The sequence below is a fragment of the Temnothorax nylanderi genome, unplaced genomic scaffold, assembly GCF_030848795.1.
Source record: "Temnothorax nylanderi isolate EJ_2023f unplaced genomic scaffold, tnyl_v1.0 TNYL_tig0041_pilon, whole genome shotgun sequence".
Taxonomy (NCBI): domain Eukaryota; kingdom Metazoa; phylum Arthropoda; class Insecta; order Hymenoptera; family Formicidae; genus Temnothorax; species Temnothorax nylanderi.
This window is the reverse complement of record NW_027249103.1, coordinates 109896-1151490: the sequence shown is the minus strand read 5'-3', so window position 1 is coordinate 1151490 and position 1041595 is coordinate 109896. Positions and strand designations below refer to the sequence as shown.

At 35.7% G+C, this 1041595-nt stretch overlaps 70 protein-coding genes, 7 long non-coding RNA genes and 2 other non-coding genes across 145 annotated transcripts; 44 read left to right on the top strand and 35 right to left on the bottom strand.

The window, feature by feature from the left end:
* Positions 1 to 8046: 8046 nt before the first annotated feature.
* Positions 8047 to 12446, top strand: LOC139771602 (uncharacterized). Its single transcript, XM_071704495.1, has 12 exons — positions 8047 to 8343; positions 8761 to 8881; positions 8994 to 9158; positions 9278 to 9552; positions 9661 to 9780; positions 9933 to 10076; positions 10283 to 10680; positions 10819 to 10999; positions 11097 to 11241; positions 11379 to 11694; positions 11812 to 11950; positions 12121 to 12446. The coding sequence occupies exons 1-12, from the start codon at positions 8206 to 8208 to the stop codon at positions 12220 to 12222; spliced, it is 2244 nt and encodes a 747-aa protein (XP_071560596.1). The 5' UTR covers positions 8047 to 8205; the 3' UTR covers positions 12223 to 12446.
* A 930-nt stretch (positions 12447 to 13376) lies between these two features.
* On the top strand, positions 13377 to 16225 carry Rpl5 (ribosomal protein L5). Its single transcript, XM_071704486.1, has 6 exons — positions 13377 to 13476; positions 14098 to 14283; positions 14452 to 14586; positions 14800 to 15002; positions 15526 to 15703; positions 15956 to 16225. Exons 1-6 carry the CDS (start codon positions 13474 to 13476, stop codon positions 16142 to 16144), a joined length of 894 nt encoding a protein of 297 aa, XP_071560587.1. The 5' UTR covers positions 13377 to 13473; the 3' UTR covers positions 16145 to 16225.
* A 36-nt stretch (positions 16226 to 16261) lies between these two features.
* LOC139771592 (mitochondrial-processing peptidase subunit alpha) lies at positions 16262 to 20410 on the bottom strand. The gene is made up of 11 exons (XM_071704472.1): positions 20090 to 20410; positions 19668 to 19921; positions 19370 to 19449; positions 18945 to 19130; positions 18774 to 18866; positions 18497 to 18669; positions 18180 to 18291; positions 17891 to 18099; positions 17513 to 17678; positions 17148 to 17280; positions 16262 to 17066 (listed from the first exon to the last, which is right to left on the bottom strand). Exons 1-11 carry the CDS (start codon positions 20137 to 20139, stop codon positions 16888 to 16890), a joined length of 1635 nt encoding a protein of 544 aa, XP_071560573.1. The 5' UTR covers positions 20140 to 20410; the 3' UTR covers positions 16262 to 16887.
* Positions 20411 to 20977: 567 nt separating this feature from the next.
* Positions 20978 to 25539, top strand: P115 (general vesicular transport factor p115). The gene is made up of 12 exons (XM_071704467.1): positions 20978 to 21204; positions 21405 to 21633; positions 21699 to 21955; positions 22042 to 22243; positions 22326 to 22477; positions 22565 to 22755; positions 22855 to 23027; positions 23142 to 23569; positions 23875 to 24055; positions 24152 to 24339; positions 24416 to 24796; positions 24860 to 25539. Exons 1-12 carry the CDS (start codon positions 21127 to 21129, stop codon positions 24920 to 24922), a joined length of 2523 nt encoding a protein of 840 aa, XP_071560568.1. The 5' UTR covers positions 20978 to 21126; the 3' UTR covers positions 24923 to 25539.
* Positions 25411 to 31129, bottom strand: Nd-75 (NADH dehydrogenase (ubiquinone) 75 kDa subunit). 2 transcript variants are annotated; one of them, XM_071704470.1, is made up of 12 exons: positions 30989 to 31129; positions 29994 to 30170; positions 28818 to 28925; positions 28373 to 28738; positions 27642 to 27863; positions 27412 to 27547; positions 26960 to 27312; positions 26705 to 26890; positions 26445 to 26634; positions 26131 to 26306; positions 25898 to 26032; positions 25411 to 25824 (listed from the first exon to the last, which is right to left on the bottom strand). In XM_071704470.1, exons 2-12 carry the CDS (start codon positions 30150 to 30152, stop codon positions 25672 to 25674), a joined length of 2184 nt encoding a protein of 727 aa, XP_071560571.1. In that variant the 5' UTR covers positions 30153 to 30170; positions 30989 to 31129; the 3' UTR covers positions 25411 to 25671. The 2 variants fall into 2 exon arrangements, with proteins under 2 accessions (XP_071560571.1, XP_071560570.1); XM_071704469.1 differs by lacking the exon at positions 30989 to 31129 and adding an exon at positions 30452 to 30957.
* On the top strand, positions 31001 to 35055 carry Ampkalpha (AMP-activated protein kinase alpha subunit). 9 transcript variants are annotated; one of them, XM_071704481.1, is made up of 10 exons: positions 31001 to 31124; positions 32479 to 32591; positions 32679 to 32820; positions 33069 to 33307; positions 33382 to 33588; positions 33691 to 33796; positions 33881 to 34215; positions 34377 to 34540; positions 34617 to 34776; positions 34858 to 35055. In XM_071704481.1, the coding sequence occupies exons 2-10, from the start codon at positions 32489 to 32491 to the stop codon at positions 34947 to 34949; spliced, it is 1548 nt and encodes a 515-aa protein (XP_071560582.1). In that variant the 5' UTR covers positions 31001 to 31124; positions 32479 to 32488; the 3' UTR covers positions 34950 to 35055. The 9 variants fall into 9 exon arrangements, with proteins under 9 accessions (XP_071560582.1, XP_071560577.1, XP_071560581.1 ...); XM_071704476.1 differs by lacking the exon at positions 31001 to 31124 and adding an exon at positions 31226 to 31367 and having other exon boundaries at positions 31487 to 32591; XM_071704480.1 differs by lacking the exon at positions 31001 to 31124 and adding an exon at positions 31228 to 31367.
* Positions 35056 to 35162: 107 nt separating this feature from the next.
* Crk (Crk proto-oncogene, adaptor protein) lies at positions 35163 to 39386 on the bottom strand. 3 transcript variants are annotated; one of them, XM_071704487.1, is made up of 3 exons: positions 38979 to 39386; positions 38063 to 38418; positions 35163 to 37988 (listed from the first exon to the last, which is right to left on the bottom strand). In XM_071704487.1, exons 1-3 carry the CDS (start codon positions 39011 to 39013, stop codon positions 37516 to 37518), a joined length of 864 nt encoding a protein of 287 aa, XP_071560588.1. In that variant the 5' UTR covers positions 39014 to 39386; the 3' UTR covers positions 35163 to 37515. The 3 variants fall into 3 exon arrangements, with proteins under 3 accessions (XP_071560588.1, XP_071560589.1, XP_071560590.1); XM_071704488.1 differs by lacking the exon at positions 38979 to 39386 and adding an exon at positions 38484 to 38972; XM_071704489.1 differs by lacking the exon at positions 38979 to 39386 and adding an exon at positions 38714 to 38972.
* A 357-nt stretch (positions 39387 to 39743) lies between these two features.
* Positions 39744 to 45766, top strand: LOC139771591 (uncharacterized). Its single transcript, XM_071704471.1, has 8 exons — positions 39744 to 40257; positions 40412 to 40709; positions 41516 to 41669; positions 41761 to 41903; positions 42049 to 42248; positions 42982 to 43369; positions 43457 to 43687; positions 44120 to 45766. Exons 1-8 carry the CDS (start codon positions 40168 to 40170, stop codon positions 44563 to 44565), a joined length of 1950 nt encoding a protein of 649 aa, XP_071560572.1. The 5' UTR covers positions 39744 to 40167; the 3' UTR covers positions 44566 to 45766.
* Positions 45523 to 49213, bottom strand: Rush (rush hour). 3 transcript variants are annotated; one of them, XM_071704490.1, is made up of 8 exons: positions 48885 to 49213; positions 48258 to 48322; positions 47749 to 47886; positions 47550 to 47613; positions 47015 to 47140; positions 46794 to 46900; positions 46450 to 46710; positions 45523 to 46169 (listed from the first exon to the last, which is right to left on the bottom strand). In XM_071704490.1, exons 1-8 carry the CDS (start codon positions 48898 to 48900, stop codon positions 46140 to 46142), a joined length of 807 nt encoding a protein of 268 aa, XP_071560591.1. In that variant the 5' UTR covers positions 48901 to 49213; the 3' UTR covers positions 45523 to 46139. The 3 variants fall into 3 exon arrangements, with proteins under 3 accessions (XP_071560591.1, XP_071560594.1, XP_071560593.1); XM_071704493.1 differs by having other exon boundaries at positions 47015 to 47071; XM_071704492.1 differs by lacking the exon at positions 48885 to 49213 and adding an exon at positions 48567 to 48859.
* Positions 49214 to 49410: 197 nt separating this feature from the next.
* Positions 49411 to 50897, top strand: Rnasek (Ribonuclease kappa). The gene is made up of 2 exons (XM_071704494.1): positions 49411 to 49794; positions 50220 to 50897. The coding sequence occupies exons 1-2, from the start codon at positions 49726 to 49728 to the stop codon at positions 50442 to 50444; spliced, it is 294 nt and encodes a 97-aa protein (XP_071560595.1). The 5' UTR covers positions 49411 to 49725; the 3' UTR covers positions 50445 to 50897.
* Positions 50898 to 51027: 130 nt separating this feature from the next.
* Positions 51028 to 54898, top strand: LOC139771595 (major facilitator superfamily domain-containing protein 12). The gene is made up of 8 exons (XM_071704483.1): positions 51028 to 51555; positions 51637 to 52064; positions 52642 to 52849; positions 52953 to 53161; positions 53252 to 53614; positions 53715 to 53871; positions 53974 to 54095; positions 54184 to 54898. Exons 2-8 carry the CDS (start codon positions 51758 to 51760, stop codon positions 54288 to 54290), a joined length of 1473 nt encoding a protein of 490 aa, XP_071560584.1. The 5' UTR covers positions 51028 to 51555; positions 51637 to 51757; the 3' UTR covers positions 54291 to 54898.
* LOC139771601 (uncharacterized) lies at positions 54097 to 58820 on the bottom strand. Its single transcript, XR_011717929.1, has 2 exons — positions 58681 to 58820; positions 54097 to 57291 (listed from the first exon to the last, which is right to left on the bottom strand). It is a non-coding gene; the product is annotated as an uncharacterized lncRNA (long non-coding RNA).
* Positions 57095 to 63436, top strand: LOC139771588 (serologically defined colon cancer antigen 8 homolog). The gene is made up of 9 exons (XM_071704466.1): positions 57095 to 57303; positions 57796 to 57933; positions 58539 to 58872; positions 58965 to 59742; positions 59864 to 60102; positions 60698 to 60809; positions 61020 to 61137; positions 62451 to 62527; positions 62611 to 63436. The coding sequence occupies exons 1-9, from the start codon at positions 57095 to 57097 to the stop codon at positions 63129 to 63131; spliced, it is 2526 nt and encodes an 841-aa protein (XP_071560567.1). The 3' UTR covers positions 63132 to 63436.
* A 2562-nt stretch (positions 63437 to 65998) lies between these two features.
* On the top strand, positions 65999 to 74633 carry LOC139771596 (uncharacterized). 2 transcript variants are annotated; one of them, XM_071704484.1, is made up of 7 exons: positions 65999 to 66105; positions 67991 to 68115; positions 71799 to 71877; positions 72364 to 72827; positions 72921 to 73367; positions 73536 to 73802; positions 73951 to 74633. In XM_071704484.1, exons 4-7 carry the CDS (start codon positions 72382 to 72384, stop codon positions 74105 to 74107), a joined length of 1317 nt encoding a protein of 438 aa, XP_071560585.1. In that variant the 5' UTR covers positions 65999 to 66105; positions 67991 to 68115; positions 71799 to 71877; positions 72364 to 72381; the 3' UTR covers positions 74108 to 74633. The 2 variants fall into 2 exon arrangements, with proteins under 2 accessions (XP_071560585.1, XP_071560586.1); XM_071704485.1 differs by having other exon boundaries at positions 67979 to 68115.
* Positions 74634 to 77862: 3229 nt separating this feature from the next.
* LOC139771587 (uncharacterized) lies at positions 77863 to 89361 on the top strand. Of its 2 annotated transcripts, none has more exons than XM_071704464.1 (8): positions 77863 to 78825; positions 80085 to 80577; positions 81040 to 81133; positions 81762 to 82483; positions 82610 to 82783; positions 83238 to 83503; positions 83785 to 84575; positions 85025 to 89361. In XM_071704464.1, the coding sequence occupies exons 1-8, from the start codon at positions 78779 to 78781 to the stop codon at positions 85087 to 85089; spliced, it is 2652 nt and encodes an 883-aa protein (XP_071560565.1). In that variant the 5' UTR covers positions 77863 to 78778; the 3' UTR covers positions 85090 to 89361. The 2 variants fall into 2 exon arrangements, with proteins under 2 accessions (XP_071560565.1, XP_071560566.1); XM_071704465.1 differs by lacking the exon at positions 77863 to 78825 and adding an exon at positions 78964 to 79490.
* A 2887-nt stretch (positions 89362 to 92248) lies between these two features.
* Positions 92249 to 105897, top strand: LOC139771586 (sodium/potassium-transporting ATPase subunit beta-2-like). Its single transcript, XM_071704463.1, has 5 exons — positions 92249 to 93126; positions 99794 to 100054; positions 100223 to 100401; positions 100808 to 101081; positions 101350 to 105897. The coding sequence occupies exons 1-5, from the start codon at positions 92997 to 92999 to the stop codon at positions 101451 to 101453; spliced, it is 948 nt and encodes a 315-aa protein (XP_071560564.1). The 5' UTR covers positions 92249 to 92996; the 3' UTR covers positions 101454 to 105897.
* A 7500-nt stretch (positions 105898 to 113397) lies between these two features.
* On the top strand, positions 113398 to 126543 carry LOC139771585 (sodium/potassium-transporting ATPase subunit beta-2). Its single transcript, XM_071704462.1, has 6 exons — positions 113398 to 113860; positions 121732 to 121872; positions 122082 to 122201; positions 122409 to 122590; positions 122765 to 123044; positions 123487 to 126543. The coding sequence occupies exons 1-6, from the start codon at positions 113707 to 113709 to the stop codon at positions 123588 to 123590; spliced, it is 981 nt and encodes a 326-aa protein (XP_071560563.1). The 5' UTR covers positions 113398 to 113706; the 3' UTR covers positions 123591 to 126543.
* LOC139771584 (sodium/potassium-transporting ATPase subunit beta-2) lies at positions 126209 to 143175 on the bottom strand. Of its 2 annotated transcripts, none has more exons than XM_071704459.1 (7): positions 142829 to 143168; positions 133965 to 134105; positions 132902 to 133018; positions 132294 to 132475; positions 130461 to 130580; positions 129328 to 129499; positions 126209 to 128197 (listed from the first exon to the last, which is right to left on the bottom strand). In XM_071704459.1, exons 1-7 carry the CDS (start codon positions 142977 to 142979, stop codon positions 128085 to 128087), a joined length of 996 nt encoding a protein of 331 aa, XP_071560560.1. In that variant the 5' UTR covers positions 142980 to 143168; the 3' UTR covers positions 126209 to 128084. The 2 variants fall into 2 exon arrangements, with proteins under 2 accessions (XP_071560560.1, XP_071560562.1); XM_071704461.1 differs by lacking the exon at positions 126209 to 128197 and adding an exon at positions 128788 to 129049 and having other exon boundaries at positions 142829 to 143175.
* An 8223-nt stretch (positions 143176 to 151398) lies between these two features.
* Positions 151399 to 154056, top strand: Xrcc2 (X-ray repair cross complementing 2). Its single transcript, XM_071704453.1, has 2 exons — positions 151399 to 151651; positions 152933 to 154056. The coding sequence occupies exon 2, from the start codon at positions 153110 to 153112 to the stop codon at positions 153917 to 153919; it is 810 nt and encodes a 269-aa protein (XP_071560554.1). The 5' UTR covers positions 151399 to 151651; positions 152933 to 153109; the 3' UTR covers positions 153920 to 154056.
* On the bottom strand, positions 153811 to 157687 carry LOC139771573 (sec1 family domain-containing protein 2). 3 transcript variants are annotated; one of them, XM_071704448.1, is made up of 11 exons: positions 157589 to 157687; positions 157039 to 157255; positions 156700 to 156942; positions 156326 to 156595; positions 156033 to 156218; positions 155658 to 155924; positions 155387 to 155515; positions 155077 to 155302; positions 154625 to 154733; positions 154283 to 154429; positions 153811 to 154159 (listed from the first exon to the last, which is right to left on the bottom strand). In XM_071704448.1, exons 2-11 carry the CDS (start codon positions 157228 to 157230, stop codon positions 153946 to 153948), a joined length of 1983 nt encoding a protein of 660 aa, XP_071560549.1. In that variant the 5' UTR covers positions 157231 to 157255; positions 157589 to 157687; the 3' UTR covers positions 153811 to 153945. The 3 variants fall into 3 exon arrangements, with proteins under 3 accessions (XP_071560549.1, XP_071560548.1, XP_071560550.1); XM_071704447.1 differs by lacking the exon at positions 157589 to 157687 and adding an exon at positions 157328 to 157582 and having other exon boundaries at positions 157039 to 157256; XM_071704449.1 differs by lacking the exon at positions 157589 to 157687 and adding an exon at positions 157557 to 157576.
* A 917-nt stretch (positions 157688 to 158604) lies between these two features.
* Positions 158605 to 180273, top strand: Actn (alpha actinin). 6 transcript variants are annotated; one of them, XM_071704443.1, is made up of 15 exons: positions 158605 to 158831; positions 160003 to 160137; positions 171877 to 172111; positions 172349 to 172684; positions 172940 to 173029; positions 173439 to 173524; positions 173782 to 174127; positions 174214 to 174490; positions 174564 to 174735; positions 174818 to 175054; positions 175132 to 175216; positions 175380 to 175483; positions 175561 to 175800; positions 176946 to 177242; positions 177330 to 180273. In XM_071704443.1, exons 2-15 carry the CDS (start codon positions 160036 to 160038, stop codon positions 177486 to 177488), a joined length of 2766 nt encoding a protein of 921 aa, XP_071560544.1. In that variant the 5' UTR covers positions 158605 to 158831; positions 160003 to 160035; the 3' UTR covers positions 177489 to 180273. The 6 variants fall into 6 exon arrangements, with proteins under 6 accessions (XP_071560544.1, XP_071560542.1, XP_071560539.1 ...); XM_071704441.1 differs by lacking the exon at positions 172940 to 173029 and having other exon boundaries at positions 158606 to 158831; XM_071704438.1 differs by lacking the exon at positions 173439 to 173524 and having other exon boundaries at positions 158606 to 158831; positions 172940 to 173025.
* Positions 180274 to 182120: 1847 nt separating this feature from the next.
* On the bottom strand, positions 182121 to 219295 carry LOC139771580 (uncharacterized). Its single transcript, XM_071704457.1, has 20 exons — positions 217514 to 219295; positions 205136 to 205196; positions 200469 to 200651; positions 199669 to 199928; positions 199196 to 199450; positions 198923 to 199108; positions 198476 to 198741; positions 197708 to 198156; positions 197409 to 197531; positions 196691 to 197143; positions 196168 to 196456; positions 195734 to 195922; positions 195588 to 195671; positions 195436 to 195501; positions 195202 to 195282; positions 194616 to 195126; positions 186180 to 190922; positions 184605 to 184782; positions 184364 to 184504; positions 182121 to 183350 (listed from the first exon to the last, which is right to left on the bottom strand). Exons 1-20 carry the CDS (start codon positions 217520 to 217522, stop codon positions 182899 to 182901), a joined length of 8979 nt encoding a protein of 2992 aa, XP_071560558.1. The 5' UTR covers positions 217523 to 219295; the 3' UTR covers positions 182121 to 182898.
* Positions 219296 to 219395: 100 nt separating this feature from the next.
* LOC139771572 (probable RNA-binding protein 19) lies at positions 219396 to 223465 on the bottom strand. The gene is made up of 11 exons (XM_071704446.1): positions 223266 to 223465; positions 222976 to 223177; positions 222672 to 222886; positions 222395 to 222560; positions 221809 to 222090; positions 220582 to 221723; positions 220301 to 220503; positions 220116 to 220232; positions 219927 to 220032; positions 219657 to 219780; positions 219396 to 219547 (listed from the first exon to the last, which is right to left on the bottom strand). The coding sequence occupies exons 1-11, from the start codon at positions 223299 to 223301 to the stop codon at positions 219465 to 219467; spliced, it is 2676 nt and encodes an 891-aa protein (XP_071560547.1). The 5' UTR covers positions 223302 to 223465; the 3' UTR covers positions 219396 to 219464.
* A 256-nt stretch (positions 223466 to 223721) lies between these two features.
* LOC139771577 (proteasome subunit alpha type-6) lies at positions 223722 to 225121 on the top strand. The gene is made up of 5 exons (XM_071704454.1): positions 223722 to 223882; positions 224055 to 224149; positions 224340 to 224421; positions 224488 to 224917; positions 225019 to 225121. The coding sequence occupies exons 1-5, from the start codon at positions 223807 to 223809 to the stop codon at positions 225074 to 225076; spliced, it is 741 nt and encodes a 246-aa protein (XP_071560555.1). The 5' UTR covers positions 223722 to 223806; the 3' UTR covers positions 225077 to 225121.
* A 117-nt stretch (positions 225122 to 225238) lies between these two features.
* Positions 225239 to 226507, bottom strand: Smd2 (small ribonucleoprotein particle protein SmD2). Its single transcript, XM_071704456.1, has 3 exons — positions 226356 to 226507; positions 225810 to 226065; positions 225239 to 225426 (listed from the first exon to the last, which is right to left on the bottom strand). Coding segments are annotated over exons 1-3 (363 nt in total). The 5' UTR covers positions 226358 to 226507; the 3' UTR covers positions 225239 to 225321.
* Positions 226508 to 227256: 749 nt separating this feature from the next.
* Positions 227257 to 240380, bottom strand: LOC139771568 (uncharacterized). The gene has a single exon (XM_071704436.1). It carries the CDS (start codon positions 238844 to 238846, stop codon positions 231674 to 231676), a length of 7173 nt encoding a protein of 2390 aa, XP_071560537.1. The 5' UTR covers positions 238847 to 240380; the 3' UTR covers positions 227257 to 231673.
* Positions 240381 to 242065: 1685 nt separating this feature from the next.
* Positions 242066 to 256791, bottom strand: LOC139771566 (uncharacterized). The gene is given in 5 exon segments (XM_071704433.1): positions 242066 to 244854; positions 245471 to 248406; positions 248409 to 248879; positions 248882 to 256063; positions 256334 to 256791. Coding segments are annotated over 3 exon segments (7356 nt in total). The 5' UTR covers positions 255450 to 256063; positions 256334 to 256791; the 3' UTR covers positions 242066 to 244854; positions 245471 to 248089.
* A 1283-nt stretch (positions 256792 to 258074) lies between these two features.
* LOC139771583 (uncharacterized) lies at positions 258075 to 265026 on the bottom strand. The gene is made up of 2 exons (XR_011717928.1): positions 262308 to 265026; positions 258075 to 261825 (listed from the first exon to the last, which is right to left on the bottom strand). It is a non-coding gene; the product is annotated as an uncharacterized lncRNA (long non-coding RNA).
* A 517-nt stretch (positions 265027 to 265543) lies between these two features.
* LOC139771578 (uncharacterized) lies at positions 265544 to 267994 on the top strand. The gene is made up of 3 exons (XM_071704455.1): positions 265544 to 266084; positions 267323 to 267637; positions 267741 to 267994. The coding sequence occupies exons 1-3, from the start codon at positions 265910 to 265912 to the stop codon at positions 267848 to 267850; spliced, it is 600 nt and encodes a 199-aa protein (XP_071560556.1). The 5' UTR covers positions 265544 to 265909; the 3' UTR covers positions 267851 to 267994.
* A 1084-nt stretch (positions 267995 to 269078) lies between these two features.
* LOC139771569 (uncharacterized) lies at positions 269079 to 274522 on the bottom strand. Its single transcript, XM_071704437.1, has one exon. The coding sequence runs from the start codon at positions 274418 to 274420 to the stop codon at positions 269312 to 269314; it is 5109 nt and encodes a 1702-aa protein (XP_071560538.1). The 5' UTR covers positions 274421 to 274522; the 3' UTR covers positions 269079 to 269311.
* Positions 274523 to 277041: 2519 nt separating this feature from the next.
* Positions 277042 to 289810, bottom strand: LOC139771567 (uncharacterized). The gene is made up of 4 exons (XM_071704435.1): positions 289430 to 289810; positions 279923 to 289367; positions 279118 to 279321; positions 277042 to 277663 (listed from the first exon to the last, which is right to left on the bottom strand). Exon 2 carries the CDS (start codon positions 288424 to 288426, stop codon positions 281122 to 281124), a length of 7305 nt encoding a protein of 2434 aa, XP_071560536.1. The 5' UTR covers positions 288427 to 289367; positions 289430 to 289810; the 3' UTR covers positions 277042 to 277663; positions 279118 to 279321; positions 279923 to 281121.
* Galt (Galactose-1-phosphate uridylyltransferase) lies at positions 289809 to 293337 on the top strand. Its single transcript, XM_071704452.1, has 7 exons — positions 289809 to 290857; positions 291289 to 291369; positions 291443 to 291612; positions 291981 to 292186; positions 292259 to 292487; positions 292625 to 292841; positions 292935 to 293337. Exons 1-7 carry the CDS (start codon positions 290845 to 290847, stop codon positions 293180 to 293182), a joined length of 1164 nt encoding a protein of 387 aa, XP_071560553.1. The 5' UTR covers positions 289809 to 290844; the 3' UTR covers positions 293183 to 293337.
* Positions 293198 to 295683, bottom strand: Uba4 (Ubiquitin-like activating enzyme 4). Its single transcript, XM_071704451.1, has 6 exons — positions 295519 to 295683; positions 295025 to 295286; positions 294593 to 294806; positions 294164 to 294465; positions 293598 to 294065; positions 293198 to 293509 (listed from the first exon to the last, which is right to left on the bottom strand). Exons 2-6 carry the CDS (start codon positions 295221 to 295223, stop codon positions 293358 to 293360), a joined length of 1335 nt encoding a protein of 444 aa, XP_071560552.1. The 5' UTR covers positions 295224 to 295286; positions 295519 to 295683; the 3' UTR covers positions 293198 to 293357.
* A 1591-nt stretch (positions 295684 to 297274) lies between these two features.
* LOC139771582 (cholesterol transporter ABCA5) lies at positions 297275 to 336220 on the bottom strand. Its single transcript, XM_071704458.1, has 26 exons — positions 335608 to 336220; positions 326008 to 326183; positions 324867 to 325119; positions 322311 to 322429; positions 315963 to 316136; positions 315147 to 315328; positions 314859 to 315066; positions 314644 to 314719; positions 314401 to 314554; positions 314065 to 314251; positions 313677 to 313820; positions 313199 to 313349; positions 312959 to 313032; positions 309718 to 310170; positions 309205 to 309554; positions 308218 to 308624; positions 307762 to 308019; positions 307028 to 307292; positions 306545 to 306719; positions 305840 to 306176; positions 304822 to 305096; positions 304144 to 304293; positions 303423 to 303784; positions 302910 to 303117; positions 302254 to 302593; positions 297275 to 301759 (listed from the first exon to the last, which is right to left on the bottom strand). Exons 3-26 carry the CDS (start codon positions 325099 to 325101, stop codon positions 301680 to 301682), a joined length of 5364 nt encoding a protein of 1787 aa, XP_071560559.1. The 5' UTR covers positions 325102 to 325119; positions 326008 to 326183; positions 335608 to 336220; the 3' UTR covers positions 297275 to 301679.
* LOC139771632 (tubulin polyglutamylase complex subunit 2) lies at positions 318219 to 320886 on the top strand. The gene is made up of 2 exons (XM_071704560.1): positions 318219 to 318495; positions 319362 to 320886. Exons 1-2 carry the CDS (start codon positions 318252 to 318254, stop codon positions 319919 to 319921), a joined length of 804 nt encoding a protein of 267 aa, XP_071560661.1. The 5' UTR covers positions 318219 to 318251; the 3' UTR covers positions 319922 to 320886.
* Positions 336221 to 339267: 3047 nt separating the features above from the next.
* On the bottom strand, positions 339268 to 339361 carry Trnay-gua (transfer RNA tyrosine (anticodon GUA)). The gene is made up of 2 exons: positions 339325 to 339361; positions 339268 to 339303 (listed from the first exon to the last, which is right to left on the bottom strand). It is a non-coding gene; the product is annotated as a tRNA-Tyr (tRNA).
* Positions 339362 to 340440: 1079 nt separating this feature from the next.
* Trnar-ucg (transfer RNA arginine (anticodon UCG)) lies at positions 340441 to 340513 on the bottom strand. The gene has a single exon. It is a non-coding gene; the product is annotated as a tRNA-Arg (tRNA).
* Positions 340514 to 341223: 710 nt separating this feature from the next.
* On the top strand, positions 341224 to 342664 carry LOC139771631 (COMM domain-containing protein 5). The gene is made up of 4 exons (XM_071704559.1): positions 341224 to 341390; positions 341560 to 341752; positions 341970 to 342116; positions 342201 to 342664. The coding sequence occupies exons 1-4, from the start codon at positions 341291 to 341293 to the stop codon at positions 342382 to 342384; spliced, it is 624 nt and encodes a 207-aa protein (XP_071560660.1). The 5' UTR covers positions 341224 to 341290; the 3' UTR covers positions 342385 to 342664.
* A 1069-nt stretch (positions 342665 to 343733) lies between these two features.
* On the top strand, positions 343734 to 352817 carry Cap-d2 (CAP-D2 condensin subunit). 2 transcript variants are annotated; one of them, XM_071704428.1, is made up of 21 exons: positions 343734 to 344103; positions 344353 to 344487; positions 344618 to 344796; positions 344867 to 345006; positions 345081 to 345162; positions 345246 to 345308; positions 345381 to 345614; positions 345757 to 346089; positions 346164 to 346353; positions 346474 to 346793; positions 346869 to 347261; positions 347778 to 348022; positions 348099 to 348219; positions 348291 to 348754; positions 348826 to 349080; positions 349301 to 349573; positions 349652 to 349794; positions 349865 to 350197; positions 350465 to 350494; positions 351635 to 351754; positions 352422 to 352817. In XM_071704428.1, exons 1-21 carry the CDS (start codon positions 343980 to 343982, stop codon positions 352541 to 352543), a joined length of 4299 nt encoding a protein of 1432 aa, XP_071560529.1. In that variant the 5' UTR covers positions 343734 to 343979; the 3' UTR covers positions 352544 to 352817. The 2 variants fall into 2 exon arrangements, with proteins under 2 accessions (XP_071560529.1, XP_071560530.1); XM_071704429.1 differs by lacking the exon at positions 350465 to 350494.
* Positions 352818 to 353409: 592 nt separating this feature from the next.
* Positions 353410 to 355049, top strand: Nd-30 (NADH:ubiquinone oxidoreductase core subunit S3). The gene is made up of 5 exons (XM_071704431.1): positions 353410 to 353588; positions 353660 to 353740; positions 353837 to 354084; positions 354199 to 354444; positions 354688 to 355049. Exons 1-5 carry the CDS (start codon positions 353525 to 353527, stop codon positions 354841 to 354843), a joined length of 795 nt encoding a protein of 264 aa, XP_071560532.1. The 5' UTR covers positions 353410 to 353524; the 3' UTR covers positions 354844 to 355049.
* On the bottom strand, positions 354988 to 364461 carry Hrm (solute carrier family 16 member hermes). The gene is made up of 5 exons (XM_071704430.1): positions 364320 to 364461; positions 360884 to 361096; positions 360009 to 360135; positions 359324 to 359503; positions 354988 to 358797 (listed from the first exon to the last, which is right to left on the bottom strand). The coding sequence occupies exons 1-5, from the start codon at positions 364459 to 364461 to the stop codon at positions 357555 to 357557; spliced, it is 1905 nt and encodes a 634-aa protein (XP_071560531.1). The 3' UTR covers positions 354988 to 357554.
* Positions 360039 to 360458, top strand: LOC139771565 (uncharacterized). Its single transcript, XR_011717927.1, has 2 exons — positions 360039 to 360170; positions 360231 to 360458. It is a non-coding gene; the product is annotated as an uncharacterized lncRNA (long non-coding RNA).
* Positions 361412 to 370192, top strand: LOC139771564 (uncharacterized). 3 transcript variants are annotated; one of them, XR_011717926.1, is made up of 6 exons: positions 361412 to 362796; positions 362914 to 363153; positions 365793 to 365957; positions 366033 to 366324; positions 366687 to 366822; positions 367175 to 370192. It is a non-coding gene; the product is annotated as an uncharacterized lncRNA (long non-coding RNA). The 3 variants fall into 3 exon arrangements; XR_011717925.1 differs by having other exon boundaries at positions 361412 to 363153; XR_011717924.1 differs by lacking the exons at positions 361412 to 362796; positions 362914 to 363153 and having other exon boundaries at positions 365718 to 365957.
* Positions 370193 to 372462: 2270 nt separating this feature from the next.
* Positions 372463 to 374555, bottom strand: Iscu (Iron-sulfur cluster assembly enzyme). The gene is made up of 4 exons (XM_071704432.1): positions 374380 to 374555; positions 373282 to 373506; positions 372975 to 373053; positions 372463 to 372792 (listed from the first exon to the last, which is right to left on the bottom strand). Exons 1-4 carry the CDS (start codon positions 374467 to 374469, stop codon positions 372701 to 372703), a joined length of 486 nt encoding a protein of 161 aa, XP_071560533.1. The 5' UTR covers positions 374470 to 374555; the 3' UTR covers positions 372463 to 372700.
* Positions 374556 to 375808: 1253 nt separating this feature from the next.
* On the bottom strand, positions 375809 to 380178 carry LOC139771508 (uncharacterized). Its single transcript, XM_071704317.1, has 13 exons — positions 379989 to 380178; positions 379629 to 379771; positions 379430 to 379565; positions 379167 to 379252; positions 378901 to 378977; positions 378521 to 378753; positions 378258 to 378343; positions 377994 to 378070; positions 377733 to 377884; positions 377097 to 377251; positions 376807 to 376938; positions 376367 to 376527; positions 375809 to 375930 (listed from the first exon to the last, which is right to left on the bottom strand). The coding sequence occupies exons 2-13, from the start codon at positions 379769 to 379771 to the stop codon at positions 375851 to 375853; spliced, it is 1518 nt and encodes a 505-aa protein (XP_071560418.1). The 5' UTR covers positions 379989 to 380178; the 3' UTR covers positions 375809 to 375850.
* A 650-nt stretch (positions 380179 to 380828) lies between these two features.
* On the top strand, positions 380829 to 388802 carry LOC139771545 (uncharacterized). 2 transcript variants are annotated; one of them, XM_071704408.1, is made up of 16 exons: positions 380829 to 381344; positions 381931 to 382196; positions 382378 to 382588; positions 382705 to 383021; positions 383141 to 383350; positions 383470 to 383649; positions 383892 to 384006; positions 384217 to 384422; positions 384530 to 385100; positions 385179 to 385290; positions 386184 to 386286; positions 386684 to 387165; positions 387451 to 387640; positions 387777 to 387952; positions 388153 to 388240; positions 388353 to 388802. In XM_071704408.1, the coding sequence occupies exons 1-16, from the start codon at positions 381288 to 381290 to the stop codon at positions 388381 to 388383; spliced, it is 3315 nt and encodes a 1104-aa protein (XP_071560509.1). In that variant the 5' UTR covers positions 380829 to 381287; the 3' UTR covers positions 388384 to 388802. The 2 variants fall into 2 exon arrangements, with proteins under 2 accessions (XP_071560509.1, XP_071560510.1); XM_071704409.1 differs by having other exon boundaries at positions 380831 to 381344; positions 388174 to 388240.
* Positions 388803 to 389055: 253 nt separating this feature from the next.
* On the top strand, positions 389056 to 392697 carry LOC139771549 (uncharacterized). The gene is made up of 4 exons (XM_071704415.1): positions 389056 to 389238; positions 389946 to 391216; positions 391388 to 391447; positions 391558 to 392697. Exons 2-4 carry the CDS (start codon positions 390029 to 390031, stop codon positions 391870 to 391872), a joined length of 1563 nt encoding a protein of 520 aa, XP_071560516.1. The 5' UTR covers positions 389056 to 389238; positions 389946 to 390028; the 3' UTR covers positions 391873 to 392697.
* An 841-nt stretch (positions 392698 to 393538) lies between these two features.
* LOC139771550 (E3 ubiquitin-protein ligase RNF25) lies at positions 393539 to 402476 on the bottom strand. The gene is made up of 6 exons (XM_071704416.1): positions 402344 to 402476; positions 401673 to 401744; positions 400283 to 400523; positions 399250 to 399468; positions 398811 to 399122; positions 393539 to 398595 (listed from the first exon to the last, which is right to left on the bottom strand). Exons 1-6 carry the CDS (start codon positions 402367 to 402369, stop codon positions 398410 to 398412), a joined length of 1056 nt encoding a protein of 351 aa, XP_071560517.1. The 5' UTR covers positions 402370 to 402476; the 3' UTR covers positions 393539 to 398409.
* A 220-nt stretch (positions 402477 to 402696) lies between these two features.
* On the top strand, positions 402697 to 408057 carry LOC139771552 (uncharacterized). Of its 3 annotated transcripts, XM_071704418.1 has the most exons (7): positions 402697 to 402958; positions 403023 to 403193; positions 403289 to 403365; positions 405182 to 405258; positions 405577 to 405671; positions 406597 to 406818; positions 407415 to 408057. In XM_071704418.1, exons 2-7 carry the CDS (start codon positions 403150 to 403152, stop codon positions 407755 to 407757), a joined length of 858 nt encoding a protein of 285 aa, XP_071560519.1. In that variant the 5' UTR covers positions 402697 to 402958; positions 403023 to 403149; the 3' UTR covers positions 407758 to 408057. The 3 variants fall into 3 exon arrangements, with proteins under 3 accessions (XP_071560519.1, XP_071560521.1, XP_071560520.1); XM_071704420.1 differs by lacking the exon at positions 405182 to 405258 and having other exon boundaries at positions 402804 to 402958; XM_071704419.1 differs by lacking the exon at positions 402697 to 402958 and having other exon boundaries at positions 403142 to 403193; positions 403811 to 405258.
* Positions 407917 to 410421, bottom strand: Dsk (Drosulfakinin). Of its 2 annotated transcripts, XM_071704427.1 has the most exons (3): positions 409849 to 410421; positions 408765 to 408888; positions 407917 to 408617 (listed from the first exon to the last, which is right to left on the bottom strand). In XM_071704427.1, the coding sequence occupies exons 2-3, from the start codon at positions 408884 to 408886 to the stop codon at positions 408404 to 408406; spliced, it is 336 nt and encodes a 111-aa protein (XP_071560528.1). In that variant the 5' UTR covers positions 408887 to 408888; positions 409849 to 410421; the 3' UTR covers positions 407917 to 408403. The 2 variants fall into 2 exon arrangements, with proteins under 2 accessions (XP_071560528.1, XP_071560527.1); XM_071704426.1 differs by lacking the exon at positions 409849 to 410421 and having other exon boundaries at positions 408765 to 408898.
* Positions 410422 to 410984: 563 nt separating this feature from the next.
* Positions 410985 to 414003, top strand: LOC139771551 (uncharacterized). Its single transcript, XM_071704417.1, has 2 exons — positions 410985 to 411395; positions 412001 to 414003. The coding sequence occupies exons 1-2, from the start codon at positions 411253 to 411255 to the stop codon at positions 412770 to 412772; spliced, it is 915 nt and encodes a 304-aa protein (XP_071560518.1). The 5' UTR covers positions 410985 to 411252; the 3' UTR covers positions 412773 to 414003.
* A 701-nt stretch (positions 414004 to 414704) lies between these two features.
* LOC139771555 (tetraspanin-7) lies at positions 414705 to 421504 on the top strand. The gene is made up of 5 exons (XM_071704422.1): positions 414705 to 414839; positions 416245 to 416433; positions 417268 to 417438; positions 417662 to 417793; positions 418447 to 421504. The coding sequence occupies exons 1-5, from the start codon at positions 414762 to 414764 to the stop codon at positions 418600 to 418602; spliced, it is 726 nt and encodes a 241-aa protein (XP_071560523.1). The 5' UTR covers positions 414705 to 414761; the 3' UTR covers positions 418603 to 421504.
* On the bottom strand, positions 421216 to 428162 carry LOC139771548 (uncharacterized). Of its 2 annotated transcripts, none has more exons than XM_071704412.1 (7): positions 428021 to 428162; positions 427637 to 427945; positions 426903 to 427560; positions 424364 to 425345; positions 423803 to 423999; positions 423207 to 423387; positions 421216 to 422501 (listed from the first exon to the last, which is right to left on the bottom strand). In XM_071704412.1, the coding sequence occupies exons 3-7, from the start codon at positions 427302 to 427304 to the stop codon at positions 421948 to 421950; spliced, it is 2316 nt and encodes a 771-aa protein (XP_071560513.1). In that variant the 5' UTR covers positions 427305 to 427560; positions 427637 to 427945; positions 428021 to 428162; the 3' UTR covers positions 421216 to 421947. The 2 variants fall into 2 exon arrangements, with proteins under 2 accessions (XP_071560513.1, XP_071560515.1); XM_071704414.1 differs by having other exon boundaries at positions 428017 to 428157.
* A 184-nt stretch (positions 428163 to 428346) lies between these two features.
* Positions 428347 to 432551, top strand: Flash (FLICE-associated huge protein). 2 transcript variants are annotated; one of them, XM_071704410.1, is made up of 4 exons: positions 428347 to 428487; positions 429266 to 429438; positions 429506 to 429915; positions 430188 to 432551. In XM_071704410.1, the coding sequence occupies exons 1-4, from the start codon at positions 428425 to 428427 to the stop codon at positions 432491 to 432493; spliced, it is 2952 nt and encodes a 983-aa protein (XP_071560511.1). In that variant the 5' UTR covers positions 428347 to 428424; the 3' UTR covers positions 432494 to 432551. The 2 variants fall into 2 exon arrangements, with proteins under 2 accessions (XP_071560511.1, XP_071560512.1); XM_071704411.1 differs by having other exon boundaries at positions 428378 to 428518.
* Positions 432552 to 434103: 1552 nt separating this feature from the next.
* Positions 434104 to 439904, top strand: LOC139771556 (novel acetylcholine receptor chaperone). 2 transcript variants are annotated; one of them, XM_071704423.1, is made up of 4 exons: positions 434104 to 434533; positions 437887 to 438058; positions 438444 to 438550; positions 438623 to 439904. In XM_071704423.1, exons 1-4 carry the CDS (start codon positions 434423 to 434425, stop codon positions 438734 to 438736), a joined length of 504 nt encoding a protein of 167 aa, XP_071560524.1. In that variant the 5' UTR covers positions 434104 to 434422; the 3' UTR covers positions 438737 to 439904. The 2 variants fall into 2 exon arrangements, with proteins under 2 accessions (XP_071560524.1, XP_071560525.1); XM_071704424.1 differs by having other exon boundaries at positions 434105 to 434533; positions 437887 to 438025.
* LOC139771558 (uncharacterized) lies at positions 435671 to 436828 on the top strand. The gene is made up of 2 exons (XR_011717923.1): positions 435671 to 436173; positions 436381 to 436828. It is a non-coding gene; the product is annotated as an uncharacterized lncRNA (long non-coding RNA).
* A 677-nt stretch (positions 439905 to 440581) lies between the features above and the next one.
* On the bottom strand, positions 440582 to 442494 carry Vta1 (vesicle trafficking 1). Its single transcript, XM_071704421.1, has 4 exons — positions 442094 to 442494; positions 441482 to 441922; positions 441280 to 441417; positions 440582 to 441172 (listed from the first exon to the last, which is right to left on the bottom strand). Exons 1-4 carry the CDS (start codon positions 442206 to 442208, stop codon positions 441021 to 441023), a joined length of 846 nt encoding a protein of 281 aa, XP_071560522.1. The 5' UTR covers positions 442209 to 442494; the 3' UTR covers positions 440582 to 441020.
* A 948-nt stretch (positions 442495 to 443442) lies between these two features.
* On the top strand, positions 443443 to 462328 carry Lerp (lysosomal enzyme receptor protein). Its single transcript, XM_071704407.1, has 16 exons — positions 443443 to 443737; positions 443990 to 444209; positions 444299 to 444453; positions 444525 to 444793; positions 444961 to 445111; positions 445197 to 445345; positions 445435 to 445550; positions 445642 to 445883; positions 445960 to 446166; positions 446263 to 446406; positions 446643 to 446816; positions 446960 to 447137; positions 447221 to 447291; positions 461377 to 461509; positions 461836 to 461984; positions 462094 to 462328. The coding sequence occupies exons 1-16, from the start codon at positions 443678 to 443680 to the stop codon at positions 462184 to 462186; spliced, it is 2511 nt and encodes an 836-aa protein (XP_071560508.1). The 5' UTR covers positions 443443 to 443677; the 3' UTR covers positions 462187 to 462328.
* Tl (toll like receptor) lies at positions 447143 to 460072 on the bottom strand. Its single transcript, XM_071704406.1, has 6 exons — positions 459665 to 460072; positions 453220 to 453433; positions 451519 to 452522; positions 451117 to 451435; positions 450399 to 450998; positions 447143 to 450165 (listed from the first exon to the last, which is right to left on the bottom strand). The coding sequence occupies exons 2-6, from the start codon at positions 453400 to 453402 to the stop codon at positions 449041 to 449043; spliced, it is 3231 nt and encodes a 1076-aa protein (XP_071560507.1). The 5' UTR covers positions 453403 to 453433; positions 459665 to 460072; the 3' UTR covers positions 447143 to 449040.
* Positions 462329 to 462484: 156 nt separating the features above from the next.
* Positions 462485 to 476598, bottom strand: LOC139771541 (thioester-containing protein 1 allele S3). 2 transcript variants are annotated; one of them, XM_071704405.1, is made up of 28 exons: positions 476321 to 476598; positions 473371 to 473446; positions 472918 to 473110; positions 472559 to 472783; positions 472107 to 472357; positions 471717 to 471875; positions 471314 to 471485; positions 471034 to 471225; positions 470851 to 470952; positions 470646 to 470779; positions 470157 to 470277; positions 469881 to 470024; positions 469674 to 469793; positions 469533 to 469587; positions 469096 to 469246; positions 466948 to 467065; positions 466325 to 466511; positions 466022 to 466182; positions 465810 to 465948; positions 465464 to 465582; positions 465253 to 465392; positions 464937 to 465156; positions 464406 to 464783; positions 464159 to 464311; positions 463907 to 464082; positions 463283 to 463454; positions 463057 to 463159; positions 462485 to 462920 (listed from the first exon to the last, which is right to left on the bottom strand). In XM_071704405.1, the coding sequence occupies exons 2-28, from the start codon at positions 473427 to 473429 to the stop codon at positions 462715 to 462717; spliced, it is 4350 nt and encodes a 1449-aa protein (XP_071560506.1). In that variant the 5' UTR covers positions 473430 to 473446; positions 476321 to 476598; the 3' UTR covers positions 462485 to 462714. The 2 variants fall into 2 exon arrangements, with proteins under 2 accessions (XP_071560506.1, XP_071560505.1); XM_071704404.1 differs by lacking the exon at positions 469096 to 469246 and adding an exon at positions 467805 to 468024.
* LOC139771544 (uncharacterized) lies at positions 467990 to 468970 on the top strand. The gene is made up of 2 exons (XR_011717922.1): positions 467990 to 468081; positions 468645 to 468970. It is a non-coding gene; the product is annotated as an uncharacterized lncRNA (long non-coding RNA).
* A 7480-nt stretch (positions 476599 to 484078) lies between the features above and the next one.
* Trf2 (TATA box binding protein-related factor 2) lies at positions 484079 to 491289 on the top strand. Of its 2 annotated transcripts, none has more exons than XM_071704402.1 (5): positions 484079 to 484252; positions 485658 to 486002; positions 487239 to 487489; positions 487713 to 487807; positions 488197 to 491289. In XM_071704402.1, exons 2-5 carry the CDS (start codon positions 485670 to 485672, stop codon positions 488436 to 488438), a joined length of 921 nt encoding a protein of 306 aa, XP_071560503.1. In that variant the 5' UTR covers positions 484079 to 484252; positions 485658 to 485669; the 3' UTR covers positions 488439 to 491289. The 2 variants fall into 2 exon arrangements, with proteins under 2 accessions (XP_071560503.1, XP_071560504.1); XM_071704403.1 differs by lacking the exon at positions 484079 to 484252 and adding an exon at positions 484305 to 485147.
* Positions 491290 to 491571: 282 nt separating this feature from the next.
* Positions 491572 to 496618, bottom strand: LOC139771539 (centromere protein I). Its single transcript, XM_071704400.1, has 15 exons — positions 496323 to 496618; positions 495731 to 495862; positions 495466 to 495615; positions 495249 to 495337; positions 494875 to 495005; positions 494616 to 494793; positions 494421 to 494533; positions 494172 to 494326; positions 493879 to 494079; positions 493691 to 493797; positions 493377 to 493565; positions 493167 to 493291; positions 492976 to 493093; positions 492723 to 492893; positions 491572 to 492463 (listed from the first exon to the last, which is right to left on the bottom strand). The coding sequence occupies exons 1-15, from the start codon at positions 496516 to 496518 to the stop codon at positions 492395 to 492397; spliced, it is 2124 nt and encodes a 707-aa protein (XP_071560501.1). The 5' UTR covers positions 496519 to 496618; the 3' UTR covers positions 491572 to 492394.
* Positions 496619 to 497191: 573 nt separating this feature from the next.
* Ap-1sigma (AP-1 complex subunit sigma-2) lies at positions 497192 to 507958 on the top strand. 2 transcript variants are annotated; one of them, XM_071704399.1, is made up of 5 exons: positions 497192 to 497387; positions 497477 to 497655; positions 498324 to 498432; positions 498543 to 498680; positions 504169 to 507958. In XM_071704399.1, the coding sequence occupies exons 1-5, from the start codon at positions 497385 to 497387 to the stop codon at positions 504211 to 504213; spliced, it is 474 nt and encodes a 157-aa protein (XP_071560500.1). In that variant the 5' UTR covers positions 497192 to 497384; the 3' UTR covers positions 504214 to 507958. The 2 variants fall into 2 exon arrangements, with proteins under 2 accessions (XP_071560500.1, XP_071560499.1); XM_071704398.1 differs by lacking the exon at positions 504169 to 507958 and adding an exon at positions 502586 to 503587.
* A 1631-nt stretch (positions 507959 to 509589) lies between these two features.
* Positions 509590 to 533630, top strand: LOC139771533 (diacylglycerol kinase theta). Of its 8 annotated transcripts, none has more exons than XM_071704385.1 (18): positions 509590 to 511419; positions 520729 to 520808; positions 521347 to 521449; positions 521562 to 521782; positions 522063 to 522234; positions 524297 to 524440; positions 525898 to 526029; positions 526110 to 526244; positions 526344 to 526461; positions 526646 to 526833; positions 526945 to 527157; positions 527243 to 527377; positions 527575 to 527749; positions 527863 to 528197; positions 528270 to 528597; positions 528690 to 528849; positions 528949 to 529056; positions 529695 to 533630. In XM_071704385.1, the coding sequence occupies exons 1-18, from the start codon at positions 511284 to 511286 to the stop codon at positions 529788 to 529790; spliced, it is 2979 nt and encodes a 992-aa protein (XP_071560486.1). In that variant the 5' UTR covers positions 509590 to 511283; the 3' UTR covers positions 529791 to 533630. The 8 variants fall into 8 exon arrangements, with proteins under 8 accessions (XP_071560486.1, XP_071560485.1, XP_071560483.1 ...); XM_071704384.1 differs by having other exon boundaries at positions 509591 to 511419; positions 522063 to 522219; positions 530304 to 533630; XM_071704382.1 differs by having other exon boundaries at positions 509591 to 511419; positions 525898 to 526020; positions 530304 to 533630.
* A 653-nt stretch (positions 533631 to 534283) lies between these two features.
* Non3 (Ribosome production factor 2-like protein Non3) lies at positions 534284 to 536709 on the top strand. Its single transcript, XM_071704391.1, has 5 exons — positions 534284 to 534441; positions 534712 to 534844; positions 534956 to 535395; positions 535579 to 535723; positions 535813 to 536709. Exons 1-5 carry the CDS (start codon positions 534419 to 534421, stop codon positions 536014 to 536016), a joined length of 945 nt encoding a protein of 314 aa, XP_071560492.1. The 5' UTR covers positions 534284 to 534418; the 3' UTR covers positions 536017 to 536709.
* Cysrs-m (cysteine--tRNA ligase-like protein, mitochondrial) lies at positions 536060 to 540856 on the bottom strand. 2 transcript variants are annotated; one of them, XM_071704390.1, is made up of 9 exons: positions 540738 to 540856; positions 538732 to 539032; positions 538128 to 538423; positions 537838 to 538045; positions 537372 to 537637; positions 537161 to 537297; positions 536865 to 536987; positions 536211 to 536471; positions 536060 to 536128 (listed from the first exon to the last, which is right to left on the bottom strand). In XM_071704390.1, exons 2-9 carry the CDS (start codon positions 538968 to 538970, stop codon positions 536093 to 536095), a joined length of 1566 nt encoding a protein of 521 aa, XP_071560491.1. In that variant the 5' UTR covers positions 538971 to 539032; positions 540738 to 540856; the 3' UTR covers positions 536060 to 536092. The 2 variants fall into 2 exon arrangements, with proteins under 2 accessions (XP_071560491.1, XP_071560490.1); XM_071704389.1 differs by lacking the exon at positions 540738 to 540856 and having other exon boundaries at positions 538732 to 539304.
* On the top strand, positions 540426 to 545723 carry LOC139771537 (uncharacterized). 5 transcript variants are annotated; one of them, XM_071704393.1, is made up of 9 exons: positions 540426 to 540722; positions 540824 to 540882; positions 541019 to 541132; positions 541797 to 541915; positions 542538 to 542601; positions 543357 to 543448; positions 544732 to 544797; positions 545118 to 545447; positions 545551 to 545723. In XM_071704393.1, the coding sequence occupies exons 6-9, from the start codon at positions 543391 to 543393 to the stop codon at positions 545631 to 545633; spliced, it is 537 nt and encodes a 178-aa protein (XP_071560494.1). In that variant the 5' UTR covers positions 540426 to 540722; positions 540824 to 540882; positions 541019 to 541132; positions 541797 to 541915; positions 542538 to 542601; positions 543357 to 543390; the 3' UTR covers positions 545634 to 545723. The 5 variants fall into 5 exon arrangements, with proteins under 5 accessions (XP_071560494.1, XP_071560495.1, XP_071560496.1 ...); XM_071704394.1 differs by having other exon boundaries at positions 541019 to 541184; XM_071704395.1 differs by lacking the exon at positions 540824 to 540882.
* A 568-nt stretch (positions 545724 to 546291) lies between these two features.
* LOC139771532 (protein turtle homolog B) lies at positions 546292 to 781490 on the bottom strand. 3 transcript variants are annotated; one of them, XM_071704377.1, is made up of 17 exons: positions 780827 to 781490; positions 772997 to 773362; positions 595450 to 595582; positions 588086 to 588294; positions 585940 to 586056; positions 584952 to 585155; positions 584293 to 584444; positions 583353 to 583497; positions 580985 to 581115; positions 578554 to 578713; positions 567847 to 568140; positions 565188 to 565502; positions 560334 to 560681; positions 553479 to 553760; positions 552687 to 552775; positions 551882 to 552154; positions 546292 to 551353 (listed from the first exon to the last, which is right to left on the bottom strand). In XM_071704377.1, exons 2-17 carry the CDS (start codon positions 773103 to 773105, stop codon positions 551276 to 551278), a joined length of 3039 nt encoding a protein of 1012 aa, XP_071560478.1. In that variant the 5' UTR covers positions 773106 to 773362; positions 780827 to 781490; the 3' UTR covers positions 546292 to 551275. The 3 variants fall into 3 exon arrangements, with proteins under 3 accessions (XP_071560478.1, XP_071560480.1, XP_071560481.1); XM_071704379.1 differs by having other exon boundaries at positions 553479 to 553748; XM_071704380.1 differs by lacking the exon at positions 560334 to 560681.
* Positions 781491 to 782904: 1414 nt separating this feature from the next.
* Positions 782905 to 870141, top strand: Nachrbeta2 (nicotinic acetylcholine receptor beta2). 2 transcript variants are annotated; one of them, XM_071704376.1, is made up of 12 exons: positions 782905 to 782923; positions 864978 to 865129; positions 865419 to 865463; positions 865556 to 865665; positions 865890 to 866070; positions 866698 to 866854; positions 866994 to 867121; positions 867379 to 867554; positions 868007 to 868159; positions 868227 to 868339; positions 868683 to 868795; positions 868931 to 870141. In XM_071704376.1, exons 2-12 carry the CDS (start codon positions 865127 to 865129, stop codon positions 869147 to 869149), a joined length of 1398 nt encoding a protein of 465 aa, XP_071560477.1. In that variant the 5' UTR covers positions 782905 to 782923; positions 864978 to 865126; the 3' UTR covers positions 869150 to 870141. The 2 variants fall into 2 exon arrangements, with proteins under 2 accessions (XP_071560477.1, XP_071560476.1); XM_071704375.1 differs by lacking the exon at positions 782905 to 782923 and adding an exon at positions 863756 to 864032.
* A 47-nt stretch (positions 870142 to 870188) lies between these two features.
* Positions 870189 to 876604, bottom strand: Su(var)2-10 (E3 SUMO-protein ligase Su(var)2-10). 5 transcript variants are annotated; one of them, XM_071704374.1, is made up of 9 exons: positions 876449 to 876604; positions 874928 to 875097; positions 874227 to 874328; positions 873986 to 874130; positions 873524 to 873820; positions 873273 to 873374; positions 871684 to 871924; positions 871179 to 871604; positions 870189 to 870778 (listed from the first exon to the last, which is right to left on the bottom strand). In XM_071704374.1, the coding sequence occupies exons 2-9, from the start codon at positions 875092 to 875094 to the stop codon at positions 870570 to 870572; spliced, it is 1689 nt and encodes a 562-aa protein (XP_071560475.1). In that variant the 5' UTR covers positions 875095 to 875097; positions 876449 to 876604; the 3' UTR covers positions 870189 to 870569. The 5 variants fall into 5 exon arrangements, with proteins under 5 accessions (XP_071560475.1, XP_071560471.1, XP_071560473.1 ...); XM_071704370.1 differs by lacking the exon at positions 876449 to 876604 and adding an exon at positions 876148 to 876413; XM_071704372.1 differs by lacking the exon at positions 876449 to 876604 and adding an exon at positions 875620 to 875760.
* Positions 875619 to 894987, top strand: Poli (DNA polymerase iota). Of its 4 annotated transcripts, none has more exons than XM_071704368.1 (3): positions 875645 to 875754; positions 889933 to 890154; positions 890259 to 894987. In XM_071704368.1, the coding sequence occupies exon 3, from the start codon at positions 890355 to 890357 to the stop codon at positions 892089 to 892091; it is 1737 nt and encodes a 578-aa protein (XP_071560469.1). In that variant the 5' UTR covers positions 875645 to 875754; positions 889933 to 890154; positions 890259 to 890354; the 3' UTR covers positions 892092 to 894987. The 4 variants fall into 4 exon arrangements, with proteins under 4 accessions (XP_071560470.1, XP_071560469.1, XP_071560468.1 ...); XM_071704367.1 differs by lacking the exon at positions 875645 to 875754 and adding an exon at positions 889736 to 889840; XM_071704366.1 differs by lacking the exon at positions 875645 to 875754 and adding an exon at positions 889740 to 889855.
* On the bottom strand, positions 881095 to 883488 carry LOC139771527 (uncharacterized). 2 transcript variants are annotated; one of them, XM_071704365.1, is made up of 3 exons: positions 883386 to 883488; positions 881637 to 882744; positions 881340 to 881496 (listed from the first exon to the last, which is right to left on the bottom strand). In XM_071704365.1, the coding sequence occupies exons 1-3, from the start codon at positions 883390 to 883392 to the stop codon at positions 881466 to 881468; spliced, it is 1146 nt and encodes a 381-aa protein (XP_071560466.1). In that variant the 5' UTR covers positions 883393 to 883488; the 3' UTR covers positions 881340 to 881465. The 2 variants fall into 2 exon arrangements, with proteins under 2 accessions (XP_071560464.1, XP_071560466.1); XM_071704363.1 differs by having other exon boundaries at positions 881095 to 882744.
* Positions 894988 to 896823: 1836 nt separating the features above from the next.
* On the top strand, positions 896824 to 899822 carry LOC139771526 (chymotrypsin-2-like). Its single transcript, XM_071704362.1, has 5 exons — positions 896824 to 897484; positions 897809 to 897968; positions 898278 to 898527; positions 898791 to 898928; positions 899406 to 899822. Exons 1-5 carry the CDS (start codon positions 897433 to 897435, stop codon positions 899559 to 899561), a joined length of 756 nt encoding a protein of 251 aa, XP_071560463.1. The 5' UTR covers positions 896824 to 897432; the 3' UTR covers positions 899562 to 899822.
* A 3261-nt stretch (positions 899823 to 903083) lies between these two features.
* LOC139771523 (tripartite motif-containing protein 2) lies at positions 903084 to 915022 on the top strand. Of its 3 annotated transcripts, XM_071704355.1 has the most exons (12): positions 903084 to 903216; positions 904236 to 904437; positions 907864 to 908026; positions 908122 to 908295; positions 908382 to 908585; positions 908971 to 909219; positions 909300 to 909486; positions 909687 to 910123; positions 910200 to 910382; positions 910461 to 910568; positions 910655 to 910793; positions 910949 to 915022. In XM_071704355.1, exons 2-12 carry the CDS (start codon positions 904418 to 904420, stop codon positions 911185 to 911187), a joined length of 2103 nt encoding a protein of 700 aa, XP_071560456.1. In that variant the 5' UTR covers positions 903084 to 903216; positions 904236 to 904417; the 3' UTR covers positions 911188 to 915022. The 3 variants fall into 3 exon arrangements, with proteins under 3 accessions (XP_071560456.1, XP_071560457.1, XP_071560454.1); XM_071704356.1 differs by lacking the exons at positions 903084 to 903216; positions 904236 to 904437 and adding an exon at positions 906027 to 907029 and having other exon boundaries at positions 908980 to 909219; XM_071704353.1 differs by lacking the exons at positions 903084 to 903216; positions 904236 to 904437 and adding an exon at positions 906029 to 907029.
* Positions 915023 to 915858: 836 nt separating this feature from the next.
* On the top strand, positions 915859 to 926287 carry LOC139771525 (glucocorticoid-induced transcript 1 protein). 2 transcript variants are annotated; one of them, XM_071704360.1, is made up of 9 exons: positions 915860 to 916685; positions 917883 to 918040; positions 918168 to 918268; positions 918362 to 918504; positions 918583 to 918749; positions 919155 to 919284; positions 919795 to 919875; positions 921006 to 921141; positions 921223 to 926287. In XM_071704360.1, the coding sequence occupies exons 1-9, from the start codon at positions 916451 to 916453 to the stop codon at positions 921404 to 921406; spliced, it is 1335 nt and encodes a 444-aa protein (XP_071560461.1). In that variant the 5' UTR covers positions 915860 to 916450; the 3' UTR covers positions 921407 to 926287. The 2 variants fall into 2 exon arrangements, with proteins under 2 accessions (XP_071560462.1, XP_071560461.1); XM_071704361.1 differs by lacking the exon at positions 919795 to 919875 and having other exon boundaries at positions 915859 to 916685.
* Positions 926288 to 926756: 469 nt separating this feature from the next.
* On the bottom strand, positions 926757 to 932989 carry LOC139771524 (sorting nexin-29). Of its 2 annotated transcripts, none has more exons than XM_071704358.1 (12): positions 932595 to 932989; positions 930728 to 930972; positions 930173 to 930474; positions 929966 to 930088; positions 929323 to 929572; positions 929117 to 929246; positions 928671 to 928912; positions 928141 to 928356; positions 927915 to 928071; positions 927689 to 927829; positions 927463 to 927602; positions 926757 to 927087 (listed from the first exon to the last, which is right to left on the bottom strand). In XM_071704358.1, exons 1-12 carry the CDS (start codon positions 932595 to 932597, stop codon positions 927003 to 927005), a joined length of 2034 nt encoding a protein of 677 aa, XP_071560459.1. In that variant the 5' UTR covers positions 932598 to 932989; the 3' UTR covers positions 926757 to 927002. The 2 variants fall into 2 exon arrangements, with proteins under 2 accessions (XP_071560459.1, XP_071560458.1); XM_071704357.1 differs by lacking the exon at positions 932595 to 932989 and adding an exon at positions 932275 to 932491.
* Positions 932990 to 934072: 1083 nt separating this feature from the next.
* Positions 934073 to 935739, top strand: LOC139771522 (uncharacterized). Its single transcript, XR_011717921.1, has 3 exons — positions 934073 to 934791; positions 935327 to 935376; positions 935695 to 935739. It is a non-coding gene; the product is annotated as an uncharacterized lncRNA (long non-coding RNA).
* A 143-nt stretch (positions 935740 to 935882) lies between these two features.
* On the bottom strand, positions 935883 to 1039267 carry LOC139771521 (pikachurin). Of its 4 annotated transcripts, none has more exons than XM_071704349.1 (15): positions 1039072 to 1039267; positions 1034357 to 1034693; positions 1023037 to 1023153; positions 1005130 to 1005368; positions 1002569 to 1002830; positions 974925 to 975126; positions 970164 to 970308; positions 965711 to 965897; positions 961493 to 961632; positions 953541 to 953764; positions 948079 to 948328; positions 947217 to 947512; positions 946118 to 946363; positions 945320 to 945423; positions 935883 to 944961 (listed from the first exon to the last, which is right to left on the bottom strand). In XM_071704349.1, the coding sequence occupies exons 2-15, from the start codon at positions 1034472 to 1034474 to the stop codon at positions 944813 to 944815; spliced, it is 2679 nt and encodes an 892-aa protein (XP_071560450.1). In that variant the 5' UTR covers positions 1034475 to 1034693; positions 1039072 to 1039267; the 3' UTR covers positions 935883 to 944812. The 4 variants fall into 4 exon arrangements, with proteins under 4 accessions (XP_071560450.1, XP_071560452.1, XP_071560453.1 ...); XM_071704351.1 differs by having other exon boundaries at positions 1039161 to 1039232; XM_071704352.1 differs by lacking the exon at positions 1039072 to 1039267 and adding an exon at positions 1038432 to 1038981.
* Between the last annotated feature and the right edge of the window lie 2328 nt (positions 1039268 to 1041595).

Sequence of the window (1041595 nt, the reverse complement as noted above, 5' to 3'; positions counted from 1 at the left end):
ATGACCATTACATGATTATAGGGAAGATAAGTATAGGAAGATTTTTCAATTTTAAAATATTTATTGTTATTTTATAATAAAACATTACATTTACATTCTCTCACTTTATGAGATTTTACATTATTTTATATCACGTTTCACTTTATTAATAATTGGATTTGCCACAAAAAACCCTGTCTATTTTAGAACTATTTTAGGTTAATAAGCATATTAACAATAGATTGCGACAATTAGAAAATAGAAGGGACTTGAGTACTAATTCCGAACGCGACAGCACGTTTGATGTACGCAGATGTGTGGTGATCCCTTATGTGAAGGGCTTAAGCGCGGGCATACGGGGTACTCTTGAGAGAGTCCGCTGTGACGTGGTATATAAGATACCGAAAAAACTCAGTGCTGTCATCAGGAGGGGCAAGGACAGATTAGCGACTAACAAGGAAACTAATGTGGTTTACAAAATTGATTGTGAGAATTGCGACGCGTCTTACATTGGGCAGACGAAGAGACATCTCGAGACAAGAGTGAAAGAACATTTCAGCGATATTAAAAAACATGACAGCAATTTCTCTGTCGTAAGCAAGCACCGGATACAGAATGACCACAATTTTAAGTGGTCAGATCCGAAAATATTACACAAAGAACCTCACTTGAAAATGAGAGAGATCGCTGAAATGTTCTTTATAAAGAAAAATAAGAACACGATCAATTTAAAAAAAGATACGGAGAATTTAAATACGATATACGACAGTGTCATCATGTCAGTTTGATTGTTTATATTTCTACCTCGGGACACCTTGTTTCTTTCTTTGTCCGCTCAGTCTCCCAAGTACTCGCATACATGTAACATGTCGCAACGAAGAACTAGTCATACGCGAAATTCTATTATGAGATTCGTAAGTTTTTCTTGATCGTCGCTTTCTCTCCTCATATATCATTGTTGCTACAAATTAAGATTGGTCCACAGCTGACCTTTAGGGCCATGCGGGAACATGCTCGTGAACTCAGGAATCTGTACTAATTATGTGACGAGTCAATAGATGATAGGTATTGCTCAATATTTAATAACGTCGTTAACTTAATATTGTCTCGATTTATTTATATTGTTTTTCTTTTTCGCTGTTCCTGTTTCAGTTCGCACTTGAAAAGGGCTCGAATATAGAGCCGAAACGTTGTGCATTTTTGTATATATTGCGCCAGTTAATCGAGTAATAAATTGAATTGCTATTTTAGAACCCTCGCGTCTAACAACGAGACTTTGCTAAAATAAAAAATTATTGTTAGAGGATCAGAATATTCTACAGACATAATCCTCTAAGTCGACATTGTTTAGAGATACACTTTCTGAAACATTAGAAAAATATACTATATAGCATTCTTTCATTTGATTTCTCGGCATCCAGGACTTTTCTCCGTGGTGATAGTGGTAATGGTTACAATCAATTATTTTGAATATCCCTGACTCACATCCAGAAACTTGCAATTAGCTGGATCAGTAGTAACAAATTTATTTGTATAAAGTACTTCAATTGATATATTAAAATAGTTTATTATCCGTCATCACAGGGAGGTGCCTAGGATGTCGAAAAATCGAATGAAACAAAGCCATTTCGTACATTTTTCTAATTTTTCAAAGAGTGTATCTCTGAACGGTATTAACTTACAATAAAGGATTATGTTTATATAGAAATATTTCGATTCTCCAACAATAATCTTTCATTTTAAATCTTGTTACTAAACGCGAGGGGCCTAAAACCTTTATAAAAATGGGCAAAGTTCTTTGTAAGTGAGTTTAATGCCAAATTGGCAACAATTTGCTATTAATTTACTTACTGGATTATAAACACGCTGCTGTGTATTACAGACGGGTTGCAATCATATCTACCCATTAGAGAATAGATATTTTGTACTCTAAACGGTAAGATATAAATGCACCCATGTGCACATATGGGTAGCAATTTACTCCATTTGCACGAATTCTTGTATGAACACAGTGCACAAGATGACACTAATGCAGATAGATGAGCGAGCGTATATTTTATTTGCACATTATAAACAGCGCTAAGCGCAGAATGCATTTTGACAGTAGTCACTGCGGCGAGCGCAGAATGCATTGCATTTTAACAATAGTCACTGCGGCGAGCGCACAAAGTTTGAAAACAAATGGAATATTCAAATTTTATATCACGTACAATCATCGATAATTTCGAGAATTTTCTTTCTCTAAAAACTATAAATTTCCTTCAAAAATTAGTTATTAAGACTGTATATTTGACATTAAATTAATATAATATAAGAACGCCATCAAGTCCGAGCTAGGATCTAAGTAGCAAATAATTTCCGTGTGAATTTCTAATACTATTTCCAACTAAACTGCGCGCCAACGAATTGTCGGTCTTGAAACACAGTTTTTTCGTTAGAACAGTAAATTTACTTAAATAAATCGCAAATTGATTTAATTTTTGATGCTGATACAAATCGTATCTAACATCCCCCCTTTCCCCGAATATTACTGTAAAGAATTTATTGCGAAAAAATATTATCTCAGTCAGGGTTTTTTCGCAATGAGTTGTTATGTAATACATATAAACTAGGAAAATTATTTGACAATCATTAAAATTATTCGCATATTTTCTAACAACTTTAGAAAAGTTAACGATTTGCTAATAAAAAAATAAGAAATTATTTTCAAATTACAAAATAAGTTTTCTTTATTATTATATAATAACAATAGTATTGTTCATTAATCTTCGGTCTCGGCTTCATATATATATATATATATATATATATATATTTTTTTTTTTTAATATTATATATTATATATATTTATATTTATTTATTTATTTATTTATTTATTTTATATATATATATAAAATCAATAAATATCATAAGTAATTAATAAGTACGACAAGACCTAGGTGCGCGCGCGCGAGCGTGAGCGTCGAGAAGCCTAGCACGATTCTCACCGGCTCGCGGCTGACCGAGCGTCGAGCATCTGACATCACTGCTGAAATCACCGGAAATAAGTTGGCGCTGGAAGTTCATATTTTTTAATAAACTATAGCTCATACGATTGCTCCCTAATTGCTCCCTCAGAATCAACAATTGCTCCCCTTTTAAAATTATTATTTTTTAAGATATTTAAAAAAAACGTAAAATTTATAACTTTCACTCAAAAACATATTTCTAATAACTCTATGCAATTAAATCCGGCATAGAACGATTGCTCCTTATTGCTCCATCATTATTTTAATGATTTATTGCATTTTTATTGAAAAATTAACAAATTAATCATTTCACAAGTGACGCCGCCGCCACTTATCGGCCGCCTATTGTAACTATGGCTCGGCAGCCATTGGTGGAAATATTTAACTAATTTTAATCAGTTATCTAATAATAAACTAAATTTTATTCATACCTAATTTACAAAGCATTCTTAAAGATACTGCTACAAAAGTGGTTCTTTCAATGCAACAAATTGTCAATCCACAACATCTTCAACACCTTCCATATCTTCATTATCTAACGATACAACTTCTAATTTCATTGACGCTGCATGTTATACTGGTCCCATAAAGTTATCCAAACACCGAGCCATGGCTACACATAATGTCTACACTATAGTGCAGACATTAAAACAAAACCCTGGCGTCCCTCGAATCGGATCACGCGGGAGTATTAACGGCGATCGGCCGCGAGGCCTCACGCCACTCTGACACGCTTGGCTGTAGAACAACGTGACCGCCGGGGCACGACCTCGGGGCACGCGCTCCTCCTAACCGAGTAAGTAAGGAGGAGGACTGATGGATGGCCGATGGATTAAACGCACCCCGGAGGATGGCTGGTGGATGACCGATGGATTAAACGAAAGCCGGAGTATGGCTGGTGGATGGCCGATGGATTAAACGCACGCCGGAGGATGGCCGGTGGATGGCCGATGGATTAAACGAAAGACGGAGGATGGCTGATGGACGGCCGATGGATTAAGGTGGTTCATGCATTTAAGTCATATGTACTTAGCCCGGAAAATGTGATATGAAATGAAAGGTTAACGTTCCTCGAGTGTGTCTGTAAAATTTCAGATTTTTTAACCGATTGGTTCCGGAGATATATGTCCGTAAACTTTGCCAATTTAACGCGGTGGGGGGACCCCTTATCCGAAAAACGAGACTAAAGCGCTTATGCTGCAAAAATTGCAATACTTCAAAAATAGATGAACGAACCAAAAACTGACGAAACGATGCAATAAACATTTTGCAAGATACTGACGAAAGCCCGAGTTCATTGACCGAACCATATAATAATAAAACGTAATTTTCGATTGACTAAATCGACAACACGGAACTGATGGCTGGGCTCGAGCGGCACTAGCGGCAGCTTGGCAACGTCGCACGTGTCAGCTGATGAGTATAGCGCACGGAGAAATAGATTCTATCAATTTTTCGTTTCGTCTCGAAACGTCCCTTACGTCGAGGCTGCTCGCTCCAGCTCATATTTCACACTTGTATCGCTTGTACGTACAGGTTATGTAGATCGCGACGACGAAGACTGCTGACTCAGCTGACCGCAACGTTGCCGCGCTGCTGTTGTACATATATTCACAGGGCTCACAACTCTAGTAAAAGATGTGACTTTCGTCTCAATATTTTATTACGTAGAGGTCGTATAGCATTAAAGATGTCATAAATAATAAATCTAATTATATGCTAATTTTTACGGACAAAAATCACACTTATTTATCACTAATAAGAATAGTTGCCTATTTGACTTGCAAGTACTGCATGAACCACCTTAAACGCACGCTGGAGGATGGCCGATGGATTAAACGCACGCCGGAGGATGGCCGGTGGATTGAACGCACGCCGGAGGATGGCTGGTGGATGGCCGATGGATTAAACGCTCGCCGGAGGATGGCCGGTGGATTAAACGCATGCCGGAGAATGGCTGGTGGATGGCCGATGGATTCAACGCACGCCGGAGGATGGCCGATGGATTAAACGCACGCCGGAGGATGGCCGGTGGATTGAACGCACGCCGGAGGATGGCTGGTGGATGGCCGATGGATTAAACGCTCGCCGGAGGATGGCCGGTGGATTAAACGCACGCCGGAGGATGGCCGGTGGATTAAACGCACGCCGGAGGATGGCTGGTGGATGGCCGATGGATTCAACGCACGCCGGAGGATGGCCTATGGATTAAACGCACGCCGGAGGATGGCTGGTGGATGGCCGATGGATTAAACGCACGCCGGAGAATGGCTGGTGGATGGCCGATGGATTAAACGCACCCCGGAGGATGGCCGGTGGATTAAACGCACGCCGGAGGATGGCTGGTGGATTAAACGCACGCCGGAGAATGGCTGGTGGATGGCCGATGGATTCAACGCACGCCGGAGGATGGCCGGTGGATTAAACGCACGCCGGAGGATGGCTGGTGGATGGCCGATGAATTCAACGCACGCCGGAGGATGGCCGGTGGATTAAACGCACGCCGGAGGATGGCTGGTGGATGGCCGATGGATTCAACGCACGCCGGAGAATGGCTGGTGGATGGCCGATGGATTCAACGCACGCCGGAGGATGGCCGGTGGATTAAACGCACGCCGGAGGATGGCTGGTGGATGGCCGATGGATTCAACGCACGCCGGAGGATGGCCGGCGAAGGAGCGGCCACGAATAAACCGCCCGAGGAGCAGAGCGAGAAAGAGCGAGAGAGAGAGAGAGAGAGAGAGAGAGAGAGATTGATTGATTGATTGATTGATTAAGCGTTATTTATTATACGCTCTGGGACACGTCCCCTGAAGCGTAAAGACATTAAACCAAAAATTTTTACACAAGTTTCAAATCAGCATAGGTACAATAAATGAAACACAATAAACAATGAGAAAGAATAAAATAGGATAGATAAGAAAATAGAAGTGATAGGTTACATAGCTTAAGAATACATGATAAAGATACATAAGATATCGCAGGTATGCCCGAAAATAGAAGTAATAGATTACATAGCTTAAGAATACATGACCAAGATACATAAGATATCGCAGGTATGCAGAATTACGATTTAGACTGCAGGAGTAAGTGCTTATGAAATTTACTCTTAAAATCGCTAATAGATGAGGCATTGCGGATGTCAGAGGGAATGTCATTCCACAGCTCGGCGGCTGTGGAGCAGAAGGAACGCTTAAAGAATTCCGTGCGACACAGAGGAAGACTAAGAGAGAGAGAGAGAGAGAGAGAGAGAGAGAGAGAGAGAGTGAGCGAGGTTCGATGGTTCGAGGGAGCGCGGGAGGGGCATGGCACGGCAAGGGGGCATGGCAAGGCTCGGCAAGGCAAGGCAAGAAAGTCTTATCAAGATTATATACTATCAAAAATTATTAGATAATAACAAACAATTTGAATAAATAATTCGTATAAACTGTTTACTAAAATGTTTTTGCTTCAATAAATTTTTAAAATAAAATAAATATGTGCGTTCCGTATTTACTTTTGTACATTTTAATATTTTTTAAATATTCTGTATATATAATAAATAATATATAACAGCGTAAAACATATTCCTTTTATGTATATGTATATATACAAAATAAATTAGTATAGATAACAATCTAAGATCTAAGACATATGTTACGCTGTAACGCTGCACACACATACACACACACACACACACACACACACACACACACACACACACACACACACACATATTTCCTTTTCTTTTTCTTTTTGTCTTGTTTTATCGCGATGCGAGGGAGAGGTAGAGGCCGAGAAAGAGGCAGAGGCAGAAGAATAGGAAGAGGCGGAGCTGGTGAAGAAAAAAATATATCGGGCATCAACATATTATTACCAAAAATAATCTTCAATAAATAATAAAGTAACAATTAATATATATTTTATTTATACATAGCTCTCTCTACTCCTAAATCTAACTCCTAAATCCTTGCCTTCCTGAATTAGTGTTTATAAATATTTATTTCATTTTATTTATAATTTTTACATTTATAAATAAATATATATATATATATTTTTTTAATATGCATATATATATATGGAGGGGTTAAAGCCATAGTGGTGTAAGTCAATTTTTTTGACCACTTTTTTTTTCTTCTTTTTTCAACATATCTGCATGTGTAGACTGCATCTATGAACTTAAGGGTCGGCAGGAGACACGGTGGAGACCTCTGTCGGGTTGGCTTAGCTGCGACTCGCTGCGAGTCCGTATTTTATTTATTATAAATTTTTAAGAGCAAAAATGCAAAATCTGGCTCTTTACCTCCCTGCATTATTATATAAAGAGTATATAAAAAAAAATTCACGAATCTATGTAACTTATTTTATGAGAAATCTGGATATTACGAATCCGTAATTCGTAATATCCATATTTCTCATAAAATAAGTTACATAGATTCGTGAATTTTTTTTTATATACTCTTTATATAATAATGCAGGGAGGTAAAAAGCCCGATTTTGCATTTTTGCTCTTAAAAATTTATAATAAATAAAATAGGAGTTAAAGTGCAGTTTAACGTGCACTTAGTGCATAAAGTGCACCTGAGTGTACCTGAGTTTGCCTGGGTCTCCTGCCGACCCTTAACTCGATAGGTTAAAAAAAGTGACTTACACCACTATGGCTTTAACCCCTCCATATATATATGCATATTTAAAAGTTATAAATATAAAAATTGTAAATATGATTAAATAAATATTTATAAATATGACGTAGCGCATCGTCGACTTGACAGTCGGCGAGGCACGAGACACGATACCCGAAATGCGTGGCATCGTGGCAACGTCGCATAGCCGGCGCGTGCCGCCGCGGCGGCAGCATATCCCCTCCAGCTGGGTAGTTCGTACACGAACCACCAAAGACCGACAATATCGAAAAGTGGATGTATATGTACACTCGTGGACAGAAAGGTTGTCCGACTTATACACCCGTATTCATACTATGAATACGGCTCAAAGTCGGACAACCTTTCGGACAACCTTTCTGTCCGCGACTATACATAGCACGGACTTGAACCAAATTCATCGACACTATCGAAAAGTGGATGTGACTCGTAGTTCCAATTCCTGAAAGTGGATGTGTGGCGCTACTGTACGGCCTAGCAAAAGCGTCCCAAGAAAATCGCCGTCATTGCGCCTCTCATCCTTCTCTCTGCTATCGTAGATTGTCAAAGCAAACATTTTTCGAATTGATGACATTTAAAAGATGCCGATTTCGGCACTGGACGTAAGAACGGTAAAACTAATTACCACCACGCAAATAATAACGTCCGTGTATGCCGTGGTGAAGGAATTGATAGAAAATGCCATCGATGCCAATGCGGACAGCATCGAAATTAACCTTGTATGTAACAATCAATATAATATATTTCCAATAAGCAAACAGTATGTCGAATGACAATAGATTGGCAACAGATTTTGCAACAGATATCATCTTCGCGTTAAACTCGTATTTTGCCGGTAGAGCTTGCCGATATGATCTGATAACGGTGATAACAAATTGGCAGAAACGGAGTAAAATCTTTCATTAAACATTTGGAACGTATCATTGAATTGATTATGAAACGGCAGATTCTGTTCAGTTTCTGCAGTCAATCTGCCGTTATATTTTATTAACAGATTCTGTTACATTTTGCTGGCATTCTGTAGATAAAATTTATAGCAGACACTTTCAAAGTATGTTCTCGATGGGTTTACATATCTGCATGATATCTTTTTCAAGAAAGATTGTCATATCCATGCGTTTTTTCATTCCTCTCAGGTAGATAACGGCACATCCTTAATAGAAGTAAAGGACAATGGTTGTGGCATATCTAAGGAGGACGCGCCGTATATGGGATTACCTTCCCACACGTCTAAAATATCAAATTTTGAAGATCTAGGTAGTACTTGCATATTCAATCTATAATGTTTCAGTCAGCTGAAATATTTTTAAACCACAGCGTAATCGTAGCAATTTTTATAAGCAAATTCTTATGTCTATTCTTATCGCAGATACATTGCAAACGTTTGGATTCAGAGGGGAAGCACTTAGCGCAGTGTGCGCGGTAGCAGAAGTTGTCATTATAACAAAAACGAAAGAGGATAATGTTGGGACCTCGTACGCAATGAATCACGATGGACAAGTTGTGAACTGTGAACCTTGCCATAGAAGCACCGGTAAAAATGTCTTATTAATTCTTAAAATTCTTCAAAATGTAGGATAATATATATGTGATTGTTACTATATTTTGTGTGGCGTATGTATTCTTAAAAAGATATACTACAATTTATTATAGGAACTACGGTACAAGTGAGAAATTTATTTAAGCAAGTGCCTGTAAGGAGACAAATAATTACCAATACGAGAAAAGCTAATCAGACTATCAAATTATTGGAGACACTGATGCAATGCTTTGGGATATGTAAACCAAACATACGAATTCAATTCAGAACGAACAATAATGTTACGTTTACAAAGCCAAGTCTAAATAATATCAAAGAAGCTGTGAATCATATACTTGGCAGAAAAATTATGTCTAACATGGAATGGATTGAGTTTAAGGATGCAGAGGTAGGTATATTCTTGAAATTGTTTGAAAAATTATCGTTATGCTACTAAGAGAAATATGTTTAGTTTATAATTTGCAACTCTTCTGAGAATGTCTCGATAATTTTTCAGCTTACTTTGCAATTAATGTTGCCTTCAAAGAAGGTACAGGATCTATCAGAAATTTCTCATTCCGATTTACACTATATTTTTGTAAATAATAGGCCTATTAAGCACAAGGATCTTGAAAAGGTATCTTCTGTGTATACGAATATTATTATATTTTAACTCAGAAGTAAAAACTAAAATTTTTTTTTTACAAATGTTATTACATATAAATATAAGTAATATAATTTTTATATCTATAATAAGATAGTAAAAGTATCTTTTTTTTATATACGTAGCTAGTAAATGGTTTGATATTAGAACATTTTGAACAAGAATCATGTAGAAAGAAAGTGGTATTTCTTGTGTACATTACTTTGAGGCCAATGGACATTGATGTCAATCTAGAACCAAATAAAGATGCAATTTTTTTCAAAGATCAGGTAAAATTAGAAATTAAATTTAAATTAGAATTTAAATAATACTACATTTAATGTTAAAGACGTATTTTTTTTATAAAACAATTGTAATAATTATGTAAATGTATGAAGCAAGTGAAATGATTATTCTCTATTTTAAAGCTTTTAAAAAATGTAAAATGCGAAATACACGTATATAAATGTTACAAAGTGTGTAATTAACATTGTAGAATAAAGTCCTTAATGCTGTAGATAAATATATAAGGAAATTTTATGGACTTAAATCTGCGGAAGTTACTGAACAAAACGTGTCGTTAGACACGTCTGCCTGTTATGAAGATTACACACCTAGTGCGAATGAAAATGTGGCCGACACCGAATGGCCTGCGTGCAAAAGACGAAAAATACATTCTCAAGAGAGAGTTATTCGAGAAGATATTGTTAAAAGAAAACCGATACTAAATAATGATAATGTATATGAGAAACCTCAAGATGAGCAACAGAATGATAATCAGATTTGTGATCAGAAGCATTACGGAGATACATTGGCTGTGACATCCCATATACAACCACCAAATTTGAGCGATTCTGATTCAAACGATACCGTCCCTACCACTAATGATGAGACGTTAGTATATAGAATGTGATTATTGATTAATATATAAATTTTGAAGTGTTTTTGATTTTTCATCTAAGTATATCAATATTTCAAATGCAATTCAAGAACTACAGACAACTACATAAATATTAGTAATGTAAATTGCAGGGCGGAAGATGGTTTAACTTTAAGTCAACTACCTGTAGTAGACCTTGGTGAGGATTTTGACTTTATAGAAGAAATTGGAAATTGTAATATTTCCGTGAATAAAAACGAGGATAAAGTAGACATTCAAGAGAAGCAAATTACATTGGAAGCATGGAGTAAGGGTCATGTCACTGGACTTAAGGTGAAATTCTAATGATTTTAGAACACGTACTAATTTTCCTTAATTCAATTTTATCGTAGAATTATGATACAACTAACACTATTGTCAAACACGACAGGGTGGTACAGATATAAAATCGGATATTGCCATTGAGAGACAATCGGATGATAATTTAAATGATAAGATTGATGAAATACTAGAGCCAGATAGAACGCACGTTGATCACAAAAATCTTAAATTTCTAAAACATGTTAGATCACAAGGTATAATTGTGCTATTATCCAAATTCTTTATACATTGCTCATACACCTACAATAGTTATTGTGTACAAAGACGCATAGTAAATAAAATCTATAGATAAAACGATTAAAGTTAATATTAATAACTATCCTGCGTTTAGTTACAAAGGAAAATCCTACGTTAACAGCAGCCCAAACTGCAAGAAAGATTACCGACTTCTGGAAGGAACTGTCATCCGAAGAGCGCGGTTATTATCGCGATATCGCGCGAGAAGAAGAAAAGGAACATCAGAGCCAGGAAAAAGCCGAGAAAAGAGCATCTATTCGAGTAGATGCGAATAAAGACTCGGAGAAAAATAAAAGCAGACTCTTACAGCTATTTGAAAAGATGAAAAATACGAGAAATGAGAGGAAAGAAAAATTAAATACGAGGACGATAGTACCTTGGATCATCGACAGAACTAAGATAATCACAAGGTTGAACCTTAAACATGTTTAATCATCGTTTTTTTTAAACATCATTTTTATTGCAATAATATAAGATTATTTACCATATATTTTGTATACTGACGCACTTTATTAATTAATTTGCAGGTCAGGTTTTGATAGTGATCACGTAATAGGTCGATTGACACCCAACTTATGGGTTGCTACAATTTGCGAACAAATATGGATTGTAGATATTACTGGTCTGATGAAAGGTTTGAAAGTTACCGATATCGATACAGATAAGGTATCTATTATTAAATATTTTCTATCAGAATTATATAGGTATATATATATATATATATATATATATATATATATATATATATACAGAATACTGTACAAATATATGATAAAATGTTTCCTTCATTGCTTGTTGTTGTTGCTATTGTTGTTATTATTATTAAATTATTACAGATTGATGCCAAGAGGATTGAACGTCTTCTCAAGCAATGGTTAGTAGAACGAGATGATATGTCAGTGATGCATTCTATACACGAATTCGCGAAAAAAGTGTAGATACTTGTATTAGCACTACGATTCGTGTAAGATATTTTTTAAAATTATTTTACAAATAATTTTATAACATCGCATTTTATGTACAATATGTTTTAATATGTAACATCTGGAATTATAGTTCAGGCTAATTGTAAGATACAATCTGTATAATCCTACACAACTGTATCCACTACAGATAATAAAATATGTATAAATAATGAATAAACTAAAAATCACAAAAGTAAGCTGCAACAAACGCATATTTTTTAGAGATTAATTTTTATTACAGTGGGAAAAGAAAGTTGCTCTTTAAATTGTAAGAAGCAACTTTTTTTAAATTTTATGTTATTAAGCGATTTATATATATGATTATATAATCTCATGGAAATTTATTAAATTTGAAACAGGCCTCTGGCACTCGCCTATGCCTCAACAACACTTTTCGAAACACAACTGTGTGCTAAAATATACATTCTGCGTGATTCTGCAATTTGGAATTTATTATGAATAATGAGTGTGTCAAGTAGGCAGAACGAAATAATGTTTTTGTTGTTTTTTATGCTTATAATTGACGGAGATGTGAAAAATACAACATATTTCTTAATTTATAATGGACAGGATTTAGATGAATAAATAAAAATGGCACAGTGATGTACGCAAATATAAATATATATATTTTGTATATTTTATGGAAAAAGATAATCCAAATTCTATTCTGTACATACATAACTTATAAAATAAAAAAATATATATTTATATCTTATATCTCTTTTTCTCTGCACGCGTTTGCTACATCGCCAATTGGCTAATTCAATATAACTATTGATTGGTTGCTCCAGTAGAGAAATTCTATTTCTTGTGAAATTCTATTCTAGCTAATCAACGTGCCACTTTTCTGTAAGAACCAGAAGTTTATTGGCTACCGCATCGGTTCTTACCGTGCGGCAAGCGCAATTTGCGCCAATTCGACCAATCGCTCTATCATCATTGGGCGCGTTCAGCAGACACAACTGTTGAGTTCGTCTTATCAACACTCTGCGTTGATTGGTTGGTTCTAAAAGTAAGAGCCAATCATGTTCGACTGCTAAACGCGACCATTGGTGTTTGTCAGCTCCGATTGTCGCTAGTATCGCCATAGTTGCCGAGTTGCCCTTCTATTACCATTCCATCTTACATCGATTCTATCGTCCGCCATCTTCCTTAATCTTTCCGCAGCGTTCTTTTCCGTACGGTCCGTCGTGGCGATTACGTTTTTCGCGTAATTCTAACATAATGGTGAGTCAATTCTTTCCAATATGATGTTTATTTGATAAAATAAACTATAATACGCAATAATGATTTATTGAAAACCAACGAAAAAGCGAGATGCTTATTTTCTAGGAGGATTTAATTGGCGCGTGGCTAGGACATATTTCTGTAGAGAAACCGGCACGTTTCGCCCGTATAGTTTTAACACTATTTGCCTCTTTTGAAAGCACGGATTCTGTTTTAAAAAGATATCTGACGTTTTCCGTTATGCGAAAGAAATAAGCAAATATTTATACGTAACAAGTTAGGTTATGAATATTCCTGATATATACTTACTTGGCTGCGCTCCAAAATTCTCTCGTTAACTAAAATGCTATAGTGTACATAACGTAAACTATAGATTTTAGTTATCCAGGGTGAATTTTGGAGCGCAGCCCTTCATTTTAATTTAATTATACCGCAAATTATATGCTTGTTAGAAAGAGATAAATGGAGAATAAATTTTCCATGATGAAAGCTTCAGCTCACTTTGATACAGAAATGAAATGAAATTTTTAACCCTGTTGACCCTATCTGAATATGGTAGAGAAGTAACTCAAAACTCGCAACTCTACGCTCTTGTTCTAATCCCTGCATGCTCCCTCGTAGGGTTTCGTCAAAGTAGTCAAGAATAAGCAGTACTTCAAGCGGTACCAAGTTAAGTTCAAGAGGCGCCGCGAAGGAAAGACTGATTACTATGCTCGTAAGCGATTGACCATTCAGGACAAGAACAAGTACAATACACCTAAGTACAGGTTGATCGTACGTTTGTCCAACAAGGATATTACGTGCCAGGTAATTTGATTGATACACTTAAATTCTGTCACAGTTCAACAAAGACTCGACTGGTTAGGAATATTGCCATTTTAACTAAAATTTTTATACAATATATAGTAAATTTATGTTAAGGATAATAATTATGGTACTTGATAACGCATATATATCGCGTATATATTTCTCAAGGTTGCCTATTCGAGAATTGAAGGAGACAGGATCGTATGTGCCGCTTACAGCCATGAACTTCCCAAATATGGAATTAAAGTTGGTCTTACCAATTATGCGTCTGCTTACTGCACCGGCTTGCTCTTGGCTAGAAGGGTAAGTCGTCTTCTACTTTTTTTTTTTAAATATATGTCTAATGTGATACATTGCTACATGATGACACACTCAGCTCGCTTTGATTTCTATGAAGAAAACACGATTGTTCCCTGTTATGCAAAACCTGATTAGCAAAAATTATCAAATATTTGTACCAAATGATGTTCAGAGATCAACCATTATAATCAAACGTATGAAATTTGTTTTTGATAGCTTCTTAAGAAGCTGGGATTGGATACCTTGTACGTGGGTACTACAGATGTGACTGGTGACGAGTACAATGTCGAGGAATTGGATGATGGCCCAGGTGCCTTCAGATGTTACCTGGACACGGGATTAATGCGTACCACAACAGGCGCCCGAGTTTTTGGCGCCATGAAAGGCGCGGTTGACGGTGGTCTCAATATCCCACATAGGTAATAAAAAGATACAATTGTATCTTAATATAATTTAATTGTATCAATTTAATAATTTAAGCTTTTAATTTTTGTTATCATAAATGTCATCTTTTCTCTCTGCTTTTGTTTTAAATATATGTCTAATATGTGATACATCGCTAACATGATGACACACTCAGCTCGCTTTGATGTTTCTATGAAGAAAACACGATTGTTCCCTGTTATGTATCCTGATTAGCATGTATCATAAATGAAATGAAATGAAATGAAATAAATATAAGTTAATCTCAATCAGATCAATTCTGTACAATTGCTTGATAAAACAAATACACGTAGTTTATGATTTCATGATATATGTGCATTGTTTAAAAATATGTGCAAGTTTTAAAACTTGCTTTTGTCTTTATGTTTGGTAATTTTTTGTTGTAAATTTTATATAAAACAAAATAGGATTAGTATCTCAATATTGATTCTAAAAATTTGTAATTTATCATGTGTAATTTTAGCTGCGTTTCAGTTATTGAGTTGTTTTGTTTTACAGTACCAAGAGATTCCCTGGTTATGATGGCGAATCGAAGACGTTCAACGCAGATGTGCACCGACAGCACATATTTGGCCAACATGTCGCGAACTACATGAGACTGCTGGAAGAGGAGGATGATGAAGCTTTCAAGAGGCAATTCTCCCAATATATCAAGCTTGGCATCTCTGCGAACGATGTAAGCGACTACAATGCAATTCTGAATGTATATCTATATGATTTCAATATACATACGTCCAATTTAAAATTGCTACTTAGATTTATTCAAGTCTATGTAGCGTCGCGATTGGACAATAGCAATCTTCATTGGTTGTTAATTGTAAATGCATACATTTAATGCATTTATTAAAATAAACCTGTGTTACATACATACGCTATTATGTAGACAAACATTGAGATAACATACAAAAAAAAATGTTACTTTTAACAGATCGAGAACATATACAAGAAGGCCCATGAAGCCATCCGGGCCGATCCGGAGCATACGAAGGTCACGAGAGAGAAGCCACCAATCAAAAAGAGATGGAACCGTGCGAAATTGTCATTGTCCGAGAGGAAGAATCGTGTGGCCCAGAAGAAGGCCTCCTTCCTCAAGACCTTGGAGGAAGCGGAGGTGTAACCGTTCTTCATTCTGGATTATTACGATGTGTACACATATTCATGTGTATAAATCAACCAACAATAAAGAAAATTCGATATATATGTATAGTGAATCTATTAATCATATTGGCGTATATAATTTATACAAATAAAATTTATTTTTTATAAGTTATCACCAAGATACAAGTTAACCTAATCAGAAATTTGATTAATCTAGACTCTAATTTTGTTGTTTATCAAAATTCAAGTCGTTTTTACATGCATCTGATTTTGCTGTAGAAACCCAATATCGAACGCCATAGTTTGTGCGTGGTTAATCTAAGATCAATCTTGTGTATCTTGCATTACGCTTCTGATTAATGGCACAGCTTTTACTTTCTCTCGTGCTGTTGAACGACGAACGAATTATTTCTCTCTAATTTATTAACTTTACCCTCTTGAATCGTATATACAAAATCTAGATAATATATACATAAGGAGCGTTTTGCATATTGTATATTATATATTAAAATCTTCAACATTAATACTATTTCTTCTAATATTACAATTTTTAATAGCCCCGTTATAATGTTAGAAAATTCAGTTATTTTAGTGATCAGAATTTTTGTTCGACAGCGGAAACACGATGCATCTCGTATCATGTTTTCGGGGTTCAACTCAATTTAAGATCGAACGTTCGGTGTTCCATTAATGTATAACTGGATGTGGATAACTGACATTTATTTAGGATGAGAAGATTGTTCGAATATCTTATATAAGTTTTTAACGAAAAAGTGACAGTCTGCTGCGAGAACCGGGTAACCGACCTTGTGCATCAAGCAAGCCGTTTTGAATGTCCGCCATGGAAGGTACAGCCTTTACTTCGCCACGTGCTGCCAAGCAAGGTGGTGATTTTAATAAACGTTGCGCTACTCGGTTGATGTCATCCTTAGATATTCCATCTGCAAGCATCGTGTTTTTTTATGAATGTTGTGGAAGAACCGGATTTTTGTTATTAAATTGCAAAGAGCTTTGCAGCTTACTAATAGCTTGCATGAAGTATTCAGGCCGTTTTCTGGTGCCAGTCGCTAGGACCTGTCTACCAATGTCTTCGAATACAACGGGCCGTTGTTCCAAATTCATAAGCAGCATCGACTGCAATTGCTTCTTTGCTCTCTATACAAAGAATAAGATTTTCCAAGATGTAATCATCGATTAAGACAATGATTTAGTAAAAATCAGATTTTAATTTGTACAATTCTTAATATTTTTTAATTTTCTAACTTGATTCTGGCTATGATAACACACACACACATATATATATATATATATATATATATATATATATATATATATATATAAACACGATGTAATATTAATAACTGGTTCAGAAATGTAAAAATCATACCGCTAATTCGTTATCCGAAATTCCGCTCGTCATGGCGACCATCTCGCGCACAATTACTTCTACCATATCCTTCACATGGGACGGTGTGCATGAGGCGTGAATACAAAATAAACCAGTGTCTGCATAAGCATGGTTGTATGCGGTTGCACTGTATAACCAATGATACCTACAACATACAACTTTCTCGATTAAAACCCTCAATGCAAGTATGACATATAAATCTATTATAAATATGAACTACAAATTTATTCATTTTTTCTGAACATTAATTATTACAAAGTTGATAATAGGAAAAGGTACAAAAAGATATATAGAATAATTATTTTATATTATAAATCTTTTTCTTTTTAGACCTGAATAAAGCATAAAATATATTACCTATTCAACACATTGGTGTACAAACGCGTGTACATGCCTTTTCCAGGACCGCCCGCGCTAAAACTGCCACCGCCTCCCATCATCATATTTAATACACACATAGCAACAAAATCTGGATCTTGATGAGAGCAGCCTTCTAAACCTATAACAACGTGTGATAATTCGGGTAAGCCACTGGGTCCCGCATAAATCGGCACATTGCATTCCTCCTGTTAAAGATGTAAGCAGGTCTTTTATCTTTTAATTCCGCAATAAAAGCAAATGTACTTTATCGTGTAGATGACCATACCAAAACATATCCTCCAGTATATTGTGCGACCGACATATCGACAGTATTTGCGTTATTTGGCAGAATAAGATCAGGTTGTTCCTCCCAGATAGGTCTTTGATCTACAAAATACCTACAGAACATCAAAGATAATATTTTATTATTACATGAACAGAAAGATTTTTGTAACGTTACATTAATATCGTAAAACTAATGCTAGAATATGCTTAACTTATATTAGAAAGTTATCTACAAAATTATTTATAAATTACTTAAATACTTGTGAATTTATTTATAAAATTATTTGTCACCATCTATGAAAAATTTATGGCTATTACTTAGTAACGGCGTGGACCAGGTCGTTATGTTCAACACCAACTCCAGCAACTACCATTCTATTCGGCACGTAATGATGCTTGAGATATGTGTGTAAAATTTTCCTATCAATCCTTTCGATATTCTTTTCTGGACAGATCTTGGGCAAACCTAATGTATTTTGCCTATACGCAGCCTACCAATATAATATCCATATGTAATTATGTCTTTTTTCCTTCACAATAAGAATACACTCGTAACTCTGCTAGGATATATCCATAACTATTAATTTCAACTCACAGCATGAATCATGTCCATCAATATAGGCTCTTGTTCTGGCCTAGTATGTAAAGATTCCAGTTCAAAGTGCACCGTTTGTCTGGAAATTTGTACCTAGAAACGATTTATAATTTAATTAAATGACAAGATATGACAATGATTTCTTGTAGAACCATTACACATCATACATACCTCCTCTTCTGTAATTTGAGGCCTTAAGACAATATCACCTAGAACTTGAGTAACTATATCTAACCCGCGACGTTCAGCCGATGCTGCGTAGACAAATGTGTCGCGAGACGCTTGACAATCACATATACCGCCATGCTTTTCTAGCGCTAGCATTATCTTATCCTTGCTGTCGAATGTGTTTGTAGACTGTAACGAGTAATATAACATAGTTTTGCACACATTTATGAGAGAGATATATATATATATACATATTATAGAAATTAAAATTAAGAAAGATTATTAATCACAAGACATGAAGTATCTATTAATAAATTCAAAATTATTGAATGGACCATGTCAGCTACAAGTATAGGTCAACAATCTTTGATATTTGATACTTGCTTATATGAAGATATTAACAGTAATACTTAATAAAGGAATCTTACACTAAATGCTAACTTTTCAAGAAAGTGCGAGATGCCGCTGGGATATGCCACTTCATATCGCGGACCCGAGTCAATGAGGACTGAAAATCAAAATGATAATATAACAATCTGCATACAAATCCATCAGTGTGGCCTAGTTTACACCGATCTCTTGATACGCGTATCAAATAGTATATTTGAACTGATCAGCCAATAATCAAACTAATTTACTAGTTATTTACTATTTAATATGCGTATCAAGTGATCGATGTAAACTAGGCCAACAGTTGATACAATAACGAAATTATGCTCGACTCACCACCTATAGTGCAAAATTGTCCAAATCTATTTTCAGACGCAACTTTCAAGCCATTTGGTAAGACTGTGATCTGCGTCGTTTGATGCTCCTCTTTCGCGGTCGAGTAAACAGCTTTCGACAAATTCGGAATGGGTTCTGACAACGGTGGAAATGATGTAACGGTCTTTCTCTGATTCTCCTTCAAATCAGGGGGTATTCTCTGGGAGGAGAAGTTACACCTTTGCCAGGTATTGAAGTATCGCGAGCGGGTAGAACTGAAAGATAAAAAAAAAACAAATATGATAACGAACTTTCCATCGAATCGACGTGTATTGAATTCCTTTCTTTTCTCCTCCTTTAGAAGAAATAAGATGAAGGTTATACAAGTCTACGACTTATCGTTAGTTTCGCGAAACGATTTGACGTCACATTGTCGCAGTCACCTTTTTTTAATCGTAACGATTAACGGCTTTCGTAACATCCTCGAAAACATTTTGTCAACTCGGGAAGATTTGTAGCATACAGATGTAATTCCAGGCGAACCGCCGCCGCCGGAGGCTGTAGAGATGCACTCGAGATGTACTATGCACTCTACAATCTACAACGCAGAACTGTCAAGGAAAAAATGACAGCGAATCTCAATCGAGTCTGCGTTTCTCATACAACGGATTCGCGAGTGAGAATACTTGAGCACGTTCGGTAACGATACATATCATAATGTATACATATATATCTAAAATTTCAGCTTTGCGAAATATTAGGTTAGATTACGCATGCAGTTTATAGATACGCCCCGACTTGTTCCTTTCAGCTGTTGGTGCATGAAAACAATTGAACCGCCTTCATTTGTATAAATTAGGAACGTAAAAAAAATTACAAATATATAAATAATAATAAAATAATAATTTATTACTGTAAATGCGCTATATTAGTTACAATATAAATTATTACATTATAACATTAAATTAAAACATAAATAATAATAATTATTTATTACACTATAAACGTACAATATGCTGTATTAATTGCGATGTAAATTATCTGATATTAGATCAGCTTCGCGTTGTATTTTCTGCATCTAAAACGAGCCAAGTAAACAATTAGATAATTGGAGATTAAAATATAGATATATATTATAATTGGAGGGAAAAAGAATAATAAGCGAGATCCGAAATGCAAAAGATTTCGACTGTGAGGAACAAACTTATCGACAACCAATCACACTTCGTCCGAGACGTCGAGTCAACATGGCGAAGCCAATCCAGGTTCGTCGTTTCGTTCCTTCAGCTTCAGCTACACCGTGCCTTTTTCCTCGTCTCCCCCCCCCCCCCCGCAACCGGGTCCAACGTGTCCGTGGTGTTTGGGAGGAGGTGCGGAAGCGGCATCGAGACTCGAGACACCTCTTGGATTTAAAATGTCGACGTGTGACGTGTAGTTTACACCGACAGGCGGTGGAAAGAAATCTCGCCGAGAGAGAGAAATGGAGTATTTCAAAAGCAGCCTGAAATCCGTCTTGGGAACCGCTCCCGCCGGTACGCAGCCGACGGGTGCCGACACGGTGAGTGGGAACCGATGAATATTTCATGTTTTCACGCGCGCCGACGAAAGGTTACTTCCCTATGTTTTGGACGAACGTCGTAAGCGCCTTCGCTGTTGGGTTTACGTCGCCGCTAATTATCCGATAAAGCTCTGTGGCCGACGGACTTAATTACAGGTAGCTCACGTTGCCGTTTCCCTTGCAATATTTTTGTGACACAGGTGGAGAGACTGGTGGACAGACTGCAGTCTTCTACTCTGCTCGACGACAGAAGAGATGCCTGCCGTGCGCTCAAGGCGTTGTCGCGCACGTATCGCGTGGAGGTGGGTGCTCAGGGAATGGACGCGCTCAGGCAGGTGCTGGAGATGGACAGGACAGATTGCGAGATAATCGGCTTGGCCTTGGATACTCTGTGCAATATAACGAATCCTGAAACGTTCGACGAAGAAGGTATAAGACTGCGTTATTTCTTTGGCACGATCAATTTTACGTCTGATTGCCTCGCGTTATTTCAGTCGACGAACACGGCTCCAAGAACCAAATAGGGGAACAGTTTACAGAAATATTCATTAAGCACTCGGACAGTGTTGGTTTGGTGCTGGCATTTCTCGAGGAGTTTGACTTTCGTGTCAGGTGGCCAGCGCTAAAACTACTGACGCATTTGCTGGGGAATAGATCTAAAGATATTCAGGAAATAATTCTGATCAGCCCTATGGGTGTCTCTAAACTGATGGACTTGCTGAGTGACAGCAGAGAAGTTATACGCAATGATGTATGCTAAATTTATTATTTTTAAACAAACGCTTTTGGAATAATAAGAGCTTTGCTTGTAATATGTTATTTATATTTGCTATGTAGGTCTTGTTGCTGCTCATTCAATTAACAAAAGGCAATGCTAACATACAAAAGATAGTGGCGTTTGAAAGTGCGTTTGATCGGATATTTGATGTTATTGAGCAAGAGGGCAACGCGGATGGTGGTATTGTTGTGGAAGATTGCCTCCTGCTGATGTTAAATCTTCTCAGGGGGAACGTCAGTAATCAAAACTTCTTTAAGGAAGGTAATATACTTGTCATTGGATTTCTCTAACAACTTGTATAATTTTTACCGTTCTGTAATAATTTTCATATTGCAACGTACAGGTAGCTATATTCAGAAATTGACGCCAATGTTCCAAATTCCCAATGAAACGGAGGATAACAATCTTGGTGGATGGAGTCCACAGAAGGTGTCCAATGTTCACTGCATGGTGCGAGTTGTACGAGCGCTAGTAGCACCGAGTGCTCCTGCTCAGGTAGCTCGAAAATATTAGCCGCTGTGTGGAATTTACAATATTTGTCTGGTTGTTACCTTTAATTAATAACGATTGTTTCGTGTGAAGGTAGTCGCAGCTTGTCAACGAACTATGAGAGCGTGCGGATTATTGCAAGCACTGTGCGATATATTGATGGCTTGCGGAGTGCCAGCAGATGTATTAACGGAGACCATTAATACTGTAGCGGAGGTAATAAGAGGGAATGCTAGTAATCAAGAATTTTTGGCGGGTGTCATGGCACCGAGCACTCCTCCAAGGTATACCGACGTATGCCGAGTACGCTTATTTTGTATCATACATGTGCCATATTATTCGGAAGATAAATGACTTAAAAATTACATACAAGTATATTATAGGCCGGCGATTGTCGTTCTATTAATGTCCATGGTGAACGAAAAACAACCGTTTGTTCTACGATGTTCAGTATTATATTGCTTCCAATGCTTCCTGTATAAGAATGAAGTTGGGCAGACGCAGTTAATCCAGACTTTGTTGCCGCAAGGCAACGAGGCACCGTCGTTAACTACAGGTTTGTAAAGCTTTTTCTTTTTTAATAAAATACAAAGGAACTCTAATTCTAGACAAACGTTCCTGATTGAACTATGAAATAACGCAAGACTATTTCGCGTATATCTGTTGTTAGGACAGTTGTTGTGTGGCGGACTATTCTCTATAGATTCTCTGTCAAATTGGTTCTCCGCCGTGGCATTGTCGCATGCCTTGATCGAGAACACAAGTCAGAAGGAACAGCTTTTAAGAGTACTTCTCGCAACCAATATCGGGAAACCGCCAGTGACGCTTATGCAACAATGCGTTATGTTGTTGCAGCAGGGTAACAAAACGCAGTGTAAATTGGGCCTGCTGATTCTGCTTTGTCGATGGACCTCGTACTGTCCGCTAGCGGTAAAATCGTTCCTGGCTATCGACTCTTCGGTAGCGTATCTAACAGCCCTCTTGTCGTCGCAAGAAAATAACGACGATTTACAAGAGACCTTGCTGCAGAGTATGTGCGCCTTACTTATCGGTATTTGTGTACACTTTAACGACGATAGCGTACCTACTTATACTAAGGTAAATACCGACTAATATTCGTGCCAATCTGGTATATAAAGTAACTAATGTGTGATTAATAACAATCAATCGATCAATACCGGCTCATGGATTTTGACTTGTTCTAAAGATTCGGTCTTTCTCTTTTATCTATTTTACGTGATGTAATTGTCAGCTACATACAAAAACCTTAACTAGAATGGCTAGATTTCTGTCAGGGTCGTCTACTCTTAACTTACGAATTTAAAAATTCGTACATGGAATGAAGAATCGAATCCGTCGTTATCATGTATCTCAGCAAATAAATTCTCTGTATTGTTTTACAGGAAAAAGTGTGCAATTTAATAGAGAATAGAATAGGTTTGGAAAAGTTTCAAGATGCGATCGGTGGTATTGTCAGGCACGAGATATATTCTCGAACGTTAAAACATCCACAGCCGTCAGCTAAAAATCCGTCGGAACTTTTACTCGATCACGAGTTTTGCAGGTTGCTAAAAAGTTTGGAAGGTAATTTAGATACATTAGAACAATTTACATTAATAAGGAAAATTAATACCGTCAGTTATTTTAAAAATGCAAATGAGATTTTTTTCTTCTTTCTAGGTGTTATAATAAAATCGGTGATAGATGCTAATAATGAACATCAGAACAAGAATCAATTATCTGTGATGAACTTACCTGATAACACATTGGTTTCACAATACAAAGACCTTATTAGAGAGCAGGATACACAAATTCAAAGGTTAAATCAAGCTAATGATTTTCTTACAAAAGAAAAACAAGAACTTGAGGTAGTGAGCGATTTTCGTTTTAGAGAAAAACAAATTTATAGAATATATTTTTCAACAATTTTTAACGTTGTCGCAGGCACAAGTACAGGAACTTCGATCGACTGTTAGTCATCTACGAGATCAAAATTTAGTCCTTCGAGCTGCACAAGCTAACATAGGGGATGGAAAGCAGACAATTGCTTCTAGTAATAATCTAGATTTGGAAAAGGAATTGCAGACGTATAAAACGATGGTTGCAGATTTAGAAAATCGTTTAGCGGAATATACGCACATAATGCAACAGCACGATGAGAAGAACAAAGAAAACAAGGAATCAGAATTGAAGTATCAATTGAAATTGAAGACAGATGAACTTGAGAAATTGAAGAAGGATCAAGAAGATCTTTTAGAACTCTTGACAGATCAAGATAGTAAAATTACACTGTATAAAGAAAGATTAATTGAATTAGGAGATAAGGTATGTTTTATAAAGCTTTTTTGTATACTATATGATAAGTAAAATGTCTTCCTTTTTTTTTAGGTTGAATCTGATGAAAGTTCAGGCGAACTTGACACAGATGATCAACCAGAATCGAGCAACTAAGATGCTCTTTAATTGGCGTTCTTCTGTCATCTAATTTAATGATAAATTAATAAGAGAATTCTTATGTTAACAAGCAAGTTTTCTTTTCTAGATTTTCTAAGATTTCATTTCATGTGTCATATAAATGATGTAAACATATATAAAATAGACTTGCAAATGTATATTTGCACATTTGCAAACGTGTACACAAATACATGCACACAGTTGTATAAACGGACATTTAGCCGTATTTTCAGAAATTAAAATGTATAAATTTGATATTTAACAGAGATATTTTAAGTAAACTGAATTATATCATTCTAATTCTGTCTAATTATGTTCTAACTATATTTAGGTGTTTAGTAAGTTTGTAAAAAAACGATGTAATTAATTGAAAAGCAGATTGCATGTGAACTGAAGAAATCATCGCCAGACATTCCTATATATGTTCAACATAATTTGATGTCCAGTCTTTAACAAACGATATTTATAGAGTTATCCAACAAAAATGTATTTATTATATTTATTTTAAATAACTTAAACTAATCTACTAACGAATGTACAATTAATGGGACTGACAGGGACAACATTTGTAAATTCCCATTTTCAGCAGTTTAATATACAGAGCTCTATAAATACATGCTTCTTGATGCTTCTCTTTAACGTTCCTGTAAATTTTTTTGTCACTGGCTGTGGGATGTCATAATATCTAGCCAGTAATATCAAGTAACTAGCAGGTGAGAATTTTATCCAGTGGAACATTAGATGGCTTATACTGCACTTTGCCGTTGTTTCATGACCGCTTGAACACACTTCGCCATAGTTAAAGACGCTCGCGATACTACGTCAGTCATGAAGAACTGATCTAACGTCTTATGTTTGATGTCCACAGGGTCTGATAAGAATGATCCTCCGGACTGTTGCTGTATATAACAAAATATATATTTGATATTGTTATCCTCATATTTAAGAAGTTTGTCTAATCAAGATACAAACCTTGGCTATCTCCAAAGCTTGCGTAAAGAAATTAGCTGCTTCGACATCGCCATATCTGACCAGATGAGGCGCAACCTCTTCGAGCCTGGATCTTACGTCGTTTAGATTGTCATAGAGCAAAGTAATTCCAGCCATCTATAACAATTTAACAAAAATATACAATTTTATGTCTTGATTAATTACTTAAACGATCGGAATGTTTACACAAGATTTTGCTATGCGAATTTATTTACCTCGGAAAGAGCGCGAATGATTTTCCAATCTGGACGCGCTAAGCCAGGTGGTGTAAGTGCCGCGCACGTTTCTTGGGAGCGACCTTCAGTGTTAACGTAACTTGCGACTTTTTCGGTGTACGCTGCTCCAGCCAATACAACATCCGCAATGGCTGCTCCAGCATCACCGTGACTTCCTAGAATCACAAATGATGTTCGATGACATTAATTGACGATTTCATTAAAAATTATGGGTGTAACTTGATATTTAAAGATAAATACGAGTACTATTAATTTGTTACATATAAATGTCCTTAGCATCGTTATATACATACCTATATAAATGATAAATGTGTTTGGGAAATCTTCCTTCGTAATATTTGCATCGTCAGCACCCAAAAGGAACAGAACTTTCGGTTGTTGCGCCTTGATCTCTTCTACGGTTGAGCCGTAGCCAATATCTAAGGCGGCGACTTGAGATGCATTTGTATGCAATATGTTCAAGATCTTCCAATCCTGGGGAGCCTAAAGCAAAGTATATAATTAATAAAATTTCCATAAGATTATTATACAACAGTCGTTAGAAGTAGCTCACTTTTGAGTTATCTCCTAAAGCCTTAGTTAATTCTTGCGTTTCGTAGAGAATCTTAGCTCCGTCCTTTCGAGTTAGCTGATCAGCGCCCAAGATAACAAGTGGCTTCTTAGCCTCTTTCAAAGTCGCACAGAACGGATGCGAGCCGTTTCGCAATTTCGTTATTATATCGAAAGACTCTCCCAAGTGCTAAAAAAGCTACATTTTGTAAAATACTCTATATATCGTTATCACAAAATAGATGAAAGTCGACGGTACCTCGTGTTCATATGTTAAGTCTACGTCCGGGCCAATAAGAGCAACTGTTTGTTCACCGTGTAGATAGCCCTTCCTGAGACGAGTGTTTATTAGTGGTGCTTCATATCTTGGATTTGTACCGATTAATACTACAACGTCCGCGTCTTCAACCGCGGCGATAGTGTTATTCAGAAGGTAGCTACTCCTGAGATCGATGCCCGAGCCGTCTTTCGGGAAGCATTGTTCCGTGGCTAGTCCCTCGCTGCCCAGTTTGTTCACTAAATCTTTCATAGCGATCAGGGCTTCCGCGTCCGTCAATTTTCCAGCAATTGCAGCGCACTTGTCCGCTGGCACATTCGCTAGAGATCTAGCAGCTAATCAGTATAAAAGACGTTACTGAACGATCTGATTACTAATGAGATATGATGGATCTATTAGATGCACACGCATGATAAATACTAATCAATTCTAACCAGCGATAAGTGCGTCCTCCCAATCCACAGCTTGCAATTTTCCATTGATCTTCATCATTGGCGTAATGAGTCTTTGCCTCTTGAGTCCATCGTACGAGAAACGGGCTTTGTCCGAAAGCCATTCCTCGTTCACCGCCTAGAAAAATTATATCGTTAAATATTATAGTAATGTATAATAAAATCATGCTTTTTTTCGTATTATTCGCTGCAAGTATATTAAAAGTATTTACCTCATTCACTCTTGGTAGTATTCTCAGGACCTCTCCAGTTCTGTGAGAGATAACTATATTGCTACCAACGGCATCGTGAACGTCAATACTGTCAGTACGACGTGTCTCCCATGGACGAGCAACAAACGCATACGGCTTGCTAGTTAGCGCACCCACTGGACAGAGGTCGATAATATTGCCAGACAATTCTGACAAGAACATTTTCTCGACATATGTCCCCACCTTTAAAATCGTTATATAGCTATACAAATTTTTAAGAGAATAACGTCATTTAATAGAATATAAAGTATGTGATACAGGATATTTAAATCTTTCCAGAAACTAGAATTCTCGTTACAGTCTCTTATATGACAAGAAATTAAAAGGAAATAATTAATGAGAAAGACTCTATTTTTAATCGACAACGTTTGGCTATCAGTATCGGGACAATTCGACCACTGGTTTTGGTCGGATTAATCGTCAAGACCATGGGTTTTGGTCTTTTCTCAATTGACGAAACCCATGGTCGAAACGTCTTGACGATTAATCCGATCAAAACCAATGGTCGAATTGTCACGACACTGATAGCCAAACATTGTCGATTAAAAATAGAGTCTTTCTCGTTAATCACTTATTGGCGGAACAAACATATACTTTTCAAACATATACGAAATAATTAATCTTTTTTTTCCTAACTGAAATATGCAATAAGAATGATTATATTTCAAATACATGTGAAATATTAAATTTACCAGCATATCATTGCCACGACCTGTGGTTCCCAAGTCGTCAATACCAGCTACTTCCGAAGCGAATCGAATGCACCTTGTGCAATGTATGCAGCGTGTCATAACTGTCTTAATTAACGGCCCCATGTCCTTGTCCTCCACTGCTCTTTTTCCGGAGAAGTTAATGTCGACGAACCTACTCCTGTCGGTTCCGAAAGCCATACTTTGATCCTGCAAGTCGCACTCGCCGCCCTGATCGCAGATTGGGCAGTCCAGCGGATGGTTAACCAACAGAAATTCCATAACACCCTCGCGGGCTTTCCGTGTCAGGTCGGAGTTGGTTTTCACTCTCCAACCTTTCATCACTGGCATAGCGCACGCAGCAACCGGCTATAAGATGGATTTAAAAGTACAGTCAATTAATTGTTGAGGCGCCTTATCCTTTTGGCCGTCCCATTGTGTCGCGTACCTTGACTTGCTTCTCTATTTCAACAAGACACATCCTGCAATTTCCAGCTACGGCAAGACGTTCATGATAACAGAATCTTGGTATTTCAACTCCCACCTTGGCGGCGGCCTGAAAGAAAAATTTTCTCGCATAAATGTTATTGTCCACTTTTAGCATAGAGTGCTTAAAAAAAAATGTTAACACTTATATGGGAGTAACTTTTTTAAAGAAACAGAACTGATAACTTGAAATATCATAGTAACAAATATATTTTGTCCTCAAAGAGTCTCCACTTGTTTGCAATCATTTTGTCTTCATAATGAAGCTTACTTGCTTAGCCGTTTTGATTTTATTATTATATTTTTACAAAAAGCATATCTTAGCAGCTATAAAGAATAAAATACATCAAACAGTATGCAGAAAAAACTCATCGTTTTTATTAGTGTGTAATGCAAAAGGAGTATGCATTAACGTGGAAAAATGTAAAAAATTATGAACAATTCGACTAGTTGTACATCTCAGTGACATGTTTTCGAAATAATGATCTTCCATAAATTTGACAACCGAGATACTTTCAAAAACTATTAAATACACTTTCTAACGTTAATAACTATAACTATCTTTTCAATGAATTCTAGGTAAATTTCTATCATAGAAATAACCGTCTATGCCGAGATCTTTCAATACTACTGAACCATGCCAAGCTTTCGACTTCTCTACATTTATTCTTGCAAGTCCACGAATATATATTCATTTTGAGCTATGCGCTAATAAAAATGACAGGTGTCTTCTACAGTACAGTGTTTAAGTCTCTTAGTTCTGTCTACTCGTTACAATATAACAGCTGTTCAATTTCCCTGTCAGCTTATATGTATTTACATGACGGCCATGCCTATCTTTCCATTTCTTTACGTTTATTTTTACAAGTCCACCAATACGTACTTATTGATTTTAAGCTATGTGCTGATAAAAATAATAGGTCTCTTTTACAAGTACAGTGTTTAACTTGCTCATCCTGTCCACTCATCACAATATAACAGCTGTCTAATTTAAGTGACTTCCCAATCGTTAGCCTATACATATATCTATATATGAGCTATAAAGAGATTCAGAAGTTCCATCGTGTTCCTCGCGAGAGGAGACGAGCGAGGAAAACCGAAGGCAAGAACGACGTTGGAAAATAACATTGACGCGAACCTGCAGGACCGTCGTTCCCGGTGGCACTTGCACAGGCTTGTCGTCGATGAAGACCTCGACCAGCTCCTGCTGCGACTTGCTGGACGTCGTGTGGAAACCGACGGCGCAGTGCCTTCCACCCGCCAGGCCGGTGGCCCGCGCGATCGGTAGTCTCAACATCTCCGCCACGGGCTGAGCCTAGTCGAACACCAGTTTATTATTATGTAATAAACAAACTTTGCCGCACGGTCAAATGGCGAGTTAACCTAACTTGGACGACAGCTAGGTAGAGAGCGAGACGTGTGTCTCCGTAAAAAAAAGCGTTATCGCGCCACGACGGTATCGCGACGACACCCTAGCGAGACATTTTCGACGCGATCGTCGATTCGCCGAGCGTTTCACATGCAAAATTACGCAGCGTAAATCGCGGTTAAATCAAGTTAGCCACAGCTGTCCGCGAGATATGTTACTGATATTACCTTCTCTGGACGTCAGAAACACCCGACAACCCGCACTGAGCTCATCGTGAGCAATGGCGAGTTCGATTTGTGGCGGAACGCAGTTGCGTTGGTTACTTTCGCGTCACCGTGTATAGCCCACGGTCTCTTGATCAATGATTTTGCGCACCGTAGGCAGAGAATATATACAATATACGTTCCGATACCGATGAGTTAGCTTAAATTTCTTCTTCTTTTACATTTTTCAAACTTCGCGTTTTACGCTCCGGTCTTTAATTGAATTTAAATTATCCACTTCTACTGATGTAGGTTAACTTTAATCTCGGTTTAACTTAGGTACTTTTCATCTTCTTCTAGTTCTAAGAATTAGAACCGAGATTAACATTGATAAAAATTGGATATTATAATGGTATTCACTCCGATTAAAAAAAAAAAAAAAAATTGAAAAAAATATCGACCATTATTTAATCATAAATCCACAAAGGAGACAATAAAAATTAAGATGCAACGTTGTACAAGACACCCCACACGGATACACTTGATAATTAAGTTAATTACCAGTTAATTATAAATCGGAGTAATCGAAATCATATGTCCAACGGTAATCACGTGGTCGCGAATGCGTGATATCGAGGAGAGGAGCGGCGGAGGAAAAATATGGAGGTTCAGCGCAGTTCAGCGCGTAGTAGAAGAGGTACGGAGAGGTTAGGGATCGTCAAGTCAAGAGTGCGGAGAGTTCGGTGGGGATTCGCGCAGCCTACGCGTCAAAGACGAGAGTTAATTTTCCGACATTGGGAGTCCCGGAGGATCGCGGAACTTCGCGCTTCTCGCATCGAGTGTCCTCGAGATCAATTCCCGAGCGGGTCCCGTCACTCCCGTCTGGGCCCGTTGACCCTGGTTGACCCGCCCGTTGACCTACCCTCAACGACCCTCGGCTGTGAGTGACTGCGAGACAAATAAGTATCTATTGAATTTTATGGCCGGACGCGTCTGCGATTAATTCGTCGACGAATATTCTTGTATTAGCTTTTCACATTGTATTCACTCGAGTTGCAGGACATGAGGTTGATTCGATCAAATTGACACACTGCGTGATAACAAGTCCATCTAGAGGCATGTAAATAAGCGTCAGGTGATTGGAAGTATTGGAATCGTTCCGTGCCATCTTGGCTGCGTGGTTCCGCGAGACATCCACGATTCGTTATTATTTCGTTGCAGCGTCGCGCGTAAGAAAGTTACTTTTGTTATGTAAACTCTGGGTGAATGAGGTGTACATTGTCACATGTGACGAGCAATTTTCTTGGCTGGCATACTCCACTCCTTCAAAAGCGTTGCACATAACTGGCTACAATAAAGAGCATGACAATTGACAGTTTTTGATCTACCTCTTTAGTCCTTCTATTAACAGATTCGAGTGGTGTATCTTGGCAGATTGGCATCAACCGTGTACTTGTATTAAGCTTCTGTTTCGTCGGTAAAACTTGCAGACATAATCTGACAGCAGTTTGCCAGCTGGAATCAAATAGAATTGGTCATTTTAATCATTTAAATGGAATATATCACTTAAATGGCTACATGAAATGGCAGATTCTCCTCACTTTCCGCAGTCAACCTGCCATCATATTCTGTCAATAGATTCTACTGGCATTTTGCCAGTAAAATTTATAGCAGACATTCTGCAAGATCTGTTTTCGACAGATTTGCCCATCTGAGGTTTTATCCCTATTTGAGAAACAGAATTCTCTAGCTCAGAATAATAAAATCGTAACTGTCTAAAATTCATTATGTTTGTGTTTGATATTCTCATCAGTTGTGCTACAATAACATTGCCGCAATCGTGGGACGTACGAAGCGAAGAACGTAGGGTGGTTTTTCCAAAATCCTGAATTTTCAAGTGTCTTTGGAATGTTCAATGAATTGCTCAATGCACAACGGATTGATCGTGGTTTCCCTTTAACTTATATGAGTCAGCAATTGTTACAAAGTTACTTTAAGAATATAACATAACGTTGAGACCAATCAATTTTACTTGGTGAATTATATTGCAGCCGACTCAAGATGTCTGAAAAACTGCCGAGTAATCAACAGCAGCCCATTGTCAAGATAGGTCACTATACGTTGGGCCAGACTTTGGGCGTGGGTACATTTGGTAAAGTAAAAAGTACGTATATAACGCAAAGTCTTTCTTTATACAGTTTATATTATTACTCTACTCAAAACTATATGCTTTCTGTGATACTGTTCATAGTTGGGGAACATGTTTTAACGCAACACAAAGTCGCCGTGAAGATTCTGAATCGTCAAAAAATCAAGAGTTTAGATGTCGTAGGTAAAATTCGCAGAGAGATACAAAATCTCAAGCTCTTCAGACATCCTCATATCATTAAGCTGTAAGTATTGATTAATCGTAGAATTTTAGTTCTGTTCATATACAATAATTCGTATTTATGAGCTGTCTATATTTTAGAAATAATAAAATAAATTTTGGAGAATTTAATTTTGGGAAGGGAGGGAGAAGCTTATGGTTCAAACAAGACATTGATATACATACATGTTTATTTTCCATATTTGGCGTGTGTCTCCTTTTAAATAAATAGCTCGTATAATCCATTTCTTAATGTATGTTTCACGTAAACAGATATCAGGTCATAAGTACGCCTACAGATATATTCATGATAATGGAATACGTCTCGGGAGGAGAGCTGTTCGATTATATCGTTAAGCACGGCAAGCTTAAGGAATACGAAGCGCGACGATTTTTCCAACAGATCATATCGGGCGTCGATTATTGTCACCGGCATATGATAGTACATCGTGATTTAAAGCCAGAAAATCTTCTGTTAGATCACAATCTTCATGTGAAAATTGCGGACTTCGGTACTTTGGATATAATTGGCATAATCGACACGCCCGTTACATGTAGATGATAAAAATGTTCTACGAAAATGTAGGTCTGTCGAACATGATGATGGACGGCGAGTTCTTGCGTACCTCGTGCGGCTCACCGAATTACGCTGCGCCAGAAGTGATATCCGGTAAATTGTACGCCGGTCCCGAAGTCGATATTTGGTCATGCGGCGTTATATTGTACGCGCTGCTCTGTGGTACCTTGCCATTCGACGACGAGCACGTTCCTACTCTATTCCGCAAAATTAAATGTATGTTGTCCTCCTCAAGAAGAAACGCCAGCTGACGCGCTGGATTATTTCTCAAAGGCATCTTAAGCGGCAGCAACTAATTAGAATTATCTTTAATTTTAGCCGGTGTCTTTCCTATCCCAGAATACTTGAACAAGAGTGTTGTTAGTCTCTTATGCCACATGTTACAAGTGGATCCAATGAAGAGAGCGACCATTGAGGATATTAAGTATATTGAATGATACATTTTTTCAGAATATATTCAATTAACACTACTATCGTTATGCTTAACGCATATATTTTTCAATTTCAGAAAACACGAGTGGTTCCAGAAGGATTTACCGTCGTACTTGTTTCCCTCACCTGTCGAGCAAGATTCATCTGTTATCGATATAGATGCCGTGAACGAAGTATGCGAGAAGTTTAATGTGAAAGAGCCGGAAGTGCATTCCGCGCTGTTGGGCGGCGATCCGCACGATCAACTGGCGATCGCCTATCACTTGATCATAGACAATAAGAGAATCGCGGATGAAGCCGCCAAGGCAGAATTAAAAGACTTTTATGTGGCGTCTAGCCCTCCACCCGTAGCGTTCAGCCCAAACGAGACAAATAGCAGTCCACTGAGGCCTCATCCAGAAAGAATTGCACGTATGTAAAAAATATGAATGAAACAAATACGACCTATATTGATTCTTAACAGGCCCCTCTCTTCCCCTATGCTCTACCTAGGAATTAATCTGTAGAGATTATTAGAAAAATATCTTAGCTGTCCTCTGTACATGACTATATGTGTAATGATAATGTTACAGCATACCGCGAACGTCAAGGTTCGCAAGGTAGCGCACCTGCGCAGATGCAAGGCAATCGCGGTACGCCTGTAAAGAGAGCGAAATGGCACTTGGGAATTAGATCGCAATCCAAACCCAACGACATTATGAATGAAGTTTATCGTGCTATGAAGGCGCTTAATTTTGTAAGATTATTGAATTGCTAAAATCCTATACCGTTTGGTTGTTTAAACGTGACATCACGCGAATTGTCTTTTTCAGGAATGGAAGATCGTAAACACATACAGCGTTAGAGTAAGAGATAAAAACAACTTGACCGACAGATATAGCAAGATGTCATTACAATTATATCAAGTCGACCATAAGAGTTATTTATTAGACTTCAAATCTTTGTCCAGCGAAGAAGAGGACATTGGACGAGGTAAATTAAGTCTTTTAATATATATCTAACTTACTGATTAAATACATAATTTACGTATAAAAAAATATATATATTGTTTAGATCCGACATTGCCGCCTCCGCAAGCAACGGGTCATCACACAATGGAATTTTTCGAAATGTGTGCAGCATTAATTACGCAATTAGCACGATAGCGTGCCTGCTTCTTTTTTAAAAGTTGCATTAAATCCTGTTATATATTGTGCTTTTAACATTGTATAGTTTGAAATAAATGCAGGTGTTGTAAAACACATTATATAAGTCTTGCCTCTTACAAATTTATTTTTAATAAAGGCTATATTTTTCGATCGTGTGAAAGCATGCATTTCTAACAACAATGTAGTTGTAGAAATTAATGAACAGCGATATCTACATACGTAATCATTTATTATAGAGTGCTATAATTGAACGTTACATTATTACAATCTATTATAAATTACAACACAAATATATATTTGTCTAAATGATTATTAATCTTATCATTTATTATCGTATTTTATTTATGAAATCGGTTCACTATTATAAAAACCAAAAAATATGTGCATAAGCTTATAGAAAAATATACATTACTATATCCATATATTTAAATTTGTCTCATGTATATGTCATACATACAAATGAATTAGCTTTGATGAGTCATGCATGTGAAAATGTGAATCCAAATAGTTTATATTATAAACGTGATTTTGCTTTCTTATTGATGAAATAATAGAAGTTCCTCAAATTAATATACATAACAATCAAGTAACTATCGTGTGAAAATATACGATGTAAATTACTTAAACATTTAAACATTTGTATGTTGATATCACTATATGCTGAAATTCATTTAAGCACCATCTGTCATTGGAATATTGGTAATTAAAGATAAAATATACATAATGGCACATTCCAAACTTTGTCTCATCTTATACAAATACACGGTCGATTCTCGTAATGCTGCCAAAGAAACTGCCTATTATCTGTTGTTCAGCTTGCCTTATTTCACATATCAAAAAATTGACAAAAAATATATGTATAAATTGGACCATTATTTTATTTTATCGTATTTTAAACATTAAACGGAAGAGAATCTTGCCTAAACGCATTTATTGATATGGAATACTACCAGTTTTATTTATCTTAATACTGCGCACAATTTTAGGAAGATTACGGAGAACTTATGCAACTTGTGACTACAATGATGACGATGATGATAATGACGATGATGGAAATGTCAAATGCACGTAGTAAATTAAAAAAATCCGAGTGATGGAATAGGTATATTACGCATCATTATCTAAAATTATATTGCGAAAATATAATAAAACGATGAATATAATCAATAGTACAAGTTCGCTTTTTTTTTAAATAGCACGTATTACACAATGTATGAGAATTTATTGTATAATCCCGATATAAGATGTTTCACCATATTATTTCAATAGCAGCACAATAGTCGATAATTTTAGAATTTGTTCCCAATGAAAATTTCATTGAAAACGCAATATTCATCTAAGAATCTGCTATTAAAATAATTCCCAATAATCAAAGTATCCTGCATAAACTATGAACAACTTTTTGATACAATTAACCTTTCCATCATTATATATAAATACAACTTTCTAGCACAATGTGTTGCTCCAATTGGTGGCACAACCTATGGCTAACAGGTATTTTATGTACCATGACATCGAGGTTTTATAGCCTGTAGAACAACTGTACTTCATTCGAAATATTTCAAAATGCCTCGGATATTTCTTTTAAAAGTGTTAATAATAATAAAATGAAGTAATGTCAAGCAAGTATATATACAGTATGCTTTTATCATAGTCACTTATGACTAGAAGACATTATGGTGTATATTCAGTGCAGAATATACTATTCCACAACTTTAGGAATATAACTGTAGCATTTGCTAATAAAACATTTTAATGAGCACACACATACTTTTTTCCCATTGTAATATTTATAAATAAAAGTGATAAATTACATTTATCAATAATCTTCTATAAAATCAACAAATCCATGATGAGAGGTCGTTGAGTGTAGATGAAGAACTGTGCGTGTACCGAACCATTCATCTCGAGCACTAATAAATTTCTAAATAAACAATAAAAACTTATACATACGTGAATGTTAAACTAGTGCGCTATATTAATATCTATATAAGAAAAATGTAGAGTATCATATATGTAACATGGTAGCTACATATATAAATATAACTGTAAATTAAAACCATTTAGTATATATCAGAGTATATATATATCTTATAAATACTGTGCTTTTTATACAAAAATCATTTTGTTCACTTATTTCTGAAACATGGTTTTAATTTTTCATAAAATAAAATTGTATTAATATATACCTACGATTAATACGTATTACATCTAAGAATAACTTTATAAAATTATGCTTGTGCTTTGGGCAATTAGCAACATATAATATAAAATGATGAATTGACGCGTGACTAAATTAACATACTGCAGAGATACTAACGCAAATCTCTAAACGTTCCTTACGTTTCAACATATTGCACAAAAAATCTAGGATTCGTTCTCGTAGTATATTACATGCAGCAATGTAGAATGTACAGTTGTTCAGACTTAGGCGTAAACACATCTTCGAAATGGCACATATAATAGATGTTATTAGTAATCCTAAATTTTGATAATATAGGAGGTGTCTTTCTTCCCTTTGTGTCGCACACGCGGCGCGCGCATCACACTCGGAGAATTTCTGTTAAATCTCCTGATTGTCTTCACCAGTCTCATTATCTACAAACTCCACGTGCGTAAATGGGAAGTGCCCGACCTTGCCGTGCAATTCACCTTCCCACTGGCCATTGATATTAGTCTTTGTCACTTTTATCATATCACCTACTTCTAATTTTAGCGCGGTTTTATCGTACGCGTTCGGCACCCTCGCCTGTTTCACTTTGGCAAAGGCCGGCAGTGTTCTCTGAATGTTCGATCTTCGCGTTACGGTCGCCTGTCCCGTCGTTTCCGCATGAGACACCTGCGACGTAGGCCCTGAATTCGAGTTGGAGCCGGAGCTGCCGCCGCTCTCAGGCCGCGAGTTATTCTCTATTATCATATGACTATCATCGTCGTACTTCTGAACGTACGGCACCGGTATCGAGCCAGTTTGGCCGACACTGTTTCTAGCTGTCCACCACTGTTCCTCATCTTTCGATATTACAGTGAGTATATCACCTGCGTAACAAGCGCTTCATTAATATGACTATATAAAAAAAGAGGAACTGGAATCGAGGAAAATGATTACGTACCTTTCCTAAAGGGTAAGTCCTCGGAATCGTTGCCTTCGAAATCATACTTTGCAATTACCCTCTGCGTTTTCTTTGGCGCTGGCCTGATTAGGGGCGTAGTGTCTAAGTAGTGAAGCTTATAAAAGGCGAGAAGACTTGGAATATCTGGAAACATCTGATCCCCAATCCGATAACGAATCTGATCTCCTTGCTGGATCTTATTGATGATGTAGTGGCTAACTTTACTGTCCTCCCTCACGCACAGCACAAAGTCGCCGTGTATGGAGGTGCTGTCTCGTACTAAAAATACACCACCTTCCTTCTCGCCCATCAATAAGTCAGACGCATCCTGTCGTGACATAGCACCAAAGTACCAGCTAAAAAAAAAAAAGAATCAAACAGTTAATACGATACAGATAATTCTTCATAGAAAATTACATACGTTTCGCTCAAGAGAGTGCCAAGGGAAAATAGTAAATTTCTCTCACAAACGGGAAAACGTAGAACAAAAACTCAACACTGTCTCTAAGTATTAAAATTTTAAGCAACCAAAAACACTTTCTTTATTTCTTTCTAGAATAAAAATAAAAAAGGAAGAGAGGAGGCATTAAGATCTTAATTAATTTGAATTAGTGTTTAATGTAAGAGTGTCTAATGTTAAAAGTTGAATGCCTGCAAAATCAATCTGATCAAAACACCCGAGGAACACCCGAGAAACTTTCGTATCGCACTGGACCAAAAGACGGATCTATCCAGTGCTCCGAGATCTGAGCACTAATCGCGAGAACAATCGCACGGTTTTTGCGCGACAGCCGGTTACGTGACGCGGCGGCGATCGCACGCAATTTCAAACGCCATTACGCCAATATAACACTTAATGCGGGCACGGACACTCGGCTCCCGATGAATCAAAACATGGGAATTCTCCCGCACGCACCTCGACTTGTCATACTGATCGAAGGTCGCAGCCATTGTCGCGCCGATCGGGGGTTGGCGGGGGGGCGGCGGCGGCGGCGGCGGCGGCGGCGGGGAGGTCCAGGAGCGAGAGACGGCAGCCTCTTCCTTCGTCAATTGTCAATTAATGTATCACGGGGCACGTCCGACCGGGTGCCGGGTGGAGGGATAGAGAGAGAGGGACTCGGCCGAGCTCCCGCATAGTAAAGGGGGGCCACGGCGAAACGCTCGCGCGAGCCACCGCCGCGGGCCGGATCCGCGGGGATCTGTGAATCCACGGGGGGAACACTCTCCGTCGGAACACGCCGAGAAACGCGACGCGCCCGTATTTCCTCCGGCGGGACGGGGCGGGGCGGGGCGGGGAGGGGGGAACCCCCTCGGGAACGCGGAATCACACTTTTCACCGCCGACACCCGTGAGGAAACTATCACTCCGCCGTCGGACGTTCCCTGAGCGGCGCGGTCTCGCGGGAGCAGCGGGCCGTCGGCGACATGTCGGCGAAGATCCGCGCGTAGTACGTCCGCGGGCGTTTCGATCGACGAACGAATCGAACTTCCACTTCTCTGTCCGTCTCTCCCGTTTAGGAGCCCGTCGCGAAACCGCCACGTGGTGCTTGCACGTCGGCACGACGTTCACTCGCCGCGCGAAGGACCCGTGAAGCGAACGGCGAACTCACAAAAATGGTCGCCGAGCGTAATATACGACATTCGTCCTCTTAGGGGCGATTCGCAATGCGCCGCCCGCGCGCGTTTTCCTCAGTGACGATCCGCATCGCGCGCGAGATGCGGCGAAAGAGTCGACGAAAGTGGGCCGAAAGGGGGTGCGAAGCCACGGCGCCGCTGATTGGTCAAATTTCAATCCAATCCCTGGTTTGCCCTGGTTTGATAAAGTTCTGTAATTCACGATCGCTCCGAGAGAGGTCTTCGCCGTCTTCCCTGCGCTGCCGTTAAATGTTTGGAATAGTTCGAATGTGTTGTTGTTCGAATTACAATCGGGCTTGAATGTTTTTTGAAAGCTTTTATTTCGCGTCGTTCCTAAAGTTTCCGCGCCGATCGAGAGAACGTGTCGCGAATGAGCGACTGGCGCGTCGCGTACCGCATGATTAATATTAATTGACGCTGGGTTTTTCGTCGCTCGCGGTGCGGGAAGCGGGAAGTCTCTGCGTGCAAAGAATGGCTGTCAGCGCGTCCTTCCATCGAAACGTTTTTTTATTGAATCAGTTGGTCCCGCCAGATCATGACTTCCAAAAAGTCTTTCGCGAGGTAAACACCTTTACTTCTCTCTGTTGATTTATCTTCTCTGTTGTTATCTCTCTCTTTTGCCTTTATTTACTTTCGGAACTTATTTTCCGTACACGTCACTTTCCTCGGCTTTTACCGGTAACGATGTGACACAGCAAAGATTTGTGTGTTGCAGGGAATGTTCGACAAGCCAAATACTGCGGGATTTATATATGTCTCGCATTATCTGCTGACGATATACGACTCGGAACGTTTTAAAAAGTTAGTCGAATGGCCAGTAATTTGCAAGAAGACTGAGACCCAGTATCGCAATAATGTCAAAGACTATTTGAACGTCATTGCGTTGGAGAATCCCGACATAGGATTCCCACGCGTGGTCACTACGCACTTGCATCACGCAAGTGGTACTAAGTTTATGTCTATAATGTGGAAACTGTCGCAGCTTGCGCTGAGGACGTATATTACGCGAGACGGTAGGTATCTAAGAAACGAAATGTTAATAGCTCATAATAGTGGAATCTGTCGAGAACAAATCTTCAAAGTGGCTGCTGCCAATTTTGTTGATAGAATGCTAGCAGAAATGTAACAATCTGCTAACAAAATACAATAGATTGACTGCAGAAATGGAGCGAAATCTGTTTCACTTAAATGATTTATTTAAATATGTATTTAAATAATGTATTCCACTTAAATGTATATGAAATAACAGATTCTGTTCGGTTTCTGTCAACAATCTACTGTCAGATTATTGATAAGCTCTACCAGCAAAGCATGAATTTTATGTGAACACATGATGCCAGACCTGTTGCAGTATTTAAGCGAATTTGCTGCCAATCCATTGTCATACTGCGGACAGTTTGCTTACTGGGAGTTTATACTAAATATTAGTGGTTTGTCAACAGATACAAGCAGAACATCATGGCAGATTGACATTAACATAAAACTTACGTTCCACCAGAGTTTGTTGACATAGTCTGATAATAGATTGTCAGCAGAAACCAAGTAGAATTTATTTTGCAATGATATATTCCAATTTTTTTACTCCAAATTCTGCTTGGTTTTTATAATTGATCTGCCATCCTATCCTGTTAACAAATTCTTTTATATTTCTGCTGATGATATTTGTAACAAACACTTTGCAAAATCTACTTTTGACAGATTTCGCTATCTGAATAGTTTTTTATTAGAGACAATTGATATTGCTTGTATAATTGTTTATATTTTTATAAGCAAATAAAATTCTGGTCATAATGTATCCAGTTATTACCTATTGTTTCAGGTGAATACGAAGTTGTATTTACACCAAAGCCAGGTCTTGCAAGTGACTTAGTTAAAACGTACCTACAGCGGTCCAAGGCAAATGTCACTTGCGACACATTGAGTCGTCATCGAAATTTCGTACAAATTGAAAAAGCTGCAAATTTCACATTGGCGTAATACTTTTAAACTCCTCTTGATGTAGTAAGATACAACTAAGATTAAGATCTACTACAAATTCTCTAAATTCTTTTATTCTTCCTTTAGAGAGGAGAGAGAACATCTGGCTAAAGTTAAAGCAGAATTGTTCAACAAAAAACAATCTGTGGCAAAACATGTGTCTGCAGCTCCTGTTGGCGAATCTGTAAAGCAATATTTGACGAATGTCGAAACTACAGAGATCCTATCAAGTTAGAATCATTTTTTAAATATTTATTTTTATGTTATATTTTATATTATATTATATTATTTGTTATATTTATTTCTAATATATAACTCTTGTCGAGAATCTTTCACGTTGTACGCATGAAACTAATGAACGCACATGGGTTTTAGTGTGGAAAAATAGTTTAGACGAAAATATACAATACATACGAAAGCGGAACGTGTTATTGAAGGATCTAGAAAGAGTGTGCGAGAACATAAGTGGCATAATATCGAACCTATCGAACGATGCGAAAGCACTGGATAGCATGCAGCTGGAAAAAGTCGATTATTCTCTGATATCGGAATTACCGTTTCCACCTGAAGTACAGGTAAAGTTGAATATTAAATGAGTAATTGTATATCACACAACTTTTCTCATATTAATCAACTTTCTTATATTAATCGACTCTTATATCGATCAACATTCTTATATTATGTTGTTGGAAGTTTTAATCGGTCCCCTTGGGGTTACAATTTTCATCCACCACTACTCTTCTCCTCTCACTTAACACCCTCTTTGGACAAATGGCTTAACGTCTCTTTCCGAAAGACAGAGCCCAGAGAGTTTTCTCCGCGCGAGAGTCCATTTCTCGCGCGGAGGGCGCAACTTTCGGAAATAAATGTTTACGTGCTCAAGTGGACTCGAACCTGGTTTCTCATAGCGAATTCGGGCGCTTGCACTAGTGCACACTGAGTGCGCACTAAGGCTTGTTCTTAATCAATTGTTATATTTACAGATCATCTCAAATACTTCTTAGTCTGTAAAATGATTTGTACAGCATCCATATAGATATTACAGATTGTTTTATTGGCTAAAAAGTTTTTAAATGTGTATTTAAATGACTTTAAATATAAGAATAGATTATAAACAAGCCTTAGTGTGCACTAGTGCAAGCGCCCGAATTCGCTATCAGATTACGAGTCTGGCGTTCTACCACTAGACCACACTGCCGCCCCAGACATTCTTATATTAATCAAATCACGATTTATTTGAAAAATAATAAGTATCACAAATGTATATCCGACATTTGATATTCTATCAATTTTATGTTTTTTTTTTAGCATTATCTTTATCACTTGTATAATGATAACAAATTGGTATATCACAATTTCATTCTTCTGCTCACTTTGGTACTAAATCAAATATATCAATGGCTAAGGAGAGGAGCCTTAGTAGACCTATCGCAGTGTCTCTTGCAAGTGAAGGCGAGTTCAGAAGACATGAAATCCATGTGCAATGTATTCAAAATTTTCTTGGCAAGCATGATAGATTCCACGGAGGAGACGCAAAGTGTTTTATGCGCGAAAAGTATAGAGCGCATACCCGAAGAAAATGTGTTGCCCTTCGTAAAAAGCGTACTCCTTATGCCCTCGCCTATTATAAAAATTAATACTAATTGCGCGAACGAAAGAAATGATACACAATTATTGCAATTTACTCCGGGTGAAAGTAAGTTCGAGATCTAAGAAACAACTGTAGATAATAATGTTTTAAATGATCGTTATCGTAATTAATATATTATTCGTTCTTTTACAGTTACACATAAATCATTATTTTCGAGATACATGCGGCACAATCAGAATTACACGCCAGATTTAAAAACGAAATTCGTATCGCGCATCAACATCGACACTATATCATCGGCCAGTAATGAAAAACAAGGATTGAATACGCGTTTTATGACACCTAAAGTGAAACAGTTCTGTAAGAGAACAACAGGAAAATACTCCCGATTATTTTCTACATGCATGAATAAAAATATAAAAGGTATGTAGAAATCCTGTTTGTGATAATACTGTTATTGGATTTTTTAATAATTACATCAAGAAAAACAATATGAAAGGATAATAACTAAAAAGTTACTAAAACTAGACAATGATTATTTTATAACGAAGGAAATGAAATGAATTAAACAACATACTGTTGAAGAAATCTCATTATTGATCCTCTTTTATATTTATACTTCTTTAAATTCGTAAACACATTCTTTTTGCGTTGTGTGCTAATAATGATTAGGTTCTGGGTGCAGGTCTCTGCAGAGTAGTGCAGAGTAGAATTACATTGATTTATTTAATTTTGACATTTATATATAAAATATCTATTTCAAGAAAGTTCAACAACTTTTTGATTGTCACCCTGGTATATATCAATAAAATTCAAGTTATATTCATATACTTATAGTAATATTTATTTATGTAGCCAATTCTAGCATGATGTCTCTGCCATCTACCGCGCTAGCCAATTCTACCATTGCAAATACAATAGAAGAAGCGTCCAGTTCATCGGATCTTAATTTAGACACCATAGCAAAGGGTTTTTTCAATTGGAGCGGAGAGTCTCTCAAAGCTTCTTCCTCATCTGTACAATTTACTCCGATAAAACGAAACGTCTCACAAGTTATGCCTCGACGACAAGTGAAAGATAAACTCGATCGCGAAATTAAAGTAAACAAACCAGAGTTTGACGAATTTACAGAGATACAGTTTATAAATGATGAGAGCAAGGGCATAGTTGTAAAACATGAAAACGGTTCGAGAAGGCGGTCCATTAGTGACTTGGTGGAACGTTACAAAGACTTAGTGGTAGCTAGCAATTCTGTTTCAGTAAAGTTAGAAAATAAATGCACAGAACATGAAGTTAAATAACGAAAAAGAAAAGGAAACGAAAATCTTTTTCATCTGTAAATTTTTCGAAGCGCAAGATTTATCAATAATTTCCATCATTAAGAAATAATGGAAAATACTAGTTGAGAGTTCACTTAGTTTATTAGTTATTCATTAAAATCTATGAATAACAAATGTAAAATTTGACATCTAACGTACAATATTTCATACGAATAATTCAGTATATTTATGTGAAAATGCGTGATATGTTTTGTTTCTTTAAAAAATAGCTTGTTCTAGAATAAGATGTCAATAAGAGACAATACAAAAGTAATAACAAGTTCGTTTTCTTAAAGATCTGTAACAGACCCTGAAAACTTGCATAACGAAAGATTAAAGATTTCGATATACTTAGGCGCTATAATAGTATATTCTTCTCAAGAAGAAAGAAAAAAAAAAAGACACGAGTTGGTACTAACATTTTCTATTTCGTGTAGTGGAACTTACTGTATAGTTTTTATAACATATTTATATGTATTTATATATTATATAGTTGTAGTCATGAAACATTATATTATCATGGTACAGACTAACATATATTGTTACAAAGTAATTTTATATAAAACTTTAAAAATGGTCTTCTGTACAAATGATATATTTTCGCCTTCTTTATCTGATTTCTCGTATCAGTGCGGTTTAGATAATGGCATATTTTATCTTATATATAAATTTAAAAACACTTTTTGCCTATCGTTTATACATTAATTGAATATTTTTTCCTCGAGATTCTCGGTATATCAATTCTAATAAACTAGTTAAATCTTTTGGTTACTATTGCCGTCCAAAAGATAATGTGTTGTTTACTATTTCATCAAATAACACTCTTAAATTTATAATGATACAACAAGTTTATTCACAGATATCATGTTTGTGGAGTGCTACGTATTTACTTGTAACGTAGTTGCAATAATAGGTAGAAAGAAATGTATACATTAAAAATGAGTTTTTACATTCCGAATTCTATGTTGCATTAAATGTTACATCGTTTATTTATATATGATATTGATCAATAATGTAAAAAGGCACAATGGTGGCATATATTCTTAATATACGTACATTGATGAATAATGATGAAAAAGGTTTCAGAAAAAGAATCTAATTATAATTAGTCGTTATATGTAATAACTTGTATCGATCGTTATTTAATTGTATTAACCAATTACAAAGCTTTGTTAATTTCTAACTGTGCATTTCTGATTCTTTAGAAAAAATATTGGTACTTCCTTTTGTTTTTTTCAGTCATCTATACATTTTTACTATTTCTTATTTTGTGTTAATAAAATGCAAGATTTTTATTACTAAAAATTGCAGATGTGTAAATTAGATATATGTATAATGATAGTGTTTGTGAATTTTGGCGGAATTTCACGTCATACGTAATCATCTTTCTTTTCAATCTTCCTTCTAATGTATTGTTTAGAAATATTTCTCGAATGATATTTCTATAAACTTTTCCTATTACTGATAATATAGTTCAATATTGATTTTTAAAAATAATTTTCTGTAGAATTTTCGTATCTCTTTTGTATCTCGTTCGGTATGATATACAGTCATTTTCATCGGCCGAGCGTGGAATAGAATTTAGGCTGCAAGAAAAAAGGAACATTCTCATTACATATAATACATTATTAGTTTTACAGTATATATGTATAAATATACTACATAACATATTAAAAATGTAAGATCTCATGATACTAACATTTCTATAATAGCGAACGAGCAATACATATATAAGAATAACAATAATTAGTAATAGCAAAAAAATAAACATATTTTGTTATAAACTCGGACAAATGACATACATATATGGATAAATTACATGAACATTAGTTTATATCCAAAATAAGAAAAAAAATTCTTAATTACCTCATCGTGATTCTCCTCCTTATTTCCGTCATCGTCGTCTCCAGAGCTGTCCCCTCCTGAACTATCAGCGGAATTATTACGTTGCGGGTCTTTGTTATTTAAGCCATCCCCGGCAGTCGTGGGTATAGCTTTGATTTTACTAGCAGCATCGTAACATTGTAAACAGACCCTGACAGCTTTACCATTTCCTTGCCCAGGCAATAATAGTTTTTTATTACTGCATGGACCACAAACTACCGCTCCGCATTGCCTACAGTGGTGCTGAAATGAAAAGTTGTTGGTTCAGTCTTTCAACAATTATCCGAATTAATTAAATTAATAAAAATGTTTGGTTCTGTCATTACCCGTCTGTTTAATACTGTGAACTGTGTTTTATTGCAGTGCATGCAAATTGTGGCTTCATTATCTGGCACCCAAACTGCTGCGTGGACTTCGACAGGCTTTTTGCCACCTAAAAAATACAGAAAAATAAAAAAGATAAAATTGAAGTCGTATATTCGCAGGATTTGGAGACTCTGTTGTCTTGGAAAATATGCATATTTATAACAAGTGAATCCTTACTTACTTTTTCTTAACAAATCTTCGATACATTTTGTGATATGTGCCATCCATTCTTGCTTTTCTGTTGGAGTAGCAGCATAAACAGCAAACGACTTTGTTACTGTCTTAATGAGCCATCCATTACGATATTCTATAAATAATGATCCAATACTATACTAACATTTTCTAGATATAAATACGTATGATCTCATTCGATTATTGATCCATATATTAACTTGATTGAAAAAAAAAAAAAAAAAACTATAGTAAGTGCATCATTATTTCTCTCAAAAACAAAACTGAAAATATGCATCTCTAAAGTCTCATTTATTTTTTGGAAAGAAATCATCTCGTGGGCAAGTTTCCTCCGATTTCTAGCAAAACATGTTAACATCGACGTTTATGGATTTCTTTGCACGTACTTTTGAAATCTTCCTTCTAAAGGTTTTTCAAAGTATTCCAATTTCTTCTAAAGTATTTTCAGAGTATACGTAATATGGGTGGAATAAACAGAGGTTGCAGTGCGCATATAAGTGTATTAAACAATATAATGTACTTACGACCCTCGTCCGCTAAAGACTCTAACTTTACCTCCTCCAATGGTATTATATGTTGCTTGTTGTACTATAAACAAATCATTTTCGTTATTATCAACATTGCTATTGTCCCTATTATCATTTTGTGTTGCTTGTTACATACAGAATTCACTCTGTACGTCATAAGCTTTATCTGTGAAAGATAAATACTTCTTCAACGTACCTTTTTCTTATTAATCACGATATTGCCATAGACCAATATGTCGTTGAAGAGGAAGAACTGTCTAGGCTTGGGCTTCTTCCTGCACATTTTCGTCAAGACCCCTTCACCCACCAGGACTCGGCCGGGTACTGCGAGCGGCTGTGAAAAGAATATCCATCAGTGAGTCGTCACTACAATTAGCTACAAGCTTCTTCTTCCGAGCACAAGATCTGGCGCTTGATTCCCCAAATCGGGTTTGATACAGCCATTGATAACCAATGTCAAAGTCATTAGGAAAGTACAAATAAAGGATGATGCAACACTAATCAGACACAAATTATGAGGTACAAAGTTAGAAACGTTTCTGAGTGTGTGTAATATTTCACTGTGTCCACAGTGTTGAATTTGAGTCTGTAAATTTACTAAGCTCGAATGACTGTGCACGGATCAATCTTTTCTGCAGGTGTCAGATCTATAAACATTTGAGAAACTTGTGCGGAGTAAACTACACTGGCATGGATCTCTCTTACCTGACCCGACCCGCCGAAGCAGTTTTCGACCATCGCGATACGCCTGGCATTGGCCTCGCTGTTTACTGAAACAGAAACCTCCCCGGGGACGGGGAGGGGAAAAGATTAACGCGAGAGCACATACCGAGTGTCACGCTCGTAACACACCCACGTCCTCGAGCGAAAACGTCCGAGGCTCGTCCTTTCTGGCTGCACCTCTCACACCCCCGTCGAAATTCCACCTCTCTCTCTCTCTCTCTCTCTCTCTCTCTCTCTCTCTCGCGCGTCGACGTCGACGTCGTCACGGTTTCACGCGTGGAAAGAACGTACCCGAGAGAAACAGGGGGTGGAGGGAGCGTGCGACCAAACAGAACGGGATTACTGTCCCAGAACTGTCGGGAGCTGTCAAAAGCACACGGCCCACCAAACACGGGGGGGAGGGGAGCGCCCGACAGCCTCCGTGGACCGTTATCCCCGCGCGCGTAATCGCGCGAGAACGAGGGGGCCGCGCGCCACGGGGTCCGCCCGTTCGCGACCGCGGGACGCGCGTGGCCCTCCCCGAGTCACCCGGACCACCCGGGCGGCCTCGCCTTTTCGCGGGCCGCCGCGATATTAATTAAATGCCAGTAAAACGAAGCACGAACTAACCCAATCGGTCGACCATGATCCCATGAATCAGGGTTGACAACAGCAGGAAGCGTGAATCACGTCCAATACGTAAGCCCCGCTCTGAGCCGCTGAGCCCCGCCGTGTGCGTTGCGTGTCGGTGTTCGGTGGTGTTCGGTGCCGTCGGTGGTCCGGACTCCGGCGAGCCCGCTGATTTCACTATTTATCCCACTCTTTCCGATCGGAGGAATTCGGCTCGGTTCGTCGACGTCCAGCTGTTTACGACGTGCGTACGATCGAGACTATCGAGAGAGACGAGAGTATAAATGCCGATAAATATATACCGTTCTATCGTACATAGCGTAATGAAGTTAGGCCTGTTCGTTTTTTAACTGAACTTGTTGGCAAAGTTCATCTTTTCTCTTCATCTCTCCAAAGTGAAAAGAAAAAGAGGAAAGACGAACTGCGCAAGAAGTTCAGTTAAAAAACGAACAGGCCTTTTGGCTGTACTCTCGCGCCGAGTTTCCCCCTCTTCTCTTTGCGGACGAGCGATCGCGGCCAATCCAGGCCAATCGCCGGAGGAGAAGGCCCGCGACTGCCCGCGAGTGCCCGCGACGTGACCCGAAGGCCCTATCGATAAATATCGATATCGCTGGCGCTCGAGGCGAACTATCGAGATCGCTGAACGTCACATGATTACAAAAACCCTCATCGCGGTGAATGATCACGACGGGCGATCGGCCGAGGGTGTTAGGCAGCACCTGGGACACCTCCGTTCACGTTCACGGCTAATTACTGCTGATCGCCGAGCGTCCGCGCGAAACAACGGACGGGCCGCAGTTTGGTTAGATTCGGCCACCCAGTGCGGACAATTTCGGTCAGGATGAAGGTCTGCGGGCCCAAGTACGCCCTGTGCGGCTTAGTGCTGTCCGTTTGGGGCATATTCCAACTGGTGAGAGATAAATCGCGCTTCTGTAGGTGTATTTGTGTATCCAGGGATGAAAATTTCTGGAGTACGCTCCCCAGTCAAGCTTGTCGAAAACAGGTTTCGCTGAACCTTCGCCAGAAATTTTGTCGTTGGAACGCCAGTAGAATTATAACGGAATATGACAATAGCTGATTGCCAACAGAAATCGAACAGAAAATGTCTTTTTATCAACATTTAAATGATGTGTTCCATTTGAACGGTTATAAAATGACATTCTGCTCGGTTTCTGTTGGCAATCAGCTGTTGGATTATGTCGGCAGGCTCTATTGGCAGAACACGAGCTTAACGCTGACGCAGTTAATGTCAATCTACTACAATATAATCAGATCTATTGGTAACCCGCTAGTGTAGAGCTAACATTTTGTTTACCGGATCTTTCTCATCCTCAGCTTTTCATGGGAGTATTTTTCTACGTCCGGAGCGTAGCGCTGGTGGAGGATCTCCCGTTGGGAGAGAAGAACTTCACCTCGATTGATGAGTTCTACAAAGTGGTGGACCGAGGATACACGCAGAACGCGTACAACTGCTGGATCGCCGCGTGCATCTACGTCCTCACCTTCCTCTTCTCTGGCCATCAGTTCTATCTCAATTCCAGATCGTCTCTTAGTGTATAAGTAAAATAATGAAGATGTTACACAATAATGACGCGCTACCGCGGGTCCGATTTGTAATAATGTACATCTAGAAAAATGCAGCTTTCAAGTTAATTTCAAAGCTGAATTATACAGTTATCCTATAATCGAGTTGTTATCCAAGCACAATGTAACCCAGATGGAATGTCTGTGTTCCAAGTGTTCATACGCAAGTGCAGAAGAAGTATTTTTTGCCACCTATGTGTATATTATTCCATATTTCCATGTATCAGTACATTATATATATATCAATATAGCTGAAGAAGCAGCATAGAGATACAAAAAAGGGAGATTATGTAATTCGCAGTGGTCTTGCTATGTCAGAATTTATTTTATTCATTGGTAGTGATATATATTTTAGTCATCGGGTTTAAATCCCGCCTATACTGTTACATATATTGTTAATATGATTTAATAAACTAATCGTAGACTACAGTAGCGTTTAATTCTTTCGACTAGATAAGTTGGATTACGTTGCAACATGTTAATTTAAAGTTCCGTTTTTTTACACTAGAGAAAAAAGAGAATGCAATACTGGAAAACATTCGTTGATATTCGTAAACAAATTTGTAATTCGTTTAAGCTTCGTCTGCGCTGCTTATTTCTTGCAATCTGTTTCATCCGGTCTTTCTTGCTTTGAAGTTTCAGGCGAGATATTTTAGTTTTATCCTATCCTTGGGGCAAATCCGAAAACGCTGTGTCTTAAAACGGAATAAAGATTTATAAATCAGAAGAGGGACGCAGGTGAAACGCGATCCTTTGATTATGTTATCGTCCGTCCGCGAGGCGTGTGAGAATGAGTCACATCGTCACATGGCTGCTCAGGCTGCTCACCGCTCCTCACTCCTCACGTCGAACTGTCGAAGTAAATGAGGTCACAGACAGGTACACAGCGGAACAACATGACGCTCGGGAGAGAGATTTGACAGGTTAGGACCGATGTCTCTATCTCGAACACCTTTGACTTTGATAAACGGGCTGATTTGGGCTGATTTTCGTTCGCGTGACGTCGGAAAGGGAAGCGACGACGTGACACGACGACGACTGTCCGCCGTGTTGCGGCTTTCTTCATCCTGTCGTCGGATTACGCACGGTATGTATATGTCTGACTCATCGATGACGCCGCAACGATATATCTGGATATATCCTTTATTAGTAATTTAACGGTCATTAGGAGTCCGGTGCCAGACCTTTCCCTTCCGTCAGCGAGGACACCCCGAGAGGGAAGAGGAACGTGAGGTCGCGCTTCGCGAGAGAAGCCAGCTGTTTATGCTCAGGAACGATCATCCGTCACGATGGAGCCCGGCACGAGCAGCTCGATCGACGATTATACGGAGATAATACGGAAATTGCCTCTTTACTTGAGATTAGGCTACGGCACGGGTCATGTGCTGAATGACATCTGCGCTTCCATGTGGTTCACGTATCTGCTGGTCTTCTTTCACCTGGTGCTAGGATTCGACCCGACTCTGGCCGGCGTTGTGCTACTCATCGGTCAAATAGCGGATGCCCTGGTCACCCCGTTCGTCGGTTTTCAGTCCGACAGAAATGACAATTTTTGGTTGTGCCGATACGGCAGAAGAAAGACCTGGCACTTATTAGGTACCTATTACTTTTAATCGTGTTATTATCTATCTGCTTATCTTGTCTATTCTTGTTACTAACATATCTAGTCAGGAAGTAAAATATTGGCGGTACGCTGGCAGTTTGCCAGAAAGTACGAGCAGAATGTTGCCCCCAGGTTGGCATTGAGTGTGTCCGCATTAAGCTTATGTTTTGCTAGAAGAGCCTGTCGACATAATCTGACGGTAGGTTGCCAGTAAAAGAAACCAGTAGAATCTGTCATTACTTAACTACTTAAATAATATGTCCATTTAAATGGTTAAGAAGTGGCACATTCTGCTTGGTTTTTATTGGCAATTTGTTGTTAGATTGTGTGTCAACGGAACGCGAGTTTAATGCACATGTAGTCGATGCCAATCTGTCGCAATATTCCACAGTGAATCTGCTGTTGTGTTTTGTTAGCAGATTCTGTCATAGTTCTGCTGGTATTTTGTGAAGATTTGTAGCACACTTTACAAAATCTGGTTTCAACAGATTTAGCTATCTAGATTATCTAGAATTAGCTCTAGATCTATGCTTTTGTTTCGCAACACTGCAATAATTATTTACTTTGCAGGCACTATTTGCGTACTATTGGGATTCCCATTTATATTCTCGCAATGTATAGGCTGTGAAAGTTCGCATCAATACGCACAGCTAGTTTATTATGCTGCTTTCGTAGTGATTTTCCAATTTGGTTGGGCAGCGGTACAAATATCGCATTTGGCCTTAGTCCCAGAGCTTACGCCTGCTGAGCACGAAAGGACTGAACTTATAGCTATAAGGTAACTGTAGAAAAGTCATTGAAGAAAGCATGTGTGCAACATTTATTCAATGAAGATAATAGCGTGTATAAAACAATCTCTAATTCTGTATCATATTAAACAGGTTCACATTTACTGTCTTCTCCAATGTTCTTGTTTACTGTATTATGTGGGGTGTACTACATGTAACAAGCGATCCATATGACGTTCAGATTGGACCTAATGACATTCACAAATTTCAAAAAGTTGTTCTAATTGGAATAACAATTGGATTAGTAGCATCCGTTATCTTTCATGTAGTTGTTAAGGAAAGCGCTAATGGCAATGCTAATGGTAAAGAAACATAGTTATTTCAGGGTTATATATTCATATGTATATATGTATACATGTAGAACAAATAACAAATTGATGATATCTTTTTAGGTAGCCTTTTGCATAGAAATAACAGGACAGCATCAGTATTATTGAAAGATATTAGATTATATCAAGTAGCGTTCGTCTATATGCTTACGCGGCTATTCATTAATTTGTGCCAAATTTATATACCTCTATATTTACACGAGTCGTTGAATATGCCTGCGACGTCTCTGGCTTACATACCATTGACAATGTATTTAAGTAGTTTTTTAATGTCTTTAATCATAGAGAGACTCAATACAAAATGGGGTCGAAAAGTCGCGTATTCTATCGGTGCTCTGTTTGCGATATGCGCCTGTATATGGATACAGTTTGGCAAGGGTGACATGTATATTAAATATCAGATCTATGCTGTAGCTACGTTATTAGGTAATTCGTGTACATAATTTTTAACAAGATATAACACAAATGTAGGATCTTATAAATTTAGGAAACCTAAAAAATGCTAACTAAATTCGCAATGTTTCAGGTTCTGCTGGTGCAATAATGTTAGTGACTAGCCTTGGCGTTACCGCCGATCTAATAGGAAAAAATACTGATAGCGGTGCCTTTGCCTACGGAATTATGAGCTTCGCAGATAAGCTTAGTAACGGTCTGGTGGTTATGCTGATTCAATACTCAGTAAAGTTAGTAAGAATATCTAACATATATAAAACTTAGTTGAATTTTTATTACTTGAAAAACCACAAATTGAAAGAACCGCCGCTTTAACCGTGCTTGCCTTTCAGGCACTTTTCGGCTGGTTACGCTAACTATTACTACAGAGACATTCTTACATATGTCTGCGGCGTGTCTGCGGCATTTGCTTTACTGATGATTTTATACATCAAGCCATTCTCCCGTACCATGGGTATGTTTAAAATGCATTTATTTAGTAACATATATGACAATGATTATAAATCAATGTTCAACCATGTAAATGCGAAAAATTATTTTAGTCTTTGATACGTTACGCAACGACGAGGATGAAGGTTTCATAGAAACTCCAAATGCGATTGACGGAAACTCAATCTCTTCAAACCAATCACAAGCCAATGTACATTGATGATGTAATTGATCTATAGTTTGTAAATATCATAAAATATGGAATTTAGAGATATTGATATTTATTAAGAGAAAATAAGCGGTGCTTGCTGTATAGGCTATGATGTATGATATAGTAACCAAACTACTATCTTTTTTACTTGAAATCGTTGATCTTATCGTTGATATTATTACAATTTAATATATTTTAACGATATACATATATATATGTATATTATTGGGATTTATTTCATGTTTTATTAATAGATTTATTAGTTGCTTTTCCATTTACATCAAAACTCAAATAATTCTCACTTGTGACGTCAGTTGAATGCACGTTCTTTTTGCATGCTGGCAAGTGAGATTCAACTGAGTTTTTATCCACAATCGTGTGCTTTAATGAATCTAATAGACTTACATTTAAAGTGAGGCTATGAATCTGTATTGTTATGCGATAGCTTTGTCACCAAAATAAGCAGGTACAAAATGATATGTCTTACCTGAGTATAAAATACTCACATAACTGAGTAACTCAGATAATTTGAGTGTAAATGGAAAACAACTATTATAACGTAAGAGATTATATATATATTGTAAACAATTTTTGAATTAAATATTTTAAATTTTTAATACTGTTATTATTTCGAAATTAGGTATACCTCGAGATCACATCTCAAAATCATATGGAATATATAAACATATTTGTTATACTCTTCTAACTTTAATGCGATTGAATTTATGTGCGTATATTGTACTTTAAAGGTAAGTGCACTCATTTACTTGAGACTATATATTGCACCTCGTCACGCAAAGCAATAGAAGCTTGAAAAGTAATCTAAACTTAATATTGAAGTAATTATTTTACTCTAGAATTATTTTCATTATATTTTCTTTTCTCTCGTTTGATTTATTTCTGAGTATTTTATTTTTTTATCATCCTTTTTTTATTTCTTCGTTTCTATTATATGAAAAAGACTGTCATAATATTATAAAGTTAAAAAATGATGAAGTAACTGAATTAATATAAGACGTAGTGATATAAGAAAACTTTTCTTATTGTAATATATTTAAAAGTTTATTAGTCTTCTCAAGAAACAAAATTGATTGTCTGTATACTATCCTTAATCTCTGATTAAGAATAACCAGATGTTTTTATACCGTACTTAAAATATTTCTCAAGAAACAAAATTGATTGTTCGTATGCCATATGCTTTGGTTATGCAATTAATATTTCATTTCATTATTCTAAGATGTTTAAAAGTAAAAAGTTAACTTTTTCGACATTCCAAGTTATTTGAATGTTGGAAGGAAAAAAAATCTTGGAAATATCAGAAAGTAATAATTAACAGAGGCAAGTTTCTTTAAACCTTTTCGATACGATAGGTGCGTTCGTGGAGCGCGCTATTAACGCTATTGCATTATTCTATCTTTATCGCTCATTAGATGTAAAACAAGAATACAATTATGCAATAGCGTTAAAATAACGCGCTCCGCGAATGCACTCGATAGCAGTCGACTAGTCGAGCTAGTATCAACAGTATGTCGACTGTTGAATTTGAAACAAAATACGCATGAATAAAATATCACATTTCGGAACGATTTACTACATGGTGCTAACATATTATACTGTGAACAGAATGATAAGTCTGATGTTTCGAAATTACCTCAATAAACTTTTAAATATCTTACAACGACAAAAAAGGCGACATTCTCTTATATGATTCTACGTCTTATATTAATTCAGTTGTTTCACTATTTTTTAACTTTATAATAATATGACACGAAAAAACAGGCTCTCACACACACATTTACCTGAGCCTTTCATTCATATTCGTTCCCAAAATGCATCTTATTTCTTTTTACTGTTTTTTTTACCTGTATATTTTTTTACCTATATACTTAAAAAAATAGACTTATTGATTTTCTAGAATCTAGTAGGTCTGTCTTAGGATTGCCTGAACAGTTACCTATCTTCTTAAATAAATCATATTTTTCATTGTCAGTTGTTGTTTTACATATAGCATTGTGTGACGATAAACATTTATGATTCATAACATTACATGACACATAATTTTCTACATAATTTCCCTTAATCCTTAATGAAACATATTTAAAACAAACAAAAATAACAAATTGTAAGTTAAAAACGAACAAAGAGAAAGCTGCAAATCAACAGTACCTAATTTAATCTATCCAATTACGGTTTTAATATCATAAACTTTTAAATTTTAATGTGGTCTCACGGTTTCGCTTTGACTAAAGAAAGGGTTACGAAACAATTATCGGTTTTCCGGTAATTTAATACAAGTCTCCTGTGTCCCTGATAATTATCTTCTTCAACGCAAACTGTTCTCATCTAAATGGTTTCTTAACGAAAACTTTATTCCCGTGAACGTCGTCGTCGTTGCGCATTGTTGATCATTCTGTTTCCATAGGAATTCGCACCAACGGGACATGATGTCAGGGAGCGATAGCACCAGCATTCGCCCACCCTCGTACCTCGTCTCGTCTCGCCGTTACCGAAGGTATGCCCCAGGTTAATAAAAGTCACGGAACGCCGTACGTGTCGGCGGTGGTACGACCGCGGTACGGTGCCGCTTGTCCCCGCCGAGGGGCCTATATACAAGGGTCGGATGGTACCATCGCACGCGATCCACCACCAGGCTCCTCCAGTTACAAATGTTGATGCGCCGTTCGATTTTCTTCCTCGTCGACTTCTCCCTGGCTGGGAGAGGCGTATCATCGATTGGCCGGTCGGCCGACCGGCGTGCGTTCTTAGAGGGTTGAAGCGACGAGCTGCTTGATAAAGGGTAGAAAGCACTTAGAATGCTGGCGGCGAACAGCGCCTACGGTTGCCGCGACTGTCGTCAATTTGTACTTGGTAGCGCGACGAGTATCGCGACCCTCGGCAACCCGGGTACGGCACGTCCGAAGTTCTCCCCGAGGATCACCACCAGATTGAAAACGTCACCCGGCTGCATAGGTAGTTACACGGATCCGGCGTGCGTCGCACGTATGAAGCGCTTGAAGAACAGGTGAAGTTGGAATTTATTTAATAATTTGATTAGTCGACTAATGCAAGAGGAAAACCATTTTATGTACATACGGTGTCTGTGTAATATAGTAGCGTGATGAACATTATTATGTGATACTAAATATTATTAGTACGGTATTGTATAGTTAGTAAAAATATCTAAAAAGATACTTCTCAATTTCTTGGAATGTTTAATTTACAACGTTGATTATTTTTGTTTGAAATTTATTTTATTCGACGAATTATACATTATATTATTATTCCGTTATCCAGATAGTCAAATCTGCCGAAGACAGATTTTGCAAAATTCTGAGAATTTTATTTTCTAAAAATGTCAGAAATATAAATATGTTGATAGATTCACCGTAAAATATGCCATTTTATAACTATTTAAATGGCATAGTCCATTTAAATAGACGTTTAGTTCACTGGGTGTGTGCATATATGTGTAATACATTTGTCTAACTGTGCGAGAGAAACGATTATTTTGTAGAAAAACAAATGGGACTTCAAAGTTGGATTTAAGCAAGAGGAAACCGGCGGATTATATGGAGCTGGCATATAGGGAAGCTATCTCGAAACTGAAGTATTTGTTAGCTGAATCGTACGCTCCAACGGGAATGTCTGGAATGTAAGTTGACGAAAAAAATGTATAAATAGTTAAATGATCAAATGATCGATGCCGCAAATAAAATTAAAAAGAATAATAAAACTTGTATATATAAACTTATAAATTTTCACGGGATAAAAATCGGAACAGATTGCTGGAGAGAATTGTGATTAATATAATTTATAATTATATATATATATATATATATATATATATATATATATATATATTTATGTGAATATTTAAATACACTTTTAGTTTATAGGAGGCCTGTTAAAATTTAATTTTGTATTGACTGCACAGTCTACAATTAAAATACTCTCTCTTGCACTGTATTATTATTTAATAGACTTTTAACTCTCTCTCTCTCTCTCTCTTTCTTTTCCTTCTTTATTTCCTCTTTCCCCCTTTCTCTATCTCTCTTCCGAATTATTTCATAAGTACAATTGATTAAAGAAGATGCCATTTTTGATCGGGTTGAATCTTCTCTAATTAATTGTAAGATTCATATCGGTCCTGTTTCACTTATTATTCTTTATTCCGTAAGTCTTTTACTTTTAATTATTTTTTGTGCATATTCTCTCTTACGGATAATAAAGTAAGATAAAAACAATTTCTATATGCAGAAAGCAGCGAAGTGCTCGCAGCATATACAAAAGCAGTAATCCGCGAATTAGTGAATCTGGAGAGGATACCGACGATCAAAGTATGATCAGTGATAGTTTCCGAAGAAAGGATCTCTCCAGAAACGCAGCTTTGAACACTTACCCGCCTCTCTCGAAAACTATTCAGTCGTCAAAAGCGTACAGTAATATAGCGTTGTCAAGAGCCGATCTTCAATCCATTCCTCCGGAGTTAACGTCCTTTATCGAACGGCAGGAGGATTATATCGAGCAATTGGAACGAGAGTCTCAATACTGTAGAGATGAGCTGATGAATCTGTTGAGCAAAGTTCGCGAGGTATAACTTTCTTCCAAATTGAGTAATGCTGAGCTGCAGCTGAGCAGAAATGGGCGCGATAACATTTTTCAATTACCATGGGCTTTTCATAGGTCGTAGCCGAAAACGAGGCGTTGCATAGCAGGAATCAAGTTGCATTGTCCAAGTGCGTTTTGCAAGATCATAAAGATCGCTGTGGGGTGAATCACGAGTGTCACAAGCAAGATGAGAGTGGTCACGTTGATAATACTTTAGAATGCAAACGGGAGAAATTCTTGGAGGGACCCAGTATAATGTTCGAGTCGAGAATCAGCGAGCTGGAGGCGCAATTGACCCAGGCCAAACTGGAGTTACGAAAGGCGCAAGAGGAGAATCAGGCGAACTTGAAACGTTTGTCCGAGGGCGGTTCGAGCGAGAGCAACGCCGAATTGAGGGCCGAATTGGATAAGGCTCTGCGCGCCAAGTACGAGGCTGAGATGAAGCTGGAAGAATCGCAGAAGCTGCTGTCGGTCGCGCGGGGTAAGGAAACCGAGGCGACGCAGAGAGCGAGACGGTCTATGGGCGACAGGCAGGAGATCGAGTTTGAGAGGAATCAGAGCGAGATGGAGATTCGGCGATTGAAGGACGAGTTGGAGAGGCAACATGAGAAGCTACGGGAGGCGGCCCAGGATGCGAACAGACGTATAACCGAGGAGAGGCAGCAAGTGGAGCGCCGATACAATCAGCAAATCGAGCAATTCACCGCCGATATCGCGACCCATTGGGAGACCACCAACAAGTCGCAGCTGGAGTCTGAGAAACAGCGGCGAGAGATAAACGAATTGAGACGAGAATTGTCACAGAAACAAACCGCCATGGACAATCTGAAAAAAGAGCTGCAAAATAAGATATGTAAGTTTATGTTGCCCGAACGACAGTGTAGGGTTTATGAATAAATTTTAAAAACCGTAGGAGATCTATTTATTTTATGTAAAATTACAAACTAAGAAATATTCTCAATCGGTTTGTTTAGCCACCTTACAGAGCGATCTTAACCAAGCGTTAAGCGAGAAAGACACGGCGGAACAAGAGGTCTTAACTGGTAAACTGGCGGCCGAACGAAGCGACCGGCAGGCTCGTCAGGAGCAGAGTAGATTGCAGGCAGAGATAAATTCGTACAAGCAGCGTCTGGAAAGAGCGGACGCCGATCTGGTACATTGCAGACGAGAAAACCTACGACTGTCGGAGCAAATAGCATCTTTGGAGAAAGAGGTGACTATCTTAAATGTCACTTTAGTCAGTCAATACGTATATTATGTGTAATATAAAATAAATCATAGAGTATCCAAAAGTTTCCCGAATTGTTTAAAAAAATAGCATTTTTGTATTTATTTTTGTATTTTATACTTTTAATTTCGTATGAATTTTTTCGTTCTTTTCCGTAATTTTCTTTTCATGGAATTATCTTTAAAGTCATTTCTTGAGGATTGCGACAGTCTCAGCTGAACAGTTTTAAGCAAGTTTATTTAAAAAGAAACGAAATTTTACACACTCGCTGTTTTTTTCCAAATATCAGTTAATTATTTCCATTTCACAAAAAGATCACCAAATACAAATTGCATAGTGCAGAAAAACTTCTGAATACGACACGATGTTCTCAGTATAATGCCACATATAGCAGATACTGAAGTCTCGTGATATTTAACTGCACAACATTAAACTGGCTCCAGTTCGCACGAGAGATTTGAATTCCGGAAACTTTTGAGTACCCCTGGTAATTAAAAGAGATATAAGAAACACTGATATAAGAAATTTCAGCGAAATATGTAATAAGATATTATAAAATAAAGTCCTCGTATGTTTTCAGATCAGTATGAGTAAGATTGTACGATCCGAAGAGAATCGTAGCGAAATTACGCCTAGATTGGAAAAGGAGAAGGAATTAACGTCCATGGTAATGAATATGGAGACTAAGCATGGTAAGATATCGCCCTAGGTATATGCCTATGTTAGGTATATTGTCCGTGTAAAAGTGTTATTGTTGACAATTGACTATATGGACTTAAGAGTACTATCTTTATGTGTGAGAAATCGGCATGCTGACAGTATATATGCCTAGCATAGGCGGAGATTGAGATTTAGTCAATTAACAATCGCAACAGGCTGACCAAGGCAACCAAATTTCGCAGCTGCCACGGTGGCGGGCCTAGAAGACGCCCTGAGTAATCAGGCCACGCTCGTCTCGAGATTGACCGCCGAATGCCAATCTCTCACACAGCGTTTGGAAGCTAACAATCTTAAACACAAGTATATTCTTAGTCCGACTCGCAGAAACCGAATGAGAAATATATAAAGCACGTAGCTTCAGGGGGAAAACCACTGCAGCGATCGGAAAAATAAGGGTCCCTTGTGAATTTTATAAAAGAAAATTATAGTTCTTAATAAAAATCGGTTTTGACTTGAAAGTACATATTTTCATGCACGTACAAAAAAATCAACACGATAAGTTAATTTGACTGGTTGGTAATTTTTCGGCCAAACGGTTGATCTGAAATCAAAAAACGAAAAGGATTCTTAAAATATAGGTCCCTAGCTATGTTTGTACTTAGGAGATTTTTAAATTTCAAAAAATTATACAAAAGTTATACAAGTTTTTAAAAAAGTCTATTTTTCATCTTATTTTTAGCCTCTTTTTTGCACTTTAAAAATTCAATTTTCAATTTTATTTGACAAATATTTCACAATTTTTCTGGTCTCGATCGGATCAATATTTTTCGAGATAATTTGCCAACCAGTTTGAAAAATATTGTTTCGAGATAAACGCGATCATAGTTTCAGATTCTCTGTCTAACAGAGCTCTTATAGAATACTGGCAAAATAAATATACAAAATCGAGATCCCCGAAGGCTCTGAAATAAAGAGGACGAGTATAAACAATAAGTTCGGAAGATCCCGAAATAGGAGGAATTCGTAAACTTGTTCCGTGCCTACCGGCTGCTTGACCGCTCGGGCGCTCGGAGTTGCTTCACGGAAAAATCTACATTGTCAATTCTTCAAATTTTGACACCAAACTTTCAGAGGATATTAAAATAAAATCGTTTTTTTTAAATTTCAAAGTGGTTTTTCCCCTTCAGGCTGAGCAGACGTTTTACTTAGCTTAGTTTTCATTCTCTCGATTAGTCAGACCCAAACACGGATAGCTTGATTTATAGCCCGTATCAACACCCGTTGTTACGCGCGCGTTTATTACGATGCCAATTAGTAGATAAGAACGCACCACTTCTCACTATATATATATATATATATCTGGGGCTATTCTGTGTTGACAGAGGGGGTCGTTGAGAGAGATGCGACAACGGTTGGGCAAACCGCTTCCCCTTCGAGCAAGAAACGTACCGTTAAGGTTGATCTAAAAGTAAAAGTAATTCCGAAAAAGAAGTCCGACACCTCCAAAACGTCTCTATCAGCACAGTAATAGCGAGAGTGTGTCCTAACGCAAATGCGATAATTACATTATTACGCTCGATGTGACATTGATTTTCCGCTAATATAGTTGAAACTTAACTTTTGAGTATCTGTTAAACCCGTATCTGTTAAATCCGTTTACACGTTTATCACAGGGAAGAAATGGCCGGCTTACAAAGCAACATAGAACACTTGTCAAGTAAAATACAAGGCAGCCTTGTAAGTCACGCAGGTATTAATTTTTTCAATTAATTCGCACGTGAATCTATAATTCAAATTCGTCGCGTACGTCGAGTAACAAGGATTACCTTCCAGGAGGAATTGTTGTGGAAGCTAACGATGATACTGGAGCTTTTCATTATAACGCTACGATGGATTCAGTAGTCTCGCCGCATACGAACGGGTTGCCGACTGGTGCTTCAGCGTCACGAATGACCCATCAGGAATACGATACAGCGAACGGTCAACAAGTGGCGGGTCAGGGCCGGCCGGAAATTCAGTATTCGAACGCGCCGAAGAAAAACGACCAAATGCAGGGCGACTTGTATGACTTATCGAGCGATCAGAATAACTTTGCACCGAGTACGGCGGAAACTGCGGAGGTGTATCAGCAGCAAGGAGACGTTCGAAATAATGAACAGTACATGGCAAATGATCCAAACATGGAAGCTTACATGATGGAGCATGACCATAATCAGTACGATGAATACGATCCTTCGCAGTACCCAGAAGAACAGTATGTTAATGGCAACCAGTACAACGTGATGACGGATCAGACGGAAAATAATCAGACTGTCTCTGACGTAGCCAGAACCAGTACTGAAACTCTGCACTAAAACATAATCTGTATCAATGACATACGCACGCATATAAATATAACGCTAATGGGCGAAATACATAAAGTATCTCTATTATATAACAAATGTCCTGACTGACTGACTGACTCATCAACACCCAAACCCCTAAATCTAGAAACTTAGAAACATGAAATTCGGGGAGTATATTCCTTCTATGACGTAAGCACTCACTAAGAAGGGATTTTTAGAAATTCGACCCCTAAGAGGATGAAAAGGGGTAAAATATGTGTTACTGTAGTGAAGCACGGGTATCAAGCTAGTATAGAATAAATGTGTAAATCGAATCTGTTAAATTTCTTCAGTTATTTCCAAACTTCCTCTTATTCAAGAGTTTACATTCGTAAACTCTCATCTCTCCCTCTTCTTCTCTCTCTCTCTCTCTCTTTCTTACAAGGCAAATTTTTTTCTCTCTAACATCGTAACTTTATATTTAACTTCATAATATATAACTTCGTATTTAAGATTATAATAATTTACGATAGTCTGTACTTCTATAATGATAAATTATCACTATGCATTTTTAGTAAATATATGTATTGCTAAAAATGCGTAGTGTCTAAAAGTTATAAATGCACAAAAATTGAAACCTTAAAAATGAAGCACGTAAACCCGCCTGTGGAGGAAATTAATTAAACTTCATAAATTTTATGTAGATTTTTAAATTAAATATTCCACGTGCTGTTTTTAAGAATGTAACGATTATTTAATTTTTATTTTAATTAAGAAAAATTGTGAATTAATCAAGGAAAATATGCCTTTTTCGAGGAAATTTGCTTTCTTCTTGACGAAATAAAATTACATAAATTTTAATTTTTTTTATTAATTCTTAATTGTCTAATGCACCCGCGACCGCGACCCGGTTACACGGTCGGTAGGGGAAGTTGTCCCAGTACCGGACAATGGCTACATTTACACCCAGCAACCTGATCGTGGCCTGACCTATATAATAGTCACTTTTAGGAATACATGCTGCACTTGTTTTTTATATTTATTGTTTTATGTAAAAATGGAATTAATACTTTATATCACAAATTGTGGTCATTTTTTATTTTTGTCTTTTTGCTTTAATTTTAAAGGTGTAGAAAAGGTTAAATAGCCAAAATTGAAGATTATAATGACTATATATGATTGTTCGATGTAAAGTTACACATAGGTATGTTTCTTGCTTACTGGGATATATTGCAGGAACAATAGTATAAAATGCTATCGTTTTGAAAGCGTTAGTTCCATACGTGACGCATCGATCGTTTTATCGTGCACTATTAACGAAATTACGTAGATGCACTGTCACGTGTAAGATAAGACAAATAGCAAATGCAACAATGTTTAATGTAATGTGTTATGTAACACGACAAATAACACGGAACAATCAAATACAAATTAGAATAAATGCCATTTTCGGTCCGAGCTTAGAGAGATCTTTGGTAGCTTAATATAAATTTCCGTGCATATATATATATATATATATATATATATATATATGTGTGTATATTCCAACTTATTAAACTGCGCGCTGATCACTTTCGGACTTGAAACACAGTTTATTGTTGAAACAATGGCCCCTTCCTCCCCGTAATTAAAACGATACGATTTAACTATCTAAATAACTGTAAAGAATTTTAATTTCTAAATCTATTGCGCAATGTAACACGCATTAGATCTTTTAAAAAATATGAATAGACGAATATAGAAAACGGGCTGACTAAGAACCAAGCGCGGTAAATGATGCACGAAAGTTTTATATTTTTATCTCTATTTTACATATCTTCCAACCTTTACCCGCCGACAAATTTATTCGGCGCACAGTCAAGGTTGGAAGATATGTAAAATAGAAATAAAAATAAAACTTTTTTGCGCATCATTTACCACGCTTGGTTCTTAATTAGCCCGTTTTCTACATTCGTGGATTTCCATTGGAGCTTATACTTCGAATTTTAAATATGAATAGAATTCATGTAAGATAAACTTATATTAAAAAATTATAATTATATTGTTATACTTATAAATTAAGCATATAAGATTAATAAGTTAAAATGTATGTCTAATTTCTAATTAAAGAGTTAAAATGACATAAACAAAAATGAGTTCTAATTGCAAAACGAGTAATACAAATTTCTTTTCTTATTTTTCTAATTTCGGAATGCAACGAATTTTAATTAGAAGTTTAATTTCATACATCCGCTCTCGTGGATTATGCTCTCAAGTGTCTCTCTGTGCAATGAAAGAAAGAGAGAAATAATTTATTTTCCTCGAAACATAAAACTGAATCTAATTATATTTTGCTTGCGTACCAAAATACATATTATATACATAATGCACATTTCTGTGTTCTAAATGTAGATATTCTTTCTTGCTCCTTTGACTAATTGAAGATATAAACGATCGCTATATAAGTGAAAAACATCTTGATTAAAAAATAACAAAATACAATAATTGCGAGAACAAACTTTATTATAAAAAATTTCTATTCAGTAACTATTTACTATTATTTATTGACACGTTTACTCTCACTTAATTCTCTTTTCGCTAACAAAAACGCCACATGTTACATTATTATTATTATTATTATTTTTTAAGTAAATATATATCAGATGTCACGTAACATTTCCGCGGATTGAAGGTGACTTCTTTTTATCTTCGGAATTAATGAAATATAATTGAATTTCAATGAAATATTTCACGTGAGATCGTTGTCCGTTTTACCGTTACGTGCATGTAAGTCGTCCTTCTCCTTGATCCAGCGTTTAATTTCCGCGAGGGCGTTCGCTCTAGTCTCATCAGTCTCGTTCAAATATGTCGCTGCATATAACTTATCGGCGCTGGTCAGCTTTTCACGCGAAGTGTAACACTCTACACTGTCGTTGTGGTCACTTGTATTTGCCATCGTAATACCACGAGATGCTTCGTTCGCTCTGGAGGATAATTTACGTCTAAGAGCCGCAGAGAATCCAAGGTAAACTATAACTTTATTATTCGGTTAAAGTAAAAACTAAACGATTTATTTTATACAAAATTAAATACTTCCTGGCATTATTGAGCTTTTGGCAAAATCACTGATAGATCTTTCATGATAAAAAAGTCGTACGCGCCATACTTTAATGCGTGTTGCATAAAGAGATAAACCTGTTTTTGCAACGAGTAGTGTCTTATCTTAATTAGTATGCAGGTGCCGTCATTCAGTGACTTTGCTATCGTGACGAGGTCCCTCCGGTCTCCAGGGAAGGACCAGGAGGTATGTCGGATTCTTACCGACTAAAACCTTCTATAGAATAACCTTACTCGGCGCATACTGAGAATCTGGCATCTTTACTTTCAGGGAGAGACTCGTGTCTGCAAATCGCGTAGATACACTGTCACGCGTGAGATAAGATAATACAATGCTCTCTGGCAGAGAAAAACACCGCGACGATAAACATAGCAGACAGCTAATTAGCATAGCATTTGCACACTTTTTTAAATTTCAAATTTAACCTGTTTATGAATTCATAGAGAGTCTTAGTAGCACAAGTGGCCGGGGTTTCACAATCGACGTAATGTCAAATCGATGTTGACTTTAGGAGTTCAGGCTACATGGTCCATATATGGACTTCGCATATGAATCTTTGATCGCGTATATAAAGCTTGGTTTAATCAACCAAATCTTAAAGTATTATATATGAAATAGGGGTAGAAAAGACTGAAGAATATAATAGAATTAGAAATAGCTCGATATCTCAAACACACACACACGGACATTTTGTAAAAATGTAATTTTAGTTCTAGTTTTTTTTAGAACATTCTGAATACGTTGGCATAGAAAACTAAAAAAAAATTTTTTTCACGAAAACAGCTTCCTGTATAAGGAAGCAACAATGAGTGATTAATTAATATATAATAATAAGTAAAAATTAGTTATTTATTGTTTTTGCATAAGTAGTAACATTGTCATTTTTATTTTTAGTATTAAATTCCAGTGGTGGCTTTAATTCAGGTTTCCTTTATGGAAATAATTATTGGCTGGGCAGTCGTAGCCAGCGTCTCGATACGATGGATACGGCTTCTCTACAGATCTCATAGCGAAAAATACTAAATAACACGCTATATTGCGAGTCGCGAAAAGAATTTCCGTCTTTTCAAATAAACTATTTTGTAGCTCATTTGAGACACAACAGTACTACTCAATATCACATAAATATGTTTGACGAGATAAGTTTATAAAATATAGTTTTTCGCATCTAAATTGCTTAGGCGCACATTTGCGCAGAAAGTTCAAATTGTCTCATGTTAGTAACGCTTCAAATTTTCGGTAGACCAAAATTAACACAGTGTAACACAATGTACGTAACATAATTCAATATTTCTGTTCCTTATTATAAGATTTGTAAATAATTTGGATTATGGTATGTATATGAAAATTATTAAGACATATGAGAACCAATATGTTAGCTTATTAAAAGATTAATGCATAGATTATTTTTAAATTATGAATACAATTCTCCAGTACTAATTTACCGTGAAGAACATGACCTTTTAATATAGGTATGATTGTACTCATATAACAGTTTTTTTCATTCGCTCACATATTTCTGTAAGATATTATCTGAGCAGAAATTCTTGTTATTTATGCGTTTTCCTATACTTTAAACATTACGCTTTTGATTTACAAAAAGAAAAACTTTCTATTTTACGTTTTATAAAACGGCTTTTGTCCATTGCGGGCGCTGCGCAACACTGTAGCGTCGTCTATAATCGAAATTAAGAGATTAATGTATGGAAATTAATGTGACTACTTTCTATTGAATGGCCTTCGCCAGAGTTCGTAAACGCCAAATTCATGATGCAATCAGGCCTGTTTACAGAATTCGCGATCTTATAAAAAGCCATGGAACTGTAGCTGTTTATTACTCGTCATCAAGTCTTCAAGAGTGAAACTGCCAGCAATCAGTTCGGGCGCGGGTACGGGAGACCGGAAGAAGTCACACGGGTAAGTTGTGTGTGTGATTTAAATTTATAATTATAACTTTATCAAGCAATGCAGTAACAATGATTTAATTTTTTTTAACATTATTTTTAGTAAAAGATAGCGTTTTAGAAAGCACACTGTACATTTAGTAGCTTGATGCATATTCTTTTTTAAATAGTAAAATATTGGTAGATGTTCTTTATTATGAATAAATAATTCATTATGTGCTAAATATATTTTCTCTCTCGCACGCTCATTCGGCGCGCCGAACTTGACCGCGGCCGCAGCTAGTGTTGTCGCGTGGACTCGGTGGTATGCGGTAGCGAGTAGAACTACTGCATGCCAGCGATCCTGTTTTTACAAACACTGCGGCCGCGGCCAAGGCCAAGTTTTTTTACAAGAAAAATTTATTTATTTTATTTTAATTAAATATTTTTATTTTATACTGTTATCTCTTTAATTCTTTGTGATTAAAATGATTCTTTTTAATATTATAAAAAAAATTAAAGCTTGGATTGGAATGGGAAGACACTTGAATGGGAATACAAAGATACGTACCACTTGAGTTTTATTTTTTTTTAAGTAGCACAACAATTATTTTTCAAAGCAATATATATATTCTCTTTGTAGTTGGCGCAATTTAAAGATTTGATATATTTTTTTGAAATAACATATCACTTAGGTTGAATTAGGTAACGCAATTTTGTGATATAATTTTGTTAATTGGAGAAATAAGGCTGTTACCACTTAGGTTGGTATACGTATCACTTGGATTGAGTTTGGTAACGCAATTTTGTGATATAATAATAATTTTGTTAAGGTATATATGTATATATATATTCTCTCTTTGTAATTGGCGCAGTATTAAAAGATTTCACATATTTGTTTTTAAATAGATACCACTTGTTACACTGAGAAAAAAAATATTTTATTCCAAGTAAATATGTCATTGGTACCCACCAAATAAATAATTTTCTTGAATAAAGTAATATTTTGATCTAAAAAAATATTACTTTATTCAAGAAAATTATTTATTTGGTGGGTACTAATGACATATTTACTTGGATTAAAATATTTTTTTTCTCAGTGTACTTAGGTTTTTTCGAGGTAGATATCACTTGGATTGAATGAAGTAACAATTTTGTAATATAATAATTTTGTTAAGAAAAATTAAAGTTACTACCACACTGAGACAAAAAAATCGTTGATTCAAAGAAATATTATTTGATTCAACTAAATGCAGCGGTCACGGGCTGTCAAGCTAACATTTGTTAATTCAAAAAATATTATATAAAATAAAATAAAATATTTCTTGATATTACTCACGTATATTTGATTTAAATATATTAATATTTACATTAAACAAATCACTACAACTAAACGAGTTTAGTCAAATTAACAACATTTTTTTCTCAGTGCACCTAGGTTAGAATAGATTTAATTTATTTTTGAATTTAAAATTAATGATACTACCACTTGGTTTTTTTCGAGGTAAAGATCTACGCGTGTGTAAATACGTATGATTTCCTAATTAGGAACTGATCAGAAATACTTACATTTTTCTAATAACTAATCAAAGATAGGTTCTATGCTAGAAAAACAGGTCGGAGTCCTTTAAGTTTTCCTTTCTTAGGGAAATCTCGTCAGAATCTAACAATAAGTGGGAAAAAGATGGGGATGAAATTTCCACACGGGTTATTGTCCATTTATCGCAACTGATAAAAAACGAGAGAACGCATCAATCTGCGGCGTAACAGGTCTGTAGAATATAATTGCTGTTATGGACGTTTTAATTGATAAAAGACGGCCACTTACACGCCCCATGTGAAGAGCGGTCCGTTATGATTGATAATGTTCTCGGCCGTTGTCAAGTTAGCAGCGCCGTCAGTAAATATGTTATGCTACGCAATATTGATGCCAAAGATTATTTAAAGAAAATTATGATTTTGATTTATATTTTAATAAGAAAAACGTATACCGTAATAAGAAAAGTGTTATTAATAACCAATTATTATTAAAGGAGGATTATTGTTTCGAGGGCTAAAAACGAGACTATTTTTCTCAATTTTTTTTCTCGAAAACTATACGGCCGATTTATTCTAGGTTTTATGTATATGTATATTAATGTATATTTTATGTATAATTCAGAATTTTTTCAAGCAGAAATAATAAAAGTTACGCAAGTTAAAGAAATATTTGAGCGACCAAGCGCGCAAGGTCTCATGGTTCCTACAAAATCTGAATACTTAGTAATCTGACAGAAAAATGAAACAGATTCTTAATCTACACATTCGGTTATCGTTGAAACTAGAATTATTAAGGTGGTTCAAGCATTTAGGTCAAATGTAGATAGCCCGGAAAATATGATATTAAATGAAAGGTTAACGTTCCTAGAGTGTGTCTGAAAAATTTCAAATTTTTTTACCGTTTGGTTCCGGAGATATATGTCCGTAAACTTTGCCAATTTTACATGGTGATAATAGGGAAAGGAGGGTCAGATCGCACATTTATGGAATACGTTCATACTTCTCAAGTAGATGAACGAATAAAAAACTGTTTAATCGATGCAATAAACATTTCTAAAGATACTGACGCGACACCAAATTGATTGACCGTACCGTATATAAATAAAGCGGAACTTTCGACAAACTTTCGGCAACTTTCGACGTTTCGACACGACACGAGAGTCATGGCAGCCGTCTTGAGTGGCTGCTTGGCAACGTCGCACGCGTCAGCTGACGCACAAGACGCGTGTCCTACCATTCTCCTACCGTTGAATGGAGGTTATAAGGATAACATATCTTTTTCGGCAGTTGTATGAATATATTCACTATCGCGGAATTGTAGAAATTGTGACGTATATTTTTTCTATTTTAGTATATTTTATTCTTTACCGGCGTGATCATATGTATTTATGGTTATATCACCAACTCTAGTCAAATTTGTGACTTTGCTCTAATATTTTCAGTTTATAGCAACGATTAAATGAGAAAAAACCTTAAGGAATAATTAATTTTAATGTATGCTGATTTTTACATACTAAATCATTCATATTTGTCACTAATAACAATAGTTGTTTTTGTGACTTCAAATTACTGCATGAACCACCTTAAAAACAAACTATTTCTTCAATTTTTTTTTTGAAAAATTGTCAAAAAAATGGACAGTTTTACATTAAAAATAAAAGAAAACAGTTAATGTATTTGAATTTTGCTAGTTCCAACGATAGAGAGACATCTTACGAATATATAGCCACAGAGCAAAGCCGATCGACTCATTAGTTTGTCTGAATTCGTGGGAACCAGTTTGAAAAATGTCGTTTCGAGAAAAACGCGTTTAAAGTTTCGAGTACATACCTACAATTTGGTTATATTTTTCTGGTACTCATGTAAATTTCCGCCTTATCGACGATTCCAGGTCCATATAGAAAGCTTTCATTACGCAGTCATAAACAAATTTATCTAATAATTTTTCTTTATCTCGTTGTTTTGCCGTACGAGTACACGCGGTGCCACCAATATCGCAGTCTCTTTCTCTCTTCAAGCATCGCCAATAATATTTAAGTATCACGCATGTAGGGTCGATATTTCAGTTCTTTTCCAACAACGCCAATCGTTACCCAACTGCTGACAGTAAAGCCTACCAACTTTCTGAGAAGGCAAAATAGTCGCACGAGAGACTCATTACATCCTTTTGTCTTTCAGATTTGTCATCCCGACGAGAGAAATAATCCACCGCTGCGCCGTCTCCAGGACGAAATCAGTTGCAAAAGCTTACAAGGAGGTAGATCGATGTGATTCTTCATTTACGATTAACACTTCAACTACCTTAGGGACAATTGTTTCGGGTTTCGCCTTTCTTGCCAATGTGACAGCAATCGCGCCTGATATTGAAGAATATCCACAAAATTAACGCTATTCATTGAAATCGAAACAAATTCATCTTTCAGTATAATATTTGCCCTCCAATAGGCTAAGTATACAAATAAAGAACATTCATGCTCCATGTTTGTTCCGTATTTACATTTTCATGAATTTTGTTTTTATGTCGCCTACAAATATTTATTATACATTTTGATCTGAATGAGTCACATTATTTTTTATGTACTTTGCGTCGCGATGCTATACCGTACCGCTTGATCCAACAACTCTATTCGATTTTAGAGTTTACATTAGAGATACATATGGTCCAATAACATAGAACTTTAAAAAACAATGTAATCAAACTTACAAGTTTACAATAAATTTGTGTTTTGTACTTGTGTTACAGTTGCGTTATCCATAAAATATGATGAATACCAATAATATTCAGCACGATATAAAATCTAGCTCGAAAAACTTGGACGAAGATGGACTTGTAATGATATTTAAAGACATATTTGGAATAAATTTTCAAAATAAAATTCCAAATAATTTCGATGCCTGGACCGTAAAAAAGCAATGCGACTGGATAAAAAGGAACATAACAGAATTCTTTCCAAACATGCCACAGTCTTTACAGAGCATTATTCCAGCTGCCTTTTGTCAATTAAATAATGACCGAACCTTGGAAAAATTACCTGAATGGATGGATATGGATAAATATCGCAGGGGACAAAAATTTGTCCAGGAAAATTATACCGCGATCACCATATCCAAAGTAATGGGACTGATGTATATTTATACATTTCAGGAACAACTGAGCCCAAATATTTTGGGAGAACATACCCATACGCCGTATTTAGGATTCCAAAAGTAAATATTTTTTTAAAATATTGTATTTATGTAAACATATAAGTAATAAGTAACTATATACATTCTGATAAATATATTTTATACATTTCAAAGGTACGTATCGTCTGTAAAACGAATATTCAACTGGTATGGTGGAGAGCCTTGGATTAAGGGAACTAAAGCTTACATGGATATGCAAGTAGCACGTGGTAAGCATATGGCGATAAGGAAGAAGGTGTGTCAAATGGATCATGAGCAAATTGCCGCTGCGTGCACATTCGCAAATCCATGGTGTCTAGATCGTGAATTGCTTCTGAAGGATTTCGCTGCGATTTCTTCACCTGAGAAATTTGGACAGCGTCCTTATATGATCGGCAACAAATCACCATACAAACCAAAAGGTATAAATAACGCGGATTTTTCAATTGCTCAGAGCTGTTTTGTTGTTGTACCTTTGCTCTATCCACAAAGCATTGGAATACACGACGCGACCGATAAAGATTTGGAGGCCTTCTGCCATATGTGGAAATGTTATGGATATTTTCTTGGAATGGAAGATGAGTATGTAGTGCAATTATAATATATACTCTGTGTTATAACTATATATTAGGTTGGGGAGAAAGTAATCCGGATTTTTTCGTAAAAAATATCTATTAAGAGAAAATAGTTACAACGCTTTTTTTAAATCGAAACTTTGAAGATATTATAAATTGTATTATATATATTCAGGTACAACTTTTGCCGTGGCAGCCTCGAGGAAATAAAACAACGCGTGAATGACCTTTATCAATATTGGGTAATGCCAAATTTTAAGGAGTTGGCACCAGAATGGGAGCATACAACGAGGTGTCTTGTTGAGCAACTAAACTATTGGCCTGTAATATATATGCCTTATAGAGCGATGACATTAATCGGCACAGACGCATTAAATCTGAATATGCCTAATTTATACGCGTCACTTAATTACACAGAGTGGATCGTCTATAAGATGTACAAGTAAGTAATACAATACTTATAAAATTAGTTAACGAAAAGATACAAAAAAATTCATGAACATACAAAATATTAGTTTTTATTCTATGTACGTATTATAAAATTCGAATAATTTATATATTCTACATTTCTGTAATCTTGATAATTTCAGATTTATGTTCTACGCATTCAAATTTTCAACTATAAGAAACATTATTAATAATATAATACGCAAGGCCATGGATAAAGCAGCGAACTACAGTGCCGAGAAACTAGAAGAAATTCACGAAAAATCGAAGAAAATTTTACCCGATTTTTCTATTACGTAAAACAAAATGTTGCCTGGGGTAATTAGATATATATTATTAATTACCATAAAAAGTCCGCTATTTTACCAGACAACTAAATTATCATTCCGTGCTCATTCACGTTTGCCAAAGAGATTAGTTGCGATATTCGCTTTTAATCTCATTGCCATACGTGAGAGAGCACGGAATGGTAATTTTATAATTTGTAAAATTTGTTTTTCACGGAAAGCTATTATGACCTTATAGACATTTTCGTATTGTAAAGTATTCATAATGTGTTAATATTATAATTACAAATACATTTGGAGAACATTCTAACATTCTAACAGTTGTGTATATGTACAGTAAAGTCATAGTGTCATGATATGAAAGTCAAGTAAGAATGATCCAAAGTGCACGCGCAAAATGAGCACGAGTATGCGTGAATTAATTACAAATATTTATAATTTAAGATACCAGATGAATTATAGATATATAAAACTCATAATAAAACCTATATATGTATATATATATTTTTTATATAAATAAAACTACTTTTTTATGATAATTAGTGTAATGCATATTTATTGAAAATAAATACATATTGCCTGAAATAAAAATAAAATATCAATAACAACTTTAAATAAATGTTAGAATTAATATTACGATAATCTTGATATAATATTGTAATAAAGTTGATAGTTCGTTTAAATTTTTATCCCAAAAACATTACAGGAATGATAGAAAAACCTTAGCGCAATGTCATTTGCAACGTTATGGCACTCCCATTTCAACATTACTGAAATTTCGGAATCGTGGTCAAAGTATGTTCATAATATTACGGCATGCATTGAAATTCTCAAGTGTAAGAGCTGTTGTTAATAAGGTAGTACACATAATATTTAATAAAGTAATGAACTTTGATTCGGAAAAGTTAGCGAAACTCCACGAGAAATCAAAGGAGAAAACACCGGATTTTTCTGTTACTTATTAATAATTAATAAACAATGCTGAGTCATTTTTTACCATTCCTATAAGCTCCTACTCAAAATATGTATATTAATTTAAGTAAAACAATGTTAATTTAACTAAATCAATGGAATTAAAATGATACTGTTTTGTGTTAAAATAATAAATTTGACACATTGGTGGTTAAAAATAAAATGCTATTTAACTCAATTAACACACTATTAATTTAAATTTCATCCTTTAATATTTAACAGCTTTTTATAAAAACCTAAACGTGAAACTTTACTTGCGCACCACACGTACCGCGCCTGACTCGTATAGCTGTTTATTAATTTGTTGACATTTTCACGAGTCTAATGATATATCTAAACGTGAAACTTAAATCTCTGAAAGTTATATACCTATGTATTTCTATCGACTTGTGCAAACTTGGCAATTTACGTGTCGTAAACAAAAAATTATTTATTTTTTAATAACATATCCGCAGAGAATTTTAAATTAAGTAATTTTAATAAAATTGACTAAAATACTGGTGAAAAAATTATCACATAAGAACATATATGTATAAATTAATATACATAATTATATATAAAATATGTTCACATGTGTTTTCTTTTTCTTGTACAATCTCTATTTGTATATATACAGGAAAAATAATAAGAAAAAGGATTAAGAAATAATTAAAAGGTTAACTTTCGCATTATTTTTTAAATAAAAAGTAAAGTTTGAGGAAATAAAAAAAATTGCATGCCCAAATGTAATCATATAGGGGAGACTGGGGCTGGTTGTTACAGGGGTAGGTTGTTACTTTACTGTTTTTAATTTATATAATTTCTAATGAGCGGTTAGATAAAATTATTATTAAATTTAAATCCCGATTAGTTACTGAATCTAGCAAGCCTAGATTCATTTATAAGAACAACTTAATCAAAGAGTTGAGACACTTTATAGAAAAAATGTCACAACCAGCCCCAGTCTCCCCTAAATGTAATAATAAATCGTATTTAAAATATGATTATATATAATTATTATATATAAAATATTGTATAATCTAATCGCAATTTTACATTTTGTAAAAAGACAATGCAAATTAAAGTTATTTTTGTAATTATTTTTCCTATACATATATTATAATATGGACAGAGATTATATATAAAAGAAAGAAAATACAGACATATTTTATATAACAATTATATATTATTATATTATTATTATATTTTTATATTTATGTATATTTTTATAAAAGATTTTTTCGGAGTAGCTATATAATATGTATACAATATGCTACACTGCTACAGTATATTAATTATTGTCTCCCCTTATCAAACACTAATTGTAGTGCCCTCTATCGCAATATTTGTTAACTCTATCGTGGTAATGTTCTGTTTTACTCTTCTACTTTAGCATGTAAATAATAATACAGCTAGTATATGTACACGTATATGAAATTTTCATACAGCATTCTCTCTTACAAGGTTTCTAAGCTCACTTCTAAGAATTCAACATTTCTTTCATATAATCCTAAGCTGCGATCGCGGTGTTGTTTTATACAAATTAATCTAACTTTTATACCGAGCAAACGTTTTCTTTTACAATTAGTAAACAAAAACTGTCCGCAGTATGATAATATACTATAAGACATTTGCAACGGATCCGATATTCCGGCAAAATCTATCGATATAAAATCTGACAGCAGATTATCGGCAGAGCAAAATCTGTCATTTCGTCAACATTAAAATGGAAATATGTCATTTAAATAGTTACAAAACGGTCTGTTCAATTTATGCCGTCAATTTGCCATTACATTCTGCTATAGCAGATTCTGTTAAATTTCTACTGGCATTCTCTCGACAAAATTGTAGCAGACACTTTCAAAATCTGCTGTTCTCGACAGATTTGACTATCCGAATTATCACGAATTAACGTAAAATTGTAACTTAAAAAAAAATTATTTATAGCATGAGGTCATTCATAAATGCTCCACTATGATTCGAGATCTCTATATCCGCGTGAATAATTGGACAAGAGCGATAACTATGGAAAAACAGTTTTAAATAAATATATGCAGTTTTATTGCTTTATTTGCATTTTATTTTAAAGATTAAAGATTAAATCAGTGTATATGCACATCGGCTTGAATATGCATTGAGTGTGCACCTAGTGCGTCCAACCGAATTCGCTAAAAGACGAATGTAAATTGAAAAACTGCTGCTCAAATTAAATTCGAAAACTGCCGTGCTACATTAAAATCCACGGTCGCGGTGCGTTTTTATTAGAAAGCGAGAGACATTGCATTGAGAAATTACTAGAAACGTCGCGTGCTGGTGTGGGTATGTACGCTTCTAGTAATTTACTAACCGCGCCCCATCGCGTTCGCGGCATGAAAACGTCGCCTTGTTGCACGTCGATCCAACATGCTACTCGATACCTCTCTCTCAGTTGTAAGTCGTGAGTCGTAAGAATTGACCAATCACAGTCCATTATTCTCCTTGCGGTCGAAGAATAATGAACTGTGATTGGCCAATTCTTACGACTTACGACTTACAACACCCATTGTAGACCGGCCCTATGAAGCTAGCCGACAGAAATGACTAAATTTGATAATTTTTAATTTTTCCAAGTGTATTTCGTTTGTAAATTGTTTGTGATTGATTGTAAGTCAGTTTTTAACGTTTGTGACCAATTAGTTTGTTCGTAATCGCGCGTTTGTAATCTCGCGTGCGCGCGCGAGAAAGAGAGACGGAGCGACGGAGAGCGACAGAGAGAGGAGAGCGGCGGGTTGGAGCAGGGAGGGGCGGAGGGTGCAGCGTAGAAGCGAGAGAGGGGGTGAAAGGGAGAAAGAGAGCGAAATCGCGAGTTATCGCGACGCGAGAGAGAATACGGGTGAATACGGGCGAATCGGCGGTGAACATATATTCCATATCGTACGTGTTGTCGGTGTTGTTCGTCTCGCGGAAATACCCGGAGAAGTTAGGGGGACACCCGGAGCGCGCGCCGTTCACGCGCGCGTCTGCTCGCTCGCTTACTCGCGAGTCGCGAGAGAGAGAGAGAGAGAGAGAGAGAGAGAGTGTCTTTTCGCCGTACCCGCGCCACGCACGGCGCACGGCACGCACGGATAAGCGCGCGCGACCCCGCGGATCCGCGGATCGCTCCGATCGCTCTCGCTCGGTCTCACGTCTCACGTCGTCGGCCCCTGGTCGCCCGCTCCGATTGGAGCATTGTCCGGATCGTCTCGTCGTTGTCCCACCTGGTGGTATCGCGTATCGTCGACATTCGACATCCCCAATATCTCCGCCTGCCGCACTCGGCGAATGTGGAAGCCTGACCGCTGACGGCGTGTGCTACGGCTGTCGTGCCACCCTGCCACCGCTGCCGTCGCTGCCGCCACTGTGCATCCCGAACATCCCGTTGTGCCGTCGTTTTACCGTCGGACTCCGACGGGTACCAGCGCGGCTGTGAAACGGTTCCCCACGTACGCGAGGAACCCGATTGTGCGGTGCTCTCGAGAGGCAGGGACGAGAGCGTGAGAGAGAAGGAGAGCGCCAGCCGCCAGCCGGAGAAGGAAAAGGAGAAAGAGAGAGACAGACGGACACTAGAGGGAGAGAAAGCGAGAGGAGGAGAGAGAGAGAGGGAGGGAGAAAGAGAGAAAGAGAGAGAGAGAGAGAGAGAGAGGCCGCCCGCTGGTTGTCCGCTCCGTTGCTCCGCACTTTCCTCCCACCCAAGTGGTATCAATGTTGTCTGGCAATGGTGTGTAAGGAGAACGTGGTATCATGGTTTGGGAATCTGTCCAGGTAATGTGGAAGCGTCGCCGCGCTATGACGACACTAAAACGCGCGCATCTTCCCGAGATATTTCAGGAGTAATTTTGCGTAACCGTCGGCGCGTCGTCGCTCGATGCGGGGGGGATAGGGGGGGAGGGAGGGAGCGTGCACGGTACCCTCCCGAGGTTCCGTGTATCTCGTCAACCAACCCCCTCGCCCTTAAGACGATCGTCGTCGTCTCGGCTTGCCGTCTCTCGCGAGGGATATCGCACGATTGTTCGTCTCTCGCGCATTCCGCGAAACGCGCTCCTCGCGCGTCGCGAATGGATCCTCTCGAGCCAACGATGTCATTGGGAATTTAAATACGTTTTTATTGTATACGTTACGTTAACTTCCTGCCGTTGGCAGGCCCCTGCCTGGGTCACTGGGGCTCCTCGAGTCCGACGTCGTATCGGAGGACACGCTTGTGTCCTTGTCGTCTCGTAGTTCTGTGCTCCTTGTACGAAGCGACTCCCTCGGTTATGAAAAGTTACTTCTTGTTATATTTTCTTTTTTTCCGAAAATTTAATGCCCTTTTGCGCATTAATCTTCTTCAAAAATGTTTTGTCGGTATAATTTCTGATATAAAATACTGGCATTAGTATGTCGATAAGAAGAGAAATAATTATGTACGATGAGCTACGCAGTCTCTAATGGTATTCGTCACAAATTGATACTTATATATACATATACAAATTATAAAATGGCAAAAGAGAAAGTAAAGACAGACCTAAAGACGTAGAAGTATATTTCTATTAGACTATTGTCGCGTTTATTTGCTAAATTTATTACGTACTGTAAGTAATTTTTGATAAGATTGCTAAAGAGAGTTTTCACATGAATCTTTCGACTTGAACGTCTTCTTGCTGAAAATATAATTAAATTGTATTTTATTGCTCATTTCTATCAAAATTACCATTGCACATATCGTTGAAAATTAAAAAATTACATATTACTCTAACATTTCTATCAGAATAATTAATCTGCGTTCAATCTTGAACGCATAAGTACAAAGTATTGGCGAGAATAAATAAAGACAGTCGTATCGCAACAACAATGTGTAACGTGTAATTGTATTCTTCGAAATTTACAATGGCAACGAGTTTATTCGAAAGAAAGACCGTAGAAGCGAAACAAAAAGCCCATACAAATAATTAGAACTTTAAAACTATGTTTTTTAAGTTAGCGTTAAAATTGTGATGTTGACACAACACGCCGCTTGACATTAATCTACTTTTTTGTCTGTTCAGTTATAAACGTATCGATGTAATGTGCACATTGCTGAATATGTGCTTGCCGTTTGAAGTACGATTCCTCGGCACGTGCGTCGAGGACATCGGCAAGCGGGACTACAATGACCTACGTGACACAGAACACCATGCGAATAGCCCCTCGGAGCTGGCCGAGTTGACGACTTCCAACGTGACGGATAAACGCACGCGAAGAAAACTGGCTCTCTACATGGCACTGTTGCATTCGTGCAATTACGCCTGTGCCGTAATCCTGTACAAGAATCTATCGAACCTCGACCATCAGGAGATCATCAACCTGTTAAACGGGACCATCTTCAAACCCGACAACCAACCCTTGGAAGAGTTGCTACTGCTGTATACGATGGCACTGAATCATCCGGCCTTCACGTACGAACAGAAGAGCGTGTTCGGCAACATATTCATCAAGCTCCAGGAAGAAGAAGCTCGTCTGAATCTTTCAAAGATAAACTCTTCTTTCAAACCGACACAAGTAATGCATGATATTCCATTTTTTTTTTTAATTAAAAGAGAAAGTAAAGAGCCAATATTCTTATGAAAGTTAACATTTATTTTCTTGTTCACTGAATTATATTATTTCTATTAAATTATTATTTTTTGTTCTCAAAGTTCTTAGAAAGTAATTATTGAAATTATAATTATATTTTCTAAGAACTCTTTGAAAATAATAAATAATTTAATAGGAATACCATAATTTAGTGAAAAGCTTTTTTTCTGTTACACTCGATCTCAAAGTCAGGTACAAAAGTCTCAGTATGCAATATGTTACTTAAGATTAATTTATTAATTTTTAATAAATTCAATAATTTTAGTAACACGCTTCTGTAATATTGCAACTGTAATCTATATATTAATTTGTATAGTAATATGGTGATTCGATATTAGTTGTTTTAATAGTTCGATTGTAATTTACATATAGTTTAAATTTATGCAGGGCTGTACACCGTGCATGAATACAAATGAAAGATTAATGGAGCCTGAGATCCCGAGTAGCTGCTTAATGCCGCCACCGCCAATGCAATCTTATGGTACGCTGCGTTGCATATTTTTTAAAATATTTATTGACACGGAAAGGAAACGTTTAGATAAATTACATTTATGACATAACGTGGTAAAGCTACTTTAACGATATCAACATTCCGCTTTTCGGAGAAAAAAAAACTAAAGTATAATTGTTTACCACGTTTATCTTTGCGTCTCTTGTTTAACTTACTTAAATCAGCTCATTCGAGTACAGTGCGCTTAATGCGACTAAAGAATTACAACTATGCCAACAATAACATGATAGTTTATTTATATTTTACAAATACTGCAAAACTATTCATATTCTATCTAAAAACTTTTCTATTTTGTCTATTTTATCTTGCTTATTTTGAATAAATCATGTAGAATGTTTTTTATTGGAAAATCTATTTGTAGACATTTACTACAATGATTAAATAGTTTGACTCTTTCATAACTAAAAATCATTTCAGTGTTTTTTATATTTACTATGAAATATTTCTATATATGATTTCTTGTATTAAAATTTTTATATATTATTTGTTAAACAAAATTATTTTAAATATGATGTTGATCGTGTTCGACTGATTTATATATTTATGTGCATTTCCTGAATTTAAAATTGTTTCAATATATTGATGTGTTATGTTTTAGGAGAAATAGCGATGAGGAATAATGCTATGGTCACCGGAGTACCACCTGGTCTCACGATACCTCCACCAGGACTATGTTTGCCTGGCCCAGAGCAAATGCCTATGGGATCTGGCGGTACTACGCAATACGTTCATCTCGGTTTCCCATCCATGAACCACATGCCCCCTTGGACAAGCCAGGTTATGATGGGAAACCAGCTGATGTATACCAGCGACGTGTTGGCTTATCCCCCTTCCCCCTTAGTCAGCCGCCAATCCTCGCCATCCCAGTCACGATCTCCTAGTCGCAGTAACTCGCCGATGGGCCGCGGCAGGACTAATGTTAACTCGCGCGCCTCGTCCTCGCAGTCTACTCAATCCACTTCGACCAGTCTCGCATCGTCGAGCTCAAACAGCCAGACGAGCAGCTCCGTTTCGAACATTACTAGTAACAGCAACAACAACTCCCTACCGCCTCTACCAACGCCCGGCGCAAGCAGAAGTCTTCCTAGTCAATCACCGTTACTCCCATCATCGCGGTCCGTTCCTCTGTCTAACATGAGCTCATCGGGCTTCTCCCGACATAACATCGACAACACTCCGTCGTCTACTCTGATCTCGGCAACCCAATCGAAACAACCGCCACGACTTAGGTCGTCCAACTCTGGCGATTCCCTTCGAGAGACGCTGGGTAAGGAGATGCCGAACTTTAAGAGCAACCTGCAGAACTTTTCTCGCGACGAGGTAAGTAAAATCATGTTTTCATACAGCTGTCATCAGACAAACAGCTGACATCAGACTATACAATTTGCGTATATGCATACAATTTGAAACTGAATTATTTATGTTACGTATTTATGCGGATTATAGATCAGAAGAATGAGTGATGAAGACTTAAGGGATATCGGCTTGACACCGAATGCGGTAGGACAGTTGAGGAGTATAGTCAAAAGTCAAACTAGCAATGGCTTAAATCAGATTTCAACGGATAAAAAGCTGGACAGTGGTACTTCACATTCATTCGCCGAATCGATCGAAAACGAGGTAAGATTTATGGAATGTCGCGCATAATACATACAACCTTCAAGAACTCTTTGTCTAATCCGAATCAATTTTTTCTTGGCAAAAAACGAGACAGTGCTATCTCGCGATAGCTTTTAAATTATAAGTGATTGAAAATAGTGTATGTATCTGCACGTTTTCTCTTTTACTTTAAATGCTAGCTTAATAAATAACGTATTGACGATATATATATTAATAAAATGAATATTAGCTTTATAAACACAATACGAATAAGAAAATGTTATCATGTTTCGGTTCGTATTCTATCATGTAAGAGCATAATGCATAAGATATTGTAAGAAAAACCCCATATTTCTTAATTAAAAAAATTATTAGAATACAGTTATAAATAGATCTCCATAAAATTTAAATTAATGTTGTTTTTGACATTCAAAGTTTTTTTTTACAAGTTTGTATCGTTTGTTTTGTCCTATAGGCATCAGGTATGGAGGTTTTGGGTGATTCAAGCAGTAGTACAAGCGGGAAATCGATGCCATTACAGGAACAGCATCCGGCGATGCATCATTATCACAATCACATGACTACTCCCAATTTTCGGCGTTATCCTGGCATGCCATCGATAGATCCCGCGCAAATACAAATGTATCCTGCACCACCACAAATGTATACAGCTCAGAACTCACCATGTTATGCTTGTCTCACTACTGTACCAGTAACTGGAATGCAAAATCGATATCCAAGGTACATATAAATGAGTTCTCTCAGTGTTTAAACAATAAATTAACAATATTAAAAATATTAAAAATAAAAAAGCTAAGAAAAGTTATCCTAAAATAAAAGAATTACTAGGTAACATTTTTTGTGATATAAGCGATTGAAAGCTAATAAAAAAATGATTTCTGGCTATTGAATTTTAATAGAAATTTAATATGGGCTTGATTGGAATATAATAAGTACTTGATGTTTAACACTTAATTAAAGAATTACATGACTAGTTATCATGAGGTGTATTGTATTTTCAGATGTAACGCTCAGCACGTGTTTTGCCTTGGACAACTGCAAGCGCTGCGACTCGACTCTGAGAGCAGCCGGCACTGCTCCCAAAGCAGTAGTTCAGATAGCACCGGTAGTAGATCACCTCCCGAAACGCCACCGGCTGCACCATGGGTCAGTAGCAGCGGCGGTGGTGACAGCAACGTTACTGACCACATGAGTTCCGCGCCGGTGTATTCCACTGCGACGGCACCGCCGCACGTTGTGTCAGCACCTCAGCAGTCGTCAATGCAATCGTCAGTGCCACCGGAGAGCAGGCAACTTACCAGGAAGAATTCGCAGACGCGCACGATGCGACAGAAGAGCCAGGGAATATTGAACGGGGCCGGCAACGGGAACGGCGGACCGCCGAGTCTATCGCACTGCGTCTCCTTCCCGGCGCCGCCGACACACTCGCAGCTCACGTATCTGCCGCACGGCCACTTCCCAGCTGCACTACGGCCCAGCAGCGGTATCTACTCCAACTTCTTGCACGGGCCGTCCGCACGACCAGCCTACCAACCAGCGTACCAACCGAACGGCGAGATTATATATCCATACACGGGTCATCCCGCGTCCGGTGGCACACCGCCGCCGCCACCGCCACCGAACGCGGCTGCCGCGGCGCCAGTACAGGCGTCCTACATGCCACCTACGCCAGTGGTAACGTACGCGGCAGCGGTGATACCACAGACAAAGATCTCCTGTTATAACTGCGGCAGTAATAGTCACCTCGCGGTAGACTGTAAGGATCAGACGATGGAGGACATTACGAAGAAAGGTACGTCCTCTTAATACAATCGACCGTTGCGTTACATGAAGAACGGACGCTTCTGATTTTACTTAATGCGCAAATAAAACAAAGCTATAGTTTTTAAACGAATTTAATCTAATCTTGATGAAATCTTCATTTAAGTGGAGATATTTAACATCGGAAAATAAAAAAATTGAAATTAAAAAGGAGATGACATTACGTATTACACAAATCCGCATTTTAAAGAAAAAAAAAAGATCAATTTAGAATTTTATAAATTAGGATAAATTTAATAGGTTCATGCAGCTTGGTTGTTACACGATTTTTAGTATGTTCATATTTTTTTAATTTTTCTTCTATAGAATATTGTTTCATTGTGATCAGCACTATTGAATATTGAGTGGTTTCACCTGTGATTACACACAATCTACTCACTTATTGTCGTCACAAAGAACACGAAATCCTTTTAATTTCAGCCCAATACCGACTGGATTACACGATAATGAAGCAGCCTGGGGAGTGCCCGAGTTCCGACAAGTGATCCCCTGCCATGGACCACTCTGCTACCACTCGTCACAATTCTCACCGCCACTATAACCGCAACTATTGCCATCATCGTCATCACCAATATCACCATCGCTATCATCTTCATCATCACCATTACCATTACAATCACCATCACCAGCACATCTGTCATTGTAATCACCAATACGCCAATGCGAACCGTTCTAAGGACAGCAAGGACAAGACGTTGCCAGATGACAACCGCCACCGTTCCTCCTTTCACTTTTCGGTAATTTTTCTAAATGCCCTATTCCTCAATCAGGACGATGATGATGACGATGCTAATGCGAATACTGATGCTGACAATGACGATGACGATGACGATGACGATAACGATAACACCGACGCCAAGTACGACAAGCATGACAGCGACGAAACTTTTCTAACTGAGGGCACTTCGCGGTTTATGGTACGAGGTACACCTTTTGCAAGTTCTTATGTATGATAGTGATTGAAAAGTGATCTAACTAAATGTAAAAATATAATGTAGTAGTATTGTACAAAGAAAGAGTAAAAGCGAGGCAAGAAATAATTGAAAGACCGCGTTATACGGAACACAACGTCTTGTCTGTGTTTCTTTTACTGTAGGACACGTTTCAAGGAATTTTTGGGTTTAAATAGTGACTCATGTCCTTCTAACGACACTTATTGGCTACTTATCGCTGTGACTCCCACCTCGGCAATGCTCCTATTTTCCCTTCTGTACTCTAAATTCTCTTAACGAATAGCTATAAGAGAAACGCAAAAAAAAAAAAGGATAAAGAATTGTATTGTGCCCCAAACAGGAAAGCGAAAATTATACGAGATTCGACTATATTTAGCAATCGATACTTTAACTTCTAATCTACCATGTCTACAACGCTATTACTATTACTATTAAACTATAATTATTACTTCTACTATCGCCGTTGCGCCACGACGTTTTTATGTACATATATTTTTCTCGATCTTACGTGCGCGATGAACCGATAATGACATGTGAAAAAGAAAAAAAAGCGTGTAATATATATGAAATAGTATACAGTACGTGTGTTGTGCGATGTGCGCGCGTGCATGTGTTCATGTGTGTATGTACGCGCAAAGAAGATTGAATGCAAGAGGCAGAAAGAGAGAGAAAAATAAGAAAACGATAAGGGAAGGAAAAAAATAGGGAAAAAAGAAACAGGGAAAGGGAGGAAAATAGAGAAGATAGTGAAGGAACAACATACCAAAAGTGTTCGATCATCTAGCTGCCGTTGCGCTCCTATGTGTGTTTGTTCGCTTACGTGTGCTTGCGTGTATATGTATGCGAGTGTGCGTGTGCGCGCGCGCGCGCGCGTGTAGACGTGTGTATGTATGTGTGCGTGCGTGTGTGCATTTGTGTGTGTCTGTGTGTGTTTGTGGTAAAATCATGAAATATATGTTATATGTATCCTATATATAATATATATTTCGTAATTATACATATGTATTTGCTGCTCACACCTTGTTTCTTATCTTATACTTGTAGTTAGACGGCGATTCTCATATTATTTATACACGAGTAGTCATGCGATTGCACGTGCATTTGAAACGATTTTGTACGACTTTTATCGATTGCCCATGTATTTGAGCGTAATCAACGTTAAGGTTTTTTACGTGTTTGGTTGCAGCAATTAATGTGTTAAGCGTGGTTAACTAAATCTTCTGTACATCTTCTGTACACTTGTCTACATTATGGAATTATTATTAAAAATAGAAGGATCGCGTTGTCAAAGCTGTCTTAAAAACTGCAAATTTTTAAGAGGCGTACTTTTATTGACGCAGATTTCAGGATACTTTCGAATTGACCCAGCAAAATATATAAGTATAATGTATTTTACACCCTATAAAGTTTTGTCAATTTTTCCACCCTTTTTTTAGAACATCGTCTATAACATCATTTGTTTAGTTATAAGCTATGCAAGCGTGACATACGTCTACATATTTTGCGACACAAGCTTTGTAAACACATTTATATCGTTACATCTGTTATGCAAATCTATTGTGCATCTTGTTTAGTATGTCGATAAACGAAATGGATTAGTTAACCAAAGCTGCAACACTGTTGATGCAATGGACTCTTAGGGAGCAACAACGTAGGGTAAAGCTGAATGTGAGTGGAGTGGCAGCCCGCTAGCAAAATTGCTAGTGCATTTAAAACGATCATTCGGATTGTCATCGGCGAATGCGAAAACAGCTCGAAACCCTTTGTACATGGACGAACTTTTACGGTTGAATATCTTAAAGACGAAAACTCTCCCCCTCACAGAATCATATATTTTCTTGTACGAACGGTCGTAATACGCAAAAGTGATTTTTTGAATAAAAAAGAGAAACGTAAAAATGAAAGACGATAGATAGCAATGAACAAGATAGTTGGGAAATATATTAACTAGATAAAGAGAAACCGATAAAAATGGAGGAAATTGTGCTATTTGTAAGGAAGTTACGGAAACGACTAAAATGCTATTATATAGCGTTGACAAGCCAAATCGGACATTCTCTGAGAAATATGTAAAATTTCCTCAGACTTTATTCAATCTTCTTGAAACAATTGTTATTATGGCAAGGTGTTGTTCAATGAAATCAAATTATACCAGTTATCACGAACATGGAAGGTAAACCAAGTCAAATAAATTTCGTGTAATAAAATAACATATTGGTTCAATTATTAGAAGTTGCCAACAAAAATCGCCTCTCCTAGTCGTGCAAACAATGTAGTAGAAATAATATTGCTGTCGTTCCGCACTTGCATCACTGCGATTTCCATATAACAGGCAAACCGAGAAACAGAATTAAAGAAATAAATTTAGAATTAAATGTCCGGTGAGGCTTTATGACCTGAAAATAAGCTGCAAATTTGTTTCGATTGATTGATTTGTGACATATTAGCCTTCTCATTATGTAATTGAGTTCTATTAAATATATATTAGGAATATAATTAAGAAAAATGGAAATTGCTTAAGAATATAGGCATTGTATAGAAATTATTTAACATTAAATATTAAAAGTTTTTGACAAATTCGGCCTGTGAAGGATGCAAAAAGATAACAGAATTTTGACATATAATTTTTTTAAACAAAGCTTACTGTCGCCAAGAATACCTGATATCAAACGACAAAAAGATGAATAATATAATAGTTTCATATGAAACGTTTGCTGAAGAGAAATCGACTCTTTATTTACATTATTCTGCATTCATTATAAATCTAGATGATATTATAGATTCTCAGACATCCGTTATACATTAAATAACTAATCGTTTCCCACAGTTCTTGTATGCAGCATATTTTCGTACTGGGATAAATTTCTATGAAAAACGATCAATGGCCGAAATATTGTTCCTGGAAAAATGTTGGCCCGAGCTTGTTTGTTACTAAAACCAGCCCCGAGTATTAAAAGGGTTGACGATTGGGCATTAGATGTTGCACAGTTCCTGTTACTGTTAAAAATTACAAGAATGTTAGAAGGCTGTCGTGTATGTACAATTGCTAGAAAGGTTGATAGAAAGGGCCTGATCTTCGCGGTTCCATACTTTTTTTTCAGATAATTACAAATCCGAAACAAAGCTGATAACATGTCTCGACATTGGTTTAGATAATTTGTGCTGTTGCGATTGCATTTTTGATATCATTTTAAGGTCGTATTTTTAATTAATTTGAGTCGTTTCGGCATTGAAATTTTTCTAGAACTACGAAATCTAAGAGCACAATGGCTGGAAAAATGAAGGAAAAGAGTACAAGACTCTATCAAATAATATCAAGGTTACTAGTTAAAAATTTGATAGGGGTCAAAATAATCGCTTTGACTTCTCGAGTGTTAAGACAAGTTGATTACGTCCGTTGTTAAATATATATATTAACAAAATGTGTCGAACGAAATTTGTATAGCGACTGTGAATAATACATATTACTGTTCATAAGTTGTGAATATGGATGAATTAAAAAAAAAAATTATAGAAAGGATCAATCAAAAAGGAAACTCACGAGATACTCTAGATTAGATTACGCATTTGTCACAAAAATGTAAAGGGAGTACAAGATGTATAGTAAAAATAATAAAATTACAAATAAAAGGAAAGGATCTAGAACTTTAAGAGCGTACTCTTCTAAAGGAATAAGAAAGCCTTACTTTTAAGTGCGTACAGCTTATTGTTAGCATGTATTTAATCTTTCGTGAAAATACTTAAATGTAATTATATTCCTGTAAACGTAATTATATTATTGGAAATACTTAAATGTACTTTATATATTGACTAATAATTTTTTCTTAGTAAAATCCTTTTTTTTTATCATTTCTCTTACGCTGTAAAACTGACTTTAATGACTTTAAGAAGATTTGGATTACGCAAAAAGCGAAACTTCATATACAAGTATTTGGTCAATCTCGAAGAAGTTGAAAAACAAAATCAGAAGTTTTCATCCAAAAGCAGTTAATCACATTTAGTGATAATAAGTAAGTAATGATGTATGTGTGCAACACAAAATAAATAAATATAACAATTTCGATCATCTGGCAGATGGTAGGCTTGATTTATAAATTAGAAATATTAAAATTCGATTACTAATCACGTGCCAGTTAGTACTTACGGTTATTAATTGATTATTAATATAATTTCAATGTATAAATTCGCATTTTTGTTTTGACGAGCACATTGTAAAACTGACAATGAGTAACCAGTGGATAGCTCATACTACAGCGATGATATATTCAAAAATTAATGTCAATTCGAAAATCTGCCCGATGAAATTGTTATCTTTATTTATTCTATGTTGTGCTTACGTTATTTGCTTTCTCAAATTGTTTCATTGAAAACGATGTGATTTTTCGTATCATGTTTATCGTGAGACATATCATTAGACCTTCGGTGGCCGGGTGATAAGATTTCTACTCAGAAAATAGAGAGGTTCAGATTCGAGCTCTTAATATTTTTTGTAATAAATTTCTTGACAATAGTGCGAAGTTTGTCAGATGCTTTATCGGCATAGTAATATTAATTTGATTATTAATATCAATTTAATTATGTTTGTTGGTGGTTTAAATTTAAAAGATCACTGTTGTAAAAACAGCGGTAATCAGCATGTAATTTGAGAAGTGGGGTTTGCAATAATTCACAAATTAATATTAGGCCCATGATCGAAATTGTCGTATTTATTTATTTTCTGTGTTCGACAAACTTGATAATTAATATCTCTCTGCTTTATATAACAACGGATATACAGATACAGTTTTATTAAATTTCAGGACACGGTTGCAGTATCAAGCGTGACTTCCCATGCAACACGTATGTCCCAAATTGGGACATGTGACGTCTTAAAGATGTCCCGATTTGGGACATTATATTCACTGGGAAGCAATTAAACGTCTTTAAAATTGTGATACCATATAAATACTGTGAATAAACTTTTGAAAGAAGTTTTGATATTTAGTTTCCCTATAAAAAGGCAAATTATCCAACAATTTTTATAATCTTATTAAACTGCTTATTATATTGCAGATATAAAGACAGATAATAAGGATTAATTCTATAAAAGTAGGTTGTTTCCTAAAAAAAATTTTTTTTAATTAAAAAAATGTCCTATCTCTGCAACGTCGATTTTCTTTCACAAAACGGAAAGAAATGAGTATAAGGGAGATATTAATTTTGATTGTACCAAAAATCATGATTTTGTGATGACGTTATGTTATAAACAGAAATATTTTAAAAGTCTTAAAAAGCTTTCGGAGAATACCTATGTCCTTTTAGACAATCATATTACAAATTAAAGATATTATAGATTACTTCAATGTAATTAACTTATTTTCAACTGATTGTCAAGATTGCCGGTTTTTCTATTAGACGGATATGAATCAAACTTTTCAGTAGAAGGCGCATTGAGAAAATTTCAATGACACAGTGTTTTTAATTCAAAGAGCATAACAACTTTTACATGTGGGAGTGTTGCGCGTGACTGCGTGAGCTTATTCAATCACGAAACTTATAAGTAAGAGTAGCTTGCAAAATCTGCTCTTGATAAACCTGACTGAATCTGGATTATGTTGTTGCCAAATTATAATCTCAACGATCACGCCACACGTTCAAGCACTTCAGTAAAATGCGAGCTTTTTACTAATTGAAGCTTTTTAATCTTTTCTTCGGATTTAAAAAGTTTATTTTGCATTGCAATATCTTTGAAGAAATATAAACACTATTATTTGGAAATTTATTAGATTTAACAATTAGATTATAGAATATCCATAGAAAATCTATGGAAAATAGTAAATTATTGACCTCTTTTTTAATCGATCGCAGTACATTAATTAATAATTACTCGATTATTATTAGTTGATAGCTTTAAATTTGAAACGGAAAGATAAATATTAGAAGATCTGAACAATTACATAAATAAAGGATTAATATCAATAAAATTGATAGGTGGATAATTGCATTGCTAATTAAATTTGCGATTAATTATATTTATTATACATTATATATATATTTATATATTATATTATATTATATCTATTATTTATTATATCCTCTTCATATACTTACATTATATTTATTACATTATGCGTTAAAATATACGAAAAAATATGAAGGCACTGATCAAAGTTAATTAGTAATTAATGATGATTTAAATGGAAATACTTATTGTCAGTTGGAAAAATAATACCGCGAGACTTATCGCGATGGGCGTGCAAAAAATTGCTTATTAAGTACCGCGTCATCGTATATGCTGTCAGAGGATATATCGTTACGTGTACGGGGGGGGGATTAATCGCAACGGCGTTTTCGGTGCTCGCTGCAATTTGAGGCCCGCGGAAAAGACCGTGCCGCTAGCCGTTATTCCCTCTCGGGCTATCGCGGCAGTCTCGGACACTCCACACTCGACACGTGACCCACTATCTGCTTTCCTCCCCTCCAACCCCTCTCGCCTCTCGCTCTCACACGGTCTCGATATCATCCCCTCCTCTCTTTCCTTAATGTACATCACCCTCCCTTCCCTATCCGTCTCCTCGCGAGAGAGAGAGACTTAATACGCATACGCGAGTCGGCTCGGCTGCGCATCGCGTCGCATAAGCTCCGTTCCCGAGCGGTCGGCGTTCTCGCGGGACGGGGGACGGGGGTCGATCGAAAGCACCTAAAACGAGACGGCGGACGGTGGTGGCGGGGAGGAGAGGGGGGAGGCCCGAAATCCGCGGAGGGTTGAGGGTTGCGAGATCGCCGTTGAGTCGGTACATCGCCCGCCGTTGCCGGTGGAGCCACCTAGGTCTCGCGAATCGGTCCCGCGAACTCGCGAAGGGGTGAGAAAGAAAGGGAGGGTGGAAGGAGGATGGGTATCGAGGGTGTTCGCGTGGCGCGGGAGCGGGAGCGGGAGGGGTGGTAAGGAAATCACGTATTGACGCGTCTGCGTGGTCACGCCGGCGCGTTGCCCGCCGCGGAGGGTGCGCCGTGGGGGGCGAGGGGGGGTGAGAAAGGCGACGGGGAGGTGGAAGGATAGAGGTACCGAAGACCTCTCTCGCGGGGGTCGGGCCAGCCTCGATCGCTCAATATTCAACCCTTCGCCGGACGAGAGCGCCCGACAGCAGCGGCTCCTCCAGACGGGGGCACGAATCGACCGTTCCTTCCTTTGCGCCCTCGCCCGCGGAGCTGTTCGATCGCGGCCGACGTTCCGCCGGAGGAAGGAAGCTCCTCAGCCCTCGGGGAAGGATCAGCACGCGCGGCACGGTGGCACAGCGCCTTTTCTTCACTCACTTCGCGCCTTCTTCCGTTCTTCTGTCGTCGCCCCCGGAGTTCCACCCTTTTTCTTCTTCGCGCGCACGGTCCCCGTCGTCGTCGTCGAGAGTCATCGTCGAGAGTCATCGTCGAGAGTCGTCGTCGAGAGTCGTCGTTAGAACGGGATGGAGGGCAAGAATAAAGTCGAGCAGTATTACACCCCGCCGCCGAAGCTCGGGAAATGGGAGGGCTTCCGTGTCTTCGTCTGGAACTCCGAGACGGGACAGTTCCTGGGGCGCACCGGCGCCAGTTGGGGTGAGTTCCTTTTTCAGCGACAGAATATATATTTTAGTAGCGACACTCGAACATCAGCTTCTCCCGTTGAGTCCTTGCGTCTCTCGACCCGCCCCTCTGTGCGCAAGATTATTTTCCGGGAGATAAACCGCTGACTCCTCCGATTATCCAAGTTTGATTAATTAGAAGAATTAAGATGTCCTGGTGTTGCCTTGGTTCAAGTCACGTAGTGTGTAATTTTTGTATAGTTTGACGCAAGTGTAGATATATAGATGTAGTAGTACTTTATTTGACAATCGTGTTAGGCGTTAATCCTTTCCAGAGTTAATCCTTTGCATTTGGTTACGTCGTTGTAGCGTCTCTAACGGCTCGATCGTAGAGGAATACCTTTAGATATTAAAAGTAGCCTAACTGGTGGTTCGACCAATCCGAGTGTGAACGTAGGTTGGATAGTACATCGTCTATATATAAAAAAAACCGTTACTCTATTCAACTTCATATTTCCATACCTACATCGTATTTATATTTATATCATATCATTTCGTTTACTTTGCTCGTCAAGTTAAGCGAGAAAGTCATAGGCATCCTGGTAGTTAGTACTGACCCAATTATGTAGAATATATGTACAAGCGAAATTACTAAAATTACTTCAACACGCTTTATGAGCCTAGCACTACATTTTTGGACTCTTCTAGAGATATATTGGATATGTTTTACAAGACATAATTTTCGAAATAATTTATTTGCAGTGTTAAAACCAGACATTTGTGGGGAATTGTTAAATAAATTACATCATTAATATTCGTTAATACTGTTACGTAATTTTCCGTTTTTTTTTGTCCGATCCGGATTACTTTAATCACAATTCGTTTGACCTATGTCAAGATTAACGACCAAGCGTGCAAAATTGGAGGGAGATTAACATGTGTATCTAAGAAAAAAAACGTCATGAAGACTCTTCGAGACTTTCTGCAGAGATGGCTTGAAGTTGTCTTTTATAGGATATTTTTTTTTGGAGCATGTACAGCTACTTACATTATCCACTGTAACATTTATCGATTAAAATATACGACACGGCCAATCTGAATATAACGGTCTATAAAAATATTTACTGTCAGTTAAATCTGTCACTCCGATATTTATTCAACGCTACAACGACACAATGAAGGCGAAGCTGTTCGGAGATGTGCGTTAACAAGAAGAAGAATATGAGGAGCTGGAGTTACTTGAATAAATTGGTATATCAATGATTTAATACTTACATAACTTTGCCGACGAAACTGATCTCCATTGCAATAGTTAGATTGTTATTGAAGTTATGTAAAATAAGAAGTAAGTAAGTTGTGTCGCTTGTATAATTTTGTAAAAATTCAGGAGTTAAACAAATTATCCGTGATATATTAGAGATTGGAGAAACGTGTATTTACTGGAGTAGCACTTTTGTTAAATCAATAATCATTAAATATATCTCCAGTGTATCTTTTTACCGTTTTATATTTCATTTTTATTTGAAAAATTAGTGGAATGGTATTTTTAACTAATATTCCCTTCGAAAGATAAGATAAAGGTTTCAAAAGATACGGGTGGTCGAAGGTTATATATGACTAAGGTTCATTACGTAATAATACATAAAAGATAGTATAGTTATACCATTGTGACATTTCCTAGATCGGAAAATTTTGTCGTGACATTCTCAACGTTTATTGTAATAGTTTATTTTTATAGGCATAAACAATAATATACAAAACAATTAAAAATTTTGAATTTGTGATTATCAAGCACATTTAGTTATTATAATTTAAATTGAAATTTTTGCTCGGCCTAAATTGGCACTCAAATTGGCCGATAAATTTAATTTTAAATATTAAATCTATCTTGTAATAATGTTAAAAAATTTATCAAATTTACTAAAAGTTTAGAATAAATGGTTTAGTAAGTTTAGAAAATATTTTATAAGTAGCAATTTTCAACCAACGAGGTTTACCATAATCAGTGTTATTTTTATTCACGATCGGTGAAAATTGACATGAGATTTTTATTCTTCGTGAGTTGTTTGAAAACTTTGCTCTTTCTGAGAACGATTGTCAGTGATTTATCTTTTAAGAATCAGTAATTCAGTTTACGTATACAAATTTACATATTTGGAATTATGCTGTTACATAATTTAATCTCCGTGCTCGTGAGTTTGTAAAAAAACACGCTAGTTAATTTACAACTTTAAATGGTATTAGTCATAACATCATGCTAGTGCACAAAATAACTATTTATAGAGGCAAAATTTATCCAACCCAACGGTCAGCTACAAGTTACGTAAGACATAGTTTCCTCCATCGGAAGTGTTATACGCGGCGTAAGGTTTCGGATGCATGTGCACTTCACTACTTACCGATCGTGAAGTATATATTGAATCAGAAAAAGTGCAAAAATAAAGAATACAGGGTAATAAGAGAAGAAATTGATATCTAATATTTTAATCACATGTTAATGATGATTACGCATTTATGCAAATTAAATTGTGATCTACTAGAAACTATGTAGCACTTGATATTGAAAATTAAAGGATTTCGGAGGAATTAAGTTTGAGGGAACTATAGAGAGGACACAGATTATATTTTTTAAATTAATCACAATTAATTGCATCAAATTGGATTTGTATTGGCAATTTTCTAAGTGTTAGATGTATTACAAGTGTTAGATGCTTACGTAACTAAACTAAAGCTATCTAAAGACCCCAACGCGAGACGAAGACAGAATAGTGATCGAGCACATGGATCTCTTGATATCTTGGTTTTTTTTGCTTTTGAATAACTTATGTAGGCAAGTACATTTTAGCTTATATTGAAATTATCTTTAGGCTGGCCATTGTGCCAATATATCAATCGGTCTGACGATGGTCCCAATACCGTCTGAGATGTTTTCATTCGTTTATGTAGGCAGTTAAAACTGAAAATATCTTGTGATAAACGTAAGGTGGCGATTTCCATGTGCGTTAACAAAGTGCGTTAAACGTAAGCCGAGTGCTGGTTTAGTATGGATATTTCTTGGTCTATACTTATACTGTTGCGCATATCCTGTTTTGATAAAATGGCATTTAGCGTTGGTTTTTACATCTTTTCATTAACGAGAAATTTATACACAATAATAGTTTAACTTTTAGTTGACTCCTTATATAACCATCTTTTAAAAAATTGTTTTTAATATCGCTAACAAAATATCTTGTTTCTCTCGATTTTCTAAAATAATTTGTCTTTTTAACTGAAACAAAAAGCTGAATTTTAACTGTAAAAAATTATTATAAACTCTATAAACGCGCGTATAAATAATGTAAAATAATTTATTATTTGAGTGCGCGCACATATGTACGTTAGGATCGATAGAACTTTCTCTATATATTATTTCAATTGCAATTTTCATTTTGTTTTTAATTATTGAGAGAGATAATTGTAATATATTTACTTACATATTACAACATAAAAGTCTGTATGTAAAATCTCTTTTTTCCACGATTTATCACTGCCATTATTTGCTACTTTAGTTCCAACAGAATCAAAGTTTGCGGTTACCTACATCCGTATGTCGGAGGGGTGCGACCTCGCTGCAGACTTCCGTCGTTCTATTTTTACATTCTACCGCTTGAGATAGCAGCAGGAGGAAATGCACGAGTGAGAGATGTCATAAGTTTTCAATAGGGTAGCTTTTTAAATAACTCTACTGCGGTATTTTACTGTACGGTTAAAAACGTACATCGCGATTGTGGATTTGCTCTTTTAAATTCTTCGATTCCTTTCATTTATTACGATATTTCATTTATATTTTATGTATAATAAAATATAAATTCTTTTCATAATTTTTTTTTCCACATAACTCTAGCCCGTACGTTTATCATATCGTCTTCTCCTCTTCTCTCCACTTTTATCTTTATCTTTCTCTCTCTTTTCCGCGCCTGTTTTATCACTTTTTATCTATGCCCCTTCGCTCTTCCGTTGAGGTCGATCGACTTCCGCCAAAATCAATACGAGCCGTCTCCGTTACCATCTCACAGAAATGGTATGGTCTGATTTCTATACTGGATAGTGTTAGCGTCTGCGCGCTACTAACGCAGCCGATTTTTCCAGCTGAATGTCCTACATTTCAAGTTCGATCCTGCAGATCTTTCGGCAAATGAACAAAGCTGAATAAAGCTTTTACAAAGTAATGAGGTTTGCGGTATATTAAAAATTAGCTAAGAGATAATTAGCAGTTATGCCCATTATATTATCGCGTCAGAATACTTCATGGCCTATTTGACGAAAGAAATAGTCGGCATTCAGTGTCGTTGCATTCTGCACCGTGTCGATCGATATCTCGAGAAAAGTCATAGAAATGTTACGTTACCGTAGCGACTTCGTGCAGCCATTTTGACATTAAGAGCGAGCCATTGATATAGAGTTAATTACTATATTATCTTTAGAGTCTTGATGTTAAAATTAGACAATAAAAAAAATTAGACAAATTGCTTTCTTGCCTTCTGGGAGACTCGACAGCAATATCCAATTTATCTTAAAATACTAAGTTTTTTCTATTTATGTAACAAAATCTGCTATAATTAGTTACTAAAAATTAAATATTATTTATTATACGTATCTATATAGTATTATATTTCTTACATAATATTAGATTATTACTAAATATGTATCTTTCTAAAGGAGTAATTACATTACAAAGAATAACTCACAAAATTTTTTACGAGAAATAAAAGTAACTGTAAGTACTTCTGGAATCGTCTCTCAGTTATTATATTTTTTATCTCAAAATATTTATTTATCAGTATAATTATTTTTAGTTGATATAATTAAACGAGAGAAGTGGAACGTCACAAACGTCTGCGAACATACGTTTGTGATTATTTTGATTTGTAATTATCCGTGACATTTAATTACGGTATGAACACATTAGCGTTTAACGATTATGCGATTATGATGCGATTATGATCGAACGCAGGCTTTATACGATTAAGCGCGAATGCATCATGTTATCGTTCACAAAGAGATAACTAGTGACAGAATCAAACGGAAAATTTTTATCTATAACGAAGATCTGTTTTTCTCTAATAATGTCTCTATAATTTGTACTTAATTCTTTTATGAACAAACAGTATCGTCGCGTTTTATAAAGTTTTATTTATAGAAAATAGACGACCTGGCTATGTCAATTAAATTAAAAACCACGTCCATTCTTTTTAAAGTCTTAAAGATTTATAAATCATATAAATAAATATATTAAAACATTAATTAAAAGAAAAAGTAAATTTATAATAATTGTAAAGATGGAATTGATATCTGTTTGGAGAACGCATTCTCTTGGAAGTAATGTCGCTTTGCGTGCGTAAGAATATGTTCGTCAATGATTTGTATAACAAACACATGGCATCGCTTACCCAATACCAATTCAGGCCAATTAGACGCCGGATCATAATTGTCACGATGCTCCAGCCTTCGACCAGCAAACGATAGCAACAATAGAGATTACGCTCGTAAAATAATATATTTTATATTAGTTTCGATATTTTAATCCTAAATCAGACAATGTGTCTATTTTGATTTTTCATTGATCGTATTGATGAAATACTAGCTATGTAAATTAAAAATTCGTTAAGCAGTAATATTACAATCGCATTTTCAACAAATATTTTAAGATTTAAAATGAAAAAGATGTTCTGGAACTTTTTGCTCGCGTTATTTGAAGAAGTACGGAAAATTTTTTTGACACAAAGAGAGTCAAAATAATTTTTTGACACAAGAGAGTTAAAATAATTGATACGATAGCGAGAAAGAACTTGGTCGATAAAATAACTTATAATAGATCGCGTGTTTCAAAAGAGCTAGTGGTAAGTTTGACTTGCGATTATGTAATAAAGCAGCTTTCGTGTTTCGAGCAATTTCGATCGATTTTATAGAATTAGCCTTGAAATACTTTTTTCATATGATGCACAAGAAATAATCGGTAATACGAGCGTCTATTTGCTTGATGCAACATATTGCAACGTTTAATTGAATTTAAAGCGCAATTGTTACTTACACAAGTATTTATAATGTATAAACAGAAATAGAAATATTCTTAAACGGAAAGTGTGTGTAAAATTGTTGTTCTAGCTTCCAATAGAAGTTACATTACTCTTCAATTATAGGAGTTGTACTACTCTTAGAAAAATAGCACTTTGTACCATAGATAAATAATACGTACCATTTAACGTATTGTGATATATTTGTGATATACTTGTCGTGTTTAGAATAAATTATATATCGTTAAAGTTACGTATCGTTAATTTTCTAATGAATAATTTATTGTGGAATAAATTAATAAATAATCCTTGTATATTATTTTGATCATAAAAATTAAATTGTATGTAGGTACTTATATAATTCTACAAATAAGTAGCTTTTATTCAGTAGAAATATAATATCACAAAATGTGAATGTGTTTTCGTTTTTTATTTTTGAATACATTTTATTTGTTAATGAAATAAATAAATAATTAGTAAATAAGTAAATAGATTGATATAAAGTAGCATTGATAAGCAATCATTAAAATTATATTTTAAACTAAAAGAATATATTCGTTCTTTCCATATCGAAGTTTAAGAAATAATTTCTTTTCTCGCATTAAAATTCAGTGATATTTTGTCTTATATACGCAAATATATTTTCAGCTAAAATTTTGCTGTTCTACGTAATTTTTTATGCCGTCCTGTCCGGCTTCTTCGGTGCGATGCTCGCTGTGTTCTATCAGACGTTGGATCCGAACGCGCCGAAGTGGCAGCTGGATAATTCGCTGATCGGCAGCAATCCGGGTCTCGGTTTTAGGCCTATGCCTCCCGAACGCAACGTCGAAAGTACTTTGATTTGGTACAAGGCTAGCGACGAGGGTAATTATCTACACTGGACCAGGGAGTTGGACAGATTCTTGGCAGGTAAGACACTTGAATGAAGCACACTTTTTAATGTGAAAGCAAATAATGAAACCAAATTAATTACTCTATTTATTTTGAAGAAACATTGTTCATGTTGAATTAAATTTGTTAACTAATCGGCACGGAATTAATATGCAGTTTTCAAGATGTAATTTCTATGCAATGCAGAATATCAAAGACCGCCGAGTGGTACGAACAGCTACGAGAGAGTGATATGTGATTACGGTAAGCCAGCACCACCAGGCAAAGTCTGCGATGTAAACATGGCCACTTGGGGACAATGCACGAAAGATAACAAATACGGCTTCAGCAGATCCGCGCCTTGTATCTTCTTAAAACTGAATAAGGTTTGTATATAATTTTTATGTGATCTACTAAACTTTCATGAACATTTTATGCACCCCTTTAAATCGAAACTGCGTTTATACAAGATGAAAAAGAAAATCGAATAATAAATCGCTAGTTTTTAATTTTTTTTCCAAGCATTTTCACTTTTATGATCCAGTAAGCAAAATAACTGATTAAGAAAGTATTTAAATTATTGAATTTGCAAATTTTTTTGTTCTTGGATTTTTCTAGACATCCAGACTAAAAAAGAACAACAAATTTTTAAGAATTTCAAAGATTATCTTTTACTGTTTCTTAAAGACAGATTTAGTATTTCTCGAATTTAAAAAGCGACCAAAACGACTGGACACATTATCCCTTGTAAAGATGTCGATTAAATAAAATTATACCTTAAACTTGTTTCAGATTTTTGGATGGGAACCGCAATTTTATAATGATACCAAAAATTTGCCGGCTATGATGCCAGCGGATCTCAAGGAGCATATCATGCAAGAAGAAAAACACAACAGACTGGACACTGTCTGGGTGTCTTGCGCTGGTGAAAACCCTGCCGATGTGGAGAACATGGGTGCGATTCAGTACATACCACGTCGTGGTTTTCCTGGCTTCTATTTCCCATTCAAGAACACTCAAGGATATTTGAGCCCTCTTGTAGCTGTGTTCTTCGAAAAGCCCAAGTGTATGTATACATTTAATTTTGTTTTCAATGTTAACAATTACATGTTCGAAATGGAAGACAACTTCTCACTAGACAGCTATTTTTATTTTTAGACATCTAAAGATCTAGGAATTAATCTAAATGTCTAAAAGTTAGATAAATTTTTAAGTTTAACGATTTCAAAGAGTTATCGATCCAAAGTCAATCCAATCAAGTCTGCGGATCCGACAGATCGTTAAGATCAACATATACCAACGAAGTAATTAACATTTATCGGTGTTTGTTACAGACGGCGTGCTCATCAATATCGAGTGCAAGGCATGGGCGCACAACATCCATCATGATAGATTTGAAAGACGTGGCTCGGTGCACTTCGAACTAATGGTAGACTAAGCCCGGCCATTTCGATCATTCGCCAGATCATAACCGCTACTAACCGCGTCCAAGTAGGAAGCCGCAAGAGAATAGAACAGAAAGAAGACATTTTTTTTTTAACCTGCCTCGTTGGCCGACCGCGATCACACCCTGTACCATCCGGTTTTCTCTCTGCCCGACGATACCGCTCCGGATTAGCCTTACTTCTTCTCACTGTCATCATTTCATCAGCTCATCGTCTTCGTCGTACTTACAACGATTGTAACAGCGTTATCCATCGATCATGTCAATCGCCAAGAGAAGGAAACAGAAAGAAGGAAGACGGGGAAAGGAGAGAGAAAGAGAAATGGAGAGAAAGGGAGATAGAGAGAAAGAGAAGAGAGAAAATGAACAAAAGGGCAAAGCAAACGAGAAAATGAGCTCAACGGAGCAATCAACTACAATCGAGATGCACAAAACTAAATGGGAAGGAAGAAAGGTGAAATGAACAATCCCGCACAAAAGCCGGGCGGTATCTTCTCTTATTTCTGCCAGGGTTGTGTCACGGGGAGTGATCTCGACCATCGACGGCTAGTCGATCGTTCGCAAAACTTAATTCGCGCGCGCGCGCGCGAGAGAGAGAGAGAGAGAGAGAGAGAGAGAGAGAGAGAGAGAGAGAAAGAGAGAAAGAGAGAGAGAAAGAGAGAGAAAGAGAGAGAGAGAGATTCTCCTTTAGTTAAGAGCCCACCGACCGTTTTCAGTTAGATTCTCTTGAGCTTTTCGTCACACGCGTTTCTTTTCACAGAGACGAGCTCTGGCCGATAAGTTGTCATGGTATCGCGGATGATCGATAATCTTAGTTCAGCCATGTAGTTGTATATTACATTAGTGTATTTTTGCCCATCGCGCGTTACATCTTGGCATGTCGGTACGTTGAAATTTTTGGGCATTGGTAAGAGAAGTGGTACTCGGTGAATTTTAATAAAAGACAGCAGGCATAAAGGGATACAAGTACGCGTTAAGCTCAGTTGGACTAATCGCTATCAAGTAACAATGGTAAACGTTGCTTGTAACGTTATTTTAAACTTTGAGTGATGTTAATAGTGTTAAAAAAAAAAAAAATTAACCGCAAGCAACGCAAAAACTGTCATCTATCGAAATGTTGAATAAAGTTAAACGTCATGTACGAGATTGCTAAGTCCAAAATTTTTCCAAAAATCTTGGTATTGATGAGATATAGTAAAAATCTTTATAAAAATGGAACAAAAATTTGTTAAAGATTTTTGTTTTTGAAATATCTCATCGAGCTTCACGTATTAACATTTAAATCGTCAGGTTTTCGATTTTGGTAAACAACGCGTTACTAAAATCGTCTCGATGTGTTACGTTTGCAATGTGACGCATGTCACATAACAACGCAGATCGCAATTCTATTTATATGGCTACAAAAACTATCGAATGCTATTCATATTGATATTGTTATTCGTATAGTTATGTTTGTCTTGTATATTGACAATTGTTACTTGTATTCCTTTGTTCTGGATATTTTCAATTGAGAGTTAAAATTAAGTGTTATTATATTGAAATCTGCTATGGAGCATGGCGAAAGAATATAAGCAAAGATACGGATATTAAAGAGGCAATCGATAGTTATTGCCACCCAATAATATGTTGAATGTGTATGATGATCTATGATTCTATATAATGCATTTTTCATGCGGTAAAAATACTAGAATCTATGGATTCTTGCATGCAGAGACACTCGGATTCGCAGATTGTTGAATCTACTGATTTTTGAGCTCATAAATGCTCGGATTTACGGATTTGGATTCCCAAGTTTTTTTGAAGTCTTGGATCATCAAAGGAACGTATTTTAATTTGCGAGTGATATGTGGTAAAAACAAAGAGAATTAGATGTGACAGTGAGTTTAATTAATAAACTCTGCACTTAAGAATTTACTTACATGTTTGACATGCCGATGTTAAACGTTGCAGTTGTTAATTGTGTGTTATTAATTTATTGAGCCTACGAGTCGAACGATCTCGAAAGAGATTTTGATAGAAAAAAATTGCAAACAAAGATCTACAGGATATGAAATTTTGAATTAGAAAAAATTGTCAACCTTTAGAAAACATTTTAATTCTATATTGACTGTAAATTTGTAAATCTATTGAATTCAATTACAAATTATAAAATTTAGATGCGATTATGAATATGTGCGTTTAAAACGGATATTGCGGCGTGAAAGTTCCAAGACTTTGTAGATCCGAGTTTGTGTGCGTGCGTGATATAAAGATATATGAAAATAAAAATAAAACGGTAAGATGCATGAAATATAGAAATGCAGATCATGATATATAAACTTAAAGAATTTATGAATTCAAAGATTTATGTGATATCAACGATCTGTACATCTAAGACTCTATGGGCCCAAGAATCTTCTTATCTGAGGATATATGAGGGCAAAAATCTATATACTCAGGAATCTATAAATCAACAGCAAGAATCAACAAAAATCTACAGATTTAAAGATCTGTGCGTGGACCTAAGAATTCAAATTAAAAAAAAAATTTACGAATATGAAAATTTGCAAATACAATAATCTGTAAGTCCAAGGATCTATTGATTTTGCGAATTAATATTTAATTTGCGATTTGAGAAATAATTTAGTTGTTAAGCATGTAGAAGAGGCATTGCAACACTATCAGGTCGGCACTGACAAGATACATTGTAATAATACAAAAGGAACTCTCATGCGCGTTTAGTACTTACTGAATAAGATTCCGCGAAAACTGCTAATAAAATTACTGGAAGGGAATTTAAAAGTCTATACTTAAAGAACAATTTTCAAAGAGCACTCGCGATCAGTAATTACTACATTTTTAATAGTGATAGTACGAAAAATGTACATTGATCGTATACTAATAATATAAATATGTTATATTAATAATATATAATATATCGATAGCTAAAGCATTAAAATTGTTGATGCATTAATAGTAATACTGATCGTGGTAGCCCTCCATAAGTACTTAATTCCAATAATGATTGATTTCTGGATGTACTTAAGTCAAAGGCATCATTGATCTTAAACCGAACTGTCGATATATCACAAATAGGCGTTTAGTCGCGATCAACGTAAAGCGTTATATTGCACGCGAAGATTTATATTGATTTTGTCAAAACTATGCGGCGCGACATTGCGACAGTGGAATGCGTATTATTTATATGTATACTGTATCATATAATATTTAATATTAGTTCACGTAAACCAGTATCCTACACAAGTTGTTAAGTTCTGTGGTTGAAGAGAGAAGAAATTGGCCGAACTGTTCTTTTTTCTGCATTGATGCAAACATTACGTTTGGACAAAAGAAAATACATTCCGAAGGAAAATACATTCTAAATGATCGTAATGTATTGAGAAACGAACGTCGGATCATCGATACGAGTATCTCCTATAATGGAACTTCAACCTGAGGAAAATGATGTATCAAATTTTATGTACAAGTATTTTATGTAGTTTTCATTAGGTTAATTATACTGTGCGAATAATATGTATTACAGTAGATAAGTATCGGTTATACAAAAAAAAATATATATATAGATCTTAAAATCCGTAAATCTGTTAATCCATAGATTCACCGATCACATTTAGCATCATAGACCCTCGCTTTTACGAAATGTGTATAGCATCGTAGATTGAAAGATAAATAGATCCATGGATCTACAGATTCACAGATCCATCGATCCACACACGTGCACAGTTCATCTACATATATTTTAGAGATTCACAATCATTTCTTCATAATTCCTTGAACCTATTGTTATTCATAAGTTCTTGATTAATATCTTATTCACGATAGTCGTTAAGCGCCTGTTTGTTAAATCAGGATTAAATCAACCATATATCTTGAGATATAAATTTCCTAACATTATTCAAATAATGCAAGCATCTAAAAAGGTGTCTGTAAGACGTCCTTTTGTAGACATCTTTAAGATTTTTTTCCCCAAAAAGGCGTTTAAAATATGTCGATAAAATATCCTGCGACTTTCTGAAAAATACGTCTCGTTTATAACGTCTTAAAGTTGTCTATTACACGACATTTTTCGAACTACGCAAGAAGAATGTTACTACAGTGATTATATAGTAATTATTGTAACACAATCTATTAATTCCTATGCGTATCGCGTGCCTAAAGTTTGGTGAAACTAAAGCTTTAGAGGAAATTGTAATTAGATCGCGGGTCAACTCGATCGCAGCAAGCCGAGAGCTTTCGACAAGAGCCGCTGTGCCAGATGACACTTTTTTTTCTCCCCTGCGCGCTATCAATATTTTCCTTTTACGAGCATATACTTATGCCTGCGTGAGCGCCGGGCGGCTATCCATCGACATCTGAACAAACACATCCGTGGTCTAATTATAATCTATAATCGGTTGGCAGTAATATAGGGAAATAATAAATAAAATGGAGACGCCTATTTTTCTTAATATTATATTTCGTTCCCTTTTCTCTCCTATTTTCAAACGACGCGCCCACCAGCAGCACGAATCTTTAACCCGAAGTTATACTCTCGCGCATGCGCACCAGACATCCGGAATTCATGTCCGACCATGCGCAGAAATGTTTCGAGGTAGTCTCAAATCAATAAATAATAGTTTGTAAAAGACTACTGCAATTTACAAGGCCCTAACATTACGGATTTTTGGATTTACGTATCTTAAATCTTTGAACTCTCTGAACATAAAATTGATAAGTTAGTAAATCCTGGAATAGACTATTGAAAGACGGATCCTTGCATTCAAAGATTCGTAGATGCACGGATTTTTGAATATCTTGCATGAGCATTCTAAAATTTGAAAAACATATTACGCGGTAAAAGACATAAAGGGAAAGAGGAAAAAAACGAAAGAGAAAGAAGAAAGGACAACATAAAATGTCAAATTTTATATATATATAATCGAAAAATATGCTAATAAATGCTACACGAGGATGGCTATATATTATTATTCATTATTGCGGTTTTTAATTGTTGAAATATAAAAATCACACTAATCGTGTGCGTAAGAGAAAGGAGAAGATGAAAAGAGGAAAAAGAGAAAAAGAGAGTAAGAAAAATTTGATATATAAATTAAAAAAAAAAAGAAGAAAACATAAATAAGAAAAACAGCCTTTAATGATACGTGTACGCATCGAGTTCAAGCTGATTGTGTTTAAACTTAGTCAACTACTCGGATCGATGTCTGATTTTTCAAGATGACCGAAACCGAGACTGAAAGACTTCTTTGCGATTTAATTAATTGTAAGACATCGTCTATGCGTGCGTGCGTGCGTGCGTGTGTATGTTCTGCATACCATTTCGCTTTCCAAGTCGTATGGAACGCGATTTACAAATTAACGTTTATCATTCGAGCGCACATGTAGAGAAAATGTTTTGAAAAAATTGTAAAAACGAGATAAAATTACAAAAATCAAGAAGGAACTTGTAATGCAATCCATTACGTATACCCAATACGCCAATACGATATCCGTATTTACATATATCGTACTCTCTAAATCTGAATCAATGAATAGTACTGCGAATCAGTGACTATATTCACTGATTCAGATTTAGAGAGTATATACATTATAGGTACATATGTGTATGTACATCCATGTTGTGATTGAAGCTAACAATTTTAATATTCGAGCACTAGCGCTTTATACGCAGCAGAGGAATGCATTACTTATTAACAGGATATTTAATTAGAAACCATTAACATTCTTGTTAGATACCGCGTTTGTTGTTGAATTATTGATAAGCCGTGTGTAGTATAAACAGTGTTTAAGCAGCGTCTTATGTTATATACGTACATATTGAGTAACGCTTGTTTATGTGATTACGTGATAAACATTGCATACAAAGATGTATAACGTTATTCACATTACATGATTCTTACAATTAGTGAAGATGAGGTATTTACAGCAAAAATGTAAAGTTTATTTTATTAAAATACGTAGAATTCGTATTTTATAAGTTATGCCGCTATGGATTTGGTCCATTCTCGTTCTGAATACATACCTATATATACAGTATGGTGCACTAAAATTATTATCTTCATTTACGTTAATATTATAATCTTCAGAGAAAAATCAAACAAAAGATACACAGTCTCAAGAGATATAAATTTAGTTAAAAGAGTTCTTTCTAGATAAGGACCATTAGGAGATTTAAAAATATCGTTTTTTAAAATGAGAATTCATGTTCTCCTTGAAATAATGCAATTTTGTTTGATCGATTTTTTTCTAGAAATAATAATATTGAGGTGTAAATTAAGAATGTAATTGCACTATCTGTTATATATCGTATGTAATGAGTAAAAAAATATTTGTACAACCCATTTCTTTTGGGATAATTTTGCGGAAAAAAGAAACACATATTGCTACAATGTGCTTTGTTCAATGTATTAGTACAAATAAAAACAATGTATTCTAATAGACATTGCAATGATATTTTTCTGCTTTGTATAAAATTATTCCAAATAATATGGAGTAAATATTATTTTTACTCACTGCATGATACAGAATATATCGATATTATATATCAATACAATAAATAATCAATACAAAAAAAATTTCACACGATCATAAATTAAGAACCAACAATTTTATGTATTATAAATGTCAATTGACATATATACATACATACATACAATTAAACGTTCATTGAATTAGATATTGCTGACATGATATAAGGTAATAATTTATCAATATTTATCAGTAATTTAATTATTAAACGTTGAATAAATAATTTATAATAATCTTTGTGATCATATTATCAATAAAGCAAAAGGTTTAATTTTGTTCAAGAAATAATTGCACATAAACGTCATAAATATAAAATATATAATTTAGTTAAAGATAATTTTGTCGAGGGTAATTTTATAGATTGCTAAGGGATTATTTTAATCACCTGTGTTTAATTACTCTACTTTCTAACATATTCTATTTGCTTTTTGCAACTATTCATATACGAGGAAAACATTCATTGAAATATTATACACGCTAAAATTTTAAAAAAGAAATCTTAAAAAACAAACATCTATGAGATACTAAAGTAGGTCATATGCTTAGATGAGGATAATTCCTCTGCTAATTTGTTGAGGATATAGCAAATCCATGGGATTCCATACGCAGCTGTACTAAATATTAGAAGATTATTTTTTCGTTATATAGCTAAAGTGATCCACGTACACTTTAAAGCAGATGATTGTAGCGTTATTAAGGCATTCTACGACATAAACTTGTTGTTGTTGATTAAAATAATTGTATAATCTAGATATATCTAGATTTACTATAATTACTATCATCATCGATGGTTGATAAATCTTTAACAAGTTGTTATTGGGCGTTATTGTGATTATAATGCTACCTGTGTCATTATTAGTCTTTTTATCAGTTTGGTTAAATGTATCCTGTCACAAATTAACCTTATAATAATAAGCATAAGCGATAATTTAAGGGGTAGAGTGCAGTTGCAAAATTATAGAGCAAAACTGTTTATCTTTATATTCCTTGGTGTTCTCATCATTTTTATGTTTGCATCGAATTATCTGCTTTTATTCTTCTTCTCATACCTATAATTGGCTACGTTTTGATGGATGCTAAATAAGCTGTCTATGAATTTGAATTACGGTTTGAAAAGTTTACGTTTGCAGTTTTGATCGCTTGTAACTTTCGATAAAATTACAATTTTTTAAAACTGGATGATCAAATTATAATCCATTTATTTTCTGAAGAAGTAAAAAAACATAATTATAAAAATTAGTTCGGTATTTCCCAAGACAAAGATACATAAAAGCCAAAAATACATGATTTTACAGGAGAGCTTCTCAAAAGTTTGATTCTATTTGACGTTACAGCTTCATATTCCCTGTAATCATTTATCTGCTTTTTCTTTGTCGTATAATTCAAAATGTGCAGAAAACAATCTTTCTTTTTAAAAAATAACAGAATTTGATATGTATTTTCGTTATTTTCAAGTGCACGCTCCCCTTTAAGAAAGCAGCCGCAAGGTGATTATATTTGCAAATTCGGAGAGAAGTAGTGAATATAATGCATAAGATCACAATAAGAACAACAATTTATATTACTACTTCTTAAATCAAACGAATGCGATAAGCATTCGATGGATTCGAGTGTGTATAACTATGACCTGCGAAAGATGAAAAGAAAGATAAATAAGATACGTAGATATACTTTCCTCGAGTCAGTAAATTGTAAAAAAAGCAAACGTTTTATTTTGATATAATTTAAGCGCAGATTTATTTTGAATATTTAAAGACATTCCACAAATGTTTACAGAAAATTACAAATTTACAATGCCTAAAGTTCCATCTATTTCACTTTACACCTCAAGTTATCAGGATAACAATCGCATTTTGACTCCTGTTCTGCGTAAACATTTTTTTCAAAATGCAGACGTTATTGTAGACGGCGGAAGATTTAAACACAATTGGCTAATAAGGCATACGATAGGCATAATTGTTAGTAGTATCATTATACTTGAAATATGTTGTGGAAAATAAATCAGATCTACAGAATTGTTTGAATCTATTTCATTACGTAACAGCAGAAAAGAAAGATCATATCTCATTTCCAAAGGCAAGATTTTAATTTAATTTAATTTAATATATATTGCAATAAATAAGTAAAAACATATTAATATATATTGCTTTACAAGCATTAATATTTAATATTACACTTAAATTAATTTAATATATTATTTTAATTTAATATTAAATTACGAGATCTTCTACAATTGTAATGGAAATTTTGCCATCTAAGAAAATCGCACTTTACTGCTCGTGAGATATAATAAATTACCTTAGCGCACTTATAGTACTATAAAATTAACAAATATGCATGAGCTCAGATTTCGCGGAAGCAAGTCGCTTTCATGCGAGGTCGGGATACTTAAGAGCGCGACGCTGATTCTTCTATTTCGCTCGAAATTCTCCGTCAGGACGGCAATGACATTAATGTCACATGACGAAATGGGCAGGATGTGGTCAATTCAGATCGGTCTCCGTGTGTGACTCACATTACACGCGCCTAGCTCGTCCCGGTGTGATAAAGGGAGTGGAGTGGACCACACTAATCGAACAGTCGCTGCGAGCCGCGCACACGCGTGCCATCGCGACTACTAAGGTCACATACACGTGAGCTGACCTTAGCCCCCAATTTGCCCGACGATTCAGTTGAGGAAATCGTATTCGTAGCTTTTTTAATCGCGACGGATAGGTGAACTGCCGCGAGAAATTAAATTGGGGCAGATATCATTAACGAGATGCACGGAGATGCTAAATCGTTCCAATACTGATCCTATATTTTATTTTACTACAGAAAATAGAATTAAGATAGATAAGAAAGCAAAAAGCATTAAATATCAATGATATTATCTAAATAAATTATTACAATTTTAATTAAAAAAAGAAATTGACATAATATTAATAAGAATAATGAAAATACTTATGATGCTAAAGAAAAGTAAAGAATGTAGAATGTTTTACTGTTCAGAGAGAGACATATAATTAATTAGGCAGCCCTAATATAACGAATAACAATAGTCACCATTCCCAAATAAATGGTTATTTCAACAAATTACTAGCTACAACTATATTTCACGATTAGCAAAACTTTAAACTACTTGTAGTAATAAACCTAATAATCTCAATGCGAATGTTTCCATGCATTTCTACCGATTTAATACGCTCTTTTTTCATGTGCGCTATAACGCGTTGCAATGCGTTAAAATTAAAAATTTTGTTATTTGACGCGTGCGTTGAGATAATGAACCGGGTTCAGCAAAATTCGATTGGCTTTAGTCAAATTTTGTTACATATACTATATATGTTGTTTTTTTTACAAATTGTGTCATTCATGCATATCCAAATTTCATAAAAATGTGTCATATTTCGAGACAGGAATGTTAGGGAAAATATAAAGTTGGTGAAAGATTAATAATATCATCTATTATATATGAAAATTAATTATATATATATTAAAGTCAAACACATATATATAATCAAGAAACGATGACAAGAAGGTTTGTCACATACCTCTGTTTGTAGCTCACTTTAGATTTATTTTAGTTATGTTTTACTAAAATATAACATACAGAGTGACAATCGGGAAGGTAATGAGACTAAATAGCTGTTATTTTGTACAATGTGTAAATAATTTGTTCTTTATTTAGTATTTATTTTACAAGTTTATATTAAGTGTGTATATTTTTTCACCACGCTCTAATAAAAATGATGGATTTTTTTCTACAGTATAATATTTAATTTATTTCATTCCGTCCACTTATTACGAAATAACAGATATTTAATTATTTTAGCAACTTCCTGATTGTTATCCTTTATTATAAGTTTATTTTATAATGTAAGTAAAAAGTACTTTGCTGTAGCAGTAATTTATTTCAGTAATATATATATGTGTACATATAATAGAAATAAATTACTATGCATTTAATAAATATTATAATATTCAATAGATAAATAATTATTAAATCAAATATTACAATATTCAATGACAAGTGTTTCTCAATGTTAAAATAAATTATATATATAATGTTTGTTTATTAAACTGTCGAATCTGCAATAAACACTTTCCATGCAATGCGTGCATGGAAATACCGTTGAATGTGCAATTTTAATCGCGCGCGTGGAAACCAAGGGTCCTGCGAAATGGAAATACATCACTGATTATAATACGTGTGTATTACCGTACACAATGTCAACGTACCATCATTGACAAAACATGTACGCACCTGCAGCTGCGACCTGCCACGTCATAAAAGGAACAGCACATTACGTTATGGTGTATCCGCACAGGGTGTGCTTAGGATTTGTGGGAAACGGACAATTTTGTCGCTTTGAAACGTGATTGGGACATCGATTGCTCATGTGTCGATTAACGCAAGGTGTTGAATAATCGAAAAGATCATTGTTCGAAAGCTCATTGACAGTTTTAAAAAGAGAATATGCGTCGTTCGCGCAGCATTATTGCCTTTACAAATTTAATGCAATACAAATTTAAAATAAATTATATATAAATTAATTAATATTGAGTTATATATAAATTATATATAAATTAATTAATATATTGAGTTTTGTCTATAATTGCATATATACATTTAGCAAAACACATTTATACATCTTCGTTACCCCTTTGAAAATAGAAAAATATTATTCGAGATACTGTATTAGGCTTGAAGGAGAATAACTATAGTATAGATATACCTACTATAAAAAAATTTGTTCAAGCTTATTATTTTCGAAATTTCGAGATAAAGAAATTATTTAAAATCGAACGACGATATTATGAATTTAATAATAGGATATAATTCGAAATTTGTTCAAAGAATCTTTCTTAGTTTTAAAAACGCGATAATTCAAATAATATCCATTGTTCAACTACGAGAACTATAACCGGTATTCATAGTCGGATCTTATTTCAAGACCGTCTTTAAGTAATGTTTTAAGATGCTAATACGGCTCTGTGATTGGTTCATAACATCTTAAGATTGTACTTAAGACGGTCTTAAATATATAAGATCCGACTATGAATACCGACCTATAATTTTAATCATTTTGAAAAAACTGTATAACTTCAATATTGTTCTTATAATGCTTGTTTTAGACGTATAAACCGCAATGCATTATAATCCTTAGATGTATTTCCTGCCCAGTCGCCACTTGACGTTCCTCAAGCCATTGTATCTTTAAAAAATAGATACAATTTCAAGCAACGCGAGTGTTTGCTCAAAAGTTCCGCTATGATTTCCACGCAAAACGGCTCGCGTGCGTATCTTCAGCAGCACCTAGGCCCGACAGAGAGCTGGGTCCGAACCTGCGGTCAAGGAGGGGCAGCTTGAAGAGAAACAGGAGGGGAAGAGGAAACGAAAGAGAAGGAGGAAGGTCGCGGCGCGCTTGGTTGGGCGCGTTTAGTCAACCTGGTGGCGCCGAAGAAACAACTGTTGGCGACGCCTGGCGAGTTGGAGTAACCTGCGGAGTTGGAATTGCGGAGAAATTCGTACGAATCGGCGTTGGGAAGGGAAAGAAAAGAACGAATCGCGCGCGTACGGCCGATCGAAGAGTTCGGCGTGGCCGAGAGTTCCAGAGGAGTGCGGAGTGTTTCGAATTTTCTCGGGGGAACTCGCGGTGTGGTGTTCGCGGGAATTGGCGGGCGGGTGCGCGCGTTTTGTGAAATCAAGCGGAATCCTCGTTAACAGGTGGGACGCACGATGGTAGTGACCAAAGACCCGAAGACGATGGTCACGATGGAGCTGATGAATCCGTACGAAAAGCCGCCGAGCATGTCGGTCAGCCAGACCATGAGGACCTTTCTGTACAATCGCGAGACCGGCGCGTTTATGGGCAGGACCGCCAGTAGCTGGGGTAAGCGCGGTGTTGCCAGCTTTAGAATTTCTTCCGCGCGATGTCGAAGAAATTGTGTGGTAGCTGTCCGAGGGAGTTCACGGTGCGGTCTCGTGTGAGAGTATATCGATGGTATATCGTTAAACGCGGGATCGGACACCGCGACTGTCGATACCTAGATACCTTGCCCGATTCTTTCCGCAGGTGTGGAGACACACCTAGGATCGCGTTTTCCGCAGCGTGGCTCGATTCCAAAGCGCCTCGATATATGCTTTTACTCTCGCCGAAGAAGGTTCGCCTATCGGCCGACGCGTTTGGAAAACTCGAAAGTTTATACTCTTCTTTTTCTTTTTCTTTTTTCTAAACAAAAATTGGTTTGGTTCGCCAATTCGTTACCGATCGCGCGTCGATTATTTGATCGACTCCATTACTCTATTGTCTGGGAAATATTAATCGCCAATATTAATCGCTCCAGTACTTTCTATCGGCTATTACTTTGGGGACACTCGTATTGATGTACGCAAATCGAAAACAGAGTTTTGGAATTTTAATACTATCGGAGTATCCGCGCGGAGTATCGTAAATATTTTTTCTAGATAAAATGTCAAAGGAGATACCACGTGCAGGGCGTGTCAGAAGTCGCACACTTTCTGCATAGTCTTCTTATTGTTAGCAAACTCGAAATAATTGAGTAGAGTTGACTTTCTTTAACGAAAACTCGATTACGCCCTATCTATATATTTTTTCTCTCTCCCCACGTGACAAAAAAAATAAAAAAATAAACTAAAAATATAATTTTATTAATATTTGACATGGAATTTAACACGGAAACTGATAGACAGAAATGTAGGTAAAGAAAATTTTGAAAATGGATTATAAAGAATATACGTGTAAAATATGCTTTAATATAATAATGAAGCAAATTGTAGATTTTAATTAGGCAAATTCTGGTCTATGATCGTAATGGTGAAAATTTAACGTTTAAAGCGTAACTGTAACGTTTAAAGTATTTGTATTTAAATAAAGTATAACTTAAAGTATATTTAATAGATTTTTTCTAGTCAGCTGATTTCATTTTTTTCACTCAATCCACTGATATGTTTGTATTTTCATTTTTTTTCTATTTAGAGTAAAATGTAATATTCTCAATGACTTTTTTAAGTTTTAATATATTTATTTAAATTATCATTTTATTTGCATTATACAAATTTTGCTCAATTCATCACGATCTACAAATAAATTATCGATTCTCTACTATACTTTCTAAAGAAATGCAACGTAATGTTCTTCGATGACTCTTTCCTTAAAGTATGCAGAACATTTCAACTTACTCTGTTGAGTCACACACGCAGCCTATGATAATTGAATAAATGAGGATATGTATATATATATACATGGAGCATAAGTGGAAATACCATGCATTAGCGCCGCGCGTTAACGTTAAGTGTTACATTAGACAAAACCGCTTTTATTTGAAAAAATCAAAATGTAATATTCATATATTTTTAGGTACTTATCATGACTGAGAGAATTAAACATAAAATTACGAATTTTTAGACATTTATAATAGAGCTTCTACAGTAGACAGAAGTTTTTAATTCTAGCAAAAATTGATTCCAGATTATATAGGGCAGAAACGTCATTACGCTCGTAATTTGATGACGTATTTAAAAAATAATTAGAAACATAATTAGAAAATCTAATAGAAAAATATATATTGAACTAAGGATTAGTGCCAGTAACCTGGTACGAAAGACATTTTAGAATAATTTTTTGAACAAACCCTAAAGTATTTTATATATAAATCGTATAAGAATTTTTAAATTATTCTGAAAAAAAGAACAAGATATCTATGCAATCTTCTTTCATACATATAAGAAACTACTACCCGGAAGGTTACCCAAGAAGAAGTATTCTAAAAATACCATATAATGACTTGATAATGTAGAATTAATTACACACACACACACACACACACACACACACACACAACACATATATATATAATTATTAATAGAATTAGTTATATAAGATAACTTATAGCGAATTAAAGTGTAATTTAAAAAATTAAAAAAAAAAAATATATATATATACAATTTCAGTAATAAAATATAAATAATAATATTGTATATTTTGTTATTGTATAACAGACATTTTAGAATTTTTTATGTTAATGAATTTAAGAATTATCCTCGATAGATACGATAATATAATTTATTGTATCTAAAAGTATAGATTATTATTGTATAAGTTTTCCGTATGAGTTTGTTATATTCTACACATAACAATCTTTCAATTATTCAAACGATGCTTAAGCCGGCAATATTACTTATCTCAGACCCGTTTACTTATGACGTCAAAGGTAAACCAGAAGGAAGCGCACGGAGACAATTTTTCCAACATATTTGTATCTATATAAACGATCTTCTTGATAAAATTACTTTGTTGAAGTGTATGAAATGCGATACAACTCTGCTATCAAACCAACAAATGACGTAGAAGTTCAGAATAAATAAATATTACAATATAGCTACGTAGTAGTACCATTTACGTATATTTTTTTTATTGCTGTGCTACTCGTAAAACATAGAAAGAATGAAAGAATTGAAAAGCATGCCTACCGATCGTGCACCGTTTATTAACTATTAATGTGCACCGTCGTTGTTGCATGTGTTACCACGGCATGTTAACGATTAATGCCAGTATTTTATTAACCTAGTATTTTACTGCATGTTTGTTCTTAGCACGTGATAGTGTCAATGACCAAAGATATATATGATGGTGTCTGCACTATCGCGTAATCATTAATATCTAGTTATAGTCGCACAAGAGTGTACTTTTAGATCCATGGATTTGTAACAAATTAGACTTCTGGTTGCTTAAATACTGATATAAAAGAATTAATATATGAATTTATAAGAAATTAATGCGTGTTTTTAAAAGTGGATTATGATGAAAAAGCGAGTAAAATTACAATTGTAATTAATGTACATGTTATATATACACATATTTATACTGAATATACAATTTATACTGATAAATTTATCAACACACGGCAGACATAAACAGCGAACTGGTCGTCATAGTAATAGATACTATCATAAGACAACATTGCTTATCTCGCGAATGGTCACAGTTTAAATATTTGGACATGACGTGTTTTTTCCAATACGAGACGTCTAGGGAAGATAAAGGCATTCATGACGATCGCGTATGTGAAGGAGAGTGTTTGCGAGCTTCAATTAATTAGTCTTACCGGCGCCGCCGTCGATCACAGCCGAACGTGGTCAGCCCCGTCTTCATATATCTCGGGGTGTGTTTTACGGCTGTCGCTATGGCGACCTAATGGTTATTACACACCCGCGCCGTATAAAAGTGCACTTTACGCGAGCCATTCTTGCAATTTAACGTGATATCCTCAAATAAGGATATCATAGTGAACTCTTAAAGGTATTCAAACACAAAGAAATTAAATTACTAGATAAATCTATCTTCTCAAGTAAATTTATCTTGATAAAATGAGTATTTAGGGGCGAAATATTCAAAACATGAATGTATGAATGAAACGTGCAAAAACGAAGAATGCTTTAATACGTTAAGTTCAAAATATCGCTGAAACTGCTATCTAATCAAATACTCTGTACTTGCGACTAGTCAAAAATCGGTATCATAATTATAATTATAACGCGATAATTATGTTACATCTATTCTCTTCTATGATCGGCAATCGTCTATCATTTTCCACGTTTCCACAACAAAGAGAAGACTTGCAGTGCACACACCACTGCGTGAGAATTGTTTTAATTTAATTGGCTCAGAAGCCTGTATACGTTAAAGTCACCAGTAATACTAAGCTTCGAAAAATATATCAAGATACACCCTTGAAGTACAATTAGTAACCTTGAGACCTTGACATACAGTGAAAAAGAATCTTTTTTTTATACTTCATTCTCACCCTCGAATCTTCTATTCAGTGTTTCTTATCTTAAAGTAAGACATTGGAAAAAAAAACGTTGTAATACTTCTTTCATTTTAAAACAAAAATAAAGGAAGCGCTTTTCGGTTTCGCTAGATTAGTCACAACATTTTACACTTGAGATAGAATTCTGTACAATATTATTTTCCAATCAAATCTTTCACGCGGCTCCATATTAATGTCCGGAGCATTGCGAAGCGGGATAAGCGAGGAAGGTGAGTGGAAGCGAAGCTAGAAAAAGACGGAAGCATGGAGCGTGTTTGATTCGCGGTGCATACAACGGTTTGCTCGGTTGAATGGCAATTGTTAAACTTCCTTTAGCGCAAACGTGTATAACGAGGTCAATTGGCGTTAAACGGCGGCATTACAGCATTACGTAACTTAGGGCCATTCCGAAGGGTACACCCACGCGGCTGTGCCGCTGTCTTTCGTCCAGTTACAATCACCTGAAGACCATCCGAATCGTGGAAGTTGCAGCTGCAGTTAACCAAAAAACCAGGAAACGAACCGAGCCGAAGTTGACTCAGATCTTGCCATTTTTCTTTAAAAATCAGCTCAAATACATTTCTTTTGTATCATGTAATTGCACAATTAGTGACTTTAGCGGCCGTTACTCCTGCCTTGAGAAACTGGAAACTTCTTGCCTCCTGCAACTCGTTTTTTTATTCATACAAATGCAAAAAAGCTTCACATAATTGCTTCTTATTCTTCTTTATATGAAAGAAGCAAATTCTTTTAGTAATTCGAAAAAATAATCTATGACGAAGCTAATATTGTAATTTTTTTACTCACTGATCGCGATTTAAGGAACGTGTGATCTGATCCAATGCCGTCATTGTGAGGCTCGTATTGCATTGTGGTAATGTAAGCTGAATTATTGAATAAGATTTCGCTTATCGCGTTTCTGTAAACTCTGCGAATCAGCCGTAACGAGACAAAACAGAATCATAGTTACACGACTGTGCTGTCGTAACATGATGATCAGAATGTCAATGTATAATCTCTATAACCAATTCTTCGTAAAGGAATAAATCAAAAAGTTATGTTAATTTCCGAAATAATTTCGGTTTTATTTCGCTGAACATGACTGAACCGTAAGAGGTTCTACTGTTTAATATATCAAAAATATTAAATGAGAAAAACTACAATCAATAGTCACTTAAATAAAAGAATATTTAGTATCTGCAAGTAAAAATCAAATAAAAATAAAACACACTACTTCGTAATATTTTATTTATTCTATTTTTTATAGGGAAAATGAAAATTTAAGCGGAGATCCTCTGAATCTTACAATTAGTATTGAGTTTTTTTTTAAGAATGGACGAAAATAGATAATTATGATTTGTTTGCCTTTTAAAGATCCAAGACGTTACTGCCATTCGTTTTACCTAACAATAAGTCAAGATGTGTTAAATGGACCACTACATTTCCTACTTTCCATTATTATCGTCTTATTAAAAGAAAGCTCGAAGACGCGCCTTTTCAGTAGTCGAGTAACGAGGAACGAGAGATACCGATATTCTTTGCAGCTTAATTATTTCCCGGGGACGACACCATTTAATATAAACAAAAGGATGCACTTGAAAATAATCAAAATATCAATTCCTTATTTTAAAAAAAGATTATTTCTTGCTATATTTTACATAGAAAGCTTTCTGGATGACTAAATGTCTAAAAAAGAAAGATTAAAGTTATGAACTCCTCACATTTTAAATGATTAGAAGTGAACGATCGAGAAGTAATTTTTAAAAAACTTGTTTCAAAATTTTTAAATTTTTTGATTTGTGAGATTTTATTTGTAACTTTGATTTGAAATAAACAAAGAAAATGAGGATAAAGTTGAGAACGAAGGAGTGAATTGTATAAGAGATATAAAGTTAAACATCAAAGCTTGTGAAGCGCTCTCCTGTAAAATTATGTTTCTTTAAACTTATGTATCTTGTTCTTGAAAAGTACATCTCTTTAGAAATAGATATGATTTCATTGATCGGTTTTTTAAGAATTATAATTTTATCAAAAATTACAAGCGATTAAAGTTACATAAAAACTTACTTTGTCCAAATCATTAATTAAAATTCAGAAAGAGCTTATTTAGAAAAAAAAGCGTTGATCAAAATGTACCCAATTGTTAGAAAAAGTAGCCAAATATGAGAAAAAGAATAGAAAAGATTCAAATATTCAAATATAAAAAGATTCATATTTTGATACAGTGATAAAAAAAGGAGCAAAATGGTACTTAATTTTGTCCTATAATTTCGTCCTATAACTGCATCCTATGCCTTATGCAGTCGTGACTATAGTTTATTGATAAAATTCCATGACAATGTCAAAGACAATTAACTTCTCGATAGTATCGTCTAACGACTTTATGACGCGCCTAACGGGACTGAATAAGAGATACTTCAAGACTCTCCTTTGACACCCGACTGTAGTGAGCGTTCCGTATCCCCTCCTACGATTTCTATGAAATTAACATCCTAATTGTAAAATTTTAATGTAATTATAATAGATTTCTAGTATTTTTTTCTCAAAAATTCAAGAACTCTTTGTGGAAAGGACTTTATCTCAATTATATTGAAAATCTAAAAAATGAGGTACACTAATTTCACAAACATTCTCGTATAAAAATCATTGTATAATTCATATCCAATTTAAGGATAGAATTATATTTACAATTTTATTTAATACATACATATATAAAAAAAATATATATAGATAAAATATAAGTAAAATATAAGCATATAGAATTATCACCAAATTCTGTTTTACATATTATACATATGTAATGTATATTTATTTATTTACGCTTATATACATATGTATATAAACTTAATTTAAATTATTTTAATTAAAAGTTCATAAATATAAAATATAAAAATCTAGTTATTAGGTACTAGTTATAATTAATAATTTTGTGCGTATAATTTTTATTTATGTATACATATGTGTCAAGATATTCTGCAAAAATGTATATTTAAATTTTTAAGAAAATATAGTGTACTAAATTTAATATCGATAATTTTTCTTCATGTGTGTGTACCGCTTTGTTCCCGGTAGCGTTATTTGATGAACGATGTCCACAAAACAACGTCGCGAGACGCGTTAAGGCATAATTGAATTGCACCATTTGACCAGGCGCTTTGATCTTCCTCTATGAATTGAATCCGCGGTTAATGTAATTAACCTACATTATAGGAAGTACAACGTACGAGAATCAGCTTTCTCTACATGCGACTAATTCTTCGCGAAGCACGTTATGGCTAAAGTTATTGTATGATGATTTATGTGATGATCAATAATCTGGATCACGGATGGTCCTATGAAAGCAATATATTTAGCACTTGTATTTAGAAAAAGTATATGTATACTTCAGAGTACTTACTAGAATATAACCGTGATACAACAATATTTAATTCATATTAGAGTATTCGTAAAATAACTCGACCAAACTTCGATTAACTTAATCAGCGATTGACTTATTAAGTAATACCAGTAATATTTTGTTATTATAGATAGAATTATTAATTTTTTGTTGTTTAACATACGGAAAAAAATTAGATTAGGAATGACAAATTATACAATCAGAAATTTTGCTTTATGCAATTATACGGTTGAATTAATCACCGAATTAATCGGAGTTTGATCGAAGTCGTCCTTAACACTGTTTCGATTAAAAATTGATAACAGAAATATGCGGCAAGTGCAAAAGAATATGAATCAGAAAGTAGATTTCTGAAATACTTAATATAGGAAATGATTAAAAAAAAGATTTTGTGTCAATTGTCTTGAATTATAAATATTCGGATAGCATTCAGAATGGTCGGAAAATTTTCGACAACTCTTGCGAACAAATAGAGAGTTCTTTCGAAATGTGATTTCGGATATCCTTCTTTAATTATTTTATTCTATTTTTAAGGTAAAATCGGACTTTTTTATCTGATATTCTACGGCGTTCTGGCGGCGCTTGTTGCCATTTGTTTCTGGGGATTCTTTCAAACGCTCGATCCAAGGATACCGAGATGGCAACTCGAGAGATCCATCATTGGAACAAATCCAGGTAAATTATTTTTTGTTAATAGTAAATACGATATATAAATGGCAGTGACATATTTTAATTTTTTTAAATATTTAATAGCCGTCATGACTATTTTAAGTTATTTGTAGAGCATTAATTATTTATTAGTTTGTAGTTTTTGATACATAAAAAATTAAGATACGGAAAGATGTTGCAAATTTTAAAATAAACGTCGATGTTACGCTTCGCAGGCTTGGGATTCAGACCGATGCCGCCGACGGAAAATGTGGAGAGCACTTTGATTTGGTACAGAGGCACCGACAGTGAAAACTTCAAACACTGGGTTGATTCACTACAAAATTTCTTAAAAGGTAACCGTCCGTAATAAAAGAAAAATTCATATCGCTCAGGATAGGACATTGAATTCTAAATAAATTCTAAATAAATTCTAATTCATCTTACATCTGCATATTCCATTTACCTTATTCCTAATTAATTTTTATAATTAATTTTCAAGTTGCCAAATACATTTTAATCGTCGTTAATATTTTCAATATTTCGTGTAACATTAATTTCAGATTATATAACACCCGGGTCTGTTCTTGGTCTTGGCGCAAACATTAACAAATGCGATTATAATCAGCCGCCGCCACCCGGAAAAGTTTGTGATGTTGATGTGAAAAATTGGCATCCTTGTACCAAGGAGAACAGATATAACTATCACAAATCCGCTCCTTGCATTTTCCTTAAGCTGAACAAAGTACGTACATCATAATGTAGAATTAATTCGATTATCTATAATAACAAGATATTTATTAAAAATATTATTTTTTTAAATACTATCAACAACTAAATATCAACTAAAATCATTACATACATATTTAATACAAATCAATATACATATAACATTCTTTATAATATTTTCGTCCATTAGATTTATGGCTGGAGACCAGACTTTTACAACGATACTCAACATTTACCGGAAAAGATGCCACTCGAGCTCAAGGAACACATCGCTAGTCTGAAAGGAAACAACTCCTTGCAGCTGAACACAATCTGGGTATCCTGCGAAGGTGAAAATCCTGCTGATCAGGAGAACATTGGCCCAATTAGTTATTTACCACGACGCGGTTTTCCTGGTTACTTTTATCCTTATGAAAATTCCGAAGGATATTTGAGCCCGCTAGTTGCAGTGCACTTTGTCAGACCACGAAGTAAGTATAATATATATATGCCCACAATATATAGGATGACAATTGGGAAATGTCGAAGCTAAATAGTTATCATTTTGTAATGAGTGAACAGAATAAAATCAATTAAACACTATACTAGAAGAAAGCTGTCATATTTACTAGCACATTGTGCAAAGAGAATTGCATTCCTGTTATTCACGTTATGTAATCCGTTTTTTAATCTTCTCGCTTTGTTGACCCTGAAATGACCATCATGAGCTTTTGCAGAATGTATTAATAAAAATGACGAGTTTCTTTCGCAGAATAGTGTTTAATTCAGTTTATTCTGTTCATTTATTATAAGATAACAACTACTTAGATTCAGCAGTTTCTCAATTATCACGATATTGATGTCAAAAATGTCATATAATAACGAAAAAAACAGAAACATATGAGCTACATTATATTTATCTTTTATTTTCAGCCGGAATTCTGATAAATGTCGAATGCAAAGCATGGGCAAAAAATATCAAGCATAGTCGTAACGACAAAATCGGCGCGGTCCATTTCGAGCTGATGATAGATTAACGAAATCTAAAAACAGCCTTCGGCTCCTTATGCAAGTCTCTTAAAGTAAAACGAGTGTCTTGGGGACATTTGAGGTAGCCATTAGGCAAATCTTCATCTTCCAAATAATAAAAATGTGAACAAATATAATCTCTCCGAAGTCGACAACATGCCGCCGACTCTCTGGATGACATATTAATCGAGTACAAAACGAAAAGAGTTCTTACAATAGACGTTCCTGACGTTTTAAATGGATTATACATGGAAATCATGAATTTTGAGAGATTGCATATGTATGTGCTGAATGAAGACATATCGGCGAGGATAACGACTGAAAAAAGAGGCGCTGATATTAATAATTAGAACGTTCATTGAGAGAGAAAGGTCTTCATTAATCAACATCACTTCGTAGAATATCTTTCACAAATCTGCTGTTTTAGATTTTTCGTTTCAATAATCTATTCGTACCAAATTTATTTAAGAAGTCTGTAGAAAATATTTTTAGCATGCGTAAAAGACATTTTTTATTCTTATAACTATAAACGGAATATTTTTAGCATGCATAAAAGACATTTTTTATATATAAACTAAACGGTCGTGTTACATCTGCCATTTGGAGTTTGTCAATTAAATTAGTGATTAATTATTCCAAGAATTCTAAGAATGTAGTAGTTTTGTCATTTACAACATTCATACAAGATAAAATTACAATATCCTCTTCGAGAAAGCTAATATAAAGAAGCTTGAATGTTAATGTTCCAATCTTATATTGCTAATTTTGACTTTAATTTGTCGGCAATATATTATTTTGCATATATATTTTGTACAATGTTATTCTCGTTGATATCTACTGCGTACTTGCAGGTTAAAGAAGTTTTTATAACGAATTTAACACATTTTCGTGCAATTAAAAATTAGGAACGAATGAAAGAATGGTTTAATGAAATCTCAAAGAATTATAATCACTTATGCGTGCCTTCCTTTGCTCATAAGCGCGAATTTAACTCGCCTTTGTGCAATTGAAAATTAGAAACGAATGAAAGAATGGAATAATGGAATCTCAAAGAATTATAATTGTTTACACGTGCCTTTTTTGCTCATAAGCGCAATTTATATATAAAGACCGACCGACACAATAGCATATATAAAAGAATCTCATTTGGAATTATTTAATATACTCAATATATACATATATATGTATAATGATAGCTGGGTAGATTTTTTTATAATCAGGCGTGCAATTTTGAAGACTTTTGTAATATTCAAATGACACTCTACTAGAAATTAATACGTCCTCAGGTAATATCATATTTTTTACCTTATTGGAACGCGTTAGTAATTTTGTCAAGTAGAAATTAAGAATCGCGAAATAGATAGTAAGCGTATAATTTCTTACAAATAAAAAAAAAACAAATTTGAAGCAGAAATGGCAAATATTGTCAACATGATAATATTTAAGATATTTAATACCTGGTCCGTATCTGTAAATATTGAGAAATCTGACAAAATGCTATGCAGATTAAAAAAAATTTTAATGTAAATTTATAAATTGACGTTATATATACGCCAATATTGCATATAATAAAGAATAGATTTTTCAATAATAGAATATAACAAAAAGTATGAAACAAAACAAAGAAAAATATTGATATACCCTACTTTTTTATTTTTATCTCTTTAAACGATGTTTCAACTTTGAAATATCGATTACATATATGTTGTAAAAATTATTCTAGAAATAAGATAATTTTCTTTCCTTTTTTTTAAGGAAAAGAAGAGAGAAATAGTGTTCATAGGTTTGAGATATATAGAAATGAATGATAATGTAATGGATTCACAGAAAGTATGTCAAGCTATAGCTTAATGACTCATGATTAATGGCAGGATTAAATACAAAAGGTATATGTCGTTTTCTCGATATAAAGATATCGATATCTGTTTGTTTTTTTAATCATGTAATTGCGATTTATTTGATATTAAATGTATACACGTGAAAATATTTTTACGACATGGCAGCTAATAAGTTTGAGCTCTCAGAAATTATATAGCAGACACTATCTGCGAGCACAATTTTTAGTTAATAACAAAGGAAAACTTTTTAATTCATTTCTTTGCTAAATACGTTCAGCAGTTCAATTATAGTTGCATTATGCATAAATGAAAATAATATATATGACGTTAAAAATTAATCGGAAAGTAATGTTCTCCAAATTGTAAAAATCATGTTTATTACATAGCAAAAAATAACAGCAAACAATTAGATTCAGATTTTTTATCCTATGCTAACATAAATACATTTACTTTTGTGATAAAATGCGGGATATTGATATATAACTCATTCTCATCGTTTTCATTTTCTTATTACTCAACCGTTTGACTGCGGTACATAAAAATACCTTTTTTAAAATTCCTGACGAATGAAATAGAAATGCACTACATTTCTACTATGTAATACATATGAGAATGTAATATCGATGCTAAAGAACTTGGCAACAAAACATAAGAAAAAAATGATGTCGAAGACAACGATTTCCCATATTATCAAACAGGTATCGCATTGATGTGTGTGTAACCCCAGAATCTTATTTACGTGAAAAGGGTGCCTATAATTAGAAAAGTTCAAGTACCACTGGACAATATACGTGTACCTAATTCTTAATAGATCATTGCATTTAGAACTTAGGTAAATTTATTTAATATTGCAAATGTTCGACAAATATATATCTGATAAGAACACTACATGCTCTTGTACAATTTACTTATATGTATAATTTAACATACAGAATAGACTAGGAGCCAAGGAGTGGGATAATAAATTAACACCATCATATAATCGCAATGAAATAAATTAAGGATTACACAATGCTCGCCCTTATTTAAAAAGACGTTTGTACTTGTACGTCGAATTATTTTTCCACTATTGTCATTTATTTAAAAAAATATTATTATTATTATAGAACGCGATATTATTTCATTCTGTACAATTTATTTTTACACCTATACCTCAATAAGTACTAAAACGCTGTGCAAGCAAATTACTCACATCGATGATTCGAGCATACCTATATGTTGTTCAATTCTAAAGACTGATACGTACAAGTAATTCAAGATACTAGAACAATAAGAGGTATATAGGATACTTCAAAAATAATATAATTTGCATTTTTAAAACTTGCAGAACAATATTTTAATATAAAAATTAGTTACTTATATTTTTGGATAATCAATTTTAATTTAAAAAAAATAATGTCCAAATTATTAGATATTTAAACTTTTATATTTCTTCTTTCTTGTTTTTCTTTTTGGTTCCTGAGTCCTTCAAGCTCTATATAGGTTGATAAGTTCTTTGATATGCTTGTATATGTTTCTTGACATTATTAAAATTTATATTTTATATGTGTACTAAGAATTAAGACCAAATAAGGTCTTTTTTTTAAGTAAAAATAAAAAAGCAGGTAAAAGAAAAATTTGTATATATGTCTAACTCTTTGTAATCGTAACATACTTAAACATGAATATTATGTTTTAGCTTGTGATATTTAAATTCTAATATTCATTTTTATATTCTTAATATTTTTAGACACTGTATGTAGATTTTCAAATACTAAAGAAAATGATTAAAGCTATGAAAACTTTTATCTATGGTATGCAAAAGAAAGAAGGAAAAGATAACTTTTAAATCGCTGTAACTCTTGAAATTATCGTATTGAGATCAGCTAGTAATAAAGCAGTATAAGAGAAGAAAATCTGGTTTGAGTAAGAATTTATTACTAATCTCAATTTGATTATCTTCGGCAAAGTTGCAGCGTTTTAAAAAATTATCTTTTTTTGTAGAAGAAAAACTGATTCCTTAATTTATTGCATAGTATAGTGTGTTCATAGAATATTTCTTTACATTCATAAATCTCCTTATTCCTAAAATCATTAAATTTTAATTTAGCTTTATTCTAGTTTTAATTCTTTAAATTTTTTAATTAATTTGAAATTGATTTTGAGAGCCAAAATATAAAAGTAATGAATGCTTTAATTACCTAACTTCTTCAATTGTTTAGTTAGTAAGTTTTTACTATTGAAAATTATATGCAAAACTATGAGTTTAAGACATTTTCGTCGAACGAAATCAGTCATATTCTATATATCTCCCTTATTATTAGTATTTTTTTTATGTACGTACCTGTAAATCAACAAGAGACAATCTTTTTGTCACAAAACAGAAACTCTGACATAAAACTCTCTATTAAGATTATGAGTTCGAACTAGTGGCTTGATATAAGCAAGAATACCGATTGGTTAATTATGTAAACAATATCTCTAAAAAATAACAAATTCATTAACCTACTAATTTTTTCTAGGCACGAGCGATCGTCCGTCATCGTGATCGAATATCCAGACACGTGGTGTTCTCCAACGTGTTCGGATCTTTCGTTTCGTGCATGGTTTCTTATTCGAACAATAAAACTATGAAATCGGGGACGAGACGAGGGCAATGACGATCTCAACGATTATGACGTACGATCATTCGTCGACCATCAGTTCAAAGTGTACTGCACCCTTCTTTTCGGATCTATACGAACTGTACTTGATATTTTTTGCCCATGCTCGGCACTCTACGTTGATGATCTGGTTTCCTGCAAGAAAAAGTTCAATTCAGAATAAAACTTCTTGGTGTGCTCATGAGATGTATTTTAAATTTTTACATAAAGAAATTTGGATTTTTTCACGGGGGTTTAGGTTTTTGTTGATATAAAAACGTTTTAATAAATATGTAAACCCTTTTAGTACGGAATAGCGCGACATTAAGAGTTTTGTTCTTGTCTCGTTGAATTTTTTCGGATATATAATAAAGTCTTGTAATTTAATGTTATGTTTCACATTTTATTGCATTTTCAAGTTATTTATATCTACTAAATACGAAATAAATATTTATTATTGTAAATTTATTTCCAAAAAGCGCATAAAATGGTCTATTTTAACATCCTTTAAATAATCCTCTAAATAAATATAAATTTAATAATTTATTAAGTCACAGCAATATATAATATTTTTACTTAATAATAAAGATAATTAATGAGTTAATAGACTTAATTATATTTATAGAAATATAATTAAGTTAATTTAGATATAAACGCACTACGTAATCTGCATGTAAAGCAACATGTAAAATCTTTAATATTATCTATTAATTATATTATTTTAGATATATAAAAAAAGATATAAGATTTACGAAAGATTATTAAAATAGGATGAGATTAAATGGCGAGTAGGTATACAGCTTTGAGTGAAGCAAGCAGGCCGATGGCACCTTTCGACGACCGATACCGTGCTGCAACACACCGGCTTTTACCGGTTTCATCTGGAGTGCGTCATTTGCTTACGAGTCACATGAACCAGTCAATGGTGGCAGTTTCAATTTAAAAAAATTGTGTATCCACACAACGATACGTGTGTTAATTGTATATCACGTTGGATACCGGAAAAGTCTATAATATGAAAGTTTCCGACAGTTTTAACGTGGTTTAAGGCTTTTGGAAAAATGTTTTAAAGCCACAGAAAGCGATATAATAAAAAAAGTTGTAGTCCTTTGAAATTATTGACAAACTTATTTTATAGTATAGATAATATTGTTTATCCAACAATTAAAAATTACCGTAATTTAAGATTTTTTGCATACTTGCATTCTTTTTTTAAGGTAAGCATTTCCATTTTTTTTTCATTCCTGTCATATCATATCATATATTTGATATTAGTATCAACTTACTTGTTGGTCGACGAAAATGGACGGCGACGACGGGACTTAAGTATCCAGGAATATTTTCATATGGATAATAGAATCCTGGAAAGCCGTGTCCCTCAGGATAAAAGTCCAATTCACCGATACTTTCTCGATCATGAGGATCCTCTCCTTTGCAAGATACCCATACGGTATTTAGCTGCAATGTAAGAAAGATATGAACTGTATATTACGTGAAGTATTGATATTATAATTCTATTTAAAACTACATAACAGTAAGAAATCCTCAAAATTATAATTATAAATAAAAGTTAATATAAATTTTTGTTCAAACTTCTAGGTTTTTTGAAGATCCTTTAAACTTCAAACAGCATATTTAAAAAGTATAATATTTTTTTGCGACACTTCTTTAAAGAATTATTACTGAACACACGGATGCTCAAACTTCTTTGGTAAAATAAAATTTTATTTTATTTTAAGTTAGTATTCGATTATACTTTGCATACTAGGAGAAGAAACTATTATTTTTATATCAATTTACATTTGCATAAGCATCTGCTGCTATGCAATGTAAATGTGTGTAAAATATTTGGTACACGTATTATACCAATAAAATTTCCGTAATAACATTTATATCGCGTAACAAGAGTTGTTATCGCAACGTCAGTAAAGAACGAAGAGATTGAGTGAAATATAATACTGATCTTGATAATCTACAGTTATGTTCGTAGAGATCGAACGTATCTCACATATATGCATATACAGACACAATGTACACAAACGTATACAATCATCGATATTGGTTTACAATCCTTATCCTTGGTTGTTTAATAAATAGATAATACTACTAAAAAGACTAATCAATTACAAAGATAAAAATGAGTTGATATCACTTTATTGAACTCTTCTGTCATATTCTTTCGTTCTATTGCCAAGTTTAAAAAACAATTTCAAATAAAATCCTCCTTTCTTAATTTTAATGTTTGTTTCTTAATTTGTAAGTATATATCTCTCAAAGGTATAGAGTTATGAGAATTCATACGTAGACTGATGCACAAATACTACGCGTTGCGAATCTAAACGCTGAATTTTCTTTCCGATCTTCGTTCAATCCAGATTTAGTTTATCGACTGATATAATTGACTGACCGACTAACTAACCCATGAAGCGTCTTTCTTTGTATTGTCTTCGACTGTCTTTATGTATTTGACTAGGTCCTCTGGCATTTCACTCGGCAAATTTTGAGTGTTGTTATAGTACTCGGGAATCCATCCGTATATCTGAAAAGCAACGTATTAAAAAATTTTAAAAGGGACCTCACATAATCATATCGTGAAAACAATAAAAAAAAATAGATACTGTCTCTATTAAATAAATTTGTACATGCAATGCTGCAGCAATCAAAGTTTAAATGTAAGGCAATAGTTGTGTATGTATACGTGCACGATGAAATTTTTACAATTTTGAAAAACACATTATTTATTTTTTTAGATGTATGCGCTCTTGCTAAGCTCCCATGTAGCACATGTTGCTTTCATATACGTTATTTAACGTACGTAACGTTTCATAAGCGTTTGTAAGACACATTTCTCGGAAACGTTTCTGAATATAATACCATGCTCTACCTGGGTTTCTTTATCTTAATATTTAAATCCTTATAGAGAAGATGAAAAAGAATGTATGATAACACTAGCTAGAGATTAAGAAAAAAAAGGACAAAATAAAGATAATGGCAGAAAAGGAGCTGAAAAGATGTGTGTACATAGAGGATGACTTAACCAGGAAGAAGAGAGAAGCATTAAAGAAACTAAGAGATCTAACGGGAGAATACCAGAAAAACGGAAAACTAGTAAAAGTCGGTTATCACAAGTTATGTGTAGATGCAAAGTGACGATGGAATGAGAGAAGGGGAATATTATGTAGTAGACTAGTAGAGAAAGAAGACTCTAAGAGAGGAGCGACCAGAAAGAGATAAAGTTAGAAATTCTGGGAGACCAAGAGCAGGAACTAGAAAACAAGGAGAAAAGAGGAAGAACAGAAGAGAAAAAGGACAAAGGAAGACAATGAAAGGGCAAACAACGGGAAGAGAAAGAGAGAGGAGACAGAGGAGAAGACACCGGAGAGATATAGGACAACGTGGAAGTCTAGGAAATCATAAAATATAAAGAGAGAGTTGGATAAAAATTTTGGAGCACATGAGTTTTTAAGTTAAAAGTTTTGATTTTGGAGTTTTTTGAAGAATTTTGAGTCTAAATGTAGCTTCTTAAGTTGTATGTTTTGAATAATGAATTTTGGATTTAATATTAAAATTTTTAATTTAGCTCTTAGGTTTGGATTTTGAATTAAATTTTGTTCTGTTGTTGAGTTTGGAGTATGGAGAGTTATGTTTTGTGATGTAAAAATATTATGAAAGAGTGGAAAAAATTTGAGGCATGAGTTAAAAGCTTTGACGTGTTAATCCATGAGTTTGAATCTCGCATGTTGATCATAAGTTTAGTGGCGGAGTCAAAAAGTTTGAGTTTAGAAGTTTTGCTATGAGTAAGATGCAAATACCTAAATAGGTAGAATTGTAAAGTAAAAGCTATCCATTCGAATGCTAAATTGTAAATTTTGTTTTTGCGTGAAAATTCTGATTTTTGAGTTTTGAAACCTTGAATCTCGATGTAAGTTTTAAGTTATTAAATATTATTAAAAATAAGTTAATTTGTATAATAATAATAATAACAAGTATGGACAGGGAAAGTCAGGAAGACTTAGGCTACGGTCAACGTGACGCTACAAATGCTTCGAAGCATTCCTCTTCTCTTTTCTTTCAATGAAGAAAGAAGGAGAAGAAGAATGCTCCAAAGCATTTGTAGCGTCACGTTGACCGTAGCCTTAGATAACTATAACCACGCAAATGATCGAATATAAGATAACGTAAGGCGATTATGTAATAAAAATAAGTGATATAAGAAATAGTATTGAATTGTATGGTATTGTCGCTGCCTTACCCTATTAAGTTTAATGAAAACGCAAGGTGCCGAGTTGTTGAAACCGTATTGTTGATTTGGAGAACATGGTCCCCAATTGTTTACGTCAACCGCACATACGTTACCAGGCTTCGCTGGCATGTTGTAACTGCAGATCTGCTGGTTTCTTCCGCCATTTGGCAAAAGCGATGAATTGATGTATTCTATCCAAGCAATAGAGACACGATTGGATTATACTTAATATATAATACGAAAGAATGGAAAAATTGTTTAAATGATAAGAAACTCATAATGTGAAAAAAATATTTTTAAATGTATCCGTTCCGCAATGACACCATTTATATATTCAAAATTAATAATATAATAGTATTTTACAAAAATAAAAGAGAAATTCGGGATATTCATCCATAATTTTAAATTTAACAACGTCGGTAAATATTAATAATATTTCTACTCCATATTTCTATAGAAATTAGTACTTTTAAAAATACGTACGTATATAAATATCTACGATAACCTTCAGTTTAAAAAATGTGTACGGTATTACTGACGATAATTGTTTCACGCATATGTGCATTAATGACACTCAAGTTGCCATTATCATAACAATAAGTCGCCTTGTTACTCACGTTCCAAAAACATGTCCAAGCGTTCCGTCCATTTCCGTATTTCGGATGCATTTGATGCGTTGTACCAAATAAGTGATCTCTCATCGGGGTTCTCCGGAATCGGTCGGAACCCCAAGCCTGGTAATTGTATTGACAAACAATCGAAAGATTTAAGCAAGTTAAATAAACGAAGTTGTCATTACTTATGCGCATTGCAAATGGTTATTTCTGTTTCTTATGTTCAACATCGAAAATTCAATAAATTTATGTTCATAATAATATTTGCCTAAAAAATTTTCAATTTAATTACAAAATCGATTACTACTGATAGTCTATTAATATTTTTTTAATTAACTTACGTAATTTTATTATATAAAATTTATAGTTTATTTTATCTCATATTTCAAATTCGTAATGTAACGTGTCAATTTGATCATTATACGATTATTATGTTATCTATAAAAAGACTTTTCATAGGGTGATTATATATATGTATGTTGTATCGCTTCTTATTTTAAAATAATATAGGGTATAAAAAATGTATATTATATATGTGTATATATATATACACAATAAATATATAATAAGTATCTGATGTCTGTCTGTCTGTCTGACCGCGAACTACTCATTCATTAATGAACCGATTTTCTTGAAACCGGTGCCAACATTTTTCTAATTTTTCGGAGATGGCGACGATAGGTTTAATTTTTCATTAATGGATTGATTTTTTTAAAACCAGTGCCAAAATTTTTCTAATTTTTCAGAGATGGCGAAAAAGATTAGATTAAGATGCGGAAGTGTTGTTATTATCATATCATTTTCCTAATATGTAACAATACACAATGTCCGATGAAATTAATCGTAGCAGCAATCTATATAATATTATGTATCCATGCACATATTTTGTTACTGTTAAAATCTCAAAAAGCAATATTATGTTCAGTATAGTGAAAAAAAGTCATTCGAGATATTTTTTGAGAATATATTTTTACAAAAAAAGTGATATTAACAATAGAAAATATGACCAGATCGTTTCATAACTTTTTAGACATGGAGCGAGTAATTTCTGTAGTCAAAGTCTTACCTGGATTAGTACCTATCAGGCTGCTGCTTAAGGTCCACTTGGGTTTCTCGTAGCTCAATGTGGCGAGCATGCCTTTCATGCAAATGCTGAAAAGTATCGCCAGTCCGGCGTAGAAGCAAGCATAGAAGATAACAGTCATGCCTGAAGGAAAAAAAACCGTGAGAGAAAATTATTAATCTATCGTCTTCTATAAGTTTCCTTATATTCTGCGTGTTGTAAGAATACTTCATAGTTATATGCTATATTCTATCATGTAAAAATACATAATAAATTAAACAAGCAAAACGGACTAACAAATTGATAAACATAAAAATATTCTTCAGAATGATAGATTCTTAGAAAGTTTAGCAAATTTAATAATCTCTTGACAAGTCTTAAAAAAGCACGATATACAGAGAACATGAAATTCTTTCGTTCACCAATTCAACTCTTAACTTTGATGTGTCTTCGCAATTTTATGAAGAAGGAGAGAGAAAATAGAACGGAGTTTTATCACGCTATTTATATTTCCGTCATTGACGCATTTGAGCGCCGCGGCCGTTGCACGATCCAAATATTCATCGCGAGAACAAGCGTGTCGAAAATCCATGCACGAATAGCTAGCGCATGAGTCCATTCTTTCTTACACATTTTTCTTTTTTCCTCTGGACGGACCTAAACTTCGCAGTTTGGCGTCACGACCTGTCGGTCTACTTCGGCCACTTACGCAACCGTGTAGATGCGAAACTTTTCATCATTTCGTTGATCGAACAGAAAATATTTAAAGCATAGGGCACGGTGCCAGCGCAGGCTCTAAATATAGATCCTTTTTCAGAAGCAACGCGAGTCGCAATGAGCGGCCACAACTGCCGCGCCATACTGTTATTTACTTCAGAAAAAGTTCAAATATTTCTTGAAAATTAAATCCGCGAACACTTGGACATTCCAGCTTGAATATCTTATATTTATTGTATTATATCTCAATGATGTGCGCACAAAAATTTATTCATCTTCGGTAGATAGTTTGATTTCTAAAAAGATACATCTTGAAGAAAAAGATTCATTTAAATCTGCACGTAATGTCAAATTGCTGAATATATTGCTTCATCGACCCCTTAATATGAACACAAAAATAATCTTATCGTATTTATGAAATTCCCAGTTGTCTAGCATAAAGACAGCTGAATGAAGATTTAATTATTCTCGATCAGACATTAAAAAGAGATCCGATAAGCATTTAAAGTAGTAGCGCGTAATAAACCCGATTGTAAGTTTTAATTTAATCGTAATGCAGCCAAAACACACGTATAAAAATGCTAGATTTGCTGTTATTAATAGTTTGCAAAATTTTGTAGTAGAGATATAAATGTGTAAAGATATATAAATATCTCAATACAATATCTCGAGAGCAATATTTAGGAAGAATAAGAAACTTAATAACTATTTTAATGTTTAATGATTATTATTGTTCTAGTTTAATAATTATAAATAATTATTACTAAGATCATAAGAATCATTACTGTTATAGGTATAAAAATTATTTTGACACATCGTAGTAAGAAAAGAATGCCCTTAATCGGCGTTTAATCATGATATACATGTCTGTTATTATGTCTCTGAAATTGAGGCGACTTCCAAGCAAGCGCTTATCGAGCTACTCTCTTATCATATCTCCCGTGAAGTGTCGACGTTAAGCGCTTTAGCTTAGATTTCTCGAATCATTTCTGATAACTTTTTCAGCGCGTCATTATTTTCATCTGTATTACGAACAATCGCGCAGCGCGAGACATTTGATTAGAGTGATACAAAATGCACTACGTACGGTACAAGTACCTACTCGAACGACAGTTTTTTGTTATAATGTAACGCATATTCCGTTTCAATTTATGGCTGCGTTTAGCAATTCAGTAGAGAAAACTGCTTTTCAACTGTTGTAAAATTTGTGAATCTGATTGGTGTATGCTTTTAATTTTAGCCGAAGCTAAGAGTACACACCAATCAAACTTACAAATTTTACAACAATTGCAAAGTAGCTTTTTCTCCTGAACGCAGCTAATATATTGATTGTTTTTTTTTTTTTTTAAGAAAAAAATTATTGAACATGCCTTGCACATCGTGCGGCACAATGGAAGTAATATACTTTAAAACTAATATACTTGTTAATTCTTTAACCCGAGAACGGTCACCTCATTTTCTTTTGTATAAACGATCACCTGGGGTGATTGTTACAAATTTACACCCCAGTGTCGAAAAAAATGAAGCTCACGTCACAGTAATTTTAATGTGTTTCTTTCGTTTTTTAAACAGTTTTCGGGTTAATAAGCGTGTCAAACTATATGTGTAATGAAATATTTTGTAACACACTAAGATATCTACGGAGCGTGCAAATTAAAATCATAATATGACAAACTTCGATAAAATGTGTATCAGATTAACTTCGAAACTAGTTTTATTTTCGAAAAAATAAAATAAAATTTTATAGACATACTTATAAGATTTTTTTCAGTATACATGTATGTGTAGCTTTTCTCTTTTTCTCTCTGATTTTGCTTCAAAGATATTTTACATTAAATGCTTATTTTTAAATAAAACTATAAATTGTAAAAAAACTTAAAAGTAAAAAGTTAAATTATAATAAAAATAAATACTGGCTTTTGAACAACGATGGAGAGAGGATTGTAAAGGACTTTAAGTGGTTTTAAACGACAGAACATTTAGATATGCTGAAAGCTAAGTATGCTTTGTCTCTGTTAATTCTTGTCCTTCGGTTTTTTCCACGGAATCTTGATTCTAAAACGACGGACCGGTTTTAGGCGCACGAAGAAAATGTGAGCCTTCTATTCATCACCATGCTGACACACTAGAACCACAGTGGTGGAATCACAGCGTCAGACGTATCTACTGTCTAGCTTCGGAGTTCCCGTTTGGCAGACCGATAGTGAGGATCGTCGGTAAGAGATCGTGAACGCGGGATCGCCCAAAACATATTTCAGAACAGTACATTTCGAGGCTGCGAGAGATAAGGCCGGAAAGCTATACAGATGGGATTTACATAGTGCGGCACGATAATGCGCGCGGCTCGCAGCCGCACGTGATCGCTGGCGTTATCATATCACCCGGTTGTTGATCTACCGTCTGACGTAGTGCCTTCGGTTACGATGATTCGCGAAAACCAGGAAATCGTATGGCAGACATCGGTACGCCTTGAGAAGTCGCCTGATATCGGGATTTCAACCGAGCCGAACAAATAACACTAATTCTTATTATAGCAATTTTTTAAAAATACAAAAATACAAAAAAGAGAAGAATAAATCAAGTTCAAGACGCTTCTACCCGTCATGGAGGCAGATGTTTCGTGGAGCTTCAGAACTTCCACGGAACTTCATACGGCATGAACTTTATTGCGTCTGGATAAAAGACTTAAGTCGGACCGTAAAAAGATTTAAATAGGATTGCCAGCGAGGCAATAGGAAAGTTTGTAGTTGAAAATCGACGGTTTACATCATTCTGCTTGTTATTCCACACTCGCTGGCGAAGTATAAATATACTGGCCTTTTGTAGAAATATTTGCACGCGCAGATTCTTTCGACTCGGAAATATATTCTTTTTAAATTGTTCCACGTGGGACTCTTGGGTGATTTAAATGTCGCACTATGATTTTCAGGGCGTCGAAATTCTACAGAGTAAAGCTCTTTCAGCGAAACACCATTTTCTTTTTTTTTTCTTGTTAAAAACTCTACTCGATCCTTGGTCACACGAGAATTTAGCGACACCGAAGCCGCGTGAGAATTGGTTTGATTGGCGTAAAAATTTACAAGCAGAATTATGTATAATATACATCCGCGTGACTGTAAACCGCGGAAACCTGTATAGACATAGCAACACGCTTGTTAATTTATGACTCGTCGCAGAAGTGCGGTATGCAAATTTTTTAAGATCCTTATAAAAATTAAATATTCTATATCGTATTTGTAAAAAAAAAAAGAAGAAGAAATTTCCATTTCATATTCAATAATTCCCATTTTTGCAATTTAAGATGTTATAGTCAATAGTTTTGTTACTTTATACGCAATGTATTAGGATATTACGAATGTTAGACATAAGCGTATCCTTGAGAAAAGATTCATTTGTCGTGAAACACCTGTTGGACATCGCGCTGTCGACCTCGTGCTGATCTACATTGCGTATATATCAGTAAGGCAAGAGAATCGATGGTCAGAAAGCTGGAAAACGATTTTTCTGCGTGCCTGACATATGTGTATACACTCGTATTGAGACTCGGTCAATACGCAAACTGTTTAAGATGATAAAAAGTGTTTCGTGTGTAAAGAAGCACATTTCAATCATGTAAATAGAGCGAACACGCAGGATGCCATAGTTGCTGATAATACGGCCGCGGTTACGTATTCGGTCAAATGTAAGAAAACACGTGTATTTCTCAAGAACACGCCGACCGCGACTGGTTCCTGTGCAGGAGGAAAAAGATCGACGCGATGACGTCAAGTTAGCGAAAAAAGAAACGATATTCGTGACAACGCGTTTGAATTATCTTGTCACGGGAATCTTATCGTCGGAAAACGACATTTTCCTGGCGGTTGACATTGACGACGTATGCCGTCATGTAACTTGTGAATTATATAGATGTTATTATATCATGAAGCTATCCTTTCATTGAATAAAATGTTTTCTGCTTTTATTGGAAATATTTATGTATTTGGACGTAAAAAATCTTCTTTGGGAAAAATGGTACTCTTAAATGGTAATCTTAAAATATTTTTAAATAGAATTTTATTAGATATTTATCTTACAGTTTTTAAATAATTTAATTAATAATTACATTTTTCAATAATTTTTTAAATAACAGCTATTTTAACTAACTAATCATCAAGTTTTTATTTTAATCCGTTTAAAAGTTTAGCGTTCTAGACGCATATGTGTAATGTAAAAATTCTTAAAACTCGCACAACTCGTTTCGAAGAATATTATAGTTGCGTCATCGAAACTTTACGGTAATTAATGTCAATAGTATGTGCAAACACAAAAAGTAAGATCGATAAGGATAAGAAATATTGACTACTTTGAAATTACTTGTAAGAAGGTTGATGTTTCGTTAAAAATGTAATTTTAAACGTAAAAATTAATTAGGCACGCACACGTGCCGCATTAATGAACTTCTTCGAATATTGATGCAACTAAATGCAAATAAAATAAACGATCGAACGATCAGAACGTGCGTATAAAAAAACGAATTGTAAATACCTTTCGGCGATCGCTTTACATACAAAACACGTTTTGTGATCAACGTTTCTCTGACCTAAAGCGCATCGCGTTTCACCGACCTCTACTGTATTCTATTGCGCAACATTGCCAAAGAAGACATGTTTGGAATCGATGTTACTATTCGAGAGCCAAAGGTCTCCGCGGCTATTTACTCGAAATCAGCGCCGCATTGATTATCCTTTTTCGGACGAAATAATCGAAAGGTCATTGTGAAAATCAGAGGAGGAATATTTAGAACGCTTGTGGAGATTCATATCTTTATAATATGACGTAACCGATTACTATTTGCAAGTAATATTCATTTGATTAAAATAAAGATTTTTAGTTACCAAATAAGCGAGATGTCTCAAGAATGATATTTTTTTCCGGAACTTATTGTTGAAGATAATGTCGAATCTTTTCGTATATTTACGAACGTTTTGTACGTTTTTTGGAGGAATGATCTAACTCATTAGTGTATCTTCGACAGCAATTTACTCAGAAGCACCTGGACACCTTTGGATACATTATTTTTAGCAGTTGGCATGCTCGCAATAACATTTTCGCATTTGAAACGTCGCCCTAACGAGGACACATTGATATAAGCTTTACATCATTTCCATGTTTTTCAACGTTGTTCATTTCACAACTATTTATTATCTATATCAATATAAAAAAAATTATATGTAACTAATTAATTTTTTCAATTTGTGCTTAATAGTCGTAATCTTGTTTATTACAAATTTTATAATCGTCTTGATAAGTCTTTCTTTCGGGAGTCTAAATTTCAATTTAGAGAACGGAATTTCTTGCAATTGCCAGGCAAAAAAAATAGATAAGCCAGCTCGCTTATTTTCGAATCAATTCAAATTCAAATTGTCACTGGAAAGAAGACTTCTAAAAGACATTATAAAGATACAAAAGACCGTGACGACTTTGCGAGTCAAACAGGACTTTCACAAATCGTTCTACGTCGTAAGTTATACCTCTAACAAGAGCAACTGTCTTGCGAAATGCAATGAAGGATCGCGAGAGGCATAATGCATTTCGTGACATTCTGCGGAATCCAGCGTGAGATATCATTAAAAAATAGATAAGGGAAAAATCTATAACATCCGTTGACAAGAAAAATATTGTCTCGGCAAAATAAAATTAATAGACATGTGTTCTTAGGTACATTCACTAAATAAAATCTTGAAAATCGTGCTTGGCAGAGTCAGGACAAAATTTTGCATCGTGTAAGAAGAGAAGAGAAACGTTTCCTCGACGTTGGTGAACGTCAATTTGTCAAGTACCAATACGCATTCTACTCAGAGCGCGATTGACACGATTCAGGTCTTAAGATTTGGATGAAAGACGGCACGCCGAGATGGCCAAATGCCCCCTTCGCTGTTCGCTATGTGTTACCATCACCGATACTTATTTCCGGTGCTCTCTCGCGTCAGCCGTTGCCAAAACGCGAGGCTCAGGGTCGGCTGCTTCTAAACAGCCGCCAAGAGGTCTACGTAAGAGTCATCTTATCAACATGTATTATACATACGCATACACGCGCGTAAACGTTGGGCACATTTCATTTTTAATAATTCTTTAATTCGTTATGTAAATCGAATAACAATCGATTATATGCAAGATTAAGTCGGTCAATTGATGAAATTGATTACGAAGTTTATTGAATGACTAATGATTAATCATCAAAGAGTTATTTTTTAATCAAAATGTTATAAGGATATAAGATTTTTCCATGCATCTAGATTCTAGATATTACATACTTTTCCTTTGAAAAGGAATCGCGATTAGAATAATATCTCTTGATAACGACAACGCTACGATACGTTAATCCGTTACCACTCATGATGGTTTAATCTTTTCGTTCTTAAATTGCTCTCAGAGTATCAAGAAGAATATCAGACTTATCAGAAAACGTGGAAAAAATGATATTCGTAATATTATTAATTAAAAAATTTAATGAAAAATTTTTATAACCATGAAAAATTTAATATTTAAATAATCTATAGAAAATATTCATATTTTTCATAGATTATTTAAATATTAAATTTATCATATACATAAAAGCATGCATTCATATTTCTTGATGTTACAAATATTGAACTACTTTTCCAAATTTTCACCATATTTTTAGTAGATTATATTATTTAAATGTTATAAATAACTTAAATATTAAGAATAAAAAATATATATAGTTCAATATTCTTAACATTAAGAAATATGAATGCATGCATTTATGTATATGATAAGATTAAGAATTGTATGTGCAGTATATAGTATATAAAACAATACGAGAAACATCGTTTTTTTTTCGTTGAAAAGGTTATATTTAAGACTCTGCATCGTACGCACAATTTCATCATACGTACATTTAATGCTAACTACGGAAATATGATTTCTATCTCACATTCTCTTCACTCTTTGTTTTGATGTAATTAGGAAATAAAATTCAATAGCAGCAGTGGAACATAGTCTATAATTCATTTATGTATGTAAACTTAGATATATGTATGTATACTTTTAATTATACGCATTGTAAACACAAATATTGTAAATGTTTCGCAAACAATTTAAGAAACAAAAAATTACTAATATACATATATGTATAATATAAAATAGAATGTGAAAAAAAGCAAAGATTTCTGTATAATGATAACCCATATTAGAAGACAATTAAAAATATTGATTTCATTTGAACTGAACATAATCACACAAACTTGTGTTGGCATTATGCTACAGAAAGTACCGTTACAGTCTTGATTGACTTGCCGCAGCTCTTAAGAAATATTGATCGTAAAATTTGACGAGGTTTAAAAGATTTCCTGATGCGTAATGGAAAAATGGCAACTCTTCTAATATAAAGTCGGTAATAACACAAATACAATTACTGTCTAGCTTGTGATTAAAAATTTTGTTGTCTACAAGAAATATTTTATACTCCTAGAAACGAAACTTATGTTCTTACTTAATGTCTATTCAATTTCTGATAACAAATGCGTCTATTAAAAATAATGCATTAGCATCCCATTTTTAAATTTAAATCGATATTAGTCATTGGAACTTTTTTTTACCAGTATTAAAATGTTCTCTTGAATTCGTCGAAAAAAAACTTAGAAATTTTCTAATCTTGATATTAGAATGCAAAGTAATAAATGTCAACCCAAAATAGTTACATTAGAAGAAATATCAACGAGAATTATTTTTAATTTTACTTTAAATATTTATTCCTCACTATTCTCAATATGCCTATTTTAATACGTTTTAAACCTAGTTTTTAATTTTTAAACAGCTTGTAAAAATAGTATGTATGTGATTTAAATTTTCTGTTTTTCATTACGCTGATCTCTTTCGACCGCAAGTACTGATCAATGTGTGATTTTAAAGAAACTACAGTGCACGGGAAGTCTTTTAGAAATATCTCACTTTTTTTTTCACGAAATTCTAATATTATACCAGTATAATACAATACCGGAACATATCATTTTTCAAGGTAACAACGCAAAACTTTCAAGTTCCTTCTTTATATACCTAATCGCGACTGGTACCGATTCGTTCTTCAACTGTTTAAATGTCCAAGTGTTCGAGGTGTTCGAATATATGAAATATCCGAAATAACATACCCCATTTTTTCGGTGGATGACCGCAGTACGTTCCCTCCGTCGGATTGTAGATGCCATCGCGAAATATCTGCCAGCGCGTTCTGGTATCAGGTACTCGCATGTAATCGAACTCGTAGGTACCATTTTGCACTTGCTTGCCGCGCACACTCATCACGACCGAATGCTGTCGACTGCTCTTTGATCGGTCGTTCGGCAGGTAGGCTGAGGTGTAGGCAGGTCGGTCTTGTCAACCTTCACGCGCCGAGCGGCTCACGCGGACTGATACGCGAAGATAGCGGGAAACGCGGCGCGACCGTACCGGTCTTCGCACTTTGCCTGAACTGGGAGAGCTCGCGCTTGTGGTTACTGTGGTTAGCGATATACGTAGGTAGCGAGCGAGCATGCGGCGAACGAGCGAGCGAACGGATGAAAAACGAGCGGACGCCTCGTGGAGGGGCAAGACGATAGCGCGCGGGCATGATCTGTTAGATCGGCTGCGTGCCGATCTGGCCTGTGTCGAGTTTGGCGCGGCTTGAATTTTGCGAATTTCAGGGAGGAGGTATACAAAGCGGTTCGAAAAGGTCTACGTTATCGCATTGCGAATATCATTATTTGTTTTTATTTTACAACTGTTATAGAAAGTTATTGACGATAAAGGTGTTTATACTGCCTTCTGACTCTGGTTACCCACGTTTTTCTGACCATTCTGATTTTACATTAAACATTACATCTTTTAAAAAAGTCCTTTAGTTCAATAATTTGAACGGCACTCCCGAAGCAAACGCGACGTACAGACTGCGGTTCGTTTATTGTTTATTCAATTAATTAAATCGGCGACGAGGGTACGTTAGCTTCCCCGTCTTTGGATTTTTACCCAAGCAGAACAAGAGTTTTGTTTGGGTAACATCCTCGGGGTACTGGGCCCTTCCACCTCGCCAAGGGCGTACTCATGGAAAAAAAGTACTTTACTTTTTTATATTAGGTAATATAAAATCAAGTTATCGATATATGTATATAAATATATGGATAGATTAGGCTACGAAGAATTAGAATAAAGAAAAAGAATAAAATTGAAACATAATTGTCTTCTTTTTCATTAAATAAGTTAATTTTGATGGGTAGTGATGTGTGTGAGTGAATAATATTCACAGATACGTTATCACTAATTAAAATATAAAATCATTTGATAACTTACAGGTACGATGCGCAGCAGCTAAATGTTATTCCTCAAGCTTCTTCCTTTTCTCGAATTCGTTTTTTGCACTCACAGTTGCACTTCAGTTAATTGTAATTAATTACAATTGCGCGTATATTGATCATTCGAATGCGACGATCGTGCGAAGCTTTTTATCGACATCAAATACGATGCGTATTTCAACATACGCGAAATATTATTAATATGTGGTATGAGAAAAAAATAACGCAAGTTGTTAAAGAAACAATTTCTATCTATAATTAAACATTCCAATGAAACAGTAACTTATAATTCTCCTTCCTAGTCGCGCGTCAATTTCGATGATAAATATTATTCAGTGCGGAATACCCGCCTCAATGAATACTTATTGCCTACAGATCGTTGATCGGAAGAGTTAATTATTCGCACCAGCTTCTAATCGTTCGTAAACTATGATCGCGTTTCGGTATGCGAAGCTCCGCTACCTGCATGTTCGACTGTTGGTGAACGAATGATAGCGCGCGGTGATCTTAAACGGCGCGCCGTACAGTAGAGCAAATTCATCAAAAATCGAGTATTGGACAAAAAAATTCCAGATGCACAATTTGAATTTTGAGGAGTATTTCCTCTAATATATATTGTAAACTACAAATATATATGTTTATAATTGATTTACTCTTCCTTCCTTCCTCAAAATAATCCGATAAAGTGTGACATTTTTTCGCAAATGTTGGAATTCCAGTAATTTGATACATTAAATGCTTATTAAAATTTGTTTATTAAGCTTAAAAAATAATGTTGTATTAATAGCATTAGATCTGATTGGAAATAATCTTGTTAATTCAATAATGAATATTACTCCAATATTAATAAAACAAATGCTTGTTTTAACACAAGACCATAACATATTGAATTAACAAGATTATTTCGAATTAGACTAATGCTGTTGATACATAATTTTTTTCGTACAAGATATATTCTTATTATCAATAAATTATTTATATATATTTAATTCAATATATTTAACTTCTAGATTTTGTCTTCTAATTTAATAATTTGTAAACACATATATTATACATATGTTATACATGTGTGTAGAATGTCCTACAATCCATGCTTGCGCATTCTGAAAATTAATTATATTAATCGAAAATCCTAATACAAAAATGTCAGTTTTCAAGTTATATAAGTTGTGTGTTTTACACAATCATTATTGTTACCAACTTTTCATATCAAACTTTAATAATAAATTATAGATAGTAGGGATAAGTAAAATACTGTTCATATCTGATAATTTTTTTAAATCTTTACTCTGAAATGTATTAAGACAATTCAATAATAAACAAATAATAAAGTATCGATCATCAATTATTATTAACCTTGGAAATTAGTTAATTAATTAATCATTAATATGAATTGTCACTTATCATTAATTGAATTGCTCTTCCACATTGGATTTTTACATCCTTTAAATATTGGGCCACCATATTGAACTCATTTTGTAGAATAAATATTGGCTTTTCCAGCCATTAAATTAAAAAATCCTCAGGATATTGACCACTATCACCTCGTATCGTTGGCAGTAAACCGTATGATAACTTTTTTTCCAAAAAAATAAGCCTCGAATTCCGTATATCAATATAGTAATCGCCGAATGAAATATTTACGTTATATACAACAGATATCAAATATTTTTTCGATATATAAATAATTAAAATTAAATAACAATAACAATATATCGAATAAGTATTAAATTAGTTATTAATTAGGCTGTTTGGTCCGATAATACACAATTTAATTTTATTTAACGATAATCTGATACTATAGAATCGAGGAAAAGCAATATTTTTAAAAACCGTCCTGCTTGTACTAAATGTCATTACGATTAAATGGATTTTGGACGTCACATTTTCCTAGTTATGAATTAAATATTAACTTTCTTATCTTAAGTTTTAACTAAAACTTCATCCAAGAGGGCGGCAGTGTGGTCTAGTGGTAGAGCGCCAGACTCGTAATCTGAGGAACCAGGTTCGAGTCCACTAGAGCCATGGAATGTTTTTCCGAAAGCTGCGCCCCTCCGTGCAAGATTGAGGTCCTTGTGCGGAGCAAACTGGGCTCCGTCTTTCGGAAAGAAACGTTAAGCCGTTGGTCCAAAGGGTTAAAGTGAGAGAAGAAGTATTGGAAGGCTTTGAGGGTTAATTTTTAGAGTCATATTCTCTAATGTTTGATTAGCAAAGAATTTCATCCCTCTAATAAAGTTGTGGTCGATCTTAAATGTGTCACTCATGATAATTAAGCCCTGCAATGATGCAAATTCTTTAATATAATCTGCAGTTCTGATATTTTCTGATTGAGTTTCCGCACAATTAATCATGTTATTAATTTTACTAAACATCTCAAGAGAACAGAAATTGAGGAAAATACAGATGTTAGTTTCTTTATTGGTGTTCAAAATGATACTAAAAGTAATTACATTGTCGATTCTTTTAGTATCATTTCGAACACCAATAAAGAAACTAACATCTGTATTTTCCTCAATTTCTGTTCTCTTGAGATGTTTAGTAAAATTAATAACATGATCAATTGTGCGGAAACTCAATCAGAAAATATCAGAACTGCAGATTATATTAAAGGATTTGCATCATTGCAGGGCTTAATTATCATGAGTGACACATTTAAGATCGACCACAACTTTATTAGAGGGATGAAATTCTTTGCTAATCAAACATTAGAAAATATGACTCTAAAAATTAACCCTCAAAGCCTTCCAATGATTTCCGTCTTATTATACGCATCCGATCACATAATTAATATCACTTTCATATTTTTAATTATCGATATTGTATATTGATTTGATACATACAATATATAAAATTTAATTATATAATATTTACAATAAAATATAATACGATACAATCATCTGTAAAAATTGATATTATTTAATATAAAATACTAATTTTTAATATATTGATATAATACTAATTTTTATATTAAATAATTTTTAATGTAAAAATTAATATTATTTAATATAAAATACTAATTTTTAATATATTGATATAATACTAATTTTTATATTAAATAATTTTTAATGTAAAAATTAATATTATTTAATATATACTAGTTCGAGTTATTGTTAAAAATATAATAATAATAAATATAATTACATTTATTATTATTATATTAAAGTTATTACTTTTATTTTGTCTATAATATTTTCTATCGAATTATATCCCCTTGTCCCTGCCTACCCGAATTCTTACCTACCTACCCGTTTTCCGACCTATATAGTACTACCTGGTTACTACGTAGCCATTTTCCTACCTACCCGTGTTACAATTTAAGATAAAAAATTTTAATTAAGACCGCGACACGATTTATAAAAGATCTTATTTGCTGGTTAATCCAGCGGGATATCTAAACGGGATACCCGAAAGCCACGATCATTTAAGACTTCAAGATATGAGAAATGTGGATTTGAGGATTTTAACATGCGCGCGATTTAACATGCGCGCGATTAGGATTTAAATAAGGTTTTATCAATCTCGCACAAATGCGAGAAAATATAGAGAAATTAGCCCTGCATTGGGTAAATAAACAGATATGATATATCAAGTCATTTTGTATGTTGCATTTGTGGTCAATGTTGACCACTTACCTTATCGTATCCATTCTTCTTTCTTCGAGCCAGATCGGACTACTTTATTCCTGGCCATATACAATCTGATCGTATTTCGATCAGAGATCAATAAAAAAGAGAAAAACTCCTTTCATTGTCGGATCATTATCATCGCCGACAAATAATATTACGTTCGATTCGAATTACACGCGAGAATCGATCGTATCAAAAAATGCACAACGAGAAGTTAATTAAAAAAATTTATATTAAATCATAAAAGCTGACTGCACAACTTGATCAAAAATATTTTTATCAATAATTCCATTACTTACTTGAAAATATTGATTGACCGTTTCTTTGTGACCTCTTCGTCTAATTTGAAATCAAGTATAGAAAAAATTTTACTTTGCGTTATATAAATATTAATCTTAATTATATTCCGCGAAAAATTGAAATTTATAATGCAAACGAAATTAAAAAAATTAATAACGAAAAATATCTCGATGTAAAAACCGACCGCGAAAATACGAAGATGCGTGATTGCGCATGTTGTTCATGCGGTACGCATCTTGAAAATATATCAAGTAAGATATACAGAATAAATAACGTGAGATCCGAAAAAAAGGAACTTCCCGCACAATTGATATTATAATTGGATATTATTAATCATTAATCAATAATTGAGTTTTATAATTGAATAATATACAAATCTTTATAAACTTACATATCGATATAAATATATCTCTTTATATTTTACATTTTCCACTAAAATTATTTTTTATATAACATATTCATATATTTTACTGTAAAATTGAATACATAATTGTACTATATCAATTCTAAAATAATTTAAAAAATTTCAGCGTTTCTCGGCAGAATATTAAAGATCTCACGTCATTTGACTGGCATATAGTCAATTTTTCAATCAAAAATAGATGGATAGGCTACAAAAAATTAAGGTAAAATCGATGCTTTGTTAAAATAAATTTGAATAATTAATCACGTTTTCTATAAAATAAATTGCATAATAAGACCAAAATATATGTCTTACCCTTTTTATTCATGCTTATATTTATATGCATAAAATATTAAAATTATAAGTATATCTACATATGATATTGTTTCCTTGCATCGATTTATGTAATATTTAATCTTGGATAAATATATAATATGAGAAGGAAAAAAGGGATATAAATAACATACATCCTAACTAATTCATAATTTTTCCCTATCTACAGATATATATATTTTTTTATAACATCTAACAAAATAACTTACTTATTCTTATCTCTTTTATCCAAAAAAATATCATAAAAATATTTCTCTAATAAAATTTAATAAAAATTTTATATTTCAAAAATCATTACTTTCTCATACTTTTTGTTTCTCTTGTTTTTCTAATATATTTATTACGCTGATTATAAGTATAAGAATTGATCTACGTAACAAAATTTCGAAAATTTAATCTATTATGTATCTTATATTAATTCAAATTCGCGAAATAAAATTCTAATATATTTCGATAAAATATTTTGTCATATATTTATTTGAGATTTAAAATTTTAATCAAAAATTACTTATATAAAACGCGGCAATTCGTCAACATAATTCAACAAAGGATGAAGAGCTCTTTGCGAGCTCCGTGCGTACGAAGTGTGCAAGTATTTCCTCAAGCACAATCGTACGTAATATCAATAAACCAGACATCAAGATTAAATATTTTCCGTAATTTTAGCCCATCCATTTTAAGGCAACAAATCTACGAGATGTAATATTTTATACTATAATTTTTATACTATAATTGTCATACATAATTCGATATGTACCGAAATACATTTACTTTAATATTTGATTCATCGTAGATTTGTTACCCCAATAAAAAAAATTCTGACTCACCGACTCGATGCGCAACGGGCGGAGTTATTCAGCAACGTAGCTACGGTAATGCTGTAACATACGAACATAATTGAAATTAAAGAAACATTCAAAATGATCAATATTTCAAAAGATAATTCTTATTTGCCTCTAATTCGTCTTTCAATGTAAAATTGATATTTAATAATTTAGTAATATAATTATCTATTTTCCGAAAATGATCTTTACAAAAGTAAAATTTTATATAATTTTTCTGTCTCTAATTATTTCTAAATAATCGAGATAAGACAATTCGATAAATGGAAAAGAATGATTAATTTATTATGAATTATGAATTATGAATTATAAAAATAAGAGATGATACTCACCCCAAGGTTGCTCCGTCGGTGCCCGATGTCTCTCTCGGACCTCCTCCTCCTCTCAGGACGTCAGGCCTCCTCCTCTCACCGCACAGGACACTCGCGAGAAACACTCGCGGATAATAAACTACAATCGCGCGCGGACTAATTTCAATATAAAAGTCTTTCTCGCGCGATACTGTACGGCACTCCCGTTTAAAAAAGTCCTTTAGTCCGATTACTTGAACGGCACTCCCGAAGCAAACGCGACGAACCGGCTGCGGTTCGTTTATTCAATTAATTCGGCGGACGAGGGTACGTTAGCTTCCCCGTCTTTGGATTTTTACCCAAGCAGAAGAGTTTTGCTTGGGTAATATCCTCGGGGTACTGGGCCTTCCCACCTCACCAAGGTCGTACCCATGGGAAGGAAGTACTATGTAATATATAGTACCGATTCATTCCGCGTTCATCACCGCGTTACGTTATAGTGGCGACGAAATGAATTCGAAGATATATGTCGGCAACTTGGCGCGATACGTATCGAATTCGTAAATCCCGCGAAAGTAAAACTGCATTATTAATTTGCACAACGAAGAATCGTGACTGCCGGCCGCTAACTTTTACGCAACGCGAAATATACGAAATTATGAAACATATTCACGAACGTGCAATGTATCACGACGTTCCGAATAACACACTCGATACGACAATATCACTCACTATCAGCAATATATCCCTCTTTCTCCCTACGGAGAGAATCGGAGATAAATCACACGATGATTCCGGCACAGCGTTCAAAGCACGACACGAGATAAATGAATTACGTTCGAGTCCGGACATATGACGGGACGAGCGATTATCGCCCGCGAGCTCGCGAATATCACACAACGAAACTGCAATTAAGTCACTCACACAATTGTCTATACTCACAATTACTTTCGCCTCGACGACGACGTCTCCGCCTCGAGCAAGCGCGACACATTCATTCCGACAAACACTTGATACTTGACACACTTGCACATTATTCAGCACGTACGGCGCGTACTCGCGTAGTCGATTATTTCCGCGGCCCGCGAAACGAGAAGCAGGTGTGCCAATCGTAGAAATGAATAACACACAGCACGGAGCACGGCGACGCGACGGGCGCGCGCGGGAGCACAAACACTTCTCACATGTGCAAAATCCATCGGGAGAACGATAGTCGAGTGACTTCCGCAGGTAACGGTCCTCCGAGCGCTGACGGAAACAAGTGGCAAGGCCGCTCACCGGCTTCTCGTGGCAAGCCGCAAAAACAATCGATCGCGCAGCGACTTTGAACGTACAATACGCCGTATTCAAGTTCAACGGTCGCGCCTAGTATGGCGTGAATGGCGTCTGGTTCTGGTAGTTCTGGTATGCCACGGCGTCGCGGCCGCCGCGCCGGCAGCGGCGGCGGCGGCGGCGGCGGCGGCGGCGTCTCGGAGCGGCCGAACGTGATTGGCCGGATCCGGGGGCTCGACTCGCGAGCCCGACCAAGCCCGACTGTGCGGCGGCAGCGGCCGAGCGGGCCGAGCGGCGCGCGCGAGTGCCGCGAATGCCGCGATACGTGACGCGTTCAATGGTCGGTGCGAGAACGGAGACGTTGTCGCTCGTGTAATTTCTTCCTCGTGAACGAAAAGAAATCCGCGTGTGAAGTGTTGCAAAGTGAACGTACGCCGAATATTCCGTTCCTTCTTGTGTCGACTGAAACGAGTGGGATGCCGTCGCTGGGCGAAATGAACGTCGACTGCCGTGCTGAACGCCGTACGTGTCATCCTCTCGGCTGTGATTTGCCGGGTCTCAGCTGCAGTGCTCCGTGATCGGTGAGTAAATTTTACACGAGAAATAAATGTTTCGAAGCGCGGTGTACATACGAATCTTAATAGAACCGTTGTCCCGCGTGTCACAGTGAAACGATAACCTCGGAATTCGCGTCTCTTTGCCTCCGTTTCGATTACTACTTCGAATGAGTGAATCGCGCGGGAAGATGCTTCAATGAATAGCTTGAACCTCTGGTTAAGTGCGGTAATTAATAATCATTTGAGTGATTGAAGAGAACGATCGCGCGAACGAGGGAGCGAGCTTGCTTCGAAACGCGTGGTGAACGTCGAGAGTGCGAACAAGCTCAAATATGCGTCCACGATTACAATTCAGTTTTTCGTTAAAAAGAGCAGGCACGTAATTCGCTCGTTCACGTAGTTCGTCACGTAAATGTTTCAAATTTATTTGTACGTGCGCTTCTTTATTCCTTTACCTACTTTACCGAAAATTTACGTTAAATTGTATCGTTATTATAGTAATAATTTATTCGCGATCGTTCTCGCAGCGCGGTGATCGCGCATATCATAAAATACGATGAACCGTCGCCGCCGAGATAAGTAGGTACTTATAAAAATTATAAAAACATTCTCTCTTGTTTATTCTCCAAATATTTATTCGTTCTGTTTACAAAATTTTCCATAAACAAGCCTATTGCCTCGCAGCACTTCGCGCTCTTGTCTTGCAGATTTATTTAGCAAGAAATAGAAAGAACGTTGCCAAATCGATCGCGGCGCTTTAAAATGGAATTGCTGATGCTATGAAATTTTTTTTTCTGATAGCTAATACACTCGACAGTACGTTATAAACTCATAGCTGATACAATTCGACATTAACTAGACACTACAAAGCGTATGCCATTTATTCTCGCCCTCGCGGCTTATTTATATTTTTAATAACATGTATCAAATTTAATCTTTACATTTATCTGACATCACATCTTCTTTAAGAGTGGAAAAAATTAAAAAATGGTAAATTAATTGTTAATTTTATCCGAAGGTTAATGTTATTCGTTGAAACCGCGATTCGTTGAAAACCAATTTGTTTGGAAAGGTCGATTTTAAATATCAATAATTTTACTTTCATCGATTCTGTAACATTATAATTAATATTGAAAACCTTTTGGAATCAATTCTACGAAATATATTGAAAGGAGATCGATTGTAATTTTCGAAATATCGATATGATCGAAGCAGTAAGCCAGTTACAATAACTTTTTAATATACTTAATTTAAAATATTTCACTAATTATTAGAAATATCCAGAAAATAATATATTAATTATAGTTCCGTGACGTCGCTGAAACAACATGGCTGCCATGGAAGATCCTGGCGGGCTCCGATCGAATTCTGCGAATAATCAACAGTGTTCAACAATGGAGTAACGCTCGTTAATTAATCATATTTGAAACGTTGTAGTGATATAGGAAGGTGACGGACGTACGTTTATAAGTCATTAATAGTATGGAGTTCCATTCCGAAGACGGGCTAGAGCTGTTATCGAGATTCAGCGTGAAACCGCGCCCGATTAACCTCGACAACGTTCTGTTCTCGAGCGACATCGACAACAGGAGCGTCATAGAGATCGTCGGGGCTTCGTCCACCGGGAAGACTCTGTTACTATGCCAATTCGTAGCGAAATGTATATTGCCCGCGCATTACAAGGGGATCAGGATCGACGGATGCGATGCCTGCGCGATACTGATCGACACGCTCGGTCACATACGGATGAGCAAGATAGCCGAATTGATGACTTCCACGATACGCAGCGCGTATCAGGTAGCCGATATGCAACCGCCAGCCGAAACGGTAGACCGCATCGTAAACAAGTCCCTAGAAAACTTAACAGTGATCAGCTGTTGCAACAACGATCAGCTCCAGCTGACTCTGCACACGCTCGAAGACGAGTTTCTCAGCAATGAAAGAATCGCTCTGTTAGCTATGGACAATATATTGGCGTACTATTGGCAAGCGAGGAAAGAGAGGAGTATACTCAGTATGGATAACTACGCTAGAGATCTGCTCAGAATCGTTCAGGCTCAAACGTCTCAATTTCACACTGTGACAGTTTACACGAGATGGGACGGACCAGTGCCCAAACACGAATCGCACGCCAATCTGTTGAAAGGGTCAGGTATAAATTATAGGCTGCAGCTTAACAAAAGTACCATAGATTGTGAGTTTATGTGTCATTTACAATCCATTGACAATGTAAAACAGATTCGTTATACGATCTCTGATTCTGGTATAAAATGGATTCTTAATAATGCGTAATAGAAAGCAAAAATTCAATAATTGTTTCAATAATCAATCGATGAGAGAAGAACCTTGTCCACTATGTCTATCGGATTTAACAGTCTCGACCCTGCTACTGTTATTTGACAATTTGAATTAAATAACGATATAATTTCTTTAGTCTCTCTTATTTCTTCTGGTGTTACACCTCCAATGACGTAAATGATAATCCAATTGTTATCGCATGGATGGTGTTTTATTCTTCCTTTAGAGAATAAGCTGTCAAAGGTATATAAATAACAAACAAGTTAGATTTCCTTCAGAATTTCTTTAGAAAAATTGAAAAAAGTGTCTTAAAGCATAGTATCATGGTAAAATAATGTAATATATATTTAAACTTACTTCAGTCCAGCAGAAATAAACGAGGGTGATCTCTGATGTAAATCGGGAAGTTCAAATCTATCTGGATGGAGCATATCTGTTAATAATTGTTGTAAAATGCCAACACGTCGAACGATCTCTTGAGAACTCGATTTGGACATCAAGGAACTATAAGAAATATAAAAAAGACAGTATATATTCTACTCATATTTGAGCAAATATGAATACTTAAAAACGTGAAACATGAAATATTAGAAGCATAGTAAATCGATTTCAAAGTGAGATAATGAGTGTCTCTGAATGTAAATACTAAAAATATTTTGTAATAATTATGTATACATGTGAATAATAATAGTTTCATACGTATAATTATGTAGAGACGCGCGTTGCTGTGCTATTTCATGTAAGATGTTCATAATATGTTTTGCTATTTTTGCAGACGTTTCCTTTATAGTCTCAGCATCTGTAACACCTAATTTAGATATACATTAGTATTAGAATGTTGTAGACATTATACATTCATTATTTATCTCATTTAATTATTTAGTAAGATCAAATACTATGAATCTTGATAAATTACATTTTTTATGATTTTGTATAAAAAGTTTAATTATAAATAGGACAAAACGGTGTAACATAACTTATATTTTTGATAAAATCATTCATCAAATCAGCGTAACAATATTTTTTGAGTATATTTATATAATTAAATAAAAGATTGATGTATTAAAAAATAAACTTTCAGATTTTCATAGATAATCAATAATCTTAATCGATTTGTTATTTCTGCATTTTGTAACATATTTTTTACTAACCGAGAAGCGACAAAGATTGTTCGTACATTGACGTCTTCATTGTATTTCCCTTTAATTTTATAATATCCTCAAATACAGCATCAGCAATGGCTTCTTCCAGCTGCTGCTCTTGTTGAAGGGAGAACTGTATTTCAGTTCCAGCTAGTGCATAAATATGCACCAAAAATGCCAATATACTATCTGTATGTAGCTTATGTTTTTCGCGTGTTTTTATTATACTACTTAACTGAAAGTATTCGAAAGAGAAAGTGTGATCTTACAAGAAATAGTGATATTGAGAGTACACAAGAAACTAAATAATGACAATTACTTGTCCAAGCACGCTCGTAGAGTCACGACTCACAGCTATGTTTTGTAAAACTAGTTTCTCGAAACTAATTAATAGTTCTAATCGGGAAGTTTCTTCTGACGTTAGGGCTTGTATAATTCCCAGTACTACCTGCAGTAAAACAAATAACATTCAAATACAAGGTTTTTTTTTAAGTTGCATATATGCTATGAGAAAATCATACAATGTCTAGAATTATCTTGGCCAAAAAAGCACATATTAAATTTTAATGTTTTATTATCGGTATACATACTTGAAGTTTTTTGCTCGATTCTGATATAGTATGAAGATCATCTATGTCTTTGAATTTATTTACAAGTTTCTTTAAACTATGCGCGGAAATCCTTGTTGCTGGTTTTGGTTTCAGTTTTTCGCTTAATTTTAAATTTTCTTTTGTTGGAAGTATATCGATGAGCATTTTATTCGTAGTAGCCAATACTTCTTTTTGTGTTTTCGTGATTAATATATTCATTAGAGTTTTGTCGCTGCTTGCCAAGCATCCTGGTACATCGACAAATTTCTTAAAACAAAAAAACAATTTTTATGCAATTTTCACGTAATAATGACAATTCCATAATATTGCTTATAATATGAAATGTATATCATATTACAATATGAGCTACTATACCTGTGGTCCGCAAAACAAAGGATACATATTTATTGCAACGTCGTTGCAGTGATGAGGTAAATGAGGCAAAGTGCACAATATCTTGGCCAGCAACGATTCAGTATTATTACTGGTAGAAGTGCAAAGATCTAACGTTCTGTCGACAAAGATTACGGATACTCCCTTTCCCTTTGCACCAACTAAACTCTAACATATAAGATAAAACATTAAAGTAAAACTTTTAAAAATTTTTTAGTACTTTTACTTCCTTTTAATTAATCATTAGAGTTATTTCTTATAAACAAAATACTTACGTTTCTACGTTCGATAGCCATCGGTAATGTTTCTAATTTTTCAGCGACATATTCGCTAAATTTTCCCATTGAGTAAATGTCTTCTCTCAAATTCAAGTATGTCAATAAACTGTTAAACAAACTTACGAAATGTTCAACTGCATACTTGGAATTCTTTATCGACCCACTATTTAAGGGTGACAATAGATCGCTGAAAGGTGGTGTTACAAACAGACCATTGTCAATTAGACTAATGAAAACTGGCCGAAATAGTATTGTCACCGAGCAGTCCTATAAATCAATATATAATGACAAAATTTTAATGACATATAATGAACTCAATTTAAAGTCCGGGATTTGTATATTAAACGAATAAAAAAAGAGACGAACATTACCTGTAACTGCTGATTAGACTGCATCCAGCTTTTTACGTCTCTCTTTAATTTGGCATAATCCACTCGATCCTCCAGTGACACTGTGTCTTCATAATTCAACACGCTCGAGTGCGCAGCAGTAATAATCGTACAGTGCTCGAATTCATTTTTCTCTAATATCATCTTAACTGTACGTTGATAAAAAGTTAGATTGGTAGAAGTAGAAATGATAACAACCTTTTTGCAGTTCTGCACTTTAATATACTGCAACAAATTGTACATATAGTAAATTAATAATTTTACAATTATAAGATTTGAGTAGCAAAAATCATGCGTTTTATGCGTTTATGAATTACATACACGAAAATTGTACATGGCCTGTTCATGAACTGACACTGCACCGGCAGCCTTAAAGAAGGAATATACCTTGCCGCCGGTATACCAATGAAGACATTCCGTTGCCGCATGATCTATATAGACCGCAGATTCACTAACAAAACCAGCAATATCGTGCCAAGTATCGGCAAGAAATTGTTCTAGATCGCCTTCCATTATTAATTAAAAGGACAGCATAAACCTGTGGAAATAATTCTTTTTTCACTTTTATTTTGAAAATGAGTAACGAATTGCAAATTATTGTGTACTTAACATTTAAGTAAAATATAGGTAACAATGTAACAACGTTTAATGAGCCAATATAAACAGTTTCATTGTTTAATGAGACAATGTAAATTCTAGTATAACAATCATTATTTATAAGTAATCCACGTTGAATGTCATAAAGTAGGGTTAAACTTTTTTATATTACAGAGAACATATTAAATTCATGACACTACGTTGATATTTTAATTGTGTCATTATAATAAGCTCCAACTTGCCACATGGCTTACAGCATCTTTAGTATACATACACTAGACTGCTAACTTGACATCAAATACCAAATACATTGCTCCGAAAGGTATGACAGAACTCACACGCATGCGTGGTGCAAAGGAGACGCGAGTCCACGCATGAACTCTAATAATGCTAGAACGTGTATGTACTGGCTACTTCCACCCGATTAGAAAGAGTCAGCATATTGAGCCGTCTCTGTCGCACAGTCAGAAAGTTTTAGAGCGTTGATAAGTAATTTGAATGGTGACATATAAACAAGTAGATTAAACAGCACGTAATAAACAAAATTGATGTGTGAGACGCGAAATATAACACACAAAATAAAATACATTAAGTAAAAACAGAAATTATAGTATAATCTTTCAATAATATTTATTTGTCAATAATGCAAGGAAATAAAGTCAAAAACGTCTGTTGTGCAATTTTTTGATTGCAATTAGCCAGAGATTGACCAGCCAATCAGATATTTTTATTTTAAATCAGCCAATTTACGTGGTCAATTGAATCCCACTTGTCAAGGGGTCAGCTGTTTTCTATTGCTGAACTGGCTGTACTAGTTCAGAGTTTATCCTTTTTACTCCACATTGGAAGGAAGAAGATAAACTCTGAATTGGAAATCGGCGCGGTGGCCAATCACCTTTCGCTTTTCTGGAACTAGATTATTGGCCTCGCATCCTACGAGAAGTTCTCAGTAGTTTTCGAATAGCTGTGTCATATCATGTTTTTTTCATAACTTTTTAATGTAATTAATATTAGATAATTGGTTAAAAAGGATATTTATACTGTAATTTGTTCGCGATTGTGAGTGTATTTGTTTGCGACTGTAGGTAAATTAATTTGTAATTATAGTATTTTCAATTTTGTCATCGTGACGCCAGCCGACGATCTAATTAACAAACCGTCTGTTCTTCGAAAAAGAACAATTAAGTCGTAAGAGAAACTTAGGTTTGTTTCACACTTAATTATTGTAGTTATTGTAATTCGTATGCGCGCACGTCTCCCTTCTACATCACGCGATGCTCCGTGCCGTTGGCGGCGATTCCGCGGATCTCGCACGGGAATGGCGTCGCTCCGGTCTACTCGGTAATTACGCGCGGGTTTGCGCGTTGGTCCTATTTTAGTCGTGCGTGTGGGTGAATGAGGTGCCTCGACGTCCGTCTCCGACGCTATTTTCGTCGCCCCTGCGTCCTCGCGAGCGAGAGCTGCGGATCGGCGTGCGTGCGTGTGTACGCGCGCGCGCGTGAGGGAGAAGGACGGAGGTTAGTTTTCGGGTCGGGCCAGCGAGACCCGGAGACCCGGTCTGTGTCGCCCCGGCCCCGGCGAGATCCGCGATGAGATTCGCGTTGTTTCGCGTCACTCGCGTGCGCCAGCTGCCACCCCTACTCTCTCGGGGTGGCGCACGCGTTACGCGAGCGACGTAACGACGCGGGGTACGTCAAATACGAGGCGAAACCCCCTCACGTTTGACGGGACGCGATCGCGAACTGTCACAAACTGTCTCGTTAATGACACTTATGACAGTGCCCGCCACGGCGCACGTTTCTCCGCTAGACCAAAACAAATGCTATCGTAAAACGGAGCTATTTTTGCATTGTCGAGCATTCACTTGACACAAAGATCGCGCGGTGGGAAGGGAGGAATGAGAAGAGAATTTAGAAGGGTGTCGGAATGGGAGGGGTCTTGCCTCCCCTCCCCCGGCGAGAAGCCGCGAGGAGAGCGAATGAGACCCTCTCGCTCTCGTCCCCCTACGGCGGAGGGCGCTGCGGGGAAGGGTGGGCGAAGGGCTGGGGGAGGGGGAATCGTGCGCCGGCGAGGCAAATCGTATATGTCAGACTCGTGGCAGAGGGGTCAGCGCGAGGGAAAGAACGACACGAAACCGAACGTTTTCTGGGCTTAGCGGGTACGTTTTTCACGTCGGGGTCTCGCTGCACTTTTCTTTCTCTTTCTCTCTTTCTCTTTCTCTCTCTCTCTCCCTCTCCCTCTACTGGTCTACCCTCGTCTAATCTTCCGCTCGTAATTCCCCCCCTCATATTCACCTCCGTCCCTTAGCCACCGCTCTCGTTCCCCCCTTGCTTTCGCCGTTTTTCCCTTCTCTCTCCCCCCCCTTGTTTTTTTAAATCTCGAACCCCTTTCCCCTCCTCGGTACACGCGACGCTGTCACCGCGACGAACGAGACGTACGTACGCCGAGGAGGTACACGCATATCGATCTTCGATCGAGCGTTTCTCTCGGCCGCTTCGAGGAGAGAAGCGTTTGCGGCTCTCTCTCGCCGGGGTTCTCTCCCATTTTTTTTCCCTTCTCTTTCTCTCTGTCACCCTCTCTCTCTCTCTCTCTCGCTTTGTCTCCGTCCTGCCGCTGAATCTTTCTCCCGTTGTAACGGGCCGAGCGTTGTAACAAAGTCGTGTGACATCAAGCTTTTGGCGTTTGAAGGAACGTGAGACACGCACACACGGAGCGGGCAGGATGAACGACATGGAGGCCTACGGGGACGGATACATGGCACCGGAGGAGGAATGGGAGAGGGAGGGTCTCTTGGACCCCGCCTGGGAGAAGCAGCAGAAAAAGGTGAGCGGGTGTTATCATAGTTGAGATTTTTTCCCTTTTTTTCCTCCCTTTTTTCTCTCTCTCTTTCCCCTCCTTCCTTCGCTTTGAGACTTGAGACAGACAGTTCTTTCGAGTCTAGCCGGACGGGCTCGTCTTGTTTTCCACAAATCAGACCGGCCACCGATCGTGCACAGCCGTCAGTAAATCCTTCCGTCTCGCGCCTTTCCGCGTTTCACGTTATATTTCTTTCCGCGTTTCACATATTTTTATCGTACGAGTAACTCGTCGGTTTGCGCGAAGAATAATCCTCGCGATCCCGCCTTCGAGTTTACACGAACGAATTTCGTCGAACGTAACGTCCTTCGTTTTTTCACACTTTAACTCGTAGGAGGAGACCGAGATGATTGATCCTCGCAAAAATCGAGACCTATTAAGCTCCCCAATTAAGAAAAGTAACAGTTAAAGTGGCCTCGAAGAAAGTATCTTTGATTTGTTTTCCTCAGCTGTACCTCATCGCATTTAAAGCGAGCCCATGCTGGCCGTAGATACGCAGAGACCCGGTATATGCGTGTGTATACACCTGTTCCAGGGAGAAAGAGGGAGAGAGGGTGAGAGAGAAAACATTAAATCGTTTTCTTTTTTTATCTGACGCGGGTCGCAGCTGCCTATTGTAAAGAACAGAAAAGGACCAAGTATCTCTCTCGGAGTCCAACATGCATGCACCAAGAGTATACACAGCATATGCCGGGTCTTTCTCTTTGCGTTTACGACACGCCCTGGAGAGTGAAAAAGAAAAAAAGAGTTCGGGCGTAGAAAATGTAGCTAAAGAATTGAACGATAGGAACAAGAGTCAGTAGGTAATATCGTGTTCATTTGCCAAAAGTCACTTGCGCAGAGAATCGAGCTCGATCTCGATTATCAATTCCTTTAGATTATCATAATCTTATCAAAGATGGGAAGGGAGGGAACACTGAATGAATCGAAAAGTAATTCGAGTATCGGTAATGTGATAACAGTTCGTTTTTATAAATCCATTTTATAAGATTACATTTCTCTTGCATTTGACGCTTCTTGCGTTTAAGAAATTATTTTCAAAAAGGTAATAGAATTAAAAATCTGTTCAAGTGATACCTACACGCTTTGTTGTTAACATTATCCTAATAGGAAGTGTTCGGAAGGAATTATCTTTGTCAGATAATAGGAAAATAGCGGAAATACGATTCATCTAATCGAACTTCGAGCAAAGTTATTCGCGTAAACGTCTCTTTTTTTTAATCTCTTTTTTCTCGCTTACAAAATTTCATTTCATACATTCGACGTAGCTATTAGATACTGATAAATTGGAGCATCCTCGAGTATGCGTTTGCAAGTGTTTTCTTCATTTTTGGCAGGAGCTCAAGGCTTTCCCGGAGCCCCCGCCTCTTCGCGCATATATCGGCCGCAGCCCTTCGGATTGTATTTTCAGACTTTATGACAAAAATAATCAAGAGCGCAATGAGTCACGCCCGTGATTTTCACGATGACTCGTAGCCGTTCCCCTTCGCATTGACGAAGCCTTTCCTCCTCCCCCCCCCCCTCCTCCTCGTTATCTCTTTTTTTCCTTCCAGTCCGACGCGCCGGGTCGCGTTGAGCGACGACGCGACGTCAAGTCAGGTATTAGATAAGCCGTTACTGATAATGGTTACACATACCCCCAATAAAGCGTAACGCGTCCAGGAAAGATCGAGCCGCGCAGCGCCGCGCCGACCAGCGAACATTTTTCGTAACGCCTCTAATTTTAGAGATCCGCGTGCTCCGTTCCGGAAACGCGCGCGGCCCGAAAACCCGCATTTACCGAGGCTCACCGTCGCCGCGAAAATTCATTCCGTTCGTCGAACCGCGCGGAACGTATCGAACGTTTATTATTCACGCTTCGCGGGAAAGCTCGCGCGAAGTTGCTCCGTTTCGAATAACGTTTATGACAGCAATGCGATTCCGCGAACTCGGAGCGGAAGGAAGTACGAGAGGCACAAAAGCAACAGTCATATTCTTCAATTTTTTATTTTGTTCTCTCATTTCTTTCAGAGTTTTTTTTTACAAGAAGCTGTCTATGATCAATAAATTGTAAAAAAACTTAAACTCACTTACACGAATTTGATTTTCTAGGCTTTCTCCCTCGTTTGTGAGAAACATGAAATATCATTCATACGGGTGCGCAAATAAATCAAATACAAGTAATTGGTCTTTTTATCTACACGTAAGCGATAACACTTCCAGATAACTCTTGACATGACAAGTTTATTGATTATGCATTCATTATTATTAATTAAAACTGATCGGAGAGCATGTCGTTAGAAATAAATACTAGAATAGTACATTCTACATATTTAACATATTTTATTTATTTTATTCTATTCCTTATTTACATCGAAAAACGTGTTACTCCTTGTTACGGTTTTATTGCAATTTTTAATTGCGGTGCTATTTAATATATTTAAAATGAAATCACACATTACGGACGATAGTTTGCTACGAGAGTTTCGTAAGATCCAAAGAACGTAGGTACTACAAGAATTTAAGGGGGGGGGGGAGCGCGTTCCCACCTTATCACGAACATCTGTACGTTTACTTAGGTATATATATGTATATATTTCTACGCGACGTGAGAAAATCGAGAAACTCGCTACCGTGGTATTCGAGTTACACTCGTCTAGGTCTGGCTGGTACTCGTCTGGAATTGATAGAGTACGACAGGGCGTGCCAATTAACAGTACCGGTTAAATGCGCTAACACGTAGGAGGAAGCGGACGTTGTACGACTGTACGACACGCGCCGGCCGATTAACTGTACAGGGGAATTTCTCGTAAAATCATCGGTCGTCACGTCGTCGCATCGCCGCGCCGGCCGGAGCTCCGAGCGCGCCGGCCGCGCACGAAACATTCCTGCGATAGGAATTTTTTTCTTCCACGGACGACGTTTAAATGGGTCGCGGAAACAGCTGCTCGCCGAGCTTTCAGGCAGCGCGATCTTGAAGATCTATTCGGAGTATTCGAATGTTAGTACTCGTTGCGTGCCCTGCTCTGGGGTCCCTTCGTGCCCTTGATTCTGAAAATCGTCCTACATCTGAAATGGACAAAATTGTCCAGACTCTTCGCGCTCTTTTTCTAATTAAATAATTAGCTGTCATTCTAAAATAAAGACGAATAAAATGTCATTTATCTGTAGAGAACTTTGGATATATTAATAATATTGTTAATAATAATAAGGTTCTACAGACAAATGACATTTTTATTAATAATATTATTACAATAATGATATTTATTTATTAATAATAATAATAATAATATGTAATAATTTTCTTTCTATAAGTGTCTTTTAACATTAAATTCAATAAAATATTTTAAATTAAATTATATTTAATTTAAAATTACATTATTATATTTTATTCGAAACATTCGATTGCTGAATGATATTTAATATTTGATATGAAATATTAAACTGTTTTCAACTTTTTGTTTAATGATTGTGGATAAAAGAGCGTCTGGTGGTTCTGGATCATCCACTTATATTGGCAACAGGTGTTTATTACCCTCATGATTACTTTATAGCGTAAATATTTCTTGTTATTGCTCGTCGAATCAGCTCGTAGATAAAACATGTCAACCATCTGTCGTCATGATTTCGTTTGTTATTAATATGTGGTTCGCTTGATCGATCAAGCATGCTGCTATTTCTTACATATACCCCGGTCGTTAGTATTCTCCTTGGGTTTGATTGTTCATCACGTGCACATTTGACATCTTAGCCAATTTCGAGAGCATAAATCTTTTCATGAGCAATTGTCTCAGTTTGCGAAGGTCGTCTTTCTATACGACACGTTCAACTACGCAATATTTCGACGCAACACATCGAAATTCATTAAAGTTTCTCTTTACAGACTTATCGTGACATCTTAGCGCTTATCATTACTGATTACAATAGATAACGAAATAGTTAGAATTATGGGCCTTTCTTCTGTTTTTTTTTTTTTTTATAAATTTTATATGCCTCTCTTTTATTTAAGTTTACAGGTCTCTTTCGTTTTTTGTTATCGCATTCCAACGTCATCAAACCTCTTTTTAAATTCGTACATCTTGCGACAAATTTTCTTCTAAACTGACAATGAAGTTAGATATTTCCACTTGTGGATTCCTTTGTATACACTCCTCGCCTTTTCTAACTGTACTTTGAAAAATGGGATATCGCTCAGAATAATAGTCAAGTGTCGCGCGATGTTTTCCTTAATAAAATTAATATTAGCTCAATAAGACTGCTAATTTTCCACTCCGTCGCAATTATCCCGATCGTACGATTACTCGCGCAGACGGAGTTATCTCACGCATACCGTGTAATTAGAAACTGCCAATTAATTCCGCTGTATCGATGTACACTCATCTTTCGTTATCGCTTTAAGACTAATTCCGTGCCGTCGTCCGTAGCGCGGCAATCAGTATCTTCACCAGGTAAATTCGAACGGTTAACCCGAATAACGGGCACTAACGGCTTGCGCCGAAGTGCATCTTTGGCAATTATAAATTATCTTCCGCGCGAGTGCGTCATCTTTCTCGCTATATACGTTCATTTGTCCGATTAAGTGTAAATGTCGGCTGACGAAAAAAATTACCGGTCAATAAATTAACTTTCTAACGACCGCCGGAGTGAGATATTAACTTATTGTTAGTAACATTTCATAATAATATTCGTATATACTTTAATTAATTTATTTTTATTTATACTATTTACGTACTATTAACAATAGCATTATTTTTACGTTGGCATCTAGAAGTGTTTAAAAAATTCAGTAGACAATCTGAATAGGCAATTTATATACAGTAGTTGTTGTTTGTTTTACGGGCATAAATTGTGTATGTCATTACAAGTTCTTATCTCATTTTACTATCTCTTCCACCCCTTTCTTTAAACAACCTCTTTTTTATTAACACGTTGGCGATTAATAGATGGACGCTGGCTATTCGCTGATTCTATTTTTCGGAGGGGGAAATAAAAATATGTGAGTTTTGATGTAAAAAATTATAGATATATACTTAAAGTAGCATATTAAAATAAGGTATTGATATAAAAATCGACGTTGGGAACGGAGTTGCTTAATTCTGACAATCAGTGTGTGTGTTAAATATCGACGGTGAAATTCGTCTCGGGATGTTGGTCGCACGCGATGATTTCGGATGCTCTGCTCTGGTCAATAGCATCGCGGATACTTTGCGCACCTCTCTCGTCGGCGATACTCTCGCGGCCGCGGCGGCGGCGGCGGTTCGCGCGACGCGTCTCTGATACGTCTTACGTATAAATAGACCGTATAAATAGATAACGCGTGTAGTCGTATGTCGTCGATTATAGTCGGGGTCCACATCCTCCGATCGGACTTCAGATTTCGAGGGAAATATCGCGCCGCGCCGGCGCTTCATCCGTGCGAACGATAAATGCACCGGTGATAAATTGCCGGGGAGACTCGATTTAATCCTTCGTTTTCCCGCGTGATACCAACAATGTGTCATTCATGTATAATTAATATATATATATATATGTATATATAAATTAATAAAATATAAGTAATATTACAAGCTATATAATTGCTACCGTTTCTAGTACTTGGAAAAATGCGGTACATATATATAGTTGGCGATTATAGTTTTTAATATTAATCACGCTTTTCTTAATTCTGGCTTTTCTAAAATTATAAGATAAATTACGATTGTTACTATTGTTAGAGCATATGACTTTGGCTAACTTTTAATCCATAACTCCTCTATACAGATATATTTATGATTGATATTTTTTTTAAGTAAAAAATGCAATGTTATGCTTATATTTTTTAATTTTCGCGGGATACTTTAAGTATGACGCTACGTTCGCGACATGCAATGTTAAAATTGAAACGAAATGTCGAATGTTGATTAAATGTCAATCGATTTGTCGACGATACTTCGCGTTTAAAAGAGTCACTTTCGTTTCGTCGATGTTGCCGATTCTCAGATATACTTATGCGGCTTGCTCTTCCTTTTCGCGTACTTGAATTCGACGGTGAGCGCCAATTTGGCAGACCGCATCGTCGCCGAAGAATTTAAGGCGCCTACGCGGACGACGACGACGGGGTCCGATAACGTGTAATCCGCGTTATGATCGCGGATAAGTGAAAGCCGAGCCGTCGCCGGTCGTGAGCCACCGCGGCGATCGGCGACCGGCGACGGCGACGGTTCCGTTCCGCGTTCGATCGATTTCTTTCCGCACACCGCGGCAGGATCGTTAACCTTTGGGGGACTCGGCCGCGCGCCAAATCTCAAATTGGAACCGGACGGCCAACGCATGCCATATTTTGACTAAGACCATTGTCATGCGATGATATGGATCGAAACGTAACAGAGCAAAAATAAAAGATGTAATGAAACATTGCTGATACACGAGATAATAATAAGACGGGACAATTGCGGGAAAGGCAGGATGTATTCTCGAAGGATATATAGGTACAATGAAGGGCTCCATATTTAATAAAGAATAGAGAGAGAGAGAGAGAGAGAGAGAGAGAGAGAGATATTTATAATCGATTAAAAACAAAATAAATGCGCGCGAGCTACTTGCGATCTCTTGATTCCTCGTACTTATTTACTGTGTGTTCCTTACTTTTACTTTTTTAGTTTTATTAGTGTATTACTTTATTACTATAATTTTCCTTTTATACTCGATTGCATCTTGATTTGATTTGATTTGAATATTGTACCTATTATATACTTGGAATTTCCGGGAGAAACTTCGGAAGTTTCTCTTAACCGCGAATTATTCATTATTAAACACGATCATGCGACGATCATGAATGGAAGATCGGGGATAATCTAACTAAAGATCGAACCTCGATGCAGCTAACAATCGTATAAGAGACTAACGCGAGATTACCAATTTGCCGTTCGAATAACTTGAATAATATATTTCGATAAAATCGGTTCACACTTTACGTTTTAGGAAGAATTCAATATATACGGATTGAATTCTATTCAACCGATTTGCGTATAGATAATATACGCAAATTGGTTTGCAATTGAATAGAAATGATCGCATTTATTCTGTTTTATTCTCTTTATTCTCTTTATTCTCTTCCGAAAGAAATATGCAAGGAATCAAATTCAAATTCTGGCTGGGGCGATATTTTTCGCGATAAATTCTTTATAGATGTATAAGATGCTTTTTGGCATTGGTATCTGTACTTAAATTAATTATCAATTTAATAATATGTGAAATTACATTTCCAACTTTGGCATAAAAAATTACTTTACAAGACTAATAATAATCGTCGTGATATAAAATTTATTATTAGAAGACGCACTTAAGATCTCGCCCGACCGCAAAAATGCCAATATTTGTTTATGCTGCGAAAAAAAATACAGAATCGGCAGGCCTCTCTGATTGTGAAATATCGAGGGAAACGTTGAAAATAGAAATGTTATGCGGTAGAAGAAGATACAGCTCGCGCGAATAAATGCAAAGCAACGCGGACAACGGCGGAAATAATAGAGCGTGGAAAGTCGCGATTATTTTTCTTGGGCGAGGATGGTTCTTCGGCTGCACGCAGCTGCGTGCGCCAAACGCGGATTCATCATGCAGACATTTCGCTTTACACCCACGATTAACTATTTTAGATATTGGCTAGATATTGGCCCCATTCGAAAGGTCGTAGTAATAATTACAGACTGCATCTCCCGCCCACGTGTTCCGCGATTCAAGCTCCCCGTTGAATTTTTCACCCTCGTGCCAAGACGCGTACTCTTATCAATGACCCGTTAGGCACGATAGCGGCAACGATGTATCTTCTCGAGAGAATGGTGATTCGGATCTATCTGCACAAAGCCTATTGGAAAATTGTCAATGACGTTTATCAGTGAATTGACGTTTATTAATGAACGTTGATAATATCTTAGAAATGAGAATTCTCCAAGAACAATGCGTGATGAAGTTGGGAAAGTTATCTATTGTTATAACTTTATGTATAATAAATAAAAAAATTTAATAAACGTCGAATATTTTGATATAAATAGTATATGCCTCGTCGAAGACTTATTGAAGTAATATATTCCTAAGGGCGAATTAATTCGAGACGTACTTGAGACGTCAGCACTTTGAGAAATCCTTTCTGTGCAATCTAAATATAATTTAAATGCAATTTGCATATATGTATATTGTATAATTAACAGAGATTATCAAATTACTCCTCGTTAGATATAAATTAACGGCTCGGAGAAGAGCTTTGAGAAACTCGTTGAGACACGTTGACATTCTCATGAGAAAGATTACATTTGCAGACTGATCCGTAATTAAACTGTTCCGTTGCCAAATTTAATGCAACATGATAGAAGCATACATTCCTGTCTGCAGAAGATAGAAAATAAGCGGCGATAGGACAAACCTAGAACAAACATTTTGCAAATGCAAGCGACGGCGACGTTTTCGCTTTAAACTTAAACCTTAAACGATGTTGCACTTTATCGAAGGTTACACTATATATGTGCACGCGCATATATTTCGATAAGGCACGAAACGATCCGATAAGGATGACAGGAGGGGCACAGACAAACGTAGACTATTGTCAAATTTTCGGAGTAGAAATAGAGTAGCGCGTAAAAAATTATACGCGAAGATTTTGATTACGTGAATTGCGTAGAGAAGGGCGTTTAGGCTATTTTTGTATAATAAATGTATTTACTCATAGTCGACACACACACATACATGTTAATGTGAATAATGATGACAAAGTTGCGCTAATGAGGAAAATAAGTGTTGGAAAATTTAAAAAAAATTATAATTATATTCAATACAGTACGTAACGAAAAGTTTTCTTTTCTTTTTTTCCTTTTTTTTTCTTATCGATGAAAATTCCACGACGAATATATTTGGAGCAGAAATTAAGCAGAAATTACTAACTAGTATATGTTACATGTGGAGGCATATATTAATTACGTCCTTAATAAATATATTTAAATATTATGTATCTAGTTGAATATGTTTGTCGCGCTAAATTTTGCCGATCGAGATAATCCTCGAAAATCGTGCGCCGAAATAACGCGAGACGCGCGTCCAGAATAACGATAGTGTTTATATTATCTTTAATGTACTAGCGTGTGTCATACACATTAAGGTTTGTAGAGAGATGACGATGACTCACGGAGGAACAAAATTTGTAATGGTGCCACCGACACCAACGATGTTATCGTAATATATATATACGGAGATGAGCGCGCCAGAGCTTTTGACGATAGTAAGATAGTATTATCTTGGATAGACGATAATACGAGAAGCAGATAGAAGAGACGGCAACTTAAGTGACTAGATACATCTTATAAAAGTCTTACATGCGCGCACATTAGCGCACAACACTTCTAAAGCGATCGTTTCTCTTCATACTTTACGTATAATATATCAATCGCGTTAATCGGAGTATGACGCTATAGCATGATCGAATCGTTCTGAAAATAATGGGCCCGTCAATGTAACGATAAATGTTACATTTATGAAAAATAATCACGATGAAGCGCAAGCTTCTCAAACGACATGTGGCACTGAATAAAGAGGCGAGAGTTTATCGTTTATAAAGATAATTTTCTTTTGCAATTTTGATTAAAAGAAATTAAACACAATTATTACAAATCCAGTATTGCTTTCCAAACTATTATAATATTGTAATCAGCATCGCACTACAGGATTATGAACGAGAAACTTCAAATGTAAAATAAACAAGCTGGCTTGCGTTTTCAGTCACTTTGCAATTGAATGAAGGAAATAAATGTCGACTCTTTTCTAAAAATAGCTCTTTATTTACAAAGTAATGTACACTTCTTTTTCGTACGCAACGCGACCGGTTGGACGTTGGAAATTTTCTCTCTCGACCAGAATTTCTTTTCGACTCGTAAGATTGCGTGGCGTAAATCTCGGGGGAGGATATTATTTGCCGTCCGTTGTGTAAATCGTCTTCGAAAACGGCCGTGCGCACTCGTCGGCGTAGGCCCACGGAAAACGAGTGGTCGTGTTACCACGTAACGCATAAACGGTCAGAAATAGAAATAATGTGTTATCAGCAAATATATCGGGCTATCGCATTTCTTCATCCTCGAGGACGTCCCTTATCCGTGAGCTGTGCGTCTGGCTGTATTTTCCATCGATACAGCACATCATTCGCGCGTGCACGGAAGACTTTTTTCAGCGACAGAGTATTAAATTACGAATTCGTGCAAATGTATCGCGCGATACATTTTATCGACAGATTAGAGCCTTAATTATTCAACGCTTTGTAGCGCGATATTATTTATTTGCCGAACGAAAGCACGAGAGTGTTTCAATTGCGAATGCCTCGCATAGGCGGATCGTAGACCGCAACCGCAAACATACGTCTTCGTTTTTCTCGCCCGACGACCGACGACGTGCATGAGCGGTGACGTAATGAGAATTACGTCGACAGTTAAATTATTAAATAACGGGGGCGAATTCGGAAATGCCGTCGGAAATGCTTTAATACTCGGGCGCGGGAGGAGTCAATGTTTTACAAATAGATCTTAGAGCGCGCGTGCAGAGAGAGAGACGTTAGGAGGGTGGCTCATGTCCAAAATTGGCCCGTCGTCGGCTTCACGCCGCCCGTATTGAATTTCACGCAATATTTTTCCAACTCGAAAATTTCGATCGTCGGCAACTGGCACCTTTTTTTTATCGATCCCGATCGAATGCCGCGCTTCACTCCGCGATTTTCGAATAAACATCCCGCGAACTCGCGCTCGGCCCCCTCCAGGATTTATCTCCGCTCGCCTCCTTGGACACGCCTCGATCGTAACGTCGACGTAATTTACATCATGCGATTTTTCACATCGCGAAAATCGTCGCGATTTCACCGCGCCGAAAAAGAACGGAGATTATACCACGGAAGCTGACGTTGGAGATCGATTTGTCGCGCGACGATGATTACGGAGATTTTAATCTAACACAATGTAAACAATTAGCTTTTTAATTCGGAAACTGTGCTGCAAGATTTGCCTCCGGGGGCTCCGGGGTTCCTGATCTGCTGTTGCTGTATTTCAAAAAGCAGCAAGAGACATTGCGCGTAAAAACGGCTTTTTAACAAGAGCGTGCACTTGTCTCACAATCGCAGAAAAATATCGAAAGTTTATCCGAAAATCATTGCGGAGAACGATAGAAAGCGTGGCTTAAGAACCAGGACAGAAGATATATATAGCGGGAGGGATCGGGGTCGCTACTAAAATATACACTAAGCAGTATAGCGGAGAAACTCAATCCCCTGTTGTAAATGATTTATTTCTTCATGGCACATTGTTCGTGTAAAAAATTAGGTACACCGTTTCGGTCGAACAGCCCTTCTCTCGATCGTCTCGCTATTATCTATATTATTTCTGTCTGTTAACCCTCGCCACCCACCTGGGATCTTTTTTACCTCACGCGCTTAAAAATGGCGGTATTTTCTGTTTTACCGAGGATAATGATTCCGAGTAGTTATTTTCATAGCAATATTTATACTTTCTGTTATTTTTGATTTCAACAAAAATGTTTATATATTAAAAATCTGTAAAAAATGAGTAATAATAAGGTGGGGTCAAAAACGACCACATGTGAGTTACATGAAATTCTAAAGCAGATAGGCGGCGAGGGTTAATTGTACATCAACCCTCGACTTGCTCAGCACCAATTTATGATTATCGAACGCAAATTAATTGGTTCCTTTTTTTATGTCCTCAGACATTCACAGCTTGGTGCAACTCGCATCTACGCAAAGCAGGCACTGCCATCGAATCGATCGAAGACGATTTCAGGAATGGGTTGAAACTGATGTTGCTGCTTGAGGTGATCTCAGGGGAAACCCTTCCAAGGCCCGACAGAGGCAAGATGAGGTTCCACAAGATTGCCAACGTTAACAAGGCCCTTGATTATATCGCCAGTAAGGGCGTCAAGCTGGTTTCAATTGGCGCGGAAGGTACGTTTTTCTCTCTTGAAATTCTTTACATAATCGTTGCGTAAAAGTGTAGTGTGCTAAATCGTGTAAAATATTTCTTTTTCACGCACTGATAGTATATCTTATAAAAATAAAAGTTTATTAGATTTTTAGTGATCACATCACACTTTTATATTTTAATAATGTAAAAATAATTGCAGAATTAATATAATTTATATTATCTTGTACGCTCCTCAAGTGTCGATAACTTTTTGACAGAAATCGTTGACGGCAATCTAAAGATGACTTTGGGAATGATATGGACCATTATCTTGAGATTCGCGATCCAGGATATCTCCGTGGAGGAGATGACTGCGAAGGAGGGACTATTGCTTTGGTGCCAACGCAAGACGGCACCGTACAAGAACGTCAACGTTCAAAACTTCCACCTGTCCTTCAAGGATGGTCTCGCGTTCTGCGCTCTTATCCATCGTCATCGGCCCGACTTGATCGACTACAACAAACTCAGCAAGGATAACCCGCTGGAGAACTTGAACACTGCCTTTGATGTCGCTGAAAAGTATCTCGACATTCCTCGCATGTTAGATCCCGATGGTAAGTATCAAATTAAACGTTAAATTAAAAACGTTCAGGTACTTGTAATAGAGGGACATACATCTTAGGAATATGGGACACACGTTCGTCACTCTATTTGATAGGATCGAGGAAACGATTGTATCGAATCGCCGAGATTAGATATTTGCCTTTCAATTTTCGCTGTATAGGATGGAACTACGATTGGATTTTTTTGAGTGACAACATGACATGTATAAACACTTAATGTTTATATGTTCCCTTGATATCATATAGATTTGATCAACACTCCCAAGCCGGATGAGCGAGCTATCATGACGTATGTGTCCTGCTACTACCACGCGTTCCAAGGTGCCCAGCAGGTCAGCGTCAAAGAAAAATGCGTGTTGCTCCCTCGTTCCTGCCCCGTCGTAAAAACGACCTGTTCTATCCTTCGTTAACGCGAACTATAATTAAAGGAATTGTATGCTAACCGTTAATGACGTTTGAACCTGCTAATCGATTACCTTGCTGTTGTCTTAATTTAATTACTTCACCAGAGGACCGAAACAAACTACGCACTGTGTTCCGTAATACTTTTTAATTATAATTAAAAGATACGATGACAATGTTATATTATTTTTGCCAGCATAATGTGAGAATTATATTGTGAGAATTACTAATGACATTCCGCTCCTTGCCGGATTTGTTTACTGTTAAAATTAATTACATTTTTAACGGCAAATTCTTACGCTAACAACGCATGGTTTGAGTTTCTTCGAATGTGTTTTTCTAGATATGCGAAATACGGCAATGCCTGATGAGAGGGCCGTGATGACCTATGTTTCCTCATACTACCACTGTTTTAGCGGTGCTCAAAAGGTGTGTGTTTTGCAATTCAAATTAACCTGTAACAAACGCGTTGACTATTTGTATGCGCATTGAAATATGTTATTAACTCGCGGAGCAAAAAGTTCAGACATTTAATATATCTCAAGTTTCTTATTTACATTTCTAGATGGCTATTTTCACGATTGCATGTGTCTTGCTCAATGGAAGTAAACTACATATGTTTCAAATATACAAACACAATCCAAGAATTCTTTGTAAGGGGAGAAATGCGCACTTTCTTATTGTAGGCAGAGACAGCGGCCAACAGAATCTGCAAGGTACTGAAGGTGAACCAAGAGAACGAGCGTCTCATGGAGGAATACGAGCGCTTGGCTTCCGATTTGCTCGAATGGATACGACGAACGCTACCATGGCTCGCGAATCGGCAGACCGACAATTCCCTCGCTGGTTGTCAAAAGAAATTGGAGGAATACAGGACGTATCGGCGCAAGCATAAGCCGCCGCGTGTCGAACAGAAAGCCAAGCTGGAGACGAATTTCAATACTCTTCAGACGAAGCTGAGGCTGAGCAATAGGCCGGCGTACATGCCCACGGAAGGAAAAATGGTGTCCGACATAAATAAAGCGTGGAGAAGTGAGTTTTTTTTTTTTCAAAGTCCCTTTATATATCTTCCTATATATTTTCGGGTAAAATAACAATATGTCAAAAATTATTTTTAGATTTGGAATTAGCCGAGAAGACGTTCGAGGACTGGTTATTGTCTGAGATGATGCGTCTGGAGCGACTGGAACATCTGGCGCAAAAATTCAAGCACAAGGCAGATGCTCACGAAGATTGGACCGCCGGCAAAGAAGAGATGCTCACGTCTCAACACTTCCGACAATGTAAACTAAACGATCTCAAGGCCTTAAAGAAAAAGCACGAGGCCTTTGAGTCAGATCTCGCGGCTCATCAAGATCGCGTAGAACAGATCGCGGCTATCGCTCAAGAACTCAAGTAATTTTATAACTTGAAATCTGTCTCGGACGATTGTCTTAATCGTTGTAACGTTCGTGTTCTATTGTTACAGCACTCTTGAGTATCATGACAGCGCATCTGTGAACGCCAGATGCCAACGCATTTGCGATCAATGGGATCGCTTGGGTACACTCACCCAACGTAGACGTCAAGCTCTCGACGAAGCCGAGAAAATCCTGGAGAAGATAGACGTTTTACATCTGGAGTTTGCCAAGCGCGCTGCTGTGAGCACTTGACTATATTTGCAAAATTGTCGGCTCCTTTTTTTTTACCCAAGTGTAACGTCTGACGTCGCGTGATTTTCAGCCATTCAACAATTGGTTGGATGGAACCAGAGAAGATCTAGTGGACATGTTTATCGTCCACACGATGGAGGAGATCCAAGGTCTGATGGACGCGCACGCTGCGTTCAAGGCTACTCTGGGCGAAGCAGATAAGGAGTACAATTCAATTGTGGGATTGGTGCGCGAAGTCGAATCCATAGTTAAACAATATCAGATTCCTGGCGGCCTAGAGAATCCTTACACCGCTCTCACTGCAATGGTATGTCGAAGGATAAATTGTTGAATATATTTATGATACAGAGATTCACCTTAAATTAATCAATATTATCTTCTTAGGACCTTACTAAGAAATGGAGTGATGTTAGACAATTAGTCCCTCAACGTGACGGTACCCTGGCTGCTGAACTTCGCAAACAACAAAGTATCCTTGCTTTATGATATCGATTATTTAACTTTCTTTTGATATTTACTGACTCATAATGGTAAATTTCATGTTGAATAGAAATTTTTATTACGGACTTAAGGAAAAGTTTTTCAATGGTTAAATGTGCATTTGAAAGATATTTCCTGAATTGTGAAAATAGATAATGAACTGCTTAGACGACAGTTCGCCGAGAAAGCCAATGTTGTCGGACCATGGATAGAACGTCAGTTGGACGCTGTCACTGCGATTGGTCTCGGCCTTCAGGTGAATTAATTTTACATAGAGAGTTATCTATCGTTTATATATTTCACGGAATTTTGAACGTTGCATTTATATTTCAGGGAACTCTCGAGGATCAGTTACATCGTCTGAAGGAATACGAACAGGCAGTATATCAATACAAGGCTCATCTTGAGGAATTGGAGAAGATCCACCAAGCGGTTCAGGAAGGCATGATCTTCGAGAACCGCTACACTCAGTATACTATGGAGACGCTGCGTGTCGGTTGGGAACAGCTTCTGACCTCGATCAATCGCAACGTTAACGAAGTCGAAAATCAAATTCTCACCAGAGATTCCAAGGTATTTCTAAATTACTCAAATAGTCATATCTACGTCATTCCAGAGGAATGTTAAGGCAAGGTAGGCAGTGAGAGGGAATTAACGTTTTTTTTTATACATAGACGGTTATTACCAACCTCATTACCTTAAGTACCGATATATTTGAAAAGAACATTTATATAAATTTTTAAAGAATCAGGAATGTAAAGGATATAATTGCTTGTTTATGCAGAAACGTAAAATATAAACTTATATATTTAACAAAATTTTATCGTTAGTTGAAGAAATAGTTTGGTAACATGAAACAAATGAAAACTATTGATAATTGTGATCGTCGGTTATAAGGCGAAAGCACTTGTATTAGCAAAAAGCAATTGCGGAAAATGTTGAAACAAATGGAAAATGGAAAAAAGCGAAAGAAAGAAGAGGAAGAACCAAAAGAAGAGCAAGAGTCAAAAGAAGAGGAGGCTGATTCCTTATTAAAGGAGCTCGAGGATTCTATAATAGACGATGAGGTTATGTGAAAAAAATATGCGATGCAATATTTATATCTCGATTATTTAGAAGAAGAAGAACGATGTAGTTTTTAGCATCAGTTTTTAATATAAGATATCATGTTTACTGATAAATAAGAATCCGCTAAGCAAAAAACGCAGGCATGAAGACCAGAAACGTCAATATGAAAACTTCAATATGGGAACTTCCTACGTTTACATTGCCAAGTTTCTTTTAGAACTTTCTACAGATATTTTAGATGACGAAAATATTAGTTTTATTCATATTTCTTATTAATATAAAAACTTATTTCTTAAACTGTTAAAAACTGTTTTAAAAGTGGTGAAACTGCTTCAATCTTTGAAGATATTTTCTATATGATATTCTTTATATATTAAACGTAAATTTATCCAGTTCATGATTTAGCCAGTCATTTTTAATAATCTTTTTTATTGAAAATTGATATGTAGCATCAAGTCTTCCATTTAAAGACTTTAAAAAGTCTTTATAAAATTCAAAACTGTTATACATTTTTTAAAAAATTAATCGAGAATACGCTAATATTTAAATAAATAAATGAGCTTATGTTTGAAGTTCTATGTAATTATTAAACATTCTTGATTTCGCTTATGATCCTTTTAAAAACAAACGTAAATGCATTTCTGTTTTAGGGCATTACTCAGGAGCAGCTGAATGAATTCCGCAGCAGTTTCAACCACTTTGACAAGAATAGGACAGGCAGATTGGCACCGGACGAGTTTAAATCCTGTCTCGTGTCTCTGGGATACTCTATCGGAAAGGACAGGCAAGGCGACATCGACTTCCAACGAATCCTGGCCATCGTCGATCCCAACAATTCGGGCTATGTGCACTTTGATGCCTTCCTTGACTTTATGACGCGCGAGTCCACCGATACTGACACGGCAGAACAGGTCATTGACAGTTTCCGCATTCTTGCTGGCGACAAGGTAAAAATATTTGATATTTCGTGATTAATCCGCAACGACGAAAGTCTCGTTGTCGTTCGATCTAAGTCGTAAATTCTTGTCTTTCAGCCTTACATCTTGCCAGACGAATTGAGGAGAGAATTACCACCGGATCAGGCAGAATACTGCATCCAGCGAATGCCTCCGTACAAAGGACCGAGCGCTGTGCCTGGAGCATTGGACTACCGCTCCTTCTCGACGGCTCTATATGGCGAATCTGATCTGTAGATGAACGTAATAATGTAAAAATCGATATTATTCGATACGGAATGATATCGAAAAAAAACATGAAAAAACAAACAGATCAGATATTCGACAATTGACAGGTGAACAATGCCTAAAAATTTCTCCTACTATTTTAGTACGCTAACGCATCAACGTATTTTCATGTGGCGATACGTTTTACGAAATCGGAACACAGTGTGAGAGAGTACAATACGTACAATAATATCGGTCATTACGTTAAATACTAATAATTGTACGTGCGCATATATACTCGAGGTTGTTGGAACTGTCCGGGGCTAGTAAGAAAGCAGGCTATGTCATTTTAACGCAAAGGGATCTAAGTGTGTCAAAATAGGTATTAACTAAGAATATCTCTTCCACACGAATGGAAATTACATATCAAATATACGTACGAAAGAAGATTACGTAGCTTTTATATAAGTCTGTTAACACGACAATAATGAGTATGAAATACGAATATTTGGATACCTTTCGTTAAAAAGATAGGAAACCTAAGTGTAAACGCGAAATTCGAAATTAATGTACTCTTCTAAGAACGTTTTGCTACATGCTTATTCTTCTATTTTTTTCATGTAGCCTAAGCTGGAACGAGACAATTTAAATTTTATTTTTTTCTTTTTGAAAATATAAGTGCCAATGATAGATAAGATCTTCTACAATTCCTCTTTTTGAATGGAAATGTATTGCATCTGAAGCCATATTTAAGTCTGGCAATTATGGTAAAAAGAAGCTCACGTAATTAAATATATGTAGTTAGTGAGTGCATTGATACTAGAGGCTCTCCGAATTATTACTAGAATAGTACTACTAGTACTATTTATATACTATATTTTCTCTACATATATATATCGGGATATTTGTTCTAAAGTTCCATATCCTAGTTTTGTATATGATTATACGGCGAAAGAGATATATGTCGCAGAGATTTCGTGTAATTCGTGTAATTTTTTTTGCAAAATCCCTAGGAAATTTACAAAAAAAAAGGATATTGTGGAATGAATAAAAATTACACAATTTTACTAAGAGATTTTAATGATTTTGCAAAATCGTGGGCTCTGTTAGTGAAATTGTGAATTGAAATTTTTAGTAATTTATATATATATATATATAATTTTATATTTATATTTTATTTATAATTTATATTCATTCCACAATATCACGGTTTTTTGTGGATTCCCTAAGGATTTTACGAAAAAACGAATTACACGAAATTCCTGCGACATATACATATATTTTTAGACTTACGATTTTTGCCATTGTAGTGTGACACGAATTTAATAATGAATTTGGATTGGACAGAATTTATTGTATCTTTATTATATTTTATAATCGTATTATGTTCGTCGATAACATAAACGTGCCTCTTTCAAGATTGCCAAATTCTATATCGCGTATCGGGTGCACACTCTGTAAAGCCATAGATCAATGTTCGCACAAACATCAAAATAAAAGAGAAACCGCCAAGGTACTAAAAACTCAGGAGGGTAATAATAATTAATTTTTGCGAGTCTTAACGATATATAAATCGACCTTCTCGCTAAGTATCCAGAAAACGTATGCTCGAAATCGAATAATGTCTATATTTTTTTTATAAGCGCGGCACTACGAATCCTTAAACAACAAGCCGTCGCCTTATATACTTTGTAAATCGTATATTAAAGATACGCGAAACGCATATGCTGAACGAAGCAAATTATTTATTTATTTGACTTTAATAATTATTTATTATATCGCTCCATATATAGATAAATATATATATATCTATTTTACGGTAGTGAACGGAATACTTTTCTTAAAGTATTTATTTTTATAAATATCCGCGAAGGGCGATAAGGCGCTAATTGTAATATAGAGTCCACCATGTAAATCTCTAAATCGCAGCTACCATTTCTCGTATCACATTTTTTAATACGAGCCTTATCTATCAAAAGTGACGTCAAAGTCATCATTATTGTTCGAATTCTTGTGAAAAGTCAATCTCTCGATAAAAATGCTCGTGTGTGTGAAATGCAATTACTTCTATCGGCGAAAGTATACTGTAAGTTTCTTTCTTTCTTTCTTTTCGTTTCGCTTTTTGCGGCTTTAACGCGCTTTTCCATATCCGTCTTAACGCGTTTTTTTTTCTTTTTTGAGAGTTTACTTAATTTCTCATTTCTTTTTATTTCTTCTTTTTCTCTCAGAGTATACTATATACTATATTGGGCACACGGAGAGACGAGTAATAATACGAGAAAACGCGAAAAGCAGAAAATTAACTGCTGGAACAGTATACACGCAAATAAACGATACACACACGCACTTTTTCACATGTATACGTACACACACACGTGAGGAAAACATACGTAATGCCAAAAAAGCGTATACTTTGGAAAAAAAAATATATATATACACATATCCGACGCATCGCGATATCCGTAAACGAATATTCGAAAGTGACGTCTCCGAATGTTCGAAAAGTTGACGTCTCCGAATACCTCGTTACTGAACAATTGTCAAATATTGTTATGCAAACGAATACATTCTCATTTATATATAGCATACACGTACAATTGTAATTAATTATTATTTCATGAAACAATATTTATGAAATTGCGACAGTTCGACGGAAACCTCGCTGAAACACGATCGTCTCGCGGTGCATTACATTTATCAGCTACTACTGTATACTTGTTTTGCCCATTTCATCTTCCTAAACTAGATTAATAACAAATAACATTGTGAAACGCAAGAATATCGGGGAAAATAAAGAAAAATCTTTGAAAAATAAGTATATACTGTTGCGTCCGAGTATGAAGTTTCGTTTTGTTTGTGCCTCTCCGTATAAGATCAGCTGGACTTGGGAGAAATCGATAGTCTATAGAAGAAGAGAAATCGATTCTTGTCAATAAATCATCCTTTAATAAATAATGGAGAGTCTCGCCGGGGCTGTCATCGTACTCGGTCGTGTGACACTCTCGATTTTCAATTACTTTGTAGAACAAATTAAGTTGACGTTTCGAGTCTTGCTCATTTTGCGGGTGTCCCCGAAAGAGCAAATCCTATTTGGTCTACTCTTCTCTCTTCTACCCTCGATGTGGCAGTATCCATATCGCATCATAGAGTTCCTCTTTTTATTTTTTACTTTTAGTCCAGTCAAATTAGACAAAAAAAAGGCTTTTGCTCGGAAGTGAAGCGGTAGCAGTGAAACCTTTTTAGGGTTGTTGGGGGGATGTAGAAGAACTTATTTCTGAGTTTTCGGGTTAATCGGGCCGATGGGTTTTTAAGGGGGGGAGGGGGAATGAAAAATTTCGTTTTTTCGCAATAACTCGGCGAATTTAATGGTAGGTATTTTCATCCTGTACAAGTTTCATACTGGTCATATTTCGATCGAATTTATCAGAAAAGAGAGATAAGCGAAATACGCGCCGAGTCCCGAGCACTCGACGACTCGACTCGACACGCGCCGCCGCGCGCCGCCGCCGGCGACGATCGGCCACGCGTTAAAAGCGCGACTTCCAGAGGCTTTCCTGGGCTCAATTTTTAACGAATCTGAACGACTGACCCCTCATTTTGTAGGTCTCTTCAAGCCCTACAACTTTGTCAGTGGCGGCATATTTCTATCTATTAATGGAAACGAGATAAACGCAAAAAAACCGCGACAAAATACATTTTTTCCCACTTTCACCGGCTAGAACTCGACAAATCTTGATTTTAAGTTAGGGTCTTCACGAAATGAATTGTAGGGCTTTAAAAGAGCTACAAAATGAGGGGTTAGTCAATCATGTACGGTCAAAATTCGCCGAGTTATTGCGAAAAAACGAAATTTTTCATTCCCCCTCCCCCCCTTAAAAACCCATCGGTCCGATTAACCCGAAAACTCAGAAATAAGTTCTTCTACATCCCCCCAACAAGCCTTTAGGTTTCATTGCTACCGCTTCACTTCCGAGCTCAAATGTCTAATTTGACTGGCCTATTTCGATAAAACGTGTCGTGATATTCGTACTCATCTAAGAATTTTCCTTAATAGGTTGATGCAAAATAGTTCGCTTTATTTAAAATAATGGTGCCTTAATATTATCTTTATTACGACCAATTTTTTTTAAGGAAATGTACAATAGACACGTGCGTGTGTGCGGTTAAATGGCTTTTATTTCAAGTACAAAAATTCTTCGATACATACAAATCCGATGTACTCGACGCACCGATGAGAATCGAGTAAGGTTTACCGTATATTTCTTCATCGGGTGGACGTACTTTACGTAAAGAGGGATAACTTAATCGCGAAAATTTACGCCCGCCAGTATGCCACGCGAAAAGTATACGCTTATCTTACACGCTACTTATAACACTATTAATATTTACATAAAGAGACTTTAACGATAATATCACCGCTCTGCGTTTTCGCTTGATTATATGGCTATTGCACGTTCGTACAATAAGTAGACGAAATACGTTTTCATCGGAATAATTGCCCGAAAATAGCCCGCTTCGTAGTCAACAACTGTAGACTCAGTTTGCCTTTTGAGGAAACTGTAGAGTCAGTTTCCTCAAAGGTCACTAAAGTTTTACAAAGATGGAAAGAAATCTAAGAGAAAATTTTAGACGAAAGTCATTAAAATGAAAGATTCTATTTCATATGTATTATTGCAATACTTCTAGCTGCAAAGGAGGAAAACAATTTTTTTTTAATGAGAAGAAGGAACGGAATTGTGGTCGTCTTATTTAACATCAATTCAAGTCTCGCCGTACGAATAATTCAGTTATTTTACGCTTATTTCCTAGTATTGTCATTATAGTCCTGTATTGCAATATTACAATGATTTTCGTAGAATGCTCTCGTTCATCATCTTACAACAATAGTAAAGTTCGAGCCTAAAGTAAATTACATTTTGGACTGCTGTGCGTGAAAAGAGGGCGAATTAAGATAGAATTTTTATAGAAATTTATTCTGCAAGATCAGGAACTCCTCTCTCTTAATTTTAACCCGAGCAATTCGCCGTATCCGAAAATTCGTCTTCCGAAACGTCGCAATGATAATCTTAACCACTCGACAGCCACATATTTTCTCGAAGATATCCCACATGTGACGGAAATAAATAAAAGAAGTGTGCCATTTAAATGTAATTAACGGAATTATATATTCTATGTAAACGTGGAGTAAATATAAAGTTAGCGCGTTCAACTCTATAGTCTTTATACTGCCTGAACAGGTACAAGAAATAAAGTCGAGGTTCGATCGCACCAACGGATCAAGCTTAATTTAACGACTTGCTGTTTTTTTTTTCCGAATTGTAGTCTCGCGTAATAGAGACAAAAGAAGTACATTTACCGAATCAAAGGAGACATTGGTGCAATCGGGCCTAAGATAGCTTTCTCACATATAGACTGTCGAGTGATTAAAGCGAAGCCTCGATCAGTCCTTACAACCGAGACCGGCGGACCAATTGCAGATACCGCCGACTGGGTCGAAGGACAGTTTGTCGGGACAGGTGTACTCGGTTCCAATCACCTGGCCGTTCACCATACGGGCGCAGCTAATGAATTTCTTGCACGAGTACGGATGCGGGAAATTGCCCTGGTCCAGGCAACGTACAGTACCCTTGCTCGTGAGAAAGAGTTTACTGTTGAGGAGGGACTTGTCGATGATGATCGGCGCCTCGTCCTCGTAATAATCGTAGTCGGTGACCGGCGGTCTTCTGGGCCTCGTGGTCGCGTTCACCGTAGGCCTGTCTTTCGTCCGGGGTTTCTGGCGGCTTCGAAAGTTCGCATCGTACCTCGAGACCGTCCTACCGATCGTAGGATCTGTTCTAGGTGCTATGGTGGTGCTTATCTTGCGCCTATCGGCGTCCCTTAACTGCGTTCGACCTAGTCGTGGAACCTGATTAGTCTTTGTCGCTTGGACATTACTGGGAGGGCAAGCGGGTCACTGATTCCCATAGTGAGAGAGCGCGACGAAATGGAAAGAGCGAGATTCATTAGTAAGACATCAATCAATGATGATGAGAGCCACAGCTGCACAAAGATTGAAAGACGAAGAGACGAATGTCTCGACAACCTTGTCAGGAATATCATGAGCACGTGCGTAAAAAAACCATGCTGCCAAACCTGCCGATTTCGAATAAGTACCGAATTATCACCGATACAGAAAACAGTTATTCCTGAGAAGGTCGACCCTTTAATCAGCCAACCTGGATTTAGAGCCTCTCAAAGTCGACCGAGGGATTCATGCCACGTACTGTCCAGTCCGTCGGTGATGACATGAATTTAAGTTTAAATTAATTAGTGATTAATTGATTCGCTTAGCAAAGCCAAATTGTGAATAAACATGGCCGTAAGAGATAAAGAGACGAGATTGATGGTGCATAGAAGTTACGATTGCATTAGTACACAAACGGCTGACATTGATTAGGACAAACGCGAAAGAGATTCGCGTGTAAATCGCAGAAATGCGTAATCAAAGAAAGAGTAGCGAGAAAAGACAGAAGACAGATATGCTGAAGGAAGCAAAGATAATGAAAAAGATTTGACATAATGAGTGAATTAATTGATTGTGGCTGATGACGTTATCGCGAAGATTCCTTATTTTTTAAGAAGGCGATCTTTTGAGCGATTAGCATCATACGATTTGACGTAACTCGAGGAGCTGGCAATTTCCAGGACATATTATTAGGGTCGTCGTTAAACAGTTATCGTAAAATGGCCCCGTGATGAAGAAGCGGGCCGCGGGCGGTCTTGAAACAAATCGATTGTCGTTAGATGAAAGACGCATATAGCTACCCGATGTAGTCCGTGAAGAGAATGAAGTATATGATGACATGGGCTTCAGATTAAAAGAATTAGATAGTCGGATGGCGTGGTTTCTAACAAATATAATGTACCAATGTCCGACGACGAGGACGGCGGATCCGATAGCGTCGCCGCAAATTCTTGGGCGTGGATGCTTTGATCGGGCACGTCTGCATTCTGATCGTGCAAGGCAACGGCCGGTTTGACATAAGATTCGGTGTCCTCGAACGCGTCTAAAAAAAGAAATGGGCAGAGAAATAAAAATTAAAATATTCTTAAAAAATAAGGACTAGAAATACACGAGGTAAGCGAATGCTTTTTGGGTGAACCTACCGACGAAATCTATCCTTGGCGATAAGGTAGTTTCAACTGGTCTACCTCTTCGATGAACGGTCACTGTATTCGTCAAGGTGTTGGTTAACGGGGCGATCGTTGTGAATGGCGTTGGTTTCCTGTGTCTGTTGGAATATCCACTTCCTGAGTTACGACTAACCGATCCACCGTTCGTCACCTATTCGAGATACAATTGATTTATGTACTACATAAATAAATGCGCAAGCCGGTATGGTTTAAGCAAAGCTTACGCGACAGATTCATCAAGATAAAGAAAATTTAGATAGTCTCGAGATTAATATCTCAGACAACACAAATATCTACAAGATTTTTAAAGCGCTCGAAAAGTCCCTTTTTATGTTTTATCTTTTACATTTAAAGAATATTAGATCTATTAATACTTTATGTATATTTTAAATATCTTTTATGTACTAGATGTACCCTACCCAAAACGCTTCTTAATTTTTTAAGTATTCCTCAGACATCTTTTAGATATAGCATAAAAATTTTTTTAATTTTTTGATCACCCTTTTCATACGTTTAAAAGATCTCTTAATCTTTCAAACGTCTTTTGGATTCTAAATTCTTGTGGATTTTTGTGTTGTTTGGGACGTGTTAAGATATTAATTACTGATCTAAGCATTAACAGTCGTTGAAGATAACATATCAGAAAAAGTAAAATGGACGCTCGCAGAAACGCGCCTTTCGTAAAGAGATTTGTTAATTTGTAATGCCAGGAAGAAGTAGCAATAAATGTGAAGATGTTCCTCGGTCCGTTCGCGTCCCAGAACTTGCTCAGAGAGAAAGATCAAGTTTCCAAATTCATGTTCCGGCTTCTATCATGGAGTAAGTAGCTTTTAATAGTCAGAGAAAAAAGAGCGTCTTCGTAGGCAGGCAATATATCTTAGAATGCGATGATGACGTAGCAGCGTAAAGGATGATAATGTAGCTCCAGTTTTGTTTCACGAAAAGTAGTTAGATCCAGCGAGAGGCGATGATCGAGAGATCTTGCCAAACAGGCATTCAAGAAAAGTCATTAAATTATGATCGATTACAATCAGTTCTTTCCGGATTAGTCGCTCGTTGTCATGTCGTTGATTGATTATATTTTAATTAGGCGTCGAAAAATATGGCGATTATAGCAATCGAGTGAATGGTTATTTTAAGCGGTTGAAAGTAATCTTCATGGCACTGCGGCTTTTTGCATTGATCGTTAAAATCTCTCCAAGAAGTACACCGATCAACCAGAAGCAGATTTAGAAGAGAAGACTATATGTTGAATAAGGGGTATCTTCAGACAGTCAGGCGATTTTTTTGAAGCTTAAGCCGTAGACATTTTTACGATTTCTCTACGTTTGCGAGAGAATCATGCCGATCATGCTTCGAGAGGTCTTTTGGTTAGCGTCAAGAAGAGGCGGTGGTATTCGCAGTAGTAAGTCAGTTCTACTAGGGTCCCTCATTAATCTTTTGCAGCGTTTTGTTCTTTCGTTTCCGTTTTGTTAGGGCAACATGCGATCAAGGAAGTACAACGTGTTATCAAGGCAAAGTGGGTCTTCGACTTAAAGCTGCACTGACCTCGAGCGAGGGTCGATCAGTGTCCTCCTCGACCGGAACAGACGTCCTCGTGGTTTGCGGCTCCGTGTCTTCCGGCCGTTTGGTCACCGCCTCCTTTTCCTCGGACTTAGAATGCTTCTTTTCCTCGTCAGGAAGATTGTCGCCCGCATGAAGATTACTTGAAAAGTGAAACGTACTATACGTGTAAAGTACTTGAGAATCTTTCTTAGCAAAATCGGAATCTACGCTTGTTTCTTCGGCTACTGAGTCTCCTTCCTTGAATTTAGGTTTGATGCTCTTCAATACAACTTCCGTTCTTCCTCGTGCCTCTTCTTTATCGGAAAGATTTTCGTTCACGTGAAGGTTACTTGAAAAACTGCCTTGAAGATCGGTAGAATCAGAATCTACACTCGTCTCTTCGATTGTTGAGTTCCTTTCTTCGGATTTAGGTCTGACGCTTTTCAATATAACTCTCATTCTTCTTTTGGTTTCGACGGGAAGATTTTTACCTCTGCGAGAATTATTTAGAAAAGTATCTTGAAGATTCTTATTGATAGAATCAGGATCTACACTCGTTTCTTCAACTGTTGAATTCCCTTTCTCAGACTTAAGCTTGACGCTCTTCAATACAACTCTCGTTCTTCTTCTGGTTCCATGTTCGACGGAAAGGTTCTTATTCGAAAGAGTACCATGAAGATTTTCATTGGTAGACTCCGAATCTACAGTCGTTTCTTCAGCTGTCGAATTTTTTCCCTCGGCCTTAGGTTTGACGCTCTTTAATACAACTCTCATTCTTCTTCTGGTCTTGTATTCAACGGGAAAATTCTTAGCGCTGTAAAAATTATTTGAAAAAGTGCCTTGGAGACTTTCATTAGCAGAATCATATTCTGTACCGGTTTCTTCCGTCTTTGTTTCCTCTTCCTCGGATTTAGACTTAATTCTTTTCAATACAACTCTCATTCTTCTTCTTGTTTTTTCCTCATTGGAAAAATTCTGACTTAAGTTAACGTTATTTGAAAGATTATTTTTAAGACTTTTATCGGCAGAATCAGATTCCACATTTGTTTCGTCAATTGTGGAATCTTTTTCCTCAGATTTAGGCCTAACACTCTTTAATACAACTCTCATTCTTCTTCCTGTAATCCTTTTATTGGGAAGATTCTTTTCTGCATAAGGACTTTTTGGAAAATTGCCTTGTAGATTTGTATTGATAGAATCAGAATCTGCATTTGCTTTATCGCTTGAATTTTTTTCTTCGGATTGAGACCTAACATCTTTCATTATTTTTCTCGATTTTTCTAGTTCAGAAAGATCCTCGGCCATATGAAGATTACTTTGAGAATTATCTGGAGAGCTGTCATTAATAGAACTAGAATTGGTACTGGTTTCTTTCGTCAAGCTTTCTTGAGAGTGTTTTGTCTTTTTCAGTGTAATATTTTGTTTTTCTTCACTATTTTCATTCTCATGATGAACTTGAAGCATTTCATTCTCAATAGCAGTAGATGACTGAAGAAATACCGTTGTTTCTTTTATGGGTAGAATGGTAGTCGTTTCTTCCTCGACTTTTTCCTTAATTTTTTTCAATACAACTTTCATCCTTCTTACATTTTGCACTTGATCATACGCAACAGTATCTTCAGTAGTATTCTGAACATCAACAATATCCTGATCAGGTCTATTGACAGTGCTATTGAACGCTTCAGAATTAACTCTGATTTTCTTTTGCATGATTCTTCTTCTATGATTATTCTCGGTCATCTTTGAAGAAGAAATATAAGTAGGAGGTCTTCGTGGTCGTCCGCGATACGTAACTCGATGTCGAGGATATTGATTAGTCCTTTGCAATGTTACAGGACTTCCAAGCCAATTGTTCGTTCGATTTAGGACGCGACGTCTGGCCGTTTTCTGACTGAATTGATAATTAGTTGTGTCGAGTTCCGAAGTCGTTTGATTTTGTTTTCGGTTTTCTATAGCCTTTAAAGTAGTTTCCTCAGATACTATCTTCATTTTTGCAGTTGTAGACTCCTCACTCGTTGTTTGTGCAGAATCTGCGTTATAAGCATTCGTAGTGGTTCGAATTGTGGGATTTGTCGTAATCGTCGTAGATCTTTCTAAAGCCACGGTCTCTTTGTCAGCAATTGATGTTGCGACCGAAAGGAGGGTTGAAGGAGTTTGAGTGACCTTTGGTGTAAAGAAACTTTTGTCCCCTTGGGTTGACAATGCAGCTGTTACAATTGACGATGGTTCGAAATTCGTACTATAAAGAGACTTTGGAAATGTGGTCGCTGTCGAGGTAAATATTTCAAATGTCGTGGGAATTTCAGTAGTTTGAGTAGACTCTGCAGTTGCGGTGACGGCTAATACCTCGGAATTGCTACTAATATCAAGATTATTTGGATTTGTGAGATGTATCGTAGAAGATTCGGTTGTTAAAGTTGTGGGAACAGCCGAATTCGTTAAAGTAATGACTGTGCTCGTAATGGGAGCTTTGGACGAAGTCACAGAACTAGACTGAATCATGGTTGGCGAGGTCTCGCTAATTGCAAAAGTAGAAGGAATACTCGCATTTGCGGACGTCGTAGTTACGTTAAGGTCAGTAATCGTTGGAATAATTACACTAAGAGGTGTAGTCGTAGTTATGTCTACAGTTACGGTATTTGCATCTGCGGGATTACTCGTTGTCATAGGTGCAGTAGCATGTATATGTTGCGTGTTCACAGTTGAAGAAATAACCGTTGTTAATGGCGAAGCAGTTGTAGTAACGGGAATTGTAGTAACAGGAATTGTCGTAGTATTCTTAATTGCTGTAGTAGTAAATGTGGAATAATTTCCAATCGTGGAAGTTGTTTCAATTTCAGTATTCGCATCTGTGATCGAGATTGCATCAGTCATAACATCGTGCATATCTATAGTTGTTGGAATTGTGACTGCGGAATAATTTGCAATTGTGGAAGTAGCATCAATATCAGCGTTTGTAATTTGCGTAGTCGTCGCAGACTCAATTGCAATTTCCTGCGCATTAGCAATATCTGGTATCATGAATGTAGAATAATCTGTCATCGTGGATGTAGTTTCGATTCCGGTATTTGCTGTAGATTCGGTTACAGGATCAGTTGCGACTGTTTGCGCAGTCTCTGGAACTATATTTACATTTGTAGAAGTAACCTCAGTTTCAGTGCTTGCTGCAAGCGCAGTCGTAGCTGCTGAATCAGTCAGAATTGCGTTTGTATTCTCGATTGGATTATCAGTTATGGAGTAATTCAGAGAAGTAGTTTCAACTCCAATACTTGTAGTCGCGATTGTAGCGTGAGTTGTAACTGCTGGCGCTTTCGCAACCGCGACCGTCGACGGTGCGGTCGTAATAGACACGTTTGCAACTGCAGAAACCGTCATGGTTGTAGGATCATCTGAGAATATTGAAATGTCAGCAGTGGGATCATTTGTTGTCGAAATGATTTTCAAGATTGAAGGTGTCGCCGTGATTATCGAGTTTGTCAAAGTCATTGCTGCTTCTACAGTTGTATGGCTTTCTGGATCTTCGGTTTTCGTGTTGTTAGAATTTGCAAGATTATTGTGAACGTTTGAAACCTCAGGAGATGCCGTGGAATCGGGCACGATTGAAGGAATCGGCGAAGTCGTGGGAAGTTTACGCCTCCTTAAAATCAAAGTCGAAGCGGACTTAGTAATTAGAGAAGCGTTTCTTACGGTGCTCGTTGTGACACGAATAGAATCGCTCTCAGTTTGTCTTATGGCGTCCTTGATCGGCGAGACAGTGGTTCTGTTTCTTTTCTTTGCCACTATACGTCTGCCTGTCCACAACGGACTAGTGGCTTCATTGTATCTGCTCACAGCGATGGCGATTCTCCGTCTTGTCGGCGTTGTCGAGGATGCGACATAAGAGTTGGAAAGAGGCGTTGTACGATCGAAGTTACGCGATTTTCCTCTTTTGGATACTGGTCTGTCGATAGGAGTTGTAATTAAGTCAGACTTTTCGTGATTCGAAAAATTTTCAGCATTATAATCTTTTGAGAAGATCTCTGAAGAACTGGGCGTGGAATACTTCTCTTCGCGACTGTCGCCTTTGTCATTAACGATATCATTTACATTGTAATCGAGAGCATTAGGTCCCGATTTGATTCGATCATTATAAGCGACAGTGACAGTCTCATCGGTCGCAGAAATATCAGAAATTAAAGTAGTTTCCGGCTGCTGTTCGCCGGAAGTGTCGGTCGTCATGTAAGATGGCGTAGAACTATCCGCCAATATCGATGAGGGTAAATTATTCTCGCTTCTGGTGATATAAAACCCATGTATTACCGGGCTTGGAATCAGACTGGCGAGAGGAATGCCGCGCATTGTCGTCGGCTTCAAATAGATCGAGGTCGTAGACGTCTTTCGTTTATTTTCGTCCCCCTGAATAGTGTTTGTGACTGAAAGTCGCTCATCAAAGTTTGCAATGTCTTCCATTCTTGGAGCGCGAGATCTTGCTTTGTTCTCCGAGGCTTGCTGCAGCCACGAGTCGCCGGTTTCTTCGAACACGCCTCCCGATAACCGGGCGATCTCTTTATCGCCGTCTTGCGACTCGTCTGCTCCTCTCAACGACTCTTCGACGTTCTGCCGGCTAATGTCGTTGTCCACGTCGTTACGCAGCAAGTGCAAGAGTACGGACGACGACGTCGTGGTGGTACGATCGTCATAGTAAGTCGTAGGATAGCCGATCAGTTCCTTTAGGGTCGGCAGCCTGATAGTTTCCGAATCGGCGACCTGAAAATCAGAACAATGCAGCGCGCTTTAATGCGGAGATCCCCAGGGATCTCTCTCTTTCTCCTTTCCCTTTCCCTCCATAGTGTGTTTCTTTGCAGTCTCCTTCTTTCTGTCTTTCTGTCTGTGCGTGAGCTGCGCCAGTCTTGGAGGAGAAAAGAGGGAACGTGAAGAGGGGGAATTCTCTAGTTATCTATTGAAGCGCCGCGAACGTGTCTTGCTTGCTGCGTTAATTTGGATAATAAGGAGTCATCCTGGGTCATCGATAGCGTTTAATGATGATTGTATTTGTGATAAGTAGAAGTACATCATCAAGAGAGTTATCAGAGGTTTCAGTCAAGGGTTCCTCTGAGTAAGCGGGTGAAGAAGGTTCGTTATGATACGTCATTATTGATGATGTGAGGATAATGCGTGAAGACGATTATTCGGTCGTCGGTCGTCGTGAGCTATAGCGAGTCCTTGTCGTTCCTTTTGATTCATGTAGTCGCATTTGTTTAATGTCTCACCTCATTAGAGCAATCTTAAATATAATTAAGCTCGTTATAAGTACTATATTTACATTAGTGACGTTCAGACGTCTACTAACTCTTTAACAATCTCTCCGACAAATCGGCGATCGGAATTGGCTTCTTAATTACTTAATGGCTGAGTCTATGTACATTATCGACGTTGACCACGTCGATGATTAATAACGACATTTGTATACTACTACTTCGCGGAGCTCTTGCCGGCGATCAGGTTGCTGAACACCGACTCGATCTCGATAGTCGAGGACTCGTGAGATTCCGTAGTGAATCGACCATCGTAACGATAATTAAACTCGCTCTCGATCGGCAGAGTGGACCGCTCGACACCCTGACGAATTTCGTTGGCGGACTCGTCGTCGTCGGCTCCAGTCACTGAAACTGACAACGGGGTCGTTGGGGGAAACTGATCCGCTGGTATCCTCGTGGTCGACGTCAGCGACGAGTACTTGGTCTTGATGAGGATCTTCTGCCGCTCCGTAGTGCCGGACTCGGTTACCGAGGTCACCAACCTAGTGACGGACGGCTTCACCGTCGTGGCACGTATGTAATATGGATCAATCAGGTTCTGCGAGTCAAGAGAATCACTGCTTCTCGGCGTCGTTGTTCTCAGCGACTGTTGCTTCCGATAAAAGGCATCCGCGACGTAATCGAATTTCTTCGCCGGTATCAGGGTCTCCGTGACCGTCGCTTCCGTGCTGGTCGACGACGAACGTCTTGGGTACGAGCGCGTTCTGAAATATTGCCAGGTGCTCGTTGATTCCGGACTCGGCAACGTAGTTTCCTCGTCGATTTTGATGTTTTCCCGGTCTAGAAGTTTGTAACGCGTTCGCGGCTGCCGGAGGCCGGATTGCCTGCGCCTCGCCTCTCTCGTTTCCGGTGTCTCTTCAGATTCTTCGGGCGCAGAGTCTAACGGAGGATATCGCCTGGGCGACAAAGCCTCCTCAGGGTCGAATGGCCTTTTCAAAATTACGGGAACCTTGTATCGCGGCCGAACCTCGGGTCCGCGAGTGGCAATCGATGTCAATTGATACGTATTATCTTCTGCGTGCTCCGTTCTCGCGACTTTGTGATCTTCAACATCCTCGACACGGACTGAAGGATAGTTCGTTTGGCCTCTTAACGAAGTTGTAGTATAATATTTCCAGAATTCTGCGGAGTCATCTGAAAAACCATTCGTCGAAATTGACTTGCTCTTCAAGGTCGTATCTTCTGCAACGTCCTGTCTAGCCAAGTCACGGGATCCGCTTTCTATATCCTCTTCTTTTTCTTCTTCTTTCTCTTCCTGATATTTCAGATCATCGCGAAGTGTGTTGGCGGTGCTAGAAGAAACCGGATGACGTCGATTGAACAAGTTGTTCCTGCGTCTTGAGAGAACCTCGAGGCTGCTGTTTTCTGTTGACGATAACGCAGGATATCGATTGGTCGCGTTCCCCGAAGACGATACAGGACTCTTGCGAATAAACTTCTTACGCGCGTATCTCGACTCGAAGCTCGATTTTGCGGCCGATAATGGATCTGATTCGAGAATCCGAATCGTGAACGGCGTGGTAGTTGCTTGTGCGCGAGTAGTGGCTGAATCTGACGTGGGCGATGTGGTGATTATTTGCACGCGAGTAGTGGGCAGGTTTTCGGTAAACGGTAACAACGTATCTTCCAAAAACGTATTGCTCTCAGTGTTATAAACCGTGGCTGTCGCCAGCGTTGATTCCATCGTAGTAGTTTCAGCACCTATTTCAATCGTCGACTGACGACCTTCGTCGGCGTCCGTGTTAATCGTCGATATAGTGGCGGTGCTGAGAATATCTGTAGTTTCCTCGCCTGATATCGTCGTGGTTTCAGTCGCGGGAGTCTCCAAAGTAACCTTCGTGAAACCATCAGCGTTGTTATCGATGGACAAGGTGGTTTCCGTGATAGTTGGAGTTGAATCTTCCATTTCTCTCGTAAATCCGGTTAAACCAGTAGCGATCGTCGATTCTTCGGCATTTTTGCTCATTAGAATAACTGTCTGATTGATAGTAGCTGTCGATTTTTCAACACCTTTATCGCTTCCCATCGGAGTTGTCGTTTCTAGAAGAAACTTCGAAACCTTTTCTTCTTCGAGGGAAACTTCAAGCGATGTCGATGAAGTGTCTTGAGACGGACGTTTACGTTTTATCACTTTTCGTCTGTGAGACACCTGAGGTCTTTCCTCTTCTTCTGTTTCAATAATGTTGGCAGCTGTGCTCGATGATATCGGTCTCCTTCTTAGGAGAACCTTCCGTTTTCTTGGCGCTATCGATGTCTTTTCCGCATCAACGGTACGTCCGGTAGAAACGATTGTCACCAAATTGGGATTAAATTCGTGAGCTTCGATGTGAGCAGTCGTCGTGGCTACAGCATCCTCGGGTCGGTCACTCGTATAGTCCACTTTGTTACTAGATACAGTCGTCACGCCAATTTGTGCGATCGGTTTCACAGTGTAGATCGGTTGGATGGTGTTCGATTCGATGACGGAATCAACCGTAGCGGTTGATTGATCGACGCTGTTCAGCAAGTCGTTTCCCTCGATCTTATCGGTGTGTTTCTGGTTCGATTCATCATTCACTTTTTGCACCGGCTCTTCCACGTTGTTCCTCTTCCTCGTATACTTTGTCCTGTCGTACAACTCGCGATTAACAGTTGGCTTCCTGAAGACCCTGATGTTCGTTATCTTATCGTTCTCCTCGTCACTGCTGTGATCAGATCGCGATCGAAACAACGAGTTTCTTCTAGAACTGCCTGGCGTTATTCTGACTATCGAACTGTCGTCCAATTCGTTGGGTTTGGTGGATTCTACTGTGCTGTTGACTCTGTTAGGTCTTCGATATCTTCTCCTGAGGCCATCGCTGGTGGCTGTGCTGACGGTCGTCGAAGCTGTTGTCCTGCCTCTTTCTCTAGTCTTGGAACCTGGGACGGAATTCGTGGAAACGTCCTGCGTTCTTGATCTCGACGACGGGATGTACCTGCTGGATCCCCTACTGCGCGATCTGCTAAGTTCCCTGCTCCTGGACGTAGAAGCCTCCGCGCGTGGAGTGTTTACTTGATCCACCGACTCCTCCTCGGTAACTCGGTTGGTCGGTCTCGTCCTTGATCGAACTCGCCCCTGAACCGGGCTGGATGGACGCGTATGATTTCGCGACGAAATACTCACCTTGGACCTGCTTAACGGGGTCGTCGCCGTCGCTGTCGTCGTCGCTTCTGATGAACCAGATCTTCGTCTGGTGAAACCGAACGGTCGCGGTTGTGACACCACGGCGATCGTCGGTCTACTCGCCAACGTCGTCGTTGTCGTCGTTGTCGATTGGCTTGAACTGCTGCTAGCTGCTGGTAATGTTGTGAACAGGATCTCCGTTGCCGAATCTTCCACCAGTTTCACCGAGTCAGTGGTGGAGCCGATGTTCGCTTTAGGGGTGACGCTTGATGAGTTTTCCGGCGGCTCGACGCTGATCACGGTGATGATCTCGGTGGAGGTCGAAGTGGTCGCTGCAGGCGTCGTTGGCAACGAAGCGGTCGTACTAGCTGTTGTCCTGGGTACTTCTAGATTCTCTTCTGGTCTCGTCGGTGAAATAGTCTCGCTGGTGACCTCCGATAAAGGTACTGTGCTAGACAAATCCTCCGAAGTTTTCAAAGTAGTACTTCTGAACCTTTGTACGTTGGTGTACCTGAAAAATTAAGTAAGAACGTGAAATGTATAGTAATATAGTAAAATGTTATAAAAACAAATTATGTATAGGAACCTAGATTTGGTTGTTGATGAATCATTATCTTTCTCTGATGATCGATCCGTGCTTTTCGAATCGTCCCTCTTCTCTGATTTCCTGAAATTGTTATAATGAAGAGATAAAAATTAAATCTCGTAAAAGTATAATAAGATAATATACTATGATATAATATATACTTAGATATTATATAATTATATTATGTTATATATTATATTATATTGAATATTTTGCAAACTTATTCTTTTATACCTGAAACCCGAACTACGATTTCGAAAAGGTTTAGACGTTTCAGAACTTGCTTCATTATCTTGTTGTCTAAAAAAACATTATTACGTCATATTAAAAAATTTTTAATAGATTTTTAATAGAACGGAACGCGAATAATAAAAAAATATATTTACTTCGAAGAAACGACCGGTCGTCGTCTGCGAGTCGGTCTTTCCTCCTCGATTTCTATCTCTTTCCCTTCCACGTCGTTCTCGGTTCTGAAAATTTCATGTCGTGAGAGATATGAGATAAAAATTAATTATTCTCTCAATTATCTTACCTAGACGTCGTGGTGGAAAGTCGAGTTCGTCGAATATTTACGTAACTTGGCGTCACTCGCTGCGCAGACGAGCTACCTTCCAACGGATTGCTGACGGTTTTCTCCTCGGAAGAAGCTACGTCAGTGTTGTCACTTTCTCCCCCTTCATCAATATCTTCGTTCTCCGAGGAAGATCCTTTCGTGACCGATCTAATCAATATCAGAATCGTAACCATAAAGGTGCACGAATTAAACGTTTACAATTTATAAAATCGGCTTCATTTGACCTTAATTTAATCTTCTACTTCTCCTCAGATTTAAGATCAGGAGTATATAAATCATGATGGAAATTAATCGATCTTAATAAATACAATTGACAAAGAAAGTGATAATGTTAAATACAGTTAATAAAAGAAAGTATATTTTTTTTGCTAATAAACAAAGAGATGACTAACTTGGACCTCTCGATGGTGACGTATTGAGGTTTCTCCGATCGCCTGAGACTCTTCACTTCGGGAATATCGTCCAAGCCTTCGAACTGTGCTCTTCCCGGCCCGTTCACGTAACTAGTTTCCGAGGACGATAATATGGGCCGATTACCGATTCTGCTCGCTTGGCGACTCAATACACGCTCGTACAAACTACGACTAATCGTAGCTGGCGTAACGCTTTCGCTACTTGACCTGATCGAGTCCGAATTCTTCTCTTGAAGTAGCAATTGCTTTTCCAACTCTTCTATTCCGCCTAAAATCAAAGAATTCAAAAAATTATTTATTATAAAATATATTATAAGAGATTTCTTAGAGACAAAAAAGATTAAAAATATTATATGGAAGTACGTTACATAAGAGATAATATAAAAGAAAGAATATTAAAACTATAAAAGTTATTATGATAATTACAGAGGAGTGTTAACATTATAAAATTATCAGAAACATACTTTGTAGTTACATATATGCTTAGCAAACTTATACTTGCCGGCCTTTTTTATGAGATCGATGAGTTCCTTGATCACCTTCGGATCCTCCTCGTCTTCGCTATCGATGATTCTCTCCGGTTCGCTTGGTTTCGATGTGGTTGTCGTAGTAGTGGTCGTACTTGGTCTATTTCTGGTGAGTGTTTTATACACGAGTGGTTTCGCCGTCGTGGTAGTCTTCGGTTCTTCCTTTATTTTCTCCTCCTCCTCCTCCTCCTCCTCTTCCTCTTCCTCTTCCTCTTCCTCGCTTTCCTCGATCTCGTCATAATCTTCCTCCGAATCGTATTCTTCCGATTCCGCCTTTGCGGTAGTTGTGCTGTGCAAATAAGTTGTTCGGCTTGTTGCGGCCGTAATGGGCGATCTGGTGGTCGAGACAATTGATGCTTTCAACGCTTTGGGACAAATCACGTTGCGTGGATAATCGCAAGAGTCCGCTCCTTTGTTGAATACCAATCCTACGAAAATCCAAAAGATGCTGTTGACGAACGAGTCAAAGATTTCTATTCTAATCGGGGATCTAGCAATAAATGGAGATACTACAACTACGGATGATTAAAAAATCTGATTTCTTTTATTTTTTTAATCTATTTTTATTTATTTAAATTTCTGATTTATATGCCGAAATTTCGTATTAAATATTCCCCTCTTTCCTCATAGAGTTGAATTAGCGTTAAAGATAAAAACGTAATCAAAAAATTACTTATAGTAAAATAAAATTACCTGAAGGACAAGTGAACTGATGCGCAACCACGCCAAGTCCACTGGGACCACTGTCGAGACACCAGAAGTACTTCTTGCAATCTCGAGGATGCGGGAAGAAGCCTTCGTCCTCGCATTTAAAGTCTATAAAGAGCAAACCAGCGGTTCGTAATTTTATGCAGTAAGAGAAAATTTTTTCCTTTGTCATAACTTTATTAAATTTTAAATATTCCAAAACATTTAAGAGCTCTCGATCAATCGATTGTTAAAAATACGTTAAAAGGCGTTTGTCCCGAGATTTTTTTCTCACAGAAACTCACCGGTTCCTGGATCGGGAGTGGTTGGTGGCTCAGGAGTCGTTAGCTTGTTGCTCGGGGATTCCTCATTCTCGCCAGTCTTGCTCTGCCCCTTACGTCTGGATGGCTTTCTACGGGTGCTACGATCGGTAGCACCGCTTCTCGTTTTACTCCTGTTTCGATTCTTCGGTCGTTCGATTTTCTCAGTGACTCTCACGGTATTTCTACCCTCCGTGTCCTCGTCCGATGACGGATCGTACGATCTCCTCGATACCTCTCGATCTTCTTGTTCCTCCTTGCTCGCTTGCGAAATGAAACGGTGTTTTGGTCTCGAAGAGGACACGCGTTTGCTGGTGATCGGAGCTGATGTAGTTGTACTTCTTCGACTGCTCGTGCTCGACTTACGAGTGTTGCTTTGAGTGCGAGTCTTCTTCCGGCTGTCTATTGACTTCGTTTTGTCAATCGTATTCCTGCTACATAATAATAATAATAACAATCAATATCTCTAATTTAATACTACTAAATTACTAATGGAGATAAAATATCAAGATCCAGAAATAATATTCCGAATTACATTAGAGAAATCGGTATTTTATGTTTTATCATTTATTAATTTAATGTCTTTAGATATTAAAGTTGCAACAAAACTAATGATAACGATAATATCGTGTTAACATTAGTAACTAATATATAATGATAATTACAGCTTAGAATGCTATTTCTGACCATTTTTGATATTTGTTATTGATATTTTTTATCATATTACATGCTCAATCGCTCTTCAATTGTTACCTATTATCCGTAAGCAACGCTTCTTTGGCAGCCTCGATTAATGGATAAGGTCGGCCGTGGCACTTGCCGCGGAAATCGTCGTTGTCTATCGACCAGAACATGATGCCTCCCAACTTCTTCTCGTTCACGTAGTGAGCTTTCAGTTTGACTATGTCCTCGTCATCGTACCCTACCCATTGATTGCCTTTGAAGGCATACGGTCCCATGGCTTTGGGATTTGGTTCAACGACTTCCCACTCGTCGGATTCCGCTATACTCTCGCAAATCTTAAAAATCGAATGTTCAAATTTTTAATTCTGTATATATGTATATAAATAATTGGACATACATAATTCCTAATATATGTGTTTTTACAAATTCTATGTATCATGTTAACGTCGCACTGTGTATAATATACATAAAAGATGCTTTGCGCGTATGTATGTGTGTGTGTATGATAAAGTTTACCTCATAATAGGCAAGATAGCCCTTCTCTCGAGTGGCCTCTCCCTCGGTGCCTGGACCATCCGCAGGTGATCCAAGCTCGGTTGCATCTTGGTTGAACAACGTGTACGACCGACCGTACGTTGGTATTCCAAGAACGATCTTATCCGCGGACGCACCTTTCTCCAGGAGATGAGTGATTGTATAATCCTGTTAGACACAAACGAGAGGACGCGTTACTATAATAACTGATCTGTTCAAGCGATAATTATAAGACCTTGACGAGTAAGCTCTCACGATAGTCAATTCCGCATCGTAATTGTACTCATTGTCCTCCTCCAGTGGATACAACGGCGAATGATGATTGACAGCGGGTTCGTACGCCGAGTGATAGTCGTAAGAGAGTAGATTAATGAAGTCCAAGTACTCGTCGAGCCTCGGTACATCGTAACCCTTGTCGATGTATTCGACGCCGGCGGGCATCGCCATCGACAACAACAATCTCGATCTTCCGGTCTTCGAGGACTCTCGCTCGAACTCCTCGCGAAGTTCCTGTCAATTCGCAATTAATTACTTTAATTAGCTTCCTTCAATGATTTCTGTTGATTGAGGCAAAATTACAAGCGTTTTTTTCTTATCGTTCTGCATGTATCCATGTTTCTTATATCTATGAATCTTTATAACGTTCCTTTTTGGTTCGCTGAGAGACTTTTGCAAGAAATTTCATATCCTTTCCGCGCGGCGATAAGAAACGATTGAGACATATCTACCTGCACCAAGTTGGCGTAATTGTCCTTATCTCGCGGCTTTCCGCCGTCTCTAAATGCCGGATACTCCCAGTCGAGATCGAGGCCGTCGAAATGATTTTGCCTGAGGAACTTGACGGCGTTCTTGACGAACTCCCGCCGTCTCGCGGGATCGGCCACCATCGGTGAAAATCTGCTGGATCCCTCGTTCCAGCCGCCGATCGCCAGCATCGTCTTCAAGTTCTTATTGTAGGTCTTCAAACCCGTAAACTTGGCGTATCCGCCTGTCGAGCGAGCGCGTTTGTTGAAGAGTGAAAGTTAAATATCAGGCTAAGTCATCAAAGATGATGTGTTCGGAGTTTGTCAATCTAGTGCAATCTAGTGCAATCTAGTGCAATCTAGTTAGACAACTTGAGACACTAAACAGCCGAGCACTCTAAACTAAATGTAAGAGGCGTAGATCTTATATTTAGATATAACAGATGTACAGTTAGAAGTAGTTTTCGTTGCGATTGAAAATAACATTTTTAATACTTAAGAGGCACTTGATATTTGCTCTTCAATTTCCTGAACAATTGAGTCATAAGTCATTATTTGTAATAAATTTACACATTAATAAAACGAATTTTAATTGACGATTAACAGTTAGTCGTTAAAATCGTTAATTTTAATCGCTATCGATATGAATGTCCTCGATAAACAAGTAATTATTATCGCTAATAAGGCTGCAATGTTGGATTACAATTGCTAAGGCTGCAGTCTCCGATAAATTAATAATGAAGTTCAACGAGTCTTGTAATAGATACCACATATTTTTATGCTACCTTTCTCGATGTCTTGATATTTGTCGAACGGTCTCAGCGCGTTTTCCTTCGTGAAACCTCCGAACGCGTATATCAGGTGAGTGCACAAATATGGATTTATGTTTTGAGGAGAGAATTTCGCCGTGCCGGGCCGGTACACCGACCAATTCGTGTAATAACAAACAATTCTGCGTTCGGCGATTCCTAAAAGATAAAAATACGATAATAAGTACAAAAAATATATTTTTAAGGCAATTTCTAGATGCATTTTGCTTATTTTTTAAATATAAAAAGTTGACTTTTTACATTTCTATGTCACTAAATAATTGTAACAATTTTTTAAAGCGTATACATGAAATAAGTATAAATAAACCAAGTCATTGCTGATCATTAATCATCAGTAATGTACTGCTATCAATTAGCAATGTACTACTAATAGTCAGATTTAAAATTAATTTTAAGTCAGCAATGTATTACTATCAGCAATATACCACTAATAGTTAGATTTAAAAATTACTTAAGTAAATTCACAATAGTTGATTTAATAAATATAATATTGACTCAACAGACTTAAAGATAGTATTTACAAAAATAACAAATTAGACTGTATTACATATGTAAAATTATTCCTTTATAGTTATTAAAGATATTCTTTTATCTCTTATTGTTTAGCGTCTTTCAGTCTTTCTATACTGAAAGAGGGAGAAACGAGGTCGCTTTGTTCATACACGGGCGACTGCTCTTCAGCTTTCAATGGAGATCTATTGAATGAAGAGACAGCTACGGCAGATGCATCCTGGCGCATTCAGTTTCGCGCTGAACCGCGAAAAATCTCGCTCTCCGATTGTCACCTTACAATAGCAGCGCGGCATGTTCGCGCGTGCCGTCACGTTTTCACCGCGACCGCTAAATGCATGTGCGTCTGCGAGATCGTAAATTAAATGCACGCGTGTTCCGGACGCTTCTTTACGTTCGCATTGAAGCGCACACTCGCGAGCCACGAACGCGGGGAGAACGCGTAAACGGCCGCGAGAGAAAACGCTGCCACGGGGAGAAATTGACACGCGATTGGACTTTCGTTTATGCACGCGAAGAAATAGCGTCGCGGCTTCAACTCGCGTAGCCGAGACGTGGCTCTTAAAACGCATGTCTGACACCCGGCTAAACTTTCCGACTGAGAAAAAGATACGGCGGTTATGTATGATTTACGGTAGAAAATGTAACCAATTTTTATTTTGATAAAAATTTAGCACAAGCGCAATATTAAATGTACCCTTCTAGGATTTATCGCGTCTTCTTTAAAAAGCATGAACTTATGTTATAAAAACAGTAATTTTCTTGAAATATGTATGCATTTATGATAACAACATGATGGATTCTAATAAATGATGGAAAATAAATTTAAGATGTAAGTAAAATTATAGTCTAATGTTAAAATCGTGTTGCTTCTGACATTTCAATATTTTTGCATCAATTAATTCTCAAAACATCGTTTTGCACAGAAAGCGAAATTATCTAATTCGCATTACTTGTATTATTGTTTAGATTACTTTCTGTAAAAGCTAATCTCCAGAATTAAGATTTTTCTGATGATAATAATCAATCTTCCGTAACACAAAATAAGGAGTTCCTATAACCCTGCGATTATATGAATTGGATTAGATTATCTAGGATATCATTACAGTTAATACAACTTCCTTCAACGAAACGTTACGATGATCCACACGTAACCCGATCGAAAATGGCAATTGCGAAAGTGAGAGATAGTATTACGAGACGGATATTGTTTCTCCCGCTAGCCGTCCGAGCGGTTAATTAGCCGAATGCGTGTATCTATGCACGGTGAGGTATGCATCTCGTTGCCCTGCTTCGCACGCGCATAATCGCCCACGAAGGCTGACTTTGACGGTGCGCGCCGAGAGTCCGCGTTCGTTCGGTTATATGCAAGGAGATACTTTCGAGTCGTCCGCGAATTATCCGATCGTGCTTTCACCGATCGTGCGTGAAACGAGGCCGAACATCGTGTGGGAACAATGCTACGAGCGGTGCCTGCAAATTAAGTCCTGCTACTTGACCCTGACCAGGAGGACTAGGCGACACTTTGGCGAGGTCGACGAGTATCCTCGGGCGATGAATATCGAGACCTAACCGCGACCGGTGCGATTTCATCGGAGTTTAATCGGAAGATCTACGTCTGCGTGATCAAATTAAAGGATATGTTACATATAATTTGTGAAATTAAAGGAAAGTTAAATTTTATCGTTTTAACTATGATATACATAATGATTAATTATAGATTAATTATGACTGTCAAACCAGTGTGTTATAAACTAGAGAGACTTTCAAAAAATAGGAAAAATGAAAATTTCAGTAAAAATACGTAATATGTACGACCTAGTTGTTTATATTGTACAAATTTATTTTTAGTACAAATAAGTATCCACTTCTAATCTAAAGTAATTATTTTACATATAAAGAATCGAGTTTCTCTGTAGATTGCTCTTTCAAGGTTTTTCCATTTTTTTTCATATTTTATAAATATCTACATGAAATAGATAATGTTACAAAATTTAAAAACTTTAGGAGCAATATCGACAAATCGCATTTTTTTCTTATCTTAATTATGAAATGGATCAAGTAGGGAACAGCAGAAATAGCATTAAATAATCATTTCAATATTTCGGACACAACAACGAAGTCGTGCAAAAATAATATAATAAGATTCGTCAAGAATATATCACTTGCATTAATCGGAGATTCTGAAATGCATGTTCGTGTTAGATACAACACGTCGTATTGAATCTTTAATATGTAAAGCCCATTACCTCCCCCCCGCCCAGCAAAGATCACCGATACTGAAACGCTCGAGATTCTCTTTCACCGCAATAACGCCCACCAAGAGAGTATACTCGTAACAGTCCCACGCTATGCACATATATCGGCATTATACGAACGGCATAATGGTATTAAACCGCGATACATAATAGCGTAGATAATATCGAGCAAGAGACCCGCGATCTCCGCTCTTGCTCGTGATCGCGCGTTTTTCCGGATTTGCCCGTCAAATATGAGAAAAATCCACGTCGTGGCTCTGTACCTTAATCGCGATGTGGAAAGCGCCGTTATTGAAAGCGCATAAACATCGCAAGGTGGAAGTCTCCCCATATTATCGCTCGTTCTCGGGCATTATTGTCCATTGTGAAAAATGTTACAGCTTCTTCGCGCGATTTATGGGAATGTTAACTATATAATTCTTTACGAAGTTTAAATGATCGCGCGAGAGCGTTAACTGCGAGAAACTTTCGAACATAAAAATTATAATATTCAATGATATGTTTCCCGTATATCTTATCAATTGTTTTAAATCTATTTTAAATTGTCTTAAAGTTGTTTTCGAACGAAATCAAGAAAGAAATCAAGCAGTTAGCTACTGTTTTTTGATATTATTAATTTATCTTTATAGCAATACAAAAATTAAAATATAACATATTTATTTTAAATGATTAAAAAATATTAAGCATCCATTAGAAGAGCTATTATCTATACAATAGTTGCACAATAATTTTGGTTTTGCTCCGATAACAGATTCCTCGATCAAATTAGGAGAAAGACTGACATTTTCTTAACAAGAATATATAGGAATGTTCAAAATTTTTTGCAATTTTTCATTAAATATCTAAGTGCGTGAGAGTAAATTTGAATTCGGATCTGGGATTGAGATTTTATATAAGCGAAATTTATTTCGATAATCGAACAATCTCTAAAGAGTGCACACACATAACGTATACAAAAAGTAATTTCTACGCTAATTTTTCTGACTTATATCGGAACATAGTTAACGCCAATGAATTTGCAGATGTTACAAAAAAAAAATCGAACGCTCAATTAGATTTAACTCCTCGTTTCAAGAACATCCGCAAAAGAGTCGAGCCTATAATAACAAGTCTTCGCGGTGAAACTTTCGATCTTTTCCTGGGACTTTTGCGGGAAAGCGAACGGCCGTCCCAGACAGCTGGAAAAACTAGTACTTTACGAGCTATCCGAGAGACCCTTTCGTTTTCTTCGCGTGTCCCATTCCAATTCGCTCGCTCACGGTTGCGGTGCCGATTGCTCTCGTGCAGCGTGGAAACGATTATATTGTTTCGCTTCCAGAATACACCAAGCAGATAAATGCCGGGGATTCGGATAAATGCAGCCTCACAGTTTGTTTCGCAAGATGAAGGTTTACATTGACGGTGCATAAGCGCTCTTCGAAGTTTATTGCAAGCTATAATTTATTTTTAACATCCATATAAGCGTCACTTTTCCGGTACCACGTAAAGCCCGGCTGCCGTTATTTTACGTAATACTTTTATATTTGGCGTAAAGTTTCATTTGCTGTCGCTACTGGCTACTGCGTAATTATACGAGGTGCTCCTCGAAGATCGGAAGGAGTCAGGTAAGCCATATTTTAAAAGAAATTCAATCTGGACAATTGTTGACTTTTAAAAATGTTTTAGCCAGAAAAAAATCGCGAATTATTAAATGTTTGCTAAAAGAAAGTCGACTTGAAATCGAAATCATAGAATCGAATAGTTGAAAGATGTACTCAATTTTCTGTATGTAATTTTAAAAATCCAGATATTAAATTTTAACTGTTTTTTTTTTAATGGAGAATTACTTTTATAGGAAAATTGCGAAAGACTTACCATCTTGTATCATCGCCAACAGAATTCCCAAGCAGAGAATCAGCGACGCCGCTCGCACCTCCTGCAACGGGAAAAATGGTGCGTCTCATTAATAATTCATCGTCGCCGGAGACGTATAATACAATATGTCAAAGTGAGAGTCTCGCGCAAATAATTAATTCATAGCGAGTTCGTCGCAACTTTGGTAGCGTTCGATCTCTCACGTATTTGGCAACGAATCGGTAGTGAGTCAACGGTAATAGCTGGTGACTTCATTAATAAATGCCGAGATGCAGTTAACGCTAGAAAGTTTGCATTATCGATAATGTACTAACATAAGAGTGAAATAAAGACAGTTAATGAACATAAAAATATTCCTAACATTTTATACAACAAATAAAAATTTAAGATAAAAAAATTCTTGACAAAATGACTAAGCTTTCACTCGCATTGCGATAAATTTTAAACTAATCGTAAGAGTTATATATATACATATTTATATATACATATATTAATTACAATCTTTTTGTATCTCTTAAACTATTTTACAAGTTTAAGTAATGTGCGTGTATCCTGGGAATCAAATAAGTGATGCACGTATCCCTGGGAATCGAGATTCCTAATTCATTCACGGTGCGTTCGCGGTGCATTCACGGTGCATTCACAGCCCCCGTGAGATGCGTGAATTAAAGCCAGCAGCCGTATAAAATATATCTATCTATCTCGGTGTTACGCGTTACACCGAATGCCGGTTCCGCTTGTAACCGCTTATGTAACGTAGAAATGTAAAGTGCACGACGCGACGATGCACTTGTTCCCATAGCCCGGCTCGGTTAACGCGAATCGCGCGGGCGGCTCTCCCGATGCCGGGATTAATAAAGATCGATGATATACATCGGGACGGAATGAATGGCGTCCAACGACACATATGGACAAACGCGGACGACCGCTCCTCGTTACGTAATGGGCGTGCAAAGAGAAAGCAAGAAGAAAGAACGCGGCGCGACTTTCTCGCGGCGGCGTTTCGGGCGGCGAGTTTCGCGTTACATTAACGTGTAACGCCACGCCGCGCCGCCCGCTCTGTCGTGATAACAATTAACGCGCCTCCGTGGACCCCGGAAATTCCTAATTCGTTTAATGAGACGGACAGAAATTCCGGGGCCGCGGCGCGCCTCTCGCGGAAAGGCAGCCGCGAGCGCGCGATGACTTATTCTTAATTGGTCCTTTCCTCTGATTGCGGCGAAACTTACAACATCTCGAGACGTTGAATGGAGTCGGTAACTATCGGATATCCTTTCGACATTCGCAGACATTAAACAAGAAATTAACGGCCATTGCGAACGCTTTAACGAGGCATCGAGTAGTTTCGAAGTCACAATCCACAGAAGTTCGACGCGCAAAATCTCGAGGAAATAAATAGACAATAAAAATCTCTTAAATTAATTTTAACTGCGTTTCTCGTCTTAATAGATACTTAATACCAGGATTAATTTACGAAGATATTCCACCACAAATATTCGTCGTTTCTGATAATTTGAACGTAACTTTGCGATTTCTGATGTATATGTATAGAAGTTAAATATATTCGTAGTTTTTAAAAAGGAGAAATGTAATTCGCGGTGTATGCAAATTAAACAAAGTTTAAAATTTAATTTATCTCTTCAAGTGTAAATATTATCAGTGCTTGATGTAATACATAATGAGCCACTGGTGGCTGCAGTCTTCAATTAAGATAATTACAGTACGGCGCGAATATTCTGTCTCCGCCCGTTCATAAGGTGCAGTCACTGCAGTCCAGTGTGTTACATCGCAAGTTACATTTCTGCAACCGCGGGGGACCTGACAATCATCTCGTCCGTCTCGTTGCGAACCGTCCTCGCGAAGCACGTGTGCTACCTCCCCGGAGTAATAGCTCGCGCTCGGCGGCGCGCGGCTGGCATGCACGCGCGGGGTGGGTCAAAAAACTCCCGGGGCCCCTCTAAATGTCAAATAACTTTCTACGATGCCGGGATCCTTGGAAAGCGGGTACGGGCGATTCAAGGGAGAGCCTCGAGCGATTATATACGTTCGCGTTCTCGCGCCGCTGCGTATCAGTACGCACACGCGCGCGCGCGCGCGTACGTCGATCGTCCGGCGACCGGCAAACACGATCGGGGCTGGTCATTGCTGGACTTTCTGGGAGTTTCGTAACCGGAACGGAAGTTCTCGTCGTGCTTTCGACGCACGATTCGCTACCGGCGTCCCACCGCCGGACGCCATTACCATCGTTTGACTCTTAAACGATTTCTCATGTTAAATTTCGCAAAAATTATCTTACGCTTCGGTGAAAGGATCCGAACTCGGGAATCTGATCATTTTTCGTTTCTCGTAATCACAAGCCCGGAGATATACAAGCGGAAACCAATGAGAGAAATTAAATCGTACGAAATTCTGTTGAAAATTTAATTTTCATTACTATTTCAGTTTTATTCATCATATTCGCGACATAAATGTACGTCAACTGTACTATAATACGAATAATATACGTTAAATCTCATTTTATTTATTATACTACGCATTATTATTCCAAACTGGGATAATAATTTCAATTTGGTAAAGAAACTGCAAGCAACTTTTCGCTTTAGCGTGAAGCAATTAATTAACTTTGACCCAGTGCATAAGTACATAAGTACTGGGTCAACGTTAATTTACTTACGTACGATTTAATGCAGCTCGCGGCTCGGCAAGCGTTCATTTAGCTTGTTCGTGTGCGAGCTCACCGAGAATCTCTTGGTGCACATAATCGAGAAGAAAGGTTCTTGCAACGAGTAAGACGTGCAGGTATGCAACTCCGGTCGCGGATATGCTACACGCGTATGCAGCTAAATCCTGCATATATCAGATTTATCTTGTCTACAGAATAAATACCAAATGGGAATCCCGTGCGTCTTGAATATCCAAATTTATTGACCTTTATGAATATCACTATTTTTCTTTACCACGCGAATTTCTTATCTTATAAAAACAAGTCGTTACGAATTAAATCCGCAAGGCAAACGGAAACAGAAAATCGTGTGTAAAAAAAGAAAAATTTAAAAGGCTTCTTACGTCGCGTCATCTTCAGCCTCTCTTTCCTTTTTCTTATCCGTATCGTTTTTATAATATTTTTTATTGGTATCGTTTTATTTACTTAACAACTTTCGTATAATTATTGCATTAATAATATATAATCGCATTTCTTTGCACAGTGATATAAATAACGACAAGAAATATTTAAAAATTTGTATATTTAATATTCAATTGTGAGGAATTTTTATACTCGATTGGAATTTAAGAATATACAATATGGGTACGTGATATACAGATACGGATAACGATTTCACTCGATTAGAATAAACGCGACGGTATTCCTACCACTATAATTATATAATAGCTCCATGAAGAATATTTTTACGTAAACGGTCTTGCCATGCTGCACATAAAAGGAAAGTGATAATAACCGGAACAATAATGTATGCAAATTAATCGTGTGCGCATCGACATCGAGATTACCGAATTATTCCCGTTTGGTTGCCGAGTTTCGGCCAGCAATAGACTAAATATATTTCGTTTAATTATTCGGTACCAGCAGAACCAGTATACTAATCGCGGCTTCCGTGGTGAAACATTATAACTAATCGCCGCGTTCGTTCGATTAAGAAATAACCGAGAATCGAAACATTTTAGGAATGCGAACTATTTTCCGTGCACCGCGGACAGTTTCCTCTTTCTGACTAATATATTCTCCACATCTCGGACAGTTGCATCACCGATAAAATACGACGGCACCGTTCGTTATTCAAATTGACAAATTAAGTCAGCCTATAAAGCATAATCTCAACAAGTTTAAATTGCGACACTGTAAACACGCGAGAGTGATCCGTATATTTATTTATGATAATGAAAAATAGAAGGATTGGCTTGAAATACAATTACTTTCCGAATTTGTAAGGTGCTTGGAGAATATATTAGTCAGAAATCGGAATATATTAGTCAGAAGCGGATGCTCCTTTTTAATAATTACATAAGTGTTCAGCATTAAAATTAGCTTCGGTATTCAAGATTGCGACTCAATACACAAAAGTTGAAGATCGATGCCGTTTCGTTTAGTGAAATGGCTATGACATTTTCATACTTCATCTTCAGCGTGATAATTGCAGTCCATGATTAGGTATATGGTTACAGCCGAGATCATCAAATCGACCTCAACCGCAAAACCTTTCGAGAATCCTTTCGAACGAGGAATTTTATCGCGACCGTCCAGCTTTTACTACGTGCAGTGTTTTACCCGGATGAAAGCAGATTCATTGACTTCACGATTAAATCCGAGCGACGTTTAAAATGATACAGTACACGTCGACATCGTTTCCTTAAATATAGCGAAAGATCGACTGGATCAATTAACTGATGCAGCGTGAGACGAAGAAGAAAATTTCTCTTCGGAAGTGAACAAGTTTTAATTTTTCCCATAACTTTCGAAGAGGAAGCAGCGCTCGAGTTCTTCTCTCCGTTTACACGCCTCGGCGTTGTTATCCTTTTTCGGATCCCGTGAGCGATAATCTTGCCGACGGCAGCGCCGATCAGCACTATAATTTAACGGGTATTTATCGAAATGACGGCTAGTAACTCTTTCAATAATAAACGACATCGAGCTTTATGGCTCGTATCGCTCACTATTGATGGAGATCATAAATATCCAGATTAGAGAACAGTGTTATAGTGCCTTTTCACGTTGACGCTCGATCGGCTCGACGCTCATCTTCAGTGAGCAAAAATCTTTAGAAATAATATTTTTTATTTATATATATATTCGTAAAATATTATTACTTGAAGATATTACTTGAAAATAATTAATATTTTACGTATTTCGAAGCCTATTTTTGATTGTACTGAGACGATCAACGACGATTCAGCGTCAACGCTGGATGTTGAATAAATTCAGCTTTATTTCTTGACGCTAGCGTCAAAGCGAAACCACGTGACCCTAGAAATAATATTTTTTACTTATTTATATTATATAAGTAAATTTATATATGTATATAAATAAAATATATTATATTTGAAGGTTTTTGCTCGCTGAAAATGAGCGTCGAGCGTCAACGTGAAATGGCACCTGTTATAATGCCGTATTTTCCGTGCCTTTCTTGTTTTTTTAACATGCAAGTAAATTTTACATTATCCTTCTTTTCAGCTCTAATATATACTTATCTCTTTTTTTCATCCCTATTACATTTACGATTATAATGCGGTTTTTAGCGCAGACAGTTTTTCTTCTATATCCGAAAATTAAGAATAACATTTTTGGCATACGTTTTTTGATCTGCATTTTTTTTTTAACTGAATTATAATTCACCTGCCTTGATACCTTATGCAAATCGCAAATTTTATGTGTTGTCTCCATTCCTGAGAAGGAATTTCAAGTTAATGGTTTTCCTTATCTTGATTTTTATCGGCATCCACTCAACGGGAATGAACGGAGAACAGAGGCGGGGCGTAAGAATAGAACCCGTTTACCAAGCGGAGTTATCGCTATAATAATGCAGGAGGCACCCCGATTGGCCTTTCGCACTCTCTGCGCATCGCATACTTCCAGAAACCAGATTTCTGAACGTCCAAGGTTGTACTGAAAAACGACCGGCTCTTCTGGACATTTGTCGTTGTTTATGCGCGACACGACGAGAGAAAAACGCAGTCGTCCGTGGCTACTTTTAGCCACGGCCTTTCTTTCGGCCGCGCTATTAATATCGCTCCGTGAATGAGTAACTCAAGAATGCAGCCTAGGCGCCGGACGCGCAGTTTAACGATCTTATCGGCGATTTAATTGCTAAAAATTAATTGCATTGTAAAATGTATTGATTTTTAAACCTTCCACGATATTCAGATATCTAGTTATTTTTATTGCCTGTTTTGATAGTGAAGATGAACCTTATATAAAGACAAACTTTTACAAATTACACAACGAAATTAATATTATAATTTTCTTCGGAGAAGAAAATAATAGGAGACTAATGATGACATAATGCGCATTCTTTTGTATCACATTTATATTTTTTATTTCTCTTTCTCAGACTGACCAATAGTAATTATTTCCGCAAGATGATATTTTACGAGAATTATTGATAATAATCTTGTAAATTGTCTCTTTTTCTATATGATAGTAATATAAATAATACTGGTTAATTAACTTATATCCATTTCTACCAATGCAGATTAACTTTGATTTTGGCTTAAACTTACTTTTTATCTTTCTCTAATTTCATGCAAGAACTAGAAAAAGATGAAAAGTAAGTTAAACCGTGATTAAAGTTAATCTATATTGGTAGAAATGGACATTAGCCAGATAACTGGATATGTGATATGATATAATATTTGAATATCTAGCTACACGGAAAATTGATATGGTCGATTTTATTGAAAGTCAGTGGTCGAATTTATGTAATTAAACAACGTTTAGACGGTGCTATGACCGAGCGTAATGGCTCCCTGTTATGAAAGGTACAGGCGACATTCTTGATCTGAAATCTTTTTATTTCCGTGCTGAGTGCCAGTGGTGCGCGGGCGATTGCGATTTGATCTATCCGTTACCAGTTGGCCGCGTTGCATGCGATTAAATGGACTTAATCTTCATGCACCATTTCCATCATTACGGAGATGAAGTCATCAATTAAAATTCTCTCAAGTCCAGAATTACGTAAATAACAATACCGTAAATGGTAACATTGTTAATGTAATTGCAATTTGTAGTATTTTAATTGCAAATGACTCTATTTGCATTTAATTTGCATTCAAGTGGAACAAGTAGTTTAAATATACAACTACATATCTCGTAATTATTAACACTTATTTGTATGCTACTTATATCTTTCTCCGGAGATAAAACACTATTCATCTTCGTACATATAATGCGTCTCAGCACTAAATTTCTAACATTAAAACTAGCTCTAATTTGCACACATCCGTTAGGCGCTAATTATAAAATAAAAATTACCGCAGACGTCGTCGTAGCGCCGATTAAATGGCACTTCTGAGTTATTTTACTGCTATCTTGAAATTGGATACGTAAAAATCAATTTGAATTGTCGCGTCGTCGAAGACCATACTTCACTCACTTTTACTTTCTACGGAGTTCACCCTGAGGGCACTCGGGCTCTCGCTCTCTTTCGTAGAGAATTAATAGACCGATTATGCCAGCAATTAAGTCTTCTTTGTCGACAAAACGACTCGAGGCAGTCGACGATCCACTAATTCTTCGTTCCATTGAAAACAAGACAGCAGAAAGTTCTAAATTTCAATTTTATTTTTTATCTCGTGTAATATTTACTGAATCATGTAATATTTACTAAAGAATCTTGTAATATTTACTAAAGAAATTTCTATCTTTATTTAAATTTGAAAAAAAAAACAGCTTAATTTCTTCCTAATTAAATATTCTTGAATACAAATTGATCTTGAGTATTTTCTCTTAAATAAGAAATTTTGCATACCAATAAGATTGTGAAGTAACTCATTTTCGATTAAGAAATGCTTTTCACCACATTTTCGGTGAAGATGAATATGGAGATGATGTCAGAGCTTTCGAATATTGATAAATGAATAAGATGATGGTAATATCAGAGCTCTCGCAATTGCGAGAAGATCGTCCCGAAGATACTCGTGTTTATATTTTGAGCCTAAAGCGAAATGTTCTTTCCACTTTCAATTTCGAATGAAAAGCGTGGCAGCAGAATCAAACAAAAATATAATTAGAAAAGCGTATTCCTCCTTCCATGTACGTACTATCTAATTTTTAAAGTTAAAAACTTGATCTAAATTATATTAATCTGTGAGATTTCCTGATAATTATGAACTTGAAGCGTAAATTTCATTAACTTCCATATAAACTCGTCTTCGAATTCAGTCAAAGTATAAAATTATTTTAATAAAAAATAGGATATTGGAATAAAATAAAATATTTTAGATACTATAAATGTAGATGAGTATATAAATATTCAGTTGCAAACGATAATGATCATCGTTCAGCTGAGGCTCGTAGTAGCAGATAATGCAGTCGCATTTAAACATCGACGAAAGATTCCGCCCCGAGCCACGATCGACTTCGCGAAAGGTCGACTGCTGACCGACCTTCCGAATGTCTCTTATTTCTCTGTCTCCGACTCCTTCGCCTTTTTCTCTCGTCTAAAAGTCGAGGAAACTTCTCATTCCGGGAGTCCCGGCACCTTTCACGCATTCCTCCCGCGTCTCGTGAACACGCAAATATAGCCGTTTGGATTGGCCGAAGGTCGTATTGTCATCGCGAACAGATGCGAAGGTCGGTCTTCGCAGGCATTAAAATCGCTCGCGTCTCGACGCTTCTCAGTCGAGTAAAGTGCAAGTTTGCTTTCACTTCGGAAGCTGAACGATGATTCATGGCCCTCGAACCGAAAGATGGGGTGTGTTCTTTCATTTTCGAACCGGTTTAATATAATTACCTTTCTGATAATTAAACTGGTATTCGTATTCACAAATCATCCTAATACAATCGGACGAATTCATCAATTTCTTTTTTTAGAGAAACATACTTCATTGTACTTGAAAAAGAATACGTAGATATAAGATAATAATCAATAAATTTCAGAAATTTTTCAAAGGCAATCACAATCAGAGTTGAACCAAACGCTTCAGAGCGAGATGAAGATCTACTCTACAATTGTTAATTAAGATATTATCTGCAACATCTAATAATTTTTTAAAGAAGAACTTTAGAGAAACAGATGTCATAACAAGACATATGTATGTACTTCCACGGGATAATTTGTGCGGTTGGGACCAAAAGAGCGACGGCTAAGTCCGCCGCCGTCCGCGTCCAATTTTCCGGCGGATAATTTAAGGCGCGATTTTTTTCGCGGCTTCCAAATTACCTCGTCGATCCGTCGAGGAGCGGACGGGAGGACTGTTACGACCTCCCGATCGATTTTGCAATCGAATTGCCACACGCGCTCGCTCTTTCTTTGCGGCGTGCAACGGCTTAAAGCGGGGCGCATTGCGAGTTGCGAGTGCAACGGCCAAGAGGGGGGCCCGGGGCCCGGGGTGGCGGCACGAGGTGGGACCTCTCTTTCCTTCCAGCATCGGGAGGAAGCCGACGGTCGTTCCCAGGTATTCGATATGCGCGATAGATCGTGCCCTCAAATGATCTCTTCCAGCTCTTTGCAGCTCGCGCCCGCTCGCGCCTTGAGATACATTCGATCGCGCGTAGATCCTGAGAAGTTGCACCGCGCCGCTCTGCTGCAACATTAATCTACTATCGCTGCGAGGAATGCAATGTAAGAGGTTCTATTACCAGCACCTTCTAGATTACGATGATATCCTTTCCAGAATTATTACGTCGCAGAAAGTGAGCGAATTAATACCGCAATGCACGATCCATTTTCCGCTCGATAGTTTACGTTCGAACGTAAAAGGGAGGTATATTCGCGCGGAGGAAGAAACACCGGAAGATATATCTTTATTGTGTTTATTTTTTGAAAAAATTTGTAATTTTTCCGTATGGGATACATGAATACACCGTATACATATAATGAAAATCTATAAATTTAATTATAACACAACATAATAATTGAACGAAAAATAACACGATGGAAAATTTAATTTAATCATATAATAAATTAATTGCAATAAGTAAGTAAGTGTAATTAATAAGTAAATTGTAATAAAAAGAACTTTTTCAATGCCATATGCGATGTACGCTGGGATAAAAAATAATCGTTTCGATTAGCGAAGTAATGGATTTGAATATCGCGAAGAAATCAAGAAACGTAGCGTTTCATGTCAAGTAGACCCCCATATAATGGGGGATGCGTTTCGTATTATACGAGTCAAATGTTATTAAAGATGTAACAGCAGAATATTTTTTATTTCACTTTAAACAAACAAATATTAAAATTTTTCTGTCGTGTTATACAAATCCGTGTTATATGGGAGTCTACTGCATATTTTTCGTCAAAGTTTATCCTTTCCGTAAAAATCTTCTAAAAATTCGTTAAAAAATAGAGAACGTGCATAACGTAATCACGCAAGATTCATCGTCCGGTATGTGAAACAGCAAAACGCAACCATATAACTCACGCACACGTTGAAATGAGATTACAAATCTGATTCTACTTTCGCTGTTTAAAATTTGAACGGGAGTTGATTAAAATTACCGGTAGCGCTGCTTTTATCGTTTTATACTCGTAATACTTGATATTCTAACTTGCAGTAATCGTGTAATAATCGCAAGTACAACCACAAGAAAAAGTCGTTAAAAATCAAAATAAATAATTTATAAATCAATAAGTTTATAAAAAAATAATATAGATAAATAATTAAAAATATAGATAAATTAATTAACAACAGTGTAACTTAATTAATATTACGTAACGTTATCTTTCACTTTCCACCTTTACTTTCGAAGAATCGTATTTTTATTATTCCATTCTCAGAATATGTTCCGCGCAATGTCATTTTTAAAAAACTCGAAGCTCTGAGCACTTAAGTCTGTTTTCTTGACTACATAACATTGTTACTTTCTTTTTTAGTCAAACTCTTAAATTATGCCGATTAGAATAAGATTAGGAGTCGCGCTCGCAGAAGATACTCCTTTCTCTCCTCGTCTCCTTTCCACGCATTCCTTCTCACTTTCGTGCTCATTAACGCCGTGGATTCGTTGAAAGCGTGACTAGTATGCAAAGAGCTAAAAAAAAAAAAAAAAAAAAAGAAGAAGGAACGAGTGCCTACGCCTACGGACGTGCCCATATAGATTTGCACTTCTCGTTCGAGTTCTCAAGGTTTCTTTTCCACGCCATTCGCGCGTTTGTAATCGCGTTTTGATACCGCGGGGCGAATATGCAAGTCAAATGTTTCCCTCGCCTGCGCGTTACTCAACGCGAATGTAGATCTTTCCTTCTGGAATTCGATCTCCAGCCTCCGACGCGCAACTTTTACCTCCACCTCATCGAGCCGCGCCAAAACGGATTGCGTTGCGCGCGCGCGGAATCATGTAGGACAAAACCGCGATCGCGACCGCAATCGGCCACGATTTCTCATTAATGTTGATGCAATTTCGATCGTTTGCCCGCACGCTCGGTCGGAAATTGGTCTACGCATCGCACGTTCCAGTAACACACTCCCAGCGAGAGAAGAAGGATTGCGAACCCGCGTGCTGGATATAACGAGCTCGTAATTACGCGGATTCGAGCGAGATCCTCGTGAGTTTCTCGCTCACCGGGACTCGGTGATTTCCAAATAAACATTATTCTTTCGCGCCGGGCTCTTGGAAACGGCTTGGGCGCAGGCATCGCCGTCCGTGTTTGATTCGCAGATAACATACATCTCGCGCAGGAAAGTCCGCACTTCCCGCCTAGGCGTAGTCCTTGTGTTACTTTTCCGAGAGCGCATCCGTCGTCAGCGTCGCGCGTTCGAAGATTCTCTACTTCGTTCTAACAATAAGATTCTTTTCCAGCGAACGCTTTCTAGAAATCACTGATCGAGCGCATCGTCGAAATGTTAGAAATCGAGATCTACGCGAAAAAAATCGATGAATTAATTAAAAATATACAACTCATTTAAATCCGGAGTTTATATTTTCGTGACGAAATCGTGGGACAAGAAATGATTCCTTTTATTATTAAAGATTTTTTTTTCAATTCAAAGATAATTGTAGAGAAGATTAATGAAGTTTTGTGGTCGTAATAATAGATTCGAAAGAGAGAATTGCGTGTTTTTTCTTGATGATTGCTTGGAGAACTATCGAAAGCTGCATATCGTCATCGAAAATGTTACTGTTAATAAAAAATATCGATCGCTAAAGAACAGTTTTAGATAACGACTTATCACTATGAAGGTGAAATTTGTTTCCTCTGCCCAAGTCTAGTTCTTGTTCTAATCACCCAGTGACTCAGTTCCAGTTTGATTAGAGAGTCATTCGAAGAGAAATGATTATCACTTTCGGAGAACAAGCCTTCTCCAGATACATTACGTCAAAGAAAATAAATTGCTATTTCTACTGAGAGTAAAAATTGCTTCTCTACAATCTTAACATTTCCAGCGCCTAACGTGACATTTCGACTGGTATTTAAACAGGTTTCAGAGAAATCACAAAACACTTTCAGAATAAATTTTCTGCAGACGTGTGGAATTAATGAGAAGTGATTTCTAATCTAATAACGTAAAATTGAAAATTGCTTCTTTGTACGATTAATTCAATATATTAGTCTTATTCCGGCTCAATGCATCTAGTGACACTCTAACATCCTGTTGTTTTCAAGAGATCAGCTTCCAATGATCTTTGGGTATCAACCGCAGGTAGATCGCGAAGGAATTGTTTAATGACTCGACTTATCATCGGTTCGGGGATGAGATTCTTACCCAGTCCATGTTTAATCGCTTGGTCTAATCCCTCAGTGATTTAATTGCCTGTCTTCAGTCAGGAGATCCTCAGCTTGCACACATCGCGCGTTAGATACATCCGCTTAAAGTGCACGGGCCCACAGCGGCGAAATGCGAAATCGCCCGTTGCACTCGCGACCTTGTATCTGTACGACGACACTTGAAGGACGACGCGGCGCTATTGGTACCCTGCGGGGACGAGGCGCGAGCACCGTTCTCCAGGACGATGAGCGTACAACTGGCTCGGTCTATCTGGCGTTCGCGCCCGCAAGCCCAGCGAAGGTGGACGGAAGGCGCACTGTTACTTTCATGGGTCGTCTCTCATACTGCCAGCACCTTCGTGGGACATGCCACCAACCGATGATTGGACCCCACCAACCGGAACCGCCAGCGCGTTTCCAGTCCTTCGTGATGCCGGGCCCATGCAAGATACTTGGCGCGATGCAGTGGTGGAGGTGAAAGGAAGACATTTCCTCGCCGGCTGTTTTCGTCAGTACCGGCACGCTTCTGTTCGTTGGGCATGTAACGCTATAGGTGTTAACATTATTGTCGAACAAGTAGGAACTTTAGACACAATTATTTATTTTTTAGTTCCTTGATCTTTGTGTGCGTGTAATCATGATATTTCGAATAAAACGATACATGTACATATATATTGGATCAACAGTTATCTTAGGAAATATTTTCATGTTTTGTATTAAAATGGAAGTTTTAATCGATCCCCTTAGGATTACAATTCTCATCCATCACTACCCTTCTCCTCTCACTTAACCCTTTGGACCAACGGCTTAACGTCTCTGTCCGAAAGACGGAGCCCAGTTTGGTCCGCACAAGAGTCTTTCTTGCACGGAAGGCGCAGCTTTCGGAAAATAAATTCCATGTTTACGTGCTCAAGTGGACTCGAACCTGGTTTCTCAGATTACGAGTCTGGCGCTCTACCACTAGACCACACTGCCGCCATGTTTTGTATTAATAAACATTATAAAATAATATCTAATATAATATTAATAATTATATAATATAAAAAAATGAAACTGTTGATCCAATAAACAGACAAATAATATGAAATGTTTAAAATTTGTATGATGATTCACGTTGACCTTCTTACATATTATAGCTTAGCTTCTAACGAGCAGTTAACTTCTGTTTTTAATTTACTTACGACTTGATACGTCAATCTAAAACCTGACCCATACCATTCTCTTTGTTCAGTAATTTTTGGCAAATGAAAACTGGCTATAATCTCTGCCTTCTTCTTTAGACTTGTATGACTTATTCTTGTTTCCAGGAATGCAGAACATCGCCGAAGTAAATGAAAAAGCGCTTAGATTGAGAAAACTTTTAAGGGAACTTTTGAGTACCGTTTTGTACATATATTACACCACGCATTCTTATTTAAATTAGGCTATTATTTATAATATATACTATCTGTACTCTAGTTTTATATATATTTTACGAAATTGATCATTCAGTTATAAAAAAGTTAACGTAAGTTAACAGGAAATGATCTCATGATCTAAGGCAGTCAAGTAACCTAAATACATCGTATTATATCAATCATTGGAAATCATTCCTTGGAAAAGTAAGAAAAGAAAGAGTCACATTTAAACGTGACGCGAAGAGTAATGTCGCGCAATGAAAATACTTTCGACTTCCAACTGAGAGAGACTAACCTGAATATCTGGCCAACGTGAAGAGAAATGAAAATTGATACGGATCGTGTACGGATTACCAGATATTGATTCCAATAATCATTTGATAATATTGCTAATACTAGTATTTATAAAAAAGAAATTAACTAAAGAATTATTAAGAATGTTAATTAATCCTCTTACGATTTAATGAACGTTTTAGAATTGCGTATTAAGTAATTTGTGAATTATTATTTAAATAATACATATTTACATATAATTTGCAAATAATTTATAAATTATACTTCTTGAGCTGAATTTAATTCGAGACCAACACTTTCGGGATCTAACGTGGATTTTTTAAATCTTTTCGTCGAACTCTCTGAAAATAAATAAAAAAGAACCTTCAGAATCACGTAATTTTCTATTATATTAATCAATACGAATCAACTTATTTTGTTATAGTATAAGATATAAAAAAAATTAATTACCTTGGTAGAAACGTTTCGCAGTGCGTTTTCTAATTTCCTCAACACCTTCCTCCATCTGAGCCCACTCAAGAACTAATCTTCGACCGTACAAGTGAGTGCTTTGACACAGTGCTTTAAATGCTTTCTAAGAAAAGAACGCGAATTAAAATTAGTACAAGAATAACTAAATGTAGTTCTCATTCTTAGTCCTTATACGTTTATACATAATTTAACTTTTTACGTTAGATTTATTAAGTCGAATTAAATTCTTCAGGTGCTAGAAATTATTACCTTTGCATCTGTCGTAGTATAATACTCGATGAAGCCGAATCCTCTGTGCTTCTCAGTACCGACCAGTTTCTTCGGCATTCGTACGGCCTTCAACTCACCATATGACCTGTAAAATTACAATGAATTAATTAATGCATTGCATGTTGTGTAAAAGTATTTCGATAAAAAATATATATGATATGTACGTACTTGAATAATTCCGTCACTTCCTGGACAGTTGCTTGGAAGGGTATGTTTCGTACTAAAATTTTAGTGCCAGTTTGTTCGGTGATCTTGGACTTTTTCCTCGCTGTTTTGACGTCGGACCTAGAAAGTTTCGCAGATAACAAAAATTCTCGGCTTTTCGAAAAGATAGATTAAAAAAATAAACGTACATTAGTGTTCTCTCAGATCGTTTCAACTCCAAGCTCTTCCCATCGAGTACTGACATTTGCAACGTTTTTAATGCACGATCTGCGTCGAGTTTCCTCTTGTATCTTATAAATCCATATCCCATAGACAATTTTCTAGCAGCATTTTCAGGATCCTTTTTAGTTGCTATTGTGACATAATGGAGAGGACCGCATTTACCGAAGTACTGTAAGCGTAAAGTTGTATTATTACAAAAAAAAAACAACAATGATCGCAATTGCGAATGTAACAGTTTTTAACTTACATCTTTCAATTGTTCTTCCGTAGTTGTGAAATTGATATTCTTTACAAAAAGCGTTGTATCTGGTTCGGGCGGCTCGTCGTCTTCCTTTTTACGCGTATTATTCTTATTTTCTTTAGATTCTTTAGGTTCTTTTACCGTTGCTCCACCTTTAACTTCTTCGGAATCTGTTGATTTTTTGGTAGTTGCATTGTTTTTAGTTGCCTTAGTTTTAGAGGCGGGCGTAGTGAAACTGTTATCTGGCGCCCATTCCAGATACAACGGTAGATGCTTATATTTCGTATAAGCTAATGCACGGAAAGCCTTGCGTGCTTCGGATGGCTCCAGAAATTCTACCAGCGCTGTTATGCCCGCTGGTGGCATTACGATACGCGCCAGCTCCCCATGTTTGGCAAACATTTCTCGCAGTTCGTTCGGTTTTGTCTGAGCCGGTAAATTCTTCACTAAGATTATGGTGGTCGATCTCTTCTTTGGTGCTTCATTAAAAGCGTCCAAGCACACGCCGTTTTCCTCCAAAAAACCCTTCGTATCTTCAGCCAGTTGCGTTTCTCCTAATGCCAGTTTGACCGCGGCGCTCATTCCATTCGATCCGTCTTCCAGTAATTTCTCCTTCGTCGTGTTGTAGCGACTCGCGACAGCGTCCGCCACGGCGTTCTGCCCGAGAAACAGTGTATTCCAATTATGTGACGAACCCGCGGTTGTCTTAGTCTGCAGTTCTTTCTTTTGTTTATAAGTTAAATTTTCAGTATCGATATTCTCCAAGGATGCTTTCGCCTTTCCGGGAAGAATGTGTAACATTCTACCATCTAATACAGAACCGTCCAGTTCGCTGTAAGCTTTCACAGCGTGTTCTGGCATCAGGAACGTTACTGTGCCAAATCCTTTTGGTTTCCTAGTGATTTTATCCACAGGTAAATCCACTTCAGACAGAGGACCATACTTCTCAAACAGTTTCCTGATGTCATCCTCCGTAGTTGTATACGTCAGATTTCTGATAAACATTCTTCCAGATTCTGCTATACTCTCTTCGTCTTTCAAGGCCTCCTCTTGTTTCTTCCATTTAATATTGGTCTTACTAGACGAGTCCTTGTTAGATTCAACTGCCTCTTTTTGTTCGTATTTGGATACAAATATTTGTTTCCCATCTACACATAAATAAGGAATACACTTGAAAATGTATGTAAAATATTGTACCTTGCACTTTATATTGCATTCAATAATTGTTTTTACCTAGGAAACTCTTATTTTTCAGAAGAGCCTTCTTCATAGCTTGCTCCGTTTTGAACCCCACATAAGCTATACCTTTAATTTTGGGTGGGATTCGTATAGATTTCGGTTTTATTGGACGGAAGAATTGTTTAATGTGTTTTTTCATGTGTTTGTATGCAAGTCCTCGCATTTTTACAGTATAGAATGTTAATGGACCATACTTTGGCACATCTTTCGTCAATTTTATTCCACTCTGACGTAGCCAGTCAGGTTCGTCTTTTCCACTTGAGTGTGTTACTTTTTCTAAAATAGTATACATATTTTCTCAAGTTATTTTCTTACTTAAGGAAATACAAATTGCAATATTCAAGATAAAGTTTATTTTTTAAAAATAGTACAACATTAATCAGAAGTCTTAGTACATAAATTCTTCTATTAAATAATTTAATTGAAATAAATTTAAATCAATTTTATATGAGGAATTTTAAGTAAAAAATATTATTTTATTGCAAAAGAAAATGTAAATAAAGCCACAGTTGCTTAGTAATGCATACTTTATAGAAAAATAGAAAGAAATAACAAGGAAGAAAATGTTTTTTTTCCTCACCTGTATTTTTTTTAGATTCATCATCTTCCTCGTCTTCAGACTCGTCATCAGATTCCTCGGTAGCTTCTTCTTTCACTGGCACATCAATATCGTTTTTCCAGACTGCTTTTGCATCCTTACCAGTATGTGTTTCAAGAAACTCCATAAATAAAGGATCATCCTTGTGCTAAATCCAACATAATCGAAGACAATTTAATAAACAATTTCCTCTTAATTGACAGAAAGAATACAAGTTAAAATCTATTAATTTAAAAAATTAGAAAAGAATTTTATATACCTTCTTGAGTGCTTTCTTAACTTCATCACTCTCCTTTTTGTCTGCCTTTTTCTTCTTCTTCTTTACATCACTTTTGTTCTTAGTTTCCCCTATATCGTTCTTTCCCGCCGAATCTATCGGTTTCTCTTTTGACTTAGCGTCAGATGTTTCATTAGCTTTGTTGTAAGAACTGTCATTTGCATATTTGCTCCACGATCTTGGCTTTGAGGGATCACCTAAAATATCATACATACAAAATCACGTTCACATATCATTTACAAAACTGTTAGGTTACTATAACACAATAATTTATAGCTGTACGTGCCTAAATTTGCACAGTGCTCAACAGATATTATACAAGTATCGATGCATGTTTGATCAAAGTAGGTTTGCGCCAATTTCGCCTGTTCCTCTGTTTTGTAGCCAATAAATGCAAATCGTCGAAACTTGCCATCTTTGTACTTCAATTGTACATCGGTGACAATACCCTTTTGACTGAAAAATTCTTTCAATTTGGTATCTGTGACCTGTGCAAAATAAAATATACATATAAATATAAATATATATTATATATTATATTAAATAAAAAGATATCAGATGATTTCATCTACGTACACCTTTCGGCAAATTTTTCACTATTAAACGGGACATTCCGTCTTATCGATTATTTCCTATGTCTAGAAATAAGTCTTCTCGCCTGTGCCCGAAAATAAAAATTGTATATTCAGACACATGCAATTTTTAAATGTACAAGAAGATTGAAGTTATCCACGAGCGCACGTGGAAACAGGTTATGTTTTTTTGAACACGTGGGCGCGTCTTCGTTGTGATTGGTGGAAGACGTCCGAAGGGAAAGATTTAAATCCGGGACATTGAATTATACCTATACTGTTAGAAATTCTACAATGAGCAATTTTGCCGATTTGAATTAATTATATAGATTAAATTAATTGTAAATCGTAATTGGAATTACCCCTAATAATAGTACCTTGTACCTTGTCGGTAATATAGATTTTTAGTGCTGAACTTTCTGCACTGGAGCAGAAAGTTTAACTGCAAAGAACAGACCTATATGATTTGACGTTTTCAGGTTTTCACATCGGTCGGGAAGCCACGGGCACGGGAAGCGTAATCGGCGATTCCTGTATTAGCAAACATGGCGCGCGGGAGTAGTGCTGGTTTTGACAGGCATATCACGATCTTTTCGCCGGAAGGCCGGCTTTACCAAGTAGGTAAGGATCAGAAAGTGTATCTCTAAGCACGACACGAACAATTATCGTATTATCGGCGTCCCCGCGCTGGTCTGAATGGTGTGGATCACCTAACCTACAATGTGTACGCCGATGACTCGGCGTGATCTGCATTTTGGAATTTGTTAACGTGTCTCTCTCGTATTTCACGCAGAATACGCCTTCAAAGCCATCAATCAAGGTGGCCTGACGTCCGTAGCCGTCAAAGGGCCCGAGACAGTCGTTTTCGCGACACAGAAGAAAGTGCCCGTAAGTTAACCTCCTAAGGATCTTTTCACCTGAAACTCTGTCAGAAACTTGCTCAATTTAGCATTTTTCACTTTTTCGCGTATCATGTCAACTTAAATTTTTGTTGGAAATGATCGCCCAATACTTAGAAATACATGGCTCAGATAATGTTCATATTTATGTCAAAGTGATATATTGTCTTCCTTTACAGGACAAGTTGCTCGATGCCTGCAGCGTCACCCATGTATTTCAGCTGACCGAGTACATCGGTTGTGTAATGACTGGTATGATAGGTGAGTTTGGACAACTTTTGACCGTGTCGAAACCCTACGCTATCTTTCAACTTCTCTATTCCACAGCCGACAGCAAGTCCCAAGTGCAACGCGCGCGATACGAAGCGGCTCATTTTAAGTATAAGTATGGCTACGAGATACCTGTGGACGCTCTGTGCCAGCGTATCGCCGACATTAGTCAAGTTTACACGCAGAATGCAGAGATGCGACCCCTCGGATGTTCCATGATGCTCATCGCTTACGACAAAGAGAAAGGTCCGTGCATCTACAAGGCCGATCCGGCGGGATATTTTTGCGGTTATAGAGCTATTTCCGTCGGGGCGAAGCAAACGGAAGCTAATTCCTATCTCGAGAAGAAATTGAAGAAGAAACAGAATTACGATTACGACGAGACTATACAGCTAGCCATTACTTGTCTGTCTACAGTTTTGTCCGTAGACTTTAAACCAACGGAAATTGAAGTAGGAGTTGTATCGAAGGACAATCCCAAATTCCGGTAATTGACGACATAATTTTGATTTTAATATTTCACATGCGTATGTCAAATTTTTATTTCCACTGTCGTACTTTTCTTTATTAACAATTTTTTTGTTACAGCATACTGACCGAGCAAGAGATTGATAAACATTTAACCGCAATCGCCGAAAAGGATTGATAATATTGTAACACAATTCATAAGAAATAAACATGTCCTGCTTAACACATTTTTTTTACTTAATATATTTAACGGATTATATATATATATATATATATATATATATATAAGATTAGGAATTTGTGCGGAATAAAATTCATCGCGTTAATAAACGCTGTTGCGTTCATATCAAAAAGTTTTTATTTCCTTTATTATAGCATTAGCCTTAGTAATATTAAAATCATAAAAATTAAAGTTATCCTTAATTACTTTCCTGCCGCAGTTGCCAGTGGATTCCTCAGAACCAAGATGACGGAATCGCCACGTAGAAACATCTTTGGAATAAATCTGTCTTTGTTTACCGGTTTCGCCTGTTTGTAGATATCCCGGTTAGTATAATATAAAAATTATTTATAAAAGATACTTATATTTAATTTTTAATTAATTCTTTGTCAGACTTTTTTTACAAGGAATGGAATATCTTTAATATATCAGAATATTTATTACTTCTTGAAGCATCAATATCTGTTAATCATATTCTCTTCTTTCTAAATTTAAAACTTAATCAGCATGGGCTAATAATTTTTAAATATTAAAAATATATCTGCATATACAGCATAGGTATCAAATAATTGTCACTATCCAAAGTTTAAAATAAAATTATAGTAAATTTAAATTAATACCTTTCGGATTAGTCAATGACAAAATTAGATTTGAATAATTCACTAGAAGTACACGTGATTGTTATACATACCTTTTTCTTGCCTTTCCCCGTGCGTGGTAATTCCGTCCACATCTCCTTTACATTTTCCAAAACCATGTTGCAATGTCTGTCAAAGGCCTTTACTCGGCCCAATAGCTTTTTGTTGTTTCTGCAATTTATCAACACTTGGGTATTATTCTTAACGGATTGTGTCAGAACTGAAAGAGGCCCGGTGTTAAATTCTTCTTCCTCTCTCTTCGCCAATTCCTCTGGCGTCATCTCGGATTTTGGTTTGGTCAGAGAAGACCTGATACCAAATAAAAAGAGATTAGTAATATATATTATATTAGTAATATAATATATAATACCGAAAATTCTTTGTCAACTTTTTACATGTCGTAGATAAGTGCTAATGCAAACAAATATAAGTTCGTGATTACACGAACGATCATATATATCGTTTATAGTTTATATGATCGTGATTATACGCGTAATGTAATTAAGGTTATGTCTATAAATCATGATAAATTAACGTTAAATATCAGAATTTGAATAAAATTGTACAACATGTATATACAAAACAAGTTCTTAACTTACATGTTGTGACGTTTCTGTTAAACAATATCGATTATTATCTATTCTTTCACGATTGAAAGCTCCAGGACGCTCCTTATTTTCCAATGTTTTCCAACGCAACGCAACACGCAACGATTGTATTGTAGTGCTACCACCAGTCTCTACTTTGGGCAAGGCAGGTACTACGTAGCCAAGTTCATTTTTCGACACTGCCGATAAAACATCATTTTGGTGCGCGTCCGTGCTACATATATCTGCAAATGTATGTTATGTATACATATATACATAATATAAATTTATTGCATTTTATATAAATATATGATATAAATGTAATATCTCATATAAATATAACATCATAATAAATGTGCAGAATATCTCATAATAATAAATATGTATATGTAATAAATATATCTCAATTCAAATTTTTTGTATTTTATAATTCTGTACCTATATACTTTCTATATTTTTTACGTTAAATAAATTGAAAAATTATAAATTGTAATATTATACATTGTTATATATTGTACATTGTACGACGAGAAAATAAAAAAAAAATAAAAAAGCACATATCCAAAGAAAAGAGGACCGCCAATAAAAGTTGACGGGTGGAGGGCTAGATTAAGTAAAATTAAATTGTGCATTATCAGATGAAACAGCGCAATTTGCAGATGTAGCACCAAAATGATGTTTTATGTCGGCAGTGTCGGAAAATGAACGTGGCTATACGTAGTATCAATTTCGAAAATGGATATACTGGCGCTAATGTACAGAGGCTTTCGACGGTCCCATGAAAAAGATCGGGATGGCCTCTCTCAGGCTTCTCTCTGATGGGCAAGGGAAGTGAAGCCGCAGGGGGATTATGGTCACGTGGTGCATTAGGTCTGTTTGTGTTCAAATTAAAAATGTTTCATATCAACAGATGTAAGTAAAAAAGACACATATATTTATATATTTATATTAAAATATAGAAAATAGAAATATATTAATAATCGATAAATTACACTCCGATAAATAAATCCCAGGTAGCAAGACTCGTCATTTTGACGTCAATTGACGTCAAAAGTCTGTCATTTTGACGTCTTTTGACGTCATTTGACGTCAAAATGACGAGTGCTTGCTACCTGGGATATATGTATATTTACAAATGCAAGTATTAACTTTGAGTAGTAATATTAATTTTGATAATGTATTATTTTACCTTAAAGAAATAAACAATAATTAAAAATAAATTAGATTTCTTATACAATCCTTACAATGCAGTTACATACATACTTATAATAGTAAAATGTGTATATAAGTACATGTATAATTAGATAACATATTTATATAGTTTACTATATAATTTACATGCATATTTGTAATTATATATAATTTTATAATTATATAATATATAATACATAATTAGTTAGCAATAAACTGCATATATAACATGTAAGAATTAATCAATTTTTACTTGTGTTATAAAAGTATTATTTCTTTTTATTACGTTTTCTTTGTTCTTGGGAATCTCAGTTGATAAATTTTAAAGTATATATATATAAAATACACGTATCCTAATATAAAATTTAATTAAATCTAAATTAAATCTAAATTAAATCTAAATTAAATATATATATTTCTCAGAAAATTAGAACATGCAAGAAAATTCTATTTTTGAAAGAATGATTGTAACATTTTCCATTGGGTTGCTTAATAATAAGAAAATTTTCAAAGTTTTTATGCTCTACTTCCGCATCATCTTTTTTCTTTAACATAAATTCTAATTTTCTGACCTTTCTTTTAGCTTACATTAATTTCTTTCAATGTGACTTTTCCTTAGTAACGCTGTTAATAATGTCAACATTTGAACGTTTATATATTTTTCTTTCTTCTAAATATTGATGTGATTTAATGTATTTTGCAATTATAACATTTTATAAGTAGCAAAACCTATTTCTATAAAATGTATGTAGAAATAATATATATATATTATATATAAACATACTTGAAGTATTATTTATTTCCTTATCTAGTAATTAGTCTCCCAAGGAAATCATAATACTTGTATTTTTATTTGTTGTTGTTTCTGTATTATATTATTTAGTAAATCTATAATATTAAAATAATTATTATGAAATAATGAAAATAATAACTATAAAAATTTAAGAATAATTATTAATATACAGGGTGTTCAAAAAAGTACCAAATTTTAAGAGCATGTAGTATTCGTCAAAACAAACTAAAAAGTCTTAATTTCTCTTGTGATTTCTCCTGGACGGCCTTGTGCACGAAACAGTTCTGGTACGTACTGTGCAATGTCGGGCAAGTAAAATTGTTCTGCAATTCGCGCAATCGTTTTGGCTATTCCCAGATATCCAAATATCTAGCTGTAAGTGCATGGTAGAGGTCCGAGATCATGGTCTGTTGTTCCTTGGGGATGCACTCCTTCCACTGTCCCTTCGCCGGCGTTTCTTTAAAGTCGAAGCTGTGTACATGCTTGTCATGTCAGTCGCCTTTTATCCTGATGTCCAGTACTTCCGGGGATGCAGTCTTCGCGGAGCGTTACATATTGGTATCGTGACCACTTTATAGTTTGGCGTGGGTCCCAGGTTAACGTGACAGGCCATCTTATTAAGAGTGCCCTTCCGGCATTTCAATACGAAATCGTATTGTTGGAGTTTGAAGGACCAACGCCCCAACCACCCAGTCAGGGACTCCAGCATTTGGAGCGTAAGGATTGATTATCGGATGATAATAATGAGATGATATCCTTCTAGGTAGCCACGCATCCGCTTTATGTCCTAGACAGCCAGATACTCCAGTCCAGATAATTACGTTCAGCTTTATTGAGCGTGCGGCTTGCGTATGCGATCATCCGCTCTCCTTGCGGGATGTATTGCGTTAGGACGGCCACAAATCCTGTTGGGCATCTGTCTGTAGAATGAACTGCCGCGTGAAGTCGGGATATATCTGTTCGGTAATTTCCTTGGCCTGTTTACGTACAAGTGCGATAAGCAGGACGGTAATGATGGCGAATCTTTCAATAAATCACCCAAAATACCACTCCCAGGAACTGTGGTATTTGCCATACGCCCTATGGAACAGGCCAGTTGGTGATGGCATTAGTCTTCTCAGGTCGGTCCGGATGTCCTCGCAGTAAATGATAGTTAATGCAATTGATGCATAAGTGGCACTTGTCAGAAATGAGTCGAAAGCGCGCTTTTCGGAGACAGTGGAATACTTCTTCTAACACGCAGAGGTGTTCGTCGAAGGTCCGGCTATAAACGATGATATCGTCTAGGCAGGCAAACACGTTGAGTTCCAGCTCTGGTGTCCAATAATTGGAACGTTACGGGGACAAAGTGCAGTCCGAACGGCCCGTGAATGAACATGTCCCTGAATTGCATCAGGCCTTTGCCTGAGCACGATGAATTTAGTAATCTTTCTGCTTTTCGGAGATAGAGGCACTTATCAATATCCGTTTTTTATGTCCAGCACTGAAAGATACCAAGCTCCCCGCAACTTATCGAGTGTCGCAGAGATCCGTAACAAGGGGATATGAGTCACTTCATTGATATGTCAGAAGTCGATAAAAAATCGGGACTTCCTATCCTTCTTCCCATCCTAACGATAGCTACTTGCATTGACTTTACACAATAATTACTGCTTTATTAAGCATTATAGAAAAAAATGACTCAAGACTTTTCGACTTAATTTTTGATAATAAAAATTGCTGTGCACATAGTGAGCGCAAATTAAGTGACACCCTGTATATTTTATTATGAGTAAAAGTTTTAAACATGTTACTTGCATTTGCATGACATTGTTACAAAAAGTACAAAAATTAAAGTTTATAATAAATCATAATATAATAATTATTAAGATAAAAGTACCAATACTCGCCGGACACTTAAGAGTAGGTAAATGTACCAATAACCGGACACGTGTACCATGTCTGGATACCTTTAAAAACATATAAATTTATGGAAATAATCGTTTGGATATTATAACTAAAGTTTCAAACTACAAGAGAAAATATTTTTATCTCTGATTTTAATTCGCGTTATACTTATAAATAATAAAGTCCAGATGTAGGTACACGTCCGGGTATTTTTACCTTATAGACTACTTGATCTTTAATATGCATCAAAATGCGAGAAAAATTATTTTTTTGCAAGATTAATAAGCTGATCCGCATTACACGATATGTTCCACATTACTCCAAAATCTACCCTCGAAAAAACTGATATAATATTAAACTTACTATAAATAAACGAAATTTGATAGGATACCTTAAGGTATTATTATGATAATTATCACAAAGATTTAACATTACAACCCAGTGAAAAGTAAGTTCAGAAATCTTTAATAGTTTTCAAGTTATCTTAAGCAAGACTTAGGGTATCCCATAATACCTGCACTTCCTCTACAGCGTTTTAACATCAGATGGTGATTTAAGACTGCACAAACGTGAGAGAATCATCAATTCTTTTCATCGTAGTCGCAATCAAATCATGTTTGTAACAGATGTTGCCTCTCGTGGTCCTAATAATATTCCCTACATCCTATATCAATTATAACACCACAATCGCAAGCTGACTATATCCATCGCATAAGCAAGTCTGCACACGCTGGAGCTGAAAGATAGGCATTATCTTTTATTACATCTCAAAATAAGAAAAGACTGCTTGTACTTTTAGACAAAACAAATCAGCCAAATTTTGATTATAACGCGTAATTTAAAAAACGCAAAAGTAAAAAGGTACTTTAAGCGGCTAAATGCACTGAAAACTAAATATGGTAAAAAAAATACCAATACTTTTAAAGAGAGAAAAGCAGAAAGCCACAAAAGGTATATTCTTCTACGTTTTTAGAAATTCAAATATAAAAAGTAAGAAAGAGTGACTTGAAAAGTGGCATTAGACAGAACTTATTAGTCACACAGCAAATGAAGAATTAATAGATTTAATTTCCATTATTCTAAATACAACTATTCCAATTAAGGAAAAGATGTCACTATACCTAAAAATTTTAAATGTTTTGAACATGTTTCGTAGCACCTTTATTAGTTCATATATAAAAAAATTTATTGCATAAATTGGAGTGTTATTAAGGTGTAGGCAGTATGGTGGTACATAGTTTTTATTATATAACTGTCAAAACAATTAAGAGAATTAAAGTAGAATTTATAGCATGACGAAAAGATAGAAATATTTTGTTAACTCTACTCTTCATAGCAAACCACTGAAGCTCAATTTCGTAAAAATCATTAACTTAAGTTACGTAATATTTCAACAGCATTACAGTTTCAAACTTTTAACACCTCTCTCTATATAATATTGACAACTAATTGTTAATTTTCATCTAGCTTTTTTAACAATTAGCATTTCTAGTAATTTACTTGCAACATTCTTGTGTCTATTAACTATAGCAACTTGTAATAACGTATTTCCTTGATTATTACGAGCATTTGTTACAATTACAAACTCATCAGGTTTTATCGCTTTTAATTTGCTGATCATTTCAAGGTTACCATTTTTTGCATCTCTAAACAATTCTTCAACTAGTTTCAGTAAGTCATTAATATTTTGGTCCTTAGAAAGATCAAGAGGTGTTTTACCTTCATTATTTTTAATGTTATAAATTGCACCTCGCTTCAATAAGGACTTGGTAACATCCAAAAAACCATTCTTAGCTGCAACGTGAAGCGATGTAGCACCGCTAGCAGCGGTTTTAGCATTGATAAAATTGTTTAATTTATCATGATTTACATGTTGTAATAAAACTTTAACAATTTCTTTGTAACCTTTAAAAGTAGCAGTGTGTAACGGTGTATTACCTTTATTAGTTACTTGAGTAACATCAGCTCCGTTTTCTAGTAAGATGTTCACAACACTTGCCTGTCCACTGCTAACAGCGTAATGTAACGGTGTTCTTCCATCAATGTCTTTACCATTGGCATCAGCTCCACCTTTTAATAGGCGATGGATAGCTTGTATATCACCATTACTAGCAGCAATGTTAATATCTTCCTGCATATACTGAAAAATTTCCGATGCTTCGCTGCCATTGTACTTTAATATATCATTAATCTTTTCTATCTTATTTAAAATATCCAAAACAGTAGGATGATTTGGTCCAAAAATAGCTTTGATTTGATGAAAACATTCTCTGTAGGCTCTAAGTGCACCAATCCATTTACACTGAGTAAAAAGTACATTTGCAATGCTGTGTTGAGTATACAAAGTTTCGAGGTGATTTACTCCCAAAGCATATTTCTGGATATTTAAAACCTCTTGAAAGGCTTTCAGGGCTTCATGAAATTGTTTTTGATGACAGAGAATTACAGCAATGCTATGTAACGTTCTCAAAGTAATAAAATGATTAATACCTAAAATCTCTTTCTGTTTCTCAAAAACCTCTTTATAAATTTTCAGTGCCTCTTCATACTTACCTTGGTTAGAAAGTACCATCGCTATATTATTTTGAGCATATAAAACTGCTGCGTTATTTGCACCTAGTATTTCTTTTCTTTTTTCAAAAACTGTTCTATTGATATTTAACGCTTCTTCGTATTTTCCTTGTCTATCTAATACTAATGCCATGTAAAAGTAAGAATCTAAAGTATCTGAATCATTTGGCCCTAATATTTCCTCTTGCTTCTTACAAACTTCTTGATAAATATTAAAAACTTCTTCATCCCTTCCCTGTCTATGCAGCACTAAAGCAATTGTACTTCTTGTACGTAAAGTATTCTTATCATTCAAACCCAGCACTTCTTTCTGTTTCTGAAAAATGTCTTCAAATGTATTTAAAGCTTCTTGGTAAGCCCCTTGTGCGTGTGATACTTTACCTATGTATGCCTGAATATCTAAAGTGCCAGGATTATCTGATCCTAGTATTTCTTTTCTTTTTTCATGTGCGTTCTTGAAGAAACTTAAAGCCCTTTGATAATCGCCTTGATTAAAAAGCACTAAACCTGCGTTAAACTGAACGGATACATCACCTTGTGATACCTCTTTCAACTGTTCGATTTTTGAAAAGTTACTATGCACTGCAGCAACTACTAACGTTTTCTTTTCTCTATCGCAAGCATTCATTATTGCTTTTACTGTATCAATATCCTTTATCTTGTTAAGATCATGAATAACTTGAGAATCATCTTTTTTAATATTTTTAAATGAGTCACTCAGTAATTTAAATAAGCTAGTTATACTTTTATCTACAGTAAAATCTGATGGTGTTTTACCACTATCAGAAACAGCATTATATACTGCACCGTTAGATAATAAAAACTTTACAATTTTTAAGTGAGAGAACTTAGCAGCATAATGTAGAGGGGTGAACCCCTTATTACAAACCGCATTAGGATCAGCTTTATTTTGCAATAGAATATTGACAATCCTGTTATAGCCTTTCCACGCAGCATAATGTAATGATGTCCCATTAGCATTTTTGGCGTTAACGATCGCACCTCCTTTAATGTAATTCTCAACTTCTGAAGAACCATTACGTTTCACAGCCTCAAACAATTTTTCAGTTACCGTTAATAGATCGATAACGCTTTCGTCATCCGACATTTCTAACGGTCTTCTAGAAAAATTGTCAACAGCGTTATATACTGCGCCATTTTTTAACAAAACTTTAATAAAGTCTTTATAACCGAAATCAGCAGCAACATGCATAGGAGTTAAGCCATTAACATCTTTAGCATTAACATCAGCGCCTTGTGTTATCAAATACCTTGCAACTTCTAAATCACCTTTCATTGCAGCATAGTGTAATAACGTCTGATTAAATGCACCACGGTCATTAATACTTAACCCCTTACTAAAGAAAAACTCTACAGTATCTTTATAACCTTCTCTAGCTGCAATATGTATAGGTTTTAAGTCAGAGGCATTTTTAGCATTAACATCAGATCCATTATCTACTAGATATTTTACCATCCCTAAATTATTTTGTTGTGAAGCAATATGCAATATCGTAATATCGTTGTTACGTTTAGAAACAATATCTATTTTCTTGTACCGCATTAACAATTTAACTACTTGTAAATGACCACGTGCCACTGCTAATTCGTCAGGTGTTCTATTGTCATTATTCTTAACATTAATATTTGCTTTATTATCCAGTAAAACTTTTACAACATTAGTATGACCATTTACTGCTGCCAGATGTAATGGTGTAACATTTTCTGTAGATTTAACATTGACGTTAGCTCCACCTGCTATTAAAATTTCAACGATTTCCTCATAACCCTCCTGTGCTGCAAAACATAATGGTGTTAGATTATTATTATAAGTTATGGCATCAACATCAGCTCCTCTTGCTATCAGAGCATTTACTACATCCGTATGACCTCTACCAGTAGCCAAATGTAATAGATCAGCAATTTCAGAATCTTTCATATCAACATAGGTTTTTTCTAGCAATATTTCTACAATATCACTGTGTCCAGCAAAAACTGCTAGTGACAAATATATAATATATTCCGCGTTAACATTAATTCCATTCGCTATAAGAACTTCAACGATTTCCTTGTGATTATGTCTTATAGCAGAAAACAATGGTGTCACGTCTTTGCTCGTAACATTAAAATCAGCTCCATTTGCTATCAAAATCTCAACGATTTCTTTATTACCTACTTCCACGGCTGCATATAATGGTGTGATGTCTTCAAAATCTCTTGCATCGACTTGGGCTTTATTTTTTATTAGAAGGTTAACAACATCTTTGTGGCCTTTTACAACAGCAGTATGTAACGGTGTAATACCATTATTATCTCTAGTATTGACTTTAGCTTCATTTTTTATTAGAGAAACAATAGCATCTCCTTGACCGTTTAGAGCAGCTAGATGCAATGGTGTGCTACCGTCATAAGTTATAGCTTCTATCTCAGCCTTATTTTTTATTAGAAGATCAATAATATCTTCGTGACCTTTCTGAGCAGCTGCATGTAACGGTGTGAAATTATTATCAGCTTTGGCATTAATGTCTGCTCCATTTCTTATTAAAAGTTCAGCAACTTTCTCATGACCACCTTCTGCTGCATAGAAAAATGGTGTAGCGTTATTTTGATCTTTAGCACAAATGTCAACACCATGTTTAAGTAGAGCAACAACTATTCCTAGATGACCATTATGGGCAGCAAGATGCAATGGAGTAAAACTTGTAACAGTGGCAATACTAGCGTCGGCTTTATTTTTCAGTAGAGCCTTAACAATTCCCTCGTGCCCAACACTTGCTACATAGTGCAAAGGTGTATAATTACCGGCTTTGACAACAGCATTAACATTAGCTCCATGCTTCAATAGAATATTAACTATCTTCTTATGACCGCTTTCTACTGCACAGTGTAATGGTGTGAAACCATTTATGACTCTAGCGTTAACATCAGCTCCTTTTAGAATTAAAGCATTTATGACTTCCAAATGGCCATATAACGCTGCTACATGTAACGGTGTCCAATCTTTATCATTTCTAACATTAACATCTGCATTATTTTGAAGCAAGAAATTAACTAACTCGAGATGACCACTCACTGCAGCTGCGTGCAACGGGCTAAGGCCACCCACAATTTCATTAATATCAACGTTCACATCTTCTTTCAATAGAATCTTGACCACATCGATATGATTATTATTTATTGCATAGTGTAAAACTGAAAGACCACAATATTCTTGGGCACTAATATTCGCTTTATTTTTTAATAAAATTTTAACAGTATCCTTGTAACCATTTTGAGCAGCAACATGTAGTGGTGTTTTGCCATTCGTATCTAGCTCATCAACATATAAACCTGCTTCTTTTATAAGAAATTCTACAATGTTTTTCCTTCCATGCGCAGCAGCAATATGCAGTGGGGTTCGACCATTACTATCTTTCACATTAACGCTTAAATTTTGATCAAAAATAAATTTTGTAACTTCTAGACTAGGTCCCTTAACAGCAAAATGTAACGTGGTCCATAAATTAACATCTCTAGCATTAATATCTGCTCCTCTTTTTAAACAATCCTTTAAGCTTTCTAGATTTCCTTCTTCCAAAGCAGCAAACATTCTTTCCTGATTAATAATAATATTTAAGTCTTGATCGTATTTCTCTCTCACCTTGAAAGAATTATCGCTCACTAACTTGCCAATTTTCTTCTTGCTTTTTATTATATTTTCTTCAGTAAGTTTTTTAGCGTTCAAAATAACTGCTATTGAAGGATTAGATAACAGTACACCAACTAAGACATTATCATGTGCTAAATGATTCCGTAAACATTTTCCAATTAATAAAGGAGCGTTATCGTCTAAAAAAAGTAAATTATTTTCCAAGTTCTGTTTTGAGCTATCTAAAATCGACATTATATCCAAAACGAGCATTTCTACTAGTGTTTGTAATTTTTTATCATTCTTAAAGAAAGGTAATTTTTCAATTAATTGATCACTCAATGCGTTATTACTTAAAATACTTTTCAGTTCAGATAGCTTCAAAGTAAGCTGGTTATTATATTCTTCTTCTGTTATATCGTAAGTCTTCCTTTGTTTAAATGTAGAAATAAACGAATCTCTTTCATTCAACTTTTCTTTTAATTTCTTAATCCACTTGATATCACTTGTTAAAAATTCAGGAATATAAAAAAAAATTTCGCAAATTAATGTGTTTACTCTAGCAAGGTTGTCATCTCGTATTCTTGACCTTACACTACGAGAAATTTCCATTGACAACTCAACAATTTCGTTAAGATTGTGAGGCTTTATTTTTAGAGGCATATTCTCCAGTGTTCGATTAGCAAAATATTTTATTCTTCTAACAAGAATGCGGTCAAACGCAAGTTTTCCAGTGCTGATTAAGCCCTTTATTAATAAAAATCCATTGACATAATCAGTTCTGGTATTTTCTGATTGAGTTTCTGCAGACTTGATTATGTTATTAATTTTATTAAACAGCTCCTTTTCATAATTCGTCTTGTCAGTTATATTATCACTTAATTCCTTAATAAGTTTTTCAAGCTTCTCGTGTTCCATCATTTTAAAATTTTCCTGTATCATTTCATCCAATTTAACATTACTGAATATTTCAGCAATTTCTTTTATCTCACCTAAGCTTTCACTATCAGGAATTCGTTTTAGAAGCATTCTGAGCGTTTTAATCTTCTTACTGTAAAGAATATCAGTAATTACAATATCGAGTCTTTTAGTATCATTTTGTACACCGGTAAAAAAACTAACATCTGTATTTTTTTCAATTTCTGTTCTCTTAGAAAGTGAATAAGCATGTGATAGTGAATTACGTAAATCTATAATTATTTCTCTTGTGTTTTTTGACAACGATAATAGCAAAAGCTCACTTGTAGTATCAGATAACTTTGGAGATTCTAAAGTGTTTTTTAAATGCTCACCGATAACCTGTAAAACTCTTGTAATAATTAACTGTCCTTCCCTTTTTTTAGGATCAACTGATAACGCCAGCTTAATATAATCACTTATTTTCATTAAAGAATGGATATCCCTAATTTGTTGATAATCGTCGTACAACTTTTCAAATTGAGGATAACTGCTAATAATTTCGGCAACAACTTTCTCGCGTTTTAACTTCGGAAAATCAGCGGATTTACCAATATTCACATTTTCTATACTATCTTTTTCGTCTTCAAGTTTTTTTGCAAAATTTCCCAAGTGATTTAGTATTTTGCTTTTATTCAATGTAGCATTATAAAATAGATTAATTTCTTGCCGTTTTGTGTGAGAGGAAATAAAACTGACTAAGCAAAACTCAATTTCTTCCCAAGGTAATCTATCATAAGTTGATCTCAACTGCCGCTTTAATATATGAATATTTTGTGCGATAAATTTTATTACAAATAAAATCCTTTTATCTACTTTTTCCGTGTTTAAGTAATCTGTCTTTAACAAGTTAATGTTTTGAAGTGTTAATTTAATCCGTTCTCTGATGTTATTAAGACAATTCTTCATATTTTGATTTTTTCGTGAAGTATTAGAGAAGAAACGGAGGTTTACTAACTTATTTTCAACAAAAATTTCCATTTCGTCTGATAATAGTACGTTTTTTAACTTTAATTCTTCATAAGCTCTTGAAAGGATTTGATCCAATTCTCCTAAATAAACAGCAAAATAATTACCTGGCCATTTACTAATGAGTGTATTAAGAAGCTCAGCATTGCATGAACGTATAGCATAATAAAATGCATTATGACACGTTTCATCTTCATCACCTGGTAGTATAGTGTTTCTTCCAATAACAACAGATAGATTATTTAGAATTCTACTATCACTATCAAATAGATACTCTAAAATTTTTACTTTATTATGCTTACAAGATAAGATTACTAAATTAGTGCTTTCAAGAGAATTGCTAGCATTATCAGAATAATCTATCGAAATTTTTTTATTTTCTACGTTACTTATGGAGTCAATTAAATTGCTTAAGTTTTTTAAGCTATCAATAATATTATCCTCTGATACTGCCTTTTCAAGTTCAATTAGAACTTGGGTATAAAGTTCTCTTGCTTGTTTCTTCATATTTTTTGTTTAAATTTAGAAGTAGGTGACAAAAGTTTTAGCAGGCAAAAATTAGTATGTTTTTTGTATATGCGTTTCTCTCTCTATGAACCTCTCTAACAATAAGAGTTATTCCAGCAGTAGGATAAAAAATTTATTTAATATAGCAAGAACAAAGAAACATCGTCGAATATGTCTGAATAAGCTAAAAACATGCTAACAGCATTTTTAGATGATACTGGAAGTGATATAGAGAAGGTGCAATGTGCTGAGAAATATAAATCGGTTTTATATTTTTTCAGAACGGAAGTTTTAGTTAAATTATTTAAGTTCGTGTTTTTTTAAGCTAAAGTTATGACCAAACGCTGTAAATAATGAATATTAATTATAAATAATAAATAATCGTTATTGTTGCTCTTGATTTCACCGCCAAAAAGGAACCCTCTGATTGATAATCTTTTCTCCCTTTGTTACAGGAATACGTTGCGGATTCGATTGCTCGCTCCACCAAGACTGATTTAATCCCGTACGAATATCAATTGTTCTCAGTGACAGGTAAAGTATTCCACACAGTAGACAGTTATTTCACACAATAGAGAACTGTTATCTATTCACTTTCAGATATCAACGACACCCGGAATAGCAGTGCGGTGCGAAAGAAAGAGAAGTTCGAACGACTTCACTTAAAAAAAGTATTATGAGTTATCCGAGGAGTTATCTCTCACTCGCTCGTACAGTGACTACACTCGCACACGCACACTCAAACGTTTCATATGACTCATGTAATACTAATCGGAAGTGTTCCGCAATGTCGCGTAACAACGCAAATGCAACGTACACTCGTAATTAATTCGATGTAGGGTGGGTAATGATGGTTACACATTGTAAAAAATCTCACAACTCGGTATTAAATTGTTTTTCCCGGCAAGTGACCTTGATTTATTCTTAATCACAATCCCCACTTCGTGTTCTTGTAGTGACTCATACGTGTGACGCGCCTACGGATTACGTGCCAGGCCGTTAAAAAAAACGCCTCGCGATATGTCCACTACAACGTTCTCCCGGCAAAAGACCTATATTGAATTTTATTAGAAAGTAAATTCGCATTTCAATTAACGTATTAAGACATAATAGCGTCACTCGGGTTTCAGTGTTACGCGCTGTCGCAGGGCACTGTCTCTATCGATAAGACTTTACGTCCGCTTGCTGTGACTGCTCTTACACAACTTTTATTATTTAACTAGTTATTCACAATTACTTTTACACCTTACTAAATTACGTACGTAATACGCGCGGTTGCGGATAAAGTGCCCGAATAGTTATTCGAACGCCTCACGACTCGTCCGCACGCTACGACGTTGTATCAGCAAGTGATAAGGATTTCGCGATCACGCACGTCAAAGCAAAGATCACATCTATTGTACGCTTGACACAAGCTTTGAGAGGTGGAGAAAAACATATGATTTGCTATCTCCTTCTCTCCCGAGTTGTGATTTCGAATCTCGAGTTGATGGAGTTAACGATGCACGACGTTATTTATTTATTTGTAATTTTACTCTTTCTACCAGATTTTGATATATTTACAAGTATGCTGTTATAAAATTGAAATTTATAAATATAAAAGCTATAAATATAATTAAATATATATTTATAAACATAAAAATTGACATTTAAAAATGTAGTGTATGAAAATCCAGTCTTGGCCAATATGCTTTAAAAAAAATTCTTTTTAAAAATTAAGCGTAAAATTTAAATTTGCATAATAATAATTAAATATTAACTGTTGAGAAAAAATTATACTTTATAGTTTTTTTACTCTTATTTAATTTATATTTTATTTAATTTATAATTGTATAACGTAGTTGTATTATTGCTCAACAGAATTGCAAGAAGGTGGTGATCGATATCGATAATATGCTTCAATCGCTATGTGTTCCCCGCGATATATCGTGTCTTACATTTGATGACTTCAGAGATAAAACGCTGTGAAGAAAGAATACGCTCTCTGTTTGATATTGACACATTTTTAAGTAGGCCGACCGACCAAAGATAGCGGTCTAGCAGTATATACACGTCTGTCATAGGTGTCTTCAATCTTTGGAATAACCATCTGCGTGTTATTAATTGTGCAAGCGCGCTTTATTTAAATTTGAATAATAAAAACTGCTTGATAATTGTTATTGTTCTAATACGTGTGCCGAATGTCTTGACAATGCTTGAATATACTTGTCATTTATAGCTCTACTATAGGTATATATTTTTTATTTCATATCGAATATTACGATACAATGGTATTAACATTATAATAAATAAAATCATAAGAAATATTATATTAATTCAAGCAAATATTCAAAGCAAAAATATTCAATTCAACACATGTAAGTAAAAAACTACAAATTTTATTTATTTTAAAAATATAGAAATATATTGATGTATAATCGATAAAGTACACAGCGATAAAGCAATATATTATACATTTACAAATACAATATTGAATAGTAATATTAATTTCGATAATACTGTACTCGTTAAAAAAAAACAAATAATTAAAAATAAATAAGATTTCTTATACGTACTACCAGTTAACATGTACTAGTTACATGCATATTTATAGTTAAGTATGTAAGTATATACATAATTGGTTAACAAGTTTCATATTATAAGAATTGATAAATTTTTACTTGTATTATAGAACTGATTTTTTTCTCATGTTTTCTTTGTTTTTTGAAATCTCGGTTAATAAATTTTAGAGTATAAAATAAATGGATCCTAATATCAAATTTAATTAAATTTAATTTCTTAGAAAATTAGAGCATAAAAAAATTCAATTTTTGAAAAAATGGTTGCAATACTTTCCACTACATTAAGTGGCTTAATAATAAATAATTTTTCAAAAGATTTGTATGCATTTCTTTAATATAATAGTAGAAATAGAGAACTTAGAATATGCAAATAGCCAAATACATTTTCTGCTAATACAGAAATTATCATATGCTTTTAAAGTGCTTAAATCACTACTTTTTCTTAAAGTAATTTAAACATTTCATATGTATATGCTTTACAAAACAGCGTTTTAATAAATATACACAAATATTATGCATTTAAGCAAATGCATTTTCTTCAGTTATTGGCATATTGCAATATTCGTAATTATCTATTCCCATATTAACGGAAATATTTTTATCAATAGATGAATTTTTCAAGCATATCCGTTTCGTGTTTTAAGTATGATGCATCAAATATATAAAATATTTATTATTATTATTTTTAAAGTACTACATTCTAATATTGATATATAATAATTCAGACAGCTATACAAAATTGAACTTGTATCTAAGGTAACGCATAAACTTTTTAAATCAATATTTCTTAAACCTATTACAGTCTCATGTAAAATATTTAATAAACAAGAACTATCAAAAGTAGAATTTAAAAAAATATGCCAATGGTAGTTTCTAAAATTGGCATATACCTCTAACTAGCATTATAACTACATTTCATGCAAGTATATTTAAACCTTGTTCAATATACATCTTATCTAACCACAAATCTTGAAAATCTAAAACTCTATTTCTTGTTGAATTACAAAATAAATGTGCTTTTAAAGACATTTCGTCTAAACATAAAATATAATACTTATCAATTTCTTTTCATATTTTAGTTTTAATTTTTAATACTTTAAATGCGCTACATTATAAATACCTGGAGTTAGATAAAAGGTATGTGTAATCGTTCTTATGTTACAGGATTAGACAGGCAGAATAATTTAAAAACCGCTAAATCTTTACATGCTTTAGGTCCTAAAGAAATATAAAGATTATGTTGTTTGAAAATAGAACTATTCTACCTTTGGCATTTACTTCAAACAGACATGCTTGCACCTACAAAATAGAACCCCGCATTAAATCAATGGGAAATAGCTTTCTGTCAAATGAGTTAAAATTTTAATATGTCGTAATTTAGGGCATTCTAATTAAAAGTCTCAATAGACAAAATCGAAAATGGACCATTTCAGTGTTATTGACCCTAAGAGCGTATGTATCTAACTGATGATACAGCAAGTTTCCTTACATTTCGGAAGCGTATTAAATGTTTATGTGTGTAATATTTGCAAATTCTTGAACACGCGCACACTCCCACACCCCCACATATACAACACATGTACACATAAAAAATATCTATCGTACATGGGGGGAGGGGGTTGCTCATATGTATAAAATAATGAATGCATAGTATGACATGTAAGTACATACGTATTTGTGCGTTCAAGAATATATGAGTGTAGTTTATAAAGCGTGTGTGCCGAGTAAGCCAATTAATTAAGCCAAAAAGGCCGCAGAAATCTTGCTGACGTGCAAGTAAATATGTTCTGAAAAGAACAGATTAAAGTGCCATTATCGACGTGAAACCGTACGAAAAAGCAACAAAGCGGCCAACTCATGCTTCTATAAAAGCCGGCACTTGCGAATATGTGTGCGAGTAACGCCTGGGAAAACCCGGCCGACGTCACGTCGCGGTGCCCGACAGGCTCGCACGAGAGCGGTTCCTGAAAACGCACAACCCGTGGAACGAGGTCTAGCTCTGTTGCGCGCTGAATCTCGAGCATCTATACATAGATATATTCTTGTATGTGTGTGTGAGGAGATGTGTAGGAGCGTGTGTATTCAAGAATCTTATACACATATATAAACATTTATATACATGCAAATATTATACACATATAAACATTTGATGAACTTCCGAAGTGTAAGGAAATCTTTACTATATTATCAGTCGGATACGCTTTAGGGTCAATAACACCGAAACAGTCCATTTTCGAGGGTTGTGCCCATGGAGACTTTTAATCAAAATAAAAACATAAACATTTTCAGCCTATTTGACCGAAAGCCATTTCCCATTCATTTAGTTGCAAGGTTCTTTGCCGTTGCTTGTGGAAAAAATTTATCTATTGCCATATATAATAAATTCATATCTACTTTCGCATTATCTTTCTTCTTCAACATGAATTTTGTTTTTTCTTACTTTTTTTCAGCTTATTTTAATTTCCTTTGAATTTGACGTTTCCTTGGTGACTTTGTTGATAATGTCAACGATACTTGTACATTTATATCTTTTTTCTTTCTTCTCAATATTGATGTAATTTATCTTGTAATTATAACATTTTATAAGTAGCAAAACTTATTTTTATAATATGAGACAGTTTTATATATAAACATACTTAAAAAATTATCGTTTTCCTTATCCAGTAATTAGTCTCCCAAGGAAATCGTAATATTTGTATTTGTTGATGCTTCTGTATGTATTTTATAGAGGAAAGTCCCCTATTATGAGACAGGATCCTAATAAGAGATATGTTAAGCTAAAAGGCCCTATATAGGCCCCATCTGTTGATCCCACCATGAAAAAACTCCGCCATCTCATATTAGGATCCTATCTCATAATAGGGGACTTTCCTCTATATTGGCTAATAGATCTATAATATTCAAATAACTAATCCAACTAAATTATTTTGTTACAGAAATATGCAATAATGTGCTGTAAAATGTTCATGGAAAGATAACACTGTAAAAATTTAAGAATAATTCATATATATAAATATATATATATATATAAATTATTTTATCTTTACAGTATTATATAATATGTAATATATATAATGTTAAATATATATATACATATATATATATATATATATATATATGTTAATTATAGGCATATATATTTACATATATCAATATTATTGTGAGTGATCTTGGCAGTCGCGATATAGTCAGTCACACTTGTTTCGCTCCGTTGACGGCGTGGGAATACTGGATCATCCCAATTCGCGATTCGCCGTTGGTTTCGGTAGGTTTGCTGGGGTCGGTGCGAATGGTTGTGCCGCCTGATTCCGTTCGGAAGAGCGTGACTCAGTGTTGCTCCAGGGCTGGTTGAACTGAATTCTATTCCGACGGGTTGTCGCGCAACAATTTTTCGATAACCGCTTCTTGAATGTACACGTGGCGATACTACTTGTGCCTGTGCAGTCCCTAGAGAAATAATATATGCAAGATATGTAGAAGGTATACACAATTTATGCACAGCAAAAAAAGAAGTATTAAATCAAGACATATACATAAATTGCGTTAAACGAAGAAAACTTGTTTGAAGGTATTTATATAGTTTAATCAAGAAAAAAAGTTGAAATAAAAAGTTGAAATTCTTATAAGATTATAGATTCTTGCTTATATACAAGTATATAAGTCTTCATTTAACACTTTTTTTTTCTGTGTATGAGTATATAGAGTTCTGTATATGTATATCAAATATGTGTTTCCTATCCAAGGTCTGTGTGTATTTGGATATTCATGAATAATATACCAATTAATATAGTTAAGACTATATTTAATGTAGATTCATCACAAAAAAAGTGGATCAAAATCGGTGAAAAGTCAATCGTGTTCTCTCCTTGCCAGTGAAAACTAAATTCAGTTATATATAAATTTCAAGTTATCTTTAAAAAGGCGTAGAGTATCCCACACTTCCTCTATATATATATTCAATCTGTGTATACACACGATCGAATATACTTAAATTGAATCTCTATATACGGATAGCACAATACTACACAGACTAAATATACAAGATAAACAAATTTCTGTATACCTTTTAAATATCCATTTCCTCTAGGAGTTCCTGAGGTCTAAGATGACCGGGGAGATAATGCGGCGTATTTCTTTCTAGCTCCATATATTTCGGCGTGAATTGTGTGTCGAATCCTGTCTGCTTTCAGACCAGAGATAGCGAGTGCAGGTCTCGTTTCTACACCCATTCCTCGATGTGAGGCTGCCAATCTCGCCAGCAAATTGTAGCGCAGGTTAACTAAATCTTTATAAACTCGTACGTCTCTTCCAATCCATGGCGGTGTGTAGTGGTGTAGCGGTCCCGGTCTTGGTGTTTTCCGCTCGGGCATCTCAATTCATCCCCATTGATTGAAGAAGGCGGGCATGTAGCCGGTGACATCGTGCATCGCAGTGTTATAGACTAACTGCAGCTCGGAAAATCGTTCGTCCCAGGTCTTATAGTTTTTTTCTGTACGTATTGTGATCATGATGTTGCAATTGGTGCATTCGACCGGAATACAACGGGGCGTGTGCTGGTGTAAAGCATTGATGTATCCTGAATCCTTGTAGCAAATCGGCAAATTGTCTGGACCGTAGATGCGTACAATGTGCGACCGTGTGCGTACGCGTGCTGGAACGCGGCAAAAGCGGTACTGCTATTTAATCGGCACGTTCATCTAAACTTGGATGACATGTTGCAACCAGTCCGTAAGCTCTCGGACTTCTTCGAATTTCGTAAACTCTACTCGCAGAACTTGCTGCAGACATTCTTCTTCCGACTAATGTCTTTTTCGACCGAGGTACGACCGCTTTTTCCTTGGCCCAAGTGGCATTTCCTGGCAGCGGATGGTATTCCTTGTTAATATGCCATCTTTGCCGCATTGGGAGCAAAACCAACGCGGGATTCGCTGGCAATCGAAGCGCGTATACTGACTTGCATCATAGGCGGCTACGGCAACCGGTGATTTCTGTGTTGTTGTTTGTCGGGATTTGGTACGTGCTTCTATGTACTCGAACTCTTCGGTGCGACGAAATATGTTTCCCGCTCGCCTTATGATCTCCTGTTGAATGTATTTTATATCTCGGATGCATGTTGTTGTATGTTGACTTTCTTCCTCCAAGAATCCGGTAGCCGACGCTACATAGCGATAATATCGATGGCAAATTTGTGATAAGATTTGTCCAGCAGCTGTAACCTGGCCTGACCTGGATCCCATCTTTATCCTGCTTATAATATTTATCGTGATCCATTGTAGTGGTTACGGTTAATTATTCTTCCTCCAAATATGTCTTCTATGATTCTTATTATAAAAAACAGTACGACCAAATATCACGTCAAATAAGATACCAGATTAGGTTCAACCAAGTTCTCAGGTCTTTTAATACAGCTGCACGTAGTCTTTTCACCTGATAATTACAAAAAATTGCTTAATTTGTCAACAATTTCTCGCAACGAATGCTTCTGGCCGACACGCCGGTCGGGCAAAAACTATCCTGTGCTAAACGTTACTCGAATGCACAAGCTTCATTGTCGGGAATAATCTTGATTGGTCTATTATATAGTATTTGATCAAGTCTCTCCTGTTGTGCATTTCACATACTCAGAATAAAATTAGCCAATACTCAGCAAAACCCACGTTAACGGCATCAACCCACGTAAAAGCCCGTTCCGGAAATCAAGCATCAAGCGAGAAATTATTCATGCATCAAAATAAAAAAATATGGCAAATTTATTCCACCGTCAAATTATATTGGCGTGAACGATCTATTACTATTTTTGTCAAAACAAAGCAAGAAGAAAAGTAACTGGCTAACAAATTGTACAAAGATAACTCAAGCGTTTTGGCACTGTGATTTAAAACAGCACAAACGTGAAAGATTAATTCTTTTCATCGTAATTAAATCATGGTTGCAAAAGGTGTTGCCTGTCGTAGTCCTGACATTCCTACACGTTATCAATTATGATACACCACAATCGCAAGCTAACTATACCCATCGTACAGACATGACTGCACACGCTGAAAGATATGCATCATTTTTTATCAAACTTCAAAATAAAAGAAAACTGCTTGCAATTTGTCAAAACAGGAAAGCCAAAATTATAATGCACAATTTAAAGAAAGCAGCAATTGAAAGACCTTTAAATGGCCAACAGCACTGGAAACTAAATATGGTAAGAAAAAATATACTTTTAAAGAAAAAAAAAGCAAAGTGATACAAAAGGTACACCCTTCTATTATTTTAGAAATTCAATTATGAAAAATAAAAAAATAACCTGAAAAGTGGATGAACTAGACAAAACTTAATTTGATAGTAAATAAAGAATTAATAGGTTTTCATTCACCCAGTTCCAACTATTCCAAATAAAGATGTTATTATACCAAAAAATATTAAATTTTTGGAACGCGTATCATAGCACATTCATTACTCCTTATATCTAAAAAAAAAAATTCTTACATGACTTAGAGCATAAAGTTACTATTAAGGTAGGCAGTATGGTATAAAGTCCTTCTCATAACAGAGAAAACAATTAAAGAATAACAGTATCAACCGCATCTCCAAAGGATAAGGATATTTTACATACTCTATTTTTGATAGCAAATTGATGCCGAATTTCTTTAAAATCATTAACTTAGGTTACGTAATATTTCAACAGCATTCATTAAAGTTTTAAGCTGTTAACTCCTCTCTCTATATTGACAACTTGTTGATTTTTATCTGGCTTTTTAAGCATTTCTAATAATTTACTCGCAACATTCTTGTGTCTATTAACTATAGCAACTTGTAATAACGTATTTCCTTGATTATTACGAGCATTTGTTACAACTACAAACTCATCAGGTTTTATCGCTTTTAATTTGCTAATCATTTCAAGGTTACCATCCTTCGCATCTTTAAACAATTCTTCAACTAGTTTCAGTAAGTCATTAACATTTTGGTCCTTAGAAAGATCAAGCGGTGCTTTACCTTCATTATTTTTATGTTATAAATCGCACCTCGCATTAATAAGAACTTAGTAACATCCAAAAAACCATTCTTGGCTGCAACATGAAGCGATGTCGCACCGCTAGCAGCGGTTTTAGCATTGATGAAATCGTTTAATTTATCATGACTTACATGTTGTAATAAAACTTCAACAATTTCTTTGTAACCTTTAGAAGTAGCAGTGTGTAATGGTGTATTACCTTTATTAGTAACTCGAGTAACATCAGCTCCGTTTTCTAGTAAGATGTTCACAACACTTGCCTGGCCACTGCTAACAGCGTAATGTAACGGTGTTCTTCCATCAACGTCTTTATCATTGGCATCAACTCCATCTTCTAATAGACGCTTAACGACTTGTATATCACCATTACTAGCAGCAATGTTAATGTCTTTCTGCAGATACTCGAGAATTTCCAATCGTTCGTCACCTTTAAACTTAAGTACAAAATTAATATGTTCTATATTTTTAAAATATCTGAAACAATGGGATGACTTGGTCCAAAAACAGCTTTGATTGGATTAAAACATTCTTTGTAGGCTTTAAGTGCATCAATGGATTTACCTTGACAATAAAGTGCATTTGCCATGCTGTATTGAGTTTGCAGGGTATTAGGATTATTTGGTCCTAAAACACGTTTCTGGATATCAAAAACTTCTTGAAAAGCTTTCAAGGCTTTCTGATATTTTTTTTGATTGAGAAACATTGCAGCAATGTTATATAACGTTCCCAAAGTACTCGAATGATTAATACCAAAAACTACTTTCTTCTTCTCGTAAACCTCTTTATAAACTTTCAATGCCTCTTCAAACTTACCTTGGTCAACCAGAATCTTTGCTACATTATTTTCAATACACACAACTGTTGAGTGATTTGCACCTAATATATTTTTTTTTCTTTCAAGAGCTGTTCTATTGATATTTAACGCTTCTTCGTGTTTGCCTTGTTCCTCTAATACGATTGCCATGTGACAGTAAGTTTCTAATGTATCTGAATGATTTGGTCCTAATAATTCTTCTTGTTTTGGACAAACTTCTTGATAAATATTAAAAGCTTCTTCATTCCTTCCAAGCCTATACAGCACTAAAGCAATTGTACTCCTTGTACTTAAAGTATTCTTGTCATTCAAACCCAATATTTCCTTCTGTTTCTGGAAAATTTCTTCAAATGTATTTAAAGCTTCTTGATAAGCCCCTTGTGTGTATGATACTTTACCAATGAACATCTGAATATCTAAAGTGCCAGGATTATCTGACCCTAGTATTTCTTTTCTTTTTTCATATGAGCTTTTAAACAAACTTAAAGCACTCTGATTATCACCTTGATTGAGAAGCAATTCACCCATTTTAAACTGAATGGATGCATCATTTTGTGATACCTCTTTTAACTGTTCGACTTTTGAGAAGTTACTATGCACTGCAGCAACTACTAACGTTTTGTTTTCTCTATCGCAAGCATTCATTATTGCTCTTACTGTATCAATATCCTTTATCTTGTTAAGATCATTAATAACTTGAGAATTATCATTTTTAACATGTTTAAATGAGTCACTCAGTAATTTAAATAAACTAGTTATACATTTGTCTACAGCAAAATCTGATGGTGTTTTACCATCATCAGAAACTGCATTATACACTGCACGATTAGATAATAGGAGCTTTACAATTTTTAAGTGAGAGAACTTAGCAGCATAATGTAGAGGCGTAAACCCATCATTATTAACTGCATTAGGATCAGCTTTGTTTTGTAATAGAATATTGACAATCCTATCATAACCTTTCCACGCAGCATAATGTAATGATGTTCCATTAATATTTTTGGCGTTAACGATCGCACCTCTTTTAATGTAATTCTCAACTTCTGAAGAACCATTACGTTTTACAGCCTCAAACAATTTTTCAGTTACCGTTAATAGATCGATAACGCTTTCGTCATCCGACATTTCTAAAGGACTTGTAGAAGAATTGTCAACAGCGTTATAAACTGCTCCATTTTTTAATAAAACTTCAATAAAGTCTCTATAACCGAAATTAGCAGCAACATGCATAGGAGTTAAACCATTAGCATCTTTAGCATTAACGTCAGCGCCTTGTGATATCAAGTACTTCGTAACTTCTAAATGACCTTTTATTGCAGCATAGTGTAGTAATGTCTGATTAGCTATACCAGGATCATTAATACTTAATCCCTTACTAAGGAAAAATTCTACAGTATCTTTATAACCTTCTCTGGCTGCAATATGTATAGGTTTTGAGCCAAAAATATTTTTAGCATTTACATCAGATCCCTTATCTACCAAATATTTTATCGTCTCTAAGTTACTTTCTTCTGAAGCAACATGCAATATCGTATAATCATCGTTACGTTTAGAAACAATATCTATTTTCTTGTATTGCATTAACAATTTAACTACTTGTAAATGACCACGTGCCACTGCTAATTCGTCAGGTGTTCTATCGTCATTATTCTTAACATTAATATTTGCTTTATTATCCAGCAAAACTTTTACAACATTATCATGACCATTTACTGCTGCCAGATGTAATGGTGTAACATTTTCTGTAGATTTAACGTTGACGTTAGCTCCACCTGCTATTAAAATCTCAACGATTTCCTCATAACCCTCCTGCGCTGCAAAACATAATGGTGTTAGATTATCAGAAGTTATGGCATCAACATCAGCTCCTCTTGCTATCAGAGCATTCACTACATCCGTATGACCTCTACCAGCAGCCCAATGTAATAAATCAGCATTTGCAGAATCTTTCATATCAACATAGGTTTTTTCTAGCAAAATTTCTACAATATCACTGTATCCAGCAAGAACTGCTAGTGACAAACATTTAATGCCTTCTGCGTTAACATTAGCCCCACTTGCTATAAGAACTTCCACGATTTGCCTGTAATTACATTTTATAGCAGAAAGCAATGGTGTCATGTTACCGCTCTTAACATTAACACTGGCTCCATTTGCTGCCAGAATCTCAACGATTTCTTTATTACCTGCTTGCACGGCTATATGTAATGGAGTATTATCTGCAAAATCTCTTGCATCAATTTGGGCTTTATTTCTTATTAAAAGGTTAACAATACCTTTGTGGCCTTCTACAACAGCAGTGTGTAATGGAGTAAAACCATTAATAGCTCTAGTGTTTACATTAGCTTTGTGTTTTATTAGAAAACCGATAGTATCTTCACGGCCGCTAAGAGTAGCAAAATGCAATGGTGTCATACCACTATGAAATTTAGCATTAACCTTAGGTGTATCTTTTATTAAAAGATCAATACCGTCTTGAGCTTTAGCCTCAATCTCAGCTTCACTTTTTATTAAAAGATCAATAATGTCTGTGTGGCCGTTCAGAGCAGCTGCATGCAATGGTGTCATACCACCATGAGATTTAACATTAACATTAGCTTTATTTTTTATTAGAAGATTAATAATGTCTCTGTGGCCTCCCATTGCAGCTGCATGTAATGGCGTTAAATTAGTAGTGGTTTTGGCATTAATTTTTGCTCCATTTTTTATTAAAACTTCAGCAACTTCTTTATGACCACCATCTGCCGAGCAGTATAACGGTGTAGAATTATCTTGAGCCCTAGCACAAATGTCCACACCATGTTTAAGTAAAGCAACAACCATTCCTAGATGACCAAACGCGGCAGCAAGATGCAACGGAGTATAACTTGTAACAGTGGCAATACTAGCGTCGGCTTTATTCTTCAGTAGAGCTTTAACAATTCCCTCATGCCCATCTTTTGCCGCAAACAGCAAAGGTGTATTATTGTAGAATTCGTTGACAGCATTAACATTAGCTCCATGCTTCAATAGAATATTCACTATCGACTCATGACCGTTTTCTACTGCATAGTGTAATGGTGTACAGCCAGTTATGATTCTAGCGTTAATATCAGCTCCTTTTAAAATTAAAGCATTTACTATTTCCAAATGGCCATATAACGCTGCTACATGTAACGGTGTCCAATCTTTATCATTTCTAACGTTAACGTCTGCCTTATTTTGAAGCAAGAAATTAACTAACTCTAGATGACCTCTCTCTATAGCAGCGTGCAACGGGGCATCACCACCAGTAGTTTCATTGATATCAACGTTCCTATCTTTTTTCAGTAAAATCTTAATCACATTGATATGATTATTATCTATTGCGTAGTGTAAAGGTGAAAAACCATCTTTATCTTGGGCACTAATATTCGCTTTATTTTTTAATAAAAATTCTATAGTATCCTTGTGACCATATTGAGCAGCAACATGTAACGGAGTTCTGTTTCTCTTATCCAGCTCATTAACACATAAACCTGCTTTTACAAAAAATTCTACAATATTTTTCCTTCCATGGGCAGCAGCAATATGCAATGGGCTTTGACCATTAATATCTTTCACATTAACGTTTAAATTTTTATCAAGAATGAATTTTATAACTTCAAGACTGGGTCCCTTAGCAGCAAGATGTAACGTGGTCCAAGAATTAACACTTCTAGCATTAATATCTGCTCCTCTTTTTAGAACATCCTTTAAGCTTTCTAAATTTCCTTCTTCCAAAGCAGTAAACATTCTTTCCTGATTAGTAATAGTATCTAAGTCTTGATTGTATTTCTCTCTCAACTTGAAAGAATTATCGCTTACCAACTTGCCAATCCTTTTCTTGCTTTTTATTATATTTCCTTCAGTAAGTTTTTTAGCGTTCAAAACAACTGCTATTGAAGGATCAGATAACAAAACGTCAACTAAAGCATTATCATGCGCTAAATGATTACGTAAACATTTTCCAGTTAATAAAGGAGTGTTATCGTCTAAAAAAAGTAGATTATTTTCCAAGTAATGCTCTGAGGTATCTAAAATTGACATGATATCTAGTACAAGCATTTCTACTAGTGTTTGTAATTTTTTATCATTCTTAAAGAAAGGTAATTTTTCAATTAATTGATCACTCAATGCGTTATTACTTAAAATACTTTTCAGTTCAGATAGCTTCAAAGTAAGCTGGTTATTATATTCTTCTTCTGTTATATCGTAAGTCTTCCTTTGTTTATATGTAGAACTAAACGAACCGTTCTCATTCAACATTCCTCTTAATTTCTTAATCCATCTGATATCACTTGTTCCAAATTGAGGAATATAAAAAAAAATTTCGCAAATTAATGTGTTTACTCTAGCAAAATTGTCATCTCGTATTCTTGATTTAACACTACGAAAAATTTTCATTACCAACTCAGAAATTTCGTTAAGACTATGAGGCTTTATTTTCGAAGTCATATTCTCTAATGTTCGTTTAGCAAAAAATTTCGTTCCTTCAATAACGTTGTAGTCAAACTTAAGATTTTCACTCAAACTGATTAAGCCCTTTAATAATTTATATCCTGTAATATAATCAGTTTTGATATTTTCTGACCGAGTTTCTGCATAACTGATTATGTTATTAATTTTATTAAACAACTCATTTTCATAATTCGTCTTTTCAGTTATACAATCGTTTAATTTTTTTATGAGTTTTTCAAGTTTTTCGTATTCCATCATTTTAAAATTTTCCGATATCATTTCATCCAATTTAACATTACTAAATATTTCAGCAATTTCTTTTATCTCGCCTAAGCTCTCACTATCAGCAATTTTTTTTAGCAGCATTCTGATCGTTCTAATTTTTTTACTGTAAAGAATAGCAGTAATTACAATATCGATTCTTTTAGTATCATTTTGTACACCGGTAAAAAAACTAACATCTGTATTTTCCTCAATTTCTGTTCTCTTGGAGAGTGAATAAGCATGTGATAGCGAATTACGTAAATCTATAATTATTTCTCTTGTGTTTTTCGGTAACGATAATAGCAAAAGCTCACTTGTAGTATTAGATAACTTTGGAGATTCTAGAGTGTTTTTTAAATGCTCACCGATAATCTGTAAAACTCTTGTAATAATTAACTGTCCTTCCCTTTTTTTAGGATCAGCCGATAACGCCAACTTTATATAATCACTTATTTTCATTAAAGAATGGATATCCCTAATTTGTTGATAATCGTCATACAACTCTTCAAATTGAGGATAACTGCTAATAATCTCGGCAACAACTTTCTCGCGTTTTAACTTTGGAAAATCAGCAAATTTACCAATGTTCACACTTCCTATATTATCTTTTATATCTTCAAGTTTCTTTGCAAAATTTTCTAAGTGATTTAGTATTTTGCTTTTATTCAGCGTAGCATTATAAAATAGATTAATTTCTTGTCGTTTTGTGTGAGAGGAAACAAAACTGACTAAACAAAACTCCATTTCTTCCCACGGTAATCTATCATAGGTTGAGTTCAACTGCCGCTTTAATATATAAATATTTTGGGCGATAAATTTTGCTACAAATAAAGCCCTTTTATCTATTTTTTCCGCGTTTGAGTAATCTGTCTTTAACAAGTTAATGTTTTGAAGTGTTAATTCAATCCGTTCTCTGATATTATTAAGATAATTCTTCACATTTTTATCTTTTCGAGAACCATTAGAGAAGAAACGGAGGTTTACTAACTTATTTTCAACAAAAATTTCCATTTCGGCTGATAATGGTACGTCCTTTAATTTTAATTCTTCATAAGCTCTTGAAAGTATTGTATCCAATTCCCCTAAATAAACAGCAAAATATTTACCTGGCCATTTACTAATGAGTGTATCAAGAAGCTCAACATTGCATGAACGTATAGCATAATAAAAGGCATTATGGCACGTTTCATCTTCATCATCTGGCAGTATAGTGTTTCTTCCAGTAACAATAGACAGATTATTTAGAATTTTACCGTCACTATCAAATAGATACTCTAAAATTTTTACTTTATTATGTTTGCAAGCTAAGATAACTAAATTAGTGCTTCTAACAGGGTTGCTGGCATTATAATAGTCTCTCAAAGTTATTTCATCTTCTGCGTTACTTATGTTGTCAATTAAATTACATAATTTTTTTAAGCTATCAATATTATCCTCTGATACTGCCTTTTCAAGTTGAGTTAGAACTTGGGGATAAAGTTCTCTTGCTTGTTTCTCCATTTTTTGTATTCTGTTATAAATTCCTCTTTAAATTTAGAAGCGATAAAAGCTATAGCTGTCAAAAATCAGTTTGTTTTTGTGTGTCCTTCTCTCTATAAACTTCTCTAACAATAAGATCCAATTATTCCAGCAGTAGGATGACAAAATTTATTTAAAATGGCACGAATAAAGAAATACTTCTTGACACATGTCTAAGTAAGCTAAAAGCTATGCTAATATGTTTTTAGATAATATTGGAAGTGACACAGAGAAGAATCAACCACAGGTCAAAAGCATAAAAACAGGCCAGTAACGTTCTATTGGTCTGCAATACGCTAAAGGATGTAAATTTGTCTTGTATTTTTCGCAATGTAAATTTCAAATTAGTTAAGTCTGTGTTTTTTAAACTAAAGTTATGACTGAACGGACGTTATAAAAAATAAACAAAATTGATTCAGTCCTTATGGTTACTTGATTTCACCATCAAGAAGAATTCCTCTGATTGATAATCTTTTCTTCCTTTGTTACAGGTGCCGACGTCTCAGACTCAGCTGCTCACTCCATTAGGATCGACTTATATCTCGTATAGATTGTTCTCAGCAACAGGTAAGTATTCCTCACAGTAGACAGTTATTCTACGCAACAGAGAACCGTTATTAATTTAGTTTCAGATATCAACGACACCCGGAATAGCAGCGAGGTGCAAAAGGAAAAAAAGGTTCAAACAACTCGTACCATATTCACTTACAATAGAACGTTTTATATGAATCATCTCTGGCTCGCTCGTACAGACACCACACTCGCACTCGCCGGGCCATGCACACTCAAATGTTTCGTATATGACTCGCGGTGTACTCGGAAGTTATTCGCAATTTCGCGTATCAACACGCAATTGTAACAAATACCTGTAAGTAATTCGACGTAAGTCGGCTGGTAACACGTTGCAACAAGTCTCTCGCAATTCGGTACAAATTGTTTTTCCCGGCAAGTGGCTTTTCTTTGTTCTTAATCGCAATCACTATTTCGAGTCCTTGCAGTAGCCCCGACACACACACGTGTCACAGGCCTATTAAGACGTAATAGCGTCGCTCGGTGTTCGGGGCGCCTTCGATATTACACGTTGTCGCGCGACACCGTCTCTGTCGGCGAGATTCACGTCCGCTCGCTGCGATTCCCGGGCAATAACCTTTATTCTTCAATTGCTTATTCACAATTACGTTTAACTGACTACTAACGCACATACGTTCTGCCGGCAAACAACCAAGATCCAAGATCTCGCGTGCACGTAACGCACATCAAAAGGAAAGACTACGTGAAACCCGGCTCGAAGTCTATTGATCTATTGGCTCCTGCACTCCTGCGTACAGGACGTGGAATCGCGGAAACGCTTGTCTCGCGGGAAGAGACGACGCGACAGCCAATAAACTTCTTCGTCTTACGAAAAACGGCACGTTGATTGGCTACCGCGTCCCTTCTCGCTGCGCGGCAAACGTTTCCGCGTCCTGTGCGCAGGAACCATATGCGCTCGTCACTTCGGTGACTTTGACGAACTTTGAGCGGTGGATTTCGATGATTTCGAATCTTGAATCTCGAATCTCGGATTGACGAGTTGACGATGCGCGACGTTATTTATTGTTGATTTATTAATTCTCTTCTACCAGATTTTGATATACTGACAATTATGCTGTTATAAATATGAAATTTATAAATATAAAAATATTAAAAACTATAAATGTAATGAAATAAATATTTGTAAGCATAAAATTTGAAATTTAAAAATGTAATGCATAAAAATCCTCTCTTAATCAATACGCTTTAAAGAAAACTTCTTGCATTTAAAAAATTAGTACATTTTTTAAAGCATACTTAAATTTACATAACAATAATAAAATATAATATTTAGAAAAAATTATAATTTGTTTTACTTTTATTTAAATTTATTTTATATTTATGTGTAACGTATACATACATGCATTATATGTGTTGCGCAAAGGCACTCACGATAAGGCGGTGGGTAGTGAACGATATCGATAACATGCTCCAATCGCTACGTTCTCCCCACGATATATCGTCTTACATTTGACTTCAGATAAGCATGAAGAATACGCTCTTTTATTCGGCGGATATTATTATAAACGTTCGTCACGATGATCCTTACGTGACGAGCGAGCCTTCCCTATAATATCAAGTGACGATAATATTGTAACAGCTAATCATTTTGTTAATACGGATAGAGAAATATATGTATATATTTAGAAATTTTATATTAATCTTTTGAAAATGAAGATGGTACCGATATAATGTTCTGTATTATAATTAAATATTTCATATTTAGACTTAAATGTTGTGCGGAGAGAGAGGATTATGTAATGAAATACCTAAAGTAATAAAAAGAGAATTTAATCTGTTGTATGATATTGCAGTTTTAGCACAAACTGATATATAAATGCATGTTTCCCAACTTTCTTTGACAATATCAGAAGTATTTTAAAGAATAGATCGTCTACTTAATTCCAAATTTGTGGTAGGTGATAGATCACGGGGACACACAACACACATGGAACAGAAGATGTACCAGAAGATAACGCCACATCGTCGGCACTTAATCCAATCAGTTAGATACATAACAGTATTTTCCATAATATGTGTCTAATAACAGTTTTCTTAATGAGATTTAATTGTCTTGCAGAACATCAATATGTAAGATATAATCCATTAAAAGCAGAATGGGTGCTACTATCGCCCCATCATATGAAGCGATCTCGGGAAGGTCAAATAGAACCCACTACACACGGAGCTTCCAGATTACGATCCCAGAAATCTCCTTTGACCAGGGAATGTTAGAGCTAGTGGAGAGGTCAGTTGGTTACTTTTATTCTATTATACAAATCACTATTTTCGTTCCCATAACTGAAACATCAAAATTTTTTATTTTATTTGATAAAAGGACACTTTGCTATATTTGTTTTAATATTACGTTCTGTCGCCTACATTTCTACTTAGTATTTATATCGGTATCTTACTCTTCATTTACGGGAAATTTTTGTAACAGAATAAAATTTTATATAATATATATTTCTCTCTCTTTCTCTATTTGTTAACATGTATCAGTTATATGTATACTTCTAGTTAAGTATGTAGGTACATGCATAATTGGTTAACATACATATTTTTAGTTAATTATGTAATTTACTTGCATATTTGTAATTAAATTTCCGAGCATACGCATCCCCGAGCGATTAAATACCCGGGCATAATACGTAATTAGTTAACAAAGTTTTATCTTATAAAAATTAATAAATTTTTACTTGTGTTACAGAAATGACTTTTTTTATATTATGTTTCTTTGCTCTTTAAAGTTTAAAAGCGAGATTTCAAAGAACAAATATATACGGATCCTAATATTATATAAAATTAAATAAACTCTTAGCTCTACGAAAATTAGAACATGCATAAGAAAATTCGAAGAATGTTTGTAAAATTTTACACTACGTTAGATTGCATAATAATAAAAAATTTTAAATTTTTTGAACGAATTTCTCTAACATACTGTAGAAATAGACAACTTGGAATATGCAAATGGCCAAATGTATTTTTATTATTGTTATATGCTCTGAAATAGCTGAATAATTTTAAAGTGTTTAAATTACTATTTTTTCTAAAAGTAATTTACACGTTTGATATGTATGTTTTACAAAATAACGTTAATATTCACAAATATACGTAAATGCATTTTCTTCAGTTATTGACAATATTGCAATATTCATGTAATTATCTATTTCCATATTAACACACAGAAATATTGTTATCAATAGCTGTCTAAATTTTGTATTTTTTTATTATTTTCGAAGTACTGTTTTTAAATATCGATACGTAATAATTAAGACAGCTTTACAAAACTGGAACTCATATGAGATAACACATAAACTTTCAAACCAATATTTCTTAAACCCATTATACCTTCGTGTAATATATTCAATAAATAAGAATTATCAATAATAGAACTTGAAAAAAATGTGCCAATGTTTATTTCTAAAATTGGCATATACCTCTAACTAGCATTATAATCACATTTCATCCAAGTACATACAGTGTTAAGTACACACGTTATCTAACCCCATATCTTGAAAGTCTACAACTCTATCTCTTGTTAAATTACAAAATAAATGTGCTTTTAAAGACATTTCGTTTAAACATAAAATATAATTTCTTTCAATGTTTTTTAGTTTTAATTTTTAATACTTTAAATGCTACATTTTAAATACCTGGAGTTAGATAAAAGGTATGTGTAAGACTTTCTTATGTTACAGGATTAGGCAGACAAAATAATTTAATAACCGCTAAATCTTTATATGCTTTAGGACTAGAGAAATATAAAGATCATGTTGTTCGAAAATAGAACTATTCTACCTTTGGCATTTACTTCAAACAGACATGCTTACAAAATAGAACCCCGCATTAAATCGGTGGAAAATAGCTTTCTGTCAAATGAGTTGAAATTTTGATATGTGTATTTTAGTCTCAAAATGGACACAACTGTCGAAAATGGACCATTTGGGTGTTATTGAACTTAAAGCGTACGTAACCAACTGATGATACAGTAAAAGTTTCCTTACATTTCGGAAGTGTATTAAATGTTTATATGTGTAATATTTGCATGTTCTTGAACATACACACTCCCACACCCCTCACATATACAAAATATATACACATACAAAAATACACCTATACATGGACGGAGGCAAATATGTATGTATGAAATAATGGATGCACAGTATGACATGTAAGTACATACGTATTTGTGCGTTCAAGAACCTGTGAGCGTAGTTTATAAAGCGTGTGTGCCGAGTAAGCCGAATAATTAAGCCAAGGCCGCAAAAATCTTGCTGACGTGCAAGTAAACGTGTTCTGAAAAGAACAGACTAAAGTGCCACTATCGACGTTGGACCGTGCGAAAAAGCAACAAAGCAACCAACTCATGCTTCTATAAAATCGGCACGGCATTTGCAAATGTGTGCGCGAGTAGCACCTAGGGAAACTCGGCGGACGTCGTGTCGCCGCGCCCAAGAGGCTCGCACAAGAGTGACGTCTGAAAACGCACAACCCGTGCACGACGTCTGGCTCTGCCGCACGCTGAATCCCGAATATCTCTATAGATATTTATACAGATATATATAGATATATTCTTGTGTGTGTGTGAGAGGGTGTGTGAAAGCGTGTATGTCCAAGAATCTGCAAATATTACACACTTATAAACATTTAATATACTTTCGAAGAGTAAAAAAACCTTTGCTGAATCATCAATCACGCGATAGGTACGCTCTGAAGTCAATAACACTGAAACACTGAAACAGTCCATTTTTTAGGGTTGTGCCCTTTGAGACTTTTAATCAAAAAGCCCTAAACTGCAAACATAAAAAATTTCAGCCCATTCGACCAAAAGTCATTTCCCATTAATTTAGTTGTGGGTAATTTAGTTCTTTGCTGTTACTCGGCGAAAAAATTGATCTACTGCCATGTATACTAAATGCATATCTACTTCCGCATTGTCTTTTTTCATCAACATGATATAATTTTCTTACTTATCTACTTATCTTACAGCTTGCTTTAATTTCTGTCGAATTTGACGTTTCCTTGGTGACTTTGTTGATAAAGTCAACGATATTTGTACATTTATATCTTTTTTCTTTCTTCTAAATTGATGTAATTTAATGTATTTTGCAATTGTATCATTTTATAAGTAGCCAAATTTTTTTTTATAACATAAGACGTTTTTATGTATAAACATACTTAAAAAATTATCGTTTCCCTTATCTAGTAATTAGTCTTTCAAGGAAATCATAATATTTGTATTTGATGCTTCTGTACGTATTATATATTGTTTAGTAAATCTATAATATTTGAATAACTACTTCAAATAAATTATCTCCTTAAAGAAATATACAAAAATATGCTGTAAAATGTTCATGTAAAGATAATACCATGGTAAAATTTAAGAATAATTATATATACATGTACATATATACATATATATATATACATATATAATATAAAAAATATACATATAGATATTAATTATGAAAACATATATATCCACATATACTAATATTACTATCAGTGGCTTCGGCAGTGGCGGCGTGGTCAGCTTGTTTCGCCCAGTTGGCGGCGTCCGACTGCTGAATCATCTCAATTCGCAATTTGTCTCGTTCTGCTGCAATCAAGGCGAATGGTTGTGTCCAGTGTCGCTTCTAATTCCGCACATAAGAACGTGTCTCAGCATTCCTCCATGGCCGGTTGAACTGAATCGTATTCCGACGGGTTGTCGCACAATTTTTCGAAGTTCGTTTCAAATCTTGAACGTACACGTGATACTACTTGTCTGTGCAGACTGCAGTCCCTAGAGAAATAGTACATACAAGATATGTAAAAGGTATGCACAATTTATGTATGGGTATATAGAGCTCTGTATATCAAATGTGTGTATTCTATTCGTGGCCTGTGTATTTAGATAATAAAAGAAACAAATTTTTTGCAAGATTAATAAGATGTTCGCATTACCAGACATATCCTACATTACCATTCCAAAAAAATCTATCTTCGAAAAATTGATGTAACATAACACTTACTGAAATTTGTTAGGAACACGTTATAACAAACATTTGACACAACTCAGAAAAACTTAATTTATTTATCTATAATAGTTCTCAAAATTATCTTTAAAAAAGTTTAGAGTATCCCGCACTTCCCCTATATGTATATTCAATCTGTGCATATGAAATACACACGACTGAATATACCTATATTGAATCTCTATGTACGAATAAAATCAAAATACTGTACAGAATTCTAAATATACGAGATAAACAAATTTCTATATACCTTTTAAATATCCATGTCCTCTAGGAGCTCCTGAGGTCTAAGATGACCGAAGAGATAATGTGGCGTATTTCTAGTGGTTCCATGTACTTCGGCGCGAGCATTGAATCCTGCCTGCTTGTCAGACAGCAAGTGGTCTCGTTTACACACCCAATCCTCGTTGTGAGGGAGCCAGTCTCGCAAATTGTAGCGCAGGTTAACTGAATCTTTATTAACTCGTACGCCTCTTCCAATCGACAGCAAACGGTGTGCAGCGGTCCTGGGTTTGGTGTTTTCCCTTGGGCATCTCAATTCATGACCGTGATTGAGGAAGGCGGACATCCCAGTTATAAGTAAACCTGCAGCTTGGACAATCGTTCATCCCAGGTCTTATAAATTGTTCTGGACATATTGTGACCATGGTATTGATTGGTGCGATTGGTGAGTCCGACCGAAACGCACAATGTGAGACGTGTGCTGGTGTGAAACGTTGACGTATCCTGAATCCCTGTAGTAGATCCGATAATTGTCGAAACCGTAGTTGCCGTTATCCGATAGGATCTCTTCGAGGTATCAATGAGGTACTACAATCACCTCGAAAATATTCTTTACGATGTTTATCACGGTAGCTTGGCGGAGTGCCAGTATTTCGGTCCACTTCGTGAAACCGATCGTGTACATTTTGGAACCAGGCGTGTTCCGTGCTGGAACGCGGCAATAGCGGTATCGCTGATTAGTGGCACGCCCGTCTTAATCCGGATGACACGTTGGAACCAGTCCGTGGGCCCTCGGACTTCTTCGAATTTCGGCAACTCTATCCGCAAAAATTCCTGCAGACTTTCTTCTTCCAGTGGTCTTTTTCGGGCTTGGAGAACTGAGGTAGGACCGCTTTTTTCTTGGCCCCAGTGGCATTTTCCGGCGGCGGGTGACATTTCTTTGTTAATATGCTATCCTTGCCGCATTAGAAGCAAAACCAACGTGAGATTCGTAGAGCGAATGCTCTGGCTGCTTACATCATAGGCGGTTGCGACAACCGGTGCTTTCTGCGTTGTCGTTTGGCGGCTCTTGGTTTGTGCTTCTATGATCTGTACTCGATTTCTTCAATACGGCAGAGTATGTCTCCCGTTCGCCTCACGGTCTCCCGTTGAATGTATAATTACTCGTATCTCAGATACACGTTGTTGTACAGCATGTCGACTCTCTTCCTCCAAGAATCCGGTAGACGACGATACATGGCGATAATATCAATGGCGAATTTGTGATAAGGCTTGTCCGGCAGCTGTAACTTGACTCGATATGGATCTCACATATGAATTGGAAGCGGAAAATTATTGCAGCAAGTAGTGTTCGAGAAAATAGTGGCAAAATCCTCCGATTCTTGTCAGTTGTGCCGGTTACTGCCATAGGAGTCCTTCTCCGCAAAGCAACTCGAAAAGTCCCATTAGTGATTGCGACTCAGTATATTAATACCCGGATTTCAATTCCTTAAGTCTCTCCAGGGACGGCAGTAGAATTTTCCCGTCGAAATGGGAAATTTTATTCCTGTATCTGATTCATAAATTTTGCCAACGAATCCGTGTATGGCAGGTTTTCTGGCGGATGCATCGGAACGGAAAGTGTTCGTGTCCATGTTTTCCAGGCGATTTGTGCGAAATATTTTTGAGTAAACGCTAACAAATTGGTTCATGCGTTATAAAAAACAGAGTAGTATAAAATTGGATTTTAGATCTATACTCGACTAAAAAGTTAAATTTAGAAAGAACTGGAAACGCAACTTGTGCAAGTAATGCTGCAATTGTTCCTGTAGGTAGTAACCTCTATATCAAAAATGGCAATATATTATTAAACGAATAAATTGAGAAAATGTGAAAGAGAGGGGAGATATAACTCTATTACTTAGTTTTGATGTTAATCTAATCAATGGTTATTCCTACAGTCAAGGTAAATCAGAATTTTTTATAGAAATTGGAAAAATAATGTATCCAATACACTATACTAATGTATCACAATACTAAAATAATGTATCACAATACAACGTTATAGAAGCTTGGAGGAAATTTTACGAACCGATGATTTAATCGAAAAACTTCTTTTCTTTTCCTTCTTTTTTTTAAGATTTCTTTAGCATTACCCAGAATGCAACACAGGGAAGTAAAGTCTGTAGCATCCCGTGTGTTTGTGTGTGTGTGTGTGTCACAGCAGAGATAAGGACCCCACGGTTCGTCACTCCCGTAGCATTTTCTGACTCCAAACCCTCTCTGCTGCTACTGTTGCGAGTGCGTGCGTGTGTGCGCGTGTGTAAGAGAGGAAAGGGTCACAGGTGTTCGAAAAAAGGAACACCATGTATAGATAATATTTAACATAAAACTTTGCTCACAATAAATATCAAACTCTCGCGTTTGATGAAATAAATACTATATTCAACATAAACTTTGGAATTCAAATAGAAATTATTATAAAATACATTCTTAGAAACTTAATCTAAACATTCATGTTATCTGTGACCCTTCCTGATGATATAGTTAAACTTGCTGAAAAGTCTTAACCAGCCAGAAAGTGTTTCTATTGAATATAATAGTTATTTGTGTAACAAGTGCGGGAAGTTGAAAATTGGACACGGGTGCGGAGTGGACGCACGAGCCGAAGGCGAGTGCAATCACCCGCACGCGTGTCCAATTTTCAACCCGCACGTGTTACACACACTATTTTATATCACACGTGCGTGGAAAGTGGCCCATTACGCGCGTGTTTTCGTAATGGGCCACTTTCCACGCACGTGTGATATAAAGTTACTATACAAAAATCAAGCAAGAAATTATTTATGCATTATAGTCAGAAAAGTATAGCAAACTTATTACATTAGCTGAATTATATCAGTATAAAGGATCACAATCACTATTTTTGTCAAAACAAAACAAGGAGCAAAGCAACTAGCTAACAAATTGTGCAATGATCATTCTATCGTCATGACAGTGACGATTTATGACAGCACAAACGTTAAAGTCAATCCTTTTCATCGTGTTCGCAATCAAATTATAAATTGCAGATGTTGTCTCTCGTGATAATATTCCTACACGTTAATAATTATGATGCACTATAATCGCAAGTTAACTATAGTTAACTAATAATGTTTATAGTTAACTGATAATTTTAATGTTTTGTCAATTCAAAGTGAAGTTTTATTCAATATCAATATAAATGTTATTGAATATAACTTTTTTCCATATACCTGCAGTGATCAACAATTATGATATATTAAAATAAGTTTTGCATTTGCGGTAAAATAATCATTACGATATAAGTACGATCAAAAGTACGATTTTTGCAGACATCGTGTTTCAAATCGTACTTTTGATCGTACTTTTTCGACTCGGAGTCAGGTCGAGTCAGCAAATCGAATATGCTATATAAGACGGTCTTAAATATAAGATCCGACTATGAATACCGGCCTTGAAGAACCACACGAGCCACCACACAAGTTATTAAGTCACCACACCAATTACCACACAATTTTTATTGAAGAACAATCTTCATCAAGCTTTTATAAAAGCTCATTTCGCGAATTTTTATAAAAACACGAAGAATGTTCAGATTCGAGATGTCACAGCGTTTTTCTTCCTCCACTTATGTACTCAAAAACGCGTGGGTTTATTCGTGTCGGCTTGTCAGCTGTCGTTACCCGAATAAGCGTTTTTCATTTGTTACATAGGTGGAAGAAGAAAAACGCCGTGACTCGCGTTTGGATGACATTTCTGCTCCAAAGGTTGAAGAGCCTTAAAATATCGAGGGACAAAATGTCAAGTAAGTACTATACATTTTTTATCACTAACTAACTCACTATAACTAACTCACGATAATTCACTCATTTACGCGGAGTATATTATCGTAAGTGACTACATAAGTAACGCTCGCGTAAACGTGTATAAAAAATTAGTAACTACTTTTTTTTTAATTGCTTTATTTTGTTATTTTAAATAACATATTAAAAATCGAGAACGATATCGGCAGGGCTAAAAAAGTTATTCAAGATCAAAGGTCACAAAAATCAGTTTTTTGCGAAAATCTCGTTTTGTATGGCTCGAAGGTCAATTAAGGTGGTTACAAAAAAGAAAGATCATGAAATTCTCTACAAAAATTCTATTCATTTTTCACCTACGATAAACCGTTTGCGAAATACAAAGTGACGAATGTGTACGTCGAGCGTTGTATCCATTTCCGCATCACCTTTGAGGTAAGATACAAGGCGCGTAAAGCTAACTTTACACTTGTATTTCGCCACTTTGTATTTCGCAAACGGTTCATCGTACGTGAAAAATGAATAGAACCATTTTTGTAGAGAATTTCATGATCTTTCTTTTTTGTAACCACCTTAATTGACCTCCGAGTCATACAAAACGAGATTTTCGCAAAAAACTGATTTTCGTGACCTTTGATCTTGAATAACTTTATTAGCCCTGCCGATATCGTTCTCGATTTTTAATATGTTATTTAAAACAACGAAATAAAGCGATTAAAAAAAAGTAGTTTCTAATTTTTTGCACAGAAAACCTAAAATGACTGGACTAGTGTAGTATCACTCACTCACTCACTTTATATAACTCTTACACCTTGCGAATTATCTCTCTTTCTTTTTGACTGAACGCGTTATTCCTATGATGGTCACAAATGATTCTCACACACAATAAGAAAATTACACCACACGCACGCCAATATAGTTAACCCTTAAAGTGTATACGCTTTTTTCGGTACTTTTTAAGTATACGTGGGTCTGTCACATTCAACGCTATATTAAAGTATTTTAAAAAATCTAAAAAAATTCATGAAATATCTGTCTACATTGTAACTGACGATTTGATAGTTATTTTGATAAACATCGTTTATTTAATATCTTCTAACAGGTTTGCAAGTTTTACATATATAATACGAGCATATATAATTACGAGCAAATATCACTTGGCTTGGACGCCGTAGACCCACGTATACATGTTAAGGGTTAATTTAAATTAATTATATTAGATTTTATTATTATTTTCTTTCAGATGAAAATGAGCCTAATAAAGAAGATGATGAGAGGGATATGTTCCTCAGTGATGAGGAAAATGGAGGTGATCAGCCTCCATGCAAGCAGCTGCAGCAGCTGCAGAAAATGATGCAGCAATTGCTGAAACAGCAGCATCTGCAGCAGCAGCAGCGAGAAAATCAAGCGCTGTCGCTGCAAATTAAGAAGTTGCAATTGCAATTGCAGCGGCAGCAGGAGCAGCTGCAGCTACAGCAACCGCAACAAGCGCAGCAACCGCAGCCGCAACCGGAACAGCCGGAGCAGCAGCGGCAACAGCCGCAGCAAGAGAGAAATAGTATGTATTTCTTTCTATATTAATAGTATCATTTTTATCTATTATTTTTTATTATTAATTACATACACATTTTCCGTTTATAATATTCCTTTATTTCTTTTAGGACTCCGACGAGGAATGGAACGCGGGCGAGCGCGCGCGCGCTGGTATTCCCAGCGGGGCCGCCCCTGGGGACGAGGCCGTTACTTTGTAATAAAAAATTACTATACATGAATAATTAAAAATTACTACATGAAAAATTACTACCTGATTGATTATTAAAGATGTATGTATGTATATTGCTTAGTTGTTTAATTATAAATATACCCTACTAATACCCTATTATTAGATTAATAAGACTTTTTATATATTTTTATAATAGCATAAGCGTGTAATAAATATATGAATATTGCGTAATAATTATTGCGATTATATATGTACTATCGGCAATATATGCAATATTGCCAATGTTGGACCAGTTAAACAACATCGGCAATTTCTACGTGGGTATATCCATCCCATAGGCATGCACACACTAAAAATAAAAAATAAGAATAATTTTTTATCACACCTCAAAATAAGAGAAGACTGCTTACATTTTCAGTCAAATTAGAAAAGCAAAATATTGATTATAATTCGAAATTTAAAAAACGCAGCAGTAAAATTATATTAAAACAGCCAAATGAAAACTAAATATGGTAAGAAAAAACATACTTTTACAAAAAGAGATAAGCAAAGAGACGCAAAAAATACACCCTTATATTATTTTAAAAATTCAAATATAAAAAATAAAAAAGTGATCTGAAAAGTGGCTGTAATAGACGGAACTTAATCTGATAGCAAATGAAGAATCAATGATGCTGAAACTAGCAGCCGAGCGCTGGCGGCCAAAGTAGAAACGTAGAAAAAAGTAGAAAAAAATAAAAAAATTGTCCGTGCATTTGGCAATGTATTAACGGGGCGCGCGGTCTCCAGCAGCAGTCACGACACCTGAAGAAAATATAAAAATATATTTCTCTGCATCGCCGCTCGTTTCTATTACTTGTTGATCGCCATCTGAAATATTTTACATAAAGCAAAATTTATTTTAAATTGCCACGACGTTTGACTGCTGCTGGAGACCGCGCGCCCCGTTAATACATTGCCAAATGCACGGACAATTTTTTTATTTTTTTTATTTTTTATTTACAGCATTCTAGACATCTTCAGCAACAAATTAAGTCATGTAGGAAGTGGGAGCAATGTGTCTTTCTATTTTTTTACGCGTTTCTACTTTGGCCGCCAGCGCTCGGCTGCTAGTTTCAGCATCATGAAGAATCAATACGTTTCATTCACCTAGTTTCAACTATTCCAAATAGAGATATTATAACTAAATATTTTTAAATTTTTTAACGTGTTTCACAGAACCTTTATTAGTTTAAATATAAAAAAAATCTAGCATAACTTAGAGCGTAATGCTACAACTAAGATGTGGGCGGTATGGTAGTAGCCTTTCTCATAATAGTCCAAACCATTAAAGAAAAGCCGAATCAACAGCATGACAAAATAAAGGAGATACTTTGCTTAACTCCATTTCTGATAGCAAACTACCAATGCTCAAATTTCTTTAAAATTATTAACTTGAGTTACGTAATATTTCAAGAGCATTAATTAAAATGTTAAGCTTTTAATTCCCCTCTTTGTATTGACAACTTGTTATTTTTCATCTAGTTTTCTCAGCATTTCTAACAATTTAATCGCAACATTCTTGTGTCTATTAGCTATAGCAACTTGCAATAACGTATTTCCTTGATTATTACGAGCATTTGTTACAACTATAAACTGATCAGGTTTTATAACTTTTAATTTGCTGATCATTTTAAGATTACCATTTTTTGCATCTTTAAACATTTCTTCAACTAGTTTCAGTAAGTCATTAACGTTTTGGTCCTTAGAAAGATCAAGAGGTGTTTTACCTTCATTATTTTTAATGTTATAAATTGCACCTCGCTTCAATAGGGACTTGGTAACATCGAAAAAACCATTCTTAGCTGCAACATGAAGCGATGTAGCACCGCTAGCAGCGGTTTTAGCATTGATAAAATTGTACAATTTATCTTGACTTACTTGTTGTAATAAAACGTCAACAATTTCTTTGTAACCTTTAAAAGTAGCAGTGTGTAACGGTGTATTACCTTTATTAGTAACTTGAGTAACATCAGCTCCGTTTTCTAGTAAGATGTTCACAACACTTGCCTGTCCACTGCTAACAGCGTAATGTAACGGTGTTCTTCCATCAATGTCTTTATCATTTGCATCAACTCCATCTTCTAATAGGCGCTTAACAACTTGTACATCACCATTACTAGCAGCAATGTTAATGTCTTTCTGCAGATACTGAACAATTTCCGATGGTTCGCTCCCTTTAAGCTTACATACCAAATTAATACATTCTATCTTTTTTAAAATATCCAAAACAGTAGGATGACTTGGTCCAAAAATAGCTTTGAGTTGACCAAAACATTCTTTGAAGGCTTTAAGTGCACTAATAAATTTACTTTGAGAAAATAGTACATTTGCCATGTTGTATTGAGTATGCAGGGTCTGAGGATTATTTGGTCCTAAAACATTTTTTTGGATGTTAAAAACTTCTTGAAATGCTTTCAAGGCTTTCTGATATTTTTTTTGAATGAGAAACATTGCAGCAATGTTATGTAACGTCCCCAAAGTACTAAAATGATTAATACCTAAAACCGCTTTCTTTTTTTCAAAAACCTCTTCATAAATTTTCAATGCCTCTTCATGCTTACCCTGGTTAGTTAGTACCTTTGCTATATTATTTTCAACACATATAACTATTGGGTGATTTGCACCTACTATTTCCTTACTTTTTTCCAAAACTTTTCTATTAATATTTAACGCTTCTTCATATTTGCCTTGTTCCTCTAATACGAGTGCCATGTGAAGGTAAGTATCTAAAGTATCTGTATGATTTGGTCCTAACATTTCTTCTTGCTTTGGACAAACATCTTTACAAATATTAAAAGCTTCTTCGTTTCTCCCCAGCCTATACAACACTTCAGCAATTGTACTCCTTGTACTTAAAGTATTCTGGTGATTCAAACCCAGTACTTCTTTCTGTTTCTGAAAAATTTCTTCAAATGTATTTAAAGCTTCTTGGTAAGCCCCTTGTGCGTATGATACTTTACCTATGTATGTCTGAATATCTAAAGTGCCAGGATTATCTGATCCTAGTATTTCTTTTCTTTTTTCATGTGCGTTCTTGAAGAAACTTAAAGCCCTTTGATAATCGCCTTGATTAAAAAGCACTAAACCTGCGTTAAACTGAACGGATACATCACCTTGTGATACCTCTTTCAACTGTTCGATTTTTGAAAAGTTACTATGCACTGCAGCAACTACTAACGTTTTCTTTTCTCTATCGCAAGCATTCATTATTGCTTTTACTGTATCAATATCCTTTATCTTGTTAAGATCATTAATAACTTGAGAATTATCTTTTTTAATATTTTTAAATAAGTCACTCAGTAATTTAAATAAGCTAGTTATACTTTTATCTACAATAAAATCTGATGGTGTTTTACCACTATCAGAAACAGCATTATATACTGCACCGTTAGATAATAAAAACTTTACAATTTTTAAGTGAGAGAACTTAGCAGCATAATGTAGAGGGGTGAACCCCTTATTACAAACCGCATTAGGATCAGCTTTATTTTGCAATAGAATATTGACAATCCTGTTATAGCCTTTCCACGCAGCATAATGTAATGATGTCCCATTAGCATTTTTGGCGTTAACGATCGCCCCTGCTTTAACGTAATTTTCAACTTCTGAAGAACCATTACGTTTTACAGCCGCAAACAAATTCTCAGTTAATGTTAATAGATTAATAACGTTTTCGTCATGAGACATTTCTAATGGTCTTCTAGAAGAATCGTCAACAGCGTTATAAACTGCTCCATTTTTTAATAAAATTTCAATAAAGTCTCTATAACCAAAATTAGCAGCAAAATGCATAGGAGTGAAGCCATTAACATCTTTAGCATTAACATCACCGCCTTGTGTTATCAGATACCTTGCAACTTCTAAATGACCTTTCATTGCAGCATAATGTAGTAATGTCTGATTAAATGCACCACGATCATTAATACTTAACCCCTTACTAAGAAAAAACTCTACAGTACCTTTGTGACCTTCTCTAGTTGCAATATGTATAGGTTTTGAACCAGAGGCATTTTTAGCATTAACATCAGATCCCTTATCTACTATATATTTTACCACTTCTAACTTACCTTCTTGTGAAGCAATATGCAATATCGTATAATCATCATTACCTTTCGCATTCATATCTATTTTCTCGTACTGCAGTAACATTTTAACTATTTGTAAATGACCATGTGTCACCGCTAATTCCACAGGTGTTTTATTGTAATTATCCTTAACATTAATATTTGCCTTATTATGTAGTAAAACTTTTACAATCTTACCATGACCATTTACTGCTGCCAGATGTAATGGTGTAACATTTTCTGTAGATTTAACATTGACGTTAGCTCCACCTGCTATTAAAATCTTAACAATTTCCTCATAACCCTCACGTGCTGCAAAACATAATGGTGTTAGATTATTAACAGTTATGGCATCAACATCAGCTCCTCTTGTCATCAGAACCTTTACTACATCCTTACGATCTTTACTAGCAGCTAAATACAATAGTTCAGCAATTTCAGGACCTTCCATATTAACATAGGTTTTTTCTATCAAAATTTCTACAATATCACGGTAACCAGCAAAAACTGCTAGTGACAAAGGTACAATGCCCTCTGCATCAACATTAACTCCATTTGATATAAGAACTTCAACGATTTCTCTGTGATTATACATTATAGCAGAAAACAATGGTGTCACATTGTTACCTCTGACATTAACATTGGCTCCGTTTGCTGCCAGAATCTCAACGATTTCTTTATGACCTGCTTCCACGGCTGAATGTAATGGTGTATAACCTGCAAAATCTCTTACATTAACTTGGGCTTTATTTTTTATTAGAAGGTTAACAATATTTTTGTGGCCTTCTACAACAGCGACGCGTAACGGTGTAGACCAATCATTAGCTTTAGTATTGACTTTTGCTCCATTTCTTATTAGTGAAATAACAGCATCTTCACAGCCGTTCCGAGCAGCTAGAAACAATGGTGTAATACCGTCAAAAGTTTTAGCATTAACCTCAGCTTTATTTTTTATTAGGAGATCAACAATGCCTTTGTGGCCTTTCAGAGCAGCTAGGTGCAATGGTGTACGACCGTCATCAGTTGTTGCATTAAGCTTAGCTTTATTTTTTATTAAAAGATCAACAACGTTTTCGTGGCCTTTCAGAGCAGCTATATGTAGTGGTGTTAAATTATTATTGTCTTTGGCATCAATTTCTGCTCCATTTTTTATTAAAAGATCAGCAACTTCCTTATGACCACCTTCTGCTGAGCAGTACAATGGTGTAACGTTATTTTGAGCTTTAGCATGAATGTTAACACCATGATTAAGCAAAGCAGCTACTATTCCTAGATGACCATTCTCGGCAGCAAGATGCAATGGAGTAAAACTTGTAACAGTGGCAATACTAGCATCGGCTTTATTTTTCAGTAAAGCTTTAACAATTCCCTCATGCCCATCTTTCGCTGCACAAAGCAAAGGTGTATTATTGTAGAATTTGTTGACAGCATTAACATTAGCTCCATGCTTCAATAGAATATTCGCTATCGACTCTTGACCGGTTTCTACTGCATAGTGTAATGGCGTACAACCACTTAAGACTCTAGCGTTAATATCAGCTCCTTTAAAAATTAAAGCACTTACTACTTCCAGATGGCCGTTTAACACCGCTACATGTAACGGTGTCCAATCTTCATCATTTCTAGCGTTAACATCTGCTTTATTTTGAAGCAAGAAATTAACTAACTCTAGATGAGCACTCTCTGCAGCTGCGTGCAACGCGGTAAGGCCACCCATAGTTTCATTAAAATCAATGTTTGTATCGTTTTTCAATAAAATCTTGACTACATCGATATGATTATTACATATTGCATAGTGTAAAGGTAACAAACGATTTTTATCTTGGGCAATAGTATTTGCTTCATATTTTAATAAAACTTCGACAGTATTCTTGTGACCATTTTGAGCAGCAACATGTAGTGGAGTTCTACCATTCTTATCTAGCTCATCAACATATAAACCTGCTTCTTGTATAAAAAATTCTACAATATTTCTCCTTCCATGCGCAGCAGCAATATGCAATGGGCTTTGATCTATAATATTTTTCACATTAACACTCAAATTTTGATCAAGAATAAATTTTATAACTTCTAGACTGGGTTTCTTAGCAGCAAGATGTAACGTGGTACATAAATTAACATTTCTAGCATTAATATCTGCTCCTTTCTTTAGACAATCCTTTAAACTTTCTAGATTTCCTTCTTCCAAAGCAGCAAACATTCTTTCCTGATTAGTAATGGTATATAAGTCTTGATCGTATTTCTCCCTCAACTTGAAAGAATTATCGCTTACTGACCTGCCAATTTTCTTCTTGCTTTTTATTATATTTCCTTCAGTAAGTTTTTTAGCGTTTAAAACAACTGCTATTGAAGGATCAGATAACAAAACGTCAACTAAGGCATTATCATGCGCTAAATGATTACGTAAACATTTTCCAGTTAACAAAGGAGTGTTATCGTCTAAAGAAAGTAAATTATTTTCCAAGTAATGCTCTGAGCTACCTAAAATTGACATTATATCTAGAACAAGCATTTCTACTAATGTTTGCAATTTTTTGTTATTCTTATAGAAAGGTAATTTTTCAATTAATTGGCCACTCAATACGTTATTACTTAAAATACTTTTCAGTTCGGACAGCTTCACGGTAAGCTGGTTATTACATTCTTCTTCTGTTATATCGTAAGTCTTCCCTTGTTTATATGTAGAAATAAACGAATCTTTTTCATTCAACTTTTCTTTTAATTTCTTAATCCATTTGATATCACTTGTTAAACATTCAGGAATATAAAAAAAAATTTCGCAAATTAATTTGTTTAGTTTATCAATGTTTTCATGTTGTATTCTTGACTTAAGGGGATCCTGGAGTGACAGCGACAAGGCATAATCGGTCTAAGCAATATCTTTGAATTGGCTGAACAGAATGGAAAATCCTTTTACACGATTAAAGTACGCACAAAAATGTAGAGGGCTGTACATGATTTTTTCTGATAAACTAAAAAAAATTTTATTTTTATAAATATTGTCTTCACCTGACGACAATATTTGCTTTATACAAAAATTCTGCAGTTTTTCTATAGAAAATAGTGATGCAGCCCTCTACAAAAAACTGTCAGGAATAATATCGTGCAATTAGAAGTAAGATTTGAAGCCTAAAAAAAAAGATATTACTTAGACCAGTGGAAGATGCAAGGTTAGGTGCTATCCTTGTCTATATCCTTGTCTATACAAGGACAGATATAGTCGGTGAGCACTTCTTTATCGACGCTGATCGAGTTCGCCTGCGGCTCCAGCATCCCCTTAACACTACGAGAAATTTTCATTGAAAACTCAACAATTTATTTAAGACTATGAGATTCTATTTTTGAAGTCATAATCTCTAATATTCGATTAGCTAAATATTTTATTCCTCTAATAACATTGTGGTCAAACGTAAATTTTTCAGTCAACAAGGTGATTAAACCCTTCATTAATGAATATCCAGTGACATAATCAGTTCTGATATTTTCTGATTGAGTTTCCGCACAATTGATAATGTTATTAATTTCTTTAAACTGCTCCTTTTCATAATTGGTCTTGTCACTTATATTATCACTTAATTCTTTAATAAGTTTTTCAAGCTTCTCGTGTTCCATCTTTTTAAAATTTTTCTGTATCATTTCATCCAATTTAACATTACTAAATATTTCAGCAATTTCTTTTATCACACCTAAGCTTTCACTATTAGCAATTCTTTTTAGCAGTATTCTGATCGTTTTAACTTTTTTATTGTAAAGGATATCAGTAATTACAATATCGATTCTTTTAGTATCATTTTGAGCACCGATAAAAAAACTAACATCTGTATTTTCCTCAATTTCTGTTCTCTTAGAGAGTGAATAAGCATGTGATAGTGAATTACGTAGATCTATAATTATTTCTCTTGTGTTTTTTGGTAACGATAATATCAAAAGCTCACTTGTATTATTAGATAACTTAGGTGATTCTAATGTGTTTTTTAAATGCTCACCGATAACCTGTAAAACCCTTGTAATAATTAACTGTCCTTCCCTTTCTTTAGAATCAGCCGATAACGCTAACTTTATATAATCACTTATTTTCATTAAAGAATGGATATCCCTAATTTGTTGATAATCGTCATACAACTCTACAAATTGAGGACAGCTGCTAATAATCTCTGCAACAACTTTCTCGCGTTTTAAGTTTGGAAAATCAGTGAATTTACCAATATTTACATTTCCTATACTATCTCTTTCATTTTCAAGTTTCTTTGCAAAATTTTCTAAGTGATTTAGTATTTTGCTTTTACTCAGCGTAGCATTATAAAATAGATTAATTTCTTGGCGTTTTGTGTGAGAAAAAATAAAACTGACTAAGCAAAACTCCATTTCTTCCCAAGGTAATCTATCATAAGTTGATCTTAACTGTCTCTTTAATATATGAATATTTTGTGCGATAGATTTTGCTACAAATAAAATCCTTTTATCAATTTTTTCCATGTGTGAGTAATCTGTCTTTAGCAAGTTAATGTTTTGAAGTGTTAATTCAATCCGTTCTTTGATGTTATTAAGGTTCTTCACATTATGATCTTTTCGAGAAGTATCAGAGAAGAAACGGAGGTTTATTAACTTATTTTCAACAAAAATTTCCATTTCATCTGATAACGGCACGTCCTTTAATTTTAATTCTTCATAAGCCCTTGAAAGTATTGTATCCAATTCTCCTAAATGAACAGCAAAATAATTACCTGGCCATTTATTAATAAGTGTATTAAGAAACTCAACATTGCACGAACGTATAGCATAATAAAATGCATTATGGCAAGTTTCATCTTCATCATCTGGCAGTATAGTGTTTCTTCCAATAGCAATAGACAGATTATATAGAATTGTACTATCACTATCAAATAGATACTCTAAAATTTTTATTTTATTATATTTACAAGCTAAAATAACTAAATTAGTGCTTCTAACAGGGTTGCTGACATTATCGTAATAATCTCTCAAAGTTATTTGATCTTCTGCATTACTTATGTCATCAATTAAATTGCTTAATTTTTTTAAGCTATTAATATTATCCTCTGATACTGCCTTTTCAAGTTGAGTTAGAACTTGGGGATACAGTTCTCTTGCTTTTTTCTTCATTTTTGTATTTTGTTATAAATTCCTCTTTATATTTAGAAGTAGATGATAAAAGTTTTGGCTGGTAAAAATCGGTTTGTTTTTGTGTATGACCTTCTCTGTATGAACTTCTCTAACAAGATATAGTTCCAGGAGTAGGATGGCAATGTTTACTTAATATGACACAAATAAAGAAATATCTTCTTGGAACATATCTGAATAAGCTAAAAAAGCTATGCTAATATGTTTTTAAATAACATTGGAAGTGACATAGAGAAAGGTCAAACATAGGTAGATAAAAAGCATAAAAACAAGCCAGTTCTGTTGGACTAAAATATGCTGAGGGATGTAAATTAATCTTGTATTTTTCGAAACGTAAATTTTAAATTAGTTAAGTCTGAGTTTTTGAACTAAAGTTATGACCGAACGAAGGAGAGAAATGTTATAAAAAACAAACAGACTTGATTCACTCCTTATGGTTGCCACTTGATTTCACTGTCAAGAAGGATCCCTCTGATTGATAACCTTTTCTTCCTTTGTTACAGACACCGACGTTTCAGACTCAGCTGCTCGCTCCACCAGAATTGGCTTAATCCCGTATGAGTATCGATTGTTCTCAGTAACAGGTAACAGGTAAGGTATTCCTCCGGTAGTTATTCTGCATAACAGAGAATTGTTATTAATTCACTGTCAGATATCAACGACACCCGGAATAGCAGTGCGGTGCAAAAGGAGGAAATATTTAAACGACTTATACCGTATTCACTTACAATAGAATAACGTATTATGAATTATCTCTCTCACTCGTCCCTACAGTTACCATATTCGCACTCGTACACTCAAACGTTTCGTATAACGACTCGCGGAATACTCGGAAAGTTATTCGCAATGTCGAGTATCAACACGCAATTGTAACGAGTACCTGTATGTGATTCAACATAAGTCGACTGGTAACACACGTTGTAAGATATCTCGCGATTCGGTACTAATTGTTTTTCCCGGCAAGTGACTTTTCTTTGTCCTTAATCACAATCGCTATTTCGAGTCCTTATAGTAGCTCACAAACGTATCACACGAATTAAGTGTCAGGACGTTAGAAAAACCGCCTCGCGATATGTCCGCTACGACGTTCTCCCGGCAAAAGATCTATACTGAATTTAATTGCGAAGCAAATTCGCGTTAACGTACTAAGACGTAATAGTCACTCAGGGCGCCTTCGGTGTTACACCGGTCAAGCGCTGTCGCGCGACACTGCCTCTATCGGCGATATTCACGTCCGCTCGTTGTGATTCCCGGGCAATAACCTTTATTCTTTAATTGCTTATTCACAATTACGTTTACTGACTCACTGACGAACATACGTTCTGCCGGCAAATGACCGAGATCTCGCGAGCACGCAACGACGCAACGCTCATCAAAACGAAAGACCACGTGAAACCCGGCTGAACCCGGCTCGAAGACTATTGGTCTATTGGCTCCTGCGCACAGAACGCTGAAAGGCTGAAACGCTTGTCGCGCGGGAAGAAAGGACGCGGCAGCCAATAAACTTCTTCTTCTAATGAAAATCGGCACGTTGATTGGCTACCGCGTTCCTTCTTGCTGCGCGGCAAACGTTTCCGCGTCATGTGCGCAGAAGCCATATGCGCTCGTCACTTCGGTGTCTTCGGCAAACTTCGAGCGGTGGATTCGGTTGATTTCGAATCTCGAATCTCGGGTTGGCGAGTTTAAAATGCGCGACGTTATTTATTTATTGTTAACTTATTAATATTAATTTTCTCCTACCAGATTTTGATATATTTACAAGCATACTGTTATAAAAATGAAATTTACAAATATAAAAATATTAAAAACTATAAATGTATTGAAATAAATATTTATGAACATAAAATTTAAAATTTAAAAATGTAATGTGTAAAAATCCTCGCTTGACCAATACGCTTCAAAAAAAAATCTTTCTACATTAAAAACTTAGTATATTTTTAAAAGCATATTTAAAATTGCATAGTAATAATAATTAAATATTAATTATAATATTTAGGAAAAATTATAATTTGTAGTGTTTTTTTACTTTTATTTAAGTTAATTTTATATTTAAGTGTAACGTATACATACATTATTGTTGCGCAACGACAATAGCGAGAAGGTGGTGGGTGTAGCGATCGATATCGATAATATGCTCCAATTGCTGGGTGTCCCCACGATATATCGTCTTACATTTGACTTCAGATAAGCATGAAGAAAGAATACGCTCTTTCATTCGGCGGATATTATTAAAACGTTCGTCAAGATGATCCTTACGTGACGAGCGAACCTTCCCTATAATATCAAATAACGATAATATTGTAACAGCTAACCATTTTGTTAATATGGATAGAGAAGTATATGTGTATAGTTAGAAATTTTATATTAATCTTTTGAAAATAAAGATAGTACCAATAATATTCTGTATTATAATTAAATATTTCATATTTAGTCTAAAACGTTATGCAGAGATCGAATTATGTAATGAAATATGTAAAATAATAAAAAAAATCTAATCTATTATACAATTTAGCAGCTTTAGCGTAAACTGATATATAAGTACAGCATATTTCCCCTAACTTTCTTTGACAATATCAGAAATATCCTAAAGAATAGATCGTCCAATTCCAAATTTGTGATAGGTGATGGATCACAGGAGACACACATGGAACAAAAGATCTATCAAAGATAATGCCACATCATTAGCGTTTGATTCAGTTGGTTAGATATATATCATACTATAATATATACATATAGTATTTTCCACAATATATGTCTAATAATAGTTTTCTTAACGTAAAACTTTGCTCACAATATCAACACTCTTGTGTTTGATGAAACAGATCGTATGTTCCACATGGACTTTGAAATTCAAGTTAAAAAGATTATAAAATACCTTCTTAAAATACGATACGATAATCCTTCATGTTGTCTGTGACTCTTCCTGGTGATTTAGTTAAACTTGCTAAAAAGTGCCTTAACCAGCCAAAACGTGTTTCTATTAAGTATAAAGTTACTATAAAAATATCAAGCAAAAAATTATTTTTGCATCAAAACCAGAAAAATATGGCAAACATATTACATCAGCCGAATTATATCAGCGTGAACGATTAATTACTATTTTTGTCAAAACGAAGCAATAAGGAGAGCAAAGCAGCTGGCTAATAAATTGAGCAAAGATAACTCTATAAACTCGCGTTTTGGCACTGTGATTTAAAACAGCACAAACGTGACAGGGTTATCAATTCTTTTCATCGTGATCGCAATCAAATCATGGTTGTAACGGATGTTGCCTCTCGTGGTCCTGATATTCCTATACACGTTATCAATTATGACGCAGTACAATCAAAAGTTAATTATATCCATCGCATAGACATGCACACGCTGGAAAAGAAAGTATGCATTATTTTTTATCACACATCGCAAAATAAAAGACGGCTTGAAACTTTCAGTCAAAACGGGAAGCCAAATTTTGATTATAATACGCAATTAAAACACACATTTAAAAAACGCAGCAGAAAAAAACTTTAAACAGCTAACTGCACTAAAAACTAAAAATGGAAAAAATATTTTTTTAAAGAGAAAAAAACAAAGCGCTATAAAAGGTACAATTCTTTTTTTAAGAAATTAAAATATAAGAAATAAGAAAACGTGATCTGAAAAGTAGGTGTACTAGACAGATTGTAATCTAATAGCAAATAAAAAATTAATAGGTTTTTATTCATCTATTTCAGTTTCAACTATTCCAAATAAAGATGTTATCACACATAAAAATTTTAATTTTTTGAACGCGTATCACAGCACATGCACAACTACTTATTTTATCTAAAAAAAAATTCTTATATGACTTATGGCTTAAAGTTACTATTAAAATGTACTATTATGGTGTTATATAGCCTTTCTTATAATATTCAAAATAATTAAAGAACAACAGAATTAACAGCATGACGAAAAGATAGAGATAATATATCTACTATATTTTTAACAGCAAACTACCGATATTCAATTTCTTTAATTATTAACTTGAGTTACATAATATTTCACCAGCATTAATTAAAGTTTTAAGCTTTTAACTCCTCTCTATGTATTGACAACTTAATTTTCATCTGGCTTTTTTAGCATTTCTAACAATTTACTCGCAACATTCTTGTGTCTATTAGCTACAGTAACTTGCAATAATGTATTCCCTTGATTATTACGAGCATTTGTTACAACTACAAACTCATCAGGTTTTACGGCCTTTAATTTGTTGATCATTTCAACATTACCATTTTTTGCATCTTTAAATATTTCTTCAACTAGTTTCAGTAAGTCGTTAACATTTTGGTCCTTAGAAAGATCAAAAGGTGTTTTATCTTCATTATTTTTAATGTTATAAATTGCACCTCGCTTCAATAAGGACTTGGTAACATCCAAAAAACCATTCTCGGCTGCAACGTGAAGCGATGTAGCACCGGTAGCACCGGTTTTAGCATTGATAAAATTATTTAATTTATCATGACTTACATGTTGTAATAAAACTTCAACAATTTCTTTGTAACCTTTAGAAGTAGCAGTGTGTAATGGTGTATTGCCTTTATTAGTAACTTGAGTAACATCAGCTCTATTTTTTAGTAAGATGTCCACAACACTTGCCTGTCCACTGCTAACAGCGTAATGTAACGGTGTTCTTCCATCAATGTCTTTGTCACTGGCATCAGCTCCACCTTTTAATAGGCGATGGATAGCTTGTATATCACCATTACTAGCAGCAATGTTAATATCTTTCTGCAGATACTGTAGAATTTCTGACGGATCGTTGCCTTTAAATTTAAATATAGAGTTAATATTCTCTATCTTGTTTAAAATATCCAAAACAGTGGGATGACCTGGCCCAAAAATAGCTTTTAGTTGATCAAAACATTCTCTGAAGGCTTTAAGAGCACCAATCCATTTACCTTGAGCAAAAAGTACATTTGCCAAGCTGTACTGAGTATTCAAGGTTTCAGGGTGATTTGCTCCCAAAGCATTTTTCTGAATATTTAAAACCTCTTGATAAGATTTTAAGGCTTCATGATATTTTTTTCGACAGACATGTATTCCAGCAATGCTATGTAATGTTCTCAAAGTAGTTAAATGATTAATACCTAAAACCGCTTTCTTCCTCTCAAAAACCTCTTTATAAATTTTCAGTGCCTCTTCATACTTACCCTGGTTAGCCAGTACCATCGCTATATTATTTTGAGCACATACAACTGCTGCGTTATTTGCACCTAGTATTTCTTTTCTTTTTTCAAAAACTGTTCTATTGATATTTAACGCTTCTTCGTATTTTCCTTGTCTATCTAATACTAGTGCCATGTGAAAGTAAGTATCTAAAGTATCCATATGATTTAGCCCCAATATTTCCTCTTGCTTCTGATAAACTTCTTGATAAATATTAAAAGCTTCTTCATCCCTTCCCTGTCTATGCAGCACTAAAGCAATTGTACTTCTTGTACTTAAAGTATTCTTATCATTCAAACCCAGCATTTCTTTCTGTTTCTGAAAAATGTCTTCAAATGTATTTAAAGCTTCTCGGTAAGCCCCTTGTACATACGATACTTTACCAATGAATATCTGAATATCTAAAGTTCCAGGATTATCTGACCCTAGTATTTCTTTTCTTTTTTCATATGCGTTTTTGAAGAAATTTAAAGCCCTTTGATAATCGCCTTGATTAAAAAGTACTAAACCTGCGTTAAACTGAGCGGATACATCACCTTGTGATACCTCTTTCAACTGTTCGATTTTTGAAAAGTTACTATGCACTGCAGCAACTACTAACGTTTTGTTTTCTCTATCGCAAGCATTCATTATTGCTTTTACTGTATCAATATCCTTTATCTTGTTAAGATCATGAATAACTTGAGAATCATCTTTTTTAATATTTTTAAATGAGTCACTCAGTAATTTAAATAAGCTTGTTATACTTTTATCTACAGTAAAATCTGATGGTGTTTTACCACTATCAGAAACAGCATTATATACCGCACCATTAGATAATAGGAGCTTTACAACTTTTAAATGAGAGAATTTAGCAGCATAATGTAGAGGCGTAAACCCTTTATTATTAACTGCATTAGGATCAGCTTTGTTTTGTAATAGAATATTGACAATCTTATCATAGCCTTTCCACGCAGCATAGTGTAATGATGTTCCATTAGCATTTTTAGCGTTAACGACCGCCCCAGTTTTAATGTAATTCTCAACATCTAAAAAGCGATTACGTTTTACAGCCTCAAACAATTCCTCAGTTGATGTTAATAGATTAATAACGTTTTCGTCATTAGACATATCTAATGGTCTTTTACAATATTTGTAGTCAACAGCGTTATAAACTGCGCCATTTTTTAATAGAACTTCAATAAAGTCATTATAACCGAAATTAGCAGCAACATGCATAGGAGTTAAGCCATTAACATCTTTAGCATTAACGTCAGCGCCTTGTAATATCAAATACTTTGCAACTTCTAAATGACCTTTCATTGCAGCAAAGTGTAATAATGTCTGATTAAATTCACCACGGTCATTAATACTCAACCCCTTACTAAGAAAAAACTCTACAGTATCTTTATAACCTTCTCTAGCTGCAATATGTATAGGTTTTGAACCAGAGGCATTTTTAGCATTAACATCAAATCCCTTATCTACTAGATATTTTATCATCTCTAAGTTACTTTCTTGTAAAGCAATATGCAATATCGTAAAATCATCGTTACATTTAGCATCCATATTTATTTTCTTGCACTGCAGTAATATTTTAACTACTTGTAAATGACCATTTGCCACTGCTAATTCCAAAGGTTTTCTATTTTTATAATCCTTAATATCAATATTTGCTTTATTATCTAGTAAAACTTTTACAACTTTATCATGACCATTTTCTGCTGCCAGATGTAATGGTGTACCATCGTAAGATTTAATATTAACGTTAGCTCTACTTGCTATCAAGATCTCAACAACTTCCTCATAACCCCCATGTGCTGCAAAACATAATGGTGTTAGATCACAAATAGTTATGGCATCAATATATGCTCCTCGTGCAATCAGAGCGTTTACTATATCTTTATGACCTCTTTTAGCAGCCAAATGTAATAGTGTAAATTTCATATCAGTAATTCTCATATTAACAAGAGCTTTGTCTTTTAGCAAAATTTCTACAATATCACTGTATCCAGCAAGAACTGCTAGTGACAAAGATTTAATACATTCCGCATCAACATTAACTCCATTCTCTAAAAGAACTTCAACGATTTCCTTGTGATTATGTTCTATGGCAGAAAATAATGGTGTCATGTTGTTACTCTTGACATTGACATTGGCTCCATTTGCTGCCAAAATCTCAACGATTTCTTTATTACCTACTTTTACGGCTGCATGTAATGGTGTGATGTCTGCAAAATCTTTTGCATCGACTTGGGCTTTATTTTTTATTAGAAGATTAACAATATCTTTGTGGCCTTCTACAACAGCTGCATGTAACGGTGTAATACCATTATTACCTCTAATATTGACTTTAGCTTCATTTTTTATTAGAGAAACAATAGCATCTCCTTGACCGTTTCGAGCAGCTAGATGCAATGGTGTAATACCATTATAAGTTTTAGCATTAACTTCAGCATTATTTTTTATTAGAATATCAATAATATCTTTGTGGCCTTTCAAAGCAGCTATATGTAGTGGTGTCCTACCGTCATGAGTTTTTGTATCAACTTCAGCTCTATTTTTTATTAGAAGATTAATAATGTCTTCGTGACCTTCCTGAGCAGCTACATGTAGTGGTGTGATATTATTGTTAGCTTTGACATTAATTTGTGCTCTATTTTTAATCAAAACTTCAGCAACTTCCTTATGACCACTTTCTGCTGCATAGTGTAATGGTGTAGCGTTATTCTGATCTTTAGCACAAATGTCAACACCATGTTTAAGTAAAGCAACAACTATTCCTAGATGACTATTATGGGCAGCATAATGCAATGGAGTCCTACCTGTAAGAGTGGCAATATTAGCGTTGGCTTTATTTTTCAGTAGAGTCTTAACAATTTCCTCGTGTCCATCTTTTGCTGCATAGTGCAAAGGTGCATTATTGTAGGATTTATCAACAGCGTTAACATTAGCTCCATGCTTCAATAGTATATTAGCTATCTTCTCATGACCGTTTTCTACTGCATAGTGTAAAGATGTACAACCATCTATGACTCTAGCGTTAACATCAGCTCCTTTTGGAATTAAAGCATTTATGACTTCCAGATGGCCGCTTAATGCTGCTGCATGTAACGGTGTCCAATCTGCATCACTTCTAGCGTTGACATCTGCATTATTTTGAAGCAAGAAATTAACTAACTCTAGATGACCTCTCTCTGCAGCTACGTGCAACGGGGTAAAGCCACCCATAGTTTCATTAATATCAACGTTCACATCTTTTTTCAATAGAATCTTGACCACATCGATATGATTATTATTTATTGCATAGTGTAAAGCTGAAAGACCACATTCATCTTGGGCAATAGTATTAACTTCATTTTTTAATAAAATTTCAACAGTATCTTTGTGACCATTTTGAGCAGCAACATGTAACGGAGTTCTGCCAATCTTATCTTGCTCATCAACATATAAACCTGCTTCTTTTATAAGAAATTCTACAATGTTTTTCCTTCCATGTGCAGCAGCAACATGCAATGGGCTTCGACCATTAATATCCTTCACATCAACGCTTAAATTTTGATCAAGAATAAATTTTGTAACTTCTAGACTGGGTCCCTTAGCAGCAAAATGTAACGTGGTCCATGAATTAACATTTTTAGCATTAATATCTGCTCCTTTTTTTAAACAATCCTTTAAGCTTTCTAGATTTCCTTCTTCCAAAGCAGCAAACATTCTTTCCTGATTAGTAATAGTATTTAAGTCTTGATCGTATTTCTCTCTCAACTTGAAAGAATTATCGATTACAAACTTGCCAATTCTTTTCTTGCTTTTCATTATATTTTCTTCAGTAAGTTTTTTAGCGTTCAAAACAATTGCTATTGAAGGATCAGATAACAACACATCAACTAAGGCATTATCATGCGCTAAATGATTACGTAAACATTTTCCAGTTAATAAAGGAGTGTTATCGTCTAAAAAAAGTAGATTATTTTCCAAGTTATGTTTTGAGCTGTCTAAAATTGACATTATATCCAGAACAAGCATTTCTACTACTGTTTGCAATTTTTTATCACTTTTATAAAAAGGTAATTTTTCAATAAATTGACCACTCAATGCGTTATTGCTTAAAATATTTTTCAGTTCAGATATCTTTAGTGCAAGCTGGTTATTATATTTTTCTTTCGTTATATTGTAAATTTTCCTTGGTTTATGTGTAGAAATAAACGAACCTTTTTCATTCAACTTTTCTCTTAATTTCTTAATCCATTTGATGTCACTTGTTCCAAATTCAGCGACATAAAAATAAATTTCATAAATTAATCTGTTTACTTCATCAAGGTTGTCATGTTGTATCGGTTTATCAAGGTTATCATATTGTGAAAGTTGTATTCTTGACCTAACACTATCAGAAATTATCATTGACAACTCAACAATTTTTTGAAGGCTTTGAGGGTTAATTTTTACAGTCATATTCTTTAATGTTAGATTAGCATAGAATTTTATTCCTCTAATAACGTTGTGGTCGATCTTAAATGTGTCACTCATGATAATTAAGCCCTGCAATGATGCAAATCCTTTAATATAATCAGTTCTGATATTTTCTGATTGAGTTTCCGCACAGTTGATCATGTTATTAATTTTACTAAACAGCTCTTTTTCATAATTTGTCTTGTCAGTTATATTATCGCTAAATTCTTTAATGAGTTTTTCAAGCTTCTCGTGTTCCATCATTTTAAAGTTTTCCGATATTATTTCATCCAATTCAACATTACTAAATATTTGAGTAATTTCTTGTATCTCACCTAAGCTCTCACTATCAGCAATTCTTTTTAGAAGCATTTTAATTGTTTTGATTTTGTTATTGTAAAGAATATCAGTAATTACATTCTCGATTCTTTTAGTATCATTTTGAACGCCAATAAAGAAACTAACATCTGTATTTTCCTCAATTTCTGTTCTCTTGGAGAGTGAATAAGCATGTGATAGCGAATTACGTAAATCTATAATTATTTCTCTTGTGTTTTTCGGTAACGATAATAGCAAGAGCTCACTTGTAGTATTAGATAACTTTGGAGATTCTAGAGTGTTTTTTAAATGCTCACCGATAACCTGTAAAACTCTTGTAATAATTAACTGTCCTTCCCTTTTTTTAGGATCAGCCGATAACGCTAACTTTATATAATCACTTATTTTCATTAAAGAATGGATATCCCTAATTTGTTGATAATCGTCATACAACTCTTCAAATTGAGGATAACTGCTAATAATCTCGGCAACAATTTTCTCGCGTTTTAACTTTGGGAAATCAGCGAGTTTATTCACACCTTTTAAAATATTTTTTTCGTCTTCAAGTTTCTTTGCAAAATTTCCTAAGTAGGTTAATATTTTACTTTTATTCAACGTAGCATTATAAAATAAATTAATTTCTTGTCGTTCTGTGTGAGAGGAAACAAAACTGACTAAACAAAACTCCATTTCTTCCCAAGGTAATCTATCATAGGTTGATTTCAATTGTCGTTTTAATATATGAATATTTTGTGCGATAGATTTTGCTACAAATAAAGCCCTTTTATCTACTTTTTCCGCGTTTGAGTAATCTGTCTTTAACAAGTTAATGTTTTGAAGTGTTAATTCAATCCGTTCTCTGATGTTATTAAGACACTTCTTTGCATTCTGACGTTGTTGAGAAGTATTAGAGAAGAAGCGGAGGTTTACTAACTTATTTTCAACAAAAATTTCCATTTCGTCTGACACTGGTACGTCTTTTAACTTTAATTCTTCATAGGCCCTTGAAAGTATTGTATCCAATTCTCCCAAATGAACAGCAAAATAATTACCTGGCCATTTTTTAATAAGTGTATCAAGAAGCTCAACATTGCATGAACGTATAGCATAGTAAAAGGCATTATGGCAAGTTTCATCTTCATTCTCTGGTAGTATAGTGTTTCTACCAATAACAATAGACAGATTATTTAGAATTCTACTATCACTATCAAATAGATACTCTAAAATTCTTACTTTATTATATTTGCAAGCTAAGATAACTAAATTAGTACTTCTAACAGGGTTGCTGGCATTATCATAATAATCTCTCAAAGTTATTTGATCTTCTGCATTACTTATGTTGTCAATTAAATTGCTTAATTTTTTTAAGCTATCAATATTATCCTCTGATATTACCTTTTCAAGCTCAGTTAGAACTTGGAGATAATGTTCTCTTGATTGTTTCGTCATATTTTTTGAATTCTCTAAATTCCTAAACTAAAGTTATGACTAAACGAACGCTATATATAAAGATTAAAAAAAATGCACTCCTTACGATTACGGATTACCACTCGATTTCACCGCCAAGAAGGATCCCTCTGATTGATGATCTTTTCTTCCTTTGTTACAGGTACCGACGTCTCTGGCTCGGTTGCTCGCTGATCGCTCCACCAGGATCTAATCACGACTGAGTCTTGACTGTTCTCAGTAACAGGTCAGTATTCCCCACAGTAGGTAATTATTCCCACAATAGAGAACCGTTATTAATTTAGTTTCAGATCAGATATCAACGACACCCGTAATAGCAGTGCGGTGCGAAAGGAAGAGAGGTTCGAACAACTTGTACACCGTATCCACTTAAAAAAGTATTATAATTTACCTCTCACTCGCTCGTACAATCATCACATTCGCACACGCGCACTCAAACGTTTCGTATAACGGACTCGCGGAATACTCGAAAGTTATTCGCAATGTCGCGTATGAACATGCAATTGTAACAAACCCCCGTAAGTAATTCGACGTAAACCAGCTGGTAACACACGTTGTAAGTTATAGCTCGCAACTCGGTACTAATTGTTTTCCCCGGCAAGTAACTTTTCTTTGTTCTTAATCTTAATCACAATCACCATTTCGAGTCCTTATATAGTAACTCACAAACGTATCACACGGGTTAAGTGCCAGGACGTTAGTAAAAACGTCTCGCGATATGTTCGCTACAGGGTTTTCCTGGCAAAATATCTGTATTGAATTTAATTGCGAAGTAAAATCGCGTTAACGTATCAAGACGTAATAGAATCACTCGGGATTCCTTCGATGTTCACATCGGTTACTCACTGTCACGCGACACTGCCTCTATCGGCGAGATTCACGTCCGCTCGCTGCGATTTCCGGGCGAATGGTTTTATTCGAACCTATTGAAGGGTATAATAATTATTATTTAATTGCTTATTCAAAATCACGTGTATTAACTCACCTACTAACTCACGTACGTTCTATCGACAAATGACGAAGACTTCGCGAGCACGCTGCATTATATGCACTATGCACATAAACGGCAGCCAATAAACTTCCTATTCTTAAAAGCGGCACGTTGATTGGCTACTAAAATTCACGCGTCCGTTTTTGCCGCGCGGTAAACGTTTCCGCTCAAAGGTTTCCGCATCCTGACTCCTGACCCCTGATGTGCGCAGGACTCGAGTTGACGATCAGGCTCGATCGTGTTCGGACGTGTTCCGAAGGAAAATTTTTTTAAAGTATTGCGACTGTTACTGTCTGCATTGTATCGGCGCCTTTCGAGGCCTATAACGTTTTTTTACGACGCCGCTTGCGGCTTTTACGACTAGTGGTTCATAGAGGAAGAAGTGCTGAGCCGACATATCACAGAATGGAATAATGGCCGTTACTATCCGATCGGAACTTAAGTGCCATTAAACGGAAGAAGAAGAAGTGCGCAGGACTCAGGAGCCATATGCACTCGACACCACTCGACACTAATCGGACTTCGGCAAACTTCGAGCGGTGGAGAAGGACGATATACGATCTGCTGTCTCCTTCTCTTTTATTTAATTTATTTTATATTTATACATAACATATATACATATATACATATATTATTGCTATATGGCAACCGCGAGAATTAAGGTGGTGGGTGGTGATCGATATATCGATCGTACATAATACACTCTAATCGCTCTACGTCACTATACGCGCTGCCCGCGATATATCGTCTTACATTTGACTTCAGATAAACGTGAAGAAAGAATTCTCTTTAATCAGCGGATGTTTATCATCATCCGCTGTCCGTCACGATTATTGTTAGGTGGCGAGCGAGTCTTCCCTATAATATCAAGTGACGATAATATTAAGTAACAGCTTTTACCATCTTTTGTTAATTTGGATAGAATTTTATATGTATATTTTTAGAATGTTTATATTAAAATTTTTTGTTGTTCGACAACGTAAAGAGATTAAGAGCAGAGAATTATATATTTAGTCAAAAATTTAGACAATTCTGTCGGTTGAATTAACCGCTGCTTTCATTTCAATATCAAAATTTGTTGATTTAACCGAGAGAACTGCTCAGCAAAATTTCTACCTATATATAATTTACCCTCCTTAATCTAATCCTTTTTCCCCAACTTGTCAAGTGGGAAACTTCCTCACAATAAAAAATTAATAATTACGTATCCCCTCTCCTTTCGTAAACTTCGACTCGAGTTTTATCTGGCTCCGCTGACGTAAGGTTAGATGCGCTCATTTGCGTGTTATAGCCGTAAAAATGTAGTTCACGTAAACACGAGGGAAGAGCAGTATCGACATACATTCATTAATCGCCAATCATAGCGGCAGAATTTGTGGAGCAGTCGTTCAACGAGCTTTTATCCACAAATGTCGGCGAAAGGTAAAGTGACCGCAACGTTAAGTTGTAAATATTTAACATTATCGTTATCATTTTAAATGTGAATTCTAACAGCAGTATCATATGCTATGTCGAGAATTTTTATCTTTTTTTAAGAAACAAGCACATTTTTTTCTGTTAATAACGAAATTTTTTAATTAAATAAATAATATAAAATAAAGATGGTATTACGATAATATTCTGTATTATAATTAAATATTGCATATTTAGTGTAAAACGTTATGCAGAGAAAGAATTATGTAATGAAATACCTAGAGTGATAAAATGAATCTAATCTGTTGTATGATATTGCGCAGCTTTAGCGTGAATTGATATACATATAAGTACATCATATTTCTCGCAACTGTCTTCTTTTTTACAATATCAGAAATATCTTAAAGAATGATTCGTCTAATTCCATGAATTTATGATAGGTGATGGGTCATGGGACATACAAATGGGTACAAAAGATGTACCAAAAGATAACGCTACATCATCGGCGTTTGATCCAGTCGGTTAGATATATAATAGTATTTTCCAATATATTTCTAACAACAGTTTTCTTAATGGGATTTAATTGTCTTGCAGAACATCAACATATAAGATATAATCCATTAAGAGGAGAATGGGTGCTGGTATCGCCACATCGTATGAAGCGACCTTGGGGAGGTCAAATAGAACCCAGTACGGATGAGGAGCTGCCAGATTACGACCCCAAAAATCCTCTTTGTCCAGGAAATGTTAGAGCTAGTGGAGAAGTCAGTCGATTATTTATATTTTGTCTGACATACAAATAACGTTTCACTATTTCGATTCCTGTAATTGGAAATATCAAAATTCTTGACTTTATATGGCAAAGGATATTTTGCCGTGTTTATTTTAGTATTACGCTGTCGCCTACATTTCTATTTATATTATATCATTTTTCATTTTTACAAGAAATGTTTGTAACAGAACAAAATAATTTTGTATATTTGATAATATACTAAAGATTTCTAGTCTTTTTGATAAAATCCACTCTCTTATATAATTGCATGAATTAACAGCTTTCTGAAAATGTAAACTAAAGTTTATCATTTTATTTTATTGTTATTAGATCATTCAAGATTGCTGTTTTACATTATAGGTAACTCCAGTGTACCAAAATACGTTCTCGTTCGTAAATGACTTTCCCGCTTTATTAGAATCTGTGCCAGATCCACCGAAACCAGATGATGAATTGTTTCAAATGGGATCCGCTAAAGGTACCTGCAAAGTGATGTGCTTTCATCCAAAGTCGAATGTAACAATAGCGTTGATGAAGATTCACGAGATCAAGGAAGTGATTAAACAGTGAGTAACATTTAATAAGTATATATCGGATACTTGTCACTTTTGAAAGATAAACATTGTAAAACATAATAGGTGGATCTTTGAGATATTGGAGTTGGGTGAGAAGTGGACCTGGGTCCAGATATTTGAAAACAGAGGCGCTCTGATGGGCTGTAGCAATGCACATCCGCACTGTCAAATATGGTCTAGTTCGTTTTTACCGAATGAAATCAGAATAAAGGACGGATATCTCAGTGATTACTATAAGCGTAACAAGAAACCTCTTCTCATTGATTACATGCAGAAAGAAGTTATAAAAAAAGTTAGTATTTTATAAAAAGTGTTATAAATAATACATATTTTGATGCATATAAAAAAGTTCAAAGGGGATAACGATTTATCTTTAGCATGCAGAATTTTTTGATGCGGTTTTAACTAAGCTATTATATGAATTTACAGGATCGGATTGTAATAGAGAATCGCGATTGGATTGTTGTAGTACCGTTCTGGGCAGTTTGGCCATATGAAACTATGGTATTACCAAAAAAACAAGTGACCAGAATGCAAGATTTGTCCGATAGCCAACAAGAATCTCTAGCTGTTATCATGAAGAGATTATGTACAAAATATGATAATCTTTTTCAATGCTCTTTTCCATATTCGATGGGATGGCACGGTAAAGAATAATGATTATCAGATATTCTATTTGTTGTCTCCACATACCATTTCAATCTAGTTTATAATTACTGATTTATTGACATGATTAAAGGTGCTCCAATGGGTCCATATCAGCACCATGACTATCCATACTGGACTTTTCATGGGATATACTTACCACCTTTATTACGATCAGCTATCATAAAGAAGCACATGGTTGGCTATGAGCTTCTAGCTCAAGCACAGAGGGACCTAACACCAGAACAAGCAGCAGAAAAATTGAGAAATTTACCAGATTCTCATTATAAGCATCCGGAAACTAGTCTAACTGTGGAGGAAATAGAAAAATACTCGAATTAAGTGTATATATGTAAATAAGATATATAAGATATATATTTTCGATAGTCATATATATATAAATTTATGAATTTAATATAAATTTTTATATTACATTATCTTGATGGTGATTTTATTCAATAAAAGGTATGATACTAAACAAATGTATCACATCAATACATGATCTTCATTAAATATATTAATATTTAGGAAATTTTGGATCAATCTTGTTGCTCCAAGCATGGATACCTCCAATTATGTCTCTTATTTTTAAAGTATCTTCGGTAAACATTTTTTTCAGATACTGAGCTGCCTTTTGCGAATCATTACCACGTCTGCATAGAAGATACACTGAAAGAATAAATACAGTTTAAGATGAATTCTATTAATCGCAAAAAATAATCTAAAGATTAGTAATGTAGATATAAATATATCGTACAATCTACTGAATGATGTTCTTCTTGCGCTTTTTTTATATTGTCGTTTATTAGCTGTAAATTATTATCCTTGCTAAGTTGCGGGAGAGGAATATTAATGGAATTCTGTAAGTGGCAGATTTGATATTCTTCGGGGGAACGTACATCGATCAATATGTGAGGTTTTGAATCGATTTTCACGATCTGATTATATTCCTCAACTGATATTCTTTCTTCTTTCCTCAATAAATTTAAATTAGGATCTTTGTCATTAGCCTTTGCACCACAAAATTTTTCATAGTCTATTAATTCATGTATAACTCGATGTTCCCCGCAAATCGCACAATCTGTCATCTTTGGGCGTAAGCGTACATTGTGGAATTTAGTTTCCATTCCATCAAACAACAAAAGTCGTCCCGAAATTACATCGGGCATATCAAGTATAATTTTCAACGTTTCCAGTGCTTGCAGCACGCCAATTGTACCCACGGCTGGTATCCGACAATGAGACAAACCGAGAAAAATAATATTATAATATATATTTGACTATAAATTGAAATACATACAGAAATTGGTGAAAGAGCTTTACCTGCACCAAGAACACCTCCATCTCCACAATTTGTTACAGTTTCCGGTGGTGGTGGTTTAGGAAATATACATCTGTAGCAAGGGCCATTCTTGTAATTAAATACTGATAAATGCCCTTCAAACCTTAGTGCTGATCCGGAAACCAGTGGTTTGCCACTCAAAACACATGCGTCATTCAACAAATAACGAGTAGCTACATTATCCGTAGCATCTATTACAATATCATAATTCCTTATGATATCCAAAGCATTTTTACTATCTAGTTGAATTTTATATGGAGTAACTTTTACAAAACTATTTAACCTGCAAGAATAAGAGTATAAAAAAATAAGATTATTACGTGTATGAAAAAACTTAGTTATGTCCGCAAAACAGTACCATTTTCGTCTAATTTTAATCAATATACTATTAATTTATAATGCTGTTATACCGATTAAGACTTTCCGCTGCTGCAATCACTTTCGCGGTGCCGATGCTTGTTTCCGGGTACAAAAATTGTCTATGAAGATTGTTTATTTCAACATCGTCATAGTCTACTATGCCTATGTGGCCGACGCCAGCGCACGTCAAATATAACGCTGAGGGACAACCAAGACCACCAGCTCCCACAATAAGTACAGAACTGTCCTTTATCTTCTTTTGACCTAAAAAAAATCAGAACCCATCAGGAAAAGGATTATATATTACCTTCTTCCATAATGTATGTATAAAAGTGTTATCAATATTTTTATATATACCAGGTTTCATGATTTATTACAAGATTGGTACGATAGTGGATTTTATCAAGTAGCTCAGATTATGCAACTTTTCTTTTTATACGTGTTATAAGGAAAATCTTATACACACAAATCTTATCATATACCTTTTACGCCAACTTCTGTCAAAAAGAGCTGCCGGCTGTATCTACAAATTTCGTCATTGCTCAAACCGTGTTCTTGCACGACCTGCTTCTTGCGTCGCAAACAAGCTAGTTCAGCCTCTTTCGTGTGCAGCAATTCACGCAACTTCGTAATTTCTGCTACTAATTCATCCTCACGCGTGTCCGTCAATATGTTGTCCATTGTATAATCACAGAAGATTCAGATCTTATTCCTTTTTTTAGATAAACTTTTCGAACTTTATTTCTATAAAAATCGAAGATAATAATTATTAACGATGTAAAATTAATCAAAAATAATAGTAATAATTCTAGGAAAATATTTAAAATAAAAGTTTTGGAGCAAAGTGCACTCATTCCTATATTATTCGATTAAAATAAAATATGAAAAGTTAAAATCGTAATTTGATATTATAAACAGAGCAATACAAAAGGAATAAGTTTTTGATTATATCAGTAAAATTAAACCTCCAACTTACTAATAATCTTTCGATCCAATTCATCTAGATTTAGTTGTAAAAAAATAATTCTTTGAATTCTTTCTGTAAAGTTTTGATTGTTAAAAGCGACGTGTTTTGAGGTTAAAAAATCTGTTTTATCTATCAGCTGTTTCAACACGTGAGAGAATCTCGCACACGCGCGGTAACGCGAGTTTTTGCCGCCAGAATTTAAAGATGGCAGATTATTACTTGAATGCGATACATTATGCAGCAATCGCTGAATTATAGTGTTGTTAGAGAATTCACATATAATTATGATAGTTTATTATTATTTTATGTATAGCACTTTACAGATATTTTATGTATAATACTTTTAGGATGTCTCAGGTAGTATATCTTAAAAGTAAGTATTTTATTTAAGAACTGTAAAAATTATAGTTAAAAAAAATAAAAAGAAAAAAGAATATACATATATAAAATATCAAATTAATAATATCATCTGTTATTAATTTAGAAAAATTAGTTATTGTACTAAACATTATTAGTTTATTAATAAATAGTATTGGAATTTATTCCAAAGTGCTGTGTCAATTTTCTTTTATAGCCAGAATTAGGCAATTTTCCGACCTTTATTATATGTATATGTATATTAAGTAAAAAACTTCATCGAAATATAGCTAGGATAGAAATACATATATCTAGTGGTTTTCTTGTAAAAAAAACGGTTGATAAAAAAAATAGAAAATAAAAATCGACAAAAATTTATTCTGTAAACTTCCTGAAATTCAAAATCAGGCATCAGTTTGAAAATAATTAAATTCTTTTCTATTCTTCTTTCGATTGTTCTATGAACGAATTTGTAAACAACTTTTTAATAAAAACTAAAATGTTATAGTAAATTTAGTTACTATATATGTTTCATTAATGTATTTAATTCTGTTACTTCATACAGCAAAGAAGGAATTAAAGAAGATTATTTCGAATTAATTGTTTATGAAGAATGCGAAATGATAGGTACTATAGTAAAGAGTAATAACAGAAAGAAACGAGTAGCAGAAAATCCAAATAATTTTACAAATTGCTGATTTCTGAAGATCAAGAATTCGAATTTGCAGCATAAATTTGCGTCAAATTTTTTTAATTTGTTTACTTTTTCGCAGGAATAATAATAAATGCAGTTTTAACCGAAGCTTTTCGATTCTCGATCACATGATGCTTTTTCCTTTCCTGATAATTAAACGTAAAACCGTTGCATACAAAGCTTTATTTTTGTATGCAAATTACATCTTTCAGAAATATGTTATATTAGATTAAATAATTAATTAAATAGTAACTTAATTCGAGGGATTAAACGAATTAATTACAACAATAATTTACTAAACAATAATAATAAATAACAGAAATAAATTATGCTTTAAAGCTATTATAATAACAGTTTTTAACTGTGTAACAGACAATCAAAGGGGAATTTAAGAATTTGTTTGGAGGCGATAGTCACAGGGAATTATATAAACCTTAAATAAATCATTTATCATTGCAATAAGAACTAAATTTCTATTGGCGAATATTAACAAATACTAAGAAATACTTGGAATATTGTATCAATTATAAAAATTAAAATTTAAGTAAAAATTGAAAAAAGAATTCTTACGTTTTAATTATAAGTGTGCGTTATCTTTATGAAATAGAAATATAATAAAAATAACGCAAATTGCAAAAATATTAAAAATTTTGCTATAAGTATCTGATCACATATAAGTTTACTATCTTGTGACAGAGAGAGACAAGTCAATCATTTTATAGTTTGATGTTAGATAAAGTTTATTCAGTTCGACTATGTTATTTGAAAAATTGGATGATAAGAATATTTATCATCCCCGATCATTTCTCGTAAATCAATAAAAGCGGAATTCTCTAAAATTACGGTGAATGATATTTGTATAAAAAGCATATTACTTCTCTTTTTTCTTTATAGGACCAAGAAAGTTTATATACACGTGTTGCGGGAATGCTTCCCTTCCAAGTTATTCTATGCTGACAATTATTAATTATTAATAACATTATATACAAGCTGTTCCAAATTCACTGCGCATCTCTTTTTCTCTTTTCTTTTTTTATAAAAAGCACGTAAATATAAGTATGTATAAAATCAGTTCTTTTAAACTGATTTCCTTTGTTACTAGTGACACTATTTGAAAAATTCAAACTTTTCTCCTTGATCAGTAAAGATGTCACAAGGCATAAGATTGAAGATGAAAAGATTAAGAAGGTAGGGTGGTGTTTTTATTAAATTTTCGTTTGAAGAAAAATTAAACCGAAATCTTTCAAGAGATTACATTACTTATTGAATGTCGTTAAAGGAAAAAACAGTGAACTTGGGACTGTCTGTACAACATATATTTGTAAACAATATATAAATCAATTCGGGTACATCTCACAAATAATTTGTTTATGGAAGGGACTAAGATACTTTTCCGATCTGATCGGAAGATCGATCGCGTTTTAATTGACGCCCTTTACCATTCACGTCTTCAATTACATATTCGTATCTACTTCAATTTCTTATATATTGCTTAATGTTGATCAGTTCTCCCTCCCTTATGTTGACTAAAATATGCGAAATTATTCTCGACAGAAAACTGACTTAACTCTTTACACTCGAATGATAAATACAAGATAAATACAAATTGACGAAATATACCACGAGATTGGATAAAATTTATACACATACAATAAAATTATATATAATTATCATACAAATTCTTTTCACGAAACATTTAATTAGTTACAGAAGAGCAGAAAGTAACTTATTTTTTATTGACTAAATTTTTATTTTTCTCTCAAATTTCTTTTTACAAGATCTTCCTTCAATTGGGAAGGACAATGATGTGTAAAACAGGATTGCCGTGTGCAAAGAGTTAAACCTACAATATTAACAGTATCTTCCAACCTGCGATTGTTTTTTTTTTCTCTCGGAATCGTTCGCTGTATTATTCAATCGATGTTTAACGGTAAAGAGTGTCCGTACGATTGTTATCACACCAGAAAAACGTTCTAGTTGTTGCGCTCGAGACTATAAGCCGTGTCATTCTTGCGTATCTTTTTTTTCTTCTTCTCTTTACGACTACGGCCCTCCCTGGGGGTATTCTTAATTACGTGTGTAGAAAATGCGAGAGGTGTTCGAGAAATAATACGACGCTTCTCGCGGGTTTCGGAAAACGATCGCGCTTGGGAGTGTCGGAAGAAAAGTAACAGGACAGAAGAGATCACTACGGAGATCACTTCGTAGCTCTCCAGGAACAATCGCACTCCACTCTCGCGAGCAGCATATGACCTGCAGCCGACAATTTGACATTTCTCGGCTTCTTCGAGTTATATAATATATATAATATACTGAACTCAAGGCACGTTAATCTCTTCGCATATATCAAAAGAGAATAAAAACATCGTCCCGATCTGCCGATCACAGTATACGCGGAATGTCGCAGCATCAGTCGACAGAATTGACCAGTCGCGCAATGTTTCTCTTAATTCAAAATCTTTTTATCTAAATCGCAACCGCGACGACTCTGATATCTTTCTCGTCTCGTTTCCCACCTCACCTCTTTCGGGAAGCATTTTTCCTCAATTTCCCGGGAATTATAATATAAACACAAATATTAAATGTCGATTCCACAACGTTGCGTCGTGCCAAAAATTAGAAACATCGCCTAAAATTTCTTGACCGAAAGGTTTAAGTAATCAGTACATTTGCGGTAATTATATATCCGCGATGAAAGCTACTTCTCGAACACTCCTCGTAATTCGATGCATCCAGCCCAATAGGACTCACGTCGGCGCCACTTCGATAGCTCGGTTCAAAAAGTAGGCAATTTGAAAAATCCCATATTATTCCCTATTTATTCTCTTGCACCTCGAAAAATGTGTCTATTTGTAACTTTACCTTAGAAAGTACTTATGATAATACTGTCTGCGCTCCTTTACAGTAGTTGAATACAGAAAGTCGAGAAGAAATCGTTATATTTAATTCGTAAAATCAAGCTTTTTTTAAATCAGGAACTCATCAAGAAAATGGATTAAATTTTGATTAGTTCTTATTATCTTTATTCTCAAAATCAGTATCTTAGTATTATACCGTGTTTCTTGCAAGTAATAGAAAAATAATCCTTTTTTTCCTTTTTCTGAAATAAATTGTTGCTATAGAATCTAGTATTATATACAAATATTTACTAAAAATTTATTTTAATGCTTGATAGAAATGTATTGACCGTGTACGCCTTAATTCTTATTAAAGTATTAAATTATTTAATTCCATTAGAAGAAATATAAAGAAATAAAAAAAAATACTAAGAAATCGTTGAATTTTAATATACCACAAGAGTTTTTAAATTTTCATTAAACTTTCTTTGGATTACCTATTTTCTGCAGTCAACAATCGTGCAAGGTTGCAGGTAAAATAATACTACAATAGATAAAAAAATACAATAAAATAGTCGATTAAAGTCTTAATTAGGACAATAAAATAAGATTTATAGTGCAATTTACTGGCATGTAATAATGTGACTAGCCGAGGACTGAAATCTCGCAAGTTGTCATCTTCTCGAGCCGGTCTATCGATTTGCAGTTACCGCGAACGAGCCGTCCTGCCCCGAAAACAACGGGACGTGCGCTCCAATTCCAGTGCAATATCGGTACGAGATCTATCGGTAAGTTTTCAAATACGAAGTAAACTATCAGTACGTAATTTCGACTCTACGCCACCGAGGACGTTCATTCCTCGCGCATCGCTGCGCTCACACCCGACATTCACCCTCGGACGTCGATCTCCGACAGTCGAGGATCCACCTCTCGGACGCGACGTTACGGGATGAAACGATGCCGATGAGAGAGATAGAGACGTCGGATAAAAACTTCGTGGGAAATATCGAGCGTAGAGCTCAGCTTTGGGAACAACGATACTCCACCGTTAAGAGGAAGCTCGTGCTCAAATCGCGACTATATCTCCGTAATACGTACCCCCGCGATACTATTTATAGAATAAATACACAAAACTTTATAGAGAGAGTCTTCTTTCGCAAAGGACGATTGCGCTCACTAGCACGAGTAACACCACCGTCAACGTATCTCCCTCGTCCACCCTGTCACCTTGACGTTCTCCTAAAGGAAAGACACTATTATTAGATTCCTATTTGTTCCTAACTGTTTCACAATTCTATTGATCGTCATTCCTTCGGTAACCCGAAGGCGATCTGTCGCTTCAACATCTTCTTCAAGCACCATCTGAAGAATTAACTTCACGTTCTATTAACTTGTGTGTTGTGTTCTCTCATAGTTCCCTCGTCCCTTCATCATCCCGTCAGTTTGGAGCTACAAAGCGACTAGTTACTTTAACTCCCTCAAACCCTCTAGGCTTTGATAGCTATTTATCTGCTCGCCATTTTGTCATCCCTAGTTTTCTATCATCTTAATACTGCTGTCGAACGTACAACGGTGAGACGATTGGTTGGCTATCCCTCCATCGCTTTACGTTTTCTTCATTCTTGTTTTAACAGTCTAGAATTTAACTTAGTCTTTTTTTTTAACACAACACAACTGTTTCTTCATTGTTCTATAATTTCCTAATTGCTTTTTCAATACTTTGGAACAATTAAATGATTCTTCGTCTCGTCATCTTAAATGCTACGATTCTTCGATAATTGTTCCTTGTTGTTCATCATATTCCTTCTCGATTAATCATTTCTTCATCAAGCTCCCGAACGGCTTGTCACCTTGATGCAACACGTCAACTAAAGCTAACAAGATTATCCACTCAACTCCTCTTTTCCCATCATTCTACCTGATCGTTTCTTCATTGTCCCTCCAAGGATTTGAAGGCACAAGATGATGTGTCTCTTTGCTATTCCTTTGTAATACAACACTAGAATCGTTAGATATAACTGTTATCTTCACTGCTCCGTTATCTGCGACGTCTTGTAACAAGATGATACGTTTCATTATATTGTCATTGGCGCAATCACATAATTTGTTAGCGAAAACAATGGAAATTGCTTCACAAATTCCGGAAACCAAGCAATTAAAAACATCTGTCATATTTTGAGTACATTTTTTCCGCAGATTAACAGTCCTTCCGCGCACACTGATCGCGAGTCTATCACCGATTATCACGTAACGACGGTACAACGTCATTCCAGGGAAATGCCCTAATGCGAGAATTTGAGGAACACCTGTTCCAGGGTAGTTTGACTAAAGCTGTACTCTTCTATATCCAGTTCGAGCTTGGCTGCAAACAGAAATTTTCAAAAAGTTACGAAAACTTTCTTTTACAAAGTTAAAGTTTAAAATTCCTAAGTCGGAGATTTTGAAATTCTAATCTTGAGTCATTAAGTATATCTCAGTCAAAGAGGTCTATATAAACTCTAGTTTTATTTTTCTTTTATTTATTTTATCGTTAATCGAATGGTTTTCAAGTTAAAAATCTTGGAAATTAAAAATTGTCCATTTACTACTAAATATTAAGACGCGACATTTGAAATTGCTGCAACTGAAAAATTTCATATTAAAGATATCCAAATTGAAACGTCCTAGACATAGAAACCAACAAAAATAATAAAACTACTTTTTTTACATTTCTTATCTTTTGGTTCTAATGTTCTCTAATGTTTCTCCTTTTTATTAGATAAATATCTTTAGATTTTTGTGTTTTTTAGAACTATGACAGATCGATTATTGAATACTCTGAAGAAATTCTTTAATCTCTTTAAGCCATCTTCTCACCTTTCTCCAATTGCGTGAAGCAATCAGCTAGCGAAGTCACCGCGTGTTGGGGCACGGCAAAAACTAACCGGTCAGCGAAGCTCTCTTCCAGAGTGGCGTCGGAGAAGAGGCCGGCAACGAATTCCTTTAAACCGGCGATCCTGTCGCCGGAGGGTGTCGTCGGTGTGCAGTCGCCGCCCAGCAGCTTCATTTCTAGGGTGTAGCCAGCACCGTAGAGATTCTTTAAGTGCTGAGTCGAACCGATGCATCTCAGTTCACCCTTCACCATTATGCCGACTCTTGAACACAGCGCGTCGGCTTCCTCCATGGAGTGGGTAGTTAATATAACTCCCCTGCCGCCCTATTAATTAAAGTATTAAAGAGATCTTTAGAAAAGAAGTCTTTAATATGTATTTTATACTCGAATGTAAAATTTTTAATCTTTTAATATAAATTATTACTGATTGTATATTGATCTATTTTGATAATTATCTTGTTATCATTTTATTATCCATCCTTCTCTCTATTTACTGTTTATTTGCGCTGGTTTTATATTATATATTTTCATCTAGTTTATAGGAATCTTGTAAAAAATATATAATCGTTTGAAAAATGTATTGGATAAGACTAATTGTAAGGAGAATAGCTTTTTAACATATAGCGTGTGGTGCTCTCACCTGAAAACTAGCGAGAATCGTGTCCCATAGGAATCTCTTCGACCTGGGGTCCATGCCCGTACTCGGTTCGTCCATAAGAATCACCTTGGGTCCTCCGACCATTGCCATCGCAAAACTAAGTTTTCTTCTAGTTCCGCCGGAACATTCTTGACTCTGCTTGTCGGCGTGTTCATGAATCTGTAGCTCGGACAAATATAGATCCACGATTCTGAAACAATCAATAAAATGAACTAAATAGTTATATCTATGAAATACGAAGAAAAACATGTATAGCAATTAAAACCGAATGATATTCTATCAACTATGTTAGAAAAGCTGGTATTGATTTATAAATCGAGAAACCAATTGCCACATAAAAAAGCAAGTATATCTTAAGATTAATTAGTAGTGTTACAGTAATTTTTGACGTCATAATAGAACTTTGATACAAGTTAATTATTAATTTCTTGAAGAATTAATTACATGTTATCTTAGATAGATTAGAATTTAGATATAAATATTGAAAAATCGCACCTATCGACTTCACTCCATGGAACCCCGCGAATCGCGGCGTAACATTCCAGATGCTCTCTTACGGTGATGTTTTTCCATTGAGCGTCGTGTTGGGGACAATAACCCATCTGCCGGAAAGCATCCGACATGTGGGTGTTGATGTTGTGGCCGCTGATCTGCACCTTGCCCTTCGTTGGTACCTCCTCGGCGATGATGATCTTCATCGTCGTAGTCTTGCCGGCGCCGTTGTGGCCCAGCAGGCCCAGCACTTCGCCCGGTTCCACCGCCAACGAGAGATTTCGCACGGCGATCTTCCGCTCCTCCTCGCGCTTCGAGCAGCAGGACGATCCTGACTCCTTTGGTCGATACTCCTTTCGCAGATTCTATAATCGTGCGTTTCATGACGCGTGAATAGAATAAGATTGCACTGACAAAAATAACTTTGCATCGCGGTGAAAAAAAAGATTGAATCAATTGCTTGTTAATTAAAACGAACTGTGTGACTAATTTTATTATATGCATTAAGATATTTAAATACAGGGATATACATCTCTGGCTAATACTTTTGTACATAGATGCAGATTTAATTAGGATCAATATTGACATAATTTCGATCGAATAAAAGCTTGCAAAGTATCTAGATATTTTAGCAGAATTTCTCATTGACAAACTTGGCTATCTGCTTTACTATTCATATTATATGTACCTATAATGGATAATAATTTAATTTATACTAACTTACCTGAAGCAATACTAACGGCGGTTCTTGACCGAGGGCTGGCGAAACGACAAAATTGAAAACCTTTTGCCGCTCATTTTTCACATCCGTGTCCTCGTGTTCGCCAATATCTGAATTTTCCATAATTTCCTCACGAACAGTATCGCCATCACGCTACAAGGATAAAAAAGATGAGACATCTTGTATTACAAACAAAACTTCAGAGATATTTTTAGTAGGTTTTAATAGATTTAAAATTGACTATATTCGCTCATAAACGAACGGCTAGAATGTACACCTTAAATTATATGAAAAATTTGCAATATTTATTTATTAAATAAGCAATTAAATAAGCAAATAATTATACAACTTTAATTAAATAACAAAAAATTATAAAACATAAATGTATAATTATATATTTTACGCAAGATACTATATATTAAGTAATCTCATAAATCATTTTTAGATTATAATCAAATGAAGAAATCAACGAGTAAATTAGGAAAACAAAGAAAATTAAGAAATATACCTTTTTTTCTATAAGACACTCGAATAATTTAAATCGCAATGCAAAATATAAGTATGAATACCGTGCTTAACAATAGCCAACTTTATATGTTTTGTACATGAAGTTTTGTACATAAAAAATAGGTATACGGTTAGCAGTAAAAATTTTAAATGATAACTTAAATTTGTGCTAACCAGGAAACGTTTAAACATATCGCTGACATTGCCGCCGCTCTTGTTGATGTCCAACAGGACTAGCACGAAAAACCAAATCGGGCATTGCAGCAGCGCACCAAAAGCCAACAATATGATTTCCATGGTGAGGTAATCAGACATAACGAGATAGTGGCAGGCGGCGTTGATGGAGCACATCAAATGAACGCGATCCACGTAGTACACCGCCGCATATGGCACGTACATGCTGTTCAATAGGGAAAAGGCCACGTGCAACGCGAACGAAGCTGTCCCACCTTGAGCAACAGATCGTAACATGACAGATAATTTTGTAATTTTGGTGTTATCAATCTTGGTAAATGTATCAAGTCTCAAGAAAAACAATTATAAAGCTTGTAATCCCGAAATTTCAAATAAAGATAAAGGGGAAAAACATAAACAGTTCCATGAATCGACAACGTCACAAGTTAGAAATTGTCATTCGAAATCAAAGGCTTTTGTAGCTTCCTAGTAAGCAAACTGCCCGCAATATAACAATAGATTGACAGTAGATTTGTTCAGATCCGGCATCATCTGTGTCTGCATTAAACTCATGTGTTGCTAGCAAAGTCTGCCGATATAATCTGGCAGCAAATTGTTGGCAGAAACCGAACAAAATCTGTTATTTCGTTAATATTTCAATGGAATATATCATTTAAATGGTTACGAAACAGCAGATTCTGCTTAATTTTTGCAGTTAATTTGCAATTTATATTCTGTTACCAAATTCTGTTATATTTCTACTGATTTTATAAATAAATAAATTTTATAAATAAAATTTGTAGCAGACGCTTCCAAAATCAAATTTGGCTATTCCCGGATTGGAAACAATATTAGTAAAATACCAAGAATAAAAAAGAAAAGATATGAATGGTCTCATTCCATGATTAACATCGCGAATTAGACTTTGAAATCAAAAGCTTGCGAGAAAGGTGCCTTTCAATCGCAGTTTCACTGAAAGAAAATAAGATAATCTCAGTACATTGATTACTATATTTACCGAGTCCTTGCATATCGAGGATCATGACGAGTATGAACGGTAGCATCCCGAAGAAGGTCGCGATGTTCGGCAACATGCTTTGCGCGGAGTCCAACTTGTCGAAGATGTAACTGAGACATGTACAGAAGACGATGGACGATGGGCAGTAGAGCATGATGAGAATGCCGAGGGTGATGACGGCCGGTATTTCCCGTAGCGAAGGCACGTCGAAAAGGAATATGATCCCGAGGATGCACAGGCAGATGAAAATCATCAGGCCGGCTAGTACAATGAAGTAGCTAAGAAAGTACATGGAGAACGACAGGCCATTCACGCGAAGTTGATTCTTCGCTTTGATCTGAAAAAGTATTTATATGTAAATTTGTATGTAGAATCTCCCTGAAAAAAAGTTTCTCCATACATTACATTTTAACTTTATGTTTGCTAACTGTAAGTTTTACAATCGATTTTAGATCAGAAAAGTTTATTTAAACAAATATAAAATATCAAGAATTAGCTTGAAACCGACAAAAAAACTCAATTTCTGTTTCAAATAAAAATCACATTATTTTGTTTAACTTTTAATATTATTAGTATTGTTAAGATGCTTAATGCTAAATATTACAGTATAAAAATTCTAATTAAACAAAAAATTTTTGCGAGAAAATAGAAGCTGAAACATGACCTGTGTAATCTATAATTAGGATTTGAAAGCAAAATTCTTACCTCGCGATCATAAACCATGTCCACCGCTAAAGTAATCGGCAATAATATGAAAACCATGCCGAGAAGTATAGCACAGCTAGCCGCGCCGACATTAAACTGTTGGGGTTGCGACGTTTGTTGGAAGGGGTGTGTTTTGACTTCGATTGGCGTAGCTTCGTTCTTTCCCGAAATCAATCTAAATAAAAATTTAAAATTTATAATAATGTTACTCAATTTGAGGCAGATTTATATCCAATTAAATTGCAATCTATTTTGTTTCATACAAATTAAAAATGTTTAAAGAAATAAATTTGTGTGGTTCTTAATATCAAGTATGTTAATATTTACAATATTAATATTTTTGTGATTTTATATTTTTCAAAATGTTTTACAACAAAATGTAACACTTTGAACAACTTGTATCTTTAAAAAACTCTTGTACTTTAAATATTTCAAAACCACTCAACCTTCTTTATTTTTTTCCACAGCCACAGATAAACTCACCTATAATAAGCGTTCGAAAGAATGTTTATCAATATTGGAAGAGAATGTTGCATCGTATCGTTGTATGTGACGGTCAGATTGAGTTGCGGCAAATTATAATCGTTAATGTTGAAGGCGGCTATATGCGGTGCGATATTCATTAAATTCGCGAAATTGCCATCGTATTCCTCGATGTGCTTGGCGTCTTGAGCTATGCTATCTATCAACTTGGTAATGTCGTGATCGGTATTATTTAGATAGACGATCTCGGTTTCGTTGTATGTACCTAAGAGAAAAAAAGCATTCCATAATTGATTTGATTTTCCAAAAATAGTCACAACATTATCAAACTTTAAAAATATAATTTGTTCTATAAAATAAATTTTTACATACTCTTGCCAATAAATTCATGAATCTGATTGATTTGTGGCAACAATCTTTAATTCAGTGATATCAAGATATATTATATGTTATATTACATATATTAACTAAATAATTTAAAAAAATCAAATCTAGATAAATAATTTTAGTCGTCCATATTCATAAATTCATAAACACATACTTAAATATGTAATAATCCTATCTTTTTACAAAAATGTATTTATAAAACAACAATCTTCTAAATTAAGACGATTAATTTGGGAACGTCGCTCTTTAAAGAACTGATTTACAATACTTGTTGAAAGTAAACTGAATGCGAATAAAAAAAAAATCGAGCAACTATCTCTTATTTTGTATAAGTTGCAATCACTTACGGCTATCAAGTTTTAGCGATTCCATCTTGAAATCGACCGTCCGGATGCTGTTCAGGTAGAGACCGAGCGCTATCAGAGCCAGCGGCATGATGATCGTGAAATACAGCAGTTGGAGGTTTCTAAAAAGTCTGAGCACTCTTATACGTAGCATGGCGTAGAGAATTTGAAAGAAGTTAGGCCGAATCTTGATGGGATCTAGGCCGAGACCGAGCACAGGTGGATTTCGATCATTATGGACGCCGTCCGGCAAATCGTTCGCTAAATAATTCCATATAATATTACTACACTAGTAACTAATAGTTAAACAACATATTACGGTAATACTGATATTTAATATTAATTAATAATTAGATAACTAACAAAATCATGCGTTTATTTATTTGAGGAAAAAATCGCTTTCTTCGAAATTGCAAAAGCTTTGGGGACGGAACGTATGAGAAGAGATGATCCACACACCTTTTCCTTGGCTGTCGGCCTGTACAGTTACCCCCTCGTTCTGTAAGCTCTGATACGATGTGCTCTTGGACTGTAACGAAAGCGATCGGCTAAGCGCGCGATTGCGCACCATCTTCTTCGACAGGTTGTCCATTGTGCACTCGGTTTCCTCGTCTTTTTCCAGATGTAAGAATACCTCCTCCAGGGTAGTCATCGACACGCCATAGCTGCTGATGCCGAGCCTGTTCGAACGAGTCTTGATCTCGTGCTCGATAGCGGAGAAAAGGGGTGCGAAGTTTTCTACGGAGTTATGAGGTAGAATGAAGCTCAATTCCCGACCGTGACGTCTCGCCTTCTCCGCTTTGCCCACATGTGTCATTACTAATCGGTTGATAGCATGTTCCCTGGCATTACCCTCTAGGACTAATCTATAATTGTAAAATAATATTCATTAAATGTTTAAAATTATTTTATTTTTGACGGAAAATTATATACGCTTTGTAATTAAGCGAGATGGAATATTAGTTGTTGTGCGTTGTTGTAGGAAGGTATGTGTGTGTGTATAGGTGAATAATGTCCGTTTCTTGGCCTATGCTGAAGCGGACTAGGTTCAAATGAGTTTAGGTTGTGAGTTTAACGTGCAATTAATAGGTGCGCAAGGTAAGGATGGATGAGTGTGGATAAGATGAATTGTAAACCAAGTCCCTTCCTGGCATGCTGAAGTAATAAATATCTATCTATCTATATGCTTTGTAATTCTTTGTAATAATAAGCTCCAATGAAGTGTGACGTCGAATTTTTTGTACTGTTCCATGTGCTTTTCTATACTATAAAGAATTAAATTATTTTTACATCAAACTATTTAAAATAAATAAACGCTAAACAAGAAAATATTTCTTTTCCGTAAGTTTTTTTCAAATCGAGAATTTAAAATATCAAAATTTTAATTTCATAAACTCAGTTTTTTTATCAATGTAATACAAAGATAAATACTAGTAGCATCCTTACGTTAAATGGTATCCAATGCCGAATTTGTTCTTTAAAAATAGGGAGCTGCCGCAACACCTGAGCTTTCCCTTGCTGATTACTGCTTTCCTGTCGGCGAGTATATCCGCTTCGTCCATGAAGTGAGTTGTCAACAAAATCACTTTTCCGTGCCGCCTCGATTGCAGAAGGGACCACAACTGTCTCCTCGAGTAAGGGTCCACCCCAGCGGTAGGCTCGTCGAGGATAATAATTTTGGGATCGCCGATGATAGCGATTCCCACAGATAGCTTTCTCTTCTGTCCACCGCTTAGGTATCGCGCGAAGGTGTCCGCTTTCTCAACTAGATCGATGTCTTTCAGGGTTTTCTTCACCTGGAGATCAAACACGTAATCTTTATCGATTTTTATTCTGTCTAACAAATAAAAATGCTGACTTTCATTAATTAATACACACTACTATGCAAAGTAATATATATAAATCAATATAATAAATATGAAATCTATAGATGTTTTTGTTGACTACATAAGTACATACCTCATGTCGTATCATCGAGCGTGAAATGCCACGCACTGTGGCAAAGAACTCGAGGTGTTCGCGCGGCGTCAGCAGATCGAAGAGGATGTCGTGTTGCGGACAAACCCCGGTCATGCTGCGTATCGCCCGCATGTCATTGGAATCGCGCACATCGTAGCCGAATATGAGGGCGGTGCCGGATGTAGGTGCGGTCAAGCCCGTGAGAATGTTGAAGAGGGTGGTCTTGCCAGCGCCGTTGTGGCCGAGGATGGCGGTGATCTGTCCCTCGTAGATAGTTAAATTGATGCCGTTTACCGCCTTGATCTCCGGACGCCTGCACTTGTGGAACGATTTGTAGAGGTCGGCTATCCTGATCGCTTCGCGGCCCTTCATCTCGCGCACCACCGGCTCCACGTCGCGATTTGCCTCCTCGCCCGGAATGAACGAGTTCGACTCGCCGTTTGATGACGGTACCTGCAAGTATCACCCAGAACTTATCAACAACTAATGTCTTATTGTTAAAAGGACAAAAGAGTGAGTCGATTAATAAGAAAACCTTTTAGATACTTTAGAATATCTCCCACATGTTTTTATAAAGTTTCTTGGACGTTTTTATATTATTTTAAAATATTTTAAATAGTTCGTACATCAATAAAATGGTATATCTCAGTAAAAAAAATTTATAATAATTCTATTTAAAAAAAAAAGAATAAAGTTATCCAATGTGTATATGTATAAATATATTATAATGAGAGATTTATGGTTTTATTTAATATTTTTGTTATATACTCTTAAAAACTCACCCTTTGAACCTTCTTTGAACACCAATATCCAGGTAAAAAACAAAACCAAGGTGGCCTCTTAGTTCCATGTTCACCTAGAAATTGATCTTTACATTAAGTTCTATCCACGCAAATAAATTGTTTCCAAGAATTATTTGAATGTAAGAATATTCTTGTACTTAGCAAAAAATTAGAATATTTTCGTGTGAAACAATATAATAGCATTGCGGTAAATTGCGAAAAAAATTAAAACAAACGTACTTGGTATCACGGAATCGAGATAATAGGCCAGATAGCCATACAGAAAGATATCCAGAGTCATCATGATGAGGCTGCCACCGAAAGGTATCCCTGGGCCGGACCAGAGATTGTCGAAATTGACTCCCTCACCTTGCAGATCCAGCACTAGAGCCTAGGTAACACAGTGCCAAGCTTCTTAAAATACATGATATACATCAGAAATCCACATTGTCGCAATTATAAAAACACTTGTAAGTCTCTCCTTGTTAAATCGTTTATAAATATTAAGTAAAACATTTATTTAATAATAGAAAATGTGTAAATTGTTTAATGTTCTTCAAAAAAATTATAAAAATTACATATTTTATAGTCTTTTGTGGAAAATTAAACAAACCATTACTATTATTGTCAATTTGTTTCAAAATTATGTCAGAGATTAAATCATTAAATCTAAATCCCGATGGGATAAATTGTCATCACAGAGTACTTCGAGACTTACCTTATCCATTGCCAAGGCGACGGCGGCTGGGCTGATCAAAGAAACGAACCAGTATGTGACTGAGCTGGAATCACGCACGAATACTTGGATGAAGTACATCAAGCTCAGTATCGTGACAGCAAAATTTCCCAAGACACCAGCCGTCTGAAACAAGTAAAAAGATATTTTTATTATGCTCGTATTAATAATATAATCTTTATTGATTAAAGTATCAGAAAAATAGATCAATTGATCCATATCTGTAAATTTGTTCAATTAATGTTGAGATATTAAAAAGATCCCTTAGGAAACTCACCATTCGGTCTGAAAAACGTGGAATACAGAGCCATGTACATAATGAATACTCTCTGCGAGAAGACTTGACGATCTTGTCGACACGACACACAATGATATGAAAGGTCTTGCAAGAAGAGGCATGTCGTAGGTCAACACACCGGCGAGGATTATAACAAAGCACGATTTGACACCGTCACAAATTACATGTACCAATAGTAAAACCCCGATTTGCCAACGACCAAAGTTCATGAGCATGGATTACAATTTGCTCAAAACCGTGACATATGCATGATGCAAAAATCCGTGTCAGTTTGAGACGGTGTCAAATCGTGGCTTTGTTATAATCCTCGCCGGTGTGTTGACCTACGACATGCCTCTTCTTGCAAGACCTTTCATATCATTGCTGTGCATGTGTCGTGTCGATAAGATCGTCAAGTCTTCTCGCAGAGAGTAGTTATTATGTACATGGCTCTGTATTCCACGTTTTTCAGACCGAATGGTGAGTTTCCTAAGGGATCTTTTTAATATCTCAACATTAATTGAACAAATTTACAGATATGGATCAATTGGTCTATTTTTCTGATACTTTGAATCATATACTCACCATACGGTACGGAGAACGTGTAACTTAATTTCTGTAACTACCGCTGAAGATGGCTCAAAACTGAGCGAAACGTACGGATCGATGTAATGTATCAAAACGACGAATAATCAGTTATTTCTGATATTACGCACTGTGATCTGCGTCTGACCCTCATAGCCTTGACTTCTCCTATTTTAATCTCGAGGGTCCTCATATTACTTTATTTATTATTTTGACTTTTCTTTGATAAAATTTTATTATGTTCTTTGAAGGAGTATAAAATTCTTCTTTCGAGTACATGATAAAGACTCTTTCTAAAATTTGTACATTTTAAGACTATCATCAAGAAAATATTCTTCTTAAAGACAACCGTTACTTATAAAAGAAAAAAAGTAAATTGAGTAATCGCTTTTTTAAGCAGTACAATTGATATGTTCCTGTGTGTATGCATGTACACACGTATGTACATACGTACGCACAAAAAATTTTTCTATGTTGTTAGAAAATTTTATTTCTATTTAAAAAAGGCGAGAAACTATCATCGCTCAGTACGGGTTCCCGGCGTTACGCCCGTTCGTGCGTAATCATCGCCCGCTAAGTAGAAACAACTGCCCGCGCTCCGACCGCGGGGCGGCCGCATCTCGCGCTCGCTTGGATTTGGCGGTGGGCCGGGCTAATACGGCGATTTTTAATCATTAATAACTCATCAACTATTGCGAAAATTGCAAAATGGTACATGACTTTTCGACTCAGTTTGGCTCGCTCTATCTAAATATGAGAAAAGTACCAAACATTCAGTGACACCCTGTATGTATAAATATATTATAATGAGAGATTTATGGTTTTATTTAATATTTTTGTTATATACTCTTAAAAACTCACCCTTTGAACCTTCTTTGAACACCAATATCCAGGTAAAAAACAAAACCAAGGTGGCCTCTTAGTTCCATGTTCACCTAGAAATTGATCTTTACATTAAGTTCTATCCACGCAAATAAATTGTTTCCAAGAATTATTTGAATGTAAGAATATTCTTGTACTTAGCAAAAAATTAGAATATTTTCGTGTGAAACAATATAATAGCATTGCGGTAAATTGCGAAAAAAATTAAAACAAACGTACTTGGTATCACGGAATCGAGATAATAGGCCAGATAGCCATACAGAAAGATATCCAGAGTCATCATGATGAGGCTGCCACCGAAAGGTATCCCTGGGCCGGACCAGAGATTGTCGAAATTGACTCCCTCACCTTGCAGATCCAGCACTAGAGCCTAGGTAACACAGTGCCAAGCTTCTTAAAATACATGATATACATCAGAAATCCACATTGTCGCAATTATAAAAACACTTGTAAGTCTCTCCTTGTTAAATCGTTTATAAATATTAAGTAAAACATTTATTTAATAATAGAAAATGTGTAAATTGTTTAATGTTCTTCAAAAAAATTATAAAAATTACATATTTTATAGTCTTTTGTGGAAAATTAAACAAACCATTACTATTATTGTCAATTTGTTTCAAAATTATGTCAGAGATTAAATCATTAAATCTAAATCCCGATGGGATAAATTGTCATCACAGAGTACTTCGAGACTTACCTTATCCATTGCCAAGGCGACGGCGGCTGGGCTGATCAAAGAAACGAACCAGTATGTGACTGAGCTGGAATCACGCACGAATACTTGGATGAAGTACATCAAGCTCAGTATCGTGACAGCAAAATTTCCCAAGACACCAGCCGTCTGAAACAAGTAAAAAGATATTTTTATTATGCTCGTATTAATAATATAATCTTTATTGATTAAGAAAGTAATAGACAAATAATTTATACTGTTTTTTGTTAATCTAAGAATATTTAGATACATATACAATTGTAGAATTTGTCACAAAAATTGCATTTCAGAACAAAATTAAAAAAAAATTTTAGGTATAAAAATTTCATTAAAAGTAAATATATGAAGAAGAATCCTGTCAAGAATTACTTACGCGCGACTTGTCGAAGAATGGCGTGATCATAAAGGCAAACATAATTACGGAGAAACTGTATAGAACAACCAAAAGGAATATCGGCAGGAAGTGCGTGTGTTGAAACATTTGGAGTGTGAAGAGTAACACCACTCCGACGGCAGAGAGCAAAAAGACGAAAATGCTGTAGATGATGAACCAAGACAACCTACGAGAGGAAGAAAAGAAATACATAACGCTTTGAGAGAATATTATTAAGAACACTTGACATAAATTAAAGAAGTTAATTTAGGAGAAGTTATATCGTCGGGGCTGAAAATCGATATTCGACAGTTATTTATAAATTTATGATCTTACCAAAACACGGAATCGTTTAAGCCCATCATCTTCATTCCCTCTTTAATCTTATTTTCCTTCTCGCCGACTATTAAGATCAGAAGATAGGTGACAAATTGCGAGAGCGCTAAGACCATGTAAAGCGGAATAACAACTCTGAAGGCCAACATCCAGTCTAAGGACATAATATAATCGTTAACACAGTAAACGTGGCGTGTATTGCAGAAATAAGTAAATCTAAAAATTTCTGGTAAGACTACTCACCAGCGGTATACGCTTCCTTGGGAAACATTATGAGTTTGATATCCGGTATTGTCACGTCGGAATTTCCCATATCTAACTGCAAAAAGTAACATCAGGCTCAATCCCTAAATTTAATTACCAGATCAGACTTATGTTCTTATCAAGCAAAAAACGTGACTCACAAATAAAATTAGTAGACATTTACTAATCTTCAAAGTAAAAGAAAGAGAACTCACTCTTATCTTTGTGATATCCATTATCATCTGCAAGGCCAAGAAGCCGGAATGCAAGTAATTGTTGACGGGACAGGATTCCCCGGTTTTTATTGATAAAATGTCGCCCATCCAGTGCCCGGTCTTATTCTTTCGACAACTGATCGGAGCAGAATACAATTCGGTCGGCGATACGGGCAAGGTATACGAAGGATTCGTCCTAATTTCATATCTAAACAATAAAAAAGGTTCCATGTATTAATAAAAAAAAACTAATAACTGAGCTAAGCTTGTAAAAATTAATTATCTTACATAAGACGCTGTGATATTGGCTGGGGGTCCTCGAAGATAACTGCTAAGGGTACGCTGTAAGGATCTCTCCAGTACGCTGCTTGCAGATCATCCTTCGTGTCGAACACCATGAAGTTTAAGGGAAGCTTATCGGGATAATCCAACATAGAACGCCAGAGGCTATTCATGGAGTTTAAGAAGCTCTAGAAAATACATCATTAATTTTATATTACGTGAAATCTCACAATATCCGGCAGAGAGGCCATTTCTTCAAGCAATTTATGGCGAAATAAGATTACATACGATATTGTAAAAGATATATACACAGTAAAAAAATTTGTGTCAATGAGAATGTTATAACATTTCTAAATGTCAAAAATAACACAATGAATGAGTTATTTTAACACAAAATTGAGAGTGGACTTCCATTGACACAAAATTTTTTACTGTGTATGTGGCGAAAAGAAATGTAATTTTTAATTGAATTTAAAATTAATTATTTCTAGATAAAATATTGTTTCAAAAGATTTTCAAAAAAACGGAGTTAAGATTTTATATTCTTATTGATAAACATGAAAATTGGATTTTTTTTCGAACGTCAACTTTTGCAGAATTATACTTGAAACAGCAAGGGAGCTTATTTAAACAGACAAATCAATTCGCAATAAAAAATATTTTTAACAAAAAATAAAACGGGACAATATAATAATTTTATTCATACATATGTTAATTATAATTGTATTATACAAATTGTATTTTATAACACTTAAAAGCAAAAGTACTTGTACTTGATTCAACGCATTGAGTCGGCGGTGATCTTTAGAGACTAGTACTCACGAGGGTTTCCGTAGAATTGGGTACCACGGCGATCGTATTGTTTTTGTAGCCTTTGAATAATTTGAATATATCTCCTTCATGCCTCTGCGTCGTCATCGCGGGAAAGTTTGGGTTGGGTATCATGGCCTTCACCACGATCAAGGCTCCAAGGATATAGAGGGGTAGAACGACCTCCTGTGAGCAATCAAGTGGTACTGATTTCGGATCAAATAAATACGCATCGTTAGAAGTTAATTCTCCGTTCGTAACACTTACAGTAATAACTGAGTATCATTTTGGTAAAAGAAATCAAATAGCAACTTCAAAGAAATAAACTTCTAAACTCGTCTCTCTGGAGAGACAGATGATAATTAATAAATTAACAATAATTATATATATGTATAGATTAATATTATTAATCTATTAACTATCATGTATATATATATATATATATCATCTTTCCCTTCTTCCTTATCCCTTTTTTATTTACTAAATAATTAAAAATACATATATATAAGAAAATATACATACTTTACTATTTATAATTCTAAAATTAATTGGTAATGAGAAAAATAAAGCTTCCGGAAAGAATATAAAAAAAAATCAAAGAGAATTTCTCGTCATCTTTTAAAAAATACATTTTGTAAATATAGCTACTCCATAATTACATGGTTTACACTGAATGAATAAAATATTTCTCATATTTTTTTGCAGTTAATACTTGCAGTACGCTGCAAGATAGAGTAGTTACCCTTCGTTTTATATTGCATCTCTGAAAACGTAACACATAAATTCTATGCGTGGTAAGAACCCGCGTATCTCGTAATTATTCCGTGTTCCATACGCGCACCTGCTGTCCCATTTCACTATTCGCAACGCGATACTAAACAATACTTCAAATCGTTTCAACTGCGTGTTCTTCCCTTTTGATAAATTGACAATTTTCTTTCAAGAATTTTTCACAAAGCTCTACTCAGAGATAGTAGAAAGAACTTTATATTGATAATTTAAACATGAGGGTGCATGATAACTTATTAATAATTATAATTTGTAAATTATTATAGTTGTAATCTTTTTTTTAATGATATTGAGATATAAATGTTTGTTTTATAAATAATTAAAATAATAGATATATTATACTTAGTAACGTTAATTTATACAAAAAAATTAAATGAGTCATAGTTGTTTTTTGAAGTAAATTTCATTTCAATGGGATAAATCTTGCTTTTACAGGCTCGATTGTCATGACATTAAATATATTTAAATAGATTATGTAAAAAGCTGAGACACACACACACACACAACCTAAATCTTTCTTAAGAAAAAATCGAAAAGCTTCAATAAAATTTTTTAAATTAATTATGGATGTACGTACAAAGAGACAATAATTGTGAGACACTCTGTGCATTGTTTGGGGGTATTGATAGCTTCGAAAGTTCCGTCGTCATGGCAATCAACAAAGAACCGACGCATACTCTTCGCGATGATTGCTAGACCGTCGAAAGGTAGACCTTCACAGTCTTCACACTGTTCACAGAGATCTTTTTGACATTGTCACGAGCGAATCGTAATGTGTCGTAATGCGATCGTAGTGCAAAAATTTGTACCATTTCGGCGTTGGTATCATTGGTATCAATACAATTACGTAACCCAGATCGACGTAACGTCGATTACAAAAACGTCATAATGTTCGAATGCGAGTGAATGAGATCCTTATATTTCTTCTTCGTAGGAAATGAGCAGAATAAGTGAGCCGAATAGCATAAACATACAAATGGTAATTGCTTCCATCTGTGACTTAATGCACCATTCATTTACTCGTCACGTCTTTTAACTTTTATCTGCTGCAAGGAGCGGGCATTATATAAGAGAGGTATAGTAAGAAACAGAGAATGATAAGAGGTAGAACAAAAAAAAACGAGAATAAATTTGAATTGCATAATGGTCTGAGGGGAATGTACATGGAAAAAAATATAATATATTAAAATATTAATTATTTATACAAATATAAAGTATAGCTTTGATTATTTTCTCGTTCTTTGACATAATTGTAAACACTTTGGATATAGTTGTGTGTCTATATAAAATGCTGCTAACAATATTGTAATTCTTGCCTCGATTATCCTTTACGATTTCTTTACGATTCCTCTTTCGCTCTTTTTTAATGTAAAAGTACCAATAGCTTACAAAATAGTTGGAGATTGAGAAAGATCAATAGAAATATATTTTGCAATGTTAAATCTTGAAAAGAGCAGATCAATATAAAAACGAATAAATTTGCAAAAGACGGAGGGTAAGAATTCCGAGACGATGTCGTTCTGTGTGGACATTGTCACCGAGGATTCCTTCTACGAGAATCTGACCCTCGGCGTGGTCAAGATCCTCGAGGGCTCGCCGTGCGTGAGAAATGTGCGAGTCGAGAGGCGAAACGGCTGCGAATCCGGCGCCATCACCACCTGGGAGCAACGCCATTGCTGCGCGCTTCCCGAGGACATCCGGAATTTTTACGCCTCCATCGACGGTTTCCTGCTACAGTGGAATCTTGATATAGCAGGTATTCTCGATGAATATTTTAATTTCCAGCTCAATGTAATCCTCCCGTAATCCTTTCGCTCTCATCGATTGTATTTTTTCCATTTTAATATTCATATATGCCCCGTAAAATTATATTCTATTTTTATTTTATTTTATTTTATTTATTACGTGTAATTTTATCCATTAGAAAAATTTTTCTTATATTATTAAAATAATATTCCATATAATTTTGTAAATTATAAACTTTATAAATTATCATCATCATATTACAGGTTTATTGTAAATTTGTAGATATTTATTATTCCAAGTCAGCAACATTTTAAGATATAATTTCATTTAATTAACATAATTTGTGATTTTTAAGTAAAACTGCGAATAAAAGAGTAATCCCTTTTTGTGCAAAAATGGTTATCGCCTTCGGGATTTAGGGTTCATCTGAAAACTTCCCAAGATATACATTTTACCTTTGAATGTTGGATTTCATGTTGTGATAATGTGATAAAAATCATTAATTCCTAATCACTGAAACCATTAGTTGCTGATTTCTCCTAAAGCTTGCGTGTCACGGACTCTTTTACCGCGTTCAGCATTTTGCTATCAACAATCCTAGATCTATCAAAGAATCTTTCATTCGGCAAAGTAAACAGTACACTGAGATACATTAATCAGTGTAGTCATAATTCAGTTGTCCAAATAATGAGAGATGATAATCAAAGCGGCACCGTCGAAAACACATCACGTAATCGTTTAAAAAGGCTTTTGATGTTCCAAAAGTACTTTATACTTTTCCCGGATTTTTACTCGTAGCAGTGTAGAAGACTTATTGATCTCAAACTGATGGCTTTAATTCACCGACGCTAATTCGAAAATTTCATGTCGATACAGGCGAGGAATTCTCAATAGGTCGTATGGAAATCGGCGGTCTTTCGTCGTTGAAGAGATACGTCGGCAAGGATCGGCAGGCGGGACCGTCGACGCAAGAATCGGGGGTCCAAGGGGGAAACGTCACCGCGGAGCCGCAGGATGCCATGTTTTCCGGGGACTCGCGCGACTGCAAACTCTTCGAGATCGGCCAGTGCTTTCCGGGGCCCGAAAACAGTAGGATCTATTTGGCATATCGTTCTAAACAGGAACAGAATTCGCCGAGTATTTGGCTCCATCGAGGCAGCGGCTGGTACCATCTGGCTGACAATTTTACCACGTACTTCCGCATAATGCTGGTTCATTTGGGCCTGCCACTGTGGCAGTGTTGCGTCGCCGGGTTGCCTCTGCCTACCTGGGTCGAGCAAGCGTATTTTCTGATCGGGCCCCATCTGTTGCCGTCCACCGTCGAGCCTACCGAATCTGTGTCTGTTTCATTGTGGAATAACGGACCCGTTAACGTTCTTGATCCAGCTATCTTCAAGGCCAAGGATAATAAGCAGAGAAACGCTCGCAAAAAGTGAGCTTATTTCAGTAATGATACTTGACATTTTTGACGAAAGCAGAGTTCCGCTCAAGATCAAGCTGATAATAAAGGAAATTTGTAATCTTTGCAGATTCCCAGTAGATCCTACCACAACATAGTGAAATATTCTTTCTACTACTTTGTCACTGATTGAGTATAGATTACTATAGATGAATACGTGTAATATGTGATTACGAGTATCAAACAGTGAAAAATGGGTTTTCTCGCCATGTATCTAGATATATACAATATAATAAATAACCAAACATTCTAGCAAATTGTAGATATTGGAATAGAGATTCAGAAGATGAGTGATTATTTGAGAATTGGATGCAGCTCTGCAATGCGGAACCAATTCCAAAACCTTATTTTTCTGCTAGAACGCGAAATATTAGAAATAAAATTCTGCGCCAACGTTATCACATACAATGACCGAACTATAATCTTCCTCAAATACAATTCCAATTTGTGTTATTTACTTTTTTAAAACGCATATTACAAACTTTTACGATCACTTTGCAATACAGAACTAAAAATCACGAAAATGCGCTTGGTTCCTTATTGCATAACTGCATCCAATTAAGATATAAGGAGCATTTGGAGTTTCTAGATAATTCATTAATCTATAAAAAGAAAAAATATTTAATATATTTATATATACTAAATATATCTTAGGTTCTCGGAAAATGTGTAAATATTTAATCTCAAATTTAAAAAATCGGTAATTATTTAACAACCAAGATAAAAGTCTATTCTCTCTTCTAAATAATTTATCAATTTATGACACATATGTGAAATATATATTTCAGCGATATAGATTAGCGAGTGTCCTAGACTTGACAAAAACTATTAAAAATTTTAAATTATGAAAGATAATTTTATCTAAGAATTAATATCAGACTATTATATAATATATAATAGATTAAAAATTAATATATCTTGACGAATCAAATTTCAGAGAGATTTCAGTAGATACAAAATAACTTACTTCGTGTTTGAAATCAAATATATTTATCTATGGAAAGAATCATGTTCCTATAATATGAAACTGTAATTAGCGAAATTATGCTTGAGCTATCGAATTACTTATGATTTTTAGAACTCTTCATTATTTTAATTAAGTATAATATTGATATTTGTATACATGATCATATTAATATTATATGTAATTTAATTAAATTTCCAAATTTAATTCAAGTATTTAATTTAAGTAAATTTCCGAATATGATTTATCAAATTATAATTATAACTTTTTCTTATTACGGAACGTATCTAATTTCTAATTATACTTATTAATGCAACATCTTCATATGCTCGGCGACAATAATGTAAAAAAAGCGCGAGAAATTCAACGAGATAGAGAAGCCTTTTCCCTTCTTCATCTAACCCTTGGCCCAGTTGGCACCGCGATTACGCAAAAACGCCCGATTGGCAACGTAGTTGGCGAACGCAGTCTGCGACAAGACGCAGTCGTGTCGTCGCCATTCCCGCAAACGTCCGCGTCAATCTCTTCTTTTTCGTCGTTTTACTTTCGTCGTACTCTTATATTTATACAGTTCTACGGATTACCTAATGAATGTGAAGTTAGCTATTCTCGGCGAAAATTCGACGGAGGCTCTAAATGTAAAGTTATATAACTCTTATACTGTATTGATCTTATACTATCTTATTTTTCCATATATATCTATCGTGTATTGTTAATCAAACTCAATCGAAAAAAACTCAAGATAGATTTTTTTAGCTGAGGTTTAAAAGCATCGAAAATTCAAAGAGTCAAGGAGTCAAGAAGTGAAGATAGAAATTTCATATATCATAGAAATCTTTATATATCTCAGCTATTTTTAAACAAATTCTGTTATAGACCCGTTTAGTTGGGCTAAACTATATAGATAGTTTCCCGTTGTACAATTCTCCCAGTAAACAGTGTCGGTATGTTTGGCACATTCCATGCTTCAAATGTAGAAGATAATATAAGTTGATCGAATATCAAGGTGTTTCTCACGGCGTGACAACGAGCTTTTAAGTTCGTCACTTCGATTCGATTGATTTAAATAAGCAGCTATTGCCTCCTTTCAAGAAAACCTTCAAGAATGATTTTGGCAACACATTTCTGCTCGTGATGGCACGAATATCCACTTGGCACATGTCCCAGGACTTGTTCCCCGAGACAGGTGTCGATTTTTAATTTAACCACATTTCTCCGAGGATTATCAGGTAAATGAAAATTACACCGAGTGACTAAGAGTGTTCACAGGTCTCCATTTTAAAGTTGAATTCCGAAAATAATCGATCGTGGCCCAAGAGATAATCAAGCGCCAATTGTTACCACGATGGAAACTTTTAATTGCAGTATACCAATCGGTATATCAAAATTAGATTGGACATACCATAAACGTCTTCCGCGTATCGCGTTTCTTCAGCAGGAGATTCCTCACGAGCATCGCCCGCAGTTGGGCGAAGTAAAGCGCGCACGAATTCATCCTGCGTGATGCATTCACTCTCTCGTCTGCAACAGAAACATCGACAAACTAAACGACGGCGAAATTTCAATGTTTGACGAGTAACAGGAATAAAAGCTCAAATTTTGTTGCAAATATTGTTAGCAATCCATTTTGATCTAATTCTAATTTGATTTTAAAGCATAGAAAAAGATGTTATTGCATAATACTTGCCAAGAATAAAAATGGACAAAAATGAATCGATCTTATATAATTTTAAGTGAGCATTTATTTCGAATTAAAATTTATATAATTTCAAGCTTAATTATTAATTTTTACATATCAAGTTAAGCAATTTAGATAGCATGTCATCTTGTATATGACATGATATTGTATACTAACAATAAGTATTTATTCAATATTATATGTGTGTGTTACAATCATATTGTTTTCCATTACATTATCATTATGCAACAAAATATTGAGCTTATTTACAACTCTTAATAAAGATATGAGTATAATATAATAACAGTAAAGGCCCTTGCACGATCCCAGGCAACAGGCGATAGGAAGAGGGAATAATAACAAGATTTCTGACGCGTTGGATTTCTGTTCTCTATTGTCTGTACCTGACCAATCACAGTGATTTGATTTTATATAACGCTTTTAGTGATTGATCAGGTACAGGCAATAGAGAATAGATTCCAACGCGTCGAAAATTCTGTTCCTATTCCCTGTTCCTATTGCCTGTTGCCTGGCATTGTGCAAGGGCCAAGGGCTTTAATAATCTTGTTTCCCATATGTTTTCAGTAAATTTCAATTAATTCCATTAATTTGCATTTAAAAGCTCGTTGAAAAATTAATGCATTTATGTATTAAAATTAATGTAAAGCAAATTAAACGCATATATTATTGTTCATTTTCTCTCGCGCGTGTGAGTAAACTATAAATGCGAACGACAGTTAAAAATAGAAAGCAATAAGATATATATAATCTGTCGTCTATGACGGAACGTAAACTTGCCACTTAATTAATGTTTCCACGGAGGAGCAGAATATCTCGCTCTTTCTCGCTCTAACGAGTAACGCACGGAAAACGACGAAGAGGAGAAACTAAACTCCAGATGTAGGCGTCCAACTGTAGAACAGTCGCGCTCTTCTCGATTAATTAGCTGAATTTGTTTGCACAACTGCGGGACACGTTCTCCCTCTTACATCTTCTCTGTTCGCTCTCCTCACTCGTTTGCTCTGCAGTAGATTCGCGTGGTAACAATGTAGTTGTGCCAAGCGTTCGACATTTACGTTAATTAATCGTTTGCGACAATCACATTTAAAGGCTCAATCGGATTGTGTACAAAATAATCCTTCATAGAACTTATTCTCGGTGTCTTAACACCGTTCAAGCTATGCCTGACTAAGCATAATTTTTATCGCCCTCTTGAGGGGATTTCCTTTCTCCTTTTCTTATAATTTCTTTTAATACTGCTTCTTTAAATGGCGTAGTGCAAAATAGATCAATCCACCCATTTAATCGTTCAGTGGATAAAACGAGTAGATTAATCCGAACAATCGGTAAAATGTTAATATTGTAATATACAAAACAACGTATAGAATTTTCAAATAATATGCACGCACATTTCAAATTATAGTTTTTTTTAATACATTACAATTATATGTTTTCTTTGATCAACTAACTGACTTTATTATCTCTTTTATTATTTCAGTATATATGTAATGTATAATATAATAAACATTTTGAAAAAGATAATTATAAAATATGGAATAATTATAAAGAATAAAATAATATTTGCAAATTGAGAAATAATTACTTTTTAGCTTATACCTTATATTTACTTTGTATATAACCGTTCTTACACAAGAAAAAGAGAAATAATTTACTCTTCTTAGAATCACAAATCATTTGAAAACGAGCTTTAATTTCTGGAGGAAGCGTGCGGTTGAAAGAGCAAAATTTTCTAAAGTATTTGATCTCTTGAGAGGCGGAAGGGAAAAGCCTTTCTCTCGTATAAACCCTGTTTAAATAAAACCCGCAAATACACAAAGCAGTGTAGATATCTTCTATATTAATCCTTGCAATACTGACGATTTCGATAAACGCACGGGCTACGATGCTTGGAGTCAGTTCGGACCCCGTTCTTTACCTGTTTGAGATCTTCATTTATTTCAAACAAATTTTGAATTGTTGAAAAGGTTCTATCGCACTATTAACAAATACATTTTTTTCGACATGCCTGTCATTATCGCTTCAACATAAATGAATGACACAATCGTCAAGTGCTGAGGTAGTTTTCTAGGTCTGAATAAGACTCGGCGAGAATTAAAATTTATCCTTTTAAATTTTCTTGTTTTGCGATCCATTCAATTATACAAAAATTTCTTAAAATTTATGAAAAAGAAACGGTTGATATAAATGCGAGAGTATACTCACATTAATTCTGAAGTACACCGAGTCTACGTCCAAGAAAATGACTCTACTCTGCCGTACCCTCTATTTGACTATGATTGCTGGCGTTGCTGCTGTCGGTGATTCCGGTGACGGTGCCGTTGTTGTTCCCGGTGCTGTCGTCGTTGTTACGTTGCTGGACGCTGCCTCCGTTAACGACGACAATCGATTCGCGCTGCTGGGACGTTGCCTTACCACGTGACACGACGGCGGCATCGCAGCGACGAACGGTGTGCTTGGAACCGCGTCCGCAACCATTATTGTTGCTCCTCGCCATGCTTGGCGCCGCTAACAACTGCACCGAAAACGAAGGCCAAGTCGTTACTCCTTCAATCCTATCATTTCGTAAGAAGATAATATATATAATTATTAATTTTAATATTTCTAATCCCCCTTAAAACATATAAGGAGAACCACTTCAAGATCTTATAATAATACTGTTCTTTGTGTGATATTATCTTCAATAAAAGCCTTTCGGTTTTTCTAGATTATTTTTAGGGAAACCTTAAGCTCTCTAATTTTTGAAAATACTTAATATTTAAATTATTTTTGCATTATATTAATTATATTTTATTAATTAATTATAATTATACAAATTTTTATTAAAAGATCAAGCATTCTAGGATTAAATTTCGTAACTTTATCAATATTCCATCTTTAAATAGTCATTTGTATATGAAACTAGATATATCTTATTAAAATCATATTGTAACATGTAGCCAACTGTAAATTTAATAAAACTCACAAAAATATAGATTTTAATAAAGCACGCAATAATCTATAAGAGAATGCAATAAACGAATTTGGAGATTTTCCAGCTGTTGCCAAAGAGCTTTATAGACGATAAAACCACCCGTGACAAACAATTCCTCTGATAGAATTCGTAAAACGTTGAAAGTATAGCAAAATACTTTATACCAAAAAAATTTTACCTTGTAAAATCATCTTCAATTTGTTGAGCTAACTTGTCGAAAATGTCAAAATGTCAAAATGTTGAAAAAACAAACAATGAAAATCAAAAAATGACGAATTCTGTCGCGGATTTTCATTACTAATACTATATACATACTCCGGGCACCGTTCGCAAACAATAGACCAATCTAACAGCATAATTTAATGTATTGTAAATTAATATAAAAAAAAGAGAGAGATATAAAAAGGGGAGAGAAAGAGCGAAACCTACCTCCGACCGCAACCAGGTCAAACTACCCTGCGGTCGATGAACGTGATTTAGGAACGTGCCTAGACGAAGACCAAGGGAATAAGCAGTCTGAAGTTCTTTCTCTTGATTTTCCTACGTTTTCCCATCCGATCATGTCCGCAAGAAGATCATCGCTTAGCTGCAATACGTCCTTTTACCTGCGGAGCAAGAAAAATTGTCCGATAATTGCATGAATTTTCCGATTGGTTTACGTATTGTGTAAAAAGTTTAAACATTAAATGGCATTTAAGACTGATTAACCATTCAATGTAGTAACTTGTTCGATCATATATATATATATATATATATATATATATATATACATATGTCTGTTAAAACAGAGATTTATTATGTCAGAAAAATCCTTTATTTATATTGTAGAGATTCTTAATTGACTGTACGTTGCCGTTTCTAGATATGGAAGATCGATAACATAATAAAGCGATTCCATTAGTATTCCTGTTCAAAAATTCATAAAACAGCATTCTGCTTGTTATGTTATTAGTACCAAAAGTTAATATTCGAATTTTCCAATATAAATTTTTTATAATATGCAAATTCTCTGTGTGCGCTTCATATATTTTTTTTTATATAAAATTAATTCTCGATATTATTCGAATAATTGGATTTATTTGAAATTATTCTCACCAATTTTTATGAATATTATTTTAATTAATACCTTCTACTGATAAACTATACCTAACTACCTTGTGACAGACCAGATAAAATTCGTAAATAATTTTACTAATTTTAGAAGTATATCTTTCTTTGTAAAAATTCAATATATTCAAACGTTTTTTATGTATAACATATAAGATTAATTGCCTTATATATTTAATATAATGTAATAAGATTGTCTTGCTAGTACAATCTTGTTGCACTTTATGGCGCTGCTGCTTTGATCAAATGTAACATTATTATACATATAGATCCTTAATTCCTTGCTCACCTCTTGCGGTTCTAAATACGGAAGATCAATAACATTATTAAGTGGTTCCACGTGTTCGTGACACAAATGACATCCTTACTCATTGACGCAAGAAAAATTCGTCTACATTTGATCTAGGCTTTACTAATCTTTGCTTGTGTACGTACCTATCAAAAGAATAATCCACCTATAATTCTATTTATTATTAATCGCCATTTCTTAGTACTCAATTATAATATTATTTGTAGTGCATTTTTTCTGCTTTGGATTTTATTTACAAAAAATCTCGATTTTTATAAGTATACATATATTTAGAATGTTTAATTTTCTCGGAAATAATTTAAAGTCATGAAAGTTTCGTATCTTTATCTTATACAGTATTTTTATGATAAAATAATGTAATATTGAATATCACTAATATAATAAGAGAAGAAGTAAAATTTTCTTTCGACCAACCACGCGCTTCTTTACCGCGTTTGACATGTACTCTCTCGTCACCATCTAATAAATAATAAATCTGAAATGCAAGAGGGAAACGCGAACGGACACGGAGAGTCGTCACCCCACGACGCGAGGGTTACTGCGGTAAAGATTACAGACAGGATGTCGCCAATGCGATCGCAATTGAGAGGGTGTACGCCCGTACAAAAGGGGTCCTGTGAAGTTCGATTACGTTACTTGTCCCTAGAAGCGGGAGATTTTCAGCACATAAAATATTATACGCTGAAATATAAATTGCAATTACGACAATAAATTCATTAAGATAAGCATCATAATTAAGAATATGATGAATTACGACGAGCTTAATTAAATTGAGCGTGTACGTGCGTTTCACTAAATATAAATTATACATTAATACTTAATCATGCGATTATCCTCTGTCATAGTGAATTATAACGCACTAGACTTAATTACGTTCGCTTTCACAATTTTGCTTTTTATTTATACATATGTAACGCGTATGATATAGTTGTAGTTATATTTACAAATAGAGTTAAGTGCATTATCATCATTCGAAGTCATCTCACGAATGTCTTTTATCGAATAAAATTTAGCACAACATTTCACGAAATGTTATATCTTAGCCGAGTAACGACCTCACTCGAAACGACATCCGGTAATATGTGTGTGAAATATAGACATCCCGTAGAAGGGCATGCTAATACTTTCTCACCCAAAAAAACTTTTCTCCGAATTCTTCTTCTCTTTCCGGGCGATGCCGGACACGGAACACTGTGTAGAGAATGTTCCATTTGTAACTATCGCTCCACTTAGAGAAAAAAAAGTAGTATTGAGACAACCGGAGAATGGAAGAGAATTAAATAGTACTACAATTATATATTATAAAGTTGCAGTAAGAAAAATGAATACGTAGTATGGAATTAAGGAAATATAGTAGTGTTAATTACTTGTAGCAATTGATATAGGAATTATGGTAGAGCATAAGCAAATAGTAATATAAAATGGTCTTATTACTGGAAAGTATATTAGTGATACAAAAAATACCTATATTATATTGTACAATAATGACATAATAACTGATTTCAGGGAAATGTCTAATTATAAGTCGAAAAAATATTAATTGCCATTATATGAAGCTTGTTACATAAAGATACAAGTGTAATATTACATTTATTCAGCTATTTCATCGTTAATAGTTACATACAACTAATGAAATAATTTTAACATCCAACGTCACATTTGTTGCCGCATTTGTTGACTGCATTCTGATAGTTCTCAGTACCCACTTTTGTGTCCCCCTGACTTTATAAAATTAATTGAGGGGTACTTAAATTTCAGAGTCGTCATACTACAGTTGCCGGAAGTACTTTGTTCTCTCTATACGTTATTCCTGAAGCAAACTGGCGTGAATTTCACTTCGTAAAGTAAAATACGAGGGAGAGAGAACGCGGCAGACATAGAGCGACTGAAGTGTGGGTTCTACGATTTCGCGATCAATCGCGTTCCGCGGATTTTCTGCTGGCGACAGGATCACTCGCTTATCTCACTTTGATCCCATGCTTTAATCCTTTCCGCGAATGTCCGCTATCATCATCGAGACTCCTTCTAACCAACGGCACTACGGTTATATACCTGCCCGTGCCCTTCCACCGCCTCTTTTGACATCAAATGCTTCGGCATTTAATGCGTCCCGCCGCGTTTGAAGAGCGCTACTTGGCCGTCGATTCGTCTAGACAACGAACTCTCGTCCTTTTGACAGATCAAAAGAATATCGGTGGAGATGATGACGTTGGTTCCGCCGTTACGCCACGCGACCTCGAAGAACGGATCGTTTAATCGCACCCTTGAGCCCCTTAATCTCCCTTATTCTCCCTACGTCGATATCCAACGAGCTGCCTCGTGTACCTACTTAATAGTTTCGGCATCGGGTGTTAACTTATTTTAATAGAGGAGAAAACTGTCTTTCAATTAACATCTTTATATTACTAAATATTTTACGAACTAATTGTTTGAGGATTTTTTAATAAAACAGTTTCAAAAGCTAATTTTTATGCTAATATTGTTTCTCGTATATATTTTCTTCTTCATATATTGCTTCTCATATATTGCTTCGTATATTGCTTCTCATATTTATATTTATATTTTAATCTAAATGTTAAATAGCTCGTAATATTAGAATATATTGCTTCTTTCATATGTTTCTTCATAAATTGCTTTTCACACATTTTAAAATAAATGTTAAATAAATAGACAGCAAAAAATATTTCGTGAATAAATAAATTTTACTTTCTCTCTTTGTTGAACTTTACCGTCTATTTGTAATTTTCTTAAAAAACATTCTTCAAGAACGATGGAAAATATTATATATTTCACGAAATAATGTCTTTTCGAGCTAAAATCAAATCTGACCTAGTTTTTGCTTAAGTTGTCAGGATGCCATAATTCGATTGTTAAATGACAACGACCCATCTTTTTGTCGCAACAAATTAAAAGTAAAGTAGTAAGTAAAAAACCGTGTCACTTCAATTTATATTTATAAGCGCGGCAGAGCAGGATAACTGCCTCCTTTATCTTTTAAATTAAAAGAGATATGTCATATTCAATATAACTTAAATATATTTTTTGTTCAAATTGATGCGTACAGTAATTCGCGAAAGTTAATTCGCTTGAAAAATAGAAAGTGTAATAATTTTTGGATGAAATGACTCGCTCCACCAATTTGTCTCTGATTAACATAAATGACACGAGTAATTATGTCTTATAGTTATGAAAAAGTCAGAACAATAATGTGATAAGTGAAGTCTCGACGTTAAAATTTCGCGAACCTACAGACGTTTTTCCAATTAGTAATTAAGGTTAAATGCAACTTTTACGAAACTCATTTAAACGATAAAAATACATTATATCAAGAGTGTTATGATAATATATGTAGTAGCAGTTTTTAAAACAAAATAATGTTGCATTCTTCAATTTCTTAAAAAAATATATAGTAACACGTGTTTATTTTACAATAATAATTTTACGATATATAAAAAGCATTAATGTTGTTAGTATATCATTATTAATGGCAATGCCGTTATAAAGCATAAAATTGCAAAATCAATCATCTCCGGATGTACGTCGCCGAGCAAATCTGGCATCTAGATATTGTAAATGATCCCGAAATGTCAAAAGATATGCTAATAGATTATTAAATACAGCGTAGCACGATATACGTAACAGTGTCCCGCGTGATATTCACATCCCAGATATTATCTATACGTATACTCTTATCCACGAAATGACGAATGGTTATTGTATTATACACTTCGCTGGCAAGCAGGCGACCTGATTCCAGCCAGCAACTTGGGGAAACTCAACCAAATCCGTTTTCCCGTTTGTCCGCCCAAGTTGGAGAACAACATGGCGAGTTTCGATTCGCCTCGTATCCTACCCGAAGATTCGCGTTCGTCCACGTATATATCACCCATTATCTACCATCACTCCATTTGATCTGCGCTATGGAGGATCCTGTCAAAGACTCCTGAACGCTTATCGACAAGTCATCGTAGGACCCTTAATCGAAGCATTGAATTATCCCAAGACGATTCGGCTAATCTTGAAAATAGCCAAACTTTGTACAAAATAATTAATTAAGAAATCACGGAGGATTAATTTATATTTTGGTATTAAATGTCGGAGTAATAGGACACAATTTAACTAACGTCGCGAAAAAGATCGAAACAATACGAAAGAAATAATTCCATTTCAAACGAAATATGGAAAAGTTTGAAGGTAATGTGAAAGAAATACTAGGAAAAGTGATCAATCAATACATTTCATATCCTTATTTGTTACGTCATTTATCGATATTTACTCGTATATATACCATTGAATTAATGTGGCTTAATTAACTTAAGGACAAAGGCGAATTCATCATTTCAGTAATGTCAAACCCCTTTATCGAATTACGATGACTCATCATTAATAACAGCCCTCACAAAGTGACATGAACTTGTAAATATTTAAACAGTCTCAAATTATGAATATTTTATTAGTGATCATTTAATTTCACTGATCACGTCTTGTACGATAATTCATTATGTACTACCTATTCGTATGACGGCAGCGTACTTTACGAAGAAATGATAAACAGAGAGAAAAGTAAAGAAGGAGAGAGAGAGAGAGGAGGATAGAGCAACTACGAACAACCGCAGCAGTCGGGGTCTATCGACCGGCGAGGATCAGAGAACGGAAAAGGGTCAGAGGCGTGTAGGAGAAAGGACGGCGAGGAGTTTCGTACCCAAATACCACGGTGATAGTGGATGTACCGATGCGCGATCGATTTTTTCCGACCTCGTGATCGCGGTTCGTTAGGCCCGATTCATAGTGGATGCCTCTCGCGATGAATAACGAGAAACAAGAAGGAAGGAGAACGAAGGATGACAGCGAGAAAAACAAAAATAGAGAGAGGGAAGAGCGGCGTGGTTTTCACGGAAATCCCCAATAGTTTGGAACATTTTATATAAATGCTTCGTATGTTCACGTTAATAGCAAACTGAAAAAGAAAATTAAGATATAGGTAGAAAGTACAATAAAAAAATGTACACGCGAAAAATTTAAACATGAAAACTGCGTGTATAAAATTATTCAGATGTATAAAATTACCCAATTATCCCCCAAGATGCAATGACAGTTGAAATAAATATAAAATATTAATAAAATATAGAAACTACTTGCCCATAAAATTGATCAGTTACCAACGCAATATTCAATTTAATTTCGTAATGCTTGTGTGGAGGAGTTTCGACAAAAGTCATTTGTTGATGCCGATGTATGTTGTGCTATTGAACATTTCACAAAAGCGTTATTTTCTTTTCTATTATTTACCTATCATTATAAAATTGCTTTACCCGGTTCCTTTATTGCTTTAATATCAAGACATGTGTCTCGCAACATATTCTATAATAAAATAAGATGTTAGATAAAAATTTAATAAAACATTGGATGGAAAATTGTTTCTATTACCCTCTCTAAGAAATTACTTTTATTTGCTTTCCACATTGCTGCGGGCATCCAAACATATCGTGCAATTGCTGAACATTTGCGGTACAATCTAATGCCATAAAAAAACTTCAAATTCTTAATGATCAGTTTATTCGTACGACGTAATCTTTGCAGAGATTAAAATAATCTCTCACTGTTTTAAATAAACTTAGAAATCCGAAGGAAGATTCGATTCAAAGGATTAAAAGCAAACTAATCGCGTAATCACGTCGAGCGGACTTGAAATCGGGCTGTGAGAAGTTGAGTTGACGGCGGCGGCGACTATTTTTGTTCGCGAACGAAAGCGACATTCCTATTATACATTTCCGCGAGTCTCAATGATTACTCAGTCATAGGTACCGCAGAATGCTCGAATGGTGCAACAACCGAGACATGTGCGCGCGAAAGATGAGTCGACGAGATATTCCCGTGTCAGTTCGCTTCTTTCAACTCACGGCCGTTTGATAGTTGTTTCGCAGAAAGTGGTATTGATCTCCTAAGATCAAATTTCTTTCTTTTTTTTTTAGATTGGAACTACGTCGTACAAATTGTTCACAGCCTCGGTGAATTGTGAGTAACTGAAGTGAAAAAATTAATTGTGAGTAATTGATATGAGAAAAATGAGAAATACGATCCAAATCTGCATAAATAGTATGGATTTAATTAATCTCGTTCGGGGAAATAAACTCTTGGTGGAATTGACTCGACACTTCCAAAATCGGCCTATATTTGAGTTATGCGTAAATTCCAATAGTGATACAACGTGAGCTGAGTAATAAAGACAAACAGGACATTATCGAGAAATGTGAAATAAAGATTACTGGAATACAGTCGGTATTAGTGGAATACAGTTAGTTTTTCACAATTTTTTAGTCTATTCGCAATTTTCCGAAACTACTGATCATCCTATTATGCAATCAGGGAATTTTATATGGTTTGCATCACATCTATGTGTATCAGAGTTCTGTATGTGGGAGTCAATCTTTATTTGCTTTTCTCAGTGAGATGATTTCATATCATCAAGCAAGTGTAATCAAAAACATCAAATAAATTGCAATTCTCGAAAAATCCTCTTCCGGTTAATTTCGAGTGTGTGGACACTATGTAAACACTATGTTATCACTGATAAATCACTCTCGGATAAGGCTTCTAGCATCACCTGAATGATGAATCCTTCTTTCTCAAATAGGTAGTATATCAATTTAACGATACGTATGAGTAAGCATAGCAATAGATACGTGACAGATAAGAGCTAAAAAAAAGTTCAAGTGTCGCGGTCACCACTTTTAGAACTATCGAATATTTTTATATTTTTAAGAACATATCATTTTTATTTCGAAAAACAGAACTAATTTTAACTCTCATTCGTGACAATTATTTATGAATTTATGTCATAACTCAAAGGCAGTTTTTGTGTGGAGAGATTGCGAAATCATAGAATAAAGCTACCTATCTTTATGTTTTTTTTCTCATCACTGGAAACAAATATATTCAAATTACCTTTTTTTATTCCTTTTCTCATATAATTAGTTACACTTTGATCGATACTCTTCTTTAAATAAGCTTTTTTTGAATTATAATTTTAAAAAAGTTTCATTGCCACTCTGATTGCTTATAATTTTCATAAAATTATAATTTTTTCAAACCATCACTGATCAATTTATTTCATTGTTTATTCATTATTTTTAGAAAATAACGTTTATAAGCTTTTATATCCTTTTCAATTTGTTTCCTCCTTCACTCAATACTTAATACCCAATAAAAAAGTCTTCAGGAAGGATCCTTTGCGTGAATTGATGTCACACTCCGATATCACCTTCCCACCTTCACACAGATAACAGTATAAATGTACATATACGAATCCATCGTGTGTTTTCGCGAAAATGACACGGAAAAGCTCGATGTCGCTTGTGACGATCCCGTTGGGAAATATACCAATTTAGGATAGGTTTATGACGGCGTGAGCGGCTTATTCAATGTAAAAATCATTCCGGATAAATTTCCATCAAACTTTAAATATATGAAATAAGTTAATTCTACCTAGCTGCAATGGTGTTGCAGTTCCATCAATAACAAATGTTAAATCAAACGTGATAAATAAAGCAACTGTTAAGACTTGGGGAATGATTGACTTGTGTTTATTTTGACATGTGCAGGATTTCAGCCGTTATTCTTCAGCTTCTGCGCTACGAAACCGAACTTACCCGCGACGATCGTGTCCGACTTTAGTTTACCGCAAACATAGTTTGCGAGGCGCGGTTGTGGAGTTGGTCGAAGTGATTGTAGCGCAATAGTGGATGGCGCATGGTGCATCATAACTACTTGCACTCGCCCTCCCCGAGGAATATACAATTTCAGTTTTGGGACGCTTGACGCCGACTCCGTCGGAGAGTCGGACGTCAGCGGGATGGTGCGACATTTCATCATGCACTCTCTACACACCCCCGCTGTAATCAGTCGACTCCCGGGGGGGAGGGATGAGGGATGGCGGAGAACGAATAAGAGTCCAACGTCTCTCTCTCTCACCCCGCGACTTATTCGCTCTCCCTGCGGGTGCATGGGAAGATTCGACAGCCGAAAGTCGCCGGAGTCTTCAATTCCGGAACAGGAATCATCTCGAGGCGGAGAGCGAGGGATCCATCTCCTCCCCGATTCACCTTGCCCGCGAGTCACTCTCAACCCGCTCGACCCGTTCTCGAAGTCACCCCCGAACTCACACACCCACATACAGACACAAACGTATACTTATATAAATATATATATATGTATACACACATACACACGGTCATGCATACATGCACACATCGTTATACCCACGCATACGATGCGCCCCTGCCCCCGTTACCGCTCGCCCCTCGGCTCTCCTCGCCCCCTCGCCCCTCGCGAAAATCGATCCGCTACCGGCCTGGACAGCGGCAGTCCACGTCGGACGGCTCGGAACCTGCACCCTCTCCTCGACGAGCGTGAACGGGGGGCAGGCTAGCTGCAGAGACACCCTCGACACATGCAATCGATCCCCAATCAACGGCCATTACGTGACGGAGAACCGGGGGCGGCTGGTCACCGGCGCGGCGCGGAGCGGAGCGGCGACCCGTGATCTCGCCGTGCCCGCGATGTAGCCACGAGGTGTGGTGTGTGCACGCCCGGAGTAATCCTCTCCTGCTTACCTGGCCATCCGGCGCGCGCGCGACTGCCCGGCCGTCGTCGCTCGTCCTCGCGATCGCGCTCCATTGCGGTTCACCACCGCGGTTCACGGCGCCAGGGCGGCATCGAGGCGACGATCACCCACTTCTCCTGAGTCCTAGGTCCCCCCCTCCCCCGCTCTTCTGGCTTTCTTCAACAAGGATCGTCACTCACTCGATTCGTCAGAGTCGCGCGACACCGCGGATCGGTCTTACGGTTTCCCTGGCGCTCGATCCCTCGCAAGTCTGGCAACCCCCCGTCGACTCCGACTCCGGTCGCGCCTTCGCTCGAGATTCGCGCGGCTCGGTCGCGCTTTCGTGGAGCCCAGCGGATCTGTGCCGCACCACCACCACCGCTCTATCGCGTTTCCGCTCGATCTCCGTTCCGACGGTTCCGACCTCCCGAACGAATTTTTCCGCTGACTCGGGATCCGATCTCGCGTCGCGACTCGCGGCTACTCTCCTCTGCTCTTCGCCGCCCTTTCGAGAGAGAGTCGTGTCGCGAACTACTCTCCGGAATATAGGATCCGGACTGACGGGTGCGCGCGTGAGCCCGTTGCGACCGGCGGCATCAGACTGCGCGACTTGCGTGAGAGAGCGCCGGACGGCGGACGCCGCGGCGCGGCGCGGATAAGTTCACGGCTCTCCTCGCCGCGCACCGTCAACCCCCGTCGCCCCTACCCTCTACAGTCTCTACGCTACTCTACAGCACCGCGCCGGCCGCCGCGGTTTCTCTCGCTCGCTCGCTCTTTCCCGCCTCCAGCCCCTCGCCGGTGACCACGTCCACGTCCTCGCACTCGCCCTCTACCACCACCGTCCTTGGCTCGCACAAGCGCACTGCTTGATGACACGCCACGATTGCGCGCGCCACCGCCGCCGCCAGGGGATAATCATGCTCACGATAGTATCGGGGTATAACCGGGATTTGATACTAAAAAAAGATAGCGATGTGTGAGAGTATATAAATGTGTATATATGTAATACTTAATAATGAGTCATAAATTCGTCGTTTTGACCTGTCTCGAAATCGGAATAACTCATGAAATTGAGTGTTTCCAAGTAGAGGCTGATATATACACCTGTTCCTGTGAGAGATTTACGCGCAAAAGTTACGTGGAACATGGCGCATTTGAAAGTTTTATATCTTTCTGAAATCTTTTTCTGGAAATTGCCGTCGTATATTTTGTATCTGTATTCCAATTTGTATATTCTTCTTTAAACATACGGCATATGCAGTGTGGCATTATTCTATGTTGATATTTCACAATTTTATTTTATTTTTTATATTATATAGCTGGATATCGAATTTGAAGACGAAGATTCAAGAATATAAATGCACACATAAAAGTAACAAGAGAAACGTAAAATTATTTATAATTTATTTGTACTTACATATAAGTAAAATTGTATGTATCTATAATATATATATATATAAATTTTTATTTACAAATTAAAAAATTTGTAAATCTCTCTCTCTCTCTTTCTCTCTCTCTCTCTCACTCAATCACATCTCACTCTTCCTCTTTTCAAACAAAATATTCTTCTACACATTATTATGACAAAACAAATAAAACAGGAATAAACATAACAGTATTTCACATAAACAGTAGTCAATGTTTATTACAATAATTCTAGTATAATTTTACTGAAAAGTCAATATTTGTCAACGTTAATTAAATGTGTTAATCACGCTTAATCACCGATGATGACTATCGGTTTTGCAATGTAGAGAACGCAGTTGAAAAACATTACGTTCGAATCCTGTGTTCGGTCATAATTATATCCTAATTGATCTCGCGTGATAAAATCTTTGCACGTACGTCATTGATGGTTGCTTTCGCGGATAAGTTCCACTGCGACGTATCGTTGACGTAGCGTTTCCATCCCCCATGCCGCCACCCCCGAATCGGACGTCAGGAGGGTGGCAGCACGTGTTTATCTCATCGGGCTGCTATTCACGTCGCGAACAACGCAGACGCCCTGTCCACTGTCCTTTATGCGGTATCGTTGCTGCATTCTAGGATTAAACAGAATTTAAAAAGAAGGTATGTTTAATCATTAATCCTATGATTAAAACCGATTGTTAACCCGGGCACGATCACCCGGAGTAATTTTTACATTCCCACGTCGAAAAAAATTGAAGCTCACGTCACAGTAATTTTAATGCGCTTTTTTCGTTTTTGAAGTAATTGTTGGTTTCTCTTTATTTTTTTCATAAAAATCTATATACATACTGTCCTCAAAAATTAATACATTACAGAACAATAAAGAATATATAATATATAATTATATGACAATGACTTGTAATTGGGATGTAAAAATCACTCCAGGTGACCATTTATGCAAAGAAAACCCAAGTTGATCCTATAATCAACTCTTCTACTTTTTTACAATTTTTTCGTAAAACACTTGAATTTATAAACAATTCAGCAAAAGTTTTTATGATATGCTATAGTGATAAATATAATATGATACTCTAATCTAATCTAAAAAAACATAAAACGACTATAATGTATGTACTTCCGCGTTCTGAAATAATTTTACTATCTTTCTAATGTAGAAAAATTAATAGAATATATAGTAAAGTTGACTCGTTTCTTTACGAGTTTTATATATGGAAAATTTTATTAATTTTTAGAAAAATACAATAAATTGGTTAAGTAATAAATTATTGTGTTAACTATAATAGAATAAAAATTAAAAGTTAGTGAAGTAACTTGCGTAACGAGATGCGTTCGCAAACGACTTGCATCGACTTTATAACTCTCACGGCACTTGAGACTAGGTTAAACTTATGCGAGAATGAATTTAAAAGTCTCGTCAATTTACACGAGACACCAACAATATTTAGGCGCGGTCTCACGTTGGAGCTAATTCACTTCTCTGATTAGACAAAAAGGGGCGGCGCGCCCTCGCAGGGTTTCGATTCCCGAAATAGATAAATGGAAAAGCATCATCAAATGTATATGACGCAGAATCAATAGCACGCCAAATAATACGACGAGAAAATCAGAGAGGCTTGATTTATTTATAGAAAACAAACTATTATATCGAGATAAGTGGTAGATTTTTTTCCTTCATTTCTTTCCACTTTCTTTAGTTCAATAAAAAAGATAAGTGATAAGTGAAGATAAGTTCTATATTTTCTGTATTGACAAGTCGTCAGTACCAGATGATAATTTAATTCTGTTCTTACTATCTATATTTTCTAGATTCTTTTTAGATGTAGAAAGTATATAAATAAATAATATATTAAATAATAAGAAATTAATATGAAATAACAAGATAAGAAATTAAATTTAATGTGATCTATATATAAATACATATAGAACACAGTAGAACCCGTGTAATAAATAAAAAATATTATTATAAATTATTTAATAAAGATAAATTAAAATTAATTAAAAAATATTGTATAATTCATTTACAATACATTATGATCCATCTCGATGGTTATAAAAATCCATACAACAGCATAAATGTACTCTCTTTTATAGAAATTATAATATGTGACACACCACTTCGTAAATAATATTTCAATAATTTTTGAAAATAAAGGGAAATACTTAAATTGTATTTTAAGAAAAATTATCTTAATAAAGTCTATTTTAATAATAACAATTAAAAAAAAGTATTAAAAAAATCTCCTTCGAGCCGGATTTGAACCAGCGACCTATGGATATCTGCGAATAATCATTCCAACTACAGTCCACCGCTCTACCAACTGAGCTATCGAAGGTTCTTGTTGAGTCTCGCCAACAAATTGGTCATATCGTAGAGCTTAAACGACATTGCTAACCCAAAATGTTTTAGCAGTAAAATATTTTTGCCCAAGACAAAGAGCAACTTATCAAATAATTGTATTACAATACCGGATCTCATATTCATTATTCTGTCATAAATATGTTAGTAAATATCTCAAAAACAATTATTTTTTAACAAATATTTTTAAATCGTTGCTAAGATATTTAAATTTGCATAAATTATTTTATAAAAATTTATATAAATGTTTAGTTATACATTTTTATGAAGAGAAAATAATTGTAAAGAATATTAGTTCTTCCTCTGTCAAGAAATAATAAATTATTGTTCCAGAAATTATGTTACCGTTATTCTCAATAAGAGGATTAAAAGTTATTTGCCATTGGTGGCGATCAAATGCCGCCCACACATTTTACAGTCAATAAATCGTCAATGTATAATATCGATAATTTTATGTAATAAATGAATCGTGACGACATTTTACTGTAAAGAATTCGGTTAGAATGGTTTAAGGGCTATTAAGTAACTTATAATTATGTTTCGGGAACCCTCGACCTTTCTTGATAATGTCATAGCATTCGACAATGCCCTTCCTTTGAACCTTCATCATCACTTATTCATTTTGCTTCCTATATACCATTATTCGAGAAAATGTCTCGAGGTCGTTCACTTCATTACAATACGTGAAGCTTGTATTAGGAAGTTCAAGTAAAACATAAAAATGTAATATAGCACAATATACCAATAAGCAAAATATATACAATGTAATAACAATAAAAAAGTCCCGATAAAATATAATCTATTTCATTCTATTTTTCCAAAGCTTGCATAAATTGAACTTACAGTACAAAGATTAAATTTACATTCATTTAATTTTAAATTAATATGTTAATAAATTATGCAGTTAATATAAATTTAAAAAAAAGTGGCGAAGTATATTCTCGTACCTTTGATTTTTGACGCGTCTCCATTATTAATAGGAATAAAAGAATGAATTATGGAGTTGACATAGAACACGCAAAAAAATGTGTTTCACGCAAAAAAATTACTTGCTTGCGACCGTGACAGGACTCGAACCTGCAATCTTCGGATCCGAAGTCCGACGCCTTATCCATTAGGCCACACGGTCAGTTGCTAGCTTTGACTTCAACTAAGTATATCAGGGATCTCCTTGTCGTATATTAAGCTTAAAATGTTAAAGCCAGTAATAATTTCATATATAAATGTGGATGAGAAGATCGCGCAGCATGTTTTATAGACTTGTAATTAAAATTTTATCTTTATTGATATTTGTTACATATATATTTAGTGTTTAATGCCTCGACGTCAAAACTAAACGATCGATTATATCACGTCACAAATGGTAATATTTACCGTCGAAAGCAACGTCATTCGAATTTTACAGCGGAATATTTTGTAACGAGCATTTATATGGAAGACTTTATGATATCTATATTGCACTACTGACGAGACTTACTAAAAAATCATTAGCACTGGATACATTTTCGTCACCTCCTAGGGACGCGGATGATAGAAGAATGTTGACATTATCGACCATTTCGATCATTCCTCATATCTTTTTATATAAAAAATGATTAAAAATGCAATTTCGTGATATATGACAACATTATTGCGGCAAATAAAATTATCAATGTTAATTTATGAAGCATCTGTATAAAAATGAATCATAATATTTGTATATCAACGCAATTGAGAAATTTATATCGCCAGTTGATAATATCAATTATTTTGAACCTTATATCGGTGACATTGTTTCCTTTAGTTTTTGATTATTCGATAGATGGCAATATGTTCAATTTCTGCATTCTGCAATGGACATTAGAAGCTTTTGGTTAAGTTATCGATTAAAGTTTGTCAAAGTTACTCGAACGTCAATGTAATAAGGATGACAACTCCTCTTCAAACGCAACTGTCGAGTGCTTTAGGGAGTAAAACGAAATATCTTGCGGAATTAAAGAAAACATTTGCGCGTCCATTAATACAACGTGAGTTTAGTTTTTTCTTAAATAGGAATTGATATCTTGTATAAATGTAATTGAATTAAACAGAACAAGTTGAAATAGTAAATTAAATACCGCGTGGAATTTCTGTGACACAACAAAAACAGCATATATATGTAATTATGTAAATAATAATTTCCATAAAAAATTATAGTTGCAGTGAAAGCGATAGAACTGGAACATATAGAAGAAGGTATACTAGAACGGATAAGTAAGAAATATAGTATACCTGAGGAACATGTAGACGAATATTATGCTGCTATTCTTACAATTCTGAAGATACATCTACGTTCGCAATGTCATAATATCAAACCTGCCGAGTTCAAACAATGCTTGGAGGAATTGAAGTAAGTTTGTGTGTACGTACGTTAGATTTTATAGCATCTATATCTTGTGACAACATTCATATTTTTATATAACGGAAATAAATGAGTTTGCAACAATAATTATTTTAAATAAGAAATGTCCTTTTTCTTATATAACAGTACTTAAAGGGTTGTACGACATTTTTCTGAATGAAAAGTATACTATTCTTCTTACCTTTTTTTTTAATGCATATTACAGACTGAATCCAGACTGTGCAGAAGATTTATCCTCTGTGATCTATGGTCCAAAGCAAGCAGACCTATTGTCGGGTTTAATTCAGAGAACAAAGTTCAATCCGCAACTTGTATCCTGCAAATGGCGTGTAGATATCACTATCTCGTCCAAGTATGTTTGGATTTTGAGCAATTGTCACAGAAATGATATTTTAATGAGTATTCTCCCTAACATATATTTTCGTGAATGTTACAGTATACTGAACAGAGTACTGGAACCAAATATCGTGATGGAATGGATCTTCAATACGGGTGAATGTGTGACGTTCGAATTATCTTTGGCAAAGTTCCACCAATTGAGGCATACCGTAGCTACCATTCTCGTTGAGTTACAAGCGCTGGAGCGGCACAGTATTTTTAAAACTATTCTGTCCAGCTGACAGTAACAACCGCTCATTTGAGAGCAGCTCTGCAACAACAGAGTTTTGCTCTGTGATGATTTATTAATTCTAAGCTCTGTAAGAATATAAGTATTTACGTTTCTATTTGCTTGATTGATACATCACAGTTTATTGTATCGCAGATATAAGTAAAAATTATTTACATTTTTATTATAATGCTATCAGAAAAAACTGCTTTTTATAAATATGTTATTTAAGTAATTTCGAATACAAATGTATTTTCGAATGAATAATATAAAGGATTAATATCTGGTTATTATATTAACGTTTTTTTTTAATCGAACATTTACATTCGTATCCACTGTTTTTAAACCGAACTGCCATTGTCAAGCCTTGTGTACACGATACTAGAAATCGGTCCGAGTTTCGGTTTAAGCCAATGAAACTGCTGCTTTTCTGTAAGAGCTGCATGTTGATTGGCTTAAACCGAAACTCGGACCGATTTCTAGTATCGTGTACACAAGGCTTAAGATAGGTGGTGTTAGGTACACCTATATAGATGGGGCTTGACTCTGCTTGATAATTTGTCAAATTTTATTTTAACATCTCATAAGATCGATGAATGTTAATTGCCATAATGTCCATTTCTATCAATGTAGGTTAACTTTAATCACGGTTTCATTTACTTTTATCTTTTTTTAATTCTGAAAATTAATAAAGTTAATCTACATTGGTAGAAATGGACATAAAAATTAAACAAAGATAAAAAGTAAAGGCCATTGCACGCAACAAAGTTTTAGTCGTAATCGTAAGGCCATTAGAAAATAGACCAATCACACTCGATTATTATTCGAGCACGAGAAGAATAATCGACTGTGATTGGTTTAAATCGGGAACGGCCGTACGTTCCCGATTCAAGCAACGCGTTTGGTCGAAACTTTACTGTTACTGACCGCTGACCGCTGTTACATGGCGCCGTTAATCGGGTTTAATAACATCGGTGGTTCTTATGCTGGGTCTACAATGCGAGTCGCAAAGTCGTGAGTCGCAAGAATTGACCAATCACAGTCGATTATTCTCCTCAAATTCGACTGTGATTGGTCAACTCTTGCGACTCACGACTTTGCGACTCGCATTGTAGACCCAGCATAACAGCGGCCACTGTTACGAAAAAGTGTGTGTCCGGGCCCTAAAATAGAAATTGGCTGCGTTCAATTGTTAAATTGTCGATCGTCTTATCAAAATTCTACGTTGATTCGTTGGTTCTAAAAGTAAGAGCCAATCACGTTCGATTGTTACTAAGCGGTCTGATTTGTGAACGCGCCTGTATTGATAAGATTTCAAATATTTTTAGCTAGTTGGCAGTATTGAATTTGAAAATGAGTCATTATGTCCGCCGTTGGTTAGGATGTTGACGTTTTGGTTAAACTCGATCCTTATACAGTCGGAAATTCATTAAAAAGAAGGAAGAGAGAGAAAATAATTTGATTTTGATTGATCTGTTTAAGCAGCAACATGACGAATTATCAGCTTTAGATTAGATGTTTATTGCGAAAATGATATAGCGCAATAGAAGGAATCTCACTGACGGTGCTAACATTTTTAATGATAGCTGACTTCAAAACTACGTTAAAATGGCTAAAATAGTGAAGAATTTTGTGATTCCATTGGTGAAAGACGATCTTTTAACGTCGCATGCCGGGCAGTATTTCGTTAAGGAGATTCTCCCTCTACGGACGATATCACACGCTATCGATGGTGATAAATCTTATTTCAAATTGTTTACAATTAATAAGTTATTGTGTATATATTTCGTGGATATATATATATATATATATATATATATATCGTTAATGCTTATAAGTGATTAGAATAATAGTCAGTAAAACAGTTTATAATTATACTACTTCTATAATTATTATGTATTATACTCATTATAATCATACCGTAACTATACTATATTAGACTATTTTGTAATTATATTATATTATATTATTTCTATTGCAGCTACACGGCCAGCATTACAAGAGAATGGTGCGCATTTTATTCTGGATCATTACGATACATTTTTCTCCATTGTTATTCATGGCAATAAAGTAGATCTCGACATATGTCTACGGTCATTCACTAGAATTCACAAGGGTAATATTCTTTGCGAATAATTTCAATTATATATTATAAATGGTGATATAACGTCTGGAAAGAGATGTGAATCATATAATTGACTGAAACAGATAAACTTTATATGGATTCGTAAATGTGTGACTTTCAGCTGTGGCAATACTTGTGGACGACCTGGAAAAAATATTTGATCATGGCAAGGATATTACAGAGGAAGAGGACAGGAAAACGTATCTATGTATTAACAATATGTTGGCGTATTTATTTTCGTGGTTCATCTGTCATATAGAAGACCATGTAAAGAATGCAAACGAGATTAATATTGGAAAGGTATGAAACTTATCTATATTGTTATATGTTATGAAGTTATATGGATAAATATGTGAGTGTTCCTTTACAGCGTAAAAGAAGCATAAGATCGGATATTGAAGAAGAATGGGAGCAGTCTAGGCAGAAAGCTTTGGAAATTCTGTATCGATGGCTACAGTTGCCACTGTATAAAATTTGGAGACCACCTATTGTTGACAATTCATTTGTCATGTAAGTTATACAGCAGTAATTAACTAAGTCAAAGTTAATTCTAAAGTAATGTCTTATAATTGTAATACCTGCAGGACTTTGACGCAGATATGTTATAAGATATTAGAACAGAGTAAGGATGCCAAACAAAAACATATGAGACAAACTATATTTGAGGTATAGTCGTTTACATTCGCATATATTTGCATGTGAGTTCTGTTATATTAATTTTCAACTGCCATACTTTTTGTTACAAACAGATCCTAGGAACTTTCATTAAAAAATACAATCATGGAATAACTTGCGTTGTGAGGATTGTCCAGGTATGTTTGTCTGAATAAATTATTTGTAGTACTTATTTTTAAACTTTATAAAATACATTTGCGATGTTGCAGTTGGTGAAATTGTACGATGCGCTAGCGATACCCATAGCGACTGGAGTGGTATATATGGTCACCGAATGCGGCTGCAACGGTTTGATAAAAGAGGTGATGAATGAGATCGGGCAGAGCGATGTTACGGAAACAGATAGTCGAAACACATCCACCTTTCTCGAAAATATCGCGATTTCAAAGCCCGATCTGATAATTCCCATCCTCGACGAAATCACAGACTACCTGTCAAATGAGGTATGTTCTCATCATAATTTTTATGCTATTGGCTGAACAATTGGTTGTACAAGAAAATACAAAATTACATTTACTTGGAGAACTTACAGATACCTTAAGTAATTAGAAATTAATTCAAATTTTTTGGAAATTTTCTTAATAGTTCTATACAATGAGAAATTGTGTGATTGGAATCTTGGGTGCTGTGGTGCAAAAAGCACTGACCGGCGAAGATCTCACAGACGAACAGAAGGAGCAACGCGACGAATGTCTGGACAATTTGGAAGAGCACATGTTGGATTGCAATGCTTATGTGAGATCGAAAGTGCTTCAGGTTTGGCAGCACTTGTGTCGCGAAGGCGCTGTGCCATTAGCGAGACACGGAAAGCTTTTAGCTTCCACCGCGTTGCGACTAGAAGATAAGAGTGCGAATGTCCGCAAACAGGCTCTTCAATTGCTGCGTACTCTGTTGCAAAGTAATCCTTTTGCCGGCAAGGTATGTAAAACCCAAAGACTAAACGTTTCTTTTTTTCATGACTAAACTGATTTTTGGCTTATGTATCTTTGCAGTTAAATTGTGTCGAACTTTCTAATTCGCTGGAAAAGGAGACGGCAAAATTGCAAGAGTTGCAAGCTCACATCGTGAGTGCTAGTGAACGTGGTCACGAGGAAAGATTTGAACTTTGGACTGTTTTACAGTACGATATAAAAGCAGCGATAAAGGAGATTCTAACAAATGACGAAGCAGAATATATAAATAGTTCGTATTGCAAATAGAATTTATTGTTTGATTTATTGTCAATGAATTATTCGCTGGCTTCTTTATTATTTCGCTTGCAAAATATATCACGATATTGATTGCACGTTAATTTTTCTGTAGATGTGGAACAAGATGAAAATGTCGATCCAAATCATGCGTTCGAACACGTGAGACAATTATTATTAAGCCGAAAAGTTACTGAAGCAGTGACATACCTATGGAAGACGTGTACGAAATTGGAGGGAGCTCCCGAGATGGAAAATCTTTCCGCTACAGCGAAGGAGGAATGTTTATTTGCCTTTTTGCTGAAGATTTTCATAGAATCAGAGACTAAATCGACAGATAGAGACGACAATGCGAACAACGCGTGCAAATCGGAACAAGACGACAACAAGAGAGAGGAGATAAGATTGCGAAAACGCGTTATGAATTACTTAAAAGTACGTGGCTTACAAATAAGCGTTGCGATTCTTTTGAACTATTCGCTGTTATTACAATACATTGTGTTTCTGCAGAATTGTCTGGAATTCGCGACCGAATTGGAGAAGGCGATACCGATGGCAGAAAAATTGCTGTTCTCCACGTGCGCTGGAGACGCCGTCGAGGCGTGCACGTTTTTAGGAGTTGCTTTCCAATTTGGAGTAACTGGAGCGGCCGACTCCATGCGCGAGGCTCTGTTTCAAGTGTTTCATCGCGATCAATCTGTGCGCAATAACGTGGCCGTGGTGTACAAGGAAATCTATCTCGAAACAAATAACGACAAACGATCGACCCGTCAAATAGCCGTTGCCCGTGCGAATCGTCTGATCGAGTTGCTGAAGGAATTGAAGCCTGGACAGAGCCAGGCTTTGACTTTGTTGATTGTGACGTGGTACGAGAACAAAGAATTAAACAGTGAATTGCTGCAGGTAAGTTAGGTAAATGTACCAATGCCTGGAGAGTTAGTGGATACGTACCTATGTCTGGACACCTTTATCATTTTAGTCCTTAAATAAGTATAACGCGAATAAAAAAAAGATAAAAATATTTTTCTTGTATTTTGAAATTTTAGTTATAGTATCCAAACGTTAATTTACGTTATACTTATTTAAGGACTAAAATGATAAAGGTGTCCAGACATAGGTATGTGTCTAGGCATTTACCTTAGATTAAGTAGTTGAAATATGGGTTTTTGAAATGGAAAACCCATTTATATATACTTCACACTCCTTTAGTCATACTCTTCAAACTCTCCAATTAACTTTGCATTAAATCAAGGCATATATGAGGTGAAGGTCGAGATTTAAGATGGAATACGGATGGACCGCTCTCTCACACATTACTAAATGTATTTAATATTGATTTCGTTCGACGATAAATTATAAATATTTTGATTGTTTTAAAAATAAATTGAGAATATATTCTAATGAATGCTGTATGTGTAGGTCTTATGGGAAAAGTTCTCCATGAAATATCCGGACACATCGCCAATTGATAGCAGAACCGCGTTAATGATAATAACGATGATAGCTCAGGCGAAATCTAACATAGCATCTGATAATCTGGACGTGTTAATGAAGATAGGTTTTGGTCCGCGCGCGAAGGACGATCTTCTTTTAGCGCGAGATGCTTGCAGAATGTTGCTAAAAATAAAACAAAGTAACAAAGATGTTGAAAACTCACCTGTAAGGTAAGCCTCCATAGCGGTGAAAATAATTCAAAGCTTTTTGGAAAATTGTTAATTAAAAACACATTTTCTCATACAGGTATCCTAACGATCATGATCTGTTCAAAGAGATCATGACATTATTAATAGATTTTTTTACCAGTACGGAAACGAACGCTTATATTTCCTTCGCGACGGATGCGCTTAATGCTATATATCACGTAAGTGAGATTGTCGCGCGTTAATTAAATACATTTGAAATGTCATACTGAGAGTTTTACTTTAATTACAGTTAGCGAATCAACCCGACAAGTTGATAAAGGAATTGCTATTGGACATCACCGAGAAGGGTCAGTTAATGACTAAAGATACGGATCAAGTGTCAGATGTATCGAGCACGGTACTCTCCAGATTGCTTTACATAGTCGGACACGTTGCCATCAAACAGTTAGTTCACTTGGACGTGTCTATTTACAAAGAACTGAAGCGTAGGAATATGCTACGAGAGATGCAGGGTAAGAAAAAGAAACGATTACCGAGAAGCGCGCTTCCGACGCCAGATAGTAAAGGTAGATCGGCGAATACATCGACCTCGTCAAACATGCGACGAGCCTCTCGACGAGAAAATTCGACGTTCACTGAGGATAACGGAGAAGAAGCCTTAGAAGGTGCGATGGACGACGCCGAGGCGGAGTTCGTGAGCGGCGCACTGGAACACGAAATCGTTACTGGGAATGGCTTGCTCGTGAAATTTGTGTACGTATTTGGATATATTGAGAATTGAAAATTAATAGTGCATGTAATTAATTATATGCAATTATTTATAGTCCGCTGGTATTGGATGTATGCCAGTATCCCGACAAGTATAACAACGAGGACGTGCAAGCCGCAGGTTCACTCGCGCTCAGCAAAATGATGACGGTGAGCTCCGAGTTTTGCGAACAATCTTTGCAACTTTTAATCACCATATTGGAGCGATCGCCATATCCCGGGATTCGATCGAATATGCTGATCGGATTAAGCGATCTCGCTACTAGATTCCCCAATGAAGTTGAACCGTGGTCCAAACACATCTATGGCAGGTAAATTGGCTTTTGACGTCAGTTTTCAGCATTTAAAATTAAAATACTAGTTACATTAATTGATAATTATATATTTCATGATATTTCTTAAAATACTTTAAAATTATAAATTTTTTCCAGTTTTTGTTCACATAATATCTTGTCTTATTTCTTACAAAAAAAACTAGAAATTGGAGAAATTACGGTATAACATCATAATATTTAATATTTATCTTTATAGACTTCGAGATAAAGATGTGAACGTGCGTAGGACATGCGTTCGTATGTTGTCGAGTCTGATAATGAGGGAAATGATACGCGTGAAGGGACAGGTTTCGGAATTAGCTCTTTGCGTCATCGATGAAGACGAACAGATACGACGGCACACGAAAGAATTCTTTGTTCAGCTCGCTCAAAAAGGCAACGCTCTATATAATATAGTGCCTGATATATTATCGCGTTTAGCGGATCCTCAGTTAAATCTCGATGAGAAAGATTTCCAGGAAACCATTAAGTAGGTATTGCTAATACTATTAACTATGTTCAGCAGCAGGAAATATGAATGCTTCATAAACGTTGTTATAATTTGCAGATACATTCTCGGTTTAATGCAGAAAGAGAAGCAAATCGATACCATAATCGATAAGATTTGCGCTAGATTTAAGTTGGCCGCCACAGAGAGGCAGTGGCGTGATCTTTCCTACTGCCTTTCGCTCTTGCAATTCAGCGGAAAGAGTAAGTAAAATACTTTATGTTTAATAAGATAATGTATTTAAAAAATAATCTTATTTTATCGTTCTTAAAGGTATACAACGTCTCCTCGAAAGTTTACCACTGTTGAAGGAAAAAATTCATTATAAACCAGTATTAACAGCCTTGCAAAATATAATCGAACAGACGAAGAAAAAAGCGGATGCAAAGGCCATTTGTATAGAATTGGAAGAGAAGATACAGGAACTTTTAGACGCCAAAGAAGATAACGAGATAGATAGGCATCTAATGCCACCACCGTCTACCGCGCCGAGGAACAAGAGAAATGTCCGTCGAAGCAGACGTAAGAGCACGAGCGATGAAGACGAAGATAGCTCTGAGGAAGACGACTCTGAGGAAGAGGCAGATAACGTACCCGTTGTAAAATGTAAGTTTGAATCAATCTCTCGTTAATGTTTTTTTCGTACCTTGTGTGTATAATTAAACATACAATATTACATCATATAATTATACACAATAGAGATAATTTAAATCGTTGTCGTAAAATTAAACGCCTCAATAAATGCTTGTACAATAATTATAAGTGTGCACTTATTTTTTAAAATGGGATAGAATATAAACCCTTAAATATTCGAATAGCTCTTATCAAGCCTGATAACATTTATCCGAAATATTTTTTCTTATTACATTATAGTTAACGAGTCTCACACAGACAAGTTAGAAGGTACGATAAATTCAATTTATTGACAACATTAGTCCTATCCTGGTCTCATGTTTATCTCCTCTACCTATGTTATATAATTTTTGTTTGTTTACAAACAAAATGGGCCGATATCACAGTCTCCGATTAACGTGATCCTCCGATTAAACTCACTCTGCATCTCTTTCTAACTGTCCCCCTAGAAAGAGACGAAGAGTGAGTTTAATCGGAGGATGTGATATCGGCCCATATTATTATCTCGCAACAGCGACGTTCTCCCACCTGTTTTTTTTTTCTTCAAAGAACTACCTGAACTGGTGCACACTAGTGCAATAAGTTAGAGTGAGACAAGTACATTATGTTTCACTCTAATTTATCGCACCGATGTGCACCGGTTCAGGAAGTTCTTCGAAAACGAACAGACGATGTGCTGCTTCGCGACAGGATTCGTTTCATGTCAGTTATGAGTTATGAGCAAATTTTCGGATTAGTTAAGTAGAGTCAGATGTTCGCGATGGCAAACTTTGAAGAAAGTGTCAATATGTTGATCGTATTAGGTGAATGCGAAAAAAATTATCGGAAAGCTGCTCAAGTATTCGCTGAACGTTACCATGTACGAAAATCCCACATGGCATTTTCACGATTAGAACAGCGACTTCGGAATACTGGTAGTTTGTGTAAGCAACATCGAAACGATCGAAACAGAACGGCGTAGTGTGACAAACGATGATAATGTTGCCAATGTTTTGGCTGTAATTAACGTAGATCCGCAAATAAGTACACGTCAATTGGCAAGGGATAGTGGAATTAGCCGCACTTCAATATATTCGTCGCATTATTGAAACAAATTAAATTTCACTCGTATCCTAACTCAAAACTCGTTACATCAAGATGGTAACTTCGGCAACAATTTCCAAAATCGTGTTCGTTTTTTGTATTTAATCAGTTTAAGATTATTTCTATCAATGATCCCTTTTTTTCTGATAAAGCAACGTTTACCAATACTGGTTAAGTTAATAAGCAGTCACAATTTGTATTACTGGGCATGTGAAAATCCTCATTAGCTTCATGTATGTGTGTGTGCGTGTGCGTGTGTGTGTGTATGCAACTTTATTTATTTATAATGTATAATTATACAAATAAAATAATTTTACAATTTTACAGTAAAAAATAAAAAAGAAAAGTTAACCGATAATGAAAAGAATTCTCACGCAAAATCATCTATGAAAAATGGAAATAGTACCGATGTCAGTGGAGCAGGTATTCCGGGTACTTCAAAACACGGTATTTGTTTCTTAATCTCTCTTAATTCTAAACATTGGCAGAACTATTAACTTTCAGTATTTACAGTCGATTTTTGGTGATCAACAATTTCATATTTATATAAATACTCATATACACATATACAAAGAGAAATTCTTATTTGCTAAAAACAGTAAGAACCAACTACGAAAACTGTCTTTCAAGTTTTGAATCTAAATTTTATTTACTTATGTAATTTAATTTTTTTTAATAACGTTATAGTTTAAAATTATCCAAATACATTCTAGAAAGCAGAAAAAAAATATAATTAATAAGTCATATACATATTATATGTATATGTGCATATACACACATGACTTATTTGTTACACTTGTATATATTGTGTACATGTATATATGAAATAAATAAATATCAAATAAATATCAAGTAATAATAATTTTTGAATCATATATAATAAATTAATAGCAAAAATATCAAACATTCTCAAAACTACTATATATGTTTATTATAATATTACAACTAAGTTCGTAGTCCTCAGTTTCTGGATTGTTTTTTGCGAATATATATAATTTTCATAAACACTCTGTGTGAGCTGATCTAAGATAGTGATAAGTGAACATTTGATATTTGCAAAATAACAGAAGTGATAGAATAATGAACAACCCACATTTATTTTGTTTTCTTGTAGGCAAAAGAAGAGAACGTGTAAAGGCGGCGCCTAGCACCCCGTCACCAACTCCAAAACGAACTAAAATCAATAAATCGTTGCGGGAAACTCCGACAAGGAGTTCAGGTCGATTACGTAAATAATTGTTTACTTGTAAGGTTAAAATGTGAGGTTAATAAAAAATACGACTTTTATATGAATTAATTTGTTCTACTTAGTAACTGTAGTGCAGTAATAGTAGTAATAATTACAATGTAGTAACTGTAGTATAGTAATAGTTACAAAGTGAGTATTATTAAGCGTGTTGTACACATTCATTAATTATAAGTGATGTTCAAAATGTGTGCCTTTTATACATGTTCTATTGTATTACTAAAATCTCGACTAACAAGAATAAATAAGTTTAATCCAAATTGATATTACTGAATGATATGATTCTTATAAATGATTCCTATTAAAAATATACAAGAAAACATAATAGAACAAAGAATAAAAATATTAAAAAGAGCTAAAATGTAATTTTACACAAAATAGTTATTATACATGTTTATAAGCTATCAGCTTTATTTTAACTGTTGAGAGACTAAGCTCCGATTAATTTAATTCAATCAGTAAAATTGCTTACGACAAAATTTTTATATGTACAACCTGTTCATGTTTTTTTATCTAATCTTTGTTTCTACGTATTAAACAACAAAAAATAAATGATTCTATCCACGTTAACAAAATGGTAGCGAGGTTGATAAGTTAATCACTGATTAAGTATTAAGTCGATCGGATTCAAAAATCAAAGAAAAATTTCTAATAATCCGTTGTTCCTGATCTAATGTTTTTTTCTACTATATGTTAACATTAATAATTTTATTCACATTAGCAAGATATGGTACAACTTGACGAGATAATCCACCGATTAAATTAATCGGAGTTTGATTACCCTGAAGTAAACTGTTATCAGGCGGTGAACGTTAGATGGCCACAGTATCACCGTTGGATACCTATTGATGTAAAATTGTAAATGTCGGTATTCTCGGTCAAGTTGCAGATGGTCGCCATCGCCAAAGTTGCAGGATATGTTCCGCTAACTCTGTGTTTGTAAGCGCATTTAAAATATATTCTTTAGGAAAATGACGTCGATATTAAGAAACTGTTGGAGACTGTCGCGAAGTTTACCAGCCGCTAAGCCGAAATGTAAGGAAATGTCGATCACGGCAGGGACGTTTCCATCGAATTATGTAATAACGTATGCGTTTGTTTGACAGGTTATGCTGTCGCTTCTCCGTCAACAGTAAGGTACAACACCACGACTACCGACGAGAAAACCGAGAAAACCGAGACTCGTCGTACGTACAACTTATTTATTTATGACTGTCCTGTGTATATGTGTGTGTGCAAAGTATTTGATAAAATCATATTATCTAATACAAATGTTTTTGCAGCCACGGTACGGAAACCCAGTCACGTTGACGTTGATCGTCTGATACACTTTGGCCGTTACATCAACGATTGTCTACCCAAATACATACAACAAGTACAGCTGGCCGCTGGCGACGAGCTGGAATTGTTAATTGTCCCTGATGGCATCATCCCTACGTTTACATTTTTAAAGGATCATCATAATACACAGTTTGTCAATCTGTCAGACATTACTGCTGTAGATGTGCCCAGTAGACAGTACAGATTTGAGGTAAATTTTATTCTATACCCAGAAATATGTACGGATATTTTATACAAATGTAATGTAGACAATGAGATTTCACATAAAAAACGGAATATTATGCTGTCATATTTATCATTACAGCTTGTTTACAATCTACTATCGTTGCGATACAATTCGCGTATCAGAATTAAAACGTATACCGACGAGTTGACGCCGGTTGACTCCATCTACAGTGTTTTCAAAGCTGCTGATTGGTACGAGCGAGAGATATGGGATATGTTCGGTGTATTTTTCTTGAATCATCCCGATCTTCGTAGGATCCTTACGGACTATGGCTTTGAAGGGCATCCACTAAGGAAAGATTTTCCACTCAGCGGATACGTTGAGGTAGTTCAGTAAAAATTTGTATGTTATTAATTTTAATATAGCATCAAGTCAACTCGTTAACAAAATTATTTGTATGTTAAAGAATCTACTTACAATCATTTCTGTCCTACCAAAATTATGGCTGTTAAAATCTTATTGAAAGAACAATAATGTCTTCAAGTGTCTAAAAATAATTACAAAATATTTTGTGTTGTTTTCATGTTTACTATGTTGTCCTAATAATCAATGATTTTCATATTTCAGGTGCGCTATGACGACGAATATAAAAGAATAGTGATTGAACCATTAGAATTGACTCAGGAATTCCGTAAATTTGAATTAGCTGCCCCGTGGGAGCAGTTTCCTAATTTCCGGGACGCGCCGTCATCAACTGCTGAACCTGCTTCGAAGGAAAAGTAACTGCTCTCACTTAGATCATAGTCATTGCCCGAGTAAGCAAGTATAAATATATCGATAAAGTGTAATATACATTGATAGATATTCTTTTCTCTTGTTAACCATTTCTGGATGCCCGATTCATGGGCATTTTAGAAATATAGAGAATAATGTTACAACTGTATTTATTTCGAAGCATATTCTATATTACAAAATTCCATTTATTTAGATCTATGGCTCCTACCATTCATTATTAGTATCGTTTTCTGAAAAATTTCTAACTTTATGCTGTTTTATATTAATTAATTTCGACCTGATTCAATCTCTCTTTTATTTATAATATAAATAAAAATATAACATACATAGATTATAATGCGCGTAAATAAAGGACAAAAATTTTAATAATAAATTTTCATGAGTGACGAATTAATAGGAAAAATGTCAATGAACTATCCTGAAATATTTTTTTTTTAATTTTGTGTATTTGTATAGAGTTATATAAACATAATATATTTTTCCTATATTACACACTTACGAACTACTTATGACCTACTCATAAGGCATTATTTCCGGCGGATTTTGAAAGAGCCTGGAGTACGAGTCGAACCTCTTTCGAGGGCCGAAAGACGACATTAATGCTATAGAAAGGCGTGAAACCTACATTTCGCCGGACATGTCTTGCTTATACGGTCACAAGTCTTGTACTTCTTGCGGATCTTTTCAGTTATCTTATTCTCGATTTAGAAAAAAAGAGGCAGCCTCTATTCGAAAGCGATTCTTACCTCTAGTGATTAAGACGATAGTTCGTCTTACAAGCAGAACTCACTTCCGATCATTCTAACACTAAAATAACGTTTTATATACGATCGAGTCTTTATGAGACACTATGTCTACAACGCGTGACGGTTTACTTTTATCATAGGCCTATTAGAAACGACATTGGTACACGCGCTAAATTATGCCATCGCATTTTCGTTCCGATGCAACTAGCACCAGTCACGACCGCTGTTTCTCCGATTAAGTACTCGAATAAAACTAGATTATAGTCTTCGTGCCGGTGAGAAAATGTTACTTTCAGAGAGAGGGCAATTTCTTTTTTCCAGGTGTAAGGCAAGAGATTTTTCTTTACGCTTTCAAGGAAGAACGCGTTCCCGTGTTTCTAAAAAATTCTTATCTCGAAATGTCTATCTAAATAATCCGCTTTATAAAGACTACGACGGGTAAGATTGCATTGTGCGATATCCCATCGCCAGTATAATGGCGTATGTTTGGCGGTAAATGTGATCACTCGTTATTGAGATCTCAAAATCTCGGGTACTCGCAACTCGTGCGTTCGCGTAAATGAGTCACGGTGCGTCTCGCTCCGCGCGTACTTGGCGCGAGACACTACCGTGTCTCTTGATCAAATTGGAGTCTAATTACTCACACAGAGTGAAGTCAATTCCGTTCGATGGAATAATTTTTGCTGTATCTTAAAACGAATCGATATTTGGTCTTTTATATGGTTTTCAAAGACCATACAGTACAATAGATATTTTTTTTATCACTTTCACCCTTGAATGTGCAAAATAACTTTTATTATTCATATTTTTTTGCATTTCTATCGTATTAAGTATCATTCACTTTAAGTACTTGCACTTCACTATCATAAGTACTTGTCTTAAATGCATTTCGTTAATTTTTGTGCGCAATTCTCAATTTTTCGTTTTAATATCACAACAATATTGGACTTCACCTAAACCGCTTGTGAAAAGATGAAACGATAAATTTATTGATCGAGTCTATGCTGTAGTTCTCTTCAGATTATAAAACTGCACGTGCAGCATTCCATTTTACATCACAAGAAAAATATTCTAAAAATGATAGAACATACTTCACTCTGTACACACTAATCAAAATTGCAGATAAATGTGATAAGTATTTAAAGTGAATCTTTCTTCCAAAGAAAGATTACTTTCTAAATTTGAACTGTCATCGTTCAAATCGTTAATGAGAAATGTAACGACAGTATAGAATGAAACGTTTTTCGTTCCCGAGATGAACGTTTTGTACAAATTAATCACTTACGTACAAACATCAGTAATTACTCAAGATAATAGACAAAGAAGTGCTTGATATACAATAAGATTTTCTCACATTTACCGCACTTTGACGTTCAATTATATGTTTAGTTATTACAGTTAATAATTATTCGGCAATTAGTCCTCGTAGACAGTTCGTGGACTGTAAAGCCGCCGGACTAAGCGAAAACTTCGATGCTTCCTTTCGCTGTAACTCGCTCGGTCCGAAGACTTCGTCAATGTAGCTTCAATACACGACACTCGTGCTAACATCACAGTTTAATATTATATATTATATAATTATATAATTTTAATATTATATAATTATAATATTCGGCCACACACTTTCTCACTCTTTCTCTCTCTCTTTTTCTCTTACGCACTTAAATATACGCTGCTCGCACGGCTGCTTTTTTTGGCGACCGCGTAATTAAGCTCATGTGTGCCCCCCCGCAAAATGTCGAGTCGCATGCGACTCGATGGTCTTCTTTTTCATAATTTTACATTTTAAAATTCGAAAACTTGAGATAGTGTTTTCTCGCTCGCTCGTGTATATGTCTACGATACACGATTATCCCAAAAACTCAAATTCGAAAATGTAAAACGAAAATCTACGATTTCGAGATACTAACGATGAAAACAGACGTCTATACTTTACTTTGTTTATTTGGTCTATTATACTTTGTCTATACTGGCGGGCTTCTCTAACGCTGCCTGCCTCCTCCGGATGAACGGCACTATGCTCCAAAGAGACGAGCCGAACACCAGAATGATGCCTAGTATACTGAAGATTGGTCCGTAGCTGCCGATCTGCTCGAACACTATGCCGCAAATCGGCGGACCCACCAATTGAATGACACCGTTGACGAACAACGAGATGCCGTAGGACGAGGTGAGCTTCTCCGTGCCCAGCATATCAGCCATGATGACGGCGGTGATGCCGACGTAGATGCCGGACGCGAGACCGAAGAAAGAGCAATAAATGGACAGCATGACATACGTGTCAGAAGTGGGTAGGATGGCCAAGGAGATCCCGGAGGCGAGCAAACCGCCGACGAAGTACCAATGCTTGGGCATGATCTTGATGTCGGAGAGAGCGGAGCCGCCGATACGGCCTACCAGATCGAGCATGGAGACGATCGATAGCAACAGCGACGCGTCCCAATTGTCGAAGCCTAGGGAGATGGCGTAGGCCGGCAGCAGAATGATGAAGTTGGTGTAGCTGATGGCGTTGGTGGAGTTGGAGATGAGGATGACGAGGTAGATGGGATCTTTGAGCAGACTGAAGTCGAAGAATTTGTTCTGTTGATCCTTCTCATCGTGCTCGTGCTGCTTCTGCTCCGTCGTCGTCGACTTCCTGAACGTGCTGGAAATGGCGTTCAGCGTCAACGTGGACGCGCGTTCCGGGTGCAGAACTGACAGCGTGCTACCGTGGTACGGCGTACTGACGTAGTTGAAAGACGACGCGCTGGGCGAGTGCAGCGGTGACCTCGCCGTTCTGGCGTACTTGCCGGAATCGACCATGGCACCGCCGCGCTCCGGTACGGCGTGCAACGCCGGCGTGCTGTGCATCTGCCCGCTGATCTCGCGCCCGGTGGGCATGCTAATTTTTCGCGTGCGGCCTTGCACCGGCGTGTTCTTGTAATACTCCAGGGCGACGCTCGATGCGCTCTTCGGTACGATCGGTGCAGCCTTCTCGTTTTCCGAGTTGCTCAGTAACGCCAGCTGGTTGTTGGCCTTCTCCGTCGTTTGCTCGGGGCTGCTGTTGACGGTCACCGACATGGTCTCTCCATCCTTATCGTGCGCATCGCTGTCGTTTGGAGGCCGAGCTGGTACCAGGTGCCACTCCACCGGATGGTACAGAAGCGCGCTCGCCCAGACGTTTAGCGTGACAGCACCCATTATTAACACTGCGCCTCTGTAAACGAACAAGCAGACATATCGATCAATTTTATGAATTGTTATTATTAATTGCTAAAGAGATTGACGGTCAACGATAGAACGACAATTACTGTGTACTTATGTATTACGTGCGTAGTAACCGATCGAAAAATTATAAATAAGGTCTTGTTTTCAACGTAATTTTATTTGTTTATTACAGCGTTTATCAGTTTTCGATAAATGTGAGATTAACTATATTTATCCTCTCTTCTCTCTCCTCTTTTATTCTTTATTATTGCATATAAGAAGCCGTACATTATTACAATTTAACGTCTGATTAAATTTATTAAATTAAATTAAATTCGAAACTAAACAATGGTTTATCTGCTATAACGTTCCACGTATAAACCGCTGTTTTTCTAATCTACATTTTTTTCAAAATTTTTTTACGAGATACGCGCAACGTACTTATTTTTAAAAAGCGAAAATTATTTAAGAACCGTTTATCCCACTCAGATCGCAGAAACTTATTTTGTTCTTGAACAGTGCAATCGTAGGCTCACCTGTAACCGTACTCGCGTAGAAGAAAGCCCAGAACGGGCGGAAGAAATATTGAACCTAATGCACTGCCGGATATGCAGAGCCCGTTGGCGAGTCCTCGTAGCCGTACAAAATAAGATGTCACGATATATACAGTCGGAGGAAACGCTAATCCAGCACCCGTACCTACGAATACACCATAACTGGAAACAGAGAGAATTGCGTAAGAAATATTTGCGTGCGCGCTTTAGAATAATAATAATAATAATAATAATAATAATACGTTGCGCAACGAATATTCTGAATAAATTCGAGAGAGTACATAAACTCTAAAAAGCCAATATGTTGAACTTTGCACTTTTTGTATATTTCATACGCTTTCTTTTTTTCATATTGTCGCTCATCTTTATTAATGCCGAATGGATTTATCTGAACATTTGCATTTTGCCTTTGTAATTCTGCTATTTTTCTGTCATTTCTTTGAAAAAAACTTTTACAGTGATTCTACCTTATTACACAGGATGAAACTGAATACAACGAGCCAGGAGATCATTTATTTTAACAAATCTTGTTTTTACCGAAGACGATTTTTTTTTTTTTTTTTAAGCAAAGATATGATACCGACTGCTTTTATGAAGATATTCGTTGCGCAAATAAACGATCAATCAATTGATCTCTATTTTGTATTAAAAGAGAAAAATATGTTACCTAACGTATAGAAAGGCCACAGAATTCGCGAAATAACTCAGCATCATCCCCGCCGCGGCAAATGTCCCTCCTATTAAAGTTACCGTACGATAGGAATACTTAACCGAAAGTACACTAGAGAGTGGGCCTGGAACGATAAAATATCAATTAAAAATACAAGTAGTGTAACAACAACGGAGAATACACCTTTATAAGTAGTTTGTTTAGAAACCATTTATAAAGGTGTATTCTCCGTTCTTCGAATTTTGATGAAATCACGTATTATATGATTATAGGTATCGTTCTTGCGAGAGAAGGCATGCGCAGTCTGGTGTGATCCAGATTCTCGTCAAACATAACACGCGTGAAGATAAAACAAATTAATTCCTATGTTTGCTTGAATTCATCAACGTGATTCATAATAATAATAACGTCTACCCGAGGAAAAACGGGTAAACATCGCACAGACAATACGCAATTAAGTATACGCAAGCATTTCTCGGAATCTTCTATCTATCGCGAATTGACCTTTTTCCCTTTACAAGAACGTAATGTACGTACAAGCCCGCGTATGCATCATGACGTAACGTGAAAGTTAATGTTTGCCAATAACTCTAAGAGTTCCTTTCATAAAAATATCGCGAAACTGTAATCGAACTGATGTAAACACGGCCTGGAGGTTTTGACGTTTCAATAAGGCGCGGTAAACAGAGTGAGACACGCCTAAATATTTAATCGCGAATTACGTAAGCGCGAAACTGGGACAAGTCGCGGGGAAAAAAAAACGGAACCCTTGACGGAACCCGACCTGGGAGAGATGTCTAAAAAAAAAAACCGTGGACCCGCGACCTCGAGATACTCTCGAGGCACTCTCGAGGCGGCGGCGGTTTTCTTACCCAGCGAGCTGTACAGGAAGTAACAAAGCGACGGTATCCATGCAGCTGCCGCCGGTGACGCGTCGAATACGTCGAGGAATTCGACGAACAACACCCCGAAGGACTTGATGGTGCCGGGGATAAGAAGGTTGACCATGACGGCGGCCAGGAGCACGAGCCATCCCCAGCCTCCATCCGGTGGGACTAACTCCTCCTCCGCCTTCTCGTCTTTCGCTGCAATAAAGATAGAGAATCTCTTAATCTTTCAGAATCTCTTGGATCTAGAGATCCGGCCAGCCAAGAAATTTTAGCGTTATAACGTGAAAGAATTTTAAAATGAAATTATTTTTTTTATGTGATTTTTTTAAAATACTTAATCCGGGCTCTCGATTATTACAAATATTTTAATATGGCTCTCTTGGTAAAAAAAAATTGGGAATCTCTTATTTTAAACGATTCTTTCAAAAATTTTCACGTCGCTTATAATAATACAGAACGTTATTCCTCACAATACTTTTTCCCTCATTAATCTTAGATTTAAAATTTGTTTTCTTCTTTTTTTTGTCAACAAGGCGATAATCCAAAGTTCATTCGGTTGGCATAGCCAATAGTTCATAGCTTCTGGACTTTGTAGTTTCTCAGACCTCCTTTATACGGAGATAAGTAAACGCAAAAAAAAAATGGATAATCTTTCTTTGGAAAAATTTCAATTGCTTCATGTTCGTTAAATGCCACGCTCTACTTGTTTTACATAAAGTAAGATCGTTATTTTTATGACTCTTTAAAAAGAAAACGATGAAAAAGAACGGTGGGAATTGCTTCTACTTCCGACAGTCTATCGCACCGACGGTGCGGCTCGGCAAACAATAGGCGGAACAGAATTTATAACACGGTTTCGTACATTGTTAATCTTGTGTAATCGATTCGCGGGAAGGCTGAGCAAACGACGGCAATCAGGCCGTCAGACAATAAGTAGATAATGACAGATGTTCTCCGCGGTGTGTGTATTCTGCGGGTGGAACCGCGATAACGAGATGGAAATGGATGGAAATTGTGGTATATGCTAATGAACGGTGCGCTAACTTCCTCATATTTCGATTTCGCGACGCGAAACCGGCCAGACTTGTTCGGAACGTTCGACTTAATGCTGACATAAGCCGACATAAGGGTGAGCACCTGTGCGAGCGTCAACATCGCGGTCGTACAGTCGTATATATAAAAGTCACGCCGATTCATTCTGAGGGGAGGGAAGGACGATGTAAGCAATCCCATACAATCATATCCTATTGTGCGTGGACAAAGGAAAGTTGTATAATTTCGCCGACAAAAGAGCAAACATTCATCGGTATGCAACACCGTGATACCTGCCACTTTACACGCGGAAGTCATTTCCGTTTCTGACGTGCAATCTCACTTATTCGCTTTTTATACGCGGACAATAGATGAATTAAAAACGACTCGCGCGACAGGAATTCAATTAGCGTAAACGAGTTTCTTCCAATTTAGGATCTTCCTATTTTCGACGTGATTCCCTTCTCTTTCTGGATAAAAAAAGATTTCTCATTAATTCTCTTATTAAAACGTCTTAAAAAATCGGGAGGTTTTATTTTTTAATGGAGAAAGACTTTCTTCCCTAATAAAAAAAAAATAATTCTTTATCTACCAGATTTTTGAGAAATCGGTATGTCGGGGGAACAGAATAAAACGATAAAAAATTTCAAGCTCTTAGAATGAATTTAATATTGCGGTAAATTTACTCCTGCATGAATTTTCTCTCTAAGGTTTATTCATACATTTATTTTAGTATCGAATATTACTACGAAAGGAATTGTGCTTGTAAAAATGTAGAGCTTAGTGTTGTACTTATACGAACCAGACGAAAGCTGTGATTAATAAAGCTGGAAGATTTTACTACGACATCGATGTTTTGGCAGGTACCTACGATACGTTTTGATCATTACATCAGTTTTACACTCACCGATCTTACTTCTTGGCTCTTGGGCCAATTTTTTATCCAACCCTTCTATTTATAAAAGTTCTATCTATAACAGGCGATTCCAAACGTCGTATGATCCCAAAGATGGAGTAACGCGGAAATGGAGAAGGCGAATAAGAGAGCGAGCATCCAAAAGCTATCCTCATTAGTGGAAAAAGTTGTGGATGCGGACATGCGGCGAGAAATTAAGAGATAATGATAGTAACGTTGAGATAATTCGGTGATACGGTCATATCGTGATAAGAGTGGCAACAAAGGTGTGAACCGTGTCGGGCATCATTCTACGTTATTTCTGGTACGTATTTCAAATTTAATAAAATATTTCTGACTCGGTTTCGTTTGCCGATTTAAAAAGAGAAAAACGCGATTTGTTTTTATATGTACCTACGACTTATTCGCGAATTATTAAATTTATTATACAGACAAGTTACGTTATAATTAAATTACGCAACGTTTTGTATATTATTATTTTATATAAGTTACATTAGAATTAAATTATAACGTAACTTAAAATAATATACCTTAATACAAAATGTTGCGTACGCACTTTATGAAATGAAACGCGATATACAAACGGAAGTCATGTGATGCTTAGATCGAATTAAAAAAAAATATATAAACTTTGCTTAGAAGAATAACGAAAAACGCGCAGATGTCCAAGCGAAACAATAACATGCCTCTTGAACCGCGCTGAGGTTATCAGTAACACCAGCTGGCGTTAGCAAAAATCGTTACGTATCCGAAAGATAAAAGAGGATATCTCGAAACGGCGTGAACAAACGTCCCCGACAAGCTTCCTCGTGATTCCCATAATTCATCCTGTAATTGTCATTCCGTGACGTTTGCAATAACGTCAGCAGATACAGCTTTCTCCTCCTATGAGTTTCGATTATACTTATTTATGTACATACATTGAGATCATATAATAGAATATTAATGTCTCGATTAATCTAAAAAGTATAGTCGAAACTCCTCCCGTGAGTTTCGACTATATTTATTTATATACATTGAGATCATAATATTGATTAATTAAAATATTCCTTTCGTAATATCAAATACTAAAATAAATGTACATATAAATGAACCTTGGAGAAAATTCTCGCCACGACCCATTTAATTTTGAATAACGCCTCGCGACTCGCAATCTCACGCGGAAAACCGCGATGGGTCGCGTAAAAATATCGCGAGGCCGGATGCTGTCCGGGGATTGAAAGACACACGATTTCCTGGATTTCCCTGAAAAAATCAGCCTACCAAGGTGCGGAAAGAGCGAGCGGAGTCGCTTCTTCCGGGCTTTAATCGTCGACAATCGGCTGACTCACCTGCAGGCCTGGTTCTCTAACTTCCTAACGACAATGTTATCGTTAACTAGCGATTGTCGCTCGCGCTAACGATACTGTAAGGACAAAGCTGTTCCGTAAACTCGGGCTAACGATATCATATCGATACAAAATGCGGTACCTGGCTTATTGATCCCATTTTGACGGTCTTTGTTGTCATCGGGGCTCTGCGACACCGGCCTGTAGTCGCCCTTCCGGGGCTTGCCCGGGCCGAACTTGATGTTGATCCCATTGTCCTGATCTTGAACCCGTTGCATCGTCATCGACCTTTAATCGCGGCTCTCGCGCCCGCGCACGTACCGTACACACTAAATGACACACGCGGGCTGTCTGCATACGCGGCTGGGGGAGATAAAAAAAACGCGATTGCCGCCACGGGGAGCGAACCTAAACGTGTGCGTGCGTGTACGCGTATAATATACAAGACGAAACACAGGAGCGCGAAACGACAACAGATAAATGCAAAAAAAAGAGAGAGAGAGACACGCGGGGAAAATTAGAGCTGACGAAACAGAGTGAAGAGAGAGAGTGAGAAAGAGAGAATACAAGGGCAATAGCCGTCCCGCTTTCCTCTTTCCTTCCTTCGGCTATCTGTCTGCCCCTTCTCCAGGACAACGCGCTCTTTATCACTCGTCGCACGCGCGCGCGCGCGCGCGTGTATGTGTATTCACGGTGGCGTAGGTGGATAAGAGACACCCCGCGCTCTGACCGCGACACGACGATGACGTCGGGGAGGCGCGCGTCAATGCTCCGCGCGGAAACGGCGCTGCGCGTCGCGCTGCGAGTCCTCCTCGCTGGGCCGTGTCATGAACCCGTGCCCGTGCCCGTGCCCGTGCGTGCCAGCGACGGCGTCGTCGTCGTCGTCCTCCGTCCTCGTGCTCCGCTTCCACCGCCTACCTTCGTCTCCGCGATCATCCGCCGCCTCCGTTCCAGTCATAGACCCCGTCGGCCGCTGACCGTCGATACCGCCACCCACGTCCGTCGGCTACCTCCCCGTCCGCTTCCTCCTCCTCCTCGTCGTTGTCGTCGTCGTTGTCGTCTAGGCGCATAGAGAACGCGGAGCGACAGCAGGGTACGCACATGAACCTCGCCTCGTCGACTCGCTCTTCAGACCGTCGCGGTCATCCTTCCGCCGCGTGCGGTGCGGTGCGGTATATCAACGCGCGGGGCCTTTTAACCACGCACTCTCCACGCTCGCGCGACACGCGTTTCGATGACGTGCGTCACGAGCCGACTGATCAGCGATCAGCTGTGTGTCACGACGCAACCAGGGGCGGCCGAGGATCCGCTCCGCGTACCTTCCCCCACCTCCGTGCGCGCGCGCCCCACGTACCTCGGTATCTCTGGTCTCTCTCCTTCCCTCGGCGACAGAGGAGTGCAGATCAGGGCAGATTGTGCAGGAAGGTTCCCCTTCCCCTCTTATTGACGGAGCGCACTCCTCGCAGTCCCCACTACGCGCTCCGCGGAATAGACCGCCACGGATTCATTTGGCATTTTCTCTCTTTCTTTCTTTCTTTCTCTCTTCCTCTGTCTCTCTCTCTCTCCTTCTTTCGTCGCGAACAGCTATCTCGGTCTTTCTTTTTCTTATTTCCAGATGGTACGCGAGCAATAAGGGCGCGATTTATGCTCTCCCGGGTGCGGTAAACGTTGACGTGGTCAGGACTGCCTATAGAGACCTTTTTGTTCGAGACTTAAGGGAAATCAAAGTGGGACGTAAAGTTGCATCGTGACGCAATTTCGCGACGATTTAAGTGGAACGGTATTTCGCATTTATTTTACATTACTTTATATCCTATCTTATCTCGCAGGTAAACGCCCATTGATATAATTACAGTTGCTGATAAACATTAATCGTGTGGATGTAACTGGGATAATGCGCAAGGTGATACTTTGAGACGAGGAAAACGCATGAGAGAGAAATGGTAAATTAAGATAGCGACTGATGACGGGAAAAGCGAGCTTCATTGATGTTCGGAGTCTCTCGCGTGGGATTCGCGAAATTTGAATTAAACCCTGAGAGAATGTTATACATATAGTTCTGCCATTTCAATGCCAAAAGGAGGGCAATGGTACACAGGAGAGAGTGTTATATATGCAGTAGAATACTGAAGTGGTCAAAAGATGAGGTAAAAAGAGGTTTATAAAAGATAATTGTACCAAAAAAATGCAGTTTTCTCTAAAACATTTAAAGTCATATCTTTCATACAATTATCCCTTTTTTATTGAAATATAAAAATATAAATCCTTTCCGGCGTTTCGCAATATATTGAATATTAATATTTTTATTGATAATGCCAAAGTTCCTTCAGTGCTAAAAATGAAGCTTTTTAAATAAATAGATAAACAGGGCCATTTAGAAATTCTTACGTATTGTAAGTCATTAATTTTTGAATAAAAATAGAGTCGTTAAAAAATTTCTGCCTTTAAAAGTTTACGACCGGTTAAAAACTGCTTCTTTTGAATGTTAATTGCCTCTTGTTTTTCAAAGATTGCTGTAAAAAGATCTTTAACGTTCTGAAGTGGCGAGCCTCAATAACATACACATGTACGGACTGTGGATTCCAAGAATCCACTTCCCATTTCTGAGGAACCACGAACGGGACACAAAGGAGCGAGCCGCCGCGGTAAATTTCCATGGAGCGCAGCCTCCTTCTATGAATCTTTTCCATAAGTATTATTAGCTAACCGCGCAATTAAATCAGTTCCTCATCTCGTTTCGAACACAACAAAACTATAAAGAAGGAATGAAGGATTGACAAGATTGCAAGTTGTCTTTAACTGAATTTTGTAAGACAGCTCTGCAAGAAATGAGTGAAGGAAAAGAAAGCTGCGCACATGAAAGCAAAAAGAGTTGAGAGATCCAAGAATAACGTATTTCGTGGTTTCTTTAAGGAAATTATCTTAAGAAAGTTATGGAATTGATGTCTTTATGAAATAATTTATGGAATTCTTTATGAAATTGATATTTCTTTATAGATTTTGGACGTTTGAACAAACTCGTCCTCTCTCGTGTCGTCTCTGCCTTTTGTGACGCGGTATAGACGAGCATCCGCGAGCGAACGAGTGCCAAAAATTGCGTCTCGTAACCTTCGCCTTCGGTGTCACACCACGTGCGCCGGCCGATCGCAAAGCTCGATTTCGTCGCTTCTCTGTCCACGTCGACGTTCGACCTTGTGAGGTCCATAGGCGCGAAGAGGAGAGCGATAGGAGAGAGCGAACGTATCGGATACCGGCGAATGGAAAATTTACGGTGGAAGCACAAGCAGTAGGCGTGAGGCGTAGGATTTCGCGTGCTGCAGCATTAGTCATCCTTACCACTCGTGAATTTAATATTTATCGCCCAGATCGCGCATGCCGCTGACCGTCCCATTTCGCGAACTACTAAACGGATGACACATGAGATATTAGCGATTACACAATTCTTTATCCAGTTGTAGCATTATTTAAAAAAAAAAAAGCTTTATGTGAATTATAAGTTATTAGAATTATATGGAATTTATTTTTGAATAAGAAAATATTTTCTTCTTTTATAAGTAATTTATTCTAAAAATGCTTATTAGTATCGGTATTGTTAAATTGATTATCAATTTAATTACGTGATTGTACTGTTTTGACTTTAGCTTGAGATTGCGTTTAGAGACCGACAGTAATCGGCGCGTAGTTTGCTAAGCGGAGAATGTACATTACGCGAAAAATATGTTATTAGGCACAAAAGATCTAGACAGACCATATATTGGCACCATTTCTGTTTAGTTAGATTGTTATAACGGTCAAGTCTCACTTATTATAAAGTATTCTTTTATTATTTTAGCTTGAAAAAAAGTATATAATAAGCGTGCGTGCGGGATGTCCCATTTTAATCAATATGCTTGATTATCTTCGATAGATATTAAGTTATTTTTGGAGATTGAATGATAGATAGGTGCATTTCTTCTGTTAAGAAATCTGGTTTTGTGCCAAGGATTTAAAATCATTTCAAGATCAACTTAATCTTTTTTATAGAAAGCCGTAATTTTTTTGAAATTCTACAGTTATAATTCTTTTCATAACGAATTCGTTGAACTGTAGGTACGTTCCAGGTCACGCGAACTTGACAGAGACTCGATGCTTGGCCCTATTTACAGGACTTGTATTATTTAATCTGCATAACTAATCGATATTCAGTACGTAACATAGTAAATATTCAAATTGATGTCCTCGCACGTAACCCGATTTCTGAAGGATTGTAACACATTTACTAGCATAACGAGATATTTCAGCGGGTTAATTGTAATTCTGCGTTGCATTTCCATCGGGATAGTAAGCGATGGATTGTATTTTTATCATGACGGATTGTATCTCTTAAATATCCCCAAGGAAAGGAATTCAGATGTATGAGATCTGATGATCTTGACGGTCACACAGGATATGGTATACCTGTACATCACGATTATAGGATGCAAGAAACATTAAATAAGATGTTTTTTGCGCGATTGATAGAGTAAGTCTATATACAGAGTCTTCACAAAAAGACACGTGACACTTTTGAATTACTATTATGCTACTGCATTACACACATTCACGATGTTGGTGCTGAACATTTTCTGACAGATAGGAGTTTGATGCTATGTAAAAACACATTCAATATAGAGTAATCTCTAATCCGTATCTAAAAAAAATTTCATAGACTTTTCTTCCCTATTCATCGAATTAAAATCCCTGTGATTTTCATTCATGGGGATATCTGAAGGATCATGTATTTAATTATTTAAAAAAAATAAAAATAAAAGATATATATCTATTTACTTTTGTTTTTTTGTATGAATAAAGTTTACTGAAACTGCAAAATACTTTGTGATAGATTTCATTCTATTTCTCTGTAATTTAACAGTTCTTCTCGACAAGGCGCGTTCCATTACTGTATTATAAACGTCTAATCCGTCAAATACATTATGGAGTACGTAATCTACATAGGTCACACGTAAGAAAAGCAGTGCACGTAATCTGCATCACTATGTATAGATAAGCGATTATACTGCTGCTCACGTATATTTACGCTTATAAAACGACGTAGATAATTCGTGATTATCGCATAGCGTGTTAAATGTGAATAACCGCCGAGTTCTTATCTGCCGATTTTAAGAAATTTGATAGCTTATTTACGCGCCTCTTAAAATGTTGTATTATTCCACGACTCGAGTGTTTCCCGTGTCGTCCGACTGTAAAAATCTCTGGAATGCCAAATGGTGCGCGTCTATAATGAAATAATTCTATTATGAATTAGTGAGATTCAATGCGGCGCGTCAATAAATCAATAATTGTAAATTGTAATAAGAAACATTCTTAGAGATAAAAGATCTTCGTATAAATCAATAAATTAATTGATCGGATAAAGAAATATGTTTGTCGGTCGTTTAGTTCCCGGTTGTCGAATTGATAGAATATCATTAGCTGTTAATTTTAGATAAACGTTAACGTATTTTTATTCAAGGTTTAAAGAACGATATTCTAAGAAAGAATTCTTAGGAGGGTATCAAACTCATATGTTATCGATTAAACGAATATTTAACGAAATGACGAAGTTAATTAACTGATAAACGTTATGTTATATCACGTTACTCGCACTAGGCTCACGTGATAAAATCATCTGAAAGATAGATGATCGAAAATAAATTCGCATGCCAATTATTGTATAACAATAATTATATAATTATACGAGACTTGCGTATGAGTCTTGTCATACGACACATAGGCTGCGGCTCCACTTGACGCTACAAATGCTTCGAAGCATTCCTTTTCTCCTTTCTTTCAATGAAGAAAGAAGGAGAAGAAGAACGCTTCAAATGGACCGCAGCCACAATCGATTTGTCAAGTAAAGATTAAGATATCAATATATAAAGAGAGAAGATTGATTAAAGTAATTTGCGATTTATTACCTTACACGCTACATCTTTATAATTCTTTTATCTGCAAAAAAATAATTAAGTAAATACAGCGTTCTGTGCATTACGTCAACGTTCCACGAGTGGAGATATCTCTTTTACTCCTTCCCTTCACCCTGTGATACGTTGAAGTTTCCGCATAAATGTTTATGGAAAGTTTTGCCATTCGCCATAAAGTCTTTCGATAAGCGCAAGTTCGATAAACAATTTAGTGCCATAACGCCGTCGTATCGCGCGGAATAAAATAGAAGTCTCGTGACTCTACGACTTAGTTAATTAGCCGTGGACCAAGTGGAAGCGCACAAACAACAGACACGGGACAACGCGTGGTTACAACACAAATTCATTCTTATTAAGCATCAATTGGTGTTGTGAAGACAAAGAACGCCGGAGTCAGTGAGCGCCCTTGCGCCCACGATGCGCTCTCGACGGTGCATATATTGTTTTCCGAGCTGGAGTTAAACTGAGAGAATAGCAACATGAAGAATATTGTAACGTAGGATGCTACTTTCATTTTTTATTTACTAGCTGTTCTCCTTTGACGTTCCAATTTTTTATATTAAACAGCTTAGTAATAATAAACGAAAACAGAAAGTAAAGTGCTGTTAAACAAATTTTAATCTAAATTGATTGAAGAAAATAAGAAATAATACTAATTGTAAGTTATAACTTAGTCACAGAAAATTGGATCATTCCATGTGTATACAATCACATAATCAAAATATCTCTTAAACTAATGATTTTTTCTAAAAACGCTGGTACTCTTTATTGCAGAGTAAAAATTCGCATCGAATGATGTTTTAAGAAACATACAGTTTTATTTATAAAAAAACGATATAATTACATTTTGCAGCTACATGCACGCGCACAAATGCTATAATAGTAACAAAGTTAGAGCAGCTATAGAGAGACTATATATTTTGCTTTTCCATATCTCAAGTTGTTATGGCAACTCAATCCGTCAGATTAGATTGCCGTAATACCCTATATATATAAAATTCATCCATATACACGTAATATAATTGATCTGTTTTGAAATTTGTTTAAATTTTACAATTTTTGAAGAAGGAAATAAATTGAGTCAACGAATTACGTCTCGATATTAAATAAAATTGCTTGTTCATTCAAACACATAGCATTTCGGCAATCCGGAAAAAGTATACGATCGTTTCTTGCGACACTCCGTTTATTGCAACTAAAGCTATGCGCTAGGAAGGGATGAAGAATTAATTAGCGGAGATCGTCCATGAAATTCCTCGCAAGTGCGCTTTAACAAACGTTTTCTTTTTTTTTGCAACGTTCTAATTGCGTTGTTCTTAGAAATAATCTGCAGTAAGTGCACGTTTTCTCGTCGAGAGGACCGTTATCAAAACAGATTATCTATATATTGCGAAATGTGCGAAGTCTCGTTGTATCGCCTCAAGGAATCATTAAGTACATTATTTATGATTGGATTGACGACGACGTTGCGTTGATTCGAATCTACGAAGCTTTCGGTTATCAGCATAATTTGTCGAACAAACGACCTCGATTAATTCACACAAATTAAGCCGTTAATTCGAAGAAGGAAACGAGCGTGTTTTCTGCATAAATGTGTGAGTCCGATGCAAGTACAGCATCGTGGAAAAGAATAACTACTGTTGTGATTTCTTTACAAAATCAATATTTTCTGAATGAATAGCATTAAAGCACCATTAAAACTTGATTAAATTAAACAATATTCCTCAATTAATTCTCCAATGTACTTTGAATTTCAAAATTTGCATTTGAAGAATAAGAGGATAAGTTGAAAATAGCAAAAATACAGTGACTTTCCGTATTTTTATATGAGAAAGAGTCGGTAAATTTCAAGGTAATAAACAGTAGGAAAATAACAAGACGAAGAGTCTGTATGAGTATGACGTCTGTATGACGGGTTCGAAACAAAAATTTGGCTCGACACCGACGGAGCGAGATGAAAGAAAGGTTTACTATATGCGGCAAGAAGGTGAAACACTTATTTGAAGCATGCCGGGAGGATTGCGCCACTATGAAGAAAAGCCGTAGAAAAATACACGCAAGTGTCCACAAAGTGCGTGTTTTACGAGTTACTCAGGCCACCGTTGCGACTGTGGGAGCATTCTCCATTGATAGCGGCCAACGTCAATGCACGCTATTTATTGCGTCAATCGCTGCTGTTTACATGATGTTTAATTTAGCTCACTGTTTCTTAATCTTCTTCACTATACGACGAGTGACGAAGTCAACATGAGCAAAAAGAATGAATTTATCAATCATCGGACAATTTATTTTTATATCTTTAAAGGTAATTTAAGACGTTGAGATATGTTGTCCACAAAAGAATTTAGTTAAATAAATTTATTTCACCTAGTATAGGGAATACAGGTACGATTTATGTTGCCACACTAGTAAACACGTATATATATGTATACACATATATAGGCTAAGGAATGTACAATTCCAACAGCTCTAAGTAATTGTGATTACAATAGCATAATTCCCTTAGAATATTTATAAACTATATCTATTTTTTTGCTGCTATCACATTGCATAATTAAAGCACTTCCATTAGTGCTTCAGTTTAGTTGGTTGCCTCGTCTTTCTCTTTAGTTTTTGACTGTTGTTTGATGCGATAATCTGACAGAGCAGCTTTAATCGCGTCCTCGGCAAGCACTGCAATTTGCAAAAAAAAATTGTAGCAAGATTACAAAATCCTGATACTCCATCTGATACTTTATCAGATTTTTACATTTTCTAACGTAGTGCATAACGTTTGTCTTATTCTAGAAATACAATATTGCTGTGATGCTTTAATTCAAAATTAGTAAAACGAAAATTTTAGTAAGTGTACTCACTCGAACAGTGCAGCTTGACAGGCGGGAGGCAAAGTTCTTTCGCAATGTCAGTATTTTTCAATGTCAGTGCTTCATCTACCTAAAAAAAACAATTTTAACAGCAAGTTAAATCCCTATACTTCCAACGCATTTCATATGTAGGTGAACACGAAAAACTTGGAAAAAATTTGTTAAAGATTTATAGGAAAATCATGAAGATAACAGCATTTGCATGTATTTGTAAATTATAGCCATATAAAATGGCATATGTACCAAAACTTTACGCGTCGAAAGAAGCATTATAAATTCTAGATTTAAAAAATCTCACCGTTTTTCCCTTAACCCATTCCGTTGCTAAGGAACTCGAGGCAATAGCAGAACCACAACCAAAAGTCTTGAATTTTGCATCGATTATTTTGCCACTTCCATCGACTCTGATCTGAAGTTTCATCACATCGCCGCAAGCAGGTGCTCCTACTAGACCTGTCCCAACATGCTCGTCATTCTTATCCAAGGAACCAACATTTCTGGGATTCTCATAGTGGTCCAGTACCTGTTTAATCATAAAACTAATTAGAACGTTCTCTTTCAATTTAGAGACATTATAATGTATATAAACAATATGTATTGTGTAACTAGTAATAATTTATATGACACAATTAACATATATATAAATACTATATAAATTAATTATTTAACTCATTTTATGCAATTATTATATCAAAGTTTTATGTAAATACTTGTGTAATAAAACAATAACATGACTGTATAAATATTTTAGATAAAGAATAATAAATTATTTTTTCTTTAGTAAATAGAAGTTATTATATAGCAATAATTTTATTTTAAGATACAATTTTAACAAATCGAACTTTAACATCGTAATCGACTGTGACGTATACATATAATTTATGAATATCGTGATAAAACAAAAATATTAAAACGACAGTAGCAACGCGAATGCGATATATGGTTTTTACCCCTCCATATGTATATCGCACATAGTACACACACATATATAGTAACAAAATATTACGCCATATTACACCACAAAAATAACCAGTCATGTAGCTCAATATGGTAATTGCGGAATATCTATTATAATAAAAAAAAACAATTTTTTATAAAATACGCACACAGCTTTCTATATAAATAAGACTCTAATGTAAATATCATGCTTACGCCGGGGGTACTCGACACCAAATAAATCACGAAACGTGATCGCATAAAACACGACACATCGAACACACAATCGCTTGACATTTACGTTTATGTCGCGATCGTTTAACGCCGAGCGCAACAAATCGGATTATCAGTAAAGACTTGTTAAATATCAACAATAATAAAAGAACAACGTGCAGGACTGATGCGATTAGAGGTTAGGATCGGCGATGACAAGCAAGAGGACAAAAATGACGGTAATTACGTTTGCGTGATAATACACGGCTGGGACACTCCGTGAGACAATCTTGGACGTCGCGCCGATTCCGCCGGGCAATGCCCGGAACAATGCCATCTCGCTTTACGCGCACTTTATCATGAATCGCACCGTTCAACTTCGATACACACACAGAAATAAAGGGACGAAACGGAGTCAACGGAGAGCCGCTGCGGGGGGAGGGGAAGCCACTTCGATCACGTGAAGGTGCGATTTCACGATGACGCTCGACGCTGGATTCGAGCGTCAAATCTGGTCACGTGATAGATTTCAGCCAATCCAGTGGTTAGGTTATATTTCGCATCCCTCTGAATCTAATCACGTGACCAAATTTGACGCTCGAATCCAGCGTCGAGCGTCATCGTGAAATCGCACCTTAACACCATGGGTGCAAAGAAAAGCGCGACCGGTGTAATGGCTGATTGGTTCCGCCATCTTCTCTATAAACAGTGGCGGGATCTCTTCCTCTGTTTTGAATGAAGATTAAATATAACTCACAGAACGCTGTATATAATGATACTTCTTTTAGTCTTTAAACACTCTCTTCCCCTTCATCGGGGAAAACTTCTTCTTGGTGAAATCGGGCATTAATCTCTCAAATTGCCAATATTTTTAACATTCTTATATCAACTCAAACTCTATGTGCTCTCTGATTCATAAAGTAATCCTTCAATGCGATTTTCACAATGTCTCTTCAACGGTTAATTTCTTGGTATCTGATTATTAAATTAAATCGTGTGTTACTGCGAACGGAACCAGGTTAAATAAAAGTTACAAGATAAATAAATAAAGCTACAAAATATAATTAAATGCGAAATGTAATTTATTATATTATTTTAATTTTCACAGCGCTCAAAGTAGGCTAAAAGAACACATAACATGCAAATACATATTTGCAAGTATAAACTTATGATATATCATACAACATATATCGTGCATTAAATCTCCATTTAATACTTATAAAAAATATTTATAATCTTTTGACCATATAGAACGAAACATCTTTTTGATTCTTACTGGAACATTGTAATCTACATAGTAAAAATAACAATTTGTAACACGACTAAAAGAACAAATAGTATACAAGTACATATTTGTAAATATAAACTTATGATATATTATATAACATATATCGTGCATTTCATCTTTTTGATTCTTATTAAAATATCGTAATTTATATAGCAAAAATAACGATTTGTAACACGGATAAAAGAACAAATGCATATTTGTAAGTATAAACTTATGATATATCATATAACATATATCGTGCATTAGATCTTTATCCATTTCATTAAAACGTTAAAAGTTTTAACATAAGGTATTAAAACTATTAAATAATAATAATTTGATGTACTTATAAAAAATATATAAATAATTTATGATAATCTAACATATATATATATATATATATGGGTGTGTGTGTGTGTGTGTGTGTGTGTGTGTATATATATATAATAAATTAATTCTGGTATTTGGAAATCCATAAAGTGTCACAACAGTCAGTCAGTTGCAAAACGAGTTTCTGTTGTGCATATAAGTCTATGAACGAGAATAATGCATTAGAAAAACGGGTAACGAACCTATGTGAAGTTAATCCCTTATCATTAAAAAAAAAAACTTTCTATAGCTCATTCGATGACTCATCGTTTACATATTCACATACATTTCAATTGAATCGAATTGTATGTGAATGTGCAAACAAAAGTTATTAAGACTATTTCAAACCGATTTTCTCGTAGGTGAAGGGCTAAGCTGATGTAAGATTGCTCTCATTCAAATTCTTTTGTTAATACCGTTTGAATTAGAGTGTGCAAACAAAAATTCGAATTGTGCATACATGTGCAAATAATTATTTTTTAAATGTTAGGAAGCTAACTTCACACGGGTGAAAAACGAGTCGTATAATATTAGGTTGATAGAATAAGAAAAAGTAAGGTAAAATTTACCCTTTTTTTGCGAATGTAGTAACACTTACCACGAAGTATTTCAAAAACAGTAGTAGCCTCCTCTCTCGTGAACGTGTCCGCTCGAATAAGTTCACTGAATTTGACATACATCTTGTCAACCCATAAAACTTCTAATAGAGCCAAAATCACTTCGCTTAGCAGTGTAGGTTGCGAGGGTCTGCTTGGGCTGCTTAGATTAGTAAAAACAATATTTTTATCATATATCAAATAATTCTTTGATAAATGGTAGACTTGATATAACAAAACATGCTAAGTTTCGTAGGAAAGAACTATGCAAAATTGTTAGGTTACAACAAAGGAATAAAAGTTTTGTTTTTTCCTCAAGCTTTCGATCAATGAATCCTATGTTTTGTCAACATTCGTTTTATAGAAACTCAAATATACACTTAGAACATTATTGTTATATGTCCAACTCTTTACTTAACAATAAAAGAAAAATTCAAAATACCTGGTAGAAGGTACTGGAATGTGTTTTGTTTTCGGAGACTGTCGCAGTCTTTCGAATAAAATGACTATATCTTCAAAGCTTTCATCATTACTTATATTTATCCTTTCCTGATCCGGCCTCTGTTCAACGATGCTGAAATAATATCATTTAATGATATTGAGAAATTGAGGAAATATCGCAACAGTTGAAAGACTGAGCATAAAACTGAATAAACCTTAATAATTAAATTTTTAGTTAAATAACTTCTTGAATGTAAATATCATAAGTTCTTCATGATAAAATAGACTTACGTAGTGCCTTCTTCTAAGACAATCGCTTCCGGTACCTCTTCCGGTAATGGTACCATTGATACGTCCATAGTTTCGTGAATTATATTTGTCACTGTTAGGACGTTTGCAACACTATCTCCGGGTTCATCAGTCGCCGATGCAGTCTCAAAGAATAACTGAAAAATAATATATAGAAAGAATTAGAAGTGTAAAAATAAAATATAAATTAAATATAAATAAAAAGCGCAAAATAATTTTTCTAAAGAAAAAAAGAGGAAAATAGATTTTAATTTTTTCAAAACTTCTTGGTCATTATGGCTCGTATTCATAGTCCATTCTTATATCAAAACAACCTTAAGTAATGTCTTAAGATGCTAATACGGTTCTCAGATTGATTTATAACACTTTAAAATTGTACTTAAGACTATCTCAAATATAAAAACAAATTATGAATCAAACAAAGGGAAAAACGCCGTAATCAGGACTGGTCAGATCTTGCATGTCCGAATAATTGAGTGACTTTTCATGTACAATTCTTTGCCCTATGAAAAACTATAAATATCGGCCTATGTATTCTCATTTGTCTTCCACTTTATGAAGTTAAAATATTCACATTATATCCAAACGACAATCATTATCAGTTATAGACAAACGTACACGTCTTCTCTTCGTAGGCGTTTCCACCTGCATTTGATGTGACTGTCGTTTTTGTGGAGTTAATAACAGTCCCTCTTTGGATTTCTTTCTTTCCGATATATCCACAAGTACTGGGCCACGGGTTTCCTGAGATAACTGTTTTTCTTGGATCTCTATTCATTAAATGATTTTATTAATAATTTTATTAATAAATTTAATTTAAACATAATATGATAATTGTCTATGTATCATATATTTAAAATACCCCGTTGATCCACTTACCTTCTATTGTTATACCAGCCGTCTTCTTTGGGAATGCTGATCTTTCCTCGCTGATCTGTAGCTCATGCATCCGGTCACTAAAACCATTAATAGCAAAATATATTATTCTTTGTTAAAAACGTCATGAATTTATTTTGAGCTAATGATATAAAAACGAAAAAAATCAAATAATTGCATAAACCATTGTCATTTTGTGAACTTTTGTTGAATTACAATTAGAAAGTTATCACGCTACAAAAAAAAATATAAAAATCGGGAACTTACACTGAGAGATTGAAATCATGTTTAAGCATAAAGTCCAACTCCTTGTCATTTAAACCACCAAAATTACAACATGCTGCATCTTTCATCTGTGAATGAAAAAAATTTCAATATTTAAAAATAAAGTTTACAATCAAAGAATTAAAAGTTCGGAAACTCAAGGATGTTATATATCATATTACAGGGTTTAACATTTGAGAATAAGAGTTTAAAAATACAAAATTTATTGATAAGCTTGCATTAAACCGTACGAGATCTTCACTCACAATCATCTGTAGTCTGTTATCAAGATCTTCGTCAGGAAGTAAGTGTAAGTCTATTTCTAATTCAGCGTTAGGAAAGTTTTGACTGGAAATAATAGGCACATCTATTGCAGGCAATTCAAGATCCTGAACTGCGTCATACTCATCCCTCAACCCTCTGCCGCCGCCGCCGCGACCGCCTCCGCCTCCGCCGCCGCCGCCAGAGTCAAATTTTTGTTGCATTTCAAAAACTTCCTCTGAGAAGTAATGAGATTACAAAAATCGCGGAGCAAATCAAAATCAACTTCAATCCGCTTGAACGCGGAAAAACTTTAAATTTAATTTAAACATAATATGATAATTGTCTATGTATCATATTTAAAATACCCCGTTGATCCACTTACCTTCTATTGTTATATCAGCCGTCTTCTTTGGGAATGCTGATCTTTCCTCGCTGATCTGTAGCTCATGCATCCGGTCACTAAAACCATTAATAGCAAAATATAATATATTCTTTGTTAAAAACGTCATGAATTTATTTTGAGCTAATGATATAAAAACGAAAAAAATCAAATAATTGCATAAACCATTGTCATTTTGTGAACTTTTGTTGAATTACAATTAGAAAGTTATCACGCTACAAAAAAAAATATAAAAATCGGGAACTTACAGTGAGAGATTGAAATCATGTTTAAGCATAAAGTCCAACTCCTTGTCATTTAAACCACCAAAATTACAACATGCTGCATCTTTCATCTGTGAATGAAAAAAATTTCAATATTTAAAAATAAAGTTTACAATCAAAGAATCAAAAGTTCGGAAACTCAAGGATGTTATATATCATATTACAGGGTTTAACATTTGAGAATAAGAGTTTAAAAATACAAAATTTATTGATAAGCTTGCATTAAACCGTACGAGATCTTCACTCACAATCATCTGTAGTCTGTTATCAAGATCTTCGTCAGGAAGTAAGTCTATTTCTAATTCAGCGTTAGGAAAGTTTTGACTGGAAATAGGCACATCTATTGCAGGCAATTCAAGATCCTGAACTGCGTCATACTCATCCCTCAACCCAAAAAATGTCATTATAAATATTCAATATTAAAAGCACATAAACAAAATAATTTACCAAGTTTCTACAGTGTTTATCTTCTTTATAGCACCAGATGGATAGTGTCTTGTAAATAATTTCTTGCCGATCATTGTAGCGAGCCAACAAGGAGCTAATTTGGCCCTTCGTCGATGGGAAAGCAGTTCAACTGGATAGAACATCTGATGAAGAATAAGTCTCATTAATAAGAGCAAATTCGTAAATAGCAGATGAAAGATGCATGTTGAAAGAATAAAAATGAAAATCATACTCAAATAGCACAGATGTCAGGTCATCCTCAATACATCCAGGCACATTCTGGGTGTATCGAGGCCGGGACTTATTGTGCTTATTGTTCCGGATAACAGATAAATAACAGAAAATAACGATGGAAATTACCTTAATCTATGTTTAATATTGACCGATTATCCTAGTCTTCAGTCGTAAGGATATTCTTGTCGAATGTAACAATTAAATTCTTTTTCGATCAAAGAATCTCTCAACTTTTTCAATTTATTAGATCAATTTCCTTCGAACGCGCTTTCCTTGAACGCGCTTACCCTTCTTCTCTTTCGTGAGTTATCTCATTTTTCAAGGAGAGACTCGTCAAACCTTTGCCGTCAAACGTACTCCTCTTCGCATTACGATTTTCAAATTGACAGATTGCGCGCCGAAGGCATCGACGGGTTTGTTCGCAATGCGCGACGAAATGACGATAATTGCGGGCATCTCTCGACGCTGAAGGTGCGATTTCACGTTGGCGCTGGCGTGTCACGTTTTAAGTCCGCCTTAAGATTTTCGTTGCTGCGCATGCGCAAGAGTTTTTCCGCGTTCAAGCGGATTGAAGTGGATTTTGATTTGCTCCGCGATTTTCGTGCCGTGTATACATACATACAGTTAGGCTGAGTTTCCACTGAGCGCGTCACGCGTCGCGTCATCCGTCGCGACCAATCAAAACATCCCATTTTATTACATTACTTGTGACGGGACAAAATGGGATGTTTTGATTGGTTTAACTCGGATGACGCGACGCGTGACGCGCTCAGTGGAAACTCAGCCTAAGGTGCGTTTTCACGATGACGCTCGACGCTGGATTCGAGCGTCAAATTTGGTCACGTGATTAGATTCAGAGGGATGCGAAATATAACCTAACCACTGGATTGGCTGAAATGAGCGTCGAATCCAGCGTCGAGCGTCTTCGTGAAATCGCACCTTGATACTTTTTAATGCCACGTCACGTGGCCGCGTTCGCGATTGGCTGAGCTTGCGCAAGCGCAATAGCGCGGTCATGCGCGAAAGCCAGGATGCCCATTGCCCGTTCTTCGAAAACGCCTGTGCTTCGTGCCTGTCACTGCACGCTGTTTACGGAGAGCGTATGCGGGAGTGACGGCTAACGGTTTTCAGCCCAAAAACTTTAGACGCCGACGAAACGAGAGCGCACGTATACGCCGTCTGTCCTCCGGCTCTCTCGCGAGAGAGATGCTCGACGAGCACCTTCGCGGTGAGACCGTGTTGTGAGTTGTGACTGTTGTAAGCGCGCGATGCCTCGAGCGACCGACGCCGCCGGATCGTTGTTGTACGCGTCACGGTGATCCAGTTCTGGGACATGTGCCTCGCGGACGGCACGCTCCGTGAGGTGGTCGGTATTCGTCGATAACGGACGTATTTCACTCGCGTGCGGCGTGCCACGAACGAAGGATGGCCAGCCGGGATCCGTCGGTCTCCTCCAAGATCGCGGACGACCACAGCGTCGAGGTTAGCGTCCAGGTCGGCTGTAACGGGATCCGTTTTTCGTTCTGGCTGCGTCCTTATTCCGTTTTTCGAATCGCAAAAAGCGCGAGAAGGTCGTAGCCAGAAGAAACGGATCCGCGTGAAGCGTGACCACGGAGCTCTTAATGTCTTTCCTTACTCCGGAAATTTACGATAATATTTTTGCTGTAGAATCTTGCATTGGAGCGCTTAATTCGGATATCTTCGACTATTTTAGATTAGGTTCTTTGTATTGAAATGTCTCGACGTTAAATTAATTTTTAATTAATTTTAATCAACTGCTGTTAATAATTAGGTTTGTTTGTTATTAATATCTAAATAGAACATCAGCATTTTACCTTATAAATAATAATAGAAGTTAGATAATAAAATTCTAAAGTGTACATTAATAATACATTAATAATACATTAATAATACATTAATAATAAATAATATGTTACAAAAGAAGTGCATCATTGCATGTGTATTGATCAAGTTAATTACTGTTTAAGGATCACAATATTATAATATCGCATTTTGTAACATATCGTTAGAGTGGTAATTAAATGGCCCACTATTCTTTTTATTGTAGACATTGGCAGAGGTTTTCCGATGTTTCATTTGCATGGAAAAGCTGAGAGATGCGCATCTCTGTCCTCACTGCAGCAAATTGTGTTGTTATACCTGTATTAGAAGGTGGCTCACGGAGCAGCGTTCTCAGTGCCCTCATTGCCGGGCTTCCCTCCACTTACACGAACTAGTAAATTGTCGTTGGGTCGAGGAAGTGACCCAGCAGCTTGATACGTTGCAAGCTGTTTGTATATCTAACTTTCGACATGATGATTCTAGCAGAGACAGGTGTGAAATTGCATATTTTGAATATTTTGAGACATATGTGCTTCTGTTATAAATTTAGAAACTCGAATATTTGTTGATAATGCCTCTTGATTTTTTATTCTATTAATTTCTTTGTTAACAACGTGCGTCTTTTTGCGATATCTTTATGCAATGTTTGTATATTTATTTATTATTGTTACAGATGCGCAGCGCATCAGGAGAAATTATCTGTGTACTGCTGGACCTGTCGCAAATGCATTTGTCATCAGTGCGCCCTTTGGGGAGGCACCCACTCGGGACACACCTTTAAACCTTTGGAAGATGTTTACGAGCAACATGTTACTCAGATAAAAGCAGAAGTAGGTCAGTTAAATAGACGGCTCATGGAATTGATCAGTCTTGTGCAGGAAGTGGTAAGTTATGTTTGACAAAAACTTTAAATTCTTGAAAAATTTAAAATATGGCGAAATACAGACATGAAATTTACTTTTCTACATTGTGTAATTTTATTATGCTCGTCTGTTACTAGGAGAGAAACGTTGAATCAGTGAGAGCCGCAAAGGACGAGAGGGTCAGAGAGATAAGAAACGCGATAGAATTAATGATAGCTCGTCTGGATTCTCAGTTGAAAGCCAAACTGCTGACCCTGATGGGTCAGAAGAATTCGTTGACTTTAGAAACCGAGCAATTAGAGGCTTTATTACAAGAGGTGGAATATCAGTTGCATACGTGTACGCGCTCCGAATTGATTGTTAAAAGTGCCGAGCTTTCTCGCAAGATACATCAAGTTCGCAAAAAACCAATGACGAGTTTCGTTACTGCACCAGTACCTGCAGATTTTCATAGGTAAGATTTCTAAATAAATAATATAATCATTAATTATACATATATCAGAGATTTTTACATCTTAATTAAAATAATTAAAGATTTTTTATTAAGTATTAAATATAAAACTTTTTTTCCAGTGAAATCGTGCCGGGCTACGACAGCGCGACATTTGCTATGCAAAACTTTACTCAACTTCAACTGAAAGCCGATCCGGTATATTCCGCGCCGTTGCATGTGAATGGGCTGTGCTGGCGATTGAAAGTATATCCGGATGGCAATGGAGTTGTACGCGGAAATTATTTATCAGTATTTTTAGAGCTCAGCGCTGGATTGCCAGAGACTTCAAAGTATGTGAATTCATAAATGATATGACTTGTACATTCTTTGTAATGTAAATTGTACTGAAAATGACAGATTATGCGTTTAAAAATATGGTACACGATAAATGCTTGTTCTATTTTTATAGATACGAATACAGAGTTGAAATGATCCATCAAGGCTCTCGTGATACGAGTAAAAATATCGTTCGTGAATTTGCATCCGATTTCGAGATTGGCGAATGTTGGGGATATAACAGATTCTTTCGATTAGACTTACTCGCAACAGAAGGTTACTTAAATACAGAATTGGATACCCTTATATTGAGGTAGGTTCTTACTTTTTAGAACAGTACGGTTTAATCAATGTAATAAAGCCGAATTTAATCTGAATTTTTTCGTTTTTTTAAATCTTTTTAAATATTTATACTTACATGAGAAACTTTATCTTTGTATCTTTTGTACAGATTGAAATTACAATCATTAGGAACACAATATTTAATTATAAGGCACTAAATTATTTAATACTTAATATAAAATTATATATAATTATTTAGTATCGTATTGACAGATTTCAAGTACGACCACCGACATTTTATCAACGCTGTAGAGACCAGCAGTGGTACATTAGCCAGTTATTGACAGTCCAAAATCAATATGTCACTCAGATCAACGAATTAAAGGAGGTAAATTGTTTAAAATAAAACCTGTATTACAATTATAAGATAAATTTATCACAAATATATATGTATAACTAAGAAGACGTATGACCTAATTCTGATATCTTGTACGTACATTTATAATATCAATAATTATCGATCTTAGAAAAAAAATTTTAGAACATTATTTACACATAGAAATATTTTATGTTAAATAAATACTTTATTTATATACAGAGACTAGCGATAGAAATTTCTCGTAATGCCATGGCGGCTACCAGAGCTACTAGTGGAACTACGATGTGCGGAGCAACTGTAAATGCATCTCCATTATCTATGCAACAACAGCAGCAGCAACAACAGGATGTAGGCGAGCCAATGACCAATTCAAGTACGACACGAACAATTGATGCGTATCCCACTACGAATGGGACACCAGTGAGGTATCAATGCTGCAAAATTTATTTAAGCAAATTACATCGGATTAGTTGAAGCTTCATAAAAGTATTTTTAGGCATTCTATAATAATAAAGCGTACTTTTTGTGATAGATCGATACCGAGTACGCTTCCTAGTAGTAATGGCAACTCGACGATCTATGTACTAGACGATGAATTGATATCGATGCCCAATCTGGGCGAACGCATACCCTCGGGTACGCATACCCTCGGCTCGACGTTATCGAAGACGCCGTTGAAGACACACCGTGCCAACAGCAATCTGAACATTATCGAGGCTGAGAATACTTCATCGCCACGCCGCGCCAACGACATGTCGTTCGGGGACTGTCAAGCCACGGGGATTCACCTAGTGAATCTTTCTTCGTCGTCGCCTTATTCATCGCCCAATGTACTCAGTCAGCAGCCGCTGAATCTACTATCCAAAAATAGCGCCAGTGATCCTCTGCTGTCTGCATCGGCATTATCGTCGATGACAAGTAACGCGCATCGAGTCAACGGTTCAAGCGTCGCGGAGAGCGAAGCCGCGCAACGTTGCGCCAATAATGCGTCGCCAGGAGAGTGCCAGGCCGCCAACACTGGCGTCCACTCCTCGTCATCATTTTACTTGTCCCCGACGTTGAATCTCTCGTCCAGTAGTAGCAGCAGCAGCAGCGACAGTGGCGTGAGTATAGTCTTTCTACTTTTTCTATTGTCAGTTCTTTGACTTATCGAGAATAATCCATTGTCGTTATGCTCCTAGGAATTAAGCGAACATGATATTTTTATGGACGAATGCGAACACAATGAACCCAACCTCACGCTTTTGGATATGGCGAATGACGAAAATGATGTAGATGACGAGACGATGTCAGGTATGCAAGTTATATACACATGACATGTATATATATGTTATACATACATATGTATGTAAGATATATTCTACAGATAGAAAATAACGTTATATCTTAATATAAGTATATTTATATTGAAAAATAAAGGCATTGAATAACGAAGATTTTAAGATTCAAAGATTGTTAACTAAAGTAATATGCGATTGTATAAGTCTCAATAATTAATGAAAGATGTAGAAAGATGTATGTTCGGGAAGTTAAGCGATGTATTGCAAAATTAGGTACTAGCTCGAATAGAGATTCATCCAGAGATGAGCAAGGACGACAAATGTGCACAGTCGATAGAGATATTGAAAGCGACAAGCCCACGAGTCAAAGACAAGATGAAGAATGTGTGAAAGAAATACCTGCGTCCATCATTCCTAATAGCTTTTATGCAACCTCGTAGGATCCTATCTTTATCTCAATATCCAAATCCGATTTACTTCACGCAATTTAAATCACTCGTATCTAACTGTTTCCTATGTATGTACGTATATCCTATATGTAATTAACACAAATATTATAAATTTTTAAAATTTCTCTGTTTTGTCATTAGTAAAGTTATCTTCATTCCAATTTTATAGATATTCTGATGTCATGTACGTTTCTGATGTGTACTTACATGAAAGAACACTTTTATTTATGAAAACTACTTAATTACTCGGATGTAATAGAGACTTCTTATTTATCGAATATTAAATTGTAACTGTGTTTAACATTATTATATGTTTCTAATAAATATAGCAATTTAATATTAATGCATTATAAACATTCGTTAAAACGATTCTGTATTATAAATGAAAAGGTATATGTTAAATATGGTTGATTAATGTAACTCTACTTACAATAGTAATAAATCAGAATATTTTTAGGGGAGAACGATGTTGAAGTTGCGGAATCTCTTGCATCATGGGTTCAAAACAAGCAGCGTACAAAGCAACAAAACAATAGGGATACCGTTACAGATACATGCAGGTATATTTATTAAAATTATAATATTAAAACAGGGAAAAAGGATATATGAATCATAATGCAAATATTATAGAAATAATTATTTAAATGGAATTACAATTTATAAGAAGTAGATGATTGATTTTATATAAATTTATATTTTTAATTTATCACACAAGAATAAATTGGTAGAAATCTAATCTTACACTGATGTAAAAGTTAAAAAAAAGTGTTGAATATTATAGAGATAGGTGACTATGATTTTTATGTGAAATATTTATCTTTTATTATCATATCAAATTTAATTCAATTATGGGGATAAGAGAAAAAAAAATTCTTACATTAAGTTAAAAAAATTCGTAATTAAAACAAAGTATGATCATAAAATGACTCAATAATAATAGAATGTGTTGTGATTTAGATTGAGGGAAATAATGCTGCTGCACTTGTTCGAGATGCAGGATAGAAATTCTGTATGGAACTCTTTATGTCTTGGTCAACAAGCGGACGAGAGTTGCGATTCCAGGAGCTCGCTCACGAGTCTACGGCGTCACAGTTCCAGTCCGTTGCACTGCAACGCTCCAATGCAATCTACCGCGACGGCGGTGTATTCGCACAAGCACCCTGAACTCGACACTGCCGCTTGCAATGATTTAAATTTAAGTACTGACAACAAGCAGGCGATTTGCAGCACTTTGTCCAAATTGGTTCGACTGCCGTACATCTGCCAATCGGAGTTAGCTGCGACAATGGCTTCTGGCAGTCAAATAACCAGGTCCGAACCAGCGACGCGTTCCAATTCAATAGACTGCGAAAACGATATCCCGAAGCTGCCAATAGCTAATAAAATCAGTCACGACGTGGAGTCGTCTAGATTGCGTTTAGATCTAATAGTCCCAAACGGTGAGTAAAAATATATTAGAGGAAATAATATTGAATCGTAGTAATTCTCGCAGCAAATGTGAGAACAAAATAATTGGTGTAAAAGATCATTGTGTAAGTGTACTGTTTTTTTAAGTAGACTTCAGAAAACTTAAATCTGATAATAGCTTCTGCAGCAAATAATTTAATTTTGGATATAAAAATAGCGGAGAGTCTATATTGCTATAGTTTTATACTGTTATGAATCTACGCTATTTGATTTATGAACAAGATTATGAAAGAAATAATAATAACATGTTGTTTCAGTACTCCTAGACAGTAATAAAATCATGTCAAAGCATTTATTGTCTCGGCGCCAATCGTCTCCGAGCTCATCCACTAATATGAATTTAATAAATGACAATAGCAAGATATTCGAGTTTGACCAATTATTCGAAGCCATTCAATTGTCGCCGGATTCACAAAAAGATGTGACTGCTTGTGGCGCAAAATCAAGGTAAGATTTGGATATTAATTAGCCGTAAGAAGATTAGAATAAAGACAAAGTACCAAATAAAAGAATATGTATTTATGGTCTAATAGTTTTAACCGATTTGATTATATTTCATTGATTCATCATATTTGACGTATAGGAAGAATGCTTCGTCCGATACAAAGAATAACACTTGCACTGCCAGTGGAAGTTCCGTTGCACTCGCTTTGGCGCAAGAGAGTACATCATCATCTACAAACACTACGATAACAGAGAACACTATACCTAGTCCTAACAGTTACAGCTGGTCACCGGCATTATATCAGCACACACATAGTAACTATTACAAATTAAAAATTATATATTTTGTAGAAAATTGTATATTTAACATATTTAAAGCCATGGTTTTAAAAGAAAGATAGCATTTCATTATATTTAAGTATATAAATACAAAATTATATATATGTTATATGTTTAAGTATATTAAAATTCTATCTTTATTCTTTTAAAACCATGCCTTTAATTCCACATTGAAGAACGTTTGTTTCATCTTACAGGACAAAAAGCTGTTTTAGATATAGCTGTACAAGGTTCTTCGAATAATACTCCTAAGACTATCGATAAGTAAGTAAAGTGCTCGCTAAGTATTGTAATTTTAACAGTCTTTCACATACATTTTATTGTATAATGTAAATTATAAAATTACGTTCTTTTCGTTTTTTATCCGTTTGTGCAGGTCCCCGGAGGAAGCCGCCAGTTTGCCGTAATAATTTATAACTTAACTATAACATAGCAGATGTTCTGTGATTTCGATTTCGTAAAATGCTAATCATAATCACGAAGTTAAAAAAGAAAGGAATATTTATTCCGTCAAACAGGATTATGGGATGCATATACATTTGTGTATTATACATTTGACTCTTCTTGTTTCCTGAAAATCAACAAGATATCTCTCAGATCTGTCACGCATTACGTAGTACAAAATATAACAGCACACACTCTTGCTCTATTTTCAGCTGCTGGTTATAATTGCGTATGCGAAATTTATTATCTTTAAAGTTGCATTCCAAGAAGTGTTGTAGGCTAGATGTTTCATTAGAATATATTATTTAATATTATTTATTTCCCATATGTGTGAGTTACACGTCCGGAGAGAACGATAAATAAAGATTAGTAATAAATTATAGTCAGACGCGTATTTATATTCTACACCTATATATCCCAGATATTTTAACAAAACTTAATTCGTTTTTTAATTCGAGTGAAAATAAAGATGTTTTATTTGTTGAATGTTTTTTATAATTAAAAACTGAAAAGATTTAAAAAAATCAAATCAATGTAGCGTATAGTAATTATCAAATTAATCTTTCAATACAGTCCATCTGTTTCCCTCTTTTGAAAGAGAAGAGGTAGGAGAAAGTGTACAGCTGCACAGGTGGTGCAAAGTGCAGCGTGCAGTTCGGATCAACAGAATCAAAATGGCGGCGTACTGCGATGGTATTTAATTATTAGATTAATTGTTGCTAGTTTTAAGCAATTTGGACTGCTGACATCGCCGAATAATAACGCAGTTCGTAAAATAGTGCTCACGGCTGATTAAGGATGACAAAATCACAAATATGGTATGCTGTTTCGCGTCTTTTATTCACCTGCGACGAGATTCAAAATACGAGCGTGACACCTGTCAATGACTAAATGTTAGTGTTAATAATGTTGCGGGATCACACGGCTGTTATTTAATTCATAATCCGAGGAAGAAAATTGCGTTGTTTGAAATTCACTCAAAAATGTTACATTCCCCTTATATTTGACACAAAGAACTGCGAATACCTCGACGAACGAACCTCAGGGGTTAAGCCAAGCTTTCGTCGATTAATTTCACTGTATTTTCGGAATCTATTGAGAAAAGGGACGATTGACGTTTTATCGCGAGAGAATTACATTTCTGTTTCCTTGCAGAACCGCAGCTCCGAAATTATCTATCATTTTCTCGTTATTTATTATTTCTCTCTTGGGTTCTCATCAGGCCTGTTCGTTTTAGCCGAATTTTTTTGCACAGTTTATTTCTTTCTTCTTTTTCTTTTCACGTTGGAGAGCTAGGAAAAGAGAAAAGATGAACTGGGCGAGAAGTTTCAGTTAAAACAAACAGGCCTGTGGTTTTCAAGAAAAGAGATGACGTGAACGGATATAGCAGAAGTTGCAGAAAAATTATTTCACGTGTTAACGGAACATTACCGTGACAATTAAAGCCTCGTCACTCCAAGCGCACATATTATATACCGTTACTAGTCAGTGATTATTATTAATACCAATTATCATGCCCATTCAGGTGATCACCTCTAACTGACTACGCAATATGGACGCAGCAATAATTTACGACTAGACATTGATCGCCGGCGTCAAATCGACACGATGGACAATCTGTCGGATTCATTCCGAGGGGAGTTGGATTCGGTGACCTCGACGGACTCGCTCCAATTGATCACCGATGAATTCCATCTGCGACACCTGTCCACGCCCGATGTCTCCAACATCGAGCTGTCGAAGCGCGCGGCTCTGCTGGAACTGGAGAACGAGCGGCTGCGCGTCGACTTGGAAAACGCGCGGATCGATCTAAACGCCCGGATCGCCGTGAATCAGGGTCTCAAGGGCAAGGTAACCGAGCTGTTCGTCGAGATGCAAACGGTGCTGCAGGACAAGCAGAAGCTACAAAATACGCTGACCGATACCAATAATCGACTGTCCGCCGCGGAGGCATCCGCGAAGTGGTACCAATCGCAGGTGCACATCCTGATGGCCAGCAAGAAGAGCCTGCAGGTGGAGATAGACACGTACCAGGGTATACTGAAGCAACGGCAACGCGCGATAGCGGACGTAAATGCCAGTTACAAGAAGCTGAGCGCCGAGTACACCGAACTCGCGCAGCAGTATCAGAGGGAGAAGCAAGAAATGCGGAATGCGATGAAAGACTTGCAGTCGCACATCCGGTCTATCAATACGGCGCAAGACGCGTTGGACGGAAACTCGACGGGCAGTCCGACAGACATGTCCATGATGTTGGAGGCGACCGAGGACGAATTGCGAAACACCAAAGCTGAACTGAAGACGCTGGAGCAACGCCTGATGGGCAACGAAATGGCCAGAATGTCGATGGAGAACACGCTGAGCAAGCAGCGCGTCCTGATCTCGTCCATGGAGGAGAACATGCAGAAGTCCGAGACGGAGAAAAACGAGACCGCCGATCTGTTGCGGAAAACCCAGTTCGAGATACAGAAGCTGAGCTCCGAGAACGAGACGCTGCAGACGTCGTTGTTGGCGTCCAAACGAGAGCAAAGTCAAGTGGAGGACGCGATATCTCATCTGCGACTGCAGCTGACCAAAATGATAGCGCATTACAAGCTGTTGAAATCTAAGAACGCGGAATCCGAGGAGAAACTGAGTACCATGCAGGACCTCGCGAACGAAAATAAACGCTTGAAGACTTTATCGTATAAAGCGAACAGTGCTCTGTTTAAGAAACTCAGAGAAGAGAAGGCTAAGATGAGGAATCTGGAGCAGAAATTCTACTGCAAGCAGACGAACGGCCAACTTGGCATTATGGTATATTAATATCCTTATATAATATATAGATATTCACCCAATAAAAGCATCATCTTCTTTTTACAACTTGTGTAATAGCGATATGTAACGTAAAATCATAAGTATCAAAATTTTGCCTTGTGATATGGAGTCGCTTATGTATATCGGATTCTTTTCTATTTTTTTTTTCAGAAGAATAAAACGGAACATTCTGTGCGAGAATACCTGAAACAAGTTCTGTCGAAAAACAAGGTAATTTCTGATACTATACAATTATTGTAGTAAATGATTCTGTGCTTATTTAATTAAAAACAGTATTGTAAATAGGATTCAAAGTTTAAGTTTTGTTATGCACTTTACAGGATTTACAGGACCAACTAAAATCGATAACTAGAGTAGCCGACGAAAGTATTGACGAAGGATACGGTGACAGCAATAGTATTAATACTTCCTCGAACTCGCTCGACATACCGTCGCCGTCTCCTGTAAATTCAGTATTATTGAACAACGCTGTCGACGTTCTCGCGCGAAGCAAAGACTTTGGTTCGTCGATGCAAAAAGAGCTAAACGCGCTTCGATCGAAGATGGAGATACTGCGAAACCAATGCGACATGTTGAACGAGCAAAAAGATCATTCCGGTGTCAATGACATAACTCGTCCAAGAGATTCTACGTAGTTCGAGACTTATTTCTTGTACGTGAATATCCGAATAGAATATACCCTTAGTAAGTAATTACACCTTCATTTTATACGATATATTTACATATATCGTATTTAATTGAATTTAATTTTAGGATCATATATATGTGGCAAATTATACACTGAATATAGGTATTACTATATACAGATGTTTAGATAATAGTATAAACGGCAGTATTCGTTGAATCGTTGAAGTGTGTAAAAGAAGGTTGTAAAATGACATTAATATTTATTTGTTATTTTTGGACATATTATATAACTGTTATTTATCATATATTATATATTTATTCCCACTTTTGTATTCGACACTCGGTTTATAATATTGAAATTGGTTAAAAAATGCGACTAGGTAATGGAAGAAATCTATCAACATTATTTTGCAAATAAGTATAAATATAAACAGTAATACTTATCACAATCACAAAACTGCGTAAAGTGCCGCGCGCGCAATAGTTGTGTATTATATAACACTTATTCTAACGTATGAAACATGGCTGTAATACAAGTGTCAATATTACAAAATATAACATGGGGTATTTATGTTATCGTTATCGAAGAGAAATTTTAAAGACATACGCTAATTTCGAAAAAAAAAACTTCTACAAAAATGTACGCGACCTGTACGAATATTTTTTTATTGAAAATCAAATGTGCAGAATAAGAACGCGTGCGACATATACGTCGTCTTACCTATGTACTTATAGCTACTGGAACAAATGAAGAGAAGAACACTGTATTCTTTTGCATTTCGTAATATAGCATTTGAAGGAGCGCAATAAAGTTGCTGATCTTCCACTCGTAAGCTTAAGAATTCATTCGACATTTTAACTTATTACGAAAACACACCATAAAAATGTGAATTACATCGATCCCGTTTAACAATAGATATATAATTACATATATAATATGTATGTATTATAACAGTGTTGGGACATTACCGTGAAATAATTAATCTTGACTTTGTATCATATTGTTTTCATATATATATAATTCGGTGCGATTAAACGCACTGAAAATATGTCGACAGAGATTTAAATATATGTATATATGTTATTAGAAGAGATTCATATATATGTTATTTCTCAGTGATCTCATCTCATAAGTTTGGATAATTTTCTATCATTTGTTCTTTTTTTTATAATGCTAAGCCACGTAAGAAGGGCGGCTCCATTCGATGTTAATTAAACGCCTGGACACTAATAAAATCCTACATATTGATAATATCACACCTTTCTTAGTTACACAAATTTTCTGGAATTAAATTTTCTAATAAAAATGATAATATAATATAAAGCTCAAGAAAATGCTTCTATTAATAAAAAGCTGCAAAAGCTGAAAAGCTGAAAAAGCTTCATCTTTTGGCGATCTCAAATGTAGAAGGAAATCTCAATGAATCTTAATCATATTAAAATATAAAGAGAAAACGCTACATGTAAGTTATATAAGCTGCTCTGCCAATTACACAAGAAAATAAAAAAACTTTGCTAAGCGGTGTGTATTGTATCTAGAGATATCGAGTTAAAGTTTAGAAAAACATTGACATAATAGGTACAGATGATAGGGCCTATATATAATAGATCAGCTCAGCTTCACACTAATTCCGTGCTGGATAATAATATAGTTGTATGTAACAAAAATAAACGTAAGATTTTCAACTAAAAATTTAATTTTATGTTATACATCTGTCTTTTTTAATCAAAGGAATTATGCAATAACGCATCGCATTATACAGAAGCTCCGTATAATTCGGCAAGCTCTTGAGGCATGTCAAGGATTGCTCGCAAACAGTTTTACATATACGTAAAAAAGTGATGTAATAAAAAACTAAATAAAAACCATCGCTCTCTAAAATATCACAGACATACGTAAAACGCGTAAGAAAGGAGTAAATAGGTACTCCCTATATATATTATATAAAGTCAATCCCTGTGTGATTTTCCGTCTCTTTTTTTCTCTTTTAATAATCCGACATTCTTTGGTATACTTACAAATAGAAATAGATAGTAAGAGTAACTTAATTATCCTAACCATAGAGACAATGATATTGCCACATTTAAAACGTACAAGAATCTTTAAAATTAAATCGTTTCGAGTGTTCACTTATTTCCGCATCATATATAATTTTAAAATCAGACATACATGTGTTTTAAACGAATACATAAAGATATCTTTGAAATACCTAAATATAATAAAAATTTCGTATAATTTTGGAAGGGGACAAAATATCAGATATAAATGTCTAAAAACTTTCCTGCATTCTGAATATAGGAAAGTTTTCAGAATTAAATATCGGTTACTTATACATACGATCCGTTTTTATATGTTATTTATAATTTAGAAGATATATCTCGAATAAATTTAGAGACGTTTTGTAAAATATAGAAACAACAAAAGCTTTTTGATGGTTGTACAATTCATTTTCGAGTATCTTTTCACAGTGGCATCATTACAATGACTAAAACAATTATATTTTAAACAGTCTGCGCTTTAATTTTGTTTTTTTAAAATTTGAATCGTTGCAAAAGTATCATAAATAATAAAATTAATTATGAAATCGTAACACATTCAATCCGAGTAGGATCGATATTGTTTTTTATACGTATGAAATATACTAGGCTTCAGCCTCAGATTTTTTAAATCTCGCAAATTTTTTTTACAGACAATTCAATAAATAATTTAATTATAAAAAATAAAACAGCTGGCGGATTATGTTCTGAAATTATAAGCAGATATAAACGGTTAACTTAAATAAATTAAATAAAAAATGATGAAATTTTGCGGGCGAATTCCGAACAATCCAAAATCATTCGAATTCTCATACGTCTAAAATTTCCTTACTTTAGCCTATTACCCTTTTGTAAGTATCACATTCATGTGGAAGAGTTTATACACAAGAGGAGTTGCTAACAATTTTTTCCTCGAGATAATATTTAATAGATATATATATGTATATATATGTATATACACATATATAGAGTGAGGGAGTATCTACACAATAGACGATGCCTTCGTCTCCTTAAACTTAGAGTTGAGTTTTACGCAAAGAAAAAGTAAATTAAACTATATATATATATATATATATATATATATATATATAATATATAATACGGTGAGAATGCGAGGAACTTTGCGAAAGAGGAATATAACTTAAAGTAACAGACTTAGTTCTTAGCTGTATTTAATATGAAACTTGTTCTGCTCTCAAATTTGAAATGCGATGAATGCATTTCTTGCATTTTCTTTTTTTTTATCACAATTATCTATGCTTATCGATCGCAAGCATTTCGATTATAAACTCGAATTGCGAGCGACGTAAAAAGACGGATCTAAAAATTTACGTTACTTTAAAGTGTATCAATTTGCAAAAACGTCTGCAGGAAATTTTCATATATGCCATGTACTTTCTTCGTGAGCGAACGATCATTAAATGGCACAATTCGTATATACAGCGTGTTCTAAAGGTCGCTCTGACGTAAATATTCTTCGAAGTTGCCTTCTGAGATGTCATGTGTGATAAAAACTCTCAAGTTTATTAGCTGTCTCTTTTTTAGAAATTTGCATATATAAAAAAAAACGGATTTTGTTAGTAATAATCTTCTTAACAATGATGATCTATGTACAGCTCAATCAAACTTAACATCTTTCCCATAAAAAAAGTAAATGCGTATCAATATAAAAATTAAAATTCTTAGTTAACGTAATTAAATTAAAAAGTAAATTTCAATTTTAGAATATGTTATACAAGGTATGCCTGAAAAAAATTTGGTTTTCTTATGTTCTATCCCTTTGGCAGGCGAATACAATAATGTGCTATTAACAGATGATACACAAGAAACCCCTTAGCTATAAAACTTGCTCCGTATTTAGAACACGTATATAATTCTTCCGTTTCCTCGCTTGTTTTTTAGGTTCCTGCCGAAGGAGTTTGTTCTATTTCTTGGGAATTTTTCCCAAGAAGGGCTTGTAATACGGCGATCAGAAGAGGGTTTTGTGCTGGGGAGATCGGAGATTGAGAGGTTCCTGCCGAAGGAGTTTGTTCTTGGGAAGAACTTCCCGAATATCTTGGGGAGAATTTTTCTTGAATTTTTTTTTTTTCATCCGGCCAGGGTGATCTGAGATGATCGAATGGAAGAAAAATCATATAATGCCGAAAATACGTATGTAAATATAAAAAACGAATATTATTAAAAGAGTTGTTAAAGACAATACGTACCTAGTTTTTGTAACAGTGTTTATCTTAGTAAATATTTTCAGCACTATATCTACTTTTTCCATTTGACCATTCAACTAATCTCCCTTAGGGAGATCATCTTTCTCAGGAACTACCTTATTCATATAAAGAATCTTTCTGATTAACGTAAGTTTAGCAAAGCGACTTTTGGAACACCCTATATACACATACATTTCGACAATTGTAACTAAATATTCCAAGTGCGATAAATAGGAGTTGAAATTGGCGTAATTTCGTTAAGCTTTTAATTCAATCTAAACTTACCGAAATTATACTAATTACAATATACCTGGCAATATCGTACGCTAAGCGTAATAAGTGGTGTCTGTTAATTTTGATTATTTCAATTTTATACCAAATGTATAAAATACCTGTTTTCATGGGAGGGGGGGGGGGATTTTTGATTGCTTAATTTCTCTCGTAACTTTCGTTCTCTGTTGTACAAGAGTCCGAGTTCCGAAATATTCGCATTGTTACGTTTCTTCAATGTTGTCGTCTGATTTTGTTAAGAAATTGAGAAATCGGATATAAACATTTACACAGGTCGTATTGCGTCGAGCAACAAATATTTTAGTTGCAAATTGTTTGACAAATGTTTGACAAACAGATATTCTCTTTTTAAAAAGATTTTTAAAAAACCATGGAAAATAAAATTATCGATTGATAAGTGAATTTATGTTCGCGAAACTTATTTTGTGCGAGCGGTCAACGCCTTTATCTTCAATATTTAACATTATCACTTCGAGCTTCTCTTCGAAATAATTGATTTCGAAATAATTTGAGTTTCGAAATAATTAATTGATATTTCTGAAAATTAGTATCATGAAAAGATAAATCTGTTGAAGAAAATTTGTTCCTAAAATATTTCTTTGCTAGATCTGGAACTCTCTATATAAAAGTGGTCACCTCTCGCAAGCATTCTCATTTAGCGTTACACGTGATTATTTTATTTTAAATTCCGTTTTCTTAATACAAAGAATGCATTATCTTAATCTTCTGTTAACACAATAGAAGATCAAGACAATCATATGTAACGTTTAATACGCGATGAGAAGCGTTCATTTATACGCGTAATTAGAGACGACAAAATCAAAAAAGAGATAATCGTCAAAGATGAATTTGACCTTTTCGTACTCGCGGCAGTGGATATCAAGGTAATATAATTATTGCGTGAATCATCGGTTCTCTCTGTCTTTCAAAGTTCGCTTTGAAATATATATGTAAACAGCGTGTGTGTAAAATTTTTGTGTATAATATTTATTTTATATAAAAATCCGCACTGCTGACATGCTAAATTACTTTAAGAATATTCTCCTCTTTTATTCGTTTAGTAACTCTAGATCTGATCCAATTATAACGAAACAATAGTTTTATATATCAAATGTAAGTTTATTTTTTACTATATATGTCACTGATTTATTCGTTTCTCTTTTTCATTTCAACTGCAAATATTATTATACACTGTTCTATTATTATATATAATCTTAGTAATTCAGATAGATTCCTATGACAAATCTAAATAGCTATCCTTTCTGTTTTTTCTTCTCTAAAAGCAATAGTGATAAAGCAAAGAAATAATAATTTTCCTATTAAGCTAAGAAATTGTTAAAGGTATGCATTCTTCGATAAAAATTAGCTAATTTTTATTATTTAAAAATTCAATACTATTTCTATCTATTTTCCATATACAATATATAATATTTTAATTTATATTTAAGATTTAAACATTTTTATATTTATATTGATCCGTACTATGTGTAAATAAAATGTAATGATTTCTTTCTCTTCATCTTAAATAAGATTTTTTTTAATGTCGAGAAAAAGATTGCTATTTTTGCGATTTCCTTCAGAATTTGGAACATCATTAAATTTCTATTTTGCGAAAGACAAAGAGAACCAATGAATTAAACGTCACGAGATTCCGCGTGAATTAAAGAATAAAAAAAAGGAAGGAAAAGGAACTAAAACGAAACGATATCAACTACTTTGTACGATTACGAATTGTTCGAAGAAAGAGCACCATGGCTTCGATCTACGTAGACAGTTCAGACGGGAGGTCGCGACGCATCTCATCGCCATCGTGATGATGGGGATGCTGTCGTCGAACAACGACACCTATAAGTTTATTATCGCAATGAGACTATTTGAGGAGAACAAACAGCCATCATATATTACACTGACGATTATGCTACTAATGCTAAATAGAATATTGTATACACTTAGCGAAAGAGCGAAGAGGAGACCAGACCAGACTTGGGCGGTGAACTTATCACGAGCCCATTGTCATCTGGGAGTAGATTCCGTCTGCCTGACTTTGTCAAAGTGGCGCCGGTAATGGGCCCGACCGCGACCCCGATGCCGATGGCCGTGATTATGATTGTTGTGGCCGTGATTGTGCTGCATTTGATTGCGCGATTGGTACTGTGAGTGATGGTGGTTCTGCGACTGATGCGTCGATTGCTTGGAGTTCTACCGCGACAAAAAATCGAGAATGCTCGCTTAATAAAAGTTGAAGATTTGAAAACCCAAGACTTAGATGGCAAAAAAAGACCGCAACTTCTGGCTTTTATTTCAAGATTTCAACTATAGAGAAGAGAGTTTATTAAAGGCGTATATCCCAATAAAACGATATATTTCGCGTACAACGCATTGTATCGCGATCATCGAGGTGACTAATTACTTACCACTTGAACCGATTGCATAGTGGTGGTATTTGAATACGCATTCAAACTTGTGCCAGGTGGGCTAACCTCCTCTGCAGCAGCAGCGGGATCGTCCTCCGTTCTTACCAACATTTTGACGCCTTCGGCCTCCAAATCAATTATACCGCCCCGCTGTTGCTGCCGCAGGTACAGAGCGGCCATGTGCTTCTGCAATTCCCTCAACTCGGCGGTGACAGAGAAATCGGTAGCAGCCTCGACGTCGATCGGCGGCGGCGCCGACCACAAGCTCTCAACGTCGCAGTTGATAGATTCTCGGCAAACGGGGCATATAGCCTAAAGAAATTAACATTCATAAATAAATATAAATACTGACACAGAATAAAAAAACCAACATTACAACAATGGATAAAAAGAAATCTATGCTAGCACTTCCTAGCAACATTTTATTTGTGACACTCACTTGGAACTTGTTCGTAGTGTCCTGTTGCCACTGCGGTAACTTCTCCTGCTCTTCCCTGTAGTATCTCTCGGCAGCGGCGACGTGTGCCGCCAAGCAGTGCGAATGAAAATAGTGATAGCATTCCGTCTTCGTAAATTCGTCCCCCTCTCGAAAGCCGTACAAGCAGACGGCACACTGATCGGTGGGAAGATTGCTTCTCGTCAGGTGTTCTCGTATTAACTGGATTATTACAATTGTCTTTATATATATTATTATTATCATAATTATACTAATTAAAATTGCTATTATTATCACCATTTATATTATCATTATATCTTATATTCTTTAAAAATGATTATTAGGATCTAACTATAAATTACAATTTTTAATTTAAAAAATCAAATTAGAAATTGTGTGTATGTGTATTCATCATATTTTATCTTAAATTAAGATTAAAACATATTGTGCTTTATTTGATTTAAAAATAACAATTTATTTATTTATTTTACGAGAAAATTTATCGACATTTAGTAACGCAATTGTAAAAGTTGTAAAAAAAGAATCAAATTCAAACTGTTCAATATAATTTATTTTTAAATACCTTTTATGTAATTGCAGGCTTAATTGAAAAATTGTAACTAAAAAAATTAATGACTACATATCCCTACATATCGTTTCAGTTTTGATAATTTTTATTCGAGAAATAATATCCGGATATTAACATGCATAAGATTGCATATTATTTCAATATTCTAATTGTATAAACAAATTTATATATATATATATAAATGTTTATAATATGCATATATAAAGATATATAGATATATATAATACATAAGAAAGAATAGCTCATAAGAATATGAGCTTATTGTAGTTTGACAATGTTATCCGTTTCAGGAATAATAAATTAATACATATGTATATACAAGGATAACATAACATAAATTATGTGAATTCTAGACACTAACAGATGAATCCATTATCATTTTTCTACAAAGTGGTTATAAAAAGAGCAAAATCATTTTAAAAAAGAAATTGAAGAACAAGTCCTTACCTCAATTAATTCGAACATGACTGGCTGACCTATGAAATCCTTGCATTTGGCCTCAGCATCGGATTGCATCAGCTTTACCGTATCCTCGTCCAATCCTCTTGGGTTTTTCAGATTGATAGTCGGCGAGACGTCGGGATAACCCGAGGGTAATCGTACAATCAATGTGACACAAACATATTGTGATTGCGAATCCTCGCCGGTTGATGGAAACAGTATCGTCTCGATACATTCTGGCTCTCCTCTAGATAGACAGAATTAAAAACAAGTCAGAAAAAAGTTGGATAAAATTGTATATTATCTAGCTAACCGTGTGAGTTTGAAACAAGCCGGATATTTATTGTAGCAAAATTATAATTAACATATTGTATGCTGACACCGCCATACAACAGGATTAATAGTGCGTTTGAGACAGGATGCCTAACTAAATTAATTTTTGCTTCCAATTCCACGCACAGAATGCGATAATATAGACAGGCTTTCAATAAATATGAAAAAACAGAAATCAACAAAAATTTCTGGCTTTGTAAAAAAATTTGAGTACGCCTTACGAAGTTGGCTCAGCTAGTAAGGAAACAAAGCTCGATTTATAACTCAAAAAATATTATATACATAACAAAAATATTAATTATCCAAGTTTTTATCTTGTATGTTTAGTATTGTTAAACCTTTAACTATTAGCTAATAAATATATGTTATATATTTAATAAGAAATTTTCTATCAAATTTTTACCAAATTTTTATTCTTCGTAAGCAAAAGAAAAAATCTTTGACACTCGAGTTAAATTAATCTGTGCTGCATACAATGCATTAATTTAAATATATCAAATGCTGTATTTTTCTATTCTAATTTGAATTATTTTAGATGTATTAATTACATTAAACAAATTAAATGTTGTAAGCTATAAAACATTAATATTCTTATATTAAAATATATGTGAGTAGAAAGTAACAAATACATAATAATAAAATACAAGAGTTGTCCAATTAAAATATATAAAAATTTATATGTATGTTTCTCTCTCCGTATAAAATAATGGTTATTTAGAAAAGTAAGATGATTAAAAAGATATCTAATATTAATGGATAGAAATTCCTTACAATCTTATAACAAATATAAACAATATACTATAACAACAATTGCACTAGTTTTCAGTTCTTACATATACACTAATATTTTAGCAAGATTATCAGGAATAAAAATATACTCTCCGATATACAAACTCGGAATTCACCTATGTAGAAAGGTGTGATTCTCTCTGTCAGAAAGAGTAACTTCTTTTTCTGGCAAAATTGCATTTGAACGATACTTTCTTACTTCTTTTGACATAGAGAATCATATTATGCGTTCCATGTACGTGAAAATTCTGGGGTATCCTGTAAATATATATACCTATCATTTTCCTTGATGTTGAGCTCGTTATCCAATAGAATTGCTTTCAATGCCTCGATCTCATCAGTCACCCTGCAAAAATCATTGTAAATATTAAAACAACCACACTTGAATACAGCCTTACTAACTTAGAATAACTAAACCGATTGATTAAACTCTATTCTTACAATTAGATATATTGAAGTTCTAGAAAAAATAAAACATGTCACTTTAGATTTGTAAAAAACATACGTTCAATAACATGCATCTTTAGAGTCTTTAGACCAATAAAAAATTAACAGTTGTTTCCATCTTTTTCTTTCTTACGTACAATATTTCAATTTGCGTTTCGCAGTATCGTTCAAATAAAATAAACGTTATCGGGACAATTCTGACAAAAGGATGGCAATAAATATAGAATAATTATGTTAATGGTGATGAGTTGACGAAAACATATGTCGCAAATCGACAAAGCGAGACGTGTAAACGAAATCGTCAGGTGATACATATTGCACGTAGACGGAAGAAAAAGAAAGAAATCGATAGGACACTCGGAGGGCCCCGAGAATAATATTTCAGGGGGGCCCGAAAGCGACTTTACTCGATCGAAGTAACGTCGCGAATTCCGAGGGGGGACTGGGGAGCCGATGTCAGGCTCGCATTAATTATCGACGACCGTCAACGATAGTTACCGTTCGTCCACCATCGCGTCCGACATCGTGATTCCTCGTCGGTCGAACGTCGCCGAGAAGCCGCGTCTGCCTAGCCCCGTGGAGGGTGATTTCTCACGCGAATAAACGCCGCTTTTTGCTCTCGCTATGCGACGACCGCGAAAGCGTCTAGTGCGCGTCGATATTGAAATCTTTCTGCTAGCACAGCCGAGCGCGAGCGGATCCGATTGGCACCATTGGCTGCCATTGGCTCGCACGTCCGCCAATCGTCGCTCACCGACGGTGGGCAGCGGCGCAGCGGCGGGGCGCGTTCATTGGTTCAGCGCCGCGCTTGTCCACGACGAGCGACGATTAGGAAATTGTCTAAAGTCTAAACTCAAGCCGGCTCTACAATACGTTGCAAACGATGGCAACTGCTATGCTAGTTGAAAATTGAAAAGTGTTATTTCTGATTGCTGATTACTTACCAGTTATCTGTCGCCAAAAAAGTTAAAAGTTCGCCAACTGACAATTCTCTTTTGACAACCGCAATTGACAAAGCGTAACGTGGAAAACGTATAAATTGCCAGACCTGCGTTTTAAAACTCTACTCCGTTACAGAGTGTTCAGAGTAGTGAAGGAGAGAGTAAAGTCGGAGTAAGTTTACGAGGCATCAAATTTTTATTCTCTATTAAACAATACAAATTTCTTTCTCTTTTAGGTTAAATTATACAAATTGAAACTTCTAAAATGTTAAAATTCTATAACATAAAAATTTCAAGAAGCTATAAAATTAAAAAAAGGAAAATTAAAAATAAAAACTCCTAGGATTTGGATTAATCAATGAGATGCTCAATAAACCGCCAAATGAGATATTACACAGATATAAAATGTATGTATAATCATGCGGAAGCATAAATTATACCGTCCTGTTCTAATATAGCGAAGTTAAATTACACATGCATTGAGTTTTCCCTTTTTTTCTAGTGGCCGACCACTCGCTAAGAGAAAAAGGATCTCCCTCTCTATTATACTTGTAGAGAGGAAAAATGTTCGGTGCGGATGTAAGTAATTATTTTATTCACTCGAACTGGAATTTTTGCTCTCAAACAAAACTTTGCAAGAAATCGATACACACATATACTGCAATGATTATTGAAGAATTTTTATTATAAACAAAAAATTTAGACATATAACTTAAACCATTTTATTTTAAAATTGATTTGGATAATATATATTATTTATCTATTTTATTTTTCTTTTTACTATTTTTATTATTTATCTATTTTATACGCAAGATATGTTTTAAGTGCATTACAGTACATCAATCGTTATAATTCCAATTAGGTAATAATATAGGAAATCAAATTTATGTCTCAATTGATAAATTAATAATATTGAACACTGTGACATGACAAATATTTATGTGCCAACATTTAACCCCTTTCCATGCATATGGCCCATGCACCACTGACCGACGTACATGCGATTGTTTTCTCTGTTTACCAGGATACCTTTGCCATGTCGAAGACCGTCCACAAAGTCACCTTCATACCAACAATTATCGTTCCACTTCAAGATACCTTTCCCTTGAATTTTATTATGCTCGAATTGACCCTGCATAATTTTTCTCATTCATTCCTATACTAATTTAGACGTAATATTTTAGAGAGTAAAAAAATTATATCGATTTAATTTAAAAATTTTGAAGTTTGCTGTTACATTTAAAAAAATTAAAATATTTCTTAAATAATATTTGTGTGTTAGTATACTTACTAATTATGCATATTTTTTTTACTTACATTACATATATTAATTATGATCTATATATTTCGATTAATACCTTATATTGAACGCCATTATGCCATACATACGTTCCATCGCCTTCCATCATTTTCCTACTGATGCGACCGCAATAAGAATTATTATTGTAAAACTTTATGTCGGCAAATTCATCCGGCAATGAAAGCTTCCACGATGGAACGGATATTGATTTATCCTTTTCTTTCTCTTCATCTTCGATAAACGAATTATCATTTTTGTTATGATGACCTATTTCGTTATTTTCCTCTATAGTTTCAGCATCGTCCTGATCATATTTCTTTGTAAACCGTTCCCGACGCAAGAAATATCCATCCCATCTATATTGATCAAATTAAATTGATAATATAATAACAATAATTTAATAAGAAATTAATAATATAATAATAATTTTTAAAATATAGTTAGTTTACTTAGCTACAAAAGCTGGAAGTATATTGTTGTATAATGAGTAGATGAATTCTTCTTTAGCCGTATATTTGCGGCGTTTCTCAGCCAATATATCCTCAAATGGTAATTCCTCGTCTGTAGTTTTCTCAGTTTCTATCGAGACTACATCTTCCTCATGTACATCTTCTTTATACTCATCATCTTCCGTTTCGTCAGAAAGAGCTAAAGGTTCTGTCTTTTTTCTACACTTACGTAAAATTTCTTCCTGCAGCGCTTGCATATCTAATTCTCTTATTTTATATTCCATGTTATTATTTATATGTCTATGCAATTAATGATTATATTTGATATTTATTGTATATATATGTGTGTGTCTGTGAGAGAGTATGTATGTATGTACTATTATAACTATATAATTATGTTTATCTTTATCTAATAATAGCATAAATTTGATCTTATTGCTTTTTGTATTAAAAAATTGGAAAACAAAAGAGAAATACATGGAAAATATCTGTGTAATTTGTTAACGTAAAACGTAAATGATATATAATACTATATTCACGTGATAGTATAAAATGACGTAATAGAAAGTAGGTTGTGCTATTACGCTTTTATAGATATTTAATGAGTATCGATTAATAAACTCTTTCTACTTTTGTACTTCTATAGTCAAAAGCTTTCTACATTTAATTTACGAGAAGGAAATACACCTAAAATACAAAATGCTGAAGAAAAGAAAAATAAACGTAAGGCTATATCGATTTACACACATATGTTTTAGATCTAAATTATATTTCTTTTGTAAAATATAACGTAATGTTTAAAGAAAGTGTCAATTATCTTATAATTTTATTATGCCACATATATTTTTAAAAAATATCTGATTTATAATATATTATTATTGTAAACTTTTGATTTATAGAAACAAGAACAAGATGGAAAAATATTTTACTTTTAAACTGTAAATACACGTATATAGCAGTTATCAGAAATTGGATAACTGGTGATTTATTTTAGATAGAGTTTTCCTAAATATTTTCCTAAATAATTCTTTTTTATTACAGACTATTGCATCTTATAATGATGAAGACGAAAATATTGGACCTATCGTATTTCATGTTCCAGCAGTGTATAGCGATAAAGTCAAAATCCACGATTGGTTGGTACTGCAATCTACGTTTATTTAATAGAATAAATCGAAAATGCAATAAATATTCAATAATTAAAACATTTATTGATACTTCAAAGACGTTATATGTGCAAAGTATTTTGTGCTTTATTATTTACTTAACAATATTTTATTTAGTTGAAATATTTAAGATTTAATTCTTAACAATATTGAACATTAAACCATGTAAATATTAATATAAATAGTTACATTATCTAATGTTTATTGTAGAAAGATTTTGACTTTTTTTATACATTTCTTTTCTATATAATTTTCTTAACTCTTAACTATCTGTTTATTCTGTAACAAAAAACTTTCACGTACGAGAATCTGTTTTCTCGTTCAAATCTTTTACTGTACATATATTCATTTTATAAATAATGATGTATGTGCTGCTGATTTGCATAGATAAATCATGAAAGAATTGTATACACGCAAGCATATCACACACATTTATATAAGGAAATGTGGGGGAGTAGTTACCGTGGAGAAAACTGTTGTTAATCTTAGCAACGTAGCATCGTGCTTTATTTCACTTTGTTGCACCTTACAAGAATATTCACGTTTTTGTATCACATATCATTCTTTGACATAGAGTGCAAGCAATCGTGTAATATTTTATTAATTAGTGTGATGTTAATTATTACTTAAAAGATATAACTTTGCATCAAGATAAATCTTTACTGTTGTCGTTGAAAGAAATAGAAAAAGTGAGTAATATACTTATATTTCTTTTTTACTCCCGTTATTTAATTAAAAATGAAGTGATAATTGTTTCTAAGGATAAAAGTAAAGTAAATTCTATTAGTACTAAATACTATTAGTAAGTTGAATTCAGGTCGATAATATAAAACTGGTACATTTAAATGAAATTCAAGATTTATTTCTGAACGATTTCGCTTGATCTAATTAACAGGCAAATGAAAATCTTATCGGAGCCTAGAGACAATGCGGACATATTTCCACCGATCGGGAATCTACACAAGTCCTCGTATCGGAGACTCGGTCCGGAGGACGAAGTCACTGGAATTTCGGAGACACGTGCCATGCTGTCGCAAATTAAACTAAAAGACGAGTACAAACCAGTTACTTATCCACGACGTAGTTTACTCACGATGCAGTCGCTCGCTTCGGCGGAGTACGTATTTCTCACACTTATATCCCAAAAATATCTTAAGCCTTGTGTACACGATACTAGAAATCGGTCCGAGTTTCGGTTTAAGCCAATCAACTTGCAGCTCTTACAGAAAAGCAGCAGTTTTATTGGCTTAAACCGAAACTCGGACCGATTTCTAGTATCGTGTACACAAGGCTTTAGGCAAACTGTACCTATAAAAAAAAATTTTGTAAAAATAATAAAATAAAATTTTCATCTTCGGAATCAAGAAAAGTTAATATAATAAATTAGAATTTTTCAATTTGTCTTTTTATCTTTTCGATATAAAGAAACCGCGAAATCTCCCTGTTCTTAATATCATTTTTTATTTTTATTTTATTATTTAATATTAAATTATTAGTTATTGTATATTATTAATATTAATTATAAGATTATATTGTTATTATACCAATATTAGAATATAAGAATTTGTTAAAAAATTTTGTATACCTACACTTAATATGAAACATATGTTGTATATTTTGAAAGAGGTATAAGATTATATTTTTAAATAATTAACACAAATTTTTCGATCAAGTTTTGATGTACCTCCAAGGTGATAATTCAATGTTTTTTAGAAAAGATTACGAGGAAAAGGTATTAAAATTGACGGACATCCTTCTGGATCCCATGGTCATTTGTCAGATGAATTATCGCACCACCACGAACAGCGATTATCGGTCACCTTATCCTCCGAAACCGAGACCAGCACCATCACCACCACTACCGGAGCCGTGGTTGCTAAATCGACGCACCATTGGCTACAATCTTCAAGATTTGGAAAATCGTTGCGGGTACCATACGTTTTTAGATGATAATATGGATCTTCATCAAAGAATAGCAGAGCTGAAAATGCAAAGGGGGAAACTGTATGAGATTTTATTAAATAATAAACACCAGCAAAATCCTATTAACGATTGAAAAGTTATACACATATATATAATTTTTGCTTTATAAAATAGATTATTTATGCGAGCACTAAAGTAAAAGGAGAAATTATTTATTACAAAATTATTTGGAGTGTTAGATAAATCTAAGTTGGAATATTTTAAATAAATTGGGGATAATAAGAACAATATGTAAAATTATCCTTTTATTCATAAAAATAAGATATGTAAGAACTATATAACAGAACATTTCTTTGGCGAGTAGGAGTTGATTTTATTTGCACTTCATTTTGTTTCAGTTTCAATATATTTTAATACATAAAAGATGTTACAATTTGTCAGATTTTTTCATAATGTTCGTTTAATTCTTTCCAAGGCATTTTTATAAAGTTGATCTATTTTTACAGTAAATAAAAACGTTGTGTTGTAATATCCTAAGGAAATATAATGGCAAAGCTACAAAATTAAATCCGAGGATAATATTAGATTGCCAGCGCACTTTTGAAAAGCGCAGATTAATTTGCGCGGCATAAAGACCGATGATGGAGAAGGTAGAGGAGAACTTCCAAGAATAACGAGACATGATCGTAATAGCTGCAATGTAAAATATATTCTATCTACATCTAGCACGAGTGAACGATCACGATCTACGATGTAGAGAAATCCGGAATGATGGCGTTTTACTCGATATTTCTGCCGAATCGCGGAAGCCCGTATCGCCCGTACTCTTCGTCGTCGCCGTTGGACCGCTTGCCGAATCTCAGGTGACCGTAATCGTCCAGCTGCTGGCGCTTGCTGAGTCGCAAATTGTCCTCGTCTTCACCGACGAGATCCTCCACGACGTCCTTCATGAGGCCTTTCACGGCGTCCGTCATGAGGCCTTCCACGCCGTATCTGCGGCAAAGCCACGCCAGAATATCACTGTTAATTTCTCAATAATAGTGTGGAATTACATCGACGCGCGATATCTCATTTTATCATCCATTTTTTCTAGCTTTATTTTGTACATATATACTTGCTTATACATAGCATGGCAATTACCCGCGGATATGTGGATGCTTTCCTAAATTGCGATGGACAGTGATTAATCCAGGAGCTGCTTTACATCTTCCGCAGAACAACATGATCGCGATCATGCAGGACAGCGCAAGAGTTAGATTCATATCTGTAATCATAAATTCATCAATTTTTCGTCTTATAGCAAATCTTTGTTAAACGTGCAGACACATAGATCGTTGCTGAATGTAGGATATCTATTTTTTCTTGTAACAGCAGTAATGATAGTTGCATAATGATGTGTTCTTCATTTATTATGAAATTCATCGAATTAAATTCATGAAACTGAAGCACAAGTACTTTCAATAAACGTTACAAGTCAAACTATTTGATTTCTATATCCTAAAATATATTAGTTTTAATTAGTTCATTTCATTATAATTGTCGAGTTAAAAATATTACTAATGCACAGCAGAAATTATTGAAATTAAAGATAATAAAGTGTACTTAGATATACAAACGCAGTTACTTGCACAATGATTAAAGATATTCGTGACGTGTTGTATACAGATACAAATGATGATTACAGATAATAAATAAAACTAATATTTTTATACTTTGATATTAAATATCTTGACTAAAGTTTTTCTTGTCTATCAGAAAGTACTCGAGAAGTTTAAATCTCATTCGGGCATTTAAAATAAATATGCAATTCATAAATAAATAATAATATTTTTGATAAAGAAAAATGATTTCTAAATTAGAAGCTAAGATTAGTGGGCTATTTATTTTGTATTTTAGAACATTATATATTTTAAAACCTTATCACATTTAATACTATATACACAGTTCACCTTGCTGTTTGATTTGACACGACCGTATCTCTCGATAACAGAAAATTGATTAAAAATAAGTAAACACGAAGAAAGAAAGATTCGATAATGTTGTTAACTTTTTAAAAATATAGATAATACGTGTTAACGATCGAACGAACTATAACGAAGCTTATACGAGCGATATAACAGCAAATGGCTTGATGAACTTATCCGCGAAAATAATCTACGAGAAGTTGCGGATATATGATAAAACGTTTAGTGAGATATTTAGTGTTTCCGAAACATCCGCTTACCTGCGTGTACCGGATGTCGGGGAAATCGGCCGATGGAGTGTACGATAAGCGGAGCGGTGGCTTTTTATAGCCGCGGCCGACTCCGTTCATCCTTCCCCTTCCTAGGGGCTGGAAAAATCGCGCGGGGGTGAAAAACACGCGGGGGATGGCGTTGAATTTTAATTCACGTAACGCCGCGCGAGTACTGATAAAAAATTTTCTCCCGTCTCTCTGCGAGCCACTTCCGCCACCGACCACTCAATATTCCGCGATGTTACGCGTCGATGATTGGCAGGGCACCGGGTAAACGCATTACCGAATGTCACGTCTTGGCTTTTCTATTTCCTTTCTGCGGCGCTCGTAAGAAAAATCAGACGTTAAAATCCTCTTCAGCGAGAGGAAGTGTGGGCAGCACCCGCTGATAAATAACGACGCGAACAAGCGTACCCTTCTGTCGGCCGCGAGTTATTTTTATTTAGCTGCTTCTCTCGATTGTCTGATTAAAAAAAAGTAAATACTGACGAGAAGAGTGAGTGCAATTGTCCAAGATATTACGTAAGACAAAACGTTTCAATACAAAAGTTTTAATTATCGTTGCACGCAATAAACAATTTTAAAAATATAATTTAACAAATTAGAATTAAAATAATTAATTACAAAAAAGGAACTGTTTTGTTTCTATCTCTGTCATTACTTTCTAATTACAGATTTACTGATATATTTTCCTGGATATATCTTTTCTTGAAAAAATATAGCGTAGCTGAGAGCTTGAAATTAAAATTCTATGAAAGTAAAGTGCAAAATAAATTGAGGAACATGGGTGTCTTCATTATTTATTCGCTCTTTTAAAGGTTTACTTACAAAAAATCTTTGTAATCTTTTTCCTTAACAGGATTTATCTTTAATTGTCTAGAACAAATAAAGAATGTATAAAAAGCTTTTAACAAAATAACTTTCTAAATAAATCATAAAACCTTTTTCTTATTTTTTACTTTCCAACTGACTTTAATCCTATTTTATCGCATTCTCAGTTGTGATTAATTTTTATATTTTATTTTTATCCTTACAAACTGAAATATTGCTATAATATAATTGCTTACCAAAACTATAATAAAACATAAATATAAGTTTATTTTATCAAATTTGTGTCAAGATGGTGTACTAATTTTCGCGATGTGTTTCCAAGCGATGTGATTAGCGCGGTGAAAACGTTGCACGATCATGCGAGGTCACGGCCACTATCATCAACGGCTTCCGCGTTTGAGGTGCTTCCTGCGAGTCTTATAAATTGATCCCCGGTTTACCCATCGCACCGAATGACTTTTACAGTTGTAGAACTACTGACCGTCTGTTCGGGCATCAACTAGCAACTCCTACACGAATAATTGTGTAGCTCTTCCAATTCTCATTCTCGTTTACATCAGAATGACTACCATGGCGGAGAACAGGGAGACGATGGTTCAAAAAGGTCTGTCGGAGTGGTGGAGCGAGGAAACGGAGTACGTTTTCCAGAGGATTGAGAGATGGGCGGCCTTTGCACGTGGTTACAATCGTCTTCGGTCGCAGAGGTGAGACAGAGAGACCAGACAGGGAGAAAGAGAGGGAAACAAGAGAGAAACATTCATTATTAATGCCCATTATTGAGAAAATCTTCTAAGGATTAGTAGTATATTTAAGGGGAGACAGGCGTTTATGATCAAATTGAAGACAAAATTTGTGAATTTATTTTACTAAAAGAAATACATTCATACAAATACAGACACAATTCTCTGTTTAGGTGTCAACTACTTGGGATGTAAAAAATTAATTTGTAATACAAAACTGGTTAAAAATATAGGAATTTTTTTGTTATTAAAGACAAGACCGAAAATTTCGAATGCATCGCGTTTAGAAAGCCATTTCGTAACTTCTAAACTTGTTTTGTCTTCAATAACAGAAGACTCTTATATTTTTAATAAGTTTTGTATTACAAAGTAATTTTCAACATTTCAAATATAGTATTAGATAACATCTAAACGGAAAACTGTGTCCATTTATTTCTCTGAAACAAATATGCAAATTTTGTCTTTAATTTGACTACACCTCCTGTCCTTCCTTAATAATGCATGAACAACTATATACAAACAATACGTACAAAAAAGAGACGTTTTTAATTTAAACAAAAATAAATCAGGTGGTTCAAGAATCGGCAGACGATGCAAGAATCCTGGGGCGTGTCTTCCGACGAAACCCCGCCGCGATTTCACAGTCTCAAACGATCGAAATGGAAATCGGGTCCGGAGGAGATCAAAATTAATTGCTGCGGCACCTTCAATTACCAGTCAAACGGTAAGCTGGATAGCAATTGCCTAGAAACATACCGGTACGACCATAGCATCTACTTCAAGACTATCGGTGATATCAGAAATGACAAGAGGGACCAAAATGAGAAGCAGGACAGTGCGTCCATCAGCAGCGAGGAGCAGGTTGAGTGGGACGCCAGCTCGCTCAACGATTCGATTTCTAATAAATTATTCTCCGAAGAGACTAACAATATCTCAGATACTGTTGCTGAACGGGAAGACAACAGAAGGACGCAAAATGCCTGGCCAATCGTGGATCTATCTAAACTTGACTTGAATCTAATAGATAACCGAGGAAGAGGCGAGTGGCTTTCTCGTCCTACTGATGAAGATAATCGTGGAAAAGATGGGAGACAGACGGAGAACAACAACGTGATATTTTTGGATAATTTAAAAGATAAGGTGAATAAGGAGGATCAGGAGGACGGGTCAAAGGGTCAGGAGAGACCGAACAGGTTTCGCTCGTTCCGAAAAACTAAACGATCATCCAAGAACCTGCGGCAATCGTCAATCATCGGCGAAAACAATGTCATTTGGCCGGGAGTTCTTTTGAATTACACCAACAACTTCGACGTTGCCAGCAACCCTCCAAAGGATCAATAAAATTCGTTGAGCGGAAAAATTTGTGCATAAATGCGTAAGCGTTTTGATCAATGAATCGCCTAATTTTATCAAATATAATGGCAACTTATGTTGATGTGCTTTATCGATTAAAATAGATATGTGTTTATTTTCTAATACCAAAGTAAAATATGTACGTGTTTTCTTTATGTTCTTTCTATTAATTTTATCTGCACAAAATTTTTTTCTTCAATATTCTTCTATATCCGATATTTTTTGTGAAAGGAGGAACATAATACATATTAAGTATAATTATTATATATATAATATTAGGTTGTTGCAAATAAAATAGCGATTTTTCATTTTTCATTTAAAACGTTTATATTACAAACTTAATACATACTTTCTTGATCAAAATATGATGCTAAATAGATGCAGTGTGTTATTGTTTCACGACAATGCTCGACCACACAATACATTATAAAACAGACTGTAAAAAAATTAGCAAATATTACGTATGAAATTCTTCCGTATTCTCCTTATTCTCTTGATTTGTCACCCACAGATTATTATCATTTATTCAAGCATCTAGACGACTTTTTGAAAGGAAAAATGTTTGAAAGTGATGACGATGTAAAAACTGCTTTCGGAGAAATTCATTTGTCTCTTGTTCTCCAGATTTCTATCAGAAAAGCATTGAAGGAGTTGGAAGAAGTGCATTGAAGTAGATGGAGACTACTTTAAAAAATCAAAAGTCGCTATTTTATTTACAACAGCCTAATATTATATATAATTATTATATAATATTAAATCTTAATAACTCAAAATAGTAGATGCAAAAAATCAAATATTTTTGAATTCTAATAAAATTGTGTAGATATTGCAAGTTTTCTGGAGCTATAAATATTGAAATTAATGTCCAAATATGAAAAATCTAACATGAATCGCCAATATTGCAAAGTAAAAAGTAAAACATCATCAAATTATAACAAAAAATTGTATTAAAGCGTTTGCGGGATTGTAAAATGTAGATTCAACTTATAATAATATCCTCTTTTAATAAAATAAAAAATATAACAAAATATATTGATAGAATAGAAACATTAGACAATTAAACTACATAGTAAGATCTAAAAGTTCTTGCTTTGATTATATTGCGTATCTGCAAGTACTAATCAATAGTACCTACCGCTATACCTCTACTATTAAGGTACAAGAGATTCGTGTATAACTTTCTATATAATAAATATCATCAGAAATTTGTATCATCAAAGACTTTGAATAATCGCCATGCGAAAGTAATGCCCCTCTGATGTGTGTTATATATTATCACAATTTTAATTTTTTGTAAAAAAAAACAATGCAAAAGATGTTTTTCTAATTATTTTCCAATTATTATTCTTAGTTTTCTTGTATATACAAACAGAGATTACGAACAGAGATTACAAGAGAAAGAAAACATATGGACAGATTTTATATATAATTATATATGAAAAATTCCGTCCCGGGTATACTTTTTTATATTATTTACTACAAATACTTTTTATATTATTTTGTATTAAGTAAAACCTTTCTAGGCTATTTATACGGATATTTTATCGGATATTCATGTCATCAGTGATGTACTCGCTGGTTCATCAGCGGTTATTCCAATAAAGGAGATTCAATATTTCAATCCGACGGAAACGCCTGACGAACGTCTCTCAGGAAGAGAGACTTTAAGAATGACATTTATTTTGACGTTTGCGGTGCACTTGCCGCCGTTACATGGAGAATTGTTCCGATAAAGGGGAGTTCCCACCATCGCCATCGTGTCCTCTCGGGGTAGCGCGCATGCACCGGTTGAGAGAGGGGCAGGAGCCACGCACGCAACACGTATGTGTATTCGCAAATCCTCTCGCAAATCGATCGCGCGAACTCCGCTCGTTGCCCGAGTTGAGACCTGGTGGTAGTGCGTAATAACCCGTACCCCGTATCGAGGAGGGTTTTTTTCGCAAGCGAGTCAGAGAAAAGGAGGCAACACACCTCAAGATGAGCAAGCGACTGGAGACCGTTGCTACGATGACCTGCATGAAGACCCTATTGATGCTCTTCAATTTCATCTTCTGGGTAAGCCAGGATCACCGAAGTCCCAACATCGTCTGCGTAATGATCACGGAACTCCTTATCCACCGCATCCTGGTCCTACCCATCTGTTGCGCAATTGATTAGATTACATTATAATATCGGACACTATGATATAGTTAAATCTATTCGGGGAAATATGCATAATAATGATGTGTTGACGACGTCTTTAAGCGTCTCGATTCGAAATAGGGTCAAGTAACTGGGGAATGAGTGCGAAGCGGTAAATGCGATGGATGAATGTGCGATGGATGAACGTGACCTTGAACATGATATCCAGATAACATGGAACTCTAATAAAAAACTCATTAATATTATTATAATGTTAAAAATTCAGAATATTTGGAGATCTAAGATGTATTTAAGAATATATGGAATTTTAAAAAATTGCAGGGCGTCACAAAAGTGTGTGTATATTAATAAAAAAAATATATAATATATATATTTCTATTTAATTATATATAAATATAATCAAATAAAAATATTTTATTATGTAATATGTAATTTTTTTATTTGATTCGCGGTGAGAACTATGTGTGTGTGTGTGTGACGTTGCGACAATCTGTACATTTCCACCATTCGTATTTATCCTTGAACCTTCAAATCAGTTCAGAATTTTCATGCGCGTTAATTACATGGCTTATCAAACCGCACGTTCATAAGTATGTGAGTACATACGCGACTGTTATCGCTTCTAATATTAGTGACCGTTACTTCTGTCAGTTTAAAAGTGCGACCGTTGTCACGAAACCGATGTTTACTAGATAACAGTTTTTCGATACGATCTTACTCTTTAAACTAACGTCCTCCTAAGTTATTGCATTTTCGAACATTGCGTTTATACGTTATTTTGCACGATATTATGCTCCAATAAAGGAGATATACCACGAAGAAAATTTATCTTTAATTTATTAGAAACCTATACTCGCCAAAGATATATAAATTTTTATTAAAACCAATGGCACAATCGTAGTCGTTTGTTTATATATTTTATACATAATATATTATAATTTTTTTTTATATTATATACATATAACAATATATAATATATAGCGACACAGTTCTGTTCAATACTATCCTCTTTAAACTAAACTAATGTTCTCCTAAATTATTGCACCTTCAAACATTATGTTTATGCAGTATTTTGCATAGTATTATACTCCAATAAAGGAGATATACCACGAAGAAAACTTATCTTAATTTTATTAGGAACTTATACGCGTCAAAGACATAAATTATTATTAAGACCAGTGGCGCACTCGTAGTTGTTTGTTTATATATACAAGCTGCTCTCACAATTTTAAAAAACCCGAATTCGACCGAATTACTTCGCGATTAATAATGCCATTCGACGAGTGACCTTAATGTCGTGTGCTTGTGTGTTTTACAGGCGTCTGGGGTGTTGATGCTGTGCATCGGCATATGGATGCGCATCCAGCTGCGGGATTACATGAACATGAGCGCGCAGGGCAGCGGGGCCGCTCTGCTAGCAATCGCGAGCCTAGGAGCGGTGTTGGCGGTCGCGGCGGTCCTCGCCTGTTGCTGCACCGCGCGCGGTCATCCTGCTCTACTGTATTTGGTAAACATTCGATTCTATTTTAGAGCTTATTCGCAACGAGAATTGACAAAATTCCGTGTACGATTTCGTGATACGGGTGGATGGCGCGCGGAGGATCAGGATATACAGAATACACGGAAAAAAAGAAGTGTCAAGTTAAAACTTATATATACTCGATACTACATATACGAATATGCGCAACAATCTATAATATAATCTTATAAGAATTTCAACTTTTCATTTCAACTTTTTTTTCTTGAACTATATAAATGACCATTCAAGCAAGTTTTCTTCGTTTGACGCAATGCATTCTCATAAGTCTCGATTTGCCACTTCTTTTTTTTCTGCGTATACATATCAGAATAAATGCGTATGTCTTTGTATGCACCACACGCGCGCTCTATGTAAGATTATAAATAGAATATCCACATCGTGAATCATAGATCGTGAATAAGTGGGCTTCAGGTCCCTCGGGGAACGGTCGGATGAAGTTACAAGCCGATATTCGATACGATATCGTTACGTAAGGGGAGAGTAGCTTCTCAACTGAGAGAAATGGTGCTCGCTGCACGATCATTCATAACACGTATTATATATTAACAAAATATTATATATCCTAAATATGTGTAAAATCACAATTCTTGCGATACTTGGAATCGTCCAAGACTTTTACGACGGAAGCGCTGGGTATTGCTGAATGGAAATTCGGTTTAGCGAATAAATAAGACGCGTCGCAAAAGTTTGTGCGAGCAGCCTTCTGGCTATATAGTTTGTACAGTAATTTTGTAGATACCTTGAAATAGAGATTCCCCGTAGATTACAATAAATAATTCTTGTCATTCTTTTTCCATGAAGTACGGCGCGTTCCTGGCCGTCGTGGCATTGCTGGAACTCGCCGCGGGCGCGTCGGTTTACGCTTATCGCACGAACCTGAACGAGGGATTCGATCAAGGTCTGAACGAAAGCATGGCAGCCTACGGACAGGACCAATCTAAGACCAGTAACATCGATAGTATGCAAACGACGGTGAGTATCCCTACAATGTTCAAATTCACATTATCCCAATTGTTCTGTCATCAATTGAACGTCGATTATCCGAATTAATTGGAGATCAGATAATCGAATCGCAATATTCAATATACGGGAGGACGGAGTAAGAGACAGGAAAAACTTGCCTATTTTTTTCACTCCCCGTGACACGCAGTTGCGTTACGTTGCGTATTTGAAAAGCTTAATTGATTGATTGCAGCTGCACTGCTGCGGCAATCGCGGGTATGCCGATTGGCTCAATCTGGATCCACCGAAGGACATTCCCTTGTCCTGCTGCAAGGTAGCCCAGGATAAATGCGTTCCACAGGACCCAGATGAAATTTATACCGAGGTATACGGCGATACATTTTCTATTTCTTATCTGCCTAAATTCCTGCAAGCTTCTTAATATCAGAATACATAAGTAAAATACAAAATAGCAAACCATTAACATGTTGACTGTCACAGTGGTCATTCGTGATCGACGCCTCACTTTTTAATAGCGCCTTGATGGTCACCGGTGACCGACGAAATTTTTTCAAATCTTTGTGAAAAATAATTACCATCTAATATAAAACTATTTTGAATAACGTGAGTAGCTAGATAATAATGTAAAATAAAAGTGTGCGATTCAACACACTACCTGAGGATGTAGTTTTATTTAATCATCATGCAATATTTTATCATTATATACTTAATGAAAATTCTATTGTGGCGTACATGACAAGACGTATAAAACTCGCTGGGCAGACAACGTGTTAAGCAAGGTTTTCAAGACTTGATTGACTATCTTAATTACGACAATTGTGTGATAATTATAATCCGCGATAGAAGCTAAAAGAGGGATAATGAATGCAATAAAAGTTAAAATAGGAGGTAATAGGTAAAAAAGATAGAAAAAAAAACTGATATAGGAAATAGGAGTTAAATCTACCTTGTTTTCCGACTCTTCGCGATTTCTGTTCTTCCGGTTTCTACAATTCTTTACACTCTTCCTTTCCTCAGGGATGCTACAATCGCGTGCTGGACTTCATAAATAGCAACATCGGTCTGGTGGCCGGTACGGCGATCGGCGTAGCCTTTTTCCCATTAGTCGGTATCTTCTTAGCGTGCTGCCTAGCCAGCAATATCAATAAGGCCGAGTACGAGCAGGTTGCTTAGGCATGGCACTTGCGCAGGCAGCAACGACGGTCCTACCAGAAAACAAAACCTGCAACGCTAGCGACAACGGCGAACATGTATGATTTAATGGGAACATTTTCTCGGAAATGATCTCGATCGGGGCAAGCGCGTATCTTACCACTTCGGTTTTAATTGATGAGTACAAAAATGAGAGATAAAAATTCACAGGATAAGGTCCACTTGTAATATGAAGTTACATCTAAATTGGACCTTATACCAAATTATCTATTCACGTTGTTCTTGCACTAAGCCCTTTAATTCTTATTTAAGTGCTCGGTTAATCAAAATTCGCACTCTCATGTTCTAACTATGAATCATTCTAGTCAAAATTAGTAGAAATCGATGTTATATCGAGTTATGTTCACTTGATACTGTCACAAGATATAATCTTTTCATACATTTGGAAGTTAAATGAAGACTCACCTCCAAAGTACTTCAAATAACTTCAAACAAAAGTACTTCACACATAACAAATAAAAGCAACATATACATATACAAATCTTAATATATTACTTAAGATCTTCTAAGAGAAGCGTCTTACAAGGTAGAGCAGACAGAAGAATAAGAAAGCAAAACATACTGGTTTGGTACTAATCGTCTCTTTAGACTTTTTACTTCGAGATATGGTAATGAAGAAAATATGTAATATGATTTATGAAGCTTTTTTTAAAGTTAAAGAGTGTATGATATTTAAATCATTGAATAAATGACGATGATATATTCCTTTACATGAGAGAGTTAAGTAATGTTATAGAATACGAACGCATGATTTGATTAGCATTTTTATATGGATGGGCAGTAAAAATATAACTTGATTATCGTTCTATCTTTAAAAATATCTAATCGCGTTCACTATTATACTCCGTACTGAATAAAACTTTGATCTAAATAAATCGAATTCTAAAATTCGGTGAAAGTCAGTGATATATTGACTGTTATTTTTTTATCAATAGAATCACAACGCGAATAGTTTGCGATAGAGTTTATTTCACGAATGCCTGCTTATGACAACGATGGTGCGAAAGGTAAAACAGACTTCTACATTTTTTAATATTGTCCTATGAATCCTTAGATGTACCAACGGACTTTTTCTTCTCGGATCTTAATCTCTTACGAATCTTATATTCTGTAAATCTTTATAAATCCATTAAATCCTTCATTCTTAAATCTTCCATGCATTTTTTGATCCACTAAGATTCTCAAAACCTAAGATTCTCAAAACCTCTATATATATTCCATATATTATATAAAACTACATGTACTATCTTATGCGATGTCCGCCTTTAAATACTTAATCATGATGCATTTAAAATCGCGGCTGTTCTTATTTTACATAAATTGGTTTCGATTTTATATTGATCAAGTAAAACTTAAAATCAGACAATCAGTATAATCAGTGCTAAATATAAAATGGAAATCAAATTCGATTTCGAGTTATTGTTGAACGAAAATAGTGAAGTAAGCAAACATTACCTTATAATATAGTAAAATGTTGCTTTATGTTTTATTAAATAGAATCTCAGAATTAATTTAATTTAATTAGTGTCATTCATTAATTTAATTTTAGTTCCAACTTCTTCGCTGCGAAATTAAAAAAGAAATGTATATAATGAAAAAAATAATAATGAATGAAAAGATAAATGTAACAGAACGTAATTTATGTGTATTTATGGTATCTTCTCAAATAAATGGCAAGACATAAATACACACTCGTTTATTGAGAGCATAAATATTATATGCGCTTCGCGCAAGTGCAATCACATATATTGACTATATATTGACATTATAGATAAATTCCCTCTATAGCGAAATTATATAACTCAATTAATCTTTTATATTTATACAACTAAATTTTTTTCTGATTAAAATCAATATATTTTTATTGGAAAAAAAGGTCAACTTACTAATTCGAGCAGAAATTATGACGGCAAATATTTATCCAATTTATTCGCACGAATAATTGAAAAAAAAAACGTTCCAAATAATATAACATTTAATTTTTGGAGGGAAGATTAAGGTGTAACGTCCTACTGCAAGAGAAAAGTATTCGATTATCTATATACCGTTATATATGATCTTTATCAAAGTTAGGATTGACATGACAGTCACTGTGTTACATTGTGGAGAGAGGTATATATTATATACCAATAAAAGTTTCTTATGTAAAATACAAAAAAAAATATCTTATCGACTATATATACATAATATGTATATACATATACCTATATGTATGTATAAACATATACATTCACTTATTTATTATATATAGAAATATAAATTATACTCATATATACAAAGTGAGACACTTAACTTGGTTATTTTTGTAAACTTTTATAATTTTATCAAAAAGAAGTTAGAACTCATGTTAAAATTACTCCACTTTGAAAAAAAACTTGTTTTTTGTTATATCTGTAATATCTAGTTATATAAGGCATTGTTACGTCCTATATAACTAGATATTAAAATTATATAATCAGTGAAGTTTTTTTATATAATTAATATTTAACATCAAATATCAAATAAGATTGAACAAAGATAAACAAGTTAATGGTCTAACTTTTGTACTATATAAACAATGTTATAACAGGTATATTACAAGATAAAAATACTTTATTATTTTATAGATTGATCTATATTTACAGTTAAAAAAAGAGGTCTAAGGTATATGAGCCTTATTTACAAATATTTTCAAACTATTATCTATATGCGATGTCGAGAGTGCATCGAGAATGTGTTGCGCCTTGCGTAAATTAGTGCCCGAATCGATACTTAATTGTTTACAGTTTACAATGTTACGGCTTTTATGTACGTTTATTGTATATCGCAGAACATGCGCATCTTGCATAAGTTCTGAGCCTTAAATAAAAGTCAATGAAATATTGTTCTCCCACTAATTGCTTAATAAAAGCAAGTGAATCTTCATGTTTAAATAATCAATATCTTTTAAAATATTTTTTGTATCTTTATTTGAATATATTTTTTTTATTTTTAAAGATGAGAAATTAAACAAGAAAAGTATCTAATATAATTTAAGATCTCAATTGTTGACATTTTCCATTTTATTTTATCCATTTTACTTTTTCAATTTTATCAAATTCAACAGAACAAATTTGGAAAAAAAAACGTAATCGTTTGGTAAGTAAAACAAAGAAAATTTAGCAAATGTGGCAAAAAAAGAAAATAATAAAAAATTTGTCGAGATACTAACACAGACAAAAATTTAGAAAAAGACAGTTTCTTATTAGTAATTCCTTTCTAAAAAATATTTACGAAATGTAGAAAAAATTGAAAGATATAATTAAATAAAATTAAAAAATATCAGAACTATACTTTTCTACCTCTTTTAGATCTTACAATTAATGTTTTAGTTTCTTCTGTATTCGACTCAATGCCAATATCAGCTAAGGTCTTGGTGATTGTTGGTCTGTGTAAATCATGATCCTTGACAAATAATTTATAAAAACCTTGTTGTATTAATTGCCACACATGCTTACTTTCAGCGGGATAATCGGTGTGAAGTGCGTGAAATAATTTAAAACACAATTCCATCGCGCCAATTATAGTTTGGCACGTATATAAAACTTGGTCTACAATTATATGCACGTGACTAATACGCTCCCAAGTTGGGCCTACCGCCAAAACATACGGTTGCACAGAACAATATGAGATCTTATTTGATGTTTTTATTTTGGACAGTGACTTACGTCGACGCTCGATATAATCCTTAATGTCCGCTTCGCTGCAAACTCTAGCGATGAAGGAGTCCATTACATCTAATCGTGTTGGTTTCCACGTTTTCTCCACAAAAAAAGTACAGGGAAATATGAAAGGGAGGAGGAGTAGAGCTCCAGTCACTCTAACTTGGAAATTCGATTCCCCTGAAAAAAACAAAATCATTTGTTTCATTATTTAAAAGTATATGTTTCATCTATTTCTTATAGTAATTTTCTGTTGATATTCTGCAATATTCTGTTGATAAGTTTTACAGTTTTTTTTTACTTTTAATGTTTTTTTTTATTTTTATTATTTATTTCGTTATTATCTAATTTCTATTTTTGTATATTACATAGCATTAGTAAAACTTGAAAATATTATAGATGGCTACAATCAATCATCATTAATAATATATTTATTAATTAATATATTATACATTTTAACACTATAATGTAAATTTCACATACTACACTCTTACATCTGCGATATGGCTAGGCTTAAGATTGTTGCATTAATTAAAAATAAAGTTTCAATAAAATATATTAATCATGTTATGTACCAAAAGAGGTAACAATAATAAAAGAGTTAAAGTTACAAAGTAGAAAAGAAATAATAGTCCACAAATAATTCGTTTTCAAGAATAATTCGTCACACAAGAATATAAAATAAAGTATAGAAGCTATCAAATTATGACGATATGAGAGTAATCACGTAATATGTATTAAATTTATATCTCAATTGTATTAAAGAAGCTATTTTTTTATAATAGAAGCATAATATTATTTAATAAGATTGTAGCGTTTATCTTTTAGGTTTTGATGGTTTCACAATACAAATATAAATCTTTATAAGAGAAAAAAGAGACTTACGTTCAGCTAACTTGAGAAATGAAGTAGCTATGTCTATGTGCTTTTGTCGGCTTGCTGTTTTAAGAATAACTTTTGTTGCTTTAATAATTGCGAGCCTGCGGTCATCTAGAAATGCAGCCAGCTTCCCTGATTTTGCAATGGGACTTATGTCGGGATACAATTGATCAAAATCCTTACAGATCTACATATAAAAACATTTACTTATTATTAATTGATTAAAATATATTCTTATAAACAAAAACAACACATTATTCAACTCTGTACATTATCTCTCATCCAAATAATGTAAAATAAAAAATAAACAAGAATTTTATAATTTAAAATTAAATTATAATGACAAAGTAATAAAAACAACAATTTATAATCTCAAAAAATTCAATATACATAGTTGGCTAATAAAATATTTTGTAAAAACTTTATGAAAAGACAAATTTGAAATAAAATACGACATAAAATACGATAAAAGTAATATTTAAAGATAAATAATATACAAAGATTTTGATAAAATATTGCTTCGAATAAAAGGTATTTAATAATAAGTCAAAATTTAAAAAAAAGCATTACAAGAATAGATCATAAATAATGAAAAAACTTACAAAATCTTTTCCAATATCGTTAATTTTCAAGAATGGAAAATCATTTAAGTAGTCCCAAACGGTTCCCGATTGATTGACAAGTAGTTTCCGTCTGTAGTTGAAAGTTGCTTTCCAGGAGACTGCTAATTCTGGAGTAAATGTTTTGTGTAATTGATTGCACAAAATATGTAAATAGCGTTGTAATTCTGGATGACATTCTGAAAAAAAGTAAAAACTAATTACTTTATATAACAATAATGCAAGGTATGTTTATTAATGTATTTTTTTCTCTGAGTAACTTATGTCAACTTTATACTTCATATGTTAACATAATTCAGACAATTTTTTCTTAATAATTGCAATTTTTCTTTAATAATATACATTTATTATTTTATAGGTTTTACATGAAGAAATATTCAAAACTGTTATTATAAGAAATTGTCTCAACTCTTTTGATAATACATATATGTATGTATGTATATTGCAAAAGATTGTAATACAAAGGCAAAAAAAAATAATATGACAAATACAATTTCGTAATATTAATTTTATAATGAGAAAAACAGATAAGAGAAAAGTTACCTGTTGTTGAGATTTCGCCACAACGCTGCACTTTTTCTCCTTGTTGACCAACAGGTCTCCAAGTACTTCTAATGATAGGTACGTTCGAAGGACTTGAACCTCTGTCACCACCAACAGAATCTCCACTTGGACGCCTCAGCAGAACAGTTGGATCTTCTTTAATCAATTTTCTTCTTTCTTGGAAGAGTTGAACTTGCAGTGCTCCCTCTGCTCTTCTCTTTTGAATTAAAACGCCGTTCCGTTTATATGGCTCATACTTAAAGGAGTAGAAACAGGATAACGGCGTCTTCGGAAAAAGTCGCTTAAAATATTGCGCCCATCTTGCGAGAGTTGACGACAATACTTTACGTTTTGGAGGAATAGCTAATTTAAGAAGGTGCTTAGCAATAACTTTTGCAATCAAGTTGATGTCGCGCCCTTCCGGTACGAAATCGTTGCGGTGAGGCTTGTCAATGAGTTCTCGGCAAAGGAGTCCATTTTTTCGTAATAAGATGAACAACGGGTTTTTGGACTGAGGATCTTCTGTTTTAACTTGAGAAACTGCTCGCTGTGTTTGCAACTGCTGAGCACTATTTTTATTTGATTTTTTAAGCGGAATGGCTTCTGCTGCTTCAGCTTCGATCAAATCTTTGATTTCATCGTCTAGCTCTGAGGTTTTTTCTGTTTTTTCGAATTCTGTTTCAAATTGTGCAACACGTTCATGAAGAAAGTCTTCAACATCCACTCCTAAAGAAACTTTAAGATCTTCAGTTTCTATACTATTATTCTCCTCGTTGTTTACATCTATGGATGAATGTAGCGAAAATTGAAACGGGAGGTCCCTCTTTGAAGGAGACGTACTGCTACTGCTAGCGTGGAAAGATGTGGATGCCAATGGCTCAGAAAAACTAGACACTGAGATTTCCTCGGAGCTCTTCCCTACAGAAGACTGCTGACTGTTTCCTTCAAAAATTATTTGTGCGGAATGCACGTTACCAAACTCCTAGAATAAAGAAAAGACATTAGCTTTCCTATGTTCCAACACTACTAAAAATATGCAACTTAACACTTTTGCCACCACTTATACAGAATTATGTACAGCGCAGTCTTTAAAAAAATTAGTAATTACATAAACAGACTATAACTGTACTGGAAACAAATGGAATTACTAAAAAGTATAAGAATAGCAACAAATATTTCACTTAAAATACATCTGATATAGATTAAGCTCATGCATTTGTAGCCATACTGATTCTAGCAATTTTTGTTGAAGTGTATTAGTAATTCCTATCTAATAATGTAATAAAAATAAATAAATCACTTAATTTATATTTTATGTTATTTATTAGAAATATAAGAAACTTTGAGAAATTGTAGTATACAATACTAAAATATCTACTGTGTTTGTGAAGCTAATAATATTATAACTCTGTCTATTTTTCAAGATTACTCTATGTTTGCTTATACAATATTTCGATCTGTACTGTTTGAGTCATACTGTAAAACTGATTTCCAATAACGAGACATTTAGTTCGCTCATTAAATAAGATGACAAAAAAGCACATTCAGGCAAACAGCTTTATAAAGAAAGTTCGAGAAATCCCTCATGAGAAATGAAAACAAATATAGAAATACTTAGTAAAGAACTTCGCCCATTTTCACGAGGATTTTAGGCTATCCAGGCCCAGAGATGAAACATATTTCAAATTATAGGGCATCACGAGAGGATTGAAAATTTATAGGTGCTAATATCCAAAACACACCCGCCGGTCAATGTTAGGACTCCATCAATATTGGTGCATAAGATGTATTCTTTTTGTTGCTTATACATGATGTTTTCACGCTTGAAATCAATTAATGATTTTTTATTTTTTAATTGAACATGACTCCCAATTCTTGTTTTTGTTTTCATCATCTCTTCTAAAGATTTCTTTTCGCGTCAAAGGAATTAGTATCTAGGATATGCTAAATACTTTTCTGATAATATACAGATACCTTCTGAGTATAGTAATGACATATTTGTCATCTTGGACAGCTCTGATGATGAGTCAGAATGTATAAAATGACATCGTTAGGTCAGAACTGCTTCCGGCGGGGGTTTGAAGATCTAAAACTATTTCTTCTTTAATGCTAACATCATTATCTACAAAATTATATATAACTGATGACTGGGCCCAGATTAGCTCAAAATGGATAAAGTTCTTTTTATGAAATATTCGAGAATGTTTGACACAAATGTGAAAATAAATATATAAATACTTAGTGAATTTTACGTTTACAATGTATTTGATTTATGTGTTAATACACGTAATGATTTTTGCAATTATTGTAATAAATACATATAAAAATAAAGAAGTCCTAATAGTAAAAATAGTGAGGTCAGAATGTTGCATCAAATAAAAATGTAAAATTGTATTATCCAAAAATATGTTTTAACTTTACAAGAATAACTTAAAAAGTACTTCAAAGCAAAGATTACTATAAACAATAAAAAAATTAAACAATAAATTAAAGATGTGAAAAGTATATGATTATATTTTTTATCTATATTATATTTTACCTTCTCAACAGTACTGTCCGTTTTTTGTTCTTTTTCGCTATTCAGGTCCCGTGAATCTCTCGATGAATAAAATAATGGCTCTTCCTTATATTTAGCTACTTCATTTTTCTCATTCTCCTCATCCGCCATAGAATACAATATAATCATGATTTTACGATAGATTTTTTTTCCTAGGCACTGGGAACGCCTGGAGATGGTCCCATGGCTATTTTGTAAATCTGAAATGACCCGAGCAGCTTTCAACAGGTCTATGCAGTACCTCAGCGCATCGGTCAACTCTTGCTTTCTCTCCTCCATTTCGAATGGGTCGAAGGGCAAGCAGTTATTCTCGACTCTGAGATTGTCGAGATTGTCAGAACAAATATCATTGTTCTGTACAGCAATAAATTCCATTGGTTCCATCTTCACTCGTGCGATCAAGGAGACTTGAATTTAAAGCGTAGTCCTTCCCTCTAAATTTTATCCTGCTTTTTTTATTCCTCTTGTATCTGATATCTCTAATCTGGGGCTGGCAGTTGCTTGTAAATGTAGTGTAATCAGATACTTTCTTTACTGTATAAAATATGGTCGTTTTTACTATAGAACAAAGCTGTCCTTTTCTTCAGTCACTTGTTTTTCTCTTCCTAAACTTCGCATCGTATTTACCAATCTCGTCGATCTGTTTTTAAAAGAGTTTTCTATAGTGAAATATGAGGTAACACGTATATTATTAAAAAACAAGGATACATAGTTACCGTAACGTGAAGAAATGCGATCGAGCGTTACGTATTATAAGTTGACATTTACGAGCGCAACAGTCAATTGTTTTTCTTCTTTTTTCTATTGCGGATTTCCAATTTCCATCATTCCATCCCTACCGGAACGATCAAGTATACGTCAGTTTGTCGGTCTTATTTTTTTTTTTATGAAGGTATCTAACGTGCCGTGAACCGAGTTCTTTCTCGGTCTTAATTTTAACATTGGGTTAGGTTTTAAATTCCAGCGAGTCGACACATGCGCCGATTTCGTTCCTGCGCTATAAAGACTAGCATACATGAAGATATCTAAATACGAAAAGGCAAATGTATTTAAATTGCAAAAATCGACCTGCATCTACAAACAAATTATTACTTACAAACCTCTAAAGAGATGAAAAAATAACGCGGAGAAAAATGTGCCCGGTAAGACGCGTGGGAGAATTCACACTTTCGTTCGTGTTTTGCACTGCGCACAGCCGTGTGGGGATGTGGCAAACATGTGGTAGCGGAGAAAACCTCCAGTTTATAGAGATCCGAAGATTCCGAAGTGCAGAGGCATTGAAATCATCCCACGAGTAATTGAAGGGAGGAAGTGGAGGAACGGGATGATAAACGGAGTATATACGAGACGAGAACACAGTGGTGCAACGAGTGTCGTTCGTGCTCCGTGAAAAAAGTGCAATAACTGGAAACAGCTGTGGTCAGCTGCGATCTTGTGATAGTTTCAGCGATGGCACGCGGCGGTGGTGTTACGACCGCCTGGTTATGATAAATAATCGCGGAAAATGGAGGATGACGTCGATATTTATGCGGATTTACCGAGTCTCGATTTGAATCCCGTGAAAAATGTGAGAGTCACCGACGAAAATTCTATTTCTGGTTAGCGTGACTTTGTCGTTGCGCGACTCATGTTGCACTTGCGTACGAAGATAAATAGCCTTTGATTTTAGAAGAATATAGAATATATAAAGGATACGAAGTAGTATAGGCTAGTTCGTGCTTGTATTACTTGTTAAAGAATGCAATTGTGCTCCCAATTCTAGTTCGATAAGTGACATAACCTGCACGCATGCCGATATAACCTATAAAGCGTTTCCCGCGCGCGCTATGAAATTGTATTCGCGTGTTCTGTCACTTTGGAATTATATTTCTCGATTGTGCGAATTGTTCTTGATATTCGTGTTAAAATCTATCGTATTTGTTAAATGCATTGTTTAATTACGTGAGAGAATTTTTCATCATTTTGTTGGTTTGTTTGCTATCATTGTTTTGTGGAATATGCATTTTTAAATAGTTTTTTTATTTGTTATTTGTTTACAAACTGCGTAAAATACGAAAGTTTAAGCACAATAAGATATACTTAAGAATTCCTTTAAACTCGTAGAATATTATTTTATATCAAATTTAAGATTATCTTTAATGTACGTAAATATTATATACGTAACTGTGCGCTCTACAAATTATTTCGTTCAAATGAATAAAGATTAGATACTTCAATTTAATCTAGTCAGTTGTGTATGCAATAATAATTTATAAGAAAGAAGTTTTTACTTACTGACAAGTTACGTATGCCACTGATGTAAAATCTATGAAATAATAAGTTGATGCTTTTAAATTGTTATCAAGGACCAAGATTGTAACTGCAAGGAATTGAAGAAAGAGCTTAGTTTACTCGTGAGCAAATTCGAAAATATTCAGAAAATTAAGGCAAATTTGGAGAAGAATCTGTCTTCCTTACTCAAAACTGCAAAAGCTGAAATTTCACGGAAGGATAAGATGATAAATGACCTCAGGAAACAGTATGAATTTTATAAATTGTAATATTGACAAACGTTTCTGTTTCTAATGTTATCAAAATGTTTACAGGTTGGACGATGTAACCTTTAGAAGGAGCAACAGGAGTGAAGCTTCAGGTTCTTCTACTCATAGATTACCGCGTCAACATACTGCAAAGTATGAGAATGTTCCCTCGACGCATTCACAGGAAAGTGAAACTGAATCGCATGAAATTCAATTCCATCACGACGACTATAAAAGTAGGAAGCCACAGACTGATGTTAACCGGATACCCACATTGTTTGGGGAAAGATTACAAAAAAGACTTATGGAGAATGAAGAGGAGGAGAAAAAGCAAAAGGCAATATTAAAGCTTGGTGTGGAAGTTAAATCAGCAGATATTCCTGAAAACAACGTTGTGGAAAACGATAAGGAGATTGGATCTCAATTCGGTACAAACGACAACAATGAATCTAATATCGAACGATGTTCTAATTCAGGTAGCGTAAACTTTACTTTTTATGCGATTGTATACATGTATCGTGTAAGCTTGTATAGAATTATAAAACAGTTTTTTAATTGTTATATAACTTTTTATCTAACATTAAAAAATTCTGTATACCTTCATATTAAAATATATATCATACTTGTTAAGTATCTTGAAGAAAGTATGCAAATTTTAGAATTCATACTTAGACATTAAGTAAAACACGAGTAATATACTCGTTAGTTTGAAAATATAGTAATTTATTACAAAATAATCTTGTTGCAGAACCCCCCGACAGAGAATCGTACAAAAAGAAAAGGACGAATGAAGAGGATGATACACGCAGACGTAAGCGTTTAAAAATTGAAAATAATGAAGATAAAACTACGACCGAAGAAACCGATTACAATTACCTTACACGGTATGCTGTAACAGACAATTCTGCGCAATACGAGAACAAAGATGGTCCCGTAAAATTCGAAAATCGGCCGAATGCAGGACATTCTTTTAAAAAAGAAGTTCCATTTTGTACTGGACGTAGAGCCTCTTCCGAGTATCGAGACACGAAACAGGATCGAAGTTGTACAAATGGATGGAGAAGTGATTCGAAAAATAATTCAACAAAGGATCACGACAGTTCCAATGTCAAGAACGATCTTGTTGATAGTTTAAGAAATTCTCGGACGTCAAATTATGTTTCAGAAAGATTTAATAATAGTTATAAGAAGAATGAGTATGGTCACAGACATAGTCCGCCTAGAAGAAGAAGCTACTCTAGAAGCAGGAGCGATTATGAGAGTTCGAGTAGTCATCGTTTACGTGAAAGATCCAGTAGGACATATAGAGAAAAGAAGTATGATGATTATATATACGATAGCCGATACAAAAACGAGAGATTAAAGAAAAACTACGAGAGCGAGGAAAGTGACGGGAAAACGAGATATAGGCGTGGAGAACGTGACGTTCTACGGGACAGATCCAGATACTCGAGTGACGTTGAAGACAGAGAAAGCAGTAGCTCGTATAAGAATAAGAAGTACGAAAATCACAGAATAAAAAAGGAAAAAGAAAATGTTTTAAATGATAAAAAATTACACGAAAGTAATAAAGCTGCAGCAGAAACTAATTCCCGAAAGTCTTCTAGTCGAACAAATAGTGCTGGGAAAATTATTGAACACAAAGAGAAAAACGAATCAAAGATCAAATCTAAAAATTCGATAGAAAACACATCCGTATGTGTCGCAATGAAAGATTTGGAAGAAGGCGAAATTTTAGACAGTCCTGAGAATAAAAATAATTCTATAAAAATATCTAAAGATAATAAAATGGAAGAAAATAATGTAAAGAGCGTTTCAGTTGAAGATAAAAATGAAGATATTTCTGTAAGTGTATTCATAGATGATAAATCGATACGATTTAAAAATGATGTAAATAGTACAAACCAACTGGAAGTGGCGGATATTAGTACAAAAGAAATTGAAGTAGCGCCATATCTGCAACAAAATTTGAAAGATTGCGGAGAAGTAATTCAATTAAGTTCTAGCAAAAATGATGAAATATATAATTGTAGAAAAAATGAAGACACATGCAAATCTCATATTAATAAAGATTTAATGGATTCTGTTGCTCAGAATATTGGAGCAATTGAACAAGTGCACGACAGTGATATTGACGGTAATGATAAAAATGACGCTGATAAAACATCAAAGGATTTTATTATTGACACTATTACTGAAACTGTTGTTACTGAAACTGCCGTTACTGAAACTGCTGTTACTGAAACTGCCGTTATCGAAACTGCTGTTACTGAAATTGCTATTACAGAAACTGCTGAATCTGCTAAAATCAAAGAGATGACTGCTGATATTGAAAGTGTCACTAAAATCAAAGAGTTAGATGATTCTAGTAATCAATTCGAAAGTGCTACTAAAAAGGAGGAAATAGACAATCCCAATATTGAAAGTGTCGTTGAAATCACAGAGGTGAATAATTTTAATATTGATAACAGTATCCATAAAATTGATGGCGATGAATTAAAAACTTCTACCGCTAAAGTTGTTGCAAAAGTGGAGGCTGTGCTTAATTGTGATATTGAGGATAGAGATAAAAGTCAAGCACCAATCGAAAGCGAAACTTTTCATCAAATGTCAAGTAAGAGCAACGTCGAAACGTGCCTCAACGATCATAATTATGTTCAGAGTCCTTCTATCGATGTCTCGGATCTCGGTGCAACGAAAAAGTCGCCTTTGAAGTCGGAATGTGGTGAAGCTGTTCCGGAAACAACAACAACAACAACGTCAAAGGAAACGAAAGCGGAAAAAACAATCAATGTTCAATCGGTTAATAGTGTTAACAGGACAGTGTCGTCTACAGTGAAGAATAAAAAAGACCAGCAGAGCAAAGGGATATTAATTTCGCATCGTCGAAAAGCCGTGACACTGAGCGACAGTAACGCGTCTATGACCGTCCTGATGAACACGAACACAGCGAAAACGTCTTCTGTCATTAAAAATTGTAACGACAACGATTCTACTTTGAAGCCGCGTGCCTGCAAGACATCGCGAGTGACTGCAAAAACAACATGTAAATAATCATTGTACAGTTCTTACGCTTATAAGAGGTGTATTAATAAAGCTGGATTCATAAGAGCGAGAAGTTGAGAACACAGAAACAGTTGGAAAATGTCGTCGTGCAAAATGGTATGATATTTTTCAGTTAAGTTTCTTGTCTTAAGCTTTAATCTTTCGTTCACTTTTCTTCAGACGAGACGATGCGTAAGTGAATTTAATTTAGTTAGAGATAAAACAATGACTCGAGTGGATAAAAGTAAAGGAAATATATTTGGAGCCGAAGACAGGAGTAAAATGTACCGTTATATTCCCTACGGGAAATCATAATTTGTTTTTATCATAAAGTATCTTTTTCTATTTGTTTGCGCTTATCCGAAAATTCGGTACATCACACTCTGCTGGGTCGTCACGTAATAAAATGACTTCGACCAAGCTCCGATTAACTCAGATTAATTTTATCCATGTTGATAGAATGAATTCTAGCTTGTCTTTGCACATGCCGCAATAAAATACTTTAATTTATTATCTATTCATATTTGCGCTTCTCCTCTGTATCTATTTTCAGATCAGTCACTTCTCACTATATTGCTTCTCGCTTTTGATTCAGTAACGGTACCTGTCTTACTCTTTGCATTTTCTACATTCTTGGCACAAGCATGGTATCCTCATAAACTTTTTACTGATATTTCTTAATATTTTCTTCAATTGCTAATTAGGTATTATTTATTCTACGACTCCATACATCTCTGTATATGTATGTATATATTTATATATTGGCGCTTATGATCATCTTTGCATATTATTAATACAAAATCATCTATTTATACATACAATTTGTCATTATTAATATTATTTTATTGTTACATTAATTACATTAAAGATATAGGTTTAATAAAGTTTGAAGCAGCATCATTGCTAATGCCTCATCTTGGTGCTACTTTTTACTATTTACTATATTCACTTTCATGTACAACATTTCATCTCTTCTACACTTCTCTTCTCCTACAATAAAGTTATTAAGCTATTATTATTAATGATACGAGCGTTACCCGACAAATTAATCTGTGATTAACACATTGACCGCCGGATAACTCGTAGTTGTGGTGATCTACGGATGGATCTACGGACCAGCTACTCACCGAATCGATTTTTTGGAGGAGAAGATAAAATTTTATTCAGTTTGAGATGAGGAATAAATATAGTTAAGTAACTATTATTAAACGATATAAAATGTTGATATTAAATTGGTGTCGGTAGCAAAGTTACCTAATTTACAGTGATGGTAGTCAACATGTCGGGTTAATCGGAGCTCGGTCGAAATCGGCCTAGGGGTCGATCATGTATCTTGAAAAAAAGGTGAAAATAAAAATTACAAAAGTAAACAGATTTACTAGATCGTAATTTTCATTTCTCTTCAAGATTCATGATCGACCCCCCCGAGCGAGGGGGAGCATCCAACATCGATTGGCGCGGAAGAGAAGAGAAGCGAAGCGGCCGCGGCGTCGCCGTTATCGATCAGAAAATAGCCGGCGCGACGACGCCGACGACGCCGATACGCGCGCGTCCGCCGCGACGTCACCTCGGGGCTCGGGGGGGGGGGGGGGGGGGAGAGGGACGTCGTCCGTGCGCCGCGCTCCGGCCTCAGAGCCCAGAGGACATCGGGATGATCCGCGCCATGGACGTCGTCGCCGTCGCTGTCGCCGTCGTCGCCGCGGCCGCTTAAACTCGCCGACGCTCGACGCCGAGCATGTGCCCCTAGACGCGCCCTCGCCGCCGTCGCTGCCGCCGCCGCGCCGGTCCTCCGCCGCGCCGAGGCCGCCGAGAGCGTGATCCGCGCTCAGTCGCGGCCGTCCGCGCCGCGCTCGCTTCCGGCGAACTCCGATCGATCGGCGGCGTTTTCGCAGTTTCCCACGCGAATACGCGATATACCGATATACCTAGGCTGTCAAGATGGGCTCGATAGTGCTCAAGTCGCTCTCGGTGCTCCTCGGCATATTCTTCGTCTTCGTCGGCACGATGAAGCTGACGTCGCACATCAGCAAGGACCTGCACAAGGACCTGGTAAGTTCGCTTCCTCGCGACCGACGAATCGATCGCTCCTTTTTGCCTGTGCGATTAAATTACATTTAAACGAGATAATATATCCAGCGACTATACACGCAGGAACGATAAACCGGCGATTTCAGCGACTCGATAAATGGATCGAATTTATAGTCAAAATTGACTGTTTATATAGTCATGGTTGAAATTACCATTAGGTTTAGCAATGGCGAACTGACAGGTTCCAACGAGACGCGAAGCTGATGAAGTTACCGTCCGCTGCGGTTCAATATCCGTCGGAATTAGCAACTGATTCAATTTAATGTCGTTACGTTTAACAGGATTAATATCGTTATGCGTCGTTACGTTTAACAGCGTTGAGGTCGACGGACGAGAAACGATTTAGTCGCTGAAATTAGTACTGCTTTTATCGCGTCAAGTAGTCCCAATTGTAGTCTTATAATTGCTAAATTAATTCAAAATTAATAATTGGCAGCGAGCGTCGCGCGCAAACTTTCGCCCGGGGATCAACAGTTAATCCGATCGATCGAGATTTCTCTTTACACAATTAGATCTCAATGGTCGTTCGTCGATTTATCCACAAACGAGTGCTGCAAAACATAACTCGATTAGCAAATTATTAACATTGATGCTGTTAAATAATTTATCTGATTAATGTCCATTTCTATCAACGCAGATTAACTTTAATCTCGGTTCAATTTACCTTTCATCTTTTTCTAATTTTAAGCGTTAGATAAAGATAGAAAGTAAGTTAAACCGAGATTAAAGTTAATCTACGTACATTGGTAGAAATGGACATAATATATAATTAATAATAAGCGAAACTGGACCAATATGAATCTTACAATTGTCAATTAGAGAAGATGCGATTTCCGATCGGGCTGGGGATCTTGGTAATAATATTTTATATTTCTGTGTGAATTTTGTATACCTTTTTCAACTCAGCAAACTCTGCGCGCCGATTATTTCTGTAAGGCAATTTATTGGCGAAAAATATCGCCAAGTCAGAGTTCGAGAATCTGGACCTTCCTACAATCCCTACAACCCCAATGATTAATAATTAATTAAATCATAAAAAGAAATTATTTGACCGCCTCTAGCAGACTGACAGGCTGGACGCCATTCATTGTCACGTCCGTCATCTCCTTGTCTTATGTAATTTTGCGGACGTCGGTGTCGACGTCGGTGCCAAAGTGGCTAACGCCGCGAGTGCAGGTCCCCCCCGCGTATCACGTCCGGTCTGTCACGACCCGGCTTTGTTATGTAATGTAACATTTACGTGGGCTCGGAGCTTACCGCCGCTACCCTTGGTTCCGCCGATATAACGCGCGCGCGCGCGCGCGCTTACGGCGTTTCCCCCTTGTCGGCCGAAGCTCCCGGCGCCCCCCGTTCCCACGGTGCTCGTTTCCGGATTGTTAACGCTCCAGAGATGAAAAAAAAAAAGAACTCGACGGCAAATACGAATGACACGGTTCGCTACGTTTATCGGGTTAACGTTTGGGCGCACAGCCTCTTCCTCGGAAAAGCGCGATGAAAGGCCGCGATTGATCCAACGAACTTTATTAACCGAATTTTTTCTTTTTCAAAACGAACGACGTAATTTTACAAAGGGATGAACCACGTTAAAGTCGATCTTAAAGGTGCTGTATAAAGTGATTTTTGGATATATGTCTAGGATTGTCTAAGAAAAAGCGGTTGAACTTGGTCTCGCGTGAATCAGAATAAGTAAAATGTATCGGCAATCGCGCATGTGTCAGACGATACATGAATATTGCAATTAATTTTCTAATTAATTTATTATTAAATTATATTATTTATCCTTTTTATTCTTCCCTGATCTTATCCAGACGTCTACGAAAGTTTACATAAAAGATAAAAGAACGCTGAAGCTCTACATTTTATAAGTACAAACTACGCACCGTAAAATGTTAATAAAAATGAAAAAAAAAGTTCGTACAAATTATGAAAACCAGCTCACGAGTCTATCACAATGAGGTCAAGGGCATCGAGGAGGAAAAAAATACAATTTTTTGAAACCTGGTCGATTGTAAGGTGCGACACATACCGTGTCACCCAGCTCGTTATAGACGGTATAAAAATACACGTACGCTCGATAACGTATAGTAGTATACCGAGTCGTATTAGAATATGTGCTCTGCAGGTGTTAAAGATTGAACACTGATACGGCCACGTGGAAACGCACAATGGTCATTAGCATACTTTTTGTCAAATCTGAAATATTTATCGATAAAAAATTATTATTTGTAGCAAATATAAAGTGTTCTTTCATTGTTAGCCTTTTGTCTTTTTATCAAAAGCTGATCTTCCTTTTTTTGTACCATTCCGTAAGAAAATGTAGATCTTGTTTTACAAAAAGGCATGTATTTGTTCTATATTTGTATCTTGATTTAATGAAATGATGCTACGTACCTCGCGTACTGTTACGTACTTAGTGTTACGGCTTGATATGACATTTTAATTCCGTAAAGCACGGACCGTCGGTGTGTGTCATTCCGCTATTTCAGTATCTCCGACATTGCCCAACGAAAGTGATATTAAGGTAAACATCGGTGCAGATTGCTTGGTCAACCGCCAATAAGCTCGCTAACTCGCTGGCGAATGATATTTATATACTTCGCGTATTAGAACAAGTCAGGCTTTCTTCAAGTCCTCGAATTGTCTGGGGCTGCCAAAACGGGCTCCCGATTATTTCGCCACTATGTAAATTACTGTGCAGTAAAAACAGAGTTCAGTAACAGTCACTTTAGAGATGAATAATGAGACGTATTTTTCATCAAAATTTGAAATAATTCTTTTCTCTATCGACATTTAATTGTATGCTACACATTCGAGTAATTTTTAAAACGTCAAACATCTTTTAGCGTCAAACATCTTAATTCTCGAATCTGTGCTTCAAATGAGAACCCGGGAAAACATTTTTCCTGTATAAATATATAAAAAATATGTCCATATACCTATGTTTTCTTTTTCTCGAATTATACTAAAGGTTCACCTAAAATCAAACGAAGAATATACGATTTGTTATTTATTCACTTCCCTTGTTTGCCAGCGCGATTCGTCAAAAAGCTTACTTTTTAACCAACTGCAATTCAAAAGATTACTTTTGATATTTTTCTTAAAGGAACAATTATTTAAATTTTTGACAAGAGATATCGCGACATATGTTAAATTCATCTATCAGCGAATATTATATATTCTTTATGCATTTAATTCTAGACGTATAATTAAGTAAATAAATAAATAAATATAATGAAGTAGTCTCATTTTTTTTATTTTCTATTATTTTCACTGAAGAAGGCTATTAGGATTTTTATGTTTTTTTTTTGTTTCAGAGAAAGGAATATGTCAAGTATGCAAAAGTATTCCCGCTCTCGGGAACGCTTGACTTCAAGGTACCCAGCAAGTGGTACCGAAGAGTCGTCGGCTCGCTCGAGATCATCTGCGGCCTCGCCATGGCGATTATTCCAAGTCGTAGGTGCAAAAGACCAACCACCTTCTTTGATCGTAATAGCCTCCTTTCGCAACAACTTGTTCTGCTGAATTATCAGTTTTGCAAATTCTCAGTTTTGTAATGCCGTTAATACCGTATCGCCAATCCCATCAATTCTTGACGCCAGAGATTGTCTTATCATAGACATTTACTATCACAAACGTTTTGCGGTCTTTGATTGCCCACCTAAGTCCTTAAATAGGTATTAAATGCCAATTTTTATAGAGACTCGTATTCGATGAATTTCTATTTCCGCAGATTCCGCAGTCCGCACACTGACTCTTCTCCGCACTTATTATCCCGCACAAATTCTTAGCTTCAATCGCCGCACCATAGAAATTGCCGTATTCGATAAACGGAGCTGGTCCATTGTAGTAATCATCTGTAAATTGTTTTCAGACAAAGTTAAAAACTTATCGAACACAGTACTGCTTCTCTTGATGCTGATGGCCGTGTATTCTCACTACATGGTAAACGACAAATTCGAGAGGATCGCCCCAGCACTGGTGAGTGATTAATCAACGTTATCGTCGCTGTATGCGTTTCGCTGTAACTGTAAATTGGAAAATTGGTTTCAGGTATTCTTCTTCATGCTCACGGGGCGACTGGTGATCGACTGGCAGCTCAGGCGAGAAGACGCGCAATCGGTGACGGCGAACGGTGTCGACGATAAAGCTAAGAAGCAAGACTGAGCGGGATTACGGTTGGAAAACGCGTTGTCTGTTTTCACTTCAAACCACTTGATTCCGCGATTTCATTTCTGGAACACTGATTCTGAGGAATATTAGTTTATTTATTTCAAACGTAGACTCTCTCGTTCTCATTCTTTCAAAAATGAAATTTTTATCTCAAAGCACCGCCGTTATTCAATATATCTTTCTGGATTCTTTTTATATATAAAGATTCGATATGCAATACAAAAACTTTGTAATATGTAGGAAGAAAGAAAACGATGATTTGGGATTCTCTGGATTAAATTTGTAATAGTTCGTCCCACAATATCAGTCCATTGCATCAATGTCGATTGTCGCTGGTCATGATCAAAGAAATTATCTCTCTCTATTTATATAACAGTTAAGACAATGATGCAAAAAGAGACTAAATATCGCTAATAAATAAACTATATCAGTGAAATTAATTTTAAAAATAAATCAGTTTGGTCGATTTATTCTAGTTGATAGTTTTCTTTGGCCGTTTTCTGAACGCACTTTTATCGATAAATGCGCGCATTTATTTCTGAGATGCTATAGTATATGTAACGTGAACTATAGCATCTCAAAAGTAAATATGTGCATTTATCGATAAATGTGCGTTCAGAATATGGGCCTTTGTCTCTTTTAGTACTTTTTAAAACCGTAACATAATGGCTATCACACGCGACAGCTATATAATTAATAATATAAGACATACAGTTGTAATATAAGCAGCTATATAATATAAATATATATAGGAAATTATAATATAATTAGTTAAATTAGAGATACTCTTATTAAACAGCTACAATATAAATAAATGTATAATATATGAAGAACTATGATATATAATCATAAGAGGCTATAATATAAACTAGCTGTAATGTAAACAGAGAAAGAAATTTAATCTGCTACGCGTAATATTAATCGACATTGATGCGACCAATCCTCAATGACACTAGCTTAAGCACGAGGTACTAACTGCCACTTGAATGAATGTGCTCTTATATGTACCGTGCGAGTGTGCGTGTATGGAACATATAGAAAATGTTTCTTAGTAATTGATACATATGTGCGCACTAGCTTTAATTTATTTCTTAAAATCTCCACGTGCGAATAACGAGTGTGATCGGACAATTTGATAAATAAACCAAAATTGTGAAACTCAGAGACTTTTCTCTAATTATTATTTGATACCCAATTTGATGGTTGTTTTCATGTCAAATAATATTCAGATTTTGAGCCACGGCAACAATTTATGGAATTTACGTGTTTTAAAAATATTTGAATCGATATTTTGTTATATATAACAGTCATAATATAATTTTTATAAATTGAAACATTTGTCTCTTGAAAAGATTTCAGTTATTTTTATTAAAAACATAATCATATTGGTCTCCTTTCATTTATATGTAATACTGACATAAAAACATGTACATCGTTTAAATGTATCAGAAATATATTCATTTAAACTTTTTTTTATATAAACTGTTTCAATATAAACGGTTTATATCTATTGGTTAATAAAAATCCAATGGAAATGTTTAAGGTTTTTTTGTCAGAAAAAGATTAATACGCACACATTTTTGTGTATTATCTCATTTAGTATTGTTTATATTGTTTATATAAAAAAATATGTATGAGACGTTAGATGTTCATATCATATGAAATAAAATACAACTAGTTTTGTTACAAGTTTGTTTATAAACGCCATGATTATTAAATCCTAAAGCTTGTAAAAGCAATTATATGCTATTTAAAAAAAATTACATAAGCCATTTATCTTAAAACAATCTAATTCAAGATTTTTCAATTTCAAAATAATTAATTTGTACCATTTAAATGTTCATTTTTCATTATTTATTTAGTAAAATAACAATAATTTCTCGCAAAAATGTCTCATTAATAATAATCTAAAAAATTATTTGGAAAACAAAATAGCGATGCTAAAGCTTTTATTAAAATGAATATTAATACTCTTAAAGTAGTTTCAATAAATATAATGAAACTCTAACTATACATCTTTCATCTTGGACAGCAATAGTTACAATCTGGAAAACACTGCAACAATTTCTATTTTTATTTAAGTGCACCATATGCAGAGGTTGATTTGACTAGCTAATTGTAACCATGCCTCTTATTCATCTTCTATTATTCGTACCCAAAAGTTGTGAAATATTAATAAAATATCTTTTACTGGGCATTACGCGCGATACAGGCATCAAATTCAACATAATTAATTATAAGTAAAGACATTACTGAACGCATTTTCTATCCATTTCATCTATGCGGATTCCTGACCAGTAGTTAAAAGATGCAGAGCTTTCCGAAGATTCATTACAGAAGTAGCTACATCATCATAATCCAATGCACTGCTTGCCCATTTGATCATTTTTTGAACCTTGCTAATTTGTTCAACCGTCAACTTGGCACCACCTACAAAATTGTATTGTGTTCGAGATAAAATGATTTCACATTATTGTGTTCCCAGACTTATTCATTTTATCTCATTTGTGAATATCAATTTACATTACAGTACTTACTTTCTGTTTTATACTTCTCCACATCTTTTGAGTCAAACAACTGCATTCTTGTAGTTGGCGGATTTGCAGGAACAGACGGTATGTCTAGCGAAGTATTATCCTTAGGACTTCCAGGATTTACACTTGATTCGGGCTCATCTGATGATCATAAAACGTTCATTAGAATTTGACAAATTTGTGAGGCTAAACGCCCAATATTTACCATCGTTGTCATTCGACGCATTAATAGAAGTACTATCATCATCTGCTTCTTTCATTGGCCCTGGCACCGGAGTTTCTCCATTTGTGAAACAATTGTTGAGATAAGCTGCTTTCCATTGAGCGTACTTCCGATTTTGTCCCGCTTCCACGCTCAATTCTCCAAACAGCGTCAACACGTCGTACAATATCTGAGCGGTATAAAAGCTCTGTAGTACATTCTTGGAAAAATTTGCAGCCCTATCGTTCTTATCGGCATATAAAAAGAGCTTCATGGCCCAATTTTCTAAATGCGCTTGAGCGGCCACGTCGTTAGTAATAGCTTCATTGTCGTGCAGTTCTTTCTTCCTTGCTTCCAACCAGTCCATCAACTTCAACAGAAAATTAGTCTCCGCCGATGTCTTGGTGGACAACTTCAATCCAGTTTGAAGAGCATACAGGCGGCCTGTTTTTTGTACGTAAATTTTAATTAACTCTTTGTCTCTCTTAGAAATAAAAGACAAGGCATGTTAAACTTTTAATTAGAAAATACATTTGTTTTTTTTTCACCGTGTCATTACCCAGATATTTCTACAATTTTTAGAATCATGATTTAGATCGTATATTATGTACTTACACCAATAACTGACAACGTCATCTCGCTGGTCGTGCTTCGACGCGACTGTTAAATATTTCTGTATTGATTTCAGAGGATTCGGAACTTGCGGCAAATCGGGTCCTGCCAGTGCCATTGGAATAAGAAATATCAAAGATTACACCGGGTTAAGAAATTATCTTCTCTCGATAGACCGCTTCTCGGATATATCCACACTAATATTATCTCGATGCACGAAGAATAAATTATTGGCCTGTATATCAGTCGACTTCTTAACAACACTCAACGGCAAGACGATTTCTTATCGTCAAAGTAATCAATCTGTACGTCGATTGCGGTACTACACTTGTCCTTCGAAATACATTGCAGTATTTTCATATGTTTTCATATCAACGGCGCAGTTGTATTTTACCAGAGACTCTAGAGAGAAAGGCCTGTACACTACCGCCAGTACATCCATTTTTGAAATCGGTACTACGTAGCCACGTTCATTTTCCGACACTGCCGATAAAACATAATATACATTAATTTGCAGATGTAGCATGGACGCGCACCAAAATGATGTTTTATCAGCAGTGTCGGAAAGAGAAAAAGTGAGAGAGGGAGAGAGAACTATTAGATATATTTAACATATAAATATATAAATATGTAAAATAAGTTAATATTTATCGATATAAGAAAATGCAAAGTCCAAAATGCATTTAATAGCAATGACGTTCGGTACAAGCAGGACAACCTTTAAAAATATTGCTTATATATATATCTTTTTCTTGATAATAGTTCCAGTAGATTAAATAAGATTAAGGCCCAGTTCAACAGTGGCCAGTTAGCTTAACTAGTAGTTAACTCTCACTCTCCTTCTCTTTCTAACCTTTGAGGTTAGAAAGAGACAGAGTGAGAGTTAACTACTAGTTAAGCTAACTGGCCACTGTTGAACTGGGCCTAAATTGTGCATTATCAGGGGCTCGATTCTTGATTTCATTCGCAAGAGAAACGTATGCGAAAATTCTGCTCTTACAGAAACGTTGCAAGTTGATTGGTTAAAAGCTATGCGACAGCCAATCGACTTGCAACTTTTCTGTAAGAACATCATTTGCGCATACGCTTCTCTTGCGAATGATTTCAAGAATCGAGCCCCAGATATGAAACCGCGCAATTTGCAGATGTAGCACGGACGCGCGCCAAAATGATGTTTTATCGGCAGTGTCGGAAAATGAACGTGGCTACGTAGTACCAATTTCGAAAATGGATGTACTGGCGCTAGTGTTTCGACGTCCCATGAAAAAGACCGACCGGGATCCCAGGAATCCCGAATCCCGGGATTGGCCGGGATGGCCGGGATATGGCCTCTTTCAGGCTTCTCTCTGACGGGACTGTGACGAGATGGCAGCACAATAAGCTCTCGAAGAGAAGAAAAAAGGATCATGGCGATGTCCCCTCCCTAGTGCGCTGCCTGTCAGCTGTGTCATATCGCATCCTGAATCATCTGATTCGAAATTGTCAGCGGAACTTATCGATGATTTTCATCTTCGTTCTGCACCTGATGTTGCGCATCGCGAATCATTCCGATAAATAATGTAATGGGCAAGACCTGATTCTAGAACGATGTCAAAATTGAAAGGATTACTCTTTCTTTGCTCTTTATCGGCTATTATCACTTCGGCTGTACGTAGTGCATAGTTAATTGTGTTTACCTTTTTAAGTATATTAGCCTCGCGTTATCGTTGCATATTTATTACGTATTTTGACGCAAGTAGGCAATTTGTCCAGAAATAATGATCCCCAAGCTTTGTTATTTACATTTGCTCAACTAGCCACCTTATTTTTCTTGATGAAATAGTTAACTTTAGGTTGTTGATCCGCAAAGTTATTAATTTTTGTTAATCTGAAAAGTTATATATTTCGTTCTTATTGTAGGTTTTAACTGTCACACCTTCAACTTATTGTGAAGTACCTGACCATAGGTTAAACCTTATATATAATTTAACAAAGTTGTCATCTGATAAAGAAGACATTATCATCGAGCACGACAATGAAATGATACGTATGCAACTGTGTTCTCCGTTAATTAAAAAATGCAATAACCAAGATGGTTATGCCATATGTCTGATAAAAAACAACACGGAGAAAGGAATAGGTAATATTCTATGGTCCAAACAATATTTTATCTATCAAGGTACTGTGAGTTTGACATTATTTTACAATTAATTTTGTTGGTACATGCAGGAAGGTTTCCTCCGGATGTAGATAACAAAAATGGAAGAATTTTATTTAACTTTACTGGTGACAGTTGTCCACGTGGAACCAATTATACGATGAAGATTATTATGCTTTGTGATTATGACGTGGAGAGTAATTCGTATCCTGAATTTTTTTCGCATGTAAGTAGTTTCTCTTAGATACGTTTAGATCGGATGATATATATAATAGAAATATTTTGAAAATATTATAGGGTGACCAACAGTGTAACTTACACATAGTATGGAAGACAGCATTAGCTTGCGTAACTAGAACCCAAACAAATTGTACAGTTGCCAACGCTGGACGTCATTACGATCTAAGTCTTTTAACAAGAGCTTCAGAAAACTATGTGATTCGTATGAGAAATGAAACAAAGTCACCCAAGATAATCTTAAATGTCTGCCAAAATGTAATACATCACGGTACTACGTGTCCAGTTAAATCTGGAGTTTGTTTGGACGATCCTGAGAATCCTAATAAGTAAGTGTAATAGATCGGCGAGAATAAATCTTTTATTAAAATTGAATGCAATACAAATATATAATTTAGTTTTGTTATATATACAAATGTATAATTTTTCTATAACAGTAATTTTATAAACCTCTTTTTTTTTAAGATACATTTTTTTCTGTTTTACCTTGTTGTAGAGATTCAAGTTTAGGAGAGGTACAAAAACCTCCTTTCTTTAGGAACGGAAGTTTACAAATAGAATACCAGGATGGTGCGTTATGCGTGCAAAATATTTCAACTCCACACGTTAAAACGACTATTACATTTATATGTAATTTGGAAGCTACGGTATAGCATCAGATAATAACAAAATATATTATGCATGTATGTATAAAAGAAATATGTTTCGTGAATATCATAATGTTGTTACCAGAGACCCCCAGAATACATTGGAGGAAGAGAAGTGTGTCATTATCAATTGATATGGTATACTGCTGCAGCGTGCGATGTTGAGACCCTGCGTAATCATAGTGCTAAAACAGCAGGAAAATGTATCGTTACGAATCCAGTTACTAATTTCACGTAAGAATAGTTCCTTAGTATTATATGATCAATACTGATAAATATATGAATATATTTTATAATTTGACTGATACATTTTTAATACACAGATATAACTTGCAAACACTAATGAACAAAGACTTTACTGTCACAAATTCAAGCGGTGTAAAATACAAATTCAGAGTTTGCGGTGCGCTCACAGATAATACATGTGGAACCAATACAGGTGCTATACTTTATCATGAAACTGTATCACACATATTATGATTATGTGACGGATCTAAGTCTTACCTATCAATTATCATTTCTTCATGCAGGAGTATGTAATTCAAAACGTGGTACATCGTTAGGAAAAGCTAACACAAACCTGATATGGCAGCAAGGTGGCCCCTACTTGAATTATACCGATGGGGATTTATGCGAAAATGGAATGCGTCACTATACACTTATCGGATTTTTGTGTGAGCCACAAGGGTCGCCCAACCAGCCATTGCTCATGAAAGAATATCCTTGTCAGACTATCATACACTGGAATACAGATTTAGTTTGTGAGAAAAAAGTAGGCACGATTTATGTGCATGCCACTGATTTTTCTCTTCTTGACAGAATACATAAAGGATTATTCTTTTGTCTAGATTAAATGTGCTACCGACAATGACGATGAAATCAACTTAACTCCGCTTATACAATCTACAAATAATTACATCATAAAAGCCAACGGCACAGAATTTCACATAAATATATGCCGACCGTTAGTTCCAACTCAAGGTATTACATGTGCACATGGTAGTGCTGCTTGTAAAGTTTCGGTAAATTCAAAGAATGAATATACCAATGAAATCGTGAGTACAGAGTTATTTAAATAGTTACCGACATAATAATTGGAAGCGTATAGCAACTTGCAATATGTGCATATTTTCATTAAAATAATTTAACAGAGTTTAGGATTTCCTGAGGACAATCCAACATTAAATAAAGATCTACGAACAGTGTTACGTTATATCAATGGATCACAATGTCCCGAGAATCCAGCTAAAACGATATCTTCAAATTTTACATTTATTTGCGATAATAATAATCAGGTAACAGAAACTTTCTAAGAGTTTTAATCTGAATTTTAATGATAAATTTATTCTTTAACTCGAGATCGAATTTTACAGTTGAAAGAATTTGTAAGAAAGTCATTATTTTGTTGTAGCTTTATTCATCATTAAAGAATTAACGTCTTTAGTAATAAGCTTAAAATTCTACTTAAATTTATATACTGTCTAGTTTATTTTATAAAGTTTAATACATTTTCATGTTTTTTATATTTCAGGGACTTCCAGTATATAAACATTATGCTAACTGTACTTATGTATTTGAGTGGAATACAAGTATAGCATGTGGAGCAGTGATGGGAGGTTGGACAGCGCCATGTACTATAAAGGATAGTTTCCTTTCATATGAATATGATCTTTCTTTATTATACAAGAAGCAACAGATACATTATGTGAGTTTAAAATGTGGATGACAGCTTTGTAGCTATCGCTAACAGATCTCTTTGCATACAATACATGATGCACATATACATATAATGTCTGCTGACAATATCAACACTTTGAAAAAGCTAATCAGAAGTAAAACTAAAACTAGGTGAAAAGCAGACAAGGCAAGGAGTATGCTTTAAATATTTGCGGCGGAGAGAAATATTGCAACGGTTCTGCTGTATGTCGCGAAGGCAACGGTTATGGATCGCGGGGAAGTGTGATTTTTGATTACAGCCGTGACGACGTAAAACTTAAATATTCAAATGGCAGTAAATGTAACAACAGTAAGTTAAACATTTCTTGTTTTATTAATGTATTCGTGATTAATTCTCCATTGTGTCTTAAAATTACATTTTTCTTGTAACAGATTCTTACACGTCCGAAGTAAGATTTATATGTAACGAATCCATGGGCATCGGTGCACCGAAACTATTATTGGTAAGTCAAAAATATATAAAATTTGATTGAATATTTTTCTACAAACTACGAAGGAAATTTTTCAAAAATAAGAAATAAAAATTTATACTTTAAGTAATATATATTTTCATTTATATATACAGATATATAAATATTTTTATTTATATATACAAGCATATAAATAAAACATAAATTAATAAATTTGTATACATTTAATTTAAGCTTATTTTTGAATTTTTCCTTCTATATTAATAATTATGCGTGACATTTCGAAGTTTTCTTCTAGACAATTTAGATATAATTCCCTAACACGAATGTCTAGCAAAAACATTATTTCTTACAAATTCGAAGATTTAATATATACAATTAAGTCTTGTTTTATAAATCTATGTATATATACACATATACACGCATCACATATATAATGTACATATCTATGATTCACTCTGCATATTTTGTTTTAAAATTTTTATGTGTAATATGTGCTTATAATACGGCACGTTTTAGATTTTTTTATATACAAGTATAATATCAAACTATACAAAGATGATTATAATTGCAATATTTATATGTTGATTATTATAACACGAATTCTGCATATCTTCGTATCATAACGTAAATCTTTTAAGTTCTTATAAAATAATTGGAAAAAAATTATACACATGCTTTGAGTTTTCGTAAGAACAAACATCTGTCAAATTGGTCCAAAAATGGCGGTATGAAAAAATATACACTAAAAATCAAGGCACTTTGTATTAAATGCATTTGCATATCAATGCATGAAAATACTTTCCAAAGTGAAATTAATTGTTTATCAGGTACTGTTTTAATAACTTTAACTTATACAGGATGTATCCCATTCCTATTATATCAATATTTAATAAAAATTGATAAAATAATGCGTTTTTAAACGTTGATGCTAATAAAGTTATAGGAAACACCTTATATAAATTATTATATAAAAATATATATCTATATTACGTATAAACCTATATATATCATATAAACTATTTTTTCATTATAATATTATTGCATTATATACACAGGTATATTTTATGACTTAAGTGCATCACAATACATAAAATAACCCTTGAGTATTTTCTTATAAAAGTTATTAAACTGTACCTTACAATAAAGCTTACAATATTGCACGAAAAACTACACCATTAAAGATGCATTTCAAAATGACATATTTACGAGAGGACTAAACATTTGATAATATTATGTAGTATTCACATAATCAAAGCTATAATTTGTAACAAGTTACAAAAATTTTATTCTGGAATCTCATATGACCCGCAGGAAGTACTTGAATTCAAGTACGTATTTCTTATGATTAAGCGAAATATTCTTAGATATTCCCCGAAAACTTAAATATCGATAGCAATATAGTAAATGTTCAAAATATATATAAAGTAATATTTTATCTAAGTTACTTAAATGAGTTATTCCTGAAAATTATTTAATTTTATAGGAATCGATAAAAAGTCGATAAATTATAATAATAGTTACATATCTATAGTGAGTTTAATCTAACATCAGTCAGTTGCTCATCACTCATTTTTCCTGCTTGTTTTTTTTTGTTTTCTTAAGTTTGTATCCTTAATTGTTTTCATTGAAGATTCTAAATTAAGATCAAGCCTTCTTAAAAAAAAATAAAAAAAAATATCAAAATGTTCTTGCGTGGCTCTTGATATTGCACATATCAAAGACGGACCTATAAATGATTACTAGTTACTATTTTTCATGGATACATCTACCTTCGTGCTATCAGACAAGACATTCTTCATTGTCGCGTTTCATTAAATGTTCGGGTGAGAGAATGATCGCTATGTTTCCATTCAACTTACACGACTCCCGCGGGTACCCATTCGAAATCAATTGTACCTCCGACTCTTTATCACACGTGAACTTTTTAAGCGCGTCGGCCGGCGGCGTAGTGATCGGTGGAGTCTCAGGAAGTCCAATCGGATAGAGCTCCTTCTTTTCCCCGTTCGTTTGAATGTACAGTTGGTGATTCTCGAAGATTTTCTTCCCGGCGATGCTGTTTCTCGCGGGTTTAGGCTGATGCGGCAGCGCGTATCTCAATTTGTCCCAAAACCAGGGATCTCCCCATTCGACATACGTGTTCATGCTTAAGTACGCCTTCAGTTCTGGGTCCAGGTCGTCGGTAGGGCCGATGTCGCCGCACAAGATTAATATCACTCGCGCTCGACCTTCGCTCAACGCTTGACTGTGGGCGGCACGAAATTCCATCCTTCCCCAGACGCTCTTCAGGAAGTTCGGCGACAGCACTACTATCGTCCGTCTGGAATTTTCTACGGCGCTGGCGATATTCGCCGGGATCCATTCGCCCGGTAGAAAATCCCGATAGTGAAGGCAGAGCTTGAACGGCGTCGGACCGTTTTCCAACTTGGTCACCAGTTCGTCCACGACGAAGTCGTGGTCCTTGTGCGAGAAGCTCACGAATGCGTCGTACAATTTTTCCTTATCTAACTCCTCTTCCGTTACGAACCATAAGCACCACTGATGCGCGAAAAGCCACACCTTAATTTGCTGTTGGTATTTGTAATAGAGTAGCCCAAAGATGCCGATAAGAAATCCCGCTAGAGATATTACTATACAAATGCCGATAATCACTGTCGTGTACGACGGGCAAAAATCATCCATGGTCATTTCCGATACGGAAATGTTCCTTCCCGGACACCTCACTTTATGCAGATCGGTCAGATTCACTAATTTCGCTTGAATGAAACTTAGAAAATCCTTAGCTTCGCAATCGCATTCCCACGGGTTTTCGTGTAACGTTAATCGAGTTAAATTCATAGATTGTTTCAGGAATTTTAGCACGTCAGGATGTATTCTTGACAAGTTGTTGTTATGTAGCTCCAAGACCTGTGAAATAGAATTCGATGTTAAATTTTAACTGAAGTGCAACTCAATCCTATCTTTTTTCCCCTTTATTTCCTTTATTTTATGTGTATCACTTTACAAGACAATCTGAAAAAATTAAGATTGACCCGCGCATTTTATTAATTTTTTAAATCTATTCTTATGAATACCTTTACTAGATTTTTTAATTCTTTCTTATCAATCAAATATTCTATATAAAAGATAAATTTACGCACCTGTATTGTGTTGGATAATCTGTCCAGAGGAATTTCAGAAATGGCGTTGTGAGATAAAATAAGTTTCCTCACCGATTCAAATCCCATTGCTTTCAAATCTGGCATGCGAGTTAACCGATTGCCGGAGAAATTCAAATCGAATTGGAAGGAACCATTGACAGGCTTTTTCATATCGCTTGGCACACTAGTCAAGTTTTTGTGAGAGCAATCGAATATGAACGCTCTGTCCTCGGGTCTTACAAAACAGTCGCACTTTTCGGGACACACTTTGGGTTCCTTCAGCACACACGTGAATGTTTTAGAATTCAAGTCCGTAACGCGCACATTCTTCAACTCGTCCGGGCTTTGGCAAGTTAAATTTCCTGGTATTATGTGGAAATAATTTTGGACTTTAGGATGCATTCTGCCCTCGATATAACGCAGAAAGTCGTACAATCGACAATCGCATTCTAATGGATTATCATCTACTAATATTATCGCGTCTTGAGAAGCCTGTGTATCAATTACTGTGAATTCGGCATCGCGTAAGAAGATATGCTTTATTTTATTGTGAGTCAAATCCACTTTGATATTACTCGATATAAACTGCATATCTGTAGTCTGAAATTAGAAAAGAAAAAGTACCGTCAAGTATTATCGTCTATAAATATCTTATAAATCTATCTGTCGCATTTATGTCAGTTTTAGAGGTGCTTTTTTTCCAGATAATTTTACTTACTTGAATAGAGGATATATTGTTATATTTGAGATCCAATTTTCGGAGTCGTACATCGCTTACAATCCAGTCACTAAATATTTCCGAAATACTGTTATTGGCTAAATATAATTCCTCTAAATCCGAGCAATCGTGAAAAGGCGACTTATCAATAATAGGCGATTTATCAATAATAGAATTTCTTTGTAAAGTAAGATTATTGTAGGACAAATTTGCAATCTTCAAGTGTATTAAGGAACTGAAACCTTGGTTGGAAATAGTCATCAGCTGATTTTCTTGTATATTTAGTTCCTCCAAAGCGCGCAATCCACTGAATAGGTCACTGCAAAGAATTATCTATTGATAAAAGTATGAAAAACACAAGCAATTGTTATCGTTCGTATAATAACAGTCATTTAAACGTACTTGGAAATGGAAGTAATTCGATTTTTTGATAAATCTAATTTTACTAAATGCTCGGTATTCAAGAAGATATAATCAGGCAAATTTTCAAGATCGTTAAAATGCAATTCCAAAATTTTGAGTTTCTTCAAATCCCGGAATATGTATTTAGGTAAGGTTTGAAGATAGTTTCGTTCCAAAGTGATATTAATTAGCGAAGTACATCCCCGGAAAAGATCTTCCGGTAGCGTGACAAATCCGTTCCTTTTCAGTTTCAACGCCTCCAGTTTCGTTAAATTAGCAAAAAATGCATCTGGCAAGGTTGTCATATTTCGCTTGTTGTCAAACAGAGTGAAAGTGCGTAGTTTCGTGTTATTTTGTAACAGATTCTTCGGTAAATTTGTGAAATTGTTTCGAGACAAGTTGAGAACCTCGAGGTTTTCGAGCTTCGCGAAGATGTCTTCCGGTAACTTGACCATGTAATTCATATTGAGATCGAGGCTCTTGAGAGCGATGAGCTCGTCGAAAATTCCCGATCGAGGCTCGGTTAAATGATTTTTCCATAAATTGAGAAACGTCAGATTTTTCAGATTGTCGAATGTGCCTGGTTCTATCGATTGCAGAGCATTGTCGCCCAATTCGAGCAACTGCAATCCGGGGGTGTAGTTGAAAAATCCTGTGACTTGGTGTAAATTGTTGTCGCGCAAGTTGAGGTTCGTTAAGTTGATTAGACCAGCTAATAGATCTTTATCTGCGTAGGACACATTGTTGCTCGTTAAGGATAGAGACTTCAAATTTTCGAAGTCATCCAAATGATGCTTGACCAGGGCGAAGCTCAAATTCTTGTACGATTGAAAGACCAATTTTTCCACGCCGGTGATTCCTAGCGTTTGCGTGATTTTGCCTAAACTGTTGTTAGTCGGTAAATCACACCTGGAGAAGAACATCGTTTTGATAGTCTTAAATTCCGGCAAGGACGACACGTCCAAGTGGAAATCTGACCATTCCGGAGAGTTAATGCATACGATCTGTGTAAAAAAGAAAACACCCACTGATGCAAATTTGATTCATTAAAAAAAAGAGTATAAAAAATTTATGAAAATATCTTAGGATAACGTAGAGATTTTCTATGTTTTTTTAAAATTTTAAAACGGTATTATAGTTCCAAATATTTTTCTGAAAAAATTCAAAACCGAGGACAGAATAGAAAATATAAGTATCAGATAATCAGATGACGAATATTCCTAAATTTATATGTTCTTTCTCAAATTTTACATTTATGTTTCTGTGGAATGATTGATTAAAGGAAAGATTAAAGAATGAGAGATTCCATCAAATATTAAAAAGAATGATGAGCTACAAAGAATTTATAATATTGCTGGCTAAGAATCAATTTGTGGTCTATTCTAAATTCTTGAGTACACCGGGTAATTCAGAACACTCGTGCCAGTCGTTTTTGAATGTCGTCAAAATTACAGGGCAGCCAAACCAACTGCCAAACTGAACCGAACGATTACTTTAGGTGCCCATTAGTAATGCAAATTTTTTTCCTATAACTTCCTGTCACGTCATATAAAGAAAAGGCTGACATGGGTGCTCTGAATCACCCGGTCTTTGAATATAAAGGTCTTGGAATGGTTGGGGACGAATAATTTAATTTTTCGCATAGATCTCTGTAACTGTGTCTTAATAAATGCAAAACGCTCGTGACTAGTAGAGACGTACTTTTATAAATTGGCCTTGTTGAATGTTCACGAGGAACGAGGAGTCATTCTTCGTTATACAGTTTATCTCGATTCCTCCATCGGCACTCGGAGCACAGATGCACGACTGATTTGTTGGGCAATGTAAAGTGGAAACGCTGCCCAGAGCAATAGCCAATATTGCAAATGCTTCACGAGTGATCATCTTGTATTTAGTCTGATCCTCAGTCTGATATCTGTTTAAACAAACATAAACACACTTTTTTATTGTTGTACATTATTTTATTACAATTATTTTATTACAGTGAAGGGTACAGGGGAAAATCGATCAATGTCCATCCGAAGTAATTTCGAGAAAAACGCATTTTTAAGTTTCAAGACATCAGATATCTTAGGAAACTATTGAAAAAAAAAAAAATACTGGCAGTGAATATCGGAATGCATAGTGTTTTTACTTACAAGGAGAACTTACGGGCTGCGAAACGCAGATATGAATCATACGTTAACAGTTTGTAAGGGATTCTCTGAGTGTGTACCCAAAATATTATTGGCTATTCGCCAGCCATTCAAGAATTACTAACAAAAAAATATTTTAGCCTCGTATATACCATTGTTGTAAGACCGAATTCCGCAGCCCCCAAGTTCTCCTTGTTAGTGTTTACGTCTGACTCTGATGGTTCTTCCTTCACAAGCGCGTGAATTATGATCGTTTTTCCCTAGCGTGGTACATCTTTCGGACTTATTTCGAATGACTTGTAACTGTTCTTGATCAAAACATATAAGAATTTTAAAAGTTCTTTGAAAATGCCACGAGATAGCATTAGATCAATTTCGATAAAAAGTGGACTTTGATCGTTTTTCCTCTGTACCCTTCAATTATTTTATTACAATTATTAATATTATTTTCTTTCAATATTAATTTATTCTCTTGCAAATATCAAGCAGAACAATGAAAATCGGAAGTATCGTGGCTTAGATATGTGTAACACTTCCTTTTTTCGAGATAAGCTCGTTGCTATACTTTTTTATAGTTGCAATACTTTCATATATTACACATTTTTTTCTTATATATTCATTCATATTGTATAAAATTTTTTTTAAATCTATATTTATAATTAAAATATGAATTCATATGCAGGCATACATAAATTTCTCTTGTACATAAGAAAACGTATATTTTGTTTTATATCAAATTTTATTTATGGATATACTTTTTATTTTATTTGATATTGTGATACGTAAAAAAATATATAGCAAAGTATAGCAACGAAAAAAACCTGTATTTTTATTTAATTATGAAAATTTAATCGCTTGTAGTTCATGAGGTATTGCAGCTCGATCTTCGATTTAAATTCTACAATTATAATATTATATTGTGATAGTTACTCGACGACTCGTATAAAAACTATAAATTTCAAAAGGATCGATCCACCGAATGATTAAAAACACGATCGTTGGGGCTTCGTTTTCATGTACTCCAAATAATGAAGTTTTAAAGCTTTTAATAAAAATAAAATTTACATTGTGACAGTAGATAGAAGATCCTATTAGTAAGATTCGTGGAAGCCTTAATGTGTTACAAACGAGATAATTGCAAACGGAAACTATTACAGTAAAAGACTAGATCATGATTCTTGGTATTTCCCTAATCCGGGATCTCAATGAAGATATATTTATTTTTCAACGAAATACTTATACATATTTATCGGATTCTACCGTATGGCGAACCAAACAACAAATTGCATATTTTTCCATTTTTTTTTGTAAAAAATGTGGCATTTTATCTGAATCAGAAGCTGATAGAAAAACGGGGAAACTTCTGGCACGAAGCTGTTATTATTTGTAGTATATAATTTATCTTCAATTGGCAGCAATCGTTTTGTATCTCTCTTGTGGACGGTAAAAAAAAAACAGCATCATTATAAACCTGTTTCTTAGAAATTTACCGCAAATTATTTGCAATTCGTAATTCGCTGTTACTTTTTTTTTATTTATACCTCTCGTAAAAAAAAACATTAGCGTTACAAGGTGTATGGTATTAGGTAAATCCACACTCACGTAAATCGTTATCCATCTATGCAAATAATCTATTCGCAGTATTATAGTTAAAGAATAGTTTTACAACGAGGAAAAACCTATCGTTTAATTCATTAAATTATCGATGGAAATTAATCCGAACCGAAATGAGAGAATCAATTATTTTGAGGCTTATAAAGGTCGAAAAGTATACAGATATAACAGAGATATAAACAGAGATATATACAGGATGTTCCAAAATCTCCAATTGTTTAAAAACAGATTCTCCTTTAAATTGAGTATTTTATAATTATAGCCGCATTTGCAATTTTCGTATATTATATAAAATAAGATTGATTTTAATGAAATTTGATTTTAATTCTTACGAAATTCAGGTTCGAAATAAAACTGAACAACAAAAACTTCATTCATTGTATTAAATTCAAGTATACGTGAATTTTACTTTTCAAGATTAAAAAATTTGAGATTTAAGAATTTTTTCAATTATAATGACGATCTATATCTCACAAGATTTTTCCAAAAGAGAGAAAGAAAGGAAGATCTATTATTTTATGTTCAAAATATTAATGTAAATTGAATAGATAATTTTGATTTATTTAATGTTTTGTAACGAGGTATGCATAATTGGTACAAATGTTTAACTAATGTCGTAAATATGAAATAGTTTTTGGGTCGAAGATAATTTTGAAAAATCACTGAAAGTTTTTAACATATCTCCGGATGTACTCTTTCTTTTCCATGTATACGTATTGCGCCACATTATTGTTCGGCTATATCTTAAAGTAATCGTATGAAAATAGCATTAAGAACATGCGAAAATGATACGCTATCGGCGTGATTGATTACTATTATCTTTCATTCAAAAACTATTGAGTTTTTTCTTCGATCGTGTTCGTTGTTACACCGTTCGAGAGCACCCTGTTAAACTTGAAAAATCTAATTTGCCTGTATCGCTGATAAACACGATAACCGGTAAGATATTAATACTCGTTAAACCGCATGCATTTAAACGCAAACAAATAACACGCTCGAGATTTTATCCAAATTCCGTGATTCTGACGGGTCTTTCTGACATTTGCGACGACATTTCTTAAGAATGTTAAGACCGAGGCGACGATTGCAGAGGTACATAAAAAAGACGACTAATATTCATTTCTACATTAATGCAGATTAACTAAAATCTCGATTTAATTTGCTTTTTATCTTTTTCTATTTCTTAGAATCCATTAAATTCCGTAATTCTGACGACTGACGGATCTTTCTGACATTTACGACGACATTTCTTAAGAATGTTAAAGGCTGAAGCGATGATTGCAGAGGTACAAAAAAGACGGCTAATGTCCATCTCTATATATTAATACAGATTAACTTAAATATCTCGATTTAATTTACCTTTTATCTTTTTCTACTCCTTAGAATTCATTAAATATCGTAACTCTGATGGATCTTTCTGATATTTGCGACATTTCTTAAAAATGTTAAAGGCTGATGCGATGATTGCAGAGGTACACAAAAAAGACGATTAAAACTTAAATTTCGGTTTAATTTACTTTTCATCTTTTTCTAATTTTTAGAACTTGAAAAAGATGCAAAGTAAGTTATAAAACGAGATTTAAATTAATCTACATTGGTAGAAATAAACACAAAATCGGCAAGACTTAATCGCAGATTTTACTGATTAATTTTCTTTATCAATTACACATGCAAGTGTTGGACCAAAGATTCATCGTGCTGGCTCGAGTAAAGTTGGAAATAAAGCCTACGTAGTTTCTCGAGATATTTATTAATCAAATGCTTATTGGTTTCAACTTTTACCTAGAAAGAAAGAGAAAGAGAGGAAAGTTTCGAATCTTTTATTTTATCTAATTGCGTAAAAGGATGTTTCGCAATTTGTTGCTTAAAAAATATTTAAAGTGACTTTCCCTGAGACTTAAGAAAGAAATTATCGATGTTTTCGCAGCAAATGAACCAATCCGATAAATTCTCGTGAATTGTCATTTATATCGAATATGTCCCCGCAAACTGCGTTCGCGGCGGGCAGTTTCTGCGTAAAAAGTGCTATCATATTAATGATAACACGTGATCTTTGCACGCTCCGCGATATTTTTTCACTTCCTCTCTTTCTATTTTCCATTCTCCGTGCATACATATATATATACATTCGTTTTCACATAAGCATACGAAATTACATAAAACATCCCACCCTTTCTTTTTACAAACATGACGTATATAATTTCGCTTTTTCCTCTTATCGCAGATCCTTATTGGAGCACACGCTCTCACACATTCGACAGTTTACTTACTGTCCAACATTTCAATTTGACATTAGTTATCAACATAGAGGAAAAAGAAAAATAGACACGCGGATCCAAAGTTCATTAGGCTACAATTATATCTCGATTCCCGCGATACGACGCGACTCCTTTGGTCCTCTCGCTTTCTTGGTCGCGTATCTTTCTTGGATATGTTTCAATTATGTCCCGCGTAATATAAACACCGGACGTGTAAACGCGCTGTAAAACCACAACGGCGTCGTCGGGGCTCCGGGCTCCCCAACTTTGGGACATTCCCAAAGAGCACGTTATTACCCAGTGGTGACGACCGAGCTTGTGGGATTTGGTGGGATTGTGGGGAGAACGGGTCTTACGGGCCTTGTTGATTTACTTTAGATAGACGAACATATCATGACGGTAGGAAAAAAAAGAGGAAAAGAAAGCGGTATATCCTGATCCTTGGTAATACCAAACGGCTCGATTAGATAGACGAACGTCGCGTGACGGTAGGAAAAAAAAAGAGGAAAAGAAAGCGGTGTATCCTGATCCTTGGGAATACCAAATGGCTTGGCTACGATTCGATCAACGAAACGCCAGTTATGTGTGGATCGTCCTTGGCGCGTGCATGCCTACACGAACGAACGTTGTTTACGTCATGCCAGGGCCTGACTTACCCACCATATTCAGGCGTTGTACGTCAGTACGCTTGATCTGTCTGAAAAGACGGGACGATGTTTACACATTTACTATTAGTCGGGTTTAATAACATCCGTAGTTATAATTACTGGCGTAAGATGTCGTACAAATGTTTAGTTAAATCCGGCTTTATAATAATTGTTATTACTCTGCACTTTGACGAAGAAAGGTAAACTTACAAGTCCGGTTTTAAGGAAACGTGAAAACGCTAATTTCTATTTTCACCAACGTAGATTAATTTTGATCTTGGTTTACCTTACTTTTATCTTTTTTTTAATTCTTAAAATTAAAAAAAAAAGATGTAAAAGGTAAATCTTACCCAACGAGATTAAAGTTAGTCTCCATTGGTGACTATGAACATAAATAAGTTGTTATAATTGTGCAACTCAAAATAACATTATGAAAAGTATATCTTCTGTATTTCTCTGACAAAATCAAGATTTTAAGATTTCAAGATTTCTTTGAATGAGAATAAAATAACTACCGATGTTACTAAACCCTCCCGGAAGTGATGCAAATGTTGGTTCCCGGGGTACCCTTACCAATGCACCCGAAAAAGGTCCGGGGAGGTTTTAAAGGTAGGAATCCGATATACCCCCTGGTCCTTTCCCGAGGATGCTCTCATGTACATAAGGTTTCCCCCTCGTTAAAAAAAAGATGTTGCTAAACCCGATTAATAGCGACGTGTAAATATATATTTTTATTTATGAAGTCTATCAATTGTACAGGTGTAAAATTGATAGAATTTATAAATAAAAATATTGAACCTGTGTAATATAAAATTTCCTATTTAAATTATTCTATTTCCATTTCCCAGACAATTAGGACATAAAACGTCTTAGAGACGTCTTAATAACGTCTTATGTCTAAAACTTTTATTTTCGCAAAAGATACAAATAAAACTAAATCTGCCTCAATGTAATTAATTTACGCGGTTCAGAATATAGAAGATCTTTCTTCTTTGCATTTTCAAATTTCTATATATGTCAGCCTATCAAGCGCGCGGGAGGAGGAGGAGAGAAGAGCAAGCGCAAACATGTTCCCTTTGCGATAAGGAATTCAGGCGATGCGACGTTGTTGAATTTCGATCGTTATTGACCACTTAGTTCTTGGAAAACGAATTTCGATTGGCGAATCCGCAAGCAATATGGCGGCAATATATTGTTAGTCAGCGGTTGCGGAACACCCGCGCCTTTTTTTTTCTTTTTCCGAACGAGATCGCTCCCAGGCGAGACACGATGTCCAAAATCGGGACGTCTTGAAGACGTCTTACGTCCCGATTTTGGACATTGTGCTGTCTGGAGTGTCTGAGCTGGAGATCTATCGGCTACGAGCAAAATTGACTGGATCCGATCCTGCATGCGGATCTCCGGGATGGTCGGTCAGGCGCGAGGCGGTGCCTGAACCGGTTACGCGGAAACGATACGTCCGTCCGTCCGCAGGCGCGCGTCGTTTACTCACCAATCGCAATATGGTGGGCTACGTTACGACCATTTGCGGGGGGGCCCCTTTCCGCCGCCTTTTCCGTTTTTTCCTCTGTTGGGCAACAATAGATCGTTACCCAGTAACGAATATCACAAACGCGCGTACGTGTATCTACACCTCTCGTATTATACGCGTACGCGCGCGACACGTGATCTTCCGCACAATCTTTCTGTATTATATAAAAAAAAAAAAGGAAGAGAATTTGTTCTGACGGCACTCTGTCTCTTCGAATTCGCCAGCGGCAAAATTCTAAATGCCGAAAGTAGAGGAGGATCGCCGCGGCTGCTGGCGAACGGTCCCAACGTAGAGAATCCCGATTTGACTCATCGGAGCTGTCACTGAGACACTACCAATTCGACCGTACGACCGCGCACTCTGGCATGCTCTGGCTGGCACCGGACTGACTCCAGCTCATTGTGAACAACCTGTCCCCCTGTCCCCCTGTGTCCCCTATTTCCGCCCAACCCCACCCCCTCTTATTCTCTCTTTGTCCCACTTGTACTCCTCCCGTTCCTCCTCTCGCTCGGTCTCGTTCGCGCTCGCCGTCTCTCTTTATCTACTATCAGCAATAGATGTAGAACAGATGTACACCCGGGGCCATAAATGTCTGAATCATGTGTGTGGAGTCGCACTCGCATCACGTCAGTCGTTGAAATTACAAGCGCTGGACGATAGAAACTTGTGTAACAATTTTTTTGTCTCTGTATAATATATGTATCTGTGTTATACATCTCTGTGTGTAATGAGGATCTTTTTTTACTTTTTTAATGTAATATACGTTTATCATGCTACTTTGCATCTTTTTCTTCTAAATAATCTTTTTTAGCCTGTGGACTTTTCTAGATTGGCACTCTTTTATTCGGTTACCACTTATCTATTCGATGAAATGCGAAATGTATTCGGCATTTTGATAATATTAATACGCGAGCTTGATAAGAATAGCGACAATAGAAGAGGGGCCAGGTGCTAATGATATTTTTATTATCATTCCTATCATTGAAATCTTTTGTATATTATATAACATCGATGAAATTGTTACATACATATGTATATTTGTATAAGATGATCAGGCTTTAAATATTAAAAAGTCTTATTACTTTTTAAAAAATGCAAAAATCATCAAGAAGTCTTTACTCTTTGGCAAACTTACAGAATTTAGGGTTCCATTAGAAAATATGAAGTTGACCTTTATTTCACCTGTATTTCTCACGTTATATTGATTGATATCAAGTTCAGCTTTTCTTATATCATCTTAAATTGTCCAATTTGAAATCGTGCAAGAAAATTTTAAAATATATGACGACTTATTTTATTTTTAGTTTACACTGAATGTGAGGATCCTAAAAAATATTGAGAACCACAAGTTTCGTTCCTCACAATTCTTCATATCTTGAAATAAAAATTTTAACGTCCCGCTTTCTCGGCGTTTCGCTCGATGTACCGTTTTTTTTCTCCGTAATTACGCTTTTGAATATCGTCGGTCGTATAAAATATACATATATAACATTTATTTATAACTGAGATGGATAAGATTGTCATATCGGTCACGCGTTTAAGTCTCTGGACAGTTATCAGATGCAGTCACCGAGTAAATTAATTTAATGTAAAATTTACATTAAGCAAACGCTGCCAATTCATATCCGACTTGGTGTCACTCTTTTCTTTTTTTTCTTTCTCATGATACCCAGGAGTCGCAATGCAGCGCGGAATTCGAGTGGCACACCGAAGTGATCTGCGTGAAACATGCCAATTCTCGGGATGTGTCTCGGGAAGATGCATCGTCCTCCAGGATTCTCTTGGAACAATTTTCTCCTAGTCACGGTAAACAGCCACATCTTTCTTTATAATTAGATTTCGAATGCGACGTTACTGTTGAATTTAGTGGGACAGGCCGAGGCAAGTGATAAGAGTATTTCTATTATATAACTGAGGAAAACAACAAAATAAAATTGTTAATTTCTCTTTATCTTCAAACATTTGTCGAATTATTTTACGTTGAAAAATATTAAAGAATAACATTATTTTACACTTTAATAATGAATTTGTCAAATTCTTCTTTTTGCACTGATTCATTTCTTTCTATTTGTCTCGGTTTATTTCGCCATAATGATTATTAATATTATGATGATTAATATTTATGCTTACAGCTGGAGCGGTAGCTGGCGTAGTATTAACTGTGATCGCGGTGTTAGCCGCTTTAATTTATTTCCGAAATCCAGTAGAAAGGGCGTGCTGTCATTCCTGGACAAACCTGTTTAGTTTCAGAAGAGGCTCAGGTCGTGTCCAATATTGTAGAGTACGTTTGCTCCGTTCTTCTTACTTTAAAACGTTTATAATGTTACATAATTTTTCTTTATTAAAATACCGTATGTATGCTACATGTACACCTTGCTTTTTCATCATAGGTCGATACCACTGAGGAAGCTAGACTTTTGCTCGACGCTTCCGATCCTACGCAGTGTCAATCGGACAGCGATGACGATCTTCTACATGCATAGCGATGTGGTTGTTATTATTTCTGTTTTAGATTGTAGGTACGTAATTACTGAGCAGTACGTTATTTTCAATATTTCTATAAATTGTCGAATAAAGCGTCTTGAAAACCCCATATAAAATTATCTAAATATATTACATTAATAAGTTGTGTTTCATAAATTCCTATCACTTTACATCTACTTCTCCATTATTCCCTTTCTTCTTTTTCAATATAATAAAATAAATGCAAATGAAGCACTTCGTACAAATACTTGTGTATCGGAAGGACTTTTATAGTATAAGAAAAATAATATCTGCTAATTAATAACAAGAAACATTATTAAGTTTTATTATATAGACTTAGTATTATCATTAAATAATTAAATCTTATGTTAGTTTGATTTGGACATTCCATAAAAAGATTATAATATCTTATATTCTGTATAACAAGTATATATACTTTGGTCGCAACTTATACAGCTTCTTTACGTTACTTTGTTAGAATTAAAGTTTATAGTATAATGAAATAATTATCCTCGATAACAATATAATTACAAGTACTTATAAAGCGAATAGTAAAACGCGAAGAATGTAAATGGTAAATATACACAAGTGTAAACGTGGGATGCAGCGGACGCTGTAGCATTGTCCTTTCGTTTACCAGGTTTGGAAACGCATATATCTTCGCAATCTTCATCCTCACACAGATCACACAAAGTTGTCTTTCTAGGCTCGTAAAATGCTCTTGCTCTTCTTGCTGTGCATGTGAAAACAGCAAAAAAGTAATTTTTAAAAATCTTATAAGATATATTACATATTATTATTTATCTTAGAATATCTTTTACATTTTTGTTTAGATTAATTTATCAATAAAACATTTACGTTATACTTACACGAATCATAATAGTCGTATACAGAAACGGGAACTGGTTTTTGCTTAGCTACTTTATGCGTCCTGAACGCGGACACGGTTGGACAATATTCTTCCTTCACCATCTATGATAATAAATGATTTTCTTTATTTCTTATTTATCAATTATACCTCTTATCAGATTTTTATGGGAAAATCTATTCAAATAATTTGTTAATTGATAATTATTTATAATCTGTGATATATACCTTGTCGAAATATAAAACCACCATTGTGTCACCATTTCTAGTTTCCACACGTTTTACATGGGATGATATTTCTAAACTCGGTAGCGAATCTCTGTCTACTGTGAAGCCAGAAGGTAGGCTCACTTCCATAACAGCCATGTTGCTCTCGTTTGCTTCCTCGGTTGGAACAAATCTGACAAATAATGGCTTGATTATATAATCTTCGATCAGCAAAGTCGTATAATTGCTGTCTAATGTCCATTTCTATTAATACAGATTACAGATTAACTTTAATCTACTTTTTATCTTTTTCTAATTTTTAGAACTAGAAAAAGATGAAAAATAATAAGTAAACTAAGATTAAAGTTAATCTTTATTGGTAGAAATGGACATAAGAAGCAGATCACTCTCTTCATTTTTCTATTTTTGAGAAAAATTAAACTTAAGTATATATTTCATACACATATATAAGTATCCCTCTTTGCTAGGATCAAAAAATAAATTGAAAAATTGTTTCTCTTTCATGACAAATCATTACTGCATAACAATATCAGAATTAAAAAAAAAGTATTCATACTTTTCTTGCTCACCGATATGATTTAAGATTATTCGACTTAGATATAATAGATAATAATAAGAACATACCCTGAGCATATAGAAAGTTGTAAATGATTAGCGTTGGAATTTTTATCCACTTGAGGATCCAAGGTAAACAACGGGAATGCACCAGTCACGTTTAGATTATATTGATACGAAACTTGCACCAGTACAAAACCTCTACCAGACGCTGTTATATTGACAGATCGTGTTTTCGAAGGTAGCTGCGAGAAATGCAAAAGTATTAATATCTCGCTGTAATAACGCGTAATGTACGCGCAACAATTCGTTTAAACTTACTATCTGCTTTTGGAGTATCATGGAATTCCCACTATTTATGTTTATGTAATTTTGACCTTCTTTGTCGTATTTAAACGCTATTCGAACCGAACTCGTGTCCTTTGACAGTTTTTCAGCAAGCTTCGCCAATGCTTGAAGTCCAATCACGGTATCCTAAATTATTTTACATATAATTTTTAATTAAACTTCAGTTCATCCTTACTTGCATGCTTGAAATAATAATTTTGTACTTGAAATAATCGCTTACTTGCGTCGACGCAAAGCCGCCTTCTGTATTTCTTTGCTTGACGAGCCACTTCATTACAGGAATTGCATCTGCGACTAAATTGCGTCTAAGATACAAGAGTAAAGCGTACGATGTCATTTCGACGTCAACAGAACGCGGTAAAGAGTAGTGTGGATTTTTATTGTCTTTCGGAATGGGTTTGCTCCACCATTTGAGGTCCTGTTTCGTCATAGCTTTCGATTCCAGGAAGTTAAATGCCGATGTCTCATAAGGGTGCTTCGCCAAATGTAAGGCGTAGGCACATAGGCTCAATGCATAGGTATCGTTTAATCCTTCCATATTACGAACAATGTAGTCAACAGCCTTGTTTATAGTATTACGATATTTTCCCAAAGATTCCTACAATAATATGTTCGGTTTCAATAATTGTGTAACATAGAAAACGCAGTCTTTATTTTGCGCATTGCTTTTAAACGACATATTTCTAGCAAACAGTTATATCTCTTTAAGTGCTATTAAATAAAAAGATATTGCGCTAATAATTGTATTTACCTCATTTTCCAGGAAAGCAATAAGCGTGTATGCCGTTAGAGCGAGTCCCTTGGCAGCTCCACCCTGCATATCGCGATGGCTAACTTTTCCCACTTCGGGAAAAGAACCGTTTGCTGCTTGATTGTTGGACAACCACTGCAATGCCTCGTTTATGATCCTATCCTCAACCGCTATGTAATCCGCCGCTTGCTTGAAAGACTTCGCTACGAATGCTGTAAGCCTGATGAACGTAATAACTTTAGATCTTATGACTTAAATGACAAACATCTTGGACCTTGTGGATGAAATAATTGTTAGATAATCTTGTTGCGCGTACCATGTACTCCCGCTAGGATCCGACATGCCAAACGCGCTAAACGAGCCATCGTTATGTCTGTAAGTCAATTCCTGCTGGTAGCCGATGTCCAGATATTTTAACGCTTTGCTTTGCACGGCTTGCGTTAATTGATTCGTATTCTGAAAAGTAGTTTTTTTTTAAATATAAATTATATTGTGCGCCATATAGCAAAAAAGATAATTATCGGTACCTTCAGATAATTTAGAATGACAATATTTGGTACAAAGTTGAGCATGTTCTGCTCGCCGCAACCAAACGGCATTCTTATTAAATTTGCCAAGTTCGGGATACTTGGACCCAAGATGTCACCTGTGTAATACACAATCAATAAAAGAGTGGGATATTTTTCAAGGTTTTACGTGGAATAAATTTGCACACGTATTACATACGTAGTATAAATTATCGACACGATATGTAATTATTTATAGCTTATTATTAAATTGATACTCAATGTGGATTATAAAAAATTTAGAAGAGATTAGCTTGGGGAATAGAAAATCGACAAGATTTTATTAAATTGGAAGCAATATTATTACCAACTGCAGAAATTTGTATGTTCTCGGATCCTGGAACTGCATTATTAGGTATGTTGATGGTGACATTTGCACCCGCCTGGTCAGCATTTCTCAAATCCAGAAATACCGCTTCGTTTTTATATTGCGTTTCTCCCTCAGCCTTAAAGTAGAACAACATATTTATGGTTGTCGGACAGTTGCGCGAGCAAAAAATAGAAATAAAAGATCATTACGTTGACAAGTAATTTGTGTTCAACACTGTCGCCAGCTAAAACGCTGTTAGCGGTCACTTTTATAGTGATGTACCCCAATTCTCTTGGAATAATCATGAATGACACACTCGAGCCGGAATTGGCTTTCACATCGACTTTTTTCTTGCGATATAACTCCAATTCTGAAAAATTAAACAACAGCAATTTAATCCTGTAAACTTTTCTTAATTGGATTCTCATAATTATATAGTCATAATTATAAACAACAAGTCTATTATTGTCATTCTCTTTTTTTCTCGACTTAAATAACATTACATCACTTACTCGGTACATCGTGAACTTCATTAGAAACCTCCGCGAAGTCAAATTGTCCCTCGTTTGTTAGCAGAACTTCAGCTGTCACGTCCTTATTCATATAATTGAACACCACAATCTGTATCCCCACGATTTCTCCCCGTATTACCGAGTACGGCAAATCCACGGATATGAAGAAGGGTTTGAACACTTTCAACTAATAAACAGATAATAAATAGTATATAATACAATAGTTCGGTGATTAAAGCGATCATCTTTTTCATACTTCTATAAAACAGTTTTCTGTTTTGCTACAATGTCGCACAAATTTTTATCACGTTTACGCATATACCTTACGTATATACAAAGATAGTCGTCATACATGTAATCCAACGTTGCGCCATTTATTGCAGATTAAAAGAAGAGATTGGTAAAAAAAATCAATAAAAACAGAGAATAGTGAACCGCGCGAGCAAAGAGAATCGGAGAATTAATGAAACTTACGCCATTTACTTTGTTATAGCAAATTAAATTATTAAATTTACTCCCCAAGGAAATTTATTAAATAAATTGGTTTTTCCTTTATCTCGGGATTTCCGCGCGCGTATATAGATCATATAAATGTGTATGTATGTATACATATCTGTAACAACCTTTCTGGGTTCCTCTATGAGGCCTAATCCGTGCGCGTCGTTGACGGAAAATGCAGTCAGTATCCAAGATGTGATGGAATCTGGTACAGCGCGTCGTAATTCTGTTTTTCCATTATACCTGCAAGAGCACATGTACATACTTAATATTATCATAATCGCGCAACAAAGGTAAAGTATTTAGAGGGTATCCTACATCTCGTGTACTGTTATCATTTAAATAATAAATAAATTGAAATATACGACGAACTGAACTGATCTACCTCCGAAAAGTATAATGCTTCGGATAGCGATAAAAGAGATTATATTGCAGCTTTCTAATGAAGCGACAATACAGGTGTACACGATACAAGCAAGTTGATGTAATATGAAATATTCTTACGTATCCTTCACCTTCACAAATGCGGAGACACACGTTTTAACATAAATGATGTATAAATAGCGAACGGTGTTATACGCGGATAAAAATCGATCGTTCCTTTGTGAATGACATGATGCAAGACAGTTCATTTTTTTCGAGAACTGAGATATGCATGATACGCAGAACAAGCCTTTGTAACGCAACTTACATTTACATTCTTGAGAAACATGAGATCGCACCTTTTACCTTGATCAACTTTCACGTAACTGTACAATACGGTATGCACGTTATTTACAGGTATACAGGGTGTCACTGAAAAACTCGCGAGAGGCAAATTTCAGGCCGATGTATCGAGCGGAAGCGATATTTTACTTTATAACTTCGAAACGGCAGATTTTCTCTCTTTTTTTTTTTTCAATACACGTACACCCTGCATATATACCGTATTTATACAGACGTGCGTAACACGCTAAAAGTATACAAGATACGAAATAAATACCCTGAAGAGAAGTTTGTGAAAAGCCAGGTGTTTAAGATGTCATGCATTAGGAATACACGGGGCTTATTCCAGACAGGGGGTGGGATGCGAGAGAATGCGTAAGGACCTGCCAGCGGTGGTCTTGTCGCTAATCTGTGCGTGACAGGTGGACCAAGGTCTGGTCGAAGCGTGGACAACCCGTGAGGCGAGCCCGTTATTCTACCCTCCAAAATTTGTGGTCCTGCAATCCAATTCTGCATGTTGTATTACACCAGCCCCGATCATGAATCGAAATAAGGTATAAATCTCTATCGCTATACTCAAATACTATCGATATAGCCTAATGAATATTTCTTTAATTTTTGACACGACATGATTATCTTCACAGAATATTCAATGCATAAGAAATTATAACAATTAGAGATAATTGTAAATCTGTATAAGAGAGGCTTAATTTCATAATAAATAATTGATATATTTTATTTCACCAGCTCTGCACCTACTGTATCGTATGAGATTTCTTAGATTCGCATCTATCTCTGAAAGTTTTTTTACCAATCTCAAATAATAAATTTATAGTCTCTAATATATTTATATAAATATTATTGCCACGTTTAAGAGTGACGCGTAAGCTACAAGACCGCGGAATCATATTCTGAAAATTAAAAAATTTTATTTACGTAAAAGAAATTATCAGAAATAGATGTCTGTCTAACATATTAAAGATTATAGACAAGTAGACAAGATATTAAATTCAATTTCGGATTGTATCCGAAGTAAATATATTATATACATATATGTATATTAGAGATAATATGATACCTAAATCCACATGTTAAATAATATTCAAATTATATACAGAGTACAGCGCGTGTATGTACAGAGCGTTTCCAAATCGACGGAAATGCAAAATAAGGATCCTGAAAAATTGAAGATTTTTTTCCATCACCATAAGTTACCCAGCGCCATTTTCCACCGCAACAACTTTAATGCGAAGCATTCTAGTTTGCGTTATTTCTTGTACAGATTTTATTACATGTTAATATTTTAATGGAATATATGAGTGTAGATTTTGGATATCGAATTTTCCACCAAAATTCTTAGTCCAAAAAAAGATTATATCATGTATATGTATAAAATAAAATAGTAGCTTGAAGATGTATTAAAGAGATGCTACGAAACAGTAAGGAACGATTTCTATTATGCAATTAAATGTCTATCTAAAGTGAATAATTACGTGTTCAAAAAATTAACGAGTGGATGTGTAAAATGATAGTGTATGCATGATAATTTATTATGTCAATGGCATTACCCAGCGTCAAGCGTTTGCCAAAGCCAAGTTTCAGGGAAATTCTTGCGAACTTTGACCTTCTCGGGCGGTAATGCAGCAGCCGGGCCTGAGAGTCCCGACATTCCCGCAGCGGACGCATACATCACGTCCTCGATACTAGATCTGTAGTATACTACACACATACAAGCTCGGTTAAAAAATATATATCTAATCTGACCGAGATCGGCTCAACGGTCGATACTGATTAAAAAGAATAAATCGAGAACAAGGATGTTATTCTCATGCTATATTATAAATAAGTTGGAATATAGTTATTCGATGTGTCGCATATTCCACAAAATACTTTAATTTATAAATACTTTATATTTAACGAATGTGCGCGTTATGTTTTTAAGTGCGCGTTAGTCCTTTTACTAAATATAATAAGTATATCTTAAATTTTGCATTTCGACACTTACGTATAGGGAAATTCTCGTGGACGTATCCGTTTGTGAGGATTACCACGCCAGTTTTCTGTTAAAGACATTCGTCATTTTAATCTGATTATCGGATAACAAGCGAGAGGATAATATGATGAAATATATCCTAGCATGTTTTACTTGAAAGACGTCGTCCGCTGTTCCTGAGCCGGGCCTCCAGAGGTGACGGCCGAAGAACGCATCTGCGTGTGGCGACGCTTCTGCCTTATCGTACGACTGCAGCTCCTTATACACTTGATCCTGCGCGCAATTAATGAATGCAATCGGAATCAATTAAATGAAATCGCTCGAACAGAAATTTACAGATATTTATAATATACTACGTACATAAGAGATATCATTTCCAGATTTCAGCAACATGGATCTCTGGTCAATACCTAACAATCCAACGAAAGAATTTGGTTTCGCAGATATGATAATATTAACGTTAGCTCCGGGCTCAACTTCGTCTGGTGTTACTTTAAGATCGATCTATAAGTATGCAGATTATAATGTTAGAATATTATTTACATTCACGCTCTACATTAATTTTTTTCTAATGTAAATCTTTAATGTGAAACTTAGCGCGTTTCACAAGCGCTATAATAACTTGCGATGACTTACATGATTTTGAAGTACTCCCGTGAGTTCAACGTCTAACGAGTCCGCTATTACTTCTCCATCCGTCCGTACGTAGTATACAATCACATGTGCAGTGGGTGCCATGACGTATGTTGCTAAAAACCTGAAACGTATTTTTATTATGTAAAATATCAATTTTAATCTAAAACTCGGTCAAAAGTTTCGGTCGAAAAGTTTCGCTTGTACGATCGGGGTGTCAAAGAGTGATATTCATAGTTTAATCTTATATTTAAGATCGTTAAGTCTGATCAAAGGCAGTCTTAAGACTCCATTCAGCCAATGAAAAGACCATATAGCGTCTCAAGGTAGTACTTATTATGACGATCTTAAATATGAGATTAGGCTATGAATACCGGCAAAAGTTCGAATCTCAGAATTGTTTTTTTAATGACCCGAAGGATTCGAAAGACTTAAAATTCGACTAGGTATCAGAAAAGTCCGAACACTCTTCTTTAATATTTAACTACTTACCTGAATGAGGTCGTGTACTTGTCTTGCACGTAGATCGAGTCTGCATGCAAGATATCACCGCGACCAAGTACCTCATAACTTATGTATTTCAACGGTGCGGTAGAATTCACTTCGATGTCGACATAATTGTTCACCTTGCGAATTAAAAGATTGTGAGAATATTATTAGCCGAAAGATTTCTAATGATAACAGATGCAAAACGTACTGTTGGTTTTTCTGTTTTCAGAATCGCTTGGATGTATTCGTTGCTTACGGACATGGCTTGATTAGTTGAGGGGAACCATTCATGGAGGTTTAGGTACTGTGCCTGCGTATATACACAAACAATTAGGTATCACAATTAGGTATTTCTAAGTAACACACACGGAGGCTTGATTAATAATGTTACCTCAACATTTAGAGGAAAGGAGATGTTATCCTTTGCCTTAGGCGGATAAAAGTCTAATTGCACCATGCCATGCTCATCTAATTTTCTTGTGATATTTGAATACGCCGATTGATTATATGTGTACCCGTATGCTATCAAGACGTCGTTTTTGGTGTCCTGTACTGGCGATCCGTCGTGATATGTTAATTTTAACTGCAAAAGATATAATATATTACACAATAGTTGCAACTTGAGTATTCAAGTTTATTTGTTGAGTATTATAATAAGATATTCGACTTACGAAAGCAGTATATTTCAGTCCCGGTTTGAAATATTCCGATGTCCTTATTAATTCCATCGTGTACGGGTGTTTGTGTAGCGTTATTTGTGCCGAAGCGTTTTGCCTTCGGGTAGTTAATTCTTCTTCCACCACCACGTCGATCATAATGGGCCTTTCATATTCGTCAGTTAATCTATTAAATATAATGTATTAGTACGTGTATGATGCAATATATATACAATGTTTCATAATTTAAAACTTGTCGAGTGTCAAAAAAGTAATATAAGTTTCGACAATTTTTTATTCCTTAAGCAGAAATTTTTTTAAACGCTACAATACTTCAAAAAGTAAGAGGAAAATCGGAAATACGCAGTATATATAACGCCATATATCTGTAACCAATGCAATATTATATCGGATTTACCTTAATTCAGACAATATATCGAAATCGATTGTAACTTTTCCGTTAATCGGTACCACTTTCCTCACAGGTTGTTGGAATATGGGTTGGATCACGCCAGAGAAAATGTCTGGATAAGCTGTTATCGTAGCTTCACCTTTTACTGGTTTTCCATAGGTGTACCTAAATTATGTCCACTTACAAATGAATACTTTCGGTCAAATGTGGCTTAAGTAGAGTCAAATAGTTCAAATCATTATCAATTCTTTAAGTGATTATAAATTAACGTTTCCTGAGATAGCTGAAAAACCATCTCCAATAACGTAAGATTCACGCGGACGGGACTGACGGGAATTTTCCGCAAATCCATAAAACTTATCTCCCTCGTAAATTGTTGTTGGAACAGTCGCTTACTTTGCGTGGACAGTTGCTGTGACTTTCGATTCTTTGAACTGTACGTGCTTCGGCGAGTCGATCGTCACCTCGAAGTTCGGTAGAACGTACTCCGCGACATCAAATTCCTTTTCAAACGTCTGATCGCCGACGTTGGCAACAAGCTTCCACTTTCCTAATACTGGTGAATGCGACAACTCCAATTCACTGCCGAAAATACCATGAGTCACTGGTGGCCGAATCCATTGCTTGATACGATTACCATCGCCATCCTGTAGTAAATTTTTTTCTTAAGTATTTGAAGTATAATACTGAATAGTACTTTACAATAATAATTGTATATTCTGAAGAAGAGTTAGTACTATTTTATTGTTATGAGCATCAAAGTTTACATGACATGCACACATAAGTTTTATGTAACAGTGAAAGATATACATATACTTGTATATATACATATATATGTATGCACTTACGACGATATATACGTCCGTCGGTCCCACAATGCTCGGTCTCAGCCTCGAATCCAATATTATACAACGAAACATAACTTTGTGACCGGGTTTATAAATCGCCCGGTCGGTCTGGATGAAGACGGAGTAACTTTTATGTACATACTCGATATCCTTCGATTTAGAAAAATCAATACCGGACAGACCGCGTGCTGTGAGTTTGTATTTTCCCGGCGTGGTCTCGCCAATCTACACATTGTAAGCAAAATTCATTATATGAATGTTAAATTACGACATAAAGTAGTAGATAGTTCTCACTTTTAAGTAAGAAAATTCATACAGGCTACCACAATATTAGACTACGACCGCAAATTCATACGTACGTCTAATCGCAAGATCTGAGTGGAATAAGGCTCGACGGTTGCGGTCCGTGAAATGTTGAATGTTTTTCCCGAATCCAGTTCGCCAGTCAATTCAACGTATATCACTGACGGCGTCGACACGCCGGTGGTACTCGCCGCTACATGATATTCCGAATCAGGACGTACCACTTTCGGCGCAATAATAGTGTAATACCTTAAAGGAGAACATGAATCTTCCTCATTCCAGCTTTTCCATTCTATTCTCTCTTCGGACTTATTAAAAAAACAAAACTATCTACCGTTAGTATTGTTAACATTGAGGAATTATCCCACGTTACAATACAATCAAATACGGTGGGCTTTCATAGATCGCAATGCAAACACAGTTTGTTATTACGAGGCGTCATGAGATAAATCATTTTGAATGAAAATATATCTGATAATAATATATCTGATTGATATATTTATACTTACGGTTCTGCGACTACATTTGAGATTATTCCCGATAGCAATAGAATGCCTAGCCATTCCATGTTCCAAGAGGAAAGTCCTATTCAATTAAAACAAAAAGGCGTTTAAACATCTATAAAAAATAAACACATTTTTTTATACTTGTGGAATAATATAAATTCAAAATCTATAATTTGAACGTAATTTATCCCAACTTTATTTTCGACGATTAAGGCCGATATTCATAGTCAGATCTTATATATAAGATCGTCTTAAGTTTATCTTTAGATACTCCGTAGTCAATGAAACGAGTCGTTCAGCATCCAAATATAAAACTTAAGATGATCTTAAATATAAGATCTGACTATATATGAATACCGGCCTAAGTGTTTTTCAAAATTTTTATTTAAAAAAAATTATTTAATTAAAACAAAAAGACGTTTAAACATCTTTGAAAAATTAATGTTTTTTTTAAATACTTTGTGGATGTATGTCAATTCAAAATCTATAATTTGAACGTAATTTATCCCAACTTTATTTTCGACGATTCAAAATCTATAATTTGAACGTAATTTATCCCAATTTTATTTTCGACGATTAAATGTGCATTTTAAAAAATATCTTTATGTCACTTAATACGACATCAAAATTACATTGCAAAATAATGAACGATTTGCGCTTTCCACAGAATTATCTTCCAAGATTTTGCAATATAACAACGGTAATCAATTGTGATTTTTTTTTCTACGAACGCGTTACGAGGTGAAAACTCGGAAGGCAGTGATAGATACAAATGAACGCATAAAAGTCAAGAATGTTAAACATCGTGAGTAATTAGACGTCATTATGTACGTAAATGACACAATGTGCACCGTGCGCACAGATGCCCATATAATTATGTCGCCGTGCAGTTTCCCTTCTTTGCGAAAGCTCAGCTCGTCACAATACCGGTTTTTCCGGGAGTCCATTATCTATATCCGTCATCGTTAATTTCGAAGTTACGATCCGAATGAAGTAATTATATACTAGCTGTGAGAGGAGGGAAAAAAGACACGACGGATAAATACCGTGACCGATTATTCCTCGAATAAAAGTCTCGATATAGCCGTGTCGGATCGTGATGTCAGAGCGACAGAGAGAAAGAGAGAAATAAAAGCCGGGGAATTCCGACAAAACATACGGAAATATTTTTTGCGTACGTTACATCCGCGTGTTATATAATGACCCGCGTGTCAGCGAAATCGTTTCTATTCTCAGGGAGATCTTTGAAATATTATATTCGTAAAAAGTATCAGCTTTGCAGATATCCCATATTACGCAGTTACATTTCGCAGAAATGTGAAGTAATTGAGCGTCACGGTAGCAATTTGGATGCAAAATTCTTAACGATATTTCAGAAGCTTGCCTCATCGTGCAGCAAGTACAGAGCATTGCATGCTGCCAAGCAGCATGGTAATAAATGCTCTGTTTAAACTTTAAGCAAACATTGTAAAGATAGAGATAAACTTGCTATCATATGTATCCCGATGACGCAAAAATGCAGCGTTTCCTTTGAAATGGAAAACACTTCTTATCTATATCTACTTTCTGTTAACTTAATAGCTATCAGGATGTTTGATATACATAACATATTTAAATACTACTTTTTGTGTGTTCAGAAGTATCTGTTGACAATACGACATTTATTTAACTCTAATTACTCGCATTATCTAAGCGTAAACTTGACGCATTATCTCTTAAGCGATAATAAGTTTAATTTACACTTGTTGTTAGAAGAAGACAGGAAGAATTTAACAGATCAAGACAGAATTTTAATTAATTAAAACTATTTTAATTTCAACTTCGATTTATTAAATTTTTTAAATTAAAACCTGAATTACGTTTCTGTTAAGAAAATCCTTGCCCATCACACTTTTGCTATCACCTGATCAGTATTACTTCAATCTTCGAGACCTCATAAAGTTTATTAAGATTAAATACAACTAAAAATTCAAAAAAGTTTAATTTTTTGAAATCGTTTCTTCCTTTTTTTGTGAAAGAATAGCTAATACGTGATGGTAAATGCTGCGTGCGACAAATATAGGATCGAATTACGAGTTTCTTAGTGCTGAAAGTCTCGTAACATAAGCAGGATTTAATTGCATTTGACACTTTTGCAATGCTCCGCTTCTTTTGCGAAGAAACAAGATATCGCCGTATTGTAAATTCTAACTCCGCGAGACATTCCTCGTATTCATCAATCATATTTATCGTATCGAGGATGTGGAAAATACTATGCACGATTTTTTTTATATTCAATATTCAAAGCAATTTTTTTATTAATATTAAATTTTTCATTAACAGTAACATAAAGAAATTTAAATAATAACTTTCAAGTTGCGAACGATTGAAAAAAAGTTGAAAGTTGCTAGAGATTACAATTTCTCTCGACATATTCTCGCTGAGGAAAAATCGACCCGAAATTAATCAAGGAATCTGTCCTTAAGACAATACGCGGGAAGTGGGACACTCCGTATATGATAATAGAGCGAAATTTCTCAGCATGAAAGTATTCATATTAGGCTTACTCCACTTTCCATTGGTTTACTCCATAAATTGGGAAACCGTAATTGGGAGGTTGATGTCAAATTCAACGACCTGTCGTTCCCCGTCGATTAAATTCCACCTGCCATCAGCTCCGTGTAGTTTAGGTCCGTGTAGATTGCTGGCCGCAATGAAAGTACCGCCAGACGATTCGTCGCTACGACTTTGGAACTTTCACCGACACGGGGAGATTCAGGGCAATCGTGGAGGAAAGAAAAAAAAAGGAAAGAAGACAATGGGACCTGAGGGCCCATTGAACAGTCGGACCTGTTCGGTATGGGCCCTCGGATATGCGTCCCGAAGAAAAGCAAAGGGAAGGATACCTGCTGCGAGAGGACAGGTATAAAGAAGGTCGCGTCATCGCGCAAAATAATTCGTCTCGGTGACTCACCTCTGGCCAGAGACGGAAGCGGGCCCCAACTTCCTCGGCTGCACCGAGAAAAATGCACAGGCGAAACCGGAGACGGGGATCGTCAGCCGGGGAATCGCCGTAGACGGTGCGGTTCCGTCGGCGTTCCGCGATCTTCCGCTGCGAAACGCGCGGGAGGTGGACGCGGGAGGAGCTGACGCCGAAGTGAGTCGGGAGAGTCGGAGCGGAGAGCTCCGGGAGAGTATATTCGCGCTCCTGCTAACGGCCCAACGGTTAAGCAAGCACTGACGGCCACTACCAATCATGGCAGCAAGAAACCGGGCAGTGCAGGTTTCCCTTCCGCCTCCACCGCGTCTCCGTCGCGCCGGGCCACACGGGACGATCTTTACCGTTAGATAAAAATAGCGCGATAATGCATCGGCTAGATACGCCGCGAGCTCTCGTCCCGCGAAAATCCTGCCTAGAAATAGATATGCAGTTCGACTTACTTTTTTTTTTTTTTTAAATTATGTTTATAACGTCCGGTCTCAAAAGACGCTGCGTAAAATAAGAGTTTTGTACCGAGAGAGATTCGCGTGCGAATCATATTCAATTGTCTCACGGGAAGACATCCCGTGGAATCTCAGTTTCTGGATGTTCATCCCTGAATCTCTTTCTTTTTCTTGAACGGAATAAATTGTGTAGGATTATACAATTCAAGTATAAGCTCGTTTTGCTGACTTGAATTAATTAAGCGGAACTGTTTGCAAATAACAAGTTTAACACTGCAAAATGCATCTCGGCAAGATAACACGGTTGCATACTATTGACACGCTTTAAGATTCAATTTAACGTTAATTGCTTCTATTTTGCGTCACGCTGCTTACGCTTTGAGGATATAAAAGGCTTTCGGTTCTATTGACGTATGGCTTAAAATTCGAATGGTAGAATTCCAGTGAATAAACGGATATGAACACGATTAAATCTGACGCATCCTGACGCGCGCGGCGTAATCTTAATATCCTTGCGTAGGCAACATCTGCGGCGCGCGCGGTGACTTTAACGCGTGTCCCGGTTAGCGAGAGTAGACGAGGCCATCGTGTATGTAGGTCTGCTGAGGCATTTTGTATTCTTTTTGGCGTTGTTTGTCGGCATATATGCCGCTGAAAAGATACTATTTAACATCGTTATGACATATATTTCGAAAAAAAAACGCAGTTTCTTAACATCTGAACTCTATACTGAACTTTGTTACTACAATTTTTTCCTCGCGATGTTTTTCAATAAGATAAGATACAAATCGTAAATATTGTTAGAGAAATATGAAGCATCGCGATACTAAGAAAAGATGTTTTCTGTAAGAGAGACCTGCGAAATGTAACATTTTCTTACAGCGTTTTGTAATTGATGAAATGTTTTACGAGGAACACAATATGACAAAATTTGCAGAAGGAAATCGTGATATCGATAACGAATAATAGAAGTAAAGTCTCGTTGAATCGATATAATATAACCATCGGATCATGTAAGTATATATTTTTTAATTTTTCTTATTATTTTTCCTGCAATATATAGAAACAGAAATTATAATAAGAAAAAAATATATATGGACATATTTTATATATAATTTTATATATTTATACGTTTTTATGACAAATTTACCGGTAGGTATATTTTCTGCAAACGACAGATGAGAAAAATTTTCATATTTCAAAACATAGGGATCTATAAACATAGTAATTTCAGTCTGTTTTGGTCTATTAGATATTATTTTGTCTTTCCACTGTAGCCTTTCTACCTGAGTTAGCTTTTATTATGAGACGGGTTTTGTTGAAATACTAGTACAGCGTACTCTAATACTGAATGATTTATGACCCTAAAACTCTTCGTACGTCACTTACTATTGTGACAAAAACCATTTATTATACTTTCTCTGAAAAAATTTATGAGGGTGAAATTGTTGAAAACGGGATTCTTTCTAGTCAAAATTATAACTCAAAGTAACAAAATTCTAGCTGTTAGTTATTATTTAACACACTCACCGCCTTATTGACCGTCATCATAGGGCAGTCAAATAAATAAATGTCACGTACCTACTATATTTTTATGCGATTCAATACTATAAATTTTTACTACTATATCAATTAAATTTTTTATTGTTTTTTTTTTAATATTGGATGATTCAATTGGCATGAACGAAAAGTCACATAAAATACGCTTGGCGGTGAATATGTAAAATAGTAACAAAAGGAGTTTGGGAAATATAACAGTTTATATCAATGCTAAAGGACGTACTTTGTTCATGTATAGATACACACACACATATGGGCAGGGGAGAAGCGAAACCTTTTCTGCAGCCCCTTGTTAAAGAAATCGAGAGGGTTCAACGGAATAGCGCACATCATATCATATATACACACATGCATCGTGCATCTATGCACACGCATATATTATACATATATAGGTATATAATATATACCTATATGTATGTATGATGTGCGCTATCGGGATGCACACTAACGGGATTCTCTCGGTTGTTGGATTAGGTCAGGTTTTTTCGATGAGATAGGAATGCAAGGGAAAGGATGAAACCTTTCTCCGCCCATACACATATGTATACTACTACTACTTTTACGTACATTTGAGTAAGGGCCGGTTGTTCCAACCTGTTGGTAAACTAACTAATAGTTAAATCATATATATGTGTCTGTTTTTCTTTACAAATTAAAGAAGGATAGACATTATGCTTTAATTATTAGTTAGTTTACCAACAGGTTGGGAACAACCGGCCCTAAATGAATAATATATAACTAGTACATTTGCCTCTCGATAAAAGTTTATCCAATCGATAATAACGTCATCATTTAACTTTAACTCATTTATTGAAGATCTGTATCGTGATGACTGTATCATTAAAAAATAGGCAACGGAATCGATAAATTTTAGGAAGATCCATGTGTGCTCGTTCAAACCATGTTTCGTGAAATGCACTCACTTCAAAATTGCATTACTTTTTTGTCGCTTTCAACTCCCCTTCTCTTAATAATTTTATAATATTTTTTGTACAATGAAATATTAATTTGATTGTCGGCAACATTTACTATAGTCTTAGTCAATTCTGACACAGCTTGGACACATATATTACTTCATCGCGAACGACTTTCTTCACGTAAGAAATTCCACAAGTAATCAAAATTGCGAGCCTTTAATAAATTCATATAAATACATAGAGAAAATTCAAAATTATCCAACTAATTGATCAAGGCAGTATTCTAACACACTGACCAAGAATAACGATACTGTACACGCACTAAACAAGAATGTTTAATATACAATATATTAGACTGAAGAAATCAAAACAGTAGAGTAAGATTTGATGTATGATCGACATTTACATACAACATGTATTTTAAGTGTTTATTTCTTAAATATATACGGTATCGGAAAATTACGTTGTATTTATTAAATTTTTTATTAATTTTTAAATAAATAATGGCATTTTAATAAACAATGACCGACGCTAAAATCTTTGGAATGTTTATTTAACGCTGTGACCGTAACAATATATGCGTCAATATAAAGCAAAGCAATATATATACGTCAAAAGCAAAGCCGATGGAGAGAATTAATTAAGTATATTTTTCAAGTAAGAAAAAAAAGGCTCTGGTGGAAAGCCAAATTTCTTGGGGAAAACCGGCTAAATAAGAACTATGTGCTGTTGTTGGTGCGTCGAGGTATAATTCCTTTGTTTAAAAAAAAAAAAACTTTTTTTAATTATTCCTCCGTTTTATTTTCGCTGAAGATGGTCCAAACTGTCGGACCGAAACGTACGTAAACATTTTTTTCAAATAAAAGAGTATACCTCGACGCACCGAAACAGCGCTTTTGGCTTTTTATACTTAGCCCATTTTTCTCAATTTAGGATTCAGGTAGTTTTAAAATCATAAAAGATTGTAAAGACACAAAGATAAAGGTTTATACAGAGTATAACTTGATAATTACCGTGCTCTCGTGGGCAGGTAGTCGAGCGCATTAAACTGAATAGAAAAGTCCTTTACCATTGTGCGTCATATGCGACTACTGTCTCTTCTCGCCGAATCGCGCGGACGCACGCGGATTTTTATTAATTAATTTTTCATTATTTATTGCAGTAATAGCAAAACGGTAAAAGACTTTTCAAACCGTTCAAACTGTTCTACCTGTCTGCCTACGACAGGTGGCATGATAATTACCAAACATCCTTGTATAATTGTGTAATATTGCGTTAAGCATTGTTTGTTGAGGAAATTGTTTTTGAGAAAGAGACTATCAAAAAGTTTCAATATAGATATAAATCATGAGTCAAAAAGAACAGCTAAATAATTTGGTCAGAATTTAACGGTGTTTTTCCAATGTAAAATATTGCGTTTTTAATATAAAATCATCAATCAGTTCGAGAAACATATAACATACATCTTACCAAAATTTTGTTTCTTGTTAAGTTTATGCAATCTTCACGCATAGAATAACAAAACTAACGTAAGTCTTTACAGTTTTTCAATAAAAAATTTTCCAATTTTTACGTTCAATTACCGTTCAATAAGTGTTGACATTGTAATTATTTTGATACATTTATTACACAAAATATTTAAAAAAGCCCATATGGCGGCATATAAATTACTCGTTAAATTAGACAAAAGGTTTACTTATTATTGTTATTACAGATCTGAAAATTATCAGAATTATACAATTTTTTATTTTAATATAATACCAGTCACTTGTTTCTCTCTCTCTCTCTCATTTAAGTTTTCGAATGTGTCTAATTTCATAATACATAAATACATACGTAACACCTATCGGCCGGTATTTACAGTCCATTCTTATTTAGACCGTCTTAAATTATAATTTATAATGTTTTAAAGACGCTAACACAGTCATTTTATTAAAATAATGCGATGGAATCTTATTAAGACTGCTTTTGACCAGGGAGTATGTATGTATGTATGTATGTACATGTATCTTGAAACGAGGTAAAAATGGTCGGGTTTAGCAGTCCAAGCCGCTCAGTAGCAGTCGAAGGTGATTGGCTCTTACTTTTAGAACTAACCAATCAACGCAGAGTGTTAATAAGACGAACTCAACAGTTGTGCAACAGTTGTGTCTGCTGAACGCGCCCAATTACAAAAGTGAGGAAATTCACTAGAGTATCTACAATTTTATTGGTTGAAATCTAGTAAATTTGTTCACTTTTGCCCTATAAAAGCATAGCAAAGATGAGCTATTTAGCGCGAAGAAATGCAAGCATAAGTGAAAGGAAAGTGAAACATGTTTAGTCTAATAAAAAATTCGACAAAATGACCTTCCTTGTAATTTATTGCGGTTTCCAAAATGCCAAGACTGATTTGTTTGGGAGCGTCCCGTTCTGTTTGACCACGTTGCGATTGACTACAGTCTCCGGGTGCCTGGAGTTTTTCCACTGGACTAGCCAATCAGACATTTTTATTTTAAATCAGCCAATTGGCGACGTGGTCAGTTGAGTTCCACTCGTCTTGCGGAGTCATGTCAGCAAGAGAGACAAAATAGGCCTCCTATATATAGTCCCTCTCACTCTACAGCGAGCGCGTATTTTTCGACAAGAAACGCTCAGTTCATTCTATTAGCGTTTTCGACTGGAGTGGGTTTGATTCAACCCGAGTTGGGTTAATTACACATGCTGGAATTGTCCAATTTTAGAACCTAGAAGTAGAGCATGTGACGTCATTAACCCAGCATCTCGGGTTGGGTCAAGCCCACTGCAGTCGAAAACGCTATCTATACTATATCTATAGAACACACTTAAAATGTATAGAGAAAATGGCCGCGTTCAGCAGACACAACTGTTGAGTTCGTCTTATCAACACTCCGCGTTGATTGGTTGGTTCTAAAAATAAGAGCCAATCACGTTCGACTGCTACTCAGCAGCTTGGTCTGCTGAACGCGCCCAATGACAAAGCCAATCAGCAGCCGTTAATACCGATCACGGGGTTTTTTTTCTATAGAACTCTACTACGGAGCTAATTATAAAAGTGCTCGAAGTCGTCGTTAAACGCATCAGTCGTATTGGAGACTTCGACTAGTACGTTGTAATTGAGTGTGCTTTGGATAGCAAAGTGAAACGACGGTAAAATGACGGATTATGACTGGGACCCGGACGATTTTTTACAGTTTTTAAACAGAACTGACATGCAGTCTAACACGTGCGACAACAAAACGAATAACGATTCGAAAAACGAAATAAACCATAACATGTACGACAACGAAATGAATTACAAAGATGATTCTATAATAAATGTGTACGACGACAAAGTGAATTATGAGCGCAAGCTCAAAGAGAACTATAATGTGTATAAGAATGATACAAATTATGATTGCAATAGCAAAATAAATCATAATACGAACTACAATAACGTGACTAATTATTGTAGTAGCGGTACGAATTATAATATCACAAGTTATAATATCACGAATTCTAATACCATCATGAACCACGCCAATGAAAATTTTCATTTGGTGAGTAGAATTTAAATATTTCCCATATTTAACTTTTATAAATTATTTTTTATATATTTATTTTTTATGCGCTGTTTATCAAATAAATTGCTGTTTGATTCTTTATCAAATTTTTGGGATAGTGTTATTCTTTTATTTTAATATATTTTTAATATTTTATTTTACCAACATGCAAATAAAAATATTACGAATATAAATATTGAAATTATTACGAATTTTATCTTTCATTTGTTTCTTCAATTTTACGCAATTCTACGCCGGCTAACTTTTAACCTTAGGTTAATTCACTCTCTTTTTGTAAGGTTAAAAATTAACCGACGTTTGTGGAACTCGGCCTAATGCTCATTTCTACTATTGTAGATTAACTTTAATCTCGGTTTAACTTACATTCTATCTTTTTCTAATTCTTAAAATTAAAGTGAGTTAACCTAAGGTTAAAAGTTAATCGACGTTTGTGGAACTGCTGGGCCACTTCGATCAAACTCCGATTAACACAGGCTGCGTTCGGGGAGCGCGCTATTAGCCCTATTTGCTTATTCTATCCTTGTTCTACACTTGATGAGCGATAAAGATGGAATGATGCAATAGCGCTAATAGCGCGCTCCCCGAACGCAGCCTTAATCGTTGATCAAGTCCATTGGAAATGACCAATCGCATTTGTCAATCTGCTTAATGAGCAAATGCGATTGGTCATTTCCAATGAACTAATCAACGATTAAATTAATCGGAGTTTGGTCGAATACAGTGAACTGCAGCACTGAATTTCACTGCAATGTCTGCAATAAAGAACAAATTTGGGTTATGTTGCACCGCAATAAAGAACGTACCGGTGCCACTAGTGTACACTAGTGCAAGAAGTTGAGCATTGAAGAACAAACCTCCTATAGGCTGCGTTCGCTTTGGGCTCTTTCGTAGAACATAACAGTAAGGTTTCGACCAATCGCGTTGTTCAATTCTTATTTCTACGGTTACAGACGGCCGAATCGAGCAACGCGATTGGTCGAAACCTTACTGTTACGTTCTACGAAAAGTGTGTGTGCCCTGCTTCAGTCTATCTTTATTGCTCATATGCTCATTACATGTTGAAAAAAGATGGGAGTGATGCTTTCAGCACGAAAGCGTCCAAAGCGAACGCAGCCATAGGAGAGATTACAGAGCTCTACCCCCAGGAAGTTGTTCGAAAAAGAACAAACCTCTCGTATCGCATCACCTTTCGAGATTTCACCCCCGTGGTTAGCTATCTTTGCATCGCAAGTGGCCCCGCGGTCGACGGTCGTCAGTTGGCCGCTTGGGTCGCCAGTAGTCGCCAGTCTAGCGAATATGGCTGAGAACAATGGCAATGGTTGTTATTGAGCTAACTTTGCGTTCCGCTGGTACTTGTCAACAAAGACGTTACCCTTGATCTGCGCGCGACGGATCTCGCCGTCGCCTGGCGTAGAGTAACCTGTAAGTTGCCGGCGTTCTCGGGATTTCCGTCCCCCGTACCGGCGGGCGAATACTCGGCGAGTGTCTCCGCTCGCGGAACGTTCTCGGAGGATGCCGCGCCGCGAAGCGGTCGTGCCTCTCGTCCCCGGTGCCGCTCGTCGATTCCCCATTGCTTTTCAACGCGACCCTCGTCTGTCCCTGTCGTCGGCGCCTCGACGTCGACGGTGCCGTAACCTCGTGTCCCCGTCTTGTGACGCGCGAACGGCCCTTCCCCCCACGTGCGGATGTAGCGCGAGCGGCGAGCATCGCAGTATCGCACGTCTCCAGCATCCGCTCGGTCTTCTCCCTCGCGGTTCGCGCGATCCTGTCTCGTCGAGGACCGGTCGGACGTACGATCGCACGCCTGACTCGTTGACCTGTCGGGAGCGACCACCGAATGCCGACCGGTATCTCGAGGGGTACGATAATTCGGCCGATTTGAACCGACCGTTCACACCGCGTGCCGTTACTCGCCAGTCGAGTTTCTCCGCACGAAGGGGATCGTAAATGAACGTTATTTCCGTGACGATTAATGTCAAACAGTCCATTTTAGCCCGGGATATAATTTACTACAATTTGCGTACACCTTAATAAAAGCTTTTTTTTATAAATTAGATCATTTATCTTTGGCATCATCTTCGTTGGCAAACCATCGTTTAATGTTGGCTTTATTACTGTATCATTTCTTCTCTGGGCATCATTTGAATTTTATTTCCCACATTTACAAAATAGAAATCTATTTTGTGATAAAAGTGCTTACAGTTAAAAGTTGTTAGAAACGGCTAAGGATAGCCACTTCTCTCCTACAATTATGCATTCTCTCTCAATGTATATTCTCTATGTAATTTATGTGTAATCACACTACAGAATATTCTGTGTAAGAAATATTGCAGTTTTTATGTAAACTATATGAATTTTTAAGCAATCGAATGTTTCACGAACTGTGCGATATTAAAAATAGATGTTTCATAAATCAGCATAAATTTGTTACTTAATTTTTAACAGATAGAAGCAGGATGTACACTTTGATAATAATAACCGAAAATTTAAAGATAGTAATGAAGAATATTTATATCCAAGATTAAAATTAGAGTTACGAAGTATAACTTTTTAATATTCAAAATTTTCTTTATGTTAATTGCAAATATGTTGGATTTTTAATCAGTTTAAAAAAATGCAAAATTACATCACTGTATTAATTACACCACCATACTTGTAATTTATTACATTTTATGTCAATTGTAAAAAAGTTTTTCTTTTTTTAAATATGTTAAATGATAACTGAGGCATTACATCAAAATGTATTTTAAGTGTTAAAATCTGAGACAATTTAAACAAATATAAAGAATATCAAAATTTTAAAGGTTGATTTTGTTATATGTTGCAGGACCACAAGATTATGGCAACTGCTATTCAGGAGAATGGCATGAAACCGTTAACAAATAAATCACTGAATCGTGTAAAGGACGTTAATAATTTGGAAAATGCAAACTCCTGTACAGAAAATAAGGACAATAGATTGTTTGATGGTCAACTTCAATCGTACGTGGGTCATGCCGAAGAGCGTCATGAGGCGATCCAGGAAGAACCTCAGGAAGAGCCCCACGAAGAGCCTCCTGAGCTTGATATTGTTATTAACAATGTAGTTTGCAGCTTTAGCGTAAGATGTCATTTGAACCTGCGAGAAATAGCGCTCAAGGGATCCAATGTTGAATACAGAAGAGAAAATGGGGTATGTGCTGATAATTTTTATATATTTGCACTCTCTACAAGAAATGATTATTCTCTCTTCTTTCGTTGCGTCGTAGTTCTTCGATGAACCAAAACTTCCAAGATGAAAGTGCTAGCCCTATATAAATCTTGGCTTTCTCACTAGTTTCATTACATTTGCAATTTTTATCAGAATGTGTTGTAAGCCTCTTGCCCAATCTCCACTATAGAGGACTAGACTTGTTTTCAAATTTATTTATTGTTTGAATTATTTATTATTTGTTTTATTAAGGTTTCTATTCTCACAAGAAGGCAAGGCAGTATTGCGACTTGTCGCAATCATCTTGGGATTAAATTCATGTTTCGAGTAGTTTGTTTTTACCATAGTGAAATATTTTTCTCTTCAAAATTCTAGTATCATATATGTGAAATTTTGAGAATTGAATCAGTATCTTTTGCTTGATAAGTGACTGCTCTAGCAATGAATTATCCAGTATATTAAGAAATGATTATTATTGTTATATAATTACAAGCTAATGTCTAAGAAGAAAAATTGAATTTTGAAAAACATGGTTGAAATAGTTAATAGATTTTAAATGGGTCCTCTAATTTATACAGAGTTTATCTTCATTTTGAGTCATATATTTCATTACATCAAGAAAAAATTGGTTTCTAATTAAAAAGATAATATCATCACAATATCTTTTTTCAAAAACTATTATGATGACTGGAGACTTGTAGTTCTTGGAAATCTACAATTGTAACTTGAAACATCTTTTTTCTTGACTCAGCACTTTATACATATTAGATTACAGCAGTTGTAATAAAATACTCTTGATACTGATTATTACGTGTAAAGGGTTTCTCATTTATCTTCTAATCGAAGGTATTAAAAAAAAAAATCGTGAAAAATAAAAAATTGTTGGAGCAATAATTTTTTTCAAGTTTAAAATAAGGTTAATTTTGAACTGTAATTAGAAAATTCATTTTGCTGAGTCTAAGTTTATTGATGTCTGTAACACTTAAAATTTTAGTTTGTAAATAAAAATTTTTAATTGTATGATAGTACCTACATAAAGAGAGCATCTTGATTTTTTATAATCATTAAATATATATTTTTAATTTATTATTTAATATATTCTGTTTATAAACACAATATATTCAGAATAAAAAGGCTATATTTAAAATACATATTAAAGTATATCTTAAAGTGTATACGTAAAGCGTATATATTGATTTCTATTTGTGATACTTTTAGATGATAACAATGAAATTAAGGAGACCATATACTACAGCATCCATCTGGTCATCTGGTAAAGTAACTTGCACTGGCTCAACTAGTGAGGTTCAAGCAAAAATCGCGGCACGCAGATTTGCTCGTTGCCTTCAAAAACTTGGATTCGAAGTGAGATTTAATAATTATAGGGTGGTCAATGTATTAGGCACTTGTTGTATGCCATTTGCCATCAAGATAACATCATTTTCGATACATCACAAAGCAAATGCTGAGTAAGTATAAAAGAATGGACAATTAATAATAAAATTATAGCACACTATGAGTATTGTTTCAATTTGTTTGAAGAATTATTCAATTATTTTACCGATATTCTCAATCAATCAATGATAAAGAATCTAAAGTATTCAAATTATTATCAATACATTAGTTAATAATTATACAATAGAAATACATGAATGCACGATAGTTATATAAATATTTTCATGTGATATACAGTTATGAACCGGAATTACACCCTGGTGTTACATATAAGTTAAAAGAACCAAAAGCTACTCTGAAGATATTTTCTACAGGAAGTGTTACTGTAACAGGTCGGTATTTATATGTTTTGTTACTGTACAGAGAGACTTGTTAACTTTTGATATATTATTTTTATTATCAAGAGTTTGAATCTCTATATATTCCTGACCATGTAAAATTATATCAGAAATATACAAGAAATTAAACTATATTGTATCGAAATAAATCAATACTTTTGAACTAATCAATATTTTTACATTTGATATCTTTTTTTTTACAATGCAATACTGCTTAAAAGTTTTAATTGAATAAAAAAAACTGAATATATCATGAAAAGTTAAATATTAAATTTACATGTTTAAATCATAAATATCAAATTATATTTTAATGTTCATATTTGATGAGTAAATTAACTGACATAAAGCCACTTTATAATATATATTTGTGTGTTATGTTACAGCACCTAACGTTGCTTCAGTCCAAGCGGCAATTGAACATATTTATCCACTAGTCTACGAGTTCCGGAAGGAGCGATCAGCAGAGGACGAGCTTGCGTTGTTAGCGAAGAAACGCAAGTTAAACTCGAACAAAAGAAAACTGGATGAGTTCCTAGATGATGAGCCAGATATCTCGTATGAAAGTATGATCTCTGATGCAGAAGACGCACTTGACGAAGTAGGAAGTGAGGGCAGTTGGGACTGATCTGTTTTATTTTATTGCTCTACTGTTAAATGTGAAACTGTTGTCTATCTCGTTCTTTCGATATAATAGATACATACTGCTCGATGTACAAAAGTGTTATTGCTAAAAGTGAAGTGAAGCGTAAAGTCGTTTCTATATAGTGCATGGACAAATGTGTGAGTGTTAGGGATAAAAATAGAGATACACATATGCACTTATGTGTACGGATATACACAGGGGCATAATTATCAAGTACACATCAACTGAACTGATCATCATCTTAAAAATGATATCCTAAATAGTTACTTTTGTTAGCAATATCACGTTATAAATATAAATATAGATATATATGTAATGTGTAATACATACATGGTGTATTATACATGTAAATATGAATATATATATATATATATATGGTATTTATTAAATATATATATATATATATATATTATATTTACAAATGTAAATATAAATATATATATTTATATTTGTATTTATATACGTATAAATATATAAAACTTTGCATATGGATGTATCTTCGCCATCTACATACATATATACATACGCTATGTATGTATGTATGTATGTATATTTAAATGTGCGTAGAACACGTTTTTAATTATAGAATTCATTAATTTTTTTGGAGTTTATTTATCATTAGGCAAAATTCATATATATGCTTCTTTGGACAAGTGATGAGTATAGGTTTAAAAAGAAGTGCACATTGTTTATGCGTACATGCATACGTATTATGCATATGTGCATGTGAATTATGGCCTGTACATTTATGTTTCCATTTATTTCATGTTTAATTATAACTAGTTTCGCTTAATTAACATATTGTGCCAAAGATAGATATTCAAAATTTAAGACAAAGTAATCAGGATGAAACACACGACTTTATGTACTAACTTCCACAGTGTTTACAATAGATTGGAATATGACCGAAAATATTTTAGTTTTCCAATCAATATTTTCTAGAATGTATTCCACTGATCAAAAAATCATTTATTTTATGATTTGGATTCTGTATTCTGCAAAATGCATACCAATCAATATAATTCCGTACTGCCAACAGCTCGTTCTCGCTCAAATAACTTCTATTACTCAAGAGGATATTTATGTATCTTGTAGTTTATTATTATTATATTCCTACTTTAATATCTCTTAGTATGTCTTTTAAATGTACAAATTTTGTTTTATATCTTTATATCCACAAAATTTTCTATACGAGATATTGGTAGGAATCGTTTAAATATTATAAGCACATGTAAATACGCCTGCACATTTGTTAAAATATCTTAAACTATAGTAAACCTACGTAAAAAATTATATTGATGATAGCATAAGAATACGATGAGTAAGAAAAATTAAATCTTAATAAAAACATGTCATTTTTATATAATTAACCAAAAACTTGTATGAACTCCTTTCGTTTCAAGATTTTGTTATACGTATTATGATAAATTTTTGTGTATTTTTCTATTTTTAGAACACATCATTAAGTATCAAAATTCTACGTTAACAAATAGATAAGATCATTTTGCATTGTTTGGGCGAATACGGGCTGTTTTTGTGGGTGTAAACGATGTAATGGTTAAATTTGGTTTTAAAATGTCTATTACATCAAAAGATGTCGTCTGGTTTGCAGTATTCATGAATTAAGATTCACGTATTACAATAGTGTTTATCTTATTTGCGTAAATATAAGAAAATGAAAGAAATCGTGACATTAATTTAGAACTGTGACAAACTATTCTTTAGAGAAATTATAGAAGTTCATTGTGTTAGTGTTTTGTGAAAGGTACTTCTTAAAATCGCAAGTTTAAACATACGAAACGAATGTATTGTGTTCAATGAGATATTTATTTTCGACTTATATATACATATATAATGACTGGAATTGCATATTCTAGAATCTGCAACAAAGACATAAATAATGCGATAGGACCTGTTATAGCGTTAGTTACTGTTTTTTTTTGTATTAGTCATCTCTACATACACATTAATACATACACATCATAAGTATTTATTTGTCATTTACAGTATCCTTATGATATTATGATAAGCGCATTTGAATCATGTCATTTTCATAAATATTAATTTCCTGAAAAATCTAAAGTGTCACCTGAACAGCCTACGACGATGTTTATTTTGCCCATTCATAAAATATTTTCATGAAAAGAAATATTTTTACACACGACTTTGCAAATCTAATTAATTGTATTTTTAGAACTCAGTTTTTATTATAAAGATGTATATCGGATATTGTGCAAAACGTTACACTGAGGGTATAATATAAAATGCGTTGTCTTATGCTTCGCGATTATTCACATGTACACAAAGTTTAACCTTTTGTTTGCATTTAGCTGAAGAAAAGCAATATATTGGTAAAAATATATAGAAAGATTATTAAAGACTTGCGTAATTCGTTAATAGGAAAAATTAATTATGTGAATATCATATAAATATCTTATCACACATTAAGTACAAGAGAATACGATAAGGAAGGTATGGCCGATATTTTATTAAATGATTAATCTGTTCGTGCCATATGACATTATATATTCGTTAAAATTAGTTAAAACAGAGTTTCATAATTTTCATAATGTATATATTGTTTTTACACTGAGCAAATTTTTTACGATTTAAGCTAAAGTCACTGCCCTTAGTGTATTCAATTAGAAAATGTAAGACTAGATCCACTAATGAGTATGTGACACAAACTAGACACATTTTGTTTACATTATTGGAAATAAATGCTATTTGCGTTATTAATCATAGGAATTAAAGTTTAAGCGAATAAAGAAGTTGAACGACAAGACATTGTCGAAGAGTGTAATGACAAAAATAAATTCTATCATATATTTAATTTCCGTGATTAGTGTAGAAACGTTTCCTTTTGATTGCATTTAATTTTTATATTAATATCTAATAAAATATAGCATATCGGTGTATGTGGCCTTATCTATATGTAATATTTGTGAATTTTGAAAAAAGTAAAATTTCTCGAATCTCAGTTTTAAAAAATCAAAAATTTCTTTGTGATATTTATGAAAAACGCTTTCTTTTTTAAATTATATTTTTTATTTTCTTTATACTTATATATAATCAATGCTTCGGTATTTTATACATATGTGTGATATGCAATTAATACAATTTATGTTCATTTATTTCAATTCTTTTTATAAAATTTTTACATTCAGTCATATATTATCTTTTTATGTATTACAATAGACTCTGGATATATATCTTATGTAGTGCACTGCTGGACCGTTAATGCTAAACGTCACTGAATGCTGAATGAGACAGCAATAGAGAGTAAGATGATCTCTATTGTCATTAATAATTCGGACCCCACTCTCAATATGTTGCCATATATTGGAAATAAAAACGACCGTAATTAGATCGTTATGCATAATGGGAAAAGTACGTATTTATCGAACTTTTGTGAACTGATACGATATTAAGTAAAACCAAAATATTAGTTTCCGATAAAAATATTATAGTGCATTTTCATCAAGCAAAAAATAGTAACTAATTTAAATTGTGTTACGGCTATTGAATGTTATAACATATTAATAATATTAACCATTTGTAAATGTTTTTTTAAATGTGATTATTCATTAGTCAAATATTTACAAGAATTATTAAAAGATATTTCATAAATAGTTTCTATTAAAATATTATAAACTAAGTATAGGTATCCACAATTGATTCAAGTAATAATGTACATTATCATTTCTCTCGTAGTAATGCATATTAATAAATATAACTATCCTAACAAGTGTTGACAGTATGCTAACACTTTGACAGCAGATTTAATCGATACTTTGCAACGAATTGACATTTTTAAAAATATATAAAACCTTAATAACTGACTCTTTAATTATCTTTACATTTATTTGCTCCGCTAGTTAATTTGCTGTTGATGCACATTATAAAAAATATGATCCGTTTTTTTTCTCCTAAGTACATCATTCATGAAACGCAGCGAGAAATTCGTTTACTGCAGGATAGTAGTAACAAGCCAAGGTCTTAGCATCCTAGAAAAGGAATAAAAGACATCTCTAAAAGACGTTAAGAGTAAATGTACGCACGAAAAAGTCAAATCAAAATATTTGTTTTAAAAATTAAATAGTAATATATGCAATTTTTTAAATAAATCAATTTTTTTTGTTAAAAATTTTTTTAATAAATTGAAAAATCGTAGTTTAAAATTTCCTATGACATATTAGCTCACAATAAATTACAAGTCGTTTAAATTTGAAATAAAAAATTTATAATAGATATTTTGGCACTTACTTCTTTTGTATTTATATTTAGGCCTTTTTTATTCATTGTGCATCTGTAGGATAATATAGCACAATGATTGCTAATATTCAATAACGTATCTAGATCACAGTCTCCTAAATCATCAATCACTTTTTTTGAAAGACTTTTCAGAAGGTTACCATTCTTTCGGTCACTAAAAGGCTGTTTAAACAATTCTTTGAGTTTTGTTTATTTATACATATCTGTACGAGTTTAGCATTTATTATTTCTTCTTCGTACATACCTCATCATACCATAATGCTTTATGAATATCATTTGCATAAATAGATATAATGCGAACTTTTTCTTGATACACGTCTGATGGCATAATCTGGCATAAATGTGAACTCATTTTGCGATATCTGTAATCCAAGTATCAATAATATAGAATAAAATTAACTTGAAAGTCAATAAAATATTAAATAAAATCAATACCTTAGTAATAATCTACAAACTCTCGATAAAATAGCACAACTCTTCGTAATAAATGCTCCATTGATGACTGCTGGTGGCGGCAATGTCCAAGATGATACATAACTACGGCTTTCTAATGTACAGATCTTTGAAACAAAACAAATAAATAATTAAAAATCAACCAATTAAACATTTCAGCTACATTATTTGTAATTTGATTTTTGTATATACCTCTTCATAAAATGCCAAAATTTCTGATAACAATATAATATTGTAATTGTGTATGTTTAATCCACAAACAATCAGATTTTCTGATATCGTTGTAAGCACAGGTACAATTTCTGCTAAATCTTCCAATGGACCTTGTCGCAAAAAGGACGATGCATATTGACCTTGTTCTTCAAGACCTTGTCTTACAAACTGTAATGAATTGTCACATTAATGTAACAATAATATATATGTAAAGAAAATAAACACTATAAACGTAAATGTATTCCGCAAAACTAGTTTTGCATACTTCTGTCAAAATAATATCCAATCCTTACCAAGTTTGTCATTAGTTTCTGCAGAGATCTAATTATTTCACATTTTACATTTAAACTTGACTCATAAAATATGTTTTGCACATGTATCAGAATGTTTTCTCGTAACTCTGAAAATATAATATTTTAATTTAACATTTTAACATTTGAAAGTTTCAACACTTTAAAGGCTAGAATATCTTCGTAGTTACCAGTTACTGATATAGAAGTCATCCATGGCAGCAAATCGAGTAACTTTAGCAGATGCTCTCCTGAATTGTAATATAAATATTCATCAAAAAACAGTTTAACTATAAGTATCCCTTCTTGCATGTATCGAGAAAATTCGACTGTCATAGTTAAAAATTTATCCATTTCTTCCTCAGAAAACTTTCCATTTTCCAGTATAAATGCTAAAACATTAACATACTGACTATGTAGTACATAAAGCTTATATTATAGTTTTTTGTAGTAGCAGTAAAATAATCAAAATATAGATACATACCTCTTGTAAGCGTATTATAAAGATTATACGAAAATCTACTTTGGTATTGAAAATCTGCATATGTAAGAAGATGGTAACCAACCATATTTGCCAAAAGTGAAACGGCATTACAAGGAAATTCAACAGTCTGATGATACTTTCCTAACTCTTCTATACTGGTACATATAATACATATTATGTTAATATGTATTAATATTATATATTAATATTAATATGTGACATATGTTATTTCAGGTATATTATACTCACCTGCTTATATCAAAAATTGACTTTGCATATTTATCTTTAAAAATACTTGAACCAATGTGAAAATAACCAACAGATGGTAGAAGCATCTTTTTCCTTTTTTGAGCTCTCGTGTTCTATATGCATGACAATATTTATAATCTATCTTAAACTCATACTATTATACATATTACGATACATCTGCATATTTCTTTGTACCTGCATCACGTTCCAATTAAAATGAGCTCGAGTGTGACGTGACTGTTGAATTTCCGCACGATCTCTGGCATCTTCCAATGCTAATCGTATGAATTCGGGTATAGGTTTCCACACACTTTCTATATTCACCGATTGTATTTTCTCGGGAACCAATTCTGGTTTATACGACTTAAATAAGCTACAAACACGTGTTCAATAATTAATTATTAAAAAGAGAATAATTTCTTTACTAATAAAGCAAATTTACAATTATACTTACGAAAGTAATGCAATAATATGTGTTGGAGGTTTGGAATAATTTTTTTGAAGCGCTAATAATCTCGTGACATCTCTGCGAGAAACATCTTCTGGTTTTGTCAGCACGTAGATAAGACGTGCTATATAACGTTCCTGAAATTCACATTTATACATAATACAGAATACTCTATTAAACTGACTTAAAGCTTAATTTAAGCAATATATTTCAATCATTACATTTTGATACATACACATTAAAATACATATTATAAGACAAACTTTTATTGTTTTCAAAATAATTAAAAAATTTCTTAATAACATAATGCTAAGGAAATCAAGTCACATTTTAACACTTCTCTTGTTAAATATTCATGTAAAAAAGGATATATATATTACCAGTTTCTGTTTCTTGAGCATAGTATAGAAGAAGACGTCATAATATATGTTGATTACTTTTCTATCTATTAATTCGTAATCCCATACACCTAAACATTAACAATATTTTCAATATATTGTTGTACGTGTAAATATATGCATTTGTAGTTTATCATAAATGATGTATACAAAATATTTTTATAATCAATATAAGATCATAGAATATGAATTAAATTACCTATGATCCATTGTATAACAATTACACAAACGGTAAACGGTAGATTATTCAACGAAGATAGACACCAGGTGATCATAGACTTGGCTATTTCCTCAGACAGTTTATACCTTGGAATCAGACATTTTATCAGCGATACCCGTTTGACGGCACCTGATATATAAATTTGGAGCTCAGTTAATTTACGAACTTGTACATAAAGATCACATAGTCTTTCAAATTTATGAAAGACTATAACGTTAATATGTATTATTGACGAGATACCAACCTAAATCTGTATGTACAATAACATCTATGAGCTTCGTGAGAATATCGTCATCTAACCCTCTTGCGGCAGCTTCCTCTTGTAACATGGTAAGACATGTGACAAACTCTGAACCTTTCCACGCTGCGCCTTTTGCTAAAAGAAGAAAAGAAGGAACGACTCTTATAGCCGTATTCATAGTCCTTCCTTGAGGTATAAGGATTCCTTGTTCCTCATTCTACACTTCATAAATTTTAAGGTTCCTTGATCGATCAAGGAACCTTAAAATTTATGAAGTGTAGAATGAAGAACAAGGAATCCTTATACCTCAAGGAAGGACTATGAATACGGCTATTAATCCCTTAATCTGATTATTAATCATTAATCCAGATGTAATAACCATTAGTTATAATTTGAGCTTTGTACGACATATGCATATTATATAAAAAGATATGTATACTCAAAACATATTATGTAAAATGTAGATATATACATATACATTGAAATTTATATCAAAACATATGTTGAAAACATGCTCCATTTAAAGGAAGTGAGGAGAGTACATGCACGTATAAATAAACGAGTAGATCTGAAGTCATGAACGTTTGCAACTTACATTTGAGAGCCTTTATGTATTTCAAGCATGTTTTCCTCGTCTCACTTTCCAGGAGGGTTTTTTTCTTTCCCTCGGCCCTGAGGGATGTACGGTGCCTTATACCCGGGGGTGATTGAGAGGGTGACATAGATGTCTCACTTTCCAGGGGGGTTTTTAGATTTTCCCTCGGATGAGGGAGGAGTAAGGTGTCTTCCATCCTGCTAGGTTCGCTAAGTAAAATCACACGAAATTGTACCAAATCATCTGGAGTGTGAGTAAACTGGAAAATCGTGACAGAAAACCGCGCAATCTCCCCCCCCCCCCCGGCCCCTTCTGAATTCATATCAAAACATATGCGCAAACGCATCATTTTAAGGCCGTATTACATTACGAGTTGCGAACTAGGTTGCCGATTGGGGTTGATATTTGCGAATTGACCAATCAGCCGGCAAGCTGCTTTGTTCTGATTGGTCAATCCGCACCGTTAACCGTAACCCCAACCAACAACCGAGCCCGCAAGCTGTAAATAATTTTAATACGGCCTTTAAAGAAAAAAAGAAAAAGTAAGGTAAACCGAGTCTGTTATCTATTGCTGAACCACGCTAAACTGGCTGCTTTTTCCTTCTAATGTGGAGTAAAAGATAAACTCTGAACTAGTGCAGAGCCAGTTCAGCAATAGAAAACAGAGATTTATTAATCTGCGGCTGATAGAAATTGATATTATATTGTAGACCGAGCTTAAAGTGGACCTTAAATAATGATAAATAAATTGACCAATCGCAATCGAGAGTGCTCGAGAACATATGGGCCGCCATTTTGAAACTCTTCGCTGTGGATTGGTCGATTCTCCAAGTCGATCGTCAAGTCTCGCTGCTTGCGTTTTTTGTGTGCACTGTGCCGTGATTTCTAACCGCGCACCCTCGCGAAAGTTATGACAGTCAAGATTTCTAATCCGGTTCGGTGATTTCGTGCGTTTATACGTGCGCAATTTTTGTGGTGGTGCCGTCGGTCGTTATCTAATTACGCGTAGTGCTAATTGTGAGAGATAGATAATTGTGCGAGACGAGAGATAGCAGCGGCAATATGGTAAATCTTTGCGCCATGTCCCAAATCAATAAGGAACGTAACAGGAGTGTGGTATTCGACGTTGACTATCGCCGTTTTTTTTTTTGCAGATGCAATTTATGTTACTGTTTAGCCGCCAAGGGAAGCTTCGCCTACAGAAGTGGTACGTCGCGCATCCGGATAAGCTGAAAAAGAAAATCACGCGCGAACTGATCACCACGATACTCGCACGAAAGCCGAAAATGTCGAGTTTCCTAGAATGGAAGGACGTTAAGGTTGTTTACAAAAGGTATATGATTCGTCAAGAAAGTACTCGGCTAATGTCTCTCCACTTCTATCAGCAGATAACTTTAATCTTAGTTTCTAGTTTTTAGAGCTAGAAAAAGATAAAAAGGAAATTAAACTCGAGAGTCAAGTTGATCTATATTGGTAGAAATATAAGGGTGATTTTGGCTGCGGTCCACTTGACCCTACAAATGCTTTGAAGCATTCCTCTTCTCCTTTCTTCATTGAATAAAAGGAGAAGAGGAATGCTTTGAAGCATTTGTAACGTCAAGTGGACCGCAGCCTTCGACCAGACTCGGATAAATTTAATTGATGATTAATTTAGCGAGTACCTGCGTTATTTTGTTAATATGGATAGAATTACATCTTTGTTTTTTAATGTATGGAAGTATAGATTAAATAATTTATATAATTAGAAATTTTGTTTACATGGATGAAATAATTAATAATTAGTATAAATAATTAACATGAATAGAGTTATTTTGTTAACATATGGAAAGATTTGATCAGGAACAAGAAGTTATATGGCTAGATATTTTGTTTCTGCCAAATTAATTGCCGATTTATCAGAATTTTATCCAGTTCTAATCTATAATATCATATTTTGAAAGGAGGTCGTAGAAAATCTTACCTTATGACCTTAAAAAGAAAGCTTTGGGTTTATGCTTACAGATACGCAAGCTTATACTTTTGCTGCGCAATTGAACAGAACGACAATGAATTGCTGACATTGGAGATTATACATCGATATGTTGAATTATTGGATAAGTATTTTGGCAGTGTAAGTATTATATTATTGAGATTTATTTAAAGTGTATTTTACCAAGTTTTGTAATTTGTTTAATTGTATATTATAATTATAATTGATTATTAATGATAATATATTATTAGGTATGCGAGTTGGATATAATTTTCAATTTCGAAAAGGCATACTTTATCTTAGACGAGTTGCTTGTCGGTGGGGAGATTCAAGAAACTAGCAAAAAAAATGTATTGAAAGCCATTGCTGCCCAGGACCTGTTACAGGAGGTTAGTTACGGGGATGTACCCCTTGAATTGTAACATGCCTTAATTTATTAATAGCACACAAAGGTTGTACACATATCGTTTCCTTTTATAGCCAGTTTTTTTTTGGCTATAAAAGAAGTACTTTTTTTAGATCGTTTTATCTAGCTGTTTATACTTAATACATATTTAAGGAGCCATCCAACAAAACTATATCCATAGATAGAAAGTACAAATGAAAATGTTATACTTGCATTTGCATAATATTTAATCAACGTTTGCCAATACGTTAAAACGATCTATACGCCATTGCTCCTTCTTGCCAGTCGTGCATCGTTTTGATTAAACGATCGTGATGTTGCAGGAGTCAAGCATGTATAAAATCTATTTAAACTAGGTGAGATTAAAATGTTTTTTATTTTCCTGGTTTAATTCTTTGCAATATTAGTTTATTATTTTCTTCTTATAGAAATAAACCTGCGAAACATACAATGTTTAAGCAATCCATTCCGACGTAATCGGTCTTAACTATTGTTCACTTTTTAAAAATTCATTTAACACCTAGTTAACAATAGATTTATGCAGATACAGAAACGAGTACTTACAAAACACGTGCATGAGAAGGCATTTAAATATATTAATGATTGCCTTTTTATATGAAGCAATTCGAATTTCCTAGCTTTAGTATTGCCTGTCTTGCATAATCGTAATAATGTACATATTATATCTATCTACAGACAAATGAGCTTTTTTTTGTTGACAATTCTGTGTTGTTGTTATATTTGACGTTGCACGATGTGATCGAACGATATCTAGCTTTTGCATTCCCGTTGATATTATTCCGTATATATAAGAACTTTACCGCTTGTACGATATGTATATTCACATTACAGCATTATGTTTGCAAGTTACTTCACACATGCTGTCTTGTATAACATACAGAATATGACAGGACCAGATAATTTTTAATATTTCATAATATTGTTTTTTTTATATCAGTTATAAATGTTACTATGGACTGGGAGACATTTTCAAAATTAATAACTCTTTTATATCAAGCCTTCGATCTCTCTTCCTTTGTCAAGTGTTTCTACTAATAAATATAACACCCAACTTTTCGATATATTCCAACTGTCCTACTTTTTTTAAGCATGATCAACATATCGTCTGCATTGTAATGTCGTATATCGATGATAGAAAATTGTAAGATAACAAGCTTAAATGTTAGACAAGCTTGAATGCTGTTATAGGCAATCCTGCGTACGTAAATGCTTATGTACGCTTCTCGTTTAATCTTTATAAATGAGCTTGTATAGTACTTTATTGTTAACATTTTAATTATTGACAACATTATAATCTGTGCAACAGCATTTATATAGGTAATACTATTTGATAATATTGTTGCGTAATTTATATAACAGAAAAAAATATTTTTTGAAGTTTATATTATTTCTTCTAAATATATAAGAAACGTTGGTCGCCTTTAGGTTTTTGATAATTGTAATTTTGATAACTGTAATTTAAAACAGGGTAGTACAAAAGAAAGTATTTTTAATACCTGCTGAAAGATAAAAGATTTTTTTATCGAACTCGAGGTATTTTACATAATATATATATATACAATGCAGAAAGTAGTTTGCAGTTAATTTTATTTATTTAAAAGAGAGATCATACTAAATTTTTTCAACCTACGTGCTATGAAAATATTCTGTATGTATTTTTGTGCTCAGGTGTGCACTAATGAGTTTAAAGTCTCATACAGAGATTTTATGTAAAGTACACTACTGCAAAAGAAAATTGCTAGATTGGAATTAAAACCAAATGTTCTAAATTGATGATACAAGCAAATGTATAAAATAAAAATTGAAGCGAAGATAATTTAAATTTTATTTAAGATGTGAACATTAGTCGAAATTTTTAAACTGCAGTAATGAGTGAGAGATACCTCTCACTGTTATTTCATTCATTCTGCCATCTGAATAGTTCAATTAATTAAATTGTGTATTAATAACATATATGTATATTGTTTTCAGTACACATGCCATTTAAATGATTTGATAAGAGTAATTGTTGAGTATCATTATTCATTCTAGTCTGTTACTAGCTTTTTTAAAATAAAAACTTATTTTACGAAAAATAGACATGATAAATATAATGCTATACATACATAAACTTTTCTAATTTAAAAAAATATAAAATTATATTTGTTCAGTTTACGAAATAAATTATAGAGAAAAATTATTTTTGTCTTTATTTATGAATTATATTATTCTATATGTATATACTACATTCGAGCTTAAATATTAATATTTCAAAAATTTGATACATTGCTAAGATATTCTTTTGCTTTGTATTTAAAAACCTATCACATTTTTATTAATGATTAATAAGTTATAATGAAAAGCATTGTTACTTTTAAAGTGTAAAACTTAAGTAACTGGAAAATTTTAATTAAACTAAAGTACTATATTTATGAATAATACATATTTACAAATGTTATCAATACATGTTTACAAATTTATTAAGAAAACCGAGCATAATGTGTCGAGCACAAATATATAATCGTATATCGATATAATTATTTCATATTATTCTTTGTAACATACTTTCTGTAGATGAAATTTGTAGATGTAATAGAAATTTCTAGGAAACCTATAAAAACCTGTAAAATATTTCATTGTATTGCATAACTTATTTTCAAAATTGCGTTTGAGTTGATTGATTTATGTATGTATTGGTTTAAAATAAACCATGTGCATGTGATGTTGACAGAATGATGAAATATTCTAAAACCGAATAAAAAAATGTTACTAATAATTAGATTGCGGATTTGCTTAAGCAACTCGTTCAGGTATCAGATGACAGTCATTGTGCCCGGCGGAAACGTGGAAGTAGGAAGTATAAAAAATGTGGATGCGTTAAAGGGAAAGATATTGCTGGGCATATCGACTATTATCAGAAACTAAGCGGTTAAAATCAGACGAGCTAATCCGCAACCTGCTATTAATTGCCATACGAGTATATGTTTATCAGATCCGTACGAAAGCATGGCATCAATGCAATGATTTATGCACCTGTATCGTTTTTAATAAAGGTAAAGAAACGTGTTGACGTATTATTGCCATATTAATATCTTATAAACTTAGTACTCAGATCTAGATTAATCAGTTATTTCATAGATTATGATAGTGAAGCAGCACTAGAACTAGGATAAATGAGAAGTGTATTATTACGTATATATGTTGCTATTTATAAATAGAATGTTGATATGTGTATATGTATGCCTTCAAAGTAATAAATATTTTTCAACAATTGTATTCATTTTGTAACATTTGTCTCGTATATTTTGTTTTCTAAGTAATGTCTCACTTAGTTTTACTTTTCACGAAATAACGAATTTCAAGAATTTTACGCAATTTTATTAATAATATTATCAACTATCTTACACAGGATAAGGCATTTGAAGTATGGCACATTAATTAATTAAAGTATTTTTCAAAATATTTGATTTCTGGGAAAAATGTTACAAGTAGAAATTTGTAAAATTTGATTGTTATCGTAATTGAATGAATTTTATTATAATGATAATTAGCGACTTATTGTATCTGTCCAGAAAAATTATTTTATATATGTAATTTTCTCTAAACAAAATAAGACAAAAATGATGATGGATCATTATTAACGGAATATTATTTTTATTACATTTACGATAACACTCTTGAAGTTTGAGAAAATATTGTAAAATAATTTTTATGTGGCTTAGAAAGAATATTATGGGACTTTTGTACGTAGAGAACTAATATTATAATGTCTTAAATGTTGATAATATATTACACAGTATAATATCATGTGTGTAAAAATTGGTAGATATAGGGACGAAGTAGAAGTTTAGCGAAGACTAGTTAGTTTTTCTTTGTTTGTTGTGGAAGGACGAAGCTGTGGAAGGTGCTCTGCGGGATGTAGGGCTTTTATAGGTACCCTATTGTTTGCATGAGCTTCATGGACAGAGTATCGACCCACACGATCGACCGAAAAACAAGAAAAGGCTTACCCGCTGCATGATGCCATTACGACTCTACTATATAAAAACATAAATTTTCGAGTCAACTTTACTAGTCATATACAAGATGTTTGAGGCGTCGTGTGTTTTCTTTCTTCGGTGACGAAAACTCGATGGAATATGAATAGATAAAAATATTGAAAAATCAATTTTTTCTTTTTTTTTTAATTTTGGATTGAATATATCATGGCAATTGAAAATTTTGTCAAGAGGTACTGTTTATTTAAATTAAAGAAAATGAAATTTTTTAAATATTAAATTTTTTCATATATAAAAACTTGAAAAATATCTACGAAAAATCAGAATAAATGTAAAAATATTCTTTTTAGTGTCTTAACAACTACCGACGAAAAGTTGACAGAAAGTGCACGATGCCTGGAGCACTCTCTGTATATGTTAATATATTTTTATATATCGAGAAAAATTCTCTCTTGCACATATAGAACAAATTGTTATGTTACTAACCAAAGGCTGAACTACGGTTCTCAAATCTTAATTATCACTTTTAACATACGTATTAACGAGTGATATATATAGTTACCCTACGTACTTTAATCTTCAACTATGGCAATAAAATTATCTGTACTCGTAAGTTATTTTTATGAAAGCGTTGTATATGTACTACTGAAAAGCGTCAGTATTAATGTGATTACTGCATAGAACGTATACCTCTTACGCATCTATGTATCTACTTAAAAGAACAAAAAGGAACCTACTTTAATTATATAAATAATTGGAAACTTATATATTTCTTTATACTCTTTATATAATATATATGTGCATATGCATACTATATAAGCGTCAATATAAGCGTCAATTTTTAATGTCATACATTAAGTGTACTAGTAATAAATATATCATACGAAATCTTTTTATATTGTAATTGAAAATTAAGTCGCACATAATACCTTAGTCTACGTTAGATCGATCATTTACGTTAGTCCTCAGGTGTTTGTTGAAAATTAGTTTATTAGTAAATAATACAAGAGATTCGCATAGGCAACGAAATAATGTGTTAGCTGGATATTTTCTATTATAAGCTGTCGCGCGGTGTGAGCATATTGAGCCGAATCGCTTTCACTCTGATCCCATCTGGTGGATGGGATCTCCACAATTCGACATGTTGCATGTAAAAACAAGCAATTTTTATTGGCGCTTAAGATTTCAATCGAGGCAATACACATGAACATGCGCTTTGTGTAGCCAGACAAGTAAAAGTTACTCGGTTATATGAAAAGGGTTCAGTTCACCATTTGAAGCTGCATCAAGAAGGGAATTTTATTATGAAGTAGGTACGTGTACGCTTATATATATATATACATATATATCTTCATTCTATTTTTCGTAATGTGTTTATAAAGTGCAGCGTCAAAGTAATTGATCCCTGTTCATATTATTGTAAGGCATTTTGAATACGGTATTGATAGACTTGTTCTCTTGTGTGTGTTGCAGGAGGAGACTCCCCAGGGATTCTTCGAAGATCACGGATTGGGATAATATTCTTTAAAACAATATGCGTGCTTTTTTTGTAAGTTTACATTCCATACACGACTATGTTTTACCATTTCCATTAACGCAAATCCCCATGTCATTATTTGAACTTTAAAAATTATTAAAAAAAAGATATATGAATATTTTTTGGCGTGCAGACATATTTCCACAATTATCGCATTTATTTATTTTAATGATACGGTCAAAAGTATAAATCAGAAGTTCCAACTTTTTTCATTCCAACTTTTTTAGGACGTTCTTTAGCTTTAAATAAAATATATTGCATGTTTTGCCAGTATATATTTATACAATTCTGTTGAATTGACAAAAGACAGAATGACAAATGGTAATCAGGTGTGTTTTAATATATATAAACACGCCGTTTATTTAACATATATTTTATCTCGTTTAAAGCAAAGCCATGCAATAAAAACATTTCTTGACTTTGTGATCTGTTTATTGAATGAAGAAGTGACAGAATATTAAAAAATTACGAATGAGAGCGATAGCAAAAAAATTTTTTACATATTGCGAAAAATCGAGAAATATGATTTCTTAGATTAATTAAAAACTTTTTTCTTTTTTTTAACGGAAATTCTATGAAGTGAGTACCTACAGAGTAAAATATAGCGTTTACACATCAAGTTTGAGAAACACAAGTTATTTATATACAATCATTCAGTCTGACAATGAGATGTGATGTATTGTTAATTAAATATCATATTCTGTATTATATAATATATCATCAATGACATTCTCGGATCTTTCTCTGATCCTGAATATGGATATACAATAATAAGTGTCTGCACGTTTTCAATTGTTAGCAAGAAAATTATAATCTATATAATAATAAGGATGTTCTCTGATTGGAATGTTAAGTATACAGACTGAGTCTAAGAGGAAGATTGGTAGTAAATATGTATTCTTTGACGCGAAATTTGCCAAGGTCCTTTATTATTGAATGTTCCATTTGGTCAAGATTAATTAGTAATTATAATTAGTAACTAAAAAGATAATATTAAAATGCCATGTTGATGTACGTTTATGTCCTGTAGAAACGAATCATGTAGTAGAAAAACTTAAAAATACAAAGTTTTCTGTTTTTATTGATGAAATATCAGATATTTCGAATGAAAAAATGGGTTTCATGTTCGATATGTTAATCCCGAGACATTAGAAGTTCATTCACTATTAGCACAACTAATTGATGTGGATACGGGCAGATTCTAGTGCAGAGAAATTATTTAATGCATTTCCTTTCTAAAAAAAGGCATGTTAAGTCGATAGTCGAATTTATTGTTGCCGCTTTTCCGCGATGCTGATTGGTTTTCTCGCTGCGCTTACTTCATTTGCAGCTGTCATCGTATATTTTGACAGTTGTGTGTATCAAGAAATTAATAGTGTAATAGTAATAGCATAATGTTAAAGCTAAATAGCGCGCGCGAAGCGCGCGTCTGTGGTGCTAGTTAAAATAAAATGTACAAGCTCGAAATACCTTTTTGGATTATTATCGTTTGTCATGCAACAATGTGTCTTATGACATTTATTCTTTAAGAAAAAATTGAAAGAGATGTGCAAAAATGTTTTGACGCCATCATGTCCATGTCATTCTGCCGCATTAGCAAATTGTTAAATTCGAAGTTTATGAAATCAGTAGTTAGACTGCTACTTGAAGTTCCGTTAAAAAAAAAAAATTGAACATATCAAAGACTAAATCTTTACTACCGACTTTTCTTCAAATAGATCCAGACTAGAGACTCTATAATAAGAGACTGGCCATAAGACAGCCAGTTTCGATTGGTCCGCCAGTTTTGTCAAAAGCAAGAGAAACAGAAAGAGAAAGAGATATAAGAGAGAAAGAGAAAGCGATATGAATGTATATCCTTCTCTCTCGCAGGATTTTGACGAAACTGTCCTTGTGGCCAATCTCTTATTATAGGGTCTCTAATCCAGACTAGTTAGGCAGTATTAGTATCTTTTTAGAATAATTATAATAATATAGTTATCTTTAACTCTTAACTGACATTTGTTCTTAAAATTCGTATTTTAAGAGACTATCTTTGTTTGTAATTTTTTCACTCTCATCAATGTTTTAGTCTCTATCATTAAACAGGCGGTTATGAATAAAATGGAAAGTAGCGCAGTTCGAATACAAAACGTGCTAGATCCATTTGAGCATGAATTTTAATTTATTTGATCCTGAATCCATTACATATTTTTGTTTCACACGTCTCATTCTGCCATTACTTATAAATGTTATTATATTAATATTTTATTTTATTTGCTCTATTATCGCGTTTCATGTAATATATTAATCTACACTTTAATAACTATAGATTTTTTAAATAAAAATATCTAATATCTCAAAAATTTACATGTTAGGCCGATGATGCGGCCGATGACTGAAATACATCCTATTTTGTTTATTTTACGTACATGTTACTTTCCTGATTGAGTAGTAAATATTCTCGCGTCACAGCACAGTTAAGAGTTAAAGAATATTTTAATATTATTTTAGGATTTTTATCTCCTACCATGATGATCGCATTTAGGCGACAAAAATTGAATTTAAATTTAGTTTCTTGGCAGTAGGATTAGGAACGTTTAGTGCGACTAATACATATATACATGCCTCTGCATCTTTGTTAAAGAGTTACATCGCGTACCGTGTATTTTTATGAAGCTTAAAGTGTGCGTACGTAGTGTAGCGAAATGTAAAAGTTATCGATTTTCGTGTCCAATGCAGTTGTTGAAATGTATCGAGATATTTTGTTACATAAGTGTACACCGTTGAAACGTGCAATCGAAGTATACCGACGTGTATTAGAAATCTCGATTTGTACTTCCATATTAAAGATCAGACAATAAGTTAAGTACATTCCTAAATGTTCGCTTGTAACATTTATACGTTACGATATGATATATACACGCGCGTTTTACACACATATCTAAATAATAATGGATGTAATCGAATCCGATTCGCATTCCGAGAAGGTATTCGTGTCCAATAAACAGCGTGCTCGTTTCAAGTGTTCAACGCACGCAGTTACTTCTCTTTAAAGATTTAGAAGAGTATAAAAAAAAATATATATATACACGCTCTTTGTTCGATTTTCCATATCTAAACAGCCTTTTTGTTACATATAAACATCGCTTGAAAAATTATAAAGCTTTAAAAGCGGGATGATATTGTTACGCGATATACTATAAAAGAAAGAGAGAGAGAGAGAGAGGGGGGGAGAGAGAGCGGGAGATTTATACATTATATCTCCGTCTGTTACAACTCGACTAAACGTTATATTTCGCGTACCTGCGTAATGTCATTTCTTCCACTTTATTTTAGTCGTCCAAGTATTCTTATGCGTACTTTATTAAGCAAAGGATCTTAATATACGTTTAGATCGACTAACAAGGCACGTAACATTTTTATCCTTGCACCTTGCAACGACACGATCGGTCCGCGACACGCAGACGCGGTCGTAAACGTCGCGTTTTACATTACGTTAAATTTTCGAGTTATAGAAAGCAGCGTAGTGTACATACTTTGTCGCAAACGAATCAAAATAGTTGATAAGTTTATCTCTTTGTTGCTACCGCTCTGGTACTGATGTTTGACGGAAACGATCGGACTGTAGGATAAGACTCTATCAATGTTAAGAATGAAATATGTATTACGTTAAGAGACCAAATGTTGCATTGACAAAAGACGATGCTTTGTGCTCCGTCCAAAAATAAAGCACATAAAAACAGACGATTTATCTACATTATTACTGCACCGAATAATTTCGTAGCTATCTCAAGTAAGAGAATCTTCGGAAAAGCAACGATCTTTGGCAGCAAAAAGAGAAGAGAAGATTGCGATTAGGATTTACGAACATTTTTCGCATTTGATTCGCAACGATTGATCCATTAATTGCATATGAATGTTAGACGGTTAGCAAATTAATTAGACGAGTCGGAGTCCCTAATTTTATGCTTAATATTTATTTATTTTATGTTAAAGAACACTGAAAAAAAAATACTTAGATCCAAGAAAATATTTTTTCACATAGTACCAATGGCTTATTTACTGAATATAATCACATATTTATTTAGAATTATAAATAAATATGTGATTATATTAAGTAAATAAGCCCTAATTGGTACTATGTGAAAAATTGTTTTCTTGGATCTAAGTATTTTTTTTTTTTTTAGTGGATAATGCAATTGCATTGTATTGTGCTTTATCGCAGCTTTGTGTCGTACGAAAGAAATCCATTTCCCCGCGAAATTCTCGTATATAGACGCGGCGAAGTTAAAAGGCGAAAAATGGAAAACCCGCTACCGATCATGGCTTTCTTAAACTTGACGCTTTAACGCTGAAACTGTCATCGAATTCAACGATATATTCCTAACGCACCATTTAGAAACGTGCATATGATTATAACAGTAGTTTTGTAATAACGGCAGCTGATGCATTTAGCGTGCTTCTCTCTGCCGTATTGAAATTTAAACCTGTTTCATTCACGTTTGATCACACAATAGAGAAAAGGAGAAAGAGAGAGAGAGAGAGAGGGTGCGAGAAAGATACGGGGGAGGAAGGGAGAGAGGGAGAAAGCGCGGAGAGATATAACTTTATAATGTCCGTCAATGTAGGCATGTGCAGCAGACGGTTTAATGAATACAACGGACGTGACAGGGATGTGAAAATGCGTGCCACCCCCTCGTGCTTCCGTTATTGAAAAATCCCGCGCGAGGCGTCCGCAACTACTCCGATTCACGCGGCTCATTGTGGCCGTGTGCGTGTGCGAGTATGAGTGTGCGATCGTGTATATCCCGTGTATATCGCAAACGCGCGCGCGCGACGTACAATGCGACGACGGGCGTCGCGACGATAATAGGCAGCATTCATTATCGAGAGGCGACGATTAAATGGAACGCGCTGCCGCTTTCTGTTCCGCCGTCTTTTGCCGTCCTTATTCACGGCTGCATGCGCGTGCGCGCACACGCGCGCGCGAACGCGCTCCCAAGATCGGATCGCGCGCTCAGGAAGAGTCGGCGGAGGGTGGGAGGGGGTGGGGGAGGGCATCCGGTACCGCGCGCGCGGGCTCGTTCGCGAGTAACGAACGCGGCCGCAAATCGGCAGCGAGGTGGACGGTGGATTTCGCGAGGGAGGCGAAGAGGTAGGCGAGGGGGAAGAAGATCTCGGCGCTATTACTCGCGGAGTCGCGACGCGATGGAGTCCACAATCGCACACAATCGGGCGCGCGGCGGCGGATTGCGTGACACGAGGCGCGTGAGGCGCGTCGCGTCGCGTCGCGCGCGTGGTAGAGGAAGTCCGGCGGAGAGCCGCGTCGGCGCGCCGCGGTAAACGACGTCGACGCCGCACCGTCGCGCGTCGGCCTCCGTCACTGACGTCGACGCCATCAGCGTCGTCGTACTGTCGTCGACGTCGGCCCGTCATCCCGATCCATCGTCGCGATCGCTGGACCCCCGTGCTTGGCCCGTTTGTCCGCGCGCGTTGTCGCGATCGGCGTGTTAACGGCGATCGGTCGTCGTTGCTGCATCGCTGGTTCGCGTACGGTGGCGTACGTTTTTTTTCCGATGGAAAAGAGAGGGTTGCTTGTTGAAGATTAATCGGAGCGACCGATCGCGCGGACCGACGTTCGATCGAATCGAAAGTTTCGGAGCGAGAATCGGTAAGAGGGTGGTGTACGATCTTAGATCCGCGGACCGCGCGTGGAGAGAGGCGAGCTCGTGCTCGTCGCGTGAGCGACGTATCGGCGCCGTCGTCGTTGTTCGAGGCGACGTAGAGCGTCGCGAACGCTCGGCTCTCGGTTCAAGATGATATTATTGAAACACAAGTCTCGGGCGAGAGAGAGGGAGGGAGAGACCGATCGGAAATAGACGGCGAGAGAGCCAGAGGCGCGCTTGCGAAGGGACGTGCTGCGAGAGCTTGCATTTGCGAGGGACCGAGAAACGACGGGGAGAGATACGCGCTCCACTTCCGTCGCCATCGACAGTGCTGGAGAACGAGGCCTCCGTCCCCGTTCGAAAATTTCATTTCGGACCCGCGCTCCGTTCTCCACTGCTCCGGATCTCTCGAGTCGGAGCATTCGCTCCCCACGTGGAGTAAATCCGTCGATCGCGACTCGGAATCCGCGGAATTCGCGGGAAGGGAGAAATCGCTCGCGAACATGGAAACGATCCGTCGAGGGTAAATCGGAAAAACGGGGGTGAGAGAGAGAGAGAGAGAGAGTGGAGCGCGCCCTCGAGGCTACGGGCTCGGAAGAGGGCGGTTCGCATCTCGCTCGGATCCCGTACGCTCGCTCGCTCGGCTCGGCCCCCATATGACGCCCCACTTAGGCCGCTAGGGCAGCGCATCCGCCACTGGCCGGTGGCGGTGACGAAAAGGGGCTGATGTCAGTGCGGCCACACGGCGGCGTACGCTCGGATCAGCAGCAGCAGCAGCAACAGCGGCGGCGGCAGCAGCAGCAACAGCAACGGCAACAGCAGCGGCAGCGACAGCAGCAGTGGCAGCAGCGGCAGAGGCGACTCGTCGGATGCGCGTACGCGACATCGCACGCATCGTATCGCGAGCGAGGCGAGCGAGACTGCCGAGACTGCCGAGACTCCCGGCGACGACGAGTACGAGGGCAGCGTCAGTGGCAGCAGCGACGACGACGGTGATGCACGGCGGCGGCCGCGAGATCGGAGTAGTGGCGATCGGTGGTGGATTGGTGGCGATTTACGGCGACGACGACGACGCATCTGGCGCGCGCGATCGTGGCTGCCGACGCGTCGGTCGTTCCGTGGCGCGGCTCGTGGAATAATGCGTGTTAGGCGCGACGACGTTACGACGAGGCGCCGTACGAGACGACGACGGTACGACGGTGCGTGTGGGCCAGCGTGCGGCCAGCGACGACGATTACTACTACTACTCCTACCATCACCGCAGCAACGCAGTTATGTACGCGTACGGTTCCGAGATCACGTAGTGTCGGGCGTGTAATTATGTTGTCATCGTCGCGCGGCGCGCCCTGCGTAGCTTCACGGTGAAAATCTGGCGTGAACGGTTCCGCGGTGGAACGGGGAATATGGCGTCGGTCTCGGCCGAGACTCCAGCCAGCCATGGGCACAGCTTCAGTAAGAAAACGTTTCACAAGCCGACGTACTGCCATAGCTGCACGGACATGCTCTGGGGCCTCATACAGCAGGGGTACATCTGCGAAGGTAAGATGACACGGTACTGTCTCGCACGCCAAATTATGCCTTGTGTTTATGCGTTGAATCGACGCTCTTGCCTCCTGTCAATCAGAAGCGTTGATAGATCGCCGAGAAAGAGGGAAGCGCTCGTTATGTTCTCCGGGAGACGAAAGAGCGCTTCCCTCTTTCCCCCGAGCGCCACGAACAATTGCAATTTACGAAACGATATGTATATATTCTCATGTACGTAAATGACAAAAATGTATGGTAAGAAAAGGAAAAGGGAGAGAATGACGAGATGAGCTCCTCCAGATATATCCCCACGGGGAGAGTATACGTATCTTCTGATCTTGCCCACGCCGGAGGATGCGCACGAGCTTTCCGAGGAGCGAGCGTACGAAGTCGCGCCTCGAGTTAATACTTGCGCAATCCCGGAGACTCTCTGTCTTTCCATATCTGTCTCTACGGGATTAGAGATGAGGCTTCACGTCCTCACGATTCGTCCGGTCGATCAGTCGCGAGTGTCGCGACCCGGCCTGTCGGAAGAAAAAACAAAAGAAAGCAAACAGTCCTCTCGCGAGGTTGTCGGGTTCTTTAAAATTTCAAGCGGGCGCTCTCGACGAGACCGCGAAGTCGATCGATAGTCGACCGCGCGCTCGGTAACGGCTCGGTAACTCATTCCTAGGATTCTCCCCGCGAGGTGTGGGTCGCGATTCCGACTGATCCTGATCGACCGATACCAATATACCGGATGAACGGAAGGTGGTTGGGTCTGTCGGTTCAATCGGGTCAGGGTGTCGCGTTCCGAGTGCCCCGTCGAGTCTCGGGCATTTTAGCGCCAGCCAGCCGCGCGCGAATCGGTGCAACAGCACGAGGGAGACGGAGAGAAACGGAGTGATCCGTCAAGAAAAACAGAGAGAGAGAGAGAGAGAGAGAGAGAGAGAGAGAGAGAGAGGAAAAAAGTGGGAGGGAGAGGGGGAGAGAGAGAGAGAGAGAGAGAGGAGAGAGAGAGGGGAGAGAGAGAGAGAGAGAGAGAGAGAGAGAGAGAGAGAGAGAGAGAGAGAGAGAGAGAGAGAGAGAGAGAGAGAGAGAGAGAGAGAGAGAGAGAGAGAGAGAGAGAGAGAGAGAGAGAGAGAGAGAGAGAGAGAGAGAGAGAGAGAGAGAGAGAGAGAGAGAGAGAGAGAGAGAGAGAGAGAGAGAGAGAGAGAGAGAGAGAGAAGGAAATACAGGGAGGGTGGGAGGCGGCGGCATACGCAGAGGGCGCGAGCGCGAGCGCGCGCCCACCTTTTCACGAGCATTGATCGCGAGGGGTGGGGTAGTATGGCTGAAAGACCATGGATAAGGTTGCCGAAGTGGAAGGGGTTGGAAGGGGCGCGCGGGCGCTCGGTGGCGGCGGTGGCGGCGGCGGCGGCGGCAAAGAGGGTTGTCTCGAGGTGGGGGAGGGGGGCAAGCGTGAGAGCTCGCTGACGGGTAAAGAGGCGTAAAGGACCTTCGTTGTAACGCGAGCGGAACGAGCCGTGTGCCCGTGCTCTCGCACTCTTTCAAATACGTCGGAATGTTCGATCAGGAGAGCCCGCCTCACTCCTCAGAGCGCCACGCGCGTTTGGCAGCGGATCCCCCGATTGTTTTCGAGCTCCTTTCATCGAGAAGTAAACTCGATGGCGGGGACGTGTATAGATATTGGCGCTTGGTATATGTTTAACATCTGAAAGGAAAGACGTTGTAGGCAGTAAAAACGTTCGTTAGGGACCTATGGTCATTAAACAGGTCGTTAAAGACGCAAAGCAAGCCATTAGGGAGCCACTGTAAAGATAGGCAACTTTAAGCCGTTGGACGTGGTTCGAACAAAAAGGTTCCCGAAGTTGTCGCTGTTTTATTCAGAAAAGATTACATTGGACCATTATAATGTCCGGAAGCGAATATGTTGTTTCTATTTATGATATTGTACGTTTTTTTAAATTAAATTACGCGAACGAAACTTTAGATTTCATTATTAATCGTTTCAAAAAGTTTTTGGATGTAAAAAATAAGGGTGCGAAGATATGAGATGTCAACTTCACGGTTTCGTAATACGAAAATTGATGATAACTTTTCTATTTTAATCAGGATTCTAAGGAAATCAGATTTCTGAAAAGAAGCTTCTTGATTAATGAAAAGTTTTAAAATTTATTAAAAGAGAGATACTATAGTCATTTATTTCATATAATGTATTATATACTTGGAAAAGTGTGAAGTTGGCATATCTTCAGGCTACTACTTTTTGCATTCAATCGTCCGAAGTTTTTTTGAGACATATCGGGAGTTCCAGAATTGTTTGGTGAGAGAACTCTATCAATTATATAGAATTCCTAGAAATGGGATGCTAACTTCACAAAGGGTGAAGATAAAGCGTTATATTTCTAAAGCCATTGTTAAACCTTGCTACACAATGTATTGATCGCTTTACCGTCGGCTGCTTTAAATAAAGTTGTTTTTATGTCTGCAAATTATACTTAGCATTGTCAGTTTAAATCCAATCCGTGATATAAAATCCTAATAGCTGTTTACAAACTCGTTTGAGACAATCCGATTTTTCGTGCTTATTTTTTTCTTGAAATTTATTATTTTTTGGGTGTTAACTGCGTATTATTGCACGATATATTTATTTCTATTTAACAATTATAATATATAAGGTACATTTTTGATGAAAAATGCTAGTTTTTTTATTTCTCACAATCTATGCATGATTAATACACATTAATGATCACGATAATTAGAACAGTAACAATCATCTTGTAATTAAATCGATCGGTCTTAAAGATCAATTTTTCAATATTTTGCTTTTGTAAAATAAAATTGCACAAAAATGTATAAATAATCTAAAACCACACCATTTATAAAATTTAGATAATAATTATTTATGGTTGCAATGCATCCATTTACAATGCTACCGTATGTAAAAAGGTTCCAGTTTTCATACGCAGAACGAGAGATAAAGGTCTCGGTTGACACATCCGTTAGCGTACGCGTCACATATGCATGACATCCCGATTCGCGTAACAAATCATTTGTAACAATGTTATATAACGGCAGTGAACATTAAAACCTGTGCAGTATGATATTAAAAATGAGAATAGCGCATAACAATAACTTTTTATGTCGATTTAAAAACAAATTGTAATGTATATAAGGTGAAGTAACTTTTGTTTATGACCATCTTTTTTGAAATAACGCGTGACATAATAATGATAAAGTAATACAATTGTAATTCGAAAAAGACGTTTATCTTCCTAAATCTTCTAATCTCGATGCAACAATTGCACATACGATGCGATATTAATTTCTTCAGTATCTCGATTGTGTATTAGTTAATCTTCAACTATTACGTTTGGAATGTTTGGATAGCAACTACAGTAGGAATGAATTATACAAATATTTGATTTCAATAATAAGTAATATTGTGTTTCACATTAACGAATTAAAATGCTGCAATTATATTCCTCGTGAATCTTTCTTTTTAAGACACATATCGGGAACTGTAAACATGCACATATGAGATAATGTAAAAAACTTGGAAAGCAAGATTAAAGAGAGGACGTATATTATACTACTGACGCGAAATAAACATTAAAAGAAATATGAATGTCTTTTAATAACTGAATAACAGTATCACAAGCATGATTCTTTAAATATATTCTGAAAATAACACATATATTGAGTTTATCACACACATTATATCTGACATGATGAGCAAATAGCAGCAATTTTTATTTAGTTCATTCATTCTTGTTTTCCCAGCAATTTGTATATTTTCCACAGCATCTTGGCTCATAAATGGAGCCCTAAGTGACACATGAATTTATTTTATTATATTTATTTTATCTGCGTAATTGTTAATAAGATACAATATCAAGCTCAAAAGATTATTAAAGCAGAAAACTAGCATTCGAATCATTCATAATTTATTCGAAATTGAGAAAAAAAATGAAATAAGTCATATATTTATTATTTATATACTTAAATATATATTGAATGACGAATAATCTTCTTGAATTATTGTGTAAACGACATTTTCTTATGAAAAATTAGAGATATTAATTTCACTTTGCGTACACTTTGTCCAAGGAAACAAAAGAGAATAGAATAAGCTGCTCGAAAAACTGATTGAATTTAGGTGTACAAGAAGTAAGTTTGCGAGAGAGATGCACTGATCATCAACTTATAATCAATCAATCTAGAAGACGATGCTACACACTTAAGAAGCCACAATCTTAGCTAATATTGATATCATTCAGCTTCCCCCGCAAGATCTTCCAACAGTTTAACTGCTTGATGTTCTTGGTTAATAATGCGTATAGATATTGCGTTTACCAGATAGATTAACAGCATATTCTGTCATACGCTTTCTTATGTGTCCGTACAAGAGAGCAGCGTACCGTTTATATTTTACTCTCTTCGGGTAATGTTTCTCTAAACAATGATAATTGATTGCGCGGCGAGTAAAAGCGCTGTTTGTAAAATCGTCCATTAAAGATATCATATGTATCGTGGTATCACAACGATATCACATATATCGAATGCATGAAAATCTGAAGTGTCGCATTACATTGCAGTTTCATCGCATCGCTTTAGATGTATGTGTTTATTCTGCGGAAATATCTCGTACGGGAGAAACGTTCTGCGATACATATTAATTAACGCGCTACATACATTTTCTGTCAATCGGGTTTTATATGTTCTTTACTCCGTATAAGTAGAAGAACTGAGTATAGAAGGGAACGCAGTCGCGTAGACGATCAATATTATAATAGATAAGACTGCTATATAGGAATACAGTCGGAGACCCGATCGCCGACATTGATACAGAAAACGTTCAGATTCGAGGGACAATCGCGACGGCATTCTCTCGCGCAGCATCGAAAGCAGATTCTTCAAAAGCACGACAATCTTAGGCCAAGGCAATTTTGGTTAACTTATCACGCTGTTACTGATCGATCGGGATCGTTATAAATAGGACGACCACCTGCTCCGAAAGCTAATCGAGTAATAAAAGCATGCAGAGAGTCCCAAAGTGATCACCTAATACTGTATATTGAAAACCGATACCCGCCGTACTCGAGATTATTATATGATTACCGAGGAATTAATGGAATGTAAGGGGATTTCTTTTTTCTCTCTTTTTTTTCCAGGAACACACGATTTAACGCATGTGTCCGCATTTGTGCTGTTTTTGAGTCTAATTTTTCAGCAATTCTCGAACTCGATGTAGACGAGATCAACATCGATAGAGACTTCCGAGAAGTAGGTTTTTCTTTTCCTCTTCTCGCGTTCAGAGTAAAAGCTTGTTCCTGGGGAAAAAGAAAAAGGTCTCGAAATATAGCTAAGGAAACAAATAGATTCCAGATCTGGAAACTCGAACACAGCAATCTTTCGGAGAGTCTCAGAAAGATCTTTCTAAATCACGATATATATCGCATTTTGATTTCCTTTCTTTTCTCTATTATCTCCAAAGAATTATTTCTCATCTTATTTATTCTTTAAACACTTCAGCTTTGTCGCTCATGATTATATATTCGAGTAGCCGCATGGTGGCTTGCATTGGTTGATGAACGATGATATAAACATAGTAAAATTCACGGTTGAGTATGCATGTATACATACATTAAAGGCCTATCAGGATAGATTTGCATAACTGCTCGCACAGCGGAATCGACCATGTCACGTGTATAACTGCAAGCGCGTCAAAGAATGCCGGAATCCGGATAAAGATTTAAAACGTTGCAAATGCCTGGAACAGATCTTAAACGTTGCAAGTGCCTGGAACAGATCTTAAGAAGTTACCTGAAGTTACAGGACCCTAACAGAAGTAAAGCCTTGAACACAATATAAAGGTACGGGCAATAGGAACAGGGAATAAGCCAGGCAACAGAAATAACTCCATTTCAACTTATAATAAAACTGAAAAACTGTGATTAATCAGATACAGGCAATAGAGAACAAAAATCCAATGCGTCGGAAATTCTGTTTCTATTCCATTGCCTATTTTATATTCCACATTGCGTTGATACACAGTTTTTGGTAAGTTAGTAGTAACGCATCTTTTCGCGCCAGTTTACAACGACGCGACGCCGCTAATCGGCGCATGACGGTAAGACTCGTAAGTAAATCTCAGTTAGGGACAAATTTAAGCGAGCTCCCCTGTAAGGCAAGGATTGTCTCAAATCACTAAGTTGAATTTCATCACTAAGCTGTTTTGAAAGGGCCGATCGATTTGGGACATTATTTGTAAATGTCATCGTTTTTACCTTCTCCCTTCCTTTTTAACTTCTCTCTGGTCTATGCGCGTTGAGATGGATGACAACCAGTTACGTTACCAGTATTATTACCTTTGCTCTTTACTTGTAGCACGTTACATTTTAATAATGCCGTTATTGTTTCGTCTGTGATTGCCTGCAAACACCTATTCTATTTTGTTGATTACTAAATAAAGTTACAGTCAATTTATACAATTCAGTTCTTGATTTATGAAATTCACTGAAATTCAGTTTCAACTTATTGTTAGTGATTTGAGACAAGCTGCATTGAAAGGGCCGATCGATTTAAAAACCGCATATGATATATTAAGTTGTTCCAAAAGTTCTTTTCGTTTTTTTTTTACTAGAAATTAATGCAAAATTTTTAATTTATAGAATAAAATGGATTGAAGTATATATGGACCATTCTACTCTACCTATTTTTAAAAAATGTTTTTAGTTTTTAATTTACTGAAAAAATATTGATCGAGATAAATGTTAATGTCATTTAAAGAGCCACATTTTTTATGACAAAAGAATTTTTTAAAGAAAGGAGCAAGTATTAGTCAAAATGGGCGAAGTCCGGAGAGTAAGGAGGATGAAATAGAACATCCCAATCAAACGCCAGCAGCTTGTTCGGAACGGCCAAAGAGAATCAAATCTCTCTTCTGGTTCTTCATCTTTCAGAACACAAAAAGAGATCGAGACACTTTTTTCAGCCAACAAACGTAACTGTTGGAAAGTTAAAAGGTAGACGAACATCAAAATATCAATAAAGAGCCGACCGAGCTACATGTCTGCTCTCCCGTTGCTAACAAAGTCGGACGCATAAAACAGGAAATGAACTTTGGGACAACCTAATACATTGTTGAGGATTTAAAAATGGCTCAGAAGCATTTAATCGTAATTGAGACTTACTTACGAGTTGGTCTTGCCGTCATGCGTCGTCTGGCGCAAAAAGATGTGCTACTGCGTCTTGTGGTGGCATAGGCCGGCACAGTAAAAATTAGGAAAAATTTGGGGAGTTGTAAAAGGTTGTAAATTAATAGGGGCACGAACTTTTTGTTATGTGCGTCTACTTGTTATGTATGTTGACTACATTTAACGATATATCTTTGTATAAAACAATTAGATTTTATGATGCGTATTAATATCACTGTGTTCATTTCAATTCTGTTCTGCAAAAGAATTATACTTCACCAACTTAGCCTCAACAGGAGTAATCTAAAATCAGTATAATTAATTTTTTTTATTTATTAGGGTCATAGTTATTGGTTCACGAATAGGATTTTGAAGAAAAATAATAATTTGGAAAATAGGAGTTACGTAAAGTCAAATTTAATCTTTTTACTGAAAAATTCGAGCTTGTAAAATAAGTAAGTAAAGAAATGGTTATGAAATTTGCGAAATTTGCCTCCGTGAACCGATACGGACAATTATGATAAACATTTGTGTCAAATATGAAGTTAATCGAATAAACTGTTCTCAGATTATCGTGGTTACAGTTTTAAAAAATGCAATTCTAATAAATGGGCACAGTGATGTTAATACTCACTCTAAAATCTAGTTTTTTATACTGATACTGTTCAATATACTTAATAGACATACGTAACAAAAAAATTTTACTCCTATTAATTCACAACTTTCCAAACTTTTCCTAATTTTTACTTCTATTAAAGTACTGTAACCCCTTAAGCGTTGCAAAATCTCGGAACAGACCTTAAATATTGTAAATGCCTGAAACATATCTTAATCATTGCAAATATCTGGAATAGACCTTTGCAAATGCCTGAAACAAATCTTAAGCATTGCAAAATCCCGGAATAGACTTTAAACGTTGCAAATGTCTACTCAGTCTAATAGACCTTAATCATGATAAATGTCCGGAATGGATCTTAAACGTTGCAAATGTCTCAAACAGATCTTAAACATTGCAAATGCCTGGAACGGATTTTAAATGTTGCCTGGAACGTACGTTCGTTAAACGTGAACGTTCCTCGAGTTCTAGCGCGTCGTATCTTTTACGATTCGCTAACGGAAAGCCCGTTGAAAAGACACAAGCAAAGGAGGCACAAGTAAACGGACGCGGATCCTCTTTTTCTACGGCGATGACGAGTACCTCTTCTTTTCGATTTGAGCTGCCCACTCGGCGAGTTAAAGTTAACTCGGCATTCGTGGAACGACGGTCGATCGTCGATGGCGGCTGATGGCGCCTTCTTAACGAAGCGGATGCACAGTACTATTTCGGGCCGCACCTGCGCGCCGATGCGACAAATTTCCCGCACATCTTGCCTGATTAGCGTCGGCAAGAGCGCGATAGAACGCGATCATTACCGCTCGCGCGCGCGACAGGGGAACGTGCGACACCCGTCACCTTGTATCGAGTGGATGACGGATACGCGGATGACGCGCTGTCTCCGACTCCGTCACCTCGGCCGACCCTGAAATATATCAATTCACCGGAGAAATTGCCGAAGCGATTCTTCACTTTCCGCGCGCGTCTCGACTCCGGAGTCCGGGGGCCACTCCGCCGGAATAACACGGCGCTCACGATATTGACCCTAAATTTGCAATCGATAATATTAACAGACTCGTATCAACTTCACTGAATCTATGCTATATTTTAGAAGCGCGTGTTATCTTCAGTTAGTATCAACTTCACGGAATCTATGTTATATTTTAGAAGCGCGTGTTATCTTCTTCTAGAAAACATTTAGGAGAACAAAGAGAACGCCGCGAGGCGTTAACAGACCTGATGATCTTTTAAACAAGTATATGTATATACATTTTTTTTTTAGTTTCTGCAGAAGTTTGGTAGACCGCCGCTCACATATTTGCCGTTCGGTAGAGGCGTTAAATAACGCCAGTCGCGTATGATTCTCGATGTTTTTTACTTACACCGCGAAAGGTCAGAAGATCTTGTTATAAATTACGACATGAGCGGCTCGTATTGATTTATGCTAAAGTGTACACCGCTTAGCCGGTAACGCTCTTCGATTTAACGCAATTAATCTTTCCAAAAAAAAAGTTCTCTCTTTCTCATTTTTTCTTCCTCTCGTTGCAGTGTGTAACTTCGTGGTGCACGACCGCTGTCTCAAGGCCGTCGTCTCTCCCTGCTCCAGCATCGCGGCAAGCCTGATTAAGGTAAGACAACGGGAGCTCCGTCTCCACGCCGCGCGAGGATTAACCGCCTGTGCATAAATATAACGCCTATACTTAGAATATAGGAAAGCAACCTTCCCAGGTACATCGTAAAATAAACTGAACGTTGCGATAAAATAATTTACGTGGATTATAGTTGTGAGAAAAGAAGACTGAACGGGAACGTCGAGAAGTTACTCGCTTGTTGCCGCGCGTTTACGTGTCCGAACTTCTTGGGACCCTCCCTTGGGACCCTTCACTATTAAATATTAAAGGATGTTTCGACCAATACCTTTGAGTTAAACAACATTTTGTTACTATTAACTACTATGCGTGTCAAAATTTATTATTTTAACACCATTAGTTTTTAGTTAGATTGACATTGTTTTAATGAAATTAACGACATATTGGAGTAGGAGCGATGGCGACCTGTAGGAATGGTTAAAAATGATTGAAATTGAGTGTAATTTGACGCTATGAATTTAACAGTGTTAATACAAGATGTAAGATTAACAGCGTTTCTTTATTGTATGTGTTGCAGAACCCGGTTGCACACTGTTGGTCCGAACAAGTACATCGCAAAAGGAAATTCTGCAACGTCTGTCGGAAACGATTGGATGATAATCTATGCATACACTGTGAAAGTAAGCCGGAGCTTCTATCCATAGATAAGAGATATACGAGATATCTCGATATAGGGCGTTTAGCATATTTGGGTCTCTGCGAAATGTTAATCGCGCTCTACGTTTCCCGTAGTATGCGAGTACTTCGTGCACGTAGAATGCCAAGACTTCGCGGTGGCAGACTGCAAGGAGAATGCCACATACATACCTGGGAAGGATCTGTCAGCAGTGAGGCACACTCATCATTGGCGGGAAGGCAATCTTCCGAGCAGCTCGAAATGTGCCGTATGCAAGAAGAGTTGTTTTACTGCCGAGTGCCTTGCCGGGTTTCGTTGCGAGTGGTGTGGCATGACGGTAAAAGAAAGATTCATTATTATCGCCGTTAGATCGCCTTTAACTTTTTTTTTGCGATTATTTATTCTGTTCCGTCAGCGGAATTAGAATTAGAATTAGAATTAGAATTAAATATTATATTGCATTGCTGATACTTAGTCATTTCAAGTCAAATGTGATACATAATGCTCTTACGAATAGAGAAAGAAAGCATATTTTTCGTTAGCATGATTAAAGCTTCCCTTCCCCTTGTCTCCTCGTTAAAATAGTGTTTAATGACAAATTTGATTTCGTCTCTCAGTCGCACGCGTATTGTTACAAGAATATTCCCCAAGAATGCACCTTTGGTAACTTGGAACCAATTTACCTGCCGCCACACGCAGTTAGTGTTCCGCGTACCGAAGTTCCCATGGAAGCCATCATTGGAGTAGAAGTGCGTCGTAAAGAAGTGCTGGCGCGTGAGTATTCTTGCCGTAAGTGTCTGCCGTGTTAATTACAATGTGCGTGTTAACAGGTAATTAGAATAATAGAATGAGGAATTGCGCTTTGTCACGTGCCGCAAAGCACTTTAATATTTTTTTAATCAATCCCGCCGGGAATAAAATTTGAATGTTAAAGCAATTCTCTTATAACGGAAAAAGGAGAGTGAGATTAAGGCGAGATACAGAGATTTCAATAAAATTGAATAATTTAGCCATTTAGAGGATGTCAACGCTGTAAATTAAACTGTATCTGTAATCGATAAAACACATACCCGCTTTGATAATTTACTAATGCACATGGTTATCTATAAATATATAGCATAACTATAATTTTGTGTGTATATGTAATCGCGGTAGACATATCACTTTTGGATTACGAGATCCTACGTGTCTCTAAACAAGTGATATCGATATATTAAGCTCAGATAACAAATAATGGCAAAAATATGACGTTGAGAGTTTTTGCTTGAGCTGCTCCGTTTATATAATTGAACATTGTATAAATTATCGCGTTTTCCATTGTGTGCACTGTGAATTTCATTGTTGATTAGCGCTTTATGAAGTTTTTTCAATCCATCATTCAGCATTTCCGTATTACCTATTGACACAATTAATTATTTTCACACTGTGTCTCTCATATATGTATGAGATTTTCTATTTTTACTATGCATAGCACATGTACATGTATGCAAATATGCACTGATGATTGGTAGCAAAAGATATCGTATACTATGTCAAGTTTGAAAAAAAAGAATGTATAATATATCTTAAAAAGTATTCCTTATACATTAGTAGAGAGGTAATTGTAAAAAATATAAGTAATTTTTTGGAACATAAATTTTTTGCATGACATTATTTTAGCATTCACTCACGCGTGTATAAAACCGTCGGTTTTGTAAACATATACATGTTCTTCCTTCTTTTCAGAGCATGCAACGTTGACTTTCTTCGATATGAAACGAGAAAGACCCTACCTATATTTTAAAAGATTATTATCGCCTTAAATTTTCATTGTTCCGTTGTATCATAAATTGAAAAACTACGCCTGTGTCGAATATTATCAGTAGTCAGATTTTTGTAGTCAATTTGATATTTTTAATATGTCATATAAATATATATATGTATCTATATATTTGCTACTTGCAGTTTCTTACACTCTCAGCTTTCCATACATTTCTGCAATACGATTTTTTTAAAAAGAAGTTATTAAATTATAAACATTGATTTCTTTTTATAGAGAGAAAGGGAATTGAGTTAATAATGTGGAAAAATATTACGAGATAATTTTATGGTTTACAGCAATCTTTACATAGCAGGGATTAGAAATGAATTTATGAATTATAGAAAGTGTGACTGCTGTATAATCATCATAATACATTCATGATTCAATCATTTATCATCAAATATGCCACCTGAGAATTTGTCGTGAGTCTCGTATCGTCAATTGCGACAGTAGGTGAAGATTACCAAAATGTTTGTTTCTTATCGTGCAGGGGTTTAGGATCATGACGAACGCACTATGTGAAAATTAAACTATACAAATAAAATTTTTTGTGATTTATAATCACACAAACCTTCTTAAGCAACGTTAAAGCTACGTCTGTTATATATATTTTAATTAGATATTTTGTTTACAATATATTTGTAAACTATGGCTTTTGTGGCTGGTTGCTCTTATTATAATTGCTACTTTTAATGTGCTTTTAAATAGGCATAATATATTTTAATAGATACAGCACCTATTTCATAGAGCTTCGTAATTAGATAGTATAATTAGAATTGGCGTTTACAAAATAAAAGCTAAAAGTAATGACATTTTATTTTTATAATCATAAGCCTTAGGTGTCATTAATTGTTCGATGTCAAGGAAAACAAGTCTTTGTATATAATTAAGCAAACTTACAATTAACGGACAGAGAAAAAAAGAAAGAGAGGGAGAGTAAACACAAGTCACAATAGAGTATTACGAAATACTTAAACAGAGATAAAATCTATAGATTTGAAATTGTGATAACCGTTAAAATATTCGGTCTATCTTTGCTTCTATGTGAAGATAACATCGGAGAGCAATTCGATTTCGCTGAGAGTGAACAAAACGGGGCTGCAGGCCGCCTAGCCGAAGCTTTGAGGCGCCTTTCGCTAGTTTTGCCACGTAGCTGCCATGGAAATTGTCATGCTTCCCCTCCTTATGTTCGAGGTATCTAGAATATTATCATCGTCAGACATTCATCTGTGTGAATGTACTCAATTCTAAGATGTACTTATCGTACACGAGACTGAGAGTAACTTGAAATACGCTGTAGTGATCGTTATTGTTATTATCTCTACATGTAACTACTTATTCGACATTTGCAGCTAGAATTGAGAAAGCGCTGTATTAAAAGACAATCATATTTATTTATATATATATTTTTTATTTTGCATAACAGCGATGCGAATATTTAGCTTGCTTCTGTCATACTTTTCGACATTACCGAGTGACACTTTACTTCCACATTAATATGTGTGTATATATACACACATACAAACACACTTCATATATAAACACAATAAGAAAAATAAAATATAACACACGAATCACATTTACTACGTCTATATTTAAATCATTATGCAGAGAAATAAATACATTTTATTAAAGTACAGTTGAGCTAATTTTCTGATAGACAATTTCTCATAAAATTATTTTTCTCTCTTATATGAATTTCTTTGACTCAAACAAATAAAATGTGAATATTAGCAAAGTGATACTATTCACGTGAAATTAATTTAAAAAATAGGAACGATGATATATTTGTCAAAATAGTTTTGTTTAAATTGCATATTATCTATAATATCTGTAATAAACTGTCACACGACATGCATTTACATAAATATCATAGTGCACCAACCTTTTTTTTTATAGATGTTATTTTGTTACTGTTTACGTTTTAGCATGTATGTATGTCTCGCTTCAGTGCATGCACTGTCATTCAGCCCACTGGATGCTATGAGATTCCATGACGCTTATCACTCTACTATGCAGTGAAATGAAGTTCAAGAATACTACTGACTAATTCTTCCTATCGTGTCTGTGTTCTACAAACCCATCGTAAATAATCGATGGTAAGAGATGTAATTTATTCTTGAATGATAAACAGAGTCGTTACAACGCTCTTTGTGTTTATAAAATGTTCTGAAATTTATTCATTATACTTTCCTTAGAGTACTTTCCTAAAGTATCTGTTTCATGCAAATCTCTCTTTCTCGAATATTTGTATATAATGGTGGTTATACGCCACTGCTTCCACAATTAATTTCCACAATTAATAGAAAATTAATAAATTATAAATAAATTATATGGTAATTTAATGATGAAAGTGTTGCTTACAGGATAATGTTTTAAGATTGCATTAAATTTTATTGCTTTATGATATAAAATATTTTATAACGCTTTCCAAGAGAGACACCATTAATGTTATCTGAGTAAAAAAATGAAACATTTTCTCAATTTGAATGCGGAAGAAGATGTATTATACATACATATACAGATATTTTATGTTTCATTTAGGTATTTATTGTATTCCATATTAATAATATTCTATTACATTTAGGTATTTTTGTATTTTATTAATAATATTCTAACATTCGAAGTGTGATCTTTCTTTGTGTTAATAGCGCGGAGCATATCAGAAGAATTTGGTAGCGATCCAAGGTATCGTGACAATGGAGAACCGACACAGGGTGCAGCGCATGGCCGTGATCCGCGTTCTCCTAAAGAGAAAGAAGACAAAGAAAGAGGTGACGAAGGTATTTCAATATAACTTCCGATTAATAGTTTCCAGATTTTCTCTATTTTAATCTGTGACTTTGATATTATTCTCATACAGAGATGATTAAGGTGTACGATGGCAACAATTCCTTGAGGCGGAGAATATTTCGGGTAATTTCGGTACCTAGGCAGGCTACGATAGAGCAGTTTCTCACATCGGCACTGCGCGCATTTCACATCACGAAAGATCCTAGTACGTGCATACGGACTATTTTATTTAACATAATAAATATGGATCTTGTTCGATAAATTGACTAATTGAACTAATGAACTCTTTTTCGGGAAAATTCAGGCAACTTTTACTTAACTGACCTGTATGCCGAGGAGGAAACTGAGTTATGTGACTCAACGCCTGTTTTAAATTTAAATCGCAAAGAAGGCAAACGTCCGGCTGTGTTCTTGCGATTTAAGTAAGTTTACACTAACACTTATCTAATACAAGAAAATATGTAGAATATTTTATTTCTGTATAATTTTTGATATAACAAAATGCGGTGAAAGACGAATATTATATTAGAAGTTGTACGATATCTGTATTAAAAGTAAATTAAAAAAAAATTTTTGATACAACGTGTAATTACAATATGATTTCAGAGATAATGACAGCGGAGAAGTACGAGTTTATCCTGGCAGATTGCAGGTATCAGAGTCATTCTGTATAGTACCTGTCACCGAAGCAACAACCGTCGCAGACTTAATAAACGAGGCACTGGAAAAGTTTGGCTTACAAAATTTTAACTGTGATGACTTTAGGTGCAGTGAAATTCTTTTAGACCGTGGTGGTACGTTTCGAGTTTTTGTTCAACTTATTGACGTTTGCAATTTAATCGAATATTCTTTAAAATTCCGTTTTGTGCGTTGCACGAAAAATATAAAAGTTTTATTTCTATTAGTAACGGAAAGAGTTTGTTCCTGGGATGAAAGACCCTGGGATATCGTTAAAAAGCTGGGAAAAGATTCTATTAGACAAATGGAACTGATGCGGTTTTACTTACAACTAAAGCAAGATCCCCATGGACCTAATTTGGCTTTATTCGTGGGCAACCTACCACTAAATCTTTCTGAAAGAAGTTACGAAAACATGTTAACAGAATATTTAGGAAAAGGTTGGTGATTCAATGAAAAAATGAACTATTATTTACAGAATTATAAAAATATCTTTATATATATATAATTTTTTGGATTTTGTAGAAAATAGGTTTTCATCAATTGGCCCAATTTATTACGAATATGGTTCAGTGGTTATCATATATGAAGATCTGGATACAGCGGTTAGAGCATTATACACGTTGCGAGAGACAAAATGTGAAGACAAACTTCTTTTAGGTATTTTTATTATGTATATACATATATATATTTTTTTAAATATATATTTTTATGTATCTGAGACACGAGAAAGTATAATATCGATCAATATCAAAATAGAGATTCATTGATATGGTACAGTTACATGCATACTTTTTAGCTTTTTAGTTGTAATAAGATATGTATTGAAATATTCTCTCATCTTCTTTTTTTACAAGTAATGATTTTACCGAGTATCGAGCCAAGTATGGTACCAACGGGCGTTCAACCGCTGCTCGTGTTTGTAAATGTAAAATCTGGTGGTTGCCAAGGACTCCAGCTAATTACTAGTTTTCGTAAACTATTAAATCCTTATCAAGTGTTCGATCTTGATAATGGCGGACCCCTCCCCGGGTAAGTAGATCAAAGCATTATTGCTTTAAATAATATCATATTTATTACAGTCCGAAGCACATATGATATAATTTTACGCAAGTTAGTAAGTAAGTGCTTTCTTTGTGTTGCAGACTTTACGTTTTCCGTCACATAAAGGACTACAAAATATTAGTTTGTGGTGGTGATGGAACGATAGGTTGGGTATTACAGTGTTTAGATAATGTTGGTCAGGATAGCCAATGTTCTTCTCCCGCTTGCGCTATTGTACCTTTGGGAACGGGAAACGACCTTGCTCGCGTACTATGTTGGGGTTCAGGCTACACGGGTGACGAAGATCCACTAAACTTGTTGCGAGACATTATCGATGCGGAAGAAATAATATTGGATAGGTGGACCGTAGTTTTTCATCCAGATGAGAAGGAAACAACTCAAGTAGTTTGTAACGCTGCAGGTAAGAGAGGCGCAGGTAATAAGTTTCTTAGTAACTCCGCAAACCAGTAATTTAAATAGGAGAATTCTAATGGCGAAAATGTTACAGCCTCTCAGCAAGTAGCATCGCGCCATTTGCATATTACAGGCTCTGGTACAACTAGCGAAGACAATACGCAAATATACGTAATGAATAATTATTTTGGCATTGGCGTCGATGCAGATTTGTGTCTGGACTTTCATAACGCGAGAGAGGAAAATCCTAACAAGTTCAAAAGCAGATTACGAAATAAAGGCGTGTATGTAACGATGGGTTTGCGTAAAATGGTCAGGCGTAAACCGTGCAAAGATTTACATAAAGAAATTCGATTAGAAGTAGACGGCAAATTGGTCGAGTTACCACAAGTGGAAGGAATAATAATTCTGAACATTTTAAGGTAACTATAGACTATAGAGAATGCATGTCGTTATAAAATAGGAAGAATGTTTTATACGCTATTTTAAAACGGTGCTTTTCTTTCTCGTCTAGTTGGGGTTCTGGTGCTAATCCTTGGGGACCAGATACCAAAGAAGATCAATTTTATACACCAAATCATTGGGATGGCATGTTGGAAGTTGTCGGAGTCACAGGCGTTATGCATCTTGGACAAATACAGTCGGGTTTACGTACGGCTATGAGGATAGCGCAGGTAAATTATAAAATTAATCAATAATACAGATGCTCCCTGTCTTTCCTTCCTGATGCGACATATATAAATTTATTCGTCATTGCATTTCGGTCGATATAGGGCGGGCACATAAAAATTCACTTAAACTCAGACATACCTGTACAAGTAGACGGTGAACCGTGGGTTCAGAGTCCGGGAGACATCGTGGTCTTGAAATCAGCACTCAAGGTAATACTTTGACGTAAGAGCTCTTACAAAACTCCCCCATAATTCCACAAAAATAACGGACAGAATCGTAACGTACAATATATCATTTACCACACACGATAACGTGATATCTCGATATTAGTGCAGTGATATATTTCTATTCAAATATGTCATTGGACTCGTGAAAATGTCAACAAATTAATAAACGGCGATACGAGTCAGGCGCGGTACGTGGTGCGCAAGTAAAGAAATTAATAGTTAATTAAGTTGGAATATATGTATATGTATATTATATACATTGTAATTCGTTACTTCTGTAACTATTAATTTCTTTACTTGCGCACCACGTACCGCGCCTGACTCGTATCGCCGTTTATTAATTTGTTGATATATATTTCTATGTTCTTGAAACGTAATAAACTAGATTCCTTTGCTGTTCGAGTTTAAGTAGAATAATGGGGCGTACATTCTTGTGGCACGTAAAAAACTTCTTAACAGGCGCATCCCTATTTATTAGTTTGTAGCACTTTTCGTTCCCTATTACAATACTCTACGTATTCACCGTAAAAGCGTAACCTGATTGCTGATACCTATCAGCGCATGCTTTCCTCCCCTAATTGCACTCGACTAATATCTCCTTGTTCCTTTGTTCACTTCAGGCTACCATGTTGAAGAAAAGTAAGATCAAGCGTCGCAATACCGAACCGTCGATTCTACCTGCTAATGGGGAGGGGGGCAAGAGCACGGACGAGTAATCCAACTATACCACAACTTACAACTGCTCGATCGTTTAAACGTATCTCGTAAGACGCGCCGACATCACAGCCTAGACTCCTCGACGCGCATAAGCGGAACGCACGCGCGAAAGGGGAGTCTCGGGGTGATAAACGTGCCGTCTAAAAACGATTCCATCTATACGGAAAGAAAAAAAGGAAAGGAAACTTCTCCCGATCCCTCTGTTGATGCATGTTAAAACCGATATCAACTTCCGTGATACCTTCTCGATGCCTCGATCCAATGCAGCTAGCTCGAGCTTGTAATGTCGTGGATTAGACGCATTATATATCGGATAGTAGTGTTAGCTTTACAAAACGTTTCTTCTCTACCTTCTTTTTCCACCGTATATAAGTTAACCATGAGTTTGTAATTTCCATTTTTTCTATTTCTACTTCTACTTTATACACTACTTCTACTTTGTCAGCGGTATTGACTGACAAAATTTTTATCGATTGCTCCTTTGTGCGCTTCCTGATCCTGTCCCTTCCTAGGCTACGATGCTGAAGAAGACTAAGGGTAAAATGAAGCGGCGTAACACGGAATCCAGCATGCAGTTGGCGCTTCAGGCTGCACCATCGAGCGATCCGGACGAAGACATCTTCTGAGTGAACAAACATTATGTGAAAGTGATCGAACACGTTGCGGTAGACGCAGGGCACGTAGCCACGTTAGAGAACTTGATCGACTAGCGTACGTAACAAAAAAAAAAAACAAAATCGGCCTCGAAATCGTCCGACGCGGCGTTCGCGCTGTACGAACTTAACATAAGTACTTACTTACAACTTACAACGCGAAGAAAAAAAAAACACTCGTGGAAGCAGGAGGGGACGGATAGATAAGGTTTTCAGATACACGGACACACATATAATACAGCATAAAGATCCATTATCGACTCAATAATTCTTAATGTTTGTTCTTACATTAATAGAAAATGAAACTAGATCTCATTTTTAAATGTTAAATAATTCTAGCACCATACGTAGCTCTTATCGATCGATATTTTTTTAGTAAAATTATAATAGATTTTAACACAGTAACACACGTTACCCACACATACACGTACATTAACCAGCAGTATCGAAAGGAAAAGTTGGACACGCTTACGCGTGCTTACGACTACGTTGATTTCCATTTACGTTCCAAGCTTGGTGATCGGGGACGAGGGAAGGAGATCGTAATGCATATTACGTTTCGTATGGTATTCTACCGATCTTGCAGTATTACGATACGAAACGTGTGTATCGCACGATATAAAAACACAGACCGTCAGTTGTTAATAATATATTATATATATATATACATATATATATATATAAAGAATATTTATGATTAAATATTAATATATTTACATAATATTGTATTAGTATTACGGTATTAAGTTGTGATAATTGTTATGTATGTCTGACTGCTGGGCAGTCTGGAATTCGCTGAGAACCAGTGGCAGTCAGTTTTTTTCTAGGATACGGTTAAGAAGAAGGTAAAAAAAAAGAAGAAAATTAATGTAAACTTTCGTAAACGATAAGACCGCATTGCGGGCTAAGCGCTTTGCCGATCCGTCTCCGCGGCGAGGAATGTAATGGCGCGATCCCATGGTACGGAACGTATGCGTAATGCGGAATTGTGACGGAACGAAGTCCGTCCGCGGACATTCCGCTGCTGAAATCTGTTTTCTCAATGTCCCATGAAGCGGAACTCGCGGAAGCGCAATTGGCGCATGTCAGTCACAAAGATTCCTTCCCACAGATTCCTTCATTATGTATATCTATCGGAACAGTGTATATATTATTGACACGCACACATGCTGCGCTTTCGCGTTTTCCTCTACATGGAACAATTGGAAAATACATTTTAGCGGAGCGCAATTGGCGGAATATCTGCGAAATACAATACTTATGCGAATCGGAATCACACACATCATGAATTCCATTCACCCGTCAATGGAATTCATGAATGTGACGGGTGAATGTCAGCCTATGAAACTGTCAACAATTGCTAACATTCAACAATATAAATTCTGAAAAATTGTTTGTCATTTGCGGGTTATTGTATAAATTGAAACAAAGTTGGTGTGTGCTTAAAAAGCAGGAATTACGCCGTAAAAAATTGTAAAGTTATGCTCATTATATATAATCGCGAAAAGAAATAAAAATAAAAAATAACGAAACTATTGGATGCGATCTATATTTAGCATGGAAAAAAGATTATTATAAGGGGCAAGTGAGAATCTTGTGAAGAAAATACTGGCCCCGAAGATAGGGAAATATATGCGGATTATAATTTTAGAATGGCACCTCAAGTATTTGAAGCATTATTAACATTGGTCGAACTAGTCATTGTTAAACATGATTGTACGTTGTTCGCGAACCTATTTCACCTTGCACTCGGCTCCAGATTGTAGTTCCGTACAATCATTGCGGATAAAATATAAACTTGTGGGTAAGAAATCGGCGGAACGTACGTAAAAAAAACGGTCGAACTAATTACGAGCGTTCCGTATCATGGGATCGCGTCAAAAGCGGACGAAAGGAATCGCGTTACACAAAATGTCAAGAGAGTCGGATTGGCAATGTACTGACACCACCTCACTGGCTCTGACAGGCTCCTGTAAACGACGAAAGCTCGGTGATGCCGCACACATTCCACTGTAACACGAAAGCGGCGAAGGGGTGGAAACGCGAAGAGATATGTATATTTATAAACCATGCCAAAAAGGAAAGACGAGGGAGAGACGGAGGGCTTGGGGCGTTCGTGACGGGCGACGAACCACGGGGACAGATCTGTTCTTCTTCGAGAGATGCTTTAAACAAACGGACTGTTTTCTCGAGCTTCCAAGGTCCTCGATCCTTGGTGTACCGACGCGCACGAGTCATCGAGTGCCATCATTGATCACCGAGCGATCGCCGAGACGAGTAACGACAAAAAAAAAAAAGAAAATACCTTTTACCTGATGTCGCTCTCGGACACACACGGACGCACATATACGTTCACGTTGGATCTTCGCTGGGCATCGGTGCGATTTGGAGGAAAAGCAAAAGAAAGAGAGAAAAGTGAAAAAGACAAGACAACTTCGGTGCCAAAACAATTGTACATAATATATTATAAAAGTAGGGACTACATATAAGAGACGGATTCGCCAGTTAATCGCGATGGCATTTAATGCGCCGGACGTGAGAGAAAGTAGTGCGGGGGTGGGTGGGAGGGAGCGGGAGGGGGGCGGGGGTTCTTAACGTTAAGAGTATTCTTCGGGAAAAAGGGGGAAGGGGGGAGGGAAGGGGACTCTTTTGAATTACGTACACATTGCGTTGTTTCGTGTAAACGTTTAACAAAACAAGACAAACAAACAAAAAATGAAAAAGCGGGGGGGTGGGAACAGCGCGTACCTTTGATACGTGGAAGGTGACCGTGGGAGGACCGATAGGACTTCTTTAGTACGCTTTTAGTACGCGCTGTGTGAAACTTAGTTAATTATCTAACTAGACCTCTCTTGTGGCTGTCTTCGATTATGAAAAATGACTATAAAAAAAAAAAGAAAAGATGAAACTTAAATCCACTGGCAACCAAATTTGAGCGGAGGCCATCATGCCCGGATGATTGAACGGGCCTCCGGGTGTCACAACCTGCCAATGATGTAAATCGCGGCTCGATTATTCATGTTATATCCGGTGTAGCGACGTGGATAATCACATCGGCGGCAGATTGGAGAAAAAAAACATTTGTTAATTTGACCAAACTATAGTATATTTGCTGTTGCTATAAAAAATAGAGAAACAATAAGCTATGAACAATCTACGTATAATAAATCAATGTATGTGCTACAAGCTGGATAGTGCTTTATTCTGAATCCCTGCGTTAAGTTTACCTCCGTATTTATGCTTTCCCCTACGATTTTCACCCGACTTTACAAATTTCCTTAGGCGACTTTGACTAAATTCTGATTAACTTTAGTCGCTTGCAACATTTTGTTAAAATGGACGGAATTATTAATTCTTCGTTGTTTGACACATGAGAAGAGAGATTAGTTTTGTTCACTGCAACTCGTATAGCTCGAATTTTGCTGCGCGAGCAATTCTGCCAGTTGAATTTTAACGATCGATTCGGAGTTCAGCCGAAGTGCCCTTCTCTGGTGCTTCTTATTTTTTAGATTTATGAAAAATTCTGAAAAAAATGTCAACTTTTTCAGTTATTTTCAGAAATAATTAAATGAGAATTTTCGGAATATTTCAGTATATTATACACCCCTTAAATACTCTTTTATTATAGATAATTTCATTTCTTATGAAAAAACGTCGTGAACGCGAAAATCTTCTGCAAATAGAGAAAATGAGTTAGAATAATTACGAAGAACAAATAAAACATTCATACTATTTAGTACTTACGTCCTTGAATCACCTTAGATAATTTTTATAAAAGTGGTGTAAACACAGAGCATCTTTTTTTCTCGAATACGTCATGACGTCACGCGCATCGCGCATGTGCAAAAGACCGGTTCCGGATCTAGCGATGGATGGCGTACATACACGTGCAGTCGAGTGATGTAGGTTATTCGTTCGCTGAAGAATATTAAATTGTGATTTTAATTTAGAGCGTATCAATTTATTGTTTCGTCATGCCTGCTGTAGACAGAATCACGTAAGTCATTTGTCACGTATCTCGGTGCATTTACGTAATTAAATTCATTAACACCGTAATTACGCATTCAAAGTAATATACATTGTATACAGAAGCTGCGGTCCACTTGACGCTACAAATGCTTTGAAGCGTTCTTCTTCTCCTTCTTTCTTTATTAAAAGAAAGGAGAAGAGGCATGCTTCGAAGCATTTGTAGCATCAAGTGGACCGCAGCCAGTCATATGAGTAGATACCATTTAGCATCATAATTTTGTATGATATACTTTTGTAGAAAGCCAACTACGCATAGGGGCAAGAAAGCTATATTGAAGAAGGAGCCCAAGTTGGTGGAAAATGCCAAGGAAGCTTTATGCCTCAGGGGTAAACGCACGTCGCAGATTGTCACTGATTTTATGAAGGATTTGGTAAGCAAACGTGCAAATAACTTTTATTAATGTCGCTCCAACTTGTTATGTCAATTCTCTGAAAATCTCGACAGAGTTTTTAAATTACAAATCAATTATAATATCTTCCAGTACGATCTGAAGAAACCCAACGCGCAAATGATGAAACAGAAAAATGATGTACTGCCATTTGAAGATATTACACCCGTTGAAAAATTCGCGCTCAAGTACAACGCGTCCCTCTTCATGATGGCTTCGCACAATAAGAAACGCCCGCACAATCTTGTGATGGGTCGAATGTACGAGCACACGTTATTGGACATGACGGAATTTGGCGTAGAGAATTATAAAGGATTAAAGGACTTCAAAGTTGAGAAGATCACCTCGGGAATAAAGCCACTGTTGATCTTTAACGGTGAACTTTTTGAGAGTAACCACGAGTACGTCAGGATCAAAAACTTGCTCGTCGACATGTTCTTGAGGGAAGAGGTTCAAAAGATCAGATTGCAAGGTCTTGAACATGTTATAAGTTTCACAGCTGTTGAGAATAAAATACTTTTGCGCAGTTACAGGTGAGATGGAAATGGAAGTAAATATTTATTTTTTCAAATTTTTTTACTGACTCCTTAAAGATACCAATAATGTAAAATGTCATGTAAAAATGAATATTGCAATAGCGTGAATACATAAAAAAAACGAGGTTATAATTTTAATTTCGAATTATTGTATATATATTGATCAATATATGTTTTCAGGATACTTTTGAAAAAGTCCAACACGAAAACACCTAGGATAGAACTGGAGGAAATAGGACCACGTGCCGATTTAGTGTTTAGACGCAACAAATTCGCCTCTGAAGATTTATTCAAGCGAGCTTGTAAGAGACCTAAGGCACTCAAGGTATTATTTTATAAATATAATTATTTGACTTTTATAAATCAATATAGTAAAAAGATGAACGTTTTAATCTAATAATTATTATTGTACAGGTGAAGACGAAAAAGAATATCTCTAAAGATACGTTTGGAACATCGTATGGCCGTATACATGTTGGAGCACAAAATATCAATAGTATTCAAACGAGAAAGATGAAAGGCTTAAAGAAAACATTGTCCGAGAAGAAGAGTGAAAAGAGAAAAATTGCTGACGATAATAACGATGGCGCGAAGAAATTAAAAGAAACTTCGGATTGAAAGATCGATTGGGCTATTTATATATAATTAAATGAAAAGAATGTAATTTTAATACATTTTTTTATTAGAGATATAATTATTTCCAACTCCAGCTGGCGTCATTTTGTTGATCCTGCAATCAGTAATATAGATCTCGTATGTAATCTTTTTAACATTTTTTAAATCTTTAAATATGATTATTGGTAAATTTTTACCTTTACCGTTATCCCACAAGTGGATAAACATTTTCGTACATTATCGCATTCTTTCAATAAAATTGTATCCTTTGGATTTTGCTCAAGCGCTCGGATTCTGACGGCCCTCCTGAAGTTCAGAAAATGATCAATAATGTCTTCAACCTGTCTATTTTCTGCTGTTGATTTTGTGGATTGTGAAATGCCAAGCTTCGAGAGAATATTCGAAAGATAATTCGAAACGGCGGCAACAGCGCTTACATTATTACTGTGAGATGGTGTCTGCAATTAAAAATAAATAAATGATTAATAATATGTGTTACGCCCGCGCTGAGCCGGCCCTTAAGTTCGAGCCGAATCGAGCTGCTTTTAAAAAGTCGCGAAGCGTTCTCTGGGACGACTAAAACTATTATTTACAAACGGGTGCAAACGGATGTCTTGGAGCCGCGCTGTCGTGCCGTGCAAATGTGTTTGCATGTGTCGCACTGTATCTTATCTTTAATAAAGTTTTTTCCCACAACTTTGTATCTTTATTTCCATGAATTCGGGAATGTGCGGACGTAGACGCGAGTGTACACGCAAGTGAGTCACGGGCGCAATAATACGAATAGTACAATACAAATAAAGTTGCGACATAGAGACATTATTAATGATGTATTTTTTATATCGACTTACATTATCTTGATGAAGCATTTTGTTTCCTATCCTAACAAGATTTATAATCGCATGCATTGCTTTTGAAGTGTCAAAATCATCTGCCAATGCCGAGTAAACCCGACTTCTTGTGTCATGCAAAGTCTGAAAAATATTTAAATTAGTTTAACATATTTAGCACTGCAACATCTTTTTCTTATATTATATATGTATATCTATTTATTTGTGATTCAAAGAGGAAATCGAATATTCATCTTGGGGAGTATTAAAAAAAAATAAATTTGTTATATGCAGTAAGAATTAAATTGATAACTTACTGTAAACAAAAGATTTTCGTCAATTTCACCAGCTTTAAATCTTCCAGCAACATAATTATCACAGTCGTTTATGAAATTATCAAGCTTCTTGGTTACCGACATCGCAGCTTGCATGACTTCATCCGAGAATTCGATACCTGCAATGGAATCCAGTTGATTACATATGGATTGAATTACACGAAATTGATTGTTAAACATTTATTGTACGTACCATTTCGATAATGAGAAAGTAGACAGAGCATTCTAAGATGATTTGCCGAATAGTTTTCGAGATAATCTTGTATGCTTATAGTATTCTTTAGACTCTTCGACATCTTCACATCTCCTTTCAGGCTTAAATGGCCACAGTGAAGCCAGTAATTAACCCATTGGTCGACATCGTGATAACAGCAAGACTGTGCCTCTTCATTCTCGTGATGTGGAAAAATCAAATCTACTCCACCACTGTGCATATCTATAGAATTTCCAAAGACTGCGCTGATAAAAACACATACTACAGTACACATCGGTGCGTCATACGGGTGAATAAATGTTAATTAAATTTTGCTATACAGAAATAATTAAGTGAATAATACGCATAACGTTCTGAGCAAAAATATAAATCTAAAATTTAAAAGTTCATACAAAAGAATTTTCATATAAAGCACATGCAGAAAAGACGTAACTTTTAAAATTACCTTGCAATTGCGCTGCATTCTATATGCCATCCTGGTCTGCCGCAGCCCCATGGAGCTTTCCAAGATGGTTCGTTATCTTTTGCTGCTTTCCATAGTGCAAAGTCTAATACTGATTTTTTACCCGCAACAGGCTGATCATTTGCTACATCAGGTAGAATTGATAATTTACCATAGTTTTTGTACTTGCTGGTATTAAAATAAACAGATCCTATAAAATATGATTTATGAATAAATAGAAATCACACAATTTTTCTATAGTAACAAGATTGGAATGTTAACGAGTGTCATACCATCTTTTGCAACGTAACCATCATCCTTGGCTATAAGCTTCTCAATGAACTGAACAATTTGCGGTACATAGTCTGTAACTCTACAGTGTAAGTATGGCTCGCGAATATTCAACTTGTTCATGTCCGCAAAAAATTCAGACTCAAAATGCCTGGACAAAGTCTTGAAATCTTTTTCACTTTCAATGGAACGTCTTATTATTTTGTCATCAATATCGGTTATACCCATAACTAGTAACACATCTATATTAAAATAATCCGACAGAATTCGTCGAATGATATCAGATTTTATGTAAGTGCTGCAAAAGATAATAAAAAAGTAAATTAGTCTTTTATGTAACAGACATCTAAAACTATAAGCAGATTGACTAACATCTTTGAGCTGAGTTTGTTTGTTACAATCAAAATAATAATAAATATCCAGGCAGAATTATATAAATTACGATATTAATATTAAATATTATAATCTTGACAATCAAAACGCATTCCATTACTGTACATATAAAATAATCGTCTTAAGTTAAATATTAATCCTTCAATTAACAACAGGCTAAACATAATAGTAACAAACGACGCGCGCTCAAGTACTTGCAAAATTTTTTATTACGTTGCGTGTCCGATGTGCGCCGAGTCATACACCGTAGGTCCGCAGATGTACCACTTTAAAATATTTTTTGTTTTCAGGATCAGCGGCACTTTGCACTTCGTTATCGGGTTATATACAGACACTTCGGTTTGATGTCCCACCGGTTTTATCCACTCCGGTCTGTTTCGACGTCTCGCCTCGGTGTTTACGAAACGTTTGCAAAGTCGAATCGACTTACGCGTTACACGAGTCGCATTCATTCTTTCTTATTTTGGTAATTATTCAGTTTACACCCCTCACCTCCGATTTTGATGAACTTAGGCTTATTCGACGCGTTTTTGCTCAAAACGACCGAATCTGGCAGAAAAAAGTGTCGCTCTGCCACGCGAAGCGAGATATTAACAGTTAAAGTTGACAGGAATCAGGTTATGATTCCCGTCATACCGACGAGATGTAGCGACTGGTAGCGACATAAACATGCCCCGCGGGGGCATATGCGCATGCTCAGTGGCCGCACGCGCATGCAAAACTGCGCCAATTTTAAATATGATGACTGGTCAATCATGCGGAATAATCAAGCGTCTTAATTCAAGCAGTTAGGTATCACGCTGAGAGTTTGTTTAGTTTTATTATGCGGGGGAAGGGGTTCCGCCGCAGGCTACTTCTATGTAAAAATCACAACTTCTATAAAGCAGGGCATATACACACGTGTGTATGCCCTGCTTTAACGGAAATCACAACTTCTATAAAGCAGGACATACACACGCGTGTGTGCCCTGCTTTAACGAAAATCACAACTTCTATAAAGCAGGGCATACACACGTGTGTGTGTGTGTGTGTGCCCAGTACATGCGTGGGCGGGGAAATTTTGCTCTCCTGCACCCCCCTCCCCATGCATGTACTTTATAATTTCGCTTTACAACTTAGCATGTACTTTAAGTTGTAAAGCGAGTTCCACGCTGCCTACCGGCGGGGTGGGTGCGGGGGAGGGGGGGGCCGAAGGCCCGCCCCTCGCACCCCCCCGTTGTGTGTGTGTGTGTGTGTGTGTGTCCACGCGAAACGAGGTGCCACATGGGTTCATGACGCGCTTTACAACTTAAAGTACATGCTAAGTTGTAAAGCGAAATTATAAAGTACATGCATGGAAAGGGGGGTGCAGGGGAGCAAAATCCCTTCGCCCACGCATGTACTTAAACGAGCTTGTAAAGCGCGTCATGAACCCATGTGGCACCTCGTTTCGCGTGGACACACACACACACACACACACAACGGGGGGGTGCGAGGGGCGGGCCTTCGGCCCCCCCCTCCCCCGCACCCACCCCGCCGGTAGGCAGCGTGGAACTCGCTTTACAACTTAAAGTACATGCTAAGTTGTAAAGCGAAATTATAAAGTACATGCATGAGGAGGGGGGTGCAGGGGAGCAAAATCCCCCCGCCCACGCATGTACTTAAACGAGCTTGTAAAGCGCGTCATGAACCCATGTGGCACCTCGTTTCGCGTGGACACACACACACACACAGACGTGTGTATGCCCTGCTTTATAGAAGTTGTGATTTTCGTTGAAGCAGGGCACACACACGTGTGTATATGCCCTGCTTTATAGAAGTTGTGATTTTTACATAGAAGTAGCCTGCAGCGGAACCCCTTCCCCCGCATAATAAAACTAAACAAACTCCCAGCGTGATACCTAACTACTTGAATCAAGACGCTTGGTTATTCCGCACGATTGACCAGTCAATAGTCATCATATTTAAAATTGGCGCACTTTTGCATGCGCGTGCGGCCACTGAGCATGCGCGTGCGGCCACTGAGCATGCGTATGTGGCCGCAGGCCGCAGGGCATGTTCAGTGTTGCTACATCTCGTCGGTATGATGGGAATCATAACCTGATTCCTGTCAACTTTAACTGTTAATATCTCGCTTCGCGTGGCAGAGCGACACTTTTTTCTGCCAGATTCGGTTGTTTTGAGCAAAAACGCGTCGATTAAGCCTAAGTTCATCAAAATCGGAGGTGAGGGGTGTAAACTGAATAATTACCCTTATTTTATTTTATTTTCTAGCTATACCGATAATTGTTTTAAATCTATCTACGATTTATTTTTTTCCCTTCAGAAAAAACTAGGTTAGATCCGCTCGAGTGTCTTCATCACCTATCAGATATCGAGATATTGGTTGGTTATTTAGCATAGAACTTCTTAAACTTGCATTATAACTGATTCTCTCATTAATTAAAACTTTTCGAATGATTTTATTGAATTTCTTAACGAAGACCGATATTCTAACCTATAAAAACTGCACATTGCACAGGTCAGGGAGAAATTTGAGAAAGGTCCTCGGGCGTGATCGGGCCATTTCGGCCTTCTTCGTGGGACCGTCGAAACCCCCCGTACACTACCGCCAGTACATCCATTTTCGAAATTGGTACTACGTAGCCGCGTTCATTTTCCGACACTGTCGATAAAATATCATTCTGGTGCGCGTCCGCGCTACATTTGCAAATGTAGTGGTGTTATATGTATAGAGATTAAATAATAAAAAAATTATTAGATTTTTATAATTAACGTATATATTTAAAAAAGAGTTTTCAGTTTACTTTCTAATATATTAGTATTGTAGCTTAGGAATTACTGCATGTTTACACGTAAATATACAAAGAATATAGATTTAATGAAACTTGTATATAATATCAGTGATAACTGGCAAGATCAACTAATGTTTCTGCTGCGTTTCCCCAAAATCAGATAATTAATACTCGATCCAGGCGATAAAAGCAAAAATAAGAAACTTTGGAATATATATCTTTATTTTTCGTTTAAAAGTTTGTAATTTTGAAAAATTAATCAAGTTGTGAATATAAAATAAATCGCGCAGCTGTATCAAATATACCCGATGTTATACCTGAAAAGCATGATGATACATATTTATTGATTATTTATTAAAAATGTAATTTTACATAATATTATATTTTTGCGATATTAATAATAAACTCAATTATTGTATACTGTACGTGCAATATTAAAATTTAATTGCGTATTTTCGGTTAATCAACGCTTTTATTATAATTATATCCATTTGACTCGCGTAGTGTCACATGATACCGGACCGAAGATGCATCTTCGAATATTTCGTGGTTATTATAACGGAACGTGATAGACACGGAATGGATTGATTTCGGGACGACTGGCGTCACAACTCATTTAATTAGTAAGTAAAATTTGCATCAACCCTGTATATTTATTCTTTGTAATAACGTGCATTTAACCATCGTGGTATAGAGATTCGGCATTAGCACATTGACGATTTATAAATTAAAACGCATATTTCGCAAGATTTATTCGGCCGAAAATGTATCGCGCGAATATTCGATGATTACATTTTTCAATATTGAAGTTTTGGCGTGGATATCAACCTACAATTTTAACGTGCATATTTAATTTTCATCATATATATAATTAAGGCCGATTCTACAATCAGTCGATATCGTAGTCGTAAGTATGTCAGAACGCAGCCGATGGTCCAATGAGAGAATTTCTTTTTCGAAAACGAATTTTCCTCATTGGACCATCGGTTACGTTCCGAACATCTGACTTCGACATACGACTGCATGATTATTATTATAGAACCGGCCTGATGCGAAAGAGCGACCGCTATATAAGGCAAGAGTAAATTATTTATTGCTAGAATAAGAAAATGCATGAACGCGAATATAAGAACGGGGCGCGTATGTATAGTGATGCCGTTCTCATTGAACGTGAAGTTGACCGCGCGCGAGACGATTCGAAGTGCCTCCGCCATATTGATGACGTTCTCCTGCGTTCATTTCCAGAACACGGCGGACACGGTACGGATCGGCTCCGGGACGAGTGGCGTCGCGACTCATTTAATTGCAGGTAAGAGTAACTTTCATTAATCTTGCATGCATTATTTACTGCGGTATCTATCGCGTATAGTATCGATTCAATGCTCGGGTATTAACGATTTGTAAAAATATACGTATTACACGCGAGATACTTGTTCGGTCGAAGGCGCGACCGCGTCGCGCGGGCAAGTGACGATTGTAGTTTCCAATGTCGCGAATATCGCGGATATCTGTTAAAAATATTAGTACATCTATTCGCTAGAAAATAACGATCGTAATAATAGGCGCGCTTATATAGTTATTTGATTTTCGAAGTCGGAAAATTCATGATCGCGAAGTTGAGAGCGCGACGCGTAGCGACGCCGCGCCGCGGCGCGCCGTGACGCTCTTGGCGCGCGAAGTTGACCGCACGGAAAAAATTTTGGGGCAGTAGCTGACGCAATTGCGATTGTTGCAGCGCAAACCGGAGATGAGTTTCGCGTTCACGATTCGAAACAATGCTCTCTTTTTTTTGGGACAGCTGCTCTCCCAAACTGCGACGACTGCGATCTGAAAGCGTTGGTAATGCAGATACTTTCGTACATACAAGAGGCAGCACTGTCTTTACCATTGGGTACACACAGTACAATTTAAGAACATTACCGACATTTCGCGCGTCAGATGTCTCCCCGTGATTCGGGAAAGTTGCTCTCTGCAATGTTTGGGACAGTTACTCGCCCAAATTCGAGTCGGCAGTCCACTCAACTGTGATGTGAGAGCAGGCCACTCATAATTTTTTCCGTGTAGGTGGAAGAAGAAAAACGCCGTGACTCGCGTTTGGATGACATCTCTGCTCCAAAGGTTGAAGAGCCTTAAAATATCGAGGGACAAAATGTCAAGTAAGTACTATACATTTTTTATCACTAACTAACTCACTATAACTAACTCACTTACGATAATTCACTCATTTACGCGGAGTATATTATCGTAAGTGACTACATAAGTAACGCTCGCGTAAACGTGTATAGTCCAGTCATTTTAGATGGCTTCTGTGCAAAAAAATTAGAAACTACTTTTTTTTTAATTGCTTTATTTTGTTATTTTAAATAACATATTAAAAATCGAGAACGATATCGGCAGGGCTAAAAAAGTTATTCAAGATCAAAGGTCACGAAAATCAGTTTTTTGCGAAAATCTCGTTTTGTATGGCTCGGAGGTCAATTAAGGTGGTTACAAAAAAGAAAGATCATGAAATTCTCTACAAAAATTCTATTCATTTTTCACGTACGATGAACCGTTTGCGAAATACAAAGTGACGAATGTGTACGTCGAGCGTTGTATCCATTTCCGCACCACCTTTGAGGTAAGATACAAGGCGCGTAAAGCTAACTTTACACTTGTATTTCGCCACTTTGTATTTCGCAAACGGTTCATCGTACGTGAAAAATGAATAGAACCATTTTTGTAGAGAATTTCATGATCTTTCTTTTTTGTAACCACCTTAATTGACCTCCGAGTCATACAAAACGAGATTTTCGCAAAAAACTTATTTTCGTGACCTTTGATCTTGAATAACTTTTTTAGCCCTGCCGATATCGTTCTCGATTTTTAATATGTTATTTAAAACAATGAAATAAAGCGATTAAAAAAAAGTAGTTTCTAATTTTTTGCACAGAAAACCTAAAATGACTGGACTAGTGTGTAGTATCACTCACTCACTCACTTTATATAACTTTTACACCTTGCGAATTATCTCTCTTTCTTTTTGACTGAACGCGTTATTCCTATGATGGTCACAAATGATTCTCACATACAATAAGAAAATTACACCACACGCACGCCAATATAGTTAACCCTTAAAGTGTATACGTTTTTTTCGGTACTTTTTAAGTATACGTGGGTCTGTCACATTCAACGCTATATTAAAGTATTTTAAAAAATCTAAAAAAATTCATGAAACATCTGTCTACATTGTAACTGACGATTTGATAGTTATTTTGATAAACATCGTTTATTTAATATCTTCTAACAGGTTTGCAAGTTTTACATACCTATATAATACGAGCATATATAATTACGAGCAAATATCACTTGGCTTGGACGCCGTAGACCCACGTATACATGTTAAGGGTTAATTTAATTTAATTATATTACAGATTTTATTATTATTATCTTCTTTCAGATGAAAATGAGATTAAAAAAGAAGATGATGAGAGCGATATGTTCCTCAGTGATGAGGAAAATGGAGGTGATCCGTTTTTTTCGGTACTTTTTAAGTATACGTGGGTCTGTCACATTCAACGCTATATTAAAGTATTTTAAAAAATCTAAAAAAATTCATGAAACATCTGTCTACATTGTAACTGACGATTTGATAGTTATTTTGATAAACATCGTTTATTTAATATCTTCTAACAGGTTTGCAAGTTTTACATACCTATATAATACGAGCATATATAATTACGAGCAAATATCACTTGGCTTGGACGCCGTAGACCCACGTATACATGTTAAGGGTTAATTTAATTTAATTATATTACAGATTTTATTATTATTATCTTCTTTCAGATGAAAATGAGATTAAAAAAGAAGATGATGAGAGCGATATGTTCCTCAGTGATGAGGAAAATGGAGGTGATCCGCCTCCATGCAAGCAGCTGCAGCAGCTGCAGAAAATGAGCAGCAAAGTGCAGCAATTGCTGAAACAGCAGCATCTGCAGCAGCAGCAGCAGCAGCGAGAAAATCAAGCGCTGTCGCTGCAAATTAAGAAGTTGCAATTGCAATTGCAGCGGCAGCAGGAGCAGCTGCAGCTACAGCAACCGCAACAAGCGCAGCAACCGCAGCCGCAACCGGAACAGCCGGAGCAGCAGCGGCAACAGCCGCAGCAAGAGAGAAATAGTATGTATTTCTTTCTATATTAATAGTATCATTTTTATCTATTATTTTTTATTATTAATTACATACACATATTCCGTTTATAATATTCCTTTATTTCTTTTAGGACTCCGACGAAGAATGGCAGGCGGGCGATCGCGCGCGCGCTGGTATTTCCAGCGGGGCCGCCCCTGGGGACGAGGCCGTTAATTTGTAATAAAAAATTACTATACATGAATAATTAAAAATTACTACATGAAAAATTACTACCTGATTGATTATTAAAGATGTATGTATGTATATTGCTTAGTTGTTTAATTATAAATATACCCTACTAATACCCTATTATTAGATTAATAAGACTTTTTATATATTTTTATAATAGCATAAGCGTGTAATAAATATATGAATATTGCGTAATAATTATTGCGATTATATATGTACTATCGGCAATATATGCACCCCAGTACCGGGTCTGTACCGCATCCGAAGCTTGGCCAAGCTCTGGCTGCGGTATGAATTTTGTGATTAAATGTTTATTGCGATTATATATATATATACTATCGGCAATATATACACCTCAGTGCTCGGCCTGTACCGCAACCAGAGCTTGGCCTGTCTTGCAGCCTATATTGGCCCACGTCTGTATTTTGTAACGGCCCGTTATAGGACCGACTTTTAAACCAGTACTGGGACAAGATTGGTTGCCAACTCTTGGCCGCCGATACTGGGCCAATGTTGGACCAGTTAAACAACATCGGCAATTTCTACGTGGGTAAAATTATTTGGTTCAGTAGCTTTTCGGTTGTCATAACTGTAATTATTACATTTTACACGAAAATAAGTGCAGTAATGATAGTTATTGGCATAGGCAAAATCGTTATTTATTGAAATTTATTGAGCACAATTAGTTCTCCTTATATTTTACACAAGTAAATCTATATTAAAAGTTGTTTTTGAAATTGTGTTTACATAGTATCTTAAGTTTATCCTTTACACACACAAACACACGGTGTACATAGGCGTATGCTCGTATATTTGATGTATGTTTTATATTTAAATTTATTCTCTGTAATACCCACACGATGCATACTAACAATACATATCAAAGTCTTATGTTACACTGGCGCAATAATAATTATAGTTATTTGACAAAATACGGAATCTCTGATTTTTGGCGCACAGCTACCGCCACTGTCGTTTATTCCCTCTTTTTTCTTTTTATTATTATTACTTATTTATTTACGTACGCGAGAACCGCGAACTTCCCTCGCTATTATTACTTTACGAAGTATTTTAAAATTTAGATTACAAATAGAGCGCCTCCGACTCTCTCGTCGGACCGTTTCCAACATATTTAATCGTTGACTTTTTATCAAAGGGACAATAATCTCGCCGTTTAAAGTGAACCAGAAAGCTCGCATACGTCAGAACACAATATTTCCATATTTTCGTCTTTATATTTTCGTCGCTTATTTGTCGCCATATGGTTGTCTTCTGTCGCACATCCTAAGAAATCTTTTTATTTTTTTCATGCAATGCATACCGATCACTTTCTTCGTACAACTTAAAACTAGATGGCTATGTCTGATGCTAAACGTACGATCGAAAGAGTATGAAAAAATCATAAATAAATATACAATATTATATAAAAAATACCTCTACACTTTACGCACTCTCGTTCTTTAATAATTGCGTGACACCAAGTATCGGCTTATTGTTAACGGGGGGGGGGGGGGGGGGAGGCAGGAATATTTGTTACGCGCGCGCGTATTTTTTTTCTCTTTTAATTGCCGCATCCTGGTGAATGTGAGATCTCTGATTCCTCTAACATCTACATCGTATAGTTTGAGACATTGAGCGAATACAGCGGAGTCTGTTAATCGATAGTGCGTTATATTACTTACTATTTGGGGAAAAGTGATTCAAAGACAAAGATTAAAGTTTAAATGCAAACAGAGTCTGTGCGTATTTCCTGATTTAAAAAAAAAGGAATAATACTAAACTGGATAAAAATTGCTTGTAGATCGGTGCTATATCCGAATTTGTGGGACAACACATAACGAATGTCAAGATATCATTTACAAATAACATCCGAAAGATTAACGCAGGTTTTCTACACGCTTTTACATTTCCTTCACGTTTGCATTGTTCGGCACTCTTTTTTTTTCTTAAAAAAGGTAAATTTCAATCGGCGAAGTTCTCATACTAAACTTGCGAACATTGCTAAATGTTATCCTTAACGCAAAAGAAAAGGGATACAAGTAGTTAATTAACGCGAACGCGTTGCTCTTTATTACAATCGGCGCCGGCCACGTGTCATCTCGCCTTCGGCGAGACGAGTCGTGGTAGTTACACTATACAACAACAATATCGAATTCGTTCGAACAACAGTTGCTTTCGCGCCACGATCTTTTATGAGTCAATCAGAATGAGAGTGATGTAAATTGTCCTCAACATTCTTTTCTTAACAAATTAGATGAGAAAAGTATATAGTAATTCCTATTTTTTTCTCTGTCTGTCTCTCCTTTAAAATGTTTCTTTTTCTTACATCACTCCCATTATAAACTCATATGTCAGAGACGGGCGCGCGATTACCTACATCACAAATCAATTTATGTTTCCTCGAATTTCATCTGAAAGCTTAGAGCGATCTAATAAACAGATAACTACTCAATAATCGAGTTCTAATATATATCGCATATCGTACAAAATTATCTTATTTGTAATTAAATCCAACACTAGAACAATTATTTTGACCGTTATAAATATGTTCTAGTGAACTATAAAGTCCATATTTTAATAAACTCTTAATTAATATTAATAAAACAAGTTGTAAAAGAGAACTCTACGTTTTTTTTTATAGTTCGGAATAAAATTTTTACTTTCTCTCATTAAAACAGGGTAAAACATTAAAACGGAAACGTCTGAATATTTCCGCCACTTATACGTGGACATGTAAAAAGACTCGTCAGAGAAAAGTTACATTATTTATTGAGGAAATACAGTGATACACATTTATCGTATCAAAAACTTTTCCCCAAGGCGCTTTCCATGCCCATTCACGAAAACTCGCTTTCCGTTCAAATATCTCACTCAATAAGGCATGAAATCATTTCTCTACACAATCGTCGATTATCAACAATGGTAACATACGACGTACAGCAATCTTGAACGTAAGTACAGCAGTACGGCTATAATAAAAACCGTGGAAACGATTTGCGATTTATTCGATCGAGGGTAAACGCGAATAAAAAATAAAATTAAAAAAAGAACAAGCCCGTCTCTGTTATATGGCACCTTCGCGCATTACAAATCCTGCGCCTTGCTCAGTCTTCTCAAAGTTTTGCGCGTGACGAAGCTATCGTGCGGATTCTTTACGATGATCACCATCATCATCATTATCATCATTATCATCATTATCATCATTATCATCATCATTATCGGATGTGATCGTCGTAGCGTTTCGTCCGACTTCTCAAGTCTTTTATTCCAACGAGAAGCTCGCGAGGAATAGTTGCGTCGATGATCGATCGCGACCCTTGGAGTCGCGCCTTCTCGTTTCATCCGCCTTCTCGAATTTCTACTCTGCGCTATCGGCAACTCTATAACGCTCGTTCTGAATAAAACGGCCTACGCTAAGTGGGTACTATACAGGTAGCGGGTAACTATAAAACCGAGGAGAAAAAGAAGACGTTTCTCCCGTTGCCATAACGTCAAAGCCCGTCAACGTACGTTCGTACTTCTTTCTTAAACGTACGCAGTACTTCGTAAAAGTAGACGAGTTAAAATATATCGAAAGAAGTCTCAAGTCTGCAACATGTCAATATTTCATTTCGAAAGTTAAATAATTTTAAAATTTGCGAATCTGCTTCAATTTTACTTCGCTTGACCTTATTATATATGCAAATAAATGCCGCATGAAACCGACAAGAGTTCTGTTTAAATTACAAGGGGTATGTTGATGAATTTGAATGATAATTAAAACATATTCCGTGAATGCGTCGTGAAATCGTGAAATCATGAAATGCGAGAGACAAATAATTTCTCTTTTTTTCCCCTTTAACTGGGGAATCTTCCTCTTAAACGAGGAAAATGTGGGATGAAGACCGGACCAGGATCGAACCCACGACTTTTAGTTATTATTATTACTAAACATCCGCTTTAGCGCGGAGCCACGCGTCATCCCACATTTTTTAACGTATTTTAATTTTCAATAAAAGATTTATTTTATAATTCCTGATTGTACCTTCCTCACGGGAATGAAATGACTGAACAGGGTAAAAAAAAATCACGAGAAAGAGTGCAATTATTGTAAAGACAATTTTCGATTTACATAGTAGAGATTCGCAATCGAAATAAATTCTAATTCTTTTCTAATCCATTTATTTTTTACACACTCATATATTTAATAATAATCTGTTTTAGAAATCATTAAAATTAAATTTCAGTGTAATCGTTCGATTTATTTCATAATGTACTTTAAAATTTCTAAAAATAAAAAGCAGTTTTAAGAAATATTTTTTATCTTATTTAAAAATCTATAAATTGTTTAATTGGAAGTACTACTGCAGTTCAATGATAGTAAAATAATGATTAGGACATCTAGAATTAGAATTTTTCAACAATTAAAATTTTAATAGCATATACATATAAATGAACCCACTCGAAAATAATATCGAACGAAAATTCGTAGAACGGTACAGAAGATGCTGGATTACATCATCAAAACAATAGACAATCGCGCGACTAACTTTATCCTACTAATCACACTAAATCGTTGCGTTCGCCATCTATTTCCACCGGCGTTGTTTGATTTACACGCAGAGGCGGACGAAGTGCTATTTCGATTTTTAACTCGTATCTACGAGTATTCGTCAAAATCAACGTATCAAACATTTTCAACAACCAAAATTCATCTTTTCACGTAACTTGAGTAGACATATTGGCATATCAATATCGTTTACAATATCGATAAATAATAAAAATTAGTATTGTAACGCTTTTAGAGTTCAATTATAAACGTTACTAGCTAAATTTATATTTATGATAATAAGCTCTGGAAATAAATTCTGCATTAGATTAATTATTATTATTAGAGAATTATTTATAGAAAAGACGAGAAAGAGAATATAACTTCTTTTTATTGCAGAGAATGTTTTAAAAACTTCTGTCGTAAATTTTTTAAATCGATTTTGGGTCGACTTTTTCTGCGGGAAAAATCAAATAAGTGATATTCGCGAATATTGTAGATATGAGTTAAAAACTGCAGAGGAACTCACCGTTCTCCGCGCCGCGCGGAACAACGGCGCACTTTTTTTTTACACGTAATTATTGCCAACTCTCCGATAACATTCATCGAACAACGATTTCTCGATCGGTCGACGGAACGGAACGGCGAACGTACGCTCTGCCTCGGGATCAAAATAGCGCGTTCGCTCCGCCACGAGTTTTACGGACGGTTGAAAAACAGTTCAATCCCTTTTCCCGGCTCCAACCAACCACTATCACAAATCATTCGGTAAAGCGCATAATCTATATGTGTATATATGTTATATATATATACTCCGCGCGATTTCATTAATTACTTTCATCGTCGAACGAATCCTCTATTTATAACACTCGTAGTAAAGGTCTAACAATCTCTACCGGTGGGGGGCGGGGGGCCGCGGCGCCTCCTTCGAAGAACCTCCTCACTTAACGCGTACGTGTGGATCGATGTGTACTTTTATTTTCTTTTTCTTTCTCGAGGGGGGCGGAGGGGGGGGGGGAGGAGGGAGGAGGGAGGGGAGAACATTAAGAGACGTTTAGGAGAGAAATGGAATCGTGAATTACGATGCAGCTTGCTGAAATCATGTCGTTGGCGCGTTCGAGGAAGGCGGCGGGTCGGTGCGCCAGATTGAGCTGCCCGAATGGCTGATCGTAGTGATCTAGAAGAGGCAGATAGATCGTAATTAAAGACTGTGTTATCTCTAGTTAGCGAATAACGTTAATTGCAAGCGACAACATCGCGCTTATATCAATCCTGAATTAGTTTACGAGTCCTTTGTAATTTTCTTTACAGGTCAATGTCGCCAATCTCGCCGTAATTTTGCATTGTCAAGTATTCTCAGTATGATACTCTTGTTCTCGAGAAAGTTCAATGACGCTCGAAAGCTGAGGGTGAAAATGTATACTATCAAAGAATCATTCTACAATTATTCTTTACGAAGTTATATAAATTTTTATTACGACATTTTCGCCACTGATTCAAAGTGGTTTTTTTTTAATTTTGTCGAGGAGAATACTAGGTCTCTCGGAATACTTAAATTATTTAGTGCTTAAACCAAAATTTATATTTTCTCAGTTAGTTTTAGAAAATTTTGTAGCACTTAAGGAAAGGACTCTTGATGAAACGTAATGATAAACCTGTCGAGATTGTAACAAAACGTTTCCGAACACTTTAGCATGCCTAATACCTTATTGTCGTGTCCGATCAATGGTGTCTCCGCCGTAGTTTCGTCGCTGGAACGATTCATGTACGGGTGTGGCGGTGGCACGTAAATCGGTTTAGAATGACTGGCGACTTGCGCGTAAATCGTCGGCTCCTGGATAGGCTGTCTGCGCGTCAAAGTCGACATGGGCAGCAGCTGGGGCCGTTGGATGCTAGAGATTTGCACGGGCTGGTAGCAATTCGGAGGTATTCGTCGGTTTCCCCTTAGCGCTAATTCGACGTATGTTAGCTCGGTGCCCTGCTAAGAACAATATTACTCTCAGAATTTGAACAACATAATTTAATCGATCAAGAATCCGATTCGGACATATCGATATCCGGATTCGGACCGATATCGGATTACGTACATTTGTAATAAAACCGATTAGTCGATTTATCACAGCTGGGAAAAGGAAATAAAGTCATAACTGTGAATTATAGTAAATTAATTGATTAGAAATGCTTTAAGAAAACGCGAAGATTTTATACTATAATAATTTTGGCGTACAGATATTATAGAATTGATATAATTTTTTTGAAATAGATAAATACGAATTGTTATTTGTTGCTCAATTTTTTACGAATAAAAATAATATTGTGGGTCTGATCTAAAAAGTTACTTAAGTATATATATTTTTTAATTAAGTGCAAAGTTATATTGAGCTGTATTTACTTTCAATGAGATTTTTATAAAAACAGTAATGGTTACATATAATTAGAAATTAATTGTGACTTGCGACACCTAAATGTTAAATTTGCTATTGTCTTAGATTCATAATTACTGAGCTTACGTTGTTTGCTGGTGTGAAGGTATTTGTTTCCGGACGTTGCAGTACGTATCGCGGTGATGCACTCTTGCACAGCTCTGCATATGAATTCTCTATGATATAATAAAGTACAGGAATCACTGTTACGCCTTAGAGTTTATAGTTCGAGGAGTTATATATATATATATATATATATATATATATATACGTAATTATAAAATAAATTAAAGCAAAAAGCTCGTTTTGTTATAAATATTATTTTATATTTAAATAAAGAAACCGTCAACAAAGTTTTATATGATAGTCATGCATCGCTTGCTAGCGTTATATTCTTACTAATAAAGAAACCTCCCAAACTCGAAAATTTTGATTTTGATGAAACTTTACACATAAAGAGGTAAATAGACAAATTTCGAAATTTTCAATTGCAGCTGAAAAACGATTATAAGGGATGAAACTATCTTTTATAGAGGTATGTAGAGCAGTTTTTTGCTTTTCTCGATATATCTCGAAAAGTATTAAAAAAAATATTTTACACAAAAATTTCATGGTAAGAACACTTCTATTTAAGCACATAAATAATATTTTGAAAAAAATTATTACCTATTATTTTAATTTTTGGGTTCGCGAGGTTTCTCTTGTGAGATAATCTATTGATGATTGAATTTATTTATGGTAAAGAGTATTCCGGCAATTAATAATGATGATAACAAGAGCGATTTGTCTTACACGGGGGGGGGCGTTTATCATGCAATCACCGGATAAACCAGATCGAGGAGCATGCTGCGAAGCGAAGTGACAGGTACTCTCGCCTACCGTTCCCGTGTGGTATTATATCGGGATTCTTCTCAAAGCTCTCGATGCTATCGGCACTGAGGGGCAAGGTCGACGATTTGTCACGGGGGGACGAGGCGCCGGTCCCCGACGCCGCCAGGTTCGCCATGCCGCCGTCGTCATGAGAGTCCTCCTGAGATCGAGGTCGATAGCGGAGTTTGACAGCCAGCACGATCACGAAGATCACCAGGAGCAGCCCCGCTGTGGCTCCTACCACCGCGCCCAATAGCGGACCAGACAGCGACAGCATAACTGGCGTGAGGGCTGTAAATTGTGTCCAATTGTTTCGGGGCGAATACGAAGAAAGGGGGAGAATAATGACGGAGAGTAGTCGAATTTCGCGAAGGAAAGTAAAGTAGCTGCAATAATGATCCTTTGAATTTTATACTACAATTAACTATCCCCATTGTCGCTCGACCGAGAAGTGCAGGAAACATCATAATAATCAGTACAGATAATGTATCTTTTTCTTTGTAACGAAAGAGACTTTTCGTAAAAAATATTCTATTTAAATTTAAATTAAGTATTACAGATATATATTAAAGTTAAAGATATTTTCATATGCGTTGGAGTCTGCCTAATCATTCCTGCAGTTTATCACGATTTGCACTGTTAAAGGTTAGAGGATGAAATTTAAACCAATACCATGAGTTAAATTTATTTTGTTATTTTTAACTACCATGTGCGTCAAAATTTATTAGTTTGAAACAAAATAGGATTATTTTAACTCAATTGGTTTAGTCAAATTAACATTGTTTTAGTTAAATTAACTACATATTGAGTAGGAGCAGTGGCGACCTATGGAATAGTTAAAAATTACTCAAAATTGAGTTGAATTTAACCCTATGAATTTAACAGTGTGGGTCATTTACGGAATGCAATGAGAATTTATACTCACCCCCCCTCCCTTGCCCGTTTTTACCGGAAACTACAAGTGATTTGTTCAATCTTTAAATATTATACAAAAGGAACGACGTCGTTACGCGTTCCGTCGAGGATGTCGAAAACGTGATTTCTTATCTTGCATATTTTGCAAGAGAAATGTGTTAACAAAGATCGGAAAATGCATAAAACGCGATAAAGGAAACTGCTTCGCTACGTCGCGATTTCCTCGTGAATGTCGATTCGATTATGGATAAAGCATTTTCGATAACAAAAGCGGCTTTGCCGTGTCTTTTGTACGATCACGGTACGTAATCCTTATGGAGAAAGCTCCGAGTTTTGTTTACAGTTCGACTACTTTTATCGCGACTGACCGAATCAAGACAATCGCGTTGCCCCAGATTTGCGAGAAATCAAATGCGGCGCTTGATCTTTTCGCAGAGAACTCGCCATGTCTCTTCTCGTGTAATTTTTTTTCTTTTCCTGCTGCCAATAATTATTACGACAACTCTTGTTGACAATAATTAACAATAATCATTCATCGTTAATTTACTATACAAATAATTTTTTTTACTATGTTCGCTAAGAAAAAATATATTGCGACACGAGCTCGTGAAAAAAGGGAGGGAAAAAAATATATGCGCGTCTCGCGTGACGGAAATATTTATAAGCGAGTGTCGCGCGTAAATTTATAAATGCAAATTGTGACAGATTACGACGATCGCGTGAGTTAATGCACGTGCTCGCTCGCCTATGGTGTCGGGGGTCGTTACTCGTTCGACAAGAGGGAAGCTCGAGGGTTGCTCGAGGAAGACAACATCCTTTGATGAAGAAACGAACGACGACGGGGTGAATGCGCCCCGCGTGTTCGACCGCGAGGATCTTACGAATACTCTTTATTCGGATCCTTTTATTCGCGTGCGATTAAAGTCCGTATAAAGTATATAGCTGGCAACATAAATCCAACTCGGAAGCGGGAACGCCATGCCGCAAGCGTAGCATCCTGTACAAGTACCCTGTACGTACGCGTCTGATACCTTGGGAATACACGCGATAGGTACGCGTATGCGCATAGGTATATGTGTACGTATGTGCGGCGTAGACCGTAAAAAATATCGTCGTAAAAAATGCGCGTATATAAGGTATAAGGTTTTCTCTTAGCTGTGACGCGATCATAAAGACAGCTTCGCCGGCTTCGCATTGGAATCTACCTACGTGGTAATATTCCCGGAGTTTATCGCGACCTTCCTGGTCGATTTACGGAATGCAATGAGAATTTATAATACCTCTCCCCTCCTGCGCGTATCTTAGAAATAATCGAATTATATTGTGCCGGCGTTGTTACTTCTGTTACTACCATGGCTGTTAATATCCGTCCGAGCATCGCTAAACATCCGAATAATTCATTCGGAGTATAAAAAAAAAAGAAATAAAACGGTAAATTAAAATTCTCTGCATTTTATCCCGGTTTTTATCCAGAGTATAGCTTCTATTAAAGGTTCATTCTCTTGTTCGCAGATATTTTCAGTTATTTTCGTTTTAAAATGTGGTGCTCATTACAAAGTTGAAAATCCGACAAAACTCGCTTTTGCGATTAACAGATAGATATTTAGCCAGTAGAAATTCGATTCTCGAGCGACAGCTTCGCGACTTTTTTCAGCGAAATGCCAAATCCGCGTACGCCATTTTCCGTAAGAGGCGAAGCCCGAGGTTCATGGAAAAATAATCCCTCTCAAATACGCAGTCGTCGAGTGTTTGCGCAGATCATAGATCATACAACCGCATTAGCAATGAATTTGGGATTCAAATGCACTCCATTCTCAACTCTCCTGCGGTATACTCAAGTTCGAGGCTAATCAAAACCCACTTATATCCGCGAACTCTGTTAAATGAATGCCTCTCCGCTGGCTCTCGTCCTTGTTCCGGGCCCCGTTTCCTTTCCCCGCCTCTTCCTCCCAAAGTAATATTAAAGCCAAGGATGCGTCAACATTCGCGGCTATCAAACTAAGCTAATGACGATTTGAATTCATGCTTCTGTACGTGCGCGGAAAATCTATTTTGTCAGATTTGCGAATCTTCAAGTATATCCTTTTACTTGAACGCAGTTTCGAAGAAGAGTAAGGGAGTGATCATGGACGGAAGTTCTTTGCGAGAGTTTATATATTGTATTGAAATATAATATGAGAAAAGATATTTCACTAATACAAAAAAAAAAAAACAAAGAAGATAGCAGAGCTTGGTTAAGAATTTTATTGTTTGCAATTAAAGAAACCGTATCGAGTTTTTAAATTAAACTTGAAGAACAGCATGTTTCGTAATAGCGGATACAATAAAAGATAACGGAAATAATAAAAAAATAACTTATATGTTTTCATTATACAGAAAATCAAATATATACTTTTTGATCTTTTATTAATTGACGTTTTCGTAACATCTGTCATTTTGTATCAGGTTTCTCAATTAAAGATTTTCCCGAACGCGCCTTGCGGAGTGACGTTTTGTATTGAATTGAATAAATTTGTATAAAATAGATACGAATAAAGAAGCACGCAATGTGTGCCATATTCAATCAATGTTTGTGAACTTTTTGTAGTCATAAAATGAAGCGAGATAAATGTAACCGTCTTCGAACACCAGATTAATTTAAATTAGACCTTCCAGATTTATTCCGGACTTGTCTTACGAAACACCTCATGATACAATAGACGGATGTGAACAAATCTCTGGTGCATGACTCGAGCTCTTCGTACAATAATGCCGCGTTCCGTTGTGCGCGTCACTTATACGTGCAGCTTCATTGTCTTCGAACTTAAGCCGCTTTCGGTGACCTTATCTATTAATTTACGAAAGATTAATTGAAAGCGCTAGTCCTGAAATTCCCTCGTGCTACACGCTACACGTTAACGTTGCCTCGCAGAATCTACTTTATTCGGGAAGCTTAAGATTGTTTGATCGTAGCAGCCTGCTGTCTAGCGAGCGTGGCGGAAACATTGCAAGTAAATAAAACATTGGAATTCGCGTAAATGCGCTTAAAGCGTGTCTCGATAAAGTCTATACAGCGAGATGCCTCGATACATTTCGTAGAATACGTTACCGAGCTAAAATTTTTATTAAATTAAATATGTCAACGTACAGGGCAAGCGACTGATTGCACATTCAAGTTTTATAGTTTTCGACACGTCCGTTTAGGGATAACATTTCTCGCGATACTTGAGGGATATTCACGTACGTCGCCGCTGAAGATCAAGCTGGAAGATTGGGCTTTGGCCGCAGAGCAATTTCGGATGAATGCTTCTCGACAGGATTTACACGTACACGGCGGTCGCCTTAGCGGTATCCCCTCGAAAGTTCTTCCGACTTTGCTCTCACGTGCGCGTGCTAACTGCTCGCGAGATGCGCCAGGGTAAACCGACTTCCGCCAAGAAAGCGGCGAAACCTTTGATTAGCGTATGTCCGCACCGGTTATCTTCGTGGTATCGTAATATCGCTCGTACATATCCATGATCAGCGACGAAAGTGTAATGCAATAATCGCATAATCGCATTTAAGATCAAGTACACGCGTCACGTTACCGGGTACGAAATACGCCGTGCGCTAGCGTGGGTCGGGACTGTTTACGTAAACGATTTTCCGTGGGTGTCATCGCGAAAACTAACAAACGCGGCGGAAGATAGTGGATTATTACATTCGTTTATGGTAATGCTTGTCACGCGGAGGCACCGCTTGAACTTATAAGAATGTTTCGCAGAATAGAGGACACATATGAAAATACGCCACGTAATAAATCATTTGAAATTTATAACTTTCTGTACTTTTTGAAATAAATTTATAGAGACAGCGACCATGTTGAGATTTAATAGTATATGAATTTTACATTTATACGGATTTAATAAAGTTAATGAATATTTCTCATTTATTCCAATTTTCACTTATGTATAGATGTGAAACTAGATATAAAACTGATAAATTTTTAAATGAGATGAGAGATATTCACAATACAGCCGAATAAATTATAATTACTTTGAAATAACTAAGTATTATATATTTTTGTAGTACGCGCGCCTCGCGGAAACGTCTAGCGAAATTAGATTTTTTTCATCTCTCATTATGTCACCTATTAAATATGATTAATATGCAGCAGAGAAATTAAAAGAATATGATCATATGTCTGTCACACAACGTGTTCAGACATTAACACGAACCCATTAACGCGCTTTATTGAATAAAATTGAATTTGATATATAAATTATTTCTTTGATATTCTAAATATTGCAGCATAAGGATTTGCTGCATTTAAATATGAACGAAGAGCCGCCCCTTTAAACATTTTTAATTAAATGTACGACGGTGACATCGCACCAACAGACTGTAACTTTTTTCCCCTGTTCGCTAAACTTTACATTAAAAAAACAAAGAGAAAAGTTTATATTCAATTAATTAACATGCAAAAGCATCAGCAGTACTTTTTAATTCATACGCACTTTTTCTTCTTGTATCTCAACTTATGTACATAATATGGAAAAATTAAGGAGGATACACAGTCACGAGTACATGCAAGAAAAATCCGCTAGCGGAAGTTTGAGTAGTTGAAGAAACTCGAAATATAATCACAACTAATATAGGCGGTAACAAGACACCTCTACTAAGCTTGATCAAGGAAAATATTCTTACAACAACGGCCACGTGGCTTAACGCTAACACGAATCTGGCGCATGCAAGATCTGACCGTATCGTACAAACAGTGTAACAATATATTCCGCAAGTCAATTGCGGAATTCCCTTGGTGATTGCCTTTAACTCGATGGTTCCAGTTCCTCGATGGACGTGGTAAAAAAAAAAAAACTTGTGGTACGTGCGCAAAACAAATATGCAAATTTCGAGATACTTCGTGATGAATTTGCCGAAGTGTTGACTTGTCGGGCGGTTTCCAGTTTCCACCGACTGAGCATTTTCATCGCGAACGAATCGCCGCGCTGTGTAGAATATTAGTCTGTTACGGCACGCGTTGCACGATTCGGATAGAACGTTTTTCTACGAAGCGTTCGTCGCAACAGCTTCCACCGACCGTATAGATAGACGTACGAGACTAATATTGACTAATAATTGGTTAATAGAAAGAAATTTTTATAATCTATTCAAAAACAAAGACATGGAAAGATAGCGCCAGTTTAAAAGTAATTTCGAGCTTCTTGCTCAAAACAAGAACTGCAGAATTTTATAAAAGAAAAGATAAATTCGCTTAATAATTTAATCGATAGCTGTAAATTATTATTATTCTATAAATTTCACGCGAAGATACTATTTTCTGACTCCTCAAAACTATATCACCGTTCGGTTAAAGCTGAGGGAATGGAGACGTAAAAGTACGTAAGGGATTAAACTACTGTACGACATCGCAAGAAGTAATTACATACAAGCGGATGTGATCAAAAGATAAAACAAACGAACTACTTGGGCTTTCAAATGGCTAGAAATAAAAACAGAAATCGCAGACGACCTAATATCTGCTTATTCCTCCTTCGTTATGTACATAATTCTGATCTATTTTACTGCATCACAATTTTCATATCTATTACTGATAGCCTTAGGGATAATTCGGGAACAGCAGTATTCGAACGGTGTAAATTCAAACGGATAGTAGAACGAGTATACTCGGATGAACATATCTCTCGCGAGTATGAGTCGTTTGATTTCGGAATCTCGCGAACGCGATGCGACGGTACTCTTCTCCAAGACGTCACCGGCCGGGAGAAGGACAATTTGAATTGTACAAGTGGTAAAGAATCGACGATAATCGATTTTTGTAGCTCGCCCGAACACAACGACGACGTCGCTCATCGCCGCTTTGACGAGCCGTCGCGCAAAAGCACCATCAGGGACACAATAACGGGGGGGCGAGGGCATAGGGCGTGAGGGCGGGTTGGTAGGACGATCCATTGTGTATCTGGGCCCTACCTGGGTAACGGTGGTGCTCCTTATTGGTATTACCCTCCTGAACAAAGTGCGGACTGTGGAGGACCGTGGCGTCGCTCATGGCGTGCGCCGTCATGATCCTGAGGGACAGCATGAGGCCGGACGAGCTCCTCTCGGCCGGCAGATTGGTCACCTCGAGCATGCTCGGCGTCAGGCTCGTTGCGGACGCCAGCAGCCGTCTGGTGTCGGCGTCGAAGACCTGCAGGACGTAGGTGGCCGTGTTCGCGTCGAAGTACTCGCTCTCGGCGCAGCTCACCCGCACGGTCGTCCGGCTCTCCTCGCGGATCGTGCAATTCTCCGGCGAGGGTGGTTGCGCCAGCCTCTCACCTGCTATCGGAAGTGGCACAACACACCAGCCTCAGCCTTCGTCTAACTGATTCGCGAGCGCGCGAGAGGATAGTTTCGAAGGGAAGCGGGGAAGTCGAAGGCAACTTCGACGGCAACGCGAGGCCGAGAGTCGTTTTACGAGTAGGGAAAATGAATGGTGGGAGATCACGATTGGACAATAGCGATGCCTGGTAGGCTTGTTCTAAGCAATGAACTTTGGGGTAATCGACGAGCTCGTGTCATGTTGCAATTAAAGACAGACTGACGAACAAGCAGTTAGAAAGTTTTCTCGTCTGTACAGATCTGAGAAATCGAAGGGTTGGAAATTAGAACTTATACAATCTTATTGTAAAGAAAAATTCAATCGCAGGCGATATGTCTTGTTTCTTTTATGAATTTTACGAATTTTGTGGTAAAAGATACGCATCAAGATTATATCGATATTCAAAGTTTTCGAAATTGATAAACAGGATGCTTTTATATAAAATCACAATTGGATGCATGGAACAGCTCATATTCGAAAATATCCTACGTGTTCGTTAATGTCTTTATCAGTTGGAAATGGGGAAAACATTTATCCAAACATTCATTCAACGCATTAATTTCTCTTGTATTTTCTAGACGGATCCTAAATTGGATTTATTTTCGAGAAGATTGATTGACCGCGAAAATAATCGGCATTTTTCACTCTCGTAATTTACTGCAATCCATCGAGGAATCGTCAAGACATGTATACCTGAACGAACGGAGCTTAATCAGTCGTAATATTGCCCGCCATAATGCGGGCCCTCGCGTTTCCGCGAGCTTGATGGCGCGCGATCTCTTCGAGAGAGCTCGATCACGCCGATGGATTTCCATGAAATGTGCCAATCGTTCGTCACGCTGTGCGCACCGACGTATTTTAATGCAAAACGTCAAAATGCAATCGATACCTGCCAGTCATCGAACGAGACGAGCCGATCCGTGCGCGTATTTTTGTCATTTTTATCGCCTCGAAAGCTGCCATTCGAGCGGCGTGCAGTCGTTTAACGCAGTCTATAGCTTTCATATTGCGCGAGCAAAGTATATCTTCTTCAAATGTCCAAGCCCGAATTCAGATTTCAACGAATGTAAGAAATACAGATTCGTTTTTCGTCGATGTACAACTTTCAGTCTTCTAAAAAAAATTCGCGCGATATTTCTTCCTTCAGTGCGATTCGTGGAACAGAGTTTAACTAAACATTTTAAGAACCAAACTTGCGGCGCTTTCGAACTCGGATTTTTTTCTTCCTTCGCAAAAGCAGCGCGTATCGCAAAGTCTTGTTAGTTCAGGCGGCGGCGGCGGTGGGGTCGGATATAAATCGAGCGAGAGTAGCGTAAGGAAAGGCGATTTGTAACGAAGGAGGGCCAGCTGATGCGAAATAGGAAAGCCTTTTATAGTCTGGTTTACCCCTATCTCGGGATCCCGCTGCAGCCCAGGCCGCAGTAGAGCGGATAAACGACGGAGTCCGACGGGTTCCGCAGCCGCCTATTAGCCGCGCATTATTAACGCGCGTAACACCGCTTAACGTCTGTCTACGTGCCATCCACAGGTTAATCGTGAGCAATTAGTTAGAAGAATGCGGCAGAGCGGACCGGGGTCGCCGGCGCTTAAATTAGGCCGAGAAATTTGTTTAATGGGGTTACAGCGTGAAGCTACTACCGAAAATGCAGTACCCGCGCGACGCGGATGAATTTAGGAGCACAGGCTAAAGTATATTCTAACAGCGAAACTTTAGTGCTTTCAGTTTAAGCATCGTCCCGATTAAAGGAACGTAATTTGTGCTTGGATTTTATTTAAATCAAGATATTTATCATTACATTGAAGAACAGGATCATGAAATATTGAAAATATATAGGTATGCTTGAGAAGAGGTTATCTCTTTATTAATTAACGTCGGATTCGTGTAAAATAAATATTGTGCCGATAAATAATTATCAACGAGCTCTGATAAGTAAGAGATTTATAACAAGATTTTCTCTCTCTTCAAGAGAAAAGAAACAGCAAGATAGATGCATTTACCTTTTCGAGACAGCCTGTATATAATATTGATGCGTGCAGTTATTACTAATTATCTTGTTTACTTCGCCTTTGAATTGCCGATATTGATTACGTTTATACAGTGGCTTTATAATCTGTGTGATTTTATAACTACCGTATATACTATCTGATCCAAAATTTTTCTCCTTTTTTATCATAATGATCAATTAAATATGAGCCTATTTTACACTCTAAACATTTAAATCAATCTCTTTTGATATATATATATCAGAAATTGTAGTTTAAGAATAAAAAAAGAAGTTCCTATTTAAATGATCATTATGATTAAAAGAAGAACAATTTTGAATCGGATAGTATACAGCAGTTATTAAACCGGATTATAAACCGTTGTGTAAACGTAGTCAGTAGGTAATTATTATTGATAATGAAAATGAAGGTACGAAACGGTCATTGACGACGAGCGATCATGCGTCGGTGTACATCTAATAATTACGTACGTTTCATAAGTACGTCTGCTACGATCTCGATGCAGTTCTCTACACGTAACTCTCTAGGACGCTTACAGCTTCACATGACATACGTGTGCTTTGATTGAAGTAAAGAGATAATACCGCCATATATAATGATGAATAAACGCGGATTTCGGACGGACGGAACCAATATCATCGTAACTCGCAAAAAATGTATTTGTTTCATATGTTATACGGAAAAAGAAAATTTTACATACATGATCCATTATATTCTGTCAGGTACCATTATTACCGAAACATAATATTATTCGTTCCTGAATAATATTCATGTTCGGAAAGTTAATAAGCGTCATATCATTGTCAAAGTATTTTGTGTTTGTGATAGCGAACAAATGATAAAAATAATATTGGATAGAGTATATAAGCTGAAGTGCACAAAATGACGGATTATTTCGAAAGAATGCTTTCTTCAAGCAGCTTTCATTATGAATTCATTATGATATTCATTATGATTCTTTCTGTTGTAATAACTTCGTAATTTAACTGCGGCTTATTCGATTGTCATCGTATCTTAAAGAAGTATTATTAAATTTTTTTTTTCATCTGAGAAGAAATAACAAAATCACGTCAAAGCAGATAAAGTACCGCGCTTTCTTTGGAATATATACATATATATCTGTTGTTGTAAGTTATTTATAAGTATTTTTGGTTAAAACTTAAATTTACTTGTTTTCAAATAGATTTTGTATGTAATGAGTCACTCCCTGAGGAAGTTATAAAATATACGTTGGCAGTGTGTAGAGGAAGATGAAATAAATAGTTGTTTATAATTTATCGTTAAACATACATTTGACATTAGCGTCAGTGAATATTCTATGTCCCATTTATTAAACAGCCTCGCTTAATTGTTCCCTAATTAAATTATGAGCTACATTTCCGCGACGGGGGAGGGGGAGATCGAATTCCATTATAAACTTATTACTGATATTCGAACTTTTCCGTACGTATATCCTGTAGTTTGTTTGTCCAACTCCGGGCGGTAATGAGGAATATCTAGTGTAAAGTGTCTGGATGATCTCGCGCGAATCAACACAAATGCACGATATTATGGGCCGTGTGCGCGAGTGCGCGTAATATACTCGTGAACTTTCATGCGGCCACTCAAAAAGCCGCTGAAATCGAGTTACGATGTTATTGCACGAGAGAGGATCAACATGTTCACACGAGCTCTACGATGCAAGGCCGTGCAGCGTAGCGAACAGTGCTCAAAATATTAGATCGATTCATAAGCAATATCCGTCTACGATGCTTCCTTTATATCGCGCCTTCCATTTATATATTCCCGCATGCATTTACGACGATATTCGTCGCTTTACGCCGCGGTGGCAAAGTATACGGGCGGTATTGTTACGGCATTGGCGCGATCGGGAGACTACGCGCGAGCGACTATTCGATAAACTATCGAGTCTATTACGCCGAGATTGAGAAGATTTCTCACCCGAGGGTGAGGAAAACGTAATTCTGAAATTACTTAGATAATGTTCAAAATCCTTCGACGTAGTAAAATAAAAACCTAAATAAAATCTGTGTGAAATTTAATGTCTTAAATATCCGTAAAACCACATATACATGGAATTTCTTTATAAGTAGTTGAGAAATACTTGTAAATTAGTGAACATGAAGCGTATATAAAAATGTATCTGAATTTTTAAATGAATTACTGCTGTTATAATTTCTATTATTATCATTACTGTTACCACTATTGTTAGCGTTATTACTATTGCAGTTCTATCATAATGAGAACTCCACTCGAAACACAAAGCTGCTTAAAACTCCGCGGAACATCCTTCCAATCTCTATCTATAACGATACCGCACCACTTCAGAATGCTTCGCGTTGTTCGAGGCTTACTTATGAATCGTCTGGGCAAGTACATCGTGGACGACTTCGTGGTCGATCGCGGATCGACTCGTGATCGATCATTCTCTCAGTACGGTTGTTCGCGGCCGGACGACTCACCTGTTCGCCTCTCAGGGAGATTCAGGGTGGTGGCGCGAAAATGCACGGTCTCGCTGCGACCTTTGGCGTTAGTCGAGTAAATGGAAACCTCGTAGTTGCTGCCGGGGTCCAGATTGCTGACGGAGAAGACGGGCACCTTGCTCGTCTGATTGTAGATGGTCGTGGGGCCGCCGCTCTTGCCGGACCCGGCCTCGCGGTCCACCTGCATCGTGAACTTTTGCGGCAGGCCGCCGTCAAAGCCCTCGATGCATTCCACGTAGATCGAGTCGGTGGTTTGATTTAACAAGGAGCAGTTGTGCGGCATGTCCGGGCGGCCTGTTGGATTCGCGCGCGATCAGCGTCAGTAACGGACACGATTCTGCGTGTTGATTAGCGACGTAATTAGCGAACGTGAATGAATGCTTAATTGGCGAATTTCGAAGGTATTCTATGATACTCATAGGAGAATATCTGACCCGAGACAAAATTGATCCCGCGAACGATCATGATGGTATAGGAATCGTTTGTATAGTGGGTATCGTGAGAACTGTGTTAATTAATTTAATCACGTAATTTCATCTAATATTTAAAGACGTAATTTGTTTAAATCGGAATTGTTTAATTGAGAGACAATTTCTATTCTATTTTTAAATTATTTATATGCCGTTGTATATTTGTAGGAAAATTTGACACAAGAATTGATCTCGAATGCCCAAAGGAATAATACTATACATCCACTTACTGCTGTTCAGTTTTTTATCTATACGTGCAGTTTCACATAAAGTTGAAAGACTCTCCACAAAATGAAACAATCACCTATTTTAGACGAAAATGAAGCTTTCAAAAAAGCTGCTGACAGAGCAACTGTCTCACGCGCGCTTCTATACAGATTTGATCGCCTCTTATCGGCCGATACGAGTTTAGTTTGAATTTTCGTTTTTGTCCGAGCGACTACGGTACTCAAATTGACATGTCCCTTTTACGCAACGTTCACTTTAATGACGGTTTTTATTGCTTGTTCCAGTAGTTTAGTGCCAAGTGCAGTACTAAAATTGCGTTTGTCACGTATTGATGCCCGTTCGTCTACGACCTGTTCCGACCTTTGCGAACGAGGGGGATTTCCCCTCGGCGGAGAACGGATTCTTTCGCGATGTGTGTAAAAATGCTTGCGTCCCTTAACCCGTTTGCACGCGAATATTTATGCTTACTGCGGCGATAAAAATGTAGCGATATCTCTTTCCAATGTTTTGCGCGAATATATTTCGAGCATAATTTTCTTGGTATTATACCATGTTAAATTGACTGTATTTTACACTGTATTAAATATATATTGACCTTCAACAAACCGCGTATTAATATATGTGCCGATAGTTTGAAATATTTATAATATAAATCATAATTGTGGAAATCAAACATCTATAGAAAATAATAATACAAAAAATCTTTGTAATAAAATTTGCAATGACTTGCTACTTTTCTAATATTTCACGAGTGTATCTGGGAGTTCTTCTATTAAATGTAAAGTTATATTGATGCATCAAAGATATAATAATGTTTAATATAAACTGCAATTGCAAAGAGTTAAAATAAAGAACTGACAGTATTAATAAAAAGTATACAAATGCATATACTCGGTACAAAACATCGCAATTCTCTTGTCGTCATAATAATAGACGTAAATGTGAAAACGGTTCTGAATTTACTTTCTTTCTTATTTTAAATACCATTATGTCTGTGGCTTTATATTAACATTTTTTACTTATTCCTGAGCATTTTAAAAGTACAAGAAAAAGTATTACAAGTAAAAAAATTCGAGGAGCGCGTTGATTTATTTTTAAGTTACATCGAGTTCCCTTTCCGGTTTATCGAGATGCCGATAATTCGATGAAGACGCAGTGAATTGCAGAACGCGTTGCATTTATAATTTACCGGATGTCGGATGGTAGTGTTTCGACGACAAGAAGAGTAAATGCATCGAATCTATCGAATGCGCTTTTCAAGAGTTTTAGAACGGCGCAACATTCGTCTATTAAAATCGATTGCTGTACTCTAAAAAGTTGTGTCGCAGCTGTGACGTCATCGAAAGATTTATCCGTCTTCGTTCCGTTTGATTTATTCATCTGGTGGCGACAATGTTAATATCAGCGATTTGCACAGCCGTATACAAAAATATCAAACGTCGCATCATTTATGCACATGTCATTTATGTAATTTACATGTTTGTGTTTTAATTTAGTCGCGCTTCAAAAAATTCAAATGCAGCACACGCGATTACGATTCCAACTCAGGTAATACATTCCGTTTATTGCATTATTTAATTATGCCCACTTTAGATTATTTGCATGTAATAAATTTTTGTGAAATTATTAATTGCATCGTAATTGGTTTCAAAATTTTACTGCAGCAATTACAATGTAAAATGCAGTGACGCATTTAATTACGATATATCCAAGCACGAAAAACGCGTCTGAATTTTAGTAATTCTTATTTTCGGTATCGACGCGCAGATAAACTGATGCTTATGTAGGAACGCGTGAATGAATCTAAATAGTCGTAAATATTTCTTAGCAAATCGATCATGGCGAAGAGGAGTACGCGCATCGCGCGAGGACATCGTGAGACGTATGTGGGCCAGATCCGAAGCAATTTTTCAAGAAGCCCAGTAAGGTCGAGCACTTACCAGCTGGCACGATATGGTAGACGCACGGCTCGAGCTGAGTGCCCTGGTCATTGCTGCCCCAGCAAAGGAGAGTGCCATAGTCCAGCTCGGTCATCGGTGTGTAGGATGCTGTCGAGCGTGTACGGTCGCTCGTGACGTGCGCCTGAGCTATGTCCACCGCCTCCATTGTATTATTGAATTTCCAGGTGAACGATACTTCCGACGGGTTCGCCTCTAACTCGCAGGGGATCCTCGCGGTCTCCTGTCGCGCCACGCCAAATACCTTCGTCTGGCCGTGCTGGCATACTGGCACGACTGGAAATGTAAATGTTGGTTCGTGCGGTGAGAATGTAAGCCTCGCGTCGCGCGAGTTTATCTTTTACGACAGCATCGATGCGACGATAAATGTTATTTGATAGCAAAAGTACACGATATCTGTTTTCATGACTCGTCAAATGATCCATTAAATTATTAAACTTGAATAATTCGCGAGGCACGTAGATAAAGGGGATATAATGATCTGGACAAGAATCTGTGCTGTTACTTTCTAATTGTGGTCGTTAAAGATAATAATAATAATGAAAATGGCGAGTTTTATATTGAGCCATTGATAATAAGAGAGTTACTTAACGTTGAAAATTACTTGGGATGAATTAAACCTCAACAGACGGAATATATAATGCAATCAAATATTCTTAGCTTATTTCAAAAGAATCATATAACATTCTTTTATATAAATATATAGATATAACATATAGGATTAATTACTTAATTAATTAACCATTTTTAAAATTAAACGAAATATAGTTGGCGCCTGTTTCACAGTGAATATCCTTCATCTAGTAGATACATCGGTAACAGGATTAGATATTTTCATCGATGGTCTGTATCGAGGAATGATCGACATGTAAATTCTAGTATACGTCGAAGGCTAATATGATTATTAAGCACTACCCGTAATTAAGCATTAACGATGGAATTCATGTCCCTGCACCATTCCCGAGTTTCGTGTCAACCTCAGTCGACACGGTATCTGATATCGCCGTAATATACATAATACGCAATATACATGTATATATCCTGTAATCTACATATTGCAATAGTGCGCCATTAGTAGAGCATGTCTTCATTGTTCGGACAGGGTGGGGGGCACTCGCATATGTTCTTGAACAATGTTTTCCCCTATTATATTCTCCAGGAAACAGTTACTAACATCGTTTCACAATTCATGGCCACTGAAAGTACATTGTTACCCACTCGGTAAGAAAATAAGCCTGCGGCTGCACGCAACTCTTTACGCTGCGGGAGAAAAAAAGTGGAGAAAACCCCGCATTTTCTCCCGCATTTTCAAGTATGTACTTTGCGAACTATTCACAGAGCGGTTTGCAAATGAAGAAACTGCATATGTAAATATGTTCAAGATACTCCCATATTTTACCGTACTAATTAACTTTCTCTGTCGTAATGTGAAAATAATAACAATAGAGTCTACGCTTTCTATCGAAATAAACTTTATACTTCTTGTTAGATTATATGTTAGAAATAGAAAAAAGGATGTCGAGGTCATGGAACCTGTATATGTATAATCCCTGTATATAATCCTGTGAAAGATATACTGTATGTATTGTGTATCTCTTCTGGAAGCCACTTGACAAATGGATCGTTTTGACAAATGGACCATTTTGGCAAATGATCGATTATATCTTTGAGAAAAATGTATTTCATGGAACATTGTTCGAAGCACACATTTTTCTCTGAACTAAGATAACGACGTGACAATTAAAATAAACGAAAGAAATGTATTTAAGTGTATACACATGCGTTACATTTTTTCAATTTGATTTTTAAAATGGGAAGATATACGTATAAAGTGAGAATGTAGGATCCACGGTCTACGATTTTTATCATAAAATTATCATTAAAATTGAAACAATTCTAGCTTAGTTATTACGCATCCGAACGCGTTCATCAACGACTCGGGGGGGGGGGGGGGGGGCGCGATCGATCGTTATCTCCGATAGTATCTGCAATTGACATTCACTTCCACGGACGAAAGAAGATATTCGGTGTAAGCTGACAAAGGGTCCCCTGCGACCTCGGCTCAGGACGGAAGTCTAGTCCGTCTCGTCTGGAAATTCAATAATACTTTAGACGTAGAAGTGGAGGAGCCGTAGAGCATGCGGGATATCCGGCGCACATATAGAGACTAGAACCCTTCATTGATTAGATCAGTCATAAAATTCCGGACGGTATCCGGTGCCTGCGTATTGCATCCCCTTTGTACTTTGCACAGTTGTCGAAAGACGTCCGATCTTGAGAGGGAGGGAGAGGGGGGACGCCTGGAAAGGGATGCCGCTCTGGACAGCGTCCCTGTCCATGCATCGCGCAGGCTAGTAAGAAAGGCGAACCTTTATCCTTTTACGGCGATCGTCGAAAAATATCTTAGGGATGTCATAAGGTTGCAATAAAGGTCACGAGTCGGAGAGCGACGAGCGTTACGCGATTACGCGGCGGAAACGCGATTTCGTATTTCCGCGTGTACGCAGATATCGCGCAGTGCATTCGCAATATAATAAGCAATAGCGAGCTTTATAAATAACCGATCGAATAATACGTATACCAATCATTTATCGTAACGTCCTCTCGCTTGGAATTCTCTCCAAGAGCTGAACTCACGGAACCATTAGGATAGGACGAGCCACTTCATGTACATTGTTCTGTAATACTCGAAAGCGCGCACGAACTTGCGGAAATAAATTAATATAAAAGTTTGCCGCGAAAAATCTCGAATGCTCAGAAACTGCGCCGCGGTGAAAAGAACTTACAGAACACATCGGCGAAATGGACTTACACAACACGACGCTGAGAATGTAAAGTGCAGATTTTTACATCGAAATTGTTGATAATAGTTAAACTCGATGCGCGCACGACGCATATACGCGATCACCGTGTATCCCTACCGTTTTCAAGAAGTGGATTGAACTTCCGGTTTAAGAGGAGACTTACTTCAAATAATTTCATCGTCTCGGCATCAAATAGAACTTGTTTCTGTTTCCCGCGGATAAAAGCGAGCGTCGAGGACGAGTACGTCGCGATGTCGCGGAAACACAGGATATCGCGATCGATGGTCGAGGCACTGACAATAACCAATTAATGCCGGTCATTAAGCATCAGTGACAGATCGCTCACGCCAAGCGTCCGTGCCAGCTATCGAAATGATATCTGCGCCGTGTATGCATAATTCAACGGGCCGCAATATCGGCTGCATCGTGAAAAATGCACGTCGATCTGTCGCGCGTGGGTCGCATGGACATACGCGTAGAAGCGAAGTATGGAGGGTGAGAGGGCGGGGGGGGGGGGGGGTTTGCTTTTTGTTCTATTTGGGAATTCGGTCGGTCCATCTCAATTATCTACGAGAGCGAAACAGCGTCAGGTATAACGTATCCTAAATATTTCGGGTCTATAGAGATGTTTCGAATATCAAATATGATTGGAAGATCCTTTTAGCTTTTAAACTATACGTGATGAGAACTAATACAGAATTAATTTATTTTTAATAGTTTTGTTCTCTCTCCACGCGATATATAATCCTGCAATGCCATACATATAACTTATATATCAAACTAACAGTTCTTTTCTCATAAAATATAATTTTATCGTCTTCTATAATTTCTTCTTCCTATAGTGAAAAAAAATTCCAGCAAAAAGTGTTATTCACAATTTCAGGTTGAAAACTGGAAAGAAATTTTAGATTTATATTCTGTTTTCAATCAGTTATTTCTGTCAAATTTTAAGTTTTGAATTTTTAAAGAAGTTTTCGATTTGCTGCAGTTTGTGTGTAACAATAACAATTTTGAGATGGTTAAGAACCGGGTATTGTTAGTATATGGAGTGAAGAATAGTTTCTACGCGCATAGAATAGATTTAATTCCAAATAAGAGTGTCTAACACCCAAAAACACCTTACTCGAATATAATGTATTTATACGCATGCTATTTACTTAACTGGGAACGGGCTGTCTTGTTATTACGCGAGCGCTTAACGAACTTCTGTCTCTTAGGGGAGAGTAATATATATATATATATATATATATATATATATATACACATATAAATATATATATATATATATATATATATATACACATATAAATATATATATATATATATATATATATATATGTAGGTATATATATATAGGTATACATATAAACACACACATACACACATATATATGTATGTATAGAGTTAAAGTCTTTCCGAGTGTCTGAAGAGTATACGTCTTTAGAACACGCGCGGAGGACGTCGACCCAACAGAGTTATCGGATATCCTGCCGTTGACAGATTCCTTAGGAGATTTAACGGTACATTAGTCCCGGAACATCCTATACGGGCCGATAGGGTACCAGACTCGGCATATTATTCTATGTTTACGGAATTTGCGTCACATGAATCTTCGTCGATCGCACGGGGGGGGGGGGGGCGGCCTCGCGGGCGTACATCATCGTCGCGCCGCGCCGCTGAAATTCGTAAGAACGTCGCCGGGACGTATATATACGTCACGGGAATTTATAATAATAATAATCTATGGCGTGCGTGTACATACGTGCGTGCGAGACCGCGCGCGAGTGGCCATTACGTCAAATAACGAAGATTTATGCCCGCACCGTGGCGACGATGTACCGCTCGCATAGCTTATGCAGGCAGGTTCACGATGCAACTATTATATATCGAGATATACCCCAGATATTATATGGATCGAGCGTGGCCGGGACTTGGGATGATACATGTGCGTCGATGCCTTGCTTAATCAGATACATTAATTAGCTTGGCGTTAATGGACCCAGTTAGATGCGCGGCCACGCGGGGTACCGTGCCGCCGCGCGTCGCGTCGACCGATCGATGGATCTTCGACGCGCGTTATCGAGCGTCGTATAAGCATCTCACGCGCGCGTCGCGCATGATAACTATCGGCACGACGACATGACACGGCGATACACCGTGCGATAAGGCTTGTGCCTAGGCATTCCCGAAGTATTCGATACCGAAGAATTTCACGGAGAATTTTATCTTAATTGAATACCTCGATTAATTAGCGTTAATGAGCCGGGTTGTGCGCAATCACGTCGCAGCTATCGGACGAGGGATCTTCAACGGGGTAATTATCGGTCGACATATGCCGGCTGCATCCAACACAATGGCTTTCCCGTGAGATATTAATACAGGGGAGTAATTAATTCGCCCCGCATTCCGCCGAGAATCTCTCCCCGGTATACTCTCCCGGAAAGCTGAAGAATCGCTCAAGGAATTTCGCCGCAAACCATCTAAACGCCAGCGGGGGGGGGGGGGGTCGTCGGCGTATTGTTAAGGATTACAGATGGGTGACGTTACGTATCGATCGATCGCCCATCCGGGCGACGTCTTGGCTCGGCTTTTTTCGCGCGACTACATAATCTATCCAATCTATCACGGCGAATAAATCAAAACGCCCGGCGAGAAATCGAATTCACTTTTGCAGCGCGAATAAATGTCCGGCCCCGGCGGCTACGATAAATTCATTGACATATTTCATCCGGGGCAGCGACGGCGGCGGCAACGACGGCGGTGGCGGCGGCGGCGGCGGCGGCGGCATTCTAGTTTGCGCCGTCGTGTAATTAAATTACAGCGAGCGGAATCTAAAGTTAGCGAAACGAATTCCGCGAGAGCGCACGTATTGTGCCGATAACACGCTGGCTGACCGATGACGTACGTATCTACTTCCGTCGCGCGGGGGATAGAGACGCGGTCGTGTTGGATCGAGCCAGTTATAAATCGGCACGATTTTGTTGCCATACGCGATGTAAAGCGCCAATACTTTTACCGTATCACGATAGTCGTCGGTTATAGCGTAAGTTATACGTAATTCGCCGCGTATAGCACACTACACGAACATTTTAATCTCGGCTTACTTACTTATATTTATAAATTCGATCGAAACACATAATCACATTTGATGTACGCTAATACAGGCCTGTATTGGACGAAGGATTTGTCATAAAAATTTTAGAAGATAATTTTACAAAATATACTGAGAATGATACACCGTTAAATGTTAAAGGATAAAATTGAACCATTTTAACTGTATGTTAAAATTTATTATTTTGACACAAAATAGTATTATTTTAACTCCATTGTTTTAATTAAATTAACGACACATTAAGTAGGAGTGGCGACTTATAGGAATGGTTAAAAATGACTCAAATTGAGTATAATATGACACTAAAAATTTAACGGTGTAGATTACGAAACATAATAGAGATTTTGTTTCTCTCGAAAATAACCCTTCGAAGAATTTAAAATTCATTTTGGTCCTGTCTTAATCCTTTTGCAAAAGGCGCGCCATTTCTTTCTTGCCCGTATTATAATTTTTGACATCTTTTGTATATCATGTCAGAATAATGAATCAACTATGATAAAGAGATTCTGAGAAAGCAATTCCAGCAAGTCAAGAGAAAAATCGCCTAATAAAGACGAAATCTCGCCGCTACTACCTTCTTATCGTTCGATTTATATTCGCGCTAAATAAAAGGGTTTAATATTTTATTCGCATTAAGGTCTCGCATAGAGTTCACGTGACAAAAGTGCGGCGGTTATAGAAGCGCCACGAAATTGCCGCGACGTGTAATTAAGTATTAATCGCGCAATTTCTATTTCAGCGACCTGGATTATTTTGCGCGCGGCTATATCGGTTGAAAGGCCGTGTGTTCATGTCATGTTCGTTTTGCGAAACCGCATTGTACGTCGAGAGAAAATGAGATCGCTTGAAGGAACTTTGCACACGCCCGTCTCGTAAGAAGTATTATGATAATCCAATATAAAGAGTATTTTGATGATCCAATATAAAGTATTACGGCACTCCGCTTTTTTTCTGCAGATACTCCGGCACCGGAGTTAAAAGAGCTTAAAAAGAGCAAGAGTCACAAGGTGACTTTGTACTCGTAACGCGAACTCCATTTTCTCGGTGTATCTTATTCATACGGCATTAATACACACTTTTGACAGTAATATAAAACAATAATTCGTATACTTTTATTATCAGAGATAAGTTATCTGATATGGGTCAATATGTCTCTCCGACTGAAACACGACGTTGTGTCATCTATTATTGAATAAAGTACCACGGTCCTCGTGTCTTTTGAATATTTAAGTTTCCTTCAAGTTTGGGAGGACAAGAGCGGCGCGTTTTTTTTTGTCGTATTATTCTCGCGTCACGTGAAATTTTATTAATGCTGCATATCGTGTCTCACTGCAGCGCAATGCTGCGCAACGTGCACATATAATATTCTTTTCTTTTTAAATCTTAATGTAGAGTAATATTAAGTTTACATATGTAAGCCAGTTGTCGACCAGTCGCTCCTGGCTAATTACTGTTATCGCTTTTAATCGCTCTGCGTTCCAGTTTAAAACCCTCCGATTAAGTGCGGCGTTAACTTCAACGAGTAGCAGAACGGCAAAGAATTTTTAGGCTCCATGCCATTAATTACGGGTTGTTACGGCAATGCTTGCCTTATAATTTGCACGATACTGACGGAAGCTCGAATTCCGTTCGCACAGAACGCAATTACATAAAAATCGAGCAAAGATTCAGTCGACGACAATCTTCGCTTGGAAAGTTAGTATCGATTCGTCTAAGGCAACGTACGTCGAGAGAAGCTTACACGTGATCGCGTTAGAAAGACGCATTGCAGGTTGATGAATTTTTAAGCATCGTGTCCAGAAAACGCAGTTGGAATACTTTTAAAGCACTTCTCGCCAATATTTCGCATTATCCAACTTTACTGTTATCTAACGATTTACAATCGTTACATTTTTTCCTTAATGTACATTACTTTGAGTAATTAGGATCGACAAATTCGTCTGCTACAATAATGTTATTTTATAATAATATTTCTGACCCACTTGACCGATTTGGATTCATATAATGAAATTTTTAAAAATTAACCAAACTAATTTTTCTCCAAATCAAATATTCCATTCTTTTCAAATTATCATTTTCTTCAAAGATATATATAACAGAGAATATTCTAAAATTATATATAAAACGTATTATATATATTCAGGAAGAATACAATACCTTTCGCAAATATGCATATAATTTTGGTTCAAAATAATTGAAGTCTTTATAGGTGGAAATATAGGTTGTCCGAGAAAATCTGCGAATTCGTGTGTGCGAACGAGTAACGTAGCTTAAGATTTTAATTCAGTTTCAGCACGTATAATTATGCGCGCGGCAAGAAGCTCCTCCTCCGGGCTCTGCCGTATCCGAGATCTTAAGCCGCTTAGTTAGCTGTAAAATAGCGAGGCTGCAGCCCGGGGGAACAAAGAAAATACGGATTATACGGGAACATTCGACGTTCACGAGACTCGTCCGTTTACCCTGCCAAAAGGGTTATTAAAACCAATATAATCATGAGTATAATTACGCGAAAATTTTGCGTAGTTTTCACCGGAGTTGCCCCAGCACAAAAATGCGCACACATGCATCCAGAGTGAAATTTTTGTGAAATACGTTTTGATGAGAGAGAGAGATGCGTGACATCTTTACTGACATATACCTACTCTTGGAAAAAAATGAAGTCTATTTTAATATAATGCTGTTTCAACAGAAAAGAATAGGAAAAATTAGCATAACGGCATGACAATTTCAGTTGAAGCTTTAGTCGGAGACATCCTGCAACGTCAGTTAAATAATAAAGGCGGATTTCGTTGATACTGCATTCATAAAGCGATGAAACGATTAAAAATTCCATTAATGCTTTAACTTTTCATTATAATTCAAATCGGTTCGCAATCCGATAGAATTCTTTCATATACATATTTCTCTCAGATTCAAAATTCTATAAAGTTAATAATACAAATGTAATTTCCAAATAAATTTAAAAACAAATTTTTATCGCCCTTACTATTACGAGTGTTTAGATGCTTCTTGACATATCATTTCTTTCATCAGTGTAATCTTTTTTCTTTCTTTTAATTTCTTAAATTTCTTTTCCTTGCCACAGTTTCATTAAATTCATGTATCAAGAATTTTATTAATTTATTAAATTTTATTAAAATTGTCTTGTTTAATTATTTATTAAATAATTCTATTAGTATAGACTCTATAAACGACCTGTACATACATTATAATTAAGAGGGAGAGGAGGATGGAGTACTGATCAACTATTAATCCGCGCACGGATTAACTGTGGGTAATTTATGTGCGTTAAAGCCACTAAATACTGATGAGCGCACCTGCTATATAAATGGTGGCGTATGTCAGTCAGTCGTAAGTTACACACATACTTAAGGCAGGGCTACTCGGGTTATGCGCGTACGTGCATATGTTCCTACGTATGTAAAGCATTTGGAGTGATTTAGTGCTCGCTGAACTCTACAGGGCGAAAGGCATTTTACTTAGAAAATGCAAAAACAGACCAACGCGTATATATATCACCGTAATAAATTTCTACCGAATTGTGCAGCGAAGGCGGCAATATTTCTCGTTAAAATCTAGCAAGAATCTCGTGTTATTTCATTATCGAATGAAATATATCGCGTAATACGTGAATGATTGATGAATTCAGGATTTATAAAAATCACTTTTTACGTCGATAACATCAGCTACAACTTTTAAATAAGATAAATGAGAAAGATAGGAAGTCTTCAATTTGCGACATGATCAAACTATTATTTTTTGCCTGATCTGCGTTTATTCGTTTCTTGTAAAATCTGTATCAACTAATTACGCAACAAATTTTACTATTATATCCGTATAGCATCTCGAGTTTTATAACTCATAATCTTTGAAACTAATATCGGGTCTGTAATCCATTTTATAACGCGTTGAAAAAGCTGTCGAAACTTACTTATGGTGTTTAAGTTAACGCGTGCATGCGAAATTGCCTTACGGTCGTCCGGCTCTCTGCCTCCGGAACCTTTATGAAACCTTGTTTTCTTTTATAGTGCGCGATACCGAGATATTAAACGTCGATATGAAACTGAGATCTCGCCTCGCCCGCACACCGAATGCGCGGACATTTCCTCCTACGCGCCGGATTTATGTCCCCTCGTAAACAAAGCGCGCCCCTAAGCTGATTTAACGTCGATCCGCGCATACCGGTGTGTCAGTATCAGTTACGTGCCAGAGTGCGGTGAATGCAGTGACACAGAAATTAACTCTAACGTCTGGTCCGGAGAGACTCTAGACTCGGAGAACAACGTGACGCGTTCTGCCATTCCTATTTCGGTTAAAATCGTCGTTTCCCAGTCGATAGATATAGGGGACGCTGAGGAAATTTCGTCTATAAACTCTGAAATCTCTATGCTGGAGATTTAAAAAGATCAAAGAATCATTCCTTCTCTAAATATGAATTTAGAAACTCATTCTGGTTTAAATAATTATAGAAATCCGTCTTTTGCGAATTTATATAATATTTAAATTTAAATTATAAAATTTCAACATACATTCCAAAACGTTTGCAAAATATGACTAAAAAAAAAATTTTATATAATTATTATATATTTTAAACAAAAGTAATCGTCGATTTAAACAATTATGAATTTTAGAAATCTAAATATGAGCACTGGCGGTGGATTGTCATGAATAATAATGCGAGAATAGTTTAATTTAATTACAGCGTCAATGTAGATTATAGCGAATGACGGGAAATTCAGGAGATATGTGTGCGTATGTGTAACAGTTACTCACACTTTATGTCCAAGTTCAGTGGATTGCTCTCGCCGTCGCCCTCTTGATTATTGCCGATGCACGTGTAAATCCCAGCTCTACTGCGAGTGACACTTTGCAGCACCAGGCTCTGATTACTTATTATCGTTCCGGTCGCCGTGTTGTGATACAGCGGATTGCCCTGCGAATGCGAAATCAAACGAGATCACGTTGTGTTTACAGATACCGTGAACAAACGCGGCTCAGAATGCAAGTAATAGACTACTTAATCTTGCAAGAGATATTTAGCAAATCGAAAGATGCATTCTCGAAAGCGGGAAAAAAAACAGATCAGAATAATCTTCCTTGTCTGACAAAAAATTTATGAAACAGTTGGCTACACAATGTAAAATAATAAATAATTCCAACAATAAGTACTATGGATGGCTAAGTACACTTGCTACGCGCGATATTAACGCTGCAAAAAATACGGGTGAACTTTTTGTCCTTTTTTTTCGCACAGGCTAAGCTATAATAAATCCCGCATGAGAAATTCGCGACGAGGAACGCTGACAGTTTTTCGATCTCTCGCGTCCCCTCGTGTTGCATGTGCGACTTTCGAGACTGCGAAAGCGGCTTTGAGTTTTCACGAAACAAATTTCGAGTCTTTGAATCGAGGGAATTGATTGGGATTTGCGTTTTGCGGTGTTTCCGCGTATACGACATTCGTTCGATAAGAGCCACCGAAATTGGCTCGACGGATATCAAAGTTCGAAGAGCGTTGCAATAACACTTTAATGTTACAACATATAGATTTCAAATATTATCCCTTTGACTTATTTTGAAGATACATTTATCAGTGATAAGTCAAAACTTGTAACAAGTATTTTTTAGACTTGTCTCTTAGCAAACTTTTTTCTTGGCAAGTGGTGTCAATCAATAACTTCTAAATATAAGTTATTAATAAATAAATGTATCTAGTATTATTATCCGTCACTGCATGCAATGTTATTATCTATTATTTATTTATGTTAAGTAGACTTTTTAGTTTAACAGAACTCTCTTTTTTCGTCTTATTAAGATATGTATTGTTAACAATTAAGAGATCTTGCAAAAAAAAAAAAAAACGTTTAAATAAATTCGCTTAAAAAAAGAGATTAAAGAATTTATTTGAAAAAAATTCTTCCATTTTTTAATTTAATGACTATTAAATGCCGTGAATATGTATTTCGACGGCAGTAAAAGTTACGTTTTGTGTCGTAGGATTAAAAATAAATTTAGGATGATTGAATGCAATTGCTCTCCGGCCGTTTAATTGCGACAGGATATATCTTGATTTATACCTGTGATTCATGCTGTGCCATCAGTTCCAAATCAATCGTGTCTCTATGACTTTATCATGGATAAAGACAAAGCGTTAACGATTGAACGGATTAAAACACATTCGGGCATTGACAAATGGCATTCTTATTAATCACTGATAAAATGCTCCGATTTATATATCTGCAGTTCGATCTACGCTGTTATTTCCGTCTCATATCAATCACGCGAATCATTCTAACAGCGAGAAGAAAAACATTGCGTACTCGAGCGTACGTTTAGAATAAATTCGGATAAAGCGACGTGATGCCGATGAATTACCACTCGTGTGGACATTTCAATATTCGTGTCGCGCGATTCATGTTGGGAATCTCGTATCAAACACGCGGATTATTCCGATATTAGTAAAGGGAAATCAGAGTTTTTACACGCGCAGTACTTGTTTGGTAATTAATTAAAAAAAAAAAACCGACACTACAACATCTCTAATATTATCTTCTAGTTCAAATAGAACATAAAAATATTAATAAAATGATTCTAAAAAAATTTTACGCATTAGATATTACAGCTAAATTATTTTGAAAGTTTATAATACGACACATAAAATGTTTTGTAAATAAGGCGCATTTGGTCACACCTGATTTGCTCGATAATGTTCTCTTAAAATTGTCAAAACTCGGATTTCAGCATTCATTAATCAGAAACAAAGATTATTGACAATCAATTCGCATGCGTATTAAAGTATTAAAAGTTATATTACGTATTAAACCGTTAATAGTTATATATACGTTATCTCGATCACGCGGAGGGGGAGGGTCTAATTTGAGACAAGGACAATTACGCGACTTTCCTTAAAATGCAAAGTGGTTGTGAGAAGGGTCCGGTTGTGAGAAAATTTCTAAAGCCTGGCCGCTCTCCGAAGATTAATTACTGTGCGAGGGGTCCGCTTTATATGCGTCCTGCGCAGTGTCTCGGCGATACGAATCCCAGATCAAACGCGCGAGTTTTCGGACGGAAGTTGGTGTGACGCAGGTGCGCGCCGTCGTTCCCTTATCTCGACGCGATTAAGCTTCGTCGGCTTATATTATCGATTTCTGAACTGGATTCGTTATCTGCGCCCCATGCGGTGCGCGAGCTGTGTGTGCGGACTCACGTTATGGCGCCAGGAAACCTTGTAAACCCAGGGATTGGACTTGATGTTGCACTCGAAGTAAACGTCGATACCCTCCCGAATAGCGCTCGAATTCAAATTGCTGCCAAGCTCGAGGGTAACCACAGGCTCGTCTGAAAACAGAATCGACATCAAAGCTGAAGCGCGCGAAATGTGCCAATATGAGAGACGCCGCTTTAATTACAGTAATTGGCGTTATTAGTGCTTACTGCTTAGATATCGATCTAAACAGAAAGAAGAAGAAAAAACGCGAAAACGTAGACGTTTGGATAAGAAAGGGAAATTGAAACTTTTCTTTTAGCGCATTTTGATATACTAACGTCAACTCACCGATCGACAAATATCATCTATTTGACTTAGCTTACTTGTAAATTATACCGAGTTTCCAGAACTCGATTTCGGTTTACTTTTCTTTCCAGTCTTGGCCTCTTATTCAGAGTTAAATATTTTTTCGCACGTGTGATTTGAGTAATAGAAAGTTATAAAAAATCATTGAAAGACTGGTTGGTCGATTAATAATCATTTCTTGTCGAAGTAATAGGAAGTTATAAAAAATCATTGAAAGACTGGTTGGTCGATTAATAATCATTTCTTGTCGAAATATTCGAGACAGAAATTTCGTTAATAGTACCATTCGCGGCGCGGATGTATAGTTTTCGATACCTAGTCTCGTAAATAAATGGTCAACCGCATCGAGTGCTGGCGCGCATTTTCCCATTGAGAGACCGTCGCGTCGTCCGGTATCCGTTCCGCGGTATTATCTTCGCGGGGAATAAAAAAAAGATCGCCGTATCGAGTCGTTACTTATGATTCCTTTCGCGGCAACGCCGCCCGCGAATCCGATAATACCGATTCGCCGATTCGCGCTCACAATAAACGCAGTAAGAGTAAATTTTCTCGCCGTTTCCCAGCGCCGTCCGCTCCGCGGAATTACGGGCGGACGCGACTAATGGAAAAAACCGTGGAAAGACGAGGAAATGGGGCTGCCAAGGTAGTCGAAGTGGTGGAAATGCGGCGCGTAATCGGACTGAATCTTCAGCGCGGCGGATCGGCATGTGCCATTAATTTCCACGCGAAACTCCTCTCCCTCTCGCTTATCCCGCGCGCTCTCGCGTATCTCGTTCTCTCTCTCGCGGACCGGTTAGAGGAAAACTTTTATATTGGACAGTGAAATCACGGCGTTAATCCTGGCCGGCTGCAGCGTCGGACTGCGACGCTTCGCGGCGATTCGTCCTGCAACTTTGCGTATTAATGGCGTTGGAAAGTTGCACCGGGGGTGCAATTTGGACTACGGCGTGGACGGCATCGACATTCGCCCGACGACATGACCGTTGGGCCCCATGCCGATATCCCCCGCGCGCAGATAAATTTGAAAGAATGTATCCAACACAGGAAACCGTCGTATTTGTAAACGTTTCTGGTTGTCGACAACCGGCGTTGAACCGAAGAAATTCAGAACATCTAACGCGAAAAGAAATTTTCGTCAATTGCGAAATTAGCAGTGATATTGATCGAAAATATTTTATTTTTATTTATTTATTGAAGATGCTTTGACTGTTGCAAGGGATTATTAGCGCTCCGCAGCGCATACCCATTCTCTCTCTCTTCTCTTTCTTTCTCATACTAAATGTAAAAAAAATTATATTAGATCACTTAACATTTAAGGAAATAATTTGTATGTTTCAATTTTGTTGTGTAATCTCCCCTCGATCAAAATCATTGAGTAATCACTTTCTTAGAATGTAAATACTTGTGCAACTTATTTTTAAATCTGTACTGCAAGTTTATTCTTTTATTAAAATAAAGTAATATAATAGTATGCTTCATCTATTATCGTGTTAATATTAATGACAAATTCTTTCGTCAAATTCGGATCCTTGGCATTTAAATCTTAAATCAAAGCTAATACCAAATTAAAGCAAAATTACTGATTGATACTCTTGAATCTTAAATTACAAGTTTCTTTTGAATATTAAAATATTTTAATAATTTTTCATGGCAGAAAAATCAGTTCAGCCAAGGAATCTATTGCTATCCAGGTTTCAGTGTAATTTTTAAAATAAAATAACGTAACCGCTGCGATGAATTTGATCCCAACGGTAAATGTTGTTGCGTTTTACGCAAACAATCCGCCAATATAGCGGCGGGATGCGAAGTACAAAGAATAGCTTAGAGAAGTAAATTCTCGATTGAAATTTTAATGTTGACTTTATAGAGCATACGTACGATGACATGCATGCGCAATGTGCTTGTAAAAATATTACATTGATGGAAGTTTCTATTGTGCGATCGCATACGCGAGATGTGAAATTGCGAGAACACCCCAGTGCGTTTTTGTGAAAACACTCACGGTATATATTGAGCTTCCATCCTTCCTCCATCTCCGAATCCGGAATATCTGGTACGCTGGCGCGACAGATGAGGAACTTTCCGGCGTCTTCGATACTCGGCACGAATGTGAGGATGCTGGTTGTTACGTTGCCGTCGGGACTCGTCTGCCGGCAACGAGATTTCATGAATTTAAAACAGTTTACCGAATAATTTAATAATCGCGGTATGCATACACATTCCGAATCGCCGTCGTGATCGGATTAGAGCCACTAGATCACAATAATTACGCCAATATTGGACCTACTACTAGTCAATTACAGTGCCCAATATTCGCATCTCTAAGAGTTTACAATCATCATATTGGATAAAATATAAATTGCGCGATTGTTGCGTTTATTTTAGAAAGTACTAATATAAGCACATAAAACAAACACACTAATGACAGAATTGAAAAATTAATTATGTAACAAATTTATTCTCCTGACAGTAGATGATACTTACATTAAATACAAAATTGAAAATTAATTGTGTAACAAATTTGTTCTCCTAACAGTATTACAGAGAATAACAATACAAAATACATTAATAATAAAACTGAAAAATAAATTGTGTAACAAAATTCTTCTAATTTATTAATATTTTAGATAATAATAACAGAAATTTTTTTTATTTTTTACAGCTTTGCATTTTATTTGGTAATATTAGTAAATAATTGAGCTTATGCAGTTTATACATAATTAACAATCTATCGCAAAAGTGCGATATGTCTGTGAAAAATTCGTTTGTTGCCTCGAAACAGCTTCTCGCGTGCAGTTTACGCAATTCAGTCAATTTTCGAAAAATAAGAAAATAAATTAAAAAATAATTGCAGACACACTTGGAGAGTTCTCGGGGACAAGTGTGTCACGTGTGATTTACGAGAGTGCATTAAATCGCCGACAATCTATTTTAAATCGTACCGTCTCCCGTGCATTTCGCAGTATCATGTTCCCTTTGGACCATGTGATCGTCGGGCTCGGTCTGGCTCCGACAACCTCGCAACCTATCTCGTAGGTCTTGCCGGCGCTAAGTGGACGGTTCTCTCCTTGAATCTGGACCCAGAGCGGTTTCACTGTAAAAGAGTGTGTCACACTCGGATTTAAGCACCCATCGATCCGCGCGCGGGTCGTGAAGCTAATAGAAATTTCTCCAGTAAAGACTAAATCCACCGACGCTTCCCCGGTAAATTGTAACAATCGATACGCGACGATTTTTAAGCACCGATTTAATATAATAATTAAAGAAAATTAATAATTATGAAGACGCATTTTTGGAAGGTGTATATAGGCATTTTGTAATGCAATTGATCATATGCGTCCCTTCTTTCCTTTTCTAATACTGTATTTGCAATAATATTTATTATATGATAAATAATAATAACATATTAATGATGTTATTATATTATCATGATTTGCAATTTAGCCGTCAATTATTAACAGCAATAAATATTAATATATGTATTGTGCTGTTTACATACTTTTCCACGTAAAACGGAACGAAATTTATGAAATGAAATTGTTACTTCTTTTCACTTGCTTTTTATATCGCAACCGCAAGATCTCTTTTTGTCGATACTCACAGTTCATATCAAGTGACACCGAACTTGATATCGGCGTCACCATGTTGTTGTTCGTGGCTTGGCAGGTCAGAAACGCACGCAAATGTTCGCGGCCTAACTTTTCCAATTGCAGCACGTTCCGGACCCTTTTAGCATCCACGGTCTCGTAGCTATTGTCCAGTAGAGCAGTTCCCTGCCACCATGTCACTCGTGGTTGCGGTCGCCCTGAAGAAACATAAGGGTCCAGAGTGGTGAATACACGTCGGTGCTACGTCGCGCTAATGGCATCCGCTCAGCGTGTAATCGCATCTCGACTTAACGCACCGTTATATAGGCAGAAATATGAAAATTAAAATCTTTATAGTCACGCTGAAGTCACTGAAGTTTCTGAGAGAACGTAATTTAAATTCCAAAATAATGTGCTAACAACGTGGTTGCATATTAATCTTTTTGAAGTAATTATCTTTTAAACATATGTTTTTTTATATTATTGTCGGAAGACTTTGATCGCCATTCATTTTGATAAGAAATTATTTCAAATTTGAGAAAGAAATATAAGTACATATTGTGCGTCACATACATCTATTACTGTCGCATAAAATACTATTAAAATAAAAAAAAATTAGTTTATTACTGAGAGAGATTAATAAATTATTTTGAAGCAGCCACAAAATTCTATTGATATGCGGTGTGACCAACTGACTAAAAGATATTCACCAAAGTTTCTACAACATTTTCTACATCAAGGCAAGAGACAATGCCTTTTAGTTTTATATTTTTCCAATATTCGATATTTATACTTTGTTTTATCTACGAGAAGACGTTACCTCTATTGCTCGAAATTCAAAACGCGGGGCCACGTGTAATACATTCGCCTGGAAGTGTCAAAGAAATCGAGCCGCATTTATTTTGCGTAACTCAAGTACTGCAAGTCGAGGCAACTACATGGCGCCTGAGCGTTATAGAAGGCGAAATGCACCGAAAGTGCATCGACGCGTCATGCACTTACCACCGGCGGCGACACATGTGATATTGAGAGACGCTCCTTCGCTGTACGGGCCAAGGATGTAATGAGGAATATGAGACCTTCCATCTTCGTCCAATATGCTAAGCTGCTCCGGCGGTACTGTAACAATTTTCACAATAAGAAGCTCTTCATCTTTCCTCTTATTCGGAGTGTCTATCAGAACGGTGTCTATCAGAATAAAGGAGCTTGGGGACGAATCAATTTACGCGACGATGTATCAATTTTATAACGTCACCTAAGAAGATAAAACGCTACTACGGCGATGTCAATAAATCCCCATTCAACGCAAACAAAAAGATCCGCAAGGATCAGAGTAAAAAATCTTTAGAAAAGTAAAATTTAACGCTAAAAAAATGTTAGAAAAAGTATGCACTTTATGTAAAAATGTTTTCAGCAAAGATGTCATTAAACTGACACGCAAACTGCTCCATGGAATATTTTTGAACCGCTAAATTTGAATTTAAAACGAAAATCTCTGAATTCAAAATGGCAATTTTAATCTGACGGAATTAAATACAATACAAAACGTGAAAAATTCTAAATGTACGTCAGCCGCAAAAACTGCAAGTATGCGGACGGCGTACAGATACCTCGGTAGCACGCAAAGTGTTAATGAAGTCGAGAGAATGGCGGTAATTATTGTTATCAATTTTATTCTGATCTCATCTTCGTAATAGCGCCATTTATTCCACAGAAAAGAATTTAAATAAAACTGTGCTTTAAACACGCTTATTCCTTCTTTATAAAATAATTTTGGCGTAAAAGAAGAAGAAAAAATTCGAATAATAAAACAGACATGCAAACGTCATAGATGTTACTTACTTTTTTAAAGATTGACTTAAGAAACGAATTGTTTGTGTAATGAAATTGGAATTTTTTCATACGACATATTTATCTTTTCCGAATTCAAGTTAGGCTCTCGCAAGTATATATTATAATCAACACTACACTGAAAAAAGAAAAATACTTAGATCCAAGAAAATATTTTTTCACATAGTACCAATGGCTTATTTACTTAATATAATCACATATTTATTTAGAATTAGATATCTTTACTTAAATTAAGTAAAAATAATAATTTACTTAAATTAAGTAAAAATATCTAATTCTAAATAAATATGTGATTATATTAAGTAAATAAGCCATTGGTACTATGTGAAAAAATATTTTCTTGGGGATCTAAGTATTTTTTTTTCAGTGTAATGTCATGCGGGAAAAAATTCGCGATGCCACTAATAACGTTAATATTCGCGTCGGCGTGCGAGTGCCGGCGCGAAGTGCGAGGTGAATCAATTTGCACGATGATGTATCAGTCTGCGGCGTCACGTACCGCCTTTACTATTAAGGGAATGTTATTACCCAAGATAAAAAATAAATTTTTATACACCGCTGGCGGAGGGAGTCGGTGTCTATCCGCTCGGTATTATCGGCCACGGTCACGTAACCGTTCTTCCATTAAGGGAAACGTTACTCCAACGCGTTGCAAAAGAAAAAGTTAAATGCGCCGGTGCACTGTTTTGAGAGCGTAGCGTACGCGCCCGCGAAGTGGTCGGATACCGATATCGACTATTGGACGATAACGGTGTCGATTACATTAGATACGGCATGACGTAAATATCAAACTGATTAACGTAATAATCTCGGGGCGTGTCGTATGATCCCATCCTTCGGAATTCAATTATCAAAACTTTTCAATGATTATCGCAATAATTATCTATCTGTCGCAGAGATTTCGTGCAATTCGTTTTTTTGTTGCAATTATCAATTTTTGATTTATCAAGCAATTTGAAAATGGTGATTTGTTTTGTCGTCGTTGTGTGATTTAAACCAGAATAAGCGCGCTATTATTTACGAGAAAAATAAAGAATGAGCTTTTCATATCGAAAGGTTTTCGATACAAATGATTTTCTAAATGTTTTTAGATTGCTCATTTAGATTGCTCGTTACCAGATTTATCAGATAGATTTAATTGGATACAGTATATAGAAGCAGTACGTATTCAAAGGAACACACGCCGCGGTCCCGAGAAAGTTACAAAGGAACGTGCCTCGCTTCCCTTTATCGTCGAGCGCATCTTATATTCAAGTGGAATATCAGGTTCAATGCGGAATATCGTTTAGGAACTCACTGATGACCGTTAGATTGACTTTGCTGTTGCGCGTCGGCGACTGCTTGAAGTCGACTCTGCATCTGTAAACAGCTGCGTCGCTCTCCCGGACCTTCTCCAGAATGAGTTTCGCGGGGCTTTCGGAGTGCTTAAAGAACGCGCGTCCTTCTAGGCTGTGATCCTGCCAGTGATTGCCTTGATCCGGGCTGTCCCTCCCTCTCGTGTCGAAGCTGCAACAAAAATTAAATTTTATTTTATTAGATGACGAGCTTATTTCGAAACATACTTTGCGAGTCACTTAAAGCCAACAGTATTTAATTTGTTTTAATATTTAAAAATATCATAGATATTAACAGACGATCAGATTTTACTGAAATAGTTGGCATTATCGTGACAAGATAATACATGATAAAGTGCAGAATTATGAGTGATTAACTCAGGTACAATATATTATATTTATGATTTCGCGTTAAAGAACGATCGGAGAAGAGTTTGTTTATAAAAAGCCGTAAATAAGAAAAGCTCCCGCGCCTCTTATTTTCCCTTCTTTTTCCTTCAATACTCACTAATGCGCGTCATCGTGTTTCTCAGACAGGCGGACGTATAGAGAGAAACTTTTATATTGCCCCTATTAAACTCTCACGAGACGGTCAATCGAGAAAAATGCTCCGACGTGGCGCAGTTACCAAAGAAAAGTACAGAGTCACGCAGGATTCTCGTAGCACACTTTGCCCTCTAATATCGGCCCTTTTACGCTAGCGCGCTGCCCTCGCAGAATTTCTATCGGCAAGAGGCGAACAGAAACGAAGCTAACTGAATTTATGCGGCGTCGTTGCTACAAAGAAATTTTCCAAAGAAATTTGCGACGGATCGGGGCCATAATGAAATTCCTCGGTAACTTTTCAGAACTCATTATTGTGCTTGAGCGAAATTTTCGATGAGGCTTGGGCCCGGCATATTTAACATTTAAAAAGGTAATTTTTCTTCGAATAACGAAATTATTATTGTCGAACATTGCACATATAAGAGATATCCCGAATCTTGATTTTAATTAAAGACTCTTGAATTTTTTTTTCATTAAAATATCATTAAGAATTTTCAATAAATTTTAAATTATACTATTAATGTCTTTTTTTTTTATTAATACAGATTAACTATAATCTCGGTTTAACTTACTTTTTGTCTTCTTCTAATTCTTAAAACTAGAAAAAGATGAAAAGTAAGTTAAATCGAGATTAAAGTTAATCTTCATTGATAGAAATGGACAGAAGTTGTGAATTAAGTTTTCAGAGCTTGAATTGAATAACAAAATCTATAATGTCTACTTGAAATTAAACAGTTCTTACTTTTAAGAATTTTAATTCGAGATATAATTGTGCCAACATAGTTATTTGTCAACTATTAAAATATCACGACGCGTGACAATTTTTTTATATCAAATTTTTTCTAAAAAAAGCTCGTTATATCATCTATAGTCAAAATCGGATTCAATGTTCCAAAAATACTGTATATTAAAACAACTAAGATAATTGTTGTTAATTTATTCCTTCATTTCTCTTGAATTAGATTCGCACCGCAAGGAGATCTAAAGCGAACGCGATATGTACTCGAGGTAATAATTAACCGCTATAATTTCCTTATCTCCTCGAACGTATATGCTTATAATGCGCAGTATTATAGTCTCGGGTACATCTCACAGCAGTTCTGCGATTCTGTCAGCGTTATTATACCATAGTGTCAGTTATATGCCATGGCATTCTGTTATCATGAAACTTTTAAGCGTACTGTGGTCGACATTGTCTGCATATCGGCGGTCATATTTTCGTTGAGATTTTGAACAGTCGACGTTCACTTTGTGAACGTGCATGAGAGTTTCGTACAATATCTAATTAGTTCTCGACCAAACCAAACACACTGGACCTATTTACAAGTCAAGTGGCAGAACATTCATGAACATTCTCATGAAATAAAATATCTTTTACATATTATAATGTTGTAATAGAAAATATTTTTTGTATTACATTAATATTACCTTTTATATTAATGATACTTTTTTTTATTTATCGTGTTTAATGTGATAAATTGTGTATTTATAGGAAAGACTATTATACAAAGCTATTTCTCTTTGGATATATATTTTTATTAAAATTTCAAGAAATCCTATAATTGCGTTTCCTTGAGTTAAAATAAAACAATATTTATATCAATGCTTCTACACATATTTTTCATCTTGAAAAGAAAAATCGGCGTAAGGAAAACAGTTACAAATCTCAAGCTTGTACTGAAAGTCGGAATTGATTTCATTCGAGGTGTGACGAATGCGTTGCTCGCTCGCGTTGCACCTGCTCAGGTGCGCGGGTGCATCTCCGAAGCCGGAGAAAGGTTTGCCGCGCAGAACGATATATGTGCAGAGTAGTTTTCTGAAACCGGTCCTTGGAGGACGTTCGTACTTTTATATGACTCGCGCCAGTTCGCCAAGGCGAGTTACATCGTCAGCCGAGCGTGTGAACGCTCTCGCTTGTCCGAACGATTTTCTGCGTCTTCGATTTTCTGAAGCGCCCTGCTCCGGCTTTTGCCAAACGAGCGATAAATTACGTTAATCAAAAGGGATGCCAGGCGATGAAACGACATATATAAGGAATATATATATAGTATTTTCGTTAATGAAGTGTACTGTTATCATCATTTTCATCTTCAATTTGACACACATCTTGAGCCGCGTCAATTTCAATTCCGATTATTATACGTTATTTCTGGAATTATTGCTACTTCAAAAAGTTGCCTTTATCGAACTTCGAAGACTAATTACGGTGCGATACAAGAGAGACGTGGAAAAACAGGATACAACATTTAAAAGGAGCCGCAGATGTTTGTAATTTTATTATACTCACTTGGAGCACTGGATTTATCGCGTGTCATATAAGGATCGTTTATAGTTAAGTGTGCATAAAATGCGAATTACTTATGCGTACAAAATATAATTTACAACTGCAGTCTAATAAATGCAATTAATCGCAAAATTATTATTCGACATCGTTTACAAACGTGTTTATCTGTCGCGTAGACATTTCAACAGCAGTGAATAGAGTAATCGCATGTTGGACATGCAGATACAAAGGATTACTACATTGCAAACAGATGAGAGATGCGCATCACGTGCAGAACGTGTCACGCTTTTGCATTTCCTTTGTCAACGTTGCAGCATCGCTTTGACTAGCCTCCGAACTATTATCGGTAATCTTCCCTTAATTACTTGCCAAGAGAAAGGAGGAAGTCGACCCACTTCGAGAACAGAATCTCGTTACGAGATGCGACTTTTCGCGAGCATTCTATTAAAGAGCGTCTTAAAATTGCCGGAATTCCTTTCATTTGCGGATTCCTCGGTCAATTTAGACTCGAGCAAATTTTTGCTATTTAGGCATTCATGTATGAAAAAGGTAGCCAATAATTTTGGGATATTCGTCAGTGTGACATATACGTGGTTCATATATACGTTACGACTTACATTTGTTTCGTTCGTAACGCTAATGACGAGCTTCGAGTCGTGACAGCTCAAAGCCGAGAAAACAGACGAAGCTAAATCAATTGGCGCGAGCATCCGGGAGGTGGTGTATCAAAAAACAAGGCCGCCGCGGCGCGCCGGAGCACTTCGTCACGGATCGGGGAAGACTTTCAACTTAATAAAACCGCGCAAAAGTGCCGGCGGGATAACGCGATAGATAGTATAGATACGCGTAGTGCGCGCCAGAAGAAATAAATATCGTATCCATAATTTCACCCTGGGATGCCTTTAAAAGCCCACGCTACAATTCATATATCAGAGTCGCCGGGAGGGGTGGGACGTGCTCGCGAGAGAACAAGACAATGAAGCGGGAGAGAGAGGAAGCGTGGAGCAGGAAGGAGGAAAGGGAGGGAGAAATAAGGGGCAGCAGCCAATTCGCTATATGGACCACCCTTGGGGGAACACTCCGGCACGATGATAGACATACACTAATGTAAGTGTGTCACAGAGTTGGGTTGCCATCCTCCTGGTTGCGATTCTCCATGTGAGCGCAGGGAAATATGGGATTTCTGGCTTCGTTTCGTTTCTATGCATAAATCGCGATATCAACTCGCGAAATAAGAGAATCAAGCGGGCGCCGCGCCGCTCGAAGGAGGAAGAGAGCGGAGGATGCGTGGGTTACCTTAATCCGGGCTTTTTCCCTGCGATCGAGAAAGCGCCTCGTACGATCTCGAACAACGAGATTAACTCTCTTCCCGTTCTCTCTCTCTTTCTCTCTCTCTCTCTCTCTCTTTCAATCCCACCCAGAGTACATATTAAATTGCGACTCAAACGACGCGGCTTGATACGCTTAGACTTAAATTCATTTATTTATTACCGTTCGGCTCTCTCGGATTTATTATTTCGCGCAAGCAAAACGCAGCGATTTAATCAAATTACGGAATAATTGCGTTCCCTTCTTCGCCGCGTATTAATTCTCCGTGCGCGTGATTTTGTGCAGACGCATCGATTGTGCGCATCGGTTGCCAAGCAACGAATACATTATCAAGATCGAGCGTTGTTGTATGCGTGCTACAACGGGATAATTTCGGCTATCTAGCATGCTTAATGCATTACTCCGCCATTTAGTTAATAACTGAACTAAAGCAACGCAACGAGCCGCGCGCAATTTTCCTCCGAAAATGCGTGGGCACATCCGGTTCGCAAACTTCAAACGCGATGCGTAAATCCGCCGGCAAATATAATAAGCCGACAATCCCGCAAAGTTAGCAATGCCGGCTGATTACGTTTCAGGCCGTGTAATTTACAAATTAATTGTGTCAGTCATCGTAAAATATGCATGCGTCAAGCAATTTGCCCAGTCTGTGCTTGCGGGAAGAATTATGTAATACACGCATATGCATGTTATAAATATATGCGAGCTCTCTCTCTTTCTCCCTCCCTCTCTCTCTCTCTCTCTCTAATCACAATGCGTCTGCCACACGAATTTCGGCGTTAAGTTAATCGCTCGGTTAAGCCGACTCGAAAAATTCTGACGCGAGGATTCACAGTCATCGTGCTTCCTACGGCAATTGCGCTTTCGTTACAAGGAATACGCGGCGGCACTCAAAATACCAACTCCCCGTTGGCGGAATCGTAGTCGAAATTGCAGCCGGCGTCGCGGATTAATTAATCCTACGAGTACAGTTGGCATACGTTAATTTTTCCTTTGACATACCTCGGCAAACTAATATCGAGCTGTCGAGAGAGAACTCTTCAGCGAATTACAGACATAAGACGCTTAACGGGAAAGTTTTTTCATTTCAATGAAAACAATCTCTTGTAATGCGCCAGTAGTTCTCAGAAAAGAGGTTCAACACGGTAGAAGTGGATTAAACATCCGTAGGATATCCGTTTTCATCACGTTATCGTTATCGTTTTTATCTATTATTTTCTCCATTTAATAAATTTATAATAAATTAATTTTATATGCTTTCCAATAATAAATGTATCACAAAAAAAAATTTAAAAAGTTAAAAAGGATTAGAAATGCGATAAAACGTGCGCTTTTGTAATTAAAAGAATATTATAAAACGCATTTTAAAGCGAGGGTTTTTGAGACTTTTTAAAAATCATATGAAACGGCAAAATTCGTATAATAAATCGTTGCGGAGAGCCAATATATAAAATTTTAAAAATAACAAAAATATTATACGGTTGAAATATTTTTATACAAACATAAAAATAAATTTTGCATACATACCGAATGTTTTAAAACTATCGAATTACTGTAATTGGAAGATGTTATTTACATGTTAGATAAATGTAATAATAATGGAAGGAGCAACCAATGTAATCAAAATCAAACGCAATAATTATTCGCAGCAATAGAGGTTTAAAATTTTCTATGCATGAAATACGCGTATGTCGTGCGAGTGGTATATGTAATTCTAATTAGACTGACTGTAAATACGACTTGATAGCGGTACCATTAACAATGATCATATTGCCAGGATCGTTTACGTTGTTCGTTTGATCGACGAGCACATTAACGTTTTCGGCTAATTAACATATCTCTCAGATGCAATTCACTTTGATTTAATGAACGTCGAAGGGTCCTCTAACTGGAACATCGAGCGATTTTCCTGCAGTTCTCTGATATGTCACTTTCGCGGCGCGGAATGTAAATTATGCCTGTCTTTCTGTTTGAGAGGCATTTCCATTTGCGCGAATTAAGTCCAACGCGGAACAAACGGAAGAAGTTCGTTTTCTCAGCTGACTCGAGTATATCCCGTGCATAATCCCTCGTCTCAAGAAATTGATAAATCTCATTTCAAAATAATTACTGTTGCAATTATCTTGGTAGAAATATTATTTATGCCATTCTTCGACCACTATACAAGCTAAATCGTTTTATTATAAAATTACTTCGTCGTACAACTTTATGGTTCAAACAAAAACGTTTAAGGCGTTTCATAAATGATCTATACATATTTACGTAATATACATATTTACAAATTTGAAAGCGATATATAGCTAATTTTATGAATCGGAAGTTAGTTTCGAGGAAGCTATTTATTATTTCCATTTCTAATTATTTATTATACAAATGAGCGAATTTGGTGCTATAAGTCAAGAGAATAGCATTACGCGTGTAAAATCGTATACTACAGTTTGCACGTATTATTTGCACACGTTGATAAATGAAAAGGAATACAATTTTGTGTTTCACAATTACTATTCAACGTGTGTCGTAATGTATCTCATATTCCTATGTATAATTTGTCTTTTATATATATATATCATACGTGACATTATCATTCCACATACCATAAGCGCGGCATTGCAATGTTAAATATGTGCGAGAGAATAATTGTGTTACCTAACAATAAGTCACAATATGAAGCACATTGTACGTACATACATATGCGGGCTGTAAAAATTGACCGAAATTTATAGACACACTTTTTATTTACACTTTACAGTAAAAATTTGGGATTGACTTTTGTGAGCGCAAACGTCGAGGTAAAATATTTTGTGTTACAAATCAGTCAAAATAACGGAAATTTTTCCTTTGTTTCTTTATGTAGGTAAAAAATTTGGTTCAATCTAGCATGATATATCAGACTTTTGAAATAACCGATGCAGCAAAAGTATTTAGAAACGGGAAACTTAAATCCTTTATGCTAATTTCACCCGAAGTTAGATATCAAAATACGGAATCTGCAAATAACTTACAGCGTCAAACGCTGTTGTAATAATAATGAGCACGCACCGCGGCTTCGCGGTTTTGTATTCGAAAAGCGTGAACGATATTGCACGCGATCAACATAAGAAGTTACGCGAGAAAGAGAGAGAGAGCGAAAGGGGGAAAGGTAGAGAAATGGAAGAAGAAGAAATTTACCTGTATATCGGTGCATCTGCCTCCTCCTTATACCAAATAACTAGGTGCAGCTTGTCCCCCGAGAGCGGTGGTTTCACGTCGCATGGTAGCTGAGCAATTCCGCCTGCCACTGCTTCCGCATCTGTCATTGTCACTGTAATGACAAAGTCGGGTCGAGAGTCAGGCCAAGATCATATAACCGGAAAAACGTGGTCGGAATACACGCGAACTGCAGAGCGCAACTAATCTGCCCCGTATTAATGGCTCGATTCGCGCCCGGTGATTTCACTCCCGCACGACGGGGTTTAATCCGCGTCGACGACGACGATGACGACGACGACGGCGCGGCGGCGACGTCGCGTCCTCGAGTTCACGAGATCACTCGTGCGCGATTTTCTCCTAAGCCGCGGATATTCTCGAAAGGTATGTCTCCGATATTTTTCCAGACTGTACTCTCTGCTCGCGATTCACAAGGGAGCGTCCCGGGAGTGAACATTTCTTTTCACTCCAAATCGGCATATATCTGTAGCGCATGTGGAAATATGAGAGACGTATTTCCTTGTTTTGCTGATAAACGATTTAAAAAGACAAAACATCCCTTCGAAGCTTCCTGGCTAAACAATTCTTTGTTTCGCGATAAAACCCAAACTTTTTCCTATTTGTTACATTGAAACATATTTTCAGCAAAAGTTATTTAATTGTTATTAAACGCTGGGATTGTTACAAAAATACAAAATTTTTAAAATTGTTATTTAAACACTTTTTTGGATGTGTGGATGACGTGTAAAAATTACAATAAATTTTTAGATTGCTGTCGCATAATTATGCATTGAAAACTTTAAATAATTTTTGTATAAAATATTTTCATATATAAGAAATAATTTAGATAAAAAAACTCCTCTAGCTTCTAAATTTTATAGAAATATTACACATTTTTAAATTGCTTATCAACAGGTAAAATTCTTTATAAACATATACCGAAATAAAAAGTGTTCGCTTTCGGAATTTCCTTATATTTCTCTAAAATCTCAAGCAATTTCGTTAATAAGTGAAAAATTATATTTATGGCTAGATTTGTAACAATTCTTAGAATGAAAAAATAAGTCGCATGGGATTTGATACGAATATTATATAATTATTTACATAAGTTTAAACAAAAGGCGAAACGCGACAAGAGAACTTTCCTCAAATCCAAGTAAAAATAAATAAAAATTATAGTTCTTTATGATTCTCTGCTTAAGATTATGTTTTAATCTTAAAGATCTATGATTGTGCCAGAAGATAAAGATTTAATGGTCAACGTGTTTCCGTTTAATAATCGTAACACTGACGATGCTGTGGTCATCGAACAAAAGATTATATAACTTCCGCCATATAATAGCGTCGATTATAATAACAATAGGACAATAATTTCTACGGAAATGCAGAGTGCGCTCGAGGGCTGAGAAAGATAATGTAATTAAGATCATTAATCAAATGTAATTATACCAATTAATCATGATATTTTAACAGCCAAGTTGGCTCAAGACGCGATCTGAATGTATAATTTTAATCAATAATTAAATTCAAATAGGAAACAGATATAGCGTGCTCGATGTAACAGCAGATTTGCTTTTAGTAATTTGTAAAGTATATTGTGATATTTTGTTTCAATTATCAGCGCATTATCGTTATAAACTTTAGTATCTTATATATATATTATATATATACAATATATAAATACTAATAAATTTTAAAGAAAAGTAATCGATTGTCTCACGCAAGATGTATATAAGCATAATACAAAATAAAAACGTTAATTTATTTACATTTTGATCGAATAATCTTCTTAGATTTCCTAAAATGTGTGTATTATACGCGTTACGTATAGTTTTAAATTTTAAACAAATGAAATTCAAAACGTATTATTCTTTTGCATATAGCACTATTATCGCTGAAACTCTGCTCTGAAAATGCTTAATGATCTGGATGTTCAGTAAAGCGGACGCTCAATACCTTTTGAATAGTGACCATGGCATCTGGTTATAATTAATGCACGATCAATTAATTTCGTCCCTTGTTTTACGCCGTCAACGACAAATTTACCGGATCATCGTCGCGTGGCCAGCGAATTTACACGTTTTATCATACGCCCGTAAAGCCGAGTGCACGCGAATCTGTTTGGAACTTCCGTAATTGGTGGCCGATATGACGCGAACGAAATCGCAGCGATAATTGGCGCTCGCGAGTCTCGTTGGGTGAGCATAATCACGTGTCCGAATATATTATGGCCACCCACGGCCAGAGTTTCTTCCCAAAATTGAACATGTGTGCGCGAAGTTTAATACCTGTGTTTTCGTTACGTATTCAGCGCTAAATGTTGCCACCACCCCTTTCTGTTTTTGAGCTTTATTTATCGGACATGGAGAACGCATTAAACGCACATATCGGAATGAGTATAAAATGAGCGCCACATCAGGCGGCTAATATGCGGTGCATTCAGGTCACGCTTTCATTCCTTTTTCTTTTAACCTGACATCAAATCACTATACTATTGTTTACTATACGCTTTATGCCTTATTATATCCAAAACATAAAAGAAAAAATCTATAAATCGATAAGTACATCCTTCTATTATTAGATTTTAATGTGCGTCCAATCGTGATAAAATATAGTATAATATAAATTACAAATTAGAAGCAAATAAACTCCATCACTGGAATTAAAATTTGACAAACCTACATACGAAATTGAAAATTAATAAACTATTCCAGTTTGTTCTTAAAATATTCAGCCAGCTTGCCAAGCAAACTCTCTATCTATCTTTGTCTTTTTGCTGTATTGTTGTTAATCAAAGCTTGATTTTTTAAATGTGATATCCAGGACGACATTTCGAGGCAACGACGGACTATTTATTACAAACGCCGGGCCAAACTCGCTGGATCGCGATCTCCATTTTAAATGTAATCCCGCAAAAGTATACGGCTGTGGCCGCGTGGTATCGATAATGGTAACTGTAATCAAGCCGGAAGATGAAATTTGACCGATCAGTTTTGAGGACGGTTGTATTAATAAAATCGATGCTGCGGCTGCGGCTGCGGCTGCGGTGCGGTGCGGTGCGGTGCGGTGCGCTCGCGACGTTTTCGACGCCGCGCCGGGCCGGAGATACTCTTTTAATTGAATTTTTATTCTTTTTTCCTGCGAGTCCGATAGCGGGACGCGTTCACATTTGAATACATAATTGGCAGCTTTTTTCTCGCTTTTCCGCTCGCCCGTTTGGTCTGGCCATTTCTTCGCTTTATGTCTTATATTTGTGTATCTCCTTTCGACTCGTCGACCAATGAAATGTGATTTAATTCCGGTTTAAAATGAGAAAAGCGACACGCGAATATAAAACCGCTGTGGAACATTAATGAAAATGTCGATATTGATATGCACTCGTAGCATCTCATTGCATCTTTTATTTGTTTACCTTTGTTCCTCTTTGCAAGTATTGATCACTGAGCACGTACATATATACAATGAACGTATACACGAATCTCTGTATTTTTGAAATAAAAATATATATATTGAAATAAAAAAAAAATATATATAGATATATTTTATTTCAATATATATATTTTTATTTCAAAGATACAGAGATTCGCGTATACGTTCATTGTATTATATATATATATATATATATATATATATATATAGCTTTTCCAAACAATTTCTTATGCTTTTATGTAAAAAAATGTTTGAGAAAACTAGAACTAATATATATGAAATTATTCCATTAAATAATTTTGCTGATATAAAATTGTTTGGCAAAAACTGTCAGAAGCAAATAAGTTTGAACAATATCATAAATATATATTGTTGAAAATTAAAATAGCTAAAAAATAAATATAAGGAATGTATTTAGTGTACATCAGTGTGTTTTACTAATATTTATCATTACTAATGTTTACTATTGTAGTGATTACTGTTCAGATATCAAGTTTTATTTGAAAACACTCGGAATTTGCAATTGTTAGCAAATGTTTAGATTTAATACCACTATAAATATAATAAAAACAAGAATTTTTTAAAATACAACACGAACACAATTTAATATGATAATAATATAAATAAAAATGTTATTATCAATCAAATGTTATCAACAGATGTAGAATTAATGCAAAATGTATAATGTATATAATTATTATGTATGTATATAAAAATATACAATATCATGGAATACAAGAGCCACAAATTATCTTTTTTCTACAAAAATCGCCAATTCGCGGAATATTGGGAATTATTACAAAACCTTCTGCCTCGTAGCGAATTTTCCGCGACACACCTGTTTCAAATTGGAGCACGGTCCTTTTCTACACACTCGGCGAGTAGGAATGTTTCATTCTCTGAATACGGGGGAACGCGACGCGATGATGCAACTTTCGCGCAGAGGCTTTTACCGCGCCGCAAACAACCATTTTCATTTAGCTTTCCCGCGATGCTAAGTGAATTTTGCCGGACGCCTTTCTTCCGTTCTCTTCATACATACGTTCGAGCTCGTGAGTCCCGTTATAAAGTCCAGCTGAATTTAATCTCTGCTTTTCAGTGAAATCCGCCGGCCGATCCGACGTGTTTGCAAAAAAAAGAAAGTAAAAAAAAAAAAGAACGCGAGTGTATCGTGGTCACGTAATTCCGAAGGAAAAACTCAACGTTAATTATTTGCCATCGGTGGCAAAATATTTTTCCGCGGTTATTTCCGTCGTCGCAATAATAGAGGGCGTGTTATTAGAGCTGTTGTGGGCAAGGGACGAGCGGAAGAGCATGTATTTGGTGAAGAGTTTGTTACAAGTACGCGTGCAGATAGATGCGATGTAAATGCCGAGTGTACTCGATGGTTTTGCATGCCCCGGTAAAGCAAGTTTTACATCGCCACGAGCGATGTTTGATCGAAAATATAATGCGTGCCCCAGATTTCCGTGTAAAATTCCGTTAAATGCAGAGATTTTCGTCTTTAAATTCAATGTATCTCTACACATATGTCGCGCTACCGACTTTGACAAGTGTGTGGTAATTAAGATGTTCCAAATTGAAGTGATCGGTTTAAACCAACTCTTCCCGAGATTAAAAATAATTCGAGATTGATAATAGATAACTATTAATAATCCGTTCTGAGTAAAAGCGAGGATTATGAGATCTGCCGTAGATTGATATATTGTATACATATATATAAACCACGGATGAGTTCTTTGTCCACACAAAGCTATTGCTGACGCATTCCCGATTCCTGTTCTTTTATTGCGGATTTCGCCGTTTTCATTTGCCGCTTCGCCTCAACTGAAAAGAATCCTCCTGCGTGCAGAGCGTGCCGTTACACAACTCGATATGCACTCCAATTACAACGCGGCGCATCTCGCGACTCGAGTAGCGACGCGATAAACAGAGGCAAGGGGTAACTGCTGATACAACCGGGCGCCCTTCCGTCTCCATCCCGTTCCCCCGTTTCCATCCCTCGCAAAATAGTCTCATTGTCTTTAGCCTCCGATTGTCCCGACATTCTCTTTTCCAGGCGCGTGCATATGGTTGTGTCGGAAAATGAAAAAAAAAAGTTCGTCGGGCCTAACTCTCCGCCTCCCCAACCCGACCCCAACTCCTTTTCACCCGCAGCTCTCCCCCTTCTGAAAGTTTCTTCGGGCGATGCAGCAGCCATATGTCATTAACCGACGGCTTTCATTGTCGTCACCAGTCGTCACTCCAGGTGTGTCCGTGTTCTGTGATGCACCGTACATCGCACTCCGCGGGGGTCACCTCGTCACTTCATTATCCACTTAACACGTTTGCTTTTCTCCCCCTCGCTTTTCTTTTCTGTCTGGAACGTTTCTCCTCGCGTATCTCTACAGCTACAGCGAGCGCTTGGCTCTCGTCTCGTTCTCTGTTATATAATTATGTAATGCGGGGGATGACCCGCGTAATGCGACGTGAAAACGGGGCGGCTATATACGTTTATAGATGAGGAATGTGCGATGAGATTGCACGTCGGAGCCGCCGTGGAGATTTACGCTAAATCCGCATTAGTTGTATCATTAGAAGCGGATTGAACTCCTTCCCTTCGAGAGATCAATTTGCATATATCTTCGCTGCAGGTTGCATATATCTTCGTTGCGCTATCAATCGACGAATACGATTACAAAAGCAGCGCTCAAAATTAAATATCTTTAGAAGTAATTAAATATACCTCAAATATTTTTATAAGTGGCAAAGTCGATATGCTGATACAATATATATAGATTATAGATAGTCCTACAATAACGTGGAGCTATCTGCACTGCATTTCGGTTACGATTCAATAAAACTGAGAATCGCAGTCTCCTTTTGACGTGACGGAATTCATGAGCTGTAATAGAATATAACGAACGGTATACGTGTCGCCTAAGACCTCGCGAGCGCCTATACCACCGAAAGGGTTAAGCCGGTCTCAGGAAGCGCTCTGTATACCGAGAGTCACTGATGGTTAACGTAATACGAACGTGGCACCCTTCTCTGTGCACACACGTACATGTTATCTGTGGAAACGCTCTGATTATAGCAGGCGTGCAAGCACGTGCGTGCATGCGTGCATGCGTACGCGCGTACACGCATCCTTAGTCGCTGTCGGGCCTTCCAGACGCAGCTGGAGAAACAGTGCCAGTACCGTTGAGAGATACGTGAAACTCGGCGGTGTGTGGAGAAATGAATTCATATTTACGGAAGCTGCATGCATATGCGGAGTTTAAGGCAGCTTGTCGCGTGATACGGGAGATACGAGAGAGGCTCCATTCAGCAGCCCCGCGATTCCGCCGTGAATTACGCCGGCGAATAAAGTACGAGATATATATCCGCGATCGCGAATCGGCTTGTTTCCGTCATCGCGATCAACCGCTGCTTCGACGCACCGATCTCGATCGCGCGCCGCACTGCGGCATCGACGCATATTCGTATTCCTCGAAAAATAACGATGGCGATGCCCACGTTTGCATTGTCTCCGACTTTTGGAATCGCTGTCAGTTAAATTCGGAGAATACAGAGAATGCCCCAGAAAAATATACACCGTGAAAACGCGGAACTCCGCATTGAACTTTAGTTTTATGTCTTCTGAAGTTCGACTGAACGCTATTTTCATCACAACATTTAAACAACGAACATCTTAATAATATCTCGATATGGAATTAAAATTTCTGTCATGAACATTGTAAATTTTGTGAGGAAGCTTGGTACGCGGCAAAAGATAGCGACTGAAAGAAATGCTGAGATTTACGTTGATAGAAACTAAGTTGAAAAGTAATGTGCACAATCACAGCTAGCAGTTTCAAGAAGATAAACTCGAAATACGATGTAAAAACTATTCTGGGATAATTTAATTAGTTCCCTCGGTAGTAGGAAGGTTAAAGTAATTAAAATTCACAAAATGAAGGGGTTAATTAAGGAAAAGTAAGTGATTATATTGCTCCCGGGCTTTCTTTCGAATTTCCATGTCGAGCGGAAGAAATATCTATTATATTTCGTCGTGGGCGCGTATGTGCATAATTAATGCAAACGAGGATCCTCCCTTATCAGGATACCACGCACGACTCGGTCCTAATTAATATCAAGGCCGCTTCTGGAGAAGTTACGACGAAGGGCTTTTAATCCGGTCGTAGCCTGTATCAGTGGCAATACGCCGCGCTCCGGTCGTGCAAGACAGCCGAAGATTGTTCGTTGCATTATTACGGCTGCCCTTTTTAATGCGAAGTCTGTAGAAACTAAACATCGCCGGGCGAAAAGTAACGCGCGAATTTTTTCATAAAGCTTCCAAAGAAAATAATTAAACGTGATTCATAATGCGATCACGGAAAATTAATCGCATTTATATTATCTTCTCATGCACAGGCTTCAGGAATGAGCTATGCATATTCGTTTCTGATCGTATTTTTACGATGAAATTATTACAACAGTGTTTACAACATCCACAATTGACGGTTTTACCTCTTTGAACGAGCTACTGTAGTCGATGTTATATTTATATTGTGCGAGATATAAATTTCACTTCAATAAAAGAAAGACGTCACAGATTGAGAGGGAAAAGGGGAAAGACTTCATTACGTGAAATTAATTGGAAATACATCACAGAATATTGCAGACGAGTGAAACAATGGATTTCACTTATGAGTAACTATGAAAAAAAAGCAGTTCTGCTTTGAACTTTTGAGACGTATATCGCAGATCGTTTGCGGAATAAATAAATAAATAACGTACATTAAACGACGTATATTGCAGATCACGTACGAAGTATGTTGTAACCCCAATGGTTTGTAACTGCTTTGTAGACTGCTAATAATAAATTTTAATAACTGCATCATTTTTCACGGTAATAAACCAACAATATAACCTACTCTTTAGTTTCTCCACATTTTTTCTTATTGAACATAATCTGCAACGAAATTGATGTAAAAAGGAATTGTAAAAAATTTATGCGCTATAATTAATGATAATTTACATAATTTACGAGTGTCTGTGTATATGTAAAAAGCAATTCTCGCAAGTTAATTTTGACAAGCAAGCTCGTACACCTGATATATGATCCGTTAATTACGTATATATGATCAAGTAACTTTACTGCATCCTTTGCTACTGCGAATACATCCTTCTCATACATGCAGATTTAATCTTGACTTAGCGGCGAGATTACAAGATTTGTCGTCGTGATAAACCGAGTTACTCTCGATGAAGAGCCGAAACGTCAAGTCAGCATCGTGTGCGGTGTCTCCCGCAACTACGATCGGGAGGTAGGGTTGAGGAGAGGCTCCAGAAATCTCTCGTAGCTACGTGTGTGAATGACACGTAACTGCTTCTCTCTCGCGCGCGAAAACGCGCCGCGCGAAACAGAAAGACGACTGACGTCCTCCTGAAATATTATCCTCGTAAAAGAGACAACGCGCCCGCCCCACCGCTCCCATAGGGTAATCCGGGAATGTCTTGTGTATTTCAGCGCGACGACGACATCGGCGACTAGATAAACGGCGTTACCTAACAGGGTCGGTTCGAGATACTCCGGAACCCCCTTGCGAAACGAGATTTGGCGTCGCCGCATATAAATCTACGTAGATTATGAATTTAACACGAGTAAGTCTACATCGATCGCGTATAACATTTCGTGTTTCCTGTTAGAGAGTTAGAGTATTGTTGTTATTCCGTTAAAATTCAATTTTGAGAAAAAAACCGCCTTCATACTCTTGTCTCGTTAAAAATGTCTAAAAATGCGAGTTCGAGTTCAATATTTACAAAATATTAACTATTTAAAATAATATTTAAATATATTTTAGATTATTTATTTCTCGCGAAGAGAACATTTTGAAAACGTATCAGATTCGTTACAGAAAGATTCACATATTGGAATAATAGGTGCAGGTCGTCCGCAGCTTTTATTTAAAGTAACATGAGAAAGTAATCAGTATGAAAACCAGATACCGTGAAATCTGAGAACGATGCTGGTGCCGTGATCGAGAAATTATTAAAAAGAACATGAACTCTCCTAAAGTTTTGGATTTCATTTCATGGTAACGTATTGACCCATTAATAAATATTATAAATAGAATCGATATCAATTTATTATTATAATAAGTAATGAAATATAATTAATCAAAGAACGGATAAAAAAACTCAAAATTTTTTTCGATTTAGTATCGCTTCTATTAAGATACAGAACGATGTAAAACGATATAAAAATATCTAGATATAATGCAACGCATATATTTGAATATTAACATAGTCAAATATAGTATACAAATACACTGTTAAATTCGTAGTGTCAAATTATACTCAATTTAAGTCATTTTTAACCATTTCTGTAGGTCACTGCTTCTATACTCAAAATATATCGTTAATTTAACTAACACAATATTATTTAACTAACACAATATTAATTTAACTAAACCAATGGAGTTAAAATAGTACTGTTTTGTATTAAAATAATCGACACACATGGTAGTTAAAAATAACAAAATGTTATTTAACTCAAGGTATTGGTTTAAATTTCATCTTTTAATATTTAACAGTGTAATAGTCTCTCTATATACGCTGAAAATTACCTCGCAACTCGAAAAGGAATTATGACGTACATTATTAGCAATATTTTTTTAGGAGCGCACAGCCCGACAGAATGGCGGACGTGTTCGCGTTCATGTACCCTGGGCCCGTCATTCAATATGCGGAGAAATGGGTACCAGGCACAACAATTATGTGGGCTCCTTTTTTGTGAGACGGCCACGTGCACGTTGTACGTCGAGGGGAGCAAAATCACACTTACAGTGTATGTTTATCCTGGCCCCCATGGAGCCCGCTGTGCGCAGATCTTTTTGCTTGGTTTAACGCTCTTGAACGGCATCGCAATTTGGGCTGTTAATTTGCGGTCGTTCAATTCGTTCGTTTCTCCGTTTCGCGTTTTTTGAGTTTACGCTGAGTTTGCACAGTCTGCCTCAAGGTTTGGTCAGCAAACGAGCTAGATTAATAGGTTCGCGCACTCATAAGTACATTTCATTTCTTTATCGTCTGGATGTGTTTCACACACGTTGCAATATTACAGAAAAACGCAAATATATAATTTTTATTTTTTAAATTAAATTTTTTCTTTTTAAATTCGGTAAATACTAGGAATTAGTTTATTTCTTTACGTACGATATTGGGAATACTATTAGCGCAAAGATATTTAAGATATTTAGCGCATAGAATATTTATTAGTTTAAGCAAGAGGATGAATAAAATGAAAAGACGCACAAGCACAGTTGCGACGAGAGTAGCAGTTTCTAGCGTAAAGTTCCAGCAGTAGATGTAGATGGAAGTCGCGGGCGTGCGCGTTATTGTAAGAAAGGCCGGGCGAGCGAGCGGGTAAGCGCGGAGCGAGACAGAAAGGGACGCGGCATCAAAGCACGTGAGACAGGCCAAACCAGTTGTTATATCCTCGAGGAGCATTCGAACTCCGACATGAAAAGAGAAGCCCGCAGTGTTAACGAGGATCCTTGTGGAAACGCCTCGGGAACGAGAGAGAGAGAGAGAGAGAGAGAGAGAGAGAGAGAGAGAGAGAGAGAGAGAGAGAGAGAGAGAGAGAGAGAGAGAGAGAGAGAGAGAGAGAGAGAGAGAGAGAGAGAGAGAGAGAGAGAGAGAGAAAGAGGAGAAGAGAGGAACTGTATATACGCACGCTCTGGCGACGAAAGGGAGAAAGAAAGGATATAAGCGGGGTGGAAAAGGGGGCCCAACAGAGAACGGCGGGGGGGAGGGAGTCGCGGGGCGCGAGTTGTTCCTCGTGAGCACTCACGACCCTCCGACTCCGTTCGCTCACCTCGCTCTCCTTCTTTCATCTGTCTCGCGTCGAGCGCTTGGGAAGCTGATCCCAATTAAAGCGAGTAGATATGCTACCGCGACGGTTCAAGGAGGCCAGGGCGGAATTCATCGTCTCAGTGGCGACGAAAAGGGAAGAAAGAGAGAGAGGGAGAGAGGAAGGAGGGAAAGACGAGAGAAGGGAGGAGAGAAAGACGCCGTGGTAATACTGCCGCCGGATGCGATCCCTCCGCGGTGGCGGAAACGGAGGCTCGGTTATGGCCGATGAGGGGCTAGATGGGTCCCGCGATAAATTGAGGAGGGACCTCGCCACCACCGGAATTGATCCTCCAAAGGCGGAATCTCGAGTGCTTCCTTCAGAGTCCGGTCGTTTGTTTGTTTACCCGCGCGTAACGGTTAGAATCGATCGATAGGGACGATTGTGCTCGCAGGAACCGATCGCGATCTCGCTCGATCGATTCGCGGAGATTCCACCACTTCGTGATTTATATTTAGCCGATTGTCGGAGTCGTTCGTGATGACGATGATGATGCGTGCTGGTCGTGAGTTATCGTCGCTATTTAATTTATGTGAATGGGCGAGCCTTTTATGCGTTTTGAATGTAGTAGCTATGTCGGACAAATGGGATATTTATTCGGGGTTCAGAAAGCGGCTTCAAATACCTTTCCCAGCCACATTTCCGCGCAACTCTGTATGATAAATCTAAAGCTGATATCCCTTTGATAAACACTTGCGCGAAGTCGCTATGCGTTGCAAGTTCGTGATATTCAACATCAAACATCCTTATAATTAAGTATTAAATTAATTAAGTAAATGAAATTTCTATTAAAATAAAATTAACATTAAACAAGAAATAAAATCAATTAAATCACTGAATTTTGGTAGACTAATAATATTTTTCGAATTACCAAAATCCAGTCCTGATACGGTTTCTTTAAATTAATTGTATACCATAGCGATCGTATTTCACTTATTATTAAAGAAATAAAATGTTGTTCTATGACAAACTGTAAAACAAAGAGTAATTATGATAATAAATTTGAAGAGATGATTTGTATACAGATTTTAATAATTCGATAATACATTTTAGCTATAAAAAGAAGTTTAGGCAACGCAAAACAATGTGGGAATTATTTAGCGATTTAATTATAACGAAACTGTTATAAATTCACTATATCTTTTCATCGATGCTCTTTTTTTTTTATAAAGCACGAATGTATACCTTTGATTTGATCGAATCCAGTAACTGCGACTCGCATTCAACCGCCGTTACAATATGCTCGACAACATTGTTCGCGGTGCGATTTATCTGTAGCGTCAGAGCCAGCGCGAGCGCATAAAAATTTCCGAACGACTGCTATCGCTGTTATTAACGAAACCAGCAGCGCGTCGTAACAAAGAGGCGAAACGACGAGGAAAGACAATCGCGCGCGAGGGAAGTTCCGCGTCTCAACGGTGACAAAGCGGGTGTTGCGCGAGAGGGTGAAAGAGGGAAGGGCGACGGGGAGGAAACGCGCGGCACGTGGTGGTAGCGGAACGATATGCAGGGAGTCATACATTAATTACTCGGATGTTATATGCATGTTGATGAGATACATATGTATGAGGACTCGTAAGTAAGTTGCGCCGGGAGGGAATACACGAGTATCGAGGCACCGACGCTCAAGCGCGTCGTCGTCCTCCACCGAACAAGTGCACCGCATTGTCCCGGCGCCGCGTCTGGTCTGGATGCAGCCGGGAAATTGCGCTCGCGGCGCATTAAATTAAAACCTCGAACAGGGCGAGACGTCGGAATTGTCGCGGGCATTCACGCGGATGCACAGGGGTACGCTGAGAAAAATCGGGAACGCACGTTCATGGAATGCTTCGAAATAACCGCCCTCTCGTTCCTAAATACGTACGTGATTAAATCGGAAATGTCCGTCGTAAAGTGCAAAGTCAATGTTGTTTCTTCGAGTGAAAAAAAAGTCAAAACGTTTATGCTAACTTTGGGGAAATTGGAGAATAATACAAGAAGGAAAAATAATTAATAATAATAATAAAGGAAGAGGAATGCAAAATTATCATAAGGATTATTCCTAATATATGATCTTTGAAAATATATTTTAACAACTCGAGGATTCAAAAATATACTCTTAAATATTAAAGGATGAAATTTAAACCAATACCTTGAGTTAAATAATATTTTGTTACTTTTTTAACTATCGTGTGTGTCAAAATTTATTATTTTAACACAAAACGGCATTATTTTAACTCACAAGTATTGATTTAGTTAAATTAATATTGTTTTAGTTAAATTAACGATAATTTATTTTGAGCAGGAGCAGTGGCGACCTATAAGAATATAAGAATGATTAAACATGACTCGAATTGAGCTAGCACAATTTGACACTACGAATTTAACAATGTAGGTGACGAAAAGTATAGATATACCTTACAGGCGTAACATTATTAAATGTGATGTTAACCTATGGTTGCGCTTCGTTTTGAAAAATTTCTGCAGAGCGATATAGTCGTATTACATTGCAAAGAAGATTTACGTTACGTTGCAAAGATTTACGGCGAGGATCGCCAACAAACTTCTTCATGGAAAGACATCAATTTTTATGCAGTTACCGCGCGCGAAATCAAAAAGGTGGTCTTTTCGTGATGGGAAAACTAAATGCCCTGAATTTTTCATCGCGCTGTTTACCGGCGGGGTTAAACCGGATAAAATTTATAAATTTTCATGCGTCGATTATCTTGGAATTAAACCTGGCTGCCGCCGCAGCCTGCAGGTCGCAGCGTACTCTGAATTTTTCATCGCGCTCCCGCGCGAAACGTTGCCCTTTTCGTTCGAGCTCATTGTTTGAGGATTAACGAGTCGATCGAGCCCGTCTCGCGATAAATCGCTGTCGCTATAACGCGACTCGAAATATAGCCGGTCGTAATTGAACTGACAATCTTGCTCATGAGAGAACGACGTTCCATTGTAATGAAACATTCACGAGACGTCCATGTTCAATTTAACGTTTCCATTGTATGATTCTCGATGTGAATAAAATATATTGATTGACGCGGACAATGGAAAAGTTATAAAAACCATTCAATTAGCAAACTGTGGAAAAATAATTTCGAAATCAATTAAATCATCCATCAATTGTGAGCAGAAGCGAGTAAAGAAATTAACGTTAAAGCGTATCTTTTCAACGAGAACATATAGGAACGAATGCGACTTCAAAGCCGGCTGAGACTTGTTAGAGCAATCTCCATAATGCAACCGTAACTTATACACAATCCGAATAAGCCCGAATGCACGATTGAATTCTCCGATTTGCTTTTATTTACAATGACACGGGACTGTATTCCTGATTACGGTAAATGCGCGAAAAATGCTTTTGGGATCGATACATTTTGTCGGATTACGTTTCGTTACAAATAATCGCGTTACTCTGCAAGAGAATCAAACATATTTCCCAATAATCTTTACTGGATTATATAATCAATTTCCTGTAATATATTAATCATAGATATGTACAATCACAAAATATTATTAAAGAAATTAATATATTATATATATTAATATTAAATAATTATATATAATTATTGATCCATTCAAAGCTAAAGCCTCTTTTCTTTAAATTTTACATTGTTTCGTATTCCTGAATCATTTATCGACTCCGGCCACGTACGTTAAATTGACAAACATTGTCAATATGTTCCTCCAAATAGAACATAGAAATGCATAGCGCCGTGATAACTATGATAGTTAATTAATTCATAGCTTGGCTTTATAATCGGTTCAAAGTGAATTGAATCTAAATATTCCAGTAATTAGTATTCGGTATAATGCATAGAGTCGCGGATTACAGGGAATAACTTCACTTTTTATCCAACATTTCGCTTCGCCGTTATTCCTCCTGCAAAGTTGCGCAAACGTTTCTCGTAATTATCTGCGAATTTTTCTTCTGCTCGCGGACGCGGAATTCTCGTATCCCGGCAGCTAGATCGTACTTATTATAAGTTAACCGGATATAACGACGAGAAAGTATATTTAATTCATTAAACTCCCGAGGAAGTCGGATCTCCGGTGGATAATTTATCAAACTCCATTCGCATCGGCGTTGCTTCTTTTTTTTTGCTAAGGACATTGAAGCAGTCTGAATTGGAAGTTAAGTACATTCCGTGCAATCCCTAATAATGAAATAACCTTATCAATCGGATTCAATCCGTGTAGTACGATATTCTTGATCGCGACGCATTTCATTTTGAAAAGAAGAAGAAATGAGCAGAGCAAGATATGCAATCAGAGTATTTAAATTAGGTGAGAGCAAAATATACGTCTCTAAAAGAATGAATATCATACAAATGCAGATGTAAAGTGATACAATTTTCTTTAGAGTGGATGTTGAATCACTATTATGAAAAGTATAAAGGGGAACTGCGAATAATTCTGTCACTAAATTAGAGGTTTATCGTAATTATAAATAGAAACGATTCTACCCACACATACACAAATAATATCTTCCTCGAGTTTTCAGTATTTAAAATATATTTTGCGTATCCCCTCTTTTTGCCTAAACATCATCAAAAAAACATTTCACAGAATTAGAATATCTAACTACACCGTTTAGAATTTTAGCAAACTCATGTAAATGAAACGTACGGTCTTTATAGAAGTTTCCACTGTCAAGCGTTAGAAATTGATTTGAATTTTTCCGACAGTGTAACGTGGGAGCTCATCTAATTTAATTGGGGCAATTAGGAAGTGGTAGTCAAAGTTGTCTACTTGACGGCATGATTCTTCTCTCTCTCTCTCTCTCTCTCTCTCTCTCTCTCTCTCTCTCTCTCTCTCTCTCTCTCTCTCTCTCTTCACTCACTCACTCACTCACTCACTCTCTCCTTTCTTCCGTTTCTTTACTTGCGAGAACACGAGAAAAGAAGAAGGCGCGGTATTCGTTCTCCGCTTGTTCTTTCCTTCTGTGCGCACCAGTTGATGGAATGCATAATTAATTTTTCAAGCCGGGTGTCAAGCACGGTCCTTTTCACGAAATCACCGCGATAAGAGTAAGTGGATTACCACGGGCGTTGAGAGGGCGTTATACCTTGTTCAATTTTACCTGAATTTACAAGAACCCCGAGGGCCCCTTGCCCGTGTCTACAAAATGGAACTTTTGATTACTTATAAATTAAGACGGCCGAAATTCTGTTATAGCTCATAGAAAGAGTGAAACAATCTTGCAAAAGGCTTGATTATTCGGAAAATCTAAGCCGAAGGCGAAGTATGTTTTCATTATACGTATAATAAGAGTTATTACATCAAAAACTAAGCGGAAAGATAAAATCAATGAAACAGATTTATTATCCGTATTATCTGTAGCCGGCCGCGGAGACTCCTATTGCCTGGAAAATTATTCGAAGCTTAATTGCTTTATTTCAAGCGGCACTACGCAACTTTCCTAATTTTGCGTTGCCCCCTCTTTGCATCTGTTCGCACTTCATTTTGCGAAGTTATATACTGGTGCTTCGCATATTTTCGGAAGTAAATGAAAACTTAACGCTGTCGGCGTCGACTTGGTTGCCCACGAAACGGCTTCTTATTTCTTAATTCCCTAAGTTTTCAGACTATATAGAAAAGTTCTCTTTTACCTCGTGTTAGTTTTACCTGATATTTTTAACAATTTACTAGTCATATGGGCATTTGTAACTTTTTAAATAAATGACAAAATTTTTGAGAATTTACCAACAATAAGGAAATTATATAATTATTCAGATTCGTGCAGCTATGTCTATGTAATATTTTGATATTCCAATTTCCATTCCATTCTGCACCCGTCGCTATAGTGAATATTCTAGAAGAGATGCATTCAGAATCTTCTTTCCAACAAAGACACGAAAATTCTTCTGCGTGGAACATTGGCCCTCGAATGAAAAATTCCATAATAGCCGTCTAAAAAAGAGCGAGCGAACCAAAAAGCAGGAAAACAATTGTAGCCTCTCGACGACCGCAATTAACGCGCGTTTCTCAGAGCCGTGCGGTAAGGATGATTGCAACTGCAGACGCCGATGCGCGTTCCAATTGCAAAGAGCAGCGCGAGTAGCAATTAAGTGTGGCCGCGGCGAAATAAGCCGCAGCATCGATTATTGGTCATCATTTGAATTGAGAAGCGGAGCATCAAAAACTGAAAGAAGAGACAGAGAAACAGGAAAAATTCATTATGCATTCGGAGTAGTGAGAACACCGTAAAAATACAGGAGAAAGGGAGAAAGGGGGAGGGAAAGGAGAGGGAGAATGCGTCGAAGAAGATAGAAAGAGAGAAAGAGAGAGTCCCTAAGATCCACTTGTGCTCGTTGCTCGATGAAAAGTGCTATTCGCTAAGAAAGAATAAAAGGAGGAGATGAGAATGGAAAAAAAATCAAAGAACAGGATGAGAAAAAGGACGACCACGATGGGGGATGAGGCTCTGAGAGTCTTTTCCACGCGGCTATCTACAGGGTGACCGCGAATAAAGCTTGAAAGATTTTCGGGGATTATGAGATAGACGTTGACTCTAAGCTGAACTTAACCCGCGAGATAAGATGAGATAAATTGTGGTTAATTGTCGACATTCCCGACAGTCCCGAGAAACTGTACGCGATAACACAATTGTTAATAAAACGATACCTAAAACTCCAAACCGATACAAGTAAGCGGAAATGACCGCCGAACGAAATTTGCGTAGCTATCTGTATTCGTGTTGTCAGCATCAATTTGAAATCGAAGGTAAGCTATATTGACAATAAAGTAATTAAGTTAATTATATTCACAGATTTATTATAAAATAAAATAATTATATAATAAGTAAATAATTTTATAGTTCATACGATAAATAAATTAAGCAATTTTTTTATAATTAACACGATTATATAATTACGAGATAAAATCCAAACAATTTCATTTCAATCTAAAATTGATATTAATCTCACCAAAGTGCAGCTGTTCTAAATAAAATGAAGTCACGTGAAATAAATTTTTGTGTCCATTCTATTTAGATGAGTGCGATAATTTTTGAATGTCATTTAGATTGTTAGTAGAACATTGTTTAAGCGTTCTCTTCGGCCATGCGGCCACGCGCTGATTAAATCTTTTAATTAAACACAGTAGATTTTGCGAGCATAGCCTACTTAACGGGAGCGCGATTAAAATTGGGGAAGATTGAATCGAGCGCCGATTAATTAACCGATAACTTCATCGCTTAACGTGTCAAACAGATAATAGAGCTCTACATTTACAATAAATATAATTTGACCGGTAAATAAATAAAATAATTATACATTCCATCCATATCTCTTCACGGTGACTAGTCAAATTAATTTCATCAATTAATTAATTAATTGGATTCAGATGACATCGGCATATTTAGCACAGTAATTTCTTACGAGCTTAAACCACCCCGTTAGACACCCCGGTGAATGAGACGCAGGAAACCGTAAGAGCGACTGAATGTCGGCGAGGAAGGGTGAAGGGCGACGCGAAGCGGGAATGGAGGAGGGTTAGAAGATCAGTTGAAGCGCGTAAACAAGGGCTCATCAATCATCAAAGTGCAAGGAAACGAGAGCCCATTATGGATGAGGTTCCATAAGGAGAAATCTCGGATATTTTCTGTCCTGCTCACTATATTCCCCACCTCTCTCTCCTTTCGCCTCTCTCTCTCTCTCTCTCTCTCTCTCTCTCTCTCTCTGTCTCACCCTCCTCTTCTCTTTCCCGCCTAGTCTATATGTATCTATCGGTGCATAAATCTCGACGTTTCGGCGCGTGACAGCCGAACTCGTGCAAATATGTCGCGCCCTCGTCGGCAAGGGGAAAAGGAAGATGCACGATCTTCGCGCGAGGATGTATTATAGATCTGCGTGAGGGATTAAGAACTGCGCTCGAATCGATCGTTCGCCTGTCGGCGGGACGGCGATGGAGATGGACACGCGAGCGTTGGCGGGATAAGCGACGATAAGATGGTGGATGGTAAATATGGAAAGATAAATCTATCTGACATTCGCGGAGAAGCGGCAAGATAAATTTAAAAAGGCGGTTCGGTCTTACAGCGGCGAAAATAGCTACATTATGGAAATTTTCGTTAAACCAAGATAAAAAGCAATTGAATCCTATATTAGAAATATCTGCATGAAGCTAATTAAAAATTAAATGGCATGAATCTCTGCCATTAAAATCTTTCCCAATCGGATATCTTACGACGCACACAGTTGGTCGTGAAATAACGGTAGCAAATTTTAATGACAGATTATTTGATAACCTTTGAATTTTATTTTTCCTGAACAAAAATGTCGAGAGAGCAGGTCGTTTATTTTAATCTTTATAATATCCTGATGGAAAACGTCCATTTGAAATAACATTTTAAATAAAATAAAGAATATTTTACCACATGTATTTTTTGTCCTTTGAAACATATGGTTCGTGAAAAGCCCTTTTGCCATTGACAGTGATTACACAAAGACAATTCGTATCTTGACATTTTTGTTCCGAAAAACTTACTCCAAATTGATCAAAGAAGCTGTTACAATTTGATGTTTCTTTTAAGATACAATGCACATGGCACATATGTATAGTAAAAAATTGTAAAACACTAGAGCATAATATGCATAAAAATATGTACATATATACATATTACAATAGCTTTATAACATGTTATATGTACATGGGATGCGGACAATGGTGCAATAGGATACAATTACTAAAATCGAGTTAATGGTTAAATGAAATATATGTCGAGGACCATTCGAAAAATATTATCAAAACTCAATATTGTACAATATAACGCATTCGAATGCATAAAAATCTCGCAAAATACATTATTGATTATTGAAAAAAACGGCCGTGATTTTTCATTATTCAAAACACTCCATCTTGTGATTTATGTATCATTCTTCGCTCTCGAAATGCGAAGATAGGGCAAATCACATATAAATTGATAAAAAAAACTTAAATCGGGATATAGTCGTAATCAAACTTTTAAAATAATAATAATTATGTGGACGACAAATGTGAATAATAATTTATAATTCTTATATTGCGAAATATCTGTTTCGATAAATAATTAATCATTGTTTCGCGATGCGTTCGCGAAGCATTAATTATGGAAATCAATTAATCACAAAGAATGATAATTGTTTACAGAGAATCGTTAATTGTTTACAGAGAATGATTGCGATTTTCTCTTGATACTCGTCAATATTTTGTTACCTATCTATCTGGTTGCTTCGCAAATGGCAACGGTATAAACTATATATATGACCATTGACCATGTATACACAACAATGGCGTGTTGTACGCTGGAAAAAACGGACGTTCTCTATACCATCCATTTTGTCGCAGCCACGAAATATAACGCACCGTTAAATAAATGTCGAATATTCTATTTTTTGCATTTTTGTTTTTCTATTTCAAATCAATTTCAACAAATGGACTATTACCATACTTTAAACTAAATGTTATTTGATTTGAAGAATAAAACAAAACCGCTTCTTTGAAACGGTACCATTAATGAACTTATTGCTATTAATACTTCTTACCACATTTTTATACATTCTGAAAGGTATAAAATTATATGATTTTAATAAATTTTTCTCGTAACTTTAATAAATCAAGAAAATGATAAAAACCGTCGCAAAAGCCACAGCAATTTTTTTCTTGATTTATTTTAAAAAAATCACTCAATTTTATTCTCCTCCGAACCTAAAAATGTGAAAAAGAATAATATATTATATAATATCCATTTTTCAATCAAAATAAAAATAAATTTTATTATTCAAAAATCCAGATTTAATATTTGATTTAATAATCTTTTTCAAGTAGCTAATTAATCATCCACTTTTTTATTTAAAAAAAATTAAATAATTTGTATATAACGTTTAAAATATGCCGTTTTGTCAATTTTTCAGTATCAACTAATTACTACAGTGTATAATGCCTATAAGATATAAGATACCAAAAGACAAGATCAGCTAAGCAGCAAAAATCTCAATATTATTTAAACTACGGAAATCGACAATAAATGACAGATTCGATAATATATACAAAATATCGGACAATATATACAAAATCTATACAAATTAAATTAACTGGAAACGAATTTAAGCGAAGGATGTTGACATTATTTACAAAATGTTGACTAATTCAACGTTTTTAATTATCTTTCTGGCATTTCGTGCCATTTCAAATCAATACGACACGCAATGTGCCGCTATGATATACGTTGGGATTGTTGGGAAAGCGCGCATTCCTAGCCCCGGGAGATTTTCGACCTTCTCCTGCGTAGAAACATGAGGAATTTTATTTAGTGTCTGGCACTAAACTCCCAAAGAGGAAGTGCCTTTGTGCCGGACTCCAGTCACTGGCTTTAGCTCCAAATTTCCGAAGTGCGACGCTTTAGTAAACGTTTCTCGTTCGTCGACGATTCGAGGACACAGCTCCGCCCCGTCGAATTAAGCCTTTGCTCGCATACCGGATGGCGTGACCGAGAGAAAGCCCGCTTGTTCGGCGCTTTAAGAACGGGGTATCCAATTTCGTGCGCGCTCCACATATTAATATTCTCTGCGATCTTTATCCGAATTTTTTTTATTTACTATATTATTCTTAAATTCGTTTATATATCAATGCGGAAGAAAAATTAAACAAATACGTATATATATCAACTGTATGACGATTTATAAATTTAAACCTAAAATATAATTTTCAAATGTAACTATTTATTATTTTGTTAATTTTTTAATACTGAGAAAATAATACAATTTAATTTCAATCCATGGTGTACGTTACAGCAATATGTTCTCGTATTGCCAACAAAACGTTGAATTATAAACGTTATTAAGATCTGTCATATCATGTTACGAAGATACGAAAATACATTAAATGTTGATCCAGTTCGATTGTGCTGAATGCGTGGGCAATATGGAGGAAAATTTCATAATTATGGAAATTAAATGCCCAATTTGGCAATATTGTACATTTGCGCGCACGGAAAGTAACCTGCGTCTATAAATAACGTTAATAATAATCCATTGAAAAATGGATTGAGTAACAATTTATTCATACGTTCGTTGTGTGCATCGTTATGCGCAGTAAAATGTGCTCGTCCGATTGATTGGCTCGAGATTATGGCTTCCTCGTTCTCTTCGTTGCGAAAATTGATGCCAATCAACGTTCGACGATATACGCGTGCACACATACCGCAAGAAAACGAAGTCCGAAAGAGTCGTAATTTTTTTTTGCCTTTTCGCGAAGCAATCAGCGCGCAAAGTACTTTCGTACCATGCAGTAATCTACTCGATAACTTTAGACATCATTTAAAATCTAGAGTCTTCTTCGCCCAATTGACACGATTATTGCGCATTCCGAGAATTATACGTGAGTGCATGCGCATGTTACGCGATCAATGAAATAAGAGAGGCGATTGGATTATAATGATTAATGGCCGAACGGAAAGTCCTTTATGATAATCTACGATCGTTTGTATTTTTTATGAAAGTCTTCATGTAAGGGGTTTCTCGCAATTATTGTTTTCACAATCGACTTCTTAGAAAAATAAATGTGAGAATTGTATCGTTAATTATTGTGTGTTTAAAAGATTTCTTATTATAACTGTATAAATATATAAAATATAAACGTAGAAGAAAAGGATAAAATAGCATTTAACTAATTGTAAGATAGTTGAAAATCATTTTTCAAGATCTCTAGGCTCTAATTGGGAAAATGGAAAAAAAAACAGTGTAACAAATATCTACTAGCATACAGTGATTAATATAATAAATATATTGATACGTTTTAATAATGTGAGATTTCCTTATACTATCGTTAACTATATACAAATTTAACTTCGTTAATTGACATACGATATTGCCAAATAATATATCCATTTACATTTATTATCAATCTACTCTATTGACTCATCAAATACTGAAATACACAGAAACAAAGTAAAGTACTCGAGTGTGACGTAACCGAAATTTAGAACCGAATTTCTAAATCTGCGACGGGCTGGCATATTTCTTCGCCGATTAACTGGTCGGCGGCGCAATTAATTGCTCGGCCGCCAAATAATTTCATTGCACCCGCCTCTGCGGTCTCGTGGAAACCTATCGAGAGGACCATCGACTAGTGCGTGCAACACGGCAGAACGGACCTCTGCATTATGTCCTGCCTTGGTTGCGGTATCTGCCGTCGATCGTCGACGGATCGCTGGCGGCGCGGCGGTAACAAGCTCACGGCAATAAGGCACATCAAAGTTGTAGCTTTTCGAAACGTGATCGATTGGAAATTCCATCGTACTGGCGATTCGACACGGCGATATTTACGTCTATCACCGAAACGCTCTGAACTTTTATTTCGATACAATTTCAATTGCGCAAAAATACGTGAAATTTTATGACTTTGTACTTCGAATATAAATGTTAAAATATTATAAAATGCCTGACGTTAAATATCTCGCAGTATGTACACAATAATACAATACAAAAAATATAACACAATACAACGATACGTTTTGTCGTATTGTCAATAGCTGGAGAAAAATTTAAACATGCACTTTAAGCGGAGATAACATACACTGCATAATTTATTATGACATTCGCGAAATTATTCTCATATATTATATATATGTTGAAGCAGTACCACCGATCAACTACTAAATATTGTTTAATTATTGTATATTTGTAATTTTCAAAACATATAGAATGTTGAAGCTACCAAAAGAATATTAAATCGTCGAGTGATTATTTTCAGGAGGTCCGATTTTAAATTCGCAAATATAAAATATATATATTCTCGTTCATATTTGCAGTTATAAAACATACTATGGTATCGCTCATATCGTAAATGTTCTTGTTACTTTTTATCCCTGTTATTGTTCACATTGCAAATATGAAATTTTTATCTCTTTTACTTGAACGAGGATAAGGGCCAAAGCACACATGACAGTCGTAGTCGTGGACGTAAGTAACGCACAAGCTTTGGCGTACCCTGATTTGTCAGGTGGAGGACTACGACCGTCGTATATCGCTACGCCATGTTATGTGCTTTGGCCCTAACGCGTACCGCGCGCGCGCCGCTATATGGTAAATGCTGATCTTATCCTCGTGTCGTAAATGAAAGAAGTGGCGAGAGAAAAGACGGCGCGCGCGCGCACACATGCCTCGGCATTTACCATGGCGGCGGCTCGAAATTGGCACTTTCGGTGAACACTTAACACCCCTTTCGCGCGTGCACAAAGGCGCAACGATCTGGCCGCATGTGCGCGTTTCGATCCTTCTGTTACGTTTCCAGCCCTCTTGCGACCCTTTTCACCACCTATGGCCGGCTCTAAACGGGATGCAAAAAGTACGTCGTATTCTGTCTCGTGTCCATATTTCAACTAAATCCATACAAAATATATAATATTAAAAAAAACGTAACAGTTATTAAACTCGTAGATCCAGAAACTATATCTAGTAGCTAAAATTTTGAAGTAAAGCTTTTTTTGCAGATTTGCTACCGAAATAAATTTTCTATTCGTAAATAATATAATATTTGCAGTTATTTTTAATATTAGCAGATTATTCAAAGAATTTTTTAGGAAAGTTTTTACGTAGTTTATAAACAATGAAAAACTGAAATTATGTTATTTATGTATCTCCCGTTTTTAATTAATTGTATTATCACTTAAAATATATATGTAATATATGTATACATATTACATATAGTATAATAAACTTATCGTTGTCTCATCATTGTTCCCTATTAAAGATTTTTTAAAATGCGACTCTAGAAACGTGCAGTTTTGCGATTGAAGAAAACGCGATATTGATACGATGTTAAAGTAAACAGGATATGTTCTGATATTAATATATCGTTTACGATATTATTAGCCTATAGGCAAAGCGTTCTCTGAGAGAAGCTTATAAAATAAAAATAGAAAGATATATTGATTATTCAAAGGGGTAATAATGACCCATTTGAAAATTCTAAGAAAAAACTACTCTATCTACATATTATTATCTAAAGCTACCATATTATTCTTCTAAAAATTTTGCTGTTTTTTCCCTCTTATTCCCATTCTTATTTTGACTATTTTACCTTATGATAATTTTTGTAAAGCAAAAAATCTAGTGATAAATAATCATAAAAAGATTTCAGAGAAACTTTCTTTTCATACAATACAAATTATTTCTGTAAATTGTTTATATTATTTACGATATTATAATAAAAATAAACATTGTATTTGTAATATTAGGCCGAATATTTATAATAAATTTAGAATGATCAAAAATTCTTATTATCATATTGGTGCCGCGCGGGGAATTTTTGGTAAAGCGGCACTGCCGCATGCCGCCACCCTCTATACTCGAGTGTCGCCAGCTTTCTCCCATACGGCACCCCTCTTCCGGACAACGCGGTCCAAAATGAAAAGCCCTCAGCACGCTTTCCGGCCGGGTCCAGGTGTTGCTTCACCAATCGACAATAGCCTCTCGCTCGTGTTATAGATCAAAATGCGCTGCCGGTTGCGCACTCATTCGCGGTAGACAGCCAAAGCCACCCTCGGAACTCGAGAGGGCGGTCACCGGGACTGGGCGAGGGGCGGCGGGGCGTAAAACGCTTGTCCCCCGGTTCTGTTACTCTCTGTTGACGTGGACGCCGCTCGTTGACGCGAATGTCAATTGGGGGTCGACGGGTTTTGTAGCGTGACGGTTGTTTGCGGAATGAGCCAGCGGTGCCTCAGCGCGAGGGAGGTGGGGAAGAGAGCGTGTTGAAAGAGTATAGGAGAGATTCGGTGAAATATTGGCTGACGTTTGGCTGATCGGACTTACATCGAGAAAAAATTAATGGCGAATTCAATTCCTTTTAGGCAGCAATTGTATTGTTCATTGTTTTCAGATTCGTTGCGCGCTATAGATTACAAAATCCTCGTTTTCTAGACTTGTGGATTACATTTCCTCGTTTTCTAGACTTGTGGTAAGATTGAACAAATTTTTATCAGTTATTTTTTATGTTTATAGACTCATAAAAAGTTTGGAGATGTTTTACCCTTAAGTGCGCAGCAGTTAATAATTTGCATATACATATATGCAAAGCGACCGCGACTGTTCGATGCTTCGTGTACTCTTTCTTATAAAGTTCCAACTGAAAATACGCGGGTTTGCACATCTATAAAGAGCCTTCCATGATCGTTCTGGATGGGAAGGCCCAGAAAGTCATTATTTATTGAAAAAATATTCAGAACGCTACGAAAAATTGAGCATTTAAGGGTTAAAATTTGTATACGGATTCTTTTTAATTACACTTACGCCAATTGCGTTAATTGTAATCGTCTTTACGTAATCAACTGATTGAATTAACATGATAACTGTCTACACAGGTCTAATTTTCCCAAACCGATATATAAACGCCCTATTATTAGAATTAAATTTTGTTTGTCGCGCGCGGATTGTAGCGTTATAATATCCATAATATCCAGAGAATTAACATCACGCTATAATCCCATCACATCCCCATTAAACCCAATAAACTCCCGGGAGCCTGTTAATGACGAGGGCGCCAATCGCAACGGTTCACGTTCTAATCATTAAAACGAATTACTCACTTCTGTAATCCCGCATAACCGTCATTAACGATACCGTACCGCCGACGATTTTCGCAGCCGTTTGATTCCCATCGATCATCATTCGCGCGACGATAAAACGCGCGGAGGGCACCAACACCAACATGCGTCGTTCTAATTCGCACAAAGCGGGACGTTTCGCGCGTCACGATCGCCTTGGGGGACGGAATTAGCGCCGAAGCAGCAGTTTTCGCTCCTTAAGCGATTAATTAATCGAGCCGGTCGAGCGTGATCGAGTCGGAGGTCAGAGGTGGCGGAGCCAGCATTCCCCTGGCAACGTCCGTAGCACAATGGAAGGCTAACGTGGTCGATGTGCATGCGCGCGCGCTGCAGCACCTAGGATAAAATTATTTGGTCAATGCACAATTATTGAGAGGTGCTTTGTAACGCGGGCTGTTTGTAAGCTGCAAGCGTCGCGCCGCGCCGCGCCGCGCCGCGCCCGCCGCGAAACGTCCTGACAAAGACCGAGAATATTATGTGCGCGCGATTCCGGCAAATTGCTGAGAGCAGTGAGAGAGCGTCGTCGGTCGTCGCTGAGCGCCTCGTGGACCAATTGCAATCCGTAACTGCAGACTGTGTAACTCGCCGACCCGACCCGACGCAGCCCGTCGCCGGCGGCCGTCGTCGGTGCGTCGGGGAAACGTTCCTAATTGGAGTGGTGGCGTCGCGCGTCAGCGCGAGCCCGCGGAACGCGCATTCCCCGTTTGTACGGACAAGCTCCGACGATTCGTTCCTCACGAACGGCGGGGAACGTCGTGGAACGTCGACGAACTTGCGGGGAAGAGAGAGCATTCAGGTCTAAATGACTAACATGGCGAGCTACACGAGACGTACCACGCGCACGCACCCTCGCACCCTCGCGTCCAAACCGATAAATTTCGGTAGATATATATATGTTTACTTCCGACCCCGCATAAGCACAGAAAATAAACCAATCAAGTATAGGCCAATTATCGTCTCCATTGAAACGCAGAAATCATTTCCACACTCAGATCGCCGTATCGGAATATTAATCATATATCGCAGACAATGCTAAAGAATAAATACTTCGTACAATTTCGATTTTCTCTTAATCGCAATTTTAATGACTATGCGAGATATTATCCGGAATTTTAAAATAAAAAAATTGTGCTGTACCTATAACTTGTGAAACAAAAGTAAAAAATTTTTTTTTAAGAATATCCTCAGATTTATATAATATATTAAATATTAAATAAATATTTAATATTCCTATTTATTGAAATAATTAAAGCTTACATTATTCAAATAAGTAAAGAAATATGTTAAGGTAAAATAATAGCAATGACGATATTTATAACAGATTCTAATTCATTTAATTGATAAATAAGTTTATTATTAGAATATCATTTAATTATTAGGTCGATAATACATAGGAATGCAGAGTTCCTAACTTATAAAGTTTACTTGCAGCCTACATTATGTATCTTTTCAATCAGACTTGCTTCTGACAACTATGTATCGGAAAATATCATCTTTCAGCATTCTTGTCATGCCGAAAAATGAACAGAATTCCGTCGACACACTGTTTGTGATGTAACAAAAAGATGTGACGGAACATCAAAATCCAGGCCCTGCTTGTATATCATTGAAGATGAAGAGTTTTTCTCGAGTGAGATTACTCACGCTCGGGAAAAGAGCTGTATCATCACTTAACCATTTTCCACTTGTAATGTTGAAAGGAAATGAATTTTACATTACTTCTCCATTGTACTTCTATTATATTCCGCTATATACATATAGAAATGTATTTTAAGGAAAAAATTCGTGGAAAAACAGTAAATTGTATTATCGAATCTAATAAACATCCGCGGCTATTGTTTCTTTTGTCTCCAGCTTTCACATATAATAATTATTTAGTTTAGTGCATTAATAAATCTCCCAGTTTTTTAAAATAAATTTTTTCATAATCTCTCTAATTTTTTTGTTTCATAAATATTATTACATTAATTTTAACCCAATGAGATATTGTGATACGGAAATCAAGGTTTTAGAAGAATAGAAGCAAAAAACAGACTAGAAAAGAACTTCTCAAAGATTTCACATAGATTTAACGCGGACAATGCGACGCTCTAAGAATTGCTCGTGTATTTGTTAGATACTCCCGGGAACGTTCTCTGTTTTATGGCATTCAGAGCGAGGCAAGGAGTCTATGAAGTAAAATCGTAATTCTTAGGGAAATTTGCATGCAAAAGCTGCGGCTTGCGAGAACGGAAAGAGGAAGGAAAGGGAATGACTGCATTACCGTGATACGCTCGCGCACGTACACAACGCACGCAAAACCGTCAGTAGACATCGCTCGAGATGTCTGTTGTGTCTGTTCGCGCAAAAATAATGCTATACTTAGTTAGCATTTCTTTAAAAATTATGGATCTCGTAATTTTAATCGCGTAACAGTTGTAATTAATTTTTTGTTTTAGCAACTAAATTAACATGTTATATCGGTATTATTTAAATGGAATTTAACAAGTAAAGGTTGAACTTAAAGAACTTAGAGAAAAGTTAACTTGATCCTATTTTTCGACACGAGGCTTAATTAAATCTTATATTATTTATAAAATATTCAAAAAGAGACAGACATGTAGTAGAATTTTATTTAAAAATTTTTTTTTTGAAATTCGCTTACGCGGGTGCGAGCATTAATTTTTCGTTCAACAAAAACTATAAAAAGTATATATTTAAATTAATTCACAATTTGCTTTACCTTATGAACTTTTAGAGAGCCGCATTATAACATTTCGAAATCATATTTTGCATCCGATTATAATTATGTCAAACATTTATATGTTTTTGTAGAGCAAAATAATCTTGATCAAAGAAAAATTTTGCGGCCCTTTAAAAGATAATATAAATTTGAGAATAATCGTGATAAGCTCAAATGATTAGAAATCAAACATATATAACGATAGGGCACAGAGCCGCAACAAGATGTTCGCGTTAAATAAATTTGAGATTTAACTAAGATACATTTTTTACAATTAAGATTTCAATTTTATTGAATAGTTTTGGTACGAGAAATTTGATCGTAAATTCTTGTAAGAATTGAATTAATGTATAACTTCTTTTAGTTTTAAACTTTTCATGATTGTTAATGTTATGATTGTTATTCTTATTTCAAACTATAATTAATTCTCTATGCTGCATCCTTTTTAAAGTTGTAGATATAAATTAGAGATTAATCTAAATGTTCGACATATTTTATAGGTGTCTGTTATCTGTTAAGAGTTAGACACATGAACGTGACGGATGACGCGTTTGTTTCAGTCGTATCAGTCAATCCCATAGGAACGCTGTGTTGCGGGCAACATGAAAATGTATAAAACTAATGCCATGATTTATCGTTGATTTCCTCGAAAGGCAGAATACCTTCTTTTTCCAGTTTCAAACCGGATCGCTGACATATTTCATTCTAGCGTATCCTCCACTTTCCGGCGAGATCCCGAAAGAAGGACACGTATGTGCGCGTGTGTGCGCGCGCGTACGTATAGATGCGAGCACGTAGACGATACACGTGTGTAGTTCCTCTTTACAGATCGTTTTGTCGACTAGAATTTGATATAGTATAGCAAGAGTGCCGTTCTTCTGCGAGAGACTTTTGTGAAACGCAAAGTAGCATATCGAAGTGGTTATCTCGTAAATCGTGGGGGGGAAATCTATGTAAAATACGAAGATGTGATTTACGATGCCGATTTATTTCGCGAAATTTATGTTAAGAAAATATATTTGTCACATGTGCATATGATAGAGAATACATATCAGAGACATTATTTATTCGGACATAAAATTATATGTCTATCAGGATGAGTGTTCGAGATTAGACTGGCGTGATAAGATTAAATGTTCAGAAATTAGACGACCGGGAAAAGATTAAAGTTTCTCAATAGCAACGTGATATATTGCGAGATCCGGGGAGTTATCCGCAGTAGTTTACGGTGATATATGTACGCTTGTTTTACTCATGTAACTGCAGATGCCGGTCGCATGTGAGGTTCCCGCCGCGCCGCGGCGAGGCTTTTCCTGCATTGTTCAAGCTTCGCCATTTTCCGCGAAGCATTTTCGGGCGCATGCGTGCGTTCGCGTGTCTGCAGTGCGGGCACGTGCGGTTTTAACATCGAACAAAAGAAAATCTTGGCACGAGTGCTGAGTGGGACACGCCGCGCGTGTGCGTGCGTGCGCGGCTTGCAATTTTAATGCGGCTTAACGAGTGTTTCGCCGCGACGCGCGACGCGACGCGAAGTAAGCCCGTATACAGTAGTTTTTCGGGATAAGGGAGAGATGTTCTATTCTTCCTACGAAATATATTTCTTTATCACTTGTCTCTGCCGCATTAGATCCTTTATCCTTTAAAGTTAATTTTCAAGAAATTGCCAGATGATATTTTATCACGATAAGCGGCGAAAAAAACATTAACATTAAAAATATAGTAAACGTTAGACAATAAATTCACTCGCTGTTGTCTTTGTAAAACAGTTTCTAATAGAAATCGCGAAATACATGTATAGAAAGATCGTAATTATCTTGATAATTGTTAAAAAAATTAACAATTTTAAGCCACATCAGTGACAAATTTTCCCGTTCACGTTCTACGCGAAATACAATTTAAAAAAAAAGCATAAAGATTAATACGCAACGAGTACGTGTTTCGTGCCACAATCCACATATAAATTAATATCAAACAAGATAGGAAAACATCGCGCGTTCGTATCGATACGAACGGATGAAAGTTTGTTCCGGCGAGCGGAAGCGAATCAACATTTGCACAGTTCGCGCATCCCACGTGCGCGTTTTTGAAAGCCGCGAAGCTGCCCGTGAAAAGCGCGTTCTGCTCTTCTAAGGGATTCATACCTGCCTCTCGTCGTGTAAATTCGTTCTCGCGATCAATCACCGCATCGAAACAGCGGAATCGAGTCCACCGTCAATAATTCTTCTATCACGCTCTCTTGCATCTCCAGCTCCATCTCTCTCTTCCTCCTTCCCTCTCTCTCTCTCTCTCTCTCTCTCTCTCTCTCTCTCTCTCTCTCTCTCTCTCTCTCTCTCTCTCTCTCTCTCTCCCCTTGCTATTTTCTTTTTTTTCAGCGCAACGTGGCTCTCTCGTCGACGCTGTATTGACTCGTCAGTCTCGATCCGTTCGACAATTTACGCCGCGACCGTTCTGCCTGCCTCGCTCGTTTTTCTTTCTCCCTTTTCCTCTTCCTTTTTCAGTACGCCATCGAAAATGCCAGCGCGAGCATAAACCGCCGGCTGGGCGACGGAATTCATCGGGCGGGAAGAGGAGGGATAAGGCCCTTCAGCAATTTGTCAAGAGTTCGCGCGAGGATGCGCGCGGGTATCAGCGAAAAGTTGATAACTGCCTTTTATTGTTTTAAGGTCGATAAACGCGACCGAAAAGTTAGAAAAGGTGATAAATGACGATTAAAGGTTTAATTCGAGGGGGGATTAAAGCGCGGCCGTGACGCGTACGCGCGTCGATAAAATTCAGGAGGATTTACTCCCGAACCTCATCTTTTATTGCTGCGATGCAATTTGAGCATTTTATGGAGCGTTTTCACTGTGGTACACCGGGCGATACCCGAAGTGTCATACACTGCCGCGCTCGATGGATAAACGCAGCTTTCGCAAAACTACGCGTCGTAAAACTCGGCCCGGTTTTTACGACGATCAGTGGGAAAGAGAAAGAATAGTGTCGTGAGTGCCGGGGAAAGGGAGTCAGCCGGTATGTAACACGAGACAATGGATGATTAATTTTTTATGTACTCCCGTTTTATGGAGTAACCAAAGAAACAGTTTTATCGTCTACTTGAAAATAGCATTATCATATTTTACGCGCGCGGAGAAAACTGCCATCGATCAGTAAAATGATAGATTGCAATGGCTGGCCGTATTCAAGAGATCGATATTTATTTATGTCTTATTTCAGAGTTATTTTTTTAATTTTCTTTTTCTGGAATTAAAAAAAAATAATTCTACGTTTTCTCCATTTTCTTTCCTTTATTATCACATTAATCAATTTCGTAATAATCTTACATTTTTATCATTTCATTGCGTATAATTGGGAAAAGTTAAATGACAAAAAAAACGGAAATAAAAAATTAATAAATCTGTTCGATATAATTAATAGTACTAATCTCAATTCTATAAAAGTATTATTACTAATTAATTACAATATTAATCTATCAGTGATAACACTAATTTGCTAATGAAAAGATTCAATCGTCGCCTCATGACAAGGGAGAACGGACGCTGCATTAATTGATTTAAATTCAGAATCGTGAGAAACTATAACTACTAAGAAAATTTGTGTGGCGCCCACGGGAGATGTCAGAGGTACTCTGGAGTATCATAGTCAGCCTGAGCGAGAACCGCTGAGAACCGAGCAATTATTTCCCAAGCGTTTGAAGTTCAGGGAACCATTATGACAAAAGAGATATTTGTCTTGGCCGCGGGATATTTTAACAGTGGCGCTGAAAGATATGAGAAATATCAAGAAGTAATCGTGAGCGCACCGCGAACTGAATCATTTCGGGACGTCCGCCTCGGTAATTTTGAGTTGCCGAATTTACGAATTGTGAACTCGCGACATTATTATTAGATTATTAGATTTGAATGAAATTATTGAGTTCTTTGGATTTTGAGGTATTCGAGTACTCGAAGAGATACATCGAATCATAGCGTTCGTAAATCCCCAACAAACTTTCTAAACTCAGATCTTTGGATCCTTATAAGTTCTCAAGATCTTTTTAATTCTTAAGTCTTCGGATCTCCACGCCGAATTAAATTCTAATTACTTTCTTGTAGCGATTGCTCTGTAATTATAACCGCGCAAATCTTTTTCTATACTTCTATATTTAACAAGTAAAAGATTCATTCTTTTCGAGACAAGCCTGCAGAGAAAGTCCAAGATTATATGTAAATCTAAATTTTCAAGTTAAATTAAAGAGATAATTATATCTGAAAATCATTTCGAAATTTGTATGTATGAGGCTTCGACTAGTTTTGCGTCAATTATTTTAGATAATTCCCAAGATAACAAAGTATATATATTTAATTGAAAAAGTTGAATGTTTTTCACGTTTTCTAATTGTAAAATAAGAAACTATTCTCATAATCTAATATAAATTTCAATCGACTGTAAGTAGGTATATAAATAATTGATTTTAATTGTAAAAGAAACTAACAATATCGAGAACAATACAAAACTCAATAAATAAGACAAAAGACTTCGCGTAAAATATTTTTAGTCAAATGTCGACTTTGCCATGAAAAAAACACGTCGCGTCGAAGAAGAGTAGTTAGGTACAGTTACAAATTCTTCTTAGATATCTCCCAGAGCTTTCTTCTTCTTGTCCGATCTTTGTGGCCACTTTCGTCCACAGCGGGAACATAAATTTTCGATTTCTTCCGCAAACGCGCGTTTTCGTTCTATCGTGATAGCGATTCAGAAGTTAATCGCTAAGTGGACAATATACATGAATAAGACTAAATTTAATTTATCTAATGTCTCTTTATTTACTTATATTTACTCGAGAATTTAAAGTATCAAAATTATAAAAAAATTTATTACTTTAAATATTTATTCTGACATCTCGCAATGTAGATCAAAAGCGCTTTGCCAATCAATCATTCCAATAACTGAAAGTAAAATAATAATTTCCAACATTTTTATGATTATCGATAAATATGTATGCGTTCTAATGCAGTTATTATTTATATTCATTATAATTATTATTATCATTATTTCTACATATCAACTCATTATTGCGAATACGATTATAATTTTAATATCAACATTTATTTTCATTGCATCAATATAAATTAATTACGATTTAAATATCAATTATAAAAGATAATTTTCATTATAGTTGTAATTATTATATGTGAACACTATTATTGCACTTTTTATATGAAAGGTCGTGTCTACGGGGGGACGTCGTGCAAACCTTATCGCGAGAGTAAGATAGTATCGTTGGTCATCGACTTTCCGACGAGATCGAATAGTCGAAGTGCAGTTTCAATGTCTGCCCGCATCGTTCCTTACTTTTCGTTTGCTCCACTACGGCGATGAACAGATACACGAGTGGCGACTTGCCGCGTAGAAAAAAAAAGGAACCGCGCTACCTCTTTTACGATAGACCTTTGAGATCGGCCATTGCGGGCGAGTTCGAAAGGGATAGGGGTTGCGAGGGGGGGAGGGGGGGAGGGAGAGAGAGAGAGAGAGAGAGAGAGAGAGAGAGAGAGAGAGAGAGAGAGAGAGAGAGAGAGAGAGAGAGAGAAGGCTAGGGTGGATAAAGTAAACGTTGTTCGTAGAAACTTCAACTCAAGCGCGGCGTTTCTCGGCTGCTCGCTTTATCCTTTCCATCTTCCCTTTCCTGCTCTTCGACGAACTACTGAAAAATAAGATACGCAAACTTGTCTCTCTCCTTCCCACTTTTTATTTCTTTCTTTTTTTTGGTCGGAAATCCGGCACGGATTGGTTCGGCATCGAGGCTTCTGCTCTATCAAATCGGTGGCGAACTTAATCGCTTGCTTACATCAGAAGGACATCACAAGCAAGAGAAACTCCAGTAGAAATTCATGGGTGAGTGTCGCTCTTCTCACTTTCTATCAAATTATTTTTAATAATAATGAAAAATTCAACAGTTTATATATCATTTTAGCCATACATATTAGTTCGAAATATTTTCAAGCCGACACTTTGGAAGTTCTGAATATTTGAAATTGTTAAATGTTAATTTTTTTAAAGCCGAAATTGGTATTAATTTATAATTGTTTGCCACCACACTAATTTAATAATACCTTTAAGAAAATCATTCTTGAAATTTTATCATAGAAAGCTTTTTTCCAAAAATATCTGGAATATTATAATATATCATTTTGTGAAATAAAACGTAGAACGCCGACAAAAATAAGCAACACAGAGAATAGTTAAACAACGAGAACGATCAAGAGCCGCGGCTAAATTAATTTCCTCTGTAACATCCGTTTTCGTCTACGTCTAACAAGGAAAATTCCACGGCGCCAGTTTAAGAAAAGATGGGAAAGATAAATGAATTTACTTATTTAAGCTTTAAGTAAATTGGACATCTCGTTAACCGTATGATTATTTGGCGTTTAAACAGTTTTTCAGCTTTATTTTTTCCAATCGCAGTTAAACGTTGACGTTTACAAACCAATTATATTAACTGAAATTAAATACGAATCTCCATTTATCACGCGAAAAAACTTTAATCTGGAAGAAATTTGAAAGTTACAACATAAACCTTGAGAAAAATTAAAATAAGAAGAGGTAAATTAAAAAAAATTACAAGAGGTAAAGAGGTAAATATTAGGAAAATTGAAGAAGATAAAGAAAAGAAATAAAGAAAAATAGAACATCAATTATAAAAAAAATAGATAAATTGAGTAGTAAACACAGAGTTTAAGTAAGAATCAAGTTAAAATTTATAACACCCTTTTTAGAAGAGGAGTATATAATATGAATTAAAAAAATAAGCATTTTGTTTCAAACGGATAACAATACGAGTATCCGTGGAAAAATAGATTCCCTGTTATAGAAAAAAGTAAATTATTGGATAAATACCAAGTCTGAGGAAGTTGGTGCAATCCATTACTATTACGCTCGTAAACTGCGCGTACTCACGAGTGAAATACAGTCACTCAATACAGTCTACTAACTAGATAAAAAAACAATCGGACCGGTAATCCCCCTCAGATAAAAACAATCGTTCTTCCATGGCTGATCCTCGGGAAGTCGCAGGAATGAAGGCGAGTAAATGTTTCTGCTGGAAATTTTACACGACTTCCTACTTCATGGATCCCATTTATGGGAGTTCCGGTGTTTCATTGTACTAAAACAGAATTTTGTATCCTCCCGCGGTTTGTATAAGCACTGGGAAAGGATTTTCTAACAGCATCGGCAAAGCCTACAAATTTAATAATGTGCAAAGTACGCGTTGTAACCATATGCACTTAATGTAACATTACGAAGATAACAAAAAAGATGGATTTTGAAACTATATTGCGGATTTAATAGTAGCAAAAATTCCTACAAGGACTGGTTTAGAACAAGATTCTTTTGATTATAAGCGATTGAAAATAAAGGTAATGAGTTTGAGAAATATAAATTAATAATAATATACATTGATAGATAATAAAAAAATTAATAGTAAAATAAATTAATAGATAATAAAATTACTCCTTATTTAATTTTATTTTAATTTTACAAAAATTGATTAGATATTTACTTACAAAATATTTAATAATAGAAAAATAGTTTTATAAAAATAGGAAACGATGACCAAGTAGCTTGACAAAAAAATTGAAAAAAAGATACCTTTGCCATCGTTAGATAACTAATCTGATTATGCGTAATATACGAATCAAATTTTATTTGTTGTAACCTTTTATTCCTTTTTTTCATATATGTATAAAAAATAATTTATAGATAAAAATGTACAATCTTCCTTCGCATGTTTTATAAAACTAACGCGTAGTTAAGATAAAAAAATTTTCACTTGCCTTGAAGCATTAATACGGGAATAATAATATGGCTTGAGGGGTTAAGCCACGCTTTGGTCAGCCGGCGCTTCGAGGCGAAAGGAAATCTTTGGTTGGTAAAATTTATGTTTCCTCTCGCGGAGAGTAAGCAAAAAGAATGCGCCCGCGGAGAAGGGGCAGAGGCAAGAAATTCCTAAAACGTTTACCTTTTATCCTTCTGCACCGGTGGAGCTTAAAAGAAAGCGCTCGATTATTCTTTTATCGTCGCATCGCGGAAATGTACAAAGGCGTGTTTTATTTCAGCTAATAAAAAGGAAACAGAAATGCCGACTGTGTGGGTGTATGCATGTGTATGTCAGAACAGAATGTGACACATCCAAATTAAACCGTTAAACTCGAAAGCGTTCCGTTTTCGCCATCTCCATTAATACGATAAAAGTTTAAAAACAGCTAGTGACCAACGAATTTACACATTTTAATTTCCACTAATCTTTATACTCTAATAAAAAAAAAATATATATATATATATATATATATATATGTATATAAAATTACTTTTTTACTAGCATCTATTGATTGTAAATAGATTACAGACTTATATTGAATTGCGCTACTTTTAATTCACAAGCAAACAGAAAATGTTTAATCAGTAAAAATGTTCTATTTATTTTCCTTCACTTTCTTTATTAAAGCTCGAATTAATTTTTTATTTGCGTTATAAGCTGTAACCATTAGCTTATTAATGTAAGCTTTTATTACACACTCAGGGCTCTTTAATCTCCATCTTGATGACCGCAATTCAATCTTAATCATATATCGTGGTATTTATCGCGGACGTCCATCGCTATTTCGATCCCTAACACAGGCAGATGCAGTCAAGAGTTGCGTTAATGGAGCTGACTGTAAATAAAGTGCCGTATTTACGACGGTCACGAGTGCTCGGTGTTAATTTGCGCGCAACGATCCGCGCAATATGACCGTAATATCCGGACCGTGAGATGTTAATGCCTGCTCATTGGCGATCTTAATGACCGCGCGCAAGTACGAGGCGCATGCTGATTACAAGTCCGAAAGTATAATAGCAGATTGTTTTAGATCGGGAGTGTCCTAAGGCAATCAGGTGCACTCAATCGAATTCTCGCGCGATGCGTTAAGCCCGCGCTCGCGTGTCCAAGCGCGTTATCGATATCTTCATCCGCAGAGATGTGCGCTCATCCCTTTATGACTCGCATCTGCATCAAACAACAAAAACGAAAATGACGCGCACCGTTCTTACGTTGTTTACCTCCCTGCTATTGCGACGTTGAACCGAGGTAATAATTCCTCCCTAACTATAGAACTTGCGTGAGTTCCAGGTAATCGGATTAGTATAGAACAAATATCAATAATGTATTTAACTTCTATAGTGCTGTTATATTTTCAATTAGAAGTAAAGACATAAAATATTGCGATAATTTGAAAATAATTGATGATTTGAATTCCAAATTAAACTAACTATAAAATTGCAACTATTGAAGAGACAATTTTATCATCTAACGTCTCATTTGCTCTTTACTTGTTGCGTTTTTTTAATATGATTCACAATAGAAGATAATTTTTAAATATAAAATATTTTTTAAATTATATTTTTATAAATAATAACAGATAAATCTAAGTGCTCAACATAATTTGGAATTTAGATCTCTTTATAAGTCCATTTCATATTGTAGGTATATAATAAAAGGTAGATCGTTTCGGGCTAGTATAGCAAGAGATACTCTTTCGCATTTCTAGATCAAAGACGCGATTCTTTTGAACATAGTATAATCTTGAATTACTTTCATTAGAGAGAGAAAGACAGCTATCAGGCTCTCGCGAAGAAAACTACGTTAAAACATTCTCTTATCTTCAGTATCGCCAATTATTCCCGTCACTTTAATTATTCTCAATTTTATTATCGGAGAGCGATGAAGGTGTGTAATACATAGTCTCAGGAACGGGCGACCCTTCCTGACAGATCCTTTGCATAATACCGTAACCACGAGACCGCTGTGGCGAAACTTCAGCGGTGACCTGATAAAAGTCCCCGACCGTAGTATTAGTTCGCGAGAACGCGCGGTAGCTACGGTGAGAGGAAAAGGGTGGTTGTGGGCGCGCGCGCGGCGATAAGTCGCAGAAAACGAACTAATCAAGGCATTAATCTCCTTTACCAGGCGGGCGGACTCACCAGCGAGAGAAGTGAGAGGGTGAAAGAGGGGGGGGGGGGCGGTGTGCACGTATATATGTATGTAAATGAATCTAATTCCTATTCTCGTCGGTGCCTTCGGTAGAAAATGGCGGCGTCGTAAAAATGTAAATCTTGCTTTGAATAATATTCTCCCCTCTCCTCCCCTTCTTCCGTATGGCCACCGGAAGTGGCGGTGTACGCGCGTGGAAAAGGAGAAGGGCGGAAGTGCGAAGGAGCGAAAGAGGAACGAAATAAAACATCACGTACGAGACAAGTTAGAGAAAAGAGACGGACAGTACAAGGACGAGGCGAGGAAGGGGCGAGAAGCGGAGGGTGGAGGGCGGCGGAGGCGGCGGTGGCGCGGGCGGCGCGAAGTCGGGAGAAATAATGAAGGCGGGCGTGGGAGAGGCAGAGAGATGCGGAGCCGCATATAGGTCGAATAACGGGAAATGAGCTTTACTACGCGCCTTTTACATGTAAAAGAGAAGAGGAAACGGCTGTTATACCAAAGAGACAAGATAAATAATGCCGACGATGCGCGTTCTTCTTTGAAATCGAGTCAACCTGATTTATTGGTAATTCGATAATATCTCCGAGTCGCGATGCGAGCCATTAAAGCAGAAGTTTCCCTGTCTTCGCAGTACTCGAGAGATACATGCCCTCACATTATAACGTAAGAGATTGAAATGTATCGACATGCAACGTCGTGAAGAAATTTTTCACGGCTTCGAGCTTTAGCGGCACTTATTTAGCGCGTCTTTCAACTTTTGCATCAAATTATTGATTCAATTTATGTAATTTAATTTATTTAATTAAATTCATTTAATTAAATAGATAATTTAACGCTTGACAATTTATCAATAACTTAACTTCCAACGCATGTCGCTGTTAAATAATTAACCTATCGTCAATTGCGCTTTTATTAAAAGGAAAATGAAGGGAATACATGAGAATAAGTAAGTGTATGCGAGCTGTAAAAAGGAAGCAAACAGAACGCGAGAAGAAATGGAGAGATAGTTCCGACAGGAGAGACAGGTTGCACCGGAAAGCACTTGGATACCCACAGTGTGCCGTTAAGCATCGCGGGGTACTCGCGTTAAGCTCAGTCCGCTTACACGGAGGGTGACTGTTTTAACGACGGCTTCTGTGTTTACGAAAGGCATTACTAATATCGTATAAAGGAAACGAGGATAAAAAGGAATGCGCGTGCGAGCGAGATTGCGAGCGCGGATCCAGCTCATAAAACGCGACGTAAAAGGAACGTCGGTAACGCGTTCGTAACGTTGAGCGAGGAAGAGTATGAAGAATCGGCAGAAACGATACACCGAGAAACGCGAAACGAGAAAGCCGAAGATTTCTTCTTACCTGATATTGAATGTCGTAACATCGATCTTTGTCCCTTGTTGACCAGTCGATAAGTAGCGATAAGTACGCGCGTATTATCTTCGTCCCTTCCGACGTTTCTTCGCGGCAAAAGGTATCCTTTTTCTTGAATGCCGAGTCGATCTTGATCGTGACCGTCGATCGCATTAATATACCGTGCGATTTGTAATCACGTTAGCGTGGTGCCATCACGACGACAACGACGACGATGACGACGACGATGTTCGTTTTCTACAGTGACAGCATGACGGCAAACGTCGTAGTACAAAAGCGACCGCGAGACCATCAAGCACTGCGAGGTCTAAGCGAGATTCAGATGACACGTGAGGTATGAACGTCATCCATAATGCAGGCTTCGGTACTTCGTGGCGATGTCATCGCTAGCAGGGATATTTATTGGCACGACTAAGCCGCTACGCTCGCTAAATTTATAGCACATTCAAAATCTTTGGTTAATGGTGATGAGTCGCCATTATTCGTTCATGTCAAAAACCGCATATAGAGCGTTATATACAACACACCCGTCAGACAGACCCGAGCCGCCATGTCGCGTCTCCGTATATCGGAAACATTTGTTCGAATGAATTCAAACAGCTTTACATAAAGCACGATATCAATTCAGGACTTCCATGCAAGAGGGATGTAAGTCAAAAACACCATATCGAGAAAAATGACTTTTTAACAGTAACTGCTAAATTACTAAAATAAAAAGTTGTATAAAAATTTATTTTTTCTGAAGCTTTTATAAACTTGTAATAAATAAAAATATTTATTTCAACATATCGCAAAAAGGGCAAGGGAAAAAACATTTTGTTTAATGTACTTATTATATCCCTATTGCAATAATAGTTTTGGGGAAAAAATGGAAATTTGCACATTATTTCATTTCACATGTCACTTCAAAATAAAAATTTAATACAAAAAACCAGTTGCAATATGAATGTTATCTAAATATTCAGATCGTGGTGCTTGTATTAGCATCTTCATGGGCTTCTTCAGTCAAGGCCATGTAGAACTGGCGGTTCTAATTTTTTCGGAGACATTTCGTAAGTTTTCTCATATCCCTCTGTTTCTCTTTTGATATTTTACTTAGCTCTAGTTTACAATGCTCCAACTCGGAAATAGTCAAGCAAAAAATAAAAACAAGTTGAGGAAAAGGCTTTTGACAGGCTTTTTGAATGCGTTTTTCGTTGTCCATCAAACCTTATTAAACTTATCTTCCTTTTGCGACAAAAAAAATAAATAATAGGAATGTAAGTCGACTTACCGTGGAGGCCTTCAATTAGGTTTATTGGCTTTACATCAACAGTTCATAATTCAATTGTAGGATATATGTAAGTCCTAAGGTAAACGAACCCCTAAACGTCATTTATGTTCAGTAAAACATCTCTTCTTATCACGCTTGTTTCCTTGTTTTATACATTAATTTATTTCAAACTCCAAGATATGTAGACCCGCGTATCGCAAACAGACGACGAGATAAATTTACGCAACTGAAAATTGAACTAGAAGCGTTCGCTCTCTATATGTTTGTTGTATTACGCAGCGTTCTGCAATTTCTCGGTTACCGTTACTTCATTTCCATCCATTGTCTCTTTCAACGTTTATCATATATTTCTCCGCTGACAAGCTACTTATTTCCGCGAGGGTCTGGTTTTACACGAGACGCATCGGCGACGCGCCTCTTCTGTTTTTCGTCTCCTTTGTGCAATATTAGTGTCGTTTCTAGTCGACACAAAGCATAGGTGCAACGTGCATCATGCGAGGCTTATCTGGTCCCCGGCGCAAACGCGCGATGTATGCAGCTGGAACGCTGCGCTACGTGCATGCCTAACTAACCCGTCGACATAACTTCCTCCCGAGGGAAACCTCCGTTTTTGCTCGCTTTAATCCCGGACTTTCTCGCTGTTACGCCGTACTCGTTCTAATTCACACTTTTATCGTTATCGCATTGTACTCGATTAAGCATAAGGTAACTATTTCCCGCGCGGGAAAAACAACACAAAGTATCCAGGACATCCGCGACTTTTAAAAAGATAATTTTACTTCCAAAAGAAGAACAAAACGCTTGTATTTCTTTTACATTTATCAGAATAATTTTACCGAATTGTTATATCGGGATGGTATAATTATTGGCCATTATAAATTATTAATGTCGGTTCAGATTTAAAAAGAATGTGACTACGGAGAGATAAGAAGAGGACACAAGGTTATTCGCAGGTGAATCTAGACCGCTATCAATTCAAATTATATATACGTATGCTTTCGTAATGTTATGCATCTTGAATTTTCACACCGTGGCGCAGCAAATTTATGTTAATTAATACTGTCGGCTAACCCAGTTTCGGATTAGACTTACAATATACTGCAACAGGAGTCACGTGTCTGGTGACATTTGTGAGTAGTGAGTAGATCACAAGTTGAAGAGATAAGGTAGCGTAACGTGCATTTTTTGATGAAAAGTCGATGCGCTTTTTTCCTCCTCCGATCTAATTATGTCTTATTCTTGTTACGTTTATTTTAGGATCGCACGTAATAACCGTCATGCTATTTATCTTATTCAACTTGGCGTTTCTCCGGAATATCCCTTAACTCGAATTCTGCTTCTGTCGGTTTCGGCTAGTCATACCTTAATAATTTGAGCCATCGCACGTCGGACCCTCGCTAATCGCGTATGAATTTCTTTCTAAGTCACGTGGCTCTAATCTGCTTTCGTCCCTTACTTCTCCTTTCGTACTTGCCTGTCCCACTTTGTCGTTCCCGTTTTGTATCATGAAGCATAAGCACGAGGGCATTAATAATTGCGTAAACACGAGAGCATAGAGCAAACATATCGTGCGTGTGTGTATATGTACGTGCACAGCTTAACTATCTCGTAACAGTGGATAAGCTACGGCTCGCAAAGCTCACGGCTTCCCCCTTCGGTCCGCAGCGCGAGTAAACATTTATTAACGTGCAATTAACGACAGTTACCGGTGTTATTTTTATTCCGTCCTGTATATAATGCATCTTGAGTCTAATAATACAGAAATCGCCAGCGGTACTAATTCGTTATTTAATGAATCAACGTTGAGGTTGAGGCTGAAGAGCGATAATTGGACAATTACTGTTTACAACGTGTATTATACCTTCAGGCTGAATACTCACTAAGGCAATTTATTAATTAGTCGTAATGTAATACTGTTCAATAATGGTACTAATTGAAAATGTTCTTAAATGCTGATAAAAGAATACTTTCTATATTCAATCATATTTATCGAATTTAATGTCTTTCGATATGTTCCTTTTTTCCTCATTCACATTTTATGTGTAGCAATATATTAAAATATTCTTACACATAAAAGGTAAGTATTCCGTCACACTAGAAAGATAATCAAAACGAGGCGTACTTCAGAGATGTACAAGTTACATTTAGACATTAAAAAAAATTGCATATATGTAGATTTATGAACTTAAAAATTAATATATGTATGAATTTTTATATAGCACTCCAACATGTGTCGTCAGTTGGATATCCTGGATATCCTTTTCGCTTCATTCCAGTTATCACAGAGATGATTTACGTAATGCATCACAAAGTAACAAGTAATTACGATGTACGACGTACGAAAAAGGAAGAGGAGGAAAAATTAAAAAAAAAATTGCAAAAGGAACGGAGATGTAACGAAGATCTAACGGAACGGCTGGTTTCGTGAGTATAAAAAATATAAAAAGAGGCTGCAGCGAGAAACATCGACCAGAGAGAAAGATACGGAGATACTGGGACAGAAAGAAATAGGAAGCGGTGCGGGTACAAAGAATTCTGGAAAATGAAGATGCGTGCGCAAGAAAAATGAAAGGGATTAAAGGGTCCCGTCCTCTTTGGCGTACGATAAACTTTTCTGCCTAATTACATTAATGATTTCAACATGTTTCAGCGAAACAAATATTGAAATGTCTGTTATGACATTTGATTACACTATAGAGATAACGAAGCGTTGACCCTCCCTTTAAACGCAAGCATAATGCTGTTAAATATCATATTTACTACAACATTGGCAACGTTGAGCGTACAATCTTCAGTTGAATCTTCGCAAACTTAATTACAATTCGTGTGGTACGCGACATATTAATAACTCTATATCTCACTTTTATATGCAACGGTGTGCAGAGTTAAAGGTGAATCCTCTCAAAGAACGTAACATATGAATTTCACATTTTAGTTACATATACGCGAGAGCAGAACGCATTTTAAGTTCATGTTTTAAAAATATTAATTATAATTTTACTTTAGATTTTTGATTAAGAGTATAATACACGCATTAAGTTATAAAAATAGTAATAAGGTGATAACAGCAATAATCAGAGGTTTCTTATTCCGAAAGATTATCAAAAACGTATGTATATCCTTTGAGAGAAAGTTTAAAAAAGTATTATATAATTTATATATCATATATTATATTATCTTTCAAATTCTAAATCGAGGAAATAAAATAACGGAAAATTAACGTCACTAACTATCTATTTTCTGCCGAAAAATAACAAATGTTCTATCGTCGAGTGGACTTGCGAAATTTTCTTTATTCACACACACATCCAAAGAAGATCATTGACTGTGCGAAGGCATCGCGGTACGCTCTAGAGATCGCATGAGCGCATACGCTCTAGAATAGTCTAGACTCTTAGAATATAATACTCGCGTGAACGAGTTATATCAGTCCGATGTTTCCCGTAAACATACGGGAGCATAGAACGGGCTATAAGCCGTTGTGGATGGTGCTTAAAGCGGGCTGGTCCTCCCGTGGGAGACGGCGTTTTATACATACCTAACTACCCTCCAGAATAACTTCTCGTAGCACGCCGCTTATCCTCTCACGCCGTTCCAGCCATCCTCCAGCCATTCTCCACGGTTTCCCGGTTTCTTCGATTTCTCGGCATTCTTCGCGGTTCGCAGTTTCCGCACTCGCCCGCATTCTATCCGGACTATCCCGTTGTTTTTGCTCCGGCTCGCCGGAGCGGCACGCCTTCCGCGCTGGATTTTCCGTCCGTCACAAAGTAATTCCACGTTGATGAATTTTTGCGCGTTTCGCGAGGATGCTGTTGCGAATATCATTAACGTATACGAGAGAGTTGGCACATTTTCATAATTTTATTACTATACGAATAATTTTCGGAAATATTTGACATCATTAAGTTGAAACGTATTATATAAAGAAACTTCATATAATTTTCTAAATATATACCGTAAAAAGAAAAACTCTCACCAATCTCTATATCGTTTATATCTATATTATTTTTCACGTTTCGATTGTGCACAATCGAGACTACACTTACTTTTGGGCCAAATAGCGTGATAACAAACATGTTATTTTTTCGAATTTTATTTAGCATAAATAGACCGAGATATTCTGTCTCAAATGACCTCCACGATCGATCCGCTAGTACCTTGCCAAGAACACCGGCAGCGGCATGACGCGCACTTTGTCAAAACGAGAGCATCGGATCCATTCAGCCATAGTGGATCTCATTTGACAGAATTATGCAGTCTATTGTTGCAGCCATGCAACGAAGCGTCTCGCACTGTCCAATCAGGCATGAATCATCCGGTTTCGGTTTCCTCGTGCATCTATTACCCACCGCTTGTCAGTCGACTAATTTGCTGGTTAGTTCATTCGCCGCAATTATGTCCGCGCGACCACGAATTTGTAACCGACCCGGCCACTTTGAGACCGGCGATACACAATGTATAACAATTTCTCAAAACAGGAAGCGCAAACAAGAAATGCATTTGTAATCTCGCTTCATTGATGCGGCCTACTGCGTTGTACGCGCCTGACGAGATTAATTCCAATGTATAATATAAATAAAGGCTGTGATTTTCATTAATGTGAAAAATGAACGCGGTGCAAGAGTGACAAATTGAAGATCGCACGTTTTCCTCGATGTCCAACAAAGCATTCTTGTCGTTGTTTTGGATTTGTCCCTATCCCATAACGGTAAAGGTTTAATCCTCTTTTCATCGAGTACGCGTGCAGCTGGCTTGGTTTCCATACTCCAATCACGAAAATGATTAACCTATATACCGGAGCGAACTCGACCGTCCAATGCAGCTCGGACTTTGTTGCCGAGCTCAGTGAAAAGCTCGGGCCACACGGCGACCTGTTGGCGCGATCGTCTACTTAAACCACTTATATACGGCAACGTGCCCACCAGCGGGATGGCCATCGAGTAGACTCGAGCAGAAATAAAAGAGAGTCGATAGGCCCTCGAGACGCGTTCTCTGGTCCATCTCTCCGGGATTCTCATCCCCTCTCGCGCCCCTCCCTATCTGATCCAATTTCAGCTCGGCTCTCCTCGTATTGCCGGAAAGAAAAGAAAAAAAAAAAAACGGCGACCGCCAAGCGCAGAGCACGAAGCACGACGACCAATGACCGCACGCGAAGAATCGTAATAACACCGTCGCTTGCGTTCACGTGGATGTCTTTCCTGATTTTCCAGATAGGAGGCTCGCAATTTGAGCATCGACACGGTATAGCTTCGTCTCAAATTTCACGGTACTCGAATTTCAAATTTTTAGACCGCAAAAAAAAAGACATTTTGTTACGAGGCGAGCTTTGTTCCTAATTAGGAGATTGGATGTCCTTATTATATACCGTAATCACAATTGCATGCTTTAATTAATTGTGTGTACGCAGTGTAATTGATGAATTGAAATTTAATACTATACTAGACTATTATGCGATAACACTGATATATTATATGCCGTGCAAAATTTATATTTCTCCAAAAATAGAACCGACAATTACATTTTGAAGGTCGAGTTAAAGAAACAAAATGCATTTCCAAACGTAAGAAAAATTTAAGAAATCTAGAGGTCAAGGAAATAAAATTTCAAGAAAGAAATAAATGACATTAATGACGTTTGCAGGTAGTATATTACAAAGTTTCATCATTATATTATTCCAATATACAATCGATATTGGAGCGAATGCGGTTTCGGTCTCACGTTATTACATTAACAGATCAAACGTGACCGGTGAGGACAGATCGTTCAATCCGACGATCACGTTACCGCAAAAACGTGGAAAAATCGGCGAGAACTCACCGCGTTACTTCCGATGATCCGTCGTGTCAGTTTAACGCGAATTTCGAAGCGGCAAACCGCGAAATCGGGTTTTCGAAACTATTCCGGTGAACGGCTCCGCCCGGTCTGCGTAAATCTGCGTTGAATCAGATATAATTGCATAATTGCAGTAAATTAGCGGGTGAATTACGCTACTTAACATTCGTTTGTTAATCAGTCGAACAAATCAGATAGCATGCATTAAACGCGAGGCATAAATTTCTATCCTTTATTAATACAGAAGGTATGAAACAATTCTCTAACCTACTTGAACGATTTCGTTTTATATTTCGTTTTTGTATCTTTTGAATTTAACAATATTGATATTATCATTGATACGCATAGAAAATGAAGTTTTACTGAAGTTTCTGATGATTATTTTTATTAAGGATTTATATTTTTAGTAAAGAATTATTTTTAGTAGCGGATCTTTTTATTAATCTCAAATCAATTTGTTCTCTGTGCGGCTATCGGGAGATTAAAAGGATTATAATTTAGCTCGACTTTCATTTCGCAATTATATCTTTAAAGCTGAACTTCAAATTAAAGTTCTGTTAAAGTGAGATCCACTTGAAATGAACATAAGGAATAGGTATAGTTTCGTCATCAATTCTCAAGCTTGTGTGTAGAAAACTTTTCATTTTCAATTGTCAGTTACGATGCACACAATAGGCGTACCGATATTTTTCTTTGTAAAAAAAATAGTACGTCGTTGAAAAATAATGCGGTAAAAATCGGACATATCCTGTACAATCGTATTAGCTCTTTCTTTAGATAGAAATTCTGTTTACCGTGGTATTTGTCACTGTCGTCAAGACTTTTGAAGATGAGTTATCTCGGAACTCGAGACGAAACACCCGTTGCTAATGCACTTTAAACGTTAATTTCATCAGTCGTACAACGGATAGAGATAATCGAGCATTCTGGTTAGAAGTTACTGGCGTTTTTACTTTATGGTCATTGCTCACGGCTTGGACAGGTTCGGCAATTTTTCTCATTATATTTATCCTACCATCCCTTTCGATGCTTGCAGTTTCGCTTTTTACTCATCTCGCGCGCTCGCCCTTCATCCAGTCTATCTCGCCTTTATTATCCCCACCCCCTCAATCTACTAACTCTGCTATTTTTATTTTCCTTCCCTCGCACTCTCTGCACACGTCCTTTTCATACGATACCCTGCCAGATGTTCAAACGATCCCTTTCTCGCCTTATATGTACTCCGCACCTTTCTACAACCACGTCGCTCGTTCTCACATCTTATCTTCTAACTTCTGACTTTCTTTTGCCGTACCCTCACGTGGTGTTTATTTCAGTCGAGCCCTTTTACACGAAATTACATCTCGCGCGAAGAATTGTACTCAATAAAACTACTTGGAAACGTTAGTATTACATTTCGTAATTTTCTTCATTGTCTCAAAATATTCTATTGCGCAAACAGAACATCGTATTAGATTATTAAGTAATATAAAAATATTATTTCATATTTAAATATAGAAACTAGTAATGTTATTAAGTACATAGTGTAATTTGAAATTAATAATAATATTGATAAATAAGTAATGCCCTTTTTCATTTAAATTTAATTTGGACACCACTACTTCTAGCTACTTTTTTATAAAACCTGAACAATATTAAAAATTGATATTTCAAGAAAATTCTTCCTACTGTATTTCGAAAGAAATAATTCATCTTAAGCTATTAAACGTAGACTAAACTGTCATGGCAGTGATTTATTATTTCATGTTATGACGAACTTACGAAAAACTCCAAAAGCAACCTTTCTCATCAATCGAAAGGGCTTTTTGTTATTACAGGATAACGGAAGACCCTACTATTATACAGATCATACGACAGACGATTGCGAAGTTAGATTGGGAAATTCTGCCTCATTCATCACATTCTGCGAATAATTCTAACGGATTACCATCTTTTCGCCGAGGTTCTGAGAATGATATGTACCTATAGCATGGAAAACATTTACAAGTCAGAGATCTAGAAAATATACTAACTGATTTCGCGTCACTATTAAAACTGAATTTTGCAAAAAGTGTATTTAGGGTTTGAATATGTGGAGAAAAAAAAATCAAATACGATAAAACGTAACAAAGCCTATATTGTTAAATAAAATGACCCAATTTGAAGAACATGCCACGTTTTATTACAATAAAGAAGAGAGAAAAAGAGATAAATCAAATTTGAAGAGGAATTTATTATTAAAAGGGCCATTATTTTTTTAAGAATATTTTGTGTAACATCATGCATTATCGTCGCGATGAATGAAAAATGACGTAGCACTTTTTCCTTATATCGCGCGGCGATGTCGTTCCATTTAGAAAATTAATAATAACCATTAACTAGTAACGACATGTGACATATGCATCGTAAGCTCGACACGCGCGAAATGCACGACTTAAATGCACGTCAACGTGCTTGAACTCCATCGTACGGCGCGGGCGAGGTCGGCCGAGCGCATAATACCCGGCCCTTCGGTAATCGATCGTACTCGTTTCGGCTGCAAACGTAATTACGTCTGTCAAAGGAGATGCTTTCTATCTTTTGTGAAAGAGACTGTACACGCGGCTCGGGAAATAGAGAGAAAGATACTCTCCGCGGTCGAGAATCTCCGGGTACTTTGATGACCGATCGCTTTTCTCTCTCACTCTCCCTCTTTCTCGTGCTTTCAGTGCACGGACTTTCATTAGGTGGATCGGAATCTATTTCTTTCGCTCCCGATGCGGAAGCTTACCGGATATTTGACCGGGATAGCGATCACATATCACGGCGGACGAGGCAGCGGAAAGACGCGCATGTTTCTAGTTTATCTAAATAGTTTATTTTAAAGGTTAAGTTAACAAAATCAGTTTCAAAAACCGGTTTTTCGGAAAAGTGTGTAAAGTCGAAGTTCGAATTTATTGTATATCGCGAGATTCAAGAGAAAGTTCGATATCTTGACAAATCTTACATCGTGCGTATTATTTCACGACTATGCAATGGAAAAAAAAACAAAAAAAAAACAAAAAAACATGTTTTTACTAATATTATTTTAGTATAAAAAAATTTGCTACAAATAAACATTGTTTATTTTTATTAAGAATCTAATTCATAGTTTATAATGTTTATATCCATCATGGAGATCTTCAATATCGTTGTTATGCCATATTTCATGAATTTAATTTCAGTTAACTATCAATTTGCTAATTAAATCGTCAATTATGATCTATCAAAATCTCGCGCTGATTAAAATAAGCTGATAACACAAAATCGATTTAACAGAATTATAAAGCAATTAAAACGCCTTTAAATTTTTTATTAAATTTATAACGGTGCACTTCCTGAGATTTTCTGTTGACTTTTGTTTCAATATTAAATTAATTAATTAATTTTCCCCCTTTATCTCTTTTTTTTCAAAAAGATGTATATATAGCATATTTGAATAGTAGAAATATGTATACATTAATCGTCAGTCCCATTGTTAATTATTGAATCACATGCATGAATAAAATTTCGAGGAAAATGGGAATAAAAGTACCATAAATATCTGTTTACATTCTAATAGAAATATTGTTTTGTATATCTATAGGAAATCGAACTAAATGCTATGTAAATAAAATATGTAAATAAAAAAGAATATCTGCTATACACATATGTATATTTGTAAAAACAAATACGTTGACGAAAGTGTAATTGGCTTATATGGAAATTATTCACATTTGACTTATATGTATATACCTACGGTATTTATTTTGTAAATCACAATATATTAAATAATATATCTGTTTTAAATTTACAAATCTGATTTTATGAAATGCTTATTAATGACATTGCAACAAAAATATTGATGTAACGAAAATTTAATATGTTTAAGTGGTGAATATATTTCAAAATGTTTTAAGCTACTTTAAAATTGATCCCTCTACCTTTAAATACGTATACACACGCGATTAATTGAATGCGTCAATCAATTGCGTAACAATATAAAAGATAACATTAATAAAGAATATTTCTTTAATCTATAATTAAAAAATAAGAAGGAAGATTCTCTACTATTGATGTCTATTAAGAAAAAAAGAAACAGTATACGAGTGATTAATATCTCGACTGGATCATCCTATAAACGAAATTGAATATGACGAGTCATCGATGGGAATAATGCAAGGGGATCTCCATCGTTGTAAAGAGGAAGTGCGGAAATTTCATTGGCGTTGCGTTAATGGATTTCCACGTTTCTCCCGAGGGAAACACTTGGTCTTGATGACCCAATTAAAAGGCGGAATAACCAAGCATTATCGTTGAACTGATAACGTCAGATCGTAACGAGCGCGTGTAAGCGCTTTTCCACGCGTTGCCGCAATGGCGGCTACTAAAAAATCGTAACTGCATGTGCGCATTGAATAAAACGGCTACACAGACAGGTGGCGTTTAATTAAAATTGTTTCCATTACGAGACGCTCGATGTACCGAAAGGTTATTTTCAATTGCATAATTAAGTGAATACCGTGAAACAACATAGTAAGCGATCGCGATTAACGCTTGTCAGGGGTTTGTTTATCAGTATTTAGTAGCGTTAGCGATTTTACGACTCGGTTCCTAATAATTTATTATTAGAACGCGAGATACAATTTTCGATAATTTATCACATCATGTGAGAAGAGTACAATTATTTTCATTTGCAAAAATGTTTATAACATTAAATATATTTAATTACATATTATTACAGTTGAACATTTTTATATAATTAATTATTTTATTATGCAATAAAATATGACTCAATAAATATTATTCAATACTGTTTTTTTTTAATTTTATACACATATTTGCTAATATCTTTTTAGATCATATAAATACATATACATATACATGTACATATAATACATTGTATATAAAAGATTATATGTACATTATATATATAATCTTCATAAAAACGCAGATCTGCGAGATGTTTCGGTATGATTCTCATAGTGAATGACGTACCTGTTTCATGAATTTGCTTTCTCTATGGCTCTAACGCTTCTTCGTTAATTTTCAATTTATGCCGCGCAGCCCGCAGCGGCATGAAATATTCCGCTTCTTATTTAACCGTGCACCGTACGTCAGAAGTATTTTAAACGATCGCTCATGAATAAAACAAATCGTCACATTTAAATTACCGTGGCCAATAGGATCGCGCGCCATAAATTTTCATAAGCTCATCTTTATTAAACCTTTATTAAAGCAAGTGCTGCCGTTTGCAACAAAATGGTTTATTCCGCGTGAGTCTTTTTTTTTACCAATAGTTGCGATAATAATTGTTTATTTATCATTTTATGTGCAATCCCAGAAGTGTTCGATCGTCACGTAACTCACGTCAATAAAATTATTTAATGAAAGGATAAATCATTTTAAAAAACAAAGGGATTAATAATATGATTACTTTCTTTTTATTGTAATTAAAGAAATAAAATTAACTTTAAAGCTCAATAAAAGAAGCATAAAAAATTACAGCTGCGATTTATCTTATGCATAACTTCGCCGGATAATTTAATTTATCATATAACAATAAATAATGTTCAACAAATTTCTGCGTGTAGGCGCTCCCGAATGAATCTCAACGGAGAAATTCTCCGACGTCGTTATTAATCGCCGCTTGACCATTTCGTGCCAGCTTGTTAATAATACCGGGAGTTTTTTTCGATCGAGATTGGCGACGACAAGGTTTTAAATTAATGTCAAGAAGAAGGTCACAGATTGGTGGGTTCCGCAAGATGGCACACGGCGGATCGTAGAATTCGACGATTACAAATTACGGGGCAAACTGCGACCACCGCACCGGCGGCGGCTCCTACCCCCTCCCCCCTTGCCCCGGCTACGAAACCGCGCGTTCTAACGTAGGAAATTTATGGTCGTCCTCGTGAATTCAGCCGGCTGGCGTTACGAAAATCGAAGGTGTAATTTATACGGTCAACCATCATTTTCACTGAGCCCTGAAGCTTTAATGGCACCCCTCGGAATTCGTCGTCGTACGTCGATGTCGACGTTGTCTGCCAACGTGCGTACGTCACGTCCGTCGTTGTTCTCGACGCGACGCTAATAATTAACGTTCGGACACGCATCGCGTGTCCCGGACATCATTCTCATGCCGTTTAAGGTTGAATGATAACAATAATCACGAGTCGAGCGGTCAGCAATTAATATGTGGTGTTTAAACTTTGCATTTTTCATCGATAATCTCCTTTCGGAAAGATCAGAAAAGTATTCGTAATAAATGCAGAACGCACGAGGGGGTGACCTGAAAATATTATTATTCCCAAACGCGCATTTCTTCTAAGCACGCTGTTACCGATGTATAAATAATTAGCAACTGATAATCGAAAAATCATCTGCGCGTACCTACGTGCAATCGCGCGTGAATTCCGCTATTAACGTCCATTAATAATTCGTCGCGGTAAACGACAGAGATAATTAATAATTACGATTACATGAGGCATGATTGTGACAGTATGATACTTGTGTTGAACTAGTAATTAACGGATCCGATACATCGATATATGAGGCAACGTAACACTTCGATAGACAAGTAACGTTAATTACTGTGTAAAAATCACGACCTAATACTGTTAAATTCGTAATGTCAAATTGCACTCAATTTCAGTCATTTTTAATCATTCTTATAGGTCGATCGCCACTGCTCCTACTTAATATGATGTCGTTAATTTAATTAAACCAATGGAGATAAAATAATACTTTTGAGTTAAAGTAATAAATTTCGACACACATGGTAGTCAAAAATGACAAAATGTTATTTAACTTAAGGTATTGGTTCAAATTTCACCCTTTAATATTTAAAAGTGTAGGGTAAACTCGAGTAAGATGGCCATAGAGGAAAGATGTATGGTCAACCTATGTTCTTTCAATTTAACTCGCTATAAAATATTGAATGAACACGGGTTCGCCATCTTACCCGAGTTTACCAAATGGATGTATGACTAAAGAAATTTTTATTTCTTAGTGCATTCAATATTCTACGTTCCACTTACGTATTTCTCGATTACTCTACTTATATGCTCCCCTCGAAATCGACCATTACGTTTGAGCTAGAGCTTTCGATTCTTGGAAAGTCCTGATTTCGTTCAATTCACAGATCCTTAATTGCATGCACTCGACTACGGTGGTTGGTATATAGGTACGCTCAAATCGATTATGATTGCGAGACACTCGCGCACCGCTTGATCTTTCCCTCAAACACCAAGATTCTCGTACACGGCTTGTGTTATACCTAATGCAAGAAGTTTCTCAATTTAGTTCGCATTGGAGTACATTGCGACTGCATTCGCTATTAAACGCACACGAAACTAGTGATACGACTTGCGTGTGCACGGTGTTTCCGGAAACGCAGAGATTTCAATTGCCGCCAAAAATGAACAATTTCTTCGTAGTGATTAATTAACCGTGAATATATACCGCAACAATAATCACGTAACGATTCTAGGAGATTCTTGCCTACGAAAGTGCACATTTTAATTGAACTCGACGATTCACACGCGTAGAGAGAATCGTTCAATAAGTAAACTAAACAAATTTTATTTTATTCCAAGAGGTGACATGATTCATGAAAGATAAGAGAATTTATAGCCCTGGTACTTTTCTCTAACACTGAATTACATTAAACGTAAAATAAATTAAATATTAAATTTAAAAAAATTTTTGACATATCTGTGATCTCATACATTCCAGTTATTTAATTCATATTTCATAAGTTTTCGCATATTTAATATTTGTCAAATATAAGAAATTAACTCATATATAAATTTTTACAGCGAAATTAATGAAAAATCGCACATCCACAATTAACAGAAGAATTTTGCAGATACAAATGACTTTCACATAATTCTGAGCAATACCGACGTAAATGTGTCGATGTGAAAATTTCGTTTCGAACTATCTACGAGTGCATTAAAAAAAAAAAAAGAGAGAATCCCTTCGGCATTGTTCGCCGCGTTTTCGACGCCACATTTCCGCGCAAGCGAGGGAAGAGAGATCGTTGAATGCAGAAATTATTTCCGCCAAAATGTGCAGCGTTAAACGGACGTTTGCGCATATATCGAGCTATAGGCGAACGCAAAAAGATCTTCAGAAACACGCGTACACGATAAGCGCGGTATTTCAAAATGCGGTATATATGTGATAGGAGAACTTCCTCAATTTATTCCTCGGAGCTGCTGCGCGCGCGATCTGAATGCAACGCGCTCTTGTTGAATGCAATCGTCGTGCAAAAGCAGTAAATCTCTCATCGCGAAAATCGCCGACAACGACGAGCACCAACGATAACAACCTTTTTCGAATTCAACAACCAATTATCTACCGCGTATTTAGAATTTCTAATTGTACATTTTACATCCCTGGTAAAAAGATCTGCTATACCTTTTCAACCTGCAGCTGGATAGACATCTAAAATTATTTATTGTTTATTTATTTATAGTTTTATAATTTTCTATATTAGAAATATACCATGAGCTGTTTTAAGCGGCAAATTTTTCAATTGTGTGAGAAAAAGAAACTATGTCTTTTTGGGAATGAAACTCTTACAATATATTCCTTCATATGGAATAAATTAAGACATAATACAGTAACATCGATAATTGTACATTTGCTAGTCTCTTTCATAGAGAGGGAGGAGTCCTACCGAATTAGTAATTAATTCTTCTCCATCAGGTTTGATAAGTATTCTATGTAACGCTAAATTTATGACGCTGTAATAAGTTGCTCGAGAAGTCGGTTGATATTTTAATTATTCTCGATAAGATCGAACAAAAGTTCTTTGGCAATTCTCTAAAGTCATCGTGAATAGATTTATCACGGACCAGTCAAGGTGTTAGATCGCGAACACTTGACTTTTAAATAATCCGGTTAAGGATCAAGCAACGTCGCTTAGATTCTGTCGACTCACACTCTTTAGCTCGCAACGCGGTCGAGTGAAACGCCGTGCAGCCTCACTTATCGAGCGGCTCCGATGAGTCGCCGAAGGCGTCTAATTTATTCGCGTTTCGCGCTTACGATAATGGCTGTGCAATTATCGTCGGCTCGATGCGTCTGGGTTTTTTTTTTAATGGGCCACGCGCGTGCAGGCCACCCGCTATAACGTCGTCGTCAGGACGGCGTTAATTCTCGTTAATTCCCCTAATTTCAATATGCCTCGAGTGTAACGCGAATTTTACGCAATGGCGATTAATTATGCGTCCTTATCGCTCGTCGTTGGCCTGCAGCGCGTGTTACGTTCGAGAAGCGAGCGCGTATCGCGATGAATTATAGCGCTTGTCGCGTTGCACGACGAAACTCTGATTCGCATTGTTAGTTCTTTCCGCTCAAAGTCCGAATGTGTCCGCACTATAGCTGTAGCACTCGTTAATTAGGATTACAGTGATTGTGATTTATATTGTATAGAATCCCAAGTTAGGCATAATAAAACGATTTTTCATCTTGGAGTCATGGATTCTTGTATCAACTTAAGGCCGATTTTTTTCTCGACGGAAATGCCGAGAGAAGATTATATATCAAATGTTCAACATTAAAGAACATTTAACAAATATTCAACATTAAATATCTTGGTATCTGACTTTGAAATTATTTTATTATAAAACTTGCTTAAAATTAAATACAAAATATATTTTCACTATCTGTTTGCACACACATTTCTTAACGTTTAGAAAGCTTTTGAGAAAGGGAGAGAGATATATAATTTTAAAAAGATTGTTTACATTATAGTCATATCAAGGTCTAGTCTTATTTGAATGACATTCGAATTTCTCGTTATCGCGCAGTTGCTTTTACTCTCAAATCACGCAACCACGATTCAACGTCATGCTACATTTATGCCTTTAACATGTCAAGCTTTTGGCAGATACGGAGGGCAAGATCCCTGAGAAATCACAGAGGGGATTTTTTTTATCTCCAATTCTGTCGCGCGTGCATGTGCACCGTGGATATACACGCCGATTCGGCCAATGGGCGATGTTTGCTTATCGCGGAGGGACGTAAATTAAGGAACTGGCGGCCATAAATCACACAACTAGAACGGACTGTATCGCCGTCAGAATATCAAAACGCGTCGGAAGGCTCGACACGACGAATATAGAGTTGGAATAACTTAGCGAACGCCAAGGAAAAAATCGCGCTTTAATCGCGTTCGTTCGTCGCGAGCTTTAATAACGCACTGCGGCTCCTAGAGTAACATTTATCTAGAGCCCCCATTTTTTTTCCTCTTTCCATATTGTGCCGCGACGTTACGATTATACGAGTTTTCCAAGAAAACTGTACACGCCCAGCAGAAGCTCGTTTCTTCGGAAATTTACATATTTCTTTTCCTTGGATAAAGGATAATCCTTAAGCTTAGTTAGCCATTTAATATTAAAAATTACAGCTGCAGAAATGAAAAGCATAGCGAGTATTCATTTTAACAAAACATTTAACGAATGCGTTTATTTCGATCTAAAATTGAAATTAGTGTAGCTCTTAATTAATATATCGGTTCAAATAAATAAAAATACCAAAAATTTAATATTATTAATTTTGAGTTCCAATTAGATAGGTCAATTTCTTGTAATATCCATGGTTGTAAGAATATATAAATATTAAATTTATAAACATACATAGTATAATGTCAAAGTTCACGAAATGGCAATTTGTCTCAATCATGGCTTTATTCAAAAGAACATTTATTTGAACATTTATTAGAACATTTCAGTTGTAAGGAAATGAGCTCGATACGTATAACGGAGCCCAATTAGCATGGTAAACGCTTTAATTTCGAAAGCTCGTAGTAGCATCGTTTCGAAAATTGCTAGTCGACTACTGAGGAAATACTCCATTTTTACGTGATTCGAATTTCGGAGTTTTCCGTCCGTTAATCTTCACGAAGTTTATACCAAGAGAAACTTCCAATTAACTCTACGACGTTTACGATCGGCGGTTACGATTGATCATTCTAATAGTTAATTCGAATTCCGTGAAACGTGGCTATAAACGTGATTTCGGGGCGCATTTCAACGATTTATCGCATTCCTTATGTATACGTGTCGTATAGGATACGCGTTTGTCGCGCGTTTCTTTATTCTTCTTTTGATCAAAACTTAACGAGGAAACCGGAAACCTCGTAGCGGTTTTATTTATTTAATAGTTACGTTTAGAAATTCCGCACGGTCACGTCGCTGAAATTCAAAGTCTCGATCTCGCCGCGAAACGATCGAGATTGTACTTTGATGTGTTTCCTCTTACGTGCCTCGAATTGTATTTCGTACACGCAGCCATTCTCGTTTCGTGTCTTCGCGACGTTTGTTAGAGAAATTATAATTTGTCTTATAAGATAATCACCTGAATTACGGGCTCCGGGAAATGGATTTTCACAGCAAACTTACCTAAAACACACAAAAAGCGTATTCATTAGTAACAGTATTCGTGAATCATATAAATAGTTTAACTTTTAAAAGCTCATTTTTGATGTTGAGATAAAATTTTAGCTGTATAATTATAGCTATAGTTTCTGTATATACGGATACCTTTATTTTAATATAACAGATAACAAATTTACTCTTTTCTAGCTGTATATTTTTAAAATAATACATTACTTTATTTAAAATAAAACATGTTTACATTCATGTCTTGAAAAGAAGAAGAGGCAGAGTAGAAAGAAATGTACAAAGAACAGGTAAAATGAAAAAAAAACAGAAGGGACCTAGTCCTATTATATTATCTTATTAGTGACTATTCTCTCGATAATTTAGATTGCGGTTCAATGATGTTTATATTTTACTTCTTATTGCGCGCCAGAAGATAGGGTGCGACCCAGTAGCGAGACTTGAGAGAGCTTCAAAAGAATATCTCTTTGGGAAACTTATTTCGTAACTTGCGGTTCTAAAACCTTTTACTCTCTCGACGAGAAATGTGTATATATATATATATATTTTAGTAATAAAAAATTCTACATTTTAAAACTTCTTTAAGCTAAAGTTCTATGTGAATAGCTTTGATAACACTATTCTGTTACTTATTGGTACTTTTCAAGCTTGGTTCGCTAAAATCCTTCAACTTTAGTGGCAACTTTAACATTATAGTTATGGTAATCTCGCTCATTAAGCTCCCTGTTAAATTCTGGCTAAGAAGGAACCAAGTATAAATTGCATAAAATATAGAGAGCTGCTAGACATCGATCGAACGTAATATCCTGTATATTATTCATTATGTCGAATTGATACTTCAAAAAAGAAAAGATTGACAATTTTTTCATTCGATATGAAGAGATAAAATCAGCTTTACAATTAAATCGCGCTATCTTTGACACTTGATGCTACTGACGTAATCGGATTTTTTAAATTTAAAACAAATTGTCATGCGAAAGCCGCCTATCATAAAAATGACGTATTGACTATCACACTGTTCGATTGTTATTAAATTCATATGTTTTATTGTTAGTAATATCCTGATTTGCAGTACTTGCATATTTAAAATTTTCTAATGTTTCATAAAAAGTATTTTATCTTTTATATTAAGCATGCATTAAGGATCAAAACTATACTAGATATTTAAGAATTTGGGGGGGAAAATAAACGAATAGTTAAATATTCTTTGTAAAATTTAGAGTCAATTTTTATTAATTCGCTATTTGTGAATTAATCTTCATAAACAAAAATAAGAAATAAAATATTACACGCTTATATAATTAATAAAAGTCTTCTGTTTCAATGTAATTTTAACTAAACAAAATATTAAATAAAATTTGAAACGCTAAAAACATTGTTTTTTTCAACGAATTTGTTATTCTGAATTTCATAAAGAACAACATATATAATGTGTATTCTCTTTAATTCCAAAATATCCCTGCATACAGTTGTATAGTGTTATAATTTTATAATTCTTCATACTGACTGCTAGATTTAAATACATAGAAAAACTTGCAATCTTTCTATGCATGGTAACTTCTACTTGGAATTGTCTGCGTTATTAGTGCCGTTTAATTAAATGCGATGTGAAACTTCCGTAATAGCGTGTTTGCGGAACTATATGTACGATATTGAAGATCAGTCAACCATAACGAAGCTCTGGTGCCTTGCTAGAGGCTGTGCCGGCTAGACGGCTGGAGATATTTTCAAAATCGCGAGAATTAGCAAATAGATTAAATGTAGAGATTGTTTAGACTATAGTCTATAGCTATAATACTAACTTCGTTTAAAAAATTATTTAAGCATTTGCTTTATTATAAATTGCTCCTGTAAGTATTTTTCTAAAATAGAGTAAAATCACTTACTGCATAATAAATAATTAATTGGAAAATAAAAGAATGTCTTAGAAGCATATAATTGTAATCATTTCTTATAGGCTTTCTAAAATTCAATCGGACCTTAGTGAGTGATTTGGAAGCAAATTAAAATAAATTTTTTACATTGGAGGTGGATATTTTACAAATAAAATTAAAGACGAAGACATTCCATGTTAAATCGAATGTTTTGACATTTTGGTTTTAATTAACGCAAAGTTAACTCTCCGATTAGTATCGCTCAAGTCCGTCGTGAAAACACCGTCTGTGGCGAATTTCGCGGGAACTCGATATGCACGCTAAGCCACTTAATAAATTCATGTCCATATACATATATCACATAGGGATCGACGAACCGGAGAGTCTAAATCTCTGCGACTTCGCGTGCTGAATGCGTGCGAAATTGTTCTCATGAAATGATGATGAAAAATATTTAAACATTTTTAACATTCTGCGTTCGTGAACGTTGTTCGCGAAACGACATAGTGCGACAATGATAACAATAACCGAGAAACCCGTTATTATTTTACATAAAGCTGTACAATAATTTATTCATGTATTGAATGTAACAAAAAGATTTTATTCATACAGAGCAGTAAAAAAATCCTATTTAATTTGAAATAATAATGTGTGAGCTATGTAATATCATGCCTATTAATCATATGAAGCACGAAAAGAATTCATTGCGTACTAGTTAGTTTACGTACTCGGCAGAATGTTTAAACGTGTGCTTAAATGTCTATCCAGATTTCTAATTTATTTTTATAACACGAAGCTTGCCAAACTACGAACTTTTGAATTTTTCAAATTATTGGCTTTTTCCTCTTTTTTAGATTTATAAAAACCATGCTTTGTGTGTGTAACAAATAAGCATTAATCCACAAAGAATATATAAATTTAACGAGCGTGCACGAAAAATACTCGCATAAAATCGTATTAACCACGAGTATCAAGCCGGTGATCGCTTCCCGAATACGAACAATCCGGTTTTTTGGTCGCGTTTGCGCGAATAACGACGATACAAACAAGAGAGAGTGAGAGAGAGAGCTCTAATCGTGGCCAATTAAAAAGAGTCCCGCTAATGGAACGACCGTTTATACCGCACTTCGCTGACGCGGCGGTATTAGGTATGCCATTCGGTCCGATATTTATCGAGGATTTGGCGTTCTCGTTTTGTGCTTCTCCTAACGAAAGGAGGGGCATTCTCCGCTTGTTGTTTTACGAGCGTGATCGCTGTTCGATCAGGAAAATGCTGTTCTGCCATTGCAACAAGCAACATTTTTCAATCTTTCCTTTTTTCCCCATGAAATACAATTGGATCGTTTGTTTCCAAAGAGCAACACATATTGGAAACTAAATTTTAAAGAAAGCAAGAGAAATCTGTTTATTTGGAAAAATATGCTAAAAATTTTATACGCCGCTTTCTCCCGAAAACTGTAAAACGATAATTTCTCTCGAATGCGATTATCACATATATGTGATTATCTATATGTAGCATTTATTTTACACGTGTGCAAAATGCTCATATTAATTTAATTTCATAATTGTGACGCGTTTTTTTAATTACAACATTAACTTGGATTATTTTTAATCTCTGTATTTAAAACAAAAATAACAAATATATAACGCATGTGATTTAAAAAAATTCTGTTTTTTTATAAAATAATTTGAGATAAAATATTGGTCGATTTACAAATATAATGCAAAATTTAAAGTCAACGATAAAACAAAATTATTATTCAATAATAAATAAAACAGACCCTATAACTAATTATAAAATTATTACTGCAAATATAAAGTATATATGTATATGGATAACACTATATAAAATAGGCGAAAAATTATATTTTTTAGGCTCAAACGAGACTTGCTAAAAGCAGGTAAGTGTTTAACGTTTAAAATTTTGGCGTAATAATGTATTTCTATATACAATTTAAAAGTGTCATTACATTATTCTCGATTTTATTTTTTATCATGTAAAACTTTATTTAATGCACAATGTTAATAAATCAATTGCAATACGTTTCAATATGCATTGTCGATTAATAAAATTGAGTATTACGGAAAAATAACTAACTGAACGAAAAAAGACAAAAATAGATTTGAAATATGTGTTGAACTTCCGATAAAAATATCTTGTTTTCTTTCCGCAGGAAAAACTGTTATCCAGTATACATAATATTGAAACTATACGTATTTTTATTCAATATTATTTCCTAGTGTTGACAAATTTGTGAATTGGCGATATTGATAAATAATATCGAATAAAATAATTCATTTTAATTCCCAACAAAGACACTGGCTTTAATAATTACTTATGTAATCTGATTTTGATGGACGCTAAAATCAATAATTGTCTTCAAAGTAGGTAATGCTCTTTATAACTTTTAATTTTCTTTGATTTTAAAGTCAAACTCTACTTGCAGTAAATTCTTCAATCAATATTTAAAACACCGTTTAATAAGAAAACGATGTGTTTTTTGTTCATCATTTGTAAAAGACAGAAGTACGATGGAACCGGCCATTTTGTTGTTGCGACTCTGCAGCATGTCGTATTGCCAAAAGCTCTACTCTATACTAATTGTAAGCTGGATGCGCAATTCTCGTTTTATCTGTCTAATTAAATTTACCGACGGTATATACGGGATTTCCAAACGACACGACAGTCCGATATTTCCTCATTTCATTCTCCAGTGCATTTGCACGTTGCCGTGCTCCACAGGTGCAGCTAGCGGAGCGTAGCAACCACCCTTCGACCGTCGCGCTTTACCACGATCATCCTTTCGATTCTAATCGCGTGCGATTATGCGTTTGCGTACATGTGAGTTACACACGCGACGAATCGCACGAATGGCAAAATCGAATTATCCCAAATCCCGGGCCAGATCCGTTCGACCAGCGAAACACAGCATCGGACAAATAGGGTAAGCTAAGGTATTCTGGTGATATAGGAAATTCGCTGACGATCTTTCGTTAGACGATTATCACCGAATTCCGCCTATTAATATAAAGTTTAACAAAGTTACCACATAAAATTATATGTTGATTTAATATATCGCCAAATTATTTAAATTTAATGTTATATATTTAATTTCTAATTAAAATACTAAATAGCATATTTCTAGTATATTTTAACAATATTTTTATTATATACACCGTTCCACCGTACGGTTAATTTGATAATACAATTTTTATAGTAATATTTTGTGGTCTTTTATCTATATATATACACACATATTCTGTAGTATTAATTTTTTATTTTTATTATAATAGAATGTCAATTTTTAGTGCATTTTATCTTCATATTCTAGATGTTAAATTTTACAAACTATAATTTATATTTTTCAGGTTATTATTAAAAAGACAATTTCTAAAATTTATTCTACGAATTATCTTTTTTGAATCATAGAGTATAATATTAGTTTTCTGACTTTCTACGTTACTTCCAGGAATTTATTGTAACTTGAAAAATCACGAACATTTTGTAAAAACTAAAGCGTAATCTTGTAAGAGAATAATGTCACCTTAACGTGCAATACATGATTATTAAAAGACGTTTACCTTATAAAACACGTTTCGTGAAAACTATGTAACTTTTGTAATGTGACATTTCATATCGCATCGTTTAACAATTTTTTCTTTTTAATTTATGTAAGTGTTCGTTTATCGATAGAATCACCGTTAGACTAGAAGATTAGTTCCAACAAACCGACGATTAGCGTCGGTTCGAAGCGAGCCGGCACGACTTACACGTACTAAATAAAGGTGTAAGCCGGTGTAATTGAGTCCACCGCCGGAAATACGGCGCTAGCACTTGTTACTCCGCAGGTAGAAACCGTGTTCCTGGTTTCTAATTAAGCCCCTCGTAATAGCACGGAGCGTCCACTCGGCCGGCGGCCGCAAAATCGTCCGCGCGATCGCTTTTTGCCACGCGTAAATTTATGGATGTTGACTTTACCTAGCGCACGGCAATGCACGATAATTGATACGGGGATCTAACGATCGCTGCTTACGATCGCGCTACGCGAGATGCCTTGATACATTTCTCTATTTTTGTTTCCTTTTTAGGCAAGGTCGGGAGGAGTGGTAAGTATTGCGTTTCGCAAAAACGTAGCCATGTTTTACGAAAAAAAAAAAAAAAAAAAAAAAAAAAAATGAAAAATACATGTGTCGCATATGTGTGTGCTCCGTATAGCAATCAAATTAAATTGTATTTTTATGAAGCACAACCGGCGATATACGAGTCAAACCGGTTTGCATCGAAATTGGAAATAAGCGTCCAAAGCAAATTTATACGAGACACGCCTTTCGTTTAAAATATTCGCCTGCCTTTTTATTAATATATCGGATGAATACACATAATAAATATGTATTCGTATTCGTTATTAATAAAATCAATCGTGAACAAAGCATGTTGACTAACATGAATTGTTGGATCTTCATCGCGCTGTACTGCTATTATTACTCGATTATAATCAATAATTTCACTTTACGAATCATGTTACTTTACGCGTATTCAATCAGAATTGTGGTTGCCGTTGTGAATTTTAATTTCCAGTATTCGATATACCTATTTGATACTCGACGTTTTCTCACTTCGTCAACAACACCGACTTCGTTATTTTGATTTCGAGATAGATTTTATCACGTATTTCCTATAATCGCCTTAACTAGTTAAAGAGGTGGGGAAATGCGCTGTCTCTTTCTTATTTTTATGCCTTTGCCAAGTTTCAAGCACATGCTAACTCTTGGATAACTATTTCTATCGGATTCCGAAATTGTCGGATTAATCGGATGGACGTGTCGGAAGTGCATTTCTGGAGAAGCACGCAGCAATAGTGCCGGCATTCGTTTGGCGGTCTCGCACGGATGCAACTATTCCGAACTATCGGTCGAAACTGTCAATTTGCACGGAAGAGTCAGTCCATGGTCGAAACGCAGTCCTGCAGTGGCGAATAAATAACGTTTGACGGAAGCACGTTGCAGAATCCGCGCGGTACATTTATTGTAGGCATGTAAAGGCTAATGCATCTAACAATATCATTCATCAGGATTTTGTTACTCGTAGAGCATTTAAATTAAACATTGCTGCGGGAGAAATACGTATAAATAAATGTTGTACAATATAGAAAATAAGAATAAAATTGAAAAAATAAAGAAATCTGTTGATATATTTAGTTTAATAAAATTAATGAATTGAGAGAGAGAGAGAGAGAGAGAATTTCAAAAGGTAGCGAAAGTACGAAGTTCTTATATATCTAGAAAGCAAAAAAGCAAGCTAATATTTGAAATTATTTAACGACAAACTCTTGGTAACTGTTTGCCGAAGAAAATGACCCAAATAAGAAGAAATAGTCAAAAACATCCTAGTGGGTTGTTACAGATTATATTTATATGGACGATTTTTTAGTAATTGTAATTGTTACCACGCTTTTTTAAAATTCTTTTTAGATTAAAAAAGATTCTAAGTTTGTATTTTTTCACATTTTTTCACATTTTTAATACAACCTTTAATAAAAACTAAACTATTACTTTAATACTTTTATTATAGAGACACTTATACAGTTATCGTTGATAATTAAATATTTACAACTGTATGTTCTTAAGTATTTAGTAATCGTTGCATATATAAGTGCTGTATTACGGTTTTGTAATAACACAATGTGAAAAAAAATAAGAATGTGACGAAGTGCTCCATTAGGAAAATAATAAAAATAAAATATTTTATTTCGAAATACGTTTCGCGTGCGGCGATATCGCTTGATCCCTGCGGTCTCATATTTGAATAGCTTAAGAAAATCCTTTATGAGATATGTACTTAGGACTTCCGTTTCAGATAGGATATTTCACTGTCCGGCACAAAAGCGCGTAAAAAAAGCAGGGAAAGAGTGGCGCGGTGGAAAGATCTACCACGCGAGGAGTGAAATTAACTCCGTCGATCCAGATTGAAAAAGTACCTATAATCGTAAGAGGTTTTTTCGCGTTACTAAGGACGGGGAGAAGTCGACAAATGGAGGGGAAGAATGTAGAAGAAAATAAAGCCCGAGACAAATGGTGCTCCTTGTGCGTCAGTTGCGGAGAACGTCCGCGCCTTATAAATCGACGCATCGACACCCGTTACATCGGAAAAAAACTAAAGATGGCAGGCTTTCTTTCTTCGAAAAAAAAAAACCACGTAACTATAAATCTTGCTATAATGACGCTGAACCAGTCTCACTGTCGATATATGACGAATTTTTTGCTATTATTTCCATTATTTTTCTTTCTTGTTTCTTTTTATCGCGTGCAATTTTTGGAAATTGTATCGGACTGGTAACAATTAACAACCAAACTGTTAGTCAAAATTAAATTGTTGAAATTGGAACGGCTTGTTTAATATCCCTCATATAACTGATGTAACATCATAGTCTTGTGTGAAATCATAACAAAGTCGTTAGTTTAATTGAACACACGTGTTCCACAGATCGGATCGTTATAATTTTATTTACGCTATTGATTTCACTGAAACGGATGTGTTATTTCGTGGCAAACAATTACATACCATGCTCGTCGCTTTACTCTCTCCTCCCCTCTCCTTCTCTCTCCCTTTCTCCCCCTCTCTTGGAAAAGATAAGGGATGATAGAGAAGGAAAAAACTTTCAGCACTTGGAAAAATTCTCGCCTATCCAAAACCGAGATTAACTCGGGAAATGCAGCTGCAGCTAGAAAGGAGTTTCCCGCCGCAGAGCTTTTCTCTTTGCGCTGCTAGATAAAGAAGACAATGAGAAAGAGGGAGAGAAAGAGTGTGCGGAGAAAATAAAAAAAAGGCAATGTGGTGTGTTTCAGTTGTGAAAACGCTTGCTCCTCATAAATCTTCCTCTCTCCTCTCCCCCTCCCCCCACCCCTTCACGTTACTCTCTCGAATCATCCTTCATGTTCTAAAATAAAATTAATCTCGCTGTCTATCCAACAAGAATGTCGTCATGACATTTTTTCAATAAAATAATCGGAAGAATAAAGCATTTCTCATAGAATTTAATGAAACGTTTGTTCGAAGAACCTCTAATTTTTGTAACAAAATTACAAGTTGTGGACTAAAAATAGAACTTGTCTTCGGAAACGAAACATTTATGTATTCGATTTATATCAAGTTCGCGATTAAACTGTAATAATATTTTCAAAAGTTATGTAAATACTATAAATTCAGATAAGTCATGTTGCAAAATGACATAAATCTTTCAGCAGTCTGATAGTCGAAAAGATCAATTTCGCGTGCAATAATTCCTCGTTTGTGACGCGTAATAGTTTCTTGTAAATGTTACGTGCTCCACGCATGAAGAGAAAGACAGTTAACATTTATGTGTAGCTTATTGTTAGTAATACCTTTTTCTACATACTGTGACAAAATTTAGAGTATAGTCTGATAGAGAGAAGGGAGAGGGAGGGGGAGAGAGAGAGAGAGAGAGCGCTGGCAAAAAATGCTCGAAATGGATGCGCGGGATACAGTCAACACAATTTTCTACGTGCGTTAGTTGCAAAAAACGCTTGTATGTCACGTATCACCTGACTTCATAGTCGGAACAATTCATGAAAACTAAAATTAAACCAAACCGTTGAAGACCATGGGAGAAAATCCTTTCGATCGCACGGCACATTTCCGGGATGAAAATATTCAAGTGCCGACAATGACGCGATTTATATGCAGCTGCAGTCGAAAAGCGGCTGCTCGAAACAAACCGCATTGCTCTAATATAAAAGAATTTTTATAAAATAGTAGAAGTATGATAGAAATTGTAGCCCCCTTATAGTTTTTTTTTTTCAGACAAAATAGATAATAGATCGATTAGCGTTTAATTTTTTAATAAATTAATTCTTAACCGTCATTTTATTCTATATGTTGTCAAGTTAAGGAAAAGCGATATTGCACCTAATAAATATAAGTGCTCCTGGCTATAGGATATCTGGATAAGTATGATATTAAGCATGTAAAATCTAATACATATAGAGAAATGACATGTACGATGTTGTTAATAAAAAGGAAGTGGAAAAGAAAGAAGCCAATCCTTCTGTATTGGATTATCTTAAAAACTGGCCATTCATCACAAATTGCTTTGGCCAAACTACTCTCCCAATGGAAACGAAATTAATGTTTGGAACTTGACTTGATGAAAAAGATCTTATAATCTTAAGAGCTTTCTTGCCATCACATTTGAGAAAGGAATACAAAACGCAGATAGAGAGAACATAACAAACAAACGATATTTATGCACACATGAGAAAAACAAAAAAAAAGCGTGTAGAGAGAGAGAGAGAGAGAAATTTATAAAATTTAAAAAATCAAATATTTGTTATAGGTTGAACATTAAAAAAAAATTACATCAAAAGTCAAACGGATAGAAATGAAAGAAAAAGAGTAAGCTTGAAATTGATGGAGGTGCGAGATCGATATGTAGATAAATAGGTACATAGGCAGATGAACAGATAGGTTGATTGATGGATGGATATGTGTTTTATATTGTTCTGAATAACCGCCCGTTAATACAAATATATATGTGTATGTATAAAAATAAAAATATTAAAAGGCCAAACTACATAATGTTATCGAGTCAACCAACAAAATAAACAAAGTAATAGCCAACTACGTTTTTCATCAAAATCTAAGAAAATAAAAAATATATCCTACGTGTTTTTTATTTTAAAATATGTTAATGTAAGATACATATATTTATTCTTACATATATTTATGTTGACAATAAAAACATAATAAAAATGAAACAATCGGTGTAAATGATATAAAAAAAGAGAAAAATTGAATAAGGAAAGAATGTAATCGAAAAGCACGTATGTAAAACAAGCATGAACCTCCTCGCATCAAACTAATCGCAAATAAGCTCATGCTCTTTACGAATGGTCAACGAATGGTCTACCATTGACATCCGAGCACCATCAATTATGATCCCATCTCTTTGCAACCTAACTGGCGCTATTGCCGCGCTGCGCTCGCCATAAACTTTTCCTTCCGTTTCCAGCCAACGTTCTCTGCGCTTGTGTTCGATGGAGCTTTTCATTCACAATGGGAGTAACAGAACTATAGAAAGGAAGAGCAATCGGGACAAAAAGAGCGACGTCCCTTCGGTCATTTGGCGCATATGGTTTTTCTCTAACTCGCCAGTTTTCGAACCTGTCAATACGCGATTTCAACCGGGCGGTGCTCTCTGGAATTCTAATCCGATAATTGAATAAACTTCATTAAAGTCGCGAACTACAATGCGTTAACCGTGAAGGAACAACACTGTGTGTGCACTGTCGAGAAACACGCGATAAATTAAGTTTAAAGTGAAATTTAATTTGTAACATTTTGATTTTTAAGATGTAATTATGTATTTAGATATTACAATTCCAAGTTGTGTGATCGGAGACAGCGATTCTTTTACTTACTCTACAATATTATTAAATAAACGTAAAATAAAGTAGAGAATAGATTACAATGCTTTTCGTTGACACACCAATTATTAAATCTGAATTGTTTGATAATTAAATTCTTTTACTTCAAAAGTTTATTGTTTTGTCGCTGACTAATATCGCAGTTTTATCGTACTTTGTAAGGATGTAGATGTTCTCCAGGGAAATTTAGCGCGACGAAACCGGCGAAAAAGTGGATGCTAAGGGTTTCGATTTATATTTGGCTATTTGTAAGTTTCACAACATTCGCACCCGTTTGGCTTCGTTACGTTAATTGCACGTATTCAACGAATAATTATAGCCATTTGCCATTAGCAAACAAGTTCTGTGCGACTAGTTTTTCTTTTTTGCTATATTCCCGAGAATCGGACATTGTCATTGTGCAGTAAAGACCGACTGTGCGCAAGTAAATTGAAAGCAATTATTAAATGTTTACCGTAATTACGTTAATGATAAATTTGCCAGTCCAATTAAATTAAATTTATGAGCATAATTACGAGAGCTTATTTCTCTTTTGTTGTACAATACGTATGTGCAAAAATTCTGACATTCTAATAATAAACTCTTTCAGATCTGAGTTTATAACTTTTGCATTATAATTAAATCCGACAATCGTTTAGCTTCCAATTATAAGGAATTAATATCAATATAATAAGAAAAGTAATCTAATTTATTCATACGTAACTTGCTTTTTTTATTGTAATGATCTTTAATTTACGACGTCGACTTATGATAAAACTAACTCTTTTCTTTCTTATATTTTTACACATTGTTGACTATTATTTTTATAAGAACATTAAGATAATAGGTTTAAGATAAAGAGCATAATAAATCGACGGAAGAAGACGGCAAATTAAACTAATCTTATTTTAAACATTTCCATAACCTTTTTCATATGATTATATCCTTCATCCCATGCATGCACTCTTCAATTATAAATTTTTAAATTTGAAGCCCATTTTGTATCGTGGATTCTCAGTGCTAGTTGAGATTAACATAACTAATTAATAACGCGAACGGCTGTGGAACGAAAAGTCCCGACCAATACAATGGCTCTCATAAATTGGGCATCTCGTAAAATAATTATTAACATCCGCGGATTTCGGCGTCTGTTCTGTCCCTTCTCCTCTCTTCGATCTTTTTACGACGACATTATGATCGAATCAGTACGGACCCTTTACACATGTACTTTTCCCTCGTTCTAACTCCCATTCGACGGAGATTTGTTCCGATTTTCCTGCCTCGCCCTCCAGCTTTATGACTAATGTCGACTGGTTAGATACGAGAAAAGTTCATGGAGCCTTTCCGTAAAGATTAACGCAAAGTCGAATTCCCCAGATGAAAAGAAAATCATTCTACGCGAAGAGGATAATCGGAAAATTCTCTTCACTTCTGCGGCAAAAATTACTAATCTGGCAAGTTATTATTTTATCAAGCTTACATACTGTATTATAAATATATTATCTATGAAAGATGGTAGACACTAGCATAAATAATAATTAAAATAGAATTATAAAAAAGACAGAGTATATAAAAGAAACACAGAAAGAGAGAGAGAGATTATAGAGAAAATAATATGACAGCACAAATATTGCTCTTCGTCCTTAAATCGTTTTGTATCTTCAATCCACATTTGTCATATTTTGCAATGTGGTTTATTATATACGTTATAATTTGTCATAATTTATGGGATTTTCATTATTGTCCAATAAGAGGAAATTTCATGTGGTCGTAATGATATTGGCGGAATCAGAATTAAAATTGGGATATTAAATGGCGACATAATTTGACAACAACGGAAAACGCGCAGCATCACACGTCGATCGTCCTGGGACATTTAATTAAACGTGCACCGTCCGCAGATTTTATCGCGGCGCGTCAAACGTCACTCAGGTGGCAAGTAATCGCGATATAATCGTGACAGCGGTATAATCAAATGCCGGATCATTAATTTGCGAATTTTGTAATTTGCACGATCGTGGGTACGTTACGACTATGCTACGACATTCGTCAGCAACAACGTTGCGAAATTCAATAATTGTTTGTATTTTGTCGTCAGCGTTTATATTTAGCGTATAACGCTAACATAATATAACGAAATGTAATATACTATATGTCACTGATAAGATAGCTATCGAAAGAATAATAAGTAAAATATCATTATTAATTTTACTGTATAATGTATTTCGAGCTTTTAAAGTAGGTATGTGTGTATACTTTAAAAGCTCTAGATTATGAATTAACAATCATTTTACATTTCGTATTTATTGTAATAAATTCAGATAAACATAATAAAAGATATTATCATATTTCATATTTAAAAGAAAATCTGTATGTACTGTATCTTTTATTATGTTTATTTTAATTTATTACAATAAGTATGCAAAATGTAATGTAAAAGGATGATTATTGATTCATAATCGTATAATCATGACGAGATAGTTTTTAATAATCATGATGCATCATTCGTTTCATTCCATTTATTTGCAATTCTGCACAACGATCATGATACGATTCAATTTTCATAGATTTTGCGTTCTACAGCCTAGCGGTCAATATTACGACACGATAGAAACGTCCAAATTAATGTCATCACATATGTACACGATGTCTACATTAATGTAATGGACGAACAATGCACTTGCCACTCTTGCGAGTTTTCAGCTTCAACAATTTTGAACTCGATCGCTCATGTACACACACACACACACACACACACGTCCACGTAATTTTTACGCGCAATACGGAATACATTATCATATAACATTTTTTCAGGATCGTGTTTCGAGATCGGTAAATATGAAATGAATATAAATAGTGTGTGTATTCAACGTTTCACAGTTTTTACATTTCAAAAGCATGACGCATGATTATTGGAAACAATGTTCGTTTGATGAAAAATATGTTATATGACATTATTATATTGCTATATCGAAACATTTTTGCAGTATTATCGTTATAAAATTATTAGAATCTGAAAATTTCTAAACATAGAAGAAGAGTACACACACGCAGGGATCATTGAATTCTGGATGATATAGATGATATAGAATTATGACTATATGAAATGTTTAGAGTTATCACATTATAATTACAGCTTACTTTCATTTTTTCGCAAACTAAAACAAAAGTGGAGATTGCGACAATGATGATGTATTCAGCGCATTTCTTGTATATGTTGGGATTTTTCGGCACGGCACGAAGGCACATAAAAGCGATATAAAGAACCGTGACGCTTACGTTGCACTCTCAATATATATATATATATATATATATATATATATATATATATATATATATATAACTATATATGCTACTTGCAGTTATGCCTCTCTCGTAGACAGACTCCTGCAGACTATCCTGGAGAACGTGCGAGACGATGCGGGCGTAAGTGAGACAGAGACAGAGAAAGAGAGCGTATGGGAAATAAATTACTGCCAGCATCTGGTGATAACTGGAAAAGTTATCATACGTGCCACCTCTTTCACGGACGCCACGTACGCACGGAATGCCCTGGTCCTCCAAGTTTTCTCCTGTCTGTCCAAGCGTTGCTCACACGACGGATGAGAAACGCCTGCTGGGACCGGACAAATCTTTATTCGCCGCTTTAAAACGTGCTCCCCCATTACGTCAGAAATATTATATCTTTTCAGAGCGACACAGGCATACATAATTCGCACAACGCCTCAATCTTCATTTGATTACTTTTTGACATTTAGTACATTTACGTCGGCAAAGTAGCACAGAGTCGAGCATCACACATATTCCGTGTTCGCGTAAAAAAAAAGAAGAGAAGAGTGCCAAAATATACTCAGCGAGGCTTGACGATAGGAAAGAGATCGATAAATCCGATGATCCCTAATTTCCAAGCCATTCTCCCTAACCAGGAAATTATTTTCAGTTGAACGGGAAGCGATGGACGAGTCGCAATTTTCGGCAGTCGGCCCGTGAAAAACGTCACGCGTGTTCCGCACTATAATCTTCGACGGATTTACACACGCGAGTGACCAGGAAAGGCCGTATCTGCCGATGACACGCCTTGTCGAGGGCGCGTGTGAAATTTAATAAATTCGCGCGCCGCGCCCGCGCGCCGTATCGTTCCCGCCGCGCCGTGGAAAAAGCGTCGAGTATATTCGTCGCGTCACGTCGCATAATTCAATCCGACCGACCGACCGACCGACCGACCGACCGGCAGTCCGCTTTTATGGACTGGGATGCCCGAATCCAGCGACAGATTTCTCCGCTTGCTCGTTGTCAGTTTTTTCGGGCAACTACGAATATTTCGACTACGAAACCCGTTGTTCGCACGCCACCCAACGTATACGTCGATTTATTTCACCTTTTCACGCTAATGAGAAAAGAGAGAGAGAGAGAGAGAGAGAGAGGGGGAGGAGATTCTGTGATAATGAGAATAGAGCCGACCAATGTCTACAGTGAGATTAACGTTAAACAGTACGACGGAGACTAACGATTTTTACTTATATTGATTTCTCTCATTACTATTTTATATACGATTTATCTGACTTCCATAACGTTACGTACATTTTCATTTACTGTATATTGATCACGAAACAATTTTATGTTTGTAACATGTGACATACAATACTCATATGTATGTCATATACTTTTAATACAAACTTATAAACTTATATTACTTATAATATTTTTGACAGAGTCATATAACGTCGTTATCATTTTTTTTTTCATAAAAATGGAAATAAAACTGGAACACATGTGTGCATGTGTTCATGTTACATTACATGCAAATAAAAAGTCTTGATGGATTTAATCTATAGATTCGTTTACGAATGTGTGTGTGTTGTTTTTGTTAAAATAAAATTTAATTAAATCATCTTTTTCATATCTTCTTAATTTTCAATATTAATATCTCAACAAATAAATCTGAAATTAAAATATTGCTGAAATAAAAATTAAACAAAAATCTAGATTTTGTTAGTATGAAACTCTATGTTTTTTTCTAAGAAACAGTTTGAAGAGATTCTTTCATTTCTTATCTAATATATATTTATATTTAAGTTACAAATATTCTAATGTCTTTGTTAAAAATCAACTTCGTATCTATTTATTTAGGAATCACCGTTTATACTATTTATATTATATTTTGTACACTTTTTATATTTTTATATATATTTTTCTATTTCTTATTTTATATTTTTATATATGTATTTTATATTTTTAAAAATTGCTTATTAATCTGCATTCAAAAAAGTAAAACAACAAGATGTAATATTTTTTGTGGCACCGCTGTTGGTGCCATGTTTATTTCCCCGCAGTAAGCTCGTTGTGCACTAATCTCGTGTTTTTGCGGTGTTTGGTATATTACATTAGAATGAATTAGTCTGCGCATTTTTTTTTCTCGGCCGCGCTAATCATTTTATTTCTTTTTTCAAAGTATCAAAACTCAAAACCGCATAACTGATACAAATGCGATAGTCTTGCAACAATGATTGATACTAAACTCTAATGGCATTGCTAATGCACCAATCAAACGGGAATTAAATGGATACATGTACGGATAAGCTGTAAGCTCTGTTAACATTAGCATGAAATGCGGATATTACAATCTCGATTATGTAGAAATGTAAATGGAAGTTTTATGATTTTATTAGCGAGCTCAATAATGTTAACGAAGAGATCATATCCTTGTAGATATTCTTATCAAATACGAGAGAATCACTCATCTTCCCTTTTATCAGAATAAGTTTTTAAATAAATTTTTTAATATATAAAATTTAAAAGCGTAAATTTCAAAAAATAATTTCAATTAATTTAGAAATGGATTAAAAAACAAAAATTAATAAACATAGAATGCAAAAATATTGTGTCAAATAAATATAAAGAAAAATGTATCAAATTTCAGGCCACCATAGTTTAATGTTTAATTTAAAATGGCATGTAGGTATATTAGCATGAGAGTTGTAGACGAGCATATTCGAGTATATCGCCTGGAGTAATTAAAAAGTTAATTTTAGGAACTACACCGAAAACCGCGGATTAGCGCTTGTAAAAAAGTGATCAGAAATTTTACGTTTGCCGTACGTTTCCCAAGTAACAACGCGAGATTCGCGTTCGAGCTTAAAGAGCCGCCGGCCCTTTCGCACGCTCGAGAAACCGGCGATCCCGCGCTGTGTGTATCGATGGATAATAAAACCCCGGATATTAGATACGTGTTTCTTTTCGCAATGGCGGCCGATGTAACGTTAATTTGGCATCGTGAAAACGCGTTTTCGTCGACCGGCTTTAATAACGGCATCCATGGCGCTACGTGGATAGCGTACGTCTCGATTTTCTAGACGTGCGCGCTGGGCGATTTTCTAAAATATTTTTCACCATAAATATTACGCGGCCAAATTGCGATAATGCAACAGCTTGGTTCTGAAAACACGGGCTCCGACCGCCTCCGTCCGGCCGCCCCGTAAATTCTCGGCGACTCGCGCCGTTTAAGGGCGATTTCACGGTGCGCGCAGTTTACACGACCGCTCGCAGTCACCGAAAATAATCTTCTCTCATTTTACATCGTCGATGATCAAAGAGCATTTCGGTATGTTATCAACTATCCCGTTGACAACTATCTTTTATTCAGTGACGATAAACATGTTTCATAAACCGCGTCTATCCGCATTTATCGTTTGATTGTTTCAAACATTTTGTCGGTTCCCGTTCATTATATTTTTCCATGAAATACTTGTAATATAAAGAATTGCTTCAAATTGTTATTTTACGTTTAGAATTTAATATACATATACATATATATTTAACTCATGCTGTCAAATTGCAGATTATGTTATTAAAATAATTTTTCACGCATCAATACGCATTGAATACTCGATATTTCAAGTTATAGTTTATTCAATTATATTTAATAAATTATAGATACTTAATCTTTTCAAGACATCTGATCATCGAAATTAAGTTCAGTTATTGGATAATCTTATTTTTTCGTTGTGTGTGTATTATAAAATATATAACTGTTAAATTCTATATATCCTTATAACTACTAAAGTCACTTCCGATAAGTCTACCCAGAGCTCGCTGATTTTTCATCATTCCCCACGTTCGTTGCTTCTTCCGAATTTCCAAACATTATCGGTAAGTTATCGCGAATTCTATGCTCGGTGAGCCGCAAGGCTCCTACGATTACGATCCTCTGGCGCATCCTAAAAAATTGCAATGGCAATGGTAACGTAGCGCGGGCCGATATATTGCGAATACATTGCGCTCGCTCAACCGTTACGTGTATTCGCTTGCGCGTGATGCAAAACACTTTTGGCGAATATCCATAATTCGCGAGTCATCCACCGTTCTGAAAGTTAAGCGGTGTCGTTTGGAAAATCGCATAGCCGGCTGCGCGGACGAACTTGGAATTCGGTTTGTGTGAATTCGCTGAATTTCGCCAGCAACGCTGCTGCATAGCGGTTACAACAATGCCGTCTGTTTTGCGTTGCGATTGTATAGTCGGGAATATTAATGACGTCCGGTATACTTGCGAGCACAAGAATCAAGTTACCCATGCAACACTTAAAAATCGTCTTTTCGACGACGATTGTACGATTTAATTGCTTCATATTTACGAAAAATAGGCAGTGACACTCGTTTGAATCGCATGTCACTGCTCTTGCGAATGCGGATGTACCGGACACCATTAATACATCCGACTGCACACGTGCAATCTCATGTGGCACATGTTACACGTTGTAGGAATGTGGCGAATAATTAAGATCGTACCTCTAAATATTTAAGATATTCATTTGTCCATCGTGAGTCCCGCATTTCACTGTGGATTGCACGCATTTTAACTGCAAATTTTCAACAGATGACAATCCGAGCTAAGAGTAAACTTAGATTTGGTGTATAAAGTTTAAGATATAAAATTAAATAAAATATGTAAATTAATATGTAAATAAAAAATACAACGCAAGATATGACTTTTATCCAAACTGCGTCGATTTTTTATCCCTATTGGTCTGTCTTTAAAAAATTACCGTAAAAAATCGTAAAGAAATACCTACGTATCATATTGCATAAATTATATTTATATTACACTATATTATATAATAATTTTTAAATTAATATTATGTGTATAATCTTCTAAGCATGTGCACAATATTTATGGTAATAATTCTTCCGTTGTTTATTAATGTCGCTTGATAGGCAAAAGTCGCAAGCGCGATCGTAGAATAATTCATTACATGCAACTAATTAGACGACATTGCTTTCTACAATCAGAATGTAATGCTTAGATTTAGATGTTAATTTCAACGGTAGTAATAGACTGGATTAATGCGGAAGCGGTGCACGTACGCGATGCCGTCGCGCGCAGGCAGGGAACGGAAGCGGGAGGACTGCAATTAGTTCGGCGAGCTGCACCACTATCGAATCCTCCTGCCTGCGGCCGGCGACGTAATTGCAAAAGTTACGCACGTCATAATTTAATTGATACCGGCCGCGTATTCACCTTGATTCCGCAATCGCGGATTATAAGATCTGTACCGATATAAGCAAATCGCTCGGCTTTCTCTTTCTCTCTCTCACCCGGAAAGCATCTCGTGAATTTGTGACTTAATTATCTACTTTGCGATAAGCTGTTATTCGGTATGCGATATCATTTATGCAAAGTACCATTTTGTTACAAAGTCATATATGTATATTATTTTCCTGCCCTTTTTAAGAGTATACGAAGAATATCTCAAAAGCACGGTTTTATAAAAAAATTGTTTTAATATGGTCCTCTTTGCACAATTAATTAAGAAGCTTATATTTTAAATTCTCTTCAGAGTTTTTATATAGATTCTAATTAAAAGCTCCTCTATCATCCGTAACAGATATGAATGGAAATGTTAATTTTAATTTCTCTGAAAATTCATCACCATAAAAGTTATACTCAATTTAAATTAATTTTAAAAATACACCACGCAATTGAAACAAGCAACTAGGCGATTTATATTTTGTAACACGTACGAGTAGTATATAATTCTGTTAGACACCATGCGTACAGCACACCTGGTTTCTAATATTATTTACTTAAATGTAAAGAGAGATGGATAGTTGAATGTTTGGATTTCTCAGAGCAGAAAGATTTTCCCAACCCGAAGATTCCTCTCGATTCGATCGCATAGAAGGAAAACGGAGAAGAAGGAGAAAGCGGACATAAACCAACACGCTGCGGTGCATAGAAACCGCGCGGCTGTAACCGAGTCTGTAAGATTACGGTTTGAGTGACACAAGATGGTGTTTACGTCTGTGGTTGAGAGCCTTAAAAAGAGGATTCTAGACGTTGCATTAAACCTGATGGGAATCGCGCTCGAGGCGAGTGCATGGGTCGTACACGATGGATCAAACAAGAACATGTTGCGAAATCTGTAATCAGAAGCGCCTTTCGTCGCGCATTTGCGCTTTTACATTACTGTTTTTACAATGGCGTTTTTATTCCATTGTGTTGTAACTAAACAAAAATTTCTTATTTAGCTAGATCGAAGATTAAAAATTGCCTCAAAGAAATGTACCTCAAGTTTTCAGTCTTGTAATATTCCGACAAAATTGAAAACTGATAGACTACTAAAGCATTGCCTTAGAGTTCATCTCCTGAACCATTTATCAAAATTCTATGTAATATTTGAGGTTATCTTTTATTATTATACATGCTGCGGATTTTACTGCGGCTGACAAGCAAACTATCGCACATTTGTAATTATGTATTTTCAATTTGCATATTGCAAAATTGCAATTTATATATTGCATAATTGAAAAGCTGCTTCAAATCAAATATTAACACCAAACAACGCACGTAAGCTATTTTGCTAAAACCAATGATTCTATTACATAAATTTGCACATACATAAATCGAAGACTTAGGTATAGATGAGTTTTAAATTCCATTTTGATAATAAAAAAGTTTAATTATTATTAGATCATTATTATTATTTTATATAATTGTAAATTGTTTAATATTTTAAAATATTCTGTAATTTAATCACTAATTTGCGAGATATTACAACATACAAATAATATACGCTTTGTTAAGAATGCATTTATATTCTATGGCTTGTAGTAATTTATGGTAAACCAATAATAAAACTCCACGATGTTTTCAGATTATTTTGAGCAAGTAAGGAGATAAATACTAACGGAGAACAGTTGCTAAAATTATAAATGTGAAAAATGTAATGTTGAGACATATCCTTTGAAAATCCTCAATCGCGTCGTTCGCGATCGATTTATATTAGGTTGGTCCATATGAAATATATCGGATTTTTAAATGAATAATTAAAACATATAGTTTTAGAGCATAACTAGGGGGAGGGGGGTAAGGGAGCTGATTGTTAAATTATTGTCAAGATTGCTTATGGTTATCGTAAAGAATCCATTTTTCGTCACAAGTAATAATCTGATCGAAAAATAATGATCAACATTCATTTTTCTAGCGAGTTCTTTTATCGTTTAGCTAGGATCTTTTTCCACTAAAGCTCATAGAATACCATTATCAACTCAAGCTTTAGATCTGCTACGCAACTCAGTTTGGAAAGAAAAATCTCCATAGAATAAAATTTTTGTAACCAACGCTGTACTGTTCTTTTATTAACAGTGTTTCTTTTTAAAAGCCCTGTTAATATTGTGAGTAGCCACAAAGTAGTATTAATGTCCAATTTGAATTCAAATAAGAAAATTATACAAATTTTATTTAAAATTCATACTCATTTTGAACTCTAAACAAAACAACCAAAACCCATTTTTTTAACAAAAACTTTATGAGCACAATGTAAGTATAATAATAAGCTATTAAATTGTATACAGGGTGTCCGGTAATTTTTTACCATGCCGAAGTATAAAGGTAAATTGGCTCAAACTGAAAAGAAAAGTGCTATAAAACTAATACGGTTGAAATAGTAATACCAATATTTTCAATTAGCGGAAATTTGACATTTTATATGCACCTAATACCTATAATACCTATATAATATAACAACAGCGCGAAAAACATTTGTGTCTTAAAAAAAAATCACCGTATTACCATAATTTAAGCAATACAAAATATTAGATGTTGAAAATTACACAAAGATATTTCAAGCAAAGATATTTCTAGAAGAAATCAATCTCATAAATTGGCAAAAAATTGGTCAAAATTGATCAAAATTTGATGCAATTAAAATAGAACATTCTGTATAAAAAAATATATAGCTAAAATATATAGCCGAAATATAGATCAATAGAGACTTATAAAATACATACAGCTATATGCAAGAGAAAATTCAACGCTTAGCATTCGGCGCTCCCATCCAGGTAGCATTAAAATCTAATTCAACTCGCCCGGCGCACTCATTATATTTTCGTTTCACCTTTCAGTATGATTTAAATTATATTTCCGCGGCGTCATAATTTATGTGCAACGCAATCCTCTTGGTGGATTTTACGAAGCGGCATTTTTATTACGTCGCTCGTACGAATGAAAGGTAATTCAGGGCGCGTGCGGCGAGTTCTTCTCGCGTGCGCGAATCCCAAAGTCCCATCTCGCGCGTATTTACGCTATTTCCCAACTGGCTCTAACGAAAAAAGAATCGCCGATTTCACGCCGTATCGAGATACGATTTTTGCGGATGATGGGTGCCCGATACGTTTCGCGTCGATTTACGCATCGTGACTCACGCGCGCACGTATCTTTGACTTATTGAACCTGATACGACGCGAGTGCAATTTTTCAGGCGGGTTGTATGCTGCTTTCCGCCCTTGTAATTTCTATCATAAATTCTGGCACCGATTTTTCGCATCGAGACACGCCCGATTTTCGCGGCTGTCTCTCTCTCTCTCTCTCTCTCTCTCTCTCTCTCTCTCTCTCTCTCTCTCTCTCTCTCTCTCTCTCTCTCTCTCTCGCTCGCTCTCTTCGCTGCCGCGCGCTGCTGCACGGAAAATCGTAGAAGTCTTACGATTTAGCACTCGCGTCATCCGCCGCGCTATTTGTCGTCGTGATTTATTAATCGGCCCGACGGATCAATATTTCACAAACCGCTCATTTTTCAAAATTTCCGGGTTGCATGTACTTTACTTGCACACTCAAGCGTACGCTTGGCGAAGATATTTTCATAACCCTTCATCGGTGACTTTTCTTAGAAAGTCAGAATCAGGTAAAAGATATATTAATCCAGTATAATGGGTATAATCGAGTCGTGCTCTTCATTTATACATACGAACTCTTTCGTTTTACATATTAAAACTTTTATACATATATTAAACTTACATGCTAAAAAGTATTTATTCTACCACGTCCTTTATATTGTCACTTTTACATAAATGTAATAATAATGTGTGCATTACAATATAAATACTACTTCCTTTAAATATTTAATTTTTTTTTTAGAAAATATTGCAAAATACATAGAAATACAATCACGCGTAAAATATAAAAACCTAAAGCGCAGTTGAAATAAAAAAGTCATGAAAAAAACAGGCGGTATGGAATTCCACGATCCGATATTTTGCAAATTTATAAATATCAAGGATAAAGCTCTCAAAATTTATAAATGTTCCGTCATCGAGCAAAATTATTCGATATAATAATCGATGATAGATGCAAAGAGATCGGAGATATAAAAGCATTTCAATCAAGCGAGCAATTTTTTACCGGGCAACCGTAAATCGCGCTATTAAAACTTCGATGGACAGTCGCGTTAAAAATCCTATGTAAAAAAATATATGCATAAACCGCGTTACTGGGGCAACAATACCGACGAGCACACGCGTGTAAAAATGTAAAAAACGCGCTTTTGTAACCCAAAACGATACGAGCCAATATACAGAGCGCGTTGTATATTCGACATTCGGCGGGGCTTAACGCATCAACCAGCACCACGAAACAACGACACAAAATATTAAACGGCCGACTTGCGTTCGCGCTCGCCGAGTAAAACGTACTAACGACGCGTAAAAATCCGGACGATGAATAACAATACCGTCAGGAATATGTAGCGGCGGGACAGCTTACCCGTGAAAACGCGAAATGGACTTAGCGCGCGCGCGCGCGCGCGACGTGAAAAAACGCGACCCTTTTGCCAGCCGAAAAGCCGGATATTCGTGCACGTGTCGCGCGGCGAATAATAGAATGTCACATATCAGCATCGGTATAATGACATTTTTATATCTCTGTTGTTCGTCTCGCGCTCGCATCAATTAATCGCGCAAAGCGTGCAGCCGCGAAGTGACTGCGTTGTCTATCAGACAAATGCGGCGTATAAAATGACGGAAACGTCGATACTCGAATGCGAGCGAGAGAGCGAGCGAGAGAGAAAGCCGACCGTTTCGTTGAATCAACAAAATAATTCGATACATTGTGCGTGCAGGGGTGCAGGTCGTAAATCGTGCCATCACGTGACGTCATCGACAGCTACACCCCCGTTCGCTAACCGATATTTCATGTACCGCGGTTCTGACAAGCGGAGATCTCATCACGCTTGCAGTGCATGTACGGGCGTCGTGGATTCGCAAGAAAATGGATCAGCAAGGTGATGAACAAGATCGAAGCTGTTTCCCTTTGACTTCCATAAGTGTCGGATGTTTCGTGAATGTGTATCAAATTATTAACATTTTTAATAATTCTTTCCATGGAGATGTTGCGATTGTATTCCTTTTATTCTGGTTACAAACGATTTATCTTTGAAATATTAAAAACTCGTTAATTTTCTTCCACTTTAATAGAAGAAGAAACAAACTTGTGTATCTGATCTAAAATATCTAGACATTCTGCTTCTCAAAGTTATGAATGGTCCAGTTTTTATTTTGCTTTGACTCGCCGTACCATCCTCGCGATTCGCTCGCATCGGCTAGGCTTGAGACTCGTTCCACTTTGGCCGTTTCCTCGATGTCGGAGCGATACTCGATTCGTTCTACTGCGTCTTGCACGTTTCTTATGCTCTGTTACTTATGACGCACAAAAACTTTTTTACGTTTAATCTTACGCACACGTTCCGAAACATCAATACTGTGTTTTGAAAACAAATATACATAAATCATCCTTCATTCGAGTTCTCGCGAAAATATCATGTATTACTACACTTGCGTATCTACTCTAGAGTTACTACGCGTGCTAAATTTACAATACGTAATATAATGAGTCATGTACAAACGTTTGCCACCCTGCAAATGCTCAATTAACGATTTACATTTTTATGTTAAAATTTACTCGATCCATTTATTCGATTCAGCACAATTTTCGTTATGGAACGAACGATTCTAGAGGTAGATGTCGATAATTGATCAGCCCCTTTTTTCACCATGCATTTCCAAAGTGGGTTCATAAAAATCACGTTTCCATGTTCCACGAAAGTTTTCACGATACGAAACGAAATATCGCCATTGGCAAGAAAGGAAAACATTGAAACGCGTCAAACGATGCAGATATATCATCGGGACTGGAATGTGTAAAAAATTGTATCTCGAACGTGTGTTACACTGACCCGTTACTCGATTTTCATCGGCAACAACGTGCAGTAATTTCGAGTATATCAGCGAATGTGTTCAATGCGCGAATGTGTTCTCGTACAGAGTATCGCTGTGGGCGTACCACGTAGAAGCTCCCGGCATAAAAATTTTAATGAGCAACGGCCGCCCCCTTCCCCCCCCCCCCCGTCTGAGAGAACGATGTTCTTTTCGGGGCGATTTTATGGCGGCGATAAATTCTCGTTTCCAGTGGCCCTGATAAATCGTACGCATCGCACGAAGTATGTTTTTGATATTCTGCAGCGTGCGATCCCGATAATGGAGTTACACGCGGATACATGGTCAGTGTACACGCGCGCATGATGTATTGGGGATGGTGTGTCGAGCGGTCGGTATAGGGTTGCGTGTTGCGTGCGTAAGATCTCGTCGCGATGAGAAACGCGGTGCTCTTTCAAGTCGTCAATGGTGCGGCGTGGTGAGTCTACGTTCCGCTTGTCGACTTGAAATTCTCGGTCGTCAATTTTGTGCTCTTTTCTGCACAGCCATGGCGGCCGGGTGCCGTCGCGCGAGCTATATGGAATTCTTAACGCTACGTGTCAATTTTTCACAAAAGGTGGAATAGAATATGTTTGCCAACTTTAGACCGATATATTTCGGGGTGTCCTGTGTGTATGTGTGTGTGTGTGTGTGTGTGTGTGTGTGTGTGTGTGTGTGTGTGTGCGCGTGTGTGTGTGTGTATGTGTAGTTTTCGATACGTGCACGATACGCGGGCGTCTAAGAAAGTTGTGAGATATTCGAAAAATTTTCTATTGTTCTTGATATATCATGGTCACTTAAAAATCATAGCTTTCTCGAGAATGTAGTTAAATTTAGTATATTTGCGTATTTGTTTTTTTTCCATTACGCGAAGAAATTGTAAAAAATAAGAAATATTTTTCTCAGAGTTTTATTAATTTTCTTAGATCTCCATTCGCAAGAAAATTAACGTCTATTTAATATCATGAAAAAACAAGTAGACAATGGTTAATGCTTGCAAAGTATATAATAGGGCATTGTTAAACAAGATATAGGGGTACATAAAGATCCGAGCAGAATACAAGATATATTCTTGTAACCAAATGGAGCTGCGAGGTCTCTCTAATAGAGTTGAGGGATAATAATTTTGTTTAATTAAAGTTCTATTCTGATGCGTATAACAATTTTCTCACTGTCTCATTTACTGTGTGAGATTTTCCGATAATGAAACAATTCGACTATTTCGATTTCTCTCCTGATAATCAGAAAATAAAAGTAAGGTTTGCATTAATTGTTTAGAATAAAATAGCCACATAGAAGGTAAAAATATGATTGTCTAACTTATCATTCAAGTATTAAATAAGATCATCGATGTGTTTAAAAAAAATAGTATAAAATAAATGCAAGTATTCGTTTATCTCTACATATTACTGGCCATTGGATTTACTCGTATGGTCAGCAATGACATATTAGATGACTAAGAGGATTGACGTTGTAACAACGGACAATTGCTAATATTTCGATGGGAGCGTTTCAACTCGGAATAAAACAAACATCACATAGATTATATGCAATGTAGCCTGATAACTGTTATTCCAATTTGTACACGTATATAGGAGAAAGCATGTTCCATTTCAAATAAGACAATCGAGTTGCAAAACAAGCAAGGTTCGATAAACTGTTTCGGTTAAAATCGAGACAGTTTTAAGGCAGATGAAGCTGTGATATGTCGTCAAAGTAACAATATGATAACGGTTTATTAAATAATAAAGAAATAATAAAAAAAGTAAAAATTTAAAAAATTTACAAAAACATCTTTTTCACATCTTGCTTAGTTTGTAAAATATTCGATTGTGTCTAACGTGTGCAGTATTTTATGTCACTTTACTGAATGAAAGTTTACTGAATGAACTTTACTGTATGAAAATTCTAATAGAAAATACATGAGAAAACTCGATGCATATTTGAGAAACGAAAAAAGTATCAAAAGTATGCTTATCAAAAGAACCGAATATATATTCAAGTACTTATAAATATCGCATGTGGATCGAGTACTTGTTAATAACAGAAAATGTAACGACATTCATATATTCACTGTAACAGGAAAATATTATTTATAATTAAAATATTTAATTAAAATTATAGAATATGTTTAATTAAAATTTCCGAATAAACTAATCTTCAAAGTTATTTTTTACACTGATGTGAAGACACCAATCTACTATACACTTGGTTTCTTTTTGTTCAAAGATTAAATATATTGTTTTTTTTACAATAGAAAAATATAAATTTTTAATTAAAGTAAGGTTCGTAGAATTAAATTTTTCAGTTTCGTCCTTTCTCTTCTCATTTTCGCGTTTGACATGAAAATATATTAATTAGATTGCATGACCCATTTAGAACGTTATGATTTACAATTTTCGCTATTCGCTTTCACAGAGCTATATAGTCGATATTTATTTTAAGCAATAATAGATCAAAGTCAATTTTTGTACGAATCTGGCGTGAGTACCGTGAGCGGAATGCGTTATTTAAACTAGCGTAACGTCTAACTGAGCGCATAACATTGCAAATTGCCTAAAAACTAATATGCGCGAAAATACTGTCCGTACGCAGAAGCAGTTTCAGCGTAATCGGTAATACCATTACGGACGTACGTGCATGCCACATGTTGGAAATACAGTCTATAATTCCCAGGCAAGCGAGAAGAGAACCGTGAAATACAAGATATTTGGCAATTCCGCATGTTCCGTGAAATTTCCAGCGATATATTCGCGAATCATCATCACGGATTAGTAAATCTTCAGTATCTGTATTAGAGAATTCAGTATTCACGTATCAAAACTTTGCTGCCAATAACGTAAATGACACGTGCTTCTGACAAAATCTCAACTTAAATAAAATAATATTTTTATTTTTATATTTTTCTTATTTTCAATTTTTAGTTTTTTGTGTAAAATTAATCGTGAAGTAAATAAATTACGAGTAACACAATATCAGAAGAAATGTAATACGACATTTTGTACATAGTAAAAAATATTTCATGTAAAATTAAACGTGAAATAAATTAATTACAAATAATATCAGAAGAAATATAATATGACATTTTGTACATAACAAAAATATGGTTAATGGAATAACATTCGAGATCGATCTACGAGAAAATCTATAATAACAACATATTATATGCACGCATACAAAGGACATTTTATTTTTAATATTAAATAGATAATTTAATATATAATTTAATTTTTTGATGGATTAATTATAATACGTTTTGCATTATAAAAAATTTTGTAAAATATAAAATTGAAATATTTTTTAAATATACATATCTATTACAAAAATAAAGAAAAAGAGAGAAATATATGATAACAAAAACACTGTAAAACAAATTATTCTCATAATTGAATTTTTGTAATTAATTAGTCATTTTATTATTGATTTAAAAACCAAATAATGTTAATTTTTTTTACTTAAATAAGCGGAATAATTGAAATTTTCTGCGGATGTGTTAACAAAATGGTGGGAATGGGTGTAAATGTTTATGCTATGAGTGAAGGGCGTACTCGTTTGCATACTAGTTGATAAATTGCAATTTGACGTAATAATCCGGGATAATATTGCGCAATTATGCAAAAACGTGCGTCACTGCTGATAGCTGTAAATTATGCATGAAAATTAGGGCAATAATTACTCCAGCAGATTTTAACGTTTATTTCCAATAGGCGTTATCTTATTAAAAAACATATAATGTATAATTTATAAAGAATTCGACTATGCAATAAAAAGTAGTCAACAGATAATAACTACAACTTGTGAGAAATTCATATCCTGCCGTGGCTATTCTGTTATTAATTAATGAAGAATTTGCGATAGCGATACGTGAAACTGTTTTTATTCATGTCCGATTCTCTATAATGTATTATTTCAAATTAATCCTTTATTCGTATACATCGAGTTTTATTGACTATATACTCGTTAAATTCTTCTTTGATCCTATTGTCAGTAATATATTATTTTTTCAGAAATAAATTGGATACAAAATTATACTTGTTCTAAGAAATGATCGGAAATGATTGAGATTAACACAATATCTTTGTTAAACTAGCGTAGCAGATATTATCATATGATATCTGTATATTGCAAAATTCCATTAATAAATTAAACACAATAAATATTTATAAGTAAGAGAAAAATTGTGTTAAAACTCTTCTGTACATACTACATTGTTAAGCTATGTTTGGTGTACTACTTCGATTATTTTGATTACTTTTGTTATTATACAACCAAACAAAATAAATATTTTCAAATATCGAGAATCCGAGAGCAGTGTAAAATACTTTTTTGCACTTTTCAATCAAGCTCCAGGACATGCACGCATGTGGTAGAAACCGTGCGAAAAGTTTCGTCCCATTCAAATTCCTGAACTATATTGCAATTCACGTTTTTCGGTACCCAAATATTTGGAACTTTGTTGTTTGCTGATAAATTTAAAAACCTGATGTTTTTAAGGTAAATTCTATATATCTCTTTTTTCATCTTTCCTTACTTGATAAAAATTAACGTGAAATTAGCGTAACTTATTCGCGATAGCGTTTAATATAACAATCCGCATCGGCGTCACGAACATTCGATGTAAAATATTACATCGAAACGGATGAAGAATTACGTTTGAAAAATGATAGATTGTAGATAAGAATCGCCTGGCGCGGGAACATGGGATAAAAAAAGGAGATATAAAGATGGAAATATATACCTACGTGGAAACGCACGTGGGCATCGCGCCGTTGCTGGAGACGATGAGAACACGATGATAAGAAGGTCGAGCTCCTCCTTTCGTATGCTACACGCGCGATGCTGATAATAATGTATGCTGATAGCGCGAGCAATATATTTTGGCGATAAATACGGCCCACAAAATACAAGCAAAATGACACGTTCTGAATCTTTAATGCAAAATCATTTTCATAAGATCACAATCGTGATTCGCGATATCTTTCAAGATTGATAAATGTACTCCGTCATTAACTTTCTACTCTTTCTCTATGTTATCAAAGCGAGACTAATGACAGATTGCGAGCTGATCGCTTTTGTGCAAAATAATGCAAAAATATTATCTATTATTTTTTCTATCTGTGGATATCAGTAACATTTTTTTAAATTATTCAAACAAGACTTAGAAATAATGCTTATGTAATTAATAAATAAAACGCGTTTCGAACTTTTAGTACAAAGTCAAGTCGCGATCACGATATTTATGATTTATGATTATGGCTTCTATATAAGGTTAATGAACATATCCTTTTATTAACTCTATTCCTCTTTCCTTTAGGAAGAAACCGTCCTTTTATAAAGTTAAGTGATTAACTCCATGATAACCAATCATCTTAGCGTCACGATGCATTAGTTCGCGAGTATCGCACAGCATGGAGAGAGAAGACCTTTCATAATTATCCGGTGAAATAAATAACGCGCAGAGTATACACGCTACGCGTTCAAATAGAAACAAGTATATGCTACCCGGTGCAGAAATCTGAGCGATACAATTTGCAAAAATCGAAGACCGATCGCTCCCGTAGAGTATAAACATCCTAAAATATTAAACAAGACAAAAGCTTCTTATGAACTATTATATATTCGATCTCTCTTTCTCTCTTTCTCTATCCATCTATATATCTATCTATCTATCTTCCGATAGTAGCTACACGTTTCGAAACAGGAGCTTTTACGCCGGCTGCATTTATACGCGCCGATTTTCCAGCTGTCTGTTCGATGGAGTATCATTCGACGGTCGATCACCCATTATATCCGCCCTCGATCTCTGTACAACGCCGCCGGGAGTGGCATCGCTCTCCCCGCCGTATCCCTTACCCGCACCAAGAAAATGAAATTGGCAATATCAATAAAGTCCAAGTATGCCGATAACATAAAGGTACCTAAAGGCGCGAGCGCGAGCGCACATTTCTTCGCGAACGGGCCCATTTAATTTCGAGAGAACATTCCGATGTACTTACGGAGTATCCGCGCCACATACAGTAAACGAGGAAACGGCGTGGCCAGCTGGTGGCGAACGAGCCGGAATTGGTTCCATCATCCAAGCGGGACCGAGAGCAGAGAAGGGAACGAGGAAGCAGAAGAGAGAGGGGGAGAGAAGGAGACAGAGAGAGAGAGAGAGAGAGAGAGAGAGAGAGAGAGAGAGAGAGAGAGAGAGAGAGAGTGGAGAAGTCGTCCGAATTATCCGCGGGAACTAAATCAACCCGGCAACTTACGTAACTTTGTGCGTGGTAACCCCGTCCGCTCATTCGATTATGTCACACTGTAGAGGAAAGGCAAGTCCCCCATAGTTTTCCCTGAGAGTTTCCATTTCGCGTGCGCGCGCGGTTTCGATTTTAGTAAGTTTTCGCGTCGTACAAGCTCCACTTCTCCCGTAAAACGGAACGGCATTTACTCGATTGCTCGTATCTTTTAATCGCGATAAAATGTGCTAACAGTCATTTTCCAATCACGCGTAATTGTTATAGTTTTACGCTATTACTTAACGAGTAAATCTTGCTTTTAAGACATTGCTTAAATACATTAAACACTAAAGTTTTTTCTCTTCAGAAAACTCGATATTTAATTTTATATTTGCTCGACAAATTTTTTTCAAAATAATGCCATAAAACTATGAATTTATAATGACGACAGCTTCCATGAGAGAAATAAGACTGCGTGCTGTTTCATAATGTATAATGAAATGTTGGCAATATATTAAAATCATAAATTGTAAACGACCAAAGCCATGACAGATAATAAATAATAGATACCATATTTATATCTTTCGCACGAAGGGCGGCCATGATAAAAATAGTGATAACCAATCAAATGAGCGGCGATACATGCTCCGAGTTCTGCAAGTTTTATGGGACTCGTAGATTGCTTTTTACGACACGCTTTCGCGATAAAATAGTTATAATTTCGGCGTGATCGCGCAGGAATATCGCCATCGCGCTTTGCACTCGTCGCCAGCTTTTTGCACGTGTAAGAAGCGCGCGAGCAAATGATTTACGATTTGTTTTTTCGTTTTTTGCATCCGATACTTTCGACTGAACTTCGGTCCAAAGCGCTCGCGTTCAACCCTGCGTGCGCACACACAAACACACACAAATTTATTCCCCGTCCCTCTTCCGTCTTCTTCATTTTTCGCGACCTCCTCTTCTCGCCAGTAGCCGTTATCTTTCTCTCGCGGCTTATTCCCCCCCCCGGGAAAAATATATTGGGACAAGAATGAGATTTATGAATCCGTGGAGCGAAATCTTGGGTCGTATTTATGGTTCGAGTGTTATTACCTCACTTTAGAGCATATCGAGTAACCATGTATCTTCGTCAGTGATGCATGTAATTCTCGAGCAGCGTATATTGGCTAACATTACTGTTAATTTGTCTTCATTAAACTACGTTTATTTTCAGTGAATTTCAGTATCGTGCATTATTCTAACAATAAGTAAAATATATATACCTATCTTCGTAATTTGTCCTACTTTAATTTCTATTGTAAGTATCGCATTACCTAACAGCTTATTTTAATTCCACATATATTTCTGTACTCTAAGATAGTACACAATAATAGATAATAATAACACGTCCGTATTTAAAGTACCGAATATTGTGTTCTCATCAATATTTTAGGAATAGCAATTTACGTTATGCGACACGAGATGTTCCAGTTACTTTTATGAGGAATAAATGAGAGTATCGAAGTAAACGGTACGAAATTTGGTTGAAAATATAGCGATATATCTCCGACAATTTGCTTAATAAACATAAATAAATAGCAACGAATATAAGTGTCACGAGTGGCGCGAGTCTAGTCGGCAAAACGGCAAAGTTATTTTTCCTCGCTTTCTATTCGACGCATGCAATCTCGACTCTCGATGCATTACGTGAAATTCCCCGAGCTGGAGTGCAGTAGGAATGGCGACACTTTCGCGTATCCATCGTGGCTGCCTCTTGTGTTCTTCCTTTTTCGCCTATTTCTTCTTCCTGTACCGCCGTTGCATCTTTCTTCCAGCCGGAGTAAAACTGTTCCAAGATGCGAACGGGCGATTCATACGTTCCGGGGAGGGAATCGATCGAGCGATCCGCTTTCGAAAGATTACAAAGCCTCCGGCGTTGCGCCGCGCCGCGTCCCGAATATGAAGTACGCTACGGTGAAACGAATCCATCGTATTTTGCAAATAATGGCTCCAATGTGGCTCGTTACAAAATATTTCAAACGGTTCGACGCCCGACAAATAAAAATATTAAAACTTGTGCATAAAGAACTAGATTCCGTTATGTAGCATATTAATCGGTACAGAGCTCTTGAAAGTTAACTTATATGTAGTCAAATATATCAAATATGTAGTATTTTTATATATAATTTGATGTCTTAATTAAATTAATTTGAAAGATATGAAGTTATTATATATTCTTTATATGTGACGAAAGTAGGAAGACAAACGTGTAATAATAATTTTTATAACCGTGTAATAACTTCTACTTTCAAAAAAACTTTATAAAATATTTCAAAAGTTTTGTATTATTGTATAATGCACGTTTAAAAAGTAAAAGTTCGCTACTTCAATTTTAAAACATCAAGTGATATTATTTTAATATACGTAATATCGAGCTTGTTAGCAGGAGAAAATACCTTGCAATGTGATTTTATTTAGTGGTGAACTCTAGCTTCCATTTCAATTAGAAAATACCAAGATGTGGACGCTGTAGTATCTCGAAATGGTTCTGTTTATCGAAGAAGACTGCAGACGAGTTGTGAGCAAGGTGGCGGAGAGAAGGAAAACAAAAAAAGAGGCAGACACGCCGGAGTATCGTGTTGGCTGCCACCATCGAGCTGCTTTCCAACCCAGAGAAATTCCATGTAATGTATCAAGCCGAGATTACAAATATCGCGCGGTAAGGAGAGAAAATAACGACAATTCACTCACCTTGCACGGCTCCGCGCATCGAAACGTCTGTGCATTTATTGTGATTTACTCTCTTAGAATATACTTTGGTATCTTTTGCTAAATTGATTTCAAACTATTATAAGAAAAGAATGAAATTATGTCACTAACGCATTTTTAACGATTTAACTATTCCTAATAGTTATAACTGTAAGACTATAAATGTTAGACTTATTAAACACGTGGAACTGTATTAAAGATCATGACTAACAATAAAAATAAATTTTCCTAGTATAAATTTCTAATATTAGTATATAAATTGTTGGAAAGTTTTCAATGTTTAGTAAGCTTTGGTAAGGCAATGTGTTTAAATATACATTTACGTATATGTACTCATATATATAAATATATATAATTAAAAATGTAAACTAAAATTTATCTTATTTCCGTCCATCTCTTTTTTCAATTTGTCCTTTTTTTAATTATGTTTTCAACTACATTAGATATAAAATAACTAAGTTTTATTGAAACATTACTCTGTCCAAGCCTACTAATATATCAATATTTTTAAACTCGCAATGGCAAAACTTGTAAAAGTTTCAAGCATAAAAAGTAAATAACATTAAAGTTCTATCTATGTGAAGATTACGTAATATACCTGATGGTGTCGTGTTATTTAAAACAATGGTAATAATTTACACGTAATTCTTCAAAAAAATGGAAACGATATGGCACGATTTATAGCTTCGGAGCCAGTGCTTCCGTAATCCATTTCGTCGTTACAGTTAACATGTTAAACGATCTATTATCAACGAGTAAACGGTTTTCAATCTTTTTCTATCCTCGTTACGAGATATATGCATGCAAGCCTTGTCGATGGCTGTTGATCGAGCACGTATTTCTCGTATGCGAGATAAGTCGCGGCGCGGCGCGCGGCGCGCAGACGAAGCGCGCTGGGGGCTTTCTTTTTTCATAAATCTACATATGCGAGATCCCCGATTTCGGATACCGAAAGTGCCGCTTGATAAAGTCCCTCTCGAGTCTCTCCTCCACACCTGCCTGTACAATCTGGTTGTAGACCCGCGAGCGAAAAGTATACATCGCGATAAGGCGGAATTTATGCTGTCCGAGCGTATCGATTGTTCGGCTCTTCTTTCCCAGGCCATTTACAAAAAAGATCTATTTATTGTTGTAGTGTTACAATACATCTCACGAAACCATTTCGCCGATAATTGATACATACTGTTACGGAATTAACTCGGAACTGCATGCGAATCGGGCGAGAACTATCTCGCCTTCTACCCTTCGTCAATAATCGCGACGTGAAACGTAATCGACGTTTCGAAATTAGTTGATGGGATATCAGAAAACGCTTTCTATCGGAGTTAGATAACCCACGTGTAAGTAAATCGAGATCCGTATAAGTATAAAGTGTTGTAGATGTTGTGACACTTTATGCGGAATTAAATAAAGAACTTTTACGACCCGAAATAAATAAGAGGAGATAACTTTTATATGTATAAACATTTATATTACATTAACCTCTTTGCTTGAATACCTATTCTGGTTGTTACACAAAGAGTGGATATCAATGAGTTCTTTTTATGAAAGTCTTTCTAACATATGGCGATTTCTAAAATATCTTCGTGGAAATACTACCACCATCACCACCACTATAATATAGCAGGTCCTTTCATAAGTACATACCTATTGTAAAAAATGAAAGCAGATCGCGAATTGTTGCTCCAATGTGCGTTAAGAAAAACGAATGATTCTACGACCTGCGATGATCCCACAGATGAGACGTGCTAAGGATCTTTCATAGCAATCCCGATCGCGAGGAAGGAAAAAAAGAGAGAGAGAGAGAGAGAAAGACCGATGGAAGTAGCCGTGGTAACGCCGGAAAAACTCAATCTAGGCATAAATCATAGGATATCGATTCCACTGCCAACTTTCCTCGCAGCGTCGGCCCGACGTATCGGAGATTCATCCTGTGACGCGGCAATAACATCGCCGGCATAAAAATTCAACTATACATCAAACTGTCATATATAGCACCGTATTTGTACCTATCTCGCTGATATTTCCTCCGTTTCCTACCAAATCCCCGCGCGCAACGCTCGCGCCCCTTTCTCTCTGTCATCCTCCTGACGCCACGCTGCTACGGTCACCACGCGGTACATACACGGGGTGTTCCGGAAGCCAGCGTCGTGTTAACAACCGCTGACGATTTCATTGCTCTCGTCTCCGTTGTGACTATTTGCCTTTACACCGATCTGCCATTAAAATTAAGTCTGTGACCTACTGTAGAACGCCAACTGTATATCGTAACATATGCAGTGTTATTCTCCACTTATCTCCTTTTGCAAAAAATATCGATATTTCTTAAATAAAATCTTGACGATATTTTAATATTATAAATTTTTTGATACGACGTCATTCGATTATACGAATTCACGTTCATTTTGCGATATTATTACACAAGTTAGCCATTTTCTTAACTTGTAGAAAGAAAAAAGCCTTTATTTATGCGTTATATTATCATGTAATACATAATATAAAGAAGCTCGTTTATTTTTTCGGCTTTTATGGTTGCTATTTTCCCGATTTTTATCAATTTTTTCGAAGCTCTCAACAGAACGAAACATTTTTATTCGCGTCAACGTTTTTCTTCGCAGCACAGTCGACGCGATACGAGTATCTCCCCTGTGCCATCGTCGGGACACCCAGTAGCACGAAGGCAGGAAGCGAAAAGGAAGAACTCGCCGCTTTTACCTCCCCATCGTTCGCTACAATTTTTCTCCGATCGCCCGCTTCTCTACCCTTCCCAGCCACCCCCTTCGCGCCGCTATCCGCCTCCTCACGCAGCACCTTCTCTCAGCAGCGATTTTCCGCATTCGATATTTGCGATCTCAACTTCAGATATCGAGAATTCCCAGAGCGGAAGTGCCGCTTGATCGTACTCTCAGTGACACTACTCGGTCCCTCTTTCTCATCGACCCCTTCCAAGCCGCACTCTTCTCTCTCTCTCTCTCTCTCTCTCACACTCTCCTTCTCGTTCTCCACTCTCTGGTCTCTGGTTTCCCTCGACTGCAACCTCTCGGCGGGATTCCGCGCGCGAATGCGAGGACTCGTGTGAGCCCAAAGTGGATCGATTCGTCGATTTGCACGGTGAGGGATTACGACGCGGCGGACGGGCGGGCACGCCTCGGCGTGTTGTTTTGCATGCGAGCTCGTGTTGCTCGTTTGTTGCGCTTTGATTCGACAAGCGGGCGAACGGGCGCGCGGATACGCGGTGTTCCGTCTCGATTTTGCTTTGTCCAAGCGCGCGCCGCTTGCATTGAGATTTTCCCGTTGAACGTGACTCGATGATAAGTGAATTTCGTTTCGATTCGAGTCGCATTGAGATTTGGATACTGAGGAACGTGATAAGGCCATATCGTCCTCCGTAGAGAATCCACGACGCGTTTTCACCAATATTCGCGGGAAAAACTCGCGAAATAAAATCAAACGAACGATGGTCCTCTGCACTGAAACGTAATGGCATCATGATGAATTGTACTGAATGTAATAAAACTGTGTGTAAAATTTTAGACATTTTGCGCTCGTGCTTCAGGGCATTCGTCTGTGGAATCACTATAGAAGTTTGAAATACTACAGACTGATATAGAGATCACAGGCTAATTATTAATAATTATTTTTGAAAAAAATTTAATTTATTAATGTTACAGTATTTTCGCGCTTACATTTTCCCATAGAAAATTAAAAATTAAAACCAAAAATTTTTTACTACTTTTTCATGAACAAGAAAAAACTCAATATTTAGTTAGCTTACGCTAACCTAGAAGATAAAAAAATCATGTTACGTCCTGAGAGTAATAATTATTTAATAACTTTTTGTTGACTAAATATAACTTTCAGGTCACATGTCAGATTTTTTTATGTTTTCTTCTTCATTTATTCATCATGTTAATTTTGAACTTATCAAACTTTTTTTCCATGTACTGGATGTTTTTTGAACTGCTAAAAATACTTTAAACAATAGAAAGTAAGCTTATTGTTATTTTTGTAAACTTATTAACATAAAATGCTAACAAAAATCGAAAATATTTAATTCATGTTATAAATAATTAAACAATTAGAGAATTAAGTTAATAATTTTGCAAATGTAAAATTCTATATTTATTATGCATATTAATATCTTGTAATCCGATTGACATTTCAATCTCGTTAGTTAAAATTTAATGTTGTTAATGTCAGTTTTAAGATTTTTATACCTTAAAAAAGATATCTTTCAGACACATTAAAGATTTATACATCTCTGTTATATTTTCTATTTCTCTCTCTCTCTCTCTCTCTCTCTCTCTCTCTCTTTCTCTTCTTTGGATTCTGTACAACGTATACAATATATACACATTGGTTTTGCAGCTATGCGCGTCGATCAACCCCCCCTAACAGTTTCACGTATCTCTAATAGTTTGTGGGACGCGCAAGTTGGATCGGTTCCGCGAGTCACGCCGTATATCTTTGACGGTCGAACGCGGGCAAATCACGTTGTCGATGCGAACACTCCTTTTACTACAAGCACGTTGTTGCCAGTACGAACCCATAAAAGTAGTTGGCCTACGTCCAGGCGCGTTCCGGTGGCGCGAACTTATTGTCGACGGCGACAAACGAAGGCGAGAACGCCGGTTCGGTTGCCTTTGTCGGAAGTTGACCATCCCGAAATCCGCACTGTCGTACTACGGAGGGGAAGGGGGGGGGGGAGAACGGCTCCCCACGCGAACATAATTCATGCCCGCGCGTTAAGAAACATCCGAAATTGGGTCGAGTTAAAAATTACGCGAGAAGCGAGTTGACCATATCAAGCCGCGTTTTTTCAAATATCTTTCGAGAAATTAATAACGATATTCTCTTATACTTTTCTTTGGCATGCGTTTTGTTTTATTTAATTTATTAAATCAATAAGAGATTACACACCGCATACGAATGCCAATCTCTAGGAATCTCGTCAAGAAATCTGGCTAAGAAAGGATGTATAGGTACTTGAAATGTTTTGCATGACAAACAATGTGAGGTACTTGGGAAAATATTTTCAAGATAAACTAATGTAATAAAACCACCCTTCTACCATCATAATATCTGTTTCAAATAAAATTTACTCCATCGACAATTAAATAAATAAATTCATTCTCTAAAAAAAAAAATCTAAATTTTTTCATTCAACCTTAACTTCATTTTTGAAATATGTCGTGTATCAAATGCTATTTATTTTATTTATCGAATGTGGCGTAATTGTTTGATTATTTTTTGTTTTTCATTTATGATGTATAAATATCTATCTAAGCATAAAGCATAAAGCGTCCTTGCAAAAATGCGGTTATACGAGATACATCCGGTAAACGTCAAGGCATTTATAACGCTTAATGTTATACATAGCGCTTCTCAAACGCGTGTCGCCGCTGCCGTGTTACATCGCCGATAAACTCGCATTAGTCGACGCCGCCTAATCCGTCGCATCCGCGTTGATTACGTTAGTGTAACACGATTACGAATGCGTAACGTTCATCACCATGTATTATATTAATTACGAGGAATCTAACGACGTCGCGTCGATACGTCGCACGCTCCCCGTCTCGATTACATGTAATTTGATGCAATTCGAGCTTCATTAGCGCGCGCGCGCGCGCGAGCAATCGTGATCGCTGATCGGCTCGCATTGTGGTGCTCGTTAATAAAAGCGATCTGACGAATGATGCTGCGACACGGTGACGCGCGCCCGTCACTGTGTATCGAACAGCAATTTCGCTTTTTCACCGCCACTCGTCGCGACATTGTGAACTATCGCGTTGCGCGCAACGTCGCGCAACATCATCCGGTCAAAGGGATCGCGTTTTAACACAACAGGCGAGAACAAATTTATCTTATGCTTGCAGACGTTGTCTTTCCATCGTCATCCTGTTATTCGAGTAAAGATCTATATACGCACTTCGCTACATTCGAGCAAAGATACACGCGTGCGCATCTTTACTTTGATCCGCAGGATCAATATCTCCGATATGCCGGAGAGTGTATCCGATAAGAAGAAAGTCAATTCGATCAGCAACCGTTACATTATTATCTTCGTTAATCTTTTTTAAATACACTCTCCCAGGATCGTTTTTCATATAAAAGATCGATATTACAAAGAATGATGAATAATATAGAGTAGTATGAAATTATTATTAAAATTATACGTGTTACATGTTGCGAAAGGGTTGACTTTTCTATGATCAGACATTGATACGAAAAACTTAAAAACCATTGTTACGTCAGTTGATCAATGTAATTTGCGAGAGCATAATGGGAACGTTAATATATGCAGCCAGGTTACTTGCCGATACTCACGGTAATTATGTTTGCCGGATTTTGCTATGACGGTAAGTCAGTAGAAGGGCCACGGCGAATTATCGTGGGCCAATTAAGTTCGAGACGCTTCAAGGGAGAATGGAGAAGAACATTCACAGGACGGGAGCGGCGCGGCGGAGCGAAGGGACGAGAAGCCATGGCAGGAAGACGAGTACGTACGAATTAAATTACATCCGGCAGAGTTGGCGCCCGATTACTTATTCAGCCCGCGTCACCCGCGACTCTAATCCAGATTAAACGATCGATCCCCGTGGATTAGCGCATAAAAAGCGGGTCGTCACGAGGTAGGTCGGTTACGTGGGTTTTACGCGCGTGTGAGTGTATGTGCGCGTGCGTTCTTGCATGTGTTGTGTCCATCTACATGGAATATACGCGAGTAGCATTGAGCATGCGGGCGCACACAGGAATAATTTTGTTAATAACTATATCCGTGCATATTTTGTTTTGCTGCTATCAATTCCCACAGTAATTCATCAATTTTCTACCTCGATTTAAAAACAACATTCAAGAATGCGTGACAATTCGAGAGAATAAACGTTTAAACCGTCAGGTTTCACCATCAGAGGATTGCGTAGCGTTAATTTATTTGTAAGAGATATTAACCCGTATTAATGCAAATTTGCTGTCGGCAAATATCATATATGCGGAAACAAATTGTTTATAATCTCTAATATCGGGTGTAAAGTATGACACCAGTATTATAAATTGAGAAAATTTCAAGTGTAAATCTTGAAAATATGAAAATAATGTTTAAGCCAAATCAGAAACTTTTACTTCGCCAGTAAATAATTAACAATAAACATTTTTTTATTCGACCTAACTGGCTATCTTTATTAATTATAATCGTTACGACGATTTGACTATTAGTTTTGATCAGTTATAATTGTCACGACATTTCGACCATTGATTTTGGTCTTTCCCAATCGATGTAACTTTTGATGCTAATATATAAGCATTCTCTCTTTAAAATTACTATAAAGAATTCATTGTAAAAAATATCAGCTTGATATTTTTCATCTCAGCTCAGCTAAGATTTGACTCTGAAATTCGTGATGGGTGTCTTTATCAATTCGACCAGTGAAGCATGTAAATTTTTAGGCATATAAACATTTAAAATAATGTGTCTTAGCCGTATCGAGCAGCAATAAAATTATACTTATGCAAAACCCTAAAAAATAAAAAATGCAACGGTATAATTTTTTTTTCAGAAATTTATGGAATTTTAAATTTGTTCATTATATAATTTTGATTTATCATATCGTGTATGATCAATTTCTTTAGAATCTGCGTTATACATGTACCGATAATAAGCGTTGTAAATTTATGACGTCGTGTAATTCGCCGCTAAGATATCGCCACTTTTGACACGCTCTTTCTCATCGCGCGTCTCGCCAGTTAATATTAAAATTGGCAACGACTGGCTGAGGGCAATCAGATCAGGTCGTAAATTTATTAAGACATGACGGCGCATAATACGATCCGATAGTGGCGGGGAGACAATGGAGCGACGGCCGTACAAAAAGTGCTCGTAGGTCTGAAGCAAAGGAGAGAGTGGAGAGAGAGATTCTAAAGCAAACGGAGAGAATGTCTTAAACGTTTATCGGGCATGCATAGCATACATACCTAGCCTGCGGCCGTTTCAGGAATGTTTCGACCAGATAAGGGGCAACATCCTCTCCCCCCTCTGACTACTCGTCTCTCCATTCATCCTCGAGCAAGTTCGAAAAACGCGGAGTTTATTAATTGAAAAGATCAAATTGTTATGCCGCCGTTGTCTTAATTGCGCCGTGACGAATGGCGGATACCGAGACGCTATAATTTTCGGGAGAATACCGCGCGCCGATTTGCGATCCGATCCGATCGGGTCGATCGTAAATCATACGGCCACTTATAGGCGCCTGTTATTCACGGTGGATTAAAATCGAGAACAATGCCTCGGACGGGACGATAATTCCCGGCGGGATATGCGCCGGATGCGTATACGTTTCAATTAAATTTACATTTCAAACTGCGCTTATATACAGATGTCTCTTATTGTTAGAGGCGGATGATGTATACAAGTGCATGTGCGTCGCATGTGCAAGAGAAATATATTCAGAATCAGCGGAATCTATAACGAGTCAAATTTTTTATCAAACTTAAAGTTGATTTGATTTTGGATGACTTTTAATTCATAAAATCAGAGATAAATTAATATCAGTAATTATTGCGTAATTACAAACTAAAGTAGTATCTCCATTTTGATTTGGGAAATCACCATAAATTGTTTAATTAAATGTCCAGCGATACAACGCATTTAGTAAATTTTACTCACACCGACGTGATTAAAATTGGAGCGCCAAAGTTACCTAACTGGTCACGTATGTATTACTTTTTGAATTGGATGTGACTTCAGTTAAAGCAATTAACGAAATTACCGCTTTCGTTTGAGATTAAATGTAACAGATAATTATAATTAAAACAGAATGTAATTCCACCCATGCAAGACAGTCATTCATTCTGGCTTATAATAAAATATCGTTTTATAACTTTGTAGTCTGAAATTTATTGTTGAACTATCGATGCTAGACTCTGAATTATATTGCAATTCTCGATCAAAATATTTTATTTTGGATGGGAATTAATAATAAGTTGATGGAATAGTTAATATGATATAAAAAGTCAATCGGATTTTTTACGAAGAAAGTTACTCTAAATTTGACAAAAATACGCGTGTAAGTTTTTTTGTTCACTAATTTAGTTATGCTTTGTATATCTTTGTATATTTATACTTTGTATTAATATTATATATTCATCAGATACTGTTGCAACGTTAAGGTCACGCGGATGCAGTAAAATATTCCGCATATTTTACAATATATATATATATCTTATACTATAAATTTTTTTATCAAATGCTTAAGAAAAATTGTTGCAATTTGAATGCAAACTAAAATCGATGAATTTTGTTGTAATTAAATTTATATTTATAGTATTTCTTTAGTTCTCATATAAAACAAAATTCTTCCAGAAAAATATATTTTGCTATTTTTATTTTTAACATGACATTTTGTTCTTATATTAGATTTGTTCGCATCGCACGCCCCACCATGCTCCTACTCACTCAAACGCACTCCAAAAACTCATCTGCTCCAATCGCCACCCTTTACCCGTGATCCAAGTGTCTCTGGTGTATATTGGAGTATGCGACGCGAACAAACCTATTTAGATTTACACACAATAAAAGGTTCATATATCGCGGGTTTAAGATAAAAAGGACATTTGAGAAATATATTGTGTATATATATATATATATACATATATATATATGTATATACAATATATACAATATACAAACGGGTTCGAATATATATATATATATATATATATATATATATATATATATATATTCGAACCCGTTTGCATACCGACAGCCTTTGCTAATTAATCATTCGTATCATTCGCAAGCACTCACCCGTACGCGCATACATCCAGAAGCATAATCTCATTGCGAACCGCGTCGGTTTAATCCCGCCCATTGACAAAGTGGATTGTCAAAGCGGCGGCGTAACCGATGCCATAACTTCGCAAATTCGCTCCGTGTCTTAGCGGAGGTTAAATCCCGGCCGCAGCCTGCGGTGCCGCTAATGTGGGCGCACATTAAAGTCATAATTAGTGACTAATCCGCGGATCAACGGTACATCGTGTAGCACGAATGCACAGGCGGGTCTCCGTGATAAGCACGGCTTTAAAGAACCTACCGCAAAGTACTTTCTATTGACGGTGTCCGCGCGCCACCGTGCTATCCTATCGTTACGAAGTTATATTTTAATAATATTATTATAAAATTATCATTGAAAGTGCATTCTACCGAGTTACAACATTTTCAACTGGCTAGCTAAAGCATTATTCTGTAAAAATTTTATTCTAATAGCAATTTTTAATTTTTTGATTTGAACAAAAAAGAATTTATTGTCGAATTGTCGATACAACTGCGAAAAAGCTAATTCTATGTAAAAAAAAAAAACAAGAATGTTGAATAAAAGCCTTTAAAAAATTATAAAAATTTTAAACAGACTTAAAAAAAACCGGATTTATGTGCATTTCTTGATTGATATCGAAATTAACTTTATGAGATGTATATACGATACAAATAAAATTTCTTAATTACATTACAATATTGATAAGGTTCTTTAACATGTATTTAATTAAAATTTTATTGACCTATTATGTTACTGACATCACGATATTGTTATACTCGTAATATTTGTTATATCATAATTGGTATTTCATTGAAACAAAATTTATCTATATTGATTTCAATTAATTGATTAGTGATTACTAATTCGTTACAGCAACTTTAGCTAGGATCTCGTAATAATTAAAATTATTCAATATTTACGCACTGAATAGAATTTATAATCTTACGGAGATTAATCACGTAGCGCTCTCGTGTATCAGCCGCGACGCCGCGTGCAAATCTTAAAAACTTATCGCTATCTTATTGTTAGTGTTGGCGTAACGGCATCGCTATCGCGAGCATATTTCTCTCTGAGAAACAATAGCCGGGGATAAGCTGGAGGATTAAAGAACCTGCCGCGAAGTAGGTACTTCCCATCGACGTGTTCTCGCTTCCCTCGCGTCGTTATGGATGCGACCGACATTCTCTCAATCTCTATTAGAATCTCGCTTCATCTTTGGACATCTGCCGAGTTGAATTTCTGCCAATGCATGTGCGGTGCAGTGGATCCGCACACATCCGCTTTCGAAATTTGACAACTTATCACTTGAATATCAATGACAATTTCGATGACAATAATTTTTCAATTAATTACGGCGGAAATAAGACTCGGACGATCTTAGGATATGTCGTAACAAGAATGTGTACTTCCGAATCTTCTGATGACCGAGGCCTGCAACTTTTCGACTCATGGCGAAATTTGTGTGTCATTGCCGTTTATAATTGACGTTGTACAAATTAATATTGCATGTCGAATGTTCAGAAACACGTCAACGTTACGCGAGGGATGTCGTTCGTCGTTTAGCGACGTCAAAGTTTATATTGCATAAATGTTTATTCATACGTATCAGTTACATGCCGGCGCGCACAAGTCGATATCGCAGAAAAGTTCGTTTATATCGGGGATGCAGTCTGATTGAATAGTCGCTGTAATAGGTAATATTGAAAATTATAATACGGTATAATAATATAATTATATAGAAGAGTATTGCAGCAAAGTTTACATTCCCTAATTTTTTCAATATCAAAGTACGAAATAAATTAATTTGTATTCTTGACACATATATTAATTAATAATAATAATAATCTCTCTTTCTTTAAATTAAGATATTATTAAATTTATATTACAACTGTGCATACAAATGTTAAATATATGAAAAGAGATACATATATTTAGTCAGTGTTGTATAAAAATGAAAAAAATCACATTTGTAGATTTTTCTATTGCGCATTGTATAATTTTCTTTCAGTAACTACCAATAATGTTCTCTTTTTCCTCAAAGATAAATGCCATCTAAGTTAATTTACCTGTTTTATTCTATTCTATTATATCTTGTTAAAAATATTGTTTCTGTTTTTATTACCTTATCGTTTTCCTCTCCATATTTTTCTGAGAGAAATCTACGTAAAAGAAAAGAATGAATAACTCTTTTATGAGTAATAAAAATCTGAGTCCGGTTTATGTTAAATTAAACAATTTTTAATTAATTTTATGCAATTATATTCTTTTCATTTAGATATTCTAAGTATTCTGGAACTCTCATTTGAGATACAAAAAGCCGAAATTATTCTTTCGAGAGAATTCAATGCAATTCTTCGCAGGTTCGATTAGTTCTTTAAATAGTATCTGTTAATTGCGTTTCTAAGGTCTGTAAAACTTTTTTACAAATAATTTGACTACGGTAAGATTAAAGACATTCTGTATCCCATTGCCTTGTACTTGGTTAACAGAGTCGTAATCAAAGCTTCGTAGTTTCTTGTCTGCGTATATTGCTTAAAACAATTTTCAACAACATCCTTAAACGATCTCCACGCCAAACAAACTTATTTTATTCAGCGAGGTTCCGCAAAGTTTAAGATTACACAACAGAAGCCGAATCTAAAATTCAATAAAAATTCTCTCTTCCAGTTTTGCATCAGTGAACACAAAAGAGAATAACTTTATCGAAAAGAAATAGTCTTCACATTATTTTATATCTCTCTACATATTTACAGTATATACTACGGTATATATAGTATATACGCAGAGTATATATAGTATATACGCAGAGTATATATATAATATATAAACGATGTTATACGCGTAAACCATTATAAAACTTGATTTCTGATGCGTGATGTTTATGACACGAGCATCGAAAGCGCAACGCAACGTAACACAATAACAATCATTGCAATGGATGGTTGTTATTCCTGTTCTAATCTTATCTCGATCCATTAATTCGTAGGAAAATTGATACATTTTTTAATACAAGAATTTCGGTGCTCGGAATAGTACTATTAAACTATTCAAAAACCGATAAATAATTAATACTGCCAATTCAAATGTTGTAATCACGGATAATACGGATAACTTCGATAGAATTGTCAATTTAAATCGAAGCCCATTTTATATGATCATTACATTGATCGAATCTCGCGGATATAGAATTCTATTTATGATTTTATATGTTGAATAATAAATGTATGCACACGAAATTATACATAAACACAGTGTTTAGTATTGTAATATTCGATAATATTTTGTAATAATAATAATATCCAAAATTCGGATTACAAACGGCGCAGCATGTTAAACTGTTGGGCATAATAAGTGGCAATTAATCGCCGTTTCGTGTACTAGAACGTGATAAAACGTTGATGCTTACGGAGAGAGTGAGAGAGAGATTCCGCGTTTATTTAAAATTCATTTAGCGCAACGGTAAACTCAACTTACTTCTCGCGCCAGACCATTTATTAATAGACTCAGCAGAGAGGATTGCGAAGAGAGGAAGTGCGCTATACGACGACGAATTTCCACTTTCCGCGAAGTTTCCAACCGCGAAATTCGGACGTAATATCCCATCCAGCGCCATCAAAATCTCTTTAAACAGTGCAAGGTGGCTGCCACCGCAAAGTGGCAATGGCTCAAAGGAACGGGCGACAAAGCAGCAGGAGGAAGGGATGAGAGATGTGCACACACACACACACATACGACATGCATGAAACACGCATCTGTATACAACGCGTACTGGTACGCACACTAGTTCGCGCGAACAATGTAAAAAACGCCGCGAGAGCTACGTGATCGGCACGTACAAAGGTGCGTGGAGGAATAATAAATCTTCCCTCTCTCCTTCTCGAGAAAAAGAGAACAACACGAAGGATCGGAGTTGTATTCAACGAATGAATGTGCGCATTGTTATCCTCCTGATCCGGCCAAGTGATCCGGCATCGGGGACTCAAACATGCAATCCTTAAGCATCGCGATCCGGCACGATATTTCTATTAGGATATATTTAAAAAAGAAATATATTGATAACAAAGTTATAACAATTCGTATACTTAATTTGACTTAAATTTAAAAAAAATGTTAAATGTACTTTAGCAGTTTTATTATGATCCCAATATTTTCCTAAAATATTTTAACAATCTTGATGATTAATTCTGAGAAAATGTAATTTGCAAAGACTTTAGAATTTAGTGCGTTATTCAAGAAGTACATATTTTTATTAAAATCTTTAAGAGAGAGAAACTTTCAGCAATATAAAAAGACTCTTAATATTAAGTTGAAGAAGAAAATACTAATATATAAAGATAAACTATGTGATGCTAATTAGAGTAAATTATAAATTTTTCTTTATTAGTAAATAGTAGATAAGATTTAAGTAATCAGAAATAAGAGATATTAATATAAAAATATAATAATTTCAAATTATATTTCTATATTTTTTTAAAGTCTCCTATTACATTCACTTTTTTCATTCTCTTCTGATGAGAGATCATTGATAATGCAGAAGATTATCCGTATAAATATTTATATCTATAAATTTGCATTATTATCTCTTTTTCAAAATTAGGTACTTCGATCTTTCTCCGAACTTTCGAAAGACCTTTCGTACCGATGCTATCGAAGATATCCAGCTGAAGACGCGCTGACTTCTGATGTAATTTCTAGATTCGTTTGCTTTTACATTAAATTAATGAATTCTTGGATATCAATGCGCCGAGATATCAACAAAACTTCATTTAACAATCACATTTCTGTCAGTGAACCACTCTGGTGTTTCAGAAAAAAACTTACTTCGATCGGAATATTCATTCGTATCTACCGTTGTCTAAGAAACTTCTTTCCGGCTGGAGCTCTTTGGCTTCCGGTACCACGAAACTCGCGAAAGCTCCACCATCGACTTCGTGAGCTAACTCGAAAGATAAAATCAAAGAGACAGGAAGTAAGGGGAAAAAAGGATCGACGGAGGGGGACAAGACGGAGAGACGGCTCAAGCGCGTTTCTTGGTAGGGGAGATTCTCTTTCCTGCCGCTTGCCTGTAATCCGCAGGACGAAGACGTCTTAATTGGGGATTAAGGGTGAAAGAAAGCGCGGGTCACTCTCTGTTACGATAGCCGCCGGTGCAGCTTCCCAGTGACCCTTCCGGATTAATGCCCCGTATTTGTCCCGCACCTAACGATGCACTCTCTCGTTCCACTCAATCGAGGAAGTTCGAGTGTATCTTTGAGCATTAGCGAGCGAAAAGATATGTCGCGTTACCGGACAAACGTCGGGTAAACGTCAATTTACAAATCGCAAAGTTAGATAAATGTTAGATTATTGCGAACAAAATGTCCCATTTTGCGAAAGTTTCTTTTATGGAATAAGTCTACAAATTAAATATATCACGTGAAAAGTGATATGAGTCTTTTGCAAAAAATAAGCTTGTTTACGCAAAACATCTGCGGTTTTCTAAATTATTATAACGAACTTTTGTGGAAATGTAGAAAATTGGAGAGAATTCGTCCAGCATTATTCCATGACTTCAAAGAACTTTGAGGAACTTAATTTTCCGATCCACAGGGAATGAATCAAGATATTGTGCATTTCTGCAACGTTGATAAGCACGTAACATTCGTTGCACATCTTGCGATCTGCAACTTGATCGTTGATCTTTAATGCGACCGAGGCGTGATTATTAATGTAACTTTTGCCCGTGTACGTCAGGTGCTTTCCGCATAAACTCGCATGTTTATTACTTCGGGTAAAGTTATATTAGAGTTCAGATATGTATGTGGATTAAAGCTCGACTCGTCGCGGAACGACGAGCGCTGGTGGCACGAGCGGTGGTCTATTTCTCGAATTCGATATCGGGAGCGCTTTTAGCGGGAATTTCTTGCCGCCTGTGCTACCGTCGGCAATCGAGGGAAAATTCGGACCGGAAGGCGCGCAACAAATTCCTAAGACGAAACTCGCAGATAGATGAATATTCCGAAAGCTCCAATGAGTTCTCGCCGCTCGGTCGGAGAATTCTTGAGAAAACGCGGTGCGGTTGAGAGAATGCAAACATAATTATTAAATAAAATCACGAGAAAGTTTTGCGGTTTACCCGATCGAGTGCGAGAAAACTTGTTTCTGTATCTTTTCCGTTACGAAGATAAACTTCAGAAAATTTGATATTGTTGTAAGATGATATTATAATAAACGTACATATATACACACACACATACACACAAATATATAGATATTTAGTTATAAAATATTATTTGAAAATATGAGAATTGAAAATCATAAATAATTATTATATATTATTTTTTATTACAGTCAATGAAGGAAATTGTGTTACAAATAAAGAAAAAACATTAAGCATTTTATAATGTGTTTTCTTTAATCTGATCGATACCCATGATTTGTCAATATTTGACAAAAATTAGGTTTTGGTATGGCATAAGTATTGCAGAGAAAGTGATTAAACTTAATTTTCAGAACACCATATTACGTGAAAAAGTGAATTAGCAGACATAATGAATATTAATGCAAAAAGATTACGTTTCGCCTGATTGTGAGAGAAAGTTAACGCGAATTAACGCATATGAGATAAAATGAGATTAAAAAGGGACGTGAGAAAGAAAGAGAGCTACAGAGAAAAAATATCGCGAGAACATTGCAGTAGGTACTTGGTTTCCGACACACGTTTAAATATTCATCGAGATCCGTCCGCGGATTTGTTTTCCTTTAAACTTTTGTTAGCCTAGTTTCCGCTCCGGAAAATATCCGACGATTGAATCGATCAAACTGCCGATCCATTTTTCACGGGTCAATAGTGGAAAAATTAAGTCCGAGCCAATACTCAAGAAAAAGAAAACTTTTACATCGAAGGCATTTGCGCACGCAAACGCTCTATTTGCTTCGCTCCGCTCCGTGTATTAACAAACTTTGGGATCTGGTTGGCGTCGAGCAGAGAAATTTTCGCAATTTTTCAGGACTGGCAAACCGGAGCGGCGTATCGGGGCTCGTAAACAACTAATAGCCCTAACTGGATCTAACTGGTATAGTCATCGCTGAGAGGAGGAAAAAAAAAGAGAAGACACGCTCGCTCGCTTCACTAATTGGCTCTCCGATTGCGCCAACGGCGACGGTGAACTTTTGCTCGGGATCCGTCGGGGGTGCGCCCGGTGCGTTTTAAGCGAGGATGGTTTAATCTTCGCGGGATGTACACCTTGCTGGCTGTACTCCCCGGAGTATTCGCGATCTCTCACGAGCGGACGAGCGGACGAGCGCTGTGCGGGGACAATTCGACGAAGTGTTAACGTTGCGGCTCGCAAGTGCAACTTGCGTTAACCGCGCTTAATTGCGCGCAATTACCCGAAATGGCGAAGTAACGACCGGGTGTACTCGCCGTACTGTGTCCGGCGACCGACATGGCACGCCACTCGCTTTTTCTCAAACTCGTGAACGTATCTCTTCAAGACACCTTCTCCCCCAACGCTTTCGACAAGATTGGTCGAGCGAAATTGCAGCTAATTTGCATTAATTCAGAAAAAAAAGGACTTATGTCATAGTCGAGTAACATTTTATCCAATATACTTCTTATGCGTTAAGTGAATTCCTGAGAACTTTTCTGAGAAAACGTGCAGTTTTTTTTTAATTTAACGATAAAACAATTAATCATTTAGTTAATCAAAAGATGGAACGCTGCACAACACCCCAGGTATAATAAGCGTATATATAAAAGATATTGCACTTGTGTTTATTAAGTGCTATATTTACATCATCACTATTTTTAAATAAAGCAGCATATATCATAATATTAAAAAATTTCATAAATGTAAAACAATTGATAACACAAAATCAATTAAATAATTCTCTGTGCAATAATTATATCAAATTCAGGTATTTAGAAAAGAGAGAAAACTTTATTGAGAGTTTTAGAATTATGTAATTTTAGTAATATCGCTTATATACAAGCGTCTGTCAAAGTGTCTGTAATATTAACTTACATATATTTACCATTAAATTACTTTCGGAACAAATTCGCGTAGCTATTATTTTTGATCCAGCAATTTTTTTTTAGGATGTGTTGTACAATGCCAACTGCAGACGTACTTTCGGTAAATAAGGATCTTGTTTCCGCTCAATTACGCTGCAGTCTTGCAATTAATGATCTCTCGTAATCGTTCTGGATTTGTCGCCTTCGTCCAAGGATGAAAAACCGCGAGACATTTCACGACATAAGTGCACTTGTTATTTCGCCATTCCTGGCAATTGCGCGCAATTAAGCAGTCAAGGGACACGCAGCCAAGGCTATACGTATATGAATATGACCAACACTCTCAGCTTTCAAAAGACCGATACTCTCGTAAAAGTATTTTCATTTATGTAGCTTTAGATTTAATTTCCACTAAATTCTTAATCGACATCACGCATTTCTTTTCATCATGCGATTTTCATTTTTACCCTTTGTCATTTTTACTCTCAAAAAGAATACTAGATATAAAGCAAACCTCGACCTACTTTCTTCTTTTTTTTGCAGAAATACGTATAATTAAATTATTATGCTCTCTGATTGGATCGTAATCCGCTTATTGTATATGTAGTTTTTACAATTCTCCGAATAATATATTTCTAGAATTAGACAGCATAAAAAGATTTAAGTTTTTTTCTCGTCTTTTAAATAAAATTAATACTTTTGCACGCAAACGCCCAAGGTGATTTTGTCGACACGATTTCGATTATTCTTGCCACCGAAAATAAACGCGACGTAGCGTATCATTTTACGTTAGCAAGATGAAGCTGAGCAAAATCGAGTCGAGAAAGATGTCCGCGTTGACAAAAGGATTGCAATAAGATTCAGATGATGTACTTTTATCTCGTATTGTATTGGGATTTTCGCGAATACGGGACGTACCTCGCACTCCTGCACCTTGCCCGCCGCACGGTCACCGCGAGGGTCAAACGACGTTAACACTTCACCGAATTGCTCGGTCGACTGCCCCGCAATTCGCAGGCTGATCTAAAATTGAGATCAAGGATCGACGCGTCGATCGATTCAGACTTGTACTCCCCATGATCGAACTCGCCTTTATTCCAATTGGGCTCGTTTAGCGCTCGCGTACGGTCGTGCCGAATGCATTTGCATTTGAACTTGTACGTTGCGACTTTCGGGATTATACTGTCGCCATCGTAGCTACGGCCACTTTACGGCCTTTTTCGTTCTTGATCGAGAAACGCGGCACTTGAAGTAAAATTTATTTACGCTTTTGATGGCGAGTAAAATTTAACGCGATAGATACTCACTCTTTTCTACATTTTACGACGCGTTTGTTGATTTAATCTTGTGTAGTATTCTGTGACTCATTTTTAAATAAGCTTTTATAATAATGCTGATAAAAATTGAATAAATAATACCGAATTAATAATATAAGAAAAATATCTGATAATGACAGACAATTTTTACTCGCATTACACGATGGATCGAATAAAATCTTTAATAAGATAAAATAAAAAGTAAAGAGATAAATTTCTTTTTATTTCTTGTTTAAATTCTTTACGATTGTATACGTATAAAAACACGGACAGCATCAGCTATAATTTCGATGGTACTTGACCGAGAATCGCGCGGGATCAAGTTTTTCTAAAGCTCGCGCGAGTTTTTCGTCGAAGACGACAAATCCAGAGCAATTAGAGGTGGCCGTTAGTTACGAGGCCGTTTTCACTGAATGGAACACGAAAGAGCTGCTTTAAGCAGCAGTTCATTGAAATCTAGGTTAACACCGGTAAATTTATCCTGCCAACTACTCGTTGTTAAATTACTCACTCTTGCTACTGTCCGATACAAGAAGTGGATTTTTATTCTAATCTTTTGAATGTGTATCACTCACACTCGGCGCTTTTTACCGATGGTTAAAAGGCACAATTATCTCACGGCGAGCAAACGTATAAAAAATGTGAGAGATAAAAATTGACGCAAAACAGTTTGTTTAAAAGATAAAAATACCTCTTACGTATATTTCATAATCTTAATAAATTTTTTACAATAACACTCATTCTACATTCTATGAAAATTCTGATATAGCGAAAAATTTATTTCGACTGATAATTAAAGCGTAACTACGACGAATATAATAATTAAATGAAATCATATATTGGATTGTATTATTTGTAGTGATAATTTAATATTTTACGACAGGCATAAAATTACTTTAATTAAAGTAACTTTAATTAAAATGATAGCCGGAAAAGCGATGACACGAGGGAGTTCCATGTTATATTATTGTAATATATTGCAGCATAATAAACTACGAAATAATATAATCAAACGAGATTATAAAGTGAATCGCGCGGGTAAAAGTACTATCATGGCTATCGCCGTGCAGAAATTTCATTCATTATTACGCCCTGCGTTTTATCACCTATATATCCTATAGGTACAATAAAATAGTTCAGTTCCGATGAGATCTATTGAGGTTCATCAGGCAATAGGTTACTCGCTGGCAATCTTAATTTTAATAACGTATTCTCTGAACGACTCGAAAATTTGAGTTTTCTTAATTGCAAAAAAAATCACTATTAATAACAACTGGCAGTTTTACAAGATGTTCCATAAAAATGTTCATAATTGTATAACATTTAACGTTTTGAAAATTAATTGAAGTTGAAGGATCCTAATACGAAAACTAACTCGAGACTCGTGATCGCAACAATTTCCGAGTTATAAGCGATCAAAGTTGGCGTATGTATTGCGTGTCGAGTTTGCACACTCAGACCCAGAACTATACCGTGTATACGTTGCTATTGTCAGTTATTGATTTTGAGTGAATTATTGTGTGCAACAATCACTTATAATCCTTCATAATGCATTTGAAATCTATACGTCGTATTGTACTCGAAGACAACATTGAGCATCTTTTTACTATGAATATAAAAATATTTATACGTAAACTTTGCGTAAAAATCGATTTTTTTATTATGCCTATTTGTCATTTCATTTACATTATATAATAATATCTCCACCTTTCTTATTGTGCCAACGCAACGTATATCCAACCAGACTATTTTAAGACAATGAAACGTTTATTTGGAAAAAAAAATTTATTTTTTATTCCCTGACATCCAATAGACCGATTTTACACATGTCTAATACAATTTTCAAAAATCCATTACTTCAAATTTAAAAGCAGATAATCTACTCACGGATACGATGCATCATCGCCTTCAATGTTTCCCAGGCTTTCTCCTTCTTCTAGCTAATCTAGCTTGTTCTTTCGTTTCTGGTTCTTCATGGTACTCACAAATATTCACTCGCGAAAACACCATTAATTATAAACGTGCGGCCGTTCATGGCACTCTCGATATTAATCACGACTAATATTTTATTGTGATGAAAGAATAAAGTGAAAAAAATGATGGCGGAAGTTACGATTTACTCGACACCCAGGCAGATATTTCTCGCAAATTAATGTTACGGGTGAATTTTGAATTTTTGGGGAGAGTTTTAATGGCAGAGAAATATGAATGTACGAATGTTATGCTAAAGAATTACATACATATTGAAACATGGGCTTAGTTACTGTATTTACTAATTAAACGTATTGGGATATCACTTGATTCAGAGTCGATATGTTACGTATACGCAACGTTTCGTTAATAATTGAAAAATTCAAGAATAATGTCTCGGTATATATAGTTTTAGTTTCACGCTATACAATACGATTAATAAAATCGTGTTAATGATTAAAGAAGACATAAATTATTCGAAAATGTATTATTTATCAAAATTTTATATTACGCGCTTAGTTTATAAATCGTTTGTAAATCTCACGAAATAATGTGGGTACACTCACTATTAATAATAACGGACGATATATCGCGCCTTGTCGTTACTTAAATTTAGCAATCAGCGTGTCTCTTCGCGCTCTCCATCCGAAAATAATAAATAAAAAAAAATTACAATTTAATTGGCGACAAATTGAATTAAACACCGCGAGAGACATCCGAACGTTATTAAAGACATATATGTGTCCATACAAATATCACGGTAGAATAACTACAAAAATCGTTTATTATTTCCAGTCCCTATCGTTGCAATCCGAATTCGAAGTGAATAAGTTGTATAAGATATCTATTTTTTTGAAATAGCGAGTGTCTTGAGTCGTTAATTTGCGGGAGAGGTAATCAGTCATACGCGCGGCACTGATAATTAATCGCTCGATCGTGCTTAGGGAATATCGCGTTCTCGGTGTCTCTTGATACCTGCCGCAACCACGTTCCGAGAGAGAATAACGCTACGGACATACGCATCGGCACGCGCCGTTACCTGCTCGCTCGAGCTTCGCCATGCGAATGACAACACTGTGCGCGGCGTCCTTGCGTACGATAGCACGCGGCGTACGCTATCAAAACAAACACGAAGGCCGTGTGTCCCAACCAGCTAACCCTCGTTACCACGAAATATTTGCGTACGACAAAATAACTGGCTCGTTGAATATTCTGTTCTGTATCGATTTCGATAAACGCGCTACATTATCATATATTTTCGTTTTATGAATTACCATTAGGGTTGTTTAAGACCGCGATCAATTTTGTTGGACTAAAAACGCTTTGTCGAAGTATAATGTAATATCATTATTTGAATTCTAAGCATTCTTTTATTAATTGTTTCTCTTAAGAATAGTTATGTAATATTTATTTGGAGGATAAAATTGATTTCCGTTTTTGGAAAAAAAGGACTTATGTAAATTTATTTATTATTACTTTATTAAATTCTAAAATTATGTTCTAAGAAAAATAAAATTATGTGACTTCAATGAATCAAAAATATAAGATTAAATTCCTGCAAAATGTTTGAAAATTAATCTTATTTCTTTAGTTTACTATACTAAAGAAAATATTATGTAATGGTTACGAGATAATCTGTATATCTCTTTGCCGTTAAGTTTCAATCTAAAATTGCAGAATAAAATTGTTAGAATAAAAAGGAAGTTAATGGAATCTATTACCCTTGCATGATGTCAATAAGACATGAAAGTGATATCACACACGATATACGGATTAAACAGCTTTAATCCAAAGAAGCGGCGACCCCAAGCTTAATTACACTTAATCAGCCGAAATGACGGAATAACGAGTTCATTCGGGGTTCATTCTGCGGCTAAATGCGGTCGTACGCGGTTTTTCATCCTCGAACGGCGACGCCATAATTCAATGTAATTGCCGGAGCTAGTATTCAAGGCACTTCCTTCCTGAATGCTGCGCGAAATAACCGTAAGAAAAATTTATTCGAGTGCAGTAAAGTCGATCTCACGAAAGTCCACGTTCCACTAAAATAAAACTCATCCTAAATCAGAGGCAGATATTTTGAAAATGTCTTGCTCTTTGTATCCTTTATTTTGTAACGCAATTTTGTAAAATAAAGCTTATATATTAGTCATTTTCAAGTTTGTCTTATGATAGCTTCGCCCGAAAATATATTACTTATTTTTTTTCAACTAATGCGACTTTAAAATAAAAACATAATCCAAGATTCTCATAAAAATACCTTTAGAAAAATGTAAAAAATATCGTTGCATTATAAAACTGTCAATTTATCTATCATTCTGTGCACTGACACACGATTCATATATCCTTAGATTTAATTAATATACTTTGCATGCATATATCGAAGAAAAATCACATTCTAAATCTTCCTTTCATTTAGCGTTAAATCTAGAGTCCGAAGTTGTTGAACACAGAAGTTCTGATCACGGCACACGGGCGGTAAGATCAGTTCTTAAGTATCCTTAAGAACCATCGGTACGCGGCATGGAATCGAGCGAGCTTAATAACGGGTGACGTGAGTCGGTCGGTTTACTTGGGGGAAAAAAAAGACCGGGATCCGGGAACTGCCGTTCCCATGGGCGACCACGTCGTCGTTGTCGGAAATCCGAGCAATTAGACGTGCCACGGTGCAAACGTCAGTTACGAAGCCCCGGTCGCGTTGAATCGAGGGGAATGCGGGGGGAATGGGAGGAAGAGCGGGAAATGTTTTAAAGCGAGCTTTATTGAAATCTGGGTTAACACTCGACTAGCTCGACTGTCGGTCGAGTTGTGCAGTCGTTTCGAACCACCGGCACCGTCGCTGCGCTATCATCTCGCCCCCCCCCCGCCTCCTCTCCGATTCCCGAGGGAATAAAAGCCGGTGCGGAGGCTCGACAAATGCCCCACGACTCCCACTCACGCGAGAATGGCGTAATTACCGATGTTGGCAATTAAGCAGCGCACTTTACGTTTCGTGCCTTCGTCGTCAATTAAGCGACTCGGTGCGGCGGGCCACGACCTCATTCATCGAGGAACACTCATTCGCGAGGACACGTTAACGTTTTTGATATATCTCGGGCTCGATAACTTCTTACGAGTCCTCAAGTCGAGATTTATCGACGACTCTTACGTTTGTAAAATCGTGTGAATGAACAAATTTAAGCGGAAATTATTGTAACGAGGAGAACGCAAAGGTAATCGTGAATTACATTTTAATAGGCACGTAACATTATAATATCAATTTTAATTATTTTTATTGTTGTATACGATGCCTATACGGAAACCATAGATAAAACAAAAATCAATCTTTTCATTAAATTTTTAATTTTAGTCAAATTGGAAATAAATAACATTGATTATTCAACTTAAACTGTTTTAAATTTTTTGCATTTTGTTAATAAAATTTTAGTAATAAAATGTACTTTATGTACATAAAATATTTTTAAGTAGTATGTTATAAAGCTTAGAACTTTATATAAAATAAAAACGTGTCACTCAATTATTTGTTGACTTATATACTACAATATTGTTTTTATTACGTCATTAAATTTTTAGTTTTTCCGGATTTATACACGATGTAAAACATACGAGTATTGTACTGTAATATATACCACATATTTGATTGTACTGATTAAATATAAATTATGAAATCGTTCTTATATTCATATATCTGACATTTGGTCAGCTAGACTAGATATAATATAGATAAAACATAGATTTCGTTAAATGAATGACACATTATAAAAGTGACGACAAACCGCCTAAAGCTTTTGAGTCCCCAATAGGTTGCCAAAGTTTTCACGAAAATCCCAACAATACCGTCTCGGGTCACGAACCAGGGTCGCTTCATCAGTCCGGAGAAGTCGATTAATTCAATTAATTCAATCTGGTAATTGCTTCCCATCGATCTTGGCCCTACGAAGTCGGGTTACCTGGCAGTATATACCTGTATATACCACCCATCCGCTTTTTCTCGATTTTCTCACCCATCCTTTCCTTTCCGTCCTTAGCCAAGTGACAGTCGCTTAAGGCTTTACGGCACCAGTTTCAAGAAATGCGCAAGAAAAGAAATAAATCCGATTTTCTTCTTATTCTGCGTCACATTCGCTCGTGGAGAGTTTAATCAAAATACAATACTATTTTTAAAGAACCGAGATTAATTCCAATCAAATTTAAATCGCGGTAACATAATGACAAAGTAATTGAACTTTTTCTTTCACGCAGCGACCTAAGTCACTCGTAAGTCGGTAAAAAATTGATATATATTTATATTCAAGTAAATCTTTTAAAGATCACATGAGCTGATCTAATTTTATATTAGGAAATGTAAATCAATATTTAAAAAGATTATTGAAACATTGAATTTTTCTAAAATAAATTGACAGATCTGCTTGACATAAGTTTCTTCTGGGACATAATCAAAAATTGTGGATTTTCATAGAATAAATAATAGCAAAAAATCATAATATAATAGCAACATTTAATATTTAGAAGCCTATATATAATCTAAAGCGTCTAATGTGACGCTATAGAATGTTATACGTGTTGTCGAATTTTCCGCACAAGCAGGTGTCACGTAATTTCGTATAGTCAGACTTTTAGAATACACCGTGTTTGCATTGCGTTAACTTGCAAATAGCTCGGGAGACATTCGTCCAATTGTTACGGCGCGGGCGCGGCGCCGCGAGCTTCTAATTGCTCATAACGGATCTTGTTTTGCAGCCTGCATTGCTATCGCCAAAACATTGAAACGAGGAAACTTCGGCGAAAACGCGGAGTCGATACGGGCGAGCGAATTTCCTGTTTATGCGAGCTAATCTATTCGAAGTATTATTTTGCGCACGCGCGAAGCTTGTCCCGGCAGTTGTCGCACGAAGGACTCGCAAAGTTGGCAAATATTGAAAACTACCGTTTTTTTTTAAGGCCGCCATCCTTCGCAGGCGTCGTTCCGCACAGATGCCGTTTTGCGAGATGTCATTCTTCGCAGATAAGCAGATATTTTGCCCCTTTTCTTTCGGTTTAATATCGTTTAAATTCATTTAACAAAGTTTATATTGCTAAGAGATCGGAATCAATTTATACGTTACACGAACTTGTACGTTACATTAACTTGTATCATAAATTGACTTTAGTAACATAGATCGTGCATGCAACTTTGTTTATCAACATATATGTGCTCAGTAAAGTGCTGTAGCACTTAATTAAATTACCTTTTCAAACCTCTGCTATAAGTAATTAAAATATTTTCACAATATGTAACTTACCTTATATCTAACTGTATTTGCAAACTCTTTTTTTACTTTTTCTGCTCAATACTGACGTAACACGTGATATGTCACATATCCAAAGTTGGATATACAATTTCCGAGCATTCTTTGTAGAAACAATCCAAACATTACCCACTTCGTAAAAAATTCTTTGGAGATAAGAACATTTTTTTTAGTAGACATAAATAAATAGATCTTTGTTACGCTGGAAAGATAAAAAAAAAGTTGTCGAAGAAAGATTTTTAACGGAAATTTTTCGCACATTGGCAGCTAATTTTTTCAGAATTGTGGCATCGCCGCCATCGTCGTACTTATGAAGTTCGCGCTCTGAAACGTCGAATGCAAGCGACGGCAAGAGAGTTCCTCAGATTATGCTAATAGGACTCTCTCGTCGTGCTCGATAACTAACTGGATCAAAGTTTTCAATTAATAACTTGTCACCGGCGGCGATACCTTACCTTACTCCGAAACTTCGCGCATTACTCCGCGCGTCAAATCGGCCCTCGTTACAGTATTTTCGACAGAAAGGTTCTCGTAGGTAGATCACGCTGCTAATTGGCAGTTCCGCCCATCTCGCTATCGCCCATTCGCAAGTTCGTGTGTTGATATTATAGTTATTACCCGCTTATACTGATTATGCCGAATACTTGCAAAACTATCATTTAGACAAATATATGCAAAAACGATAATTTATTATCGTCATTATGTTATTTATGGTCGCATTAATTTACTTAATATCTGAATATTATTACTATCTCCGGAATTATTTGTGTTTTGGGAGTATGTTGAATGTTAATCCTGATCATTTTATATTCGACAGTAATTTACACGACTATTTTTTTATCACTTAGATATATTTTTTATTATTTAAATGTTTTTCTTTTATTTTATCACAAGTCATAGTTTTAAAGGAAATGCTTCATTTCATTCAAAATATTTCGTAGCTTTTTACAACAACACACGTGAGAATTTGATCCAATTTCTTTCACAGTAAATAAAGCCTCAGGAAAAAAAGATCAAGTTTCACGCGCAATAAAAATATTTTCAATATTTCGCGACTTTTTCAAAAATCTGATTTGATTATCCGATTTTGGTCTCTGGGTATTTTTATCGAGAGAAAAAAAAGCCAGCGTTCAACTTCCGATTTCGAGCTCTCGACTTTTCTTCAACAATTTAATTTAGTCGGTTGCTTACGAATGTATTTCGAGCATGCATTTCGTGCGCGTAACCAACGCCCTCAAGACACTGATTACGAAATCGTTTGCTAAAAATTGCGGTACGAGATCGGGCGGCAGCGTTGCGCATTCGACACACGTAATCGACGGCGGACGGTGGATGCACGGTAAACATGGAACGCGATTCGTTTCAGGATGGAGATATGAAAAAAAATCTACAAAAAAGGAACGGTGCGCGACAGAAAATAGTGTCGCAATCTGAGAGATAATAATCTCTCGCCGCAAGCCTGTGGGAATGGCATGCACAAAAAAATATGATCAAAATATCATTTCTCGCGAAACGGCAGCGTACGATTCCAACACTCGAAGAGTCGAAAACGGACTCGAGAACATCTTCTTCGAAGTGTTTGCAGAGGCATTGAGAATCCCCGCGAGATGCTGTAGATCTTAACAATGGCATGAAGTTTGGAGAATCATTTATATCTACTAATACTCGACCGTCGCACAATTGTAAATTTGAATTGTCTCGCAACTCGGTTAATAGCACTCGATGTCGTAAAGCTATACGAGATTTGTATAAAAAAAAAACTCAACTCGTAAACATTTCAATTCACAAACTTTTTGATCAGTGACGTTTTTTATCTGTTAACTTCTACGATCTATGTTTTCTAAAGCAATTTAAGAATAATTTAAAAATTTCCCAACAACTTTTAACTTCGTCGTGTCGCTATATGAGTTTCAAAGTTATAATTTCATATTCGATTTTGTGCAAAGAATCAAATGGAATAATTGGGATTTACGAATGAGAACACAACAAATTTCCAATGATAAAACTAGTCGCGATAAATAAATATGTAGAAGTATTCATTATTTTATAATAATTATGCGCAAGAAGTGTTAATATTTTATTATTAGGAAATATTAATACGCTATCCCATTTATTCAACGGTTTTAATTTATCATCCTGGATGTCATATATTATAATTATTCTTTCACTAGGCACCGAATTCGATAAATTAAGCGCGATATACTAGAAAACCCGTTCGAATGCGTTAACGAGAGGACGTTTTGATTTCAACGTCGATGGCAAGAGGTAAAAAATTGGAAAAAAAACTTTCTTCTAGAGAATATCGTGCGAGCAAAAATATCGCGTGATTCGACGCGTAATTATTGCACGGTTTTTACAGCGAAATTTGATGTCTTTGTGAATACTTTTTGCCTCGCGCTCGAACGAGCGCGGCACGATATCGGCAGTGAGCATTGTTCGGGGTTTAATTTCGGTATTTGGGTGATGTGCATACACGTGTACAAAACGTGTACTCCAATGTTTTATAAATAATTATTGTAGAAGGTTTCATTGGAATAACTTGCATATGTATACTTAAGTATTTTTATATAACTATAGACTACACAAAAATTTCCTAACTGCAAACACTAAGCATTCAGTAGTACATTATTTTATTATTTCTTCAAATCTTATTATTAATAATAAATAAGTGAATATACGACCGCATGTGATACACAATCAAAATCAAGGGAAACGCTGTTAGACGGTCAGGACTGGATCTTCGTTGTTTAATAATATTATTTAAGGGAATTTTACGTAAAAGTTTCTTCGCCTTAGCAAACCACGCGCCGTTACTATCGGACAAAACGCAGTCTTAACCAAAGCTAGAACGGCACAATATTATTAATAATTGTTTAAGATCATAATTTAACACAAGAGAGTAAGTTTAAACGCCGTTTATGATTTACGCCTGACGATATTGTCTGTAAAGATCGAGGGAAAGAGGGTTTAAGGTGATTCGCGATAATTAAATGGTTCTGGGCACCGCGCCGCGCCGTTCGCGGAACGATGACGAGGACGAAGCAAGTAGCTGGAGACGCGGCAATGTAATCCACGAAAATCCGATTTTCCTCGGCAAGAAGAATGATTTACATAAACCTTTTACCGGAAACGGAGAAACGGAGTTACAGCGAGTTAAGGGAGCGCAAACGAGAAGTTCACGCCGCTGTCATGGGGGGCGAAAGTTGTTATACGAAAATATGAGTGGGGGGAGGAAGGAAGACACGTAACGTCGGGTTGCCGTTGTCGGGTCGCGCATTCGGAAAATAAAAGCGCGGCCGCAAGTGTGACGGACGCCGGGGGAAATTTCATTTTGGACCGACGCTCGCGAGCGTAAACGGATTAATACGAGACAAGTGCTTTTATTACTCGGACGCCGGTTTCGTCGAGCGGCCGTCCCCTCGCCCCTTGCGAACGCGATTAATTTCTCTTGTTGTTCTTCTTGATTACGCCGCCGCGACGAACGAGTAAATGTTACCTACATTCGCGAAACAAGCTCCTCGGATTTGCGACAATGGCAACAACACGCGTAATCGATGTAGTAATACACGACGATAAATTTGACGTAAAATTAGCATTAGAACCGAGTTGACGTTAATAATTCTAAATCGTGATATCATGATACTTTTAATATTTTTGTTTATACTTTTGACATAAATTAATTTGTTACTTTTTGCTATATTTAAGACGTTACTATACTTTATTATATAAAATACTAATTTCATACAAACATTTTATAAAACAAACTTTGGAAATTTAATAGATTTATGTTCAAGAGCTAATATATTGTCATTGCTGTTGTATATTATTAAGTTACATTTTTATTATCGTAATTATTGTTATTATATACATTATTATCTGCACGCTTTGCATGTTTTGATTTCTACATATATTCCGTTCGTTTCCGTATTCGTTTCTCGATGTTTTTTAAGCTGAATCTGCATCGCTTTTATATAGGTATCTCGTATAGCTAAAACGTATTTCCTACGCTTTTTATAGCTCTCGCATCTCTGATTTTTCCTGAAATTTTTCTTAATTCAACGCACATCGTGGGATCTTTACAACAAAGCTTGCTATCCAGCCACCTATTAACCGACTTATAAAAACCGCATTTACATTTTTACGAAAAATTGGAAAAAAGGAAAAAAGCGAAAACCGCCGCGGCAGACCCAATGCGGGTACATCTTCCGCAGAAAAAAGCTATAAAAGCCCGACGTCTTCGCCGGTGAAGTTCGTGACGCAGGCAAACCGCACGCCGAGCATGAATTTTATTTGCGTATATACGGCGCGCGCCTTTTGCACGATGATGAAGAGAATGAACGTGTGGTTTACAGTGGAGCCTCTCTCTCTCTCACTCTCTCGTGAGACGAAGGGATTCAGATAAGATTCTTCACTTAGAAATAAGATATAGCAACGATGAAAGGCGAAAAAGACGTTTGATTCCTCCCACGTGTATATCGACTCGGGAAGAAGCGAACTCTCGAACCAGAAGTCTTCCGTACTTACTTCTACACGGGTGGAAAAATCATTTCCCGGAGTCGCTCGAGGAAAGAATATCGTCGATCGTCTCTGCCAACGTATCAAGTATCTTCGAATATTCTAAACGCATGTACGTTTTCTCAAAAATTACGCAACGAATAAAAATAATTTATTGTACAGCCTTTACCTCTCTATTTTTTTTCCCCCGGCCTCTTCACTAGTTGTACCGTACATTTACTGGCCCTATACCCTGTCGCTGTAAATCTCACTCAGAGAGACCGACTGTGAATTAACTCTTTTGGACGTGAGAGAGAATCATGCGAGTTCCATTCAAAACGGCCGCGCTGTCCCCGATTTCGCTGGTTTGAAAATTTTTTCCATTTTTTACATCGTTAGAAAGTGCATTATTCCGCGCGCCACTGGATGCGCGCGTGCGTTTGACGCATAGATAAACGGGTATCAGGGTGGTCGGTGAAACGCCGTTAATCCTTTGTTTCTCTTTTTTCTTCCCCCTTCTCCCTTTGTCTTTCTCTCTCTCTCTCTCTTTCTCTCTGTCTCTTCTTCCTCTCCTCTCGCTCTTTTTTTGTTCCCAGCAGGTCGATGAAGCGTCGACGAAACACGACGGAGGCGGCGCGGATTATTTTTCCCGATCGGGATCGCGAACTTCGAGAGATCGGACTGCCGGGGTTGAAATCGAATTATCGAAACGAAAATACATTCGTAACCGAGAAATCGCTGCGCACCATCGTCCACCGGCAGTTCGTCGTCCCTCGACGCACATAACTCGCGTCGTCGCGGCGCGAATCGGATCGTTGCTCATGGCACGGCCATCTACCCCTGGCTGAGGGCTCGTAACTTTTTTTTAAAACCCCGTCACCGCCGCTACCGCCGATGGCGGCGGTGCCCATTCGCTCAATGTATGGAATACGCAGAGTCAGAGAGGTAAGGTGCAGGAGAGAATTTATTTACCTCAGCGTGCGCGCCATTTGGACGCCACGGTACCATCGAGTTAGCTTTATAAGTTGTTAAATGCGCGCAACTTGAAACGCACAAGTTCCCGAGGTAAAACCTGGAATAATTCCAGACATTCTGACATTTAGGCGCATCCCGGTGTGCGGCACATTCGTGGGAAGAATGGATCTCGAATTTTTTCTGATTTACTGAGTTCTGAGAGGTGTGTGTGTTTGTGCACCTGGTGCATTTATAAAAGTTCAATCATACGTCAAACCACATCATACAAAAGAGTCATGCCGTGATGTGTAATACATAAATATGAAAACGTGTTTAATTATGAAAAAATAACTTTTGAAAATTTACTTTTGCAAGTATTGCTTTATAAAAGCCGGATTTTGTAAAACAAACTTGCGTAATCCAATATTTCACGTGCACAATGACCTAATATATACTCAAGCTAAAGGGGAGTAGGCACTATATGACGACTTTAATAAACAAGGTATTTAGTAGTTAGAGTATACCGAGTAGGTACTATGTATAGCATGTCGGTTAATACGGGAATATAGAATGTATACATGTATACACAGCGGAGAAAGCAATACAGGTTTACATATAACGCCAGAGTTAAGCTTTGAGTACGCCTGGAATTCTATAGTGTGCGGTGCGCAGCTACATTGTGGACGTAGCCAAGAAAGTACAGCATTTTTGTCATTCACTTCCCTATGAGCGATAAAGTGAAATCTCTAGTGAAATATAGTAAGATACATGATAAAATTTCGCAGTGCCTTGGAGAATTTCTTGACTTCTCCGTGACATTTCGAAGGGACGGACTTTCCCGACGTGCCGTATTCGCACAAACTTTCAACTGTTTTATAAATCTAATTTGAAGATGTTTTTGCATTAGAACTTCTCATCCTCTCCGGTCAAACTAACATAAATGTGTGACGTATGTTATGTGGCTTCAATCGTCATTCTCGAAAAAATTTTTGCATTAGATTTTTTTTTAATTAATGTTTTTTACTCTGTCGATCTTTCTCTACTCAAATATTGCAATGTTTTTCGAAGGTTACAAAAAATATCGTTTATTTTACAAATTATCGATTTATTTCGATTCGTTCCGTTGAGTAAAATAAATTTCTCATGAACTTTACGGTACCTCTTGTAATGCAGTCGTGCATCTACAACACGTGTGGCATCAGTATTAATCAGAAATTAACTTAAATTAAACCTCTTATTTCTTCCAAAAACGCATAAAAAGTGCACTGCCGAGAAACAAAAGAATGTAAACACAACAATTATCCAAATAAAAAAAGTCAATATAAAATTATATCATATTCAATATCATAGGAAATAAAAATTCTATTAATTTACTTCCATTTATATTTTTACTTTAGTGTTTTTCATATAGAAATAGAAAAATAATCCAATCTATTCATGTATGCAATAGAATAGGTAATTTCTCTAAAGATATCCAATACTGCAAACAGACGCAAAGTTTTGCGAGAACTGCCCTTCCGATAATTACACACACGAATGGTTACCATTATTCCACTAGAGTAAAATCGTGTCCTACGTATCGCATTGTTCCCATCGGCGTTCTACATTTATCGAAATAGACATTGCAGCGTAAATTGCGCATAGCATATCAAAGAATTTTTTGAATGTCAATAATAAAGTATAGTTACTAATAAAAAATTACATGGCGTTCTTTTCTTCAAATATTACAGTGTTGAACTCATTCTTTTTTTAAAACAATTTAGATATTCTCTCTCTCTCTCTCTCTCTCTCTCTGTCCTACTACACAGTATTAAAATCAATATTAAATATTTGTCTAATAGTATGTATAGTTTTCGTAATAAATATAGCAATTATATAGCTATTGTTATTTGGAAAGCAATTGTGATATATAATCACAATTCTTAGAAAGTACTAAAAGAACGTTTCTCGTCATTAATGGCAGATCGCCTTTTCTGAAACCGAAACGACAGATCTCGTGCAAGATGAGATAAAGTCGAGGCAATTAATTTCTTCTATTGAGGTAAAGAAGACGACCCTCGTTATAGTACACGATATCTCCTAATTAGTCTAAACGATCCTGCGCTCGAATCGGTATCGGGGTATACTTTGCAAGGAAGTATTGAATCCGATTTCGAGACATGTCTAACAAGCATCATAACTCGGGGCATACCAAGAACGTCTCGTAACGTATAATAATACTCTCTAATGCAATTATACCGACATGTCAATTCAGTATAATGATGAATATCGATACGCACGAATAGATGCGTATCTGATTTATTTAATATAAATTTGAAATACCTCCTATAAAAGTATAACATTTTCTTTCTTTCATACCGCATTACACTTTAATAACAAATTTTTAGAGAAAAAGTAGGAAAACATATTCATCTGTTATTATTATCAACATGGTGGGAAAACATATGTATACATCTGTTATTATTATCAAGATCGTTTAAATAAATAAAAAAGCAATAATTGTGCGTTGTTTTATCTTTCTATATACGGGTTGCCACTTTTATAAATATAAATGTTTTATACTGTACCGCGCGCTCCTCCATTTCCTTGAATACTTTATGTATAACGTACGGTGTGGTCAAGAGTTAAATATGGAAATACTAACTCTAAGTTTTACGCGTATGTTTGATGTTGCCTCGTGTACACACAACTCCAGTGTTTTTTTTTTCAAGTTTTTTTCCCATCATAAATAAGCTCTTGGAACTTTTTAAATGCAATTTATTAAGTTTCTTTATGAGTGTCAAACTTCAAATTCTGTATAATTCAAAAACAACGCATAAATAAATTCCTACGCAATCCTTATCCTTTACATAGAAATAATAGAATATACATATAAAAACTGAAAAAATAAAAACTTTAGACAGACACAATTAAAGTGTGATAAACCTTTCAACCTTTTATAAATATTTTAAGCGGTTAAAACTAAAGTTCGCCACACGTCATAAGTAACTTACATTTAACTCAAACTAACACTATCGTTAGAATCACGATCCCATCGACCAAGCGTTTCTTACGCGAATCCCAGTAGTTTTACTACATTTTAGTTCTGAGTAAGAGTTTATTTGGTTTAATTTTAGAATGTCCACCATTTTAACAGTCGGACGGGTCCTGCAGGATGTTTCTTTGCGCTTCACTAAGCGCCTTAAAACAACGTAATTCGCGTTAGCGCAAATTACGTCGACGACCCTGCAGGAGACTTAATTACCCGCCACGCCAAATAAAACGTGGTCGCAGTTTCGAAAACGGCAACGACGCTCGCTTTAATCTATCTGGATGAGTGCAAATGCCCAGGATATCTTCCGAGTTTATCAAACGACCTAAAATAACAAACTTGCCGGGTAATGCAAGCTACCACCGGTCGCGGCAATTATAACTTGCGATGCACTTTGCGTTGAATAATATCGCTGAAAGTAAGAAATAATAAACATTCGCCATCGCGTTCAAAAAGTCGGATAATGAGCAACGAGATGTATCAACGAGGGAAGATGCGGTGGAATATAGCGCGATGCAATTTCCATGAACTTCGCATTTTATTATCGCAACGCGATATATGGAGGCGTCTGCTGCAGGGAAAGAAACTCGTCAGTTTCCATATAGACCACCTAATAAATGAGAAACGAATCGGAATATTTATTATTTGATATACAAGTAACGAGAAATAAATTTCTTTAAAAGTATAAGTATTTTAAAAAATGTAATAAGAATGATAAAAAGAATATTTTAAATAATAAATTATATGAATTTGTGGTGTGTGTGTGCGTATATGTACATTCCATTAAAAAAATTATTTTGATAACATGATATTAAGCAATAATATGAGAAAAATAATATGAAGATTTTATGCGATTAAAAAATTCTACGATTGACTTCTTAATATCACGATTTTCATGAAAGTTTCCTATACTACAGCGTAAAAAAAATTAAGAACGAGCTAACCCGTCGCCAGAGGCCAAGAGTTCGTGGACCACGGGAAATTGCGTTAGATATGCGGAACAAGTTGCAATTGGAAAAGTTTTGCGGACTCGCAAATCTTCCAAAAACAGCGCGGCAGCCGGTGATGATGAGCGGAAGGCGTGGTAATACGCAAATTGTTAATTTGTGCAGTTGCCGGAGTCATCAACGAGGAAACTCGACGTAAAATGTAGAAAATAAAAAAGTACTTGATAAATAACTTAACATGACAAATTATGTATCAAGCGCCTTTCTTCCCCTTTTGCTACAAAAATCTAAAAAGAGACTAATAAAAGAGTTGGTACTATTCTATTTTATGTATAGGCAAGATATATACATTTTCCTTCTTACGCAAAAATGTTCCGTTCGTAAAAATGCTTTTGAGTATAAAATAGTTTTGCATTAAATACGAATGCTTATTTATTAAAATATTTATTTTATTAAAATATTTTAATAAAATAAATTTTATTAAAATATTTTAAAGGCATGATAAAATATATTATAATATTGCAGATTCGCATGTTTATCCAGTCTTTCGCGAAATTCAAAAAACACAAATTTTAATTTTCTTGACACTCTTTTAATACTAAGTAAAAATTAATTTAGAAGTTTACAAAGTAAGAAAAATAATATATATTTTAAATTTTTAAATTTAAATCAGAAAAATCATTAACGTCTAAGAATTAATCTAATATTACGTACAGCATATATGTGTATGCGCGACCAATATGTGACACTTTTCCGAATAAAAGCCGTTTAATGCAAAGGGTGGAAGTGCTTCTAGCGTTGATTTTCTCCCAAGAGGATGTGCGTGTATCTAAAAGGTGCTCTTCGCGAAAATTTCACGGTATCTGGGCTCTTTCCTCTTACGAGGAAAAGTTACTGGCTGAGAAATTGATGGTACAGTTGCAGCGTGAAAATAAGAAGATGTCGATCGTCTTCGAAAAATCTAGCGAAAATCTCGGAGGAGCTACCTTCTATCTTGGCCAATCGCTTTTCAAACTAGCCAATTCCGATAATTATATTAATCGTTCGAGAAATCAGCGAAGTGATTATCTGTTAGGAAATTGTGAGATTTAGCAAAAGGTTTGTGTATCTCATATATCTCGTCGAAGCGTAAAAACAAAAACACCGTCAAACTCAGTTCTGCTGCACAATACGGAACAACTTGAAACGACTGTGATATTCAGATTGTGCCCAAAAGTTAAATAACGGCTCTGCTATATTGTAATAAAACAAAAACAACAATGTAGTATTGCATTTCTGTTGAAGTGCAATTAAAAATTCGAAGCATTTCTCTGATTTGCTGATGTATTTTACATTCTCTTATAATATATATCATTACTATTTTCTTTTTGTTGTAAATAATCAAATCAATAAAATAAATGGTGCGTATACGCTGTACAAATTATAATATAATGTGATAACATTTGAGAAGAGAAAAAGAATTTCGAAATTCCTGTGTTAAAGAAAAGAAAACGTATGTCGAGTCATGTCAAGCGCTGTCAGTCAAGCGTCCGTGCTGAAAGCAATATGGAACATTATTAGAATACAAATGTTGACATTTTATCTATTTTATAAGATAATAAGGAAAAATAGGAGCGAACATAAGCGTATTAACAAATATAATACACAAACGATTTCAAGACACTGGATATTAGAATTCTTTGTTAAAAATAAATCAATATGTGATGTCTTATAATTGACAATTTCTATATGTGATAGAGATTACCCTGATCTTTATCAGATTATCTTAAATGTTTTGGAGAGTGTCAGAAATCGTCATTGCCATATATGGATCACACATATCGATTAATTGATTCAAATCGAATAAAACTAAAATAAAAGAATCAGGCTCGTATATATGTATCACATGCAGTGAAGGATAAAATAGTATTGCAAACATTTTAGTATTTGTTCTGGATTAGCTTCCATATCACCTCATTCGCGGCGATTCTCCTTTGAGAGTTTTATTTCAATTTCATAACGAATTAAAAATATAAGCGCATGACAGAATGACGAGGTATAAAGCTCTAGTGGTACCTACTATTTAAAACTAGTATATCGCACGCTGCTCTATGAATTTTATAGTCGCCGGACGCTCACTGGACATATAAAAAAAAATCGCAGGCAGGATGTTGGAGCCACCGGTGTGCTTTGGGAATTGTTACGTCAGATCTAGGCCGGAAGTTCGTGAAATATTGCGTGAGGATAAACGCTCTTTTAGCGCGCGACGTTAACTCTCGGATAAAATATTAACTTGTTGGAAAAACGTGACGTAAACACTGCCACGAGTGAACGAGAACGAAATAGCATAGCGATTTGATCGAAAAAAAAGACAAGCGAAGAGATATTTATTTATAACGGCGATATTTTATTGTGCGACGTTCCAGCCCCTCGATTTGTACTTCACAAATCATTGTGTAGCTCTGGCTTCATATCTTCTTGAATTCATATAAGTATACAATTCTTTGCACTTGCAAAACGAATTGAATTGTCTAGATAACAATATATCATCAATTCAAATAAGTATAATTCTTTGCACTTGTAAAATGAATTGGATTGTCTATATAATAATATGATTGGGCCGTTTATATAATATGCCGTAATATACACAATATCTCAGGTCATTACGTTTCATGGATTCTTTAAAAATGTAGTTAATTTTAAATAAATGATTAAAGATGAAAAAATTTTTTAATTATAGAAGACACGCGTTTGTTTAAAATGTCAATTCATCGATATGAATCTATGAGACCTCGAGCTTCAAAACGAATCGATACGTTCATTCGATTTCGTATGAAACCAGAACTCCGCAGGCTGTCTGATTCATACGTTCTTACATCGCAGATCCTTTGATTCCACGTCCTTCATTCCATATCTTTCGGAATCTATTCCCGAATTCACTTCGTAGTCTGCGCGGGATTTGTAGGAATACGATAGAACTTTCCGCACCCGATTCCTGCGCCGGCAGCGAGACGTTCGTGAGGCGGATTGTCGACGAGAATGCGGTCGTTGAGGGATGTCGCGGCGCGCGTCGTGAAAAAATAATTTCTCGAATAACGGAGCCACGACACGTGACACGTGTTCGTACAACGAACAGTTACCCTCCGGTTCGCCGTAAAAAAAAAACACGCTATCGACTCTCGCGCTTGTCCCCCGATTTGGTATTCATGGGAAGGAACATTAAATGTGAGATTTCCAACGTCAACCGCGCAGGTTTGTAGCCATGAAATAACAGACGGGCAACGAGAAACGAGGCGAGGTAAGAAACGAGAACGAAACTGTTGCGCCACTCGAAGGCAGGAACAAACGCAAAGTTCAATACAACTCTCTTCTTCTTCTCTCTCTTTCTCTTTCTCTTTCTCTCTCTCTCTCTCTCTCTCTCTCTCTCTCTCTCTCTCTCTCTCTCTCTCTCTCTCTCGCATTACCTTCTTCTTCTTCTTCTTTTCTTTTCTGCTCGTACTTTTCGCGCTCGAACTAGCTTTTCTCTCGAACCCTCGCCGTAACGCTCTGTGAGCGTTGATTCGACGACGGTAACGACCGGGTACACACATTACATTCAATCAACCTGATCGAGCCACCGCGATAACTACTGCGTACACACGTTAGTTCCAATTTAATTCTGCCAATGCGCACATCAGCCCCGATATTGTGGCACAATTATGCGTCGATTGACGGGTAAGAAGCGAGGCGCGGGCTGCCGCGATCTTCGTGTAATTAACCGACGTAATTAGGTCGGCGATTAGTGAGACCATGGAGATTTTCGGCCGCGCAATCGTTTGCAAGCTGCGACCACCGTTTTCCGACAAATGTGTAATGTGGCAGTCGATATGGTATTGCCATACCGCAAATCTTCTGATGGAAATCAGCTTGGTTCGCGAAACCGCCCATTCGTTTGATTCACGACAACTTGTTCGATAAATGCTTTGAATTCTAATGATATTCGCTTTGACTTCTGATAGCGTCACGCGTTATACGATTATAGTTTCTATGCATATTACATGATTACAAATTAGAACAGAGAGAATTTCCGGATATTATATATAAAAATTAAACATATTTTAAATGAAACAGATCGAAATCATATTGTTACTCTTTTCACGTAGCCTCGTTTACTATTTCATTTTCGAACTATAGTCACTTTTAATCTTAGAAATTGAATAAATATATAAACCCAATATATACTATTATTTCACCCCAGAGATAGCATCTACAGATCTCCTTCATATCCGAAGTTTTCTATTTTTCGTGAAGAGTTTATAAAATATAAATAGATATGGAGAAAAAGGGGAGGGGTGAGGTTTTGTGGCTGTCAATACATCGAAATGCAATATATATAAGTTTACAGAACTATTGTCATTCCTTTTATCTGTGGATCTCCTAACGAAATTGGAATCGATTTTCTTTAAAAAAGATGTCACGTACTCAATAACTCTTGAAAATTCTACGAATAAAAATAAAATAACTTCTATAATAACCGTAAACTACTTTCAAGATCGTAATAAACGATGACGAGACCTTATTCTTCAATTAATCTCAAACATCGCTATCTCAATAGAATATTAATTAAAATTTTAACGTGGGATATTAAATATTCAATATTAAAAATTCGTAAGAAAACGTATTGTGCGTAGTGGGTTCAGAAATAATATAAATTTAAGCATTATTGAATAAAGTTATGCACCAACTATTTATGACAAATTGATCAAACTTATCTGCTAGACTCGAAAAGTGGTGATAATAATTTTACGACCACCGTTAAATTGTGTGCACAATACAGAAGAAATTGGTGCTTCATGTTACTATAGCAGGCATCGTAATACTATCCTTTTTTCCCCCTGTAAATGTAGGGTAGATGTACCAAAAGAAGGTCGTCGTCGTTTCGTGACGACGACAATCGTCAATTTACGACGAGTTGTTAACGACGAGCGTACGTGCTGCAGCTGTGTATACTGCACCTCGGCAAGTACCTCCTGATTGTTTACAATTAATTTGGCTCGTGTCACACTCATTGCGTGTCTTATACAGACACGCACGTGAGCAAATGGTATTTTAGTACTGATACCGGCTATTACCTCGCAACACATATCCTTAATTTGTTTACTACGTCCGCTACTTGTTATTTGTGTCATTTTTATTGTCTATTTAACCATAAAACGCAACTGTTGTCACAAGCATATAATATCAACAAGCATATAATATAAAATGCATTAACTACGTCTTAGCTTAATTATTCGTCTCAAGTGTTTCGAAAGCAGATCAGCCAAACGGCAAAAACGATAATCGTAAGATTTCACGGCAATCAGAAGACCTGACGGGTAACAGAAGCTGCGGGATCAAGTCAAAGTGATTTCACGAGAAGCTAAAAGGGAGATGCTGGCAGAAAAGGCGGCAGGCGTGTAGGAGGGAAATGGGGAACACTTACCGCGATCGGATCGAACGAATCTTTTCAAGCGGTTCGAGTCGGCAGACCTAACCCGACTCTGGAGGATTTACGCGAGATCCGTCGATGAGAAGGTAAAAGAGTGGCAAGGTGAGCATCGCGCGAATGGAGGTGAAAAGGAATCGAGAAATGGAGAAAGGTGAAGAAGAAACGGAGAAAGGAAGAGCGACAAGAACATGATTGGAAGCAAGGACGGAAGGACGAAAAGGCAGAAAGAGAGAGAGAGAGGGGGGGGGGAGAGAGAGGGGGGGAGAGAGAGAGAGAGAGAGAGAGAGAGAGAGAGAGAGAGAGAGAGAGAGAGAGAGAGAGAGAGAGAGAGAGAGAGAGAGAGAGAGAGAGAGAGAGAGAGAGAGAGAGAGAGAGAGAGAGAGAGAGAGAGAGAGAGAGAGAGAGAGAGAGAGAGAGAGAGAGAGAGAGAGAGAAAGAGCGGAAAAAAGAAAGGGGATGAAAGGATGAGAGCAAGTGTAGCAAGATAAGAAAGACTGACTGGTTCTCAGTTTGCGCTATTTTCTTGTCGTCGGTCCCTAGGAGAGAATAAAAGTTAAGAGAGGCGCGGAACCAATTTCCCAAAGGTACGACGGATCCGAAAAGCAGTCTTCTCGCGGACGCACGCGTCTACGCAGCTCGATATTCAGCACAGTTTCTAAACAGCTTTTCACATAATGAAATTTATCGATAAACGTGTGGCTCTCTTGTTTCATAAGTGTTGTAAAATTATTGTAAAATATAATCAGGTATAATAGTGCTATCGCATATAACTCTACAATGAAATATAAAGACCCAATTAACGAAGATCCTAAAACTATTATAATGTTTATTATTGCTCTATTTTGTTTATACATATAAAAGACTGCCAGATTTATTGATTTCATCTTACGTTTATTTCGTATTTTACGTTTTGCGAAATACGATATCGCACGCTCAAAACAGCTGGCAAAGTATTCGTAAATGTTCCAAAGTATTCGTATAAATATTCGCAATCTCGAAAAATTTTCCAAGTAATTTTATGTTTTAGGATCCTAAGCGGAGTGATATCCGGAAATTGTACGAGACTGCGCGTCCCTCCAAAATCGATGGAATCTTGGGACTCGCTCCGATTTCCCACGATCTTCCCACGACGCGAACGGTAAAAAAAAAACGAAATCAAGGAGGCAGCCGACGGATGCAGAAAGCGATCTCTAGGAAAGGGAAAATGGAGAGACGGAGACAACACGGTCTGACAGCGCTGGGTGGATGAAAGCCAGTATTAAGTTAATAAGACTCCGCGACGCCCATCGAGAAGGATGAGTTCTAATTAGATAATTTAATAACACAAAACGAATCGATCGGGTGCGGCAAAGCCTGGGAAAAATAGGGGGGAAAAAGGAAATGCTCCGAGGCATTGCACCAGCAGCTCTCAATCAATTGGAATTTGTCACGTCTTGGTAAACAATTATTGAAAATAGTCGGAAAATTTTGTGCTTATCCAAATATACCGTATATAAAAGTATAATAACAATCGAGGAGTATACAAGAAGGCATTTTATATTAAAACTGAAACGGTAATGAGCACATAAGTAAGTAAAAATCTTGCTTTCAAGTTTTTATTATTTCTTAATATGCAAAGTTGAAGTCAATTACAATCCTTGCAGTGGCTTCCTTCTTTCACAAGTATATCTACTTTAAAATGAAATAAAGCTTTAAATGCACGTGCGCATAGTTCTCAAAATTTTATTTCACATGTCCTTCCGTCACTGCCTAATATAATACTTTAAATAATAATTAAAGATTTTATTTTCAGAGTAAGAGAAATATGTTATTAAAAAATTTAAAAAATAGAATACATTCATATGAAGAAAGATTGTTGGAGTTAAATATGATAGCACAAAAGTGTTGTATAAAACATTATTTCTGTATCATGCTTCAGTTGTTACAAAATGTTCCGTTTCACAATTGTACCATATATATTTTCACAGCGTTATTTCAATCTTAGTAGAAAGGACTTTCCTTAATCGAATCGACGCGGTATGACCGTAATCGCGTTACAGTCACAATGGACATCATCATTTAAGAGCGACTCGCGGAAAACTCGTTTTGCCAAGAAACCGCGGACTTTCTACGAACAAATAATGCGATCTGTTTCCTAACTCGCGGAGCACTTTCCCCGATCATCGTCGTGCGAATTCTCAAAAGTTGGATCAGAATTGATCCGATCGCAGGTAAGTGTTCTCCGCTGCCGAAATTACTCGTTCCTAGCTTCTATGGAAATTTCCCGATTACCGTGGAGAATGTCGCGCGACAGTCTTTCCCCTCCGCCCCTTTCAACGAAAGCTTCTTCCTTCGCAGCTCCATCGTCTCCCGGTTTTATCGACAGGCTTCGTGTAATTCCACCGAACGATCGCTTTGACGCGAAGCTTTAATGCAGACTTGACGAGGCGAACCTCGCCGGAAAAAAAATATGTTCTTAAAGAGCCATGGGAGAGGTTTTTTCCTCGTATAGCTAAGGGAAACGTTGAAATTCAATAAAAACGCGAATCTACGATAGAAAGTAGAATAAATATCATTTGTCAAGAGACTAAGAAAATTAATTTTTCGCGGATAATATAAAAATTTATTTTAAAGAGTTTGTAAGCAGAACAAATTTAGTAAAAAATTAAAACATATTACGAAAATGTAATTTTATCTTGCAATATGTTTTATGTTATGTTTGCTTCGTGTAAAAATATATTAGACTATTAACCAGTTAAACTTTTATGTAAAGCTTACAATTTTAAATTGCAGAAAATATTAAAAAACATCTAGCATGAACATATATCAAACAATGAAATTATATGTGAGAACATTAAGTATAAAAATATTTAGATACAGAAATGAATTATCAATACAATTATAAATCGTATGATTTATAAACCTTATTTTATCCACTATGGAATATTATTACAAAAGCTAAGGATTGAATTAATTTTCGTAATGGTTCTTGCAAAAAAAAAACGCCGTAAATTAGATTTCAAAATTGCAAACAACGTGATGTATAACTACACGCTCCTATCATCGGTAACTGTAAAACCTGATAACAATTATTTCTGGCGAGATGAAAATTAATCATCTTTGTAATATAGACGAATATGCACACGTTGCGCACACCCCAATTCACTACTTCCATCAGCAAAAATGGAACTAACCGGTCCGACCGAATTGCGAAGTTGTGTGTTAGCGTGACTCGTTGTGCTGTGATTAAAACCGGAAGAGAGATTTAATTCGCTCGAAATTCACCGCAAAATCTCTCTCCCACTTCACCAACGACTCGCGTACCGATCTACAGCAAAACCGCAAAAACGTCGACGATCGTGGTGTACGAAACTTCGTAATGAACGTGAGCCAGATGTTCCCGGAACGAGTCGGAATTATCCCCGGACTTTTCTGGACGACCTTCGAGAGAAAGAGGCAGAGAAGAGGAGTGCTCAATCAGAATTTTTCTATGTACTTTACACCGTGTAACAAGACCTACCAAATGCAGGAAGAGAAATCAGGCTGACGAATTCACAAACAAAAATGTTAAATGATTCATTGAAAAATCCCCCCGAAAGCGCATTAAAGAGCAGTAACAAAGAGGACAGAATGCGGAGTATCTATAAATTTTACTTTTACTTCGTCAGTTTTGTAATCCCTGGAAGTCACAACTCTCGATCAAATAAATTTATCTCCTCAAAATTGTATGAAAACTTATTCTGGGTTATAACGCCAGATATAAACTATCCTACTAACTATATTCTCATGTACCCGTAATTTACATTTATAATAAAAACATACAACCGTAATACAATACAGTGCTGAGTAGCCCAGGTGGACCCGGGTAAAAAAAAATGTTAAACGACAACGTAAAACTTTCAAGGTAACAAAACGTCAGGGCAAGCAGGCGAGAAACCATGATTTACGAAAGAACGTATTTTTATTCTGGGAACACACATACGAATCGCGCGCACATTCTGGGTCCGTCCAAGGCGTAGACCACTTTGTTACCCCCTAACTCCGTAAACCAGGCTTTTAAACAGTGAAATGCTGCGTTTGCAAACGCTCACGTAGTTATACATGGAATTTTTTAATGAAACTTTGTTCATTTTATTTCAGCAGAGCAAAATCGTTCACTGAAATTTGTATATATTATACAACGTTCGCGCGAGTGGCCTTTCAAACAAGCGTGCTGTGATCCGCGAATAATTATTGAATTGAATAACTATCTATTTACTATTAAATAACAATTTAATTGTCTATAATTCAATAATCCGCCTACACGGCTACAGAAAGTTCAGTGTTTGTGAAATGATGTTTGTTATTGACAGTCAGTATATTGAATATTGAAATAATTAATTTACAATTAGTTATAAAATTGATATAAACCTAAAAGTTCTAATAAATATATATAAGAAAAGTCATAATTACATTAAAAGAGTTAATGATAAACGTATTGCGTACCCTACTTCTTGACTTTTTGTTCCTTTAATACGCGACTGATAAACTTCAAGTAAATTACTGCAATACATAAAGCAATTGCCGCGATGGCAGCACAATAGACGGTAATTTATCTCGACACATTTACTCGTGTTGTTCATAATTATATCGCCAGCCACTCGTTATACGACGCGCACACAATACGCGAGAGGACATTAACCACCGAACATACCCACTTAGAACGTTCGTTTCAGGTCTTTTGATATTGGGGCACTCAGATTCTACGCCCCTAATTAAGGGGACCTGCACTTTCATTATGAATAAAACGTAGCAAATATGTTTCAGAATAAATTAGCAAAAATTATTTGTCTAATCAAATAATATAATTATCTTTCAATCAAAAATGTTCGATTCTGCTTAGTTTTATTTAACAATTCTACGATTTTTTTAAATTAAAAACAATCGGTATAAATATGTAAAAACTAAACAAAAAATTTTTTTAATCGATACTTATATTTGGAAAGCACCTTTGTCCAGAAATAGAAATGTAATTCGATTTAATATAAATTTTTTTTCACGCAGCATGCTACAATAATTAATTTTACAAAATAACACGATTTAATCTTTTTTTAAATATAATTAATTACATCTAATTTGTATATTTTATAAAATAAAAATAAAATTTACAAAGTTATTGTCTGTAAAAATTGTGCAATAAAAGCAAACAGCTTCGCTTGCGTTAATAACGAGATTATATATCTTTCTGTTTTAATATATTCTTGAATAGCGCATTAAGGAAATATACTCGGCAATATCCATGAAATAAATTACTCGCAAATATTCTAAAGCATGTAACGTTAGAAGATATTTCAGGACTTATTTGGAGTCGCGATGTAGTTTTTCCTGCTTCCGGTACTTATCCTAATGCCCGATACTGTCATTAGTTGTTTCATCCAAAAAAAGCGTACGACTCCACGAAGCGCTCGAGACTCGATATTTTCGTTTTAATGGCCATACCAACTTCGACGGCCATTTCAGAATTATTTTGCATGCGTTCGGCCGCCACCCCGTGAATATCCTCGGGATCATGGTCGGATAATGGTCGGTGATATGCAACTACGTTACACAAAGAATTCCTGCCAGAACAAGAGTTTTTGTCCGGGAATCGACGTGTAATGGAGGAAATGCAAATTTAATGGATGACTTTCAATCGGCGCGCATAAATCGCACAAGATCTCTCGTAAACGAAGAGCTTCATTTCCTCAGGCATTCGTAAAATTCCTGAAGATTCATAAATGGCTAGCATGGCCATACCATCTTAATTAGCAAACCTAGCGATACCAAAATATAAAATAAGAGGAAGAAAATTTACGTTTAATTTAACATTTATCATGCGCTGCAATTAGATGATTTGCAAATTTAAGTTGCACTACCATTTACGAGTTCAGATATTTGATTCTTCGACATACCGACTTTTACTGTTTTATTGTATATATAATTTAACAATGCATGCATGGCTTTAGGTATTTAACGCAATATATGATTCTGTTATCTTTAACTTGTTTTTCTTCTTAGTTAATTATACTTCTTCCTTTGAAGCCATAATTCTCTCACATAAATATACTTTATTGCAACTAACTTTTTTATGGAGAATCTTTCTACATGCGATATCGACGATAAGAGATCCCAATGAGAATTTATGATCGTCCATAATCCCGAGTCCCGACACTACTGTAATCGTTAATAGCGAAATCTTGTCACGTTACTTGTTATTGCTGCTCTGTTATCAAAATGCAACCTATAAAATTAAATGCTACTGTCGTTGTCAAAAATTACAATAGTTCTTTTAATATTATAATGACAAATATAAGTAAAATATTATAAAATTCAAAATAAAAAAATATAATATTACTTATATTCGATAAATTTATATGAAGTAGTGATAAAATAAAACCATGTAAATTAACAACAAAAGAATTTAAAGAATATCATGATTTGCATGTCAAAGAAATAAAATAATATCGTGTAAAAATATTTATATTGCAAATTATATTTAATTATTAAAAACGTAAATTTATCATACTTGGATTTCTGTATTATAACTGGGTTTAAAAATTTTAATGTGTTGTTTAAATAATGCGAGTGTAATTATTAGCAAATTGTTTTCTTGCAATCGGCACATCTAAAAAATTTCTATCAATAATTTAATTTATATCGACAAACTGACAAAAAATTATTCCGCCCATTATTTAATCGAGAATATTACCCTTTGCCGTCGTTGCTACTATCTAGTATCTAGTTTACAAATTTCTTTTCACAAATGGAATTATTATCCAATAACAATTGCGACAAATGAATAAAATAGCTCTAGTAATTTTGTCATTATACATATTTTTCGTCTCTTCGTCGACGTATTTGACTTGAAAATTACTTCGCCTCATGACGTCGATTATTCGAAATACGAAAAACGAAAGAAAAGAAAGGAATCGCATCCAATTACTCAAACTGCACCGATTGTCGGTCGGTGAGACAACTCAAGCGAGAACCTCGAGGACACAAGGGCTCTCTCTCTCTCTCTCTCTCTCTCTCTCTCTCTCTCTCTCTCTCTCTCTCTCTCTCTCTCCTCTCTCTCTCTCTCTCTCTCTCTCTCTCTCTTGACTGTTGCCTAGCTGTAGATGACAGTTTCCTCGGGAGACCTCGCCCCAATATATCACGTCGTCCTTTAACCTCGAATAATTGTACGACTCCCGCGTTCCCTTCTACCCTTCTCGTAGTCGCTTTCGAAATACCTGCAGGTATCCTGAGACGTAAAATAATTCATTTGCGAGCGTGTGCGACACGCTCGAGTAGACGGTTCTGATATCGTTACGCAGTCGGAAAACACATTCGAAACGTTGCCAAAGCAAGTCTGTTTACCCGCGGAATAATCTTGGAAATTCTACTGACTTGATACTACCGACGCGGCGACGCTTACAAATTGTAGCGATAATGGAAAATCATAATAATTACATATCTTATCTATGACGGTAATGAGCTTGGATGATACTTATATTCTTTACATACTAACATTGTGAACATTAATTGCAAATAACAATTTATATCGCTGTTTGCAAGTACGCGTGGCTTTTTTTATGCATGCTTCACAGTATTATCATAAAAAATGCAATTTCTTTGCAAATAATAAATAAATACTTTGCACTTCTCTAACATTAAGTTCCACTGGCATTAACATAATGCAAAATAAGCAATTATAAGCATTGTATAAGAATTGCATAACAACCAAACAAGCATTAGTATTTCTACAAAAAAAAATTACAGAGAAAAAAGAAACCTCATAACTAGCGGGAGTTACGGAGAAAAGAAATTTCATGCATATATGTACAAATGCTGGAAAATGTTAACGTTCCTTTTAATTAAGACCTGTTTACTGTCGGACGGCTCGCAGTGAGCAACTCGAGCATCTTTTCTAAAAAAAAAAGTAAGTCATACAAACGCATATTCAAACGTAAATGCATATGGCATACTCTTACAAACAGAATATGGTTTCGCGTGGTACACTTTGAGTTGAAGTTAATGCCAGCGGTGAAATAGAAAATTAGAAACTTTGACTGCAATTTCAGCGTTTTAAAATTTAGGGAAAAAATTATAACATGCTGTGTTAATTTTAGTTACACACGTATAAAAAAGTTAGATTCTAAAGATTATTATTATTTTAAAATGTTTAATTAAGAATTTTGTTTCTTGAAAAATGAATTAGACAATTTAGCAGAACGGAAAGAATTGTTATCTCGTTATGTAAGAAACATTCTTTTTATATGAGCAATGCTCCGTGAACATTTTGCTACTTCGAGACTTTTTCGCGATCTTATAACGATCCATGTGTTATTTTATCTGTAACAAATGCTGACACTGAATTATGTAGATACTCAAAGGCGGCCGATAATCCAGAAGTGGTGGCAAATGCCAAAGGGCGCCATTAAGCAGCGCACAAAACTTTTCGCAAGATGAAAAGGCATGTTGAATCGACGTCCGCCCTTCCGAAACTCGATTCAAAGTTGCTTTAACACGGTTTATAGGCAAAGTCTACCAGTTACCAAAGCACTGCTATATTCTACGAATAATAAATAAAGCATTAATATTGTCGATAGTTTTTATATGATAATTCCCATTCGGATACAACGTAATGTTCGAAATTCACTTAACACTCGAATTATGATTTAGCAAGAATCTATGGACTCGCAGTAAAATTAATTCTCAGAGGCATAGCTATTTCCGCAAATTATATACGTTTAATGTAGGTACTTTGAATTATCGCCTTTGCGTTATCGAGTTTCTAAATTTGTGTGCGTAAACGCAGATTAAATTCATTTTATGTTATTTCTACAAATCCTTCGTATTGAGTCACTTCGCTGATTAATATAAAATTGAAAACGTTGTAAATAAATATAAACGCGTATCATCTTTATAAAAAGATAACATTTCCAATATAAATAATTAAAGTATTCCCTCTAATAATAATAGATATTTTCAAAATCTCACAATTTTGGTAACATTTCTAAGTTTAATGTATTTTATTTTATTCTGGACTATGAGATTATGTAATAATTTTATTTTGCATATACTAATTAGTGACTTTTTTCATTTTCATACCTTTAAAAGCTGTAGTTTGAAATTAGAAAATATGCCACATTCAAACCTTGGTGCCACCCTTGTTATCATCTTTATTCTTATTATAGTACTGTATAAGCTTATTTTCTCTTTAGGATTTAATAAACGTGATGACTCGTGGCCGAAGAAATACGACACAAAAAAGAGGACGAACTTTGTTATCTGTCAACCAGTTTCTTCCAATTCTAGCTTACGCCCCCTCTCCATTTCGGCCGTCGCCGATTTTTCGGCGTCCCCTTTTTACGTGTTTTTCCGCAACGGCGTCTCGTCAACGTCGCGAACTTCCGATGCGGCGGTGGGCGAGCCTCCATCCTTTCCTTTCTCTTCTCCGCTTCGACCCTTTTGTCACAAACTTTCGAGAGTCACCCGAAGGGAGGTGGCGTGAGCGCGAATCAAGTGTCAAATATTTTGGAAATGTAAACAGGTGGAAAGTCCATCCGTTCCCGTTTCGGAGCACGAATCTGCCATTTTCTCTCCGTTTTTCTGCGAGTCGAAAGTTCCGCGGTCTTAATCGCGAAATGCCTTGACCCGGCAGTACGAAAAGGACGAGAGCTAAGTTGACACTCAGCAATGAGTAAAATTTCTCTTTGCACTATCCGAGCGACAAATCCGTGCCATCTGGATTTTCACGGAAATGTCCCGAAACTCCCGAGTTTAAACATACTGACAGATTTTTCTATAATGGCGACATTTATCACTTTGTTCTATCACATAAAAATGTTAAACGAGATAAGTGAATAGAATAAAATAGAATAGATAATATTAGATATCAATAGATGAGATAGTAGTATAATCACAATTATGTTATAATAATAAAACTAATTTTTATTAATTTTAATGATAATCGATGTTTTCAAGTTTTATATTATTTTAAAACATAACTCAATGCTATATGTCAAAATAATATGTAAGATTTTATAAGAATAATTGCCAATTATTGTTCCTTATGTATGATGATCGACATTTTGATTTGTGAATAGTATTGTAATTGTACACTCAAATTGATTATGCAATTCGTGATACTGATCTACGCAAAGAATGTAAACAAAAGTTAAAATTATCGACCATATTGACGTCGTAATTATTGGGGATTCATGTTTCGCAAGCTATAAGTGAATTATGTAAATTAAGTGAGCTACAGAGCACGCTCTCCGTCCTCTGAAAATGGCCGCGTGAAATAAGCGATTATTCAGGAATTACCCCGATAATTTATGACCGCGCAATGAACATACATGTCGAATGTGTGATGGACGTTCAATAGTTCCACAGAAATGGCTCTTGTCCGCTTTCTGTTCGACGTTCTGAAGATATTTGACCCTTTTATGAAAGTAGCGCGATTCGGAAAACCTCTTATAGGAGTCTTGTCATTGCCACTTTACTTTGTCGGCTTTTATTTGGCCAACAACATCAGTTAATTACACAATGTTAAATCATATAAAAATATATTAAATATGACATCTTATACATTTTTATATTATTATGTGAGATACGTTTATTTTATTTTACAATATAACACATATAATTTAATATTTTTTCATATAAATATAATGATCTACATCTTTAAAGAAATTGTGTTCTTTTTTCGATCACTTTGGTTAAACAACGTCTTTGTTTAAAAAAGTCAAACGTTGAAATTTCTAAATTTCTATAAAGAGAATGTAACGTTCCATCTGTTTTCGTAGAATTTCATCTAATTAATAGCTCTTCAATATGCAATCCAGCCTTCTGTAAGAGCTCATCGAACCTAAAATCGCGACACTATATCAAATTTGAGGCAAATCACCGTTACTGTAACGTCAGTTACGACGCAGTAACGACGGCGTCATAACGCGCGAGGGCGGCTAAAGATAGCGGCGTTTCCGACACACCGAGCGTTTGCCTGTTGGAGCTTTCTCGCGAATTCTGCGCGTCGATAATTGAAGGTGAAGTCTAAGCGCATCACATGATCGCACCGGCAACCTATATATCCTACATACCCTATGTGGCAATTAACACCACGTCGAAGCAAACGCGTCCGTTGAACAGTTCTGCAGCCAGCTTCGAATGGATATACCACGACACGCATATATCCACTACAAAATTGCGCATTTTACAGCTCGTGAAAGCGCTAATAAATTGACCACGCAATGCGCACGTCGTAAGGGCTAATTTCGAATTGTTCTACCATTTGATTTAACATTCCTCGTGCATTGACCTCTGACATGGTCCTTCCTATCCAATGATAAAACTGAACACGCGTTTAGTATTAAAAAAAGATATAAATTAACGTGCAATTTATCAATTTATAAGTCATGTATCTCCTTTGTGATAAACATTTCAAATATATTTTTTCATAATTTATATATAAATCTGTTTTTGATCTTGAAATAATCATAATTCCATTGCTGTAAAACTGGATCCTTTTAACATAAGTGTTTGGCAAATTATTTTCTAAAATTATATCATTAATGTACATAAACGCATTTAGGAATTCGTAACGCATTCGACGCGCCGTGAATAAAAATTTAATGGACATCTGCCGTTTATCTTGAAATTCAAAATTTATCCAATAATAGCATGACCGAAAGTGCAGCCAGATTTGACTAAAGTATAAGAAAACACGGGACTATGGGGCTATTAACGCACCATTTTGCATTATACGACGTCGTGGCTGCGACGGAGGTAATTTGGTACAAGAAAATATTTATCGGCTAACAAGTTTACCTGGAATAAATCTAGAGGAAGGCCGCTGCTGGCGAACGGCGGGGAAAAGCAGCGTGATGCGAAAAGGGCGAGGAGGATTAAGTTTTCCCGGTGCCTAAGTTCACGAGCCGAGCCAACATAAAGAAAGCGAAAGAGAGAGAGAGAGAGAGAGAGAGAGAGAGAGAGAGAGAGAGAGAGAGAGAGAGAGAGAGAGAGAGAGAGAGAGAGAGAGAAAGGCAGAACAAGAGGCGTTCGTGCGGGACAGCGGAAAAAACGAGCAGCCCGAGAGGTAAACGGTGCAAATTAAGCGCGGCGCGCGGGAATGCAGTTTTCCTTTCCCGGCACGGCCGGCGCCGGCATTAGCGCCGCCTCTGAGCTTAACGATCGCCCCGACCGAAAGAAAATGCCGAAAACTTCCGCTCTTCTTCTCAGGACGATCTCTTGCCTTTTTACGAGCGGCAGCTGTCGTAAATCGATTTCGCGGCTCGGTCGCGGCTAAGCTTGTCCCGACATGCTATAAAGGTGGCGATATGTCGCGCTATTAACGCGGTCGAAAAAGTTGTGGAGAAGAATATTTTGTCGCGCGGTAGATACTTCCCTATTGAGAGCGAATTTAATTATTTTCTTTCACGGAAACGTGACATACCTATACACCATTGAGCATTTCGTAATACGAATGATAAGTAATTGTCACAAGAACAGTTACATATAACCGTTTTTATAAAAATAACTAGTAAAAATAGATGGTACCTTGGGGTATTTTTTTACTTCTTACAATTAGTAATTTGATAGTTATTTTAAAAAATGAATTCATATTGCTTGCTATTGCAGATATCGTTAAAAAATGGATGATGTAGTGACCGAAACAAATGTGTTTTATTAAAAGTAAAACATGATTGAGTGCATGTTCCGTAAAACAGGAACCTCGCGGGACATAAAACGAATTTTCATCGATGTTTACCCGAAATCGAGTTTCGAAATCCGCGTGTCTAACAGAATAATTAAAAAAACGGAGCAGAGCGAACGACAACTAAAAGCGACGTTGATGCCTCGCGGCGAGTTAAATGTTCTGTCGCACTATTACGAGATTACGCAAGATGCGAAACATCAATTTAATTGATTGCGACATAAATTCGTCAAAACGCGCGTATATGCTCACGCTAGAATGCAGCAACGTCGCCTCCTCTCTCGCTTAAAATGTTTCGTGTTCTCCGTTACATATCGAAAACATTTCGACGTCGATTTATTCGCTGTCAACCTGCCAGCACGATTGTCCCGTATCGTAATGCCTAAAAGTATCGTTCCGTTTCTAGCAGTCTCGAAAACGGCGCATGGAAAATTTGCGAGGCTATTTCGCGCACAAATTTTATTACGAAACGGGCAAACAATTTGCTCATTTAAAACGCCAAACTGCCTGTCACGACTGGTGGCAGATAATGGTTAATGCTGTCCTATCAAATCCCGCGACGCTCTATGTTTATGTGATTTTTGCCGTGTAAGTGTGAAGAAGAAAGATAATCATTACAATCCTGGGAAAACATGTATAATATTTTTGTAATAGCTATATACCTATTGGATATATATAGAAACACGCTATTCTAAATTTTAACAAACAGTTTTTTTACTCGGATTGGTATCAAATTACTCCTTAATCTAATTATTGCGAGTTAATTGAAAGAGAATTAGAAACATGAATTTGAGAAAATCTAAAAAAGATTATGCTATAACATAATTGCGAAATCGTGTTAATATCACATTTTCCATTCGATTATAATACGCTAAAAGCATTTTATTTATATCAATTTTTGATGATCTCAAATTGTATTTTTATAAAAATATACCGTTGTGCTAAATTTCTGTTTTAGTACCGAAAAGGTACATAATGCATGAAAGTTGCAAATGTTTCGCCGTGTGTTGTAGCTTTAAAAATACATGGCAAGAATGAAACTCGAGTAGTTGAGTCGAGCTTTTACGTGCTCTTGCCTTAACTTAGCGAAAACCTAAAGTTAGTTAGAATTCTTAACTTAGCAAAATGAAGAACGTCGTTACTACGTGTCTTGAGAAAGTAGGATTGTCATTAAAAATGTATAGACTATAATGTAGATTATTTTTGCAGTGAAAAGCAATTGTGTGTTGCTATTGAATTAGAGAATAACTATTAATTCCTCTCAACATGCACGATCATTGTATTAACAATTATATATGTTTATTAAAATATTTATTAATAATCAGAGATTTAATTGTTAGTATTAATATTATAATCAGAGGTTTAATTATTAGATGTTTAACATTTTTTCCTCTTAATATTTATTACTGACTATTTATTATCAAATATTTATTATCAAATTCCAGTTTGTACGTGTAGACTTATAGCCGTATTCATAGTCCTTCCTTGAGTAAGGATTCCTTGTTCCTCATTCTACACTTCATAAATTTTAAGGTTCCTTGATCGATCAAGGAAGAAATGTAGAATAACTAATAAGGAACAAGGAATCCTTATTCCTCAAGGAAGGACTATGAATACGGCTATTAGTCTGATATCCCCTAAATACAATATTTCAGTAAAATCGATACGTCAAATTCGCTTCCGAGAAATAATTATCACGAATGTGTATAAAGCAAATCTGTCGCTCAGCCCACATTAGAGCCGCTGAATTCTTAAACCATTCGATCCGCTTAACATCACGCGCATTGGTTTAGTACTCTCGAGAGATACGTGCCCCAGAATACATAACAAATTCATGTCCATTTCTCGCCCTTGGCACAAGGTTTGACCATAAAAACACTCTCAAAGGGCCCGAGAGCCGTTTCGTCGCGCTTGTCACAGCCCGCGCTTGTCGGCGTACATATTTGCGAGCATTTGTCGACGTATTATGCCCGCGCATGCCGACATATATCGCACCCATATTGACGCGCATACTCGCGCATACCGACGGACGCATGCCGCGAAATATTTCCCTTCACGAAGTCATCGATCGCACATACGGCCATACAATCGTCCACATACGTGTGTATGTATTGCGAACGCGTGGGCGTTGATCGCGCTGATCTGTAATAGACATCTAATTGCAGTAATGCGCTAATGAGGCTGCGCTGCTCCGGATATCGCATTCCGTGCCGTAATTCCAAGCGTTGTTTAACTTCCGAAAACGCGCATACAGGATACTCGTGGATTCCACTCTTAGAGTATGTTTATACCTCTGCACGTGTATCGCAATTTTCGTCCCCACGTTGGTGAATGCATCGACACGGATTGATTCCACTCAACATTAACCCAGTTTTGACGTTGCAACATCTTTTTCCCGGATAGTATAATGTCATTTTGCACAAATCTTATGTAAAAAAAAAACTTGTTTTAGGAGCCTTAATTTAATTTCCTACACTGAGAATCGAAAAACAGTAATAGTCTCTGAATTTTCGTTCATTCTCAACTTTTAATCTCAATACACAGATGCTTACTTAAAAAAAAGTAATGTCTGCTAAAAACCACAGTAATATCTAAAGATTAAGATCGTAAGCGATACTGTCTGAAAGAAATAATAAAAAAGAAATAATTACTGAGAAGTTTCATTATTCAATCATGTGCGATTCAGTAACCATTACTGTTGGCTCTCCATATTCGTTCTATCGCGCGAATTCAGAGCAGTTCAGAGATATATGAGATTCATAATAGACTGTAGAATAGATTGTTAGATCAGCGTTAGCATATTAGGCTGTCATTCCGCGGAATCTTAGGTTCAAATCCCGTCAGTATAATGTTTTCAAAAATTGTAAAACAGTGCGTAATTTTAATTAATAAAATAGAATATATCCGAAACCACGAATATAAATTAAACTATAAAAATACTAGAAAAAAATAAAAACTATTTGAAAATAAAAAAGAAAAAAATTCTTTTTTTCCGTTAAAATATTGCACCGGAATCATTACTGGTCTTTATCGTAATGATTACTGTGAAATCCGTACTAGTTACTGGGAGAATGTTTACTGTAATAGTGCGTAATGGTTACTGTAAGAAAGACTAAAAGTTGAGAGTAAGCAAAAATAATTAGCAAAAATAATTATTACTATTTTTCAGCTCTCAGTGTATAGATATTGGTTTCTACCCGTTTCAATGCTGCAGCTTCAAAAAACAAACAGCAAATATTTTTAGATAATTTTTTTATTTAATGTTCGAATAAAATATTTCAGATCATATTTAAAAACTGGAATTTTTGAACTAAAAAAATTACATAATAAAAGAAAGATATACTGTGTTCTATTTTTTATAAATGCTTTTACGGCATTGCTACCATTTTACGATTGCCTGTTTAGAGAATTATTATTAATATTACTACTTTGAAATCTGTTACATAAATTCTTTGTTAAAAATTTCCGTAAATAATATATAATAAATAAATAAACAATTGATTTTGTTTTCAATATTTCTTTGTCAAAAAACAGAAAACAAAACATTAAATAGCAATGCTTAAAATAACCGCGAGGTCGAGCGAAATGGGATCGCCGGAGCTCCATAAAATCTAACGAAGACAGTCTTGTCCATTTCTCGAGCTGTGCAAACAGCATCAGCGAGGCGCGAGTGAGAACCGAAAAACACAATAAGTGCTCGCAAATGTAGTTACTGCGATTTAGTTGCGGTCTCTCACCGCAAAAGTACCGTAAGGTTACATCTTCTAACCGCATTTAATCTTCTCGCGCGTGAGCTTCCATTAGTTGAAAAGGACAGAAGAGAGAGGAGACAAACATAGCATAGATGTGCGGAAAGACAAAGAAGGAGCGGGCGAAAGATAGGATGAAACGTAGAAACAAAAATGGATACAGAAGCAGAGATGCAGAGATATAGCGAATAGCGAAAATGCGAAAAGGCGAAAGAGAATGCGCGTAACAAAAAAAGAACGAGACAAAGAAAGGAAGATGGACCACGCAATGGTAGAGTCATTTCTCAAACTGCGGCGACTCCACATCCTTCTTTCTCTTCCTCTTTCTCTTTCTCTTTCTCTCTACCGCTTTGGAGTCGTAAGACCTTTCACCCACTTACCAGCACTTCGCGCTAATTGATTTCAAGTGTAACGAATTGTTTCGGCCACGTCGAGTGAACGTCGGCACGATATAAATGGGTTACGCGGTATGTAACGACAGAAAGACTATGATGTTTGTACAGAATTAAGATGCGGATTCCAAGCTGTATAATCACCAATTTTTTTAATTCGGCTGGCGTTTATGCGATTGATTCTATCGTGACTTCTGCATGAAATCGTCGAAATTAAATATTTAACAACAAATTATATCTTCTATTATATACGTCATACAAAAAAATATTCCTGACAATGTTATGATTAAGATAAATTCTGATAGATTTTATCGGCTTGTTAGAATTAATTTTTTTCGAACAATAGAAATTGCTGTTATAAATAATTTAAAAAATATATATATACATATATGTAGTTTGTATATTACTCAAACAGTTGTTATTAGTAATTTACAGAACGATCGAGCATGTACAACTGCAACTTGGTTATAGAAAGGAAGCGCGCGCGGCAGTCGGTTTAATGGAGCGAATTTCTAATGAAACCCAACGGGCGGTAACGCTTGTTCCCGTAATTAAAATAAAAAATTGCGCTTCGTAACTCGGTGGATAACGCGCGCGAGCGCCCGCGCACGATATCTCCCGGAATATTTATTATTATCACTCTGCGCCATTGTTACGGCAGCGCAATAGGATTCCCGCTAGCATCTCCGCTCAGGTGTGATTAAAGAGCAGCACGTAGAAGAATCTTGACAATTTGAGACGCGACTGTCGCGACGCGGTCTTAATTTCAGGAAAATTATGAATGCGGAGCAGAATTCCCTGCCTCTCTCACCCCTATCCTCTTTTCGTCGTTTTCTTACCTTCTTGCGCGCACGCGAATATTTACTGGTGCATTTCCGCGCGAATATTCAGGATAAATCCGATCTTCGACTACCAGAATATTTAACGAGCAAACGGTTTGAAAAATATTTGTCATGCAAAGCATGAATCAATCTTTCCAGTAATAAAGTTGTTATATGGATATTTACGTCATAAAACAGTATTGAGTAACCTCCTGGTTTCCTATTTTCCCTACATTCCTACGACACATTGACATTTTCCGTATTTTCAATAGAAATATTTTGCTGGTCATTTCTCGCTTTCTTCGTAAACCTACAGTTCGGTATTTAAAAAGCCGATGAGACCCGACCTCCGAAACAAGAATATATACATAAAAAAAGATACGAATATCGATCTCTATCTCTCGCAGTAGAAAAAACATAAAATCGTAGCGCTGCTCGGAAATTTTTTACGAGTTTATTGTAAAATGTTGCAACAGCAACGGGCGATCCGCTTTTGAAGAATCGTTTTTTTTTTCGCAACGTGTCATATAAAAACCGAGTGCGTTTTTGGCGCGTTCCAATAATAAAACCTTTTTATTGTTGGATTAATCTTAACATTTTCAATAAAAATCTATATTTTCCCGTTATGCTAAACATAAGTTGAACAAAATTTATTGAAAATTTATTGTGTAGCTTTCGGCAACTGCTGCAATTATACGAAAGCAGTACCAATGTTCAGTTCTCGTTCAATCAACGACGCCCTTATCACTGTCATATATACATACATGTACAAGTTGTTCAAAGAGCAAGATTGACTTTTTTAAATAGATATAAAAGGACAAAATGTTTGCTGAATAAAAAAGTTAAAAAAATTTATTTGAAGTATTCATTTTAAATGTCGAAACTTTTAATTCTTTTGTATGAAATGGTGTTATGGATGTCTGTTCATATTATATCAGTTCGAACCAATGTTATGATATAAGCATAGTATTACATCAATATTTTATCATTCATTTTTACTCTCAAGGAAGAAAATTATATAATAATTTTTCCAATATATATGTATAGATATATATATGTATATATATATATACATATATAGAGTACGTATATACATATAGGAGAAATATGCATGTCACGGTCAATTTATAGACGAGTTCACTATAGACATCTTATATGTGACGGATTTCTCATATAGGATTTTATCACTGAATTCTTTTTACCGAAATACAAGAGTTCATTAGCATATACCAATGCGATTAGACGTCCATTATGGGATTCGATGCAGTTCCGCGGTCGATGTTACAACACTATATCACCGCTTACAACGGCCTCGATATCGACGTTACAGGCGCCAATGCATCTCCTCGGCCATCCATGTCCAATCCAGAATGCGATTTATAATGGCAACAGACGGTTTTTCAAGTTACAAATGATTAAGCGCTACACAGTGGTAAGCTAAAATATGAAATTAATCGAGAGATCGAGTGGCCTGTCATATTTCAAATTATTTCTCTTTAAAAATGAGAGAGAGAGAGAGAGAGAGAGAGAGAGAGAGAGAGAGAGAGAGAGAAAGAGAGACAGATTTATAATTTTTTATAATTTTAATTCTGCGCTTATAACTTTTGTTATTAAATTATTAACATATGTAGTAGTTTCGCGCGCGAGTATAAAGGTACAAACTTTATTAAAATCAGTTATTAGTTGTTCTGTTGCAATAAAATTTCTTTCTTTACTTTTACTTTGTCGGATAAATATTGGCAAGCAAGAAAATAAGTATACTCTCTTATATTAGATCATTGCATATGAAATACCGTATTCGGAAAGTTTCAGTTTTATGGAGCAACTAATAAGTAGACGTTTCTTGATAGTTAAATATTATACATTACATTGAAACAACATGATTCCTTTACAAAAGTATACTTTAGGTTTTATAAAATAATTATAACTTTTCAAATTAGAGTAATTTTGTGGAAACATAAAAACTTCGGGAATTCTTATAATAACGTGACTTCAAAGTCTGATGTAATGTTAAAGAAACAGGAAATATTGAAGGAACATTTTTTCATGAAAAAATTGCATTAACGTTATACAACGAGTAGCATTTGCAACATAGTACAAACTTTATTTACTATTCTGTAATTATTGTATTATGAATTAATCTACTGATAAATCGCGCAATGTCCACCAGGAAATCATCAAGGGTTTCTTGAACTTATATTAAATATTTGCCCTCCGTTTCTTTCTTTTGTTTCGATTTCGTCAATGCGGTCATTGATCGGTACCAAGATCGATGAGGACCTGATGAAGCCTCAACTGGTTCTATTCGTCAATAACTTCTCATCGTGTGCCGCTTTTTTTTTGCAATTCGCTCTCTCGCATCACGATTCTCTGTAGCTGCCAGCTCGGATCATCATAACAATGGTCGAAACTGCATGGCAAACTATGCACCGCGAAATTCTCGGAATTCTTGATTGTTGCGAGAACAAGTTACGCCCGCTAACGAACGAAAAATTGTGTTGCTTTAAAAATAACATTTATAATACAGAGGAATACTTGTTTGTTCGATCTGATTCTGGAATGTTGTTTCTCGTATTGAATATTTTTTAGATGCTTTGTAAACATCGGTTAGTCACACGTATACATATGGCAGAACAACAAAAACTTTTTCAAATAATATGCTTTACGTCAATAACATTTAAAGAATATAAGAAACGATATTCCGATTAATCGTAGTTAATATCTAATCTTATAATAAAATAAAGAGCGTGGAATTACTTGTTGCTATATAAAACATTTTATAAAAGAAACAGTAACATTTTCCATAATAATTTTTTTGATACCTCATATACTTTTATAGAACTTTAATTTTATATCATCAGTAATAATTTGTGTGCCCTATTTTTTATAGTTAGTTATCATTCACTTACTTTTTCTCTCTTTTTCTTTCTCTAAATGCCCTAAACTAACCTAAATGCCGAAAAATTTGTTTTTGATATAAATAACCGCTAAATTGCGATTTAACATGTTTTTATGCTGTTTTTTAAATTTGTTATACAATTTTCAGTAATCCTGACAGACATGTAGACTCAATAAAATATTAATTCTGTCATAATTCTTTCATATTTCTTGTTCCAAGCTTGCTAGTGGATAATGACACTAATGTAAGGATCGATAAAGCGATGCTGTCAGTCAGCATTATCTTGATTCTTCTTTTTTATTCCTCGACGTCTGACATTTCCAATTGTTTCTAAATCGATGTCACCTTCTTATAGCACAGACAATTATATCACATCATAAAGCAAGAGAATAATTTATTGTCCGTTCTTCATGTTTGATTCATCTTGTCATTTTGAACAAATCAAAGTTAAAAAGCTGTCGATTTCGCTCGTTAAAGAATGAAGTATCATATAAAGTTACTGTGTTTTCTATAATTAATAAAATTAATAATTTACGTAAAATATAAAAGAGAATATTTCACCCAGTATGTTTTTTTACTATTACTACTACTACTAAGATGACAGAGAGCACACAAATTATTACTGATGATACTTAATATAATTAAAAATTCATATGCCAATCTAGTAGAAACTTGTAAAATGAATAAGGCTGAAGGTATATTAAGCTATCTAAGTCAAATTATCAGAACACAAAAAATTTTATATGGAATTAATTATTTGCTATTTTTGGCTTTTAAAAGTAATTTTTTTGCTCCAGCTATTAAAAGTTACGAAGGGCTGGATAGCTTAAGATTAAGCTATCCAGCCATTGTAAAAAAAACATATACATAAGTCAAAGCAAAAAGTTAATAATACCAAAATTATTTGCTATTTTTTTGCTCACACTTAATCTTAAGCTATCCAGCCCTTCGTAACTTTTAATAGCTGGAGCAAAAAATTTACTTTTAAAAGCAAAAAATAGCAAACAATTAGCAAATTAATTCCATATATTTTTTGTGTTCTGATAATTTGGCTTAGATAGCTTAATATACCTTAAGGCTGAGCTCTGAGAGCGTTTCTTCATATCCCAAATTCGCGATTTCGCCACGTTCATTGACGCGCTTCTCGTTTCGAATGAATAAACTACTAGAAATTAATTTATTGCCGCAATTAACACACCCGTTTTGCGACATGGAGAAACTCTCGCTTGAAAATCGACACTCTACGTCCGGAATTAATTGGCTTTATACATAATGCTCTGCCCAATTGGAATACTCTTAGCATAATGACAACTTTGTTATCGATTTTCCAGTTACTGAAGTCATCCATACATAATTTTTGCATTATATTATTGAACCACGGGTCTTTACGATTTAAAGATCGTATCATTTTTGTAGCTGTATAACTAATAAAAAATGTTTTATGTAATATTTTATTTTAAGAAAAAATATGATGTTGCTTTGAACAATATAATTATTTTTGTACATTTTTAATTCAAAAAACTTTAATTAATAATTTTTTATTTTTAATAAAAGTATTATAAAAGTACCATATGTATACCTATAAAACGTACTAGAACTTTATCCAGGCTACTATTTTTTTCCTTTTCTCGTGAACTTGTAAATGAGCGTTACTATGGCGGACTATAATCTATTTCTTAAATCCTGATTAATGTTAATCGTTTTTGTACAATTGCATTTTCTAATTAGACAATATGTTTGTATGCGATTTTACCGTTTTGTTAGTTCGACGTAGTTCGCGATAAAAAATTTCTCGATAATCTCACTAAACACTTAACAAAACTTTACGCGGATGTAATCCTGGCTTTGCGGTTTGCTGAGGCAACTCATTTTCATTACACCGACTTCGATTCTATATAGGATCTATTTCTCGTTGTCAATTGCTAAACGTTTCGATTAAGATTCTTCGCTTACATCACACGAATCCACACACACAAAGCGTCAGGCAAAATCTTAATATATTTCTATTCCTCAAATAATTATTTGTCTTAAATGTCTGCACATTTAACATGAAATAGTTTGTATATAATAATTTTCAATTTGCGATATTCAATCTAAAATGATAAGGTATCGCGTATCGGATTTTCAGTTTTGGTTTCCCCGACACGTCTATTCGCAAGGGACATTGGTGCGACAGTCAAGGGGGCGACCGAAAGAAAGATAACTCTCATAGCTGATCGCGAAACGAGAGAGAAAGCTGCGCGATGCCAGGACGTGCGGTTTAATACCACCGGTAGAATCGAGGTTCGGCTGCCGCGGAGGCGCTTGAAGGATAAAGTTCGCCCGGAGGCCTCCCCCTGGAAATCTTTAGGCGGTGGAAGTTTTCGGCTTACTCGCGCCATATACCGTCACCGAGACGCAGACGCCGCGATGCATCGCGCGTTGCATGCATAGCAGCGGTGCATCGCGAGTGCGCAGCTAGCGGCGGGCGATGGCGCACGGTAAACTATCGCCAAAGTGTATTTAACTCGTTGTCGAAACTTGCCGTACGGGGACGTCGAATTCCAACTTCCCCGTTACTACCCGGTCGCGCGCGCGCGCGCGCGTTTACTGTCGAAAAATGTCTGTTTGCCAACGTCGATACCTCGCCAACCGCGGCGACCGCTGGAAATTACTTCAATTTATATTTAAATTAAATGTGGATTTATCGCGCGTCGAGTATGACGCGTCTGCCAGTAGAACAAAAATAGCAACGTGTCGAACAAATGAACCTTCTTCTTTTTTTAGTTTAAAGCAATATTTCAATGTAATTAGTACCTACGCCGCTTTAATGAATGCTCTCCTATTTCAGCATAAGCTATTGTTCTGTTATCGGAAAAAAATGTTCAAGAATTTAATCTATAATCGCGATCACATATAGTTTAATTAAAATGACGCGAGAGATATACTGTTAAATATTAAAAGACGAAATTTCAACTAATACCCCTTGAGTGAAATAATATTTATTTTTAACCACCATGTGTGTCGAAATTTATTATCTTAATACAAAACAGTATTATTTTAACTATATTGGTTTAGTTAAATTAACATTGTTGTAGTTAAATTAACGACATATTAAGTAGGAGTAGTGGCAATCTATAGGAATAATTAAAAATTGAGTATAAATTATACTCAATTGAGTATAATTCAACACTACAAATTTAACAGTGTATGGTTTATACGCGAGCTGGCACGAATACTGTGAAGACTTGAGGAGCTAAAATGAAGGCACGATGAGAAAGATTGAAGGGTGACCGGGGATAAGGTCAAATACGAAAAAGTACGGCGACAAAAGTTAGAAATGAAATCAACGTCGGATTCGCTGAGACTAACGACCACTATAATTAGAGAACCGCCGAATCCGCCAAAGTTCCGAACCGCATTGGTTGGCTGACTTTTCAATTTCGCGGAAGAAAGATCCGCAGTGCTCGGTGAAAGTTCGTGCTCGCTCAAATTAAATCCGGGATGTTGTTGCATTCATTTTCTGTAATGGCGGCTAAGCCATAAGCGGTCGCTCGTTACACCGATATTCGCCGACCAAAAGAAATTGTTTTCGATAACATCCTCGATTCGTTCGGCCGCGAATAACAATTTTTTCACGTAATTGTTACATCCGTTTAACGTTGAGAGTAAATTAAAAGGTCTCTTCGATAAGCAAATGATATAAACGCTAGAATTCATTAATTCAGTATTAAACTAATAAACAATAAATAAATGGTATTAATAGTATTAAACCTAGTAGTATTAATACCATTAAAAGAATTGCGCTAGTAATTTTTTCGTAATAGAAATCGGAGAAGTTTATTTAATGTTTGTAATTTCTAGTAAATTGAGATTAGGACTTGTAGCAAATTAAAAAATCAGATTTTTTACCTGATGATGAGGTACTTATGAAAATGACAGGTCAAAGTTTTTTTAGATTAAATCGTCACCCCCAATCTTTTTAATATTAATCAATTTCCGCAGATAAATAACCAAGATTAATTAAAACTTTGGATATGAGAAACAGACAAGTTCAAGTTAATAAATTAAACATACATAACTTAGTATTCACAGAATAATGTATATATAATGTCAGACGTTTAAATATCATCATATTCAATGAAAATACAATAGGATAATGAATTTATCGCTTTAACTTTTGACTGCAAGTACCAGTCACGTAATAAGCATACCTGGTGTTTGCAGTTTTGATATAGTGGCTGTAACTATGAAAATGGAACAATATCTTTTTATTTATTATATCAGTAGAATAAAGTGATGTAATAAATTCTAACAAAAATTATAATAAAGAAGCTATCAAAATGTCACTCTGAGATGGTTGTCAAAACATAAATAAACGAATACTCCGTGCATATGAAAGCAAAATATAAACGCGATACATCAAAAGTCTGATAATGGCATTAAAGAGATAGATAAATAAAAAGAAAAAGATAGAAAAATAGGAAACCTTATAGTACATTTTAAATACCGAACAGTACTTATATGGCTTTCATTCTCAAATCCGGATGTGAAACCATTTATTTGTTCGATAATTTTTTTTCACATTTGCTGTAGCTCCAGCGGATTGTTGTCGATAGCAAAAAAATGTCATTTACGATAAAATTTAATCTAGATTGTAATATCACGATTCGTCAAACAGCTGCAAGTTCACGTACAGAGATAAGCGTTATAAACAGTCACATAGCGTCAAATTAAAAATCTTTTCATATTCAAATTATCAAACAAAAATCCACCGTTGACATTCAATAGCAAAACGAAAAATATATCGAAACATGAAATTTGAGTCCTTTTGACGTCATTTTGAGCGAAATTCGAAACACGCATTAACTGAAATACCCTTTACTTTTCCTTCATTTATTACATCGAAATATACATATATAGTTTTTTAGATAGATTCAATACCCGTTGTTCCAATTATTCATGGGCATGTGTTTCGATTCTCTCAATAAATATAAAAGAGTTGTAACAGTTAATTAAAGATTTAAACGCGTATACAAGCGCGATCGGCATCATTATCTGTGTTGTATGCAGGATGTAGTCTGTGGCCATCAAAATTTTATTTCAGCGTACATGTCGGAGGCTCGCGTTTGTCCGGCGTACTGCAACAGTTGCGATATGTAATAATTATTTGCGCAGCTACGTTATACGACTGCGGACCGCACAAAGGACCGGCAACAAGCATCCACAGAGCGCATTCAAATTTCAACTAACGAATCGATCTACCGTTTTGTATCTCACCGCCAGTTAGCAAAGTTATATCCGCGAACACCTACCAATTCTGCGGATAAACGATGTAAACGAAAAGTTCTCTTGGAAATTATAAAGTCGTTTTAAATGCATATATATATAGAAGTTAGCGTATTATTTTTTATGGAAACTCATAAAGTATTAATTGAGAGTTCTGTCTTTATTTTAAATAATTCTATAGTTCTCTACAGGTTAGACAAATAGTTTTGGTCATTAAAACACAAAAAATGCTTCAGGACAAGCTGACATTGTTAAATAATATTATGATTTATAATTTGGTTTAAGCAGTAATGCATTTACTAAACTGTTAACAATAACCTCATATTCTTATTTTTAAATGTACATAAATTTAAATTAAACGTACCGCAATCTAAATGAGATATAACCATGATAAAATAGCAATTTACTGTATATAAAAGAAAGAAAAAGAGAAATAAAGTGGAAGAAATTTAAAAATTATTAAAAATATAATTCTAACAAATATTCAGATCTATTAGTCTTTCATTTATAATTTCCATATCAGTGTTTCTTAATCGCTTGCAATTATAAACTCTACAGTATAATTAGTCTTGTAGTAAATGTCTTCTTTAAAGAGAAAAAGTATCAGTTTCCTAACAATTTTAGGGCCGCCATTTTACTCTCAGAGTCGTTATCTCATCCAAGATCGCGATCGAGCGAGACATTTATGAACCCAGAGACTCACGAGGATATTAATCTTTGTAGAAAATGGCGCAATCAAAGGATGAGGGCGGAATAAAATTCTTGGGGTTCGCCGATTCGTCCCTATCTGCGAGGGTAACGTACCGCGAAAGGCCTTTCAGATTATTACACCTTAGCGCGCGCACAGGTCGAAGGGTAAAACGGGAGTCGCGGTTTGCAACAAGGGGTCAGCTCGCTCGTATGCGCAGCTCAGCGACTCCCTTCTCTAAGATACCGTGTATTATCATGCCTCCGCTCTTTATGTACTCCGCATCCTGCACCGGAAATGCGCTCACACGGTTACGAATACACGAACGCGCTCATACGTACGTAACTCACATGTACGAACGTGTATACTCCTACCATTTCGCGCTTGTTAATACGCTAGAACTAGATGATACCGCGGTTCCTATTTTACTAGCAAAACTTGATTTTCGCGGTTGGAACAATATTACTCTCTTACTTTAGATAAGTAACGGCAGCGAATTCGCGAATTCGGTCAATTCGGAGATAGGTATGCAGATTGTAAATTTAATCTAATAAATAACAGACAACTCTCGATAATGAAAATTATAGTCACCGTTTGACAGCCGGACGAGACAGTTGTCATTTGGAATCAGGACTGTCTTTTAAGTGCATCATTGTCTCAATTGTAACGGCGTCCTCTACTTTATACAAGTTGTATTGCTTCTCGATGTTTTTTACAATGTTTTTTTCTCGATGTTTATGCCATGGCTTCAATGCTTATTCTCGCGTTCTCTTAGCTGATGTGGGTAAATAACTTCACTTCTCTTTTTGCTCAAGTTATCATTGTTATTTTGATCTCTCGATCATATAATAAACTATGATCATTAGTCAAATTTTACTTGGGTTTTCTCGCGAAAAATTACGCTATTTTTAGGTCACCAAATTTTGAAGTTATTCACTTATTTCTCGTCGGAGAACATGAGATCATTTTGATTTAATTGTTACCGTATCGTTGAAGATGGCTCAAAGCGGAGCCGAGACGTCTAATTTATAATTATGTTCTATTAGTTTTTAAATATCGATATAATGTTAACTTATGCATCATCAACCGCGTTGAACTCTCAAAGCCTCTTTTTATTTGTCACTTGTTAATTAAATTTAATCACTGCAACGACAAATAATGAGCAATCGATTCTAAAAAGTATATATTTTCACGCTACAACGATTTCTCTTTTTTTATTTTTATACTTCAAATCCGTAGTTCAAATGTTCTATAAAATAAAAACAAATAGTTATAATTACGACTTGGCTTAGACGCTATACCTATATTGAAGTGTAGAAACGAGAATAGTCTTTAAAACAAGAAAGTTTTCAAAACTTTGTACTTTATGTTACTATATAACACTAATACTATTAGACATAAATTGCTTCTATTTTTTACGTTTTTTGTTAAACATAATTTTAGTATAAAGCATATATGATGAACAGTTTAATTTTTCGCTGTATGTTATACGCGAAACACATCTTTAATTCGCAATTTTATTTTTTATATATTAATAATGCCAAAAATGTTTTAGTTGGATTAAATATAAAGCATAATGTGTAAAGATATGATAATCTTCTTAAAATATTTACTAGTCTTATTTCGCAATTTATTGACTTCGTAAGAAGCGGAAGCGAGCTAAAGTTTGGAAATGTACGATTCTATCCCGGAGGCTGTCTAGGAGCGTTACCTTCGGTTAATCCGGCAAACGAAACGACTGGTCAAGGTAGTACATTAAGAATCCTTATGCTCGATTTCACGCGTAACGAATGAAATCGGGGTGGATAAAGTCGGCGAGGGAGAATAGAATTTATTCGCGAAAGAATTTATTTGTTGTTAGCAGCACTACGCATTAATCACGGACTTTCACAATCAAGAAAAAGCAAAAATTTAAGAAATAAGAATATCAAGCTGAAAAATGTATATCACCAATATAAAAATACCGCAATATGAACAATGAGACAAAAATGCATTTAATTCATGCGAGTCATACAGCTTAATCGTACTACGTGTGTTTCGTGACAAAAAGATATAACAATTATTACGTTTGTAAATATCAAATCTGTAAGATTTATTAATTAAAGCTGCGAAATTCATAGAAATATGTGTACAAGAATATCTTCTGTTCAAAATATTGAGACGAGAGAGACAGAGAGAAAAAACAAAGAAAGAATACAAATATATGTATGTATAAATAAATAAATAAATATATATATATATATATATATATATATATATATAAATTCATCCATTATAATGTGAATTATATCCGTAAGCAGGATGACTCGCTACTTTAAAAAATTGTAAAAGACAGTCACAGAACGGATACTCGCTTCGCTGGATCGCGGCTGATAAGCATTGTAACGTTAGATCGACTTGTAATAAGTTGTAACCCCATTCTCAACACGAAAAATCTCTTTGCTCCAGCAGAATCAAGTTGCGGCGGTTCACGGTGCAGGGAGAAAGGAAAGGGAAAAAAGGAGACGCGACATTTTTATCGCCCCGACATATAAAATGGCTCACGATCAATTGCACCCGACGATATTGAGAGGGCAAAGGAGGAATGCGGTATATACGGGTGGTGCAAGGCGAACAAGGAAAAGCGATGCTCATCGAACCTTAAAATACGCCCTTATCATATTGCCCCGTCCTGTACTAATGCCTCATCCCCCAATCGTTGTCTCCTTGTTTTCCCCCTTGTCTTCGACTTACAATTCTCCCCATTCACCTACCCACGAATCTATCACGCGGCGGTTCTACATGCAGAAACGAGACAAAAGAATGCAATTCCAACGCCGCGCCAGCGGTCGTACCATCCCGCGATTTTCCTCTTTTCGCGAAACGTACAGTGCCAAGAGCCGAGTGCTGTTCCTGAAATATTTCCAGTGTTACCGGAGGTGGGGGTTGTAGGGTGGCTGACGGTGGTGGTAGCGCGCATGCTGGCTCTCGGAGTTGGGTAGAGAGAGAGAGAGAGAGAGAGAGAGAGAGAGAGAGAGAGGGGGGGGACAGAAGAGAGGGAAAGAGGAGGGAGGGGAGAGAGAGAGAGAGAGAGAGAGAGAGAGAGAGAGAGAGAGAGAGAGAGAGAGAGAGAGAGAGAGAGAGAGAGAGAGAGAGAGAGAGAGAGAGAGAGAGAGAGAGAGAGAGAGAGAGAGAGAGAGAGAGAGAGAGAGAGAGAGAGAGAGAGAGAGAGAGAGAGAGAGAGAGAGAGAGAGAGAGAGAGAGAGAGAGAGAGAGAGAGAGAGAGAGATGAGGAACGGAAGCCCCAGAGAACTCTAACAAATTGTCATTTGCAGTGCAATACTCGTTCCGTCCGCACAATAATCCAGTGCGACGCTGGCTGGCATCGCGGGCGTCGGGAGAAAATCCTTATACAGAGCGGAAAATGCTGGGCCCCAACTAAATTAGACGCCCGTGAGATTCGGTTTCAGCAAAAGTCAGGCGTATGTCCTCACGGGAATGAACATCTTCGGCTTGGATCTCGTTAAACAATAATTTTAAATCAACGATCGCGTTGTTATATTTCTTCTCCGCTTTTTGTATATGTCTTTGACAATCTAATTTCTGATTAATAATATTGTATTCTCTACAGTTAGCACGTGTAGATCTTTTTTTTCAATTTTCTTTCTACATTGAGACATTGTTTCTTTTGACATTTATACATTTAATTGGTTAATTAAACCCTTCTACCGTCGAACCGAACAATAAACCCTCTCCTCTTCCCCCACCGTCCCCTCCACTTCGTAATAGTTCTTTCGATTCTTTGGAATGTTCGCAGGAAGGAAGCCGGGCTTGAAATCTTTTTGAGACCGAATGATTGCGCCCGAAAGGAATCCAATAAACGCACTCTATTGTTGCTGGGAACCGCGGCTAATTGCGAGGTTGGGCTTAAGACGAAGTAATATTTTTGAGAGCGAAGAATCCTCGGTGAAATATCGATGCGTCTCTATCGGAATTTTTCTTTGGTTTATAACAATTAGATTCATTCTTCTTGCATATAAGTCCGCATTTTACAAATAAAATATCTATAATCAACGGGATAGTTCGTAAACTCAACAATAAAATGTTGGAACGCGTAATCATGGGTTGCGCTATTGAAAAGAGAAGTTAAATAACAAAAACTGTTAAAAGTTGCAATTGCAAAATAATTTTATTTTAAAATGTAATGGTTTCCGCACACAGAGTGTTGAATACGAAACAAATTGGACGAACACGAAATAAAGATAAATACCATAAGTTATCCCATTTATGAAAAGAACATAAAAATACAAGAAACATATGGATTAATTGTGTTACAAATCATTCATTAAAAATAATTCCAATAAACAATTTTATAACAAGACGATTGTTCTCGTCCTTTATGTGTTTGCAATATATTTTTTATTCCAAGAAAAAAGATACTTTCCTCATTATTTATTGAAATATTATTGAAATATTATTATTTTTAATAAAAAATTTTTACGAAGTAACCATGTTCTTTTCTTAAGAATTTTGTTATCATTATAAGAAAATTCTCTTCTTAAAAAATTAAAATGTTATTGTTATATATAATATCAAACATTAAACTATTATTTTTCAGTAAATAATTAAAAAAGAAGAATGATTACGTGTGTGTTATTTACGTTAGCTTTGTGCCAACACTTTTTGTTATAGCAAGAAAATTCTAACTGGCAAGAAAATCGGGAGAATTCAATTACAAAACCGAAATGATAACTTGTCGGACATATTGGGTCGCATCTGACCTGTTTCTGCCATTTGCGAACTATGGCAAGTATGTCCGGCGTCCAAGGGTTAATGTAGAGGTCGAACTCGAAGAAAGGGGCCGTAAATTGCACTAAACGACATTGTCCGCATTCCGAAATACTCGGTCCAAAATTATTCGTTATGCGGTATGATCGAAAAGATATCAATTATTTATCAGCGTATTTTTATATTTTGTTATCGCATGAAGATGTAAAATAACTTCTGAAACTTACGCAACCAATAACTGCAAATTGTAATAGAATAATGAATAAGCAGGTCTCTCTGTATAATATAAAAAATATGCACGTATCATATAAACATTAAATTTTAATATTGATATTTACTTGTATATTTCTATACTAAAATTTCGCTATAGAAAAGTCGACTTGATATTCAAGTCATTAGTACCTGTCATTAACGGTTAATGAGGCAGAAAGTTTTAATTGTCAATCATCAACAATTTCACCTCGTATCATTTTGCGGCATGATGTATCGGGCTTTGACGTTGGCATTTGTACCATTAATGAAAATCAATTTTGCGCGAAACACCGCGAATATTATTGCGTCATAAAATAATACTCACTGTAATTCTGGATAAATCCCAATTCCATTTCCGCGACAGTACTTATCCTTTCCCGCGCTACGCTCCAAAATTAATCTCTTCTAATAAAGAAACGGAGGTAACTTCGAATTTTACCTTTGGAAATGCGCGGAAAACCGGCTCGTTGTATCGCAATCCGTGTCATGGTATCGCATCGCATCGCATATTATATTTAAAAAACGAAATTAAAAATTTCGTTATCTCCACGCGATGTTTAAAATCTTTCGGTGTTTAAAATCTTTTTAACTATTGTATCAAGAGATTCCTTCACCTTTAAAGCCATCTTATTGTTGCTGCAAGCCTTTGCTAATTGCGAGAGAGAGAGAGAAAGAGAGAAAGAAGAGGGGAGAAGGAGAGAGGGGAGAAGGAGAGAGGGGGAGAACTGGTCTTTAAAATCGATCGAATTTCAGTAGACCGCGAAACGAATGCCATAGTGACTGTAACAAGGAGATACGAAAGATCAAAGGAAGTAGAATGCGAATGCACCTGCAATCACTTGACAAGACTCTCTTTTGTGCGACGCATCTTCGAAGAGGGAAGACCCTTTTGTGGGAATGCGGGTAAGTCGTATTTAACGATATTTCTACCATTGCAATACGCTCAGAAAATCTTCAAACGAATATACTTATGACAGTTCTAAAATAGATAAATCATTCGTTGATTATCAGGCGCTGATAAACAAGTTGGATTCATATATTCTCCGTTAAATAATATACTAACAAAGAAATACCTGCAATTACTACAGTATGTAATAATAATGTATCAAAACAATTCAAATATTGAAAAAATCAAAACATAAAAGAGTTCAAAGATCCAATTAAATTCAGGTATTAGTGCGAATAATTATAAATCCTATAATAATTTTATTCGCATTATCGTCTGCCTTTAAATTCGTTTGTTTTTAAATTTTGTTATTTTTTAAAAATACGGGATATATTTAAAAATAACAAAATAATAATATATACACCGAGAGAGATGGAATTTCCAATTTAGTATAAAACTTTTGTATATTAAGTGTTGTTTCGTCCATCAATATTTAATAAAAATTTAATATATTTAATATTATAGGAAAAAATACAGTACGGTATTTGGAATGTTCAATATATCAAATTTAAATGAGTTTTAAAGCTTTATAATATAAATAATTATTAATTATTTGGTTTGCACAGTTATGCGATTATACGATTGACGACATCGCATTACTCAGCTTTACTCAGAGACAAGCAACTCGAGTTTATGACGTTCCCTTTGTGAAATGTTAAGCAATCTCGCGCGCGGGCTCGAATACGCTTATGCGGAAAATTAGTGGCACTAAAAAGCTGCGACATCGAATGAAGATTCCATTACAACTCGCGAGAGTCGGCGAGAGGGAGAACCGTCGGAGAATGTATATGTGTGACGCGAAATAATTTCCTCCCAGAATAGCCTGAAGTGCACATTATATACGAAAAGAAAAAAGCTCTTTCGATGCGGCTCGGCATACCGCCGAGAGGAATTCGATAAACGCGGCGTATTGTTATTACAAATGTTGGCTAATTGTAATTGAGAGGACATACACGACCCGCGAATTGAAATCTTTATGATCGATCGGAATGCGCGCGACGACAGCGGGCTTTAACGGTGATATGCGCGATGCAATGCTCGTTTTGTAGTAAAACTGCAACGCGAAATAATTGATCGGCGGCGCCGCCACCGCCGCCGCGCATTCGCGGTAATTAAAAACATTTTATTTGCATTCTAAATGTTACTTTTGGTTTTATTTTGTGGACTGCATGTTGCGCGACGACGGCAGCGGCGGCGGTACGGTGTGGCGCCAAAATTCCCGTCGCTTGGTCGTTCGATTCGCGTAACCATTCAATTCTTTCTCGCTGTAAAAGCTAAATAAAACCCGACGTTTTAAAGACTTCAGTGGCATTTTCAAAATTCCGAAATGCTCTTGACCGTTTTTAAATGGAAATTATTGCGCTTGTGAATTATTCGGCTCTTCGCAGTTGCGCGCGCATCGTGAATTTTAGCCACTATTTTGCGAAACGTTAGATGTTATATATCTCACATGCGTTTCACATTCTTCCTCCTCTGCAGAAAAATAAACTAAAAGTCTTCAAATGCACGTATTAATTTTTACGTAAAAGTGATATGAAAATGTGTACGCGGCGTATGTTGTTATTGATGCATAAAGTTGCATCGCATTATTATCATTTCATTTGACAATTGCTGCATGGAGAAACTCATTAACCTGTTCAATGATTACTCACGAATACATCAATTGGACAAATTGGAGAATTTATAGTCGCACGAGATTTATCATGAGATATTACGAAAATCGAAATACCATAATTAGTCGTCACGCGACACCATTAATAAACTATGTAATGTGATCAAACCAATTTAACCGTGTATTTTCGGATTATAATGGTGTTGGGATTATTATCGCTCCTGAGTCTAAATTTTCTACTGGATCCAGTATGTCAACAAATATATATATAAGGCCATATTGATTCTCTCATCAATATATATAAGGCTGCGGTCCACTTGACGCTACAAATGCTTTGAAGCGTTCTTCTTCTCCTTCTTTCTTCATTGAAAGAAAAGAGAAGAGGAATGCTTCGAAGCATTTGTAGCGTCAAGTGGACCGCAGCCTAAGTATAAAAATAAGCAGACGTGTCTTTAAAAAAGATTACATTTTTCTTTGTTGTAATAAAATTAGAAACAAATTTTCGCAATTTAGAAGCTATTCAGTTATAAAAATATTCATCAAGATATCATCAATTTCAATGCAAGTTAAAAAAATCCATATTCTTAAATCGATATTCTTAAAATATACCGCTGCTTTACAAGTTAGTGAAGCAGCGGTATATAAACAGTTAAATACCGAAATATTTCAACTATTCTTTTATTTGTAACTTATAGATATATGATGAAGGTAGGTATGATTTACGATGTTGTTTTACAAAGAATAAAAAATCAGACGATTCGCGCAATCGAGGCGTTGTCGGGTAACATGTTAGTCGGATCGATCGGAAATGTCTTTCTATCAGGCACCGGTTGGCAAGTAGTCAAGGGAAACGGTTTACGGGTTATAAAACTACGCCTTGTATAAACTGCAACCGTGATTGGTCGTCTCGCTTTTGTGATATACAGTCTACGACATTAACCACTCAAATGATACCCTGAAACTAGGCGCATAGAGCTATATTCTCGTTTACACCGCAAGTTCGTCCTATAACTTATCTCGTATCATCTTTTTTATTGACTTCCCGATACGACCTCCCAAAATTTTATAAAAAATTCAATGACAATTTTGCTTTACTTACGACTGAATACGGTTTGTATTCAAAAACAGAATTTCTATATTTTAGAATATCAAACAGAATTTGTAATTTAAATATTAGTCGCAAGAATATGGCTGCGGTCCATATATAGAGCGCTGAAAGCATCCCTCTATCTTCGTTTGATATTCGATGTGCAACGAAGACAGGAATGATGCTTACAACGCTGTGAGCGTGAATCGGACCGCAGCCTATATTAATGTGTAGTCTTGGAAATAGAAAATTGTATGACACGTAATAATTTTTTTCCAATATTTCCGTTAAAAAAGCAATTTTAAATCGATAAAAAATTTATACATGAAAGGTAGCTCGCTTAGGATACAAAATATTATAAAGCGAAACTATAAAAAGTTTAGATCTCATTGTTCAGATCTGTCTGTACAGATCGATTTACGGCGAAATGTAGCATGTAGCTAGAAATAAAAATTGGCCGTATGAACCGCGATAATAATACATGCTAAAAAAAGTAATCTACTAATTCCCTTTTCTTTGAAATTTAACACAACACTCGACGCTCACACTCGGTAGGTACACCTAGTGCGAACGGCAAAAAGCTCGTTCTGTCGCGAAAGCTTCCGCGCGTAAACAAACGTTAGCCGCATCGAGTTGATGCTTCTATCCCAACTTTCCTCTCGGCTCTTTTTACCGACGTGTTGGCACCCCGTATACTTCGATTTTCTCGCGACTTTTCATCGTTCCCAACGGTCTCATCGGCGCGAATCAACGAACCGTGTACCAGCACGATTTTACTTATGTTACGTTGTGCAAATCAAGTGGTTTGCAAATGATTGATAGCCGCGTATAATCGCTATCTTTGACGCACGCATCAAATATCTTGTTATTCAAACGACCCAGTTTTCTCCTCTTTCAGTAGAAAACGATTTCGACTGTTCCTCTCTGATTTTTATGGACTTCATACATGTCAGCTCAAAATAGGAGAAAAATACACTTTTTTTTAAACGTTTCAACTTGGAATATTTGATTTCTTCTGATCAAATATCATCAAACTATGTAAAGTAAAAATGCTTCACAAATTTTTTTCCATTGAAATAATATTGAAAGTATCTTGTAATTATACATGAAGCGGTTTTAACGTTGTAAAACTTTTATTCAACAAATTTTGATAATTTCAAAATAGCGTTTTACTCACTAAATCTGCAAATGAGCATATAGTATAAAACGTATCTCTTATATATGTTTTCGCTTATCCTGTAATATATTTGAGCTTATAAGAAGATTAGAAGAGGAATGAGTTTTTACAGTTTCTTTTTCCTTATTATGTTCCTTTCGCATTTTTATATAAACGTAACATTCATTGAAATATTTCAATTAGTAATCAACGAATACTTACGATATACTTTGTGTATATGTAAAACTTTAATATGACAATAATTTATGTCGAAATGCGTATATATTCTTCGCTATACAGGAAAATAAATTTGCGCGCACTAATGGAAAATATGTTATGCAGTATATAATGCCAAATTTCGCGGTTGCCAAACAAGCAAAGTTGCATTCAAACAACGAGTTTTTGCCGACGTGAAACGCGACATGTATTTTACTTCCGCAAGCTGACCTACTAATCTAAGAATTAATTAAATCTGCTGTGCCGGCAAGATTTCATTTCGTGTCTGTAATTCTTCGTGTACATTGTTCGTATAATTCACCTCACACATGATTATTTGGCAAAGATACGAAAATTGTATATGGAACGTTGCAGAATTTTAGAACTTTATTATCTCAGTTCGTTATTCGAAATGTTATTGCAATATTAAAAAATATATTATTTACACTTACCTTTATACGTTTGATATAAATTGTATATATTCTTATGTATAAATAAATATATATATACATATATATTTAAACAAAATCTTGTAAAGTTTATTTTATAGATACTAAGAAAATAAAGCTTTATAAATATTCGAATTCAATTCAATTTGCTGTTTTTATGTTACGATTGTTACGTAGCTTCTTGATTTCTAAACCTTTTGAATCTGCCGACATTATTTATAGATAGTATTGTGAATTTGGCATTCTAAATCTTCGAAAATGTCCATTTACTTTAAAATTCGCTTTTAAAACCTCAGTATTTTAAATTTCTAAAAATCTTAGAGTTTCTTTATGTTCCACTTCTACTTACTCATTTATCTCTCATTGGGAATCCTTTACTTAAATCCTATTCGAAATAATCTGTTCATACTACCACTGGGCTGCCGGTTCATGAAATATGTATTAAAAGTGCCGTGATGCCGGTATACAAATTAACTCAGCTGCCTCAATTTAAAAAGAAAAACGCGGGGACGACGTATCTCATTTGGTTGACGCGTCCTCGCATTCCCCACGGAAACGCCTCGCTCGAAAACTTTCCCGAAGAATCCGACGTAGCGACGTCTAATGCATCTTGACGCGCGTTTCACGAGGAAAATGCGGAAAAACTGTGCAAGCACTGAATGTCGACAAATTCAACCTTCAGGCGGTGAGATCGTGACAAAAAGTCAGATTGGCAAATAACAATGTTCTCATCGAGATTACACAAGAATCAATTTTTCAAGTTTCTTTTGTCATATCTTTTTTCAAGTTGTGAATTGTTGATATCATGTAGTTAAAACAATAGAAAAAATGTCCGAGAATATCCTATAATTTATTAAAATATAAATTTCAAATTTTTAAACTTTAATTGGATAGGTATCTCTGGAATATTTAATTTTTTTAAATAAATAAATATTGTAAGTAAAGTTGAAAAGTTTTAATATTTTAAAGCTTGGGAGAGTGATATTAAAATTGTTAAAATTTTATATATAAAAGATTATTAACATTATAGTAGTTGATGAATTTTATGTGCATTAAGATGATTTTAAACTTAAAAAACATAAAAATGTTTTGAGGAAAGTTTAAAAATATTCACAAATCATAGACGCATACTATCACACGAGATCACAATTAAGTGCAATCAATATTTCACAGCATTTCAATCATTCAATTTAGAATATTTAGATTGATATCATATCACACAGTTTTCGAGGGCTATATTTATAGCGATGGGTTTCAAATTTCACCGACTAAGTACCTACCCTTTTTATCAACCTTTACCTAAACGTGTATAAACTTTTGTCCCATAATTAAAAGATTACCATAAAAAACGAAGCTGCTTTGCTGCCAATGTATTCGGCAGTCAAGTAATTTACGAACCAGAATGCTCCAAACATGAGGTAATACGCGTACGTATATAACAAAAGAGGAAACTTTGATGAAATGCGAAAAGACTTCGAGCAGTTTTAGAAACGTATGAATAAATCATTTCCGAGTTGCGACGAGAGCTACAGCATGATACGTTGCGATCTTTCTTGCGAGTTCTTGTAAAAATCGGAATTATATAAAACGACATAAAGGTTAGAATTTACTAATTTCGATGCCTTTCAATATATTAATAAATTAATATATTATGAAATTAATAAAATGTCTAATTTCAGATTTATAAAAGTCTGTATAAAAATCATATTTCTTATAATCTGCCAAAAAAAAACAGACTTCGCATTTTTCATTTCATTAATCCTCCAAAAAAGGGCAAGCTCAATATTAACTTTTCGCAATAGAGTCAAGTCACATTTGCCAGTCACATTTTATACTTTGTTCTTCGCGATTTTAATCAATTATCGAAATGTTTGGAGCCAAGTGGCTTACTCGTTTAATTAACTGTCGGAGTAAACCCTCACGACGTTCTCTCACTTTACGCTTCGAGTAGCCGTAATTACTTCCGTTTCGCGCTCAACATTAAATAAAACATACTTGCCGTCGTTTAATAGCACAACCAAGTACGAGTAAAATTACTTGACTACACATTGATTTCGCGTAGGTTATTTTCTTGTTGTTGCTGTTTTTGTTGTTGTTGCGAGGACTACTACTAGAGATCCCCGATCGGATGGTAAATATTTAAACGCGAAACGAATCTGACTGCGTCCAAGTCGTTTGCTGACGTTGCAATCACGTTGAGCTTTAAATGCGAGGTCGTCTGAGAAATTAACTTGCGGTGATTTGGAGCAATTCAACTGTAGAATCAGCATCAATTCGTAAAATTATTACTGTGAGAAATTAATACATAAAATATTGAATATGCAGTAATTGTAAGTAGCAATATTGCGAAATTAATATCGTGAAGTCTCTTTACAATGATATATATATTTCAAGTTAAGAGTATATATGTTTAAATTAGGAGTATCATTGTAATAAAGTTTTACAAATAAAATTTAGAAATTATTATTACTATTACAAATCCTATAAGATATCTGATTCTGTAGAATGCATATTCGTATCGTTTGTATCAACTTTTAGTTGAGACACAGCAATCAAGAAAAAATTAATTACAAATAATTACTTTTTTCTCGATTACATTAAAGATACAATCTATCTATGATAAGTCTAATCTATCAATCTATAATAATCCCAGTTTCGACAGTGATTTATTAGCAAGAAATACGGGGCTATGTCTCGAGGAGTGACGATGTAATTTCACTGGAGAAGAGGGACAGAGCAGTCCGTCGCGCATTTTCTTTTCGCATGCAGCGTGGCGCCCGGCCTTGATGGTCCACGAAATAACGGCGACATGGCGATCTCGTTAAAGCCGCGGTGTGTAAAATGGGTTAAAAACCCCTCATTTTCACGCCCGAGGGACGAAATTACGCGGCCGGAATACCCGGTGGCTTTTGTCACCGGGTGATTCAATTGCCACGTTACCAACAAAAGTATACGTCGCTTTGTCCACGTATACACAAAGCGACGTTGCCCCGTGAAAATTGGAATAATGTCCGACTCGCAAAGAGCCCGGGCACGTGCCTTCTTACTCATCCATGTAAAGAAAGTAGGAATTATTATAAAATATGTATGTAGATACTTTTTAATAATCCCCTCTCGGAGGATTCCCTTAACATTTCTAAGTTTCATTTTGTTCCAATTTTCACGGTCGTATAGAGTGAAACCCATTAACGAAAAAAGATGATATAAGGTTTCGTTGCTGGACGCGTTATTATATAATCTTATTTATTTGTAATAAGGAAAATTTTTTAAGTTTATATTAATTACATTTAAATATTTCACTGTCTGATCGGAAATCTTTATCAAAGATTCTCGTAATAATCCTTGCAACAACGACAGCAAGAAAATAACCTAGTTGAAATCAGAATGTAATCAAGCAATTTTATTCATACTTGGACGCACGGCTAAATAACGTCAAATGTATTTAAAAAAAATTTTCAAATTTTAGAATTATAAAACTTAACATAAATTACTTCATTTGTATGACTGCACTTATTCAGTATACTTAATTAAATATATAGATTTATGTATCTTAACTATTTATCGTTAAAAATAAAAAAATGTGGATAATGTATCATTCAAAATATTTAAAATGTATCTCGTCATATATTCGCAGATATTTAAATTGCGAATTAGTCTAATACTATCAAGAGAGTAGTAATACAAGTGTCGGAAACGATATAGATAGATTAAGTTCTATAATACTGTTTTCGAACTGCGCGTAACAACCAGTGGAGTAATAATTCTCCATCAGTACTATCTATTAACAAGACTGATAGATTTGCTCAATACACACGACACACAGCGAGACACTCGATTGTGTTAAAACGATCACGTATTCAGCGATCGATATTTACTCCTTTAAAGTACGATATAGTAAACTTCTATAAATTCTATCTCGATACATACGCGAGTTACGCAATAGTACAGTGATACCGATTTACATTTTACGGAATTTTATCTTGCGTACGCAGTTATCGATTCACCGTGTGTATCTAGGTTTTTACAAACATACTAATATTATATTAGGATTATTATGATTGCCGTGACGTTTGGTAAATGCTGTAATACTCCATACTCCATCTCATGAAAAGTGTCAATCAATAAAAATGTATGAAACATAGAAACAGTATTCTCCGTTATTTAACTCCTCGGAAATGCGTATAACCATACCACAAATTCAATCTCGTGTCTGGCTGCATCGATATGATGTAACAACCGATGATGTAACAACCGATCGTATTCATATTACCGATATATATTGGAAAAAAGTGTGTTTCGTGAATGCACGATATTCGTCTGTTTTCCAAACTGTACCCCAAGCTTTTACCGAAAATTGAATTCTGTCGCGGATATGTTCGAGTTAACGCACCATATCGATATTAATGGAAAGTCGTGTTTTCTGCTTTCCTCAAGAATAATTGATCAAAGAACATATTGGATATTTATTGGTCTCGGAAATGTTGGAACAATCAAGACAAAATTCGAAATAAAGTCTATCAGTTGTAGACAGCCGATGACTCCGCTTTAGTGGAACTAGTTCAGTTTTATTTAGCAATTGCATGAAGTGCTGATATTACAATATCAATTGAGTGCATTTTGTTTTTACGTTAAGTGTATTTGATTGTATTGTTGTTAATTAACTATTCGTATTTTCGTTTATCTAATGTACATTAATATAAAATAAATCTACGTTGTTCAATTAACACTCCACTTTCCAGGAAATAAACATATCATAAATGTCACTCGAGATGTTTAATTATATTACATTTTTTAATTTCATCATTGCTGATACACGTTGTATGATACAATTTGTATATATATTAAATGTATACAAATCTCTTTAAATATTCAATTATATTCTGTATTGAAATTTAATTGTAATTTTGTTTTTTCTCTTAGTCCAATATATAATATTTCGGTTTTTTTACAAGAAATGTTTTTCCAACTTTAACGACCATTAAATATCCTTCGTTCCATACTCAATTAGCTATAGATTATTTAAACTGGCACTCACCGATTTCCTGATTGGTTATCCTGGCATGGCAGCTGCTGCAAGCGTAGAGTAGAAGCGTGAGAAGTGACGCGAGAGATCCAAGGGGGGTGGCCATCTCATCTCGAAGCATCTCGACGCCCCGACGTCACGTCACGTCACGTCACGTCACGTCACGTCACGTCGCGTCGCGTCAACTCGTGTCAGCGACACACTTGCCCCGCTCTTCGCTTCCTTTTTACAACACCCGTCGTCTTCTGCCCCCTCAACGAGAATCGCGAACCAGGACCCAGGCACTCTTGGAAGCACTTTCCGCGACTCAAATTCTCATCGTCGAACTTTCCCTCCACAAATTCTTCTTATTCGCCAGCTGATTTTTCCTCGTCAAACCTTCGAACACACAACCATTAATATATTGAAATCGTCAATAAATCACAAGAACCGTGATTACATGCGCCAACTTTCTTCTTTCTTTATTCTTTACTTCAAGGCCATACTCTACTGCCTATACCCTTTTGTAGAGAAAATTGAGACAGAGAATATGGAGTAACCCTTAACAAACTGAATTTTTATTTTAAGTAGGAATGATAAAAAAAAGCATTATGCATGGAAAATTGTTATGGAACCAACAGTTTTAGAATGGCAAATAAATTTATATTATGTTTATATAATACAACGTTGGCGAATGTAATATGAAAAATAAATCATGTATATCTTCCCTTGGAGATTTGTTCAGAAACGTCAGTAAAGTAATCTGTTCTTATCATATTCTGCTTCTCTATTTATAATACGTTGAGCGAACAAATACAGGTTAAAGGGAGACAACAAATCGTTAACTTGGGGGTAATCCAGACTTTGGATAATCCAGACTGTGCAATCTGGCTTTAAGCGTATCTCAAACCGGAATTAGATTGATCCCGAGATGCATTACTTTGGTTTAGCGTAAAACAAATAAATAAAATTTTTTAATTTAGAGAAAAGATCAATTTTCTTAGATTCGTGTATCGAAATAGAAAATAAAGCAATCCTTGCAGAAATTGAGTTCTTTTTGGTTTTGCAAAATATAAATATTGCACTTTCTGTATTATGAGGCCGAAATGATTTTGTTTGCGAAAGACAATTATCGTGTTAATTGTTTGGTAAGTAATTAACGCTCAAACTGGACACGCAAATTTATCACCTGCCAAACATCATTTACTTTCTAATCTAGAATTTGCTCGCGAGCAAAGCGTAACGCTTGACACCGCGATTTCGGAAAATTGCGACCCTTGCAAATGTAACGTGCGAGCTCGCGTTACCCATTTCGCGTAAACGCCCTTATGGCTCTCTCTCTCTCTCTCTCTCTCTCTCTCTCTCTCTCTCTCTCTCTCTCTCTCTCTCTCTCTCCTCTCTCTCTCTCTCTCTCTCTCTCTCTCTCTCTCTCTCTCGAATTCTATTCTGCTGATTTTCCTTTCTCACCTGTAACGAAACGCACGCAATTCCAATGGCAGTTGCTCCTGCCGCTCAAACTCTCTCGATAGCTGACAGTGGTACATTCAGCGTAATCACGCTGCTGTTTCCTTCTCTCTTTCCCTTTTTTTCAAAAAAATACCTGCGCATCCGGAAAAAATGTTGACTCTGCTTCCACCGTTTTCGCGAAATATTTTTTTGCATCCGTTCCTACAGGAACAGAAGAGAGGGGAAGAGGGAGCGAGAGAGAGCGAGGTGGGAAAATATTTCATCCGGCGATTGCAATTGCTTCCGCCGCGGATAATTCGACCGACAAAAATCCGGGAAGATAAAAAAATATGCACAGTCCTAGCGCACGCTTGTATCCACCGTGATGACAAGAACGTGTTTCTTGTTTTTCGAGTTTTTGATGCACGCGCGACAGGCCTCGTCGATTGTGACACACAGCGCACCGAGGCGTGGCGCTTAAATATCGCGATTGTCGTTTAATCGAGTTACGTGCCCCAGTTATTATTTTATTTACCGATCGGTCGCGCAACAAGTTTATTTCCGGATACTTGCCGTAGCTGCCGCTGTTATCACCCTTGTTATATCGTGACTCGTGCGTTCATATCGTGATATATCGCGTCGTCGATTCCATTAATTTCGATATAAGAATGCGCTCTTCGATCGACATTCTTTTTAGAAAAAGTACCAAAGTAATGTATCTACAGCGTAATACGTATATACTTTTTACTTTGTTTTTCTTAGAAAGGAAAATAACGTTTCTTGTTCGAAACAAAAGACATTTTTATAGGAAAAAAAGTTATTTTGGATAAAGACTCCTCTCATATATTATTTCTGATTACGAAGATAGTATTACGAAATTCGCTAGAAGAAGAAATCCTAACGCATTAAAACTTGCAAGTCTCAACGGTATTCACAAAGGACTATCTTAAAAAGTAGTGAAAGTTTTTCAATACCAATTGAAGTAAATTATCAGGGGACACATTTCGCAGGATGGTCTACTATTATCTACAGTACGGTTACTTGGGAAATTACAAATACTTAAAAAATGTAAAGCCGCGCATAAACGTAAGACTGTTTTTAAATTGACGCACTTTGCGTTAATTAAAATATATCTATCGAAACCGTAATTGTACTTTTACAGTTGTAAAACATGTTACTTTAACAAGTTCACAAATACGAAAGAAATACAAACCGAGAATGAGAAAGTAATGTCGAAAGAAAATTACTCGTTTCCTAACAAAGAACAAATACTTAACGGATTGTTATACACTTTGCAATGTAAACTACTAAATAAAAATTGGAAAATCAGATTGAAAAATAGGTGCAGTAGATATACGAATAATCCAGTTGTAATGTTTTTCAAATATGCAATGTTATCGGACTGTCATTTACTTGAAACAAAAGTCCGGTGCAAAAGCAGAAGTAATATTTTATAATAATTATAAGCACACAATGCTATTTAAAATGCCACGTATACAATTAGCAAGAGGTATTTATAAATACTTTAAATCGAATGGCTTAATTCGATATCGCTCGATAAACAACTGCGCCTTTAATTACTTTTCGCGGGTGAGACTTGGAGAAATATAAATAATTAATTTCTCCCATCGCCTCTCTCCGCTCAAGTATCTAACGAAGCAAAAAATAGCATCAATTTTCAGAATGGATGAGTAAACAAACGAGCGAGCGAACGAGCAAGCGAGAAGAGCGCGTATCGAAGGATGTGCTGTGCATCGTCCGAGAAATTGCAATGTAAAATTGTAAAATTGCAAGCGAGCAGTATCGGGCCGTTTAATTCGAGACTAATTAACGGTTCAATCACGTCCCACGCGCAGATATCGCGAGGGACCTGGTAAATTACGATTCATTATTCCACATCGTACATAGTCTATATAAAAGAAGTGCCCGGACAGTTCCATTCGGGAGTTAAACCGCTAACTGAAAATTTGTGCACACTAATTCCGCAATATCCGAACATTTCCACTAGTAGAGACGATGGACCAAAATAGAATCCCATTTTATCTTCAGTATTATATGAAATTCCAATATAGTAAATGTATGTAACGATACATTAATTTTTAAAAAATTTAATCTAGCTCACTCAGATAAAATAAAGATGATAGACATAAGAATCTATATAAATCAACATGAAAATTTTATCTTAACTGAAAGTTGTGAAACATAATAAAGTAAAAGTATTATTGTAGTTTTATAGATATATTTTTAAAAATAATAAACTTTATATAAAATAATAAATATTTTTAAAAATTATAATTGACTGATATTTTTACATGTGTAGACACTGCAGACATTCAAATTTGGAACATTTTAAAGTTCGAATAATCATAATCGACAAATCGACAAAAGCATGAAGGTAATATTAGATAATCTATCAAGAAAATTATTAAAAAAGAATTTTTTTAATTCTCTACTGTGTGTAGTATACAGGCAATTTAGCTTATTTGATGCCTTTATTCTAGGAAACTAACGAAACTGGAACACTAACAAAATTTAAACACTAACAGTATCTCGCTAAAAAGTTCAAGATATTTGTATATGAATATAAAAACCAGTTTAAAAATGCTACTCACACAATGGTTTAGTAGTCGAATAAAAATATAGAACTTGTAATATCTCTACCACAAATGAAAACATTTCGTGTCATAATAATAATAGAACAATACTCCATTATTACGATATGAAACGTTTCCAGTTACAATTCCCTCAATTTATATTTATTTCCATCAACTTTTTCTATATTTATAACATACCATCGTATATATTGTGTGTGTATATCATATACGTACAAATATATGTATATATACTATATTTTATTTAAACTTTTAATTTTACATCAAAATATTCGTTATATTTGTCTAATACGACAACGTACCGGAAGAAACATGTGAGTTAAATTTTCTCAGCAAGAGGACATTCATAATTAATGGCGTAATTGGTTCGTCGAAATCACGGTATGAATTAGACATATCACGATGCAAAATACCAGAGGTCCTTAGGACAGATCGCGACCAAAATCCCTCGATGAAACAGCATAATGTCAGGAATGTAATCGCCTACAGCCATCAGAGATCTCCATGTAAATGCATCGACGCACCTATCAGTAGAATTATTCGGTGGTTATCCGCTCGGAGGATCGAGGAGGTCGAGCCCTAACCATCTTCTCTGTGCTATGATCTCTACACGCTTACAAACGTACTGGATTGACAATAGATGAATTTAATGACCGCGAGAATTTCGTTTCGCTGCGTATGCGATAATATCGTGACGTTCTCATTACGCGATTCCCGTCTCGTATTAGATCAAATTATATTTGTCTTCTTCTCATTAGATATTCTAATTAAATTAATTTTATTGAGATTTGATGCAAATTCAATAATTCAGTGCAATATTAAACATGGAATTGCGAACTGTGCGAGGAGATTCGTGACATGTGATGTGATTGATGTGAAATGTACTAATGTGAATTAGTGAATCAAATCAATAAAAATGATGCAAATATTTCATATAAGCAAAAATATATTTATTTTAAAGTTAAAAGATGAAACGAAAGTATATTCTACATTTTTCCTATAAATAATTCTACTTTTATTATAAAATTGATGTGAATTTTGTACGTGAAGTATTTATGAATGTAATTGTTACGGGAATATAGATAGATATTAATTTTCCTACCAATATATAAAGAATTACAATTCATACTTTCTATCATTTATAACCTTTCACGTTCTCTAAAACTTCTTATCAGTGAAGATTAAACTTAAAGTAAATGCTTCAATGTCTCATTTATACGTTTTGAAGTCTGGCTTCTATAAATAAGAGCGAAAGAATTTGCTTTACTTTATCCATAATCCAATGTGCAGAATATATTTAATTTAATCAAATTTAATTCCTTCCGTTTAATCGAATCGATCACCAACCCAAATCATAATTTGTCATTTTAACTTTTAACCAAATAACTTCTTTAATAAAATGTTAAAAAATATTCTCGATCTTACTGAAACTAATAGTAGTAAAAGTTCGGCAATAAATGCACAAATACTTGCGTATTAATTCATTTATCAAACAAAATAGACTTATATCTTATAGCACAAAAAATATAATTAATAATAAAAAGTAACTATTACTTATTTAATATATTACAAGTAGTTTTCAACTAAAACTACTAAAACCAAACCTATCAAGCCAGGCAAAATTATATTGAATCTGCCTTTTAAATCCTCGGAAAAAAAGTATAAATAGTTAAAAAGGCGCATATGATTTCAATTCGATGGTATCGTATTCCGGCAAATCGCATCAAACATCAAGGCGTGCCGATTGATATATCGGGAAACGAATTAGATTTAAAAATAATACGATAAAAAAGGGACGGATCAGCGGTTTCATTCAGGATCTTCGTATCCCCAACAGGGGTATAATTTCTAACGTGACGCGTCGGCTTTTTATAGAAGATTCTTTCATCTTTCCGATCACAAAGGCATAAATTGTTTTCGTGACTGGCAACGCGCGTCCTTTTCGAGAAAATTGCCAGTCAACGAGTGACAAGCACCCAATTTAAGTCCCATGTAATATGTCTGTGAAACTGTTCCTCCGCATTATCGTGTCCGATTGATCGTTACATAGCACGCGAACTACCGTCGCTCCCGAAAGGAACCTTCTACGAAGAGGGATCCCTGCGAACGCGCAGATTTAACATGGAAATTTCGCAAAGATTAAAATTCTTCTTGCAGCGAAGTGCGAATACACCGCTGCGAAGTCGCTCCAGCCGATGCTCGCGCGCCATCACGCGACGCCGCGCCGTGATGGACGAGATGCATATTTATTCTCGAAATCGCATATGATTTATGATACGCGAGGCGCCAAGTGTCAAGAAACAATGTGACACGATTCAAACTAATTCGGAACTATGTCGTACGGAAAGTCTCGGGGCGCGCGATATTAGTTTCACTTCATATTCATATGCATAATGATGTGAATATTGTAATACAATTTTATTGCCACTCATAAATATTTTAGAGAACTGCGCCGTTACACGGCAAAGCAGGAAATATGACTCGATATTTCCGTAGTACACGGTAGCACAATATTTCCAATATTCCGTATTCACATATTCAGAACAATATGGCCCGCTTTAAGTTTGTAAATAATATCTCATTATTTTATTATTTCAACATAATAATGTGTCGCGCCGAATAAATTCCATTATGTGTATATCTAGTAATGTTATTTTATTTGTATATCTACGATTTCGTGTCGTCGATTAATCGCGAATAAATACTCATCGAATATATGCTATTGTGTTATATGGTATATTCATATATTAATGACGAAATGTATATTTTCGAATAGTTTTCATTAGTCGCCATCCTGATCACGAATGAACTATGATCAATGGCGCTCACTGTTGTCGTTATAATTAAAAAAATTTTAAATTGGCTCATCACGAAACTGTCACGAAAATTAAGGGAAAAGGTTGCAAAGTGAGGAGTAGTGTTAATGAACGTGGCAAAGCCGAACGTGGCGCTCCGCGAAAAATGGTGCGCAATTTTTAATTTGGAGCACCGCAATTAAAAATTACGGACGTGCGTGCGCGTCACCCCCATTTTTTTTAATATGTACGGTAACCAAATGAGCGTAGAATCATAAATGAAAATGGAGAATTTTAATCATAAAATAATGAAAGAAAAATACACGATGCGCGCGTACGAGAAACGCGTCTAGCGTTTCACAGATATTAAAATATACACGCGTTTAAATGTATACAAACATGTATATTTTAATATGCCGGCCGTATTCATAATTAGCGATATTGTAATAATGTATTTTAAACACATAGCAACATTTCAAACACACAAATTTAAATTTTATCACAAGAACGGTAAATATATTTTAATTTTTATTTTACAAGAATCACTTTCCGGATATTTAATTTTAATTTGTAGCTAAATTCCAGAAATATTCGATAAAATACTAAACTGACAGAAGCCAGTAACATCAAGTTACTTTCGAGAGACACAATTTCGGAATTAAAATGCCAACACGGCTGCAGAAAGCGCGAACTTGGTTACGTTGAAATACCGAAATACGTATTCTCGAATATTGTCATTCGCAGTAGATATTCCGACGTAATATGCCTAGCCAGTGATTAACATTTACCAAATAAGCCCTCACTTATTTGTGCGAGACGCATTAATACCAATGCCATATGCCATATTGATCATTCGACCGAATATCGTCCATCCAATAACGTTCGCGCAAATCGTCAGTCTCTCGCGCAAACGTTTCCCATCGATCGTTGCTCCGCGATCTGTATACGCACTGTATATAAACTCGGCGAAAAATCGAAAACGAAAACAAAAAGAGAAATCACGATCTTACCGTGTAGAAGATCCTTGGAGATAATAATCACAGCACACGACATTCCCTCCGAATGCGATCGCCCGTCACGACAGTCCGTTTCACGCTCGAAGGTCCGATTACCATCGTCGAGAACGTTGCCTCGCAGCTTCACGCAGGACCATCACCGTGTTAATCCTCTCGATCACGAACACACACGAAAAGCACGCACACACTCGCGTAAAAGAAGAGAGAGAGAGAGAGAGACGGGGAGGCGAGGAAATTCGGTAAGAAAAAGGAGCACACTCTCCTGCAACTTGTTGCGAAGCGCGCGATTGGCACCTTCTAGATCATCCGGGCCGACAATGTTTTCGCGGCCGACCGATCGACTCGTCAGTCTCGCCGAGTTTTTCGAAAGAACTCCGTCGCCGGTCACTTTCACCACCGCCACCGCCACCGCCACCGCGGGATTCCGCGAAATTCGATAACAAGTGTTCTCCGAATTCAAATACGGAGCGATCGCAGCCCGCTCCGCGATCTGCGCCTCGTCGCGCGTCGCCCCGCACGAATTGTGCCCGTTGATAACTTCGGAGCGGTTGGGTATATGCCGGGGTACGCGCGACCGGTAGCCGCCGAGGGTGACTTTCCGCTCGGCCGACCGTGGAACTACTCGTGGAAGGGATAAAGACGCGACGACCGCACGACGATGCGACGAGCACTGACTGCCACTGAGCGACGTGAGTGAGCGGGTCGAGTGGGGCATGGGGCGCGCGCCGGTCGCTCGCCCGAGCCCGGCCGAAGATTCCCGACGTGCGCCGAGCCGCTCGCGAAGTGTGCCCCGCGCGCGCGAGCAAGTAAACGGCTTCCGCGCGATGCATTACTTTTCGTTTTTTTTTCGTACTTTTTTCTTGTATTAACGCGCCGATGACCGTGACGGTGCGCGAGAATCGTGTTTCCGTTTTGCGAAGGGCGAAATTTACAACGGATGATAAATACACACACCTCGGTGCCGGAGCGCTCTCCGAGAAGCCGGAAGCGAGATCGCTTAGCGCCTTCACTCCGATATGCCTTTTCGCGAGCGTTACTTACGTTACTTACCGCGGGCGCCGCGCCGCGCGGGTGGAACGACGCCGCTGCTCCGTCTCTCGACTCCGCCGTGCCGTGCCGATGGCGATGCCGTGGTGTCACCCGCCGTGTTACATACGTATGTCGCGCGTTTAATGTCGCGTAAGTTATTCGATATTTGCCGGGTAATGTCGCGTAACTCGTTCGATACTGCGACAGTGATATTTCTAACGTCTTTTACGCGACGCGACGCCCCCCGGCCCCGCCCGCGCCGCCACTCAGCTCTCTCGCGATGATAAACACTCGCCCGACCACCGACCACTTCGCCCGTCGCCGAACTATCGACGGTATCGACCTTCGATCGAGTGCCGATGTTGGGCTTCGCAATATGGCCGATGGCGATCGACGCAATGGCAACTTCACACTGCACACGTGTTCACGGTGTACGCACTACGTCACAACGTCACTGCGCATTTATTTCGTCGGTGGACGATAAGCGTCGCGGGCGAAACGAGCGAGACCGGTAACGGTAGGTATACGTTGGTATAATTGTTGAGAACAAAAATATACTGGAGCCCATCGAAAGCTTTTACATTGCGTCATAAATGTATATTAACATTTCCATGAATATTTAATCCATAAATCGACGAATGAGCCAGAAATTGTGGCACGGGCGTACCGCGTATGTGCGCGAGTGCCGCGAATGTATATGACTCTTGCCTGATGTCATAATTATAATGTAATATAAACAGCAACGCGAAAACACTTTAATGCAGCATAAAAATTACCCCGTAACGACAATCTATGGCAACGTAAATATTAATATTAACCGAATAATAATATACATTTATGGCGTACATTATGATGTACAGACAGCGTACGCAGCTATTATTATTGTTACACAGAGATATTTTTCGAATTAGTTTCTAACGAGCTAAGTAATAACTGCGTAAAAGTTATGCCGTATCTTATACAGATCACAGCTATAATTGTATTACTTTTTCCGTGCTTTCAGGGAATTCAGCCAATTCTGCGTGGCAGTAACTTCGTGGCAACGCACGTAACACCGAGACGGTAAGTCATTAGAAGTTATGATTGATAATTAATACTTGCATAATGGCCTCGGAAAGTTCTGAGATTTTCAAAAAATTTCTACAACTATGTTGAGACAATCTGATCTTATAATAAAATATACCTTTGGAGTGAGCTTAGTCAAAGAATGAAAGGAATTATGTCACGCTCGATGAAAGCAAACAGTTAATAAAAGAGACAAACGGCGAATTTTTAAGCAATCAAATAAGGATGTTAAAAAACAAAATAAAAACAAACTTGTTTATTTAAGTTACAAAAAAACTGTTAACATTTGGACCACACTTGGGTTTCGTCAAAACATTATAACAAAAAACCACCAATAATTGCATTAAAAGATAAAATAAATGTAAGATGTAATTATTTTATTTTATCTTTTAATGAGATTTCTTGTGACGTTTTGTTATAATGTTCTGAAGAAGACTAAGTATGTTTCAAAACGTTAACAATTTTTTATAATTTTTAGATTTTTAATAAACAAGTTTGTTTTTATTTTATTTTTCAACTATATTTCAACAAATCTTTATTTGATTGCTCGAAAATTGGCCATTTTGTCACTTTTAATCAAAAGATACTTATTCCCCGTGGTAAATATTATCTTCTTCTCGAGCTACTTCAAACAAATAAAAATTTTTTTCAAGATTTCATTGCTTTCTTATGTTGGCAAACGTTAATTTATGTATACGAAGTTATCCTTAAAAAGCGATTGCATGATAGATGTAATGTCAACTATACTAAGATTTCTTGAATTTAAAAAAGTTCAAAAGCCCATGAAAGAATGCAGAAGCTGCGTTCTATAATCAATACGCAAATGGATATACGTCTGAATTTCTTTCGCGATACATTATTCATCAGAATCATTAACAGAATTAAAAGATTTCTGTATGCAGCTCATATTTTCAGATAAAATAATTTAAATACCCTATTTTATCTTGTTTTTACGTAATTTGTAAAGCTTTTTAATTATATACGCGCGATAATAATTATTCATAAACATCAGTAAATGTCGCAGTGTCTCGTTTATGCGGGCACGTATAGGAAAAACTCGTCTCTGCAAAATATTCCGAGAAAGACGCGAATAGAATTAGCGAACGAACTATATCCGTATATTTATTCGTTAGGGAAGAAGTTATTTTCGCGCGAAAGACAGGATTTAATCTGGCTGCAACGTAGCTCCGCGTATCCGTGGTTTATGATATGGCGTTTCGTTCACGTCGAAAAAATATGGACGTCCAATACTGGGCTATGATTATGTAAAACACGGAAAATCCCAGTCTACCTGAAAGTAATTGGAACATTCGCCCAAGAGATTTTTTGGATCGAACGCATTATGCGCCGTACGTGTGTTCCATGCATTTTTTGCAAGTTATGAGGGCGTCGTACATATATACGGCGTCATTTTATTTTGCGGAGCGTGGCGCTCCAGTGTTTGCGGTCTGAGTTGAGTATCTGCGTTGAGTGTGTTGAAGGAGCATATACTCCCGCGAGCTGTCGATATGTACACAAACACGAGGGGGGAGAGGGAGGGGGAGGGGGAGGGGGTGTGTGTATCTCGGCATTCCCTCTTGATGCACTCACCAAGGTACGCATGCATTTTTATAAACCGTCATAAGCGGATATACTGGTTACGCTGCTTGATTCATATCTCAACTTTGCGTTATACCCGCGACAAACTCACCGAAAAAAGAAATTGTAGTACAACAATTATTTATTCCTTGGTGTAAACCAAGAGAACGAGTATCAGCAGTATAGGAAGAGCCCGAGAGATAATGATAAAAGCATAAAATCACAAATTATTATGAAACATGGATAACATAAAACTAGAAGGAACGCAGGTAATAATACAAAGGATTTAAAAGGTTGAAGTTTAAATGTGTCATGAAATATGTAGACAAGAAATCTTCTGATACTTTTTCTTTTTTTAAACCATTCTCATATATACAATACCTATACATATAAAAGATAGGGAAAAGATATTTTCAAGTTCAGAGAAAAGAGATATTTTTAAAAATAAAATCGTGAAAGTCCAGGTGAAAATATAAATCGCTAAGAATCATAATTGCCAAACTGTCCGTATTCCGACAACAGAAATGTAAAAATTTTCGTTATTTATATATTTTTTAGTTTGTCGAATAGGATAAATTTTCCTCTTTTTATAAATATTTATTATAGGTAGGCACTTTATTAAAAAGAAACACCAAAATATTACGTCTTCATGTAGATATATTTAAAAAGCAGCAAGGCATTCCGAAATGCGATAGCTTGTGCGCTCGAAAGAAAATTGTCTCTCAGCTTTTCTAACGTCTATCCAGCAGATGCACTCACGTGATTTGCTCGTCTCGGTTGATGAGAATACATGCTCCGACTCATCGCAAAAAGGCTTGGCCGCTATAATGTCGTATTGATAAAGATAATGGCAGTATGCCTCCCCTAATAGCCTAGCGATAAAGACAAGAATGACGCTGAGGCAAATAATAAGTCTTTTTGCATCACAAGCAACCTTTCTCATTATACCTATTTATAGACTTATACTGTAGCAATCCATTTATAAACTTATTAGCGACTTATGTAGCGACCTATTCATTCATAGACTTACCCTGTAGCGAGCCATAACAAGCCACTTTACGTCTGTGAAGTTGGCCCACTTGATCAAAATTTGGACAAGCCACCTTACTAACCAATAAGACATATTTTTTATGTTATATTTTATTTTTTATAAATTTGCTCCAAAGATGAGAAAATAATATACGTATAGCTTATTTTCGAAGCAGCGCAAGTCGAATTTTGTAATATCATGAATTTTAATGAGATGAGTATGCAAACTGCTGCGGTATATTTATCTTACCAAGATTTTGAAACTGAATCTACGCCACCTTTAAAATAAGCGGCTTATATCTATATATAATATAACGCGTTTTAATATAGGTACGTGATAACTCTCTTTTGTAAGTGTGTTTTTTATTTATAATGGAACGTAATATATTTATTTGATAGTCTATAATTTCAAATATATATATTAAAATGCAATTAGTCAGAATCAATGAAATATAAACCAAGTTTATTACTAAAATTTAAGCTTTTAAATATATAGGATAATTAAATGCACTTTGAAAGACAATATTTAATCATTTAAAAACCAAATGCATAATTGAAAAAAAGTAACAATATTCTAAAGTATAAAATCTTATATCTTATATATTTACATTTAAAGATTTACATCTATGAATAATTTAAATGTGAAAGTAATCTCTTGAAAATAAGAGATTACGTAAAAATATAGTTTACACAATACGAAATATCGATTGCTTGTTATATATTTCACCCGCGATATTATAAACTATTTAGTATAATTTTCTATTCTTCAACGAAAAATTCGTTTTCTTCTTTTCTCTTTCTCATCGACATAAATCACGTGAGGCAAGCTAGCCACTTATTAAGCAGTGGCCCTAACGGGTGGCCAATTATTCAAATATGATCGAATAAATACATAAGCAAGCGAGAGACAGTTAAATCGATCTGGAGCGATGCGATGTCGTTTGTATACATATAAAAGGCACCGACGAATGAGCGGTCGTTATTCGCCGGGATCTTCTTGTCGTCGGCGATGCGAGCGCACCTTTTTCGTGCTGGATGCGCAATGACGGAAGAGAGGAGGGGTTCGTTTCAAAAGAACAGCGCAAGAAATTACGAGTGCCCCAGCACGAAAACCACCTAGACCTAAACAACCTCGCGTTTTCTGTCATCATTCCAAAGCGTATACGCGCATACGCCCACGGATAATCGACGAATGCTCGCAGTGACGTTTTTCTTAATTATTTCGGTACCTCGAACGACTGCTTCGAAACAACAACGAGCATCGACGTTAATAACGTAAATATGTCAGGTAATATCTAAAATTATTTTTAATGGGTATTAAGTCGCATCAGCCGTTTAATTTTGCTGCGAATCATTATAAATTCGTTCGCGAAATGTAAATTTGTGCTCTTTCATTTAATCTTCGAAGCTATGTAAGCTTCTTTTCATTAAAAAAGGAATTGAGACTATGAGATTTATGTAGACTACGCATCACTGTAGATATTACGATATACAGCGATTACAATACACATTTAATATATAGACTTGTGCAAACTACGGTACACCGTTAAACTTTCAATCTACAAATTGTTTGACGAAAGTTAATATTCAAAGTTAATATTCATCAGAGAGGTCGATCTTTCTTTAACAGAAAAATCAACATATCGATCATTATAATCTTTCAATCTTAAGTGATTTAAAATCAAGACCTTGTTGTAAATTGCAGTATTGGAATGCAAATATATATTCTGTCTTTTTATTTAATTTTATAGGTACGTTTTGTTTAAGGGTATAAACTTAGAATTCGAATTTTATTATCATGTCAAGTTACATAAAATTATTGAAATCGAAAATTACTGAAATATACAGAATGTTAAATTAAAAATTAAATGATATTAAACTTTTGAATTAAATTGTTGCTTAAAAGCCATGGACGAAGATTTGTATTTATAGATCAAAGATTTTATTGCCACTCAGAATAAATAATGCTTTTATATATGTGTACGCTTAATAACGCGATATAATAACAATAACGTGTCGATCATCTAACAATTGATCACACCGAACAATTCTTCATTTTCTTTTCCATGGATATTAAGCGGGAAGTCAGAACACTTGATTAAATAAGACATCGATCAGCCATTTTTCGTTATCCCATTCTCTGGCCTGCAGCCACCATTCTTTTCATCAGTTTTCTCGGAATACATTTTGACAACATGCAGAGAGAGCCAACCGCGACGTCCCGCGGCCTCTTCGGAGTTTATGAGAATGCATGTCATTGACTCTATTGTGCGGCTTATGGACCCCGGCGAGAGCAGACACGAAAAGGACCCTTTTCGAGATGCTCGTAAGAAAGCAAGAAAATTCTTCACACATGATATCCCATTATTGTTCATTTTAAGCGCTTCAACAGCAGGTACGCGAAAGACTTTTATTTCCGTTCCGTAGAAACGCTTGAGAGATATCATCTGGCGAGATTATTGGGCGGGGAATGTTATATCATCAGAAATTAACACATTAAAAGGATCGCGCCTGATTTTAACAAGTGCAATACAATTGTGTATGTTCGTTCACAATTTTTATTGTTTTTAAAACAATCTTGAAATTCTGTATCTCACGATAACAAATTAAAATCGCGCGATTTTCTATGCGCAAGTTATGAAATAATTATTAAGCGTATATTTTTTTCTAAATGATTTACTATTAATCACAATTATATTTCTTACATTATATAATCACTAATTATCAACAATGAAATGAAGCTTGAATTGAGTAGAATGTCATAATAAAGGGAGTAATTTTCTTATTTCGCAACATTTGTCGAAAAAAACCTTCCCGTCATCATGGTATCTTGTAGTAACTATGTGCTCTGACGTGAACGGGTTAAGCGTGCGTAATAAGGTTAATGGCCCCCGACAGGCACCTTGCGGCGAGAAGAACCGCAGTACGACGTCTCGAGACTTAAACGTGTCGCTTTAAATAGTCGATCAACCACTTAATGTCTCTCGATTATGCCAATTTGAGGGAAGTAGTGCGCGTCACGCCACTCGGATTTCCAGAAAAATTATTACCTCAGCCTGTATATACTAAAATACGCAAGCTGTATTTTGTTTTTTATCACAAGGCTTTTTTGCTACAAGATTTATTATTAATTTTATTATTAAAAATTCTAAATTTATTACAAAAATTTAAAAAGACGTGTCACTTAATCAAATTCCTGTTGAAAAAAGGATCAACTTCAAATCGGTCGTATAGAAAAATTTGTCGACTTCTCAAAATTACTCCGTATACTATTATCTCGTAACAATTCAACGACGAAAGAGTTATCGATTACCGTGGACGCCGATATTTGCATCGATGAACAGATGGAATTAAACGCCAGTAGGTAATCTATAGATATATTACTATTCGACGACTTTGTATCGAATAAAAGCCTACAACGAGAAGAACACACGGCCGGCTTGCCGCGAATTCATTATCGAGTTCGTTTGAATTTGTCGACTAGGTGCTTTATTTCACTCTACCGCCTCGAACGTTGGATGAAATCTCAATACATGGATCTTTTCGCGCGTGACGTACGCGAACGGTGATTCGTTCGAAATTAAATCTTTTTCGATATCCCTTTTGATGTAATTCGTTTTAATTTTAGCTCGCCTCCGTGCTTCGGCCTCTACGGAAATAATATGTAGAGACACAATGGAAATTTCTCGAAAGAGGAGATACGTGAGCTAACGTTCGAACAAACGTTCTGTCTAACTTTTTTTCTCCTCCACGTATCTTTGATAGATCTATAGAGACGGCAGTGAAATGTTATTTATTTTAATTCATATAGGCTAGCGGCTAGCTGTTCAAACGGAGTTATTGAAATGGAACTATTCAAACATACTTCGCAAATTGCATTTTGTCGAATAAATATTTTATCGACTTTTCATATCATGGTATTTTGCCAGATATTGTATGATCTCGATTGCACGACCTATTATATTATATGCTATGCAAAACTTTTATCGCAATTTTTTAAATATTTATTTTCTGAAAAGATTTAAAAAGTTGAGATTTTAGCCATTTTTATCTAGCAAGATGCTAGATGAAAAAAATTTTAATTTGCGGTGCGCATAATTAATTTATATTTCGGCAAGGTAAATTTAATCTCGCTTAGCATTTCTCGTATTGATCGATCATGAATAGTTTGTAATAATGTAAAAATTATTTATAGAAACAATAATACTGTATAAATATGAAATTATATATAATACATACGTGATGCACATACGTACGTATGAACATCGATTTGGACATTATTTAAACAACAATGAATGAAATATGAGTTAATCCCGGTGTCTGCAGAAAATTTATTTTTTCAACAAATTGCGGAGATAAATTTTGTGCATACACAGAATACACAAGGTTTCTATTAGAAGTTTATTTTGTACTCAGATTACGAAATTAACTTTCGCCAAATGATATTTCTATTACAACGCTCACGTCGCGATATATAGGTTAAAATTAATGCAAAACATAGGATGCAGATCGATGTATATAATATCGCGCATGACATAGTTATATTGAATATTAATTTATTCGTGATAACGAAATTGATACTTCAACGGAAATCCGCTCGCGTCTTTCCACGTGACGATACAAAGCTTAATAACAAAACTATAATGAACGATTTAACATTTACCGAGCACGTTATATAACAATTCGAAGCAGATGGACGCTTTTGAATGTCCGCAAAAAAAATAAGGAAAGCTAATACTGTAATTGTAACAAAAGTCGAGTAGATCTCGTTGTCTTTGGCAATAATAAACGTGACGACCACGTTATTATGGTCTCGGCCGTGTCGCGAAGGCGGACAATAAAACCGCATCCGAAACGAGCGAGGTTTAAACACCCGATCAAACGACAGCGGTCACACGAATTGCGAAATTAGCTCGGAAGCGAGTCGACTATTATCCAGGCGTTTAACGTTAAGAGACGTAAACGTCGGAGAGCGTACTCGAGACTCGAGTATGCCCCTTTAACGCAGACGAAGAGAAGTGTCCGAAGATATCGGGCGGTCGACGCGGCGCCGCGCCGCGCCGGCCGACACATTTTGTAAATATTTGGTGGCCGCGGCGATATCGTTGCAGACAGTAGACTGCAGCGACGGGAAAAGTCGGATCGCGATGATATATTCGTGAGAAAAAAGCAGCCAAGCGAAAGGCACTAATCCGCACCGCTTTTCGGGAAGAATTAAACGAGCGTCATCAGGAGAGAATAAGGCAGAAGTCCACGCGATTGTAACAATGATAGGAGAGGAAAATTTTAAGAATATAAAAAGATTTACGTGCAGAGAGAGAGAGAGAGAGAGAGAGAGAGAGAGAGAGAGAGAGAGAGAGAGAGAGAGAGAGAGAGAGAGAGAGAGAGACGTGAAAGAAAATCATAGTGGAAAAACCGTGTGTGAGTATATATGTCCTCAAAAATATAGAAACTTTGTGCACATGTCACGTAATAGTGGTAATACCAGATGCTATCGACTATTTGGACGAAGGATTATTTTTAACACTGAAACAGAGTAAATTGTTTTCACGTAATAGATATTTTATGTGTATATAGATCCGTATATAGCGTACATTGCGGCTTCTGACATATTTATATAAATCTATAATAGCATAATTCAATATATTTTTATTCAAATGAAATAATTACTAGTAAATTGTGTTTGTTGACAATGTTTACTATACATTTTAATTAATTTTTTAGATTTTGCATTTTGCAGTATTTTACTAAAACTTTGATACGATAGCCGGATACAAATATTCGTTAAAGTACCACTTAAACATACTGATGGGACTTAATAGGCTCGTATAGGACATTTAATCGATAACCCTCGTTTCGTTGCGCCGATAATGATACGCGAGTGTGAAGAGCCGAATTTACAAAAGCGATCGACGGTTGGAATTTCGCTTTATCGCGGTTGCTCCGCTTACAAACCAGGGACACGCCGTAAAAATTCATTTTAACCAACGCGCGAGGCTTGAACGCGGTCTAAACAATGCACGTTAGTTGTGGAAAAAAAGAGGGGAAAACAAAATATGCGGGAACAAAGCAAAAATCGCTGGAGCACGCATCGATTTCGATACATCGATCTGCTGACGGGCAGATTCATTGTTTCGATATTTTCCATCGCATATTTTAATTGACATTCGAGAAGCGCGTCGCGAGAACCATCCACACATCAACGCGCCCGGCATTGTGCGGGGGCTCAATGCCAATCGCCGGGAAGCATAACCGTAACGCGTCTCGGTGAGAAAAAGTATTAATTTGTTTGCTCTTCCGAATAGAATGGAATGAAAAGTCGAGTGCTCTCGCGGTAGAGCGGGCAAAAATCTGCTGATTTCTTTCAAATCGGATGAGCTCAATGAGAACTCATTTGAATCTAAATTAGACGCCTTTTTTTATTATACACACATAACGAAATCTTTTTCCTATATATTTAATACAAAATATTTTGTCAACTGTTAAAATTCCATGTAAATGCCGTTATAAAAATATTTATAAATTCTTAACTCTAATCGCAAGAATTTTAATCAAGATGCATAACTTTGTTATTAATAAAAATTAATTTGTAAAAGTTGTTTCTCGTTCTCTCAAGCAAACTCGAAAACGTATTTTGGAAAGTTAAGCGCTATTAATAATATGAAGCGTTATCTTGAAAAATTGTCTGTAATCATTGCACACGATTGGAACTTCCTCCTTGCTGTAACATCGTGATTCGCGAAGTCGATGGTTAGGATGTACTTTCCTGTTATTTTGCCGGTTTCCGCGAAATTTCGAACGCATTAAATCGAAGCACGTTCCTTATCAGCCATGCTCGACCCACTCTGTCATAACGCATCTGCCGAGCCAGCTAGTTTCAGGAAAACAGATTTTGCGACACTTTTCGATTTCCATTCGATCCCTCGCACGAATTCGTGGTATTTTTTCCAGTCATAATATCAGAAGCGTCAAAAATACATATATATATCATAAATATGCAAAATATTGCACACGATAACAATAGCTAGATTTTCTTTAATATGTAATCTATAAAGCTTGCTTTCCTGATTACAATGATATAAATTATTAAAATTTATTAAATGGAAATATTTTGGAATAATTTATAGTATTTATTTAATTATAATTTTATTTATATATACATATATTTAAAGAGAAGTTGCATTTTGAATATTTTACCGGTGGACATAATAGTACACGGATTATATTTGTAGTGCAATGGTGTGTAAAGCTTTCGAGCGTTAAAGAGCATTAACCCTGGAATGCTGTTCTAGATTAATTTTCGCGCGCGCCATCAACATAATTTATCTTTTAGTGTTTTGTAATTGAATAAGAGTGAAATGTGTATTTTACTATACCTATTTACAAATTAAAAAAGACTATTGCAGTTAAACTAGTGTTAAAAATAAATAAAAATTGGCTTTTTTAATAAAAATTCTTGCAATATCTTACAATGTTAACTTGCTATAGTAATATAGAAAAATTAATTTCGCATTTTCTAATTAAAAATAATTGTGCAAATGGCACGAGGCATCTTAATCGTAAGATGGTGAAAAGAAGAAAGAAGGTTAATTAAAATACTGACGCTAAACGAAAGTATTGTGCGCGTTTCTCTCTATACGAGAATGGCGGGAAGGATTCGGGAGAGTCGAAGATCGAACATCGGCGTATCCTTTCCGCGAGCTATTTGCCGCGTGATAATGAAGCTGGTGGTTCATTAGGCGAAAAAAAGCTCTGGTAGCTAACGTTATTGGACAATCCGGCTACCGTCAGCCGCTTTATCTCGCTTTTATTCGATCCTTTATTCGCGTTTCCTTCCTTCCTCGCTCTCTCTCTCTCTCTCTCTTTCTCTCTTTCTTTGTCTCGCTACATTGCCTATCACCTTTTCCCTTCCATCCTTCGTTGGTGGCAAATCCCTCTCGCTGCGTAGCTCTGTGGAATCGCAGCTTCAGTCACTGTTCCACTCTAGGGATTAAGTGTATATCAGATGATACGAGATTCCGTAGAATTGAATGTGCCACCGGCGGCGGTACAGTATCAACGATATATGTATACATTACATATGTATGTATGTATGTATGTATATGTGTATGTGTGTGTGTGTGTGTGTGTATATATATATATATATATATATATATATATATATATATATATGTACACCGAGGGGGGGGATTATTCTGTTATTTTATCGGGTACCCGGGATCGAACACGCCCGCGGGTTTGACCGAGATGCCCTGTTCGTACGTTGTTGGTCCAGTGAAAAGGTAGGCGTGCATATTTATCGCATAGTCAAGGGTTTGTTTAGGCAACGATAGTGATTCGCATTTTTGTCAAAAGACACGCAGTCACGCGACTTACTAGACGTCAGTCATTATGCTACCTATAATAATCGTTATGACTGAAGAGAAGAGAAAAAGCAAGAATATAGATAAAAAGTAAGAATGTATATGAATAAAATGTGCGATTGCGTGTATGGGGAAATGAAATAATTGCTTACCTTATCTAATAAAATTTAGATATTTGATAATTTAATTTAACGGAATGCGTGAATATTTAATTAAATTTTGGTATCTCTGTTAATAATTAAAGAAACTTTAATAAAGAAAATTTAAATTTTTTTTTTAATAAAGATAAATTTTGATATTAGATTCTTTTGCAAAGAAAATGCATTTCTTTCTTGAATATAAATAAGGTAATTGTAACAGTATGTATAATACTGCAATTGTACGTTAAAGAAAGAAATTAATAAGTTCATAAAAAAAACAAACTGTTATCGTAATACCGTACTTGCTGTGATAAATCGCTAATTCGCAACAAGTAGTTAATGGCGTCATAACGTTCGCAGTAATATAAAACCCTTCTCACACGGAGATTACAACGCGACACGATAACATACGATAATTTCCATCGTATAACGACCGCGATACTTTTTTCTCCACCAAAGTTATAACGTAACTCAGAATTCTCTTTAAAACAAAAAAAGAGAACTCGAATGAACGTGTTAATTTAACAAGCCGTGCACGAAAAAGCAGAGTCAATCTCACCGAACTGCTCGTTAGCGCATCTCGAATTCTATATAATTTGTAGCGTGCATACGCATTTAACCTTGAAAGTGAAAGGCCGAATCGGGATTCAGGAATCTAAACTCTGCAGATCTGTATAATATGAGATGGATCCTGATTTCAAAGAATGTCAGGAGTTTTGTATATATTAAAATATTTAAATATTCAAATAATTAAAATATTACATAGGACAATTCTGTCTGTTTGAGACGCGAGAGTTTCTTATATTTTCCACACTTAAAATGAAATAAACGTTTATCTATAAAATAATTTTTTAACGTATAGAAAAGGAAAAGTGTAGCGTGAGAAATGCGATTAAATTAAACAGATGTTGTGATACCAAAGTTAAATAAGATATGAAGTTACATTTAAAACATTTGTTATCATACAATTTAAAAATACTAGTAGGTAATCCTAAAAATTTGATTCCAATATTCCATACAAGCTAAGCTAGAGCTCTAGTGTACAGAAACTTCTGATTATTATAAACAATGGTCACTATATATATGTGTATAGTTGTAAAAATACAAAAGTAAAATTTCTTAGAATATACAAGAATATCCAAGAATAAAATAAACCAGGAGAATGTGCTAAAGGAGGAAAACGACACATTAGATGCGATCTCGTAAAGATCAATGTAACTAAACTGGTTGCATTGTCTAAACAAAATTCTTCTCATAATATACAACCGCGCGAGGTATTCCGGGCAAGTGAGAGATACACTCACGAAGCACCCAGAAGCGGCGCGAAACGGCTCGTAGAAGGACCGAGGTAGAAGCGATAGATGGAAAAAGGAGAACGTTCGGAAGCGGTATGAGGAGGAAACGCAGAACGCAAAGAAGAGCGACAGAGCGAGATGGAGGAAGACCCTCCAATAACAGTCGCCTTCGTATTGCCAGCCGTCCGAAGTCGAAGGAAACCCACGTCGCCAAAGCGGAATCTCAATCCCGAGCCGGAGAGCCATCGTACGATATTTGCACCGACGATTTTCACGAAACTGTTTAACGACAAAAAAAGAGAGAAGGGAGATATTTGTCCGTGATGCGTTATATGTCGTGTCAAACTGACATGGATCTTAACCGGATTTATTTCGACCTACAGAACTAGGGTTCCTTGTTAATCTCTCAATTCGCTCTTGGCGCTGAAATTTCTCTCAATGAAGCGACCAACTTCATATGAAGTTGCGATACATTCCGACGTTTCTCCGCAACGAGCGACGTTGCGATGCATTAGATGATCAGAAGATACAATCTTGTGATCGCTTTCTTCATTTAAAAAGTGACAGTTTTAACATAATTACATTTTACAATTAGTCTAAATTCATTTCAAAGTAAAAAAAAATTTCAGTATTATAGATTTTATATGTAATAATTATAATTATGATTGCTAAAGAATTTTACACACAATACATTAGCAGCAAATCGACGTGTAATTAAAAATTGATATTTCAAAATAATATTCAGAATATTGTGGGAGCGTATAAAGAAACTGGAGGAGCCCAAATAAAATTTTCGATTATCGAGAATACGGTTTTTTTTTGCAAAGCATGGTAATGATCAACAGAATTGAATATAATTCTTCCCCTTGTCCATCCGTCCGCGATCTTCCATCTTCTTCTACATTCGAAGCTCGCGGCATCACCCTATCATCCCCATCGGGCATTACGAGCAATACTCTTGAGGTTCCTTAATTAAAGGGATTGACAGCTACATTACTAAGAGCCGCGTTATCGAGAGATCGATCTGCCGTGCGGTGGAAAGATCGACCGCTAGGTACGACCGAGCGCATCCTGTTTTTTCGCTTTCGTGAATCGCCTGTCCGGAAAGTAACCGACGGCTGTCTTCCTTCGGGTCCTTTCGTAATTCCGTAGCTCGGTCGGTGCCTTTGAGGAGCCGTCTTTAACCGCTTTCGTATGAAGAATCGAATTCTCTAACAAGAGAGGAGAAGATGCTACGCTTTCTCTATCTCCGACGACGCGCGTCAGGATTCCTCCAAGTTGAAAAGGCAATGTCTTTTGCAACCTCAATCGTGCAGGCGTAGGTACTCTTGGAATACGTATTAACAGACGTTGAAACGAACTTTAAAGCGAGAAGTCAACAAGTCAAAGTTGGCGAATAAAATAGTTGGTAGATCGAGAAATGCTCTACTAAATGATAAAATAATAAAATATTGAAGTAGATTTATTAAATAAATTCTTTCGTACATAACAACTTTAATTTTTATAATAACATGAAAATCCGGAAGATTAAAAAATTTAAAAATTTTTTTCGGCTTTTGATATCCAGTAACAACAAAATTCTCAATAAAAAATTTAGAGTGAAGAATAAATTTCGGACAATGAAGCGGAATGATGCCAAGTTTCTTGAGAAATAGTCCATAATGTATTATTATCTAAATTGCTATTCTCGGTTAAAACTCCAACTGAAGCGTGAGACGGATCCTCGAGGTGAAAGGATCGCTCCTCGACTCTCTGCAGGAAGAATTATTCCAGAATGCTTACTTTCGCTTATCGTGGAGGGTATGCTTGAGCCAGGGCTCTATATGCAGAGTGCTTGTTTAATAATCAAGAGACTTCGCGCGGGATGCATCGCGGTGCCGGCATGCCGGGGCCGCTTAATCAAAATTCTATCGCATCGAGCGCACTCCTCGAGCGCTGGGTCGCTGCTCCTTTTTTCCACCATTTTATGATTCGTCGCCAGGAATATATCTGTCAACAGGTAAACGAGCGTACCTGCTCGCGGTGAAATGATCATTCAGCCTTTATTGTTCCGTGACGCGACGAAAGTGTCGAGTATATTTGCCATCTGACAGATGGAATTTGATATCATGGCAAACATAAGTGGCATATTTAGTGATATATACCTATACACTTCAAGTTAATTCTATGAAAAATTTAAATACCAGAAAATGCTATTATTAAATTTCCATAATGCTAAAGATTAAAGAAATTTTTAACAAAAATATTTAAATAATTGATATATAAAATGAGATAGACATATTCGGATAATTGCAATAAACATTTGAATATATGAAATTTTGAGATATAATATAATAGAATATATATTTTTTTAAATAAAAAGAGAGTTATATTTTTGATGATATTTTTGAGATTTGTTATTCGTTATACATTTTATTTTTGTAAAACAGAGTTACACGATTGTTCACAGTCAAAAATATAAAAATAATTTATTATTACGGTTTGCCATGCCCTTCAAAATATTGTATAAATTCGATATTTTACAATATCCTAGTTTTAATGTTTTAATACCTCTGAAATTCGTCAAATCAAAAGAAAAACAAGTAAAATAATATTATGAAAAACAACAAATCAAGTAAAATGATATTATGATAACATGATGACATGATAACATGATATTATGATATCATATTAACGTAGTAATTTAATTTTTTTCTTGCATTTAAAAATTCAATAATTTTTTAATTTACACAATACGAGATTCTGCAAATTTTATAAATAAAAATTATTTGAAATACATTGCAGTATAATATACATATATCTATACAGTTCAAAAAATTCTCTTTATAACGATTTACAAATTTTCGTTATCTTTAAATTGATTTAATTAAAGATTAACAAAATATAAAAATAGTCAACGATAAATAAGCAGCATCTTTGAAATATACATTTATGTGTAGCTGTTTTCTTTGTGGGATTCCACAACAAAACTTGCAGAAGTCGCAGGATGCGCGTAATTAATGGCATTCTTCGTGGCAGGCAATGCGCTAGCGCGAAAGCACTTCGTTAACCAGACGGGGGTATATGGCGTTAATAAATTTTCCTTAGCTCGCGCAGCGGAGTATTCACGAAGGGACAGGTGGTAATATGCTAATTAGAATTCTCTTAAACCTGTTTACGGCTATCTTATGAAATTGATAAGATAACACGAAACCTGAAGGTTCGATCTCATCTAGTTGTACAAGCGAGCATTCTTCTCGCTCCACGGATTGGAAGCCCTCATTCAATTTATACGATGCATAGATACGCACTTGTCGCTACTACCACGCATGATACCATCATAACGAATAACCGTCATATATCTTGCGGAGAACACATCGCAGTACTATTCTCTATATTAGATTTTCGTGTCGCATCAAGTCGTAGAGTCACTAATTTTAGAATGAAAAATTATAACGGTTTAAACATATAATGCATATTAATATTAACGTTATATGTAGCAACAATAATAGTTTATTTCAGTAAAACATATCAAGAAATAAAAATGCAGATTACACATTCCATACAGATAAATTAATAAAAGAATTCAAATAGAACATAATGGAATTAATACAAATAGTTGCAAAATTACAATTTTTTAAAACTTTGATGTCGAAACTAGGATGTTAATATTCCTTCAGTGCGATCTTAATGGAATCTTAATAGAAAAGAAAGGAAAGAAAGAAAAGAAAAAAGAGAGAATAAAGGTAGAATAATGGAAAAGAAAAGGAAAACTTCTACTAAGTAGACTAAACTAGTAGAAAAAAAGTTTTTTCGTCTAGATTAATAAAATTCAAAAGAAGAAATAGATTTGGGAACAACATCTGTCATCATTATATATAGCGATAAAGAAATAAAAAGATTGATTGTTACAACTAGAAACTCAAATCAATTCCATCGTAGCTAATTGATGTCGTAGGCATAAAATGGATGACTATGGCGATCGTGAAACTTGCGTCAAGTGGCGTCGGATACCAGCCACCGAATGTTTCAGTTATAACTTGTCATAGTTCTTGAACTAAAATCGATAGAGCGTAAATTTCGTCGGCTTTGCGTTAAACTCGTTACGGAGGATAATGGCCGGCAGCTTTCGGATCCCACAGACTCGAATCAGAGACAGTTTGATCGAGTATTCGATAGATGAGTTTACGATACGTTCCCATGCTATCAAAAAACATGGAAACACAGGAAAAAACCAATATACAAACGTTGTTATTGCAAATATATATTTTTTAATTTGTTTCTTTTAGCAAACGAATATTATTCGACGTGAGAATAAAAATATATAATTACCGATTTGCTATTATCATTTATGGTTTCTAAGATTTTGCAATTAACTCTAAAAAATCTGAACAAAAACCTGCAAATTTTAATTATAAAAATTTTTTTAAATCATTTCTGATTGTACAACAGTATTTTAGAATTTTATGAAGACAAAGAATTATGACATTTTAAAAATTTATATAGATTGATATATAGAAATACCATTTTTAAGCAATATTTAACACATTAATATTGAAATACGCGAATTGTTTGTAATTTTGGTATGTCATGAAATTAAAAATTTAAATTTCATATACTTTGAAGTATTAAAATTTAATTTTTTTTATTACTATTTCTTTATCATACTTTCACATTTGCGACATGCAATTGCAAATAACGGCAAATTATTTTCCATATCACAAGCTGTTATACAGTGCTGTATACACACTGTACACACACAAAAGCATTTATTCAAATAATGCTACAGAATGTCAGAACGGCGATGTGCTGCGGCACCGGACGCTCTCAACTAGTTCTGGCATTCTTTTCTTCTCCTCTTTCCAGCACGCTCGTCACAAATAACAGGTCGCCCAGTATATATTTTATAACTACACGCGTGTCGAAGCCGGCGCGTCGTTATACGCTCTTCTCGAACCCGTAATCATCACCTACCATCTATTCCTACCGACGAACGCAGGTATTGGTGCTACACCGCTGCACATCGCTCGAGGGCGAATCCTCTGCCCTCAATGGGAGGAGGGACATCTCCCAGTTACCACGGGACCTCCAGACAATAAATACAGCACCGCAAACCTTCTCATCACTATGAAGTTGTCCTTTCCTCTCTCTCTCTCTCTCTCCTCCCTCCCTCTCTCTATCTCTCTCTCTCTTTCTCTCTCTTATTCTATGCTTCTCTCTTCCTTGTTAACGATGGAGCAGCTCAACCATTCAAGAAGATCCACGACGATGTACGATTAAATGATCGGTAGTTATCGTTAATTGTCGATGGGACAGTGTCGACGTGTCTCCGAAAGAAACCGTGAATTTCCCTCGTAATCTTACAGTTCCCGTCGTATTGCACTTTCCTGTTTAATGTGACAACGAAAATATTTTGATTTTTCTGAGCTAATTGATCAATATGTCAGACAATTAGTTAGGAAGAAACATAATAGTAAACGTCGTGAGAGTTAAGAGTTTCTGAAGAATTTCGACAGTCGCAATAGCAGTTGGGATTTTATTAGATATAGAAATTAGTGAATCTCTTAAAAGAATTTAAATAATATTAATATTTTATAGGATTCTCATATATCTTTGAATTCTCTTAAATATAATTTTTTCTAATCTTTAGAATCTATGTCTTATAAATCTGCAACGTTTTTGTGAGTTGCAAATTGAGTTACTTTGTATTTAAGTTTTGATCACAATAAGCAAATACGAACTTTTAAATTTTATATATAATATATTACATATATAGAACAATAGCAACAGTTATTTTATCTAATTATAATATATTTTTTATTTAATTATTTTTAATAAATAAAAATATTGATTTTATATAACTTTATAAAATCTCGATATTAAACAATTACGAACTTAATCTTAATAGTTACTATTTCTACGACAATATTAAAAAATTAAAATATTTTTTTAACAGATTCGATTAATTCACTGAATTTCTTGAGAATTAGCACACGTATCCACAATTTCAGGACAGCGTGAACGAGATGGAGGAAGAGAGGGTGTATGAGAGGATGTATCCGATCGCATCGCATTTTACCTGCGGGCAGAAATTTACATCTCCCGCAGAAGCATTTAATCAGCTGGTGCCCAAATGGAATTTGGTGGCGCTTTAAAAGGGCGCTCGAGGGGGAACAGGTCGAGCGGGGAGAAAGAGAACGCGGGATAGGCTCGTACATGATATATTCGATACCTAGTAGCCGGTGCCACTCAGGCAGCTTTGTTGAATTTCACGCCATTTGAGTAAATGGGGGAACAGATCAAACAGTGTGGATATTTTGTAGCGCTGTTGCTGTTGCAACGCGTGGTCGATGTAATTCCACTCGCGCGGCGAACTCTCCCCCTCCCCCCTTTACTCCCTCTCTCTCTCTCTCTTTCTCTCTTTCTCTCTTTCTCTCTTTCTCTCTCCATCTTTTTCCGATTAGCTGAACTCCCTCTTACGCCAGAATGGCGCTGACCGTCATAATTACGGCTTTCCCGCCTCCTCTGGCCCCCCTTCTGGCGCGATTTCAGCCAATCTGCAATCAACGCGCGGACAAATGATAGCGTCGCAATTTCGCGATCGAACACCGCCGCCGTCGCTTTGTCAAGCAGACACGCGATTTTCTTTCTCGATGGAACGTAAAGTGGCAACTTGGTCATTCTTTACCGTTACTTTAAGAGGGAGAAAAGAGGTCAAATAGAAAACCTGATAAGAAGAAATGTGTTCTGTCTCGGAAAGGAACGGGGTAACGTCCGATGTGAAATAGTATACATATATATTTAGTTCTCGCTAAATAGTGTCAATAAAAAAATTAGTATATACATTCTATGTCTAGTATGTTTGAAAACAATTTAGCATTTTAATTGTACACATTGGTTTTAAACTGAAAAATATTTTCCCCGCGGTAATTGCAACGTCCACAAAAACACTTATCCAAATAAGCGTAAATATCATTATTTAATATATTTTTTTAATTATGTGCAGAACAATTATTTACAAGATATTACTGACATGTGACCTCCATCTGCCACGAGAATCAAAATATCACATATATGGCACGCGAACACGAAAATGTTAATTAACTAATTAACAAACGGTGATCGTGATTATGAAGCATAAAAGCGATAAATCAGTTATATTTTAATAAACACACATCAGTTCTCTAGAAACACGTGAAAGCAGCGTTACACATATTTTCGGATAAAATCACAGAACTAGGGTTGCACGAGACCAAGACAAGACAATATTTATAAAAATATTGTATTGGTATTGAAAATTTTGGAAATTTTAATCTTGTCTTGGTCTTGATGAATATTCGTAGCAAAAATCTCGTCTTGTCTTGTTCTGTCTTGAGTTTATTAATAATTTTTATCTAATATTAAATAATCGTTTAAAGTAATATTTTATATAATTTTAATAATATTTAACATGATTTAACATATATTACTATTATTACTTTTTATGCATTTATTTATTTTTCATAATACTAAATATATTATATGTGCGTGTGTGTATGTGCGTATTACATACACGCGACTTACATGAAATGTCTGCGTTTGTTTTCTCCAAATTTCTTCCACTGGAAGTATAAATATGCTGCATTCCGAAATTCACTGCCAGTACTGAAAATCTATAATGTGCGTGACACAAACTATAAATTTGTAGTACTGGCAGTGAATATCGGAACGCAGCCTATATTGAAATCTATAATATACGTACCCTATAGATTTTTAGTATGCTCGCGGTGGGAGCAATTAGGAGAAAACAAATGCAGGCGATAGTGATTTGTTTAACAGACTCGCGCAGATTCTCTCTGTTGCATGTCACTGCCGGTCACTGCGTGTCGCGTCGCCGAGACTCACCGGTCGCTGCGTTAGCGTTTTACATCAAATAAGAGAGTTCTTCTTGTTAATTGTTCGAACAACTGTTTTGTCGCATACTTTTAATAAAAATGAAACGCAGTAAATCTAATATAAATCCAACCATAAAAGTCAGGCCAAGTACTTCTACTGAACATGAAAGTGGTGACGAAAATGATGACGAAAGTACGGGAGAAGTTATAATTAAACAGTGCAATTATAAGACCTATTTTAAATATGAAACAAGAAACAATGAAAGAGTTGGCGTATGTTTATTGTGTCAAAAGAAAAATATAACGAAGGAATTGAAAATGAAAAACAGTAACACCACGGGATTAAAAAAACACTTGGAGAGAAATCATGAAAAAGCATATGAACACTTATTTGGATCAAAAGCAATAAAACGTAAAACATTGGTAGAAAATCAAAAAACTATGGATGTATTTCTAAATGTAAGTATTGAAATTAAATTTTATAAATTATGTATAACGTATTATTAAATCCGTACTATTTTTATATTACATAAGAATGTGTAATGGTAAAGAGTGCAAGACATGTACATGTAAAAGTATCTTATTTACCCCTCATTTTGTATTGGGTAGATTGAATAGATCAATACTATAAAATTTTATATATTTATTTTATATTTATATGACATATTATTGTCTTTATAGCTTTTTTATATGTATGTTTATATAAATAATCTTTTGCGTGCTTTTTGTACTTATACACATACACACATTATTATACATACTTACTACTTATACACATTCTTTCTTTATATTATTCTGCAATTATATTTATCTACTTTAAATTTACTGCATGTGTGCAGAATAAATATACGTCTTCTTTCAACAAATTCTGCACAGATTGTTGATGTCTTTATTTTTTATTATGCATATGTATTTATATTTTTTAACACTTAAATTTTGCTTTCTTTACTGTTTTTAATTATTGTATTGCGTAGAAATCATGAATAAACAATTAATCCGTATGTGTGCATGTGTATGTGTATTTATGACGTGTGCAAAAATACAAATTATTTTTTAAAAATATGTATATTTTTTGCAGAATGAAAATCAATCAAGTGATCACGTTTGGGACAGAAGGCTTGTTTCATGGCTGGCTTATAAAAGACTTCCATTCTCATTTTTTGATGATGAAATAACACAAAAATTTTTCCGTGCATTAAATCCTAATATAAATATGCCTAAAAGAAATATTATGAAAGAGAAAGTTATGACTGAATATTACAAAATGAAGGATAATCTTAAAAAAATATTAAGTAAAAATAACTGTAAATTTTCTTTCACAATTGATGGTTGGACTGCGCCAAATTTTGAATCGTATTACGGGGTTACTATACATTTTATAGACAACAACTGGAATTTTCAGTCATTGGCATTAGATTTTGTTCCATCAAATGGAAAGCATACTGGAAAAGACATTGCTAACCTCTTTCTTAATATAATTAAAGATTATGGCATAGAAAAAAAAGTTCAAGGCATAACGTTAGATAATGCTGCTGCAAATACAACATTTATTCAAGAACTTAGTATATTATTAAATAATAAAGGAATAATTTTTGATGTAGAAAATCAGCATTTTCGATGTTTCGCACATATTATCAACTTAGCAGTACAAGATGTTCTAAAACTAATAAAAGTCGATACTAAGCAATGCTATAATAATCCATATTCAGATTCAAACGAATATAACAATAGTGAAGATGAATATGAGTTAAGTGACGATGAAATACATGAAAATGTCTTTTCTCAGATAATAAATAATATTAGAAATACTTGTAAAAAAATACGAAGATCGGAACAATTAACTATTCGATTAAAATTATTTTGTGAAGCTGCCAATATTAAATTTATAAAGCCTGTGTTAGACGTAAGAACACGATGGGATAGCACTTATGATATGTTACACACAGCTTTAGTATTAAAATCAGCGTTAGTGATGATGTGGGATAATTCCGATTTAACAAATTTAAAAATTGCTGAAGAAGACTGGGTTATTTTGGAAAAAATAGTACACTTTTTAAAACATTTTAAATACGTTTCTAAAATTTTATCAAGTGATTCAGACGTAACGTTACCTACTGTTGTGTTAGCATTTAATATGCTTGTTGATAAAATTGAATCAATAACATTAAATTTAAATAATAAGTTTGATAGAAACGTACAAGATGAAACTCTACTTCTTGCATTTCAAGCTGGGCGTGATAAATTATTAAAACATTATCGTAAATGCAATTGGATTTATTGCATTTCTTTAATTTTAGATCCAAGACACAAAATTGAGGGATTTGATGTAACATCATGGGGCAAAGAACTTAAAAATTGTACTATTTTAAAATTTGAAGATATTTATAAAAATCATTATTATTCAGATTATTCTTCAAATAATCTTAATGAAGCAGCCAATACAACTCAAAATATGTTAGAGCGTACTTTTGAAAACGAAGATGTCAATGATAATGATCTAATAGATATAAGTACTGTCTATTTACACAAAAAACCTTCTCCTGTTTCATGGAAGACAGAAATTAATAATTATTTACAGACTCCGAGAGAATGTATAGATGTAAATATTTTAAGATGGTGGAAAAGTCATGCTGACATTTATCCAACATTGTCAAAAATGGCTCGAGACATTTTAAGTTCAACTGCTTCGTCTGTACCAGTAGAAAGATTGTTTTCTATGGGAGCTTTAACTATGACAAAAAATAGGACTCGATTACAAAATGATTCTTTGAAAGCATTAATGTGTATAAATTCATGGATTAAATGTCCTTTGATGTCAAAAATTTGTGGATTTCATTTTTAAAAATTTTATAATTTTTTTATAATTTATAATTCATTTAAAAATAATGGAAAAATGAGGATTATAATTATCTAAGATCAAAAATGGTTCGAGACATTTTTTGCGATTTTATTTTTAAAAATTTTATAATTTTATTGAATGTTTTGTTAAAATGTTTCTATCATATAAATAAAGTTCCTTGTATAGACACATAATTTTTCTCTTTTATTTAATCAAATATAAATAAATTAAAAAAAACCAATACTATCAAGACAAGACCAAGAATTCGACCATCTTGTCTTGGTATTGTCTTGAAATTTTATTTGTAATCTTGTCTTGATCTTGTCTCGAATTTGAAGGAATTTAGAGACAAGACAAGACAATACCAAGATTAGTCTTGAGTTCTCGTGCAACCCTACACAGAACTACCGAATACAAACGCCACAAATCGTGGAAGTGACATCTCCATCGTCCGCGCCGTCGAATAACCATAAAGTTTCATCAATCTGTCGTATTTTCCCCAATTACCATATCCTTAGTCACGTGTGCCTATCCCATTATGACTCTCATTCAGCTACGATGCATCCTTATTACTGCGGATTTCGTTTGACTCCGCCGCGCGTGTTCATGTATCATCGCTCGAGTGACCGACCGGTCCACCCGGAGAAGGGATACCCGAGACTAAAGAAACCGTGCGGTTGGTTTCTTTAATTAATGAGCCGTCGAGCTCATTACGGAGAATGAAATGCCAATGTGGAAAACGACTAATATTAATTCCGGCGTTAAATGGGTAGTTTCGAATCTAATAGCTTGTTTACCATAAATCCGAAAATTTATCGACTATCTCGACGACTCAATTTGCTTGGTCCGGTCGGGATAACAAAAGTCAAAATATAAATAGGAATGGCCATAACGACTCGCTATATATAATCACCGAAATCGGTTTCTTTGTTGTCGGCGAAGCCCACGGCTCTCTTGTCGATACTCAAGCGGTACCCTCAAAATTTCTCCATTAAAACCCGATACGTTGATGTACGTGATAGATTATTACTCGTGGATATCGATTACCGCGTAACCAACGGCGGTGAACATCGATTATCGTTTATCGATTATCGTCTGTACCGCTGCCGAGCACTAATGGAGCTCATCGACACTCTTCGAATCCGTATTGATTCGTGACGGCTCGTGGTTTCCGCTTACGATTAACAAACAATGCCAGCTGAATCGGCGATCTATCTATAATAGAATAGTAAATCAATCGACTATCTACCTCCCATAACTGTCTTTTTTTTTATTGCGAATCCTGGTTTGAGGTTGATAGTTATAAATTGTCGTCAGCGTATTAGAGAAGTATTGGAAAGGATTGATCGGTTTTATTGCTTCGCACTGTTCGTGTTTGCATACTTCGTTATCGTCGTTTACTTTATTTATGACTTATATAATTTCTTCCTGTAAATCATAAATCAATATTAGTACCTACGTATCGAATATTGGAAACTTCGCATATTCTTCAAGTTGTGTATAACATTGTTATTAAAAGTATGCTTTAATCGATTTCATATCCGTAAATGCTTTAAGTAAAATATTAATATCAATTTATAACGAATACAGAAATGGAAATCATTTATTTTCTGGTATAATTGGCATAATATTTTATTTCATTTTATTTTAATACAAGTAAGACTCGATCAGATACCAATTTTAAATTTCTAATTATTCGCAGTTCTTTATTCTATATTTTTACAATTTTAATGAGATATTGAATGCACGGATCATATACTTTCTCAATTCAAGGCTTAGTACCCACAGATTCACGGTGCACCAATACGCGCACTCCTATTAAAGGGGGCGGAGATTTTCGTGTTAATACGTCATTAACTCTGTGTATTACGGTACGATTACGTGGCTGAAAACGATCCCAATTTACTCTCAGGAATCTCCATTATCGCAACGTCATCAGAATATAATATTGAAGTATACTGGGTGCTCTTTACCTCGCATTATTTTTTAAGAGCAGATTTTTTGATCAATTTGGAGCCGTCTTATCTCAGCAAACGTATCGAGGTATTTAATTTTCGAATAATTGAAGCTATCCAAAAAGATTTCTGAATTAATCCAGAATTGAACTTTAAATGAGAGAAATTAGATGACAAAAAATAATACTTGCAATTAGAAAAAGATGAATTTTATAACGCACAAATGGATTATGCGATTTTAAGTATTAAGCACATATAGATAATGCTATACCTAACGATTTACCTCAATGTTTTTTAAAGAAAAGGATTGATTTTAAATTAGTTGAAAAACTGACTCTTGAGAAATAATGCGGTGAAATGGTGGGACACCTTGTATATGTATATTACTGGTTTTCCGATATATTATTTTTATTCTCATTCTAGTTTAAGAAATTTAATTATTTCTACCTCACACTTTCTCTTTTCGTAATATTGATTTCTTTCTCAGGTAATTTAGCTAAACCTTTTTAATCTTTGAAGTACTAATGCTTGGTAAACCGGTTCTTAATATTGACAAGGATTGGCCACCATATTAGATAACAGCTCAATATTTTAATTTACTTATCTTTATGCTAATAGAACATCTAGAAAACATAGGAGTATAGATATCTTTTCTAATACATTATTTAGAAACTACACGATTCATTTAAAGCCATGAAAGTATGCCATGCAAAGTAACATAAGTTTATTATAATTATCATTGTATTTATCTCATTCATTATCTTAGACAGTTGGGAAGTAATTACATGTTACTTACATATAAAACATGACATCATTAATAGATCAACTGTAACAAGAGACGCTACGTTATCTTGAAAGTTTAGTCAATAACCCAGCGTTATCTTCTACTCATTTGAAATCGATCCTTATCAAATAAAAATCCAGAAATTAAATTCTCGAAAAAAAAACAAATTAAATGATTATGAGCATTAATTATGTAAATAACTATTTTATATTTACTCTTTATATATCTTGATTTAAATTTTTAAATGAAATTTCTTTCTTATAATTTTTAAGAATAAAGAATTAAGGAATAGCTTACTAAAAGCTGACAAAGAGGAAGAACACTGAATACTTTTAGCAAATTTGCTGCTTAGAGTATTATTATTTTAAGTAATTTTAGTGGCATATAGCAAAGATACAATTAGATGTAGAATTAGATCAAAGGTAATTAAGATAAAAGATAATTAAGATCAAAGGCAATGTAGATTGGATCAAACGAACGTTACATTTAATTTTTACAAAAGAACATAAAAGAATCACGAAATGTTTACGCCGGTGAATAAGTGAAATGATATCTCTGGCGCGTGCGAACAGCGGAAATTTATGAAACAAATGATTTGGTCAGTAACCACAATTCATTGAAACAAGCAAATTAGATCGTGCCAATAGCGGATATTGCGCTACAAAATGATTCGATGAAACTCATCGATCGACATTACATTTCCAGCCGCACTGTGACCTACTGCACTACGCTCTGAGGCATTATTAAATGCCCATCCGACCTTTACTGTCGAATATTACTGCAAAGTATGTCTCAAAGGGAATCATGTACAACTTGATTATTAAACAAGCAAACGTCGGATTATTTATTTTCAGAAATATTTAGACGACTGGGAAATTTCCTCGTAACATCAAGATTTTAAAGCTAAATATATGGTATGGAAATAGAGTTTGTAGCATAAACTTTATACTTTCTATTATATAGAAAGCATCGTAATAAATTAAGAAAATGGATATTAGTGTGTCTATTTTAGATACTAGAATTTAGTGTCTAAAATACGAGATTAAAAACATATCTTTTATTTTTAACAATTTTTATTCGTTTAAACTTCTTATATTTAATCAAAATAAAATTATGAATTTATTGCATATATTTTGGTTTTTCAGAAATTATCTGAAAATTGTTAATGAAAAATTGACATTTTATGCGCAATTTTTTCTAAAGTATGCTAAAGTAGGCGCTAATGTGTATGTAATGAATAGAAACGTGCCGTGAAAAATGTAACTTTGTTCTATATATCGACTTGCACTAAATTAATATGTCAACGTTTAGGTCGAAAGCGCGATTAATCTCGCGGGACGCAGTACGTCGCTTAATTCGCAAAAGTTCCGACGCTGCCAACAATGGAAACAGGAACACCTGATACCTCAGCAAGCCCCGAGGTGCATTCAACGCGCAAAACTCGCAGTTGCCCTCTGTTTCCATGCTATCTGTAACGCGAATGCCAAGCAAGTTCGGAAATGCGCGTACACAAAGTGACCCGCGCGGTGAAATCGCGACGCGACGCGACGCGACGCGCCGCGGCGACAGTGGCCGTCCGTCGAGCGATAAGGCCGAGTTGCGAACAGTTGATAAGGCAAGGTTTGTCAGAGAGCGGGATCTCGCGCGTACAGTGAACATCGCCGCGAATATCGGATTCGCATTTACGTTGTTGCTTCCAACGAAGAGAGGTCTATTCAACGTCACTGCAAGATCGTTATCCACCGAGGAGGAAGATTATCCATTCTTCGACGTTAAAATCCGCTCTTATAGAAAATATCACGAGATAAATCCCGGTCGATAAACGTTCCACTTATCGTCGATTCTTATCGCACGCGATTCGCAGTAATAATAATCGTTTAACGAATCCGGGCAAGCACCTCGCGTTCTATTTTATTCTCCTCCGGGACGTAAACGAGCCACTTTACACAATCTTCCTCCTCGTCTTTTGTCAGAAGCGCGGCAAGAGCAGCAGTCCAGCCGCGCGCATTTGAGGCAGGAGCGAATTTAAGTTCCTTCGGCCCGGTATCATAAAACCGAATTTAACATTAATAAAGTTTCGCGCACTTTGTATCTGCGCGCGCTTCTGCCCGCGGCTAATTCTTTGCAAAAGCGGCAGAACGGTTTACCTCTTGCTTGAGCAACCCCTTTATCCGCGAGAAGCCTTTTAAGTTTGCAATTAAAAGTGTTGCGGGCGTAATGCGCGGCCGCGTCGAGCGGAAAAGCGCTAAACGGAAGCCGCCAACCGTTTTACGCTCGACAGTTTAACGCTTCCGATTTCAGCACATTAACGCGTGTATTTTCGCGCATTTTAACGAGATATGCGCACCGCAAAATCTCCATTTTCACTCGTGAGTTTTATCTAGTAAAATCTCGTCGCGTTAAGCATCCTAACGAGAGTATGTTCTTCGTTATAAACTCTTAATCTTTTATCACATATGGTACTATATATGTATTAACAAAATGTCTACATATACATATACGTTATCTCATAAAGCTAAACCTATGAATAAACACAAATATAATAATATAATAATATAATAATAAATGTAAATATACATAATAAATAATAATAAATGTAAATATATATAATAAATAATAATATATATTTATATAATATTAGATTATAAATTTAATTTTAAATAAATACAACAATTTTTTTATAAAACTTTATACAGATTACATTCCATCTTTCTTCTGGATTATAAAATGATAAAAATGATAAATAATTACACATCTTCGATAGCTACATATATCGTCAGTTTTCCTTACAATTGCACAAAATTATCCTATTAATGACTTTTCAACATGTTCTCTATGATCTATATTGCTAAAAGCTTTTGCGACAGTGTAATTAACAGGTATGTTTACTCTAAAATTATTATGCCCGTCAAATTACTGCTGCTATTTCATTATTGCAATTTCGCAAATGTTGACACACATCACTTCCGGTAAATATTATTAGTTATGTCACGGTAACTATTTTCGAGTATTTCCGTACGGCTTTTCTGGCGCGGTCAGATGGCACGCGTGATACGATATAGCAAGATTGCTTTAGCGGCAAAAGTGATTAGAACTCATAATGTAATCACACCATTCGTATTACTTGCTGTATGCACGCTACGAAGGGTCCAATTACGCGTCGAGTTTACGAGGACTAACTCTATGTCCCGCGTACGGGAGAGTTCGATCTATGACAGGACAGTTTATGACGAACTAGTAAGGCCAAAATTGTAGCTGCGGCATAAAACTTGCAATTGCAATACATGATAAGTTTTTTTGCGAGCTTACTAACCAGAACGTTTTATCAATCGATTGCGCATTTGATTAAACTATTTATACAGATTTTTATTATTATACGTACCAATATTTGTAAATAAATTGACAATTTTAAATTCATTAAATTAACCGTTTGGCGCATACATATACATGAAAAAATATGGTTTGCACGGTATATTGATACAGATATAAAAATGCACTTTAAAGAAAAAAAAGAGAAAATTTTTTACAATTTTTCACATGAATTTAATAATGCATTTGTAAAAAAAAACATATCTTTTTTAAAAATTTAGAAAAAATCAGTTTTTGTACTCGTTTACTATAATTTTATATAAATTTATTGTTATAAATTAGTATAATCTGAGAAACCAAGCATTAATATTTTAGAAATTGTGATTAATATTCATGTACATCCGATCGAACATTTTCGAATTGTGCAAAGAAAATAAAATGCATCGCATACGAATATCAATGGACATGCGACCTACGACAGAATAAATTATTGCTCCGCGTAAATCTTTTCGCGTTATGATTTCTGGGACGTGCAAAAACGGGGTACGGTAAAGGCGTTAGGGCGTTCGCAGTAAAACAGCTCGCAATAAGCTACCGTACACATCGATATTTCATTGCTTTCTGTCACAATGTGCGCTGTCGTTGTTCAAAGGCGTCGCATCGTCCTGGTCCATTTAGCAGGATATACGTTTTACGGGCGGTAATCGGCCAGGTATTGGAAACACTTTCAACGGCTGTTTATTAGTAAATATCGGACTTCCGTACGCAGACTATTATTATGGGAACGAGGAACGCTGATGAGCGTGACCTGATAAAACGGTGGTGGTTGGTTTATCGACCCGATCATCACCTGCTGGCGAGAAAAAAAGTCATCGAGAAATTGCACGGATTAAAATTACACGTGCGCGAGAAGAGAGCGCGCTTTTATTTCATACAATTTTCTTCGGGGCGCGAAATATCGGCTCTCTAGTGAGATAATATCCAGTACCCACGTGTTCTTTTTTTTTCATTTTACGTGTTTAATCGTCCATCCTGTAAAATAGACCGTGCAAAATGAATGTTGCAACATACTGCTTATATAAATGCCATAATTTAAATGAATTTTGTGCACGAATTTCTCAAATACATTAATAATTAATATTTTTCCTATTGCATATATTTTGCAATAAATTATTGCAATAGGAAAAATATTAATTAATGTATTATTAATCATGCATATTGCATTAAAAATATTTATATATCTCTATTATAATTTCTCATGATTATAATCTTTTTTATAATGAGTCTATAGTTTACGATAATGTAATCTGAGAAAATGAGGTAGAAATAAGTTATTATACCTAAATGTATTAAAATATTGCAATTATAAAATAATTCTTGAATTATTTTATAATTGCGATATTTTAATACATTTAGGTATAATAACTTATTTCTTTTGAATTTAATTTGTATCTATTTCTTCCCGATAATCGTTTTTCTGAAAGATGCACTTTGTAGGTATTGCCTGTAGTCAGAAATATATAATAGAAAAAAATCGCGATCATAGTTCGAAATGGTTATATTCGCTTTTTCCGACAGAAAACAGCGAAAGAGATCTCATAGTTACGTCAATAAAATTGAAACCTTCTGGTTCCCATTCTGCTCTGTGCAGCTTTTATTTCCTTTAAACGTTACTGTGAGCACCACGCCAGAATTTACACCGAAATAATCGTTTGCGTTTTTCCAATAGTTTCTCTAACAATAAGTGGCAAAGTTTACGATGATTAAAGTCAAAATATAAAAGAATTTATTGATTCGTATACGAACGCTGCGCCAATAATAATGACTTTTACCAATTGCAATCAGTATTGATAATTAGTATTAATAATTAGTATTATAGCAAATCAAATATTAAATTAAATTTTAAATAAATGTTTTTACTTAATGAAGTCATATGGATATCTCGGTACTTTCTCTGAATTCTTATTATTAAGTTTTTTTATCTTTGATTTATTAAGTTTCTATATAATCTCCATCTGAACTTGAAGATTAATGTTTGCACAATTTGTATATTAATTGAAATAATTTTTAAATAAATGTTATCCAAACATTTATTTCCATTTTCTAACTTTATATCACAGGCGTCTTGCAAATACAAGTAGCATTACAAGCATAGCAAGCATTCTCTATACATTTATAACAATGTATAGATATATTCATTATTATTAACAAAAAAAACTGTTACAAGCAGCAAAATTGTTTAATTTTTCATCGATAACGGAAATACCAGCGTCAAACTGTAGCGCCAATGTTTTTTGAACCAGAAGCAGATGTTGCGCGATACACATTGATAATACACATATTTAGAGTAAAATTGAATTCATGCTCAGTATATTCGTCAAAATTATCAGTGAATTCACTCTGTAGCGTATTCAATTTGCTATTCAAGTTGCTCAAGCTCTAACGGCTTTAAAAGCAAATTCGAATGAATCCTTGAATACTATGCGCGAATGAATGGAAATGAGCGATTTATTAATTAGGCTATCGCTCTTCTCTTTATGACGAATTTCTGCACGTTTTCATACTAAAGCAGGATATTGTATAAGCTGAAATTTATATTACATTAATTAGGCATTTCTTATTAAAACGAAAACAAATGTTGTGATGTGACGTGATGGATCTCAGTGATTATTTCTTCTAAATATAAGTAAATCGTAACTCATGAATTAAATAATATTGATTTTTAAAAATTTAGTGATTGTTATTGAAAAAAAAAATTTTTTAATAAATTTTTTTGTAATAAGAAAATTCAAAAAAAATTTTTTAATTTTTTAGTTTAATTTATGTTTATACTATAGTCTAATTTTAAGGTTTAAATTATCATTTATATTATCGTAGAAACTTGAAAAGATTGACTCTTTTGCCTAAATTATGTTTCAATTATTTAATTGCATGTGTTCTGTTTTTACATTGTTTTATTATATGTATATTAAAGAACTTACACAGTTGGTTCTTTTGTTACGAATTCCGTAACTGCAAATTACGAAATATGTAATTTGAATTTTATTATTTTATTTAAATATCTCTGATCGAAATGGTTTATGAATTCAAAGACGTTTTTAAAAATTGAAATTAGTATCTTTAATAATTAGATGATTAACATATATACATTTTTCTGTGTGTTGTAAAAAAAAGATATGCTTGTGGTTTTTATGACTGAAAGAGTTAGTGAAGTTGTAATTATATAAACGGCGAACCATTGGGCTTTCAGTAACAATTAGATTTTATTACGTTGCAGTATACTATCTTAGTATACGTTTCGGTTAGTGGCTTCCGTCAAAGGGTTTAATACATTGATCGTGAGCATCATACGGTGTCCAGAACTTTATTGCCCAAAGTACAAGGAAACGTATGAGTCGACGCGGACCCTTCGATCGAGATAACGTGTGCACATGTGATTTTGTAGATAATTACTTCATTAAAATACCTCCGCGGGTCGCCGGTAATCTTGAAGCCGCCGCGAGATCAAACCTTCACCCGTATCGATCTTCGGGCATTTTTCTCTTCTTCTCGGCACGCGATAAATTCCAACGTATTAGGTGTTGATCGGGACAAGATTGTTTGCGGAATGAAGTCTTGTTTGGAGAAAGAAATGGCGAACGGCGACGTATCGATAAGGTATAAAACGTCTATCGGGCAATGCTAGAAGCTATTTCTAAACCTTGCCTATTAGAATTCGATGGCTTGTCTAATCCATTAATAATACTATTTCGTTGCACGACTATTGCTTCAGCATTAATTTAAGATTTAACTTGACGGTTTAAAGTTTAAAGGCTTACGATCATTTTCGATAAATGTAATATAATGATCAGAGCAATTCATTTATTAATTATTTATAAATTTATGAAAGTAAAGTTAGATACATCTCTTAATTAAAGTTTTATTAATTTTATATAATTATTTATTGTTTTATTTGGTAAAAAAATATACAGTTTGTTGAAGAAGCTAAATTATGACCGAGATATAATATTGAAATATAACGAGTTATAATATTATTAATGTTGTTCATTTTATTTGTATGTGTTGTACAATGATAATGTTCAGTAACGATCGAGACATAAATTAGTTTTATGGCAATGTAGCTGCATGAGATATTCTCGTTCGCTATTTTAAATAGTGAAGGTAGGGTGGTTAAATCCCGTTGGAGAATGAAAAGCGCTCGTTTACATTGCACCGAAGTTTTGCGGCGCGCAGACGTCATATTTTCTGGAGCAGCCGTTCTCTATTTGGAATGGTAAAGGCGTCCCAAAAAGCCAAGAAGCGAGCAAAAATCCGCTCGTCAATGGCAGACAATGGTTGTAGCTGTACACGACGGAAAAATCCCTCAGTGTCAGGAAAAGGTTTGACCGAGACAACGATGGTATACGTCGCCCAGGATAAAAACTCGTTCGTGTTTCTTGTAAATTACATGTACAGTGAGTCTCGAAGAGTTAAGACCTCCTCGACAGCCGAAAAAAAATTCCGCAATGAAATGCGCGCGAAATAAACTGGAAAACACGGCGCACGTTGGAAAATGCATTAACATGTTAATTGCAACGAACAGAAAATATTTGCGTACCGTCCGTAAAAATTTAGAATAATATTTTTTAGAAAAACTATGGTGTAATAATCTGGGATACGTAAATAAAATCATAAATTTTTCTTACAAGTAAGATTATTTTTGATAAATATGAAATAAATTTACAAAAAATTCTACTTATAGATAAATAATGAATATCGATTATAAGTATTGTTTAAAGACAATTTATTTTCAATTTGTTGTACGTAAACTAGAGAAATTATAAAATGTACATATGATATGTATTTTAATAATACATATCATATGTAGAGGGGAGAGAGAGAGAGAGAATTGTGATAATAGTTTGTGAATTTTATTTTAATATGAATTTGTTATGGTTCTCTTTTAATATAATGTATCATAAATTACTATTCTAGAGACAGTCGTTGTTTTGAAAACGTAATAATGATAGTTGTAACAACATTCTAAAAAGTTTCGGCCTCATTTTAAATATTACATTATTTTAATAAAAAGAGATATAATATGCTATACTCTGGTGAACATATGGACGCGTACGTTATATAAACGCAGTTGCAGCTGACCCATTTCCTTTTATTTTTATGTCCCTTTTATCCCATTTTTTGCATCAGTCTGTGGCGGTAATGGACTCCGTCGACTTTTCGACCATCCGATTATATCGGGTGCCCAAAAATTTATACACTGTGCGAATATTTCATTCTTCACATAATATGTTATTTAACAAATTACAAGTAAATCGCAAATTAATTATTTGAATTCTCATTAAAAGCAAAAATATTTGAGTGAAGTAAACTTTGAAATTAACACAATTCTTGCGAAATTATTTTTTAATAAAACATAATAATCTCTATCCTTCTCTCTCTCTCTCTCTCTCTCTCTCTCTCTCTCTCTCTCTCTCTCTCTCTCTCTCTCTCTCTCTCTCTCTCTCTTTCTCCTCTTTCTGCCTTGCTGACCTGCTAAATCTTTTAATAAAAATTTTGTATAAAATATGTTTTAATAAAAATCTCATTTGGAATCTTTTATAACAATCAAATTAAAATCTTATGATATGCAAACGTCTCGAATACAATATAATGTGACAATAAAGAAGTCGATTTGAAATTTTCTCGGACATAAAGATCCGTTACTAGTATGCAGATTTTTGAGAACGACGTGTATATTCGCGTTCGTGCTCACATGCCACACGGACATACTTGTACGTACAAGCATGTACCTAATTTTACTGGGAAAGCCTGGTAATTAGAGCGCGCCCATTTAAACGTGATTTAAATGGAAATTGTCAAACTGCCGGAATAAATGAGGCGAGAGATTAAAGAATTGGTCTTGCCACTCCGTCGTAGCAGATTTCGGCACTTATTCTCCTACATAATTTGTCTTTTTTTATCTTATTCTTTTATATACAATATATCTTTTTTCTGTATAGATTATAAAATAAGCATATATATTTTGTTCAATAACTAGAAATGTTTACTATATAGTGAATATTAACGATTATGTCATATAACATAATAAATGTTTGTACATACAACATATTTAATACGTACATATTTATGAAACAATGAATAGAATATTCATTTTGTTTTAATTGCAAAATTTTTAACAATTACTGATGTTTTAATTTAAATTAGTTAAACAGGAGAATAAATTTCTCGACAAAAGCGATAAAATATTAGGTTTTTAGTCACATTAAAATTTTACAATGCTTTCGCAATATCGCTCTCTATAGATAATTTATTTATCTCACAAAATATCAGATAGCAAATAGAATAACGAATGATTATTACATTGGATGACATATCTTTTTTTTACTTTTATAATGTTATAATAATTATATACACACTATTTTTCTTGCACTTTGTTACTCTTATTATGTGGCGTAACCATATCTCTTATTATCAATTTATATAATATTCTTCAATTTTACTTGACTCCGAATAGTACAATTTGAACGATCGAAAATGTCGTGGGTTAACGTAACGCATTCGTAATATTAATCTCTGATTAAACGGCATTGTTAAACATGGACGTAGTAAAATCCGGTTGCAAAAGCGTTTTGAACATTTGTGGAACCCTCGGGGCATAATATCGATTCTAGCTATGGTATGCACCGTCGAGAACGCAACGAAACGTTCGGCTCGCTGGACTCGAATACCGATATGCCATCCGAGAAGTGTAATCTCATCCGCGGATGTAGAGCCATTTCGTTTCGTTTCAATTAATCCAGCAGCCGTAGATCTCTGACATCTCATTCTTAATCACATTCGGTATACGAACCATCGGGCAAAATCGATACTCGCGATAACACACTGTCATTTCTTGACCTATTTTCGGCAAATGTTTCTCTCTCTGTACGTATGTTCCCGGAATGCAATTGACGTGATGCAAGACACTATAGCCTTTATTCTCTACTTCAAAATATACAAAATAATCATTATTGATATATTATTGTTTTTTTGTATTTTATTTAAAATAATTAATTCTATTTTTTTTACATAAATTATTTTTGTAGAATTAGTAGGCTCTAATTAATATAAAAAAGGCTATTTCAGTATAACAAACAATTAAGATAAAATAGTAATTTATATGAGATTAGTGCTGTTTTGCATTTCATGGCTTTTACTTGACATCCTCACAAATATATATTGCTGTTATTTTCAATATGATGGATAGAGTTGAAATTTATGGTGAACTGTTTTTCGCGCAGGCAATAAATAATTATTTTATCTTTAAACTCTCTGTATTTAAAACGTGCATGTAGTCACATTGCACCATGTGGCTCGTATAGGTAGCGACGTATTAAAGCCTAGGAAGCGATTTATGAGCGATTTATTGGTGATAAATAAAAGTTTAACTAATTTCACTTGTATTTCCCGATAACCTGCTGTTATAGACTTGTTTATATTCATTGTCGGCTGTTACTGCAGGCTGGTTCATAAAATACTGATAATGTACCTCAGATATTGAAATGAAAGACAACATATAGAAGATTTACCGCGGATTTAATTTACATAATTAATTATATAAATGATGAGTTTAATTCATTAGCAACATTGAATAACTTGCATAATGAAATTACGTGACGCAATTAATATCACGAAAATTTAATTGTCAATAAACGTAAAAGTTATCAAAAAGTCTCGTGTTCTGCATTTTGCATGAATGAGAGATATTTTTATTTATAATAGTAATAATAATAATACACAAGCATGAGAAAGCTACGATATGTATATACAGAGATAGATATTTTTATTTATATTATTAAATTAAAAAATTGCTATTGTAACAATAATATTTCTACTAATATAAATCAAGCAATTCCATTAAATTATTGATATAAATAAACCCATTTACAGCGATTATAATAACATATTGTATAAAACAATTATCTGTTGAACAGCTATTTAAATAATTCCTTGCTTTCAATAATAATTTCCTGATAAAATTGCTAATAAGTGAAACAGGCAATCGGCTAACAATAAGTTTTGCTTCAATGTAACATTTTAAATTCTCGCGGTGTGACGTGCGACGAAGGCGAGCCGGTTCATCGATCAAGACGTAGATCGAATTAAGAACCGGCCATTTTGACGGCGATATCATAAGTGGATCAGGCTGTCTTGTTATTTACGAGCGCATTAAATGGAGGAAATGTCTTATTTGAAGGGCATTTGCTTTATCGAGAAAAAAGAACTCATTTTCTAGTGAGTGAGACTCCGTCGAGATGAAGATAAGAATAGCAAGTATGCATATTTACCGAGGCCATTATACAAATTCGATCTTCAGGCATATCCAGACATCAAATCTTCAAGATTGCCACGTTTTTCTTACGTCTTCGTGTCGCGTTCGAATTTCTTAGGACTCAAATAATTTCTTTAATCGTTTTGTCTTTGAAATGACATTTCTTAAGACTAAAGATTTCCAAAGATATAAAATTTAAGAAAAAAATGAAAGTAATTAAAGATATAGAAAACAGAGATTGCTGCATAATAAAATTACTAAAAAATACACGTTTAATAGTCGGTTAAAAATTAATAAAAGACAGTTATTATGGAAACTATTGTGACTATTAAACTGTAACATTAGTAATGTTCCACTACAATATTCTTGCTTTATCCGGTCACAAGTTATTTATACATGCATTTTTTCACAAAAGAAAAAAGAATTGTCAATATCGGGAGCACGCGCAAAGAACGGCCACTTCGTTCTGCTTTGAATATTATACGCGTTTCATCCGTATGTCCATGTATTATATGTATACGTATATATATTCCAAGTCAAAACGCGTTCGTTCCATAGTCAAAAAGAGCCTGGAAAATGCCGCACTTTATTCCACGCATACTAAAAAAAAGGCCGCGCCTTCAAGCGAAAGAGAATATCGAGAACCGAAGAGTTCGCGCGCGGACGTCGTCCGTCGAATCTCGAATCGGATTCGAGACACGACGGGGATACGCGATTCGGGGAGGGAGATGAACGCGCGATTCATCGCGGCATGGCACAACGAACGCGGTCGGCAGCACTTAAGGGCTTAACGAAGATAATTCCGAGCTCTCGTGTGGAGTATCGTGCGCACACAACACTTACTATCGAGATGTAATCCCGAATCAATGCGCAACGCCGCGGGCGCGATAGAGCGCAGCGTGGCGTCGGCGTCGCGTCGCGTCGCGTCGCGATGGCGGCTGCAACGACCGACCGTCTCTCGATACACACGCCGTTGGTCATTTAACATACCGTCGTTATTGGTCAGTTGCCGGATTATAATGAGGCTAGCATGTTGAGATTAAACGTACCGTAACGTAGTGTGTAAACGCACGTCGCAACAACCGACGAACACGGCCGGTGAAGATGAGACGGTTAGGCTTTGTGCACATCGGCGAGCAATGATGGATAAGGGTTGACGGGTTGACGATTGGAACTGCATCGGCAATCTGATTTTGATTAGCTCGAATATGGATGGATGGCGAAATAAGACAATAATAAAAGAATTTACATTTTTTTTTTATACATTCTTGCTAAACTTCAAAACTCATAATTTGTATGGTCGTCCAGTTTTCAAAGATTTATGCATATCTAAAACTGTTTGAAAATAAGTTATTTAATATTACATTATCTTTCATGTACCTAACTATATAGACGCGCAAGAATTGATACAACGAAATTTAGAAAATTGATTTTTTATTTATTCAGGTTTTATTGATCATTTAAAATATTATCTTTAACGATTTGAAATTTTTTATAACACTTTTGCAAAAGAGAAGCCTCTGTAAATCACAGAGTCTAAACTTTCATCCGTTCAACCGTACAAAATGGCTGACAGCGAAATACAGGCTTAGGTGTAGCATGAGCGAGCGGAGCAACATGGTTAAACAATTCACCGACAATGGATCGTACGATTGTACCGGATTTCTAATGCGGATTATTATCTCGAAGAGTTAATCGTAGCGCTTATATGCATGGCTATTGCGCACAGAATAGCGGTAGTATTATCTATAATCTGAGAGATGAATCAATTTATCTCAAATGAAATCTTAATCTAAAAACCGTAACTTTAATGTAAAGAAGGAATATAATATAAAAGATTTGAGTTAAACTGGAATTGTCATTTTTCAAAGATCTATACGTTTAATTAGAGAATTATGGAATAGTTAATAATATAAAAGCGGCTTCGTTATATTTCCTTGACTGGCATTTAATAAACGTTATTACAGGATTAATACGCGATATGACTATTGACATTAAAAGTCAATAGAATCGTCACAATTTAAAATTATTTAAGCACAAATGTGTCATTTAATTCTATTGTACAATTATAATTTTCTCAATGTGAAATATTGTTAAATCTTCCACAGATGATGTGAACGTTCCCAATTTACTATTTTACTGCAGTAAATCCAACGCAATCCAATTTATTCATTAGAATGAATTGTAAATATTTCATAAAAGCGACATCACAATATAAACCGAGTAATATCATAATATAAATAAATAATTTTTTTAACGCTCAATGTGTTCGCGCGGGAAGAATTTATTATTTTATTACCAAGTGAAAATTTCTTCTTTAATATATTTTGCAAAGGATAAAAGTTTACGAGTATGCATGATATTACAATCTCGGAATTTATTATTTCAGTGAATCAAATTGACAGTATAAAATCATTAATTTAATTCACAGAATTACGCGTTTTTAACGAGCGAGTAATGGCATTTGCGACCCTATAGACATTAAACTCACGTGCACGTGACGCACGAACAGCGATAACACTCGTTATCGCAATTTCTATGGTAACTTGTTCAAATAAAGGATCGCGCTCGATGCGCTGGCATCCATTGGACCTTTTGTTTGTCCGTATGTTACAGTTATGCTCAACCATTTCTTTGTTCTTTCGCGGTCTCTAACGCTTTCAGGGAACATTGCCGACAAATACAATTGCTCTCGCGAATAGATATCGATACAATTTGGGCGGGCTACTTACCTCCGAAATCGTATTTATTCGTAAAGCAAAATGTGACAGTTCGTCAATTCTTATATTGAGTTATTAAGTATTTATCAAATATTATAATGACTTTTGTTTATGTAACAAAAAATATCACAGCATAAGAGTATGTATCTTTATTAATTAATTTGAAACACAAGAAGATAAATGTTATGATAAAAATGTCGATCAATTAGATTTATTTGTCTGATGTTAAACTCTCTACAGACTTCACATCCAATTTAATACTGGTCCGAGATAATCAATTCTATAATAGATTATTTTCTGTGCTCTATTTGTGGAAATACTAATTGGGAATAGTAATTAAAGCATATTTATCGCGACATCACGAGATGGTTCCGTATAATAAATATTCGTAAGGTGTCACGGCAAATCGTTGTCACAATCTCACATATAAATTAGACGAGAAGAGATTCGAGTGATAAGCCAAAGAGATTCTCGATCTCCCCTTCGTCTTCTTATAAAAAAAAGAGAAATGGTTAAAGATACGCGTTAAATCTTTGGCTGTTGATAAATGAATATGAGTCGTACGAGTAAATAAAAACGTAAAACAGTAAAGTAGATTTGAAACGTACAAAATTTTATTTTACAATGAATTTATAACTCAGGACATTATAATATTAGAAAATAAATATTTTGTGTGTTAGTAGATATACATGTAAAGTAATTAAATCCATTTTGAATATTTTAAAACTATCTTCTTTAATTCTTGTATATACAGATTCCTTTAATTACAATTTCAATTTTATCGTAGAATTAATTATGTTTTGATTTTAAACATTGATAATAATTATAGAATTTATTCGAGAGATTGTTCGGGCTTCTTGAATTTGCATTGTTCTAATAAAGGATTAAGAGCAATTTCAAACTTGTTCTTCCTCTACTTCATTGTAATTCGATTCCGACGCGGCATTAAACAAAGTGCTTAATTACATCACATCCCTCATAGCACACCCGCAGTCGGACGTAACCGCGCCGCGCCCGGAACTCAAGAAGCGCGTCGTTAGTTTTGTCCATGAAATATTCATTCGCTACCGACAAATATCGAGGACGACTTTTCATCCTGCGGGAGGGCCGTAATTTTCGACCGGCCGATGAGTTATGTCCGTCGGCCTAATGAGCCACGCATAATGGAATAACTGATCCACCCTTTTTTTCTCCCGACCTTCCGGTTCTTTTTTACACAGCCTTCGGCCACGAATTACTCCGCTGCAACTAATGAACAATTCCTTCTGGACGCTCTCTGTGCGTTCCATCACACATTACGCGCATGGCAGCTTGCGAAATTCTATTCCCTGCGGTTACCTCTTCGGACGTCCTTTGAGATTAACTGATGTAATCTACAATAACCGCTGCAGTATTGGAATATACTTTTTAGCATTGCAGGAGCAGTGTAATGAAATACATTAATATAATTGTATTTATAAGTGTACAATAAGATTACGACGTTACGATGTGTAATTTATTTCGTTACGTCGTTTTGATCTGTTTACTTGACAGAAATGTATCAAATGATATTAGCAAATACTACTAATTTTGCTATTTAGTTGCAGACATATATCAATCCATATTAAAAATTGATCTGTAACAAAAAGAGTATTTGCACCGTCATCTTTTCTGATATAATTTTGTACAAAGAAGAATCATATATATTGTTACACATGCAATGTCCTTTATTTAATATACAATACAAATAGAAATAAAATATAATCTAATAGAAGTACTTCGTAATCTTTTTGCTTATAAAGTGATTTCAAACAAGATAACGTACGCAAGTACTTTCTTTGTTCATGTAACTTTGTATAACTTAATTGTTTTCATATTCTGATGTATAACTCCAGATGTGAAATGTTATTGTTACGTCATTCTAATTGGAGATTTAAGCGAGAGATTATATGCCTTTCAGAACATGCATAAACGAGTTTATGTTTGTTACCTGGAAGTTAGCCGGGCCGGTAAACGTGATTTTTTTCCTGAAAACGCGCGACTTTCAATATAAATCACGCACTTAGCTCACCAACGACGATTCGGTACAAGCAGCGCGCTGTAAATTCAACGGGAACAAAATAAAAAGGTGCGGCATCGGGTATAATTCGAGTATCGCCCGGGCATGCACTCGACACGGGGTATCTCGCATAACACGTCTGAGGAGGAAAGGAAGCGGGCATTCGAAACCGCAGAGTGCGATGGGACCGAGATGAGATGGTAATGGAACGATTTCCACAACGTCGTCATCGACTCTCGAGCCCTGAGAAAAATCGACTAATTCGAACGATCGGGAGAACGCGAGGTTTACCGCGTGTCTCGCTCCGATATCGAATAAAAGAACGGAGAGCGGCGCAGAAAGAAGCCGAAGCGGCGCGAGAGAAAGAGATCGACTGGCTCGTATCTCGCACCTGGCAATTCTCTGCTTCCCGTCTCCGTCTTTCTCGTTGCACCTCGCGTGGCTCGTCTCCCGTTAACGACCTGAAATCAAAACCGGCTACCAGATCCTTCCACTTTTTTCGATTATTATAATGCTATATACACCACGACACGCCAGGGTACGTCTTGAGCTAAATGCTATTATTTCTCGCGTTCTTCTTTTACCTTATGGCTAGTTTTTTATCTCGGCGAGAGGGAAAAGCAATCTTCGGAGATTATGCACGAGGGAAGGCGCGAGCGTCTCTGAAGGATGTCGTGGAAGGATTAGACTTGTTGGATGTGAGTACTCAACGCTTCTATCCAATTATCCTTCGAGACTTATAATACAGAATAAACAGATTAACATAGATACGGTATACTGTTTTATTGTTGGAGACTTGATAGTTCCAAGCTCCATATTCATATAATTCAAGTCAGTCTACAAAGTAAATATATTATCTAAAAAATGTTAATCGTTTTTTTTTATTAAAGCGAAGTAATTTCCTTATATTCTTTTCTATAGTCTTTAATTTATAATATATTAAAGTCACGTCATTCAAATGTTATCTCATCCAAGCGTATCTTAAATCGTGAGTGTTGAAAAAATTCCGGAAGTTGCGAAAGATACAGCATACAGTGTACACGGTAGCCGGTTTTACTCCAAGCTTTAAGCCAGTGTTTACGTGAAACTATGTTTTTCCACGATAATTCATGAGCGTTACCGGTTTTGCAAGTTGTTAGCGCGATATGCAACCTTTTAATAGACCAATGCATATAACGGCTGTTAAAAAAAATTAATAAATTTCATATTCTTTGTAAATTCAGAAATTTTAGCTATTGCTGATTCATAATTTAGCTCCGTTAGCTTCGTTTTACATGATTTTTCGCAATTTACACGGGAATTCATACAGGTGATGTAACAGTATCGATTTTTATTCAGACCACTGATTCAACTTGTAACGAGTCTGGATGACAACTTCAATATTTCAACATTTAAATATTGATTTTATAAACATCGAATTTATAAGAATTTATCTACCAAGAATTAAATCGCTATTTATTATTTTATGATTTATCTAGATATAACTGTCGCAGTTATAATAAACATTTCCCAGATGCTTATTTGCAAATTAAAAAATGTCACGCAGGCCGTAAGGAGAGAAGATTATTCGTAAAAGGAAAACAGTAAATCGATAAATTGTTTGCCCAATGCGCGAGGAGATAAAACGATAAAAGGCGGAACAGGAATAAAAATTCAAGCGACTTACAAAAGACTATTACTGATCCTACTCGACTTAAAATCTCGTCATGGCTAAATCTGATTATTCGTGCTTCCCTTTTTTGAAGTATGACCTTAAAGAGTAGATCAGAGCCCTACTGAAAATCCATAGGATTTTCATTACGCCTCATGGAAAATCAACTATTTTGAAAGATAGAATTTGCAATGTCCATGCAGGATATCGTTTTAACTTAATTGCTTGTTTGCTTCTTTAATTATTTAATAATTATCTCTCCTATTTGTCGCATTTAATATCGAATTTTTGCAAATTGCAAGAGAATACGCTTACAATTAAATTTTAGTAGATAAAAAATTATTTTACTCTTTAACAAGGATTGCAATCTTGTTTAGTAAATGCGCCAATTACCAAATATTCTGTTATAATTATATTTTTATGAGAATGTTAATAACATTTTTAACAATGCGATAAAAAAATATTGCGTAGAAGGTTTTTACATATATATTTCATCATTTTTTGTCGCTAACTCATGCTCTCTGATCATTATACAAGTCTATAAAGTCACTCGTAGCAAACCAAATCCAATTATTTGTCCCACAGCTAGTAAAGCCTTTTTTAAAGATCACCGATCGAGACGATCGTAGGATCTCGCCCTCTATCTCCGTCTCTTTCTCTCCCTCATTTCGCCTTTCTTTCTTTCCGCGCGACGACAAACGACTTCGTGCCCGAAGCAAACTCGATTACTCCTTGCTGGGTTGGTTCCTTGAGGTATCCGTCCCGAGGGACTCATTACGGGACGACTTCGAGTTCTGAATAACTCGAGCGAGAAATTTTACTGTTCTCGCGCTTTCGTCAATGACGAGATATCAAAAGCGATAATCCATTGAGCCTAAGTCACGTTAATTAACGACATATTTTCAGAGTATGCGAGCGTATCATCTTTAATCGCTCAAGGCGTCTTTCATCTATAATTTAATTCAACTTTGCCATATTATTCGCTTTTAGCTTGTGATAGTTTTAATGTACAATTTTGAATTTGTAATTAAATTCGTAATTTATAATTAAATTCGTGCCTTAATTTGTCTTCATCGGAGTTACGTGATGGCTTCTAGCGCGCTAGCGGCGGCGCCAACCGAATGCAATGGCATGCAGCTAACCACATAATGCATTTTTAATGCACGATCGATCGGTATATTTTTGCGTGTAATTTAATTCGTAATCTCATTATCGTAACTCGTCCCTTTGTTATCTATATTGCATTTTCCCTTTCTTATCTTTCTCTGAACAGCTTCGAATTAACATGCTTCAATACACTACTCAAGATTAGCGCACAATTTAGTCTCATCTCATCTAGCATTAGTGCCTTGAGATTGCGATGTGAATAGAGACTGTACTCATTATTATGCAGCAAAATACTTTTCCTTTTAATCTTTCCTTCAGAAAGCTCAACTTGCAGTTAGAACGAAAGCTTACCTTATAAATGTATCGCCATTTAAAACTTTTCTTTAGTCAGAAAAATTTTTAAACGCAATGAGAAAACTTTATTTCCAATCAATGCACCGCAACTTATGCACAATGGACTTTCGAGATTATTTCGCTTAAATGAAGAATTCTGTATAACCAATCGACAGCCAGTAAAATGCAGCCGACAAAATCACAGCGAATTCAACCGAAAATAAAATCAAAAGCAGTATGCACCGCAGGCATGTTCCATAGCATCTCGCCGAAAGGCCATAATTTTGCCCATCGAGCCTTGATAAAAAGCCTCGGGCGCGAGGGTGGGCGCGGGGAAACGAGGGGGAAGGGACAGGGCGCAGGTATTAACCGGATGTCATGGAATTGTTGGGGATCACGTGCGCGTGCAAGCGCGCGATCGCAGGACGCTCTGTAAAATATCGCTGCAAATTGGAACTGGCACACAATGAGGCACGGTTTAACAATGCGTTTGATTTGAATCGAAACGTCATGAAAATAATCACATCGCCAGCGGGACCACTCGAATTAATGGTCGGTATCCCCGGCACGTCCCCGGCGCATCTCTCCACCTCTCCTTGTTATTTCCGTCCTTGTCGTCGTCGTCGTCGTCGTCGTCGTTTGCGCACCCGACACAAGAGAGCGAGAACCTCAGCGAGACGACGACGACGACGACGACGATGGCGACGACGAGGACGACGAAGACGAATTTATCGAAAGTACTCGCGCAGAATACGTAGAAGCGTCGTGGTGGCCGCGCATGCCTCGGCTGCTTTGTTCTGCGAAAGCAAACACCGAGAAGATGAAGCGTTCATCACCGGGACGATTTATTTTGCGCGCCGCCGCGGAAAATGACTGGTGCGCACGTTCCGATCCTTTCATTCTTTCGGATTTCGCGCGAGTCATCGGGACGGAACATATTCGGGCACTTCCGGTATGTGTGCGCGACGTATTCTCTCTATTCATTGCGTATCTACAAACCGGGCTTTCATAATGTCACGCTCGGAAATTATTGTAGGATCTTTACCATCGATTCGAAATTAAACATCATCGAGAGACTGAATATGTTTGAAAAATTAGCATTACCGTTGTCTCGGCAATATTAATATTATCGGGAAATTTAACGTATGTATTTGGCCAAATTAATTATTGGAAGAAAAGAATATTTCTTTTATAATTTATTTTCATTTGTCCGATTTCCAATTAAATTGGTGAACAATAATTTTAATTAAATTTCGAGATATAAAAGTGTTGTAAAGAAGGAAATAATACTAGATATATATACTGGAAAAATGCATATATTTTATAGATAAAGTATTAGATATAATAAAATGTGATTAATTAGATGTATTTATTTATTATTATTATTTTATAAATATTATAAATTTTTGATCTTATAAATAGATCATACTTAAGTAGATAAGACTTATGAGTAAAAATGCTACTAGATAATAAACTAAATAATAAAACGAGTATTTATTATTTTAAATAATTATTTTGGAAGATCATTAAATACAGTGTAGAGATAAAATAGAAGTAATTTTTAATTATGCGTTTCGTACATTTCTGCCATTTAATCATATGTATCATAAATATAACAACAGTATTGAATTTATATATTAATACGAGAGCTGTGCCGGACCATTATTTTCGAGACAAATATGATTGCATTTTATACGAATTTGAAATAACGCGACAAATTACTCTGGGAGAAAAGTTAGTTTTAAATTATGTAAGTTCTGAATTATACGAGATCTTTAAGAACACATCCCTCGTATAAAAAATGCGAACGTTCTGTATATCATTATGTAACCACGTACTGAGTGTCTCAATTTCACCATTTCTTCTTTTAACGGTAGATTCTTTTGAAAAATTTGCAGTACTTTCTCATAGTAAAAAAGAAGTTGATAGAGGGCCATCGTCAATCTTAACTTTTTAATTTTCTATGTTAAATATCTTGGCAATTAAACTACAAATTAAATTTCTTAGCAATTAACAAGTAAACGAGTTTTTCCATCCATTTACGCTCTTGAAACTTAAAGCTTTAAACCGTTTTACTTTCAATGTTGAATGTGTCCTCAATAATAAGTCATTCATCAAATGATCGTTGGGGAAAATTTGATTTTAAATTCCTTAAAAGGAATTAAAGGGCATTAAATCTAAATACTTACAATAATGATGATAATAGTAAGAATAATAATGATGTAATGTAATCATATAAAGTTAATAGTAATCAATTTATCATCAACCCAAACATATTCATATCTGTCGTACATGAAATATTCATTTCTGGTTTCTAAAAAATTAAATCTCTGTAAATAATGTTTTTGTTTCTACATATTATTGATATATTGGATTGATATTTTTTTAGCTTCTGTATAAGCATATTCCTACTTGTTACGTGTAGTATCTGTCAAAGAAAATGCAGCATTTATTAAACAATTGCGACCAATTCAACGACAGAGAATTACGCAATCGAAAGATCTGCATACATTAACACGCTTCGGACTGAAGATGCTAAGAAGATTAGGAGTTTAAGGATTAAAAGGATTAAGAGCTTGATGTCGGACGATATTTTGAAACGGCAACGCGTTCTATCTTCAGTTAAATGCGATTTCAGAATGTATTAATTCGTTGAGGCATTATGCTTTTACGGAACAAAATAATATTTCAATATCTTGAGTACATGTAATTTTTATTCTGTTTTTTAAAAAGATCTTTGTATGACACTCATATATTTAATTAACAAACAAATGCATGCTGAAGAAATATTATCCAAATTATTGAAGATTACTATTGTCATATAAATTATTGTGTGTATGCAAGTATATCAAGATATTTTAAATGCGTATTTTTAAACATTTTTTAGAACAATTATATTGTGTGTGCTCCAGACATCTATTATTAATTAATTTAAAGTATTTATTATAAACGAGAAATGGTATATTTTACAATATAATAATTAAATAATTACGAGTTTCTCAACTCGTTAATCAAGCAAAGCGTACTAGCAATAATTTACTCATTACTTTATAAAGTAATTTAATATTTGTTTTGTGTCTCGTTAAACATGTGTCGCAAGTAAAATATAGTAGTTATCTCTACTATTTTACTATTATTATTGCAATATAACTTGAGATTCACTTACATATAATTTAATATTCTTTTTTATAAAACTTTTTTATAAAAAATTTTGAAAATTTTTTTGTAAGAGAAACTGAATTGCGATTTAGTTATTAGCATGCTTAGACAATACAATAACGAGAAAGGTAGTGCAAGCTTATATATCTGAATTATAAAATCTATATTTTCAGATATATATTTTCACTCTTCTATTTAGTTTTGTAACTCAAATTTATATCACTTTCAACGTTTCTTTCATAAATTTCGCAATATATTATTTTTCCAAGGAACGTCCATCTATCAAATTAGATTTTTAGTTAAGTGTAAGATATGCGCAGCATATCACTTTCGGCAGCAGTTTGTGTGTGTTATCTAACAAGAAAATTAATCCTGACATTCCCGCAATCTCCGGCGCGCGTTTGCCGAATTATCCGGGATCGAGGCGAGGCTCGTGAATTATTTAAAAAGTCGATAACATTGGAAGAGAAGCGGCGGGCGGGTTTCGCATTCGGGACGAGACTCGCGTGTTTTTCCCCTGGCGTACGCAAACGTTTCGTTACCACTCGGAAAACATGAGCACATCCGCATGTTGCAAACAAAACGAATGGCAAGATTTTTTTTTTTTTTTTTTTTTTTTAGTAGTAGTACGGACTATTTCATCAAACCGTTACCAATCCTTTGTCTCTCTCTCTCTCTCTCTCTCTCTCTCTCTCCTCCTCCTCTTTTCCTCTCTTTGTTTCTCTCGCTTTTCGTCTTTCTCAATCGCCTGGTTTTTATTGGCAACGGGCCATGAATATAAAATTACCCCAATGGGGTACATTTAGCTCTTTGCCAGGCTCCGCTAATTTACCTCATGACGAAGTTCCATTCTCGCCAAGCACTCCCGATGCGCGCGTGTTCGTTCCGATTGTCTCACCGCACCCTTTAGATGGCCTCTTACTAAATTTTAGACATTCCGTCGGGGAATAAATTTCCAAACCGCGCGAAGAGTGAGATGTAAGTGCTTCTAGATCAATAACGTTTACGTAGGCGATGCAGGATTGGACAAAACTGTTAAAATTTTAATTAATTATGGATAAACAGTAATCTCTCTTAAAAAATAAAGCTTACAAATAATTCTTTATTAATAACATATGCATCCTTTTATTAAGAAACTTTTATCGTTACCTACACAATTTATATCTCTGAATATATTGGAATAATAAAACCCTTTTACGATTCTTTTACAACGACTGAAATACTATACATTAGACATAAAATGATATGAAGAAAAATGAACTGAAAATGTGTAAAAAGAACACGAAAAAACCTACAAGCAAAAACGTCTCTATACACAATTTTTTCGTGCATTATGTGAAAGGATAGATTACTTTCTTCTGATATCACGGCGGCTGTATCCATCTGGATTATTATTTCGCTACGGTGTTTATGCAGGTTGCCTTGCTTTATTTCTTACCGCCGTTTGTTTCTTTTTTTTCCCTAAGTTCTGACTTCCCTGTAACAGTTGCATCCAGTCATCAAGCCTTACAGCGTGATTATTATCACACCGTTCTCTTTGTGAGGGCGGCGCCATTCAAATAAATCAAGAAACTCGCTGCTCCTTAATCATATCGCCAACTTTAGTTACTTATTTCTTCACGCTTTTCGACTGCGTACCGACGGATACTTTTAGATATTCCGTTTGAAAAAGTTGATTATTTGTCCCACTAAATAGAGCATTTTCTTATAGAAATATAATACAAGATAAGCATTAAGAATTAACATGTAAAATTAGTCTAGTTTTACATCTTATTTACGCTTCTACAATGTATTTACTTTTAACAGTGATGGCCACAAGTCGATTTTAATCGAAAAGAAAAGATCGCGCTTTACGCGCGATACGTGCGATTAATTAACTTTGCGCACGCGAGGGCGATATTAAAAGCGCTTCCATGTCTTAAATATTCTCTCTTCTCGCGCGAGCGACGCCAACGGAGGAAAGTTCATTACGCATTCGCGAATATATCTCGCATTGTGCCGAAACAATAGCGGAGGCCGGTAACAAAGAATGGGTATGCTGAGAAAAAAATCTCGCGAAAGAAGTCCGAACGCGCTGGAATATAATAATCCCAGAGGTATAATGCAGCTTTGTAACAATTTACTTCTCTCCATGGCGCCGGCTACAAAATAGTGCCCATGATGGAGAGTTTAAAGGTTCAGTCGGCGATAGTCGTGTCCGGTTATCGGGCAATCTCGTAAACACTGCCCCCAAGGAGCTACTGTCATAATAGATATAAATGCCGATTACATCGTTGGCTAAATATTTGCATGCTGTTGCGAATTGCGTTCTATGTAATACAATTTTAACATAAATTTGATTATGAAAAGGTCTCTCTCTCTCTCTCTCTCTCTCTCTCTCTCTCTCTCTCTCTCTCTCTCTCTCTCTCTCTCTCTCTCTCTCTCTCTCTCTCTCTCTCTCTCTCTCTATCTCTCTCTCCTCTCTCTCTCTCTCTCTCTCTCTCTCTCTCTCTCTCTCTCTCTCTCTCTCTCTCTCTCTCTCTCTCTCTCTCTCTCTCTCTCTCTCTCTCTCTCTCTCTCTCTATCACTTCCTCGCATGCATGCCATGTAAGTAATTATTTCGCCTCGCTATGCTCACTGCAATGATGATTAAACCACACTTTCTCTTGTTGCGATGAATTTAATTGTTCTGTAGTAATTGATCATTTTAGTTTGACAGGAAAATTAATCACAATTAATTCTTTAATGTTGGATTATTGAAATATTTCACAACAGTTGAAAATTTTTATATCGTATACGAAAAATCCAATTAGTAAAAATAATCTTTTTAATTGTTCTAATATTTGTGAGGAGATATCATGTAATAGTATTGTTTTTTTACAAAGATTTTATGAAAACTAATATTTTTAATAACGAAAGACTTTCTTGAATCTTTCTATTTCATACATGATTAACTTTGTTTTTCTGTTTAAATTATGTAGAACAATACTGACAGTGGGTACTGCAAAATAAAATACCAGACGAAACACACGAACCGAGTGCAAGAATTTAGCGGATTAACGAAGTTTCGTAGGATTAACACGCTCTTCATCTCTTCGATCACGTTTTATACAACAATATAAATAAATGTTTAGTCAGTAAAGTGCTGTGCAGTTCAATCGGCGTTTTCAATCGGAGGAAAAATTCTCTAAGAGACGTGCAGCTTTCCTAACTTCCGCGCGCAATCTCCATAATCCCGAATCCAGACAGTAGTGATTCGCCTCACCTTCGTCCACACGCATACGTTCTCGTGCACGCGTGTACATCATCCAGCCGTACGCTCGGGTTCCTTACGAAGCGCCGAGCACACATCCGCCCGGCGTATTCTCAGTCACGGTCCTGATTAGCCTAATAGAAAACACAAACACGACCTTAATGTATACCATCGATATATCATCCGCACATCTACCTCTCTGAAATCTCGGCGCCCGGTTACGCTGCACTAAAAAAAAAAAAAGAGAGAGAATGGAAACTAGGTTAACGCGAAATAATACGGTTCTTTCTACGCGTGTTTCCGTGTGCGTTGTCGAAAAAAAGAGACCTTTTCCAAAGAGAGAAGATATTGGTGTAAAAGATTTCCTTTTTCACTGAGAACTGAAGGGATATGTTTTTATTGTACAAAAACGTAAATAGCCAAAAATCCGTGATTATAATAAAATACAGTAGAATAATATAATAACATAATTTACGGGACAAGTTAATTTTTTTCGTTTAATTGCTCTCTTAATTTTACGCAAAATATCCTAAGTATTATAATTTTTGCGGAAAGAGGAGAGTAAGTGAGATTATTTAAGAGGATAGAAACTAGAAAATGGCATATATATAGAGGCTGCTGATTCACTTTGCGCGCATACGAGCTATTGAGTGGCATTCTCCATCGAAAATTGAAGCAAGTTTTCCTCCGAAATTTAATTGCACGCCATTTTTGCGACAGGTTTTTACCACTTTTATAATTTACAACGATAAAAAATTTTAAGCATATAAAAAATTAGTAATAACAATGTTCAGTATGAGCATTTTAAATAATTAGAGGACAAATAAAAAAATATGTGTGCATCGCTCCTGATTGTGCAGTTATCACTCAAAAAGATATTTTGCAATAAAATATGAATAAAGCGCGTTTTTTGTGTGTATGTGTTTTTAGTTACGTAAATCGTTAAGAAAGAAAAATTAGTTTAACGATTATTACAAACTATTTATGTAACACCAATCCAAATGTTTTTAAGTCATCTTAAGTATAACCACTAGTATTTATTAAAGATGAATATACATAGAAGACTATTTGCTTTACGATATGGATTCAGTGGTTCTAATATAACACAAAGGAGATTATTACGACGCATTGGAATTGGATAGCTCCCGGCTATCTGCATTTCCTGCAATCTCGCAATCAAGCAGTACTTGAGCTAAAATTTTGAGCTTTCGATGAAGTTTATTAGCATATATCATTGATTACTTTCATTAATGTTAAATTCCGTTCGATATTTCTGTTTCTAGACACGTACTAGGAAAGATTAACATGAAACAAATATTAATTAAACATTTTAAAGTAAATATACATATTTTACTGACAAAATAATAAATATAGCCTAGCAATTGTTATTTATATAAAGCCATAATTGGAAAATATTGTAGCATATTTTTTAAATATTGGTTGTTTTCTATATTATTTTTCATTTTTATATCTATTAAAGGAAAGAGAAGAAATAATTGGAAAGATAAAACTTATGGTAAAATTAATTCATTAATTAATTAATGAAAAAAATCTAAAAATGAATATTTTATATTTTTATTTCTTTATGCTTACCTCTTTAACATTTATAACATCAATGCTGACACAAAATGTATTCAATATCTGAATTATTATATTGAGATACATACGTTTGTGTGTGTGTTTGTGTGTCTGTGTAAAGATATTTTATGTATCCTATTTTATTTTAACATACACTAATGAAACTTTCGGATGTCTTGCATATATACCAATATTACATTCTAATGCTTAAAGATTAATAATAATGTCATGTAATTATAATTTTATTTTTGTATTTTTATAGTAAAAATAAGGTGTTTAAAAAAATTTTGACAATACAATTATATGTCGTAAAGTAGCCGCATTAACTCTTAAATTGTCTCTTAATGGCCATACGAATTCTTTCCTAACTTTGCATTGTGTTTGAGTATATAGCATAAGGTAGCTACGCCCTTGCAATCAGGACGTATATACTTACGAGGCGATCGCGCACGGACTTAAATGTGCGACAATGCGAAGCGGAGAAGAGCGCCGTGTCCTTCTTTCTTGCGTAATTCCGAAAACCGTAACCGCGAAAATTTACAGCGGCTCGCCCACGGAATCCCGGCGATTGCGGCGCGCCTTAAATCCCGCGAACACGATAGTCCGGGATTTTCCAATCATAGGGGGGAAGTATTCGACGACGTGTTTTCCAGCACTCTTCGGAAATTGCACGGCGAAGCCAGCGTATTTTACATCGGGCATCGTTCACGATGTAACCAATTCGCCGCGGCGCCAACTTTCGTAATTTACGCCGATATTATTCCCGAGCATTCGCTCGCCGAAGAGAGGTTTCAGTGTGACCGATCCACGGACCCTTCTTCTCGTATACCTCACGAGTTTCGATATCCTCGTGATAACACGCGAAGCGAATATGTATTTGCGTGATCGTTGCGCGAAAAGGTCCACGCTCGGTGCGACACGGGAAACTCCAGCCGGAAAACCGCGCGCATCTCGCCGCGCCGCGCCGACGGAAATTCGTAAATTTCATAGGAGTTTTATGAGGATGAAAATTTCACCTGCAAAAGTAACAGTCGCGCGCGGTAAACGTGTTCCAGCTAAGCTTTATCTGGGCAGTCACGTCGTGAAAATCCGCGAAGCTCTTGGGCTGACTTTAATGAGTACAAAGGATTAGGATGTCACTGGCCGAACAAAACGTGGCATTTCTACATGATTTATTTTTATGTAAAACTATACTAAGATAAGAATTTAGCGACGTTACGAGCTATCTGTACCCTTTTATGCTTTATTTTATTCGGATTTAAACAAGCTGCGCGCAAATTTCCACAAAGTGATTTTGATTGTTACGAAGTTCGCAAAATAAGACTGGCATGTATATTTAAAATTGAAAACGGAAAACTTAGAAATAATAATATAATCTTAAAAAATAATAACCACTTTCTTTGTTTTTTTTTCTAAAGGGAAATTGATAAAGAAGATTAATTGCTCTTGAGAATTCATATTATAATGATGTACATACATACATTGAAAGTTAATGTTTAGTAAATAAATGTGTCGTGTGATGTCGGTACATCTTATCATGTTTTTATAACATAACATCTTCAGCCCCTTTTATCTCTTCAATTAGGTATATTAAACATTTAGGCAATATCCCTTTAATAATATTTTTGTCAATATTTACATTTAACATGTTATATTTGAAATTTGAATGTTGTATACTGGACAGTCGCGCTTCACAGAAAAATATTTTAAAAACTGGAAAATAATGCTTTTGCTGGAATATTTTTTCTCTAAGTAATACTTTCCCAAGGAAAATATTGTATCTCTTTTTGAAAAAATATTTTTAAACTGTCTCATAACAAGCAGCACATAAAAAATTCTTTATTGCGAATACCATTATTCGTAGATAAAATACTTAATTTTTAAACAAATTTTTAAAAAATTTAAATTACCTCAAGCTTGTTCTAATTGGACGAAAGTTAATATAAAAAAATATAATAATATAAAGAATTTAATATCCATGTTCAGACAATTTGGTAGTTAATTAACAGACCTGTAATTAATCTCGAATATATCATTAACAATCACATACGAATACTTTCTACAGCGTTCAGTTATTTTTATAATAACCATAAATTTATAACAGCAAAATATTTTTTCGTATATTTTTTTAAATGTCTTACGCTAGTTTGCGACAACATTAAAACACGTAGAAAGATAAAGTAAGGAAAAATATTAAGCCTGGCACGAAATGAAGAACGAGCCTCACCAGCTCCAAAAACAGCGATATCTTTCGTCATTGCTATCTCCAGCACCAAAGTTGTCGCGACCTTTGAGAGCTTATGTCAGACAGGAAGAACTCGACGCGTCTCTTCACTCGTCTCTTTGCGCTCTTAGACTAATAAAGACGCGTACACAAGTCGCGCAGGAAATGAAACTACCGGCAGGAGTGGCGGAGATAGCTCGCTACAAGATTCCTTATTGTTTTTAGGATACCCGCGAGACATTGAGGGAGACGTTATTATGACACGTGCGAGCAGCAGCTTCTTTATTAAAATTTAATAAATAATGCCGCAAGAAAATGGGCTATTAAGATAAGTTTTTAAACTGCTTGTCCGCGACCAATAAATCATCCCCCTCTGCTCTTTATGCTAAGAAGCCGGCGGCGTGCCGGCGGAATGGTAAATGATGAAGATGGATCAAAATTGCTATTGCGCGTGTCACGCGCCCTGTTTCTTTGTCGCGTCGCGCTGTAAACAAGATTTTATTGGAAAGTCGCGCCAGGTTTATTCTTACTTCTTGCTTTAATGCCCCGTGGAATTGCGTAGGAGAGACAAATGGTTCCAGGCATAGACGTGTCGTAAAGTATATCGTGACGTGAGATAAGTTAGGAGACGCATAGTATCATCCCTCAACCCGATTCTATATTCTTGTATCTAATAAAATATACATGAGCCGAGATTAATGGCGGCAATAGACGATAATATTTCCCGAAGTTAGGAATTCATTTTGAAAATATCTAGTATAAACTTAAGTGCTTTCGTGCCTTTTGTATACACGCGTGCCTTACTTTATATGTATATTATTACTCTTACTATATATTTTTTCTCTCTGAAAGAGCTGTGCATTATTTTTTTGTATTATTCGCTTACATGCATGTTGTTTGTCAATATATAACTCTCTTCTTTTTATCTATATTAACATGCCTTTTTTTAGATAGGAAAGCCAAAATTAATTGCAAGCTTTATTTTTTTAATATATACATATAATTCAAAAAAATATATATATATATATATTCTGCATATTTAAAATAGCAATTTACATTTATCGATTATAATATATCTGCATATTGAAAGCAGAATAAATTACAAGAATGTAAGTGCAATATTATTAAATATTATTAAGCAGGTAATGTTTTTTTTTTTAATTTAAGAGCACCATTGAAAACCCATTTATAGAAATACTTAAAAACTGTTGCGCTTGTGGTGCAATTGAATCATAAATCTTAATTGTACCTACTACTTCTATTTGTTGTCTTCTCAATTTAATCGTCGACGTGTCGACGTTACTTTGCGGAGGGATTAATCCAGATTGGCCAAACCCTCTGGCCTTTTTCTCGAAGGCGCCGCGGCAAATGGAAAATACGACTAAGGTCGTGCTGCATTATAATTCAATCTCCGCGGTTTCTCGCCTCGCGGCAATAAATATTCAGCGTGCAGCGAAAACTCGTGTTAACGCTTATAAGTAAATCAGCGTCGCGGCGCGCCGAAGCGTGGACACGTGACTGGACCCGTGTCACCGCTGCTGCTTCTCATTGTCGGATTGTTTGCGAATTGCAATTGTTTCTCGACATTTCGTGCCCCTCGCCCTTCCCCCGTTACGCTCCCGAAGGGAGGAAATGCGCCTGCCGTTATCAGTTAATTCATATTGAACGATTGACAGCCGCTAAATACGGCCATATCTATCTCGCGATCCTTATTGTTTAGCGTCATTGTTCGTTTAATTGTCAAATACGATTCACTTTATAATAATAAATGTCAATTTATTTTATATCGCGCGTGTACCGCCAGATAATTTTTTGTTACACCATTCGTTGATCGTTAAAACGATTTATTTATTACACTCAACTAATCTTTATTGATTGTTCCTACCGCCGCCGGAAGCGTTCGCAGCCGTACATGTAAAACGCGCATCCACATATTTAAAATTGACAGACCGTACACAACGCGTTCCGCGAATATCTGTGTAACGATGATAGTAACATCAGATATTGACATTTATTCATGATACTGATATTTACGCACACACTCCGTGCAGTCTAAAATAGTTTTGTACGAAGTTTAACGCGATTTAATATTGAATGTGTTACTTAAAACGCTATAACAGAAAGTTGTTCTCAAATTAAAGAAAGTGAAGAAAAACTTCGCTTTCTTCGAAGATATTTTCTAAAGCTATCGTATGCGCATACCGACATTCTGACACTGAGTGCAAATAGAATGCAGCATAAGAAGGAGTAATAATGCCTTTTTTCAAAATGACATGACGATAAGTTATCTATACATTTATGCAGAAAATCTTCTGTAGAAACCTACAGCAGAATCTTTGATATAAAAAATCTTTTGATTTCAAACAAGCGTGAAATTTTCCCCATTAAAGGGGAAAGTCTGAATTACGACTGCAACAACTTTATTATTCATGTCGAATGGATCTGGATATATTAATTACCGTTCGCTTTCAGCTTGAATTACTTTTTGCTCACGATTCAACTTTGGAGAGCGGATGTAATACTGGCTACTATAAAGTTCATTCATATCAAGTGGAATGTAAACGACATGCGAAGAGAAAAAGGCGCATTCCTCAAGTGCAGACTGCATTCAGCCGGTTGAATGAAATTAATGCGTTTCCATGGTCGTTCGGCGATGTCCGACCCCCCCATCTTTAGGGAAAAATACTATTCTGCGCGACTTTGCAGAAGTGATGTTATATAAATCAGTGCCACCGTACAACATGATATGGAAGGCATACAAATAATATATACATAAAGAATCTCTTAGAGAAACACGTGTATATAACACGTGTGAAAGGATCTTTTATTAACAGAATTCCAACACAGTAACATAAATTAACTGTTTTCAAACAAATGCGTTTTTTATACTTAATGCTCACTGCTAAAACATGAATTAGTTTCGTTCAAACAACGTGTTTTTTTTTACATGATTTAACGCAGCGCTATAATTTCTCTCTTTTAATAATGAAGATAATTCCAACCTGACACGAGCGAAATGCGTTTTTCGTTAAAAACAAAAATTATAATAAAAGATTTAATTTTCCGGAAGAACACAAGGAATATGCTCCTGGCTGTTACTACTTTATTCAAATAACACCTGAACGTTTTGTTGTTTGCGTCACCTCTGGAAATTGCTGCACGACTTCCTTGAAAATTTCGACCGCGAAATTTATTTTTCCTAGAAAAGTTGTCCAAGGTATATGCACAGCATCGATAGATTATGCCCGCATGCAAGAAACGTACAATGGAGTCTCTGCGCCAAATCTTTTCGATCGTTCACACGGAATTTCTACTCGACAATCACGATGATCCTGGATTATGGAGCGAACGCGGACAATCGCGAGTGAAAACTTCGGCAATTCTCTAGCTGGTATTTTTGGCATGTTTTCACATTGCATTGTATATATACATATTTTTTTGACAGGCGTACGTAAGGAATGTATCACTTAACTGCACCTAAATAGCACAATTTGACATTATGTCTCGAATTATGATTATAATATAATTATGTAATTGTAAGTGGAGAAGTGTATATAGATAAAAAAATAATAAATTAAATTAATAAATAATATATAGATAGCAAACTGATGTAAAGTAAAAATGCGTTGTGCAAGTAAAGGCATAGTTAGCAAACGTAATTTATTGCATGTAGCCAAATATTTTATGCAATGATGGCTATGAATATGATAATGTAATAATAAATTTCTAATTATTTATTTAGTTAAACTAATAAACATATATAAATAGATATATAATTTACATAATTGAATATAACATAATCAACGATTAATAAAGACAATTGTTAAACTATACATATAGAACGAACCATCTATGAAATTATACAATGGTTAAACTATAAGTTTATAAAGTTAAGGAGATGCGGGAACGTCTTTTTATGTTGATAATCGATTCAAAATTTTTAATCAAATTTGAAATAATTAATAAATATATAATATATTCTATAGACGATAACTATAGAACTGCAATAGTGTAATAAATTTATTATAGATATGTATGCGAATATGTATTAATTGTTTTGAAATATGTCATAATGAAATGAAAGGAACAATATTTATAATTATAAAGATATGATTGCAAAATAACGAACAGAAGATACGTTTTTTGCATTAAATGGGACACCCTATAGCCAAGCGCCAAACGGAGAGCCGAAAAGTACCGCGAGAAAATCGAAGAGAATGATACGTAAGGAAGCGCCCAGCTCCGCCGGAAGTGGATGAATTGGCTCAAAGGCGATATGGCCTGAAAGCCTCAAAGAGGAGGATCCGGCACTCAGGGCGACATAGATTATTCATGTAATTCTGCACTCACTTTGCCTCGCGATCGATCAGTCACGGAACGATGCTCATCTGAATAATGAAATTCGAGGATTCCTTACGTCGATGACGCGACGGGGCCCGCTGAGATTTTCGAGTTCTCGAAACGCGAGTGGATTCGGCGGAATCCGCCGCTGAATCCCGGAACCTATCTCGGAGATCTGAAATTTAAAGATCTCAGGAGAGGGTACCCCGATTATAAATTAATTTCGATGAAAGCATTAGATTGAAAGTACGAATAAAAGAAGATGTATTTGCAAGGACTAAATTTCGAATATCTTTATAATTATTGCTTAGAATGTCAAATTCTTCACATTGTCGGGTTAATTTTTTTTCTATTGATGTTATATTTACGAAATTATTAAGTAAAATATTAATATATATGCGCCCCCTTGATAATTTCGATAATATTGTATAAAAACTAACAGAAATTTTATGTAAATAGAGTATAGAGTACAAATAATCATTAAAGAGAGTTATTTAATCCATTACTAAAATGCAATATCAACTTTAGATTGTTTTAATATTGTTGTTAAATTGATAATTTACTGACAGCGTGAACATTAACAATCTAAAGCTAAACCAGAGGAGTTACTGAGGCGTTATAGTTTTTACTAGGATTAAATCAAGTAACAATTTCATCATAAATTGCATTCAAATTGCTCCTTAATTATCTTTTAAATTTATAGCTGATGAATAAAGCGTTCTCATTCTTGATGCACAACGAAGGGGGAGAGGAGGTCTGCTTTAATAATGGGAGATTCGCATCTTTTCGAAATACGATAAGGAAAGTTTGATCTTATTTATTAATTTCAGTAAATTTTGCAATAAAAAATGATACGATGACGTCAATGTGGAGCAATTCTCAATAGCACTATTTCGTCATTAGGCTAACTCCATCCGTATATATTCCGTGCCTGTACTCACCCTCGCTGTCCTCTGCAGTCCAAATTAAGTTTACTGTACTTTGATGTTCTAGCTTAACAAGGTTCTGGGGTGCTGCTTTTGTTGCTTAGTGTCTGCACGATCGCATTCCTCGGCAGCTTACGCTGTTTGAAAACTTTTCTTTGAACTGCTCCAGCTGACAAAGAGAATTCTTTACGGCGTAGGATGAGAAAAATCGACGATTGCGATCGACCGATCGCCCACTAATCACCCGCGTTTCGTTGTGATTTTCGTCGTGGCAGGGAGTACGGGTGTGATAAATTGTTTTCGCTCGAAACGAAAATTAAAGGTGGAATCGTCGGTGCGGCGGAAAAAAATTAACGTAAAAAAAATTTTACAATGTGCTCGCTCATAATTTTTAATTTCTTTCTAATCTTTCTCGCGTATCAATATTTTCGCGTATGGTGTCGTGATTTTTCGAATTAACGATGTTGAAAGCACAAACACAAAATGTATCTGTAATAAATCATTAATCCAACCTGTCGAAACCTGCAACGTAGCTGTAGCGTGCCAATTCAAGTGTTGCAAATGAACTTAATATACTGTAAACAGAAAACAAAGCGTCCTTCCATCCCATATTGGCAGTACTTTTTGCCGTTCCTTTTTCTTTTCTAAAATTAAATTGCATTCTTTTTTTCATTTATAATAGCGGATTTATTCTACACGATGTATTTAAACGATATTGTACAAAGTCGAATCATATAAAAAACGCGGTTTATACATAGTTTTTGTCTTTAAATGGTATTTTTATCAGATTACAATGTTACACGATAAGCACTTTTTTTTTAAACAAGTATTTTATAACCAGTTCAGCCTAAGAAATTACAAGAATATTGACATTCAATAAATAAGTGTTAAACGTTCAATAATAATGTGTTTATTGCCGTAGGATTAAGAAACTCAGGATATGAATCTATGTAAGAGGCTTAATAGCTTACATATACATAAACCAAGCATTCTGTCTGCGGGTGACTCCATGTCACAGCTTCCTCGTAAGATAGGATGAGAAAGGTACTGACTGAGCCTTCTCCCCGAGGACGGAATCCTTGATTTAAACACGTTGTACAGTTGTACCGCTTTAGCTTAAATATGGCAGCAAATATCAGACAGTTATATCGCTTTAGTTTATAAATATGACAGCAAACATAAATAAGAATTTGTCATGGTTGCCGTCTCGTATCATTTCCTAATCCTAATACAACATTTTCGTAGCACGTGTGAAAACGAAGGAACAAATTTGCATCAAATATCGTGACGGAAACGTGTAATATAAACCGTGGAATGAATCATGAGACGCTCATATTCGACGATTTCTAATTAAAAGAAAATAAGAAACGAAGAAACGAGAGGTACCTACAAAGAGCGGCTGAGAAATAGCATTTCTATCGCGCGAAGCACTTCAGCGTCCCACTTTGATCGTACCCCGCGTTTTCCTTTGGCATGATAAGTCCACGGTGTTTCTCGTTTCACGGCGCGCGGGCGTAATAACCATTTGCCCGGTCTGTGGGCAACGCGTGTTTCGCTGGGCCAAACCAGCAACAAGGTTTTACAGCCAGTCCCGCGAGACGATGAAATTCCTCCGGCCTGTCTGCGCGTGCTTTTGCGGCCTTCGAAGAGCTGTAAAAAGCCATCCCGGGACCACGAGGTGCGATTTCTATTTGCGCCTGCAGCAAACTGCGGCAACACACCGCGAAACAGCGCGAGCTTTCCGGGAAGAAGGTATTTCTATGCTGCGGTAAGAATAAATTGTGATGACAAGACAATATCGATTACGATGAAATTTTGCATGCATTAAATGTGTAAATGTCACAGTTATGTATATCTCTAGTACATAACGGGCAAACAGAACACAACAAAAGCGAACGTGACTTTTATCAATATTTTAGAATTCATTTTATCTTTAATAATCTATCGCTTGCAACAATTCGATGACAAATATCTCGATAATCAAACTGGATTAAATGGATTATTCGTTTTTTTAAGGATAAGTTTACTCGAATGTAAAATTTACTCATCGTAAGAGATTACATTATCGGAAAGATCTAAAAAATATGTTTACAAAGCAATTTTAATTCTTTTTTAGATATCTTTATATAAATGAAAAAATATTAGATAAAGTCGCTTATATTTCGCCATCAATTCCTCGTATATTGACGTAAAATAATTTATTATTAGTCTATAATTAGTTAAAGTATATTAAATCAATTCTATCTCTCTTTTGTTTTATGAAATCTTTGATCGATTAATTCACAATCTTCTGGTAAAAAGATTTACAACTAATCGCTTCTATTTGCATGCATTACTTTCTATGCGCATACATTAGCGATTTCGCGATGCAGATTTGTGATGCAAACATCGTGTAGTTTCGCAATGCGCGTTGAAACGCGACGTGTTACGCGCATTTCTTCGCGAGCTGCAAAACGCGTAAATGACAAGAGAGCGACGGGCATTAATCTCTCATCCTTCCCAGCTGATGAAGTGGCAATTTCCTCCTGATAGTAGGAGGAAATAGGGTCTGCAGACCAGTTGATCAAACCCTGAACAGTAGCCTCCTACGCTGCGCCCTACTACCGACTCGGTTACCCAATGACTATACTGCATCCACCAATCGATGCTGCACTGTATGCACCTCGACTACCCTCCGGTTCCCTTCCATTCGGTATCAGGAACGTATTGCATGGACCGAGCTCTGAAACGATCTTCGTGGTACAATAATTAACGTCGCTTTAAAGTATGCGATTGTAACTCGAATCCTTTTAATAATACTGCTCTTCAAGAATATATTTTTTTCTAGAATTTCCTAAGTATAGGTACACGAAAAAAACTTATTCGCGCTAATCGCGTAAATTATATTCATTCTTATTTTGAAAAGCAAATAACATTGTAAATGTACCTAACATAAGACACAGAATAATATAACAAAACGCTTTTATAATTCTATCGAGCGATTATAATTCACACACATTACGTAATTACACTGAAGACGCAACGAAATTTTATTATTAAAGAATATTACGGGACTGTCGGTCAATTGCTGATCGGTCAATTGATTCATGAAATCGAGAAATCATGATGAAAAGTGTGAAGACCGTATCAACAATCAGTAACTTCCGCGATTGTTTGCAAGCCGTCTTATCTTTCCAGTTAATGAGTATCGCGACAACGCGTTCGGAGTGCGGAAATTTGGCTCCGGGGTTGCGGTCAAAAAGTTGCAACCAGCGCCGGACTGCACCGCTGGGGCTCGCCTACAGTCCGTCGCCCCGTAGTCAGTGACTACTACTGCGGGGGATTCATACCGCGGGTAGTAAATTACACCGTACACAGGAGTCGTGTGTACGTTCCGGTGCGCGCATTGAGCAACATTTTCCCGGGAGTGCATTTACAACGGATATTACATCGAACTGGCAGAAAAACGGGCACGTGTGCAGCGCGACTCGAGATTAAAAGCTATCGCTCGTCAGCGCCGATGAACTCGTTTTTTCGTCGGTCGTTCTCTCTCTCTCTCTCTCTCTCTCTCTCTCTCTCTCTATCTTTCCCCCCTCTCTCCCTGCTTTCGCATCTCTTCCTCTTTCGCCAAACGCATAGCTGCAAAATATACAGCATGGGAATATTGCCTATGTACTGCGCCATGCGGCGATTATGTACACGCCTGCCTGCGCCACCTCGAAGGAATGATCCATCTGTCGATTCCGATTCCTGTTTGGCCGGTGATTCATCGATTCATCGATCGATGTATACATACACAGTGTGCTTAATTAATTTCTCCGTTAGCCGCGATGCCTGATACGATTTGCATGATGTTTATTGCACGGGAATCTTATATTTACACTCGATGTGCTGCAGAAATATCGGTTCTTCTTCTAACAGTAACTTTTCTCATAAGCCACAGCGTTATAATTTATCATGAATGATGGACGCGTTATCAGAGAACTTAAAAAAATTTTTAATAAAATATTTAATAATAAAACACATTGAAGCACTCGCACCTCGAGAAATTGAGAGTTTATTACGCGTTTATTTTAGAGAGATATCATTTCGGAATATATATATGTTAGTACATATTTTATCAAATTAATTTTATTCAAGTATTAAAAGCAAAATAGTAGCTAATAATACGGAATTAATTAAGGATTAAATTAGTTTTTTTAGATATTTTTATAAAACTCTAGTAATTACTTCTTCATCGATTGACGTTCCGAAATATCGACGATGGAATATCGACTTTTAAATATTTGCATTCACTGGAGAGATATTAATCACGAATATACCATCCAGGAAAAATTATTAATGTCTGAATTTCCATATGATTTATTACGAGTACTGTTTTTTATTACCTTAACTCAAACGAAATCCTGGAAATATATTACATTACAGTTTGCTCACGATGTTTAGCACGTTAAAAAAAATTTGTTCCTCAGAGAAATGACAGAGTCACTGTATCAAAAATTTTTAACGAAGCTCTATGACGTTTCTTTTATCAAAGTTGATGCACGAGATGAGAATAAAGTGTGAATAAATTTTATATCGGTTTATCGCGTATCGTAGGCGTCAAAAGATTCGCAATACGGAATAATAATTTATATTTTACGTCGCATCTTAAATAATAACGTTGTTACATACACTGAGAAAAAAAAGCTGTTACTTCAATCAAAGTGCTATCACGGGGTGCCAAAAACATAAGTAGTTTATTCAATCGTATTATTATTAGACCCAATATCTGGATTATTAAACCAATAATTTAATTATTGGTTTAATAATCCAGATATTGGGTCTATAATTAAATTATTGGTTTAATAATCCAGATATTAGGTCTAATAATAATACAATTGAATAAACTACTTGTGTTTTTGGCACCCCGTGATAGCACTTTAATTGAAGCAACAGCTTTTTTTCTCAGTGTATATAGTAAACAAATCGTTCAACAGCTGGACACGCGACAAGCTCCTTTTCCGTGCTTTTAATAAAACAGGCGATAATAGGGACGTATTTACGGCGAGTGTACGTACGTACGTGCGGAATCTCTGACGAGCCACGGTCGTTTTTCTCACGAATGTAACTCTCCGCATCTCCACTTGCCGCGAAAGGACCGAGTCTAATACCGCCGCTGTTTGCCAGCGGCAAAAAGTATCAACGTCGGATACGTTGGAGCTCACGGGTCCGGGCGGGAAGACGGAGAATAAAAAGATCGCAATTAACGAGCGCGTCAGCGGCTGCGAAACCGACACCACCACCGCGGCCACGTCGCGAGGTAGAAATTTATCGCCGGTGCGGTTCTCTCCATTGAAAACGGAGCGAGCGGCGCACTCCAAGTCGCCACCGTGCCGCGCCGGCTACAACGGCTTCGACGCACTGCAAATGCTCTCCTCGTTACACAATTGCAAAGACGTTACAAGCTCGAAATTCCTCGACACTCGTACCGCCACGTGTAATTTACGATATTCCTCGTTTATATGATGGCAATTCATCTCTCTCTCTCACGCGCGCGCGCTGTCTCTCGTTCTCTTTCTCTACTAAAGCACTTCTCGCCATCATTACTTAAAAGATTTTTACACAAATGTAAAACTCTCAAAACTTAAGTCGCTTTGAGACTCGTATCGAGATACTCGAGATTAAAAATTAGAAAACTGCAAAGACGCTGCTCAGTGAAATTTTTGTCAAGATAAAGTAATTTTGAAATAAATTTGATTAAGATGTCACATGTATCACATGGACAGTTTGGTCCTTTTGAAACATCCTATGTATGTCGACCACTACCGCAATCGTAGTAGAACTGGCTATTCACCTCAAACGATTCGTAGTGTTTGGATGTCTGGAAGTCTGACCACACAAGTATATTTACTACTACTCGGACATTTACCTTTGTTCCGCCGGATACGCACCACAACTGCACGAGAGACTAATTCGCCACTCGATTACACTTGTGTTTCCTGATCACACAAGTACCTTATTTAGATATTCACGAGGCTGAGCAGGGATGTGTTACTGTAATATTTTCAAACTAAACAAAATAAACTTTATTTATATCAGTGCAATATGCAGTGGCATGCTGAACGTAACGGTAAAAGTACTCCAAACGGATTGACAGAGTGATTGTAAAACAATATAAAAATCACGAATGTTTAAAGCTGCAAGTATGTTACATTTTTTATATTAAATAAAATTCAGTAAAGTATTCAACTGATGTATTCACTGAAGTATTCAATAGATTTAATCTAACATTTCATCGATGTGTATATATAAGAACTCTAGGCAATTTATGTTGTTGATCATATATTTGTTGATTAATATTGCACGGTCGCTATAATGCAGATTATATTCGATGCAAATGTCTTTTCATGACTGCAAATTGTTTTACGAGCGAGCAAACAAGGTATCAGCTTTATTTCATGATTCACATAACGCGCGAGCCGCCTGTAACTCGTCCCAAGAGTGATGAAAGCGTCCGTTGATGAAACCGATAGTATGATTAATAATTTAGCCTGCCATCGATCCAGTATGCTAATACACTAAAGATTTATCGACTGCTGCGTGAATAAATTAAATTCGGATGATCCGGCCACGTTACATCGCGGACTCCTCTGCCATCTCGTTTGCATGGCACGACCATCTACGGAAATTGATATATAAATATACAAATGCGATATTTGATAAATATACCACGTCCTAGATGTTTATTTTCATATCTTTGAAAATATTATTTAAACGTTCTGCACAATTTGTCACAATAATCTCATAAACAACATTGAGATATTAATAAATATATAGTTTTTAACATATTAAGTGTCCCCAAATTTGTATATCATTTGTAGTAAGACTTCCTAGCTATTTTCGAGTTCGACGTTTTTGAGTTATAAGTCATGGAATTAAAGGTATTTCCATAAATTGATTTTAAAAGCCACTAATGTACAACAGAATATTAGTTTTTCATTAATTTTACACGTATTTTATTCACACAGAATATTAATTTAAAGAATTACCAAAATATTAAATATTATTTAACATGAAAATGTTTTAAATTATAGGAAAATATTATATTCTAGGAAAAATCAACTTGAAATTAATAAAAGCGTTTGCGCTGCACAGAACACGAGCATATATTTACAGATACCTTATATAAATTTTATTTACGTTATAAATTAAATTTTTCATATTTATTCACGTATAAATAAAAAATGCCTCACATTTATTTAATTCTTTTACTGAATTAATTTGTACATTATAAACATTAATCTACTTTTAAAAGTCAGGTTTTTTAAAATATATCCCGTACATATATTAATCGTACAATATATAAAGAGTCGAAGAAAGATTCTTATTAGGAATTTAACCATTTTAATCGGAGTAAAGATTAAGATCTTTGTTAGCGATATGTAGTAGTGCAGCTCTCATTGCGCACGATATATATAGTTATCCGATGTTCTATAAAACATTTTCATTTTCCTTAACAATCAATCATTGTTATATTGTATATCCGGTATCATTAATATCCAGAAGCGACTAAAGCCGAGTCAGACAGGTGACAGTACTGCAACCGGACGTTTGTTTTGCATGCGAACTTATTGTAACTGAATACTTCTGACAGACCGAACGACGTTCCCTCTGGAACGACCCGTCTGATTATTATTGTGAAGTTTCGCTTTCTCCATGGCTGCTTGATTTCTTCCGCGGCATTCATTAAAAGTAAAGGCTGGGAGCAAAAAAATCGCGCGCTCGACGCGGTTACTAATTACATACAAGATCCATTTATAATTTTATAACAAAGCTGAAAATATCAACAATATCAACGCGGAGAAGAGAAATACGTAATTGTTTAAACAACTGATTTTTAATCTATTTATTAAATCGTGATATTAATCTATGAAACTTCTAATTTAAAAAATTAGAAAAATCTTTTTTTTACTCTTCCCTTACCTTAATTCTTTAATAATGAAATAATTTTTGTGTTAAAAGAACTTTTCTTCCGATATTATCGTATTTTTATCACGTGCTTCCAGAAAAGTAAGACTAATTTCGGAAAGTAAAAATTTTTTACCTCTTTCCAGTGAAATGATTAACTGCATAAATTAACGCGGCAATCCATCAGATAATATCCTAGATAAAAAAATTATGTTAAGGGTTGACGGTTGAATAAAGGATGATTTATATTTTATGCATTGATTGAAAATAATTATTCACTTATTAAGCTTACAAATTTCGGTGAACAATTTTGCAATTACCGGTATCATCAACACTCAATGTTAGTGCCTATTTCGATTTCTCTTTATCAACGTGTATATCCATGCTGTTACACTAGATCAAACGTCTCCACACATTCTCTCTAAATATAGTTAAATCAGTAGTTCTCAGTGTTTCCATAAAAGAAAATTTATTGAGTTAACATTTACACGCTAAAGTTACATCATTTAGCTGTCTATGAATATAAGTCCTCTCTGCCAAACAATTAATATTACAGTAAAAATATTATCTCTTTGTTAAACTATGTTTGATCTCACGAATAAAAAACGGAATAGACTGTTTCATGTATGCTAAAAAATTGAGAGCTACTGACGGATAAAAAGGCTCAGGACATAACGGTGGCCGTCAGCACCGAACAAAGTTCGCTTTTGATGGTTAACACAAAGGACTCGCTCAGTATAGAATGTTTGACTAGGTTCATCATTGACAGCTTTCGCTAACGATTAGGTAAATGGTCTAGTCGAGGGCATCCGACGATTACTCTTTATTGATCTTTCCATATTGATTTAACTACCTTTTGTACAGATAAATTAGATGGTTAAAATACAGCTGATGTATGCAGTACGTATGTATGCAGTGCAATGCAGCGAAAATAGATCGCCTGTATTATTTACTTTAAGTGGTTTTCTCGCAATTTACATAAAATAATTATTGCATTTTTCTTGGATGTGTGTCCAAATAATATAATATGAAATATATTTATTATATTATATTGATTCTAATTTCATTTATTGCATATAAAATAAAGACATTTATAAATTTATTTGCTTAATTTTGATCGATTAAATTACAATTTTTGTCTATAATTTAATTTCTCATATACAAATTTTTCTTTCGCGTACAAAATTCTCCAAAATGCTTCAAATTTTTTAATTTTGAAAAATTAGGATTTAAATAGATCTAATTATTTTTTTATAAAATTTTTTTCTTGCAGTATTTTTTAATTCTATCATCGATTTATTATTGATGTTATTAATATCAATTTTGCACATCTAAAAGTTTTACACAATCTGATGTGACATATTCACAAAAATAAATTATAATGATTTTATTACTATAATTTTTGTATTGTTCGCTTAATTAATGCATTTTGGATTCTGTTTATCATAAACGGCATGCAAATGAGCGAAATGTAAATTCATAATACACTTATGCATGATCTTTACAAAAATGATAATACACTTAATATACAAAAGTGCTTTAATACAGCAGGCAACATCAGTGAAACTATGCTAACTCTACTAATATTACTAGAATACTCTCTCTAATACTAGAACCAATGATGGAAACAATTATAAAGAATGTCCAAGACCTCAAGTATATAAAGTTTCAATCTTCCCAAGGTGAAATCCAGCAAATCCGCTGGCATAAGTAGGATTTATGTTAGACAGAAGAAACGATGTCTGACACTGTAGCAAAAATGGAACAACCTAAAGATACTCTATTAGCGGGACAAGCAAACGTTATCAGTTCATAAAATCAACATTTACGATTAAAAAAAAAAAGATTTATTGAAAATAATTTTTTTTTTTATATTAACTGTATTTATACATAGAGAAAGAGAGAGAAAGAGAGAGAGAGAGAGAGAGAGAGAGAGAAGAGGGAGGAGAGAATTCTATTATCTTTTTAAACTTTATCTTACGAGATGCAACATGTGCCAAATAGTGCAGCGAAATCGAAGTTGCATTCAATGGACTTTTTGAAATACGTAACATCCAATCGGTGAAGTTCGCACAGATTTTAGAGTTTCCGATAGAGAGAAAGAGAGAGAGAGGGAGAGGGAGAGAGAGAGAGAGAGAGAGAGAGAGAGAGAGAGAGAGAGAGAGAGAGAGAGAGAGAGAGAGAGAGAGAGAGAGAGAGAGAGAGAGAGAAAAGCCACATTTCTGACTCAGATTTCTCCTTCCCAACTATCCATTAAGCAAACTTCTAATCGATTTCTCGGCTTATCGTTACAGCAGCCCATCGCTTTATCACTACTATGTCACCTCGAATAGTGAAACGTTTTTGGTCGTAACGAGATAGTACGACGACTTCGGCTGTGAAACAAATGTGATTGTTCCTGAAACTTGACGAGTAGTCAAGTCCAATCCTCATTTTCCACAAGCAAATATGACAAAAGTGTATATCGAAAGGAACTTTCTCGCTTATTTCATAATAAGATATTAGAAAGTAATTTCGCCATCACACAACACACACACACACACACAAATATGGAGCTAATAGAACGATTTACTCGATTTTTAGTGGCGCAGGTGCATTACCATGTCGTACTCGCACGCCGACCGACACGGAATTCAACGCGATCGGCACGGAGAGAAATTTATTCAACCACTAAATAACCATGATTAATTCTGATCACGTAAGCCAACTAGCAAGGCTCCAGCTTTACGTCGCGATCATAGTCGCTCTTATATCGTAGCCTAATCGCCATTCTCTCTGGGATCATTACTTAACCCACCTTTATCCATGATCGTAATCAGTTCTGTTTCATACAATTAATTCCCCGTTATATATAACCCGATCAATTTATCTAATAATCTCAGATTGCTAGAAACAATCGTACTTTCTCTATGGCATGTATAGTATAATACCGTTAATAATATAATAACAGTTTATCTTTAATTCCACCTTAAATTATCATTTTTTTTTTTAAATAAAACAACAGTATCATTATACTTTCAAAATTAAATACGTAATTAAGTAAATTTATCCCTCGTATCCAAAATTATTTTATTCGATTTCAATCTAATAATCAATTTTCCGTCACATTTAATAGTAATTTCTATAACAATCAACGCTATTAATGGTATTCAGTCATGAATAATTATTATCTAGTTATTATTACATTTAAATATCGAGAACACGATAAACGAGTTATTCATGGTACAAAGGTCTTGCAATTGAAACCAGTATTTTTGAATTATCTCATTATTCGAGTAAAAATTAATCTTAAATAATTAATATAAATAAAAATATATATCAGTAACAATCATAATTATTAAAGAATTATGTATTTAACTCGATACTCACTTTTATACATCACGCTTAAGCAATTTGCTAACAACTATCCATAACAATCAACGATATTAATTAGTAGTAAATTTTTTGCTATTAATATGTGTAAACAATAGAAACAATAAACAAGTTATTGCTGATGGAAGGAAGAAAGATAAAAGCTAGAAAAGGTGGTGTCACGCTCGCTCTAATCGTATCCCACAACTTTAGCCCCCGGGACGATTCTTTGCCGCGCGAGCGAGACAAAAGGGCGCGGTTGGGCCGCAAAAAAAGGCGAAACAGATTTATTTTTCTTCCAGCGGTCTCCTCCCCGCCCGCCATAGATCTTTCCCTTTTATCCAGCGTAGCATGCGCGGCCCCAAAACGCGGCGCGACTTTCCCGCAGCGTGGTATTTATAACTTCGACTCATTTTCCCTCATTGCGCAGAACAGCGGGATCCGGATAAATAATTGTTTTTGCCGAAAGTTTTATTGCGTTTCCCCGCGCGTGTGCGAGAGTGCTGTGCGGGTATACGTATAAAAGAACGAGCGAATAGGATTTATGGCTAAGAAGTTCGTACGGTTCTACATACTCGCGCACTCGTTGTTGCTCGATTGTTTGAGCTCTGTCGAAGTAATTGTCCGACAGTTCCGCAATCAGGATTCTTTCATAAGCACTCACAATCAGAAGTGATGGCTCAAACATATACACATTTTTTCTAAACACTGTTTAAAAGTCGATAAACCAAGGCATAAGCAGTTGCATTTTGAGAGTAAAATTTTTATTACGTATATGATAAAATGTCTTGTCCTGATTTGAACTTTTTAAATAGAATAAATGTATTGATTTCTAAATTTATTTTGTTAATGCAATCAATATCCGAACCCTATATACGCGTTCACTCCGCGGGATACTGACATTTTAAAGTATTATGAATAAAGTATTATGAACCGAGCAGCGACATCAGAATCAGTCTTTTTATGATTACAAATCCATTCTTTCTATGATTGCTTTAACCGATTCACATATCGATTTCGAAGACAGTTCTTTTGATGTAACGATTACTTGAATCGTCTTACAATTTTGAAGTTGAATACTCTTTTGCACAGTCCTATTCAATATCTAATTTATGCAAACGGCATTTGATTCTCAATTATTTTCAATAAAAATTTCTAGATTTAATCAAAATAATTGTGCTTCTTAATCAAATTATTTCAATTAATCGTATTGAACTTATCGTGATCATTTTATTTGATAGGCATTAACGAAAGTAAAATTTCATACATAAAAACTTCATGTTTGTATCTTTAAAATGAGAGTGAATGAAACATATCGAAAAATTAATTGTTTTTGCATCTAGAATTTTACTTAACATTCTTTCTGTTATTGTATTATCGGTATAAATGTATTGTACAATATAATACATTGGCAAACATATTTAAAATAATATCATTAATTTTGTGCCATACGAACTAGATTTGTGTTGTCACAATATCGACGCATTAAACCGTAATAATTATTTATCTTCCCATTAGCTGATACATCAGCGAGTTATAAGCTTAAAAATGCGGCACTCCGCTAATAGCAATTATCGAATGCAACGCGTTTCCCGCTCGATAACGGTATAAAGGGGTAAGAAACGAGAATGCAGAGAGAATGGGAAATTGAATGCAGCGGATAAAACCTTTCGCATTCGGGACACCTATTCGCGCGCGTTGTTATTCACGTAATATCCAAAAATACAATCGAATGTGATTTAAACGATCTTCGCTCCGTTAATTCCGAAAATCCGTGAATCAAAGTACGCGTCCTCGCAAATATCATAAAGGCCAAATCTCTATATTTTGACAAAAGCGCAAAAACGTTGCATTGCAATGACGATGATCGCGACACAATCGAGATATGAAAATAGAGACATGAAAATAGAAACAGAAATTTTACCTAAATCCTATTACACTATAATATTTTCATCTCCTGTCATCAAGCGTCCATTTCGTTGAGAAAATTTAACATTTCTTTAAACATATGTTAGATATTATATAAAGATGTTATATATATTACGTTTGTTAATTCTCGCTTAGAAATTCTTTGTACAACTTGGATTCGATTTTTCTTTTTTCTCAAGCAAAATTTTTTAACGTTTACTTTGATGAGCTTTGTAATTAACTTTTAAATTACAATCCTATTAAAGTAATGTTCGCTTGAAGTTAAATGAAGAATAAAGTTCTGTTATTCTGAAACTTAATTCGTTAAAACTACTACATATTTTTAATTACTTCCAACTCAAAAACTGGTTAGTATCTCGATATTTATTTAATAATTTTCTCTCTCTCGCTCTTTGATTTATTTTTATATTTTATACATTTTTTAAATTTTACATACAGTAGAACCTCGATTATCCGAGGTAATGCGGACCGAGCATACATCGGATAATCGAAAACTCGGATAATCCGGAAGAATATAGTAAAGACTATTAACATTAAAAATATATAGATATTTATTCAAAACATACATAATTTTACATAGTAGAACATATCGTTCATTTATATCGCTCATAAATAATACCATAATCCTCAATTTTTTGATAACATAAAGTCATTAATACGGGATTGCTTTAATTGTATGTATTTTATATATTTCCTGGATACAAACATGAATCTCAAATTATATATGTACTTATACATTTTAACGTATAAATAACAAAATAGAAAATATTTATATGCAATTAGATAAAACAACCATTTCTTACAATTAGACTAAAAAAAATTTCACAATGCTTGACCAAAAAGTGCATTCGTATGTACATTATAGCGAGAAAAGCAAATGGTGACAAGAATCGAATATCAGTATGCATGGAGTATCGAGGCACCTAATGCCGTAATATCGCCGATAATATCCAATAGTAAACTCCACATTCCATCTGGCCGGTCACAGTCGCGACATTAAACATTTTTAGCATATACTTAAAAACCCTACTGTGTTCTGCTTTTCCTTCGATTCTCGCGGGAACTCGGGATTATTCGTGGACTAACAATATTTTCAGAAGCGAAATAAAAAATTAGTTCGGTTAGAGAAAAGATATAATTAATGACAAACGCGCGCGGATGGATTCCGCGCAAGATCGCGAAAAAGAAGACTTGTTTATGTCGTTCGCATTTGGGTGCGTGTTACTGTTAGGGATTATAAATTGTTCGGCCCGCGTTCTTTTCAAAGGATCGTCCATCCGCCTGGTGCGCGCCCCGCACAACAACAGCCCTCACAAGCTTCCCTACCCTTGTCCATGCCGTGGTGCACTCTCGCCCAGATCGCGGTAATGAACGCGTTCTGCAGTTTGCACTCGGCGCGAGTCCGCCATTATTGCATTGCTCGAGCTAAATAAATTATTCCGCCCGGGCTTTTGTGTGCGCCCACACGTGCGCGCGAGGTGTTGCGAGTCGGTTGTCCCCGACAGCGGATAGAAGAGCACACGCTCGTCGATCGGTGGAACATTCGCCGACTGTGAAAATTGCTAATGTATTGTGCGCGAAATAACGCGAGTTCGTCGGAATGATTGTTCGTGCTGATCCATTATACGCGGGAAAATGTTTAATCGGAGTAGGATACCCCTGGATACCTCCCGAATGAGATAAAAGTTACAGGCGAGAGAGAGTTATATCGATGTATACATATGTATAATGAAACGAATCGACAATTGCTTGTGTTTTCAAAAATCAGATGTGCTCGAGATATGTAAAATTATCCACTATTGATTTTTTACTTACATATGTAGAATTTATATAACTATAATAAAATAAAATTATGTAATTATTAATAAAATTAAAATTATATAATTTATATAACTTTAATATATATATATATATATAATAAAGTTTACATTGTGCGACGAAGATGTATAATAAAACGACAGATCATGCCATCGTTTATGATAATTTAAATTATGTCAATCCCGCAGTGTTAATTTTATTTTTATTTAAGTTTCTATATTTTTATATTTAAAAAATAATTTAGATGATAAACTTAGGTGTAACGGTCCGTACATACACGGTATGGCTGTGGTGGTATATATAATAGTATAGATAATAGCAGTATCGCGCACGCTGCATAACTCAGCAAGATATTGGATATACTCTATTATCATAGTAAACCTCTGTTCCTCAACAGCCCTTATGATGACGTAATTATCTTTAGTAATTAAAGTACACATATACTTTAGGCGGTTATTGGCTCTTTAGAGACAAGCCGCGGGAAAATTATGGAAATTGTAAGCAAACACGCTTTTATTTCTCGATCGATTATTATGGATTATTATCCATTAACGGCGCTGCATGTTCGCGATAGATTAATCTAGTTAACATATTTCATTTCAATGCACTGCATTGGATTAATTATATTACTTTTGACATATTGAGTTGATGCACAAATAAATTCCGCTATACATAATTACTGAATCACTTTTTCTGAGAAACCACACGGAGAGAATTTTTTGTTATATTTTACCTTTAAATTCACTTACTTGGGACAACTTGGCAACCAAGGAATTTTTAAAATATACAAAAGACATTTTACAAACAACGTGATAAAAATTACCAAGCAGATTGGTAAATTTTGAAAAATTATTGAAATTTCCTAGATATATTTTAGTAAAATTAATCAAACATATTTTATATTTTAATCTTTAATGTAATAAATATTAGTATTTTTTATTATGGTAGATATTAATCAGAATAGCTCGCATAAAATTCTTGGTGGTACATGTTGTCCCACAACTACCATGATTTCAGGGTAAATTTTGAGAGAAAATTCTCTCCGTGCAGTATTACCTACAGTATTTAATTATTCTATCTGTTGCAAATAGTAAATGGGCTCGAATTAATATTTCACGCATAGTGTCATCCGATATTTATGGCTAACTTTAATGATTAACTAAATTCTCTGATTAATCCGAAAATATCAACGCAGGTCATCATCTGTCCCCGGAAAAAAATTTTTCATGTATAATTATATATAGGCTATATATAGGGTATCCACATATATATATTTTCTTTCTCTTGTATAATATCTCCGTATGTATAGAAAAAAAAATAATAAAAAGAATAATTAAAAAATAATTAAGAGGGTATCATTTACGAATCAGTACTTATACTGTTACAACGTTTTTGAATATAAAAATTAAATGTTAAGTAAAACGGAACTTATTTATAAATTAATCCAATATGTACATTCTAGTAAACTTTACTATTTATATTACCTATATTAGTTATACATATATATTAACGCTTGACTAACTCTCGAGTTCTCTTTTTTTCTGTATGTTTAATTATCTCTTAGATCTAGAACATATATATTGGCAAAATTTGTTGCGTGAAATAAACCATTAATGCTAGTACCTAACGTTAGTATATAGCAATACTGACGAATTAACCCACGTCGATCGTAGATTAACGTTAAACGTTCTGGATCGCCGGTGATCCGGCAAAATGCAGAAATTATAAAAGCGAACCGGAGTGCACGCGATCCATCGATCGCGTCCAGAAGTGTCATTACTCAGAGTGGCAGTGTCCGTTGGTCGCGATACACGACCGATAGATAAAAGAAACCGTGATGGAATGGCTGGTGCTGCTGCTGCTACTGCTTCTGCTACGACTATGCTTCCCGTGCGCGACAGAGAAGGGAACAGACAGCGGAGGGTAGTAAGTGGGCTAGTAAGTTTCACGATAACAGTTATAAATGACCCTCTCGAAGCACGGCGCCGCAGGACTCTCAACTACGTGCCAGACACTGGCCCCTGCCTAATACAGGCGACGTCACACGGATATAGCCGTAAAAGGCACTAAACAAACATACGCTAAGTGCCTCGGCCCGGCGTACGTGTGTGTTTACGTATCCTTGATCGATAATCGCGCCCGTCGATCGCACGTCCCCGTCATGACCGGTCCACCGCCGCGACTTCGAGGAACGTCACTTTTTTTGCGACGTTGTTTCATATAAGATCCTGGTCGTAAATTTTCTCGACCATCAAATTAATATTGTACACATAGTGTCATCCACTATTCGTGATTAACTTTAACTTAATTCTTTGATTAATCCGAAAGTATCAATGAAGGTCATCTGTCCTCGGAAAAATTTTTTTCTATATAATTATATATGTATAAAATATGTCCATATATTTTCTTTCTCATGTATAATCTCTGTCCATATATAATTATATTTTATATATGATTATTACATTTATAAATGATTATACATGAGGTTTTTCTCATTTCCTTAAACTTTACTTTTTGATAAAAAAAAAACAATGTAAAAATTATTTTTTAATTCTTTTTCTTTGTATACGAACAAAGATTATACAAGAGAAAGAAAACATATATAGACATATTTTTATATATAATTTTGTATTAAAAATCCGGATTGTCATATTGTAATTTTTAATATTATATATTTCTGTAATATTTGCATATAAAAATTTTCCAGCAAAATTTACTTGAAATTATTGTAATTAGAAGATAAAATTTGAATTAAATATTTGTACAAAGAAACATAATTTTAATATAAGAAATGTTTATATTATCTTTTTTTAAATACTTTCGCATAAGTAAAGTAACGTTGCAAAATACTTCATTTGGTATTCTAACACGGTTGTAATGTGTTGGAATAATAGCTAGTACTCTAATTCTCGTAAAATATTTATATAAAATTCTTCCAAGAAAAATTGTATGAATATTCTTCTTTTTTACTAGAAAAATATCTTTATAAACTTTAAAGAAATATTATCATAGAAACCAATATTGGTCAAGCATACTTGTTGGATAATATATTGCTTATAAATTACGGTCAAAGCTGCATATAATGCAGAAACTATAATGAGAGTATCACGCACACATACATATACGCGTCCATATACGTATTTGCAGAAGTGAGGAAGAACCTTCCTTGCTCGTTTTAACAATGGCGTAAGTAGATGAGCAAGTACCTGAAGCATTAAAGTACTTTTATCCTATCTCAACATCTGTGTCCATCCTCTTCTTCTTCCTCCTCCTCCTCCTCGAAAACGCACATGTAATTCAAATTTATTGCCATCAAAGAATCACGATTTTAATAAACAAATATTACATGTACGTAATATTATACATGAATATTAGGACAAATGAGTTAATTTTGCGTCCTCCAAGAGCCTCTTACGTCAGTAATGTCAAACATATCCGTTGATCGGTCAGTTTTGGATACACAGAAGAGCCTTCCAGACAGCATGGCGTCCGAGGACACCACTACATTATGCACCACTTAAGATAGATGTTGCGCCATAATTGCACCCTCCTTTGGAGGAAATACGGCGCGTTATTCGGCGGTATTATGAACACAAATCTGCGTCGACCCTGCGGAATGTTAAACGAAAGTCGCATCTCAACTGGAAGGATCCTCGTTTTCGAGAACGATTTGCCCCGCGGTTCCTCCGAATGGGGACGTTCCCCGACAGGTAGCTTTTAAGGAATTTATCCAGCCGGACATTAAACGGCGCGGATCTTGATAAATTCAAATGGATTTCTCATGTCCGATTCACTTGGCGTGCGACTTTCGGCGCGATTTGGCAATGTTACCCGATGCCACAAATCGATTTATTTCACGCTAATCGTCGGTTCTGCGGACGTTTACGTTTCGTGACATATTTCCATATTAGTGCAAGCAGTATGGTCGAGCGAACAGGAGTACGAAGAGAGGGATATGACCGCAAGGCACAAGGCATCACTTACTCCACACGTGCATCGGTATTTCATCGTTAAGGGAGATTCATTTGAGAATCGATATCAACATTATTTTTCTCAGTGACAGTTAAATATACATGTTCGATGTTTCACACCTATCAAAATACCTTTCCTCCATCGCATGATTAATTTGAAAACGAGTTATTAGCAAAAATGTCGAGTGTTAAATATCTCTATAACTAATCTTTAAATATTACAAGTTTGCAAAGTTTGTTTGAAATTTAACGAAGATTACAATTTTAATAATTATTTATGTTTTTAAAACTTAATTTCCATAAAATTTTTTTATTTTTAATTTGTTGTAAAAAATGTCAATACTAAATTACATTACATAAAATTGTTATTTGATTATTATTAATATTATTACTTAATATTTATCTTTAAAAAAAATTTAGATAAGTAAATGATACTTTAAGTAGAAATGATACTACATTTTAATTAAACTTTCTAGTTATATATATTTAAGTACTTTTCTAAAGCATACCAATAAAGGTCTCTGAAAAGATACTGTTCTCTTTCATTCCGTGAATCAATAAACGAAATTCTACAAACGATAGAGAGATATAAAATGTAATATTATTTTATCGAAGTCACTTTTTATTATCATAAACACGCCATAAATAAATCCCAATATTTATTTATGACGATGGAAAAATGGCGATTGATGTAAAATTCTTTTTCGCAAACTCATAGCATCGGAAATCGAACTCGCCGAAATTATGTGGGCTTCAATTCTTGACGTAAAAGCTCTCTCTCCCCTTCCCCTCTCTCTCTTTTTCTCTCTCTCTCTCTCTCTCTCTCTCTCTCTCTCTCTCTCTCTCTCTCTCTCTCTCTCTCTCTCTCTCTCTCTCTCTCTCTCTCTCTCTCTCTCTCTCTCTTTCTCTCTCAATGGAATGCATTTCGGGCTCGCGATCTCCTCGATTTCCGCGTTTTCGTCTTCGTATATAAAGCGCGCAGATGCAGGCAGGCGCGAACCACCCCTGCACGCCAGTAGAACAAGTCGCGCCCTGAGCAGACGGCGCGAGCGTCATGGCGACGAGTTGGGATATCGATCGTGGACCAGTGGGATGCTGGCCGCCCCAACGTTTCGCCGATCGCGCGCCACCGTTCAGCACGCTAAGTGTTTTGTTATCCTGCCTTCTCGGCTTTTTTTACACCTCTTACCTAAAACTACCGCTAAGATACATGTGCCAAAGGGTGAGAGCCTGCCGTAGAGAGTGCTCGCGAGTGTCCTACCTTTGCACGCATTTGTAAACAGCGCCGAAAATGCGGACAACGGTGCTCACAGTTTTGCTCAATGTCGTCAGTATCGCTTATGGTAAGCTCGTTTGGCTACTATCAGATGAAATAATCCATCAGATCCATCGACAGAACGAATAATCGTATAAAGAACAATAATTCTTATCCTGTTAATTAGAGCGAGTGATTATTAGATTGACAGTGAGAGTGATTACTATTATAGTCTTTCATTTATAAATATGGGAAAATTATATAAATGTTTTATGTATCTTTATATTATTACATTGGACAATTATAACATTTTATTAGTGAGAAAGAAATTAGCGTGTCTAGATAAATATTTTAAGCATATTTCGTTAAAAATTATTAAAGAAAATAAATATTTCTTAACACACACACACACACACAAATACAAATTTTAACTAGAACCAAAGAGGGGGTTATTTTAGGGAGAATATTAAACTCCGAAATTTTTATTTTCTAAAAACATAAAAAACACTTATTAACGTATTAATTCTATTGTAAAAACGCATTTTATTTCCATTTCATTTTCTTGCTACTTTTTCTATTGATATATGCTTTTACTCTATATATGTTTTTATTACCTTTTTTATTTCTATTATGTAAATGCGAAAGAAGAAGTCTGAGATAGAGAGTCTTTCATTTATGAATAAGTAATTATATTTAAAAATAAGAATAAAATATACATATGTTTAGAATCAATTTTTTATGTTTTTCCAAAAGAAATTTTAAATTGAGCGATTTAGTTACCAAAACAAGATGTGAAATAATCTAAGTCACTTTACATTATTTCGTAATCAAGTACAATTATGAAACAATCTGTGTATTTCCGATAATATAAGTCTAAGATTTATTAACTCTAAGATTTAGTCTCTTGATTAAGCCAAATTTTAGTTTTTACATAATTATATAATACAACTTATTATTTTAACACAAATATTATTTCAAAGAACAAAAGAAATAGATGTTAAAACGATATATTAATAAATATTCTTTTACGCAGGAAACAGAGTTGTTTTCGAAGCGAATCCTGATACGAAGAGACTCTACGACGATTTACTGTCCAATTATAATAGATTGATACGTCCTGTGATTAATAATACTGAGACTCTAACGGTTTGGCTGGGATTAAAGCTGTCGCAATTGATAGAAATGGTATACAGATTGATATAACTGCTATGCTAGTATTTTAGAACTCAGCACTATATTTTGCTATAATTTTATTTAATTTTTAATTTTATTTACTTTACTATTTATATTACATTTATATTATAAATAAAACTTATTTACATATATAAGTATAATATACAACTTTTAATATTATATTTTATAATTTTGTATAATATAATATTATATATTATTAATTTTATAATATATATAACTTTCTATTTATATTATATTTAAGAAGTTTGTGAAAGTTAATAACTAACGCTTGACTTTGCAGAATCTAAAGAACCAAGTGATGACGACCAACGTCTGGGTAGAGCAGGTCAGTGTATATTAGCTTGTTTCACTTACGCAGTAGTAACCGAGCGTTGTAGTCAGACAATCAGCAAACTAATATCTGTTCATTTCTTGCAGAAATGGTTTGACTATAAATTACAGTGGGATCCACAAGAGTATGGTGGTATAGATATGTTATACGTGCCTTCCGAGAACATATGGCTTCCGGATATCGTTCTATACAACAAGTAAATTGCAAAAGATTTTTTAATAGAATCAAATGAAAATAAAATCTCTATGTCGAAGGATTTTCAAATAAAAGTACAAGAACTTATTCGTTATCGTTGAAATTCTATGAAAATTCGAGAAAACAGATATTTATTTAATAAATATCAATTTAAAATGAGTTAAAAAATGAGACGCTATAAAAAACAATTTTTAAATTAATCTTCTTTCTCATTTTGTTACACAGTGCAGATGGAAATTATGAGGTAACGTTAATGACGAAGGCCACTTTGAAATACACTGGTGAAGTATTCTGGAAACCACCGGCTATTTATAAGTCGTCCTGTGAGATCAACGTGGAATATTTCCCGTTCGATGAGCAATCGTGTATTATGAAATTCGGCTCGTGGACTTACAATGGCGCTCAGGTTATAACAATGTATATTTGTGTATATAAGCTATGCAGAATATCCTAGAACAACCGAACTCTCTCAATCAAAGATTCTTTGATCAGTCTAAAATAAAATTTCTCTTGAAATGAAAGTATCGAAGCTTCAAGTAATTAGGTGTGTTGATAATAGAGTTTTCATCAAACAAACTTTATTGGGGTAAAAATGACAAAATCATATTCTAATCTAAAGTAGATTTTACTTCACCAGAGTTAAAATTAAACAGTAATGAAACGTAAGATTGGAAAAGTTTAACTAAATGTAAGATAACTTCAAGCAAGTTCGAGATAAAAATCTCTATTTAAAAAACATCTTACGATTTTATATCTTATAAATTCGTTTTTTTAAATAATTTATTTATGTAATTCTAATTTAATTATAATTTATATTCTTAAGTAATTATTTCAATGATTTTTTTTCTAAATGTATAAGTAGATGTACCAATTTTGATTTTATTTCTGTTCATAATTTTCTATTTCGTTTTTTATTATATGTAATATTATAATAAATAAAAGTTTTAATCACTATGTAAGTTTCTTGTAACTTTCGATTATATAGCTTTGGTCTTGACGTTTTTCAAAAATTTGTAAGGTTCTTTTCCCGCAGGTAGATCTGAAGCACATGAAGCAGGAGCCTGGTAGCAATATTGTTGCGATCGGCATAGACCTCACCGATTTTTATCTATCCGTGGAATGGGATATCCTGGAAGTACCAGCAGCACGCAACGAAGAATATTATCCATGCTGTGAGGAACCTTATTCAGGTAAGATTTAATAAAATTTTAAATTTTGTATAAAGTGTAAAAACAATTCACTTGCTTATGCCATTTGTTGTTGAAGCAATTTAAAATTATTTTGTCTAGAAGCTAAATCTGGATAATCATAATTATCGCTTAATTTCAGATATCACATTCAATATTACAATGAGAAGAAAAACTCTATTTTATACTGTTAATCTTATCATCCCCTGCGTTGGCATCACATTTTTAACGGTGCTGGTTTTTTATCTACCCAGTGATTCCGGTGAAAAAGTAGGTACATTATTTGAGGAGCCATTAAGGGGTTTATACATTATACATTACATGCTATTATATATACATTTTGTTATGGGAAAATTTTTTCCTTAATTCTTAATCGTAATATTTGTTAACGCATTTCGGTCCATATATCACAAATATGGAAACGTCACCTCAACGAAATAGTCATAAATTCGACAGTATAGAAAATACTTAATTATATTTTAACCATCACAAAATATATTTGTTATTACTTCGCATTTTTTGTGCAGGTATCATTATGCTCTTCCATCCTTCTCTCATTGACGGTGTTCTTCTTGCTCTTAGCCGAGATTATTCCGCCAACGTCATTAGCTGTACCTTTGCTTGGAAAATATCTGTTGTTCACCATGATTTTAGTTACCCTGTCTATTTGGATCACCGTCTGCGTCTTAAACGTACACTTCCGGTAGGTCGTAATGTATTTTACATATTTTAGAAACATCAATTGATTTGCACTTCTGTTTCACAAATACTATCTATACATGATCTAACTTGGAAATGAATGTCTGGAAAATATTTTAAGTGAAAAAAGTATCTATTTACATATAAATGTGATTAAGAAAATAAATAAGATGTATTTAATTTATTTATTAATTTTAATATCTCAGGTGGGGGTAAACATTTTATTAAAGATTATATATATATATATATATATATAGATAAAAAATTACTTTAGAGTTTTAGAGAAATACACACGATTTTCCCGTAATTTTCCAATCAGAATTAAGTTTTCTAATCTGAATTTTATTGGGCTCAATGATTTTCCTATCGCAGAAATAACAGTTGCGCAAATTAATTAATATTTATTATATTAGCCTTTAGTGAATAAAATCGAACATCGAATTATTCTTGTCGTAGATCTCCTTCCACGCATAATATGTCGCCATGGGTAAGACATATGTTTCTGAATTGGATGCCGAGAGTATTGATGATGCGTCGCACGCCGTATTCTACACCAGAATACGATGACGCTTATATGGATAGTGCATACACAAATGAAATAGATTACAGGTAATGCCAGTTCTTTTTCTTTGTTAAAGATATTTAATCTTTTAACACTTGGAATTTTTCATGACAGTGTAAGTGATTATCCTTTGGAACTGAAAGGAAGCCCCGACGCGTTCGAAAGTGTTACTTCAACATATAAAAGTATTAGAGATGACGATGCACGACACGTACCGCATGCATCAGGTAATACTTCTGTTATTTGTTAGAAAATGATCTCTATCCCTTAATTCTTGTGCGTATTTTTTCATAATGTTTGTCCTGGCGATATTCAATGGATAATTAATTCTTCGAAATAAGAAATCTTATTTATGAATAAGAAATCACTCAATTTGTTTATTATACACAATCATACATTACTGCAATATAGTAAAAACGTACATATAGTATATACACGTATATTATAAATCTGCATCAGTAAAATAATAATCGAACACCCTAAATCTGTTGAATACGATGTTGAGTATAAAAAGAAAAAATTAAGATTAATCTTATAAAATATATTGACTAACAATAAATATTATTTCAGTTACTGACAGCGAAAACATTATGCCAAAACATTTATCCCCAGATGTCATATCAGCTCTCAAAGGTGTACGTTTCATTGCTCAACATATAAAAGATGCAGATAAAGATAATGAGGTAAATCACACCTTCTAATATACTCATTTTTATATTTTTCTACGCACTTTCTCGTAATATAATAATTATCTATCAAGAATCTTAACAATATTGAATTTGATCACTTATATTAGAAATATTCATTCGTTCTCGTAGGTAATAGAAGATTGGAAATTCGTAGCTATGGTTTTGGACAGATTCTTTCTTTGGGTATTTACATTTGCGTGTATCGGTGGCACGTTAAGCATAATATGTCAAGCACCTAGTCTGTACGACACGCGAGAACCTGTGGACGAAAAACATACTAGTATATCAATACGCAATTATATGTATCCACCACCGGGACACAATGGGAGTTTGATGAATGAGGAATAACTACCATGGCACGTATAAAGTAATTCGCGTGTAAAGAGCAATGGTGTGTTATGTCGTACGTATTCCATTAAACACGTTCGATACCTTCCCTCTATATTTCTCTCCTCAAAGAATTTATACTTTCCCATATAATTCATCCACGAAAATAATTTTTCAATCTCTTAAAATGCTTCTTACTAAGTAAACATGGTTATTGGTTAATATATTGTCAGACATCAGCAGGGTATTCACTCGATTAGCACAAGAGGAAATTAATAATATCAATTGAAAAGCAGGAACTTTCCGGTGTAATCACTCAATAATTATGTATTCTTTTTCATTTACAATCTTAAATATCATATAAAAATTATAAGATTACACTATAGTTTACGCAAGTAGATCTGTTCTTTGTACCTGCATTATGTTACATTTTCTGCACTCGAAATAATATATGTATAATTGAGCGTTAAAAATAAAAAAATATAAGTCAAAAATATAGAGTTCGGCGATAAAGAACAGATCTATTTATTAAAGTTACAATCCCTTAGAGGTACATTACATTATAACACATTAAAATTGCGCGAATTTTTCTTCGCATTATACGTCAAAATATATTAATTTTTTCAGACATACAATTTTTAAAATATTTAAGTAGAAGTAAATCTTGATCAATTATAATTTATATGTTTATTAATATAAGACAGATATAAATTAATTATGTTTATTTAATAACGTAGACGTCAAGTAGGTAATTAAAAAGTTTTCGATAAATTTAACTACTTATGTATATACTATTGCAAATGGTGATACGCAAGAAACGGATTTATTTTGACATATAATGTAAGAAAAAAATTTACATGATTTTTTTCGCTTGATACCATAATTCAATATAACTGCAATATGAGACCAAGTAATTTTAACCCTCATTAAAATAAGCATTATTAAACGTATCTTTCATGTGTTGAACTTATGTAACAAACGTAACGAAAATTAAATGAAAAATAAAATATGAATTTGGTAGTTTGTATACGCAAGATTTCACGTCGAGGTTAATGAGAAGTTTATGCTACGAAAAAATGAAGGTAACTTTATTTTCATTTACATAATTATTCCATAGTAACCACATTACATGATCAATCAAAAATAAAATACTCGCTTATCGCAGTCTCATCAGACTCAAATTTGGCACTACATCGTTTGCCAAATGAGATTGAATAAAATATGTGAATTGTATTTGTATATGGGAATGCAACGTTATTAAAGTTACAATAAATGAAAGTCTCTATTTATTTTAAACTTCCTCGAAAGCAATTAATTAATATAACATACAGAGCTTTCAACTGAATTTATGGACGAAGGAAACAAGATTGTCGAGTTCTTTATAAAAAAATTAATAATTTTTTTTTAAAATTCCGTAGTATGTCTCATATCAAACAATCCTTTATTCTAAATCGATTATCATCAATTCTGGCGATTCACTTGTACTACTAATGGAGCTGGTCTGCGATTTCTTTGGCGATGAAATGCCACTAGCTGGTTTCTTTGTACTTTGAGTCGGCGTATTATCTTCGTCATCATCATCACTATCCGATATTAAATCGATAACAACAGCACGTTTCTTTTCCTTTGGTACCGGAGGATTGCTTTCATCTGAACAAATAAATGAAATATTGTATTATCCGTAGCACTTATTGTCCGATATAAGATTAAAAAGTAATTCAACCACCAAAAAACTATAGATTAAAAAAAACAAATAGAATCTATAGAATGTAATATCACTTGGATCAGTTTCAAAAATTTTTATCTTATATTAATTTTTTTCTCTCATACATACTCTAAAAATTCATTTTTTTATATTAATAATTCCAAGCTCAGTGGTATGTATCACGTGTCTTAAATTAAATTCGTACAAACTTCAAAAATTTATCAATTTATTCAGAGTATTGTTGGGTTCTATTAAATACTACAGAGTACTACATATAAAGTATTACAGAGTATTTGCTAGACCTGTTAAGCTTTTGCAATATTCTAACAAGTATTTTCCTCTTACCTAAATCCACTGTGTCTACATCAATTTTACTATTGTCCCGTGACTCAGCCGCAGCTTTTGCTTCACTTTTTTCCTTATCTTTATCCTTTTCTTTTTTTAGTACTAAATTCTCCCACGAACCATCTTGAAGTAATTGAATTTCATTCACGTCTGGCAATAACTTATTTGAATTAAGAACTTCTTGAAAGTATCCATCAATTACAAGATTATCGTAAAGCGCCGGCTTGTCACAGACTGGGCAGTTCCAAGTAGGTTTTCGTTCATTCATTTGAAGAAACAAAGAAGCGTCGAAACATTGCAAATGAGAACACGTCGACGCACGACACGGCGTACTCATCCTCATCTTTCCCAAAGGACAGGCTAACGATACCCTCAGTGACGTGGTAGCTATTTCACTATCCGCATCTTCGTTCAATTTTTCCTTAACTGTAAATTAATTCATATTTCTATGATAAAAATTCTTTTGCTACTATTGTAATACCGTTTACGATAAAAAATTACTTACTTAATCCTCTAGTGTAGTCGGAGTGTCTTACGCCTCTATTTTTTAATCTACTGAGTAATTCCGCGCTAGATAACTTTCTGACGAGGTATACTGCAATTGCGTACCGCCTACCATAATCAGCAGACCATGTGACACGAATCTCATTTCCAACAGTAGGCGACAATTTTACCAAGGGACTAATATTAATAGGCCGTGGTGGTCTCTTCGGCTCTACACTTGGTTTATTAGTAGGTATAGGATTCTGAAAAATATATATATATATTGCCACAATTTTTAACATTTGTTTTCTACAAAGATTTATGAGATTATTTACGTGCAAATAACAATATACTATTGTATATTCGATGAGTAGAGAATTAAAAAATTTTATTTACATTTGAATAATTAAATTTATCTTATTATTTCAATTCAAAATTAAATTAATTTGTGTTTATACGTACAATATTGAAAAAGAAATGTACAGAATATCTCACTACTTGCGACCGTAATTTTAATGATATCAATTATAATCATATTCCTGAGTAAAAAATAAGACACAAATTCGCAGGCAAAAATGTCGAGACTTTTCAAATAGGAAACACAGTAGATAGTAGGCGAATCAGGTAATCTAAAGTTTGCGTGCTCACGGCCAATGATGAAGATGCTCTTGCTCTTGAAGTTGTCTGTGACATTTCATGAGTATTAATAGTTTATATTTATTATTTTTAATATCCTGTAACAATTTTACGTTGTTATAATTACCAGCATGTACAGTGTAATTTGTATGTTTAAATAAAACAGTTAATAACTTCAACATTATTGTACATGTTACTTCAATCTCAGAAGGGATTAGCAAAGGTGCAAGAACATCTTTATCACAGTGTGATGTACCGTACCTGAATGCACGATCTTTATATTATTTGGTTCGTCTACTGTAAATGCTTTCCATTTGAAAGATATTTCAGTCTCGACATATTCCTCTTATTTTTTGTTCAGGAATATGTCATTAAAATTATAGTCATAAATTGTATAGGATACTCTGTATATAGGGTTGCCACCTAGACAAATTTTGACCCAGAGACAGAAAAAGAAACAAGTAATGTGTATCAAGTGTTTTATAGTAAAAATTGCCACAACAAAAAGGTCAAAATATATCAAAAAATATTATAAAATAAAAAATGATTCAAATAAAATAAAATCCTTAACAATTAACAAACAAAAAAATATATAAATTATATAAATAATTAAACAATAATCATTAAATGTTCCTGATTGTTATATTATAATATTCTCTTAAATCTAGCAAGAATCTAAAAGAACACTTACAGACAATAATCACTAAGTGCTCACTAAGCTACTTTCTCTGTTGAATGCAGCAATTGTAAAGTACATATCAAGTTTAGAACATTTATCCCAATTTCATCCTTCTCAGTTTTGTTTCCAATGCCATTGACTCAGGGAATTATCCAAATTTATTTTAATTTTATTAAAAATTAGATGTTTTACATTTCACTTAACCCGGAGAAACAATTATTAAACCCAGAATCCAGACATAAGCTTTTAAAATCCGCAGAGGTGGCAACTCTATCTATATATCTGGTTTGACTTACCGGTAAAGGACACAATTTCCCATTAACTTTTACTGCAATGTTTGGAGGGAAATAATCTTCCTGCTCGCATGATGTTTCTTGTAAACAGAATCGCATTTGTACCTGTAGTCATAATAAATTATGCATGAAATTCATAAATACACTAATAACCTAACCTAACTTAACCTCAAAATGAAATATACCTTGTAAGGTTTACGTGTTCTACTATAAAGATTAAGAATTGACATTCGATACATGAGATTTCAACACACCTGTACAACATAATCCATTTTACTGCCAGTTCGACAGTCACGTGAGCTGGCAATGTCCGTCGCCTGTTGTGGCGTCAAATGGAACAAGAATGTGTTTTCTTGCAATCTTATCGATCCCTGTGGCATTAAACTAGAAGGTTTCAATAATTCACCTAATAAATCGAAAAATGGAAGTTTCTTCAGCCTAACATCTGGATGAACTGGATACTGGCTTGTAGGTTGTATTATTGGACCTGGTAAAACTTTGGTTGGGTAGACAGATTGCTGATACGGATTATATGCCGCATTTGTAGTACGCTGAAAAAAAGATTTAAAACAATATTTCTAATATAATTCATAAACAGCAAGAAATAGTCATGGATTACTAAAATTCTTATTTATTATTTATGAATTATATATAACAAGAAATATCCATCTCTGATATTAAATTTAATATCAAAGAAATAATACACTTTTGCTCACCTGTGGCGTTACACTAGTGTAACCGGTTGACTGATATACTGGATTGGTCCTAGGTGCCTGAGGTAAAGATGCTTGATGCGCCGGAGTCAATTCCTTTCCAGCAGAAACTGACGCTTGTTGTTGTTGCTGTTGGCTAATCGCTTGTCTTTAAATATATATTTCATCAGACACACACATTCTCATTTTTTGAATACATATATATCTAAATAAAAGTATACCAATGAAAAAATTATACAAGTACCTTGTGGAATAATAATTTCTATTATGCATATTTTGGTCTATTTGTGGCTCAGAGGAACTACCAGTTTGTCCATACATTTGATGGGTTGACATTTGGTCTGCCCTGGAAAAGATTTCCTTTCACAATTGGAGCAACAAAAAATGATCTTGCTAAAGCGTGCTCTCTCTCTCAATATGGCGACTGATTCTCTTTAAGCCTTTTAGGTTCGTTTTAGCTGAACTTCTTGCACGGTTCATCTTTCCTCTTTTTCTTTTCACGTTGGGGAGAAAAGGAGAAAGGATGAACCCCGTGCAAGAAGTTCAGCTAAAACAAACAGGCCTTTTTATAGGTCTGTTTTCTATTGACTGCACTAGTTCCAGAAGTTTACATCTTACATTAAGGCTGCGTTCCACTTATCGCTCACAACGCTCGCGAGCATCATTTCGTCCTTGTTTAACATTTGACAAACAACAAGGATGAAATGATTCCACGAGAGTTGCGAGCGATAAGTGGAACGCACCCTTAAAACGTGAGAAACGTACATGCGAGATTCTCACGCTGCAGCAACCGAAAACAGACCCCATTTCATTTGTTGCCAATTTTGGAATTTGGAGTAACCACAACTACTCGCTTGCAACATGTAAAAAAAAAGCATTGTTTCCCGCGGACATTTCACTACGAGGCTTTCCACTGTTAGTAAGTATTCTTTTTTTTCCACTTACTGTATCGTTTTATACAATTCACGTATTTTGAGTCGAATAGCTGGGTGCGATCTTAAGCGCAATAACTCCAATGCACGCGCTTGCAACTCGTTCTTTCTGCCGGACTTATTTCTACCGGCGAAACCAAGAAGCATCTGAAGCTCAGACACTCGAAAACTTAATACCATATTCTGTAATCAAAACATTCCATTTCCCCTCATTATCCTCCTAGTACAATCTTTCACGAATGATCGTAACAAATCTTGTTGTATACGTGTTGAAAACGCTACCGCAAATCAACACGTTTTTTTTTTCCCAACAAAAATTGCCACAGTGCGTGTACATTTATAAATTCTTTTTAACACTTTAAAAGGGTTATGAAGCGAGCGATTGCTCCAATCGCGAAGGAACATCACGCGCCTATAACCCCCATGTCCATGTTACTTCCGTATTTACAAAAATCACTCGGCGGCACGCGCGAGCATCTCGATAGTCGCGCGAACGAGATCCAGAGCGGCAACATACGACTCGCGGGGGCGCAACGTCATCGTGGGTTCGTGGGGAAAAACGGCGGTGCGACAACAGACGGAGGTGAAGTGAGACTTGAGAGGTTACCCATGGTATATCTCCGCGCGGGTACGCGTCGTGAATCGTCGGCGTGCCGCGGAATCTACTCCCGCATTCTCAGGATCGTGCCCGTCGCTGCGATCTACCAGTAATGTGCGTCATCCAGCGCGAGGCGAGTCCGCGCGAACCGTCGACGACCCAGGCAGGCGCCAGCCGTGTGGCGTGTGCAGGCGTGTGCGACAACACGAGACACGAGGGAAGAGGGAACGCGCGCCAGCGAGGTAAAGTCGTATACCGGCACGGATCGGGGGCGTGCATATAGCACGGGGGGGGCTGTAGCACAATGCGAAGGAACGGGTGAAGGGGGGCACCGGGACAGGCTGAGGAAATAGGACGGAAGACGGAAGACAACGAGACGAAACCGATTTTTTTCAAGCGACGCGGGCCCGACCGCGAATCGGCCGCCGAGCCATTCGATCCCGGCCCCGGCCCCGGCCGCGTTCCCTCACCTCGGTGGTAATCCCCCCCGGAAATCAACGCGCGATATCAAGCGCGACGCGTCGCGACGCGACGCTGCTTCCACGTCGCGATGTCGCGAAAATCGCGGCGACGTTTATTCCGCCGCGAGCCGTGCACCGTGCACCTGTTCCACTTTATAACGCGCACCCACTCACCTCCAGTTCCTCGGTATCCGCCATCTTCTTGGCCGACTTTTTACCCGCAGCCGTTTTGCCGACGGTTTTTATATTCGGACTATGGAAAAATAAATAGGTACGCGCGAGCCGCCGCGCGCCGTCACGCCCGCCGGTCTCTCCGTAGTCTCCGTCCGTCTCTCGCGCTCTCCGTCCTCTCCTCGCGACCGCTTCTCACTTTCTCACCCTATCATGCAACTCGTACTCTCTCGCTCTCTCCCGCGCTCTCTCCTTCTCCCTCTTTCTGTCTATCTCTCTTTCGAATCAACGCAACGCTTCTCACCTACGAGAATAATGTCGCGACGATGCGAGCCATGCGAGCGGTGTATGCCGATTTTCCCGATTCATTCGCCGATGTATGTGCGGCGGCCACGCTGGGTCGTGGGTCTCATTAGAATAAAAGAAAAAACAAGAAAGAGGAAAGGAAGAAACGACGAGACGTTCAAAGCAATCAACGCGCGCGAGTATTGACATGTGACTGGTGACACTTGCCGTTCGAAAAGCGAATCTTCCAAAATGGCGCCGGTAATGCCGATATTGACCAGCATCTACTCTACATATGTTCCATAAGGAGAGAGAATATCGGGATGCGATCGAATGTGTAATTGCTCTATACATTGAAGAATAATGAAAAAGATACAATATTCCGTTTTTCTTTTCTCGTAATGAATACATTGGAAAAGTATGTTCGATGTCATCCGAGTCAGTTCGATCCAAAGAAACAACTTAAAGAAATTTCGGTGAATTTTGGTCTACATAGGGAGCTTTCCAGCAAGCGGACACAAGTCGACACAAGTGTCTTTGTTACTCATTGTCAAAAAAGAAAGATAGAACGACGTTTGTGTCGACTTGGGTCGCTTGCTGGAAAGCTCCCATATTCGTGTATGTTCGTGCATCATGATCATTGGCTGCTGCTTTGCAACTGTTGCAATATTCGTGAATTTGATTGGTGTATACTCTTAAGTCTGGTTCAGACGGGACGCGTTAAGCAGCGAGCAGCAACCAATCAGCGAGGCGATATTTTCTACGTCACTGCTGATATCGCCTCGCTGATTGGGTTGCTGCTCGCTGCTTGACGCTTGACGCGTCCTGTCTGAATATACCTTAAGGCTGCATCCTCATGAACAGAGAAATAGCGGAACGGAATTAAAACGGAATTACTCTGATTGGCTAATCTCCAGGTGGGAACTCTCAAGATGGGGTATTAACCAATCAAAGTAATTCCGTTTTAATTCCGTTCCGCTATTTCTTTCTCCATGGGGATGCACCCTGACCTAACCGTAACTCGTAACGGCTGAGAAAAAAGTAAAATGTGAAAAAAATACAAATTTTTTTATAATATTCCCCCAATTAAGCGAGAAAGGAATACGGAATTTTTTACAGATAATATTGAGTCAGTTTTCTATTGCTGAACTGACTGCACTAGTTCAGAGTTTATCTTTTTTACTCCATATTGGAAGGAAAAAGATACACTCTGAACTAGTGCAGTCAATTCAGCAATAAAAAACAAATCTTATCAACTACCTTCGGACTGATATTTCATGTGTCTTCCGACAAATTTTGACAAGCGTGTTGATTGGTTGCAAAATAGAAAAATTTTCGAGTCTCTAGAAATCCTCTATTTTGTAGCTAATCAATACGTTTAAAAAATTTGTCGCACGACAAATTAAATATTACCTTCGAGTGCCTTTAATTCGGATTAATTTTGTTTGAGCTATACACTAGACTCCCCTTATTCTATTAGAACCTTTCTCTGGATCGATCCTAAGGGCTCTCTCACACAAAATGGCATAGCTGCATATGCATAACATAAGACCGCCTGGACCAGTGAATCTCTAGCATAAAGTGTAGTCAAAACTTTTAGCTAGATGCTCATTGGTCCAGCTCATAAATTTTCAATACTGTCAGCATATTTTGGGACGCACCCTAGATACGATGTTAGAAAGGAATGTTGAAGTTGAGATAGAAAATAGAAGGAATTAATACATAATGCTATGACATTTCATTCGTTATCTCTTTTTATCGTTTTCATTAATTCTCGTTAATATAAATAAATAAAAAGTTCTCCACGATACACTGAGATATTTCTCAGATTAAATCAGAAAAGATGGCAAAGCAATTCGAATTAGGTATGCCAGTATTAGCGGGATTCTGTAACTTCTTAATTACAGGTAAAAAAGCTGCGCAACGATACCAAAACTGTCATTAAGAAGTTACAGAATCCCGCTTCAGGTTTTATAAAGAATAATAATGAAAAAGAAATGTATATAATAAATATACGTACAATTAATTGCATGCAATATACAAATATAATATATAAATTGTTTTCAGCTTTTTCTTTTTATATATTTTGGATACCGAATAAGATTTAGACTCATAAAGCTTATCTGTGGTCCTCTAAAATGATTATGAAATCATTAATTGTTTTTTATTGTACCCGGTTTGTATCTCTCCGTCAGTATCTTGTTCTCCACGTTATCTCCGCACTTATCTCCCATTTTACCAAAATAATATTTTCGGTAAATTTGTGGAAATATTTTATGCTCCGATATTGACGATTTATGTGAATGAACGTAATTTGGCATTTTTTACAGCACACATAGGACTTTATAGTAATATTGCAGAAGTTTTTTGCAACATTGCTATGGGTTGTTCTCCGCGGTTTTTGTATGATATTCGCTTGTGCATAAATACTTTTTGTATATGCTTTGCATTCTATAATAATAACACTCTCGAAAATCTTCCACTGCTTTATTTGTATCTGCATAGATCCTACATATCTTGATACGCGTTATATGCAATATAATATTTATATATAGAAGTGTTGTCAACTTTACTGTCAAGAGCATCAATAACGCTTGAAATCGGCTTGCTCTAAGCGACACATGTTAATTGACAATGAACGTTGTCGCATCTTGGTATGGAATTCTTAATAAAACGATGAGCTTGTTAGAACTACGACGAGTAACAACGTGTTTTAACACTCATGTGTTCCCGCTTTAGATCGCTTTCGTGATATTAATCTTACACGTCACATCTCCAAATTCTCGCGTTATCGATAACAATTGAGCGAATTAATCTTAAAATCGATTAATATCTTGTTCGCTAGTCGCCCACTATTATAAAAGTTTCATTCATTACTTCTTCTCTCAGCACCTCCGACTCTAAATATTATTTTCAATATTCAATATCTCTAGTTTTCAGAGCTTTTTTTAATCTATACGGTCTTAATGTCTTCATAAATGAAAAGAAATGAAAAACATTTTGTAGATTTTTAAATCAATTTTTAAATCAAATGTATAATGATGCATTTATTTCGCACTTGAATTGTCTTTTGTGTATTTTATTTTTTATTTTTATAGATTTTCAACATAATTCTAAACAATTTATATTAATTAGAGTTATGTTTGCTTCAAGATAGTTTATTTTTTAGTTTATTAAGTCTACTATTTTGAACACTTATACTTGCGAACGCAATCTTCGCTCGCTTACACAAGTTACACAGATTTTAATACAAAATTTGTCATGCGCTTATAAATTAATAAATACATACAGTGGATCAAAAAAATATTTGCACACCCAGTTTTCTTACAATAACTTTATTCAACGGAATAATACATAAGTACGAATTGTGTCTATAAATAATTTATTAGATACATACAGTATATGTGATAAGTTATAGCGGCATGATTTAATCTAATTTTACTTTGATCAAGCTTTGTTATCGAAATTTTCACGTAAATGTATTATAAGATAAATGCAGTTAATGTTCACACGTTCTTATCAAAATATCATCTATACGGCGTGATTTATTTATGACAATGAATATTCTTTTTTTTTATCAAGTACTTATTACGTAAATGATTTTAAGAGAAATGAAATATAACTTTTCGCGATAAGTAAAGATACCATATGCAAAGTTGCTATTTCTCATTAATAATTTGCTATAGTATTCGATAAATTCAGACAGTAGATTTTTAAGGACAATAGACAACTTATTGTGTGTCATATCGAGAGAAAAAGATCGTCGAAAACGTTTTGTAGGCAAAGAGGAATTCAACACATGCGCAGGGATCAGGATGATTGATGTATGATCAGTGATAGTATCATTGTGTTCGAAGACACAGGAATGACTGTTGTCTAGTGATAACTAGTCAAAAATTGTGGGAGGAGAGCAGCTTATTATAGAAAATCGCGCCATTATTCCTTGTATTCGTCCCATTTACCAGGAACACTTACTGAAAAACAGTTTTTTCTGATAGGTTTTGATTTTAGATTACTATATCACAGGTATCGAAATGCTCCTCTAAACGTGTCTTCAACTCTTTATTTTTTTTTACACAGATATTTACATATACATATATTATAAAATATATTCCATGAACCGGGCGAATGTATTTAAGGAGAGTGACAAGATTCGCGGTGGTCATGAGTAAAGTTGGGAGAAAGAACATTTTTATTGATAATTTTTGTTATACTTATTTCTTGAAACATATGCAATTTAATCTCTGGTGATAACACAATGCATCGTAATTCGCTGATAATGAGATTATTTCGTAGTAAATGATTCACGTATGTGTGTGTGTGTGTGTGTGTGTGTGTGTGTGTGTGTGTGTGTGTGTGTGTGTGACGCATCTTTATACTTATACTTTGCTATAAATTATCAAGAGAGACAGATTTTATATATACAGGATGTTCCAGGTCAATAAAACTTCAGGGAAATTCCCTGTATATAAAAAGAAAGAGATGAGAGGAGAGAGAGAGAGAGAGAGAGAGAGAGAGAGAGAGAGAGAGAGAGAGAGAGAGAGAGAGAGAGACCTCTTTTCATTTCCATGTCTTTTATTTGAATTGGAAGTAACAAATTATGTATTCGTGTGTGTCGTATACGCTATCAGGAGATCGAAATAATAAGAGAATTTCAACACAATCTTAGATTATCAGATTTATTAAAATATCTTAACAAAATTATCTACTCCTACAAATACAGCAGTATAGTTTTAGCAAATATGCAAATTGCTTCTCGTTACTCTCAACCTTTTCATGCTTCCTTTGAAATCGATGGTTATCTACATCCAGTTGTCCAGCTTTTTTCAAAATCGATAGTTACCTATACCCAGTCGTCCCAATTATTTTTACAGTTTACCTTTGACGCGACATCGCATTTCAGATTAGCAATGTTGAAGTAGTTGCCCCAACTGCAGTCATATAATTTCTTCTTTCCGCTTTCGCACTGGTAATATAATCTACAGTCGCACTCGTGAGCCCATTTTGAGGGACTAGAACTTGGGCAATCGCCAGGTTTAGGTTTCACGTTTTTGTCGCAGCCCGCATCTAATGGATTCATGCATATTTTTTTAGTCTCGCTAAAATGTAGACCCTCTGCGCAATGTTCGAGGAGCCAATCGTCATTATTGCATTTATAATACTTATCGCAGTCACATTCGTGTTTCGTCGCATCGCCATTCACGCACCTTGGTTTCGGATCGTTGCAGTTCCCCGGAATGCATCGCCGCGTCGAATTGTCGAAGTGCCATCCCTGGTCGCATTCACGCAGAGCCTTCCGACCGTTCTTGCACTGGTAGTATTTATTGCATTGGCACTCATGAGGTAGAAATTCTCCTTCCTGGCACACGGGTGGCGGTGGGGGAGGAGTTGTATTGCAATCTCCCACTTCGCAAGTCTTCGTTGAAGGATTGAAATGCCGACCGGCCGGACAGTCACGCACAGCTTTGCGACCATATTTGCATTCGTAGAATTTAGTACATATACATTCGTGCGGCAGTAGATCGCCATGTCTGCATTCGCCAATCGGAGGCTGGGTTGGAGGTGGGGTTGGAGGTGGGGTCGGACTCGGGGTTGGGATTGGAGGACAATCCGAAATCTCCCGACTAACGCAACCACGCCATCTTTTACTGAAGAACAGACCAGCCGCACAGAAGCGCAATTGCTTCTGTCCGTATTTGCATTCGTAATACTTATCACAATCCGCGTGAGATATTAATTTTGGCGGGCAAGTGTCCACCGGCGGACATGTATCAACCGGGGGCCGAGTTGGAGGTGGGGTTGGAGGTGAGGTCGGACGGGTTGGTGGCGGGGTCGGGCGGGTCGGGGGCGGGGTCGGGGGGGTTGGAAATAACGGACAATCCGAAATCTCCCGACTGACGCAACCACTCCATCCTTTACTGAAGAACAGGCCAGCCGCACAGAAGCGCAATTGCTTCTGTCCATATTTGCATTCGTAATACTTAGCACAATCCGCTTCGTGAGATATTAATTTTGGCGGGCAAGTGTCTACTGGTGGACATTGTTCGTCAGAGCGTGGACAATCCGAAATCCCCCGATCGACGCAACCACTCCATTTTTTACTGAAGAACAGATTAGCCGCACACGAGCGCAATTGCCTCTGTCCGTATTTGCATTCGTAATACTTAGCACAATCCGTTTCGTGAGATATTAATTTTGGCGGGTAAATGTCTACTGGCGGACATTGTTCGTTTTCAATCTTAAAGATATCCGGTACTTTACTCGCGGTGATCACGGTCCAACATGCCAAGAAGGCGATGGCGATTAGGTATTTCCCTGTATCGAACAGAAAACAGCCCGATTAAAATTTGGTCAACTATTATTGTAATTGATAAAATGTCAATTATTTGTGTATATAAACTTGAACAATTTACTCAAGCAGAGTAAAAAATCATGATGACGTCAAAATGGTTCCAAAATGATTATTAAACATTACTTTAACGCCACTTCAACGTCACTTTGACATCATTATCACCCCCTGTTCTGCTTGGATACGAAATGATCCCGTCATAATATATGTATAATATAAGTATCTCTCGGTGATTTTATTATCCCTGGTGAAAAAATTTCTCAGAAATTTTACAAGAATTGGTACATATGACAAATTCTGAAAAAATATATGAAATTTCTTAGATACTTTCAGAAATAATTGGATGAAGATTTTCGGAATATTTCAGTATCCGTATGTATGAAAATTTTTGATAAAGTGCGCAGATTTTCTCATATTTATTCAGATTTCTGCAAAGATATATTAGCGAAAAATATTTTATTCTTATTTATTCTGGGTTTTTCTGAAAACGTTCCAATTCGTATTAAAAAAATTTGAAAAGTTCTGAGTATTCTGAGAAAATATGAAAATTTTTTAGATATTCTTCCACCAGGGATTACAGTTTTTATTATAAAAATGTGTTACTCACCCCTCATCGCCTGTCACCTATTGGTTCTTAAAGAGAAGACAAATTTCGTATTGTATGTATAAAATATATATATAAAAATATCCTCTTAACACCTCACTAATTAGTCAGTTGAATACATGACTGACTAAATAATTAAAGCACGTCGGCTTTTATAATCACGTTATCATAAGACACAAGGACAGATTATCATATCTGTTAAAAACAGAGCCGTATTTATTTCTTTTGGAACCCTAGATACAAAATTCTCGCGGATTCTCACAGTATATAAATCCGTACAAATCCAGAAAAAAATAACAAAATTAATAAATATATAATTTATTACCAAGTTATAATAATTAACGTAACATATATATATCTATATATATAAAAATGAATGTATGTATGTATGTATGTATGTATGTATGTATGTATGTCCTTTATACACTCTTGAACTATTCGACCGAATTTTTACCAAAAGTATATGAAATAGGGGTAGAATTTCCCGGGGAGTGTTATAGAGTGTATAGTTTTTCGTTACCGATTTCCTGGAAACCGGTTTTTTTAATTTTTCTAATTTTTTGAGAAATAATTGACCGAATCTCAAAGAATTATAGATCAAATTTCTACCAAAAGTATATGAAATAGGGGTAGAATTTTCCGGGGAGTGCCACTATGTGTATAGTTTTTTGTTACCGATTTTCTGGAAACCGGTTTTTCCAATTCTTCTAATTTTTCGGGAAATAATTGACCGAATCTCAAAGAATTATAGATTAAACAGGGGTAGAATTTTCCGGGGAGTGCTATAAAGTGTATAATTTTTCGTTACCGATCTTTTTGGAAGCCGGTACCAAAATTTTTTCAATTTTTCGGGAATTAATTGACCGAATCTTAAAGAATTGTATATGAAGTAGGGGTAGAATTTTCCGGGGAGTGTCATAAAGTGTATAATTTTTCGTTACCGATCTTTTTGGAAACCGGTATCCGAAAATTTTCCAATTTTTCGGGAAATAATTTACCGAATCTCAAAGAATTGTATATGAAACAGGGGTAGAATTTCCCGGGGAGTGCTATAAAGTGTATAATTTTTTGTTACCGATTTTTTTGGGAATCGGTACCGAAATTTTTCCAATTTTTCGAGAATTAATTTACCGACTCTCAAAGAATTGTATATGAAACAGGGGTAGAATTTCCCGGGGAGTGCTATAAAGTGTATAATTTTTTGTTACCGATTTTTTTGGGAATCGGTATCCGAACTGATAAAGGAATTTTCTTCGATTAAGGATATTGAAACACAAATAAAGTCGTTTGAAGAAAAACGACTCCCGGGCGAAGCCCGGGTAACCAGCTAGTATATATATATATAACGTATATATATATATATATATATGTTACGTTAATATCCCCATATATATATATACACATGGCGCAAATAAGTAATAATATTCTAGTTTATAAATATTTTATTAAGAATATAAATTTATGTATAACTATGCATATATTTATACATGTAATATATACAAATTTTTTTCGTTTTATTTCTTTAATTTCGCAAAGTTATTAAATATTATATCAATAATAAGAACATTAAAAAGAGTAAAAGTATTTTATCATACCTATTGATTTTATTATATTGACTAGTTTTAAATTATAAAATTTACTATAATTTTTTGTGCAGAGTTCTTGAATTTCCGGAGCTTTCAGCTACATCAGAAAATGTCCCTTATAACTGCTACAGTCTTGGAAAAATATATTCTTCCCTGAAATCCGGAAGAGAGAATTTATACGAATTATCAGACAAAAGAATTGTTGCCTGCAGAGTAATTGTTCCCCGTTTGGGCCACAAAATGTGAAATATGTTTGTGTGAATATAATCAGTTACGAATTGATAAGTTTTACGAACTGTATACGTGGTGTAAGGAAATTAGGACTCCCCCGATATCGAGGATTTAATTTCGGGTCGTTAAATTTGATTTTATCGAGAGATTTCATCATATAACTTATACTTATTATAGATAAAAAGATATAATTTGAATGTGGGAATAAAATGGATTAGTTACGATGTCAAGGCAACTCTTGATTAGATAGCGATTGCGAAAAAATATGTTATCATTAATCTTTTATGAAATACCATAGCGGTATGAAAATACCATAGCATGAGATGATTCGCAGTTTAATTGGTGCGCCGAAATGTTCGCTAGGGCTAGGAAGACAATAACAGAAACATTAGAATTGTGCGTTGACTGTAGTTATAATTCAACATACATAGTGTTATATTATTCTTACCGAAAGGGTTTTTACAGGCTTTTTAAATTAAATGCTTATAGGTAACTTTAAATTCTGAATTATTGATTTTTTATTCTTGTTCTGATAAGCGAGGAAAGAGGAGCGTTGCGCAGAGTTTTTCTTTCAAAGCGCTGCGTTTTTTATAACTTAAACTACAAAAATAAAATTATTACCACCATAAACAACTAAAAGCGGAACTTTTTATCGAAATTATGAATACCTGTGGTGCCAAGTCCGTTGAGAATTTGATGTTATCTTTCATTATCGAGACCTTGAAATTTTGAGAGTGGCGATATCTCAATTGACCGGTATTATCAAAGTACGTATGTATGTATCATGATATTATCGAAATATCCGCATTGATACAATGCGCGATATCGAAGAAATTAAAAAAACTAATTGCCTATAATTGAATAGTTAAGGAAATAAAATGGCTTCTCTATTTTGAAACTGTTATCGCGCTGCGTGATGTTCGACAAGATCATATTCTATTACATTCGATTCTACATTGCAAGAAATTTTTACCGCAATTGTCATTATATCATTGCAATTATTATTACAATACCATTAGTTATTTAAATTTTGCTCCTTAAATCTATGTTCTAACATTTGAAGCAACCCTGACAGGATTTTCAACCGCGTTGATAACTCGTCACAAATTGGCCTCTCATTCTTTTAAGTATTCTGAGAATTACAGCTTTTTGCGGGCAATTGAAAGATTTTTGACAGGCCGAATGACAGTTAGATGACAGGATCTCGAACTTATCACGATAATTCGGCTCTAGCGTACAAAATTTATACAGAGAATCTCTGTATTTAGTTTATTTCTCTTCTTTCTTCAAAGCTATGTTTTTCTAGAGCCGAAAATTTTATTCATATGTCTAAAATAATAATGTAACACACAGGACTGTGATTAACGTAATCCCATAAACATAAAAAATCGTATTTCAACGCTGTATAATACCGTAGATCCTGCAAGTGGTATCAAAAATTCCTGGACACGATAAACAAGGATAGATAAATATTGATATTTTCGGTCATCATTATTTATTCTGTATTATACACATACCAACTATTACTATATTTACTTAAAATAATAAACGATAGTGTCGAAAATCCGTGTGTTGGTAGATCACAATAAATTGCCATTATTTATAAATATATGAAATTTTTGCTTACACATAAATACACATACACGGAAAATATGCACTCATCGGGAGCCCACATCTTTCTTTCGCAAGAGGAAATTTCCTACTCAGGTAACATTTCTCAAATTGTATCCATTACGTCCGAAACGTGACAATTATATTATCAACGTACCTTTTCGAGCTGTTTAGTGATTATCTTTTATATTTCTTAATATAAGCTTAATATAAGCTAAGGGGCACGAAACATGAGTTAAGAGCTCTTCATCTTCCGTTTCTTATCCATAAATCGCTGCTGACGTGCGCATTTTCCATATCTCGCAATCGGTATTTGACTAGTCTTGGCGAAGTCCAAGTTCTATCAAATATCTGATACTAATCAATCAAGGACACGATCGTGTTCTCTGACCAAATACAACAAGTCAAGTTACACATGCGACAAGACAGATCGCATTGCAAGGTGTTCTGTATCTGGTATAAGTATGAAGAATGTAATTCTATAAATAAAAAATAAAATTTATTCTTGTGAGGATTCGTCTTGAAAAAAAGTGACGTGAAAAATTGTGAGATTGATAATACGTTCATAATTTTTTTGAATGATTATAACGCTCCACGTCAACGATAACAACACGTCAAACTCGTTTTAATAGCTATCAACACGTATAACCAACAAATATGTTTTATTTAATGGGACAGTTTAAAATAATCTAAGTTACTGACGAAATTATATTGGACATTTAAAATAATTATTTTTACATATTCAAATTATAAAGTGCCGAGTAAAAAGTTTTTCATATAAAAATATATAAAATATCAGTCCGTATATATAGGACAAATAATAAGAAGAATTAAAAGAATAATTTTTATATGTTTTTTTAAACGAAAAGTGAAATTTGAGAAAATGAAAATAATTGCTTATATGTCTATATATATAATCATATAAATAATAATTGCCCACATATATAATCAACAAATATAAATGTAATAATTGTATAAAATATGATTATGTATATGTATATGTATAATTTAATCGCAATTTTACTTTTTATAAAAAAAACAATGCAAAGTTATTTTAAAATTTTTTGACCATTAGCTATGTTACTTTTACTGTAGAAGAAATAATTGAGAAATATTTCTCCATATATTTTTTAAATTTTATTTAATATAGATAATAGTTTAACTATTCATACATTCACACTGACACATACAAACATATACTAACATCAAGTCTACTCAAATTCTTAATTATATAAATTATAAATACATCGTTTCTTCTTATTTTCATTTTTTTTCGCTGAATGAAACGGAGAAGAAATAAAAAAGGATACCAAATGGAATTCCACTTATCGCATAGACGTCACGGTTCTCCATCAATACGTTTTGATCAATTAATCGTTATCGTTAGGAAGAGCTAGTGACGTGAATAATTATAGATGGAAATAAAGAGGCTCTTCGTTCGATGAACTTGCATCTGAACTGATTTCACAATCAGTTTATCGTATAAATAGATATAATATTTTATAATTACTTAATAAGTTCTGGTATTCAAAAGCATATATGAAATAAAAAAGTATATATTCTCATATATTACAAAAAAATATTAAAATACACAATTATTTGTCGATGATTTCGTATTTTAATATTTTTACTATTTACTACAGAATAATCAATTTATATAAGAAGCATTATACGACTACATCAATAAAATAATGGTAATTAACGTTAATCTCGGAAGCAATATTATTTAAGTAATTGATGTTTAAATAATGTTATATTAATAAAATGCTTTTTAGTCTCCTATATAAATTCGTATTTTTGTGTCCCTATATATTTTTTTTAAGTTCAATATATCTTCCATATATATTATAAATCCATTTAAGATGGATCATATTGTGAGTCACGTAATTTGTTATATATCTCTGATATATGACTAACCAAGATATCGAAAAAATCTCTTGATAACGATAAGAAAGAAATATTTGTAACATAGAAGAAAACTTTTAAAGTTTCTACTCCAAAATTTATCTCTACATCACAAGAGTTTTTATCAAATAACATGTATTCTTCTTACGTGAAATTGTTTAGAAGAGATCGAGATAATTACAAACGCGTGATTTTCGAGTGATTTTAAAATATCCTTCATTGCGCAATATCTTGACATCGTAAATATATTGACACCTAAAGTTACATTTTTTTTATCATTATCGACATGCTCGTGCACTCGACATGCACATATCGCGTTTAAATATTATAATTATGACTATATGTGTTGTATTAGCGTCATAATGTTATACTAATATAAATAACAAATAAAGAATTTATAATAAATAAAGCTTTTGAATTAAAATATTCAACAAAATTAAATTCTCAAAAATTGACAAGAATTGAGATTAACATATACCCAAGCAGACACAAGTCATGATGACGGCAAAATGACTCTAAAAATGATTCTAAAATGATTATTAAAAGTTGATGTAAAAAAAACGCTAATTCAACGTTTTGATCATCATTGCGCCTTTCAATTATGATTAGAATTCAGTATATTTTTAAATTCTTTTCCCAAAAAGTTATTTTACAGCGCGTTATATACGATATTGCTAATTATGAATACTGTAATTGCAATATAGTTTTCTCACCTAATTAATCAACACATTTGAAAAATTTGTCGTCCAGCAAATGAAATAGTATTCTTAAATCGCATCGTGTACCATTGGCTTTATATCCAATAAAAAGATGCAGTTCCTAGAGATAAAATTATTCTGTACATTCCCTAGAAAGCTTGCTTTTCTATTGGATATAGGGCCGCCATAACATTCAACGTCGAATGCAGCATGAATTCTCCACGAAATAATGAATACGAAGTTTCACGATTCTTCACGAGAGGTCTCTGTAGTGCCTCTTGTCGGTTTCCATAACGAGATAAATACGACCATCTTGTATCTCGATCACTCAACGAGATCCGCGTAGATCCTGGGAATTTCTCGTATACATCATCTGTATTGTATCTATGACAATTTAAAAACATGGCTACCATGTGTAAATGAATTGGTTGGTTCGCATGCTGTAAACAAGTTTCTATCTTCAATTTGTCATGAAAGCTCTGTTTCGCGTTACCGATCGCACGAATTATCAATCGACAGAAACGTGCCCCGTACCCTGAGGCCCTGAGGCTGCATCGACGGTCCATCGAGAGCGCTAAACAACTTTCGGGAGTGAAAGCTTCCACGCGAACTGACAGTAGCGCAGATTCTGTTTTCCACCAGCGACCGATATCTGTTGCCTTCGTTCCATTACCTGGAAGCATATTCGTCTAGCTGCGAAACCGAAGTGCATTGCAAATTCATGTGGAAACGCTTCCGAAAGTAATAGCATTATTAGTTTCTTAGTCGAGACCCTCCAAAATCACTCATTAACTATACATATATATATATATATGTATATATATATATGTCTATTTCTATTGCAGATGCAATTAAGGAGATTCTGAGAAGTGGAACGTGAGAATTTTGCGCGTAGTCTTTATCATTACGAGAGAGCACCATCCTATAATAGATATATATCCATGGATACCGCAGGTTATGATACCATTATGCGCCATCCAAAGACCATCATCCATTTGGATGTCGATTGCTTCTACGCTCAGGTGGAAATGATTAATCATCCTGAATTGGAAGGACGGCCATTAGGTGTGCAGCAAGGGAGTATGGTGGTCACTAGCAACTACTTGGCGAGAGAATATGGAATAAAAAAATGGATACCGGTGCAGGAAGCCCTGCGTCTGTGTCCGGAGCTGACCTTGGTAAATGGAGAAGACTTAACAAACTATCGTCACTACTCGACCAAAATATTTGAAATTCTGCACCAATTTACCCCATTAGTGGAAAGACTGGGCCTTGACGATAATTTTCTTGATGTGACGTCGATAGTGGAAAAACATCTCAAGTCTCAGAGTGATACGGAACTCGATATGAGCAGCTCGAGTACAGAATTTGAAGATTTGAAAGAAGTCACCAAGATATTCGGTCCCTCGGAGGAGGAATGTCCATGTGGTTGTCATACACGCTTGATGATTGGCTCGAAAATAGCAGCCGAAATAAGGAGCCGCATCTATGAGGAACTGCATCTCACTTGCAGCGCTGGAATAGCGCACAATAAACTTCTGGCCAAATTAGCAGGATCGTTGAACAAGCCAAATCAACAGACATTGGTCTTTCCGTGCGGCGGTCCAATGTTACTCTCCGCGTTAGGTTCTGTGTCCAAGATACCTGGCGTTGGACAAAAGACCACAGAATTATTGTTATCGAACAATATAAGAACGATTGACGACGTGCGCAGAATACCTTTAGAAAATCTGGAACTAAAAATTGGCGTTGATCTGGCGAGAAGACTGAAGGACAATGCAGAAGGAATCGATGAGACAGCAGTAAAACCATCTGGAAAGAAACAATCCATAGGTCTGGAAGACGGATTTAAGAGTGTGTCGCTGGTGGCCGAGGTAGAGTCGCGATTAGGTGCGTTATTGAGAAGATTAACGGAATTGGCAATGGAGGATGGGAGAATTCCCATTGCTATGAGAATAACAGTGAGGAAGCATGACTTGAACAAGCCCACTTCGGGTAAGAGAGAGACTAGGCAATGCGCGTTGCCAAAACATCTCTTACCGTCCACGAAAAACGGTGTGTATGATCACCATAAAATGTTGATACTCGCCCTGAAGCTATTCCATCGAATAGTCGACGTCTCCAAGCCATTCCACTTGACACTTCTGGGAGTTGCGTTCACGAAGTTCGAGGAGAGATCGTATGGCAGGAGTAGCATCGCACCCTTCTTGTGCAAGCAAGTCGCCGTCCATTCCGTTCTAGACATCAGCTCTGAAGAAGGTATACCTGAAGCAAATCAAGGATCGCCGATGAGTATTAATCAAGACAGTAACGACAGCTCGGATCAATCAGCGATGAGCTTGATGACCACCACCGCTTCGTCGAGTTTTTCGTGCTCACCAATCTCGAAATTGTGCATGGCGAGTCAGAATACAGAGGACGACTTGCAGAACGAGGTAGAACCACTACCGAAGAAAACCAAGCTGGAAGTGTGGCTGAGAGGTCCTCGAGAATCGCCGAGTAACGAAATGGCTGGTCTGAGACTAAGCCCTTCATCGCCAATGCAATTGTCACCCACGGTGGACTCTACGGTTTTCAAGACTCTGTCCATTGAGAGGAGAGAGGTCACTCGCTCCTGGCCCACGACCAGCAAACCGAAACCAAACAATATACTTAAATATTTCATAGCCAATAAGTGACGGAGCTCTGTGACCTAGTATTGAATGTCGCGTTTACATGTGCACTTCGATCGGCAACATTAAATGGCAGCACCATATGATATTATGCAGGATATGATTCTTCATTCTTAATATTTTGGATGCCAAATTTTAGAGTACAAAATGTGATGTATTATCAGGCTCATTTTTTTTCCTAAACTAAAATAAATTGAAAAGACTTGCGGTGTCCACATATACATTTACGGGGTATGCATCTAAAGCTTTGTTTCATTAAAAGCAGAAGAGATACTACAGTATTAATAAATGTTAATTTGAATCTGGATATACCGTGCAAAATAGACACTTGCAATACTTTCTTTGAACTAGCATGACATAAGTAATCAATACTTATGTCACTTCTTTTTTTCTGTATGATGCTCTAAATTGATGCCCTAAAGCTTCGACGTGTAACTAAGAATGATCCTGCATAAATTTCTCTTTTGTGCCTTTATATCATATGTGTTTCAATTTTTCAAGCAAAGTGCATTTGCAGATTTTACGCGATGGAAGATCTATATACATATATAGACACATGTGGCTATGTATGCGTATGTGTGTGCGATTGCGTATGCGTGTACCGTGTGTATGTATATCTGTGTTCAATTGCATTTAATATATTGTCCTAGTTTTATATAATAAGACAAGAGATCATAGCTTTATATTGATCCATTATAGTCCATGTTATTTTTTACATTACTTTCGACAGCAACAATGAAAAAATAATTAATGGTATTTTCAATTACAATTATTTCCCAACGTTATTTTATCAATAATATGCTTCTAAAAAAGAGTTATGTATTCAGTTAGAAATAATAATTTAGTTCTATTATAATTAATAACGAAAATTTTTTAGAAAGAACAATTGTCTTGAAGATTTTAGTTTTGCAAGTTACAATATTTGTCATTGATGCTGTCACTTTTACTATAATGCAATATGAGCTATATTCATTTACTGTAACGTATATGATTTCTAGATGGACACAATACATGTATTAAAACCAGCCTGTTTTTTAATTGAACAAAATTACAAAAAGAATATATTTATTTGGCTTATACGATAAATTTACACACATTTGCAGAAGCATTTTAAACAAGTTAGGAGCGTATTAAACAGGTATACGCCTATACGTAAGTGAGGTAAGGTGCTGGCATTCGATGTTGTAATTCTTGACGGATAAGTAATTATATAATTTAATGTCCTGAGAAGAAAATTCTATTTTTAGTACTGTTAAATCAAGGATCGAAAGCGGTATATATTCGCTGAATTTAATTTTCCTTGCTACAGACATACGAAAGAGAATCTTACGTCAGTTATCGCATTTTCATTGTTATAAATAAAAGGTAAAGATCTTCGTGTATCCGTAGCATCGAAATCTGAATTCACAGGTGAATTATTGCTTTCGATCTCTGCTTGTGTAATATGTCATATCGGGCGATTATTGCGCGAAAGAGATACTCGGTTATTCCCGCCAGGATTAGCCACTAGCGTGGAGATTCTCTTATTGAGAAATATAGTATATAAATATATATGTAATTATTCGAAAGACATATACTAGACAATCATAAAGTTTTAATGCCACTTCTCATTACGGCACATTATGCGGTACATTACTATATATATATATATATATATATATATATATATATATATATATGTATACGCGCATATACACGTGCACGCACGCGCACACAGCATTAAATGTATTAATATATGTCGGATATATATTTCGTGATATATATGTATATACACACATCATACGTGCATATACATACATACATATATACATACATATACATGTATACAGGATGTTTTAGGACAGGTCAGTAAAACTTCAGGGTCCTATTGGAAATTGAATTTGGAACAAAAAAGTCATATAAAACCTATAAAACATAAGTCCGGAAACGCTTCCTTAAAAAATTTACTTGAAAAAAAAGGGATAGTATAAAGTACAAAGGTTACATTAATGAGACCATTCAGAAGGAAAACAATTTTATTAAAAAAGTAAAAGAAAAATGATTTTCAACCAAATTATCAAATATGTTTAAAGTGATGTCCCTGTTCATTAGTGCATTTTTGGCATCCATGCAATATTGACTCGCTGCATCGTGCTATAACTTTTTAACGAAACATTTCCGGCCCTACGTTTTTAGGAACTTTTTTATTTCAAATTCAATTTTCTATAAGATCTGAAGTTTCATTGACCTGGAACATTCTGTATATATGTATGTTTATGTATATGTACGTGTATGCATACGTATATCACGAAAACACACCATCCATTGCTGACTGCGTGACACGGGACATCCATACGGGAGTTACGATTTTACTTTTTACAGATACTTAAAGGACGTTTGTCGCATACGTACAAGAGAGTCCACAGGTGATAAATTGAAACGATGTAGCTTTTGTATTTGCGAAACACAGAATATTCATTAAGATTGCTTACATTGTTTTGTTTAAGACGAAAAGAGAAAGGAGGGAGAGAGAAGGAGAAGCGATGTAGCACCCAGCCCGCGGTAAAGGCTCTCTACCGAGCTTTTATATTTTTATTTATTTTTATCATTACAACATAAGCAAAACGGTGTCGTCTTTATTTTTAATTTCTGGTTGTGAGTACCTATATTTGCATATTTTATACGGACTTCGTTTAGACGGGAATACGCGGCGTTGCGAAACGACCGCAAGCGGGTCAACGTCGAGGTCGAGATCAAACGCAGAACTTCGCGCCTGGAATAACAATACCGTCGGATATCGGCATCGAGAGTCAGTTACGCGCGATACAGGGCGTCTTTGACTCTTTGACAATGCGCGCGCAACGCCGCAATTCACAGTACTTCCGATTTATTTCAATAAAAGAAAAAAAAATCTGAAATGCAACATCGCTGCGTCTGTTGATTCTACAATCCATCCTCGACATATTTCCTTGTATGATTATATTAATTTGGTATTCATATTCATTTCACGGAAGAAGGATGCAACAACCTTCTCTCGTTTAAATAACTGCAATAAATGTAATAAATACAGTAGTTAGGGGGAGATAAATAAGTCTGTTGTATATGTACATATATGTACAATTAAAATTCATGTTTATTTTAAAACCGTAAAAACGCATAAAAGTTTAAAATTAAATAACTTGAATTATAAAATCGCTCGAACGTCATTCATGCGGATAAAAGAGATGTCCTAAAATTTTCAATTAATTTTTTGTATTTTATTTTCTTCTATTATTTTATTTTCTTCTCACAATTTTTTAAGAAGGAAATGCGTCATAATGCGAAGATATCGAAGAAGCACGCGCGTTATCGAGTCACCAGACTCGGCAAATGTATCAAAGAGATACAAGCACAAGTGTGAGGTCGAAGTGAATTTTACGAAGCGCGGCGCATATCTGGGCGTACAGTATATATCGTTCACCGTGAAATTGAATAACCGACGACGTAATTATATGAAATATAAAATTATCGCAAGATATAATGCACGTTCCACCTACCATAAATTCGCACTATTGAATAATATCATTGCTCAAGTTTTTTTCGTCCAAACGAAACATTCTTCAAAAAAAAAAAAAAAAAATAGCGCTAACGCATTTGCCATATAATGCCTATTTCTTTTTTATCTTTCACAATAAGTAATATTTACAATAAGTACAATAAGTACTGTGAGCGAGCGTGGCATAGCAGACAGCGCACTGATCTGCTAAACCAAAGATCTCAGGTTCGAATCCAGTCCTGGTAGAACCAAAATAAATAAATTATATCGCTTGTCTCTCCTCCTCGACGGAATGGCAGCCCGTCAGGAGTATCTCTTGCCTCGAACCTCCCTTTACCTTGCCGTTCGGATTCGGCATTAAACTGTAGCTCCCATGTGCTTGTGTACAACCTGTGTGCGCACCACAAGCACATGACTTTGGGGGAGGCCAGAGGCCTAGGTCCGACTCGGACTGTTGCACCTACAAAACAATCTGAATATAGAAAACCGTAGGCGATGCGTGTACATGGGTTAAAAAATCTATCTCATCTGCAGTGTGTCCCGCTGCTGCTGCCGCTGCTATATTGGAACTTTATATCCTGCAAACCAGGCCCGTCTCCCGCAGCCCCGCCACCGCCGCCGCATCAATGGGGTAGCAGTTATAACGTTCAACCTACTGCAGTTACCCGCAAGGTTACGGAAGCTATGGTGGGCCGGCGACGGCCGCTTCAGGGGGCTACGGGCCCATGGCGGGTACTGGCGGGGCTGCTGAGACGGTCCTGGTTTGCAGCATATGATGTTCCACCAGCAACAGCGGGGCACACTGCAGATGATATAGATTTTTTAACCCATGTACACGCATCGCCTACGGTTCTGCTGGAGGAGAAATTACGAACGATAGAATATTTATTTTTGGATGACCAGATTTGTGAAATAAGGTAAATATACTTTTCTATATTCTATACACAAGCTAAGATCATTTGAGGCTTGATTGTTCAATGGTGCCAAAAGCCACTTTTGTTCTTTTTTGGTTTAGCCACCAATCGGCTATAGATTGCCAATCTAATTCTCTTATTGAATACGAATTACTTTATACAATTCGATATAAATAATTTTCAAAGGAAATTACTTTTTACAAAGTAAATACACGTGTGTATCAAATGTTTTTTTAACAAAATTATTACTTATATTTTTACCGTAATTACGATTATATTTTCTATATTCCATAATGTGATTAAACGCGATAATTGATATTTTTTATACCGTCAATTATGTAATCATATTTTGTCTTAGATTGCGTTTTTTTAATATATCTGAAACTAATAGAACAAATAGCATATTAGGTAATGAAAAAAATATTTGTTAAAGCAAAATGATTTTATAGTTTTTATTACAAATAATTTTGAATGTATAAATCGTAATAGTAATATGTAGATATATGCGAAGAGAATTTATGCAAATGCTTTTACTTATCATTTTATTCTAATCGTATAAAGATTATTGACCATCTTCATCGCGCCTATATAAGTAGTCCAAATCGCGCTTAAATTGTGATTTAAATATTTCAGGAGTACGCTCTTTTTTACAGTAATGATAGCACCTATTTCCGGCCATAAATTTCCGTAGCTACTGGCGTATCACCTTACCCTATCACATTGCGTGCGTGAGATACATCCGGACTATGTATTGTCTTTTTTGTCTGACCTAAATTTAAATGTTTCCTTAATTGTCATCGTTTACTGTGTATATAAGGGCCGGTGGTGGACGAGCGCGAGGATTGGCATTAAACTATTACCAAACATTGTGGAAAAACTCCGTAAAGCTCTTGCTGATTAATATCATTGTTTATTAAAAATGTTGTCGATACTCTGCATCTTATGTATTGTCGCAGTACATGGACTGTCAGGTAAGAACATCAAGACTCCTCTTTCCTCATGTTATAATTTTTTTACACGCTAGCACGCATATTCAATAAATATGAATTGATAAAATTTAAGCTTATTAATTTATTGCGTTTGTGTGTGACATAATTTATATATATTAGAATAATCTTTTAGTCGATTTACTAAATTAAACAATAATAATAAAAAGATCAAAAGCGTCCGGAAAGTTCGATGCTAGACAAGCTAATGCTAAAAATAATTCTGAAAATAATTCTACATATTGTAAGTAAATATAATAAAATATTGCGGAATTCTTTTATATGAAAGGTGCTTTTATAATTGCATAGCCGAGTCAATTGAACAGATCCCGAAAATCGTGGGCGGCAATCCTGCTGATGATGGACAATATCCTTATCAAGCATCTCTTCGTTATCGCGGCCGCCATTTCTGTGGAGGTTCCGTGATAGGTAAAAGATGGATCCTTACAGCTTCTCATTGCTTATCCGGGTATGTGCCAGCGGCTGTTTAGAATAAGATTATTCCACATATAACATATGTATCTTAATAAACAACGTATTCCACAATTTTCTAATAAACCTATAATTATATATTTAAATTTGTTATATTAAAAACAATTTGTAATTCATTTTGACTATAATGTTGTCGTATTTTCTTGAAACGAATAACAAACGAATGAATTTCAAAATTTTTGTTTATTATAAGTCTAACATTACGGTAAGAGTTTGAGATAAATAATTATTAGCCGTTTATAATTTCATATATGGTCGTTTATATTTTTATTATCTTTTATTTAAGCTTCAATGACACGGCCATTGCTGTTGTATTGGGCACAAACACTCTGGACAAAGGTGGCGATGAGTATTCCTCGATCAAGAAATGGGTACATCCCTATTACAATTCGGCCTTCATCAGAAATGACATCGGATTAATTAAGCTGGACAAGGATATCGTTTTTGGAGACAAAGTGAAACCGATTGCTCTGCCCACCAAACGCTTCGAAAAATCCGATTATCCGGCGACGTTGTCCGGCTGGGGCACTACCAGTGTAAGTACAAAAGACTTGACAATCTTCATATGTTCGGGAAATGTAAGAATTTGACCGTTGCGTATTTATAAATTGATAGTAAGACCATTTGTCAGTTTTCCACGAATTCGAGACACCCTATATTCCTTGTTAATTAATTGTCGAATTTAAGTGACCATTTCAGTAATTTAAATTCGACATTTAAATGATCATTTAAATCGGTTAATTTAAACGACCACTTTCGGATTAATTTAAATAATCATTTTGCGTGGGTAACATTGCAGTATCCGGGGGAGGCGCCGAACGAATTGCAACATATCCAGCTCACAGTCATTAATCAAAAGCAATGCTTAAGCACCAGCTTTCGTAACACCAACAACAATATCTGCACACTCAATAAACGAGGCGAGGGTGCCTGTCACGTAAGTACATTCCAGTCTGTTTGAGTATCCAGGAAGAGAGTCCTTTCGCGAGGAAATGCATGCATGACATCGACAATACATACCTAGCATTTATTTATTTTAGCATTGATAGCATTTAGCAATTAAGATTAAAATCCCAAAGATATTAAATGCTCAATTGAAAAACTTATCTTCGAACTATTTTAGATCCGAATATTTCTAAACTTGTAATAATCGCATTACGAAAATATGCAAAGCTAAAAAAGAATCGGTAGAAACAATGTATCATTACATTTTTCTTTGGAAAAAAAAATACTTTGGATATATTGATTATATAAAATTAATCACATAACAAATTTAATGTGTGTTGCACATAACACATACGAGTTTGCGCAAATAATTATAGTTAACGTTTGTTAAGAAGGAGTTAATTGTTAAAAAAAAGCAACATTTAGAACAGAGAATTTGTTACATTATTTATATGTTATATGTGTGTAGGGTGACTCTGGCGGTCCTCTGGTAGCCGATGGTGAACAGATCGGTGTGGTGTCCTGGGGAATTCCTTGCGCTAAAGGACGTCCGGATGTATTCACGCGAGTCCACCCTTATATGGATTGGCTCAACAAGCTCATGCAAGAAGATAACTCCGTATAAACATAAACGATCACGAGTCATTTGGCTCATGAATACTTCTTATAGCAATTATAAAATTTGCAGAACAATGATCAATACTTAGAAATTAAATCTCATTTTGGCAATAAGAAATTAATTGTCAAATAGTAGAGTTAATGGCAATCTTATTTCAATCGCGAGTTCAAAAGGTTCACTCCTGATGCAACGTTTACGATGTTTCTAAAGTAAAATTCATGTAATTCCGTTTGCATCGCATGTAATAAATAAATAAATTTAAGTATATTTCTTCACGTCATTTAAGTTCCATCTAGCTTATTTCCAATGAAAATAAAATTGCGAAATAATTAAGTAATGCGCAATGCGAATAATGAATATATAATACAAGTGAATAACAAATAGAATGTTTATTCTAAATAAGAATTAACTAAATATTAATTTAAATGATAAGTAACTCAACAGCAGAGGTGAGGTTTTCAAGCGTGGATGCGATTTAACTCCTCGGCTGCCTGTCGAGACTAAACAAACGTGCACCGACTGTGTTTCGCCAAACCATTTCTTTTTCTTAACTTGAAACCGCCACGACTCCTCGGCCGATAGTTGAAAATTCAACAATCGACAATCGAGGAGATTGGCATATAGCGTTATATGCGTTTTTCTCAACGATCTTATTAAATCTGCGCAATATTAATAATGTTATGTCAAATTTAGTAATGTTTTTTGGTTGTGTTGGTGTATCTTATTAATTATAAGCAAAATGAAATATATAAAATTATAAAACTTGTAATAAAAACCCTACAACTCATTATCTATAAATTATTGCTAAATTATTTTCCTTTTTTATATTATGCGAACGCGATAATAATAAATGCATAAAAATGGGACACGCATTCGTCATGCGTGTTTCACAAACGATGGTCTACACGGCCAGTAACGTGATCTAGATTAACCGAATATTACGCATAATTGGCATTAGCATAATTTCAACAACAGCAGACATTATGTCGCGTCAAGCAGAATGAACCTCTTAGCTGTGAACATTGCACACATACAGGGGCTCATAAATGTTTTAACGCATGAGGTTGCATGTATATCGGATCATATCAAGGCGCGCGATCTTGATTTAAACAATTTGCGTATTATAACTCTTAATAATATAATTTAATTATATATCATTAAATAATTAATTTAACAAGATATAATTTATTTATCAAGATATTTAACAAGATATTTTAAAAACATAATTTTACAATAATTATATATTCTTGTAACTAAATATAATATTATATATATATATATATATGTCGTTATTATTGTTATTAATATATTATTATATAATATTTAGATTAAATATTTGGATATGAAGCACGCCTGAAATATGCTCCAAGATGCGTGCAAATTCATGCGTTAAAGCGTTTATGATTCTACGTGTTCAGCAATGATTCAGAAATTTATATGTATAGTATTGTACTATACATTTGTTATTGTACACATTGACAGCATTTAGTAAGATTAAAATACCGAAGACTTTAAATGCTTAATTGGAAAATTTATCTCTGAAGTACTTTAGATCCACATTTCTAAAATTGTGATAATCTGTATCATATTTATTCATTATTTATAATTCATCCATGATAAGAGCGATTTGGAAAGAAGACTATCCATCGCCAAATGTTATTTAAATAAAAATTTATATAATATACAAAAAAATGATTTTTTCTACAACAACTATCAAACGACTTCTTTCCTAATCGTTATGTTAAAGTAGTCACGAAAGTGACTTCAAGCACATTTAACGAAAAGTATCGTGAGGCTCGTCTGCCGACATCGCGCAAGTCACGCGCCGCTTCTCGCCGATTAACGATCGGTGAGTTTCAAGGAACTAGCGCGAAATCCTGGCCGAAGATTTCGGTCAAGCTCCTAATGACCCACTTCCAGCGGCGCATGCTCGAGCGTGTGTATCCGACGTTGCTTTAAGGGTAAAAACGTCGCGGCACGTAGTCGTGCCGGCAGGTGCTGGCTCTCGCGCGCGGAATAAAGTTGAGGAGTTGGAAAGAGGAAAAGGAGATCGCGGCGATCCGGTCGATCGGAACGGAACGGCGTTGTCGCGGACAGTGGAGAAGATCGACGCGCAATCAGACTCTCGCGTTATCCCTTCGAGATATCTCTCTCAGGATATCTAGGCCAAGGATGCGTCTCTCGGTAACGCTTCAATCAAGCGCTGCGCGCTTCGTAGTCGATTGTAATCGATGCTCCTCCGACGCTACAGATGATCGGCTTGAGACGCGTCGATATTCGTCCTCGTCGAGATTCAGAAGAGGTTCCGTTGTGGGATTTCTTTCGGGGAATTGAGGAGGCCCTGGCAAGTATCCTTTGTATCGCGAATACTTCCGCAGAATCTGAGATTGTCCGTCATCAGCAAAAAAAACCTAGAAAAACCATAAATCGTTTAAACTTTAATACGTTGTTACATGTTTTAACACTTAGGACAGTAGTCAGAATCCAATTCTATATTTAAGATCGTTTTAAGTCTGATGGTCTTAAGACTTCATCCGTCCAAGGAAGTGGATCGTGTGGTATTTCAAGATCTTAAAGAATTTAAGACGATCTTAAACACAAGGTTGGGCTATAAATACCGTCATTAAAGCTTGAAGGTTTCTCAACTCGTTTGAGTTTTCATAGATAATAAACGACTTCCTGCTCGATGATTTTTCTTCTTAAAAGCTCCACAAAATATTCTTCCCCCTATACAAACTTTCGGGTCCCATTGCGTCCATTTGAAAGCAGGATCCTGGAAGACCGATCATATATTTTTTCTCTAAAAGCGGAAACGTGAAAAGTGAAAGGTTCTCTCGTAATGTATTTTACCAGTCTAACCGCCAAGCAAAGGTGCGGTAACCTCTCACAGAAGCCAATGAAATAACGAAGCTTAACGTACGATAACATTAACGACAGCGTCAACGATCTCTTACATAAGCCGTGATGCGATAGTTACATCATCGGCACTGAAAGCGTTAACGGACCCATAATCGTTCTGTGATATCAGTGAAAACTTGAAAAGTTCACGCGGCATCGGAGAATGGGCGGAAAATGAAAGTCTCCCCTCGAAGCAACATGACCGACGTCCAGGACGGTGGAGGTATTCGCACGTCTGGACCATCGTCGCCGTCCCGAGTCATCGCCAGCCGTCTCTCTCCTCACCGAAGTCGAATAAATCGCGCGTCGCGCCCGCGCGCCGCGTGACCCAAATAGCGTGACGCGCGCGCACGCGCGCGCGGTCCGCGCTCCCGAGGGTGTGTTTTCATCCCCGCTTCGTTTTTCCCGTGCGCGGAGAACACCCCTCTCTCTCACTCTCTCTCGCTCCTGCCTTCCTTCCCCGTCATCGCTATCGTCATCGCCGTCGTCGTGATCGCCGCCGCCGCCGCCGCCGCCTCGCAGTGCGAAAACACGACAGCTGGTGCAGCCGTGACACCTGCTGCAATCGCGAGAGATCGATATCCGCGCTCGTCCTCGCAGGAAACCACCCGTCCCGAGGAGGAAAAACGCGACGAGCGAGAGAGAGAGATCGGGGCATGTCCCCGTCGGAGCGGCTTCCCGCGACTTCCTCGCTCCTCGCCGTGCCGCGTCACCCGTCGCGGGTGATGTAGCCGCCGCAGCGGGGAAACGTCCACGGGATCCAGTGAGTATCCGGCGGCGTCTTCTCTCGTCATCACCACCCAACGGGCTTTCGCACAGTTCGCGCGATCGTTCCGTTTTGCGCCTCGTCGCTCGGTGAAGAATAGGCCCGGTATCCCGGTATTCTGGGACTCCTCTCGGCGGGACGGACTCTGTGCGCGACGCGCGCGCGAAAACTGCGTGTCGAGATAGAGCTGGTGGGTGAGCGAAGGAAACGTATACGCTGCAAGTCGGGAACGTTGATCCCTCGGTTCTCACGTTTCTCCCCTTCCTTCCTTCTGCGACGCGGCGAAGGCTCACCGTAAATATATATATGCTTTTCGCGATTTTTTTCCCGTCTCGTAGCTTCGCGCGCGTTTCGCGCGGAACGAAAATTTGTCAAGGTATAAAACGTACAAGCGCGAGTGGACGGAATTCGAGGAGGCGTCGGGTGTCGCCTGCCGAAATATATTGGCGGATTTCCGCCGGTCATCGGTTCCGGGCGAGGGGTTAACGCACCGACGGCGGACGGCATCGCCTGGGCAGTCAGAGATAGTCTGTCGTAAAGCTTTGATACCGCGCTGATATACGGTTCCTCACTTTCTCAGTCAGCGACGCGACGCGACGGCGCTTCCACTCGCCGTGTGCCGTGTTTATATTGCAAGCGCGCTCTTGCCGACACTGTTTACGTTTCTTCTGCGCACGTGAGCGCAGGTACGCGCGGTATCGATCTCGGATGGGACCTCGGGAGAGATCCCTTTAATGAATTTAACGGATGCAGTCGCGCGCCCGCTAAGGGGAAAGGTTTGTTAATCCGTTAAAACGCGAAATATCCCGTTGTTTTATATTAAGTTCTTAACGGCGCGACGTCTCGTTAAAACGAAGATAAAAGCGCGTTAAAAATAATCAAAGTTATTTTTACGAGGACTCTTATCGAGATACCTTCGCGAATGACGCGGATATAAGTAATGTCACGTAGCTGATTGACGCAGGTAATATCGTTTTGACAAGTGCGACACAAAGTTTATCTTGTGCATCGGACAGGTGGCCGTCACGGATGTTTTGAAAATACCGAGGGTTCACTATGGTGTGAGCTTTGAGCTTTGTTCGTAAAAAGGAAATGGGAGAAAACGTGACTGCGTGAGATTGTTCCTTTGGCTGGCGACAATTCGGATCCGTACTTGCGGCGAAGTAATCAGAGATTTGCTGTTATCAAAGAAAGCTTCATGAGCTGCTGCCCTTTCATGTGAGTATCACGTATCACGTATATCTTGCTTATTATTATTTATATAAGCATGAGATTATAATATTGTATATTATAATTTCACGTTTATACAATTACTTACACATTATAATTAGATATTGTATAAATGAGAGATATAATATAATTGTATCTTTTATATTTAAATACAAATACTATTTGTATGTACGGATATCTTGCTATATTTTTTAAAAATATTTTTTTAATTTAAAATTAGATATATATATATATATATATTCCTTTTGTACATTCGCTCCTTTCTTAATAAAAAAAAACAAAAACTAAGTATTCCATTCGTAAAACAATGTCATCAAAATAAGAATTTTCAAACGTTTTAGAAAAAAAGAAGAGCGAGAAGTAAAATATATTCGTATGCTAATTAATATAATGTAACGTCCAAGTCAAGATATCGTTTGATTCGTTTGCATGCTACTCCACGCAGCACGCACACGGGTGTGCGTAGGTATGTGCGCGTATACGGTCGTACCGCCACAAGTGCAAGGCGCAAACACGCCGGTCGGTCGCTGCACCTTTCGACTGCGCAGTGGAGAGTTTCACGAGAGAGGGTTTGCACGACCGTGAACACGCGTGTTCCTTTATTATATACACGGCGCGTTGCCTATCTCTCCCACGCTCTCCGCCGCAATTCAACATTCAACAGTCAACCTGATTCAACCTCGCGCTCGCCCGCTCGCCGCTCTCCGCTCTCCACGGCGCGAGTGACGCGACGGCTACCCCTCTTCTCTTCTCTTGCGCCGCCGCCGGCGCCGCATGGTATCGCGACTGATCCCCAGGACCGTATACGTCGCCACCGAAGAACTTGCTTCCAAACTAATCCAAACCCCCTTCGAATCCGTATCTTTAAAGAATCGAAATTATACGTACGAAAATCTTCCCGTGACTCATATTCCGTCAGAATACGCATTTTCCAGTGTTAAAGCTTCTTATTAGTTAATCTTCTATAACGCGCCATGTAATTTTGAAGTCACACATAGGTATATATATATATCTGTATTTGTTAAATCTTTCCAGCAAACACCAAGTATAAAGCCTTGTGTACACGATACTAGAAATCGGTCCGAGTTTCGGTTTAAGCCAATGAAACTGCTGCTTTTCCTGAAAGAGCTGCAAGTTGATTGGCTTAAACCGAAACTCGGACCGATTTCTAGTATCGTGTACACAAGGCTTAACAGTAAAGTTACATGCAAGTTACAATTTCCTACTCGACAATGTAAATGTTAAATTGTAACTTGCGTGTAAGTTACATTTACTGTTACTTGGTGTTTGCTGGGCTATTTAATTTTTTCTCCACAACTAGCGTCCAACTTATTTCAAGTTTACAGACCGTCTAGTTCTAAGAATTAGAAAAAGATAGAAAGTAAATTAAAACACGATTAAATTAATTTACATTGAAAATAGACATAAGAATAATTAAATTGCGATACGGGAACTATCGAAAATTCGTGCTCGCGGCGCCCGCGCGTGCCAAGGGGTCCGTTCCGTTTCACGCATATGCGTGCATTTATCTATAGCATACGTAACGTTTACTATAGACAATGCGCGCATCATGCGTGAAACGGAACGGACCCAAGGTGATGGCCGGTGGTGCCCGGTGGCCAGCCGCGGGCGACGAACGCGCGCACGGCGCAGCTGTAGCCTGTAGCCCAAACGTGAGTCGCTGCTCGCTGCTCGCTCAGCTCGCTGCGCTCTGCAGCTGATGCGGCTCGCTGCGCTGCGCCATCCGCGGTCCGCCGCCGCCGTCGTCCCGCGCGTCCGGCTGTGTTTTTGTTTAGGAAAAATGTGACGCGCCGAGATTCGACGTGATTCGACGTCGTCCCCGTGGATCTCGCGATCGTCCCTGATCGTCTCCCGTGTGTGCGTGCGCGAGTAAGGACCTCGACCGCGACCGGGACGTCCGGAAGAAGATTTGCCAGAGCATCCCCTCCCCCTCTCTTGTCGCGAGAGAAAAAATCGTCGCCGAGACCGTCATCGGTCGCGATGCGGCGCGCGGAATTCGATGTGGCGCGCGTGAATTCGCTCCCTCGCCCTCCGCTCGTCCGGGTGATGGATCGCGAGGAGCGGAGGTAGACTGGTAGACAAAGGGCCGATACACACACACACACGCGTGCGCGCGCGCGCGCGGGTCGCTCTTCGCGGTCGCCGAGCGTCCCGGCGCATTTATTTATATGCATCCGCGAGACATGCGGCCGTGAAAGAACGCGTCGCTCGCGCTCCGCGTTTCCGTGGCTTTCTCGTCCGCGAGGAATTCGGAATCGATTCGGCGCGTCGCGTCGCGTCGCGTCCCGGAGTCCGAGTCCGGAGTCCGGGGTTGTCCGTCGCAATTCTACGGCATGGTTGCGTTTGCCTCCGCGAGTCGTCCGTCTCTCTTCCTCTTGTGTCCGGCGGCGGCGAGGGTGACGCGTTGACGCGACATGCACCGGCCACCGTGATCGTTGGATTCCTCAGGATTTCCAAGGAAGCTCGAGTGAGAGAGGGCTGTGTGCGTGGTGGAGCGTGCTTTAGATAGAACGACCAGCGGAATATAGTCATTATGGAGGCGTTGCGTTTAGCTATACAGTGAGTGCTCCTTTTTTTTTTCGGTAGATGCACCCTATGGTTTGTTTTGGTCGCGCTTATGCGCAAAATGCAATTGTTCGTAGACGGACGTTGGGAGAAACGATCTGTATATGCAATTGTTTAAGTATTTTTTGTTTTTATTTATTTCTAGTAAAGAAACTTTGAATAACAAAATGTAATTTTTTTTCTTTATATCACTTATCTTTTAATTGTAAATTGGTATGTAAAATCTTTTATAGGAACTTTTATTTTATCTATGTGCAAAAATATTTTCAAATCTTGGACAAGAAGGAACTAAACAAATTATCCTCTTAGTTTTTATGCATATTATTTATCTTAATTGTAAATCGATATGTAAAATTTCTTACAGAAATTTTTATTTTATCTTTGGGCAAAAATATTTTCAAATCTTGGACAAGAAGAAACTAAACAAATTATCTTCTTATATATGAATTATATATCTTTTTATTTATTATTTATTAATTTTTTTATTTCTTAAATTATACGTTCCAAAGGAGACGGTTTAATTCGACCTGACTGACCATTCATTAATATAATATTCAAATACACAACGTTTTGGCATGGTTTGCGGTCCATGGGTTGTGTATTTGAATATTATATTAATAAATGGCCAGTTGAGAATCGAATTAAACCGTCTCTTTGGTTAATTATTACTGGCGATGAAAAAGATTACCTTTGGGTTATACATTCTACTCGTTATACTTTGTCTCTGTTGTATACACATTATATTTATTTAATATTATTTTTTAATATTTAGCTGCAATGCTTGGATTATGTTGACTTTAATTAGCAATTTTCCTTGTTTGTTTTAAGGACGCGGCTCGGGGAGAGGATGGTCAGCATGAGCTCCATGCTGGTAGAGACAGTCAGTATAAATTATGAAGATTTTAATGAGAGTTTTTTAACGTGTGGCACCTGTCTCTGTGTTTACGATGGCAGCGAGCATACACCTAAATTACTACCATGTTCACACACGGTATGATTTATATTTAAAATAAAACATCCTCTATATGGATATTGCATGTAATATATAAATATATATCTTTATAATCTTATATCCGTTTATTACAGGTATGTTTACATTGTTTGACAAGGATTGCTGCGTCTCAAACACGAGAGACAGGAGCGTTTAGATGTCCCATTTGTAGAGAATTAATAACTATTCCTCGTGGAGGGGTACCCGCACTGCCCCCGAGTTTTCTCGTAAATCAACTACTGGATCTCATGTCTCGGCAAAGACGAGAGGTATGTTTGAGCAGAATTGTCACTTAATGCAGATACAATTTTTTTCTTTAATAGCCGTGAGTATCATTATATCGATTTACTTGCAGGTCATCCCAAAGTGTTCAGTTCATATAAATCAGGAATTATTATTTTGCGAAACATGTGATACAGTGTTCTGTACAGTGTGTACCGGTGGGACACATGCAGGGACGTCACCTGGATGTACGGAACATACAATCATCCCCTTTAGTATTGCGATAAAAAGAATGTCCGAAATATTGCTTTATAAAGCTAACGAGTGTATATCCAAGGTGAAAACTAGTTTTTGTTTTTAACTTTTGAGCACTATGCCTTATGTTAGTCGATACATTTTTTGAGTTTTTATGCTTTATTTTTATTTATTATTATATACTTAAATTTTACTTTTATATGCTTTACATTATGTCTGTTGATGCAAATGTAAATTTAATACTTAAGTTTTTATCCAAAAGCCGTTTATATGTATAAACATGTCTCACTTATATTTTAACATTTCTTATAAAGTATCTCATAATAACTTTTGTAATAGTATCCTAATTTTTATGTACGTTGCTATATTTATGTACCAAATAACGTTTACAAATTAAGCAGTGAGAATTCATCAAACTTAACACGAGACTGCTCGATCCTTACTGAGTTAAGAGTTACGTTTTTTAGTTAACACAGGCACAGGATTCTGTAAGCACGGAACTGCAACGTTTGGAGGCATCGACGGAAAAATGTTTGAGTGCGGTAGACACGGAGTTCGCGGAAATCATCGCAAAAATGGATAAACGTCGAACGGAATTGCAAGCTGCCGTAACTGCTGCAGCTCGTGATAAGAAACACGTACTTGAGGAGCAACATTCTCTTATTGAAGCGGAGAAAACCAAAGTGGAGGGAGAATGTGAAGGATTACAATATCAGGTAGAGGATAATAAAGAATATATTGATATAACGTTACTTCTCGTGCGTATCACTTTACACCGTGAGATTTAATCTGACAGGTCGAGGTCCGGAATATTACCCAACGTATTAACAGCCTGTCAGATCAGCTCGATGCAGCGACCGCTCTCAGCGAACCCAAGGAGAATGCTTTTATCACGTTCGAGTTCAATCATAATGACGCTCTCTCCCAATTGGAGCAGGCACTGAATAACTTAGGACGAGTACGTTCTAGTACAACATTACCAGGTATCTTAATTAATATAGTAAAGTACTGAGACTTTAAAAAAAGATTACTCGTTTATATATTATAATTCATAATCGCGCGTTTCTCCTTACTTCTGATGTAAGATGTAGATTCATAATCTAGCGTCATGACCTAGTATGAATCAAATGCTTAAGACATCTGCGATGTGACGCATTTTCTATATTTATGCCTTTTACATCAGGTTTGTGCCGAGCCAGATTGAAAGACTTGGCAATAGTGAAGCTACAAACGATCGTCATAGTCGAAACGGTGGATTATCACGGCCATCCCCGAAATATCGGCGGTGATCTTATTAGCGCCGAATTGACGCTCGCAGACAACATGCATGCGGACAATCAGAACGCTCCGATTGAGACAGAAGTGAAAGATCTGGAGAATGGAACTTACGAAATTTACTTCCGACCACCGACTGCAAGTCGATACGTTTTGAAGGTGTCGGTGTTTGAACGACCTATAAAAGATTATCCGCTATTTTTCGACGCGACCGAGCACAATGAACCTATTAAAACATATGGAAGACGTGGTAACGGGAAAGACGAGTTTCACCAGCCAGTCTCGGTTGCAGTGGACGATGAAGGAATGATCTATATTTTAGATACTGGAAATTCTCGTATTAAGGTTTGTTTGGAATGATATAATGGAGAACGCAATATTTTACGTAGCAAAATATTTAAATGTTTTCGTATTGTTTCAGGTACTCAATTGTGATTTGGAGTTTCAAAGGCATATAAACAATGAAGGCTTAGAGGGCCGCAGTTGCACGGGAATAGGTATTTCTCAACAAGGTCTCGTAGTCGTAAATTGGCGGACGCGAAAGATTACGGAAATGACTTCGTTGGGTGATACAATCCGATCGTTCTCGCATAACGCATTTCAAGTTAGTAATTATTATCGCAAAAAAATTTACATAAGTACTTCTTATTTTCTTAATTACGACATTGCTTTTGTGTTCCAGGAACCCATAGACATTGCAGTGGACAAGAGTTACGGGCACATACTTGTCGCTGACAACGGTCAAAGCTGTGTATTCGTATTTGATTCAGATGGCAAGATATTATTCCAGGTTAATTTTTGTTTACATAAATATATGAACTTTCACTGCAAGTTGCTTCATATGGTCCTCGTATAGTCATCACGAAACGTTAACAGGTTGGTAAGAGAGGCACGTTCAAGCTAATCAGTTCTGTAACTGTCGGTCCGGCCGGTGAGATTTTAGTTGCCGATAGCAGAATTCAAGTGTTCTCCGCGAAGGGAGATTTCTCCGAGGAAATATATCCTGAAGGCAAAGGTAAGTTTCTGTACATATATAACTACATATTTGTTTGAAATATTCTTTAACTGAAAATAACTCGAGAGATACCGTAATACTATATAAAAATAGAAAATCTATTTCGTCGTGACGAAGATAAAGATTTTAGCATATTTGATTTATGTATACGACAGGGAAAGGTGTCTATGGAGGAATAGCCGTAGACGCGGACGGCAAAATAATCGGTACCCGTACGGACAAGGGTCGCAGCATAATACAAGTACTAATGTTAGGCGGAGGTAATATCTTAACCGAAATCGACTCACACAGCTCGAAATTGCGACGTCCCTCGGGCATAGCCGTGCTGCCAGATAATCACCTAGTGGTGGTGGATTTGGGCAATGATTGTATAAAAAAATACAGGTACTGGTAAAATGTCATTGTTTGTTTAAACATCAAAATTTAAATTCGCGAGCGAGAGGAAAGCTCATTACAAAGGTACCACAAAAGTCAATCTAATTTAGAATTATTTATTCAGGTTTTTGTGGGACTTGTAACATCACATATTACGAATGTAATGCCTATGTTTTTATAAATTTTTATATATAGTTTATAAATTAGTATAAGACGTGAGATAAAATAGTCATGTCAAAAATAAATTTGACATTACTATTCTAACTTCGGTTTGCAATATATAGCATCACATATACTACAATTTATATTTTGTCTTCATCTATAAAATGTATTTAATTTTTTTTTTTACGTTCAGTGTTGCTTTCTCTCGTTTTCTGCATATCCGTGTGTGGGAATACAAAAGTTCTCACCATTTTAAACAAAGTCACTCAAAATGCTCAGTACTTATTGTATGTATACTTTTTTTGTATTGTTTGATAATTTTTTTAAGTCAATCGCGATTAATATTTAATCGTTTGAATGCATAAAAACAACTCTGTTGTTACTGACTAATCTAGATACATCAGTTGATGATAATCCTTTCCTGATTTTGCCAAATTAAGCTTGAAAGTTGTTCATTTTGTTTTGCATGTCAAATATTCATCCACACATATGACAATCGCAATCATAATTGATCATTGAATAGCAAAAGAAATATACACAAATAATAAATAATCTAATGATTCTAAAACTATAATAAATCTGGATGTTACAGGATCTTCAATCGAAAAATCATCCCCCTCTTTTCATTATTAACGAACTTGCAAGAGATACTATATTTTTCTCATTAACAATTTTTTTTAACATCTGGCTTTATATCCCAATGTTCCTAATTTGTACAAGCACAAACTCATCTTAAGATAAAACTGAATTAAAACTCGGTTACATAAATGTTCATCTTGTGAAACATAAAATATCCTAAAACCTTAATTGATGGAAATTAAATTTAAAAAAAGTAAATCTGTATTATTTCAGATAAAACTTATTTTTAATTAATATTTCAACAATCGGTTTGATGCTTAGAGATTTATCGATTGGATATATTATATTTTCACGATAGAATTAATGTTTTCTTAATATAGCATATTATAAATTCAGTTAATTACAAAAGAAGTTTTATTGTAGTATTAAACTATAAATTTAAAACTATCAAGATTATCAAGATAATCTAAACAACTTCTAGTCTTGATTTGTTTCAATAAGGAGAGTATCATTATTCGCGGATGTATAGTGTTATACAAAAGTATTACATATACATACACTGCCGTTCTATATTATTTTACAATACATCCCTTTCATAATAGTGCAGAGCTTTGCATTACATAAAATCAAGCATATATGAATAGATTGCTTGGATACCATACTATTGAGATAAAAAAATTTTTCTTTGTGAACTATGAGCATATTTTTATTAACCAGTCGTGAAAACATTTTTTTAAATTTAAAACTATTGATGTTTTTAAATCATTTCACATTTATTATCCTGCATGTCACGTTTATTAAATTATATTTATTAATTTATATTCTCTGTAATACAGAAAACGTAATTTTTATATTTCTTCTTCTTTTTATTTATACTTTCAAACTTTGCAGCATTTATTACCCGCAAAAATTTCTTGCATTCTCCTAAAAAACAAGAAATTCGGGTAACTCACTTCGGCACTACGTGATTTTTTAATTAACTAAAAACATAAATTATAATTAATGTAAGATAGCTATGCAAATAATTAGAAATATGATAAGAATTGTACATATATTTTTTCAGTATTATCATACATTTTGATAGAATTGGCGACACGATTTATTTATATCTAGAGATATCTTCCAAATTTCATGAGACACTTGTGATTCTCTCGAAAATGATGTACTTTTTTGAAGGCCTATAGTATCATTCATCATAACGGAATTTGTTGTTAAAAAAGACGATCCAGATTTTACGTCTCGACTTTTATAAATATCAATGTGCAAATGATTCCATTGTTGAGATATGTCTTATAACGTGTACATTGTTTAAGTTACTCTGGATAAATTATGGACTAGCATGAAAACTTAAGCAGGATTTATTGCATCGCGCGATTACTTTTTCATACATTACGGAAATACTTAACGCCCGTCTGAAGATTATGGTTATAATCGTGAAGTGTTAGCTAAATATCACCATGATGCATATCTACTTATTCTTCGATACTTACTTCTTAACACCGAGAGTGATAAACTTACATGCGTACGGCTTACAGTTTCTATTTCTTTAAAGCAGGAAAATATATTTTTTCACCGTAACATACTTATATCTCCATGTAGAATCAATTCTTAAAATAATTAGCTTTATAACCATTTTTATGCCATTTTATCTTTTACGTGACTTATACGAGTTGCAGTTTTAGAATCATCTGCCATGTTAATATCGACAAGAAAAATCCTTGTTGTATCGTAAAAAATCTTTCTTAGAACGTGCAAAGCTACATTGAATATATATGACATGCAATTTAAATTTAATGAAAATGAATAATCTTTGTAATAAGTTTTGCGGCTTATATTTTTGCGGCGAACGCGAAATCTTTCAGTAATAACTTCCTATTTTTCGGACTGTATCGTAGAGATACGACATTCCTTATGAACTGCTTCGCAGAGTGATTTACCATAGGCTACATTTAATATAAACTGTCGCATATTGCTTGTATGTATGTACGAATACGACGAGTTACTATAAAACGCATTATCACGTTAGTCCTTAGCGAAAAGCATAACAGTGCCTTTATTGAGAAGACGCCACCGTACGGTTTATATCTCACGACGATTGATTGATATATATTTCTTTTGTTCAAATCGATACCGTACACAGAAAAAAAAGAATATTCTTAATTTAAAAATATCTTTAACTTAAACGTGAAAATCTTGAAACATTATATTGCGTTAAGCGAAGAAAACTTCCTTGAATGAAGTAATTTTATATATCAACCAAGAAAAAAAAGTTGAAATAAAAAGTTGAAATTCTTATAAGATTATAAATTGTTGCGTATATATGAAACAATGAATAATTTATTAATTTGGGTATATAAATTGTGATTTGACACTTCTTTTTTTCTGTGTACCGATGTGCTCAACACTTTGATCGTCACTCGTAATCATATACGTGAATCGCACATTTTTTGGGAATTATGGCGTTTAGATAAAAAAAAAACGTGCTCTCTTCACTTAATCATTATCTACATATGAGTGACGAATGCCAATGTGAATTAAATTAAAAAAAAAATCAAGTTATCGTCTGTATACAAATTCCATACATTCCCAACGAAGAATGTGTTCACGTACACGACGTGTCAAAGTGTTAGAATGGAGACGGAGCTGCGGCAGATCGAGAATCAAATTAGAATTTTCGTCGCGGTCGATCTGCATCGAAATTCTTCCGAAATTTCTGACCCTATTTGTTATTCAACGTATTATCTAGAGTTCAACAGGAACGTAGCGCATTGATTGTAACGTTGTGTCATTTTGTTCAAAGTCTGAATCCTAAAAGCTAAGCCTGATTTTTTTTGTACGTCAACGTCCTATTGTCGCCTAAGTGTCTACCATAAGTAGCGTACCAATTGACTCGATATCCTTTTCTTTTCCCCCGTATTTCTTTCAACGAATATCGATTCAGCCACCCATCGCAAACACCATGCAAACTCAGACTGATATATATTTTCTTGTTTGTATTTTTTGATATTGTTTAATCTAGTCATACGTCAGCTATAACTGTAACACTTATATATCATGACTCTATCACGCTGTAACATAAAATACATTGTAAATAAATATGTAAGCTTGATTCATTCGAGTGGTTTTAATTAACGCGCGGACCATACTTTCCCTCCCGAGCGCGCTTGAATATTCGATTATTCAAGCATACGTTATATTCGAGAGAATAATATTCAAACACGATTATTTATTATTCGAAAGAATTTAATACAACAAATGATATCGAATCGTACTTGATATTGCGCATTTTGAATTACAAATCTTTTTTTCCTGTTATATTCGATTCTTTAAGTACACGTTATATTCGTTCAAAAGAATAATATTCAAATGTGATTATTTATTATTTCACAATTCAATATTTGAATTAAATTCGAAAGAATCGTATTTAATATTGCGTACGTATTTTGAATTAAAAATCCCTTCTTTTCAAATACTCCTAAAAATAACTCCGACCAATGACTCCGAGTTATTTAATCGGCGATTAACTAATCAAGATAATACTGTTGTATTTCGTTCGCATGGATAGAATTATTAATCTTTTTTTTTCTTTTTTTGTTCGATACACTTGATTGAAGGAGAGATTACGAGATCAGCGAATCGTGAAAATTTGCTAAGATCAACAAAAATCAGGCGAATTAATGACCGATTATGTTAATCGGAGTCATGCCGCTACGCCGCGCCGCGCCGCGTGAGCCGCGTCGTGGAAAGACTGGCCCTGGTCCCCGACTATCACGCATCACGCGGCCGCAAGGTGCCCGGCTTTGCGCGTAGGAGTCGTCCAGACTCCAGAGTCGTCGTCCCTGAGCGCGCGACAGAGACGGGGACTGGGGAGGGGAGCATTGGCGCGCGAGGGAGCGAGACGCCGATAGGACGCTAGCTACCGCACTCGCCAAGTCGGCACGGTGCTGGGGCTGCTACGGTGGTAGTGAATGGAACGCGGTGTGCCTCACGTCTTCGCGTAGTACAACGCTCCGCGGGCGCCGCCGCCACCAATGGCCAGCGAGTACGGGCGGTCACGTGACGCGCGTGCCGAGCCAGCAGCAGAACATTGCAAATGACAAGACTACAAGACGCGTAGGGCATTGTCGTCGCGCCGCCGTCGCCGTCGCCGTCGCCGTCGCCGTCGCCGTCGCCGCTGCCGTCGTCGCTGTCGTCACCGCCGACCCGCGTCGTCGCCGTCGCTCGAGAGTACTCTCCGGCCGTCGCGCGTGGAAAATTCACCCTCCCCGGTGAAAGAGCGCTCGGCGCAGGTGCCTCCACGTCGGGACGCCAGGCGTCCCTGAAGCGGCCCGTAGCCCGTAGTTCGTAGTCGGTTGCGCGCGCGACTCGTCAGCGAGCTCCCGCGCCCTGAGAGAAAAGAGCGTGAAAGAGAGCGGCCGCCAGCCGAGAAGGAAGCCGCCACTGCCGCCAGGTGCGCGTCCGCTTTGGTTCGCGCGCGCGGACCTCGTGAATCGCCGTCGCCGTCGCCGTAGCCGCCGCCGCACCGCGAAAGTGAGAGGAAGATGTCGAGCTCGCAGCGTATGCGAAAGTCCTCGCCATGCTCGAAGCAGGGCCCGATGCGCGCCACCCTGCCCGTGAGCTCGCTGATGAGGCAGGGCCGGCAGAGCAGTAGCCTCCGCAAGAGCAACAGCAACAGCCCCACCGTCTCGCCGACGAACGCGGTCTGGCGGGCGCGCATCTCGCCGGAGACGTCGTCTTCCTCGGGACAGCGGAGCCCCGGATCCCTGTCCTACAAAGGTACGGTCGATCCCCCCCCCTCTCTCTCACTCTCTCTCTCTCTCCTTCTCTCTCTTGCTCTTTCTCTCGCTCTCGCTCTCTCGCTCCCGCTCCTCCCCCCTTCGAGCCGCGGGCTCGTTCTTTGTGCTCGTGGAGTTTTGATCGAGGAGTACGTATTCGCGCGCGTGACCCCCTCGAGGCACCGGAGTCGTCGTCGCGGAATATCTGATCCTGGGTGACGATGACTCCGGGGCTCGAAGGAACTGCCGGTACCGTCACTCGTCCTTCGAAAGGCACGTAATCTCTGGAGAGTCTGGTCCAGTTAAGAGGTACGCAAATCATTCGAGTGCTCTGTGCAAAATTAATATTTGTTAAATGTTAAAGCATCTTTTTCATAGGACGTCTTGCGTTACTACTCGGTTCAAGGTACGTAAGCTACGAAGAGTTTAATGGGAGATGGTCTGTCTGATCAAAGTACTTCCTGAGTCTTCAAATTGTTTACAATTTGACACAAGGTTCTCTTCTTTTCGTTATTAGCAATACAGAATGGGAAAAAGAAGAGAAGGACTTGTAAGCTGTTCACCGTCTTTTAGTGTTAGAAGTTTTCTATGTTTCTTTATTATTATTCAACCAAGTTTACATAACGAAAAAAATGTTCTTTTTTTGATATAACAAATTTACATAATGAAGAAAATACTCTTTTTTTTTGTACAATTGAATTGCCTATTCCAAATTTGTTTATTTGTTGTCTGGTAAGTATCTGATGGTTATTTTTATTAATGTGTATTAACTATATCATAATATGTTTATATTGTTTATAACTTCCTTTCTACAATCCATAAATGTGTTTTGCTCCGGTTACTCTCAATTATACACACTTTTCTGTTTTGAGGAATAAAATTTACTTTTGAGAAAAGTAATTTTATTTTTATTCCTGTATAATGCTGCATATGCATCGCATCACAACTACAGTAACCGAAGAGACATTTTTAGTTCGGTTACACTATGTATTTGTTATTTTTATATCTATATGTTTTCTTATTACTTTATTTCACAAATACAATTTTTAGTTGTTCCAGTAACCGAAAACAATGCTTATAGTTCGGTCTGGTGCGTGTATATATTTTTGCATTTTAATCTTGTAATTTGTTAATTTCAGATTGAAATATTTTTACGTCATCGTCTTCTCGCTTAATTGAATATTATTATATTTTACAGCCAAATCAAAAACATTGAGCGGCCGCTGTAGCGATAGCTTAAGTGGAAGCCAGAGCATTCGACGGACAGCATCTCTAGATACCATCTATTTGAAAGGACAATGGCCACGTGACTCCTATTATATGCATTCCAGTCTTTTGGTAGACAAATCTACTCAGGTGCGTATATCTTGTTTCTTGCAAAAATGTTTACACAAAAACTTAAGCAATGCTACGTTTACATCACATAACGCTTGTTTGGCATTCGTTTAGTTTGATTCACATGTATCTCTTATCTTTATTATAGACGGAAGAATGTCCCAATGAGCCAAGAAAGATGCATACACGTCATCCTACAGAACAAACTGTCACCGATGAGAAATTGGAGAAAAATTACTTCAGGCATCGGTATGTGTGTTTATATCGTTGACTGTGTCTTCTTTCTTCTTCTATATACGTTTATTGGAAAATCTAAATCTGTTTTATACATTTTTATCGTAGATTACAACGTACAAATAAGGAAGGTACTAGCAGTAGAGAGCGGACAGCGGCATTCGGACTAATAATGCCAGGTGGCCCACCACCCGCACTTCCCGGAGACCACTCAGTACTTTTGCCCAGTATTGCTTCACAGACATCCATGCGTGAGTAACTTTTCGAAAGCTCTTCGTTCTATTTGCAAGATCAATTAAACATATGTTTAATATTCGTTATCTTTGCAGACAATCAATTTAGCTTGAGTACAAAAGCAAGTCCCATGAATATCCCAGTGAAACCAATAAGGCCTCCAATGCGTTCGTCTATCGAAGGACTCAATCAAGAAATTGAAGGACTCGTGCTCAAAAATACAGCCAACAACAGTGATGCAGACCATCCAGTAGAAGACAAGGTAATGTACAAAATTTCCAGTATATATTAATAGAATTCGATAGAATTCAAATAAGATAGAATAAATATTAATTTGCTATTTATGTATCTTATTTGGAAAAAGGCAGAAATCTTGTTTAAAGAAATATGCACTTGAAATTATATTTCACCTTTTCATTATTTTCGCAACGAGTATTTATATCTATGTGGTGCCTTTTATCTCGAATACTTGTACTTATATCTAGGTACTGAAAATGTACATTTACAATATCGTTAATTACAATAATTATTCTGCAAAGTATTCTGTAAGATAAAATGAAAGTTTCAAATTACATGTTTCGTAAAATGGAGTTTTTGCTTATGTATTCTTTTTTAGCTTTTGCTTTATATTGCTTTCGATGATAAGTTTGAAATTTTTTTTCTTTAGTATGCACGATATCGCGAGCAAATTACACCCGAAGGACATCGCGCCCCTCTAGCAGACTTATTGCGGGCCACTCGGAGTGTCAACACACAAACACCGGCTACCGACCTTCCCTCCAGTTCTTATTCTTCAGGTAAATTATGCAACGACATCTTTGTGCTTAATTGATTTTCAGGTATACATGGTGATTGTATATAATGATGATGATGATATAATGATAATTATGATTGTTATAAATATGCAAAAGATTTTCATAATAATATAAACTCTAGTATGAGCTCTTCAAAAGATAGCTGAGCAATAGCCAAGAAAAATCAAGCTATTTTAAGATTACATTTAGTCTATATGTAGAGTGAATCTCTTAATGATAATTGGAAAAGTAATGATTCTACATAAAAAAAAAAACGATAAGTGGAATATATAGAATAAAATTTCTTTATACGAAAATTTGTAAAAAAAATTAAGTTTGTGTAAAAAATTTTATTCTATTTTTTAACTTCTTTTTGTGTATGATGATACCCTTCCGATTATCATCAATCAAGCCATTATAGCCAGCTTGTATATATACATACATATATTCTTTCTGGCTAAATGCAACAATATAAATAACACACTAACTGAAGGTGTGTGCCTGTTGAGACAGGCCCTCCATCTAGGAATTCTGACTCTCCGCTGATTCCTGGTGTTATGGATGCGTCCCGTCCGCCTAGCGATCTCTTACAAGGTTGGAGCACATTTGCGGAAAGATTTGATTTTTCGTTTTCACAGATCTCATTTAACAAATTTGTTTGTGTTTTTAATCCCTCGATTTGATTGATATTTGATTGATTGATATTACACATTGAATGACTTATACGTATCGATATATATATGTATAAATATATATACATGTTTTACACGTATGTGTGTGTGTGTATATGTATATATGCATAAATGAGTACAGTTATATTTTTACTAAAATCCATTAAGATATCTGTTTCATATGCATGGTATTATTATCGATTTCTAAAAGATTACCATCAAGATATATATAAAACTCAAATCTATAAAACTTAATTGTAAACTTTTAAAACTTGATCTTGTAAAAATTTAAAAGAATATCGAATTGTGTTTGCAGACAAATTTGTAGTCACGATTTTTATAATCATATTATTTCGATTACGATCGAATTTCTATTCAAACTCTTATCAATTTTTTTAACCATCAATAACATGCATATCATTAGATGTTATAATATACACAATAGGTAAACCAGATATTCTTAAACAAAATCATGTACATATACCTAAATTAGTTGCATGATTTGCTACTATATCTATGAATGTTTTGTACACTCATTGTACATACATTTTATTCTTTAGAGTGAGGTATTCCTTTTGTAGCTGTAAATATTGTTGTCAATATATTACATATTATGCACTGTACACACATAAAGATTCGAACAATAATATTACAAGTGCATGATAATTGCGATTTAAATTCAATATATTTCAGAATAGATATTAATATTTATTTTATTTTGTTTAACATCATAAGAAAGCAAAAATATTAATGTTTAATATCATATGTATACAAGATTTCTTTCTATATTTTTAATATTATTAAGTGCAGTATATAAAGAAATAATTTCTTTACGCATTCATTTGTTATATTTTATTACAAAATAAACGTACAAAGACGCCTGTTTTGCATAAATCTATACTTATTCTTTATATACGTACACTGAGTAAGCAACCATTGTGAAAATAGTGAGTGGCATGAATTTCTGTTACATATTTTCGATTGACATAAAGAACAACATGCTCCACGAGTTACATTTTCTACATGACTTCAACATTCTTCTTTGATTTGTAGGTGGAAGCCGTGGTTCAACACCTGAACAAGATAGAGAAGGACGTCTCGGCACTTCTCCTCACATTAACAGGTTCCTCGCGAGGGAACCGCCCGATGGCTGTGAGAAAGTCAACCTCAAATTTGTGGAAGATGCGAGGTAACGGAGATCACTCTCCCCTAGGGTATCATTTTTTACGGTTTAAATAATAACTTTTTTTTCATATTTCTATGTGCATAGGCGGCCCATGATAGATTTGAGCAAACTAGACTATTGCCCAAAGCCGTGCGTTCCAGCATTCCAGTTGAAACCCAGCTTGGGATCAGCGTTCCTGCCATTGCAACAGCCGGCCAGTCCGACAATGGTCGCCAGTGCATCACCCTCCGCGCATACAACACCGACCACACCTCCTCCAAATCCATAGTCCCACTCTTTACCTTGCGGTGTTACACTTATAAGCTCGATTAGTATATATACATATATATATTTTTTTTTAACGACCTTGTGGGTAGAAAGTGATTTACTTCGAGATAAAGGCATATAACGACAAAGAAAAGTTACCGAACAAAAGAAAAAGAACAGCCTGTTCCCAGTGCGTCCCGTGCGGACATTGTGCGGGCATCGTGAATTGTGTAATTAAAAAGAAGTTGCAATTGCACCGATAAAAAAAAAGAAGTATTGGAAGACATTTGAGCTCCGTTATAATGATCGAAACAATAATAAATACGAGGAACAATAATTTGTGATAACTAAAAGGAAAAAACAAAAAGAAAAAGAAACGACAAAAGGTTTAGGAATGAACATTGTGTTCTACAGGGAAAAAAAGACTAATGAAATTGCGTATTCTAAATTTAGTGCTAAAGTGTGCTAAACGACTTTAGTTTTGTATACACGGATAAATATTCAAAATGAGAAAAAGGTATTAAATTTCATTGTTAAAATGGACAAAATTCTACGGATACAAAGAAGAGAGCACGTGTTCACAATATATATATGCATATGTACGCATATGTATATATACATTGCTACTTGTCTCTATAATGTTTTATTAGATCTTCATTGCTTGAAGTAACTCAATTACATAGTGACAGAGATGAATCACTTGTTAGGATTTTGTATCGTTTTGTATTATTACTTGTATGCTAAAAATATTCTCAAACTATTATTGTACAAGGAACTAAAAAATGATGTATCCTTCTGTGTGTATGTATGCGTGCGTGCGTGCGCGTGTCTTTGTTTTACAGAAGTGGCTTTCCTAGAATGTTGTTTTTGATGTGAGATAGATACGGGCGATCGATTGTCGTGAAAATTTGTTTGCAGCTACACATATAGAAACACATTTTAATGGATTTATTTTTGATAAACGGAATTAAGTAAACTATAAATTTTGAGATCGAAAGTGAATTCGATATTTTGAAGTATTTCATACTTTATTCGGAATTAATAATGTCTCATTTTTATATTCTGTCTTGCGACAATACCGTAGGATTACAATGTTTTTGGTTTGTCTTGTATTAAATTGCAATCTGAATATGTACAACCAATACAACATACAATGGCAGGTTGATGAATGTATGATGGAATGAGTCTAACGAGACATGGATATGGGAACAGAAACAGAACAAAAACAATGAGAGTGATAATACTAAATATTGATTGACGACATATGCTTTCGCCAGTATGGTATCAGATGTGAGTAAAAACGGCTCCCTAATCTGGCACAGAAGAAGGGTGTGCGTGTATTTGTATAGACGTGGAGAATTATGCTGAAAACATATGATCTGCGTCCTATACAAGCAAAAGTATGCGTGTGTTGTAATATCAGAATCCTGATTAAGCCATTCACACGAATAACTTTGGAAAGAAATCGACCAACAAAGCAAAATCAATTTCAGCGCGTAAAATATTTGCTCAAACGCAGTACGATTATCAATCTTTATATTACATTAGATTAAACAATTAGCAATTCAGGTAGAAAAGTTGTTTAAATTTTTATCGAAAGCATTTATTAACAAAAATTAAAAAAAAAATAGATTGTTATGTAAGGTACGAACGTGAGAAAAAGAAGTTGAAAGTTATTCGTGGGATGGGTTAAATTATTCTTTAGTATACGCAGACATAGCCACTCAAGAAGTTCAAGTCTATTTTTTGCTTTCTAATACGAAAAGAGTTTTTGCAAACGGTTTTTTTAGTTACTGTCTGTGAAAAATAAGAATCTTGATAGAGTGTAAAGTCAAGAGCAGAAGGAACGGTTTTTTAAATACGATAGTAATATACTTTCTAATAATGTAATGTATATCTAGCTACAACAGTGAAGAAAAAAAAAAGAATGTTAACACATAAGTACCTGGCACACTGGTCTATGCTCTCTCTTATCCAGCTCACTAGGAAGTTCATGCCTTAGAATGCGTGGTAAGGTGTGCTACATAGACAGGAAGGTTAATCAGAGAGTCAGGATACACACAAAAAAAATGCACTGGCTAGTTAAAGTGTATACAATACAAAGATACTGTAGTATTTACTAGTTTAAGAGAACTTCGTTTTTATTTATTTTGCTACAGATCTAACAACTCGTACCACCACTTTGTCGTATTATCTGAGTGTGAAGCAGCTTTTAAAGAGAAAGAAAACGTACTCAACTACTTCAGTCTGTTTGTGCTTCGAATGGAGAATGATTCCGACGTAACACGACGACGACAATGTATGATTAACGTTAATGAATAAAATGAAAGAACAGGTTTTCGTACTTTTAATAATGAGCAGTAGATGAAAAAGAAGTGATTTCAGCAAACGCTAGCCTCGTTATTTTCACCGCACTTTGTCAAAAGACTCCACTCTTTAACCTTCGTGTACTTGCATAATGTGTTATCATTATTGTTAACTTTTGTTGTCAATTCCGTAAGCAGAGTAACGCGTATGAAGACTGCTGGAACTGAGAATATTACCTGTTATTTGGATATACCTAAAAAAAAAAAGAATCTAAAGTTAAATTAGGCTCAAATCATACCGATTACTTATGCACGAGTATAAATATACTTGTGTAATTTATTAAATAATCTCTTTACGTCACTATTGTTCGGTACATTCTCTCTACATATCTAAATCTGAGCAGGCTTCAGAAACGGCAAAATGATTATGTCAATTAAAAATTCATTTAACCCTAGGACAGTCTAGATGTATTGTTGCAGTATCTTGCACAAAAAACGAAAATTATTGTTGACCGTATATTGTAATTTGTAAGATGCTCAGAATTATACAAACTTTTCAGTACATAAAACATGTATGTTGTATAAAATATTTTTAAAAAAATTTTATATACCTGCTGAAATTAAATGCAACTTTTATTCACTGTTTTATAATAAATATGTAAAACATTATTTATTGTTTTTTTTTTAATTCTATGAAGGTTACTGTCGACCTACTTTCTAGAATTCAGTATTGCTTGTGTGCGCAAATATGTCTTCTAAAATATTTCGATGTACCGAGCAATGTATTTGTGCTATTCGAATGGTGCATATATATTTGCTAAAATAATCAAACTTTGACATTTTTTATTCAGTTAAAAATAACAAAGCTTACGTAAATAAGCACTTTATTTCATTTTTTAACACATGTCATGGTTTATAGATATAAAATATTCATAACGGTTATTAACCAATTAATATTTACAAAATTAAAAATTCTATAGTTTGTTACATGATCTGTATAGGTTCGCCAACTGGGCCTTATAAATACGGATATATTTGATTTTCTAAAATAACAAACATAATCGTATGTCTTATAATTAGTTGTGACGTTCTCAATATTCTAGAAGAGTATCTTACAGTGCTACTTATATGATACTATTGCTTTCTATTTTATCTTTGTAGATTGAACGGTTGGAATTTGTTTAGTTTCTAGCTGGTCCTAGGGCTAAATCAAAATTAGTCAGAGAAGAGAAATAGAGTATGTAAATAATAAGTTAACGCTTCTTGTACTAACCATTTCTGATACAGAACATAGCGATGCATATTTTCACAAAATTAAATGAAAGTTTAATGTTTTGATGAAGCAACAACAGCACGTTGATCAATGTATATATATTAATGTGTACATATACAAAAATAATTTCGTGCTCATATTTTTGCAATAATTACTTATCACTTAGTAACTCGTTCTTTTCGCTTACAAGATGTTCCAGGATTATTTACGAAAATTGATGTTAACTGATAATTTTACTTCACATTTTCATAAAGAAGAAAATTTATTTCAATTTTCAACAAGAAACTATGATCTACATATATTATTCTGGAACAACCTGTATATTCTTATTCGTCACGATTTATTGGCTTAGTAGTCTTGCAAATAAATTTCAATATTACGACACTTTCATTCGATCTAATATATGATTAGTGCGATTACTTTATTAAATGTCTCTTTTCGCAGTATTTTAACAATATTTCAATATATTCTCGCACGCGCGATCAATTGTCACAAATATGTATTCAGGAATTGTATAAAAATATATAAAACAAAGTTAGTATTGAGAAAATATTAGATAAAATTTCGTGCTTTTTAATATCTATATTGAGTATTTTGACATGTTACACGATTAATTTGAACATAAAATTTGTCTAATTCTGTCACTCTTACTGGTTGTTTGAGAAAATAACATGGATGGTTTAATAACGATGCTTACGATGAATATGATTATTATAATACTGCGATTGTGATGTAATGTAATTTAAGCTCATGATATTTCGTTCGGCCATTGAGATAAACACATCGACTGTTGCATGATGGCTTCACAAAATGATATAAATTATTACTGATCTTTATTCGTCGATCATAGAAAAAAAAAAGAGAAACGTTAATAATAATAAGTATATTTGTAACTTGGAGCGTACCATGCCATTAAGGAAGAAAGAACTTCTCTCAATATGGAAAGGTGAGCACAGCCAAAGTGTTGCCTAGTACAAATATATTGTAAAAAAAATGAATTGTTGTTTAATAAATGAGCCGAAAGTGCTACTTGCGTTTTGCGCAGATTTATTTCGAGATACACTTATCAATATCCTTGATCTCATGAGTCCTCTTAATGTTATCTTACCTCTCCATAGTGAGAATATCTTATGTAAGTTATCAAAAAAATTCATGGTTTTTACATGCGCGATTAGTTGTACTCTGATTTACCGGCATAATATTATACGTACTTATTCCGATAACAATATGCACCTTTATTTTTGTCATAAAGGATAAATGGAAAAATGTACCTTTTTATATTACTATTAAGACGCCTTACGTAAATAAACTTTTTAGAAAACGAGATATCTTGTAATTTCATACGCATTACACTTTGTTATCGTAAGTAATAATTTATTTAATATGTTTCAATCATACGAATAAGTTCATATCATTTATTAGTTGTTTTCTCTTCAGTCTTATTAAAAAAAAAAGATTATGATATATATCTGAACAATATCATGTTTCATTCAGCCAACTGGTATACATTTGTATTTTTTAATCGTTTTTAAACTGTCATGTTCATCCAAATTTATATTTGAGCAAACATAATTTATATTTTATTACTATTATTATTTTACAGCATTTAACTATATTCAATTATATATTGGGTTTCATAGATCAATAACAAATACTACTAATATTGCGTTGGAGTTAATAAAAATAGTGTAATTTATTATTTTTAGACTTTTTTTTATAATTAAATCGATAGGATTTCAGACTGGGATAATAATTTCTTTTGGTAGTAAAACATTAAAAAATATAAATCTTACTTGCATAGAAAAGACCAGCTTTTAATCATTTTTGCTACATGTTAATCTTGTACACATGCTGGCATCATATATGTACCTATAGTCACATGTGCATAGATATATTCTTATTTACATAAGTACACGCAACAATGCTTATTTGCTTAATTATCAACAGTGTATATTGTATATAACAAGATACTAGTCTGACGCAATTAAATAAAAATTTCTTTTTCATTATGTACAAATTGTCTATAAAAATTGTCATGATTATAAACCCATATATTGAGGGGAGGAAGAAAAAGTATTTCTTGCAGAATTATTTTTCCTCGATTCCTCAGCGTTAGGACTATCACTGAAAATAAAAACTAATGATAATATTTTGGCAAAAGTGTAAAAATATATTGAAAAAAATTTTTATCTTTTGAAGATAAAATTTTAAGGTAATCCGAATCCGATGATCCGTCTTTGCACTACATGCTAAAAGTGACAAATTCTGATATATATCATTCTTCAAACAAATGCGAAAGTTATGTACTTAATTATATTTAGCGCTAAGTATAAATAGTTATATTTGGCGCTAGATTTGCGAGCGGATATATTTCTATAGTTATATAAATAAGAAATGTCTTAAATTTGTAGCAGTATTGTCTAATAGTTAAATTATTTGTACCACTACTGGACAGCGTCGATTTTGTCAAAAATGATTCTTATAAACTAAATGAGTTACCCAAAGAAAGGCATCAGAGACACGAGCGTCTGCCTGCTTGGCCTACACGCAAATACAGGTGAACACTGCGCTACGCGTCCGACAATTCGTCGTAACCATTGCTGCAGCTTTTGCCGTCGTTCTTCCACAAATTTTGCATCCTAAAAGTCATTAATAATCACTTGTTACGTCGAAGTACTTTTACGATTACACTACAAACTTACGCTTTAATATATTCATAGCTTACCTTATTTCCTATCGTTTTCTTCGGTGGAAATTCGAAAGTTGTAACAATAGTATCATGTTTCTTTAGCTCTCTATAAAGCGCGTAAAATTGAGCATATCGCCGGTAAATGTTCCACTCTATGTCCCTTATGCGTACATAAATCTATGTTTAACACAATGAATATGCACATTAAATGAGAATCATCTGGATAAAAAGATTTTAGTACGAACATGAAAGATGATCGTACTTGATAAACATGATGGATGTCAGATGATTGTCCCGTAAGAAACGCTGATGGAATCCATATGTGAATGAGACACGGTGGTTCCGCAGGTAAGTCGTCCTCATTCAACGGCCCTCGGAGACACTCCAATTCTGTTTGCAGCATCTTTACTAATCTATCCCTGTATAAAATTTGATATTTATAGAGAAATATTATCACGAGGTTACTCGCACTTTGCATTAATGCACACCTGTTTGTCAACTGCATTGTTAATCTGGCATTAAATTCCATTAATTCAGCATGCATATCTGCAACTTGTATTAACTTCTCTTCATATTGTCTCGCCTCATTGTGATAGTCTAACGATGGATCTTCTTCAGACACCGTCGTAGAATTGGAATCTCGTCTTAACATCTGAACAGCAGTGACATACTTACGCAATTGCTGTCGTAAGAGTTCATTCTCTCTGTGTAATTAGAAGCGAGTCAAACCAATGCCAATTATACTATTTGATGTATCTATAACTACTATTGATAATACAAATTATACTACTTGATGTATCGGTATCTATCAACAAATATATAGAATGAATCACATGGCTTAATTCTGGTTATATTTTTTCTTTTGTTTGATAATTCAATTTAAATAAATCTACAAATTATAATGTTTATATTGATCGCTCTCTCTTTCTCTATGTAAAAATAATATCATCTTTATATATGTATCTATATATCAGCAAAATAATTGTTTATACATTAATTAATAAATAGTCTTGATTACCTATTCAATGTTTGCAACTGTAATTCATGTTTTTCCAGATAATGTTGATGTTGCCTTTGGAAACGAGCTAATTGCAATCTGCTTGTTATAGCATCTTCCCTAGCTTGTTCCAGCACTTCCGTCATAGCTAAAAGCCTTACGCGTAATGTATCTACATCTAGATTCTCTGGATCTACATGGAAATCTAAACCAACTAATGGTTCGGTTGCCTCCAGTGCAGGTTCCGTTACTTCCGATGAATCCTAAATGGAAATAAAAAATAAAATAAAATAAAAAGATACACTTTGCATGTTTTGTTTTGACCATATTGTTCTTAATGTAAACTTTGATAAATATCATAAATATTTACAATATATTGACAAAATCTGTCTCAAACTTTCAAACGTTTATAATAATAAGAAAATATGTTAAATTTTTTGTTAAAATTAATTAGAATGTAAACTTACGTCTAAGTAATTTGGTAGAGTGACTAACATATCATCTAATGTTTGATCAAGTGATGAAATGGGTACAAGGCCGCCTAAATTTCCAGTATCCATTACAGGGGTTAATATTTTCTCTTCTTCTAAAGACTCACTGTAAAAAAGATTTTATGAAAAAATCGCCTTGTATCTATTATTATTGATTATCGGTTATTATAAAAGATATCTACCATTGTTCCCACTCCGGAAGTTTTGTATTGATCGCTGTGCTGTCATTGGAATCTACTTGAGGTTGACAATCTGATAAACAGGGGGAAGTAGAATCTTTAGTCGACGTTACTGTAGGAGAACTGGGGCATGTTGGTGGAGCGCTAATAGAAGTTGTAGTTTCCTTGCGTTCTTCTTCCTCATTGTCATCAAAAGAAATTATACGAGTTTGTACTTTCTTTTTCCGCTTTTCTTGTTCAGATGGAAGAGATTCTGTTTAATAACAATTAGCATAATTAATCATAAAAACTCAAGCGTAAAAGTATAAAAACTCAATACTAATAACTTTAATAACTTTAAAATTTTGTTCATTATGGTGTAAGAAACTAAGTTTTCCACCCAAGTTTTGTTTTAATTAAAAAATTACAAATTTAAGTTTCTTAAATAAAAATTTCGGGGTTGGGAAATTTCTTTCTAAACAAGGGAAGTAGTGAAGCGAGTAATGACTATTTTAATTAATAAATATTATTTTGAAACGTTGTATATAATTTAATTTTGTAACTTTTAGCAGATATGAAAAATATTTGCAATTTAGTACCTATATTTAATATAGTATAATATCTATATTTGGTATATTTGTATTTAGTATAGTACAGTAATACATACCTGGTATTACTGTAGAAATAATTGGCTCTGATTGTGCGTATCTATTTCTGTCTATTCCTTTTCCATTTAGGTCATCAAGTTCCTCATTGTCCGTTCTTATAGCAAATAAAATTGTACCAAGTCCTAATATGTATGATGCGTATAAGATTAATTGAATATTTTTTGATATAGGGATCCAATACAAAGCAATAATTTAAAAATAAATACCTGCAGCTACATTAGGTAACACCGAACTTTTTTCCTGATCAAGTAAAAAGGCCCATTCTTCGTAAAAAGGAGACAGGGTGCTAGGATTTATGATAGCATGTAAATGCCGTTCGAGAGATCTTTCATTCAGGACAGCTCTCAGCCATGCTCTGCCTCGACCATAATCCGTATGAACTTTTTTCAATATACTAAAACGTTCCTGTTCATGCCAAGTGAGTTGATCCTTTATGCATGGCCAGAATGCTATATCGGCTGTATTGCCAGGTCTTGTATTGCCACCAGAAACCAAATCAGATACATGTCTACAAAACAAATATAAGCAAAAATCTTTAATGCAACATACTTTTATCGTAATTTAAAGTACGATCATTTACGCCTAAATCATTTATGCTGGAAATTTATCGGTAGAGAAATATCCATGTATTTATCGTCTTGTTGAGTCACATTGTAGATAGAGCATGTGCTCTGTTTTATGACCTTGTATGTTTATGCAGGAAATACAGACAGAAAGAAGATAAATACATATAAACCGCATTGCGATAACATAAACATTACCTGAATGCTGAGTTGATTTTTTCTATGTAATTTGTCTTTAATCCATGACTAAAAATCAATTCGAATATATGGCAGAGCTTAGCTACGCATGCTTCTGATTCTGTGGCTAATTCCGCACGCCCACCAAATCTGACATGGCATTCTTTTGCAGACACTAATAGATCCTCCAATAATTTCTCTTTTTCGGCTGCATGATCTACCACATTATGTGTATTCGGCACTATCGCTGACATAATACGCAAAGCCTAGGAAGGTATTAAATAACAGTTTAAGAAACACATAAAAATTAACGGGGATCTTAATATTTCTTATATTTTTTAAATTAATAATATAGATACTTGTATAATAATACAGAAGATTGTATCATTATTACAAGTTACAAAAGCTTTACATTAGAACTATTTTTTAATTGTTCAACTATTTAATTAACAATGTGTATAATTTCTATAAACATAGTTTTACATATATACATAATCGCACCCCGAGAAGAATACTGTCACAACTAAAAAATTCACACTTTTCAGGAGGAAAAATAAATTTAATTCAAATTATTTTAAATTGTAAGATAACTAATGCAATTACAATTGTGATATTTTGTTATAACGAAACTTATACTGTTTCTTGAAGAGTCTGCTGTGATTCACTTGTCAATTTGCTTAGTGACACTACAGCTGCATTCCGATATTCACTGTCAGTACTATAAAAATTTATATATTTTTCTATATTTTACATCACGTATATGTATGTTATAGATTTTCGGTATTGACAGTAAATACTGGAATGCAGCCTATTCATCCTGGAAACCACAACATAACTGGTGTAAAAGAATAAGGACACTTCTGTCTCCTGTAGCAGATTTCATATACAGAAATGTAAGCCTATTATAGCACATAGACAACAATTTAGACATATTTTTTATGGGCTTAACACAAAATCGAAATTTTTTTAGTTGTGACGGTATTCTTCTCGGGGTGAAATATGTATGTATTTCAGATATTGTAAAATATTCAGAGATTTATAAATATCAGAGATATTTATCAGAAAGCAACTTCAATTATTTAAATATTTTTAAATTCTATTAAAATTCTCCCTAAAATTTACTTAAAATTTGATCTATCATGACATTATCAATAACAGAAGTTATATTTTTTCAATATTACAGAGATAATATTTTAAAATTTACTGAATAAAAAAATGTATTTTTATTATATTTTACTCGTTAAAAAAATGTTTACGTTTACACATTCTACTTTTTTTTAAAGAAAAAAAATTATATTTCACAAATACACGAAGACCCAATTATGCAGATGAGAAAAAAAATACATAATTTAAAGAAATCAATTTATGAAAAACGAATCATAGTAATATCATTTACATAACGTTCGTTCGCATAACAGCAATTTGTAAATTGAAAAAAATCATGCAATCTCTCGACACAAAGAAATACGTCGTCGAAGCGTTATTGCACTTCTTGTAAGTCATTACGCCTTCAGAGAATCCATATAAATTCCTGACGATTTGACGATCCGGATTCGCATGCGACGTACCCACACAAAACAATCTGCCATTGAGAAATTTGTATAGCGTCGATAATAATTAATGAATCACCGCGGAGTATCGGGACCGAGATCGCGCGAATTTCTCCAGATTTCTCCCGGATACTCCGGATACTCCGTACGTCTTTCGATGCGTATCGCGATGCGTATCCGTATCATTTGCGATAATCGCGAGCCACGATTACGCACGGCCCATCGGCCGTGATCGCTCGATCGGCTCAATCGCTGCTGGTGTGTCCGATATCAATGACACTATGACACACGACGCGCGTGGAGGGAAACAAAGGGGGACTGGACTGTGGCGAGCTTACCATTTAAGCGACCCAGTGAGCGATCACCGTTCTCGATTTCCTTTCACGAGCGGGGATCGCCAGCGTTCATCGGCGATTCTCGCGACCCAGCGAGACGGTCGTTGTACGCGTAACGCGGGGGAAAACCCGCGGGCGGACAGGGACTAATCTGTCACTCTGAAGACACTGTGGAGACACGACGATATGTCGATGCGTCGTCGCCGTCGCGTCATGACATCTCACCACATCTCACGCGTAAATGTCCGCTCGCGGCTGCACTCCGCTGCACGGGAACGGGACGATCGCGAGAACTCGCGACGCCAGGGGCGGAACTGACCGGACTGAACCGCGTACCCAGTACCCATCGCCATCGCTCACATCGCTGCCAATTGTAGCAACATTCCGTCGCTGCTCTCGCCATCAGCGGGAGCATCGGAGCATAGACGCGTCAGCGCAGTTAGATGCGCCGCGTTGAAAAAAAGCGACGGTGGGTTGCACGCGCGACGGGCGACGGGCGACGGGCGACGGGCGACGGGCGACGCTGATTGGCCGAGCGGGCCGAGCTGCCGGGAAAGTATATCTCGATCACTCGATGTGGGAACGCGACATGTATTCGAAAGAAATCTGTTTGCGCTGCGATAATTGATAATTGTCGGTATATTGATAACACAGGCACACAAAAAAAAAAAGTGTCTTGGCCGAGACACTACACTAGTGTATTCCCATGTACTTTTTCCCGCTGAATCCGAATCCGAAGTCAGAATTGTCAGATTGGCTAAAATTTATGAGATAACCACAAAAAAATGCTCAAAAACACGAATTAAAGGCAAAAAAAAATTGTTTTATTGTGGTTATCTCATAAATTTTAGCCAATCTGACAATTCTGACTTCGGATTCGGATTCAGCGGGAAAAAGTACATGGGAATACACTAGTGTAGTGTCTCGGCCAAGACACTTTTTTTTTTGTGTGCCTGTGTAATTGACAAATCCGAGAACGGAATCTAGGGCCGGTATTCATAGGCCTAGTTTACACCGACCGTTTGATACGCGTACCAAGTACTGTATCCGTATCAAATTCGTATCAAATTTCGGTTTACACCGGGATAACCCGAGATTTGATACGGATTTGATACGGATATAGTACTTGGTACGCGTATCAAACGGTCGCGGTGTAGAGAGCCTCATTGTCGGATCTTATTTCAAGACCGTCTTAAGTAATTTAAGATGCTAATACGGCTCTGTGATTGGTTTATATAACATCTTAAGATTGTACTTAAGACGGTCTTAAATATAAGATCCGACTATGAATACCGACCTATATCTGCTTGTTTTACTCGCATTTCCTAATGTTTCGCGCTTCTGAATCGAAACTGAAGCGCGAAAAACCCGAGTGCAAAAGTGCAAGTAGAACGAACAACGAACACGGGATCTATTGACTCCGCGCCACTCCGCACTCCGCGGACGTTGCGAGTTGCGACGCGTGCTGGTATAGTAAACGGAGTTGTCATTGATCCCGTATTTAACCGTATTTGATTATTTGACAGTCGCCTATAGCACCGATTCGGAGTACGTGTCGAAATTCGTATCGGTAACTCGTCTAAACGCCTATTTCGTGCAATTTATTCGATCGAAAATCGGTCGCGTGAAAAATCAGCGAAGGAGACAGTCACATTTTCCGACATTGCGTTCCGCGGACACCTGTCTCCACCCTTAATTCGTACATTTTATTCGCCTACGTTACGCAACACGAGAAATTTACCTAAAAAACGCGTGCATGTATTATTCATTATTTATTCCAAGTGCCGGAAAGCGCGGGCAAAAATGTGGTTAGGAGCAACAAGTGTAGCGTCGCGGCGGTAGTCGCCTAGCTGACGCGTGAAGTTGGCCGCGCAGTTTTCGAATTCCTTCCGCCTTCCGCCAACCGATATTCGTAATATTCGTTTATTCGCGTAATGTCGCGGGGTCGAGCGGGATTGCAGGTAACTTTTACGCGACGTCGTACATACTTTCCGCGCGTTATTCTTTCGATAGAAGCTAGAATATGCGATGGAGATGCTTGAGTCGGGAGTGCCGTGCAAAGTGCCGCGCGTTCGTAATCAACAATTCCCGCGAGTAAATTAGTAAATATCGTGTGAGTGCCACGAAGCAGCAGCAACGCAAGCGAGAGAGAGGAGGCGGAGGCCCGGGGGGCATCGGGCGACAGCGGAGCAACCACCAGGTGAGTAATTGCGATTTATTTATTGCGCTTATTGTTATTTAGCGGCAGTTAGCGCCACTTTAATATTTCTAAGCGTAACTTGATTCACTTCTGTAATTGAGACCAATATCTGAATATCTCTATGATATATGTCTATTCTATTCCGCTTGAAAAAGCCGCCATTGGGCATAGTATGTTACGTCGAACATGATATAATTTCATCAAGCAAATTCCGTGCAATCGTAGCGATAGTTATACCGTGTTGATAACGCGACAGCTCCGTCAAATGAACTCCGTGCGATCGTATGAAGTATGAATTTTACACAGGTCGAGTAACGAGTTTTATTGGACAAGTTAATAATAATTAGCAGCGATCGCGATTATTTTCCGCATCAACGTTTTTTAATCAACTGTCATAATCTAATTAATTAATTAAATTAACTTTTGTATATCTGTTTAAAAGACGATTGAAAAATTTAACGCGCGGGATAATTATTTTTTAAAATATTAATTCTATTGAACGCTACTTTAGTTTGAATATATTTATGTGTTCCAGAGAGGTCAACGTAGTTAGTGCTACTACAACTCCGCTGCTGCGTTGCACCGGTAAGAGATCTTTCAGCAAAATTCTCTGTCATTATAAATTATTACGCCATGGCATTCTGTGGTAAATCAAAGGTAAGATGAGAGTTGAGAGGAGGAAGTAGGAGAAATGATTCGCGACAAAGAGAAACATCGCACGATTTATAAAATCTCTTTGTTCTTTTTATTGATGTTTTGACAACGTGGGCTGAAACACGCACATTTACTCATAGTATAACTGTTTAAAAGACGATTAAAAAATTTAACGCGCGGGATAATAATTTTTTTAAATATTAATTCTATCGAGCGCTACTTTAATTTGAATATATTTATGTGTTCCAGAGAGATCAACGTAGTGCTACAACTCCGCTGCTGCGCTGCACACCGGTAAGAGATCTTTCTTCAGCATAATTCTCTTTCATTATATAAATTATTAACGCCATGGCATTCTGTGGCAAATCAAAGGTAAGGTGAGAGCGGAGAGGAGGAAGTAGGAGAAATGATTTGCGATAAAGAGAAACATCGCACGGTTTATAAAATCTCTTTGTTTTTTTTTATTGATGCTTTGACAACATGGGCTGAGACACACACATTTGCTCATAGTTCATATGAATTTTAACCACTGCGTGTTCAAACGTATACGTACACAATCCATTAAATAATCGTGCCGCGCCGACCGATGTGCGCCATCGTGTCAACTGAATTTCGGGCTTATGTAAATCACACACGTATAAAATGTTCGATGCGAATCGGTCGCTCGTAAACGGCACGCGCGGTCCGCAATTTTCCGTCGAATCGCAGAGAGCCGGGGGAGGAGAGGGGGTGGTATGCGCTAACCGAACACCCTCGAAATAAATCATACGGAGTCGTATCACGCCATATATGGGCCGTGTCGAGAAACGTCGACGTTCGCGCGCGATAACGCACTTCGGCACGCGCAGATTGATAAAGTATCGATACGGTCGGTGTAACCGTTACACTTTGATATATCGTACGAGCAATAACAATCGCGCGCTCCATAGAAAGATTGTTCTATTAATCCTGGACGCAGGTAAAGGTGAAACTCGCATAAATCTCACGACAAAGTTCACATGTGTGTACGTGTGATTATTATTAATCACTTATTTTGTGTTATTCTTAATACATAACAGAGTGATTGCAGAGCTAGTGCAGAAAAGTGATATAAAGGTATGAAAGCACTTGCAGTTATTTCTCAACAATTTTTACAGGGAATAAGGAGTAGTCATTTTAAAACGTCATGTATCCAACTTTTTGAAAGTCTAGAGCTTTCAGCTCTATATCACTATCGATTCAATATCAATTAACATTTCTGAAATTCCAACATAGTCATTCAATTATATCTTCGTTCTATTAGAAAAACGATTCTCCCATATTATTTACTTTATTGTTATTTAATCGTCTTTTCAGGAAATTTGCAACATATATTGTGATAAATTCTCTTACTACACTGAGCTTTTCCACATAACTAATTTGATCAAAAAGAATTTCAATATTATTGAAGATGCTGTTATTCTACTCTCGCGAATAATTAAGTGATTTAATCCTAATTTTAGTTACTCAGCGATTGTTTGCGTAAATAAAATAACAGCATTTTCCGTAAGTGATTTTTTTTTACGTTTATATATTATCTGTCCAAGATTAATCCACAATGTTTCCGCAATTCGTGTGCGAGCGTCGACGCGCCCACGACAATGCCGGAGAGGATTGAAGCGAGAAATCGCAAACGATCGCGAACGTAGCGTCCTTATCTTTATTGCCACGAGCGTCTCACGAACATTTAACGACGAAGATCTTACACATTGATCGTCTGAAACGAGGACGGGAGACTCGCGGGGACCGGCTTCCGGTCGCCCGGCGAATCTCGGTGCGTGCGTGTACCCGCGTATCGTTAAGCGCGCGCAAAATTTGCGCCGACGCGGATCTCCGTGGGCATGTGTTTTTGAAGGAGATCTCGCCTTCGTCTCGCGATAATTGCGCGCTCGCCGATACACGCGCACGCACACATGTATGTACATAGATATCCGAGGAGATCCACATGGGTCGTAAGAATAGGTCGACAGGATAGACTCTTCTAATAGACTTTGCAGACGGACATAATAGAAATAGTTAATATATATATAGCATCATATATTAATATAATATTCAGTAATAATATAATATCTATTATATATTAATATGTATTGATATTTTTTTTCCTTTTCAATATAGTGCTTCTTCCCGCTTTTTCTCTTTCTCTCTCTCTTTTTTGTCTTGAGGTGTGATATCCAGCGATTTGCTTTTAGGTTCAAGTGGATATGATGTAAAAAGTACATATACGCGTCAGCCTTATTACACGTGCTTAATCGTCGAATATCATTCCGAGCCGCTAAAAAATCTTTCTCCTAAACGTTTGTGATCGCGCCTCAACCCTTTCGCTAAATCTTAGCAAGTAAGCGATCAGTGTATGCGTGTCCGAATTTAGTAGATATCGGTATATAAAATGAAGATGTGGTGAGATTTAAGATTTGTTAATTAAAGTGCTGTGCTTTGCACAGTTATATAAACAACAGATAAAAATTGCATTGTTCATGGCTCATAGATAATTTGTGAAAATTCGCATTGATTTATCTTCATCTTTCTAAGAGATTTTAAAAATCGTCTTAAAATCGTTTCGTTTTAACCTCTCGTTTTATATTATAAATACAAGTAAATTGTGCAAACTGCGTAAATTTGCAGAGCATAACAATTTATTTGTCATTCATTCTTGAATGTCTTCGACAAATGAAACTGGCGAAAGGGTTGAAATTCGTAGAATTTCAGGTAAACTATTTTCGCGCAGGATTACATCGAGGGAGGCAGGACAAGTTATTTTTACGAGAACGTGGACAATCCTTATTTCTTTATCAATTAGAGCTTTGAATATATTCCTTTCCATGAATTTCAGAGTTTCTTAATTTTCTATTTTGTCCACAATATTTCTATTTGATCTCTATATTCTCGTTTAAACAGCTCATCCTGTATATATTCAAAATAATGAGAAACAACTTCGATGTATAAGTGCTTGTACGGTGCTCGAAATCAAAAGCGAACATCTGATTGCATTTATCTTTTCCTCTTATAATCGACATGAATAGTAACTTTTATCGGCTGTGACGTTCTAAAAGCGATTTCGAGACTGATATTTTTACGTGTCTGTCTCTTCTTTCTATAATAGGTACACCGACTCGAATTATATCTGAAAATTAAAAAAACGCGCATAGAAAAACGGAGTCTCTTATGTGCATTATAGGTACAATGTAAGTAATTTTTTTGTGCAAAAGACAGCTCGTTTAATTTAACGAGTCATCATATCCCAATGTTACTATTTATCTCAGATATTCTTTTTATCATGTAACTTATTTAATAAAAAAAAATCATAATTAGAAAATAAATAGAAAACTGTGTTTAAAATAAATTAATAAAATGCAATTTATTTTGCTTACTTTTGTTAGAAATTTTACTTGTTTTTTAAATAATTTTTTATTTTACTATCGTTGACATTACTTTATAATTATTACTTTTCCACATATCTTTTATGTAAAAAATCGTTAAAGAAATATTGATAAAATTTGGTTAAGAATATTATTAAATAATTTAAAAAATTTTAATAGAATTTATAGAAAGAATAGAAATTTAATGAAATAGTAACGATTTTCTCTTTAAAAAAATTTAATTCAGATGCATTTCAATTACATTCAATCAGATCAGATCAGATTATCAGATAGTCGAGCAAAAATTGCCATGCTTCATTATCGTCAGATAATCTTATCGATAAAAGCGACGCCGTTTTTCCAATCTAAGTTTTTCCAATCGACTTTGATTCAGTTCTTTCTATTCAAAAAACGCCATATTCTATTAGCGATTATTCACGGAATTTTTTAGAATGTTTTAAACTGATGCTGTCACGCGTTTTCAGTTGCTTCAACGCAACTGCACTATATTTTATTAAATAAAGAAATAATATATAATTTCTTAGGCAGCAGTAATCATAAGCTATTAGTTCATATTATCAAGAATAATATGTACTATTTGCTTATTATATTTAAATATAGACATTTGTTACGTCAAATATTCAACATATTGCTTCTGGGTATTTAAAATTATAAATATTTCTTAAAAGTGTCTTAAAAGATTTGGAGAATTCTTAATTTGCGTAGGTATTATAAATAAATCCGGATCAAGTTCTGCAGGAAGGAAACAATTAAAAGTATTTGATTTATCGATCGATTCCGTCTCTGTAGAAGTTGTTCCGATTCGCAAATGAAACTCTTGCAACTTATAAAGTGACAGTTTCTTGTTCTAATTCGATACAGCACATTTAATTAAACATTAAAACAAAATATTCTGATCACATTCATTTTCTTGTGTAAGGACTCTCATTCATGCTTTATCGGAGGGTCGCTCGTTCTTATATAATATATAATGGATATGAAACTTTTCTTTTTTTGATCTTCGAATGAAAAACGTACGATGGAAAGTTCGAAACGACAAGTGCGAAGGCAAGCGCTAATTAATTAAAGCTTCGGTCTACTATCGTACGTTGGTGTTAGAATCAGATTTACCATCGAATACTCGAATGCTCGAAAGGCAACCGCATAATTGTTATTCCATGCTTTATGTGATTGAGAATTCCAAATATTTACAGTTAAAATAATTGTCGAGTATTAAATTAACTGTCCTCTAGAACGCTTAATCTCAATCTGAGAAAACTAGGATATTTAATTACAAATTATAATTGCAATTTGATTTTTAATTGTAATTTGTCATAGCTATCAAAATTTATACACTAGTTAACTGATTGTTGTTATAAGAGTTTGCTGTTTGCTGGAATAATGGAATTATTATTGACCCGAATATTCGCAATTCAAGCATGCGAATACTCGAGAAATCCCATTTTGGAATAATTACCACAGCTGGAATATTATTATCGAATATTCAATTTATACGTTGCACACTTCGAGTAATTCCGACGGTACTGGGTGGAATGCGTCCAGGAACCATATTTCCGAGTTGAATGCGTTTGCAATTACAAAATCAGCAGAACATACTTGGACTTCCCGAGAAATTCTCGGCGTCCGTGGAATCCTGCGTGTTTATACTTGCTAGCTCGAAGAAACAGAGTACATGCTATACAAAACGATTTAACGTACAAACACAAAAGCCTCAAGTCACTCAATGCATACTTACGCGAAATATTGTACATTGAATTATGCTAGAAAAAGTGCCTTTAATCCTCCCACGCGTCATATATCTCATGCGTTATAAAATATATTTTAAATAAAGGCGTTGAACATATACTATATAATTATGTAATACAATTAGATCAATTTCTATAAAAAAACTGACACGTTAAATCTCTTACTTCAATTAGTGCATAATAATAGTAAATTACTAAAAAAGTTCGAATTATTTCATATCCGCGAAACGATAAATCTCCTTAATCCGGAAAATTCCTTCTTTTTAATTAAAAATGCTTTGATTTTTCTTCACGTCCAAACGTGAGAGGATTAATGAGAACGATAATTACTCTGCTAATTCTCGACGTACAATCAGTTAAATCGTATATTATTACATTTTCTACTACCGACTACCACCCATCTTTGATATATTATTATATTTAGTCCCGAAAATAACATCCGTACAAAATTGACTACAGCCGATTGCTTTTATGATGTGTGTGTTTGAGTAGGTCATTTTAAAATCATTTTCGTTCGATGACAAAGTGAAGTTCATCGATTACTCTATATGCCTTACGTTATTTCACCTCATTTCTTTTCGTTCATTTCTGTCTCACTTTTTTTTCTTTTTTCTCTCCTTGTCTCTTTCCTTAGGAGTGAGATAGGATGTGTATACGTATTGACCTGGGATTTTCCGACCGGTAGTGCTAAATTGTGTTCATAGGATTGAGTGAAACGCTCTATGAAGATAAAAAAATATGCGACGATCTGCATAATAAAGATATTATTTGTTCTTTTTTTTATACGTATATGTAAAAGTGTCATTGTTATCCTCTTGTTTCCTCGCTTTCCTTCGTTGAACAAAATATTGAATATCATTTAATTTTATATTAATTATCACTAAACAGAAAATTGACATTAGCTAAATCGCTGTGAATAATATTCCTGATATTTAAAATGATAATTTGTTACTTTTACACGCAAAATCATATGAAATACAAAATACTTCATATACATAGCATATGTTATAATATTAATTAAACATTATTTGTAGGGATTTTACACACTTTTGCCTTTTAAATAATTTTAAAAACTTGATTTAAATACGTAGTTCTTTCAATGTGCAAATATACCAACAATAATTTTAGTTATCTATTTAATGAAGATGAAAATTGTGTGCCTTATTACTAACATAATAACATAAAACGGCAAATTTTTCTTGCTTAAAAATATTGCTGTAAACATAGTCTTAAAATATCTTTAAGATATGGCATTTATACGGACGAAATGGTTAAAGATCCATATATTGCATAAATCATTTTTGCAAAGTTTACCCAACACCGGATGAGATCGTTCATGAAGGACGCGAGTCCCGCATTGTCATCAGGATATGCATTTTGCATTCTGAAGTTGCATTTTACGTATTTATATATTCTCGTTGAAATAGACGGTGATACAAGTGTTGGTGTTTGGTCCATGGCATAGCTCTCTCTCTTATTTTTATTAGTAGTTACTCGTATCAATCACAATATTAACTTCGATATCGTCGTGGAACTAAAACTCGTGCTCGTAGTTGCGCTTGTGACTTATTAGCTGCTAGAAAAAGATCGTGATAGTTCTTAAGATTATTAGAAAAGTTGCGTAACGCAATGATTCGTAGGAGCAACGAGCAGAGACACTGGACCGGTGCTAGATAGTTTTTCCTACGATAGTGATATTATATCGTTTTTAAGTAGCGGAATTTTGCTAGTGCATTTATCATGGAATTCTGCAACTAATCACATTTTCTTTTAAAAATAAATTTCACATATTTTTGGAGGATAAAAAAATGGATAAAATGTAATATTTTATACATATAACATTTTTCACAGAAAATGTGAATTACAATTATGGCGTTGTTAAAAATCAAAACAAATATTTAAAAGAGAAATGTAAAAGCAAAAACCACTTACAATAGAGAAAGAATTAAAATAGCATGTAACAGTGACAATAAAAATAACAAATGTAGAACATTACGTAATTATTAATGTAATTAATTCTGCGAGAAAAAAATTTTCATTTTTCAAGAAAGGTTCATTTCTCTCCCGTGCTTTTCTTCCTCCCTGAATTCTCCATTCAAATTCTTCTTCAATTCAAAAGGTTTTATCAAGCGCCGATCCAGACGCGCTCCGATTTTCTCGATAATGTTGAATGCTTTGAACTGCTTTGAACTCGTAAAGATCGAAGGTAACGATACTTCGTGTCAAAGATAACATCCGGTCGGAGGGAATAATCAAAATTGACGCGGAGGGGTTGCTTTTTCTACATACTTTTATCTTATTAGGCCGAAAGCCGTCTTTGAGACGCGCTCCGTCAAATTTTATATTCGGCCGGGCATTATCCTGGTGCAACGACTTCCATTTCCTTTTCGGATGCTACGCATATTCTCGCACGAATCTCAATTCTCTCAATCCTCTCGTCACGCTTACGTAACTTAAGCGTTATTATATAGGACTCATTCTTGATAAAATTCTATTTTACAGAGTGCTAAACTGTAATGCACCCTCGTCGCTTCATTGACTCCACTCTCGTCGTGATAGACATTGTTATTACTATACATTTTATTGCAAGCAGTAATCTAATTCGCGCGAATTTAATTACGAAACAATTTTCGAGAGAGGCGACTATTAATACGCAGATATAGGCAAAGTTGAAATTATTAATAATACGGTGGTTTAATCATGAGCATCAGATAAGAAAGTTTTAGTTTGATTTGCATTACACTTTTCCTAATCGGAGCTAAAATGAAACATAATTGCTGCCAATTTTAATTTAATTCATCCCGTTTTAAATTGCCCTTGACTCGATTTAAGAACAGATATAAAATGAGTGAAAGGCTATAATTTACTATGCGGCACGAACGTTGATTTTTCAGAAACCGATTGCAAAAATTGCAACGAATTTTTATTTAATTTGAATAATCTTCGCCTAACTTGCTTCAAAGATAGTGCAATTATCATCAATTTTACTGTAATTCTGTAAAAATGGGAAATACTGTGAATTTAACGATAAGAAGTTTCTTTCGCGTAAAATAGCACAGACATCGCACAACAATAATTGATTAATTTCACTTAATTAATAAATTATATTAAAAATCGTATATAACGGACGAGTTTCTCTATTTTTTTTGTACAATTTATGTTTGCTTGGTACTCTTCCGTTTAAATTTTATTAACATCTTCAGTATTTAAATCTTAATTAGACAAAGAAACAAGTTAAAAAGTACCGGCGACCGTGGAGCGAGAGAAAATTTTATCTTTTTAACTCAATGAAGAATTACTTACAAGTGATAATTACTTACGAAGAATGGAAGTAGAAAAGCTGTCTTACTTGTTTAGTTTAATTGTACATCAAAGTATTATTTTGCCGTGCACGATTGCATTAACTTTTTCTCAGCCCTTATTAATAGCGACATTTTTGTGAAAAATGGATATGTTACTTCGATATTTCTATTGTATATTTAATATTTCCCAGTTATATATTTAATTAGCTATTATTTCTTAATTATCATTTCTTTTGTAGCGAAAAGAATCTTACAAATCATACAAACGGTTGTATTTAAAGCCAATTTCTTTCTTAATGATCTCAATTCTCGAGAAGCACGATCAAGTGGAGTAATTGTAATAACTTTTTCGGGTAAATAAGACAATGCAATGAGTTTCGATGAACGGTCGAGGAAACGAACATCATTTTTTTCGTGATTTTTCGCAATACCTCATAACTTTGCCGTCGGAAAAATCATTATCGTTGTCTCGTTTACACGACACTCTTTTGATCGAACCTTATTCTAAGACCGGCCGAGCATAAGGCTCGACAGGAAGTCGCAGCGCCAAGGATCAATGCCGCGAGGCAAGTGATAGATATCTCCGCGGTATCTCGGATCGCCCTAATATTTACAGTAAAGCCGCCTACCAGTCGATGGCCGCGCACGACGACAGTCGGTTTGCCGACCCACTCGATCTCCATCTTCTCGAGAGTTCCACCTGTGGAAGGATGAGTCTGTACAAAAATGATGAGCCGCGCGTAGGATATTTACACGCGGTTGCACGTGGATGCACGAGAGACACAGATGCACTTTCGCGGAGCACTATCTGCCGCGGCTAATTCACCGCGGTGTGATACGTTATCCTTTAAATTTTCATATCCTAGCTTCGGGATGGACCCGACAACACCACCTGACGTCGGACGGCACGGATATCTCTCTTTCAGGGGATGCATGTGTGTGTGTTGGTTGCCTGTGCGGGCGAGGACAAGGCGACAGAGAAGTCCGAGTCCAGCACGAGGTCGCTGATGCAACCCACAATGCCCTTTGTGTACCTGCCCCCCGTTGTCCTCACGATATCCGGTGCACCGCCTTTAAAACAAATTGAATCTCCATTAAAAGATTTGTTTTCTCATACGAAGGTGTATTTAATCCGGAAAAAAACTTAAAAAACGCAAGTGTAACTTTTTGTTTCGTTTTTCGTTCGTAAAAATACAATTATTAAAGCATAATTTTATTCAGGATTTTTAAAACAATTAGGCACATCAATTAACTTCATCTTCAATCAACATCTTCTTCCCTCCTCCTCGTAGAAAATATTCTACGAGGGTGCAAAATAAATTTGGAAAGTCTTTTAGAAATATTGTCAACGGCAGTTCGTGTTTCAAGATTACGAGTAAAATTAGATCTATGTGATAAGGTAGTAACGATATAAAATTTGATTATTTACCAACGTAAAGACCGGTATCGGTGTTCAGTTGTCTTAGTTGCCCCGGAGAAGATGCCGAGACACCAGTACCACTATCTACTACGAGAGATGCCCATTGCTCGTTTCTAGAAAAAGTCAATGTTATTCATTGGCTCTATGACCCATTTCGAACATAAACATTTTTTTTTCTCCGGTTTTAATAAAAAGTAATTTGCTTTGGAAAGAGGTAGACATCACAAGTATTTTTTATTCGCTTTTGGCAAAATATACGACAGTGCAGATTAATACATGAATGCGCGTTTATAAAAATATTCTTTCTTCATGAAATTTCATGGAAATAGTACCATTTTAAATGGTAGCCTCAAGCCACGCGGCTATATGAAAAATGGGAAATAGAACAACATTTGCATGCAATATTCTACTCGCATATATAGAAACTACGAGTTTCCCGACTAACAATTTTTTTAACGAATTTATTTCCATTTTTATTTAATTAAAATTGAATGATTCTAGAATAACATAGGTTTTTCATTTTTAATATTAATTATTTTTTAAGAAATAAATTTCTAATGAAATCTATAGTCCATCTAAATATGCGTGTATTTTATTTCGTCTTTTGTTAACGAAACACGTCAAGTGATCGTAAAAATAATAATTATTTTCTCTATATTTATAAAGACATTGTAATGTGTCTCTTAATGTCTCCTTCTTTACATATTGATCAATATATAAAGGGATATTAAATAAATAAATATGAAAATAGGCGCGCAAGCGGAAGGAAGGGTTGGGTAACGAAGCGCATAAAGCGTTTATTCTCACCTAACGGCCCTGATACGATGCCATAGATCGTCATCCAGTCGCGTGAGATTATACCGCAGCACGGCTTCCCCGGAACCCAAATTATACGCGAGAGTGAGATAACCGTGATCCAAGCCGAGGGCGAGGAAGTCGTCGTTCTCGTCCCTTTGTTCTTGAGGATCCGACTGGCGGCCGCTCCACAGCAGCAGGCCGCTGCTGCTGCTTGCGCGGAATCTCATATTGATGTCTACCCTATAGCTGATTATCCTGCAAACATCGACAAGAGCGTGTTAACAGTAAATCAAAAAAGGAATCGTGACGAGCACGACCACGCGCGCATATATGAGAAAAGATCAATCAAGAAAAGAAATAATTCAACTTATATCAATATCTATTTTAATTATTTATCCTCAGATCGTTCACTTGTCACTTGTGCGTGGCGCGAACGCTCGATAAACTAACACAGCGTTATTAAATCAGGTCAAGGAGCGATTGTGTAGTGCAACGTGTAACGCTGTTTACCGCCCCACTCGCCTTTCAAACGCTGACGACATGTCGCTTTGACATTTACCGAACTTTTGCGTGCTGCTGATTATTTCACGCTTGCATAAATAAAGTGCTAATAGACGAATCAACTGGATTTTTAAATTACAAAAATGTGTCGCCAACACATCACTGAAATCATGAGGGTAGAAAATGTGTCAGTTCATGAATACGCTCGTGCAGAGAGTCATGTATCATGAATAATTTTGAACATAATGACAAATATTGCAAAAATAGGAAGTGACTTTTCTGCTATCCGAAAAAAAAGATCTAAGGTAAACTCTGGTAAGATGGCCATACAGGAATCTTGGCCAACTCATGTTCATTCGATATTTCATGGCGAACTAGATTGAAAGAACATAGGTTGGCCATCTTTCCTCTATGGCCATCTTACCCGAGTTTATCCTATTCATTTCGGTGTTTATTCGAAATTCCCGGAAAATAGATAATGATTGTAATATAATTCTAAAAGTTTTGATTTTATAATTAAATTCAATCGGTTAACGTTTCCAAAGTGCAGGGTTATCAGAACTACTTGTTATTGATGTTTGCATCTCATTATTTTTGTATAGAGCACCTTTTCATCGTGTCGGCGTCATTATAATGTAAGTAGCTCTCGCTGCCGGTGAAGCTGGGTACAGCCCTCTCGTATCTCACGGACGGAATGGCATTGCTGCTAATTCTCGCCGGTGGCGGGACCAACGGCGTATAATCATCCGGTGCGGGACAAGGGTGCGGTACCCCTGGACGGCACCGGCAGGTAAATCGTTCGCGAAGAGGCCGGCATTCCGCATCGCCGCATGGCCTGGCCTCGCACGCGTGCCCACAATTTCCTACGTTCACCCCGCCTAACGCCTCGGCTAGAATACCCACCTACGACAAGAATTATAGTAGTTATAATGTTATAAACAATAATAATAATAATATAAACGGCACTAATAATATTTGGTCAAAATAATACGAGAAAGAAACCGAATTTATTTTTATATTAATTTTTTTTATATTAGAGAATTTTATATTAGAGAGCCAATTTTCTTTATAGAGATATTGTAATCTCAATATTTCTTGTAGAAAATGAAATTAGATGGTTCTTTTAACTTCGGAGAACTTAATTTAATTTCTAGACTTTATTTTATTTATTATTTATTTCAATTTGAATCTTTTATTAAATTGTTATACTATTATTTTTATTTGCTTTCTGTTACTAGTAATTCCCTAAACTTATAATTATACGTTAGGTTTACTTCACGTCTATTTTATCTCGATCTACTTTTATAAAATGCCAGAAACGACGATAAAGATCTAAATCCAAGTGATTGAAGTAGGACTTTCAATATCTTATCTACCAGACCAGCGAGGCTCAAACTCCGAGGTATTCCGACGGTAGCATTATCTACCGCGCAACTTCGGAGCAGCCTGTATAATCCCGGTGTTCTTACCTCGCGATTATTCAGCACGATCGTCTGAATGCAACCGACGAAGCTGGCCGTAGTTTTCATCTTCGGCGAGTACATGTCGGAGGACGGCGCGCCGCCCAAATAGAGGTTCAGCGGCAAGGATAATTGCGTGAACGCTCCGGGCGCCAGGATTTCCTGGGCCGGGTCGTCCTCAACTTCTAGGGATGCCAAACGACCTGTCCTGGAGACCCGAACTTCGACCCATTCGCCAAGACGAACCGGATTTTCGCTTCTGAAACGATAATGCAGATAATGCAACGTCATTAACTTTTGAAGGGCCGCGGCCGGGTGATATTTTGACATAGAAATCTGAAAATTTTATTACATAAAGAAAAGAACGTTTCCTAATTAGTGGATACGAATCTATACATGTGAGTTATACATTATGTTTCATGAGTAAAGTGCAATCTCCTATTCTGGTGATTTGTTTTTTTAGGTCATTTTGAATCTAGAAGTGAATTGAGGTAACCAAATAATCACAATAAAGTGGCATTTAAAAAAAGCATAAAAATATTACTTTTTTACTGTAATTGAAAAAAAAAACATATATATATATATAACTTTTAAAAATATTAATAAAAATATTTTTTATTAAAAATTTTTTTCTAGTGTTTTCTATAGAAAGCTTTGCATTTAATGGGCTTTTAATACTCTTCTGATAGAAGACTGCGTTTCAAATAAAAAGAAATAATTTAGTTATTTTTTCAGAATTTAAATCATAAATATATCTTTATTTATGTAGAATAACGAATTTAGTATTTAAAAGAATCTCGTCTCTTTTCTTTTGCAATGTTAACTTTAATGTATATTAAAGAATACAGCACGCGAAAAATCTCTGCGAAAACAGATAATATTTTCGAAAGCTAACGCGGTTGATCTCTTTCTTTTGCTGTTCTACGAACTCTATCTGCTATCGGACCTTCGAGAGCCGATCTTTCTCCTTGTTCGATTCTTCTCCGAATATTACGTGGCCCAATCACACATCAACACGCCTAGGAGTTTTAGGAGACGCGCGATTAGTAGTCGCGTGAAAACAATATCAAGTCCTTTTGTGATAATCACAAGTCACGGCCGAAAGTAAAATATAAACATGACTAGACACATTATGACAAAGCACATTAAACGCGAGATCAACATGATACATTAAACAAAGAAGATTATTTCTACATTTATTTATGTATATTTCTCGTAAATTAATTTCTTTGTTACTATTTCTAGTAAGCGTATTTTATTCTAATCTTCTTCGTTGTAAGAGTTCTGAACAGGAAAATGAAGTAGGTATAGCATGAAAGACGATATGATCCTTCTAACTTGGCAAAGTATGACATAAAGTTCTTGAAGAATATCCGAAGTTGGAAAAGAGAGACGATATTATTTTTTTACGGATTTTTCGAACAATTTAATTTTTTTTTTTTAATAAAGCTTCGTATGAGAACAAATTTATATTTCTTATATCTTCTGTTTATGCTTTTACAAAAAAAAATCAATCTCCCTGTGATTTTACGTACACTTTACGAGATATGTCTATTGTATTTTTACATTGCGCCTCTTCCACTGAAAACCTAACGCTGGAAAACATTCCGCCCGGAGCAACAGTTGTACTTTCCATGAAATAAAGCTCTCGCAAAAACACGTTATAGCGGGAAAAAAGTAGAACGGGACTTCCGCATTGAAAAATTGAAACGGCACCTTTTGTCGCGGTGTCCGTGCGAAGCAATTAACACGGTCCGCTCTCCTCCGCCACGTCTACAATTATAATCGACGTTAACTCGATATTGACGGACGCTCCATCGATTTGATTTCGCAACGACGCCCGGGAGGCCGCGCCAGCTAGTCAGCCAGGCGGCCTGGAGTTTTCCTCCAAGCGGACACAGAAACGAAAATTCGCGCACGTACCGCGGAAACTTTACGCGCACGGCCACAAAGTCGGATCATTTAATTTGAATTTTGCGAGGAAAGTCGGCGCGTGTTCCGTAGACAATGGATTCTCAGGATTCTCTCTTGTAGGCGGGGAACCGGCACTCCTTTCCCGAGGGGATTCGACAGAAGAAATTCTTGCATAATTAATGTCGAATCAGGAGAAAAGGACAGGGGCGGGTAAAGAAGGGAGAGAGGGAGGAAGTTCATGGGATCGGGAAGTAAATTGCTAATTAATAAAGGAACGAGATGGAGTCGGAAATTTTCATATTGGACTTTTCGTCCGGCGCTATTATGATAAAAGATACGGCGCGCTTGGAACTTCGAGTTACCTCGCTTGTTAACTGCTTCTTTTTTTTTCCAGACACGGACGGGTTTAAATATCTTTGTTTAATGGCGCACGTAATAATGCACGTTTTTTTACGTCGGAGTTTTTTTTGTAGCGGTCGCTTTTTATTTAGCGGAAAGGAGATGTTTTTTCGCGTAAGATTTATATATTATCTAGCAGACTGAATTATAAATACCATATAAATGTTTCTGCACGGCTAAGAAATTGTTATTTGAATATTTGATATTACAAATAAAACAACCAACACCCAAATATACATGCTTGTCCTTAGCTTTTGATTCTGATTAAGTTTTGATATTACATTACATGTCATGAATTTATTCATAACACGGCAAAAATATAATGAATTATATTACGTTAATATAATTATATTACGTACAAAGAATATTTCGATATTGTCACACTAATATTTAACAAAATATTCTTTAACTCAAAATCAATATTTTTTTTATCAAGACATTAATAATAATTTTTATTTTATTATCTTTCAAGTGATCTTTTTTTATAATTTAAATCTTCTTATTTAATTTTGAGAAAATTCTATTTTTTTTGTAGACTTGCAATTTGAAACTGGAAGTTAACATGTTGTTAAGATTTAATAAGACATATGTTGTTGAGTTACTCAAATTTAATCTTGAAAATTGTAAACTTGCGACATAATCTCTCCTGATATTTTCACAAAAAAATCGATTAGAAGTTAGATGACAGAATAAATTATGTAAAAATATGTACCCAATAAATATATACATGTATATATGATATATTACAAAATTTGTTTAATAGCATAAACAAATTAATAAACAGCTATAGGAGTCAGGCGCGGTACGTGGTGCCCAAGTAAAGAAATTAATAGTTACAGAAGTAACGAATTACAATGTATGTAATATACATATACATATATTCCAACTTAATAAACTGCGCGCCGATTATTTGTCGGACTTGCATAATAGCATAAATACATATAACAACAAATTTAACGCAATATTTGTATCTTTTTTGGATTATCGATTTATTTAAAATTTTATTCGATTGTGAAGCCTAGATGGATATTCCAATATTCAGATTTTATTCAATGGAATTAAAAGTAGTTTACTAGTTGAGCTATCAAAATGCGAATGCGAAGTATTTCGCAAATTTGTTTTCAGGAGTATATTCTTGAATAATTTTATATTAATAATGCAAACAATCATGTGTTATGTTCGTTTAACTAATTGCATTTCTCATTTCAAATTTAAAATTTGATAGAAAAGAATCTTAAGTAATGAAAACTGAAATTTTATAAAATACTAGTTTTCTAAATATTCCTTTATATTTAGTTTTTGTTTGAAGTTGACTCCCATGAATACAATATTCAAATGAAGAAATCAATATAGTCATAATCATTCCAATTATTTGTGGCGATCATGATGCAGAGAGATGTACGCTATTCTAATGAGCCGAAGATCCGGGTTCATCCGACTAAAAATCGTCGATTTTTATTCGATCGCCACCTCTCGAAAGGCAATGGTGTGCAAATCGCCGAGAGTATCTTGCCCAGAAAGGGATGACGCCGTGGTTCTTTGTGAGCGCGGATGATTAGTAACTGAAGGATCTCCTCGATTGGATTCCGGCTGATTCCGGCTTTCATCCCACATATGTGTTACTGCACTATTATCACTGTCATTGCATTGCTCTTCAAAGAAGCTTGAAGCAATCTTGTTAATTTTCTATCTCGGAAACAGGTGTTACAGGAGGACGTTTAAAAAAAGGCCACAATAATTTGTCATTATAGAATAAACTCGGGTAAGATGACCATATAGAGGAAAAATGGCCAACCTATATGTTCTTTCAATCTAGCTCGCCATGAAACATCGAATGAACATGGGTTAGCCATCCTTCCTCTATGGCCTGGACATTGATAAGATACCCGAGTCTACTCTACACTTTACATTTAATACTTGAGTACGTAACATATTATAATTAAATATATATTTCCGTGACTTAAATGTGACTCACTCAATTATTACTAAACATAAAGTGTATAATGAAAAGTTATTGTCGCCTTTTTTCAAACGTTCTCCTATAGCTCCTGTCTGTTGTGCTCTTTTCCAACCACCAAGATCCATTATATTTAGGTAATCCATTATATTTAATTGCGAAATTTGTATTGTACCATCCAAGTCAGCGCTAGAGTCTCGACTTTCAATCGTCTGCAATGTACTACTTTTGTTGTGACTTTCAAGTTTGCGGTACACGTAGGTTATTTTATGTAATAATCCTCTTGACAAACATTCTCTTGGCAATTTGTAATCTTTTCTGGATAATTTACAAATACCTGACCATTCATGTATGGGGTCTACTTGAAAAAAATATTTACGAGATATTTACATTTGATTTAGATACATTCTCATAAATGATACTTATAATACTATACCTATCAGCCTTAAAGAAAAGAATCCTTCTCAACGAGAAATCTTTTTAATTTTAAAAGTATGACAAGTCTTTTTCATCTTTAATTTTGACCAATACTAAAAAATATAATAACTCGATTTAAATTATTAGAAACACTTGTTTGCAGTAATTACCCACGGGAATATATGTAACTGTCGGCTTTGACCGATTTTACTTAATCATTTTATTTGTTGTTCGTTATTACGACGAATTAAATCAAACAATCCGATTAGCATTAGCGCTTATTATTGTGTGTTTATCGCAAAATATTATCTCAAAAAATGATAATCAATATTAAAAAATGTAATAGCCCGAATGCAACCGTTTGTTAAATATTCCTGACGTTTATCCAAGAGAACAGTCACAGCCATGGAACAATTTTACTTAACAATAATCTCATTTGTCGTTAATTAATGCAACGAATTAAATCAACTTGAATAATCAGCATTAAGGTACATTAAAAATTCCCTCTTCGCAAAACAGTAGCGGAAAAAAAGCCCGAGTGTTTTGCGTATACGATATCGATCGCGTATCGGTTTAATTATCTTGATGATGCATATGCAAACGGTGCAATTAGCGCCCCGTTGCCGAGGGACGCTGCGCTGCGCGGTATGAGTAACAATGTCTATCGCGAAACGAACAGCTCCGAGGGTGGATTGTCACTTCGAGCTATAACTGTTCGTTGCGCGCTCGGCGCTGCTCGGCGCGGAACCGTTCGCAGAAACTTCGTCGAGGGCCATCGGCTTACCTCAAAGTGGCAGGTCCTGTTCCGAGGTCGAAGGTGAACTGCACGTGGCCCGAGGAGAGATAGAGAGCAATAAAGTCACCGGTCGCGTCGCTGTGATGGCCGTTGTAGAGTATCACGCCGTCCGGCGCGGTCGGTTTTAACGTGACGGACAATTCCAGCCACGACAGCGACGTGTCCGCCAATCCCGGATAACGTAGGTAAGAGGATCCGTTGAAGGATGGAACCTGCGGGAATAAAACACCGTTGCGGTCTGAGATTGCATGGAAATGTCGTTACCGGGCAAATGCATTCCCGTTTTTGCCTCCCACCCTTAATCGCCTGCCATTGGTGGGAGACTGGCGAACGTGTCGCATATGTTACGTTTCGTGCCTTTTATAAGCGGTAGTGGACTGGCATAAAAAAAAATATAAAATGTCCTCTATGTTTGGCAAACTATTTATCTTCGATCAATCTGCGCTTGATTTTTTTTGTCACTGATAAATCGAGAGAGATCAAATGTTGCAAGTTTTCAGCATTTAACATGAAATATCTGCGTTTTACTCTCATAAAAATTAATAAATCTAAACTAAAGTCCCTCTAGAATTAAATTAAGTTTATACCTTTGAAGCATACGATTTAAGAAAAACTCTTTGTATGATTTACAATTGAAGAACAATTTGTTGCAATCGACGCTTTTGTAAAAAAAATTAATCAAATTAATCAAGGATTTAAAAAATGGCTCAGTATGTCTGGAAATACCTTATATATCAACGTGGAATTCGTGGTATTACACACACACACACACACACACACACACACAGACTGAAGAATTTCATTTCTCACATATGGAAGTGTGAGCGATTTTTTTTAGAAAATTAAATTTTAAATTAAATTTAATTTAAAAGACAGCGGAAGAAAGAATATAAAATATAAAGAACATATTATAGGAAGTTAAAGGATAAGCATGTATAATATCTTCCTATTTTCTTAATTAAATTTGGAGATATGATGTTAATAGAGATTTCTTGTGATAATGTTTTAGAAAGGAAATGCTAATATCATACGAACTCGCGTGTACTTACTGTAAATGATAATGTAAGTTTAAGGAGGAAATTGCCGTGATAATTCATAACTGAGAACGTCTTCCCTGGGAACGTGAGACCTTAACGTTTATCGTATTCTTAAGCGTTATATTCCAAAAGGAACTATTATATTATAATAGCAAAACTCTATCCATAAATTAAATATGTATTATAAAAGAAAAGAAGAAACATTTTAGAAACTAATATAGAAAGAACATTTTAATTAATTCAAAATAATTTTATTTTAACTTATTATGAATATATATTATATTTTATTTGGAAGAAATGGAAGAAAGATGAGCGAATTAATAAGCATTTCTTCAAACAATATTCAAACAAATATCAACAGTATGAATAAATATCATATTATAGACATAGATTAATTATTGTCGTATTAATAATTAATTAATTAATTTTCTGCTGTGTTAATATATTATTTGTTCAATTAATTTGATATACGTCTTCTAGAAATTAAATTATTCTTCTTATTCTATATTTTATATTATATTTATTAAAGATATACTTATTACATAAGAAAGAACAGTTCTTGTATTATCTCGAAAGTGCTTCTTTTCTTTCGTTGCTGTGTTTAAAATCATTTTTCCTGCAGTTTATTGCAGATACTTGTCCCTTTATTCGTAACAATTTTAAAATTGTGACAGATTTAAGCAATATATTTCTTGTTATTACAAACGCACATGTTCGCTCTCTCACATACGCGTACACACACACACATATGTTTCTCTTGCGGCAACTGTAATAACTCTTCTCGTCGTCAAGCATAAAGTAGAGAAACTCCCGGAACAGCTGCTGTTATTTAATTTACGGTCGGCGCGGGATTTTGTGCTTTTCGTAAATCGGAATGCAAATATGTTGTATGTCACTGTCTCGGATAATCCTTAATATAGCTACATTCACCAAGTGCCTTAAGAGCAGGAAGAGGTCGAAGCGGGTTGTTTCCGTCTTAATGAGTCTGGCTGATAATTGTTTGTACGTCAGTTACCTCTCAAGATAAAATGCAAAACGTAAACGCGCAGGATCCTTCGAATTATAATACCTTGACGTTTAGCGAAACTCAGATGGAAAACAATGTATACGCCATGAATTTTGTGCTAGAATTTATCTTAAAATTTTTTTATCTTATCTTATTTTATCTTTTTTACCTTTAGATACATCATTAAACGTGAGACCGAGTGATATAATTTCCTCGTATGGACGTGAACTGTTATTCTAATTTGATTTTTATACCCTTCATATCTTTTATCTGATCGAAATGAACATATAAAAGTGTGCTAAGCTAAGTTTAAAGAAGAAAGAAAGCTGGAACGTGGATTATTCTTTTCCGTGATCTTAAATATTGAGCCGGAATGATAAATTTCTCAATGGCATATTGAACAAGTAGAAAAGTTTAACACGTCTCTTTCTTCAAGTTATTTAATTATAAATATGTTCGTAAGTATACGATTCGTGCGAGAGAGACTCAGGTATAAATAGGTATCTCAAAGATTATCTTGTAGAAATATATATATATATTTGTTTATTCTCAAAATAAGAATTTTATTTGATTTTTGAAAGAAAGGATCTAAAATATTGAGCTGGAACGATAAGTTCTCAATGAAATATTGAACTAGAAGAACAAAAGCGGAAAAGCTCGACATGTCTTCTTCTTGATAGTTATTTAATTATAAATATGTTCGTAAGTATATGATTCGTGCAAGAGACCCTGATATAAATATCTCAAGAATTGTCTTGTAAAATAAATAAGCGTTTATATTATATTTATTCATTCTCAAAATGAGAATTTTATTTGATTTTTGAAAGAAAAAAATATAGTATTCTTTTAAAATATAGTTTACTTTAAATTAGTTATGAAATAAAGTTTTATATCATTGTTTCGCTCTCAAAAATTCACCTTCTCTTATTTAATTGAAAACTATTTACTTCTCTGTATTTATATCAAGGAAACATCATAGCTATATGAACAAATTATTTATTATACATTATAAATTACATTACGAATATCATTTTCTGTCTGTCTTTTCATTTTGCTTGGCACTTATTCAATTTCTTCGCTCGGACGCTCAAAGATCCTTTAGTGTACTTTTCATCGAGTCGTCCAGGGGGATGGTGAAAAATTCGAAAAATCAAAGGAACGAAAGCGCGCGCACGGTCCCTTCAAAGTACGGCGCGCAAGAGGGGCGTAAATTAATTACAACAAAACGGAAGGAATCCTGACAGCGCCGTTAAATCGGACGGGATATGCTCCTTTAAGAAATTTCCAGTCATCCCGTACGACGCCTATGTGCTCGTTTGCCTCTTTTTCCTTTTCCTGCTACGTAAAAGCTACGTCCCGGTGATAAGGAGCTCCCACGAGAGAGCCAGGAGCGAAGTAACCTTGTATTATGCGAAAGACCAGCAACTCGTAAGATCCCTCGTGGAACATCCTTTCTCACCGCTTACGACATCGTCCTTCTGTTCGGCTTATGTCCTCCTCATGTTCACGGCCGTTTGCGGCGGGCAAAGACCGTTGATAGGTTTACGAATTTTTTACGAGACAGTTTTGAACTTTGAAATGCCCTATTGCATTATCGAGTACGTGTGGCCGCACGTATACGCGTCGGGTATTACAAACGTCATTGAAACTAAATATTGTTTTACCACCGAACGACCGTTCGATCTTTGAGGGTAACGCTTTGCTGATTCTATTGATTTTGTTGTGTTGCGAAAAATGCTTTTGCGTTACATTTATGTTTAGCACATTAAAATCTTAATTACGTGTTTTTATATCTATTTTTAATATATATTTTAGATTTATTTTATGATAAATAATATATTTTAAGTTGAAATGACAATTATATTGTGTAATTTATTTGATTATAAATAATAATACTTTTAATTTATGTAATCACAATTCAAAGAATTTTATGCTTTCAATAATACTATTAAAAATATAATCAAAGAGATCACATTATGTCGCATACACATTGGTGTACGTTAATATTACTTATTATTATTAAATTTATTGCTCAATAATAAAATAAAGTGTGACATATATCATTTCATTTTATTATTGGGACATAAATTCAATATAGAAGTGTCATAAAAGAGAGTAATAAATAAAGACGTAAAGAACAACTACAGCTACGAAGTTTCCAAAAATCGATAATGGAATATTTTATGACATCTTTATGGCACATTTTTTTAATATAAAAAGAGTTATTTATATTTCTTTTTCTGACCAACATAATTTTATGCTTACAAAACGTAATGTATCCTTCTCTTGAACATGTAATTTCCGGAAAAGCTTTTCACGTTCCTTCGCTTTAGTGCCGAAACCACTTTGTTCAAATAGCATATGAATAGAAAGAAGGTTGTAATTTTCAAAAAGTTACATCTATAGATTCAAAATTGCACTTTTTAAACATTTCTAATAAAAGATACTATACACATTGATGGATCGTTTTTTTCCACTCGTCAAGTGTGTGAAAATTCAAGTAAAGTAAAATTGCATAATAAAAGCGTTAGATTTTTTAATATTACATATCTGTCTAAGATCCAATGGATAAATTTTAAAAAATTCTATATCTTGGCAACTACTTGTTTATCTCTACAAAATCTAATAGCGCAGAATACATGCTTAATTTCATCTTTTACATTCCGACAAGGAAATTCGTCAGCTATTTCGTTACGTTTGACTGGAAGAAACATATTCCAAAAGATCCAATAAAACGTGTCGCGCGCATTCCTTACGAAAGCACGTCGTTCTAGCTGTTTAGTTTTACTTCGACATTATAGCGTTTTATTTCGACATTCGGCGGCATCTTTCAACGGATGTGGCAAAAATGGTCGTCGCCGTAAATTACGACGATATTCCGACGACATTTGGTTATTGCGGCTATATCTCTTCCGCTTGTACGTTAATGGAATTAAACTCGGGAACGGTCGGGCGAGACCAAAGTTCGAAAACGAGTTTCGAGTTTGAAGTGATACTCGTTAACTCGAGCCCTTTATGGTCGTTTCTCGAGCTAGTTTATGTTCTGATTTCGAGATCGGAAACGCAGTAATCCTGCGAAGGATACATCCCTTTACCGACTCTCGCAGTTCCTGCGCGCAGTTTGCAATGCAAAGAATAAAAGTTACATTAGCTTTTAATATGCCGTTTCATCATGAACAAAACATAACATGAAATTATTATTTAAAAGCCTTGCAGAATTTCAATTTAAGTCATTGCTTGCAAAAATTAACTGCAATTTATTTGTCAAATATATGCAATACAAAGCTAAGTAATATGTCCAACTTTGAAAACATCAAATAGCATTCTTTAATGTTGAAGTAATTTTCAATTTGCAATCCTTTACATTTGCCGAGGACAGTTTGATTGGCTCCCAGAAAATTAAGCTTAGCGCAACCGTCACTGATATTGAGGCCGAAGTACTGAGCCGTCACTGATGCATGTGAATGAATCTTTATAGCTCGGCACTTGGTGTCATTCCGCTTCGTGCCGGAAGTAATATCGGTCGCACGCCGATACCAATTTCATCATATCGGAGCACGAATATGCTACCCCGCCGCTTTCCGCCATTGCCATAATCGATATCGTATATATAACCGCGCATAATCCGCGAGAAACCGTGCACACGCGCGGGCGAACCACATACGGTGACTTCCGGCGAGTGCGGCAGCGTTCGCTCCATTAAGCCAACTGATATAAATCGCGAGGATTTCAATACACATCGTTCGGTCTAACATATTTTTGCATGCATATTATATATGCGTATGCATATATTATATCGATGCGCGAATTACGTCCGTCTATTCGTTTAAGCCGCCTCGTTAACGGCGCGGATGTTAATTACTCGTAGCCAACCGCTTATTGCGCGGATAAACGCGTCATTTGCGAAGCGGGCGGACACGATCGATTTTCGTATGCCGCGTCGCATTTTGTGACAATGCATTAACACAGCGGAATAATGCATATACAAGGGACGCCGCTTTTTAATACTAAACGAAATAGAGTGGCCACCGTATTTTACGCGAAAACGATGAGACAATTGTAATAATGTGAACTATTTTAATACTGTGAGCATTGCTGTAAATTTTTTATAGATTTTTGTGAACTCAAATCTCTTTTTCCAAGCAATTTAAAATCATATATGTATACCTTTTCGAGCAAGAAAAAGTAGGAGACCAAAAGGTCAAAAAGAACTGCTTATAAGACATTGTGAAAGAATTAAATTTTCTTTCTTCATTCACGATAGATTTGAATTTAATCTAGAAAGAGATAGCTGATGCTTAAGTCAAGCTTATTCGATTCACGCTGTCGATGCAATCGAGTCTTAGATTAAAGTAAGCCGCGTATAATCCATCAAATCTCGTAACGTGACGGCATAACAACGTCATGTCTGATATGATGCAAACACTGTTCGCTGCCTGTATTCGCAAGTGTAGATGCAATACCATTCCCATTGCATGTATATGGAAGCGTTCTATGTAAATTACATATATACAATAGTCGGGTGCACATGTGTTTTTCGAAAAACAGATATTTTAAAAGCCGAAGTTACACATATTGAAATGCTTCTAATTGATCACGCGGGTATGAACAATCGAAAAAATATATTAATTTTTAGATCTGAAAATAATTTGGCATTTAGAAAAATAAATTTCTGTCTTCGAATCAAGAGACACGGTAGTGTCTCGCGCCAAGTACACGCGGAGCGAGACCGACCGTGACTCTTTTACACTTTTACGCGACGCGACGATTTGCGAGTACTCGAGATGTTGAGATCTCGATAACGAGTGAACGAATTTAATTATTACGCCGCGTACGATTGATGAGCTCCTAAGTAGATCCGATGTGTCAGCGAAATTTTATACATGTGTTAGATGCCATGGGAATATTATAATGGAATAGTAAAACGAACGTGCCAAACTAAACGATGTTACTATAATTTTCGCGTTAAAAACTACGGATTCGCGGACTGGTGCAATTCATAATTTAAAATATTCAATAAATGCTGTTATTGAACCTCGTCTTTGAAAGATTATCTTTCAATATCTTATTTTCAATCTTCTATCAAATTTTACATCATTTTATTATGTAAAAGCTATTTTAAAAATTGGAGGAAGGAAATACACGTTAAGTCTTAATTGAAAACATGAACCGTGTTAGATGAAAACTTTAGCCGACTGAAAATAGATTGCAGTGAACATTATTAGCATGCGAACGGCGCCTTGCAATATTTGTTTGTAGAATCCGAAGGTTACTAAACGTGGACTTGAGATCACAAACGTCTATATATTTACGACAGTAACAAGTTTAATTGGTGAACCATAACAATTTATTATGCAATTGCTTTCCATTTGCAAAATGAGAAGAAATCCATTTTCTAATACTGCCTTATCTGTCTATAACTTATCCTATAATTACTAAATTTATTTAGAAACGTGACTATTATAAGATTTAGTTTTCATCTATTCTTGGTAACCTTTAACGGAGATAAACCTTAATTTAAGTACGTTAGTATGAATGTGTGCTAAGATATAACTGCTTCGTAACAAAAACGTTACGTAAAACAAATTCACGCAATATAAAAATGTGTGTTTTATGTGTGTACTTATCTACAAAAATATAAAAATTGTCAGAATAAATTAGAAAGAAACCGTATGGTTAACCAATTATTTATAATGAACTGTTTTGCTGTTCTTATGGCAAGTGATTTGCTAATGGTTTCATCGACTATGCTAAATTAATTGCAGCATAATGCTGCAATTTTGCGTAGTCAACGAAGAGATACTTCGGAACTTTGTATTATCAGCAGGTTTCGTTCTCATTTATATAGGCTTGGTGATTGTTCATGCTTATAATTCCTTCGAAATTGATTCAGTTACCTGCAGGTCCACTCGGGTCTCGCAGAGATCGCCCGTGTAGCCGAGCGGGCAGAGACAGACAGCCGTGTCGCCTCCGGTTGTCAGGCATTTTCCACCGTGAGAACACGGCACCTTACTGCACCTGTCGGCCGTGCACTCCTCTGGAACGACAATAAATCAGGCGATTTAATAAAAGTTCCGGCGGAGTGCGAAATCAAGAGTTACACGAGTGAGAATCGGATCGAGGCCGACTCGATTCGACTCGACTCGACTCGAATCGACTCGACTCGACACGAGAGATTCGACTGCGCGCGAGATAAAACCAATAAAATCACTCGCGCCTCGACAGGCCGTCGCGTCCGATTTATCGGAGTGGAGAAGTATCAATCTCTTCCGCCTCATCGTATTTTCGACGATATCATTTAGCGTGTGCGCGCGAGCATTGACGGGGAATTTTTTTGCGCGCGCCCGCGACGTCGACCATCACGATATAACACTCGATATTGAGCTTTACGACGTGACGGAACAACCGATCGGAAATATGCGATTCTCCGCCCCCCCTCCCCCGTTGCGAGATATATATTTAACGTTATATGCTTTTTTATATCACTAATTTTTGCTGATATTTCCGTGAAACCGCAAACTTGTGCTATCACATTGCAGATTATTACTTGTAACCGGACTCCTTTAAGTTATTATACACGTTACACAAAATAGCTTACAAAAGTAGAAAAAATTTAGAGTCAATTTTGATCTTTTAACTAGCAGATTTAATAAATAATAATTAGAAATGTATTGATTACCTATTATTTATAATTCTAATAATTTTTTTTTCTAATCGTCTTCATTTTTATTTTAATTTATAGTTATTTATTATATTATTATAAATATTTTTTTAATATTTATTTGTTATTGGTTTTATGTAGAGAAAAAGCTCGGTAAACTGAAAGAAAGATTAACACTGGACTAAAATCATTCTTATAAAGATAAAGATCTGAATCGGAACGCCTGAGAAAAGATCGAACCAGTATCGATCTCACAATAATGAATGACCCGAACGATTTTTACTTTCTGCTGGTTCCGCGAGTGCTCGAACTCTGCAGGCCGAAGTTTTCCAATCTAAATGGTGTTATCTTTTCATGGGTTTCCCCATACGGCAAACGTAGACCCAATCGGAAAGTAACGCAGAACTTTCGATTTAACCCGTCTCATCTATCTCGTGCGAGGTACCATTTGTAACAAACCGATAGTCGCAGATCGAAAATAACAGCAAAATAATAATGGAATAATCTTGATGTTAAAGAGATTGTACGTTATTTTGCATACATTAAATAAAACGTTAATATTTTTCACATATTCCGATTTATAATATAGTATAACAGAAATAATAAGTTTTCTATTGGAATAATTTTTCAATTTTTGTACAGTTTTCTGCAATATAGTTTCCGATATCATTGTCTGTTATTTTTTTTAAATTTTATGTTTTAAGATATAATAATTGCAATAGAAATAATAATTAATTATGAGCATATCTTATATAAATGCATGTAAAGTGTAAACCGTACACGATTGAATTAAATATCTGTATTAATTATATACAATGTTTACACGCATTAATATACGAACTGTAAATAAAAACGGGTTTCAATTCGGCAATTGGTACTTCGTAAATTTACATAATAATGCCTCGATTGATATCGATTAATCTTTGATAATTAATGCTACACGCTGATAAAGACCGTACTCCATGCGTGCGATATATTTGATTAACCGTACATAACCGATTATGCTCGCGGATGCGTTTCATCCGATTTTAATGTACTACATCCGTATGGTATTGTGTACATTATGTACACGCGGAAACACTAAATCTGCTCCAAGGAAGGAAACCTATAATACTTGTATCAGTAGTATATAGCTTTTGCAGGCAAAGTATAAAATATGAACGCTTCGCATATACATTATAAGATTAAATGAGATTATTCATGCAAAATGCAAAATGCGTTTTTGCTTTAGTTTAAAACAAACTTTTACTTGTACCTTCCGCTAAGAGCATTTTCGCTTCGCTGTTATTTATATTCTGTTATATCATGTTTACCAACATTAATATCGTATCTGTCGCACGATTGGGTTAGTTCGGATATGTCTGACTACATATATCTAAATAATGTTCCGTATCTACATATTACAAACACGCTCGATATTACAAAATAGAGATATAACATTTGGTTGGCTGCGCCGCGCCGCGCCGTGATATAAATACCCAGACAGATGTCCATTACTCAGAGCTAATTAATGCGACATATAAAGCAGCTGTTGCATAGTCGGACCTACACGACTTCGCCCAAATGTTGACAATTAATTACCGACACTCCGGTAATGATAACGATAATTACTCGCGATAATCACAGTCTTGGTTAACGCAGCGATTTCGCTGACGAAAAAGACTGTCGATCTCACGATCGTATCATTTCCGATGCACAATTAAACAGGAAATCCCTGTTATTCAAACATCGCAGTTTCGGATTTTTTTTTAACAAGAAAAATTCGATAATCTGTAAATCCATGAAAAACGATAACTACGCGGATGTAGTAGTTCAGTCTATTCGAGTATTATTTTTCACTGCGGATATACCAAAACGGTATAGCAACCATTCAAATATAGAACAAATTGTTTGAATCTGTTCTATTATCTTCGAGTTGTTAAAGATATCGAAAGGAATTAAATAAATAGTGTTATTAGTTTTGATGGCTTATTAAACAATATGTAATAGCTATTCGGAAAAGGTTAATTTCACTTTTTGTAAATAAAAGATAGTATTTTTCTGCATTTGGCCATATATATTTTTTAAACATATTAAAGAAACATAAAATTAGTCGTTAAAATGTTTGTTCCCCTTTAAGTTATTTAACTAAGAATTAGAATTAAATGACCTTATATTTACGGTCGTTTAAATTTGTAACAAATTTTGTTTCACTATCTCTTTTAGTTAGTTTTTCATCTTTACTGCCTCTTTTTTAGCTAACTTGTTACTACGTCTTCGATCTACTTTATCGCCCTTGTGAATTTTTATTATTTTGAAAGAAATTCGAGTGTTTTAACAATTTAGATCTAAATAGTTATTTTTACGATGCTGTTTTTGTTTTAAAAACAAAAAAATGTGATCTAATACCGATGAAATTTCAACACTGATATGACGAGTATGCTATTCAGCCGTTATGTATTGAATCCATTTAAATTGAATATATAATTATCTTTGCAGAGTGGAAAAGCTTGTTCATGCATTTTTCTCATAAACAATCGACATAAGCAAACGCAACTCGTATAACAGTGCAACGCGAATTTCCTCCTAATAAATCACTAGTTGAAAAAAGGAAAAAGCGACGTTTAATACGAGACTGGTACATCATTTATTATCATGCAAACAACGAAATAATAAAGGTGGCTCGTGCGCGCCCGTGTGCAGAGATTTATTATTATTATTATTTATTCTCCGTTGCGCGACAGCTGTAAAGTTGACGTAGAACCAGAGCTGAAATATTTGAAACAATTAATAACTATGAACTCTAATTAGCCGCCTTGCATCTACGACATGATCGGTCGGAATGCGACAGAATGCTACCGGGTGGCCGAATTAACAGCTATATCGGCAAACGGACAACAGGTGTCACATGAATTTAGTTGGCAAATCCTCCGACGCCCGCTCGATTTAACTCCGAATATATTCTTCGTGTTTTTTTTTTCGTTGCTGGAAATGGATTCCCCAAGTAGCTCAAATCTCCGTACGCGTATATCGGTACTTTACTGGTTGAGGAACATAATTGTAACTAGTTGAACCATTACATTGCACAACGTTGAGTTGTTAGTTAAAATGCAACATTAAATTTAAAAACTTATAATAACTATAATACTATATATAAATACTAATACTCTATATATAAATACTAATAATCTATTAATATATATTTTACTATGTTGCCATTTTCGTGCTTTAAACTTTCATAAATTCCGTGAAAATTATTATGACCATGTTATATGTAATCGTCAGAATGATTAAAAGTGTTTTAGAATCGTGATATTATATAGGCATAAAAATAAATACAATACCAACATAGAATTGTCGCCGAAACTACTTCAGTCCCTGTTCGAAACCGATCACAACAGAGTACGACGATTAGGAAACTTCGACTCGGCGAAATGCCGAAACCGGATGCTACGCCGCGATATGCTGTACTCACCGATGTCGAATCCATTCGCGGCGTCGCCCTGCGGGGCCAATGGGAAGCGATAATGATGCTCGTTCGCTTCCAAATGCCGGATGCAGCCCTTAAATCCAGTCCTTACCGGAAGTCGCTCCAAACCGGTCGTGTTTCCGGGTCCGCCGACGAAGAGTGGCTCGCGGAACGTAATTCTCGAGAACAAGCCCTGCAATTGAAGTCGGAATTCTCTAGTTATACATACGTAGTTACAGTGTAACGCACGAACCGGCGCAATTGCATGGTTGCCTGATTAATGCATGAAATTGTTCCATTCGGCGTACAAGTTCAGCGCTATTTCCTATGTCTTTGTACATTTTTGTGACAACAATAATAACAGTATAAAAATTATCTCGAAATATTTTAATCATATTTAAGTGTATAATAAAATAAAATAATTCTATAGATAAAAAAATAGTTTGACTATAAATAAATTTAATTTCTTATAGAGATTTTATGTTTAAAAGAATTTTATTAATGTTACATTAATTGATATAATAACAGAAAATTAAATCACATTAAAATATTTGTGACAAGTTTGTCTCTCGCAAAAAAGTCTTTAATCAAATAACTACACAGTGCATGACTCAAATAGCATTAATTATAAAACGAATAAATTAAAAATTAAAGCAAATACGGTCGAGCAATAATTGCAAAAGGAACAATATCACAAAATGACGTAAAATAGGAAACTTTTCCTGTTTTTGAAATCCGTGTTATTTTCTCATCGCATATTTCTCACATTCTCTATCTCGTATCGGACGACAAACTATGCCCATTGTCATACATGACGTCGTTTTATCGTGCGTTTTGTATTCGAACGCACGTGTCTTGAGCGATCATAGGCTATCAAATCGCTTCTCGAATTCCATTCTTAAAGGAAATTTCTTAAACCGGGTGAGAAGATCACACGCGCGATCGCGAAGGCTTTTGTAACCAATTTCGCTTTAGCTTCTTGTTCTTTTTTCCAAAGAGAAGAGAATGTGGCGAGGGGGAAAAAGAGGGAGAGAAAGCGAGAGAAAAAGGGAAAGAGTCGGCGCGGCGAGAACAGAAGAAGACAACGGAGAGATCAGGGATGGCTTCTCTAATTACGACGCTGTCGTTAGGACACCGAGTGCTTAATGGCACTCTAGGATAAAGTGGGCTTGAAACGCGAAGCCATTTGCCGGCGATGCTGCCCGATTTTAAAGGTAATTAAACCTAGCCTGGGAAAAACAGATGGGTCGAGAACCAACCGATAATTCCTCGTTATCATACCGCTATTCTGAACGCCTGAGAGACTCGTTGAAGAAAGAGGATTGATAAAAAAAAAATAGACGAGACATTTATCGACGGCACTTGCTCTCTTAATGTTTAATGTTCAGTTATCGGAGATTATCGAACTCGATTAACTCGAATATGTTTATCATACTTACAATTTTCTAAACAAACTTTAACGTTTTAATCTATTTCGTAAAATGTGTCAGAAATTATGCAACGATCAGTAATAATGTGCAAAAATACAACAATACAAGATCATTTAAGAATGCCTAAATTAATAAGAGCATAATAAGAACATAATTAATTAGTGATCTATTCGTTATCGCCGGTGTAAAAACATTTTGTGAGTCTTAGTTACACTCCTGATCCTTCGTTCTCGGCGCCGCATCTCATTTGCAAAATAACAAGGCAAATGGGCGTCGTAGAAGAAGCGATGCAAGCTAAATTAAGAAAAAAAGAAAAGAAGTATCTATGTAGCAAGCGCCGAATACAGTTAAACTAAGGAACGGGTTAGTTAACAATAAGATTCGTGTATTCGTTTGCAAAACGACTACACACGAATCTCATGGGAGTCTCATGCGTCAAAGAACATTATACGGCATTTGCATCAGAAAGGAGATGCATTATTCTGTGGCACGCTGATGCATCGTAAATTAAATCACTGACTCTAAATTAAGCACGATTTTCAGACTTTAAAGATGCGGAAGTTTGTATAACCAGAGTGAAACCGATCTAGCTCTATTTTGATTGTTAAAACTAATTAAATTGTTGCAATATACTTGTTCATAGCATGCAGTTCAAAAGATTAAATATATTAATCGATGATGATTAATAAATTCTGACATATATATTGCAAACAAAAATTTATTAATCATCATTCGGTACGTGAAAATATGGATTATCTTTGATATATCTACATAATTTTTTAACAGGGTTAAATAAAGGTCTGTATTGTATTTAAATGTAATTGAAAATCGAAATCTTGAGGTCTATAAATTGAATATGATAGTATGAAATAATTGAATCAATAGTAATTGTTATAATGATTATTGTTTCTCTCTATCTCTTTTTCTCCCCTTAATTGTAAAATAATTATTCCTGTTTAATGGGCAATCATATCATTTATATATTAATGCTGCCAATATATAAATAATATAATTTGTATATAATAATATAATACAGGGTGTATCATAAATGTGGACGATGAGTAGAATACGCTCCTGAAGTAGCAATCTACATTTTGATGTACACCCTGTATGATAATATATATTATACAATTGAAAAAAATACAATATAAACCTTTTTATTTTTGTATATTTAAGTTATTATCAATGTTAATAGTACTGATATAAATATTTCCTTTGATATTTATGAATTATAATGCGTGGATTTTATAGGTATATTATTCTTGGAATAAATAAAATATAAAAATTTACAACAAAATTGAAATGGAAAATTGTTTGTTGATCGATTTTTATATGTAAATTGACGCGATGGTTACGTAACAATATATTTCTGCAACAGCTATTTAAATGCATTCCGAATTTTGCTTTATTACGCGGCTTCTCTTTTATTATGCGCTCTTCGGCTTACGCTATTTCAATGAACTCTGAACAAGCGTGAGGGTAATCGATTAAAACGGATTAATATGGGAAAGAGTGAAATCGATAGATGATTACTTGGCCGGAAGTACCTTATTTAGACATGTTTTATGGGTAGTGGCACTTTTTTCTGATTAGATTGATCGAGAAGGTGCGGCCTCGTTCTGGGGTGTGGTTCTTCGCTTTTATATAACCTCCTAGCTATCTCGATACATATATCTGTTGTACTCTTTAGCTTCTTACGTCAGTGTTTTTGCATGTTTTCAAAATATTATACATATTCTACTATATACTATTTTCTCAGTGGGATAACTTCTTTATCCCGCTGTTGTTTACGTTGACTTTTTCGCTCAATTTTTTCAGTTGGTCTCTTTTTTTAACAATAATATCGAAAAACACCATCATTCGTCATAACTTTTCAATTTTTAACATTATACATATATTTAACATTTTTAACATACATGTACATATCTATACATTGTGAACTTTAAATTGAAACTTTTTAAATTAAATTCTATTTGAAATTAATTAGAGTATAATGTATCTTCTATGATTTCTTATGCAAACTAATAAGAAATTCATTATTTTTGTTACAGTAAGAATTGTGATCTTTTCAGAGTCTGTTGTTCATATCTCATTTCTTGTAATAACTAGGACAGCGAAAATACAGGGAATTTCTCATGCGAAGTTTTTGCAGTTCCTATAGCAAAATGAGAATTTTCAAGAAAGCCAAAGTTTTGTTGCGGCAACATTGTATAATGTGTTTTAGCACATATCGATATAACTGGCAACAAAGTTTCAACTTCGCGGGCAAAAAAAGAAAGTCAAAAATTTTGCACAGCCCACATGGAATACCCTAGAAAGAAGTTTTGAAATGTAAGAACGTTTCTTCAATTTCCGGACTACATTCTCTCATTAAAGTTTCCGGGAAGTTTCCGTGAGATACAACGGCGTTTAATGTTGGTTCCACCTTGCTGCCATTAAACTTTTCGCGAGTGGATTTCGTCGAATGGAAATAATTTTATCTTACTACAGCTGACCATGAACATTGATGGTGTTCGAGTAAAAATAATGAATATTGTTGGCATATGATATGCCGTTTGCATTTGTAGATTATTTATATGTACATTTTTACACGAATTACAAATTTATTGCCTACTGTCAATAATTTGTGCATCTTTTATCATTATTTTAACTAGATATTTATTAAAACATTGAGAGAGTGAGATTTTTTACACTTAATATTTCAAACTAATGTTAACGAAATGAAATGCTTATTTACCGCTACGAGCGACAGTGAAACTATTATCGCAATTGAGTTTCGTTTTCTCATTCTGTTTTTACGTAAAACACGAACGGAAAGTCCCGGGGGAGGCGATCGAGCGAGCGTGTGGACGTCACCATAAGAATCCCGAGAATTCGAATAAACTCACTGGTAATCCCGATAATACGCCCCCACCTCGCCGCGGAATATCGATTCCCTCCTTGAATTCGCGGTATACGCGGGTAAATAATATCCGGCGCGGCGCGGCGCGGCGTCTGGCCTTGATGGAAATAAAATGAAGTGTCCTTACCTTCGATCGTCCCTCCACCCTCTTCTCCTGATTCAGCTGGATCCAGGCGTCCCATCGATGTCTGTAGACACTCAGGGTGTTCCACTCATTCAGCTTCACCGTTTCCGTGCTCCTCACGGTGCCCACACCGCTGCCGCAATCGAACCTTATCGCAGAAAGGTACGAGGGTGATGTTAATCGATTGGGAATGTTGGACACGTCGCGGAATATCGCGCGCGGCCGTTGCCAGTATGGAATCCATAATAATGTTCTTTTGATACATAAAGTCGGAACTAAACTTAACATAAATGGGCACAAATAAACTTGCTTCAGTGAGTGCGCGGACGGCGCCGCCAGCATTCACAATGCTGTTCATTGAAGTAAATCGCCCACTCGTGTTTATTCACGCTCGTTTGCTTGATCCGGCTTAAGCATAAAGAATTTATTTTGTTTCGCAGTAAAGTAATAAGTAGAATTTCATATAAATATGTTATAAACCTTTATAATTCTAAATCAGTACCTAATTAAAAAAAATTTATTCCAGAAATATTGAAAATAAATTTGCTTAATGTAGCGTTGTTTTTCTCTTTTCTTTCGTCTAAGCTCACTGTAGGTACCTACGTACAAAACGCTATTTATAGTGTAAAAAAATTAGTCATCAAATATACCTGCCTATTTTAGCGGTTTGCTGAACGTAATAATTTACATAACAATCTCTTGATGTCGTAATGATGATAAGCTTTCGTTAATGACGAGAAAGAATATGATTAGCATTCAATAACATTTGCGGTTATTTCGGAATATTGTTGATGTTGTTTGCCACAATCAGTATGGAAATCATCATCAGTGGCGATAATCTATTCGCATATTGCGAAAGTAATCCACTAATATGTAAGCGCGCACAATAATATTCTCTGCTTAGTTAATAGAACAATAAATCTACACGGCTAAGCATTTAGCGTTCGACTAATGAATTGTGGAAACGAATTCGGGAAACAATAGGCAGTCAATGAATAAATTACATGGCACGTTTGATGAATGTGTCTATGAATTCGCGGTATCTGATCTATATGATTTTAATCCCTTTATGCAATCCTAGTGCAAAATCTGAATAGAAACTACCACAGAAATTCATCCTCAAGAATGTACATTTCTTTTTTTTTTTTTACAAATTGCTACTTACGAAACCTGTCACGTTCTTATTCATCATATTTTGGTTTTAGGAAATTTATTCATACTTATGACATTTATGACATATTATTATATATAATATTATACAATAGTAATTTCGATGTTAAATAAGAACTTTTCAAATTTAATAGTTTTTAAAATCTTATTACAAAATAAAATTGTTTTATTCTTTATAAGAATAAATAATAATAATCATTAGCGTCTTTTTTATTAAATAAAATGTTCTAGTAAATAAAATATTTGACATAAAATATTTTCTGTTCTTTTAGTTATGTGTTTGCGAAACACATTAAAAAAAGCTCTAAATATTATTTTTACCCAGCTTATATAATATTTAATCCTAGAAACAAATAAGAGCTAAACACAGACCGCAAATTTTACTAAAAATTTTTAAGAAAGAGAAAATAAAATGGTAATATAATTAAATTATCGATTTTTTCCCACTTTTATAGATTTATTTTTATTTTATTTAAATATATACAGAACGAACATAAACATCTCGTTTCTTCATTATCCATGAAATATAAATTTCATCACTTGGAAGGAATTTGAGTAAAAATTTTATATTTAAAAATATCCAATACATTCTATTTAGTATGGATTTATTTTCTTTCTTTCTTTTTTTTCTTGTTTTATCTGAACAATATTATACATGGAAATTGAATGTGTTATAATCTGTTTGACGTTGAATAATTTTTAACAAAATAAACTTATTAATGTACTATACCTTCATGGTATTCTAAATTATGATTCTCCTGAAAATCTTACTTATGCTTCACAATTTGTATGTAAAATGTTTAACAAATTGACGATTATACTACTTTTTCAAGGATATGTATTTGTATTACTCTATTCTAGAGCACATTTATTCTAACGTAATAAGTCTCTATGAGATGTTATATTTACTCAGCCACGGTGCTTTACCATCTCCTACACATCCTCCTCTTCCTCTTATTGTCAGATTCATTTATTGCACTCACAACACTCGCGAAAATACAATTAATTACGACTACACGTACTAATCACCAGAATAAGATTATCTCACAGCACTTTACTGTTGCACTCCTGATGTTAATCTCACACGACGTACACTTTACTATTGCACATCGTAACGGAAGGAGAACGCGTAAAAAGTACGAAGCTTTGTAATTCCCTCGACACCCGCAAATCTCGTAAATAAACACAATGAATAAATCTTAAACGGTGGAGACTTTTTATCAACTCACACGAACGATGTATAAATACCGAATTTATGCTACATGTCATAAAGATGACAAATATTCAAATATAGATTTGATTACGACACTCATTAGCTAAATATCATTAAACATCGTTCAATTCAAAAGTCTATTCGCTTTGTGTACACGCGGCATCCCGTTTATGACTGAGAAATTCAAAAACGATATTGGTATTTCAATACCGAGTAATTAACAAAGTCGAATTAGTGACTAATTGAGACGCAATCATGCGAAAATGTATAATCAAAATTTGGTTAATCGTGAAAGTTAATTAACCGCGCGAGTTGTTAATTGTTCGTAAAAAATAATCGCGTTTCGATAGATAATACGACGTATGGAGCAATTCGCTCCGCTACCTGCCGAGTCTCGTCTCATCGTACGAATTTATGCAGGCCGTAGCGAGATGTACAAAGAATAAACATACCAAGGCTGCGCCGCAAGTCAGTCTCGAGTCAGCCTTCTTCGAGATATTTAACATATTATTTCGAGATATTTAATATATTATGAAATAAACTTTAAATTGCTTTAAATATTTGGTTTTTCTTTATTTTTAAATTAATTTTCAATATATATTCGATATATCACGACTTCTCGTTATTTGAATAACTCGATCCGACGATTCGTATATTATTTCGCGCTATATTAATATCGAAATATATATATATTAGGCAAATTACATTTAAACCAAAAGTTCAAAGCGCGATACAATACTCGAATTCAAGTGTCGCTGAGGAGATAATTATCACCTGTATATATGGCGAAACAGTAGATTATAATCCCTATTCTCTATCGTTTCGATTTTTACTCCAAACGATGTGTTTAATTAATAACAGTCGTAATATAGCTCGTATTTTAATACTACCACATGCGTGGTATATGAATTCGGCGTTTGTATATCGATCGTTCGTAATTTATGAAAACTTTTCGCCGTTGGAGAATTCGTTCGTTTTGCTTATTTGCGAGATTCGCGGCTTGAAGTTAATAATTCGCGTAAAACATCTACTTCGATAAATATAAATTATCGCTGTTTCGAGTCCTTATTAGTCCAAGTTAATAATTGCTTATCGTAGCAACTACAGTGAGTTACGATAACGTTTAGTATTTTTTAATATTTGTCGCGATTGTTCGATAAATATTGCAACGATAAACGGAATGGCTGTCATTATTACCTATCGGCTCGACTTTATTATGCGAATGATAACATCTTGCATGGCGGCCTTGTGTTTGCGCTGTATACTGCCAAAACAGATATCAGCCCGCAAAATCTATATTTTATAAAATAAACGGCGAATATATTCTATTCCTTGCATTTTAAATTAATTTTGAACTGTTATTGCATATTTTGCGCTTTGTTTTGTGGATTCGTTAGTGTTGCCTAAGATATGATTTCATGGCAATTTAAAAAATAGATATTACTTACTTTGCTTTAAAGAATTCTTGAATCTATTATTTGAAGAATATAACTTATAGCAGAGTTTTTCAATAAGAACACGATTACAAATATGGACAATGTATCTTAATTGCTTGAGTACACTATTACGTATATATCGCAATATCGAGGAAAGTATCGTCGTAATATTGTAGGTGTCATGCGGTGATATAACTTCGCGATGTACTTGTAGACGAAACTTTACGTAGTGCGTTGTAAAATAAATCCTACGGCATCGTTTTCACGGCGAAAAAGTTCTCCGTCGATGGGGTGGCGCAAAACGTCGTAAAAGAGGTGGTACGGGATCAGACTATATTGCAAAAGGTAAACTTTTAGTTTTTGCACAGCGCTCATAAATCGTACATAGACTCCATTAAGTCACGGCTTATTAAGCTGTAAACGAAAAATTAGTCTCGGCACGGAATGCTTAATTAATGACCACGTCAAACTCAGGGCAAAAGTCTCCGAAATTATGGCGCCGAAGTGTCCTATAAAGTGTCTCGTATAACTTTATATTCAATGCAGCTTGCTTCTCCTTGCGGGGTCAAAAAAAAAATCGATAAACCCTCATTCTTGATATACATATACTGTTTAAAAAGTTACGTAGAATCTTCATCACGCTTTGATGACATTTCCGACGATCTCTTAATTTTTAAATTAATATTCTAATGTTACCTCTGTGAATTTAATCCTATTAAAGAGTTTGCTATCTATGTTTCTTTTATGATATCATTTGCTAATGCATCTCGTTATAAATTTTATACTGAATGTTTTTTTTATTCGTTTAATTAAGTAGTTTTGTGCGAATATCAATTCCGTTATGTGCGAATAGTATTAAAATAAAAAATCAAATTATTTTATAATATACCAATTATTATCACTTAATTGATAGCTTAAATAACGTAAAGTATAAAATTTAAATACCTGAATTCGATAAAACCATGATGCAGTATCAAGGCCATAAAATCGCCCTGAAGATCGTCCCGTTCTCCCGCCAGGAGAAGCACCCCGTCCCATGCTTCTGGTCGAAATTCCATTTCTAATTGAACATGTTTGTAAGCGGCTCTTAAGGCGGGAAAAGCTAGCCAGCCTGACCCAGTAAAACGTGGCGATCTCACTTCAGCTTCTGGAACAACATTACATAAAGTCTTTTTACTGATTCAACGGAATTTGTTTTGTTGATAGATTTCGTCGACCTAGCTGACTTGCTTTTGAATTATGTTATCAGTTATATCTATATTAGAGTATTGGATGATTTTGCAAAAGTTTATGATTCTGTGATATCGCGAGTAAAAAAATCTACATTAATATATGATATATAAAAGTGATGCTACATCCGTTACGGAAAAATACTACAGAAAGGCTACTGTAGTTGCGAAAAATACATATAAAACTGTAGTAAATATTGCTATAGCAATTACTGTAATATTTAGGTACTACAATTTTGCTATAACAATTACTGTAATATTTATTACAGTTTTGTCTACTTTTTCGCAACTACAGTAATAGCTTTTTCCATAAGGGATACTGTTTAGATCCTACGGAGATCCTCAAAGACATACGAAAAGGTTTTTTTAAACAGAATTTTATTCAATACCAATATCAGTATATTAATAAAAAAATATTACTATATAATAGAATTTTTTTATGACGTCTATTGTTCAAAAAGCAATATCTCAATAAATACATCTCTTAAAAAGTATCACGAAATAATCTCGAAGGATCCGCATCTGTTGCAATTTGCAGCCGAGATACGTGCGAATGGTTAACATGCTGGTATCGTCGGCCACTTTCAAAGAAAACATCGACTGGAAGGGAAAAGAGCGGAAAATCGGGAATTCCGGCCGCACGCGAGGCTTATGGAACGTCCCTTTACCCCCACGATCTACAACCTCGTATCAATCACGTGAGTGTACCGCAGGGTGTACCCGTAGAAAGACCCCGAGCACGTGGAACACGTGAGCGTAAAGGTGACAATAAATCAGGCTGGACCAGAAGAATAGAAAAAGTTGCGCCCGTGGGGCCTGGAAATGGAATTCCAGTTCTTGATAGCGCCGGGAATCCTCGACGCTATCGCGTAACAAAGCGTCGTTCGGCTGGCACAATCGTACGCGCAATTACAACGGGTGATATCGGGAAGACGGAGAGAATTTATCGTATACTGACACGTTGTGTTAGCGCGAAAAAATATTTTCGTTCGATTTTTCTTTACTGCGCCGTAAGACCGATTCAAATCCGATCCCAGGCGCATGATTTGCTGCAGCGATACCTATTTGTTTTATCACACAAGAAATTACTATGTTACAATTTATATAAGTATCTCCTTTTTAAGATAATGATATATTTAAAGTTTTGTTAATTATTATGCAATTATTGCAAGTGGTTTCAAATTATAATTTAATTTTAATTAACTTTATATATATATATATATATATATGAGTATATAATTTGGTAAAACAACGGCTGAATATTAATGTAAAGTACCAGAGTAATGTAAAATTTTGATTAGACAACTTAATAACATATAGTCTATGTCGCTCATTTGTTGCAACAATGATATAATGATAAAAAAAAGTTTTTCAAAAAATGAGTGTGAATATTTTAAATTATTAAAATTTTGTAACATCATATTTAAATGCGAGTTTGGTATAATAACTGTATGTACTGATTGCAGAGGAATAAAAATATCTAACTATACATCTACTCTTCATTCAGTATATTGAATTATTATCACTCTTTTGCAAACAACTAAAAAATGACAATTTTTTACTTATGTTGTTGTAACAAATGAGCAATATGTTATAAAATATAGGAAAACGTCAATGAAATCGAAATACTCTAATATTCTATAAATTTCTCTATCCGGAGTTGAATAACTAAGTTGTATTCAGACCATATATTCTCTCTTTGCAGTAGAACAAGTACATCGCAGGCAGACCATAGATTCAACTCTCACAGTAGAATAAGTAAATTATAGCCGGACCATATATTTCTTCCTCTACCAGAACAAGTACATTATATTCGAACCAATGCAATTCTCTTTTCGATTACATAGCCATGTATTTTCAGTATGCTTAGAATTAACTGCATTGCAGCTGTAGGATTGCGTATAAATGCGTTCTCTTGCTATTTTTAATCAAATAAATATCGATCTATACTAAAAAATCAGTACAGAAAAAGAAAGAACCGATACTGTTACGTCAGTTGCTGTACGTATAAATTCACAATCATATAGAATAAAAATGTAATACTTTTCTGAAACTCACTTTAAAAAGACGATACAATTTATGTTAGATTTCAAGATTAAAGTTTAATTATAATTTTATATGCTATATATGTTTATATATGTATATGTTTCAATATATACTTTATGCATATATATATTCTAAATTCTTTAAATTTCTCTATGACATGATTCACATGATATTACACATAAAATTATAAAGTTGTGTTAGGATAAAATGAAATTTTATCCTAACAATAAAATTTAAAATTTCATTTTATCCTGAATTCTGACATAAATCACAAAGCGTCTATAAAGTCAGTTTAATACAAAATAAACGATCTTCAGTAACACGATCAATATCAAATGAATTAAATAACATGTTTAAAAAACTACAGCACAAGTACAGTAAAAGAAATACATTGGTCTCACATTACCAATATTATCTCGTCTTTTATAATATCTTTTTTCGCGTTGCAAAAAAGCGTTTAGAGTGCACAACAAATAAATAAGTTTCTTCATTGCCGGAAAATGCAAAATGCAAAAGATAAGCGCTCATTGATTAAGATCGTACATTTCAAAGTTATCGTCTGATGTTCGCATTGCGCTTGACTTAACGCGAGAAACGAACTTTCGGAACGAGGGAAACAACGTTTCCGCCGCTCGCGGTCTAGTGAAGCCGGTGGTGATGCGTGTAAACTATCGGAACAATCGAAGCGGCGGCGGCCGGTCGAAAAGAACGGCGATAGTAACTCGTTTCCCGCAGCGACTTGATTGATCGTTTCGTCATTCGAGGCGTGCCTTTATGCAAATTAAGCGGATCAAAAGACTCCCGCAGTTTCCACCCGAGCTTTGCAAGCTGGACATTAACTAGCGTCGGTCTTCTCGACGCGCTGTCTTACACAACGCGAATGTTAATGATCATTCGCCGTTAAAAACTCATACCGCCAATTAACAAGTGTCATTGTTAAGTATTACACCTTGATATAAATTTACGGCATACGATTCTCATTCAAATTGTGTAAAAATATTTTATAAAAATTTAGCATTAAAATCTTTATTAGAGAAAGAGAGGAAAGAGTAGCATAAAAGAAATAATAGAAAACGAAGGTTACAATTAGCACAGTTCCAAAACATATTTTTGAACGTCATATGGATTATATATTCACATTTTTTTAGCCATTGCATAAACTAAAGACTGCTTTTTTTTAAATATTATATCTGCCCTTTTTTATTATAATATTCACTTCTCCTCTCTAAAAATTTAAAATTTTACTTGCCAATGGTACTACTTATGCCGGCTAATAAAGCGGAATCCCATCGTCTGACCACTCGTCAAAGCATAATATAACCGAAGAATAATTTACATTAAAAAAATGTAAAATCTCAGCATTTTACGTTTATCACTGGACCAGTCTTTTATGTGAAAATTTTGCATTTTCAGCATATTTTGCTATATAAATAAAAGTGCATAGAAAAATGCATTTACAATATAAATAAAGTAACATACAACACGAGTATGTAAAATATGAATATGTGTTTTTATTGTGATAAGAATTTATACTAATATAGATAAAATAGAAATAGCTATACGGTTTGTGTAAAATTATAAAATATAGATCCATATTTATAGTCGCGTTTCTCTAGTAAAAAATTTATCTGAAACCGATCTCGAGACAATTTAATAAATTCCGCTTCGTCGCTTTATCAAAATTGATTGTAAAAAACTGAATATTCTGTTTAACAAAATATAATTTGATCCTCAGATCTCTCCTACGCCTGTAAAGAAACTCATTTCCACCATATTACATCTCTCTCTTCAAACTTTTGTACATAGATACAATTTTCTCTTATTACTTGAAATAACGGAGATACTTGACAAAGTTGGACACCTTGTAGATTTATAACACGTTAAATATTTCATAACGGCGAAAATGGCTGTGTATATGGCCTCAGTGTTTGTTTTGATGGTATACACCGTACTGTTGCGTATCCAAGGCCACCGCGCGCCGTGTTATCATTTCCGCGACGTAACTCGAGCGAGCAGATAACGGCGCGAATTATTTCGTGTGTCGTCGTATTAATTAATGAAACGCGCGATCGCGGCACGTACTAGAAAATATTAAATGATATTGTACAATCATAGTTATTACAGTAAACAATTATATTAGCTCAGAAACTGATATTTCGCGCGATTTATTAATTTAAAGCCGCGAATCTCGCAAATAAGCAAGACGACTGCTTCTCAAACACGGCGCGCGTAGAAGGTTTTCATATTTCAATATATTCAAACCTTAAAATTTATATTACGTAAGAAACAGTACTGAAATACAAGCTTTACGACTCCATTTATTAATTAATACGTCCATTAAGACTCGAAATGATAGAAAATGAGGATTATAAATTGTTATTTTACGATGTACAGATGATAATTATCTCCTCGGCGATGCTTGGATTCGAGTATATATACTGTATCACGCTTTGGAGTTTTGATTTAAATAATTTGTCTAGAAAATCATTCGTTGAATCGAGTTATTTATGTAACAAGAAGCCATATCATTGTTATGATATTTGACCAAAGATGAAAGAAACAGAATACTTAAAGTTTATTTTCTAATATATTAAATATTTCAAGGAAGAGGGTTATCTAGTAGGCATGGCCTTGGCTATATATTATATACACATATATTTTTGTCTTGTGTAGATACATTTCACTACGGCGCACGTAAAGTCATTGCGCACTATTAATTACCTATTATCATTGCCATGCCATTCGCACGACGAGACTCGAGACTCCGTCCATTGTACGCATTGTCCATCGAGACGCAATTAATTTTTACGAACAATCAACAATCCGCGCCGTTAACAAACTTTTACGATTAACTAAATTTTGACTGTATATTTTGACATAATTGCGTCTCAATTAGTCTCTAGCACGATTTTATTAATTGCATGGTATTAAAATATCAATGACATTTTCGAATTTTTCGGAACGTCACGCGTATGAAATGAATCGATTTCACGTTGACAAACGTTTAACATATTTCATTAATAAGTATCGTATTTAAGCCTGTATTTGAATATTCGTCACCTGTGCTTATGTACAGAATATAAATCTGAATTTATTTCGTATCGTTCGTGATTTGTTAAAACTTTCTGCCATTTGAGATTTTATTCTTTGTGCTTATTTGCGAGATTTGCGGATGTTAAGAGGAGCTTTTGTACTTTTTTCGTGTTCTTATTCCGTCACGATGTACAAAAGTAAAGTACACGCGCGTCGCGTGCAATCGTGTAACATCGGGAGTGCTGTTCAAAGTGTTATACGATTATCCTATTCTGGCGATTAGTACACGCGATCGTAATTAGCCGTGTTTGCGCGAATGTTGTACTGTGAGTCCGGGAATTTGAATGAATTTGAAAGGAGCTGGAAGAAAAACGAAAAGGCCTCGGACAATGGTGAAGCAACTATGGGATATAAGTGATGTATTTTTTATTTTATTAATAGATCTGCATGAGAATTATATCAGATATACGTTATATGTACATAAATCCATGTATATCAAGGTGAAAGTATAAGAATATAGGAAAATAATATGTCTCATACAGATTTATTACTTTGAAATGAGTGAGTTAGAACAGATTAGTACGAATATTTAATCTAGACTTTGATATAAACTTCCAACGTATTGAAGGAATTCTCAAGTATAATTTTAAATTTTGTTTCTTGCAATCAACTGAGTACACTCTCAACTCAGCTTGTTCTCTATAATCAAAGTGTGAACCGTTTTTGCCTCAACAAAATATGAAACTTTATATTGAGTATCTTATTTAATACGCTTTTGATACAAAATTCATGTAACAACTGTACATATAACATGCAGAAATTGATCGATTATATGGCATGAACCCGTGTAATAGCTACATCACTTACACGAATTATTACATGTCAATGACGTAAGGTCCGAACATTTCGTATCCGCGAATATTTCATAATTAGTTCCGTGTGGTTCTGACAATTAACAGACTCGATGGCGGTGACATAGACATCCCGTGATAATCGTGACAGATCAATGGTACGTTACAAACATGTGCCGTGCCAGCCATTGCAGCCATTTTCTCCGGAACATTACCAACCAAAATCCGGATCGTATCATCGTTAACGTCCGCGTCCCATTCCCATATTCGCATTGTTATCAATATGAGACAAAGAGAAATGTCGTGTATCGAAGCTTGCATGATTATATAGGAAAATTACGCACACTACAATTATAACACGCGCGCGATGCACACACGATGTCGATATTGTAATAGATGTCGGTAATCGCGATGCATATACTCGTAAATAAAATCAATCGCATTAATTATTGCAATCATAACTCATCGTAACGTTTTAATATTTTTTAATATATGTGAAATAATATTATTTCGATATTATACTTTGCGAAGAATTAAAAAAAATATACATATATATATATCATTTCAAATTCATACGTTTTGTACATTAATATTTGTGCTATACCTATACATATAAATTATTATAAATAATAACATTTTAAATTTTAAAAATCTTGTACATCTAAAGAAAAATTGTTTTATTTGTTAGAGTAAGCCATTTAAACTATTCGAAGTAGCGCGAATCTACAATTTCTCCGGCGCGGGCGTTCAGGTTCTAAGGACCGAGCAGCCAACGTAATACTACTTAAAAATCAAATACGATCATGAATCCGGTATAAAACAAGATAAAAAATTACGAAAGTTGCTTGAAATATCCATAATTAAATATTTGACATAAAAGAGACTGTAAGTGCCTGCAGCAAAAGTTGCTTATCTCTAGAAAATGATATTTTCCTTAATAGTATTTATCAAGAAACGTATAGAAAAATTCTGTTTATGCCGAGCATCATAAGCTGCTCATAAATAATATTTCACTCGTGATTTTGATAAAATCCTAATTTATTCTCAATGGAAAAATGATTTTTAGAATCTCGGCAGTTGTATTATTTCTTTCTTTTAAATATGTTTCTTTTTTTTCAAGTTTATTAAAATTTTTTAAGCAGTTAAGATAACATGCTGATTTCAATATTTTGTCAACACTATCTGTAAAAAAGAAAAAAAAACAAGTTTCAACGGTCACGCGATTTTCCATTACGCTTCCTATCTTTCGTTGTTCACGTCTGTTTCATCAGTTTTCGCTTCAACCTCTATTTACGCAAGCGTACACTTCAATTTTGTCGACACCGGCGAACAAATATCATTTTGGCGGAAGTACACCGAGGGTTGTGACCCGCGGAGAGTACAATTTAATTGGAAAAAAGTTAACTCGCGATGTCAGTATCAAAGAGCAATCAAAAGGACGTATGTTGGCGCGTGCCGAACGGTGTGTCATAAGTCAACGAAGAACAGTATGCAGAGCACGACTCGTACATGTTGCCGTGCGCTATCGATTTTATAATCAAGGCAGAGGCAGTGAACCGCGTGCTCTCGTTTCACCACCCGCGATGCCGTCCCTGACACCACGCGAACTTATATCCCGGACGTCACGATCCTGAAATACCTTGCGGTGTACACAAAAATTTCTAATAGTTCGGGAAATATTTCACGCAGGGGGAGACTTCGCAATAACGTTTTTCCCCTCGAGTCAATAATAAATAAGGAATATAGCAAATAGGAACGGTCGAGATATTATACAATACGTATGGATCTAACGTGTATCAGAATCAGAAAATTTTCAACATCTATTTGCAATTAATTGTTATAATTCTTACGTTCGCAAATTGTGTAATTGGAGTGTGTAAAATCGGCGGGCTATTCCGACCACATAAACCGTAACAATATTTCCATGCGTTTACCCAAACTGCGATCAGAGATGAACCCGCTACCGCGTTCACCATTAACGAATAACGTTGCGTGAACGCGCAAATAAATTCTAAAATTAATTGTATCATTGTACACGCGCGACGGCACGATCTGCATAATTGGAGCGGCTACTCGTCGCATTCGCGTGGAATTATAGGAATCCCTACACGCGTAATCCGGCAGTCGTCGTGCATGTGCTCGCACATATGCACCTGTTGTGGCGTATCCCGTGTCTAATCGATTGACTATCCGCTGTGACGCGACAAATTGCGTTTGTCCCTCTTGCATTATGGCCGACACAATGGCCGTATACCCACGTGCCCCGTACCCTTTTTGCTTTCTTCGCCGTAACCCTTTCGCCGGCAATCGAGTGAAGGTTGCCGTGTGACCGGGTCGCCTTTTTTTCTCACGAGCATCGGTGAACGCATCGATGAACGTGAATGAAGTTTTACTCTTTCGCGAAAAACCGGATCGTGCCCTCCCTCGAGCGATATATTTTGCGCGCGGTCGCCATCATTACCAGAATAACAAACTTCGTTGGTAAACACGTCGAATGCAGCGCAAATTTGATTGATTTTGCAAAGTTACTCGAGCGAAAAAAAACTTTGATAAGTTGCTCTCTAAAGTTACGATATCTTATCGATAGCTATAAAAATGAATCTTTATATATTCCGCTCTCTTTCTTTTTCACCAGATTCTAAATTTTATGTCTATTTAACACATGGTGTTTAATGCTAACGTAAAAAAGGAAATCGCTTGTACTTAACACTGAATGCATCATAAGAATACAAAGAATTGTATACTTAAATATATATTTTACGAGATAATGGCAGTAAAAGACAATCGATTAGCGAAGAAAACGAGTTAAGCCATCCTTTGAGAACACCCCGGTAACGGGCACGTCGAGTTTAACTTACCGTCAAAGCTAAATAATTAAATTTCTTTGGTAACTGTTAAGACATCGTGTGGCTTAATATAAATAAAAAAGACAACTGCCATTTCAAAGAAACCTGTATTAAAATTGATTAAAAATAAAAAACGTATATTTCTTATATACATATGTATCTATTATATACTTACATTAGATAGATTAGAGCTTTTACAAAACGCGTTTTTGTGTCTAAAGAAAATATCTTGTTTTATAAATCAAAATGAGTTTTCTGAACGAATAGATGTAACGTTGAAATAATCTTTCGTTGCAAGTTTGAATTACGACGTAAACGTTGTCGAAGCAGCTGTCTAAATTTGCCGAGAAAGTTATTTTGACGAGCCATGCTTTACGAGTGGAAAGGGGGGGAGAGGGGGAGAGAGAGAGAGAACGCACTCATGACAAACAATTTCAAATATTCTTTTGTATTTCGTGTACGATCAAACGGATCGGGATTACGTAACGGCACAGAGCGACAAAAATCTGAATTTTTGAAAATTTACCGAATAGTATCCCTACATAATCTGAAAATGTGACTATTATCTGAAAATCACAATAAAATAATTGTAAAATATTGTAGACAGCAATATTTCTAGATCAAAGCAATTACGAAGCGTGGATGAATTAACACTTTTGGAAATATTCCACAAACATATCGATAATTAGAATTGTTCCGCGTTCTTTCTTGAGAGTTGTGTGTCTCATCTGGAAAAGACGAGCGGGAAAACGCCTGAAATTCTTCGCTCCTGATATGAGTAAGCGAGAACCCCGCGAATTCGCGTGACCAGAATAGTCTTTCGAGTAGTCGGCGGTATCGACAAAACGATTATCGTCGCCCGTGTGTGTTCATGTATGTGCGTTTCTGTATATGCATGTGTGTGTTTCTTACGTGAGCTGTTAGACTCTGGGCAGCTGTTGGCAATAATTGCTGGGTGGATCGTCGCGCTTTACCACTCCCTGTAGGAAGACGCTCTCGCGAAGCCGGTAAACACAGCGATGTATCGGGTCGTCTAAGCAAAATTGGTCCGCTTTCGCGCGCCGGCTACGGTCATCCCGCCCCGTTTTCATACTCATTTCATTTCGTCGTCCTTACACCGGACCGTCCTTACCGTCCGTACCGTCCGTACACCCGCGCTGTTGCTGCATACCACGTACCTCACGTGTTACACGCACCGCTGAGTCACCACATTTCAAATGGCTTGCATTTCGTTACGATTTAAGTTGTGTTAAATTAATGCAAGGCGATTGTCGTATATATCGAGAACAAAGTTACACTGCCTTTCAGAATTTATAATTTATTGATTAACTGATTATTGGTCTTAATGTATTTCTTTCATCTAGAAAGAAATTTTTTAATCCTTTTTTTAAAAAAAACTTTAAGCTCTTTTAGAACAGAATATAATTTAAAAGGCAGTAACTTTTTTGCAGCAATCTACTATTTTTCAATTTAGATATCTTTTTTTTTACAATGCAATGTTTCAATCTTTTCGATCAACATCGATTGTTATGATTGATTAATTGAATATAATTTTTCTTGAAGTTAATGTTTTTTTAATTTTCTCCGATTAACTTATTGTTAGAATATATATAAACCCAAAAAAAGCGAATTTAATATTGATAAAATTCTCAAAAATAGGCGTTTTGCATAATATCTTAATATTGTGAGTATTACCAATGTAACGAAAGCAAAGTATGCCATGAGCAGCGAGGATCGATAGCTCCGGCTCGAACTTCGGTAAGTGCAGCGAGCTGCAGCTTTTGTCCTTTCGTAAATATTGACCGAACGTAGCTCGTTGCGCAGTATCGTAAGCGTGGTATTAAAAACAAAGAAGTGATCGATCGTTCCCCATATAAATTTCTATTTTTTTTACATTATATTTCTGAACGAATAAATCATCGTACCGTGATACATTCTTGAATCTAGAATCTAGATCAACGTATTTTAAGATAACTGGAAAGATCATAACCCTTTGGGAGGAAGATAGTACTTTACGTAATTACGAAAATCGGCTTAATATGTTCGCCGTTAAACACAGACTTTTGCACACACATTTTTTAAAAATTGTTTAATTATTTTTTAGGAAAAGAAACTTGATATAACATTTGAATTTTATTCTCTTTATACCGTGTGCTAACCACGTAAAATAATCCATTAAAATAATTCGAATTATGTATCGCGTACGAGATAATTCGTAGTCGAGCATCGTATTACATTTCGAGATAACACATAACGAACGTGTTATAAATATGAACTAGCATCGACTGCTTTAAGGAGAACAGGACGTAATTGATCTCGTCGTAAAATAGACTTGTTTTTCAACAAGTCATTGTAATTTTGGAAAGTGCTGTTTTCTTCGAGTGACATATCGCTTACGGTCCCTAAAATGTGCTTCACAAAGCTCCGGCGCTCGCCAATGTAATAACAGACGTAGATATTACTTATCAGCAAAGTTTTAAGATATACTTATTGCCGGAAGACTCAAATTAAAAAAACTAATCTTAATTGCACTTTACATAGCATTTTATCTGACACTTGCTATTTTTTATGCTACTTTTCATTCTCGAATTATATTTGCAATAAAATAGGTAATAAATTTACAAAAAGAAATAGATTTATTTTTTTATATTTTCAAACTCGCGAGTTAATTTTCGTTTTAACAATATGCAGCGTAGGCTTTTTATATACTTGAATACAAAATAACTTAATAAAAATTACACTTTTTGTAGAGTTTTTAATATTTATTACATTAAACTATTGGGGAACAGAATATTTTTGAAACTAATAATATATATATAATGTATATTATATGTATACCTATTACATATAATATACATAATAAGATTTATAAAATTATGAATATAAATTAGCGTTCCATTGTAGCAACTGTTTAACTTGTTAACCATTATAGCAACTTAAATGTTTACTTTATATATTTTCTCTTTCGTTAAAGTTGCTATAATGGAACGCTTCACAACGTTTTCGACGTGACGTGACATTGTGAACTTTTTGACATTATTATAATAAGATTATATTACATCGGACATTTATTGGACATTTAAGATTTTAAATAGAAAATTGTTGCTGGCGCATCAATTTAACAATAAATGTGGAACGAATCTTAGGAAAATTTTGAACGCATTCAAGTTCGAGGAAAATCTAAATGTAACTTATATTTCGGTTGTTAGAAGGATTATTATAATTTTGTTGAAAAAGCACTCTGCAATCAAGAAGTTTGAGAATAATTATCTAAGATTATTCTGTTTGCGCAAGTTAGCGGTCATACGTTTCTATTATACTAAAATCTATAGAACAAATATTTTAATAACAAATTATAACTAGTATTATTATGTAAAGTCCCTTTTTCTAATGTGTCGCATAAAAATCACTTAACAGCTTAAGCCAAAGTTCTATAATGGTATTAGATAGTAAGAGGAATTACATTCCGGAAAAGTTGAAGAAGACAACTTTATAATAGCTTTAATGCGACATGATATTTTTCGCTGATAGCTTCGTGCAAAGTAATTTTGACAATCTTTCTTCCTGAAAATACTCACCGCTTGTATCTAAGTATCGTGAAATGTGACATATCGGATATTCCTAAAAATATCACGATTTTATTGATAACAGAAACGTTGTCGCGCAACGGTTTAAACAGATTTTCCCTTATTCTTTTCATTTATCGCGTAAGAGCGAAGAATATTTGCAAGTTGCCGGCAGTTCATTATTTTCCTCGAGAAGGATAGCCAGACATAGAATGAGCTCGCTATTCTTATTGAATGAGCTTAACGAAGTACACAGGGTGTATAGCTTCGAGTCGTGGAAGGAACGGGAGTAACTTTTAACGAAGCACGCACTCCATTACGCGCGGGTTGTAATGCAGCTCGTTCGTCTAAACGCGCGTTCGCTTTCTTTCCAAACAATATTTGTCTCGTTCTGGAACTACTGAGCTATTCATTCGCGTCCGATACGCTTTACGGCTACGTCAGGAAGACTGAACGGCACGGCTGCACTCGTTGTAGAATACGAAAAGATACTCTTTTTTATTCTTGAACAATGTTCGAGTTGTACTACTCGAAAGTGTATGTCTGAGAAAGTATATAGGCCGATTTTAAAGTAGGTTAACTCCGCAGATATATTTCGTGAGTAATTTGGAGTTGACATTTTTTTAGCGAAAATTTGCTTTTGCCTTTTTTCACAGTTTCTTATTTGTCGATTAAATATTTTGAAAGTTTGATTAACACACGCGCACTAATTGTAAGTTTTAAATTTTATTAAAATGCAAATCACATTTGACAAGAAGTGAAAAATAAAATTATACCATTTGCTTCTGTCTCTGAGGATTAAAATAGTCATTTATAAATAAATAATTGATATTATTAATAATTTGTAAATTAAAATTAATTTATGTCAAAAGGCATAATAATTAATTCTTTGTGATATTGATATTATTAATATTATTAATATAAATCATTTATAAATAAATTAAGTGTCTAAATTTTAATTTATAATTATAATTCCAAGATAATAATCTAGGCCACAATATTGTATTATTATTATCAAAATGAGAGAGAGCCATTGACAACACACACAACACACATACATACATTCGCAAGTGATTATTTATTTGCCGTTATTTAATCTAGGAGCAAATACATGAAGTAAGTAATCGTCGAACGGAATAATTCGTTTAATTAGTCGTTGTTTTAACAATATATCCGTCGCAAAGCGACGGCCGTTGGGACGAGAAAGAATACGGCGAAAAAACGTTACAGTGCAATTACGTCGTCGGGCTATGCACGCTCACCAAGTTATCCGCTAAATTATCCCTGCAGTAACATCCGAAACGAGCGGCACGAAAGTTCAACGCTCGTTAAGCACGTGCGCGGGGCCTTGCCGCGAAGTTACGTCGTTACACGGGGGCGGTGGGGAGGAGGGAAAACGTCTCCGGGAAGCTGGGAACACCGGCTGGCTGGTTGGCTGGGTACACGCGAACGGATGTTACCCCCAAATACCTTTAATAGGGCGCAACACACGTGTTTTAACGTTCCAAGATTACGCCATGCTTACCGAGCTCACTAACATGACAGGCGGATTTAAACATGTTAACGAGAATGTCATTTTACGCTGTTTCGCGTATCAATTTTTCAGACCTTTACGATTCTTGGCACTCATATGCGATATACGTGAAAGTTAGATGAGATATTATCGGTAATTTTGAAGTTTCTGTGGGAATCGAATGTTGAAGAAAAAGAGAATAAGGAGAAGAAATCATGGTACTGACCATTGGCATTTTATATAAGTACTTTTCTTTTGAGTTTTAAACTGTCGACACAGTTTTTAGGTGGGTTTCAGACGCATTCGCCCAAGTAAAAGAACTTCGATTAAAACATTTTTAACGTAGTATCCAAACTAAATCGATACTATTCTCAGGATTTCGAGTAATAACGCGAAATATATAGTATTACAATATTAATAGCAAATAGTTCAATAATTCAGAGATAATGATAATGTATCTAAATTACGTTCATTCATTAATGTAAGGGAGACTGTAGGCGTAAGTTTTTTTTTTTGCGATTGTCTGCAGAAAAAGTTCGAAGGGCTGATAAGACTTCAGCGAACGGGTTGCGTGCTCTATCGCGAAGTTTGATATAAATGATAATAAGCTAGCGAGTCAGACATTCCTGGCGAACACGCGAGCTAGTGGAGGATTCCCTTCAGTCACGGCATCCCTGGCCCTTCGATCGAAACGCCGCGACGCGCCGGTCCCCTTTTCCGCCTTCGTAATTCTATGCACGTAATTCCATCCAGCTTTGGAATGGCGCCTTTGTACGAGCGACGCACGGAGTTCCCGAGCCCGTACACACGCCGAAAATTTACGGAGTCGTTAAGATCGAGAGCTTTCCCGTGAGCGAGAAACGAAAAAGATCGGGACCGAGAGGCGAAAACTAAGAATCGCGCTGTTATATATACGACCAACAGAAAAGCACGATTCCTCCGCTTCGGGCTTCCTCCCCGTGTTTCGCATGCCAAATTCGACATTTGTGATTGATAAATTCAGGATTCGTGATATTTGAATTGGTTATCGCGGAAATGCCGTTGCGTCACTAAAGGGGGGATTTTGCAAAGACTAAAAAGAATAAGATAAATTCTCGTTGCGATAGAAATTTATAGAAATAGCTCATGAAACTTTCAGATCTTTTCTTTTTCTTAACAAATAGAGATACAGGTCGTGACGTGATATGCGCGATAAATAAGGCTGAAATAACGTCTTGGCAAAAGCACGAAGTAATACCAGAAACTTACGGCAGAAAACATTCCCTGTGCTTTATGTCTTTCATATTGTCACATAAAGTCGAAAAAATGTTGCTTCTGAGAATCTTTTGTAGATCTGATAGCAGTCCATAGAACGTTGATAAAAACGCGGTCGCCGAACCTAACGATAGGATTGCGTAATAAGAAGCTCGTGTATCAGGGTTGGCTTTCCAGTCTGTCCCGTGCACTAGAAGAAAAGACAAAGCGAAAGATCAAGTGCTCCACGCGATGGGGACCTAACAATGGCCGCGCCGAAGCCCTATTCTAGAGAAAACAATACGGCTTGCTGCAGCGGTCAGAAGAACATTGAAACCCACTCCTATCGCATGCACAGTATACCTATATGCAGGGCCGCTTTGAGCTCAATTTATGTTACAGATCGAATTAAGATATATTCTATATTCTAGTACTTTTATCACGCAGCGTGACTTTATATTATACAATTTTATATTTAACATATAATCCCAAATGTATTTTTCATTGTTGTATAAAAAAATCAACGGAGAGATACGTACATGCGGGTAAAAGATAACGTAACAGAGAATAGAGAAGTTCACAACCATGGTTAACTGGAAACTGCATATTCCGTCACTGAGAGTAAAGATTCCTTAATATAATTTGAATTAAATAAAAACAATAATAGATAAATATATAGAATAAATAAACAAATCAATAATTTCTTTATAAGAACATCTGTACGTAGATAAAAGGAAAATGCTTGTTTACGAAAATATGATTATAGAAATTATATAGCGCTTAAAAATAAACAAAATAGTTTTATCGTTAAATTATTAAATCAAATCATATTTTCATCGTCAAATACATTTTAAGAACTTAAAAATAGGATAGCTTGAAAATTAAATTAACATTTATAACGATGTCTTTTCCCCTCATATATAAATTTAATTGTATCCTTCGCATGCGGTATCGTTATACGGCTATATCGCTATACAGCTTCGTGACGTGAATTCACGCTTTCTTGCACAAGTAAAGCCAAGCTTAAATATTGGTTTGCGAATTAATGCACGATGATTCTCCGCGCACAATAACACACGGTCCAGATGTACAAATTATTTTATCAAAGACAACTAAATTGATTTATCGTAACCGTAGCGTAAATGTTTGCTCGCGGCATACTGAGCTGCGGCCCTGACTGCATGTGCATGTGCATGTGCATGTGCCCTCTCCTCTCCATCTAGGCGCATGTACATTGTATATATACAGACAACACACACGCACGCACACACACACACGCGGTGCATGCATACCGCGGCCGCACGTGTATCTATGTACGTGGTCGTACGGTATATGCGGCTCGCATCACTGCGGAAGACGTAAGGTACTTCGCACCTCACGTCTATCGCTATCACTTGGAGGCTCGATACGAAACGATATTCGCGGAATGTTTACTCTCTCAACAAACGACGTTCGTGCCATTTCTCGATGCAACCGGATGTAAAAATTGTCGCGGGCGTTTGTCATCGGCTGAGGTAAAAGCAATCTGGCGAAGAATCATATCACTGTAGGATTAAATCTATATCTATTATCTCGGTATAAACTTGACTAACTTTGTTTGAATTAATTGCGGACGAGTAGAGAGAATTTGCAAATAATATTGCAATGTTGCACATTGTAGTAAATATAAATCATTTGACGGCAGAAAATGTCCGAAGCGATATACAAATAAATTATAATATAAAGGTTTCAAAAACAGATTTTTGTGAAATTGATTACTGCAGTTTGAATATGCCGAGGAAAAAATTCTAATGTTCTAAAAATATTAATCTCATGTAATACTTACGAGTTGCGATACGAAAGAATCAATTGTTGGAAAGGTATATCTTTCTGAATATAAAATTGAATGTACATGCTAGCACATTGTTTGTAAATTTTAATTATTAATCTTATTAATTAAATTATACTTCGTATTCCATTTGTTTAACAGCAATTAATTTCGCAGATAATAATTATGTTATGGCACAATCGATTCATTAATTAACGAACGCGGTCGTCTCGTTTTTCCATTAATTAATATACGAGGATATTAGGATTGAGGATAATTAATCCGCTTAGGTTTTTACCTTTAATCAATATACGTTCTGTAATTTTCAATTAGAGTACGTGGAAACAATTGAAAAATATGTCACATTGGTGAAAGTTTACGAATTTAATTAAAATCTGCTTTAAAAAATAATATATATATATATATATATATATATATATTCTGAGATATAATTTTATATAATTTAATTACTATCATATATACAGGGTGTTGAAAAAAGGTGGAATAATGTTTATTAAGACTTCGGTTTGTTTTCATGAGTACTATACATACTCCTATGGTACCACCCTTTTTCAACACCCTGTATATATTTATTCTCAATTTGATGTTAATTATAAACCATTTTGGCAAACTTTCAAGATAAATTTCTTTAAGAAAGAAAACAGTATAAGAGGACGAAAAGCTTTGAGATTGTTCGCTTGACTTTTACCTTATTTCCTCGTCTTTGGGATATTCGTCGTCGTTATCGCGAGAAAGCTGCTTTATAAAGAACTTCTGACAATGTAAGCAACAATGCGTCATACAATAAAAAAAAAGAAAGAAAAACAGTTATCTTTAACGATTCACCCTATATCTAGTTCTTTCTCACTTGCTGCTCCCGCATACTTTATTAGTATATATTCTCCGACTGCAACTCGGAGATTCGTTAGACTTTTATGATATATCATAAAGTGGGAGGTATAAAGAGCCAGTAGTTTATTGTGGTGCTAGTCTGGCGAGAGACGACGTGTTATGATGAACAATTTTTATTTTCTCGAGTCCAATTATAAAGATGACAGGAAAAACTGATGAAAGAAAACCAAAAAAATAACAGTTACATGTGTATACAATATGTACATTGTATACATAATAATAATTTGCATAATAATTGGTGTAAATTTTAATAAGCTTTAATGATCAAAATAATTATTACATGTAAACAGCATAATTATATACATATAAAAATGATATAAAAATTATAGATTTAAAAAATTTTATTAAAAATATTTTATATATAAATAGAAAATTTATGAATTGACCATCACTTCCTGCCAGTCATTTTGGATTACGACGTCATATGCGAAGAAATCGCGAGCTGGTGCACAAACGTTTTCCAGTCCGTATAAACGATTTTCCATCAACGAATCCACTTTAGTCCGATAAAGCGGACTTCTGAAATATGTACAAGCTCTGCTATCAATCTATATATCATTCAGACATATCACGTTGAAACGTAAAATAATTTTAAACATTATATCTAGAGTGTCTTCTGCGTTAATAAAGAATGTGACATTTATTTAATCAATCTTTTTTACATGATTTGTTAAACAGCACAATTTTTTTAAATGTTTTATTAGTCTACTTTTTTATTTAAAAAAAATTCGTTGTAGTAACGATTTTTCCCGCACGAAAATTATTCCCGTGTACTTGCTTCTATTTTTGTCGCTTTTAGCATCATAATTCAAAATGTTTGGCTATAACTACAGCTTAACACCTAAGAGCATAATTTCACGGAGTAAAATAAACAGTTCTCCCTGTTTTGTTGCATTCTAAGATAAACTATTGTTGTTTTCACTATAATATACATAGGAAAAAAGAATTTAAGCGAGGAAATAATTTCCAGCAAAATCCAAAACAAAATTCAGTCGTCTACCGCGCATGAATCTCACAGTGGAGAATTGTTGCTTCCTTTCTTTCGTCTCGCAATTTTTCGTCTCACACCTCGAAAGAAAAGACTTAATGGAGACGCTTTCGAGATGCTGGAAAACAAGCGAGAGACCAGCAAGATCAACGACCTACCTCAGACCACTAGGCGCTCCTTTGTTTCTGAAATCGCTGCTATTCGGCGGTCATCCTCAGAATGATTATACGCCATTCTCAGCAATACGAATACCGGTAGTACGATATACCAAACAGACCGTGGAAAAATTGTATCGAGCATCACAATGTGAAATTTATTTTTTGTTAACGTGTATTTATAAAGCTATTGTTGCGACATAATTGCAAACTCAAGATCGTAGAGAGAGGGGGGGGATTGCATATTATATTATAATTATACAAAATATTATAAAATTTAATTATATATGTACTATATATTATTACATTATATCATATACGCCCGATGTATGTATATAGTATTTTATATGTAAAACGATTAAATAAAATATCTCATATCTAATATATTTATGTATTAAATATGATATATGTATATTGCATATAGAATGGTATAAAATAGTATGTTTTGGTATATTTCTCAACTGTTATCTATGTATATTATCCATTGATAGAAAACTCGGGCTCGTAAGGAGTTATACGTTTCTTAACAATACCTGACATAAAGAGTCATTCTTAAATTTTACTGTTTAAAATACAGTCATTTCCACTCACGTCGTGACCCGCTTGCGTTATTTATTTCTTGGCACATTTTAGATTCAGCTTAAAGTATTCGCACTTCGTAATCTCGTGGGTACCGCGCACGAAGTGTCTTAAGAACAGTAACTCTTGGAAGATGTGCGAGGAAAAGAAAATGGGCGGGATAAAAATTGTAGAACTTGACGGAAAGCGTTGGAATGTTACGATAATTCATGACACCGTCTAGTTCACGTGTAAAGATACAGCCATCCATTTATTCCTTCCGTAAAGAAACGGAAAATCTGTTGTTTTCATGAAAATATATCTCAACGGTCTTTTTTAACATTTAGACTGTCTAGCGGAGAAAGAATCACATTTTATTTTCATTTTTTCGTGTTCATCTATATTCCAGATATTGTATTATATTACAAATTATAATTTGTCACAGAATATTTTATGCATTTGTATACTGCGGGCGAATATGATAAATTCGTTCTAACGAGTATCCAGTTGGAAAAATTAAAAAGAAGAACCTCGATATTTTTCTGTGATAAAAATTCCAACTTAATTCGAGATCCTTGCGGGAGATATTTCCGCTCTTGAATTTTACAACTCGGTAAGAACGCGTATCGCGCCACCTCGTTAACGAAATGGATTATCGGACGCGAGAATTCTGATCGCGTTTCATAATTCATCCGCGCGGAACACCGCGCAAGATCTCCATTGATTCGAGATGCGACAGACGGCTCGCGCGTTCAATATATATCAAATTATCAATGAAGCCTTTCAACCGGAGAAATCGTGCCACGTGAGCGACGCGATAATGGGCGCTCTATGAGCCGATAACACGGTAACCGAATTATATCTTGTAACTGTGCGCGTCTTGGAGTAGGTAGATGCACTTCGGTAATATGCACGATAGCAACGTGTCGCAACTCCACGTTCGCGCGATCGTTACGTATGTATGCTTAAATGTGTACGCCCGAATGCGACGAGCTCGCGGTTGTACGTTAATACTATCACGTCGTCACGTTTTACATTTAAATGAGCTGTCTTGCATAAAATTCGGCAAACCTCTCGATACAAGTTCAAGTTAATCAGGCGTAATAGAGATCAAACAAACATGTTTCAATTGTAACATCTCAGGTAGCAGGATGACGTCTAAAGACGTCTTAATGACGTTTTATTGACGTTAGAGACGTCATTAAGACACGTTATTAATACGTCATTTCACGTCACTCTGCTACCTGGGATACATATAGATATATAGTTGAGATATTTAGTCACTTTATATCACTAATTTGAAAAATAAATATAATCGGTAATTAATTTTAGTGTAAATTAAGTTAATTTTATTAAATATTTGACATTTTTAATTACTTATACAAGATCGCTAGCATAAATATATCAACGTCAAAAATATTATACCGACTATCCATGAAGAGCGACAACGTCGATAAATGGAGTCTAAATCGAGAATATGTCAGACAATTAAATTGACTTTATTTCAATTCTACTTTATTCACTTGTCCATTATTTAGTCTTTATTATTTTACACTTTTAAAAATATAACACCGGCTATCACGAAGAGTGACAAAGTCAATAAGTGAAGTCTAAATCGAGAATGTATTAATTAATTCAATTAACTTTATTTCAATTCTATTTTATTCACTTATCTTATTATATTATTCTATACTTTTCTCTTTTTATTATTTTGAATCAATAATACGTCATTTTACCGAAACTGATTACGCTGTAGTTCGTGACTTTGACTAGCTGGAAATTATTCATGAATTCGATTAACGAGCATGTAGTCGGATACCTGGGTATACAGGATAGCCGGTCGATACTCCAAGCATGATGTAATACAATTAGATGTGCTATCCTAAAGTACTTTTCTATAAAGCAACAAGAAATATTCAAATCTAGCGTATTTAATATGTGAAAGTGTATAAGAAACAAAGAGGAAAAACAGAGAATTATAGTTTTAAGAAAAATTATAATTAACATGTGTATTTAAAAGTATGAACACGTGTAAGATAGATATAAATTTAATTATTTAGTTTATACAGAGGTAAATGAAAAAAATTTATACATCCACGTTCGCTCACTTATGCTGAAATTTTTTTATATTTGATAAAAAGATACGTTAATCATATTCACACTATTTTAAAAACAAGTAGAAAGAATAGACTTAGAAATTCACTGAAATCGTTGAAATTTCGATGCAATCGCGTTGCTAGATTATTCAATTGTTCTCGGCCAGATTGCAACAGGCTGCTCAATCAAACGCTTCAGAACGGAGATTCCGTTCCTTTTAGGGAAGAGGAAAAGAGAATTTAACGCCTCGAAACACATTTCGTTGTATTAAAAATGCAACAGGCTGCTGCTCGTCTAACATTCACTTTCGACGAGACAGCGCTAGACTCAACTTTTTATAGATTTTTTTACCTGAAAGTGTTGCAAATTTTTTATGTAGCTTACTGACAGACCAAATGGTGAATAAATGAAGTTTCAAACAGTTTGGCACACCTGCGTCATACAGAAAAAAAAAGTAATAAATCTGTAACCACTTTCATTTTGTAAATAGTACGTCAGCTATCATGGTTTGTGTGATATCGAAAAATTTTATCAATTTACGTCGCAACTTGTTAGATCTGTCTCTTTTATTGTGACACGCACGGTTTTGAAAACCGGCGATACGTAGCAATTTTATGTAGTCTAGAAAAATAGTACAAAAAAAAGAAGTTATAAAAGTCATCGCGGTAAATATTTTTGATCAGATTACACCTTTTGATGGAAGATCGGATATTGCATCTCTCAATTATCCTGTTCCGACAGACAGACTGACACTGCAATTATCCTATCCGATGTTCGACGTTCGTGTTTTCCCTCCGGCTTAATGGAATAGAGATCGCACAATTAGGAAGGCGCGATTTATCCGCAAACAGCAAGAATCTAACGACATTTGGGCCGGGCTCTCTGTCCGGCGTTACAATGCCCACTGGAGACGTGCACGGTTAATCTGCTTAATCTAGCGTGTGGAACGCCATTTTGGCGGTGCGCCAATCTCGCCGGATTTCACCCGGCCCCGGCCGGTCGGCCGACCAGGTTCTCCGGTGGCCGAAGGCCGAAGATCATCGTAACCGTAGTATAATAACCCCGCTTCGCGCGGAATGGTCGGCAATTGTCCGACGATTGCTTCTGAAAGAGGCGATGATTGCCAGTTCTTTGGGTCGCTACTTTTCTCGCGATAGTCCTGTATATAGATATATTCACTGAGAGTGTGCTAACAGGAAGATAATATCGTGGTACTAAAATGTCTTCTTCTACTGACAACTCTCAGATTACTGTAATTTCTATTTTATATACGCGTGACAATTACGAGTTCTACAGTTATTAAGTGTAGATCATCTTTTCATTTTTGTATGAGAGAAGATGATATCATGGAACTTGCTGGCGCAGCAAAACTACATTGCAGTTTTGCCGCGACAACAAGATTCTTTTTCTCCGTGTGCCCGGTGTGAAATAATTAACGCGATTGCATTCTCCCGGCATCCCGGCATACTCCATCACCACTCAAAATCTTATTAAAAAGATGATCTGACGCTATTGTTCGGGAGACGGATTCCGGTTTTGGCTGAAATGGCACGGAAAGTTTCCTTGATTTATGTCCGGTTGTAACGAGGAAGAGAGAAGGAGCGGCAGCTGCGAAAAAATAATTCTTCCGCTCATCGCGCCGCGTGCGCAGCTTCAACCGTGACATAAATCACAGCAAAGCCGCCGTCTCTCACACCTCGCGATGGCGGACGGATGATGCGGAATTACCGAGCTGCACTTTGTAATATTAAAAGTCCGGATAATGTATCACTATTAAAATGTAGCAGCCTGAAGTTACGTCTCGACGGCACCTGCTAGTAAATTTTTGTTTCCGTGCTAAGCCGTCGGAGATACTATTTTCGCGTTTTAAATAGTAGAAGAAGTTGCAGTTTATTCTTATATACATTTTACGTATCTCGCATTCACATTAATTTTTGAATAATGCGTGAAATTTATCATTATTAAACATTTCGCGTTCTGCCAGACCCATTGTCTTGCCGATCTTAATGCTGCGATGCGTGATTTATTACGAGCGAATATTCCTGATGTAATTAATTGCGGTATATGTATATTTACAGACGTAATTATTATTACTTATGCTTGACATAAGTCATTTGTGGCTTTCTTCTAGTTAAAAACTAGAAGAAAGATATATAATTTAATCCTGCTGCATTCTTTTCTATTTATGACAATTTTGGAATATTAGAGTATGTATCTTGCAGACATACACTTTTTTATGGAATATTTTTTATCCATTTTTATTTTTACGTAAGTGACTATAAGTGAATATGAAATTCAATTGGATACAACAGTTAAAATATAAGGTCTAATGTATATTTTAATTAAGTCACTTTATAAAAACGTGTTATACGTTCGTAACAAACACGTTGTGGAGTTTATTTGTTACGCTGATTATATCGTATCTGCACTATATAACGTCACGCCTCTTTTTGCTCCTGCCTGATGGTCAATATTTTTAACGCACAAATATTCGTAGCTTGGATTTCTTGTCGAGAACGGACGTACTCGCATTCGAAAGAATAAATATTTATATGTATAAACGGGAACGGAGAGCGTGGTGTGCAGCGGGCGTCGTTGATAAAATAAATTAAGCTCGTTAGATCTTGCTCAGAGAATCAACGGGGACGACTCGGTTTGCAGGTCGCGTTTGCTTTAAACCTTCGCAAGCGGAATTAACTGGCAGGCAACGCCCACCTCGTGGTTTTACCCCAAGCCGCTCAGCGAGGCTTAATTTGACCACGCCGAATAACAAGGTGGCGAATAATCCTGTACTAGGTCAATATAAAACAAGCCTCCTGTAACATGATGCATTCAGAGCACAATGTAAAGTATCGTTCGCAATCAAAATGCCTGTCGTGGACGTTTGATCCGTGCACCTGTCGTGAAAACTAACATACAGTTATCTATATAATAGGATGTAACGGACAACGAGAGAAAAGCAACAGTACAAATATTAATAAATGTAGATAATACATAAACCAATTCTATAAGGGTCTCTTTAAATTATTTTCTCATATAATAAATAATTTTCTTATTTAGTCAGTAGAATGCTATTCAAAATATTTAGCATCAGTTATTGTAAATTAATATATTAGTCAAAAGTATAATACACATCATATATAAATAGGACACTTTTAAAAATATGTGCAAACATGATGTTATTTATAGTTATTAGTGTATAGCTTTTCTAATATTTTATTTTAATTATGCTGTTGATGATTTATAATCATTAATTTTATTATTATTATAATTTTTATTATATTATTTTATTTCCACTATGCTAGTTAAATTTCTAACGTTTACTTGTACTACACAGAAGCGTTATTGACTCGTGTAAATAAACGCAGAACACTCTTAGTAGAGGTAGAAGCGAAAGCATGAAGCGAACGCATAAAGCGAAAGGATATCCGACATTTCGTATGAATAATCTTTTGCTTTTACTACAAAGCATTTGCTTTCTGTTGTGTACTTGTAAGCACCATCATTCTCGGAACTAGCATCAATAACGCAGCCACACAGAATGTACAGGATTACAATATACAAATCAGACTCTTTACCATTCATACATTTTCACAGAATTTTCTGTAATTCTTCAATCACGTAACAATAAATTAACTTCAAATATAAGCAAGCAGTGATAATATCTTTATGCATTTTTGATACATTGATAACACTTTGATAAATAAAAGCGAAAACGGATATGTTGCCCGTGCATGTATTTATTCGCTTTATGACCTATTTCTTTTAATATAATGCGTTGTATAATACCTAACTATATTTTATATGCATGACATTTTAAAATAATTTTATCATTTAATTCATGAAAAATTCTAATATATTTTACATCACGTCTTTTTTTTTAATTATCACGTCGTGGATGGAAAAAATCGATCTAAAAAAAATTTAATGCGGCTGCCGTTAATTAAAAATCAGATTGCTATGAGATATGGTTTAATCATTTTAGGTAAGCGATTGCATTATACAGCTCGTCGTGAGAACTAGATGAATGTTTGCCATATCATAATTCTTGCATCGATCCGCCTCATATACGGAAACTGCACGATAAAACACTCAAATATTGAGGCGTAAAACATACTTCAAACTACGAACCATCGATCTCTTCTCGCAATTTTTCTGCCGCTTAATCCTATGCAATCCCATGATGCAATATAAACCACTCTGCAAGATTAAACCGAATATCGAGTAGCTTAATCCGTACATTTCGAACGTTCATACCGTTGGAAACGAAGACCGATACATAGTCGATAAGACAAAGAAGATATGTTTTATTCGTTATTCGTTTACGAAGATAATCTTTATTTCTCGCAGTTAGTTAAACGAAACTTTTCTAAAATTGATATTCAGCTATCCGAGATCTTGAAACTACGTGTTGTCTCGTTTGAGCTTTGTTATCCAATATTGGTAAATTAGTCCGGTTATTGGTTTGGTATTGATAACGTTGAAATAAATATCAATTTTTTTTTTTAAATAAGTATCCGGTATATGATTCGTTTGGAAATCGCAAGTATTGGAAGCTGCTAATATTAATTGAAAGATTATATCGTTACCTACTAAAGCATTACCTTGATGGTTTGTAATATGTTTCTAATAACCATATCGAATTACGATAAGAAGGAGAGGAAATAACGAGAACAATTCTTGTATCTTATGCTTGCGAAAACTCTAGACAGATTTATGCGTCAGAAACTTTGTTTCGGTCCGACTGTTATTTCTCTTGCGACTCTAGGAACTATTATTCTAGCAACTGTATTTAATTATTCTTTGTTCCTACATGTCAAATAGCAGAGTTTATGTCACATTTTAACGATAATAAACTAGTTTTGTTAACAGAAGACCATTTACGTGAACTTAAATTGGCAGGAACGTTCGTGTATAATCCTCATCATCCTCTCGATGTTATGATTCAAGATGGCTGATAGCATGATGATGAACTTCTACTCGTGTGTACGCCATCGGCAATTTACATTTCCGTGACGCGGTGACGGGATCTCCAAAGATCGTTGAGAGCGTTTAACGTTATTCGCCGGACGTCGCGCGCGCGTGCACCGCAGCGGGCATCTCAAAGGGTTAAAAGTTTGAGATTACCAAGAGCGTTCGGCACATCGAGTTTCCTGGGAGTTTCCGTAAAGCAACCAGGTGCAAACAGATCTGATCGCCTCGAATGCACGGGAACTCCCGGGAGCTCGAGGCGAAAACAGTATACACTCGAATCTTTCGACTTAGATGCCGTAAGTTTTGTAGCGCGGAGCGGAACAAAGCGGACAGAGGGGCGACCGATGATGAGCAAGTTTTCAATTCTTCGTACCTCATCGGCTGCAGGACCGCCCCTCGAGCTTCAGTTTACTTTCGCGAAGAGAATCACTCGTCGACATCTCGCGTCGATCTCGCTTGTTTATCGAGCTTAATTTCGGAATGTATGTATTTTTCATTTCGCCTAACATTGTCCGAGGACAATGGATGAAAGATTGCGCGCGACATTTGATAGTATTATCTACTTTCTGGTCCCTTGTGGAAATATAGATTTTGGAGAAATGAGTTTCGAAGCAAAAAATTATGGTGAAATAAGTGTCGACAAGTTTCGCACCTTTCTTTTCTACGTCACAGCGTTGTAAATGCAAATTTGTTATTTAACTGAGGCGAAAATCCTCGTATATATTATTCATGGAATAGATAAGAAAGAAAATTGGGAGATAAGGTAAAAAATATCACTCACCGAGCTGACAACGATCTCCACCTCTTCCGAGAGGACACTGGCATCTCTGTCTGAACGTTCCTTGCTTTCGTCTGAGGTTCACGTTATTGCCCTCGAGATCCACGGCTCCGTCGTCGTCGTCTTCGATCACCACATCGACTTCATCTCCGCGAGATTGCTCGATATAACAATTTCCAGCCGGTCCGCAGTCCAAGGAACACGCTGGCTCAGTGCTCACGATGCTCTCCATTGTGGATGGCAGTTTTTGCTCCAGATTTGGGCCCTAAACATCCGCAGGAACAAGAAATGTCATCACCGGTCTTATATCGGATTGCACGTTTAAAAATTAGGGTTTAACGTTGAAAGGGAGCTATATAAGCCAAAGAAAGGAGACCAATTTTCTATGTGCCTATTTACGTTAAATTTAGAAGATGCATTTAGAATTAGTCGAAATAATTGGGAATTTTTACCTATTTATTTTTAACCACTCTCTGTTAACGCGTGTCATTAGATTGTTAAATTACGCTTCTCAATTATATCATTTGAAAATATTCACAATACCGCATTTAACACAGTGTCAAGTACCACATTTATCATAATTAACCTATCTGCATCAACAAGCAGTAATTTTCCCGCGGGGATGACTGATCCGCACAGTCATTTGGGCTTAGCAAACCCACGAACCCGAGCTCAATACACTGCGGACACTCATATTCATCCGTACATTACACACAAGCACACACATCCGCGCATTTATGAGTGATACTGATGCAATGAATAATTGGAGGAAAGTAAAAGCAAAAGATATCTTAGAAAGAAGAAAAATAATTAGAGACTAGATGATGTATATGTGTTAAAAAATTTTATAATATTAAATGCATAATTCGTGAAGCATAAATGTCATGCCAACCTTAAATAAGAATATACCTTAAATAAGAATAATTCTAGACAAGATTGATATATTTGATATATTTGAATGAAAAGTAAGTTAAAGAAAGTTCTGTGAAAGCGTTTTTCGCATAGTTTCGAGCATAACAAAGTGAGAAAAGACTAAACATTAGTTTAGTAAACAGCGAAAAAGAAGAGAATATATTTATGGTTGACTTTCTGACATCCGCCTCATCACTTATTGATCCCTATGCTCGCTGTTGTCGATTCAGGGCCAAGAAATTTTCAGAAATAATGGGGTAGCCTGCTGCATGTTAAGAAAGCTGCAGCGGATGTGAAGTACCTGTTGCACGACTCATGTTTTTTATTTGAGGAGACTTTTGAATAAAGATTGGCCTAGAAGCTGCGAATCTCATGCTTAATGCCAAGACTTGCGAAATATTAAATTTGTTTACTCGTTCGGAGTGGAAAATCACCCAATGAAAGATTGAACTCACATTATATCGGTTTTATCAAACAGTTAATTTGATGTCATCAAAATTTCTGTGTCAATTCAATTTTATTAAATTTATATAATAATGATGTCCCATGTAATCAATCACAATGTTAATATTCATTTGCAATAATTTTGGTTAATTTCTATCAGTTGATATACATTTTACATTTTGATAAAATTACAATATTGTCTTATATTGACATTTACCTGTATTTCACCCTTAATTAAATTTTGCTGTCGTTGCGACAAAAATAAACTTTTCAATATTTAAAAAATAAAATATGATTGCACAACGTAAAAAGTACATAGTGTTATGTCAGATCTTTTAGCATCAACAATCAATCGGATCCTTAATCCCGTCATACAAAACTTTACGTTTTGGATGTATCAGGAATATTAATTCGAACTCAAAGGAAGATTCCTCAGTTGAGAACATTCCGAGCACAAGCTCGATTTCACGTAATCGCTATTTCTATACCTCGCACATAGACACGCCATACCCATTTACGTCCCTTTACGGAATGTTCTATTCTGGAGTGCTTAACCCGAAGACAATGTTCGATCGATTCTCTCCATTTAGAGCGAATGGTAATGGCACGTGGACACATCGATCAATTAAATCTTTGCAGTTAGTGTGAATTCTTGCGATATTGATTATAATTCCTATGAACAGTATTGAATATTTGCTCTGAATCAATAGAACTAAGTTTGAATTCGTATTTACTCGTCAATTAGTCAAATTTTAAAGCATATATACCGATATATTTGCCACCTCCAGCAATTGCGTTTAAATTTTACTTTGTCTCTCATTTTATTTTAAGATAGATTGATCTTATCTCAATTATCTCAATTATATTAATAATATAATTATATTAAATATATTAATAATATATTCTCAATTATATATTAATAATATGAGTAATTGTCAACACGTAACAATTAAAAAAATATATTACATTATACATGAAAATAATAGGATTACTAAAACGTGTACGTTAACGTCGCGGACGTACTAAAATAGTAATAAAATAGTAGCTGTCCCGACATTGTCCTGTACTTTTATCATAGATCAAAGACCTTAGATTTTTCCCCGAATACCCCTCTGGAATCCTACATAACAAATGGTCGTAGAACAACATGCAAACACTTACGGAGTAATACGACAAGCTAACCCGGGAAATATGGCGAATAATGTTACCTGAGACGTGGCGCGCAGCTCGATTCGATCCGCGCCGTTCACCTCGTTTATCTTCGTCGCGTTCACGGTGGAATTCTCGGCTGGGGCATCCAGATGTATCGTGAAGGTGGCACCACGCATATAAAGGATGTCTTCGACCGCATCCTCGTCATCCGCGTTGTCCGCATTTGCCTCGTCGCTCTCGGCCTCGTCAACGAGGTCGCCGAGCTCGCTCGTCGATGGCGATGTCGAGTTGAGTTCTGCAACGGAATAGCCGTTCATTCTGTTAGAAAAACTGTCGGGCACAAGCTTGAAATATCGAATAAGCCGTGAGATAACACTGTTGTCTGCTAGAATCGTTTTTACAGAAAATTGACATCGACAAATTATCGAATTCGTGATTTTTTTATTGTTGCCTCTTTTTCCCTATTTCAATTAATTCTCGTTGTGTGTGCATGTTATCGCAGGAATTATATTTTCTGACAGTTTTACGCTGCACGGTACAATAATTGTGTAACACAATATTATTTTTGTTGATATTATAATTTTCCCTTAAATATTGAAAAATTTGTTATGAACAAATGAGCGTGTGCTGTGCGTCATCAATTATCATCTTTAAATTTGCGAAAAATGTAATAAATTTAACCTTCGTCTATTTAAATAAATTATTGAGATATTTAAAATTCTGAAATAAAATCCAAATAAATTAAATGTGCTTAAAAAAGCTATCAAACGAAAAAACGAAAAAAACTTTTACAAATAATTATGAACTTAACAAAAGACGGTTATCAATTTTTACGCCATCTCGAGTTCAATCTTCAAATCACTTTATCTAGCTATCAAAACCAGACGCAACTAATTATTCATTACAGTGTACCGTGAATATGCAATTTTCCGTCCCATTTGATAACAAATTGCTTTATTAATTAAAAAAAAAAGTAGAATACTAACGAATCTTAGCTTTCGTCATCTTGCTTCTAAAATAACTTAAAATAACTTAACGCGACATAGTTGAATGAGCCATTAATTGAAATTGGTATAATTTTGCTGTACTTACGCAAATAAATGAAACGCGACAATCGGTACAAGTTTTGCTTTACGTGGTAATATCAGAAATTGAGTTCATCTAAGTTATAAAGGAGAAGACAAATGTTATGGTATATATCTAATTATACGTAATGGACGCGGTGTAGACTATAGTAAAAGCAATTTAGCAATATCAGAATCTTATAAAATATTAAAAACAAAACGGGGTCTCTCTGCTATATATTAACACATTTTCTCTTCCACAAATTTCAATCTTTATATGAATACGCGATGTATTCGCTAAGGATCCCCGCGAACTGTTGCACAGCACGACCAGTTCACTGCACATGCAACTGGCACGACGGAGGCAGTAGTGGCGGCCGTATCGAGGTGAAGGGTCGTTAAGAACTTATCCGTTGGTCACACATGAGTTTCCACGTGTACAGTACACACGAGTAGTTATAGCGGCAGAGTAGTGGATATAGTACTCCTCGAGTTCCTTGAACGCTGACCGAAACTCGCTTACATCGTCTATGTTATCATAGATAGGAATGGAGAAACGAGAGGAGAGAGAGGAGAGAGAGAGAGAGAGAGAGAGAGAGAGAGAAAGAGGGGTGAAAGGGTGAGAAGGTGAGATGGTGTGTGTGTGTGTGTGTGTGTGTGTGTGTGTGTGTGTGTGTGTGAGAGAGAGAGAGAGAGAGAGAGAGAGAGAGAGAGAGAGAGAGAGAGAGAGAGAAGAGAGAGAGAGAGAGGCAGCGAGGACCAAAGCCCAGCATTGGATCGCTCGGGGCTAGCTCGCGATACCGAAGTTCGGAGCGCTTACGCTTGCAGGTCGCCTTGTCGATGTAAGCCGCGCACAACTACGTGCGCCGCATCGGAAATTCGTGTATAGCGTTAATTTGGTTATTACCGGGCTTGCGGAATAATAACGCCGGCCAACGAACGCGACCAGCGAGGGCGGTGTCGGTAGTATCGAAAGTTACCGCCGAAACGAGAGATGTATAGCGTATAGAGATCGATGCCACCGGGATAACACGGGGTTTCGGACTTCGTATTGGATTTCGTTTTTGGGGAGAATTTATTTTGCGCCGACCGCTGCGAACTGTGTTGCGCTCCATACACCGTGTTTTCGGAGCGAAAAGCGATAGGTGATCCTGCGGAAACTTGAAACAGTCGGTCAGTAACTTCCTGAATATGTAACGTAATATTCTTTATGAATAAAACCGACGAGTTTGCCACCATCTTTGCCAGTTTACGAATTGATCGAAAGGTGTTACGACCCATTAACACTTGTATAAAAAGACCGCTTCTTTCAAAATTTCTTGAAAAATTGTATACATATATGATACACAGAAAAATTTGGAGTCACAATTTTGGAGCGCAACTGTTCTTAACATCATTTCGAAGATATATCGTTTCAAATGTTATCGCTTTGGTATTTCGAGTTCTCTTTCTCAATTCTTTTAAACAATTGCCGATCTACAAATAATATTAAAAGTAATAATAATCAATTATTCACAATATAGATACATTCGATATATAAATTTTTGATAGCTCCAGTTCAGATATAGATTATTATTTGTGTAAATACCGCAATGGCGTTTGCAAACAATTGTATATAGCAATTACACTCAATAGTAACTACTTCGACCAAAAGCTACCGACTTCGAGAGGACACTTGACTATTTCTTTTCAACGAGGTTTTCTTGTGTATCAAGGCTTCTGCCGTGGTACTTGTCAGTGGATCAAGTGGCGGGCGAGCTCCGGCATTTAATCCCCGGGCATTTAAAATTTAATGGGCCTGTCGTATACGCGAAGCTTCTAGGTGGATGCCTCTTGAACTTGCTCAAATTCAAAGGCCTTTGACGCCAGCCATTTTTATTCAAATGACGCCTGATAGACCTTAATTGAAGCTAATCTCAATTTTATCGATTCATAAAACAGACTGTGCGCTGAAACATAGACGCAATGCAAAGATGCAATATCTTCGACAATATAAAAGTGAAAATATAAGAAATGTTGGTTGGATAACGATTTTAAATGCATATGATTTATATTAGCTGTTTTTATGTATTTTATAATATTAAGTTAGTTTTCTACCTTACATTTATTTAAATTCTCTTTCTGTAATTTTAGTTAAGATTAACACAATTTATTGGATATAATTTAAATTAAAATCTAAATTAAAAATTGTGACGGAAGTCTTATATTTTAATCGCGACACGATTATTTCTGATATGACAAGTCATATAAGTTTTTAAAACTGTGATAAAATATTTTTAATGATATACAATATCTTTTCTGCGAATTATATATTATCACAAATGAACTGTAACTAAAAATAGTTGCTTACAAAAATTATTAACAAAATTATATTGATAAAGTCTGTAACATTAAAATGTTACAACGCGAATGGATGACCTACATATACACGCGCGCGCATTACAGTACTAAAATAGAATTTATCGCGGGAACCCACTTTAATAGTCGCGATATCTCGCGATAAGCAAGATTCTGCAATATATTTTCAAGTTATATTAAGAACGACATATCAGTTATAGTGATACATTTACATTTTTAATCAGATGTTTTGTCCACGCTAAGAAATACTACAATTAAATTATTAGAATAAATTGGATTTGTTATATCGTGACTAACCAAACTTATAACAGTCAGTTCTTATTACTACGAGAATGTCAGTCCAATTAGAAATTACAATCCTGGATTTGCACGGTGCAAAAATCGTCGGCGAAATGTTGATTTTCGCGAATCAAGGTTGAAACGGCTCTTGAATTCAAAATGAAGCTCGAAATGCATTTCGAGCATTACGCCTTGCAACACGGAAGGAAGCAAAATTGCACATAGCTGCTCACGGTGTGCGACGTTGGTATCCACCGTATTTAAAAAGGCTTAAGAGTCCGAGGGCGAGGCAGCGGGCAGTCGTTGGAATATTCCTGAAACTTCGACAATTCCGATCGGAACGCGTTTACAGAGTCGATTTAGAAAAGATGTTCGTAGTGAAGCGCGTTTCAAGGCCGGCTGTAATAGCGTTATTAAAGGAATGGCCGATCAGAACGATCAAGAAACCGTCGACGTTACGGCAAACGAACGAACGAACAAATAGACCAACGAATTATTAGCAGTCAATATTACTGTCGATGACTGCTATATTATGTTCGTGGCATCGCACATTTTAACAGGCTATAGCATCGTAAATAGACGTAAAGTTCAACGGTACGTCCGAGGTTTAAGGCGAATGTTACAGAAAGTATTTTTTTTTAATTTTTATACTCGACACTGGGTGTCCTGTGAAATATATCTCTGCAGTAATTTCTTGCTCAGAATTAATCAACAAGATTAGACAGAACAACCTTACAAATTAACGAGTAAAGTAAACTTCACAAATTTTCTTTTAGCATTTAAATCTTTATCGAAATTTATCACTAAGTAGGTATAAAAGCAACTGCATGGAAATATTAATCAGACTTAAGTTTGTGTCGATTTCAATAAGATTATTTTATTAATATTGCCATAAATAATCTATTTTTAGTTTTCGACGAAATCGCAAATTTTGATTATATGTATATTGTGATCTAGGGTTCGCAAATATTTGGCATCTGCTTGAATAATACCACATTTGTTGTACAATAATATCGTTAATGAATTGCATACATACCACGCGCGATGGAAAGCTAATATTAGTATACATGTTTGAATCGGCATAACAACGAGCATTAATCCAATCGTACAGTTCATCATACTTGATATAAATAGAGAAATGAATATAGACCATCGAAACAAGACAAGTATCAGGAAACACAATTTATTAATTCTTTATTACGACTCTCATAAAATAAAATTAAGACGCTGATATTTTAATAGATACTAACATTAATTAATAATATTTTAAATTAAATATTAAAGGCAGCGTAATGTAATCACGTAGGTGTCATTTTTGGTATAACTGAAATAAATAAATTAAATTATCTATCATGATTTGAATTTCTGATAATAAATTGTAATTTTACTGCAAAAATCGACTACAGAATTTAACGTTATTTAATCTTAATTTAATATTATTTTTTTAATTGAATCTAGCGCAAATTTTTTTAAATAAGCTGTTAATTCACAAGCTGTTAAATTTTGTAATAAGTATTTATATCCACTTTGCTATCGCCGAGTCGTAAACATTTCTAGTTCTAGCGAAATAATATACAGTAGCGTACTACATCACTGTCTATTTCGCAAATATTCCTCATGTTCCTCGGGAAATCCCTGGGAAATTGTGTTAATCCCAGCAATACTCTTACCGATCTGTCATATGTGAATTTTCACGACCTAAGTTTCTGAAAAAACTTTATTAATACTCGAACTTTTGATCACTTTATGCTCTGATTAAGAGAACTTTCAGAAAGTCAATTTTATAAAATGATACATTTTATCTCTTTCCACTTTTCTACTAAAAAAGAACTCGTTATTTATTTTTCGGTTATCATGCTATATCTTATTGTTCTGTATCCTTTATAAGAACATTTCGCTTGAAAATGAATCTTAGTACATGAAAATATATTGTTGTCGCTTTTAAAAATTGCTATGATGGCATTTTAAACACATTAGCTTGAAACGTGTGAAAAATTGCTAATAGGGTAAACTCGGGTAAGATGGCCATAGAGGAAAGATGGCCAACCTATGTTCTTTCAATCTAACTCGCCATGAAACATCAAATGAACATGTGTTGGGCATCTTTTCTCTATCGCCATCTTACCCGAGTTTACCCTATATTAGTCTATAAAAAGCTCATTTCTTTATAAGACATAAAGCAAGAAAAAATAATGCGTTATTAATAATTAAAGAGTTTGTGTTTAGAATTGAAAATTATTACCTAATTTAAACATTTTAGAAGAAGAATCAATAGAATCAGGTAATAATATAATATGTTTGATTAAAATAAAATATTGTTGAATGTTTATTTCATGCCAAGCTGTTTACAGTGGCAGATAGATTATCTATTGACCGATTACGATTATGTGATCAATCAATCAAGGAAAACAATATTGAATATCTATAATGGAACTAATGTCAATTAATCATACATTTACACTTAATAAAATTTGACGATCATGACATTAGCGTCGATAAACTTGCCACAAAAATTAATTTATCTTACATATACAATAGTTCGTAATTTTTATGAATAAAATTTAATAAGCTGATTAAATAGTGAATGAATTAAAAAATGATTATGAAAAAATGTCTACTGATTCGTAGGATAAAACTGCATTTTTAGAAAATTTGTCAATAAATACAATTTTATATTGTTTAATAAGTAATGGGATTATTTGTAGTCGATAAATTGCTAATTGCTAATTCATTATTTCTGTATTAATTATATAAAACAGCGATATCATAAATTTAGTATGAGAAAAACTTAATTATTTAATTAAAACTTTTTTCTTTTCAATATAAAATACTCGTTTTAACCGTATATACAATATATTATGTACACGCGCTTCGTAATAAGGATCAAAGATTTTTTTAAATTGTTTGTTAGAGTAAAAGTCAAAAGAAGCCCTAGGCACCTTTAGAATTTTATATGATATACGTATTTTTTTAATTAAAAGATAGGATAAGACGACTGAATTTTATATGATATGTATCTTCTTAATCAAAAGAAGAGGTAAATTTTATTCTTTAAATAAACGTTAAACATACACAACGATCCATATATCGAAATTTATTTGTGCGAATGCAAGAAACAGAATATTGAACATGAAATTATTTTATAAAATATTTCGAATTGATAAGAAATCAGTTAGCGCGAAGCTTTGATGTTTGTTTTTATGCCGTATAGCGCGTCACTGCATACCTAAGATCGTCCGTCGTCGTCGTGCTATCATTCGCACAATAACATTCGAGCGAGGAGATAGTGGCGCAACTCGTTCCGCGTACTACCCTTCAAAACGTGCTTATTTTCTACGAACAATTAACGATTATCGGGCGGCAGTGTGGTCTAGTGGTAGAGCGCCAGACTCGTAATCTGAAGAACCAGGTTCGAGTCCACTAGAGCCATGGAATGTTTTTTCCGAAGCTGCGCCCCTCCGTGCAAGATAGGCTCTTGTGCGGAGCAAACTGGGCTCCGTCTTTCGGAAGAGACGTTAAGCCGTTGGTCCCAAAGGGTTAAGTAAGAGGAGAAGGGTAGTATTGCATGAGAATTGAATAAAGGATTGGGAACGTCCCTACAAAACGACTTGCAACCCTGAGGGGAGTCAATAAACGCATTTATCAGATAATTTTTACAAGGTAAATTTGTAAGCTTTTCATTGCATCGACTCTTTATCAAAAGAAATATGTTGCTAAAACGAAATATTTATTCCAAGTAATAGAGAATGACGAGCTTAACAGTATAAAAATTATATTTTTTTTATTGTTTTGTGATTTTTTTTCTGGACAATAATTTTTTCTTAAAAAACGTTTCTCACATTTTGAACGTCTTGTCAATATGAATATTATTTTCTTTCGTATTGAATATTCTTACATGGAATAATACGAAATAATGTAAAGGATAATAAAACGGAGGAAGTAAACGCCGAATCGAGCGAAACAAATTACGGAAAACTTATTACTTTAATGTGTATATTTCGTTTAATAATACTTCGCAAGGCATTTGATATGTATTGTGCACGTAACATTTGAATTTCGATTATTTATATATTTTCAAACCGTTCATTGAGTCATAATTAGCCAGTAATTCAGTTTTATAAATCACATTGCCTATAGAATGATATGAGTATAAATATATTGTAATAATTAACGTAAAAAGTAAATTTAAATCATTAAAGTAAAAATAACGTTTTGGGACGATAACAAGTCGGTTGGCACGCGGTCTTGGTATTTGTTCCCCCTCCCCTGACATACAGCGTGCTATTGTGTGGCCCGGCGCGGCGCGCGGGCGTGGGGGTCACCGTACCATTCGCTTATTGATATTCGAGCGAGCAGGTAAGAATGCGTGCCGCTTCGTGTATCGTTGTATTACTCCTCAACACGCGATCGCGGCAGGTAGCAAAAGATAATAAACGCTATAATATCTTACGATTATTACAATAAATGATTATTAGCCCGCGTGATTAACGACTCGTAAGTGTATGAAAAAACGACAATTCTTTATCGAAGTGTATATTTCGACTTATTCTTACGTATGGATGTATTCTTTTATGGAAAGATAGACGATAAATATTGTAAATTATCGTTTCGTGATATCTACAGGTACAGGCAATAATTATTTTTTGAAAATTATAAATAAAAATCATAAAAAGTCATGAAAAAAACCTGCTCATCCTCTAAAAGTTAATGCTTATTGTTAGATCCCAATTTTTCTCGTACGGTGCATTAATCTTTTTATCTGTTAAATTATAATGTGTTTCCTATTTTTCGACCCAGAGCATAATGTAATTTTCGGATTAAGTGATACAGCTAACGATGTAATATGTTGATTATATATAATCACTTTGTGATTCAATGAACTAAAGATTCGGCATTTTTTACGCATTAAGTATTTCACGGCGACGCGGAACTTGACACATACAATTTGATTAAATAGTTTACAACAGTGAATGAACTAACATATGTTCGATATTTATTTTTAAAGGTAAAACCAATAATTACATGTTTTTTTTTACTTTCTTTTTCTTTAGATACTTCTTTGACGAGGCGGAAGGACCTAGTACCTTAAAGATGTAAAAAAGTAAAAACCCAACGACGCGGACGGGGGAGCTAACGTACCCATCGTCAATTTCGTTAAACAAATTGCAGCCGGTTTGTTGCGTCGCGTCCGCGTCGCACGATAATTTCGGGAGTGTCGTTCAAGTAATTGAACTAAAAGACTTTTCTTAAGGCCATTCGATTGACGTCCTAATTCGAACCGGCGCGGTGGTTGCACGTCCGATATGCCTGATGAAATAAAGCATTATTGAGGCGTTGCCCGGGCAATGTCCTCACGCCAAGTGCATCGTGCCAGTTTAGCTGGCGGTTTAGCGCGTTGAGAAGTTCCATTTCCTGGATTGTCTGGCATTGGCAATGGATACCTTCTCTCTCATTACGTCTGATCTGATTTGTGATATTGTAGCATACCACTCTGGTATATACCACGCTGGTTTCTCATTTGAATCACGGTTAATTAATATATGGTCGAGTCAGTTCTAGATGTGATTTTTGCATGAGACAAAAGTTGCCGGATTCAATTCGATTAAAGTTATCATCTCGTCGATTCGAAGTGCAAACTCGTCTAACAGAATATGATAGCTTATCATAGGCTTAACGAGTATAAACGGGAGTGTCACGTGAAAGACTTATACATATAGATAATTAGTTTGCGCGCAGATTCTAGTTATTCGCAAGTGTTTTTCGCGAGTGAGTGCAACGTGAAGAGGAGATCTGACAATTCACCATTCTGAGAGGAGGAGGAGACCTAGGAGAGGCATCGGGCACCGGCGCGGCGGAGCAACCGTGAGTATAACTTCTTACCTACACTGTAAAAAAATTTTGTAAAATTACAACTATTATAGTGGGTAATTTTGAGACCCACTATAATAGTTGTAATTTTACCGTTGCCTTAAAATGGATCGGCTAAAAGAGATTAGCGGCAATTAAATAAAATGTATTTAATTGATGTTTGTTTTTATGTTTCTTATAAAAACAACTTTTATTTTAATATCGAGAAATAAACACGGAAAATTATTAAATTAAAATTTTGTGTTTAAAAAACTATTAATAATTTTTATTAATAAAAAATTTATTAAATAAACATGTAAAGAGATTTCCGCTGCAGAACCAAAATTAAATCCGGGTTTTCTTGAATTAACTCGGATTCCCAGAAGTAATGGTTTTGATATGAATTGCCGACATCCCACTATATAATGTTTGAAGAGTTACGAAATTAATTAGGGGGGACATTATGAGAAAAAAGTTCATTCTTTTCAATAAATGTTTCCTTATTAATTATTTATTATTCTACAATTAATATTAGCTTTGCCTTACTTTGCCTTACTTTGAACAGACAGTAGCGGAAACATAGAAACGATAATTGCTTATAAAATAAAAAAGCGAAAAAATATAAAAAAGATAAAAAGAGCAAAAAATTCATAATTTAACGTTATTTTGACAAATAATGCAAACACAAATGAGTATATTATTCTTAAATTTGTAGTTTCTTATAGGAAACCATTTTTGAGCACCTATCCGCTCATAACATCAAAACTGTTTATATTGTCTTATAATAAGATATAGACGGAAATTTATAAAAGAGCTTTATGATTTTTTGTTAACTAATTGCATGAATGTAATTAAAATGCGCGAATATATTTATTTGCGCATGTAACAAGCTTTAATATACCAGCGCATACATTTCGTTTCTAAATATATGTACTTGTTTGTAACCACTTTTTGGTAACAATTATTCCATCTATGCATTTTTCAGTAAAAAAATTTATGTTTTAATAATGGGTATGTATTTTAATTATAAGAGAAAAATAGAAAGAGAGAGAGGGGGAAGAGAGAAGAGAAAAGACAATCTACTAAGTACATTTTTAACAACAAATTTTTAATATTATACATGCGAATTATATAATTATTTCTTTTAATAAAAATATAAATTGTTGGTTAATTATTCCATAAACAAAATTTAGTTTAGTTAGATTTATAAAAATTAAGTTTATCTTTGCTTTATATATAATAATACTGAATTATATATTTTCGAACGGTTTTAGGTTTGTTTTATAACTGTGAAATGAAATTTAAATTAATTTATTGTCATCTCTTTTTTCCTCTTGAAATTTTATGTTCTAACATAAATTTGTAAAGTATTAAATAAAATAAGTGAAAAATAAATCGGGTGGAGTAATTAATTTTTGGTGTCTTTTTTATTAAAATCAAAGGTAAATTCTTGATTTGTTAATCTCATATTAATTTCATTCCTTTTAAAATGTAAAAATTTGGCACAAAATGATAGTGGATTAATTGAAAACATGTTTTAAAGGAATGGAGAGAACAATTATTACCGTTTCTCTATGATTAGATTTTAATTTCCCTTATTCTATGTAAAAAATAGAGGGAGGGAAGAGAGTGGAAGAAAGAGAAAAAGTGAGAGAGGGGAATTAATCGTCAATCAGTCAGTATTTATCTTTCCACGCTTTTAGCGGATAATCTGATTAGTAATTAGCAATCACTTATCGATTCCATATAATTTCGTTACTTATAATATAGTTTAATGAATACTCTGGGATATCTATTATCATATCATTAATACTTATTTATTTATGTTTATTTAAGTATTTAGTTAATTACTTGCAATCAGTAATTTAAATATAAATCAGGAATTCATATTTAAATTAATATCTAAAAAATAATATTAGGTAATGAAGTTAGATAGTAAAATTAGATGAGTAATTTTTCACTATAACAATCATTTTTTTTGTGATCGCTTATTGTGTAATATATTGTTTAATATATGAGGAAATAATCGATCCTTTGCAGGCGATCAAATAAAGTTTATGATATTCTTGGCCAATCACTACCACGATAATGACGAACTTGTCACTTGACGAAAAATTGCTGCAACATGTTATAAGCATAAACATACACGAAGTCGAAATCGATTGTCGATAATTCTTATATTCCAGAATACAAACTTTTCTCATGTCTCATTAAAAGAAAAGTGTAAATAATTAATAAATAAAATTTATTTTTTTGATAAAATTATCAATATTGAATTTGGATCTTATATATATTTAACATTAAATTTTAAATTTGATTGCTCATTGATTATGCTATAAATAGAATAAGGCTTTTTGTGGGATGTAACAGGAAAAGATTGATAAACGTGAAATGAGAAACAAAAATAAAATCTAAAATAAAACAAAACCTAAGTAAAATAGTTCAGTAGCAAGATATCCAATTAATTTCAGCTGCAAATCATCGTAGATAGCTATCTTCGCGAAGTCATTGACGGAGCAAATCGTCAAGATGCCGATCTAGCAAAAGTTATTAGCAAGATTACCGAAATTCGTGTTCGCAGAAATGCCGAGGTAGATCTCTGAGAATTTGACCTAACTGGTTTACCTCTGGTAAAACTCTTGTGAAGTTAAGAATTACATTTAGTGGTAAAATCAATGGAACAATCGAGTTCGCGGAATCTACGGCATTGGAAGAAGGTAAAGCAGAATTAGTGCAATGTAGAGGAACAATCTGGATACGCGTGCCGAAAGTAGCAACAGAGGAAGAAGCATCTATGTTAATGTTACCATTCCATTCGATGAAAAAGAACTAGATAAATTCGTGCGAGAAGAGCTTGCCAGATTAGACATTAAAGTTGATAACGGAGTCGGTGTAATCAAAATTATCGAACCTGTGGAGATGGAAGATGTTGAGATTCTGTCATTCCCGGATTTTAGAGAAAGGAACCAGGAACAAGAAGAAATCGACTTATTCGATTTACCACGGGCGACGGTCGCCAGATTGAGAGTCAGAATCAAGGATAGAATCAATATAAGAATCAGATTCACAGACTCTGCCATACTGAAGGGAGCACAATTAGCGCAAGACAGTGGGATCGATTTGGATTCGTGGCAGCGGAGAAGGAAGTATTCACAATGGCGGTACCATCAGATTCAACGCGCGGAAGCTGTAGAAAGAAATAAAAGATGTCGGAGTTTTACCAGCCGCGAAATTAAATCCAGAAGGGAGATCCGAGCGGAGGAACGAGGATGCAACATTCATGTTAGTTAGATTGCACGATTAGATTCGGCGAACAACGGATAGAGGAAATCGCGTAGTAAAAATTCGACGGAGTTGAATTTATTGTGTTATCCGATGAAATGTTCCTAATAGATACGTAGTAAAACCGATAATAACAATGAAATGCATAATGATTGTCGTTCGATAGTTAAAATAAAACGAAGGACAAATTTATTCTCCAATATGGCACATAAAATACAAAATTGGAATACAGTTTCATTCTATAGTAATTGATGTTTTAGAACAGTTAAATTCGAAACGGACACACGTTCTCTTTTCGAGCTGCATTAATTGTGCAATATTTCTGTAAAAAAACGAAGCCGTTATCAATAATTAACTGCGAGTTATGCTTTGCGTAACACGATAAGTCGGAAATAAACGTGTTACAAGTAATATAATTTTTTTTTGCGATTCTCGCCCGCGCGCATTCTAATTTTAGCAATTAACGATCGTTATAGTTTTGCGGATTCTTTTGTTCCCACGTAATTTTTTAACGATTGTTTCAATCTATACAACTTGTGCTCTCAAAAATAAAAGACTTTTGCTAGACAAGTCGAAATGCAGTGTGTTTTAAAAGTTGTATTCTTTTTTCTCAAATTCTTAAAAAGGTGGTTTATGTGAATCATAGGGGAAAACTTTGGTCGCGAGTGTACCGAGATAAGCATTCCGATCGTGGACAGGCTGTAATAATGGAATTCCGCGAACAATCAATCGGAAAGCAATTAACGGAGGCGATCGTCGGCGAACTTCCTACCAAATTTCCTGTCGCGTTCGCTCGTGAGAAAAACGTCTATTGGGTAAATGGAACCGCGTAATTTTGTTGCAACAGTTGCACCGAGTATGCATTCTGTAGGTCAGTTATGGTACCGCATATGGCGTGATTAAAATGTGTGTGAGTGCAATTAAAACGCAGAAATTATTTTAACATTTCATATTCTTTCTAAAATATAATTATTTTCTTTCTCTATTTAAAGCAAAAATGCGCGAAAATATAACATAAAAGATAACAAGGAATATTAACTACACTTTCCATATTCTGAGAAAGTACAAGAGCAACCCTTGTATCTATTTGTTAAAATAAAAAATGATCATTATATATACTTTATACGTTATTTATTTTGCTTGAATGCTACGCATCGATTATACGTGTCACATTTATGATAACGTGATGCTTGGTTCGAGACACTTGTGCCATGACACACAAAAACCCTTACATAAGATTAAACTAGCGATAAATCATAGCTGTCCCCAAAAATCTTTGTGATTTATGGATAATTTTACCGTATTTTTCTTTCACAATGCCTTCTCTCCGTATTTCATAAGCCCGACGCGAAATGTATTCCGCGCAATTCCACGCGAAATGAGATATTACCTTTAATACGGGCATGGCTCTGTAAACAGCTTGAACTTGAGATTGTCGAGATAAATTTGCAACCAGTGCGCGAGCTTTTTACCTCGTAATTTTTTGATGACGCGATAAATAAATTTTACACGTAATACAAGTTATATTATTACTTTTACGGACATTATAAAGTAATAGAAAATCTCGATAAAAAATTACAATGTCTAATTCATTTTTTCTTTATTTTCTGATGATTGCATAACTGAAAATGTTTTTTTTCCCTTCGGTTTAACTTGAAATTTATTTACATTGTTCTTGTTCTTTAATAGCAATCATGTTGAACAATGTCAAAAGCGAAAAATTATAAATTTCTTTTCTTATAATACACATCAAAGTATTATAAATTAGTTTTTCGTTATCACGCATACGTCCGATAGAACAGATCATAAATTAGAAAATATATCGAAGATTCTTTTCGATTCGCAGAAAGGAGGTTCCGTCGCTACAAAAAAATGCAGCCAGTTTCATGAAATTTTAATATGTTGTTCTGGAATGCAAAATAGAATTATGTGAATTTTTTGGGAATTTTTCATCGTCCCGTTTTGAAAAAAATCTATTCCAAAAATTGTATTTTTTAATGAATTTTCTAATTACTTTAACGTAGGGAAAATAGCGTCGAACGCAACAGACTCACGTACGTATGTACTGGAAAGGTATACCCGTATACATAAATGTTAATAAAACTATTTTGTATTACACGTGCATGGAAAGTAGCACTTTCCGTGTGTGTTTTCTGTGCGGAAAGTAACGATTTGCCAACATCTACCTACAAAATATTCCACACGTCATATCCAAAGTCATAGTCAACGGGAAAACCGTGCGCTAAGACTCATAGCGCACGGGTTCAAGCCATACCTAACGGGTATCAACGCCATCTCGCAGCGCACACAGAAAACAACTACCGAAAATACCGCCACTTCGCCTCTTCCCAACACACACCTAACCTAACAGCTACTCATATGTCACTCTACTGTACATACTTGTACGCATAACCTTCCCAAACGGTACGAGTACGGGCGCGTCCTCCCTTTCGTGTTCTCTTTCGTCAGCGCGGCCGAGTCGCGGAGTCGCCGAGTGCCGAGTCTGAAGCGCGAGTCTCGTATCGCGGACAACCGCGTGCAAACTCGCGCCGCTATTCGTTTTTCTCGCTCGGGCATCAGGGCATCAGACCCGTGAGGCCCGTCAGCTCGTGGCTATCGCCGCTGCCGCCGCCGTCGTCGACGCGACGACGACGACAACGACGACGACAAGGCCGACCTGGCCGACGAAGTCGATTTCGACAGGTAGTGGATAAACGTGACTGTGCGCTCGCGCTCGCGCTTGCTACGAGCCTACGCGATACGTGCTATTTGCTCCTGTAATAAATGTCGGTTAAAGTATGCGGGGGGAGGGGCTCCGCCCCTCCCCCCCACGCCCCCCTCCCCGCCTGCGCCCAACTCGGGGGGGCTTCGCCCCCCCGAACCCCCCCGTATGTCATTTCTCCCAACTCGGGGGGGCTTCGCCCCCCCTCGTTGGGGGAAAAAACTCCCGATAGCTCGTGCGGGTAAACGCACTCGCCTTCGGCTCGTGCGACTACCCGCACTCGTCTAATATACGCACATTTCCACTCCCTTAACCCCCATCCCTACATGCACTTGTAATACAAAATAGTATGTGTTACACGTACGGAAGTTGGCTGTTAGTCACGAGCGCACTAGGCGCACTCGCCTTCGGCTCGTGCGCCTACCCGCGCTCGTGACCAACAGCCAACTTTCCGCACTTGTAACACAATATACTATTATTATTTAAAGTGCAGTGTTTATTTATACGAATACTTGGTACCTATATAAAAAATATCAAAAGATGTTTCTATAAAATTAATTTATAAATAATTTATTTATGACGTAATAGAGCAATAAACGGGACCATAGTTAGCATTCAAAAATTACGGGAAACGATTATTTTTGTTCTTGTGTATTTTTTTTTTTACAATATTATTCGGTGTCATTTTGACACCATGGGACCTACAGTTTATAACGCCGATTCCGAACGGCTTTTTTTTTTTTTTTTTTTTTTGATGAGGTTCATTGGTGGCCGATATTCATAATCGGATCTTATTTCGGTCTTAAATAAGATCTGACTATGAATATCGAGCGGTGTCATTCCAACAAGCTGCTTTTATATACCATCGTTCGTCGTATTTTAAATGCGAGAAACGCCAGCTAGCGGATGCCATCTAGCGGATGATCCGACATTCGCATACATAGACCTTATAGATATGGACTGAGACAATACATAGCAGACGCCTGTCCGGAGTAAGTTAGAGAGAGAAACATACTTTTCAGTACTCCTCTTTCTTAAGGAGGTTCAGTGGCTACAAAAAAATGCAGCCAATTTCATGAAATTTTAATATGCTGTTCTGAAATGCAAAATAGAATTATGTGAATTTTTTGGAATTTTTCACCGTCCCGTTTTCAAAAAAATCTACTCCAAAAATTGTACTTTTTAGCATAGGTTCTTATGGGAAATGACATATTGCACACCTTCAGAATGAAATAAGTGCAAGAAAAAATGCAAATGATAAGGAAAAAAAAATATGCACATGTAACTTAATAATTTACAAATAAATGAGTGAAAGAAAGGGGAAGGTTACCGCACATTTCGTAGAAAAATTAATTATTAAAGCATAAATTGCTTGATTTTTCGTCTGCTAGACTGCCACGATCGTGAGCAGCTTCACGCACTATACACGCGGCGACCAATCAGAGCAATCCCCTTCACTCCCACTACTTCAAACGCTAGTGCGCTGTTGCCAGAACCCCCGCGTCCCACTACTCCCCCCGATGAAGCAACCGAACCTCCTTAATGAATAGCTATAAATGCCTGATTAATTGTCATAAAAGCCAACTTGAAAATGTTGGACATATAAAGACTAAATTATACTGTATTTACTAATGCAGAATATAATAAAAAGGGAATATATTTTTAATATAATTTATCAATTCATACAATCGAATGCAAGTAATGACATATAAAAAAAACTAATTTATTTAAAATAGCTGTTAAGGAATTCATTTTGTTTGCTTTCGACAATTTTATATGACTGTACCAAGAAAAAAAAGCTTACAATTTACAGCTTACAGTTATAGAACGTAATGCGGTTTTATAATAATAAGAAGTAAAAATTAAAATAAAAGAGAAAAGTGTTCTCAGAAAGTTTAATCCAGATATTATAAGAAATAAATCAAGAATATTTCAAAAATTACCTGGAGAACAAAGCCTGATCGAAAGCCCAAATAATTTTATAAAAAAGGAGCTATTGCTATAAGACCTTTAGTTGTATTCCATAAAGTTAGAGAGAGATTATCGTAAAGCTAAAAAAAAACTATATAAAAACTCTCGAAACATATTTCTAAAACTTTCGAACTTTCGATGGATTTCCAACCTAGTAAAACTGCAATGGTGTTATCAAAAAAATATTACCCCAGCAATTCAAAGATAATAACAGTTCGCTTTTGAAGGATACTTCTGCAACAAAACTCTCCGGGAATCGAGCGAGAGATTCAACAGCAGCGAGAGAGCGGCGCGCGGCGCTTCGGAAACAATACGCGCGTCGCATCAAAAAGTTTTGCCGGCATGGCACAACGCAAAATTTTATTAGGGAAATCAAAGATGTCGCCCGCCATGAATGCGAATTGCAAAGCGGGATAAGGATTGAATCGAGTCACACTCACCGGCGCAGCTGTATCCATTTTTATGAAGTATGTAGCCGTCCCTGCAGTCGCACTCGTACATGCCGTCGTGGAGTTCGTAGCAGAGCTGCTCGCAGGGCGATCCGTGCCCGCATCTTCCTGAAACACGGTAGGGAAACGGGGACGTGAGTAAGTTATGCGTGCCGAGGGAATTCGAGGTGGCGCGAAGTGGCGAACAAAGGGAGAAACATCGAAATAGACGGCGGCGATGAGTTGCAAACGCAACTGTTCGCGCATTCTCCGTTCCCACCCCTAATAGCGTATTTACACAGCTTGGACGTACTTTGTAAAAGATCGATCCGTATAAAAATTCTGATATAGATATAATCTCTTATACCTTTATTTTTATCCTTAGGATATTCTTGTACAATCCGTATACGTCATACAGATGTGAATTTACAGTAACGAAAATTTTTAGATATATGTATATGTATGTACATACCTATGTAATACCTATATAATGGATCTATTCCCCTTTTGCAAAAATAGCTTTGCAAAAGCATCCAGACAACGAGCTTCTTATCAGTTATCTAATCTGCAGATCTAAAGTCTCGATTTGTAATGCAAATTAGCATTTGTCTGGTATTTCCGTTCTAAATTTTCGCGAGAACAGATAAAGATGATTTTTATCGCATTAGTTAACTCTGAGACAGGATACCGGTCAAATATGCAGCAGTAAAAAAAAGACGATATGCTACTTCTCTAAATAATTTTACAACAGAAGTAATATATTGATTATATTTGCTGTTCGCCTTTTGGCATATATTTCACAAATTTTGTAGAGTTTTGCGCTACGTAATATATTACTAGCAGCTCTATTTTGATACATTTTTTTGTCAACACATCGCATTAATACCGAGGCGTAAAAAGAAGTTGTATAAAATTCGCGATGAGAAAAAGGTATGTTACGACATATACAGGCAACTAAACGCCATCGAGTCAACCGCAGCGTAAAACTATTTTCTCGCGAATTTATTTTGTTATTTAATCCAACAACCAACAAATTTACAAAAAATATAGTGAAATATTAAATCGTGACAGGTGTACAAAACGTAATATTCAGAATTACAGCGTCGTAATTAGTTTTTCATTATGCTGAGTAACACGAAGGATGAAATAAATCTTGTATATGACATAAGAATTCTTTCGAAATAAATGTTGAGTATAAACTTATGTTTATGATATAATTGAAGTGTCAACAACAATAACGAAACTGAATAACTTAGTGCAATGATATGTATTGCAAAATCTAATATTTTGCAATATATATTTTTAAATATTGGATTTTATAATATTTTAATACTTTTTATATAATTGTTCTCTCTCTCTCATTCTCTTTCTCTCTTACACACACACACACACACACACACACACATTTTGTTTATATTTAATATATTCATGAATATACGAGCAGTTGTTAAACTACATGTATTTAGGAAGTTGTACGTAAAAACAATTCAACAATTAACATTCGTTCAGTGTGACCGACCGATACGATTAAAAATTTCAGTGCTGACGTTTTATGTCATGTAATCGTTGTTGCAACGCTGAAATTTACTGCAAATGTTTTACGACTAGCAATAAATTAATCAGTTTCACTGTTGCAATGTACGCTGACAGACCTTTTTATGAATGCACCAAATCACCACCCGTAATACGTTACAATGCGATATTCGTCGAAAAAGCAAGATTGAAAAATATGCACATCATTAAAAATATGTACGATTCGTAAACTTATCGAGATGAGCAATTTAACGAAAAGCATTGCGTTCGATTTATTTATTTGCAGTGGAAAACGAAGCAATAATGTATGGAAATTGTTAATTATAACGTATGTGAATTATTTCTGTAATACTATTATGCATATAATAACTATTTTTTTAATTAATTATTTTAAACGTTCTATTATAATTTGAATATATTCGTATTTTATAAATCAATGTAGGGATATGTTATTGTGTCGTGTTATCAACTCCGCTGCTGCGCATCGTGTCGATGCGTGTTAAATTATTTCACTGTGAAATACACGAATTTTGTATTTTAATTTGAAGTAATGGATCTGTGAGAATTATGTTATAAATACAACAAACTTGAGTAGTTAAAGCTTAAATTAAAAATATAATCAAATATAACGTTTCTCTCACAGATCCATTAAGAACAATATTTTAGCTGATTTAAATAGCTCACGTAGTATCTGCATATAAAAACCCAAAAGATAAAATTTACTAAACTGTAAAATTCAATGTTATCTAAGCTGTAAAAATCAATAACTACGCGATAATATTGATCAACTTTAATCACTTTATAATTCGAAAACTTGTGGCTTCAATATTATTAATCAAGATATATTTTTTTATTCGAGTTAACCTTCGGAATATGCTATTAAAATATTAAATGACAATGATTGTGGAACACTTTGTTTAATAATTTTTTTTACTATTACGTATAAAATAATATTTTCAATAATTCCAAAAAATTATATGGACCAGAGATAGTAATAGTATAATGGATAATAATAATAGGAATAGAGTAGAATAATTATAACAATTTGCTTTGATGTTAAAACTAACAATTTAATTCGTTCAAGAATTATACATATTAATGATAATGATATCATATTCATGAATAATGTTTAAAAGTACTACAAATCGTGTGTACATGTAATGTTACGATTTGTACTTTTGAACATTATTGTGAAAAGAACTGCAGGTAAAGAGCAACGATTTCGTTTTAGCAACGTCAACATTAAATATTCACAACGATATATTTCCCAACGATTTCGTGAAATAGTCAAAATAGCGACATATACGAAATATTTTACATAAAGCGCAATTGGATGGGGACAGCATGGGAGCAAAAAAGATTTAATAAAAAAGTGCATTACATATTGAATGCAGTAAAATTTCATGCCGCTTTTATTTCCAGCGAGCTCATCTTTCGGGCAGGCATCACGAATGAAAATAAAGCGCATTCAATTTGTATGTGGACTTTTCAATTTGCACATATGCATACCTAATGCGTATATTTTACACTTAATTTTAGTTTAACGAAAGTGCTTGCTAAGTGGACCTCATATAAAGCCAGCCATTCGCACAACGATACGTACAATTAAAATATTTCTGTGTTGTCGGTTTGTTTATGAAAACGTTTTAATCCAGAATTTTATTTCTGATTTTCAATTTTAATAAAAATATTTAAACGGCTCGAATCCTTTTCAGTCAACATGTTTTTTCCATTAGTACATAAATAGAAAGCCACGTGCTTTATGAGTGTACAAACATATAAATTTTCATTTCCACAAATATTACCTTCTTTTCTATAATATGATTAACAAATTGAAGTTACTATTAATACGCGTATGCAGTTTAATGATGCAGTTTAATCTAATAATATTAATAGCGACGGTTTTACATAAAATGACTTGTTTTTCCTCTCTACGCCAAATATTTTCCTCGTAATATAAAACCGTACATAAACTTCTCATATATTTTAGAGAGCAGAGTAAATATTTTATATCGATCGTATCTTCAAAATTGCGAGAGCAACCTAAAGTTTTTTTAATAGCTTCTTACATGTTTACCACGTTAAAATAGAAGCCCTAATTGAACAGCAAACTAGTATGTTTATCATATGCTTATATGTTTATCGTATGCCAGTATTATACGTAACAGAGTTTATACATGCACTGAATCTCTCATTTACATAATGGATGAATTACGATAGAGGTAGAGGATCTCGTGGATGCCTCAATAAACATAGTAATCAAATATAGTGCCTGTGTACATTACGTTCCACGTTAGAAAAAGACGAGCGTGTAAAAAGCGAAATTGGCGGAATGGTAAAATTAGGTGTTTGCACAACGGAACGATTAATAAAACATAACGCGAGCGGGAATAATACTGGAAGAAGCGAAATCCGCTGTTGAATCTGCAACGACGCATGCACGCCGAACTTGCATCGCGCACGCTGCGTTCTGCGACGAATCACGCGACTCGTTTCACCTCGATGCACTACATTCTTCCATAGTTGCCCCACCCCCCTTGCCGCAGACATAGGACATTGAAAATTCCAATATCCGGCTCGGTCGTGTGTGTACTTTTTACGAAAAACTGCCCGCGTGGGAAAAACTGGCATTATTTTCGTGGCGGTACACTACCGGGAAATATATATCGCATTGCACTCGACTCGTCAATGCACCGGCTACGTAATAAAACCGATGTCGCGCGCGATGTTTCGTAGAATACGATAGAATTTTGTTCCGGCGATTGTTGTAAATACCCATGCATCAAAATCGTCAGCTTCGAAACTATACTCCCGTCATTGTTAATTTAATTCGTTATTTATTTGCTAAGCTCATACGATCGACTTTTAGTCATCCGATTACACGAGATCTTACGACAGTGCATTTTTTTGTACATATATATTTTCCCATCTCTACCTCTACCTTTATCTTTTTATTTCTCATTTTAATAATGTTGTGCAATATTCTCTTGCGAGAAATTACAGCTAAAGGACGCTTCAGCTTTACTTTTGACAGAGGAGCAATGAGTTTAGACTCGAGATATTGATATCCGGTTACCCGGATACACCGCGCATCCGGGTAATTACTCGACTTTCGGGAAATACTCAAGTTCTCATTACCCGGGTACATTTTCACATGAAACGCGGAATTCAAAGCATACGCGAAATGTGGGTAAAGCATATGAATGTTGACACATGAAGGAAACAGACAGAAATAGTTGCAGATAATTTGCAATCCGATGAAATTAAATAACGGATAATGTCATATGCGGATAAATACGGGCATAAAATAACAAAAAGAATGTTCCATATTTTACAACAGTTACTACATGGGTCGCCTCACTCTTTTATAATATTATATTTTAACAGACTCTTTGACAAGTTTTGGCATCCATAAAATTAGCATTTCGTTAAAGTAACGTCTACCCGAGAGTAACTATAAAGAGTATCTTTTTTCCTTATCTGTTTACATAAATACTTTAATACAAAGGCCGTATGAGTAAAGTGATTTCTGCTTTAGCCGATTCTGTCAGATATCGGGAGCCCGAATATCGGGATAAAATAAACCAGTTTAGAGACTAAATCCTGTTCCTAAAACGGAATTCATGTTAGTGTTTGCATCCCCTTACGAAGGTGCGGGCGAATGAACCGATTGCATGGCACATGTGAACCCAGGGTTGATATATGCAGGCTATGATTCTACTGCGCGCCATACATACGGAGCTACGCAAACTATGCTGTATGGCCTTAAGTACAATGTGGATCTTGGTTTGATTCGAGGCGACGCGACACGATGCGACGCGACGCAAAGCGACGTTGCTACATCGTTTGCAATGCGATGACATATATAATCGCCCGTATGCCGTGATATACCCTAACACTTGTAGGCAGGTATAATCGGTAATGTATACTCTAAGTATAGTAGCTATAACACTCATAAATACCATTCTATCATTAAATGGGCACAGCTGGCAAAAGAATACATTATATTCAGATATTTAGAAAAATCAGAACCCCCTTTCATCTATATATAGTATTATTTTTCGCAGATATTATTTTTTTTCGTGTTTTCTATTTTCTTTGTTAGTCTTCATTGTTTTATTTTTTATTCTCATCGGATATTATGTGGACCATTGTTTGTATCATGTGTTTATCATATTTAACATAAGTGTCTGGGAATTACAAAATAAATAGTCAGGAAAAATAAAAAGAGTGATGTCATAAAATATCATAAAATACCGATAAATAATATCATCAGGCTCTCATTGAATGAATTATTTAAATCTCTGTCGAGTGATACATTTTACAATAAATTACAGATTTATCGACTTTTCTCTTCTCATGTTAATTCTTATGTTAATCGTTATATACTATACTATTCAATAAAATAACATAAAAAGGAAAAACCATGCGTGAAATATGTAATAAAACACGAATTTATCTGAAAAAAATTACAGTTTTTGTTTTATACATATTTTCTATTTAGCAAATAAGCGATAATTGATTTTTTATATAAAATGTATCCTTTTTGTGATTTAAAAAACAAAATGTGTAATTATCTAAACACAATTTATTTGCTAATATAGAAGAGAATATTAAATTGAAAATTATTGGATCTTGCAGTGTGAATTATTCTCAAATGGGGTATAAAATTTTCTTGATTAATCGGATAAATTTTCAAAACTTAAATAAAAGATGAGTATGTTGAACGCGTTGCGGTATATTTCATAATTTATCAGTTCATGTATAAATATGTTATCAATCGATACACAGAAAGTTGATGAAGGATTTTCGTACATTTTCTTCCACGATAAAATTATTGAATACTTAATGAGCAAATAAATTTGCACGGCACAAGCTACATTCGATAAATAAAAGTTATTAATAAATTAAAATCTTGTAGTAACAATTAACACTCAAGATTACGGAATAAATATTTTCAAATGTTATAGCGACGAAAGAAAATAGCTTGATATTTAGTAATTCAATACAGAAACTAGGTGTAAATATATATACGATGCAAAAAAGAGGGCAATCTTCTGATACGTTTAATAATTTAATAAATGACATAACAGATTTTAATTGTTCATTCCGTCAGACACCGTTTGCGTTCTAGAAATGTCATTGTACGCGAAAGCTACATAAATTTTAATAAGCTACTATTCGCGGTTGTGCAATTTTCCGTCCGATGCAAAGTTCAATTATTCTCTCTAAAGCTTTAATCGCCGTCAGTCGTCGGGAACACGGATCGCTTTTTAATTGACCAATCTTCGAGTTATGAGAAAATTGGCCCGCTTTATTATCTATCGCTTTTTCGTCGTAGGCACGCGGGCGCACGCGCGCTTTTAATCGACGTCGGCGATAGCGTTATCGCGCACTTAAATCTCCCGACATGACTTTTAATGTCTCGGAAATGCGTTAAACAATAGTACGCGCGAACAGTTTACGCGTTGAGAATCGCGCGGCACTATGTTAACGACGCAGAAAGGGTGCGTTAATGTTAATGACTCGCGTGCACGCTCCCTCTGCGCGAGTGAAACCCCCGCGCGGGGCCCATTTGCTAATGGGTAGTGAGCGATTAATATCGCAGTTTGATGCCCTTTAGGCGCGAGCGAATGGCGGAACGAGCTTTCTGAGAATAGCGGCTACGCGCGGGAAATCATGCACGAATATCCATGTAAAATGCATGTGCGACTTTGTTTAACGACTATGTGGATGAGAACGCGCGGCTATAACGTTTTGCGGTGTAAATACATATTGCTATTAGCTCTATATTATGCAAATTATTAGAGTTACGATATATGATATTCGCGCGTCCCGTAAAGTTAGAAATTTTAATCTATAATATGGTACATTTACATGATAAACACAAACTGTTTTCCTTGAGACCTCATTAATAGTTTTACTTAATTAAATTGTATGAAGTTTCTAAATATAAAATGTATAAAGATAATCAAACAGTCACAATTCTTATCTTTACAATAGAGATCTCAGTAATTAAACAAGAATTAATATAAATTATTTTTTTAATAATATCAAGATAAAAAATAGAAAATATTCATCTTTTAATTTATAAATATTATCTAGTTAAAAAATGTTTTCAAGTTACAAAATGTCTTAATCTATAATTCGTTAATTATTCGAAAATGAAATTTTATGAATTTACTGAATATTCGAAGGTATCTTAGCATGAAGAATCAAATTAAATTCCAAAAGTCGGACAGTCGAAAATCAACATTCAAAATTATACGTGTACCTGTTTACGTTCGAAATCGTTTTACGTAGGTTTGCGTTGTGAGGCCAGTTATACTAAGCTCGCTCATGCATAATTATCAGTTTCATTTAGTATGAAAATACGCTTACTGATTGCCATGAGAAATAAATGAAAGTCATCTTATTTCACGCAATAGCATTGACGCGTCCGCATTCATTCGCGATGAAAAATCGGTCGACATTATTCGCGTTATTGCCATTGGAATATTGGCAGTCGAGATGGAGAGCGAAGCTTACGACAATACGGCATGCCGGCCAATGTCGGTCGGAGAAAATGGCGGAAATATAAAGCTCTAATGGCTTTTGGCGGGACTGGTGTATCGATTCTCGTGCGGCTCTGCGCATTAATCGATCGTAAATGTTGCATAAATACTTGCGCGACCGCCACGAATCCGCCGAATAGTTCCGCGCGGAATAACGTCGGCCTTGCTGGAATTCAATTCATTTCAACAGGTCACATATAATTCAATTTAACGCGCATAGTCCAACGGCGTTGTTTTTACTGTTGAATCAACACGTTTCGTATCGCGGCGATACCGTGGAATGCATTGCACGATCGATATATTACATCCCATATAAAACGATCATACCTTTATTATTATTTTTTATTATTTAATCAATTAACCTTTTAATTACACGTTACACGGATCGCAGCTTCTTAAAAGCTCGGGCGGTTTACATTAAACAGGTCTATATACATGGATTATCTTACCTTAAATATAATACAACAATGTAATCGCGATTCATTGTTATACTCAATAGACCGTTATCTTCCTTATTTCTCATTTATTGCGATATATACGATAAAATGAGCGACAATATTTGCGGCACGCAACAAAGCGAACGTCAAGTTGTGTTAATTGAAAGTACAAGCATATTAAATGTATGGCGTTGATCGCGTGCTAACGCGATTAGCGTTATCAGGATTTGGGTAACAAATAAGCGCGCACATATTGACACATAGTCGAAAGGCATTACCACATTCTCGTAATGTTTTGAATATTCAAATACATGGACATTGCGAAAGCAAAAGCCGGTCGTCGTTGTAGCGGTCAAAAGTATTTACACACGGCAGCTTGAAAATTGCGAACATTATCGCGCCGCGGCTCGATCCCACGTACGGCACTCTCGTATTCTCGAGAGGATCGATACGAAGGCTACAATTAACTGAATACAGTCGCACCGGCAACCGACAGATATTTCACTGACTGGCGCAAAATATTTCGCTGGCTCGACCCTTTTTTTCATGTCTCTCACCCGGTCGCTTGTGCAAATTTCAACTCGTCGCTCCGTGGAATTCAGCCACCGAGGTAATTTTTCAAAAATTATCCGTCCGCTTCATTAAGAACCAGCGCCGCAAATGGGCGTAAACCCGCGGAATTTTTTTTTCGAAATAACGGAAAAACGCCATGCAGATTCTTCTACTCCGCGTGAAAACTTTTTACGTCGCGAGAGTTTTCGAGATATGTTGTCGTTAACTTTTCACGAGGTGGATATGGATTTTCGATACAAAATGTATTTTAAAGACAAATTCAATTATTTAAAGTAGTACTTTTGATGAGGAAGATAATTTAAGCTTAATCAAAACGTAGAAGTAAAGAAGTCGAATTTTTCCATCTTACAGTGTGATTTTTTAAAATATTTTTAAAAACAGAGTACGTCTATCTCAAAGATACATACAACGACAAAGTGAGAAAAAGTAATAAAAAGTTGGATCTATGATCCATATAAACGATGAATTGTCATCAAACTTTTATAAACCCCAGGCTACAACAAAAAGTACATCATAAGTCGTTGTCCGCTGTAAAATAAACTTACCTTCTTTCATTCTCTCTTATAACGAAAACTTTTTTATTTAAATCTTTATTTAAGAATAAAATGCTTAGAATTACATCTATGGTTAACTTATAATTCTTTATAAACTCTTTATAGAAAAACAACATATTTATAAACTTAAAATATAAACTTATCAATTTTTTCATTTTTTAATATTTATGTTACGTTATGATATTTAATCTTTGTATTAACCTAATTATTGGATTATGGCATATAAAATAATTGTATACTAATAATTTTTAAGTCATTTTTGTCAAAAAATTAATTATATTTTTTTTAAATGACCTCTCTTTCTCTCTCTCTTTCTCATTTTAAGATTGTGTTATCTATTTTAAGATTATGTTATCTGTTTTTCTTAGCAAAGTGTAGAGAGTTAAGTAAAAATATTTTATTTTTTAGGAATTATTCTATAACTGAAAATTATTAATTTCTTAATGTTTTTAATAAGATATGATCGAATCAAAATTAGTTTTAAAAATAATTAAGAAATGGTTCAGTGTGGTAAGCTCTGAAATATATTAGGATATCCTTCTATCCTTTGATATAGATCTATCCTTTAATATAGTTACATCTAGACTATCTTAATATGGAAAAAAATTGCATTGGAACATAAAATTTAAATGCATTTAGCATCTATAGTATCTAGTATCCATGAAGAAATAATCACCGGAAGTGAGAGTTTTATTTAGACTGAAACTATAGGAATGAGAGGCAAAATTTTCTGGATTATTTTCATTGATATTAAATATTCCTGAAATATTTTTACCCGTTAATGTAGGGGAGACCGGGTCGTCACTATTTTTTCGCATTATATAATTAATCGCATTATAAAATGAATAACTTTTATTATACATTTAGTTTTCAAGCTTATTGTTAGCTAACAATGAATGCACATGAAAATGTTCGATTTCCTGTATGATTTTTAATTCTGGTATTCGGCTACGTACATTACGTTCTATATATCTTCTCATTTCTCTAATTCTTCTTATTTCAATACAGGAAGTTTAACAACTTCCTATCGTGCATTATATCTCGAAAAAAAATATTATCTAAAATTTATTCATTTTAAAGAAAAATACATTTTTATCCAAGAAGCTATAAATTTAAACTCTTTCTAGAATAAAATTGTTATTTACGTGTTGTGTCACCGTATCCAAGAAAATGCAACATTAATTGTAAATATATAACTACAACGGACAACTTAATTATCTAGAAATGGATTGATTAAGAAAATAATTAATAGAAATGAGATTTTTATAGATGGAAAGCTAAAACTTACGAGTTATTTTTATAGACATTAAATGATTCTATAAGGTTCTTTTGCTACGGTACAAATTCACTCAGCCGTTAGATTGTAAAATATGTAGATAACTTTCATTGCACGAGATACGTACTATGATATGTATTATAATAGCGGAGTATTAGTTTCATTGTATTCATAAACGTGAATTTGAATGCTAAAATAACGGGGCGATTATGTGTGTTAGAACTTCTTCGGATTAAAAATATTGTGCATCAATCTCGCGCTTACGAGATAAACCGCAGCTCCTTTTTGCAGTAATGTCGACCGTAAAACAGAAGTCAGATCGGTATATCATACCACTTACGTAAGTTACCGGAGAGTCTATAAATCCAAGGGGGAGGGGAAGGGAGACAAATAAAAACGACTCACCTTGGAAAGCAGCCTCGAAGGTGGTCTTCTCCTCCACGGGGTTCTGGGCGAGGACCGGAACGACCGACAGGTATCCCAAGATGACGAAGAGCCGGCAAACGTAGCGTAGCCCAGCCATTGTCCAGCGATAAACATGCACGTCGCCGGGATCGATAAGTCCTTACTGTCGCATGCTCCAGTGGGTCCTGTCGATCACTTCGCAGCACACGCGAGACACTCTCTCTCTCTCTCGAATCACTAATTACTCGCGACTACTAGCACCAGGCGATTCGAGATGCACCGGTCCGAGACACTCGTCACAACGCGATGAACCGATCACGCGAGCCCTGTTGATTCTCTGTGGACCAAATGAACCAAAGAAACAATAAGTAAAACAGAAAAGTTCAGTTTCCGACGAAAAGAATATACGTCAAATTAATTTTAATTTTTAATTAATATCGATGCTATGTCTTGAATATTTTGCTTGTTAGTAATTATGCACAATGCAATTATTGTTAACGAAATTTTTGTAGAAACAACTTTTAAAGCAGTGTTCTGCCGATTAAAGGTGTAATATCAAACTCAATGCAAAGTTTTAATACTAAAGGAAGAATGTGTCACTAAAAAAATTGTAAAAGCTTTTAATAATGATAGCATGTCGTAAAAGATGAATTCAGCCAGTTGTCGTGATGACAGTCGCGAATATAATTCACAGTTCTGCAAAAGTGAATTGAACAACACAGGTCGAGGTCGATTCAGTTGCAAATGGCGTGTACGTAACAAAGTATTCGCGGCGTTTACTATTCTCGTTATATCATGGCAAATGATAGGTCTCTATTTTCGCACGATACCCGATGCAAATTTACTTGACACCGTATGCATATCAATGCGGGCATGCATATTTCCCGCGGGCTCGCACAAAGGGGTTGTTTTCGCCTCGCTCTCGGTCTCTATCTCTGACTATCTTTTTCTTTTTTTTTCCCTTTTTTTTTTCAAAATTCGCGTAGCGAAGAGACAGGATATAATCGTGCATCCTGCCGCAAGAACTCCCGAGACGCGACCATCCTTTCGCCGAGAAAGCCCGGCAGAGTGTTTGCACGGTGGAAAATGTAAGGCGAATTGCGCTGCAACAGCAATTACAGAATTAACGCGCGAACTCGCGAGTATTAACGCCCTTAGAATTAGGTTTTTCACTTATTGCCAAGCTTGCATTACACCTTTCCGTCGCAGCGTTGGTGTCGCCAGACGCGAACGTTACGTGAATATGCAAGACGTCGAGTACGCAGCTGCAGAAAAAAAAATTCAACCGTATATACTGTGGTTAGAATTAAATTTTCGGAGTATTGTCGGAACATGTGACTTCGTTATGTGGGTTATGTGGAACAATATACGAGATAAGTTAATATCGTGTGCAAATCTCGTTTTATCGACTATGTCAATATAGGTAGTTAATTTAACATTTCCGAAATGATGGCTAATATTACCGTTATTTGTGTTTCAATTTTTCATGCTTCTCCTATTTCAGTTTTATCTTTAAAAAAGCTCTGATAAAATAATTAAAAGAGAAACAAAATCTATATTACGTATCCTGTAATGAGAGCGTATTTTCGGAACTCGTAAAATAACTGAGATAAGATCAAGCGCACAAAAACAGTTGCAGGCTCATAAAATTCGAGGAGCTAAGTAATCGATTTGTCGATTATATCAGGCGTGCTACATTACATCCGCTGCCTTTAGATTTTGAGGATCGTGGTAAACGCGAAGCTCGATATCGACTGTCGTAGCCGATAGTTGACGTTTCAGCTTAAGTCACCGGCTGGTGTCACGAAGTTGCGGCAGATAAGATTACCCTGGCAGAGCCTCGTGGCCGAAATTTCCATTCCCGGGTCGCGCGATGTAAGCTGCAGCAGTCGGTGAGGAAAACGCATCGGGTTTACAGGTATCGCATTACGATGTCTTATATCCATAATATCGGATGCGACTCATATCTTATTGTCGTATTGTCATATTTGTCTTCTTCTCACGTATCGTTGAGAATTGGATTTTTTAACTACTAAATCTATGAAATCAGAAAACGCGCATCAAATCTTTTTTTTTTAACAATTGATCGCGGTAAGGAAATATTTAATTTTTTCTAAGAATTTGGACACACACAAAAATTGCGGGTTATCTCCTAATCTCATTGAATCAATTCAATTAAATCGATTATTTTGTAAAGATAATATGAAACATAAAAATCGAATAAATCGAAATAAATTGTACGCAAATTTATATGATTGTGACATTATAAAAACTAATGCATCGAGTGTGTATATGAAATATTAAAATAAATATTTAAAAAGTATAGTTTGATTAATAAATTAACAGTTTGCCTTTCATGAAAGTAATAGAAAATTAATTTTAAAAAAATTTGTACCAAAAGTAATTTAATTGAACAAATTGCTTACAAAAAATGTTCTTTACTTCGACATAAGTCTTACAAAAAACTAAATTCGCGTATTCTTTTAACAAAGTTCAAAATATAACATGCTTAATATTTAGCATAGCAATATAATTTTATTTTTTGTGTACTTTAGAAATGATTGTTTCTCTTGATTTGTTTAATAATCCTAATTATTATATCTGTCGTTTATGCATTGAACAAATTATATCTTGCAGCCTCTCTTTCGAGCTTTTATTATTATTACATTTTATTTATTGATTGATGGAAATTTATTAATGGTTTACTTTATGTTATATTACCGGTGTGTATCTTTATCTGTGTAAGACAAATCATGACTAGCTAAATTAGCAATCGCAAATTTATTATTATTTATAATTTAATGTGCAATGTGTACTATATATGTGTGTGTGTGTATATATATATATACACACACTTATATAGATTTTATATAAAATAATGTGCAAAATTAAATCAACAATTTTCTGCCACAGACGAATATCATGTTTAATGTCGTTATAATCAAATATCGAACATTGTAAGTTTAAATATGGAATATTACAAAAGTCTTCACGATAATTAAATATGACAATTAATAATGAAAGAGTTTTCCCTGGTACAAATTAATATTTGTTTCCATGGAAAGATATTCGATGCGTTCATTTACTGCAATCTGGAATTTCCTTGAATACAAGCTATATTAAAAAATTTGATTAACACATCAATTGTCGTTTTAATTTTGCTGTTTCATCAGTTTTCGTTTAATCAATTTTTCTTCAATTATATTTCTTTTTATACTGGAGAGATTTTTCGTACGTATATTTCAAAAGAATCGTATTTATAGTGTTTTATGTCGCGTATAATATCAAATATAAACTCTACTTCACGTTTCACTATATATTAATATACTGCCATTTAATACATAAGTGCAATATAATTACGTGTGAAATATGGAAGTAGCTTGCAACTTTACCGCAGCTCTTAGTAATTTTGTATTTGCGCAACACGGCTCGTCAAGGAATTTTAAGAGAAGCTTTTTTCACACGATACAATTCAGACTGCTACAAAATACAATGTGACAAAGGGAGAATCAAGTTGCACTATTGTGCCATTATCTGGCGGCTCGATAACAAACAGATTTTAACCCTTAACAAACCGACGTTCAGTGTCATTTGACACGTAGCTCAAAGCTATTCCATGTCACAATTCGATTGTAGCAAATACTTATTCACGAAACTCTAAATTTCCTATTGTTCGATTTAATATCGAAAATGTCTATAACGATAAAAATCACTCCCGCATATTAAACACTATTCGCATTAAGGAATTCTTAATTTTCGATAAAAATTGAAAAATCACATTGACTACTCAGAATAGCCAACAAAATCGCATTGAAACTAATAAAAGTGATAGTCAATAAAAATGATACTGATTGACGTGTTAAACGAATCTATTTTTTAATTTAGTTTATATTCCCTGAAATTTAATCTAGTTTATATTTACTAAAATTCTGATCGAAAAAAAGGGTGTTTTAAATAAGGATCTTTTCCACCGATATTAATATCGGTTCGTATCGGACAAAATTCTAATATAGAAAACGTATTCCCGTATCGGGATTTATATATATGTAGAATATTTGTTTAATTAAAACATTACTTTTCCGCGCATTAATACGTTAATACTGCTTCAGCACCGTAACGTCGCTAACGATTACCGAATAATCTACATGGCTAAGCGTGAAATTCGTTCCTCAAGAAAGATCGGCCGTCCGACGCACCAGTCCGTGGCGCGCGAGCAACAAGCAAGCGGCCTCGAGAGAAGCGATAATCTACGCCCTATCGCGGTATAGGGCCGATCAAACCGTCAAGAGTCATACGTGAAAAGTTTTTTGATCGATAGGAGCTGAAGTCTCGCGCGCGCAAGAGGGAGAGAGACTCATCGCGCCGAAAAATATACGCATCCGCGGTGCGTGCGTGCGGAGCGCGTAGCTTATCGAGCGATCGCGCGCCGCTGGCCGCGAACCGAAGGGTCGCTGAATCAATAAGAGAAAAAGCTCGTCGCTTCCGCGAGGGTTGCCCTTCGAGGGGGGAAAGGCCACTATTCGCGTCGTTCGACGCGAATCGAAGCGGCCGTGAACGTCGTCGAGATGCCACGGAACTCCCGGTTTTCCAGTAGGGCTCGCGGCGCAACCCCCTCGCCGACGCACCACCGTTTCAACCCCCGTTTACGCGTCGTCTCGCGTCGCCTCGCGTCGCGTCGCGCCGGCGGAAGCTCGGCTCGACGGTTTTCCCCGTACCTGTCGCACGGACGCGGCCTCCTCTCGCTCTCGTCTCTCGCAGGCGGATCTTTCTCCCCTTGCACTCCTTTTTTTTTTTACTTCTCTACCTCTACGCGAACGAGGGATGCACGAACGAACGCACACACGCGTCGCGGAGCGTCGCGACGGCCGTCGGTACCGGCCGGTGTCTCCAATCGAACTGCGGGGGTAGTTCGACGGTGGCGCCGCCGAAGGACGCCGCCGCCGTCGCCGCCACCACCACCACCTCCACCACCTCCGCCGCCGCCGCCGCCGCCACCACCACCTCCTCCACCGCCACCATCGCCGCCGCCACCGACGACGCGCGGCATGCGTCATAACGCCGCCGCCACCGCCTTCGATCGGCCGCCGCCATTTTTTTGCTCGAACCGCCGCGTTACTATCCCCCTGAAAACATTCCGCCTGAAAATGCGTGCCTTCCGATCGAGGGTGCGCAAGAGACCGGTCAGGGGTGTAACGTCAGGGATACGAAGCCGGCACGCAAGTAATCTTCTTTCGTTTCATGAAAATGAAAAGTGAAGATGTTAGATGAATTTAGAACTGTAAGAGAATTAGGATTGTAACATTTATATCTTTATTGAAGCTGGAGATTGCATTGCGATCGTATCTCAGAGATTGAGACTTAATTGATCAAAATTAAAACGGGCAATAATTGAGATTAAGAATTGAAATTTGTAAGCTTATACTAGTATTATATCAACCAATAGCTAGCCAATTTTTTATCAATGAGTGGATACTTTTTAATCTCTTCAAAGTAATTTTAATCTGAATTTTTATCTAATTTTTAGTGAATGATTGAACAATTTTTAATCTCTTCAAAGTAATTTTTATCTTAATCTTTAACGCCAATTTTTAATCAATGATTGGATAATCTTTAATCTCTTCAAAGCAATTTTAATTTTAATCTCTAATGCGTAATCTAATACTCTAATGGACAGTGATTATTAACATTTAATTTGAGCATTGCAGATCTGAAAGAAAAACTGAAAGTTCCCATAATCTTATTATTATATTAAGTTAAAAGATTCTCTTTTTCTTATAATCTTCTTGAGTTATAATTGAAAAGAACTATTAGGAATTTTTATTTGATACTTTTATTTCTTTTGTATTCAGTACATTTGGATTTTCGTATTTTAAATGTTTCTATTTGTTCTTTTATATAAAACGTGCATAAATATATATAAATTTTTAATTTATAAATATATTTTTAACAAATTTGCTACTTTTAATATGAAAATGGGTGATATATAGGTTCCATGAACTCGTGCGCTCCAGTTACGCGAGATGTCTTCACCACTTCAGTTAAGGGTTAAATTGACCATTACATGGAGAGGATTCAACAAGAATACCCAATTGCCTAGATAGAGAGTGGTTGAAAATTCAATGGTAGCTCTGCAGGGCAATGTAAAACAAAAGATTCAAAACACACACTGAAAACACTGTTGAGTTAATCACTTTTTTAACAGAATAGTTTACCTTACAAAGATTTAAAACGCTTTTAGAGTTTAAATACATAGTGATCTTGACACACGAATTTCTAACATAAACATTCTACAAGCATTCAATTGCACGTATGTAATAATAGGCTAAAACGATTGATACAAAAAATAAAGATTGTTCAAGGTTCAATAGATCAAAAACAAAGGAAATAAAATGGGCTAATCTTATTTTTTTTTTTAAATGGCAATATACATTTAGCTCTAACAACTAGTTTGGTTTATTAGCCAACTTTATTTCCTTTGTTTTTGATTTAAAAAAAAAAAAGATTTTAAATTTCATTTATATTAAAATTAAAGATCTAATTTCTAGCTGTTGTTCAATATATATTTATTAAATCGATTAGAATTTAATTATGTTGTCGCGGTTCCAGTTTTCATTTTCGTGAGTGATATTTCGTGAGAAGGAACACTTGAAGATAATACTTTCATATACAGTCTACACTTTAGACTGAGTTACACAATTTCTTGAAGTTTATTATATCAAATTTGTTGTACTATACTAAATAATGTTAGTACATCTTTACTAAGAATGAAATAATATGATTTGATAAATGTTTATATAAAAAGAGAAGAGATTATGTGATAAATGTTCACTTTTACCACTTTTATTTTATTATACAAAAAAAAACTTACTATTATTATACATATAAATACATGATATTTATCAGGGTTCCGAGTAAGCGCGTATACAGTCCTGCGGGAGAGCCTCAGGCTTTGTTGATTGGTTAACGTGCCAGGTGAGTCTGACTATTATCGGAATGTTATCACTGAATTGTCCATCATAGCCTAGCTTCAAAGTTGGCCTATAGCCAAAAATCAATAGAACGAGAACGTTTATTGTCATAGATTGTATCTTATCAATGCACAGTCGCTTTTGCCTCGTTCATTAATTAGCTATCTCGACATAGTTTGTTATTTACAATATCACACATATGAAAAACAAACAAGAAAAAATTAATGCATCTTATCGTATAATTAAATTGCAAAATAAATACGGAGCTTAA

Bases quoted from the DNA above. Each gene is read 5' to 3' on its own strand.
- Xrcc2 (XM_071704453.1), top strand. From the start codon at position 153,110: ATGGAGTTCCATTCCGAAGACGGGCTAGAGCTGTTATCGAGATTCAGC.
- LOC139771578 (XM_071704455.1), top strand. From the start codon at position 265,910: ATGTACTCAAAAACGCGTGGGTTTATTCGTGTCGGCTTGTCAGCTGTC. The intron at 266,085-267,322 runs GTAAGTACTATA...ATTTTCTTTCAG, and splicing joins ATCGAGGGACAAAATGTCAA to ATGAAAATGAGCCTAATAAA. The intron at 267,638-267,740 runs GTATGTATTTCT...TATTTCTTTTAG, and splicing joins GCCGCAGCAAGAGAGAAATA to GACTCCGACGAGGAATGGAA.
- Rnasek (XM_071704494.1), top strand. From the start codon at position 49,726: ATGAAGGTCTGCGGGCCCAAGTACGCCCTGTGCGGCTTAGTGCTGTCC. The intron at 49,795-50,219 runs GTGAGAGATAAA...TCTCATCCTCAG, and splicing joins TTTGGGGCATATTCCAACTG to CTTTTCATGGGAGTATTTTT.
- Cap-d2 (XM_071704428.1), top strand. From the start codon at position 343,980: ATGGCTAAAATAGTGAAGAATTTTGTGATTCCATTGGTGAAAGACGAT. The intron at 346,794-346,868 runs GTACGTGGCTTA...GTGTTTCTGCAG, and splicing joins GCGTTATGAATTACTTAAAA to AATTGTCTGGAATTCGCGAC. The intron at 351,755-352,421 runs GTATTTGTTTCT...GTTTTCTTGTAG, and splicing joins TCCGGGTACTTCAAAACACG to GCAAAAGAAGAGAACGTGTA.
- LOC139771585 (XM_071704462.1), top strand. From the start codon at position 113,707: ATGGTAGTGACCAAAGACCCGAAGACGATGGTCACGATGGAGCTGATG. The intron at 122,591-122,764 runs GTACGTACATCA...TTCGTCCATTAG, and splicing joins TTTTCCTTAAGCTGAACAAA to ATTTATGGCTGGAGACCAGA. The intron at 123,045-123,486 runs GTAAGTATAATA...TTTTATTTTCAG, and splicing joins GCACTTTGTCAGACCACGAA to CCGGAATTCTGATAAATGTC.
- LOC139771521 (XM_071704349.1), bottom strand. From the start codon at position 1,034,474: ATGGCTGGGCTACGCTACGTTTGCCGGCTCTTCGTCATCTTGGGATAC. The intron at 953,765-961,492 runs GTAACTGAATCA...TTATTCCCGCAG, and splicing joins AGACCCGAGTGGACCTGCAG to GTTCCATCCTTCAACGGATC. The intron at 947,513-948,078 runs GTAAGAACACCG...TTCTTGTCGTAG, and splicing joins TCGTGCTGAATAATCGCGAG to GTGGGTATTCTAGCCGAGGC.
- LOC139771632 (XM_071704560.1), top strand. From the start codon at position 318,252: ATGTCGTTCTGTGTGGACATTGTCACCGAGGATTCCTTCTACGAGAAT. The intron at 318,496-319,361 runs GTATTCTCGATG...ATGTCGATACAG, and splicing joins GTGGAATCTTGATATAGCAG to GCGAGGAATTCTCAATAGGT.
- LOC139771549 (XM_071704415.1), top strand. From the start codon at position 390,029: ATGGACAATCTGTCGGATTCATTCCGAGGGGAGTTGGATTCGGTGACC. The intron at 391,217-391,387 runs GTATATTAATAT...TTTTTTTTTCAG, and splicing joins ACGGCCAACTTGGCATTATG to AAGAATAAAACGGAACATTC. The intron at 391,448-391,557 runs GTAATTTCTGAT...TGCACTTTACAG, and splicing joins AAGTTCTGTCGAAAAACAAG to GATTTACAGGACCAACTAAA.
- Nd-75 (XM_071704470.1), bottom strand. From the start codon at position 30,152: ATGTTGAGACTACCGATCGCGCGGGCCACCGGCCTGGCGGGTGGAAGG. The intron at 26,033-26,130 runs GTAAATAAATTC...AAATTGTTATAG, and splicing joins TCATTCGCGCTCTTTCCGAG to ATGGCTGGAATTACTTTGCT. The intron at 25,825-25,897 runs GTTTGTATCTTG...TGTTATATACAG, and splicing joins AAGCTTTGGAGATAGCCAAG to CAACAGTCCGGAGGATCATT.
- LOC139771588 (XM_071704466.1), top strand. From the start codon at position 57,095: ATGCTGGCGGCGAACAGCGCCTACGGTTGCCGCGACTGTCGTCAATTT. The intron at 57,934-58,538 runs GTAAGTTGACGA...TTCTATATGCAG, and splicing joins CCAACGGGAATGTCTGGAAT to AAAGCAGCGAAGTGCTCGCA. The intron at 58,873-58,964 runs GTATAACTTTCT...GGCTTTTCATAG, and splicing joins TGTTGAGCAAAGTTCGCGAG to GTCGTAGCCGAAAACGAGGC.
- Hrm (XM_071704430.1), bottom strand. From the start codon at position 364,461: ATGACGATGCAACGGGTTCAAGATCAGGACAATGGGATCAACATCAAG. The intron at 361,097-364,319 runs GTACCGCATTTT...TCTTTATTGCAG, and splicing joins AAATGGGATCAATAAGCCAG to CGAAAGACGAGAAGGCGGAG. The intron at 359,504-360,008 runs GTAACATATTTT...CTCTGTTTCCAG, and splicing joins GTGGCCTTTCTATACGTTAG to TTATGGTGTATTCGTAGGTA.
- LOC139771582 (XM_071704458.1), bottom strand. From the start codon at position 325,101: ATGGCGAGGAGCAACAATAATGGTTGCGGACGCGGTTCCAAGCACACC. The intron at 315,329-315,962 runs GTGAGTACTAGT...TGTATTTTCTAG, and splicing joins CCAATTCTACGGAAACCCTC to AGCTTCTTAAACTCCATGAA. The intron at 308,020-308,217 runs GTGTGTGGATCA...GGAATTATTTAG, and splicing joins GGCCGACAGCCAAGGAAAAG to CGAACGATTTGCCGGACGGC.
- Tl (XM_071704406.1), bottom strand. From the start codon at position 453,402: ATGATCACTCGTGAAGCATTTGCAATATTGGCTATTGCTCTGGGCAGC. The intron at 451,436-451,518 runs GTACGTTTAAAT...AATTCTTTGCAG, and splicing joins CGAATTACTTCCATTTCCAA to TGACCTATTCAGTGGATTGC. The intron at 450,999-451,116 runs GTAAGTAAAATT...TTCTAATTTCAG, and splicing joins ACAATATATCCTCTATTCAA to ACTACAGATATGCAGTTTAT.
- LOC139771508 (XM_071704317.1), bottom strand. From the start codon at position 379,771: ATGTTCTATCCAGTTGAACTGCTTTCCCATCGACGAAGGGCCAAATTA. The intron at 378,071-378,257 runs GTAAGTTCCCGA...TAATGGTTTTAG, and splicing joins CATGATTTCAATCTCTCAGT to TGACCGGATGCATGAGCTAC. The intron at 376,939-377,096 runs GTAAGTCTATTT...ATATTATTTCAG, and splicing joins GTCTTAGAAGAAGGCACTAC to CATCGTTGAACAGAGGCCGG.
- Actn (XM_071704443.1), top strand. From the start codon at position 160,036: ATGAACGACATGGAGGCCTACGGGGACGGATACATGGCACCGGAGGAG. The intron at 172,112-172,348 runs GTACGTTTTTCT...ACTTTTTGACAG, and splicing joins GGTTTCAATTGGCGCGGAAG to AAATCGTTGACGGCAATCTA. The intron at 177,243-177,329 runs GTAAAAATATTT...CTTGTCTTTCAG, and splicing joins GCATTCTTGCTGGCGACAAG to CCTTACATCTTGCCAGACGA.
- LOC139771586 (XM_071704463.1), top strand. From the start codon at position 92,997: ATGGAGGGCAAGAATAAAGTCGAGCAGTATTACACCCCGCCGCCGAAG. The intron at 100,055-100,222 runs GTAAGACACTTG...TATGCAATGCAG, and splicing joins GTTGGACAGATTCTTGGCAG to AATATCAAAGACCGCCGAGT. The intron at 101,082-101,349 runs GTATGTATACAT...TGTTTGTTACAG, and splicing joins GTTCTTCGAAAAGCCCAAGT to ACGGCGTGCTCATCAATATC.
- LOC139771577 (XM_071704454.1), top strand. From the start codon at position 223,807: ATGGCGCGCGGGAGTAGTGCTGGTTTTGACAGGCATATCACGATCTTT. The intron at 224,150-224,339 runs GTAAGTTAACCT...CTTCCTTTACAG, and splicing joins CGACACAGAAGAAAGTGCCC to GACAAGTTGCTCGATGCCTG. The intron at 224,918-225,018 runs GTAATTGACGAC...TTTTTGTTACAG, and splicing joins AAGGACAATCCCAAATTCCG to CATACTGACCGAGCAAGAGA.
- Vta1 (XM_071704421.1), bottom strand. From the start codon at position 442,208: ATGGCACTGGCAGGACCCGATTTGCCGCAAGTTCCGAATCCTCTGAAA. The intron at 441,923-442,093 runs GTAAGTACATAA...TACAAAAAACAG, and splicing joins TGACGTTGTCAGTTATTGGT to GCCGCCTGTATGCTCTTCAA. The intron at 441,418-441,481 runs GTAAATATTGGG...TATGATCATCAG, and splicing joins TGCGTCGAATGACAACGATG to ATGAGCCCGAATCAAGTGTA.
- Non3 (XM_071704391.1), top strand. From the start codon at position 534,419: ATGCCTGCTGTAGACAGAATCAC. The intron at 534,845-534,955 runs GTAAGCAAACGT...AATATCTTCCAG, and splicing joins CTGATTTTATGAAGGATTTG to TACGATCTGAAGAAACCCAA. The intron at 535,724-535,812 runs GTATTATTTTAT...ATTATTGTACAG, and splicing joins AGAGACCTAAGGCACTCAAG to GTGAAGACGAAAAAGAATAT.
- LOC139771572 (XM_071704446.1), bottom strand. From the start codon at position 223,301: ATGTCCCGTTTAATAGTGAAAAATTTGCCGAAAGGT. The intron at 222,887-222,975 runs GCACGTACAGCT...ATGATATTTTAG, and splicing joins TGAGCACTGTGCAAATTTAG to GTGATCCCTCAAAGCCAAGA. The intron at 221,724-221,808 runs GTAAAAACAATT...ATTTATGTGTAG, and splicing joins GAAAAATAAGAGTTTCCTAG to ATGGGAAACAAATATTTGTA.
- Nd-30 (XM_071704431.1), top strand. From the start codon at position 353,525: ATGACGTCGATATTAAGAAACTGTTGGAGACTGTCGCGAAGTTTACCA. The intron at 353,589-353,659 runs GTAAGGAAATGT...TTTGTTTGACAG, and splicing joins ACCAGCCGCTAAGCCGAAAT to GTTATGCTGTCGCTTCTCCG. The intron at 353,741-353,836 runs GTACGTACAACT...ATGTTTTTGCAG, and splicing joins CGAGAAAACCGAGACTCGTC to CCACGGTACGGAAACCCAGT.
- LOC139771573 (XM_071704448.1), bottom strand. From the start codon at position 157,230: ATGGAAGGCGATCTAGAACAATTTCTTGCCGATACTTGGCACGATATT. The intron at 155,516-155,657 runs GTATGTATACCG...GTTTTACTGCAG, and splicing joins AATCGAGCAAAAAACTTCAA to GTAGTACTGGGAATTATACA. The intron at 154,734-155,076 runs GTTAGTAAAAAA...TATCTAAATTAG, and splicing joins ACAATCTTTGTCGCTTCTCG to GTGTTACAGATGCTGAGACT.
- LOC139771567 (XM_071704435.1), bottom strand. From the start codon at position 288,426: ATGACGAAACAATCAAGAGAACATTATCTCCAAGTTCTAACTGAGCTT.
- LOC139771525 (XM_071704360.1), top strand. From the start codon at position 916,451: ATGTCGAGCTCGCAGCGTATGCGAAAGTCCTCGCCATGCTCGAAGCAG. The intron at 918,269-918,361 runs GTATGTGTGTTT...TTTTTATCGTAG, and splicing joins AAAAATTACTTCAGGCATCG to ATTACAACGTACAAATAAGG. The intron at 921,142-921,222 runs GTAACGGAGATC...CTATGTGCATAG, and splicing joins AAATTTGTGGAAGATGCGAG to GCGGCCCATGATAGATTTGA.
- LOC139771596 (XM_071704484.1), top strand. From the start codon at position 72,382: ATGATGAATACCAATAATATTCAGCACGATATAAAATCTAGCTCGAAA. The intron at 73,368-73,535 runs GTATGTAGTGCA...ATATATATTCAG, and splicing joins TTTCTTGGAATGGAAGATGA to GTACAACTTTTGCCGTGGCA. The intron at 73,803-73,950 runs GTAAGTAATACA...TGATAATTTCAG, and splicing joins ATCGTCTATAAGATGTACAA to ATTTATGTTCTACGCATTCA.
- LOC139771584 (XM_071704459.1), bottom strand. From the start codon at position 142,979: ATGAGTGTGCGCGGCAAGCAAGTGCAAAATGGTACCTACGAGTTCGAT. The intron at 134,106-142,828 runs GTATGTTATTTC...TTTTTCCTTCAG, and splicing joins TCATCCACCGAAAAAATGGG to GCATGACTGTTATCTTCTAT. The intron at 133,019-133,964 runs GTAAGACTTTGA...TACAATTACCAG, and splicing joins CCTGATAGGTACTAATCCAG to GCTTGGGGTTCCGACCGATT.
- LOC139771602 (XM_071704495.1), top strand. From the start codon at position 8,206: ATGCCGATTTCGGCACTGGACGTAAGAACGGTAAAACTAATTACCACC. The intron at 9,553-9,660 runs GTAGGTATATTC...ATAATTTTTCAG, and splicing joins TTGAGTTTAAGGATGCAGAG to CTTACTTTGCAATTAATGTT. The intron at 11,000-11,096 runs GTGAAATTCTAA...CAAACACGACAG, and splicing joins GTCATGTCACTGGACTTAAG to GGTGGTACAGATATAAAATC.
- LOC139771550 (XM_071704416.1), bottom strand. From the start codon at position 402,369: ATGTCGGACGCGATGGTGGACGAACG. The intron at 401,745-402,343 runs GTAACTATCGTT...TGATTTTTGCAG, and splicing joins GACGCGATGGTGGACGAACG to GGTGACTGATGAGATCGAGG. The intron at 398,596-398,810 runs GTAAGTAATTAG...TTGTCGCGGTAG, and splicing joins CTATGCAATCGGTTCAAGTG to AACTCCAAGCAATCGACGCA.
- LOC139771592 (XM_071704472.1), bottom strand. From the start codon at position 20,139: ATGTTTTCGAGGATGTTACGAAAGCCGTTAATCGTTACGATTAAAAAA. The intron at 18,670-18,773 runs GTGAGTTGAAAT...TTATATTGGTAG, and splicing joins TGATGGACATGATTCATGCT to GCTGCGTATAGGCAAAATAC. The intron at 17,679-17,890 runs GTAATATATTTT...TGTATGTTGTAG, and splicing joins TACACCAATGTGTTGAATAG to GTATCATTGGTTATACAGTG.
- LOC139771539 (XM_071704400.1), bottom strand. From the start codon at position 496,518: ATGGAAGACACCTTACTCCTCCCTCATCCGAGGGAAAATCTAAAAACC. The intron at 494,327-494,420 runs GTGAGTATAATA...TATATGTACCAG, and splicing joins TCAATTTTTGATATAAGCAG to TATAGAAGAGTTAGGAAAGT. The intron at 492,894-492,975 runs GTATGTACGAAG...TTGTTTAAACAG, and splicing joins AAGCATTATGGTATGATGAG to CCTTTTAGTGACCGAAAGAA.
- LOC139771631 (XM_071704559.1), top strand. From the start codon at position 341,291: ATGACAACTCCTCTTCAAACGCAACTGTCGAGTGCTTTAGGGAGTAAA. The intron at 341,753-341,969 runs GTAAGTTTGTGT...TGCATATTACAG, and splicing joins CAATGCTTGGAGGAATTGAA to ACTGAATCCAGACTGTGCAG. The intron at 342,117-342,200 runs GTATGTTTGGAT...TGAATGTTACAG, and splicing joins GATATCACTATCTCGTCCAA to TATACTGAACAGAGTACTGG.
- LOC139771545 (XM_071704408.1), top strand. From the start codon at position 381,288: ATGGCCAGCCGGGATCCGTCGGTCTCCTCCAAGATCGCGGACGACCAC. The intron at 383,351-383,469 runs GTATGTGAATTC...CTATTTTTATAG, and splicing joins GGATTGCCAGAGACTTCAAA to ATACGAATACAGAGTTGAAA. The intron at 383,650-383,891 runs GTAGGTTCTTAC...TCGTATTGACAG, and splicing joins TTGGATACCCTTATATTGAG to ATTTCAAGTACGACCACCGA.
- Rpl5 (XM_071704486.1), top strand. The intron at 14,284-14,451 runs GTAATTTGATTG...ATATTTCTCAAG, and splicing joins ACAAGGATATTACGTGCCAG to GTTGCCTATTCGAGAATTGA. The intron at 14,587-14,799 runs GTAAGTCGTCTT...TGTTTTTGATAG, and splicing joins GCTTGCTCTTGGCTAGAAGG to CTTCTTAAGAAGCTGGGATT.
- Nachrbeta2 (XM_071704375.1), top strand. From the start codon at position 863,981: ATGCGGACAACGGTGCTCACAGTTTTGCTCAATGTCGTCAGTATCGCT. The intron at 866,855-866,993 runs GTAAGATTTAAT...GCTTAATTTCAG, and splicing joins CTGTGAGGAACCTTATTCAG to ATATCACATTCAATATTACA. The intron at 868,160-868,226 runs GTAATGCCAGTT...TTTTCATGACAG, and splicing joins ACAAATGAAATAGATTACAG to TGTAAGTGATTATCCTTTGG.
- Ampkalpha (XM_071704481.1), top strand. From the start codon at position 32,489: ATGTCTGAAAAACTGCCGAGTAATCAACAGCAGCCCATTGTCAAGATA. The intron at 33,308-33,381 runs GTACTTTGGATA...ACGAAAATGTAG, and splicing joins TGTGAAAATTGCGGACTTCG to GTCTGTCGAACATGATGATG. The intron at 34,777-34,857 runs GTAAATTAAGTC...TATATTGTTTAG, and splicing joins AGAAGAGGACATTGGACGAG to ATCCGACATTGCCGCCTCCG.
- LOC139771555 (XM_071704422.1), top strand. From the start codon at position 414,762: ATGAGCAAGCGACTGGAGACCGTTGCTACGATGACCTGCATGAAGACC. The intron at 416,434-417,267 runs GTAAACATTCGA...TTTTCCATGAAG, and splicing joins ATCCTGCTCTACTGTATTTG to TACGGCGCGTTCCTGGCCGT. The intron at 417,794-418,446 runs GTATACGGCGAT...TCCTTTCCTCAG, and splicing joins CAGATGAAATTTATACCGAG to GGATGCTACAATCGCGTGCT.
- Smd2 (XM_071704456.1), bottom strand. The intron at 225,427-225,809 runs GTATGTATAACA...ATCTACAAACAG, and splicing joins CGGGGAAAGGCAAGAAAAAG to GCGAAACCGGTAAACAAAGA.
- Cysrs-m (XM_071704390.1), bottom strand. From the start codon at position 538,970: ATGAATGCGACTCGTGTAACGCGTAAGTCGATTCGACTTTGCAAACGT. The intron at 537,638-537,837 runs GTAATTTTAAAA...TGTTTTTATCAG, and splicing joins GAATGCAGCGCAATTGCAAG to CGCAGTCTTTGGAAATTCTA. The intron at 536,129-536,210 runs GTAAAAATTTAC...TACTGATTGCAG, and splicing joins CTTGTGGGATAACGGTAAAG to GATCAACAAAATGACGCCAG.
- P115 (XM_071704467.1), top strand. From the start codon at position 21,127: ATGGAGTATTTCAAAAGCAGCCTGAAATCCGTCTTGGGAACCGCTCCC. The intron at 21,634-21,698 runs GTATAAGACTGC...GCGTTATTTCAG, and splicing joins TGAAACGTTCGACGAAGAAG to TCGACGAACACGGCTCCAAG. The intron at 23,028-23,141 runs GTTTGTAAAGCT...ATCTGTTGTTAG, and splicing joins GGCACCGTCGTTAACTACAG to GACAGTTGTTGTGTGGCGGA.
- Poli (XM_071704369.1), top strand. From the start codon at position 890,355: ATGGATACCGCAGGTTATGATACCATTATGCGCCATCCAAAGACCATC.
- LOC139771532 (XM_071704377.1), bottom strand. From the start codon at position 773,105: ATGCTTCGAGATGAGATGGCCACCCCCCTTGGATCTCTCGCGTCACTT. The intron at 553,761-560,333 runs GTAGGGCCCAGA...CACAATTTACAG, and splicing joins GGAGCACCACCGTTACCCAG to CCCTCACGCCAGTTATGCTG. The intron at 552,155-552,686 runs GTAAGCTCAGTA...TGTTCTTAGCAG, and splicing joins CCTTCACACCAGCAAACAAC to GGCACCGAGCTAACATACGT.
- LOC139771524 (XM_071704357.1), bottom strand. From the start codon at position 932,295: ATGGCAGATTGTTTTGTGTGG. The intron at 930,475-930,727 runs GTAATGTTTATG...TTTGTTTTGTAG, and splicing joins AAAATCAACTCAGCATTCAG to ACATGTATCTGATTTGGTTT. The intron at 928,913-929,116 runs GTAAGTTTACAT...ATTTCCATTTAG, and splicing joins CTCTACCAAATTACTTAGAC to GATTCATCGGAAGTAACGGA.
- Dsk (XM_071704426.1), bottom strand. From the start codon at position 408,898: ATGATTACAGATATGAATCTAACTCTTGCGCTGTCCTGCATGATCGCG. The intron at 408,618-408,764 runs GTAATTGCCATG...GCTTTGCCGCAG, and splicing joins AAGCATCCACATATCCGCGG to ATACGGCGTGGAAGGCCTCA.
- LOC139771552 (XM_071704418.1), top strand. From the start codon at position 403,150: ATGCTCAATAAACCGCCAAATGAGATATTACACAGATATAAAAT. The intron at 403,194-403,288 runs GTATGTATAATC...CTTTTTTTCTAG, and splicing joins ATATTACACAGATATAAAAT to TGGCCGACCACTCGCTAAGA. The intron at 406,819-407,414 runs GTACGTATTTCT...AATGTTTTTTAG, and splicing joins CAGTCGCTCGCTTCGGCGGA to AAAAGATTACGAGGAAAAGG.
- Ap-1sigma (XM_071704399.1), top strand. The intron at 498,433-498,542 runs GTAAGTATTATA...ATATATTATTAG, and splicing joins TGGATAAGTATTTTGGCAGT to GTATGCGAGTTGGATATAAT. The intron at 498,681-504,168 runs GTTAGTTACGGG...TGTGTGTTGCAG, and splicing joins CCCAGGACCTGTTACAGGAG to GAGGAGACTCCCCAGGGATT.
- Crk (XM_071704487.1), bottom strand. From the start codon at position 39,013: ATGGCTGCGACCTTCGATCAGTATGACAAGTCGAG. The intron at 38,419-38,978 runs GTGCGTGCGGGA...TTTTTTTTTTAG, and splicing joins GATCAGTATGACAAGTCGAG to CTGGTACTTTGGTGCTATGT. The intron at 37,989-38,062 runs GTACGTAATCAT...CTTGTTACGCAG, and splicing joins GGACTTACCCTTTAGGAAAG to GTGATATACTCACTGTAATA.
- LOC139771526 (XM_071704362.1), top strand. From the start codon at position 897,433: ATGTTGTCGATACTCTGCATCTTATGTATTGTCGCAGTACATGGACTG. The intron at 897,485-897,808 runs GTAAGAACATCA...ATAATTGCATAG, and splicing joins CGCAGTACATGGACTGTCAG to CCGAGTCAATTGAACAGATC. The intron at 897,969-898,277 runs GTATGTGCCAGC...CTTTTATTTAAG, and splicing joins GCTTCTCATTGCTTATCCGG to CTTCAATGACACGGCCATTG.
- LOC139771541 (XM_071704404.1), bottom strand. From the start codon at position 473,429: ATGGAATGGCTAGGCATTCTATTGCTATCGGGAATAATCTCAAATGTA. The intron at 472,784-472,917 runs GTACGTATGAAT...TACAATGTGTAG, and splicing joins CTCAGATCTTGCGATTAGAC to ATTGGCGAGACCACGCCGGG. The intron at 469,794-469,880 runs GTACGTAGTATA...AATTGCGCGCAG, and splicing joins CTGGAAATGATATCTCTTAT to GATCAAGTGTATAAGGAGCT.
- LOC139771568 (XM_071704436.1), bottom strand. From the start codon at position 238,846: ATGAAGAAACAAGCAAGAGAACTTTATACCCAAGTTCTAATTGAACTT.
- LOC139771523 (XM_071704353.1), top strand. From the start codon at position 907,004: ATGGAGGCGTTGCGTTTAGCTATACA. The intron at 910,124-910,199 runs GTTTGTTTGGAA...GTATTGTTTCAG, and splicing joins CTGGAAATTCTCGTATTAAG to GTACTCAATTGTGATTTGGA. The intron at 910,794-910,948 runs GTAAGTTTCTGT...TGTATACGACAG, and splicing joins AATATATCCTGAAGGCAAAG to GGAAAGGTGTCTATGGAGGA.
- LOC139771551 (XM_071704417.1), top strand. From the start codon at position 411,253: ATGACTACCATGGCGGAGAACAGGGAGACGATGGTTCAAAAAGGTCTG. The intron at 411,396-412,000 runs GTGAGACAGAGA...AAAATAAATCAG, and splicing joins AATCGTCTTCGGTCGCAGAG to GTGGTTCAAGAATCGGCAGA.
- Galt (XM_071704452.1), top strand. The intron at 291,613-291,980 runs GTCAGTCGATTA...TTTACATTATAG, and splicing joins ATGTTAGAGCTAGTGGAGAA to GTAACTCCAGTGTACCAAAA. The intron at 292,488-292,624 runs GTTAGTATTTTA...ATGAATTTACAG, and splicing joins AGAAAGAAGTTATAAAAAAA to GATCGGATTGTAATAGAGAA.
- Lerp (XM_071704407.1), top strand. From the start codon at position 443,678: ATGTCAAAATTGAAAGGATTACTCTTTCTTTGCTCTTTATCGGCTATT. The intron at 445,346-445,434 runs GTAAGAATAGTT...TTTAATACACAG, and splicing joins AATCCAGTTACTAATTTCAC to ATATAACTTGCAAACACTAA. The intron at 446,817-446,959 runs GTGAGTTTAAAA...AACTAAAACTAG, and splicing joins AGAAGCAACAGATACATTAT to GTGAAAAGCAGACAAGGCAA.
- Iscu (XM_071704432.1), bottom strand. From the start codon at position 374,469: ATGGCATTGTTCCGGGCATTGCCCGGCGGAATCGGCGCGACGTCCAAG. The intron at 373,507-374,379 runs GTAATTACCGTC...ATGATTAAACAG, and splicing joins CCGTGTATTATCACGCAAAC to GTACTGGACCACTATGAGAA. The intron at 373,054-373,281 runs GTGAGATTTTTT...TGTTTTTTTTAG, and splicing joins AATGGGTTAAGGGAAAAACG to GTAGATGAAGCACTGACATT.
- LOC139771595 (XM_071704483.1), top strand. From the start codon at position 51,758: ATGGAGCCCGGCACGAGCAGCTCGATCGACGATTATACGGAGATAATA. The intron at 52,850-52,952 runs GTAACTGTAGAA...CATATTAAACAG, and splicing joins ACTGAACTTATAGCTATAAG to GTTCACATTTACTGTCTTCT. The intron at 53,872-53,973 runs GTTAGTAAGAAT...CTTGCCTTTCAG, and splicing joins CTGATTCAATACTCAGTAAA to GCACTTTTCGGCTGGTTACG.
- LOC139771556 (XM_071704423.1), top strand. From the start codon at position 434,423: ATGGGCTCGATAGTGCTCAAGTCGCTCTCGGTGCTCCTCGGCATATTC. The intron at 434,534-437,886 runs GTAAGTTCGCTT...TTTTTGTTTCAG, and splicing joins AGGACCTGCACAAGGACCTG to AGAAAGGAATATGTCAAGTA. The intron at 438,059-438,443 runs GTAATAGCCTCC...AATTGTTTTCAG, and splicing joins ACCAACCACCTTCTTTGATC to ACAAAGTTAAAAACTTATCG.
- LOC139771569 (XM_071704437.1), bottom strand. From the start codon at position 274,420: ATGCTTGTTCTAGATATAATGTCAATTTTAGGTAGCTCAGAGCATTAC.
- LOC139771580 (XM_071704457.1), bottom strand. The intron at 198,742-198,922 runs GTAAACTTTATC...TCGATTTTTAAG, and splicing joins GCTATCTTGCCTATTATGAG to ATTTGCGAGAGTATAGCGGA. The intron at 196,457-196,690 runs GCAAGTATAAGT...CTTTGATTTTAG, and splicing joins CGATCTCATAAAAAAGGCCG to GCGGAATAGAAGAGTTGGAA.
- LOC139771591 (XM_071704471.1), top strand. From the start codon at position 40,168: ATGGCTGTCAGCGCGTCCTTCCATCGAAACGTTTTTTTATTGAATCAG. The intron at 40,258-40,411 runs GTAAACACCTTT...TGTGTGTTGCAG, and splicing joins TCCAAAAAGTCTTTCGCGAG to GGAATGTTCGACAAGCCAAA. The intron at 43,688-44,119 runs GTATGTAGAAAT...TTATTTATGTAG, and splicing joins CATGAATAAAAATATAAAAG to CCAATTCTAGCATGATGTCT.
- LOC139771537 (XM_071704397.1), top strand. From the start codon at position 543,391: ATGACATCTCTGCTCCAAAGGTTGAAGAGCCTTAAAATATCGAGGGAC. The intron at 543,449-544,731 runs GTAAGTACTATA...ATCTTCTTTCAG, and splicing joins ATCGAGGGACAAAATGTCAA to ATGAAAATGAGATTAAAAAA. The intron at 544,798-545,117 runs GTGATCCGTTTT...ATCTTCTTTCAG, and splicing joins CAGTGATGAGGAAAATGGAG to ATGAAAATGAGATTAAAAAA.
- Flash (XM_071704410.1), top strand. From the start codon at position 428,425: ATGGAGGATGACGTCGATATTTATGCGGATTTACCGAGTCTCGATTTG. The intron at 428,488-429,265 runs GTGAGAGTCACC...ATTGTTATCAAG, and splicing joins ATTTGAATCCCGTGAAAAAT to GACCAAGATTGTAACTGCAA. The intron at 429,916-430,187 runs GTAGCGTAAACT...ATCTTGTTGCAG, and splicing joins CGAACGATGTTCTAATTCAG to AACCCCCCGACAGAGAATCG.
- Rush (XM_071704490.1), bottom strand. The intron at 47,141-47,549 runs GTAAGTACATTA...CATTATTTATAG, and splicing joins GTCTTTAGCGGACGAGGGTC to AATATCGTAATGGATGGCTC. The intron at 46,711-46,793 runs GTAATGACAGAA...TTTTCATTTCAG, and splicing joins TCACAGTATTAAACAGACGG to CACCACTGTAGGCAATGCGG.
- Trf2 (XM_071704402.1), top strand. From the start codon at position 485,670: ATGGCAACTGCTATTCAGGAGAATGGCATGAAACCGTTAACAAATAAA. The intron at 487,490-487,712 runs GTAAGTATAAAA...TGTGATATACAG, and splicing joins CATCACAAAGCAAATGCTGA to TTATGAACCGGAATTACACC. The intron at 487,808-488,196 runs GTCGGTATTTAT...GTTATGTTACAG, and splicing joins AGGAAGTGTTACTGTAACAG to CACCTAACGTTGCTTCAGTC.
- LOC139771587 (XM_071704464.1), top strand. From the start codon at position 78,779: ATGGTGTGTAAGGAGAACGTGGTATCATGGTTTGGGAATCTGTCCAG. The intron at 78,826-80,084 runs GTAATGTGGAAG...TTGTCTGTTCAG, and splicing joins TGGTTTGGGAATCTGTCCAG to TTATAAACGTATCGATGTAA. The intron at 82,484-82,609 runs GTAAGTAAAATC...TGCGGATTATAG, and splicing joins AGAACTTTTCTCGCGACGAG to ATCAGAAGAATGAGTGATGA.
- LOC139771548 (XM_071704412.1), bottom strand. From the start codon at position 427,304: ATGGAACCAATGGAATTTATTGCTGTACAGAACAATGATATTTGTTCT. The intron at 425,346-426,902 runs GTAAAATATAAT...TCTTTATTCTAG, and splicing joins CGGACAGTACTGTTGAGAAG to GAGTTTGGTAACGTGCATTC. The intron at 423,388-423,802 runs GTAAGTTTTTTC...TTTTATATGTAG, and splicing joins ACGATATTGGAAAAGATTTT to ATCTGTAAGGATTTTGATCA.
- Uba4 (XM_071704451.1), bottom strand. From the start codon at position 295,223: ATGGACAACATATTGACGGACACGCGTGAGGATGAATTAGTAGCAGAA. The intron at 294,807-295,024 runs GTATATGATAAG...GATTTTTTTTAG, and splicing joins GACAGAAGTTGGCGTAAAAG to GTCAAAAGAAGATAAAGGAC. The intron at 294,466-294,592 runs GTATAACAGCAT...TTATTCTTGCAG, and splicing joins GCAGCGGAAAGTCTTAATCG to GTTAAATAGTTTTGTAAAAG.
- LOC139771533 (XM_071704381.1), top strand. From the start codon at position 511,284: ATGGCGTCGGTCTCGGCCGAGACTCCAGCCAGCCATGGGCACAGCTTC. The intron at 526,834-526,944 runs GTACGTTTCGAG...TATTTCTATTAG, and splicing joins AATTCTTTTAGACCGTGGTG to TAACGGAAAGAGTTTGTTCC. The intron at 527,158-527,242 runs GTTGGTGATTCA...TGGATTTTGTAG, and splicing joins AACAGAATATTTAGGAAAAG to AAAATAGGTTTTCATCAATT.